Raw genomic sequence first — 1,153,433 nt, 5'->3', positions numbered from 1 at the left:
TAAGCGCTTACTATGTGCAAAGCACTGTTCTAAGTGCTGGGTGATTCCTTGCAATAGGAGAAGCATGGTCACTGCCCTTGAGGAAGTTCTGCTTTATGTCAGATTCTTTTCATGAATTACAATCAGTAAAATCATAATGTGACCTAGACATCCAAGTTCAGAGCTCCGTTCTAAATGCTTGGGAGAGTATAATACTAGACAGTAGGATGATAAGAAGATGCCATCCCTGCCCACAAGGAGTTTACAGAGTAGAGGGGAGGCTGACATTAAAACAATTACAGATGGAGATGAGGAGCTGTGGGACAAGTGCTTTAAGGGGTAAAGACCCAAGTTCATAGGCGATGCAGAGGGAGGGCAAATATGGCAAAGTGGGGCTTAGGGAAGACTTGTGTGCAGAGAATGTAACTGTTTATGTTGCATCATACTCTCCCAAGCACTTAGTACAGTGTTCTGCACACAATAAGCGCTCAATACATACAAATGAATTAATGAACCTCTTATAGGAGATATGATTTTAGTTAATAATAATACTGCAATCATTATTAAGCTCTTACAATGTGCCAGGCACTATACTAAGAGCTGAGGTGGGTAGAAGCAAATCGGGTTGGAAAGAGTAGGACTTTGAAGGTTGGGAGAGTGGTGGTCTGTTGTATTCATTCATTCAATTGTATTTATTGAGCTCTTACTGTGTGCAAAGCACTGTACTAGAGACTTGGGCACATACAATATAAAAAGAAACAGACACATTCTCTGAGGGTGGTAATTTCAGGTCAGAGGGCAGACATGGGCAAAGGGTTGGTCCATGCAGACCAGCTTCTCTAGTGGGGAAGGGGAAGAGAGAGAGCAAAGGGATCAGCAGGTAAAAGTAAAGCTGGATTGGAGGGTTTTGGTTGCGGGGGGGGGTGCTGGGGGAGAGGGAGGCATAGTATTGTCCTCTCCAAAAAAAATAAAATAGTATTTGAACACCAGATGCATGCAGAGCACAATATAATAGACAGACACAGTAGCTACTCTCAAGGAGCTTTCAGTAGAGTGGAAATGGCCCTAGATCTCAGCAAGTCTACTCAGGTCTGGCAAGAAACTTCCCCTTGGGGCAGATTCAAAACCTGAGTCTTTTAGCTACAAGACTTGCACTTTCCAAGAGGCAAATGAACATTTATGACATTTACCCCCCAGGGAAAGCATATCATTTTATTGCTCTTAAAACAGTTTTCCACTACTGTGATTAATGCTCCCCAATGGATGCATACTGCCTCATTACCGACTTTGACCCCTTCCTCACATTCCTTCTCTCCTTCTCCATGCCCACTCTGATCCTTGGAGACTTCAATATCCACATGGATATCCCTAACGACTCCTCTGCCGCCCGCCTTCTATCTCTCCTTGACGCTGCCAACCTCTTCCTCCACCCCACCTCACCCACTCACCAACTTGGTCATACCCTCGACCTCATCATCTCCTACCGCTGCACTGTGTCCACCCTCACCAACTCTGTGATCCCTCTCTCTGATCATAATCTTCTCACCTGCCTCCTCACTCACACTCCTTTCCCCTGTAAATCCGTATTACTCCCTCACAGAGATCTCCGCTCTCTGGACCCCACCCATCTTTCGGAACGCCTCACACCCCACCTCGCCACCCTCTCCTCTCTACCCAGTCTTGATGATCAGATTACTGCTCTCAACTCTACCCTTTCTACTCAGCTAGACTCGCTCGCTCCCCTTTCCCTTCGCCGCTCTCGCACCACTAACCCACAGCCCTGGATCACTGCCACTGTCCGCCTCCTTCGCTCTTATGCTCGAGCTGCCGAACGCTGCTGGCGAAAGTCTAAACACCATGCCAACCTCGTTCACTTCAAGTTTATCCTTTCCTGCCTTAACTCAGCCCTCTCTTCTGCCAGACAAAACTATTTCTCCTCCCTTATTGACACCCATGCCCATCACCCCCGCCAGCTCTTCCGTACATTCAACTCCCTTCTCAGGCCCCCGGTTCCTCCCCCTCCTCCTTCCCTCACCCCCAACGATCTGGCCTCCTACTTCATTAACAAAATTAAATCCATCAGGTCCGACCTCCCCAAAGTCTCTTCCCCCCTTTCTCCAACCCCCCGGCTCTCAACATTCTCTGCTACTCTCCCATCCTTCCCAGTGGTATCCTCAGAGGAACTCTCCTCCCTCCTCTCAAGTGCTACTCCGGCCACCTGTGCTTCTGACCCCATTCCCTCTCATCTTATGAAATCTCTCGCTCCATCCCTTCTCCCCTCCTTAACTTCCATCTTCAACCGCTCACTCTCCACTGGTTCCTTCCCCTCTGCCTTCAAACATGCCCATGTCTCTCCCATCCTAAAAAAACCCTCTCTTGACCCCACCTCACCTTCTAGTTATCGTCCCATATCCCTCCTACCATTCCTTTCCAAACTCCTTGAACGAGTTGTCTACACGCGCTGCCTAGAATTCCTCAACAACAACTCTCTCCTCGACCCCCTCCAGTCTGGCTTCCGTCCCCTTCATTCCACGGAAACTGCGCTCTCAAAGGTCACCAATGACCTCCTGCTTGCCAAATCCAACGGCTCATACTCTGTCCTAATCCTCCTCGACCTCTCAGCTGCCTTTGACACTGTGGACCACCCCCTTCTCCTCAACACGTTATCTGACCTTGGCTTCACAGACTCCGTCCTCTCCTGGTTCTCCTCTTATCTCTCCGGTCGTTCTTTCTCAGTCTCTTTTGCAGGCTCCTCCTCCCCCTCCCATCCTCTTACTGTGGGAGTTCCCCAAGGTTCAGTGCTTGGTCCCCTTCTGTTCTCAATCTACACTCACTCCCTTGGTGACCTCATTCGCTCCCACGGCTTCAACTATCACCTCTACGCTGATGACACCCAGATCTACATCTCTGCCCCTGCTCTCTCCCCCTCCCTCCAGGCTCGCATCTCCTCCTGCCTTCAGGACATCTCCATCTGGATGTCCGCCCGCCACCTAAAGCTCAACATGTCGAAGACTGAGCTCCTTGTCTTCCCTCCCAAACCTTGTCCTCTCCCTGACTTTCCCATCTCTGTTGACGGCACTACCATCCTTCCCGTCTCACAAGCCCGCAACCTTGGTGTCATCCTCGACTCCGCTCTCTCATTCACCCCTCACATCCAAGCCGTCACCAAAACCTGCCGGTCTCAGCTCCGCAACATTGCCAAGATCCGCCCTTTCCTCTCCATCCAAACCGCTACCCTGCTAATTCAAGCTCTCATCCTATCCCGTCTGGACTACTGCACTAGCCTTCTCTCTGATCTCCCATCCTCGTGTCTCTCTCCACTTCAATCCATACTTCATGCTGCTGCCCGGATTATCTTTGTCCAGAAACGCTCTGGACATATCACTCCCCTCCTCAAAAACCTCCAATGGCTACCAATCAATCTGCACATCAGGCAGAAACTCCTCACCCTGGGCTTCAAGGCTCTCCATCACCTCGCCCCCTCCTACCTCACCTCCCTTCTCTCCTTCTACTGCCCAGCCCGCACCCTCCGCTCCTCCACCACTAATCTCCTCACTGTACCTCGCTCTCGCCTGTCCCGCCATCGACCCCCGGCCCACGTCATCCCCCGGGCCTGGAATGCCCTCCCTCTGCCCATCCGCCAAGCTAGCTCTCTTCCTTCCTTCAAGGCCCTGCTGAGAGCTCACCTCCTCCAGGAGGCCTTCCCAGACTGAGCCCCTTCTTTCCTCTCCCCCTCGTCCCCCTCTCCATCCCCCCGCCTTACCGCCTTCCCCTCCCCACAGCACCTGTATATATGTATATATGGTTGTACATATTTATTACTCTGTTTATTTATTTATTTATTTATTTTACTTGTACATTTCTATCCTACTTATTTTATTTTGTTGGTATGTTTGGTTCTGTTCTCTGTCTCCCCCTTTTAGACTGTGAGCCCACTATCGGGTAGGGACTGTCTCTATGTGATGCCAATTTGTACTTCCCAAGCGCTTAGTACAGTGCTCTGCACATAGTAAGCGCTCAATAAATACGATTGATTGATTGATTGATTGATTACCAACTGCTTAGCCCCCACAGAACTGTTCAATAGAATAGCTACAGAAGCCTTTTCACTTTCTATTTAGGAGAAGACAACTTGGAAGCATAAGCTCTATATTTTCTCCTGAACACTCAAGAAGTGTCTACTGCCATTTAATTATGGAAACAGCTCAGAAATTTGAAGAAATCCTCAAATAGCAAGTGACTTTGAAATATCTACAAAAGGCTTAGAAAGAGAATCATGCATTGAAAAAAGCACCATTTTAAGAAATGCATACTCAGCTTGGTTTATAAAATGAATCTATATTAACTAATAGAAAGATACCGCAGAATTCATTCATCCATTCAATCATATTTATTGAGCGCTTACTGTGTGCAGAGCACTGTACTAAGTGCTTATGTTTATTTAGAACTGCATTTTCAGAAAGCAGAACATATTGTGAAGACAATGTATTGAGTATCTATTCTGCAGAATAGTATACTAGTTGCTGAGGAGAGTATAATGGAACAAGCAGATATGGCCTCTGTCCTCAGGGAGTTTGCAGTCTAGTAGGGGGAAACAGAAAGTATATATGAGGTAGTAGAATATAAAAGATAGGAGTACATAAGTGGATATTGTGAGGATTTTGGTGTTTAGGTGAACCAAAAGTATTTACCTGAGAGTAGGTGGGATATAGAAATGGATAAATTAGAAATTAAGAAGGGAAAGCTTCATGAGATATAATTTCCTTTCCTGGTCTATCAGAAAGGAAAGCAATGTGGCCTAATGGAAAAAGCACAGGCCTGGAAGTCAGAGGACCCAAATTCTAATCCCAACTCTGCCACTTACCTATGTGACCTTGGGGAAGTCACTTGACTTCTCTGTGCCTCAGTTGTCTCATCTGTAAAATGGGGATTAGACTGTGAGCTCCATATACGACAGGGATTGTGTCCAACTTGATTAGCCTATATCTACCACAGTGCTGAGTACAGTGCCTGCACATTCTAAGTGCTTAATACCATTTAAAAATTAAAGAGAAGAGGAGGGAATTCCAAGAATTTGGGAAGATGTAAGTAAGAAGTTAACAGAGATGAGAACAAGGCACAGAGAGTAGGTTAATTTGAGAGGAGCGAATTAGTAGGAGGGAGATATTTGTCTCAATAATAATAATAATAATAATAATGATATTTGTTAAGAACTTACTATGTGCCAGAAACTGTACTAAGCATTGGGGCAGATACAAGCAAAGCAGGTTGGACACATTCTCTGTCCCACGAGAGGCTCACAGTCTCAATCCCTATTTTCCAGATGAGGGAACTGAGGCACAGAGAAGTAATGTGACTTGCCCAAGGTCACACAACAGGCAAGTGGCAAGCTGGGATTTTAGTCAATAATAGGACGTTTCTACTTGTTGCATAAGGGAGTGGGCAGATTTGCTCAAAGTGATGTTTTAGATAATTGAAGTGGGCAACTGGAGGAGGGGTATGAGCAAGTCAGTTTACAAGGATTGGCCAGAGAGGTGAGAGATAAAAGAGGAGAACCAGGGGAGAATGGTGACAGAAAATGCAATAAGAAACATATTTGCTATTGCAGGCAATCTCTCATAGGGAGTCCATGAAACGTGGTTCAAATGAGTTTCCCGAGATACTTTTAAGGGACGCAATTTTTTAATGGTATTTATTAAGTGCTTACTACGTGCCAGGCTCTGGGGAAGGTACAAGAAAATCAGGTAGGAAACAATCTGTGTCCCACATGGAGTTTACAAATGAGGTAACTGGAGTCCAGAGAGGTTAAGTGACTTGCCCAAATTCACAATTGGAAATACTGTTACTTGTCAATTGAGAAACAATATTAATGTGTTAAGTGTTTACTATGTGCCTTGTGCTATGCTAAATACTGGAGTAGGTACAGGAAAATGGGAAAAGATTATCTAAAAGGAAAAAGGTGACAATTATGAGATAGAACAGAGAATTTGGTATGCATTGAAGTGTTATTAAGACCATTCAATCCCGCCAATATACCCTCTATCACCAAATACTGTAGTTAGGTAGAGTTCAGATTTCCAGAGTTCATCTACCTCTGTAGATACCCATCTGCCAGGAGAGGATGACCAAACACGCTCCAAAAACAGATATTCAAAATAAAGAATTAGTTGAAGGAAAAATGGGGCCTGAAGACAGGTATAGACTGGAAGCTCCTTCTGGGCAGGGAATGTCTATTGTAGTTTGCCAAGTGCTTTGTATAGTGCTCTGTACACAGAAGGCACTCAATAAATGATTGTAGTGATAAAGTTCTCAGGAGAAGAAAATTACCCACAGATTCCCTCCTAGAACCATCATAGAGTGCAACACTAGTTAGGAGACAGTGTAACTTCCCACTTTAAGTAACATGAGTTAGGTAAAGCCAATTTAGGCAGGCCATCTATAATAATAATAATGATGGCATTTGTTAGGGGCTTACTATGTGCAAAGCACTGTTCTAAGCACTGGGGGCATACAAGGTGATCAGATTGTCCCATGTGGGGCTCACAATCTTGATCCCTATTTTACAGATGAGGTAACAGGCACAGAGAAGTTAAGTGACTTGCCCAAAGTCACATAGCCGATAAGTGGCAGAGCTGGGATTAGAACCTATGACCTCTGACTCCCAAACCCGTGCTCTTTCCACTGAGCCACGCTGATATCAAGGTTATACTAGACAGTCCTGCTATCAGCTGCTCTGCTCCCTGTCTCGTACCAAACACCTGATGCCTGGAGGTCTTATATCTTTGTTTAAAACACTCAGCCTTCCTTCTTAGATACTGGCACCAGGTTCCAATGCTCAGAAGGAGCAGTGGTCATCGCACAGACCTGGGAAGAAAGCATTATGGGGGGTTTGTGACCACAAAAGCCAAGCCATTGCCTTGGATGAAGTCATACATTTCTGCAAAATAAGGCATAAGACATAATCTTACTGCATGGCATAGGTTACACATTACACATTGATATGAATGTTATACTTCTGTGCTACCGGGAACTATCCTAGAAAATTTAAGTCATCCACATTTTTAGATACCCCACCTCAAACACACACACCAAACTGGAACTAATTAGAAATGTTTCGTTGAGATAAATGGACTGAATGGCATTAAAGAGGAGTCTCCTTAATCTGAGTTTGAGAAGATAATTTATTATGCATACTGCACAGGGAAGTTCAGGAACAGTACATCTATTTTCTGATAACCCTTGACTGGATCCTTACACTAATACTCTGCCACAAACTAGAATAATTGAGGCATCATGAACTTAGATGAATAAGTACTCAAGGGAAGTCAAGGGAGTCTTGACCTGATTTCCCTGGTTACCAGTCAGAGAAGTATGTAAATTTATTTTCACTTCAGAGGTCTTAAAGTTACAATTAAGAGAGAATGAGCCGTACTCCACCAAATACACATGCTATAAGTTTGCCCAGAAAGAATTAAGAACCCCTCTCCCCTCCACCTCACAATCCTCTTCTCTAACCAAGGATATCCTTACTCCTCAGTGCACTAGAGAATGTAGGATATTTGCCAATGAATAGAAGAGGTTTAACCCAATTTGCAGTACTTCAGCAAAAGAAAAGCCAGTGGTCTTCCCTTTTTTGTGGCGTTTTCCATTAAAATATGTCTAACTATAGAATATTAATCTGATCACATGTTTGGCTGGTCTGGAGAGTTGGCCCTTTCACTAGGTAGCTCAGTTCAGCTGCCAGCTTTACCATATGGCAAGGAACTCTAGGTAAGTGGGGATGGGGAGATACCTAGAAGGAAGAGAGACACTTGAAATAAAGGTGTACAGAACAGTCAACTAGAAAAGATTCTTCAGTTCCTTGGGAGCAGGAGTTACCCAGTAATGGTTTTTAGCCCAGAGACTGTGTTGGGAGCCACTAAGCTGTGGGAGAGGGAACAGAAAAGAGAAATAAAGGATAATGGGAAACATCAGAGTACTGGGATATTGAGAATGAGACCAAATGTGGGGCAATAATTAATGCAGTCTAAGGCATTGCAAACTGTACACATATGTAGTATCTTGCAGGTTGAGAATTCAAACCCCCTAATAAACACAATCTGCTAAAACAAGAGATCAGGCTGTTCAGCTTTACTTTGTATGTGAAAAATACAGTAGACACTATTGCTATTTCTACCACCTTGCAAAATTTCATCAGCATCTGAGCCACAGCACTGACCCTCTAGGCACAGTTCTACTACACTTTGAATGGAAACATTACTATTGTTGAAGAGCGGTAGTTGTGCCTCATAAGCCAAGAGGCTAGACCATGAAATCCATTCAAAACACACTTACCTTTACTCAAACACAAGAGCCAGCTGTCCTTTAAGAGAGGAACACTGAGGTGCTTCCTAGCCATGATTCAAGCAGCTTCTTCTTTTCTGGGATCCCCTAAAGGCCATTTAATCAATAACAAATTTCCTTCTGAGTCTTCCTCCCTCAGGCAAGATCCAAAACCACAGACCACCCTTGAGTTTCTCCTTAGGCACCAGGTTCAGAGTTCTAGGACTTCCATTCTCTACTATAACAGGAACTAACAGTGAGTGCTTCCCAGAACAGGTTCTTTGCTTCTCTTCATCACCTCCACAAACCAGCTGGTGCCCATTGTCATTATTCTTTCAAATGAGGCACAGCTTGTCAACTAGGGCTATCTCCTTAAAGGGGCAGGGGCCTTCATTTTGCCCAAAGAGATAAATAACCACCTTTCAATTAATTTTGGTAGTACAGGGTAAAAGTAGGAAGGGGAGAATATGGAAAAGTCTGCCCAGGCCCCATCTAGATGGCAAAGGGAGGTGACACCCAGATCTATCTGTCTGGGTATGAGAAGGAGGTAGCTTTGTGTCAGTGGTGCCTAAAGAGGCCCAGTGTAGTAGATTATGATCACCACATTGTGGCATTAGGATGTTTGGTGTCAGGGGAGAAGATGAGTGCCTAAAAACTTGCCAAAGACAAGTCTACAAAGTGACTAATCCACTCAGTTGAGAGAAAATGTCTTCCTTGTATAATAATTGTGGTATTTGTTAAGTGCTTACTCTGTGCCAAGAACTGTAATAAGCACTAGGGTGGGTACAAACAAATCAGTTTGGACACAGTCCTTGTCTCACGTGGGGCTCATAGTCTCAATTCCCATTTTACAGATGAGGTAATGGAGGCACAGAGAAATGAAGTAATAATAACAATGGTATTTGTTAAGCACTTACTATGTACCAAGCACTGTTCAAAGCACTGAGGTAGATACAAGGTAATCAGATTGTCCCAGGTGTGGCTCACAGTCTTAATCCCCATTTTACAGATGAGGTAACTGAGGCACAGAGAAGTTAAGTGACTTGCCCAAAGTCACAGAGCTGACAAGCAGTGGAGCCAGGATTAGAACCCACAACCGCTGACTCCCAAGCCTGTGCTGTTTCCACTGAGCCATGCTGCTTCTCCACAAGCGACTTGCCCAAGGTCATACAACAAGCAAGTGGCAGAGCTGGGATTAGAACCCATGACATTCTGACTCCCAGCCCCGTGCTCTATTCACTACACCATGTTGCTTCCCTGGGGGCAGACACACCGTAATCAGATCTCACATGGGGCTCACAGTCTAAATAGGAGGAAGAACAGGTATTGAATTCCCCATTTTGCAGATGAAGAAACTGAGGCAAAGAGAAGTTAAATGATTTGCCGAAGGTCACACAGTAAATAGTGGTGGAGCTGGAAATAGAACCCAGGTCCTCTGACTCCCAGTCTCATCCCCTTGTAGTGTGCCATGGATATAATGGGAAGTATATTGCTTTTTGACTTCCAGAGGTGTTTTTTAATTGATATTGGAAAGAATGGTGTAAATTCCAAGAATAATGAAAATTAAGAGCCATATTGTATATTATTTTTGTGGCAATTGCATTAAATTATCATGTACCAGTTTAAGATCAGAAATGACCAATGCTTAAATGATCAGATTATTATAATTTCTCAGTAGTTTCTCTTGCAGTTTGAAATAGTGATCACATGACATTTTCACAGACTATAGTAACTGGAACCATGGAAATGTGTTCTATAGGCTGAACTACATATAGTCAAGGAGGTCTTAACAATCATCAGCTGGCATTAAATGCCATCATTCTCTGTAGTAGCCGATATGGCACAGTATTCAATTCAGGTTTTTTGTTAGTCTTTTTTAGAGCAGAAAGAGAGGAGAAATACCTTATCTAATTGGAATGACAAGGGAATTTAGGGAAGCAGGATATAAAATTACATGTTCATCTTACTTTCTGGTTGAGAACAACTGTGTCAAATATACTACAAAGGCCTAGCCCCCATGTGAGAGCTCTGGTTAGAAGAAACAATAAAGTCATTGCTATTTCTTACTTTTTCTTGCTATACTGGGAATAGTATAATAAAATTAATTGGTAGATAAATTTCCTGCCCACCAAGAGATTACAGTCTAGAAGGAGAAAAATTGTTCACTTTCTGTGACTTTATATTGGATAATTTCATTGCAAACCACCATAGTTCTCTCCTAACCAAAAATAGAGGTAGCCTCTTTTTTTCCAAGATAAGTTTCTTGGTCTCTGGTATAGTCAGTGGAAGAATGGCTAACTTGATAAATCTTATCTTTCTAAAACTACTAGGATTTAATAGGCAGGGACTTTTCTTGTAGGTTACCTGTTTCATGCAGTCTATATTACTTTTTTTGGTGTATTATACCTTCACTCTAGGCTTGGGCAGTCCCTAAGGTACACTTCCACTCCCCAGTTTTGAAGTTGAAGCCCCCTTCACTTGAAGCCCCCCATCATTCCCCTTCCACCCAACCAAGAACGGGATCTTCTTTCACTTTCCCCATTCAAATGATAATGATAATAATCATAACAACACTGATGGTGTGAATTAAGCACAAACTAAGTGTCAAGTTCTGGGGTAGATGCAAGATATTCAGGCCATATACAGTCCCTGTACTTCATGGATCTCAGTCTCAGATGAGGAAATTAAAGCACAGTGAAGTTGTCAATCAATCAATCAATCAATCAATGGTATTTATAGTGCAATAACTATGTGCAGAGTACTGTACTAGGCATTTGGGAGAGTACAGTACAACAGAATTAGCTGATTTCCTCCCGGCCCCTAACAGGTTTACAGTCTAGAGGTGGAGACAGACATTAATATGAATAAATAATAACAATGACAGCAACAACAATAATAATAATGACAATAATATCTCCCAACTGACCTCTTCCACACATCCTGCTTCTGGCCTGGAACGCCCTCCCTTTTCATATCTGACAGACAATTACACTCTCCACCTTCAAAGCCTTTTGAAGGCATATCTCTTCTAAGAGGTCTTCCCTGATTAAGCCCTCATTTTGTCTTTTCCCGCTCCCTCTTTGTCACTCAGCCCCTCAGCACTTATGTACATACCATAATTAATTTATTTATATCAATATCTGTCTCTCCCTCTAGACTGTAAATTCATTGTGGTCTGGGAATGTGTTTTTTATATTCTTGTGTTGAACTCTCTCAAGGATGTAGTACAGTGCCCTGCACGCAGTAAGCACCCAATAAATATGATTGATTCATTAATTGAAATGATTGATGATAAATATTTTGAAGATATGCACATAAGTGCTGTGTGATTAGGGGTGGGGTGAATATCAAATGTCCAAAGTCACAGATCTAAATGCATAGATGACACGGAAGGCAGGTAGAATGAGCCAGTGAAATGAGTACTTAATCAAGGAAGGCCTCTTGGAAGAGATGTGACCTTAATAAGGTTTTGAAGGTGGGAAAGTGGTGGTCTGTAGTATTTGGAGTGGGAAGGAGTTTCAGCCTAGGGAGAGGAGGTAGAAAAGGACTTAGAGAAACAGCATGGGCTAGTAGATAGAGCACAGGCCTGGGAGACAGAAAGACCTGGGTTTTAATCCTATCTCCACCACTTGTCTTCTGTGTGACCTTGGGCAAGTCATTTCACTTCTCTGTGCCTCAGTTACATCTACACTGTGAGCTCACTGTTGGGTAGGGACCGGCTCTAGATGTTGCCAACTTGGATTTCCCAATCAATCAATCAATCAATCAATCGTATTTATTAGAGAAGCTGCGTGGCTCAGTGGAAAGAGCCCGGGCTTTGGAGCCAGAGGTCATGGGTTCAAATCCCGGCTCTGCCAACTGTCAGCTGTGTGACTTTGGGCAAGTCACTTAACTTCTCTGTGCCTCAGTTCCCTCATCTGGAAAATGGGGATGAAAACTGTGAGCCCCCCGTGGGACAACCTGATCACCTTTTAACCTCCCCAGTGCTTAGAACAGTGCTTTGCACACAGTAAGCGCTTAACAAATACCATCATTATTATTATTATTATTATCATCTGTACAATGGGGATTAAGACGGTGAGTCCCAGGTGGAACAGGGACTTTGTCCAACCCGACTTGCTTGTGTTCACCCCAGGGCTTAGGACAGTGCCTGGCACATAGTAAGCACGTAACAAATATCATAATCTCTATTATTATTATTATTATCATTATTATTATCATTATTATTATTATTATTATTATTATTATTATGGTGTTGGGGTGAGATTGATGAGATTGAGGCACAGTGAGTGTATGGGATGGGCTGAAGAAGGAAATCAGAGAGGTAAGATAGGAGGGAACAAGCAGGGCGTGTGTTTTAAAGCTGATGGTAAGGAGTTTCTGTCTGATGCAGAGGCAGATGGGCAACAGTGGAGGTTCTTGAGGAGTGGGGAAACATAAACATAGTGTTTTTGTTGAAAAATGATCCGGGCCACAGAGTGGAGTATGGATTGGAGTGGGGAGACACAAGGCCAGGACAGTGAGGAGGCTGATGCAGTAGTCAAGATCAGATAGCTTAAGTGCTTGGATCAACATGGCAGGAGTTTGGATGGAGAGAAAAGGGTGGATTTTTAATGCTGTTGTAAAGGTAGAACCAACAAGATTTGGTGAGAGATTGAATATGTGGGTAGAATGAGAGAAATGAGTCAAGGACAACGCCAAGGTTACTGGCTTGTGAGATAGTGACTTGCCCATGGGCACACAGCCTGCAAATAGCAGAGCTGGGATTAGAACTTGGGTCTCCTGACCTTCATTGGTCCCCTATGTAATGTTTAAATATTCCTTGGCAAAATAATTTTTTGGTTCCTGGAAGTGATAATAACTGCTGGTAGAGAACTCCAAAGATGTGCACCTCCATTACTTTGGAGCCTTTTGGTTTCCACCTCATGGCTCCAGGAGGAGAGGGTAGAAACTCCATATTATAAATAATTTCTTTATATCGATATATGTTATATTATACAAGATATAATATATATTATATATAATGTGTCGATAACAGCACTATCAATAATAATAATAGTAATAATAATAATAATTGTGACATTTGTTAAGAGCTTACTATATGCCAGGCACTGTACTAAGCACTGGGGTGGATACAAGCAAATCTAGTTGGATACAGTCCCTGTCCCACATGGGACTCACAGTGTCAATCCCCATTTTATAGATGAGGTAACTGAGGTAAGTGAAATGGCTTGCTCAAGGTCACACAGCAGGCAAGTGGCAGAGCTGGGGTTAGAACCCTTGCCATTCCGGCTTCCAGGGCTGTGCTCTGTCCACTAGACGACACTGCTTAATGTCAGCCTCTCGCTCTAGACTGTACACTCACTGTGGGCAGAAAAAAGGACTACCAACTCCATTGTACTCCTACAAGTGCTTAACGCAGTGCTCTGCACACTGTAAGTGCTCGATAAATACCACTGATAATGATGATCCCCACTGAGGCTCCCTCTCCCATGGTGGTTAGTGGAAACAGCACGGAAAGAGTTCCTAGTGGATAAAACACAGGTCTGGGACTCAGAGGACCTGGGTTCCTTCATTCATTCAATCGTATTTATTGAGTGCTTACTGTGTGCAGAGCACTGTACTAATCAATCAATCAATCGTATTTATTGAGTGCTTACTGTGTGCAGAGCACTGTACTAAGTGCTTGGGAAGTACAAGTTGGCAACCTATAGAGATGGTCCCTACCCAACAGTGGGCTCACAGTCACAGTCCATTTGCCAGCTGTGTGACCTTAATCAATCCATTTAACTTCTCTGTGCCTCAGCTTCCCCAAGTGTAAAATGGGGATTAAATTTTCCCTTCTACTTCAACTGTAAACCCTGGGTGAGATAAGGATTATATCCAACCTAATCTGCCTCAGATTTTATCTATCCCAGCACTTAGAACAGTGTTTGACACATAGTAAGCACTTAACAAAAGACATAATTATCATTTTTATATTGGAACAGACTTCCTGACTTCCCTGCATCATTCAGTTCCCCCAAAGAAGTGGCTCGTTCTCTTGTTTAGAGAATAATAATGGTAATAATGGTATTTGTTAAAGGCTTATTATGTGCCAAACCCTCTAGTAGGCCCTGGGGTGGATACTAGGAAATCAAGTTGGACATGTGAGGTTCACAGTCTCAATCCTCAGGTGAGATAAGTGAGGCAACAGAAGTGAAGTGACTTGCCCAAGGTCACAGAGTAGACAAGTGCTTAGTACAGTGCTTTGCATGCAGTAAGCACTCAATGAATATGATTAAATGAATGAAAGTGGGGGAGCAGGGATTAGAACGCATGACCTTGTGACTCCCAGGATGGTGATCTATCCACTACACCACGTGCTTAAAATAACCTTCACAACTCTCAGCCCTCAAAGACTCTCCCTATAATTTGTCCACTCTGTTTACGTTAGGTGTGGAGTTCAGTTCACGAAGAAGAAATCCCAAGACAATAGTCGATTTCCAGGGTGAAAGGCTGTTCGTGTACTGGGGATTTGCACAGCTGGCTCTGCATAGCTAAGAAAAGTCTCTATCTGCCCGGCTTCATCCAGCCTCAAATGATGCGTTTGTTTCTAACAAGGCACCTGGCAAGCTAAAGGAGATGTAGACTTGACAAGGAGGGTGGGACAGAAAAAATATTTGAGTTTGGGCTTCAACTCTGAATAAAAGAGAAACCCTCTGTGCCTTGGAGAAGCTGTCCTGTGGCCATGCCTGTAATTGAACATGTTTACAGTTCAACATTCGAGTGTTCCAAAAATACCACAACGGGGTGGCCCAGCCTCATGACCTGATGTGCTGCAAACCAAAAAGCTTAATTTGGCTAAGAGCTGTAGATCAAAGAAAATTTCTTTCTCTGGAATGGGAAGTAGTCATTCCGGGAGTGGTAGGGGTTGGTGGGAGGATAGGGGTTGATAGCAGAGAGCATATTTCGCATGGGCAGTGGAGGGGAAGCAGTGAGAAAGAGACAGTCTGGGGAGAAGTCAAAGGGGAAATTAAGGACAACATTCCCACCCCGGTCCAGGCCCAAAGGGATCCCATCAGCATTGAAGCACACTGCAACCCACCTCCAGCATGGGGAAATCATAAATAATCAATCAATAAATCAATCAATCACTTGTATTAATTGAGCACTTACTGTGTGCAGAGCACTAAGCACTTGGGAGAGTACAACACAACGATATAACAGACGCATTCTCTGCCCACGGTGAGCTTACAGTCTTGAGGGAAGAGTTTAAATAATCAAGTATATGTCTGCAAGCCATACAGCAGGGAAACAGAGGCATGTGTAATACTGATAGTAATTTCATACTTGTTAAGTGCATACTACATGCCAAGCGCTGTTCTAAGCTCTGGGGTAGATACAAGTTAATCGGGTTGGGCACAGTCCCCGTTCCACATGGGGTTCCCAGTTTTAAGTAGGAGGGAGTAGGATCAATCCCCATTTTACAGATGAGGCACAGAGAAGTGAAGTGATTGTCCAAGGTCACACAGCAGACCCGTGGCAGAGTTGGGATTAGAACCTAAATCCTTTGTCTCCCAGGCCTGTGCTCTTACCACGAGGCCATGCTGCTTTTCTTGGCTCACCAGCTGTAGTTTGGCCACCCCTGTTCTAGAGGTTGGACTTAAATTCTAAAGCACTATAAATACGATTGAATATATATATATTCACACACAAATACACAATGCATAAAAACAGAAATGTTTATTGACTGAGTGCAAAATTCATAAAACAGTGTACACAGCAGCGGAATGATTAAAAGAAAGTCAATTTATGCACAGTCTATGGCACTGTATGCTTAGAATAATAATGATGACATTTGTTAAACACTTACTATGTGCCAAGCACAACACTAAGCACTGTCGTAAACACAAGAAAATCAGATTGGATGCCATCCCTATCCCACACGGGTCTCACAGTCTAAGAGGGAGAGAGAATAGATAATGATTTCTTGTTTTACAGATGAGGAAACTGACACACCGGTAAGTTAAGTGTCTTGAGCAAAGTCACACAGCAGGCAAGTTGTGGAGTGAGGATTTGAACACAGTTCCTCTGACTCCCAAGCCTGAATTCTTTCTGCCAGGCCATGCGGCCTCTTGGGTGCAGAGCACTGTACAAAGCCCCAGGAAGAGGACAGTACAATAGAGTTGGTAGACATGAACCCTGTTTTCAAAGAGCTTACCCTGGATGTGATGGTGAAACAGACAATAGGGGATGGCTTCAGTCTTCACACCTTCTCCCAATGTCTCCAGAGTTCAACAGTAGGAAAATACTAAGGCCACATGCCTTCTGGCTTTTACCAGCTCTTCATTTCTGCCGGGGGGGATGGGGGGGACTATTTTTTTTTCTTTAATGGTACTGGTTAATTGTTTATTAAATGACAAACACTGTTCTAAGCACTGGGAAGATACAAGATAATCAGGTTAGAGGCTGTCCCAGTTCCACTTCTCTTCCAAGGAAGGACATCTCTTCGAAAAGGTTGGGAAAGAGGATGGGGGAGAAAAGATTTACACTGATCAGAAGACTGTTCTATTCATTTGGTTTTGATTCCTAGTTTTCTTCTTTTCATTGTTTTGTTTGATGGACTTAATGTAGATTCTTTGGTAACAGGCAACTGCTACTCAGAGACTGGGGGAGGAAAGAGAAAAAATGTGATGAGAAATTCTCTGGTCAGTGGGAGATCCTTTAAAGCAAACAAGAAAAGCAAAATTTGTACAATAGATCTTTCTGCAGGGTGAGGTGCTTCAGATTTCTACAGAAGAACGCAAAGAAGCAGTTTCATTTCTGAATTTTGCTTTCGTACTTAAATTTGTCTTATCATGTTCAATTACAGCAACAAACACACACTTTGATGTTCATTGTAATAAAATCAACATATTCTATTTTTTATGGTTCTTCCTGAGCTTTTTCTATGTGCCAGGCACTGAACTAAGCCCTGGGAGAGAGACAAGATAATCAATATGGAAACAGTCCCTGTCCCATCTGAGACTCACAGTCTAAGTTCTACAAAGTACAAAGGGTGGTAATGGAGAAATAAATGCAGTTGGTGAAAAGTTAAGATTGATTTAGAACTTTCTATTGTCGTCAAATAAGTCTACTGAAAAGAGCATGGATCTGGAAACCAGGAGATTTAGACTCTCTTCCTAGCATTGTCATTGGCCTTTTGTGTGACCTTGGGCAGGTCACATAATGTCTCTAGCCTCAGTTTCCTCATTTGTACAACTGGGGTACTATAACTGCTCTTCCTGCCTCTTAGATTGTGAGCCCCGTGTGGGACAGGGACTGTGGTATTATCTGATAATCACCTATCTAAATGTGCTTGGCATACAGCGGAATGTTTATTAAATACCCCGATTATTATTATGTGGTTGAGACTATTTTCAATATGGTCAGTGAGTTTTATTTACTGTTTATAATATTTTATAATTAATCAGTTGCCACATACTGTACTTTTAAGCCGTCATTGCAGGAAGAGAAGTTTTTATTGTGACAGGGGAGATAAATGCCAAAGGAACTTAGTAGGCCATTTGAACAGTCTTGATAGATGACCAAGGCAGAATACCTATTTGTCAAGAGGGAATAAAATGGAATAATAAAAAGTCACTGTCTAAGGCTTGCGTTATCTCAAAGATTGATTTCTAAAACACAATAGTTTGTGGTTGTAATTCTGCATATTAATGATTCCATATGCTTCTATTTATGGTTTGGCTAAGACAACAGAGCATCCTTATTAAGTCTGTGGTTGCTACCCATTTCAGTGGTTTAGCAAACACTCTGGAGAATAGGATTAGAAATCCAAGTGACTATGATCAAATTGTTGGAAGGTCGGAAATAAGCAGAATGTAGGAGCATTAGGAAGCACCTCTGTGGAGTTAAAAAAAGAAGAACTAAATACCCAAATGCAAGATAACGAATAACCCATGGCTATTAGTGAAAGCCGTCAAAGGGTCAAAGAGAGAAAAAGCTGGACTATGATGATGATGAAATTTGTTAAGCACTTACTATGTGCCAAGCACTCTTCTAAGCACTGGGGTAGATACAAGGTTTGTACATAGTAAGTGCTTAACAAATTTCATCATCATCATAGTTTGTCCCATATGGGGCTCACAGTCTTAATCCCCATTTTACAGATGAGGAAACTGAGACACAGAGAAATTAAGCAACTTGCCCAAAGCACACACCTTCCAAGTGATGGAGCAGAATTAGAACCCACTACCTCTGACTCCCAAGCCCATGATCTTTCCATTAAGCAACACTGCTTCTTGTTTAAAACTAAAGCTTAATACAGAAATAAATGAACAAGAACATAGCATGCAAAATTATCTTCCTCTTCTCAATCCTGGCCGAACTTGAACCAGAAGTACTTGGAGTATTTGACTTCAGAGGAAAGTACGGAATTTGGACTCATTCCAAAGAAACCCACTGAAGTGCTAGAAAATGAGAAAGATTTTGTTATTGGTTCATGATTAGCTCTTCTCTGACGAAGGGGTGTCCATTGCAGCAGGAGAGATGTAGTTAGAATCAATCAATCGTTAGTACTTATTGAGCATTTATTGTGTGCAGAACACTGAACTAAGCCTGGGGATGGTATAATAAAGTAAATTTGTAGACAAATTTCTTGCCCACCAAGAGAATACAGTTTAGAAGGTACAGTCTAGAAGGAGAAAGACTGTTCACCTTCTGTGACTTTCATATTGGATAATTTCATTGCCAACTACTGTATTTCTCTCCTAACCAAAAGTAGAGATAGCCTCTAAGGCTAGAATTCATTGCAGGACTGTGGAAGTTGAATGCTCCCCTTTTAAGATCTTCTAAATGCTTGAGATCTGTATTTGCAGAAAATGCTGTATGAAAATTTGGTGTGTGTGTTTGAGGGTTGATTTTTAGTTACTGTACTATTTCTTGTGGCGACAGCTAATTAAGATGTCAGATGAACATGGGAGTAATTATATTCTATTTACAATTTGTGTTCACCACATTATTGTTTTTTCATGAAATTGTTATGTGGATTACTGAAGGTAAATTTATACATGTATATGCATATACAAGTATATACATAATATATATATGAATATGCATAAGTATAAACATAATATATATATATGATTTATGTGGTAATATTCCTTATTAACCAGTGTCAAGATAGACCCAGTCTGAATTTCACACATTACCTGAGTATTTGTGTATTACCAGAAAAAGTGCTAGATTTTATCTAAATATTTAGAATAGAATCATCTCTTTAATCTCAACTCCACCACTTACCTGCTGTGTGACCCTGGACAAATCATTTAACTTCTCTGTACCTCAGTTCTCTCATCTGCAAATGGGAATTTAATACCTGTTCGCCCTCCTATTTGGACTGTGAGCCCCGTGTGGGATCTGATTACTTTGTATCGATCTCAGCACTTGGTGCAATGCTGGGCATACAGTAAGCACTTAACAAATATCATTATTAATATTATTACTTTATTCATCTCTAGTCTCTTCAAGCTGAATCTCCTGAGACATGCAATTCCATGGGTCATTTAATAAATGCCGAATACTTTGCAGCTTCAATCAATCAATCAATCGTATTTATTGAGCACCTAGTATGTTCAGACCACTGTATTAAGAACTTGCAAAGCAGTGTGGCCCTCTGGAAAGAGTGCGGGCTTGGGAGTCAGAGGTGATGGGTTCTAATCCCAGATCTGCCACTTATCAGCTGTGTGACCTTGGGCAAGTCACTTAACTTCTTTGTGCCTCAGTTACCTCATCTGTAAAATGGGGATTAAGACTGTGAGCCCCACGTGGGACAACCTGATCCCCTTGTATCCTCCCCAGTGCTTAGAACAGTGCTTTGCACATAGTAAATGCTTAACAAATGCCATTATTATTATTATTATTTTCTGTGCCTCAGTTACCTCATCTGGAAAATAGGGATTAAAGACTGTGAGCCCCATGTGGGACAACCTGATTACCTTGTATCTCCCTCAGTGCTTAGAACAGTGCTTGGCACATAGTAAGCACTTAACTCATACCAAAATTATCATTATTAGTGGGAGAGTACAATATAACAGAGTTGATAGACAAGTTCCCTACCTACAAGGAGATTACAGAGAGAGGAACTTTGGTGGGGAATCCCAGTTCACAGAGGCTGCAGATTATGGCTATTGCATGTTAATGCTCCAGTCCTGTTCAAGAAGAAAGATTGCAATCTGGAATGTTTCCATGGGCGTTGAAATGGAAGGAGGGAATGAGTGATTCGACTGCCCTGGATATTGGTCTATGAAGAAGAAATGTCAATGTGAGCTCCTGGAGTAGGTGCTTGGGGTATCACAAAGCTGTCATCAAAATTCATTCCTTCTGCAGTCAGCTCTTGGATCTCCACATGGCCCAGATGCCATGTGTTTAGCAATTTCTATCACCTGAACGGAAAGATTGTTATTCTTCCATGAACCATCTTCAAGTTGTCTACAGCCTCTAACTTGTGGATTCCAGAAGATCTCATGATGGACGGTTTATCTCTGAAAAATGTTCTTTACATTCCAATGATACTCAACCAGTAACAGGACTTCCAGGTGGCAAGGAAAGGAAAGGGTAATGGGATCAGTGCTGGAATCTAGGGGCAAAATGGTCTACTTCACAATTTAAATAATAATGATGGCATTTATTAAGCACTTACTATGTGCAAAGCACTGTTCTAAGTGCTGGGGATGTTACAACCTGATCACAGGTTGTCCCACAGGGGGTTCACAGTCTTCATCTCCATTTTACAGATGAGGTAACTGAGGCACAGAGAAGTTAAGTGACTTGCCCAAAGTCACACAGCTGACAATTGGTGGATCTGGAATTTGAACCCATGACCTCTGACTCCAAAGCCCGCGCTCTTTCCACTGAGCCACGCTGCTTATTAATAATAATAATGGCATTTATTAAATACTTACTATGTGTCAAGCTTTGTTATAAGCACTGAGATAGATACAAGTTAATCAGATTTGACACAGTCCATGTCCCACATGGGGTGCAAAGTCTAAGAAGGAGAGAGAACAGACATTTAATGCCCATTTTACATTTAAGGAAGCTGAGGCATAGAAAACTTAAATGACTTGTCCAAAGTCACACAGCAAGCAATTGGCAGAGCCAGGATTAGAACACAAGCCATCTGACTTCAAGGCTGCTACTCTTTCCACTAATAATACTAATACTAATACCAATACTAATACTAATACTAATACTAATAATAATTATGGTAGTTGTTAAGAGCATACTATGTGTCAAGCACTGTTCTAAGCTCTTGGGTAGATACAAGATAATCAGGTTGGACACAGCACCTGTCCCACATGGGGCTCACACTCTTAATCTCCATTTTACAGATGAGGTAACCGAGACACAGAAAAGTTATGAGATTTGCCCAAGGTCACACAGCAGAGAAGTGCTGGAAGTGGAATTAGAACCCAGGTCCTTGCAACTCCCAGGCCCAGGCTCTATCCACTGAGTGATTCATTCATTCATTCAATCATATTTATTGAGCAGTTACTGTGTGCCAAGCACTGTACTAAGCACTTGGGAAGTACAAATCGGCAACATATAGAGATGGTCCCTACCCAACAATGGGCTCCCAGTATAGAAAGGGGAGACACACGACAAAACAAAACAAAACATGTAGACAGGTGTCAAAACTGTTAAAATAAATAAAATTATAGCTATATGCACATCATTAATAAAATGAATACAGTAGTAAATATGTACAAGTAAAATAAATAGAGTAATAAATATGTGCAAATATATACTAGTGCTGTGGGGAGGGGAAGGAGGTAGGGTGGGAGGATGGGGAGGAGGAGAGGAAAAAGGGGACTCAGTGTGGGAAGGCCTCCTGGAAAAGGTGAGCTCTCAGTAGGGCTTTGAAGGGAGGAAAAGAGCTAGTTTGGTGATGCAACTTCCCACTAGACCACTCTGCACTTTTGCATATAACAGTAGTAAAATGGTATTTAATCGACCCTTACTCTATGCTAACTGCTAGGATAAATACAGGATGAGGCAGAGAGGATTGGGAAGCAGCATTGCCTAGTGGATAGAGCACGGGCCTGGGAGTGAGAAGGATCTGGGCTCCAATCCTGGCTTCATCACTCATCCGCTGTATGACCTTGATCAAGTCACCTCACTTCTCTGGGCCTCAGTTATCTCATCTGTAAAATGGGGGTTAAGACTATGAGTCCTATGGGACAGGTACTGAGTCCAACCTGATTAACTTGTATCTATCCAAGTGCTCAGTACTTTGCCTCATATGTAGTAAGCTCTTAACAAATACCAGAAAAAACAAACGAACCAAAATAATAAAGGTATTTGTTAAGTACTTACTATGTGCCAAGCATTATACTAAGCATCAGATTCTCGTCATATGCTGTCAGGTTGTCTCCAACCCATAGCGACATCATGGGCACTTCTCTCCCAGAACATCCCACTTTCATTTGCAATCACTCTGGTAGTGTATCCCTAAAGTCTTGTTGGTCAAAATACAGAAGTAGTTTATCATTGCCTCCTTCTGCACAGTAAACTTGAGTCTCCAACCTCGACTCTCTCCCATGCCACTGCTTCCCAGGATGGGTGAGTTTTGACTTGCAGCAGATTACCTTCCACTCGCTAGCCACTGCCCAAGCCAGGAATAGAATGGATAGGCCTCTGCTTGACTCTCCCTCTCATTGCCGAGACCGGTAGAGGACTGGAAACTCTCCAGGTGCGACCCTGATAGTGGAGCAGCAGGATAGATGAAAGGTAATTGGGTTGGACACAGTCCCTGTACCACAAGGCTCACAGTCTTAATACCTATTCTTTACAAACAAGGTAACAGAGACACAGATAAAGTCACACAGCAGACACATGGCAGAGCTGGGATTAGACTCGCTGGCCTATGCTGTATCCACTAAGCCACACAACCAAACAAAGCTATTGGAGGTTGATGACTGGCAAAATAAGTAAAAAATGATTTAGAAAAATGATCCAGGCAGCAGAGTGAAGAATCCACAGTTCACAATTCCATTCCTGCTCAATCTGCCTCCCAGCTTCACCAAAAATTCCATTCTGAATGCAATCCACTAAATTACAGCCCCGCTTTTAGTGGAAAAGACCTACAATTCAGGAGGTTGACTGGATTTCAAAATTCACATTTTATTGTTCTTGCAGTGAGCTGTCTCCCTTCTAATCATTACAGGAACTTTGTTTTTACATTTTCTTGGCAAATACTAAGTCAAAGGTAATTACAAAGCCAGTCAGTGAACATGAATAGAGTATGTTAAAGATGAAAGATATATAAAGATAAGAAAAATGAATGTTTAATGGTTAAGTTTTATGAAATGTTTAACATCATATTTTATTCAGCATTATTGGTTAAATTATTTAAAATGATGTAAAAGATGTTGGTTGGCTAAGATTAGCAATTCAGTGCCAGAGTGAGTTTCTTTCACAAGCCAACATTTCTCTCTTAAATCCTCAGCATGGGAATTACGTGAATAATAATAATGAAAGATATAACCCCATGTATGGGGCCCTATACTACTGTTGCTACAAGCTGACAAGGTGGGAAGTCAGTAATTTTCTAAGTGAGCTCTCAGTGGAGTAAAAGGTTAAACTTATGGACCTAGGAAGGGTGGTTCTCTTGTCTTGTCTAATGCCATCGAGTCATCTCCATCCCATAGCGATGCCATGGACACATGTCTCCCAGAATGCCCCGCCTCCAGCTGCAATCATTCTGGTACCATATCCATAGAGTTTTCTTGGTAAAAATACAGAAGAGGTTTACCATTGTATCCTTCTGGGTAGTAAACTTGAGTGTCCACCCTTGACTCTCTCCCATGCTGCGGCTGCCCAGCATGGGTGATTTTTGACTTGTAGCAGATTGCCTTTCACTTGCTAGCCACTGCCCAAGATAGCAATGGAATGGATAGGCCTCTGCTTGACTCTTCCTCCTATAGTCGAGACTGGTATTGTTATTGTTATATTGTGCTCTCCCAAGCACTTATTACAGTGCTTTGAACTGAGCAAACAATCAAGATACAATTGAATGAATTACTTAACAAATACCATAATTATTACTGTTACTACCAAGTGGAGTCACTAGTAAGGGTTGAGGATTAAAAATGACTACTCTTTCTTGCAAATATTCCCTACTCAGTATAAATTCATTGTGACCATCAGGTTGTACCAAACCTCTTAGGAGTGGGACCTGGATTTTGACTAGGCCATGGTCTAAAAATTGTATCTCCTACAACAGCTTAATCTCTCATTTCCCCTATTCACCTTCCTTCTACATCACCTGGGAACTTGCCCTTAAACACTCCTCACTCTCGGCTTCAAGGCTGTCCATCACCTCACCACCCTTCTTCCTCACCTCCCTTCTCTCCTTCTACACCCCAGCCCACACCCTCCTCTCTTCTGCCACTAACCTCCTCACTGGGCCTCATTCTCACCTGTCCTGCTGTCGACCCCCAGCCCACATCCCTCCCCTGGCCTGGAATGCCCTCCGTCCACACATCCGCCAAGCTAGCTCTCTTCCTCCCTTCAAAGCCCTACTGAGAGCTCACCTCCTCCAAGAGTCCTTCCCAGACTGAGCCCCTTTTTTGTCTCCTCCTCCCCATCCACCCCGCCCTACCTTCTTCCCCTCCCCACAGCACTTGTATATATTTGTACAGATTTATTACTCTAACTTGTACATATTTACTATTCTATTTATTATGTTAATGATATGCATATGACTATAATTCTATTTGTTCTGATGATTTTGACACCTGTCTACATGTTTTGTTTTGTTGTCTGTCTCCCCCTTCTAGACTGTGAGCCCGTTGTTGGGTAGGGACTGTCTCTATATGTTGTCGACTTGTTCTTCCCAAGCACTTAGTACAGTGCTCTGCACACAGTAAGCTCTCAGTAAATGCGACTGATTGAATGAATGAATGAACATTAAAGTGACTATGTTCAACCTGCTATGCTGTATCCACCCCAGCTCTTAGTACAGTGCCTGGCACATAGTAAGTGCTTAATGAATACCATTTATTATTATTATTGTTAGAACTTCTTCAGTTTATTCAACTTATTCTCCTTCTACTGCCCAGCCCGCACCCTTCGCTCCTCTGCCGCTAATCTCCTCACTGTACCTCGTTCTCACCTGCCCCGCCGTCGACCCCCGGCCCACGTCATCCCCCGGGCCTGGAATGGCCTCCCTCTGCCCCTCCGCCAAGCTAGCTCTCTTCCTCCCTTCAAGACCCTGCTGAGAGCTCACCTCCTCCAGGAGGCCTTCCCAGACTGACCCCCTTCCTTCCTCTCCCCCTCGCCCCCCTCTCCATCCCCCCATCTTACCTCCTTCCCTTCCCCACAGCACCTGTATATATGTATATATGGTTGTACATATTTATTACTCTATTTATTTATTTATTTATTTATTTATTTATTTTACTTGTACATTTCTATCCTATTTATTTTATTTTGTTGGTATGTTTGGTTCTGTTCTCTGTCTCCCCCTTTTAGACTGTGAGCCCACTGTTGGGTAGGGACTGTCTCTATGTGTTGCCAATTTGTACTTCCCAAGCGCTTAGTACAGTGCTCTGCACATAGTAAGCGCTCAATAAATACGATTGATTGATTGATTGATTGATTGGTAGAATACTGGAAACTCTCCAGGTGTGAGCTCTCCACCACCTCACCCCCTCCTACCTCTCCTCCCTTCTCTTCTTCTACAGCCCAGCCTGCACACTCTGCTCCTTTGCCGCTAACCTCCTCACTGTGCCTTGTTCTCGCCTGTCCCGCCATCGACCCCTGGCCCACTTTCTATCTCTGGCCTGGAATTCCCTCCCTCCACACATCCACCAAACTAGCTATCTCTCTCCCTTCAAAGCCCTACGGAGAGCTCACCTCCTCCGGGAGGCCTTCCCAGACCGAGCCCCCACTTTTCCTCTGCTCCTCCCTCCCATCACCTCCACTCCTTCTCTCTGCCCTACTCCCTTCCCTTCCCCGCAGCACTTGTGTATATTTGTACATATTTATTACTCTATTTTCTTAACAATATGTATATATCTATAATTCTTTTTGTTTATTTTGATGGTATTGATACTTCTCTACTTGCTTTGTTTTGTTGTTTGTCTCTCCCTTCTAGACTGTGAGCCCGTTGTTGGGTAGGGACTGTCTCTTTATGTGTTGCCGAATTGTACTTTCCAAGTGCTTAATACAGTGCTCTGCACACAGTAAGTGCTCAATAAATATGATTGAATGAATTAATTAATGAATGACCCTAAGAGCAGATGGTTCTCTAGCATTTGACTCATTTAGAAAAAGCTTTTAAAAACTTCATTTCACTATTGTAGGTGAAATGAAATGGGAAAATGACTCAGAAAGTCCTTTTTTCTACCCTATCCTAAAGGCCTGCTTATTCTTCTACAGTCTTGAAACCTTCAAGTAAAATTAGAGAAGGAAAATCTTGATAGATCTAAGTTCAGGAGCCACAACATTAAATGTTTTGACTGCTCACATTTGAAAGTGGTGAGAATTGGTTTCTAAATGTTTCTTCAGCTCTCCCCACCCCTGTTCAGTATCTTAATGTCATTTTATCTCTTTGGCGGTTATATTATGTTAGAGTCCTAGGAGATGTAAAAGGAGTCTGGGAATGCTATCCAAAGGAAATTGACAGCCACACATGTACCAGCAACCCTAATAAGCGGGAATTTGGAAGGAGGAGTGTCAGCAGAAATGTTGAGCTTCTGTGAAAAATTATCTGGTCTATTATTGTATTACTGTAATTGGACCCCGAAGGTGACAGATGCAGGAAAGTGACTCTGGTAAGCTGTAGCCCAGTACTTTGTGACTCTGGTACTAAAGAATGCTAGGCACTTTTTTGAAAAAAAAAGAAAAATGAAATATGAGATAGCTGGCACAGGGAACATTGTGAATTATTTATACAGAATGCTTGTTTCAGGGCATATCTCAATACAAGCAAACATTTTTGGTTGCTAATATCTTTACCTATGCCATTTGGAAGAAAGCACAATTCTCTTTAAGTTTTTCAGAATGGATGCAAGTGAGCCCATCATTCATTCATTCATTCATTCATTCATTCAATCGTATTTATTGAGTGCTTACTGTGTGCACAGCACTGAATTAAGTGCTTGGGAAGTACAAATCGGCAATATATAGAGACGGTCCCTACCCAACAACGGGCTCACAGTCTATAAGGGCGAGACAGACAACAAAACAAAACAAGTAGACAGGTATCAATACCATCAGAAAAAAAATAGGATTATAGCTATATACCCATCATTAATAAAATAAATAGAATAATATATATGTACAAATATACATAAGTGCTGAGGGGTCACTGGGATAAAATTCAAGACAGTAAGCTTGTTGTGGGCAGGGAATGTGTCCATTATATTGTTATATTGTACTCTCCCAAGCACTTAGTATGATGCTTTGCACACAGTAAATGCTCAATAAATATGACTGAACAAATGAATGATCGACTGCCTGACTTGCTAACCAAATTTGCTAAATGAAGTAAGACAGTCTTGAACACGAGAACAGTGCTTCCTGGTGGGAAGGGAAGAAACAAGGTGGGGACCACGTTCCTGGCTCTCTACCACTATATCCACTCCAGAAAAAAAACAGGTTACCTCCCTGCTCTGCCTCATGCCCCTGATATTGATGGAGGTGGAAGGAAAGGTGAAAGTTCTGGGGAGTGTCTGAAACTTCACTGCAGAACTCTAGAGCTTTTAAGGTGCAATTTAGGGTGTGACAGTGCTACATGGAGAATTAAGGCCTATGCTCAACAAAAATGATTAATTGATTGATTAGTGATTCCAGGGAGCTGAGTCGATATGTCCAAAGCAGAACTCTTTATCTTCCCACACAAATCCTGTCTGCTCCCAGATTTTCTCATCACTGTAGGCAGCACCATCATCCTTCCTGTCTCACAAGCCCGTAATCTTGGTGATATCATTGACTCCATTATCATTATCTTGGTGTTGTCATTGGGAAGCAGCATGGCTTAGTGGGAAGAGCACAGGCTTGGGAGTCAGAGGTCATGGGTTCTAATGCTGACTCTGCCACTTGTCTGTTATGCAACCTTGGGCAAGTCACTTAACTTCTCTGTGCCTCAGTTCCCTCATCTATAAAATGGAGACTGAGACTGTGAGCCCCACAGGGGACAATCTGATTACCTTATATTCATTCATTCATTCATTCAATCATATTTATTGAGTGCTTACTGTGTGCAGAGTACTGTACTAAGAGCTTGGGAAGTACAAGTAGGCAATTTATAGAGATGGTCTCTACCCAACAACGGGCTCACAGTCTAGAAGGGGGAGACAGACTACAAAACAAAACATGTAGTCGGGTGTCAAAATCATCAGAACAAATAGAACTAAAGCTAAATGCACATCATTAACAAAATAAATAGAATAGTAAGTATGTACAAGTAAAATAAATAGAGTAATAAATCTGTATCTACCCCAGTACTTAGAACAGTGCTTGTCACATAAAGCATGCTTAACACCATAATTATTATTATTATCATTATTATTACTCCACTCTCTGATTCAATCCACATATTTAATCCATCACCAAATCATGTCGGTCTCACCTTCACAACATCGCTAAAATCGGCCCTTTCCTCTCCATCCAAACTGCTACCACGTTAATACAATCACTCATCCTATATCCCACCTAGATTACTACATCAGCCTTCTTCTTGACTTCCCAACCTCCTGCCTCTCCCCACTCCATACATACTTCACTCTGCAGCCCAGATCATCTTTCTACAGAAATGTCACCCCCACTCCTCAAAAATTTCCAGTGGTTGCCTATCCACCTCCACATCAAACAAAAACACTTCAACATTGGTTTTAAAGCACTCCATCCCCTTGCCCTCTTCTACCCCATCTCACTTCTCTCTTCTACAACCCATCCTGCACACTTCACTCCTCTGGTGCTATCCTTCTTACTTTGCCTCAATCTCACCTGTCTAGATGCCGACAACAGGCCCACGTCCTACCTCTGGCGTGGAACTCCCTCCCTTCTCAAATCTTCCAGGCAATTACTCTCCCCCACTTCAAAGCCTTACTGAAGGCACATCTCCTCCAAGGGGCTTTCCCAGATTAAGCCCCATGTTTCCACATCTCTCACTCCCTTCTGTGTCACCCTAACTTGCGCCCTTTACTCTTCTGCCCTCTCCCCGCCTCACAGCACTTATGTATATATCTGTAATTTTATTTATTTATATTGATGCCCGTTCATTTTTATCTGTCTCCCCACCTCTAGACTGTGAGATCGTTGTGAGTAGGGTTTTCACTCTTTACTGTGGTATTGTACTTTCCCAAGCATTTAGCACAGTGTTCTGCACACAGTAAAATCTTCATAAATATGGCTGATTGACTGAATTAAGGAATACAGACCTAAGCCCTTTTCCAGAAGCTTCTCCTTCTACCACCATCATTCTAGCTGATGGTGTGGTCAAGGAAGAGTCCAGGGGTAATGGTGTAACTCTCCAAAGTCCTTTTTTTAATGGCATTTATTAAGCACTTACTATGTGCAAAACACTGTTCTAAGCACCGGGAAGGCTATAGAGTGATCAGGCTGTCCTACGGAGGGCTCACAGTCAATCCCCATGTTACGGATGAGGTAACAGAGGCCCAGAGAAGTTAAGTGATTTGCCCAAAAGTCACACAGCTGACAATTGGTGGAGCTGGGATTTGAACCCTTGAGCACTGACACCAAAGCCAGTGCTCTTTCCACTGAGCCACGCCGCTTTGCACTTAGTACAGTGCTCTGCACACAGTAAGAATTCAATAAATATGATTGAATGAATGAATGAACTGTGGTAATTACGGAGTCTTTCTTGGAGAAAAATGAATGAGCTCAGTCCTGATATTTTAGGGTTAAGAATGTTCACAAAAGGATTCATGATAGTGATAGTAGTTTGCCCAGGTTCACACACAGTCTCTTGCCCCTGACAGTCACTTATGGGCAGGGAATGTGTCTGCTAATTCTGTTGTATTGTACTCTCAAGTGCTTAGTACAGTGCTCTACACATATAAATGCTCAATAAATATTATTGATCGGTTGATTGATGAAGTTTGCAATGCTCTACATTCCTGCCCATTGACTTGTTGCATTCCAGGCTCAACCAATCAATCTATCAGTGGCATTTATTGAGTGCTTACTATAATAAGAAATATGGTATTTGTTAAGCACTTACTATGTGCCAAGGACCATTCTAAATGCTGGGAGGAGATACAAGTTTATCAGGTTGTCCAACTTGGGGCTCACAGTCTTAATCCCCATTTTACAGATGAGGTAACTGAGGCACAGAGAAGTGAAATGATTTGCCCAAAGTCACACAGCTGACAAGTGGCCGAGGTGGGATTAGAACCCACAATCTCTGATTCCTAAACCCGGGCTCTTGCCACTAAGCCATGCTGCTTCTCTTACTATGTACCGAGCACTGTACTAAAGCAGCGTGGCTCAGTGGAAAGAGCACAGGCTTGGGAGTCAGAGGTCATGGGTTCTAATCCTGGCTCCACCACTTGTCAGCTGTGTGATTTTGGGTGAATCACTTAACTTGTTCTGTGCCTCAGTTACTGCCTCTATAAAATGGGGATTAAGACTATGAGCCCCATATCAGACAACCTGATTACCTTGTATCCCCCCAGCACTTAGAACAGTGCTTGGCACATAGTAAGTGCTTAACAAATGCCATCACATTATGAGAAGCAGCATGGCTTAGTGGAAAGAGCCCGGGTTTGGGAGTCAGAGGTTGTGGGTTCTAAAGCCGGCTCCGCCACTTATCAGTTGTGTGTCTTTAGGCAAGTCACTTAACTTCTCTGTGCCTCAGTTACTTCATCTGTAAAATGGAGATTAAGACTGTGAGCCCCACATGGGACAACCTGATGACCTTCTGTCTACCCCAGCACTTAGAACAGTGCTTTGCACATAGTAAGTGCTTAACAATTACCATCATTATCATTATAATTATTGGGAATGTACAATACAACAGAATTAGTGGACATATTCCCTGTCCATAATGAGTTTACTGTCTAGAGGGGGAGACAAAGTTAATATAAATAAATCAAATGTGCTGTGGAGTTGCGGGTAGGGAAATTATTAATTGTCCAAAGATCACAGATCCAAGTGTATAGAAAAGAGAGCTTTTTTGCTGAAGTCGTCTTGGAGATGTGACCTTAATAATGCTGTGAAGATGGAAAGAGGGGTGGTCTGGCTTATATGGAGGGGGAGACAGTTCCAGGCTCATGGGAAGTTGTGGGAAAGGGATTGGTGGAAAAGAGTGCTTAATTGGGGAAAACCTCTTGGAGGTGATGTGACCTTAATAATGCTTTGAAGGCAGAGAGAAAGTGGTGGGCTGGTGTATATGGAGCTGGAGGGAGTTCCAGACTAGGGGGAGGTTGTAGGAAAGGGGTCGTTGGAGAGCTAGATGAAATCGGGTTACAGTTAGTAAGCTGGTGTCAGAGGAGGGGAGTGTGAGGGCTGGGCTGTAGTAGGATAACAGTGATGTGAGGTAGGGATGTGTAAGCTGATTGAGTGCTTTAAAGCATACACAGGCAGAGATTTTTGTTAAATTCAAGAACTGTTTGTGGCTGATGTCATGGCAGAGGAGTGTTAATGTTGCATTTATTTATACTAATGTCTGTCTCCCCCTCTGTTTATTGTTATATTGTATTCTCCCAAGTGCTTAGTACAGCACTCTGCACACAGTAAGCACTCAAAAAACACGAATGAACAAATGAATCAATACTAGAGCACCATAACCCAGTAAGCAGTTGCTTTGGTAACCACTGTGGTCTTATCTGCTATATTTCAGAATTCCCACTGGTTATTCTTTACCTCATGGAATATCCTAGGTTGTTTTCCATTCAGAAACCCTCCAAAGACAGCATCGTTCCAGGAAACACTTCCCTACTTGCAGAGCTTGAACTAGAACTCAGGTCTCCTGATGGCTAGAGTTATGCTGTTTTCTCTGAACCAATGACAGGTTTCTTGCAAAATGGGGAATACCTCCATTTATAACCAAAGTTAACTGTATTTTGTTAGAACAAAGGAAAACTGGCCAATCCAGCTCTTCTTGAATCCACTGCTAGCAACAGGATGGAACAGATCAGTAATAGCATACTGCACATTCCCAGCTTCTTCTCTGATTTATGGGAGGTGGGTGGAGTGAGTGAAAATCCAGTGCCAGTGATACTGTTCAGAGTTGAGTTCTTGGGAGAAAATCATTCACAGTACAGTGGTGGGAAAAAGCACTGGAAGCCTTAATTATCAGATAAGTTAATAAGCATAGTTAAAGTCTTTAAATATATGTTCAGAATTGTAAAGGCTTCAGTGTTAGTGAATCAGTCTTGTACATTAGACACACATTCTTGCAAGGCTTATTTTCCCAGTTTAATTGTGATTTTATTATGAAGTCAAAATGCTGTGAAAGATTACATTATCTAGACCTAATGGAACCTTTCTGTTGCTAATTAACCTTCTGTGTTTGAGCTAATTTTTTTTTATTCGGTATTGAAGAGGGCAAGACTGTTGTGTTGATCTAATAAAACGAAAGGGTTCGACATGGACAGAGATGATGAATAGATATTTTCCAGTGTGGTGGCATGCAGGTCAGAAGTGCAGTTTGTGTTTTGTAATGAAGCTTCAGAGGTAAAATCACATGAGGGAACTCCAAGGAGAATGTGTTAGAAGGCAAGATTCAGTGAAGCCTTCTTTAGATGACGAGTGCTCAAAGAGTAAGCTCATTATAGGCAGGGAATGTTTCTGCTAATTCTGTTGCATTGTACTCTCCCAAGCACTTAGTACAGTGCTCTGCACATAGTAAGCTTTCAATAAATAATAACAATAATAATAATGGCATTTGCCAAGCACTGTTCAAGAGCTGGTGTAGCTACAAAGTAGTCAAGTTGTCCCATGTGGGGCTCCCAGTCTTAATCCCCATTTTACAGATGAGTTAACTGAGCCCCAGAGAAGTTAAGTGACTTGCTCAAAGTCACACAGCTGATAAGTGGCGGGGCCAGAATAAGAACTCATAACCTCTGCCTCCCAAGCCCATGCTCTTTCCACTAAGCCACGCTGTTTCTTAAATGCCATTAATACCATGAATACCAATCAATCAATCAATCAATCGTATTTATTGGGTGCTTACTGTGTGCAGAGCACTGTACTAGGCGCTTGGGAAGTACAAGTTGGCAACATATGGAGACAGTCCCTACCCAACAGTGGGTTCACAGTCTAAAAGAAATAAATACTATTGATTGATTAATTTATTGATAGTGCCATAAGGTAGTCCTAATTTATTTTAATATGACTTTATTATCTTGGTCTAGAATCATCAATGATGTTGGGTTTGGGGGACCTTGCAGATTTAATAAGTATGGCAATTTGTTAAGCATTCCCATTTTGCGGACGAGGAAAACGAGGATTGTAGAGGTTAAGAGGTTTTCCTGAGGACACCCAATGGGCCAGTGGCAGAGTTGAGGATGTTTTTTGTTTTATTTTTATGGTATTTAATAAGTGCTCACTATGTGCCTAATACTGTTCTGACAACTGGGGTGGGTGCAAGTTAATTAGTTCGGACACAGTCACTGTCCCTCAGTGGGCTCAGAGTCTAAGTAGGAGGGAGAACAGGTATTTAATCCCTATTATGCAGTTGAGTGAAGTGAGGAACAGAAAAGTTTTTGGGTTCTTGCCCAAGGTCAACCCCCAAGGAATTGGCAGAGCAGAGATTAGAATCCAAGTCCTCTGACTCCCAGGCGTGTGCTCTTTCTACTAGGCCAACCCAAGTCTCCTGCCACCCGTGGCCTGCTCCTTCCACTGAGCAACCCTAACAGAAGCAGTGCCATTCAGCCTGAATATAAATTCAAGAACCTGTCTTTCAAGCGACTTCATGAGCTACACACCTGATACATCCCTGTAAATAGCTCTGAAGTCAACCTGGAAGGTTTTAGGAGCAGAACAAGATGAGAAATAAGCTTCAGTTTTTCTTAGACTAAGATTTTGTTTACTCAGGCCTAATCAGAGACCTTGGCTATTTATTTATTTACTTAGTTATTTTGGGCAGGCTATGACATTCTGAGAAGAGACTCTGTCATGTAGAGAATAACTGAGTAGAAAATAAACAGTTTACAAATCACAGAGTTGGATGTTCACCTAATGTGTTGTCCTAATTTCACACAGAATGACAGAACCCAGAATTTTCGGAAAGTCTTCCTTCCATATATTAACAACACCTAGGCCTTGAGAAGCTGCATGGCCTAGTGGATACAGCATGGGCCTGGACCTCGGAAGGACTTGAGCTCCAAACCCAGCTCCACCACTTGCCTGTTATGTGATCCGGGGCAAGCCACTTCACTTCTCTATACCTCAGTTATCTCATCTGTAAAATGGGGATTAAGACTGTGAACCCTACATCCTACCACTGGCCTGGAATGCCCTCCCTTTTCACATCCACCAAACTAGCTCTCTTCCCCCCCTTCAAAGCCCTAGTGAGAGCTCACCTCCTCCAGGAGGCCTCCCCAGACTGAGCCCCCCTTTTCCTCTGCCCCTCCTCCTCCTCTCCCTATTGCCCCTCCTCCCTCCCACTGCTCTACCCCTTCACTGCCCCACAACACTTGTGTATATTTGTACGTATTTATTACTCTATTTTATTAATGATGTGTATATATCTATAACTCTATTTATCTATTTTGATGGTATTGATGCCTGTCTACTTGTTTTGTTTTGTTGTCTGTCTCCCCCTTCTAGAACGTGAACCCTCTGTTGGGCAGGGATTGTCTGTATCTGTTGCCAAATTGTACTTTCCAAATGCTTAGTGCAGTGCTCTGCACACAGTAAGCACTCAATAAATATGATTGAATAAATGAGTGAATGAATGAATGAATGACAGGGACTATGTCCAACTTAATTACCTTGTATCTTCCCCAGCAGTTAGCACAGTGCCTGGCACATAGTAAGCACTTTAAAAATACCGTGATTATGATGATGATGCACTTAAATACAACTGATTGATTCATCCAACTCAAAGACACTGAATTTAGGAATCTGGAGGGAAGATACTATGAAATACTTGTTAAGTTTTCACATTTGTAACATGGAACACCTTTTCCACAACACACCAGCAGAAACACAACTGTTGGGGAAGGAAGAGTGTGTGTACACTGTGCAACACCGTTAAACCTGTAATCCATCCTCTATCAGGATTAAGAGGTGCAGTGGCACTGTTTTCTATTTGGTATTTTCAATTCTATACTATGTTATATGGTACTTTCCCAAGTGCTTAGTGCATTCCCTACCCAAGGTGAGCACTCAATAAATTGTATTGATTGAATGACTGATTGATTGAAGAAGCCTAATGTGAAGGGTCGGGGAATCAAGGGGAATTAAAATAAATTTGTTTTTGCTAGTCCACAAGAAGGAAGACCTTCAAGGCAGTGAAAGGGGAAAACATGGAAATAATTAGGAGGTTGAAGCCTTTTAACAAGCGTGAATAAACTTTAGGTCTGTTTGGGGCATAGCAGGCTTGAGCAAGATCTTCAGTTTTAATGACACTAAGTGACAAGAGATCCAGAGCCTGCACTACCAGCTCTGAAGAGAATTTGAGAAATGCTAAGTTAACTGAAATAAATTTTGGCCATCAATAAGCCACTCTAAATACATTCTCATTAAGCCCTTCATTACACGGCTGCACTTTCAGATCAGGTATACTAAATATTGTTGCTGTGGGTTTCTGGCATACCACAAGTCACACAGCTGTCATTGCGCTCTATCATTTTGCTGAAGACCAGTTCAAGATAACATGATTAAATATGACATGAAGCAATGTTGTGTAACTCTAGGTGTCAGAAATGCATAAAGATGGGTTTAAACGGTGACATGATGGATTCAAAGCACACAGTGACTCAAAAGGGTTTGCAGTCATCCCTTACTTTGAGATATGAGGTGAAGAACTCTTCCTGATTCCACTATCTTGTCACTCCATTTGCAATGCATTTCATCACTTGCCAGTCTCTTAAGCTTTTCTTCTCAAAAATCAGTGGGGTCTGGAGAGGGGCAAGCGAGGGTATCCTGGGACTTTTATACGGTAAGCTCATTGTGGACTGGGAACAGGTCTACAGACTCTGATGCATTAGATCTCCCAAGTACTCAATAAATACCACTGATGATGATGATGATGAGTGATTATGATGATGATGATTTTTCACTTGGAGTATATGCGTCCATTTTTATCCCTCAAATTTGCAAGAAGCAAGTTTAACACTTGGTGATAATAATGATAATTTTGGATCTTGTTAAGTGCTTACTATGTGCCAAGCCCTGTTCTAAAGGCTGGGATAGATACAATTTAATCGGGTTGGACAAAGTCCCCATCTAAAATGGGGCGCATACTCTTAATCCCCATTTTATGGATGAGGTAACTGAAGCCCAGAGAAGTTAAGTGACTTAACCATGGTGACAGAAGACATGTGGCAGGGTCAGGATTAGAACCCAGGTCCTTCTGACTTCAAAGCCCACACTCCATCCACTAAGCCACCAAACTAGCATTTGTGGGGATATTTGGGAGTCAAGATAACATTTGCCAAGCTGAAAACAGTCCTGTATCACACAGAATTTTCTTCCCAGAGCTCTGCTGTCAGCAGGCCCAGCCCATCAATGATAGACTGGGGGCTCTTCTAGCCTGACCTCCAAACCTGTCACCCAAGATAACTTACGGCAGGCTCGAGTCCATGCAAGGTGGTAGCAGAGGGAGGGAGACAGGGCTAATAATTATAACTGTGGTATTTGTTAAGCACTTGCTATGTGTCAAGTAGTGTGCAAGTGCTAAACTGATCAATCACATCAGATACATTCAGTCATTCAATCGTATTTATTCATTCAATCGTATTTATTGAGCACTTACTATGTGCAGAGCACTGTACTAAGCACTTGGGAAGTTCAAGTTGGCAACATATGGAGACAGTCCCTACCCAACAGCGGGCTCACAGTCTAGAAGGGGGAGACAGACAACAAGACAGAACAAATTAACAAAATAAAATAAATAGAATAAATATGTACAAGTAAAATAAATACATAAATAGAGTAATAAATGAATACAGGTGCTGTGGGGAGGGGAAGGAGGTAAGGCGGGGGGATGGGGAGTGGGAGGAGCAGGAGAGGAAGGAGAGGGCTCAGTCTGGGAAGGCCTCCTGGAGGAGGTGAGCTCTCAGTAGGGCTTTGAAGGGAGGAAGAGAGCTAGCTAGGCGGATGTGAGGAGGGAAGGCATTCCAGGCCAGGGTGATGACGTAGGCTGGGGGTCGATGGTGGGACAGGCGAGAATGAGGCACAATGAGGAGATTAGCAGCAGAGGAGCGGAGGGTGCGGGATGGGCTGTAGAAGGAGAGAAGGGAGGTGAGGTAGGAGGGGGCGAGGTGATGGACAGCCTTGAAGCCCAGGGTGAGGAGTTTCTGCCTGATGCATAGGTTGATTGGTAGTCACTGGAGATTTTTGAGGAGGGGAGTAACACGCCCGAAGCGTTTCTGCACAAAGACAATCTGGGCAGCGGTGTGAAGTAAGGATTGAAGTGGGGAGAGACTGGAGGATGGGAGATCAGAGAGGAGGCTGATGCAGTAATCCAGTCAGGATAGGATGAGAGATTGAACGAGCAGGGTAGCGGTTTGAATGGAAAGGAAAGGGCGGATCTTGGCAATGTTGCGGAGGTGAGACCGGCAGGTTTTGGTGATGGATTGGATGTGAGGGGTGAATGAGAGAGCGGAGTCGAGGATGACACCAAGGTTGCAGTCTTGTGAGACAGGAAGGATGGTAGTGCCATCAACAGTGATGGGAAAGTCAGGGAGAGGGCAGGGTTTGGGAGGGAAGACAAGGAGTTCAGTCTTGGACATGTTGTTTTAGGTGGCGGGCAGACATCCAGATGGAGATGTCCTGAAGGCAGGAGGAGATGTGAGCCTGGAGGGAGGGGGAGAGAGCAGGGACAGATATGTAGATTTGGGTGTCATCAGCGTATAGATGATAGTTGAAGCTGTGGGAGCGAATGAGGTCACCAAGGGAGTGAGTGTAGATCAAAAACAGAAGAGGACCAAGAACTGACCCTTGAGGAACCCCTACAGTAAGGGGATGGAAGGCAGAGGAGGAGCCCGCAAAAGAGACTGAGAATGAACAGTCGGAGAGATAAAAGGAGAACCAGGAGAGGACGGAGTCTGTGAAGCCAAGGTTGGATAGCGTGTTGAGGAGAGGGGGTGGTCCACAGTGTCGAAGGCAGCTGAGAGGTTGAGTTGGATTAGGGTAGAGTATGAGCCTTGTCCCCCCCAGGCCTCACATCTGAGAGCTGAATAGGAGTTATCAAATACCTACATGTCCAGGCAGAAAGTAGCAACTGGGGATGGACTCCAGTGCAATCTAGGCCAATGGCAAAAATCTGTATCTGCAGAGGCTGAAACCACCCAGAGGAAATATTAATAATTGTTGCATTTGTTAAGCACTTATTATGTGCCTGGCACTGTATTAAGCACAGGTGAAGAAGCATGATGTAGTGGATAGAGCATGGGACTGGGAGTCAGACGGTAATGGGTTCTAATCCCGGCTCCACCACATGTCCGCTGTGTGACCTTGGGCAAGTCACTTCACTTCTCTGGGCCTCAGTTACCTCATCTGTAAAATGGGGATTGAGGCTGTGAGCCCTATGTGGGACAGGGACTGTGTCCAACTTGATTTGCTCCATTTGTACTTCCCAAGTGCTTAGAACAGTGCTCTGCATATAGTAAGCACTCAATAAACATGATTTACTGATATGATATAATTGATACGATTTGCTTATAACCACCCCAGCGCTTAGTACAGTGCCTGACACATAGTAAGCACTTAACAAATATCATAATTATTATTATTATTAAGCGTTGGGATAGACACAAGGTAATTGGGTTGGACACGGTCCCTGTCCCACACAGGGTTCACAATTTTAATCCCCATTTTACAGATGAGGGAACTGAGGCACAGAGAGGTTGCCTAGCAGGCAAATGGAGGACTCAGGATTAGAAATCTAGGTTCTTCTGACTCCCAGGCCCATGCTCTATAATAATAATAATAATAATAATAATAATAATAATAATAATAATAATAATAATAATATTGGTATTTGTTAAGCACTTACTATGTGCCAAGCACTGTTCTAAGCGCTTAGGGGGATACAAGGTAATCAGGTTGTCCCACGTGGGGCTCACAGTCTTAATCCCCATTTTACAGATGAGGGAACTGAGGCACGGAGAAGTTAAGTGACTTGCCCAAAGTCACATGGCTGACAAGTGGTGGAGCGGGGATTAGAACCCATGACCTCTGACTCCCAAGCTCGTTCTCTTTCCACTGAGCCACGCTGCTATCTATTAGGCCATGATGCTTCCCCCAAGGTCACACAGCAGTCAAGTGGCAGAGCTGGGAGTAGAACCCAGATCCTTCTGACCCCCAAGTCCATGCTCTAGCCACTAGGCCATACAGCTTTACAGTCAGTTCTGGATAACTTTTGGGGTCAAGCACAGGCTTTTCCTCTGGAAGACTTGAGCAGTGCCCATCCTTCCTTCACTGTACGTGGAGAGCTGGTTTTCTAACTCAGTGTGGTGAAGGATAGGTGAAGCTCAGATTCCGTCCTTAGGAAATCAGGCATTATCAGAAAACATAACACGTATTCTATTTTAAATTGATGCATTGACTCTTTATTAAAATAAAATTGTAAGCTCCTCCACTAGTCCGTAAACAACTTCAGATCAGCCCACTGTTGGGTAGGGACTGTCTCTATATGTTGCCAATTTGTACTTCCCAAGCGCTTAGTACAGTGCTCTGCACATAGTAAGCGCTCAATAAATGCGATTGATGATGATGATGATCAAGGATCATGTCTGTTGCTTCTACTGCTTCGCACTCTCACAAGCACTTTGTACAGTGCTGTGCATACAACAGTGCAAGCACTCAATAAGTACCGTTCAGTAATTTATAAGATACATGTCTTTTTAGGGAAATGTCTTCCAAATTTTACTATGACATGATACTCTCTGACTGAATTTTTTCCTCATTCTGAGCCTGTTTAGGTCAAGTTGCAGAATAAATAGTTGCAGATTCATTTACTAAAAATTCATTTTTTTAGTAAACAAAAAAGGTTGGTGAATTTGTGAATTGTGTGTTTGAGCTTTCTCCCAGGATCATCTCCCTCTTTCTTCATTGCTCTTCTTCTTCCTTTTCTCTCTATTCCAATTTCAGTCCTAATTTCCATTCCTCACTCTCTTCTCTTATCCTTCCCTGCATTATCCACAGTCCCACTTATCCCTGAAAATCAGAAAATCCTTGAGTAAAGTCAAGGCTTGGACCAGCAGTGCCCATTATTTCTCACTCTCCTTTCCCCTTCCTCTACCCTCCTGCTCTCTTCCTCCATCTCCTTTAGCCTAATGATAGGAAGCCAGGCAAAGATTCAATGATTTCTGATGAAATTTGGGAGCAAATGAGCAATGGTTTGACAATGAGCTAAGAAAAGCCAAAGGAAGGGCATTAAAAGAAAATATTTTCTGAGGACAAGACATCCTGGTTTCAGATAACTATTGAGCTTCTTGGCAAATTCTGGGTGATTCAGTCTTACCAAATGATCACTTCTCTAGCAATGTAAACTGTAATTGTATTTTACAGTATTTTGTATCTTGTACAAAAGTCCTCCAGGAGGTCTTCCCAGACTGAGCCCCTTCCTTCCTCTCCCCCTCGTCCCCCTCTCCATCCCCCCCATCTTACCTCCTTCCCTTCCCCACAGCACCTGTATATATGTATATATGTTTGTACATATTTATTACTCTATTTATTTATTTATTTTACTTGTACATATCTATCCTATTTATTTTATTTTGTTGGTATGTTTGGTTTTGTTCTCTGTCTCCCCCTTTTTAGACTGTGAGCCCACTGTTGGGTAAGGACTGTATATGTTGCCACCTTGTACTTCCCAAGCGCTTAGTACAGTGCTCTGCACACAGTAAGCACTCAATAAATACGATTGATTGATTGATTGTACATATTTACTATTCTATTTATTTTATTTTATTTTATTTTGTTATGTTTTGTTTTGTTGTTTTTCTCCCCCTTCTAGACTGTGAGCTCGCTGTTGGGTAGGGACCATCTCTATATGCTGCCAACTTATACTTCCCAAGCGCCTAGTACAGTGATCTGCACACAGTAAGCGCTCAATAAATACTATTGAATGAATGAATGAATGAATTTTACAGTAAAAAGGAGTTTGCTCGCTCCTGCTGCAATATCTAGCTCCAGTAAGTTTTCACACGCTTTGTATATGTTATGGACCCGGGAGTAAAAAGTCCTGGGTTCTAATTTTGGCTCTGCCACATGCCTGCAGTGTGACCTTGGCAGGTCATTTAACTTTTCAGGACCTCAGTTACCTCATCTGTAAAATGGGGATTAGGATGGTGAGCCCCCTGGGCGACAGGGATTCTGTCCAACCCAATTACCTTACATCTACCCCAGTGTTTCAAACAGTGCTTGGCACAGAGTAAGCACTTTACAAGTACCATAATCATTATTAAATGCTGCCCCCCGACAATTATGAAATTCTGTTGTTCCGTGAAAGTAAGATAAAAGAAAAGTATTTTGAATCTAAGGTGAACATTTTGGATGTATCCATCAATTAGGGCCAAGAGCAAATTCCTTGTTTACACCTTTATGTATTCCTCAACCATAATGCCAAAGTCCTCATTTTGAATTTCCTTGTCCCTGTGGATTCTTCAGGTCTCCTGAAACAAATAAATTTGAGGACCAGTAACTATTATGCTTGGTATTGTCTTGATTTTTACAGGATTTTCACCAGCTGAAGTCAAGTTCTCATTTATTCCAAACAAGGGTGGCTTCTTTTCTATGGCACTTGGGCTCAGACCACACAAAAGCAATTATCTGTTTAGGGGCTCCAGCATGAACTTTGACATTAAAGCCAATACTAAATTCCTTATCGTACTAGTTAACGTCTGCAGTTCTGCGAAAGATTTGAATCATTTTTGAGCTATGCCCTGTGTACCGAGCAAATTCCTTCAAGATGACCCGATAAGTGGCCACCTTATCTTGGCACCACATCAACGGATTAAGTGGTTGAAACTATGTAGTCACCGGCCTAGCAACAAAGAGGCTGGAGCTGGGAAAGAGGGAGGGTGGGACATTCTGCTATTCCTGTTTCTGCCACTCCTGCTGCAGCTCAGTGGCATTCCCTCCACCACCTCCTCTCTCTCCTCCATAGGGATGGGGAAGTAATAACATTAATAATATGTATAGAATTTGTTATGTTCTTACCCTGTGCCAGGCACTGTACTAAGCCCTAGAGTGTATACAAATCTCTGTCCCGCATGGGGTTCACAATTTCGACCCCGCTTTTAAAAGGAGCTAACTGCGGTACAGAGAAGTTAAGTGACTTGACCAAGGTCACACAGCAGACACGTGGAGGATCCTGGATTAGGACCCATGACCTTCTCACTCCCAGGCTGTGCTCTATCCACTATGCCTTGCTGCTTCCCCAGGTGGGGCCTAGGGGTTATGGAAACAGACAGGATCACCCCTGAGGGGTCTGGATGCAGCATCGTGATCCTCATGAGGACAACCAGCTCCCAACCCCTATCCCATAAAACCTGGACGTAGCTTTGTAGGGCTCTTGGGGAGAACTCCCCCTGCCCCTACTCAGTAGTCAGGATGCACTTTTGTCACACTGACTGGTTATAGCATCGTAAAGCTCATAGAAAGAATTACCTTTAGGAGTAGGGATGCATCTTTGTGAGGTTTGCAGGGAAATTACCCATATCACCCACTCCCTATCTGCGTCAGACTACATTAGATGGTTGGAAGCTTTTCCAAATTAATTAGATCCCTTCTGCAGGAAGCAGTCAGGGGACACAGCTTATTAATGGGTCATAAATCAACCCCTTCAACTGTGGAGGATAATTAGATAGGACCGCCCAGATTCAAATTTATTATCAATATATTATTTAATATAATCAAATTTACCTTAGGCAAGTCACACCCCTGTCCTGCACCCTCTCAAGAAGTGTCAAATGTTGCTTGGTGGGGAGCAAAGGGAAGGACTAAAAAAGGGATGCAGAAGATGTTAGTTATGCTTTAACTCTATCAGAAGAGTATCACTGCCTTCAAGGCCAAAAGGCTAAAGCAGAGAATTCTGGCTGCAGTTGCTAGCTTGAAGTCCCAAAGTGAAAATAGAGTTAGCATCACTTGTGAAGCAAGGACCTGTTGGGCAGATAGGACAACTGGTTTCTCATCTTAGTTTTTCCTCTCTGCACCTCAGTTTCCCCACATGAACAATAAAGATCATGCAGGAACAGCCAGAGTGTAGTGGGAATTATGAATCATATCTGAAAAACAATCCAGCACCTCATAGGGAAGGTATTCAAAAGTTCAACATCCTAAGCAGTGTGGATCAGTGCTAAGAGCACAGTCTTGGGAGTCAGAGGATGTGGGGTCTAATCCCGGCTCTGTCACTTGTCTGCTGTGTGACCTTGGGCAAGTCAGTTAACCTCTCTGTGCCTCAGTTACCTATAATTTTGTTAATGATGTGCATATAGCCTTAATTCTATTTGTTCTGATGATTTTGACACCTGTCTACATGTTTTGTTTTGTTGTCTGTCTCCCCCTTCTAGACTGTGAGGCTGTTTTTGGGTAGGGACCATCTCTATATGTTGCCGACATGTACTTCCCAAGCGCTTAGTACAGTGCTCCGTACACAGTAAGTGCTCAATAAATACAATTGAATGAATGGATGAATGGAACCTGCAGGAAGTTTCAGCTCCATTAATTAAAAATGAAGTTCAAGCAAATTATCTTATTTTGCAGTAGGAGTTGCATGAAGATTGCATGTCATCAAAATCAGACTTGAAAGTGTGCTGCATTAAACTGGAAAGCTGAGATATGGGAGTGGGTGGGCTCTTTCACTTTCCTATGAATCGACACTTCATTGTGGCAGGAGAATTTGCATACACTGATGAAGCTTAGAGCTAAGCCATTTAGGGTTACCCAAAATGGAAAGGTCTAAGCTGAAGTGTCAGACAAAGTCAATTCTACCTGCGCTGGGTGGCAGCTGCCTGGGAGAGAATCAAATGTGGATGGTCAAGTGATCAAAATGTTGATCAAAGACAACGGCAGAGACTCAGGTTTTTACTGAATGAAAGAAGGTAATGGTTAACCACTCCTGTATCTTAACTAAGAAAACTTAATGGTTGTTTACACCAGAAAAACATTATGACAGAAGATAGGACGTTCTGAAGAGGATGTGTCCATAGAGTCACTATGGTTTGGAAATACTTGGTGGCATTTGAAGAAGGTCTCTTTGAAATAAAAGATGTATGCATTTGAAGTATTTGAAAATGTGATCTATTTCATTTGGCAATGGTAAAACAATGAGCAAATCCTTATAAACTGACTAGAGTCTAGATTTGAGTCCAGTAACTTTCCAGTGTATAACAAGATAGCAACATCAGATTCCTCATCTATTAACTGGGGAAATTGAATGGGTGATGGGTGGGAAAAGCCTAGCAGCATCACCTGCATCCCATCACCAATACCAACTCATTTTCTTTTTATTTTTCTGGGCCTCAATCTTCTCTTCTGTAAAATGGGATAAAAATACTGGTCCTCCCCCAACATGACAGAGCTTTAGTTGGCATTGATGAGATAATGTGTGGGAATGGAAATTGAGCTCCTCCTAAAACTACAATTATCCAGGAAGCTACATAGTCTTTTGGTAGCTTCTGTGGGCAATAAAAGTCATCGGAAAGATAAGGATCATTGTGGCATTTGTTAAGCACTTGTTATGCAACAAGCACTGTGGGGAGCAGGACTCAATTCCATGAAGGAATCGAGAAAAAGATTGGAAACTGAGTGGAGGAAGAAATCACTGCCTAGGGGTTCAAAAGTGAGCACAGAAGGTGATATGAGTGGAAGTGTTTTTGTTTTGTTGTCCGTCTCCCCATTCTAGACTGTGAGACAGTTATTGGGTAGGGACCGTCTCTATATGTTGCCAACTTGTACTTCCCAAGTGCTTAGTTCAGTGCTCTGCGCACAGTAAGTGCCCAATAAATATGATCAAATGAATGAATGAATGAAAATTGCTCCCTCTGCTTCAAATCTGACTCATTCCACCTCCTGGGGCTTTCCTGAAGGCATTCTGTATCTCATCCAGCCAGGCACTGTTTAGGGTTTAGGTTTTTTTAATGGTATTTGTTAAGCTCTTGCTATGTAATAATTAATAGTAATTTTGGTATTTGTTAAGAGCTTACTATGTGCCGGGCATTTTTCTAAGTGCTGGGGTGGATACAAGCACAGTCCCTGGCCCAAATGCAGCTCACAGTCTTAATCCCAATTTTACAGATGAGGTAACTGAGGTACATAGAAGTAAAGTGACTTTCCCAAGGACACATAACAGATATGTGGCGGATGCAGAATTAGAACCTAGGTCCTTCTGACACCCAAGCCCAGGCTTAATCCACTGTCATGCTGCTTCTCCAGACACTGTACTAACTGCAGGGGTAGATAGAATTTAAGACACAATCCCTGTGCCAAATGGGGCTTAAAGTCTTAATCCCAATTTTGCAGGTGAAGTAGTTGAGGCACAGAGAAGTGAAGTGACTTGCCCAAAGTCACACAACAGAGAAGCAGCATGGCTCAGTGGAAAAAGCATAGGCTGTGAATCAGAGGTCATGGATTCTAATCCCTGCTCCACCATTTGTCAGCTGTGTGACTTTGGGCAAGTCACTTAACTTTTCTGTGCCTCAGTTCCCTCATCTGTAAAATGGGAATTAAGACTGTGAGCCCCACATGGGACAACTGATCACCTTGTATTCCCCACCAATGTCTAGAACAGTGCTTGGCACATAGAAAGGGCTTATCAAATAACAGCATTATTACCAGTGGTGGAGCCAGGATTAGAACTCAGGTCCCTGGACTCCGCAGCTACTAGGCCACGGTGTTTCCCCTTCAGGCTGTGCCCATTGTCACTTCCCCATAAAACACACACACACACACACACACACACACACACACACACGCACGCACACACACACACACACCCTGAAAATTCCAGAGCAAAACAGTAAGCAAGATGCAGACTGCAAAGATGAGCAGAGATGGGAGAAGGATAACTTTCAGGAAGGGATGGAGCAGAAGCAGGAGAGAGACTAATGGCATTTGGCTGATTTACTGCTTGCTGGTAGGGGGATGAGTGGGTTAGTGTTACTTAATTTGGCCATGTTCAGATCATTTCATGACCAGCATATCTGGCCAAACCCCACAGCTCAGCAGGCAAAGAAACCTTTCACAAACCCTTAGCTTTTTTTCTTTAACTGGTTGAATACTGGAAAATTACTGCACAGGGAAAATATGGGCCCTATTATATGAGAATGGAAAAGTTTTATTCAGATCCAGTCCCAAATAGATAGTGCCACCGCCCTATCCATCCAACTCCAGCTTCTCAGGACTATGCCCTATTCCATTCCAGAATATTTGCCAGGGGCTGGCACTCTGAATGACAGCACACTGTGATGTGAGAAAGTGGAAAGCAGAATCCCATCCAAGCTTGGCACCACTCTGACTACTGCACTGCGGCTGGGGCCAAGTCTGGGCTGAGTACAGGGTGAAACAGAGCCAGGCCCTGGTTTTCAGGTAGGGACATGGACCTTTGGAAAGGGAGCTAAAAGATAAAAAATAAAACTGGCACTGTGAATATAACAGGATCGATCAATCAATCATATTTATTGAGTGCTTATTCATTCAATCATATTTATTGAGTACTTACTGTGTGCACAGCATAATACTAAACACTTGGGAAGTACAAGTTGGCAACATATAGAGATGGTCCCTACCCAACAACGAGCTCACAGTCTAGAAGGGGGAGACAGACAACAAAACAAAACATGTAGACAGGTGTCAAAATCGTCAGAATAAATAAAATTATAGTGCAGAACACAGTACTAAGTGCTTGAGACAGTGTTAAACCTTATCTTAAGGAATGAAGAACAGAAGAACTTTCCTGGTTGGTCAGGAAGAATGTGTCCACGGAGAACAAATGTCCTGAGGTAACAGAAATCCCTTAATTTAAATGGAGTTTTGCAATATATAGAGTACAGAATTGAGTCCCAGGGGTTGACTTTGATCAGGAAGCTAGTCAGTGAACACTAGTCAATGATGAAGATAGAGACTTATTATTCACATGTCCCTTGTTCGAATATCTTCCTGCATACAGGGATGATTCAAAGCAAGGGAAATCTTTCTACCCTTTGGGAGCTAAAATTGAGCAACGTTGACATAAACATTTAAAATAAAAAGATGTTAAGGCCATCTTGTAATCTTCTGTGCCAAGTAGGGGACAGAGATAGTAAGGATAATTAAAATTCACAACTCTTATTTTAGTTGAATTTTAACCTTCTCTTTTTTAATCTCTCCAATGTATTTTTTAAGTTAAAAAAAATGATTTGAATGATTCCCTCTCTCCCTATCTTTGTTTACTTTCTGTTCCTAGATTTTAAGGCATTGCCAGTGATGGTGAAGTTATATCAGAGAGTGTTGTTGATAAGGCCAGGGAGTGACTAGCATTCCCTTCCTTTTTGTGGGCATGTAAAGCTTGCCTTTTGCTTCACTACTGTTGTTTTTCTTTTCCCCTTCATGCCTGATACTGTTTTTATTTCTCTTTCTTAGTCCTATCAATCAATCAATCAATCAATAACTGGTATTTATTGAGCACTTACTGTGTTCAGAGCAATGTACTAGACACTTGAGAGAAAACAATATAACAGAGTGGGTAGTCCCATTCCCTGCACACAAGGAACTTACAGTCTAGAGGGGGAGATAGACATTGAAATAAACAAATAAAAAAAAATGAAAATATGATTATGTACATAAGTACTGTGGGGCATAGGGTGAGGTGAATATCAAGTTCTTAAAGGGTACAACATAGGTGACAGAAAAAAGATGGAATAGGGGAAAAGAGGGCTTAATTGGGAAAGCCCTCATGGAGATTTGATTTTCATTAAGCTTTAATGGTGGGGAGAGTGGTGATCTGGCATACATGAAGGGGGAGGGAGATCTAGGCCATAGGGAGAATGGGGCAAGCTATCAATGGTGAGATAGAAGAGACTGAGGTAAAGTGAGTAAGTTGGCATTAGAGAAATGAAGTATGCAGACTGGGTTATTGTAGGAAATCAGCAAAGTAATGTAGGAGGGGTTGAGGTGATTGAATGTTTTAAAGTAAATGGTAAGGAGTTCCTGCTTGACGTGGAGATAGGTGGCAGCCACTGGAAGTTCTTAAGACATAGAGAGATGAGTACTGAATGTTTTTTTTTTTTTTTTTTGAAAAATGACCTGGGTAGCAGAATGAAGTAAGGACTGGAGGGGGAGAGACAAGAAGCAGATAGATCAGCAAGGAGGCTGATGCATAACTCAGACATGAAATTACAAGTGCTTGGAACAGTGTAATAGTACTTCGGATGGAGAAGAAATGGTGGATTCTAGACATGCTGAGAAGGTAAAATCAGCGGGATTTAGTTAAAGACTGAACATACAAGTTGAATGAAAGAGATGAGAAAGGGGTACTGCCAAGATTGCAGTCTTGTGAAATGGGGAGAATGGTGGTGTTGTCCATAGTGTTGGGGAAAACATGGGGAGGACAGGATTTAAGTGGAAAGATGAGGAGCTCTGCTTTGGACACATTAAATTTGATGTGTTGGGGGGACACTCAACCTGAAGGCAGGAGGAAATGCAAGACTGCAGAGAAGCAGACAGGTCAGGGCTGGGGATGTAGAATCCCAAAAGAATCATCCATGTAGAGTTGGTGGTTGAAGCAATGAGAGTGAATAAGTTCATCAGAGAGTGGGTGTTTTTGGAGAAAAGAAGCAGACCCAAAACTGAGCATTGAAGACTCTCAGAGTTAAAGTATGAGAGGACGGGAAGGGTTGGGGAAGGCAGGGGGTGGGGCAATTACTGAGTTCTGCCTGTTGTGGTGAGTACAGCTCGAGGGGAAGGGCCTCTCTTCCCCAGATGAGACTTGTTCCAAACTGGGGCGGACCACCCTCTTTGTGTCTTGACAACATCATACCGTGGAGTTTTGCTTGGGGGCTTCAGATGCAATGCCCCACTCCCAGATATCTGACAGAAGAATAGTCCCTCCAACTTCAAAGTCTTATTGAAAACACATCTCCTCCAAGAGGCCTTCCCCTGACAAGGCCCTCATTTCCTCTTCTCCCACTCCTTTCTGCATCTTCCGTGGACATGGATTTGCAGTCTTTTATTCACCCTGCCCTCAGTCCCACAGCACTTATGTACATATCTGTTATTTATTTATGTATATCAAAGCCTGTCTCCTTCTCTGGGCTGTAACCTCTTTGTGGGCAGGGAACTTGCCTACCAACTCATGTCATATTGTACTTTCCCAAGTGCTTAGTAGAGGGCTCTGCACATAGTAGGCACTCAATAAATATTATTTATTAATCGACTGATACAGTATGTTCAGACAATTAACTCAAGGAGTTTGAAGAGGAATGATAGGAGGGAGATGAAGTGAAAAATGAAGAGAATCATGGGATCATTAGAGGGGTTTTTTTGGTACGCTTGAAAAAGCCTCTAGAAGTAAACAGTTTAACAGGTCAGGGAGAGAAGAATGAAGGGGCAAGTTCCTTGATAAGGTGAAATGGGATGGGGTCAGAGAAACAGGTGGAGGGGGTAGATCTTGAGAGGAGGTGTGAGATCTCCTCTTGAAACACTTCTGGGGAAAATGGGAGAGTAAAAGAAGGGGCAGGGCAAGGGAGGGACTAGGGTGCAGCAGAGTAAATTTTTAGGGAGCTCAAACTTGATGGTTTCAGTTTTATCAACAAAGTAGATGGCCAAGTCGTTAGGGGCAAGAAATGTAAGAGGGTTGGGGGTTGTGCAGACAGGGAGTTTAAGGAGGGAATTAAACACCTGGAACAACTGGCATAGGTAATGATTAGGAATGTCTCTAAGGCTAGAGAAGTATTGTTGCCAGGTGGAAGAGAGGGCAGAATTTAGTCAGTTAAGAAGGAAACTGTATGGATGAGAGCATGACTTTTTCACTGGGATAACTCAGTAATCTGCCTTCTGTTGCTGTTTCCCAAGTCTTCACTACTCTGCCATATCATTTGAGAATTTTGTTAATGGTGCATTAGTGATATTTCTTACTATGTGCCTAGAACCATTTAAGAGCTGAAGTAGATAAAGTATATGCAGATAAGACATAATTTCTACCCCACAGTCTGAGAGAAGGAGAATATATACTTAATTCTTTTTCTTCTTATTGTTATTATTATTGTCTTTTTAGGGAATTTGTGGACTGCTATTCTAAGATCTGTGGTAGACACAAATGACCAGTTTACTTGTTTTAATAATAATAATAATGATGGCATTTATTAAGCACTTTCTATTTGCAAAACACTGTTCTAAGTGCTGGGTAGGATACAAGGTGATCAGGTCATCCCACAGGGGGCTCACAGTCTTAATCCCCATTTTACAGATGAGGGAGCTGAGGCACAGAGAAGTTAAGTGACTTTCCCAGAGTCACACAGCTGACAAGTGGCGGAGCTGGGATTTGAACCCATGACCTCTGACTCCAAAGCCTGGGCTTTTTCCACTGAGACACACTGCTTCTCTATAATAATAATAAGGGCATTTGTTAAGCTCTTACTATGTTTTGATGTCTATCTCCCCAACTCTAGACTGTAAACCCGTGGTGGGCAGGGATTATCTCTTTTTATTGCTGTATTATACTTTCCAAGCCCTTAGTACAGTGCTCTGCCCACAGTAACTGCTCAATAAATACGATTGAATGAATGAATGAAACTAATCAGTTTGAATTCAGTCCCTGTCCCACATGTGGATCACAGTCTAAGTAGGAGGGAGAATAGGCACTGAATCCCCATTTTGCAGATGAGGGAATTGAAGCACAGAGAATTGAGTTGTATAAAATCACACATAATGCAAATAGTGTATCCAGCATTAGAACCTAGGTCTCCTCCTGACTTCCAGAACTGTGCTCTTTCCACTAGGCCACATCATTTCACTGTGTTCAGTTAATTTACGTTTGTCCATCTTTTCTAAGATTAGTCCATTTCAGCTCACCATAGAGTAGTTGTTTGGTCTTCCTACTGCTGTGTAATCTTTACATAAGTTCTGCTCAGTGAAGGCATCAAGGAATAGTGAAACAAATAAAATCCTGCTGGAGGAACGAGAAAAACATGTAACCAATTAAGGATAATGACAAAATTGAGTTGTCTCTACAGATATATACATTGTACATAGTCCAGAGTGTGTGATTGGGCCTTATACTTGTTCCTCTCTGGATATCTTCTATGTGATGAATGTGAAGTCTGTCTTGAAAAGGAGACATGCAGAGCATTAGCCAGGTTACAGATCCCAATTCTCCACAGAGTGGTATCTGGTTTATGGCTTGTGGGATGAAGTTCACATTGAAAATGCCGGCTAAATCAGCTCACATAAACACACTTGCCAATCTCAGATAAAGGGTAAAGTTTGAGTAGCTAAGGAGACTTGCCTCCTTTCCACAGTGCTAATTTGTTCAAGATTAGAATTCTGTCCTTCAAAGAGATGGACGCCTGCAGAGTGGTTGTTGAAATTTTCAGGGCAGTCATTCATGCTTGCACATATAATGGTGTTTTTTTTCTGCAGAAGACGTTTGGTTCACAAAGCTGTCAATGTGACACAGCCTCAATAGTAGAAAATGTAAAGAGAAAAAGAATCTCACTACAGATGCTCTCAACTCCACCCTCTCTAATCAACTCAACTCACTCACTCTCCTATCCCTTTGTCACTCTTGCACCACTAACCCACAGCCCTGGATCACCTACGTTATCGCCTCCTTCACTCTTATAATAATAATAATAATGATGATGATGGCATTTATTAAGTGCTTACTATGTGCAAAGCACTGTTCTAAGCGCTGGGGAGGTTACAAGGTGATCAGGTTGTCCCATGGGGGGCTCACAGTCTTCATCTCCATTTTACAGATGAGGGAACTGAGGCCTAGGGAAGTTAAGTGACTTGCCCAAAGTCACACAGCTGACAACTGGTGGAGCCAGGATTTGAACCCCTGACCTCTGACTCTAAAGCCTGGGCTCTTTCCACTGAACCACACTGCTTCTCTTATGCTTGAGCAGCTGAATGCCTCTGGCAGAAATCTAAACATCAGGTCTACCCTGTCCATTTCAAGTTTGCCCTTTCTTGCCTGAACTCTGCCCTGTCCTCTGCCCAGCCAAACTATTTCTCTTCCCTTATTGACACCCATCCCCATCACCCTTGTCAGTTGTTCCAGACATTAAACTCCCTCCTCAGGTCCCTTGTCCCTCCCCATCCCCCATCCTTCACCCCCAACGATCTGGCCGCCTACTTCAATAGGAAAATTAACACCATCAGGAAAATAACACCATTTTAGGACTGAGCTCCCCAAAATCACCCCTCCTCTCAGCCCCCTTTTCAACTTTCCTATCCTTCTCAGAAGTATCTTCAGAGGCAATCTCCTGCCTCCTTTCAAGTGCCACCTCCTCCACATGCGCATAGGGCCCCATTCCCTCGTACCTTACAAAAATTCTCACCCCTTCCCTCCTCCCCTGCTTAACTTCCATCTTCAACACCTCACTCTCCAATGGCTTCTTCCCCTCTGCTTTCAAACATGCCCACGTCTCCCCTATCCTAAAAAAACCCTCCCTTTACCTCAATGCCCCCTCCAGTTACTATCCCATCTCACTCCTACCCTTCCTTTCCAAACTCCTGGAGTGAGTCATCTACACTCGCTACCTCAAATTCCTCTTCTCCAACTCTCTCCTGGTCCCTCTCCAATCTGACTTCCTCCCCTTCCATTCCACTGAAACACCCCTCTCAAAGATCATGAATGACATCTTTCTCGCCTAACCCGATGACTCCTACTCCATCCTTATCCTCCTCGACCTCTCAGATGCCTCTGACACTGTGGACCAGCCTCTTCAACACATTATCCAACCTTGTCTTCACTGAATCCACCCTCTCCTGGTTCTCCTCATTTCTCTGGCCATTCATTCTCAGTCTCCTTTGTATGCTCCTCTTCCCCCTCCCAATGCCTAACTACAGGGGTTCATCAGGGGTGTCAGTTCTAGGTCCCCTTCTGTTCTCCATCTATACTCACTCCCTTGGTGAACTCATTTGCTCCCACAGCTTCAACTATCATATTTACATGGATGATACCCAAATCTACATCTCCTCCCCTGTTCTCTCTCCCTTCCTCCAGGCTTGCATCTCCTCCTGCCTTCAGGACATCTCTACTTGGATATCCTTCTGCCACCTAAAACTCAACATATCCAAGACTGAGCTCCTTACCTTCCCTCCCAAACCCTGTCCTCTCCCTGACTTTTCTATCACTGTGGATGACACAACCTTCCTTCCCATCTCACAAGCTTGCAACCTTGATGTCATCCCTGACTCCACTCTCAATCACCCCACATAGCCTGTTACCAAAGCCTGCTGGTCTCACCTTCACAACATCGCCAAGATCCGCCATTTCCTCTTCATCCAAACCGCTACCAGGTTAGGACAATAGGATTCATCCTATCCCAACTGTATTATTGCATTAGCCTCCATTCTGACCTCCCAACCTCCTGTCTCTCCCACCTGCAGTCCATACTTCAGCGTGGCTCAGTGGAAAGAGCCCACTCTTGGGAGCCAGGGGTCATGGGTTCTAATCCCGGCTCCGCCACTTATCAACTGTGTGACTTTGGGCAAGTCACTTAACTTCTCTGTGCCTCAGTTACCTCATCTGTAAAATGGGAATTTAGACTGTGAGCCCCCCGTGGGACAACCTGATCACCTTGTATCTCCCCAGTGCTTAGAACAGTGCTTTGCACATAGTAAGCAATTAACAAATGCCATTATTATTATTATTATTATTATTATTACTTCACTCTGCTCCCTGGATTATATTTCAACAGAAATGTTTTGGGTATGTCATTCCCTTCCTCAAAAATCTGCAGTGATTGCCTATCAATCTCCATATCAAGCAAAAACTCCTCACTCTTGACTTCAAAGCTCTCCATCATCTTGCCCCCTCTTACCATCATCATCAATCGTATTTATTGAGCGATTACTATGTGCAGAGCACTGTACTAAGCGCTTGGGAAGTATAAATTGGCAACATATAGAGACAGTCCCTACCCAACAGTGGGCTCACAGTCTAAGAGACTGTTACCTCTTACCTCACCTCCCTTCTCTCCTTCTACAGGCCACCCCACACACTCTGCTCCTCTTGTGCTAACCTTCTCACTGGGCCTCAATCTCACTTGTCCCACCGTCGACTCCTGCCCACATCCTAACTCATGCCTGGAACACCCTCCCTCCTCAAATCAGCCAAACAATCACCTTTCCCCCTTTCAAAGCCCTACTGAAGGCTCACCTCCTCCAAGAGGCCTTCCCAGACTAAGCCCCCCATTTCCTCAACTCCCCATCCCCTCCACATCACTCCAACTCTCTCACCTTGCTCTACCACCCCCTCCCCACCCCACAGCACTTGTGTATATATGTACATATCTATAATTAGATTTATTTATACTGCTGCCTGTTTACTCGTTTTGATGTCTGTCTCCCCCATTTTAGACTGTAAGCCCGGTGTAGGCAGGGATTGTCTCTCTTTGTTACTGAATTGTACTTTCCAAGCCCTTAGTACAGTGGTCTGTACAGAGTAAGGTTCAATAAATGCGATTGAATTAATGTATGAATCCTCCACTCTTCATGTGTGCACACACAATACCCAAAAGTGAGACTTTTTGAAAAAAAATATTAAGTACTGCTGAGACTGAAGATTAGCTTGGGTGTATATAGTTGATTTGAGCATCCCCCTACAGTGGAGTAGCAATTGTGTACTGAGGCTTCTTGAAAACCTTTCTGGTATTTCCTTTCCCAGTCATTCTTCTTGTTCTGGGTTAAGGAGAGAGAGGGAGAAGTATTGTAGAAATCAATCGATCCACCAATCATATATTTGGAGTGTTTACTATCTGTAGAGAACAGTACTAAGTGCTCGGGAGAGTACAATCCAACAGAATGAGCAGACACGGTCCCTGCCCATAATGTGTTTACAGCCTAGAGGGGGAGACAGACATTAAAATGAATAAATAAGTAATTTATCATATATAATTTAAAGATATGTACATAAGTGCTGTTGGGTGAGGATGGGACAAATATCAAATGTCCAAAGGTCACGGATCGACGACGCAGAAGGGAGAGTGAGCCGGGGAGCAGACGGCTTAAAACTGGGGAATGTTTCTTGGAGGAGATGTGACCTTAATAATGCCTTGAGTTGAAAAGTGGTTGTCTGGCTTACTAACTTGTATCTACCCCAGTGTTTAGAATAGTGCTTGGCACATAGTAAGAGCTTAACAAGTACCATAACTTGAGAAGCAGTACGACATAGTGGATAAAGCATGGGCCTGGAATTCAGAAGATCTTGGGTTCTAATCCCAGTTCTGCCACTTGCCTGCTGTGTGACCTTGGGCAAGTCACTTCATTTCTCTGGGCTTCAGTTACCTTGTTTGGAAAATGGGGACTGAGACTGTGAGCCCAACATGGGGCATGGACGGTGTGCAACCTGATTTGCTATGTATTCACCCCAGCGCTTAGTACAGTGCCTGACACATAGTAAATGCTTAACAAATACTATTATTATTATTATTATTATTATTATTATTATTACAGAGAGGGAGGGAGTTCCAGGCTAGGGGTAGGAGGTGGCAAAGGGGTCAGCAGTGTGAACGACAGAATAGATAATAATAATAATAATAATAATGGCATTTGCTAAGCACTTACTATGTGCAGAGCACTGTTCTAAGCGCTGGGGGCATTACAAGGTGATCAAGTTGTCCCACGTGGGGCTCACAGTCTTAATCCCCATTTTACAGATGAGGTAACTGAGGCTCAGAGAAGTTAAGCGACTTGCCCAAGGTCACACAGCTGACATGTGGTGGAGTCGGGATTCAAACCCATGACCTCTGACTCCAAAGCCCATGCTCTTTCCACTGAGCCACGCTGCTCCTCTTTAGGGGCTGACCTAGTAGGCTAAAATTGTTCAAAATGCCTCCCAATTCATTCTGATTTGGATTCAATCCCAAACTTTCCCTGACCTCCCACACATCAACAGGAAATGAGACAGTGCACAGGATTGAAATGTGGCCAAGGTTTTTATGAAGATACAATGATTGGCCTGTTACTCCAACCACTCAGTACAGTGAGCACTCAACAAGTAGCATTGTTTGATTTATTGATTGATATCCCTGCCTGTCTCATGAAAGAGACAGAGTGCTAGTGGAGAAGGAGTGATGGAGTGTTGATTCAAAAAGTGACTTCAAGAGAAATGGAAAAAGCAAAGTTTATTCAGACCAAAAAAAAAAAAAAAAACTTTAGAAAGAGCAGGCTCCCAATTTAGGTTAAAGTGGAGTTAGTTCTCCCTTAGGTTAGTGGCTCCAGTAGAAAATCAGGAAGAAAAATCAATCAGTAGATAAATCAATGGTATTTATTAAGCACTTATTGCACTAGGTGGTTGGGAGATTACAAGGAGGTTTTTTTGTTTTGTGTATGTCTTTAAAATAGGGATACACGTGCATGTTTCAAAGCAGCAAGGAGTCACTGGAGAGTGAGCGGTTGATGATGGCAGTCAGGAAGGGAAGAAGAGAGGGGGCAAATATTCCAAGGTGAGAAAAGATGAGGTCAGAGGTACAGATGGGGGGGCAGATTTTGAAAAGAAGCAGAAGGTCTTCTCATGAGAAGCTGTGGAAATGAATGGGACAGGAGGAAAATGAAAAAGGAAAAGTCTTAAATGGTTTGGGTGGATGGTTAGGACAAAACATTGCCTGTATTCATTCAGTAGTATTTATTGAGCACTTTCTATGTGCAGATCACTGTATTAAATGCTTGGGAGAGTACACCTTAACAATGAACAGACACATGCCCTACCCACAGTGAGCTTACAGTCTAGAGACTGCATGTAATTTTAATGAAGAGATTGTCAGATATGTCTTGCTTGTTGCTTTTTTTAAAAAAGACAAGACTATGTATCCAAGGTTAGCAAGTTTGGCTGTTCTGAGATTGAAGTCTCTGACTTTGAGATACTTTTCAGCTCATTTTTTATATAGTTCCATGGTGCTTTCAGTGGGCAGGTTATTTAAAGTCAGTGCCAATTATGACAGCTTACCCGAAAGAAATACTTAACCTATTAGAATACTGCAGGCATCAATATTTTCAGGATGAAAATTCTGTATGTAACAGCTGGTGTATTTATGACTTATGGTGCTTTGCAGCATATATCATATTTGCCTTTTTACACTTTGACTTTCTCAGAAGAGCCATGAAAGGCAATTACTGAATTAAGGCTACATTAGTTACTGTTTTTTCAGCTCCATTAATAAAGGATGGAGATGGATTTGAAATGAATGCATTTCGATGTCTTTTGTTTTCCAAGAGCACATGTATTTTCCTGGTAGTGTATTGGAGAGAGAACTTTATTCGTTCAAATGATTTCCTCATTAGCTTTGATTTGATTTGAAGACAGGAGAAAAGCTAAAATACATGGATTTTGAAAAAGGTGAACTCGAGGCACAGGTCAAACCCACGTGGAGCAAAGCAAATGCCTGTAGAAAAACAAATGGCAGAAACTAAATGATTCGTTCAAATGGTGCAAACTTTAGAAGCCTTATTTCCAACAAAATGAGAAGGAGATTTGCTATTTGTGTTCTCACTGCGTGTCGTCTTGTCTTATGCGGTAGAGTCGTCTTCTACCCATAGTCACTCCATGGACACATCTCTTCCAGAATGCCCCACCTCTATCTGCAATCATTCTGGTAGTGTATCCATAGAATTTTCTTGGTAAAAATGCAGAATTGGTTTACCATTGCTTCCTTCCACTCAGTAAACTTGAGTAACCACCCTCAACTCTCTCCCATGCTGCTGCTGCCCATCACAGGTGAGTTTTGACTTGTAGCAGATTGCTTTCCACTCACTAGCCACTGCCCAAGCTAGGAATGGAATCGGTAGGCCTTTGCTTGGTTCTCTCTCCCATAGCCAAGACTGGTAGAGTACTGGAAACTCTCCAGGTGCCATCCTGAGAAGGGTCTCATTGAATACAGGACCTAAAAGAATAAAAGCATTATATCTTGAAGTTGTATGGGATTTTTTTTCCTGTGAGACTGTGGCCTTGGGAATTGCTCCCAATTGGTCCAAGATAATAATAATAATGATGATGATGATGGTATTAAAGTCTTACTATGTGTCAAGCACTGTTCTAAACCCTGTGGTAAATACAAGATAATTAGGTTGAACACAGATCCTGTCCCACATGGGGCTCACAGACTTCATCTGCATTTTACAGATGAGGTAGCTGAGGCACAGAGAAGTGAAGTAACTTGCCAAAGTTCACACAGCACACATGTGGCGGAGTTGAGATTAGAACCCAGGACCTTCTGATTCCCAGGCCCATGCTCTCTCCAATGATTGATAGCTACTGTCTAGAATGCTTCTTCTTCTTCTTCTTCTTCTTTACTGATCAGGATTTGCAATTTAGATTTGCACAAACAGCAATGGAGTACATAAGTACTTCCCATTGGGTGGTCAAACTCCTAGATGGCAGAAAGCAGGCATTGTCCTGTACTTTTATTTTATTCTCTGAAGTACTTTGGGCTGAATAATGATAATTATTATTATCATTATTAATAATAATCAGGAGAAGCAGCGTGGCTCAGTGGAAAGAACACGGGCTTTGGAGTCAGAGGTCATGGGTTCAAATCCCAGCTCTGCCAACTGTCAGCTGTGTGACTTTGGACAAGTCACTTAACTTCTCTGGGCCTCAGTTCCCTCATCTGTAAAATGGGGATTAAAACTGTGAGCCCCCCGTGTGACAACCTGATCACCTTGTAACCTCCCCAGCACTTAGAACAGTGCTTTGCACATAGTAAGTGCTTAACAAATACCATAATAATAATAATAATAATAATAATAATAATAATAATAATAATAATAACAATGATAATGTTAGTTCTGGTTAAGCACTTACTATGTGCCAAGCACTGTTATAAACACTGGGGCAGATAAAAGTTAATCAGGTTGGACACAGTCCCTCTCCCACGTGGGGCTCAAACTCTTAACCCCATTTTTACAGATACATTAACTGAGACACAGAGAAGTGAAGTGAAGATCATAAAGCAGATATATGGTGGAGACACAATTAGAACTCAGGTCCTTTTGACTCTTTCTACAAAGCCATGTAGCTTCTCAAATAGTGCTTTGTAAAGTGCTCACTATATGCCTAGTGCTGTGGTAAATACAAGATCATCAGGTCCCACATGGAGATCATAGTCTAAGTAAGAGGGAGAAGAGGCATTGAATCCCCATTTTGCAGATGAGGAAGCTGAAGCACAGAGATGTTAAATAACTGTCCTAATGTCACATAATAGGCCAGTGGAAGAGCCCGAATTAGAAACCAAGTTATCTGACTCCAAGGCCTGTGCTCTTTCCACAGACATTCAAAATTTGAGTGAATAAACTGAATGAACAGTAAAGAAAAGGAGTCTTTTCTGCTTAGTGTGGGTAAAGCACTATATTAGGCACTTGGGAGAGTGCAATACAGTTTGTAGACACAACCCCTGCCCACGAGCACTCATTAATGATGGCAACTATTGAGCGCTTACTATGTGCAAGGCACTGTTCTAGGCGCTGGGAAGGTTACAAGGTATTCAGGTTGTCCCATGGGGGGCTCACAGTCTTAATCCCCATTTTACAGATAAGGTAACTGAGGCCCAGAGAAGTTAACTGACTTGCCCAAAGTCACACAGCTGACAATTGGCTGGGCCGGGATTTGAACCCATGACCTCTGACTCCAAAGCCCATGGTCTTTCCATTGAGCCATGCAATGGTTCAGTCTTTAGAGCAATTGAAATCTTTGGATAAGGAAAATTGTTCATGCATGACCGTGTGTCTGTTGTACATCCTGAGAAACATCATGGCCTAGTTGAAAGAGCATGGGCTTGGGTGTCAGAGGACTTGGGTTCTAATTCACCACCACTCGTCTGCTGGGTGACCTTGTACAAGTCACTTAACTTCTCTGTGCCTCAGTGTTTTCATCTGTAAAATGGAGATTAATAATAATAATGATGGTATTTGTTAAGTGCTTACTATATGTCAAACACTATTCTAAGCACTGGATAATAATGATGGCATTTGTTAAGTGCCTACTATGTGCAAAGCACTATTCTAAGTGCTGGGGTAGTGCAAGGTAATAGGGGTGTCCCACAAAGGGCCCACAAACATCATCCCCATTTTACAGATGAGAGAACTGAGGTCCAGAGAAGTTAAGTGACTTGCTCAAAGTCACACAACTGACAAGTGGCAGAAGTGGGATTAGAACCCACAACCTCTGACTCCCAAGCCCGGGCTCTGTCATTCATTTATTAATTCATTCAATTGCATTTATTGAGCGCTTACTGTGTGCACAGCACTGTACTAAGCACTTGGGAAGTACAAGTTGGCAACATATAGAGACAGTCCCTACCCAACAACAGGCTCATAGTCTAGAAGGGGGAGACAGGCAACAAAACAAAACATATTAGCAAAATAAAATAGAGTAGTAAATATGTAGAAGTAAAACAAATAGAGTAATAAATCTGTACAAACATATATACAGGTGCTGTGGAGGGGGGAAGGAGGTAAGGCGGGGGGTATGGGGAGGGGGAGAAGAAGGAGGGGGCTCAGTCTGGGAAGGCCTCCTTTCCACTAAGCTGTGAGTCCCATGTGGGATAGGGACTATGTCAGACCTGATTATCTTGTACTCCAGTACTTTATACAGTGCCTCTCAAATAGTAAGTGCATAACAAATACCATTATTATTATTATTAATAATAATGATAACAATAATAACTATCATTATTATTATTATTATTGTTACCCTGGGCACAACTAAAACAAGAGCAATGGCACAGACAACCCTAGCACCTCCTTCCCAATCTGATCTCCCTCAGTCTGGGCAGCTAGGACCTATAGTCTCCTTTCTGCCATTTGTTCCATCCTCCACAGTCCCATCATCATCATCATCAATCGTATTTATTGAGCGCTTACTATGTGCAGAGCACTGTACTAAGCACTTGGGAAGTACAAGTTGGCAACATATAGAGACAGTCCCTACCCAACAGTGGGCTCACAGTCTAAAAGGGGGGAGACAGAGAACAAAACCAAACATACTAACAAAATAAAATAAATAGAATAGATATGTACAAGTAAAATAAATAAATAAATACACAGGCCTTGATTCTAAGAACTGCTCTAAAGTGCCCCAGGGCAGCAGGAAAGATAGGGTAGAGGGCTGAGGAAGAGAAGAAAAGAAGGTGCTACTACAGGGATTTTGGAATGAGTTTTGAGATGGGACAGAAGAGCTACATCTCCCCAAAACACCAACTTTATCTGAATAATAATAATAATAATAATAATAATAATAATAATAATAATAATAATAGCATTTATTAAGTGCTTACTATGCACAAAGCACTGTTCAAAGCACTGGGGAGATACAAGGTAATCAGGTTGTCCCACGTGGGGCTCACAGTCAATCCCCATTTTACATATAAGAGAACTAAAGCACAGAAAAACTAAGTTGGCCACTATGTGAATAGGCTTTAAGTTCAATAAGTGCTGATTATTGCCTCCCATTCCAATTGACACTTCATTTTGAAAGCTCCAGGAACAGATATTTGATATCCAGTTTGGCACTGTCTTCTTCTTTTTACTTATCTACTTTTGACTGACAATCTATCAAAAATGAGGCTTGACATTTTGAATTGTTGATGAAGTTTCTCTGAAGATATTAGAATCAGGAAATATAAAAGTACTACCTCCTTCTTCTTGTCAAAATTGTCACCCCAAAACGCTTTCCCCTGTCAGAATGTGTAGGTGTGTTGTGTGGGTATGTTGTGTGTAGGGGGATTTGTGCACTCGCAAGACATCTATAAAGGAGGGTAATTTGAGAATCCTGCTGAAATAACAGGGAATAAGGCTTTTTCCCGTGGGGCAAAATGGAGAGTTTAGATAGTAAATTGGATAATTTGGCATCCTCAACCCCTCTGTTGACTGAAAAGTGCAGAGAGGGTTGAGCTGGAATCTTACAGAGTGGCATTCTATGCATGTTTAATTCATTAAATTACTACTCAGTTCTGCCCATTGTTTTGACCATTTGGGTCCAAGCACAAATCAAGTCAGCAAGGAGGGTTGATTTCAGCCATGAGGGTTTTCTCTCCTGTAATTATCTTTCTTATTCTAACTATAGAGCTAACCATTTTTTCATCCTGCTTTCTACTGATGTCTTTCCTTCAAGACAAGCAGAGAAGAAGCATGACCTATTGGAAAGAGCTCAGTCTGGGAGTCAGAGGAACTGTGTTCTAATCCCAGCACTACCAGCTACTGCTATGTGACTTTGAGCTAGTCATTTAATATCTCTGTGCCTCAGTTTCCTCAACTGTAAAATTGGGGATGAAATACCTGTTTATTCCTTTACTTAGAACGTAAGCCTCATGTGGAACAGGGACTGTGTCCAATCTGATTAATTTATGTCTAACCCAGCACTTAGAACCCTACTTGACACAGTAAACACTTAACAAATACCTCTTTTTATGGTATTTGTTAAGCGCTTACTATGTGTCAAACACTGTTCTAAATGATAGGGATAAGTACAGGTTAAGCAGGTCAGATGCAGTCCCTGTCCTACATGGGGCTCACAGTCTAAATAGGAGGGAGAACAGGGATCCTCATTTTAGAGTTGAGGAAACTGAGGCACAGAGACATTAAGTGACTTGCCCAAGGTCACAGAGCAAGCAATTGGCAGAGCTGGATTAGAACTTGGGTACTCCTGACTCCCAGGCCAAGCTACTTCAAAATGGTGATGATAATAATAATAACAACAGCAATGATAATAGTAATAATAACAATAATAATAATAATAATAATGATCAAGGGACCTGAGGACTTACAGACTTGTATAAATATGCACAGGGAGGGGACCTCTCCTCATTCAATAGATGCAGACACAGCTGCTCTGTACCTCTGGCTATCTGAGGGGACAGATCTTGAGGGGAAACCCTGGTTATATATCTGTAAATTTTTATTTTTAATATGAACGTCTCCCCCTCTAAACTTTGAGCTCATCGTGGGCAGGGAATATGTTTGCCATATCGTAAGCCCCCAAGCCCTTTGTATAATGTTCTGCACACAGAAAGCACTCAATAAATAGCATGGAAGGATGAATGGATGAATGGAGCAAAAGCCTCTTTGCTCCTTTGATCCCATATGGAGATTTCAATCAATCAGTCAATCAATATCGTATTTATTGAGCGCTTACTGTGTGCAGAGCACTGTACTAAGCACTTGGGAAGTACAAGTTGGCAACATGTAGAGACAGTCCCTACCCAACAGTGGGCTCACAGTCTAAAAGGGGGAGACAGAGAACAAAACCAAACATACTAACAAAATAAAATAAATAGAATAGATATGTACAAGTAAAATAAATAAATAAATAAATAAATAGAGTAATAAATATGTACAAACATATATACATATATACAGGTGCTGTGGGGAAGGGAAGGAGGTAAGATGAGGGGGATGGAGAGGGGGACAAGGGGGAGAGGAAGGAAGGGGCTCAGTCTGGGAAGGCCTCCTGGAGGAGGTGAGCTATCAGCAGGGCCTTGAAGGGAGGAAGAGAGCTAGCTTGGCGGATGGGCAGAGGGAGGGCATTCCAGGCCCGGGGGATGACGTGGGCTGGGGGTCAATGGCAGGACAGGTGAGAACGAGTCATGGTGAGGAGATTAGCATCAGAGGAGTGGAAGGTGCGGGCTGGGCTGTAGAAGGAGAGAAGGGAGGTGACGTAGGAGGGGGCGAGGTGATGGACAGCCTTGAAGCCCAGGGTGAGGAGTTTCTGCCTGATGTGCAGATTGATTGGTAGCCACTGGAGATTTTTGAGGAGGGGAGTAACATGCCCAGAGCGTTTCTGGACAAAGACAATCCGGGCAGCAGCATGAAGTATGGATTGAAGTGGGGAGAGACACGAGGATGGGAGATCAGAGAGAAGGCTGGTGCAGTAGTCCAGACGGGATAGAATGAGAGCTTGAACAAGCAGGGTAGCGGTTTGGTTGGAGAGGAAAGGGCGGATCTTGGCAATGTTGCGGAGCTGAGACTGGCAGGTTTTGGTGACGGATTGGACGTGAGGGGTGAACGAGAGAGCAGAGTCGAGGATGACACCAAGTTTGCGGGCTTGTGAGACGGGAAGGATGGTAGTGTCGTCAACAGTGATGGGAAAGTCAGGGAGAGGGCAGGGTTTGGGAAGGAAGACAAGGAGTTCAGTCTTGGACATGCTGAGTTTTAGGTGGCGGGCAGACATCCAGATGGAGATGTCCTGAAGGCAGGAGGAGATGTGAGCCTGGAGAGGGGGGAGAGAGCAGGGGCAGAGATGTAGATCTGGGTGTCATCAGTGTAGAGATGATAGTTGAAGCCGTGGGAGCGAATGAGGTCACCAAGGGAGTGCGTGTAGATTGAGAACAGAAGGGGACCAAGCACTGAACGTTGGGGAACCCCCTCAGTAAGGGGATGGGAGGGGGAGGAGGAGCCTGCAAAAGAAACTGAGAATGAGCTACCAGAGAGATGAGGAGAACCAGGAGAGGACGGAGTCTGTGAAGCCCAGGTCAGATAGCGTGTTGAGGAGAAGGGGGTGGTCCACAGTGTCAAAGGCAGCTGAGAGGTCGAGGAGGATTAGCTGTGTGGCAGTTCTTCTCCATTTTTATAGAGGTATTCCTAGAGGAACTGAACTTATATAGTGAGCGAATTTGGATTGATGGATGGTAGCAAAAGGGAATTCAGTTGGAAAAATCAGTCAATCAGTCATATTTATTGAGCACTCTGCATACCATGTGCGGAGTGGGTAGATACCACCCTTTTCTTTAAAATCAGGTCGGGGAGACAGATATTAAAATAACTTGCAGAGACGCAAAATAAAGAATACAGATATGTCCAAATCTGTACATATGTGTATGTACATATCTATATATAAAGATGTGTACAGCCTCTTGACTGTAAGTTTCTTGTGGGCAGGGAGCGCGTCTACCCACTCCGTGTATTGTATTATACTCTCTCAAGTGCTTAGTACAGTGTTCTGCATGGTGTAAGTGCTCAATAAATACCACGGTTAGATTGATTTATTGATGCAAATATGTGTTTTAGTGGCAGTGGCTGGGGTGAGTATTAGTGTGCTTTAAGGGGTAAACACAAGAGTGCATAAGTGACACAGAAGGAAAGGTTAATAAGGAGAGGAATGTGACGTTGTCAGGAAAGACTTCTTGGAGGAGAATATGCTTTTAGTAAGGCTTTGAAGGTGAAAAGAGCACTGGTTTTTTGGATATGAAGGAGAGGGGAGGGGTGCATGGTGGTGGGGGGGTAGTTTCCAGGACACAGGAAGAGCTAGAGGACTAAGGGGTGGACTGTGAGAGGGATAAGATTGAGGCACTGGAAATAGGTTAGTGTTAAAGGAGCAAAGTGTGTGGGCCGAGTTGTTGTGAGAGATTACCAAGATTAAGTAGGAGTGTGAGAGCTAACTCAGTGCCTTAAAGCCAATGATAAGGAGTTTATGTTTGATGTGGGGGTTAATTGGTAACCAATGGAAGTTTTTTGAGGAGTGAGGAGATGTGCACAGAATGATCTTTTAGAAAAATGATCTGCAAAACAGCCTGAAGCATGAATTGGAATGAGCACAGGTGGCAGGGAGGTCTGTGAGGAGATTGATGTAGCAATTAAGACAGTGGATGACAAGTGCTTGGTCCAGCATAGTAGTAGTTTGGATGGAGAGGAAGGGGAGAACACTAGAGCCGACAGACTATGGTGACAGGCTCAATATGTGGGTTGAATGACAGAGTTGAATCAAGGATCATGTCAAGGTTGCAGGCTTGTGAGATGGGGAGGGTGGTGGTGCTGTCTACAGTGATGGGAAAGTCAAGTGGAGAAGACGGTTTGAATGGGAAGATGAGAAGTTCTGCTTTGAGCATGTTAGGTTTGAGAAGTCAGCAGAGCATCCCAGTAGAATACCCGAAGACCGGAAGGAATGAGAGACTGCAAAGGAGAGAAATCAGGATAGGAAAGGTAGATTGGGGAGTTATCTGCCTAGATGTGGTAAGCGAAGTTTGACTAAGAAGAATTAAACAGTGGAATAGGCTCCTGGAGGAAGGGTGGAGAAGTTTACAAGTAGGATTGCTAGTAATCAGCTTGTGGAGGTTTAGGTATAGGTCTCTCTAATAATAATAATAATGATGGCATTTGTTAAGTGCTTACTATGTGAAAAGCACTGTTCTAAGCGCTGGGGAGGATACAAGGTGATCAGGTTGTCCCATGTTGGACTCACAATCTTAATCCCCATTTTCCAGATGAGGTAACTGAGGCCCAGAGAAGTTTAAGTGACTTGCCCAAAGTCACCCAGCTGACAATTGGCAGAGCTGGGATTTGAACCCATGACCTCTGACTGGAGGTTAGATGACCTCTTGAGATCCTCCAGCTCTCTGACTTAAGTGTTCAGTGAACCTTTTCAAAGATCTCATTGGCTGCAACACTAACAATTCTAATTCACTGCTTTTCAATGTGTCTTGAGGGACCAGCTTATTATTTAAAACAATCACTCAAAGCTAATAATGCACTTTGATGGGATTACCAGAGCCTGATCTCCTCAAGTTAGTAATTTCTGGTCTGAGCATGTCAGTGCAGCCAACACATCATAGATTTAACATGTTTGATCCTGTACACGCAACATTGTGTGTCTGTGGGGTTCCTCCGCTTGTTAAAGTCAGACCTATTCATTTAGACTTCTCAGGCAACTTAAGATCCCTCTGAGTCACTTCAGTGTGAAGTTTTGCAGAACTGAAACATGCTAGAAAGAAATGAAGTAGAATTTTATATCCTCAAGTCTCATGTCTTTGGAAAGAGCATCAGGCATATAAATAACATTTATTTTAATCAATCAATCAATCATATTTATTGAGCGCTTACTGTGTGCAGAGCACTGTACAAAGTGCTTGGGAAGTACAAGTTGGCAACATATAGAGACAGTCCCTACCCAACAGTGGGCTCACAGTCTAAAAGATAATAATGATGATGGCATTTACTAAGCGCTTATTATGTGCAAGGCACTGTTCTAAGCACTGGGGGGGATACAATGTGATCAAGTTGTCCCACATGGGGCTCACAGTCTTAATCCCCATTCTTACAGATGAGGTAACTGAGGCTCAAAGAAGTGAAGTGACTTGCCCAAGGTCACACAGCAGACTTGTGGTGGAGCTGGGATTCGAACCTATGGAAAATGTGTTCTGTGACCAAGATAAATGGAATTGGGCCTGCCTCCCTGGGTCATTTATCTTTCTTAAAGGTCTTTAAAGCAGGGGAAACTGTAACAAAAGATGCTGATAGGTAGTACTCAAATAAAACCTTCAACTGTCAATATTTTCCAGGGAAAAAAAGGCAAATGTCACCAATAAATATAGACTTATTTTTTTAATGGTGGCAGAGATAGAGGTAACTGACTGTCTCTAAAAAATAACCCAGGTGGCTCTCCTGGAGACAAAATGCAGATTGGGTATAATGCAGATTGGGTCCAGTGAACTTCCTGGTGCATCAGCAAAGGATACTGCTAGGGGGATAACTTCCTGTCTGTCAGCATTGCTGCAGTAGGGAGTCACCTTATGCTTCTCAGTTGAGGACTGGCAGCAACCCTCACATGACAGAGCTGAGGCAATTGCTCAGAATAAGACACCTTCCACTCAACAGCTCTTGCTGCATTAATCGTACTTCAATCAATTGTATTCATCAAGCACTTACTATGTGTAGAGCACTGTACTAAGAGCTGGGGAGAGTACAACACAGCAATATAACCAACACATTTGCTGCATTTTAGCAACAACGGTAAAGAGTGCAGCTAAGTCTCCTGAGAACCCCAGGCTCTCAGATACAGAACCACTACTAACCTCTTTAGTTGCAGCAGGTCGGTAATGATAGAGTACTCAAAGCCCCCACTCATAATGACCTACAGCCCTGAATTTCAGGGTCCCATCCCATATGAACAATCACCCTGGAGGATGCTTTAAATCCTACTTTTGTCTGGTCTGTAATCTTGGACAAGTCCCTTAATTTCTCTGGCCCTCAGTATTTCCTCCAGGCTGTGGGAGGGAAGAGAAGCAGGATGGTGTAGTGGATAGAGCACGGGCCCAGGAGTCAGAAGGTCATGGGTTCTAATCCCACTGCTCCACTTGTCTGCTGTGTGTCCTTCGGCAAGTCATTTCACTTCTCTGTGCCTCAGTTACCTCATCTGTAAAATGGGGATTGATACTGTGAGTCTCAAGGATTGCATCCAACTAGATTGCTTGTATCAACCCCAGACCTTAGTACAGTGCCTCATACATAGAAAACACTTAACACCATTATCATTATTACTATTATAACTAGAAGAAAGAGATGAAAATTCCTGTCCCCAGAGCCTCTTGGGATACAAGGAGGAAATTGAGCTAAGAATGCTTAGGAACTCTGAAACCAAGTGGCATAGGTCACAATTGTTACAAATGTGATAATATGAATTCACAGTTGGCTAGGAGCTGTTCAAAATGCAACATGGACCGCGTCCCTACTCTTTGAAAAACATAATGTGGTCTTTCTCCCATCCAGGAAAGTAGCCAATACCTTCTCACCAAACCAGAAGTTACTTCATCTGATAGGAGAAAGCATTGTATCTGAAACCATGAGATGGCCAGACTGATTTGATTTCCACAATGAATCAATCCATCAGTGGCATTAATTGAGCACTTACCAAGCACTTGGGAGAGTACAATACAGCAAAGCTGGTAGGCACGATCCCTGGCCACAATGAGTTTACAGTCTAGAGGATAAGATTACAATTTATCAAAAGCTTTTCTGGCATTTTCTGATAACCTTACCATCTATTTCTCCCTGTTTCTGAGTTAGGCCCTTGAAGTAAGGTGAAGAGGATAAAATCAGAACTATCCCCTCTTTCTACCTCTCAGGGTAATATAATCATGGGAAGAAGGTATTCTGAGACCTGTGTTCAGTTGAGGGTCTCTACTTTTAGGTTGGTGCCTGCATGTCTGCTGGAGAAGCAGCGTGGCTCAGTGGAAAGAGCACGGGCTTTGGAGTCAGAGGTCATGGGTTTGAATCCCGACTCTGCCACATGTCTGCTGTGTGACCTTGGGCAAGTCACTTAACTTCTCTGAGCCTCAGTTACTCCATCTGTAAAATGGAGATTAAGACTGTGAGCCCCATGTAGGACAACTTGATCACCTTGTATCCCCCCCCAGCGCTTAGAACAGTGCTTTGCACATAGTAAGCGCTTAACAAATGCCATTATTATTATTATTATTAGGTCAGTGAAACACTGCTGAATGAAAAGTAAGAAGCACAGAGAAGCAGCACGGACTAGCGGAAAGAGCTTGGGCCTGAGAGTCAGAGGACCTGAGTTCTAAGCCTGGCTCTGCCATTTCCCTGCTGTGAGACTTTGGAACAGTCATTTAACATCTTTGTGCCCCAGTTATATCATCTGTAAAATGGGGAGTAAGACTGTGAGCCCCATGTGGGACAGAAATCCTGTCCAACCCGATTATCTTGTATCTGCCCTAATGCTTAGTGTGTGCCTGGTATACAACGAGCACGTAACAAATACCATTATAAAATAAAGTGTATCTGAGCTTCCTCCACCCAATATTTCACATAACCTGTCAATTCACTAAACCAGTACAGGCCCAGAGCATGACAATTTACAATATTCTCAGGCAGGGTAAAGAGAGAGCAGATGGTATAGGCTTATTGTGGATGGTAGAACAAGGTGTCACTTGCTTACTAGTTCAGGGTGAAGGAGCCAGGGAGAGGAATACAATACACACTCATCATTATCCTCCACTGTGATTATTGAGCACCTATTGTTTTCAGAGCATTGTACTAAGTGCTCTCTAACAATTCCTGTCCTTGAGGAGGTTACAAGATCTGATCCCACTTGAATCCCCTTTAATAGACTCTGCTTACCTCAGTCCTGCCTTTTCCTAGGCAGCTACAAGAATAATGGAGTGGGTTTCAGCCAAAGCAGCAACAGCCTCTTTAGTGAAAAATAAGAGAGAGCCACAGCTGGCCACGAACACACACACACACACACACACACACACACACACACACACACACACACAGAGTTTTTACTGTAACTGTCCTTCCTGTTGGGTGACTTTGGGCAAGTCATTTAACTTCTCTGTGCCTCAGTTTCCTCAACTGTAAAATGGGAATTCAATACCTGTTTTCATTCATTCATTCATATTTATTGAGTGCTTACTCTGTGCAAAGCACTGTACTAAGCGCTTGGAAAATAAAATTCAACAACAGATAGAGACAATCCCTACCCAACAACGGGCTCACAGTCTAGAAGAGGGGAGACAGACAACAAAACAAAACAAGTAGACAGGCATCAATTACTCAGTGAGCCCCATATGGGAGATGGACAATATCCATCCTAATTCTCTTATATCTAGCTCAACACTCAGTGTACTGCTCAGCACAGAGTCAGTGCTTAACAAATACTATAATACCAATAAATATTATCAGTTACTATTATTACTAATAATTATTATTATTATTATCATCATTATCATATTACTGCTTTAATTTTGGTCCCTAGTGGAAACTGGTCTCTTGTCTCTGTCTTAATTGCAGCTCTCACCTCAGTCTAGCAATCATAAGCGGCATGTGTTTGGGCTTTCAATTTAGCATGGTGCTAAGTGCTGGGGAGGAAAGGTGGTCATTAATTCATACCTGGTCTCTGGTCAATGGGGAATTCATTCATTCATTCAATCGTATTTATTGAGCGCTTACTGTGTGCAGAACACTGCACTAAGCGCTTGGGAAGTACAAGTAAAATAAATAGAATAAATATGTACAAATAAAATAAATAAATAAATAGAGTAATAAATACAAACACAAACATATAAACATATATACAGGTGCTGTGGGGAGGGGAAGGAGGTAAGGCAGAGGGGAGGGGGAGGGGGAGGAGGGGGAGAGGAAGGAAGGGTCTCAGTCTGGGAAGGCCTCCTGGAGGTGGTGAGCTCTCAGTAGGGCCTTGAAGGGAGGAAGAGAGCTAGCTTGGCGAATGAGCAGAGGGAGGGCATTCCAGGCCTGGGGGAGGACGTGGGCTGGGGGTCGACGGCGGGACAGGCGAGAATGAGGCACGGTGAGGAGGTTAGTGGCAGAGGAATGGAGGGTGTGGGCTGAGATGGAGAAGGAGAGAAGGGAGGTGAGGTAGGAGGGGGCGAGGTGATGGACAGCCTTGAAGCCCAGGGTGAGGAGTTTTTGCCACACTATCTAAATGAGAGAGGATGGATGCACACAAAATTTTAAACATGTACAAGATTAGAGGCAGAGTCTACGAACAAAAAAAACCCAAAATGTTGTTAGTCAATCATATTTATTGAGCGCTTACTATGTGAAGAGCAAAGCGTAGTGGCTTAGTGAATAGAGCATGGGTCTGGGCTTCAAAAGGACTGGGGTTCGAAACCTGGCTCCGCCACATCTCTGCTGTGTAATCTTGGGCAAGTCACTTCACTTCTCTGGGCCTCAGTTACATCATCTGTAAAATGGGGATTAAGAGTGTGACCACGATGTGGCCCAGGGATTCGGTCCAATCTGATTAACTTGTATCTACCCCAGAGCTTAGAACAGTGCTTGGCATATAGTAAGTGCTTAACAAGTACCATGAATTTTATTATTCTTATTACTTGGGAGAATGCAATATAACAATGAACAGACACATTCTCTGCCCACAGCAAGCTTACATTCTAGAGGGGGAGACAGATATTAACATGAATGGATGAATTAATTTCAGATATGTACCTAAGTGGTGTAGGGCACTTAAGTTGCTCTATCTTTGACTCTCCATGTCATTTTTTGATGCAACACAGCTGAAGCGTCTCCTGATCTCTCCAGTCAGGGTCTGTCAGGGTCAAACAACACCCTCCACCCCGTCCCTTTCTGTCATTCTGCCTCTGCCCAATGTCTGCACCTCCTGGGCCCCAGAATCTTGATCCCTATGACATTCAATCATATTTATTGAGCACTTACTTTGTGCAAAGCACTGTACTAAGTGCTTGGGAGAATACAATGCAACAAAAAACAGACACAATCCCAGTCCACATTGAGCTTACAGTCTTGAGGGAGAGAGTCATCAGCCTTCTGCCTACCCGGGGATGGAACTTGATTCTCAAAGTGTCCAGCTAGGGTGGCAGCCTGCCCCAGACCACACTAGCAGGAAGCCAGAGAACAAGCAGATTCTTCTCCAGGGTCCTAGCATCCTTTATGACAGCTGCCACAGTTCCCAATTGTTATGATGATGAGAAGCTTCCTGGTTTAGTGGAAAAACTGTAATACAAATAATAATAACAATGTTGGTATTTGTTAAGTGCTTACTATGTGCCAAGCACTGTTCTAAGCACCGGAGTAGATAAAAGGTGATCAGGTTATCCCACGTGGGGCTCACAGTCTTCATCCCCATTTTACAGATGAAGGAACTGAGGCCCAGAGAAGTGAAGTGACTTGCCCAAAGTCCCCAGCTGACAAGTGGTGGAGCTGGGATTAGAACCCATGACCTCTGGCTCCCCAGCTCATGCTCTTTCCACTGAGCCATGCTTCTTCTCCAAATGCCTTCATCATCGTCATCATTACTTGTTCAGCATTTACCATGTAATAATAACAATAATAATGGTATTTGTTAAGCACTTACTATGTGCAAAGCACTGTTCTAAGCACTGGGGAGGTTACAAGGTGATCAGGTTGTCCCACAGGGGGCTAACAGTTTTAATCCCCATTTTACAGATGAGGTAACTGAGGCAAAGAGGAGTTAAGTGACTTGCCCAAAGTCACACAGCTGACAGTTGGAGGAGCCAGAATTTGAACCCATGACTTCTGACTCCAAAGCCCATGCTCTTTCCACTGAGCCATGCTGCTTCTACTATGTGTCAAACGCTCTACTGAACATTGGAATAGATACAAGATAATCAGGTTGGACACAGTCCCTGTTCCACATGGACTCACAGTTTAAATAGGAGGGAGTAAAATTTAATCCCAATTTGACAGGTGAGAAGACTGAGGCACAGAGAAGTTATGTGACTTGCCCAATGTCACACAGCAGATAAATGACAGAGCCAGGATTAGAAACACAGCCCTCTTACTCCCAAGCTGCTTCTACCTGTCTTCACATGTCTGAGTCTCTCTAAAAAGGCCAAATAGGTCCCTGCTGTGTTGTCAAGTGCAGTTCTGCTACTCCTGTCCCTTCACAAGGATAGTGATAGGAGGGAAATTTAAAGGAACAGCAGTCCTTTCTAGTGAGAGTATCCAGAAAAGTGCCTATCTTAATTCAATTTATTTCCTTATGCACACTTTTAGTGAAATAAACATTTTCAGACTTGTGAAGGATGGATACTAACGCTCCACATAGACAAAAGAGAAAGCTGCTTCACCTTTCTGAATGACAGCTCATCAGCCAGTGCAGAAATCAGTGTTCTCGCAGCATGTATGCCTGACAGCAGGCTGCTTTTGAAAAGACAACTGAGCGACAGAAAGAGCCCCCTGACAAATTCAAAATTTCTTTGTAGGGTTTGCCCTGCAGTTTTGAAGGGATGCCTATAATTTGGAAAGCTATTCATCTATGAGATTCCTTTATCTCCATAATTAATGGTCAACAGTAATGAGGCATCTCGGATATCAAAAAAAAATGCATGGCTTAAGGTCTCATGAAGGACATAATCTTAGTGTAAATGAGGATAAGTTAAATGTTTGCATCAGTGTTAAATGTAGGGGATGTTAAGCCTGTTAGGTTTAGAGTCTGGCTACAATAGCACATTTATTGAGCCTATAATGGGTTTATCATCACATCAATATATGCGGAGGTGGTTTTGCCTACTATAGGAGACTAAGCTTGAATTGCTTTTATGAGCCTCAGCCTACTTGAAAACTGGGGTGGGGAAACAAAGTGTTGGGAAACTTGACGCCTTTGCTTTTCTCCTCCTCAAATACTAGCCCAGCCTGAACCCCTCGATCCAGCCTTGCCTGAGGTTCTGCAATGGATGTCATGGACAAGCTTTTCTACAGAAACATTCAGGACACATTTCCCCACTCAAGAAAGTCCAGTGGTTGCCCATCCACCTCCACATCCAAGAAAAACTGCTCACCATTGGCCCAACACTCAATCACTTTGCCCCCTCCCACTTCACCTCGCTACTCTCCTGCCACAACCCAGCCCTCACACTTCGCTTCTCTAATGCTAACCTCGCTAAAACTCAACCTCATCTACCTCGCCGCTGACCTCTCGCCCATGTCCTGCCTTTTTCACGGAATGCCCTTCCTCTTCATATTCGACAGACAATATCAAAAGCCTGATTGAAGACACATCTCATCTCTTCCAAGAGGCCTCTAAGCCCTCCTTTCCCCCCTCACTCCCTCTGTGTCACCCTCACTTGCTCCCTTTATTTATTCCTCTTCCTAGCCCTAAAGCACTTATGTACATATATGTAACTTACCTATTAAAAGTAACGCCTGTCTCCCCCTTAGACTGTAAGCTCCTTTTGGGAAGGGAATGTGTCCATTTCTTGCTATATTGGACTCTCCCAAGTGCCTAGTACCATTCTCTGCACACAATGAGCTCTCAATAAATAAGATTGAGTGACTGGTGTTGCCAGCTTGGGCTTCCCAAGCGCTTGGTGCAGTGCTCTGCACACGGTGAGCGCTCAATAAATATGATTGAATGAATCCATCAATTCTCAGCTGTGTGACTTTGGGCAAGTCACTTCACATCTCTGTGCCTCAGTTACCTCATCTGGGAAGTGGGGGTGGAGACTGGGAGCCCCACGTGGGACAGGGACCATGCCCAACCCGATCGGCTTGTATCTGCCCTAGCGCTTGGTACAGCACCTGGCACGTAGTTAAGCGCTTGACAAATACCATGATTATTATCATTATATAGGCAAATCACTAATAAAAATAAATGGGAGTTATAATTATGTACATCCACCAATTGTCAGCTGTGTGACTTTGGGCAAGTCACTTCACTTCTCTGTGCCTCAGTTACCTCATCTGAAAAATGACGATGAAGACCGTGAGCCCCCCGTGGGACAACCCGATCACCTTGTAACCTCCCCAGCACTTAGAACAGTGCTTTGCGCATAGTAAGCACTTAATAAATGCCATCATTATTATTATTATTACCACAGACCTCTGTCACAGGTCACAGTCGGATCAACCAACATTAGCAAGGGTTGCTCGCTGCATTCTAGAAGAACTCACCACAGCTTGGGTATGAAACACTGTAGGCCACTTTGTGTTGAAAGACCTCTTTCAGTGAGCCCACACAAGTGCTTTCACACATACACACACAGTGCATAGGAGGTAACAGAATCTTCTTTTCTGAAGAGATCTGGAAAATTTTTCATCTTCCTGTCATCTAGATACACTAGATATACTAGATACACTAGATAAACTTCAAACCTAGTGTTCTAAAATTCTTTAGTTCACACACTAAACTTGATAATCCCTAATGGATACTAAATATGGTATTTTTAAATACTTAATTATTTGCCAATAACTATAAGAAGCACTGGAGTAGGTACAAGATAATCACGTCAGAACCAATCCTTGTCCCTTGGGGTGCTGACAACTTAAATTTAAAGGAGAACAGGTATTGAATTCCCATTTTACAGATGAGGCAGATGAGGAAAAAAGTGAAGTGACTTGCCCAAGATCACACAGCAGGCAAGTGGCAGAGCTGAGATTAGAATCCAGATACCTCTGTCTCCCAGGCCTATGCTCTTCCCACTAGGCAACAAGACGTCTCTGTGTTCTCAGTAGTGTAGAATTAGTGCGGAACAATGGGTTGAGTGGATTTTTAAAATCCATAACTATATTGTGGTTTTAAGTTGCTAGTACAATCAGTTCTCCTAAACAGGGGTTTCATGTGTACCGAGCCCCATTTTAAGGAAAATTAGTAATGTAGTGCCAATCCGTGTCTGAAGCACCTTACATGCACACAGTTGTTTCTCCCAACCTTTATACTCATTTCATAGGATCCAAACACAGGCACAGTGGTGAAAAAATGTTCTCATATCCTGATGTTATGTACTACTGGCAAAACACTTCTCGTATACCAACCTTCTCACTGTATCTTGATCTTGTCCATCTCATTTTGCCCTAATCTTCCTTCTGACCTGGACACCTTCCTCATTCATAGCCCACGGGCCACTATTATTCCCATCTTCAAACCTTTATTGAAATCACAACGCCTCCAAGAAGCTTTCCCTGATTAAACCTTTACTTCCCTGTCTTAGCCTATCCCTCTGTGTTGCCTACATACTGGGGCATGTTCCCCATAAGCACTTCAATATTAACTTTTCCCCAAGCCCCAAAGCACTATGTACATATCTATCTGTAATTTATTTTAATGTCTATCTCTCCATCTAGTCTACAAGCTCCGTGGGCAGAGAGAATGTCTACCTATTCTACTGTATTGTACTTTCCCAAATGCTTAGTACAGTGCTCAGCATAAAGTAAGCACTCAATAAATGTCATAGATCGATTGATTGATTGAAAATGCACAGTGAAAACACACTTGTGGTAATAATAATATTGATGGTATTTGTTAAGCGCTTACTATGTGCCAAGCACTGTTCTAAGAGCTGGGGTAGATACTGGGTTATCAGGTTGTCCCACGTGGGGCTCACAGTCTTAGTCCCCATTTTACAGATGAGGGAACTGAGGAACAGAGAAGTGAAGTGACTGGCCCAAAGTCACCTAGCTGACAAGTGGCGGAGTCAGGATCCTAATCCATGACTGTGTTCCAAAGCCCATGCTCTTTTCACTGAGCTGTAGAGCTGAAGGTGAAATGTAGGATTTGAATGAGTAGGTCTTCCACTTAAAAAGAAATCCAAAATTTACACGTGATCTTCCTCTGAAGGAGAATGTTGTTGGGACTCAATCAATCAATGGTATTTATTGAGTGCTTACTATGTGCAGAGCACTGTACTAAGCACTTGGGAGAGTGCAATACAACAGGATCACCAGACATGTTCCCTGCCCATAACGAGTTTACAGTCTAGAGATGAGCTTACTCAGTGACTGATTATTGCAAACAGTCAATCAATTATATTTATATGGAGCACTTACTATGCACAAATAATAATAATGTTAATAATAGTGTTGATATTTGTTAAGTGCCTACTATATGCCAAGTACTGTTCTAAGCACTGGGGTAAATATAAGGTAATCAGATTATACCATGTGGGGCTCACAGTCTTCATCCCCATTTTACAGATTCATTCATTCATTCAATTGGATTTATTGAGCGCTTACTGTGTGCAGAGCACTGTATTAACTGCTTGGGAAGTACAAGTTGGCAACATATAGAGACGGTCCCTACCCAACAGTGGGCTTACAGTCTAGAAGGGGGAGACAGAGAACAAAACAAAATATATTAACAAAATAAAATAAATAGAATAAATATGTACAAATAAAATAAATAAATAAATAGAGTAATAAAAGCATACAAACATATATACATATATACAGGTGCTGTGGGGAGGGGAAGGAGGTAAGGAGGGGGCGATGGAGAGGGGGAGGAGGGGGAGAGGAAGGAGGGTGCTCAGTCTGGGAAGGCCTCCTGGAGGAGGTGAGCTCTCAGGAGGGCCTTGGAACTGAGGGAACTGAGGTCCAGAGAAGTTAAGTGACTTGCCCAACGCTTCTGCCCGGATCATCTTTGTGCAGAAATGCTCTGGGCATGTTACTCCCCTCCTCAAAAATCTCCAGTGGCTACCAATCAACCTACGCATCAGGCAAAAACTCCTCACTCTCGGCTTCAAGGCTGTCCATCACCTCGCCCCCTCCTACCTCACCACCCTTCTCTCCTTCTCCAGCCCAGCCCGCACCCTCCACTCCTCTGCTGCTAACCTCCTCACTGTGCCTCATTCTCGCCTGTCCTGCCATCGACCCCTGGCCCACGTCCTCCCTCTGGCCTGGAATGCCCTCCCTCTGCACATCAGCCAAGCTAGCTCTCTTCCTCCCTTCAAAGCCCTACTGAGAGCTCATCTCCTCCAGGAGGCCTTCCCAGACTCAGCCCCCTCTTTCCTCTCCCCCTCCCCCCCATCGCCCTGCCTTACCTCCTTCCCCTCCCAACAGCACCTGTATCTATGTATATATGTATATATGCTTGTACATATTTATTACTCTATTTATTTTACTTGTACATATTTATTCCATTTATTTTATTTTGTTAATATGCTTTGTTTTGTTGTCTGTCTCCCCCTTCTAGACTGTGAGCCCACTGCTGGGTAGGGACCATCTCTGTATGTTGCCAACTTGTACTTCCAAAGTGCATAGTACAGTGCTCTGCACACAGTAAGCTCTCAATAAATATGATTGAATGAATGAAAGTGGTGGACTGTGGTTTGAACCCATGACCTCTGACTCCAAAGTCCGTGCTCTTTCCATTGACCCGCACTGCTTCCCACTCCCAAGTGCACTAAGCACTTGAGAGAATTCAGTACAGTAGAGTTGATAGTCATGATCCCTACCCAAAATGAGTTTAGAGTCTTCTGGGGAGAAAGACACTTTTAACTGTTCTACCAAATGAAACTCAAGCAGAATAGCGCTAATAAAAGTATAATTTCAATAACAATGCAAAGGGCATCGATCCGTATGTAACATCTCCAAAATTGATCAAAACAATATGAATATATTACTAAATGGTAATTAAAAATTAAGTGAAATGATCGAATAGCAATGTGAAATTAGGTAGCATAAAGTAATAGAGACTTGGGAGCTATTTAATTGTAGATGCATTCAATAATAAAATATTTTATTTTACATACATAAGTACAGAACCTGATTTTCAAAATGTTATCTTCCACATTCTTATTCAGAAAAAGGCATGTTGGATTTAAAACTAGAAATCATCCACTAAATTATTTTCAGGGCCTCATGCTAAATCGTAACATGCTTAAATCTTTCTATTCAAGAGAATCCAAATACTTCAAAGCGAAGGCGCCGGAAGTGCTCAATCCAAGATGAATTTTGCAGCGTTACCTTGAAGTAAGGATCACATGTGTGTGATAGCAGCATTAAAATGCAATTGTGCTATCATGAAAGGGTGCTAAAGAAGAGAGTTATAACAGCCCTGCCTGCATTTTATCAACTTTTATTCATACCTTATGATCACCTTAAAACCGCTTTTGGATGTTTCATGAACACTAGCAAGGCTTCCTTTTCTGTTGTATATCACAAGTTCATGAAAACAAGGTTCAGTTCTGGGCCCCCTTCTGTTCTCCATCTCCACCTACTCCCTCACCGAATACATTCGTTCCCATAGTTTCAACTACCATTTCTATATGGATGATTCCCAAATCTACTTCTCCCCTTCTCTGCAGTCTCACATTTCTTCCTGCCTTAACAACACCTCTACTTGGATTTTTCGCCGACACCTCAAATTTAACATATCCAAACCTTGTCCTCCCCTTGACTTTCCCATCACTGTGGATAGCACCTCTATCCTCCCTGCCTCACGGGCTCATAAGCTTGGCATCCTCCTCGACTCATCTTGCATTCAAGCCATTGAATCCTGTGGGTTCTACACTCACAAGACTGCTAAATTAATGTTATTTATTGAGCATGATGGTATATGTTAAGTGCTTACTGTGTTTCAGGCACTGTTCTAAGCCTCAGGATAGAAACAATGTAATCAGGTTGGACACATTCCTGTCCCACATGGGGATCACAGTCTTAATCCCTATCTTTCAGATGAAAGAACTAAGGCACAGAGAAGTTAAGTGGCTTGCCCAAGGTCACACAGAAGACAAGTGGAGGAGCCGGGACTAGAGCCCAGGTCCTTCTGAACCCCAGGTCCATGCTCTCTCCACTAGACCATGCTGTTTCTCCATGTGTTTGGGAGAGTTCAGTACAACAGAACTGGTAGATACGGCCCTGCCCACCGTGAGCTTAAGTCTAGATTGGGAGACAGTCTTTAACATAAATACATTATACATATAAAATACATTTATAAATTTTACATAGATTACATTGGTGCTGTGTGGCTGAGGGTGCCCAAAGGGAACTGATCCTAGTGCTAGTATCTGCCCTATCCTCTCCATCCAAACTTCTCCTATGCTGATCCAAGCACTTATCACATCCAACCTTGACTGCTGCATCAGCCACCTCACTGACTTCCACGTCCCTTGTCTCTCTCTACTCCAGCCAGGCCTTAAGTCGCTCTGCTGTCCAATTCATATTTCTAAAAAAAAAATTCAGTTCACGTCTCTCCACTCCTCAAAACCCTCCAGTGGTCACCCATTCACCTCCATATCAAACAGAAATTCCTTGCCATTGGCTTTAAGAGACTCAGTCACCCTGCCTCCTCCTATTTTACTTCATGCATTTCCTACTACAACCCAGCACAGTCACTTTGCTTCTCTAACACCAACGTATTCAACGTACCTCAATCCTGTGTATCTTGCTGCCGAACATTTGCCCTCTTCCCTGGGACAGGACACCCTCCCCCTCCATATCCAACTGACCACCATGCTCCCCATCTTCAAAGAGTTATTAAAATCAAATCTCCTTCAAGAGGCTTCCCCTAAGCCATCATTTCCCTACTCTGTCACCCTTCTGCATTATCATTGCATTTGGATCTGTACAATTTCAGCGTTGAAATTTCTCCCACCCTCAGCCCTTCAGAACACATGTAATAATAATGTTGGTATTTGTTCAGCGCTATGTGCCAAGCACTGTTCTAAGTGCTGGGGGGGGATACAAGGTAATCAAGGTTGTCCCACATGGGGCTCACAGTCTTAATTCCCATTTTACAGATGAGGGAACTGAGGCACAGAGAAGTGAAGCGATTTGCCCAAAGTCACACAGCTGACAAGTGGTGGAGCCGGGATTAGAACCCATGACCTCTGACTCCCAAGCCCGGGCTCTTTCCATTGAGCCACGCTGCTTCTCATGTACATGTACATATCTGCAAGTTACATTAACGTCTGTCTCCCCCTCCAGAGCTGAAAGTTTCTTGTGGATAGGGAACATGTATACCAACTCTGTTGTAGTGTACTCTCCCAAGGCCTTAGTACAATGGTCAGCACACAATAAGTGCTCAATAAATGTCATTCATTGATTGATTGATTGATTGAAAGGATAATTAATGAATGAATATGATGAATAGATCAATAGCATTTATATGGTTTCAGTGGAAAGAGCACAAGCCTGGGAGTCAAAAGACCTGGGTTCTAATCCCAGCTCCACCAATTGCCTGCTGTAATACCTTCAGAAAGGTATTGAACTACTCTGTGCCTCAGTTTCCTCATTTGTAAAATGGGGTTTAGATACCTCACACTTACTCAGAAGTAAGCCAGACCAAGCCCAGACTAAACCCCCCACCTCAGCTCCCTCTCCCCCACCTCACCCCAACTCGCTCCCTTTGCTCTACCTCCCCTTCTCCCCATAGCACTTGTGTATATATGTACATATCTATAATTCTATATATTTATATCACTGTCTGTTTTACTTGTTCTGATGTATGTGTATATATATATATATATATGTATCTAATTCTATTTAGTTTTATTGATGCTATTGATGCCAGTTTAATGGTTTTGATGTCTGTCTCCCCCCTTCTAGACTTTTAGCCCATTGTGAGTAGGAATTGTCCCTCTTTGTTGCTGAATTGTACTTTCCAAGCTCTTAGTACAGTGCTTTGCACACAGTAAGCGCTCAATAAATGATTGAATGACTGACTGACAATGAATGAATGAATGAATGAAGTGTGGTTTCCTCTGAAACCAAAGCGTCTGTGGGTGAATTTGGAGCAACCTCCACAGTAGGGGAAATCTCAGTGCCCTCCCTCCTCAAATCTGCCAAACTATCACTCTTCCCCCCTTCAAAGCCCTACTGAAGGCTCACCTCCTCCAAGAGGCTTTCCCAGACTAAGCCCCCTTTTTCTCAGCTCCCCCTCTTCAACTTGCTCCCTTTGCTCTCCCCCCCACCCCACAGCACTTATGTATATATACATATATCTATAATTATATTTATTTATATTAATCACTGTTTACTTGTTTTAATATCTGTTTCTTCCCACCCACCAAGACTATAAGCCTTGTGTGGGCAGGGATTGCCTCTCTTTATTGCTGAACTGTACTCTCCAAGTGCTTTGTACAGCGCTCTGCACACTGTAAGCATTCCAAAATTTGATTGAATGAATGAATCAATCAATCATATTAAGTTCTCCCTGGGTGCAGAGTATTGCACTAAGCATTTGAAAAAGAAAAAAACAAAAGAGTTAGTAGACATGATCCCTGCTCACAAGAAAGATATACCAGTCACTTTTGAAATGATGATGATGATGATGATGGTAGTATTAGTTATTACTATGTGCCAAGCACTGTTCTAAGCAGTGGGGTAGATACAAGATAATCAAGTTGTCCCACATGGGGCTCATAGTCTTAATCCCCATTTTACAGATGAGGCCACTGAGGAAAAGAGAAGTTAAGTGACTTTCCCAAAGTCACACAGCTGACAAGTGGCGGAGCCGGGATTAGAACCCATGACCTCTGACTCCCAAGCCAGGTCTCTTTCCACTAAGCCACGCAGCTTCTCTTGAAATGCAAAGGGCATGTGGATGACACATGTTTCCAGAGAAAAAGGCAGAAGTAACTAAGCTCCATTCTCCTCTTTTAATAAGTATAGGATTTAGCAAGTGCTTACTATGTGCCAAGTCCTAAGGCAGATATGAGATAATCAGATCAGCACAGTCCCTGTCCCACATTGTGCTCTCCATTTAATACAGTGTAAGAATAACTATTTTCTCCCCATTTCACAGATGAGGAAACAAAAGCATTGAGAAGTTAAATGACTTTCCCAGGGTCACACAGCAAGGAAGTTATGGAGCCATTGCTAGAACCCAGGCCCTCTGACTCTCAGTCCTGGTCTCTGTCCACTTGGCCATGCTGCTTCCCTTCAGGCTCCAGGGGACCCAAGGACAGTCCAAAGAAAGAACTATGGTAAAAGTGTGGTGGCGTCTCCAACTCCAGAGGTCATCTTTTCTTGTTTTCAACTGATTTTCACTGGCATCATTTTGATTCCCATTTTGAGAACATTACCATTAGGTTTAAATTCACTTTGGATGTGTTCACATTCTGCTCAGGCCCTGGGTCTCCAATCCTAAAGATCCCCCTAGGAGGGAAGAGCAAAAAACTGAAGTGAAATAGTCCAAGGTCATCACATCCTTGGAAATTCCTGCCAACCTGCAATTTATCACACTAGCCATTAGACCATACTTTCACAATTCAAGAGCCGAGATATAAAGAGTAGTATCTTGAAGATACTGATGATACAGCAGACAATAAATAAAGAAGATCTGTTCTGGGAGGGTTTCTGAAGAATTCATTTTAATTTCTAAAAAATATTACTAGTTTAACACCAAATATACTTCCAAGAATCCAACTGTAATTAAGTTGCTAATGCGGTTTGAGAGAAGCAGCATGGCTCAGTGGAAAGAGCATGGACTTTGGAGTTAGAGGTCAAGGGTTCAAATCCTCGCTCTACCAACTGTCCGCTGTGTGACTTTGGGCAAGTCACTTAACTTCTCTGGGCCTCAGTTCCCTCATCTGTAAAATAGGGATTAAGACTGTGAGCCCCACGTGGGACAACCTGATCACCTTGTATCCCTCCAGTGCTTAGAACAGTGCTTTGCACATAGTAAGTGCTCAACAAATACCATTATTATTATTAATTATTGATTAGCTATAGCTGCATTCATAAATGATGGCTATCTCAGAAATGTAGGTCCTAAGAAAAGCCCAGCTGCTGAAGATTTTTTTCATTTAGAAAACTGACCTTCTAAGACGAACCACAAAAATTTGAGATATGAAATTTGGCATATAAGTTGGTTTGCTACTGGAATTGATTTAGAAACAGGGAAAGTATTTCACAGTTGAGACAAAGCTGAGTGTGTCAGGAGATTAGCCCAGACTGAGCCCCCTCCTTCCTCTCTCCCTCCTCCCCCTCCCCATACCCCCCGCCCTACCTCCTTCCCCGCCCCACAGCACCTGTATATATGTCTGTACAGATTTATTACTGTATTTATTTTACTTGTACATATTTACTATTCTATTTATTTTATTATGTTAATATGTGTTGTTTTGTTGTCTGTCTCCCCCTTCTAAACTGTGAGCCCGCTATTGGGTAGGGACCATTTCTATATCTATATGTTACCAACTTGTACTTCCCAAGCGCTTAGTACAGTGCTCTGCATACAGAAAGCACTCAATAAAATATGATTGAATGAATGAATGAATTAGAGTGGAGAATTTCTACTAAGTGACGAATCAAAAGGATTTGTTAGTTTAGCTAATTTTTGTCTGTTTCATTTAATTGCACTTCCTCTCGATAAAGCCATATATTTTTTTCAATATGGGCATTTGATATTCAAGCACAACATCATCATGGGCAAATCATTCCACTTCCCTCTGCCCCCAGTTTACCCTATAATGAAGCTCTTATGTTGGAAGAATATTGGCTTTAAGCCCAAAAATCTATCCCAGTGCCATCTCTCTGAGGAAACAGCCTTCCCTTTATCATCTCCTTCCTCCAGATTCTTCAGTTCAGAACTTCTCCCTCCCCCAGAACCCTCACAGATTTTGATCGGTTCCCAGTGTCTCCCCTGAGTCAAAAAATATCTTTCAAAGCTTGACAGCTTGATGGCCCAATTAACACTGTCAGTTGGGAGTGTTCCTGAGGGGAGTCTCCTTTTCCGGATGGCAGTTGGCAAGCTTAAAACACTCACTGTAAAAAGGTGTTTAGAAATCTTTGAGCACTAGTTGTTTCTGAGCCTGGCACAACTGCCGTAGACACAGAGGAGCAAGGCAGAAGAGAATCAGGAGATTTATCTTGAAAACTATGAACAGTAAATGACCCAGTGAGTGTCCCTTTAAAAAAACATCAGAAATTATCCTCCACCACTTCATATCTATGGGATGGGGATGATTTTCCATACTGACCTCTGTTTGGATTCCTTCAATCAATCCTATTTATTGAGCATTTACTATGTGCAGAGCACTGCACTAAGTGCTTGGGGGAGTACAATATAACACAGAGTCGGTATACACATTCCCTTTCCCCATCCCTTTTTTTGTGGTATCTGTTAAGTGATTACTATGTGCCAGACACTGTACTAAGCACAAGGGTAGATAAAAACTAGTCAGGTTAGATAGAGTCCACATTCCATAACGGGTTCACAGTCTTAATCCTCATTTTACAGATGAGGTAACTGAGGCACAGGGAACGTAAATGACTTTCCCAAGATCATACAACAGATATATGCAGAAGAGGAACTAGAACTAAGGTGTCAAATTTCTTTGAAAAATTCTTCAAACTCACTGTCTCTCCGTGGGTATTTCTCTAAAAAAACAGACTAGCCACAATTTGAGATTCTCAGTTTTCAATAATCTTGGATCTGAGTACTGGAATTATATTCTTTATAGCAGCTTCCCTCCTCTGAGACTTCCTTTGCGTAAAAACCTGCCTCTAGGGACACAGTTCGATAGCTTACAGTAGTAGTGGTTATTGATTCATATTAATGTCTGTCCCTTCCTCTAGACTGTAAACTCATTATGGGCAGGAAATGTGTCCACTAATTCTCTTGAATTGTACTCTCCCAAGCATTTAATACTGACCTCTGCACACAGTAAGTGCTCAATAAATACCACTGATTGAATTATTGTAGTAGTGGTGGTAGTAGTAGTAGTAGTATTCATAGAAGTAGTAGTACAAGCAGTAGTAGTGGTAGCAGTAGTACTTCTCTCCTACATCCTGCCTTTGGTTTGGAACACCCTTCCTCTTAACAGTCACTTTCTCCACCTTAAAAGACTTATTGAATGCACATTTCCTCTAAGAGGCCTTCCATGACTAAGCCATCATTTCCTCTTCTCTCACTTCCCCTCTGCATTGTCCTTGCACTTGGATTTGCTCTCTTTATTCTCCCCTCCCTCAACCCCACACCATTTATGAACATATCTGTAACTCATTTATTTATAGCAATGTCTGGGTCCCCCTTTAGACTGTAAGCACCTTATTGACAGGAAGCAATTCTATCAACTTTGTCATATATTACTCTCCCAAATGCTCTGGAAGAGTAAAATATGTATGCTCTGCATATGGTAAGCATTCAATAAACAGAATTGATTGGCTGATAGTAGTATTAGTAGAATTTATTAAGCATCCACTTGGTGCAGTGCACTGTTGTTGGGTAGGGACCGTCTCTATATACTGCTGACTTGTACTTCCCAGATGCTTAGTACAGTGCTCTGCACACAGTAAGTGCTCAATAAATATAAATGAATGAATGAATGAATGTTCCACACATTCGGGAAGTTCAGAATAACAGTCACACTTTGTCCAGAAGGAGTTTATACACTAATGAAGAAATTAGCATAAAACATTTTTACAATAAATAGAGTGTACATACAGAAAGACTGCTAAGTCATGAGAGCCCAGTACTTTAAATCTCTTGGAAACATATATCATTCATTCATTCAATCATATTTATTGAGCTCTTACAGTGCACAAAGCACTTTACTAAGCACTTGGGAAGTGCAAGTTGGCAACATAGAGAGACAGGCCCTACCCAACAGCATGTTCACAGTCTAGAAGGGGAAGACAGACAACAAAACAAAACATGTAGACAGTTGTCAAATTAGTAAGAACAAATAGAATTACAGCTATATGTACATCATTAAAAAAATAAATAGAATAGTAAATACGTACAAGTAAAATAGAGTAATAAATCTGTACAAATATATACAAGTGCTGTGGGGAGGGGAAGGAGGTAGGGTTGGGGGGGATGGGGAGGAGGAGAGGAAAAGGGGGGCTCAGTCTGGGAAGGCCTCCTGGAGGAGGTGAGCTCTCAGTAGGGCTTTGAAGGGAGGAAGAGAGCTAACTTGGCTGATGCATGGAGGGAGGGCATTCCAGGCCAGGGGAAGGACATGGGCCGGGGGTTGACAGTGGGACAGGCGAGAACGGGACACAGTGAGGAAGTTAGCGGCAGAGGAGCGGAGAGTGTGGGCTGGGCTGTAAAAGGAGAGAAGGGAGGTGAAGTAGGAGGGGGCCAGGTGATGAAGAGCCTTAAAGCCGAGACTGAGGAGTTTTTGCTTGATGAGTAGGTTGACAGGCAACCACTGGAGATTTTTGAGGAGAGGAGTGACATGCCCAGAGTGTTTCTGTCCAGAGCTAATCTGGGCAACAGAGTGAAGTACAGACTGAAGTGAGGAGAGACAGGAGGATGGGAGATCAGAGAGGAAGCTGATGCATGTAATCCAGTCGGGGTAGGATGAGAGATTGAACCAGCAAGGTAGCGGTTTGGATGGAGAGGAAAGGGCGGATCTTGGCGATATTGTGGAGGTGAGACTGGGAGGTTTTGGTGAGGGATTGTTTGTGTGGGGTGAATGGAGAGCAGAGTCGAGGATGACACCAAGGTTGTGGGCTTGTGAGATGGGAAGGATGGTAGTGCCGTCTACAGTGACGTGTGATATGGGACCAAAGTTTTTATTCAAGAATTCTGCTTCTTATCCAAAGAATCCACTATGGTGAGGCCACTAACATCCACCTTTTTGAGAATGAAAAATAAGTGGAACCCACAAGGATGTTTTCATGACATTTGAAAAAACCTCCTTCCTGTGGTCCCCAATGGAAAGGATCGGAAGGTTACACACAAGACCTTTATGGCTGTTCAAACTATCAGCAACCCTTAACACATCCATTTTTCTTGTTTTGCGACAACTCCATTCATCTCAGCTGCACGCAGGGACACTCAAATCTCTTCCTCTCACGACAATAATAATATCATTGTGGTTTTTGCGAAGCATTTACTATGTGTTGAGCTCTGTGTTCAGCACTGGAGTAGATACAATAAAATCAGATCAGACACATTATTTTCCCTCACATGAGGCTCAGAATCAAAGGGGGAGGGAGAACAGATATTTAATCCCCATTTTACGTATGAGGAAACTGAGACAGAAATTAGAAGATTTACATGCTTCGCTATATGCAGGAAACAAATTTCCAGCATGCCCCTCATTAGATTTTTAGAGAAGCAGTATTGCCTAGTGGAAAGAGCCCCAGGGCAGAAAATAACAGGACCTGGGTTCTAATCCCAGCTCTGCCACTAAACTGTAGTGTGACCTTTGAGCTAGTCACTTAACTTCTCTGTGGCTCAATTACCTGATGTGCAAATTGGGGATTCAATACCTATTTTCTCTCCTACTTAGACTGTGAGCCCCATGTAGGACCTGATTATCTTGTTTAGTACAGCCCCAGTGTTTTGTACAATGCTTGGTATGTAGGAAACACTTAACAAATAGTACAATTATTATTGTTATTTGGGCATGAGGCTGCTATGAAGCAGCATAATCTGAACCCAAATCCAGTTCTGGATTTACCAAATGAGGTGCTGGCAGGCATTGCCGCAGTCAGTGCTCAAGTGGGATACAAGAATACTCCTCTATTGCTGATCAAAAAAAAAAATCATACTGCCTTCCCTTCTGCCTCTGAGGGCTCCTGCTTCCAGCATGCTCCATGCATGCCCTGGCTGGTGATAAAAGCTGTTCTCTCACGCTCTTGACTCTTCCATCACCACTGAGGCTTTGAGCCTATTTTGGTTTTTTATTGTGTTGTGTTTTAATGTTTTATCACTCCTGATGGGTCTGCCTCCAGTTCCTTGTCCCCATTTAAACTCTTAGACTGTGAGCCCTCTGAGGAACAGGGACTTGGTCTTATTTATAGTCAATTGTATTTATTCAGTGCTTACTGTTTGCAGAACAATGTACTAAATGCTTGGGAAAGTACAACACAAAAATGAATAGTGACATTCCCTGCCCCCAACGAGATCACAGTCTAGAGCTGTGGTGGGGGGAGACAGACATCAATACAAATAAATGAAATTATAGCTATATACACAAGTGTTGTGGGGCTGGGGGAGCGGAAAAGAGCAAATAGAGCAGGTCAGGGTGATGTAGAAGGGAATGGGAGGTGAGAAAAAGTGGGCTTTAGTCTGGGAAGGCCTCTTGGAGGAGATGTGCTTTCAATAAGGCTTTGAAGGTGGGGAGAGTAATTACCATTTGATATGAGGAGGGAGGGCGTTCCAGACAAGAGACAGGATGTGAGCCAGGGGTTGGTGGCGAGACAGACGAGATGGAAGCACCGAGAGAAGGTTAGCACTAGAGGAGCCAAGTTTGTGGGCTGGGTTGTAGAAGGAGAGAAGGGAGGTGAGGTAAGAGGGGTTAAGGTGATGGAGTGCTTTAAAGTCATTGGTAAGGATATCTGTAAAATCTCTCCCAACACTTAGGATAATGCTCTGCACACTGTAGGACCAAATAAATACTACTACTATGACATTTTCTAAGTCTAGGCTTGGTGTAGAGGTAACAATAATAATAAAAAATAATTAAAATAATTGTGATATTTGTTAAGCTCTATGTGCCAGGTACTATACTAAATGATGGGGAAGATTTTAGGTAATTACAATTGTGTTAGTGTATCAGTACTGTGACTTGGGTTTAAACCAGCTAATGGAAGGGTCAGCTGCAGATAGACAGTCTGGATGGGAATAGAGAGAAACTCTTATGCCTTCTAAAGCCAGAATGCGAAGGAGTGAATTGGGATAAACCCTCTGATGATGATGTTAATCAATGCATAAGGAAGACAGAGCTATTCTGAAAATTGTTTGTGATTCCTACTAAGCACATTGCAGACTGATTTAAATTGAAGAAGATAAGTAGAGCAGAAGAAAAAGATGGAATTCTAGTTTGAACCCTTGGGAGAAAACTCCATGTAAAGAAATGAGTTGCCCTGGATTTTCTTTTTAATTGTTTTGTTTCCCCATTAAATATTCATTTGCTATTTACTGTAGAAAACTGCCTATCTTACAGTATGACTCCAAGCAGGCTGTTAGTACACATTACTGTGATACCATGGGAATGCTTTCTGGAGCAGTAATGTTCACCAAGTGAAAAGAGAAACGTTTTTACATTTCAGTGTTTGTAGAAACACTAGTGTTTCAGCTGGTAGCTAGTGGCCCAGCAGATCACATAGAGGTTATTAAAAAAAAAACTATGAACTGGGTTTCTGTGTGAAATTCTTTGGGAAATAATTGGTAAATCTCAACTCTTTAATACAGCCCTCTTATAGGGCCTCTGTTGTCTGTCTTCTTTGTAACACAGATAATCCTCCACATATGCTAGGCTAAACTCTTGGCTTCAAGGTCTTCTGTCATATTGCTCCATCATACTCAGTTCCTCTCTTCTCCTTCAAGTTTTACCTAGAAAAATATTTATTTTCTGATCCTGTTCCTTAGAATAACTTATACTACTGTATCTACCATCATTGTCAATAATGGTATTTATTGAGCCTTTACTCAATCTGAAACAATGTGTGAGCAAAGATCTCTCCTAAACATGCCCACTTACCTGGCTCTATCCTAAGCGAAGATCCATCTCATTCAGGCAAAAAAAATCTTACTTTGATCTCTATTATCTGGATAATATAGCAAGCTTTGATATTAAGCTGTTGGGTAGGGACTGTCTCTGTATGTTGCCAACTTGTACTTCCCAAGCGCTTACTACAGTGCTCTGCACACAGTACGCGCTCAATAAATACGATTGATTGATTGATTGATTAAGCACATGGTATGTGCAAAACACTGGGCTAAATGATGGGTCAGATAAAAGCGTATCATTTTGGGCACAATCGCAATATACAGGATTAGCCTAATTAAAGTGTTAGGCCATTTCATTAACCATGTGTAGCCACGTTGCCTAGTGGATAGACCCCAGCCAGGCCTGGGAGTCAGAAAGACCTGGATTCTAGTCCCAGGTCTGCCACTTGCCTGCTGTGTGAACTTGGGCAAGTCACTTAATTTCTCTGTGCCTCAGTTACCTAATCTGTAAAATGGAGATTAAAGTTGTGAGCCCTATGTGGCACATGAATTGTGTACAGCCTGATTACCTGAGAAGCTGCGTGGCTCAGTGGAAATTGCACGGGCTTGGGAGTCAGAGGTCATGGGTTCTAATCCCGGCTCCACCACTTGTCAGCTCTGTGACTTTGGGCAAGTCACTTCACTTCTGTACCCTGAGTTACCTCATCTGTAAAATAGGGATTAAGACTGTGAGCCCCACGTGAGACAACTTGATTACCTTCTATCCCCTCAAAGTGCTTAGAACAATATTTTGCACATAGTAAGTGCTTAACAAATACCATCATCCTCATTATTATTATTATTACCTCGTATCTACCACAGTGCTTAGAACAGTGTCTGGTGCACAGTAAGTGCTTAACAAATGCCATAAAACCCCCCTGCCTCCACGGTGCTCACAACCTATGAGATAGGGATAGAGGGTATTTAATCCCCACTTTATAGATGAGCAAACTGAGCCCCGGAGAAGTAAAGTGGTTTGCCCAAGGTGAAGGAGCAGGGAAGGGGAGGAGCTGGAGTTATCAATGAATTAATCAATGGCATTACTCTGCAGACCACTGTATTCAATTCTTGAAAAAGTAAAGTACAATAGAATTGGTAAACCTGATCCCTGCCCACAAGGTGGTTACAGTCTAGAGGGGGAGATCAATATTAAAATTAATTACATATAGGGGAATGGCAGAGTACAAGGATTATGTACGTAGGTACGTATGATGGGATGAGGGTGGGGGAAAATATCAAATGCTTAATGGGTACAGATCCAGTTGCACAGGTGATAAAGGGGAGGGTAGATAGGGAAAATGAGGACTTAGAGAAAGCATCTTAGAGAAGAAGGAATTTAAGCAGGCTTTGACGGTGGGGAAGGTGCTATGTCAGATTTGAATAAGGAGGGAGTTCCAGGCCAGACAGAGGATGTGGGCAAGGGGTGGGTGGTCAAACAAATGAGATTGAAGCACATAGAGTAGGTTGGATTAGAAGAGCAAAATGTGTGACTTGGTTTGTAGTAAATCAGTGAGGTAAGTAGGAGCAGGAGGCCAGACTGAGTGCATTAAAGCCGATGGTAAGGAGTTTCTGTTTGTTGAGTTGGAGGATGGGCAACCACTGGAGGTTTTTGAGGACTGGGAAGCTATGGACTGAATTATTTTAAGAAAAATGATCCGGACAGAATAGTAAACTATAGACTAGATAGGGGAGATAAATAAGACAGAGAGGTCAGCGAGGAGGCTGATGCGGTAGACAGAACTAATAATTAAAACCTAGTATCCCTAACTTGCTCTCTTTGCTAGGTCATGATACAAAATATGTGGGTTTATTTCATTTGTATTTCCTTCATAGAGATAATGATGGTTGAAGAAATCGGGTGAGGGTGCTTCTTGAATTGGAGGACAGGAAATTTGGGTGCTATATGTGTCAAGTGCAGTATATTTGGAAGTGTTTTTCATTTTCATTTTACAGGCTCACAGTGCTCAGGTGAAAAACTTGGAATTAATTTATTATGTAGGAACAACATGGAGAATGACTTCAGACTACCTTTGAGGCAGCTATCCCTCTTTTCAACTGATTCACCAGCTTTCCTGTCTCAAAATTCCATAATCTTGGTATTATCTTCTACCCAACTCTCTTATTCAACCCAAATATCCAAAATGTCACCAAATCCCGTTGGTTCTAACATCGTAACATGGCTAAAATCTGCTCTTTCCTCTATAACCAAACACTGACCATGTTGATCCAGACATTTATGCTATCCCACCTTCATTACTGCCTCAGGTAAACCTCTCACCTTCTTGCCCCCATCCCTCCCCACTCCAGCCAATCCTTATTTCACTCTGCTGCTCAGATCATTTTTCTAAAATGCATTCAGTGCATGTTTCTCCAGTACTCAAGAACCTCCAGTAGTTTCCCATCCACATTCACATCCAACAGAAAATTATTTGCCATTGGCTTTTAAAGCACTCAATTAGCTCTCCCCCTCCACTCTTCCTCCCCCTCCCATCCCTTTACTGTGGGGGTTCCTCAAGGTTCGGTTCTTGGTCCCCTTCTGTTCTCAATCTACACTCACTCCCTTGGTGACCTCATTCGCTCCCACAGCTTCAACTATCATCTCTACGCTGATGACACCCAAATCTACATTTCTGCCCCTGCTCTCTCCCCCTCCCTCCAGGCTCGCCTCTCCTCCTGCCTTCAGGACATCTCCATCTGGATGTCTGCCCACCACCTAAAACTCAACATGTCCAAGACTGAACTCCTTGTCTTCCCTCCCAAACCCTGCCCTCTCCCTGACTTTCCCATCACTGTTGAAGGCACTACCATCCTTCCCATCTCACAGGCCCGCAAACTTGGTGTCATCCTCGACTCCGCTCTCTTGTTCACCCCTCACATCCGAGCCATCACCAAAACCTGCCGGTCTCAGCTCCGCAACATTGCCAAGATCCGCCCTTTCCTCTCCATCCAAGCCGCCACCCTGCTCGTTCAAGCTCTCATCCTATCCTGTCTGGACTACTGCATCAGCCTTCTCTCTGATCTCCCATCCTTGTGTCTCTCCCCACTTCAATCCATACTTCATGCTGCTGCCCGGATTGTCTTTGTCCAGAAATGCTCTGGGCATGTTACTCCCCTCCTCAAAAATCTCCAGTGGCTACCAATCAATCTGCACATCAGGCAGAAACTCCTCACCCTGGACTTCAAGGCTGTCCATCACCTCGCCCCCTCCTACCTCACCTCCCTTCTCTCCTTCTACAGCCCACCGTGTTTCCTCCACTCCTCTGCCGCTAATCTCCTCACCGTGCCTCATTCTTACCTGTCCCGCCATCGACCCCCGGCCCACGTCATCCCCCGGGCCTGGAATGCCCTCCCTCTGCCCATCCGCCAAGCTAGCTCTCTTCCTCCCTTCAAGGCCCTACTGAGAGCTCACCTCCTCCAGGAGGCCTTTCCAGACTGAGCCCCTTCCTTCCTCTCCCCCTCGTCCCCCTCTCCATCCCCCCGTCTTACCTCCTTCCCTTCCCCACAGCACCTGTATATATGCATATATGTTTGTACATATTTATTACTCTATTTATTTAATTTACTTGTACATATCTACTCTATTTTATTTTGTTAATATGTTTGGTTTTGTTCTCTGTCTCCCCCTCCTAGACTGTGAGCCCACTGTTGGGTAGGGACTGTCTCTATATGTTGCCAACTTGTACTTCCCAAGTGCTTAGTACAGTGCTCTGCACACAGTAAGTGCTCAATAAATACGATTGATTGATTGATTGATTGATTGATTGATTGATACCTCAACTTGCTGATTTCCCTGCTACAATCAAGCATGCTCACTTGGCTCCTTTAATCCCAACCCACCCTCTGTACCTCGATCTCGCCTATCTTACTACTTACAGTTTACAGTTATCATGCCTCTGGCCTGGAACTCCCACCCCCCTTAATATACAACTGATCATGATTTTCCCCATTTTCAAAGATTTATTAAAATCACATTTCCTTCAAGAGGCCTTCCCCCCAAAAGCCCTCGTACCCACTAATCCCTCTCCCTTCTGCATCACTCCTTGGACTTGGATTTGTTCTCATCATTGTCTTCACCCTCAGACTCAAGTACTTGTGTACCTATTCATAATTTATTTTAATGGCTGTCTCCCCCTCTAATCTACTTGTGGGCAAGGAATATGTTTCCCAAATATGTTATACTGTACTCTCCCAAGTGCGTAATATAGTGCTCTCAATACATTCTTCTTCTTTGAATGTGATCAAATCATTTCCGATCCATAATGACTCAATGGACTCATCCTCTCCAGAACATCCCATCTTCTTCCATAAAGTCATTCTGGTATGTGTATCCATAGAGTTACACAATGACTCAACACAATAAGTGTTCAATAAATAGGATTTATTGATTGATCCACAGAAATAACTTCACAGAGGTCACTATTCTCTAGTCCAGAATGTACTAACTTCTTTTGGATATTATTGTTATTATCAATCAATCAATCAATCATATTTATTGAGCACTTACTGTGTGCAGAGCACTGTACTAAGCGCTTGGAAAGTACAAGTCGGCAACATATAGAGACGGTCCCTACCCAACAGTGGGCTCACGGTCTAGAAGGGGGAGACAGAGAACAAAACAAAACATATTAACAAAATAAAATAAATAGAATAGATATGTACAAGTAAAATAAATGGAGTAATAAATACGTACAAACATATATACATATATACAGGTGCTGTGGGGAAGGGATGGAGGTAAGGCGGGGGGGTGGAGGGGGGAGGAGGGGGAGAGGAAGGAAGGGGCTCAGTCTGGGAAGGCCTCCAGGAGGAGGTGAGCTCTCATTAGGGCCTTATACCCATGGACACTTGATCAGCAATTAGTTTTTTCTTCAAAAATTCATTCTGCAACTATTAACAATGACTTCTGACATTCACTGGGAAATTATTAAGGATGGTTGAGAGAAGGGGAATGTGAGACTGGTTAGAGGAGATGGGTAGGATTCCTCATTAATATTGATTCTGGAACCAAGGCTAGGGGATCAGAGGACAAAGAGCCGTTTGGTGATGGTAGGAATATGAGTCATTAAAATACCCCCTCTCCCTATCTTTCCAAGCTGAGGTATTTGTTCTCCTGCTCTTCTTTTTTGTTATCTACTAAACACTTACTCTTTTTTTTCCCTTGCCCTTATTTTCTTTGAGGAAAATAAAAACAAAAACAAGCTGGATAAGAAGCATTCTCGTAAAACTATCTGCTTCTCAGACATTCAAGACATTCAAGACCTGTTCACTGAGGTCTTCAAATGTGCCTGTATTCTATATTGAAACCACAAGGTTTTGGGGAGATTTTTCCCATGAATGGAGATTGAGACCTATGTTTTCTAGATATGCTGGTAATAGCTACATGGAAGTTGGGGAAGAAGGTTGTGTCTCAGAGACAGTTCAAACTAAATTGCTTGAATTGTCTCTCAGAATTATGAGTTGAAAACACTTGTAAATTTCTTGACTGTACTACAAAATGTAACTGCTTGACGTCAAATCACGCAGAATCATTGTGGAAAATATCAACAAAACTATTTATGATAATGTAGAAAATGATCCTGTATAATTAGCCATATTTTACAAAAGTCTCTTTCTGTTGATTGTTTTATTTTTAATAGCATTTGTTAATAATCATAACAATAATTGTGGTATTTGTTGAGCTCATACAATGTGCCAGGCACTGTACTTGGTGCTGGGGTGGATGCAAGCAAATCATGTTGGACTCAATCCCTGTCATGCATGGGGCTCACAGTCTCAATCCCCATTTTCAGATGAGGGAACTAAGGCACAGAGAAGGGAAGTGACTTGCCTAATGTCACACAGCAGAGTAGTGGCAGAGACAGGATTAGAACCCATAACCTTCTGACTACGAGGCTCGTGCTCTATCCTCTAAATCATGCTGCAAGTGCTTACTGTGTGCCAGGCACTGTACTAAGTGCTGAGGTAGATACAAGGTAATCAGGATGGACAATGCCCATGCCCCAAGTGGAAATCACAGTCTTAATCCCCATTTTACAGATGTGTTAACCAAGGAACAAACAAGTTAATTGACTTGCTCAAGGTCACACAGCAGGCAAGTCGCAGAGGCAGAATTAGAACCCATGTCCTATAACTCTAAGGCTTGTGCTCTTTCCACTAGGTCATCGTGCTTCTTATGGTTAATGAAATGGTTTAAATCTATTATTAGGTTTATATTTTGTATTTTTGGCAGAATAGAATATACACACAATCAGTTGATCAATTAATCATATTAACTGAGCAATTACTGCGTGCAGAGCATACTACTAAGCTCTTGGGAGAGTACAACTCCAAGAGAGTGCTCTTGGAGAAGCAGCGTGGCTCAGTGGAAAGATCATGGGCTTGAGAGTCAGAGGTCATGAGTTCAAATCCCGGCTCCTCCAATTGTCAGCTGTGCGACTTTGGGCAAGTCACTTAACTTCTCTGGGCCTCAGTGCCTCATCTATAAAATGGGGATTAAGACTGTGAGCCCCACGTGGGACAACATGATCACCTTGTATCCTCTCCAGCACTTAGAAAAGTGCTTTGCACATAGTAAGCGCTTAACAAATGCTATCATCACCATTATTATTATTATTACAATTAAGATTGTGAATCCTTTGTGGGACACACGGACTGTGTCCAACATGATTAGCCAGTATCTACCCCAGCACTTAGAAGACTGGTTCACATGTAGTAAGGCCTTAATAAACCCCATCATTATTATTATTATTATGATATAACATAATTGGTAGACACTTTTACTGCCCACAACAACCTCACAGTTTACAGGGGGAGACAGATATTAATATAAATAAATAAATTATAGGTATATCTACAAGTGCTGTGAGGCAGAGGGAAAGATGAATAAAGAATAAAAGGTGGAAATCCATGTGTAAGGGTGAAGTAAGGCTGATGCAAATTAGCCATTCTGCTTCCTGATTTCCAGAATCTCCCTCCAATCCCTTTCTCCCACAAGAAACCCTAAAGCCAAAGCACACAGTCTATCTTGCATGCATGGTCATCACCGGACAGCCCACAGTTATAATTTCCTTGGGTCTCAACTTTATCTTCTGAGGGGCTTGAAGCTTCCATTTGAAAAGCACTAGTCTATCCTATCCTGAAGGTAATTTATTGGAGAGTTGGTCCCTGCAGTCAAGTCCTTTCCTCACATCTAACTGGCTATTCTGGCAGATTTTCCAAAAGAGTTAGGCCCAGTAATGCTAAGTGATAGTGTAAGAAAGTGAACAATGGCTCAATCAAAGGATCAAGGGTAACCTTCAATTGCATTAAAAATCATCCAGTGATATTAGGATCTGGAGGCCTAGTGTTAAAATATCAATTAAGTTTGTTGGAGTCACTTTTATTTTAAAACTATTTCACTGTCTAGCCTTAGGCAAGTATATGACCTCATTAGGTGGTGCCTTGTAATCCTATATTAAGTGGTAAATAGATAAATATCTACTTTATTTTACTGGAATAATCAATGATGGTAAAATAAAGTACTTGGAGCACATTCAGTGTCAATCGTGGGAAACCTGGCTAGTTTCTTTTGAGCAAAAATATTACTTCAAATAGTTCATTGTAGGTTTAAGTCTATAAATGGATTCAAGTCCAAGGAGACTGGAAGTCTGGTCAGTCACAGTGTTTTGGAAACAGGAAAATGGACAACCTGGGCACATTATCAGCTGTTAACAGCCACTTTTGACTGATGATGATGATGATCACATTTGTTAAGTGCTTACTATGTGCCAAGCACTGTTCTAAGCACAGGGGTAGATACAGTGTCCTCAGGTTGTCCCACGTGGGACTCGGTCTTAATCCCCATTTTACAAATGAGGTAACTGAGACACAGAGAAGTTAAGTGACTTGCCCAAAATCACACAGCTGACAAGTGGCAGAGCTGGGATTAGAACCCATGACCTCTGACTCCCAAGCCCGTATTCTTTCCACTAAACCATGCTGGTTGACTTTCAGGCATCCCTTTAGGCCCCTATCTCATCATCCTTCACAGAGTCGAAAGCGTTGATTTATGACCCACTTAGGAATCTTGTCTTCTGGTTGGTTCCTGCAGACAGGATCTGACTGATGGGAAGATTTGCCAGTCTTTTGACACAGTGAAATCAAAATAGGGCACCGAGACTGAGAGACAAGAAGAAAGTTTCTGAAAATCAGCATCTGAATCTTATCCCGTCCCCACTGCCCCGCCACCCCGCCGACCTGACACACTCATCTCCTGGCCCAGTGCTGTGGAGAGTCAGAGAGAAAGCAGACGGGGACTCTGGCAGTGGAGGAGGAGGTCAGTCAATCACATTTATTGAGTGTTTACCATGTGCAGAGCATTGTACTAAGCACTTGTGAGAAGGCTCAATGGAAAGAGCCCGGGCTTTGGAGTCAGAGGTCATGGGTTCAAATCCCGGCTCCGCCACTTGTCAGCTGTGTGACTTTGGGCAAGTCACTTCACTTCTCTGGGCCTCAGTTCCCTCATCTGTAAAATGGGGATTGACTGTGAGCCCCCGGTGGGACAACCTGATCACCTTGTAACCTCCCCAGCACTTAGAACAGTGCTTTGCACATAGTAAGCGCTTAATAAATGCCATTATTATTATTATTATTATTATTACAATATGACAATAACAGACACATTCCCTGCCCAAAATTATCATTCTAGCTAAAAAAACTCTTTCCTCCAGATACTCTATTCTCTATGCTCTCTAGCTGATGCTTTGCATTATGATCTGGGTCATTATTGCCCTCTAATTTAAACACTCTTGTCTCCTTCTGGCATCTTTTCTCTGACCTGGGCACCTGCTCAGATCTTTTCAAATGGTCTCTGCTTCATAACAAACACATCATGCATTTGGCAAACACACTCCCCTCCCTCTGCCCCCTGGGAGCAGGGACAGAGAGGGGCCAGAGAGAATCTCCCAAGGGGCAGGGAGACACCATTATTGCTGTCATCACTCCTCTGGGAGAAATTGGAGTGGGGCAGTCATAGAGGGAGAGGGGGAAATAGTGTTGTCGCTGCCACTTAGAGGATAGAAAGGAGCCAAAGGGGTGTCTAGCAGGGGTGGAATCAGTGGAGCGAGACAGAGAGGCCTCTGTGAGAGGGATAAAAGCCAAGCTTTCTACCACTCTCTTTCCTGGCTCTGCTCACTTGTTGCTAGGCCAGCAACTGACAGAGTTTAAACCACTCAGAAAATGGAGTGGCAGTGTGGTCCTGTGGAAAGCCTTGTGGGCTGTTTACTTGTTTTGATGTCTGTCTCCCCACTTCAAGACTGTTAGCCCATTATGGGCAAAACTTGTCTCTGTTGCTGAATTGTACTTCCCAAGCACTTAGTACAGTGCTCTGAACACAGTAAGTGCTCAATAAATACGACTGATAAAGTGATAAAATCCATCAGGTCCGACCTCCCCAAAGTCTCTTCCCCCCCTTCTCCAACCCCTCGGCTCTCAACACTGTCTGCTACTCTCCCATCCTTCCCACCGGTATCCTCAGAGGAACTCTCCTCCCTCCTCTCAAGTGCTACTCCGGCCACCTGTGCTTCTGACCCCATTCCCTCTCATCTTATGAAATCTCTCGCTCCATCCCTTCTCCCCTCCTTAACTTCCATCTTCAACCGCTCACTCTCCACTGGTTCCTTCCCCTCTGCCTTCAAACATGCCGATGTCTCTCCCATCCTAAAAAAACCCTCTCTTGACCCCACCTCACCTTCTAGTTATCGTCCCATCTCCCTCCTACCATTCCTTTCCAAACTCCTTGAACGAGTTGTCTACACGCGCTGCCTAGAATTCCTCAACACCAACTCTCTCCTTGACCCCCTCCAGTCTGGCTTCCGTCCCCTTCATTCCACGGAAACTGCGCTCTCAAAGGTCACCAATGACCTCCTGCTTGCCAAATCCAACGGCTCATACTCTGTCCTAATCCTCCTCGACCTCTCAGCTGCCTTTGACACTGTGGACCACCCCCTTCTCCTCAACACACTATCTGACCTTGGCTTCACAGACTCCGTCCTCTCCTGGTTCTCCTCTTATCTCTCCGGTCGTTCTTTCTCAGTCTCTTTTGCAGGCTCCTCTTCCCCCTCCCATCCTCTTACTGTGGGGGTTCCCCAAGGTTCAGTGCTTGGTCCCCTTCTGTTCTCAATCTACACTCACTCCCTTGGTGACCTCATTCGCTCCCACGGCTTCAACTATCATCTCTACGCTGATGACACCCAGATCTACATCTCTGCCCCTGCTCTCTCCCCCTCCCTCCAGGCTCGCATCTCCTCCTGCCTTCAGGACATCTCCATCTGGATGTCCGCCCGCCACCTAAAGCTCAGCATGTCGAAGACTGAGCTCCTTGTCTTCCCTCCCATACCTTGTCCTCTCCCTGACTTTCCCATCTCTGTTGACGGCACTACCATCCTTCCCATCTCACAAGCCCGCAACCTTGGTGTCATCCTCGACTCCGCTCTCTCATTCACCCCTCACATCCAAGCCGTCACCAAAACCTGCCGGTCTCAGCTCCGCAACGTTGCCAAGATCCGCCCTTTCCTCTCCATCCATACCGCTACCCTGCTAATTCAAGCTCTCATCCTATCCCGTCTGGACTACTGCACTAGCCTTCTCTCTGATCTCCCATCCTCGTGTCTCTCTCCACTTCAATCCATACTTCATGCTGCTGCCCGGATTATCTTTGTCCAGAAACGCTCTGGACATATTACTCCCCTCCTCAAAAACCTCCAATGGCTACCAATCAATCTGCGCATCAAGCAGAAACTCCTCACCCTGGGCTTCAAGGCTGTCCATCACCTCGCCCCCTCCTACCTCACCTCCCTTCTCTCCTTCAACTGCCCAGCCCGCACCCTCCGCTCCTCCACCACTAATCTCCTCACCATACCTCGCTCTCGCCTGTCCCGCCGTCGACCCCCGGCCCACGTCATCCCCCGGGCCTGGAATGCCCTCCCTCTGCCCATCCGCCAAGCTAGCTCTCTTCCTCCCTTCAAGGCCCTGCTGAGAGCTCACCTCCTCCAGGAGGCCTTCCCAGACTGAGCCCCTTCTTTCCTCTCCCCCTCGTCCCCCTCTCCATCCCCCTGTCTTACCTCCTTCCCTTCCCCACAGCACCTGTATATATGTATATATGGTTGTACATATTTATTACTCTATTTATTTATTTATTCATTTATTTTACTTGTACATTTCTATCCTACTTATTTTATTTTGTTGGTATGTTTGGTTCTGTTCTCTGTCTCCCCCTTTTGGACTGTGAGCCCACTGTTGGGTAGGGACTGTCTCTATGTGATGCCAATTTGTACTTCCCAAGCGCTTAGTACAGTGCTCTGCACATAGTAAGTGCTCAATAAATATGATTGATTGATTGATTGACTGAATGACTGAATGAAAGAGCATGGTCCTGGGGGTCAGAGGACCTGGTTTCTAATCCCAGCTCTGCCACTTATTAGTGGTGTAACCTTGGGCAAATCATTTTACTTCTCTGTGCCTCAGTTTCCTCATCCACAAAATGGGGGCTCAATACCTGTGTTCCCTCTTATTTAGACTGTAAGCCCCATGTAAGACCTGATTATCTTGTATCTACCCTAGAGCTTAGTACTGTGTTTGGTATTTGCACTTAACAAATACCACAGTCCCTAATGGATGAGGCACCAAAATACTGCAGCAGCTTCTCCGCTCCTCTTGGAGGACTTTGCCAAATAATAGTGTCATAGAATATAACAATGACCACTTTTCAGGTAGTGAGGAAAGGATAAGGGGCACAGTCACCTCATAACCTCCCCAGCGCTTAGAACAGTGCTTTGCACATAGTAAGCTCTTAATAAATGCCATCATTATGATTATTATTAGGTGTGTAAATTATCATGGCATTTATTAAGCGGTTACTATGTGTCAAGCTCTGTTCTCATTAATGGTGAGATACAAGATATTCAGATCTGGCAGAGTTTTTGACCCAAATGGGGCTCACAGACTAAATAGGAGGGAAAACAATGTAAATGAAAAGAGAAGACAGTGTGTAGTACAAAGTTCAGCAACACCAGAAACTAGGCAGTTGGTATTCACAGTTCTTTATCTCCAAATAAAGTATTCAAATAACTCAATTCTATCTGCAGTCTCTACCCAGTCCTTTAATTATGAATGCCATCTAATTTTAAGGTGATACAATAAATTATAAATATGCAGACAGGTGTCAGTTACAGGAAGTCTGGATCATTGAGTATTTACTATAATTCTTTTTCCTTAAGAGCTGTATTTTTTCTTAAATTGCCCTTATTATTGTCTGGGAGGGTAGTGGTTAATGTTGAGCTGTCCCTTATGGGGGTAGGTCCCCATTTTCAGAGGAACCAGCTCTCTGAGATAACAACAGGATTGTGAGTAAAATACTAGAGAGACCTCAAAATTATATCGAGACGGTGGTGTCAATTGGAAACTGATGAGGAAATTGACAAGGAAGCAGTAGAGAAGCAGTATTTCCAAGTGGATAGACAACCAACTTGGCAGTAAGAAGAATCTGGGTTCTAATCCTGGTTCTGCCGCTTTTCTGGTGCGTGACCTTGGACAGGTCACTTAAATTCTCTGTGCCTCAAGTATAATAACAATAACAATAATAATAATAATGGCATTTATTAAGCACTTACAATGTGCAAAGCACTATTCTAAGTGCAGGGTAGGTTACAAGGTGATCAGGTTGTCCCACGGGAGGCTCACAGTCTTAATCCCCATTTTACAGATGAGGTAACTGAGGCACAGAGAAGTTAAGTGCCAAAAGACACACAGCTGACAATTGGTGGAGCCTGGATTTGAACCCATAACCTCTGACTCCAAAGCCCGTGCTCTCTCCACTGAGCCACGCTGCTTCTCCTCAGGTATCTCCTCAGGTATCTCAGGTATCTCTGTGCCTCAGGTATCTCAGGTATCAGGTAGAGGAGCAGGATGGCCTAGTGGCAAGAGCATGGGCGTGGGAGTCAGAGGTCATGGGTTCTAATCCCTACTCTGCCACTTTTCTGCTGAGTGACCTTGGGCAAGTCACTTCACTTCTCTGTGCCTCAGTTCCCTCATCTGTAAAATATGGATTGAGACCGTGAGCCCCACGTGAGCCAACCTGATTACCTTGTATCCCCACAGCACTTAGAATAGTGCTTTGCACATATTAAGTACTTAACAAATACCATTATTATTATTATTATTATTATCTCATCTATTTAATGGGAATCAAGACTGTGATCCCCATGTGGACCATGAACTGTGTCCAAACTGATTATCTACCTCAGCACTTAATACAGTGCCTGGCACACGGAAAGTGTTTATCAAATACAATTTAAAAAAAAGTTCTCCCCTGAGATGTAGGTGGAAAAACTCCTGTGCTCTCAACACAGTGACCTGATATACTCAGTGGCAAAGATGAAGAGTTTTAAGTAGCGAAAGACTGATTTGAACGGTCACGCCAAGCCTAGGTAGCATGCATGCTTCTGCTAGGCCTGTGTATTTGACCATAAGGGTGGGGAAGAAAGTAAGCCACATCCCTATACCCTCTGGGTGGTGTTTACATGAATCACGAATAATAAATTCTTATGCCAAGTGAATGACAACAGAACATATAACAGACATGTTCCCTGCCCACAGTGAGCTTACCATCTGCGGGGAGACAGACATTAATGTAAATCAATAAATTACAGATATATACATAAGTGCTGTGGGGCTGAGTGGTGGGGGTGAGGAAAGGAAGCAAATCAGGGTGTCACAGAAGGCGTGGGAAAAGAGGAAAAGTAAAGAAGCAGTGTGGATTAGTAGGAAGGGCATGGGTTTGGGAGTCAAAAGATATGGGTTCTAATCCCAGCTGCATCACTTCTCTGCAGGGTGACCTTGGGCAAGTCACTTAACTTCTCTGTGCCTCAGTTTGCTCACCTTCCAAATGGGGATCCAATACTTGTTCTCCCTCTTAGACTGTGAGCCCCATGTGGGACCTGATTATTTTGTACCTACCTCAGTACTACCATGGCATAGTGGATAGATCACTGTCCTGGGAGTCACAAGGTCATGGGTTCTAATCCCGGCTCTGCTACTTGTCTGCTGTGTGGCCTTGGGCAACTCACTTAACTTCTCTGTGCCTCAGTTACTTCCTCTGTAAAATGGGGTTTAAGACTGTGAGCCCCATGTGGGACAACCCTGATTACCTTGTAACTACCCCAGTGCTTAGAACTATTATTGTTACTATTAATTATTATTATTATTGTTAACTTCCCTGTGCTTCAGTTACCTCATCCATAAAATGGGAGTTAAGGCTGTGAGCCCCATGTGGAACATGAACTATGTCCAACCTGATTTGCTTGTATCCATCCCAGTGCTTAGTAGAGTGCCTGGCACATAGTAAAGCCCCCTCCTTCCTCTCCCCCTCGCCGCCCTCTCCATCCCCCCCGTCTTACCTCCTTCCCTTCCCCACAGCACCTGTATATATGTAGATATGTTTGTACGTATTTATTACTCTATTCGTTTATTTATTTTACTTGTACATATCTATTCTATTTATTTTATTTTGTTAATATGTTTGATTTTATTCTCTGTCTCCCCCTTCTAGACTGTGAGCCCACTGTTGGGTAGGGACCATCTCTTTATGTTGCCAACTTGTACTTCCCAAGCGCTTAGTACAGTGCTCTGCACACAGTAAGTGCTCAATAAATATGATTGATTGATTGATTGATTAACAAATGCCATAATACTCATTATTATTATTACAAATACAATGCTTGCTATACAGTGAGAGATTAACAAGCAACACAAGTATTATTATTATTATGTAGACTCAATCATTCTTAGTGAGAGAAGAGTGTGTTGTAAGAAACAAAGGAAAGAAAACTTGCTGCAAACCCAAATGGAGTCTAGCTCTTTTCATCAGGATTGAAGAGTGAAGTGGGGACAAGTAGAATGTGATAATGGCTAAAACTCAGATTACTCAGATACTGGCAACAACTGTGGGATAACTTCAGAATCATTTTAGGGTTGATCAGTAGTGGTGGCAGCAATCCTAAATTAGGTGTCTTGCCTAGTCTCAGCTGTGACTTATTTCACTTATATCCTACAGTCAGCTGTGTTTTAATGGATCAGCTGTGGTTTCATGGGTCATGTGGCTGCAAAGCACATTTATTCTGAGCGCAAAGCACTTAGTGTGTTTGGTGTCTTTATCCCTATGACCTAGTCAAGGTCTGCCTTTCACAGGTAAGAAAGTTGGTAGGGGTGGGGGGAATTTCTTTAAATCTTCATTTATCTTCCTAGGAAAATAGTCTGGGAGGTCAGCAAGGAGGTTGGTTCAGTAATCCAGGTGGGGTAGGATGTGATTGTATTAACATGGCCGCAGTTTGGATGGAGAGGAAAGAGCGGGTGATAAAGTCATGACAAGGACAGTTTGGATGAAAAGATGAGAAATTATGTTTTGGACTGTGAGGTTTGAGGTGCTGAGGGGAATATGTAAGTAGAGATGTCCTGAAGGCAGGAGGAAATGTGTGACTGCAGAGAAGGAGAAAGATCAGGGTTACAGATATCGATGTGAGAATCATCCACATAGAGATAGTAGTTGAAGCTAACGGAGTGAATAAGTATGGAGAATAGAAGGGGTCCCAGAACTAAACCTAGAAGTCCTACAGTTAGGGGATGGGAGAGAGAGGAGGAGCCTGGAGAGAACCTGAGAATGAGTGACCAGAGATATACTGTCATTATTATCATCATCAGTAGCCTTTATTGAGCACTTCATGTATTAAACACTTGGGAAAGTACAATATAAGAGTTTGCTATATATATATATATATATATATATATATTCCCTGTCCACAATAAGTTTACAGTCTAAATAGAAAGTGAACCAGGAGAAAAGTGTCGGTGAAGCCAAGATCAGAAAATGAATATTCAATATAGCATATTGACTAGACAATAATTACTATTTGAGTATTTACCACACAACTATTCCCCCAACACTTAGGCACCATGTGAGCACTTGCGAACATATCTTCTTCTTCTTGTACTATGCTGTCGAGTTGTGTCCGACCTAAGGTGACGCCATGAATACATCTCTCCCAGAACACCCCACCTCCATCTGCAATTGTTCTGGAAATGGATCCAGAGAGTGTTCTTGGTAAAAATATGAAAGCGCTTTACCATTGCCTCCTTCCGCAAAATAAATGAACATACCTTATATGCCCTATTAAGCACCAACTCCTGTACATATTGTGTTTTTCTTTTACCTATAAATTAGGGTGTTTTCCTCCTCTAGACTGTTGACTGCTTGAGAGTAGGGACCATATCCCTAACACCAGTGGACTTCCCAAGCTTAGTTCAATTTTCTGCACACTTTTTGCTCAAATTAATTCATTCAATCATATTTATTGAGCGCTTACTGTGTGCAGAGCGCTGTACTAAGTGCTTGGGAAGTACAAGCTGGCAACATATGATGGCCCCTACCCAACAACGGGCTCACAGTCTAGAAGGGGGAGACAGCCAGCAAAACAAAACATGTAGACAGGTATCAAAATCATCAGAACAAATAGAATTATAGCTATATGCACATCATTAATAAAATAGAGTAGTAAATGTGTACAAGTAAAATAGTGATAAATCTGTACAAATCTATACAAGTGCTGTGGGGATGGGAAGGAGGTATGGCAGAAACGGGGGGGATGGGGAGGAGGAGAGGAAAAAGGGGGCTCAGTCTGGGAAGGCCTCCTGGAGGAGGTGAGCTCTCAGTAGGGTGAGTTGATACTACTGATCAACTCACTTCCCTATTATCCTTCTTTCCCATCTCTTGTTTACTTATTATTTGGAGATATACATCTGTCCAACTGAAGCTGGTTAGGTTTAATATTTGTTCTGTCTCCATTCTCCATATGGGAGCAATTCAATGTTCTTAATTTACAATTTTTAAATGTTTGGGTTAATGATTTCCTCATTCTGGGCTTTTGTTTTTTAACCAAAGTACAGATTCTGCTGCATTGCAAACAGCTTCTGCAGCCCACTAACATCAAGGCAGCATTGGGATAAGAAGCATGGACTAGGGGAAAGAGCATTCATGGTCCTGGAAATCAGGGGACCTGGGCTTTAATCCCAGCTCTGCCTCTTGTCTATTTTGACATTTTGAGCAATTCACTTCTCTGTGACTCAGTTACCTTGTCTGTAATGATGATGATGATAATAACTGTGGTATTTGGTAAGCACTTACTATGTGCCAGGCACTGTACTAATTGCTGGGGTGGATACAGGCTAACTGGGTTGGACACAGTCCCTGTCCCACATTATAATAATAATAATTATGGTACTTTTTAAGTACTTACTATGTGCCAAGCACTGCTTTGAGCACTGGGGCAGATAGAAGCCAAGCAAGTTGGACACAGTCCCTGTCCCACATGGGGCTCACACTCTTAATCCCCATTTTTTTTACAGATGAGGTAACTGAAGCACAGAGAAGTTAAGTGACCTGCCCAAGGTCACACAGCAAGCAAGTGGTGGAGTTAGGACTAGAGCCCAGGTCTTTCAGCTCCCAGGCCTATGCCATAACCACTAAACCATGCTGTTAAATGGGGATTAAAATTGTGAGCCCCATGTGGAACATGGACTGCGTCCAACCTGATTAACTTGTGTCTACCCCAGAGCTTAGTATAGTGCCTGTCCCATAGTAAGCATTTAACAAACACCAAAGGGGAAAAGCACACTGCTGAAATTGAGCAAATGGTTAGTGTAGACCATTTTGAGCAGACCCAAGAAGGACTAGTGTGATGGGACTGGAATTACTGCACAAGCAAAGAAGCAAACATTTCTGGCAACCTGAGTGTCTCTTTTCAGGAACAGGAAGGGGAAAAAAGAATCTTTAAAGTTCATTTAGAGTTAAGCTTGTAATCCCTGGCAAACTGACCCATTTAAATCAATGTTTTTCATCACTACTTCATATTAATTTCAGGACTTCTAATTGTTCTCACTTTTTCAGAGCTATTCATAATATGAAATGTGGAAAAAAAATCAGAGAAATTCCCTTATTCCCACAAACCCCCAATTAGAGGTTTATGTGAAGACAGTCTTTAAAAGCTAAAAATGAAATATGCTTTTTCTATATGAAATAGAACATGGCTCAGTCAGTATACCATGGCACATGCTTTCATTATGTATTTTGGATATAACATAATGGCAGAATAGGGAGAATTCTTTTATCTACATGCATAAATCTAAATAGAATATGTTGTGATATTTTAAAAAAAAGTCTGTGCATGTGCAGGGCATCCTATATTGAGTGGGTAATTAAATTTGAATTTTCCTAACAGTCTCGACAGTATAGGGCATTTAAATGTGTTAAGCTGAAAATATTTTCCTAGAAAAATATTCTAGGAATTGCTGTGCTTAAAAGGCAAACTATTTAGTGAATATAGTACCTGATAAGAAATTTATACTTAAAATCCACTACTCTAGCCCTTTGGGAAAAAAATGTATACATAGTAAACTTAGAACTGTGTGTGTGTGGTGTGTGTTTAAAGGTATAATAAACTTGAAACAAAATGCTCTTCAAATAGTGAGACATCTACCATTTGTGTTGGAATAAGCCAAGCTAAGAGATGAAAAACTTACTATACCATGAAGATTTTTTTTAAACTATAAACTCTCCAGGATTGAATCTGTAAAACACCTGTCAAACACTACTTTTGGGTTGAAAGGTGAGTAGATTTATTTATACAGCTTTTTAATTCTTCCTTCCAAAAGTCAAGGATAAGAAGACAACATGAAGCAGAAAGTATTTTGTACTCAAGCAGAACATACAAACTAATGTGATTCTGGCTGCAAATGTATCTCATTTTAACTTTTTTCCACTCCTAGGGTTGTTTCAATATTTTAGGATGAGAATTATCAGTGCCTTAAGATTTTAGTGAAGCTTCAAAAGCAGTGAGGAAACTACCTTCATTCTAGTTCATTTCGAGAACAGCATCAGACCACTGTCTAACCAAAGTGTTCTGTAACACATGATTGCTAAAAGGAACTTTTTGTCAGTATTTTTCCTGACCATGAATGCTGTTGAGTTAATGTCCCCTCCACCTTAAATCATTCATTGAAATATTGTAACTGTGTCTGTTCTGAGCAACTGAGCAAGAAGTATTTTTATACCTCCTAAAAAACTTCAAGAAAATTGAGATGCTTTTGATAACTGATCTGTACAACTAGTGTATTCATATACTTCGCATCTGTTAAACGCTGGTAATTTCCTATTCTTTTGGAGATTCTAAAGCAAATGATTATCCACATTTAGAAAAACATATGCTCAAGAGTTGAAGTGGCTTGGTATATGAACAAAGCATCACAACTGAAAATGCTGAATTCAGGTAGAATGAACAGTCAATTCCTGATCTGATTACTATATATCTCTTCTAGTTCATGGATCTTAGTTCCGTGCTTATTAAGTTCTTGATCGCAGAATATATGCTGAATGTTTGAAGGATGGTAACAAACTCTGTCAGCTCATCGGCCATCTCTCAATTGTACTGTCCTTTCCCAAGGTGCTTAATATAGCGCTCTGTACACATTGAGGTTCTCGTCTAGACCATAAGCTCATTAAATTCAGGGAACGTTTCTTCCAATTGTACTGTACTTTCCCAAGTGCTTAGTACAATTCAATGCACATAGTAAGTGCTCAGTAAATACCATTGATTGCACCTCCAAACCCAATTTCTGGATCATCCTCTTAATAGGTTTTTTTCTACATGTTGAAGTGTGCTGTTGGCAGATATCTAGACAGAAGACCAACTTTAACTGTAATTTCACCCTTGCCTGTTACTACTCTGCCCCTCTGTTCAGCAACATACTTCCTTCCCACACCCATTATCTTTCCGGATCTTTAATGCTATTGAAAGCCCCCTCTTGCCTCTGACCTCACCAGTTGAGGAAATGGAAGCCATCAGGTTTTAGCTCCCAAATTCACTCCCACACTCCTCCAACTACCCCTACTCCTACATGTACACTCACCCTTCCCTGCTATCTACCCACAGGGCTCAGCCCTGCTCTCAAAATCTTTACTTTTACCTGTGAAAGTCAGTCAATCAATCATTATTACTGTACTAAGTGCTTGGGAGAGTACAATAGACACATTTTCTACCCACAAGGAGCTTTTTCTCTCACCTAAAATCACTGTTTCCATTCTCCTTCCCTCCATAATTATCATCTTCAACTGCTCACTCTCTCATGGCTCTTTCCCTCTTCTCTCTAGTATGCTCAAGACTCCCTTATATTCAAAATGTCTGCTTGGGATCCCACACACTCTCCATATATTCACTCCATCTCTCTGCTCCACTTTCTATCTAAACACTTAGAATGGGATGCATTATACCCACTTCCTCTCCTTCTACTTCCCTCTTTCTTATGGTATTTGTTAAATGCTAAGTGCTGAGTACGATGCACTCAATTTGGATAGAGTCTTAATCCCCATTTTACAGATGAGGTAACTGAGGCCCAGAGAAATGAAGTGCCTTGCCCAAGGTTACACAGCAGACAAGTTGTGGAGTCGGGATTAGAACGCAGGTCCTTCTGATTCCCAGATCCATGTTCTATCCACTAGGCCATGCTGCTTCCCTCTTGATCCATTGTAATCTAGTTTGCACTCCCTTCATTCACTTCACTAACCTGTACTTTCCGAAGTCACCAGTGGCTTCCTCCATGTCAAACACGTTGAGCTGCACTCTATTCTAATCCTCAATTTCTTTGTCAGTATCCACCATTTTCTTTTTCTAGAAACGCTAACTTCATTTTTACTGACAGTTATCTCCTGGTTTCCTCCTACCTCCTTGGTTATAAAAAGTATTATTAATGCTTTTTAGTGCATATGAATCATACTTGCCTGAATATCTTACAGTGGTCTACAATGTAGAATCTACCCCTTCTTCTCTGTCCAAGCTGCTACTACTTATCCTCTCCCACCTTTCCCACTGCGTCAACCTACTTGTTGACCTTCCTGCCTCTTGTCTCTCCCCATTCCAGTTCATACTTTGCTCGGTTGCCAAGATCAGCTTTCTAAAACCATTCAGCCCATGCCTTCCCACTTCACTCCTTTAACCCCACCCAACTTACTTGCTGTACCTTGATTTCATCTATATCACCACCGACCACTTGCCCTAATCCTCTCTCCGATCTAGAACTCCCTCTCTATTCGAGTCCCACTGACCACTGTTCTTCCCTACCTTCAGAGTCCTACATGAATCACATCTTCTCCAAGAGGCCTTCCCTGATTAGCTCCTGATTTGCCCTATTCTCCATTCCTTATGTTTCACCTATACACTTGGATTTGTACTCTTAGCACTTAATATTCACCCCAGCCCCAAAACACACTATGTACATTTCAACCAATCGATCAATCAGTGGTATTTATTGAGTACTTACTATGTGCAGCTCTCCTCTAAATTGATGCCTTATCACGGCAGGAAAGTTTTCATATGCTAAAGAAGCTTAGAGCTATGCCACATAGGGCTACCCAAAATGGAAAGGTCTAAGCCAAAGTGTCAGACCGTGTTTATTCACCTGTGCTGGACAGCAGTGGTATTGAAAAGAGTCCAAGGCGGATGATCAGGTGATCAAAATGTTCGACAAAGACAACAGCAGAGACTCAAGTTTGCTGTGTGGAAGAAGGCAATAGTAAATCACTTCCACATCTTTACCAAGAAAACTCTATGGATATACATACCAGAAGGACTTTGATAGAAGATGGGAGGTTCTGAAGAGGGTGTGTTCATGGAGTCGCTATGGGTCGGAAACGACTTGACAGCATTTGAAGACTATGTGCAGAGCACTGTTCTAAGCACTTGGGAGAGTACAATATTAGAGAAACAGGCTACGCATCCCCTGCCCAAATCTTTATCCTCTCATTTTCCCCAATTTTTCTCATCCAAATTGATATCTGCCAGCTCTCCACTGGACATTGTTCATATAATCCTATTCATTCATTCATTCAATCTTATTTATTGAGTGCTTACTGTGTGCAGAGCACTGTACTAAGCGCTTGGGAAGTACAAGTCGGCAACATATAGAGACTGTCCCTACCCAACAATGGGCTCACAGTCTAGAAGGGGGAGACAGACAAAATAAAACATGTGGACAGGTATCATATGTGGATATACAGGGACAAAGATTGCTGTTCTTTAAGGTATTTAAGCCCTTACTAATAATCATGGTAATAGGAAGTAGCATTGCCTAGTGTATAGAGCACGGGCCTGCGAGTCAGAAGGATCCTGGGTTATAACCTGGCTCTACCACTAGTCTGTTGTGTGACCTTGGACAAGTTACTTAACTTCTCTGTTCATCAGTTACCTCATCTGTAAAATGGGGATGAAGACTGTGAGCCCCATGTGGAACAGGGACTGTGTCCAACTTGTTGATCTTGTACCTACCCCAGCACTTAGAGCAGTGCTTGAAAGGTAGTAAGTTAACAAATACCATTATTATTATTATTATTATTATCATTATTGAAACTGTGAGATTAAGCAATTACTATGTGCCTGTCACTGTACTTAGCGCTGAGGTAGGTACAAGGTAATTGGGTTGAACAATTATTTTACTTGTACATATCTATTCTATTTATTTTATTTTGTTAGTATGTTTGGTTTTGTTCTCTGTCTCCCCCTTCTAGACTGTGAGCCCACTGTTGGGTAGGGACTGTCTCTATATGTTGCCAACTTGTACTTCCCAAGCTCTTAGTACAGTGCTCTGCACACAGTAAGCGCTCAATAAATATGATTGATTATAGTCTTCATCCCCATTTTACACGAGGTAACTGAGGCACAGAGAAGTTAAGTGACTTGCTGAAGGTCACACAGCAGACAAGTGGCAGAGCGAAGATTAGAACCGAGGACCTTCTGACTCACAGGCCCATGCTCTATCCACTAGGGAACCCTGCTTACTGTGTACTAGATAGTGTACTATGTGCTGGGGTAAATACAGGATAATTGAGTTGGACACAGTCCTTCTCCCACATAAGGTTATTGCATGCAGGGAATGTGACTACCAACTCTATTACAGTGATTCTTCCAAGCCCTTAGAACATGGCTCTGCACACCAAAAGGGCTCAAAAAATATTACCGATAGGGCTCAATGTCTTATTTCCTGTTTCAGAGATGATGTAATTGAGGCCCAGAGAAGTTAAGTGACTTGCCCAAGGTTACAAAGCAGACAAGCGGTGGAATCAGGATTGTAACCCAGGACCTATGACTGCCAGGCTTGTGCTCTTTCCACTAGACCATGTTGCTTCTCCCCTTTTCTCCTTCTCAAAGATGGCAGTGAGCCCTTAGCCATGCATGGAAATGTGGCTGAAAATTCTAATGAAGGACCAGTGCTCCACCAAATTGCTTGTCCTTGAGTACAGACAGATTTATGCTGTGCTATTGGAATTTTCCGCAAGTAGGATTGGTTTCAGTTGTTTTTTTTTTTTCTGGTTCTAGGCAAGTCAATCCTTGCAAACCCTTTACTTGAGATAGACAACCCTTTGCTCTTGACTTTTGCATGCTGGAATGGTCTGTTTGCTTCAGTGATCTCAGTGAAGTTGCATTGCTTGAGATGGTAAGATAGCAACACATTTACAGACAGTGGGATTAGAAATTTGCATTTTTCCATCTTTATCACTGAACCCCATCACTGGCCCCTTGAGTTGCCCTCTCATCTGTCTAGAATTCTCTCCCCCTTCAGATCTGGCAGATGATTGGTCTCCCCATCTTCAAGACTCTGCTGAAATTTCCTCTGGGAATCCTTCCCTGATTAATCACTCATCACCTCCCAAACGAGTTGCCATTTAAACACTCGGGTTTGCACATCCTTGTTTCAGCTATTCATTCATTCAATAGTATTTATTGAACAGTTACAATGTGCAGAGCACTGAACTAAGTGCTTCTGTATTCTTACTTCCTCCAATTTGTAACTTATTTTAGTGGCTGCCTCTCATGGTAGATTGCAAAGTCAATGAGCAGAAATTATGTTTATAAAAGAATAAGAAAGTGATATTTAAATGTTTCCTATATGACAAGCACTGGAGTAGATATAAGTGAATTAAATCATTTATAATCCCTGTCCCACATGAGATTTACATTCAAGTAGGAGGGAGGACAGGTACTGAATCCTCATTTTACAGATGAAGAAACTGAAGCATAGAAAAGTGAAATGACTTGTCCAAGGTCTCATAAGAAGCATTTGGCAGAGCCAGAAATAGAACCCAAGCCCTCTGACACCGAGGCCTGTGCTCTTTACACAACGTCACTCTGCCTCAAATAATTATTATTGTTGTCCTATCAATCAGTCATTTATTAAGTGCTTACTGTGTGCAGAGCCAGTGTGTACTAAGTGTACTAAGCACTAGGGAAACTACACTACAGCAATAAACAGTGACATTTTCTTCCCCTCAGTGAGCTCAATGTCTGGAGGGAGAGGAGATAGAAATCAATGCAAATAAATAAAATTATGGATATATACACAAGTGCTGTGGGCCTGAGGAGGGAGGAAAGAGTAAAGGAAGCAAGTCAGGGAAACACAGGGAGTGGGAGTTGAGGAAAAGTGGGGCGTAGTTTGGGAAGGCCTCAGACAGGAGATGTGCCTTCAGTAAGGCTTTCTGTATGTCTGTGTGGCCAGGGAGCAGAGAGGAAGGGAGAATATCCAAGTTCTTAGGTGAGATGCAAGTGCCCAAGTGGAAAGGTGGGGGAATAGGGTAAAAAGAGGAGAGATTAATTGGGGAATGTCTCATGGAGGAGATTTACAGAAAGCATTTGAAGATGATGACAGCAGTAATCTGACAGACATGAAAGGGATTTTGGAAAGATAAGAGATGGGATAATGTATTTTTTTCTTGGAAAAAGTTTTAAAGTGTAGTTGCATGGAGAATGGGCCAAGTCCCATTATTTGAGATTAAGCGAACCTGAATTTATCGGAAGTAAAAATCACAGCTATACTAGCTACAGCACAGAGCTGCTGCTTTGTGTGTCCATAGAATTCCAGTGACACGTTTTTTCCCCCTATGCTTATCCTTCTTCCCAAAATCACACTCACCACTGACTTCAAAGAACTCCATCACCTTGCTCCCTCCTACCTGACCTCACTTCTTTCCCACTACAATCCAGCCCACACACTTTGATCCTCTAACGCTAACCTTCTCACTGTGCCTTGATCCTGTCTATATCACCGCTGACTTCTCGCCCACATTCTGCCTCTGATCTGGAATGTCTTCTCTTCTCAAATCTGATTCACACTTACTCTCCACCCCCAAGCACAGTTCAAAGCCTTACTGAAGGCTCATCTTCTCCAAGAGACCTTTCCTGACTGAGCCTCCCTTTCCTTTTCTCCCACTCCCTTCTGGGTCACTCTGACTTGCTCACTTTGTTCTTCCTCCCTCCCAGCCCCATGGCACTTATGTACATATCTGTAATTTATTTATGTTAGTGTCTGTCTCCACCCCCTCTAGACTGTAAGCTTGTTGTGGGCAGGGAATGTATCTGTTTATTGTTGAACTGCACTCTCCCAAGTGCTTAGTTCAGTGCTCTGCACACAGTAAGCACTCAATAAATGCAACTGAATGAATGAATATTGACCCACTTTTTCAGTGAGACATCGATGATGGTCCCATTAATACTAATTGTGGTACTAAGCACATAGTAAGTGCTTAAAATGTGCTATGTGCCAAGAACTGTATTAATTACTGGGGAATACACATGATAGTCATGGAAATGAGACCAAAATCCCTATGAAGATTACAGAAGAGGAGGGACAGTAGCAGTAGTGTGTTTTGAGCACCCACTGGAAGACATGCACTGTATTAGGGACTTGGGAAAAGTACAATAGAAGGGAAGGGCATGTTTTCTGTCTTTAATTAAAAGCACTCACCTCGCTGCTCTCCTACTATAAATTCAACTGACACACTTCAGTCCTCCAATACCAACCTACTCATGGTACCTCAATCTTGTTCATCTCACCGCCAACTTCTCACCCACATCCTGCCTCTAGCATGGAATGACCTCCTTTTTCATATCTGTGAGATAATTACTCTCCTGCCTTCAAAGCCTTATTGAAGGCAAATCTCCTCCAAGAGGCCTTCCCTGACTAAACCTTTATATCCTCTTTTCCCACTCCCTTCTCTGTCACTCTGATTTGCTCCTTTGAATAATAATGATGATAATTATGGTACTCGTTAAGTGCTTACTATATGTCAGGCACTGTTCTAAGTGCTGGGAGAGATACAAATTAATCAGATTGGACATAGTCCCTGTCCCACTTGGGGCTCACGCACAGCCCCATTTTGCAGATGCGGTAACTGAGACACAGAGAAGTTAAGTGACTTACCCAAGGTCTCACAGCAGGCAAGTGGCAAAGCCAGGATTAGAACCCAGGTCCTTCTGATGCCCAGGCCCATGCTCTATCCACTAAGCCATGCTGCTTCTCACTTTATTCACTCCTCCCTTAGTCCCACAGTACCTATGCATTTATCCTTGAGGAGCAACGTGGCTTAGTGGAAAGGGCACGGGCTTGGGTGTCAGAGGTCGTGGGTTCTAATACCAGTTCTGCCGCTTATCAGCTGTCTGACTTTGGGCAAGTCACTTCTCTGTGCCTGTTACCTCATCTGTAAAATGGGAATTAAGACTGGGAGCCCCACGTGGGACAACCTGATTACCTTCTACCTACCCGAGTGATTAGAACAGTGCTGGGCACATAGTAAGCGCTTAACAAATACCAACATTATTATTATTAATATTATTACGTGGTTCTGCCTCTAGATTGTGAACTCATCACGGACAGGGAACATGTCTATCAAGACTTTTTGTTCTCTCCCAAGCTCTTAGTATAGTACACTGCACACAGGAAGTGCTCAAATATGACTGATTTGATCGTTACCCAAACACTTGCAACGGTGTTGAAAGGCTCATCTAACAGAACAGATCTTCACAGGGGAAAGGTGACTTCCTTCGATTTTTTTTCCTTTGTTATTTAGCAGACCTTTTCAGAACCTATTTCAAGGAATTCTGACTACTGACACACAACTCCAGGGAGCCGGGCCCTGTCAGTGTAGTGTGTCTTCATTATTTTCATGTGTTTTAGAACAGTAGCAAAAGAGTTTGTAACACTTTATTATATGTTTCCCTGGAAAGATAAAGTCCTCTGTTGGAGATGGATGAAATAACTGAGCTAGAGAAGTAATTGTAAGTGATGGGGTTTTTTTGTTGTTGTTTTCGGGTGTTTGGTTTTGGTTTTTTTTTTTTTTGCATAATGTCATCTCTCTAGCAGATGGAGGAGAAACAATGAGAGGAAGGGAGATTATGGGCCTAAATAAAGGCAATTTCTCTAAGAGCATTGTGGTGTTATTACATTTTTATCTTTGTCAGTCCCAGAGAGGGTTGGGTTGCTTTAAAATAAAATCCAAAATGGAAATTATTTTTCCTGGTAGTAGCACACTTTGCTCCAGTGTTATAGTGGGATCTGTCAGCATTATGAACCCCTATTTTCAAGGGGGTTGTAGCTTAGCCTTAAGTACTTGTTTCAGGCTCCAGAGAGAGCAAAAGTAGGCCATCGAGGAGCAATTTATATTTTTTTTGTTTCACAAATCATAGAAAAATATATTGGCCTGCCTGTTTTTTATTAAATTGCTTTGGATGAAACAGTGCCCATAAAAATCTGCCTCATCCAACTTAATGGTTTATGTTTCTCTCAAATCTCTCTCCTATGGATTTCAAAGCCCTCCCCACTTCAGCGACTCTAGATAGTGCCGTGTTTTGCAGATGAGTTAACAGAAACATAGGCGGCTTTTTGTGGATGCTTTTTTTCTTTTTGAAATTTATAGCAAAATAATTTGGAGGGCCAACTTGGTCATATTGTCTTTTCATTCTGTACTCAAGTACTTACTATGTGCTAAGTAATGTGACTGATTTAGGAAAATTGGACTGTACACAATCCCAGTCTCTCAATCAATCAATCAGTCGTATTTATTGAGCACTTACTGTGTGCAGAGCACTGTACTAAGCGCTTGGGAAGTACAAGTTGGCAACATATAGAGACGGTCCCTACCCAACAGTGGGCTCACAGTCTAGAAGGGGGAGACAGAGAACAAAACCAAGCATATTAACAAAATAAAATAAATAGAATAGATATGTACAAGTAAAATAAATACAGTAATAAATATGTACAAACATATACAGGTGCTGTGGGGAAGGGAAGGAGGTAAGGCGGGGGGATGGAGAGGGGAAGTAGGGGGAGGGGAAGGAGGAGGCTCAGGCTGGGAAGGCCTCCTGGAGGAGGTGAGCTCTCAGTAGGGCCTTGAAGGGAGGAAGAGAGCCAGCCTGGTGGACGTGGGGAGGGAGGGCATTCCAGGCCCGGGGGATGATGTGGGCCGGGGGTCGACGGCGGGACAGGCGAGAACGAGGCACAGTGAGGAGATTAGCGGCAGAGGAGCAGAGGTTGCGGGCTGGGCTGTAGAAGGAGAGAAGGGACGTGAGGTAGGAGGGGGCGAGGTGATGGAGAGCCTTGAAGCCGAGGGTGAGGAGTTTTTGCCTGATGTGTAGGTTGATTGGTAGCCACTGGAGATTTTTGAGGAGGGGAGTACCATGCCCAGAGCGTTTCTGGACAAAGACAATCCGGGCAGCAGCATGAAGTATGGATTGAAGTGGGGAGAGACAAGAGGATGGGAGATCGGAGAGGAGGTTGATACAGTAGTCCAGATGGAATAGGATGAGAGCTTGAACGAGCAGGGTAGCGGTTTGGATGGAGAGGAAAGGGCGGATCTTGGCAATGTTGCGGAGCGGAGACCGGCAGGTTTTGGTGACGGCGTGGATGTGAGTCTCTGTCTTGGGGGAGGGAGAATGGCTATTTAATACCATTTTATAGATGAGGAAACTGAGGCACAGAGAAATTGTCACTTGTCCAAGGTGTCACAGCAGGCAAGTGGCAGAGGTAGGATTAGAACACAGGTCTCCTGATTTCCAGTGATGTGATCTTTCTACTAGGCCACGCTACTTCTCAATCTTATCATGGAATGCCAGTCTCAAATTGGGAGAGCTTGCATTACAAGCTCTAATTCTAAATTTCCACCTTGGAGCATTATATTAGTAAATGGGGACCTGACATTGCACCTTTGCCTTTTCCATACCTGCTCTGTTCCTGTCCCTTACCTTGATGCCTCTTGTTGTCATCCTCTGGAGTTTCTGGATAATTTTTAGAGTCCTGGAGGATGGTCGCAGATTCTAATAATAATAATAATGGCATTAAGCGCTTACTATGTGCAAAGCACTGTTTTAAGCACTGGGGAGGTTACAAGGTGATCAGGTTGTCCCGGGGGGGGCTCACAGTCTTACCCCCATTGTACAGATGAGGAAACTGAGGCACAGAGAAGTTAAGTGACTTACCCGAAGTCACACAGCTGACAAGTGGCGGAGCCAGGATTTGAACCCATGACCTGTGACTCCAAAGCCCGTGCTCTTTCCACTGAGCCTTGCTGCTTCTCTATGAGCACAGGGCTTTCAGCACCTCTTCCTTTCTGCTCCCACCTCCCGCTGCAGTGAACTGGGCAGAGTCTAGATCCAAAAAGTAGTTCACAGAGAGACATGATTTGAACTTCCTCTGTATAAACACAACTGATCATTTGAGAAGCAGCGTGACCTAATGGATAGGGCACAGACCTGGGAGACAGCAGGTCATGGGTTCTAATCCCAGCTCTGCCACTTGTCTGCTGTGTGACCTTGGGCAAACCACTTCACTTCTCTGTGCCTCAGTTTTCTCATCTGTAAAATGGTAGTTAAGACTGTGAGCCCTATGTAAGACAGAGACTGTGTCAAAGCCGATTTTTTTTTATACCTACCCCAGCACTTAGAATAGTGCCTGGCATATAATCACTTGACAAATTCCATTATTATTATTATTATTTATTTGATAAGCAGCATTTTTCATCATTAGCATGGATGTCAGATGGGAAGCTGTGTGGCTTAGTGGAAAGAACATGGGCCTAGGAATCGGAGGCCCAGGCTTCTAATATCTCTACCACTTATCTGCTGTGTGGCCATGGGAAGTCATTTAACTTCTCTGTGCCTCAGTTCCCTCATATGCTAAATGGGGATTCAGTGTCCATTCTTTCACCTACTGAGACTGTGAACCCCATGTGGGACCTGATTATCTTGTAGCTATTCCAGTGCTTAGTACAGTGCTTGCTGCATAGTAAGAGTTTAGCAAATACCTCAATGAATGTAATTATCATCAGATGAGTAGCAGCCTGGGTTATGGGATAGAGAATGGGCCTGCAAGTCAGAGTTCTAATCTAGGCTCTGCCACTTGCCAAATGTGTTAAATTGGGCATGGCACTTAACTTCTCGGTGCCTCATATAAAAAATTGGAATTAGATATCTGTTTTTCCTCTTCCTTAGACTGTGTTTCATATGGGAGAGGAACTTTGCCCAAACTGATTATCCTGTACCTACCCCAGTACTTAGTAGAGTACTTGGCACATAGTTTTTATCAATGCTGTTATTATTATTCATATTCCTAATAGTAATAATATACATCAAGGGACAATCCTTTAAGGGAACCCAGTGGGAAAGAAATGATCAATTGTACAGTGGGTTTTGCCAGCTACTCTTGAACCCAGTGATTTTTTTTTTTGTTTTTAATCTCACTTTTAGTATTGTTATCTTTGAACCTGAAGGACATAATTATAATGATATATATGATACATATATGTGTGTGTACATACACATATATATGAGCAGAGTTAAAAATAGATCAATATTGAGTGCTTACTGTGTTCAGAGCACTGTGTAAGTGTTCAATAAATACAATTGATGGGGAGAATACAATCAAGTTCGTAGGCATGATACCTGCCCTCAAAGACTTTACTATCTAGCGAAGTGGGGTAAACACTAAATTACAGATAGGAGAAAGCAAGACAAAGTCGTATCTAAGAGCTAAGGATTTGGAGCCGGTACACAAGTGAGTAGCCAAGTACTTAAGTGATGTGGAAGTGCTGAATGGCAGTAGTTGAGGAAATAGGGCAGGGAGAGAGTAGTAAGGATGCAAGCTTGTGCAATGGGGTGTTTGATGAAATGTACAAGAATGGGGGGAAATTAGAATAAGTAGACAGTGGTGGGAAGGTGAGAATGTTGCGGCAGGAGAGGTTAATTTTTGGAGCCCTCTTCACAGAGCTATTAGTTGAAACCCAGTATTGTGCTTCCCAAAAGAATGAATGTAGGATACTTAGAATTTCACCTTTTGAGGCAGTTGAGGTCACATCAATTGGAAAATTCTCTTTACTAGAGCAAAGAAGACTGCTCCAATCGGGTGAGTAGATGGATCTTCACCTGGGGATTACTGATGTGTTTTGGGATACCTTAGAGGTTGAAATCTGATCATCCATAAAGAAATCAGACATATTCAACTTTCCTTTTGCCAACTCTATTTTATTATACTCTCCCAAATGCTTACTACAGTACTCTGCACACAGGAAGTAGTCAAATATGATTGATTGACTTAGCTGTAAGTTTAAGGAAACAGTATATTCATTCAATCATTTATTGAGCACCTATGTATACAAAGCACTATATTCAGTGCTTGGGAAAGTACAACACAACAATAAATGGACACATTCTTAGCCCAGAATAAGCTTACAGTCCAGAGGGGGAGACTACCATATTAAATTCACATAACTGCCTCCACATGATTATCCCTTTTCCCCACCTCCAATTTTTGAGGTGGAAAAAACAGGAAAAAAGTATGGTCAGGAAGCCAGGCACTATATTTTATTAGAATCCCACATAGATTTGGAAGAAGAAAAGAGAGTTAAGGTAATTGAAATTAGTACATTGAGCGTTTGTTGTATGCAGCATGGAGGACAGTAATAAAAACTGTGGTATTTAAGTGCTTACTAATGTGCCCAGCACTGTACTAAGTGCTGAGGTAGATAAAAGATCAAGATAAAAGATACAAGATCAGGTCCCACATGGGGCTTGTAGTCTAAGTAGGAGGGAGAATAGGCAAAAACTCCTCACCCTCGGCTTCAAGGTTCTCCATCACCTCGCCTCCTCCTACCTCACCTCCCTTCTCTCCTTCTACAGCCCTGCCTGCACTGTCTGCTCCTCTGCCGCTAATCTCCTCACTGTGCCTTGTTCTCACCTGTCCCACCATCGACCCCCAGCCCACATCATCCCCCTCACCTGGAATGCCCTCCCTCTGCACATCTGCCAAGCTAGCTCTCTTCCTCCTTTCGAAGCCCTACTGAGAGCTCACCTCCTCCAGGAGGCCTTCCCAGACTGAGCCCCATCCTTCCTCTCCCCCTCGTCCCCCTCCCCATTCCCCCGCCTTCCCCTCCCCACAGTACCTGTATATATGTATATATGTTTGTAAATATATATTACTCTTTATTTATTTTACTTGTACATATTTATTCTATTTATTTCATTTGGTTTATATGTTTTGTTTTCTGTCTCCCCCTTCTAGACTGTGAGCCCGCTGTTGGGTAGGGACCGTCTCTATATGTTGCCAACTTGGACTTCCCAAGGGCTTAGTACAGTGCTCTGCACACAGTAAGCACTCAACAAATATGAATGAATGAGAATAGCCATTTTTCAGATGAGGGAACTGAAGCACAGTGAAATGACTTGCCCAAAGTCATACAGCAGGTAAGAGGCAGAGCATTCTTTCCACTAGGGCACACCTCTTCCCTGTGCAATGGATGACAGGCTCCTCTTAGCTTTCTCTTCCCTACTTCTTTCTTCTTAGAGAAGCAGTGTGGCCTACTGGAAAGAGAGTCAGAGGTCATGGGTTCTAATCCCAGCTATGCCACTTGTCAGCTGTGTGACTTTGGGTGAGTCACTTAACTTCTCTGTGCCTCAGTTATCTCATCTGTAAAATGGGGATTAAGACTGTGAGCCCCACGTGGGACAATCTGAATACCTTGTGTCTACCCCAACGCTTAGAACAGTGCTTGGCACATAGTAAGCACTTAATTAATGCCAAAACAAATACCATAATTACTACTTATTATTATTATTCCTGCTTAATTTTTTTTCTCATTTCTCCTGCTCCTCTTATTGCTAGGGTTAATTCCCTGCATAATAGTCTCTCCCATCCTTGGGGTTGCAAAAAAGAGGGGCAATTATTTAGCTAAATACAGTGAGTCAGAGAAGCAAAGGTTGACTTTTATATTTAAAATCCTTGAAATATGACTACCATTGCATAACCTCTGAAGCCTGAAGTCCTATCTGTCCTCTAAGGCTGCTTTGTTTGGAAACTTCACTGATTGGTAGACCCTCTGTCTTCTGATAGGTCTACACTCAAACCTATGGGTGTCAACCTGTACCAGCCTACTATTTTTTATTTTTTTTGACTACTGAGATTATATGTACTTTTTTTTTTCAATTTTAGGAAATGGAATGCATCAAATCACTTTAGATATTTCAATTTATGCAACGGGCTCACAGTCTAGAAGGGGGAGACATCAATGTTTTCAGTTCCCTGCATAAATGAAGGAAAGTCACTTCATCTCAGCTTTTAAAAAACCAAAATGTTGGTCTCGCTGGTAGAATTCAAAGACTGCATTTCATTTACAGAGAGCTTAAAAGTAAACATGTAATAACTAGGATCAAAGATACATATATGAAGTTTTGTAGAATGTATCTACACAGGATCTGGTACAATTATTTCTTCTCTCAAAATACCCATCAACTTCATTTTCTTTTGGGAAAGGGAGAGTATTATTTTGCCTCAGTTATGATAATAGATCCTACATGTATTACACCTTTTTTAAAAAAAATTCTCAGTGGTATTTTCTGACTTTCTCACTGGGTTCTTTATATTTGCCATTTGTGTGCAGGCAGTGCATTAACTACCCAGTTATGAATAAATTCAATTTGGCATCTGATTCTGAAAAATTACACATAGAATACCAATTATGGGGTCTACTTGCCTTCGGATGAGCATAAATATCATCTACTGGTGTTAATGGCTGCATCAAGGGAATGGATTTATTTGATTGATTGGTGTAAATGGTCTGCGGCTAAACAAATTATATTTCCAAATCTCAGAAAAGTGGGTCTGGTGGTCATAAATGACACACTTCAGTTCACAAGGGATTGGTAATAATTGGGATCTGAAATATTTCCCTTCAAGCTCACTAGTTTGAATATGTCCCCTGGATTAGAAATGAGTGTAAGTTCTTCTCATCTGAAGGGGGGCCTTTTGGTGCTTTATTTGAAACATCTTAACAGTCTCAAAACAGTCTCTAGTAAGCAGCTGCCATTCATCTTATTGGTGGTGTCACTATACACTGGTAAGGAAACATCTATTACCCTCAAGAAAAGGTCCCTCAGTAGACAACTGGACTGGAGTTGTAATGTGGAATATGCTGCATTAAATATCAAGTTGTCTTTTCATTCAGAGTCAGCACTGCGGACTGTGAGATCATATCCATGAATGTGTCACACTGTAAATCTCATAACTTCATTTCAACATTAACTCTGAATTCTCACTGCACAATTTTGAGGCACTTAAAGCTCTCTGAGCAATCCAAAGGTTGGTCTGCACTAAATGAATGTTCTTTTTTTTTTTTTTCCCTGAACGCACTATTTGAAAGAATTTGAATATAGGATCTGAGTAATGTATAGATGACAAGTAGAACAAGCTAAATAGGCAATTTATTAAGTGAGCATGGGCCAAATGTAAGTGCTCACTGATGTGTCAGAGCAGAATTTTCATTAAAATGATGAATTGTAACTCAAAAGCATAGCAGCAAAGTCAAAATGTAAATGCATTGAGTTAAGAAATTGAGTATCTTGGTTGACCATATTTTAGGAAAACTAGTTGGAGAGTTTGAAGAAATCTTTGACCATATTCAAATAATGTGTAATTCAAATATTAAATTGACAAATTCCCATCATATGTTTCCTGCTAAGTGAAGTACTCCTCATCTTCTTTTCTTTTTCTTTTTCTTCTTTTTCTTTTCTTCTTTCTTCAGAGAAGCAGCATGGCTCAGTGGAAAAGAGCCTGGGCTTTGGAGTCAGAGGTCATGGGTTCAAATCCTGGCTCCGCCACTTGTCAGTTGTGTGACTTTGGGCAAGTCACTTCACTTCTCTGGGCCTCAGTTACTTCATCTGTAAAATGGTGATTAAGACTGTGAGCCCCCCGTGGGACAAACTGATCACCTTGTAACCCCCCCAGTGCTTAGAACAGTGCTTTGCACATAGTAAGTGCTTAATAAATGCCATTATTATCATTATTTTGTTGCAGTTTCTGGGATGAAATATCATTCATTAAAGTTGAAAGAATTGTAGTAGACCTTTTATTGATGTCATATGTTTTGATTTCTGTATTTGTAGCAACTCCTTAATTTCGAAACTTGAGTTGTTTTCTAGCTTGAAGAGGAAATGTAGACATTCAAAACTAGAGGTGGAACTTAATAATTGTGGTATTTAAGTGGTTACTAAGTAGCAAACACTGTTCTAAGTACTGGGGAAGATACAAGATAATCAGGTCAGACACTGTCTCTTTCCCACACAGGGCTCCCAATCTAAGAAGAAAGCAGAACAGGCATAGAATCCCCATTTTACTGATGAGGTAACTAATTCACAGAGAAGTTAAGTGACCTACTCAGGGTCCCGCAGATGGGTACTTGGCAGAGCCAGGATTAGAATCCAGATTCTCTCACTCGCTGGTCCATGCTCTTTTGACTAGGCCACACTGCTGGTCCAACAAAATGGAAATTCTAAAGTGGAAAACCTTGTTCCTCCAAAACACCTAAAGGATCATTGTTAACTAATAGGCTCCCTAGTCATGTGAACAGCTAACTAACCTAGAATTCTAAGGTGGTGGTTGTTAATAGGGGAAAAAATTTTCCCACATATCATCAAAGGAGTGGGTCTGTGATGTGAGATGTGTTCAGTTTCAGGGAAAGATGTTTACAGGACTATATTTCGGGATTATTTTGCATCTTGTTAGAACTAATACCTGGGTAGCAACAAGACTTCCAAAGAGCCATTGAACACATGATATGGGATTGAAGGGAGAAGGAGTTATGATCTGGGTGGAAGGGTACTTAGAACAGAAATCAATCATATTTAATGAGCATTTACTGTACGCAGATCACTGTCTTAAGTGCTTGGGAGAGTGCAATATAAGAGACATGTTGTTGCCCACATCCAGTTTACAGTCTAGATGAGGGAGAGAGGCATTATTCTAAATAAACAAATTGAGGATATGTACATAGGTGCTGTGGGACTGGGTAGGGGGATAAATAAAAGGAGCAAGTCAGGGCAACACAAAAGGGAGCGGAAGAAGTGATGTAATCATGTCATACGGCATGTGATGTCACCAACCGGTGATGCTCAGAACAGCATCTTATGTTACTGGCCAAGTGGCCTAATGAAAAAAGCACAGGTCTAGGATCCAGAGGACCTGGTTTCTAATCCCAGATCATTCACTTACCTGCTCTGTGGCCTTTGGTAAGTCACTTAACTTCTCTGGGCCTCAATTTCTTTGTCTGTCAAATGGAGATTCAATCCCTGTTTTCCCTCCTACTTAAGTTATGAGTCCCATGTTGGACTTGATTATTTGTATCTACCCTACTGCTTAGTACAGTACAGCTAAAAACCTCTAGCTCACATATTACCTCTGGCCTGGAGCACCCTCTCTCTTCATATCCAACAGATAATCACATTCCCCTACTTTAAAGTCTTATTGAAGGTTCATGTCCAAGTGGCCTACCCTGAATAAACCCTCATTTCCTCTTCTCCCACTTGCCTCTGGGTTACCCTTGCAGTTGGATTGGTACACTTCACCTCTCCCTCAGCTTCATAAAACTTATGTATATCTGTAAGTCATTTATCTTAATGTCTGTCTACCCCTATATGCTTTATGCTTGTTGTTGGCAGGGAGTGTGTCTACCAAGTCTGTTATATTGTACTCTCCCAAGTGTTTATTAGAGTGCTCTTCACACACTAAGTGCTCTATAAATGCGATTGAATGAACAAATGAATCAATTTAGTGATCCGGTGGAAATTTCCCCCTAGGAAGCAGGAAGAAAATGAGGAAGTGACTATAATCGGGAGGGGAGAAATGGTTGGGGAGTGGGGAGGGATTGTAGGAAGTTAACACCTTAACTCTAGTGCTCAGATACTGTTTGTGATTTCTGAGTTCCAACACTAGGTTTTTGATGTCACTTGCAGGAAATGTTAGCAGTGTCTTGAAATCTCATAATTTAAATATGGCAGCCGTAACACTGCTCGATAGCAGAGGACCCGTAATACTGGACCCCTCCTCATCTTGTTCTCTATTTACTTTTTCAAGAAACATTAATGCGTGATGTTGTTTTACCTTGAACACTGACTGAAGGAACTGTTTGCTAGGTCCATCTATAGCTTATTGCATTGCTACTTTACTAGGTGGAGGTGAGTGGGAGAATAATACTCCCCAATCTTCCAGATTGCAGTCAGTTTTTAAAATCCATCATTTGAAAATGACTCAAAGATCTACTCCAGAAACTAAACACATCTCATCCATTATGTGGTTCTTCTCGAAGCTGAGACAATATGCAGAGAACAGAAAACAATGCAGAGAAGTAGCTTGGTGTAGTTACTAGAATATGGGCCTTGGGAGTCGGAAGGTCATGGGTTCTAATCCCAGCTCCGCCACTCGTCTGCTGTGTGACCTTGGTCAAGTTGCTTCACCTTTCTGGACAGAGTTACCTCATCTGTAAAGTGGGGATTGAGATTGTGAGTCACATGTGGGAGGGACTGTGTCCAACCTGATCTGCCTGTATCCACCCCAGTGCTTAGTTCAGTGCCTGGCACATAGTAAGTGCTTAACAAACACTACAGTTATTAAATATGAGGTTAAAGAGATCATACCAGGGAAACCACTGGGATAAAAATAAAAACGCTGGCATTTTAGGACCGGGGTTCTGAGTTACACATATTAAAAAAGAGATAGAATTACTTGGAATCCTAGCTCTAGTACAGTTCTAGCCCAAATAACTTTGTTTTAGAAGCTGCTGAGAGAAGGGGTAGAGCCATAAGTATTCTCTAGTTTGGAAAGGAGGAGGATTTGGAAGGAGCTTCTGAACCATGAAAGCCTTCCAGTAATTATGAAGCAAGTTTTACTATGCTTTGTCTCACCTTTATATTGACAACATGAAGCAATATTCTCCTTTTTTATCTTTCACTCTCCTCCTCCAGGTTCCACAGACTCTGCTTTTAAAACGTGTCTGCTTTGTTCTTTATGTGATATCTTCATCAAATGTAAGCAGTGAGCATATGCTTACAAAATCTGTTGGGCTTGGATGATGCATCTGTCACTAGAACAGAAGCAAATTCTCTGACTTTCAAGGAGAAATTTGCAGTGAGTGAGTTTTCTCAGGTTCATATAAGAATCAAGATGGTGAAGCCCTGAGCTATTGCTTCTCCAAATGAGCAGAGTAGTTTGAAGCTGCACTTCTGAAACAAGAATCTTCACGGGACTACGATTTCTCTTCATGTTATGCGTCTAACTCATTCCCAAAATGGTATTTATCAATCACTTATAGGATCCTGAGCACTATACTAACATCTGGGAAAGAATACATAGGTGAGAATTAGACACAGTCCCTGTTCCTGAAGAGCATCTGACAACCTAAAACTTCTGACTGCTTCTCAGCAATCCTGTGGAACAGGAGCCTGTAAACTCGTTGAAGGAGGGAATGTGTCTACCAGCTCTGTTATATTGTACTCTCCCAAACATTTAGAACAGCACTTTGCCTAAAGTGTTCAACAAATATGATATTCTGGGACAGCGAATTTCATTTTTCTCATAGTATAGGTTCTTTAAATGAGGTCAGAGGGAATCAGTTTGAGCTCACTTCTAAAATAGATTTAGAGCTCCCAAATTAGTTCAAAAGCACCCTGAGAAATACCATAGCACCTTCCCACTCCATCACCTTCTGTTAAAGATACTACAATGTACATAGGCAGGGTGGAAATCTTTTAAAAAAGAAAAAAAGCCGGGTGGCATGGGGGGTGAAAACTTCACATTAATTCTAAAGAGTCTAGTCTTCAGGGAGGAAAGAAGGGGCTCAGTCTCGGAAGGCCTCCTGGAGGAGGTGAGCTCTCAGCAGGGCCTTGAAGGGAGGAAGAGAGCTAGCTTGGCGGAGGGGCAGAGGGAGGGCATTCCAGGCCCGGGGGATGATGTGGGCCGGGGGTCGATGGCGGGACAGGCGAGAACGAGGTACAGTGAGGAGATTAGTGGTGGAGGAGCGGAGGGTGTGGGCTGGGCAGTAGAAGGAGAGAAGGGAGGTGAGGTAGGAGGGGGCGAGGTGATGGAGAGCCTTGAAGCCCAGGGTGAGGAGTTTTTGCCTGATGCGCAGATTGATCGGTAGCCATTGGAGGTTTTTGAGGAGGGGAGTAATATGTCCAGAGCGTTTCTGGACAAAGATAATCCAGGCAGCAGCATGAAGTATGGATTGAAGTGGAGAGAGACACGAGGATGGGAGATCAGAGAGAAGGCTGATGCAGTAGTCCAGACGGGATAGGATGAGAGCTTGAATTAGCAGGGTAGCAGTTTGGATGGAGAGGAAAGGGCGGATCTTGGCAATGTTGCGGAGCTGAGACCGGCAGGTTTTGGTGACGGCTTGGATTAAAAAATACATTCATTATTGTTGTTATTATTACCACCCCCACAATCCCCAAGCAATTTTCCATATCTGACATCCAAGGGGCATTTCATTCAGAGATAGAAACTGGGGTCCCAGCTTCTCATTTTAAATAAGCAGGGTGGTGGTGGGGGACCGAGTGTGAAAGCTTTGAAGGGACAGGAATGGAAGAAGTGGAGGAAAAAAGGGTGGAAGAAGGGAAAGAAGAGTAGGTGGACATGACAGGAAGGAAAAGGTACTAAAGGAGGAGTTTTCCTTTACCACTTCTTGCCTCTGGTCCACAATGGGGATGGACAGTAACTGCTCCACCTTGAAACTCTCCACCTTCTTGCCTCACCCAAACCTAACTGGGTGCCTATGACTGGTAGTAACATGTATCAAGGATCGACCTGGTGCAGTGCTCTGTTCTAGGAGATTGGAAAGTAAAAAATAATTAACTGATCCCTCCGCAAAAGTAGTTTTCAGGCTAACGCGGAAGAAAAACATGAAGATATTTATAAAGTGGACAAATTAGCAGAAATATTGACAGGAACACTATGGAGATTGTAAAGTCCTAAATTCTAGAACTGTTTGAAGGGATGCCATGGCTCAGAGTTGTGGGAAATTGGGCAATTGGAGGAGGTGGGGGTGGGGTGGGGGTTGTTTGCTTTTTATTTTTTAAAGGATGGATTTTTAGTTGATCTGCCTGTAGAGAGGGAGTGAGTTCCAAGCTGGGGGAACAATATTAGTGAGAGTCTAGAGGTGGAAGAGGTGAGAACAAGTTACTGCTAGGAGGTGTCAAGACAGTGGGTTAGGGAATAATGGATGAAGATATCTGATAAGGCCAGATGGTGGAGGGTTGTGAGGAGTTGGTTTGATTTGAGGAGATATAAGGAGCCAGTGAAGGTTTTGAGGAGAGATGGAGGTTAGGTCAGTTCAACAAGAAGTATAGATTGGACAGGAGAGAGACTGGAAGTTGGTTTGAATGAGGCATTGTTTTGAGATGATTAGATCCAGAGTATTTCCCGGTCTGGAGAAAGGTGATAATGGGATGTTGTAAAAGATTGGTGGATGAGAGTAGGGAGAAAAAGTGGACAGCATGAGGGGATGTCAGTGAGATCATCAACATGCTGATTGAAGTCTCCAAGAATTAGAGAATGAAACAGGAAGTGAAAGCCAGCATCAAAATTAGCAAGGGATTCAGAGGTGGGGCCAGGAGGTTGGTAGATAATGGCAAGTAGTAGCCATGGAGGCTGGTAGAGATGGATGATGTGGGATAATAATAATAATTAGGCTATTTAAGTGCTATGTGCCAGACACTGTACTAAATGCTGAGGTAAATAAAATCAAATTGGGTTGGGCACAGTACCTGTGCCACATGGGGCTCAAAGTCTCAGTCCCCATTTTACAGATGAGTTAACTGAGGCACGGAGAAGTAAAGTGACTCGCCCAAGGTCACACAGCAGACACGTGGCAGAGGCAGGATTAGAACCCATGACCTGACTCTTGTCACTTCAGTTTTCTCATAGAGATCTAGGATGACATGGAAGAACATTTTAAACTCCAAAAGAAGGTTCCCCAGGAAATTGAAGGCATTGTTCCGAGAGGAATCACTGATATTTGTAGCATCACAGACTCTGCCACATTGCCCACTGTGTGACATTGGGCAAGTTGCCTAACTTATCTGTGCCTCAGTTTTCTTAATTTTAAAAATGGGGATCAGCGAAGGAGAGTGACAGAGGAGTAAAATAGAAAGAAAGCAGTGTTGAGGTTGAGGAGGAGTTGCATACCACCCCCTTTCCCTGAGAGTCAAGAGAGCCGGAGAAGATGAGAGCACTGGGGGAGATGACATTTATTTTCCATTTTATTCCTCAAAAGATGTTCAAGGAAAAAGGCTGAAACTAATGTATGAGCCCAGAATGGACAGGTAAGCCAGAGAAGCAATGCCAATCCTTATTTAACTATCAAGTACTTAGATCCGTTCACATATTGGAATGGAAAATGTCCATAATGATGCTCACCTGGTTGCCACTCACTGAAATAACTAGGAGGGAAACTGGAAGAGGGCTCTCATAATGATATGAAGTTCCTAATTCGTAAAGCAACTGACCCAGCCTCACAAATAGTTCCCAAAAAAATCTTCTGTCCCAATAGTAACAAGTTCCAAACTTTCCCCATTTATTTTCAATCAGTCAGTGGTGTTTACTGAGGACTTAATGTGGGCAGAGCACTGTATTAAGCACTTGGGAAATACTATACAATAGAGTTGATAGAGGCAATCCCTGACCACGAGAAACTTACAGTCTACAGGGGGAGACAGATACTAAAATAAATTACGGAGAGGGGAAATGTTAAAGTATGAGCATATTCATTCATTCAAGCAATCTTATTTGAGTGCTTTCTGTGTGCAGAGCACTGTACTAAGTGCTTGGAACGTACAATTTCGCAACAGATAGAGGCAATCCCTACCCAACAATGGGCTCACAGTATAGAAGGTGGGGACAGACAACAAAACAAGTAGATAGGCATCAATAGCATCAAAATAGAATTATATATACATATATATATATATATATATATATATATATATATATACACACCACTAATCAAATAGAATAATAAATATGCACAAATATACACAAGTGCTGTGGGGCAGGAAATGGAGTACAGCAGAGGGAGGAAGTAGGGGTGATGGGGGGAGGAGGAGAGGAAAAGGGGGGCTCAGTTTGGAAAGCCCTCCTGAAGGAGGTGAGTTCTCAGTAGGACTTTGAAGTGGGGAAGAGTGATAGTTTGTCAGATGTGAGGAGGAAGGACATTCCAGGCCAGGAGCAGGACATGGGCCAGGCATTGATGGTGAGATAGGTGCAGTGAGGAGGTTAATGGCAGAGGATTGGAGTGTGTGGGTTGGGCTGTAGAAGGAAAGAAGGGAGGTGAGGTAGGAGGGTGCAAGGTGATGCAGAACTTTGAAGCCAATAGTGAGGAGTTTTTGCTTCATTCGAAGGTTGATAGGCAACCACTGGAGATTTTTGAGGAGGGGGGTGACATGTCCAGAGCATTTCTTTAGAAAGATAATCTAGGCAGCAGAGTGTAGTATAGACTGAAGCAGGGAGAGATTGGAGGTTGGGAGATCAGAAAGGATGCTGATGCTGTAATCCAGTTGGGATATGATAAGAGTTTGCACCAACAAGACAGTGGTTTGGATGGAGAAGAAAGGGCAGATCTTGGCGATGTTGTGAAGGTTTTGGTGACAGATTGGATGTGTGGGTTGAATGAGAGAACAGAGTCAAGGATGACACCAAGGTTATGGGCTTGTGAGATGGGAAGGATGGTAGTGCCATCCACAGTGACAGGAAAGTCAAGGAGGGGTCAGGGATATTTACATAAGGGCTGCAGGGCTGGACTGAGTATCAAAATCCTTAAGGTCTACACAGCCAAATTCACTGTTGATGCAGAAGGGAGGAATAATAAGGAAAATAAATTGAAAATCTGACATCAGAGGCTCTTCGTTTCCTGGCCAAGGTATCCACATCTAATGGTCATAGGAATTGTCCTGTTTTCTGTTGGAAAAGTATGTGGCAGCAGAAGCCTGCCTAACTCTAAAGCACTTCTGTCATATATTGAATAAGAAGCACCATGGTATAATGAATAGAGCACAGGCCTGTGAGTCCAAATACCATGGGTTCTAATTTTGGCTCTGGCACATTCTTGCTGTGTGATGATGGGCAAGTCACCTCACTTCTCTGTGCCTCAATTACCTCATCTGTAAAATGGGAATTGAGAAAGTGAATCCCATGTGGGACAAGGACTGTGTCCAACCTGATTTGCTCGTATCCACTCCAGTGCTTAGTATAGTGTTTGACACATAGTAAGCACTTAACAAGTACCATAATCATTATTAAGCACTAAGTGGGTGGTGGAATAACAACTATTATTGTATTTAAGTGTTTCCATGTGTCAAAACTACTAAGGGCTGGGACAGATATAAAATAACCAGGTTGGCACACTTACCATGCCACCTGGGGCTTTCAGTCAGAGGAAGGGGAGGAAATTGAAATGGTAAACTCCTTGTGGATAATGAATGCCAACTAACTCTGTTTGCATTGTACTCTCCCAAGTGCTTAGTACAGTGCTCTGCACACAGTAAGTGCTCAATAAATATGGTTGAAGGCATAATTGTTCCAAAAATTTGCCCCATAGTAATGAATGCAGCAGAAGAATGCAGGTAATAATAATAATAATAATGTTGGTATTAATCACTTACTATGTGCCGAGCACTGCTCTAAGCACTGGGGTAGATACAGGGTAATCAGGTTGTCCCACGTGGTGCTCACAGTCTTAATCCCCATTTTACAGATGAGGTAACTGAGGCACCGAGAAGTTATTTAACTTGCCCAAAGTCACACAGTTGACAGGTAACAGAGCCGGGGTTAGAGCCCATGACCTCTGATTCCCAAGCCAGGCTCTTTCCACTAAGCCACACTGCTTCTGGTAAAGGTAATGGGGTAACTTTACCCCAATAACGGGGTAGGAAATTTAAATTATTTAAATAAAGTGGAAATTTAAATATTTAAACTTCTTAAGGGCAACTGTTGTGCCACATGGTTTAGTGGAAAGAGCACTTGCTTGGGAGTCAGAGAATATGGGTTCTAATCCCGCCTCCACCACTTGTCTGCTGTGTGACTTTGGGCAAGCCGCTTGTCTGTGCCTGTTACCTCTTCTGTAAAATGGGGATTAAGACGTGGACATGGGACAACCTGATTACCTTGCATCTACACCAGCGCTTAGAACAGTGCTTGGGACGTAGTAAGCGCTTAACAAATACCACTATTATTATCATTAATATAATCTGCCCTCAAAGGGTGCTCAGATAATGAGGTTGGGCCCCTTAGTCCTCACTTCAATGGCTTCTCAAGGGCTCTGCTGCCTCTGATAGGCAACCTGTTTTGTTTGAGGGTTTTTTATGGCACTTAAGTGCTTATTGTGGGTCAAACATTGTTCCAATCTGTTCTCCTTTCTGCCAATACCATGAGCCCCATGTGGGACAGGGAATGTGTATGATCCCTTCTAGACTGTTAGCTCATTGTAGGCAGGGAATATCTGTTTCTTGTTATATTGTACTCTCCCAAACGCTTAGTACAGTGTTGTGCACACAGTAAGTGTTAAATGAATGTGATCGAATGAATGAATTTGCTTATCTTGTGTCTACTCCAGGGCTTAGTTCAGTGCTTGACACATAGTAATAGTTAAGCAGCAGGAAGCAACACAGCCTAAAGAGCCTGGGAGTCAGAGGACCTGGGCTTTAATCCCAGTTCAGCAACTTGCCTGCTGTGTGATCTTGGGCAAGATACTTCACTTCTCTGTGCCTCAGTTTCCTCAGCTGTAAAATGAGTATTTAATACCTGATCTCCTGCCTACTTAGTGAGTCCCATGTGGGACGGGGTCTGTGTCTGTCCTGATTAACTTGTATCTACCCCACTGCTTAGAAAAGTTCTTGGCGCATAGTTGAGCTTAACAAATACCATTTAAAAATCAAAAACAATTCCACAGTTAATATTAGAACAGGCCAACCCAAGGGGTCAAGATCTTCCTGTAGGATATCATGACAAATCAAGAATAGGTGCTCAAATAGGGTTTCCTAATACCATACCAGAACCAAAACCCCTCTTCCTACCTATGCAATGACTCAAAGGATGCAATGACCTATCCTGCCAACAGTAAAGTGAGAAGCAGCATGGCTCAGTGGAAAGAGCCCGGGCTTTGGAGTCAGAGGTCATGGGTTCGAATCCCAGCTCCGCCACATGTCTGCTGTGTGACCTTGGGCAAGTCACTTCACTTCTCTGAGCCTCAGTTCCCTCATCTGGAAAATGGGGATTTAGACTGTGAGCCCCATTGTGGGACAACTTGATCACCTTGTGTTCCCCCCCAGCACTTAGAACAGTGCTCTGCACATAGTAAGCGCTTAGCAAATGCCATTATTATTATTATTATTATTGTTAATAAAGTATTTCCATTAAAGATATTTATAGAGTGCTTAACTGTGTGCAGAGTACTGTACTAAGCATTCGGAAACTAACGTACACAGAGTTGGCAGACATATCTCCTGCCCACAGAGCTTACAGTCTAGAGGGAGAGACAGACATCAATATATAATCTATAATCTAAAGATACGTACATAAGTGCAGTGGGGTGAATCCCAATTGCTCAGTGGTCACAGATCCAATCCTTAGATGACACAGGTGGGAAGGGAGCTAGGGAAAAGAAGGTTTAAATTAGGAAAGGCTCCATGGTAGAGAGATGACCTTATTTCTCTTATTTCTGTCTAGATGTTACCTCACTGAAGTCAGTGTTCTCCCATGACCCATTCCTTTGTTTGACAAATTTGGCAGAGAAACATTTGACTGCTTGAATTTGGACAGTTAATTGGGTGCTCCCTTCAAGATGCCATGAAGTTAATCCATTGTATTTATTGAGTGCTTACTGTGTGCAGAGCAATATACTAAGCACTTGGGAGAGTACAATCTAACAATAGAACAGACAACTTCCTACAACAAGTTGGCTGTAAATCAGCATGGCCTTGAGGAAAAATCATAATCCTGGAAATCAGAACATCTGAATGCTAATCTTAGTTATATCACTTGATTGCTGTTTGGCCTTGGCAAGTCACTTTTCTACTCTAAATCCATTTCCTCCTCTTTAAAATGGGATTAAATTCCTGCTCTTCCTCTTTCTAAAACTGCGAGCCCCATGTAGGACAGGAACTGAGTCCAAACTGATTAGGCTGTGTCTAACCCAGTAGTTTTTAGTATTCATTCGGTCATTCATTCAAATTTATTGAGTGCTTATGGTGTGCAGAGAATTGTACTGAGTTCTTGGAAGAGTACAAAATAATAAACAGGCACATTCCCTGGCCCCAATGATCGTAGAGTCTACAGGGGGAGGCAGACATTAATATAAATAAATTACAGATGTGTACATGAGTGCTGCTGGGTTGGGGGATGAATAAAGGGAGCAAGTCACTTTGACACAGAAGGAAGTGGGAGAAGGGGAAAGGAGGCCTTAAAAATCTCCAGTGGTTGCCTGTCAACCTACAAATCAAGCAAAAACTCCTCCCTCTCGGCTTCCAGGCTGTCCATCCCCTCGCCCTCACCTCCTTTCTCTCCTCCAGCCCAGCCCGCACCCTCTGCTCCTCTGCCACTGTTCACCGCCTCATTGGGTCTCGCTCTTGCCTGTCCTGCCATCCACCCCTGGCCCACGTCCTCCCCCAGCCTGGAATGCCCTCCTTCCTCACATCCGCCAAACTAGCTCTCTTCCTCCCTTCAAAGCCCTACTGAGAGCTCACCTCCTCCAGGAGGCCTTCCCACACTGAGCCCCCTTTTTCCTCTCCTCCCCTTCCCATCACCCCCCACCCCACCCTACCCTACCCCCCACAGCACTTGTATGTTCGCACATATTTATTATTCTATTTTACTTGTATATATTTACTGCTGTATTTATTTTATTAATGATTTGTATATAGCTATAATTCTATTTATTCTGTTTTGACACCTGTCTACATGTTTTGTTGTCTGTCTCCCCCTTCTAGACTGTGAGCCCATTGTTGGGTAGGGTCTGACTCTATCTGTTGCTGACTTGTGCTTCCCAAGCACTTAGTACAGTGCTCTGCACACAGTAAGCGCTCAATAAATACAACTGAATGAATGAATGAAAGTCCTCATGCAGGAGTTGCTCCTTCAATAAAGCTTTAATGGGGAGGAGAGTAATTGTCTGATGGATTTGAGGCTGGTAGGCCAGAGGCAGGGCATGAGTGAGGAGTCGGCAGCAAGATAGGTGAGATTGAGGTACCATGAAATGGTTGTCATTTTAGGAGGGTGCACGCTGGATTGTGGTAGGAGAATAGTGAGGTGAGGGAAGAGCAGGCAAGGTGAATGAGTGTTTTGAAGCCAGTTGTGAGGAGGCTTTGTTTGCCGAGGTGGATGGGCAACCACTGGAGTTTCTTGAGGAGTGGGGAAACAGGTCCTGAACACTTTTGTAGGAAAATGATCCTGCAAAAGAGTGAAATATGGACTGGAGTGGGGAGAGACAAGAGGCTGGGAGGTCAACAACGAGGTTAATACAGTAATCAAGGCAGGATTTTTATTAACGTGGTAGCAGTTTGGATGGCGAGGAAAGGGCAGATTTTAGCCATGTGGAACTGACAAGATTCACTACAAAGCATGGCACAGAGTAAATGCTTAACAGATACCATGATTATTCTTATTACATTTGCTTGTACTGGGTGGGTTGAATTGCAAGTGTCTCATTCAAAAGTATTCTTTATCCTGTAATCTTTAAGATTAATTTTCTTTATTAAAGTAAATGTAGTAATCATGAATATGACTGGAAAGCAGAGATCCTGAATGGCCTTAGTATTATCTTTAAAAAAAAAAATATTTCACTGATATCCTCACCCCAAACCTAGTTCCCTTAGATTATTTTTAAATCATCTAAGTAACTCCCTGGAAATAATGTTTTTTTTTATATTTTTGCAGCCAGTTGTCTTCTGGCCAAAGCTCTGTAAGAATCAAGCTTTTCACTGTTGTTTTATAAGACACGCTTATTTTAGCAGCCACTGGCCCAGATTTTTTTTCCTTTAGAAATATCCTTACTTTCACTCTCTTTGCACACACATAAAAAACTGCTTGCCTCTTGATTCTATTTTATCTTGCCTATATATCCTATCTCTTCATGTGATTTATCCCCTAAGTGGGTTGTTGAAATGCCCCTCAGCAGGTAAAGAACTTCATAGATTCTTAGATCTAAAATTGAATTCGGGAGAAGACTTGGTTTAAATTTAAAGGCAGGTAATTTTTCCTTTTGACAGCTCCCCACCCTGCCTCCAAAGTGACTTTTAGGCTGAGTCTAGTCAGAAAAAGTGGTGATGAGAAGGTAGCTCTCTGCATTATATGAACAAAAATTTTTGCTCTTGAGGGTATAAGATACTTTGGCGGGGGGACTTTATTGAATCATCAGGGACACCAGATAAACCTTTAACCCTTTTTCAGTCAATGATATTTGAGTGCTTACTCTGTTCAGAACACTGTGCTAAACAGTTGGGAGAGTACAATATAGCAGAGTTGGTAGCTATGATCCCTCCCTAAAAGGAATGACTTGTGGAGACCCTAACTGAAAAACTTAATGGAGACTCAAGAGAATATGAACATTTCATATAGCTATCCTTTAGAGAAGCAAATAAAATTGATTTGGTTTCACTTTACCATTGAATCCTCAAGCATTACTCATTTAAGGCAAACTCACTGAGTGGTTTGGGGGAAGTGGGGTTGGGTGGGAGGACTTTGATTTTCTTAAATTTGCAAAAATCAAAGAGATTTTCTAACCTTCTTAGGGAGTGACTTCCCCTGGGTTCTCAGTAAAAGGCAAATCCCAAGGTATCTAGCTTTTATCTTGAGAAGCTTCTGAAAAAATTTAAAATTTGGAAACCTAAGTGGAGACAAGATGTTAATACTGACTCTAATACCATTTAAAATATAGCCTTTTATAGTGGGCTTTATAGTGCTTGGGAAATTACTGCCATTAAACATGTTTGTCTTTGCTTTTAAAGAAAGCTGTGAAGATTTTAGTTGGGGTTGCACTTAGGAAGATGATTGCTGGAATTTTCTGATTATTCATGCATTTTTTTCAATATGTTTCATGGAGTATTAGCTTGTGCAGGGGTGGGGGGGATATTTGAAAGCTCAGACTTCAGGAATGTTTTTTATCAGTAAGGTTACTTAGATGCGTAGTACAATATGTTTCTGGAGAGTGCCCTTCCTTATTTCTTCTCTGTAGAGGGCTTCAATTCTGACTCACAACACAAAACATATTATGGCTTAAAAACAAGTTGCTCTTCAACTTTATCCAAATCTTAAGAGCCTGAATTTTCTGCTTTAACAAGCAAAAGAGGAATCCATACTCAAAATTGAAGGACATTAACCTGTGGAGGAGCCAAACCAGGAGATATGCTACAATATAACTCTCTTGTATTGTTCTCTCCCAAGGGCCTAGTACAGTGCTTTGCCCACAGTAAGTGCTCAATAAATTTCACTGATGATGACAATAATATTTTTTTTTTGTCCACAGTTTCCCAACAGCATAAGCAAGGGGGAGGATAGGAGTGCTGTTGGATATTTTTTCTCTGAAGGAAGATGCTATTTTCTACTCTTGAGTAATGAAAAGAAAAATATCCATAATATAGGTACACACAAATATACATTTCAGGGGCTTTTTTAAAGTCAAAATATATTCTATCTTTGAGGGGAAAACACATCAACTGAAGTATCAGTTGACTCCAACTGACAGAGAATTGCTGAAAATAGAAATCTACGGAACTCTATTAACTTTTTCCTTTTTTAATAGAAAAATGTACCTAAAGCATATAGGGCCAAATAAATAAGGACAACAAATATATTGTGACAAATTGTAAAAAGAACATTGAAAATCTTTCCTACTCTTAACACCCCTGAAAGAAAATCAATTTATTATTTTAAAGTTGGAAGAATGCATTATGTTTTATTCTATGTTAAAATGTCTGTGTTGGTGTTTTTTCAAAGCATCTATAGGTTTTCCATTTGCTGCTGGTGGCAGCCATTCAGCCCATTAACAAATGGTTAAACTATCACTTTTCCCTTGGCACTCTATTAGTTGGTATTTTGGTTTTGGTCATTTTTTTTGGTTCCATCCTAATGACAGCCAGCTGTGCTCTCTTGGGTCATTTGCAAGTTGTCCGTGAATGCCAAATTAGATTAACTTTTTTTTTTTTTGCTTTTTCAAATAGTTCTCCTTGTGTGCTGTTCTGCAATTTATTGGGCATTCTCTAATTGGTTGAAAACCATCATAAGAGCTTTGGTCAGTACTTCAGATTCATTTTAGAAGTTAGAGATTTAATATCTGAAATGGAAATCATATTGATCTCTCAGTGATGAATTACTAATAAAAATATTAGAGCACATTATATACTAAGGGCTATCCAAGTGGCTTAGAGGAATTATTCATGCTTGACTTGTTTATTGAATTAGTAGAGTATTGCTTACTTGTAAAATAAAGCAACTTTGTATTCTTGCATCATATAAATGAACATAGTTGTGATGGACTCCCACCCTTTCCCTGCTGTTTCCTCCACACTGTAAGCTCATTATGGGCAGGGAATGTTCCTGCTAATTCTGTTGTATTGTACTCTCCCAAGTGCTTAGTATAGTCCTCTGCACATAATAAGCACTCAATAAATACCACTAACTGATTAACATAGAAGAATCACAAAACTGGGATGTATATTTCAGGAGATGCCTCCAACTTCTGGAATAATTTTGTTAGGGGCATCTACAAACCAGATTCAACATTCATTCAATCACATTTATTGAGCACGTAGTGTGCAAAACACTGTATTAAGTGGTTGGGAGAGCACAATATAAAAACAAGCAGACACATTCCCTGCCCACAATGAGCTCATGGTCTGGAGAGTCAATTTCAGATGGCAGGTCAAAGCACCAATAACATGCAACAAGGTCAGTTCAATCAACCTAAAGTATTTGAGCACCTGGTCTGTGATAAATGCTATACTAGGCATGTGGGAGAGTACAATAGTGAGTAGACCTGATCACTTCCCTCAAGAAGGTAAAGATTTACCAGTCATGTGAGGAGAATGAATGACAGTGGGATGTAAGCTTGTGGGCATAGAACACATCTACCAACTCTGTTATGTTGTACTCTCCCAAGTGCTTAGTACAGTGCTCTGCCCCCAGTGCTCATATGTAATTGATTGATACCTAGGCATCTTGGAAACTGAGAGATGCCTATGCAAGCCTGGAAGGAAGAAAACGACTTGCACACAGAGAAGCACAATTTTCAGCAATGAGCTATAGCAGTGTACTGTTGGCAGACCACTAAGTCAAACAGACCAGTCTGGAAGCAGAAGTTGGAAAGGGATTGTTCTCGAGAGCAATGATTTCGTGAAGATCAAGATGTCAGAAGGCAGAACCACAAACAGAAACCAGCCCGATTATGGGTCAAGCTCATTAGCGCAAGAGTTTATCCTTGTGTGTATCCAGCACATGAGAGAATGTCAGTCTCACATGGGCATTTTCAGCCCCACTCACACACACAGATGGAACAATAGCGTCATCTACAAAAATGAGAGAGTAATCAGTGGTATTTAGTGCATACTATATGTAGAGCACTGCACTAAGCACTTGGGAATATAAAATATAACAGAGTTAACAGCCACATTTCCTGCCCATAATTACTCTGCAGTCTAGAGAGGGAGAAAATGACACTAGGCGCTCGGTAAAATTACTAATTGATTACTGATGCAGTTCTATACAGATGTAGGACACCATACACGCATACATATATCCCTTAGTCACAAACCTCCCAATCCATTTCCTGTCTTCCAGACAAGTCTGTCTCTAAAAATCATCCCCAGCATCATTATTCTTGTGAGACAAGCCATCCACATTCCTGGTCGAATCAGTTAACCCAGGCACTTCATTGCCAACTTTCTGGGATGGTTTTGCAGACCACATTGCTTGGCCATCAAGAAACTTACACCACATTAATTATTTCCTGGCCCAAAATGTAAGAGCAAAAATGAGTCTTTGAAAATTTTTTGTCTTTCAGAAACACAGAAAAATTGGCTCCACCTAATCAGAGCCATGAACCCTGCAGGGGCTCAATAAATCTTTTTTTGATGGTAATTCATAGATGTTTGTCAAAACCTCTACAGAAAGACAGTTTGTGAAATGTTCTACCCGGTGTCGGTATGCCTGGATTTTGCTTACAGAGATCCTGAGTCAGCTCTGCTAAGGTAGCTAATTAGAAGTTAAATCAGTTACCTTTCAACAAAGTATATTCTGCTGTCCTGAAAACCTTAAAATTGATCCAGATGACCTCTTCTCTGTTGAAATACATAAAATTATTCCCACCCTGGTTATGTAAACCTAGGTCACTTATTCTATTTCTATTTTAATCCATTCATTTGTTTTTTTAAAATTTTGTTTTAAACAGCTCCAAAGCTACTGAGTTCCATTTGGGACTTTTGCTGCTCCCGTCAGAGGAATTTCCACCATCTGGGGCTGCTGTGCCATAAGTCCAGTGTTTGGGGAGAGATCAGATGGTGGTAGAAGAAAAACCACCTCTCCCCAAGATGGCAGGGACTGCCAGTGGCACGGATAGGGGCAATGCCAGCAGGAGTAGAGGGGTCCAAAATGGAACCCAAGATAAGTCGATGGAATTAGCCAAAGTGGAAATACAAGTGTTAATCACCACAATTGATTCCACATTTTTACTTCGATCCAGTGAGGGCGGAAATAAACAGGAGGAGAAGCAGCATGGCCTAGTGGAAAGAACATGGGCCTAGAAGTTAGAGGACTAGAGTTCTAATCCCAAGTCCACCACTTGTCTGCTTTGTGACCTTAAGCAAGTCACTTAACTTCTCTGTCCCTTAGTTACCTCATCTGTAAAATGAGGCTTTGAGCCATTCTACTTCCCTCTTATACTGTGAACCCTGGGTGGGAAAGGACTGTGGACAACCTCCTAATGCAGTGCTTAGCAAATTGCATTATTATTTTGTCTAAAAATTATATTTATAAATTTACTTCAATCAATTTCTAGTCCTCAATCTTCCTTTCTACCATCTGCATTCATTATAGAATGCCATGGAAGAAAATTACAGAATGGCTACAGAGGTGATTTCATAATGGCATTTATTAAGCACTTACTATGTGCAAAGCACTGTTCTAAGTGCTGGGAAGGTTACAAGGTGATCAGGTTGTCCCACCGGGGGCTCACAGTCTTCATCCCCATTTCCCAGATGAGGGAACTGAGGCACAGAGAAGTGAAGTGATTTGCCCAAAGTCACACAACTCACAAGTGGCAGAGTCAGGATTTGAACCCATGACCTCTGACTCCGAAGCCCAGGCTCCTTCCATTGAGCCACGCTGCTTCTCTGATTTGGTTGATTTGGTGAGGTGATTTGGTTCTACACCATAGTTAACATTGTCCGGTATGATGTTCCAAATATAACCACCTCATTTTAGGCTATTCAGGTCCATTTCAATCCAATGAAGTAGTAGTAGTATTTAAGTGCTTACTGTATGCAGAGTACTGGACTAAGTGCAGGGAAAGAATCCATAGATGGGAATCAACACAGTTTCTGTCCCATGTGGAGTTTGCGATCTAAAGTTTTGTAGACTCAGGAAATACCTTAAGAAACCTCTTGTTGATGAAATATAAGTTAAGAGGAAGGGGCTGACGAAATTATGCTACAGATACTCATGTGTGCACCAGGAGATGAAGAACAGATTATAGTATTATTTAATAAATGAGAAGCAGCATGACCTGGTGGACAGAGCCTGGGCCTAGGGGTCAGAAAGATCTGGGTTATAATCCCAGCTGCATCACTTCTCTGCTGTTTAACCTTGGGCAAATCCTTTGATTTATCTGTGCCTCAGTTATCTCATCAGCAAAATGGGGACTAAGACTAAGACCCATGAGGACCTGGACTGTAAACTAGTTATGGGCAGGGAACATGTCTGCTAATTCTGTTGTGTTGTACTCTCCCAAGAGCTTACTACAGTACTCTGCACAGCTTAAGCACTCAATAAATATGACTGGACTCTGTCCAATCTCAGTAGCTTGTATCTACCCCAGTGCTTAGTACAGTGCTTAACAATGTCATTAAAAAAAAACAAACCTGTGCTACCTGAGGTCAGAAAGTCAGAACTGCAAAGAGTCAACCCTGAAAATTGGCCACAAGCTACTATTGAAAGGAAAGACAAACTATATGGGATTGCACATGTAGTTGGAGTACTATTTAGAAAAAAAGAATTTCTCTCAGAACACTTACATAGCTACAAGATTGAAGCTGTCTTAGGTGACACATCGATTAGTCTCAAAAGTTAAATAGTTCTTGAATGTTCTTTATCTGAATGAGTGCCTGGACATTCGAAAATATACGTACTGCCAGAAATTGATATTCAAACTAATAGCACCAGTCCTTTCAAATAATAAGGACATGCAGAGAGCTGTGCTCACTGCCACTCCATAAGGGAAACCACCCCTGTAAGTGATTGTGTTCTGTTTGAAGTATTTGGAATTTCCTAATTTTTGCTTCATAAAACATGTTCACTTTACACTCTATTATATAAACAATTTATAAATATGAACGATATGGGCAGTGGAAGCTTTTTTTTTTTCCTCTTCTGCTGGCTGGAATTAACATTTATCTTATGCAATAAATAAAAGCTTTGCAGCCCTCAACATGGTTGATTAACTACAATTCAAGTTTACCAGAAGTCTAACAAAGGGAAACAGTTTTAGGGTATATCACTTGTGGTGATTTTGTTTTACACAAGTGTTTTAGTGCATACATTTTGAGGTCTCAGATATTCTATTTTGTGACCACAGACTGCACCCATTTCCCCCCTACCAGTGATTTCACAATTTTGGGCTCTGAGCACAGGCTAACTGGGTAAGGGAGTGTAAATGGCTATGTACAAACCATCATCACTATTGCAAAAACAACTCAAGTTCATGTCCTGCTGCTGGTGGGGCATACCTTTCTCTGCTTAAGAATTGGGGTGTGAGCAATGCCCCCTGCAAAAACAAAAAACGCCAACAAAAAGATGCAATTTTCATACTTATGTGCACAGTCTGAGTTAATAGTGTCATCTTTAAACTGAAGTTCAGCTCTTCTATTTTGGTAAGCAGACAGAAGTCGGTGGACTTGAGAGAACAAACAGCACTTATCCACACCTGGGCCAAGACAACTGGTAGTATTGTTAACATGACAAATGACGATCAGAAAACAGAAGTAATTACGTATGTCTATTTAGTCATTTCTTCTTCTAGAAAATTGGTTAGTCAGGACCAGGACAGGCAGGAATGAAAGACTGTCTATCAAGGGAAATGAGCTCTTTGGAAGAGTGCTCATACATAGCACACCAGCAAGTAATGTTGTAGAACCTTGCAGAATGAAAAGATGTTGAGAGTGTTTGAATTACGTACACACACGGTGTGTATTCAAAATCAGTTGGCATCATCTTTGGACCTGGGTTCAAAAATGATGAGCTTGACCTAGAGATGTTGTAGGTGGATGAGGAGGTTGATAGGAATAATAATAATAATGTTGGTATTAAGCGCTTACTATGTGCCAAGCACCATTCTAACCGCTGGAGTAGATACAAGGTAATCAAGTCGCCCCACGTGGGGCTCAGTCTTCATCCCCATTTTACAGATGAGGGAACTGAGGCCCAGAGAGGTTAAGTGACTTGACCAAGGTCACACAGCTGACAAGTGGCAGAGCCAGGCTTAGAACCCACAGCCTCCAGCTCCCCAGCCCAGGCTCTTTCTACTGAGCCATACTGCTTCTCATAATGATGGTATTTTTTAAGCGCTTACTATGTGCCAAGCACTGTTCTAAGTGCTGGGGTAGATACAGGGTAATCAGGTTGTCCCATGTGGGGCTCACCCTCTTAATCCCAATTTTACAGATGGGGTAACTGACACAGAGAAGTTGATGATTTTTCTAAAACAAAAAAAAAGTATTTTCCTCATCTATGTAATGATCGTCCTTTGCTTCATTATTGTATTTGCCCTCTATGATGTTTGGTACATCTTTCATTCTCTCCCTCTTTGTTCCTGGGAACAGAGATCATGAGAGTCACCCACTTCTAATTGCCATACACCAGTCTAGTCTGCATTTTACTATCCCCTCTCAACTGTCGACAACTCTGCCATGTTGTTTGAGGTATTACCCCATTGTGTCTCTTTAAAAATGTTTCTTCATCCTTCCCAGTCTATAATTTCATCATTTCAGCACATAAATAGGGCAGCTGTCTGAGTATCCTGCTATTGCTAGTCTTCTCACGTGTTCTACCTAGTGAAGATGATGCAATCAGTCTTATTTTGCCGCTAGTTAGACTGGCTGCATTTCAGCCTCTCAGGGTTTGTGATGCTGCCTTGCAATTTGATATTGAGTTCATTTAGTTGATGGTGATTGAATTGCTCTAGAAACATCATGTGACATTTGTGGTGGGACCAGATCTTAATCATGAGGGTTGGATGCTGCAATTGCTCTATAAACAGTTTATCAATCAGTCGTATTTATTGAGTGCTTACTTTGTGCAGAGCACTGCACTAAGCGCTTGGGAAGTACAAGTTGGCAACATATAGAGACAGTCCCTACCCAACAGTGGGCTCACAGTTTAAAAGGGGGAGAGTCCTTAATTAGTGTGTTTTATCTGCCTTGAACAATGTGAGGTGTAATTTTTGTGTGTGATATTTGCTAAGTACTTAGTACTATTTGCCAGGCACTGTTTGAAGCTCTGGGATAGATACAGGATATTCAGGTTGGGCACAGTCCCTGTCCCACATGGAGCTCACAGTCTTAATCCCCATTTTACAGATGAGGTAACTGAGGCACAGAGAAGTCAAGTGACTTGATCAAGGTCACACAGCAGACAAGTGGCAGAGATTGGGATTAGAATCCTGGTTCTCTGATTTCCAGGCTCATGCATTTTTCACTAGGCCATGCTGCTTTGGTGTTCAAAATTCAGTTACCACTTTTAACCTAGTTACTGATGGAGATTCTTGACTGGGAGAAAGGATTGGCAGGCGTGAGCCACAAAATTGACTTTTTTTCAGGCTACTTTAGTCCATATCACTTAAATGGTTTAGAAAAGCATTTTTTTCCATGCCTTCTTAGGTATATGCTTCTGAAACAGCTCTTCTTTAAGAAGAATTGCTACAGGTGTTTCAAGGACTAGGACTGCTGCCTAGAGGATAGAGCACAGGTCTGGGAGTTGGAAGGAACTTGGTTCGAATCCCAGCCCCGTTACTTGTCTACTGTGTGATCTTGGGCAAATCACTTCACTTCTGTGTGCCTCAACAGCCTCATCTGTAAAATGGAGATTAAGACTGTGAGGCCCACATGGAATGTGGACAGGGTCCAACCTGATTAGTTTGTATCTACCCTAGTGCTTAGTACAGTGCCTGGAACATAGCGTTTATCAAATACCATTAGGACAAAAAAATAGAGCATGTACCTTATCTGCTTAGCTTCTCTTTTAGATGTCGGCATGTTGGTACATATAAGACTATATGTGTAACCAGGATAGAAATTTAACTATATAAGACTACATAGACAGAATCTACTTTCAGTGTACATTAAGACTACAAGGGCTATACATATGCTCATTCATTCATTCAATCATATTGAGCGCTTACTGTGTGCAGAGCACTGCACTAAGCGCTTGGGAAGTACAAGTCGGAAGCACATGGAGATGGTCCCTACCCAACAACAGGCTCAAAGAAGCATGTGGATGAACTTATGGTATTTAAATGCTTACTATGTTTCAGAGTAAACAATATTTCAAAGAAAATAGAGAAGCAGTGTGGTTCAGTGGAAAGAGCCCAGGCTTGGGAGTCAGAGGTCAGGGGTTCTAATCCCGGCTCAGCTGCTTCTCAGATGTGTGACTTTGGGCAAGTCACTTAACTTCTTTGTGCCTCAGTTACCTCATATGTAAAATGGGGATTAAAACTGTGAGCCCCACGTGGGACAACCTGATCACCTTGTATCCTCCCCAGCGCTTAGAACAGGGCTTTGCACATAGTAAGCACCTAACAAATGCCATTATCATCATTATTGTTGTTATTATTAGTATATGCTATTCTAAGTGCTGGAATAGGTAGAAGTTAATTAGTTCGCACACAGTCCTTGTCCTCTGTGGAGCTCACAGTCTAAGTAGGAGGGAGACAAGTATTTAATCCCCATTTTACCCTTGAGGAAATTGAGGCACAGAGAAGTTAGGTGACTTTCCCAAGGTTACAGAGCAAGCAATTGGCAGAGGTGGTATTAGAACCCAGATCCTCTGACTCTCATGTCTGTTCTCTTTCCACTAGCCCATGACTTCTCAGAGAGAGAGTCTGTCTGTGGCTGACGAAGTGTGAAATAGAACCTCTGGATGGGACTTTGGCCGTAAAGGCAGCCTATTCTCCAGTGTATACATATAAAAATACTACTACTACTTTTTTGCCCTTACCCAATATAGGTAGGCAGTACATTCCTGAATAGAGCAGTTTAGATTACAAACGTGCTGCACAAATTTGTTGGCTTCAGAGCAAGACAATCAAGAAACCAATATGAGTCTGCCTACTGCCTCTGTTTCCTCTTACCCTATTGGTCCCATCCTTAGATCACTGGAAACTTCACCCATTTGTGTACTTGTGCAGCTGATCCTCCAGGGGATAAATCCATTCATTCATTCATTCAATTGTATTTATTGAGCACTCACTGTGTGCAGAGCACTGTGCTAAGTGCTTGGAAAGTACAATACAGCAATAGAGATAATCCTTGCATGCACTCCCTTGGTGACCTCATTCGCTCCCACGGCTTCAACTATCATCTCTATGCTGATGACACCCAGATCTACACCTCTGCCCCTGCTCTCTACCTCTCTCTCCAGGCTCGCATCTCCTCCTGCCTTCAGGACATCTGCATCTGGATGTCTGCCCGCCACCTAAAACTCAACATATCCAAGACTGAACTCCTTGTCTTCCCTCCCAAACCCTGCCCTCTTCCTGACTTTCCCATCTCTGTTGATGGCACTACCATCCTTCCCATCTCACAAGCCCGCAACCTTGGTGTCATCCTCGACTCCGCTCTCTCATTCACCCCTCACATCCAAGCCGTCACCAAAACCTGCCAGTCTCAGCTCCGCAATATTGCCAAGATCCGCCCTTTCCTCTCTATTCATACCGCTACTCTGCTCATTCAAGCTCTCATCCTATCCCAACTGGACTACTGCATCAGCCTTCTCTCTGATCTCCCATCCTCGTGTCTCTCCCCACTTCAATCCATACTTCAAGCGGCTGCCCGGATTGTCTTTGTCCAGAAATGCTCTGGGCATGTTACTCCCCTCCTCAAAAATCTCCAGTGGCTACCAATCAATCTGCGCATCAGGCAGAAACTCCTCACCCTGGGCTTCAAGGCTGTCCATCACCTCGCCCCCTCCTACCTCACCTCCCTTCTCTCCTTCTCCAGCCCAGCCCGCACCCTCCGCTCCTCTGCCGCTAATCTCCTCACCGTACCTCGTTCTCGCCTGTCCCACCATCGACCCCCAGCCCACGTCATCCCTCTGGCCTGGAATGCCCTCCCTCTGTCCATCCGCCAAGCTAGCTCTCTTCCTCCCTTCAAGGCCCTACTGAGAGCTCACCTCCTCCAGGAGGCCTTCCCAGACTGAGCCCCTTCCTTCCTCTCCCCCTCGTCCCCCATCCATCTCCCCCATCTTACCTCCTTTCCTTCCCCACAGCACCTGTATATTTGTATATATGTTTGTACATATTTATTACTCTATTTTACTTGTACATATCTATTCTATTTATTTTATTTTGTTAGTATGTTTGGTTTTGTTCTCTGTCTCCCCTTTTTAGACTGTGAGCCCACTGTTGGGTAGGGACTGTCTCTGTATGTTGCCAACTTGTACTTCCCAAGTGCTTAGTACAGTGCTCTGCACACAGTAAGCGCTCAATAAATATGATTGATTGATTGATATGGTATGGGGGCAGCTGGTGGGGAGACCGACATCAAAACTAGTAAACAGGCATCAATATAAATGAGTAGAATCATAATTTGCTGTGGAGCCTGGGGGGGAGAGCAAAGGGAGTGAGTTGAGGTGTCACGGAAGGGAGGGGAAGCTGAGGAAAAGGGGGCCTAGTCTGGGAAGGCCTCTTGGAGGAGGTGTGCCTTCAGCAGGGCTTTGAAGGAAGGAAGAGTGATTGGTGGATTTGAGTTGGGAGGGCATTCCAGACCAGAGGTAGGACAGGGTCAGTGGCGAGACAGGCATGATCGATGGACAGTGAGAAGGTTGGCACCAGAGGTGCGGAGTGTGCAGGCTGGGATTTAGGAGGAAAGAAGAAACCAAGCTACCATCTGTCACTTCAAATAAGTTCTCTTGCAACAACTCTGTCCTCTCATCTACTCATCAGCTTTTATATTTCCCCGGTTGACTACCTCCTCCACTACCACTAATCCCAGACCTCCATCCAGAATTCCCCAATGCCTCTAACTCCTCTCTTTCCAATGCCTGAATATATCATATATTTCTACCCCTCCCACACTTCTTCCTGAATTAGATTGTCAGGTTCTTGATGGCAGGTGCACACCTTCAAAATTTATTTTACAATCCAAAGGAACTACTGAAATGCACTACAGACAAGGAGGCTACGTATGAGGTTATTGGAGACCTGAAAAATAGTTGATTTTCTTTTTCAGAAAAGATTGCAAAGCCAATCACTCAGTACAGTATTTAGTAACTGTGTCAGAGGATTGTACTAAATTCTGGGTGAGTAAAGTAAATAGACATGATCACTGCCTTCAGGAATCTTACAATATAGTGGGGTAGGCTGGCACTCAAGTATATTAAAGGTAGAAAGAAATGGTGAAATGTTTACTGTTAGGTCTTTGAGGGAAGGAATCCTTTCTACCATCTCTTATATTGCAAGCAATTTTGTCTGCCTTCTCTTGTATTGTACTCTCCCAACCACTTAGTCCAGTGCACTGCACATGGAACGTGCTCAAATTGAAAAGCAACATGGCGTAGTGGAAAGAGCACAGTCCTGAGAGTCACAGGACCTGGGTTCTAATCCTAGCTCCTTCGTTTACCTGCTGTGACCTTGGGCAAGTCACCTAAATTCCCTGTGCCTCAGTCCCCTCATCTGTAAAATGGAGATTTAATGCCTGTGTTCCCTCTTAGAATTTGAACCCCATGAGGGACCCAATTATCTTGTAGTTACCCCAGTGTTTAGTACAGGCCTTTGATGATGGTACTTGTTAACACTTACAATGTGCCAAACACTGTTCTAAGCACTGGGGTACTTGCAACTTAATCAGGTTTGACAAAGTCCCTGTCCCACATGGGGCTTAGACTTAATCCCCATTTTACGAATGAGGGAACTGAGGCCCAGAGAAGTTAAGTGACTTACCCAAGGTCACACAGGAGGTCAGTGGTGGAAACATAATTCGAACCCAGGTCCTTGTCCTCCTGACTCCCAACACTGTGCTCTATCAGCTAAGCCACACTGCTTCCCTAATCTATATGGCTACAACATGATGCGATGTTAGAATCAATCCTATTTACTGAGTGCTTACAGTGTGCATAGCACAGCACTAACTGCTTAGGAAAGTACAGTCCTACAGAGTTGGTAGACATGTCCCCTGCCCAAAAGGAGCTTACAGTCTAGAGTAGAAGCTTAAAGGGCAAGAACTCTGTAATCATCAATGGTATTTACTGAGTGCCTACTGTGTGCAGAGCACTGTACCAATCCCTTGAGAAAGTGCAATACTACATAGTTGGGAGACAAGTTCCGTACCAACAAGGAGTTTACAATCTAGAAGAAACTGTTATGTCCATGCACACAGCGTGGTGCCTGCACTATAATGTGACTTTTCCTTAACATGGATTTATTACAGAAGTCCTGCATTCTCAGAGCACTGAATGTACTTTATTTGTTTTTTGCAGTCTGTCCATTGTGTTTGCATGTATTTTTCTCCAAGGGTGTATTATGAATTCCTTTTTGACGGGCATTTCAAGTCAGCCACACCTCAGATACCAGTTAGATCAATGCTGACATCAGTAGCCAATCTTAAGGAGACATTTACATTTAAGAATTGTGGCAGTTGTTAAGCACTATGTGCCAAGCACTGTACTAAGTGTTGGGGTAGATACAAATAAATCAGGTCCCACAGAGGGCTCATAGTCTAAGTATTCTACATAATATCTCTGTTTTCCTTCTGTCTTTTCTTGAAGGATGCCTAGATGCATACCTTCCTTCAGGAAGTAACCTGAAGCATTGGGGGAAAATCATTAAAGCAATATCACTTACATCTACTCTATCCTGCATTCCAAAAAGAACTCTTGGAGGACAGAAGAATGTACTTCTGGGTGTGTCTTCAAAGGCAAGGCTAAAGAAAAATCAAACCTTAAAAGTGAGAGAAGTAGACTTGATAGTTTTTCATACTACTTACATGACACCTTGAAGAACGTTCTGAGGATCAGGGTCAAATAACCTGTCAACATAGTGGCGAATACTCCCTGTGACTTCTGAGAGGATGCTCATGCAGTTAGTAAGTGCTTAACAAATGCCACAATTGTTACTGCTGTTATTATTTTTATTGTATTGAATTTGGATTTAATGAATGCATACTGTGTGCAGAGCACTGTACTAGGTGTTTGGAAGAGTACAGTGTGACAGTTGGTAGACCAACTTCCTGACACCAAGAACTTACATTCTAGAGGGTGAGAGAGATGTTAAATTATAAAAAAGTACAGTACATAATTGTTATGTGACAGGATGGAATGACTATCAAGTGCTTCAATGGTAAAGATCCAAGTGTGTAGGAGAGGCAGAAGGAAGAGAGAGTAGAGGAAAAGAGGACTTAATTGGGGAAGGCCTCTTGAAGTATGTGTGGTTTTAATAAGACTTAGAATTTGGGATGAGTAGTAGTTTGTGGTATACTTGGGGGGAGGGAATTCCAGGCCAGTGGTCGCTCCCACGACTTCAACTATCATGTCTACGCTGATGACACCCAAAACTACATCTCTGCCCCTGCTCTCTCTCCCTCCCTCCAGGCTCGCATCTCCTCCTGCCTTCAGGACATCTCCAACTGGATGTCTGCCCGCCACCTAAAACTCAACCTGTCCAAGACTGAACTCCTTGTCTTCCCTCCCAAACCCTGCCCTCTCCCTGACTTTTCCATCACTGTTGACGGCACTACCATCCTTCCCGTCTCACAAGCCCGCAACCTTGGTGTCATCCTCGACTCCGCTCTCTCATTCACCCCTCACATCCAAGCCGTCACCAAAACCTGCTGGTCTCACCTCCGCAACATTGCCAAGATCCGCCCTTTCCTCTCCACCCAAACCGCTTCCCTGCTCATTCAAGCTCTCATCCTATCCCATCTGGATTACTGTATCTGCCTCCTCTCCGATCTCCTATCCTCCTGTCTCTCCCCTCTTCAATCCATACTTCACGCTACTGCCCGGATTGTCTTTGTTCAGAAACACTCTGGGCATGTTACTCCCCTCCTCAAAACTCTCCAGTGGCTACCAATCAACCTACGCATCAGGCAGAAACTCCTCACCCTGGGCTTCAAGGCTGTCCATCACCTTGCCCCCTCCTACCTCACCTCCTTTCTCTCCTTCTACAGCCCAGCCCGCACCCTCCACTCCTCTGCTGCTAATCTCCTCACCGTTAGGCCTCGTTCTCGCCTGTCCCACCATCAACCCCCAGCCCACGTCATCCCCCTGGCCTGGAACGCCCTCCCTCCGCACATCCGCCAAGCTAGCTCTCTTCCTCCCTTCAAGGCTCTACTGAGAGCTCACCTCCACCAGGAGGCCTTCCCGGACTGAGCCCCTCCTTCCTCTCCCCCTCCTCCCCCTCGCCTTACCTCCTTCCCCTCCCCATAGCACCTGTATATGTGTTTGTACATATTTATTACTCTATTTATTCATTTTATTTGTACATATTCTATTTATTTTATTTTGTTAATATATTTTTTGTTTTGTTCTCTGTCTCCCCCTTCTAGACTGTGACCCCACTGTTGGGTAGGGACTGTCTCTATATGTTGCCAACTAGTACTTCCCAAGCACTTAGTACAGTGCTCTGCACACAGTAAGCACTCAATAAATACGATTGAATGAATGAATGAACTTGGGAAAGAGGTTGGCGGTTAGATAGATGAGATTGGGAAACAGTGGTCAAACTGGTGCTAGAGGAAGGACTTGCATGGGCTGGGCTTTAGGAAGAGATCCGTGAGGTAACGTGGGGGTGGGGGACAACCTGATTGAATGCTTTAAAGCCAATAGTAAGGAGGTTTTGTTTGCAGAAGTGGATGGACAACGACTGGACATTCTTGAGGAGTGAGGAGACATGGACTGAACTTTAGGAAAATGATCAGGGCAGCAGAGTGAAATAATAATAATGATTACGATATTTGTTAATCACTTACTATGTGCCAAGCACTGTTCTAAGCTCTGGGGTGGATACAAGCTATTCAGGTTGGACACATTCCCTGTCCCTGATGGGCTCACAGTCACAATTCCCATTTTACAGATGAGGTAACTGAGGCACAGAAAAGTGAAGGGTCACAGAGCAAGACATGTGGCAGAGCTGAGATCAGAACCTGTGACTTTTTGATGCCCAGGCCTGGGCTCTATCCACTATGTCACGCTGCTTCTGGACTGCAGCTTGGAGACAGAAAACAGGGAGGTCAGCTAGGAGGTAGATGCTGTCATCAAGATGAGATAGGAGAAATGCTTGGATCAGTGTAGAAGCAGTGTGGATAGAGAGAGGAAAGGCCAGATTTTAGCAATGTGTGAAGGTAGAACAGACAAGATTTAGTGACATTGAATATGTAGGTTGTATGAGAGATGAGTTGTGGGCAATGCCAAGGTAAAAGGCTTGTGAGCTAGGGAGCACAGTGGTTTTCTCTCCACTGATGGGAAAGGTAGATTGAGGACAGGGTGTTGTGGGAAGATGAGTTTAGTTTTGCACATATTCAATTTGAGAGGTTGGCAGTACATCCAGGTAGCGATGTCCTGAAGGCAGGATAAATGCGTGGTTGCAGAGTGGGAGACAGGTAGCTGTGGGAATCATTCACCTAGAGAAGGTTGTTGAAGCCATGAGTGCCTTAAGGGACTCTTGCTGTTAGAGGGTGGGAGGAAGAGCCTGAGTAAGAGACTGCAAAAGAGCAGGTGCAAAGATAGGAGGAGAGCCAGTAGAGGACAGTGTCATAGAAGCCAAGGTTGACTAATGTTTCAAGGAGAAAAGGATGGTCCACAGTGAGTGTTAAAGGCAGCTGAGAGGTAGTGGAAGACTGGGATGGAATAGTGGCCATAGGTACTGGCAAGAGGAGGATCATTGGTGACCTTAGGGAAGGCAGTGTCCGTGAAATGAAAGGGACGAAAACCATATTGGAATGGATCAAGGAGTGAATTGGAGAAGAGGAAGTGGAGGCAGTAGGTGTAGAAAGTTTTCTGGAGGAATTTGGAGAGAAATGGAAGTGGGGGAGATAGGGCAATAACTGGAGGGTGTTTTAGGGTCAAGGGAGGGTTTTCTTTTAGGCCAAGGTATGCATGCTAATATTTGAAAGCACTATTGAAGATGGCAGTCATAGAAGGAAGAAAGGAGGGGGCTAGTGTTTTCATGAGATGTAAAGGGATGTGATCAGAGGCCCAGGTGAAGGGCTTAGATTTTTGAGAGGGGGTAGGAGATTCATTAGTTCATTCATTCAATCATATTTACTGAGCACTTACTGTGTGCAGAGCACTGTACTAAGCACTTGGTAAGTACAAGTCGGCAACATATACAGACGGTCCCTACCCAGTAACAGGCTCACAGTCAAGAAGGTGGAGACAGACAACAAAACAAAACATGTAGAAAGGTGTTGAAATTGTCAGAACAAATAGAATTAAAGCTATATGCACATCATTAACAAAATAAATAGAATAGTAAGTATGTACAAGTAAAATGCAGTAATAAATCTGTACAAATATATACAAGTGCTGTGGGGAGGGTAAGGAGGTAGGGCGGGGGGTGGGGAGGAGGAGAGGAAAAAGGGTGCTCAGTCTGAGAAGACCTCCTGGAGGAGGTAAGCTCTCAGTAGGACTTTGAAGGGAGGAAGAGAGCTAGCTTGGCAGATGCGTGGAGGGAGGGCATTCCAGGCCGGGGGAAGGACATGGGCCGGGGGATGACGGCGGGACAGGCGAGAACGAGGTACAATGAGGAGGTTAGCAGCAGAGGAGCGGAGGGTGCAGGCTGGGCTGTAGAAGGAGAGAAGGGAGGTGAGGTAGGAGGGGGTAAGGTGATGGAGAGCCTTGAAGCTGAGAGTGAGGAGTTTTTGCTTGATTCGTAGGTTGCCAGGCAGCCACTGGAGATTTTTGAGGAGAGGAGTAACATGCCCAAAGCGTTTTGGCACAAAGATGATCCGGGCTGCAGAGTGAAGTATAGACTGAAGTGGGGAGAGACAGGAGGATGGGAGATCAGAGAGGAGGCTGATGCAGTAATCCAGTCGAGATAGGATGAGAGATTGAACCAGCAAGGTAGCAGTTTGGAGAGGAAAGGGCAGATTTTGGCGATGTTGTGGAGGTGAGACGGGCAGGTTTTGGTGATGGATTGGATGTGTGGGGTGAATGAGGGAGCAGAGTCGAGGATGACACCAAGGTTGTGGGCTTGTGAGATGGGAAGGATGGTAGTGCTGTCTACAGTGACGGGAAAATCAGGGAGAGATCTCCTTTTGAGATTCTGCTGGGAAAGATGGAAGAGCTTAAGAGGAGGGAGGGAGTGGAGAGGCACAGGTGTGCTATTAGGGGGATCACACCTGATGGCGTCAATGAAGTATGTGGCTAGATCACTAGGGGAAAGGGGTGGGGAGATGAGGATTGAGGAGGGAGTTAAATGTCTGGAATGTCAAATGACTGTAGGGCGAGCAATAGGTATGGGAGTCAATAAGGGTGAAAAAGTATTGTTGCTGGGCGGGGAGGGCAGAATTTTTTAAAAAACGTAAGGATGAATTTCAGATTGGATGAGGACAGCCAGGTGTCTGGATTTCTGCCAGAAAAGCACTACTGCTCAAGCATAGGAATGGAGAAAGCTTACTGTGGAGTTGATCCAGAGTTTTAGGTTAATAGTACAAAATTGGCAGAGCACTACTGAAGCAAGGGAGTGAATTCAGTGGAGGAGGCAGTGTCAAAGGAGTCAATTTGTGCATTGAGGGACTGTAGTTTGAGTTCGGCGAACAAATGTGTAATGATGACTTTAGAAAATTAGTGGGGGTGAAAAGATCAGAGGTCTCCGGGGAGGGAGGGAACAGAAGAGATTTGCAGGGGAGTGTATTTGTTGGGAGAGGGCAGTTGTGTTTGGATAGAGAAATTTCAGAGTTGATGAGGGTAGAGATTGAAAAATAGCCTTTTTTTGACACTGCAGTTTAGAAGTTGGTCACTCTAAGTGCTTCATTCCGATTTAACTGAGGAAAAAATATACTACAAATTCTTATTCTCTCTAGTTTGGAGAATATCTATATTCTGAAACATCCACAAAGCATTGAGCAGAATAATTCTCAAAGTATCATTTGCTTAAGACTAAAGACCCTGCATAGCTAAATTGATGAAGCATTTGCAAATTTCAGTTTAGTTTTTAAAGCAAAGTGCATATAAAAGAAATGACAGGAGTGTAAGTATTTTTTTTCTCAAAAGCAAATGGACAAGTCAGCACTTATGGTTTTAAATTGTTGCTCTGTGGGAAATAATTGCACTTTACATGATGGAATGCTGTGTTTAGAAATTCAGTATCTCATTCAATCCATATTATAGTTCTGTCTTACCAACAATGTGGGGGACAGATCTGCCAGGGTTCTCATTCAAAAAAACAACCTCTCTCCCAGAGTATTTAGGAACTCTGACAGGATGCAAATAGGTATGCAAGAAAGCTTAATCCTTGAAAAATTTCCTGTAAAGAAATGCGGCATTCAGGAAAGTGTTTGCTCTGAGAATCATAGTCATTTTAAAAATGAGGCTGTTCAAAGAATTCAAATCTATTTCTTTCACCTGTAGGAATCAAATGTGAAGATGACATGCCTCACGGATTCATTCCTAGAAGCTTAATTAACACCATTGCTTGGGTCTGAGAAGCAGCATGGCCCGGGAATCAGAAGTAGTTAGTCTAATCTAATTTTAATCCTGGCTCTGCCACTTTTCTGCTATGTGACTTTGGGCAACTCCCTTCAATTCTCTGTGCCTCAGGTATCTCATCTGTAAAATGGGGATCAAGTCTTTGAGCCCATGTTGGGCATAGATGTGTCCAACACTAACTACACCAGTGCTTAGTACAGTGCCTGGAACATAGTGTTTAACAAATACCATAAAAAAACTGTTTTTTTTTTATAATGATATTTAAGTGCTCACTACATGCCAGGCTGTGCACTAAGCAATGGGGTAGATGCAAACTAATCAGTTGGATACAGTTCATAACCTACAAGGGCTCACGGTGTTAATCCCCATTTTACAGATGACAGAACTGAGACACAGAGAAGTTAAGGGACTTGCCTGAGGTCACACAGCAGAGAAGTGGAGGAACTGGGATTAGAACCCAGGTCCTTCTGTCTCCCAGGCCAATGTTCTATCCACTGGACCAAGCTGCTTCTCAGGGTTTTCATCTGAGACACCTCATTTCATTTCCTTACTGTGTTCTTTGGCACGTTCTTTGCGAAAAAGTGTTAAAAGGTTTTTGACCAAGATGCCTTTCTCACTTCATTTCGATCATCTTTTCAGCAAAGCGTGAAATGGACTGTAGGCGCAAGTGCTGAGAGGTATGAGCGTAGATGTTTGACTGCCTCTGGGGATTCACAGGAACACACTGAATCCCCACCAACCAATTCTGCCTTTGATTGACAGCACCTGCTGTATTCTTCCTGAATAATAATAATAATTGTGGTATTTAAGTGCTTCCTATGTGATACAAACACTGTACTAAGCTCTGAGTGGTAATACAAGCAAATCAGGTTGAACACAGTCCCTGTCCTACAACGGGCTCACAGTCTGAATCCTCATTTTACAGATGAGGTAACTGAGGCACAGAAAAATGAGGTGACTTGCCCGAGGTCACTAAGCAGACAATGTTGACAACTTGTACTTCCCAAGCGCTTAGTACAGTGCTCTGCACACAGTAAGCACTCAATAAGTACGATTGAATGAATGAATGAAAGAGACAAAGCTGGGATTAGAACCCATGACCTTCTGATTCCCATGCCTGAGCTCTATCCACTAGACTTGGGGGATATATCGGCCTTAATTCTGAGCCCCAAAAGGGACCCTATTCCATTAGCTATGATTTCAAGAAGATCCACAGTGGTTCCTGCTGGGAATTTCTTGGCTCAAAAACTTGTCATTATGCTGCAAGCTGCCTGGAAAACCTCCCCTCCCCAAAGTTTTGTTTGGCTCTGGGAATTTTTTTTTTCCAGTTCATACTATCTTTTGTTGGTTGGCAGTTGTGTTCTCAAGCTTCACATATGGCCAATGAGAAGACATACATGATGTCTAACCTCACCAATTCCAAAATTTTAATTGAGAAGCATTAAGAGAAGAGAAGCAGCATGGTTTAGTGGCAAAAGCACGGGCTGGAGAGTCATGGGTTCTAATCCCAGCTCGTCAATTGTCAGCTGTGTGACCTTGGGCAAGTCACTTCACTTCTCTGTGCCTCAGTTACCTCATCTGTAAAATGGGGCTCAAGACTGTGAGCCCCACGTGGGACAACCTGATTAAATTGTATCTACCCCAGGGTTTAAAACAGTGCTTGGTACACAGTAAGCACTTAACAAACACCATAATTATTATTATTATTATTACTCAACCATGACCTCCTCACCTGCCTTTTTTCCTCCATACACCCTCCCCTCAAAAGTCTTGTTTCCCCACAGTGACCTCTGATTTCTTGATTTTCCCCCTCAAAATTTCCAAAGCCATTATTCTCCATTTGTTCTCCATACTCAACCTACCTTCTCTTGATGAACACCATAAACCCAACTCTCTCCAAAGAACTCAATTCACTCACTCCCTTGTACCTCCATCAACCTCATACCACTAACCTGCAGCCCTGGATCACTTCTACAGTACATTTCCCCTGCTGTTATGCTCAAGCCATATTGTGCTTCTGGTGGAAATCCAGGCACAAGGCCAATCTTGTCCATCGTCTCCAGCTTTCATTCTGCCCTCTCTTCTGCCTAGCAACTGCACATCTCCGTATTTCACACCCATACCCGTGACAGCTGTTTTCAGCTTTTTAACTCACTCCTCTAACACTCTGCCTCCTCTATCTTTTGCCCTAGTGACTTCATCACCTATTGAAAAAATTGAAACCATCAGGCACGATCTCCCTAAAATCTTCCGTTTCTTGCCAGTCCCACTCTCCTCCTACCCGCTCTTTGACACACCTTTCCCAGCATTATTACAAGAGATATCCCACTTCCTCTTAAAATCTACCCTCTCCACTTATGGCTCTGACCCCATCCCTTCCATCTTATTAAAACACTTGCCTCCTCCCTTCTTCCCTCCATGACCAACATCAACTGCCAGTTTCCAATAACTCCTCCCCATTGCTTTCAAATATGCCTAAGACTTGAACCAGGATGTCATGCTGCAGGGGGCCAGACTCCTTGAAATTCCTCTGACGTGAGACTATCTTCAGAAAACCTAGGGAAGACAGTCAGATTGATGAGGAAACTGAAGCACAGAGAAATGAAGTAACTTGCCCAAGGTCACAGAGCAGACAAGTGGTGGAGTTGGGATTAAAACCCACAACATTCTGATGCCCAGGCTCTTTCCACTAAGCCATGCTACTTCAGCTCAACCTGTTCTGCTCTTTAAACTCACCTCCAATTTCCAGGAGGACATGGACACCCGCAAGGTCAATATGGGGGTGGGAGCCCAGCCTGCACACTCCAGTCCTCTGCTGCTCACCTCCTCACTGGGCCTTGTTCTCACCTGTCCCGCAATTGATCCTGACTCATGTCCTTCCCCTGCCCTGGAATGCCTTCCCTCCTCACATCTGCCGAACTAGCTTTCTTCCCCCCTTCAAAGCTCTACTGAGAGCTCACCTCCTCCAGGAGGCCTTCCCAGACTGAGCCTCCTTCTTCCTCTCCCCCTCCCCATCCCCCCTGCCTTACCTCCTTCCCTTCCCCACAGCACCTGTATATATGTATATATGTTTGTACATATTTATTACTCTATTTTATTTGTACATATTTATTCTATTTCTTTTATTTTGTTAATATGTTTTGTTTTGTTCCCTGTCTCCCCCTTCTAGACTGTGAGCCCACTGTTGGGTAGGGACCGTCTCTATACATTGCCAACTTGTACTTCCCAAGTGCTTAGTACAGTGCTCTGCACACAGTTAGCACTCAATAAATATGATTGAATGAATGAGTTGGCAATGAGGAATTCGAGGAAGCACGTGTAGATGACTCATTCAAGGAGTTTGGAAAAGAATGGTAGGAGGGAGATAGGGTGATAACTAGAAGGTGAGGTGGGGTCAAGAGAGGATTTTTTTAGGATGGGCGAGACATGGGCATGTTTGAAGGCAGAGGGGAAGGAACCAGTGGAGAGTGAGCAGTTGAAGATGGAAGTTAAGGAGGGGAGAAGGGACGGAGCAAGAGATTTCATGAGATGAGAGGGAATGGGGTCAGAAGCACAGGTAGCCAGACTAGCACTAGAGAGAAGGGAGGAGAGCTCCTCTGAGGATACTGCTGGGAAGGATTGGAGAGTAGCAGAGAGCTTTGAGAGCGGGGGGCGTTGGAGAAGGGTGGGGCGTGACTTTGGGGAGGTCAGACCTGATGGATTTAATTTTATTAATGAAGTAGGAGGCCAGATCGTTGGGGGTGAGGGAATCAATCAATCAATCGTATTTATTGAGCGCTTACTGTGTGCAGAGCACTGTATTAAGCACTTGGGAAGTACAAGTCGGCAACACATGGAGACGGTCCCTACCCAACAGCGGGCTCACAGTCTAGAAGGGGGAGACAGAGAACAAAACCAAACATACTAACAAAATAAAATAAATAGAATAGATATGTACAAGATAAATAAATAAATAAATAGAGTAATAAATATGTACAAACATATATACATATATTCAGGTGCTGTGGGGAAGGGAAGGAGGTAAGATGGGGGATGGAGAGGGGGATGAGGGGGAGAGGAAGGAAGGGGCTCAGTCTGGGAAGGCCTCCTGGAGGAGGTGAGCTCTCAGTAGGGCCTTGAAGGGAGGAAGAGAGCTAGCTTGGCGGATGGGCAGAGGGAAGGCATTCCAGGCCCGGGGGATGATGTGGGCCGGGGGTCGATGGCGGGACAGGCAAGAACGAGGCATGGAGAGGAGATTAGCGGCAGAGGAGCGGAGGGTGCGGGCTGGGCTGGCAACAAATAGAAACAATTCCTCCCCAACAATGGGCTCACAGTCTAGCTGCCAACCCCTTGTCCACATCTTCCTTCTGGACTGGAACTCCCTCCTCATTCACATCAGATATATAACCACTATCATCAGCACCCTACTAAAACTTCATCTTCCCCAGGAGGACGTCCATAAGCCCTCACTTTCCCTATTTGTCCTCCTTTTTGTATTGCCTCTATGCTTGGGTCTTTAGCACTTGGATTTTTCACCCCACCCCTAAAGCATAAGCTGTGACTTATTTTAATGCCCATTTCCCCTTTGGTCTCTAAGTTCCCCGTGGGCAGGGATCATGTCTACCTACTTACTGTATTATACCCTCTCCCAAGTACTTAGTACATTGCTCTGCTCACAGTAAGTGCTCAATAAATGCCACTGATTGAATGCAGGGCAAGGATGAAAGGCTCCAAGAGCTTATTTCAACTATTATATAAATTTGCACTGTTATATATCAGTTTACACAGTTAATCAATGGAACGGGGAAGCAGCGTGACCTAGTGGAAAATAATAAAAATTGTGGCATTTAAGAACTTACTATATGTCAGGCACAGTACTAAGCGCTATGGTGGATAAAGCCAATCAGGTTGGACTCAGTCCCTGTCCGATGTGGGGCTCACAGTCTCAACCCCCATATTACAGATGAGGTAACTGAGGCCCAGAGAAATGAGGTGACTCACCCAGCATCACACAGCAGACAAGTGGCGAAGATGGGATTAGAACCCATGACCTTCTGAATCCCAGGCCCATGGGAGTCAGAGTTTGGGTAGGGGACTCAGGGGGTTCTAATCCTGACTCACCCACTTGTCTGCTCTGTGACCTTGGATAAGTAACTTCACTTCTCTGGGCCTCAGTTACCTTAACTGTAAAAATGGGGATTAAGACTCTGAGCCCGGTGTGGTATACGGACTGTCAAACCCAGTTTGCTTGTATCCACCCTAGTGCTTAGTACAGTCCCTGGCTCACAGTAAGAATTTAACAGATACAACTATTCTTATTCTTATTATTATTATTAATGGAATTATGGAGCTGGACAGAAAGGGGGAGGTAAACTTTAGATTCCAAGGCAGCATCATGTCAGTGGGCACAGGATCCTCCAGCTCTTGGGAACTATAAAGAGGGTTTATTCATTCAATCGTAATTATTGAGTGCCTACTGTGTTCAGAGCACTGTTCTAAGTGCTTGGGAAGTACAAATCGACAACATATAGAGATGGTCCCTACCCAACAATGGACTCACAGTCCAGAAGAGAGGGTTGAGCTGATGAAAGCTAGCCCGAGGAAAGGAAATGTACATGCTTGCCCATTTACTACAAGGTTAAACATAATAATTATTATGGTGATATTTAAGTGCTTTCTATATGCCAAGCACTGCATTAATGCTGGGGCAGATACATGATAATCAAGGCCTATATAGGACTCACAGTCTAAGAATACCAGTATTGAATCCTGATTTTGTGGGCGAGGAAACAGGCCCAGAGAAGTTAACTGACTTTCCCTGGGTCACACAGCAAGTAAGTGGTGGAGCCAGGAATAGAATACAGGTCCTCTGACTCCTAGACTCATACTCTTTTAACTAGGTCATCCATCTCCTTCTCCCTTATTTATAAACACACATAAAAATGGTCTGGGATTCTTATCATGTACTCCACCCACAGGAACAGGTGCTGTAAGCATTGATGGTTAACTGGATACATTCTAAGATCAAGTTGCTTCTCACCTTCTACAACCAAGCCTGCACACTTCACTCCTCTGGTGTCAACCTTCTCACTGTGCCTCGATCTTGCCTGTCTCACCGCCGACCCCTGGCCCACATCCTATCTCTGTCCTGAAATGCCCTCCCTCCTCAAATCTGCTAGTCAGTTGCCCACCCCTCAGCCCCACAGCACTTATGTATTTACCTGTAATTTTATTTATTCATATTAATGTCTGTTTACATTTTTGTATGTCTACCCCCAACCCTAGACTGTGAGCTCATCGTGGACAAGGATTTTCCACTCTTTATTATTGCACTATACTTTCTCAAGTGCTTAGTACTGTGCTCTGCACACAGTGTTTAATAAATATGATGGAATGAATTGAATAAGTGAGTGAATCTTGTCCTGCTGACTGATTTTGAATGGCTCATATCAAATGCTGGCGAAACTGCTCAAGAAGCTTGATGTCATTTATTAGTATTTATTATTATTGTTGTATTAAGCACTTACTGTGGGTCAGGCACTGTTCTAAATGCTGTGGTAGATATAAATTAATCTGGCTGGGCCCAAGTTTAGCAGTTACTGGTTTTAGAGTTTAGGTAGAAAGTGTATTTTCTTCTACTTAAGGAAGAAAGATGTTTTCCTATGGACAGAAAGCAAAACTTAATCTGATAAGTGTCTAAAAAGCTTTTGACTTTCTGAACCTTCATCAACTTCTGCCATGGCCATATGTTCTGAAGTCAGCAATTCAGCATGATTTATTTATGCCTTTTGAAGTCATGTATTTCCCTCATAAGAATTACCGTCAAACCTTTCTAGACACAGGGACTGGGACCCTTGCAAGCTACTGATAAAACAACTGGGTCCAGGAAAATACCTGCTAACTTGTCCTACTTAATCCAGTGACAAATTATAGTTATTTGGATGGTTCTCTTCTTATTGCTGAGTTATTTGTTAATACATCCGGTCAGGAGCTTTTATTTCTTCAAGTATATCTGTTTAATTCATCATTGCAAAGTCTACAAGACCTATATGAGGTTGCTTAAGAAAAGTAGAATTGTGAATAGGATCATCCATAGTGAAAGAACAGCAGCAATACAAAACCTGTATTATCATCAGTAATAAGTCTCTACATCATGTTAAACTCTGGGGAAAAAAAACTAGAAATAAGATATTGATTTTTTTTTCAAGGTCCACTTAAAGTCTACAGCTGAGTCATAGCAGCGCATCAGTTCTATACTACATTTTTAGTGACTTAGTACGGTCTCTTCATTTTTCACTGTACATTGTTTTGGCATTACAAATAGAACTGAAAATATCTTTCACCTTCATTATTGTAAACCAGGCATGGAGGTGAATTCATTACTTTACAATGATGGTGTTTAAAGGAAAAGCATATGAAGGATTTCTGCTATTTTTCTTAGCGTTTCTTAATATGTTGCGCAAGAGGTGGATCTGGTACCTCATATGAAAAACATTCTGAATATATCCTACACTATCAATCAATCATATTGAGAGCTTACTGTGTGCAGAGCACTGTATTAAGCGCTTGGGAAGTACAAGTTGGCAACATATAGAGACAGTCCCTAACCAACAGTAGGCTCACAGTCTAGAAGGGGGAGACAGAGAACAAAACAAAACATATTAACAAAATAAAATAAATAGAATAGATATGTACAAGTAAAATAAATAGAGGAATCAATATGTACAAACATATATACATATATACAGGTGCTGTAGGGAAGGGAAGGAGGTAAGACGGGGGGATGGAGAGGGAGAGTAGGGGGAGAGGAAGGAGGCGGCTCAGTCTGGGAAGACCTCCTGGAGGAGGTGAGTTCTCAATAGGGCCTTGAAAGGAGGAAGAGAGCTAGCTTGGTGGATGGGCAGAGGGAGGGCATTCCAGGCCAGGGGGATGACGTGGGCCGGGGGTCAATGGCAGGACAGGCGAGAACGAAGGACAATGAGGAGATTAGCAGCAGAGAAGCGGAGGGTGTGGGCTGGGCTATAGAAGGAGAGAAGGGAGGTGAGGTAGGAGGGGCGAGGTGATGGAGAGCCTTGAAGCCGAGGGTGAGGAGTTTCTGCCTGATGTGCAGATTGATTGGTAGCCACTGGAGATTTTTGAGGAGGGGAGTAACATGCCCAGACCGTTTCTGGACAAAGACAATCCGGGCAGCAGCATGAAGTATGGATTGAAGTGGGGAGAGACACTAGTTTGCTAATGACTTGGAATTTATTGTGTCCACAGTCCAAGTTCAAAGACTAATGAAAATATCGTTTCCAGTAAATTTTTCTACTCAAATGCAGTAATAAGCCAGAAGGTACTAAAGAAATGGTGAGTCCCCAATGGAAAATGGGAACAAAATGGAAATGGAGCATTGCCCAGGAACCTGGAATTACTAAGGAGTAGCCACTGAAATGACCTTGGGGAGTCTCTGCCAAGAAGCACGGAAGCAGCATTGATTAGTGGATAGAGCACAGGCCTGGGAGTCAGAAGGATCTGGGTTCTAATTCCAGCTCTGCCACTTGTCTGCTGTGTGACCTTGGACAAGTTACTCCACTTCTCTGTACCTCAGTTCCCTCATCTGTAAAATGTGGACTAAGATACGAGTCCCATGAGGGACATAGACTGTCCAAACTGATTGAGAAGCAGCATGTCTCAGTGGAAAACAGCACGGGCTTTGGAGTCAGAGGTCATGGGTTCAAATCCCACCTCCACCAATTGTCAGCTGTGTGACTTTGGGCAAGTCACTTAACTTCTCTGTGCCTCAGTTCCCTCATCTGTAAAATGGGGATTAAGACTGTGAGCCCCGCATGGGACAACCTGATCACCTTGTAACCTCCCCAGGGCTTAGAACAGTGCTTTGCACACAGTAAGTGCTTAACAAATGCCATCATTATTATTATCATTATTATTAGCTCGTAACTATCGCAGTGCTTAGAACAGAACCTGCCAGAGAGTAAGCATTTAACAAATGCCATAAAAAAAGTGTAAAATATGGTGCTTGCAGGTTAATGAAGAAGACAGGCAGACAGAAATTGAGAATATCCAGTAACAAAAAGAGAGGTAGGCTAACCCTGTCACCCTAACGCCCAAACCCTGTCCTCTCCCTGACTTTGCCATCACTGTGGATGGCATAACCATCTTTCCCATCTCACAAGTCCGCAACCTTGGTGTCATCTTTGACTCTGCTCGCTTGTTCACCCCACATATCTAGTCCATCACGAAAGCCTGTCAGTCTCACCTTCACAACATCGCCAAGATCTGCCCTTTCCTCTCCATTCATTCATTCATTCAATCACATTTATTGAGCGCTTACTCTGTGCAGAGCACTGTACTAAGTGCTTGGGAAGTACAAGTTGGCAACATATCGAGATGGTCCTTACCCAACAGCGGACTCACAGTCTAGAAGGGGGAGACAGACAACAAAATAAAACATATTAATAATAACACAGGTGGGAAGGGGGCACAGGGGTGTGGAGGTCAGTGATCCTTCCCCTTTGTCTGTGAGTCTGGAGGGGTTGACCCACTTCAGACCTCTGGTGCCTCGCTGCTGCTGCCTCTCACAGTCCTGATGCCATCAACACCATCTTGAATCGACTGAATAGATTGTGATTCAGCTTGGACTAGTGGATAGAGGATGGCCCTGGAAGTCAGAAGGACCTGGGTTCTAATTCCGGATTCATTCATTCATTCGATTGTATTTATTGAGCGCTTACTGTGTGCAGAGCACTGTACAAAGTGCTTGGTAAGTACAATTTGGCAACATATAGAGACGGTCCCTACCCAACAGTGGGCTCACAGTCTAGAAGGGGGAGACAGAGAATAAAACAAAACATATTAACAGAACAAAATAGATAGAATAAATATGTACAAGTAAAAGAAATAGAGTAATAAATACATGCAAACATACCTACATCCAGGTGCTGAGGGGAAGGGAAGGATGTAAGGCGGGGGCGATGGAGAGGGGGAGGAGAGGGCTCAGTCTGGGAAGGCCCAACCATTATCACATTAGTACAATCACTCATCCTATCCTGACTGGATTGCTTCATCGACCTCCTTTCTGACCTCCCAACCTTCTGTCTCTACCTGCTCCAGTCCATACTTCACTCTGCTGCCCAGATTATCTTTCTACAGAAACGTTCTGGACATGTCATCCCACCTCCTCAAAAATCTCCGGTGGTTGCATATCAACCTCTGTATCAAACAAAAACTCCTCACTATTGGCTTCAATGTTCTCCATTACCTTGACTTTCTTACCTCAACTCCCTTCTCTCCTTCTACATCCCAGCCTCCACACTCTGCTCCTCTGGTACTAACCTTCTCACTGTGCCTCGTTCTCGCCCATCCCACCATCGACCTCTGGCCCATATCCTACCTCTGTCCTGGAATGCCCTCCCTCTCAAATCCACCAATCACACTTTTCCCCCCTTCAAAACTCAACTGAATACTCACCTCCTCCAAGAGGCCTTCCCAGACTAAGCTTCTCTTTTCCTCAGCTCTCCGTCCCCTCCACGTGGTCCCAACTTGCTCCCTTTGCTCTACCCCCTCTCCCTGCCTCACAGCACTTGTGTACATATATATATTTTATATATATATATATATATAATTCTATTTATAATGATACCTGTTTACTCGTTCTGATGTACATGTACCTATATTCTATTTATATTGATGTGTGTTTACTTGTTCTGATGTACATGTACCTATATTCTATTTATATTGATGCGTGTTTACTTGTTTTGATGTCTCTCTCCCCAGTTCTAGACTGTAAGCCCGATGTGGGGAGGGATTATCTTTATTGCTGAATTGTACTTTCCAGGTGCTTAGTACAGTGCTTTGCACACACTAAGGGTTCAAATACGATTGAATGAATGAATGAATAACACAAGTAGGTAAACAGATTAGAGTGCCTTAGAGCCCTGAAGGGAATAAAGGGAATAAAATGACTGTGAAAGTATTAATTTAGGAGAGTACCTCCACTCTAAATACTGATCATCATCATCTAGCTCCCCCTAGGCTCTACCTCCAACTTTCTGAATCGTTTTCAAGCTTCTCATCTTCCTGCTCTTCTATGTCAGCCATGTTCTGATCTTCAGGGGCTTCTGTATTCATTCAATTGTATTTATTGAGCACTTACTGTGTGCAGAGCACTGTACTAGAACTTGGAAAGTACAATTCAGCAACAGAGACTATCTAGTTGGACATCCTGGTGACCCCCACCTCTCTGCTCCAGCTGCTTGCTTTCTTTTTCCGCACCTCCACTAACCTCCTGTTCTACCCCACCTCACACATTTACCAACCAGGATACAATTTTGATCTCATTATCTCTAGTCCTTGTAGAATCACCAACTCTCTGAACGCAACCTCCTTCCCTGCCTTCTCTCCCACACAGCACCTCTGCAAAACTTTCCTGTCCTCTATGCAGAGATCTCTGATCTTTTGATGGCCACCATCTATCCTAAGTCATCATGCTCCACTTTGCCCTCACTTCTCAGCCTATCCTCTCAACACACAAATCCACTCCCTCCCTTGTCCCTCATTCAAGGGAAGCAGTGGATAAGAAGCAGCGTGGCTCAGTGGAAAGAGCACGGGCTTTGGAGTCAGAGGTCATGGGTTCAAATCCCGGCTCTGCCACTTGTCAGCTGTGTGACTTTGGGCAAGTCACTTCACTTCTCTGTGCCTGTTACCTCATCTGTAAAATGGGGATTAAGACTGTAAGCCCCCCGTGGGACAACCTGATCACCTTGTAACCTCCCCAGCACTTAGAACAGTGCTTTGCACATAGTAAGCGCTTAATAAATGCCATCATTATTATTATTATTATTCAATCTTGTACTACCAACCCTCATCCCTGGATCACCTCCACAGTAAGCTTCCTTCACTCTTGTGCTCGAGCTATGTAGTGCTGCTGGTGAGAATCAAGACATCAATCTGACCTCAACCATCTCAAACTCATCTTCTCCTGCTATAACTCTCCCCAGCAACAATGTTTGTCCACTCTCATTGATTCACATGCCCATTGCCTACTCTAGCTAGTTCATTCTTTTAACTTCCTCCTTAAACCACCTAACTCACTATCTACCTCTTCTCTTGCCCTGATGACCTTGTTAATGATGATCTATTTCATTGACAAAATTGAAACTGATATGAACTCTCTAAAACCTCCCTGCATCTTTCCAGGACCACCCAACCCCTGCCCCCTCATCAATATTTTCTCATCCCTACCAGCAAAACTTTAAGGAGAAATCTCCCACCTCTTTTCAAAATCTACTCCCTCCACTTGCTCTTCTAACCCCATCACTTCTCTCCTTAAGTAGCATTGCCGCCTCCTCCTCCCTTCTGTGTTCCCTGACCACCATCTTCAACTACTCACACTCCAGTGACTCCACTTCTGCTTCCAAACATGCACTCAGATTCCCTAGCCTGAAAAAACTCTACATTTTCTGCACTGCATGCAATCAATCAATGGTATTTATTGAGATTTTACTGTGTGCAGAGCTGGCACTAAGTGGCTAGGCGAGTTTAATACAATAAATAGAGTTGGATATGAGCCCAGCTTGCTTTCCATAATCCTCAAATGGGATGCTTACTCCTGCTGCCTCTACTTCCTCTCTTCCATTCTCTCCTTGACCTCCTGAAGTCTAGTTTGTGCTCCCTCCAAGGTCACCAATGACCTCCTTCTTACTAAATCAAATGTACTGTACTCCATCTTAATCATTCTAGACCTCCCAGCTTCCTTCAACACTGTGGATTTCTGCTTCTCCTGGAAATCTTGGATTCAATGACATTGTTTTCTGATTCCCATTTTTTTTCTGTTTTCTGAACCCTATTTGGGACAGGTACTGTGTCCACCCCAGTTATCTTATATCTACCCCAGCACTTAGAACAGTGTCTGGCACATAGTAAGCACTTAATAAATACCATTATTATTATTATTATGATTCTCCTTGTCTTTGGCTGCTCCCTTCCTCTCTTCTGCCTCCCTTTGGGGGTACTTCAAGGCATAGTTCAAAATCTTTCTATTCTCCAATTACACACCCACTTCTTTGGCTAACAAATTGACTCCCACAACTTCTACCATGCAGACGACTCCCAAATCTATCTTGCATTACCTCCTGCCTTCAGATAGCTTGCAAAGACTGTAAACATAACATGTCCAAAATTCATTCAACTGTATTTCCAGTAGTCCAGATTGTAGTCCAAAATGGAACTCTCTGTCTCCCTATCCTACACCAGTCCTTCCCAAGAATTTCACATCACTGTTGATAACACCACCGTCCCTTTCACAATCCCACCACCTTGGTATTATCTTTGACTCATCTCTTTCATTCAGCTCCCATATCCAGCACTTAGAACAGTGCTTTGCACATAGTAAGCACTTAATAAATGCCATTATTATTATTATATTATGTAAGTTCTGCCTTCACAACATCTCTAGAATCTGCCACTTCCTTTCTAACCAGACTGCTATCGTGCTGGTACAAGAACTTGTCTTAATTTTTTGTTTGTTTTTTGGTATTTAGAATGTTAAAGTACTTACTATGTGCCAGGCACTATATTAAGCACCGAGGTAGATACAAGATAATCAAGTTGGACTTAGTCCACTTCATTTATTCATTCAATCAATCATATTTACTGAGTGCTTACTGTGTGCAGAGCACTGTACTAAGCGCTTGGGAGAGTACAATACAGGAATAAACAGATACATTGCCTTAGATACAACAGATACAGAGTTTATAGTCTGGATGGTGTGGGGGGAGGGAAGTCATTAATATAAATAAATTAATTACAGATTTGTGCAAAAGTGATGTGGGACTGGGAGAAGAGAAGAACAAAGAGAGAGAGGGTGACAGAAGGGAGTGGGAGAAGAGTAAAGGCGGGGTTAGTCAGGGAAGGCTTCTTGGAGCAGATAGATGTGCCCTCAGTAAAGCGTTGAAGAGGGGGAGAGTAATTGTCTGTCAGATTTGAGGAGGGAGGGTATTCCAGGCCAGAGGCAGGACATGGGTGAGTGATCGGGAACAAGATAGATAGGATTGAGGTAATATGAGAAGGTTAGCATTAAAGGAATGAAGTGTGCAGGCTGGGTTGTAATAGGAGAGTATTGAGGTTAGGTAGGAGGGAGCAGAGTAATCCAGTAGTTTGACGGCAATGGTGAAAAGTTTTTGTCCGAAGAGGTGGATTGGCAACCACTGGAGTTTATTGAGGAGTGGGGAAACATGTCCTGAATGTTTTTGTAGAGAAATGATCCAGCTAGCAGAGTGAAGTGTGGACTGAAGTGGGGAGAGACAGGAGGCTGGGAGGTCAGCAAGGAGGATGATGCAGTAATTCAGGTGGGATAGGATGAGTGATTGTATGAACATGGTAGTAGTTTGGATGGAGAGGAAAGGGCAAATTTTACTGATGTCATGTAGGTGGGACCAACAGGATTTAGTGATGGATTGAATATGTGAGTTGAATGACTGAGAGGAGTCAAGGATAATGCCAAAGTTATGGGCTTGTGAGGCATCTCATATGGGGCTCACAGTATCAATCCCCATTTTACAGATGAGGTAACTGAGGTTCAGTGGAGTTAAGTGACTTGGTTGAGGTTACAGCAAACAAGTGCTAGAGCCAGGATTAGAACCCAGGTCTTTTTGACTCCCAGAGCCATGCTCTATCTACTAGTCCACACTGCTTCCCACTTAAATTATTGTTTTAGCCTCTTAAGTGACCGCCCTGCCTTCAGCCTCTTCTCTGTCCAGTCCATATTTCACTCTACTTCCTGTATCACAGTTTTTCTAAAATATTGCTCTGCACACTTCTCCCTTCTCTTTAATTGGTGTTCATGCATCTCCACATCAAACACCATCAACTTTAAAGCACTCAATCAGCTGTTACCCTCCTTCCCTAAATTCAGTCCTCTCCCACTACAGTCCAGCCCACAAACATCACTCCTCTAATCGTAACCTACTTATGGTGCCTTTCTCTCTCCTCTTACTGTGGATCCCTTGCTCATGTTCTCACTCCTTGAACTCTCCTCTCTTACCCTTAATATTCTGCACACCATCTCACTTAACCTCTGTTTGAGGCCCTATTAAAATCATAAATCCTCCAAGAAGCCTTCCCTGGCCTACCTCTTATTTCCCTATCCTATTCTGCACCTCCTATGAACTTGAGTGTGTATCTCCTAAGTACTTTGGTATTCATCCTATCCCTACAGAATTTCTATGCATATTTTATTACCCTGCTGCTTCCTTTATCTGGAAATTATTTTAGTGTCTGGCTCTTCAGTAGGCTGTAATCTCCTTGAGGGCAGAGACTGTATCTACCAATATTATTGTACTCTCCCAGGTGCTTAGTTCAGTGCTCTGCCACAGTAAACACTCAGATACCAGTGATTAAATTGATTAAGTAGAAACAAGCTTTGCTCTCAAGGAATTTATAATGTACTGGAGGTAGGAAGATTAATAATCCTTAGCTAAGAGAAGAGATTGCTCTAGATCTGCTACTTGCATATTTAGTGATGTTAAAACACACATGAAAGGGAAAATGGACCTTGTTACAGGGAGGCTTAAAGCCCATGTCACAGAAGTAACCAGCAAAATACTCTCTGAAAGAAAAGATTTCTTGTAGACCATTCTACAACAACCTGGCACTTTTATTTTCTGATGATGAGCTACACTTTCATTCCATTCCTATTTCATGAGCTCATAATTTATTTGACTACAAGCAGAGGTGAATGTTAAAAAAAAAAAATTGGGGGCCTTTCCAGGAAGTAAGACTTTCATATCCATCCTACCAGTGATAGGGTATACATGTGAAAAATCCAGCAATTAGCCAGCCTCTTCAGTGTTATCTTTTCTTATGCCGTCGAGTCGTCTCCGACCCATAGTGATGCCACTGACACATCTCTCCCAGAATGCGCAGCCTCCATCAGCAATCACTCTGATAGTGTATCCATAAAGTTTTCTTGGTAAAAATACGCAAGTAGTTTACCATTGCCTCCTTCGGGGCAGTAAACTTGAGTCTCTGCCCTTGACCCTCTTCCATGCTGCTGCTGCCCAGCACAGGTGAGTTTACTCCACCACTAAATTGCCCTTCTTCCTTCCACCTACCCAAAAAAAGCTGAACCAAGAGTTGAAACAATCACTCATAAAATGCACACATTTACCTGAATTTCATTTTCAGCATAATCACCTTTTTTTCTTCTTTTTGGCCCAGAACATCTGATCCTCTGGGAGTTCTCTTTCAGATATGAGCATGAAGAAAATATGAAATATTACCTGCAAAACTTGAACCTTTAAGTCAAAGTTTTTGTTATTTTTGGAAAAGTAAGCAAATATGGACTTTTGAGTTTCCAATTCCAATTTCACATATACTTTAAGCCATTTCCTTCATTTGAAACTTTTGCAACATTTCATTTATTAAATTTAAAGTAAACTATAATTTAACCTTAATCTCAGTATTCAAAGGGTGTGAATGCATTCCTATCAATCAGAATTTAAAACATGTATAGGCTTTCTTAGGAAGTCCTGATTTATGGTATTTGTGATACCACTTACTAGGTGTCAAACACTGTTTTAAGGGTGGAGTAAATAGGAGTTCATTAGATCAGACACAGTCCCTCTCCCACATGGGGCTCATAGTGTGAGTAGGAGGGAAAACAGGTATTTAATCCCCATTGTATAGTTGAGGAAAGTGTGGCACAGAGAATATGTTATTTATGTGTGTGGTATTAAAGTCCTTACTATGTGCCAGGCACTGTACTAGGTGCCAGGATGGTTACAAGCAAATTGGGCTGGACACAGTGGCTGTCCCAGGTGGGGCTCAGTCTCAATCCTCATTTTACAGATGAGGTAACTGAGGCCCAGAAAAGTGAAATGACTTGCCCAGGTCACACAGCAGACAAGTGGTGGAGCCAGGATTAGAATCCAGGTCCTTTGATTCCCAGGCTCTTTCCATTAGCCCATGCTGCTAGCTTTTAGAATTTTCAAATTAGTCAATTTGTCAGGTTTTAAAAAGAAAAGCGTTTCAGTGTTCTCAGAAAAATAAGAGCATTTGATTCCTCACCAAATATGTCAATTTTCTTAAGGCTTTATAACTTTGAAATGGCCACTTTTATTATTTGTTACACATTAGCTTCTTTATGCCGTATACTTTGCAAGGGCTTTTATATTCATTTTCGTTCCTCATTGCTTTTTTTTAATTCATTCTGGCTCCTTTCCTTCCAATTAAAATATAATTTCCATTTTATATCATTTAATGGGTGAATAGTTTGAGAGATTAGTTAATCTAAAATGGATATTAATTAATGCAGTTGATATTTTCCGAAGCATCAGAAAGTTTACCCTTGTGAATACTGTTTTAAAGTGAACTTTGCTAACAACACCTCTCTTCCTAAATGCAGAAGTGGAAAGATACTGCTTGGCCTTTCTCTTTTCCACAAACAATATGCAATTTAATATTCTATGCTTTTAAAGCCTTTGGGGTATTATGGATTTGGTCATCCTAATCACTACATACTGCCTATGAATTCTAATCCTTATCTAAATTGTTCTGTTATGCTAGTGAGGGAGAAGGGAAGTGCTCAGTGAATGTTCAGTAAATGTCCATAGTTGACAGCCAGAGAACAACATATAGGCAAAGATGTGATCAATAATGGGAGAAGAGTCTCTAAAGAACTGACCATTTCTTCCATGGAACCACTAAAAACTTATTCCAAGTTGCCCAGATCCTGTTTTTAGGACCACATGATTGAGGAATCTATGTAATCTACATCCTAATCCATCTCACCCATCCCACTGCTTTCCTCCATGTTTCCATGATCATACTAGACCCATAAATTGAGAGCTCTCTGACCTTACTAGTAATTGCATTTATCGAGCTCTTATGCCATACTAAGTTCTAAGAGAGGATCCAGAACAAATACTAATCTTAGGCGAGTGGATGAATACAAAAGTGATTTGATAGCAGAATTCAGAATGTAGGTAAAATATGTTCAGCTCAGAGCTTAATATAAATGTAACATGAAATAATGATCATAGTCTTGCTTTTCTTAGCCTTTTCTGTCTCTCTAAAATGATATATTACTGTTTAAAATGATGTTAAAAAAACTTTTATAGGGCAAGATTATCATTGGAAAGTTACTTCAAAGTGAACCTAACGTCATTAACTTCTCTTTTAATCAGATGCTTATTTGATTGTTTGAGCCCCAAACCTACCTCCATTATTGTTTCACTGAGAGGCTTTGAGATGTGGTTTAACCTCTCTGGACTTCCTTTGCTTATATCTGTGAATTAATTATGGCACTTGCAATTTTATCCATTTTCCAAGGAATCTGAGCAATGTCTAGTACAACCTGAGAAAGGTTTTGCAGGATTAGTGTAGTAAACTTGTTTCTGATTTTCTTCGAGAAGTCTTGTTCCAATCCTGGCTCTGCCACTTACCTGTTATGAGATGTTGGGGAAGTCACTTCACTTCTCTGTGCCTCAGTTTCTTCAGTTAGAAAATAGAGATGAAACACCTATTCTCTCTCCTCCTTACTGTGAGCCCCTATTGGAAGGGATATGCCTAACTATCTAGTATCTGCCTCAACACTTACTACAGTGCTTGGCATATAATCACTTGACATATCATTATTCAATTCCACTTATTATTATTTTTGCTTTATTATTCATTCATTCAATTACATTAATTGAGCGCTTACTGTTTGCAGAGCACCATAGTAAGTGCTCGGAAAGTACAATTCATCAACAGATAGAGACAATTCCTACCCAACAAAGGGCTCACATTAATAATAACGGTATTTGTTAAACATTTACTATGTGCCAAGCACTGTTCTAAGCACTGGAGTAAATACAAGGTAGTCAACTTGTACACAGTCCTTGTCCCACATGGGGCTCATAGTCTTAAGCCCCATTTTACAGATGAGGGAACTGAGGCACAGTGAAGTGACAAGTGACAGCGTATTGTCAAAGATATCCAAGTTAGTGTGGATGTGTGGGAGTATAAACGAATTAGCCTATTTTGTAGACAAAATGGAAGACAAATCAATTTTATAAATTTATTTTATCTTTATTGTATTTAAGTGCTTACTATGTGGCAAACACTGTTCTAAGTTCTGGGTCAGTTCCAGGTTAATCAGGCCAGATACACTGCCTGTCCCACACGGGGCTTGCAGTCTTAATAGGATGGAGAATATTGAATCCCCATTTTACAGATGAGGGAACTGAGTCAAGTTAAATGACTTGCCCAAGGTCACATAGGAGGCAAGTGTCAGAGAAGGATTAGAACTAGGTTCTCTGGTTCCCTGGCCCATGATTTATCCATTAGGCCATTCTGCTTCCCACATTGCTTGCTGAGAGCTCATTTGGTCCACTTTCTTGCTTCTGGGCTAGTCATGAGGGTTTTGGTTTTTTTTTAATGATTTCAAATCCCGGCTCTGCCACTTGTCAGCTGTGTGACTCTGGGCAAGTCACTTAACTTCTCTGTGCCTCAGTTACCTCATCTGTAAAATGGGGATTAAATCTGTGAGCCCCACGTGGGACAACTTGATTACTTTGTATCTACCCCAGCACTTAGAACAGTGCTTTGCACATAGTAAGTGCTTAATAAATGCCATCATTATTATTATTATTATTATTATCCATTTCTAAGGGTGTTTGGGTTGATAGCTGGCAATGTTTGGCAGGAAGACTGTGGGGGAAGGAACTACAATAACCAAGGAACAATGAGGCCATTTTTTCCTACACTTCCCGGAACCTACTAAGATACACTGGGAAGAGACTGCTTGCTCCATTACCAGTAGAAAAGAAAACCCTGTGCCTCCAGAGTGTGGGGCCAAGTTCTCCTGTTATAGAAACTAGGATATTTCAGTTGGGTGGGGGGATTGAGCTTCCTGTGGTATGCTGTGCCTTCCAGTTCCCCTTAGGTGTTCCCAGAAGAGATTTTCACATGGTAAAGTATGTCTCTTGGTTTAGTCTATACCTTGGGCAAATGGGAAGCTAGGCTTAGTTAATTAGGGGTTACTTTAGGCTAAACCCTGTTACCATCCATTCCCGTATCAAACTCTCAAGCAGCCACATGGTGTCTGATTTCTGTTAATTAGATCATCAGCTTGTCTCTAGCAGTTTACTGAAGCCAAGTGGCTTTAAATATTACCTCATAAACCTCAACTTTATTAATTTCTGATCCTACCCTGTCAAATTTGTGGTACTAATTACATTTCAACACTGATCATTACCTTGTTTTGTAATCTGGATCAGCTGTGGTTACTAGAGCCTTCACAGAACTGTCAACTGGGTCCTGATTGCCCTTCTTTAAAATCCCATATTTTCCTTGGATAGTTTCCTTGGGTCTCCTTAAATATTGGAAGCCTGATTTTTGTTGGATAGCCAAACCGCAGCAATTTCAATTTTCGGAGACAAAATCCTTGGGGTCTAACATTAGTTGACACACACATAAATTCCTTTAAGGCAGAGATTGTCTTCAACCTTTATATAGTTGGTATAATCCTATACCTTCAAGTGCAGTGCACAGATTAAGCACACAACAAAGATGAAGTCTTCTCTTAGTGCTTAACCCCAGCACTTTTTCTAGTCTTTGAGAATCAGCATGGTTTAGTGGAAAGAGCACAGGGTTGGGAGCTCTAATTTAGAGCTGTGCTGTGTGGTCTTGGGCAAGACACTTAACTTCACTTAACTTCTCTGTGCCTCAGTTGCTTCATCTGTAAAATAGGGATTAAGACTATGAGCTCAGAAAGGACAACCTGATTACCTTGTATCTACCCAGAGTTTGGAACAGTGCTTGGCACAGAGTAAGCATTTAACAAATACCATAATTATTATTATGAATTACTTTTTTATATCTTGCATCCTACCTTTATGGAAAACTGGCTTTATATGGTATTTAAGTACTTACTATGAGCAAGCACTGTACTATGTACTAGGGTAAATACAATACAATTGGATCAGATCCAGTCCCAGTCCCACATGGGGATCCCAATGTAAGGAGGAGTGACAAGAGGAATTGAATCACCATTTTACAGATGAGGAAACTGAGGCACAAGGAAATGAAATGACTAGCCCAAAGTCACCCAGCAAGGAAGGGGTAAAGCCAGGATTAGAACCCAGGTGTTCTTATTCCCAGTTCTGTACTCTTTCTCTTAGTTTACACTGGCCCTAATATAGTATAATGTAAAATACAGACATAAGACTTTCTTGAATGTATTTCTGCCAATCCCAAATGGCAAAAACTAGGAAATATAAAGCCACAACTCAAGAGTTTGGATTTCCAAAACTATTTCATTGCACCAAACCATTCTGTTGAATTGTCTTCAGAGTTTGAACATTCATTTATTTAGTTAGTTTGGGCCGTTAAAAAATGAGTCTTAATAGCACATCCAATAGGCTCGTGTAGCGTAGTTTAGTCTGTGACACAAATTTATGCTTCTAGGTAAAAACAGTAGTAGTCATTCCTAGTAAACACATAATTCAATTAATAACTAATTATATCATGACTGCTAACTGACCCATAATAGATTAATCTCAAAGTATGCTTGTTGAGATGCAGCTTCCTAGAAAATTCCCTGGCCCATTTTTCTATCAATGCATTCCTTGTCACACCCACTGGTCCTTCAATACAGAATTTACCTATTTCCCAATACAACTGGTCATCAGAGAACTTCAGACAGTGTACCCTTTTTCTAATTATGGTCTAGACTATCAACTCAGACACACATCAAACTTTATCTTTCAAACTCTATCAGCTGATCATTAAAATCTATCAAGAAGGATAAAATTCAAGCTGCCAGAAGATAAGTTGATCTGATTGATAGTAATAATATTTACTCGATATCCTCAGCATTTGAGAAGAATAAAATGAGGTGACATGTTCCTTGTCCACAAGGAGTTTAAATCCCAACAAGGAAGGTAGATATTAAGTGTATTTATACATAGTACTAAAAATAGACAATTCATTCATTCATTCAATTCAATTGTATTTATTGAGTGCTTACTCATCAATCATATTTATTGAGTGCTTACTGTGTGCAGAGCACTGTACTAAGCGCTTGGGAAGTACAAGTTGGCAACATATAGAGACGGTCCCTACCCAACAACAGGCTCACAGTCTAGAAGGGGGAGACAGACAACGAAACAAAACATATGAACTAAATAAAATAAATGGAATAAATATGTACAAGTAAAATAGAGTAATAAATATGTACAAGCACATATACGTATATACAGGTGATGTGGGGAGGGGAAGGAGGTAAGGCGGGGGGGGGAGGAGGAGGAAGGGAGGAGGGAGAGTACAGTGCCTGCCACCTAGTAGGTGCCTAAGGAAGACCATAAAATAAAATAAAATAAAATAAAATAAAATAAAAACCAAAGCAGCATGGTAGCAGGGGTGCGGGGAGGGAGGGATTTTGGGGTCACTGAATAAATTTATACACAAGTGCTAAATATGGGCATAAATAAATATTTTATTCATTCATTCAATAGTATTTATTGAGCGCTTACTGTGTGCAGAGCACTGTACTAAGCACTTGAAAAGTACAATTTGGCAACAGATAGAGACAATCCCTACCCATCAATAGGCTCATAGTCTAGAAGGGGGAGACAGACAACAAAACAAAATAAGTAGACAGGCATCAATATCATCAAAATAGATAAATAGAATTATAGATATATATGTATCATTAATGAAATAAATAGAATAATAAATATACACAACTGTTGTGGGGAAAGGGGTAGAGAGGAGGGAGTAGGGGCAATGGGGAGGGGAGGAGGAGCAGAGGAAAAGGAGGGCTCAGTCTGGGAAGGCCCCCTGGAGGAGGTGAGTCCTCAGTAGGGCTCTAAAGTGGGGAAGAGAGCTAGTTTGGCAGATTTGAGGAGGGAGGGCATTCCAGGCCAGAGGTAGGATGTGGGCCAGGGATCGATGGCCGAACAGGCGATAACGAGGACCAATGAGGAGGTGAGTGGCAGATGAGTCGCTTGTGCAGGCTGGACTGTAGGAGAGAAGGGGCGAGGTGAGGTAGAAGGTGGCAAGGTGATGGAGAGCTCTGTAGCCAATTGTGAGGAGTTTTTGCTTCATGCAAAGGTTGATAGGCAACCACTGGAGATTTTTTAGGAGGGCTGTGACATGCCTCAAAAATCTCCAGTGCCTACCAATCAACCTATGCATCAGGCAGAAACTCCTCACCCTAGGCTTCAAGGCTGTCCATCACCTCGCCCCCTCCTACCTCACCTCCCTTCTCTCCTTCTACAGCCCAGCCCTCACCCTCTGCTCCTCTGTCACTAATCTCCTCACTGTGCCTTGTTCTCGACTGTCCCACGGTCGACCCCCAGCCCACATCATCCTCCTGGCCTGGAATGCCCTCCCTCGCCACATCCGCCAAGCTAGCTCTCTTCCTCCCTCAAGGCCCTACTGAGAGCTCACCTCCTCCAGGAGGCCTTCCCAGACTGAGCCCCCTCCTTCCTCTCCCCCTCATCCCCCTCCCCATCCCCCCACCTTACCTCCTTTCCCTCCCCACAGCACCTGCATTTATGTATATATGTTTGTACGTATTTATTATTTTTTTTATTTATTTTATTTGTACATATTCATTCTAATTATTTAATTTTGTTAATACATTTTGTTTTGTTCTCTGTCTCCCCCTTCTAGACCGTGAGCCCACTGCTGGGTAGGGACCATCTCTGTATGTTGCCAACTTGTACTTCCCAAGCGCTTAGTACAGTGCTCTGCACACAGTAAGTGCTCAATAAATATGATTGAATGAATGAATGAATGAATGCCCTGAGCATTTGTGTAGAAAGATAATCCGGGCAGCACAGTGAAGTTTAGATTGAAGCTGGGAGAGACAGGAGGATGGGAGATCAGAAAGAATGCTGAAGCAGTAATCCAGTCAGGATATGATGAGAGATTGTACCAAGATAGCGGTTTGGATGGAGAGGAAAAGATACCAAGGTGGAGCAGGGACTATATCTGACCTGATTATGTTGTATCCATCTCAGTGTTTAGCACATTATAAGCTTTTAACGAATGTCATTATTATCATATCAGAACTGGTACTGAATGACATTACAGAAGATCTATTGGAACAAGGAAACCCTGCTGCAGAAAAACTTGAAATTTCTAAAGTTTAATTTCTTAAAAAAAATTGGGGGTTTGGCAAAATCCCCATTATGTTTTGCTAAGTCTTCCTCCTTACAGTTGTAAAAACAACACAAATTTCCATTAAAATGCCATATATTTGTGATTCCATGATACCTTTTAAAATCTTTAATTAAACTGCTCTTGGATATCCAAAATGCTTCTTGAAATCTTCAGATTTTTCTTGGCTTTTTAAAAATTTACAGTCAATTGTGGGTTACCTGAGAGAAGATTAACATATATATTTAGTGTTATCTTTTTTTTTTCTAAAGTTAACATTACTGATGAAAGAGAATTGCCTCTGGGTATATCCTGGTGTGACAAATGGTCTGTTGGCAGTTGGCCACATAAGGTCACCTGCAGGCCTGTCATTATTCTCCAAAATGAAAACTGTGCTCAAATGAAACCAGTCTCTTGGGATTACTTCCCACTAGCTCATTTTAGCTACCGTGGACAATTCCCTGAGCAGTCACTCTATGGTGTTTTGAACACGGCACCTTTTCACAAAGCTTATCTTACCCACTCTTCAGCTCACCATTTCACACCTGTTTCATTATCCTTATGTCACTTCTTTATCATCCAAGTGGGCTCTAATTCAGAACTGAAACAAATGCCTTGCCCTGTGAAGATCATTATCAATGTTCCAAACATAGACATGACACTCTCTTAGAAATGATGACCAAAATGACATCTGGAAGCTGTCATTCATTCAATCGTATTTATCGAGTGCTTACTCTGTGCAGAGCACTGTACTAAGCACTTCATCTGATGGGAGCTGCCTGCTGAGAGTTTCATTTATCATATTTTGTGATTTAGCCAAAAGTTTTGAGGAGAGGCTTACAAAAGCATCTTCCAATCTCTTCAAAGTACATTGCACTGGTTGACTGAAAATTGAATTTGTGTAAGTTCCTTGTGGGCAGAGAATGTGTCTACCAATTATGTTAAATTGTACACTCCCAAGGGCTTCCTACAGTACTCTGCACAGAATAAGCACTCAAATACAAGTGATTAATTGTTAATAGTCTTTTGGTGGTGATTAAGATGGCAGTTAGAGAAAGGCACCTTCTTCATAGGGCAACTGGTCGGTCAGTCATGACACCCTAGGCAAATACCTAATTCCTGAAGAGAGAAAAGGCTTCAAAAATATGAACATACCACTCATTTACATCACAGGTTTAATTCACTGTGATACCTCTAATTAATATACTCCTAATTTCTGTGTATTCAGGTTATCAATGCATATTCCTAAACATTATTGCTGTGTTTTTTTTTCCTGGCACTGTAAAAGTTCAATCTCCAGAATGGCAAGTCTGAAAATATATTGCAGACAAAGAAATACGCTGGTCGAAACCACCTCCGTAATGAATAAAGAGGGACAGGAAATGTACTAGCATAACTCTAAAACAGATAAATGATTGAACTCATTGAAAAATTTGCACTTAAGAAAGATGGAGGAAATTTTGGGCTTTTAGGAAGAAATCAACAGTTTGAATAAATCACTTGAACATTTGCAAATGGAAAACTAGATGGATTTCCTTTGAGGCGCTAAAGGATTTCATATCCTGCCTGAACCATTTCCCATCCATTTTAGAAACACCATCGAGAACTTCCCGAAGGCAAGAAGAATGATCCTCAAAATTATATTCAGGAAGTTCAACATCAATCAGCAATGGATTTTCGAGATGGGAAAGTATAAATGTCTACAAGATAACTAACAGAAGAACAGAACGGTAAGAATATTATGACAGCCCCAATTTGGATTCTGTCTATGGACTCCCTTTTTATGAGTCAACTAAAGCCCTGTACTACGAGCTTGGAAAGGTATAACGTTGACAAAACACATGATCAGTTGCCTCTAGGAGATTACAATTAAATGGGGTGGCCGGCCTTTTTTTTTTTAAAGAGAAGAAACAGGAGGAAGAACAAGGGTATAACTAGTAGTACAACTACATTAGGAGGTACATCCTAAAGCAGTTCATATACAAATTAAAAAATGTATAGATACATAAATTAGAGATGGAATTGGGTAGAAGTGAATCTGGGGTGCTATTAGAAAAGGGTTGCTTGAGGAGGTGAGATTTTGTACTAAGCACTTGAGAGAGTACAATATGAGACATTCCCTTCACATAACAATTTTACAATCTTGAGGTGGAGACAGATATTAATATAAATAAATAAAATTACAGATATGTACAAAAGTGTTTGGGGGCAGGGAGGGGAAATGAATAAAGGGAGCAAGTAAGGGTGACACAGAAGGAAGTCGAAGAAAAGAAAAAGAGGGCTTAGTGAGGGAAGGCCCATTGGAGGAGATGAATCTTCAATAAGGCTTTGAAGAAGGGGAGAGTAATTGTGTCTCTGATAGGAAGAAGGAGGGTTTTCTAGGCCAGAGGCAGGATGTGGGTGAGAGGTTGGTGGCGTGACAAATGAGATGGAGGTACAATGAGAAAGTTAGCATTAGAGGAGTGAAGTGTGGGGGCTGGGTTGTAGTAGGAGAGTAGCAAGGAGAGGTAGGAGAGGGAAAGGTGATGGTGAGGAGTTTCTATTGATACAGAGGTGTGTGGCCAACCACTGTAGCTTCTTGAAGTTTCTAGGCCTTCCCAGACTGAGCCCCCTCCTTCCTCTCCCCCTCCTCCCCCTCCCCATCCCCCCACCTTACCTCCTTCCCCTCCCCACAGCACCTGTTTATATGTATATATGTTTATACATATTTATTACTCTACTTGTACATATTTATTCTATTTATTTTATTTTGTTAATATGTTTTTTTTTGTTGTTGTCTGTCTCCCCCTTCTAGACTGTGAGCCCGCTGTTGAGTAGGGACCGTCTCTATATATTGCCAACTTGTACTTCCCAAGAGCTTAGTATAGTGCTCTGCACACAGTAAGCCCTCAATAAATACGATTGAATGAATGAATGAAGAGTAGATAAAAGTGGCCTGAATGGTTATAATAGAAAAATGATCTGGGCAGCAGAGTGAACTAGACTGGAGTTGGAAGAGACAGGAGGCAGGGGGGTCTTCAAGGAGGCTGATACAGTAATCCAGGTGGGAAAGGTTAAGTTCATTCATTCAATCGTATTTATTGAGCACTTATTGTGTGCAGAGCACTGTACTAAGCACTTGGGAAGTATAAATCGGCAACATATAGAGATGATCCCTACCCAAAAACGGGCTCACAGTCTAAGTATTTGGATTAATGTGGTAGCAGTTTGGGTGAGCCCCCTTCTAGACTATGAGCCTGTTGTTGGGTAGGGATCGTCTTGATCTGTTGCTGAACTGTACTTTCCAAGCACTTAGTACAGTTCTCTGCACACAGTAAATGCTCAATAAATGTGATCGAATGAATGAATGATGGAAAGGAAATTGTGGTTTTTAGAAATGTTGTGGAGGTCGAACCAACAGGATTTAGTGACAGATTGAATATGTGGGTTGCATGAGAGAGAGTGAATGAAACCAGGAGGATAGTGGTGTTGTCAACAATAATGGGAAAGTTAGAGGGAGGAGAGAGATTGGGAGGGAAGATGTTATTTTGAACATATTAAATTTGGCTGACGTTCCGCCATTACTTCAAATACATCCTGAAGGCAGGATGAAATGTGAGATTGCAGAGAAGCTGGAGTTGGTTAAAGAGATGATGTGATCCATGGTGTTAGGAGATTAATTAGAAACAGCATGTTAGAATAGGTGGAATTGGAGGAGGGACTAAAAGAGAAAGATCAGGTCTGGTGATGGAGATTTGTGAATCATCAGCATAGAGATGGTTGTTGAAGCCATGGGAGCAAATGAATTTTCCAAGAGAATGAGTGTGGATGGAAAATAGAAAGGGATACAGAACTGAGCCTTGAGGGACTCGCACAGTTAGGGGACAGGAGTCAGAGGAGGAGCCTGCAAAAGAGACTGAGATGGAGTGGCCAGAGAGACAGGAGAACCAGGAGAGAACAGTTGCAGTGAAGTCAAGTTGGATAATGTTTCCAGCAGAAGGGGGTGGTCAACAGTGTTGAAGGCAGCTGAGAGGTCAAAGAGGATTAGAATGGAGCTGAGGCCATTGTGAAATGGCAAAGGGGATGTCATTGGTGACTTCTGAGATGTACATATCCATAGAGCGTAGGTTGCAGAAACCAGATTGGTTTGGAAGTCAAGGAGAGCATTGGAAGAGAGGAATCTGAGATGTGTGGAGACAACTCAAGGATTTTGGAGAAGGATGGTAGAATGGAGATGGGGTGGTAACTGCAGTGTGCCATGAAGTAAAGGGATTTTTTTTTAGCATAAAGGAGACAAGGGCATGTTTGAAAGAGTGGGGAAGAAGCCATTGGAGAGTGAACAGTTGAAGATGGTGGTCAGGGAGCAAAGAAGGAAGGGGCAAGGGTTTTGATAAGGTACGAAGTGATGGGGTCTGAGGCGAGGTGGAAGGGGTGGATTTTGAGAGAATAATAATAATGATGGTATTTATTAAGCACTTACTATGTGCAAAACACTGTTCTAAGCGCTGGGGAGGTTACAACGTGATCAGGTTGTCCCATGGGGGGCTCACAGTCTTAATCCCCATTTTACAGATGAAGTAACTGAGGCACAGAGAAGTTAAGTGACTTGCCCAAAGTCACACAGCTGACAATTGGCAGAGCTGGGATTTGAACCCATGACCTCTGACTCCAAAGCCCATGTTCTTTCCACTGAGCCACTGTGCTTGGAGATCTTTATTCAGATAGCCTGTAGTTAGGCTACCTGACTTGCATCGAAAAATTAAATTTTATTTTTTAGGGTATTTGTGAAACCCTTACTCTGTGTCAAGCATTGTTCTAAGTGCTGGGGTAGGTAAAGGTTACTCAGGTTGGACACAGTCCTTATCCCAGCTGGGACTCAGGGTCCAGTGGGGAGAACAGGTATTGAATCCTCATTTTGCTGTTGAGAAAATTGAGGCACAGAGAAGTGTGTTCAGCTCTTAAAATTAAGATGCTGCCTGAGTGGCTCTAGCAATACTAATGAGCAAATAATAATTGAATCCACTTATCAGTGAGAATATTTATGATGTCTCTTTCTCATCCCTGGTTTAAGCTCTATTTTATAGTCAAATGTCTTTTCCATCTCAGATCCTTAATGTAATTATTCTAGAGCCCACTGTTGGGTAGGGACTGTCTCTATATGTTGCCAATTTGTACTTCCCAAGTGCTTAGTACAGTGCTCTGCACATAGTAAGTGCTCAATAAATACGATTGATGATGATGATGATGATGATATCAAAACTTACCTTTACTTTCATGTTTTGCCACCTGGATTCCCAATTAGAGAATTTTAGGCTGTTTAGGTTCCCACTGTTATGGGTGTGATACTTCCCAAATGATCATCTTCCGTACATTCAACTCCCTTCTCAGGCCCCCGGTTCCTCCCCCTCCTCCTTCCCTCACCCCCAACGATCTGGCCTCCTACTTCATTAACAAAATTAAATCCATCAGGTCCGACCTCCCCAAAGTCTCTTCCCCCCCTTCTCCAACCCCCCGGCTCTCAACACTTTCTGCTGCTCTCCCATCCTTCCCAGCGGTATCCTCAGAGGAGCTCTCCCCCCTCCTCTCAAGTGCTACTCTGGCCACCTGTGCTTCTGACCCCATTCCCTCTCATCTCATGAAATCTCTCGCTCCATCCCTTCTCCCCTCCTTAACTTCCATCTTCAACCGCTCACTCTCCACTGCTTCCTTCCCCTCTGCCTTCAAACATGCCCATGTCTCTCCCATCCTAAAAAAACCCTCTTTTGACCCCACCTCACCTTCTAGTTATTGCCCCATATCCCTCTTACCATTCCTTTCCAAACTCCTTGAACGAGTTGTCTACACGCGCTGCCTAGAATTCCTCAACAACAACTCTCTCCTCGACCCCCTCCAGTCTGGCTTCCATCCCCTACATTCCACGAAAGCTGCCCTCTCAAAGGTCACCAGTGACCTCCTGCTTGCCAAATCCAACAGCTCCTACTCTATCCTAATCCTCCTCGACCTCTCAGCTGCCTTCGACACTGTGGACCACCCCCTTCTCCTCAACACCCTATCTGACCTTGGCTTCACAGACTCCGTCCTCTCCTGGTTCTCCTCCTATCTCTCCAGTCGTTCTTTCTCAGTCTCTTTTGCAGGCTCCTCCTCCCCCTCCCATCCTCTTACTGTGGGGGTTCCCCAAGGGTCAGTGCTTGGTCCCCTTCTGTTCTCCATCTACACGCACTCCCTTGGTGACCTCATTCGCTCCCATGGCTTCAACTATCATCTCTACGCTGATGACATCCAGATCTACATCTCTGCCCCTGCTCTCTCCCCCTCTCTCCAGGCTTGCATCTCTTCCTGCCTTCAGGACATCTCCATCTGGATGTCTGCCCGCCACCTAAAGCTCAACATGTCGAAGACTGAACTCCTTGTCTTCCCTCCCAAACCTTGTCCTCTCCCTGACTTTCCCATCTCTGTTGACGGCACTACCATCCTTCCCGTCTCACAAGCCCGCAACCTTGGTGTCATCCTCGACTCCGCTCTCTCATTCACCCCTCACATCCAAGCCGTCACCAAAACCTGCCGGTCTCAGCTCCGCAACATTGCCAAGATCCTCCCTTTCCTCTCCATCCATACTGCTACCCTGGTCATTCAAGCTCTCATCCTATCCTGTCTGGACTACTGCATCAGCCTTCTCTCTGATCTCCCATCCTCGTGTCTCTCTCCACTTCAATCCATACTTCACGCTGCTGCCCGGATCATCTTTGTCCAGAAACGCTCTGGGCATATTACTCCCCTCCTCAAAAATCTCCAGTGGCTACCAATCAATCTGCGCATCAGGCAGAAACTCCTCACCCTGGGCTTCAAGGCTGTCCATCACCTCGCCCCTTCCTACCTCACCTCCCTTCTCTCCTTCTCCAGCCCAGCCCGCACCCTCTGCTCCTCTGCCGCTAATCTCCTCACCGTACCTCGTTCTCGCCTGTCCCGCCATCTACCCCCGGCCCACGTCACCCCCCGGGCCTGGAATGCCCTCCCTCTGCCCATCCGCCAAGCTAGCTCTCTTCATCCCTTCAAGGCCCTACTGAGAGCTCACCTCCTCCAGGAGGCCTTCCCAGACTGAGCCCCTTCCTTCCTCTCCCCCTCGTCTCCCTCTCCATCCCCCCATCTTACCTCCTTCCCTTCCCCACAGCACCTGTATATATGTATATATGTTTGTACATATTTATTACTCTATTTATTTTACCTGTACATATCTATTCTATTTATTTTATTTTGTTAGTATCTTTGGTTTTGTTCTCTGTCTCCCCCTTTAAGACTGTGAGCCCACTGTTGGGTAGGGACTGTCTCTATATGTTGCCAATTTGTACTTCCCAAGCGCTTAGTACAGTGCTCTGCACATAGTAAGTGCTCAATAAATACGATTGATGATGATGATCATGATGATCATTTGTCAACATTGTCTTCTGAAGAGCTGCATAGATCCAAACTTTTGTTTCTGGCTTATATTCTTCAAAACCATAGATAGCCTCTTAAGACTGTCACAATGCCAGATCTGGAAAGGTCTCTGAAATACTGCAATCCTTTCCTTCCTAGTACTTCTCTTCCTACCAGGCAGCAGTGTAAACAACTCAGCTGAGTATCTATCCTGTTGAAGGGCTTCTGACAAAGATGCCAAATACCTTATTAAATTGCTTCACAAATTCTTCTTTATATCTAACTTAAATCCCTCAAGATCCATTTAAAATTATTTTTTATCATTCTCTCAAAGAAGATTGAGACTACCTGATCTCCCCTTTCTAAACTAAAGAAACTTCCATTTCTTGAACTAAATAATACCGATCCCTTTGACCTTTCTTCACAGATTCCACTTTCTGTTCAGCCATCAGTCATATTTATTTAGAGAAGCATATTTAGAGAAGCAGCGTGGCTCAGTGGAAAGAGCACGGGCTTTGGAGTCAGAGGTCATGAGTTAGAATCCCGGCTCTGCCACATGCCTGCTGTGTAACCTTGGGCAAGTCACTTAACTTCTCTGAGCCTCAATTACGTCATCTGCAAAATGGGGATTAAGACTGTGAGCCCCACGTGGGACAACCTGATCACTTTGTATCCCCCAAGCGCTTAGAACAGTGCTTTGCACATAGTAAGCGCTTAACAAATGGCAACATTATTATTATTATTATTATTTATTGAGCAATTATTATATGCAGGGCACTGTACTAAGCACTTGGGAGAGTAAAAACATAGCAGACACATTTCCTGGCCACAGCAAACCTACAGCCTACTGGTGGGGGAACAAATACTAATATGAATAAATAAATTACAACTATGTACATAGGTGTTGGGGGGGTGGGCGGGGTGAATGAAGGGAGCAAGTCAGGGTGACACAGAAGAGAGTGGGAGAAGAGGAAACGAGGGCTTAGCGGAGCCCTCTTGGAGGAGTTGTACCTTCAATAGGCTTTGAAGATGGGGAGCGCGATTGTCAGATATGAAGAGGGAGAGCATTCCAGGCCAGAGACAGGATGTGGGGGAGAGGTTGGTAGTGAGATTGATGACACTAGGTACAGTGAGCAGGTTAGTATTAGAGGAGCGAAGGGTGCAGGCTGGGTTGTAGTAGGAGAGTATTGAGGTGACATAAGAGGGGACAAGGTGAATGAGTGCTTTAAAGCTTATGGTAAAGAGGTTCTGTTTGCAGGTGTGGATGGACAATTACTGGAGGTTCTCGAGGAGAGGGGAAACATGGCGTGAATGTTTTTATAGAAAAATGATCCAGGCAGCAGAGTAAAATATGGACTATAAAGGGGAAAAATAGGATGCTGGGAGGTCAGCAAGGAAGTTAATAAAGTAATCAAAGTGGGCTGGGATAAATGATTGGATTAATGCGGTAGCAGTTTGGATAGAAAGGAAAGGTTAGATTTTAGTGATATTGTGAAGGTTGAACTGACAGTATTTAGTGATAGATTGAATATGTGGGTTGAATGAAAGAGAGGAGTCAAGTATAATACCAAGGTTACAGGCTTATGTTACGGGAAGGATGGTGGTGCTTTCTACAGTAATGGGAAAGTCGGGGGAGGACAGGGTTTGGGTGGGAAGATAAGGTGTTCTCTTTTGGACAATTTAAGCCTGAGATGATGGGAGGAGTGCTTAGAACAGTACTCTATACACAGTAAGCACTCAATAAATGCGACTGAGTTAATGATTGAATGAATGAGGACATCCAGGTAGAGATGTCTTGAAGGCGAGAGAAAATATGAGACTGCAGAGAAGGAGAGAGATCAGGGCTGGAGATGTAGATTTGAGGATCATCTGCATAGAGGTGGTAGTTGAAGCCATGGGAGCGAATGAGGTAATAATATTATTATGGTACCTGTTAAGTGCTTACTATGTGCCAAGACTGTTCTAAGCACTGGGGTAGATACAAGTTCATCAGGTTGGACACAGTCCCTGCCCCACATGGGGCTCACTCTCTTATCCCTATTTTTACAGATGAGGTAACTGAGCCACAGATAATCAATCAATCAATCAATCATATTTATTGAGCGCTTACTGTGTGCAGAGCACTGTACTAAGCACTTGGAAAGTAAAAGTTGGCAACATATAGAGACAGTCCCTACCCAACAGCAGGCTCACAGTCTAGAAGGGGGAGACAGAGAACAAAACCAAATGTACTAACAAAATAAAATAAATAGAATAGATATGTACAAGTAAAATAAATTAAAAAATAGAGTAATAAATATGTACAAACATGTATACATATATACAGGTGCTGTGAGGAAGGGAAGGAGGTAAGATGGGGGGATGGAGGGGGGATGAAGGGGAGAGAGAGGAGATAAGTTAAGTGACTTGCTCAAGGTCACACAGCAGACATGTGGCAGAGCTGGGATTAAATCCCAAATTCTTCTGACTCCCAGGCCAGTGCTCTAACCACTAATCCAGGCTGCTTCTCAAGGGGGTATGTAGATGGAGATTTCAAGTGGACCCAGAGCTGAACCTTGAGGGACACCCACAGTTATGGGGTGGAAGGCAGAGGAGAAGTCTATGAAAGAAACTGAATATGAGCAGCCAGAGAGATAGGAGGAGAACCAGGAGTGGACAGTGTTGATGAACCCGAAGTTGAATAATATTTCCAGGAGTGGGGATTATCAATCAATCAATCAATCAATCAATCGTATTTATTGAGCACTTACTGTGTGCAGAGCACTGTATGAAGCACTTGGGAAGTACAAGTCGGCAACACATAGAGACAGTCCCTACCCAACAGCGGGCTCACAATCAATCAATCAATCAATCGTATTTATTGAGCGCTTACTATATGCAGAGCACTGTACTAAGCGCTTGGGAAGTACAAATTGGCATCACATAGAGACAGTCCCTACCCAACAGTGGGCTCACAGTCTAAAAGGGGGAGACAGAGAACAGAACCAAACATACCAACAAAATAAAATAAGTAGGATAGAAATGTACAAGTAAAATAAATAAATAAATAAATAGAGTAATAAATATGTACAACCATATATACATATATACAGGTGCTGTGGGGAAGGGAAGGAGGTAAGACGGGGGGATGGAGAGGGGGACGAGGGGGAGAGGAAAGAAGGGGCTCAGTCTGGGAAGGCCTCCTGGAGGAGGTGAGCTCTCAGCAGGGCCTTGAAGGGAGGAAGAGAGCTAGCTTGGCGGATGGGCAGAGGGAGGGCATTCCAGGCCCGGGGGATGACGTGGGCCGGGAGTCGATGGCGGGACAGGTGAGAGCAAGGTACGGTGAGGAGATTAGCAGCGGAGGAGCGGAGGGTGCGGGCTGGGCTGTAGAAGGAGAGAAGGGAGGTGAGGTAGGAGGGGGGCGAGGTGATGGACAGCCTTGAAGCCCAGGGTGAGGAGTTTCTGCTTGATGCGCAGATTGATCGGTAGCCATTGGAGGTTTTTGAGGAGGGGAGTAATATGTCCAGAGCGTTTCTGGACAAAGATAATCCGGGCAGCAGCATGAAGTATGGATTGAAGTGGAGAGAGACACGAGGATGGGAGATCAGAGAGAAGGCTGGTGCAGTAGTCCAGACGGGATAGGATGAGAGCTTGAATTAGCAGGGTAGCGGTTTGGATGGAGAGGAAAGGGCGGATCTTGGCAATGTTGCGGAGCTGAGACCGGCAGGTTTTGGTGATGGCTTGGTTGTGAGGGGTGAATGAGAGAGCGGAGTCGAGGATGACACCAAGGTTGCGGGCTTGTGAGACAGGAAGGATGGTAGTGCCGTCAACAGAGATGGGAAAGTCAGGGAGAGGACAAGGTTTGGGAGGGAAGACAAGGAGCTCAGTCTTCGACATGTTGAGCTTTAGGTGGCGGGCGGACATCCAGATGGAGATGTCCTGAAGACAGGAGGAGATGCGAGCCTGGAGGGAGGGGGAGAGAGCAGGGGCAGAGATGTAGATCTGGGTGTCATCAGCGTAGAGATGATAGTTGAAGCCGTGGGAGCGAATGAAGTCACCAAGGGAGTGAGTGTAGATTGAGAACAGAAGGGGACCAAGCACTGAACCTTGGGGAACCCCCACAGTAAGAGGATGGGAGGGGGAGGAGCCCAACAGTGGGCTCACAGTCTAGAAGGGGGAGACAGAGAACAAAACCAAACATACTAACAAAATAAAATAAATAGAATAGATATGTACAAGTAAGATAAATAAATAAATAGAGTAATAAATATGTACAAACATATATACATATATACAGGTGCTGTGGGGAAGGGAAGGAGGAAAGATGGGGGAGATGGAAAGGGGGACAAGGGGGGAGAGGAAGGAAGGGGCTCAGTCTGGAAAGGCCTCCTAGAGGAGGTGAGCTCTCAGTAGGGCCTTGAAGGGAGGAAGAGAGCTAGCTTGGCAGATGGGCAGAGGGAGGGCATTCCAGGCCCAGGGGATGACGTGGTCAGGGGTCGATGGCAGGACAGGCAAGAACAAGGCACAGTGAGGAGATTAGCAGTGGAGGAGCGGAGGGTGAGGGGTGGGCTGTAGAAGGAGAGATGGGAGGTGAGGTAGGAAGGGGCAAGGTGATGGAGAGCCTTGAAGCCGAGAGTGAGGAGTTTCTGCCTGATGTGTAGGTTGAATGGTAGCCACTGGAGATTTTTGAGGAGGGGAGTAACATGCCCAGAGCGTTTCTGGACAAAGACAATCCAGGCAGCACATGAAGTATGGATTGAAGTGGGGAGAGACACGAGGATGGGAGAACAGAGAGAAGGCTGATGCAGTAGTCCAGACGGGATAGGATGAGAGCTTGAACGAGCAGGGTAGTGGTTTGGATGGAGAGGAAAGGGCGGATCTTGGCAATGTTATGGAGCTGAGACCGGCAGGTTTTGGTGACGGCTTGGATGTGAGGGGTGAATGAGAGAGCGGAGTCGAGGATGACACCAAGTTTACAGGCTTGTGAGACGGGAGGGAGAGGGCAGGGTTTGGGTGGGAAGACAAGGAGTTCAGTCTTGGACATGTTGAGTTTTAGGTGGCAGGCAGACATCCAGATGGAGATGTCCTGAAGGCAGGAGGAGATGTGAGCCTGGAGAGAGAGGGAAAGAGCAGGCGTGGGGATGTAGATCTGGGTGTCATCAGCATAGAGATGATAGTTGAAGCCGTGGGAGCGAATGAGGTCACCAAGGGAGTGAGTGTAGATCGAGAACAAACGGGGACCAAGAACTGAACCTTGGGGAACCCCCACAGTAAGGGGATGGGAGGGGGAGGAGGAGCCTGCAAAAGAGACTGAGAATGAACGACCAGATAGATAAGAGGAGAACCAGGAGAGGACGGAGTCTGTGAAGCCAAGGTCGGATAGCGTGTTGAGGAGAAGGGGGTGGTCCACAGTGTCGAAGGCAGCTGAGAGGTCGAGGAGGATTAGGACAGAGTAGGAGCCGTTGGATTTGACAAGCAGGAGGTCATTGGTGACCTTTGAGAGGGCAGTTTCCGTGGAATGTAGGGGATGGAAGCCAGACTGGAGGGGCTCGAGGAGAGAGTTGGTGTTGAGGAATTCGAGGTAGCGTGTGTAGACAATTCGTTCAAGGAGTTTGGAAAGGAATGGTAGGAGGGATATGGGGCGATAACTAGAAGGTGAGGTGAGGTCAAGAGAGGGTTTTTTTAGGATGGGAGAGACATGGGCATGTTTGAAGGCAGAGGGGAAGGAACCAGTGGAGAGTGAGAGGTTGAAGATGGAAGTTAAGGAGGGGAGAAGGGATGGAGCGAGAGATTTCATGAGATGAGAGGGAATGGGGTCAGAAGCACAGGTGGCTGGAGTAGCACTTGAGAGGAGGGATGAGAGCTCCTCTGAGGATACTGCTGGGAAGGATGGGAGAGTAGCAGAGAGTGTTGAGAGCTGAGGGGTTGGAGAAGGCGGGGGGAGTGACTTTGGGGAGGTTGGACCTGATGGATTTAATTTTGTTAATGAAGTAGGAGGCCAGATTGTTGGGGGTGAGGGAAGGAGGAAGGGGAGGAACAGGGGGCCTGAGAAGGGAGTTGAATGTACGGAAGAGCTGGCAGGGATGATGGGCATGGGTGTCAATAAGGGAGGAGAAATAGTTTTGTATGGCAGAGGAGAGGGCTGAGTTAAGGCAGGAAAGGATAAACTTGAAGTGAACGAGGTTGGCATGGTGTTTAGACTTTCGCCAGCAGCGTTCGGCAGCTCGAGCATAAGAGCGAAGGAGGTGGACAGTGGCAGTGATCCAGGGCTGTGGGTTAGTGGTTCGAGAGCGGTGAAGGGAAAGGGGAGCGAGTGAGTCTAGCTGAGTAGAAAGGGTAGAGTTGAGAGCAGTAATCTGATCATCAAGACTGGGCAGAGAGGAGAGGGAGGCGAGGTGGGGTGTGAGGCGCTCAGAAAGATGGATGGGGTCAAGAGAGTGGAGATCTCTGTGAGGGAGTAATACGGATTTACAGGGGAAAGGAGTGTGAGTGAGGAGGCAGGTGAGAAGATTATTATCAGAGAGAGGGATTTCAGAGTTGGTGAGGGTGGACACAGTGCAGCGATAGGAGATGATGAGGTCGAGGGTATGACCAAGTTGGTGAGTGGGTGAGGTGGGGTGGAGCAAGAGATTGGCAGTGTCGAGGAGAGATAGAAGGCAGGCAGCAGAGGAGTCATCAGGGATATCCATGTGGATGTTGAAGTCTCCGAGGATCAGAGTGGGCATGGAGAAGGAGAGAAGGAAGGTGAGGAAGGGGTCAAAATCGTTAAAGAAGTTGGAGGTGGTGCTGGGGGGGCGGTAGATGACAGCTACAAGAATCTGGAGGGGGTGGTAGAGGCGAATAATGTGGGCTTCAAAGGAAGGGAAGGAAAGGGAAGGGGGAGGAGGGATAGTGTGAAAGCGACATTGGGGGGCGAGAAGGAAACCGACACCTCCTCCTTTTCCGATGAGTCTGGGGGAGTGGGAGAAGAAGAGGCCTCCACTGGAGAGAGCAGCAGAAGAGATCGTGTCGTCCGGAGACAACCATGTTTCAGTTAGGGCGAGGAGGAGTAGAGAGCTGGAAAGGAATAGGTCCAGGATGAAAGGGATCCTTTCATCCTATCAGCAGTGTTGGAGGCAGCTGAGAGTTCCAGGAGCATTAGGATGAAATATCAGTCATTGGATTTGGCAAGAAGGTCATCTGTGACCATTTAGGATGGTTTCTGTGGAGCAAAGGGGTTGGAAACCAGATTGGAGTTGTTCGAGGAGAGGAATTTGAGACAACATGTGCAGACAACTCTCTCAAGGAGTTTTGGGAGGAATGGTAGGAGGGAGGTGGGGCCACAAATGGAGATCCCGGTGGGGTCAAGGGATGGTGTTTTTGGTTTTTGGTGTTTTTTTAAGTATAGGAGAGACATGAGTATATTTGAAAGCAATGGAGGAGAAGCCGTTGGAGAGCAAACATCTCAAGGTGGCAGTCATGGAGGGAAGAAGGGAAGGTGTAAATGTTTTGAAGAGTGCAAAGGGATGGGTCCCGATACACAGGTGGAGAGTGTGGATTTTGAGAGAAAGCAGTAGATCTCCTCTTGAGATACTGCTGTGAAGGATGGAAAAGTTGAAAATGAGGCAGGAGGAGCTAGGGACTGGAGAAAGAAGCAGGGGAGCTTTTAGGAAAATCATACCTGATAGTTTCAGTTTTCTCAATAAAATAGGTAGCTAGGTCATAAGGGGCAAGGAATGGGGAAGGTGGGGGGATGGGGTTTTGAGGAGGGAGTTAAATGTCTGGAACAACTGGTGAGGGCAAAGGGCATAGGTGTCAATGAGGTTAGAGAAATACTTTTGCTGGGAAGAGGACAGAGCAGTTAAAGCATGGAAAGATGAACTTGAGGTGGACAAGTTTGGCCTGATATCTAGATGTCTCCCAGCAGTGCTCTGTGACTTGTGCACAGAAGCGAATGAAGCAGACTGTGCAGATGATCCAGGGCTGTGATTTAGTGGTAAGAGAACCACACAGTGGGGGGACTGAGTGTATTGAGTTCGGTAGAGAAGCTGGTATTGAGGGTGTCAATCTGGTCATCAAGGGAAGTGGTTTGGGTATGGAAGTTAAATAGGGCATGATGACTTGAGAAAATTGCATAGGGTCAAAAGATTGGACGTCTCTTGTGGGAGAAGCAGTGTGGCTTAGTGGAGAGAGCACAGGCTTGGGTGTCAGAGTATGTGAGTTCTAATCCTGTCTCTGCCACATGTCTGCTGTGTGACCTTGGGCAAGACACTTAACTTCTCTGTGCCTCAGTTACCTCATCTGTAAAATGGGGATTAAAAGTGTGAGCCCCACGTGGGACAACCTGATTACCCTGTGTCTACCCCAGTGCTTAGAACAGTGCTTTGTACATAGTAAGCACTTAACAAATGCCATAATTATTATTATTATTATTATTATTATTAGAACAGGACAGATATGTGGGGAGGAGGTGTATGGAAGAGAAGGGCAAGTAAGGGAGTTGTGATCAGAGGGATTTCCGAGTTGGTGAGGGTAGAGATTCTACAGTGACTAGAAATGTTAAGATCAAGTTTGGTGAGTGGAAAAGTTGGGGTGGAGCAAGAGGTGGTTGGAGTTAGAGATAAAAAGCAGGGAGTGGAAGAGTTGTCAAGAACATCAGTGTGGACATTGAAATCTCCAAGGATCAGTGTAGGAATGGAGAAAGAGGGAAGTAATGTGAGAAAGGGATAAAAATGGTTAAAAAAAGCTGGAGGTGGGGCGTGGAGTTGTGGGGTGGTAGATTAATGTGACTAGTATATGGAGCGGGTGGTAGAAGTGAATGACATGGGCTTCAAAGGAAGGGAAAGAGACAGATGGGGTAGCTGGAATCTAGCAGCTTCTTTCTGACCCTTTGTTCTCCAGTTCTAGCACTTTGTTTAAAAGCTTCTCTTGTGCTGGCATTGTCTAGCTGGTACATCTAGTTCTCTGCCCATCAAATATCTATCTCTTTGTACAATTGGTGGATTGGGCAACATACCACTGTTCTAGCATCCTTTGAGGGGGGCCCAGGAAACAGGCTCTGAGTGCATGCGTTTGTGGAAGTGAAAAGTCATTCCCAACTACCAGGCTCTGCCCTCCATTCTGGACCTGGATTCAGAACAGAAGCTTTCCTTCCCTCCACTGCTATCCTTTGTGTCCTCTTTCTCCCTCTGTCCATTCCCTCAGCCTGACCCTAGACAAGCATCCATCATTTCCCTGGAAAGCTAGCCATTTGTGTCTTTGTTTTTATTTTTAAATGGTATTTGATAAGCACTTATTATGTGCTGCATTAAAAACTGAGGTGCAAACAAGCTAATCAAGTTGGATATAGTCCATATCCCATACGGAACTCAGTCTTAATCCCCTTTTTACATATGAGGTAACTGATGCTCAGAGAAGTTAAGGGAATTGCCAAAAGTAACACAGTAGACAATCAGTTGATCATATTTAAGTATTTACTGTATGTAGGGAACTGTACTAAGCGCTGGAAGCACTGGAGAGATACAGGATAATCAGTTGGATACAGTTGCTGTCCAAAATAGGGCTCAAAGTCTTAATCCCCATTTTACTGATGAGGGAACTGAGGACAGAAGTTAAGTGACTTGCCCGAGGTCACACAGCAAACAAGTGGTGGAGTCGTGATTAGAATCCAGGTCCCTCTGACTCCCAGGCACACGCTCTATCTACTAGGCCACACTGCTTCTCTTCTCAGGTCCTTCTCTTCTTGGAATCCACAGATTATCAAAACACATAATTAACTCCCTATTTTCTGTTTCCCTCCACTACATCTGGTTTCCTTCGGCCAGCTGAGCCCTGGCCCTCTGACCCTGTGCCATTTCTGCTAATTATTATTATAATGGTATTTGTTAAGCACCTCCTTCCTCTCCCCCTCGTCCCCCTTTCCAACCCCACCGTCTTACCTCCTTCTCTTCCCCACAGCATCTGTATATATGTATATATGTTTGTACATATTTATTACTCTATTTTACTTGTACATATCTATTCTATTTATTTTATTTTGTTAATATGTTTTGTTTTGTTCTCTGTCTCCCCCTTCTAGACTGTGAGCCCACTGTTGGGTAGGGACCGTCTCTATATGTTGCCAACTTGTACTTTCCAAGCGCTTAGTACAGTGCTCTGCACATAGTAAGCGCTCAATAAATATGATTGATTGATTGATTGGAAGAGTACAGACAAGTGGTGGAACTGAAATTACAACTCAGGTCCTCTTGATTCCCAGATCAGTGCTCTTTCCACTAAGACACATGGCTTGTCTAGTAGGTGTGGGGGAAGGCTGGCATAAGTGAGCATCAGAGCTGCATATGTAGTCCACATTCCCCTATCACTTCATCTTATAACCTCCTCCATTGCTCCTAAAATTAAACCTACCGCACAGAATATTCTAACGTAAAATGTTCTGCAGGCAGCTATTTTACATTTGGTACCTGTAGGTAAATAGGATGTGTAAATTTATTTAGCATACATAGGACCTGGGTTCTAATCCATCACTAAATCCTGTTAGTTCTCCATTCACAACATCGCCAAAATCCATCCCTTCCTCTCCATCCAGTTACCACATTAATGCAAGCACTTATCTTAGCCCACCTTGATTATTGTATCTGTCTCCTTAATGACCTCCCTGCCTCCTGTCTCTTTCCACTCCATACTCCATTCTGCTGTCTGAATCATTTTCCTTCAAAAATGTTCAGACTGTTTCCTCACTCCTTAAGAAACTCCAGTGTCTGCCCATCCTCCTCCACATCAAACGAAAACTCCTCACTATTGGCTTTAAAGCACTTAACCACCTTTCCCCCTCCTACCTCACTGCTCTCCTACTGCAACCCAGCCCACACACTTCAATCCTCTGGTGCTAGCCTTCTCACTGAACCTCGATCTCCTCTATCTCACCGCCCAAACTGTACTGGACTGCATTAATGCACAGAATAATCAATATTGCCCCTATCCTTAAGAAATAAAAGGACAGCTCTTTCTCCAGCACCTATCTCTGCCAGTTGTCCTTCCTCAGGCAGTCTAGTCTTCTTTTGTGCTGTGATAATGATTCCCTATCTTGCTAGTTCATGCACTCTTAAAATTGGTCTTATGCACCCAAAGTTATCTTCATCTTCATGTAGCTCTCTGATGTTCTACAACACAAAGATTATTTTCTTAGTATGTCTTTTTTTGGTTTGTTTTGAGCACCACAGATATATAGCTCAACAGTCTGTCACTAAATCCAATCTGCTTATCTTTTGCAACATTTATAGGTCCCTCCCTTTCCTCTCCAATGACACAGCTTCTCTCATCCAGGAACTCAGCGTTAGCCTCCTCACTGGTCTCCCTGCCTCCAGCCTTTCCCATTTGCAGCCCATTCTTCTCTCTGCTGTCTGGATCATTTTTTCTATAACATTCTGCCAAATTGTTCCACTCCTCAGAAAGATTTAATGGTAATTTATTTCTCTCAGCTTCAATCATTCAGTTGTATTTACTGTGTGCTTTCTGTGTGTACCTCCCAGTTTACAATCTAGAGAGAAATTCCATTTGCTTTAGGCATTCTTTCAACTCTCTTCTCCCACTACAGCCCAGCTCAATATTTTGATTCCTCTCAAACTCACCTACTCACTGTGCCTCATACTCATCTGTCACCTCCGATCCCTTGATCTCCCCTTAACTCCATTCTCTCTGCTTCAAATCCACCAAACCACAGATCTCCCACACTTTAAATCTCATCTTCAAACCCACCTCCTCCTGGAGGCTTTTTCCACACTACATTTTCTTCTCCTCAGGGCTATATTCTCCCAATTTATACTTCAGAACATCTTTGTCAATTCCACCCTTATGCACTCATTATCGTTTATTGCAGTTCTGAACATTTCACCTCTACTATTGAAGTACCTATTCATCCTTATTTCCACCACTAGTCTCTTCTTTCTACTTTCTGTAATTTTATTTTATCCTCCCACACCAGATTTTAAGCTTCTTGAAGGAAGGAATCTTCTAACTCTATTGTAACTCTCCCATACGCTTAGTTCAGTGCTCTGAACAAAACAGGTGCTCAATAATTGCTCTTAATAGTTTGAGAGGATGAACAGAGGGAATCCAGAACACTCACCTTTCTTCTACACTCACCTTTCCTCTATACTAAAACCTGCTAGCTTGAAAGTCCAGTACAAACATGAACTATCACATAGAAAAATAGGTGTGGGAGGGAGAGCAATATGAATTTGTACTCCAAATAATATGATTGAAATATGAAATAGAGTCTTTCAATAAAATTTTGGTCTTTGCAGCTTCTGCAGCTGCCTGATCATTTCATATCACTCATCAGTGGCCTCTGGGCTTTTCCTGGTCAATTGCACACTGTATCTCATCAACTTCACACCAAGGAGATGTGGGAAATCAGCATCCTACAGCCTGAAACGAATAAGTGGTAAAAGTGTATGAAATAGCTGACAGAACCTGGAGAATGAGGGCTACAAGCCACTCTTGAGAGAGCTAGAGATATTGAAGGTTAGTGGTGAAAATGCTGAGAAATCAGGACTCATGCTGAACCATTCGATAGGTATATGAGTCACTTTCCAATGGTTTCTTCCCCAATGCTCATCTCTCCCCTATCCTAAAAAACCCTCCCTTTACCCCATGGCTCCCTCCAGTTATTTCTCTATCTCCTGCCTACCATTCCTCTCCAAACTCCTTGAGTGAGTTTTCACTTCCTCTCATCCAGTTCTCTCCTTGATCCCGTTCAATCTGGATTCCACCTCCTTCACTACATGGAACTAACTTGGACACACACTTGATCTCATCTCTAATCACTGTACAGTCTCCCTCAACAACTCTGAAATCCTTTTATTCAACCACAGTCTCCTCACCCGCCTTCTCTTCCACTCCCCACAGCACCGTTAGCATAAGATACCAAGGATGGGGTGGAGGTGGGAAGTGTTGACCACACAAGGAGTGAGGAGGGGTTCAATGGAGGAGGATGAGGGAGGATGTTGGGAAGTGAGGACAAGATGGGCTGATTGGAGGGAGGGGATTGAGGGGATGTGGTGGGGTCAGAGAAGTATAAGAGTTATAGGTGAGGTTGTCAATAGCAATACCTGCTTAGTCTGGTGGCTCCTAGTTAAATTGCTGAACTGAATGCAGGTCCTTGACAGTGAAGAGGCAAATGTTTGAGTAAACAGACAGCTGGGTTGATGTGAAGAGAGGCAGCTGTTGATATGTAAAAATCTGGGTCCTTGTCACCAGGTGTCAGTCATTCATACTTTTTCTGTGTTCACCATGAATTGAGGATGGGCTGCAAGGAGTGGGAAGTTAAAGGAAAGGTCACTTCTCAGCTGCAGCAGTCCAGGAGCAAAATCTATGTGTACTGGTGAGGGGATAGAAGGCAGTGGTTCCATTGTTCAGTGGCCTGGGCCGGCTGAGGCAGCTCAGCAGAGAGAGATATCAGTGTCCGTGGGCAGCTCTAAGTCTCAGGTGATGTTCGATGGTCTGGGCAGGCTGAGGCAGCTTGGCAGGGAGAGCTCTCAGGATCAATGGGCAATTTATCCTGGGAGCTGTTCGGTGGTGCTACTACCAATAATAAGCACTTATGTTCCAAGCACTATACTAAATGCATAGATAAGAGATAACTTAATTGAAAACAGTCCCTGTGCCACATGGGGTTCTCAGTCTAAGGGGAAAGGAGAAGAGAAATATAACCCCCATTTTACTGATGAGGAAACTGCAGCACAGAGTAGTCAAGAGACTTGCCTAACGTCACACAGTCAAGTGACTCCCTGCAAATCCATCCTGTCTTCCTTCCTTCCTCCTTCCCTCCTCACGATAACATTTCAAACTTCAAAGCAGTTCCGAGTCCCCTTCTATTCTCCATCTACACCCACTCCCTTGGAGAACTCATTCGCTCCCATGGCTTCATCTACCACCTCTGTGTGGCTGATACCCAAAGCCCTCATTTCCTCTTTTCTCAATCCCTTCTCTATTGGTTTGCACTTGGATTTCCACCTTTTATTCACTCCTCCCTCAACCACACAGCATATATATGCATACATATATATCCTAAAGTATTTATATTAATGTCTGTCTCCCCCACTAGACCGTAAGATCATTGTGGGCAGGGAACATATCTGCCAACTTGGTCACATTATAGTCTCTCACACACTTAGTACATACATTCATTCAATTGTATTTATTGAGTGCTTACTGTGTGCAGAGCACTGTACTAAAAGCTTGTACAATACAAAAACAAAGATACATTCCCTGCCCACAGTGAGTTTACTGTTTAGCTGGGGGATACAGACATCAGTACAAATAAATTCATTCATTCATCCAATCATATTTATTGAGCACTTACTGTGTGCAGAGCACTGTACTAAGCACTTGGGAAGTACAAGTTGGCAACATATAGAAACAGTCCCTACCCTACTACAGGCTCACAGTCTATAAGTGGGAAACAGACAACAAAATAAAACATGTAGACAGGTGTCAAAACCATCAGAATAAATAGAATTACAGCTATATGCACATCATTAACAAAGTAAATAGAATAGTAAATATGTACAAGTAAAATAAATAGAGTAATAAATCTGTACAAATATATACAAGTGCTGTGGGGAGGGGAAGTGATAGGTCAGGGGAGGCGGATGGTGAGGAAAAGGGGTCTCAGTCTGGGAAGGCCTCCTGAAGGTGGTGAGCTCTCAGTAGGTCTTTGAAGGAGGAAAAGAGCTAGCTTGGTGGATATGTAGAGGGAGGGCATTCCAGGCCAGGGGAAGGAAGTGGGCCGGAGGTCGATGGTGGGACAGGCGAGAACGAGGTACAGTGAGGAGGTTATCAGCAGAGGAGCAGAGTGTGTGGGCTGGGCTGTAGAAGGAGAGAAGGGAAGTGAGGTAGGACGGGGCAAGGTGATGGAGAGCCTTGAATCTGAGAGTGAGGAGTTTTTGCTTGATTCGTAGGTTGAAAGGCAGTCACTGGAGATTTTTGAGGAGAGGGGTAACATGCCCCCTCCTCAAATAAATAAATTACATATATGTGCATAAGTGCTGTGCAGCGGGTATGGGGGCAGGGGAGAACAAAAGGAGTAAGTCAGGGTGATGCAGAAGGGAATGGAAGAAAAAATATGTTTGATACTGTACCAATCAGGTTAGATGTAATCTATGTCCCATATGGAATTCACAGTCTTAATCCCCATTTTACAGATGAGGTAACTGAGGTACAGAGAAGTTCAGTGACTTGCCCAAGGTTACAAAGCAGACAAATGGTTGAGCTGGGATTAGGACTCAGGTCCTGAGATTCCCAGGCCCAGCCTCTTTCAACTAGGTCCCACTGCTTCTCATTTACTTACCCCCTTACATTTTTCCCTGCTTCTTGTCCCTTCCTTCTCATCTCTCCCATCTCCAATCCATACTGTGCTCTGCTCACCAGAATATTTTTTTCAAAACATCATTTTGCACATGTTTCAACACTCCTCAAACCTTCCAGTAGTTTCCTATTCAAGTAGAAACTCCAACCATGGGCTTTAAGGCACTCAATCATCTCTCTCCCTGCACCTATCCTTGCTCCTCTGCCACCACACCCCAGCTGTTTCACTTTGTTCCTCTCATGCCAATCTAATCAGTGTGTCTTGTTCTCATCTCTCACCAATAAGCTCTTGCTCACATCATCCCTTCTGCACATCTGCACAACAGCTGTTCCACACAACCTTGGCATTATCCTCAACTTATCTCCCTCATTCAACTCACACAATCAATCTGTCACCAAATCCTGTTGGTTCAGCCTTCCCAAGATTACCAAAATCTGCCCTTTCCATTCCATCCAAACTGCTACCACACTGATCCAAGTACTTATCTTATCCTGCCTTGACTACTGCAATAGCTTTCTTGCTGATCTCCCTGCCTCTTGTCTCTCTGCACTTCATTCCATACTCCATTCTGCTGTTTGGATCATTTTTCTTGGAAAACATTGAGGCCATGTTTCCCCACTCCTTAAGAACCTCCAGTGGTTGCCTATGCACCTCCACATCAAGAAGAAACTCTTTACCATTGGCTTAAAAACATTCAATCACCTTGCCTTCTCCTACCTTACCTCACTGAATTCCTACTACAACCCAGCCCTCACACTTTGCTGTTCTGTCAACCTACTCATTACCTTGATCTCGCCTATCTCTCCAGTGATTTCTCACCCACATCCTGCCTCTGGTCTGGAATGCCTTCTCTCTTCATAACCCACAGATTTGGTCACCCTCCCAGCCTTCAAAATTTTGTTAAAAGCACATCTCCTCCAAGGGGCCTTCCCAGATGAAGTGCTTATTTCCTTTTCTCCCCCCATCCTTCTGTGTCAACCTTGCAACTTGCATTTTTTCACCCCATCTTCAGCCTCATAGCACTTATGTGCCTATCCATAATTCACTTATATTAATGTCCCCTTCTAGATTGTAGGTTTCTTGTAGGCAGGGAACCCATCTACAGACTCTATTGTAGTGTACTCTCCCAAGCACTTGGTGCAGTGCTCTGCACGTAATTATTGCTCAATAAATACAATTGATTGATCTGTAATTCCACTTTACATCTGGCTGGGCACTGTTCTCTCCATTTTCTGAAGTCATCTCCAGAAAAGTTTCCTGGATTAAAAACTCATCTCCCCAACCTATATACACCTTCCAGCTTCCAATTCAACATTTCCACGTTACCCAATTATTTTGGTATTTCTATCTCCCTCCCACCCCAAAAGCACTGCATTCGTATGTTTATTCTCCTTTACTTTTTCCTATCTGTATTTTATTGTCCATCTCCTACACTAGACAGTAAGTTCCTTGACAGTAGCGATCATGCTTACTAATCCATTTTATGCTCCCAACTGTTTAGGACAATGATCAGCAGACAGTTAACAGCTCCGTAAATAATACCGATTGACTCTATCTGGTATTTCCAAGAAACAGTGAAGAAACGTTTTTTGAATGGCATTTGGGAACCATTCTTATTTTCCTCAGAATCCAGACGTTCAAGCTCTCAGTTCATTTCTACCATTATGCCACTTGATTAACAAATGTTGATGGCTCTCTGAACACCTCAAAACTTAATAATGATAGTAATCATTGTGGTATTTAAACACTTACTATGTGCTAGGTACTCTACTAAGCACTGGAGTAGATACAAGCAAATTGGGATGGACACAGTCCCTGTCCCACAAGGGGCTCAGTCTTAGTCTCATTCATTCATTCATTTATTCAATTTTATTTATTGAGCACTTACTGTGTTCAGAGCACTGTACTAAGTGCTTGGGAAGTACAAGTCGCCAACATATAGAAATGGTCCCTACCCAACAACAGGCTCACAATCTAGAAGGGGGAGACAGACAACAAAACAGCATGTAGACAGGTGATAAAATCATCAGAACAAATAGAATTATAGCTATATGCACATCATTAACAAAATAAATAGACTAGTAAATATGTACAAGTAAAATAGAGTAATAAAGCTGTACAAATATATACAAGTGCTGTGGGGAGGGGAAGGGGAGGAGGAGAGGAAAAAGGGGGCTCAGCCTGGGAGGGCCTCCTGGAGGAGGTGAGCCTCAGTTGGGCTTTGAAGGGAAGAAGAGAGCTAGCTTGGCAGATGTGTGGAGGGAAGGCATTCCATTCCAGGGGAAGGACGTGGACTGGGGGTCAATGGTGGGACAGGCGAGAATGAGGCACAGTGAGGAGGTTAGCAGCAGAGGAGCGGAGGGTGCGGGCTGGGCTGTAGAAGGAGAGAAGGGAGGTGAAGTAGGAGGGGGCTCCATTTTCACAGATGAGGTAATTAAGGCACAGAGAAGTTAAACGACTTGCCCAAAGTCACATGACAGACATGGGGAAAAGTCAGGTTGTGGTGAGGAGACCCAGTTCTTTGTTTTCTGTTAGAATCTCCAAAAAATAATTAATGCATCTACTTGTCACATAAATGTTTAGAATAAGATAATTTGCAGGGAAATTATATTTTACTGTAATAAGCTTTTAAAATACTGTTTTTCATAAATGTAAAGACAAGTTATTTTTTTCTGTGGAGCTGAAGGCAGAGTCAGGCTGGAAGAAAAAACTAGTCTAGAACATATCAATTCTAATGATACTTTAGTGAAAATATTCCACAGAACCCTCTGTGAATTCATGCTGCATATGAGAAGTTAAAAGACTTTGTTGAATTGTAGTCAGAGGATCTAAAAGATAAAACTCCTAATGCAGTGCAATTTTATTTTTTAATTTTGACTTTCAAATTTACTGACCTGGAGCTCCACTGTTCACAGATCTCCTTTCATTACCAGAATTTCCCACTACCTTTTTAGTCCACATAATCTGAGATCAAAGTTTACAAAAGGATTCATAGTGTCAGCTGTTGTCATTTTAGTCTCATCAAAAGTTTAATAAATATTTAATGAGTTCAATCAAAGGAAAGCCATAGCTTCTTGATAAACCAGTGTAAACTCCTTGAGGGCAGGGATTATGTCTATTTACTCTATTGTGCTCTCCCAAATGCTGAATACAGTGTTCTGCACATAAAGTGCTTGGCAGATACCATTGATCTTTCTGGTGTGCACCTGAAACCTGGCTGATTTAAATTTATGAGGAATCAGAGGTGGATGAAGGGTGTTACTAGCCATGGACTGGGTGCTAAAATGGTTTTCTGAGCCAGAACTCAAAAAAACACTGTAATGGTCTGCTTTCATGATGTTAATTACACATAACAAAGGGATGAGTCCAACTTTCAGATCAGCACTGCTTTCGTCTTTGGAGGTAGCTTCAGTTTGTGCTGGAATCTACTCAGAAGGGAACCTCAGTGCTTGGACTCTAGGCACCGCAAGAGTTTGAGGGGGTTGAACCCAAAGTGGGCATGACTTTAAATGGATAGAAAAAGAGAGGGGAGCATACAAACAAGAGATAAATGGGGAGGAAAATGGTGGGAGAAAGGGAGGCCAGGGAAGAGAGGGTAATGATCCTATGTTTCCTTGGGAGCAAGTGATGGCCCCCTGGACCAAGATGAATTACTGTCCTTCTGCCTCTGCCACCTGAGTGAAAACAGAAAAAGTACCTATTCTGTATCTCCCCCCAACCCCAGGGCTAGCCCCTGGTAGAAATGCCGAACTCTGGATGGGCTAGTTTCCAAACATCATGGTGACAACGCTGAGTTGGTGGAAGAACTTGTCTGGAGTTGGAAAGCAGCATGGTCTAGTGGAAATAGCACTGGTCTGGGATTCAAAGGTCCTGAGTTCATTCATTCATTCCTTCAGTCAAATTTATTGAGCATTTACTTGTTTAGAGTACTACACTACTACTACTAATAATAATAATAATGATGGCATTTATTAAGCACTTACTAAGTGCAAAGCACTGTTCTAAGCTCTGGGGAGGTTACAAGGTGATCAGGTTGTCCCACGGGGTCTCACAGTCTTAATCCCCATTTTACAGATGAGGTAACTGAGGCACAGAGAAGTTAAGTGACTTGCCCAAAGTCACACAGCTGACAACTGGTGGAGCCAGGATTTGAACCCCTGACCTCTGACTCCAAAGCCCATGCTCTTTCCACTGAGCCATGCTGCTTCTCAGTGAGAGTGCAGTGCCACAGTAAACAGACACATTCCCTACCCACAATGAGCTAACAGTCTAGGGGGTTGGGGGAGACATAAATCAGTACAAATAAATTACAGTGATGTACATAAGTACTGTGGGGCTGGGAGAGAGGAAGAAAAAAGAGAGCAAGTCAGGGTGACCAAAGCAGGGTGGGGAAGGGAGAGGGGGCTTAGTCTGGGAAGGCCCCTTGGAGGAGATGTGTCTTCTATAAGGGCTTTGAAGGTATGGAGAGTCATTGTCTGCCTGATTGGAGGAGGAAGGGCATTCCAGTCCAGAGGCAGGATGTGGACTAGGGGTGGGCGGGGAGATCGAGTCACAATGACAAGGTTAGCATTAGAGAAGTGAAGAGTGCGGGCTGGGTTGTAGTAGAAGAGTAGCAAGGTGAGGTAGGAGGGGACAAAGTGGTGGAGTGCTTTAAAGTCAAGGAGGGGTTTTTTGATGTGGAGGTGAATGGGCAAACACTGGGTTTGTTTCAGGAGTGGATAACATGTCCTGAATGTTTTTGTAGAAAAATGACCTGGACAACAGAGTGAACTATGGACTGGAGTAGGGCAAGACAGTAGGCTGGGAGGTCAACAAGCAGGCTGATGCACTCTCTCCCCTATTTCTTCATCAATCTTGTACTGCTAACCCACAACCCTGTATCACCTGCACAGTCCACCTCCCTCGTTCTTGGGCTTGAGCTGCAGAGCAGTGCTGGAGGAAATCTGAGTATCAGGCCAACTTGGTCCACTTCATGTTTGTCCTTGCATGCTTTAACCTCTGCCCAGCAAAACTATTTCTCCACCCTTATTGACACCTAGAGAAGCAGCATGGCTCAGTGGAAGGAGCATGGGCTTTGGAGTCAGAGGTCAGGGGTTCAAATTCCGGCTCTGCCAATTGTCAGCTGTGTGACTTTGGGCAAGTCACTTAACTTCTCCGTGCCTCGGTTCCCTCATCTGTAAAATGGGGATTAAGACTGTGAGCCCCACGTGGGACAACCTGATCACATTGTATCCCCCCAGCGCTTAGAAAAGTGCTTTGCACATAGTAAGCACTTAACAAATACCATTATCATTATTATAATTATTACCTATGCCCATAGCCCTTGCCAGCTGATCTAGACATTTAACTCCTTCCTTAGACCCCCTGTCCCCCTGCTTCCCCATCCCTTGACCCCAGTGGCCTGGCCACCTCCTTTATTAAGAAAATTGACACTATCAGTCATCAGATCCCCAAAACCTCCCTACCAGTCACCAGTCCCTCCCACTTCTGGCCCCCCTTCAACTCTGCCATCCTTCCCAGCAGTATCTCTAGAGGAGATCTCCTGCCTCATCTTGAAAGCCACCCCCTCCACCTGCGCAGCCGACCCCATTCCTTCACACTTTATCAAAACTCTCACCCCCTCCCTTCTTCCCTCCCTTATAGCTATCTTCAACTGTTCTCTCTCCAAGGGCTTCTTCTCCACTGCTTTCAAGCATACTCATGTCTCCCCTATTCTTAAAAAAAACACTCCCTTGGTCCTACAGCTCCCTTCAGTTATCGACCCACTTCCCTCCTACCATTTCTCTCCAAACTCCTTGAGCGAGTTGTCTACACCCGGTTCTCAAATTTCTCTCCTTTAGTTCTTTCCTTGACCCGCTTCAATCTGGCTTCCGTCCCCTTCACTTCACCGAAACCACCCTCTCAAAGTTTACCAATGATCTGTTTCTTGCCAAATCCAATGGCCTCTACTCCATCCTAATCCTCCTTGATCTCTCAGCTGCCTTTGACACTGTGGACCACCCCCTTCTCCTGGAAACATTTTCCAACCTTAGCTTTACTGACTCTGTCTTCTCCTTGTTCTCCTCATCTCTCTGGCCATTCTTTCTTGGTCTCCTTTATAGGCCCCTCCGATGCCTCCCACCCCCTAACTGTGGGGGTCCATCAAGGTTCAGTTCTGGGTCCCCTTCTATTCTCCCTCTACAACCTCTCCCTTGAAGAAATCATATGTTTCCATGGCTCAAACTACCACCTCTATGCAGATGATACACAAATCTACATCTCCATCCTTGACCTTTCTCCCTCTTTGCAGTCTCACATTTCTTATTCTGACTCCTCCACTAGCCTGCTGATGACCTTGGGCAAATACTTTAACTTCTCGGTACCTGTTTCCTCATCTGTAAAATGAGAATTCAATACTTGTTCTCTATCCTATTTAAGGCTGTGGGGCCCATGTTAGGACAGGGACTGCACCTGACCTAGTTAACTTTCATCTACCTCAGTGCTTAGTCCAGTGCTTGGCACATAGTACACACTTAACAAATGCCATAGTCTACACAACCTCCACTTAGTATGTGGTCCAGCAGGTAGTGATTCATTTGTCTTTCATTCATTCATTCTATCATATGTATTGAGTGCTTACTGTGTGCAGAGCACTGTACTAAGCACTTGGGAAGTACAAGTTGGCAACATATAGAGACAGTCCCTACCCAAAAGCAGGCTCACAGTCTAGAAGGGGAAGACAGACAACAAAACAAAACATATTAACAAAATAAAATAAATAGAACAGTAAATATGTACAAGTAAAATAGAGTAATAAATATGTACAAACATATATACAGGTGCTGTGGGGAGGGGAAGGAGGTAAGGCGGTGGAGATGGGGAGGGGGCGTAGGGGGAGAGGAAGGAGGGGGTTCAGTCTGGGAAGGCCTCCTGGAGGAGGTGAGCTGTCAGTAGGGCCTTGAAGGGAGGAAGAGAGCTAGTTTGGCGAATGTATGGAGGGAGGGCATTCCAGGCCAGGGGGATGACGTGGGCTGGGGGTCGATGGCGGGGCAGGTGAGAACGAGGCACAGTGAGGAGGTTAGCAGCGGAGGAGCAGAGGGTGCGGGCTGGGCTGTAGAAGAAGAGAAGGGAGGTGAGGTAGGAGGGGGCGAGGTGATGGACAGCCTTGAAACGAGAGTGAGGAGTTTTTGCCTGATGCGTAGGTTGATTGGTAGCCACTGGAGATTTTTGAGGAGGGGAGTAACAGGCCCAAAGCACTTCTGCACAGAGATGATCCGGGCAGCAGCGTGAAGTATAGATTGAAGTGGGGAGAGACAGGAGGATGGGAGATCAGAGAGGAGGCTGAGTCTTCCTACTCCCCTCCTATCTATGCAGCCTTACAAATATATAAATAGACATTTTGGAAGTTAAATTAAATTTCCAGCCTTCCTGCCTTGGAACTGGATTATCATAGTAGTTTACAGGAATATATTCAGACCTGTATATATGTTTGTACATATTTATTACTCTATTCATTTTACTTGTACATATTCATTCCATTTATTTTATTTTGTTAATATGTTTTGTTTTGTTGTCTGTCTCTGCCTTCTAGACTGTGAGCCCGCTGTTGGGTAGGGACCATCTCTATATGTTGCCATCTTGTATTTCCCAAGCTCTTAGTACAGTGCTCTGCACATAGTAAGTGCTCAATAAATATGATTGGATGAATGAATTCAATAATAACAATAACAATAATGGTATTTGTTAAGTGTTTACTATGTGCCAGGCACTGTACTAGGTACTGGGGAGACACAAACAAATCAGGTTGGACACAGCCCTGTCCCATGTGCGGCTCCCAGCCTCAATACCCAATTTTACAGATGAGGTAACTGAGATACAGAGAAATGAATTCACTTGCCCAGGGTCACCCAGCAGACAGGTGGCTGAGCTGGGATTAGAACCTGTGATCTTCTGACTCCCAAGACCATGCTCAATTCACTACACAATCCTACTTCTTGCCATCTTTGAACTTAACTCTGGTGGAATTCTAAACCAGGGAAGCTCAAAGGAACCATTTGGCCACAGCTGTCATCATGATCCTAAGGTTTTCTTTTTTTAGAAGACCGTGTAAGGTAATAAGATCACATCACAAAATATAAACGGAATGAACTGCAAAGAACACCTATCCATTGCTATGGGTAGTTGGGCCTCCTATTTTCCTCTTCAAAAATATTCAGAGGATATGAATCACGTAGTATCTATTAAAAACACAGAAACATGATACATCTTATGGAAAAAAGGCCCTTCCCTCATCCCTGTCCCTGATGGGAAGGCAAGGGCTCTCCTAAGAAAACAGAAAAGAATCTAATGGTGATGTGGAAAGTCAGAATCCTGTGGAGGATATTGTCTGTGTATCATATTCAATCAATTGATGGTACCTAGTGCATGGAAGTGTTTAATAGTCAATTGTGTTTGAGTGCTTACTGTGTGCAGAGCACTGTACTGAACACTTGGGAAAGTATAATACAATAACAGACACATTCCCTGCCCACAGCGAGTTTATAGTCTAGTGAGGGAGAGCATTAATAGATATGACCCCTATCCTCAAGGAGCATATGATCTAGCAGGAAAGACAGACATTAGAATGATGACAGGAAGGGGGAAGCAATAAACTTTAAAAATATCTACATAGTCATATAGCGAGTCTACAAGACTTCATTTCATTGCCATAACCCTACTTGCTGACTCCGAGGTCAACATGCTTTCTAATAGCGGCAAACAATGAAAATTGCATATGTTTTGGACAAAAGCACTTTTTAGTTTAATGCTTGCTAATTTTGCAACTTCTTCAGGGTAGTACCGTAAGAAGATTTGGTGAAACTTTGTGGGGTTCTTTATTACTTCCATAGCCTCTGGGCCCCTGGATATGGGAGAAGAACAGTTTCTTAAACATTCCAATATCAAAGCACAAGTAAATTGTTACGACCCAACTTTTCCCATTCTAGGATTTGAAGTTCAGTTTCAGCATTGTTTGGAGATTTAGATCTAATATCACACAAATTTTAGGCATTTGAAAGTCCTATGCCCCTTCCTGTTGTCCTCTGCCTCTTTCCTTCCTTGTTCAAAAGCGACAATTAAAAGGATTAAAGGCAAATGTCTGCAGAGAAGGGCCTTTGTGAGTGGAATGAATAATGACACTTCAGCAAGACGTTTGAATTAAGAAAAAGAGAGCAACTACCCATCCGGGTTTTGCTACCCATCCCAGAGGGACCCACTCCTGGAGAATGAGAATTTTCACATCATTTTTAAATGGATGACTTTAAACACCGCATTTAACAAAATATTAGTAGGAGGATGATTCCATTTCTCTGTTGAAAAGAGTAAAACAAAATAAAAAAAGCCAAGTGAGGGGAAGTTGGGGGAGGGGACAAAAACAAAGACCAGTGCATTACTGGTTCACTAGTTCAGCAGCTCATTTGTCTTCTCTGGAGGGAGCAGACCTATGCTGGTGAGATAGAGAACTTAGAAGGAATAGCCTTAAGCATGCATATTTTATAACTGGAGATAGCAAAGAGCTTGGCATTATATGCTAGAGATACTTAGCATTGCTATGACTCATAATTATGAAGACTAATTCTCCTAGTAACTATGATTATTCCCTGTTAGTGTGAAGGCAACTTGACCTAATGGAAAAAGCATAGTAGGGAGTTGGGTGACCAGAGTTTGAGTCCTGATATGCCACTCACCTGCTGTGTGTCTTTAAATAAATCACTTAACCTACCTGAGCCTCAGTTTTCAAATCTCTACATTTTCCAATCTCTATATTTTAGTAGATAAGATAGATTGTGAGGCTGATGGGGAAAAAGGACTCTGTCTGATCTCATCAGCATGTATTTATCCCAGTGTCATAATATTTTTTATGATTGTTAGTAGTAGGATTAAATGTCTTTTGAGGAGGAACCTCTTTGAGGCCACTATGGAAACATTGTATTTGGCAGTTCACTTAATAGTCCCACTTTGAAAAATGTAAATGTTCTCCCAGAGGGCCTGGTATTAAAGTAACTTTAGCCACTGGGAAAATCAGGCTCTCTTATTCAGGATCAATCTGTAATTTTTATTGAGTGTTTATGGTGTGCAGACCTCCTATCATGGGCAGAACATTGAACTGCACTCTTTAGAGTGTACAATAGTTAGAAACAATCCCTGCCCTCAAAGACCTTCTATTATAGCAAGGGAGACAGGCAATGCAAAAAAGAGAAGTGGGTATGTATACAATTTAGTGCTTTCATGGAAGAAACATGCATAAATCTATCTTATGGCTGGTTGTGAATGCTCGAGTACCTATGTGGTACTGAAGTGGTAGTTAAGGGATTACTTAAGAGAGGAGATAAATTGATTGGGGAAGGTAGTGTCCTGGAGGAGATGTGATTTTGAAGGGCTTTGAAGAATGGGAGTACTGTAATCTCATGGATTTGAAGAGGTAGGGAGTTCTAAGTGACATAAGGGTAAGTTTGGGGCCAGAGGTGGGAGAGACAAGAACTAGGCACATGGCAGAAGTTGGGTCAAGATAAAAGAAAGGAATGAGTTGGGGTGTAATGGGAGAAGAGTTTATAAGTGGGAGGGAGTAGAAAGCACTAGAGCAAATGGTCACGAGTTTCTACTAGATGTCAAGAAGAATTTAAACTTTTTGATGTTACATAATCTGAACAATGTAGTATAAAAATGATCAGGGCAACAGAATGAAGCAGTCCCAAGAGGGGAGAGACTGAAGGCAGGGTTACCAGCAAGGAAACTGATGTAGTAGTTAACTTGAATCTGACAAATTCCTGGACCAGTGTGGTGGCCATAGGATGACAGAAAAGGAGCTGACTTTTTTTAAATGGAATTGGTTAAGCATTTACTGTGTGTCAAGCACTGTTCTAAATACTAGGGCAGATGCAGCATAGTGTAGTGGATCATGGAGCACCATGGTGTAGAGGACCATGAAACCATGAGTCAGAAAGGTCATGGGTTCTAATCCCAGCTCTGCCACTTGTTTTCTGTGTGACCTTGGGCAAGTCATTTCACTTTTCTGGGCTTCAGTTACCTCATCTCTAAAATGGGGATTGAAACTGTGAGCCCCCACATGGGACAGGGACTGTGTCCTACTCAATTTGCTTGTATCCATCGCAGCACTTAGTACAGTGCCTGGCACATAGTGAGTGCTTAACAAATACCATCATAATTATTATTATGCAAGTCAATCCGGTGGAATAGAGTCCCTGTCCCTGTGCTCACAGTCCAAGAAAGAAGGAGAACAGGAATTCAATCTCCATTTTACAGGGAAAGCAACTAAGGTGCTGAGAAGTTAACTGAAATGCTCAAGGTTGCACAGCAGACAAGTGGGAGAGCCAGGTTAAGAACTCAGGTCCTCTGACTCCAGGCCCGTGCTCTTTCCCCTAGGCCACACTACTGGTTTCCTGATAATACCAGTGGGATCTGTGCAAAAGTAGGGTCTTCATTTTGAAAACTTAGTGGTAATCATCTAATCAACTTTGAAAAGGCATGCAACTTTGTAGCATTTTTACTCCTGCAAATTATTCATCAATTAATGGTATTTATTGAGTGCAGGGCACTGTACTAAAAGCTTGGGACTGTACAACAGACTTGTTGGTAAATACATTATCTTCCCACAAGGGCCTTACAGTCTAAAGGGGGTGATAGATGTGAAAATAAATTATGGCTATGTTCACAAATACTAAGGGGCTGGGAGTGAGTATCATGTGCTTAAGGAGTAAAAATCCAAGTGTATAAATGATGTAGATAAGAGACCAAGTAAGGGAAAAGTGGGCTTTATTGGGGAAGGTCTCCTGGAGGAGATGTGATTTTAGTAAGACTTTGAAGGTGGGGAGAGTGGTGTCTTAACATATATGGAAAAAGGAGGACCATTAGTGACTTTAGACAGGACAGTTTCCATTGAGTGAGAGGTAGCCAGGTTGGAGAGAAATGAGGGGACAATTGAAGGAGAAGTGGAGACAGTGGACATAGACAACTTGTTCAAGGAGTTTGAAGAAAAATGGTAAAGGGGAGCTGGAGCTATAATTTTATATAGCCATGGGGACAAGGGAGGTTTTTTTTTTTCAGGATAGGGGATACGAGATCACCTTTAAAAGCAGTGAGGAATAAGCCATTGAAATGTGAATGGTTTAAGATGGTGGTCATGGAGGGAAAAAGGGAGGGGGTGGCCATAGTCTTTTTATTTAGACTTTAAGCCTCCTGTAGGACAATGACCATGTATGATCTCATTAATGTGTATCTACCCCAACACTTGATACACTACTTAACATATACCGCAATTATTACTATTCCTTGAGTGTTTAATGTGTGCAGATCACTGTACTAAACACTTGAGACAGTACAGAAAAGTAAGTAGTCCTCATTTTTGCCAAGAGTGTACTACTTAGCCGAATTAAAACAATTTGTACCAGTTCTAATTCATCTGTGCAAGGGATAGAAGAGACAATATTATTTCCGTTTTACAGATGAAGGAAAAGGTGCACAAAAATTGCTCTCCTGGCTCGCAGTGAAAATACGTGGAATGGAACACAATCCACTGTCCTTCTCAGTAGACCATATGGTTCAACCAAATCATTCAACACGTGAAATCTCCCACACATCCACGGCTGGGTTCCCTCATAATTTTATTTTACCAAAACTGCTCAAGCCCGGCTTTTTTGGGGTGTCTGTATATTATTCCCATTCATCTTCAGAATGTCTGCGTATACTCCAGAAAGACTGAAATGAACTGGAAAAGAAATGGCAGAAACACTTGAGAATAAACAGTCAGATATTTGGCTGGAATTAATTAATTTAAGTAATTGCATTCTAAGTAATTGTCAAAATTCCAAAGGACAAGTGTGTCAGCATGTTTTAGATTTTAATTTTTTATTCCAGGAGACTGACAGCCAGAAAATAAATTTTTCCCCTATCAGTTTTGTCTGTTTTCTATTTGGCAAACATTCATTTTTTTCCCCCTGATTCAAATGGAATTAAAATGTACAAAGCTCTGTTTGTTTAATAGCAATGCCATCCATCTTGCATAGAACTTTTGTAAGCGAGAAGCATCTTTCTTTGTTTCATTTGCAGTAGGATTAACATCAGCCTAGGTTTGGAAATTTGTTTTTTGTTCATTTCTATACTGTTTTACCAGCTTTACAAAACAGTGGCTATTGATTTTAAGAGTTGCCCATAACCACTTGATGAACCTTTCAGATTATATATATATATAATATATGAAAAACATATGTGAGTGTTCCCATATAATGTCTTTTTAATGAGACACTATGCAGTTTCAGGTGAAAGGAATAGCTGGCTCCCATTTTGCCTCCGTGACCTTGAGGGGAAAGAATCATTTGCTGCCTTTGTGTCTGTCATTTTAAGAGAAAACAGTCTATTGCTATAAATCATCTCTATGTCCACTGAACATTCCTGAGTAAATAAATTACCCCAAAGTGTCACAACTATCTGAGAAATAGCAACAAGAAAGCTGAATGTGAGTTTGATGAATAGGAAAGAAAAGAGTTGCCAAAAAAATCCCAACATCTCTGGGCAGTATATATGGTTATTGATGAAGCCTTCTAATCAAAAAGAGAAATATTAAGAACCTTAAAGCAGACCTAAACTTACTGGAATTCAAAAAAAATGGTGCTTCTTTATGTGCAGTGGAGGCATCATGGGTTCTAATCACGGCTCTGTCACTTGTGCTGTATAACCTTGGGCAAGCCACTTAACTTCTCCAGGCCTCAGTTACCTCATCTGTAAAATGGGGATTAAGACTGTGAGCCCCACGTGGGACAACCTGACTACTTTGTATCTGCCCCAGTGCTTAGAACAGTGCCTGGCACATAGTAAGCGCTTAACAAATACCATAATAATAATAATAATGTCATTTGTTTGACCACCATCTTCAATTAACTGATCATTCACATTTATCGAGTTCTTACTGTACTTGCACATTGTACTAAGCACATGGAAGAGTATAATATAATAGGTCTGGTAGCCATGTTCCCTGCCCACAGTGACCATCTTCAACTGGTCTCCCTCTTTTAACTTCTTCCCCACTGCTTCCAAATACACCCACATGTTCCAATCTTAAAACACCCTAACTGTACCCTCCAGCTGTCACCCTACTTCCCTCCCACCATTCCTGTCCAAAACCCTTGAATGGGTTGTATACACCTCTGCCTCCATATCTTCTCTCCAGCTCCCTCCTTGACCCTCTACAATCCATCTTCTGCCTCCTCCACTGTACTGAAACTGCTCTCTCCAAGGCAACCAATGACCATCACCTCACCAATCTAACTTATTCTCTATCACTCTAATCCTCTTTGATTGCTTTCCTGCCTTTCACAGCATGGACCACCCTTCTCTAACCCTGATTTCATTGATACTGTCCTCTCCTGGTTCTCCTCCTACCTCTCTGGCCTCTCCTTGATCTTTCACCAGTGCTTCCTCTGCCTCCAACTCCTCCTCTGTGGATATACATAAGCCTCAGTTCTTGATCCCCTTCTATTATTTACACTTACTCCCTTGGGAACCTCATAATAATAATGACAATAATAATAATAATAATGGTATTAAAGTGCTTACTGTCAAGCACTGTTCTAAGCACTGGGGTAGATACAAGGGAATCAGGTTGTCCCACGTGGGGCACACAATTTTAGTCCCCATTTTACAGACAAGGTAACTGAGGCATAGAGAAGTTAAGGGACTTGCCCAAAGTCACACAGCTGCCAAGTGGCAGAGCTGAGATTCTAACCCATAATCTCTGAATCCCAAGCCCGGGCTCTTTCCACTAAGCCATAAATCACCATCTCTACAAATCTACCTTACAATCCCTTACCACTCTGCTCTGTAATCTTGTACAATAATAATAACAATTCTGGTATTTATTTATGTGCCGGGCACAGTACTAAGCGCTGGGGCAGATACAAGCAAATTAGGTTGGACAAAGTCCCTGTCCCATGTGGATCTCACAGTCTCAGCCCCCATTTTCAGATGAGGTAACTGAAGCACAGAGAAGTGAAGTGACTTGCTCAAGGTCACACAGTAGACAAGTGGCAGAGTCTGGATTAGAACCCATGACCTGACTCTCAGGCCTGTGCTCTGTCCACTATACCTTGCCTCAGGAAATGTCTCCATGGATGTTCCACCAGCACCTCAAGATCAACATGTCCACAGTGGAATTTCTCATCTTCCCTCCCAAGTCCTTCCCTACAGCTAATATGCCCATCAATGTTGCTAGTGCCCCATCTCCTCTTGTCTTGAGCCGGCAACTCCGGTATTATCATTGACCCCTGAAACTCCGCCATTATCACTGACCCTTTCAACTTTGGTATTATCATTGTCCCCTCTCTCTTTCAACCCTCATATCCAGCAGTCAACCAAAACCTGTTGATGCTTCCATCAAAGCATCCGTAGAATCCTCCCTTTCTTCAAAAAAACTGCCCCAGGCCAGGCACTTGTATCGCAACTCGATTACTGCATCAACCTCTTAACTTTCCTCCTTGCCACCACCTCTCCCTGTCCAGTCCACACTTCACTCAGCTGCTTTGATATTTTTCTACATTATCGTTTTTGCCCATCTCTCCCCAATCCTTAAAAACCTCCCTCTGTCATCGAGCAGAAACTGGCTATGGGCTTTAAGGCACTCAATTGCTTCTCTCCCCACTCCCATCCATGCCCACCTTCAATGTTCACTCCTTCCCACATGTTCCAACTTGCATACTTCGTTTCTGTCAAACTAACCTACTTACTCTGCCTCATTCACTGACCTCCTACTATAATCCACTCCACACACTCTTCTATAATGCCTACCTACTCTCTGTACCTCATTCTCATCTATCTCAATGTCACCTCCTTGCCCAGATTCTCCCTCAAGCCTGGAACTCCCTCTCCATTCATAGAGAAGCAGCGTGGCTCGGTGGAAAGAGCCTGGGCTTGGGAGTCAGAGGTCATTGGTTCAAATCCCGGTTCTGCCACTTGTCAGCTGTGTGACCTTAGGCAAGCCACTTAACTTCTCTGTGCCTCAGTTACCTCATCTGTCAAATGGGGATTAAGAATGTGAGCCCCACGTGGAAAAACCTGATCACCTTGTATCCCCCCAGCACTTAGAACACTGCTTTGCACATAGCGCTTAACAAGTGCCATCATTATTATATCTGACAGACCACCACTGTCACCACCTAAAGAACCCTCCTAAAATTGCATCATTTCTGAAAGCTCTTTACTAAGCTCTCATTTTCCCTTCCCGTGCACCTCTCTGCATCTTACTCTGCCCTTGGCTGCATTCCCTATTACACTTTGGTCCTAACCCAAAGCCATACAGCATGTATGCAAATATCCTTATTTTCTACTATTTCCCCAACCTGTAATTTATTTTAATGTTTGTCTTCCCAGTAGACCATAAGCTCCTTTTGGGCAGGGATCACATCTACCAATTCTAGTACATTGTATTGTTCCAAGTATCTAACAGAGTGCTTTGCAAAAGGCACATGTTTAATAAATAACACTGACTGATGGACTCTCTCCCCACCCTCTTGCTAACAACCACACTTCTGAATGAAATTCCCTCTCCCTTCACATTCAGCAAACCACTTCTCTCCCCATCTTCAAAGCCCCTTTAAATTCACATCTCTGCCATGAGGCCTTTCCTAATTAATCCTTCATCTCCCCACCGTATTCCACTCCTATTGCCACTTCAGCTCATCCATGCTATGCAGTAAAACAGGTGTGCATAGACACACACACACACACACACACACACACACACACGAGTTTTGCTCATTATGAGCAGGAAACGGGTCTGCTAATTTTGTTGTACTCTACCAAGTGCTTAGTACAGTGCTCTGCACATAGTAAGTGCTCAATAAATATGATTAATTTTTTATGCTGTACTGATTGCCTCTACTTGTAGTATATACCTCCCTCACTAGATTGCAAATTCCTTGAGGTCAAAGATTATGTCTAATAAATCTATTATACTCTCCCAAGAGTGTAATACAGCACTCAGTAAATACTACTGATTGATAGCCTAGAAGCAGGGTGGCCCGGTTCAGTCAGTAACTGGCTGCATGACCTTAAACTTGTCTCTAAACATCTTTGAGCATTACTTCTGGAAAAATGGGGATAACGGAATAACAATACTAAAACAATGGTTTGTTTTAAGTATTTACTATGTGCCTAGCACTTTACAAAGAGTTGGGGTAGATACAAGATAATCAGGTCAGACACAGTCTCTGTCCCAAATGGGCCCCATCATCTTAAGTAGGAATGAGGATGGTTACAGAATCCCCATTGTATGAATGAGGAAATTGAGGCACCGAGAAGTTAAGTAACTTTTCCAGGGTCACCCAGGAGGCAAAGTGGTGGAACTGGAATTAGTACCCGGGTCCTCTAATTTCCAGGTCTTTGGTCTTTCCACTATGTCACAGAGCTTCCCAGAACTGCTCTGCCCAACCTCAGTGTGTATAACATAAATTGTGTGGACAAAAAAAAATCACACAAGTACTGTGCCTTGAGATCTTCAGAGAGCAGAGTATTAAAACAGCTGTTCCAATCAGAATACTGGAAGCAAACTGCACTTACACAGTTAATGTTCAACCAATGAAAAAGGCGATATTCCTGCTTTGTTTCCTTTCATTGACATATATAATAATAATAATGATGATATTTGTTAAGCGCTTACTATGTGCTGTGCTGTTCTAAGTACTGGGGGGATACAAGGTAATCAGGTTGTCCCACATGGGGCTCACAGTCTTAATCCCTATTTTCCAGATGAGAGAACTGAGGCCCAGAGAAGTTAAGTGACTTGCCCAAAATCACACAGTTGTCAAGTGGCGGAGCCAGAATTAGAACCCGTGACCTCTGACTCCCAAGCCCTTGCTCTTTCCTCTGAGCCATGCTGCCATGTATCAAAATGTGTGACAAGTCCTGAAAACATTTTAGATGCCACTGAACATGCTGTGCTCATATTTGCTTAAATCCTTTTTATGGGCAGAGACAGTCACACCAGTATGCTAAACAATTCAGAAAAACAAGAAAATAGAGAATTATCTAGGGCTGTAGTTCTTGGCATTTCCTGCCAAAAGTCAATTGGACTGCTGATGAAGAAGCTGAAGTTAGGAGTGAACGAGGGGGTGGTGAGGCTAATTGAATGCATGTTTTGGACTTGAGTGGTTGAAATTTGGTCTAGCTGACAAGTTGTGTGGTTTAGTGGAAAGAGCATCACCCAGTAGTATGTGAGTGGTTACTCCTTGCAGAGCACTGTACTAAAGTGTTTGGAGGTAGATACTAAAGTGTTAAGTTGGTAGATACAGTCCCTGCCCACAAGGAGCTTAGAGCATCGGCCTGGAAGCCCGAGGACGTGGGTTATAATCCTGGCTCTGATACTTTTTTATGGTATTCATTAAGTGCTTACTATGTGTCAGGCACTGTACGAACCACTGGGAGAAATATAAGATGATCAGGTTGGCCAAAATACATGTCGCATATGAGGCTCACAGACTTAATCCCCATTTTGCAGAAGAGGTAACTGACGCACAGAGAAGGCAAGTGGGTTGCCCAAAGTCACACAGCAGAGAAGTGGCACAGTCAGGATTAGAACCCAGGAGCTTCTGACTCTCAAGCTCGTGTTGTATCCACTAGGCCTTGCTACTTGCCTGCTATGTGACCTTGGGCAAATCAATTAGCTTCCATGCGACTCAGTTTTCTTCTCGTAAAATGGGAATTTAACAGCATTCTCTCAATTATTTAGACTGTGAGCACCATGTTGGATGGGGATTGGGTCCAACCTGACTGTCTCGTGTCTAGCCCAGCACAAAGTACAGTGCTTTGCATATAGTAGGCATTTAACAAGTTCCACAGTTATTATTAATATTTTGTCCAAGCCGGTGAAAGGGAGTAGGGACAGTTCTTGCACACATTTTGGAAAGCCTTACATTTACCATAAACTGATTTCCACTGTGCATAAAAAGTAGAATGTATTTAAAAAACTCTAAACATGAAATAGGCCACATTTGCCTTAACATAATTACAAATCCTAATTGTGGTATTTATTAAACACTTATTAGGGATTATGTTGAGTCAGATTAATCTGATCTGACACAGTTCCTCTCCCATGGGGGCCTCACATTTTTAAGGGATAAACAGGGCAGGTATCTAATCCAAAATGCCTCATTCATCCCTACATTTGGAGGCAGTGAATTGATGTTAGTTTATATAGGTATTCAACATGTCTTTCCAGCTCAGAAGGAAAGAATACCATTGACATTTACCATTACCTTTATCCTATGTTGTGTCTGGTTGTTTTTAAAATTTTTCACTGTTCTCTTGTGTCTGTCACCGTTACGTTACTGGGGTGATGGCGAGTCTCAGCCCTAAATTCCAGCTGAAAGAGTCCCAGAGTCACTTTAGGAGTACCAACACCTGGGTCTACCTCCTCTGGGTCCTAAACCTGGGTCCCATGGCTCAGTGGAAAGAGCCTGGGCTTTGGAGTCAGAGGTCATGAGTTCAAATCCCGATTCCCCACTTGTCAGCTGTGTGACTTTGGGTAAGTCACTTCTCTGGGCCTCGGTTACCTCATCTGCAAAATGGGGATGAAGACTGTGAGCCCCCCGTGGGACAACCTGATCGCTTTGTAACCTCCCCAGCGCTTAAAACAGTGCTTCACATATAGTAAGTGCTCAATAAATTCCATTATTATACCCCTTGTAGACTGTGAGCCCACTGTTGGCTAGGGACTGTCTCTATATGTTGCCAATATGTACTTCCCAAGCGCTTAGTACAGTGCTCTGCATAGTAAGCGCTCAATAAATACGACTGATGATGATGATGATGATTTTGCCAATGCAGGTTTAGGCCAGTCAGTTGATCGTATTTATTGAGCGCTTACTGCGTGCAGAGCACTATACTAAGCACTTGGGAGAGTACAATATAACAATAAGCAAACACATTCCCTGCACACAACAAGCTTACAATCTGAGATTCGGGGCATCCTACTTGCTGTTCCCTAAGCCCCTGCAGCCCTATCATTGCCACAACTCTATGCCTGAAGCCTGGCATCTCCATGAAGGCATAAGGTCACTGAGGATTGGCCAAGCAACCTCTTCCCAGAGCTGACTGCAAGACATTTGTGGACAAAGTGGTCCTTCTTTTGCCCATGGCTCCCAAGGTCCCATGTTTCCAGCTCTACTACAGGAAGACACTAAGATTCCGAGATGCCAATAACATTTAATATGCTCTTAACAAGGTAATGGTCAAAGTGATTCTGGTTCAAATAGCCTTTCTCTGGATCTAATACTGCCCACCTTCCCACCCCAGTACCCTCTGTTCTTCCTTGTAGTCATCCTGGAGCTCATATTCCTCTGGTCTTTCCCCCATCTCCTCACAGGATAACCCAGGTTCTAGTCTCACCCTGTCTGAGTCAGTTGGTCACAAACTGTCCCTTCTCCTCTGCAGGGGCTGGGGCTTCATTCCCCTGGCGTCCCAACTCTCGACCCTTAATATTCAAGCTGTCCTAACCCTAATCTGGGATCTCCCCGATCCTTCCCTGGGCTACTCTGTGTCTGTTCAGGGCCTACAGAATGTGTTTTTCCCTTCTCCTGCTCTCCCAGATACACAGCTTGCTAGCCCTTGCTTTCTAGGTGGCTGAGTATCTCCCTTTCCCACTCCCTGATCCCCCACCCACTTCCTCCTCATTCCTTTTCCCTGATTAGCTCACTTATATTTCCCTCAGGGAGGGGCATTATGGATTGACTCTCCTGATTTCCTCCTCCATCTCTTAAGTGTAGGAGTCCCACGGAACTGGTTGTCACATTCACCTATCTCTCCCACCCCACTTATTCTTATATTGTTCTCTCCTTACAGACCTGAGAGATCACTAAATCTTCCTTTTATTAAATATTTCTTAAGCAATTACTATGTCCCAGGTACGGTTCTAAGTGCGGGGTAGATACAAGACCATCAGGATAAGCACAGTCCATGTCTCACATGGAGTTCACAGTTGTAATCCTCATTTTACAGATGAGGTAATTGAGGCACAGATGAATTGTGACTTGCCCAAGGTCACACAATAGGCAAGCGGTGAAGCTGGGACTAGAACCAAGGTTCTCCTGACTCTCAGGTCTATGTTCCATCCACTAGGCCACACTGCTCTTGCATCTCATCTATATCATCTTTTTCTCAAATTTTAGAATAGTGCTTTGAACTCAGTAGGTGCTCAATAAATAATACTGACTGAAGAATCTACCCGGAGTACCGGGGAGTACATTTTCAGAGAATTCCTCCACTTCCACTGGTACAAACCCCCAGTACTGGGTCCATGGTAGGGCAAGAGAATAATAATTATTATTATGGTATTTGTTAAGTACTTACTATGTGCCAAGCACTGTTCTAATCCCTAGGATAGATACAAGGTAATCAGGTTGTCCCATGTGGGGTTCACAGTCTTAATCTTCATTTTACAAATGAGGTAAATGAGGCACAGAGAAGTTAAGTGTCTTGCCCAAGGTCACACAGCAGACATGTGGCAGAGGCAGGACTGGAACCCATATCTTCTGATTCCCAAGCCCGTGCTCTCTCCACTGAGCCACACTGCTTCTCCTGAGAAGAAATGACACGGCCCTTCAGAGATACTCTGGGGGCAAACTTTTCCCCTGTACCTCTGAGTACAAACCTGCTGTGCATTTTCACAAACATGTGCCTCTGCTGACTTTGCCGGTTGCTGCTATTCAGTGGGAGTATAGTATCAACTGAGAATCAGGTAGTTCACCAACACAGCTAAGCATATAAGGCCCATCTCACCAAAATATTGAGCAGAAAAAACGATAGTCTAGCAACACAACTTTGTAATGAAGGGATTTATTTGGGAAATGGGAGGTTTGGCGAGTCAGGACTGTGATGGGAAGGAGGGAGAGAGCATGAGGTAGAAGGAAAACTGACAGAGAGTACAGTTCAGATGTCAAATAGCCACAGCCTCCTCAGTGTTCCACCCTTCTAAAGTTAGTCAAAGCATATTTTTACCTCTACTGGTGATTTAAATGTTTGGGGAAGCACACATGTGGCGGCTGTTGAGGAGGGATTTGTTTGCCCAAGTTTGTTAATATCGGTTGGGAGAAAGAAGATTATATTTCAAATTCACATTAGAAGGATAAGACTATTGAGAGTGTTTACTTTGCAGCTACTGCATCTCTAAATCAAGTCCCAATGTCACTCTTGAATCAGAAATTATTACCACAGGTAAACCTGGTTTTATTGTCATTGAGTCATGACTAACATCATCTGACCAGAGGAACTCCAGCCAATATACTGCTTTCCTTTAGATGTCTGGCACGAAATCCTAGACTGCCTTCCCAGCCATTCCACCTCTGCATTAACACAAACTTCAAGCCAGGGGTCATGTCATTCTCGATCTCGGTGATCATTGTCTCCTCATCCCCTTGAGAGCATTAGAATCCTCATTATAGAGCCGGGGTAGTGGAGGGCTCAAGAGGATAAGTGCTCCAAGTCACATAGTGGGGGAATGACTGATCTGGAACTAGATTATCGATTAACAAACTCCCAAGTCAGTGCTTCTTTCCCAGTAAGGAGGCCAAGCTGTAATGTTAATGGGCTTGTGTGAAGTATGTGGGGCTTTCTTTAAGACTGGTGATGAACTCTTACTCAGTTTAAGCCCCTCCTCTTTTTTCTGACAGTATCCCAACTGTATTGGGAAGATGACTGGGAGAGAAAATTAAGGGGTTAGAGGCAGACTTTTGCAGTCACCTCCAATAATGAAATACTTAATAATTTCATTTCACACTAAGCTGTAAAGTTATTTTCAGTTGGGAAGAGAAAAATAAACTAAGAAGGGGATTTATTAGAGAGAGACAGCTCTAAAGGCCCTGGAAAACAGGCATTTTTAAAAAATGAATTTGATCATTTTTTTTCTGTACTTTCCTGTTCAAAGCATAGAGAAGGAAATTATTACAGAAAACTTAAGATACCGCTAATGTAGTATATATTTGTACAATATGATATGCTAGGGAAATGTCCTTCCCTTTCATAAATATTTTTCTCTTCTTTTCTCCTAAGAACAGTGTGTGCTTAGAGATAGGGGGAAGTGAACTGTAATTTGTAAACAGTTTTGGTTTCTCATGACACTTTATGCTCATGAGTTCTCTGCTTCACCTATCACCTCTCAACCCCGTCCTGTCCTAATTCTTTCCAAGTAATAGTAGTAGTATTTATTAAGAATCTACTTGGTGCAGTGCACTGTACTAGACATTGGAGAACTACAGAACAGACACCCCACACACAACTCAGAGTTTACACTCTAACAGGAGGTCAAAAATAAATTATGCAGACATAAGTGGTAATAATAGTAAAGGGACTTTTTAAGCACTTATGTGCCAAGCACTGTTTTAAGTTCTGGGGTAGATACAAGATAATCAGGTTGAACATAGTATCTGTCCCATATGGGACTCATACTCTTAATCCCCATTTTACAGATGAAGTAATTGAGGCACAGAGAAGTGAAGTGACTTGCCCAAGATCACACAGCAGACATGTGGTGAAGTCAGGATTAGAACTCAGGTCCTTTTGACGCCCCGGGCCCGTGCTCTATCTACTAAGCCCCACTGCTTCTCATGAATAAGTCCGTGAGGAAAACAGATCAATGAGGAAATATCAACATCATTAGTAAGAGGCAACATTCCCTTCTTTCTAAAAGCTCAGGCCAGGTGCATCAGTACACCCGGTTGATTGCCTTTACTAACAAAGAATCTGAAACTAAAGATTTAGTTTTCCTGCTAAACATTAACGAATGAATGTATAAATAAATGCCATTTTATAGTATCGGTATGAGCAGGCTTGGTGTAGATAAACTCTGTTTAGCTTTGAGAGAAAAAACCTGGTCTTAGGCAAACACAGCAAATTCAAAATCAATAATATGCTTTGAAGATCTTAAACTTGAAATGATTTAAATAGGGAATGGCAAATTGGGAGGTCCATTCTTCCGCTTGTAGCATGTTTGTTTTCATCCTTATCTTTACTAATTTTGTTTACCTTTCTTTTCATGTTTGTTGCCTACTCCCTCCCATCTTGTTCATTAATTATAAACCCCATGTGGGAAAAGGAATGTGTCTGACCTGATTATCTTGCACCCACTACTGTCCTTAGTACAGGGCATGGAACAAAGTAAGAGCTTAACCAAAACCCCAGTTAGAATTGTTATTATTTTGAGCCCTTTTAGGTCCAGAGACTCTGTCTTTATGTCACACAAATATTTTCTAGAGCTTTTTCATGTTCGGGGAAGCAGCAGAGCCTAGTGGAAAGAACACGTGCCTGAGAGTCAGAGGGCCCAAGTTCTAATCCTGATCCTTCACTTTGTTTTAATGGTTCTGATTAAGAGTTTACTATGTGCCAAATACTGTACTGAGCTCTGGGATAGATATAAGATAATTTTGTTGGACATGGTCCCTGTCCCACATGGAAGTAGTAAAATTTAATTCCCATTTTACAGATGAGATAGCTGAGGTATAGAGAAGTTAAGTAATTTGCTCAAGGTCACACAGCAGATGAGGGGCAGAGCCCGAATTAGAACCCAGGTCCTCTGATTCTCGGACCTGTGCCCTTCCCACTAGGCTACAGTACTCTCCATATTGCTTCATGTGCCTGCTGTGTGACCTTGGGCAAGTCACGTAATTTCTCTAAGCCTCAGTTTAGATTGAATGGGGATTGAATACCTGTTCTCCCTCCTACTTAGGCTGTGAGCCTCATATGGGACAGGGACTATGTCCAACTTGATTAACTTATACCTGTCCTTTGGCCTAGAACAGTGCTAGGCACATAGTAAGCACTTAACTGATACTACAATTATTATTAATGTAATTACTACCACATACTATATATCGGACATGGGGGTTTTCATCTGGTCAACTCTCTGTCTCAGTACTAATACTGCTCTGGAAGCTTTTAAATAATGAGTTTCTCTCTGTACTGCCTCCTGACAGCAGATCCTGCAGCTTGGAGGTGGCACCTAAGTCTACAGGGACCTGGTAAAGGAACACAGAGACTTTGTCTGTAAAGCAGCATGGCTGAGTGGGTAGAGCACATGTCTGGAAGATAGAAGATCATGGGTTCTAATCCAGGCTCTTCCACTTGCTGCTGTGTGACCTTGGTCAGCCACTTCACTTCTCTGTGCTTCAGTTTCCTCATCTTTAAATGAGGCTTGAGACTGTAAGCCCCAAGTGGAACTGTGTCCAACCTGATTTGCTTGTATCCATCCCAGTGATTAATACAGTGCCTGACACCTAGTAAGCACTTAACCAATACAACAATTATTATTATTATTATTATTATTATTATTATTATTATTATTAGTGGGGAGGGTTCAAGAGACCCTTGGAAAAAATTACTTAATTTCCACAGAACCTTTCATGAGATGTAACTATGCTCTGTCATGTAACCAGCATAGTACAAATAATGTGCCTCTTTAACTTCTGAGTCGACCACAGGAATCCAGTGTCTATGCATGCCATGAGTGGCTATCATATGGAAATTTTAATCTGTTCTCATAGTGGATTTTTTGCTTTTTTCTCTCCTGTTCAGCATCTCTCTCTCCTGAGAAAAAGCATGGCCTAGTGTAAAGAGAATGGGCCTGGGGGTCAGAGGCCTCTGCCACTGCTTGCTGCGTGACACTGGGCAAGTCACTTAACTTTTCTCTGCCTCAGTTTCCTCATCTTTAAAGAATGGGGATTGAATATCTGTTTTCCCTTCCCCTCAGACTGTGAGCACCACTGGGCACAGGGAATGTCTCCAAATTACTTATCTTGTATCTTCCACAGCTATTTGTACAGTTCTTGATGTTTAGTAAGCACTTAACCAATACCACAATTATTATTATTATTCATTCAATCATATCTATTGAATGCTTACTGTGTGCAGAGCACTTTACTAAGTGCTTGGGAAGTACAAGTCAGCAGCATATAGGGACAGTCCCTACCCAACAATGGGCTCACAGTCTAGAAGGGAAAATGTCATTTGTTAAGCGCTTAATAATGAAAACATTTATTAAGTACTTACTATGTGCAAAGCACTGTTATAAGCACTGGGGAGGTTACAGGGTAATCAGGTTGTCCCACATGGGGCTCACAGTCAATCCCCATTTTACAGATGAGGTAACCGAGGCACAGAGAAGTTAAGTGACTTGCCCAAAGTCACACAGCTGACAATTGGCGGAGCTGGGATTTGAACCCATGACTTCTGATTCCAAAACCTGTGCTCTTTCCACTGAGCCACACTGCTTACTATGTGCCAAGCACTGTTTTAAGCACTGGAGTGGATACAAGGTTATCAGGTTGTTCCACATGAGGCTCACAGTCTTAATCCCCATTTTACAGATGAGATAACTGAGGCACAGATAAGTTAAATGACTTGCCTAAAGTCACACAGCTGACAAGTGGCAGAGCCAGGATTTGAACCCATGACCTCTGACTCCCTAGCCCGGGGCTCTTTCCACTAAGCCATGCTGCAAATCTACAGGTTTGAGGGGGGTTTGTTTTGAATCTCAGGGATACACGTTAAATTCCACCCTGAATTTCAAATGTCAGTGCTGGGAATGTGTTATCAGTTTACCACTTTCCCCAACTCAATTGTCCACCACAGATGAGGAGCCTGACTCTACCCATCCCACCCTCATGGCTGCTGTCTCTTCTTGTTCCTAGGTAGAACTCCTCTGGATGCTCAGCACAAGTCCATTAGAGGCTCAGATGCAGGGTAACAAATCAGTCAGTCAGTCAATTGTATTTATTGAGTGCTTACTGTGAGCAGAGTATAATGACATTTATTAAGCACTTACTATGTGCAAAGCACTGTTCTAAGCGCTGGGGAGGTTACAAGGTGATCAGGTTGTCCCACGGGGGGCTCACAGTCTTAATCCCCATTTTACAGATAAGGTAACTGAGGCACAGAGAAGTTAAGTGACTTGCCCAAAGTCACACAGCTGACAATTGGCAGAGCCGGCATTTGAACCCATGACCTCTGACTCCAAAGCCTGTGCTCTTTCCACTGAGCCATGCTGCTTCTCTAAGCAGCATAAGTACTGTACTATGCACTTGGGATAGTGCAATACAACAATATAACAGACACGTTCCCTGCCCACAATGAGCAGTCTAGTGGGAGAGACAGAAATTTATGTGAATAAATAAATTACAGATATCTACATAAGTGCTGTGGGGCTGGGCCAGGGGTGAATAAAGGGGGAAAGTCAGGGTGACACAGAAGAGGATGGAAGAAAAGGAAAATAGGGCTTAGTAAAGGAAGGCTTCTTAGAGGAGATGTGCCTTCAATTAGGCTTTGAAGGGCCTGGAGAGTAATTGCCTGTCAGATGTGGAGATGGATGAAATTCCAGGTCAGAAGTGGGGCATGGGTGAGAGGTCAGCAGTGAGATACTGGAGCAGTAAGAAGGTTAGTATTAGAGGAACAAAGTGTGTGGGCTTGGTTGTAGTAGGAGAGTAGCGAGGTGAGGTAGGAGGAGTCAACGTGATTGAATGCTTTATAGCCAATGGTAAGGAGTATCTGATATGGAAGTGGATGGGCAACCATTGAAGGTTCTTGAGGGGTGGGGGACCATGGCCTGAACTTTCACTCTGGGCAGCAGAGTGAAGTATGTACTAGAATGGGGAGAGACAGGAGGCAGGGAGGTCAGCAAGGAGGCTGATACAGTAATCAGGGATAGGAGGGATAGGGTAAATGCTTGGATTAACATGGTAGCAGTTTGGATGGTTAGGAAAGGTGGATTTTAGCAATGTTTCGAAGGTCGAACTGACAAGATTTAGTGATGGACTGAATGTTTGGGTTGAATGAGAGAGAGGAGTCAAGGATAACTCCAAGATTACGGGCTTGTGAGACAGGAAGGATGGTGGTGCCATCTACAGTGATGGGAAAGTCAGGGGGAGGACAGGGCTTGGGTGGGACGAGGAGGAGTTCTGTTTAAGATGCAGATGGTTTCAATGGTCTCCACCAGCTTCCCCGCTTCGGATATACACCACTTCATTCATTCCTTCTCCCCACACCCTCTTCACTTCTCCCAAGCTCATGTGCTAACTGTACCCTGCTCTCAAGTTTCCAGGCCTTGACCCCTCGCACACTGATTCCCTTGCCTGGAATTCTCCCTCCTTCAAAATCGACTGCACTACAACTTTTCATTTGCTAAAATTCCATCTCCTTCAGGAAAACTTCTCCAGATTTATTCCCAAAAATTCAAGTCACATCAACCCAGCAGCCACCTTTACCACTTATATATTTTTACCCAGCCTCAGGACATAATAAAGTATATTCAGTTATCTCATCCTGCCATTCCTCTTACTACCTATTTATATCATTGCTCTTCCTCCTGATCCAATTATTTGTAAATAATTTACATCTGCCTGTCTCCCTCTTAATTGCAGGTCTTCTGAGGGCATGGAACATGTGTTTTGCTTCTGGTTGACCTCTCCAAAGCACTTAGAATGGTGGATGGTACTATAAATACAAAGTTGTTCTTCATACTTGAAGTGACATCACTGATCTACTCCAGTACTTAGTACGGTATAAAGCACTTATTAGGTGCTTAACAAATATTATAATAAAACTGATTAGAAAATTCCCCTATGGGTGTATGTGGAAAGCACCCAATGCAGATTGTGTGTCTGTGTGTGATGTTTGTCGCACCAGACACTGCTTTTCCTGTCACCTCCTGGCCTCTCCATTTTTGTCTCCTGTTTATTCATTCAATCATATTTATTGAGTACTTACTGTGTGCAGAGTATTGTACTAAGTACTTGGGACAGTACAATATAACAATGAACAGACATGTTTCCTGCCTACAATGAGCTTCCAAAACCATTTCCCTTTAGCACCCCTGGTCAATCCCCCTCCTGGACCCAGCAGGATCAGGCAGTCCCCAGAGGGGTTAAGAACTGTTATTTCCCCAAGCCTCTTTTCACCCAATGTTTTCCCTCATGCTCCTCCTGTCAGGTGCACTCTGGAAGTGGGTTTCCTCACCTCTGATATCACTTTGGGCATTCCTGAGATTTTGGGTGTTTTCTTGTTGTGAGTCTGTTCAGTCCTTGCAAGAGGTCGTTATGGCCAGTACAGCAGAGAAACAGCATCGTCTAGTGGATAGAGCACAAGCTTGAGAGTCAGAAGAACATGGGTGTTCTAATTCCAACTCCGCTGCTTGTCTGCTGAGTGACCTTAGGCAAGTCATCTCACTTCTTTGTGCCTCAGTTCCCTCATCTGTAAAATGGGGATTGAGACTGTGAGCCCCTTGTGGGACAGGCACTGTGTCCAACCTGATTTGCTTTCATCCACCCCAGTGTTTAGTAGATGCTGTCACCTAGTAAGTGCTTAACAAGTACCATAATAATAATAATCTGATGTGATCACGGTACCTGGAAAATATCCTATCCGATCATCCAAAGAGGTGGAGGAGTCTTATCACTCCTTGATTACTCACCAATCAGTCCCCTTGCTCTCTTAGTTCCTCTTTGTCTAAAATGATGGCTGCAAGCTTGTTGTGGACAGGGGATGTGTCTGTTTATTTTTGTAGTGTACCCTTCCAAGTGTTTAGTACAGTGCTCTGCACAGAGTAAGCTTTCAATAAGTATGATTGAATGCTGAGTTCCTGTTGTTCTTGTTGCAGTCTGATTTTCTTTCTCTGCCTTTGCCAGGAATGGCTGTGATCTCATCATCTAGCCTTGGGTGCTCGATTCATTGTCCAGCCATTGCCTGTAAGTGCCCCACTCCATCCTTCTTTTCCTTTTGGTATTTCCCCTCACACATAAGGAGGCAGGATAGTCTAGTGGAAAGATCATGGGCCTGGGGGTTAGAGGACCTGGGTTCTTATCCTGGCTCTGCTACTTGCCTGTTGTATGACTTTGGGCAAGTCACTGTGCCTCAGTTTCCTCATCTGTAAAACAGGGATTAAATCCTATTCCCTCCTACTTAGACTGTGAACCTCAGGTGGACAGCAATCATGTCTAACCTGATTATCCTGTATCTACTCCAACACTTAGGACAATGCTTGGCACACAGTAAGCACTTAAAAAATACTATTATTATTATTTTTACATATAGACTACTCCAAATTTCAGATACATGTTGGCAGCATTTCTCCATGACCTTCAAAGTCAGCCATCCTACCACCGGAGAAGATGGGGGAATGCATGTGGATGGTGGAGAAGCCGCGTGGCTCAGTGGAAAGAGCCTGGGCTTTGGATTCAGAGGTCATGGGTTCAAATCCAGGCTCTGCCAATTGTCAGCTGTGTGATTTTGGGCAAGTCACTTAACTTCTCTGGGCCTCAGTTACCTCATCTGTAAATTGGGGATTAAGACTGTGAGCCCCCCGTGGGACATCCTGATCGCCTTGTAACTTTCCCAGTGCTTAGAACAGTGCTTTGCACATAGTAAGCACTTAATAAATTCCATTATTATTATTATTATTATTATTATTATGGAGGGGGCAGAAAGGTCCTGCTGTAAAGACCAAACTCAAGAACCCAACAAGGTGCAGTCGTCCTTCATCTGATCCTCCAAGCCCCATACATTTGAGAACCATAGCCTGCTTCGCTGGAAGCTCAGCAAGAGTCAGAGTGGATTTCATCTAGCCTTAGCAGGGTAACTAGTTTTCAGATAAGTGAAAGTCTACAAAAAAAATTATAATAACAGCACTTACTATTTGTCAAGCACTGTTCTAAGCACTGGGGTAGATACAAGCTAAGGTTGGTCACAGTCCCTGTCCCACATGGGGCTCGCAGTGTAAGTAGGATTTAATCTCCATTTTATCGATGAGGAAACTGAGGCACAGAAAAGTCATGGGACTTGCCCAAGGTCACACAGCAAGCAAGTGTGGAGCCAGGATTAAAACCCAGGTCCTTTAACTCCCAGGCCCATGCTCTTTCCACTAGGCCACATTGATTCCCCAGAGATTTGAAAACTGAACTGCAGAGTTTGGATTTCAAGGACAGTAGGATTCCTCTTCCAAATGTTCCCTGAGATGAATATATGAATGTCTTTATGCATCTTTAAGATTATAGTTGGGATAGTTACAATTTTATTACCTCTGAATTTTATTTTCTTACCACTGAGTAATCTTATTCTACCCCAATTTGTTCAGAGTGACAGTGATAAGCACAATGGTTAGTTTTTGGTTTCTGGATCACTTAACAAAAGATCTTATTGACACAAACAGACAGTTTACAGAGACTATGGTACAATCTTCTGCCTAGTAATAAAAAAATAAAATAAAACAAAATACTTTAAGGTCATTAGCTGAAAATTATAAACTTCCAGTTTCAAAGAATTGGTACATATCTTCTAGGCTAAACTTAAAAAAAAAACAAAACTGGCTGTGTACCCTTAAGCTCTGATATTCGCCCCAGCCCCACTGCACTTATGTACATATCCTTATACTCTACCATTTCACCTATCTGTAACATTTTCATTTCTGTCTTTCCATATTTACTGTTAGCTCTTTGTGGGTAGGGATCACATCTACCAACTCTATGCATAATATTTCCTTAAGCACTTTGAACAGTGCTCTGCACACAGTAAGCACTCATTGAATACCACTGATTGAATGATTGAATCCCTATCTTCTGATGAGGTACTTGAGGCACAGAGAAGTAAGTGACTTGCCTCAGGTCACACTGCAGGTAAGCAGCAGAGCTGGATTAAGAACCTTGGTTCTCTGACTCCCACAGAATTCTGTGCTCTTTTCCCTAGACTATTCCTTATCTGCCTTCAGTACAAGGGTGGCTTTTATGTCTGGATAGTGTATTCACCTCAACTAGAGCTCTGTTCTGACCCTCTCCCCAGTCTTCAGATGGGAATAGAAAATTATCATTCAGGATGTTCTCAATAGGAAAGTTAGAGTGTAGTCAATAGAAACCCTTCATCCCCCTAGTTGTAATCACTCAATGGTATTTACTGAGTTCTTACTGCGAGCACAGCCCTCTACTAAGCACTTGGGAGAGTACAATGTAACAGAGTTGGTAGACATGTTCTCTCTGCCCAGAAGGAGCTTACAGTCTGAAGGGGGAGACAGACATTAAAATAAAGTATGAATACGTATGTAAGTGCTGAATAAAGGGTACAAATCCAACTGCAAGGGTGATGCAGAAAGGTGAGGGAGTAGAGGAAATGAGGGTTTAGCCAGGGAAGGCTTCTTGGAGGAGATGTGCCTTTAAAAGGGCTTTGAAGGTGGAGAGAGTGATTATCTTTCACATATGAATGAGGAGGGAGTTCCAGAGCAGAGACAGGATGGGTAAGGGGTTAACAGTGAGACAGATGAGTTTGAGGTACAGTGAGTTTCTTGGCATTTAGAGGAGTGAAGTGAGCATGCCGGGTTATAGGAGGAAATCAGAGAGGTAAGGTATCAGGGTGCAAGCTGATTGAATGCTTTAAAGCCAAAGGTCAGGCATTTCTGTTTGATGCAGGGGTGGATGGCCAACCACTGGAGGTTCTTAAGAAATCTGAGACTCCATACAATGACTCTTATTTGTCTGGAAATATTTAGCTTCTAAATTCGAGTCTATTCTTCAGGAAATCAGTTGCTGAAGAAATTTCTATCTCCTCACAGAGACTATACTCCCCTTGATGTCTTCATCCTACATTAGCTTTTTAACTCCTTAGTAGTCACTCAAACCACAGGAATTATCTGGCAAATGACAGGAAATGCTTTACATTGAAAATCTTAATTACCAAAGATCCTATTCCCGGGGCCACAACAATTCAGACTTTCTGGCAAATCTCCACTTGTTCCCCAGAAGACAGAACTTTAATATAAGTTCATCAAGTAACAAATGCTTTGCATTTCCGAAGGAAAAATACTGCAGAGAAAATTGACTTCATTGTCCAATGATCCTCTTCATCAGGATGAATTCAATAACCATTCACAAACATCATCAACCAAAAACCTTGAGCAATGTAATTTGTGTCTCCTCCACAGAAAATGTTTAGCTTCCCAATCAACTTATATCCCAGAGGAAATTATTGGCTTTCTAATGAAAATTATTTCTCACAGGACACTTGCAACTTTCCCTCTTGTTAATTCACTGCCCTATTTTAGCCAGTAAACAGATCCTCACAAATAATGAAATGTTGATCAATTTTAGAGGAAACAGGAATGTTTCAAAATGCAATTTTCCAACTCTATTCCACAGGATATCAGCTTCTTAAAATATAAGCATATATCAATGAAATTATTCTCATCTTAGTAATAGCTTGCATCAGTGAACTATTTTTCCTTTCTAACAAGTCTATTCCAGATCATCCACATTACAATGCATCCCTGCTTTTCAGAAACAACAAATCAGACACTTTCCTCCTACCTAATAAACATCCAATCTACTGAAATGGCTTCACCTTCCTAACCTTCTACAAACTATCCTAATGTTCTCATTCATTACCTATGTTAGTACCAAAATTTGCTTTCCAAAATGAAAGTTTTTTGGATATGTGATTCTTGCTTCTTTTATTTCAAAGAGTGTCTTCAGCTATGAAACCAGAATATCTATCACAGGAATTCTTCGGTTCATCAGTAGAACCCTAATCATTAGATAATCTTCAATACAATAATGCATCCTATTGCACTGAAAATATTCAATTCCCTATCAAGTCTTTTCTAAAAGAAGCTTCCATGAATTGATCACCAAAACTCAGGGTAAAGGAATGTACCCTCTTTGTATTTTGAACATCATTATTATGCTCATAGGAGAATAGACTCATTAACTAGTAAACTTAGTAAACCTATTGAAATGAAGTTCTTAATATCTGTAGTCTTATTTATTTAATATTTTCAGTGTTTTCTCTGGCAAGACGAGAAGAGACGGAGAACTCTTCTAGACCTATAGCTGCTTCTCAGTGTATATATTCATTTCCATGGCTCTGCAAAGGAAACTGCCATTAATGTTAATTCTTGCCCAGGGCTGTCTGAGCTCATAAGGCCTCCTTTCCAAGATGTGTTCATTGTAAATGTCAGTGTGTCCTGAGACAAAGACATGTTCAAAGGTTTTCAGCAGCCAAGATGATGTTGTTCTTCAAACAGTCTTTATTCTACAAACAAATCACTAGTTTAAAATGTGAATTTCAAGAGAACTAGAGAAGTAGCATTGTCTAATGGATAGAGCCTGGGAGTCACAGGACTTGAGTTCTAAACCAGCTCTGCCACTTCTCTGATGTGTGATCAGACAAGTAAGTGAAGCAGCGTGGCTCAGTAGAAAGAGCCTGGGCTTGGGAATCAAGGGTCATGGGTTCTAATCCCACATCCACCACTTATCAGCTGTGTGACTTTGGGCAAGTCACTTAACTTCCCCGTGCCTCAGTTACCTCATCTGTAAAATGGAGATTAAGACTGTGAGTCCCACTGGGGACATGGACTATGTCCAACCTGATTGGCTTGTATCTACCACACTGCTTAGTACAGTGTCTGGCACACAGTAAACATTTAACAAATACCATAAAAAGGAAGAAGCTCGGAGGAAACTAAGGATTCCTGCAGAATTTGTTAACCAAGCAGGGATAATTTCCTGAGAAGAATAGGGATTATAGTGAAGAAAGTTTTCATGTTCCACTTAAGATTCTTCTGGCATTCCCCCACCCCAGAATTGACTGCCAATTTTTTCTTAATTGTCTATTTCTGCTAATGCTAGGCACAACCCATATAACAGGTGTGCTGATTACATACTGATGATTGTCTGCTAAGTCTGCCGTAACAGAGGACTGAGCATTTATCTGGTTGATTGGTCTAGAAAGGCTAAGGTGACCAGATTTTTGCAATCCCGAAGTAGGCCAGAGGGTAGTGTTACCAGAAAGCCAAGAGAGACAAAATCCGTACAAAGTCAGAAACTCAGAGGTTAGGGGGAAAGAAAATTGCAGAGATATAAGGGAAGAAACATAATGTGGGATGGGACACAAGGAAGGGTATGAGGAGATAGGAGGAGGAATGGAAAAAAAGAAGGAAAAGATGGAATAAATAGACATGCATAATATACACACACTCAGACATGCAAGCTTGACAAACCCCTCCTTTCCCACAATGTACCTAATAATAATAATAACAATAATAATAATAATAATAATAATGGTATTTATTAAGTGCTTACTATGTGCAAAGCACTGTTCTAAGCACTGGGGAGGATACAAGGTGATCAGGTTGTCCCACGTGGGGCTCACAGTCTTAATCCCCATTTTACAGATGAGGGAACTGAGAACTGAGAGCCCAGAGAAGTTAAGTGACTTGCCCAAAGTCACACAGCTGACAATTAGCGGAGCCGGGATTTGAACCCATGACCTCTGACTCCAAAGCCCGGGCTCTTTTCCATTCATTCATTCATTCATTCAATTGTATTTATTGAGCACTTACTGTGTGCAGAACACTGTACTAAGCGCTGGGAAGTACAAGTCGGCAACATATAGAGACAGTCCCTACCCAACAGCGGGCTCACAGTCTAGAAGGGGGAGACAGACAACAAAACATGTAGACAGGTGTCAAAATCATCAGAACAAATAGAATTAAAGCTAATTATTTCCACTGAGCCATGCTGCTTCTCTAATTTAACTCAATTATTCAATTATTCTAAATTAATTCAATTATATTTATTAGCACTTACTGTGTGCAAAGCACTGTTCTTGAGCTCTTGGGAGAGTAAAATATGACAATAATAATACTGATGGTATTTGTTAAATGCATACCAAGTGCCAAGCTCAGGGAAGACAGAAATCAATTATTTAAAAATTATTGGAGGAGGGGAAAGAAATAATGCTACAGCTGCTGATAAAGGTATGGAAAGATAAATTAATAAGTGTAATAATAATAATAATTATTATTATTATTATAGTATTTGTTAAGTGCTTACTATGTGCCAAGCACTGTTCTAAACACTGGGGTAGAAATAAGGTAATCAATCAATCAATCAATCGTATTTATTGAGCGCTTACTATGTGCAGAGCACTGTACTAAGCGCTTGGGAAGTACAAATTGGCATCACATAGAGACAGTCCCTACCCGATAGTGGGCTCACAGTCTAAAAGGTAATCAGGTTGTCCTACATGTGGCTCACAGTCTTCACCCCCATTATACAGATGAGTGAATTGAGGCATAGAGAAGTGAAGTGACTTGCCCAAGGTCACACAGCAGACTAGTGACAGAGCTGGGATTAAAACCCACATCCTCTGACTTTCAAGCCTGTGCTCTTGCCACCAAGCTATGCTGCTTTTCTTAAGTGTAAGTTAATGTATGTTGATTAAATATGTAATTTGCTACATGTACATGAATAAAGAGATGTAAATGAACAGTGGAGTTGAAAATAGTGATAAAGTGGTAAAATAAGCTCATTGCGGGCCGGAAACCTGTCTACCAACTCTGTTATATTGCACTCTGCACTCTCCCTGGTGCTTAGTATAGTGCTCTGCACACAGTAAGCACTCAATAAATTTCATTGTTTGATTGATCTGGGTTAGTGTAACTATCTGATAATGTCTCTAGCTGGTGTGGAAGACCTTTGTGAAATGCCCACTGTTAGGAGGTAGGAGGCAGACGAGCCAGAAAAAGAATTTGAGAAAGTGAGGTCAGAGAGGTAGGGTAGGGAACATGAGAAAACTGTCAGTTAGACCAAATTTGGGTAGAAATTTCTGGAAAGGGTAGTAGTCATCATCATCATCATCAATCGTATTTATTGAGCGCTTACTATGTGCAGAGCACTGTACTAAGCGCTTATCTGTGACTTATCTGTGTCATCAATGACACAGATAGCCGAGAGGTCAGGGAGTATTAGGATACAGTAGTACCCATTATATTTATCAAGGAGGATACTTTTGAGGATCTTAGAAATTGTGCTCTCAGTGGAGTGAAGGTGGTGGAAACTAGACTGCTGCCCAGTAGTTAACCAGTGAAGTTGGAAGAGAGGAAAGTGTGTACAGGTATGCATATGAACACAGCCATCCACTTTTCATTTCATTCATTCGTTCGATCATATTAAGTGCTTACTGTGTGCATAGCACTGCAGTAAGGGCTTGGGAAAGTACATCACAACAATAGACAGTGACATTCCCTGCCCACAACAAGCTCACATTCTAGAGGCAGGGAAACAGACATCAATACTAACAAATAAAATTACAGATATATACATAAGTACTGTGGGGTTGGGAAGTGAGAAGAGCAAAGAGAGCAAGTCAAGGTGATGCAGAAGGGAATGGGAGATGAGGAAAAGTGGGGCTTAGTCTGGGACGGCCTCTTGGAGGAGATGTACCTTCAATTAGGCCTTGAAGAGGGGGAGAGTAATTGTCTGTCCCCTCTTCAAGGGGGAGAGAATTGTCTGTCAGATGTGAGGAGGAAGGTCACATAGATATGCATTCTCAGAGCATATACAAACACAACCAGAAACACAAATGGGTATACTTGACCTAAAAGATGCTTTGACAGACACTACTGATAGTGAGATTTCACTGGTCAGGGCCAAGTCAATTAATGGTATTTACTGAACATTTACTGAGTGCAGAGCACTGTACTGAGCACTTGGGTAAGAACAATACAGTTGGAAAACACCATCCATGTCCTCAAGGAGCTTATAGTTGCAACTGACCATTCATCCTGTGTTGTGAACAAGTAGAGCACTTGCAACCATGTGACATTTGCTATTCGGTAAGCCTAGTTCCATTTTGTTCCTCTCTTTGAGCTGAGTGATCATCATGAAACCTCTGCTTGCAAAAATCCCATTTTTTTTATTGCTGCATGCCAGACTGGTCTGTGTACTACTATTGATCCCCCAACTGTCCACAGCTATGTCATGGTTTGAGGTTTTCTGCTGCCCTATTTACTTTTAGTCCATTTCAGCTCTATAGTGCAGCTGTTTGGGTACCCAGCTGTGAAATTAGTTTATGACTTCTTCATAAATAGACTTTCCATCTTTGTATTTGTAAAATGGCCAATGCATTTTAAGCACAATATTAGTTAGTGTTGATAATAAAAATCAGTTGATAGGGGAGGAGAGGGAAGGAAGCTAGTAATGGAGTGGAAAGTGAGGACCACACACCAGCTTTAAAAAAGTTTTATGTACTCACATACTTCCTAATAGTCTTGCTCCCCCTTCTAGCATTAGGCAGATCCAAATGGTAAAGAAAATAAAGGATGAGAGTCGTGCAGAATAAAGAGATTTCAAGGGACAGAATTGTCTTTTTCCCATAGGAGCCAAAGATCTCTGTATCACTGTTGTGAGGTCAGAGCTGTTCTGCAACAAGAGAAATTTAAATACACTATTTTCTCCTGTTGCAGTGATGAGGATATTTTAACCCATGTTCGGGATACTTGCATAAACAGGCTTGCATAAATTGTCAAAAGCTTTGTTTTTGTTTTCCCAGAAGTATCTGGGATTCTGTCTTACTCCCCCTTCTAGTATTAGGCAGATCCAAATGGTAAAGAAAACGAAGGATGAGCACCGTGGAGAATGAGGAGACCTCAACGGACAGAATTGCCTCAATCTTGACCCCAACCCTAGAAACTTTATATCTAAATTACGCTAAGGTGAAACCATATTTTCTTACTAGATATATGTCAGTGTGTCCCTTCCAAATGACATCATTGTTTCCATTGTAACTCAAGATTCCTAAAGGAGAACTTGACATAGGATGTGAATAGTCTGCTGTAATCCATGACAACATTTAACATACCTGCTGCCAATTATATGGAGAAACTTATTTTGAAATTTCTGCCACTTTCTAGCCAACAGTAGTAATTGTATTAAGAATATATTGTGTGCAGAGCATGGTACTAAGCACTGGAAAAGAGGACAGGTGGGAATTAGACACAGATCCTGTTCCTCGAAGGGCTCACAGCAGCCAAGTGATTTCTCTTCAGTGTCTTGCTTTTTTGATATTTTGATTATAATAATTTCATGAATTATTATAATATTTTAGCATCCTTATATCATCACTTTACATTTTCAAAGCACTTTCTCCCATATAAGCCAACAATCACTGTGAGGTATCATTACTGTAAATTCAGAGCTGTTTTGTAACAGGAGAAATTTAAATACTGTAATTCATTTTGTCGCTGTGGTTGAGGATATTTTAGCCAGTGTTTAGTACACTTGCATAAACAGGCTTGCATAAACTGTCAAAATCTTTGTTTTTGTTTTCCTTGAAGCATTTTTTATCTGGGAAAAATACAGAGTTTAAAAAATTGTGCGTGTGTGTGTGTGTGTGTGTGTGTGTGTGTGTGTCTCAGGTCTTCCCATCTAGCTGAGGCATGCGTAAGCGCTTAATGACACCATTCTCTTAACTATGATAGCTTTTGAGAAAAGGAAAAATTATACAAGAAGGTGGACAGAGTATTCACAGAACTATCAATATCATTGTTATTTATATTATTGTATTAGTTAAGCACTTATTATGTGTCAATAAGTTTTCTATGCTCTTGGGTAGATATAAAGTATTCAAGTTGGACACAATTCCTGTCCTACATGGGGTTCACAGTCTACATCAAATTGATACATTGAATCCCTATTTTCCAGATGAGGAAACTGAGGCATGGAGAAGCTAAGTCACTTGTTCAAGGTCACGCAGCTGGCAACTGGTGGAGCTGTAATTAGAACTCACATCCTCCAACTCCCAGGCCCATGCTTTTTCCACTCATGCTTCCCTTCAGTATCTGATAAACCAACTTTTCATGGTGAATTTCAACACCCCTGAAGGCATTCTTACTGAAACATTAAGAAAAACCATTGCACCAGGCAGTATCGGTATAGCTAGGGTTCTATATTAGGTATAAAAGGGATTGTGTCTATTAAATCTGTTGTATTGTACTCTCCCAAGTGCTTAGTACCATGCTCTGCAGTAAATATCACTGATTGATCATTTGTTCAGATATCAATTCTAAGCAGAAATAACTTTTTTTCAGAGTAGACCCAGATTTGTATCATCAGGAATATGAATGAAGTTTCACCACAAATTTTATCCAAAAAAAATCATTTATTTAGAATGCTAAATATGGTAATGTGAAACATTTTATTTTCAGATTCATATTTCATGGATCCCATGAGCCTAGCTCTTTGGTCTTTCAGCAGTATCCCTAAATCTGTTCCTCAAGTCATGAGAATGCAGTTCCCCTCAAAATTGCTGGTGCCTTTAATGTCTGGAGTTCTCTTCATAGATGGATAGTCTTAAAGGGTTTCAAATTCTGATGCTCAGTAAGCGAAGAAACAACCAGTCTAGAAAGATTGTACGTTGTTCAGTTCACCAAGATCTACAAGCATGGAGGCCCTATAATGCTAAAATGCTTATAACTTCAATGTTTGACATCTAAAATGTTGAGTAAATATCTTAAGACATAAAGCATCATCCTTAGCACCATCTCTAACACAAAGGAATCCTGATGAGGAAAAATCTGTGATTTCTCACTGTTCTCCACTACAGGCTCAAAAGTAGTTTCCATGTGGTGTGCAGAAAGGAGACAAGGGCAAAACAGATTATTTTAAAGATATCAAGAGGTCTTTAATTATAAAGATGATATAAGTAGAATAGCTTAGTGGAAAGAGCACATGGCTGGGAGCACATTTTCAAGACCTGCAATTGATTAGTGAGAAGCAGTGTGGCTCAGTGGAAAGAGCACGGGCTTGGGAGTCAGAGGTCATGGGTTCTAATCCCGGCTCCACCACTTGTCTGTTGTGTGATTTCGGGCAAGTCACTTAACTTCTCTGAGCCTCAGCTACCTCATATGTAAAATGGGGATTAAGACTGTGAGCCCCACGTGGGATAACCTGATCACCTTGTATCCCCGCAGCATTTAGAACAGTGCTTGGCACATAGTAAGCACTTAACAAATGCCATTATTATTATTATTATTATTATTATTATTATTATTATAAACTAAATGCAGAGTGAAGAGGTCTGAAATTATGTTTAAGCCTGTAACCTCATATAGCAGACATGGAAGATATGAAATATCTTACCTTTATAATTGTCCACAGAGGGCTAAACGAAAGCATATGTGAGCACAATGTATATATGTTTCTTCTGTCCTCCCATCACTGAAATGTAAATTGTATTGTTCTTTAGGATGGTAAAACACAGAGTCACTTCACCATATGACGTTCATATATCCTCAACACAATATAGGGCCTTGACTAGGTTTCTTTTTTGAAAAATTCCAATTAAGCTATAACTTAAAAAACTAAATAAACTGAAACCCCACAATTCTCACCATTATTGAGCTGAAATAGGACTTAAAACTTTATAATCACTGTTTTCTTGTTGCTATATGAAAAATCTGGGAAATTCCTCTCAGCTAGAATGGTGGGAAATAGAATCCTTAACTATGTTTCCCTACACTAAAGCATGGCTTGTGTATTAATTTTACTTTATGGCCCTTTCCACTTGGTCCTCATGGGCATTTCATTCCTTCACTTTAAAAACCTTTGCTGACAACCCCAAAGATTTGGTCATAGCCACGACTGTTCTCACCCTGATATTGCATGATGTATCTATCATTTCATATTTTTCCAGTTATCAAAAATTATTTAAGTAGTTCAGGAAATACATTAGCCTATTCCGAGAATACTATTGTAAGACAAATGTCATCTGAAACTGCTTGCATATATATATATACACAGCACTGAATTCCATTATCAGCTTTTTACCCATAACTATTTTTCATGAGCTCTTCATTACTCCCTCATTAACCAAAATTCTTCCTTTTCCTTCATAAAGAAGGGTGAAGAGAGTGAAGACACTAACCAAAGCTATAAGTGAAGTGTGTGTCTACATTATCTAAATAAACCATTTCATATGTGAATATAGCTATAATAGACTGTTGTTTTCTTTATCATCTGACATTTTTCATAGCAGTTCTTCTTGGTCAAACAAAATCAATGTGTAGAGAACAGTGAAAAGTTGTAGATTAGAAACTGGTTGCGAGGGAAGGGTAGACATAGCCTTGTCTTGTCTTATGCTGTTGAGTTATTTCCAACTCATAGCGACTCCATGGATGCATCTCTCCTGGAACGCGCCACCTTCATCTGCAATCGTGCTGGTAGTGTATCCATAGAGTTTTCTTGGTAAAAATATGGAATTGGTTTACCATTACCTCCTTCCATGCAGAAAACTTGAGTCTCTGCCCTTGACTCTCTCCCATGTCACTGCTGCCCAGCATAGGTGAGTTTTGACTTAGAATAGCATTATACTTTAATCTGTGGAATTAATTAAGCAGTTACTATGTTCAGGGCACTGAGGTGCACAATACAGGTGCAAATTGCCTAAAGTTTATTTGATTGGATTAAAGGCGTCCCTGGAATCCTCTTTCTTATTGTCCTCCAACAGGTTGAAGCTCCCTCCTCCATGAGCCTCCTCCTCCAGCTGGTTCCCAAAGGCAGAATCTGATTGATCAGAAATATCTGCCAATCTTGTAATGCAGCAAAATCATAGTAGGAAACAAAGACAGAGAAATGTTTCTGAAAAACAAAATCAGTATCTTTCCCTACAACCTCTATCACCCCTCTGAGGGATAGAGAGGTGCTGAAGGACGGGGATTATTATATTATGTAGGACGGCTGCCACCACCACTATCCCTCCTCCAGAGAGCTGAGTGAGGATAAAAGGGAGCTTCAGTGGTGTCAGACTGCCACCACAGTTTCCATTCCAGAGCGGGGCAGAGAGGAGGCAGAGGGGGAGATAGACACTGAAAAAAATTGTAGATAGGAGGAGCAACAGAGAATAAGTACATATATTTAAGTGGGGTTGAACATCAAAGTGGGCAGGGGATACGAGCACAACTGCATAAGCAACACAGGAGGTAGGGAGAATAAGGTGGGGTAATGATGATAGGTTAGGGATAGTTTCTTGGAGGAGATATTTCTAGACTGTGAGCCCACTGTTGGGTAGAGACTGTCTCTATATGTTGCCATCTTGTATTTCCCAAGCGCTTAGTACAGTGCTCTGCACACAGTAAGCGCTCAATAAATACGATTGAATGAATATTAATTCAAACATATTTATTGAGCACTTACTGTGTGCAGAGATATCATTTTAGTATGGTTTTGAAGATGGTTAGAGTGGTAGTCTCTTGGTTTTGAAGCAGGAGGGAGTTCCAAGAAGAGAGAAAGTGTGAGCAAGGGGTCAGTGGCAAGAATGGTGAGAGAGAGAGAGATTGAGGAACAGTAAGTAGGTTGGTGTTAGTGGAGCGATGTGCATGGGTACATCAGAAGCAGCGTGGCTCAGTGGAAAGAGAATGGGCTTTGGAGTCAGAGGTCATGGGTTTAAATCCCACTCCGCCAATTGTCAGCTGTGTGACTTTGGGCAAGTCACTTAACTTCTCTGTGCCTCAGTTACCTCATCTGTAAAATGGGGATTAAGACTGTGAGCCCCCCATGGGACAATCTGATCACTTTGTAATTTCCCCAGCACTTAGAACAGTGCTTTGCACATAGTAAGTGCTTAATGAATGCCATTATTATTATTATTATTATTATGGGCTGAGGGAGATGTGTGTGGGTGTAGGTGGTAGGGAAAGAGCTGATTAAGTGTCTTAAAGCCATTGGTGAGGGGTTTCTTCCTGATATCTGGATGGATGGGAAGCTATTGGAGGTTTTTAAAGAGTAGGGAGATGTGTGCAGAATGATTTTTTAGAAAAATGATCGGGACAACAGAGTCAAATCTGCAGTGGGAAGAGACTGGAGGTAGGAAGGTCTATGAGGAGGCTGATGCAGTAGTTGAGATGGGCTACAGCAATTGCTCAGTCCAACACGTTGACAATTTGGATGGAGAAGAAGGGGCAGACTACAGAGATGTTGTGAAGGAAGAACAATATTTGGTGACAAAAATAATCTGTGAGGTGAATGAGAGAGATGCAATAAGGATAACACTAAGACTGTGGACTTGCGAGCCAGGGATAGTGGTGGTGCTATCTACAGTGATGGGAAGGTCTGAAATAAGAGATGATTTGAGTGGGAAGACAATGAGTTCTGATTTGGATATGTTAAGTTTATGCTATGCTACTGATGCCTGTCTGTTTTGTTTTGTTATCTGTCTCCCCCTTCTAGACTGTGAACCCATTGTTGGGTAGGGATTGTCCTTATCTGTTCCTGAATTGTACTTTCAAAGTTCTTAGTACAGTACTCTGCACACACTAAGCACTCAATAATTATTATTGAATTGAATGAATGAATGAATCAATGAATCAATCAATCAATCAATTGTATTTGTTGAGCACTTACTATGTGCAGAGCACTGTACTAAGCGCTTGGGAAGTACAAATTGGCAACATATAGAGACAGTCCCTACCCAACAGTGGGCTCACAGTCTAAAAGGGGGAGACAGAGAACAAAACCAAACATACTAACAAAATAAAATAAATAGAATAGATATGTACAAATAAAATAAATAAATAAATAGAGTAATAAATATGTACAACCATATATACATATATACAGGTGCTGTGGGGAAGGGAAGGAGGTAAGATGGGGGGGATGGAGAGGGGGACGAGGGGGAGAGGAATGAATGAATGAATGAATGAATGAATGAATGAATGAAGTTTGAGGCTTCCAGGTAGAGACGTCCTGAACATAGGAGGAAATGCGAGACTACAGAAAAGGAGAGAGGTCGGGACAAGAGAAGTAGATCAGTAGTATAAGTATTTCGATGATTCAACCATCATTAATGATTTCAAGTGTCTCCTCTTTTATCAGTGGAGGAACTTTTCCTCCAGTAGTTTCTGTACATACTTTCATTTTCCAGATAATTACTCCTTTTTACATGCAACCTTTAGCTGCTGCAGGATATTTCACCTTAATTCCTCTACTATCTCCAACGGTGTGCAATTCAGAGTGATATGAATTGTACATTTTTGCTTTTAAGCAGTTGCCTTCGTCAGAGAGCTTTGTGTGATTTAAAATGTGTCCTTCATGACTATGCAGTCTTTTCTTCTACACTCATAGATTTGTAGCCTTCATTCTCAAGCACTATATAAACACAATATTTTCCTTCTCCTTCAAACACCAAAATAAAAAATAAAATCATTTGATGTTACTGCAAAATCTACTGGCAGCTACAAAGTGATTACTAATGTGATACAACATATAAAGCACCCACTCTAGTAACACAGATAGAACCCACAGTCTCCAGTTGACACAAATTCCCCAATAGCAATCCCTTCATCACCAGCATTCTGTAAGAGTGGAAAGGGGCTAATTGCACTGCTGCTCAGCACTCCACAATCTGCCTCTTCCCATTCCAGCTGCAACATGTTTGAACATAAACATCTCATTACTCTGTCAGGCCAATGATCCATTAAGACCAGAATTCTTTCACCAATCATGCCAAAAGAACACTTAGAGGAACTGTGGAATGGTTGCCCACCTTAACCTGTATCTTAATGTTTGCTGTCAACATATTCTGAAACCTAGGGTGGCCCCTATCCAATAGTACACAGGTAAATGACAGAAGAAAAAACTAATGAAAAAAAGAGTAGCATGGCTTTTGAGAGACTAATGAACAGATTTTGGTCACAGTGGTATCAAACTTCAATCCAGCATGAAGGTCTATGATGCTCTATTGGCATCCAATCTTATAGTTTCGTATGAAATGTGGACCTGCAACAGAAGAGATGTTTACCTCTTTATCCTTTTGCTGACTCCTCTTTCACCATTCCTACCCTAATTGCGGGTGTACCACAAAATTCTTGGAGGAATTATCCACTCACATGGTTTCAGTGACCACTGCTCAGTGGATGACTCCGAGATTTACCCCACCAGCTCTTCACTACCCTACCTCATATCTTCTCTTGCTTCCATGGCATCTCCACTTAGATGGTCTTATGGTCCCTCAACCTCACTATGTCCAAAATGGAACTTCTCATTTTTGCTCCTAAACCTTCCCACCTCTCAACTTTCAAGCACTCATTATATCACCCTGGTCCTCATATTAATTTTGTCAGCTTTCTCTCTGGCCCCCCTGCCTCTAGTCTTTCTCCCATTCAGTTCACATTCATACTACTTGTCCAGGGCAACTTCCTGACACATTGCTCAATGAAGGTCTTCCCTTACCTCATATCTTCCTAATAGTTGCTTATCTCCATCCATAATGAATCAACTCCTTACCATTTATTTTAAGACTCATCAACAGCCCTCTAATAGTAAGGCCGGGGGAGGTGGGTCAGATGGGAGGCAGAAAAGTATGGCTGATTTTTGTTTTGTGGGGAGAAGGAGTATGGCATAGTAGATAGAGCACGGGCCTGGAAGTGAGAAGGTCATGGGTTCTAATCCCGGCTCTGCCACTTGTCTACTGTGTGACCTTGTGCAAGTCACTTCACTTCTCTGGGCCTCAGTTACCTCACCTGGAAAATGGGGATTAAGACTGTGAGCCCGTTGTTGGGTATGGACTGTCTCGATATGTTGCCAACTTGTACTTCCCAAGCGCTTAGTACAGTGCTCTGCACACAGTAAGCTCTCAATAAATACAATTTAATGAATGAATGTGAGTCCCACGTGGGACAATCTGACTACCTTGTATCTACACCAGTGCTTAGACCAGTGCTTGGTACAAGGTAAGTGCTCAACAAATACCATAATCATTATTATTATTATTATTATTGATGATAATGATAATAATAGTGATTGTAGTATTTCTTAATCATTTACCACACATCAAGCACTCTACTAAATGCTGGGGTAGAAACAAGATAATTGGGTCCCACATGGGTGTCACAAATCTAAATAGCAGGGTGAAGAGGTAGAGAAGCAGCGGGGCTCAGTGGAAAGAGCCCGGGCTCGGGAGTAAGAGGTCATGGGTTCTAATCCTGGCTCTGCCACATGTCTGCCACATGACCTTGGGCAAGTCACTTAACTTCTCTAAGCCTCAGCTCCCTCATCTGTAAAATGGGGATTAAGACTGTGAGCCCCACGTGGGACAACCTGATCACCTAGTACCCCCCTCCCCCAGAGCTTAGAATAGTGCTTGGCACATAGTAAGCACTTAACAAATGCCATCATTGTTATGGTTATTGAATCCCCATTTTATAGAAGAGAGAACTGAGACTTACCCAAGGTCACCCGGCAGACAAGTGTCCATACTGGGATTCAAAGCCAGGTCATCTGACTTCTAGGCCATAGCTGTTTTCACTGTGCTACACTGCATCACATGGTAGTTCTCCTCCTCCACTGCTCCCCAGTTCACCATCTTTGCTTAACCTGAGTCCACTTTCTGTCTCCCATTCTTGTTTCACTCCCCTCCAAATCCTTTCCCATACTGTTCCCCCAGCCTGGAATTCCCTTCACCTCCAAATTAACCAGTCAATCTATCTGTGGTGTCTATTGAGTACTTACTGTGTGCAGAGGAGGGTGCACTACAGTATACTTGGTAGACATGATCTCTGCTTCCAAGGAGCTCATTTACAGTTTCCTCATCACCAGGACATTTAGAGGAGAATACAGACATCGCTATAAAACCCTAATAGCTGCGTGCAGCAGGGCACTTTCCACCTACAACCTGGGACTGTAGATACCATCTCACTACCCTCTCAGAGCTCTCCTAATGGACAGCAACAAAACCTTTGTATCTTCAAGTGGGTCCCAAGGATGCCTTAGCTCCCCTTCTCTTTTTTCCCCAACACTTCTCCCATCCTTCTTGGGAAACCTACGGATACTACTACTACTACTACAACTACAACAACTACTACTGCTACTACTACTTACTACTACTACTACTACTACTACTACTACTACTATCAATAGTAGTATTTAAGCACTTACTAGGTGCCAGGCACTTTACTAAGTGCTGGGTGGATGCAAGCAAATCAGGTTGGACCATCTCTGTCCCACTTGGGGCTCACATTTTCAATCTCCAATTTACAGATGAGGTAACTGAGGCCCAGAAAAGTGAAGTGACTTGTCCAAGCTCACAGAGCAGACAAGTGGTGGATCCAGGATTAGAACCCATGACCTTCTGACTCCCAGTTCCATGCTCTATCCATTATGCCTACTGTAGCTGCTTCACCACAGAGATACCTAGGTCTCATTTTTGAGCCTGGCTCAAGGCAGGCAGCCATAACTGTGATCCTCCCTGCTCCTATGGCAGGGAGAGGGTATGCACAAGGCAGCATAATTCTCATACGTAGACTGAAGGGAAAAGAAACAGGGAATGCACCTGTCAACTCTGTTGCATTGTACTCTCCCACGTGCTTGGTACAGTGCTCTGTACGTAATACGTGCTCAAAAAATAGAAGCAGCAAAACTTAGTGGATAGAGCAGGGGTCTGTGAGTCAGAAGGACCTGGGTTCTAATCCTGGCTCTGCCATGTGTCTGCTGTGAGACCTTGGGCCAGTCACTTTACTTGTCTGTGCCTCAGTTACCTCATCTGTAAAATGGGGACTTAGACTGTGAGCCCCATGTGGGACAGGGACTCTGTCCAACCCAATTGGCTTGTATCCACCCCGACAGTTAATACAGTGCCTGGTACAGAGTAAGTGCTTAACAAATACTACAATTATTAATGTTACCTACACACAAACTCGATAGCAAATAATAATTGTGGTATTTATTAAGAAGTTACAATGTGCCAAACACTGTTCTAGCACTGGGGTAGATACCAAATAATTACTTTGGACACAACCCCTGGCCCATCTGGGACTCACAGTTGAAGAAGGCAAGAGGGGGCTAAACCGGCAAATGAATTTCCATCCTTGGTGTCTGGATCGCAGTTCTTCCTCTGCCTTGCTAGCTGATTTTGGACAGATCAGTTAACCTCCCTGTGACTTAAAAATAGAAATACTGCCCTGTCATAGGAGGCTGTAGTAAAAAATAATATATTAGTGATTGACAAGCCATTTGCACATCATCTCAAGGGTGAGCTTGTTGTGGGCAGGGAATGTGTCTATTTATTATTGTACTGTACTCTCCCAAGCGCTTAGTATGGTGTTCTGCATAGAGTAAGCACTTGATAAATACGATTGAGAATATCATACTGTTTCTCAGATTTTGGATTTGTATAAAACTGGGTTTATTTCCCAAGACAACTGCTGGGCTGTCTGGGATTTTTTATTTTATTTTAAATAGAAACTTTTCCTGGCCTTTGGGAAGCATGGAGATGGGGGAAGTGGAATAATACCATTTCACTGAACTTATTCAACTTTCTGTATAATGTGAATCCATGATATTCATCTTTGAAAGACGGCACGTTTGCCAAAAGGCATAGCAAATCCTTATTTCTTGTTTTTTACTCTCCCAAGAAACCTAAAGCTATCATTTAGTCTTAATAGACTGAGGAGATGCTCTTGCTCTATAACTTTGTCAGTTCAGTGCTGCATTGTGCTTTGTTGGTAAACTAACAGAACTCGGAAAAAGACTTGTACCTTGAAATGGAGCAAGTAAAGAAATCATTTATTTTCAGACACAATTCACTTGGGGAACTCTAAAGAGAATCTCACTGACATATTCTGTCACCTTGGAAAGGTACCCGGAATAGAAGCAGAAAATATGTGCATCTTGGTTCCTTGAGTCTTTTAAGGATTTTTTTTTTCATTGTGGGAAAGGAAAGAAAATTATTGGAAAAACAGTTTAAGAAATCTTCAGACTTCCTTGAATTAATAAAAGCAGACTTCTGTTTGCACATCTATGAGAGTAGAAAAGGACAAGGGAGCTTAGTGGGAGGATTTCTCTCTCAGGCTCAAAACAATAGACTCCTCTGAATGATTAAGTAGTAATAAATGATATGTTTATTTGAAAGAGTGGCTCTCCTATTCCATTTCCTACTGCAATGGATTATTTTAGCTAACATTCTCTATATCTTTCCAGAATGTGTTTTCTTACAGGAAAATTATCCTAATGTCTTCTTAATAACTGATGCATTTAAGATCCATAAGCTCCTCCAAAATAGTTTTTCAGGGTGTCTGCTGATTGAAGTAAGTTTGTCCTCTAATCTGTAAACCTGTTGCTGTCAGGGAGTGTATCTATGAAATCTGGTGTATTGTACTCTCCCAAGAACTTAGTACAGTGCTTTAAAAATAATGTTATTTGTTAATCACTTACTATGTGCCGAAACACTGAACCAAGCTCTGGGGTAGATACAAGCTAATCAGGTTGGACACAGTCCATGTCCCACTTGGGGCTCCCTGCCTCAATCCCCATTTTACAGATCAGATAACTGAGGCACAGAGAAATTAAGGGACTTTTGCAAGGTCACCCACCAGACAAGTAGCAGAGCTGGTATTAGAACCCAAGTCTTCCTGAATCCCAGACCTTACACTGCTCTGAATTAAGTGCTCAATAAATACCATTTGATTGCTTGACTGAAGTAAACATCAAATCGTCTTGAATTTTTCTGCTTTCATAATGCTTGATATTCTCATTTCCCAACATTGTATGAGATTTATTTGTTCTTGCTTGGAACGAGTTCCTCCTTATCCACGACTCCTGTGCTAGCCTTTCCTTTCCAGTTTACCCACCCTGCCTTCTCTCCACAACCTGCTTCCCTGGAAAGTCATTCTTTCCTCCCACAGAGTCCTCCAGTCTCTTGATCCCCTTCACTTAACCCAGGTCATCATGTCCCATTTGGATTCCCTTCCAAACCTCCCTTGTCTAGAGACTCAAAACCACACCCTCAGAATCTCCCTCTCCCCTGAATTCAGTCCCTTCGTCCTGCTGTCATTGTCAGGCAGGTCTTTGGCCACTCAGTCTGTTTCACAGGCTCCTTCTCTGCCTCCCACCCTTGAAACTGTGAGGGTCCCTCAAGGCTCAGTTGTGGGTTCTCTTCCATTCTCCATCTACACCCAATTCCCTGGAGAACTCATTCATTCATTCATTCAATCGTATTTATTGAGCGCTTACTGTGTGCAGAGCACTGTACTAAGCGCTTGGGAAGTACAAGTCGGCAACATATAGAGGCGGTCCCTACCCAACACAGTCTAGACGGGGGAGATGGCCAACAAAACAAGACAAATTAACAAAATAAAATAAATAGAATAAATATGTACAAACAAAATTAGTGAATAAATAGAGTAACAAATACGTACCAACAGAAATACATAGATACAGGTTGTGGGGCCGCCTTGGGCCTCCCGAGGGCTTAGCCCAGTGCCCTGCACACGGTGGGCGCTCAGTACATGAGAAGCAGCATGGCTTAGTGGAAAGAGCAGGGGCTTTGGAGTCGGGTCGTTTTGCTCCCATGGCTTCAACTACCATCTCTACATGGAAGATTCCTGAATCTACATCTCCAACCCTGACCCCACTCCTTCTTTGCTGTTTCGCATTTCCTCCTGCTTTTGAGACATCTTTACTGGAATGGTCCACTGACATGACAAACTTAACATGAACAAAAAGAAGAATTCCTCATCTTTCCACCCAAACCCTGTCATCGCCATGACTTTCCCATCATTGTAGACAGCACCAACATCCTCCCCTTATCACAAGCTTTTAACCTTGGCATTATCCTTGACTCATCTCTCTCATTCAACCCATATATTGAATCCATAGCCAAATCCTATCAGTTCTACCTTGACATCTGCCCTTTCCTCTCTATCCAGAGCACGGGCTTTGGAGTCAGAGGTCATGGGTTCAAATCCCAGATCCACCAACTGTCAGCTGTGTGACTTTGGGCAAGTCACTTAACTTCTCTGTGCCTCAGTGACCTCATCTGTAAAAGGGGGATTAAAACTGTGAGCCCCCCGTGGGACAACCTGATCACCTTGTAACTTCCCCAGCACTTAGAACAGTGCTTTGCACATAGTAAGCACTTAACAAGTATCATCATTATTATTATTATACAAACTGTTACCACTTATCCTATCCTGTCTTGATTACTGCATCAGCCACCTTGCTGACCTGACCTCCTATCTCTCCCATCTCAAGTCCTTACTTCACTCTGCTGCCTGGACCATTTTTCTAAAAAAAGTTCAGTCCATATTTCCTCACTCCTCAAGAACCTCCTGTGGTTGTCCATCCACCTCTGCATCCTACAGAAATACCTTGCCATGGGCACTGCATCACCTTGCCCCCTCCTATTTTACCTCCCTGATTTCCTACTACAACCCAGCCTGCTCACTTCACTCCTCTAATTGCCAACATACTCACTGCACCTCAGTGCCATCTGTTTCACCCTGACCTCTCAGCCATGGCCTCCCTCTGCTCAGTCAGTCAGTCAATCGTATTTATTGAGCATTTACTGTGTGCACAGCACTGTGCTGAGCACTTGGAGAGTACAATATAATAATAAGCAGACACATTGGAAAAGCAGCATGTCTCAGTGGAAAGAGCCCAGGCTTTGGAGTCAGAGGTCACTGGTTCAAATCCCAGCTCCACCAATTGTCACCTGTTTGACCTTGGGCAAGTCAGTTCACTTCTCCAGGCCTCAATTCCCTAATCTGGAAAATGGGGATGAAGCCTGTGAGCCCCCCATGGGACAACCTGTTACCTTGTATGCCCCCAGCACTTAGAACAGTGCTTTGCACATAGTAAGTGCTTAATAAATGCTATTATTATTATTATTATTACATTCCCTCCCCACAATGAGCTCTTGAACTTCCTCTTGATCTATTAGAGGCCATCACTCTCCATAATTTCAAAGGTGTATTAAAATCACATCTTCTAGACTTTAAGCCCCTTGTGGGAAGGGATTCATTAATTCAATCATACTTATTGAGTGCTTACTGTGTGCAGAGCACGTACTAAGAACTTAGGAAGTACAAGCTGGTAACATATAGAGATTCCCTCTCTCTCTCTCTCTCTCTCTCTCTCTCTCTATTCATATAGATATAGATAGGTAGATAGATATAGGGATTGCCTTGCCTCCATTGCTGAATTGTACTTTCCAAGGGCTTAGTGTAGTGTTCTGCACACAGTAAGTGCTCAGTAAGTAAATAATAAATAAATAAATAAATAAACTAAGCCCTCATTTCCCCTATTCCCTCACCCTTCTGCATCACCCTTGTCCTTAGATTTGTACCCTTTAATAATTTGATAATCACCCCATCCTCAGCCCTAAATGACCTGTGTGCATATCTGTAATTTGTTTTAATGTCTGTCTCCCCATCTGAACTGTAAGGTCCTTGTGGACAGGGAATGTGCCTACCAGCTGTGTTATATGATACTCTCCCAAGTGCTTAGTACAGTGCTCTGCATACAGTAAGTGCTCAACAAAAACAGCATGGTCTAGTGGAAAAAGTATGGGCCTGAGAGTCAGAGGACCTGGGTTCTAATGCCAGCACTTTCACATACCTGCTATGTGAACTTGGACAAGTCACTTCACTTCTCTATGCCTCAGTTCCTTCATCTTCATGGTGGGGATTCGATGAACTGTTCTCCTAGCCTGGAGAAGCAGCAAGTCCCAGTGGACAGAGTTCTGGCCTGGGGATCAGAAGGACCTGGGTTCTAATTGCAGCTCCACCACTTGTCTGCTGTGTGACTTTGGGCAACTCACTTCACTTCTCTGTGCCTAAGTTACTGCAATTGTAAAATGGGAATTAAGACTGTGAGTGCCATGTGGGATAGGGACTATGTCCAACCTGATTTGCTTGTATCCACTCCAATGCTTACTTCAGTGCCTGGCACATAGTAAGCATTTAACAAATATTGCAATTATTATTTTTATTATTATAATAATTACTTGAACTCTGAGCCCATGTGGGATCTGATTATCTTATAACTACCCCAGTACTTAGCATAGTGCTTGACACATAGTAACTGCTTAACAAATACCATTTATCATTTTGCATTATTATTATTAATGATAATAATAAATGCAATCGATTGATTGCACAGCCAAGTTTATTGTCAATGCAGAGGAGAGGGTGGATAGGGGAAGTAAAGTGCTTAGTCTGGGAAGACCTCTTGGAGGAGATGTGATTTTAGTAAGCTCATTATGGGCAGAGAATGTGTCTGACTGTTTTATTGTACCCTCCCAAGTGCTTAGTACAGTGCTCTAAACACAGTAAGTGCTCAATTATTATGATTGATTGATTGATTGATTTAGGAGTGTTTTGGAAGTGGGAAGAGTGGTGTTCTTCTGGATATGAAGATGGAGGGGGAGTTCCAGCCCCAAGGGACAGGGGTTAATGGTAGGATGGAAGAGTTTGAGTTACAGAGAGTAGGTTGGTGTTACAGGGGCAGTGTTTATGGGTTGGGTTGTAGTAAGAAATCAGGAAGGTTAAGTGGGAGGTGCTCTTTATTGACTGATTGCTTAAAGCTGTTACAGAGACCCCATTTGATATGGAGGTAGATGGGCAGCTGGTTTTGGAGATTTGTGAGGTGTGGTGAGATGTGGACTGAAGGTTTCTTCAGAAAAATGATCCAGGCATCAGGGTGAAGTAAAGATTGGAGTCAGAAAAGACAGGTGACAGGTACATCAGTGAAGAGACTGATGCAGCAGTCAAGGTGGGAAATGGAGAGTGCTCCACAGTTCACTATCTGTGCTTCTGTTCTTGTTCTTTGAAGCACTGTGGGAGAAATTCCACTATCAAGGTAAGTCTGTCCACCTAAAATTCATCTTCACCTGCTATAACTCTGTGCTCTGCTCCACTCAGCACCCATCTGCGCCCTTGTCTCCTTTAGTCTTGAGAAAAAAAGTCATTTTCTGGGCCCCTCTGAACCAACCAGCTTATTACTCCCTTTCCCTCCTCTCATTCCTATCCAAACTCCTCTAACTTCTCTAACAGTTTGTATTCACTTTATACCACCCATTCCTCTCTTCCAAGTTAGTCTTTGATTCTCTAAAATGTGTTAGCCCCCTTCGTTTCAATGAGAACATGCTCTCCAAATTCATCAATAAACTCCTTCTTGCAAAATCTAATAAACTCTGTGCCATTCTAATCAATCTCTTGCTGCCTATGACACTGAAATACTTCTGGAAATAATATCTAGCCTTGATTTTTCTCACCCAGTTCTCTCTTGGTTTTCCTCTCACCTCTCTGATCAATCCTTCTCCATATTTTTCATTGGCTCTTCCCTCTACTTCCCACTCCATATCCGGGGTGGTCCCTCAAGTTTCATTTCTGAGTTTCCTTCTCTTTTTAATTTATACACACTCCTTGGGGAGCTATTCACTCCCATACCTTTAACAATCACCTCTACCTCACTATTCCCAACCTCTCTCCTTCACTGCAGTCTTGCATCTCACTCTGCCTCCAAGGAACCACAAACTTAACACATCCAATACTGAAGTCCTCATCTTCCCTCCCAAACCCTACCCTCCTCCTCACTTTTGGGTCACTGTTCATTCATTCATTCATTCATTCAATCATATTTATTGAGCGCTTACTGTACTGAGTGCTTGGGAAGTACAAGTTGGCAACATATAGAGATGGTCCCTACCCTACAATGGGCTCACAGTCTATAATGAGGAAACAGACAACAAAACAAAACATGTAGACAGGTATAAAAACCGTCACAATAAATAGAATTACAGCTATATGCACATCATTAACAAAATAAATAGAGTAGTAAATATGTACAAGTAAAATAGAGTAATCAATCTGTACAAATATATACAAGTGCTGTGGGGAAGGGAAGATCGTAGGGCGGGGGGGATGGGGAGGAGAAGAGGAAAAAGGGGGCTCAGTCTGGGAAGGCCTCCTGGAGGAGGTGAGCTCTCAGAAGGCCTTTGAACGGAGAAAGAGAGCTAGTTTAGCAGATGTGTGGAGGGAGGGCATTCCAGGCCAGAGGTAGGACGTGGGCCGGGGGCCGATGGTGGGACAGGCGAGAACGAGGCACAGTGAGGAGGTTAGTGGCAGAGGAGCAGAGGGTGTGGGCTGGGCTGTAGAAGGAGAGAATGGAGGTGAGATAGGAGGGGGCAAGGTGATGGAGAGCTTTGAAGACAATAGTGAGGAGTTTTTGCTTCATATAAAGGTTGATAGGCAACCACTGGAGATTTTTGAGGAAGGGAGTGACATGGCCAGAGAGCTTCTGAAGAAAGATAATCCGGGCAGCAGAGTGAAGTATAGACTGAAGCGGGGAGAGACACGAGGATGAGAGATCAAAAAGGAGTACAGTAATCCAGTCAGGATAGGATGAGAAATTGCACCCACAAGGTAGAGGTTACGATGGAGAGGAAAGGGCAGATCTTGGTGATGTTGTGATCTTGGCAATATTGTGGACTAATAGAGACACTCCCTACCTAGCAACGGGCTCACAGTCTAGAAGGGGGGAGACAGACAACAAAACAAAGCAAGTAAACAGGCATGAATAGCATCAACATACATAAACAGAATTATAGATATACACGCATCATTAATAAAATAAATAGAATAATAAATATGTACATATATACGTAAGTGCTGTGGGGCAGGGAGGAGGATAGAGCAGGGAGAGGAAGTCGGGGCAATGGGGAGGGGAGGAGGAGCAAAGGAAAAGGGGGGCTCAGTCTGGGAAGGCCTCCTAGAGGAGGTGAGCTTTCAGTAGGCCTTTGAAGGGGGGGAAGTGTGCCAGTTTGGAGATGTGAGGAGGGAGGGCATTCCAGGCCAGGAGTGTGCAGAACAGTGTGCTAAGTGCTTGGGAGAGTACAATACAACAATAAACAGACACATTCCCTGCCCACAATGAGTTTACAGTCTGGGGGCATGGAGGGAAGTGGGAATAAATACAATGGACTGACTGACTAACTCTTCTGGTACTGTGCCCTGAGGCAATAGCTTAGTTCATTTACCATGTGAAGCCAGCCCGGGTTCCTGGACAAGTGTTGGACTCTCAAATCAACCTTCGCTTTTCAGTCAGACTGGCTGATTTAAGAGGCAGATTTTATGGGTGGGGCAAGTCCTTTTTAACTTGTCCCTTTGCCCCTTCTATCCCTCAACAGGGTGCCAGATGCTGGTTTGTTGGAGAGAGGAGCCAGGGGAGAAAAAGAGAGGAAGTGGTAAGCTATTTGTGGGCAGGGAATGTGTCTGTTATATTGTATTCTACCAAGCAAAGTGTTCTGCACTCAGTAAGCATTCACAAAATACAATTGATCGCCTGAATGACTGGTTTGTGCTTCTCGTGCACTTGATGTTGGTTGCTCTGCTTATTTAGAATGAGGTGGCAGAGTATATTGTAGTGATTGTACTTCCTAAGCACTTAGTACAGTGCTGTGCACACAGTAAGTGCTCAATAAATACGATTGAATGAATGATAGCACTTGATTGGGCATTAGGAGTTCTGGTTCTCACTTTGGGAGACATTGCCAGGAGCACAGGAATACCTCACCTGAGCCTACATCCCATCTTCCCTGGCCTTGATCACACCACCTCCTGCTTCCCCACATTGTCAGGACCAGAATGCCAGAGCTGCCTCAGGAGTGGAGGAAGGAGATGACAGCCTCTGTAGTTTTAACAGAAAGAAACTGTTCTTTCTGTTAACTTGGATGAAGAAATTGACCAGGAGGAAGGGAAAGAGGAAATAAGAAACTAAATGCACTTTAGGAAGTAGCATGACCTAGTGGAAGGAATACTGGCTTGGCAGGCAGAGGACCTGGATTCTAATTCCAACCCCGCCACCTACCTGCTATGTAACCTAGGGAAACTCATGTAACTTTACTGAGCCTCAGTATCCTCAACTGTAAAATGGGGGTTCAATACCTGTTCCCCCTTCCTACTTAGACTGTGAGCCCCATGTGGGATAGGGACTGTGTCTGACCTGTTTATCTTGTATTTACCCCAGTGCTTACAAGGATTCTTGACACATAGTAAGTGCTTAACACTCCATTCCTTCACAACTTCGCTCTCTATTGGCTTCTTCTCCACTGCTTTCAAAAAACATATCCACATCTCCCCTATCCTAAAAAAAAAAGCCTCCCTTGACCCTATGGCTCCCTCCAGTTATCGTCCCGTCTCCCTCCTATGATTCTTCTCCAGACTCCTTGATAGAGTTGTCTACATCTCCTTGCTCAAATTCAAAGGCCACAAACGATCTCCTACTTGCCAAATCCATCCTAATCCACCTCTACTTCTCAGCTGTCTTCAACACTGTTGAATATCCCCTTCTCTTGGAAATATTATCCAACCTTGGCTTCACTGACGCCATCCTCTCCTGATTCTCCTCTTATATCTCTGGCTGCTCATTCCCAGTCTCTTTCACAGGCTTCTCCTCTGCCACCCACCCACTGTGGGTGTCCCTTGAGGTTCAGTTCTGGGTCCACTTCGATTCTCTATCTTCACCCACTCTCTTGGAGCTGTCATTAGCTCACACGGCTTCAACTACCCCCTCTATGCAGATGAAGCAGCAAGGCATAGTGAATATAGCCCGGACCTGGGCATTAGAAGGTCATGATGATGATGATGATGATGGTGGTGTTTGTTAAGTACTTACTATGTGCAAAGTTTACTATGTGATCAGGTTGTCCCACGTGGGGCTAACAGTCTTAATCCCCATTTTACGTGGGTTCTAATCCTGGCTCTGCCACTTGTCTGCTGTGTGACCCTGGGCAAGTTACTTCACTTCTCTGGACCTCAGTTCCCTCATCTGTAAAATGGGGATTGAAACTCTGAGTCCCATGTAGGACAGGGTCTGTGACCAACCCAATTTGCTTGTGTCCAACTTGATTACCTTGTATCTACCCCAGCTTTTAGAACAGTGCTTGGCACCTAGTAAGTTTTTAACAAATACCATAATTATTACTATATTATTATTATGGTCATCAGCCCTGATCTCTCTCCCTCTCTGCAGTCTTGCATTTCCTCTTGCCTTCAAGACATCTCTACTTGGATGTTCTCCCGTCACCTCAACCTTAACATGTCTAAAACAGAACTCCTTATCTTCCCACCCAAACCCTGTCCTCCCCTTCACTTTCTCATCATTGTAAAGGACACCACCATCCTTCCAGCCTCAAGCCCTTAACCTTGATGTTATCCTTGAATCTTCTCTCATTCAATCCACATATTCAATCCATCACTAAATCCTGTCTGTTCCACCTTCACAACATCACTAAAATCTGCTCTTTCCTCTCCATCCAAACTGCTACCATGTTAATGCAATCACTTATCCTATCCTGCTTGGATTACTGTATCAGCCTCCCTGCTGACTTCCCAGCCTCCTGCCTCTTCCCTCTCCAGTCCATACTTCACTTTGCTGCTCGAATCATTTTTCTTCAAAACACATTTAACATGTTTCCTCAGTACTCAAGAAACTCCAGTGGTTGCCCCATCCACCTCTGAATCCAACAAAAACTCATCTTCATGAGTTTTAAAGCACTCAATCACCTTGCCCCTTCCTACCTTACCTCACTGCTTTCCTACTACAACCCAGCCTGCATACTTCGTTCCTCTAATGCTAACCTTCTCACTGTACCTCGATCATCTTGTCTATCGAGCCACCGATCCCTTGCCCTGGTCCAGAGTCTGGCCTGGAATACTCTCCCTCCTCAAATCTGACAGTTTCTCTCTCTCCTCCACAGCCTTGTTGAAGGCACATCTCCTCCAAAAGGCCATTCCTAAGTTCCCCTTTCCTACCTGTTCTCCCACTCCCTTCTGTGTCACCCTGACTAGCTCCCTTTAATCATCCCCACTCTTAGCCCCACAACACATGCATATATCTGTAATTTCTTTATATATATTAATATCTGTCCCCCATCCAGACTGTGAGCTTGGCAGGGAATGTGCCTGTTTATTGTTGTATCACACTCTCCCAGGCAATTAGTACAGCATTCTACCCACATTGAGTACTCAATAGATATGATTGAATAAATGAATAATTTATTAATAATGACAATAAAAATTATTATTCGTTATTAATGGGTGAAATGTCTCTCTTGTAACCTTGGCCCGGAGTACACAATGGTCTTGCTCAAGGATGAGTCTCGGGGGGTGCTGTGGCACGCTGACTCTGAATGCAGCTGTGTTTTCTGCAATTTCGAGAAGGGACAAGAAGTTGGATTGATGCTGAACTATTTAGCCAATCAGCAGCTGCTCCGAGGTCTGCTGATAAGAGCGTTTCAGACTAAGCAACTCAAAATTTGCCCAGAAAGGCTGCATTTCCCATCTACCGTGGCTGGGGCCACTCATTATTTGTTCGCATCCTGCAGGGTGGTTTGGGGGCACAAGGAAGGGCAAAACCGAACCCTTGAAAGGAGGATATTTCTCTCCTTTTGCAGAAGTTGGAATTCAGGGCTGCTGGCCTTAGCAGCTGGCAATTCCGAGCTGGCACCTTCCCAGCGGATGCGTGGGATAAACCCACAACCAACCCCGCACGGGAATCTTCCCATTTCATCCCAGCGGCCCAGTCGCGATGATGATGTTGATGATTAAGAGGCGTCCTTTCCCGGAGCGGATTGAATAGAGTGGGAATTGGGAAATGAACCCTGACATAAGGAAAAGCTCCTCTCCCCGAGGGCTTTATGGATTAAATGCGCTCTTCTGTTTGAGGCCTCCGTTGCCAGCGACCCTTGGGGTGTGGGGGGGGATGGGGGTGTTGAGAACTTTTAGGCCAAGGACTCTGAAAGGAGGGTCACGGGGTGTGCAGCCACCCTGGACGGGGCAATTTATCGCCCACGGGCAAACTGCAGCCCCTCTATTCATTCAATCGTATTTATTGATCGCTTACTGTGTGCAGAGCACTGTACTAAGCGCTTGAGAAAGTACAATGCAGCAATAAAGAGGAACAATCCCTGCCCACGAAGAGCTCACAGATAAGAGGGTGGGGGAGCCAGACATCAAGACAAATAAACAGACAGCTACATAAATACATAAAAACGGTTGTTAGGGAAACCCTAAAAGCCTTCGATGACCAAAGGCCCCGCCTCGTCTCGGGGGAGAACGGCGTCCCTTTGAAAAGAGCTCGGCTCCAACAAGGCATCTTCCCCCGCGAAAGCCGCGCTGCTGAACCAGAGGCTGAAAGGAGCCAGAGGCTAAAACGAGATAGGGGCGGGCAGGGGGAACGGGAAGGGGGAGGAATAGGGGGAGGAGGAGGAAGAGGAGGAGGAGGGAGAAGGAGAAGAAGAGGAGGAGAAGAGGGGGAAAAAGAGGTGGAGGGAGGAGGCGGAGGAGGAAGGGGAGAAGGAGAAGAAGAGGAGAAGGGGAAAAAGGAGGAGGGAGGAGGAGTAGGAGGAAGGGGAGAAGGAGAAGAAAAGGAGAAGAGGAGGGAAAAGAGGAGGAGGAGGCGGAAGGGGAGAAGGGGAGGAGAGGAAGAGGAGGAGAAGGGGATGAAAAGGAGAGAGGAGGAGGGAGGGGAGGAGAGGAAGAGGAGGAGAAGGGGAAGAACAAGAGGGAAGAGGAGGAAGAAGAAGAGAAGGAGGGAGGAGGAGGAAGGGGAGAAGGAGAGGAAGAGGAGGAGACGGGGAAGAAGAGGAGGGAGGAGGAGGAAGGGGAGAAGGAAGGGAAGAGGAGGAGATGGGGGAAAAGAGGAGGCGGGAGGAGGAGGAGGAAGGGGAGAGGAAGAGGAGGAGAAGGGGGAAGAAGAACAGAAGAAGGAAGGAGGAGGAAGGGGAGAAGGAGAGGAAGAGGAGGAGACGGGGAAGAAGAGGAGGAGGGAGAAGGAGGACGAAGAGAAGGAGAGGAAGAGGAGAAGGGGAATAGGGGAGGGGGAGGAAGAGAAGGAGGATGGAGGAGGAGGAGGAAGGGAAGAAGGGGAGAAGGAGAGGACGAGGAGGGGGTGGTAGTAGTGGTTGGGGTCTTAGTGGAGGGGCTGAGCCCCTGCAGTGATTGGTAGGGCGGGAGGGCTGACGCCACGTCCGGCGGGGTTGGGGGGGGGGAAGAGGGGGAAGCCCTGCCTTGGTCCCGAAGCGCCTCCGGCCCCTTCCTCCTGCCTGTCCTCCGGCCTTCCCTAGCCGGCCTCTGTCCATCCCCCGCCCGGTCCCTGCAGGTGGCGGGGCCGCCCCTCCCCGGGGGAGAAGCCCCGGCCCCGAAGCCCCCGCCCCCCCCCCCAGCCTCCCCCCCAGCCTCCGCAGCCTCCCTCGCAGCCTCCCTCCCGAGCCCACTTGTGCTCGTCCCGATCCCTCGCCCCTGTCGCCCCCTCCCTCCGCCTCATCCTGCCCTCCTCGACCACCTCCCGACCCCAGCAACGGCATCAACTTCTCCCGCCGGACGCCTCATCCTTGCAGTTGTCACAAACAATAAAGATGCACCAGATGCAGGCAGTCACCATCCTAACAATAAAGTTGGACTCCCCCCAGCCCCCATCTCTCTCTTTCTACCTCTCCCTTAGTACAGTACCTGGCGCAAAGCAAACGAACTCTCAACAAACATCAGAATTATTATTCTCTCTCCTCTCTCTCTTTCTCATTCTCTCCTCTCTCCTTTTCTCTCTCTCATCTCTCCATCTCTCTATCCTTTCCTCCTCTCCTCTTTTTGCTCTCATCCTTTTCTTCTGTTTTTCCATCTCTTTCTCCTATCTTTCCCTCCTCTTTCTCTCGCCTATCTTTCTCTCCTCTCCTTTTCTCCCTCTTTCTCTCTTGCCATTCTCTCCAGCTCTTTCTCCTTTCTCCCTCTCTTTTATCTCTCTCTATCCTTTCCTTCTCTCCCATCTTTTTCTCTTCTCCATTTTTCTTTCTCCTATCTTTCTCTCCTCTTTCTCTCTAGCTCCTTCTCTCGCCTATCTTTCTCTCCTCTCTTTTTCTCTCTCGCTCTTTCTCCTCTCTGTCTCTGTCTGTCCCTCTCCCCCCACTTTGGGGGGGGGGGGGGTCCTCTGCCGGTGCCGTTGCTGCGGCCCTTCCCTGCCTCTCTCCGCCTTCTGGACTCAGTGCCCGGACCCTCCCGCTGAAGGTCCGGCACCGTGCGGGAAAGGGAGCAGAGAAGGGAGTCAAAGCCTCGAGAGGAGGCGGACCCCCTCCGTCCGTCCCTCCGGGGGGGCTTTCGGGGCCGGACCTGTCCAGAAATAGCTCCCTCCGCCCCGAGCCGGGGGGGAGGCGGCGGGGAGGGAGATCCAGACCCCGAGGGATGGGCTCCCGAGTCACCGGATCGCGGTGAAATTGTCCGGATCCCCCCCCCCCCCGGTGGTGGTGGTCGCCGGGCTCGCCGGATCGCCCCTCTCGGAGGGGGCAGGGCTGGCAGGGGCGAGGGGGGCGGGCCGGGGGTGGGCTGGGTGGTGCCAACGAAGGTGGACTTGAAGCTCCCCCAGCCTCGGACTCCGTGCCCGCCTGAATTTGCGCCAAGCCCGCTCCTGCCTTTTGTTGGCCTCCTCCTCCCTTCCTCCCCTCTTCCCTCCGGGCCGGAGCCCCGGGACCTTGGGCTCGTCCTCTGCGGTGGCCTCTTCGGATTGTCGGGGGATTGATCCAGGGGTGGGGACAGGGGGGTGGGGGGAGGAGGAGGAGGAGGAGGAGGAAGAGGAGGAGGGAGCCGAGGGATTGAAGAGAAGGAGGTGGAGGTGCTTGCTGGTCCGGGAAGTCGGGGAGAGCAGCAAGAGATGGATTTCTTGCGGGGATTTTGGCTCCTCTGTGTCGCCGCCTCCTGCGCCCGGGGAGACAGCAAAACCAGGAGCTGCACCGAAGTCCGGCAGGTTTACGGGGCCAAGGGCTTCAGCCTGAGCGGAGTGCCCCAGGCAGAGATCTCCGGTGAGTCTCTCCTCCCTCCCTCCTAGCCTAGCCCCCCCACCCCCCCAGAGCCGACCCCTTGTCAAAGCCCCATTTCCCTCGCCGGCCGCGAGCCGGCTTTTTTTCCTCCAGCCTTTCTCCCTTTTCCCCGAGCGCTTCCCTCCCTGGAAAGAATACACATCTGCTCAGCTCCCTGGCTGGGAGTCTGAGGTCCGGGGAGCTTCGTTCGTTCACGCGTTCAGTCGCATTTACTGGGCAGAGCATTCGGACTAAGCGCTTGGAAAGTGCAATACAGTGCTAAGCGCTTAGTACAGTGCTCTGCACATAATAAGCGCTCAATAAATACGATTGATTGATTGATTGCAATTCGAGATGGAGATGGAGGGGACGGGGGGAGCGGGGAGGAGGATTCAATCGTATTTATTGGACGCTTACTGTGTGCAGAGCACTGGACTGAGCGCTTGGGAAGTACAAACAGGATCAAAGGTGAGAAGGCCTGCAGGAAGGGTGCGGGGTGGGGGTCTTCTCCTGGGGAGACAGAACCCACCCGAATCCCAGCTGGATCCCATAGGGTCCATCTGGAGGGGACCGATCGCTCCCAGTGCACATGCGAGACCTGAGTCCTATAGGTGACGGACAAAGTTTCTGAACGTGGGTCGACCTGGCGTGGAGTTGGCCTGGAACTGGGCTTCACCGGACTTCAAAAAGTGTTCTTGTCTCTCTCGAATAGTTGTTGGCAAATCCTGCCCCCCCCACCCCATTTCTCCAAAACACCTAGTCGGTGAAAACGTGTCCCACGGAGGGGATCTGCTTCACGGTCAATCAATCAATCAGTCGTATTTATTGAGCGCTTACTTTGTGCAGAGCACTGGACTAAGCGCTTGGGAAGTACAAGTTGGCAACATGTAGAGGTAGTCCCTACCCAACAGTGGGCTCACAGTCCTGGCCGATGAAAAGATTGTTACAGAATTGCGAGGCAGAGGGAAATTCTACGAGCAAACCTTTAGTAGCCTTGTCCAAAGGTAGCAGCATTGACCTGGAGAAATGAAAGGGAGATTTTGTGTGTGTGTGTGTGTGTGTGTGTGTGTGTGTGTGTGCGTGTGTTAGATGGGGGAGGGAAGACGGTGAGGGGGTGGAGGAGGGTTATCAACAATCACGAGAGTCAATATGCAAAAAGGACGGTCTGGACGAATGCCCCAAGGTCACAGCAGTGAAGAGATCCTTTCATTAATTTGGCCCTTGGGTGGAAAGCAACTTGAACGGCAGAGGTGAGCTGTTAAAAATCAGGCCCACAGAAAGTGACCGTCTGGCATGATTTAGTCACTTGAGACATTGCCTCGGAAAAGTCAGTCCGATTTCCTTCTTTGTGAAAACTAATTACTTTTTTGAAACTTTTAAAGGGGGTATATTTTTCTTGACACAAAACCAGTCATTCAAAACAGCAAAATGCCGTGCGTCCACATATAAACATGCTGATGGCTTTTACTCTGGAGAGAAAAAAAAATACTTCTGAATCCTTCCCAGACTTCTCACTGAGTGTATTTCTGTTCACAGCGAGTAATTATTCATAAACTTGTGACCCACATCTGAGCGCTGGCTTGTTCATTTAGGAACTTTCCCTCTTCAGACACAGCCTAAGACATGAAGTGTTTGTGCCTGAGTCCCTCTGTGGGGACATCCCAACTGAACTGTGGTTTATAGTGTACCTTTGAGCCACCTGATTTCTTATAATGCTGCTGGCATTGCTTTATAAGGAGTTCCTTGGAAAAGACCGAGCCCTCATCCTCGCCTGATCCCCACTCCCTAGGACATTGCTGAAATGACTAAATAACTGTTGCCAAATGTAAGTGGGTGGTAGAGAGTAACCTTAGGAAGGCTTTTTTTTTAACAAGGCTGCGAAGTTGTATTTCAACTGTCATTGTTAAAAGCAGTTAGGAAGGAGAGGAACTGCTCTTGTGAGAGTTGGTTCTCAAGTGTAAACCTGGAGAACTGAAGTATTGATGAAACACTGAAACCTCAGTATAAATGATATTCAGTATTAGGATAGGTACACCCCAGCGTGTTTGGATCTTCTTATCAGATGAGCACACCTGCTTATTTGGCCTCAAGCAGCCAAATGAGCTAAACTGTTAATGTCTCCAAAATGTGAGACTAGAAAAGACCAGAGGAAAAGTGAAATGTTGCCCTGGACAGTTCTCCTTAAGCCCCAGGAGCAGATGACATGCACGCTCCCTGCGGTTAAAACGACCAAAGCAGCTGAAATTGAAATGTATAAAATGAACATCTTTTAAATCACATTTTTGCTGAGCACTGGGTTGCAGAAAGGACACATCTAGGCTGCGTAGAGGAAGAGAAAAACCACTTTATGCATGGTTGGGTAAACACCTCTTAAAGAATTGCTGACTGGCTACTCAAGTTGTCTGCATAAGGGTTCTGCACATTCATGTTGGAGGTTGCCATTTGTTGGTTAATTTGATGAGAATTTGGAAAAGTCTAGTGAAGACTATATTTTACTTCCTGCAGTTTGTCCCCAGCTCTTGATGGCAACTTCCATTCTAAGGGAGTAACTGTAGGTGCTTACGTTGCCCTTTTCTTCACCTGGGAAAGAAGTCTTGTTAGAGTTTAGGCAGGATGTGTATACAAACCCTGCTTATTGCCTGGATGCGTATTAGAAGCCCCGCTAGCCCATAATTTATATAATAGAATTCTGGCCACGTCAAAATTCCAACTTTGCATTCCAGTTGAGCTCTAGCTAATTTGTCCATAATGTAAATGTCTACTAATCAAAAGATACCACAAACATTTTATTTAATAAAGAAAGCCCATTTGAATTCTTCAGAGATGAGTTGTCCAGTTCTGTTTGGCTCAGTTTTTGTTTAAAAGAAAATGTAGTTTGCTTGGGACTCCTAAGGCAAGTCTACATTTTAACAAAAGAAAAGTGAGAGAAATATATATTTTTTTAAGGTGGTAGTTTTGCCATGACTAAACATTGAAGGCAGAACCATACGTGAGGTGTTTCTAGAGTAGATATCAGTGATATTGGGGTCTCAAATGATTTACGTAGATCAGAATTTTCCAACTTTTTTGTCAACCGACCCACTTCATTTAAAGCAACTTGCTGGTAAGCTTATTTAGACACTTCTCTGAAGGGCTATTGGTTGAAATTCAAAATAGTAACAACAACAACAACAAAATTAACCTCATATTAACCTGATGATTATTCTTGGTATATCTACAAAACTTATTTTTTTTTTTATTTGGAGGAACTATACTCTAGCAATTACTACTGTGCTCTGCACACCGTAAACCCCTCAGTAAACACTATTGATTGGTGATTGAAGGGGGTTATTAAGAATTTTATATTCTATTTATTTCCCTTTCTCTTCATTCCTTATACTTGCTTTACTTCTTATTTTGATCTTTTCTCTCATCTGTTTTTGTTGTTGTTTTTTGTTTGTTTCCATGTTCTTTGTTACCTCCTCATGGGAACCGATGCCTTTCTTTTTAGAGTGCTTTTTTTTTCCTTTTCCCTTCCACTCACTTGCTCACCTGTGGTTTCTCTCCTCTTTTCCCTCCATTTCTTATTAGGCTTCTTTCTTGCTTTTAGCATTCACATTATAGTTCCTATCTGTATCCTTTGGCTATTCCTAGTCTCCCTGAACTTTCTCTTCAACACTTGTGTGTTTGTCTTTCTGCCCCTCAGCCTCCTATGCCTCCTGAAGAGCAGGTGGGAGGGGGTTAAATGTAACGCTAGACTTTTGGCAGTTATTACTTGCCCCCTCTCTGCCTGCACTTCTTCTCTGGTCGCTTCTCACCCGAGGTTCAGGTGTGATTTCTATGAAAAGAGGATTTGTCCTAATTTTGGTCACTCCTTATCTTTCTGTCTTGCTTATCATAGTTCCCTTTTTTTTCAATTTTGGCTGCTCTGTCTTCGTCATAAATGTTTCCCTTAGCACTTTTTTCTGTTTTGTCTAATCTTTATTTTTTTTGTTGGTTCTAGTTACCCTACCCACTTTCTGATCGATTTATCGATTTTTTCTTTTGTTCCTCCTCTGTCCTGAGAGTTTTCTGCTTGCTCGAGTTTCTTCACTAGTGGTTCTTTTTTCCCCCCATGCTTTTCCTTTATTTCTTGGTAGACCTCCGCCCCCCCGAGCTGGTGGGAAAAGTACTCTGGCGTGGAGAGAAGGGGCTGAGGTAGGGTGGCAGTCTGCCCTCCCCAAACCCCTATTCCCCTCTCAAAACTGCTTTTTGCTTTGAAAAGGGTGAAGGGCTGGTGACAGCAGAGGCCGCTAGAAGGGAAGAAAGGGAGCTGAGCGATCGCTTTCTCTATAGTTTGGAAGCTGGTAGTCACCGGCGGGCCGCTGCCACAACGTTTAGCCAATGTTCTGTGCTTGTTTCCTCATCTGTGAAGTGGAGATTCAATAACCGGTCTCCCTCCGATTTAGCCATGCGGGACAGGGACTTTGTCCAGCCTGACTATCTTGTATGTACCACCCACTTAGTAAAGTGGGTGGCACATAGCATGTAAATATCCTTTAAACTGTAAACTCATAATGGGCAGAGAACAAGTCTGCTAATTCTGTTGTATTCCCAAGTGCTGGGAGCTGAACCTATGTCTGCTGGCTCGGGGGCTTGGGTACACGTCCCTGATTGCACAGGCCCTTTTACTCAGCATCCCTTCCTCTCCCCAACCCCCCCCCCCACCCCACCCCATTGCACTTCGTTATATATGTACATATCTGTAATTGAATTTATTTATATTAATGCCTTTTACTTGTTCTGATGTATATATATATATATATATATATATATATATATACACAGTGCCAGCGCTTAGAACAGTGCTCTGCACATAGTAAGTGCTTAATAAATGCCATTATTATTATTATTATTAAGCACTTACTATGTGCAAAACACTGTTCTAAGCACTGCGGGGTAATCAGGTTGTCAGGTTGTCCCACGTGGCACTCACAATCTTAATCCCCAATTTACAGATGATGTAACTGAGGCCCAGTGAGGTTAAGTGATTTGCCCAAAGTCACACACCTGACAAGTGGCAGGGCTGGGATTAGAATCCATGACCTCAGACTCCCAAGCCTGTGCTCTTTCCACTGAGCCACAGGATATGTAATGATGGCATTTATTAAGCACTTACTATGTGCAAAGCACTGTCCTAAGCGCTGGGGAGGTTACAAGGTGATCAGGTTGTCCCATGGGGGGGGTTCACGGTCTTAATCCCCATTTTACAGATGTGGTAACTGAGGCCCAGAGAAGTGACATGACTTGCCCGAAGTCACACAGCTGACAATTGGTTGAGCCAGAATTTGAACCCATGACCTCTGACTCCAAAGCCTGAGCTCTTTCCACTGTGCCATGCTGCTTCTTTTACATATCTGTAATTCTATTTATTTATATTAATGCCTGTTTACTTGTTCTGATGTATATATACCCCTGTTTACTTGTTCTGATGTATATGTATATACATTTCTATTTCTATTGATCCTATAATAATAATAATGCTGGTATTTGTTCAGCACTTACTATGTGCCAGGCACTGTTCTAAACGCTGGGGTAGATACAAGGTAATCAGGCTGTACCACGTGGGGCTCACAGTACCATTTTACAGATGAGGTCACTGAGGCACAGAGAAGTTAAGTGACTTACCCAGGGTCCACAGCTGGCAAGTGGCAGAGCGGGGATTCGAACCCATGACCTCTGACTCCCAAGCCCGGGCTCTCCTATTGATGCCTCTCTACTTGATTTGATGTCCGTCTCCCCCCTTCTAGACTGTGAGCGCGTTGTGGGCAGCGATTGTCTCTCTTTGTTGCCGAATTGTACCTTCCAATCAATCAATCGTAGTTATTGAGCGCTTACTGTGTGCAGAGCACTGTACTAAGCGCTTGGGAAGTACAAGTTGGCAACATATAGAGATGGTCCCTACCCAACAGTGGGCTCACAGTCTAGAAGGGGGAGACAGAGAACAAAACCAAACATACTAACAAAATAAAATAAATACAATAGATATGTACAAGTCAAATAAATAAGTAACTAGAGTAATAAATATGTACAAACATATATACACATAAACAGGTGCTGTGGGGAAGGGAAGGAAGTAAGATGGGGGGATGGAGATGGGGACGAGGGGGAGAGGAAGGAAGGGGCTCAGTCTGGGAAGGCCTCGTGGAGGAGGCCTTCCAAGTGCACAGCACAGTGCTCTGCACACAATAAGTGCTCAATAAAGACGATCGAGGGAATGAAAGAATGAATCTGAGCGGGAGGCATGGACAGGGAGGCGACAGCAGCGCCGCTGATTGGCTCCTGGAGGGCGGGAAGGTCCGGGGGAACCAATCAGCGGCGGCGCCCGCTGTTACAGTCCAGCCAGCTGCAAAGGCCATGTGGCCCATGTGGGGGAGGGAGAGGTGTCAGCCCCGACCGGTTTCAGGAAGCCAGAAGTCGGTATTGTCCCCATTGTCCCCAATTCCCCAGGTTTGGGCACCCCGAAAACGGGTGGGGTGAGCCCCAGAACCCTGCCAATTACCCCTGAAAACCCGATCGCTTCCCGCTCTACCTTAGAATGCGTGGGACCAATTGCAAAAAAGGGGCGAGGGAGAATTATTCTCACGCCTCTAGAAATAACTCGTGAGGGGGAAAAAAGAAAGCCCAAGAGTTTGGTTCAGGGCTTCACCTTCACTGTTTAATTTAAACGAATAAATAAATAATATGTAAATAAAAATCCAAAAATAGATTGTTGGAGATCACAAGGAAAGAAATGGGGTGGGGAGGTTTAGAAAAGCAAAACATGGACTTGGGGTGAATTCGGACCCAGCTATTCCGACGGATCATGGGAAATCTGTTCAACTTACCGTTTTAGGTTATATTTAGAATATTCACTACAGCATTTCCCTTTTGGTTATGGGTTTGATTTTTTTGTTCTGGTAGTATAAGGCGTTTCTATCCTTGGTATAAAGCAGTCACTAACTGTGAATGTTTGTCATTAGTGCAGCAAAGCATGGCGCTCGGGGAGGATAAGCACCAGATTTTACTCATTTTTAGCTTGTCATCCCAATGACCACATGAAGAAAAATCTCCCTTCTGGATGGAAAAAAAACCCCAAAACCTTGTATCCCATCTTTAAGAGAAACGTTAATTTTCAGTTACTCGACTAGGTCTATTTTCAACCATTCCAAGCTTTGCTGATCCTGATTTCAAGCAGTTGACTTGTCAGCTCTATTCCTTTTAATAAGATGAAATTCACATTTTTATAGCTTTGCAATGCCAAAGGAAAGTTTTCCCAAATCAGGGTGACATACTAAAAGCAGAACCCCTGGTTTCTTAAATGGACTGTAATGCCTAATATAGACTTGCAGGGAGTTTGTGATATTGTTGTCATTGGCATCACCATCACATAGTGATGAAATTGAACACCTGTGGAGCTCAGTTGACAGGAGGCAAATGGCCAGGTGATCACTCATGACCATGACCATAAATCTGATTTTGAAGTCCTGAGACTTCATAGCAAATTTCTTCTTTTTCTGAAAAGGCATATGTTGTGCCTCAGAGTAGTTGTAGAACTATTGCTGACCCAACTGCTCAGTACAGTCCTCTGCACACAGTAAGCACTCAGGGAAGCATTATGGCCTAGTGGCAAGAGCACGGGCTTGGGAGTCATGGGGCGTGGGTTCTAATCCTAGCTCTGCCACTTATCTGCTGTGCGACCTTGGGCAAATCACTTAACTTCTCTGTGCCTCAGTGACCTCTTCTGTAAAATGGGGATTAAGACTGTCAGCCCCACATGGGACAACCTGATTACCTTGTATCTACCCCAGTGCTTAGAACAGTGCTTAGCACATAGGAAGCACTTAACAAATACCATAATTATTATTATTATTAATAAATACAATTGAATGAATGATTAAATGAATGCTGGAGCAGCTGCATTAGGTGCCCAGGGGCCCAAGCTACTTAGGGGCCCCGTACAGCTGAACCTGCTTCAAGAGTAGCCACTCTAGAAGCCTGTCTTCTGGGTTTAGCTGGTTTAATAATAATGATCCATAAATGGTATTTACTGAGTGCTTATTATGCACAGAGCACTGTCCTAAGCACTTGGGAGAGTACAATACAACAGAATAAGCAGACTTGTTTCCTGCCCATTATGAGTTTACAGTTTAGAGGATATTTAAATGCTATGTGCCACCCACTGTACTAAGTAGATGGTATATACAAGATAATCAGGCTGGATACAGTCCCTGTCCCGCATGGCTAAATCGGAGGGAGAACGGTTATTGAATCTCCCCTTCATAGATGAGGAAACAGGCACAGAACAGTAACGTAACTTGTCCAAGTTCGCACAGCAGGCAAGTGGTGAAGCAGAGGTTAAAATCCAGATCCTCTGACTCTGAGGCCTGTCTGCCTTCCTCAAGGCCACACTGCTTCCCGTAGTACACCAACAAATTCTGCAAACATCCTTCTGAAATTTAGTATTGTTTTCAATGTATTGCTGTCCACTCAGGCTGCTTTAAGCATGAAAAGCATGAAAAGAAGCAGTGTGGCTCAGAGAAGCAATGTGGCTCAGTGGAAAGAGCCCGGGCTTTGGAGTCAGAGGTTATGGGTTCAAATTCTGGCTCTGCCCATTGTCAGCTGTGTGACTTTGGGCAAGTCACTTAACTTCCCTGTGCCTCAGTTACCTCATCTATAAAATGGGGATTAAGACTGTGAGCCCCCCGTGGGACAACCTGATCACCTTGTAAACTCCCCAGCACTTAGAACAGTGCTTTGCACATAGTAAGTGCTTAATAAATGCCATTATTATTATTATTATTAAAAGTTCTGGAGACTTTAGTTGCAGAGTAAGGAAACATATAATGGAAAAGGGATGTTTGCATCAGCAACCATCCATTTCCCCTTTTCCCTGCCTTCTCTCCCCTCTTTGAACATGGGACCCCATCCAGTTCTTAGAGCCCCAGCTGGAAAAATCTGGTCCTGCATCAGATCCGATAACAGGTTGTTCCTCCATTGTCTCAAGTCTTCAGCTATACTGTGTGTTGATTGAGCATTTTTTTTAAAGGTAGTTTGAGATCATGAGATGAATGCATCTCTGTGTTAAGTGAATTGGGGAATTTAATCACTGGACACAGCCAATTGGATAACTCAGGCCAAAAAGAAATCACTCACTAGTGTCTACGAGTCCTAAATTACCTAGGTAATAGCTTCAATTCTCCACTTTTAAATTGCAAAGTTGGGATTATTAACCATTTGATTTCTTTAGCAGGGGAGAATTAGTTTTAAAGACAGAATACTGTTTATTCATTCATTCAGTCAGTTGTATTTATTGAGTGCTTACCGTGTGCTAAGTGCTTAGGAGAGTATGATATAACAATGAACAGACACATTCCCTGCCCACAGTGTTGTTCATAATAATAATGATGGTATTTGTTAAGCACTTACTATGTGCAAAGCACTGTTCTAAGCACTGGGGGGGATTCAAGGTGATCAGGTTGTCCCACGTGGGGCTTACAGTCTAAATCCCCATTTTACAGATGAGGTAACTTTGGCACAGAAAAGTTAAGTGGCTTGCCCAAGGTCACACAGCTGATGTGGCAGAGTCAGGATTCGAACCCATGACCTCTGATTCCCAAGCCCGGGCTCTTTCCACTGAGCCACGCTGTTTATGCACTTGAAAAATTTAATGTTTCATTTTAAGCAGCATTATTTTTCAAATGTTGTTACACGTAGATGAGACACATATTTGTTTTCTTTTATGGGCCCTTTGGCCTCTCCCAAAGTTCTTATGAAATAGAAAAAAACACCCTAAGGTTCATGAATTAATACTTGTGTCAAGGAATGAGGGTTTTTTTTTGCCAGCTTGAAATATAATTATAATTAGCTTATTGCCAGCACAGGACTGTACTTGCTGAAGATTCTGGGGTATTACTGAAATAAAGCCAAGTCTTATTGAACTTTTATTCTTTTGTGCTGGCTTGTATGGACATATACCAGTGCTCAAAGAGGAGTGGGTTAAGGTGGATGGCATCTCTCCATTTCAGAAAGGCCTGAAACCATCCAAATTTGGTATTCAAGGTAATTTGTTAAGCACTTGCTATGTGCCAGGCACCATACTAAGCATTGAGGTAGACAGAAGCTAATCAGGTTGGACACAGTCCCTTTCCCACATGGGAGAAGCTTAGTGTGAAGAGCATGGGCCCGTGAGTCAGAGAGTGAGAAGCAGCATGGCTCAGTGAAAATAACACGGGCTTTGGAGTCAGAGGTCATGGGTTCAAATCGTGGTTCCGCCACTTGTCAGCTGTGTGACTTTGGGCAAGTCACTTCACTTCTCTGGGCCTCAGTTCCCTCATCTGTAAAAAGGGGATTAAGACTGTGAGCCCCACGTGGGACAATCTGATCACCCTGTAACCTCCCCAGCACTTAGAACAGTGCTTTGCACATAGTAAGTTCTTAATAAATGCCATTCTTATTGTTATTATCCCCAGCTCTGCCACATGTCTGTTGTGTGGCCTTCTTTTCTCTGTGCCTCATCTATAAAATGGGCATTAAGACTGTGGGCCCCATGTGGGACAGGGACTGCGTCCAACCTGATTACCTTGTACTTACCCCAACAGCACTTGGCACCTAGTAAGTGATTAAATACCACACATTATTATTATTATTATTAGGCTCACAATCCCAATTTTAATTGAAGCACAGAGAAGTTAAAGTAGTTGTTTAACTACAAGTTGTTGCCAACTTGTACTTTCCAAGCGCTTAGTACAGCGCTCTGCACACCATCAATAAATACGATTGATGATGATGATGAAGTTAAGTGACTTGTCCAAAGTCACACAGCAGACAAGTGATGAAGCAGGATTCGAACCAGGACCAGGCTCCCAGGCCTATTTTGTAGCCACTACACCACACTCCCTCTGTCTTATCACTTACCTGACTTGAAACCATCCTGGGACTTTGACTTTGACTTTGAGTTGCTTAGGTCATCCTGTTTTCATTTGTGTTTCACACGAGCATTGGCATTGCTCAGGAACTGTCTCATTCAGGCTGTGGGTACTCTGGTAGGACAGGGAAGAAAAAGGAGAGAAGGGAGAGTTATTTTTGCCTGTGGATAAATTATCTCTCTTTTTCTCGTGCTGAAATGATTCACATTCCACTGCCATTTCCTCCTCACTATAAATGCTGACATATTTGGTTTCTTTATCAAAATGAATCTCGTGTAGTGTTTTGTGTGAGGAGAGTTACAAAGGCTCAAATCAAGAAAAAATAGTGTGTTGCCTGGATTTTACCTTTTCTAATGATTGGCAAAAAAAAACCCAAACCCAACCCAGAAACGGTGAACAGTGAATTTAAGTCTGGCTTCTTGAAGATCTATGATAATTTATAAAAGTCTGCATTTTTATGTATTTGGGAATGAAGTTTCAAGTAAAATTTTGTCTCTTTTCTGTAATTATCGAGTGTCTGTTGTATTCCCGAATAATAGATGCTCCCTCTAGTGGCAAATATGGTTCCTGAAAATTCCCAGGAAAATATGGCTTTGTGGGTACTAATACTAAATCAAATTGACTCTTCTTTCTTTTTTAATCGTTATCAAGCATTCCCTCTCTGATAATAATAATTGTGGTACTTGTTAAGTGTTTACTATGTGCCAGGCACTATGGTGGATACAAGCAAATCGGGTTGGACACAATTCCTGACCCGCGTGAGGTCTCAGTCTTAATGCCCATTTTACAAATGAGGGAACTGAAGCCCAGAGAAGAAGTGACTCGCCCAAAGTCACACAGCAGGCAAGCGGTGGAGCCGGGTTTATAACCCATGACCTTCTGACTCTGAGGCCCACACTTTATCCATTATGCCACGATGTGAATTAATTAATCCTCATCTCAGAACTTTCCTCATCACATACACTTGAAGGAAATATTTCAGAGAAGCAGTGCAGCCTAGCAGGAAGAGCACCAGGCCAGGAAACCAAAAGACCTAGGTTCTAAGTCTGTCTACCACATTCATTCAACTGTATTTATTGAGTGCTTATTGTGTGCAGAGCACTGTACTGAGCACTTGGAAAATTACAGTACAGCAATAAAGAGAGACAATCCCTACCTACAACAAGCTCTTTGTGACTTTGGGAAAGTCACAACTTCTGTATGCCTCAGTTTCTTTATCTTCAAAAATGGGGGTAAAACCCCTATTCTTCCTTCCATTTAGATTGTTAACTCTGAGGTGGAGAGGGGCAGTGTCTGATCTGCTTATATTGCATCTATCCCAGTGCAGTGTTTAGCATCTAGTAAGCACTTAACAAACACAGCATTATGATCATCTTAATCATTATCATTACTATTGTTATGAAGCCACTCTTTGGCCTGAAAAAGTAAACTGGAATCAATTTGGCATGCTTTATTTTATTTTCACCAATGTTTTGCATTGGTACGTTGTGGTTCTTCAATCCTTTCTCAGTTGGTCCTCCACACTATTTATGTAGCATCTTCCCTCTATCTTGACTCTGCTGGTGATCTCCACTGCAAGTCTATTGGAATTCACAAACCATCCAGCTAGCCATAAGGATGAAGCTATGGGGTATCTTTTCTTGTCTCTCTTGCTGCAAGAAGGTGATTAATTTCCTAGTTTTCCAAATACATATGAATCATTTACAACCTTCTCTCTCCATCAAGGGGCTGATTTACAAGAGTAGTTGTTTGAATTGTTTTCAACAAAAACAACAACAAAATCCAGCTGTTCTTTTAGTAAATAGAAGTCTGGCATCTGGAGCCTGTCATTTCTCTTTAATAAAAACACAACTATCACGCAAATGTTTTTTCCATCTCCTCCCTTAGGTCTCCAGACCACTATCTTCAATTCAGGGGTCGGTGATTCTTGCCTCTCCATTCATTTTAGTAATTTTGCTGGTTCTTAGTAGCACCACTGGTGAGGACAGGGCCTAGGAGAGGAGTGAAACCTAAATTAGTTGGGCTGCTACTTATTAGCAGCTTGAGGAAAAAGGTTTTTTTTTTTTGGAAATTGAGTCTGGAACTATTAGCCTATTAACTGAAATAAGGGTTTGGACTCTCAGTGGATTTCAGTTTCCCATTTGAGTCTGTACCATGGAGGTATTCACCTAACACATTTTTATACTTAAATGCTCCCCCAATCTGTAATGTAGTGCCTGTCTCCCCTGCTAGATTTTAAGCTCCTTGAGGTCAGGGATAATAATAATAATGATAATAATAATAATAATGGCATTTATTAAGCACCTACTATGTGCCAAGCACTGTTCTAAGCACTGGGGGGGATACAAGGTGATCAGGTTGTCCCACGGGGAGCTCACTGTCTTCAGCCCCATTTTACAGATGAGGGAACTGAGGCACAGAAAAGTTAAATGACTTGACCAAAGTCACACAACTGATAAGTGGCAGAGCTGGGATCTAAACCCTTGATCTCTGACTTCCAAGCCCGGGCTCTTTCCACTGAGCCACACTACTTCTCAAACATTACTGCATATTATAGTATACTCTCTCAAGCACTCAGTAATAATGATAATGATGGCATTTATTAAGCACTTCCTACGTGCAAAGCACTGTTCTAAGCGCTGGGGAGGTTACAAGATGATCAGGTTGTCCCATGGGGGGGCTCACAGTCTTAATCCCCATTTTACAGGTGGGGTAACTGAGGCACAGAAAAGTTAAGTGACTTGCCCAAAGTCACACAACTGACAATTAGCAGAGCTGAGATTTGAACCCATGACCCCTGACTCCAAAGCCCGTGCTCTTTCCATTGAGCCACGCTGCTTCTCTAATAATGATGGCATTTGTTAAGTGCTTACTATGTGCAAAACACTGTCCTAAGCGCTGGGGTGGATACAAGGTGATCAGGTTGTCCCAAGTGGGGCTCACAGCCTTTATCCCCATTTTACAGGTGAGGGAGCTGAGGCCCAGATAAGTTAAGTGACTTGCCCAGGGTCAGTACAGTACACTGCATAGAGTAGGTGCCTAGTAAATGCCACTGAGTGATGCCTCTCCTGAAATTTCGAAACTGACTAAGGCTTTCAAATGACTGGCTTTCAGGATGTCTACTTTATAGATTGTAAATCCCCCGAGTAGGGAAATGACTAATTCAGTATGCTGTACTCTGCCGAGGACAGTTTTTGATGCTCAACAGATGATAAAGAACATTAACCACCAACCGGGAGTGATTGGCCCTGTGGGAATTCAAGTTACTTCCTGTCTCTGGCAGGTGGTGGAAACTGGTGGGCTGAGGGACCCTTATGAAATCAAGGACTTCTTTGTGTGATGAACATTCTCATTCCCATCACTTACTGTGCTGAATGGAACAAACGTTTTTGATTAGACATCATTCCTTCTCCTTTTCTACATTCTAAACCGGCCTTCTTGGAAAAAGAAGAGAGCTTGTTCCCATCAGGCTGCGATGGAGCCGTCTCTTTTGCCAAGTTTACACAAGCTGCAATTAGAATGATCTTGCGCCACTTTTACGTGTAGGTTTATGAACCCTGAGGGTGGGGGAAAGGCATCTAATTAGGCCATTTAATTTAGTGCACGCAAGCAACTACTCTTTAGCTGAGTTGGCGCTTGTCTTGGCTATCGTGTCCGACTGCAAAGGCTGGGTTCTCTATTTGGAGAGTAGGAGGGAGAATGTTCTCCAGTTCCAAAACAACCTCCTAGCCAAAATGCATAATGAAAGCGTATGTTTTTACAGAACTGAATGTTGTATAAAGCGTGACATATATCATTCCTTCGCCAAAAGCAAAGTCTATAGAGGAACCAATTTAGAGCCCTAGTCACACCAGTATTAATAATGAAAGAGCTTATAATCTAATGGGGAAGACAAACACCAAAATATTTACCACTGGAATGGTCAAAATGACTCAGTTGAGCAGGCAATTATAAATGAATGCTAAGGAGGGTATAAATAAGCTGATAAGTGGTACCCCTTCCCCCACAACAAACCTCCCATCACCCTGGAGACACTGGATCCTAACGCGTACCTTCCTCTCAATTCCACCACACTCCTGATTACCTGTCCCTATCTCTCTACCCTCCCTAACCCTCACCCCGACTCTAGACTGTAAGCCCAATGTGAACATGGAAGTGTCTACCAATTCTGTTATATCTAACTCTCCCAAGTGCTTAGTACAGTTCCCTGCACACAGTTAAGTGCTCAATAAATTCCACTGAGTGAGTGATTGAGTGAAATGCCTGAAGGGATGCTGTGGCTCAGGTTGCTGGGAAATTAGGTAAAGTTTGCTGAAAAGGGGGGTCCCAGGGGGGATTGAATGTGGGGAGAGTCTTAGTCGGATATGGGGAGGGAAGGAGTTTTAAGCCTAGGAAATAGTATGAGTGAGGGAATGGACGCAGGAGAGTCAAGAGAGATATACAGCTGAGGATTGAAGACAGCAGGTTGGGGAATAATGTGAAGAGAACAGATAATGTGGAGAAGGAGCATGGCCTAGTGGAATGAGCAAGGCCCTGGGAATCAGAAGGACTTGGGTTCTAATCCCAGCTGCACCACTTCTCTGCCTTCTGACCTTGGATAAGTCATTTAACTTCTCTGTACCTTAATTCCCTCACCTGTAAAATGGGGAATAAGACCGTGAGCCCCGTGTGGAACAGGGACTGTGTCCAATCTGAAATGCTTTTATCCACCTCAACACTTGGTTCAATTCCTGGCATATAGTGAGTGTTTAACAAATAGCACCGTTATTATTATTATATTAAAGGCAGAGCAAGATGGTGGAGAACTCTGAAGCCAATTGTGAGTTTTTGTTTTCTGTGAAGAGACATATGGTGGCAAGGAAAGGTTTTGAGGAGATATACATGGCAAGCGATGCTTCAGGAAGATGATCCATGCAAAAGCATGTACAGTAGATTGGTGGAAGAGAGGCCAGAGGCTGAGAAACCAGTCAGGAGACCAGTGGAATGAATGGTCTAATTGTGTCAAGAACAGAGCTTGTACCAGGGTAGTAGCGCTTAGGGTGGAATATAAGGGGAGGATCTGGGAAATGTTATACAGGAAGAGCTGGTGGGATTTGGAAGTAGACTGAGAGTAAGAATTCAATGATAGCAAAGAGTTCTAGGTGACCCTAAGGTTGTGGGATTCTGGGACAGGGAGGATGGTGGTGGTGTTGACTTGAGATGTGGAAGTTAAAGGTCAAAAATATCTTAGGAAAGTCATATTTTGGGACCATAGAAATCCATTTGTAATAGCAATTGAAAGTTATGTTGAAATAAAAAAAAAACCCACAGCAGGTTTCATGTTTTAAGTGTGCACCAATTTTCCTTGGGGAGAATCCAGTGCTCCTTAGGTCATATTTTCCCTTGCTTCTAAGGGCACCTTTAGAACTATTGAAACACTATACTTTGGATGTGTCTGGCATCATATTGAAATCTATTAATCAGTGGTATTTATTGAGCAGTTACTATGTGCAGAGCACTCTTAAGCACTTGGAAGGGTACAGTACAAGAGAAATAGCAGATATGTTCCCTGCCCTTTATGAGCATTCAGGCTTTTTACCAGGAAATACTGTGCTGACTGACAATGCTTTTAAGTCAGGAAGGATCCCCTTAGAAAATAATAATAATAATAATTATAGTATTTGTTAAGCACATAATATGTGCCAAGTACTGTTTTAAGCACTGGGGTAGTTACAAGGTAATCAGGTTGTTCCATGTGGGGCTCACAGTCTTCATCCCCATTTTACAGATGAGATAACTGAAGCACAGAGAAGTTAAGTGGCTTGCCCAAGGTCACACAGCAGGCAAATGGCAGAGCCAGGATTAGAACCCATGTACTCTGACTCCCAAGCCTGGAAAATGTTCAGAGTGGACCCCTGCATATACAATGGGCTGCATTTTGTAAGCATTTAATAAATGCCTGGCAACTAACTTACTGAAATGCCTTTTGGTCTTATGGACCAATTCAACCTTGCTGCATTTCCCCTTTTGCTTGCGGGGAAGTTTTGCACTGCTTACCTTTCCTTCCTTCTTGATTGCTTATCTGATTATCATCTAAGAGAAGGAATTATGAGACCTCACTGGGCAATGCTGTGTACTTTCGCTTTGTGCTGTATAGAATGTTTGAAATACTGACAGGTAAACCTGGTCTTCAAATGATATTTTGATTCCTGGTGTCAAGTTGAGGGTGTTAAAAAAATACTGCAATTTAGCACTGAGACTCCTAATGCTCTTGTATATACAATTGAGCTGTAAATTGCTTCAATACCTTTTTAAATCTAGGTTTTCCATAGGAGAGCTATGTTTTCAAGCAATATGTCTATCCCTTCTGATATTCACTGTAAGACCATTTATAACTTTATGCGCTGGAATCAACACCCTAAACCACTATCCAAAGTCAGTGGCAGTGATTGCTCGTTGAGTTTTTCTTTTTAGTTTTTCTTTTTCATTGTATAGCTCTAGACTGCAAGCTTCTTGTGGGCAGGGAACATCTCTACCAAATATCTTATATTGTACTCTCCCAAGCATTTTAGTGCAGGGTTCTGCACATAGTAAGCACTCAATAAATATGATTGATTGAGTGATCATTTCTTTTAAGAGGGATGCAATAGTTTGGATCCAGGATATTTTATAATTTTTTGCAAGTGTCCTCATTTGCAGTCCATGGTTGAGACTAAGAGAAATCCAAGCCATATTTAGAGAGTCTTCCCATTCAGATTGTTTAAATGATCTTCAAGTTTTTTTCTCCTGCTACCCTAATGAAAAGATGAACCGTACAAGAAGAAATTCCATCTTGCACTTAACTGGTTATATAATGAAGGAATATAAACTTCATCATTTGCCCATTGAAATCATTTCTCTAGTGATTGTCTAGAGAAATAGGATTTACCTTAGCATCATCCTTTTGATGACTAATTTGTAGGTTCGTCAGGTACTTTTAAATATATGGAAGTGCTCTCAAATATTGATGTTCAACTGTGTTACAGTTTCCAGGAAATGTGTTTTTCTCAGCAGAGGAGGGTGAGGTAAGAACAGTTTCTGAATCCTGTAATAGTATAAAAACAAAGGTTATTATATTTTCCTTTCTGGCAGCTGTTATTGGAGTAGTAACACATTTTTTAAAACCCAGACCAAAGGGTAGAGGGACTGATCTGCACAGGTTAAAACATAATTCATGAATTTACTCATTATTTTATGGCAGTAACAATATATGGCTCTAAAAGCAGCTAGCAGAAGGCATTTGGTAAAAGTAATTTTTGTCACAGTTCAGCATAGCAGGGATTGGATGTGCAGGGGATTCTCCCCATGTGATTGTGTCCTTGTGTCAGATTGGATCATGAGTCGGTTTAATTGACAACTGCTGCCCTAGAATTCTGATGCCTTGTGCCTTAGAAGCAGCATGGCTCAGTGAGAAGAGCACGGGCTTTGGAGTCAGAGGTCATGGGTTCGAATCCCGGCTCTGCCATCTGTCTGCTGTGTGACCTTGGGCAAGTCACTTAACTTCTCTGAGCCTCAGTTACTTCATCTGAAAAATGGGGATTATGACTGTGAGCCCCACGTGGGACAACCTGATCACCTTCTATCCCCCAGCGCTTAGAACAGTGCTTTGCACATAGTAAGCGCTTAACAAGTGCCATTATTATTATTGTGCTGCCCCTTTTCATTCCACAACCTGCCTTTTCTAGGCCCTGAAACCTCCTTTGGTGACAGCAGGACAGCTAGACTGCTAGAGGCTCAAATCTAACCCTAAAATTGGTAGACATTCTGGCATCAAATTTCTCTGGGATTGACCTGGAGGTGGGCTAATCACACTTGTCTCCAAAACTCTGTAGTTTTACCACCACTACTGTGTGTTTTGCACACAGAAAGGTCTCAGTAAATACAACTGAATGAAGTCCACTAAAGAAGCAGCATCACGTAGCAGCTAGAGCACAGGCCTGGGAATCAGAAGGTCATGGGCTCTAATCCCAGCTCTGTCACTTGTCTTCTGTGTGACCTTGGGTATGTCATTTCACTTTTCTATGCCTCTGTTACCTTATCTGTAAAATGGAGATTGACACTGTGAGCCTCATGTGGGACACGGACTGTGTCTAACCCGATTTGCTTATATCCACCCCAGTGCTTGGTACGGTGGCTGGAACATAGTAAGCACTTAACAAACAAATATCAAAAATAGTATACCACTAGATTGGCAGTTCATGAGATGGTCTCATGCAGATTTGGGTTTCAAATAGGATTTCAGTGGAAAAAGTATCTTCAAAAACTGCACTTGAGTGCAGACAGGTTTATTTCACATGCTTTTATAACACTCATTTTACCTTAGGAATTGAAGAACTCAATTCAGAGTTGTATTCCAGTAAAAGTACTCAATGGCTTCTCTCCAGACTCTTTTCTGGGTAAGAGTTCGGTTGCTGCATAGCTTCCCAAATTGGAGAAATGATACAGTAATTTGTTTCAGAGCTATGTTTTCTAGTGCCTTCTATAACAGCATTTATTCCTGGATCGGTATGCCTCGCTTGGATGGCAATAATCCAGTTAATCTCATCAGCTAATAAACCATTAAAAAATCTTCAGCTGTTGTCTATGACAAAATGATTGAGTAAAGGTAGATTGATTTGTTGGTAAATCTTTTCCTACATGCTAGTAGCAATTAAGAACAGAAATGGTTCTGTGTTAGCTGTTAGCTCAATTAATTAGTTTAGTAGTAGAGTATACAATGATGTATAGGTATGGAGGACAAAATAGATGAAATCAAGAGGAGGGATCTAAGGTCTAGTGAATAGAGCACAGCCTTGGGAATCAGAAGGACCTGAATTCTAATCCTGACTCTACCGCTTGTCTGCTGTGTGACCTTGGATAAGTCACTTCTCTGTGCCTCAGTTACCTCGTCTATAATATGGGGATTAAGTCTGTGATCACCAAGTGGGACATGTACTGCGTCCAACCTGATTAACTTGTATCTACCCCAGCAGTTAGTACAGTGCCTGGCACATAGTAAGCACTTAACAAATACCATAAAAAGGTCTACCTTTGTTAGAGGGGAGGAGTTTATTAATTCAGGTACAGTTCGATTCACGGTCATTCAAAAAGATGTCCAGAGAAATCAATCAGTGGTATTTCTTGAGTGCTTACTGTGTGCAGGGCACTGTACTAAATGCTTGGAAAAGTACAGTATAAAGTATAATACAACAAAGTTGATAGATGTGATCCTAGCCCACAAGGAGCTTACAATCTATAGGGGGAGGCAGACGTTAAAGTAGATTATGGGTAGGGGAAATTGACAGGTATCACCTGAAGACTAACAGGGAACAACCCTAAGAAGCACCTCCTAGAAATGCAGAGCCAATTTCTATTACCAGTCATAAAAATATATAAACTATCAGTATGAAAGTGTGTGAATAAAAACCCAACATGCTTCACATGTTTGTATTTGGTTTTATATCTACATGTGGGGTATGTGTGTGAAAATGTATATAAGCAGGTTGATAAGCACTCATCACTGTTGTTCAGTCTCATCTATTTCACCTCTATTTCATCTATTCCTGCTTCTGGATTAGAACTGTCACCCTCTTCATATCCACCAGATCATTACTCTCCCTACCTTTAAAGCCATGTTAAAATCACAACTCCTCTAACTAAATTCTTATTTCCTCTGCTCCCTCTCCCTTCTGTGTTGCCCTTGCACTTGGATTTGTACCCTTTATTCACTTCACCCTCAGCCTCACGGCACTTTTTTACAGTATTTAAATGCTTATCATATTCCAGACACATTGCTAAGTTGTGGGGTAGATATAAATTAGTCAAGTTGGGCACAGTCTATGTCCCACATGGGGCTCACAGCCTTATTCCCCATTTTATAGATGCCCGAAGCCCAGAGAAGTTAAGTGATTTGCCCAAGGTCACACAGCAGACTAGTGATGGAGCCGGAACTAAAACCCAGGTCCTCTGACTCCCAGGACCATTCTCATTCCATTAGACCCTGCTGTGTCTCATATCCATAATTTATTTACGTTAAGGCCTGTCTACCCTTCTAGATTGTAAGCTCTTTAAGGGCAGGGAATGCATTCATTCATTCATTCATTCAATTGTATTTAATAAGTGCTTTCTGTGTGCAGAGCACTGTACTAAGCACTTGGGAAAGTACAATACAACAGTAAAGAGTGACAATCCCTGCCCACAATGAGCTCACAGTCTAGTGGGGGGAGGACAGACAGTAATACAAATAAACAGACATCAATATAAATAAATAAAATTACAAATATATACATGAGTGCTGTGGGGCAGGGAGAGGGAGGAAGAGCAAATGGAGCAAGTCAGGGTGATGCAGAAGGGAGTGGGAGATGATGAAAAGTGGGGCTTATTGTGGGAAGGCCTCTTGGAGGAGATATAATAATTATGGTATTTGCTAAGCGCTTACTATGTGCTAAACACTGTTCTAAGTGCTGAGGGGATACAAGGAAATCAGGTTGTCCCACATGGGGCTCACAGTCTTAATCCCCATTTTATGGTTGAGGAAACTGAGGCACAGAGAAGGTAAGTGACTTGCCCAAAGTCACACAGCCGACAAGTGGTGGAGCAGGATTAGAACCCATGACCTCTGACTCCCAAGCCTGTGCTCTTTCCACTGAGCCACCCTGCTCCTCTATGCCTTCATTAAGACTTTAATGTGGGGAGAGAGTAATTGTTTGGTGGATTTGAGGAGGGAGGACGTTCCAGGGTAAAGGTAGGATGTGGGCCAGTGGTCGGTGGTGTGACAGGTGAGATCGAGGCACAGTGAGAAGGTTAGCACCAGAAGAGCAAAGTGTGAGGGCTGGGCTGTAGAAGGAGAGAAGTGAGGAGAGGTGGGAAGGGGCAAGGTGATGGAGAGCTTTAAAGCCAATGGTGAGGAGTTTTTGTTTGCTATGGAGGTGGATAGGCAACCACTGGAGATTTTCGAGGAGTGGGGTGACATGTGACATGAATGTTTCTGTAGAAAGATGATCCAGGCAGCAGAATGAACTATGGACTTTAGTGGGGAGAGGCAAGAGGTTAGGAGGTCAGCAAGGAAGCTGATGCAGTAATCTAGGCAGGATAGGAGAAATGACTGCATTAACATGGTACCAGTTTGGATGGAGAGGAAAGGGTGGATTTTAACAATGTCATGAAGGTGGGACTGACAGGATCTGGTGATAGATTGAATATGTGGGTTGAATGAGAGAGAGGAGTCAGGGTAATGACAAGATTACAGACTCGTGAGTCGGGAAGCATGGTGGTGCCATCTTCAGTGATGGGAAAGTCCAGGAGAGGACAGGGTTTGGGTGGGAAGATAAGGAGTTCTGTTTTGGACATGTTAAGTTTGAGTTGACAGGTGACATCCAAACAGAGATGTCTTGAAGGCAGGAGGAGATGCGAGCCTGGAGAGAGGGAGAGAAGTCAGGGGAGGAGATTTAGATTTGGATAATATCTGCATAGAGATGGTAGTTGAAGCCATGGGAGCAAATGAGTTCTCCAAGGGAATGAGTGGAGATGGAGAATAAAAGAAGACCCAGAACTGAACACTGAGGGACTCCGTCAGTACGGGAGTGGAAGACAGAGGAGGAGCCTGTGAAGGAAATTGAACCTACCAACTTTGTTATATTGTACTTTCCCAAGAGTTGAGTGCAGTGCTCTGCACATAGTATGCACACAGTGAATATGATTGATTAATAGGCAGAATGTATATATGCACTGATTAATTCAATAGTATCAATTCTTTCAAAAATGTATTTTGCTCTTGCCTCCTGAACTTGCCAGAAGTTGAAGTTCATACTCTGCACACAGTAAGTGCTCAATAAATATGATTGAATGAATGAATGAATGAATGAATGAATGAATGAGATGGGGCATGCAGCAGAGAGCAAGATGAGAAACAGCATGGTTCGGTGGAAGGAGCCTGGGCTTGGGAGTCAGAGGTCATGGGTTGTAATCCTGGCTCTGCCACATGTCTGCTGTGTGACCTTGGGCAAGTCGCTTAACTTCTCTGAGCCTCAGTTACCTCATCTGTAAAGTGGGGATTGAGACTGTGAGCCCCATGTGGGGCAATCTGATTACCTTGTATCCCCCCAGCGCTTAGAACAGTGCTTTGCACATAGTAAGCACTTAACAAATGCCATCATTACTATTATGAGAAATTGAGGAGGCACAAAATAGCAGAAGTCCTATATAGGGGAAGGCAGGGTAGGGAAGTGTTGTGACTGGGATTGATTTATCATTATTATTATTAATTATAACGTTAGCTGTGCTATTTGTAAATCACTTACTATGTGCCAAGCTAAGTACAGGGGTAGATAGAAGGTAATCAGGTTGGACATAGTCCCTGTCCCAAATGGGGTTCATAGTATAAGAGGGAGAACAGGGTAGTCAATCCCCATTTTACAGATAAGGAAACTGAGACACAGAGAAATTAAGTACCCTGTGGGTCACATAGCCATTCAATGTCAGAGCTGGATTAGGACCCAAGGACTCTAACTCTCAGGCCAGTGCTTCCCCCTCTGGATGACATGACTCCACTTACCAAAGTAGCGGGGTACCTCCTATCCAGTAGTATTGCTGACAAATGAACATCTGTCTTTCTAACTACATTAGTGTATGAAAGGAATATGTTTGGGGGAGTAGACTGTGGAAGGATGAAAGATCTCCAGAATATAGTAGAATAGGAGATAGAGTGTATTAAGACAACAACTTCATCCTTTGATAGACAGCCAGGCATAGTCTGTCAATAAAACAGTATTAGCCTCTCCAATGGAATTCAAGTCTCTGAAGCTATAACAAGGTTCTACTTTGTTTTGTAATGAGAGTCCTGAGCCTGCTGAGAGCTCACCTCCTCCAGGAGGCCTTCCCAGACTGAGCCCCTTCCTTCCTCTCCCCCTCGTCCCCCTCTCCATCCCCCCCCATCTTACCTCCTTCCCTTCCCCACAGCACCGGTATATATGTATATATGTTTGTACATATTTATTACTCTATTTATTTATTTATTCATTTTACTTGTACATATCTATTCTATTTATTTTATTTTGTTAGTATGTTTGGTTTTGTTCTCTGTCTCCCCCTTTTAGACTGTGAGCCCACTGTTGGGTAGGGACTGTCTCTATATGTTGCCAACTTGTACTTCCCAAGCGCTTAGTACAGTGCTCTGCACACAGTAAGCGCTCAATAAATACGATTGATGATGATGATGCTATGCTGTAGAGTGACTGGAAAAATTCCATTAGTGACAACTTCTGGCCCTGTTTTAACATCAGGTTGCGGACTTAACTTCTCTGTGCCTCAGTTTCTTCAACTGTAAAACGGGGATTAAGACTTTGAGCCCTGTGTGGGACAGGGACTTTGTCCAACCTGATTAACCTGTACCTACCCCAGCACTTAGAACAGTGCTTGACATGTAATAAGCGCTTAACAAATGCTATTAAAATTTAAAAAAAAACAAACAAGATTAGCATCTGCGAGATCTTTAGATTCCAACCCTTCTCAGGAGTTGAAACTTTCGAATTGGAAGTCAGGTCCCATAACAGATCCTGGTGGCAGAATATCAGTCAGTCAATCAGTGATATTTTTTGAGCACTTAACTACGTGCAGAGCACTGTTCCTGAGGGCTTGGGAGAGTACAATATCACAAAACTGGTAGATACATTCTCAGATCAAATCAACATCTTTTAAGTGATCTGAAGGAAGACTGTTGTGCCTAAACTGGGCACGTGGAGAGCTTCAGGATCCCTCCAAATCCCACCCTGGTGCTCTCCATCATGACTGAGAATGGCTGAGACCCCACTCAATGGCAGCCTGTCCTCGGAGAGGGGATCGTTCAGTTTCAGCTATTTAGAAACCAAGAGCAGTGACATCACATCATCCCATTAAGCAAGTGGCAACAGGGTAGTCCTTTAGGATGGATTCTTCAATTGCCCTCCTTCAGAATGACCATTTCTGCTCTAACTGTAGCTCAAACTGTGGGTAGGGAACGTGCTGGTTTATTGCTGTGTTGTACTCTTCCCAAAGTACAATAAGTGCTCAATAAATATGATTGACCGATTGATGGACTAATTCATTTTTTTAACTTATGAAAATGATTCAGATCTTTTGCTGCAAATAGTCTCTCAAATGCTAAAGAAAGTAAAAGTGTGAGGTCTTGCTAGGTTTAAAGAGATGAACAGTAAGATTTAAAAAAGTGATTATCACAATATCAATCAATCAATCTATCGTATTTATTGAGCGCTTACTATGTGCAGAGCACTGTACTAAGCACTTGGGAAGTACAAATTGGCAACACATAGAGACAGTCCCTACCCAACAGTGGGCTCACAGTCTAAAAGGGGGAGACAGAGAACAGAATCAAACATACCAACAAAATAAAATAAATAGGATAGAAATGTACAAGTAAAATAAATAAATAAATAAATAAATAAATAGAGCAATAAATATGTACAACCATATATACATATATACAGGTGCTGTGGGGAAGGGAAGGAGGTAAGATGGGGGGATGGAGAGGGGGACGAGGGGGAGAGGAAGGAAGGGGATATTTAAATAAATAAATATTATTTAAAGAATATTTAAAAAGTTGTTGTTCTCTTATGGTCATATTATCTACTCTGTCTGCCATTCAGATCTCAGCCCGTTCAAAATTTCAGCCAGAATAATGGCAGGAGGAAATTACTCAAGGAAGTCATGTCAATATGATTTTTTTCTTTCTGTGATTACATTTTCGAAGATGAAAACCAAAAAAAAATAGCTTCTATTCTGTGGACCAATTAAAATGTACTATATGCCCTCACAATGCAAGCCCAAGATCAGCTGATCAATAGTTCTTATTTAGGATGGGTAGAGTGATGTATCTGAAAAAAAAATTACATTTATCACTGTTCAGAATTAGAGGAAAACAAGGAGACAGGGACCTCTAGCCTTAAACAAATTTCACTTTTAATCCAGAAAGGAAAGTGGTATTTAATGTGAAATATTATTTGCCACATAATTCTGGGTCAGCTTCAGAGGGATTAGAATTTCATCGTAAGTAGCACAGCTCTTTGAACTACAGCAAGACAATCTCATGTATCGACCATGAATGAAATATTTTCCTCAGTTCCAGTTAAAAATTTTATTTTAGGTCAAGTATCTCTGAAAACTGTATCTGAAGTTGAATCAGTGAAGAAGAAACAAATTTTCTCATAGGAACAATTTTAAAAATAGAGAATATATTCCTGGATCAAGGTTGGCTACCCGATTTTCATCAAAATTACCTAGAATTATGTACTCCATTTATAAGGGTGGATAATATACTTGTATCAATAAATCAAGTGATAGTATTACTGAGAGCCTATTGTGTGTACAGTGCCATACTAAGTGCTTGGGAGAGTAATAATAATAATTGAGGTATTTAAGTGCTTACTATGTTGCAAGCACTAATTAGTACATATAATTCCTGCTGATAAAGATGGAACAGTCTAATGAGGGAGACAGACATTAAAATAAGTTAGAGATAGGAGGAAGAGGACCAGGGTTCTAATCCTGGATCTGCCTCTTGCCTGCTGTGTGACCTTAGGGAAGTTACTTAACTTCTCTGTGCCTCAGCTGCCTGTTTCCTGAGTCAATATCAGCTTTTCTTAGTATGCCACGAAAAATCTTCTAATCCATTCATAAGAACTCACAGACATTGAATGGTCTTTCATCTGAGGGGCTACTAGACCATGCCTGATATTGAAGCAACGTATTTAATGACTTCCAATACGTTGGCAAAGTCCTGAAGTTTTCACGCATAGATTTTGCTTTCAGTAGAAAATTTTGTTCTGCAACCACTGATACTTTAAGAAAAAATGTTGTAACTGCTGATATAATAATAATAATAATAATAATAATAATAATAATAATAACATTTATTAAGCACTTACTATGTGCAAAGCACTGTTCTAAGCGCTGGAGAGGTTACAAGGTGATCAGGTTGTCCCCTGGGGGGCTCACAGTCTTAATCCCCATTTTCCAGATGAGGTAACTGAGGCCCAGAGAAGTTAAGTGACTTGCCCAAAGTCACACAGCTGAAAAGTGGTGGAGCCGGGATTTGAACCCATGACCTTCGACTCCGAAGCCCGGGCTCTTTCCACTGAGCCACGCCGCTTCTCAATATATATTTTTGATATATATACGGTCTCTTAAAAATTGCATGTGTTAATCATAATGGGACTGAAATAAATCCTCTGCTCGAATAAGGGTGCTTTTGAATATGTTTTATAAGTATGTGGTTGTGCTAGATTGTAAGCTCCTTGAGGGCAGGGAGCACTTAGCTCTAAGTACAGTGCTCTGCATAAAGTAAGTGCTCAATAAATATCACTGATTGCATTTATCCTCAAGGTCTGAACTGAGGTATTTGACATATTCATGGAGGTGGTCAAAAGGAAAAGCTATATAAAAGCAATCTTTCAGTAGTTACCATTTTCCCCTTTTCACATTGTAAGCTCTTTGTGGACAGGAAGCAAGTCTATCAACTGTGATGTATTGTACTCTCTCAAGTACTTAGTCCAGTGCTGTGAACACAGTAAGCACTCAATAAATTGAGAATTTATTACTTATATAATTACTTCTAAAGACTGAGAGACTGCATGGCCAGGTGGAAAGAGCCTGGTCCTGGGAGTAAGAGGACCTGGTTTCAAATCACATGGCTCCACCACTTGTCTGCTGTGTTACCTGGGTCAAGTCACTTCATTTCTCCGTGCTTCAGTTTCCTCATCTATAAAATGGGCTTTTAGTACCTGTTCTCCCTCCTATTTAGATTGTGAGCCCCAGGTGGGACAGGGACTATGTGTAACCTAATGACTGTGTAGCTACCCCATTGTATCGTACAGTGCCTGGAACACTAGAGAAGCAGCGTGGCTCAGTGGAAAGAGCCCGGGCTTTGGAGTCGGAGGTCATGGGTTCAAATTCCAACTCCGCCAGTGTCAGCTGTGTGACTTTGGGCAAGTCACTTAACTTCTCTGTGCCTCAGTTCACTCATCTGTAAAATGGGGATTAAGACTGTGAGCCCCCCGCGGCAAAGCCTGATCACCTTGTAACCTCCCCAGAGCTTAGAACAGTGCTTTGCACATAGTAAGTGCTTAATAAATGCCATTATTATTGTTATTACTATTATTGACATAAATTGGGAAGCAGCATGGTATAGTGGATAGAACACAGGCCTGGGAGTCAGAAGGTCATGAGTTTTAATCCTGGCTTCTCCACTTTTCTGCTGTGTGACCTTAGGCAAGTCACTTCACTTCTCTGTGCCTCAGTTACCTAATCTGTAAAATGGGGAATAAGATTGTGAGCCCTATGAGGGACAGGGACTGTATCCAACCCAATTTACTTATATTTACCCCAGCACTTAGTACAGAGGCTGGCACATAGTAAGCACTTAACAAATAGCATGATAATAATAATTAATGAATACTATTATTATCATTATTTTTATTGGAAGAGCAACATGAGTAAGTGCCAAGTGATGGGAGCAAAGATCTCTCCAGAGTGGAAGGGACACTCTGGAAGGGGGAAAAAGTGAAAGCAAATTTAATGTTCCTCCCGAAAATCAGGAAACAGAGCAAAATCCCCAAATGGACTGCTAAAATATTTAGCTATCAATGAGATATGGAGAACGATACTGATTCTCCTGTAGGTGGGAGATCATCTTGCTGGCATGAATTTAGATGATCAATTGTATTAGATGGGTCTTTGAGTTGCAGTTCATTCATCCCCTCATTCTGAGCTGGTGGAAATTCTACAGCTACTTACTTTATCTGGATACAAAAGTGTTCAATAGTGTTGCAAATAATTGAGACTAAATTTCCAGAGAGAGATTTTTAGTAAGTGATGTGGTAAGATAAACTTTCCATGAGGATGTCTTAATCTTTTCCAATTTATCTGAAATCATAGAAAAAAATTATTTGGTGGTAGAATGTTAATAACCCTCATTTTAATTTTGGCAACCTGTTTCAACTATATAGTGCTTTGCACAAGTAAGAACTTAATAAATGCTAATACCACTCCTAAAAAGTGTACATTTTTAGTGGGCCAACAATATGACTTTTACTTCTGTTTGTGCTTTTCTGGGAGTGTGGATTAGTGTGTCACATGAAATAGATTCCATTTCTATTATTGCTCAAGGTGCCTGTCTTTGAGCCTTTTTTGTGATTTCATTTCTTCAATGATTATTCATGACTGTACATCCTAAAAGTGCAACAACTTTCTCTGCACTATTCACTCATTTCAGTGATTGGTTTCCCTGGCTCCACAATATGAGACTATTCCCATATGCAAGTGATTGTCTTATAAAGACCAATCACTGATTGGGCATTTGACTTTATGAAGCAAATCTCCTTCAAAATACATTTTGTATCTGTGGAATAAGGCAATGCTGGTGTATCCATCAGTGGAAATTTGGAAGCAGCATTCAGCGTGGAAATACTCAATTTTCTTTTCTGAATCCTTTTTAATGTTCAAAAGCAGCAGGTAGGGCTAGTTCTTGATGGTCGAAGCATGCTGTCAATCAATCAATTGTATTTATTGAGCACTTACCATGTTCAGAGCACTGTAGTAAGTGCTTGGGGGAGTACAATAAAACAGAGTTGGTAAACACATTCCTTACCCACAATGAGACATTGATATACATAAATAAATTATATAAATACATTATAAACAAATACATCTCAAGCTAATTAGCACAATCCAAATGATCTCTTAGGGCATTTAGGTAACAATATTTATTCAGTAGAGATTTTGTTACCTTGGAAATATCTGAATTAGAAACTTGTCCTGTTCTGGGTCTGAATAATGATGACTTGGACATAGTCTCTCAATTTAGCGTCATGCATATGGATCTTAATAGCAATATTCCATCACAAATATATATATGGAATGGAAGCAATTCACAGTCAAATCCCTCCCCCTCACTTGTGTCCCCCCAAAAGGATCTAAAAGCTTATGGAAGGGTTTACAAAAATCTTTGCTGCTGGCACAAATATAATTTTTCCAGCAATTCCCTGGCCAAATTTCTGAGTTGCTCTATTTATTTATCCCCCGTCCAGCCCATACCTCTTATGTTCAAATCTGTAATTCATTTATTTATATTAATGTCTGCCTCACCCTCCAGACTGTAAGCTCACTGTGGACAGGGAATATATCTGTTATTAATATTGTACTCTCTTAGTACAGTGCTCTGCATACAGTAAGTGCTCAATAAATACAGTTGACTGAATGACTGACCTGAGCTAAAGTAACAGAAATGGGACAGGACAATGGAAACATGCAGGGCTACTTTAAAGTTGTTGGTGGCATTTTTGATGGAGAGTGAGCTGCATGTGTTCTTTTGTGTCTGTGTTTGTGTATGGGCAATCACTTTTGCAAGAATGTGGATTGAAGTCTTGAAGGAAAATAATAGTGGTATTTCAGTCCTTATTTTGTGCCAAGCACTGTACTAAGTGCTGGGATAGAGACAAGATAATCCAGCTAAATAAAAAGACCGCTATTGATCTACTGAAGAGAATACCAACAACAAAAGAGTGCCAATAAAACCATTCTTCTGCCATAAATGTACATCTATGTATCTCATCACCGCAAGGTTATCTAAAGAAACATCGTCATAACTTCTTTATTCTCTGGCATTTACTTTGTTCATGTTTCTTTCATTAGCCTTAACAGGAGCTCCTGAACTGGCACAAAAACATACACATCACCTCTCCCCAGCTGAAATTTACGTTCCAGTTACACTCTTGGAGTTTTATCTGGGAAGAGTGTTTCTGGTCACTAATAGAAACAATATGACTATAATTGAAATCTTCCCTATTGCAAGAGAAAACTTGCTGTCCAGAAATGTAATAGGATATCATTTTTAAAAAGATCCCATGCTTAGCCTTTTCCAAATCTATGTTTTTTATTATTTTTCTAGTGTACTCCATTGAAAAGACATTACCAACATTTCTTGATATTCCACTATTTTGGGAGGGGATATATGGTAAGTGGACAGTGTAGAGGTCTTAAAATGATCTGGGCGTATTTCACTACCGCCCCTCCCTCTCCCACCATCAAGGATTTGAAAATGCTGATCAAATCCCCTCAGATGCCCTACACTACACAACTATCCTTTTCACAAGCCAAGTGCATTCTTTTTATCCAGAATGTTTCTGCATCTGGAAATATTTTCGAATCAGAACTGCAATCGTGGCTGCCACAACAGACATTTCATCTCAAACTGACAGCCGAATGTTTTCCAAAGGTTTTCCCAAATCTTTCACCCATAATAGACAAGGGGAAGCCCTCCCACCCAACAAAGAAAAATTTCCCTATATTGATCTGTTTTTTGACTCTCTTTGGGTCATCACTTTAAAACCTGGGTGACTGCTAAAGGACTGGGTTGCTTGCAGCAAGGACTGGAGGGAAGATACATTGTTAACTTCATGAAATTCCTAACAGTAGTTTAGGAAACTCTGTGGGACTAGCTGATGTAGTGAGCCCACAACAACTAATCATGACTGTTTGTGATCCCGCGAACAACAAGGGAGAGTCTCGTGAAGACACTGAGACAGGTGATTGCGGGCCTGTCGTGGCAGAGCGCGGAGGGAAGTGTCGCCTTCTCTCCTTGCTCTAATGGGCCTGGACTCATCAATGACTGCCGCATAGAACCACAGCTGCGACACCTAAAACAGATAAAAGGCGGTCGTTTTGAATCTCAAGGAGGCACGCAAGAGGAGACATGTTGAAGCAAGCAGATGGCAAAAGCCAGTATTAAGGCACACAGGAGGCACATGCAGAGGGAAGCACCTGGAGCAGAAGTGTGCAGAGAGAAGCAAGCAATGAGGCAGGAGCAGCCTGAAGCAGAAAAGCAGCACTTGAAAGCAGAAAGAAGAAGCATTTGACAGAATGGACTCCTTTGACCAGCAGACTGGTATTGGGTCCATGGTGGAGTGAGTGAGTGTGTGTATGTGTCACTCCCTTGCAAGTTGGTAAAACGAAGTAAAAAACTTTCCACAGTAACCTTGGTGGTCGGTGGTGTGGTTTGACATGTCACCGAGACTCCCCCGATCCAGGAAGGTCCTGATTGGCATGAGCCAGGGGCTCGCGACAGTTAACTCCAACCTCACTCATTCAGGGGAGACAAATGTTGATAGATACTTGTCACATGTTGCATTGATATTAATGGTATATCACTAACACTGTTCAGTTGGACACAATCTGACAGACTGCACTTAAATTTCAAGTAGGCAGATACAGTTCTGGAAAATGTTTATTATGGTTGGGATTTAAGTATCTCATTCTTATAAAGACCACAGGCCTGAGAGTCAGAAAGACCTGGGTTATGATCCTTCCACTGCCATTTGTTTGCTGTGTGACCTTGGGCAAGTCACTTCACTTCTATGTGCCCCTGTTACATCATCTATAAAATTTGGATTGACTGTGAGCCCCATGTGGGACAGGGACTGTGTCCAACCCAATTATCTTGTATTTACCCTTGCTCTTAGTACAGTGCTTGGCACATAGAAAGCGCTAAACAAATACCACAATTATTATTATTATTATCATGAAGAATGTTAAATAATCTCTCTTCCTAAATAATGATTGATCTAAAGTAAATTTTCATATCCTAAAATATTGAAAGGCAGTGCAAGTTGATCTTAGGCTATGATGTTGACTAGCATTTTTCATACCTTTTTGGGTTTCCACCTTCCCTCTCCAGCTGGCCCAGTGGGTATTGAGGGACTCTTCAGTGGATCATTTCAAGTCCACAATTAGCTTGGGTGAAGTGATACTCTGTTTTGTCTTTCCTGCTGGACACCAGTGGATAGGGTGGCCCTCAAGAACCCTCCCAAATACTGGACAAGGAGAGGTCCTCATTGTCATCAGTGGCATTTATTGAGCACCTACTTTGTACAGAGTACTGCACTAAGTGCTTGGGAGAGTAAAAAAAAATAGAGTTCCCTGCTCATTGTGGAATGACTTTACAATCTAGAGACACATATTAATATAAATAAATAATTTCTAATATATACTTTATATATATGGACATGAGTGCTTGTAGGGTTGAGGGTGGAGTGAATATCAAATGTCCAGAGGTCACAGATCCAAGTGCAAAGATGACATTGAAGAGAGAGGGAGATGAGAAAAATAACGGTATTGCTCAATATCAACTGAGTGATATTGCTTCCTTCTTGCACCCCAATGCTGCTTTCTCATCATCTCTCCTCCCCCTTCCCTTTCCTTCCCCTCCATTGAAGACCATATTATCCGCCTCTATCACCCCCTCCAGATTCTTGTAGTCATCATCTACAGCACCCCTGGTCCCACCTCCAACTTCTTTAACCATTTTGACCCCTGTCTTACCTTCCTTCTCTCTTTTTCCATGCCCACTCTGATCCCCGGAGACTTCCACATCCACATAGATGTACCCGGTGACTCCTCTGCCGCCTGCCTTCTATCACTCATTGACTCCACCAACCTTCTGCTCCACCCCTCTTCGCCCACTCACCAACTTGGTCACACCTTAGATCTCATCGTCTCTTACCGCTGCACTATCTCCACCCTCACCAATTCTGAAATTGCTCTCTCTGACCATAACCTTCTCACCTGCCTCGTCTCTCACACTCCTTCCCCTTGTAAATGTGTATTACTCCCCCACAGAGACCTCCGCTCTCTCTACCCCATCCATCTCTCTCAGCATATCACACCCACTTGCCTCCCTATCCACTCTACCCACTGTTGAGGACCAGACTGATGCTCTCAACTCCACACTCTCTACTCAACTCAACTCACTCACTCCCCTTTTCCTTTGCCGCTCTTGCGCCACTAACCCACAGCCTTGGATCACTGCCACTGTCCACCTCCTTCGCTCTTATGCTTGAGCTGCTTAATGCTCCTGATGAAAGACATCAGGCCAACCTTGTTCACTTTAAATTTATTTTTTCCTGCCTTAACTCAACCCTCTCCTCTGCCAGGCAAAACTATTTTTCTTCCCTTAGTGACACCCATTCCTATCACCCGTATCAGATGTTCCAGACATTTACCTCCCTTCTCAGGCCCTTGTTCCTCCCCCTCCTCCATACCTCACCCCAAACGATCTGGCCACCAACTTCAATAGGAAAGGTAACATCATCAGGTCTGAGCTCCCCAAAGTCACTCCTCCCCCTTCTCCATCCCCCAGCTCTCAACCCCCTCCTCTACTTTTTCATCCTTCCCAGCAGTATCTTCCGAGGAGATCTCCTCCCTCCTCTCACGTGCCAACCTCTCCACCTGTGCTTTGGACCCCATTCCCTCTCATCTTATAAAAACTCTCACCCCTTCCCTCCTCCCCTTCTTAACTTCCATCTTCAACTGCTCACTCTCCAATGGCTTCTTCCCCTCAGCCTTCAAGCATGCTCATGTCTCCCCCATCCTAAAAAAACCCTCTCTTGACTCCACCTCCCCTTCTAGTTATCACCCTATCTCCCTCCTACCCTTCCTTTCCAAAATCCTAGAATGAAGCATCTACACTCGCTGCCTTGAATTCCTCAATCCAACTCTCTCCTAGACCCCCTCCAATCTGGCTTCCATCCCCTGCACTCTACCAAAACATCCCTCTCAAAGGTCACCAATGACCTCCTTGTTGCCAAATCCAACGGCTCCTACTCTATCCTAATCCTCCTCGACCTTTCAGCTGCCTTTGACACTGTCGACCATCTTATCTCCTCAACTTGTTATCTAACCTTGGCTTCATGGACTCCATCCTCTCCTTGTTTTCGTCTTACCTCTCTGGCTGTTCATTTTCAGTCTCCTTCATGGGCTCCTCCTCCCCATCTCATCCCCTAACTGTAAGGGTTCCTCAAGGGTCAGTTCTTGGTCCCCTTCTGTTCTCCATCTATGCTCACTCCTCTGTTGAACTCATTCACTCCCATGGCTTCAACTATCATCTCTATGCAGATGACACACAAATCTACATCTCCTCCCCTGTTCTCTCTCCCTCCCTCCAGGCTTGTATCTCCTCCTGTCTTCAGGACATCTCCATCTGGATGTCCACCCTCCAAATAAAACTCAACATGTCCAAGACTGAGCTCTTTATCTTCCCTCCCAAACCCTGTCTTCTCCCTGAATTTCCTGTCACTGTGCACAGCACTACCATCCTTTCCGTCATACAAGCCCGCAACCTTGGTGTCATCCTTGACTCCGCTCTCTCATTCACCCCACACATCTAATCAGCCACCAAAACCTGCTGGTCTCACCTTCACAACATCGCCAAGATTTGCCCTTTCCTCTCCATCCAAACCGCTACCTTGTTGGTACAATCTCTCATCATATCCCAACTGGATTACTGCATCTGCCTCCTTTCTTGTCTCCCATCCTCCAGTCTCTCCCCACTTCAGTCTATACTTCACTCTGCCACCTGGATTATCTTTGCAGAGAAATGCTCTGGGCATGTCACTCCCCTCCTCAAAAATCTCCAGTGGTTGCCTGTCAACCTTTGCATGATGCAAAAACTCCGCACTATCAGTTTCAAAGCTCTCCATCACCTTGCCCTCTCCTACCTCATCTCCCTTCTCTCCTTCTTCAGCCCAGCCCATACCCTCTACTCCTCTGCCACTAACCTCCTCACTGGGCCTCGTTCTCACCTTTCCCACCATTGACTCCTTACCCACGTTCTACCTCTGGCCTGTAATGCCCTCCCTCCTCACATTTGCCAAAGTAGCTCCCTTCCCCCCTTCAAAGCCCTACGGAGAGCTCACCTCCTCCAGGAGGCCTTCCCAGACTGAGCCCCCTTTCCCTCTACTCCTTCTTCCCTCCCCATCACCCTTACTCCCTCCCTCTGCTCTATCCCATTCCCCACCCCACAGCACTTGTGTATATTTATACATATTTGTTATTCTATTTATTTTATTAATGATGTGTATATATAATTCTATTTATCTATTTTGATGCTTTTGCCTGTCTACTTGTTTTGATTTGTTGTCTGTCTCCCCCTTCTAGAGTGTGAGCCCATTGTTGAGTGGGGATTGTCTCTATCTGTGACCAATTTGTACTTTCCAAGCATTTGGTATAGTGCTGTGCACACAGTAAGCTCTCAATAAATACTACTGAATGAATGAATGAATGAATTAGACCTGCCATTTTGTGGAACTTAGCTGATTTCTCTTGATCCCAGAGTGTTTATCTGGAAGCGTGCCTGAATACCCTACTTGTTTCAGTCCCTTTTTAGGCCTATCCTGACACAGAGTGAAATCTGGTGTAACATCTGAGCATCTTTCTACACTGTGAGCCCGTTGTTGGGTAGGGACCGTCTCTATATGTTGTCAACTTGTACTTCCCAAGCACTTAGTACAGTGCTCTGCACACAGTAAGTGCTCAATAAATATGATTGAATGAATGAATCTGAGCTGTGGAACTCAGTGTCAGAAGCTGTGGCTGAGGGAGGCTCAGCAGTTAAAATTAAGAAATAGAAACAAGTGTCTGGTACAGGATCAGAACCAAAGATGGGATATGCAGGCTGAAAACTGGACTGTCTTGTATCAAACCAGATGCCTGGCCTCCTAACCTTTGAAAAGGTGTAGGACACTGTGTAGGAATTTCCTGAGAGGTAATAATAATAATTAAGTGTTTTTTTAAAATGGTATGTGTTTATCACTTACTATGTGCCAGGCATTGTACTAAGTACAAGCTAATCAGTTTGGACACAGTCCAAATGAGCCTACATGAGACTCACAGTCTTAATCCCCACTTTACCAATGAGGTAACTGAGGCACAGTGGCAAGCACTGTCCCAAGCAACGGGGTGTCTACAAGATTACTCGAGGACATGTTGCCTGTCTTGGATGAGGCTCACAGTCTAAGTAGCAGAGAGGTTAAGAATAGAACTAGACATAGACCAGATTAGACATACTTCTGTGCATTTTTCCTGTTATTCTCTCAGGAATCTTATAAATTATTCATTTATATTAATGTCTGTCTCCCCCTGTAAACTGTAAACTAGCAGCAGGGAATGTATCTGCTAATTTCGTTCTATTGTACTCTCCCAAGCACTTAGTACAGAGCTCTACACATAGTAAAGGCCCAATAAATACCATTGATTGATTTATCTCACTGAAAAAAGAATTAGGTCCAATACTTTGTGATTATAATTAGCACTTGCCCATTACTTACAGTAACCCTCCACCGCCTTCTCATGAGACAGTTCCCTCAAGCAGTACTTTCTTGGTTTCTGGACAACCTGCTCCTACCACTCATTGTCTTGATTCTCTTTCCATCTCTCCCCTGTGATCCAAGCAATAAATCCTCCCTTTTGCTAGATTCCTGGGCCAGCAGGGCCTTGATAACAACAGCCCTGTAATTGTGAACTAAATGCATTTGTGGGTAAGTTATGTGTTTTTCTACTAAACTAAACTTTCAGCTTAAACCTTCCAATCTATAGCTAACTGATTTAATGATGGAGTATGAAGCTATTCTTTTCATTGCATTAGGTGTTTTCTGGTCAAATCTCCCATTCCTCTTAGCCCATAAATTTGAATGTTCAACAAATTCAGGATTTCCTCCTTTCTCTACTCTCTCTTTAATGGTTGTTTCCAGAAATCCCCAGTCCACTTGCTTCTCTCACTGTATTGATTCTTATTCCCCAAAGAAATATCTCTGTTTTCACTTAGTCTTCTGTAAGAATTGATCTATGGAGTCTGAAATATTTGGCTATTTGCCTTTCTTTAAATTGTCCCTGACAATCATGATGATTCCCTGCAATCATGATCCACCAATGTTCCCAACACCTTGGTTTGTGCTACGTGCCCTATGATGATATTACTTATCCAGCTAGCCTTATGAGGATAAATCCATTGAATCCATTGAACTTTTGGGGCTGATTCAAGATGTGGGACTAACCCACATGAGTCTACACCCTCATCTTGGGGAGGGTAATTCAGAATTGTGTTTAAGCAAAGTTGTCAAATTAAATGCTTCTAAAGTGAAACCTAGACTCCATAATAATAGTGATTATGGCATTTAAGTGCTTACTATGAGTCAAGAACTGTGTTAGCACTGGACTACATAAAATAAAAGCCTATTGGACATAGTCCCTGTCCCCCATGGTGTTCACAGTCTAAAGGAGAAGGAGGGCAGACATGTTGAGAGATTACAAACTGTACTCCACCTCTTTGACGAAAGTGGAAATAAAATTGTAAAGCAGGAGGGATTTCAGTGAGATGTGTGCAAGAGCTAATTGATTTTAAGGACTACTGGACATTTTCAAAGGTTACCTAACATAGTAGCAAACTCTCCATTCCTGAAATTTTCAAGCTACTGCTGATTTAGAGTACTTAAAGGGAGTCTGATCTTGAGCTTGGATTCACTTGATGACCTCTGAGATCTCTTCAGGCTCTGTGAGTCTGTGGTTATCTGTGCTTTGAGGTTCTGTGGTCCCCAGTGTTGCCGCTAGAATTATAAAACCAGTAACAAATTAGTGATGAATTATTTAAACATGGTATTTTTCTTTTCTTTTGAATTATTCCAGTTAGTCAGTCAATCATATTTATTGAGTGATTACTGTGTGCAGAGCACTGTACCATGCTTTTGGAAGAGTACAATAAAACAGACATATTCCCTGCCCACAATGAGCTTACAGTCCAGAGGGGGGAAAAGACCATAAAATAAACAAATTAGAGACATGTACATATGTGCTGTGGGAATGGGAAGGGAAATGAATAAAGGGAGCAAGTCAAGGTAATGCAGAAGGGAGTGGAAGAAGAGGAAAAGATGACTTAGGTTAGACCTTTTGGAGGAGATGTGCCTTCAATAAGGCTTTGAAGCGGGGAGAGTAATCATCTGTCGGATATGAGGAGGGAGGGCATTCTAGGTCAGAGGCAGGATGTGGGCAAGAGTTAGACGGTTGAGATAGGTGAGATCAAGGTACAGTGAGAAGGTTAACATTCAAAGAGCAAAGTGTAAGGGCTGGGTTGTAGTAGGAGAATAGCAAGCTGATGTAGGAGGGGGTAACATGATTGAGTGCATTAAAGTCAATGGTGAGGAATTTTCATTTGATGTAGAGGTGAATTGGCAAATACTGAAAGTTCCTGAGGAGTAGGAAAACATGGCCTGAATGTTTCTGTAGAAAAATTATCCAGGTATTAGAGTGAAGTATGGACTGAAGTGGGAAGAGAAAAGAGGCAAGAGAGGTCAGCGAGGAGGCTGATACAGTAATCAATGCCAGAAAGGATTGAATTAATTTGGTAGCAGTTTGGATGGAGAGAAAAGGGCAGATTTTAGTGATGTTGTTAAGGTCGAACCGACAGGAATTAATGATGGAGCTTGTGTAGGTTAATAACGGAAGGAGCTTTTGTGGCGTAATGAAGGCAGATACAAAGAGAGAGTATCTGTGTGGGTTTTTCCAGTGATTCTTTACTGGTGTGTTTCACCCTTGCAGTTTGAGCATTACCTTTCCCAGGGTAGAAGAAGGTAATTGTGTCTCATGGCTGGTCTGTCCTGTGCATCTGTTAAACCAGAAACTATAGTAATGTTAGTTTGTCAATTTACTGACTTATACCACTGTATTGGGAGTGATCTTGAGATGATTAATCCGTTCTGAAATGGTGAATATTTTCTGTGTTGAAGCTTCATTTCTGTGTGAGAAATTAAATATTAAGAGCTTCATCAAATAGGATTTATTAAGGACCCACTAGTAATTGGATCCAGACTACATGTTGAAAATGCATATAAAAACAATACAGCCCCGATCTCTTACTCTAGGACATTCTGTTCGACTATCTCCTTTCTCTTTTGAATTTTATTAAAAAAAAAAAACTACCTCCATGAGTCTGTCCCAGATTAACCTCACAGGCCATTAGTCACCCTAATCATGGTGTATACATCTCTTAAGCACTTATACTCTACAGGGATCAGTAATTGTTTCTGTCATTTTAATTACATAAACACTTTTTAATACATCTGCCAGTCAATCGTATTTACTGAGTGCTCACTGTGTGCAGAGTACTGTACTAAGAATTTGGGAGATTACAATATAACAGAGTTGGTAGACCTGTTCCCTGCCCACAAGGAGCTTACAATCTAGAGGGGGAAACAGACATTAAGCTAAATTATGGATAGGTACAGAAGTGCTGTGGAGTTTAGAGTGAAATGAATAAAGAGTACAAATCCAAGTTCAAGAGTAATGTAGATGGGAGAGGGAGTAGAGGGAATGAGGGCTTAGTTGGGGAAGGGCTTTTGGAGGAGATGAGAATTGTCGCCTCTTGGATATGAAGGGGGACGGAGTACCAGTAAGACTTGGGTGAAAGGTTGATGGCGAGATTGATGAAACTGAGATACAGTGAGTAGGTTGGCATTGTTGTTGTTGTCTTATGTTGTCCAGCCATGTCTGACCCATAGTGACGCCATGAACACATTCCCCCCAGAACACCCCACCTCCATCTGCAATCATTCTGGTAGTGTATCCATCGAGCTCTCTTGGCAAAAATATGAAAATGGTTTACCATTGCCTCCTTCCGTGCAGTAAACCTGAGTCTCCACCCTTGACTCTCTCCCATGCTGCTGCTGCCCAGCACATGTTGGCATTAGAGGAGTGAAATGGCACATGGGGCTTTTAGTAGGAAGTCAGTAAAGTACTATTGGAGTGGGCAAAGTGATGGGAGTACTTTAAAGCCAGTGGTAAGGAGTTTCTGTTTGATGCAGGGGAGAATGGACAACATTTGTGAATTGGTGGTGATATTGCTTTCCCCATTATATTACTCATTTCTTAAACAAAGTATCCATGAAATAGTCTTCCATAGTAACAGATCATACATGGGCAAATAGTTGTTTCTTCCGATTCCATGTTGATGATGGCAGATCTAGAAGCTAATCTCCAACAACATGAACGATGTTGTGCTCTTTCCAGAATGGTTCATGTTGTTGGAGATTAGCTTCTAGTCCTGCCATCAGTTTCTAGACAAAACAATAGTGAAAACCTGTTATGGAAGAACTGATCTCACAAACCTTTCAATGGAAAACAATTGTATCAATAACTCAATGATATTTATTGAGAGCTTGCTGTGTGTGGAGCATTGTATTACGTATTTGGGAGAGTACAATAAGCTCATTTTGGGCACGAAGCGTGTCTACCAACTCACCCCACAATTTCCAGTCTGTCACCAAAACCTGCCGTTCTCACTGTCATAACATCGCCAAGAGCCACCCTATCCTCTCCATCCAAACTACTACCTTGTTGGTACAATCTCTCATGATATCCCGACTGGATTACTGCATCAGCCTCCTTTCTGATCTCCCATCCTGCTGTCTCTTCCTGCTTCAGTCTATACTTCTCTCTGCTGTAGGGATTATCTTTCTACAGAAACGTTCTGGGCATGTCACTCCCCTCAAAAAGTCTCCAGTAGTTGCCTATCAACCTTCACATGAAGCAAAAACTCCTCACTATAGGCTTCAAAGCGGTCCATCACCTTGCCCCCTTCTACCTCCTCTCCCTTCTCTCCTTCTACAGCCCAGTCGACACACTCTGCTCCTCTGCTGCTAACTTCCACACTGGGCCACATTCTCACCTGTCCCACTATCAACCCCTGGCCCACGGCCTACCTCTGTCCTGTAATGCCCTCCCTCCTCACAGTTGCCAAAGTAGCTCTCTTCCCCCCTTCAAAGCCCTACTGGGAGCTCACCTCCTCCAGGAGGCCCTCCCAGACTGAGTCCCCTTTTCCTCTGCTCCTCCCCCCCTTCCCCATTGCCCCCACTCTCTCCCTATGCCCTACCTCCTTCCCCTCCCCACAGCACTTGTGTATATTTGTACATATTTTTTGCTCTATTTATTTTATTAATGATGTGTATATATCCATAATTCTATTTATTTATTTTGATGGTATTGACACATGTCTATTTGATTTGGTCTGTCTCCCCCTTCTAGACTGTGAGCCCATTTTTGGGTAGGGACTGTCTCTGTTGCCGAATTTTACTTTCCAACCTCTTAGTACAGTTCTCTGTACACAGTAAGCTCTCAGTAAATATGATTGAATGAATGAATTAATGTTATATTGTACTCTCCCAAGTGCTTCATACAGTGCTCCGCACATAGTAAGTGCTCATTAAACACCATTGATTGATCAGTTACAATAAAGTAGACAGAGTACCTAAAGTCAGTACCTGCCCCCAAGAAGTTTACAGTATTGTAGGGAAGGTAAAGTTTCCGATCTGAACCAAACACAAGTGAGAGTCCAGTATAATTCCAGAAGTTGAGCCACTGGAAAAAGACATAAAACAATGGGGCTTGGGGAAGGTCTCTGCTGTTTGTTCCTTCTCAGAATTGCATTTCTTTCTGGTTAGGCTGCAGTTACAAAAATACACCATTCAGACAGTCTACATAACATTCTTTCTTCCATGGAGGATCTTTGTTCTTCCAGGAACTAAAAAAAAATGAAGTAATTCTGAGGCTAAATGACAGAAAGATGGAAAGTATATAATTGGAGATGAAGGGAGTGTAATTTTGTGGATATTGATGAGTAATGTAACTAGATAGGAAATGACCAGGGGCGATTTCTGGCATTTTTGGCTTTGTTTTAGTGTTTTGAAATAACAGTGTTTCTCATGGGATCTAGTCCCAGCTCACCACTTGTCTGTTGCGTGACCTGGGGAAAGTCACTTCACTTCTCTGGGCCTCAGTTCCCTGATCTGTAAAATGGGGACTAAGACTGTGAGCCCCACATGAGACAGGGATTGTGTTGAACCCAATTTGCTTGTATGCACCTGAGTGCTCAGTGCAGTGCCTGGCACATAATAAGCACTTAACAAATACCATGATTATTATTATTAATATTAGTCTCTGGTTCCAGTATGCTAACAGACCACCAGGAGGCTGTTGATGGAACAAGCCCTTTATGACTGAGAAAGCAGGGCAGACTGTAAGGGGAAATTAAAAATACCTCCCAAACCTTTATAGTTTGTTTAATAAAAGTAAGTTTAAGAATGTTTCTATTTGTTGTTTGAAGCAATTTTTGAAAATATCAGAATGTTCTAATTATGGTATTTAGGTGCTTACTTTGGGTGAAACACTGTTCTAAAACTAGGGAAGTCACAAGTTAAGGGTAGATACAAATCAATCAGATTGGATACAGACTTTGTCTCACAGGGGGCTCACAGGCTAACATTATTGTACATTTAATCTACTACTCCAGTGTATTATTTCCCTTATCTATTATTCTACTATTTCCCCTTTCTGTAATTTATTTTAATGTCTGTCTTCCCCTTCCTTCTGGGAAGGGATCACATCTACCAATTCTTTAAACAACATAAAATTGTTTACTACTAAATATAATGGACAAAGGTACATACAGTGGTAGGTAATTCAGATGAGGAGGTTGTTTCTGGGAGTGAAGGGAGATGATATTTATTTTAATTTTCATTCATGGAGTTTTTGTCCCTAAAACTTGGGTCCATTAGCAGTAATTTTCAGCTTCAAGGAAAATTCTGGTTCCATGATTCCATAGCCAAGTTTTACTTCAGTGAAAGTAAAATAATTGTATCATCCGCACCCTGAAGACAGGCTTGGCAATTAGATAGCTCCACCTCTTTTCCCTCCCTCTATACCCTAAGCTTGTTGTGGGCAGGGAATGTATCTGCCAACTCTGTTACATGGTACTCTACCAAATGCTTAATTCAGTGCTCTGCATACAATAAGTGCTCCAAGAATATGATTGACTGATTAATTAATTGCTCTTTCCCCTTTCCTGTCTTTTCCTACTCAGTCTCCACCTCCATTCAGCTTTTTTAACCCTTCTCTCCATTTCCCCATGATTTCCATGCAACTCCCACCCATCACCATGTGCTCAATCTGCCTGTCCCCATCCACGTAGTTTCTTCTATAATTCCTTCACTTCTCTTCTGCCTGGAATACTTTTTTTTCCAATATCTTTTACAAATGCAACTGGCCCTTCCCTGGCTACAGCCTCCAACATGGGTTTGGGGAGCTAACTGGGAAAAGGTTGAGAAGAAAATCTGAGAAGGGTCATCTTCCTCCCCCGCCACTGCCCCTTCATTCCCCATCTCACCTTGGCTGGTTCCTACATTTAAGCTCCTTGACAAAAGCATCATGTCTACTGGTTGGTTTTTTACTCTCCTAAGTACTGAGTACAGTGGTTTACACACAGTAAATCGTCAATAAATATCATTTCTAGGTTGATTATGCATGTCCTTGGGTCTCTAAGCAGGGAATGGGCCAATCACAGCCATGGAGATGAAATCAGTTTTTAAAAGGGGAATATGGAGAAGAAATCACGAGCAAGGGGGAGGGAAGGGTCAGGTTCCGGAATGTGGGAGTGGGATTGCATGGGGCCTCAGAGAAACGTGAAATGAAATGTGAGACTGCAGAAAGGGTGAGACTTTAGAGGAGCAGAGTGTGAGGGGCCAGGAATAGAGATTCCCAGCTGGGAAAGCCAAAGTGGGGATTGACACTTCAGCAGAAGTAACTCAGTTGAATTGGTTTTCTTTGCCCCATTACCTTTCCCAACTCTTTTCCCTAGAAAACAGAAGAATGTTGATCCACAATTAAAGCACCAGTTTCTTCTACCTAGACTGGAACTAGCAATCTAGATCTTTTTTCTTGTTTTGTTTAACGATGTTGGTATTCGTTAAGTGCTTACTATGTGCCAAGCACTGTTCTAAGCAATGGGGTAGATACAGGGTAATCCGGTTGTCCCACGTGGGGCTCCCAGTCTTAATCCCCCTTTGCAGATCAAGTAACTGAGGTACAGAGAAGTTAAGTGACTTGCCCAAAGTCACACAGCTGACAAGTGGCAGAGCCAGGATTAAAACCCACAACCTCTGACTTTCAAGCTCTTGCTCTTTTCACTAAGCCATTCTGCTTCTTGTTTAAGGATATCTTGGTGGTAAAGCTAATTGCCTTTGTGGGTCCAGAACCTGTGAAGTTAAGCTTCAGTCACGTTCTTCGACACAGGGACCAATCCACCTGAATGGGTTTTAGAATTCCGGGGTCATGTGTCTGAACGATATTAAAGCGGAAACCTAGAAGACATCCACAAACCATTGGGGAATGGCAGCAGACTTTTCAGAGAAACTCTGAGGTGCCTATTTCCTCTCATTTCCTTCATTTGGCAAGTGCTCTAGCTGATGCTATTGTTTTGCCCTGCCCTTGCTGAGATTATGATTTCTGCCTTCATTTTCTTTCGATTTAGACTCCAACTTCTTGGAATTATTACCCTTCTAATGACTTTCATTGCTAATTTATTTTTAAACACTCCCTGGACAATTACAGCTACCAGTGCTTGTAGGTGGCTTGGCAGCTTGTCAGAGTCGTCTCTATAGGAGGTGTTTAGTTAAATGGGTCTGTTTTCATTACTCTTTAAAGCTGCTGTGGGTTTTGTGCCTGCATTATGAATGAACCTTTGTACAGTCAATGTTTTTTAACTTTTAAAATGTTAATTTCTTGTAGTATTTCCTGGACCGTACTCATTAGTAGCAACAGTATTTTGCATAACGCTTTGTTTTCAGATAGTTTTAAAGATTTTAGAAGTAATTTTCCAAAAATTCTCACTATTGTCCCAGAAGGAAGAGTTAGGATACTGAATATTTCATGGCCAGGCCCCATGTGTTAGTATAGGAAAGTTGGGAGCCCTGCTTGAGATTTTTGAATCCCAAATACTGGGATGGCTTTATTGGAGAAGCAGCATGGCTTATAGAGCACTGGACTGGGAGTCAGAAGGACCTGGGTTCTAATCCCAGCTCTGCTACATGTCTGCTGTGTGACCTTGGGCAAGTCACTTCATTTTTCTTCTCTTCAGTTACCTCATCTCAAAAATGGGGATCAAGAATGTGAGCACCGTGTGGGATAGGGACTGTTTCCAGCCTGATTAACCTGTATCTACTTCAATGATTAGAACACTTCTTGGCACATAGTAAGTGCTTAACAAGTACCATTATTATTATTATTATTAGACTGAACTGATCTACTTCAGAATAGAAAATGAAATTGCATTTCATTCTCCTGTATGTGCTAGGCAAGTTGGTTAGGTTACGTGGGGAATAATAAATCCCATTAAGGAAAGCCCTTTTTGCTAGAGTCAGGCCCATTCTTCCCATTACTCAGACTTCCTCCCAATGTGGGAGATCAATCAATCAATCAATCAATCAATCATATTTATAAAGCTCTTACTGTTTGCAGAGCACTGTACTAAGCACTTGGAAAGTACAAGTTGGCAACATATAGAGACAGTCCCTACCCAACAGTGGGCTCACAGTCTAGAAGGGGGAGACAGAGAACAAAACCAAACATATTGACAAAATAAAATAGAATAGATATGTACAAGTAAAATACATAAATAAATAAATAGAGTAAAAAATATGTACAAACATATACACAGGTGCTGTGGGGAAGGGAAGGAGATAAGATGGCGGGGGTGGAGAGGGGGACAAGGGGGAGATGAAGGAGGGGGCTCAGTCTGGGAAGGAATGTATTCACCAACCTTATAGCTCTGTTCTGGCTTGCAGGGTGTCAGCTTACTGCAGGACTCTCTCTGAACAGCCCTTAAGGTGAAGCCACATGGAGAATGTGGCTTTCTCCCATCTCCACCCTGGCCAATGACCCAGCTAGGTCCCTCTCTGCAGGTCCAGATTGAAGTTTAGGTTGGCCCGGGTCTGTGGAAACCCAGGAGATTCCAAGCCTCTGTTTATCCCCTTGCATCTTCCCTGGAATGATTGATGATGGTCCTCCTACCTTACTGCTTGCACCCCTCCAGATGCCCAGTGCATCTGGTTAGTGAGGGAAGAGTGGGAAAGGATGTTTTAACAGGTTGGCTCTGTAAGGCCCACCTGTTGGCCAGAATGCACCTCCTGCAATACTCAAGGAGGTAGTCTGGACATCAACCACTTTTACCCCATGGTTAGAGAATGTGTGTAGGATGCTTCACTGCCTAACATCTCCCTCCCTCCTCTCTGGCCTAGTGCAAGCTTCTCTGACTGCTCACTGTGCCTGACTAGATTTGGAGAACCGAGGTTCTTCCTACAAGGAGGGTGGTGCATTAAATTTACTATTTATAAAACTTTTGGTGAAGGTTACATACAAGGCATATAATAATAATAATAATGATGGCATTTATTAAGCGTTTACTATGTGCAAAGAACTGTTCTAAGCGCTGGGGAGGTTACAAGGTGATCAGGTTGACCCACGGGGGCTCACAGTTTTAATCCCCATTTTACAGATGAGGTAACTGAGGCCTGAGGCGCAGAGAAGTTAAGTGACTTGCCCAAAGTCACACAGCTGACAATTGGCAGAGCCAGGATTTGAACCCATGACCTCTGACTCCAAAGCCCGGGCTCGTTCCACTGAGCCACGCTGCTTCTCTAGCATCACTGTACTACACTATTATGTCAGGTATACACAAGGCAAGTGTCTACAAGAAAATCGTGTCATTTGGTCTGGAGTCTTTTTTTAGTATTCACTCCTTCTTGCTCATTTATAAGGATTTTGCGGAGATATACTCTCTTGGTCTCCAGCATCAATCCATTGGTCTTAATTCTGGCTTCAGTTGAAACCCCACTTTCATATTAAGGTAATAAAATAATTGAGGATGTTATTTTCATTGCTTCAGTCATATAAGAAGCTACAATACCCTACATAGGTGGGAATTCAATCCCTTAGGTCGGTGGGCATGTCGTGTGCCCGTTTATCCAGAGTTGGACATCTTGCAAAGAGGCTCTGTAGTTCTTGCATCTTAGATCACACCTAAAGAATGGGGCCAAAGCCTCAACTTCACAGGAAACTTGAGCTGCTCCTTTCTATGAATCATTAACACATCCATTAATGCTTGTTGAGGAGACAGGAGCAGACAGATCAGATCCTGGTTTGTCATATAAACATTGCAGTAAACCTAGTAGAATGAATATGATAAAGTCTTAATTGGAAGGAAAAGGATGATTATAGAATATTTGGTACCCAAGCTATTAGTGTTTCGCTTCTTTAGTGTCTGGAACCAAAAACACAGATTTTATATTGATCTCAGCCTGTGGAGTCAGAGCATATCTGCTTTCTTGTCTATTAGCCTCCCCAGATTGGATGGCTATTTGCACTGCTGCAGTGGTGGACAGGCTAAGTAAATTTGGGAGATGAACAATCCATCCATAAAGGGTATTTTTGAGCACTTACTGTGTGCAGAGCACTGTACTAAGCACTTGGGAGAGTACATTACAACAGAGTCAGAAGACATGTTCCCTGCTCACAGGGAACTTGCAGTGTACAAGGGGAGACAAACAATAAATAGATAACAGTTAAGTACACTGTGGTGAGGGTAATAATAGGAGGAATTAATAGGGAGAGTCAGAAACAGCTTCCCCCTTTCCAACCTCCTGTTCCACGGCAAAAAATTTGGGGTTACATTTTGTTGAATTCAATCGTTAATGACTTTAAACGTATGGTAGAGATTAGAAGTATTTTGGAAACATGGAAAAAAGGTGGAAGCAGAAGAAAATAAAATATTAAAGCATAATCTTCATTTCAGTAGTTGTGAAATCATAAAGCAAAGATGGTAACTATATCTATGCATATCTGAGCATGTGAGAAAGGCAGCTGAACCCTGTACTCAGATGTGTAATTCAATATGTTAGATGCTATTCTGGATTGACATAATGATAATAATGATGGTATTTGCTAAGCACTTTCTATGTATTAAGCACTGTTTTAAGCTCTGGGACAGACACGAGCTAACCGGGTTGGACACAGTCCCCCATGGGGCTCATAATCTTAATCCCCATTTTACAGAAGAGGTAACTGAGGCCCAGAGAATTTAAGTGACTTTCCCAAGGTCACACAGCAGACAAGTGGTGGAGCCGGGATTAGAATCCAGCTCCTTCTGACACGATCTCTCAGTTCTTGTGCCCATCCACTGGTATCTCACTGGGTGGAATTGGAAGCCGTATCCATTTAATTCAAATTGGATCCTAAAATGGTGATGAAAATTTGGATTAAATCTCTTCCCATCTCTGTGGAACAGTGTCAAATCTAAAATGTATGTATCAACATGAAAACATGTCACCTTGCAAAAAGTATTTCTTGCAGATATCTCTCCCAGAACCTGTACCCCACAGAAAGTCTAATGGCACATAGCAAAGGAAGGAACTCATTTACAGAGGTGCCTCAGAAAGTTAGTAAAATTTGCACAGTCACTATCATGGGTAGGGAATGTGTCTGCTAATTCTGTTGTAATGTATGCTCCCAAGCACTTCGCACAGTGTTCTACACATAGTAAATGCTCAATAAATATGATTGATTGATTGATAAAATGATCACTCAAGCCACTATCTAATGGACCTGCTCCAGGTATTGGGATGTAAAGAACTGGTACAAGGAAAAATCTGGTCTATACAAACTCTAAAAGGCCAACTGTGGTTCCAACCCCACTTTCCAGCTTCTGCCTTCTATGGGATGGTTAGCCCAAATACAAATGGGATTTAATCATTTAAATGAAAACAGATTATTTTTAAAGGTGCAGACTAGTTTTTATTATGCACATAAATACCCTAGTAGATTTCCATGTCTATTAGAAAAAAATCTAATTAAAAAGGACATTTACTTGGCATGCTTCTAGTGAAAGGGGTCCTCGTATAAGTTTATGGATTCATATGCCTTCCCATCTGTCAAACTGTCCTGGTGATTTGGCGATCACTGACTGCCATGATTGGCTAAGGCAGGACAGCCACAAAATCTCATTTAAACGAGACTGAGCCACGTTATACTGAGAGGAGTCAGTCAATTTATTAAAATAATGAAGTTTAGTCAGTCTTCAATATTGCTCTATATTGTAAACTTTCATAAAAGATTTAAACCATATATTTCAAGCATTTTTTCTACTGGAATGCTTAATTAACATTTAAAATTCAGGCACCCGCCTTTGTGTATAACCTGTTATAAATAATTTCCTATCCAGCATCTTGTGTTATAATTTATAATCTGGTGGATTAGAGGTTATTTCTGACATTCCACCAGACTGTCAGTAGACTGCATTACTTGGAGAACTCCATTAACTCTTTCAGGCAGGGTTCAATTGACTATTTATTGCTAAGTGGTCCTTAATGCATGAAAGGGTTGTTTAGTGCACTGTCCCACAAAATAGCTTACATTCTAACTAACCATTGAAAGGTGGTTTAATGGCAATAACACCCAAGCCTGGATAACATCTGAGAGCAGTGCGTTTCAGGTTTAACAGTTGATGCCTAGTTTCTCTATAAACTGTTTAAATCAAACAACTTTGCACTGCTAGGCAAAGATTTGTGTTTGATTTCAGTGGTAGAATGAAGTTTAATGGCTGTATAACTGATGACTGAAAACTTAACAATGACAGCTTCAAATGAGTAAGTAGGAAGGGACTCTCATAAATACTATTATTTGGTGAGAAGCTAAACTGCCGAACGCTTGAGCTTTAACTTAATGGCAAAATTCTTCAAAAATGTTTGGCTTTATGTATTGAATGTATTTGTCTTATGCTTTAAACAGCTTTTCTTTACTTCCAGCCTTAAAATGAGTTTAAACAGATGTAACATCTCTTTAGTTAATCATTCTTACTATTAACCATTACTTTCCTCTATGTTAGTTCTTAAGACAAATAATTTGTTGTACAGTATTTACCATATTCAGCCAAATAGGAAGAATAGTAAGAACATGAAGGGCAATTCCAAACATACTTTGTTGCTGGATTTTAATGAAATTGTATGAGTCAGGGTTTTAGGATGCAGTTGTGTTCCTCTTTTGTTTTTCTTGGGCAGTTTTCCTTGTGTAAGACTGAAACAGCCGCTTTGGATAATCTTCTTTTTGGATCCCCCTGAAAGTTTTCTTTATTCTTCATTAATTTACCATTGAGGGTCTGCATTGCAATACGGGAGAGGAAAAAGCATCAGAGGTTTTCTTGCCTAGTGTTTAATGGCTTTGTTGATTCCAGTTGAAGTGGGATTGGTAAATAGTTTTATTGCAATTTAATCTGGTTTGATTTATGACCACTAGTTAGGGCTCCAGGAGATAAGGCAGAGGGGCGAAAGTCTTCCAACCTGAGGGTCCCAGGACAATGATCTCTTGATAACTGGGACATGGAAATTATGGCAACTGGGGCAACGTGGAGATATCAGGATTTGTGTGGAGGCCTGGAGGGTGGCATTCTCTGTGTGCCCCTGAACAATCTGTGGCACAAATGGCAACATCTGTACTACCCACCACTGTTAGTCTCTATAGGCAGTGAGCATCAAATTTGACTCATGTGGCTGCTGGCTGAAACAAAGCTTTCAACCCCAAAATTCTGTCAGCAAAACACACTTGCCTAGAGTGGAACCAATATTGCATTCTATGTAATAATGCTCCCCAAATATTGAGTTTAATTCTATGGGCATTCCACTTATATAGAAATTGATAATTGATAACTTCCCCTCTAGATTGTAAACTCACTGTAGTTAGAGAATGTCTGCTTTATTGTTGTGTTGTACTCTTCAAGCCCTCAATCTCCCAAGCTCTGCACAAAGTGCTCAATAAATGATAGATTGATTTATTGATAATATAGTTTAATGCAAAAAACTTTGAAGAGGTTATATAAGAAATCAGAAAAAAAGAATAAACAAGACTTTGCAGACATTTGGGTAAAGCCCTCTTTTCACTGTCATATCCACCCCAAAATATAGAGGAAAAATCAAGTCTCATAGGTCTTAAATCTATTTCCTTCTGCAGTTCATTCTATGTTGTTCAGTTTCTAATCTGACTCTTCAGTGCTTCTCAGTACCAATTGAATGAAAGTTATTTAAGGAAGACTTTTCCTTAAAAACTTATTTTCAATATCAGGGTGAGGGTTTTCCTTTCTCAAGGGAAAATCAAGATAGAAGACATCATTCTCAATAGTTATTTTCCCACCATGAGCTTCAAGGATAGCGACACGCTTGATATGCAGACAGTTGGCACTATTCAACCCATTCACAAATAATAACATCCTGTGAAAACAGATTTTTCCTTGTATATTTCTTACAGAACTGTGGCTGTACATAACTCCAATCAGACCTTTTTGCTTAGAGCAATGACTAGCTATGCTTTCTCTTCCTGTTGCTCCAGAAAGATGAATGCTGAATTGTTAAGTGTGACAAAGGATGCTTGCTTTTAAGATTTTTGAATCATGATAAGCATAAAAAAGGGCAAAGAATAAATGTGAGTCTCTGACAGATATTGCTCGAGGCTTCAATTTCATTCATAGGTGTGAGTTGCACTTGGTGATGATGAGGAAATGGATTTAACCCTTTGCATGAGGAACTTGGATTAAATGCAAGGCTTAAGAATTTGCCTGCCCCCATAGATCTATTATCTGGTCTTTTTGCTTGAAGGTGACACTAGTGATGATGAACCCTATCCATGCATTTGGTGAGGTGGAAGAAGGTATGTCCAAGGACAATTTGTTTCACACTGTGTAAATGTGCAGATTGTATTTGCCTCCCTATTGTGCTTATCGATCATTATCTTCTGAATCTGCCCTGTGGTCCCCCATATTCCAAAAGTCTTTGCTCAGTGAGACCAACCTCTCTCTTGATTGTCACACACCAGACCAATTTACCTGTTGCTATTGTCTCCCTATAGTCTCCCATCCTTTATAAAATTTTGAACAGTGCATTGTTTTAATAGTTTAGAAAATTTATCTCTAAGGATTGGCTTGGCCTGGGAGTCAGAAGAACCTGGGTTCTAATCCCAGCTCATTCCCTTATCTGCTGTGCGACCTTGGGCAAGTCACTTAACTTCTCTTTGCCTCAGTCACTTCATCTGTAAACTGGGGATTAAGGCTTTGAACCTCATGTGGGACATGAACTGTGTAAGACCTGATTGGCTTGTATCTCCCCCAGCAATTAGTACTGTACCTGCCATAGAGTAAGCAAACAAATAACCATTGATTTTAAAAATATCTCTGAAGAACACAAGATCAGTCCATAGTAACATAGTTATCAAGCATTTAATACAGTGCTCTGTATACAGTAAGTGCTCAATAAATATCATTGATTGGTTGATATTATGCAAAGGGGTTCATAATTATCTACAGGTCTCTGTTTGTGTATACCTCAAGTAATCAGCACCAAGTGGCTCTTGCATGGATAGGTGTCCCAAAGACATTCAATGAGTTCCTGGACTATTGAGTTTGAGGATCATCCAAGATGAGAACAATAATAATAACAAATAATAATTATGGTATTTGTTAAGTGCTACTGTGTGCCAGGCACTTTACTAACACTGGAATGGATACGAGTAAATTGGGTTGGACACAGTCCCTGTAATAATAATAATAATGACATTTATTAAGCACTTACTATGTGCAAAGCACTGTTCTAAGCACTGGGGAGATAAAAGGTGATCAGGTTGTCCCACGGGGGGCTCACAGTCAATCCTTATTTTACAGATGAGGTAACTGAGGGACAGAAAAGTTAAGTGACTTGCCCAAAGTCACACAGCTGACAATTGGTGGAGACAGGATGTGAACCTATGACCACTGACTCCAAAGCCCATGCTCTTTCCACTGAGCTATGCTGTACGGTTTTAATCCCCACTTTACAGATGAGGTAATTGAAGCACAGATGTAATCAATTGACCACAGCAGACAAGTGGTGGAGGCTTGATTAAAACCCAGATCCTTCTGACTCCCAAGCCTGTGCTCTTTCCACTAGATCGTCCTGCTTCCCACAAGCTTGCAGTACCATCATCGCATCCTCAAACACAGTAATGTATATTGGGTTGACCATAACTAGGTCGATAACTTCTCCCTATTGCTTCCCCCACACACTTGGGTCTGTATGTTTTCAGAATTTGATAGTCACCATACCCTCAGCCCCACAACACTTACATACATATCCATAATTTATTTTATTGTCTGTCTCCCCATCTAGTTTGTAAACTCCCTGTGAGCGGGCAGCCTGTTTAACCAACTCTGTTGTTTTGTATGCTCTCAAACACTTAGTAGAGTGATCTGTACACTATGAGCACTCAGTAAATACCATTGATTGATTGATTAACCCAGAACTGATTTACTACAGCGATGATGGGGGAAGGAATCATAAGGAGAGCTTTCTACACCCATGTGTTGCTTGTCTCAGGCTAGCCAGATTTGCTTAGCACTTGTTAAAGATCATATCTACTGATGGTGTCAAATGCTTTTGTAAGATCAAAAAAAAACATAAATTGGCAGTCCAGGTATTGCTACCGGTGCTTTTCCTGTAGCTGTTTTGGAAAGGTTGTATCTCCTCTGCTGTATTCTGGTTTGAAGTCTCTTCAATTGAGGGAGTACCTGTGTAATTCTGTTCTTTGGTAGACTCCTCCGGGAGTCAATCTAAAATCTTGCCAGGAATGGAGAGCAGAGATAGGTCCCAGGAGTTTCCTCATTTGAGTTGCTCCTTCCCATTGTCCCCAGAGATGATGTTTGCAGAGGTATCACTGAAGTCCTGCGATATTTCCTTAGTGTGACACACAGGGAGGGAAGTAAGTTGAGGAATTTCTTTACCTGCAGCTATTAAAAATAGGGTCAATTCAACTATCTTGAACAAGCAAGATATGAATAAATGACCATTGAGAAGAATCTATTCAAAGTTACGCTTTGGCTGCTATTATTCTAGCTCAGAGCCTAGGAAGAGGCAGGACTTGAGGGAAGTAGCATGTCTATTTCCCATACTGTTCAGCTTCTAGAGTCATAATGTAGACTGATAATCTAGAGAAGCAGTGTGGCTCAGTGGCAAGAGCCCAGGCTTGGGAGTCAGAGGTCATGGGTTCTAATCCCGACTCCACCACTTGTCAGCTGTGTGACTTTCGGCAAGTCACTTCACTTCTCTGTGCCTCAGTTCCCTCATCTGTAAAGTGGGGATGAAGACTGTGAGCCCCACATGGGACAGCATTTTACCTTGTATCCTCCCCCCAGCACTTAGAACAGTTCTTGACACATAGTAAGCGCTTAACAAATACCAACATTATTATTATAATTCAGTAGTGCCCTTGGGAACTTAATTCTCTTTAAAAAGTGAATTGTTTCACACTCCTGGGCCTCCAGATGCGGCTGCATCTCCATCACTAAACATGAGTCTTGGTGGCTGTGTCGAAGAGTATCACAGGGAAGTATCCATTTGCAGGTCACAACTGAATTTTGATGTAATTTTCTTGTTCTATTATGGTTGTTGTAACATTAATGCAGAGTTCCTGATACCAGGATGTTAGTACTCCAAATACATCCTCATGTGGTCTTTTTCTCAAGATTATCTCCATACTATTTCCCTAGCAGTACAAGGCAAGGATGAACACGAAAACCTACCACACCAGCCCTGACCTATCACTTGGTTTATGATCTTGCATTTTTCTAGCCTCCAGGATATGCAACATGGATGTCCTTCCAGGACCTTCAACTCAAAATCTGAGCCCCTAATCTTACATCTGAAGTCCACTTCTCCTCCTGACTTTTCCATCATGGTCAACAATGCCACCATCCTTCCATCCTGTCTCAGAAGCTTGCACTCTTGGTGCCATATTGGACTCCTCTCTGCCTTTTACCTCCAACACTCAATCTCTAATTTTAAATGATAATAATAGTAATAATATCTGCGGCGCTTGTTAAGCACTTACTACATGCCAGACATTGTAGTAAGTGCTAGGATGGATGCAAGCAAATTGAGTTGGACACAGTCCCTGTCCCACATGAGGTTCACAGTCTTAATCCCCATTTTACAGATGAGATAACTGAAGCCCAGGGAAGCTAAGTGACTTGTCCAAGATCACATAACAGGCAGTGGTGGAGCCAGGTTTAGAACTCACTCCAGTGGTTAGTACAGTGCCTGACACATGGTTAAGTGCTTAACAAATACCATAATCATTATTTAGATTCCCAGACCAGTGATCTATCCACTATGCCATGCTGCTTAGATAAATGACATTTTACTTAGTCATTTTTAGTCATTTCTTTCTTCATTTCTTTTAGTGCTTTAGCTTTTACCAATTATATTTTAAGATCCTTGAGGGAAGGAACTGTGTCTCTTTCATAATACTCACTCAGTCACCTACTGTGGTGCTTGATCCATGGTGAGCAACTTGATGAATACTAATGAATCGATGAATTTAGTCCTACCTTCCTTCTTAACCATTAGGGACTAAACACCATATGCATTGTCTGTGGCATATCACATTTAAAAGCTGTCTTGTTTAGCCTCCTAATTGGGCAGGAGCCAATTCTGTGATGGGTGTCCATAGTTTTTGCTACCCACATTTTAACGGGGATATGCTGGGGATATGGGAGAAAGCCAGAAGCAGCCAGCAAGTGAACAAGGCTGTTCAAAACACTGGAGTGGATACAGGTAAATTAGGTTGGACACAGTCCCTGTCCCAAATGGGGCTCACAGTCTTAATCCCCATTTTACAGATGAGGTAACTGAGGCACAGAGGAAGTCATCTGGAAAGTTACCTGGAACAAACCCTCTTGCCCCATTCTACACATCATAGGCTATACATGGCAAAGTGGATAGACCACAGGCCTGGGAGTTAGAAGGTCATGGGTCCTAATCCTGTCTCTGCCACTTGTATGTTGTGTGACTTTGGGAAAGTCACTTTACTTCTCTGGGCCTCAGTTACCTCATCATGAGAAGAAGTGTAGCTCAGTGAAAAGAGCCCGGGCTTGGGAGTCAGAGGTCATGGGTTCTAATCCCATCTCCACCAATTGTCAGCTGGGTGACTTTGGTCAAATCACTTAACTTCTCTGTGCCTCAGTTACCTCATCTGTAAAATGGGGATGAAGACTGTGAGCATTACCTGGGAAAATCTGATCACCTTGTAGCCTCACAGTGTTTAGAACAGTGCTTTGCACATAGTAAGTGCTCAACAAATGCCATCATTATTATTATCTGTAAAATGTGGATTGAAACTGCGAGTCCCAAGTGGGACAGGGACTGTGTTCAACCTGATTAGTGTGTATCTACCCTTGTGCTAAGAACAGTGCTTGGCACATAGTAAGTGCTTTAACAAGTACCCCTGGACTGGAATGCCCTCCCTCTGCACATCCGCCAAGCTAGCTCTCTTCCTCCCTTCAAAATCCTACTGAGAGCTCACCTCCTCCAGGAGGCCTTCCCAGACTGAGCCCCCTCCTTCCTCCCCCCTTCCTCCCCCTCCCTATCCCCCCACCTTACCTTTTTCCCCTCCCCACAGCACCTGTATATATGTACATATGTTTGTATGTATTTATTACTCAATTTGTGCATATTTATTCTATTTATTTTATTTTGTTAATATGTTTTGTTTTGTTGTTTGTCTCCCCCTTCTAGACTGTGAGCCCGTGGTTGGGTAGGGACCATCTCTATATGTTGCCAAGTTGTACTTCCCAAATGCTTAGTACAGTGCTCTGCACACAGTAAGTGCTCACTAAATACGATTGAACGAATGAAAGTACCATAATAATAATAATTGTTATTATTATTCCGTTCTTCTGTACAGCCCCGTCCCCTCTGACAATGCAAATTTCACAAATGGTCTCCGGGACTGGGTGAGAGTGTGTGGTGGCCTCTGAACAAACCATTACCATTCACTGAAAAGCAGCTCAACTGCTTGTCCTGCTGACAGGTTGCCCTCTCCCTTATTTCTAAACAAAAAGTCCACCCAAGTTGGTGGCATAGGATATTGGGTGATTCACTAAAAAATCACTATAAGATCATTGTGGGCAGGGAATGTGTCTGTTTTGTTGTTATACTTAATTGTCTCAACTACTTACTGCAGTGCTGTGCACACAGTAAGTATTCAATAAACATGACTGACTGACTGATTGGACTAGGGGAAAGAGCATAGGCCTGGGAGCTCCCAGAAGTGGCTTCTAATACTGGCTCTGCTACTTGTTTTCTTTGTGACCTTAGATGAATCACTTAATTTCTCTGGGCTTCGGTTTTCTAATCTGCAAAATGGAGATTCAATACTTGCTTTCTCTTCTACTTAGCTCTAAGTGCATATAAGGATAGGAGCTGTGTCTGACCTAATTGTCATGTATCTATCCCAGTGCTTGACAGTCAGTCAGTTGAACTTATTGAGTGCTTACTGTTTGCAGAGCAGTGTACTAAGCACTTGGGAGAGTACAGCACAACAATAAGCAGGCACATTCCCTGCCCACAACGAGCTTACAGTGTAGAGGGTGAGTACACAGTAAGATTTTAACAAATATCACAATTAGTAAAGCTTGGCAACAACTGTGAGTCTGGGCTGCCTTATTTATAGCTATGCTCCTCATCTAAAATAGGAAAGGAGCTAGAAAAAGTTCCCTGTATGTCAACTGCCTCTCCAAACTCAACACTGGCCTGGGCTGACAGAACTTAGTTTACAGTGCAACGACAAAGAGAAAATTGATGTAGAACATACAATGTCATAATGTATGTTGGCTCCCAAACTGTGATTTCAGATATTTGTAACCAAGGATGGGAGCTTACCATCAATAGCATCATCTTTGAAAATGAAGGACAGTTGCGGCAACAGCAAGAAACACTAAAAATGGAAATCCCAGCTGCTGCTGTCGCTGCTGCCACTGGCAGTGCTAGCTTTACTCAGTTCTCAGCTCTCCCAGGAGCCCAGCCAGAAGCAGCTAGCAGTAGCATGAAAAGGATAAGACCATCAACACTGAATGTGCCATTATAGCCAAAACCAGCACAGCCACCCCAGGAAAAAGTAGAGATGGGCTAATTTTCAGTAGTTTCCAGAGTCCTAACTCTGTTAGTGGCAGTGATGGAGTGGCACACTCTGGGCATGTTACTCCCCTCCTCAAAAATCTCCAATGGTTTCCTATCAGCCTTTGAATCAAACAAAAACTCCTCACTCTTGGCATCAAGGCTGTCCATCACCTTGCCCCCTCCTACCTCACTTCCCTTCTCTCCTTCTACAGCCCAGCCCACACCCTCCGCTCCTCTGTTGCTAAACTCCTCACTGTGCCTCATTCTCACCTGTCCCACCATCAACCTCCGGCCCACGTCCTTCCCCTGGCCGGGAATGCCCTCCCTTCACACATCTGCCAAACTAGCTCTCTTCCTCCCTTCAAAGCCCTACTGAGAGCTCTCCTCCTCCAGGAGGCCTTCCTAGACTGAGCCCACTTTTTCCTCTCCTCCTCCTCCTCCCCACCCCACTGGCCCCCTCCCTCCCTCTGCCCTATCCCCTTCCCCTTCCCACAGCACTTGTATATATTTTACATATTTATTACTCTTTTATTAATGATGTGTACATAGCTATAATTCCATTTATTCTGATGGTATTGACACCTATCTACTTGTTTTGTTAATAATAATAATGATGGCATTTGTAAGCACTTACTATGTGCAAAGCACTGTTCTAAGCACTGGGAAGGTTACAAGGTGATCAGGTTGTCCCACAGGGGGCTCACAGTCTTAATCCCCATTTTATAGATGAGGTAACTGAGGCACAGAGAAGTAAAGTGACTTGCCCAAAGTCACAGAGCTGACAATTGGTGGAGCCGCAATTTGAACCCATGACCTCTGACTCCAAAGCCCGTGGTCTTTCCACTGAGCCACACTGTCTGTCTCCTCCTTCTAGACTGTAAGCCCGTTGTTCGGTAGGGACCATCTCTATATGTTGCCGATTTGCATTTCCCAAGTGCATAGTACAGTGCTCTGTACACAGTAAGTGCTCAATAAATATGATTGAATGAATGAATACACATTTTCAAAGGACATCAACATTCATTAGTAAATGGTCCATTATCAGTTTCCTTATTTGTGCCTAAGCCCAAGGAAGCATGGACAAATTTCCGATATTAACTATTATTTCCACAATTTTTGGACCATACTTTAATTTCTAGGATGCTCTTTGGGAGAAAAAGAAAGTTTGGAACAATGGAATTTGAAAGCTGTCTTGTTTAGCCTCCTTATTGGATCAGAACCATTTCTTTTTATGGTATTTGCTATGCATTCTTTCTATCTTATTTATTGAGTGCTCACTGTGGGCAAAGCACTGTACTAAGACCTTAGTATATGCCAGACATAGTTCTAAGTGCTGGACTAGATGCAAAATAATCAGGTTGGACGCATATTGTACTTTCCCAAAAGCTTAATACAGTGTTCTGCACACAGCAAGTGCTCAATAAATATGATTGATTGATTGATTGACACTAAGGGTATTTGGCATCTTGGGCAAAGAAATCTGGGACCAAGAAGAATAAAGGAAGAGGTTACCCTTCAGGAAGGTGTGCACTTGAGTTGGTTTTCTAGTAATAATAATAGTAATAACAATGGTATTTATAAAGTGCTTACTATGTACAAAGCACTGTTCTAAGTGCAGGGGAGGTTACAAGGTGATCAGGTTGTCCCACTGGGGGCTCACGGTTTTAATCTCCATTTTACAGATGAGGTAACTGAGGCACAGAGAAGTTAAGTGACTTGCCCAAAGTCACACAGCTGACAGTTGACAGAGCGGGGATTTGAACCCATGACTGGTGATGGTTTGTTCAGAGTCATCAACACACTCTCACTGAGACCCCCGAGCCTAGTGGCATGTGTTAGTGGAAAGAGCACAGGCCTGGTTATCAAAGGTTCTGGGTTCTAATCCCTACTGCCACTTACCCGCTATGTGAATTTAGGAAAATTTCCTCATCTGTAAATTGGGGATTAAATACCTGTTCTCTTCCTACTTAGTTATGATCTCCTTGTTGGGTAAGGACAGTGTTCAGTCTGATTAGCTTGTATCGATCCAGCAATTAGTACTGTACTCGGCACTTAGTAAATGCTTATCAAATAGCACAATTTTTGTGATTATTATGAGTTGGGGTACTGGAGACCTCCCCAGGATTTAGGCAAGGATTCTTCTGCAAAACAAGCCTTATATATGTGGCTTCCTTATGCAAAAAAAAGCTTGCAAGCAAACTTACACCTTGAAGAATGATTTGCTAAGTTTAGAGATCTAGTTTTTCTGAGGGTAAAAATGGAGGTGGATTCTATACCATTAAAGTCATTTTTTAAAGTTCTTTAAGGTGGACATTCTTTTGAAAGGGAATAGCTACAGTTTACTATCTTTGTCAGTTAAAAATTTTGGGAATGACAGCAAAAATTTTCCTTCACAGCATTAGGAAATTTTACCGTATTTTTAAAACATTTTCTGCTCTACATGGAAGGCAGAAATAAAAATAATGTTAAAAGTTAAAGTAAAAATAAAAAAAAAACTATTCAGACAATTGGGGGAAGGTTTATGTAGTTTACCTTGTTCATTTACAATTGATTTAGTTTCTTACTGATCCACCAAGCTGAAGCTTAAAAATAGAATTATGTTAATAGATTTTACCATTTTTTGTGTCCCCAAATATTTCAAAACCACATTAGTTGTAATATGAAATTCACCCCACAAGATCTGTTGATTATTTAAAGCTGTTATTCAAAATCACCGAATCCCTTTCAAGGATTTATTTCCTTTAAATTTCTTGTTTCCGTGGACTTTATAGTGAAAGTTGAAATTGCACTGGACATTAAACTGATCTTAGAACAGTGCTTGGCACATAGTAAGAGCTTAACAAATCCCATTATTATCCCTCTTCTAAACTGTGAGCCCGTTGTTGGGTAGGGACCGTCTCTGCTGCCGATTTGTACTTCCCAAGCACTTAGTACAGTGCTCTGCACACAATAAGCGCTCAATAAATATGATTGAATGAATGAATGAGTGATCTATGACAATCTTCTGAATCTGGTCAAATTTCACAGGTTACAGTAAATTTAAAGCCAAGACAGACTGCAGTACCATGGTGCTATGCATGGTTAATTAGCTCTGTCTTTCAAATGCCATTAACTTCAGATTGGTTAATCTGTATTCCTCTATGTTTAACATGGTCATGGGTTCTAATCCCAGCTCTGCCACTTGTCAGTTGTGTGACTTTGGGCAAGTCACTTAACTTCTCTGGGCCTGTTACCTCATCTGTAAAATGGGGATGAAGACTGTGAGCCCCACATGGGACAACCTGATGACCTTCTATTCACCTCCCCAGCTCTTAGAACAGTGCTTTGCACATAGTAAGCACTTAACAAATGCCATTATTATTATTATTATTATTATTATAAAGCAATGCTAGCTAAAGGATTAGGAGAGAAATGAGCAATTGTGTCCTAATCCTAAATGTTTATAAATCAGTATCAATTACTGTAGAGGGAAGCAGGCACTTTTGGGTCACTTAAAAGAGTGTGTATCCATTTCATTAATTTGGCAATCCAGATGTCCAGTAAATGTAGCTCAGTGTACAAACCAAAGTCCTGGGGCTAGGCACGGTGTATGTGCCAATTTTTCTATTCACTGGAACTAATTAGAGTCATTATTGCTTAGTACAATGCTCTGCAACACACATTCAATAAATATGATTGAATGAATTATGAATATGGTAACTTAAAGCAAGAAGGAGCAAACTAGCTTCTCCAATGGGCTGTAGTGGTGAATCTCCTGCCATGCTACAGACTGAGTGGAGTTGGAGGAAAGAAAGGGTGGTTGTCTGTCACTCAGTCAGTCAGTTGTATTTATTGAGTGCTTACTGTGTGCAAAGCACTGTACTAAGCACTTCGCAGAGCACAATATAGCAATATAACAGACACATTTCCTACCCACATCGAGCTTACAGTCTGGTGGGGGGACAGACATTTATATAAAGAAATAAATTATAGCTATGTACATAAGTGCTGTGGGGCTGGGAGGGGGGATGAATGTAGAGAGTAAGTCAGAGTGACACAGAAGAGAGTCGAAAACAGGAAAAGAGGGGGCTTAGTGAGGGAAGGTCTCTTGGAGGAGATGTGCCTTCAGTAAGGTTTGAAGGTGTGGGGAATAAATGGCTGTTGGGTATGAAGAGGGAAGATATTCCAGGCCAGAGGCAGGACATGGGCTAGAAATAGGTGGCAAGATAGATGATTAAGATTCAGTGAGAAGGTTAGCATTAGAGGAGCAAAATGTGCAGGCTGGGTTGTAGTAGGAGAGTAGTGAGGTGAGGTAGGAGGAGGCAAGGTGATTGAGTGTCTTAAAGTCAATGGTGAGGAGTTTCCATTTGATTTGAAGGTTGATGGGCAACCACTGTAGGTTCTTGAGAAGTGGGGAAACATGACCTGAATGTTTTTATAAAGAACTCATATATCACTGAGTTTGCCACATGTCTCCCATCCCTTATACAAGAAATGAGAAGTAAGAAGAGGTAAATTGAATGCAGGGAATGTGTGTATGTGTATATGCATGTGTGTGTATGTGTGTAAATACTGTGTATGATAAAATTTTTAATGATATTTGTTAAGCGATTACTGTGTGCTGGGCTCTGGGATGGATGTGGGATGGTAAGGTTGGATGCTGACCCTGTCCCTCATGGAGCTAACAGTCTTAATCCCAATTTTGCAGATAAGGAAAATGAGGCACAGGGAAGTTAAGTGACTTGCCCAGGGTCATATGGTGGACAGGTGGTGGAGCTGGGATTGGAGCCCAGATCCTTTGTCTCCCAGGTTTGTGCGCTTTCCACTAGGCCAAGCTATCAAATGTCTAGCTAGTGTGAGTTCCTGGAGGGCAGGACTGTTCTGGGTATACAGTGACCACTACGGGCATGCAGATATGAAATCATAATAGTAATAGGATACATACTTCTCGCAACAAAATCCATCATGGAATTTGGTGTTGGGAAAAGGGTACAAGAGTTAGTACCCTTAGTTTGTTGCTGTGGAAAATAACATTATTATTATTATTATTACTAAGTGCCATCGAGTCATTTCCTGTTCATAGTGACTCCATGGATATTCTTTCTCCAGAACATCCTGTCCTCTGCCATAATCCACGATCTTTCTAACGGTTCTTCTATTATCATTGTTTATGGTTTATGGTTTCTTTTAGACTGTGAGCCCACTGTTGGGTAGGGACTGTCTCTATGTGATGCCAATTTGTACTTCCCAAGCGCTTAGTACAGTGCTCTGCACATAGTAAGCGCTCAATAAATACGATTGATTGATTGATTGATTATGGTCTCCATTCATTCATTCATATTTATTGAGCACTAACAGTGCGCAGAGCACTGTACTAAGCACTTAGGAAGTACAAATTGGCAACGTATAGAGACGGTCCCTACCTAACAACTGGCTCACAGTCTAGAAGGGGGAGACAGACAACAAAACAAAACATGTAGACAGGTGTTAAAGCCATCAGAATGAATAGAATTATAGCTATATGCACATCATTAACAAAATAAATAAAATAGTAAATATGTACAAGGAAAATAAATAGAGTAACAAGTCTGTACAAATATATATACAAGTACTGAGGGGAGGGGAAGGAGGTAGGGTGGGGGGGGATGGGGAGGAGGAGAGGGAAAAGGGGGCTCAGTCTGGGAAGGCCTCTTGGAGGAGGTGAGCTCTCAGTAGGGCTTTGAAGGGAGGAAGAGAGCTAGCTTGGAAAATGTGTGGAGGGAGGGTATTCCAGGCCAGGGGAAGGACGTGGGCCGGGGGTCGACGGCAGGAAAGGCGAGAATGAGGTACATTGAAGAGATTAAAGGCAGAGGAGTCTCCGGAGGGTGCAGGCTAGGCTGTAGAAGGAGAGAAGGGAGGTGAGGTAGGATAGGGCGAGGTGATGGACAGCCTTGAAGCTGAGAATGAGGAGTTTTTGCTTGATGCGTAGGTTGACAGACAGCCACTGGAGATTTTTGAGGAGGGGAGTAACATGCTCAGAGCGTTTCTGCACAAAGATGATCCCGCAGCAGCGTGAAGTATAGATTGACGTGGGGAGAGACAGGAGGATGGGAGATCAGCCCACCTAGCTGCTAGTCTGCCTCTTCCACATTTTCTCTGGACAAATTCTAGCATTAGTGTCTTCTCCAGAGAATCAGTCCTACTGATTATGTGTCCAAAATATGCTAGTCTAAGTCGAGTCATTTGGCCTTCCAAAGACCACTCTGGTTTAATTTGCTCTAAAATCCATTTGTTTATCTTTTGGGCAGACCATGGTATTCGCAAAAGACTTCTCCAACACCACATTTCAAAAAAAATGATGTTCTTTCTATCATGTTTTCTCACTGTCCAGCTTTTGGATCCATACATTGTCACTGGAATTACCATAGAGTTGATGATTTGTATTTTTGTGGTAATTGTTACATCAGCACATGTCATGACTTTTTCCAGGCTCTTCATAGCTAGTCTTCGTAACATTAATCTTTGGCAAATTTCTTGGCTACTTTTTCCTTTATTATTGATTATTGATCCCAGGAGAGAAAAATTGTCCAGTATTTCAATATTCTCTGCATCCACTGTAAATGTGTCAAAACGTTCAGTTGACATGATTTTTGTTTTCTTGATATTCAAATATAGGCCCATCTTTTCCATAATGGAAAGGCCTTAGTGGAAACATCAGACAAAATTGATTCACCTGTGCTGGGGAGCAGAGGCATGGGAAGGAGTCAAAGGGGGTTTATCAAAAGATCAAAATGTTGATCAAAGACAATGCCAGAGACTCAAGTTTCACTGCACAGAAGGAGGCAATGTTAAATCGCTTCTGTATTTTTACCAAGAAAACTCTATGGATACACAAACCAGAATGACTACAGATGTAGTTCCCTCAGGTCAGAAGGCACTCAATGAGCTATTGGGGAAGAGCTCAGAATATCTCAGAGAACCGACGGTGTTTATGACGGGCTGGAATAAAGCCTTCGAAACCTCTAGTCGCTGAGGCTGCCGCACGAGAAACATGTATCTGATGCTGTAAAGAAAATAACATAGGTATCAAATTTACATCTTTTGCCATTCATGGTTAAACTATCAGAAATATACACATGGAAGACAAGTCCTGGGATTGATATTTAGAATGGTGTAGCGAATCACACCCAGTCCTGAGAGTCAGAAGGTCATAGGTTCTAATTCCGGCTCTGGTACTTGTCAGCCATATGACCCTGGGCAAATCACTTTACTTCTCTGTGCCTCAGTTACCTCATCTGTAAAATGGGGATTAAGATTGTGAGCCCCACATAGGACAGGGACCTCAATTTGCTTGTATCCACTCCAGCGCTTATTACAGTGCCTGGTACATAGTAAGCGCTTAACGAATACCATCATCATTATCATTATCATATTTATGTTTTTGGATCAAGTCCCTTTGACTAGATCTGCACTGTGACAATTTCCTGAGTGAATCAGAGCCCCCCAAAATACCCTCCTCATCTTATTAACAGGTGTGTAGGCCAAGTCTTTGGGTAAGGGCTCTTAAAATACTTCAATTTTGAACAGTAAATTTGTTCCATAACATATGGTTAACATCTTGTATGCTGTGATTGTATATACTTTAAGTATGGATGAATGAACAAATGTGAAATATTTCATAGAGTGGCTCTAGAGTGGCTCTATTACTCATGTGGATTAATGTCATAGATGAAGTTTGAAGTCTTCAGCACTACTAATGTGATGCCTCACACTAAAAAAACCCATTGATATTATGTAAAAGCTAATAATGTATCGCTTTGTGATGACTACTATTTCAGGAACAGTTCAAACACCACTGAAATACAAGCTCTTCTGGAGAAGGATGTTTTAATTAGTGATTATGAGAGACAAAGACTGCAACATCAGAGAAGATTTAGGTTAGAGGGAATTAACTAGATAGTATTTTCAAAACTTCAACGACAAAATAATGAGTAGGTGTTCAGTTTGTATAGTTCCTTAGCTGACAGATGCAGTCCTTGTACCTAGTTTTTTGCTCATCTTATTTCAGTGTTTCCTTTTTCTTGATAATTCGGTGTATTTCCAATAGTAGTTTTTATCATTTAGTCATCATGAAGTTGATGATGTGTAATATTCAGCATTACAATTTATCCAAACCAATTTACCCAGAGGGAAAATGTTGACAATTCTTTGAAATCAGCAATGCAAATGAGGAATCAATTATCAAAATGATTCATTGAGTACTTTGTGCAGAGTGTTCTATTAAACACTTGCGGAAATACAATTGAATTGATAGATATGATCCCTGCCTTCAAAGAGAGTACAATCAATCTTTTGGGGGAAACCCGACACAAAATAAATTACTATCAGGGGAAGAAATAGCTTAGGAAGAAGCAGGGGTATGAGAGTGCTTACATGATAGAATTGCAAATCTGGAAGTAGGAGCTTAGAGTGAAGCAGGGTGGGGAGATGAGAGATTAATTAAGGAAGGCCTTCTGGAGGAGACGTTGTTTCAGAATGATCTAGAATTGGAGTGAGGATAAATAGGAAGAGAACTTTTTGAGTGTCTTAAAGCCAGTGGTCAGGAGTTTTTATTTGATGCAGAGAGGAATGGGCAACCATTAGAGGTGCTTGAAGCAAGGGGAGACGTGCAGAATGATGTTTTAGCAAAATGATCTGGGCTGCAGAGTGATATATGGACTGGAGAAGGACGAGGCTGAAGGTAGGGAGGTCTGTGAGGAGGCCGATGCAGTATTTGAGTTAGGTTATGATGAGAACTTGGAGCAGCTTGTTGGCAGTTTGGATGGAGAGGAAGGGGCAGATTCCAAGGAGGTTGTGGAAGAAGAACCAAACAGGATTTAGTGACAGACTGAATATCAGGGTCAAAAGAAAGACAGAAGTTAAGGTTAATGCCATGGTTAGGGGCTTGAGAGATGGGTAAGGTGGTGGTGGTTGTCAGTCATCAATTGTCTCAAAATTCTGCCACTGAAAAATTCTATCATTTCACCAAAAGCATATTAAGGAAAGATAGATTGTGGCTTTACCTAATGTTGTCTAAAGATAGTGGATTGGTGAAAGGTCAGATTTCCAACCAGTACATTATTTTTCTGGTGTACAATTAAATATTACATACAGAGTTCTAAAGTATGATGGTGACTATATTGAGCATCTGACCTCTTGGCATACATTAACAAATCAGAAAGTTAAGGACCTCAAATCCTGTTAGACAGTAATAAGATTTGCACATTACTCTTTGTGCCTTGTAACAGAAAATGTATGTGAAATGATTTTAAAAGTGAAAAAGACACTCTAAAGTTAAAAATCATAAAGGTAAAGGTCTTTATCTTTCATTATTAAAACTGATATGCGATTTTTCTGAGGAACTTAGCCTTTTTTGTTCACTTTTTGTAGTTCAAGCTGTGTCTGGCATATCTTAAATTTGTATCCTCTTGGTTTTCCCTGTTGCTATAGAGGAACATTTATAGCAAAACAAAATTCTACAATTAGCAAAAAATATCTCACCTCCCTGGCAGGGTATTTGAGTTAAATTTTAGAATGTAATGCTTTATATATACCCACCTCTACCTTCAAATTTTGATTCCCCATGCCAGAAAGTGGTGTCCAATTTTTTTTTAATTACTTTGGCATACATTGAAATAACATTAATTCTGATGAACTGAGGTGGAATTAATGCAGTTGTCTAAATCACTTCAGTAGGCATTCAACTGTAATTTAGCATCAATTAAGTAGACAATTATTTTAAAGTAGGGTCTTTAATTTCAATACTTGAAAATTTTTAGTGCCTCTTAGGTAGTGAAGGAAATAACCATCACTGTCTTGCTCATTACTATTCCTCATGTCCATTTTTCCTCCCCCTGCTATAGTCTACATAAAAATGGTGGCTCTTACCATTGTATAAAATGGGGCCTGCAAAATTCTTCAGTCGAGAGTAATGTCACGAACAAACTCCCACAGTTGAATAATAATAATAATAATAATGATACCAATAATAATAATTGTGGTATTTGTTAAGTGCTACTATATGTCAGGCACTCTGCTAAGTGCTAAGGTAGATCCAAGATAATAGGGTTGGATGCAGTCCCTGTCCCACATAGGGTTCCCAGTCTCAATCTCCATTTTACAGATGAGGTGACTGAGGCACAGAGAAGTTAAAAGACTTGCTCATGGTCACACAGCAGACAAGGAGCAGGTTTAGAACCCAGGTCCTTCTGACTCACAAGCAGTACTCTATCCACAAGACAACAGAGGCACCATTATGTGAATAATATTGTCTACATTATCGTTTTCAGTTTAATCTCTATGACAGCAAGACATTTGACTTTCTCCCAAACTATTAAATTAAAAACTGTTATGGCTCTCCTCTAAAAATGGAGGCACATAATTCAATTCATTCATTCATTCAATTCATTCAATCATATTTATTGAGCACTTACTGTGTGCAGAGCACTGTACTAACCACATGGGAAGTACAAGTCAGCAACATATAGAGACAGTCCTTAACCAATAACGGGCTCACAGTCTAGAAGGGGGAGACAGACAACAAAACAAAACATGTAGACAGGTGTCAAAATCGTAAGAACAAATAGAATTAAAGCTATATGCACATCATTAACAAAATAAATAGAATAGGAAATATGTAGAAGTAAAAGGAATAGAGTAATAAATCTGTACAAATTTTAGACTGTGAGCCCACTGTTGGGTAGGGACTGTCTCTATGTGTTGCCAATTTGTACTTCCCAAGCGCTTAGTACAGTGCTCTGCACATAGTAAGTGCTCAATAAATACGATTGATGATGATGATATACAAGGGCTGTGAGGAGGGGGAAGAGGTAGGGCAGGGGGGGATGGGGAGGAGAAGAGGAAGAAGGGGGCTCAGTCTGGGGAGGCCTCCTGGAGGAGGTGAGCTCTCAGTAGGGCTTTGAAGGGAGGAAGAGAGCTAGCTTGGCGGATGTGCGGAGGGAGGGCATTCCAGGCCAGGGGGAGGACGTGGGCCGGGGGTCGATGGTGGGACAGGCAAGAACGAGGCACAATGAGGAGGTTAGCAGCAGAGGAGCGGAGGGTGCACACTGGGCTGTAGAAGAAGAGAAGGGAGGTGAGGTAGGAGGGGGTGAGGTGATGGACAGCCTTGAAGCCGAGAGTGAGGAGTTTTTGTTTGATTCGTATGTCGACAGGCAGCCACTGGAGATCTTTGAGGAGGGGAGTAACATGCTCAGAGTGTTTCTGAATAAAGATAGTCCGGGCAGCAGAGTGAAATATATACTGAAGTGGGGAGAGACAGGAGGATGAGAGATCAGAGAGGAGGCTGATTCAGTAATCCAGTCGGGATAGGATGAGAGATTGAACCAGCAAGGTAGCAGTTTGGATGGAGAGGAAAGGGCAGATCTTGGTGATGTGGAGGTAAGACCGGCGGGTTTGGGTGATGGATTGGATGTGTGGGGTGAATGAGAGAGTGGAATCGAGGATGACACCAAGGTTGCGTGCTTGTGAGATGGGAAGGATTGTAGTGCCATCTGTAGTGATGGGAAAGTCATGGAGAGGGCAGGGTTTGGGAGGGAAGATAAGTAGTTCAGTCTTGGACATATTGAGTTTTAGATGGCAGGCAGACATCCAGATGGAGATGTCCTGAAGGCAGGAGGAGATAGGAGCTTGGGGGAAGGGAGAGAAAGCAGGGGCAGAGATGTAGATTTGGGTGTCATCAGCATAGAGATGATAGTTGAAGCTGTGGGAGTGAATGAGTTTACCAAGGGAGTGTAGATAGAGAATAGAAGGTGACCTAGAACTGACCCTCGAAGAACCCCTACAGTTAAGGGGATGGGAGTGGGAGGAGGAGCCCACAAAGGAAACTGAGAATGAATGGCTGGAGAGATGAGGAGAACCAGGAGAGGAATCAGATGAAGCATTGAATCTTCTTCATCTGATTTAATTCTGTGCCTCCATTTTTAGAGTATAGCCATACTGAGCCACAGCCTCCCATTAAGGGCAGTCTGAGAACTCTAGAATAGAAAGCAAACACCCTCTTTTGCTCCTCTGATTCTCTCCTTCCCCCCTCCTTGTCTATGATGTCACTGAGATTAGGGAGCATGGTTACTGGTTCTGTTGTACTCTCACAATTTTGTAGTCCAGTGCTCTGCACACAGGCTGTACATCTGGTTGCAGTGAAGAATAGATGTACAGTGCAGAATTCCAGACCAGAGATATTTCACTGGACAACGAGAAAGAGGAGCAGAATGTATTACTTGCAACATGCCTGGAATAGTGAAACATTAGTAGAAAAAGACCAAAAGAGGTATGGTGGAAATGAGAAAGGATCAAGGGAGAATAGGCGTGCCCCAAATAAAGCATTCTGGATTGGTTACATTAAAAAACAAAAAGTTGAAAACCATATTTGACACTGTCTAGATAGAAATGTTTCCTGATTTTTTCCACCTGATTCTGAAGGCAAAGGTTGATTTCTTGTGCCATGGCAACAGGAAATCAATACTCTATCTAGCCCAGTATTGTCTGCAACAGCAATAATAAGATGTTTGGAAGTACTGTGTGATGTTGCCTTCCTTGACATCCATCCTAATTTTTCAGGATGCACAATCTAAAATCCTTAACATTTCCTCCACATCCATAACATTCCTTTTAGTATCTTATCATGGACTCATTATCCAAAAATTGATTGAACCCACTTGGAAAGTACAGATATTTTCTTCCTGCCCAATTTGCTGTAGTACTCTCCTCACTCTCTTCCTCTCCTTTGCAATCTTTCACAAGCTCCTTTTCTGCCTTCCATCTCCTAACTTTGGGAGTCTCAATGCTCATTGCTATATCCCCTTTTATTCTCCACTTACTCACTGACTTGGAGAACTCATTCTTTCCCACAGTTTTAACAACCACCTCTACATGGATGATTCCCAAATCTCCCTCTCCAGAACTGACCCCTCTTTTTCTCTGCAATCTCACATTTGCTCCTGTCTTCAAGGCATATTTAGGAGGAAGTCCCACTGACACCTCAAACTAAGCATGTCCAAATTAAAACTTATCTTTCCAGCTAAACCCTTTCCTTTGCAGTTTCCCATCATGCTAGACAACAGCACTATTCTTCCTGTCTCAAAAGCCCATAACCTTAGCAATACCTTTACCTCATCTCTCTCATTCAACCTGGGGGTTCAGTCTCTTACCAAATACTATTGTTTCTACCATCACAGCACTCTAGAATTTGCCCCTTCCTCTACATCCAAACTGATACTACACTGATCCAAGCCCTTATCAGTCATTATTCAGGGGAATGGGAGAGTACATAAAGCAGAGTAAATAGGCACAAGCCCTGCCCACAACTAACATGTATATTACAGGGGGAGACAGGCATCAAAATAAATTACAGATTAAATACATAAATGTTGTAAGAGGGGAGTGAAAATCAAAGTATCTAAGCAGAACAGACCCAAGTGCAGAAGCAACACAGAAGAGAGGGCAAATAGAGGGAAGTGAGAACTCAGTCAGGGAAGGCCCTTTGGAGGAGATATGATTTTAGTAGGTCTTTGAAGATGGGGAGAGTGGCGATCTTTCAGATACAAATGGGGAGGGAGTTCAAGATCATAAGGAGCATATGGACAAGGGGTCGGTGAAGGGAAAGACAAGATCCTGCTGTGATCATTCATTCATTCATTCAATTGTGTTTATTGAGCACTTACTGTGTGCAAAGCACTGTACTAAGCGCTTGGAAAATTCACTTCGGCAACACATAGAGACAATCCCTATCCAACAACCAGCTCACAGTCTAGAAGGGGGAGACAGACAACAAAACAAGTAGACAGGCATCAATACTGTCAAAATAGATAAATAGAATTATAGATATATGCACATCATTGATTACTACAATAGCCTCTTCACTGACCTTTCTGCCTCTGGCCTCTCGTCTTTCCAGTTCATACTTCACTTTTTGGCCAAGATTATTTTTCTGAAAAAGCATTGATGACACCCCCTTCTCCTCAGAAACTTACAACCATTCCCCGTCCCTCTATGCATCAAACAAAAATCCCTGCCATCAACTTTAAGGCACTCATCAACTCTCTTTCTCCTACCTTACTTCACTGATCTCTTACTACAGCCCAGCCTTGTCCATCTTACCGCCAATCCCTTTCCACATTTTCCCTCTTTCCTGGAATTCCCTTGCTTCTCAGATGTGACAGATCACCATTGTTTCCATCTTCAAAATTTTTATTATTATCAAGTGATTTCAAGTTGTTTCTGATTCATAGCAACTCTATGGATACTCTATGGAACGTTCTCCAGAACGCTCTGTCTTTGGCCATGATCTCTAATCTTTCTAATGGTTCTTCCTTTATCATTATTATGGCTCCAGCCATCCAGCTGCTGGTCTGCCTCTTCTACGTTTTTCCTGGACTTTTCCTAGCATTAGTATCTTTTCCAGAGAATTATTCCTCCTGATTATGTGTCCAGAATATGCTAATCTAAGTCGGGTCGTTCGGCCTTCCAAAGACCACTTTGGCTTAATTTGCTCCAATATCCATTTGTTTCCTTTTCAGGAGGTACATGGTATTCTCAAAAGCCTTCTCCAACATCACATTTCAAAGGAATCTATCCTCTTTCCATCCCATTTTTACACTGTCCACTTTTGGATTCATACATTGTCACTGGAAACACCATAGACTTAACAATTTGTATTTTTGTGGCATTTGTTACAGCAGCACATTGCATGACTTTTTCCAAGCTTTTCATAGCAAGTCTTCCTAATATTAACCTTGGCATATTTCTTGACTACTAGTTTCCTTTATTACTGATTATCGATCCCAGAAGAGAAAAATTGTCAACTATTTTAATCGTCTTTCCATCCACTACATTTGTGTTAAAACTTCCAGTTGTTGTGATCTTTGTTTTCTTGACATTCAAATGTAGGCCCATATTTTTGCTCTGTTCCTTAATGTTTAACTATAAGCCCTTCAAATCTTCACTTTCTGCTAGTAAGGTAAGGTGCACCTCCTCCAAGAGGCCTTCCCAGACTAAACTCCCTTTTCCTCAGCTCCCCCTCCCTATCACGTCACCTCGACTCACTCCTTTTGATCTCCCCCCCCACCCCACAGCACTTATGTATATATTTAATAAATATATATTATATATAGATATATGAATCTATTAATTTATATTGATGCCTGGTTACTTGTTTTGATGTCTGTCTCTCCCACCTCTAGGCTGTAAGCCCACTGTGGTCAGGGATTGTCTCTCTTTATTGCTGTACGTTCCAAGCCCTTAGTCCATTGTTCTGCACACAGTAATGAATCAGCATAAAAAACGTTGTTTATACAGATCACCTCCAAGAGGCCTTCCTTTGCAAAGTTCCCATTTCCCCTCTTCTCCCAATCTTCCACATCTCCTATGCATTTGTATCTGCACCCCTTTTAAGCCCATGATATTCACCTCACCCCCATATTTATGTACATATCTTTATACTCTCTCATTTCCCCTGTGTTTAATTTATTTCATTGTCTGTCTTCCCCTCTAGACTGTAAGTTCCTTCTGAACAGGGATCGGGTCTACCAACTCGATTGTACTCCACTCTCCCCAGTGCTCACACAATGCTTAGCACGCAGTAAACGATCAGTAAATCCCGTTGCTTGATTGTCCATTAGTTGAAGGCATCTTTCCTTTTAGGGGTTTGGAACCCACAAGCCTGACCAGACAATAAATTGGCTTTGGGGCCAACGTGGAGAAACTTACTTATTTGTTAAAAGGACCTAGTTTTCTGGTGTTTCCCCTAAAGGCAAAAACTTTTAACCAAAATCATGCCTCAGATTTTAGGAGATCCAAATGTGTAGTCTTTCACTATTTCATATGTACTATATGATATTTCAAGATGAACTAGGCTAGGACAAATACAGTCTCTTGGTCAAAGTATTCTGCAACTAGAAACAAGATCCTCATGTTTTTGAGCAGTGTGGCTCAGTGGAAAGAACACAGGCTTGAGAACCAGAGGTCATGGATTCTAATCCCAGCTCCACCACATGTCTGCTGTGTGACCTTGGGCAAGTCACTTAACTTCTCTGAGCCTGTTACCTTATCTGTAAAATGGGGATTAAGACTGTGAGCCCCACGTGGGACAACCTGATCACCTTGTATCCCCCCCAGCACTTAGAGCAGTGCTTTGCACATAGTAAGCGCTTAACAAATGCCATTACTATTATTATTATTATTATTATTATTATTATTATCCTTATTATTATGTCTTTTATGATGCAAAACCCTAGACCGTAAGCTCCTTGTGGGAAGGGAGCATTTTTACCAACTCTGTTATATTGCACTCTCCCAAGAGCTTAGTACGGTGCTCTGCACACAGTAACCATTAAATAAATATGAGTGATTGAAAACATGATAGTAAAGTGATATTTGTAACTCTTATAAGTCTTATTTAGTTTATCTTGGCCTAGGTGAATTTATTTAAAAATGCATTTAAGCCTTTTAAGCTCTTCAGTTATTTTAAAAGTCTGCTTATGCCCCTGTAGTAGAACATAACATTTGCAATTTTCCCTTCTCCATTTACGTGCTATGGAAATATATCTCAATTAGATTCTTTCCTTGCTTTAAAAAATGTTCCTTTTCAAAAAAAAATCTGATTTTCATGCAAGATAGAATTCCAATCAGGCTTCTTTGGGCCAGGTCGAGTCATCTTAAAACAAAATTTCTAAAGCTTCCAACTTTTGTGTTGCTTCTTTTATAATTTGCCTTCATGAATATTTCAAATCTAATTGAAATTGTAAACCCACTCAAATCCAAAGACTCTTTCACTTCAACCTTACTCAACATTATTTGGCTTGTATCCTAGACGTAAGTCCAAAACACTTTCTAACAGTGAAGGCTGTCTAATAAAGAGCTAGGGAAAGAAATTTCTCTCAACAGTGGTCCAATCTACCTCCCATTATTCATTTTTACCTAGTTTTTGTCCCCATAAAGAGCTAATTTATTCAACTCCCAATTTCAGAACCCTAACCTTTTGCCCAGATCCTCCTTATTTGTGAAACATAACATGTTGTGTTTTCCCTAAAAGTACCTTTTGCCCAGATCCTCCTTATTTGTAAAACATAACATGTTGTGTTTTCCCTAAAAGTGCTAGAGGTTTATATCTACAATCCTAGAATCATATGACTGCCTTTATTTAATTTAACTCTCCCTATCCCCTGTTATTCTGCCTCTATTATGTTACCCAAAATTATTATTTACCTCTGGTGATTATGATGGTATTTGTTAAACACTTACTATGTGTCAAGCACTGTAATAAACTCCAAGGTAGATACAAGTTCATTAGGTTGGACACCTTCCCTGTCCCCCATTAAACTCAGTCTTAATCCCTATTTTACAGATGAGGTAACCGAGGCACAGAGAAAGTAAGTGACCTACTCTGGGTCACAAAGTAGAGAAGTGGCAGAGCCAGGATTAGAACCAGATCCTTCTGACTCCCACACTCTTGCTCTATCCACTCTGCCATTCTGCTTCCTTGGAAATCAAATGCAATCTGGAAACTTCCCTCTAGCCTGGGGCTCCCTCCCACTTCATATATGACAGACCAGCCTTCTCCCCACCTTCAAAGCCCCATTAAAATTACATCTCTTCCAGGAAGTCTTCCCCAACTAAGCCCTCATTTTCCCTACTCCCTCTTCCTTCCAGGTCACCTATGCACTTGGATCTTTTCCCTTAAATCAATCAATCAATCAATCGTATTTATTGAGCACTTACTGTGTGCAGAGCACTGTACTAAGCACTTGGGAAGTACAAGTTGGCAACATATAGAGACAGTCCCTACCCAACAGTGGGCTCACAGTCTAAAAGGGGGAGACAGAGAACAAAACCAAACATACTAACAAAATAAAATAAATAGAATAGATATGTACAAGTAAAATAAATAAATAAATAGAGTAATAAATATGTACAAACATATACACATATATACAGGTGCTGAGGGGAAGGGAAGGAGGTAAGATGAGGGGGATGGAGAGGGGTACGAGGGGGAGAGGAAGCACTTAAAGCACTTCATATTTCCACCCCCAACCCCACATCACTTATGTACATATCTGTAATTTATTTTAATATCTGCCTTCCCCTCTAGACTGACTGTGAGCTTCTGGTGAGCAAGAAACACTTTTACCAACTCTGTTGTATTGTACTCTTCCAAGAGATTTGTTCGATGCTTTACACACAGTAAGTGCTCAGTAAAGAACACTGATTAATTGATTGATTTGTCTCCCCCTGTGGTATCCATGATGTCTGAAATTTTCAGGCCAGCTCTACTGGTGTGTCAACTGTTGGTCATGTCATGGAACACTCAACAAGCTTTAAGATCTACTGCATAATTGTGTGAAGGTGACATGTTTGCAAGGGGAATGCTGAAGAGTAGCCATTCATTTGCTGATAAGGTCGTGTTTTGAGGATGGTCCAAACTGCTTCATAATTCTTCTCTTATTCTTTTAAGCCAAACATTTATTTTGGTTTGCTTCTGACCTTTAATTTATTGTGAGAAACCTACTAATCTAGTAGTTAGAGCAATTAACTAAAAATCTTGAAGTTCTAATTTCTAATTCTAGATCTGCTGGCTGACCTTGAGCAGGAAATCGTCATTCTGCCTCAATTTTCCCACCAATAAAGCAGGAAAAACCTCCATCTCCTATGTCTCCTGTAATAATAATAATAATAATAATAATGGTATTTGTTAAGTGCTTCCTATGTGCAAAGCACTGTTCTAAGCACTGGGGGGGGGGGGGGTTACAAGGTGATCAGGTTGTCCCATGTGGGGCTCACAGTCTTAACCTCCATTTTACAGATGAGGTAACTGAGGCACAGAGAAGTTAAGTGACTTGCCCAAAGGCACACAGCTGACAACTGGCGGAGTCAGGATTTGAACCCATGACCTCTGACTCCAAAGTCCGGGCTCTTTCCACTGAGCCATGCTGCTTCTCATATCAAATATTACTAAAGGAAAGTATTTTTTCAGTTGATTGTGGAAAAAACAGATGAGATGATTGGGTTCCTCATGAACAATTTCTGGTAACAGTATGAAAGTCTCTCCTCTTTCTCCCTCTCATCACCTGTAAACTGGGAACAGCAATTTCAAATTTTCTTGGTGATAGTGGCAAATACACTTTGAACAAAGTACAGCAGTAAGAACTAGGAGTACATACAAAATGTATTATTCATATGGTCTCAGATTGATAGGAGATTCACAACTGAAAAGAGAGAGGAAAGGGAGCTAGTAATACTCAATTTTTTATGACATTTGTAAAGCGCTTACTATGTGTTAGACACTGTACTAAGCGCTGGTGTAATACAAGCTAATCAGATCGGGCACAGTAAATATGTACAAGTAAAATAAATAGAGTAATAAATCTGTACAAATATATATACAAGGGCTGTGGGGAGGGGAAGAAGGTAGGACGGGGGGATGGGGAGGAGGAGAGGAAAAAGGTTTTTTTTTTATAAAGTATAAATGTTACTGGGGGCGTTCTGGAGATAGGCATAGATAAGAATCTCTATCTTAATTTTATAATATCAGACCCAGGAGATGATATCAAGAATGGTCCTTTTTTGTTTGTTTATTTTTTGTCATATTTGTTAAGTGCTTACTATGTGTCAGGCACTGTTCTAAGTGCTAAGATAGATACAAGCCAATCAGGGTGGATGCAGTTCCTGTCCCACATAGGGCTCCCAGTCTCAATTCCTATTTTACAGATGAGATAACAGGCACAGAGAAGTGAAGTGACTTGCCCAAGGTCACACAGTAGACAGGTGGCAGAGCCAGGATTAGAATCCAGGTCCTTCTGACCCCAAAGCCCATGCTCTATCCACTAGGCCATGCTGTTTCCCTACATATTTATTTTCCATAGTTCAAATTAAGGATTGTACACTTGCCAGGGAAAGGGCCTAGTTAGCTTTTGAAGAAACTATTTGAAGTCCATTGTAAAATCAATACAGTAAGTACTGTAAAAGTATTCCATATTTTGGTTACAACTTTATCTGTATAAGAGTACATTTGGAAAGGAATCTGTACTTTTAGGAAGCTGCATTAACTCTTCCAGATCTCTAGATGAACAATCCCTAGACTGGAAGAACAAATACCTATGAGAAATATAGTAGGGCACAGCAACTCAGCCAAAACTGCCTGAGGTTACATCTCAGGGGGAGTGAAAGCTATCTGTGGAGTCAGTGGGTAGAAATTGGCTACTGTGCTCAACAAAGAATTAAACACACTGAGCTGTTTGCTAGGGTTGTTGGATTGAGGAAGTGGGACGTGATATAAAATTGCAATCCTAAAAAGCAAGATAGCCTGTACAAAGTCTACAGAATGGAAGAGGACTCAGAAACTTCTTAGGGGGACTATCCCCAAAATAAATGAAACCATTGGTACACAGATAGTATTGCAGTGCAGTAGCAGAATATTATTGCTTGGTAGATGTCATGAAAAATAGGTAGTGTCCATCCGCTTTACCCGCTCTTCTTTCTCTCTATTCACTCCAGCGCCATGTATCATAATAGCTCCAATGTGTTTGTGCTCTCAGTTGGTTTTAAATTCCCTCCAGTCTTACTTATATTGCAGGAAATGAGTTGGAAAGAGTCAATTCATCACCTCTTTCAATATCAGCCCAAGTTAAAATGATTTTTTTCTCCATCTGCCAGTTTTCTAGTACTTTTATCCAAAGCAAGCAACTTATTTTACTTTACTTCACTCCAGTTCCTTATTTTGTCTCAAGCTGGGAACATAATTGCATTTTATACTAAAACGTAGTAGAGGGCTTAATATAGAAATGATCACGTTATTATTTTAAATACACTGACTTGGACAATTTAGATTTGTAAGCATTAATTCTGTTATTGGTCAGATACGTTTTTAGTTGTCCACCTTAATTTAATCATTTCTTTTTGGCATGGCTATCTCAATCAATATTATTTTCAGTCAGTACTATTTATGGAGAACTTGCTGTGCGCTGAGTACTTCACTAAGCACTTGAGGGAATACAAAGGAGCTAGAAGATAAAATCCCTGCCAACAAGTTATTTATAATGTATACTGGAGTAGAAAGAACCTAAGACAATCTGAAACTATGAGGTTAACATTTAACCCAAATAGAGCTCTGGGATACTTGTGATTACAGAAATGCATTTGTAATTCAGTATTGAATAAAAGTGGGTATTTGCCTTGTCAGGTTACTTATATCAAGTGGTCTTGGAAAATCTGAGGGTTGTTGAGAGCTAGAATGAATTGTCCAAGGGTTGTGGCGTATGGAATAATTTTCCCTTGGGATCTTTAAGACTAGATAGAGTCTCATTCATCTGGGTTGGTTAGGGTTTTATCATTCCTGCAGGCAGAGTGTAGACTAACAGGTCTTCCACTGTCCATTTGCAACATTATGATTTAATGATATTGCTGTGGCATGGTCATAACACAATTCAATATTTCAATAGCTATCTCAAACCCAAACTGAAAAAAAATAATAGGTCACCAGCAGGTTGAATGAAGAAACTCAGTTTTCTATCTTTAATAAGCATATCTGTCGTGAAAAAGTTATTGTATAAATCCACCATATGGTGATATTTTACTCTTTCTTACATGCTGGCATTTTAGATACCACTGAATATGTGCATGTTTGTGGTCCCTTGGAGATCTATTCTTTCTGCAAAGCCCCTATCTTTCGTTCTTTGTCACACTGATTTCTGTTCAGAGAAATCTGTTTACTAGGAATATGAAAATTGTTTTGGATTGAGTCTATTTTTCCTGTAAGGATTGTTTCCTCAGAAATCACTTTCAAAGTAGAAACTGCAACTCCACTGTTATCCCTGTCATCATCAATGTTTTGAAGGCATCAATTTCCAAAGGATTTTTTCGTAGTTTGTTAGGAAGACCTGCAGAGATAAGATTCTGTAATTCAGATTCCTTTTCCCTGCCTGAATGTGTCTTCAGTTTCTGGTTGGGCATTTAATATAAATATGTGGTTTGAGATATAAGAGGATGCTTTTTGCCCAGACGGAATTAATGGGCTACATACTTGTGTTGTACATTAAGGGGGAGAATCGGGACTCACCGTGCCATTTTCCACACTTGTAATTTTCACTGATTTTAGTACCACATCGCCACATGCAGAGATGATGGGCTATATCCAACCTGATTTACTCGTATCTATACCAGCATTTAGATCATTACTTGGCACACAGTAAGTGCTTAACAAGTACCATAATAATAATAGTAATTATTATTATTATGGTACTTGTTAAGCACTTACTATAATCATTATATCATTAGTATAATCATTATAATTATTACTTGGGAGAATATGCCTTACCCAGATCATGTACATTGATAATAATAATAATAATGGTATTTGTTAAGTACTTACTACATGACAAGCACTGTTTTAAACGGTGGGGTAGATACAAGCTAATCAAGCTGTCCCAGATGGGGCTCACAGTCTTAATCTGAGATAACTGAGGCACAGAGAAGTGAAGTGACTGGCCCAAAGTCACACAGCAGACAAGTGGAGGAGCTGGGATTAGGACCCATGTCCTCTGACTCCCAAGCCCGCGCTGTTGCCACTAGACCGACCAATCAATCAATCAATCAATAGTATTTATTGAGCACTTACTGTGTGCAGAGCACTGTATTAAGCACTTGGGAAGTACAAGTTGGCAACATATAGAGACGGTCCCTACCCAACAGTGGGTTCACAGTCTAGAAGACTGTGCTGTGCTGCTGCTCCACCCTGGTCCAATGTTTGCCTCTCAGACATATCAGTAGTTTATTATCAACTCACTAAAGGAAAAATGTTTTGGGACTGAATTTCTCAGCTGTGTGTTACCTAACCAAAACTGACCAGCCTCAAGAACGTGCAGTGTGTGTCTAGCTGTCCTTTGCTTTCCAATATGGCACTATCAATAGTGAAACCTTATTTGTATGTGCAAGTGTGTCTGAAAAGACTGCTATGTGAATGGAACTCTGTTCCACATTAGATATATGTAAAGATAGCTTCTGTCTCTGTGGGTTTGCTTGCCTTACGCAGCCTGTGTCTTGGCACACTGCCTCTTGGCATGCCGATCTTTGTAAAGCCTCCACTCAAGGAGAGCAACCCCTCCGTTGATAACTGCCCTTATAAAGACTCTCTCTGCTACAGTGGTCTCCCAACAGCCCACTCCTATATCATATTGAATTAAAGACACATCATGCCGTAGTGGAAAGAGCACCGGCTTGAGAGTCAGAGGACATGAACTCTAATCCCAGCCCCGCCACTTGTCTGCTGTGTGACCTTGGGCAAGCCACTTAACTTTTCTGTGCCTCAGTTACCTCATTTGTAAAATGGGGATGAAGACTGTGAGCCCCATCTGGGATAACCTGATGACCTTGAATCTACCCCGGTGCTTAGAGCAGTGCTTGGCACATAGTAAGTGCTTAACAATTGTCATTATTATTATTATAATAATTATTGTTATTATATTCCTTGAGACATTGCTCTGTTATGTCTTTAGAGTATTTGTTCTGTTCTCTTTGCTTTTGAGTGTCGGCTCTCCATTCTCTTTCAGAGGCTGCTTGGTTATGTTATTATTATTCATTCTCATCACGTGCCCCCCTAGGGATGTTTGAACCTTGTCTTGATGTTGAGGGCCTAACTGCTTTCCAGGGTCTCATTTATAATGATAATAATATCAGTAATGGTATTAAGCATTTACTATGTGATAAGCACTAGGGTAGATACAAGATAGGTTGGATGCAGTCCCTGTCCCACATGTGGCTCACAGTTTAAATAGGATTAAACTGTTGTATTGTTATATTGTGCTACCCCAAGCACTTAGTACAGTGCTCTGCACACAGTAAGTACTCAATAAACATGATTGATCAATGGATTTTTAATCTCCATTTTACATATGAGGAAACTGAGACACAGAGAAGTTAAGTGACTTGCTTATGGTCACACAGCAGAAAGAGCGCCAGAACTGGAATTAGAGCCCAGATCCTCTGACTTTTAATGTCTGTATTCTGGACTGTAAGCTCCTTATGGGCAGGGATGATGTCCACTAACTCTGTTATATTGTACTCTACCAGTTCTTTGTACAGTGCTCAGCAGACAGTATGTGCTCAATATGTACCATTGGATGATTGATTTACAATCAGGCCTGTGCTATTTCCACTAGGCCTAGCTGCTCCATTAATAGTAATCTTGTTCTTCAATTGAGTGTTGTTTGTGGTGTATAGGCTATGCTTCTGAAACTGCTCAAGAAGCTGAATATAAATGTAAATAGGGCTAAGTGTCACAGCATAGGGTAGGACTGTATACTGCTCAAGCTTCAACTCAATATGGAACTTGTAGCCCTGTTGTGGCCAAACACACTCAATCTTCAAAGGCCTCGCTGAACATTTTAATTGTGCATTTTGTTTCTTTGTCCCTTAAAGTCATTGCCAATGGGTTGTGACTAGGGTGGGGGTGAGACATCTCATTCATTCATTCATTCATTCATTCATTCATTCAATCGTATTTATTGAGCACTTACTATGTGCAGAGCACTGTACTAAGCGCTTGGGAAGTACAAGTTGGCAACATATAGAGACGGTCCCTACCCAACAGCGGGCTCACAGTCTAGAAGGGTGAGACAGACAACAAACAAAACATATTAACAAAATAAAATAAGTTGAATAAATATGTACAAGTAAAATAAATAAATAAATAGAGTAATAAATACGTACAAACATATATACATATATACAGGTGCTGTGGGGATGGGAAGGAGGTAAGGCGGGGGGATGGGGAAGGGGAGGAGGGGGAGAGTAGACTGCTTCTAGATTGTGAGCCCATTGTGGGCAGGGATTGTCTCTATTTGTTGCTGACTTGTACTTCCCAAGCGCTTAGTGCAGTGCTCTGCACACAGTAGGTGCTCAATAAATATGATTGAATGAATGAATGAATGAATGAATTGTACTTTCCAAGTGCTAAGTACAGTGCTCTGCACACAGTAAACACTCAATAAATACAATTGAATGAATGAATAAATGACTCTCCCCAACTGGATCATTGGCTCCATCCTGACCTTAAGGCTTTGAGTGTCTACAGTAGCACTGGTCATGAATGGAGCCAAATGGTAGGGATGTCCATGGTGGACATAGGTTGAAAAAAGTCACAAGGGGTGAGTCCAGTGACCCCATTACAAGCACAGATCTGGCCCACTGGGGGATGGGTGGAGCTGTCCAAGTTAATTTACTTTGCAAATCATAACAATGATGATGGTATTTGTTAAAGCACTTACTATGTGACTAGCACTGTTTTAAGTGTTGTGGTAGATTACAAAATAATCATATTGGACACAGTCCCTGTACCTCATGGCACTGACAGTCTTCATCCCCATTTTACAGATGAGGTAAATGAGGCACAGAGAAGTAAAGTGATTGGCTCAAGGTCACACAGCAGACAATTAGAGGAGCCGGAATTAGAACCCAGGTCCTTCTAACCCCCAGGACCATGCTCTATGAGTAGACAAATTTATTTCCTACAGGAAATGGGACTTTTTCAGAACAGAATAGTTAATAAATCAGATATTAAGTAAAATATAATAATTGTATTTGTTAAGCATTTACTATGTGCCAAACTCTGTTCTAAGCACTGAGGTAGATGCAAGGTTATCAGATTGTCCCACGTGGGGCTCACAGTCTTAATCCCCATTTTACAAATGAGGTAACTGAAGCACAGAGAAGTTGTCACTTGCCCAAAGTCACACAGCTGATAAGTGGCAGAGCCAGGATTAGAACCTACAACCTCTGACTCCCAAACCCATGCTCTTTCCACTAAGCCATGCTGCTTTGTAGTAGTCATCCTTAACGACGTCACATACTGGTACATATTATCACAGCCATAAGATGCCCAGGAATGGGTTCAATTTAAGGAGTTTACAAAATGCTTTTCTTCCACCATTTCTCTCCTTTTAACAGAAAAGTGCTTACAGTCAAAGAGGAAAGTTGAGGTAATTTTTTGAAAAATTCAGCAAAAATCCAGTCACATTGAGTAAAACACGGAGGATTATTGGGTGATGTGACCTTAATTAGTCAAATGGGTTGCCTACATTGATTAAATTCATTGGATAATTAATCAACTCCACTTTAAAGCTATGCCTATATGTGCAAAATAATTATGTAACTTGTTAATCTGAAAGTGTAATGACATCAAGCAAATGAAAATGATTCATAAATGATTGTAGGTAAAATGTGCAGATTATTTTGGTATGAAGATTGAAGTACTACTTATTTTGCTTAATAATTTATATTTTATTTTCATAATTATTCATAAAATGAATATTTTAAATGTCCTTATTAGACTATTCTATGTCTTTAATTCATTGCATAAGGGCTTTCAAAAATGCAGTAGAAGAGAGTTAAATCTGGATCCCACATCTCTTTTACAAATATTTTCTCTTAGGTTTTGAGTATTTAGGATTATACACTAGTCTGTATTTAGCTCCATATTTTCCAAAGATGGACGTTGACTTGGTCAAGAAAAATATGAGTTTATAATTATTTCATTTACATTTGCAAACTCTAATGAATGTATACACCCATATAGATACATGAAAGCATGGCTCCCTGAAAAAAAAGTGTGTAAATTGCTTTCAGTGTGATCATTTAAAGTTTGAGCTCTCAAAAGGTGTCTGTTGCTTTGAAAGTACATTTTAAGAAGTTCATTAATTTAAAACACATTCCGTACATAAAAACAGACATTGAAAAAGTGACCTTGGGTTCAGTCCTTTTTTTTAAGAAACTAGATGACTGGGAAATAACTTATTTAGAGTAACCTATTAATTCAAACAAATCAATAATGGATTGTGTGAACCATTTGGTTTATTTCACATTTTCTAGATATATTATTTTTTCCATAGCGTTAGAATCACGCCATTATGCAGATTATTGCTTTGTTTGTTGTTATTTCCATATTGATCTCATAGAATCGCAGAAAGTAGAGACTGGAAAAAAACCATTGATCAGCTTTTCAGATATTTTTGCCAGTTGAGTGGCAATTCGTCAATAATGCCTAAGTGGCTTAAGGCTTTCAGAAATGCAGTAAATATCAATACTTGTGTTGGGGAGCTTTTAAGCATTTACTGTTTTAGAGACTCGTGGATGCTGACTGGTTATCAGCAGTTTCTGGCCATTCGCCATTCAGCAAATGGAGGGTTAGTGAGAGAAGTGGCTAAGGAAAGTTTGTGAGAAGATGAACAAGATCACGTAAGAAGGGTATCATGTCATCTGAGTGTAAGAAATGTAGGCTCTCTCTGGATCACTGTTCTGCCATGGCTACTGACACAGCATCTTTGAAGTTTGTTTCTCTCCCTTTATTCCCTCCAACCCTCATGCCGATGCCTCCATCATGACTAGAATCTTTGTCTAATTTGCCTGCATATGGTTGAAAAGGAAATGTAATGATAATTTCAGTAAAAGTACACCTTCCTGTATATATTTAGAGCAGGCACTTATATGTCAGTAGTGTTCTCCAAAGAGCTAAACATGCTTCACAGATGTCTAATCTTTATGGTGTCACTTGGAGGAAGGCTCAGATGGTAATTACCCCCATTTTCAGGTGGCATAAATAAAGGTCCAAAGTACTTGTCCAAGGTCACGGAGCAGTTTTTGTCAGAGGTGGGATTCAAGTATCTGTTTGTCAGCCCAATCCAAACTACTACTAGTAGAGGACTGTTATAGATGTTCCACATACTGACCTCTAATCTGACAAACTCTAGATAGTAAATGGTCTCAGATCATTAGAATTCTGTTCCTCATTATTTAAACTATTTGTGCTTTCATAAAACGTATTCACCTCGTGCAAAAACTCCACCTGAAATACTAAATGACATCTACCTTTTTAGGAGAATTCATGAGTTACTTAAATTATCAGAATCAGGCATTTATCTCAGGTAACCATTTCATCAAGGAGGTAATATATAAGGATCTATGGTAAGTGAATGGTAAAGAGAACTACATATCTACAAAGTGAGCCAATGAGTTCATGTATTTTCTACATTGGCTTTATGCTATATAACATAATTCAAATTTGTTATGTGCATGTCTCCCCACTCCTCAAAAGCCTCCAATGATTTGTCATTCCTCCCAGCATCAAGCAAAACTCCCTGTCCATTGACTTTAAGCCACATAATCTGCCATCTCACCACAAGTTAACCATTTTCTTCTCCAGTACAGCCCAGGTTGTGTGCTTTGCTCACCGACACTGTCTTCTCCTGGTTCTCCTATCTCTTAGACCACTCATTCTTAGTCTCTTTCACAGGGTCCTTCTTTGCCTTCTGGTCTCTAACTGGGGGTGGTCCCTAAGGGTTCAGTTCTGGGTCCTCTTCTATTCTCCATCTATACCCACTCCCTTGGGGAACTCATTTGCTCCCAGAATCTCAACCTTCTCAACATCGATAATTCCCAAATCTACCTCTCCAGTCTTGATCTTTCTCCTGCCTTCAGGACATCTCTACCTGGATGTACTGCCGACACTTCAAACCAAACATGTTCACAACAGAATTCCTCATCTTCCTGTCCAAACCCTGAACTTGCCCTGACTTTCCCATCGCTGTAGGCAGCACCATCATCCTTTCATTCATTCAATCATACTTATTGAACACTTTCTTTGTGCAGAGCACTGTACTCAGTGCATGGGGAGTACAAGTTGGCAACATATAGAGATGGTCCCTACCCAACAAAGGGCTCACAGTCTAACGGGGGAGAGACAGACAACGAAACAAAACATGTGAACAGGTGTCAAGTCCTTCTAGTCTCACGGTCCTTAATTTTAGTATTATCCTTGACTCATCTCTCTCATTCAACCCACATATTCAGTCACCAAATCGTGTTCATTCTACTTCACAACACTGCTAAAATCCACCCTTTCCTCTCCATCCAAAGTGCTACTATGCTGATGCAAGCAGTTATCATATCTCTCCGTCACTACTGCATTGGCCTCTGCTGATCTTCTTACCTCCCGTCTCTCCTTACTGCAGTTCATACTTGACTCTGCTGCTTGGATTGTTACTGTTCTAATTACTTTTATCATTTTTCTAAAAAAAAATTCTGCACACTTCTCCCCATTCCTTGGAAACTTTCATTGACTTCCCATTTGTTTCTGAATCAAACAGAAAGTCCTTCCCGTTGACTTTAAGGCACTCAATTGCCTGTCCCAATCTTACCTAACTTGGCTAATCTCCTATTACAACCCAGCAATCACACTTTATTCCTCTAACACCAACCTACTCACTGTAACTTGATCAGTCAATCAAAGGTATTCAGTAAGTGCTTACTACGTATAGAGCACTGTATTAAGTGCTTGGGAAAGTACAGTATCACAGAGTTGTGTCATCTGTGCACTTGGATCTACAAAGTTTGGGCATTTGATATTCACCCCACGGCCAACCCCACAGCACATATGTACTACATATCTTTAAATTATATACTTTTAATTATTTATTTATATTAACATCTGTCTTCCCCTCTAGGTTCTTCCCATTTGCAAAGCCTTTCTGAAATCTTACAAAGAAGCAGTATAACTTTGTGGATGTCTGAGAGTCATAGGACCTGGGTTCTAATCCTAACTCCACAATTTATCTGCTTTGAGACCTTGTGCAAGTCACTTAACTATGCTGTGCCTCAGTTTCCTCCACTGTATAATGGGGATTCAATACATATTTTCTCACTTACACTGTGAGTCCCATGTGGGACAGAGACTGTATCCAATTTAATTAACTTGTATCTACCCCAGTGCTTCGAACACTTCGACACATAGTAAGTGCTTAATAAGTACCTTAAAAAAACTCCTTTAGGAATGCTTCCCCATATGATTTATAATCTTCCTACATTATATTCCTCCAATTGCCATCTCAGCCCTTCTGCTCCACCTGAGTACTTCAGTAGTGTCTTCACAATCCCCCGTAGTATTTACATACATATCTTTATTACTTCTGCCTATCTGTAACTTTAGTGTCCCTGTCCCTGTTAAACTAAGGGCAGGGATAATGTTTAGCAATTCTTTTGTACCCTCCACAACATTTAGAACAGTGCTCTGCCCATATTAAGCCACTTACTACTGACTGATATATGATGACAAAGGGAAGGGGGAAATCTAAAAAAAATAGGAAGAGTGAATCAAGGATCAGGTGAGTAGATCAATGGGTAGGCAGATTCACTTCATTGTGAAGGTCCCAAATACAGTTTTTCCTTGATTCTTGGTTTGGGTAATTTTTGTGTTGCATAAGCGGACACAGAATAAATGCTACTGCTGGGTTTATTTATTGATTGGCTGACATTTCAAAGTACACCTAATATAGGCTAAGCTTGTGAACCTTGGATTACATTCTATACATGGATCTCTCTCCTCCCTCCTACCCACCCTCTTTTTTTCTCTTCATTCAAGTAAATATGTACACACACCACTTAAAATATGGGATTTGGATAACTTGGATTTGGAGTTAAGGACAACTCATGTTTGTAGTATTCAGGGTGCATGATATAATGCACATGTGCTTTTGAGCAAGCCATTTCTTTTAGTGCTGTGCCATCAGGTATCCAAAAAGGCTGACATTATTGGATAAACATTCCCTAAATCCCTAACCAAAACAAATAATGAAAACTTGTATTCTAGCAGAAGTGCGTGTGTGTTTGTATGTGTATGGAAAAGAGAGAGAGAGAGAGAGAGGGAGAGAGTATGAGTGAGAGAGGGAGAATGTCTCCCTCCAAGGAATCTTTTGTAAATAATAATAATAATGGTGGCATTTATTAAGCACTTACTATGTGCAAAGCACTGTTCTAAGTGCTGGGGCGGTGACAAGGTGATCAGGTTGTCCCACAGGGACTCACAGTCTTAATCCCCATTTTACAGATGAGGAAACTGAGGCCCAGAGAAGTTAAGTGACTTGCCCTAAGTTGCACAGCTGACAATTGGCAGAGCCAGGATTTGAACCCATGACCTCTGACTCCAACGCCCGAGTTCTTTCCACTGAGCCATGCTGCTTCTCAGTTACCTTACCTCAGTTACCTCAGTTACATTACCACTAAATACTGGTAATACTAATGGGTAATAAGTTGCCTGAGAAATTACATATTAAAACTTATCCTAGAGAGGACGAATACAGAACGTTGTCTGCCCCCTTTCTTTTGAATATGCCATTATATTACATTGTGTTATATGGAGCATGGAGAACAATGTAATGAAGCCATACTGTTTACATTTGGCCAGTGTGAAGTCTTTTCAGTAGTCAACGTGAACCCCTAAACCTAGAGTGTTTCTCTGTGGGAATCCCTTACTTTCCCTCCTATTATCATCATCATCAATCGTATTTATTGAGTGCTTACTATGTGCAGAGCACTGTACTAAGCGCTTGGGAAGTACAAATTGGCAACATGTAGAGACAGTCCCTACCCAACAGTGGGCTCACAGTCTAAAAGGGGGAGACAGAGAACAAAACCCAACATACTAACAAAATAAAATAAATAGAATAGATATGTACAAGTAAAATAAATAAATAAATAAATAGAGTAATAAATATGTACAAACATATATACAGGTGCTGTGGGGAAGGGAAGGAGGTAAGATGGTGGGAATGGAGAGGGGGACGAGGGGGAGAGGAAGGAAGGGGCTCAGTCTGGGAAGGCCTCCTGGAGGAGGTGAGCTCTCAGTAGGGCCTTGAAGGGAGGAAGAGAGCTAGCTTGGCGGATGGGCAGAGGGAGGGCATTCCAGGCCCGGGGGATGACGTGGGCCGGGGGTCGATGGTGGGATAGGCGAGAGCGAGGTACGGTGAGGAGATTAGCGGCGGAGGAGCGGAGGGTGCGGGCTGGGCTGTAGAAGGAGAGAAGGGAGGTGAGGTAAGAGGGGGTGAGGTGATGGACAGCCTTGAAGCCCAGGGTGAGGAGTTTCTGCCTGATGCGCAGATTAATTGGTAGCCACTGGAGATTTTTGAGGAGGGGAGTAATATGCCCAGAGCGTTTCTGGACAAAGATAATCCGGGCAAATTACCCTTTACGTACCCCTTATTATTGGCTTTAAGGTACTCAGCTTTTCCCCTCCTACCTGACCTAGCTAACAACAACAATCCAGCCTACACAGTGCACTCCCCTAAAATCACTTTACTCATTGGGCCTCCATTTCATTTGTCTCACTGCCGACCCATTGCCCATATCTTCCCTTTGGACTGGAACTCCCTTCTCCTTCATGTCCAGCAGAACTCCACTCTTCCTGTCTTCAAAATCTTACCCAAATCATATCTCCTAAAACCAACCTTCCCCACCTGCATCTACCAACTCTGTTATATTACACTTTCCCAAGTGTTTAGTACAGTGCTCTGCATGCATGCAGTGAATACTCAATAAATGCCATTGATTAACTGATTAATTTCCTCACCCTATTTGCCCTATTTTCTCCATCACCTATGCATGTTATTACTCACCCCTTCCACAGCCCCACAACACTTATGTAAATAACAGCATAGCTCAGTTGGAAGAGCACGGGCTTTGGAGTCAGCGGTCACGGGTTCAAATCCTGACTCTGCCGCTTGTCAGCTGTGTGACTTTGGGCAAGTCACTTAACTTCTCTGGGCCTCAGTTCCCTCATCTGTAAAATGGGGATTAAGACCGTGAGCCCCCCATGGAACAACCTGATCACCTTGTAACCTCCCCAGCTCTTAGAACAGTGCTTTGCACATAGTAAGCGCTTAATACATGCCATTATTATTATTATTACATTCTGCCATTTCCCTTATTTGTAAACTATTTTACTTTCTGTACCCCCCTCTAGAATGTAAGTCCTTTGTGGGCAGGGATAATTTCTACCAATTTTATTGTACTGTACTCTCCCATAGACTTGGGTTCTAATTCCAGCCCTGCCAAATGTCTGCTGTGTGACTTTGGACAAGTCATTTAACTTCTCTGGGTCTCAGTTCCCTCATCTGTAAAATGGGGATTAAGAGTATGAGCCTCATGTGGGAAAGGGATTGTATCCAACCTGATTAACGTATATCTACCCCAGTGCTAAATGCAGTGCTTGACACATAGTAAGCGCTTAACAAGTACCATAATTATTGTTATTATTATGTGTTTTGTACAGTGCTCTACACTCAGTAAAAACTTAATTAATGCCATTGGTTTATGGATTGATTATTCCATAACCATTGTATTCCTTCCTAGGACCCTATTCTTTCAGCCATTTGCAATTCAGGCAGAGGGAGGCTGGACACCTTCCAATTCTTAGTTGTCAGCCCACCCTGTAGCCAACTCCCTGGAAAAGTCACCCTATGGGAGCTGATTCACTCGCTTACAATTTAAAGTCACACTTATCCAACAGTCATTTTAAGAGCTTTACTAACAGATTTTGTCATTCATTTATTCATTCCATTATATTTACTGAGCACTTACTGTGTGCAGGGCACTGTATTAAGCACTTGGGAAAGTACAATGCAACAATAAACACACACATTCCCTGCCCACAACGAGCTTAGCCTTGGCATTATCCTTGACTTCTCTCTCTCTCATTCATTCCACATATTCATTCATTCAGTCGTATTTATTGAGCACTTATTATGTGCAGAGCACTTCCTAAGTGCTTGGGAAGTACAAGTCGGCAACATATAGAGACGGTCCCTATCCAACAATGGGCTCACAGTCTAGAAGGGGGAGACAGACAACAAAACAAAACATGTAGACAGGTGTCAAAATCGTCGGAACAAATAGAATTAAAGCTATATTCATATTCAATCCATCACCAAATTTTGTTGGTCCCATCTTCACAACATTGCTAAAATCTGCCCTTTCCTCTCCATCCAACTACCACATTAATACCCTTCCCCATAATTCCCTTCCCCACAGCACCTGTATGTATGTATATATGTTTGTACATATTTATTATTCTATTTATTTATTTATTTTACTTGTACATATCTATTCTATTTTATTTTGTTAGTATGTTTGGTTTTGTTCTCTGTCTCCCCCTTTTAGACTGTGAGCCCACTGTTGGGTAGGGACTGTCTCTATATGTTGCCAATTTGTACTTCCCAAGCGCTTAGTACAGTGCTCTGCACATAGTAAGCGCTCAATAAATACGATTGATGATGATGATGATGATTAATACAATCCTAACCCACCTAGACTGCTGCATCAAATCTCCTTAATGACCTCCCAACCTCCTGCCTCCCCCCACTCCAGTCCATACTTCAGTCTTCGCTTCACTCATCCCTGCTCTGCCGCTTGTCTGCTGTGTAACCTTGGGCAAGTCACTTCACTTCTTTGCTCTTCAGTTGCCTCATCTGTAAAATGAGGATTGAGACTATGAGCCCAGTGTGGGACAGGAACTGTGTCCAACCAGATTTTCTTGAATCTACCCCTACACTTAGTACAGTTCCTGACACACAATAAGCACTTAACAAATACCACAATTACTATTCACTCTGCTGGGTATTATTCAGTCTGGATCATCTTTCTACAGAAACATTCAGGACATGTCACCCCCCTCCTCTAAAATCTCCAGTGCTTGCCTATCCACTCCATAACAAACAAAAATTCCTCACCTCTGGCTTTAAAGCACTCCATCACCTTGCCTCATCCTACCTCATCTCATTTCTCTCTTTCTATAACTTAGCCCACACATTTTGCTCCTCTGGTGCTCACCTTCTCACCATGCCTCGATCTTGCCTGTCTCACCGCTGACCATGGGCCCACATCCTACCTCTGGCCTGGAGTGCCCTCCCTCCTCAAATCTGGCAGACAATCACTCTCCCCCTCTAGACTGTGAGCCTATTGTGGGCAGGGATTGTCTCTCTTTATTGCTGTATTGTACTTTCCAAGCACTTAGTATAGTGCTCTGCACACAACAAGCACTCAATAAATACGATTGAATGAATGAATGAATGAATGGATTAAAAAACCAACAAATAAAAAAGCCCTTTACAGACCTCACACTATAGATTTCCCTGGCTTGGAGAGGAAGTTCTACCCAAATGAAAGGAACTTATTCTCTAAAGTATCCTATGCTGCAGACTGGCCTATTGATTGGAGTTTGCTAATAACACCCCCTGACTTTTAATCCCAGATGAGGTGCTGCTTTAGGGTGTGACCTAAAGCCTTTCTGAATATCAAATTTCTCAGGAGAATTCTGAGATGCTCCTTTCCAGGAAAGAACTGTGATGCAATCATAGATTTAGTGGGTGGGCATGTATTTTGGTCCAGTCTACTTGATGGACTCTTACTGTATCCAAAGTTCTGTTCATCCACAAAAACAGCATTGCTGAAACCTACTCGGATTAATATCATTAGCACTCTTCAGTGGGACATGTTGGTGTGTTCTCTATTTAAAAAGCCTTTGGTCCCGAATCACTGACCCAAAAAATGTTCCACAGAATTTCGAGGCTGACAGAAAGCTGTGTATATGAATAGAAATGAGAAGGCTCAAATCCCTTTTTAAAAATCATTTCTTTTTCTTTTGCATAGAGAAACCACCCTTCTCACCATTTTAGAGACATTTAGTTGAGTGAAACTCTGTTTGTGGCATCATTCTGTGCTTTTCCTCCCCCTTGTCCTCCAATGTTTGTCTTGTCTTGTCTTATGCCATTGAGTCATTTCATTGCCCAAGCTAGGAATGGAATGGATAGGCCTCTGCTTGACTATCCCTCCAGTAGCCAAGAGTGATAGAGTACTGGAAACTCCCCAGATGCGACCCTGAGAGGGGCCTCTACTACTAACATTCCTTTAATCAAGGTCACTTTTTTCTTTCTGACGCTGTCAGGGTAGTAAGTGATATAACAGTTATGGAAAAGGTGGGAGGAAAGAAGATACTGGCCATAATAGCAACTTGTACTCCCTTGCTACTGCCCAACTCTCAGGTGCTGGCCCTGTTCTCTTGAAGGCCACTGCCAAACCTGGTAAATTAGTGATAGCTCTCAGGGTAAGGGCATTGACACTAGGGTGGAGGTATCAATGTGCAGAGCATGGTTCTAAGTGCTTGGCATACTTCTAAGTTATGTCTCCCATAATTGCGCACGCACACACACACACACACACACACACACACACACACACACGTCCTGTTCCCCTCTCCCCCCTCCCCCCGTCCCATTTATTTTGCATTTGGGGACATATTGAGTGCCTTGAAAGTGTGATAAAATGGTCATGATCAGTCTTGCCATGCCCTAGCAGTATTATTTCATCTTTTTCTCTTGAAGAGATGGTATTCCCTCTAGTTCTCCTTGTTGCTTAATATGTCCACTGGGCACTTCTTTACTTTGGCTTAACCGAGCGGATAATTCAACGTCTTAGCTGATCCCCTTTTTTGCAGCATGAAGGTCATTAAACCAAAATCTATAATTCTTGTTTTCAAAACGAAAAATGTTTCCCCTTAATGCATTGGTTTCATTTTTCCTTATATTACAATCATTCCCAAGGGGCCTCTTTATCTGAGCTACTTAGGTCTTTTATAGGGAAATTAATGGTATCTTTTGGTTTGACCTGATACTTCTCACTGGGTCATGTAGGAATCCTGCCAAAAGCTTTGTTGGTACTTCATGCTGCTTGTCAATTTGCTCTGCAGATTTAGTAAAAATAAGAAATCTGGAAACTAAACCTAAACTTGGACCCATTTCTGGTTTATTCATTATGTGCCTGACTTGATCTATACTCCTAGTGATTTCCTCTAATGTGCCTGTTTGTAACGTGGCTCAGTTGAAGGAAAAAGATCTAAGGAACACAAAAAGGGTGAGATAGCTCCTTATCTTAATAGGCTCATGCAAACCAAAGCAATCATTGCTCTATCATGGCTTGCTGCAGAAGTAAATAAAATCAGAAACCACTGAGACCTTTTTTTGCTTTTGCTTCTTTCAATATGACCCCTCAGTATGCACAGATTGTTGTAATGAAAGAGTTGATCTACCTGACCTGAGTTCTAATTCTAGATCTGCCACTTGGCTGATTTGTGACCTTGGGCAAGTCACTTAACTTCTCTGTGCCTCAGTTTCCTCATCTGTAAAATGGTATACAGACTGGGAGCCCCTCATGGGACATGGACTGTGTCCAACCTGATTAGCTTGTATCAACCCCAGCACTTAGTACAATGCCTGACACATAGTAATCACTTTACACATGCCATAAGAAGATTATTGTGGGGGCTACTGGAAAATTACAGATATCTTTCTAAGAAGCAAGAAGAGGAAATACTGTTAGCACAGACAGTTTGAAGAGGTAAAGGTAGAACAGGGTGGTCCCAATTTATCAGAAAACATGACATCTTTGAGGACATTATTTTGCTACTTGAAATTTAGTTTTAAAGTAGAGATACTGTTCTTCATGGAGGTGCTCTGAGAATTCAGATATGGCACTGGGATCAGAATCTTAGAGCGAGAGCAAAATAACGTAAGTATCACACCCAGTAAGGTGGTGAATGTGGATGCCTCAAATAAGGAGAAAATCAAAAGAGGAAGAAAAGGGATTGTGTTGTACTTAGAAAAGAAAAGTGACTTTTCCCCAATTTGGTTATTTTGAGAATCGAAATCACAAGGTTAGTTCAGTGGTTTGTCATCGAAACTGTTCTTTGTGGCATTTTTCCTAGTCACTATCATTTAGAGAAATTAAAATGTCTTCCAACTCAGTCCTAAAGCAAGTGAATTTCCAGTTAGCTTTCCAACTGGAGAAGTTGTCTACAGATCCTTTGCTTCCTTCTCACAAAGTAAGCCCCTCAGTCTGATGCTGAAGCATAACTGATGAGTGGCATTTTTCCTCTTAGGTGGGTTTTCTTGGCCCAGCCTTTGAAAGTCTTTGATTCCGTGACTTCAGACTGTAATTAGATTGACTGGAAAGCTGAATTATCTTCAGAGCCACACAGATCATGCAAAAGGTGACTTAACTGTTTTTAATCATCTCAGGCAAATCACCTTCAACAAGCAGAGGGAAACAGTTTCATCAGTTAATAAAATAAAACAGGAGGAGTTGTCTGGCAATTGTGGTGCAAATTTCTGCTTTGTGTGAGCCCCAGTAGATGGAAGACCATGGTTCCTTTGGCCTGAGAAATTTTCTTAAGCACATGTCAAGATGCCACTGAACGACAAGAAGTTGTTAAGTTCCAAGAGCCTAGGATTGAATTACTCAGGCAGGAACCAAATTGCTGTACTCAGAGATATATATTTCTTGCATTGAAGTCAACTGGACAGTATCAAAACCTGGAGGCTTGAAATTGCCTTTTGCAGTGAACAGCTGAGAACACCTGAGCACAGATTCTTTGTGGTCTTCTTTCAGAAAATAGTAAATGAAGAAGTTTAAGCGAAGGTAAATTATGTAGTTTTTTCATAAGCAGAGTTTTAACATTAAGTAAGCACTACAGAACCTCTTTGTCTGACAGTCGCCAAGATGGGAAAGAAAGAGGGAGGGAGGAGAGAGAGGTGATAAAGCACTTTTGTATTTGGAAACATTCTGTTTCACTGAGTTTCCCAGAGTCCTTCTTTTCATTTCTCTGCAAAAATGGAAGGTAGAGTCCATAGCCCTTCCCCAGAGCTCCCTATAAACCTGGTTCAGAAAGATAAAGCCAAACAAATCTGCCTGTAGCTGTCCTATGAGGGCTCTCATTTGTCCCACTTTTATGGAGGCAACCAATCTCCTGCCAGTTGGATCAACCCAAAGCTTTCACCAGAGCCACCGGGAACCTCAAAGCCTCAGAAAATGATGCATTGCAGCCAGAAACCTCCCAGTCAATTTATCCCGAGGATAAACAGGCCCGGCTTACTGCTATAGCTAGCGGCTCTTTTTGAGCAAACACATTATAAAGAATGAGAGACAAGGAGGCAGTAGAAAAAACAATGCCAGTTGCTTTAAACATGGCAACATAATAACTGACATCCTTTTTCTTTGCACACTATGGCCAGGAATGTGGGGCCCTTGGACTTTTCAGTGAAACTTGCACTCACAGGAGGTTTTCATAGTGTCTTTTTCAAAAACAAAGAATCTACTGGACTTTTTTTCTTCTTCTTGCTCAGAGATCTTGGGCCTGATCTTCTATTCCATGTCATTATTGGAGTGAAGAGTACCATTTATTTGCAGCTGGATCTCAGTACTGTTTTAGAGTTTGTTGTTTCTGCAGTTTTGGGTATGGGGGTCTAGCCACTGTCCTGGCATTACTCTCCATTACCTCTTGAGCGGAGTTTCCCTTCCTGGCCATTCAATGTGCCACCTTAATATTACAGGGCTGTTCAGCACAGTTTAATTCCTCACCAGGGCTTTGGCAAATAAAGAAGGTTGTTTTACAACTGAATAAAATATGAAGTCTATAAATTTTACAGGATTTGATTTTTGCATGATAATAGAAAATGCTTGTCTTTTAGAAGCAGGAATTTTCTTGCCGTTGATTTGGTCTCTCGTGTTTTACAGGCTGCTAAAAATAGCTGTAAGCATGTTTCAAAACGTTTTATATTCAGAGTCTTGATCCTGAAGAGCAAGAATTTCTTCTCTGGAGGTAATGCGACCCCAGGGCAGATCTCTCTGAGCATATCCATAGAGTTTAAGGTTTTTGAAGGCCATGAAAAGTGTCCCAGAACCTAGGTGGTGATATTTGAATACCTAAAAACATCCAGAGCTGACATGCTAGCTGGCAGACCTTCAGACAAACAGGAAACTGAACTTTGCAGAGTGTTTCTCCTGAGACTGGCATAGGATTTGTTAGCCTGAGAGATTTAACCCTTTATTTTGCTTTAGCCTGGGCACCTTATTCCAGAGTGGACTCTTCAATATGAAGATAATTGGAAACATAGGCTAAATATTCAAGAATAATATAACTTTTTGCGCCTCAGTTTCCTCATTTGTAAAATGGAGATTAAATTCCTGTTAGGCCTCCTGTTTTGCCTGTGAGCCCCACATAGTACCATTCAATCATGTTTATTGAGTGCTTACTGTATGCAGAGCACTGTACTAAGCGCTTGACAGGATTGTGTGTTATCTTCCCCAATACTTAATATGAAGCTTGGCAAGTAGTAAGTTCTTAACAAACACCATAGTCAATCAGTGGTATTTATTGAGTGCTGACTATGTGTAGAGCACTGCTCAAAGTGCTTGGGAGAGTACAATACAACAGAATTAGCAGACTTGTTAATTACAGTCTAGAGGGGGAGATAGTTGATAATATGAATTAAAATAGCAATAATAGAATAATTACATTTTAATTATAATAACAATAATAATTTGTGTGCTGCACTCAATTTTCTGCTTTGCTCTGGAGTGCTCATCTCTTCTTCTTCTCACTAGGGATTAACTGGAAAGAGTGTAAATAACCTTGTGGCTATGCACCAGGTGTAGCTTGCAGAGGGCAGCTATCTTGCAGGCTATCTTACAGACTCTTAAGGGTCTGAAACTCAATTTACCTACAAGGACCAGTCTTTTGGAGTGATGGGCTGGATAAAACCTGGAACAAAATGGGATCTTTTGCAGCCTCTCAGAATCCAATATGCTAGAAAAAGCAGTTGACTTCTCAAAGCTGCATTCTGTTCAGGTCTTCAAGGCAGGAAATGGCAAGATATGAATGAAATGGTTCAGTGCAACATTATGGGGTATTGTATCCATATAGAATGCATACTTTCTAATTACAACTTGGAATTGGCCTATTCAGTTCTATAATTGTGGATACTGAGAAAGAATAGGAAACACTGGCATTTGGGGTTCAAATAGCAAAGGTCGATGAGAGTTTAAGTTAGCATTTTACCAAGAAGAGTTACACGGTTATTGGAAAATAATAAGAAATAGTAGAAATAAAAAGTCGTGATGACATTGATATCTGGTTGTTTCAATACTTAGTTTTCCTCAAGGAGACATCAGTTGTTCTCTGGAATTATTCCAGTGGGGTTACTTCAATAACTTTCCCTGGTACATCATTAAATACATTCATTAATATTTCAGGTGCAAGTTTTCTGGCTTTTCCTGGTATTTCTCTATGTTATTGTTTTATTGGTCCTGCTCTGTTAAAAAGAGAAGGGAAATAAATACTTGGTGGTATTTGCCTTGGATTGAAGATGAGTTGAACATATCAAAAACAAACAAAGTGAACCATAACTGCTTTATGAGAGGAGGATTATCTTACTTTCCAAGTCCCACCACTTCAATCTTGTATTCCTTTTCCTCCCCCACTATCAGCTCCGTTTATTAATTGTGGTATTTGTTAAGCGATTACTATATGCAAGGCACTGTACTAAGTTCTGGGGTAGATCCAAGCAAATCGGGTTGGACACAGTCCCTTTCCCTACATGGGATTCATAGTCTTAATCCCCATTTTGAAGATGAGGTACCTGAGGCACAGGGAAGTTAAATGACTTGCCAGAGTCACATAGCAGACAACAGGCAGATATGGGATTAGAAATGCCATTAAAAAAAAAACAAAACTCAGGTCCTTCTGGCTTCCAGGCTCATAGCCTATCCACTAGGCCACTCTGCTTCTCAGTGAACTGGGAGAACTGTAGTTGGCACTTGGTAACATAAAATAGAAGTAAACTAATAGCTTGCGATATGGACCTTTGGAGCTGTTAAAGAAATGCAGAGGTATGATACATCCATCAGTAGTGTTTATTGAGCTCCTACTCTGTGGGGAGCATTTAACAGGAGCTTAGAAGAGTACAGTAGAATTAGTAGGTATGATTTCTGCTCTCAGGAACCTTACAATATATAAATTGCCAAAGATACAATGAGAGTAAGATCATGAGGCAAATGATAAAACTAAAATAATCAATTAAATAAATGAATGTTAAGGTGATTGATGGATGGAGTAACCAAGAGTGTATGTACGTGAGTATGAGAGTTTCTTTTTGTGAATGATGATGATGGAGTGTCCCATCAGGAAAGACAGATGAGCCTTTCTGAAGTTCTTCATTACCAAGAGCCTGCATCGCAGAAATGGTTGTAGACGTTATTTTCTCAGTGCCCCTTCAACTTTCTCTTCCCAGTCATTCATGTCCCTTCTGGAGTACAGAGTGCACAGATTGAGTAGGAAGTGCATGCAAAACTGTTTTTGTTTATTGTTTTAAATGCAGAGCTCATTTACAGCCAAAATTACTGGAGCATGATATTGATGCTGTGCCTTTGGGCCTTGACCCGGAAGATCGTTGCTTTTATAACCTCTGTGGTTTCCGCTACCCATTTAAGCCAGCTAATTTTTATGATTCCTTCTGCCCCTTTCCACCTCATGGAATGTCCCAGGTTTTTCTTTGGTCAGGGGCCTTCATCACTGATGGAATAGCCCCAACTGGCAGAAAGGAATGGAAATTGTCTCATGATTCCCTGAGCAGTGCTCTTTCCGGTGGGCCAACAATAGGTTGGTGAATTTTTGCAATTGCTGATTCTGCATGGAGTGCTACTACTTTAGTTGTTGTGATCCAAATCTACAAGAAATAAATCTAACAATGAAATGCTTGTGGTCCTACCCCAGAACTTGACATTCCACCACCTTACAGGTCCTAGGTTTTTCCAGCCCAGCCTCTGATTTGTGGGAAATAATAATTATGATACTTGTTAGGTGTATACTATATGTCAAGCACTGTCCTAACCACTGGGAAACATTTCACTCCTGTAGGTTAATAACATAACTACTGGGAAAATCCATTCTGATCAGTGCCTGTTTTATCAGAATTGGGCCAGGGACATTCTCCACTAACAAGAACCTGTTGGAAGAGAAGTGAGAGTGGCAGAGGGAAGCTGCCAGTACCTCTGGGCAATAGCTGACAATTAGGGAGTTTAGGACCAATCAGAAAGAAAGAAAATGCAGTTCCATACACACGTTCACACACACATAGTCTGAACTGACTGAAACAAACGACTATCAGCTTATCCTCTCCAAATGTGTGGCAAAATGCTTTAACTGAAATTCTTCCTCCTGTTTGCTTGGAAAAAATCCCCACAAATTTCATTTATGACATTTAAGAATATGAGTGTTTTCTTTTTATTTTTTTTCAAAGTTAACAGTCTTTTTTTTTCCAGGAAGACTCTGCCATGTTAAGGGCAGGAATTCTAGTCATATTCAGATCAATAAAAATACATGGTGACTTCACAACTAGCCATACAACCTCATAAATGAGTACACATATTAATGTTTTTTGAATACTGACCACCCTAAAATGATTTTCATAGATCTGAGGCTCCATACAATAAAAACTAAAGCGAACATTGGCAGTCACTTTTTATGTCAATTTATAATAATGATATTAATAGCATTTACTAAGTGCTTACTATGTGCAAAGCACTGGTCTAAGCCCTGGGAATGTTAAAAGGTGATCAGTTTGTCCCACATGGGGCTCACAGTCTTAATCCCCATTTTACAGATGAGGTAACTAAGGCACAGAGAAGTTAAGTGACTTTCCCAAAGTCACACAGCTGACAATTGGCAGAGCTGGGATTTGAACCCATGACCTCTGACTCCAAAGCCCGTGCTCTTTCCACTGAGCCACTTTATAGTCAAGGGAACTGCTAATCCTATGTGTCTGATTCTTTCCCCCTCAACTCATTTTATTTGTTAAGAGTTATTTGAAGTCCTAAGGCCTTATGCAAGGTTGATTTTTGCTTGGAAAGAGTAAGTTCCATTTTGCCAAGTGTAAACCAATTTGAACTCCAGAAGGTTCAAGTTGGATTGAAATTCATAATCCAGATGGTTCAGGCAGGTTCTTAACTTGGCAAAACACATTTACCCATCTGGAGCAAAATGTGGTGACTGTTGAACAATTTTCTTGATGGTTGCTGTTTTTCTCTCCCAACCCAGCTTCCCACACAGGTCTGACTTCCTTTTGGAGGCGAGATGGAATCTGTTAGCTGTGCTTAGTACAACTACTTCTTGAATTTGATTCAGATCCAACCAACTTGGTTGCTCTTGGTACAAGAACAGACATACCAGCTGGCAGGCGTTCACATGATCAAACAGGAAACTGAACTTTTCTGACTGTTATCTTGAGTAAGCCTATGCCTACTATCTGTTCAGGTTAGGAGAAGGCCCTTGGAATGACGTTCCCCACGCACTTCAGAGCTCCTTTTGATTGATGGATTGGGATGTCTTCAGGAGAACAAATTAGCATGGTGACAAAGGAAACTGAGGATACATTTTGGCAGTCTTACTCATTGTTAGTGGAAAAAGCACAGGCCTTGTAGTCAGAGGACCTGGATTCTAATTTCAGCTCCTCTGCTTGCCTGCTCTGTGACCTTAAGCTACAGTCTTTACTTCTCTGTGCCTCAGTTCAGTCATTTAGAAGATGGCGATTCAATACCTGCTCTCCCTTATACTTAGAGCCCTGTGTGGGACCTTGTAATGACCCCAGGGCGGGCATTTACCAAATACCACAGTTATTATTATCATTACAGCATCGCACCTGCAAAATTACCTCTGTATTTATACATGATGGCTATTCTGATGGCTAGTCAAGTAAAGGCCTGGAAAATGCACCAAGATATACTAAGATATCTGAAGGCTAGCATTTAAAGAGACAGATCACAGGTACCAAATAACAACTGGCCTATGAAGAAAAAGTGATCAAACATAGAAAAGAAGGATACAAAAAGGAAATATAAGCATTTAAGGACCACTAAGGACTTAAGATCCAGGAACAAGTATTTAGGGGCAAGAATTGAAGCCTACCAAACCAAGCGTAGGTTAGAAGAAGAGTTCTGAGTCAGTAGATTCCCAGATAGAATAAAAATAAATGTGTAGAAGAAATTTTGGATTTTAGGGAAGAAGTTCCAGAGGGGATAATGTCTGGCTAATCAATATTTAAAGAAAATCAATTTAATGTTTCTGCACATTCATAGTCAACAGGGAGATTGAGGCATGTTAAAAAAGTGTCATGGAAGACAGCTGGTACTTAGGCTGATAACTTCTCCCAAAGGATGTTTTCATTACTTCTTTGATTTCTAAAACAAATCTTAAAAAAAAAAAGGTTGGTGAAAGGATATGTCTCAGATGAACAAGGAGGAATGGAAATCTGTAGTTTTGGAGGGCACTTTCTATATAACTGTAAGCAGTAGAACAGACATCAAGAAGAGCAACTATCATTCGATTCCTTCCAGCTTCCCTTTACTATGATCAAACACAGAATATTAAAGTGGATGGAGAACTGGCCCAGTAATAGTGTTCCTTGTGTTCTAATCTTATATGGGATTAGAAGTAAACCAGTAAGGCTATTAAAATGATCAAATGAGAAGATCATAAAATGCTCATAAAGTGAATCGTCTACCTAGAAGTCATCATCATTCACTAAAGACTTCTTTAGGAAAATGGCATTTATTTAATAAATAATAGCTATATCTAACTTTACTTTCAAATTCATACAACCTCTTTCGGGTTTAGGTAATTCAGATTGTAGACTGAAATTGCAATTCTCTTTGAAATTTTGGAACTGAAATTTATAATTCATTTATTCATTGTCATATTTATTGAACTCTTACCATGTGCAGAGCATTATACTAAGCATTTGGAAGAGTACAATACAACCATAAACAGACACATTCTCTGCCCACAATTATCTTACAGTCTGGGAGTTGCTGGGGGGAGAGACATATATCAATACAAATAAATAAATTACAGATTGGTGCATAAGTGCTGTGGGGCTGGGAAGGGGGAAGAACAAAGGGAGGAAGTCAGAGTGATGCAGAAGGGAGTGGGAGAAGAGGAAAGGGGGCTTTAGTCTGGGAGGGCCTCTTGGAGGAGATGTACCGTCAATAAAACTTTGAAGAAGGGGGAGAGTAATTGCCCATTGGATTCGAGGAGGGAGGTCTTTCCAAGCCAGAGGCAGGATGTGGGCTAGGGCTTGGTGACGAGATAGGTGAGATTGAGGCACAGTGAGAAGGTTAGCATTAGAGGAGCCAAGTGTGTGGGTTGGCTTGTAGAAGGAGAGTTATGAGGCGAGTTAGGAGGGAGCAAGGTGGTGGAGTGCTTTAAAGCCAGTCGTGAGGAGTTTACATTTGATGCAACCAAGGTTTGATCTCTTTTGTATAGCATTCACTGAGGCCAAGTCAATTTGAAGTAAAAACTCTTCTATACTATGAACACTATCCTGCCAAAACTCACATGATATTTTTTCACTTATGTGACTTGATAGTTTCCAGTTTTTAATTTCATAGTAAATGTTGGAAGACAAACCCTAGTAATAAGTGTCATGTTCTACATAATCAATCAGCAGCATTTATTGAGCCCTTACTTTGTGCTTGGGAGAGTACAGTACAAAAGTCTAGAGGAGGAGACAGACAATAATATAAATAATTTATAGATATGTACTTAAGGGTGTAGTTTGCCTGATGCTTGTCAGATGGTGTCAACTTGCCTTTATTTGCTAGGCAGGGCCTCACTTCTAATGGTCATCTATTAATGTTCAAGCTCAAGAAGCCACGTGGTGAAGGAGTATATATTTTTTCATAATGAGTAATTCATTCTAAATAATAAGACAAGAAAGAAGGGTGGTATTTGTTAAGTGCTTACTATATGCCAAGCCCTATACTAAGTGCTGGCGTAGAAACAAGATAATCAGATTCCACAAGAGGCTCACAATCTTAGTACAAGTGATTTGCTATATGTGATTCTCAGGGAGAAAACAGACTGAGGAGGAAATACATTTCTCAAACAGACATTCTAACTTTCTGTTGATTGGCCATTGATGTGACCATCCTCCAGTTCTCCAGACTCATGGACAATGACAGATTGAGCCCTCTTCCCCCATCTTAATGACTGAGGCTTAGGTCAATCAGCATCTTTGAGAACATGCCTAGATGGGTTACGTGAGCCTCCATACCCGCCCTCCTGATCCTCCCTTTTCTTGTAGGTTGACCTGCTTATTTATCAGAAAGTATTTTCCTCAGTTCCAAGATGGATTCTGTGAATCTGTGTGAGCAGTTTCCATGTCCTCTTCATGGAAAAGCTAATGGGCTTTTAGAGTGAGAGCTCTAAAAGTCAATCAAGAGGGCTGTGAGCTCCTTTGCCCCTGATGGTTAGGACACTGGAAAATGGGGTTTTTCTCTGCATATGCACAGAGGGCTGGGTCTCATGTGCCCCTCTGAACTTGAATTGAATAAAGTCTAGTGGCTGCTTTAAAATGCTGCATTTAGAGACATGGTGCATTTGGTAAATATTTATATATTTCTTTTAATAGATTAATCAGTGATATTTATTTAGGGCTTACTTTCTGTGGAGTGCAATAGAATTAGTAGAGGTGATCTTGACCCTCAAGGAGCGTATTGTCTATTTGGAGAGCAGACAATCTTTTGTCTCTCATTCTAGACTGTAAGCTCATGTGTGCAGGGAACATTTCTACCAACTCAGTTGTATTGTACTCCCCCAAGAGCTTAGTATAGTGCTCTGCACAAGGTAACCACTCAATAAATACCACAGATGATTAAGATAATTAAGCCCCCAGATGGCCACTGTGCCCCTGCTCTTTTAAAATGTCATTCATTCAATCGTTATGTTCATTCAATTGCATTTATTGAGCACATACTGTGGGCACAACACTGTACTAAGCACTTGGGAAAGTACAATACAATAATAAACAGTGACATTCCCTGCCCTGAATGAGCTTACAGTCTAGAGGGTGGAAAATTTGCAGACTGAGCTTCCCGAACTCCTTGCGGTTACAAGTTGGCCATTCAAGGCATGCTAAGGCTTATTACAGATGGGCAGTCTGCAAACAATACCCCAAGAAGCAGTGCAATAAGTGTGGAGAAATAGTTTTGCAGGACAGAGGAGAGGGTGGAGTTAAAGCATGCAAGGATAAACTTGAAGTGAACAATGTCAGTCTGATATCTAGATTTCTGCCAGCAACACTATTGCACACAAGCGAGGTGGACTGTAGAGATGATCCGGGGCTGTGGGTTGGCAGTAAAAGACTGACGAAGGGTTAAGGAGCGAGAGTTGAGTTCAGTGAGAGGGTGGTGTTGAAAGTGTCGATTTGGTTATTAAGAGAAGGGAGTTTGGGTATGGAGGTTAACTGGGGCATGATAACGAGAAAATTGGATGGGGTCGAAAGTTCAGAGGTCTCACTGGGGGAACAGTACAGATTTATGGGGAGGAGGTGCGTGGGAGAGAAGACAGTACATACAGTACCCTGCACCTAATGTTCAATAAATACCATTGACTGATTGGTTTTCAATGAGATATGCTCAACCTCTCTCCCAGTACCCCTGTGCATAGTGTCGTGTGTTGCAAAATGCCAGATAGGAAGAATCAGTGCAGTGTGTGGATCCAGAACGGGATATCTCTGAGCCAAGCAATACCCACCTGACATAAAGCAAGTTAAAAAAAAAATTAAGTCTGAGGAGAGGTTTTATAAATGAAACTGCAAATTGAGTCGAGTAACTAGTAGTGGTTTCATGTAAAATGCAACACCTTCCCTATTAAGTTTCCCTTAAACTTTGCATCTTTGTTTTATAGCTGAAGGAGCTGCAGAATATGAGGTGAGAAGGTAGGTTTATAGTATTTTGTGATCCTGACATCGGTCTCTTATTTCATATGGCATCTTGGATTTTCCCAAGATGTTGGTAGGAGAGCTACAATAAAAATTCCCTTGAAATTTTCCTGCTGCCAGAAAAGCAGGACACTACAGTATTCACATTCTTATGAAGCAGATGGGAAGAGCAGGGCATCTATTAATAGGTATTCCTCTCTGAATGTTATCCATTGTTTGTTTTAACTAGACTCTTCTTTATCATTAAAACCACTCCTAAACCTCTGCTCCTGCTATTATAGCATTTCCACTTTGAAACATGATGACTGTTGGGAGAGAATTATTTCCACATATATTTTCTGAAAAGCCGGACCCATTCTAGTGATTGACAGTATGACATTTTATCAACGGTGGCATTTTTGACTGTGAAAATCTAAGATTCACCATAGTCAGATTCTTGCTTTTATCACCTACTATCATTTAGGAGATGTTGATGGTTTAAAAAAAATTAAAATGCTGATGGTAGAATTCCAAAGGCGTTCATTTAATGTAAATAAAGTATGCTTTAGTATCTACCTAAGTGGAGAAGAAAATGTGAAATAGGAGATCAGAGGCCTTTGAGGGATTTGCCTTTGAAGGTTAATGCTCTAAGTCAAGTAGGTAGGCAGTGTGGCATAGGTCATTAAGCACAAGCCTGGAAGAAAGATGTTTCTTTCCGTGTTTCCATGGAACAAGTGAAATTGAGAGTTTAAGGTGGATAATTCAAGGGGAAGAAAAACTTCTGTGGAGGAAATCATGTATTTTTTAGCCTGAATGATCAAATTTGTTGCCTACATATAGTCACATTATTCTGCCTTTGTAGACCCAACTCAGATCCCTGCTTCTTCTCTGAAATTAGGGAATTTGAACAAGTTACTTAATTTTTACCTGTGTCCACTTTTCAATTTACCAAGTCAACCAATCCATCCATCCATCAATCAGTCGTATTTATTGAACACTTACTGTGTGCTAAGCACATGGGCGAGTCTTATATTCCCTGCTCACAAGGAGCGTATCATCTAGAGAAAGAGCTTTCAGTCTAGAGGATAGTAAAGGTTTTATTTACGTAGGTTTTGTGAAAATTAAAATTGAATTTAAGTGTATAGCAAAATCCCATCCTAAGAAATAGAGTTTGAAGACTTTCAGGAGTAATATTTCTCTCTGCAGAAAAGGAAATCTCAAAGTCCTTGGTTGCCTAGAGCCTCCCTCCCTTTCCATCCATCGTTGTCCTAGGGCTTTTGCAAGTGTGAAATTAGCATAAGTATTGGTAGCAGCAATAGCCCTTTGAGCCAGGTGGATGGGGCATGGTGTCCTCTAAAAATAGAAGATTTCCATTTTTGAAAATCAGTATTCTAGAGGAATAACACTTTACAGTTATGCATGTTTATATGTATTTGCATCCATGTATGTCTGCTGCTAAAGAGCAGGAATTGTGTGTGAGCTCTCTCCTCAGCATCAGTACATGCTGGACAAAAAATCAATATTAAGCATTGGTGTCACAGATTCAATTTAAAGTGGTACTCTGGTTTACTGTAGCCCAATGCTATGCAGATTGTTGTTACTACATTAACAAGATGCTAGCACAGGTAAGGATTTTGACAATTGATTTGTTTGTGATGTTGCTCATATTTGGATAACTTCTAACCATAAACTGGGAATATTACACCAAGTTAGAAAATGACAAATGTGTATAATACTCAAGTCATTATCCCAGCCCATACCTTTCTACAATAGGTCAAGTTGTCCTTCCTTAGTGATTTATCCTTGACTAATCCCTTCCCACTTGGGAAAATAATTATAGCCTGCGATTAGTCTGTGGTGTAGATTGGTTGAATCTTCCTAAACGTAAATACAACTTAAAATTTGGGGAAGGATTTGAATAATTATAATAACAATAATAATAATAATGATAGCATTTATTAAGTGCTTACTATGCGCAAAGCACTGTTCTAAGTGCTGGGGAGGTTACAAGGTGATCAGGTTGTCCCACGGGGGGCTCACAGTCTTCATCCCCATTTTACAGATGAGGTAACTGAGGCACAGAAAAGTTAAGCGACTTGCCCAAAGTCACACAGCTGGCAATTGGCAGAGCAGGATTTGAACCCATGACCTCTGACTCCAAAGCCAGGGCTCTTTCCATTGAGTCACACTGCTTCTCTCATAATTTATCTTTCTTAGTGTCAATTATTTAAGAGGTTAAAATTAACTCTCTCAATGAATTGAGATTATGCACTTGAGAAACATTTGTTCAGAGACGGCAAAGATAGTTTGTACTAGTAAAAGAGGATTGTGTAACATTAATACTACCAAAAGAAGGAGTTGTGAAGACTTCAAATTTCTAGGCCTGAAGGTATTTTAAAACCAAAGTATTTGAAGAACCACAGTGAAAGATGAGGGTTTTACAGGAAAAAATGGTTGCAGGTGTTTTCAATGGGGAGACAGTCATGCCGACTTTATCGTTACTATTTTGTTGAGTATGTACATAGGTACTCTGATGGCTTGGGGGCTCTCGTACATACAAAGATGAGGAGTTGTTAGGATGTGGTGTTCTAGATCTGAATTAGAATTAAAAAAAAAAATTCTTCCAGAAAGGAGAATTCCATTTATTGGAAAATTTAAATGCTCTCTGATATATTTCCATGAAGATTGATAGTCAGATCACAGAAAAATATCTCTTTTCCTTTTCATGTAACTGAATAAATTCCTTTTAAACTCTACTATTTAGCAGTTGTGTCCAGCTTGCTTATCGTTTCTGCTTAAGTAGCTCTGAAATTATCTAGGATGGTAGACCTGCAGCAAACTCAGGCAGTATTTGTTTTCTTTAGGAAAAGAGTTGTCAAAAAAACTCACCTTGGTGGCCCTTCATTTTGATTTCACAACCAATATCCAGTCCTAATTCATAACAATTTTCAGTGATTTATTTAGTTGTAGGATTTCAACTACTTGGTATAAAGTTTAAAAAACTCCCTCAGGAGTGCCAAAGCTAGAATCCTAGACCCATGACCTCTCAAAATAATACATTCTAGAAAAGACAGAATAGATGTAGACATGGATTTAGAAGAGGGCTTCAAAAATCTAATTGCAAGGCCAAAAGAAAGGAATACTTGTGTAGCAAACCAAATTCTGTCATGACTTGCATCCCTAACTACTTTGCTGGCTCATGGTACCAGGGCCAAAAGGAGCGGAAAAAAGGCAAAGGGGAATCACGATTTGGGAATAGGCAGTTACAACATTTAAGGGAAAATTTTTCCTGTACACCTTATCTTTTGAGGGCCATTTCAAGTACTTACATATATTTTCATATCTGTCTTAAGAGTACAAGCACCTTGTGGACAATGAATGTGTCACTAGTTTATTTTGTAATTCCCAAATATTTAGTACAATTTATTTTACCTGGTGGGGACTCAGTAAATACTATCCCTCCTTCTTTTCCTCCTTTTCCTCCTCTTCATCCTCCTTGTCCTCCTCCTCTTTATAATAACAATAATAATAATAATAATGATGGCATTTATTAAGCACTTACTATGTGCAAAACACTGTTCTAAGCGCTGGGGAGGTTACAAGGTGATCAGGTTGTCCCACAGGGGGGCTCACAGTCATAATCCTCATTTTACAGATGAGGTAACTGAGGCATAGAGAAGTTAAGTGACTTGCTCAAAGTCACACAGCTGACAATTGGCGGAGCTGGGATTTGAACGCATGACCTCTGACTCCAAATCCTGTGCCCTCGACTGAGCCACGCTGCTTCTCACTGCTGCTGCTTCTTTATCCTCCTCTTCCTCCTTCTTCTCCTCTTTACCTCCTCTTCCTTTTCTTCTTCTTCCTTCTCATTCCCCTATTCCTCCTCCTTCTCTTCCTCTTCCTCTCTTTAGAACTCTAGTGCACGTCTCCCCACTCCTCAGAAATCTCCAGTGGTTTCCCACCACCTTTTGAATCAAACAGAAACTCCTTACCATCAGCTTTGAAGCACTTGATCACTTTGCCCCTTCCTACCTCACCTTACTACTCTCCTACTACAACCCAGTTCACACACTTCCTCCTCTAATGTCAGTCTTCTCACTGTACCTCAATCTTGTCTATCTCACTGCTGACCTCTTGCCCAAGTCCTGCTTCTGGCTTGGAACACCCTCCCTCTTCTATCCTACAGACAATTTACAATTTAATCTCCTTTCATTCAAAGCCTTCTTGAAAGCACATCTCCTCCAAGAGGCCTTCCCCGACTTAACCCTCCTTTCTTCTTCTCCCTCTCTCATCTTTGTCACCTTGACTTGCTCCCTTTAACCATCCCCCCTCCCAGCCCCATAGCACTTATGTACATATCTGTAATTTTATTTCTATTAATGTCTGTTTCTGCCTCTAGAATGTAATCTTGTTTTGGGCAGGGAATGTGTTTGTTGTACTGTCCCAAGTGCTTAGTACAGTAAGTGCTCAATAAATATGATTGACTGATTGACTGACTCTACAGATGAAGTAAAGGAGTAAGTCAAGGCAGTTGCTCTTTGCTCAAACTATATTGGCTAACAGCCTTAATATTTTATTCCCCCTTGCCATGGAAACAACAGTTGTGGTAACTGTCAGATGAAGAAAGTTATTGAAATCATGAGAAGCAGCATGGCCTATTGGAAAAAGCATGGCCTGGAAGTTAGGGGACCTAGATTCTAATTCTGGCTCTGCCATTTGCCTGCTGGGTGACCTTGGGCAAGTCACATAACTTTTCTGTGTTTCAGTTTCTTCATCTGTAAATTGGGAATTCAATACTTATTAACTCCACTACATAGACTGTGAGTACCTTGTGGATAAAGGGAATTTATCCAACTTGATTAACTTGTATTTATCTACCCCAGTCCTTAGAATAGTGCTTGACACATAGTAAGCACTTTATAAATATAATTTTTTTAAAAATCCTTCTCCTGCAAGTGCCACCAACCTTAAGCTAGATAAATTCAGATAAAAAAGGAGTAACCAGTAGATTAATAATACCTTTGAATGCCTTTCTTAGAATTTCTCCAAAGTGAAAACTACCTAGAAAAGGCCCTTTTGTATAGCACTGGTGTATTGACTGTGGGGAATTCCTTTGATTTATTGAGTGCTGTGACCAGTTTGTTCTAGACTATTGGGGGCGTGCAATAAAAGTGAAAGATATGGTCCTCATTCTGAAAAATATATAAATATATATGACTAGATTTAGAAGTCTCTCTTACCAGTTTAGCAACAAAGTAGAAATGTAGTCTGTTTTGGATATTTTTCATGAAACTTGAATTTTTCTAAGGATGACTGAGCCACTAAAACAGCAGCTGCTGGCAAGAGCAGAATGTTTAAATTTTTGTCAAAAATTAATTATTGAAATGACCCTTGCAATCACCAGTGTAAGCAAAACATGCTCTCAGGACATTTTACAGCAATGAACTTTGCAGACGTGAATGACAAAGGAAGTGATGTGGAGAATTGAGCTGATTCTCTAGGTAACTAGGATAAAGTAAATTGCTTTTACCTGAAATATCCAGACAATTATTAGTCTTTTAAAAAAAAATCTGTGGTTTTGAATTTTCTAGAACTTACCTCAATTTTCTACTTCACATGTACCATTAGAGTGAGTGTGAAGTTTTAGCAAGGTACATTCTGCTTCCACACTTTAGTAGAATACAAGGGATATTTGGAATTTTCAAATATGTCTTCTCTTTTTATGAATAAGCTCTTTTCTGTCAAGGGAATATGTTATTTATCTTGCTTCACCATAAGATTGGATTTATTATTCTTTTTCATTATTAACATTTTTAATTATCATATGCCAACCTAAAGCCTGTTGAAATTGCATTGGAATAAATCACCTCAAACGACTCTTTCTGCCCAAACTCCAGTGTATATTAGCTCTACCATCAGGAAAGATCTTCAGGAATTAAAATGTTGCTTGAGAGGTCTCACATTCTGTAAACTGTAATATGTAACTGTTCTGTAATATCATCAATCGTATTTACTGAGCGCTTATTGTGTGCAGAGAACTGTACTAAGCACTTGGGAAGTACAAGTTGGCAACACATGTGCTCAATCATTAATATAAATAAATATATTTATAGTTATATATATTTTATAAATACATATTATATTATTATATAAATATAAATATTAATATAAATATAATATAAAAGAAGGGGATGACCATTTTCTCAGATCAGTGTCTAATTAGTGTGTTTTAAGGATAATCTAGTTTGTTTAAATTAGTTATCTTTTTGTAAGTTGGCTTGTTTGGACCTGCCAATCATCTTTTTCACCATTTTGGCACCATTATCCATTTGTGCATTGAATTCCCTCAGTTAATCTATCAGTGGTACTTATTGGTTGCTTCCTGTGTTCTGAGAACTGTCCTAAATGTCTGGGGGAACACAATAATAATAAGAAGAATAATGATGGTATTTGTTAAATGCTTACTATGTGCCAAGCACTGTTCTAAGCACTCGGGTAGATATAAGGTGATCAGGTTGTCCCATGTGGGGTTTACAGTCTTAATCCCCATTTTACAGATGAGGTAACTGAGGCACAGAGAAGTTAAGTGGCTTACCCAAGGTCACAGAGCAGACAAGTGACAGAGCTGGGATTAGATTTCTGACTTCCAAGCCCATGCTCTTTCCACTAAACCATGCTGCTGCTCGGTACTAATTGGTAGTCACAATTCCTTCCCATAAGGAGATAGCAGTCTAGGGGAAGAGACCAACAGTAAAATAAATTATATGTAGGGGGAAATGGAAGAGCTTAAGGATATGAATATAAATTCTGTGGGACTGGGGGTGGAATGAATATCAAGAGCTAAAGGGGTAGAGTTCCAAGTGACTTAGAGGGGAGAGGGAGAAGGAGAAATGAGAGCTTAGTCAGGGAGGGCTTCTTGGAGGAAATGTGATTTTAGAATGGCACTGAAGGTAGAGAGAGTGGCAGTCTGCTGGTTATGAAGGGGGAGGGAGTTTCAGGTCAGAAAGAAGAGATGGGGAAGGAGTCATCAGTGAAATAGATGAAATTGAATTTCAGTTGAATAGGTTCATTCATTCGTTCATTCAATTGTGTTTATTGAGCGCTTACTGTGTGCAGAGCACTGTACTAAGTGCTTGGGAAGTACAAGTTGGCAACATATAGAGACGGTCCCTACCCAACAGTGGGCTCACAGTCTAGAAGGGGGAGACAGAGAACAAAACAAAACATATTAACCAAATAAAATAAATGAATAAATATGTACAAATAAAATAAATAAATAAATAGAGCAATAAATACGTACAAACATATATACATATATACAGGTGCTGTGGGGAGGGGAAGGAGGTAAGGCGGAGGGGATGGGGAGGGGGAGGAGGGGGAGAGGAAGGAGGGGGCTCAGGAAGGGGGAGGAGGGGGAGAGGTTGGCATTAGGTTTCAGTTTCACATTTCCTCCTGCTCTCAAGGCATCTCTACTTGGATGTCCTGCCATCATCTCAAACTTAACATATCAAAAACAGAACTTCTTATCATCCCACCCAAAACCTTATCCTTCCCCTCACTTTCCCATCATTGTAGACAGCACCACCATCCTTCTTGTTTCACAAATCTTTAAACTTGGCATTATCCTTGACTACTCTCTCTCACTTAACCTCTGTCATCAGTCTATCCCTAAATCCTGTCAGTTCAACCTTCACAACATCGCTAAAATCTGCCCTTTCCTCTCCATGTGACCTGATACCAGATTAATACAAGTACATATTAAATACGATTGAATGAATGCATGAATATCCTATCCCACCTTGATTACTGTATCAGCCTCCTTGTTGACGTCCCTGCCTCCTGTCTCTCCTCACTCCAACCATACTTAAATCTGTGTTTCCCCACTTGTCTAGCAACTCCATTGGTTGCTCATCCACCTCCACAAAGTACAGGAACTCCTTTCCATCGGCACTCAATATCCTTGCCCCCTCCTACCTCACCTCACTGCTCACCCAGCCTGCAGACTTTGTTCCTCTAATGCCAAACAACTCACTGTACTTCCATCACATCTATATTGTCACCAACTCTCTCCCACTCTTGTCTCTAGCCTAGAATGCCCACCCTCTTCATATCTATTTACTTTGCCCCCTTCAAAGCCTTATTCATTCATTCAGTCAGTCATTTTTATTGAACGCTTACAGGGTGCAGAGCATTATACTAAGCACTTGGGAAGTACAAGTCAGCAACATATAGAGACGGTCCCTACCCAACAGCAGGCTCACAGTCTGGAAGGGGAGACAGACAACAAAGCAAAACATGTAGACAGGTGTCAAAATTGTCAGAACAAATAGAATTAAAGCTATATGCACATCATTAACAAAATAAATAGACTAGCAAATATGTACAAGTAAAATAAATAGAGTAATAAATCTGTACAAATATATACAAGTGCTGTGGGGAAGGGAAGAAGGTAGGGCGGGGAGATGGGGAGAAGGAGAAGAAAAAGTTAGCTCAGTCTGGGGAGGCCTCCTGGAGGAGGTGAACTCTCAGTAGGGCTTTGAAGGGAGGAAGAGAGCTAGCTTGGTGGATGTGTGGAGGGAGGGCATTCCAGGCCAGGGGAAGGACCTGGGCTGGGGGTTGACGGCGGGACAGGGGAGAACGAGGTACAGTGAGGAGGTTAGTTGTGGAAGGTGCGGGCTGGGCTGTAGAAGGAGAGAAGGGAGGTGAGGTAGGAGGGGGCAAGGTGATGGACAGCCTTGAAGCTGAGAGTGAGTAGGTTTTGCTTGATTCGTAGGTTGACAGGCAGCCACTGGAGATTTTTGAGGAGAGGAGTAACATGCCCAGAGTGTTTCTGTACAGAGATAATCCGTGCAGCAGGCACATCACCTTCAGGAGGCCTTCCCTGACTATGACCTCTTTTCCTTATCTTCTACTCCCTTCTGCATCACCATGACTTGCTCCCTTTTATTCATACCCCCTCCCTGCCCCACAATACTTACGTACATATCTGTAATTTATTTATTTATATTAATGTCTGTCTCCCCCTCTAGTCTGTACGCTCACTGTGGGCAGGAAATATATCTGGTATAGTGATATATTGTACTCTCCCAAATACTTTGTACAATGCTCTGCACACACTAAGTGCTCAAGAAATATGATTGATTAATTGATTGAATGATAGAGGAGTGAAGTGTGCAGGTTGGGTGGCAGTATCAAGGTAAGCTAGTAGGGAGAGAGCTGACTTAGTGCCTTGAAGCTGAGGTTATGACATTTCTGTTTGATTCAGAAATGATGGATGCCATTGGAGATTTTTGAGGAAAGGGGAGATGTGGATTGCGTGTTCTTTTAGAAGAATAATCTGGGCGGCAAAGTGAGGTATGGACTGGAGTTGGGAGAGACAGCAGGTGGGGAAATCAGTGAGGAGGCTGATGCAGTAGTCAAGACAGAATATAAGTATATGAGAAGCAACATGGCTCTGTGGAAAGAACCCAGGCTTGGAAGTCAGAGGCCATGGGTTCAAATCCCAGCTCAGCCGCTTGTCAGCTGTGTGACTTTGGGCAAGTCACTTAACTTCTTTGGGCCTCAGTTACCTCATCTATAAAGTGGGGGTGAAGACTGTAAGCCCCATGTGGGACAACCTGATCACTTTGTATCCTCCCCAGCGCTTAGAACAGTGCTTTGCACATAGTAAGCGCTTAACAAATGCCATCATCATCATCAGTGCTTGAATCATCTTAGAGATCACCCTGTTTAAGATTGCTTGGGAAAGCAGGTTATAATCACACACACAAATCATCATTATATCTTTACTATCATTCATTCATTCAACCGCATTTAGTGAGTGCCTACTATGTGCAGAACACTCTGATAAGTGCTTGAGAGAGTACAACACAACAATAAACAGAGACATTCCCTTCCCCTTTGCCCTCATAACCCAAACTTGCATGTCTTTGCAATATGGGATATAAACAAATGTGTAAACATATGAATATGCATCCTAAACTGGACTAAATGCTGTTACACAGCAGCTTCACCCATTCCTCTATAAAATGATAATCCCATGTACCACAATAATTTGGTTTGCTTCTACTGGACCCAAATCTAGAACTAGAAGCCAAGTTTGTGCTCCTTCCCTTGGGCCATCCTGCTTTTGAAAAAATTCTACAAAAAATAATTTTCCAGATGCCCTTACTATTCACATTGTTCAGATGAAATGCAAAGCTAATGTGCTGGTCTAGACAAGAAGTAAAAATGCCCATGAATTCATCTACAGGGGAACACCTACCCTGTTTCATGTGGTTCTTTAAAATGACCCAGAGCTCCAGAGTTCTCCATGTTATCAACTCTGACATGGCATCAAAGGTTTCTAGAAATAATCTGACCATTTTATTTTTGTTGAAAATTGGGACAGCATCTAAATCTGATTATTTAGTAAAGCTAAAAATAATTATAATAATATTAATATGTATGCTAATAATACTAACAGTAGCATAAACCTAGAGGCAAGCATTTTGCTAAGGACAGAAGTTTCAAGATACTCAGCTGAGCTTAATATCTCCGCCCCATTTAGGCTTCAAACTTTGAAGGCCAGTCAGGGAAAGGGTGGCTATTGTTCCTCAGAATTCAGGGATGTCACTGGTACAAATCCCATAATGTCATGGGCCTAAATTGAACAGGTACCCATCGTGCTCCAGCTGAGACATGGAAGCCAAATGGTTTAACGTTTGCTGGAGCATCTTGGGGTTCATGCCTACTTTCACTTGAAGGTGACTGAAGGGGAAGTCAGTGGTGTTGGACTACATATGGAGTGAGAGAGAGCTGGATGTATATTCATAGATACACATCAACTTTTCTAGAAGGAGCCATTGTGGCCTGAGAAATTCATAGATTCAAAACCCCTATGTAGTGGTACAATGCAAGGCAGCAATATCCATACTGATGACCAGTGGAGTGGAAACCTTACAAATTTTTATTTTGTCCCCTAATTAGGGAGAAACATTACAGAATAATAATAATAATATTTGTTATGTGCTTACTATGTGCCAAGCTTTCTATTAAGTGCTGGGTTAGATTCAAGATAATCAGGTCCCATAAGGGGCTCACAGTCCTAAGTAGGAGGGTAAACAGTTACTGAATCCCTATTTTACAGTGGAGGGAGCTGAGGCACAGAGAAGTTAAGCAACCTACTCAAGGTCACACTGCAAACAACATGACAGAGCCAGGATTAAAATCCAGATCCTCTGAGACCAGGTCTGTGGTCTTTCCACTAGGGCATCCTGCATCCCATTATCATATAAGACAAGATGTCCATTGTCTCTGATGAGATAAAATTTTGTTTTATTCTCCATCCATACCTACTCCCTTGGAGAACTATTAGCTCCCATGACTTCAACTACCATCACTACATAGCTAATTCCCAAATCTACCTCTCCAGCCCTGACCTCTCTCTTACTTTACAGCCTCTCACTTCCTTCCTCCCTCAGGACATCTGGATGTCTCCCCTGGTTTTCCCAAGCCTGTAGATAACACCACTATCCTCCCTAACTCACAAGCCTGTAACCATGGCATTGTCCTCAACCCATCCATCTTATTCAACATATATATTCAATTTGCCCCCAAACCCTGTTGGTACTACCTTCACAACATGGCTAAAATCCACCCTTTCCTCTCCATTCAAATGGCTACTCTGCTGATGAAAGCACTCCAACCTTGATTACTGCATCAGCCTTTTCACTGACTTCCCTGCCTCCTTTTTCTCTCCCCTCTAGTCTGTAGTTCACTCTGCTGCCTGGATCATTTTTCTAAAAAAAATTAAATCCACATCTCTCCACTCCTCTAGAACCTCTTGTGGTTGCCCATCCACCTCCTCACCAAACATAAACTACTATGAAAGCACTAAATCATCTAGCTCTCTCCTATCTTACCTCTCTGCTTTACTGCTACAACCCAGTCTACACACTTTGCTCCTCTAATATCAATTTACTCACTTCACATTTGCAGTTGTCCTCAACAAGGCTTCCCTCTTTATCTTTATCATTCTGTGGCTATGTCAACAGTAATGCATCTGCCTGAGTACCTATTAAAGCGTATTCTACTCTTTAAGAAAACAGAAAAGAATAGTAAGATTCAGGTCATTTAATACATGCACTTAAGGCAGAATAGAATGCCATGAGGATTGAGCAGGGAAAACAGTCCTACCTTTTAAAATATTTAAAAGAAACTCATTTAGTAAGTCTTTGGAGAGAAAAGAAAGGGATGTTCCCTTCTTGCTCTTTTTTTCCACTTGAACCCCTGCATTTAATTGACTTCATGAATGTTAATGTATCACGTGTGTATTGTCAGGAGACAAAAAAGTATGTGCAGGCCTGGGTGTGGTGCTCTGTTGTCTAATTGATGATTCCCTCAGTACAGGAAAAGTGGGCTTGCTAATCTTTTCTCAACCGTATTATAATGCGAGTTCTGTTTTTCTGGTTAATCTTAAAATGCCTTCAAACTATCACATACAAAGAATTATGCAGAGCCCCTTTCTCCAAAATGTATCCCGTGGCCACTTATTTAGTAGTTTGGAACCTCCTAAATGGTTATGATTCTGTTGTTCTCAGTTTTCTGAAAAAGTGAATTACAAAATTCAGTCAACGACACATAAATCTTTCAACACAAGGTATTTAGTCTACTCTTTTCAACAAAGATTAAATGATTGCATAAACAGATGTGATTTAATTTAATTTAGGAGGATTTGGTGTTGGGGAGATACACGTAAGTCATTTTCCTTGAGGAGTCTGGGCAGTGAATGTGTCTGTTTATTGTTTTATTGTACTCTCCCAAGAGCTTATTATGGAGCTTTGCACACAGTAAAATGCTCAATACATACAATTCAATGAATGAATGAATCCTCTGAAATCTACCAATCCCTAATAGAAGGGGTTGATTTATGACCCAAGATGGTGCCCACCCCCTATGATTGACATCTTCCAGTCAGCAGCATGACTTAATCCCGGCTCCAATATTTCTCTCTTATATGACCTTGGGCAAGTCACTTATCTTCTCTGTGCCTCAGTTTCCTAATCTTGTAAAATGGGGATTAAGACTGTGAGCCCCAGGAGAGACAGGGATTGTGTCCAATCTGATTAACTTGTATCTACCCTAGAGCTTAGAATAGTGCTTGGCAAATAATAAGTGCTTAACAAGTACCACAATTATTATTAGTATTATTATCATATGACATAATCTGACACCAGCCTGCTGCCCTCCCCCACAGTGCCGCCTCCCCCCAAAGCTGCCCTCAGCCCTCTCACCTCTGCCTCATATTTGGGCTGCAACCCTGGAGGCTGGGAGATAAGAAGGGGAATGCTCCAGCTGAGTGTGACCCTCCCAAGGAGCAGGGATAGAGTCACTTTGGTCTTTCCTCTACTGCCTCTCTGTTCAGGGCAGCTGCAGTGGCCCGGGCCAGGGATAGTGATGCAGTGTAAACGTATTTTACGCAGAGAATGTATCTGTCTGTTATATAGTACTCTCCCAAACACTTAGAGCAATGCTCTGCCCACAGGAAGCCCTCAATAAATACAATCTCTTTCTTCATCTCCCTGATTTGCTCTCTTAAATCATCCCCCCATTCATTCATTCATTCCGTTAATTGTATTTATTGAGTGCCTACCATGTGCAGAGCACTGTACTAAGCACTTGGGAAGTACAAGTCGGCAACATATAGAGATGGTCCCTACCCAACAACGGGCTCACGGTCTAGAAGGGGGAGACAGACAACAAAATAAAACATGTAGACAGGTGTCGAAACCATCAGAATAAATAGAATTATGGCTAAATGCAAATCATTAAAAAAATAAATAGAACAGTAAATATGTACAAGTAAAATAAAAAGAGTAATAAATCTGTACAAATATACACAAGTTCTGTCGGGAGGGGAAGGTGGTAGGGCAGGGAGGCAATGGGGAGGAGGAGAGGAGAAAGGGGGCTCAGTCTGGGAAGGCCTCCTGGAGGAGGTGAGCTCTCAGTAGGGCTTTGGAGAGAGGAAGAGAGCTAGTTTGGCAGATGTGTGGAGGGAGGGCATTCCAGGCCAGGGAAAGGATGTGGGTCGGGGGTCAACAGCAGGACGGGTGAGAATGAGGTACAGTGAGGAGGTTAGTGGCAGAGGAGTGGAAGGTGCAGACTGGGCTGTAGAAGGAGAGAAGGGAGGTGAGGTAGGAGGGGGCGAGGTGATGGACAGCCTTGAAGCCGAGAGTGAGGAGTTTTTGCTTGATTTGTAGGTTGACAGGCAGCCATGGAGATTTTTGAGGAGGGGAGTAACATGCCCAGAACGTTTCCGCACAAAGATGATCTGGGCAGCAGCGTGAAGTATTGACTGAAGTGGGGAGAGACAGGAGGATGGGAGATCAGAGAGGAGGCTGATGCAGTAATCCAGTTGGGATCAGATGAGAGATTGAACCAGCAAGTTAGCGGTTTGGAAGGAGAGGAAAGAGAGGATCTTGGCCATGTTGTGGAGGTGAGACTGGCAGGTTTTGGTGATGGATTGGAAGTGTGGGGTGAACGAGAAAGCGGAGTTGAGGGTGACACCAAGGTTGCAGACTTGTGAGATGAGAAGGATGGTATTAAATGAGTATTGGTAAAATGGTATTAGTAAGATAGTATTAAATGAGGTAATTAATTAAAGGTGATCACATTGCCAAAATGAGGATTTATAACAGAATTATCCATTTTTCCTTGGGTTCTAATTGCTCCAGGATATGCTGCCAAATAGAAAAATGAAAAAATACTACTAGATCACTATATCCTTATTAATTGTCACCTTCTAATTAATAAAATTTGAAATAATCTAAAGACGGAAAAAAGGGGCATAACCTGGGCTAGTATTTTATTTCCTCCACCAAGTCCTGGACTATCCACTCATCTACAAGCAGGGACCCTGAAATAACATTTATTTGGGAATTAACATGTCCTAATGGAAAGAGTTCAGGCCTGGAACCAGAGGATCTGAGTTCTAGCCCTGCCTCTGCCACTTCATTCATTCATTCATTCAATCGTATTTATTGAGCGCTTACTGTGTGCAGAGCACTCTACTAAGCACTTGGGAAGTACAAGTTGGCAACATATAGAGACAGTCCCTACCCAACAACAGGCTTACAGTCTAGAAGGTATTTATGTACTATATGACATTGGACAAGTCACTTACTTCCCTATGCCTCGTTATCATCTGTAAAATAGGGATTAAATACCTGTTCTGCCCCTTACTTACACTCTGAGCCTCACGAGTTACAGGGACTGTGTCCTACCTGGGTATCCTGTGTCTTCCTAATGCTTAGCACATAGTAAGCACATAACAGATAACACAATTAATAGTAGTAATAATAACAAAATAGAGGATTCTGTGGCCAGCTAGTAAACTATAGTTGAATTCTGGAACTGGCCCTTTGTCTTAAACCTAAACAGAGAGCATCTTGGACTGTGGCTGTTAGACAGGAAGAGGAAGTCAATCAGTGGCAGAATGGGAATGGTTTAAAAGGAGAATTAGAAGGTGTATGTTTTCCTTGCATCCTTCTGTAGTGGTACATAAACATTGGTCTCTTTTATAAAGCACTGCCTTGGGACTGCTAATGCTCAGAGCCAACAAAATGGATTTGCAATGCTCCTTCATGCAGTTAGTGAAAATTGTTTAATTCAGCTCGTAAGAATTAAATTTTGGTGCAGCACTCAGCTCAACGGAGCAGTATAGTTTGTCTCCAGTAATCGATCAGAAGAGTACTTAAGCAATTGATCACAAATTTTCTTAAAGTTGTACCCTTTTGATACTAAATTTTGCTTTCATTCCTAATTCCCTCACAACTTATTTACCGAGGTTTTCATTTTCTTGATCTAGTGCAAAAGTAAAGCTCATTTCCGGTGGGTTTTGGCAAAGATTCTTGGCAGGCATCGTGAATAGACCTTTGAGGCCACCTAATTTTGCTTTGAGTCTTTTATTGATTCATCCAAAAGACCAGGTAGAATGGTAGGAAACGGGAACTGACCAGTTAGTTTCTTTGTATGGTTAATCCATTCTAAAACCATAAGGCTGACCGTAGAGATTTTATAAAGTCCTTGAAGTTGACATTGCTCTCCAACCCTTCCTGTTATTCTGAAGGAGAAGCAGCTTGACTTACTTTCGAGATCCCAGGCTTGGGAGTCAGAGGTCATGGGTTCTAATAAGAGTTCGTCCACTTGTCAGCTGCGTGACTTTGGGGAAGTCCCTTCACTTCTCTGTGCCTCAGTTACCTCATCTGTCAAATGGGGATGAAGACTATGAGCTCCATGTGGGACAACCTGGTCACCTTGTATCTACCCCTGTGCTTAGAACAGTGCTCGGCACATAGTAAGCACTTAACAAATGCCAACATCATCATCATTAAGGAAATAAGGCTTTGTGAGCTTCCTTGCTGAATGCTGTGCAGCTCTTGGGAAACTTGCCAATTAGTTATCAATTGAAGAGAACTGGCATTTTGCTTTTCTTGGCTTCTTCCTGGATAGTCAGATCTAGGGTCTTTACCTATTCTAAAATTATAAAGGGTTTGGGCAGGGCAAAAATATAATTGCTAGTCACCCCATCCACCAAGAGGGCCAAGAGGCACCCATAGAAGCTGGAAGATGATAAATTCAAAACTTGTACTTAAATGGTGATTAAACACATACATTTAGCACTTACAGTGGTCCAAAGTATCAGTAGATGGTGGATTAATTCTGGGACCAATGCTCTCTGATGAATAATTAGAGGGAATGTTAGGGATGTAGACAGGCAATAATGATGTTTGTTGATGTGTCTATAACTGTTTAAGGATAAGGGTCAAAGAGGGCAACCTTAATACGGTTCTTTCAGTCTGCCATTGGCCACTGTCAGAGATTGGTCTGGAAGGCCCATTGGTCTGACTGGATAAAGATATTTCTTCTGTTCTCAACCAAGACTTTTCTCCAGTGTGACCTTAGCTTCATCTTAATCGTTAGGCAACAGTAGAACATTTAGCCTATTTATTCATCATATTTATTGAGCACTTACTGTGAGCAAAGCACTATACTAAATTCTTAACACTGTACTAAACCCTTTGCCTATTAGTCACACTAACTGACAGGCTTGGTAACACTTTATTCTCTTGAAGAATGAGTGACCCAGACCAGTGTTCAGGCATTTTAACATAAGGCAGAGTTGATTTGGAATTTTACATTGAATCTCTTTCGTCAGTGACCGAGCAGGTTTTTCTTTTTTTATTGGGTTGGTTCACAGCGTACATTTAACATGTCAGAGCATAGTGATGCTGGGAGGGATCTTGAGAAATCATCAGGTGGAAGCATGTCAGGGCCTAAACTGCAGTGGGGTAGAGGAGTAGGGGGAACAACAATCTCATAAACATGGATGGTCTTGTAGTGCTTCTCACTATAATAATTGGACTGTACTCTTATTGCTGTTTGATTAAAAACTAATTTTTATAGCTGAGGTATGTCTAAGGTATATTTTACCCATCTACACCCACTCCCTTGGAGAACTTGTTTGCTCCCACAGCTTCAACTACCATCTCTACATGGATGATTCCCAACTACAATTTTCCAGCTCTGATTTCTCTCCTTTGCAGTCTTGTATTTTCTCCTGTCTTCTTGATATCTCAACTTGAATGACCCACCGACATCTCAAGCTCAACATGTCCAAAACAGAATTCCTTGTCTTCCCACCCAAACTCTGTCCTCCCCCATCATTCCCCACACTGTAGACAATACCACCATCCTCCCTATCTCACAAGCCCCAAACCTTGGCATTATCTTCTACTCATCTCTCTCATTCAACCCACAAATTTCATCTGTCACCAATAATCTCTATTCTACCTTGACACCATTGCTAAAATATGCCCTTTTCTCTCTATCCAAACTGGTACCATGCTGATCCAACAACTTGTCCTATCTTGCCATGACTATTTCATCCTTGCTGACCTCTCTGACTCCTGTCTCTCCTCACTCCAATCCATTCTTCCCTCTGCTGCCTAAATTATTTTTCTAAAAATGTTATAATCACATTTCCTCTGCTCCTCCAGAGCCTCCAGTAGTTGCCTACCCAACTCTGCATCAATCAGAAACTCATTACCGCCAGCTTCGAAGCACTCAATCAGCCTGCCCCCTCCTACCTTCCTGCCTGATTTCCTGCTACAACCCAGTCCCGCACCTAGTTTCTCTGAGGCCAGATTTCTCGATCTCAATCTCATCTACCTTGCTGTCGACACTTTGCCCACGTATTCCCTCTGTCCCGGAACTCCCTTCCCTTTAATATTTGATAGTCAATCTCTCCTCTTCTTCAAAGCCATATTAAAAATTGTATTTCTTCCAGAGAGCCTTCCCTGATTAAACTCTTTTTCCCTCCTTCTCTCTCCCCCTTCTGCATGACATAGGCACTTGAATCTATTTTGTTCCTTTTAAGCGCTTAATATTCACTTCACCCTCAGCTCTCAAGCATTTATGTGCATATCTGTAATTATTTTTTATAACATCTATCTTCCCTTCTAGACTGTAAGCGCCAAATGGGCAGGGAGCACGACTTCTAACTCTGTTATATTATATTCTCCCAAGTGCTCAGAGCACTGTTGTGCGCACAGCAAAAACCCAATAAATGCCATTGGTTGATTGATTGCTCTATCCAAAAAATGGCAAGAGATATAAAGTTTAGGACTATACTTTGGATTTAGCTTTCCTCACTACTTAGCCTTGACAAATTCCCTGAAGCACACAGTGTATTTTTTCCTTGACTTATCATCTTTTAAGATGGCATCCTTGACTATTGTCTGGTAATTCTTCAGAAATGTGCTGTGTGTGAGTTATAGCCAGGAAAGTGAGACTAGAAGATGACTCTTCAGATGATTATCTGAAACTCCTGCATTAACCAATGGTTTATTGAGCACTTTCCTGCAAAATACTGTACTGTTTGAGAGAGTACAGTAGTGCTAGTAGTCCTGCCCACTTGGACCTTACACATCTAGTGGTTCCAGTTTACTGCTGTGATTGTGAAACTAGTTCTCTTTTCTACTGCTGAGACAAAGGGATGTAGGGGTTTTGTGTGGGGTGAGTGGGAACAGTAGCCCAGGGCAACCATGTCTAAAGACTCACATGTACAGGGGAGTGTAGCCAGACCTCAGAAACCTCTGACTTTGTGCTGGGTTCAGGGGTAGCTCACCTTTGGAATGGAATAACTGCACTTTGAAGTAGCTTCCCTCCTTCAAAAAACTCTCCACTTCATGGTATAAATTCATCAAAGGACCACGGAGCTGGAATTGTTTTCCAGCCCCATACTACCAAACTGAAAAATATGTGTGTGTATGTGTGTGTGTGTGTGTGTGTGTAAGTGTAAAGAGATAGAAGATGAAATAATAACAATAATAATGATAATTGTGGCATGTCATAAACACTTTTTATATGCCAAGCAATATAGATACACCACAATCAAATAAGACACAGCCCCTGTCCCATCTGGGACTTACAGTCTAAGTAGAATGGAGAACAGGTATTAAATCCCCATTTTACAGAGGAGGAAACAGACATAGAGGATTTAAGTGACTTGCCCATTGTGACCCAGAAGACAGGAAGCGGAGACCCTCCCACTCCCAGGCCCTTGGTCTTTTCCACTAGGCCACATGCTTCCCAAAAAGAAAAGAGAATGAATGGATGCTGTACTGGGAGGAGAATTTGCAAATTAGGAAAGATACCTTACTCCCCACCCCTGCGTGGTTCTGGAATTTCCACTTGTATATCCCAATGTGCCCATGTCCATGTGTATATCCCCAGGAAAATAAGATTAGATTATAGTGGTACGAAGGCTTCATTCTCATCACTGTAGAAAGCAACATCTAGGTCAAAATATGAAAATGTTTTTAGAAATGTTTTAGTTTCTGACAGCAATATGTATTTCCCTCCTTCTTAGACTGTGAACTTCATGTGGAACAGAGACTATATCCAATCTGCTTATTTTGTATTCACTCCAGCAAAACAGTACTAGGTACATTAGTAAGCACTTAAAATAGTGCTATTATTATATTTTTTAATTGTGTAATAATAATAATGCTTGACTTTTACACATTGTTCCCCAACGTAGCCAACTCATTCAATACCCTATTTAGTAATTGTTCTTGATTTTTTCAAAATAGAGAAACTGAGTCCAAGATTAGTTAAGATTGTCTTGTGCTAAATTGTCTGAGAGAGAGAGAATTGCATACCTTAAAGGTAACCAGGAGTAGGGAAATATGCTTTAAGGAAAGAATGTTTGGCATGCATTATCTTTGGAAAGATGTCATGTTCTTAATTTATGCTATTGACTACATATCCCCCAAATGCTTGGAGTGGGTGGCAGGTTTCCGCAGTGACATATGGCACTCTTTTTACCCGCAGCTGTCAGGCAGGGTCATGTTAATTCCCTCCTTGGGCCGGGGGCTTATATACTTTGTGGGGCCCCCACAAGATACATGATATCATTAATATGATGAAATTTGTACCATTACCCAGCTTCACTGATTAGTAGACTCCTCCCACCACTCTTCCGGCTCTTTCTGACACTCTCCCATCCCAGCAAGGATCGATCACTCTGAGTATCACTTGCCTACTCCAGGGTTAGCTCCAATTAACAGTCATCGGCCACCATCAAATAACACTTGTTAATTGAGAGAGCCGTTAGTTACTGCTGAAGAGGAAATTAGCATCATTGACCACTGGGACTGAGGCTTTCTTTGGGACCACAACTGGTGTGATTTCACCTGGGTTGGTACCCTCTCAGCCCAAGATTTTGGGGGCAGGGTAGAGGGAGGAGAGGAGAGGTGAAGGGGGAATTCTCTACCCCCATTTCTCTCTCTGGAGGCCTGGGGATTCTCTCCCCTTTGAGTCTTACCAAATTTGATCTGGTAAGAGCTCCCACATGTCAGCAGATGCTGGAGGCATTGGCTCCTGCATGGAAGGAAGCTTCCGCTTTGGGAACCTTCTAAACAGTTTCCACTGTCAACATGCCAGAGCAGCAGGGGAGGAAATGGTGTTCTGCCAGGGGTAGGAATTGGTTGGGTAGGTGGTGGGAGGGGAGGACAGAAGGTGTCAGGGAGGGCAGAAGGTGTGAGGGAGTGAGAGCACGCCTCCTAAACTCCTGCATTAATTTGGTTCTGCTACCATGTAACAAATTAGAAATGTGGGCTGTTTTGACACCACTGACGAGAGTTTCCCAGTCAGAGCCAATCAATCAATCAGTGGTATCTATGAGCACTTACTGTGTGCAGTGCACTGTATTCATTCAATCATACTTACTGAGTGCTTACTGTGTGCAGAGCTCTCTACTAAGTGCTTGGGAAGTACAATTCGGCAATAGAGACAATCCCTACCCAACAGGCTCACACTATAGGCTTAATCCATATTTTACGGATGAAGTAAATGAGGCTTGGAGAAGTTAAATGACTTGCCCAAGGTGATACAGCAGACACGTGACAGAGCTAGGATTAGAACATAGATGTTCTGACTCCTAGATTTATGCCCTTTCCACTAGTCATGCAGCTCATCACTGTCTTTGACACAGAGCCCCACTTCATGTGAGCTTCATACTATCCCCTCCACTCACCCCTCCCTGCCTTCCCCTCCTCTGGACCTGGATGACAGAAAGTTTGCAAAATGATTACATTACAGGGATGATGATGGATGATGGCTAACTAATCCAACCCCTTTTATGAAATGATCTGATCATCAACTTTGGCAGGTGCTAGTGTACCTGGAAAATAGATCACCTGAGCACATGTAGGCAAGTTTAAATGTTTTAAGCCTTCATGCCCCACTCCCTCCCACTACCTTTTGGCCATGATTTTATTGTACATCCCCCAATTGTGCTTTATTTCCATGGGCTCATGAAAAACTAAGTTGGTAATATTGTGTTCCTGCCTTTACTGTCTACCATGAATTATAGGGGAGGGAGTTGGGGTTGAACTGCCGTTGACTTTCAGTGGCCAGGAGCCTTTCAGTGTCATTCTTCGCTCTTCACCAAGCCAAGCATCGGGTTTTCAACCCCAGGAATGATTCCTTAATGACCTGTCTGCATCAGCAATTCAGCAGCAGACTACCCCACACCTCCCCCCCTCCCTACTCTTGATTGATGCGGCCTGACCAGTAGTGCCTGAGCATTGAACTTTTCGTCCTTGCTGTGGAGGTCATTGATTTTCAGTCTCTCACTTTCACTTGCCAGCTTGCCTGTGACTCTGGAGAACAAGCACATGTTGATGTGGCCTCCTGCAGCTGGCGGATAAGTGAACTGTGGGAATACTGGATTAGATCCTCCTATTAACTTTGTCGCCATTGGCATCATCATCCCCATTACTGCGGTCATGATCCCCATCATTATAATCTTGACCATATCCAGTGTCAGCTGAGGGCCTTTCAATGCTTGTGCCAGGTTTCTCTGCAGTAAGCGAGGCTAATTTGTTTTGCACTTCAGAGTGTTTCTCGAGTGTGTGGTGGTAAATGTGAAGGTTAAATTGCATTACAAAGGATTGATTTTTCATATGCCCACCTGAAAGGCATACTAATCAGGCTCCCATGTTCTCTTATTCCCGCATCCCTCTCCAAACGAACATACCTTAATTAAGTACTCACTTGAATATAAGAACTGCCTTTGTAGAGATGGCTGGCCCCTCAATGATGCTCTCTGTTTAATTTCAGTTGTTGGCTTAATTGGACATTTGAGAATCCTCTTAATTGATTGATGAACAATTAAAACAGCTTCAGCATCTCACCCTTTTTGAGACACATTCAGTGGCTCAACCCTACCGCCTTAGGGAATTTGCTTTGCTAGGAGCCCGTTTTTGTTGTTCCCTAGAAACATATAACAAAACATTAAGACAAGTCTCCGAGTCAACTTCAGTTGAAATATTCCATCACTGATGCTATACAAGATGTGGGGTTGAGTTCAGGGGTGAAGGGGAGGAAGAGACTGCTGAAAGAATCTTCAAGAATAACATAATGGAGCTTTTTCTCATTTCCTCACCCTTTAAAACAATGCAACTTAGTCTGGGTGTGAACCAATAATTCTGCTTACCTCTCTTGGAATTTGTTGATATTTTGCCAGTGGTTCCAGTTCTATGCAGTTGCAATTCATAGCATAATTAGTCCAAAGTACTGAAAGGTAAAATACAAAATGTCTATTATTCGGGTAAACAGAAACAATTTTTAGCAATTGGAGGAAATGATGCCCAGAGATAGGTGCAGCCTGGAATAGACTGTAAGCTCCTCTTCTATACCATCAGCTCACTGTGGGCAGGGAATGTTTCTGTTTACTGTTATAATGCATTCTCCCAAGCACTTAGTACAGTGCTCTGCACTTGGTAAGTGCTCAATAAATATGACTGAATGAATGGAGTAGGTGAGACTAAGGCAGGAAGAATCCGGGGTGGGGAGGGTTTTTTTTTTGTGGATACAATCAGGCTGCGCTACATCACCATAGTTTTATCATCTCCCAATTAAGAAGCTAAAGGTGTATTGATAAGTGGTTAAAATGATTTCTCTGTCCTTCTGTTCCCGGGTGGGCAGGAAGTGAATAGTGGAAGAGGAAAATGCAGGACCCAAACTAATTAATTTCTACTATTAATATTTTGGTTTACAAATCACTTTGCACCCTTAAGGACAAGTTTACTGGCCTCAATATTTCTGGCAGAATAGAATGGGCTAACCCTCTCTTTAGAGATTTTCCCAGTTCCATTTCTTGATTCTCGGGTGGTCATTAGTGGGAAGTATGATACTCTCGAGGCCCGAGAACAATTCATTTTCTGTCTCTTACTGGCTCAAAGACAAACTGGAAGAGGGAGTCCAGTTCTCATTCTCTAGAAAAATCATCTCTCTTATGTAGATTGAATTTCAAGACCACTGATTTTTTTTTGGTTTAGAAGATATAAAATGAACAAAATGCTATTACACTGTCAAAAAATTTAGTTAACCATTACTAGTCACTGTCTTGCAATGACTGCTCTCATCCTCTTGACAACACTTCCATTTTTCCCTCAACAAATTCCATGTCCAATCAATCAATCAATCAATCGTATTGAGCGCTTACTATGTGCAGAGCACTGTACTAAGCGCTTGGGAAGTACAAATTGGCAACACATAGAGACAGACCCTACCCAACAGTGGGCATGTCCACCACCTGAATTAAAATAATAATGAGGATGATAATAATTGTAATATTTGTTAAGCTCTTTCAGACATGTACTGTACTAAGTGTTTGGGTAGATACATGGTATTCACCACTTTAGTTGGGGGATGAATAGATATTGAGATATTGAATCTCCTTCTTCCCAGTTGAGGAAACTGAGGCAAGGGAAAATCAAGTGACTTGCACAAGATCACACAGCTGACAAGTAACAGAATCAGGATTAGAACCAAAGTATTCAGCGTGGCTCAATGGAAAGAGCACGGGCTTGGGAGTCTGAGGTCATGGGTTCAAATTCCGGCTCCACCACTTGTCAGCTGTGTGACTTTGGGCAACTCACTTTGCTTCTCTGTGCCTCAGGTACCTCATCTGTAAAATGGGGATTAAGACTGTGAACCCCACGTGGGACAACCTGATCACCTTGTATCTTTCCCAGTGCTTAGAACAGTACTTTGCACATAGTAAGCGCTTAATAAATACCAACATTATTATTCTGGTCCTCTGATAAACTTTTATATACTTTTAACTCTCCTGAAATATCCAGTGTCCTACCTCCTCCCTCCTTAACCCTTGCCAACCACATTTTTAGTAAAACTGAAACTATCAGTTGAAAATTCCCAAAGTTTCTCCATCATCTCCTCTCTACTCTGCTACCCCATTCTCATATTTCTCCAGCTTCCCTGCTGTTTCCCAGGAGGAAGTCTCTCACCTACTTTCTGAAACCCCCCACCTCTACCTGGATCAATAACCCTATCTCCTTTCAACTCTTAAATGTACCTGCCCCCACTCTCCTCTCCTCCATCAGTGTTCTCTTCAACCTTTCACTCTCTTGGCTTCCTCACTTCTGCCTTCAAACATACCCTCAACAATTGTTTCATACATTTAATCTCCTCCTCAAACCCCTGTCCTCCTGCCTCCTGACCACCAATCTCTTACCCAGTGACCTGAACACATACTTAATTGAGAAAATTGAAGCCATCAGATACGATCTACCTAAAATCTCCCCTCCTCCTCACCAATCCCTCCCTCCCTCTTCCTACAGTTTTCTTTGACTCTCCCATCTTTCTTTTCCAGGAGTATTTTGAGATTTCCCCCCTCCTCCCCAAATCCATTTCCTCCCCCTGAACTTCTGACCCCATACCTTCTCATTTTAATGAAGCACTTGCTCCCATATTTCTTCTTTCCTTGACCACTATCTTTGACTGTTCACTCTCCAGTGGCTTTTTACCCACTGTTTTCAAACATGTTCATGTATCTCCTATGCTAAAAAACACCCTCCCTTGACCCCAAACTCCCTCCAGTTATTGCCCCATCTCCATCCTACCATGTCTCTCCAAACTCCTTGATCAAGTTGTCTACACCCATGGCCTCCACTTTCTATCCTCCAATTCTCTCCTCGCCCCCTCCAAACTGACTTCCTTCCCTTTATCCCACCATAAATGCCCTATCAAAAGTCATCGATGATCTCCTTCTTGCCAAACCCAATGACCTCTACTCCATCCTAATCTTGCTCAAACTCTCAGGTGCCTTCAACACTGTGGATCACCCTCTTCTCCTGGAAACATTATCTAACCTTGGCCTCACTGACACTATCCTCTCCCGGTTCTTTTCCTATCTCTCTGTCCACTCATTCTTGGCCTCTTTCACAGGCTCCTTCTTTGCCTCTCTCTCCCTCACTGTCTCTCAGAGCTCAATTCTGGGTCCCTTTCTACTCTCCATCTACGCCCACTCCCTTGGAGATCTCATTTACTCCTATGGCTTCCACTACCATTTCTTTGCAAATGATTCGAAAAACCTGCATCTCTAGCCCTCTTTTTTTTTCTTTTTCCTTCTCTGCAGTCTCATATTTCCTCCTGCCTTCAAGACATCTCTCTACTTGAATGTCTAACACTTCAAAATTAACATGTCCAACACAGAACTCCTCATCTTCCCACTGAAACCCTGTCCTCCCCTGACTTTCCCTTTACTGTAGCTTTCTCTACATCACCGTCCTCTCTGTCTCACAAGTCCATAAATTTAACATTATCCCAAACATTTAGTACAGTACTCTGCATATAGTAAGCACTAAATAAATACCACTGATTGATTATCCTTGACTCATCTCTCATTCAGCCCCATATCCAATCTGTCCCTAAATCCCATCACTCCAAGCTTTACAACTTCACTAAAACTCTCCCTTTCCTTTCCATCCAAACTGCAACCATGTTAATCAAAACATTTATCCTATCCTGCCTTGATTGTTGTATAAGCCAGTTTGCAGACCTCCATGTCTCTTGTCTCTCCCCACTCCAGTTCACACTTCACTCGGCTGCCTGGATCATTCTTCTACAGAATCATTCGGTCCCTGTTTTCCCACTCCTCAACAACCTCCAGGGGTTGCCCATCCACTTCCACTTCAAACTGAAACTCCTTATCATCAACTTTAAAGCACTCAACCACCTTACGAATTCCTATCTTACCTCTCTGATTTCCTACTATTATAGTAATAATGTTGACATTTATTAAGTGCTTACTCTGTGCAAAGCACTGTTCTAAGCACTTGCGAGGTTACCGGGTCATCAGGTTGTCCCACGGGGGGCTCACAGTCTTAATCCCAATTTTACAGATGAGGTAACTGAGGCATAGAGAAGTTAAGTGACTTGCCCAAAGTCACACAGCTGACAATTGGCAGAGCCAGAATTTGAACCCATGATCTCTGGCTCCAAAGCCCATGCTCTTTCCACTGAGCCATGCTGCTTCTCTGCACAAGGCCCAGATCTCACACTTAACTCCTCTAATGTCAACCTCTTCACATGTCCCTCAATCCTTTCTATTTTGCTGCTGACCCCTCTCTCACATTCATCCTCTGGCCTAGAATTCCCTTCCCCTTCATAACCAACAGACGATCACTCTCCCCACCTTCAAAGCCTTAGTAAAATCACTGCTCCTCCAAGAGGCCTCCCCCAACTAAGCCTCATTTCCCTAAATGAGAAACAGTGTGGCTCAGTGGAAAGAGCACGGGCTTTGGAGTCAGAGGTCATGGGTTCAACTCCTGACCGCCAATTGTCAGCTGTGTGACTTTGGGCAAATCACTTAGCTTCTCTGTGCCCCAGTTACCTCATCTGCAAAATAGGGATGAAGACTGTGAGCCCCCCTTGGGACAACCTGATCACCTTCTAACCTCCCCTGTGCTTAGAACAATGCTTTGCACATAGTAAGCACTTAATAAATGCCATGATTATTATTATTATTATTACTATTTCCTCTTGTCCTGGGACAACCTGATCACCTTGTAACCTCCCCTGTGCTTAGAACAGTGCTTTGCACATAGCACTTAAATGCCATGATTATTATTATTATTATTATTATATTTCCTCTTGTCCCGCTCCCTTCTGTATCACTCTTGCAGTTGGATTTGCACCCTTTTTCACCCCACCCTCAGCCCCACAACACTTCTGAACATATCCATGATTTAGTTATTTATAATAATGTCTGTCTCCCAGCTGTAAGCTCTCTGTGGGCAGGGAATGTATCTGCCAACTCTGTTATAGCAAACTCTCCCAAGTACAGTGCATTGCACATATTAAGTACTCAGTAAATATGATTGATTGTTTGATGGAAACCTACCCAAGTCTCCCCTGTATTTACAGTGCCCTTTCATGATGCCACAGCCCCTTCCAACTACCGGCCCATCTCCCTGCTCCCATTCCTATACCAACTTCAGGAACAGTCATTTACATCCCTGTCTGCCTTCTTTTAGTCTCTCTCCACCAATTCTATGACACTCTACAATCAGGTTTCTATTCCATCACTCCACTCTCAGGCAAATCTTTACATTGGTCTTTATGCTGTCCTTATCCTCCTTGACCTCTCAGCCACCTTTGACACTATGGATCATGCCCTGCTCCTTGAAGCACTTTCAAGCCTCAGATTTGTTGACAGAGAATTAACCAGGTTCTCCTTCTGCCTCTCTTAAAGCTCCTTCTCAGTTCTGTTTACTTGTTTCTTTTCCACCGCTCACCCTTAAGCTAGATCCTAGGTCCCCTAATCTTCTTGCTTTACATCTACTCTCTCAGTAGATGTAAAGCAGGGAACTCTCTCACCAGGCCTCAGCTACCACAGGTAACTCCCAAATCAATCTCTGTAGCCCTGACACCCCATTTAATTTACATTTCTACATCAGAGCCCAGTACTAAGTGTTTGGGAGAGTACAGTATAGTAGAATTAGCATATATGTTCCCTGTCCATGGCACGTTTACAGCCTAGTGCTGAATATATATGATTTATCAATTAATTGATTCAGTCTTTCACCTCTGAATTCTAAACAACACACCGCTGCATGGAATATCTTCCTGAAGTGTTGCTCAGCACACATTTCTCAGCTACTCAAATACCTCTACTGGGAACCATATCCCTACACATTAAACTTTTCAGAATTGGCTTCAAGAATTTTCAACAACTCACTCCATCTTATGTATCTGCTCTATCACTCACTTTTAAAATGGTATTTGGGAAGTACTTTCCATGGGTAAAGCACTGTTCTAAGTGCTGGGGTAGATATAAGGTAGTCAGGTGGGATACAGTCCCTGTCTGACATGGGGCTCTAAGTTTTAAGCAATGAATCCTCATTTTGCGGTTGAGGAAACTAAGGCACAGAGAAGTTATGTGACTTGCCCTAGGTTACAGTGCAGGAAAGTGGGAGAATCAGGATTAGAACCTAGGTCCTCTGACTCCTACCCATGCTCTTTCAACTAGACCATGTTGCTTTTTTTCATCCATTTCATTTCAACCCACTGCCCTGATTCCTCCCTAGTTAACTGCACCTGACTCTTAAGTCTCTTACTTACACCCTATTCTTCTAGCATGGAACTCCATCCCTTCCCAAATAAAAAAAAAACAAAGTCCATCTGAAAGCCCACCTCCTCCAACAAGCCTTCCCTGATTAAGTTCCAGTATTCAAGTCATATGCACCCATTAGGCATCACTAGCACTTATGTATCTGCATACTCTTCTTCAGAATTTATGTATATGTGTTTTTCAATTTTACATTCAATCATTCATTCAGATTACTTTGTTGGTATACACTCTCAACTCAGTCTTCCCCATTAGAGTCTAAGCTCCTTGTGGGCAGGAAATCTCTCATTTGCTATTTTCTTCTGCTTTCCAGGCAATTAGTTCAGTTCATTGCATCCCTTGAGGGCTCAGTCAGTAATACTACTTTCATTACTACCATGACATTGTAGTGTTGGATGTGTTTATAGTTGCTGCTCTGTAATTTCCCAAGCACTTAGTACAGTGGTTTGCACACAGTAAGTGCTCAATAAATACGATTGAATGAATGAATGTGTGCCATTTCATTAATGTTTCGTTCAAGTTATGTGAAGGCCCTCTGCTCTTATATATCCAAACACAATGTGGATGGTGGTAGTTCTTCTTTTACAAGGAAAGTCAATCATCCGGTAAAGATCAGAAAGCTGAGAGAAATGCCACATTTGTTCATGGGGCCATGTTCACTCTGATAAATTTACTTAACAGATTATGGAAGGAATTACCAAAAAAGTTAGCAAGAGCTAACAGTGTTTGTTTTCTTTTTTTGGTGTGTGTAAATGTATGCATAAACAACAAATCTTTTTCCTTAACTGAGAGCATTTGCTGAAGCTTCTAAGAAGGCTAGTTTAGCTAAACCAAGAAGGCTGGCTGTGAGCCAGCCTTGTTGACTGGCTCACTTTGTTTTCTCACATCTCCTTCTAACATTCTCTGTCAGACCCATATTCAAAGCCAGTCAGTCCCTTCCTCATTTTGCCATTATGATAAGTGAACTTCCTGGACCTTCCCCCTGGCAGAGGAGAGAAGTCGAGGGTTACATCTTTTCCATCTGACACCCAGAGCTTTAAGAGGATTGGACAGAATCATGGACGTGCAAGAAAAGGTTGCAGATATTGTTTGAACGTGCGCGGTTCTGTTGCCAGATTTGGTATGGGTGCTTAGTGGGTGCAGGCAGCCACTGGCTGTGTCCAGGAACCAAACCGAACAAGGAGATAGACTCCGCTCAGCTCTGCACTAAATCTGTACCAAATCTGCCCCAATCCAGTCCCCACTGTTTTCAAATCTACCTATCACTGTGATGAGCAACAGCAGTATATAAGCTTGCTGCATCGGACACTCGGGGCCTTTTCCCTTAAGGAAATGAGCCCGCTGGATGTGTTACCCCCTATTCGGTCTCCGGCCTTACCAATAAAACTTCATTAAAACTTTTGGCAGTCACATGCTGACTAATTCTTTAGTCGCCTGGCGACCTTGGTGGCCATCCGGAACAACTGCCGCCATCAAGTGGGCCTAACAGGGGACTAAGTAAGTGCATGGGCTGAGGGGAATGAGGAGAGGAAAGCCTGGGTGTTTGGCCCTAGAGCTCTTCTTCTGCAGATGAGGAAACTGAGGGATGGTGGGAGACTCTCTCCCCCTCCTCCCCATCCCCCTGCCTTACCTCCTTCCCCTCCCCACAGCACCTGTATATATGTATATATGTTTGTACATATTTATTACTCTATTTATTTATTTATTTTACCTGTACATATCTATTCTATTTATTTTATTTTGTTAGTATGTGTGGTTTTGTTCTCTGTCTCCCCCTTTTAGACTGTGAGCCCACTGTTGGGTAGGGACTGTCTCTATATGTTGCCAGCTTGTACTTCCCAAGCGCTTAGTACAGTGCTCTGCACACAGTAAGCGCTCAATAAATACGATTGATTGATTGATTGATTATTTTACTTGTACATGTTTATTCTATTTATTTTATTTTGTTAATATGTTTTGTTTTGTTGTCTGTCTCCCCCTTCTAGACTGTGAGCCTGCTGTTGGGTAGGGACTGTCTCTATATGTTGCCAACTTGTATTTCCCAAGCACATAGTACAGTGCTGTGCACACAGTAAGCACTCAATATATACGATTGAATGAATGAATAAATAAAGGCAGTTGCTGTCAGCAGGGCAGTGAGGTCTGGGTGGGAGATGGGGACCTGGGGTATGACAGGGGTCTGTCTGAAAAATGTGAAAAAAGTGGGCGCACAGTACAAATGGGCAGTTTTACAACTAGTTTAAACACCAATTCAGATACAAAACTCGAATAAGAAGCAGGAATATTGGTCTCCTATAGACAATAACGGTGCAGCAGTGAAATTTAGTTTTAGCACAAGAAAGGTCTAACTTTTTAAAAAAAATTACTGTTACCTAAAAATGGCGACTTGTAAAGAGGAGAATTAGAGGCAAGATTTAAGTAAAAATGTGACAGATGTTTAAAGTAATTATGGGAAAAGAAACTGGAAAAACAGTTTGTTTTTATTGATCTCAATAAGGGGGCTAAGCACTCTAATCCATTTAATACACTTAGTGTCAGGTTTCCCTTATTTACCCAACTTGCATAGGTAAATTACCACTCTGTTTCCTAATATTACAAATCTCCACTGAGGTATGAAGGAAAAGGAGAGAATGGAATCCAATTTCACAAAATCCCTAAGATCAACTTCCATGTACCTAGAAAGTATTGTGAGGACCAGCTTCAATTAGTAACCTTATAACTGAGAAGGTGACAGAGCTGAAAACATTTAACAGATTTCATCCTCTAAGATACCTACCTAGGAAAGAAAAAGCAAGATACCTGATGCGAGAAAGGAATGTAAGCATCCTTGCAGAAGATGCCAGAAATAGGGCCTAAGAATTCTGAGTTAATAGAAAAAAGGCAAGTAAGGACATTCCTAGATTATTCCTTTCCATAGTCATCACTTGTCTCTCAAGAAGGAGAATATTTTGGGGATCCAAAGTTTCCTGTACCACTTTTGTGCTTTTTTTCCCCAAAGCTGTTCTGCATCATTAATGAAATCGAGAGGGAATCTAGTTGATGACTCGTGTATGTAAAGTTAATTAGTTGAAGTCCATTTAAGTGTGCTCCTGATGTGACCCAGTAATGTCTTTTGTTGTTATTTTTTAATTATTCAGGTTTGCCCTCCAAATAGTTTCCTGGCTGATTTTGCTAGTTATGTGCTGACTCCTGGGATTGGAGTTCACAATTTTAAAATAACAAATCTCAAGATTACCTCTGATCACTCATTATGAGTGAATCAGCATTTTATACTAAAATGAAACCATTAGGTATGTGACAGACCTTCAGGGTGTTCCAGAGAAGCCCAGGGGAGAACAGTGACACAAGGTACCCTAAAACTATTACGTCTAATTCTACCTGGGTCTAAAGAAGGTCACATCTCCTCCAAGAGATGTAACCCATCTTACCCATCCCCCCCATCTTACCTCCTTCCCTTCCCCACAGCACCTGTATATATGTATATATGTTTGTACATATTTATTACTCTATTTATTTATTTATTTATTTTATTTGTACATATGTATTCTATTTATTTTATTTTGTTAGTATGTTTGGTTTTGTACTCTGTCTCCCCCTTTTAGACTGTGAGCCCACTGTTGGGTAGGGACTGTCTCTATATGTTGCCAATTTGTACTTCCCAAGCGCTTAGTACAATGCTCTGCGCATAGTAAGCGCTCAATAAATACGATTGATGATGATGATGATGAAGAGAACTGCCCTGATTAAGCCCTTTTTCCCACAGCTCCCTCTCCTGTGGTCTATACACTTCTAACAGTGACTTTACCTCCTTCCCTTCCCCACAGCACCTGTATATATGTATATATGTTTGTACATATTTATTACTCTATTTATTTATTTATTTTACTTGTACATATCTATTCTATTTATTTTATTTTGTTAATATGTTTGGTTTTGTTCTCTGTCTCCCACTTCTAGACTGTTAGCCCAATGTTGGGTAGGGACTGTCTCTATATGTTGCCAACTTGTACTTCCCAAGTGCTTAGTACAGTGCTCTGCACACAGTAAGCGCTCAATAAATATGATTGATTGATTGATTGATTTGATATTTGTGCTACTTCAACACCATGGCACTTATGAACAAATCTATAAATTATATATTATGATTTTTCATCAATATTAATGTCTCTCTCCCCCTCTCGACTCTGTGTTCATTGTGGGAAGAGAATGTATCTGCTAACTCAGTTGTGTCGTACTCTCCCAAGTGCTTAGTACAGTGCTCTGCATGTAGTAAATGCTCAACAAATATCACTGAGGGTGATACCATCCCTGGCAGACAGCTGGAACTTTGAGGGAATAATTAACACATTCAGATTACTAGGGGGCTATGTAGAAGTTACGTACCACCAAAAATTCAACTTATACTCTGGGTGAAAAGAGCTCATTATTTGCATATAATTAATTTTTTAACCTATCTCGGTGCTTGGATTTCCTCTAAATGAGTGGAGATTTTCAGAGTGTTCTCTCCACCCATAGAGAGTTGAGACTATTTCAATGTAGCTATAAGGTCCTGGAAATACATTTCCTCATTTTTTAAACCTTTGCATGAAAGGGCTAATAATGGCACACTTCTAAATAGAGATAACACTGGACTGTCCAGACACCATAGTTGTAGACAAGCCAGCCTATTTAGAGGTGAAGAAATGGCCTTCCCTCTTGGAGCAGAAGAAACTGGAAAATCAGACGTTCTAGAGGCCATCTCAGAAAATTCATGAAAATAACAGTAATAATAATGGAATTTATTAAGCGTTTACTATGTGCCAAGCACTGTTCTAAGCCCTGGGGGGTAGATACAAGGTAGTCAGCTTGTCCCACGTGGGGCTGATAGTCTTAATCCCCATTTTACAGATGAGGTAACTGATGCCCAGAGAAGTGAAGTGACTTGCCCAAAGTCATACAGCTGACAAGTGGCAGAGCCAGGGTTAGAACCCACAACCTCTGATTCCTAAGCCCAGGATCTTTCCACTAAGCCACGCAGGTCAGGTAGGCTAGTGAATATAGTTTTAGAAAAGGTCAAAAATACTACTTCCCCCAAACCCCCAGACTGTTAGCCCACAGTGGGCAGGGATTGCCTCTCTTTATTCGTGTATTACACTTCCCATGCACTTAGTACAGTGCTCTGCACACAGTTATTGATCAGTAAAAATAATTAAATGAATGAATGAATGCAATTTTGATACTCCTAACAGGACTGTCTAGAACTAGACTAGATTATTCTTTGATAATGTCAGTCAAGTGCTCTTATTTATGATGGTATCACTTTCTGGGTGAATGGGAAATGGGATTTTGAGGATAGTTGTGATTATAAGGAGAAGAAGGTTTTTAAAAAAGGATTATATGGAGTCTGGTTACCCCAGAGGGAAACCCAAATGATAATTTCAACCTGCCCAACTTCCTGAAGTAACAAATTCCATATACATGCTACTTTCTGTCAGACAGATTGCTTTATATATGTTTTAGTATACCATCCTAAAGCTTCTATGATGATCCCTTGTCCTGGTATTTGATTTAGTGAACAACTCTGATCGCTCCTCAGTAGCCTTGTTACTGTGATTTTACCACACCCTTCCTTTTGCTTCCTCTGTGGTATCCTTATGAATTAGTATTTATGTGAATTTATATTACTTCTCTTTCCCTATTATCCTCTTATTGGGGCCAAATTTTGAACTGCTACAACTGGATCTGTTACCTTCTTCCTAATGAAGTAAAATGTAGAAAGGAGCTTTTCCTTTAAAAAACTTTACATATCTAGTACTATAAGCAGCATGAGAAGTAGCGTGGCTTAATGGAAAGAGCACGGGCTCGGGAGTCAGAGGTTGTGGGTTCTAATTCTGACTCTGCACTTGTCAGCTGTGTGACTTTGGGCAAGTCACTTAACTTCTCTGTGCCTCAGTTACCTCATCTGTAAAAAGGGGATTAAAACTGTGAGCCTCATGTGGAACAACCTGATAACCTTTTATCTATCCCAGTGTTTAGAATAGTGCTTGGCACATAGTAAGTATTTAACAAATGCCATCAATATTATAAGATTTTCTTAAATTAATTCTAGACTGTAAGCTCATCTCTTCACTGTAAGCTCATTATGGTCAGGGAATATATCTCCTAATTCTGTTGTATTGTACTCTCCCAAGTGCTTAGTACAGTGCTCTGCATATAGCCCTCAATAAATATGATTGATTAAATTAACTTCTAGTAGATGTAATAATGATACTTATTAGGGGCCCACTGGGCCCAGTGCCTTGTACTAACTACTTGGACAACTACAACCAAAAGTAGTGAACTGTTCCCTGCCCACAAGGTGTTTATGGTCTATTAGGGAAGGCAGACAGAAAAATATTTAAAAATAGTGTAATTAGAATGAATAATTGAATGCACAGGTGAAATAAAAATGTTTATACAAGTACTGAAGATGGGTATAAATAAGTGTCTAAATGCTAGAGCTGGCTCATGGGTTGATATGCCTTGGGATGTTGAGAATTAATCAAGGAAGTCTTGAATGCCAACAGCTGTGATCTGTTGGCATCTGGAGGAAAGTAGCTCCAGGCCAGGAGGAGCAGCCTGAAATAGGGTTAGGAGGTTGTATACTTAAGAGAGAGGTAGAGCTAGAATGTTAGCTTGGGAGTAATAAAGAGAACAAGCTGGAGAATACCAGATGAAAAGGGGCAATAGGGAAAATTGGCAGAATTAGTGAGCATCTTGAAATTGACTTTAGAGACTGCTTACTAGATGTGAAGGGACACTGGAAACCAACAGGCAGTTTTGAAGAATGAAGAGATGTGTGTCAAACGGTGAGTCAGGAGGATGATCTGTATAGCAGCAGGTATTACCAACTACAGGGTGGTAGGGGCTGGAGGTAGAAACCATTTAAGTATTTCTCCCCATTTATTAGACTGATAAATTGTTAGGCTACACAGCTGTGTTTATTTTGCCTTAATAAAAACCCTGAAAATCACCAGGAAAAGACTTGGGAGGAACAGCCCAAAATATATATTGTCAACTTAGTTTGATTTCCCAGGTGGGTTTTTTTTGACTTTCAGAGGTGAAACAAAGTGGCCCCAACTCCCCTGTAAGTGATAAAGAGAATAATCTAGCCATATTTTATTTTATACTCCATAATTACCCGCAGCTTCAGGACTCATAAAGCATAGCTCTGAACAATTGGATTGCCAGCAGTGAGTAGCCTTGGGCAAATGTTTCCAAACCCCCGTATGTAACCTGCTTTTATATTAATAGAAGTCAGCTTCCATAATTAAAAGCTTGAAGCTGGGGGAAAATTCGTACTTGTGGTACGTGTTTTTGTTCCTGGAATTTGACAGGGAGAAATGAAGGGGGAAAAAAAACCCCTCCTCTACCCTAAGCTTAGAACAACACAGTGAAATGTCTCCCGATTTTTTTTAATGTGATTAAGAAACCAACATGTCTGCATTTTCAGTTCTGGTTCAAGTGATGGATATTCTAAAGTGGAGGAGCAAAGGGAAAAGAATGATAAAGGAGGTTGAAAAGCATTGCACTATGCACTTGGTAGAATAGACATGATCCCTGCCCTCAAAATGCTTACAATCTAAGCCTCTTCCTATTAATGAAAGAGCAAAGTGTGTGTGTGCATGTGCGTGTGTGTGAAGCACCACATTATTTTGAACCACTCCAGAGTTGGCTTCTGAGGGTAAGGGAGGTGGAACATCTCTCATTGACTACCACAGCCATCCTGAGGTTAATGGTTTTAAAGCACCCAGTTGGAAGCTGCTTTGTTCACAGTGACCTGGGAGAACACCGTGTCTCTGGAGCAAAGACATCTCCTTGAAGAAAGGATGTAGGTTTGGGACTTCAGTGAGAATACTCATGATGTCATTTCCTTATGTTGCCCAGTCAGACAGTGTCATATGATAACATCTTACAGAATGTTTCATGCACACGCAACACTGTAGATGATGTCGTATTCTTCCCCCACTTCAAAGCCTTATTGAAGGCACATCTCCTCTAAGAGGTCTTCCCTGACTAAGCTCTCCTTTCTGTTTCTCCCACTCCCTGCTGTGTTGCTCTGACTTGCTTCCTTTATTCATCCCCTCTCCCAGCCCCACAGCATTTATGTACCTATCTGTAATTTATTTACATTAATGTTTCCCCTCTAGACAACCGTACGCTCATTGTGGGCAGGAAATGTATTCATTTATTGTTCTATTGTACTCCCAAGTGCTTCGTACAGTGCTCTGCTCAGTAAAGAAGATTGAATTGAATATAGAATGGGAGACGGCAGCAGACTTTTTCCTGACTCGGTTGGCCAAACGTGTAAAGCTCACCCCGAGCATGTCTGATATATATAGTAATAGGCTCTGTCTCCTGAGTTGTGAAGCCAGTTGGCTAACTCTCTCTTCCCCTGCTTTTCCCTTATCATTTCTATTCACTCTTACTGCAAGTGAAGTTAATTGCCTTCCTTTTTCAAAGATTTTTTGTCATAGCTCAAGATGTTTTCTCCCGTTCCTAGTCCAGCTGTAATTAACATTATTCCGTTTCCTAAAGATCAACTTTAACCCAGTTAGGCAAATGTATTTAAGCAGGTCTTTCCCATGGCACTTGCATCTTTTCTGATGAAATGAGGATTGTGAACTGTTCAAGTTTGGCATGAGAAATTCTCCAAGATCTGAAAAAAAAAAAATCTTCACTGTGCTATGGGGTGCCACATGCATGTCCTCGAGGTACAGTTGTGTCTATTTGATGTGTCTTGTTCCTTGACTTTATATGGTGGTGATTTTTCTTTGAAGGAGAGAGGAGAAATACATTTATGAAGGAAAGTTGAGTATATATCTAGTTTGTCAGCCCGTAAAGTAGCTTTATCTTTAGATGCTAAATGGAATCCATCACCATTTGCTGTAACAGGCATAGTTTGTTGAGTTGGAGATATTACTTTCACTTGCCTAAGTCAGTCATCATCAGATTTTGTGATTGCTTCCCCCACTGAGGAGGAGATTTTTTTTTTTTAGCTGGGGTTCACCCTAGATGGGGGAGGACAACATCAGTTTGATGAAAGAAATTCTTCACCATGCTATCAGAAGGTAACAAGCAGTTTAGCATGAACGAAGGCATTGCCACATCAAAGTAATTTTCTTCTCCTCCATCCCTCTTCCTTCTTTCCCAACTCCAAGAGGTGGTAATTGTGATATCTGTTGCAAAGCTATGTACTAAGTTCTGGGGTAGACTTAAGATAATCAGTTTGGACACAGTCCATATCTCAAATGAGGCTCACAGTTTACCGGAGAGGGTGAACAGGTATCAATCCAAATTTCTCTAACCTGGAACTCCCTCCCTGTTTATGTACACCAGACCACCATTCTCCCCACCATCAAAGCATTATTGAGGTCACATCTCTTCAAGAGGCTTTCCCCAACTAAGCCTCTTGAGCTTGGCTCTCTCTCCTTTACATCATCTCTGTACTTGGATCTGTGAACTTTGGGCATTTGACATTCACTCCATCCCCGAAAATACAGCACTTATGTACATACCTTTAATATACATATTGTAAATTAGTTATATTACTTTCTCCCCCTCTATCAATCAATCAATCAATCGTATTTATTGAGTGCTTACTGTGTGCAGAGCACTGTACTAAGCGCTTGGGAAGTACAAGTTGGCAACATATAGAGACAGTTCCTACCCAACAGTGGGCTAACAGTCTAGAAGGGGGAGACAGACAACAAAACAAAACATATTAATAAAATTAATAGAATAGATATGTACAAGTAAAATAAATAAATAAAGTAATAAATATGTACAAACATATATACATATATGCAGGTGCTGTGGGGAAGGGAAGGAGGTAAAACGGGGGATGGAGAGGGTGACGGGGGGATGGAGAGCTCTAAAACTGTAAGCTCATTATGGTCAGGGAATAAGTCTCCTAATTCTGCTGTATTGTACTCTCCCAAGAGCTCAGTACAGTGCTCTGCACATAGTAAGGACTCAATAAATACCACTGATTGATTTCTTAGGAAAGGGAGCTGAGGCACAGAGAGGTTTAGCTACTTAATCAAGATCACACAGCTGGCAAGTGGCAGAGCTGGGATTAGAACCCAGGTCTTCTGACTCCCAGGCCTGTATTCTTTCCTCTACACACGATGTGTAGCAGTAGTAATACCTGTAGTATTTGAGTGCTCACTTGGTGCAGTGCATTGTATTAAGTGCTCAGAAAGCACGAAGCAAAGAAATTGCATGTCCCCTGGTTTCAAGGTGTATACACTCTAAAAGGTGAGATAGGTAAGATAGAAATAAAAGTATTTACTAATAGTTGTGAATTCTCACTCATTGTCCTGAGGAAAAGAACAAAGCAATTTAGGTGACAGGTCTTGATCATTTGAGCCATTGGGTGCTGACGTATTTGGCTTCATTCCTAATTAAACACCCAAAATCTGGCAGTTTCCCAAAATATCACGTGCCTGGCTGGCTCCTAATTAAAGCCTGCAATTAAGATATTCATTAGAATTACATTTCAGGGTTTATTCTCCATGAATGTTTTTGACATTAAATAAATTGAATAGGCGTCATTTTCCTTCATATTCGTGTGTGTGTGTATTTCATATATATCATCTTCCATGTTCATAAACGGTCAAGGTATAATGAGAAGCAGCATGGGCTAGTGGATAGAGCATGTATCTGGGAGTCAGAAGGATGTAGGTTCTATTTCCAGCTCCACCACTCGTCTGCTGTGTGTCTTTGGGCAAGTAATTTAACTTCTCTGAGGCTTGGTCACCTCATCTGTAAAATGGGGATTATGACTGTGAGCCCTATGTGGGACATGGACTGTGTACAACCTGATTATAATGCACCTATCTCAATGCTTAGTAAAATGCCTGGCACATAGCATTTAACAAATACCATAAAAAGGAATCATTAGTAGACCCAGAACTTCAGTACTGGGTGATGTGCTTTAATGATGATATAGGGGCAGATTCTGGAGAGAAGCAGCATGGCTTGGTGGCAAGAGAATGGGCTTGGGAGTCAGAGGTCATGGGTTCTAATATCTGCTCCACCACTTAGTTGTGTGACTTGGAGAAAGTCAGTTAATAATAATAATGATGGTATTTTCTAAGCTCTTACTATGTGCCAAACATCTCTGTGCCTCAGTTACTTCATCTGTAAAATGAGGATTAAAGACTGAGAGCCTCACGTGGGACAACCTGATAACCTTATATCTACCCCAGCTCTTAGAACAGTGCTTGGCACATAGCAAGTGCTAAAAAAATACGATTATTATTATTATTATTATTATTATTATTTCTGAACCTACTCTAGTGAATTTTCACAACCACCTCATGTGTGAGCCCACTGTTGGGTAGGGACCGTCTCTATATGTTGCCAACTTGTACTTCCCAAGTGCTTAGTATAGTGCTCTGCACACAGTAAACACTCAATAAATATGATTGATTGCTATTGCTTGGCACAAAGTAAGTGCTTAACAAATACCACAATTGTTACCAATTTATAGGTCCAAGTCTGAGGCTCCCTGACTATCTTCCAGACTGTGAGCCCATTGTTGGGTAGGGACCGTCTCTATATGTTGCCAACTTGTACTTCCCAAGACCTTAGTACAGTGCTCTGCACACAGTAAACACTCAATAAATACGACTGAATGAATGAAAGAGGGTGCTCAGTGAGTGAAGGGTAGTAGCAGGATTGGAAATCTCAGCTCTAGCTTTCTATGCCACTGATGAGCCCAATGACCTTTCTGTTTCAGAGATCATGCAATCTTTCATCTGGTTGCTAGTCCCCCCAGGGTGGAATGGGACAGCTATATCATTGAGTGTGAATACAAGCCTCAGAGTTTGTGTGGGAGGTGGTAATGAATGAATTTTTTTATAGTATTAGTTAAGCACTTATTATGGGTCAAACAATGTTCTAAGCACTGATGTAATTAGATTGGACAATGTTCCTGTTTTGCTTGGGGCTCACCGTCTAAGTAGGAAGGAGACCAGGAGGATTGAGGTATAGAAAAGTTAAGTGACTTGCCCAGGGTCACACAGCAAGCAACTGGCAGAGCTGGGATTAGAACCCAAGTTGATGTTCTTTCCACTGAGCCATGCTGCTTCTCCATTCCAAGAGAAGAACTGAGAGAGAATGTAAATAAGCAGATAAATCATTTACACTTATTCCTAGTTAAACTAAAGACAGCCATTAGCCAATTTTCATTATACAAAATGTTTAGGTTCTTACCTCAGCGTTTTCCTCAATCAATTTGCAACCACAGTGCATTTGTCTTCTGTCATGGAGTGTCCTAAGATGCAGGGTGACCAATCAAGATGCTAAGTGTAACATAAAATTCTCTTGGAAATGTCAGTTGGGTACAAGCAGGGAAAAGTATGGTTACTGGTTTAACTTGGGAGAAGTTAGCATCTATATCCTCTGCTAGATTGTAAGCTTTTTGAGAAGGGCAGGGATCACATCTGTTAACTTTATTGTACACTCACAAAAGTGTAATTCAGTGCTAGGCACAGAGTAAGGACTCAATGAATGCTGTTTATTGGTGGTTAATTGCAGAAATATTAACCCCATCACTGCATTGGCAGAATGCCCAGCTATTTAGAAGGATGATTTGCCCTCTAAATGACCAATTCCAGTGCTGGATTTTTGCTATTGCTTCTCAGAATGTGGGCTCTACCAGTGTTTGTTGTAGTATTCAATGGTATTGTTGTTGGATATGTATAGTACGCTATAAAATGAATTAGATACTTGAGAGAAGTGTCCCATTAAATAGTTCTGCCTTCCATGTGTTTACACTCTGCTGATGGTATCTCACTGAGGAACCAAAAAAGAAATGAAGATAGTTCCTGAGATATTTATCTCCCTTGATTTCAGTGAAAGTTCATAGTTTTAAATTATTTTACCCCTCTTCTCCTTGTTGCTAAAGAGCTGGAGAAAAATATTATAATTCAACCCTAGAAACAATTTAAAACATGAAGACATAAGATTATTTGAGGGAGGGTGTAAACATATATGTCTATATTAGATATACTGATTAAATAATTCATTAGATATTCTACTATATGATTATAATCGTCAATGAATTAAATATAAACAACTGTCTAGTGAAAATATTGACAATTTGTTATAATTCAAGGAGGCTTAGATATGGTTTGATATCAGTATTGGCCCTTTGATTTGCCTCACTATGTAAAAGCTAAAGTAGCATTATGCATCAAAATTGGAGTTTTTGATATTAACAGGTTTTTTCTAAGCACCAATGTCACTGTCCAGTTTTGCAAGCCTGCTAAAGAAAGTGGAAACCTTTTTTTTTGTTTGTTTTTTAGTCAGTAAATTAGCTGGTTTTTGGAACATATGCTAATTCCACATTTCCCCTCCCACTCTTTTTTATAGACCTTTCCTTTTGAGTTTTAGATCTCTTTCTACTACCCTGTAACACAGGCCCCTTGACATATAAACTAGGATTTATAATCTAACACCTCTTTTGCAGTGATGGTAGGGGCAAGACTGAGTTTTATAGGAGGGATTTGGGGCAAAGTATCACGTTATTTCTGGTGTCACTTGAATGTTTCTTATTAAGCATTTTTCCCAGTGACGTTATTTTAGGAAGAAAATTTTTCTACTGAGGGAGGTGGGATTTTTCCAGGAAAGCATTTGATCTTGTGAAATTCAGACATAACTGGGTTTGCTTTGTGAAGAACTACCAAAGCTATTCTTACAGTATTTATGTCTGTCTCTCCCTCTACACTGTAGGCTTATTGTAGTCAGGGAACATCGATTAATCAATCAATCATACTTATTGAGTGCTTACTCTTTGCAGAGCACTGTACTAAATGTTTTGGAGAGCACAGTAGAACATCAGACACATTCCCTGCCCACAACGAGCTTACAGTCTAGAGGAGGAAACAGACACTAACATAAATCAATGAATTATGGATATGTTTATAAGTGCTGTGGGGCTGAGGGTTGGGTGGGGTAAGTAAAGGGAGCAAATAAGGGTGGTGAAGAAGGGAGTGGGAGAAAATGAAATAAGGGCTTAGGGGAGGCCTTTTGGAGGAGACTTGGAAGGGGAGGGGAGAGTAATTCCCTTCTGTAAAATATGAAATGGGCCGGCATTCCAGGCCAGAGGTAGGATGTGCAGAGAGGTTGGCAGTGAGATAGATGAGATCGAGGTAAAGTCAGTAGGTTGTCCTTAGAGGAGCCAAGTGGGCATGCTGGGTTGTAGTAGGAGAACAGTGAGGTGAAAATAACAGGGAATCTTACCCAGGATGTCTACTAACTCTGTTGTATTATAATCTTCCAAGCTCTCAGTAATGATGATAATAATAATAATAATAATAATAATAATAGCATTTGTTAAGTGCTTACTATGTGCCAAGCACTGCTATAGGCACTGGGGTAGATATAAGCTTAACAGGTTGTCCCACGTGGGGCTCACAGTCTTAATCCCCATTTTACAGATGAGGGAACTGAGGCCCAGAGAAGTGAAGTGACCTTCCCAAAGTCACACAGCCGACAAGTGGTGGAGCTGGGATTCAAACCATGACCTCTGACACCCAAGCCCTTCCTCTTTCCATTAAGCCACGCTGCTTCTCAATACAGTGCTCTGCAAACAGTAAGCACACAGTAAATACCATTGGTTGATTACAGTACCACCTGGAATCCATCAAAAACATTGTGGCTCTTCCCAGTATAGATAGGAAAACCTGCCACCTTCGTGATGATTTTCTGGCAGTAATGGTTAAATGGAGATTGAAAGATAGTGATTATGAAGCAGTGACCTTGCCTGAGCCTTTCAGGACACCATAGAGTGAGGACTATGGTATATTGATGCCAATTATTTGCTAGAACTTACATCCATTTAAGGACACATTTCAGGACAAGGGAGAGAAAATCAACTTTTTATTTGCCAGGCTACTAAGACTATTTTAACTGAAGAATAGTCAATTATCTAACTGGTTTCTAATCGAGACGTAGGGCCATAGAATGAATTGGGCAGAGAAGAAATGCCAATTGCTAAAATTTGTTTGAGACGATATTTCTGAGGCAATACACCAATCACTGGGACTGTGGCCTCCATGAGAGGATAAGACTAGAAATGGGAAATATATAGAAACCACCAGAATAAATAAAGGAATGGAAGACACTTTATTGATTTATTTTATAAACTTGTAAAAATAATTTGTTCACCTGTTGAAAGGTTTCTCTTGTCTGTTGCTTTATTTTAAATACTCTCCATGTTAAACAATCCCTTAAACCTGAGAAATACATGAAGCCAATCTCTTTTGGGTTTTGATATGTATTAAATTCACTTTATTTTTAATCCAAAGCTGTGACAACAATTAGTGCCAGATGGCCTGTGAGTTGCAGAAAGCCATCATTCTGCTTTGACTCCAGAATGCATTTTGAATCTATTTTACGCACCAGCATAGTTTGAGACTCTTCACCCTTCTGACTCAGAAGTGGTAAAAAGCAAACCAAAAACTCCAATCTTTGATACAGGTTGTAAGGAATCTGGACCACTTGATCCAAAGTTCAGGTCATCTGTCTAGATGCCAGACTAAGAGAATGAGCTTTTAAAGGTTTTTGACATCAGAATTTGCATTTGCAGTTAAGCATATCCACATTTGATCCCATTTGAAAGAAAGGGAATCATTATCAGAGCCCAAACTGAATTTATGAGATCAGCTTATACAGCTCAAAGGGTTAGCCATTCTATTTACCATTTTTTCATTGACTTCTCTTAGTAATGGTCCTCTTGGATATAGTTCCCCTGGAGTGATCAGCTGAGGGAAAAGGATAATTGTGCCATGTTCAATGTCAAAAGCAGGTAATCGTACTCTCCCAAGCACTTAGTGAAGTCCTCTGCACAGAGTAAGTGCTCAATAAATAACATTCATTGATTGATTCTATAATGCTGATTAACCCCCTAAATACCTAATCTATACATGCTTAGGTAAATAGATGCTTTTTCAGTTTTCTTTGGTTTGGGGAATAAACCCAGGATTTTGTCCAGTTCCTAGTGCATGGATGTACAAATCACAAAGGGTAGTGCAATTATTAGTCTTTGTAAACCACAGCTAGTTCAAATGGGAAAAATAGCCAGCCATTCTTTCATCCCAAACATAGTTCTCTCCAACATAGAATGACGGTACTTGGTAAAACAGACAAGAGCATTTTAACTCTGAGCTTCCTGTTCACTTGGCTTGCCAGCCAAGATTTCTGATACCAGTTGTTTTGGCAGGATCATACGGAGATGACCTAGAGGCAAGAGGAAATGCAAGATTTCAGAAAAGGAGAGAGGTCAGAGCTAACAAGGTAGATTTGGGAATCACCTTCATAGAAGTGGTAGGTGAAGGTTTAGGAAAAGCTAACGAGAAGGCAATAACTCTGCTCAAGAAGGCACTTTCTGTGTTTCCACTTTAACTCCTAAATTTTAGGTCTTCAGTGTTTCTGTTTCACCTTTAAATGAAGATTTTTAAAGAAAAAACCCCACAAAAATAGTGTAGAAATTCAGAGCTAATGTGGTCATTTTCATAGGTGGTCAGAGGCATCAAATATCTCCTGAGAAAATGGCATGTGGCTATGTGTGATTGGTATGACAGTGTAGCTAGACAAATCCTGATTTTTTGAAATAGTACTAGTTAAGTGCTTACTACGTGTGCCAGGCACTGTACTAAACACCAGACTAGATTGTGAGATAATTAAGTTTGGACACAGTGGCGTATGACCCACAAGGGGTTCACAGCCTAAGGACAAAGTGAAACAGGTATTCAGTCACCATTTTACAAATGAGGTACCTGAGGCACAGAGAAGTTAAATGAAGTGACAAAGCCGGAATTAGAGCACAGGTCTCCTGACTCCCAAGCCCATGACCTTTCCACTAGGTCAGCTTGCTGATTACTATAAGGCAAACACATCTCCATAAGAAGGGCTAATCAGAGGTATTGTCTTGTGCCTATGAACGGAGACATTACTGCCCCACACGGCACAAACTAATTTCCCTGCTTTTGACACTTTCTTATGGATAAATTTCAGTCAAGTTCTTGGGCTGTATTTATCAATCAGTCAATCATTTGTATTTATTAAGCATTTACTGTGTGCAGAGCAATGTACTAAGCACTTGGGAGAGTACAGTATAATAATATAATGGTCACATTCCCTGTATTTGAGTGCTAACCATGTACAAAGCACTGTACTAAGCGCTTGAAAAAGTACAGTATAACAGAGTTGGTCGACATCTCTATATGTGGCCAACTTGTACTTCCCAAGCGCTTAGTACAGTGCTCTGCACACAGTAAGTGCTCAATAAATACGATTGAATGAATGAACGTTCCCTGCCTACATGGAGTTTACATTCTAGAAATGAATTTTTCTCTTCCCCTTACATAATCTTTCCACACATAATCTCCAGTTTGAATTGAATAGGTTCAGGGCACATAAATTTTTGGGCACAGTTCAGCTGAGAGAGGAGCACGTATCTGAAACCTTCACCTGAAACCTTCATCTTGAGTGGAGGAGGAGTCTGTAGGCAGCATGAAACTGCTTGAAGGGGGCACACGTACACATTAGATGTGGTTCAAGACAGATGAGAATAAGTGTTCATGGAGTTTTCCTTGAGAAGATTTGAGTGTGAATTTGAAGACATGTTGTAGTTGTGTGTATCGGCATTGTTGCTGTTGTTACTGCTGATGGCATTTATTAAGCGCTTATTATGTGCAAAGCACTGTTCTAAGCCCTGGGGCGGTGACAAGGTGATCAGGTTGTCCCACGGGGGGCTCACAGTCTTAATCCCCATTTTTACAGATGAGAGAACTGAGGCACAGAGAAGTCAAGTGACTTGCCCAAAGTCACACAGCTGACAATTGGTGGTGCTGGGATTTGAACCTGTGACCTCTGACTCCAAAGCCCGTGCTCTCTTTCCACTGAGCCAGGCTGCTTCTCAGAATTAGAATTTAGGTCCTTCTGACTCTCAGGCCAGTGCTGTATTGTTCTATTGTCCTCTCTCAGGCACTTACTAGAGGGCTCTGCTCAGAGTAAGTGCTCAATAATTACCATCGATTAATGATGGCGATTAATCACAAGTAATTGAAGCAGAGAGAAATGAAGTGACTTGTGGCTTAGTGGAAAGAGACATGTTGTAGCTGTGTATATTGGGATTGTTGCTGTTGTTATAACAGGTTTCTAGTGACATATATAGACATTGTAGAGTGGTTCATTCGGTTACTGTGAAAATTGTCGTTTCTTGCTTACCTTTCTGCTCAAACAGGCCCAGAAAAGTGAGAGCTGTGTAACTTACAATTTGAAACGTATTGCATATGGTAGAGTTAGGTTTTTTTGTTTGTTTGAAGGATATGTGAAGGTTTCATTTGAAATGTCAGCCTTCACTTTTAGCCTGCTGCTGGGTTCCAAGGAGTGTGCATGGATTTTTCAGACAACTTTTTAAATGGGGGAGAAAAAATGAGCTTTAGTTATTTGACATATAATTAGGTTAAATGGAAAAGGAACACCCACCATCCCATACACCTCTATTAATTATTTTGTGCTTAACTGAAAAAGAAACCTGTTTCTTTTTGTCATAGTAAAAGACCTAAATGCAGCAGCTTACAATCCACCAGAATACAATAATGATTAGTAGTGGAATGACAAAGAAAATTGCCATAAATTGACCAGGATGTAACAGCAGAAAAGAAAGGCTCATTTAAGGTTTTGGTATTAGGGCATAGTGTCTTCACATAATAGACAGGTAATATTTTATTAGATGATAACTTTTAGAAACAGATTACCTGGATGGAAATTATACTGGAAATCTAAGGGCATTGTGCCCTAAATCCAATCTGCAGGGTCAGTCAGTACTTGGGGTAATTTGTTTTTGTGATGGAAAAGATGATCCAAATGGCTTCAGTGTGAGACTCTGGCTGTGGTTGCTTATTTTCTAATGTAATTATATTTTGGCTCCACAATATTCATCTAGATTAGAGTAAGCCAAGTTTCCAGCTTGTACTGTGATGCAATTAAAAAGTTTCAAAGAAGACCTTTGTTTCAGAAAGCTCTATTTCTAGTGATGCTTTAGATTTTGTGTTTTCAAATGCTGGAAGTCAATGTTTTCCTTGGACGGTAAACAGTGTCAGGCACTGCCTTTTCATTTTCAATCTTATCACAGTGTCATACAAGATATTTTTCTGAGATATGGTTCTAAAGCAAGGGAGTGGTATAGTCATCTGTTTATTCTAACTTTTGGTTCTTTATCTTATTAAATTAGACTGTTCCAGTCATTTGTTTCAATCGCTATTATTTACTGAGTATCAGTTTTGCCCAGAGCATTGTACTCAGTACTCAGGACTGTATAACAGAAGGAAAAGACACACATTCTCTGCCTGTATACAGTCTGGTAGGGAAGAACAACGGGCATAAATTATCTATAAATTGTGAGAGCAGGAGATTAAGAACAAGGATTTCATGTCTATATTGTACTCTCCCAAGCACTTAGTCCCACACTCAGCACACACTAAGTGCACAATAAATACAACTGGTTGATTGATTGGTAGGGGTACATAGAGAAGCAGCATGGCCTAGTGGATAGAGCACGGGCTCGGGAATCAGGAAACCTGGGTTCTAATCCCGGCTCCACCACTTGCCTGCTGTGAGACCTTGGATTAGTCACTTTATTTCGAGAAGCAGAGAAGTTCACAGAGAAACAGTATGGCTCAGAGAAGCAGCATGCCTCAGTGGAAAGAGCACGGGCTTTGGAGTCAGAGGTCATGGGTTCAAATTCCGGCTATGCCAATTGCCAGCTGTGTGACTTTGGGCAAGTCACTTAACTTCTCTGGACCTCAGTTTCCTCATCTGTAAAATTGGGGATTAAGCCTGTGAGTCCCCAGTGGGGTAACCTGATCACCTTGTTACCTCCCCAGCACTTAGAACAGTGCTGTGCACATAGTAAGTGTTTAATAAATGCCATTATTATTATTTACTTCTCCGTGCCTCAGTTACCTCATCTGTAATATGGGTGTTAAGACTGTGAGTGTCATGTAGGAAACAGGGACTGTATCCAACTTGATTAGCTTGTATCTACCCCAGCGCTTAGAAGAGTGCTTGTTTCATAGTCAATGCCTAACAAAATTATTATTATTATTATTATTACTACTACTATTATTATTATTATTATTATTATTATTACATGTCTAAGGTGTGTTGGATTGGATTATGGCATCCTTGGGCACCTCTAACTATTCCTCTTCCACCCAGGTGAAGAGGTTCATTCATTCACTCATTCATTCAATCGTGTTTCTTGAGAGCTTACTGTGTGCAGAGCACTGTACTAAGCGCTTGGGAAGTACAAGTTTGCAACATATACAGACGGTCCCTACCCAACAGCAGGCTCACAGTCTAGAAGGGGGAGGCAGACAACAAAACATATAAACCAAATAAAATAAATAACATAAATATGTACAAGTAAAATAAATGGAGTAATAAATATGTACAAACATATATACAGGTACTGTAGGGAGGGGATGGAGGTAAGGCGGGGGGGTTGGGGAGGGGGAATGGGGGAGGGGAAGGAGGGGGCTCAGTCTGGGAAGGCCTCAGTCTAGGAAGGCAGGCCTCAAGTTGATTTACAACCATTAATAAGCCATTAATAAACCATATCCTCTGATTGGTTCCTACAGACAGGATCTGTTTCATTTAAAACATCTGCCAATCATATGAAGCAATCTGACAAGGGTGCAATAGCCATGGTTAACAAAACAGCATGGCTCAGTGGAAAGAGCACGGGCTTTGGAGTCAGTGGTCATGGGTTCAAATCCCAACTCTGCCACTTGTCAGCTGTGTGACTTTGGGCAAGTCACTTAACTTCTCTGTGCCTTAGTTACCTCATCTGCAAAATGGGGATTAAGACTGTGAACCCCCCGTGGGACAACCTGATCACCTTGTAACTTCCCCAGCGCTTAGAACAGTGCTTTGCACATGGTAAGTGCTTAATAAATGTTTTATTATTATTATTATTATTATTATTATTTGCATGCCTGCTCCACTTTCTCAGCTTGGATGGGGAGGAGGGCGCTTCTTGGTCCTGGTCTGGTGGCTAGAAAGAGGAAAAAGCCTAAGGAAGTTGTTAACCCATTTTCTCTGAAAACACCTCCTCCCATTTCTACGGGGCTTCCAGCTGTGTTACGCGTTTCATGACTAGAGGATACAATTTCATTCACTGAAAGTGATGCTGTATTGTATTGCTGGAATTTTCTTAAAATGTTTTAATGTTCAGACACAACAAGGGAGTAACATAGACACTGGTAGAATCAAACTCTAAGCAAGGTTTAAAAATTGTTGACTATGAGAGCCTTTAGGAGTGCTTATTAAGGCAGAAAAAAATTCCCCTGCAGTGGGGGGCTTTGAAACATACTTCCCTTTTTTTTAAGGGTATCTGTTAAGCACTTACTGTATGTCAAGCACTTTTCTAAGTTCTGGGGTAGGTAGAAGTTAATAAGGCCAAATCAATTCCCTTTGCTATATGGGCCTCAGAGTCTAAATAGAAGGGAGAACAGATATTGAATCCCCATTTTGCACTTAGGGAAACTGAGGCACAGAAAGGTGAAGTGACTTGCCCAAAGTCACACAGAAGTCAAAAGGTGGAGGTGGAATTAGAACCCAGGTCTTCTGGCTACATGGCCTGTGCTTTATCCATTAGGCCACCCTACTTCTGCTTCACCTGGAAAGAATTGAAGGTAAGATAGGTGGAGGAAGGGCAGTGGAAGTTTTTAAGAATACTGAAATTATGCTCTTCATTTTTCAAAAATGGCCACAGAAGATTCTGCCTCGGCTGGTAAATTAATTCGCTCCCTAACAGATGGAAAGAAATTGAAGGACTGTGGAGAGAGAGAAACATTTTAACCCAGCAGAGTCCTTTGTGCCTCTTTCCTCCCACAACTTCACACTCCCTGCATAAAGTGAAATTTCTGAATTCCAATCACTCATCTGTGATTGTTTAGAAAATATTGCATTCCTACTTCCTCTGATATGTGTAATTTCCTTCCTGTTTAATTCTAATGGACTTATATTTGTAGTCTGCCTTCATTTTATAGGAAGCCACTCTCCTTTCAGTTGGCTTTCATGTTTCTCTTAAGCAAGGGTCAGTTAATCATCAATCAGTCAATGGTATTTATTGAGCACTGACTGTGTACAGAGCACCAATGGGAAGAGTAAAATAAAGTAGTGTTGGTAGACAAGATACCCCCCGGCTCAGTGTCTCACCTGGAGTGTTTCCAGTACTTTACCAGCCTTGACTTCTCACAGTCTTCTATCAATCAATCAATCAATCAGTCGTATTTATTGAGTGCTTACTGTGTACAGAGCACTGTACTAAGCACTTGGGAAGTACAAGCTGGCAGCATATAGAGACAGTCCCTACCCAACAGTGGGCTCACCGTCTAGAAAGGGGAGACAGAGAACAAAACCAAACATATTAACAAAATAAATAGAATGGATTTGTACAAGTAAAATAAATAAATAAATAGAGTAATAAATATGTACAAACATATATACAGGTGCTGTGGGGAAGGAAAGGAGGTAAGATGGGATGGAGAGGGGGATGAGGGGGAGAGGAAGGAGGGGGCTCAGTCTGGGAAGGCATCCTGGAGGAGGTGAGCTCTCAGTAGGGCCTTGAAGGGAGGAAGAGAGCTACCTTGGCGGATGGGCAGAGGGAGGGCATTCCAGACCCGGGGGATGACGTGGGCCGGGGGTCGATGGCGGGACAGGCGAGAGCGAGGTACAGTGAGGAGATTAGTGGCGGAGGAGCGGAGGGTGCGGGCTGGGCAGTAGAAGGAGAGAAGGGAGGTGAGGTAGGAGGGGGCGAGGTGATGGGGAGCCTTGAAGCCGAGGGTGAGGAGTTTCTGCCTGATGCGCAGATTGATTGGTAGCCACTGGAGATTTTTGAGGAGGGGAGTAACATGCCCAGAGCGTTTCTGGACAAAGACAATCCAGGCAGCCGCTTGAAGTATGGATTGAAGTGGGGAGAGACACGAGGATGGGAGATCAGAGAGGAGGCTGATGCAGTAGTCCAGACAGGATAGGATGAGAGATTGAACGAGCAGGGTAGCGGTTTGGATGGAGAGAAAAGGGCAGATCTTGGTAATGTTGCGGAGCTGAGACCGGCAGGTTTTGGTGATGGCTTGGATGTGAGGGGTGAATGAGACAGCGGAGTCGAGGATGACACCAAGGTTGTGGGCTTGTGAGACGGGAAGGATGGTAGTGCCATCAGCAGAGATGGGAAAGTCATGGAGAGGGCAGGGTTTGGGAGGGAAGACAAGGAGTTCTGTCTTGGCCATGTTGAGTTTTAGGTGGCGGGCAGACATCCAGATGGAGATGTCCTGAAGGCAGGAGGAGATGCGAGCCTGGAGGGAGGGGGAGAGAGCAGGGGCAGAGATGTAGATTTGGGTGTCATCAGTGTAGAGATGATAGTTGAAGCTGTGGGAGCGAATCAGGTCACCCAGGGAGTGAGTGTAGATCAAGAACAGAAGGGGACCAAGCACTGAACCTTGGGGAACCCCCACAGTAAGGGGATGGGAGGGGGAGGATAAGCTGGCAAAAGAGACTGAGAATGAAAGACTGGAGAGATAAGAGGAGAACAAGGAGAGGACGGAGTCTGTGAAGCCAAGGTTGGATAGCGTGTTGAGGAGACGGGGGTGGTCCCCAGTGTTGAAGGCAGCTGAGAGGTCGAGGAAGATTAGGATAGAGTATGATCCATTGGATTTGGCAAGCAGGAGGTCATTGGTGACCTTTGAGGGGGCAGTTTCCGTGGAATTTAGGGGATGGAAGCCAGACTGGAGGGGGTCGAGGAGAGAGTTGGTGTTGAGGAATTCGAGGCAGTATGTGTAGACAACTCGTTCAAGGAGTTTGGAAAGGAATGGTAGGAGGGATATGGGGTGATAACTAGAAGGTGAGGTGGGGTCAAGAGAGGGTTTTTTTAGGATGGGAGAGACATGGGCATGTTTGAAGGCAGAGGGGAAGGAACCAGTGGAGAGTGAGCGGTTGAAGATGGAAGTTAAGGAGGGGAGAAGGGACAGAGCGAGAGATTTCATGAAATGAGAGGGAATGGGGTCTTCTAGACTGTGAGCTGTTGGGTAGGGACCGTCTCTATATGTTGCCAACTTGTACTTCCCAAGCACTTAGTACAGTGCTCTGCACACAGTAAGCACTCAATAAATATGATTGATTGATTGACTATGGGAGGGAGAGTCAAGCAGGGGCATACCCATTCCATTCCGAGCTTTGGCAGTGGCTAGTGAATGGAAGGCAATCTGCTACAAGTCAAAACTCACCTGTGCTGGTCAGCAGCTGTATGGGAGAGAGTTAAGGGCATAGACTCAAGTTGATGGTGCACAAGGAAGTAATGGTTAACCACTTCTGCATTTTTACCAAGAAAACTCTATGGATCCAATACTAGAACAAATGCAGATGGAGGTGGGGTGAGAGATATGTGGGAGAGATTCATTCATTCAGTCGTATTTTTGAGCACTTACTGTGTGGAGAGCACTGTACTAAGCACTTGGAAAGTACAAGTTGGCAACATATAGAGACAGTCCCTACCCAACAGCGGGCTCACAGTCTAGAAGGGGGAGACAGACAACAAAACACAACATGTAGACAGGTGTCAAAATTGTCAGAACAAATAGAACTACAGCCATATACACATAATCAACAAAATAAATAAAATAGTAAATATGTACAAGTAAAATAAATAAAGTAATAAATCTGTACAAATATATACAAATGCTGCGGGGAGGGAAAGGAGGTAGGGCGGGGGGTTGGGGAGGAGGAGAGGAAAAAGGGGGCTCAGTCTGGGAGGCCTCCTGGAGGAGGTGAGCTCTCAGTGGGGAGGAAGAGAGCTAGCTTGGTGGATGTGTGGAGGGAGGGCATTCCAGGCCAAGGAAAGGATGTGGGCCGGGGGTCAATGGCAGGACAGGCAAGAACGAGGCACAGTTAGGAGGTGAGTGGAGGGTACGGGCTGGGCTGTAGAAGGAGAGAAGGGAGGTGAGGTAGGAGGGGGCGAGGTGATGGAGAGCCTTGAAGCCGAGAGTGAGGAGTTTTTGCTTGATTCATAGGTTGACAGGCAGCCACTGAAGACTTTTGAGGAGGGGAGTAATATGCCCAGAGCGTTTCTGTATAGAGATAATCTGGGCAGCAGAGTGAAGTATAGACTGAAGCAGGGAGAGACAGAAGGATGGGAGATCAGAGAGGAGGCTGATGCAGTAATCCAGTCGGGATCGGACGAGAGATTGAACCAGCAAGGTACCAGTTTGGATGAAGAGGAAAGGGTGGACCTTGACGATGTTGTGGTGGTGAGACCGGCAGGTTTTGGTGACGGATTGGATGTTTGGGGTGAATGAGAAAGCAGAGTCGAGGATTCATTCATTCACTCAATCATATTTATTGAGCGCTTACTGAGTGCAGAGCACTGTACTAAGCACTTGGGAAGTACAAGTTGGCAACATATAGAAACGGTCCCTACCCAACAGTGGGCTCACAGTCTAGAAAAACTGGGCTCACACTCTAGAGGATGACTCCAAGGTTGTGTGCTTGGGAGACAGGAAGGATGGTATTGCCTAGTACAGTGACGGGAAAGTCAGGGAGAGGACAGGGTTTGGGAGGGAAGATAAGGAGTTCAGTCTTGGACATACTGAGTTTTAGATGGCGGGCAGACATCCAGATAGAGATATCCTGGAGGGAGGGAGAGAGAGCAGCGGCAGAGATGTGGATTTGGGTGTCATCAGCGTAGAGATGATAGTTGAAGCCATGGGAGCGAATGAGTTCACCAAGAGAGTGAGTGTAGATAGAGAACAGAAGGGAACCAATGTTTCCATGGCATCACAATGGGTCGGCGGCAATTCGACGGTGTAAGACAAGACAAAGGCAAGACCCCCACCCACAAAGTCTCAAAATCTAAAATGTAGGGAAAGTAGCTATCCTATCCATATTTTACACATGAGGAAACTGAAGCACAGAGAATGGAAGTGACTTGTTCGAAGGTCAGAAAGCAGGCCTGTTCCACTATTCTATTATTGCTTCCACTATCCTATTATTGTAATTCCCAACCAGCACATTCTTTGAATATGTACTGAATCTAAAGTCTTGAAAATAGTATAGCATGTGGTAATTTCCCTGAAACAAACATTGGCTCTTAGAGAATTTTCCACTGATACATTATTCCTCTTTCTCCAAGGCTGTAGTCTACATCTCTTCCTAGTGAAACCAACTCATAAACCTTTCAAAAAGAATGGTAATAACCATACTGGCAGGAGAAACCTGATCCTGTCTCTCAAGGTGTGAATGCAACAAGACTGTAGTGATGGAAAGAGTTGGACAAACTTCTTAGTAAACCCTGAAAGAAATATGCCTTTATTGAGCACTTAGTACAGGGCTCTATGCATTACAGTTAGTGCTCAGAAATTACCACTGAGATTGAAGTATGCCCATATATTTGGAAGCGTGTGAACAGCTTCCATGGAGTGAAAGTTGCCACCTGAGGATCTGAGATGGCTGCTTGAAGGAAGTTCTTTGATTTTCTATTGTGAAATGAAAGAACAATTTAATTAAAGGGTATATAAGCCCCCTGAGAGATGGGGAATAATAATAATGATAATAATAATAATGATGGTATTTTTAAGCACTTACTGCGTGCCAAGCACTGTTCTAAGTGCTGAGATAGATACAATGTAATCAGGTTGTCCCAAGTGGGGCTCACAGTCTTAATCTCCATTATACAGATGAGGTAAATGAGGCACAGAAAAGTTAAGTGACTTGCCCAAAGTCACACAGCTGACAAGTGGCAGAGCCAGCATTAGAATCCATGACCTCTGACTCCTAAGCCCGTGATGTTTCCACTAAGCCACACTGCTTCTCAAGTATATTTAAGTATATTCAACTTGTGCAGTTTTCCTTTCAGATATTAGAAACTGAGTAAATGAAGGTGCATAGTGTGTATATACTGTGCACGTGAAGGATGTCTCCAATGCAAAAGAAAATGATAGAATGATGTTTACGCACTCAAAATGTGAAAAGAATTGTCAGCCATTGATCAATCTTGGGCCCACTGCATATAAAAGGGTATGATTTTAGAGGTGAGGCCTATCTTCACTATTGCCACATCAGTTCTACGTTTTCAAAATTCTGAATTAAAATGTTTTAAATGGCATCAGCTTTTAAACCCTAAGTAACAGGAAGCTGGAATATTGTAAACTTGTAGATGGGACATAAAAAAAAATCTCTATATGGCTCAGTTTCTTTCTGTGGTTCCTCCTCTGTCTCCCATCCTCTTATAGTGGGCATCCTTCAGGGCTCAGTTCAAGGTCCTCTACTATTCTTGCTTCATACCTGCTCTCTCGGGGAGCTGATCCATTCCTATGGCTTAGCTTGTCACCTCTATCTGGATGATCCCCAAATCTGTTTTTCCATCCCTGATGTCTCATCGGCAATCCCGCATCTCCTTTTGCCTCCAGGACATCCTGCTGATTCCTTCAACTCAACATGTCTTTAACAGAATTTAATCAATCATATTTACCGAGCCCTCATTTTGTGCAGAGGACTGTATTAAGCACTTGATAGAGTACAGTAGAACAGAGTTGGTAGGCACGTTCCCAGCCCACAACGAATTTATAATCTAGATGGGGAGACAGACACTAATATATATGAATGAACTATGGAAAAAATATAAACTCCTTATCTTTCCCCATAAACACACTCCCTCAGGACAGTCCTAGTTCAGGCAATAATACCACCATTCTCCCTGTCCCAGAAATTCATAACAACAATGCCATTATTGCCTCTTTGCTATTGTTTAACTCCTACATCCATTGCACTGCCAAATCCCAACATTTTTTCCTGCACAGCATTTCCCAGGCCTGCCCCTTCCTCATCACCTTCCCCCTTGTAGACTGTGAGCCTGTTGTTGGGTAAGGACGGTCTCTGTTGCCGATTTGTACTTCCCAAGCACTTAATACAGTTCTCTGCACACAGTAAGCGCTCAGTAAATACGATTGAATGAATGAATGACCTAACACCTCCCACCTTATTACAATCACTGGTCTTGCTGCAACTGGACTATATTGTATTAGCCTCCTTGCTGCTCTCCCCACCCCCAGCCTCTCCCTCCTCCACATGTTGCTGCATGGTTCATCTACTTGAAGTGTTTCCCAGCTCACGTTCCTCTTCTCAAACCCCACATGGGAACAGTGAGTAGTGATTTTTCAAGTTACAATATCCCAGGATTACATGTTCCATAAAATGGCATATTCAGGGCTGGCAAGATGAGAATAGCTAGGAAAAGAATTTACTTTTTGTGAATCAAATAGTGTCCTATATATTTGTGTCTCAAAATAAGCTTCCTGGGGGCAGGGATGGTATCTAGCAACTTTATTGTATTGTACTCTTGTAGTCTCACATTTCCTCCTGCCTTCAAGACATCTCTACTCAGGTGTCCTCCTGGCACCTCAAACTTAACATGTCCAGAACAGAACTCCAAATCTTTCCACCCAAACCCTTTCCCTATGATTTCCCATCACGGTAGATATCATCATTATCCTTCCAGTTTCACAAGCCTGTATTCTTGGAGTTATTCTTGACTACTCTCTCTCATTTAACCCACGTATTCAATCTATTACTAAATTCTATTGGTCCAACCTTCACAACATTACTAGAATCCTCTCTTTGCCCTCCAGCCAAACTGCTACCACATTAATCCAAGCAGTTATCCTATTGGTAGAAGCAGCATGGCATAGTGGAAAGAGCATGGGCCTGGGAGACAGAAGGTCATGGGTTCTAATCCTCACAATGCCTCTTGTCTGCTGTGTGACCTTGGGCAAATCACTTCACTTCTCTGTGCCTCACTTCATTTGTAAGATGGGGTTTGAGACTGTGAGCCCCATGTGAGGAAGGGACTGTGTCCAACTGGATTTGCTTTTACTTACCCCAATTGTAACAAATACAATTATTATTATTATTATTTTATTATTATTATTATTATCTATCTCACCACCAACCTCTCGCCCAAGTCCTGCCTCTGATCTGGAACACTCTCCCTTTTCATATCTGACAAACTCTCCCTCCCTTCAAAGCCTCATTGAAGGCACATCTCCTTCAAGAAGCCTTTATTTACTAAACCCTCTTTTCCCACTCGCTTCTGTGTTGCCCCAACTTGCTCCCTTTATTCTCCCTTTATTCACCACCCTTCATCCCAGCCCCATATCCCTTATGTACATATCTGTAATTTATTTTTCATAACATCTGTCTCCCTTTCTAGACTGTGAGTTCACTGTGGGCAGGGAATATCTGTTATATTGTTGTGTTGTACTCTCCCAAGTGCTTAGTACAGTGCCCTACCCACAGTAAGCATTCAATAAATATGATTAATGGATTGACAGAAATCTTAGTTCAGAGATAAGGACTTTGCTCTATTCCTTCTTGAGTACAAAATGGGAATTAATAAGGGTCATAGGTATCAGTACCATTATTGAAAGCCAGTATAATTTAAATGGTCAAACCTTCTATTGTCTGGTCTTAGATTCTTCAGTTTTAGAACTAATTGTGCTGAAATATGAGTTAACATTTTCTAGAGTTCATTTGAAAATCTCTTAATATTAAAGTTAAGTCTTCAGACTCTTCAAATAATGCATCTGTCAGTGTATTTTAATTCTGTGCATGTTCTCCAAACTTTCAGAAAATTTTACTACATCAGTAACCTTAGAGAACATCCTCTATTTTGAGGGGAAAAACTGGTCTATCTGAAGAATTATGTGGTCAGATTCTGCACATTTAAGTTTTAATTTTTCAATTAGTCCATCTTATTGATGGTAATAATTTGATTGTATACCCTAAGAATGTAGTCTTTACTACTAGATTAACAAGTTTCCTGCATTTAAAAATGTCACATTGAGTCTTAAAATACCTTGTTCACCTTATATATCCAGTTGTCTTTCCTGGAATTCAGGAGCGAAGTGGTATAACCCATAAATTCTAGGTGATGGGCTAATAGTAAATTAAGGACATCTAGCTGTTGAGCCGGTCCCCTTTTCCCCATTTCTTCTTTCTTCTAAAACTGATATGTATGAGCACTTTCACAGTTCCTGTAGACATAGCTTTTCTTATTGCAGACCATGTTCAATGCGGTCACAAGCAAAGTTTCCCAGGTTTCCTTTTGCCTCCCATTTCAGTGATTTTTTCCAAACCTGTAACCTGCATTTCATTTGAACAATCTGAGGGAAATGTGGCTTCAGGATTTGCACTAGGCCTAGAGTCTTTTGAAAACCAATCCTGTAAAACCTTTCACTAACCAACACTACCTGCAATAATTTATTGCTGCATAAAAAAACTCTGTAAAAAGAATTATCTATCAAAATCCCTAATATATACCCTTTTTATTTCATTGTAAAGTGGCTTTATTATGCAGCTGGTTCTGCAATAATGTAAGAATTGCATTCTTGAAGTGCTCGGTGTTAAAGAAATTTTATATTTGAGAACCAACCGAGTCTTCACCTTCATACATGAGCACATATGTATAAACCATTTCTTCCAACTCAGCAGTATGCTGCATCCAAATAGCCTTTCACTGTTGGGCAAATGGTTCCTAATTGCCTAATATCATTCTAGCCAAAATGTTTGGTGAAATCACAGGACATGGGATGAATAGAATATACAAGGTATTTCCCTGTAGATTGGAAGATCCTTGTGGGAAAAATTGCATCTACCCACTGTAGTAAAGTTCAATGTAATAATAATTGATGGATCCAACCCTGTGTACTACAGTGCCTTGCACTCAGAAAATGCTAAAGAAATCCCACTGATAGATTGATTCTGGGCCCCTTGGTCTCCTAGGAGGAAAACAGATGCTTGAGACAAGGTATATACGTCTTGATGTGCTTGATAATCCAAACATCAGTCAATGGTTAGATTCTCCTGTATCAAGAGGTATCAATCATAGTTGCATAGGGTGAAGAGTTTTTCATATTACTTCTGAAAATTGGACTTTGTCTTTACAGGCATTCAGATCACCACATGCAAATCAAATTAGCAAAATTTATGTTTATTTTTTAATTAGGGGTAAAATGATTTCTTTGGGATTCTAGATGTTCATTTTGCTGTATACCTAATTATTTTAACTAGAAAAAGAACAGTTATGGTGGCATTTTGGAAAAAAGGATGAAAAATGACAATATTCACAAAATAATAATAATGTCTGTTTTTGGTGAAGGAAATCTCAAAGATTTGCATTATATATTTTAGAAATAACATTTGAAAAATAGTCAATGTCTGTTTTCCACAGAATATTGGAGGTTTTTTCCACCTTGGAATTATTAAATGTGTTGAAAGAGTGGTTCAGTTAGTTGATGAAATGTCCTTTCAAAAATAACATATGAGACAGCATTTAATTTGAACAAATTGAAAAGGAAAGATAAAATTAAAAAATGAAACAGTACAATAGCAAGTCATCACAACCTTATGTTGGAGGAGACCATGTTCAGCCTTCATTTGAGTGTAATTACTGTTTACTCAATTTTGGCATTCTTGAATGCTGTGCTTGAGTATGATTTGCAACATTTACTACTTTGAGGATTTCACATTCCTGTTTATACCATTGGTAGTATTCTCCTTAACCTTGACTGAACAAAAAGTAACATGCCCAAGGGAAGATTAGCTGTGCCATGCCAATTCATCCAGACATAAATTTTTGGCTTGGCAAAAGTAGGGCAGAGAACTTTTGGGAAACCAAGAGATCCCTGGAACAAAGCATTGGATAACATCTTAAATGCAGCATTTTCATAGGTATATGTAATATTTCTTTTATAATAATAATAATAATATTTGTTAAGCACTTACTATGTGCAAAGCACTGTTCTAAGCACTGGGGAGGATACAAGGTGATCTGGTTGTTCCACCTGGGGCTCACAGTCTTAATCTCCATTTTACAGATGAGGTAACTGAGGCACAGAGAAGTTAAATGACTTGCCCAAAGTCACACAGCCGATAAGTGGCGGAGCCAGGATTAGAACCCATGACCTCCGACTCCCAAGCACGTGCTCTTTCCACTGAGCCATGCTTGTCAAAAATATACAATATCCATCTTCTGTGCCACAAAGTAAACTTCAGTTCTATTCAGGAGTAGAGAACGTTTTCTGAAATTGATTTGGAAATGTTCAGGGCGGAGATTTCAAAGATTTCAGTACGTTCACTTTACTACTGGGAACTTACCCTTAATCAAATATTGTGGTGAGCTGCTCGGGATAATGATAATAATAATAATAATAATTTTGGTACCTGTTAAGCACTTACTTTGCACCAAGCACTGTGCTAAGCGCCGGGGAAGGGACAAGTTAAGGGAAAAGTTAGCAGGTTCTATCCCCCCTGGGACTCACCATCTGGGAGGAAGTAGGATTTAATATCCATTTTACAGGTGAGGTAACTAAGGTATGGAGAAGTTAAGAGACTTGTCCAAGGTCACACAGCAGGTTCGTGGCAAAGCCAGGATTAGAACCCAGGTCCTCTGACTCCTAGGTCCAAGCTCTTTCCACTAGGCCATGCTGTTTCCACTCTCTAGAAACATGAAATGGTGGTCCAGGGCCAGTGAGATCACGTACATGCTACACTAGATCATTGTTAGCTTTGCTTAGGGAAAGGAAGACTTGCTTAGGGAAAGCAATGGATTCAGGGAAGGGCATTCTTTAAAACCAGGAAACCTAGGGTACAGAGGGCTGCACAAGGATGCTGACGATGCCTGTTGGCCTTGGAACAAGTGAATTATATCACGGTGCTGTGTTTCTTGAAGCGGCCCTGTGGTGGGCGGGGGGTTGGGGTCAGAGGGGAATGTGAGAAGATGGAACTGGCCCAAAGAAACTCACTCAGGAAGTTTGTCTTTTTTTCCCTCATTGCAGATCAAATAGTTTCTCTAAGGTCCCTGCTGTCAGCATTGCTTTTCTTAACCACAGATGCCACTCAGGGTCAAAAGGAAATATGGAGGACTTACTAGGTGGGCTGTTTTCATCAGGTTTTAGTGTTGAACACTGAAGGAGCTGTGGGAAATGTAGGGGACGGAAAAGGATTTAGAAAAAAAAAGAATAATCGAAGGTGAAATTCTACCACTAGACTGTAAGCCTCCTATTTGCAGGAATTGTATCTCCCAAATCTGTTGTAATGTACACTCCCAAGAACTACTACAGTGCTCTGCAGACAGTAAGTGCTCAATAAATGTCATTGATCAGTTAGGATAAGATTGAATCAATGTCTTGGCACTAAAGCAATCTAATTTTAACAATTTATTCCTTGAGTGATCAAGTGTTGTATTTAGATAAGACTGCCATGTGCACATATAGTAGCCCTTTTATTTCCTAACCAACTAGACTGTGAGCCCGTTGTTGGGTAGGGACAGTCTCTATATGTTGCCGACTTGTACTTACCAAGCACTTAGTACAGTGCTCTGCATACAGTAAGCACTCAATAAGTACGATTGATTGAATGAATGAATCAGATTGTTTTATGGATAGAATCTCAGTCAACTCCAACAACACTCCTTTTGGGTAGGTATGTGACTCATACGATAATCCACATTTCACAGATAGAAACCTGGGCTAAATTCAACCCCAAGATTGCACAAGAGTTTTCCAAAACTGGAATAGATCCAGGTTGCAAGATACCTTATTTGATTCTCTCTGCACAGGATCAAACTGCTTTCCTCCTCATGGCATTGTGGGTGATAAAGATTAGTGAATCAATCAATCAATCAGTTGTATCTATTGAGCACTTACTGTGTGTAGAGCACTGTACTAAGCGCTTGGGAAGTACAAGTTGGCAACATATAGAGACAGTCCCTACCCAACAGTGGGCTCACAGTCTAGAAACACACAGTGAATCAGTGTGGCATAGTGACAAAAACATGGTCTTGGGCGTCAGAGGCTGTGGGTTTTAATCCCAACTCTGCCACTTGTCTGCTTTGTGACCTTGGGCAAATCATTTAACTTCTCTGTGTCTCATTTACCTCATCTGTAAAATGGGGATTAAGACTATGAGCCCCATGTGGGACAACCTGAGGTGCAGCATGGTGTAATGGATAGAGCACAGTCTTGGGAGTCAGAAGGTCATGGGTTCTAATTCCGGATCCACCGCTTGTCTGCTGTGTGACCTTGGGCAAGTCACTTCACTTCTCTGTGTCTCAGTGACCGCATCTATAAAATAGGGATTTAGACTGTGAGCCCCACATGGGGCAGGGACTGTATCCAACTCAATTTGCTTGTATCTAGCCCAGGACTTTGTACAGTGCCTGGCACATTCATTCATTCATTCAATCGTATTTATTGAGCATTTACTGTGTGCGGAGTACTGTACTAAGTGCTTGGAAAGTACAATTTGGCAACCAATAGAGAGAATCCCTACCCAACAGGCTCATGTTCTAGAACGGGGGGAGACAGACAATAAAACAAAACAAAGCAAGTGGACAGGCATAATAGCATCAATGTAAATAAATGGAATTATAGATATATACACATCCTTAACAAAATAAATAGAATAATAAATATGTACATATATTCACAAGTGTTGTGGAGGGGAGGGGATAGAGCAGAGGGAGGGGGGTATAGAGCAGCTAACAAATAGCATATAGAAAGCACTTAACAAATACCAATATTATGAAAGCGTGGCCTGGTGGATAGAGCACAGGCCTGGGAATCAGAAGGTCATGGGTTCTAATCCCAGTTCCACCACTTGCCTACTGTGTGATCTTGGGCAGGTCATTTCACTTCTCTGGGCCTCAGTTTCCTCATCTTTAAAATGGGGATTAAGACTGTGAGCCCTATATAGGACAGGGACTGTGTTCAACCCGAATATCTTGGATCTACCCCAGCGCTTAGAACAGTGCTTGGCACATAATGAACACTCAACAAATACCATCATTATTATCAGGGAATACGGGTTTGATGGGGTGAAGTGGGGCTTCATAAGAAGAGACTGGGAACCAATTCTGTAAAGACTGATATTACTAAACAGGATTGTTTGCAATTCACATTTTGACATGCAACCAAGGTATGGTTCATCCTTCTGGCTCTAATAGCAATTTTAGGAAACATGAGCTTGATTGGAGCCCTTGCACTCTCCTGATTGCATTACCAATCATCGATGGTCTTAGTTGCAAGACCAGGGGCAGGATAAGGGAGCAGGATCTGTTGTGACTGCAGAGAAGCCCCCAATTTTCCTGTCAGATTACAAGGGAACAAAGGGGAGGGTTCCATGAGAAATACCCAACCCAGGGTCAGCGTCAATCATTTGGCCACTGTGAGGCAAGGAAAGTGTGGCTGCCCCCTCCTATTCTGTATGGCATCCTTTTTTTATGACATTTGTTAAACACTATGTATCAAAAACTGTTGGACACAGTCCATTCTTATGTTTAGTTTCTTGCCTAGTGGAAAGATCATAGGCCTGGGAATCAGAGGACTGGGGTTCTAATCCTGGCTCTTGCACTTGTCTGCTGTGTGATCTTGGACAAGTCACTTAACGTCCCTGTATCTCGGTATCTTCATAGGTAAAATTTATTTATTTATTTATTTTACTTGTACATATCTATTCTATTAATTTTATTTTGTTAGTATGTTTGGTTTTGTTCTCTGTCTCCCTCTTTTAGACTGTGAGCCCATTGTTGGGTAGGGACTGTATATGTTGCCAACTTGTACTTCCCAAGTGCTTAGTACAGTGCTCTGCACACAGTAAGCACTCAATAAATATGATTGATTGATTCATTAAAATGGGGTTATAATACCCATTATCCCTCCTACTCAGACTATGAGCCCCACATGGGACAGGGACTGTGTCCAAATTGATGAGCTTGTTATTTACCCCAGTGCTTAGTACAGTGCTTGACATAGAGTAAGCACTTAACAAGTATAACAATTTTTTATCATCATCATTATCAATAATAATAATAATAATAATAATAAGCACAGGTTGTATTTTGTTTAACATTATGTTATTTTATTTGGGCACACACCATCCCTTCTATGCCTTGTGGAAGCCCATTTGAAGCCCCAAACCTAATGCATTTCCCTGACATCTCCCCTGATCCCTCTCTTGTCCCAAACCCTTTATGTTCCCCTCCCATATCTTTGGTTCACAGATGTTTCTTCCTTATATGCAGATACTTTCAAACTTTTTCCACACTACTGACTGTGTCCCTCACGACCCATCTCCCCTTTCTCCATTTCTCCCCAGTCCAACCCTGAGTCTGGAAAACAAACCAACAAAGAAATCCTTGCTATTCTCAACCAATCTTCAACCCAGAAATCTATTGCTCATATAAAACCTAAAATTTCAACTGAATATTTAAACCTGTGTCTTTTCATAGCTGTGAATGAAGGTTTACTTCATTCTGTGAGGTCATAGTGGGGATTCACTAAACGCCTGTCTGTGTTTTTAAAGATGTCTGTCTACTGATACTGCGGGATGTTTGATCACTGAAATAAACTAGGATTAAAAATAGGCTACATGCTTCTATGGGCTTTTTCATCAGGCCAATTCAAAGATTTTGTTCCACCTAAGGGGCAGCATCCTTATGTCAAAGACAAGGGTGATGGGGCAAGACAGACCAAGGTTTTTTTTTTTTTCTTTCCCAGGACACATAACAAGTTGTTGAACTGAAGTTTTTTGCAAAGTGCTCTCTGAGCTATTTCATTCTCTTTCTTCTAAAGCCAGATATTTCCATGGAAAAGTAAGCCATCTCCATCTAACGCCATTTTATGCAATTCTAAGAGGATTCAGCACTTGCCTTTGATATATTCTTGGGTTCTGCATGATTTCTTGTTCGACGAATGCTTTAATGATGGCTTTAACTGGATCAGGGCAACCTTCTCTTGCTCTTCTCCACCCCAAGCTTCTATTCTTCCCTCTGCCTCCCTCCCTCTCGCAGTCACACATCACTGACAGTAAGGGAGACAAAGGCAGAACTGTCAGGGACGAGTTGTCAAGAGGAGATCAAATGCAGTATCGTTATCGAAACCTGGCAAGGGGTGACTCAAACAGCGCCGGTTATTCACTCATCTCCCATATCCTGTCAGCTACAGAGCAGATAACAGAGCAACAGGGTGCTTTGACGGAGACCTGGCAGTGGTCCTGGAAAGATGAAAACATTGTTCGAATGGTGCAGAGCTGCTCCCATAGATTATAGCAAGTGCTGTGTTAACATACCTAGGGATTGGAGGGGAAAACAACTTGTCAGACTTGCGAATCTTTGATTTAGGGTGGTGTTCACTTGGATCTGTACCCTTTGGGCACTTGATATTCAACTCTCTCCCTCAACACTGCATCGCTTATGTGCATATGGGAAGCAGCATGGTCTAGTGGATAGAGCACGGGCTTGGGAGCCAAAGGATTTGGGTTCTAGCCCCAGCTTCACCACTTGCTGGCTGTGTGACCTTGGGCAAGTCAGGCAACTTCTCTGTGCCTCAGTTTCCTCAAATACAAAATGGGGATTCAATACCTGATCTTCCTTCTACTCAGACTATGAGCTCCATGTAGAATAGAGACCATATCTGGTCTAATGAACTTGAATCTACCTCAACACTTAGAACAGTACTCAACAAATAGCAAAAAATTGTGTAATTTATATTAATGTCTTCCTACCCCTCTAGACTGTAAGCTCACTATGGGTAGGGAATGCATCTACCAACTCTAATGTATTGTACTCTTCCAAGAACTTAGTACAGAGCTCTACACATGGTGAACTCTCAGTAAATACCGTTGATTGATTGATTGTTTGAAGGTTGTTTTTCCCTGTTCTCATAGTTGGGTAATGGTTTATATTCCTAAACCAGGATCAAACTAGATTGGACAATTTGGTATAGATGACGTTAACTCCCACCCCACTGTACAGATTTTTAAAATTTAGCTACTTGGTAGTTGTCAGAGGCAACATGAGGTGATTTATCTACTAATTTGGAGCCATATTTGTTGGATCTAGATTTATAATTGGTTACTTGGATATATCAAGGAGTTATTTTGTCTGCTGGACTGGGGCCAGGAATTCTGAATGGACCTAGCTGATAAGTGGAGTTTACCTCTCTTCCCTCCACTACACCTTCACTCAATCTCTGGGTCTTGAATGGGAACCTAGAATTAGTCACTGAGAATCATTCATTCATTCACTCAATTGTGTTTATTGAGCACTTACTGTGTGCAGAGCACTGTACTAAGGGAAAGTACAATTTGGCAAAAAATAGAGACAATCCCTACCCAACAATGGGATCACAGTCTAGAAGGGGGGAGACAGGCAACAAAACAAAATAAGGAAATAGGCATCAATAACATCAATATAAATGAATAGAATTATAGATCAATCAATCAATCATATTTATTGAGCGCTTACTATGTGCAGAGCACTGTACTAAGCGCTTGGGAAGTACAAATTGGCAACATATAGGGACAGTCCCTACCCAACATTGGGCTCACAGTCTAAAAGATATATACACATCATTAATACGATGAATAGAATAATAAATATGTACATATATACACAAGTTCTGTAGGGCAGGGAGGTGATAGATCAGAGGGAGGGAGTCGGGGCAATGGGGAGGTGAGGAGAAGCAGAGGAAAAGGGGGGCTTAGTCTGGGAAGGCCTCCTAGAGGAGGTGAGTTTTCAGTAGGGAATCAGTCACTTCATTGCTGACATTTTTGAGTATACACTGTGCAGTACCGTGCTCTGCACACAGTAAGCACTCAGTAAATACAACTGAATGAATGAATGCAGAGTTTGGGAGAGAACAGTAGAGATTATAGACGTGATCCTTGTCCTCAAGGAGTTTACAGTCCAGTGGAGGAGCAAGGAGAGCCTACTGTAGGGGGATCTTTCCAACTCTGCCAGTTGTTTTTTTGTTGCAGATTCAGTGAATATTTAAGAATTGTGGTTTCAAAGTAGGGCGGTTGGGACATACCGGCCCAGCTCAAGCAGGGATTTGTACAGTTGCCAGTGAAACTATTTTTGCCTTATCCTTTAGATTGACTGTGTAGGCTGACTCTGTACACAGAAAAAGATACACAGTTGGATTTTAAGATTCACTGGAAATGGGAGAAGGTCTAGGGAAACCCAGAAAACAGCAAACACAAATGTTTTCATTAGGCTTTATTATATCTAATTGGTTTCAGTTGGGATTCTGATTCTCCTATTTTTGCTACAGCCCTCTGCATAGTTCTTTAATTTCTGTTCCAGCCCTCCTCTCTCAAGCACTTGGTACAGAAATATGCACCCAGTAGGTGTTCCAAAAATTGCTACTGATGATTTTGACTAGTGCCATTATTTTACTTATCTCCAAGTTATAGGTTAATATTCCCTTGATTAACTGTCTTGGACTGGAACGTGTTCTAATATAAATTACCCTTTGAATTTGAAGATAAGTTTGTTAATCATGTCATTTTTCCATTCCAAATGTGCCCATTGGCTTCCTAAGCTTGTGTTATGTGTAGTGCTGTTAGATTGTTTTCAGGATTGAACTGTCAGCTCTCAGGATGTGGATTAAATGTCTGTGGTGGGATTTTTAGGAGTAGGGGCATATTAGGACTGGTGACATATTGAGGAATCTTACTAGAAGCAATCAATTGATAGTGGTATTTATTGAGTGCCTTTTGTGTGCAGAGCACTGTACTATGTGCTTGAGAGAGAAAGCAGTCTGACCTAGTGTAAAGAGCACAGACTTGGGTGTCAGAGGACGTGTGTTCTAAGCCTGGCTTTGCCACTTGGCTGCTGTGTGACCTCGGGCAAGTATTTTAACTTCTCTGTATCTCTTCCCTCTATTGTAAAATAGGATTTCATAATTGAGCTCCTTTCTACCTAGATAATGAGACCCATGTACGACAGGGACTTTGTCCTAAGTATATAAATAATACTGTTTTTACCTGCCCAATCAAGGGCTTTCATTGCAGATTTATTGAGTATCTAGCAATTGGGAGAATATAATAAGCAAGTCACCTATCTGTTCTTCATAATTCATTCATTCCTTGTCTTCCCTCCCAAACCCTGCCCTCTCCCTGACTTTCCCATCTCTGTTGATGGCACTACCATCCTTCCCATCTCACAAGCCCGCAAACTTGGTGTCGTCCTCGACTCTGCTCTCTCATTCACCCCTCACATCCAAGCCGTCACCAAAACCTGCCAGTCTCAGCTCTGCAACATTGCCAAGATCTGCCCTTTCCTCTCCATCCAAACCGCTACCCTGCTCGTTCAAGCTCTCATCCTATCCCATCTGGACAACTGCATCAACCTTCTCTCTGATCTCCCATCCTCGTGTCTCTCTCCACTTCAATCCATACTTCATGCTGCTGCCCGGATTGTCTTTGTCCAAAAACGCTCTGGGCATGTTACTCCCCTCCTCAAAAATCTCCAGTGGCTACCAATCAATCTGTGCATCAGGCAGAAACTCCTCACCCTTGGCTTCAAGGCTGTCCATCACCTCGCCCCCTCCTACCTCACCTCCCTTCTCTCCTTCTCCAGCCCTGCCCACACCCTCTGCTCCTCTGCTGCTAATCTCCTCACCGGGCCTCGTTCTCGCCTGTCCCGCCATCGACCCCCGGCCCACGTCCTCCCCCGGGCCTGGAATGCGCTCCCTCTGCCCATCCGCCAAGCTAGCTCTCTTCCTCCCTTCAAGGCCCTACTGAGAGCTCACCTCCTCCAGGAGGCCTTCCCAGACTGAGCCCCTTCCTTCCTCTCCCCCTCGCCCCCCTCTCCATCCCCCCATCTTACCTCCTTCCCTTCCCCACAGCACCTGTATATATGTATATATGTTTGTACATATTTCTTACTCTATCTTACTTGTACATACCTATTCTATTTATTTTATTTTGTTAGTATGTTTGGTTTTGTTCTCTGTCTCCCCCTTCTAGACTGTGAGCCCACTGTTGGGTAGGGACTGTCTCTATATGTTGCCAACTTGTACTTCCCAAGCGCTTAGAACAGTGCTCTGCACACAGTAAGCACTCAATAAATACGATTGATTGATTGATTCATTCATTCATTCAGTCGTATTTATTGAGCAATTACTTTGTGCAGAGCACTGTACTAAGCGCTTGGGAAGTACAAGTTGGCAAAATATAAAGATGGTCCCTACCCAACAGTGGGCTCGCAGTCTAGAAGGAGGAGACAGACAACAAAACAAAACATGTAGACAGTAGTCAAAATCATCAGAACAAATAGAATTAACGATATATACACATCATTAACAAAATAAATAGAATAGTAAATATGTACAAGTAAAATAAATGAGTAATAAATCTGTACAAATAGATATACAAGTTCTGTAGGGAGGGGAAGGAGGTAGGGCAGGGCGGATGGAGAGGAGGAGAGGGAATAGGGGGCTCAGTCTGGGAAGGCCTCTTGGAGGAGGTGAGCTTTCAGTAGGGCTTTGAAGGGGGGAAGAGAGCTAGCTTGGATGTGTAGACGGAGGGCCTTCCAAGCCAGGCTAAGGATGTGAGCCAGGGATCAACGGCGGGACAGGTAAGTACGAGGTACAGTGAAGAGGTTAGTGGCAGAGGAGCAGAGGGTGCAGACTGGGCTGTAGAAGGAGAGAAGGGAGGTGAGGTAGGAGGCGGTGAGGTGATAGACAGCCTTGAAGCTGAGGGTGAGGAGTTTTTGCTTGATTCTTAGGTTGACAGGCAACCACTGAAGATTTTTGAGGAGGGGAGTAGTACGCCCAGAGTGTTTCTGTATAGAGATAATCCAGGCAGCAGAGTGATGTATAGACTGAAGTTGGAAGAGACAGGAGGATGGGAGATCAGAGAGAAGGCTGATGCAGTAATCCAATCGGGATAGAATTGAGAGATTGAACCAGCAAGGTAGCGGTTTGGATGGAGAGGAAAGGGCAGATCTTGGCGATGTTGTGGAGGTGAGACCAGCAGGTTTTCGTGACGGATTGGATGTTTGGGGTGAATGAGAGAGCGTAGTCGAGGATGACTCCAAGATTGCGGGCTTGTGAGACAGGAAGGATGGTAGTGCTGACTACAGTGACAGGAAAGTCAAGGAGAGGACAGGGTTTGGGAGGGAAGGTAAGGAGTTCAGTCTTGGACACACTGATTTTAGATGGCGGGCATACATCCAGATGGAGATGTCCTGAAGGCAGGAGGAGATACGAGCCTGGAGGGAGGGAGACAGAACAGGGGCGGAGATGTAGATTTGGGTGTCATCAGCGTAGAGATGATAGTTGAAGCTGAGGGAGCGAATGAGTTCACCAAGGGAGTGAGAACATAATGGAACTTCTAATGCTAATGGAGGAGACAGACAAAAGACATGTATTAATACTAGGGTTGCGGGGGAGGTTGTAACAGGAACCAGTACAAATGTCAAAGTACGAAATAGGTAGGTAAATAATTGGATCTACACAAAGATAATGACATTCATATGTACTTAAATGCTGAAAATGGAAATAAAAATCAGTGCTAAAGATAGTCATTAAGTTGGTACCCCTAGGTTGTTTTGAATTAGTTAGGGAAGGCTTCCTGGACGTGTTGAATTTTAGGAGGAATTTGAAAAAGGGGAGAGGTGTAGTGTTGCAGATTTGGGGGAGATGTTCTAGGCTGAGAGGGCTGAGAGCAAAATGCATTTAGAGGGGAAGTTGGGGAGAGCTAAAAGTGTGAATTGAGGATTAGTAGGAGAAGTGAGGAACAGAATAGCCTAGTGGCAAGAGCATGGGCTTCGGAGTCATAGGTCATGAGTTCTAATCCTTGCTCCGCCACTTGTCTGCTGTGTGACCTTGGGCCAGTCACTTACCATCTCTGGGCCTCAGTTACCTCATCTGTAAAATGGGTATTGAGACTGTGAGCCCCACATGGAACAACCTGATTACCTTGTATCTACCCCAGCACTTAGTGGGGTATTCTCAAATTCTCAAATACCCAATGGAACTGGCACTAATTATGTCACTGTTTACACATCTAGTGGCAGAATACAGTGGGGAAAAAAAAGCATAGAGATATCCCAACATTTTCAAATTTCAGATTAGGCCATGGATATTTGTTTTCTGTTGGCCCCTTATAAAATCCCATGAAGTAGCTCATCTTGTCCATTGCCTTTATTTCTTCATTTCTTCAAGACAACTTTTTTTAAAGACAAACAACCAGCAAGAAGAATGTAAATTGGAGGCAAGAGTGATAGACAATTTAGATTTGTGTTCTTTGAATACACTTAAGTTTCTTCTGACTTGTGTGTTTGAGGTTGATTGAAAAAAGATGCTATCTTCAAAAATCAGTAAGCAGTGAAATATTTGTTTTCTATTAGCAAATCCCCAAACGAAGTCTCAGAGTGGGTGGTTCTATTTCTTATCTTTTGAATAGTAAAGTGGCAAGAACCTCAGAAAACAGGATGTCTAATGGGTAATACCTTTAGGAAAAAAGCAACAAAAATAAAACCCTTAGTCCTTGTGTGATTCACAGTTAAGACTAAAATAAGCATAGCAGGTGTTGCTAAAAATGCTTAGGTTTATAATTAATACAATAATTCTTTGGGGAAATTGTATTTTCATTCCGATTGCCAAAAGATTCCCTGCTTTCCCTGGGCTGTTATGTACACCAGATGCATTATTATTTCATTTTGCTTGATCTTTATTTTTTTTGCTACACATACTTTATTAAAGAGGGGGATTCTGGCCTGAATCAGAGAAATGATTAAGTTCTTTTTTGCTTGATAGTCCTTTAAATTTAACCAGTAAGGTTCCACTCCAAGCATGAAAGCACTCATGCTCCAGTTGGCAATTTCCCTTGAAATACTCTCTTGTCTATATGTGTTCCACCTCATCTGTACAATGGGGATTAGGACTTTGAGCCCCACATGGGACAACTGATCACTTTGTATCCTCTCCAGCACTTAGAACAGTGCTTTCCACATTGTAAGTGCTTAACAAATGCCATTATTATTATTTGAGAACAAGAATACCACTCTTTTGCAGAAATAGATAATTTTAAAGAAAAAGAGAACTTTTGAAATGTTTCTGTCAATTTCGGAGCAGGAAGTCAGTAAGATGGGAGGAACTGCTGCTATTCTATCTAGTCCGCATTTCAGTATATTGTCTGAGTACAGCAGGCATGCTGATATATAAAGTTATATAACTATATATAAAGTTATATAACTGTATATAAAGTTATATAACTATATATAAAGTTTTATATATATAAAGTTTTATATATATAAGAGAGAGAGAGAGACACTGGGAGCCTTCTTACACAACACAGGGAAACAAAATGAGTACAAGGCTCTGTTCAGAGTAAACAAATATTTCACAGAAGTAGAGTGGTCAAGTGGAAAGAGCACCCTAATTGTATGAAATAGGGTCTTGGGGGTTAGGATGCCTGGATTCTAATCCTGACCCTGCCACCTGCCTGCTGTGTGACCTTGACAAGTCACTTACCTTCTCTGTGTCCCAGTTCCTCATCTCTAAGATGAGGATTAAATACTTTTTCTCCCTCCTAATTAAACTATGTACCCCAAGAGGGACTGGAACTGTGACTGATCTGATTATCTCGAATTTACCCCAGCACATACCAAGGTGTTGGGCACATAGTAAGCACAACAAATACCATAATTATAAGACTTTATTATTAATAATAGTTATCTTTAATAATAAAATTAATTTTTTCCACAAAAGGGACAAATCACTTTAATGTTTAGGGGTTAGAAAGTTGCCAGAACTTTCTGTCAAATGACAGCTACTGATTTTTCAGGAAAACAGCCGGTTAGGCTGATATATTAAAGGTGGCAGGTGACTTTGAACACAAGGATTGCTTGCAAAAGAAGATGAGGAAAGGAGAATCTGTGCTGAGATGGGGAAAATGAATGCTTCTAGAGGACTATATGTTATTGAAAAGGGATTTGACTAGTGGGAATTGGATTTATTTTGCATTAGCCTTTCAGTCACAATTAACTATATTTTCTATGTCCACTGTTTCTTCTATTCTTGTACCATTGTGTATCTCAAGCATTCAAGCATGGAATAGCTCAGTCACTCTATAAACTCATGAACCCCTAAAATCGGTATATGGGTCTATTGTTCTGATTAGATTAAGATATTTACAAACCTATTTGCGTAAAATGTGATATCTTCATTTCTTTTACCAGCAATGTTATCCTCAGTGGTTATTCTTTCTAATCATCCCATGATCACCAAAAAGATCAGCGAAGAATATAGTGGTAAACTAGCCATGTAAATTAGCACAAACCTAAAGATTTTTGGCTTAAAAGAAACTAGGATGCAGCTGAGAAAGAAATGAAAATGAATGACAAAAAAATGAATATAGGTCTGATAGTATATTGTTCTCTCTCTGTCATCGGGTGCATAGTTGAAGTGACACTCAAATTCTGGTGGAAGACTTAAGGGAACATGCTTTTGATCTTAGCCGAAATGTAGAACAGATTTTATTGAGCTGAACAGTTAAATATTGACCAAGACAAAATCAGTCAATATTTTTCTCTTATAGGATGAGACTTCTTGATTTTTAGAGAGAGGAGAAGTCTAGATGGGGATTTTCACGTGCCTTGTAGCTATGATCATAGGAAATATCTGGAAACCTCACACCTCTTTAGTTTTTCCCGTATGGTCATATTTTTAGACCCCAATCCAATGGGGAGAAACGGAGACCAAAAAATTTTCCTTGTTGAAAAAATATAACTATTAGGCCTTTCAAAATAATGTGAAGATTTCACTATAAAATATTTTACTGTGTAAATTATCATTTTGATGGGGTCATCAGTTTAGAAGGTCAGGAAAAATTACTACTGAAGATACGCTCATTACTATGAGATTGTTTGGAATAGCATGTATAAATGTTAGACTGTTGACTCATCACTTATTTTCACCCCTTTGTGAGTCAAATGTTTTCTTCCAAATGGAGCTGGAAGGTTATTCTTTCTCATTTAGAAGTTTTATCGTCTGGTGTATAGAATCAGGTAATGTGCTCCCTCAGACAGTGACATTGTTCAAAACACATGGATCATTTCATTTTTGTTTTAGTTACTTATTATTCAGTCATATTTATTGAGTGCTTGCTATGTGCAGAGTACTGTACTAAGTGCTTGATTCTGGAATTTAGAAGAAATAATTAGGTTAGAATAAACAGTAAAAGTCCTAAATATGGTTCAGTATCATCAGTCTTCTTTGATAGCACCATATATGTGCAACCCTGACCATTGAATCACCTCGCTTCAGCCCTGTTTTTAGATTGTGAAGACTTCTTTTTTCTCCTTCTCTCTGTTCAACCTTTATTTGTAGGCTAGCCAGAGCATCAATTTTGGTATGAAGTAATCTCAGCTTGCTTAAAAACACAATTTATGATAGCTAGATTTTCAGAGTGGTTGAACCTCTTTCCTCTCCATCCAAACTGTTACCATGCTGATCCAATCTCTTATGCTAGCCCACCTTGAATATTGCATCTGCCTCCTCAATGACCTCCCAGACTCCTATCTCTCCCCACTCCAAACCATACTTCACTCTGCTGCACAAATCATTTATCAACAAAAATATTCAGTTCATGTCTCACCACTCCTCAGAAACCTCCAATGGCTGCCCATCCACCTCTGCATCAAACAGAAACCCCTTCCATTCATTCATTCATTCAACCGTATTTATTGAGTGCTTACTGTACTGTAAAGTACTGTACGAAGCACTTGGGAAGTACAAGTTGGCAACATATAGAGACAGTCCCTACCCAACAATGGGCTCACAGTCTACAATGGGGAGACAGACAACAAAACAAAACATGTGGACAGGTGTCAAGTCATCAAAGTAAATAGAAAGAAAGCTAGATGCACATCATTAACAAAATAAATTGAATAGCAAATATGTACAAGTAAAATAGAGTAATGAATCTGTGCAAACATATTCATTCATTCAATCGTATTTATTGAGCCCTTATTGTGTGCAGAGCACTGTACTAAGCGCTTGGGAAGTACAACTTGGCAACATATAGAGACGGTCCCTACCCAACAGTGGGCTCACAGTCTAGAAGGGGGAGACAGAGAACAAAACAAAATATATTAACAAAATAAAATAAATAGAATAAATTATGTACAAACAAAATAAATAAATAAATAGAGTAATAAATACGTACAAACATACATATATACAGGTGCTGTGGGGAGGGGAAGGAGGTAGGGTGGGGGCGATGGGGAGGAGCAGAGGAAAAAGGGGGCTCAGTCTGAGAAGGCCTCCTGGAGGAGGTGAGCTCTCAGTAGGGCTTTGAAGGGAGGAAGAGAGCTAGCTTGGCAGATGTGCAGAGGGAGGGCATTCCAGGCCAGGGGGAGGACGTGGGCCGGGGGTCGACGGCGGGACTGGCGAGAACGAGGCACGGTGAGGAGATTAGCAGCAGAGGAGCGGAGGGTGTGGGCTGGGCTGTAGAAGGAGAGAAGAGAGGTGAGGTAGGAGGGGGTGAGGTGATGGACAGCCTTGAAGCTGAGAGTGAGGAGTTTTTGCTTCCATTGGCTTTACAGCAGTCTATCAGCTTGCCCCATCCTACCTCCTGTCATTACCTCAAAAATCTCCAGTGGCTACCAATCAATCTGCGCATCAGGCAGAAACTCCTCACCCTGGGCTTCAAGGCTGTCCATCACCTCACCCCCTCCTACCTCACCTCCCTTCTCTCCTTCTACAGCCCAGCCCGCACCCTCCGCTCCTCCGCCACTAACCTCCTCACCGTACCTCGTTCTCGCCTGTCCCGCCATCGACCCCCGGCCCACGTCATCCCCCGGGCCTGGAATGCCCTCCCTCTGCACATCCGCCAAGCTAGCTCTCTTCCTCCCTTCAAGGCCCTGCTGAGAGCTCACCTCCTCCAGGAGGCCTTCCCAGACTGAGCCCCTTCCTTCCTCTCCCCCTCGTCCCCCTCTCCATCCCCCCCTTCTTACCTCCTTCCCTTCCCCACAGCACCTGTATATATGTATATATGTTTGTACATATTTGTTACTCTCTTTATTTTACTTGTACATATCTATTCTATTTATTTTATTTTGTTAGTATGTTTGGTTTTGTTCTCTGTCTCCCCCTTTTAGACTGTGAGCCCACTGTTGGGTAGGGACTGTCTCTATATGTTGCCAATTTGTACTTCCCAAGCGCTTAGTACAGTGCTCTGCACATAGTAAGCGCTCAATAAATACGATTGATGATGATGATGATGATTAGTTTTCTACTACAGCCCAGCCCGCACACTCCACTTCTCTAGTATCCATTTACTTCCTGTGCACTATTCCTCTATATCTATCTCACCACTGAATCCTTTTTCACATCCGTTCCCTAACCTGGAGATCCCTCCCCCTCCATATATGCCAGACCACCACTCTCTCCACCTTCAAAGCATTACTAAGGTCGCGTCTCCACCGAAAGGCCTTCCCCAATGAATTTATTCAGGGGTATTTATTGAGTGCTTCTTTTGTGCAGAGCACTGTGCTAAGTGATTGGGAGAGTACAATAAAATAGAGTTGGTAGATAGGTTCCCTCTCTATGAGATTACTGTCTAAAAGGAGAGACAGATGTGAATATAAATAAAAGTAAAATATATGGATATGTATATAAGTGCTGTAGGGCTGAGGATGGGATGATTACCAAATGTCCAAACACAGATCCAAGTGCATAGATGACACACAAAGGAGAAGGAGCTGGGGAAAAGAGGGTGTAATCAGGCAAGTCCTCCTTTTTTTGTATGGTATTTGTTAAGCGCTCACTATGTGTCAAACGTTGTTCTAAGCCCTGGATTAAATACAAGTTAATTAGGTTGGACACCATCCTTGCCCTTCATTTGGCTCTCTAAGTGGAGGACATGTGACCTAAATAAGGCTTTGGAGATGAGGAGAGTGGTGGTCTGGTGTATATGGGATGGGAAGGAGTTCCAGACCAGAAGGAGGATGCAGGAAAGGGTGAGCAGTGAGATAGATGAGATCAGGGCACAATGAGCAAGCTGGAGCTAAAGTAGCGAAGTGTATGGCCTACAATGTAGTAGATGGCTTCAACTACCACCTGTTTGCGGATGATTCCCCAGTCTACCTCTCCAGCCCTGATTTCTCTCCCTCTCTGCAGTCTCACATTTCCTCCTGTCTTCAGAACATATCTACTTGGATCTCCTCCCATCATCTCAAAATTAACATGTCCAAAACAGAACTCCTTATCTTCCAACCCAAACCCTGTCCTCACCCTGATTTTCCATCGCTCCAGATGGCACCACCATCTTCTTGTTTCACAAACCCATAACCTTGATGTTATCCTTGACTCCTCTCTCTCTCATTCAACCCATATATTCAATCCATCACTAAATCCTGTCAGTTCCACTTTCACAACCTTGCTAAAATCCACCCTCTCCTCTCCGTCCAAACTGCTACAATTTTAATCCAATCATTTATCCTATCCTGCCTTGATTACCATATGAGTCTCTATGCTGACCTCTCAGCCTCCTATCTCTTCCTACTCCAGTCCATCCTTCACTCTGCTGCCCAGATCATTATCCTACAAAAGTGCTCAGGGCATGTCACCCTGCTCTTCAAAAAACTCCAGTGGTTGTCCATACACCTCCGTATCAGACAAAAACTCCTCACCGTTGGCTTTAAAGCACTCCACCACCTTGCCCCCTCCTACTTTGCTACTCTCCTACTACAACCCAGTTTGGATGGAAAGGAAAGGGTGAATTTTAACAATGTTGTGAAGGTTGGACCAATAGGATTTGATGACAGATTGAATATATGGGTTGGATAAGAGAGATGATTTGAGGACAATGCCAAGGTTATAAGCTTGTGTGATAGAAATGATAGTGGTATTGGCTATAGTGATGGGAAAAAAATGGGGAGGACAAGGTTTGGTGGGGAAGAAAAGGAGTTCCATTTTGGACATGTTTAGTTTGAGGTGTAGATGAGATAGTTTGGATAAAGTTACAAGGAGAAGGAGGTGGTACACAGTATTTAAGGCTTCTAAGAGGTCTAAGAGGATAGGATGGAGTAGAGGCCGATATATTTAGTGAGAAATGCATTGGTTACTTTAAAGAGGGCTGTTTCTGTGAAGGGGACGGAAACCAGATGGGAGCGAATCAAGGAGAGAATTGGTGGAGAAGAAGTGGAGACAGCAGGTGTAAGCAACTCTCTGAAGGGTTTGCAGAAGTATGGTTGGAAGGAAATGGGGCAATGAGGGAGCCTTGGCTATCGACCTGGTTGTCCCACTGACACCTCAAACTAAACATCTGAGTTGGAGTCCAACAAAAATCAGCAGAAGTTGATACCAAACAAATGGAGAAGCAACAACATTACACTGTGAATCAGATTTTAATTCTAAAGACAGGCTATTAAGGCCTTTCTTCTGATAAATCTCTCAAGCATATAGCCAGATTGAAAAATATACAAGGTGAGAAACTCCCTGAAGCCAAAACAAGCATTGCAGAACAGAGACTCTTTAAAGATGGCTTTATTATGATCAGTTCTGAAGGTTCCGATTTCCTTTTCTCATCAGTTGCGGCCTCAGAAGACATTTGGTCGGTTGCAGCATCTGCTTAAGGCAACTGTTGATCAAAGCAGATTTTTTTTTTGTTCCTTGCACGCCCTCATAAATATCTTATCAAAACAGATGTAGAACCTCCCATGAGGGAACTGGATTGTCAAGTGTTAACCTACATGGAAGATGAAAACAGCGTATTTTCTTTGCATCAGTGATGGTTAAAATGGTTTTCAAATAACAGTACAGGCCATCTTTTACTGGGAAATTATAAATTCCTGGTCGTTTAGTAAAAAAGGACAAATCCTTTATTAGATGAGTTCTATTGTCCCTTGTGTCCAGCAGTGGGAAATTGGCAATTTTAAAATTTCTACCATTTTTTGCAACAATTAACTGAACTATGCAGTGAAAGATGGACTTAAATGGCAGAATAGAATGAATGAAAAGATGATGATTCAGGTTGAGGAGCAAGAGATGGGAATTCAGGCATTTCATTTCATTCAGTCCAATATGATTTTTGTGTCTTAATGATTTATCCCTGTACATTTCTGTGCTGTGGTGAATTTCCTGGCATTTTGTTTCCAAAAGTAGCTGACAATCAAGTGACATTTTTCAGGCCCATTTTTCCTCATCATTCATCCACAAAGGACCAAAGCAGATGAGTGATACCTTGGCATTCCATCCAACTTAATCCTTATAAATACTGTGAGCTAGAGAGGGTAACATTTGTAGGTGAAGTAGTCTGAGGAATTATGGAATCGAACCAGAATTGGGGTCGGGAGGATGGATTTACTTAGGGATAATAATAATAATAGCAATAATGGTATCTGTTAAGCACTTACTATGTGCTAAACACTGTCCAAAGTCCTGGGGTAGATATAAGGTAATCAGTTTGGACACAGGTTCTGTCTCTCATGGAGCTCATAGTCTTAATCCCCATTTTTCAATTAAGGTAACGAAAGCACAGAGAAATTAACTGACTTGCCCAAGGCCACATAGCAGACAAGAGGCAGAGCTGGGCATAGAACCTCAGTCCTCTGACTCACAAGCCCGTGCTCTTGTCATTAGGCCATGCTGCTTGAATGGATTATCCTGTATTAATTGTATATTAAAATAATGCAAGTAATGAAATTCCAAGATTCTGTCCCATAAAGGTGAATTAAAACCTATTTTCCTTTGGTATTTTACCTCAGCCTTGGGGAGAATTTTGCACTTCCAAAGTAGAAGCTGCAGAGACATTGTTGAAACTGTTACAGCAGTAATGCCAATATTGTGCCACAGTCTTTTGCCAAAACATTTACATGCATTAAAAGCATGAAATTAGTATCAGTGTTCAGAGATAACATTTTTGTGGTGGGGAGATGAATCAGACCATAATTGCATTTTGCATCCCCACTCCTCCCCTGTACTCCCAGTTACTAATCAATACCCGGGACAAATTTTGTGAGGGAAATTTATGCTTATAGTTGTGCCCATTTTGTAGCTCTAGACTTTAAACTCCTCTAGACTGTAAGAGCACCCTCTAGACTTTAAGCTCAGTGTGGGCAGGAAATGTGTCTTTTATACTTTTATAGCGTACTCTCTCAAATGCTTAGTACAGTGATCTGCACACAGTAAGTGCTCAATAAATATGATTGATTATAGAAAGAGAGGAGAAAAGACAATATCCTCATTATTCAAGAAAACACTCAGTGTCAACCTTAGGCTGCCTTCTTATATCAATCAATCAATCAATCGTATTTATTGAGTGCTTACTGTGTGCAAAGCACTGTACTAAGTGCTTGGGAAGCACAAGTCGGCAACACTTCTTCTTATATCTGAGATGCCGGGATGGGGAACATTATAGATCAGTTTAACTCTCATTAAAAGTGAAATGGGAGGTAGTCAGGTCTACTGGAAAGAGACTTCCGAGGCAGGAGTCCTAAATTTAAGTACCAGCTCCACTGCTGAACTTCTGTGTTTCCTTGGGCTTTTGGTTGTCACTTAACCTCTGTGGCCTCAGGTCTCTCATGTGTAAAAATGAGGATAAAATAGATTGGGCACCCTGTGTAGTCCAGGGACTCTGTCTGATCCCACAACCTTGGTATCTACCCCAGTGCTTTGCACTTAGAAATTCAATAAAAACCACCTAAAGAGAAGCAAATATCATTCTTTCTTTAAAAAAAAATATACTTGTTAAGTGCTTATTATGTGCCAGGCATCATATTAAGTGCTGGGGTAGATACACTCCTAATCCTCTTTGACCTCGCAGCTGCCTTTGCAACTGTCGACCACACACGTCTCCTTGAAACATTAACCTCCACTTCACCGACACAGTCCATTCCTGGTTCTCCTTCTATCTCTCTGGCTGCTCATTCTCAGTCTTTTTCATGGACTCCTCCTCTGCCTCCCATCCCTTACCTGTCGCTGTCTCTCAAGGTCCAGTACTGGGTCCCTTTCTTTTCTCCATCTAAACTTACTCCCTTGGAAAAATCATTCACTCACACAGCTTCAACTATCACCTCTATGCTGATGACACCCACATTTACGTCTCCAGCCCTGATCTCTCTCCCTTTCTACAGACTCGCATGTCCTCCTGCCTTCAAGACATCTCCAATCAATCAATCAATCAATCGTATTTATTGAGCGCTTACTATGTGCAGAGCACTGTACTAAGCGCTTGGGAAGTACAAATTGGCAACACATAGAGACAGTCCCTACCCAACAGTGGGCTCACAGTCTAAAAGGGGGAGACAGAGAACAGAACCAAACATACCAACAAAATAAAATAAATAGGATAGAAATGTACAAGTAAAATAAATAAATAAATAAATAGAGTAATAAATATGTACAACCATATATACATATATACAGGTGCTGTGGGGAAGGGAAGGAGGTAAGATGGGGGGATAGAGAGGGGGACGAGGGGGAGAGGAAGGAAGGGGCTCAGTCTGGGAAAGCCTCCTGGAGGAGGTGGGCTCTCAGCAGGGCCTTGAAGGGAGGAAGAGAGCTAGCTTGGCGGAGGGGCAGAGGGAGGGCATTCCAGGCCCGGGGGATGACGTGGACCGTGGGTCGACGGCGGGACAGGCGAGAACGAGGTACAGTGAGGAGATTAGCGGTGGAGGAGCGGAGGTTGCGGGCTGGGCAGTAGAAGGAGAGAAGGGAGGTGAGGTAGGAGGGGGCGAGGTGATGGAGAGCCTTGAAGCCCAGGGTGAGGAGTTTCTGCCTGATGCGCAGATTGATTGGTAGCCACTGGAGATTTTTGAGGAGGGGAGTAATATGCCCAGAGCGTTTCTGGGCAAAGATAATCCGAGCAGCAGCATGAAGTATGGATTGAAGTGGAGAGAGACACGAGGATGGGAGATCAGAGAGAAGGCTGGTGCAGTAGTCCAGACGGGATAGGATGAGAGTTTGAATGAGCAGGGTAGCAGTTTGGATGGAGAGGAAAGGGCAGATCTTGGCAATGTTGCGGAGCTGAGACTGGCAGGTTTTGGTGACGGCTTGGATGTGAGGGGTGAATGAGAGAGCGGAGTCGAGGATGACACCAGGGTTGCGGGCTTGTGAGACGGGAAGGATGGTAGTGCCGTCAACAGAGATGGGAAAGTCAGGGAGAGGACAAGGTTTGGGAGGGAAGACAAGGAGCTCAGTCTTCGACATGTTGAGCTCCACTTGGATGTCCTCCCATCACCTCACACTTAATATGGCTAAAAGTGAACTTTTTTTCCAACCCAAACCCTGTCCTCCCACTCACTTTTCCATCACTGTTGATGGCATTATCCTTGACTCTTCTCTTTCATTCCACCCACATATTCAAGCCCTCACTAAATCCTGTCAGTTCTATCTTCACAACATTGCCAAAATCTGCCCCTTCCTTTCTGTCCAAAATGCTACCAAATTAATGCAAACATTTACCCTATCCCACCTTGATTATTGTATCAGCCTCCTTGCTGACCTCCCTGCCTTCTGTCTCTCCCTACTCCAGCCCATACTCCATTCTGCTGCCTGAATCATTTTCCTTCAAAAATGTTCAGACCAGGATTCCCCACCCCTTAAGAAACTCCAGTGGTTGCCCATCCACCTCCGCATCAAACAAAATCTCCGCACCACTAACAGTCAATCACCTTGCCCCCTCCTACCTCACCTCACTACTCTCCTACTACTACCCAGCCCACACATTTAATTCCTCTAACGTTAACCTTCTCACTGTGTATCTTGATCTCATCTATCTCAGCCCCAACTGTTTGCCCAAATCCTACCTCTAGCCTGGAACACCCTCTCTCCTCATATCAGACAAATAATTGCTCACCCCCACTTCAAAATCTTATTGAAGGCACATCTCCTCCAAGAAGCTTTCCCTGACTAAGCCCTCGTCTCTTATTCTCCCACTCCCTTCTGTGCCACTCTTACTTGCTCCTTCATTCATCCTCCCTCCCAACCCCAAAGCACATATGCATATATCTGTAATTTATTTATCTATTTATTTATTTATATTAATGTCTGTCTCCCCCTCTAGACTGTGAGCTTGTTGTGGGCAGGAATGTGTTTTTATTGTTATACTCTCCCAAGTGCTGAGTACAGTGCTTTTCACATAGTAAGGCTCAATAAATACAACTGAATGAGTGAATATAAGCTAATCAGGGTGGACACAGTCCATGTCCCATGTGGGACTCACAGTCTTAATCCAGCGCTTAGAACAGTACTTGGTGCATAATAAGTGCTTAACAAATACCATTATTATTATTAATCCCCATTTCACAGATGAGGTAACTGAGGCTCAGAGAAGTGAACTGACTTGCCCAAGGTCACACAGCAGACTAGTAACAGCTGGGATTCGGTCTAAGCCGAACATTCTGTTTCAAACAATGTTTCCAAAGGATGTTTGGAGGAAGCTTAAACAATAATTGCAGGTTGATCCATTTATAATACTTTTCATATACATGAAGTTAGTTGAGAGACTTTGGAGTTAAGTGCTCTGCAAATAGGAGACACTGAATAAATGCTGATATTGGGTGTCGTGTTTCCCCCATTGGGTTTCTCCTGCATCTGCAAACACAGAGCAATCCACTGGCTGTCGGTAGATAGGCCGCTTGTGGAAATATCCGTCAGAACTGAGCTAGGATCAAAGATTCTAAGCTTCAGTAGATTCCAAACCCAATGTACAGAAGAATTTTCCAAGGAGCATTACTGGGAGAGAACTCCTGAATCTTTCAAATTTTTCATTTGGTGTGTATCTGCAGGAATACCTCAACAGATTCCATCCACCAGGAGAATACAGAAAAAAGAAAGTGATCACAAATGGGACTTTTTCCTGTATTAGATGAGTTCTCCATTTCAGTGAAAGGGAGACGGGAGAAAAAAAAGCTTAATCATGTTAGTTTCAAATGCGGTATTTAGACACAGCAGCAAAATGAGGTTTGGGCAATAGAAAGTCCATAATTTCATTGAGCCATTCAATGTGAAATGGCAGGTCCAATCCATAATGCTAAGTGAAATTGGTTTTCTCAGGTTCCTCTGCTTTGCAGAAGAGTAGCTTCATCACTTCTTCCTAGTATGAAATGGCCAGATTGCATTAGTGTTTACTTAGCCCAAATTCAAGAGGACAGTTTATTGATGTTTCAGCCCGAAGAACCCTTCTAAAGATCAATGACATTGCAGAGGGCTGTTTTAAAGACCACTAAGGTCATGAAACTATGAAAAGGACTTTGCATCCCCTATACTTTTCATCACAGGAGGTCAGGTCGCATGACCCTTCCAAAACAGTCTTACTGAAAAACCACCATAGTTCTTGGACATCTTGTGGCAAATTGGGGTTGGTTTTGATTTTTAAAAATTGCAAATTCCTAAGAGAAAGACAGCTGTTTCAGGAAGCCTATAATAGGAACAATCATGGCATTTGCTAGACACTATATGCCAAATGCCAGGGTACAATACAATCAGAACAGACACAGACACTATCCTAAACTGAGTTTACAGTCTATGGGAAAGGAAGAATAGCCATTTTGTCCTCATTTAATAGATGAGGAAACTGAGGCACAGAGAAATAACAGTGACTTGCTCAAGGTCACACAGCTGGCAAGTGGTGGAGCTGTGATCCGAATCCAGGTATCCTGATTTCTAAACTTGGGCTTTCTCAGATAGACCACCCTCCTTGCGGCTTAGTGGCAAGAGCACGGGCTTGGGAGTCAAAGGCCGTGAGTTGTAATCCCGACTCCGCCACATGTTTGCTGTGTGACACTGGGAAAGTCACTTAACTTCTCTAGGCCTCAGTTACCTCACCTGTAAAATGGGGATTAAGACTGTGAGCCCCACGTGGGACAACCTGATAACCTTGTATCTACCCCAGTGCTTAGAGCAGGGTTTGGCACATAGTAAGCATTTAACAAATACCATCATTATTATTATTATCCAGCATTTATCATGGTGCTTTGCACATATTCAATCATATTGAGTGCTTACTGTGTGCAGAGCACTGTACTAAGCGCTTAAGTTGGCAACATAGTAAGCGTTTAACAAATGTCATCATTATTATTATTATTATTCTTAAGCATGGACAGGCTACGACCATCTAAACAGCTTTATTTCCTCAAGGTTCATTTGCACCAGTGGCCCCCTGTAGCATTCGAGATAACATGCTACTGTGATATGAGAGTAGGTTTTGATGTGTGACCAGTGCTAATCTTAGGGTCCTTTTCATTTTACTATAGCTGGTGTGATGATTTGTTAGCGCTGGTCTCGTGGTCAGGCTTCCACCAAGATCATTTTGCAACTCTGGATCTTTTAAAAATAGTACGTTTCCTGTACCCCATGCCCTCACCTGATAGATTAAAGTAGCTCTTGCATAAATCATTAATGCCCCCAGGTCACAAACACTGCACGATTCATATTAAAATGGACTATTGCAGATTTGATTTTAACTAGTGTGTGTATATTGGACTGTTTTCAAAACACATCTAGGTTATTTATTCTTGAGAATATCTGAATTCATTTGCAACGCAGGTGCTGTATATATTTTATCAATATTTTAATGGGAACTTCTGTGTGGTTGATTCCACTGAAATTTGCTGATATCTAACTGTCATTATTAGAACGTATTATGCTTTTAGCAAGCTCACAGTTAGCGTGAACAGCATTTCAAATTGAATATGCAGAAAGCTATGAATTAGTTGGCTATAATTGCAGTAATTTGAAATTTCATTACTGAGTTCTCCCTTCAAATTTCATCCATAATTTTTCATTAAGAATATAACTATTTGTGTTTCTGAATGTCTGTACACATTGATGAAGCAGTGCTGAGTTATTATAAGCACCTAAAGCATCCTAACTGATAATTTACTTGGTGGGTTTTGTTTTTTTCATTTTCATTATATGAAAAAAGAAAACCATTTTTTAGTATTAAAAAGCATCACTCCTCCATTGAAACTTTTCATTGCCAAATTGCAGCCTGGAATAATTATTTACAGCTGAACTCTAAAGCTCTTTCCATTCCTCCCCTCGTTCCTGAAAATAGGAATTTATAATGAAAACCCTAACTCCATAACTATAGTATCACAAATCGTGATGCTGTAATTACCTTCTATGTGGTTTACCAAGATGTGATTTCCATGTAGTTTGTAAAATTGAGTTTTTTGACGATTTGGGAAGCCATTTATGTATGTGGCTTTCTCCCTTTTGTTCAGATGGTGTTGGCGCACATTTTTGGTTGGACAGTTCTCTGAAGGGTGCTGAACAGACAGCTATGATTAACTTTCAAAACGACTAGGTGAACCTTCATCCAAGTTATAAATAGAGCGCCGCACAAACCCAGCACTAATCTTAGTCAAGGCAGGCTCTGGCACTGTTGCTTGATCATATGTTGGTGACGTGTAGTAAAGGACAGAGACTATTCTTGTTTTGGAATCCCACACATTTTCAAAAAATACAATTGAACGATTGACTCACAGGGTCATCTTAAATGCAGCCACTGGTTCTTAAAGGTAATCTAGTGCCTGGAGTGCTCTGCCTAGTGGATATGCTACTCACAGTAAGCGTCCAATAAATACCATTGATGGATTAACCACCCGTCCTTGAGAACTTCACACCTGAGCATTCCACGGCAGCACAGGAGTTGTCCTCTCCAGACAATGTTGGGACCTTCCACTTATCAAAGCCTTCCTCCATGGCATATTGTTGTCTTATTAGTTGTGGCCTCCCTATGAGGGAAACAGGATGGCAAACTCTTTCTAAAGACCCATAAGGGAAGGTGATTTAAAGTGTAGGGGAAGAAGAGGGGGAAGGGTTGATTGCATTTTTAGCGAATAAAGCCCAAAAGGAACATTGTACAGTTTGCTCCGGGGATGGGGGGGGGGGATATAATTAACTGGAGCTCAAGCAGACTTCTAAATAGAGCTTTAGCATCTGCAGATGTTGTGATAAATATCGTAATGGGGGAAATGTATGACCAGATATTGATCCAACTATGATCATTTATTTATGAGAGAAGGCAAAAGTCTCTCAGAGAAGAAAGCATACAGATTTTATTTTTAGTTTAACATACAGACCAGAATTAGGAAGTGGAGATTAATGCAGAGAGGCAATCATATTGATTCGGTGCCCACTGAATGTAAAAACTGTTATCAACCCTACACGAATTTCTCCTTAAAAAACAAAAAAACCTCACAGTCAACTTCAAAGCCCTTTCCAGTGCCTGACCCTACCTTACCTATCTGCTTTCTTCATCCACTGTTCCCCAAGTTGCTGCCTTTGTTCCTTCCAAGCTAACCTTTGAACTGTACCTTAATCTCATCTCTCTTTTCTCTGTCCTCACTCAATTTATCAGTCATATTTATTGAGCACTTACTGTGTGCAGAGCACTGTACTAAGCACTTGGGAAAGCACTGGATTGTAATTCCCTCCCTCTCCAAATTGAACAGACTAGAGCTCTCCCCATATTCCTAAAGCCCAACCCACTCCAACAAGCCTTCCCCGATTAATTTCCCAGCATCCTAAATCGTATAATAATAATAATGATGGCATTTGTTAAGCGCTTATTATGTGCAAAGCACTGTTCTAAGCCCTGGGGGAGATACGAGGTGATCAGGTTGTCCTATGTGGGGCTTACTGTCTTAACCCCCATTTTACAGATGAGGTAACTGAGGCTCAGAGAAGTTATGTGACTTGCCCAAGGTCACACAGCAGAAATGTGGCAGAGCTGGGATTAGAACCCATGACCTATGGCTCCCCAGCCCGTGCTCTTTCCACTGAGCCACGCTGCTTCTCTGATGAAATCATCAGCCAACTTTAGCACCTAAAATCTTACAAACACCCAAACAGGCCACCCATACATTTAGTTTATTCAGTTATTCAGTTATTTATTTGGGCCTCTCCAGTTGTAAATATTTTTTATGTTTGTCTCCCACATTAGAATATAAGACCCTTGTGGGCTAGGAAAAGAGTACTTCATTATTTTGTATTTCCCAAGTGCTTACATTGCCCTGCACCAAGTGGGCACTCAAGAAATCTACTACTACAATAAATATTACAACTACTACAACTACTAGAGATATAAGAGATAAAATCCCTAACCTTGAAGAAGATTATATAATCTAATGTGACAGACAAAAAATGATTAACAGATAGGAGGAAAAAGGGAATGAAAAGGAATTAGTGAATAAATAGCTGCTTAGGCTAGTGTGTGTGTGTATATATATATATGTTTATATTATATATATATACATATATATATAAAATACATTATATATATAATAAAATATAATATAATTATAATTATATTATATTATAATTATATAATTATAATATATAGTATAGGGGCTCCCAGACTGAGCCCCTTCCTTCCTCTCCCCCTCGTCCCCCTCTCCATCCCCCCCATCTTACCTCCTTCCCTTCCCCACTGCACCTGTATATATGTATATATGTTTGTACATATTTGTTACTCTATTTATTTATTCATTTATTTTACTTGTACATATCTATTCTATTTATTTTATTTTGTTAGTATGTTTGGTTTTGTTCTCTGTCTCCCCCTTTTAGGCTGTGAGCCCACTGTTGGGTAAGGACTGTCTCTGTATGTTGCCAACTTGTACTTCCCAAGCGCTTAGTACAGTGCTCTGCACACAGTAAGCACTCAATAAATACGATTGATGATGATGATTATTATATACATATATATTACATATATAATACAGCCCACTGTTGGGTAGGGACTGTCTCTATATGTTGCCAATTTGTACTTCCCAAGCGCTTAGTACAGTGCTCTGCACATAGTAAGCACTCAATAAATACGATTGATGATGATGATGATGATATATATTGCATATATATGTATATATAAAGAGAGGTGGTGGGGAGGGAGGGAGGCAGCATGGCCTAGTCAGTCAATCAGTCATTTTTACTGAGTACTTACTGTGTGCAGAGCACTGAACTAAGTTCTTGTGAAAGTACAGTATAACAAACACATTCCCTGCCCACAGTAAGTTTACAGGCTAAAGTCTACAGTCTAGACAAACACAGGTTTTTTCATATCTTTGATTTTATTTATCCATTTGAGAGACCTTTTAATGTTTTCCTATCTTTCCCTTAGCAAACCTTACGGTGGAGATATTCCTTTCTCATGTCTTAAATAGGTTTTTCCTGCTGTGACTTAAACTAGTCTATTTCCTTTTGTTCTTTATGGGTTGGAAACCTTAAAGGACCAAGTGACAGTGACCTACATTTTAACTTACACTTCTTTGGCCTTCTTTTCTTCAGACTAACAACTGCCAAATCCTTTAACTTTCCTAATGGGTCCTAGTTTTCGACACTTTTTATACTGTTTTTTGTTGCTGTTTTCTTCCAATTCTCTCAAATTTACCATTTGGAAACTAGAAGGAAGCTCACATTATGAAAAAGAGAGCACATGAATGGCCAAGAATAACAGTAATGCTGGCATTTGTTAAGCCTCAAACACTGAGATTGATATAAAATAATCAGATTGTATACGGCTCTTGTCCCAAACACAGCTTGCAATCTTATAGGAAAGGCACCCAGGTATTTTACTCCCAATTTTACAGATGAGCAAACTGAAACTTAGTAAGGTTGTGTGACATTGCTCAAGGACACTGCAGATATGTGGCACATGTGTGAATAGAACCCCCATTTCTATGAATTCCAGGCCTTTGATTTGCTTACTTGCCTACTTTGTGGACATCATGTTGAGTTCCTGAGCCTTTCATTCCCCAACTGAATTGCTTACAATTCCATTTATTGTGATAAAAAGTATATTATAAAGAAAATCTTTCTAACCATCTAGAGAAATTCTGGCCTTTTATAAGTAGCTATCTTGGACAATCATTTAACATTGATATAACATTTACTACATGACAAGCTCTGTACTCAGCTCTGGGATAGAATAAGGACAATCAAGTTGGACATAGTCCCTGTTCCCACATGGGGCTCACAGTCAAAGTAGGAGAGAGAACAGGTATTGAAATGACTGTAAGCTTGTTATGGGCAAGTAATATGTCTGTTTATTATTACACTGTAATATCCCAAATGCTTAGTACAGTGTTTCACACACAGTAAGCGCTCAATAAATGCAATTGAATTTTACAGGCGGGGAATCTAAGAGACAGGGAAGTTAAGTGATCTTTCTAAGGTTACGCAGCAGTTAGGCTGTGAGCCCACTGTTGGGTAGGGACTGTCTCTATATGTTGCCAACTTGTACTTCCCAAGTGCTTAGTATAGTGCTCTGCACACAGTAAGTGCTCAATAAATACGATTGATTGATTGACTGGTTACAGAGCATTAGAATCCAGGTTCCCTTCTACCAGGCCCATGCTCTTTCTACTTGGTCATACTGCTTCTCCTGAATTTAGTGTATATATATATATATATATATATATATATATATATATATATACATATATATATATATATATGTGTGTGTGTGTGTGTATATATAGTGTATATATATACACTACATATAGATGTATATATATATGTATATATATATATATATATATATATATATATATATATATATATACATTCAATAATTTCTTCGTCCTTTCTAGAAGCGTTTCATTTTGTGGAAGGTACTGTCATACTGCAAGTTTTTGAGGCCAAGGACAGTCACGTATGAAAGACCTTTTGTTTTAAAACTGAAAACCAAAACAGCCAGTTAAAGACAGCTATGCTCAGGATAGCTTTTCAAAAGGTCAGTCATGATGGATTGAGAGACAAACTTTGGTATTTCCTCACACGTTATGCAAAAAGACAAGAAAATCCTTCCCTGTAGTAAACAATTTCTTAGATGCCTGTTCCACATGAGGCAACAAAAAGCAAATAAGTTGGAAAACCGTCTTTCTTTTTCATTTCTTTTTTCAGAGGAGAAATTTGAGAAGGCTCAATTTAAAGTCTAGAAATAACAGTTCATTTATTCTTAGGGTGCTAAATAGCTACTTCATCGCCATCTCAGGTCCTGGCCAGAGATATCGACTACTGTACATGGCAGAGAGCCACATTTAAGGGATCCACAAAGAAAGTCTAAAAATAACTGCTGAGCTCCAAGTAGAGAAGTTGATACGGGGGCGAGGTTTGTGGTATCATCATCTCATACTCCATACTGCTTTTAACCATCTTGGGGGTGGTGGGAGGTTTGTGAGAGGTTTGTTGTGCTAGCACCACTTCCTTCATTATAGTCGGTATTTTCCAAGAGTTTGGGTGGTACCTTTGTTCCCTTGTTTATTCATGAGTGTCTATTTGGGTGAGTGGATTTATATTAAGCCACCTTTCAGATGTATTAATCTCTAAGGATAAAGGCTGGTCACTCTCCAGGAACTAACACAGGAGGATACACATTTGGATTTATTTCAGAACTGCTGCTTATCAGTGAAATTATAGGCTAGATTAATGTTACAGTAGACGTTTCCAGTGTTTTCCTTCTTCAGATTCCTTCTCAAAAGGTCACCTCGCCCAAAATCCATTCCCTGATGTATGTCCCCTCTCTCCTAGTCACGCCTTCCGAACAGCTTTCTTGGCACATATATTTGTTCGCTTTAGATTGATTTATTCACTTTTATCACTTGAATCACTACTTTCTCATCATCATCATCAATCGTATTTATTGAGCGCTTACTATGTGCAGAGCACTGTATATTTAATACTGTAACATTTATCAATTTAGGGGTGCCCCATCCTTGAGATTATAAAGTCTTTCAGGGCTTTTTATGACTTCTATGTTCATTAGATGCCCAGAACAGTACCCTGTACACAGAATGTACTCAGTAAATTCTTTGGATAATGATAAACTAGTAATCTCGAAAACAAACTTTGTTGACTTCCTTTTTTCACCACTCCCTGAGCTGAAAGTTTCCTACTGAGCAACTTTTCTTTCTGACCCATGATCTGAAATGGACCACGATCACAAGAAAATGTGCTTGTCTCCGTGTAGTTTTCCAGATGCTGGTAAACCAATATTAAAGGTTGTACAGTCCCCGGCCTAGAGAATTCTTCTTGGTGGGTGCCAGCATGGATTTTTCCTGGCCAGATGCCAAGACGTGGGACTTCCAGCTATTCTGCTCTACACCCCTGGGGCTGTTTCAGCAAGACAGCCACTCTTGTGAGGATCCAGGGGCCTGAGGGTCAGAAGACCTGGGTTCAAATCCCATCTACGCCAACTTGTCTGCTGTGTGACCTTGGTCAATACACTTCACTTCCCTGGGCCTTAGTTACCTCATCTGTAAAATGGGACTAGGAGTGTGGGACTAAGAGTGTGGAAGCAGTGTGGCTCAGGGGAAACAGCCCGGGCTTTGGAGTCAGAGGTCAGGGGTTCAAATCTCGGCTCCGCCAGTTGTCAGCTGTGTGACTTTGGACAAGTCACTTCACTTCTCTGTGCCTCAGTTACCACATCTGTAAAATGGGGATTAAGACTGTGAGCCCCCCATGGGACAACCTGATCACCTTGTAACCTCCCCAGTGCTTAGAACAGTGCTTTGTACATAGTAAGCACCTAATAAATGCCATCATAAAAAAAAAAAAACATGTATGTTGTTGGGTAGGGACTGTCTCAATATGTTGCTGATTTGTACTTTCCAAGTGGTTAGTACAGTGCTCTGCACGCAGTAAAAGCTCAATAAGTACGATTGAATGCATGAATGACATGGCCTGTGTCCAACCTGATGATCATGTATCTATCCCAATCAATCAATCGTATTTATTGAGCGCTTACTGTGTGCAGAGCACTGTACTAACCACTTGGAAAGGACAAGTTGTCAACATATTCGTAAGCTTAGTAAGTGTGTAACCAATACCACTTTTTTATAAAAACAAAAGTCTCGGGCCCCATTGTGATGACGATTATGGTACTTATTAAGCATTTACTATGTGCTAGGCAATATATTAAGCACTGGGGTAGATAGAAGGTAATCAGGTTGGTCACAGTCCCTGTCCTGCATGGGGTTCACACTCTTAATCCCCATTTAACAAGTAAGGTAACTGAGGCTCAGAGAAGTAAGTGACTTGCCCAAGGTCACACAGCTAACATGTCACAGTTCAATGCATTTCAGTCTCAAGGTGTTGCTTATGCACCTCCAGGCCAGCACTGCCTTCCCAGAATGAACTCATGCTCTTGGGTGTGCAGGATGGAGCAACAGAACAACCACCAGGCCCCTGACACTGCCATCTTAGAATGGAGATATTTTCCAGAGTGCCAGCCATCGCTCTATTCAACATCAGTATTCATTTTTTCTTCCTGTGCACTTTGGTGAGGGGATAATAGTTGCCTGGTGAATGTAGAGCACTTGGTCCTATTTGTTGGCTCTTTTATACTTCCCTCAAGTGTAGAAAAGTATGCAGGATGTCATCTGTCTCTGTACCCGAGGGGGCTTTATAAATAGAGTGCTTGGCAATGGCAGGTAAATAATTTAATACCCATCACTTCTAGCAACACAAGAGCCTTACTAGCAGTTGACATTTGTTACAGCCCTTCATACTAACCCTGGAAGACAAGAGTGACCTTAAGGTTGGCAGGTGTGTCATCATTTTGTAGCCACCACCCCACCCAATCCTCTGCAGTAGCATTTTTTCTGGGTATGATAATCACCTCTAGCCTTGGCTGTTTTCATAAATTTCTTCAAAGCTTTGCTGAGGTTCCAAGGAATTCTTTTCTTCTGGGAATTTGGATTAAGTATGTGTTTTGGTGTACTCTTGTAAAACCCTATGAAAACAAACAGAATATAGAGGATGCAATCTGATCATCCTTTCTCAGCTCTTATAAGGTGACAGCAGTAGTCTCTATTTTTAGAAATGACATCGGTTTGATGTGATTGACATGTGAAATTTGCCCTTTCCTCCCAGCCCCAGTGGATTTCATTTGATATTGTTTGTAAGGAACACGATCCTAAACCTTTTTTAGATCAATGGAGACTTACTACACTAATCCCACTCCTTTGAAGAATGTTGGGAAAAGAATTTATCTTTTATTGTTCTCTAGCAGGTCACCTGCTCTGAGGTTAGGGAAAGTCACAGGTGCTAACTCTGATATTGCCAATCCTGGGGTCTTTCCACCACGTGCTGTGAATGTCTGATATTTGCTGACCTTAATCAGTTCTGCATGCAGAAAGAAAATACATACTTAAGTGTCCCAGCTGGGAGCAGGTTGGCTGACATGGGAATTTCCTGATGGACCAGATCATTCGCCAGCTAATTCTGTTGATGAGATTAAAATTTTAATATAAAGAGCATTAAAGAGGGAACTGTGACTCAAGTAGATGCCGCAAGAGTTGTTATGTCTGAAGAAGGGAGTGCTTAGAAAACAAACTAAACAAAATGGTTTTTTCTCTCCCACTGTATTGTAATTTCCTTGAGGGCAGGAAATGTTTGTCTTGCTGCTGTGGTACTGCTGCGTGCTTAATATAGGGCCTAGAACTCAATATTAGTTATTCAGTAATTACCACTGATTAATTGATGTTGCCTAGTGGATAGAGCACAGACCTGAGAGCCAGAAGGACCTGGGGTCTAATCCCAGCTTCAACATTGGTCCCCGTGTGACCTTGGGCAAATCACTTCACTTCTCTGTGCCTCAGTTACCTTATCTGTAAAAGTGTAGTTAAGATCATGAGCCCTATGTGGGACCTAGTCTGTGTCCAACCTGATTACTTTGTTATCTATCCTAGTGTTTACAACAGTGCCTGGCACATAGTAAGTGCTTAACAAATGCCATAAAAAATTGATGGTAACAGGACTGGAGAACCTGTGAAAAGTATATTTAATATGAAAGTTATATGAGCAGTTTGGTTTTATTCCTTTTACAAGACATAGCAGAGTCATAGGAACTTCAGGGAATGTGAATTCGTGAAAAGGCAAGATAAAGACACTTGTGCTAGGATAAGAAGGCAGCTTTTCATTTTATCCCATTACAGTTGGAGCCCTGATATTCAGGCTATTAGTTATTTCCAGCACTCTCTCTTTTCTGACTCTCTCCACCTCTTCCAGATTTTATTGTATCAATAGGAAGGTAATTATACATACAGTGACTTGACTCCACATATTTCCATGACTTCACTTAGCTGAAATACCTGTAATTATTCAGTTAATTCAGTCATGGTGAAGTGGTCTTATTTGCAAAAGCACTAGAGAATACTGTTTGTTTTTCATCAATTAGCATTTTTTGAAAGCTTATCTGTATACTAGTACTGTTACAGATCCTCTAGACTGTAAGCTCATTGTAGACAGGGAATGTCACTGTTTATTGACACTCTTTATTGGGAAGCAGCATGGCCTAGTGGCAAGAGCATGGGCTTTGGAGTCAGAGGTTGTGGGTTATCTGCTGTGTGACCTTGGCAAGTCACTTAACTTCTCTGTGCCTCATCTGTAAAATGGGGATTAAGAGTGGGAGCCTCATGTGGGACAGGGACTGTTTCCAACCTGATTACCATGTATCTATCCCAGCACTTAGAACAGAGCTTGGCACATAGTAAGCACTTATTACAGTGCTCTGCAAACAGTAAGCACTCAATAAATACAATTGAATGAACAGTAAATGCTTAACAAATACCATTATTATTATTATTATTATTATTATATTGTACTTTCTCAAGCACTTGGTACAGTGCTCTGCACACAGTAAGAGCTCAATAAATGTAATTGAATGAATGCATCACTATGAGGTGAGAAGCATGCAGTAAGACACATTCCCTCCCATACAAGTTTGACAATCTATTGATACTGCAACTTTTTTTCCCAAATCACTTCACTTATCTTCTCCCAATGATCAAGCAACAGAACTCTCTCCTAATGGAGGACTGTATGGACAGCATTTTCAGGGCTTAACTCTATCCTGGACCCTCATTCATTCATTCAGTCATTCATTCAATCATACTTATTGAGCGCTTACTGTGTTCAGAGCACTGTACTAAGCACTTGGGAAGTACAAGTTGGTAACATATAGAGATGGTCCCTACCCAACAGCGGGCTCACAGGCTATAAGGGGGAGACAGACAACAACACAAAACATATTAACAAAACAAAATAAATAGAATAGTAAATATGTACAAATAAAATAGAGTAATAAATCTGTACAAATATGTAAAGGTGCTGGGGGGAAGGGAAGGAGGAGGGGGAGAGGAAGGAGGGGGCTCAGTCCAGGAAGGCCTCCTGGAGGAGGTGAGCTCTCAGTAGGGCTTTGAAGGGAGGAAGAGAGCTAGCTTGGCGGATGGGCAGAGGGAGGGCATTCCAGGCCAGGGGGAGGACATGGGCAGGGGGTCAATGGTGGGACAGGTGAGAACGAGGCACAGTGAGGCGGTTAGCAGCAGAGGTGCGGAGGGTGCGGGCTGGGCTGTAGAAGGAGAGAAGGGAGGTGAGGTAGGAGGGGGCGGGGTGATGGACAGCCTTGATGGAGAGCCCTCACATTGTCAGTACGTCAGTCAATTGTATTTATTGAACGTTTACTGTGTGCAGAACACTGTACTAAGCTCTTGGGAAAGTACAATATAATAATATAAAAGACACATTCTCTGCCCACAAGGAGCATAAAATCTCAAGGAGGAGACAGACATTAATATGTACGAAAGTGCTGTTGTGATAGGAGGGGGGATGAATGAAAGGAGGTGGTCAGGGTGATTCAGAAGGGAGTGGGAGAAGAGGAAAAGACTGCTTAGTCAGGGAAGACCTCTTGGAGGAGATGTGCCTTCAGTATGGCTTTGATGTGGGGGGAGAGTAATTGTATGTTGGACCTGAGTAGGGAGGGCATTCCAGGCCAGAGGCAGGATGTGGGCAGGAGGTCGTTGGCGAGATAGACAAGATCTATGATAGTGAGAAGGTTAGCATAAGAGGAGCGAAGTGTGAGGGCTGGGTTGTAGTAGGAGAGTAGTGAGGTGTGGTAAGAGGGGGCAAGGTGACTGAGTGCTTTAAAGCCATTGGTGAGAACTTTCCATTCTTCTCAGAGCTGGATGGGCAACCACTGGAGGTTTTTAAGGTGTGGGGAAGCATAGCCTTCTCACACTCAAAGGTGTGAGAAAAATGTTTTTACATAGCCTATAAAAACATAGCCTGAATTTTTTTACAACAAAAGCCTGGAGTAGGGGGAGACAGGAGTGGAAGATCAGCAAGGATGCAAATGCAGTAATCAAGACAGGATAGCGTAAATGATTGGATTAGCTTGCAGTTGGCTATTTGATAAAAGCACCATGGCTACTTCAGATGCTCCAGAGCACTGGCCTCTTAGGTTAGGGCCCCTGGACTCCAACAGCTGTAGATCTCTGCTCCCAACAGGAGCCGAGGGGAAAGAAGTCATTTGAATTTCATTATTCAGGCTTCTTCTCCTACTGAATGGCCAACAGGGAATAAACCCCAAACTAAAAAGAAAGTAAACTGGTACTCCACCTATTAATCAATCAATCATATTTACTGAGTGCTTACTGTGTGCAGAATACTGTACTAAGCACTTGGGAGATTACAATATAGCAATACAGCAGAAACATTCCCTGACCACAGTGAGTTTGCAATCTAGAGGGGGAGACAGAGTTTAATAGAAATAACAAAATTACGGATATGTAAATCTCCCATGCCACTAAACATCTGAGTCTGAGAAGAAGGGAAAAGGAGAAGGGAAAGAGGGACATGGCCAAAACCCATCCCAAACCCACTTCATGCCATTTGGCCCCGACTTCACAGAAATGGAGGCCCTAGGCTGCATGGATAAGCCAACCAGCAACGTGAAGTCACCTTGCTACCCAACCTGTACTTCCCAAGCGCTTAGTACAGTGCTCTGCACACAGTAAGCACTCAATAAATACGATTGATTGATTGATTGCTACCCAGTATGGCATAGTGGATAGAGCACAAGCCTGGGAGTCAGAGGATCATAGGTTCTAATTCTGGCTCTGCCCCTTGTCTGCTTTACTTGGGCAAGTCACTTTACTTCTCTGTGCCTCAGTGACCTCATCTGTAAAATGGGGATTGAGACTGTGAGCACAACGTGGGATGGGGACTGTGTCGAACCCGATTTGCTTGTATCCACCCCAGGACTTAGTACAGTGCCTGGCACTTAGTAAGCCCTTAACAAATACCATAATCATTATTATTACTATTATTACCCTGGAATTTACTGGCAGAAGAAAATTCCTGGTATGCTGTGGATCAGCACTGACTATTAAAATCCCAAGGCATGTGGATTTGCCATCATGTAATAAGTCTGTTATTGTTAGAAGGAGGCTCTAATGTGTGTCTAGAAAATGCAGTCATCATTTATCAGCGGTATTTATTGAGCACTTACCACATGCAAAACACTGTACTAAGCGCTTGGGAGAGTACAACACAACTGAGTTGGCAGGCACATTCCCTGCCCACAACACAATCCACCAGCAATGGCAGTCTGCGCTTTCAGCACCATATGAAACAAACTGCCAGCCACAGACACATTATTTTTTCTACTATGTAACTGTTAATTTAAGTTAAAGAATTGTTTTGCATTTGTGACTGAATGTCCAGCATGCATTTTGATCTGTTTCAGTGTGAGCAATTGTTCCTGTCAATAAACTTCTGGACAGAAGTCCATTAGTTTAAAATAAATTCATAGCAGAAGAGTTACTGACAAGAAGATTGACTTCCAAGATTTATCCTAGCCTTCTCTTATATAAGCAATTTGATTTATTCCAATCAGCTCTTTTCCCCTTAGACTAAAACGGAATAAAATGTAATCAAAACAATTTGGAGTATTGACTAGTGATGCTAAATGTACTGTAAGCACACTTCAAGGTGTGGCTGAGATAATGCAGAATGAGAAGAAATAGCTCCATCCTCAGAGCCCACAATCTAAGAATTTGCCTCTTAGAAAATTGCAATAGTATAAAGAAACTTGGGGTGCAATTGAACTAACAGAAAAGTGAACTCCCCACTTTTCCTCTGCTCCTCCTCCCCTCCCCATTGCCCCAACTCGCTCCCTCTGCTCTACCAGCCTCCCCGCTCCACAGCATCTGTGTATATATGCACATATTTCTTATTCTATTTATTTTATTAATGATGTGTATATATCTATAATTCTATTTATTTACATTAATGGTATTTATATTGATGCTATTGATGCCTGCTTTTCTTGTTTTGATATCTGTGTCCCCGATTCTAACTTGTGAGCCAGTTGTTGGGTAGGGATTGTCTCTATTTGTTGCTGAATTGTACTTTCCAAGCACTTAGTACAGTGCTCTGCACACAGTAAGTGCACAATAAAAACGATTGAATGAATGAATGACTATTGGAATAAGCAATTCTCCAGAGAATGTCTTGCCACAAGTCAAGGGAAAAATATTCAAAGCCCTTCTGAAATCATGTCTTCAGGAGGCCTCCTCTGTTTAATCTTTCATCTTGGCATCTTTTCTCTCTTTTCCCCACCATTGCTACTTCAACCTTTCCAAGTCCTCTAAAGTCCATGGGAAGTCATTCCCCTTTGCACTTATATTCTATACCTTCATATTCTACTGTTTCCTACTACTTGTAATATACTTTAATTTCTATTACTCCCCCTCTCAATTGTAAGCTCCTTAATAATAATAATGATGATGGCATTTATTAAGCGCTTACTATGTGCAAAGCACTGTTTTAAGCACTCGGAAGGTTACAAGGTGATTGGGTTATCCCATGGAGGGCTCACAGTTTAATCCTCATTTGACAGATGAGGTAACTGAGGCTCAGAGAAGTTAAGCAACTTGCCCAAAGTCACACAGCTAACAATTGGCAGAACCAGGATTAGAACCCATGACCTCTGACTCCAAAAACGCTGCTGTAAAGATCATGTCTACTGCATCTACTCTATTGTTCCAAGTGCTCTGCACCTTTAAACTAGCCAATATATCCGATTGTAAGGTGGATGGATAAGCTCCTTGTGAGTAGGAAACATGTCTGGTTCTTCCGTTCCTTTTTCCTAATCACTGAGAGGTTTTCAATAAATACTAATGACTTAAAGAAAAACCCTCCAGTTTTGGTAAGGCTCACATTGAAGCTTCTTGTCATTCTATGGATTGCATTCTATAGGAATGGCCACAGGCCTGGAAATCAAATGACCTGGGTCCTATCTCAGCTCTGCCACTTACCCATTATGCAATTTTGGGCCAGTCTTTTATATTCTCTATGCCTGAGTTTCCTAATTTGTTAAATGAGGAGTCAATATTCCTACTTCAACTGTGAGACCTCAGGTAGGAGAGGGAATGCATCTGACCTGATTATCTTGTATCTAAGTGCTTAGCACAGAGCGTGGCTTATAATAAGCTCTTAGCAAATGACACAATTATTATGGGTATGACTTTGATCTCTGGACCATCTCTTGTTGTCTATTGCTTGTCTATTTGGGCAGGTTTTAATTTGTAAGCCACTGGTTATGTTGAGTTCAGATATGGCTGGTTCCATACTTACTGCAGGTTTGTAGTTGCCTGTGTGAAAACAGGTTTGCTCTTTAGAAGCCAGGTTGATAACTGACGGCCTTTATAGCAAAGGAAGGACATGCTTGTCATGGTTGCCATGTAAAATCTTTGGTTCATGTTAGAAGTATCACGGCCTAGTGGCAAGAGCATAGGCTTAGAAATCAGATGACCTGTGTTCGAAGGCAGGCTGTGCCATTTGTTTTCTGTGTGATCTTGGGCTTGACTTCTCTATGCCTCAGTTATCTAATCTGTTAAATGGGATTAAAACTGTGAGCTCCACATGGGACATGGTCTGTGTCTAACCTGATTAACCCCTATCTCCTCCAGTGCTTCCTACTGACCCTGGACCATAGTAATCATTTAAAACTGCCATTATAAAAAGGTGGGGTGGGGGGGGATAATCACTAGATGTGTAATAAAATTAAATTTTGTCAACTAAGTTTAGTGACAACCCAGAAAAAGGGAAGCAGTGGAGCCTAGTGGATAGAACACAGGCCTGGGTGTCAGAAGGACCTGGGTTCTAATCCTGACCTCCATTTGTCTGCTATGTGACCTTGGGCAAGTCACTTAACTTCTATGTGCCTCAATTAACTCATCTGTAAAATCATGATTAATACGGTCAGCCCCATGAAGTATATGTACTGTTTACAATGTGACTAGCTAGTATCTAATTATCTAACTCACTCATAAGTACAGGGTCTTAGAGGTAGTAAGCACTTAACAAATACCATTTTTTTAAAAAAAGCAGTTTGATTTTTTAATGGATAAAGCAAATAAATGGGTTCTGATTATATAGATTTAGTTTACCTCAGTAAACTATGGAAAATGTCTTAATGCAGGTATTGACAAAAGCAGAAAGTGGACCTGAGTATAAAAATATGTGGTTCCACTTACCTGACATTATTAAAATAAAATATAGCCAATTTGCTTATCTACATGGTGTACTCCAAGGCTTTCAAACAGCTCATTCATCTTCGAAGAAAAGAAGACTGAAAAATTGCTTACCAAGGTAATAATAATAATAATAATAATGGTATTTGTTAAATACTTACTGTGTGCCAAGCACTGTTCTAAGTGCTAGGGGAGATACAAGGTAATCAGGTTGTCCCACATGGGGCTTACAGTCTTAATCCCCATTTTACAGACGAGGTAACTGAGGCACAGAGAAGTTAAGTGATTTGCCCAAAGTCACACAGCTGACAAGTGGCAGGGCCGGGATGACTCCCAAGCCCATGCTCTTTCTGCTGGGATATCTCTGGTGAAACCTGGGACTTGCTAGTTATAACTCAGAATTCAGTTCTAAAACAGTTTGGAATTTGAAAAGCAATGCAGAGTAGGGGAGGACTTGGAATTTCAGTTGGGTAATGCCTTTTGAAACTAGAATTTGTTGTTTTAAAGAACATTTCCATCATATCTGACCTCACATTCCCTATCACTGCCCAAAATGATTCCATCCACAATAGCAGTGTCTGTCCATCAAGGGATGCTAACACAGCAAGGTTTACTTCAGGTATTATTGAACAGCTAGTAATAGACTAGTACATGTGTCTACCTTATTTCCAGAGTTTAACCTGGCTTGAAACTCTTCCTGAATAAAGTTACACTCCCTGCTTGTTTTTTTTTTTTCCTTTTTAATTGCTCCCGATTAATCTTCTTGCTCATTTTGACAGGAATGAGACTGAAGAGCTCCAGTAGTCAGTTCTTTTTCTAAAGCTACGCATTTTCAGTATGCTTAATCTTTCTACTGTGTAAAGGATGTGGTCATTAGCTTGGCAATAATTGAAATATCACAGGTCACTACTGGGGAAACAGTACCCAAATGAGAGGCATTGAAGGGCACATTCCTCCCCTGGAAAAGCTGTGAATACAAGCACAGTGGCAGGTGTGGAGTTCCCATTGTGGGGAAGAACCGGGCCATCAGACAGTGTTTTCCTTGGTTGGAAATAATCAGCATGACTTTTACCTGTGCAAAGGGATGCTAGGAGTGTAAGGAATATAATAATGATGGCATTTGTTAAGCACTTACTATGTGCAAAGCACTGTTCTAAGTGCTGGGGAGGATTCAAGCTGATCAGGTTGCCCCACGTGGGGCTCACAGTCTTAATCCCCATTTTACAGATGAGGTCACTGAGGCACAGAGAAGTTGTGACTTGCCCAAGGTCACCCAGCTGATGGCGAAGCTGAGAATATGAATGCTATGTGTTCGCTTGAGGGAGGAAAAGGATTGGGGAAGGCTTGGGGGCAGTAGATTTTGAACAACCCAAATTCATATTGTCAGAAAGTAGAGCAGGGGGAAGTCATTTTATGCCCAACTGACTTTATATTCTACCTCGCTAAGGATCAAATTATTTAGAAATCGCATTTTTGGAACAAGGAAGATCATTTTAAGACAGAGGTTCACCTCCAGGTTCCAAACTAATAATTTGTGTACCATTTTTGAAGATAATAATAATAACAATAATAATAATAATAATACTCATGGTATTTTTTAAGTGCTTAGTATGTTCTGAGCACTGTATTAAGTGCTGGGGTAGATACACACAAATTAGTTTGGACACAGTCCCTGTCCCACGTGGGGCACAGTCTCAATTCCCATTTTAGTGATGAGGGAACTGAGGCCCAGAGAAGTGAAGTGACTTGCCCAAGGTAACACATCAGACAAGTGGCAGAGCCAGGATGAGAATCCATGACCTTCTGGTCCAGGCCCATGCTCTATGTAAAATCCAAACCATGTGTGTGACTGTAGCTGAAAAGTTGTGACCATTGTGACCAATGCAATAAACCCCTTTGTGTGACTGTAGAGTCAGTTCCTTGTGTTTGCCCTATACCAAGCTGGTTCCTATTTTCAGGACTCCCTCTTGGAAACTATTTTTCTTCCCTTACTGACACCCATGCCCATCACCCCCGTCAGCTGTTCTCGACATTTAACTTCCTGCTCAGGCCCCCTGTTCCTCCTCCCCCTCCATCCCTCACCCCCAATGATCTGGCCTCCTACTTCATTAGTAAAATTAACACCATCAGGTCTGAGCTCCCCCAAGTCACCCTTCTCCATCCCCCCAACAATCAACCCTCTCCTCTACTTTCTCATCCTTCTCAGCAGTATCTTCAGAGAAGATCTCCTCCCTCCTCTCAAGTGCCACCCCATCCACCTGTGTTTCAGACCCCATTCCCTCTCATATTATAAAAACTCCACCCCTTCCTTCCTCCCCTCCTTAACATCCATCTTCAACTGCTCACTCTCCAATGGTTTCTTCCCTTCTGCCTTCAAACATGCCCATGGCTCTCGCATCCTAAAAAAACCTTTTCCTGACCCCACTGCCCCTTCCAGGTATCGCCCTATCTCCCTCCTACCCTACCTTTCCAAACTCCTAGAATGAGGTATCTACACTCACTGCCTCGAATTCCGCAACTCCAATTCTCTCCTAGACCCCCTCCAATCTGACATCCGTCCCCTACGATCCACTGAAACTACCCTCTCAAAAGTCACCAATGACCTCCTTCTTGCCAAATCCAATGGCTCCTACTCTATCCTAATCCTCCTCGACCTCTCAGCTGCCTTTGACACTGTGGACCATCCCCTTCTCCTTAACACATTATCCAATCATGGTTTCACTGACTCCATTGTCTCCTGGTTCTCCTATTATCTCTCGGGCCATACATTCTCAGTCTCCTTCATGGGCTTCTTCTCCCCCTCCCATCCCCTAAGTGTAGGGTTTCCTCAAGGGTCAGTTCTTGGTCCCCTTCTGTTCTCCATCTATACTTACGACCTTGGTGAACTCATTCGTTCCTGCAGTTTCACCTATCATCTCTGTGAGGATGACACCCAAATCTACAACTTCTCCCCTGTTCTCTCTCCCTCCCTCCAGGCTCATATCTCCTTCTGCCTTCAGGACATCTCCACCTGGATGTCCACCTGCCACCTAAAGCTCAACATGTCTAAGACTGACCTCCTTATCTTCCCTCCCAAACCGTGTCCTCTCCCTGAGTTTCCCTTCACTGTGGACTGCACTACCAACCTTCTCGTCTCACAAGCCTGCAACCTTGGTGTCATCCTCGACTCCACTCTCTCATTCACCCCACACATCCAATCTGTCACCAAAATCTTCTGCTCTCACCGTCACAACATCGCCAAGAGCTGCCCTATCCTCTCCATCCAAACCGCTACCTTGTTGGTTCAATCTCTCATCCTATCCCAACAGGATTACTGCATCAGCCTCCTCCCTGATCTCCCATCCTCCTGTCTCTCCCCGCTTCAGTCTGTACTTCACTCTGCTGCCCGGGTCATTTTTCTACAGAAACACTCTGGGCATGTCACTCCCCTCCTCAGAAATCTCCAGTGGTTGCTTGTCAACCTTCTCATGAAGCAAAACTCCTCACTATTGGCTTCAAAGCTCTCCATCACCTTGCCCCCTCCTACCTCACCTCCCTTCTCTTCTTCAACAGCCCAGCCCACACACTCTGTTCCTCTGCTGCTAACCTCCTCACTGTGTCTCATTCTCACCTGTCCCACCATTGAACCCTGGCCCATGTACTACCCCTGGCCTGGAATGCCCTTCCTCCACACATCCCCCAAACTAGTTCTCTTCCTCCCTTCAGAGGCCTTCCCATACTGAGCCCTCCCCTTTTCCTCTGCTCCTCCTCCCCTTCCCATCACCCCCACTCCCTCCCTCTGCCCTACCCCCTTCCCCTCCCCACAGCTCTTGTGTATATTTGTACATATTTATTACTCTATTTATTTTATTAATTATGTGTATATATCTATAATTCTATTCATCTCTTCTGATGGTATTGACATCTGTCTACTTGTTTTTTGTTGTCTGTCTCCCCCTTCTAGATTGTGAGCCAGTTGTTGGGTAGGGACTGTATCTGTTGCCGAATTGTATTTTCCAAGCACTTAGTATAGTGCTCTGCACACGGTAAGCACTCAATAAATACAATTGAAAGAATGAGTCAATATTTGGATCTTCAACAAGCCTCTGTTCAAGGAGAGGAGCGCCTCTCCATTTTCTTCCCCACACTGCTAGATGTATCCCAGAAATCCTCTGCTATTTCACATTATCTGAGAATCTTCTCACTGTATAATTATGGTATTTACTAAGCACTTATTCTCTGCCATGTACCGTACTAACCATTGAGATAGATACAAGATCAGGTTGGACACAGTTCCTGACCCACATGGGGCTCACAGTCTAGGTAGGAGGGAAGAAGCGTGGCCTCAAGGATATTTGAGCCCACTGTTGGGTAGGGACTGTCTCCATATGTTGCCAACTTGTACTTCCCAAGCACTTAGTACAGTGCTCTGCACACAGTAAGTGCTCAATAAATACAATTGATTGATTGATTGATAGAGCCTGGGCCTGGGAGTGAAAAGAACCTGGGTTCCAATCCCATCTCTGCTACGTGACCTCTCTGTGACCTTGAACAAATCACTTAAATTCTCTGAGCCTCAGTTACCTCATCTGTAAAATGGGGATTAAGCCTGTAAGCACCATGTGGGACAGGGACTGTGTCCAGCCTGCCTAGCTTCTATCCACCCCAGCACTTAATACAGTGTCCGGCACAAAGTAAATTTTTAATGAATACCAATAAAAAAAATCCACATCAATCAATCAATCGTATTTATTGAGCACTTACTGTGTGCACAGCACTGTACTAAGCGCTTGGAAAGTACAATTTGGCCACAGATAGAGACAATCCCTACCCAACAACGGGCTCACAGTCTAGAAGGGGGAGACAGACAACAACAGATAAGGAAACAGAAACAGAAAAGCAGCACGGCCTAGTGGATGGAACACGGGCTTGGGAGATGAAAGGTCCTGGGTACTAATCCCAGCTCAGCCACTTGTCTGCTGTGTGTTCTTGGTCAAGTAACTTAACTTCTCTGAGCTTCAGTGGTCTCATCTGTAAATGAGGACTAAGAGTGTAAGCCCCATGTGGAACATGTACTGTGTACAAACTGATTAGCTTCTATGTGCCCCAGCCTGGCACATAGTAAGTATTTGACAAATACCATAATATAGGGACTTGTTCAAGGTTAGATTAAAACCCTGGTCCTCTGACTCCCAAGCCTGTGCTTTTTCTATTAATCCACTCTGGTTCACATGCTGATGTCTATATCTCTACTCTATTTATTTATTTATTTTACTTGTGCATATCTATTCTATTTATTTTATTTTGTTAGTATGTTTGGCTTAGTTCTCTGTCTCCCCCTTTTAGACTGTGAGCCTACTGTTGGGTAGGACCTGTCTTTATATGTTGCCAACTTGTACTTCCCAAGCACTTAGTACAGTGCTGTGCACACAGTAAGTGCTCAACAAATACAATTGATTGATTGATTGACTCTGCTGTGTTTCCTGCTTGTAGGAGCCTCCTTTCTGTTCACCACAGAGCATCTTTTTAGCAATCGAGCCGTGATCTGTTCTCAAGTCCCGCCAAGGGAAATGTGTTTCTGGGAGCATTGCTTTAGTACTGGGGAATTGACTGAGTCTGAACCTCATTGTGACTAATGTTGCCACCCCTATAATGTTGAGGCTGGCTCAGAGATGATGCTGGTGAAAGAGAAGCATCTTTAGGGTGCCATTTGGTTGTGGGCAAGTCACTTAACTTCTCGGGGCCTCAGCTGCCTCGTCTGTAAAATTCATTCAAACGTATTTATTGAGTGCTTACTGTGTGCAGAGCACTGTTCTAAGCGCTTGGAAAGTACAAGTTGGCAACATATAGAGATGGTCCCTACTCAACAGCGGGCTCACAGTTAGAAGGGGGAGACAGACAACAAAACAAAACATATTAACAAAATAAATAGAATAGTAAATATATACAAGTAAAGTAAATAGAGTAATAAATATGTACAAACATATATACAGGTGCCTTGGGGAGGGGAAGGAGGTAAGGTGGGGGGATGGGGGGGAGGAGGGGGAGAGAAAGGAAGGGGCTCAATCTGGGAAGGCTTCTTGGAGGAGGTGAGCTCTCAGTAGGGCTTTGAAGGGAGGAAAATGAGTATCAAGAGTGTGAGCCCTATGTGGGACAGGGACTGTGTCCAATCTAACTTGAATCTACCCCTGCACTTAGAACAGTGCTTGACACATAGTAAGGGCTTAACAAGTACCATCATTATTATTATGGTTCACGTGAGCATTCTGGGAGGTCATTTACAGTGCTAAATGCTTAGTGCAGTGTGTGGCACCCAGTAAGTGCTCAATAGATACCATCAATTGACTGATTATTTCATTTACTTTCCCTGACTGTCAACAGAGCTTTGCGGTTATTCCGAATCACCTCAGCCTGCATGCCCTGTCCCATTGAGGGAGTTTATGGAAACTAAGTTGGGATCAAAGTGAAACCATGAGAATTCATTCCTTCAGTCTTACTTACTGAGCGCTTACTGTGTGCACAGCACTGTACTAAACATTTAATGATGACATTTGTTAAGCGCTTACAGTATGCGAAGCACTGCTCTAAGTGCTGGGGGGGGATACAATGTGATAAGGATGTCCCATGTGGGACTCACAATCCCCATCCCCATTTGCAGTTCCCATTAAGGGAACTGAGGCTCAGAGAAGTGAAGTGACTTGCCCAAAGTCACACAGCAGACATGTGGCAGAGCAGGGAATTAGAACCCATGACCTCTGACTCCCAAGCCCATGATCTTTCCACTGAGCCATACTGCTTCATTCATTTATACAAACCTATTTATTGAGCCTTTACTGTGAGCAGAGCACTGTACTAAGAGCTTAGGAGAATATAACAATGAACAGACACATTCTCTGCCCACAACAAGCTTACCGTCTAGAGGGGGAGACAGACATGAACAAAAAATATATAAATAAATAAATTGCAGTTATGCACATAAGAAACACAAGAACTCCAGCTTACAACTATGGAGCTGTAAGTGTGTTTCAGTTCGACTTTGCCAATGAAGGACGTGGTTTGTAAAAATACTAGCACAGATCATTGGCAGTCATAGTGCAATTACTTTGAACACATTGTCTCTGATGTGATTGGATTATCCCTGTATATGGTTGAAACAAGTAAAAAGGTAACTGATTTCATGCTAGTGCATTCTTCTTGCCAAAAACATTAAAAGTTTATGTGCAAGTGTATGCATCTTTTGGTCTGTGCAGAATAAGAGCTAAGCAGTTACCAAAATACACTGAAATTATTTTTGATGGCTATGGAATTGTATTTTCCCCATAGAAAGATCAAAGGTAAACATGAGGAACTGTATTATTGTAGAATTTTTCAATTTTTCATACTTAACATTTACCTTTGGCATTTCATTTTTAATTTCCCTTGTCACGGTGGCCAGTTAACAGTAATTTTGTTTCTTCAAAGCTTCATTTCTAAAGCTTTCCAGTCTTGTCATTTTTAATAGTATTTTTTAAACACTTACCATGTGCCAGGCACTGGACTAAGTAATGGGGTAGATATATATGTAAATTGAATAATGCATCTTCCCTCCTAAGTCTACTCTTCTTGTGAACTTTCCTATCTTTATTTGTGTATTTATATTCGTGTCTGCCTTCCCCTTTAGACTGTAACCTCATTAAGGGCAGGGGCCTGAGAGTCAGAAGGACCTGCTAATCCTGGCTCCACCACTTGTCTGCTGTGTGACCTTGGGCAAGTCACTTAACTTCTCTGTGCCTGAGTTACCTCATCTGTAAAATGGGGATTAAGACTGTGAGCCCTATATGGGACAGGGACTGTGTCCAACCTGATTATTCTGAATCTACTCCAGCACTTAGTACAGTGCCTGGCACATAGTAAGCACTTAACAGATGTTATTGGAAAAAAAAAAAACTAAAAGCGAAAGAGTTGGTGAATACTACTAATAATAATGATGATATTTGTTAAGAGCATACTATGTGCGAAGCACTGTTCTAAGCACTGAGGTAGATACAAAGCAATCATGTTGTCCCACTTGGGGCCCACAGTCTTAATCCCCATTTTACAGATGAGGTAACCCAGGCACAAAGAAGTTAAGTGACTTGCACAAGGTCACACAGCAGACAAGTGGTGGAGCTGAGATTAGAACCCACGACCTCTGACTCACAAGCCCGTGTTCTTTCCACTGAGCCACACTGAATGCAATCCTTGCCTACAAGAAGCTCACAATCTAGCCTTAGCACATCTGAAGCACAGGTGTTTTAGTCTAAAATTCTGAGCTTGGTTGTACCATGCTTTCTTTCCAAAGTTATAATGTAAAGACGCAAGGCTACTAGGAAACCAGATTCCAGCCGACTCCCCATCTTCATGAAGAACTCTCAGGTGAGCGGGTCCTTTTCAAAACTGAATCACAAAACCTCTGTTTTACTTAATCCTTTTAGGGGAACACCTGAGAATCTGTCCACAAGGCTACACCTGCTGCACTAGCGAGATGGAGGAGAACTTTGCAAACAAAAGCAAAAGTGAATTTGAAGGCATGCTGAAAGACAACAGCCGTTCCATACAAGTAATCCTCACGATACAGTTCAAAAACTTTGATGGTAAGTCCTATTACCCATATTAGCATTTCCTTTCTCTGATTAAAACTGAACCGTGTTCACTCTGAAGATCAGGAAAGAACAATACTTTCATTGGCCCAGGGTACATTAGCTGAGATCTAAATGCAATTTCTGACATTGTCCAGTAGACTGATATTGTTGAATTATTGAATAAAATGTCTTGTTCGGGGAACTCCTACAAAGGAAATGTAAATGCAATCTCCAGAGAAGTTTTTATTGGCACAAAAGGGGATACTATTCGCATTTGAGAAGCATTATGACCTAGGTGAAAGGAAATGGGCCTGAGAGACCGAGATCTTGGGTTCTAATTCCAATTTTGCCATTTGTCTGTTGAGGTGACCTTGGGTAAGTCACGTAATGTCTCTCTACCTCGGTTACTTTATCTGTAAACTGGAGATTATGCGTGTGAGCTTCATGAGGGACATGAACTGTATACAACCTGGTTAGTTTATATCTTCTCCAACACGGTTATCACAGCGCACCATCAGCTATCATGGTCAGAACTTCAGCAAAAGTGCTTTTGGTTTCAATGAAAGCTTGTGGAAGTCATTTGTTTCAAAAAAGAAACATCAGTAAAGAGTCACTAATTTCTTATGAAAAGGTTAATCCACTCATTTTCTGAATGGTGTGAGAAAACGCTATTCAACCAAGGTGTTAATAATGTTGGTTTTTTGTTACGCTGTAAGCAATCAAGGTGACAAGAGCATCACTTTTAGCAGAGAAAGAAATAGTGTGCATTGTTGCGTATGAAATATGTCTTGCAGGGCAGGCAACAAACTGCAAAATGTAAAGATCAATATGAATGAGTAGTAATTAAGTTGACCTACTGATCTAGCATCATATTTGTTATTAAGCAGTATCTTCTTAAGGGAAAAAACAACAACTGTCATTTCACAATTTTATTCATAGTGATTGAAGCCATTGCTTAAATAAAAGGTAATAGGGAAGAACTAGAATAGGCTGAAGGGTAAAATTGAAGGAGAAGGGAATTCACAATAGCTCTAAGGCAGCAAGCTTGACCTTCTGAATCAAAAAGGCAGTGAAAACAAGGCGGTGTATCTCCCTACCATATGTTACATTTGAATGGCTGAAGCTGACCGCAGCAGTTCTATTAAAAGCTTGGGAAAGAATGTTTGCTACTTTATCCAGTTAAAAGGTGACAAGTTGAGTATTTAACTGGCAAGGAAATAAAGATCCCTATTATCTGGTACAAATATAAATCAAGCAGTTTAATGCTGTAATACTGTTCAAGAAAAAAATAGATCTTTAAATAAATGAGGTTCTATTCAAATTGCTGATTGGACTAATGTAGATTTCCTTAGACTCATTTTCCAGTGTTTTAGGGTGCTTTTTTAATTGCTCCAAGACTTACATTCAACATTTTTTTTCAGCCTAAAGCAATATTTATGTTCAATACAACAAAAACTATTACTTTATCAAACCATAATGTGCAAAGTATTGCTCTTTTGTGGCAGAGGCTCGATTGAGCCCTGGGGCTCCTGAAGATGTTTCCTGCCCCAATTACATCGTTTTCAGTTTTCTTAACTACTACTACAATCAATATTGGTCTTATGATTTATGCAGGATGTATAATGTGAAACAGTATTTGTAATTCAGGGTTTGAATTTAAGCATTAATTTGCCAATGGATAGATAGAACTTAAGCCTTTCAACTCCTATGGAAACTTTAGATTGAAGGAAGAAAAAGGTGAGGATTTAAGGTGAACAGCATAATAATGAACTGGAAAATGGAGACAAATGTAGCTTTTGACTCATGTGGATGCCAATTAGTTGTTAAGAATTAACTAACTGTACATAATGGTGCCTGGAACCCCCAAGGGTCCTGAATGAAATGTGTTGTCGTGGGGGATATGCTAATTGATGAACAGATTCTTAACTCTTGAGTTCAGGGACACTTCTGGGAAAAGAAGGTACCAGTTCTCTTTCAAAACATGAATCACAGCTCCTGGACCCTATCAAACCAAGAAAAGAGAGGAGATGGCATTTACTGATTTGTATAGTCAGGATAAATCAAAATTGGAAGAAGGTGGGCTATGTTAACTGAACACTTGTCCCTATTATTGAACATTCACTATTATTGAACATTCAGGCAGGTTGGTGCCTTAATTAAAGAATAATAATAATAATAATAATAATGATTTTGGTATTTAAGTGTTTAGTATTTAAGTGCTTAGTAAGCACTGGGGTAGATGCAAGAAAATCAGGTTGAATGCAGTCCTTTTCTTACATGCAACTCACATCCTTAGTAGGAGGGAGAACTGGCATTGAATCCCTATTTTACAGATGAGGATACTGAAGCACAGATTCATTAAATGGCTTGCCACGGTCACACTGTAGGCAAATGGCAGAGCAGGGATTAGAACCCAAGTCCTATGACTCCAAATCATGCTTTTTCTCTGTGAAGTCTTAATCAGTCAATAAGTGGTATTTATTGAGTAGTTCCTTTGTGCAGAGCATTGTACTAAGTGCTTGGGTGAGCACAATACAACACAGTTTGTAAACATATTCCCTGTCCACAGGGAATTTACAATCTAGATGGGGAGACAGACATTTAAGTAAATTGTGGATTTATGCATATCCTGTAAGTGTCATGGGGCTGACAGCATAAAGACTACAGACCCAAGTGCAATGGCGATGCAGAAGAAAGAGAGAGGAGGGGATATGAGGGCTTAGTCTGGAAAGGCCTCTTGGAGGAGATGGGATTTTAATAGGGCTTTGAAGGGGGGGAGAGTGGTAGTCCTTTGTATGTGGAGGTGGGGGAAATTCTAGAGGGAGGAGGATGTCAGAAGTGAGATAGATGAGATAGAGATATAATGAGTGAGTTGATGTTAAAGGAGCAAAGCATGCAGGCTGGGTTGTAGTAGCACAGAACTGAGCTGAGATAAGAGGGAGCAAGGTATTTGAGTGCTTTGAAGCAGATGATAAGGAGTTTCTGTTTGATGCAAAAGTGGATAGGCAATACTTGAGGTTCTTGTGGAGTGGGGCGATGTAGTCTAAATGGGTTTTTAGAAAAATGATCCAGGCAGCAATGAAGTACGGACTGGAGTGAGGAGAGACAGGAGGCAGGGAGGTCAGCGAGGAGGCAGATGCAGTAGTCAAGAAGGGATTGGATAAGTGCTTGGATTGGCATAGTAGCAGTTTGAATGGAGAGGAATAAGTGGATTTTAGCCATGTTGTCAAGGAAGAACCTACAGGTTTTAGTGATAGAATGAATATCTGGGTGGAATGAAAAAGATGAGTAGAGGATACTGCCAAGGTTTTGGGCTTGTATATGGTGCTGGGAAAGACATGGGGAGAGCGGGGTTTGTGTGGGAAAATGAGAAGTTCTGTTTTGGACATGTTAAGTTTGAGATGTCAGCAGAACACCCAAGAAGTGGTATCTCGAAGGCAGGAGGAGATGAGAGATTGCAGAAAGGGAGAGGGATCAGGGATGGAGATGGTGATTTGGAGGCATAGAGGTGGTAGTTGAAGCCATGGGAGTGTTAGAGTTCTCCAAGGCAGTGGGTGTAGGTGGAGAATAGAATGTGACCCAGAACTGAACCTTCAGAGACACCCACAGTTAGGGGAGGCAGAGAAGGAGCCTGCAAAAGAGACTGATAATGAGCGACCAGATAGGAAGAGGAAATGTGAGATTGCAGAGAAAAGAGGGAGATAGGAGCTGGAGAGGTAGATTTGGGAATGATCTGTAAAATGGAGATTCATTCTTATAATGGAAATTAAATACTGCTCCCTCCTACTTAGACTGTGAGCTTCAAGTGGGGCAGGGACTGTGTCCGACCAGTTTATCTTGCATTATAGTAATGTCTATCTCCCGCTCTAGACCGTGAGCTTTGTGGGCAGGGAATGTGTCTGCTTACTCTATTTTATTGTACTCTTTCTAACACTTAATGCAGTGCTGTGTACCTAGTAAGCACTCAATAAATACCATCAATTGACTCATCTACCCCAGCGCTTGGTACAGTGTTTGGAACATAGTAAGCACTTAAGTACCATAATTATCATTAACTATAATTATTATCTTCTATGAGGGGATGGTAGTTGATACCATGGGTGCAATTGAATCCTCCAAGGGAGTGGGTGTAGATAGAAAAAAGAAGAGGACACAGAACTGAGTCTTGAGGGACTCCCACAGTTAGAAGGGAAGCAGAGAAAGAGCTCAGGAAAGAGCCCAGGAAAGTAGTCAGAGAGGAGGGGAACTATGAGAGGACCATATCACTGAAGCCAAGGTTTGATAATGTCTGAAAGTTATTCTCTCTTCTGAAATCTTCTCATATCTTACCAGAGTTTAAATGGTAGGGAAACAACCACCTAACCAGGCACACACTTTAAATACACTTACTAAGGAAGTAGTGGGACTAGAGACAAAAAAACAACAACTTACAGGTTGTAGAAGTGTTGAAGTTTCTCAAGGCTGTTTTCATTTTAAAGGGATCCTTTAACCCTATCACCTCCTCAGCCTCAACCACAAATGGATAGTTTCCCATCACAAAGGATGAATGAGTCTCAATCCAGTCATGATGGCTTTGGGGTGGAGTAACTCACACCAAGTAAATTGACTGCAGTGCTGGATGTTTACGTGGTGTCACTCATCCTCTCATGACCCTGCCAGCCTTTCATTCAATCGTATTTATTAAGTACTTACAGTGTGCAGAGCACTGTACAGTCTTGTCTCCGTTTGGGCACTGAGTGCAGCCAACAGGTGTGGATGAGAAGTACATTGCAAAATATTCATAATAATTTTATGTAAAAACCCTTTTTTGTTCAAAGCGACTGCATCTTAATGTCACTATTTGCCACAGTGCCATAGATTAGCAGGTGGTTGTCAGTGTACCCACCTCAGAAGTGGCCAGAATCTTCTCTACTCATGTTAGCCACCTATATTGTGGATCCCTGCTGAACCTCTCCATCATGCAAGTGCTCTAAGTATCTCTTTAGTCGGACTCTAAAAAACAACTGAATCACATAATGTCTTCCAAGGAATTTGTTTAATATGTAAGGATGGCCAATAGCCTTGTGGTCCTCCTTTAAGTTCAATCAGACACAATTTCTGTTGTGTGAATGTCAGCAGATTCACCCTGTGAAATATCTGTTATCTGATTAAGGTCAATGTTCATGAATTTTGGGAAGTATGTCTGGATAGGGTAAGTACCAGCAACACATTCTTTTTCTAGTTATGTTAATTCACTCAAACTGCAAATCTGCCTCATAATTGTGAGTCATTCGGCCTCCAAGGAAGCTTTCCCAAGATAAGAATCTAGTTCCATAGACAGTAAATACAGTGTTGATGTTTTGTTTTACATTTGGCCCAAAGAAAGAGAACTAATACTTAAAACGAGAATGAAAAGAATGAGTAGAAAGCTGTCACCAGCCTCATCTCTCTTGCGCACTTGCTTCTGTCACCAGATGAAAACCTGGGAAACAGCAGCTAATATGACTCATTTTGTTAGCCCTGAATTAAACTCAAAAATGGATTTTGAAGAGGTGCTTTAATTAGACATTCATTTAAAGATATTTGGGTTTCAGACACAACCGCACTTCTAACACTCCCATGGTTTTATAGACTTCTTCCAGAGAATGCAAAATATAACTGCTCATTTAGAGGAAATATTAGCTCAACGGACCTTTCAGGTCTGAAATGATATATCACATTGCTTTGGGTTGAGGTTAAGAAGAACCCTGAATATATTAAATGTTTAAATTGTTCACATTTGTTAATTAGATGATAATAATAATAATGGTATTTGTTAAGCACTTACTATATGCAAAGCACTGTTCCAAGCACTGGATAAGTATGGCTTGGAACCTGATGGTAGAAAATGTCTTAAACTGAACCAAAGAATAAACCTTGGCTACTGGAAAGCAGCGGGCCTTGTGGTAAGAACACGGGCCTGGGAATCAAAGGACCTGTGTTCTAATTCTGTCTCTGCCACACACCTGTTGTGTGATCTTTGGCAAGTCACTTAACTTCTCTGTTCCTTGTTTCCCTTTTCTGTTAAATGGAGATTTAATATCTTTGCTCTCTCCTACTTAGAATGTGAGTCCCATGTGGGATCTGATTATCTTGTATCTATCCCAGTGCTTAGTACAGTCCCTAGCACATAGTAAGCACCTCACAAACACCACAATTATTGTCACCACTGTGGAGATTAGATCACTTGACATTTCCACTATGGAAATTCTGATTTGTTATTCTAAGCAACCACCTGGTCCATGCTTCCCATTCAGTTCATCAGTGGTATTTATACAGAGCACTGCACTAAGCCCTTGGGAGAATACAATACAGCAGAATTGGTAGCTATGTTCTCTGCCCTCAAGGCTCTTACAGTCCAGAGGACAAGTATATACCTTGGGATGGGGCCGGGGGTGGGGTGGGGGGGGTGGCGGTGGTGGTGTCTCTAGGCCAGTAATTAAATTCCAAACACTGCTGATATAGAAGTGCAAGAAAAATAACTAAAAAAGGGTATCGATGAGGAGAGAGAGAGAGACAGAGAGAGAGACAGAGAGAGAGACTGAGACTGCAAGGAGAGGAATATCTAAAACTTTTTATGGTATCATAGTGTAATTGTTACATCCCTAACGGTGTTTTTTAACCTTCCTAAAGAAAGAAAAAAATATCCTGACAATATCTCTCCCAGCCACCTGGTCTGAAGTTAGCTAGTGACTGCGACCTTTTAAGCCACAAGCTTCTCAGAATGATTTAAACTTTTTAAAGAATGCCCAACACGGGAAGCTGTCAAGTTTAACTTTCCTAGAACCAGAATATGCATATGAATTATTGAGATTGGGATCTACGCAGATTTTCAGCCTCTGCTTTGACCCACTGAAGCTGTGATATATTTTGATTAAAATGATGCGTTTTTAATCTGTGGGTTACTAAAATGTTTATTATCTTCAGTGCTGCATGGTTTCCTGAACTACCCACTGGAAGCAAATTTGCTATTAAAAAAGGAAACACAGGTAATTATGATGGTAGTTTTAAAGTTCTATTTTTAAAATTGTGAATTTTGTGATATACATCAAATGGATATGGGAAGCAGTAAAACCTGAAGACCAGGGTCTGAAAGGGAGAGAGGAATATAAGTTATTTTCATTATAATCCTCTTCTGCATCCAACTCACAGTGCTTTCTTCAAACTCTGTGGTTTTCTGTTGCTTGATACTTTTAGTAGTTCCAGTACTGAGATTAGTTTCAGAGCATGGCAAATGGGGTAAACATTTGCAAAGAGACGGGTTCCTTGGCCAATTTATTTCTACTATGACACATTACTTTTTTATTTACCTTTGGAAGTTAAATTATCAGTTTAGGTCGGATCATTTCATTTCTGCAGGATATTTGTTAATGCAGTTTCTACATATTAGGAAAGATTCTGTTAATTCTGGAGGTCTATTCATCTTGTAACTAAAAGTAGAAGGAACTGTGATTTTGAAGCTGCATACATTAGAGGGTATTGCTAGCTATTACAAAACTGGGGTAAGCAGGCCCTTAAAGTTGAAAAAGCTGTTGAATTAAAAATTTTTAGAAACCTCTGGAAGGGATCATGCAGATCATTTAGTCTGTAAACATCTCCAGACTGTAAGCTCGTGGTGGGCAGGGAATGTATCTGTTTATTGTTATACTGTGCTCTCCCAAGCACTTAATACAGTACTCTCTGCACAATATGATTAGCTGACTGACTATTCCAGCCTCCTGCTTCCTGGGTTGCATTTGAACCAGGGTACATCTGGCTTATTTTGAAGATTCTTCAGGAAAAAAGATTCTACTCCTTCCTATGATGAATGATTCTTATAGAATCTCCTTCACTACTCTTCTAAATCTCTCCTACTTTAGGTGTGTGTGTGTTTATGATATTTGATAAATTCATTCCATTCATTCATTCAGTTGTATTTATTGAGTGCTTACTGTGTGCAGAGCACTGTACTAAGCGCTTGGAAAGTACAATTCGGCCACAGAGAAGGACAATCCCTACTCAACAACAGGCTCACAGTCTTGAAGGGGGAGACAGACAAAACAACACAAGTAGACAGGCATCAAATAGATAAATAGAATATAGATATATACACAATATATGTATATTAAGTGTTTACTATGTGCCGGACACCGTACCGAGCTGGGGTAGATACAAAATAATCTGGTTGGACACATTCTCTGTCCCACACAGGGATCACAGTCTTAATTCCCGTTAAGATTGAGGTGAGTGTGGCACAGAATGGGAAGGGAACATGTCTAACAACTCTTGCAGTCTCCCAAGTGCTTGGTACAGGACACATAGTAAGTGCTCAAATGGTTTTGATTACCCAAAGTCACAAAGCAGACAAGTGGCAGAGCCGCGATTAAAACCCAGGTCCTCCAACTCCCACACCCATTCTCTTTCCATTAGGCCATTCTGCTTCTCAACATTAGGTTAATGCTATCTTGTCTCCTTAAGGGAGCCAGAGATTCCCCATTTCCCAGGTAATTAACGCCATAGTTTTCAGGAACTTATCAGTGCTCTCCTCAACCTTCTCTTCTCCACATGGAATAATCCCACTTCCTCAAACTGACCATTACTTTTCTACTTTTTGTCCTTTTTGAGTGGATTTGGGACCTAAAGTGCAGCTGAGATTTGGGTTCATAAATACAAATTTCCAGACTCTGTCCAGCAGTCCTACCTTCCTTCCTAACTTTTAAAAATGAATGGGAAACCAGGTAATCAGATGCCTCCACTTTAATGTTGTCCAGTCTCCAGTTTCCTGTCCCTTACTGCTTCTTCACAGCTGAGACGTGCTTGACCAACTTGTACTTCCCAAGCGCTTAGTACAGTGCTCTGCACACAGTAAGCACTCAAATACCATTCATTGATTGATTGATTGCCCCATCCTCAATTCCCATTTTGATGAGTAGCCAATCTAGAAGAAGAATGGAGGGAGGAAAAATGAGTTCAGAATAAGATTAGTTTAAAGCTTCTTCAACTCTCCCACTATCTTCCCACTTTGCTGCACCCCACTCAGCTCTTTCTTACTTCTCCTTTCAGGAGTTTTCCTATTCATTCCCACTTTCTGTCTCCCAAATGAGAATATGTTGTTGGAAATAACTAAATCCAGCAATACTAACTTAAAAGGTAGCAGAATTGTTTTATGAAGAATTAATGCATTAGACCTACTTAGATATAACCTGTGCCAGTTACTTAAATGAATGAACAATCAGGATTCAGTATAAATACACGCCCACTCTGTACACCTGAATGCCCACAATACATAAAATCAGGAGCTACATCTTGCACTAATTACTAACCTAGCCCAGGATTGCAATCTCCTCCCAAGACATTTTTTTAGACCGGTCACTGCCAGAAATAATTCCCTCCCCATTCCTCTTCCCCTTATATCATTCTTTTTCTCTTCTGCCCAGTCATGAGAAGTTTTCCTTCGACTCCTAGCTCAGATCCCCCCTCACTGGCTCACTCAAGTCCTCCTAGAACAAAACAGGTTACGTTGTCAGTGCCGTACTCAAGCTGTGTTGATTATATCTACCCTTCCAGATGTTCTTAGTGTTTAGCAATTGCCAGCATGGTTACTGTGTCCAGAGGGGGCAGGGAGGTGCAGCTAATCCCCACAGCCTCAGGAGGAAAGGCAAACAAGGGAGGGACATGAGGATGTGGACTAAAGGACTGCGGTTCCCAAGGGATGTGGGAGCCAAGCAGGGGGCTGTCAGGGACCCAGGAAGACATTATGGACCGATATAGAGCCCAGGGGCTGGCTGCAGAGTTGGGGAGCCTGGGTGTTGGGACTTAGTCTTTCAGTTAATTGTATTTTTTTAGCGCTTACTGTGTGCACAGCACTATACTATATACTATATATATATATATATATATATATATAGTATACTTCTTACTTCACCATGCTGGGGCTGCTTCTGTATTGTATTTGTATTTTTTTAGCACTTAATTGTGTGCATAGCATTATACTATATAGTATAGTATATACTATATAGTACTATATATATAGTATAGTATACATATACTATATACTATATATATGCACGTATATGTATAAGTATACTATATATAGTACTATATAGTATATACTATACTATATAGTACTATATACTATATATATACACATATATGTATAAGTATACTATATATAGTACTATATAGTATATACTATACTATATAGTATAGTGCTATGCACACAGTAAGTGCTAAAAATACAAATACAGTACAATATATTGTATTGTACAATAAAAAACAAATACAATATATATTGTATGTTATATAATTCTATATATTGTATATTATATATCTTTACTATATAGAGACGCAGCATGGCTCAGTGGAAAGAGCACGGGCTTTGGAGTCAGAGGTCATGGGTTCAAATCCCAGCTCTGCCAATTGTCAGCTGTGTGACTTTGGGCAAGTCACTTAACTAGTCTGGGCCTCAGTTCCCTCATCTGTAAATTGGGGATGAAGACTGTGAGCCCCCCGTGGGACAACCTGATCACCTTGTAACCTCCCCAGCGCTTAGAACAGTGCTTTGCACATAGTAAGTGCTTAATAAATGCTATTATTATTATATTATTATTACTAAGTGCTTGCCAGGGAACAATATAATGATAAACAGACATATTCCCTGCCCATAACGAGCTTTCAGTCTAGAAGAGACTGGACTGGAGATGGAGATGAGAACCAGACAAAGCAGAGAGAGCTACCTGCCTGTTCCTGAAGGCAAAAAGGCAGGGCCTAGGCTCCATCATCCAACCTCCAGGAAGGGAGACCCGGTAACATTTTCTTTCCCTTTTCTCATGCTGGCAATGTCCTTCAGCTCTGGGGGAAGTGTCATGCACCTCACTGATTTACAAAAAAAAAAAAATCCCTGGGAGAGTATCCAGGGAGACTTGTGTGGGTGGAGATAAGATTGGGAAGCATAGATAAGATTGGGATTCATAGATAAGATTGGGATGCATTGGGTGACGGAAGTCCCTAGGAAAAATGGAGGGATCTACAGTGGAGGTTTAAGTTCTCTGTGTGGCCCAGTCACCATGCCGTTGCTGGTTCTGGAACACCAATCTGACAAATTTTATTTTGTTCCATGGGTAAAAAAAATAATAATGGTACTTGTTAGGCACTTACTGTGTGCTACGCACTGTTTTAAGCACTGGGATAGATTCAAGTTAATCAGGTTGGACACGTCCCTGTGGTGTGGTGGTCTAGCGTATATGGAGGGGGAGGGAGGTCCAGGACAGGGGGAGGACATGGGAAAGGGATGATTTAAACAAGACTTGGGCACAGTGAGTAAGATGGCACTAGAGAAGTGGAGTGTGATGCCTGGACTGTATTAGGAGTTTAGTGAGATGAATTAAGATGGGGCAGAAGTAGGGGAAATGTTCTCTTGGAGTTCAGAAATGTCAGACTGATCAGCGTTTTTGAGGAGGTCCATCTTTGTGCCTAGAAGTTAACCAATCAGTGACATTTATTAATGCCAGTTAACCAATCAATAACATTTATATACCTTATTGCGTCTATGCACTGAGCTGAGATCTTGGGAGAAATCACAAAAGCAAGACCCATGTTCTCTGCCTTCAAGGAGTTTACCAGATAATAGAGCCAATGCTGTCAATAAGCAGATGGAAACCAATGGAGCAACAAAGATGAGTACCCTTTATAGTACCATCAACAATCATATTTATTTAGCACTTACTCTATGCAGAGCATTGTACCAAGCGCTTGGGAGTGTAGACTACAACAAAATTGGTAGACATGTTCCCTGCCCAAAGTAACTGAGAAAGGGATCAAGGCAGAGACATAAAAGAGGAAGGGTCAAGCATGAGAGTAATGATGAAACAAAGGGAGAAAACATTGACAAGATAAAAATTGAATCTGCACAGGGCCAGGTCTTTTTTTTGTTGTTGTTGTTGTTTTTAATCTTTTTCCCTGTCTCCCCCTTTGTCTCTTAACTGCAAGTTGGAAAACTATGGTTAGACGGTAAGGAAACCTGTGGGAATTGTTTCATAATAATAATGATGTTTTTTGTTAAGCATTTACTATGAGCCAGACACTTTACTAAGCACTGGGGTGGATACAAGCAAATCAAGTTGGACACAGTCCCTGTCCCATGTAGGGATCACAGTCTCAATCTGCATTTTTAAGATGAGGGAACTGAGGCCCTAAGAAGTGAAGTGACTTGCCCATGTTCACACAGCAGACAAGTGGTGGAGCCAGGATTAGAACCTATGATATGTAGACAAAGGGAGTGTGTTGGGGAAACACACACACACACACACACACACACACACATGCATGCACACAAATTCTCCCTTGCCCCCTCCACCCTCCTCCCCACACCACTGTTCACTCCAACAGCCAGCTCCAGGCACCTTACTCTTAGAACATGAACCTGATTGACCTGCAGTATTTTGAAAATTTCTCTGCCCAGCACTGTCCCTTCACCACACTGCAACACCAGGGCCCAGGGCCTAAGCAGGCTCTAAGGAATATATGAAGAACCCCAAGAGAGAATGGGTGTTCATACTATGGCCTCTGTGAATCTTCTCTCGTAGTTTATTGACTCTTGAAATGAAATACAGGAGTACTCGTTAGTCATTTCTCAGGCCCCTTTTTGTCAAACACAGCTCCCAGAATCCAGAAATAGCCTTTTCTACTAATACTTAAATTACTCAGATGCCACTGAATCAGGAAATATTTCATTTTGATAAAATCATTTTTAAAAAATATTGAATGTTCATGTAATTTCACTGAATGTAATATCATATGAAAAAAGGTGTTCAAATTCACAAAATAATCAATCCGTGGTATTTACTGAGAACTTTTTGCGCAGAACACTTATTGATCTTGCTTATGTTGTTCTCTCCTCAGTATCCAGACCCCTTTTGAGATATTTACATAACCAACATCCCTCTATCACTCTATTACTTGCCTTTTAACTGAATCTTGCTAGCATCTATTTAAGGCTATATTTGGAAGGGAACCATGTGGTCCCTTTAAAAAGGGACTAAGTATCTCCCAATTTTTTAAAGGCATTTATTAAGCCCTGACTATGTGTTAAGCAGTGGGGTAGATACCAGCTTATCAGGTTGGACTCAGTCCCTGTCCCACATGGGGCTCAATCAAACTTGGAGGGAGGAGGATTTTAATCTTCATTTTACCGACAAGATAACTGAGGCACAAAGGAGTTAAGTGATTCACCCATGGTCACACAGCAAACATTGGTCAGGACTAGAACCCAGGTCATCTGATTTTCAGGTCCATGTTATTTCTATTAGAGCATATTGTTTCTCCAACTGGGGGTTAATTTAAATGTGGAGGAAACCATTCCTTCAACAGCTAAGAACTATGCAGCCCACACCCACTAGAGAAGCAGTGTGGCTTAGTGGATAGAGCACAGATCTGGGAGTAAATAGGACCTGGGTTCTAACTCCAACTCTGCCATTTGTAGGCTGTGTGACAAGGGACAAGTCACTTAACCTCTCTGTGCTTTATGTGTATGGGGATTAAGACTGTGAGCCAAATGTGGTGCAGGGACTGTGCCCAACCTTTTTGGATTGTATCTACCCTAGTGCTTAGTTCAGGTCTGGTAAATAGTAAGTGCTTATCAAATACCATTAAAAAAAAGGAACCCAGAACCACATCTGCCCCCAGTGGAACTCAGGGCTATTCAATTTTATAAAACCAGCTTCCCATTCCAACATTGTGGGTAATGTCATTATACCATGAGTCTTCTGATGGCATTTTGCAGTGAGATGGGAGAGAGAAAAAAGATAAAAACTTCCCAGAAATTCCAGATCTTATTATATCCTATTCCTCCCCACCCCAACATGTTATTGTGGCCCTGGTGCAGGGAATTAAACCTGAACTCTGAAGACTTACATCCAGGAGCTTTTAGCAGCACACTCAGTCCTTTGGCATGATCTCCATCTCCCTGGGCTGAACAGCAGGGGCATATTCTGGACTAGTTCACTGGCTAGTGGCCCTAAGTACCTGCTTCCCAGGGACCTCTGAATAGGACTGGGAACGTGTCTCTTTGTGTTATATTGTACTCTCTCAAATGCTTAGTACTGTGCTCTGCACCCAATAAGTACTCAATAAATGCAATTGAATGAATAACCAAGGAGTTGAAGGGTAAGGCAGCTCCACTTACTAGCCCTGCAGGTGGTGGTGGAGAACCAATAAGCCAGCCCTTTGCCCCTTTTAAAATTTGAAACCAGGATGGGGCTTTTCCAGTTGGGCAGCTGTTGCTCCCCAGGGAGTGCCTCCAAATTTCCGACTTGGGGAAAAAAGCAAAGTCATTATCCCAGTTTGGTCTTGTTCACTTTTCCCCCAAGAGTCAGGAATTTGGAGATGTCTTCTGGGAGACAGACAGCTTCTGAGAAAGAGGGCTGTGGGAAAGGACACCCTGACTGGGCACAGCCTCAGTATCTATTCCTGAGTATCCCAATCCCTCAGGAAGCAGCCAAACGACGGGCTCCATTATCTCCTTCCTGCCTCACCATCCCTTCCCAGTGTCCTGGCCCTCCTGCCCACGATGGACCACTCCATCTGCCAGTCTTCATGTCAGGATTAACACCAACAACAGGCTAAAGTTTGCAGGCAGCAGAGAGAGTGCCATCACAGAGATGGGGTTGGGGAGGACTATACTGTGAGCCCACTGTTGGGTAGGGACTGTCTCTATATTTTGCCAACTTGTACTTCCCAAGTGCTTAGTATAGTGCTCTGCACACAGTAAGCGCTCAATAAATACAATTGAATGAATGAATGAATGAGGAAGAAGAGGGAGGCACGATCATCTTGACTTCACCTGAGAGTTACAGCTCAGGTCTTGTTGTGGGGAGTTTGATAGGGGACCTTACTGAGCCAAGCCCCCCCCTTAGTTTTGGCTCCCTGCTGTAATCTGACTTTGCACTAGAGACTATGGGATCAATGCTTCCCAGGCTGTTTTGAAACACCTGGATCTTCTTGACACCTGTGAGCTCTACCTACTTACATCCATCATGACAGGAACTTTCTTGCAACTCCTACTCAGACAAGGTTATTTTTGAAAAGACCCATTCCTTTGGATTTCCCAGGTGTGCCCCGTTTGGAGTCAGAAGGATAGCCTATTGGGTTCTTTATAGAAAGCTATCTGGCTCACAAAAAGTTCTACTGCCTCTTTCCTCGAGGAAAAGAAGCATAAGTGAATCCCTTCCAGAAATGAAGCAGGTGATCATCTTCATGACCTTGATTTCTGTCTCTCATGGAAGATTTACCTCACTAGGAAACATGAAAGTCAGAAATGAATGACAAAGGAAGTCCCACAATCCCACTTTCATCAATAATTGAGATTAGCAGAAAGATTATGCTTTTGTGCTCAGCATGCAACATCTCCCTTGATATTTATGGTTTGGAAGGAATGGGTTGTAATGTTCAACTGAAGCAAACCTCAAGACAAAGAAGATTCCTTTTGATGGACGGCACTCCTGGCAATGTGAATATTTACTATTCATCTGTACTAGTTCTCCCATGTGAAGCTTTCTCTCACTTGGCTTCTCTCCCTGCTAATCCTACAAATCTCCACTGCATGTTTCACAGAATGGTTTGAAATATTGCATTTTACCTGTGCCTTTAATAAACTTTCAAGTAAGGCTTGGAAGAGGAAATATCCCTGCACTTAGAAGCAGCATGGCTTAGTGGATAGAGAACAGGCCTGGGAGCCTGAAGGTCATAGGTTCTAATCCCAGCTCCTCCAGTTAATAATTAATACTGATAATTAGGGTATTTGTTAAGCACTTACTATGTGCCAGGCACTGCACTAAGTGCTGGGGTAGATGCAGTCAGATCGGGTTGAACATAGTCCCTATCCCACATAGGGTTCACAGTCTCAATCCCCATTTTCCAGATGAGGTAACTGAGGAATGGGGAAGTAAAGTGACTTACCCAAGGTCGCACAGCAGACAAGTGGTAGAGCCAGAATTAGAAACCACTTGTCTGCTGTGTGACTTTGGGCAAGCCGCTTCCCTTCTCTGTGCCTCAGTTCCATCATCTGGAAATTGGGGATTGAAACTGTGAGCCCCATGTGGGACAGGGGCTGTGTCCAACCTAATTAGCTTGCATCTACTCCAGTGCTTCGAACAGCGCTTGGCACATAGCATTTAACTAGTACCATTATTATTTAGGCCAGGCCTGCAATGACAAAACAGAGTTAAGACTTGAGTTTAATTATCTATATGAGTCATGAGAAAAGGCTTGTTTCACTTAGACATCCAGATAATTAAGGTGACCTGGTTTTAGTCCTGAATATTCTATTTGATTTCCTTCATGCTGTATCTTACTTTACCAGCAGAGAACTGGCTAGATTGTGTGAGCACAGTCCCCCTCCCACCCCACACACACATCTTGTAAGTCAAATGCATCTCTGCATTTATTTATAAACCTGAATGAGAGGGTACATTCTGTACATCCAGCAACTAGATCTTAGAGGTGTTTTCCAGAGGATAGTCAGGAAATTTATCAAAGGTCTGAGATGGTAGCATCGACACTACCTGAATTATTCAACAGTTCTAGTGGTTCCTTAACAAGTCATCTTCACAGCTTCTCTGTGGGAGGTCTGCAGAAAGGCTCCCTGACATGGCAGAAGTTATAATGGAAATCTGAGATTCCCCAGGAAGAGACTTAGACAAGTGCAAGAGATAGTGTGTGGTGTTGCAAGGTGGTGGGGTATGTTAGATGAAAGTTGTCAAGTTGGTAATGCCTCCCTGAATCCTCTGGAAACTGAGATCCTTTGCCAGCCACCCTACTTTTCCCTGGCCAAGGATCCCATTCTGTGTCTCACATTTGTTTGGATGAGAGGGCTTCGATTCAGAGCCAGACCTTAGAGGTCAGTCCATTTATTTTGGGGGTTTAGAGCTGTATCTTTAGAGAACAGCAATGACAAAATATGCCATTTTTAAAAATAAAAATGTCTGGCTAGATGAGAGCTATTATATGCCCATTGGGAGGGGAAAAAATGAGCTCAAGTTAGAGATTAAAATCTGCCTGAAAAACATGTTTGCCTACACAATAACAAAAAAGAAAGAGCACCTGTCTTCATCATGCTCCAGCACAAGTTACTATATTTTCCATCCAGTGGTACTGTGTTTTCTTTAAAGCACTCAGTGATCTGTGAAGTGTGGATCTGTTTGGCACCGGAATGAAACCACCAGCCTGGGCAAGTTTGTTTCAGACAAAGATGATGTTGAGATTCCAATATAGGTACTTAAGAGGATGGAGTTGGGGAATTTAAATGAAATGAAGACTAATAGGGGGAAAATCTCTTTGAATTCCCCAGCTCACTCAGAAAGGACTCAATTATCAGAACTTCTCTTATAAATTGTACCTGTCATTAATGGTGACTCAAGTACCATTATGCTAACTAAGTGTGATTGTATTTGGGTGGGCAATACTGGGGCTAGGATATTGAAATGAGATATGAACACATGAAATTGCCTTGCATGTTTCTCAATCACATTAGCCAAACCAATTTGTGTCATAGGATTTTAATTAAAGTCAGATTTCAAAGGTAAATCCAGTAAATGCACTTCACATACTTCATGGAAATGTTCCTTAGTTTGAAAAGCCAATTAGCATAAAATTTTTCTGTTACCCAAATCTTTGCCCAGACAAAGTCCACTGAATTTTCACACTAAGTAGGGAGGAGGTGTTTCTCTTCATTGGATATTTTTATTCATGCTTCCTTCCAGTTTAAAGTGAATCCAAGGCAGTTAATGGATTCAAGTCCAAACGGAATTGAACCATAAAAAAATTCTACTAGCTAAACTCAAGGTTTGGATGTCACTCTTCTTCTGGAAACATGATCTAATCTTGGTTTCATTAACTTTGTCCTCCCCTTGTTTTGTCTTTGCACTCCTCAGTCTCTTTCATGAGCTCCTTCTTTCTACCTCCCACTTTCTAACTATGGGGATCCCTGAAGGCAAAGTTCTGGGTCTCCATCTATTCCCTATCTACACTCAGTCCCTTGGAGAACTCATTTGCTCTTCCGGCTTCAACTACTATCTCTTTGCAGATGATTCCCAAATCTACCTCTCCAGTCTGTACCCCTTTTCTTCTCCACAGTCTCATGTTTCCACCTGTATTCAGGACATCTCTACTTGGATGTCCCAGTGACACCTCAAACATAAACTAAAACTCCTCAACTTCCACCCAAACCCTTTTCTCCCCCTTCTTTCCTATCCCTGTAGACAACAACACTCAACCCCTCTGTCTCACAATCCCATAAGATTGGCATTATCCTTGACTCATCTCTCTCATTCATTGCACAAATTCAATCTGTCACAAAATCCTTTTGGTTCTTCCTTCATGACAGCTCTAGTATTCACCCTTTTCATACAAATCACAACCACAGTGATCCAGACACTTAACATATCCCACCTTGACTACTGCACCAGATTCCTCACTGACCACCCTACCTCTTGTCTCTCCCTGTTCCAGTCCATACTTCACTCTGCTGCTCAGATTATATTTCTGAAAAACAGTTCAGTTATCATCTCCCATCTCTTCAAAAATATCTAATGGTTGCCCATCCACCTCCACATCAAACAGAAACTCTTTACCATCAGCCAAAACTCAGTCACTCAATCTGCTCTCTCCATCCTACAAAAACCCTCACCCTCCACTCTTCTAATGCAAACCTACCCTCTATACCTTGATCACAACTATCCTGCCACTGATCCCTTGCTCACATCCTCCTTTGCACCTGAAACTGCCTCTCCCTTCATAGCCAACAGTCCACCACTCCCTGCTTCTGCAAAATTATCCTAAGATTTCATCTTCTCCTAGAGGCCTTCTCTAAACTTAGCCCTTATTTTCTGAAAATGTCCTCCCTACTCTGTCAACTGTTCACTTGGCTGTTTACCCTTTAAACACTTTGACACTCACCCCAAAGTCACAGCACTTATGTACATATTCTTATTCTCCACCATTTTTTCCTGTCTGTAATCTATTATAATGTCTTTCTCCCCTTTAGACTGTAAGATCCTTGTTGACTGGAATTATGTCTACCAGCTCTTACTGTATTGCAATGCCCATAACGTTTAGTTCAGTGCTCTACAGAGTAAGAACTCAGTAATTACGATTGATTGATTGCATATTTTGAGTTTCAGGAGGCTTCCCCCCACCCATGCCAGGACACAAGAATTATATGCCATCCTGTAACTTCGAAATCCTTTGCCTTTGCCACCTGTGTGAACACAGGTACTGAGAGATTTCCTTAGTCCCAAATTTTAGGAACTCCTTTACTACCTATCATGCTTGTCTGGCATAGAGAGGGGAGCTGTCTGCCTGCAGGCAATGTAGGCCACACAAACCTAATCACTTTAGATCATTACAGTGCTCTGAAACAAGAACCCTCAGTGGTCCATCATTAATTAGCTAATCCATTCACCAGCCCTGTGATGTAGTCAATATTAGTAACCTAGTTAACTGATGGTGATCCTCAGGCACAGAGAGCATGAATCTCCTGTCAGTAGTTAAATAGAGAAAGGGGAAGTCAAGCTCCTACTGGTTAAGTAAATGACCACATCAGAGACAGACATTAGAAATGAGAGATTTTACCCTGAACTCTGGCAGTGCTCAGTCTCCTGAGAGCCCTCCCTCTTGCATTGACTTTGGGATTTTTAAACTGGGAACTGAATCCCAAGACCCAAGAGAATTACTGAGAAATGGCATCAAGAATTGTTTCAAACACATCCACGAAGGAAGATATTTAGAATAGTGAGGTTTTTGTGCAACAGCGCTGTATAACTTGTGCTTGGCTAGGAAATATTTACATGCTCATATCATCAGAGAATTGAACAAGTGTATTTATGATTGTCTTGTCTCCTCGATTCTTTCCTCGTGCAAGCAGTAGAGCTGCTCTTTTGGGAACACTCGGCCAGCATGCCCTGTAAAAAAAAAAAAAAAGATTCATGCACTTACTTGGCTAGATGAATGAGGAGAGGTGTTTAAGGAATGGAACTACTGCTGTAGCAAGTAGAACTACTCCTAAATTGCATCCCAGTGCTCCTTCCCCCAGACCACAAACCAAGCTTGAAACCATTCCAATCTAGTGGTTTGCCTTGACTCATTAAATCCCTGGAATCAGCATGATAACGTGTTCTTCAAGGGAAGGTATCATGCTTTATCCTTCCTTTTTATTGTAGCCTACTCACCTTCCTCATCTCCTCATTTTCCTCTCTCTCTTCTCACTCAACTGCCCTACAGAGCACCTAGACTAGAACATGGTGCATTTTAGACCTGATGAAGCTTTTGTAAAAACAAAGATATGGAATTAGGAATTCATCAAAGTTTGCATGGTACAAACCATGCAGGTTAAAGACTGTGAGGGCCAAACAGATGATCCAATGATCAGAGGCCAGACTTGAAGCAATTTGGCAATGCTACCACCTGAGAACTTGCTCAGGAAAATGGCTGAATACAGGATTTAGTCCAAGATGACATTCAAATTAATACTTACCAGCTTCATTGTTACCTCAGGAGTAGCTTAGGCCAAGAGACATACTTTGCCACATAAAGGTATCTTCTTGGTGGATGTTAGGGGAGAGGATAACCAATCGATGGCATTTATTGAACGCTTACTATGTGCAGAGCACTGTATGAAATGCTTGGGAGAATACATTAGATTTGGTATACACATTCTCTGCCCACAAGGAGCTTACTACCTAGTCTGGTAGACAAGCCTTTAAATAAATTACAGTTGGGAAAACAGCAGAGTATATGTACATAAATTCTGTGGGAATGCGGTAGAGTATTGATTTATCAAAATATTTATCAAATATTTATCAAAATATTTATCAAAATATCTCACAAGTCCGTGAGAAGGCTGATGCAGTAATCAAGGCAGGATTATGTAAATGCTAGGACCAGCATGGTAGGACTTTGGATGGAGAATAAGGGGAAGATTCTAGAGATATTATGAAGGAATAACTGGCAGGATTTTGTGACACTGAATATGTGCATTGAAAAAGTGAGATAATTTGAGGAGGATCAGAACGTTACAAGCTTGTGAACAGGGAGGAGGATGGTATTGTCTACAATGAAGGGGAAGCCAATGAGAGGACAAGGTGTGTTTGGGAAGATGAGGAGTTCTGTTTTTGTGTCAGGCAACGACAGTACACTGCAACAGTGAGAATTGTGAGCCCACTGTTGGGTAGGGACCGTCTCTCTATGTTGCCAACTTGTACTTCCCAAGCGCTTTGTACAGTGCTCTGCACACAGTAAGCGCTCAGTAAATACCATTGAATGAATGAAGGAATGAGAAGCAGTGTGGCTCAGTGGAAAGAATGTGGGCTTTGGAGTCAGAGGTCATGGGTTCAAATTCCGCTCTGTCAATTGTCAGCTGTGTGACTTTGGGCAAGTCACTTAACTTCTCTGGGCCTCAGTTACCTCATCTGTAAACTGGGGATTAAGACTGTGAGCAGCCCGTGGGAAAACCGGATCACCGTGTAACCTCCCCAGTGCTTAGAACAGTGCTTTGCACACAGTAAGCACTTAATAAATGCCATTAAAAAAAAAAAAACAAGGAGAAAACTGATTCCCTTTTCCAGCCTCATCTCCCAGGATGATCTGACCTCACCCCTAAAAGAGACAGGGGAGAGGGGTGGGGGCAGATGATTTCCCGTGGTTCCACTACTTGCCTGCTGGGTGACCTCTGTGCCGCAGTTAACCTCTGGGCTTCAATTATCTCATCCGTGAAAAAAGGGATAAAATACCCGATTTCCCTCCCACTTGAAGTGTCAGTCTCATGTGGGGCAGAGACTTTATCTGATCTGCTGACGTTGTACCATCCACAATGCTTAGTTCAGTGTTTGGCACATAGTAAACACTTAGCAGATACTGTAGTTATTATTGACAGAGGAGTCAGTTCACCCCTCAAATATTCCTGTGGACTTGGAGAGATGGGCTGAGCTAAACCCTTTGCATTTGGGGGTTGAACGATAATGCTCCCTTCTCTACAAACCTCCTGCCAGCCATTTTAAAGCAATTTACTCTGGCTTTAGGCTTCCCCTCCAACAGTTCACATGGGTTGCTTCACACAGTTGATGACATAGATGATGTATCATAGAATCAGGATTCAACTGTCCTGTATTTGAAGGAGACAACAAGGGGTTTTCTCCATCTTAAGTATTCACAACGTATTAGGTTGTATGCTGTCTACTTTCCTACTCCCTCACAGTCAATTGCATTCTTCTTAATCATTCTGTTTTAATTCCCTAGAAAAGCCCACTCTAGGGTGTTTCTTTGACATAGACTCTCCCACTAATCTACATGAAGGAATAGTTTTTATTCTAATGTCTTCTACTTGGTGAAAGCAACTGATGATTATAAAATCAGATTCTAGTTTGCTTGACAGTTCTTGTCTATTTTGTAAGGAGATTATTGTCAAGTGTATGCCTGCTAAAATTTTTGAATTAGCCAAGACCACCCTAGTTTATTTTTAGTGTACAAGTAATGGACTAAACAGGATTATCTGAGAAAAACCTGAGGGTAGAATGAAAAAAGATGCTAAGCGTGTATAAGATAGAGTATGTTTTATAGACTAAAGCATACAGGGTTTGTACAGTAAGTACGCAGAATGAATAATAATAATTGTGAATAGTACAATTAAACATACAGAATGAATAATAATTGTATGTTATACAATTAAATATATACAATGAACAATAATAATAATTAGATTATTTGTTTAGCACATGGGTTCTAATTACAGCTCTGCCACTTACTGGCTGTGTGATTTTGGGCAAGTCACTTAAGTTCTCTGTGCCTCAGTTACCTCATCTGTCAAATGGGGATTAAGATTGTGAGCCCCACATGGGACAACCTGATCACCTTGTATCCCCCAGTGCTTAGAACAGTGCTGTGCACATAGTAAATGCTTAACAAATACAATCACTATTATATGCAAAAGACTATACTAAATATGGGGTTACACACAAGATAATTAAGTTGGACATACTGTTCTCCCACATGGGGCTTAGTTTAAGTAGGAGAAAAAAGGGTATTTAATCCCCAATTTACAGATGAGGAAACTGAGGCACAGAGAAGTTAAGAAATTTTCCCAAGGTCACAAACCCTAGACCCTGAACAGCCCAGTGCTCTGTACACTTAACATGCAAAATGGATTGTCCGGCACCTTGTCTACTTAGGATATATGTGTGCCTGAGATTAAAAAAAAAATGGAAGGGAATAAACTAGGGTGTACATTTTAGGTGCTTGTGTGCTTACTTTTGTTTCAGCTTTTAGAATTATAGCTATTGATAGACCAATAGTGAGTTGGAAAAGAACTATTTGGCACCGAACATTACCAAACACACCCCTCTGGGACATTTGGCTTTTATGGTGCTAAAATTACAATCAAAAGAACGGTGCTTCTTGATAGGATGCTTATTCAATTAGGTTAGCCTTTAGTGCATGACTAATAATATATAGATTTCTACCACAGCCCTAATGGTAGCCTTGGGTAGAGTTGACCTTTAATACAGCAAAGATTATTTTAGTTAGACTAGTAATTCTGGGAACTACGAGCAACTTGTGTCCCCAAGAGATGAGACAGTGGTTTGCCCAGCTCAAATTTGACCCATCTGCCTAATTAAGGACAAGCATTAATGAGGTCCATTGGATTTCTTGGACTGAAGTCTTTTGTTGGGGAAAAACAATGCATAGGGAAAATCCTGGACTCTATAGGATGGTACTAGTGAACTTGAAGTGTCATAATCCTCTTCCTCCTCCTCCTGTTTTTTTATGGTATTTGTTAAGTGCTTACTATGTGCAAAGCACTGTTCTAAGCAGTGGGGAGGCTACAGGGTGATCAGGTTGTCCCGGGGGGGCTTACAGTTATAATCCCCATTTTACAAATGAGGTAACTGAGGCACAGAGAAGTTAAGTGACTTGCCCAAAGTCACACAGCTGACAGTTGGCAGAACAGGAATTTGAACCCATAACCTCTGACTCCAAAGCCCGTGCTCTTTCCACTTCACACGCCTCCTTCAACCTTTTGTTTGAGAAGCAGTAACTGATGATGAGATTTGTAATTTCCCCTTAACAATTGTTTTTGTTCATTCAACTGAGGGGAAAAAAGGCAAGGAAGAATATAGATCCCTTAGTTTTTATTAATCTCTTGCCAACATTGAATGTATGTAATTCCTCCTTAGGCACTTTACCTAGAGTTAAAAAGAGTATGCTAGGTAAAAAACAATCTCTTGGGAAGGGGAGTTCCTGTATACCACTCAAACAAATTTGCTCGCATTTTGAGATGTCCCTTTCAACAGCAGGGTTACAGTCCTGAGCTAGAAAATGCTTTGTCCCTGTTTTTATGGAAGTCTGTGTCAGAGGCTGGGTCTCTTTTACATTTTCATTAATGTCTTGTATGTTACATTACAGTGTTCTACAGCAGATGCCCTCATTTGGTCTTTAAAAAACCCAGCAGCTTAGATTCCAGTGATGGATTTAATTAGGTACTCCAGCCCTTTTCATAAAGTAGCCTGAATGGAATTATGTTTGAAAAAAAATCTGAAATGTTTGGGAAAAGGTGATTTTATTCTGACTATGGAATATCCACCTTTTCTACACTTTACTCCGTGATAACTAATAATTTTGTAAATGTGTCAAGAGGGCCTCTCACCGGCACCTGTGTACTTAAATTGTCTGTGGGTGCTCCAAAGCAAAACACCTGCAGACTAGAGGTCAGATGACCCATTAATCAAAGCTTTGAGAAATAGAGTGTTTCAGAATGGTGGCGCTTATGACAGTGTTGAAGTAAACTTGAAAAATGGTGGAGATAATTGAACTGTTTTTGAGCATCCCAGTGGTGTATTATTTCCCTTGTCAAATGTGAAACTTAAAAAACCCTTGCATAAGTAATAATAAATTGGTCCTTCTGGAATAGTAAATGCTCATAAAGGCAGTGTGTTCCTCTCTATAGAGAACCTGCCATGAGAGAGACATGGCTCATGCTGAGTTTTAAGGAAAATAAAACCCAGCTTTATTGCTATTTATTTCTCTTTATTTACCCAAGCCCAGTAGATTTTTTAAATCATTCAATCTACCTAGGAAATGAGTATTTTAGAATTATATTTTGAACTGAATTTTCATGGTCTCTAGACGTTGTAGATGGCAACTATGCCAGATTTGTTTTGGCAATCATATGTGTTTATTTTACAAGTGTAAGAAAAGTCTATATTCCGAATAAACGAATAATTACCTAGTGCTATCTCTGCAGGGCATTACACTAAGTCCTGAGGAGAGTTCATAAAGTTGGCTTGATCCTTACCCTCAAGGAGTTGCAATCTAATTGGGTTTACAAACACTAGAGTAAATTGTCTATAGGGGGAAAAACCGGTGTATAAATATATACTATATATATATATATATATATATATATATATATATATATATATGTATGTGTTAATCCTGTCGGGGGGGAAGTGGGAGCACCAAGTCAATTGGTCATGTCTACTGAGTGCTTTCTGTCTACTGAGCATTGGAGAGTACAGTAGTGCAATAGAGAAGATAGACATGATCCCTGCCCTCAAGGAACTTAAAATCTAGTGGACCTTTGAAAAGTGGTTAGGAGCTGAGAACTCAAGTGCATAGGTAGTCACTTGAGTACCTATGTAGGGAAAGAAGTAAAGTTTTGATAGTCTGCACTAACAATTTTAAGCCACTCATGTGTTAGTGATTTTTTTTTAATCAAGAGATGGAATGAATGCACATAATCAGAGTAGAATAACCTGTTCTAATAGCAGTGCATGCAGTGGATGAAAAATGCACTGTAAACTTATAAAGTAAACTTTCATTTCTTTTTTCTTTTATTTCTTTTCCCAAGTTCTAAGTTCCACTCCCTGCCAGGTGAACAAAGAAAGTCCTTTTTTTTGTTTTTGTTTTATGGACCTTCCCTACCCCATACCCAACGAAAAGATTCAGAATCAAAGTGGAGGATCAGATTCCAGATTTTGATTTGACCAAAATTCTAATGGGCAACTTCTTCATAATTGCTTCACCATCCAGTCCCTCTAGGGTTGATGAAATTATTTTTAAGTGGAATGAATAAACAATTCTTTTTTTAAATCTACATCTATTTAAAAGGCCAAATATATGAGAAATATTTCATAGATCATCAGAAGGGTCATATAGATTTGCCATTTGATTACTGAGTGTTCATATATGCAGGAAATACATTTTACAGCCCAGCACCAGTTTGGTATACCATGAAATATAATTAAATGTTCCTGTGCAATGCAGCCCTGGGAACAACACAGGAAATAGATGTTTGACCTTCCCTAACTTTGGTCACTAGTGCTTGCTTTATAGGTTTCTTGCCTGCATTACTTATTGTTTTGGCTGTTATACAAGAAGAGAACATTGGCTTGAGCATTCAGCCTTTAAAATACCACAGCTCTTTCATCTTGAATTATTTAAGTAGTTTTCCTTAGAAGTTGAGAAGCTGCAGTAGTAATTATGAAGGTATTAAGAACCTGGCAATTATCTTTAATTATGTGAGGCAGTTCTGGTTATGAACAAGGGGGCTAGGTCTGTACATTTCCTGTTTTTTTAAATGTAGAAGGAGAGAAATGGAATCCGGAAATGCTGACTGAAATTTATTTAGTTGGAAACAGTGGCATTTTTATTTCATTTTCACAGAAAAAATTGTCCGGCAAAATCTAAAGTTAGCTATAATGGAATTAAGCCAACATTTTTTAATATTGTTCCTTTTAACTATTTTTCAACTTTCAGTACATCAAAAACTGCTTCAACATCCCTTTTCATTTTAAAAGCTTGTTCGATTTTATAATGCTGTAGCTTTTTCACAATGTGTTTTTCAAGTTGAACTAAATACCCCTCATTTGACAAGATTTCCTACTGGACAAAACAAAATGGGTTACATTGCATCACATGATCAGTGGGAGAGCAGTGTGGCCTAGTGGATTGAGAATGAGTCTGGAATTCAGAAGGACCTGGGTTCTAATACTGGCTGCACCACTTGTCTGCTGTGTGATCTTGGGGAATTCACGTGACTTCTATGTGCCTCAATTATCTCATCTGTAAAATGGAGATTGACTGTGAGCCCCATGTGGGACATGGACTAGGTCCAACCTGATTAGCTTGCATCTACTCCTGTGGTTAGTACAATGACTCGCACGTACGCAGCACTTAATAAATTCTATTGGATTAAAAAAACATACGAGGTATACTTACATGCAGAATAATGCAATTCATGTGGAGGGATAACTGGGTCTTTAAAGGAATTTTCTCTAAATGTAGTTGGTATCTGGCCCATACTTGGCCTGTCCTTCCTCTGGACCAAAGTTTCAAACTGTCCTCCATCCAGCCTCCACCTATATGGGGCTGAAGCCTAGAATCAGGCTAAGAACAAATAGTTTGCATTCCTTTTTTACTCCCTGGCCTTTCATGTAGGACCAGACTTCCTGTGGAGTCTGCCCTGAGACTCCTAAGTTCAAATAGGACTTCCTGTGAAACTTTCCATGTAAAGAAGTTTGTGTTATTTTTTTTAATGGCTTGTATCTACTGCAGCACTTAATACAATGCCTGACACATAGTAAGTGCTTAACAAATACAAGCTAGTCAGGTTGGACACAGTCCATGTTCCACATGAGGCTCTCAGTCTAAATCATTTCACAGATGAGGTAACTGAGGCCTAGAGAAGTTAAGTGACTTGCCAAAGGTCACACAGCAGACAAGCAGCAGATCTGGGATTAGAAGCCAGGTTCTTCTGGAATCCAGGCCCATGTTCTATTGACTAGACCACACTGTTATCTTCTCAAGGTCTCCAAGAGAGGAGTTGCCATAAATTTTCTTGTATGTGGTAGTTGCTAACCCTGTGACCCCTTGGGAAAGTTCAGATGAAGGCCAAAACCTTCCTCCCTGTATCCAATGTTGAGTAATGATTCATTTGACACCAAAAGTCCAAGCCAGTGGTTTCTGGGGCATCAACAGAATCTCTAACCTTGGAGTTTTCACAGCTTTCAAAACCTTGAGTCTCTTCCTGGCAACTCACTAGTTGACAGTGAGATCTGGCTTCCTGGACCCAAGACAGCCTAGGAGAACAGTTCTAGACTGGCCCCCTACACCCAGAAATGTGGAAGAAAGGGTATCGGAGCCTACCGTGGGGTGTGGGGTAGGGGGGATCTTGATCGGCTTATTCTGATCTCCCCAAACTGTTATCTACCTTTCACTGGCCTAAGGATGGGGATGGAAAGTCCAAAGCGTAACACAGTGATATCTTCTATTAGCCTTTATGAGTAAAGGAAGGATGGAGGGCCCTGGAAGGCAAAACTGAAAATCATGAAATGGGATGAAAAGCAGCCAACTGATAATCAAGGCTGCACAGCTATAAGTGAAGGCAAGGTGACTGTTAAACAAATGCTACTGATAATAATTGCAACACTGTAAGCAAGGCTAAGAATGTAACTATTTATACTATATTTTGGTACATGTATATAGTTGCCAACTATGATACCAGTAATTTTAGTACTGCTATTTTTAAATGAAAATGTATGTAAATAAATGTGTACACATTTATGTACACAGATATTTTAGTATATCCGTTTATATATATTTGAAGACCCCATTCATGGTAAAAATTTACCTGTGAGTGTGTGTGTTGTGATCAGTCAATCAATCATATTTATTGAGCCTTTACTGTGTGCAGAGCACTTTACTACACACTTGGGAGAGTACAATATAACAATAAACAGGCACATTCCTTGCCCACAACAAGTTTACTGCCTAGAAGAATGGGAGAACTGGTGGAGACCGACAGGTATCACAGGCACTACAACGGCAACTTGGGCATCTCTTTTGCTCAGAATTTAAGGCTGAGAACTCCCTGTACCATCGCAGTAAGAGTTTAATGAATATGGCAGTCGTCATCATTAGTATTAGAGTTCTGAAGTTAAAAGATGAAGGATCCTTTCATTTCCTAATAACTAGTGTCCAGAAGCAGTTTTTCCAGCCTGCCAAGCATGGAGTGGATTGCTGAGAAAACCCTCTCTGTTTTGGTAAGCTGCAGGATGAGGCTTTTTAAGTCTGCAAAGGAAAAAGCCAATCACCCAAGAACTGTCCTCTGATGGAGATGCCAGCTGCTAAATTAGAAACATCTCTGGCCACAGTGGAACCTATGCTTATCGCACAGAATAGACACAGAATTATACTACTGGGGTGCTGCCTATGACCACGACAGAACTTATGCTTCTCCGGTAGCTTATCACACAGAGTAGACACAGAATGATGCTACTGGGGTACTGCCTGCTGGGGGAGAGTAAGAAGGATGTAGGTATTAATTTGGGTTGTTGGTTTCCCTAGAAATAGAGGATTCCTGTCATTGGATAAAAAATTATGCTACAGAGGTCACTTCAAGTCAGTGGTACAGGTAATAGAGCCACTAGATTGTAAACTCCTTGACGGCAGGGACGAGGTCTACCGACTCTGTTGTATTGCACTCTACCAAATGCTTAGCACAGTGTTCTGGACACAGTAATCCTCATAAATACCACCAAGTAATGGGGATTGTATTCCTTTTCCAAGCAGTGATTCTAAGTAGGGCCAGCTTACTAGGCTTTGTTTTCCCAACTGTGAAATGGAAGTGTTATTCGTAAATATTCTCTATATGAATGGATGCTCTGTCTGTAATATTCTGAAGTTTTTGGATGAAATAAGTACAAAATAGTATTAATGATGCTTATTTGTAATACAAGCAGGGCTATGGACAGCCCTCACTTGTCATTTGCTACCAAAGGTTTTTAGTTGATTTTGTTTTCCTTTCAAAGTCTCTCAGTTCTTCCTAATTGTAGTTAACTGTGCTGTACAAAATAATAATAATAATAATAATAATAATAATAATAATAATGGTATTTATTAAGTGCTTAGTATGTGCCAAGCACTGTTCTAAGCTCTGGGATAGATACAAAGTTACCAGGGTGTCCCACATGGGGCTCACAATCTTAATCCCCATTTTACAGATGAGGTTAACTGAGGCACAGAGAAGTTAAGTGACTTGCCCGAAGTCACACAGCAGGCAAGTGGCAGAGCCAGAATTCAAACCCACGACCTCTGACTCCCAAGCCTGGGCTCTTTCCACTAAGCCACGCAAGATGTATAAGTGTTTTATGGATTGATGAACAAATAAATGAGTGGGGAGGAATCAATCTACCTTTCTAGACCTGATCTTTCTCTCTCTTTTTCTCTCTCTAATGCACCAGACCACCAGTCTTTCCACATTCAAAGCCTTCAAAGCCTAAGTCACTTCTCTTCCAAGAGGCCTTCTCATATTAAGCCCACTTTTCCCCAACTCCCTCTCCCTTATGCATTGTCTATGTACTTGGATCCCTTTGGACATTTGATATTCATCCCAGTGTCAGTCCCACAACATTATGTACCTATATGTAAGTACTTTTTTATGTTAATGTCTGCCTCCCCCTCTAAACTTGAAGGTCAAATGTTGGCAGGGAATATTTCTGCCAACTCTGTTTTGTTGTACTTTCCCGAGCATTTTGTAAAGTGCTTTGTTCACAGTAAGCACTCAATAAATACCACTGATTGACTAGTCTTTAATGAGCTTTGTCTGTGTACAGAGCATTGTACTAAGTGTGCAATAGAGAAGGTAGACTAGATTTCTTCCCTCAAGGAGTTTACTATCTAGCCGGGGAGACAGACATTAAATTGCAGGTAGAGGATCATTTGAGTGTAAGGATATGTACATAAATGCTATGGGGTGTGGGGAGGTTGTAAAGCAGTGTGGCCTAATGGAAAGAGAAGAGGCCTGGGAATCAGAAGGACCTGGGTTCTAGTCCTGGTTCTGCCACTTGCCTGCTGTGTGACCTTGGGCAAGTCTTTTCACTTCTCTCTGCCTCTGTAATTTATCTGTAAAATAGGGATTAAGACTGGGAGCCCTGTGTGGGTTAGGGACTGTCCTAACCGAGTTATCTTGCATCTACCTCAGGGCTTAGTTCAGTGTCTGGCACGTAGTCTTTGCTTAACAAAAAGAATGGAAAGAATCAAAGTACCTGGGGGTTATGGACTTAAGTGCATGGGTGACATAGTAAGAAAGGAAAATAGGGACAATAAGAGTTTAATCAAAGAAAGCTACCAGGAGGAGGAGAAGATATGATTTTAGTTGGGCATTGAAGATGGGGAGAGTGTTGGTCTGTCAGATATGAAGGGAGAGAGAGGTCCAAGAAGAGAAGGAGTGAACAAGGGGTCGACAATGACAGAGACAAGACTGAGGCACAGTGAGTGTTAGAGGAGCAGAGTGTGCGGGCTGGGTTGTAGTGGGATGGGAGCAAGGGTAGTTAGGTGGGAGAGTGCTGATTGATGGCCTTAAAGCCAAAAGAAGAGAAGGCAATCACCACTTCCCAACAGTCAGCAACTTGAAAAAAGATTTTTGATTTTATTCCTCCTGATTTCTGAAGCATGGGATTGGATTCCTCTTTCTTTCCCCATCATTGCTACACACACCTGGTTTTCCAGGCTAAAAAGAGCTAAATGAAAGGGAATCCTTTATGTTCAGAGGGCAGCTCTGAACCAGGCAAAGAAAGGAAGAAAAAAAAAGACACCTAAATTCAGGCTTTTCAGGAATGTGCCCTGCATCGTTCTAAGAACTACTACACCGCAAATGTGAAGGAACAGAGTTCTCTGTGGAGGCAGAGTGAGGACATCTTGGATCCGGTAGTGGTTTATAACCAACGCCCCTCCCCACCAAAAATAGGAAAATAGCATCTGAAAGAAATTTGAGTTATAGCTAGCTGTCAGCAGGCAGCCCCCCACCCCACCAACCCACCCACATTCCCTTTAAGAGAGCAGGATGATTAATTTTTTTTTAAGGGATATAAAGATTAGAATCTTTGCTGCCATAAAAATTGCCTTCCCCTGTTGTATTATATATTTTAAAAGCAAACTTATTTGAGATCACCACTGATACCTGCAAGCAGGAAGCTGCAAACTAGAATATTTTGCTACCAGACCAAAGTGATGAGCCTGAGTGGAGAACCTACTGACCAAGCCGTATCATTATTATAACCAGAAGGGTGATATTTCCTTCACCCTCCCCAAAACACATGGCCCAGGAATTCACTAGTAGACTTAAAGTTCTCTACGCACAGAATGCAACATTCCCTCTAGACTGTAAACTCATGTGGGCGGGGACTGTCTACCAACTTTGTTTTTTGTAATAATAATAATGGCATTTATTAAGCACTTACTATGTGCAAAGCACTGTTCTAAGCACTGGGGAGGTTACAAGGTGATCAGTTGTCCCACAGGGGGCCCACAGTCTTAATCCCCATTTTACAGTCCAGGTGCTTAGTACAATGCTCTGTGTAGAGTAAGCACTCAAAAATAATAATTATGGTACTTGTTAAGCTCTTACTATGTGCCAGGCACTGTACTAAGCACTGGGGTGGATACAAGCAAATCGTGTTGGAGACAGTCCTTGTTCCACATGGGGCTCAAAGTCTCAATTCCCATTTTACAGATGAGGTAACTGAGGCCCAGAGAAGTGAAATGAATTGCCGAAGGTCATACAGTGGCCAAACACAAGTGGTGGAGCCATAATTAGAATCCATGACCTTCTGACTCCCACACCTGTTCTCTATTCACTACGTCATGTTGTTTCTCTCTCAAGCACTTAGAACAGTGCTCTGCCCACAGTAAGCACTCAATAAATATGATTGATTGATTTCTGAAAACTATGACAACAAATTTTAATTCCTTGTACTGCAAGCAAGATGTCAATCCTGGAAGCATGAAATGAGGTGGGGGATGAGCTCTTTTCAATTTCTGGCCCGATGGAGAAGCTCTGCTCCCCTCTCCCCATGCCCACCCTCCCCTCCTTCTATCAATTAACCCAAGGGGACATGGCAGAAGGAAGCTGACCTTTCAAATGCTCAGTGGTTTGGGATTGTCAGGTTTTAAGCCACTCCTTTTGCCATAATGTAATGCAGCTATTCTTATTTTTATTATTAAGTATGTCAGTGTCTGTCATCAAAGCCCCCCATCCACCTCTCCCCACCCCTACCCTCTTCAAATCATGAGCCCCAGAGATCATTTTAATTAAGATCCTTGCCCCCCTCCTCAGTGGTTAGTACAGTGCTCTGCACACATTAGGCATGCAAACAATACGACTGGATGAAGGAATGAATGAAAGCTAAACTACCACAAAGCTACTGATGTGGGGAGTCATAAAAGCTTTTATTGTTACCAGGTTAGTTTTGTTTTCTTTTTGCTATTAAGAAAAACCCTTGCCAACTCCCTTCAGCGTGAATGGAAGTGTGCCTTGCTGAATATTGGAGTGTTCTGAAGCATTCTGGAGAGAGACCGAGTGGTAATTCAATTGGCTTGGTTAGCAACAAGTCAATCAAAATCATTTTTCAGAGCACTAAACTGATGTGAGTTATTGCTAGCCAGCACTGCCATGTAAAACGTTGCATGGCGTCCAGTCAGCTGACATCATCAGACAGTGGGTCAGTTTGGGCCCGGCCTATGGTGAACCTGAAGACTATGAACTCACTGGGGGCAGGGAATGTGTCTGTTATATTGTTATATTGTACTTTCCCAAGAGTTTAGTACAGTGCTCTGCACACAGTAAGAACTCAATAAATATGATTGACTAATTGACTTCTTCTGACCAAACTGTTTCTGGTGATTCTGGTGCTCCTTTATAGGCCCCTCTGTTTAGATCTGAGGCCCAAAGCCTGGGTGCTGCTGAACAAACCCATCGGTTTGTGCATGCCAAATTGTCTCTATGGGCTCCTGGGATGCTGAACGCAGTAATGGCACCCTCCACCCTGGCCCCAGAACTCCTTTTAGATCAGAACTAGGATCAGGTCTAAAATACAGTTCTGACCCAAAGCAGGTCTAGGACCAAGGGGGCTCTGTCCAGGTGGGTCCACGCCCCACTTCCAGCTGGGAATCCAGCCCCCAGTTGATTTGCTAAAATCTCCTCCTGCCTCTCCCTCCCCCCTCTGTGCCCCCACCCCCAACACATACACAATTTCCAACAGCTCTGGGAGCCCCAGAGTAGAGGGTAGGTCTCTCCATCTATTGTTGCAAGGGAACCAACTTGCTAGAAGGTTCAGAGCCAGCTGCTGTAAAAGGTGAAAGTTTGGTCATTTCCATCCCTTAAACACCCTCCCCCACCGTTCTGCTCTGGAGTCTGGCAGCTGGAGTTGCTTGACAGGCAGAAGGAAAGGGATTGGTTTTCAGCTCCCTGCCATCTCTCCCGTTATAAATTAAGCGCAGATATTTTCAGTGTGTGACCTTCAACAGGTCGCTTAAGTCCAGTAAGTGGCTCTCCAACCCAAATAATTGCCTCTCCCACACACTTGTCTATAGCCACCCCATGAAGAATACTAACCACAAGATCACTAAACTGTTCAGAATTCTTCAACTGATTTGCACTAGTTTAAATTCATGGTCATAGCTTCCATGGGTTTTATGATTAACAGCACTATAAGGAACAAACCCACAAGTAAAAAACCTCTTAATTTTTGCTCATCCCTTATAATTTGCATCAGCTGCCTAATGTGCAGGATTCTCTGCTTTCCCAAATGAAGAAATTGTGTTATTTTAAGAATTGGCATTTCTGTATTATTTTTTCTAATTCGTACCTGGTTTGAGTATTCCTACAAACAGCCTCTCTCTTTTTCCCCAAGAATTCAAATTTACTCATTTATTCATTCATTCAATCGTATTTATTGAGCACTTACTGTGTGCAGAGCACTGTACTAAGCACTTGGGAAGTACAAATTGGCAACATATAGAGATGGTCCCTACCCAACAACGGGCTCACAGTCTAGATTTATCCCATCCCGAGCATCCAAACCTACCATTTATTTATTTCCTTTGCAATCAGGCTTTGAGTATATTAGCCTCTGCTCCCCAAATCCTAGAGATCAGCAAATGCAGGGATGAGTATATGAATTTGCAACTTGTTCCCTTGGGATTGGTGATTCTGGTTGCCGAATCTGGGATCTTCTCCCTGCCTGTTAGTAAGCAGAGCTGCTGGGATGACAGCAGGACTTTGCAGGCAATGTCATCTTGCAGAATTAGCGTAGTGGGAGCTGTATTGCCTAGCCTGGATTTAACGAAAGCCAAGAAAATCCCTTAGCCTGTGGCCCTCTATGATATAAAACCTAAAAGAAACTCGCTAAAATGCCCAAACCCCAAAGATCTCTTAAGCATTTCAAAAGTCAGCCATCTGTGTGTCCATGTCTGTACTCTCTGTTTTCTCTAGATTGTTAAGTCTTACCAAGATGATCAGGGGATCGGAGAAGCATCCTTTTGTGAACTGACAGATTTAGGACTCCTGAGTCTGGAAAAGAAGAGTACTATAATGAATATATGTGCAGACCACCGTACAAAGTGCTGGGAAAAAATGTACAGGAGAAAATTGGACATGGTCCCTGTCCCGCAGAGGAAGAGGCTGAGCCCACAAGTGAAATCTAGTTTGTACCAGTACTAGAGTTTATGCTTCTTGTGGGCAGGGATCATTTGTACCAACTGTATTGCATTGAACTTTCCCAAATTATCTGCACATAGTGAGTGCTCAATACATACCATTATTGGATTAATTGATTGATTGAAATCCACAAAGTCACTCAGGACATGTACAGGGCTATCTGGTCTCCAGATTTCACAGTATCAAGATGAGGGGACATTTACTGAAGCTTGAATATGGTAGTTTCAAAGGAAACAAAAGGAAACACTTTGTTTCCACCCAGTGGGTGGAAAGCATATGGAATTCATTAGAACAAGTCATTATGAACCTACAGGAAGGAGCTTGGATCAATTCATGGATGAGTGATCCAAAATGGTTTACTAGAGGAAAAGTTAAGAAATGCAGAGAGGAATAGTTTGGGCTACGCTATAGGTGATACTACTTATAAATATTTGGACAGATGCCAAAGGGTTCTTCTCCTCCAAATATCCTCCCCCTGTTGATGGAGACAAAGTACTTGGATAAATGGGTCATCAATTGAGAAGCAGCGTGGCTCAGTGGAAAGAGCCCGGGCTTTGGAGTCAGAGGTCATGGGTTCATATCCCAGCTCCGCCAATTGTCAGCTGTGTGACTTCGGGCAAGTCACTTAACTTCTCTGGCCTCAGTTACCTCAACTGTAAAATGGGAATTAATAATGTGAGCCCCCTGTGGGACAACCTGATCAACTTGTAACCTCCCCAGCGCTTAGAACAGTGCTTTGCACATAGTAAGCGCTTAACAAATGCCATCATTATTATTATTATTATTATCAATCTGACTCAAGAACAGCATTTGTGTTTTTAATTAAGGAAGAACTTTGTGGGTTTCTCATTTGTAGGAACCAAATAAATGTAGTAGTAACAATAGTATTTATTGAGCACCTACTAGCTACATTGAACTATAATAATGATAATAATAATGACATTTGTTAAGCACTTACTATGTGCAGAGCACTGTTCTACACTATACTAAACTATAATAAATACTTGGGAAATTACACAGAATAATCAATCAATCAATCGTATTTATTGAGCGCTTACTGTGTGCAGAGCACTGTACTAAGCACTTGGGATGTACAAGCTGGCAACATATAGAGACAGTCCCTCATCAGTCGTATTTATTGAGCGCTTACTGTGTGCAGAGCACTGTCCGGGAGTCCCTACCCAACAGTGGGCTCACAGTCTAGAAGGGGGAGACAGAGAACAAAACCAAACATACTAACAAAATAAAATAAATAGAATAGATAGGGACAAGTAAAATAAATAAATAGAGTAATAAATGTGTACAAACATATATACAGGTGCTGTGGGTAAGGGAAGGAAGTAAGATGTGGGAGATAGAGAGGGGGTCGAGGGGGAGAGGAAGGAAGGGGCTCAGTCTGAGAAGGCCTCCTGGAGGAGATGAGCTCTCAGTAGGGCTTTGAAGGGAGGAAGAGAGCTAGCTTGGCGGATGGGCAGAGGGAGGACATTCCAGGCCCGGGGGAGGACGTGGGCCGGGGGTCGAAGGTGGGACAGGAGGCCTGAGTAGGTGCGAATGAGGTTGTCCTTAATGTAACTTGGTGATAACAAGGGCCTTTTTCCCCACTGTGGGGGGCAGGGAGGAGGAGAGTCAGTCAGGACCAGACCCGGAAGGGAGGTTGGGGGGCACTATAAGGAAGGTCGCTTAGGTGGGGGTGGGGTGGAAGCAGGGGAAGTCTATGGCGGCGCTCTGAGGAGAGGATCCTTCCGGGAGCAGCGAGGGCCACGCGGTGTGATGGCGGGCGGGCCTCTCGGACATACATTGTGCTATCTATTCAATTCAATTAGACTTTTAACTAAACTTTTTGACTAGTTGTGGAACACTTTGTCCCTCTGTAATCCTGCCAACATGGGAAATACTTGACTATGGATTATTGTAGAGTAGTGGATACATTTTTGAAAAATATATGGGTTTTTTCTGGGTTTTTCTTCTGTGCCCTTTCCCTCCTGCCATCTTCCTGAATCCCTCCTTTTTTTGACTCCCTCACTCCTGCCGCCTTAACTTTGCCTTGCCTGGTCTATCCCTGACTCACTCCCTGCTGCTCCAGCATTCCCCTATATCAGCCTCTTTGCTGGTCTCCCAGATTCTAGTCTCTCCCCATCCAGTTTGTCCTTCATTGTTTTATCGGAATCATTTTCTCTAAAAAAATGTTGTGCAAACATCTCCCCACTCCTCCTAAGCCTCTAATGGTTGTCCATCCATCTCCATCTGCAACAAGTACAAACTCCTCTCCACCTATTGTAAGGCATTCAATCAGCTCTGTTCCTCCTATCTATTCTTACTCCTCTGTCACTACAATCCAGTCTGAATTCTCAGTCTCTCTCTATTGACTCCTTACTCATGTCCTCCCTCTAGCCTGGAGCTCCCTCTTCCATCATATTTGACAGAGTCCCCTTCCACCCACCATCTACAAACCCCTACTGAAGTCATATCTCCTTCAGGAAGTCTTTCCTCACTAAGCTCTCATTGTACCCCTCTATTTGCTTCTCTCTACTGCAACACCTATGTGTTTTAGTCTATATCCCCTAAGCACTTTGGTATTCACCCTGCTGTCATCCCGCCCCAGCACTTATGTACATATCCTTATGGCCTTTTGACTCCGCCACTTATCAATCAATCAATCAATCAATCGTATTTATTGAATGCTTACTATGTGCAGAGCACTGTACTAAGCGCTTGGGAAGTACAAATTGGCAACACATAGAGGCAGTCCCTACCCAACAGTGGGCTCACAGTCTAAAAGGGGGAGACAGAGAACAGAACCAAACATACCAACAAAATAAAATAAATAGGATAGAAATGTACAAATAAAATAAATAAATAAATAAATAAATAAATAGAGTAATAAATATGTACAACCATATATACATATATACAGGTGCTGTGGGGAAGGGAAGGAGGTAAGATGGGGGGATGGGGAGGGGGACGAGGGGGAGAGGAAAGAAGGGGCTCAGTCTGGGAAGGCCTCCTGGAGGAGGTGAGCTCTCAGTAGGGCCTTGAAGGGAGGAAGAGAGCTAGCTTGGCGGAGGGGCAGAGGGAGGGCATTCCAGGCCCGGGGGATGACGTGGGCCGGGGGTCGATGGCGGGACAGGCGAGAACGAGGTACAGTGAGGAGATTAGTGGTGGAGGAGCGGAGGGTGCGGGCTGGGCAGTAGAAGGAGAGAAGGAAGGTGAGGTAGGAGGGGGCGAGGTGATGGACAGCCTTGAAGCCCAGGGTGAGGAGTTTCTGCCTGATGCGCAGATTGATTGGTAGCCACTGGAGATTTTTGAGGAGGGGAGTAATATGCCCAGAGCGTTTCTGGACAAAGATAATCCGGGCAGCAGCATGAAGTATGGATTGAAGTGGAGAGAGACACGAGGATGGGAGATCAGAGAGAAGGCTGGTGCAGTAGTCCAGACGGGATAGGATGAGAGCTTGAATGAGCAGGGTAGCAGTTTGGATGGAGAGGAAAGGGCGGATCTTGGCAATGTTGCGGAGCTGAGACCGGCAGGTTTTGGTGACGGCTTGGATGTGAGGGGGTGAATGAGAGAGCGGAGTCGAGGATGACACCAAGGTTGCGGGCTTGTGAGACGGGAAGGATGGTAGTGCCGTCAACAGAGATGGGAAAGTCAGGGAGAGGACAAGGTTTGGGAGGGAAGACAAGGAGCTCAGTCTTCGACATGTTGAGCTTTAGGTGGCGGGCGGACATCCAGATGGAGATGTCCTGAAGGCAGGAGGAGATGTGAGCCTGGAGGGAGGGGGAGAGAGCAGGGGCAGAGATGTAGATCTGGGTGTCATCAGCTGTGTGACTTTGGCGAAGTCACTTAACTTCTCTGGGCCTCAGTTGTCTCTTCTGTAAATGGAGATTATGCCTGTGAGCCCTACGTGGGACAACCTGATTACCTTGTATCTACCCCAGTGCTTAGAACAGTGCTTGGCACATAGTAAGTGCTTAACAAATGTTATCATCATCATCATCATCATTTATTTTAGTTTGTTTCCTCCCACAAGATTGCAAACTCCTTGAGGGCATGGATCTTGTTCCCCTACTCTATTATACTCTTCCAAGTTCTCTGCACACAGTTAGTGAACAATAAACATTAATTGATTGTCCCCTGAAATCAAGCAGAAGGCCTAAAAGAAAGACAATAGTCTTTGTGTCATCCTCCTAGTTCCTGTCAGTTGGGTTGATGTGGGGGTCCACCGTTCTGAGTGATTGCTGCATGCTTCCAGCTGTAGGCCTTTAGGGCATGGATTTATGCCTACCTTCTCTATTGTACTTTCCCAAGCAGCATGTAGTACGGTGCTATGCACAGGGTAAGCACTCAATATGTATGACTGATCACTTGATTGAGTAGCAATGATTTAGGGAAGCAGTGGGGAAGTGAAAAATGGGGGCTGACATGTCTAGGAAGGACTGGGTGAATTTAGTTGGGGCCCATTCGAACTAGTGAGCTGGTGAAAATGCATGCCTCCTTGAAGATTTTCCGAACTGATTTGCCATGCTGTTAACTTGTAAAATGTGAAAATGTCAAGCTAAGCACAGAAAACAAGTGGACTGACTATAAGCCACAAAAATGCATTAAACATGTACTCTCTGCTCCATACGTAAGGACTCGGCTGTACAAATGCTCATCTTGTCTTAAAGCCCCATGAGGAAAACAGACTTTAAGGGATCAGGCACAATTCAAACTAAAACCACATGCCTGGTAAGAGAAATGCTTTCATCTGGGTAAAGGACATTTTGTGCTTGGAATGAACATATCAATGACTTGAAATGCAACCCTAGACTTGTTTCCTCTAGGTCAGTATATACTGAGATGCCTTTACCTTTCAACTTTCCCTTTATAAGAACCTGTTGCTTTGTCTTACATCCAGTAATGATTTTCCAGGGTACTTGCATTTAGCACCAAAGCATAAGTCTGTTTTGGGCACGGTTATGGGAAACAAATGACTTATAAAAGCTGCAGAGAGTCCTGAGGCGAAACATTAGTTTCTCCAAGACCTCAGGCCCATGAGCTACACGCTACTCTTTTACACTCATCTCAAATTTTGTAGCTTTCCATGCCCAACGGTGACTGATAAAAAAACATTTTCTCCGTGAGCTTTTAGGATAACGTCTCATTCCACTGGACACTGATTTAGTAACAAGAGTAATCGTAGCTAAAAATTCACTTTCTGAAATCCAAACAGGATCATGGAGACATAGTAAACTAATTCTCTCTCAGGAGCTTTGCAGCAGTTTTGACAGATTTCAGAGGTTCTGGATGGAGTATCTCGCTCTGGTTAAAGGGCTAGGAAAGAAATTGGGGCTAAGAAACGTTCATAATAACCGAGGAGGAGGATTTTGGCAGAGTTTCTATCTAAACATGAGCATGGGCAAGATGACTCTTTGGTCCCCTCCCATCCCAATCATCCCATTCTCTGAAAGTGAATACAGATCCTATTCACACTCCTTGGGCTCCAGGAAACAGAGAAGCCTGATATAAATGGCCAGCTTGTGAATTAGTTTGTATCTAGTTACTATCTCATTTTAGGGGGTAATTCAGAAGACGTAAATGAGAATTAATGTTTTGGTCATCCCCCTTTACAGTGCAAAGTTTAGTGACCGAATGGAAAAGGATAAGGACAGAGGGAAATTAAGTATACCATTGTCACCCTCTGAGGTAAGACTTCTACTGTACTGCTCTAATTTCAGGTAGGTGTGAGGAAGAATGAGCCTCACTTGGAAGGAACAGAGAAGGAGCTCTGACCAATATGATTCCCTGCCCCCATCTCCTCAGCTACTCCTCTCGCTCTTCACTCTTTTTTAATGGTATTTGTCAAACACTTATTATGTGCCAGGTACTATACTAGGGTCCCACAACATTATTATCCACTAGATCATGCTGTTTCTCTGGTCATTCACTACTGGCCCTGCTGGCCAAAACCTAGTATCCACGCTTGGGCCTGGCTGTGGGGACCTGGCTGTGGTCCCCATCCTGGAAGGTGTCAATCTAAGGTGAACTCTGTGCTTACCCGATGACCATGACTTCCCTCTGACTTGGAACTTCTTCCTCTTCACATATGAGAATCCACCACTCTCCCTACCTTCAAAGCCTTGTTAAAACCACATCTTCTCTAATAGGCCTTCCCCACCACAGCTCTCATTTTCCCTATTCCCTCTCCTTTCTGCATCACCCAAGCACTTGGATCTATATGAGAAGCAGCATGGTATAGTGGATAGAGCCCAGGGCTGGGAATCAGAAGTTCATGGGGTCCAATCCCAGATCGGCCACTTGTATGCTGTGTGACCTTGGACAAGTCACTTCTCTGTGCCTCAGTTAACTCATCTATAAAATGGGGATTGAGAATGTGAGCCCCATGTGGGGCAGGGACTGTGTCCAACCCAATTTGCTTTATCCACCCCAGCACTTAGTACAGTGCCTGGCACATAGTAAGTGCTTAACAAATGCAAGTTATTATTATTATTATTATCATTATCCTTTAAGCGCTTAAAATTCACCCCAGTCATCCCCACAGAACCTATGTACATATCTGTAACATTTTAATGGCTGCCTTCTCTTCTAGACTGTAAGCTACTTGTGGTCAAAGAAAGTGTCTATAAACTCTGTTGTATTGTACTCGCCCAAGCATTTCATACAGGCTCTGCACACAGTAAGCATTCAGTTCCATTGATTGTTGCCAACTCTGTTTATCTTCTTTTCCCAAGCGCTCAGTACAGTCCTCTGCACACTGTAAGCACTCAATGAATTAGAACCTGTGACCTTCAGACTCCCAGGCATGTGCTCTATCCACTAGGCCGTGCTGCTTTTCTACATGCATAGATAATGTCAAGCTGATGCAATGAATTAGGCCAGGTAAGTGGCCGTGGTCCTTTCCTGTCTGATGGAACTAGCAAATGATTCTTGTTCCTGCTCTCAGTCCATCTCTCTCTGTCTTCTACATTGCTCACTCCTTCAGTGGAGTTCACATCTTTACTGGGTTTTGTTGGCAAAACCTCTAGGTATCACCCAAGTGCTTGGAGAAAGTGTCGGGAAGAAAGAAATGGGAGCCCACTGACACACTGGTGATGTCTCATTATCTAGGCAGGTGTTGTCACCCCTTTCAGAATTTGTCAGTCATGTTCCCCTGTAGCTGAGGACTTTTGCTCAATGTGTCCAGCATGTCTGATGAACGGACTAGGCAATTAAGTGACAATCATTCCCTCCCATCTCCAATTTGGAGGTGTAGAAGGGTTCTAATTATGGCCCAATCATGCCATGAAACCGTATACACAACAACCATTCAAGTCAAAGGTAGTTTGAGATGTGGTGAGTAGGCGAGGGCTTACATCTGACAAACAGGCTGCACTTGTAGCAAATAAGTGTTATTAAGCCATGAAGTGTGGGTAATGTTTTGAAATGCATTTCTAAATGGAAGAGGCTAAAAGCACGTAATTATCATTCTCTGGCCAACAAATGATTACACATCATTCAGATTGTTACGCTGGTTAGAAATTTCCTGATCAAAGACTATCAAAAATATATAACTGCATAATTCAAAAGGATTCCTAGGAACTTTTTTTTACTGAAAGCAAAACCAAGAAGTGCCTATATTTTTTTGTAGATTATTTTTATGATACACCAGCTGTCCTCTAGAAAGATAAATGTATAGCATCTAGTTGACTATTTGAAGAGATAGGAAAAAAGTCCAAATTTAAAGTTTGTTACCTTTGCCAATGAATGCTAGTTGCTAAATAAACAGGATGCTTGAAATATTTCATTGTTCAGTTCTAAAGTAATGATATTTCTACAAATGCTGAGCCCAGAACCGTTGGCATCATTTTTCATTTTCCACTGTTTCTTTCTTTTCAAGTCTCTGGTTCTCAGCTTCCCGTTTGTTTTACCATTGACACGGACACTAAAAATGGAAGAAAGCTAGCATATTTGAAGAATAACAAGGTTCTGCCTAGTACTAGATTATATGGGGGAGAAAATACATAATAATGATAATCACAACAATAATAATGGTGGTATTTTTAAATGCTTACTACGTGCCAAGTACTCTGCTAAGCACTACTGTAAGGTCATTATGGGCAGGAAACATTCCTGCTAATTCTGCTGCATTGTACTCTCCCAGTCATTTAGTATAATGCTCTCCACAAAGTAAGTGCTTAATAAATGCCATTGATTTATTGCTTGATTGAGTGGGGTAGATAAAATGGCATCAGATCAGGCAAAATTTCTGTCCCATACGGTTTCATAACATTAATAGTAATTATTAAGCACGTACTGTGAGCAGAACACTGAAGTGCTGGGAAAGAGTGCACAGATGAGAATTAGACATGGACTCTCTCTCTCTCTCTCTTCATAATCTCATAAACTAAGAACAGGTGGTTTAATCCTCTTTTTACATTTGAGGAACCTGAAGCTCGGAGAAGTTGAGTTGCATGCCCAAGATCACACAGGAGGCAAGTGGCAGAGCCGGGGTTAGAACCCTGTCCCATAATCTTTTCACTAGACCATGCTGTTTCTCATGCATGTTACAATGACGCTTCTCAGTTCTTTAAGTGGATTTTGGGCAAATGATACGGCTATGCAAATTAGCCTGAATAATTTTGGCTGGGCTTAAAAGGTACCAGATTCTGGCAAGAGAAACATGTAGACATTGAGACAGGGTCTATTCTAAGCATTAATCCAGAAAATTTACATATAAATTAGTAAAAATTTGATTGGTAGGGAAATATAATGATAACACCTAGGAACCGAGGTTAGCAAAGAAGGGAAGGTTCTTTTCTATGCCTAGAGCTAGCAGGTTTCCAGAAAACAAAAGGAGAACAAAGCTGAATAATTGTTGGGCTAAGTAAAATTTGGACAAAATATGTGACTAAATCTGAATAAGTGTCATCATCAGGTTTTAAATTTTCTTGTGACAGTAATATCATTGTATCTATGTTTTCTGTGTGTAAATAGCTTGAATACTGTTGGGCCTTTTCCCTCCATGTTTAGTGCAAGTACATGACCCTATCAGATGGCATCATTGCTTGAAATTGGTTATTGGTTATTGGAAATTGGTTAGCTGCTTAACCTTCGTTTTAGACTGAGAAGCAGTGTGGTGTGGTGGAAAGAGCAGGGGCTTGAGTGTCAGACAGTAGGGGTTCTAATGCTGGCTCTGTTGCATGTCTCCTGAGTGACCTTGGGGAAGTCACTAACTTCCCTGTTCCTCAGTTATCTCATCTGTAAAATGAGGGTAAAGACTGTGAGCCCAAGAAGGACAGGGACTGTGTCCAATCTGATCACCTTTATCTACCCCACTGTTTAAAACAGGGCATAGCACATAGTAAGCACTTAGCAAATACAATAATTACTGTTATTATTATTTAGTACAGAACTGTTTCTGACCTGATTATTGTTATAGCTACCCTAGAGTTTAGGACAGTGCTTGGCACATAGTAAATGCTTTAAAAAATTGTAATGTTGTTGTCATTATTGTGGAAATACCAAGTAAAATGGGACAGTGAGGTCGTTAATATCTTACTATGTGCTTTACTGTATCAATCAATCAATCAATCAATCATATTTATTGAACACTTACTGTGTGCAGAGCACTGTACTAAGCGCTTGGGAAGTACAAGTTGGCAACATATAGAGACAGTCCCTACCCAACAGTGGGCTCGCAGTCTAAAAGGTGCCCATCAAGACCTAAGGGCTATTTTGAGATAGTAGTTCATTCTAATAACTACAAGGTTCTTATCAATTAATCAGTGAAGGAAAGAAACCAGGTATTCCAGTGCTGGGACATTTCTAGACTGAGATCTCTGTACCTGATCCAACAAAAACAAGCCCTTTATAACACTGAGGAAAGATTAGTCCTTTGGGCTAGAATGGTCCGTTTCTCATCTCCAGAAATGTCAGTGACAGCTGTCCTTCTTCTTGAATTCTCAAGTGACATTGTGGCACAGCTGGCATAGTTCAGATTTTTAGGAGGATGTACAACTTTTCATTACAGCCTGTGCTAAATGCTCTTGGCCTGGAATACATGACCAGATGGTATTCGAGCATTTTTCCCCCCTAAGATTACAAAGTGCCACTGTTCACCATTGCAGCAGCTGAGAGATTATAAATTAATAGTGCAACAGGACAGTGGTAACTCCAGCTAATTTTTTTTATAGAATAGATGATCCTAAGGCTCATTGTGAAGATGACTTCAGCTTAAACATGTGTTGGGAATTTAATCTGAATCAGTTGTTTTTTTTCATCCATTTTAGGCTTGATACTGAAAATTAATCAATTGCTAGTACCTTGGTTCTGACTTTCCCAAGGACTTTTACTTTCTTTCTCTTAAAAGTATTTGTTAAAGGCTTACTATGTACCAGGCAATGTACTAAGCTGGAGTAGACAAAAGCTAATCAGGTTGGTGACAGTCCATGTCCCACATAGGGAATCACAGTATTTATCTCCATTTTACAGATGAAAGAACTGAGGCACAGAGAAGTTAAGTGATTTTTCCAAGGTCACTCAGCAGACAAGGGTCAGAGGTGGGATTAGAACCCGGCCTCTTATCCACTAGGAAATGCTGTTTCCCATGAGCAATTTCCCAATGCTTTCTCCTAGTTATTAAGGATAGGAAAACCAATATTTAAAGATTGGAATTTTCAACTGATTGGAAATTTGGGTCATGTGATTTAAGTTCTTCCATTGCTAAATAAAGCTTCCTATTTTCAAAGGAGAGAATTTTCAAAGACTTGTGGGAGGCATTAGGGACATCAAATAGCTCTTTAAATATTTTTAGATTAGAAGATAAATGCCTCTGGAGCAAACGAATTCAATTTCCCCTAAATTGGCCATGCTTGTAAAATTAAGGGGAAATTACTTCAAGACTGTAGAAGAGCACATTTTCCTTCTCAGTTTTTCATCCTTCCTTTCTTTCCACGTCATTACACCTGCTGCCCTTAGTATGGCTTTTTGAGCTCACTCAATATTTGCTCACTAAATATTTAGGCAATTTTTATATATTTGCAGTTTTACATAGGTATCTGAACATTTTTTTCTGGACCAAAAGATGTTTTCAGGATTGGATTGCTCTGTGATCCAAAGTGCTGTTATTTAAATATCTGACTGCAGGAAAATTCCTTCAGATATATTATAACAAAGGAGTGTTTCTTTGGAATAGGATAACTCCCTTGACCATGCCTCCTGCTCTTAAATGACATTTTCCTGTCCCCTAATCTTACTTTCCAACTCTGCCATGTTTCTGAGTTCTGTGCCTTACCTCTCCTATTTAAAAAAGTAAGTGCATGGGAATTTTGTCTGGCTATAAATTGTCAGGGCTGATTATGAAAATAGATACCCATTTTTACTTTTTTTAGAAAAGGAAGTAAAAGGAAAGGATTGAAGGGTAGTAGGGAAATAAAAAGGAAAAACTCTCCTAGGAAACTATGTGTCTTCTACATCCAAGAAGGCAAAGTGCCTGCTGTTCCATTTTTATTTGAAGTCAGGCAAGGCACTGGCAATCGAATGGTAATTTGTCTGGCATGAGAAAAATACCTGACACCTTTGTGTCCACGCTTTTTATTTTCTGCTCAGAGTTTTCCTCTTCCTCTGACAAAGGAAAGTTTTGTCCTTTCCAGAAACGGCTTTAATTTATTATAAAAACTTGCAGGGTTTGATGCAAATTGGCCCTGAGTTTATTAATAATAATAATAATAATAATAATAATAATACTGATAATGATGGTATTTGTCAAGCACTTACTATGTGCCAAGCACTGTTCTAAGCACTGGGGTAGATACAAGGTAATCGAGTTGGCCCACGTGTGGCTCACAGCCTTAATCCCCATTTTACAGATGAGGTAACTGAGGCACAGAGATGTTAAGTGAATTGCTCAAAGTCACACAGCTGACACATAGTGGAGTCGGGATTAGAACTCACAACCTCTGATTTCCAAGCCCATCATCATCATCAATCATATTTATTGAGCGCTTACTATGTGCAGAGCACTGTACTAAGCGCTTGGGAAGTACAAATTGGCAACATATAGAGACAGTCCCTACCCAACAGTGGGCTCACAGTCTAGAAGGGGGAGACAGAGAACAAAACCAAACATACTAACAAAATAAAATAGAATAGATATGTACAAGTAAAATAAATAAATAAATAAATAGAGTAATAAATATGTACAAACATATATACATATATGCAGGTGCTGTGGGGAAGGGAAGGAGGTAAGATGGGGGGGATGGAGAGGGGGACGAGGGGGAGAGGAAGGAAGGGGCTCAGTCTGGGAAGGCCTCCTGGAGCAGGTGAGCTCTCAGCAGGGCCTTGAAGGGAGGAAGAGAGCTAGCTTGGTGGATGGGCAGAGGGAGGGCATTCCAGGCCTGGGGGATGACGTGGGCCGGGGGTCGATGGCAGGACGGGCGAGAACGAGGTACGGTGAGGAGATGAGCGGCGGAGGAGCGGAGGGTGCGGGCTGGGCTGTAGAAGGAGAGAAGGGAGGTGAGGTAGGAGGGGGCAAGGTGATGGAGAACCTTGAAGCCCAGGGTGAGGAGTTTCTGCCTGATGCGCAGATTGACTGGTAGCCACTGGAGATTTTTGAGGAGGGGAGTAATATGCCCAGAGCGTTTCTGGACAAAGATAATCCGGGCAGCAGCATGAAGTGTGGATTGAAGTGGAGAGAGACAGGAGGATGGGAGATCAGAGAGAAGGCTGGTGCAGTAGTCCAGACGGGATAGGATGAGAGCTTGAATGATCAGGATAGCAGTATGGATGGAGAGGAAAGGGCGGATCTTGGCAATGTTGCGGAGCTGAGACTGGTAGGTTTTGGAGACAGCTTGGATGTGAGGGGTGAATGAGAGAGCGGAGTCGAGGATGACACCAAGGTTGCGGGCTTGTGAGACGGGAAGGATGGTAGTGCCGTCAACAGAGATGGGAAAGTCAGGGAGAGGGCAAGGTTTGGGAAGGAAGACAAGGAGTTCAGTCTTCGACATGTTGAGCTCAAGCCCATGCTCTTGCCACAAAGCCACCCTTCTTCTCTTTCTCTTTTTATCTTTGAAAAGTAAACTCCTTTACAGACATCAGTATATGGATTCCACACATAAAGGCCTTCTGCATGGGCTATATATGCCCTCCTTCCTACTCTGTGTTCCATTGGGAACATGACTGGCAGGAACAAGATAGTGTTAGTGGCATTGCACAAACAGAAATGAATCAATCAATCAATGGTATTTATTGAGTGCTGACTGTGTGCAGAGCACTGTACTTAGCACTTGGGAGAGTACAAAATAACAGAGTTGGTAGACATGTTGCCTGTCCACAAACTTCTCTCACTGAAATCAATTCCTTGACACCAAAGTCTCATCAGAGCCAAGGCTTACCAGCTTTCCTTAGTAATGATGGTATTTGTTAAGCACTTACTATGTGCCAAGCACTGTTCTAATAATGATCTATCCAAATAACCATACTTTGCAAGAACTGAGTGTGCCTGAACCTATGTCTCTTTCTTCCTTTGCCTGGTCATTTAGATTTAAATTAACACCTATACTCATTTTTCCAAGGGACGTTTGAGAACAGGAGGATTTTTGGTTTTTTGTTTTGTTTTGTTTTTTAAATACTACTTGTTATTTGCCTATTAAGTGTCCAGACCTACAGTAAGTACTGGGGTAGATACAAGGTTGTTGGGACACAGTCCCTGTCCCACATGGGGCTCAGGGTCTAAGTGATTGTAGTATGTAACTTGGTTGCCTAAACCCTCAAATGTAAGCAACTTGCACATTAACTATTGTTCCAATTTACAATTTTTCTAGCATTTCACAGACTTTTTCAATAATTGGAGATTAGGTCTGTTGATGACTCCTGTCCTCACAACTTGAGAATCTTGAGTTAAGGCATAACTAGCAAGCAGTCGATTCATGGTGCAATGGAGTCAGAAGATCACGCGTTCTATTCCTGACTCCACCACTTGCCTGCTGTGTGGCCTTGGGCAAGTCACTTCACTTCTCTATGCCTCAGTTACCTCATCTGTAAAATGGGGATTGAGACTGTGAGCCCCATGTGGGGCAGGGGGCAGGGTCTGTAGCCAACCCAATTGGATTGAATTCACCCCACCACCTAACACAGTGCCTGGCATATAGTAAGTGCTTAGAAATACCACTATTATCATTATTATCATCATTATTATTAACCTGATAATGCAAAACCAACCTGTGTAATTACTGACAGCAACTTATTTGCTTTTATACCCTCCCTGCAAAAATTTTCTGATACAAATTAGACAAAATGAAATTAACATCAGTGATTAGAAAGTCTGTCACAGTCTCTAAGGAAAGGTTCAAGTCGTATATACTATTTTTTTAATCAATTTTCCAGGTTTTCTCATAGTCTATTTGGAAATATCAGGTTTTGTTAATGGAATGATGAGCATTTCCTGTTGCACTCATTTGCTTAGCAATCTAGTTAAGAATTTATTACCTTTCCATTTTATCTATCTTTTTGGCAATGAAGAAAAGAGTAATTGTCACATTAAGTGATATATGCACATCCTAAGGAGTTTCAATAGTTAAAAATGTTGAAGTTCCTTACAGTATTTTCAGAGCTTGTGCTGTTTTAGCCCACATAGCTTTATTCTTTTTCTTGGCACATAAAATGAATATACTATGTCATTAAAAATAAACTGTTTCTTTATTATGGGAGAGGGGAGAGTCTGAACTGTAGTTAATATACAGCTGTTAAACCAAAAGCCAGAGTAATTCTGAAATCAGAGCTGCAGCATTTCAGGAGCATTTTAAAGAATCCCTTGAAAATATCTCATATAATGGGACTTGTCAAGTATCCAAGTTCAGACAGTTCAATTAAGTGATGCACTGGACATTTCATTCTTCTACTTCTGGAAAAATGTCCTTGCTTAAGTGAATGCAAGCACAATGTTCTGGAGTCACTTGGACGGGGTGGGGGAGGAAATATTTTAACAGAGTAAATGTGTGAAAACCAGTCTATGGAACTTTAGACTTAAAAACATGCATTGCTTACTATTAGAGATTCATTTAGCTTTTACTGTATTTTAAAGTTTGCTTATATATCTATATGTGTTGAGAGAAGAAATAAACAAGAGAAAATTCAAACAAGCAAGAGAATGTGAGCAATTAATGGTATTTATTGAGTACTGTGTGCAAATCACTGTAATAGGTGCTTGGAAGAGTACAGTAGAATAAATACACATGAGCCCTGCCTTTAAGGGGTTTACAGTCTATTATGGGTGTCAGACACTGAAATACAAGTAGGGGGAAGACACCAAGTTTAAAATATGTATAAGGTTGAAGTAGGGGCTAGGGATGAGTACTTAAGTGCTTAGGGACTCAATTATATAGAAAACACAGTATCAATCAATCCTATTTATTGAGCATTTACTGTGTTCACAGCACTGAACTAAGTGCATGGGAGAGTACAATGAAACAGATGTTGGTAGACCTTTACCATGCCCCATAATGAGCTTCTTAGAGAAGGAAAATAGTATGGGGAGATGAGCAGTTATTCAGCTATGGCTTTCTAGAATGGATATGACTTTAATAGGACTTTAAAGATGGGGAGAGTGCTGGTCTTCTGGAAAGAGGGAGTTCCAGAAAAATAGGGTTCCATGAGGTTGAATGAACAGAGAGAGCACATGAGTTTGAACAAGAGTGTGAATAATTGAGAGAGCTTCTGAAGAAGTGAGAGAGTGCAAATGAGTCCTGTCCTCATTTTGCCAATTAAATTATCAAGGTGACTTCTCTTCCAAAAGCCCTTCTCCAAGTAAGGCCAAGTCTTTTCCCTGACTCCCTCTCCCTTCTGTGTCACCAATGCACCTGGATCTGTACCCTTTGAACATTTGATATTCAGCCCATACTCAGTTCCACAACATTTATGTCTACACCTGCAATTTATTTAATTTATACTAATGTGTCTTCCCATCTAGACCTTGAACTTGTCTGTTCAACTTGTCTGTTATATTGTACTCTTCCAAGTGCTCAGTACAGGGCTATGGGACTCGCTCCCTTTGCTCTTCCCCCCATCCCTGCTCCACAGCGCAGAGAAGCAGCATGGTTTAGTGGAAAGAGCATGGGTTTGGAAGTCAGAGGATGTGGGTTCTACTCCCCGCTCTACCACTTGTCTGCTGTGACCTTGGGCAAGCCATTCAACTTCTCTGTGCCTAAGTTACCTTATCTATAAAATGGGGATTAAGACTGTGAGCCCCATGTGGGACAACCTGATCACCTTGTATCTACCCCAAGCACTTAGAACAGTGCTTGGCACACAGTAAGCACTGAAATTCCATAATTATCATTATGTATATATTGATAATTATATTTATTTACATTGATGCCTGTTTTCATGTATTGATGTCTGTCTCCCCCCCCCCCCCCCCCCCCACCGTGAGCATGTTGTGGGCAGGGATTGTCTCTCATTATTGCTGTATTGTACTTTCCAAGTGCTTAATACAGTGCTCTGCACACCATAAGTGCTCAAGAAATGCAATTGAATGAATGAAAGTAAGAGCTCAGTAAATATCGTTGACTGAGATTAACTGGAATTACAATCTTCTCAAAGCCTTCTCTCAAGGACAGCACTTTCTCTCTAGATTGTAGCATCCGGTACTGGTTTGTATGCAGTGGATCCCTCTCATTCCATTACTATTTGACATTATTTGAGGTTGTGGTTCACTATGCTTTCATATTATTTGTTCTGCCTTCATAGCCTGCAAGTATGGCAGCCACCCCAACTAATCTTTCACATGCAATAGTAGATGAAAAAACCTATGGGCATGGAAAATTTGTAATTCTGGGGAATAGGAAATCAGTCACTAATGAGAAGTGATTGTACAGACAGGTTCCCATAGCCAGAAAAATGTACAATTCAGGATAAGTTAGCTACTATTCAAGAAACCATAACTAGTCAGTCAGTCGTATTTATTGAGTGCTTAATATATGCAGATCACTGTACTAAGAGCTTGGGAGAGTATATTATAACGATAAACATACACATTCCCTGCCCGCAGCGAGCTTACAGGCTAAAGGGGGAGACAGTACATAGTGCTGGGGGCTGGGAGTGGGGATTAATAAAGGGAACTAGTCAGGGCAACCATAGAAGAGAGTGGGAGAACGTGGGAGAACCAATAACCTGGGAAAACTTCCTAAAAGATTCATTAACATGGAGAAAAACAATGGCTAGATGAATCAACCAGCAGGATTTGTCAATCTTTTACCTGCTGGCCAACACCACTGATAATCAGAAAGAAACAATTGGAGAAGCTCTTGGGGGAAAAGGGGGAGTATGACAGCCAGCATTCATTCATTCATTCATTCATTCATTCAATCAGTTATTGAGCACTTACTGTGTGGAGAGCACTGTACTAAGCACTTGGAAAGTACAATTCAGCAACAGATAGAGACAATCCCTACCCAACAATGGGCTCACAGTCTAGAAAAAAGAGGGAAACATTGTTCAAAAATAGAGGAGGCAAAATAGGATTTGGGGGGCTTCAGTAAATGAATGTGAACCTACCTCCATGAGGGCAGAAGCTGATGAAGGAAGTTGTAAAGCTGATGAAGGAAGTTGTAAAAGGAAGGTGTGTTGACCACTTAACCTCAAACCACCCAACGCAGGAAGCCTAGCAGAGGGTGAGGAGGGGTTGCTGAAGGCCCTACAGAGAACTAAAGGCCTATGACTAGACAGTGTGTAATAAATATCTTTTCATGTTGTTACATTGGTAGCAAATGCTATATGCTTTTTTCACATCGTATACTGAAAAAGAGTTATGAAAGCTCACCTGGGTATCTGGGTGCTTTAGTGAGGCAAAAAGGGACCCAAAGCTTGCTGAAGAGTAAGCACTACTTGAATAAAGAAAGGGTAGAAACATGAAAAATCCTCTCTAAGTTGTCAGCAACCAGGCTTCTGGAAGCAGGGGATGATTCTTTGTAGCCATGGTTAACGATGTTGGTGAGCTGATGGATTTCAAAACCTCACTGTTGATAATCTTGTCCTGTCATTCGGTGGTTCGTAGATGTCTCTGGTGAAACTGCAGTTTAAGTTGGATCTTTCTTCTTCAGTAAGTCCAGATCTCACAGCCTCATGTAAGGTTGAACACCACAATGGTCTTATTTTTTTTTCTTATGGTATTTCATTAATTCATTCACTGGCATTTATTATTTGCTGTGTGCAAAGCACTGTAGTAATAATAATAATAATAATGATGGTATTTATTAAGTGCTTACTATGTGCAAAGCACTGTTCTAAGCGCTGGGAGGGGGATACAAGGTGATCAAGTTGTCCCATGTGGGGCTCACAGTCTTAATCCCCATTATACAGATGAGGTAACTGAGACCCAGAGAGGTTAAGCCCAAAGTCACACAGCTGACAAGTGGCGGAGCTGGGATTTGAACCCCTGACCTCTGACTCCAAAGCCCAGGCTCTTTCCACTGAGCCATGCTGCTTCTCTAAGCATTTGGGAGAGTGAAATATAACAGCAAACACACCCATTCCTGCCCACAACTAGCTCAGAGTCTAGAGAGGGAGACAGACATTAATATAAATGCATGGATAAATAAAAAGCATTATCCACTGCTGTAACAAACTTCACAATGCTAAGAATAATACTCATATGCGATGCATGCCCTTACTATCTAAATCCCTAGCTCCATAAATCTACACAGAACAAAGGAAACATTTTAAAATTTCAATTTGCATGGAAATGGCTGAAAAGCATATATATATACATATATATATATATATTATATGTATATAATATGTATATATGCTGTGTGGATGGGAGGGATTTGTTAAGCGCTTATTCCCACCACATTTCAATATTTAAATTATCTCCCTCTTTGGACAGTAAGCTCATTGTAGTCAGGAGACTGTCCGCTAACTCTGTTGTTCTCTCCCTAGAGCTTTTTATATTGGTCCACACATAGCAAGCACACAATCAATACTGATTGATTGTACACCATATGTGCAACATAGTAACACTAAAAATGTCTCTACCAAGTCAGATGGTCCATTCCATCTGCAGCAGTGGCACAGAAGGTTGGAAGAATCATGCAGTGGTTTACTTACTAGACATAGATTTTTAAGTCTAGTGACACAACATTAAAAAATAATACAATTGTGATCATTGTTAAGTTTTAATTTTGCGCTGAGAACTCTATTGAACACTGGGATAGATATAAAATTATCAAGTCAGTCACAGTGGATCCCACATGAGGCTCAATAGTCCAGGTTGGAGGGAAAACAGATATTGAATTTCCATGTTACAGGTGAAGAAACTGAAGCATAATGAAGTGACTTGATAAAGGTCACACAGCAGGCAATGGCAGAGCTAGCATTAGAACCCAGGTCTTCTGATTCCCAGGCCCATGCTCTTTCTAGTAGGTCATATTGCTTCCCTATCTCTTCCCCACGACAGCCCTAATTTTCCCAGTAATAATCCCACTAATAATCCATCACAGACATTCTATTCATGAATATATTCAACCCCCGCCCCTACCTACTGATATTTCTGCCTGCACATTATCTTTATGGTAATAAATTCCAGATGCTTACGACCTGTTGGGACAAGAATTGCTTCCTTTTGTTTGTTTAGAGTAAGTTCACACACCAGTGGGATTGCTTTAGTTGATCCTACTGACTTTTTATGCTTATTGTTCAGCCACTGCCATGAAAATGGAAATTTAAAAATGTTTCCTTTGTTCTGTATGGATTCTTGGAGCTAGGGATTTAGATAATGTGGGCATGCATTGCTTATGAGTGTATCATTCTTAGCATTGTGAAGTTTGTCACAGCAGTGGCTAAAATACACTATGTAGGCTTATTTGTGTTATTAGGTAACTGTATGCTAGTCGTGAACTGAAAAAGTAAATGGAAAAAATCATTTTTTAGATATTTAATAAATTCTCCAAATGACAGAGATATTTATACTCTTACTTCTTTATAAAGAAAAAAAATGCTATGCAATTGCTCAGTCATTTGCAGAGCACTGTATTAAATGTATTAGAGAATATAGTGGAGGTAAAAGACATGATAACTTGACTCAAGATTACTTTTAGGGGTGTAAACAGACAGTTTAGACAAAGGAAAAATGGATATATAAGTGAATAAATCCCTAAGTAAGAGGGTATGCAATTTGATAAGTCCAGAAATGCTACAGATGGTGGTAGCAGTAGCTGTCTCAGAAGTTCCAGGGTGGTAACTGGAAAGCTATATCTTGGGGAAAGGATGAAGAATTAAGCAGGAAGACCTCTTGGAGGAGATGTGATTTCGAAGACTTTGAAGATGGGTAGTGTTATGATCTGGCAGATTTGAAGGGGAAAGCAGTTCCAGGAAGGAAGGAAGGGTGTGAGCAATAAGAACAAAGTTCTATTTGATGCTAGCAGTTTCTTGGCTTGAGATCCACTAGACTAGAACTCCAGGATTATAAAATAATAATAATTTTGAGTATTCAGTAAATTTGGACAGTCCCTATTGAGTACTTGGTACCTAGGCTCTCTGTAATTTTTTGGGGAAAGAGATTTTGCAAAAGTGGGTTTATCACCTAATTATCTAATTATATAGATCTAAATTTATGGTTTAGGTGATTGTAGCAAAAGTGCTTTGTCCAGCAGTCAGTTATGTAAAGACCTTCTGCCATGCTGAGCTGGCCTCTGCATTTCAAAACACTACTCAAACAGGATCAAGAATTTTAAACCAAACTTTGTCATAAGCTTTGTACTACTGCATCCCATATCCTCTTCTGTCTGTTTTCCAAACAGAATTTGATAATCTCTTGCAGCTCCTGAAGGTTACTTAGCTGTTATGGTTTGGCTACTTCAGTCTGAAAATGGATTGAAATGAATCCAATTCATTTTGCATTAAGGACATAAGGGACTGAAGCTATAGAAACTTTGTAACTCACTTGGGAAATGAACCCACAGACAATCACATTGCTCAATACTACAGAAGCTAAGGGTTTTTTTATATTTTGTGAAGATAACTGTTTCACTATTTTGGATAATAGTTTTATCTTTATCTTTTTCTTGGAGTGCACCTAGATATATTAAAAAAATTCTGCATAGCTTGCAAGATCCTTGAGGTCAAGGATCTTGTCTATTAACTCTTTTGCACTCTGCCAAATGCTTAAACCCTGCTCTTCACAGAATAAGAGCTCATTAAATATTATTGATTGTTGTCATAATATCCCTTTTTAGGTCTATAGCATAAATGGGAAAATACATAATTCTAGCTACAGTTTCAAAAATATTTCTGAGCCAATATTTTTTCAGTAAGAAAGAAAGCTTGCACACAATGCATGCACCCACCCAAAAGGTGCTTTATTTCCAAGTAGCATGCAGTTTTGTAAAAAAATCTTGGTAGACATCTCCTTGGAAAGCACCCTCCTTCGAGCAGAAGATGTGATCCAAGGAGGCGGTCCTAGGGATCCTTCAAAGCATTACTGAAGGCTCCGGCCACTGTTGAGTAGTCGGGGCCAGAGGGTGGGAGCTCCCCCATTACCCAGTAGTATCAACATGGCATAGTGGATAGAGCACAGACCTGGGAATCAGAAGGTCATGGGTTCTAATCCCAGCTCTGCCACTTGTCTGCTGTGCAACCTTGGGCAAGTCACTTTACTTCACTGTGAGCGGCCGGGCCGGGCCCTGACTGGGCTGGTGTGGGCCTCCTCCGTCTTCCTCCTCCTCAGGAAGTCGGGGTAGTTGTCCTCCATGTCCTGCCGGGTCCCCGTCTTGCCCAGTGGGGCCTCCAGGAAGGAAATCTGAGGAAAACTAGCAGATTAGAAGTGAAGCTTTGACTCACCCCTAGGGTCAGGTCCTTGCAGGTATGCCTCTGCCCAGGCACACTCCTCCTGAAAAACCATAAGTAATCTGTTCAGCAGACTTCAATTAGACATAGTTATCCAAATTGCTTTCTTAAGAGGGTCTTGTCACCCTGGCTGGCTGGCTTATCCTTCATCATAGTGGATTAGTTGATCACATTCTTGGACTACAGGTGGAGGTATCAATTCTACCCTTCACTTACATTTTTATCCCTTCTTCAGGAACATGAATTCCCTGACTGCATGCCTTCACCTGTTAACTCTTGCAGGCAGCAGAGAACAGCCAGGCAAAAGTGGATCGTGGTGTCCTTCGGTGATGGTCCCAGACCCTAGTAATGGGGTATGGTGAGGGAAGATCAGACCCGTTCATGGGCAGCAGGGCCTCTCCTCTCCCAGAGGCATTTAAATCTGTCTAGTGAACTTCCAATGACTTCACCATTTGAATCTTAAAAGTGGGATTTTTGTACATAAGCTTCATTTGCACATGCAGTAAGCGTAAAGTTATTGATGTTTCTGAACAATGTTAAATTTGCCATCTTCTGTTTCCACTTGGCTGAAATCTCCTTGAAGGCAAGGGATCATGCCTACCAACCCTATTCTATTGTTCCAAGTGCTTAGGACAGTTCTGTGTACACAGTAACTGCCCCCAAATGTCACGGATTGATTCTTAGATGATAAGTAGATTTTCCCATTAGGTGTTTGTTGTTATAGGGCCTTGCCTTCATTGTGGGTATGTAGTGCTGGGGTTTTGGTGCTATTTGGATTTTACAAGGTTTCTTTTTTAATTATTTAGTGTCACATGAAGGAACTCAGCTGGGGAAATGAATTTAAAACTGCTCTTTAGTGTCAAGAAACCAAGCTGTTTCAGGGGAAAGTTGATTTTAAGTATAAATGATATGAAGCTCTGCACACAGTAAGTGCTCAATAAATATGATTGAATGAATGAATGAAGCAGAACAAATGTTGGCGTCAAAAGGATAATGGAAGATATCCTTTTCTTTTCCACTGAATTTTTATAAAGTGGGTCTACTGATAATCTAGGCCCATATGCACAAGGAGATTAATTTTCTCCCAAGGCTAAAATGTTGAACAGTTGAGTTCATACGTAAATCAAACAGAGGTCTGATTATGAAAATCAACTGAGGACCTTGTAATGCATTAGAAGAGAATATGTCCATCTCTTACTTGTTTAACTTTGGAACATAAAATTAACAATATATTCTTTATGGGTTAAGAGCCATATTCCCGGCAAGTCAATGCAGTGAACTATCCTACCTATCCTCTTGTCCTCTCACCTCTGTCTCTCTTCAGTGTTTAATAATTTTGGTATTTGTTAAGCGCTTTACTATGTTACAAACATTGTACTAAAACCTGGGGTAGATACAAGATAATTAGGTTCCACATGGGGCTCACTGTCTAAGGAAGAAGAATAGGTATCGAATTCCCATTTTACAGATGAGGGAACTGAGGCTTAAAGAAGTGAAGTGACTTGGCCAAGATTACAAGGTAGACAGGTAGAGGAACCAGCAATAGAAAGCCAGTCCTCTGGTTCCCAAGCCTGTGCTCATTCCACTAGGCCCCATTACTATTTTTAAGGACAGATTCTCTGAAGATGATTTGTTACAAGGTCCTTGAAACCAGTCAGCAGCCTGAAAGTCCACCCATTGAAAGCAAATTATCCTAAATGCAAGAGCCATAATCTTAAACCAAAGTTGAATGTTCCCTAAACCTGGGCTACTGCCTAAATCTACTGAGAATAATATGTAGTGAATAAAATTACAGTTCATCCAGTTAGTCAAATGGTCAGAAAAATTCGCCCCATTAGGAAAGACCTAGCTCTTGAAATTATCTATCTAGTTATCTAGTTAATCTAGTTACCAACTGGTTGACTGGGCAGTTAGTTCAGAAGTTGTGATTTTGTGTTGTGAGTTTTTCCTTTGTGTGGCTGAAGGAGGAGCCTAAAGAGCAGTCACCAATTGTCAATTATTCCACAGGTGCTGAATAAAGATGGTGCTGAGAGTCACTGCAGTCTAGCTTCCAGGTCCACACCCACAAGGCATAAGTGAATGGTGCTCTCTGCCTGTGCTCCGGGTCTTCTGAAGCACATAACTTATGGAAAACAAAACTCCTCATCTTTCCACCCAAACTTTGTCCTCCCCCTGACTGTAGACAGCACCACCATCCTCCCTGTCTCATTAGCCCATAACCTTGGTTTTATTCTCAACTCTTGTCTCACATTGAATCCACAAATTCAGTCTGTCGCCAAATTCTGTCAGTTCAACCTTCACAGCATTACAAAAATCCTCCCTTTCAGTCATTCATTGATTCAATCGTATTTATGGAGTGCTTACTCTGTGCAGAGCACTGTATTAAGTGCTTGAAAAGTACAAGTCAGCAACATATAGAGATGGTCCCTACCCAACAACGGGCTCACAGTCTAGAAGGGGGAGACAGACAACAAAACAAAACAAGTAGACAGGTGTCAATACAATCAGAATAAATAGAATTATAGCTATACAGACATCATTAATAAAATGAATATAGTATTTACAAATAAAGTAAATACAATAATAAATATGTAGAAATATGTACAAGTGCTGTGGGGAGAGGAAGGGGGTAGGGGGCTCGTGAGGGGGTAGGGAAGGAGGAGGTAAGGAAACAATGATGCAAACATTTATCCTATTTTGTGCATCACTCCTCTGTCCAGGTAATTTTTCTAAAAAAAAATTCAGTCCTTGTTTCTCAACCTACTCAATGTACCTCGATCTCATCTTGCTCACTGCCGACCCCTTGACAATGACCTGCCTCTGGCCTGGAACTTTCTCCCCCATCATGTACACCGGACCACCATTCTCCCCACCTTCAAAGCCTTATTAAAATCACATCTCCATGAGGCCTTTCCCAACTAAATCCTCATTTCCCCTACTCCTTCTCCCTTCTGGGCCACCAATGAACTTGGATTCCTACCTTTTATTCACCCATCCTCAGCCTCATAACATACACTACATATCTGCAATTTATTTTAAGGTCTATCTCCCTGTCTGGATTGTAAGACCCTTGTGGGCAGGAAACATGTCTACCAACTCTTTCAGATTGCACTCTCCCAAGCATTTAGTAGAGCATCCTGCACAAAATAAGTGATCAAAAAATATGGTTGATTGTCCTTTGTTTAGACTTTAAAGTGTAGTTTGAATTTTAAATCCTTAAGTGTCATTCTGAACATTTATAATTACTCCTCTAAGTGCAGCCAATGGAGTAACTGAGCCTTTAGGTTGCTGTGTAATCCTGAGGAGTTGCTACTGCAGAGAACAAATGACGTCAAAGTGTAAAGCAGCAGACCTGAGTTGATTTCAGAGGAGGGTAAACTGTGGGGTGAGGTTCAAGGGGTTTCCAGTCATCATCCATAGCATCTATTGAGTACCCTCTGGGCACTCCAAGTACTCATAATGTGTCAAGCATAGTACTGAGTGCTGGAGTAGGTATAAATTAATCAATTTGGACACAGGCCCTGTCCCATGCAAGCTTTACAGTTGAAAGAGGAAGACCAAGCAATGAATCCCCATTTTACAGAAGAGAAAACTGAGGCACAGAGAGATTGTGACAAGTAAGCAGAGGTGAGGTCATTAGGAGTATTTACTTATGTAATGGCATTTGTTGAGTGCTTACTATGTTCCAGGCATTGTACCAAATTCTGGGATAATCAGGTTAGAAACAGTCCATGTTCCACGAGGGGAATCAAAGTCTTAATCCCCATTTTCCACTAGGCCACACTGCTTTCCATTTATTAAGCACTTGCTGTACACAGAGCACTATAGTGGGTGATGCAGCAAAGCAGCGTGGCTCAGTGGAAAGAGCACGGGCTTTGGAATCAGAGGTCATGGGTTCAAATCCCGGCTCCGCCAATTGTCAGCTGTGTGACTTTGGGCAAGTCACTTCACTTCTCTGTGCCTCAGTTCCTCATCTGGAAAATGGGGATTAAGACTGGGAGTCCCCCATGGGACAACCTGATCACCTTGTAACTTCCCCAGCACTTAGAACAAGTGCTTTGCACATAGTAAGTGCTTAATAAATGCCATCACTATAATTATTATTATTATTATTGTTATGGGAAAAAATAGACAGGTGGGAAACAGACCCAATCCCTATCCCTCGCAGGGCTCACAGCATAAAAATGATGAGAATCTGGGTCCACAGACTTCCGGGCCCATGATCCTTCATTTAGGCCACAAAGTAAGGGCTTAGTTTGGGGACAGTACAGGAGTCAACTCAGTACCATCAAGTCCTGTGTTAGTCAATTTGAAAGGACACACTCTGGCTTTAAGGAGCCTTGGTCTCAAGCCCTGGTCCTCCCTTTTGGGGCTGTGCCTTAAGTAATGACGGTCTCCAGCTGCAGAATTAATTATGGTACTTGTTAAGCACTTACTAGGTGTCAAGTACTGTTCTAAGTGCTGGGGTAGGTACCGGTTAATCCAGTTAGACATAGTCTCTGTCCCACATGGGGCTCACACTCTTAATCCCCATTTGTGAGGGAACTGAGGTCCAGAGAAGTTAAGTGACTTGCCCAAGGTCACACAACAGACATGTGACGGAGCCAGAATTAGAACCCATGACCTTCTGACTTTCAGGCCTGTGCTCTATCCACTAAGCCATGCTCCCGAGAAGCACCTTGGGAGTACCACCTAGGGAAGTGAATGGGCTTATGAATAATTCATTCATTCAATCGTATTTATTGAGCGCTTACTGTGTGCAGTGCACTTGGGAAGTACAAGTTGGCAACATATAGAGATGGTCCCTACCCAACAGTGGGCTCACAGTCTAGAAGGGGGAGACAGACAGCAAAGCAGAACATATTAACAAAATTAAATAAATAGAATGGTAAATATGTACAAGTAAAATAAATAGAGTAATAAATCTGTACAAACATATCTACAGGTGCTGTGGGGAGGGGAAGGAGGTAAGGCGGGGGGGATGGGGAGGGGGAATAATGAATAATGAAAATGACTCACAAAGACCAGGACTGTGCTGACTATCAAAGCAGTGGCCTGCCAGGTTGTGATGTTACAGCACGGCATAAGCACTATGCTGTGGTTTCTTCAGCCTTAAATCTGTCCTCCTCTTTAAAAGCTGTAGCACGCACTTCACAAGCTGGCCTACTTGCATGTTGAACTCCTTGCCCAAAGAGGAATATGACTGACAAGTGAAAGAGTATGAGTGATGCTACACAAACCACTATTATGCTAATGAAGTCTTCTACACTGGTTCTCAATTCTAGAGTACTGAATTTTCACACTTGAATCTCTCGTTCTAGTCTGTGAGTGCCTTGTGGGCAGGCAAAGTGTCTACCAACTCTGTTGTGTTGTGCTCTCCCAAGCGTTTAGTACAGTGCTTTGCACACAGTAAGTGCTCCATAAATATGATTCATGGATTGATTGATTGAGCGCTCCCATCATCGCGATAGCAACAAATAGTTCTGCTCCTTTTCTTTCCAGTTCCCGCCCTGCCTCTTTTGAAAGAGGTCCCCTTAGGTGTGACCCTGGCCTCTTCTCAGTGATTTTGGAATCTGGATTTAGACCTGCAGAAACTAAATTCAGGCTGAGGTTTGTGAATGCAATGAGGGAGTTGGAGAGCAGCGTTGCATAATGGATAGAGTCTGAGCCCTGAAATCAGAGGAACCTGGGTTGTAATCCCGGCTCCACCATATGTCTGCTGTGTGACTTCGGGCAAATCACTACACTTCTCTGTTTCTCGGCGACCTCATCTGTAAAATGGGGATAAGAGTGTGAGCCCCATGTGGGACAGGGATTCTGTCCAATCTGACTAATCTGATTCAATCTGATTGAAGCAGCATGGCTCAGTGGAAAGTGCCCAGGCTTGGGAGTTGGAGGTCATGGGTTCGAATCATGGCTCTGCCACTTGTCAGCTGTGTGACTTTGGGCAAGTCACTTAACTTCTCTGTGCCTCAGTTACCTCATCTGTAAAATGGGGATTAAGACTGTGAGTCCCATGTGGGACAACCTGATAACTTTGTAACCTCCCCAAAACAGTGCTTTGCACATAGTAAGTGCTTAATAAATGCCATGATTATTATTATTATTATTATTATTAACTTGTATCTACCTCAGCTCTTAGAACAGTGCTTGGCACATAATAAGCACTTAACAGGTACCATCTTTGTTATTAATTATTAATAGCAGAGATAATAATAATAATAATAGCATTTATTAAGCAATTACTATGTGCAAAGCACTGTTCTAAGCGCTGGAATAAATATCCAGTCTCACTGGTTGTCTCCCCTACCTGATTCTTGTCCATGGTATCTCTCATCTCAGCTTTTCTACGTCTCTCCTGCTCAGCCCCTCCACACTCGTCTTCCATGTTTCTGCTTGTGGACATGTGATCTGTGGATGAGTTTTGATCGTCGCTCTAGAAGGGTCTTCCTCTTGCCCGCCCTTCCATACTAGCCCTATGGCATCTGTTTGATGATCCTGGACGTTTTTCAAACCTACAGATAGGCAGCCTGGTTGATCCCACAACATCCTGGGATTCCATCACATAGCAGAAGCATGTGCCAGAAGAAACTGTTGGCAGTATCAACCTCTCTTTAGGCAGTTCAGTGGGCACTGTGTCCACGTTGCTCTTTCAGTTGGAAATGTGTAATTTTCTTGTGATCGAGTGTTTATTGTAGCTGCCCGGTTTTCTGGACATTTTAGAATGACCAACATCCATTCCGAAACAGCTCTCAATTGCTTTCTATGACCAGAAAGAAGCCATCTCCACTACCGAGAGACTAGGGGCTCACTGGAGATTCTTGAGAGATTCTTGAGAGAGAGGAAGAGAACAAGGGAGGGAGGAATGCTCAGAAAGGAATCCGTTTACAAAAGACCAGAACGATGGCCCTGAAATGAGGGTGGGGTGATTTTGATTTCATTTTCATTAAGGCTCCAGGTTTCTGAAAGCTACAGCAGGGGCTGTGTCTGACTTGTGGGTCTGAGTTGGAGTGGCAAGAAGGGATTCAGGGAACCGATACAGCAAGGGCGAAGCTGCATGGCCTTTGGAAGTGTCCTCTATTCCGGTTCAGCCTCAAAGGATTTTGTGATAAAGAGACAAATATACTTTTGGGGTACAGTAGGGTCATTGGAGGGCTTAGCTTGGTCCCAGAAATCCAGGCTTGGTCCAGAATGAGAGGAGCAACCTAGCCTCAAATTTGTCTGGTCTTTGAAAACTTGGAATTAAGTTGCTAAGAGTTTATAATTGGCTGTCTGGAACAATTTTAAGTTTTCAGCCGCCAGCTTATGCTTTCTGGCTGATGTTGTTATTTAAGATGGACTTATATCAGGTGAAAGGAATTCTAGGGGAAGGAAAAAAAAACAACCCTTGCTTTTTACTGTAACTGAATGAGTTCTCAGATGCTGACATTTAAAATAACAGTAGCACTAAGTACTGTCCTGGCAGCAGGAAAAGATGATTTGCTGTTCTGTAGAGCTGTTTCTGATCAATCAGAAATGATAAAAGATGTTGACTTGAGATAAGGAACATATTTGGTCTCTGTGCAAAGAGGTTTGTCTCTGAAGAGGTCTTCTCTCTGATCACGGTAAGTAGCTAAACCATTTTGTCTACATGGGCTGGGTTTAACCACAGGAATTTAGAGGCTGTCTCGCTTTTAAACCCTGGCCAGAAAAAAAATTGTCTGCTTGCATCAGGAATAAGGGAGAAGCTGAAAACACTTTGATAGAAAGCTTAGCTGGTGGATGAGGCCACACCTTATCCTTAGTTAAAGAAAGGCATCAAATTGTCTTATATCTCCCCTCGCTGCACATTCCAAACATCTACCCAATTAATTGCACACCTCTTATATATGTGGCCTTTTCCCTCTTGAATTGTATACCCCGGAGGGAGAAGAAAACTGAATGTGATATCAGACAGGAAAGATACTGGTTCTCCCAGTCATCTTTCATGCAATTCCATTTAGGAGGGTAAGATGCAAGGAAAGGAGCACTTAAATAACCCCACTGCTTCACTAGATATTGATATTTATGTCATTTTTAGATTTTCATTTTTTTTAGTAGGTTGGGACATTCTTTCACAGTCATGACTTTTAGCATGCATCTGCCCACAACCTTTGCTGATTGCCTTCTGCAATAATTTTTAATGGGGTAGCATAAATTTGTCTTAATGTGATGGGAGGCTAATTAGAAACAAATAGGGCAGTCACACTGGACTGTTTCTTTATCACCAATTTCTCTCTCTATATATATATATCCTTCATTAGGAACATATTTGTGAATCTGCTCTATAATTAAATGTCTCCAGTGTTTATCCTGGCTGTGTTCTGGTAAATGAAAGAAGAGACTGTGTTTCATTTTTCTAGGATGCATCCTTTGGGCCCTTTGGACAGCCTGCTTGTAACATGGGACTTTGGTTTGTGCCGAATGCCTGTGTGTACTAGTGTACCAGGAAAGGATACAATTGTTTGATATTGAGGAAGCATTTAATCTGAAAATGCATTCCAGAATGTCCCTCTGTGACAAAGAAATATCGTGTTGTCTCTTTGAACAAAGCCCGATTAGCAGGACTAGCAGCTGAAGTCAGAGCTGGATTACAAAATGGATTCTTGAGACTTTCCTACCTCAGCTGTATTGACAAGAAATCAATTCTGGGTTTGAACAACACTTTTGTTTTTTCTGGGATGATTTATAGCTACCAGGGTAATAACAGTGTGATATCATATTGTCCAGCAAAATCCCCTAGCAACTGATTCAATATTTACCAGAAAAGAGTCCAGACGATGAAAGCCAAATATGCTGACTGCGGCAGCCTCGGTTCCAATTTCCTTGGGTTTTACCACATGCTATAACTGTGGAATTAGTGTATGTGGTATAGGTGGCTTTTAGGGTTCTTCACAAGTGATGATTTGTTTCAGTCTACCAATGACAAACTCATTTTCTCCCTTTCTTCTTGCCAAAATTTTTTTCTGTATTTTTTTGAGGTTGTGTGGCACCTGAGGAATATTTTGAGCATCTGAAACTATCTACAGGTCTTGCATGACTGATCCAAATAACAGTGTGGCTCAGAGGAGGTGCCAACTGGATTTTTATTCTGGTCCTACTTAAAGAAGAATATATCCAGAAGCAGCGTGGCTTAGTGGAAAGAGCCCAGGCTTAGTAGTCAGAGGCCGTGGGTTCTAATCCCAGCTCCGCCACTTATCAGCTGTGTGACTTTGGACAAGTCACTTAACTTCTCTAGGCCTCAGTTACCTCATCTGTAAAATTGGGATTAAGACTGTGAGCCCCATGTCGGACAGCTTGATTACCTAAGTGCTTGGCACACAGTAAATGTTTAACAAATACTGCTATCATTATTAATATTATTATTATTATATCCACTCTAGCCAGAAAATAGAAAGGCTTCTACCTAATCCTAGTGGATTTATGACCTAATCATTGCTCGGATAGGAACCAATACAGAGGTTTTGTGGGGTCTGTATGACCTTCATTTATTCTTTCAATGGTCTGGTAAACATGTTTTACATGGTAAACATGTAAACAAGCATTTGATTGTTGTTTCAAGCCTATCTACAGCTCTAAGGACTGTCTGATCTTCACTGAATTGAGTTCAACCCTTTCCTAGTTTCATTTTCTTTCCACATGGGCTACAATGGGACTTTCTATTTCAAAGCAAATTTCCTTTTGGGAGTTTTTTAGATATCCATCCACATTTCTAGAATCCATTTTTTCATCTTCCTCCAAATAACCAGGACATTGGTTCTGGCACTTTTCACATCCTGGCTTAACTACTGCAACAGCATCCTTAACCCTAATCTCCTTACCTTCATCTCTCCCTTCTTCGGCCATACTTTTCTGTACAGATCATCTAAAATATTATTCTACACGTCTCCCTCCCCTGCCCCCAACCAAAAAGTAATCAAATTGTTACCATTCCTCTCCACCTATTAAAGAGGAATTCCTGACCACTGGCTGTAAGGTACTCTATCAGCTTTCTCCTTCCTACGGATCTACTCTCTACTCTGACTACACCCCAGTTCACACATTTCATTCATTTCCAACCAAGCTACTCACTGTGCCCCACTTTCATCTCTCCCAAAGCCAACCTCTTTTTCTTACCTTCCTGACTGCCTGGAACTCACTTAACCACATCCAACATGATACTGTGCTCATCTCTTCAAAGCCTTTCTGAAATCACGTGTCTTCCAAGAGACCTTCCCCGATTAATATCAAATCTCCCCACTTTAAATGGCCTCCCAGCAGCCACTTCAACACTTCCAAGACATCCAAATACCTAGTTACACACTTCCCTCTGTACCCAGTTCTTGCATACTTCACTTTTTGCTCTGTTTCTTTCTCCTGTTTGTAACTAATGTCTGTTTTATTGTTATATTGTTCTCTCTCAAGTGCTTAGTATAGTGCACTGCACACAGTAAGTGCTCAGTAAATATGATTTATTTATTGATTGATAGATCTGTCTCCACTGTTAGACTGTAACTTTCTTGAGGCCAGAGAGTATGTCTACTAATCCTGTTGTACTCTTCTAAGGTATTTAGTACAGTCTCTGCACACTGGGGAAACTCAGTAGATACTTTCAATTCATTGTCGTATTTATTGAGTGCTTACTGTGCGCAGAGCACTGTACTAAGCGCTTGGGAAGTACAAGTTGGCAACATATAGAGACGGTCCCTACCCAACAGTGGGCTCACAGTCTAGAAGGCGGGCTCACAGTATAGAAGATTGATTGACATCAGCACGTTCTTAATGAATTTCATTTGGAAGAATGAAACTGGAATGAAATTGAACCATGTGGCTCAAATTGCCTTTGGTACACACCTGGGCATGAAAATGAAGAGGGAAATTGCTGGGAAAGGCACAATTTCATGTTTTGCCAGAGTGAAAGTCATTGGAAAGCAGAGGGAAGGCTTTGTGGAACAGTAACTGTACCAGTATAGCCCTTTGCTCTTGCAGAAAAATATTTGTGCACAGCTGGCATGGTCAGGTCCAGATTAGCCTTCAAGGCAGGCAGTGTGAGCTCTGTTGATAAAATCATCACTTTAAGATTTGGAAGGAATGGGAAAAGGGGATTTGTGATCATTTTGTGGGCTTTCTAGTCAATGATTTCACTTTACCTGTGGTTTAGCTCTGGATCGTCTTAAACATTTTTAGCAATTACTTTGGGTACCGTTGTAACTGGTGGTGTTGATAAAGTTAAAGGAAAAAAAAAGACACCAACCCAGCTACCTAGGATCTCACAATATAAGGAAAGTTAGACAGAAAGCCAACATACTGGCACAAAAACACTATAAGCTCATTGTTGGCAGGGATCATGCCTACCAACTCTGTTGTATTGTGCTGTACCCTCCCAGGTGCTTAGTGCAGTGCTCTGCACACAATAAGAGCTAAATAAATACCATTGATTTATTTATAAAACACAAAATAATTGCCCCCATATGCCACATTTCCCAAATACCTCAGGTAAAAGTAAAATGAAAATTCAGCGTAGGGGGAAATAAATTAAGAAAAATAGCATGAAGTGGCACAGTTAGAGGTCAGGAAAGTTTGAAGGAACGATTGGGACTTGAGTTTGGATCTAAAAACTAAAAGGGAACAGTCATCTTCCAAAATTAAGAATGCAAAGGTGATATGTTACTTCAGTAGACTCCACAAATAAATCGTTTTCATTCAAAAATCTAGTTTTTCATCAAACCTCTTTTTGTAAGGCAGAGTTCAGAGTGGAGCAGACCTAGAGAGAGTTCAGGATCTGATTCCTTCTCCAACTGAGTGCTTTCAATAGTCTTAGAGCATAAGAAGCTGTAGGTATAGACCATGAGATCCTGGTGGGCAGGGATATCTACCACCTCTGTTGTGTTGTGCTTTCCCAAACAGTTAGCATAGTGCTATGCACGTGGTAAGTGCTCAATAAATACATTGATTGACTGATTGATCAGCTGCAACATTTTTTTCTTAATGGTAATGGTTAAGCGCTTACGCCAAGCACAGCTCTAAGAACTCGGATAGAGTCAAGCTAATCAGATTGGACACAGTCCCTGTCTCACGTAGGGATGACAGTCTTACTCCCCACTTTACACATGAGATAACTGCTGCAAAAACAAGTGAGGCTACATGCCCACAGTCACACAGCAGACAAATGGCTGAGTCAGAATTAGAACCCAGATCCTTCTGACTCTCAGGACTGTTCTCTCTCCACTCAGAAACACTGCTTCCTTCCATCTTTTGCCTCCTCCCTAAATGTTATACAGTTATGCCAGGACAAAATCCTGAGAAGATTCTGGACAGATCTTGTTCGATAATTTATTTGTGAATATCGTTTTTTAAAAACTGAGATAGCGAACCAACAGGAATGTCTAACTAGGCTTTTTACACTTCTCTGATAAGTGAAATGCGAGAGTTGATTTTTAAAGGACTCTGTGCAAGCCTTTTTTCTTTCCTTTTGTATCGGCAATTACAGAATTCCATGAGGTGGTGGGCACAAATTTGCATGTGTATCCCAATAGTGTTGCACAGTGGATAGAGCAACGGCCTGGAAGTCAGAAGACCCTGGGTTCTAATCCCGGCTCTGACACTTGTCTGCTGTGTGACCCTGGGAAAGTCACTTAACTTCTCTGTGCCTCATTTCCTGTAACAGGCAATGGAGATTTAGATTTGCTCACAGATGGAATGAAATTTGGTTCTAGGAAAGCCCTGGAGCAGTCTAGATCTTGAATATAGCATTAAATTCATTCAATCACATTTATTGAGCGCTTACTGTGTGCAGAGCACTGTACTTAGTGCTTAACTGAGCTTTACAAATGTGGACAGGACTATTGGAATTTGACAAAAGGAATTCAAAGGCAGGAACTGGGACATAGAATCATAAGAACAGTAGATCCTTCAAAATCTGGTCTTCTACTTAGACAGTGAGCCCCATGTGGGACAGGGATGTGTCCAACTTAATTAACTTGTATCTATCCCAGCTCTTAGAACAGTGTTTGACACAAAGTAAGTTCTTAACGAATACCACTAAAAAAAATTCAGCAACTTGTGGTTAGGTTCTACAGATCAAGACAGCTTCAAGGAAACCAAGGTGGAAGAAGTGGGGATAAGAGGGAGGGTGAGAAGAGGCAAATAATTTTTCCAGTAAACTTGACTGCATGTATGTTTTTTATTTATAATTGTATTATTTAAGTGCCTTTGGGTACCAAGCATTGTGCTAAATTCTGAGGTAGATACAACAGAAGCTGGTTGGACACAATTTCTTTCCTACATGAGGGCCTCAGTATAAGTAGGAAAGAGAACAGGTATTGAGTCTCCATTTTAAAGCTGAAGAAACTGAGGCACAGAAAAGTTATGTAGCATGGATAAAGTCGCAAGGACCACAAGTTCAGAGTCAGGATTAAAATCCAGATCCTCTGACTCTCAGGCCTGGGCCATTTCTACTGGACCACACTGCCAACCTAGCACCTGATTGTTCAAGAAACTACCTGTAACTGAGCTTTGTAGCCTGGGCATGGCACCACACCAGGGATTTTAGCATGAAGGAATTGGTTTAGTTGAGGATTTTACAAATAGACTCCTTGAAAATGGCTTCTGTTCTCTACATTTTCTGTTATGCTTCCAAAAGCAACTGGGCTAGATCTCCACAAGGGTAATAACTTATTTCTGGGTCCCTGAGGTTATTAGTTGGATCCTGTGGTTTGTACAGCCCCAGTGAGCTTTTTTGTTTTGCTTTGTTTTGCAAATGAAAACGACACTGGAGTTCTGCTAAATGAATTTTGGTTGGGAGTCCAAGTGGTATAAAGTTAAATTTCAAGTGACTGAACTAATACTGAAATGATTCATGTGAATATAGGCTGAACTCTCATGCCCTGCGCTTTGTTTGCTCATTGGACTGTTTTCTTTTGTCTTTGAAAATTTTCCTTTGAGCAGTAGAATTACACTTAGAGCATGGAGGAGTGGGGGGTATTGGAGAAAGCACCATGAGAATATGAACATCTCAGAAAAGTTACCACTACATGTTGGTTTAAGACTTTTATGGACCATACCTAGGTTTTCATGGTTTTCACTTCCTAAAGAAGCTGAAGAAATGGAGTTGCCAACTTGTACTTCCCAAGCGCTTAGTACAGTGCTCTGCACAGAGTAAGCGCTCAATAAATACAAATGAGTGAATGAGTGAGTGAGTGAGTTAACAAGTGGTTCCATTCCACTCCCCTTCCATCACTGTCCCTTTTGGGTCATGTGTGTCTGAGCTAAAATCACCTCTTTTCATTAACTCATCCCAGAGTCATGGAATGATGGATAGAGTTACCAGGGAAAATGAGAGTTTGGGGAATGGGGTTTGTAAAAGATGAAACAAGCAGTAGCAAGAGAATTATTGAGGGGTATCAAATCCAAAGTGGGCTTATTTAGATAAGCTTCTGAGTAATGCCCTCCTCCCCATATCAGTCACTTTTATGGAGGGGGTCTTGCTGATGCAAAGTATCGATCCACTGTAGAGAGTTGGAAATATATTTTGATAGAATCCTACCCTTACTATGTTCCAACTTGCAGTCAGAGTAGCTAGATTTACTTAGTTTAGCTTCATTCGTTTTTTAATAAGTGGTTTATGAGATGATAGAATGTTGCATTGTGTACTACCAGACTATTTGTTGTCTAAGAAAGAAAGCAGTAGGAAGATTTTATGTTGTTTTTAAACTATCTTTAATTTGCAGTGTTTCTAGACATTAGAGAGGACTATCAAATGGGTCTTGTCTGTTTAGATGAAGCCTGACAGTTTTTGTGATATGCAAGAAATATCAGAGTTTGGAACTTGGGCTGCTTTTATGTAAGTGAATACTTGATGGTATGAATGAATGTAACTGTTTTGCTTAATAAGTCCAAGAAGATTCTTTTGATGTTGTCATCCCCTTTGCTGATTTTCCACAATCAGGAGGTTTGAGTTATTTACTGTGATGATGCCTTAGTTTAAAACATCCATTTCATGTTAAATCTTCTCAACCATGAAGAACACACTTCTCAAACATGTTAATCCAGGTTTAGGGCACATGAGGGGTATGACTCTTCTCTATAGTCATACTTTATTAGTCACATAAAAATTCATTTGGAACATTGTTGTTCAGTCCGTCAATAATGATATTCCATATTTTGCAAACTGTAGATTTTCATACTGTTAGTCATTGGAAGGCAGATGTCATCAGTGATATAGATTGTTTCACAACTATTAAGAAAGCCCATCTGAAACACAGAAACACAGCATGGCCTAGTGGATAGAGCACAGACCTGAGAGTCGGAGGGATCTGGGTTCTAATCCTCACTCTGCCACTTTACTGTGTGACTTTGGGCAAATCATTTCACTTCTCTGTGCCTCAGTTACCTCATCTGTAAAATAGGATTAATATTATAAGCCCCATGTGGGACGTGGACTGTGTCAAACCTGATTACCTTGCATCTACCCCAGCACTTAATACAGTGCCTGGCCCATAATAAGCATTCAACAAATACTTTCAAGACAAATCTGAAAGAGTGGAAAGGGATTGATGGGAAAGGTGAAGAGTGGTGGATGGCCTAGAGGAAAGAGTACGGGTCCAGGAGACAGGAGTCCATGGTTCTAGTCCTAGCTCTACCACTGCCCTGCTGGGGGATCTTGGGCAAGTCACTTAACCTCTCTGTGCCTCCTCATCTACAGAATGGGGATAAAATGCCTCCTCTCCCTGTCTCTTAGATTGTTAACATGTGATACTGAGACTGTTTCTGATCTGGCAATTTTTGCCCACCCCACTACTTAGCTCTTAGTAAGGTTTTAGTAAATACAATAATAATAATAATAATAATAATAATAATAATAATAATAATAATAATGATAGTAGCATTTGTTAAGTGTTTACTATGTGAGATGCACTGTACTAAGCACTGGGGAAGAAAAAAGGAAATAATAATAATAATAATGATGGCATTTGTTAAGCGCTTACTATGTACCAAGCACTGTTTTAAGCTCTGGGGGGGATACAAGGTAACCAGGTTGTCCCACACACATGGGGCTCACAGTCTTAGTCCCCATTTTACAGATGAGGTAACTGAGGCCCAGAGAAGTTAAGTGACTTGCCCAAAGTCACACAGCTGACAAGTCATGGAGCCGGAATTAGAACCCATGACCCCTGACTCCCAAGCCCGGGCTCTTTCCACTGAGCCACGCTGCTTCTCTATCGGGTTGGACACAGACCCTGCCCCACGTGGGGCTCCTAGACTCAATCCTCATTTTACAACTCAGGTAATTGAGGCACAGAGAAGTAAAATGACTTGCCTAAGGTCACACAGCAGATAAGTGTGAGAGCCGGGATTAGAACCCATGACCTTCTGACTCCGAGGCCCATGGTCTATCTACTATGCCATGCTACTTTTCCATTATTATTCCTCCTCTGGATTGTAAGGTCATGGTGGGTAGGGCATGAGCCCACTATATCTATTCTATTGTACTTTCCCAAGTGCTTAGTACAGTGCTCTGCACACAGTAAGTGCTCTTCATTAAATATTGATGATGGTGATGATGATAAAGTGCACATCTGAGGATTTACTCATGGTTATAGCTGTTTGACTGAAGAAAGTTATAGCTCTACATTAAATCAAATCTGATAAACAGTGAAATCATTGCAATTTGCCCTTCAGTTAAAAGATATTCTTCATTATAAATCTCATTTTATGAAGCATTGTGTGATTGAAAAATAATGAACAGAATGTGAATTGCATGATGAATAAACCCATGCCCTTAATATTTTTCCTTATTCCACTAAATAGACCAAGTGTCCTAACTGTGAGGGAAGTGAAATCTCAGACACAAGAAGACTGTTTCTGTCGGATTTTTTTTTTCAAGGGAAGTTGATTAAAAGATATAAATCCAACCACTCCACCCCTTGCTACTGCTTTATTCATTGAAAGGAAACCCTAAAAAAGAAACTGAAATTAAAAGTGCGAATATGTTTCTTTTCAACTTTGTGGTTAAAAAATAGTACTTTTGGTAGCTGACTGCTCATTTTCAGTCTAGAGTTTATTTTTTTTTCTTATTACATGGAAAGTTGTTACGGTGAATCACTGTGGGTGGCAGAGTGAACCGTGGTAGAGCTGTTCGTGCAAAATCTCTGGAAAACTAAGTTCAGAACAAGATTATGAGCCAGCAGAGTTGAGGGTAAATCTTGTTGGCAAGTCTTTGAAACTGTGCTGGTGGTTTGGGAAAAGAACTGTGCACCTCAAGCCACAGAAAGCCTTGAGGAGAGCCCTGAAGGAACGCCAATACCTCAGAGGATTCCTTTGGTCCTGGCCAGTCCAACCTACATCAGTGAACCCATTAATTGCATTTACTGAGGCGCTTACTCTATGCAGAGCTTTGTACTAAGCATTTGGGGGAGTACATCGTACCAGAGTTGGTAGACAAGTTCCCTGGCCACTGCAAATTTAATCTATGTAGCACAGATAGGTCTGAGTGGCTGGAAGTTCTCCAGAATCCTTGCCCACCCTGCTGACCCAGTGAGCATTTTAACTACGAGACGACTTGCAGGGAGACACGGTTAACAAATTCATGTATACGCACAAACAGAAGGATGTGTATTTTTCCATCAAAATCACCTTCTTAGAAGAAGAAACTCATCTTTTTCAACTCTCCCTTGGGTGATAGATGGTGGGAAGTAAAATTCAGATCCCATCTTGCCTATTAGGAAAGAATTTTGAGGGGGGAGGGGAAAGATGGAGAGTAAAGAAATTAGAAATGAGGTGGAAATATTAAATGAAGATCTTTATCTGGTTCAAACTTGCTAGAAAATAACCTTTTGTTGGCAAACTTGAATTAAAACTCCTCATCAGTTCTTCTGTGAGGTTTTCCGTGTCCTGTGTTGATATAAAACTGATCCAGCAACTTTTCAGGATGATTTGGGGGTAAGTGTAATACTAATGAAGAATGAAATAAATGACAGTCCTGGACAACTTTCCAAATCATTTCTGACACATAAGATCTGGGCATTTTGAAATAATACCAATGAAATCCATTAAGATATCAGCGGGACAAGGAAAGACTCCAAGACCTCAAATGTAGATGTCTTTAAAGCAAGGAAATGTAAATCTGCAGATATTGCTGACATAAATGGTTTGGTTCAGAGGGAATAGAACATCTGCAAATTTAGACAGTGTTCTCCAATTCCAGCCCACATCTTCCTGTGTTACATTTTTTGTTGGGCTAAATTTGTTCAGCCAAGTGTTATAATTTAGCTGGAGAACTCTGATCCTTCATGATGGCTAGTGTGGATCACTCAAACCAGGTAAATTCAGGAGTTTCAGCTTGACTGGAACTAGGCTTGGGACTGTTCCAAATTCACTGGATAACTGATAACCTGCAGCTCTGCTGAGGTTGGGAAGACCTTGATATAGACAGCAGTTTTCTTTTTCTTATTTTTTTTCTTTTATTCTTTATTTTTATTCTTTTCCTGGCAACACTTAGGAAAACTCTAACGTCAAAGACATAGGCAGATAGATTGGCCCCCTGAGAGGAGACAAAGTTAGGACATTCAGTTTCATTACCTTCCTCCTCAGAGAACTTGTGTTTGTTACTTGTTTAATAATTTCTTAATTTCCAGCTTCTAGGTGTCTTGGGTGGGAAGGTTAAAATCAGAAAATCTCCACAACACCACTAAAATCTACCCTTTCCTCTCCATCCAAATGTTTACCACTTTAATCCAAGTATTTATTTTATCCCACCTTGATTCCTGCATCAGCCTCCTTGCTACCTCCCTGCCTCCTGTTTCTCCTCTCCTCAGTCCATACTACACACTGCTGCCGGGATCATTTTTCTTAAAAAAAAAAGTTCAGTCCATATTTCTCCACTCCTCAAGGACCTCTAGTGGTTGCCAATCCACCCCCAAATCAGACAGAAACTCCTTACCATAATTTTAAAGCACTCAATCACTTTGCCCTCTCCTACTTTACCTTACTGATTTTCTACTACAACCCAGCCCACTCACTTTGCTCCTCTAATGCCAGCCTATTCACTGTATGTTGATCTCATCTATCTCACCACTGATCTCTCACCCACGTCCTGCCTCTGGTCTGGAATGCCGTCCCTCTTCATGTTCGACAGACGATCACCTTCAAAGCCTAATTAAAAGCACATCTCCTCCAAGAGCCCTTCATTGACTGAGCCCTCATTTCCTCTTCTCCCACTCCTTTCTGTGTTGCCTTTGAACTTGGATATGCACCATTTATTCACCCCCTCCTCAGCCCAGTAGTACTAAGGAACATATTCATAATTTGTTTGTAGTAATGTCTGTATCCCCTTCTAGACTGTAAGCTTAATGTGGACAGGGAATGTGTTTACCAACTCTATTACATTGTACTCTACCAAGCACCTAGTATAGTGATCTGCACACAGTAAGTGCTCAAAAAATATGATTAATTGATAGCTGTCTTCTGGAAAAAAAAGCCAGTCATATTTCTATTATCCCCATCTCAAATTTGGGGAAAAATCATACCATTATAATATTTGATTTAAGAATCCTGAGGGATTTTTTTTCCATTCCCCAGTATTTAGAGTGCTAAAAATTCTTCATTCCTCCTGAGTTCCTGATCTAACTGAGCATCACTTCAACTCTCTCACCTCTCTCATGCTGTTTCCCCAACCTGGGAACTAACACCCTTCCTAGCCCTCCCTATTTTAGTCCTCCTAAAATCTTCAGGAAAACTTTTCCAATTCATTTATCTCGTCATACGTATTTGTTTCATCCTCAGACGTAATGTGTACATATATATTCATCTCCTTCATCCTGACATATTTGTATCTTCGCCTGCTATTCAGTTGTTCTTCTTTCTGTAAGTCTTCCCCATTAAACTTCATGCTCCTTGAGGCAAGGGAACATGTCTTTTCTTCTGTTGTACTCTTGCAAGTGCTTAATGCAGTGCTACTTCCATTTCAACCTCCATTCAGCACCCTAGCAGGAAAGAGAAAAGCAGCCGCAGCCTAGCGTCACTTCCTAAAAACCTGGGAAGACTGTAGTGGCTGCCACTCTAACAGTCACTGTGGCTGTAACTGTGGACTCTGAATTGTGAGGAGCCTGAAATTGTTTCTCAAACCACAGTACCCTACTGATCTTTGTTTTTGTTTTTATGTTGTATTAGTGTTTTCTTTTATCTCTGTGTATTTGTCACCAGTCTCCTCATCCTGTTTTTATTTTTAGATAATGACTTCCCCGGGGACCACTTTTGTTTCCCATCTGTGTATTCTTTTCCAGGGCTTAGACCAATTCTCTTCACACTGTAAGTGCTTAATGATTTCTACTCCCCCTTCTCAGTAGGGGTTCAAGGGATAGGATTGATTGAGTTAGTTTTCAAACCTTGCTTTGCCATGATATAGATAGAGCAGGTTGGCTGGGTTGAGATTCAAGGAATTTTGAAGACCCTCTAAGGGGGTGAACGCAGATAGTGGTTGGGGGTGAATTCTGGGAATCGAGAATCCTTTTCTCCAGTACTTGGGCTCAGCTCTAGTCTTTCAAGGGCTCCCCAGTGCTTCTGGAAACTTCTTATTTATGTAAATTGCTTGGGGTATTCCAAAGCAGATGCTATCCAGCTGTACTTTTTCTGACTCAAAGGGGACAAGGCAGGGCCTGAGAAATAATATTACTGAAATCTGACCCTTCATGCCAAGAAATCGGGTGATATTGAATTCCGGCAGGAGTGAAATTATGTTGAGAGATCTAAGCAGGTGGTACAAAAAAGAACATTTCCTTCAGCCTCCTGACTTTTAGTGGAGAGTGGGTTGATGGGAAATTTCTGTCCTTTGTCTTTGGGTGTCACTCCGTGAGGGCTTTGACTGAACAGGAAAAAGCAATGGTACTGAGTAGTTGCTGTCTTAAAAATGCAGTGGCCAAGTCCTGTTTCTGCTTTTATACTGTCCTTCAACAACCAAAATGATTAGACAAGTCATACTTTATGCTGAAAGGCAACAGTGTGATTATACATCTCTAAAATGTTAAGGACAACTAAATTAGCATTGGTCCCAGTCAAAGCTATCACTTTAATAATACTAATAATGATGGCATTTGTTAAGCACTTACTATGTGTGATGCACTGTTCTAGGCACTGAAAAAAAAAGATTGTCCCGCATGGAGCTCAAGGTCTTCATCCCCATTGTACAGATACAATGTACAGATGTACTTTGAGCTAGATGGATACTAACAGCCCTTCCATATTCCAGACAAGGAGAAGAACATGATTTCACATGGGTTATGGCAGCCATGCTGGGTAGAGAAGCAGCGTGGCTCAGTGGAAAGAGCTCAGGCTTGGGAGTCAGAGGTCATGGGTTCAAATCCCGGCTCTGCCAATTGTCAGCTGTGTGACTTTGGGCAAGTCACTTCACTTCTCTAGGCCTCAGTTACCTCATCTGTAAAATGGGGATGAAGACTGTGAGCCCCCGTGGGACAACCTCATCACCTTGTAACCTCCCCAGTGCTTAGAACAGTGCTCTGCACATAGTAAGTGCTTAATAAATGCCATCATTATTATTATTAATTGGATGCTATTGTCTTGCCTTCTGTGGTCGAGTCATCTCCAACCCATAGTGACTCCATGGATACATCTCTCCCAGAATGTCCCACCTCCATCTGCAATCATTCTGGTAGTGAATCCTTAGAGTTTTCTTAGTAAAAATACAGAAGTGGTTTACCATTGCCTTCCTCCATGCAGTAAACCTCAGTCTCCACCCTTGACTTTATCCCATGTCGCTGCTGCCCAGCATAGGTGACTTTTGACTGGTAGCAGAATGCCTTCCACTCACTAGCCACTGCCCAAGCTAGGAATGGAATGGGCATGCCTCTGCTTGACTCTCCCTCCCATACCCAAGACTGGTAGAGTACTGGAAACCCTCCAGTTATGATCCAGAGAGGGGAGTTGGATGATATTAGGGGTGTAATTTTTGGAAAGTATGTTGAATTTCATACAAACTTCTGGGTGTGCTGCACTTTCTTCTAGAACCTCGTTCCTGATTAGTTTATCTCCTCACTCTGTTTCCCTGTCTATTACTGTTTCTGCAATTCCTAGCCACATTTCATTCATTTCAGTTGTATTTATTCCATGCTTACTGTGTGCAGAGCACTGTACTAAGCCCTTGAGAGAGTACAATATAACAATAAATGAACATATTCCCTGCCCACAATGAGCTTACACTCTAGAGGACGAGCTTACATCCCCTCCTCAACACTTCAGGAGCATTTATGCACATATCATTATACACTATTGCTTCCTTCCATCTGTAATTTATTTCAATATCTAAATGCTTCTCCCCTCTCAGGGTCACACTTGGAGAGTTTCCAGTACTCTACCAGTCACAACTACGGGAGGGAGAGTCAAGCAGAGGCATACCCATTCCATTCCTAGCTTGGACAGTGGCTTGTGAGTGGAAGGCAATCTGCTACAAGTCAAAACTCACCTGTGCTGGGCAGCAGCAGCATGGAAGAGGGTCCTGGGTGGAGAATTACATTTACTATGTGGAAGAAGGCAATGGTAAACCACTTCCATATTTTCACCAAGAAAACTGTGTAGATACACTACCAGAACGATTGCAGATGGAAGTGGGGTGTTCTGCGAGAGATGTATCTACGGTGTTGCTGTGGGTCAGATATGACTCGACAGCATAAGACAACAAGTGCCTCTAGATTGTAAGTTCCTTGTGGTCAGGGAACATGTCCACCAGGTTTGTTACTTTGTTTTCTCCCAATGCTTAGTATAGTGCTATGTACATAGTAAGAACTCAATAAATACCATTAAATTGTGGGTTCCTAGAGTACAAGGATCATATCTACTGATTTTGTTGAACTCTCCCAAGCACTTAGTACCCAGTTGATTGATAAATGCTGTTGACTCATAGACTTCTCTCCCATGTCAGTGTCAAGTCTGGTACGGAAGAGGACAGGCTAGCTAAAAAACGGATTACTGAACACTGAATTTCAGCTCTCACCTCTCCTTAGCCATTTGCACCTTCCAGTTATCTATATATTGTGGAATTAGGAGAACACAAATATCTTTCTATAGCAGATAGACTTCAGCTAGAACTAAAAATGCAAGGGCATATGTAAATCAAACTATCTATATATATTTTTACACACACATATATATATATACTATTAATAATAATTGTGGTATTTGCTAAGCACTTACTATGTGTCAGGCACTGTACTAAGCGCTGGGGTGGACACAAGTAAATCAGGTTGGACACAGTCCCTGTCCCACATGGGGCTCACAGTCTCAATCCCCATTTTGCTGATGAGGTATCTGAGGCCCAGAGAAGTGAAGGGAGTTGCCCAAGGTTCACATAGCAGACAAGTGGCAGAACCGGGATTCTTTGACCTTCTGACTCCCAGGCCCAAGTTCTATCCACTAGGCCTTGCTGCTCCTCATATATATATTTTTTTCTAGGCCCTGAACATCTGCAATGTTGCTTATCTTTAGAACTAATTTCTCTCAGTGGCTCCAGTTGTTCCTCATTGATCCCCCTGATTCAAGCAGATCTATCTTGTGGCCAAACCCTATTAACTGCCTTCTGATTACTCTCAGGAATCTTCTTCAGCAACCAAAACCTTCTCACTGATCCTAATTCAGAGCACTTCACCCATACCTCCTAGCTCCTGAACAGATAATACCATGGGCCCAGAACGGCCTTTGTCTTCCCTTATGCCAAACCTCTTTTTCCCTCATTCTTTAAAGTACAACTCAAGGCTCTTCCTCCTCCAGGAAACCCTCCCTGAAATACATTGATCTCAGTGCACTGGACAAGCCTCACCGATGCTCATTATCATTAACATTTATTATCTTCAAAATTGCCCTGAGCATATTTCCCCATTCTTCAAAACCTCCAATGGTTACTCATCCATTTCCAAATGAAAAAACTCCTCACCATCAAATTTAAGGCACTCAATCAGTTCTCCCCTTTCTAACTATCCTCACTCTTCTCCCACTAAAACCCAGCCCACCCACCCAGCCACTCTTCTAATTCAAATTTATTTACTGTACCTCAGTTTGGGACCTCTCACATCTCCATCTCATCTCTCAAAGATCTCTTTCCCCTTGCTCTTGGCCTCTCTCCTGCCTGAAGCTCCACCTCCCTTCTTATCTCACTCACCATCACTTCTCCATCTTCAAGCATTTCCTGACTAATCTCCCATCTCCCCACCTTATTCTCCCCTCTTCATCGCCTAAGCACTGAAGTCCATGTCATATAAGTATTTTGACATTCACTCCACTCCCCTCTTCTCCTATATACATAGGCTGATAATTTGTAGCTTACTCTACCTGTAAATTATTTAACCACCAGTCTCCCCTACTAGATTATAAATTCCTCAAGGGCAGGGGTTGTCTCTACCAATTTTATTGTATTCTCTCAAGTGGTTAATATCGTGCTCTGCAAATAGTAAGTGCTTAATAAATAACATTGAAATAAGTGTGTGTGTGTGCACGCGCATGAAATAGCAGTACAGTATTTCTGATAAACAACTTCACCTGTCATTCACCTTCATTTTGTCTTCTCAGTTGTACACTCATTAAGGCTAGAAACAGATAATACCTAGTATAGAGCCATGGTATTCACTGAATGCTTAGAAAGTATGTGATGCATGAGGAGGCTGGATGACAACAGCTGCTACGTGGGGAAAAGAAAGGGAACACATTCTATCCCAGAAGAAAAAAAAATATTTAAAGCCTGGTGAAGCCAAGTTTCAAACAATGGGGCACAGCAGTGTCTTGTTAGGAGACCACTGAGGCAGACTGACAATCTGGAGGTCAGAAATTGAGAGTAGAATTGATGTCCTTCAGCAAAAGCTGCATAAAGACACATCAGGGTGTCAGGAGGCAAGTTTGTAAAGAGACGAATCCACTCGTCTAATGGGTAAGACCTGGCTGATGGTAGTGTCATCTTCAAAACGTAAGGATCATTATATATACCAATATATACCAATCAATGGTATTTATTGAGTGGTTACTATGTGCAGAACATGTACTAAGCTCTTGGGAGAGTACAACAGAATTAGCAGACATGTTCCCTTCCCATAATAAGCTTACAGTCTAGAGAGAAACCGACATTAATATGAATAAATATATAGTTGTAAAAAACTCCCAAATCTGGCATTGCTGATACGCCATTTCTCCATGTGTAAAATGGGTGTGCTAATAATGTTTTTATCACCTGACCATTTCCAAAATGAAGGAACAAGCTTCTTTCTTTGAAACAATAGTGTTTTTGTTTGTTTTTATGGTATTTGCTAAGTACTTCCTATGTGTCAAGTGCTGCTCTAAGCCCTGGGCTAGGTACAAGTAATTCAGGTCAGACACAGTCCCTGTCCCACATGGAGCTCACAGCCTAAGTAGGTAGGAGAACACATATTGAATCTCCATTTTGCTGAAGCACAGAGAAGTGAAGTGACTTGCCCAAGGTTACAGAGCAGGCAAGTGACAGAGCTGGGATTAGAATTCAGGTTCTTTAGCTCCCAGACCCATGTTTTATCCACTAGGCTGCTCCTTCCATCCAGTTCTCCTATATCAAGGGTCCCGTTCTAGTTAAACCTCATGTTAAAAGAAGGACTCACCCTGTAGTGACTGTCCTGATATAATAATAACAATAATGTTGGTATTTGTTAAGCGCTTACTATGTGCCAAGCACTGTTCTAAGCGCTGGGGTAGATACAAGGTAATCAGGTTGTCCCACGTGGGGCTCACAGTCTTAATCCCCAATGATATGATGCCTCATAGTCTCACACAGGCATAGAAGCTGTTTCTTTGGCAGTGTGGCATGCTGATCCCAAACAAACTCACATTGCCTGAAGAACAGTCCGTAGTTTAGTGGATAGAGCACAGGCCTGGGAGTCCGAAGGACCTGGGTTCTAATCCTGCTCCGCCACTTGCCTGCTGTGTGACTTTGGGCAACTAGCCCACTGTTGGGTAGGGACTGTCTCTATATGTTGCCAATTTGTACTTCCCAAGCGCTTAGTACAGTGCTCTGCACATAGTAAGCGCTCAATAAATACGATTGATGATGATGATGATGATGACTTCACATCTCTGGGGCTCAGTTAACTCATCTGTAAAATGGGGATTAAGAGCGTGAGCCGCATTTAGGACAGGGACTGTGCCAACCTGATTAGTTTATATCTACCCCGGTCTTAGAGCAGTGCTAGGCATGTAGTAAGCGGTTAACAAGGACCACAATTATCCTCTAGATTGTAAGCTCATGTGTGCAGGAAATGTGTCTGTTTCTTGTTATATTGTACTCTCCCAAGCACTTAGTACAGTGCTCTTCACACAGCAAGTGCTCAATGAATACAATTGAATAAATGAATAATTTTATTCTAGCCAAAGCGCCTACTGAGAGCATGCGTTATAGCCCAACTGTTTTTTCTGTTTGCTAAATACCTAGTATAATTATTATACTATTATTATCGTCATTATTATATTATTATTATATGTTTTTATTATTATGAAGCAGTGTAACTTAAGTGGATACAGCATGGGCCTGGGTGTAAGAAGGGCCTGGGTTCTAATACTGGCTCTGCCACATTCATTCATTCATTCAATCGTATTTATTGAGTGCCTACTGTGTGCAGAGCACTGTACTAAGCGCTTCAGAAGTACAAGTCGGCAACATATGGAGATGGTCCCTACCCAACAACGGGCTCACAGTCTAGAAACGGGCTCATAGTCTACTGTGTAACTTTGGGCAAGTCACTTAACTTCTCTGAGCCTCAGTTACCTTATCTGTGAAATAGGGATAAAAGGTTGACCCCCATGAGAGATAGGGACTGTATCCAACCTGCTTAACTTTTATCTACCCCAGTGCTTAGAACAGTGCTTGGCACATAGTAAGTGCTTACAAGTACTATAACATAGCATACATACTAAAACAAGAACCATGTTCAACTCTTTTTAGTCAACATATCCATTTTAACTCTATTTTATTAAATGTCACTATCAACCTGTGCTGTTCATGGAGGGCTTATGAAAACAAATCTGTTTTCCCTGGGTCACTGTTAAATTTATCTCTCGCATTTAGAAGAGAGGTTGTTGTTTCTTCTTTTGTGCATTGTGAATTATCTGAACAAACAAATAGATCTTTGCTTTCAAAATGATGAAAATAATCATCCTTCCAGCTCATTTGCACTCTGTTTCAATCATCTGATAAAAAGCAATCTTCCTGGACAACAAAACAATAGTGTAACATCACCAAGCTCTTGCCATGTAGTGGTTAGACAGGTAGTAGAAAGGTTGATTTTCTTTAGCAAAAGACAGTATTCTCCATTTCTTATTATTTTGGTTAAAAATCTTCTACGTGAAGATGCTTCAAGTTTTACCTGAAGAATAGATTGAACTGGTTAGCAAAGGAAAGTAAATCTCTGGAGACAGGAATTATGTGAACAGTATAAATTGCTACAACAATCTCTTCATTAGACAACCTCAGCACTTATCTTTTGCTTTATAAGATATCATAAATACAAGACAAGTGCTTTGGGGATACATCCTTCATAAAGGTTTATGTGTTTTAAATGAAATATTATGGGCAGAATTTCTTTTTTCTTTGTATAAATCTGGTTTCCTTTTTTTTCCCAAGGTAAGCTTAACAAACAGTGGCTCCTGAATTACCTTTAAACAGTTGATCTATGCTTTCCAAAATAAAACAGCTGAAGAACAATCTGTCACTAACTTTCTGCTTATACTCTGTCTTCATTATTCATAGTATACATAGGGAAGGTGAGCTCTCAAAGTGGTATAACCCAGAAGGCAGAAAATAGTCTTTTATTTTCCTTGCAGCTCTAAGCAGTAGCTGTTGGAAGGGCAGAGAAAGTGAAGTAATTACAGTTCCAAAACTGAGAATGATGATTAGATGTTAGATATCGATTTTACAAAAAGCGGCTGTGATGTACTAATCCTCTTCCTCAGCATAGGGTAGGATGTGCTTTTTTTCCGGTGCCATTATTTTACGCTGAAGTAGCTTTTGGTGATCATGGATGCGGCTGAAATTATAAAACGTCAGTTGCATGTAGACTTGGCTTTTCCTCTATTCCACTCGTTCTTACTCGACAGAAAGGGAGAGGCCTTGGAAGCGGGTGGGGAAGATAATGTGCTCTGGTTCAAAATTTTCCCTGCTGTAGGCACTCTTAGAAAAATATTCCCAGGTCCTAATCCTGCTTTGTTTTTCTTTCTCACATCATGTTTTCTCATGATTCAGCTTCCTTTACGAGTGTGGAGCTAATGACATAACTTACTGCAGAGCCATGTCCAACAGCAAGAGTTCACTTTGCTATTTCCAGTAGAGCCGACGATCCTGTGTGGGCAAAGTAAAATAAAGATTTAACTGAGAGATGTCTCAAGTGGAGCTTGAAATCTCCTTGTGGGCAGAGAATGCATCTACCATTTCTGTTATATTATATTTTCCTACATGACTAGTACAGTGCTCTGCACACAGTGGTCAATAATAATATTTATATCATTATTAATTAGTAATAATTATATAACATTTAATTCTATAATAATTGTTATTTATTATTATTATTGTATTTGTTAAGTGCTTACTATGTTCCAGGCACTGTACTAAGCTCTGGAGTGGGTCCAAGCAAATTGGACTAGACACAGTTTCTGTCCCACGTGGGGCTCACAGTCTCAATCCCCATTTTACAGATGAAGGAACTGAGGCAGAGAGAAGTGAAGTGACTTGTCTAAGGCCACATAGCAGGCAACTGGAGGAGTCAGAATTAGAACCCATGACCTTCTAACTCCTAGACCTATGCTCTATCCAGTAGGCCATGATGCTTCTCTAAATACCAGTCCGGTGCTCAATAAATTCATTCATTCATTCAATCATATTTATTGAGCGCTTAATGTGTGCAGAGTACTGTACTAAGTGCTTGGGAAGTACAAGCTGGCAACATATAGAGATGGTCCCTACCCAACAACGGGCTCACAGTCTAGAAGTCTGGCAGGGGGAGAATGAGCCATTGATTGATTAATTGATTGAAATAAAGCTCTCTTTGGGCACATAGCAATGCATCATTTTGGGAGGGTCAATGATATTCTGTTGTTCTTGCTATTTCACCCTAGTCACAGAGGCTTAACCCCTGGCATTTCATCAGTGAGGCCTGCCTTTCAAACTGGGCTCTAGTCAGCACTATTGAAAATGGAAAGCACTCTCAGAAGCTGGATCTCTCCTACTTGCTGGAACTTTCCACTTTCTTTTCCCATGCTTTCAGCAGAATCTCGAGCCTTTCAAACCATGGAAATTGATCCTGGGTCAGGAATACAGTGATTTTTATCCCCCAGTCCTCCTAGTCTAGGTTAGACATACCTAAACTGACCTCCAGACTGTCCCTGAAATTCAAAGGAAAATCCTTAAGTCCTTATCCTTTTGGAATATTTACTATACTAATAATAATGGCATTTATTAAGTGCTTACTATGTGCAAAGCACTGTTCTAAGCACTGGGGAGGTTACAAGGTGATCAGGTTGTCCCACGGGGGGCTCACAGTTTTAATCCCTACTTTACAGATGAGGTAACTGCGGCACAGAGAAGTTAAGTGACTTGCCCAAAGTCACACAGCTGACAAGTGGCGGAGCTGGGATTTGAACCTCTGACCTCTGACTCCAAAGCCCGGGCTCCTTCCACTGAGCCACGCTGCTTCTCTGCTGCTATGTTTCAGACCCTCCTTCGTCATGGTTCATCTCCCAAATTTGGAATTATTGATATTGGTAATTTGTTTAATCCATCAGTCAGTCACATTTGTTGAGCAGTTGCAGTGTGCAGAGCACTGTACTAGGCACTTGGGAGAGTAATAACAACAGTAATGATGATGATGGTATTTATTAAGTGCTTACTATGTGTCAAGCACTGTTCTAAGTGCTGGGGGAAGTACAAGATAATCGGGTTGAACACAGTCCCTGTCCCACACGGGGCTCACAGTCTTAATCCCCATTTTGCAGATGAGGTGACTGAGACACAGAGAAGTTAAGTGACTTGCCCAAGGTCACACAGCAGACAAGTGGAGGAGCCGGAATTAGAACCCAGGTCCTTCTGACTTCCATGCCCACGCTCTATCCATTAGGCCATGCTGCTTACAACAGAATTGGTAGACACATTCCCTGGTCAAAGGAGTTAAATGTCATTAATGCTATAGTTCATAAATACACATATAAATATATGTGTGTATATCTATAGGCAGAAAAGTGCAGATGTATGCATTTTGTGCATATATTCATGTGTGTGCATGTTTATATGTGTATACATGATTGTATGTGAGAATGTATGTGTTCATATTTACCTATGTATATATGTATATGTAGTTCTTCATATTCAAAGTAGACGCAACTGATGATGCATTTACCTATTAGTCCCCCATGTGCTTAGTACAGTGCTCTGCAAACCGTAAATGCTCAATAAATATCATTCATTGGTAAAATACCATTCATTTATTGTCCGTGGTGATAAACATGTTCAATGAGATTCCCATATTCATGTGGGATAAAAAGACTGTCCATTATGTTGTTATGTTTAATGTTGGCAATGCATGATGCTCTTTTCTTTTTCACCTCTGTGTATTCTGTTCTCTCTCAAGCTTTTCCTCCTTTCTTGGTAGCAGTGAACTATAACAATAGTCATATGAAAGCAGCACTTCACTGTTGTGTGTAAAAGTGTGAATTATTTTCAGTGGGACTGTAGATGGGGAATGTGTTGATTGCTATATTGTACTCTCCCAAGTGCTTAGTACAGTGCTCTGCACACAGTAAGCACTCAATAAATATAATTGACTGACTGACTATCATGGCTTATAAATAAAACCACCTAAAAGTACTAAAGTCCTATAACCATTAATAAGAAGAGTTGATTTTTTATCATGAGCTGAGTGAAGCATAAGGACAAACATGGCCCATCTTCAGTCTGGGTAGCAGATGTGTCTTACAAGGCATTTAATCTAACCAGAATTTGTCTACTTCCTGAGCTAAAAAGTTTGTTTCACTCAATCAATGGTATTTACTGAGGATTTCCTGTGTGCAGAGCTCTCAATTTATCTCTCAATAAGAGTTAGTAGATAAGCTCCTTTCCCACAAGAAGCCTACAGTTTAGAGGGGGAGCCATACATTCAAATAAATTATGGCACAGATCCAAGTGCATAGCCGATGCAGAAGGTAGTAAGGGAAGTGGTAACTTAGTTGGAGAAGGCCTCTTGGAGGAGATGTGATTTTAACAAGGCTTTGAACGTGGAGAGAGTAGAGGTCTGTCATATATGAATGGGGAGGGAGCTCTAGACCAGATAGACAAGAGTGAGTTATGGTGAGTGAGTTGGCATTAGAAGAACAAATGCTGTTGGCTGAGCTGTAGTATGGAAATCAGGTGAGGTAAGGTGGGAGAGGAGAAGCTATCTGCTTTAAAGCCGATAATGGTAAGGACTTTCTGTTTCATGTGGAGGTAGATGGGTAACCACTGGAAGTTCCTGAGGGGTGGGGAGATGTAAACTGAATATTTTTTTTAGAAAAATGACCCGACTGACAGAGCGAAGTAAGGACTAGAGCAGGGAGAGACAGGAGACAGGGAGGTCAGCCAGGAGGCTGGTGAAATAGTCATGGTTGGATAGGACAGTTCTCTGATCAACATAGTAGCAGTTTGGAGAGTGAGGAATTTTAGGGATGTTGTAGAGTTAGAACGAAAAAGATTCTTTGACCAAGTTAATGTGTGTGTCGAATGAGAAACATGATTAATGCCAAGGTCACGGGCTTGTGTGATGAGGAACATAGTGGTATTGTCTACAGTGATGGGAAAGACAGGGAAGAAAAGGTATTGGGTGGGAAGATGAGAAATTCAATTTAGTTTAAATCTTATGTCATTATGAACCTAAAGTGGCAGGGTGGATTCCATCACCGATAATAATTATCTCCCTGAGAAGCCTGCAGATACTTGCATTTGAACTTACATTCTTGTAGTTCCCAATTATGTCCAACCCTTTCCATTCTCCTCCTGTCCTTTGCCTTCTCTTTTGATTGCTTTCCTCCTAGCCTAAATAATCTACCAGTTCTTTCTCATTCTTAGTCTGTATATTATTCTGACCCTTCATTTTCTTTTTCTGTTTCAATTCTGCCCTCGATTAACTATCTTTCTATCTCGTTCTTTCCCCTGTATGTCTGTTGCTGGACCTTGTTAACAGTTGAAATGTTTCTGGAAATTAGGTGACACACTGGGTTTTTTGCTTTTTTTATAGGCTCACATTTAGGAACCTGTCATAAATTCTGGAATTTAAAGTTAATCAGCAGTTCGCTGAATCCAGCTGAATTTTCATCCTTCCCATTTGACAGTGCTTCTTCCCTCTGGACTTCCATTTGAAATACACAAAAGGGGCATCCCATAGTATTTAAGAAGCAGTGTGGCTTGATGGAACAAGGATCAATCAATCAATCAATCGTATTTATTGAGCACTATGGGCTTGAGAGTCAGAGGACCTGGTTTCTAATCCCAGCTCTGCCTCTTTCCTGTTGGGTGACCTTGAGCAAGTCACTTCAGCTTTTCTTTGTCTCAGTTCCTCATCTGTAAAATGGGAATTAAGTCCTATTCCCTTTTGTTCAGACTGTGAGCCCCATGTGGGACTTGATTACCTGGAGAAGCAGCGTGGCTCATTGGAAAGAGCCCGGGCTTGGGAGTCAGAGGTCATGGGTTCTAATCCCAGCTCCGCCACTTGTCAGCTGTGTGACTTTGGGCAAGTCACTTAACATCTCTTTGCCTCAGTTCCCATCTGTAAAATGGGGATTAAGACTGTGAGCCCCACATGGAACAACCTGATCACCTTGTATCCCCCCAGCGCTTAAAACAGTGCTTTGCATATAGTAAGCACTTAACAAATACCATCATTATTATTGTATACACCACAGTGCTTGGTACAGGGCTTGAAACATAGTAAGTGCTTTTCAAATTATTATTCGATTATGATTTACTGAGTGAGTTCTCTGGTAACAGGGTCTGAAATGGGCCCTTTCATATTGGTTACCAGGTCTTTGACTGGGGCTAACTACAGCATGGAAGCTGTTTGATTGCTGTATGTGCATTAATGATTGCGATATTCCCTTTCCACTCTGTCTCCCTCTCTGTACATCCCTTAGCCATGTTTAATCCAGTTAAACATAATGCTCAGTTAACAGCTCTCCTGTTCATTGCTTTGCAACTTTGATTATGTATTCTTTCAAGTTGTGACAAGGATGAAAGCGTTCTGATATGAAACCGATTCTCACCCCGGGGTCCATCTTCCAACTAAAAATGCCTATGAACAGGGCTTTTATTTCTTTAAGAAGGTGAAACCACAGCCTCTCTATACTTCAATGAAAGAGGGAGGTAAGACCTTGGCAAATGCTCAATAAATGTCAACAGTCTCAGTGGGAGGCCAAGCACCTCTTCTTTTAATGAATCATCCTGCTCTCCTTTCCCTCCCCCTTTTCATTCATTCATTCATTCATTCATTCAATCTTAGCTCCTTCCCTTCCCCACAACACCTGTATATATGTATATATGTTTGTACATATTTATTACTCTATTTATTTATTTATTTATTTATTTTACTTGTACATATTTGTTCTATTTATTTTATTTTGTTAATATGTTTGGTTTTGTTCTCTGTCTCCCCCTTCTAGACTGTGAGCCCACTGTTGGGTAGGGACTGTCTCTATATGTTGGCAACTTGTACTTCCCAAGTGCTTAGTACAGTGCTCTGCACACAGTAAGCGCTCAATAAATACGATTGATTGATTGATTGATTGATTGACTACTGTGTGCAGAGCACTATACTAAGTGCTTGGGAAGTACAAGTTGGGAACATATTGAGATGGTCCCTACCCAACAACAGGCTCACAGTCTAGAAGGGGGAGACAGACAACAAAGCAATATATGTAGACAGGTGTCAAAACTGTCAGAATAAATAGAATTATAGCTATATGCACATCATTAACAAAATAAATAGAGTAGTAAATATGTACAAGTAAAATAGAGTAATAAATATGTACAAATATATACAAGTGCTGTGGGGAGGGGAAGGAGTTAGGGCGGGGGGATGGGGAGGAGGAAAGGAAAAAGGGGGCTCAGTCTGGGAAGGCCTCTTGGAGGAGGTGAGCTCTCAGTAGGGCTTTGAAGGGAGGAAGAGAGCTAGCTTGGTGGATGTGTGGAGGGAGGGCATTCCAGGCCAGGGGAAGGATGTGGGCCAGGGGTCGACGGTGGGACAGGTGAGAACAAGGCACAGTGAGGTTTACTAATAGCTATTCAGAACTTTCCAACTGGGGCCTCTAATGATAGTAATAATATTGGAGGTATTTGTTAAGCGCTTAGTATATGCCACACACTGTACTAAGTGTTGAGATAGATACAGATAATCAAGTCCCACATCAGACTCACAGTCTAAGTGGGTGGGAAAACAAGTATTGAATCCCCATTTAGCTGAAGAGGTAACTGAGGCATGGAGAAGTTAAGTGACTTGCCCCAGGTCACACAGCAGACGAATAGTGGAGCCGGGATTAGAACCCAGGACCTTTGACTCCCAGGCGCATGTTCTTTTCACTAGATAATGCTGCCTCAAGGACTATGTAATTGAATAATCCTGCCCTCTCCCCACGGCATGGCTCAGTGGAAAGAGCCTGGGCTTGGGAGTCTCATTTTATTTATTTATTTATTTATTTATTTGTTTATTTATTTATTTATTTATTTATTTATTTATTTTATTTATTTATTTTATTTGTACATATCTATTCTATTTATTTTATTTTGTTAGTATGTTTGGTTTTGTTCTCTGTCTCCCCCTTTTAGACTGTGAGCCCACTGTTGGGTAGGCACTGTCTCTATATGTTGATAATTTGTGCTTCCCAAGCGCTTAGTACAGTGCTCTGTGCATAGTAAGCGCTCAATAAATATGATCGATTGATTGATTGATTGGGAGTCACAGGTCATGCGTTCTAATCTCCACCACTTGTCAGCTGTGTGACTTTGGGCAAGTAACTTCTCTGGGCCTCAGTTACCCATCTGTAAAATGAGGATTAAGACTGTGAGCCCCACGTGAGACAACCTGATCACCTTTTACCTACCCCAGCGCTAAGAACAGTGCTTTGCACATAGCAAGCGCTTAACAAATGCCAGCATTATTATTATTATTATTATATCCATGCCTCTAGACTGTAAGGTCATTACAGGTAGGGAATATGTCTGCTAATTCTGAAGTATTGTACTCTCCCAAGCATTGAGTACAGTGTTCTGAACCTACTAAGCACTCAGTAAATACGATTGATTTATTGATGTATTCTGCCTGTGGTTTTGCCTCCTACACAACACATGAATAGGCATATGTTGTTATTCTAGTCTTGTTTGGGGTATATTTAAATAGTCTGTTGCTTATTGAAATTGAGTTCCTGAGGAACCCTTGGAAAGAAATAAAACAACTTTTTTTCTCCCATGGAGAAATGCTCAGATGATACAGAGTCACCAAGGGTTTAGTGATTATCTTTGTCCAGAAACGCTCTGGGCATGTTACTCCCCTCCTCAAAAATCTCCAGTGGCTACCAATCAATCTGCGCATCAGGCAGAAACTCCTCACCCTGGGCTTCAAGGCTGTCCATCACCTCGCCCCTTCCTACCTCACCTCCCTTCTCTCCTTCTCCAGCCCAGCCCGCACCCTCCGCTCCTCTGCCGCTAATCTCCTCACCGTACCTCGCTCTCGCCTGTCCCGCCATCTACCCCCGGCCCACGTCATCCCCCGGGCCTGGAATGCCCTCCCTCTGCCCATCCGCCAAGCTAGCTCTCTTCCTCCCTTCAAGGTCCTACTGAGAGCTCACCTCCTCCAGGAGGCCTTCCCAGACTGAGCCCCTTCCTTCCTGTCCCCCTCGTCCCCCTCTCCATCCCCCCCATCTTACCTCCTTCCCTTCCCCACAGCACCTGTATATATGTATATATGTTTGTACATATTTATTACTCTATTTATTTCACTTGTACATGTCTATTCTATTTATTTTATTTTGTTAGTATGTTTGGTTTTGTTCTCTGTCTCCCCCTTTTAGACTGTGAGCCCACTGTTGGGTAGGGGCTGTCTCCATATGTTGCCAATTTGTACTTCCCAAGCGCTTAGTACAGTGCTCTGCACATAGTAAGCGCTCAATAAATACGATTGATGATGATGATGATTACAACAGCGACAATGGCCGATAGACTCTCAGGACTTGTATATTTCTCTGAAAAGTGTGAATTTCCCACCTATTGTAACATACACAACTACCACACATAACCCTACTCCCTACTACCCATCCCCTTTCTCACTGCCCCCACTCAGCCTCCTCCCCCATTTTGCTAAGTCTGGGGAAACAGAGACTGTATCCAAACTCTGTACTGCTACTTCAGGATGATGCTCCAGCTGGTGCCCATCCTGAGATGATAATTTGTCATGGAACCTTCTAGTCATTTCTCAGCAGCAAGCACGGTTTGCTTTAGAGCTGGGAGGAACTCCCCCGCAGCCAAAGCCAGGTGTTCTTAACCCAGATGTGTATGTGTATAAACACATGGGGCGCTTGGAAAAGGGGCATCCCTAATCCAATATTTATTTAGCCGCTTTTGGTCTTCGGTAGTGGAGTCCTTTTTTTTAAGTTGATCCCCAGTTAAATGGATTCCCGGCACAGGTTGCCTGCCTCAGGAAATCATCATTCGAGGGGTTTCTGAGTTTCAAGTTGAGCCCTGAAAATTGGGTTTGAAAATTCCAAAATGGAATTTAAATCCCAAAGCATTAAAAAAACAAAAAACAAAACAAAACAAAAAGTCCCAAACAGACTTGAGGACAGTGTGTATTAACAGAGGCATTTTTAAGGTTGCATAACCTTTCTGTTCATCCCTTAGGTCTCCCAGATGTCCTGTTAGCTTGCAACATAGTCATTTTCTCATCTAGGTAAAAGGGCAACTGGTGCTTAAGGTCTTTTAAATAATTGTTGAAATAATAGAAAAATTAAGTGGTTTAATGAGAACAATGTAAAGGAATGTAATTCTTCCCTGCTGAGTTGGATGTCTCGGTCACGGAACATGGAGAGTGTTTATCTGTCTAAAGAATGCATCCCAGATCTCATGCTGACTGAAGAAGAAATAATAAATATTGCTCCGGGCATCATGCCATTAACACATTACTTCTTATGAAACATGTTTTTGTAGTTGGGCTTCTGAGTCACACATTTTAGGATCTCAGGAACGGGATTGGAGGAGGCCCTTAGCTTTGGGTTATAGAAATATCTTGGGGCTTTGGTAAATATGGGATTGGTGTATTCAACCTTAATGGAACCTTCTCCCTTGCTCTGTCTGGGAGAGGATGATACAGCCCTTCATGAAAGTTGGTTGGACTCTCATGAGAAGCAGTGTGGCTCAGTGGAAAGAGCACAGGCTTTGGAGTCAGAGGTCATGGGTTCAAATCCTGCTCCGCCAATTGTCAGCTGTGTGACTTTGGGCAAGTCACTTAACTTCCTTGTGCCTCAGTTACCTCATCTGTAAAATGGGGATTAAGACTGTGAGCCCCCCATGGGACAACCTGATAATAATAATAATAATAATAATAATAATAATAATAATGGCATTTATGAAGCACTTACTATGTGCAAAGCACTGTGCAGGTTACAAGGTGATCAGGTTGCCCCATGGGGGGCTCACAGTTAATCCCCATTTTACAGATGAGGTAACTGAAGCACAGAGAAGTAAAGTGACTTGCCCAAAGTCACAAAGCTGACAGTTGGCAGAGCCAGGATTTGAACCCATGGCCTCTGACTCCAAAGCCCATGCTCTTTCCACTGTGTCACGTTGCTTCTCATTACCTTGTAACATCCCCAGCACTTAGAACAGTGCATTGCACATAGTAAGCGCTTAATAAATGCCATTATTATTATTATTATTATTATTTTAAACTACAGTTAAGAGTTTGAGTCAGCATTTGGGTGTTGTCCCAAATTTCAATTGAGGTATGAAACCTTGTTGCATACCATAAAGGGTCAGTGTCAATTTGGTGACACATATGAGTTGCATGTAATATGTGAAGCAACCTGCCAAATCTTCCCATCCATCTATCCAATCAATCAGTCAATCAGTCATATTTATTGAACACTTACTTTGTGCAGAGCACTCTTTTAAGCCTTTGGGAGAGTACAAACAGCAATATCATAGACATATTCCCTGACCACCGCGAGCTTACAGTCTAAAGGGGGAGACAGACATTAATATAAATGAATAAATTACAGATATGTATAGAAGTGCTATGGGGCTGGAGGCAGCGGTGGTAAAAAAAAAAAAAAAGAGAGCAAGTCAGGGTGATGTAGAAAGGAGTGGGAGAAAGGAAATGAGGGCCAAATCAAGGAAGGCCTGTTGGAGGAGAAATGCCTTCAATAAAGCTTTGAAAGTGGGGAGCGTAATTGTCAGATATGAAGAAGGAGAGCCTTCCAAGCCAGAGGCAGGATGGCGGAAAGAGGTTGGTGGCAAGGTAGGTGATATCAAGTAAGTGGGCATTGGAGAAGTGAAGTGTATAGTTTGGGTTGAAGTAGGAGAGTAGGAGGGGGAACAGTGCTTTGCACATAGTAAGCGCTTAATAAATGTCATTATTATTATTATTATTATTATTATCTTAAGGAGTTTCCGTTTGATATGGAGGTGGAAGAACAATCACTGGAGGTGTTTGAGGAGCGGGGAAACATGGACTGAACGTTTTTGTAGAAAAATGATCTGGACAACAGAGTGAAGTATGGACTGAAGAGGGGAGAGGCAGGAGGCAGAGAGGTCAGCAAGGAGGCTGGTGCAGTAATTGAGGAGGGATAGGATAAGTGTTATCCACTCTTAGGGCCCAAGTGGTTTAACCCCATGGTCGGTACCCTGCAAAGGGATTAGGAGGAAGGAGGGGCTGGATGGATGATAAGGGAAAAGAAGGAAAGGAAAAAAGTGTTCTTGTTCCTTTTGCATTCCTGGCATCCAGTGAAAGAAATTAGCCAGGCTTTTTTGTTGTTGGGTTTTTGTGTATGTGTGGGTGTGGTGTTGTTTTCTGCCACTGACCAGTTTGATGCTTTGTGGGATACTGTGGATCATTCCAATTCCAAAATTCCAGTGTCAGGAAACGGCGGCTAGGTTCGCAGAGTCCCTCAAACCCTTGTAACTGCCCCGATGCATATCTGTATATTATCTTAGCATTCACATCTGACTCCTGTGAACTAAAATTCCCTGAAGGACAGTCATACCAAAGGGTTTTAGCAGTTATAGAACAGTTGAATATGCTCATTCGCCCACGTTCTGCCTCTGGCCTGAAACACCCTCTCTTTGCTTATCCAACAGACAGTTACTCTCCCCCCTACCTTCAAAGCCTTATTGAAGGCACATCTCTTCCAAGAGACTTTCCCTGTCTAATCCCTCAATTCTGCTTTTCCCACTCCCTTTTGTGTTGCCCTGACTTGCTTCCTTTATTCACCACCCACCTCCCCCAGCCCCACAACACTTCTAGAGAAGCAGCGTGGCTCAGTAAAAAGAGCCTAGGCTTTGGAGTCAGAGGTCATGGGTTCTAATACCGCCTCCGCCAACTGTCAGCTATGTGACTTTGAGCAAGTCACTTCACTTCTCTGGGCCTCAGTTCCCTCATCTGTCAAATGGGGATGAAGACTGTGAGCCCCCCCATGGGACAACCTGATCATCTTGTAACCTCCCCAGCACTTAGAACAGTGCTTTGCATATAGTAAGTGCTTAATAAATGCCATCATTAGTATTATAATTACTATTCTGTACATTTCCATAATTCATATGTATCAATGTCTGTCTCCCCTGTCTATACTGTAACCTCAAGGTAGGCAGGGATTGTGTCAGCTATATTGTTGGAATGTAGGGAGCTTAATACAGTGCTCTGCACACTGTAAGTGCTCAATAAACACGACTGATTGATTGATTGAAAGATCACATCATATGTAGACACCTATACTGGCTAGTGCAATTCCACATATGCAAGAGCCATTCGATACATTTTAATTGGTGGTGATGTTGAATTGAAAAGCTGGCCAGGATATTCATTCATTCATTCATTGTCGTATTTATTGAGTGCTTACTGTGTGCAGAGCACTGTCAGGATATCAGGATATCAATAATCAGGATGTCAGGGTATCAGGAATCAGGGTATCTGATATCCCCTTCCTTCCTCTTCCCCTCGTCCCCCTCGCCATCCCCCCCATCTTACCTCCTTCCTTTCCCCACAGCACCTGTATATATGTATATATGTTTGTACATATTTATTACTCTATTTATTTATTTACTTTACTTGTACATATCTATTCTATTTATTTTATTTTGTTAATATGTTTGGTTTTGTTCTCTGTCTCCCCCTTTTAGACTGTGAGCCCTCTGTTGGGTAGGGACTGTCTCTATATGTTGCCAACTTGTACTTCCCAAGCGCTTAGTACAGTGCTCTGCACACAGTAAGCGCTCAATAAACACGATTGATGATGATGATGATGATGATACCTGATTCAGTACTCTTGACTTCAAGCATGACTCCATCTGTGATATTCGAATCTGTTTGGGAGCCTATCCTTGTCTTAAAGCCCTCCCAGAAAAGAGATTCTCCAGCCTCCCATGGAAAGAAGCCTGTTCCAAATTTGAAAAATCCCATCTTTCAGGAATGACAAATCAGAAGGCACAGAAACAGATTAGGAGGAGAAATTGATAAGGAAGATTTTAGCTCGTTATAAGGCTGGGAACTTGTCTGCTAATTCTGTTGTATTGTACTCTCCCAAGTGCTTAGTTCAGTGCTCTGCACATAGCAAGCTTTCAATAAATACCATTTATTGATCGATTGATTAGCTTGACTGAAAAGAAGGGAGCTGAGGGAATTGAATTGGTGTTCCTGGTTCAAATAATATGTAAATAGGAAGTCGTCATCATCGTGAACAGCAGTGGTATATTGAGTGCTTACTGTGTGCTGGGCACTGTACTATGGGCTTGGGAGAGACATATTCCCTGCACACAAGTAACTAAGAGTCTAGAGGGACGAGCTTATAACATGATCAGATTGGACCCAATCCTTCCAATGTTATGTGTGAGAGAGACAGACAGCTAATAGGAACATACCTTCTACACAATTTGCAAGACTTTATTCATCCCGTGGTGATAGAAACATTGGTATGGGCAGAGTAGGAAAAACAGCATGGCCCAGTGGATAGAGCATGGCCACAGAGTAAAAAGTATCTGGATTCTAATTCATCCATTCATTCATTCAATCGTATTTATTGAGTGCTTATTGTGTGCAGTGTGGCTCAATGGAAAGAGCCCGGGCTTGGGAGTCAAAAGTCATGGGTTCAAATCCCGACTCTGTCAATTGTCAGCTGTGTGACTTTGGGCAAGTCATTTAACTTCTCTGGTGCCTCAGTTACCTCATCTGTAAAATGGGGATGAAGACTGTGAGCCCCACGAGGGACAATCTGATCACCTTGTATCCTCCCCAGCACTTAGAACAGGGCTTTGCACATAGCAAGCACTTAACAAATGCCATTATAATTATTATTATTATTACTAAGTGCTTGGGAAATACAAATCAGCAAAATATAGAGATGGTCCCTACCCAACAATGGGCTCAGAGTCTAGAAGAGGGAGACAGACAACAAAGTAACTTGTGCATTCCAAGCGCTTAGTACAGAGCTCCGCACACAGTAAGTGCTCAATAAATATGATTGAATGAATGAATGAAAGTAGACAGGTGTCAGTACCATCAGAATAAATAGAATTATGGCTATATACACATCATTAATAAGATAGAGTCATAACTGTACAAATATACACAAGTGCTGTGGGGAGGGGAAGGGGATAGGGCAGAGGGAGGGGGGCGATGGGGAGGAGAGGAAAAGGGGGGGGGGGGGGCTCAGTCTGGAGGCCTCCTGGAGGAGGTGAGCTCTCAGAAGGGCTTTGAAGGGAGGAAGAGAGCTAGTTTGGCGGATGTGTGGAGGGAGGGCATTCCAGGCCAGAGGTAGGACATGGGCCAGGGGTCGAAAGTGGGACAGGTGAGAACGAGGTACAGTGAGGAGGTTAGCGGCAGAGGAGCAGAGTGAGCGGGCTGGGCTGTAGAAGGAGAGAAAGGAGGTGAGGTGGGAGGGGGCAATTTGTTGGAGAGCTCTGCCTCCTTTCTTCTGTGTGACCTCGGGTAAATCACTTAACTTTGCTTTGCCTCAGTTACCTCATCTGTAAAATGGGGATTAAGACTGTGAGCCCCATATGGGACATAGACTGTGTCCATCCTGATTAGCTTGTATCTAGCCCAGTGCTTAGTACAGTGCCTGGCACATAAGTGGTTGGGAGGCTATAACAGTAGTAGAATGGATCCCTTGTCCTGTGTCAAGGGAGAGAGACACTAAAATAAACTACAGCTAGGAGAAAAAAACTTTATACAGAAGAGCTAGTAGGGAGCAGTGCTTAACAAATACCAATAAAAAAAAGCCAGTGGTCAATCTGAAGACCAGAACCCAGGCATCCGAGTTCCAGGTCCTCAGGGCTTCCTACCCTGGTTTGCCCCATGAATGTCCCTGGTCCCGCTATGCCCCATGAGAATAGTGAGGGAGCTCCTTCTCACACCACCACAGCTTTGCCCTTGATGTAGCTGGTGTCCAGGGACCACAGGAGGGATTCAAAGGCTGAACAGTCTTGCGGCTCACCAAGACGGTGGATCTTCATGGGTTCCAGTGTGCTAGATTCTGCAGCTTGTCTTTGGACCTTGTCAGAGGATTGGGCCCAGGAAAGGAAATGAATGATTCAGAAGGTCCTTATATTGACAAGATTTTTTCAATTGTTTTTTTGGTTACAACTCAACACATCTATGGCCTAGGTGTGCACCCGATTTAACAGTTTAGAAAGGAGGTTAAGCGATTTTTCTCAGGATCAAATATCAATTCACTGTCTGAACCAGTGTTAGAACCCAGAAACCACTGAATCTAGCCCTGGAAGCCTACCCTGCTGAGCCCATAATCTGCCGTGTGATGATTTTTCCTTTGATAGTCTTGAAAGCCTGGTGAGAGAGAGCGATGACTTTCAGGAGGGTTTCTGTTGTTCCTCCCATACTCTGATTACCTCATACAGCTTTACGCATGTGAGTTACAAAACAAAAATTACTTGGACCTGCCTGTTAAAACTTAGTAAGTTCAAGTTAACAGAAAAACCCAAATTTAGGCTCTCTGGCATTTTTCTACAACTTGAAATCAACAGAAGTTGAATTATATATAGGGGTCGTTCATATTGCCCTAGGACCACCTTTGTTATCAAAAAGGCCAGTGTGAGGCCTTAGAAGCTAGGTTGTGTACACAAAAAGGTTGCCTCAGTCTTACTGAGTGACAAATTTATATTTCCGCAGGCATAATGCAGAAATGTATAATCAGATCAGAAATGACTATTCCATCTGGTAGAGATTATAGAGGGAAGGGGAAAGGGGGCTTCTGTTATTTTGCAGTATCGTTGGCTCCATGAGTTCTCCTCTTACCTTCTCCAGATTGTATTTCACCATTGCCAGCTGCCTTGTGCCACAAGGCAGGAAGGTATGGAAGCAAGTACAGTGAGAAACATTTCTCAAATAAACTCTGCAGACTGGGACAACTTTGGTCCAAATGGTAGTACAAGCCATAATATTGTGGTCTTATAGATCAATCAGTCAATCATAGAGACACTGTACTGTTTCTCTAAGGCCAGTTTTCACAACTGGTGGTGAATAGCAATAGTATCCTGACATGAAAGAAATGACTCAGAAAGTGGAGTTAGCATTATTCCAAAGGGCACAGTTTCAATCAATGGTATTTACTAAGCACTTACTGTTTGAAGACCACTGTATTAAGTACTTAGGAGAGTATGATACTATAGAGTTGGTAACACAGTCCCCGTGCACAAGGATCTTTACCTAGCAGAAAGAACACAGGGCTGGGAATCAAGCAATCTGGGCTCTAATCTTGACTCTAATCAGCTCTTCTGTACATTCAACTCCCTTCTCAGGCCCCCGGTTCCTCCTCCTCCTCCTTCCCTTACCCCCAATGATCTGGCCTCCTACTTCATTAATAAAATTAAATCCATCAGGTCTGAGCTCCCCAAAGTCACTCCCCCCACTTCTCCAACCCCCCAGCTCTCAATGCTCTCCGCTACTCTCCCATCCTTCCCAGCGGTATCCTCAGAGGAGATCTCCTCCCTCCTCTCAAGTGCTACTCCGGCCACCTGTGCTTCTGACCCTATTCCCTCTCATCTTATGAAATCTCTCACTCCGTCCCTTCTCCCCTCCTTAACTTCAATCTTCAACTGCTCCCTCTCCACTGGTTCCTTCCCCTCTGCCTTCAAACATGCCGACGTCTCTCCCATCCTAAAAAAACCCTCTCTTGACCCCACCTCACATTCTAGTTATTGTCCTATCTTCCTCCTACCATTCCTTTCCAAAATCCTTGAACGAGTCATCTACACATGCGGCCTCGAATTCCTCAATGCCAACTCTCTCCTTGATCCCCCCAGTCTGTTTCCATCCCGTACATTCCACAGAAACTGCCCTCTCGAAGATCACCAATGACCTGCTGCTTGCCAATTCCAATGGCTCCTACTCTATCCTAATCCTCCTTGACCTCTCAGCTGCCTTTGACACTGTGGACCACCCCCTTCTCCTCAACATGCTATCCAACCTTGGCTTCACAGACTCCGTCCTCTCTGTCCTCTTATCTCTCTGGCCATTCATTTTCAGTCTCTTTTACAGGCTCCTCCTCTCCCTCCCATCCCCTTACTGTAGGGGTTCCTCAAGGTTCAGTTCTTGGTCCCCTTCTGTTCTCGATCTACACTCACTCCCTTAGTGACCTCATTTGCTCCCATGGCTTCAACTATCATCTCTATGCTGATGACACCCAAATCTACATCTCTGCCCCTGCTCTTTCTTCCTCCCTCCAGGCTTGCATCTCCTCCTGTCTTCAGGACACCTCCATCTGGATGTCTGCCCGCCACCTAAAACTCAACATGTCCAAGACTGAACTCCTTGTCTTCCCTCCCAAACACTGCCCTTTCCCTGACTTTCCCATTACTGTTGACAGCACTACCATCCTTCCCATCTCATAAGCCCGCAACCTTGGTGTCATCCTTGACTCCACTCTCTCGTTCACCCCTCACATCCAAGCCGTCACCAAAACCTGCTGGTCTCACCTCCGCAACATTGCCAAGATCTGCCGTTTCCTCTCCATCCAAATTGCTACCCTGCTCGTTCAAGCTCTCATCCTATCCCATCTGGATTACTGTATCAGCCTCCTCTCCGATCTCCCATCCTTCTGTCTCTCCCCACTTCAGTCCATACTGCATGCCGCTGCCCGGATTGTCTTTGTCCAGAAACACTCTGGGCATGTTACTCCCCTCCTCAAAAATCTCCAGTGGCTACCAATCAACCTACGCATCAGGCAAAAACTCCTCACCCTCGGCTCCAAGGCTCTCCATCACCTCGCCCCCTCCTACCTCACCTCCCTTCTCTCCTTCTACAGTCCAGCCCGCACCCTCCACTCCTCTGCCGCTAATCTCCTCACTGTGCCTCGTTCTCACCTGTCCCACCATCGACCCCCGGCCCACGTCATCCCCCTGGCCTGGAATGCCCTCCCTCCGCACATCCGCCAAGCTAGCTCTCTTCCTCCCTTCAAGGCCCTACTGAGAGTTCACCTCCTCCAGGAGGCCTTCCCAGACTGAGCCCCTTTCTTCCTCTCCCCCTCCTCCCCCTCCACATCACCCCCACCTTACCGCCTTCCCCTCCCCACAGCACCTGTATATATGTATATATGTTTGTACATATTTATTACTCTATTTTATTTGTACATATTTATTCTATTTATTTTATTTTGTTAATATGTTTTGTTTTGTTCTCTGTCTCCTCCTTCTAGACTGTGAACCCACTGTTGGGTAGGGACTGTCTCTATATGTTGCCAACTTGTACTTCCCAAGTGCTTAGTACAGTACTCTGCACACATAAATAAATATGATTGAATGAATGAAATGACTCTATTAAGTGCCTGCTGTGTGAATTTGGGCAAGTCACTTAACATCTCTGTGTCTGTTTCACCTGCAAAATGGAGATTAATATCTGTCCTCCTGCTAAGATTGTGAGACCGAGACTGTGTCTGACCTGATTATCTCACATCTACCTCAGCGCTGAGTAGAGCATTTAGCACATAGCAGGCACTTAACAAATGTGATTATTACTATTATTATCATCTTTATTATTAGCAGTTTCTGTAGATAGATCATTTCTCCCAACCCAGATATGCTGCATCCCATATCATTTTTCTAAAAATGTTGTCCATATTTCATCTCTCTACCCTTACCAACAGCTTTGTCACCCTCTCCCTCCTACCTTACCTCACTGATTTACTACAACCCAAACCATACACTCTGCTCTTTTAACACCAGCCTACTTTCTGTAATCTTGATCTCATCCATCCCACCACCGACCCCTCATCCGCATCCTCCCTCAGGCCTGCAATTCCCTTCCCACTTTCAAAATGCTCCTAAAATTATATCTTCTCCAAGAGTCCTTTCCTGACTGAGCCCTCATTTTCCCTATCTGCCCTTCCCTCTGTGTCAACTATGCACCTTGGCTGTGTAGCTCTTAAGCACTTTGATGCTCAACCCAGCCCCACAGCACTTATGCAAATATGAAAATACTCTTATACTCTACCTCCCCTCTCCATAATTTACATTAATGTCTGTCTCTTTCTGTAGTGAACTCCTTGTAGGCAGAGAAGCATCATGGCCTTGAGGAAAGAGCGTTTTCTTGGTAAAGATACGGAAGTTGTTTATCATTGCCTTCTGCACCGTAAAAAACTTGAGTCTCTGTCATTATCTTTGATCAATGTTTTGATCACTTGATCATCTGCCTTTGACTCTTTTCCTATGTGGCTACTGTTCAGCACAGGTGAATTGACTTTGATGCTTCAGTGTAGATCTTTCCATTATTGGTAGCCCTATATGGCATAGCACTAAGCTTCATCAGCATACACGAATTCTCCTGTCATGATAAGGCATCGATTCATAGGAGATTCACACAGTAAGTGCTTAATAAATACAAGTGAATGAATGAATAGTAGAGGTGGGGTTTTTTTCTGCAACTTAAACTCAGTCAGTCTTGTAGAGTTGAACCCAAATGTCTGTCATGTTTCTGTCAAAACATGAAATAATTTGAGTGCATTGTGTACCAAACTTGGAGGCTTTTGCGATGAGGAATGTAAGATTAGATTGGCAAGGGAGAGACCTGGCACCGTCAGTCCACTCAGACATGAAAAGCATTATTGAGCAGGTGGGGATAATGAGGCTTTGAATTAAGGAAGGAATGAAGCTCTTTGGCTACTCAGAGGAAGAAGGAAAGGATCCACCTGCCATAAGGAGTGGATGGAGCAGGAATAGGGGGAAAGAAAAAGGAGAGCAGCGAGCCACAAGAAGTCTGAGAGTGTGCTACCTGGCTTGATTTGGTGGCTGACAGCTGAAACAGGATTTGTTTGTTAACAAAGTCTAGCTTGCGAAAGAGGAGTTGAAATAGAGGAACGCCATCCTTTCTTGACACTGTGAAAGAGAGGGAATGTTTTGGCTGGTTGGATTGCACCTGAATGCAATTGAGTTCCACCTTTGCCCAACTGGACAATTTATGAAAGAACAAGCAAATGAGAGTGTCCTGATTTCCTAGAATAGAACTAAAGTCGACCACATGAGTATTCATTCCCACTTGGCTTGTTTTTCTTTAGCTTATCATAGGACAGATGCTGCTTATTGGCCGGGATTCCAACAACTCAGTCCACTTATTTTTCTTTCTAAACATAGTGTAACTGACTATAAATATTGATGATGGAAACTCTGCTCTAGGACTCAGCATATTTGCTTGTAGTTGCCCTGGAACCTGTTGACTGGGAGATGGAACGAAAGCCTGGAGAGCAGCTGAAATAAATGACACCAGATGATGTATTTTTTTCATTTTTATTTTCTTTGTATGAAATGTGAAGCATCCAGTCTGTCCTCTCCCAACCAACATTTTTCCAGGAGGCAAAGGAGATCATTTAGATAAGGTGGGTGATGGTATGTCAGTCGTGCATTTTTTAACAAGTCCTCACCACTCATACTCCAAGCCTCTGACTTGTCTTGTCAGGGTAAAAGACTTAGAAAAATTCTCATCTTCTCCCCGGAGATCCCCCGAGGGTAAGTGGTATTTTACAGAATTGGAGAATAACTGTGTGATGTCTTCATATGGTCTGCTGTTAGTCCTTTTGTTTGTACACAGTGGATTGTTTTGGAAAACATCACAATCTCATTAAAATGCAGTTTTAACATCCAGAGCTCATTCAGAATATTAGCCGCACATTTGTCCATCGCTCCAAGGGGAACAATGCTGAGCTCCCTATCTGGGGGACCACGAGTCAGGACCATGTAACCATCTTGTGAAGATAAACATGGCTTCCTACATCTGAGGATGGGCTTGGCAGATTTCTTGGGATTGGGAGAATGAGGGCTGGGAGGGGTTTGCTGTGCTGAGCAGCTGTGGTTGGAAGGTGATCCCTGGCAGCCGAGGTACAGATTCGGCCTCCTGTCTTTCCTAACTCCCAACTCATTTTTTCCAAAAAAAATCCAGTCCACATCTCCCCACTCCTCAAGAACCTCTAATGGTCACCTATCTACATCCATATCAAACAGAAACTCCTTTCCATAGGCCCTAAAGCACTCAATCAGCTTTTTCCCCTCCTACTTTACCTCGCTGATCATCTACTATAGCCCAGCCCACTCACTTCACTGCTCTAATATCTTCCTACTAAGTGTACCTCGATCTCGTCTATCTCACCACCAACCCCTTGCCCATGTCCTGCCTCTGGGCAGGAATTCCCTCCCCCTCCATTTACCACAGACCACCACTCTCCCCACCTTCAAAGCCTTATTAAAATCACATCTCCTACAGGCCTTCCCCAATTAAACCCTCCTTCACTATTATTAATTGTTATAATTATTATCATCATCGTTATGATTTTCATTATTGTGATTATTAAGTGCTTACTTACTATGTGCCAAGCACTGTAATAAGCTCTGGTGTAGACACAAGATAATCAGATTGGACACAGTCCCTGTCCCACTAAGTAGGAGGGAGTAAGATTTATTTCCCATTTTACAGATGAGCAAACTGAGGCACAGAGAAGTTAAGTGACTTGCCCAAGCTCACACTGCAGAAAAGTGGCAGAGCTGGGATTAGAACCCAGGTCCTTTGACTCCCATGCCCATACATTTTCACCTAGGCTATTCTGCTTCTCTTTTCTCCTATTTGCTCTCCCTTTTGTGTCACCCATGCACCTGGACCTGTATACCCTTTAAGCACTCGATATTCACCCCATCCTCACCCTCATAGCATTTATGTACAAATACATAATTCATATATTTATATTAACGACTGCATCCCCCCTAGATTATAAGGTTCTTGTAGGTACCAGAGCTTAGAACAGTGCTTGGCACATAGGAAGCACTTAACAAACACCATGGTTATTATTTTTATTTATTAGGAAGGGCATTTGTCTACCAATTCTATTGTATTATGCTCTCTCATGGTATGACAGCATGACCTACTATAAAGACCGTGGGCCTGAGAGTCGGATAACCTGGGGTCTAATCCGGCCTCTGCCACTTACCTGCTATGTGATCTTAGGCAAATTTCTTAACTCTTTTGTTTCTCAGTTCTCTCACCTGCAAAATGGGGATTCCACACCTGTTCTTCCTCCTTTTTAGACTGTGAGCACAAATTTGGGATCTGATTATCTACTTTCTATCCCAGTGCTAAGTACAGCCCGTGGCACATAGTAAGCACTTAACAAATACCACAACTAGTAATCATTATTACTATCATTTTTATTATCATTATTGGGGTGCTGTGGAAACAGTAAACACTCAATTAAATCCCACTGATTGGTTGATTCTTCCCAGGGAAGATACAGTTGCTCATGGAAGAACAGAGGAGTAAAGAGATGAATTCCAGCAGCCACAGTCCAGGGGATAGTGGTCACTCTTAGGCTCTGAAAATAGCAATTACATTTCTTCACCTGATTAAGATTTGATACAAACTATTTACCTTGTCCTTCCATATTATGGGAGGTATAGCTACCTTATTCTCCCACTCAGGCAATGTTTCCTGAGTGGCACGGGATATCATACCTCTAAACAGCACATGGTAGTTCCCTGTCTATATCAGTGAGGATTCCCTCTAACACATCTGTTCTACCCAAGGCTACTTCTCTATGCCTGCATTTTCATGCTTGGGAAAAATAGCTCCTGAGTCTAAATCAAACATAGACACTTTGAAATGAATTTTCTTTTCCCAATGGTCACCTGCCAAGTTATAGAAAGTACTCTCTCTCTCTCTCTCTCTCTCTCTCTCTCTCTCTCTCTCTCTCTCTCTCTCTCTATATATATATATATATATATATATTTGAATTTCATCATTGCATCACTGTAAACATCTGTTACCTCTTTGCATCTCATTTCTGTCTTGGGGTCAACCAAATAATAATAATAATGGCATTTATTAAGCACTTACTATGTGCAAAGCACTGTTCTAAGCACTGGGGAGGTTACAAGATGATCAGGTTGTCCCACGTGGAGTTCACAGTCTTAATCCCCATTTTACAGATGAGGGAACTGAGACACAGAGAAGTTAAGTGACTTGCAGAGCCGGGATTTGAACCCATGACCTCTGACTCCAAAGCCCATGCTCTTTCCGCTGAGTCACGCTGCTTCTGATGATGCTATTTGTTAAGCGCTTACTATGTGCCAAGCACTGTTCTATATAAGCAGTAAATGTTAGGCTGTTCACAGGAGTGATTTAAGGCCTTCTGTGTATGGAGCATTGTAGAAGACAATGAGGAGAGTGACATTTGACCTTTGCGATGTTGCTCTACCTGGTCTACTTCTTTGTCCAGATCCCATTACATGCCTAGAACATGGGAGAATAAATATTCACTTGCAAGCCACAGGAGGAAGTGATTGGAACCAAAGAGTAAAAGCATAATGTAATAAAAAGAACTTGGAGAGGTGGGTCCGGATCTTAAATGGTAGAGTGATCTGAAACCAGAGAGGATAATCATAGTGACAAAAGCTCTTCAGGGAATTCTCTGAATAATCCCTTGATGGTATTCACTGAGCACTTACTTTACACAGAGCACTGTACTAAGAGTTTGGCAGATTACAATTGAGTTGGTCGACATGATCCCTGCCCTGATGAATCTCACAGTGTAGCCGGGAAGTCAGACTTTAAAGTGAATTACAGGTAAAGAAAGCAAGGAAGTATTAGGATATTTACATAAGTGCTTTAGTGGTGAGGGTGGGGTGAGTACCTAACCCCTAAAGTGGTTGGGACTAAGAGCATGGATGATGGAGTAAGGAGAGAAAATAGGATGAGAGCTTAGTCAGGGAAGGCTTCCAGGAGAAAGTATGATTTCAAGAGGGTTTAAAAGATACAGAGTGCCAGTCTGTTAATAGGTAAGCTCCCCTTCTAGAATGTAAGCTCGCTGTGTGCAAGGGAATATTTCTACCAACTCTGTTATTTTGTGCTCTCCCAAGCACTTAGTAGATTGCTCTGCACATAGTAAGTGCTCAATAAATACCACTGATGGATTGCTGGAGGGGGAAGAAATTCCAGTGGGAAAGAGGATGTGAGCGAAGGGGTCAACAGCAAGCAAAGTGAGAGGGAGTGACATGAATAGGTTGGTATTACTGGTACTTGTCAAGTGCTTGCTATGTGAAGAGGTTCTCTGATGCTGACACACTCTGACCAGTTATTGTACTCTTCCAAGCACTTAGTACAGTGTTCGGCACACTGGAAGTGCTCAATAAATACGATTGATTGATCAAGAGAAGCTGGAGAGAAGCTGGAGCTGCAAATGCCATTTTTCTCAGTTGGAAAATCAGGATGGTGGCCAAAGAATTCCAAGTCTCTCAAAGTGGGGAGGGAGAGTCTGAGGCTGGGGAAGCACCTACTAGCCTCCTCAAAGAGCAGGAATTTGGCATTAAATTCGAGGATTATACTGCCTGGTATTGGTTCTACAGTTTTAATCTTAACCTTAAAGCCCAGGGAGGAATGCTGTTTTCTTTTCATTTCAGTGAAATAGTATCAAATATGGTCCGGCGTATTTTGAAGTCTTTTAAGTTTATTGTCTATTTGTTCAGTCAAAATTAATTCAACATGTTCCCGAGCCAAAGCAGACAATGGCCCTTGAACAGAAATCAACATGAATTTTTGTAGCGGATACATTTTTTTTTCTCTTTGCAATAATGAAAGCATCCTAGAGACCCGGGAAGGACTGTACTCAGAGAATTTAATCATTTTCCTCTGGGAAGGGGAGCTTGGAAAAATTTCAAATCTCTGGACTGGGAGTCTTAAAGAGAGAATGAGATTACAAGTCCCCTGTGACTGGTGAACACTTTTCCCTTTGTGCTGAAAGCTGCCGTTGAAATACAGGTTCTTCTGCTGGTGAAGATTCTTTACACTTTCGGAGATAACAGTGGGAGGGGAAGACCCTATTTGAAAAGTCATTACTGCCAGCATCTGGTTCCCATTATGAATTCAGTCCCTTTTTAAATGTAAGAAACAGAGTGAATGCCCAAATCAGGATACTTAGTTTAATCAGTTCACAGTTATGTGAATTGTCATCACTTGAGGTCACTTGCTGCAGATTAGAATGCTTCATTCATATGGCATCGCCTTGCCCAAGCCACCTGGGAGAGTACAATATAGCAGAGCTGGTAGACACATTCCCTGCCCACAACAAGCTTACAGTCTAGAGGGGGAGGCAGGCATGACTATAAATAATTTATGGTGCGTAAGTGAGGGCTCTGGGATGGCAGAAGGGATGAATAAAGGGAGTAAATCCAAGTGCAAGGGAGACACAGAAGATGAAGGAGGGATGAATAAAGGGAGCAAATCCAAGTACAAGGGAGACACAGAAGGGAGCGGGGAAGAGGAAATGAGGGCTTAGGGAAGGCCCCTTTCATTCATTCATTCATTCATTCATGCAATCGCATTTATTGAGTGTTTACTGTGTGCAGAGCACTATTAAGTGCTTGGGAAGTACAAGTTGGCAACATATAGAGACAGTCCCTACCCAACAGCGGGCTCACAGTCTAGAAGGGGGAGACAGACAACAAAACAAAACATACTAACAAAATAAAATAAATAGAATAAATATGTACAAGTAAAATAAATAAATAAATAAATAGAGTGATAAATATGTACAAACATATATGCAGGTGCTGTGGGGAGGGGAAGGAGGTAAGGTGGGGGATAGGGAGGGGGAGGAGGGGGAGAGGGAGGAGAGGGAGGAGATGTGCCTCCAATAAGGCTTTGAAAATGGGGAGAGTGATCTTGTGTCCGATATGTAGAGGGAGGGCGTTCCAAACCAGAGGCGGGATATGGGTGAGAGGTCGGAGGTGAGATAGACAAGATGGAGTTACAGTGACTAGGTTGCCATTAGAGGAGTGAAGTTCATGTGCTAGGTTGTAGTCGGAGAGCAGGAAGGTAAGGTAGGAGAGGGCAAGGTGATTGACTGCTTTAAAGCCAATGATAAGGGGTTTCTGTTTGAAGTCACGGTGGATGGGCAACCACGGGGGGTTCTTGAGGAGTGAGGAAACATGTTCTGAACATTTCTGAAAATGATCTGGACAGCAGAGTGAAGTATGGGGGAGACACAGGAGGAAGAGAGGTCAGTGCTGAGGCTGACGCAGGAGTCAAAGTGGGAAGCAGCGTGGCTCAGTGGAAAGAGCGTGGGCTTTGGAGTCAGAGGTCATGGGTTCAAACCCTGGCTCCGCCAATTGTCAGCTGTGTGACTTTGGGCAAGTCACTTAACTTCTCTGTGCCTGTTACCTCATCTGTAAAATGAGGATTAAGACTGTGAGCCCCCCGTGGGACATCCTGCTCATCTTGTAACCTCCCCAGCATTTAGAACAGTGCTTTGCACATAGTAAGTGCTTAATAAATGCCATCATTATTATTATTATTATTATAGGATAAGAGCTTGGCTTGTGATTCATTCATTCATTCATTCAATCATTTATTGAGCGCTTGCTGTGTGCAGAGCACTGTACTAAGCGCTTGGGAAGTACAAGTTGGCAACATATGGAGATGGTCCCTACCCAACAGCGGGCTCACAGTCTAGAAGGGGGAGACAGAGAACAAAACAAAACATATTAACAAAATAAAATAAATAGAATAGTAAATAGTAAATATGTACAAGTTCCTCCTGCTTCTCAAGAATTCCTAATATCAGCCTGTGTATTTCACGATAGGATGCCCCACTGTTCCTGAGAGCTGCTGAGCAGTAACTGGGGGAGGCTATTATGGGAGAAGAAACCAGGTTTCATCCTTCAGCATGCCACAACTCCCACACAGTAGTGGCTTTGGGTGGGAAATGACTCAACGGCATTTGAAGAGGGAGGCAGAAAAAAACCTTTCAGAAGGTCAAGTTCATCTCCCCATTCGGGCCCTTAATCTACACTTACAACACCTTATAACAGTCTCTGATGCCATAAATAGACCACCGTAAGCTTACGGAAGGGAGTGCTCTATCTGGAGGCCAGGAACATGAAGAGCTAGGAACTTGAGGCAGTTTAATCAGGTTGATCCATGTGTCACCATGATGGGAGGTTGAAATAGCCAGTAGAGGAACGTCTGCTGGGACGATGTCCTCTGGAGTAAAGGTTCCTGGCCAAATAGATGTCCGGAGCAACTCACCTGATGAATGGCCTCAGTGGAAATCTTGAAAAATCCAGGCAACACAATCCCCAACCCTGGGAATAGCCTACAGGACTGCTAGGATGGCGCTCAGCTTCGGCACCAGGCTGCAGTCACTGGCCTCCAGTCATGGAAGCAGTGAGGCTTAGTGGATAGAGCATGTTCCTCGGAGTCAGAAGGACATGGATCCTAATTCTGACTCCACTGCCTGTCTGCTGTGTGACCTTGGGCAAGTCACTTAACATCTCTGTGCCTGTTACCTCATCTGGAAAATGAGGATACAAGTGTGAGCCACTATGTTGCCGCCGACCCCTGGCCCACATTCTACCTCTGGTCTCGAATGCCCTCCCTCCTCAAATCCATCAAACAATCACTCTTCCCCCCTACAAAGCTCTACTGAAGGCTCGCTTCCTCCAAGAGGCCTTCCTAGACTAAGCCACCTCTTCCTCAGCTCCTCTCCCTTCTGCGTCACCTCAACTCGCTCCCTTTGCTCTTCTCCTTTTCACTTTCACTTTCAATCGTATTTATTGAGCGCTTACTGTGTGCAGAGCTCTGTATTAAGCACTTGGGAAGTACAAGTTGGCAACATATAGAGACGGTCCCTACCCACCAGCAGGCTCACAGTCTAGAAGGGGGAGATGGACAACAAAACAAAACATATTAACAAAATAAAATAAATAGAATAAATATGTACAAATAAAATAAATAGAGTAATAAATATGTACAAACATATATACATATATACAGGTGCTGTGGGGAGGGGAAGGAGGTAAGGCGGGGGGGATGGGGAGGGGGAGGAGGGGCACCATACCACACACACCACACCACAGAGCCTATGTATATATGTATGTATCTATAATTCTATTTATTTAAATTGATGCCTGTTTTTGATGTCTGTCTCCCCAGCTGTAGTCTGTAAGCCCATTTTGGGCAGGGATTGTCTCTCTCTATTGCTGAATTATACTTTCCAAGTGCTTAGTACAGTACTCTGCACACAGTAAGCGCTCGATAAATATGATTGAATGAATGAATGAATGTGGGACAGGGACTGTGTCCCACCTGATTAACTTGTATCTACCCTAGCACTTAGAACAGTGCTTGGCACATAGTAAGTGCTTAACAAGTACCATAATTATTATTATGAGCCAGAACTGGATTTCATGTATCAAATTCTTGGATGCACTTTGCTGCCTGTCTACTCACTTGGTGATTCCATTCACTCATTCATTCAATTAATAATAATGATGGCATTTGTTAAGTGCTTACTATGTGGAAAGCACTGTTCTAAGCACTAGGGGGGATACAAGGTGATTAAGTTGTCCCATGTGGGGCTCACAGTCTTGATCCCCATTTTACAGATGAGGTAACTGAGGCTCAGAGAAGTTAAGTGACTTGCTCAAGGTCACGCAACAGACATGTGGTGGAGCTGTGATTCGAACCCATGACCTCTGACTCCAAAACCCATGCTGTTTCCACTGAGCCACGCTGCTGCTTGTATTTATTGAGCACTTACTGTGTGCACATCACTGTACTAAGCACTTGGGAAGTACAAGTTGGCAACATATAGAGATGGTCACTACCTAACAATGGGCTCACAGTCTAGAAGGGGGAAACAGACAACAAAACAAAACATGTAGACAGGTGTCAAAATCTTCAGAACAAATAGAATTAAAGCTAGATGCACATCATTAATAAAATAGAATAGTAAATATGTACAAGTAAAATAGAGTAATAAATCTGTACAAACATATACGCACGTGCTGTGGGGAGGGGAAGGAGGTGGGGGGGGCGATGGGGAGGAGGAGAGGAAAAAGGGGGGTCAGTTTGGGAAGGCCTCCTGGAGGAGGTGAGCTCTCAGTAGGGCTTTGAAGGGAGAAAGAGAGCTAGCTTGGAGGATGGGCAGAGGGAGGGCATTCCAGGCCAGGGGGAGGACGTGGGCCGGGGGTTGATGGCGGGACAGGCGAGAACGAGGTACAGTGAGGACGTTAGCAGCAGAGGAGCTGAGGGTGTGGGCTGGGCTATGGAAGAAGAGCAGGGAGGTGAAGTAGGAGGGGGCGAGGTGATGGACAGCCTTGAAGCCAAGAGTGAGGAGTTTTTGCCTGATGCATAGGTTGACTGGTAGCCACTGGAGATTTTTGAGGAGGGTAATAACATGCCCAGAGCGTTCCTGCACAAAGATGATCCCGGCAGCAGCTTGAAGTATATACTGAAGTGGGGAGAGACAAGAGGATGGGAGATCAAGGAGGAGGCTGATGCAGCAATCCAGTCGGGATAGGATGAGAGACTGAACCAGCAAGGTAGCAGTTTGGATGGAGAGGAAAGAGCAGATCTTGGTGATGTTGCGGAGGTGAGACTGGCAGGTTTTGGTGACGGATTGGATGTGAGGGGTGAATGAGAGAGCGGAGTCAAGGATGACACCAAGTTTACGGGCTTGTGAGACGGGAAGGATGGTAGTGCCATCTACAGTGACGGGAAAGTCAGGGAGAGGGCAGGGTTTGGGCGGGAAGATAAGGAGTTCAGTCTTGGACATATTGAGTTTTAGATGGCAGGCAGACATCCAGATGGAGATGTCCTGAAGGCAGGAGGAGACCCGAGCCTGAAGGGAGGGAGAGAGAGTAGGGGCAGAGATGTAGATTTGGGTGTCATCAGCCTAGAGATGATAGTTGAAGCCGTGGGAGCGAATGAGTTCACCAAGGGAGTTAGTGTAGATAGAGAACAGAAGGGGACCAAGAACTGACCCCTGAGGAACCCCTACAGTAAGGGGATGGGAGGGGGAGGAGGAGCTGGCAAAGGAGACTGAGAATGAACAGCCGGAGAGATGAGGAGAACCAGGAGAGGACGGAGTCTGTGAAGCCAAGGTTGGATAGTGTGTTGAGGAGAAGGGGGTGGTCCACGTGTTGAAGGCAGCTGAGAGGTTGAGGAGGATGAGGATAGAGTATGTGCCGTTAGACTTGGCAAGAAGGAGGTCATTGGTGACCTTTCAGAGGGCAGTTTTGGTGGAGTGTAGGGGACAGAAGCCAGATTAGAGGGGGTCAAGGAGAGAGTTGGAATTGAGGAATTCGAGGCAGCGGCTGTAGACGACTCGTTCAAGGAGTTTGGAAAGAAATGGTAGGAAGGAGATAGGGTGATAACTAGAAGGGGAGGTGGGTTCAAGAGAGGGTTTTTTTTAGGATGGGGGAGACATGGGCACGTTTGAAGGCAAAGGGGAAGGAACCAGTGGAGAGTGAGCCTGGCAACAACAAGAGAGCAAACCACTATCAGTCAATTAATCAACAGGATTTATTGAGGTCTTATTCATTCAATCATATTTACTGAGTGCTTACTTTGTGCAAAGCACTGTACTAAGTGGTTAGGACAGTACACTATAACAACAGACACATTCCTGCCCACAATGAGATCACAGTCTAGAGGGGGAGACAGGTGTAAATGCAAATAAAGAAAGAAATTACAGATACATATGTATATATATATATATATATATATATATACAGAGAAGCAGCGTGGCTCAGTGGAAAGAGCCTGGGCTTTGGAGTCAGAGGTCATGGGTTCAAATCCCGGCTCCACCACTTAGCTGTGTGACTTTGGGCAAGTCATTTCACTTCTCTGGCCCTCAATTCCCTCATCTGTAAAATGGGGATTAAGACTGTGAGCCCCCCGTGGGACAACCTAATCACCTTGTAACCTCCCCAGTGCTTAGAACAGTGCTTTGCACATAGTAAGCACTTAATAAATGCTATTATTATTATTATATATGTGTGTGTGTAGGAATATACATTATATACAAATTTATACATACTGTGTTGCACAGCACAGCACTAAGTGCTTGGGAGAGTACAGTAAACTGGAGATGGTAGACATGTACCATCTCCTCCAGAAAGCCTTCCCTGACTGAGCTTCCTCTCTTCTTCTCCCACTCCCTTCTGTGCAGCTCATACTTGCTCCTTCATTCATCCTCCCTCCCTTCCCCACAGGACATATGTACATATTTGTAATTTATTTATTCATCTATTTATTTATTTATATTAATGTCTGTCTCCCCCTCTAGACTGTTAGCTCGTTGCGGACAAGGAATGTGTACAATGTTATATTGTACTCTCCCAAGTGCTTAGTATAGTGCTTTGCACACAGTAAGCGCTCAATAACATTCTAGCAGAAGATACAGATATAAAATAAATTACAGATGGTGAATGCAGCTGAGTTTAAGGATGTCTATGTAAGTGGTATGGGTGTGGCTTAGTGGCAAGAGCACAGGTTTAGGAGTCAGAGGTCATGGGTTCTAATTCTGGCTTCACCAGTTATATGCTGTGTAACTTTGGGCACGTCCCTTAACTTCTGTCCCTCAGTTACCTCATCCGTAAAATGGGGATTAAGACTGTGAGCCCCATGTGGGACAACCTGATTACCTTATATCTACCCCAGCATTTAGAACATGCTTGGCACATAGTAAGCACTGAACAAATACCATCATCATCATGATCAAAATATCAAAGTACTTAAGGGTGGTGGGCTAAGATGGGGTGAAAATCAAAGTGTTTTAGGAGTACAGATCCAAGTGCATAGGTGATACAGAAGAGAGAATAAATAGAAGGGGAAATGAAGGGGTTAGTCAGGGAAGGCCTTTTGAAGGAGATGTGGTTTAAGTAGGACTTGAAGGTGAGGAGAGTCATAGTCAATCAGTTAATCATATTTATTGAGCACTTACTGTGTGCCAAGCACAATACTAAGAGCTTGGGAGAGTACAATATAACAATATAAGAGACACATTCCCTGCTCACAGCAAGCTTACAGTCTAGAGAAGGAGCGTACAGTCTGTCAGATATAAATGGGGAGGGAGTCCAAGCTAGAGGGAGGACATGAGAAAGGCGTCAGTGGCAAGACAGATGAGACAGAGGTATAGTGAGTAGTTGGCATCAGAGGAGCAAAGTGTGTGAGCTGGGTTGTTACATGAATTGAGTGAAGTGAAATAGGAGGGAGTGAGCTGATTGAGTGCTTTGAAGCTGATGGTAATAATAATAATAATAATGGCATTTGTTAAGCGCTTACTATATGCAAAGCACTGTTCTAAGCGCTGGGGAGGATACAAGGTGATCAGATTGTCCCACGTGGGGCTCACATCCCCATTTTACAGATAAGGTAACTGAGGCACAGAGAAGCTAAGTGACTTGCCCAAAGTCACACAGCAGATAATTGGTGGAGCCAGGATTTGAACCCATGACCTCTGACTTCCAAGTCCGTGCTCTTTCCATTGAACCACGCTGCTTCTCTAAGGAGTTTCTGTTTGATGTGGAATTGGGCAGTCACTAGAGATGGTTAGTTTTTTGTGAAGGCTCTCTGTCTTGAAGTCTTTATGACTTTATGGTAAGGAGTTTCTGTTTGATGTGGAATTGGGCAATCACTAGAGATGGTTAGTTTTTTGTGAAGGCTCTCTGTCTTGAAGTCTTTATGACTGGACCAAGACTCATCCATCATTTATGATGAGAGTCTCCCTTGTCATCACCATGAGGTGGGACATTTAAATACCAGAAGTGGAATAATCTGAAGAAGTTGGATCACCAGAAATTTGGGAAGTCTGAAGATGCTCCAGAGGATCCCCGACCGAACTGTACCACCAGTGACCCGCATACCTGGAGAGGGCCTCTAAACCCCTATATTCTTGGTTAGATTTGCACCCAGAGTCAATGCTGACAAACAGATTTTGTGAAGCAGTCCCTGTCCCAAACCTAATTGTTTTACTTACCCCAGCACATAGAACAGTGCTTGACACATAGTAAGCTCCTAACAAATGCCATAAAACAGAAACAAAATAATGGTGTTTATTGAATGCTTACTGTGTGCAAAGCACAGTACTAAGTATGTGGGAGAGTACAATACATCAAAGTGGGTAGACTCAATCCTGCTCTCAAGGAGTTTACAATCTTCTTGGACAGTAAGATATTGGAGTGGGAAGGAAATTTCCATAGAGGATTTGGTGCAGGAGTGTGGCAAAGGGGAAAAAATTGTCCAAAGGTCATGTTTTAAGAGGTGTTGCCATCAGAAGTTAGGAGAAGGAATAGGAGGGTAAAGATGGGGGGAAAGAAATGGAGAAGAAATTCATTCATTCAATCATATTTATTGAGTGCTATTTGTGTGCAGAGCACTGTACCAAGCGCTTGGAAAGTACAAATAGCATATAGAAGCGGTCCCTAACCAACAATGGGCTCACAGTCTAGAAGAAATCCTTCAAAATACATGAAAAAGGTTTTCACCCTACTCCACTCACACTCCCCATTTCCTTTTAGCTTCAAATTACTGAACACAGTAGGTGTATGGCACTCCTGTGGGGATTTGGGCAAGTAATGTAAGCAAGGAACAACAGGGAAAAGCTTTAAGGTACAGCAGAATCGCTTAATCAGTACCTTGACAAAATGCACTCCTTGCCAGATTGGGAAGACTGCCAGGGGATATATTCGATGCAGGGTATTTCATTAACTCTAAACAATGGGTAAATCGCTCACCTAATTGTAAATTGTCTGTTTAAATGGCACCTCTGGTGTTATCTTTAGCTTCTTCACAGTAGCTAACATGGGAAAATTGGTGTTGGCCAACATAAATTCCCTACTTAAAGAGAAGCAGCGTGGATCAGTGGCAAGAGCCTGGGCTTTGGAGTCAGAGGTCACAGGTTCTAATCCCAACTCCACCACTTGTCAGCTATGTGACTTTGGGCAAGTCACTTCACTTCTCTGGGCCTCAGTTACCTCAACTGTAAAATGGGGATGAAGACTGTGAGTCCCGCGTGGCACAACCCGATTACCTTGTATCCCCTCCAGCGCTTAGAACAGTGTTTGGCAGATAGTAAGCATTTAACAAATACCATCACTATTATTATTAATGTTATTATTACTCCTTTAGTTTGATGACACGGCCTTGTGAATTATTTCATGCTTTATTACAGTTTTCCCAGTATTTTGGTTGTTAGAAAATCGCAACTGAAACCACTCAGGAAAGAATTTAGGACCTTGTTTGGTGTCTTGGATTGGGCAAATACTGTGGAATCAGTAGACTTAGATCTTAGACTTCTTTCTAGCACTCACCCTCTGAACATCCACACTGTTTATTGAGCACCTCTTTTGTACTATATTAAGTGTTTGGAGAACTTACCAAAGAAGTAAAAGAGGTGGTCCTTGCCCTTGAGGAGTTTTCAGTCGATTGTGGGCAGGGAATGTGTCTACCAACTCAGTTGTATTGTACTCTCCCAAGAGCTTAATACAATGTTGTGCTCACAGAAAGTGCTCAGTAAATAGGATTGAATGACTGATGTGCTTTTGGGGCCTCGTTTTCTTCTAACTGTGATTGTGATGATACCATCTAGGTCAGAGTTAGTATTCCCAGGTATGTAGGTCTAACTTCCCACCAAGGCCATGTTTGTCCAGAAACCAGGAAGGGCTAGTCCTTGGTGCTCTAGGGGATATTGGACTGCTTCTGGATAGTGGTAAGGACCCCACTCTTCCACCAGGCTGCAGTCATCCTGTGCTCTCCCTGGGAAAAAATGGGGAAAGAAAAAAATTGGGGAGGTTTCCCTGATTTCTGAGGAACACTGGTGCAAGGTGATCCTTGGCAACTTAACATGTTTCATGAGTCACTGTCCTTCCAAGGGAGGGATTATCAGGCAGATGATAGTAAAATGAGCAGCATTCTGCCCTCTTCTAGGCTATGAGCTCATTGTGGGAAGGGATTGTCCCTATTGCTGCATTGTTCTTTCCCAAACCATTGGTAGAGTGCTCTGCACACAGTAAGCACTCAATAAACACAATATGATGGATGAATGAATGAATGGAAAGCAAAGCTGCAAACATTAGACAGGAAAATCCTCCCTCCTCTCCTGCTACTCCCCAGCTTGTACAGCTAGCTCCTCTCAAGACAAATTTACACACTGTACCTTGTTCTCATCTCGCAATCAACCTCTTGATCATACCCTCCCTCCTGCCTTCCCTCCACTGCTCTCCCCATCTTCAAAGCCCTTCTGAAATCCCATCTTCTTCAGGCCTTTCCTGATTAATCTCTTATTTCCCCTCCCTCCCTCAGCAATCAGCATTCACCTAACCTTCCTTCCTCTCCCCCTCGACCCCCTCTCCATCCCCCACATCTTACCTCCTTCCCTTACCCACAGCACCTGTATACCTGTATACATGTATATATGTTTGTACATATTTATTACTCTATTTATTTATTTTACCTGTACCTATCTATTCTATTCATTTTATTTTGTTAGTATGTTTGGTTTTGTTCTCTGTCTCCCTCTTCTAGACTGTGAGCCCACTGTTGGGTAGGGACTGTCTCTATATGTTGCCAGCTTGTACATCCCAAGCGCTTAGTACAGTGCTCTGCACACAGTAAGCGCTCAATAAATACGATTGATTGATTGATTGATTGACCTAAGCACTTTGGCACTCACCTTTTCCCCCCTCCCCCTTTATCCCCTCCACACACATCCACCATAACATTTACATTCATATCTTTATACTCTACTGTTTTTCCATACTTAGAATTCGTTTCAGTGTCTATCTGCCCTGCTAGAGTGTATACTTCTGAATGGCAGGGATCATGTCTCTTAACCCACTGGACTCTCCCAAGGACTGAGTATATTACTCTTCACAGTTTCAGGGCTCAATAAATAATACTATAGAGCAACTGTGGGGGATTATCTAAACCTTGCAGTGGAGAGTTGATTTTTCTCTATGTGCCTCAGAGGTTCAGTTGGTAATAGGAATTGATGCATGGAAAAGATCCGTGAGGCTTTGTCTCTCTCCAAGGTGAAGAGACCGCAGAGAAGCTATCTCATTTCTGGGGGGTATTTTCATCCCTCCAAAGCACATTGCTAAATAAATGTGGAGTATATTTTTTTTTGGCAGTAGTCAGATTTTCTTCTGGATTGAATTTGAGACTGAAAAGAACATGTAAACACAAAAAAATTAAAGTCTTTACAAACACACATAAACTCATAGTGTTTGGCTTCTGATGAGGGTTAGTTTAATTCATATTTTATCTCAACCAACCTCCATCCACACTTGTTGATGACTTCAAGGCATCAGTCATTCATTCATTCATTCAATTGTATTTATTGAGCGCTTACTGTGTGCAGAGCACTGTACTAAGCGCTTGGGAAGTACAAGTTGGCAACATAGAGAGACGGTCCCTACCCAACAGCGGGCTCACAGTTTAGAATCAGTCATATTTCTTGGATTGGTTGTCGGACTACTGTTTCTGCTTCTTAGGAACTGTTAGTATCAACAAAAAGTCATAAAAAGGCATAACCATGATTTATCAAAAGATGTAATGAAACTTTTCTTTAAAAAAAAAATCAATGGTTTTCCAGCTATAAAAGTACGATGAAGCTGAGAATTCAGTTTGCTGAAGCATGAGCAAATGGATTAATGGTCTTTATGTATTAGTAGAGAATATAAATCTAAAAGTAATAAAGGTTGATTATCTGACAGGGAAGCACTGTGGTGGAGAGCTATCATTTTTATTCACCTTTCCATCCACACATGCAATCAGGATTTCCAATTATTCATGTCGTTTCCAGTTTGTGATTTGGATTCATTCACCATCAGTTCCACCCCCCAGGCCTTGGATAGCAAAACACCATATGCTTCTCTCTCTCCAAGCTTGAGCTTAAGGCTGTGTCTTCTCTCATTGCCCTCATCAGCAGCACTGCACCCCAGGGATTTAATAATAATAATAATGGCATTTATTAAGCACTTACTATGTGCAAAGCACTGTTCTAAGTGCTGGGGAGGTTACATGGTGATCAGGTTGTCCCGTGGGAGGCTCACAGTCTTAATCCCCATTTTACAGATGAGGTAACTGAGGCACAGAGAAGTTCAGCGACTTGCCCAAAGTCGCACAGCTGACAATTGGCAGATCTGGGATTTGAACCCATGACCTCTGACACCAAAGCCTGGAATCTTTCCACTGAGCCACGATGCTTCTCTGTTAAGCATCTTCTTTGGGCAGAGCATTGGTCCAGGCAATAGCAGTAATAGCTTTTATTGAGTACCCACTGGCTGCAATATACTGCAGTAAGTGTTTAGGATGTATTAAAGTGCAACATATGGTCCCTGGCCCTCAATATATAGTTTCTGGGGGTACAACCTAGAATAACAATAATAATAATAATAATGACAATAATGGTGGTATTTTTAAGCGCTTACCACTAAGCACTGGAGTCAATACAAAGAAATCAGGTTGATCACAGTCCCTGTCCCATGGCTCAGTGGAAAGAGCACGGGCTTTGGAGTCAGAGGTCATGGGTCCAAATTCTGGCTCCGCCAACTCTCAGCTGTGTTAATTTAGGCAAGTCACTTAACTTCTCTGTGACTCAGTTACCTCATCTGTAAAATGCGGATAAAAACTGTGAGCCCTCCGTGGGACAACCTGATCACCTTGTAACCTCCGTAGCGCTTAGAACAGTGCTTTGCACATAGTAAGTGCTTAACAAATACCATTATTATACTTATTGTTATATAGGGGTCACACTCTTAATCTGTATTTGACAGATGAGGTAACTGATACACAGAGAAGTGAAGTGACTTACCCAAGGTCACACAGCAGACAAGTTGCTGAGCCGGGATTAGAACCTAGGTCCTTCTGACTTCCAGGCCTGTCTTCTATCCACTAGGCCATAAATGAGACTATGCAAATTCAGAAAGTCAAATGTTTTCAGCCGTAGTGACCTAACTCTAAGGTGAGGGATTTAGAAGAAAAAGAAGATCAAAACAGGGAAATGAACTTTAGGGCTTAGTACAGTGCTCTGGTGACACAAACCTGCAATAATACCATTCATTGATTAAAGAAGCCCAAACCTCTGCTTTATTTGCCACAGTGCCCTACTTCTCTTTGGTTTCTATATAGTCTACTTGTCCTTGCCTCTTGTCTTGCTTTAGTTTTCTACTGTTCTATTTTTGTCTTATGTACAGGTCACAGGTTCCCCTCTTTATCAATCAATCAATCAATCAATCAATCGTATTTATTGAGTGCTTACTGTGTGCAGAGCACTGTACTTAAGCGCTTGGGAAGTACAAGTTGGCAACATATAGAGACAGTCTCTACCCAACATTGGGCTCACAGTCTAAAAGGGGGAGACAGAGAACAAAACCAAAAATACTAACAAAATAATATAAATAGAATAGATATGTACTAGTAAAATAAATAAATAGAGTAATAAATATGCACAAACATATATACATATATACATATGTATATATTCCCTCCCTTATTCTGAGGGCCAGGGATCATGTCTGAATCTCACCTGGTATTATTTCCAGGCCCTTAGTACAGTACTTTGCACATAGTAAGCACGTAATAAATACCATCACAACCAGGGCCTGGTGTGGGAAGTATTTGCTTCGCTGAGAGGGCCAGTGTAGCGGATGATGATGATTTGTGACCTATACTCCTTCTCTCACAGCTGTGCCTCAGAGGTGTCCCTGTTTCAAAACCTCACATTTTTGATCGGCAATAGCCACTCAATTGTGCATCAGAGGAAAGAAGAACCTGAGAAAGGCTATAGTGGTTTGTTGTATTCATAGAAGTGAATCCTGTCAGGGATTTTGCTTTGCTCTTAAACTAACCTGAAGATTGATTCAGGGCTTTGGAAGTCAGTTGGCGGAATGAAAAACACTAACATTTGGCCCAGGAGGGAAACACATAAACACGGCTCTAGCGAGCCTCCTTCTTGCCAAGATTTTCCTACAGTGTGCACACTGGTGGAGGCTATGCAGATGTTTTCCTAGCCCCAGGCTTTTTTTGAAGGGAGGGAGAGAAGAGTAGTGGGAATCCTCCATTCCAGAAGAGGCTTTTTTTAGAAGCAGAGTTTGGAATTGAGCTTAGTGGAAAGAAAGCAAGTGTGAGAGACAGGGGACTTGGTTTCTAATCTCTGCTCTGCCACTTGCCTGCTGTGGGACCTTGAAAAAAGTCACTTAACTCACTATGCCTCATGTTCCTCATCTATATAAGGCAGGGTTGGTAGGGGAGACTCAATACCTGTTCTCCCTTCCCTTAGACTGTGAGCCTCTTGTTGGACATCGATTGGGTCTAATCTGATAAATTTATATCTGCCACAGCACTTAGTACATAATAAACACTTGGAAAGCTGTGTGGCCTAAGGGACAAAGCACAGGCCTAGAAGACAGAGGGCCCCTCTTGGAGTCACACCTGGGGAGTTTCCAGTAGCCTACCAGTCTCGATTGTAGGAGGGAGAGTCAAGCAGAGGCATACCCATTCCATTCCTAGCTTGGCCAGTGGCTAGTGAGTGGAAGGCCATCTGCTACAAGTCAAAACTCAGCTGTGCTGGGCAACAGTGGCATGGGAGAGAGTCGAGTGCAGAGACTTGAGTTTACTGCACAGAAGGAGGCACTGGTAAACCACTTCTGTATTGTTACCATGAAAACTATCGATACACTACCAGAACGATTGCAGATGTAGGTGGGGAATTCTGGGAGAGATGTGTCCACGGAGCAGCTATGGTCGGGGACAACTCGAAGGCATAAGACAGGACAGGACCCAGAGGATCTGGGTTTTAATATCAGCCCACTACTTTCCTGCGGTGTGAGCTTGAGCAAGACACTTAACTTCTCTGGGCCTCAAGTTTCCTCAACTATAAAGCGAGAATTCAATACCTCCTACTTGACTGTGGGCCCCATGTAGGACAGGGACTGTGTCCCACGTGATTAACTCACCTCCCTTCTCTCCTTTTACATCCCAGCCTGCACACTCTGCTCCTCTGGTGCTAACCTTCTCACTGTGCCTCGTTGTCACCTGTCCCACCATAGATCCCTGGCCCTCTAGCCTGGAATGCCTTCCCTCCCTCCTCAGATCCACAAAACAATCACACTTCCCCACTTCAAAGCCCTACTGGAGGCTCACTTCCTCCAAGAGGCTTTCCCAGACTAGGCTCCCCTTTTCTTCAGCTCTCCCTCATTCTGTATCCCTCCACACATCTGCCAAGCTAGCTCTCTCCCCCCCTTCAAGGCCCTACTGAGAGCTCACCTCCTCCAGGAGGCCTTCCCAGACTGAGCCCCCTCCTTCCTCTCCCCCTCCTCCTCCTCCGCCTTACCTCCTTCCCTTCCCCACAGCACCTGTATATATGTATATATGTTTGTTTGTATTTATTACTCTATTTATTCTACTTGTACATATCTATTCTATTTATTTTATTTTGTTAATATGTTTTGTTTTGTTCCCTGTCTCCCCCTTCTAGACTGCGAGCCCACTGTTGGGTAGGGACTGTCTCTATATGTTGCCAACTTGTACTTCCCAAGCGCTTAGTACAGTGCTCTGCACACAGTAAGCGCTCAATAAATATGATTGATTGATTGATCGCTCCAACTCACTCCCTTTGCTCTGTTCCCCTCTCCCAGCCCCACAGCACTTCTGTATATATGTACATATCTATAATTCTATTTATTTATATTAATACCTGTTTACTTGTTTTGATATGTATATATCTATAAATATATTTATTTATATTGATATTGATTGGAGTCAGAGTTCATGGGTTCATATCCCTGCTCCGCCAATTGTCAGCTGTGTGACTTTGGGCAAGTCACTTAACTCTGGGCCTCAGTTCCCTCTTTTGTAAAATGGGGATTAAGACTGTGAGCCCCCCGTGGGACAACCTGATCACCTTGTAACCTCCCCAGTGCTTAGAACAGTGCTTTGCACATAGGAAGCACTTAATAAATGCCATTATTATTATTATTATTATTATTATTGATGCCTGTTTACTCGTTTTGATGTCTATCTCCCCGCTTCTAGACTGTAAGCCTGATGTGGGCAGAGCTTGTCTCTTTTTATTGCTGAATTGTACTGTCCAAGCCTTAGTACAGTGCTCTGCACACAATAAGTGCTTAATAAATTCGAATGAATGAATGAATGAACTTGTCCCTACCCTAGCACCATCATTCATTCATTCATTCATTCATTCATTCAATCGTATTTATTGAGCACTTACTGTGTGCAGAGCACTGTACTAAGCTCTTGGGAAGTACAAGTTGGCAACATATAGAGACGGTCCCTACCCAACAACGGGCTCACAGTCTAGAATGGGGAGACAGACAACAATACAAAACATATTAACAAAATAAAATAAATAGAATAGTAAATATGTACAAGTAAAATAAATAGAGTAATAAATATGTACAAACTATCCAGCCTGGAAGTTATCTCACTCCTGCTGCAGGTGAATTTGATCTGTGTCTTCCTCTCTGTCTTTTCCTCTACAGTCTCTTCTGGAGTACCAACCAATCAATCAATCAGTGGCATTTATTGAGCACTTAATGTGTGCACAGCACTGTACTGAGTGCTTGGAAGAGTGCCCCAGTGCTTAACAAATAGTAAGCACTTTGCAAATGCCATATTAAAAATACAATACTAATAATGATAATAATGAAAAGGGCCCGGGAGAATAGTTTGGGATTGCACTCCAGCATCAGCTTTAAATTTTCTAAAACTGTTAACAGAAAATATAATCAATTGGATTCATTCATTCAAGCGTATTTATTGAATTCTTACTGTGTGCAGAGCACTGTACTAAGCGCTTGGGAAGTACAAGTCGGCAACGTATAGAGACGGTCCCTACCCAACAACGGACTCACAGTCTAGAAGGGGGAGACAGACAAAAAAACAAGACATGTAGACATTAGATCCCATTTGGTGGTCTAGAAAGAGATTTGGTGAATAACTACATTTAAGAAACTCTGTCCCATGCTTGTGCTCAGTTTCCTTGGAGCTGGGGTCCCTTAGTTCCTGTATCATCTCCACGTCCTTCATCCCCTTCACACACTTTACCTGCAGGCTCTGTTTCTATTTCCTTTTCTCCTTCACCTCTTGTTTTCTGGTGACATTTTCTCCCCCATCCCCACCCACCTCCACCACAGGCAAGAAGCAGTCATTGCCCCTGCAAACCGGGACAGGAATCAGATCCCTGAGAAGCAGTGTGGCTTAGTGGATAGAGCACGGGCTTGGGAGTCAGAAGGACCTGGGTTCTAATACCAGTTCTGCCACATGTCTGCTGTGTGACTTTGGGCTAGTCACTTAATCTCTCTGGGCCTCAGTTACCTCATCTGTAAAATGGAACTAAGAGTGTGAGCCCCATGTAGGACAGGGACTGTGTCCAATTTGATCAACTTTCATCTACCCCTGCACTTGGAACAGTGCTCGGCAAATAGTAAGTGCTTAACAAGTATTATCATTATTATTATTATTATTATTATTATTATCATTATCATTATTATTATTATCATCCCTGTCCTGGGGACTGGCAGACCTGACCTGCCTTTGAGACCAGAGAGTGGCATAAAGCAGATTAACTTTTATCCTGATCCTGTGAATCTTGAATAATAAGAATCTTACTGCCTCTTCTTAGAGATCAGAATTTCATTTAGAGGAGATATTCAGTTTATTTTCTTCACAAAAGTAAGAAATGAATAGTGAAGACTTGAGGGAGTTTTATTTTTCATTTCTACCTTTTATGGGGCCCTTCTTTGCACTGCAGTTTCATGTTGAGAGGAGTCGTCTTTGGCTGCCTTAGTGCCATGGCCTCATAAATCCCTTATTAATAACACTAATAATAACAATGGTGTTTGTTAAGTACTTACTATGTGCCAGGCACTGTACTAAACACTGGGGTGGATACAAACAAATAAATCAGACTGGATACAGTTCCTGTCCCACGTTGAGCTCACAGTCTCAATCCCCATTTTTCAGATCAGGTAACCAAGGCAAAGAGAAGTGAAGTGACTTGCCCAAAGTCACACAGCAGACAATTGGTAGAGACAGCATTAGAACCCAGGACCTACTAACACCCAGGCCCATGCTCGATCCACTATGCCATGGAAATCCAAATTTTGATTCCATGACTTTGGGGATCATTCCTTGTAAAATCTCCTCTTGCCCCCAGCAGGTCCTTGTGGCTTTACCTATGGAGTGTCATAAGGATAGTGTTGATTCATTCAATCGTATTTCTTGAGCCCTTACTGTGTGCAGAGCACTGTACTAAGCATGTGATGGAGTTGCATAAAATAGAAATAGAATTCAGAAATCCCTAGCCCAGAAGCATGGTCCAAAAGCTCTGCATCCATTTATTTCTTCCAGGTGACTTTTAATTGACTCATAAATATGAATCTAAATTCAATTTTTGAAGATAATAAGCTCCCCCCCATTATTGTCCAGAAGCAGTACTTTGTAGAAACAGTATTTCCTGGAGGATTTAGAAAATCCTGTGTGAGAGCCTCACTTTTATACCTTGTTCCCCTAGCCATGGGGGCCACTAATAGGCTGCTGGGCTCCCCACACCAGATCTGTGTGAAGGGGAAGATGTTTCTGGCACCTGATCATCCAGAAGCAGTGGTGAGGAGATTGATTGTTTTTTTTGGCCTCTGTAGGTTGGCTTTCAAGACAGTTCAGTCCTGATGAAGATAATGACTTCCACTGTTGAGCTCAAACAAAGCTTTGGCTTATGCATTTATGACCTTGGTCATTTCCAGTAAGCCCTGGAAGTCGTGTCAGTCCAGCTTCAGGTGAATTTGGTTTGTGACTCCCTCACCATCTGTTCCTCCACTTTCTCTGTAGGACCAATCAATCAGTGGTATTTATTGAGCACTTATGGTCTGCAGAGCACTGTACTGTTTGGAAGAGTAGCATCCAACAGAATTGGTAGACATGATTCCTGTCTAAGGTAAGGGCTTCCATGGCACCGTGAAAAGGGGTAGCAGATCCAAAATCCCTGAGTGCACCAGGATCTCCCACACCACAACTGTGGCTCCTCAATCACTCCTTTTTCATTCATTCATTCAATTCAATCTTATTTATTGAGCACTTACTGTGTGCAGAGCACTGTACTAAGTGCTTGGGAAGTACAAGTCGGCAACATATAGAAACGGTCCCTACCCAACAATGGGCTCACAGTCTAGAAGGGGGAGACAGACAACAAAACAAAACATGTAGACAGGTGTCAAAACCGTCAGAATAAATAGAATTATAGCTATGTGCACATCGTTAACAAAATAAATAGAATAGTAAATATGTACTATGTGTAAATATGCACACAGTAAGCGCTTAACAAATACCATCATTATTATTATTATTACAAGTAAAATAAATAGAGTAATAAGTCTGTACAAATATATACAAGTGCTGTGGGCAGGGGAAGGAGGTAGGGCAGAGGGGGGGATGGGGAGGAGGAGAGGAAAAGGGGGGCTCAGCCTGGGAAGGCCTCTTGGAGGAGGTGAGCTCTCAGTAGGGCTTTGAAGGGAGGAAAAGAGCTAGTTTGGCAGATGTGTGGAGGGAGGGCGTTCCAGGCCAGGGGAAGGAAGTGGGCTGGGGGTCGACAGAGGGACAGGCGAGAACAAGGCACAGTGAGGAGATTAGCGGCAGAGGAGCGGAGGGTGCGGGCTGGGCTAGAGAAGGAGAAAAGGGAGGTGAGGTAGGAGGGGACGAGGTGATGGACAGCCTTGAAGTCAAGAGTGAGGAGTTTTTGCTTGATTTGTAGTTTTCCTGTTTTCTTCCTTATAATCACCAATCATTTTTTCTCCTTTCCCTCTCCCTTCCTTCTGACCTCTTTTGGTTTTTCCTTTCCCCTCATTCTTTATTGTCTTGCCTCTGTCTCACTGTCCACTTTTGGCCTCACCTTGGTCCCTCTGGACAACCACCCTCTTTTCTAGCGAAGCAGTGTGACTCAGTGGAAAGAGCCTGGGCTTGGGAGTCAGAGATCATGGATTCGAATCCCGACTCCACCACTTGTCAACTGTGTGACTTTAGGAAAGTCATTTACCTTCTCTGTGCCTCAGTTACTTCATCTATCAAATGAGGATTAAGACTGTCAGCCCGACATGGGACAACCTGATTATGTTGTATCTACCCCAGTGCTTGGCACATAGTAAGAGCTTAACAAATACCATCATTATTACTATTATAAGTATTCTAGGTGGGCCATTACTTTATATATTTGCTGTATGCAAACTTTCAGGAGTCACCATTCATTCATTCAGCCGCATTTACTAAGCACTTACTTCGTGCAGAGCACTGTACTAAGAACTTGGGAAGCACTATTCAGCAACAAATAAAAACAATCTTTGCCCAATAATGGGCTCACAGTCTAGAAAGGGGGAGACAGACATCAAAACAAGTAAATAGGAATCAATAGGATCAATGTAAATAGCCCAAAATCACACCCAGCTGAAAACAGTGGAGAAGGCCAGTGTTGTGAAAATCTTTTTGGTAAACATTTTGGTATGAGCACAGGTTTTCTCAGGTGCCTTTCAGGAAGAAACTAAAGTGATTTCAACACATTTAGTAGGAGGTGATCTTTAGTAGTGGCAAACTTTAGGAGAGATTTGCCAGTGGCCATGAGCAGGGAAGGATCAACATTGCAGTAGCAGCAGGAATTTATGTGGTGTTTGCTGGAGCAAAGCAGGGGAGTTCACCCATCCTTAGGCTGTGGTCCCTGAGTGTCAGCCCCATGAACACCTAACAATAATAATAATTGTGGTATTCGTTAAGCACTTACTATGTGCCAAGCACTCTAGTAAGTGCCGGGGTGGATACAAGCAGATTGGGTTGGATGGAGTCCCTGTCCCAAATGGGGCTCACAGTCTTAATTCCCATTTTGCAGATGAAATAACTGAGGCACAGAGAAGTTAAGCAACTTGCCCAGGGTTAAATAACAGACAGATGGCAGAGCCGGGATTAGAACCCAGGTCCTTCGGATGCCGAGGCCCATGCTTGATCCACTAGGCCACGCTACTTCTCAACTCCTTCATTAATGCAGCCCTGGTCATGAGCTTCTCTACCTGTTTTGGTCCCAGTTTAGTTTCAGTTGACCCGGCAAATAATCATCCCTGATGTTTAGTAATTATTGTCTGCAGAGAAAACAAGATTCAGGATATGGATAGTAAGTGCTTAGTCCAGTGTTCTGCACACAGTAAGTGCTCAATAAATATGACTGAATGAATGATTGAATGCAAGGAGAGTTGGTTCATCCCCTCTTACCTTGCCGGGAGAAATTAAGGAGATTAAATCTTGAAGGCAGCCTTTTGTCTCCCCAAGAAATCAGTAGACATGCACTTATTTAGGGGAAATAAAATACTGAGTTCAAGTTTATTTCTGCCTCACTGTGCACAACCAAAACAGGGGCCATTAAAGAGAAAGCAGATAATTTCTCAATGGTGAAATGGGCATTTCTGCACATGGTTAGCTACTTCACTCACCTCATTCCCCTGATAAAGGTTACTTGGTAAAAGTTAGCCACAGGCAGCTGTAACCAAGCAGGGAATATCTAATGGATCTCTAGCAGAGAAGCACTCCCCTCCAACACCTCCTCCCATCCAAATCAAAATTATTAATTCTACAAGAGCTTTGAAGTAAACAGGCAAGATGGATCGCACTTTCATGTAACATTGTAAACATGAAATCTTTTTCCCTGCAATAAAATCTAAAGCCCCTTCTACCTATAAAGACACTTCATGAATGGAGGTGAAATATGAAGCCCTGTAATCAAACTTAAGTAGACACTTGGGAGGAGGATTTAGTTCATTCGACCGAAGGGAAACAGTGGTGTCACAGTGGATCACACACTCCTGAGGGTTTTCTCCTTTATGTTCATTGGTTTTTTTTCTTTATTTCTGGATAGCTTACAAGATCCTACATTGCCTAAAAACGACTATAATTCCTAGCAAAAAACGAAGCCGGGCAGAGATAGCCCAAGTGCAATGAGTCTGTAATATTCCCCACAAGAAGGCAAAATTGCCCCTGGAGTCTGCTCAGAAAGTTCAAATATAAACATGCAACTGTCTTTTCTTGGGAAGGGAAGAATGAGGAGTACAGTAGTTGGATTATGTTAGAGAAGACAGCTGGTGGAAAACCCAGAGCGGTGGTATTGTCTCATAAAGTCCATTGACACACAGGCCCTAAGGGGACACCACTCACGGCCTCTAAGGAGTAGGCAGAGAAATAAAGCTTCTAGTGATAACCAGTTTGAAATAGCTCTGAGTAAAACTGAAAGTTTAAGCTGCCATGGTATTCTAGTGCCCTGTCGTGCGTGTATGTGTGTTTTGTTTTAAAAGAAATGCTTCATTTCACCTACACCTGCCCTCAATTCTGACAGAGCTCTTGATTAACATTCCATAATTAATTTGTCACCTTTAAAGATTTTCCCCTCAGGAACACATATCCTCGTAGAAAATCCTGATATCATCCAATTCCCAGAAGGCCTACAACCCCCAAATCAATCAATCACTGAGTAAAGAGCACTGTTGTGAGCACTTGGAAGAATATAGCAAAACACGTGTTTTATAGTTTCGCTTCCATTTATTCTTAGAGGAAGCAAGACATACTGGTTTAAACCATGTAGAATTAAAATAATACTAATACAGAATTTTTTCATGAAGCTTTCAGAACCTTAAGGGATATTAGTAGTAGTGTTCATTAAACAATCTGTGTAGAGCATCATACTAAGAGCTGGAAAAAAATACACAGATAGGAGGGATTAAATGCGAACCCTGTCCCTCAAGAGGGCCTCACATTATTTCAGAGAAAAGCAAGAGAGACAGGGAGATGCAAAGGGAGAAGAACCAACGAGGACACACATGCGCTGTCTCTCTCTTTTTCTGACCCATGTTCTGGGTGATGTCCACAAGAAGCTACAGATGGAGGCAAGAAACATTTATTCTTCCTCTTCCCAAGGTAATCAGGTTGTGCCACATGGGGTTCTGTCTTAATCCCCATTTTTAAATGGCCCCTTTTTTAGTTGTACACGAGTCAGGAGTAAACTTTTGAATTTCCCATAAATAAATGCATGTCTATTGATGACTTTGTGAGCCCCATGTGGGGCAAGACTGTGTCCAACATGATTACCTTGTATCTACCCTAGCACTTAGAACAGTATTTGACACATAGTAACTGTGTAACAAATACCAAAACTATTATTATTATTGCTACTAACAAAAATAATAATGGTGGTAGTAATAATAATAGGATTTAGTAAGTGTTTTCCACCGGGCCAAGCAATTGTTTCAAATTCAGGGGTAAACATGAGATAATTAGATTGGATATAGTCCCACATAGGGTTCACAGTCTAAGAGGATAGGAGACCTGGTGTCTTAACCCCATTTTCCAGATGAGAAAATTGAGAACCATACATTCAATCATATCTATTGAGTACTTACTATGTGCAAAGCACTGTACTAAGCACTTGGAAAGAACAATACAACAATAGAGACAATCCCTGCCCACACTGGGCTTACCAGAGAGGTTAAATGTCTTGCCCAAGGTGACTCATACTGCAAGCCAGTGGCAGAGCTTGGACTAGAAGCTGAGTTTCTCTTCCTCTAGGGAAGACAAATGGTCATTTTAGGACAGCTGGCCCTAGTCTTCAAGATGAGGCACCTTTGTGCAGCACCTAATAATCAGACTGTCAAGTTGACACTTCACTCTTTGCTTCTGTTTTATACTTAATTGTCTTTTGCTATCCAAGTGGTCTTTGAAGAGTGCAAATTATGAATAAAATGGTCTATTGCTCCATTCTGTGATTAAAATGGTGGAGTTCCAGAATTGTGAATCCAGTTTGAGTGTTCCTTTCTACTCAGAAGAGTGGCTCCAGGCAGGAATGGGTGCCTGCCAAAGGTTCCACGCAATTCCCTTTTCTAGATCCGTGGAACACCTGCTAGCTGATACCTCAACTAGGAGCCACCCTCCATCCCGGGGAAATCACATTTTGCTACAGTGCTTTCTTCTCCCTTGTAATAGCTTCCAAATTAGCAGTGTCAAGGCTTGCCTAGAAGGACTTCAGTCAGATTTAGAGAAAGGGAGGATGAACAGCGCCCTTGCTTCAAAGCCAAAGCGGAAACCAGGAAGGACCATCACCCCAGCCCTCTAAACTGCAGTTTTCCAAAGGATGTCAGGGCAGCGAACCCAGAGCCTACCAACGTGAACAGTGTTGGCCCCCCGTACTGTTGCCCTTCCCCCACTGGTCTGCTTGCCACCTGCCTTCCCCAGCCCCACTCCTTCCCAACTTGATCTGCTGCCAGACTAGAAGAAGGGAAAAAGAGAGGGGAGTCTGACATCCCCCAACCCCTCCCCAACACACACGCTCACACCTGTTCAGACATTCAAGGGGAGAGGCAAGTTCCCTGCCCGGAGTGTCCTGGAGGGAAAAACACAAAAGCTTGGGGGATCAGATGAAAAGTCTGCAAGAATTTTGGAGTAGGAATGGGGGCCAGGAAGGAGGGGCTGAGGTTGTCAGGATTTATTCTGCTGGGGAACAACAAGGAGGAGGAGGCAACAAGAGGAAGGGAGAGTGTCTGTGTGCTGGTTGGCCTTCAGCCCTATAGCCACCAACCAGGCCTAGGAGCCAGCTGGCAGATGTCTTGGAGGCAGAGGAGTGAGTCACAGGTGCTTCTTCTCCCCTTCAGACCTGCCGAGCCTGCAGCTGTAGATAACAGCTTCTGCCCAGCTTCTTCCTCCCTATAGCTTAAGTTGCCCCCTGTTGACTTTTGTCTCCCTTCCCAAATTGCTGAAACTGAAGAAAGAAGGATCTGGTAGACGAGGTTTGCCTTGGAAAAGGCAGGGAGCAAGTCTGGACTGGAAAGTATCTGAGGTGGGGTTAATGTTTTTCTTAATGACCAGGATTAGTGTTGAACTCAGCCTGTTTCTTTTGAAGGGAGAAAGTAAGCGGAGTCACATGTTATATTCCAAAAGTCTGTCCTGTCCAGGGTGTATGGAAAACCTGCACTTGTTATTCCATTTTCTTCTCTTTGCTTTTGTAGTGTCTACTCTGTATTTTGGGGAGTTTAGGGAAAGAGGGTGGGGGGGAGAAGAGAGAGGAAGAAAGAGAGAAAGAGTGTGCGTGTGTGTTTTATTGCCCTTGCTTCTCCCAAAGGCCCATTTCAGAGTTTTGACATGCTCTGCGAGCTTAAATTTGGACTGAACAAGACGGCAGGTGGGCAGATGAGTGGTTCAAGATGTTACCCGTTTGGGCGTCTTAAATTCCTTGGTGCTGAAGTCTGCAAAAAAAATAAATAGATAAAAGCATTATCCCATTTTTGTTTTCTCCAATTTATAAAACAACAAAGGGAAGTTTTAGACATCCCTTCTAGTCAACCAATGATATTTATTTTACACTTAATTCTATGCAGTACACTGTACTAAGTGCTTGGGAGAGTACAATACAGTAGAGTTGGTAGAATTGATCCCTGCCCTCAAGGAACTTACTCTAATAGGGGAAGCTTACAATCTAATGGGGAACTTAATCTAATTAGTAAATAAATATATCAGTGGTGTTTATTAGCACTTACTGTGTGTGTAAACTTTTGAAGCCTAATTTGAGCCCCTTTGAATTTGATGAAACTGAGAGGCTTTGTGTTTGTTTTTTGTTTTTTTTATCCCCACCCAGTCACTGTGCTGTGCTTTTGCAAGTGAGAAAACCTTCAATATCAGGGAGGAGTCCCCACAGGCTCTGGGCTAGGATTCTGGCTGGCGTGGTGACACTGAAATCCATCCGTTCGGATCTCTCTGCCCATGTTCTGCGGGTTTGGGAGTCAGAAGTCATGGGTTCTAATTCTACCTCTGCCACTTAGCTGTGTGACTTTGGGCAAGTCACTTAACTTCTCTGTGCCTCAGTTGCCTCGACTTTAAAATGGGGATTAAGATTGTGAGCACCTTGTGGGACAACCTGATTACTTTTTATCTACCCCAGAGCTTAAACAGTGCTTGGCACATAGTAAGTGCTTAACAAATACCATCATTATTATTATTTAAACAAGGCACTCCACACCTGTCACTGTTGGGGCCTTGGGAAATGTGTGTTTCTATATCTACTCACTCTCTCCTCCCCACAGGAAAAAAAAAATGACCAGGAGGGAAAATGCTGAAGTGATTTCCAATCTGACTTCCAACACGCTTCAACTATAATTCTATTTATTCTGATGGTTCTGACTCCTGTCTAAATGTTTTGTGTTATCTGTGTCCCCCTTCTAGACTGTGAGCCTGTTGTTGGGTAGGGACCATCTCTATATGTTGCCAACTTGTACTTCCCAAATGCATAGTACAGTGCTCTGCACACAGTAAGCACTCAATAAATATGATTGAATGAATGAATAAATACGATTGAATGAATGAATATTCAGTGCAGTAGGTCCACAGAGTTGAATCCCAGTCTTTTCCTCTAATGCTTGTTAAGCTGGACTGTCCCTTCACTCGCAAAGCCAAAGGAGCTAGAAAAAAAGCAGAGCCAGGGAAAAAGAAGGGAAGTGGGGAAGAGGCTGTGGCTTTTATCGGTTACAGCTGCAGCCGCAGTAGTAGTGAGGCCTTCCAGACTAGATAATATAATTCTAAATGTAGGTGTGACTTGTCATCCTCTGCGTATCCCATTCCAGGAAGGCCATAGGTTGATCACGCTTCTCAAAGGAATCCTCTCTGTGGGCAGAAAGATTGCGATTCTCTCTGTGTCGAGCCACAGGGATGGTTTTCTCAAGGGGCTGACGGCCAGGTTCCCTCTGTGGAGTGAGGGCTCTAATTTCAGGAAGTGCTTCAGAAAGGCCTCGCTTGTCTCAACACTGGGAATCTCCCCCCATCAAGATGGCTCGTGGAACCTGCGTGGCTTCATGTAGTTCTGCTCTCCTGGCCTCTCAGGTTCTCTTAAACCATCTGTCATCATTAGGATTCATCTGAAAAGAACAAAATGAAAGAAGACAGGCTTGCCTCTGGAATCATAGTAGTGGGGATGAGAAGAGTATTGTTTATCTCCTAGCTAGCCCTGCTCCTTTTCCTCCACTCCCTACTTACCCGCTACCCCCTAGCATCTCCTGTATGAGAAGTGACTGCATTTCACTGCAGGCAATTCATTCATTCATTCAATCTTATTTATTGAGTGCTTACTGTGTGCAGAGCACTGTACTAAGTGCTTGGGAAGTTCAGGCAATGAGATGCATCTTCATGACAAACAACGTTCTGTACTTTTCCCAAATATATCCTTGGGATAATAATAATAATAATGTTGGTATTTGGTAAGCACTTACTATGTGCCAAGCACTATTCTAAACGCTAGGGTAGATACAAGGTAATCAGGTTATCCCACATGGGCTCACAGTATTCATCCCCATTTTACAGACGAGGGAACTGAGGCCCAGAGAGGTTAAGTGACTTGCCCAAGGTCACATAGCTGATAGGTGGCAGAGCCGAGATTAGAACCCACGACCTCTGGCTCCCCAGCCCGGGCTCTTTCCACTGAGCCATGCTGCTCTACTATTCCCTGCAGCCCAACTCTCTGTGCTGGAGGAAGGGTTTTTTTTTTATCCCTCTCCCTCTAGGAGATCTGGAGCAAAAGGGGAACCAGGGGACACCCGGGTTCCATTTCTGATCCAGGCAGTAATCTGAGGGACCTCCCTCAAGCTAGCTCAGGAATTAAAGTTGGATCCAGGAACCTCCTGCTTCTTCTCCCCTTCTGTCTTTGTCCTCTTCCAGCCAAACTAAAATGGCAGTAGCAACTAGTTTGCCTCAGTCCCAGAGTCTGGGATCCCAAAGGAGTGAAATGATGCCTGAAACTGGTTTCTGTCCCTGGCTGGGGCACCTGGTTCTTCATGGCCCTTGTGGCATTTCCCCTTTTCCTATTCCCTCCTGCATCATCCAGACTTGCTCCCTTTATTCACCCCCGATTCCAGCCGCAAAGCACTCATGTACATATCTGTAATTTTATTTATTCATAATAATGTCTGTCTCCCCCTCTAGACTTCAAGCTCACTGTGGGAAGGGAATGTGTCTGTTATTTTGTTATATTGTACTCTCCCAAGTACTTAGTACAGTGCTGTGCACACAGTAAGCACTCAGTAAATTTGATTGACTGACTCAGGTTTGTGGCCTCCATGGCAATGGTTCCTATCAAGACCTCATTTTGCTCTCCCTCTTGTCCACATATGGGCTGGGAATGCCTAGGTAAGACAATGGTAAATATGTTGTATGTAAATGCCATGTGGACTGTGTCTGCTAATTCTGTTACATTCTACTCTCCCAAGTAGTACAGAGCTTTGCACATAGTAAGCACTCAGTAAATATGACTGATTGTAAGTTCCTTGTGGGTAGGGATCACATCTAACAACCTAATTGTATTGTACTTTCCCAAGTGATAATAATGGTATTTGTTAAGTTCTTACTATGTGCCAAGCATTGAACTAGGTGCTGGTGTAGCTAAAAGAGGTTGGACACAATCCTTGTCCCTCATAGGACTCACAGTCTAAGTGGGAGGGAAAATGGGTATTGTTTAGTACAGTTCTCTTCTTATAGTAAGGGCTCAATAAATACCACTATTATTATTATTATTATTATGTTCAGTAGACTGCTCATATGTTTGTTGTGGTTTCCACTGCTCCCCCATTGCTGTCTTACCTTGTATCACTGTTTCGTTTCCCCAGTGCTGTGGCCTGTTGTCCTCCCTACCTCTGACACCCACTTTGAAGTCTGCGTCTAATAGGTCTAAAAACCAAGAATCCCAATCCCAACTGGGTGGTACAAAACATCTCTTCAAAAGACACTGATATGTGAGTGTGTGTGCATGAACACACACACACACACACACACACACACACACACTTTCAAAAAGTTCTCTTTCCCTCAGTGCTCTCTTTCCAAAGAGTAATCTTAGACCCCAGCCAAAGGCAAAAGGCAGTTGAACGCTGTCACTTAAAGGACTGAAGCAATTTTTGCTAGTTCATTACAGTGTTTAGGCAGGATAAAATAATTACCAAGAAAGCAAATAACATGAAAGCCCAATATGTGGAAAATCCTCTGTTGAAATACTGTAGTTTGCTCATCCAATTTGCCAGAGGAAAATGGAATGGGTTTGTACATCATAAGCAACTGAGCATGGTGTAAACAGCCATAAAAGAGCAGTGCGAAGGAGGGCATTGCTCATGTTTAACAGATGAGGAAAGAGCCGGCCTGGAAACCTCCTTCCTTCATTTTTTGACTTTTCTACAGTCATGATGAAGGTGAACTTGTAAAATTTGTATTCCCCCTTTTCCTAAATATAGTTATCCTGTGGCTCAGCCCATCTCCCCTATGTCTCCTTTTATAACTCTTTTCTGTCTTGCACGAGCAGGAGAAGATGGCAGTGAAACCCACTCAGTTGTTTAACAGGCAGCTGGGAGAAGAAAATACAACATGTAAAGTAACGATCGGACTGTCAAGAGGGATCACTGGTTTTCTTTCACATGCAGTGGTATTATCAAGTGTAGTGTCAGTCAGTGTTAAAGGTTTCTACCTTCCATCACGTGGCTCAGTTGCCTAGGGAAATGGAGTTAGGACCATGGGTGGACAGAGTAGGTGGTGGCCCACAATATTGAAGGGAACAGGGCAGCAAAGTCACCTCCCCCCATCCCTCCACTTCCTCTCCACCTCTTAAGTAACATCCCTGGATTCCACGGGCTATCTGAGGACCTTTCTGCCAGAGTAAGGAGAGATGGCAGGGAAAGTGCTCTGTTCTGAAAGAGATCGGGTGACATGAGAACGAGTGACATGAGAAAGAGAACAGGTCACCTGTATATATGTATATATGTTTGTACATATTTATTACTCTATTTTACTTGTACATATCTATTCTATTTATTTTATTTTGTTAGTATGTTTGGTTTTGTTCTCTGTCTCCCCCTTTTAGACTGTGAGCCCACTGTTGGGTAGGGACTGTCTCTATATGTTGCCAACTTGTACTTTCCAAGCGCTTAGTACAGTGCTCTGCACACAGTAAGCACTCAATAAATATGATTGATGATAATGATGATGAAGAAAAGTGGGATTGAACCCTCAATTCCCTAATCAAGGTGAGACGTAGCAAGGAGCTGTGTATCAGCACACATGAAAGAGGCAACATCTTAATGGGAGACCGAGTTCCTTCGCCCCAGGTGCTGTTTTGTGCCTCTGTCAATCCTCCCTGGTGGCATTCCAGCCAATAGCTCCCCTCAAAGTAACTATCTAATGAGGTCAGAGGGAATGCTCTTTATTTCAGCCACCCTGAGGAAAGGTCAGACAAACCACACCACCCTATTTCTCTGCCCTACTGTTTGTTATTAACGGTGATTTGGGTAGAGGGGTGCCTCTTTCCCAGTTCCTCCCTCTGTAGAGCGTGTGCTCTCTCTCTCTCTCTCTCTCTTTCTCTCTCTCTCTCTCTCTCTCTCTCTCTCTCTCTCTCTCTTTCTCTCTCTCTCTCTCTCTCTCTCTCTCTTCTTATCCCAGTAATCCATAAACTCATGACCCAACCTGAGTTAAATTCAATTCCAAAGTGACCTAAAACTGACTGGGGTATTCATGACCAAGAGACCCTTGCAGGAGTAAAGAGAGTTAGTAAATTTGGATGAAAGAGACAGGGAAAATAATTTCTGCCTCAAGGACCCATTATGAAAGCTTGACAAAATGAAACCACCAGCAGAGAGTGCATAAATGGAAATGGAACACACCTTCCACTATAGTGGCCCTGCCAGGTTTCAAAGGCAAGAGGCAGGAATCAAATGCCAGAACATGTACACCATTTATACAAGCCAGAGGAGTGTCCCTTTTGTTAACATATCCTAACCCCTTACATGCCCCCACCCCACTTTAAAGACTCCTGACATTTATTAGATCTTATCTTGTTCCCTGCCACTTTATGGCAGACCCTGGGATCAGGAGTGTTGGTGGAGTGCTAGCCCTTCCTTGTAGTGGTTTAAATTTAAAATTTGAGTATCCTGGATGTACTGTTGCTGTTTCCAAGTGGCAAAAAGGATCTTCACAATTGTTGTATACTGATTTTCAATTTAAAGTCTGTTTAGACAATTTAGCCCTATTAATATATCAATCAATCATATTTATTGAGTGCTTACATTTTGCAGAGCACTGTACTAAATGCTCGGGAGAGTACAATATAACTATATACTAGCATTAGTAGACACAATCCATGGCCATAAAGAGCTGCTATATGTCCTCTGAGAGGCCTTCCTTGACTAACCTCTCATTTCCTCACCCTGTTCACACTACTATACACTTGGGTCTGAACCTCTTAGCACTTGATAATAATAATAATAATTATTGATGGCATTTGTTAAGCACTTACTATGTACCAAGCACTGTTCTAAGCACGGGGTGGGGGGGTACAAGGTAATCAGGTTGTCCCACATGAGGCTAACAGTCTAAATCTCCATTTTACAGATGAGGTAAGTTAGGCACAGAGAAGTTAAGTGACTTGCCCAAAGGCACACAACTGACAAGTGGCAGAGTGGAGTGACAAGTGGCGGTTGATATGCAACCCACCACCAGCCCTATAGCACTTATGCATCTATCCCTATATCCCTAATAATCTCCCATTTCCTGTATCTGTAATTCATTTTAATGTCAGTCTTCCCCTCTAGACTCGAAGGTCCCTGTGGGCCACGATCATGCCTACCAACTTTGTAGTATTGTAATAATAATGATGGTATTTGTTAAGCATTTACTATGTGCAAAGCACTACTCTCCCGTCCCCTTAGTACAGTGCTCTGCACACAGTAAATGCTCATAAATACTATTGATTAATCGACTGAAATGACAAGAATGAAATTAGTGGTGGTCCAGCTGCATGTGGACTCTTGTACTAGTTTGGGGTAATTACAAAAGAAAAACAATGCACATGAGCAACTTACCTTGCAATGGGAGAGACACAGCCATTTTAATCAGTACACGAACAGAAAGAATACACTTTTCTAAAAAAAATAAACACCCAAATGACGGAAACATACACTCATAAATGGCAGAAAGAATAAAAACAATAACAATACGTAAATAGTTTGGAGGTATACAACTGCTGAGGAACACAAGGGTGACTAATGGGGTTAGAGAGCTGTAGCCTGTTTATAGGAAAATTAGGATGAAAAGCGGTTTCCCAATGTGCAGATGTACCCAGCTGTGGTCACTACCCTACACAGTTCTTCTCAGAGCTGGGACTATGCATTGCAACCAGAGACATTCAGGGAACAATGCAATACAGAAAAAGAATCATGTTAATTTCAAGCTCTGTTAGAAATCAAGAGAAATAAATCAGTGATTACTAACCAAAGGGCAAAGACAAGGCACAAGAGTTAAATTATTTTCAAACTACTGAGAACGTTGTAAAATTTAGTAGAAAATAGTCTCTAAGCATGAGCGTCTGGCTATATCTACTGTTTGCGATGCAAAGCACGGAAAAGTACTTGAATGTTCCTTTAAATCACAGAACAGTTTCAGAGCTTACACAGACAGAAAGGATTTGTATAATTTACATAATTTTGCCACAGACCCTTTCCGTTCATGAACACACCAACCAATTCAATCATTCTCAAATCCTCCAAATTAAAAGCTTGCTTTAGTTCCAAACAAGAGTCAAATGGATTATTAATTCAGAACTCAGTACTTGTGTCCCAAGGGCATTCCAAAACAACCATTCCACCCTGTGAATCTAGTTTTTCAGTTCTATTCTCGGGCTTTGGTCCCTTTGACGTCAGTGGACCTTCTGGCTGAAGGAGGACCGCACCCTTATTTCCTAGCAGAGTAAATCCTGAGGATCAAAGAGATCCTCCCGTCCACCACCCTAGACTGCAATCCCAGCTGGGAAGAACAAGGCTGGCATTTGAAGCCGGGTGGCTAATGCCTACAATGGTACATTCACACATTCTAATCATCACGACTGCACCAAAGCTGAATAATGAGGACATTGACTTGTGCGGGTCTAGGAGGAAATCCATTCCTTTCATGATGATTAAAACCCTCAAAGAATCCCCTGCTCGCTCTGCTCTACTCCCTGAAACAAAAGGTGCATTTCCCTGACCTCTCCATGGGCCTACCAAAAAGTGAACGAAAAGATCTCAGAGAACCTGTGCAGTCTCTTATGTAAGTGTATTTGCCTCTTTTCCTTGGGTTATATCTTCTCTGCTTAGAATGAGGTCACCTGTGTTTTCCTGAGGGATGCAACCAAATGTTTAAAGTAGTTGGGTGAGAGGATCTACTTTGTGTAGCATTTGCATAGATCGATTTGCAGGTTCAAATTTCATTGCTTTTTATTTGCTTTCCAATATGATGTCATATCACTGACAACAAGAGTAGCACATCTTGCTTTGGGTCTTCTCTGTTTCTTCCTCAACTATTCTTGACCCAGTTCTCCCCAAATAAAAATGTACATAAGAGGAACGAAAAACCACGAATGAGGAGAAGGATGAGAGTGAATGGCATTATTTGAATCCCTCAAAGGCTGCACTTCTTAGAATATGAGTTTGAACTAGGAAGACAGCATAGCCTAGTGGAACGAACACGGGACTGGAAGTTGAGAGATCAGGTTATAGCCATAATTGTGAGCCCTAGTTTCTCCACTGGCAAAATGGGGGTAAGATATCCACTTGCCCTCCCTCTTAGACTGAATATGTATACACTGCTGTCCTTAGTGTTTGAAGACAGCACTGATAGTGACATTCACACAGCGTGGCTCAGTGGAAAGAGCCCGGGCTTTGGAGTCAGAGGTCATGGGTTCAAATCCCAGCTCTGCCAATTGTCAGCTGTGTGACTTTGGGCAAGTCACTTAATTTCTCTGGGCCTCACTTACCTCATCTGTAAAATGGGGATTAAGACTGTGAGCCCCCCGTGGGACAACCTGATCACTTTGTAACCTCCCCAGCGCTTAGAACAATGCTTTGCACATAGTAAGCGCTTAATAAATGCCATTATTATTATTATTATTATTATTATTATTAATCCTTGTGTGGCTGAGAAGGCCAAAGCACGATCCACAATCCCGTCTACACTGGCCACACAAACAGGGTGCCCCTTGTGTTGTCATATTTAATGTTTGCAGTGCCTGGTCCCGTTTTCTCAATTGCTTCTCCATCTTTCCATGTCCATTCTTTCCTCTTCTCCCACTTGCTTCTGCATCGCCTTGACTTCATCCATCCTCCTGGCCCCACAGCACTTTATTGATATTAGTGTCTGTCTCCCCTATTGGACTGTAAACTCATTGTGGGCAGGGAATGGGTCTGTTTATTATTATATTGTACTCTCCCCAGTGCTTACTACAGTGCTCAGGACACAGTAAGCACTCAATCAATACAACTGACAGATCGACTGAAGCTTTTGCTCAGAGAGAGCCACTCTTTTCTTGATGGCAATGTGCCTCGCAGCCCTGTCTGACTGTGAGCTCCTGTTGTGGGCATGGAATGGGTCTGTTTATTGTTATATTGAACTCTCCCAAGTGCTTAGTGTAGTGCATTGCACACAGTAAGCACTTGATAAATACAATTGAGTTAATGAATCCATTTTCAGCTGTGATACAGCAGTGTCTGCGGCTTTGTGTTTTTGTATCCTTAAAGCATCATCAGAGACCGTCTGATCTGATTCTCTTTTATCTGTCCCAGCACTTAGCACAATGTTTGGTACATAGGTAGCACTTTATGAATACTATCATTAAACTGAATACAGGTCCAGGAGGGTTACAATTCAAATCCCTATTCTTTTCTAGTGGGTAACTTTAAAAAAAAGCCTAATAATCCTAAATTAGAATTGAGGTAGGAGGCAGTGAACTGAGATGGAAGGCTAACTTTTTCTGGTTTGTAAAACACTAGACTGATCTGCCAGGAGAAGGAATGGGCTCTCTTTACCTGGAATCATTGGTAAGGGCAAAGACCATGTTTCTGGTACGACTTTGGTTTCCCCAGCGCTTAGTACAGTGCTCTGCACAAAGTAAGCGCTCAATAAATACGATTGATTGATTGACTTTGGCATGACCCTGCCAAGAGGCAGAGGCCTGGACAAGATGACCTCTGTGAGAAGCAGTGTGGTCTAGTGGATGGAGCATGGACCTGGGAATCAGAAGGATGGGGGGACTAACCCTGGCACTTGTCGGCTGTGTGACCTTCAGCAAGTCCCTTCACTTCTCTGTGCCTCAGTTACCTTATTTGTAAAATGGGGATTGATGCCGTGAGCCCCATGTGAAACATGGACTGTGTCCAACCTAATTAGCTTGTTTCTACCCCAGCGCTTAGAACAGTTCCTGGCTCATAGTAAGCACATGACAAATGCCATCATCATCAGATCACCACCAGGCCAAAATGTCTCAAGGAAAACTGAGGTTCCAGAGTGACAAGTTTAATATCCTTGAAGGGGCTCCATCTCCGAACATGGAGTATCAAAAATTGCCATTTAAGTGGAAGTGTAGTTTAAAGTAGTAGTGGTTGTAAGAGGTGAGGGGACCATTAGGATTTCTTGAGCATCCACTTGGTGCAGTGCACTGTACTAAACACTTTGAGAAGTACCAAATTAAGAAGCGATATGGTCCCTACCACAAGAAGCTTACACTGTAATAGAGGAAGATGGGAGTAAAAATATTTTCCTGAGTACTCAAAAGTAAATCATTGAATGGACAACTGAAAATCAATCAATCATATTTATTGAGTGCTTACTGTTTTCAGAGCAATGTACTAAGCACTAGGAGAGTACAATAGGAAAGGGTTGCTAGACAAACTCCATGCCCACAGCCATCTGAGAAGGGTGCTGAGACTCAGTTTACATATGTTCATATGTGTTGAAGTGTTTGTTTTTTTTTTATGGTATAGGAAATGTGTCTGTTATGGTATTATATTGTACTCTCCCAAGTTAAAGTGCTTAGTACAGTACAGTAGACACTCAAAAAATATGATTGACTGATTGACTGTGTGCCAGGCACTGTATTAAGTGCTGGGGTGGACACAAGCTAATCAGGCTGGATACAGTCCATGTCTCACATGGGGCTTACAGTCTTACACCCCATTTTACAGATGAGGTAACTGAGGCACAGAGAAGTTAAGTGACCTTCCCAAGGTCACACAGCAGATTAGTGGCAGAGCCAGTATTAGAACCTGGGTCCTTTTGACTCCAGGTCCATGCTCTATCCACTAGGCCATACTTCTTCTTCAGTGGGCAGATGGGTTCATACTGCTTGGGGTGCCAGGAAATTAACTGGGGGAGGCTTATAGGAAAGGATGGTATTTGAGGAGGGCTTTGATTGTGCAGGGAGAGCAGCTATCTGTTGGATTTGAGGAGGGAAGGAATTCCTAGGAGGAGAACAGTGTAAGCAATGGGACAGAAGCAGGAAAGTCAAGAGCAAGAAACAGTCTAGGAAGGAGGTCTAGCAAGTATTTTGCCCCTTATTTTACAAATGGGGAAACTAGGGAACAGATAAATGAAATGACTTGCCCTAGGTCACACAACAGGGCAGTGACAGAGATGGTACTAGAATTCCAGTCTCTTGAATGCCAGTTCCACACTCTTTCCACCAGGCCATGATGCTTGTTAAGTCCTTCCAGGCTTAATTATAGTGAAAATGTATTAACACTCCCTGGTAATAGGAGAAAAATTGGGTCAGTTGTTTGCTTTGTTTCTTAAGTCCATTGTTGAATTTGCCTCAAGGGGAAGATTGCCTGTGGAGCTTCCAGTTAGGCCATAGCTTTAGATGAAAGTAGAATAGAAATTTAACCACTGGTTGCCAGCGTGGAGAAGTGTGGCCTAGTGGAAAGAGTGCAGACCTGGAACTCAAAGGATCTGGATTCTAGTCCTGGCTCCATCACTTGCCTGCTTTGTGACTTTGGACAAGTCACTTCACTTCTTTATTCCTTAAACTATTTCATCTGTAAAATGGGGATTAAGACTGTGAGCCCCACATGGGACATGGATCTTGTCCAACCTCATTATCTTTATCTACCTCAGCACTTTGTAAAATGCAGGCACATCATAAGTGCTTAACAGATACCATTATCAATCAATCAATAGTATTTACTGAGCGCTTACGATATGCAGAGCAATCAATCAATCAATCGTATTTATTGAGCGCTTACTGTGTGCAGAGCACTGTACTAAGCACTTGGGAAGTACAAGTTGGCAACATATAGAGACAGTCCCTACCCAACAGTGGGCTCACAGTCTAAAAGGGGGAGACAGAGAACAAAACCAAACATGCTAACAAAATCAATCAATCAATCAATCAATCGTATTTATTGAGCGCTTATTATGTGCAGAGCACTGTACTAAGCGCTTGGGAAGTACAAATTGGCAACACATAGAGACAGTCCCTACCCAACAGTGGGCTCACAGTCTAAAAGGGGGAGACAGAGAACAGAACCAAACATACCAACAAAATAAAATAAATAGGATAGAAATGTACAAGTAAAATAAATAAATAAATAAATAAATAAATAAATAGAGTAATAAATATATACAACCATATATACATATATACAGGTGCTGTGGGGAAGGGAAGGAGGTAAGATGGGGGGATGGAGAGGGGGACGAGGGGGAGAGGAAAGAAGGGGCTCAGTCTGGGAAGGCCTCCTGGAGGAGGTGAGCTCTCAGCAGGGCCTTGAAGGGAGGAAGAGAGCTAGCTTGGCGGATGGGCAGAGGGAGGGCATTCCAGGCCCGGGGGTCGACGGCGGGACAGGCGAGAACGAGGTACGGTGAGGAGATTAGCGGTGGAGGAGCGGAGGGTGCGGGCTGGGCTGTAGAAGGAGAGAAGGGAGGTGAGGTAGGAGGGGGCGAGGTGATGGACAGCCTTGAAGCCCAGGGTGAGGAGTTTCTGCCTGATGCGCAGATTGATCGGTAGCCATTGGAGGTTTTTGAGGAGGGGAGTAATATGCCCAGAGCATTTCTGGACAAAGATAATCCAGGCAGCAGCATGAAGTATGGATTGAAGTGGAGAGAGACACGAGGATGGGAGATCAGAGAGAAGGCTGGTGCAGTAGTCCAGACGGGATAGGATGAGAGCTTGAATGAGCAGGGTAGCGGTTTGGATGGAGAGGAAAGGGCGGATCTTGGCAATGTTGTGGAGCTGAGACCGGCAGGTTTTGGTGACGGCTTGGATGTGAGGGGTGAATGAGAGAGCGGAGTCGAGGATGACACCAAGGTTGCGGGCTTGTGAGACGGGAAGGATGGTAGTGCCGTCAACAGAGACGGGAAAGTCAGGGAGAGGACAAGGTTTGGGAGGGAAGACAAGGAGCTCAGTCTTAATAAATAAATAAGTAAATAAATAGAGTAATAATAAATAATAATAATAAATAATTAAATAAATAATAATAATAAATAATGATAATAATAAATAATTAAATAATAAATAAATAGAATAGATATGTACAAGTAAAATAAATAAATAAATAAATAGAGTAATAAATATGTACAAACATATATACATATATACAGGTGTATACAGTACAGCACTGTACTAAGTTCTTGGGAGAGTAGAATATAACAGAGATGATAGTCCTGTCCCCAAAGAGATTACAGTTTAGTGGGGCAGACAGACATTAATATAAATAAGTTATGGATATATCCATAAGCTGTGGGGCTTAGCAAGAGATGAATAAAGGGTGAAAACATGAGTGTAAGGGCAGTGCAGAAGAGAGTGGGAAAAGAGGAAATGAGGACTTAGGGAAGGGCTCTTGGAGATGTACTTTTAATAGGTTTTGAAGGTGGGGATAGTTATCGTCTGTCAGATATTCATTCATTCAATCGTATTTATTGAGCACTTACTGTGTGCAGAGCACTGTACTAAGTGCTTGGAAAGTACAAGTCAGCAACATATACAGACGGTCCCTACCCAACAATAGGCTCACAGTCTAGAAGGGGGAGACAGACAGGCCTGAGGCAGGATGTGGTTGAGAGGTTGGCAGTGAGATAGCCGCGATCAGGGTAAAGAAAGTAGGTTGGCATTACAGGAGCAAAGGGTTTGGGCTTGCTTGTACTAGAAAAGCTGCAGGTAAAGTAGGAGGAAGCAAGGTGATTAAGGGTTTTAAAGCCAATTAAAAGGAGTTTCTTTTTGATGTAGAGGTGGATGAGCCACTACTGGAGGTTCTTGAGACATGGGGGAACATGGATTGAATGGTTTTGTAGAACAATGATCTTGGCAGCAGAGTGAACTATAGACTGAAGGGAGAGATAGGAGCCAGGGACATCAGTAAGGAGGCTGATGCAGTAATCAAGGCAGGATCAGATAGGTACTTGGGTTAATGCAGTAGCAGTTTGGATGGAGGCGAAAGGATGGATTTTGGTGTCGTTGTGAAAGTTGAACCCACACGATTTGGTGGCAGATTGAATATGTGGGTTGAATGAGTCAGATGAGTCAAGAATCATGCCAAGATTATGGGTTTGTGAGACAGGAAGTATGGTGGTGCTTTCTACAGTGATGGTAAAGTCAGAGAGAGGGCTGGGTTTGGGTGGGAAGACCAGAAGTTCTGATTTGGACATGCTAATATTGAGGTGTCAGTGGGACATCCAAGTAGAGATGTCCTGAAGGTGAGAGAAAATGTGAGACTACAGAGAAGAAGGAGATCAGAACCAGAAATGTAGATTTGGGAATCATCCACATAGAGGTGGTAGTTGAAGCCATGGGAGCAAATGAATTCTCCAAAGGAGTGACTGTAGATGGAGAATAGAAGTAGATCCAGAACTGAGCTTGTGGTACTCCCATAGTGGTGGGGATTGGGGGGGTGAGACAGAAGAGAATCCAACGAAAGAAACTAGGGAGCAGCCAGAGAGATAGGAGAACCCCAGAAGAGGGCAGTGTCAGAAAACCAAGGTCCGATAATGTTTCCAGTAGAAGGGGGTGGTTGACAGTGTCAAAGGCAGCTGAGAGGTTGAGGAGGATTAGGATGGATTAAAGGCCTTTGGATTTGGCGAGAAGGAGGTCATTGGTGACCTTTGAGAGAGCATTTTCTGTGTAGTGAAGGAGGAGGAAGCCAGATTGGAGGGAGTAAAGAAGAAAACTGGAGAAGTGGAAGTGGAGATAGTGGTTTAGACAACTCACTTATGGATTGTGGAGAGGTTTGGTATGAGGGAGATTGGGTGATAACTGAAGGGGGCTGTAGGGTCATGGGAGGGTTATTTTTAGAATAGGGGAGACATGACCATGTTTGAAAGCAATGGGAAAAAAGCCATTGGAGAGTGAACAGCTGACGATGGTGGTCAGGGAGGAAAGAAGGGATGGGGCATGAGTTTAAATAAATTGTGATGGGATGGGGTCACAAGCACAGATGGAAGGGATGGATTTTAAAAGAAGGTGGAAGACCTCATCTGGAGATACTGCTGGGAAAGATGGGAGAGTTAAAGAAGGGACAAGAGGAGGGAGGGACTGGAGAGGAACAGGGGATACTTAGGGAGATCACACCCGATGGTTTCAATTTTCTCAATTAAGTATGTGGCCAGGTTACTGGGGGCAAGAGGTAGGGGAGGCGGGGGAACAAGGGTTTGAGGAGGACGCTAAATGTCCTTCCATCCTATCACAATTTCCTCACCTGCCTTCTCTTCTACACTTCCCCTCACTGCAAATCTCTCCTGTAGACCTCTGGTCATTTGACCCTCACCCAATTTTCTAAAGTTATTGTGCCCAATTTAGTCTTTATACCCAAACCGCCTTCCTTTAACAACCAAATTGATGCCCACAACACTACCCTCTCTAGTGACCTCAACCCACTGGTTCCCCTATCCCTTTGCAAGTCTCATACAGCCCTGGATTACTGCCATAGTCCACTTCCTTCACTTCTGTGCAAGAGCCTCAGAGGGCTGCTGGTGGAAATCCAGATAACAGGCCGACCTCGTCCACTTCAAGTTCATACTTCACTGCATTAGCTCTGCCCTCTCCTCTATCTGGCAACATTATTTCTCCATCCTTATTGATTCCCACGTCCATTGCCCAACCAAAAAAATGAGTACCCTGGAAAGTTTATTCACCTACTCAACAGGGTAACATTGCTTATGCCTGTGAGATTTTCAAAAAGATTTTGAGCCAGTTCTCATGTCCTTTCAATGGGACTTATGTACCTCATCAATGGTGAGGGAAAAGCTTGTGCTTAGTTTTTATTTCTCAGCTTTGCAATAAATAGAAATGAAAGACCCCACTTCAGTCTACATAAGCATATAGAAGAGCCAATTTAGAAGAACTTGAACAACTTTACAGTTGGCATTTTTGCAGACCTTTGCCAAGTGGCTGATGCCTGGTCATTAATCCATGCCGTCTACCTCATTAACAACAGCAGCAGCATTTTTTAATATACCCCCGTGGGGAGGCCCTGCCCCATGCACTGGGATCTACGAATCAAATCAATGGTATTTATTGAGCGCTTCCTATGTGCAGAGCACTTTACCAAGTGCATGGGAAGAGTACAGTATGACAGAATTAGAAGACACGGTCCCTGCCTCATTCTGGCCTATAGCTCAAAGCGAGTTTGAATCTCTGTCCTGAGCTGGCTTTGGCACTGCAAAGTTTTCCCTCTCATCTGCTGGTTCCATAGAATACACCCAGGCTTCTTGGAAAACACTTTTCTGTCCTGCACCTTGAAGGTTTTTGCTGCCTCCTGGGTGAATAGTGGGAAATAATTGAAGCTTTCAAGCCATCACTCCCTCCACAGTTCAGGAAAGCTGTCTCAGCCTAATTGTTCCTTGTCATTGAGCCTCTGAGGTGACCTGCTGCTGCAGTGTGAGTGGGAAATGGCTGTCCCCATTGAGTGAAATGGGATTTTTCAATTACGGGCCAGGTAAGAGTGGGCCATAATAGTGATTGTAATAGTATTTGTTAAGTGCTTTCGCATGCAGAGCACTATAATAAGCCCTGGGAAAGAGTACACAAGTTGGAATTAAACATGGGGCCTGCCCCTCGGGAGGCTCACAGTCTTTGTGAGAGCAGGGTTTTGTTACCAGGCACTCGATGTCCTGTGATACCGAGACATGCCACATGAGTATTTAAACACATCCAGCTGAATTCCTGGCTATCACATCTGTATTCCTATGTCTTAAAAGTCTGGTTGCCAAGATTCTATCGTGACACTGACTGTTGGATAAACAGTCCTTAGGGAAGGAGGCTGAGTAAGTATAAGGATAGCATGCCTTCATTACAATGACTTCCTGTTGATGGAAGGAGCCTGCAGATGCTGAGAGCAGCCACACAATTAACAATCTTTTAAAAGTCTTCAGGTCAGCTGCATCCTCCTCTCTGTGACCCTTGGGGAAGCTAGCATGCTCTGTCTGGGCCTTGCTCAGTGAGTCTGGCTTTCTGAGACCTCCAGTAACACACTATTGTTTCCTTTAACTGGAAACTTTGTGGACTCCTGCCTCTCTTAGGGCCATGGGAGCTTGGCATGCCCCCTCCCTCCCTGTCACACTCTCTGTGCCACCTCCTTGGGGTGCTGAGATCATGAGACCCCTGCTTAAGTAAGCTTTGCGGATTCTCCCAGGCCCATGATTTCCATGGAGGTGACCATGTTAATGCAGTCACTCATCTCATCCTGCCTGGATTACCGCATCAGCCTCCTTGCTGACCTCCCAACCTTCTGTCTCTCCCCACTCCAATCCATACTTCACTCTGCTGCCCAGATCATTTTTCTACAAAACCATTCAGGACATGTTTCCCCAGTCCTCAAAAAACTCCAGTTTCCCATCCATCTCCACATCAAACAAAAACTTCTCACCATTGACTTCAAAACACTCAATTACCTTGCCCCCTCCTGCCTCACCTTACCACTCTCCTACTATAACCCAGGCTTCACACTTCGGTCCCCTAATGCTAACCTTCTCACTGTACCTCCATCTTGTATATCTCACCAGCAACCCCTTACCAACCTCCTACCGCTGGCCTGAACTGCCCTCCCTCCTCAACTCCAGCTGACAATCACTCTCCCCCTGACTAAGCCTCCCTTTCCTCTTCTCAGATTCCCTTCCGCATCTTCCTGGCTTCCTTTCTCCTTTCTCCCTCAGCCCTACAGCACTTATGGAAATATCTGCAATTCATTTATTTTGTATTATATTTTATTTTTCTAAATATTAGTACAGTGCTCTGCACATAGTAAGCACTCAATAAATACCATTGATTGATATTTATATTAATGTCTGTCTCTCCCTCCTGAATGTAAATTTGTTATGGGCAGGGAACGTGCCTATCAACTCTTTTGTATTGTACTCTCCCAAACACTTGATACAATGTTCTGTACACAGTAAGAGCTCAATATATATGATTTTATTGATTGGTTTATGAGTAGGGAATATTAAAAGATTGCTTGATCTTCAGCAGCCCCAGGACTGAAATGTGCATTGGGCCCTAAAGGAGGGGCATTCTGGCCAGAATCGTGAATGGAAAGTTAGCAGAAATTCCTTGATGTTCTCCCAGAAAGAGAGTACATATTTAAGGTCATCTAGAAAGGTAGATAGTTTAAAAGGTAGACCCTAGGCTGTTTCCAGTACACAGTGTACAACTTTAACTGACATATGTGGGGAAGAGGGAATGAGGGGAACAGTGGGCTGAGGCCAAGAGGGAGAAAGGAGCAGGAAGAAACAAGCTGATTCCACTTCATCCCTTCCTTTTAGCAGGGGTTTTCTCCTCATCACTCCCCTACAGAGAGAGCAGTTCTGGGGCCCTCTTCTGCTCAATCACATACTAGAGCAGTGGACCACAAGACTCCCTGACTGTCTCCAAAAAAGGCAGAGGAATTAATTAGGAGGCAGAAGAATTAATTAGGAGGAAGAGTCACAAAGATGGACAGGCAATTAAAGTAGCTGATAAGATGAAGTGGAAGAGGCAGAGGAATACTGCAATAACTGTGTGTTCCTCCTCCAACTTAGAATGTAAGCCTCATATGGGACAGGGACTGTGTCCAACCTGACTATCTAGTATATTACCCTATGGCTTAGTACAGTGCTCAGCCCTCTAGTAAACACTTATCACATACCTTTATTAATATTATTAGGAATCTGTATTAGTTCAGCTCATAGAACAGCTGCAAGGGAAGAAACAAGGAAAAATGGAGCCCTTTGGTGTTCCCTAAAATATTGTTATAACAGTGGTTATACCCTGTTATAACATGTTATATAACATGCCCACAGTGTTCTTTCAGGAGGAATTTGAACTTTCCTCGGGTGTTCTTCATCCAGTTAAAAGTTGTTGTCTTTAAGGGCCACTCCTTCAAAATCAAGACCAGTTGGGAATAGCAGTATCAGCAAAGAACAAGTCTAAAGTACATTACACTTGGAATGAATTCATTCATTCAATCGTATTTATTGAGCGCTTACTGTGTGCAGAGCACTGTACTAAGCACTTGGGATCCAAACTGCTACCTGCTCATTCACACTCTCATCCTATCCCGTCTGGATTACTGCATCAGCCTCCTCTCCGATGTCCCATCCTCCTGTCTCTCCCCACTTCAATCCATACTTCATGCTGCTGCCCGGATCATCTTTGTGCAGAAATGCTCTGCGCATGTTACTCCCCTCCTCAAAAATCTCCAGTAGCTACCAATCAACCTATGCATCAGGCAAAAACTCCTCACCCTCGGCTTCAAGGCTGTCCATCACCTCGCCCTCTCCTACCTCACCTCCTTTCTCTCCTTCAACAGCCCAGCCCGCACCCTCCACTCCTCTGCTGCTAATCTCCTCACCGTGCCTCGTTCTCACCTGTCCCGCCATCGACCCCCGGCCTACACCCTCCCCTTGGCCTGCAATGCCCTCCCTCCGCACATCCGCCAAGCTGTCTCTCTTCCTCCCTTCAAAGCCCTACTGAGAGCTCACCTCCTCCAGGAGGCCTTCCCAGACTGAGCCTCCTCCTTCCTCTCCCCTTAATCCCTCTCCCCATCCCCCCCGCCTTACCTCCTTCCCCTCCTCACAGCACCTCTATATATGTATAAATCTTTGTACATATTTATTACTCTATTAATTTATTTTACTTGTATATATTTATTCTATTTATTTTATTTGGTTTATATGATTTGTTTTGTTGTCTGACTCCCCCTTCTAGACTGTGAGCCCGCTGTTGGGTAGGGACCGTCTCTATATGTTGCCAACTTGTACTTCCCAAGCGCTTAGTACAGTTCTCTGCAGACAGTAAGCACTCAATAAATACAACTGAATGAATGAATGAATGAAACCAGCCCTAAAGCCCATCTCCATTTAGAATACACATCCCACCCCTTGTGTCAAAATGATACGAAAGGAGATTAGAATGCCCAAGTTTTCACTGCTGTTATTTCTGTACTTTCACAGCTACTCTGAGTTCACATGTCCCTCTCTCTAAAACTCTTTAAATCTGATGGCAGTGGAGAATTAGGTAAAGAATTTCAGCTTCTCTCAACTGCACAAGAGTAAAGACTGCTATTTAAAAGCACTGGAAAAATAAATCCCTCTCCCATTTTTGATGATGGTTAATTACTCTGTTTGGCTCACAGCACGGTGCCAGCCCTGATGATGAGAAAATGCACCACATTCATAGATTGCACTCATGTGGTAGATAGCAAATACAGAGAAAGTTTGCCTTTAAGGGATTGCTATAGAAAAATAGTAAAAGACAGCTAAATGGTCAAATGGAGGAAAATATCCAAGGATCCAAATTCCAGGCCACTAGTCACTCCAAAATGTTATGTGACTGGCTGGTTCCATTTATCTTCCCAGATTCACTAGTAGATATATCTTTTTTTTTTTAGTAATTCCAGTTTGTCTACGGATGAAGCAGAAAAGAGAGTGAAGGGCTTCTCAATCAATCATTGGTATTTATTGAGTGCTTACTGTGTGCAGAGCACTGTACTAAGTTCTTGGGATAGTATACTACTACAGTTTTGGTTGACATGTTGCATTCCCCCTAACGAGGTGAATTCACCTCCAGAAAGCCTTCCCTGATTGAACTCTCATGACCCACCCTATTCTCTCTCTCCCTTCTACATCACCTATACACTTAGCCCTACCTCCTAAGCACTTATTTACTCACCCACTTATGTACAGATTCTTATGTCTGGTTTCTTCCCCGGCCAGTAATTAATTTTAATGCTTGTCTCTTCCTCTTGACTGTAAGACCCTTGGGGTCAGGGATCATATTTATTTACACACTGGTGCTCTCCCAAGCGCTTAGCACAGGGCTCTGCAAACAGTAAGTGGTCAGTAAATACCACTGATTGATTGACTGAGGGGCTTCCAAAGAAGCAAGAAGCCACTAATAATAATAATGATGGTATTTGTTCAGCACTTACTACGTGCAGAGCACTGTTCTAAGCGCTGGGGGAATACAAACAAGGTCATCAGGTTGTCCCACGTGGGGCTCACAATCTTAATCCCCATTTTACAGATGAGGTAACTGAGGTCCAGAGAAGTGAAGTGACTTGCCCAGAGTCACAAAGCTGACAAGTGGCGGAGCTGGAATTAGAACACATGACCTCCGACTCCCAAGCCCGGCATCTTTCCACTGAGCCATGCTGCTTCTCACTAATACTCACATTTGCTACTCTCCGTGGTCAAATACTGTGCGGATCTACAAGTTGCTGTTTCCTCAATCCACTGGGTGGGAGGATGGAAAAGAACAAAATGGGAGGCCAATCGACCTTAGAGGTTCTGTGATCTCTAGCTTCCCTGGGACGCAACAAGCTTGAAAATAAGTAGTAACGCTTACCAGACTCCACCAAGACTCAGAGTTCTGATATCATGGCTGTAGAAACCACTGACAGCTACAATCAGAATTGGGGATGCATTTCATGTATGTCCCACCCAAGGCCTGGTACACAGTGAGTGACAAGGAACCCACTAGGCTCCATTGTTCCACTAACTGTTCAGGCCTCAAAACTGAGCTCAAAAACATTTTTGACAATTCCCACCTGAACTAGGAGATAGGAATAAATGAAATTATCCTTCATTAGTTCTTATCTGGCCTGAATTATTACTCAACCCAAACAGATGGTCCAACTAATTGTTTAGCTGAGTAGGTACAGGTATTACAGAGCTCTGGTATAGATATCAGGAGTTCTTGACAGGGCTTATTCAATTAGGTGGCCTCTTACTACAACAGCTTCAGCTCTTATCAGCCCCTCATTGCCCTGTCCTTTTCTCAAAGATAACAGGATTCAGGAGCTGAGTAAGATTACCATCTTCCCAAAACACTTCTCAGATACAAGCACGTAACTATTCTTTCACAGTAGGCTCAAAGCGGGAAAGTAGTGACCTCTTGCAAAGTTCTGCAGTCCAGAACCAAGATTATCAGCACTTGGAGAGACCTGAACAGTTAGTGGAACATTGGAGCCCAGTGGGTTCCTTGTCACTCACTGTGTACCAAGCCTTGAGTGGGACATACACGAAATACATCCCTAGTACTGATTGTAGCTGTCAGTGGTTTCTGCTGCCATGACATCAGAACCCTGAGTCTTGGTGGAGGTTTACCAAGTTTTCCCAACATGTGACCTGGTAATCTTGGTCCAGAAAGTGGTATTGGATTGTGCTTTTGAAGCCCTTTCTCTCAAAGCATGACTTGGAGCTAAATGAATCTAGGTGCAACGCGTTTTGTCCCCTGGCCCCATCATCAGCAGTCAGTCCAACTGCAGTCAAGGCAAGGAGAAACAAAGTGAATCAAGGGGTCCTGATTTCTCACCTTCACAACATCACCAAGATCCACCCTTTCCTCTCCATCCAAACCGCTACCTTGTTGGTACAATCTCTCATCCTATCCCAACTGGATTCCTGCATCAGCCTGCTTTCTGGTCTCCCATCCTCCTGTCTCTCCCCCTTCAGTCTATACTTTACTCTGCTGCCCAGATCATCTTTCTACAGAAACGCTCTGGGCATGTCACTCCCCTCCTCAAAAATCTCCAGTGGTTGCCTATCAACCTTTGCATGAAGCAAAAACTCATCATTCTCAGCTTCAAAGCTCTCCATCACCTTGCCCACTTCTACCTCACCTCCCTTCTCTCCTTCTACAGCCCAGCCCACACACTCTGCTCCTCTGCCACTAAGCTCCTCAATGTGCTTCATTCTCGCTTGTTCCGCCGTTTACCCCTAACCCACGTCCTACCTCTGGCCTGGAATGCCCTCCCTCCACACATCTACTGAACTAGCTCTCTTCCTCCCTTCAAAGCCCTACTGAGAGCTCACCTCTTCCAGGAAACCTTCCCAGACTGAGCCCCCCTTTTTCCTCTGCTCCTCCTCCCCTCCCCATCACCCCCACTCCCTCCCTCTGCCCTACCCCCTTTTCCTCCCCACAGCACTTGTGTATATTTGTACATATTTATTATTCTATTTTATTGATGATGTGTATATATCTATACACATTAGTTGAAACAGTTGAAACAGGTTACAAGTTGAAACAGGTTACAAGTAAAGCAAAGATGAAAAATGAAGAGCAGATGACCATAACTGGGAGTCAGGAAGTCTCACGTCCTCCCCCTGGCCTGGAATGCCCTGCCTCCACACATTTTATTTTGTTAACATGTTTTGTTTTGTTGTCTGTCTCCCCCTTCCAAACTGTGAGCCCGCTGTTGGGTAGGGACCATCTATATGTTGCCAACTTGGACTTCCCAAGTGCTTAGTACGGTGCTCTGCACACAGTAAGTGCTCAAGAAATGCGATTGAATGAATGAATGAATCTATAATTCTATTTATCTATTTTGATGGCATTGACACCTATCCACTTGTTTTGTTTGGTTGTCTGTCTCCCCCCTCTAGACTGGGAGCCTGTTGTTGGGTAGGGATTGTCTCTATCTGTTGTCTCTATATGTTGCCGATTTGTACTTCCCAAGTGCTTAGTACAGTGCTCTGCACACAGTAAGTGCTCAATAAATATGATTGAATGAATGAATGAATCTGTTGTCAAATTGTACTTTCCAAGTGCTTAGTACAGTGCTCTGCACACAGTAAGTGCTCAATAAATATGATTGAATGAATGAATGAATCTGTTGTCAAATTGTACTTTTCAAGTGCTTAGTACAGTGCTCTGCATGCAGTAAGTGCTCAATAAATATGATTGATTGAATGAATGAATGAATGAATGGTTTTGAAACATTCCTAGCTCATTGGATACCAAACAAGTCAAACAGTGCCAAGGATCACCCAAGATTTAAAGTCTCCTCCAGGGTAGTTCTACAAGCCCTAATCTAAGCCCTACCTCTTGTCTCCCCTAAAAATGATCTGAATTCCCTAGTTGGCCTCAGAATTTTGGGGGACCCCTGGAACTGGGGCTGATCTAGAATGATTGCGGGCCAATGGATCAGTGGGGACTCTCACCCCTAAAATAAGGCAGGCCCAAGAGGGGCAAACAGTGGTCCTCCCAGTTGCCCCTTCACACGAAGCCCCACTCTGAGCTTCTCCCCTCCACCTAACCTACAGTCCAATTTTCCTCCATTTTCTCTTCTCCTTCATTAAGAACAACATTTCCATTCCTTTAACACCTTTAATTCTCTGTTGCAATAAGGATATGCCTCAAAGGAGGTGTTGCTGCATAAATCTTTAGAGGTAGCAGATGCTTCGGGTTCATTTCTGTTGACTGCATAGTTCTTTTGATTTTTCCAGCACTCTCTGTACCATTAAAGAGGCTCCTGAGACATCTCCAAGCCGTATAAGTGGGTCTGTCTCCCTGCCATGTGGCAGGAGATGGCACATATAATCCTGGGGTGGGCCCCTTATACCTTAAATTTCTTACAGAGAAGCAGAAAACCTGGAACTATTACCATGTAAAAAGTGAAAAGAGAAAGGGAAATAGCAAGAATGTAAAAACAAAATGAAAAAAGGGAAGAGAAGAATAGAAAATGTGAAGGGGAGAGTGGAAAAACCCAAGTAGGTCTCTCCCCTTTCCTGTCATATATAATAGTGCAGGAGTAGTGACATCACTCAGAAACAATAATTTTTAAGATTCCAATATCTCCTAAGGGATACTAGGGAAGCAGCATGCCCTAATGGAAAGAGCATGGCCTTGGGGGTCAGAAGACCTGTGTTCTTATCCCAACTCCATCACTTACCTGTTGTGTGAACCTAGGCATGTTACTTAACTTATCTGGGTCCCTCTGTGTATCTGAAAAATGTGGATTCAATACCTGTTCTCCCTCCTACTTACTCTGTGAGCCCCTTGTGGAATCTTTCCCAGCACTTAGTACAGTACTTAACATATAGTAAGTGCTTAACAAATACCACAATTATTAAGGGAAGGACCCAATATTAGATTGATGGTTTTCTCATATTTGTAGTAGAAATAACGCTTACTGACAACTGCTTGTTGCATTGCACTGTACTAGGCATTTGAGAAGGACAGACTAAAGAATGGCATGGCTCCTGTCCTCAAGGAGCTTACAATCCAATGGGAGAAACAAGCATAACAATATTTACAACTAGGGTGATCAAAATGAATAACTGAGTTCACATATGTACATGACTGCTATAGGAGTACGGTGTAAGTATGTTCGAGACTGCTAGAGTTAGCCAAAATCAGTCAATCAAATTTACTCAGTACAGTGCTCTGCACACAGTAAGCGCTCAATAAATATGATTGATTGAATGAATGAATATTTACTGAGCACTTGGGAAAGTACAATATAATAATAAACAGACACATTCACTGCCCACAACAAGCTTACAGTCTAGAGGGATGAAGGGATTATGATTTGGCACAGAATGCTGGGAAAGCTTTTTTGGAGCAGATAGGATTTAAGGAGGATTTTTGAATGCGGGAAGAACTGAGATCTGATAAGAGGAGGGAAGAGGTTCCCAGTTGTAATGAACAGCTTAAACGAGGGGACAGAGGTGGGAAAGTTGACAGTGAGGTACAGGTAGAAGGGTGAGTGGGGAGGGATGAAAACCGCAAGTTGGAAAGTATCAGGTGAAGAGAACAGATGAGTGAGATTGCCGTGAAGCCATCTCTGAGGAGTTTTTGTTTGAACTGGAGAAACACAGGAAGCCAGTGGAGGATTTTGAGGCAAGGGGAGATATGGGCTGAGACAAGCCTCAGGAAGAAGATCCGTGCAGCAGTATGCAGGACAGAGAGGAAGGGGAAGAGGCTGGAGACTGAGAGACCACCAAGAAGGTGAATGCAGTAAATCTAGCTGAGCTAAAACAAGAGCTTGTTCCAGGATGGTAGCAAGAATGGGCAAACTTGGGAGATACGGTGCAGCAGAAGTCAAAAACCATCATTAAAACTCTTGGAAACATAATAAATCCTTTTGTGGTGATAATAATAATGATGGTATTTGTTAAGTGCTTACTATGTGCAAAACACTGTTCTAAGCGCTGGGGGAGGGGTACAAGATGACCAGGTATTCCCACGTGGGGCTCACGGTCTTAATCCCCGTTTTACAGATGAGGGAACTGAGGCACAGAGAAGTTAAGTGACTTGCCCAAAGTCACACAGCTGACAAGTGGTGGATGACAAAAATAAAACTGTGACAGGCATGAAAAAGCAGTTGTTTTTCTCCAGTGCTCTTGGCAATTTCTTATAAGAAATATCAGTCAATCAATCAGTTGTATTTATTGAGGGCTTGCTGTGTGCAGAGCTCTGTACTAAGTACCGGAGAGAGTAGAATACAACAGAGGTCATTCATTCAATCGTAATTTATTGAGTGCTTACCGTGTGCAGAGCGCTGTACTAAGTGCTTGCCCTGTTGATAGTTATGTTCCGTGCCCACAGTGAGTTTAAGTCTAGAGGGAATAATAATCGTGGTATTTGTTAATTGCTTACTATGTGTCAAGCAATGTGCTAAACCCTGGGGTAAATACCGGATTGGACATAGTCCCTGTCCCACATAGGATGCACATTCTAAGGTGAGTATTTAATCCCCATGGTATGGATGAGGAAATTAAGGCCAGAGATGTTGAGACTTGCCCAAGACCACACAGGAGGCAAAAGGCAGAACTGGGAATTGAACTCTGGTCTTCTGATTCCCAGGCCTGTGAGATGTTCATAAGGCCAATGCTACTTTCTGCAGCATTTTTCTGATTCCCATATGGGTCAAGCTTTCTGGGAATAACCTCCTCTCAGCTGGAGTCAGTGATAATACTCAGAGGATTGTGAGCACTGTGGGGGAAGAAGAGGGAGCAGAGTTTTTTGAGAGGGACAAGAGGGCTGGGGCTTAGGAGAATCAGTCAGGCTTTGGAGATCTAAAGGGTCAGAGAGACCCAACTTGGGGGTTTTCCAGCCCTGTTCAAACTCTTAACTCCTTTCATCCCTGCTCAAAAGTTGGGAGTTCTTTACAGAAACCTGATATGACTGAGTCCTTTTTTGGGAACCAAGCCCCCAAAACAGTGATGGTGAAAACGTCTTGGCTCCCACTGTGGGAAATCCTTGGGCAGTGGGCCTCCTTGCCCCCATAGAGTTGTTCCCATGTCCACAGCTCCCAACCTAATGTCCATGCTGGCTCTTCTCATTCCATGCTCAGCAAAATTGGTTGTGCTCTTGTCACCCCGAGTCACTTGTCTGGCATCATCATTCCTCAGTTAAGAAGCAGCATGGCTTAGAGTCCTGGGAGTCATAAGGAACTGGGTTCAAATCCCAGCTCTGCTATACATCTGCTGTGTGGCCTTGGGCAAGGCACTTCACTTCTCTGAGCCTCAGTTACCTCATCTGTAAAACAGGGGTTAAGACTGTGAGCCCCATGTGGGACAGGGACTGTGTCCAACCTGATTCGCGTTCATCCATTCATGCGTGTCACTAATTATTTAGTATTATTTAATTATTTAATTATTTAATTATTTAGGTATTTGGCTACCTTAATAGAGTCAAAATTACTCCCGCTGTTCACCCACGCTTCATTGAATTTCTTCACTTAGCATAGCCTTGTGGCAAGAGCACGGGCTTGGGAGTCAGAGGTCATGGGTTCTAATCCCAGCTCCACCACTTGTCTGCTGTGTGACCTTGGGCAAACTCCTTAACTTCTCTGTGCCTCAGTTCCCTCATCTTTAAAATGGAGATTAAGACTGTGAGCCCCACATGGAGCAATCTGATTACCTGGTATCTACCCCAGTGCTTAGTACAGTGTTTGGCACCTAGTAAGTGTTTAACAAATACCATCATTATTATTATTAACTCATATCTCCCCCAGGCTTAGAACATACTTGGCACATAGTAAGTGCTTAACAAGTACCATTATTATTATTAGTGTTGCTTCCCTTGAAACCTCCTGGAGCACAGAATGCTGCTTTCCACCTCAGCCAGTTCACCCTGTTGGGCACCAGATTCATGGTTCCAATCAATCAATCAATCATTTGTATTTATCAAAAGCTCACTGTGTGCAAAGCACAGCATTAAGCGCTTTGGGGAGCACAACACAGAAATTAATGGACACGTCCCCTTCCCGCAATGAGTTTACAGTCTAGAGAGAGTTTACAGTCTAGGGGAAGCACTGATTCAATCTCCTGGAATTCAGACTGTAATGCCCCTGAACTTTGCCCTAAAAACACCGTTTCATGGATCTAGACTGGAATCAGTAAAGTTCCATGGGAAAACTGAAGCAGTCTGGTCAGTCCTCAAGGTCCAGCCCAGCAAAATGTCCAGAAGGCTGGGTCTGAGATTGACAATCTGATGATTGGCTCCAGTCCTACTGGGACCTAGGCTGGGCCTTGTCCACTCAGTGCCATGCACCATTCTTTCCCTCTAGACTGTAAGCTCACTGAGAGCAGGGAGAATGTCTATCAACCTTATTGTATTGTAGCAGCATGGCCTAGTTGAAGGAGCACAGGCCTGGGAAGTCAGAGGATCTGATAATGATAATAATTATTATTATTACTGTGATATTTGTTAAGCATTTACTATGTGCCAGGCACTGTTCTAAGTGCTGGGGTAGATACGAGATAATTGGATTGGCCACAGTCCCTGTCCCACATAGGGCTCACAGTTTTAATCTCCATTTCAAAGATGAGGTAACTGAGGCCCAGATAAGTTAGGTGACTTGCCCAAGGTCACAAAATGAACAGGTAGCAGAGACAAGATTAGAAACCAGGTCCTTCTGGCTCCCAGGCCTGTGCTCTTTCCACTAGACAATGCTACTTAGGACCTGGATTCTAATCTCAGCCCTCCCACTGACGTGCTATGTGACCTTGACCAAGTCACTGCACTTCTCTGTGCCTCAGTTTCCTCATCAGCAAAATGAGGAAGCAATCCTACTTAGACTGTGGGCCCCAGGTGGGACAGGGACTGTATCCGACCTGATTTACTTGGAACTACCCCAGACCTTAGGCAGTGCGTGACAAGTAGTAAGCACTTAACAAATACTATTATTATTATAATTAGCATTACCCTTCCAGGTCCTAAGTATAGGCCTCTGCACTCAGTAAGCACTCAACAAATACCATAGATCAGTGGATTGATTGGCACTGAAGGTATGGAGGAAAAAGATGATGAAGGCAATTGAGGAGAGCAGTGTGCTGATGGAAAAGTAAAGACTGTATGCATGAAGTCCTGGTATTGAACGTTCCCCTTCTTCGCTCTTGGATGGGGTTCTGAGAAAAGCAGGTTAAAATAAAGTAAGGCTTAAAAAGACAAAGGAGGGAGAGTTCCACAGGCCTAAAGATCATGAAAACAATCTATGGAAATTTCTCTGGGCTGGTCACAAGACAGCACATGCTCCTGGCTGAGGCATAGCAGGGAGAAACTTCTCAGAGAATCATGGAAAGGAAAAACCCTTGCCTAACAGCAAATGCTGACAAGAAGGTGGCATTAGGGGATTAGTGGTACTACTGTGTGTGTGTGTGTGTGTGTGTGTGTGTGTGTGTGTTGTTTGGATGTGAGTCTCCCTGCAGATGTATCTTTGTGTGTTGTGGGTTTATAGGACTGTCTGTGATTATGTGGGAAGCCACATGGCCTAGTAGAAAGAGCACTGTACTAGGAGTCAGAAGACCCAGGTTTTAATCCTGACTCCTCCACTTATCTGCTGTGTGACCTTGGGCCTTAACCTCTCTGGGCCTTAGTTTCCTCATCTGAAGTTCTATGGGAAAACTGAAGCACTCTGGTGCATCCTCAAGGTCTGGTCCAGCAAAATGCCCAGGAGGTTGTGTCTGGGTCTGAAAAATGGGGTTTCAGTAGCTGTTCTCTCTCCCTTACACAGTGAACTCCATGTGGGACAGGCACCTTACCCAACCTGCTTATCTTGTATCTGTCCCAGAGTTTAGTATAGTGCTAGGCATGTAGTAAGTGCTTAGCAAGTACTGTTGTTATTATTATTGCTATTATTGTTAATTTCACTATCATTATGTAGGGATCCATCTGTGTGTTTCTTTGGTTCAGCTAAGCTTCCATCCCGGATATCTCTAGTATTTTGTCTCTCTCTGAATATTTCTTTAAATCTGTTGGACTTTCCAAACACAGGAAGAGCCTGGGCTCTTACCTTACTCTGCCGGATTATTATCATTATTATTACCTACTTGCAGGATTATTCAAGGTTTTGTTAATCAATCAATCAATCAATCAATCGTATTTATTGAGCGCTTACTATGTGCAGAGCACTGTACTAAGCGCTTGGGAAGTACAAATTGGCATCACATAGAGACAGTCCCTACCCAACAGTGGGCTCACAGTCTAAAAGGGGGAGACAGAGAACAGAACCAAACATACCAACAAAATAAAATAAGTAGGATAGAAATGTACAAGTAAAATAAATAAATAAATAAATAAATAGAGTAATAAATATGTACAACCATATATACATATATACAGGTGCTGTGGGGAAGGGAAGGAGGTAAGACGGGGGGATGGAGAGGGGGACGAGGGGGAGAGGAAGGAAGGGGCTCAGTCTGGGAAGGCCTCCTGGAGGAGGTGAGCTCTCAGCAGGGCCTTGAAGGGAGGAAGAGAGCTAGCTTGGCGGATGGGCAGAGGGAGGGCATTCCAGGCCCGGGGGATGACGTGGGCCGGGGGTCGATGGCGGGACAGGCGAGAGCGAGGTACAGTGAGTTAACAGAAAGAGCAAAGGTTTTCCACCATGATATGAAATCTGCAGTCCTTTAACAGAAAAGAGAAAGGGAGGCAGCCACATTATGTAGAGAAGCAGGAAGCATCTTGGCCTTGTGGAAAGAGCACTGGCCTAGGGGGCAGAGAACCCGGGTTCTAATCCCAGCTCCGCCATAGGTCTGTTGTGTGACGTTGGTAGTGGTATTTGTGGTATTTATTTAACACATATTATGTACCAGGCACTGTTCTCAGCCCTGGGTAGATACAAGGTAATCGAATTGGACACAGTCCCTGACCCACATGGGGCTCACAGTCGTAAACTCCATTTTACAGATGAGGTAACTGAGGTGCAGAAAAGTGAAGTGATTTGCCCAAGGTTAACCAGCAGATAAATTGAGGAACTGGGATTAGAACCCAGGTCCTCCTGACTCCCAAGCCTGGGCTAGATCTACTAGGCCATACTTCCCTGATCTTGGGCAAGTCATTTAACTTCTCTGTGCCTCAAGTACCTCACCCATAAAAGGAGATTAAATCTGTGAGCCCCATGTGGGGGACAGACTGTGTTCAACCTGATTAGCTTGTATCTACCAGAATGCTTAACACAGTGCCTGACACACAGTAAGTGCTTAACAAGTACTACTAAAAAAAAAAGACAAGGTGTCCATCTTAGTGTCTGTCTCCCCCACTACATTGAGGGCAGTGTCTACTAACTCCTTTATACTTTCCCAAACATGCAATACAGTGCTCTGCACAAAGTAGGAGTTCATTAACTATTATCAGTTGATGAAGGACTAAGAAACTCCTAAGCAAGAGAGGTGCTTGATGTTGAAGGAGAGGGTGGGTGTCAAGCAGGTTGTTTCAAAATCATGCTCTAGAAAACTTAAACAAGGCTCTTTTGTAAGTACTTGCTGGGGGTAGAGGGGAGGAGGTCAGAGGGAAGGGTAGTAATTTAGGACAGATAAAGTTTAAGACTCTGACTCTCCAAAAACTATCCTTCTCTGAAATTTTGGCTCAAAATAAAAACCTGTGACTGCTTTAATCTGGGCAGAAGGCAAGGAAGAATTGTGTGTCATTCCCAGAAGGGATAGTGGTGGTTAGTGGATTTGATATCTCTCTGGGGCTCAACGGGTCTTAGTTCTGATTTCGGTTCCTCTGTTAGCATGACCTTTGGCAAGCCACATCCTCTTTACTTGCCTCTATCTCTTCTCTCTATTTCAGACAGAATACTGCCTTTCTAATCACATCAATATTTGAACTACAGCCTTGTCAAGCACATAGTGAAAAGAATGTTGAAAAATCATGCTAGGAATTATTTTACCTTAGAATCCTTGATAACCACCTTACCCATCACAATCATTCCAGAGTTGTGTTCACATTAATATGTGACTCAGCTCTCTACATGTCTTCTTGAAATATATGATTAAGAATGTATTTAATCTTTAGAGCAAATGTTTCTTAGGCTGCACTCATTTTCAATCATTTTATTGTCACAGTAGAGGCATAGCTTTGTGGCTGAAATTAATACTTCATTTAGAAAGCAGCTGTAAAAGCAATGATGAGGCAAATGAGATTTACCCACAGTGCAGATTTTCCACGAGTCTACATTCAAGTTGGTGGCAGATATTCATTTAAAAATATTGAGCCACAGAGTCCAGAAAATTCAGGAGAAGGAAGCATCCCCTGTTGCTCAACTCCCTGAAAGAGACAGTTTTACTCTTAGTGTCCATGCTGAATCCCATGCTAAGCAGAGTAGCCTAATGGAAAGTGCACAGGCCTGGGAGACAGAGGACCTGGGTTCTAGTCTTGGCTCTGCCACTTGTCTGCTGTGTGACCCTGGGCAAGTCATTTAACATCCCTGTGCCTCAGAGAAGAAAATGGGGATTAAATGACAGTGGAACTTTTTATTTTTTAAGCCTTTAATTTGGAACCTCCTTGGTCCCTTCACTCTCAGAATGGTATTTTTGTTGCTGTGATATGTTTCTGATGCATCAGATGAGATCCCTGAAGGTCAGTTGATGTACATGCAGTGTCCCATGAGGATAGGGTTGTGTTGGGCAAGCAAACATGATATATTTCTGGTCTGTAAACTCCCCCAGGAGGGGTGTCCACGATGGACATTCAGTTTTGCTAAAGGAGAAGAGGTGTAAAGTGCAGTCAATTTACCAGGTGAAGGCCAACAAGGCCAGTTAGAGAGGAAAGAAGAGTGATGCAGAACTAAACATTTCTGAAAAAAATACCACATATCGTTTTTGAATGTAAAATGGCCTGATCTTAGTTAAGAGCAGATGGTAGTCATTTTTCTTCTATACAAGTTTATCGCATCTCGGTGAGTTTGTTTTTCAAAGCAGAGTGCAAATTGATGCTGCTGCCCTAGCTGTTCATTTCAATTCAGTGTTAGATCTGCCGTACCGTCATCTTCCAATTTGGACCAAATTACTCCAGCCAGGAAACGAGATTTAGCTTACTTTTTCCCCTACCTAGCACTTTTCAAAAAAAAGTTTGCAAGATCTAGGAGAATTTAAATCTTGGAAAAAGAGCTCTCACTTATGTGGAAGGTTACTCAACTCTTAAATTAGCTGGGCCTTTTCGAGCCTAATTTCCCATTTTTTTGGACAGAGACATAGCTCTTGGTACCCCTTGCAGAGATCCTTAAAAAGTGGGATTGCCTAAAACATCCTAAAGCTGGGAAGTTCTGGGTTTTAGCCTTCTTCACTAGCCCTTCCCACTCCAGGATGCCAGAGTAGAAAGTGATCATTTGTTGATTAAGTGCTTAGTATAGTGTTCTGCACACAGTAAGCATTCAATAAATACCACTGATCATGGTTGGCCCCTTTTTGCACCTTGTCCAACATGTATGAGAAGCAGCGTGGTGCCATGGCTAGAGCACAGGCCTGGGAGTCAGAAGGTCTTGGGTTCTAATCCTGGCTCCAGCACTTGTCTGCTGTGTGACGTTGGGCAAGTCACTTCACTTCTCTGTGCCTCAGTTACCTCATCTGTAAAATGAGTATTGACACTGTGAGCCCCATGTGGGACAGGGACTGTGTCCAACCCGATTTGCTTATATTCATTCAATAGTATTTATTGAGTGCTTACTGTGTGCAGAGCACTGTACTAAGCAATTGGAAAGAAAAATTTGGCAACAGATAGAGACAATCCCAACAATGGGCTCACAGTCTAGAAGGGGGAGGCAGACAACAAAACACGTAGACAGGCATCAATAGCATCAAACTAGATAAATAGAATTATAGATATATACACATCATTAATAAAATAAATAGAATAATAAATATGTATAAAAATAGACAAGTGCTATGGAGCAGGGAGGGGGATAAACTAGAGGGAGGGAGTAAGGGTGATGGGGAGGGGTGGAGCAGTGGAAAAGGGGGACTCAGTCTGGGAAGGTCTCCTGAAGGAGGTAAACTTTCCTCCTTTATATCCACCCCAGCCATTAATAAAGTGTGTGGCACACAGTAAGCACTTATCAAATACTATTATTATTATTATTGTTATTTATTATTATTATTGTCAGGTGTTCGGGCAGGCAAGAGAAAAGTACCAAGAGAATGACTCAGGTTTTGGGGTCCTGGAGGCAACTGCATAAACTGAGATGGAAGTGAGACTTCAATCTTTCCTTTCCCCTTTTTGGGTTATGACATTCTTCAAATGCACATGTTGAAAACTGATACTGGAGCTTTGGCTGCAGGAAGTTGGGTCTCTGTAAAAATCAGGACAAGCAAGTCTGCAGCAGTTGAGCTGTAGCGGAGGACCCGACAAGGAGAGGGAAAAGTAGTAAATAAATAAAATGAGCAGGGGCACCAAGGCCCAAGACAAAAGTCAAAACGACTCACGGGCTGCCTCGGGAATGCCAGTTTCTCTTGTTCAGCCCTTTTGATGTATCTCAGATTCAGCGTGACAGAAGGAGAAACAAAAGTATGAATCACAATTCCCCCAGATAAGGAATTCAAAGTGAATGCATTTGATAAATCATGTGTTATGACAAGTCCTGCTGGAGGCATTTTTGCTGCTTATTAAAATTAAGATACTTAGCTAATCACTTGCGAATGGAATCAGCAACAGATTTCTTTTCATGGCTGCAAGGCTCTCTTCCCAAGTGGCTTCCTAGCAGAGGACTACACACACCGGTGTGACTTTGCTCAATATAAAACAGACTTTATATAGAAGTCTGTTTTAGATATTAATATGAATAAATAAATTATGGGTATGTACATAAATGCTGTGAGGCTAAGGGTGGGGTGAATAAAGAGTGAAAATTCAAATACAAGGGTGACATTCCTCTCCCTGCTTTCATCCCTTAACTCTGGGAAACTCTGAGATTTGTCCACTACTTTTCTCATTCTTCATTCCTAAAGAAGCAGAGTGGGCTAGTGGAATGAGAACAGGCCTAGGATTCAGAAGACCTGTGTTCTAATCCTAGGTCCACCACTTATCTGCTGTGTGAACTTGGGCAAGTCACTTCACTTCTCTGTGCCACAGTTCCCTCATCTGCAAAATGTGGATCTGATACCTGTTCTCCCTCCTACTTAGACTGTGAGCCCCGTCTCAGATCTGATCATCTTCTATCTACCCCAGCTCTTAGCACAGGGCATGGCACATATTAAGCACTTAACAAATACCATTATTATCAGTATTATTACTATTAGACATTGGTTCTCACCACAGCTTTGCCACTTTCTTGCTGCATGACCTTGGAAAAGTCATTTAACTTCTCTGTGCCTCAGTTTTAATCATCTGTAGAAATAGGGATAAAATACCTGTTCTCCCTTCCCCTTAATAATAATGATAATGATATTTAAGTGCTTACTATATGCCAAGCACTGTTCTAAGAACTGGGGGAGATACAAGGTTATCACGTTGTCCCACATGGGGCTCACAGTCTTTATCCCCATTTTACAGATGAGGTAACTGAGGCCCAGAGAAGTGAAGTGACTTGTCCAAAGTCACACAGTCGACCAGTGAAGGAGTCAGGATTAGAACCCATGACCTCTGACTCCCAACCCCATGCTCTTTCCACTGAGTACGCTGCTTCTTCCTGCTGAGCCTCAGGTTGGGAGGGGGGATTCTGATCTGATTATATTACAGTTACCCCTGCATTTAGTGGAGTGCTTGGCACAGAGTAAGCAGTTAACAAATTATTCTCCATTTTTCTCTCAGGGCACTCATTTCATTCATTCATTAATTCAGTCATATTTATTGAGCGCTTCCTGTGTGCAGAGCACTGTACTAACCACTTGGGAAGTACAAGCGAGCAACATTTAGAGATGGTCCTTGCCCAACAACGGGCTCACAGTCTAGAAGGGAGAGACAGACAACAAAACAAAACATGTAGACAGGTGTCAAAACTGTCAGAATGGAGTCAACTACCACCTTTGTGCATTACTCCCAGATCCACCACTCTGGCCCTGACTTCTCCCTTTATCTACAGTCCTACGTTGTTCTTCCGACTTGCCGACTTGTACTTCCCAAGCGCTTAGTACAGTGCTCTGCACACAGTAAACGCTCAATAAATATGATTGAATGAATAAATTTCCTCCTCCCTAAAATGACTGCGCCTCAAACTCAGTATGTCTTTTGTCATCCATGCACTTAGATCTGATTCCTTTAGACACTTGGTAGTCATGCCCCCACCCCAGCCTCATAGCTTTTACGTATATAACCAGAATTTTTTTAATGTACATTAATGTCTCTCTCCCCTTCAAGACTGTTAGCTTTTTGTAGGCAGGAAACATGTCTGCTGACTCTCTTGTACTGTACTATCCCAAGCTCTTAGTACAGTGCTCTACATGCAGTAAGCACCCAGTAAATCCCATTGATTGATTAATTGATGTCCAAAATGGAATTTCTCATCTTCCCTTTTAAACTTTCTCCTTCTCCCAAATTACCATCTTTGTCCTTAACTACACCATCCTCCTATCCCTGAAACCTGCAGCTTTAGCAGTTGCATGAATGGGAGGTCTTAAAGTTAGTGAGGAGTTGATGAACTCCTCACTGTGCATGAGCATTCACATTGTCAACTGCTTAATCTGGCCCATTTTTCCTTCAAAACATTTGAAAGCCCTACCCCCAGCTTCCAATCTGTCAGACTGCTGCCTTCCCCTTCTTCAAAGTCTTTCTGAAACCTCACCTCCTCCAAAAAGCTTTTCTGATTAACACACCAGGTTGCATCAGTGCAGCATCGTCCTCTAACACACCCCTCAGCCCTTGTGTATTTGTGTGTAGTCAATTGGGTAGTCGATAATGTTTTCTGATTTATTCTATGTGTCATCCTGGCACTATAGCTCCACTCCTTGTCTGCTCTATGTTCTTTCTCTGGCTCCCAATATTTGCAAATATTTTTCTTACAAATGTATTTTTTCAGTACTTGGTGCAGAGTATTATATTAAGTGCTTGGGAGAGTACAAGAGAGTTGGTAGACCATGATTCCTGTGCTGGAGAATTTACATTGTAGTGGGAGAGACAGATACTAAAATAAATTACAGGTAAGAGGAGGTAACATAATTTAAATATTAGTATGCAAATGATGTCAGTGGAAGGGTGTGAGCACTATGGTGATGTACAAGAGCTGAAGTGGCAGTAAGGCAGGGAGAGCAGATGGGAAAATGACAGATTAATCACAGAACATCTCCTGTAGGAGTTGAGCCTTTAGTTTTGCCTTTAGAAATGTAGCGTGGCTTAGCGATAAGAGCACGGGCTTGGGAGTCAGAGGACATGGGTTCTAATTCCGGCTCTGCTGCTTGTCTGCTGTGTGACCTTGGACAAGCCAATTCACTTCTCTGTACCTCAGTTACCTCATCTGGAAAATGGGGACTAAGACTGTGAGCCCCACATGGGTCAACCTGATCACCTTGTATCTACCCCAGTGCTTCAACAATGCTTGGCACATAGTAAGTGCTTAACGAATACCATCATTATTATTATTCATTCATTTATTCAATCATATTTATTGAGCACTTACTGTGCACCGAGTACTGTACTAAGTGCTTGGAAAGTACAATTCATCAATAGAGACACTCCCTGACCACAATAGGCTTACAGTCTAGAAGGGGGGAGACAGACATCAAAACAAGTAAATAGGCATCAATAGTATCAATATATATAAATAGAATTATAGATGTATGTACATCAAAACAAGTGAACTGGCATTAATATAAATAAATAGAATTATATTTGTGTACGTATATATAACAAATGCTGTGGAGTGGGTAGGTAGGGTAGAACAAAGGGAACGAGTTGGGGCGATGGGAAGGAGGGACAGCTGAGGAAAAGGGGGGCGTATTATCAGTAGTAGTAGGGCACTGAAGACGTGGAGAGCAATGGTCTGCTGTATGTGAAGCGGAAGGGAATTTCAAGCAGGAGGGAGATCATAAGCTTAAGATCATAACAGAGAGAAAGACAAGAAAGGGGCACAGTGAACAAGTTGGTTTGAGAGGAGTGAAGCATTGAGCTGGTATGTAGTGAGAGAAGAGTGAGGATAAGTAGGAGGGAGGGGCATGGTTGAGTCCTTGTAGACAGGAAGCTCATTATGGTCAAGTAACATGTGTGCTGATTCTGTTTTACTCTCCCAAGCAATTATTATAGTGCTCTGCACACAGTAAGTGCTCAGTAAATATCATTGACTGATTGAGTAACTAAAGCCATTTGTCTGGAGTTTCTGTTTGATGTGAAGAGGAGCAGCATGGCTCAGTGGAAAGAGCCCAGACTTGAGAGTCAGAGGTCGTGGGTTCTAATCCTGGCTCCGACACTTGTCTGCTGTGTGACTTCGGGGCAAGTCACTTTACTTCTCCGGGCTTCAGTTCCCTCATCTGTAAAATGGGGATTAAGACTGTGAGCCCCCAGTGGGACAACCTGATCACCTTGTATCCCCCCCAGTGCTTAGAATAGTGCTTTGCACATAGTAAATGCTTAACAAATACCATTATCATTATTATTATTATTAAGAGCAATGGGCAAATAGTTTATGAGCAGGGAGGTGTATGCACAATAATATTTTAGAAAGATGATTTGGGTAGCAGAGTGAAGTATGCATTAGAGAGGGGAGAGGCTTAAGGCAAGGAGATTTGTGAGGAGACTGATGCAGAAATTGAGATGGAATATGAAAAAAGTTCTTAGATCAGTGATGTGGCAGTTTGAATGGAGAGGAAGGGATGAATTCTGAAGTAGTGAAAAAAGAGCAGACAGGATTTGGCGACTGACTGAATAAGGGGTTTGAAAGAGAGGAGTCAAAAATAATGGCCAGTTTTCAGGCTTGAGAAAAGCATTATCATTGGCCATGTTCTGTGTCCACTTGCCCCTTCTTCTCTCTGGCCATTACCCCCTACCCTCCACCCCACAGATGGCAGGCTTGTGAATTAGTTTCAAAGATGTGTCTGGGGAGCAAAAGGAGGGAAGGGCGGGAACTTTTGTTCAGCCAGAGAGTAAAGTAAAACCTGTGCTGAAAATCCAATATTTTCAGGAGCCCTCAAACTTACCGTTGACACCTCTTTCAACAAAATTCTCTCTTTGAGGCTAAATATACTTGATGTTTCATCTTCTCACTTATTATCTCTGCACCGAGCTCTGCCCTGCATTTCTCACTTATATAGTTATTCCCATCCTGTGCTTGTCTGGCCATTAGTCATCTGTGCTTTTGAGCCTAATTATTACAGCTGGTGAATTCTATGCTGGCTTTCTCTGGCCTGAGCAATATTTCTTCCTGTCAGAGTGTCTGCCTGCAGAGTTGTGAGGAATCCAAGATGGCCAGTGCTTCATGTGTGTTCACACAGGGGTGCAGCCTGCTTCATTTCAACACCTCTGAAGGTTCTGCAACACTCAGAATTTGGTTTCTGTTTACACTGAGGAAGGCTTGTGTTTGTCACCTTCAGGTCAGAGTAGCTACCCCTCCCCTTCACCTCCCATTCCCCTCCCCAAACATCTATGTAGAATTGACAGAAAATCCACGTCCATTAAAATAGAAGCACAACTGAGATGCGTGTTCATTACCAAAAGGAGAGGTAGAATAATATGTCTTTGATATTCCTTTGATTCTCTTTAAGCAAGTAGGTAAAATGCCTCCCTACAGTGTTTAGTGACTTTCAGAGAGCGATTTTAAAATGTCATTTTTTTTACCTGAGGGCTTATTACAGAACTTAATAGGGTCAGTGAACTCTAAAGTCATCTCAGACCCAATCCCACAAGTGGCTAACAGTTTAATTAATCAATCCATCAATCAAATACCATCAATATTATTGAGCACTTACTGTGTGCTGAGCACTGTGTTAAGCCCTTGGGAGAGAATAGTACAATAAAGTCGGTAGACATGTTCTCTTAATCCCCATTTTACTGATGAGGATACTGAGATACAGAGAAGTTAATGGCTTGCCCCCCTCAGTATAGGACCATTTATGCTAATTCTGTTGACTTGTACTCTCCCAAGTACTTAGTACAGTGCTCTACAAATAGTAAGCACTCCATAAATGCCATTGATTAACTGAGTGATTGATTGCCCTAGGGCACAAAGCAGGCAATGGCCAGAGTGGGATTAAAACCTAAATTCCCTGTGTTCTTTCTACTTTCTTTCTACTTGATGGTGCTGCACTATTTTCATAATAGGACTTGTGGTCAGACAGCATGTTGACCAATTCTACTATATTGTACTTTCACAAGTGCTCAGTATAGTGCTGTGCATACAGTAAACACTCGATAAATACAATTGAATGAATGAATAAATTTCCTCAGGGGGTGCTCAGTTAGGTCCTGAAGGAAGAGGACCAACCATACTTTTAGGCCAAATCTGTATCTCCCTCCACTGAATTCATCCCCAGTCTATGTAAATGAGGCAAAAGGCAGAGCAACATTTAGCAGGGTGGAGTTTAGCTCTCACATCCACTCCGCAGAAACACAGAAGAGCTCACATAGATGAGAGGAAAGATGCTGTTGTTATTCTGTATTGTACATAGGGCTATTATTCTTTGACTTATCAAGCATGCCCGGGGTCCTGCGGTCACTTCTGACTTCTCATTCACCTCAGTTAATGTTTAGTGACACGGGTTAGCTATTTTACTGGCTTCTTTCCTTTCAGAAGCATTCAATCTGAAAAGAAAAGGTAAATGCAGGAACACGTAATGGAAGATATTTGTAAACACTTCCAAAGAAAACTAAAGTATTTTGCTCTTTGTGCTAATTACTGTTCTATCTCCTACGTAGACTGTGAGGCCCGTATGGGACAGGGACTATGTCCAACCTGATGATCTTGTATGTACCCCAGCTCTTAGAACAGTGTTTCTCACATAGTAAGCACTTTACCTTAATTGTTATTACTCTGCCACTGATGAATGGGAGGGGTTTGCTCATGGCAGGAATACTTAACTTCTCTGTGCCTCAGTTACCTCATCTGTAAAATGGAGATTAAGATGGTGAGCCCCTCATGGGACAACCTGATCACCTTGCATCCTCCCCAGCACTTAGAACAGTGCTTTGCACACAGTAAGCGCTCAATAAATGCCATCATTATTATTATTATTCCACCTGATTGGGGCAATCCCTTCTGGAAGTGGGATTCAAGTACTTTCAAAGAAGTGGCAGGGACTAGTGGAAAGAGCATGGGGCTGGGAGTCAGAGGACTTGGATTCTAATCCTGATTCTGCCATTTGTCTGCTGCGTGACTTTGGGCAACTCACTTAACTTCTCTGTGCCTCAGTTCCCTCATCTGCAGAATGGGGATTTTCTCTTCTCCCTCCTACTTAGACTGTAAGCCCCATGTGGAACTTGATTAACTATCATAGTAAGCGCTTAACAAAAACTATAATTATTATTATCACTAATATTATAGAAGGTATGGAGGATATTTTGTAGAGAGTAGGGTTATTCCAGATCTAGGCACCAAATGTCATAATGGCCTAATAGAAAGATCATGGGGCTGAGAGCAAGGACACCTGGTTCCAGTCCCAGGAGTGTCCCTGGTATGCTTTCTGGCCTTTGGCAAATCAGTTGACCTCTCTAGGCCTTAAGTTTCCTCACCCACAAAGTGACAATATGAATACCTGGCTGCCTTTAGTATTGGGTTGATGGAAAATCAAAATAGTTACACTCAGTTGTTTATTTTCTCTAATTATGAAAACTAAATTTTCCCTCAAGAGGATAAGGTTACTGTGACTGACGTGAAATTTCAGAAAAACTACAACAATATGGCTTCTTTAGTGGCAGTCAGTGCTGTTTGCAGCAAAAATGTAAAACCTATCCTCTTTTTTAAATTAATGAGGATGACTAAAATATGATAGTTTAAATTCTGCTCAGGAGCTATTATTAAATGTAAATGTGTACAACTTTGACCAGTCTGAATCATCTCTGGATTATAAGGAAGATTTCAAGTTTCAATTTTAGTAGAATTCCTTAAGCACATAAGTGTGGGTGTGTATGTGTGTGAATGTACATTGATTTTGCCACATCTGCTTACGGCAAGTTGATAACTCATAAATTTGTGTTCTTGTCGTGAAGTAACAGAACTGCAAAGAAGCTTTTTGCATCCTTAATTTAGTCAACACAGTGTTTAATTAATTATCCACAGGGATTATAAGGAGGTAAAGACATGGCAGGGAATTTATTTAGGCCTTGCTTCTTGCCTTTTACAGAGCTGCGTGGTTTCTGCATATTGGGTGGTCTATCCATTTACTTTAATGGCTACACTTATTGTTTGACCATCTTTCTTCTCTGCCCACTCACTCAAGAGAGTAGCAGTCCTGAGAGATGAATCAACATCTTCTAGGAAAATTACCTACTTAATGGGTGCTTTTGTGGGCAGCTACTCAGAAATACTTAGTCCTTAGATGGGGAAAAGAGGTTATGGGCGCAAGATGGCTCTCACTATTGTTTTTCCAGAAGTTAAAATAACAGCTAGAGTTCTAGCAAAAATCAGAAGCAGGTCTCCTGTAGATAGTTCAATCCAATCTTTCGGGAACAAAACCATGATCCAGGTTTGCATCTTATAGCGTCTTTAGGTCCCCACCTTACTCAGTTTCAACTTCTGTCTCCTTGAAGGTTACTTTCAGGATTTGTTGAACAAGTCGGAGAAGTCTCTCCATGAAACGTTTCCTACCATGTACGGGGATCTGTACAGCCAGAATGTCAAGCTCTTCAGGGACTTGTACACCGAGCTGCGACGTTACTACCGGGGTTCCAACATCAACCTGGAAGAAGCCCTGACTGAGTTCTGGACCCGGTTGCTCGAGCGACTCTTTAAGCTGCTGAACCCCCAATACCTCATCACCGATGATTACCTGGACTGCATGGGGAAGCACTCAGAGCAGCACAAGCCTTTCGGGGAAGTCCCGCGGGAACTGAAGCTGAAAGCCACCAGAGCCTTCATTGCGGTGCGTTCCTTCGTTCAGGGCCTCAGCGTCGGCGGCGATGTGGTCAAAAAGGTGTCTCAGGTATGTAGGCCAAAAACCCTGCTTCCACCCCTGCAAGTTCGCTGTGGGCAGGAAACGCTTCTCCCAACTCAGTTATATTGTACTCTCCCAAGTGCTTAGTACAATGCTGTGCACGCAGTATGCACTCAACCAGCAAGTCCTTTGAACTCCCTCTAAAAAGTAAGTCTAGTGAAATCCTCTAGATTGTAAGCTCGGTGAGGGAAGAGAACATGTCTACCAACTCTGTTGTGTTGTAATCTCCCAAGTGCATAGTGCGTTGCTCTGCACACGGTAAGCAAGTAAGCACACACAGTAGATATCATTGATTGATTGAAAGCTGTGGGGAGCTTCTTCAGGAAAGGAACACCTCATTTTGCTTTGTTGTTTCACAGCATTATGGCCCCAGGGATATTTGAAACAGAAGCGAGTGTTACTGTAAATATGGAATTGCTAGGGATTTTCAAATGGAAATCAGTGCAGAAGTGGATTAGCCTTTTGGGATGGTCAAATAAAACCCCTAAAAACATAATTATCTCACTGAGGCAGAGTGTCTAGTCACCAAGCAGACATTTAAGATCTGGTCCCCTAAAAGTGACCATCCCCAGTTAGCAGTATTTTCTGAGTGCCCACTATGGGTTTACCACCCCATTAGGTGTTGTGGGGAGGAACTCTGCCATTAAAGGGCCTACAATCTAATGGGAGAGGCAGGCTGACCTGTGGGACTCCAAACACTCTCAGATATCTCAGGGCGTAGTCCCTTACCACAGGCCCATAAGGAGGCCGAGTCATTGCAGTCCAGGAAGCAAAGGGCGCAAATCCAAATGCAAGGGTGGCGCAGGAGGGAATGGGAGAAGATGTGAGGGCTTTGTCAGGAAAGGGCTCTTGGAGGAGATCATCATCATCATCATCAATCGTATTTATTGAGCGCTTACTGTGTGCAGAACACTGTACCAAGCGCTTGGGAAGTACAATTTGGCAACATATGGAGACAGTCCCTACCCAATAGTGGGCTCACAGTCTAAAAGGGGGAGACGATGTGCTTTCAGAACATTTTTGAAGGTGGGGAGAGTATACTAGAGCCTGCAATGGTAGCTGATCTCTTGGATTGGGGGCAGGCAACTGCACAAAATACAGGGTCCACTTTGCATTACCAAATGTTCAGCACTGAAGCAAAGTTCAGAAAGCCGAGAAAAGCAAAACCCAAATCCTAACTAAAATCAGTCAGTCGATGGTCTTTCTTGAGTCCTTATGGCTGGGCCTGGCAGTCAGAAGGACCTGGGTTCTAATCCTTACTCCACCACTTGTCCGCTATGTGACCTTGGGTAAGTCACTTCACTTCTCTGGACCTCAGTTACCTCATCTGTAAAATGAAGATTAAGACTATGATTCCCATGTTGGACATGGACTGTGTCCCAACTGATTTACTTGTATATACCCCAGCACTTAGTACAGTGCCTTTCACAAAGTCAGTGTTGCATAAGTGCCATTTAAAAACAAAATAAAACAAACAATGGTCTTTCTTGAGTGATTACTGGGTGCAGGGCATTGTAGGGACTGTTTGGGCCCGTGCAATAGAGTCAGTAAAACACAATCCCTACCTTTTAGGAGATTTCTTATGAAGACCTGTATGTTTGGATCCCTCTGAAAAGACACACTAAGTCTTTTTAGTTACCAAGATGATCCCCAAAGCAATAGTCCTCTGGAGGGAGCCAACTCAGAATACACAAGTAGAAATAAATTAGAAGACTACTATACTTTCCCCACCTTCAAAAATATTTTGAAAGCACATCTCCTCCAAGAGCCCTTCCCTGACAAAGCCCTCACATATTCTCCCATTCCCTCCTGCGCCATCCTTGCATTTGGATTTGTGCCCTTTGCTTCGATGACTGCAAGGACCCAGCCTCATTCCTCTTGGTCATAGAAACATCATTGCCTAGTGGATTGAGCCTGGGCCTGGGGGTCAAAAGGACATGGGTTCTAATCCCAGCTCTGCCACTTGTCTGCTGTGTGACCTTGGGCAAGTCACTTAACTTCTCTGGGCCTCAGTTCCATCATCTGTAAAATGGAGTTTAAGACTCTGAGCCCTATGTGGGACAGGGACTGTGTCCAACCTGACCATCTTGTATTTTCCCCAGCTCTTAGAACAGTGCCTGGCCCATAGTAAGTGCTTAACAAATACCATAATAATTTATTTGCACCCATCTATTTGCATCTGTCTCCAGTCTTACAGAACTTGTAAGTATTCATAATCTATTTATTTATGTTAATATCTGTCTCTCCTCTAGACTGTAAGCTCAAGTCTACCAACTCTGTTATATTGTACTCTCCCAAGCACTTAGTCAGTGCTCTGCACAAAGTAAGTGCTTCATAAATACGATTGATTGATTAACTGCAGATCCTAATTTTTTAGAAGGACTCTACCCTTAAACTTCTGGGGAAGGTAGACCTTTTGAGTTCTGGTGAATTCAGTTCCCTGAATGAAGTTTTCCTAATTCCCCTCAGTCCCTTAACTCTGTTTCCAGCAAAGTCTCATTGGTAATGATGCCCTGTAACTACAAACACCCAAATATTCTAGTGGATATAAATTCCAAGTGTCAAAGGCATATTAGGTTAAGCAAACACTAGAATACAAAAAAATAAGATGGCATGCATCTCATTTACAGACATCAATATAAGCATTCAGTAATAACTAGATGGAGTATTGCTAATTCAAGCACCTATTCTATCCCACCATGACTTCTGCATCTGCTTCCCTGCCTCCTGTCTCTCCCCACCCCATTCCTTACTTAATAATAATAATTGTGGTATTTGTTAAGTGCTTATTGTGTGCCAGGCATTGTACTAAGCGCTGGGATGAATACAAGCAAATCAGGTTGGACACAGCCCCGTCCCACATGGGGCTCACAGTTTCATTCCCCATTTTCCAGATGAGGGAATTGAGAAATGAAATGACTATGGGCAACACACGGCAGACAAATGGCGGAGTGGGATTAGAACCCACAACCTTCTGATTCCCAGGCCCAAGATCTATCCACTACACCATACTCCACTTTTCTGCCCATATCATTTTTCTAAACAAACAGCGCAGTCCATATCTCTCTACTGCTTAAGAACCTCTAGCTGCCCATCCACCTCCACATCAAACACAGACTCCTTCTCATGGGCTTTAGAGCACTCAGCTTGCCCTTCCTACTTTACCTCACTTGATCTTCTGCTACAACCTAGCCCACACACTTCAATTCTCTAGCACCAGCTTGCTCACTGTGCCCTGATCTTGTCTCATTGTCGACCCCTTTCCCATATCTTCCCTCCATCCAGGAACTCCCTCCCCCTCCATATACACCAGATATACACCAGACCACCATTCTCCTCACCTTCAAAGCTTTATTAATGTCACATCTCCTTGAGGGCTTCCCCAATTAAGCCCTCTTTCCTCAACTCCCTCTCCATTCTGCATCACCTGTGCCCTTAGATGTGTATTCTCTGAGCACTTGGCATTCCCCCCACCCTCAGCTCCACATCACTTTTGTACATATCCATAATTAATGTATTTATATTAATACCTGAATTAATTAATTAATTAATAATTCATTCAAATGAACTTCAATATCCACATGGATATCCCTAACGACTCCTCTGCCGCCCGCCTTCTATCTCTCCTTGACGCTGCCAACCTCTTCCTCCACCCCACCTCACCCACTCACCAACTTGGTCATACCCTCGACCTCATCATCTCCTACCGCTGCACTGTGTCCACCCTCACCAACTCTGTGATCCCTCTCTCTGATCATAATCTTCTCACCTGCCTCCTCACTCACACACCTTTCCCCCGTAAATCCGTATTACTCCCTCACAGAGATCTCCGCTCTCTGGACCCCACCCATCTTTCGGAGCGCCTCACACCCCACCTCGCCGCCCTCTCCTCTCTACCCAGTCTTGATGATCAGATTACTGCTCTCAACTCTACCCTTTCTACTCAGCTAGACTCGCTCGCTCCCCTTTCCCTTCGCCGCTCTCGCACCACTAACCCACAGCCCTGGATCACTGCCACTGTCCGCCTCCTTCGCTCTTATGCTCGAGCTGCCGAACGCTGCTGGCGAAAGTCTAAACACCATGCCAACCTCGTTCACTTCAAGTTTATCCTTTCCTGCCTTAACTCAGCCCTCTCTTCTGCCAGACAAAACTATTTCTCCTCCCTTATTGACACCCATGCCCATCACCCCCGCCAGCTCTTCCGTACATTCAACTCCCTTCTCAGGCCCCCGGTTCCTCCCCCTCCTCCTTCCCTCACCCCCAACGATCTGGCCTCCTACTTCATTAACAAAATTAAATCCATCAGGTCCGACCTCCCCAAAGTCTCTTCCCCCCTTTCTCCAACCCCCCGGCTCTCAACACTCTCTGCTACTCTCCCATCCTTCCCAGCGGTATCCTCAGAGGAACTCTCCTCCCTCCTCTCAAGTGCTACTCCGGCCACCTGTGCTTCTGACCCCATTCCCTCTCATCTTATGAAATCTCTCGCTCCATCCCTTCTCCCCTCCTTAACTTCCATCTTCAACCGCTCACTCTCCACTGGTTCCTTCCCCTCTGCCTTCAAACATGCCCATGTCTCTCCCATCCTAAAAAAACCCTCTCTTGACCCCACCTCACCTTCTAGTTATCGTCCCATATCCCTCCTACCATTCCTTTCCAAACTCCTTGAACGAGTTGTCTACACGCGCTGCCTAGAATTCCTCAACAACAACTCTCTCCTCGACCCCCTCCAGTCTGGCTTCCGTCCCCTTCATTCCACGGAAACTGCGCTCTCAAAGATCACCAATGACCTCCTGCTTGCCAAATCCAACGGCTCATACTCTGTCCTAATCCTCCTCGACCTCTCAGCTGCCTTTGACACTGTGGACCACCCCCTTCTCCTCCACACGTTATCTGACCTTGGCTTCACAGACTCCGTCCTCTCCTGGTTCTCCTCTTATCTCTCCGGTCGTTCTTTCTCAGTCTCTTTTGCAGGCTCCTCCTCCCCCTCCCATCCTCTTACTGTGGGGGTTCCCCAAGGTTCAGTGCTTGGTCCCCTTCTGTTCTCAATATACACTCACTCCCTTGGTGACCTCATTCGCTCCCACGGCTTCAACTATCATCTCTACGCTGATGACACCCAGATCTACATCTCTGCCCCTGCTCTCTCCCCCTCCCTCCAGGCTCGCATCTCCTCCTGCCTTCAGGACATCTCCATCTGGATGTCCGCCCGCCACCTAAAGCTCAACATGTCGAAGACTGAGCTCCTTGTCTTCCCTCCCAAACCTTGTCCTCTCCCTGACTTTCCCATCTCTGTTGACGGCACTACCATCCTTCCCGTCTCACAAGCCCGCAACCTTGGTGTCATCCTCGACTCCGCTCTCTCATTCACCCCTCACATCCAAGCCGTCACCAAAACCTGCCGGTCTCAGCTCCGCAACATTGCCAAGATCCGCCCTTTCCTCTCCATCCAAACCGCTACCCTGCTAATTCAAGCTCTCATCCTATCCCGTCTGGACTACTGCACTAGCCTTCTCTCTGATCTCCCATCCTCGTGTCTCTCTCCACTTCAATCCATACTTCATGCTGCTGCCCGGATTATCTTTGTCCAGAAACGCTCTGGACATATTACTCCCCTCCTCAAAAACCTCCAATGGCTACCGATCAATCTGCGCATCAGGCAGAAACTCCTCACCCTGGGCTTCAAGGCTGTCCATCACCTCGCCCCCTCCTACCTCACCTCCCTTCTCTCCTTCTACTGCCCAGCCCGCACCCTCCGCTCCTCCACCACTAATCTCCTCACTGTACCTCGCTCTCGCCTGTCCCGCCATCGACCCCCGGCCCACGTCATCCTCCGGGCCTGGAATGCCCTCCCTCTGCCCATCCGCCAAGCTAGCTCTCTTCCTCCCTTCAAGGCCCTGCTGAGAGCTCACCTCCTCCAGGAGGCCTTCCCAGACTGAGCCCCTTCTTTCCTCTCCCCCTCGTCCCCCTCTCCATCCCCCCGTCTTACCTCCTTCCCTTCCCCACAGCACCTGTATATATGTATATATGGTTGTACATATTTATTACTCTATTTATTTATTTATTTATTTATTTTACTTGTACATTTCTATCCTACTTATTTTATTTTGTTGGTATGTTTGGTTCTGTTCTCTGTCTCCCCCTTTTAGACTGTGAGCCCACTGTTGGGTAGGGACTGTCTCTATGTGATGCCAATTTGTACTTCCCAAGCGCTTAGTACAGTGCTCTGCACATAGTAAGCGCTCAATAAATACGATTGATTGATTGATTGATTGATTGATTGATTCAAATGCAATTGAATGAGTGAATGAATAATACCTGCCTCCCCCCTGCAGTTCTGTTGTAATCTACACTCTGAATACTCTCTGAGTAGCTCTGCACTCAGTGAGTGCTCAAAAATTACCAGTTGATTGATTAAGGGAAAAGCATGGAGGAGAAAAGAATAGGCAGGGAAGAAGTCCAGGAATGGCAACTTTAAAGGCAGCAAAACTGAAATCAATTTTAAGTATGTGAAGAAAAGTATAAGGACACTCACAAAAGCCATAGATCCATGCAGATGATTATGAAGCTAAAATGTAAAGGGACTAGGAAGTGTTTGCAAATAAGCATGCCATTTTTATGTAGTGTTTTTTCTCCAAGCGCTTTTACATTACTTATCTCAGTTTGTCCTCACATCCTCCCTATGAGGTAGGGCAGGAACTATTATCCTCATTTCTTACATAAGGAAACTGAAGCAAGTCACTCTGCCTCAAAATTACCCTTGCTGTGAGGCAAGAGAAACTGATAGACAAATGGCAGGATGGGGACTTACTCCCAAATCTCCTTACTCTCAAACCCACATCCATTGTTTTGTTGTCTGTCTCCCCCTTCTAGACTGTGAGCCCACTGTTGGGTAGGGACTGTCTCTATATGTTGCCTACTTGTACTTCCCAAGCACTTAGTACAGTGCTCTGCACATAGTAAGCGCTCAATAAATACGCTTGATTGATTGATTGATTCCAAGAAATCTTGCTGCCAAAATGTCACATCCTTAGTCCTTTAAATGGCTAGAAACCCCAGACTGCTCTGAGGTAGGGTAAGTGAAGTGCAGGCCTTACAAATCAGACTTTCATTCCCACTGAAAAAGGGGGATAGTAGAAGGAATAGAACATCCAAACCTAGCTATTTCTTCAGTTGTTCGTGCTGATTCCCACCCATCTCTTAGCTGTGGTTTGCCAATCCTCCAAATCACATCATGGTGATTTCCTTTTTGAAGTTAATGTGATTAAGAAATGGATCTGGGCTTGTCAAAAGAAATATTGGGAAAATATGTAGTGAGGGCAGGAGCACTGAGGAAAACACGTTTCTGTGGTGGTTGAAACAACTCCTGAAGGCAAAATACAAATGGAATGCATTTTATGACTTAATGGGAAGGGGAAACAAAACCATGTTAAGCACAAGGAAGGGTGTTTTGGGGAAAGCAGCATGCATAGTGGATAGAGCAAGGGGCTGGAAGTCAGGAGGTCATGGGTTCTAATCCTAGCTTGGCAGCTTGTCTGTTGTATGACCTTGGTTAAGTCACCTCACTTCTCTGGGCCTCAATTACCTCATCTGTAAAACGGGAATTGAGACTGTGAGCTTCACGTGGGACAGGGGCTAAGTCCAACCCAATTTACTTGTAACTACCCAAGTGCTTAATACAGTTCCTGGCACACAGTAAGCATTCAACAAATAACACAGTTATTATTAATTATTGTTTTATAAGTGGGTGCTTATTTTTTTAATGAAATACATTTTTCTAGCATTTGAACTTTCTAGAAGTGAGGGGAAAGGACAGGCCTATACTGGTGTGGAATTCAGGGATATTAGAGCAGGAAACAGCCAGCATCTGCCCCTTGGTTTGCAACTGAATGCATAAGATAGTAGAAGAAAATTAACTCAACAATATGGCTGGTACGTTTCGTGCAAAGATGGAAATCAATAGAAATAAGAATCTGGGTGAAACTGAACTGTGAATGTGAAATTGTAACACTAATTAATTTCCTTTAGAAGAAAATGCTTCATAGAAGACGACATTATTTGAGGCAGAAAATTCCAGACTTAGATCTTAAACAGAAACATTAATGCATTAACAGTGATAAATGCCTCCATTTATCAGTGCAGGCCTATAAAACTGTTCAGCTACACAAAAGCCTTCATACATCTCATTAGTGTCACACTCTGATGACACTTGTGACAGACAAAAGAAGAAAATTACATAATTTAGAAGAGACTGAAGTCAAATGTTTTTCATAAGTCCTTGGAACTTTTCAACTTTTTGCATACCACTATAGTTTTTGCCCAAGTTGTATGACTTCTCAGAGAGTTGTAACAAAGAAAACTGGTGCTTCTTTTCCCTTTGCCTAGCTTGTCATTGTCATTTCACCTTGTTTCAGTCAGTTTTTGTTTTCCACCTTAGAAAGAGAGGTATACTGTCTCAAATGTGTGGGGGGGTTTGCAGTAGCCTTTTATGACAAAAAGGCCAGTGGAGTTGTAGATAGGTCCAAGAATTCAGCCTTAATCCCATCAATTCTGCAAGTCTCTAAGCTTCTAAAGGAGACTTGAGTCATAATACAGTAGGCCCAATATTCCTATTGAAGAATTTACCTTGGGCTAAACCCACTGCCTAGATAAACAGAGATTTTCCCAGTAAATGTATTTTACCATCAGTGATTTCCTATTATAATTATATTGGTTCACCCTGAGTTAATAGTGTCTTTTCCATTAGAGGGAATACTTTCCCCTAATACAATAACAAATACAAGCCTTGAATAGGCCAATTCACACACCTTCCATTCCCTAGAATATTATTAATAATAATAATAATAATGGCATTTACTAAGTGCCTACTATGTGCAAAGCACTGTTCTAAGCGCTGGGGAGGTTACAAGGTGATCAGGTTGTCCCACAGGGGGCTCACAATCTTAATCCCCATTTTACAGATGAGGGAACTGAGGCACAGAGAAGTGAAGTGACTTGCCCAAAGTCACACAGCTGACAGTTGGAGGAGGCGGGATTTGAACCCATGACCTCTGACTCCAAAGCCCGTGCTCTTTCCACTGAGCCACACTGCTTCTCTAATATTAGCGTGCCTAGTTATTTAATTATCTCTTCTGAAATGTTTACCCAGTGAAGCAGAATACCTTCGTGGCGAAAGCAATGGGCACAAATCAAAATTGGTTGTGACCTCCCTGCTGGCATGGGGAGGGAGGTAGCATGATCAAACAAGTCATTCATTCATTAATGCCCCTTGAAGATGTTTGTTAGACTCTGCTGTCCATAGAGCTGAAGGAATATTCCATTAGTAACTGGGGAAAACACTGCTGTAACCCCAACAAAAAGTGTTAAGCTAACCTAATTGTCAGACTATCACAGCCAATTTTTCTTGGTTTACCAACAGCCATTAGAAGCAGTGTGGCCTAATGGATAGAACACAGGCCTGGGCATCAGAAGGACCTGAGTTCTAATTCTGGCTCCACCACTCATCTGCTGTGTGACCTTGGGCAAGTCACACTTCACTTCTTTGTGCCTTAGTTACCTCATCTGTAAAGTGGGGATTAAGACCGTGAGCCCCATGTGGGACAGGGACTGTGCCCAACCCAATTAGCTTGTATCAACCCCAGTGCTTAGTACAATCAATTAATCAATAGTATTTATTGAGCACTTACTGTGTGCAGAGCACTGTACTAAGCACTTGGAAAGTACAAGTTGGCAACATGTAATGCCTGGCACATAGTAAGCACTTAACAAATACCACAGTTATTGTTATTATTATTAGCAGTAGTAGTAGTATTACCTATATTAAACTGCTCCACACTCTAGTTTCAGAGTTTCTAAACTGGAAACTATTAATCCCTCCTTCCTCACTCCTTCAGAAAGATGCTCTGAGAATAAAATAAATAATAATAATAAATAAATAATAAAATAAAATAATAACAGAGAAGCAGCGTAGCCTAGTGGACGGAGCACAGACCTGTGAGTCAAAAGGACATGCATTCTAATCCTAGCTCTGCCACCTGTCTCCTATGTGACCTTGGCCAAGTCACTCAACTTCTTTGTGCCTCAGTTACCTCATCTGTAAAATGGGGATTAATGCTGTCAGCCTTATGTGGGAATAAATACCACTGATTATTTGATTATTTGACATGAACTTAGCTTATATCTACCCCAGCTTTTAGTACCTGGCACATAGGAAGTGTTTAACAAACACCATATAAAATAAATGAATAAAAGAATGAGGTTTAATGAGGATGGTGTTTAGTGCTCCCTGGGACAAGGGTGTCATACAGAAGCAGGGTGATGTGAGCAGTCTAGCTAGCCTCCTTCCTGGTAGTCTTGTCTAAAACCATTCACCCATTTTTGAACAGACTCATACTGTTCCCAGCAGGATTTCCAGTGATGACATCCCTTGAGACATCTTCCAAATTCACTTTTGGCCCCTTCAAGCTCCTTCAGTTTTTCTCATACAGTCAAAACCCTTAGCCCAGTTCTATTCCCTTAGACACAGTGTGATAATGGTCCATCTACGCCCTGAAGCAAAAGAATTCCAATTTGTTTCACTCTCAGAGGAAATTTTAAGAACCCAGCAAAGCAAACAGTTGCAGGGACAGCCTATATCATCATTTAAGCACATCACAGTTACTTACCACAGAGGCTTTTTATGGTTGGGCAGTTATGCTGCCAGGGAATTTGTTCCTGATCCCTAATTTTACCCCTCCTACAGCCTTCCTTATTTCCCAGGATCCTCTAATATGTATAGCAAATGCACCACATTTTTTAAAAAAATCTCTGATTGGGTGAAACATTCTGAAGCCTTTTCCAAGGACTATAACTGAATGGTCCCAAATTTGTCATCTAGTCAACAAAACATAACTTAACAAAAGATACCCAGCTCCTTTCTTTTAGAACGTGGTTGCTCTGTGATGTGATATGCTAAGTAATTTGTTATAGAGAATGAACAAAGCAAATAGAAGGAACAGGTGTCAGTGCGATTATCATCAGATGGCTATGCATTCTCGTATTGCCAAATCTTTCTAAGCGCCTTGGCAACTGCCTCTGTCCTTCTCGAATGGAGAATGTTAGGAGGCTTTCAGATCTGTAACCAAAAAAAATGCATTGCAGAACTGATAGGTGAATGAAGGCCAAGAACATAAATTAAGACCTTGGAAAAAAGGGATCATAAGGCTCAGAGCGCCTATCCCCCTGTCTCCAGGTACCTTGGATACCAACCCCAACAGAGGAAAATATATGTTTATTTTAAACAATACCAGGAAAAAAGATTCCATATACTAAATTGGTAACATAATCAAATGTCTTATCTCCATCTCATCTCAGGAAATTCTCCCTAGCATCTAACTTAAATCATGCCTACTGAAGTGTAAGCCTGTCTTCTCCTGTTCTGAATGGAAGCTAAGAATAGCTCCTTATTACCATCTGTCAAACATCCTTCCGTATACTTGAAAAATTTTTCCTAGGTCTCCTTCTCTTTCTACAACTCTCTGTTGTCTGGGCTCAATAACTCCAATTCCTTAGTTATCTCGTGGTTATTTCTCACAAAATCTCTGCCTCCTTCTTTCTCCCTTTCTCCTCAATAGATCAATCAATCAATCATTCAATCAATGGTATTTATGGAGAGCTTACCATGTGCAAACCACTGTACTAAGTGCTTGGGAGAGTACAATACAAGATCAGTATTAAAACAAGAGTATAAGGCAGGGGCCCTTTCTGAAAAAACAAAACAAAAAACTAAAACAAAACAAAAAACCTGCCGCAGTCCCAAAGGCTTCTGTGGGTGCTTAGGGAAGCAGGCCATGACCAAAGAGGGCCACCACCTTCTTCTTAATCCAGATGGATTCTGAATGAGATTGATTCACAGGACACGCTTTGAAGGGTATTGATACAAAACATTTCTGAAGCCTGAGGTATACAGAGGGCCAGGTCCACAAACCGCCTAGAAAAACTACCTCAATTTCAGGAGAAGAGCTGGTTATAGAGTCCCGCAAGATGGCCTAGTGGATAGAACACATGCCTGGGAGTCAGAAGGACCTGGGTCCCAATCATGGCTCTGCCACTTGTCTGCTGTGCAACCTTGGGCAAGTCACTTCACCTCTCTGTGCCTTAGTTATCTCATCTGTAAAGTAAGGATTAAGACTGTGAGCCCTATGTGGGACAGGGACTGTGTCCAGCCCAATTATCTCGTACCTACCTCAACACTTAGAACAGTGTCTGGCACAAAGTAAATGCTTAAAAATACCATTATTATTATTATTAGTATCATTATTATTACTGGTACTCTGGATGTAACAGCCCCAGACCATAACAACTCATGGTCCAGGTAAATTTCCCTTTACAGGATAGCAGACTCTGATCCCTAGAGCTGCCCATCTAGCCTACCTAGATAGCAGACACATAAGACTTTAAACTTTTAAAAGTCTCTCTAAAACAAAGCTGCCAATTTTTGAAACCATGAAGGCTCTAAGTGAGGAAGAGTATTTAACATTCACATAGAGAACAATAAGGGCACTCAGCACTTTCCGAGTTAACACAGAACATATTGTCTCAGCTTTCAAACCACTTAAAAGCTAATGGGGAAGACTAATGAACTCTCACATTTGCAAGAAAGGCATTCAACAAGGGAGTTGAACTACAAATGGATGCGCCTTTGGCCATCACATCAGTTGCTATTTTGACTTTCAGTGGTAGCCTTTCACTGTGGTCCAAAGAAGAAAAACGAGAAACCCATTTCCAGGGATAACTCTCACTGTTTCCCCTCCACCTCCCTTCACTGTCTCTCACCGTATCCAATATCGTCTGGGGTTAGCTCTAGGAAAGTCTATTGCCTCCACCGAACGTACTGACGACCCTCCTACCTTCTCAAAGGAGACGGTATGAATGAAAAACTTTCCCAGTGTCACCTGACAGTGTTGCGAATAGCTCAGAGTAGGTGGCCCCCCAATTTGAGAATTTTAATAACTAAGGTCCATTAGTGTCCATAACTCTGATCCTCACCACTGCAAAATCTACTCCTGTGTCCCTTCCTCTCCCGGATATGAACTCTTATAAATCTACTGACTCCAAGTACCTCATCTGTGATTGATGTTGCTCAAGGTATTTGGAAACTCCTTTTCTATAAAATGGGGTTTAAATATATGCTCTCCCTCAGAGAAGCAGCATGGCATAGTAGAGAAGTAGCATGGCGAAGTGGATAGAACACAGGCTTGGGAGTCAGAAGGTCATGGGTTTTAATCCCAGCTCTGCCACTTGTCTGCTGTGTGACCTTGGGAAAGTCACTTAACTTCTCTGTGCCTCAGTAACCTCATCTATAAGAGACTGTAAGCCCAACTTGGGACAGGGACTGGGTCCAACCCAATTTGCTTGTATTTGCCTGTCACACAGTAAGCGTTTAACAAATATCACAATTATTATTACTATTGTTTTTCCTACTTTGTGTGTGAGCCCCATATAGAATTGCATCCAATCTTAATATGTTCTATTTACCCCACTGCTAAACAACCCAAACTTAAAGATCTTTCTCTTTTAACAAGTCACTGAGTTTTCTTGCATCATTGCTCCACATTTTGTATAATTTTTGCAGCCCCAGAATATGTAGGGGCTTTTTCAAGGGTGATAAAAAAGACAGGTTTAACGGCAAGGGGAGCAACAGGAGAAATAAAAAAAGAGAGTGAGAAGGAAGAGGAAGGTAAGAGGATTCCTGAACCTGCATCTCTCATTTCTATTGTACTCTCTCAAGTGCTGCATCCAGTAGGCCATCAAGTTAATTAGCTTCCCCTTCCCATCTGCTCTGGATTGAGGGGAAAGGAATGAGGTAGAAAAAAGTATAGAAAATATTTTAGAAAGTGTGTAGTTAATGGTACACAAACATTGTTCCCATATACAAGCCATTGCAGAACAGTAGAAGTAATCTACTTTCATCTGAGTTTCTATTCTTTCATTCTATCATTATGAGCCTGGAAACTGGCCAAAAATAACATTGAGTGTGGCTCAGAAAGCCTCATTTGAACAGGTAAAGGTCGTATTTTGTAGAGTCAGCTGCTATTACCTGCTGAAAGGTTCTTTCTTGGTCCTAGTACCTGCCATTTTAAATAAAGGAATAGTGTTTCTGTTCATTATGAGAGAAAAGGGTATTGAATTGAAAGTCAAGTGAGCAGAAATGATGATACATTAAAAGGTGAAGGAAGATCATAGTAGAAGATATGAAAAAATAAGGGAAAAAACTAGAAGAAAAGTGGGGAGTGAGAGGGAATAAGCCCTTTTAGGAAGGGCTATGTGAATTTTTGTTGAATTTTGTATTTACCACAGCTCTGAATGTATCTACAAAGGTAGGATAGGTAGTGATGAGCATCTCGTCTATATGGACCATCCACAACCTCTTTTTTGTGGCATTTGTTAAGTGTTTACTTGGTGCCAGACAATGTACTAAGCACTGGGATAAACGCAAGCTAATCAGGCTGGGCACAATCCCTGTCTCATATGGTGCTCACAGTCTTCTTCTCCATTTTCCAGAGGAGGTAACTGAGGCAAAGAGAAGTTAAGTGATACGCCCAAGATCTTACTGCAGACAAGTAACAGAACTGGGATTAGAACCCAGGTGCTCTCTACTCCCAGGTCTGTGCTATTTCCTCTAGGCCATGCTGCTTCTCAGTAAAACCTCTTGGACAAGGTCTTAGATTGGATTTTAGCTGAAGAGAAATTGGGTTTAAACATTAGGAAGGAATTTCTATCTTTAGTCATTAGAGATGGGAGCACATTACCTAAGAAGGCTGTGAAGAATAAAACTTTATTTCAAGGAACTTTTAATGCATCAACTCCTCCTTCACATTGCCTGTAGAGCCCTGAATCTTGAGCAGGGAGCTGCCAGTGGGTGTCCTTGGGAAGCGTTCCAGGATCTTCATTGACAACCTCATAAGTGGCCTTACCTACCTGTAGTTCAACTCCCCAAATGGACCTCATTCTTTCTCCCAGAAAGCGTCTGTACTGTGCTTTTGAAATCTGTAGTTGAAAACCACAGGATATATACATGAAATGATTCAGGCATGAATTGCTTATAACAGAGCATTTCTGTACTGAGGAGAACTATCCTAGATCTTATTTCTCGCAAAACTTTGATCCAACTTTGTGTGGGAAGCACCCTCATGCTGTCTTGAAATGAAACTTTGAAACATCAGACTTCGATGTTTCCTTTTCCTCGTCCTTGTTGGCATTCACTTCAGAGTGCCAAGCTTCCAAATAGAGATACTTATAACAAATAATCTGTCTTGGCTGCAGTAATGCGGCAGTTGTCTCTAAACATTCAAGTGGCTGCATATGGTTTCCTCACTGACTGCCACATTGAGGTGGGGCTCTGGTGTTCAATTTCTGGTTTAGAGCCTCTTGGATTTCCTGACATCTTCACTCTGGGGAAGGAATGTGAAACTAGGAAACCACAGGTATATTTTCACAGCCCCCAGCTCCCTGAAGTTACTACACAATCTTATTTGATATTTTTTATGGTATTTGTTAAGCACTTTATTATGTGCCTGGCACTGTACTAAGCACTGGGGTAGATACAAGCTAATTAGATTGGACACAGTTCATGTCCCATAGTGGGCTCTCAGCATAAATATAAGGGAGAACAGGTAAGCAGTGGGGCTTAGTGGAAACACAGGCTTGGGAGTCAGAGGGAGTAACTTCTGATCCCAGCACCACCACTTATCTGCTGTGTGACCTTGGGCAAGCCATTTCCAACTCTGTGCCTCAGTTACCTCATCTGTAAAATGGGATTAATACTGCGAGCCCCACGTGGGACAACCTGATTACCTTGTATCTACCCCAGGGCTTAGAACAGTGCTTGTCACATAGTAAGCACTTAACAAATACCATTATCATTATCATTATTATTATTATTATTATTGGGTTACTTCAACTTGAATTTCTTCCAGACGGGGTTTCCCCAGGAAGAATTTGATCCAATAGATGAATTTGTATTAGTCTGACCCAATAGTGTAATTTGGAAATTCTTTGGAGAAAGGCAGGTTTATGCCGGTTTTAAAGCTGTGAACCAAGCACCAGGGGTTTAGGGCAAGCTACTGATCTATATTTATGTGTATATGTATGTAACGAGAGAGAGAGAGAGAGAGCATTATATATCTATATCTATGGCTTTGAATGCTCTCCATGTGCCTAGGTACAGTTTTAGGCATGTATTTATACACTTAGGTAAAAGTGTATAGATAAACAGAGCTGCTAGCTGACCTTATTATTTCAGCTGATGCAATTCACAGTGAGATGCTATTCATGTGTGTGGATCTGGGTAAATATGGATGAGGAAATTCTGCAGTCAAGAAAAGCAATATGATATTTTCCTGGCTTTCTGTACCTCACGGATTACGCTGGATTCCATGACAGTGTCATTTATAATTAAGATCACAAATTAGACCCTACTTTCAAAATAGAATTGAGTGAAAACAGTATTTTAGACTCTTAATAGCTCTTCAGTTTTTTTGTTTTTATTTATTTGTTTTTGAAGTACTTTACCCTGTTGGCTGAGGGACAGTTATTCCGTGCGCACAAAGGAGTTGAAGTAGGACCACGAAGAAAAACAATAATCAGGGGCAACGGTGAATTTCACCTCTCTTCAATCCTTCTACTTCCCCAGTGCAATGCTATAGAAGCCAGTGGAGGTTGCTTTGGAACGCCTTATGACTTTAAATAACTTGGTTTTACCAGCTCCTCACACAATAAGCACACTACGAGAGTAAAATGTGAAAACAGAACGAGCCGCTGCTCTATCCCAAGGCTGCCCATTATACAAAGCTACTCGTCATATTAGAGCCCATTTATAATGTATCTTATCAAACTTGGTTATTTTTTTAAGCAGAAGATTTGTTTTTCAAGAACAACCAAGGTTAAAGTCTCACACCGAAACAGCTAGGCAGGCGGGTGGGTGGCGTAGAGGAGAGCGATGTTTCATTTTAATGGGACTGCTGTAGCAGAGCCTAGCAGGTAAATCCCAATTTGTTTCATGCTTCTCTGTGAAGGTTGGAGCTTCTTCATATACATGTAAATTGTGACTTTTTCAAGATTTAACTGGAAAACATTTTCTATTACCTGGGGTGAAAAGAAAAATGGGGAAAAGGCTAATTTTTCTTTCCCCATTTTTCAGTGAATAAGTTTGGTTTTTGTTTTTCATTTCACATTCATAATGGCAGTGACTAATGATTTCACTCATGAGAGAATCTAAACTCAGCACGGCTTTAGGAAGATTCTTTCTTTTCAGGCTGCAAGGTTTAGAGCACTTACATATCCCCTGTGGGCCTCCACTTCCACATCTGCAGTATGGTTATAATAGCACAGAGGTGTTTGGGACATGTTTGTCCCAGATGTTGGTGACCTACAAGGATGTTACTGAATCTCCCCTTCTTGTGTTTTAGTAGGGTAAGTCTTACTGCCCAGGATTCTCGAATTCCAGCTCTTCTCTCCTTATAGCATGACCTTCAACTCTTGTCAGCAAAATGGATGTTTCCAAGAAACAACAGTTGGTGGGAGCAAAACAGAGAAATATTACATTTTTGGTTCTCATAGGCCTTGTACTTGTACAGTGCTTGGCACATAATAAGCGCTTAACAAATACCATCATTATTATTGTACTGTAGTGATGGTAAATTCTACCTGGTTCTGCCCAGTGCAACCTAAAGGAAAGAGCACAGAGCTGGAAACCCGGATACTGGGGTTCTAGTCCTGGCTCAGCCACTTGCTTGCTATGTAACTTTGGACTTAATTGTCTCAGTTTCCTCATTTTTTTTTATTTGGGGAACATATTAAAGCACCTCCATCAATCAGTGATATTTATTCAATGCTTACTGTATGCAGAGCACTTTAATAATAATGATGAAGACTGTGAGCCCATTGTTGGGTAGGGGCCGTCTCTATATGTTGCCAACTTGTACTTCCCAAGCGCTTAGTACGGTGTTCTACACACAGTAAGCACTCAATAAGTACAATTGAATGAATGAATTTGGTAAGTGCTTACTATGTGCCAAGCACTGTTCTAAGTGCTAGGGGGGATACAAGGTGATCAGGTTGTCCCACATGGGACTCACAGTCTTAATCCCCATTTTACAGATGAGGTAACTGAGGCCCAGAGAAGTTAAGTGACTTGCCCAAAGTCACACAGCTGACAATTGGCGGAGCTGGGATTTGAACCCATGAACTCTGACTCCAAAGCCCGTGCTCTTTCCACTGATCCACGCTGCTTCTCTGTACTAAGTGCTTGGGAGAGTACAGCACAATAGAGTTGGTAGACATGTTCCCTACCCACAAGGTACTTAAAATCTAGAGGGGGAGACAAACATTAAAATAAATAATGGATATGTACATAAGTGCTGTGGGGCTGAAGGTGAGGTTAATATCAGGTGCTTAAACAGTACAGATACAAATGCATAGGAGGCACAGAAGGGAGAGGGAATAGGGGAAAGCAGGACTTAGTTGGGAAAGGCTTTCTGGAGGAGATGTGATTTTAATACGGCTTTGAAGGTGGGGAAAGTAATGGTCTGGCATATATGGAGGGGGAGAGATTTCCAGGCCAGTGGGAGGACATGGGCAAGGATTTAGAGATGAGATAGATGAGCTTGGGGTACAGTGAGTAGAGCTGATTGCTTTAAAGCCAAATATAGAGAGTTTCTGTTTAAATGTGGTGGTGTATGGGCAGCCACTGCATATTCTTAAGGAGTAAGAAAATCTGAACTGAACTTTTCTTTTTTTTTAGAAAAATGATCCAGGCAGTGGAGGGAAGTGTGTCCTGGGGGAAGGGAGCTCAGTAAGGAGGCTGTTGCAGAAGTAAAGAGGGCACAGGTAGCAGTTTGGGTGGAGAGGAAAGGGCAGATTTTAGCAATGTTCTGAAGGTAGAACTGAAAGGTTTTGGTGACAGATTGAAGATGTGGATTAAATGTGAGAGATGAGTTGAGCATAATGCCAAACTTCTTGTTTTTCATGTTGGAAGCTGTATTTTATTTACTCTCTCATTTGCTTTACACTGTTTTTTCATGGAATGAATTAAGAGCATGAACCAGAATTTTTCAGTACCAGCAGAATCCCCAAATGCTTATTATCTCCCTAGGCTAAAATTAGCATTGGGTTTCTGTTCAAATATCCAGGTTTACAGCATCAGAGCCAAGATCATTGTAGTTTCCCTTGCTGCTACTAATCAATGAAAGGGACTCTTTGGCGAGTGATTCTAGGAAAAGGGATCAGAGAGAGGAGGGGGTCACACTGAGAGTCTACCATTTGACTTCTTTAGTTGAAGGACCAAGTGGCTATTAGAAATTGCCTATCCATTAGTTATGATGTCATTGCCTAAACTGAAATATTCAGGCTGCTTCAAAATTATAGCTCTGTTTCTTGTATTTTGCTGCACAAACTGCCCTCACTAGCCAAATATCTCTCTAGTGACAACAGAACTGAATAGAGAATTATGACACAATGTAAATTAACACAGATATGAAAGTTTCCCTAAAGCCTACATCCTTAAGTTTTGTTTCCTGAATTTCAAATCCATTCACACTTCTCTCTGGTTGGACACATGTCATTGGATCCTGCTTCTAAGGTGGACTTTGTAAGGAAAGTTTTACTGAAAATGAGCAGGGGGAAAAAAAAGGAAGGAAGGAAAAGGTGGCAAGAAAGAGGAAAAATAAGTACTCTCCTCAAGGGTATTTTTTAATTTATAGTTTCTGTTTATTCAGTGTTTTGATTTCATGCAGTCCACTTGGGGACATTGTTAATTGGGATAATTCTTATTCACTGTTATGTATGTATCTGCACTTGCATCTGTGCACCTCTCAGGGGAATAAAATTAGCCAAATAACTTGGGAAGATACTTGCAGTGAGATTGGGAACAATTCCCACTGTAGGAATGTGATAGTGCTGTAAGAAGGTTAGAAACTGCAATTCAGTGAGTCTGTCTTCCATCTCCTCCTGTTCCATTCCTTCTTCCCTCCCCAACTCTTTTGTTTTGCGCTTCCTTCTCTTTTGCATTTACAATCAGCAGTAGCCTCCATTTAATGGTTTAAATCAGAATCACACTGCTATTCTGTGTCTCATTTATATCCTGAAGGCAGCATGCATTGTGCTCTGCTGTTCTTTCTCCTTTTTTCCAGTGGGGGCCTCTTTAAGATTCAGGGGAGGAACACATTTGTTGAGGGTTGTCTGTCTCAGTATGTGAATTTAGCTAAATGGGGGACAAGATGAAAAGGAGAGTGGGAAGAAAGAGAGATGATTGAGAGGAAGGAGAGGAAGGAGAAAGGTGAAGAGAGAGTAAGGGCAAAAGGAGAAAGAGTGTGAGAAAGGACAAGAGTGAGGAAAGAGAGAGGATGTGAGGGAAGATGGAAGAGAGAGGATTAGAGGGAAGAGGGCAGAGAGGTTGATAATATTCACTCATTCATTCATTCAATTGTATTTAAGCACTTACTGTGTGCAGAGCCCTGTGCTAAGTGCTTGGGAAAATACAAGACAACAGTAGTGACAATCCCTGCCCACAGTGAGCTCACAGTCTAGAGGAGGGGAGACAAACATCAATACAAATAAACAGACATCAATGTAAATAAATGAAATTACGGATATATACATAATTGCTACGGGACTGGGATGGGGGGAAGAGCAAAGAGAGCAATTCAGGGTGGCACAGAATGGAGTGGGAGATGAGAAAAAGTGGGGCTTAGTCTGGGAAGGCCTCTTGGAGGAGATGTGCCTTCAGTAAGGTGCGTCACAGTAAGCACTCAATAAATATGATTGAATGAATGAAGAGAGGGAGAGTAATTGTCTGGCAGATTTGAGGAGGGAGGGCATTCCAGGCCAGAGGTAGGACCTGGGCCAGGGGTCAGGGGCGAGACTAGCGGGATGGAGGCACAGTGAGAAGGTAAGCACCAGAAGTGTAAAGTAGGCAGGCTGGGTTGTAGGTGGAGAGAAGCGAGTTGAGGTAGGAGGGGGCAAGTGCTTTAAAGTCAATGGTGAGGAGTTTTTGTTTGATACGGAGGTGGATAGGCAAGCACTGGAGATTTTTGAGGAGGGGGGTGACATGTCCTGAACGTTTCTGTAGAAAGATGATCCAGGCAGCGGAGTGAAGTATAGACTGAAGAGGGGAGAAGCAGGCGGTTGGGAGGTCAGCAAGGAGGCTGATGCAGCAATCAAGGTGAGATAGGATGAGTGATTGAATTAATGTGGTAGCAATTTGGATGGAGAGGGAAGGGCAGATTTTAGCGATGTTGTGAAGGTGAGACTGACAAAATTTGGTCTCTACATGCGCTACTCTTTCTCCAGACTGTAATGTATTTTATTGTCTGCCTCCCCCTGTAATAGTCATAATAATAATAATGGCATTTATTAAGCGCTTACTATGTGCAAAGCACTGTTCAAAGTGCTGGGGAGGTCACAAGGTGATCAGGTTGTCCCACAGGGGGCTCACAGTCTTAATCCCCATTTTACAGATGAGGTAACTGAGGCACAGAGAAGTTAAGTGACTTGCCCAAAGTCACGCAGCTGACAATTGGTGGAGTCGGTATTTGAACCCATGACATCTGACTCCAAAGCCCGGGCTCTTTCCACTGAGCCAGGCTGCTTCTGTAAGGTCTTTCTGGGCAGGAATCCCATTTACCATCTCTATCATATTGTACTTTCCTAAACACTTAGTACAGTGCTCTGCATACAATAAGCATTCAGTAAGTACCATTGATTGATTTGGCAGGGAGAGAGAAAAGATGTGGTAGGGACAGGAGGGAAGTGCAGAGGAAAGTAAAATAATTGTGCTATTTGTTAAGCACTTACTGAGTGCCAGGCACTTTACTAAGCACTGGAGTGGTTACAAGCAAATCGGGGTGGACATAGTCCCTGTCCTGCAAGGGACTCGCAGTCTTAATCCCCATTTTAAGTGCTTAGTAATAATAATAATAATGTTGATATTTGTTAAGCACTTACTATGTACCAAACACTGTTCTAACTGCAGGGATAGATACAAGGTAATCATGTTGTTCCACGTGGGTCTCACAGTGTTAATCCCCATTTTCCAGATGAGGCACAGATGAGGCACAGAGAAGTGAAGTGACTTTCCCAAAGTCACACAGCTGACAAGTGGCAGAGCTGGGTTTAGAACCCACGATCTCTGACTCCCAAGCCCGTGCTCTTTCCACTAAGCCACGCTGTGCTCTGCACACAGTAAGCGCTCAATAAATACGATTGAATGAAATACAGTTGAATGAATTTTAAAGATAACTGAGACAATGAGAAGTGAAGTGACTTGCCCAAGGCCACACAGCAGACAAGTGGCGGAGCCGGGATTCCTTCAGTCTATCCACTAGACCGCACTGCTTCATCTCTGACATAGGTCACTCTCCCTACCTTATTACAAGCATGCCTCCTCCAAGAGGCCTTCCCTCACTCAATCCTCTTTTCCTCTTCTTCCTCTCCGTCCTGTGTCACTCTTGCACTTGGATTTGCATCCTTTATTCCCCTCACCCTCAGCCCCTCCGTACTTATGTGCATATCAGTAATATATTTATATTCATATCTGTCTCCCCCTCTATACTGTAAGCTTGTTGTGGGCAGGGAATGTGCCTACCAATTCTGTTATACTCTCCCAAGTGGTTAGTACAGTGCTCTGCACACGGTAAGTACTTAATAAATATGATTGATTGATTGATCAGAACAAACACAGCCCCTGTGCCTCATAAGAAATTTACCGATTAATAAATGGTTACGACTGGTTGCTTATTGTGGACAGAGTCCTGTACCAAGGGCTTGGGAAGAAGGCAGAGAGTGGGAGCTAGTGCTTGTATAAGCATGAGGTTAGATCTTTAAGAGAATAATCTACTATATTAATGAAGGTTGAGAGTCAGTTATGACAATTTCTGGCCAATCAGCATTCAGAGCCAGGGACACCTGGCCAGGAGAAGCTTGTGGGAGAGAAGACAGGGAGAAGATGTAGCCCTCTTGAATTTTCTCCCCTGAAATCCTCAGCCACCATCATTCACACCAAGGTTCGTGCCAGAGCCCCAACTAAAGGTTTTGCTTAGTGGAAAGAGCACAGGCTTGGGATTCAGAGATCGTGGATTCTAAACCCAGCTCTGCCGCTTGTCAGCTGTGTGACTTTGGGAAAGTCCCTTAACGTTTCTGTGTTTACCTTATCTGTAAAATGGGGATTAAGACTGGGAGCCCCACGTGGGACTACTTGATTACCTTATATCTACCTCAGCGCTTAGAACAGTGCTTGGCACATAATAAGTGCTTAACAAATACCATCATTATTGATGGTAATAATCCCTGTTGCAGTTCCCCATGTTGCTGTGCCCCTACTTCCTTGCCCCTACTGCCCTGTTCCCCTACTGCCCTGTTATTTCATTTCATGCCACATCTCCAGGCAGTGGAGTCATGGTGGAAAATTCACTGGGCTGGGAGTCAGTAGACCTGGGTTCTAGTCCCGTCCTTGCACAAACCTACTGAATGACTCTGGGCAAGTCACTCGATCTCTTTGGTTCCTCTTCTGAAAATGGGCAGAAGAATAGCTCTCCTGACATCATGGGGATGTCAAGAAGATGATAGGAGATAACTGATGTGAGAAGACTTTGGAAAAATAAAAGTGCTACACAAGTGCATCTCTAGAGTGTAAGGTTCTTGTCGACAGAGAACATGTTCACCAACTACGTTGCATTGTACACTCCTAAGCCTTAATACATTGCTGTGCACAGAATAAGTGCTCAATAAATAACATTGACTCATTGAAATGTAAGGTAATAATGTGAATCCTCAAGCAGCATGGCATAGTGGATAGAGCACAGGTCTGGGAGTAAGAAGGTCATGGGCTCTAATCGCAGCTCTGCTACATGTCTGCTGTATGACCTTAGGCAAGTCACTTCACTTCTCTGTGCCTCAGTTACTAAATCTGTAAAATGGGTATTGAGACTGTGGGCCCAATGTGGGACAGGGACTGTGTCCAACCTGATTTTCTTCTATCCACCCCAGCGCTTAGGACAGTGTTTGGAATGTGGTAAGCACTTAACAAATACTGCAATTATCGTTATTATTATTATTCATTGCTCCAAATGTGTATCTCACACCCCTATTTCATATCACTGTGTATTGATGTGGAAAGTATTAGACTTCAGTGAAGTATTTTCATCAGAAGATTGAAATCAGGGCAACATTACTGCATAAACCCAAAGCAGAACCCCCTGACTCAAACCATGGGATCATGCAGTGGAGGCTCCAGGCACCATGGTTGAACCAGACTCCCAAGAAGATAATGATCAAAATGGAGATTTAATTAATAACACAAATGGGAAAAGATCACAACTGAAAATACTAAAGTTAAAATTTGCAAGATAATATTTAAAGCCACTGAGGTTTAAGACAGTTAGAAAACCAAGCTGAGGATTCAATTAACCAGGCAGCACCATGTGCTAAACCTGAGAGCTTTGCTTGGGGAAAAGCTGATAGATGAAGTTTAATGTAAAATAATTCCAAAATTAAAGTAATGACTAAATTAACACACTCTAGCTACCTCTTCTCCCTCCCTACCACCCTGCTGTATATAATTGGATTAGAGGAAAATAAATTTATTTCATGCAAATTTTGTTTGCCTGAGTCCTAGGACTATAACTAGGAAAAGACCTCACATTCAGTTGGAATAACTACTGAGAAACAGTGTGGTATAATGGATAGAGCATGGGCCCAGGAGTCAGAAGGTCTTGGGTTCTAATCTCAGATCCCCCACTTGTCCTCTCTGTGACCTTGGGCAAGTCACTTCACTTCTCTGTGCCTCAATTATCTCACCTGTAAAATGGGGATTAAGACTGTGAGCCCCAAATGGGATTACTCTATTTATTTATTTATTACTCTATTTATTTATTTTACTTGTACATATCTATTCTATTTTATTTTGTTAGTATGTTTGGTTTTGTTCTCTGTCTCCCCCTTTTAGACTGTAAGCCCACTGTTGGGTAGGGACTGTCTCTATATGTTGCCAACTTGTACTTCCCAAGCGCTTAGTACAGTGCTCTGCACACAGTAAGCGCTCAATAAATGCGATTGATTGATTGATTGACAGGGACTGTGTCCAACCTGATTACCTTGTACCTACCCCAGTACTTAGAATGGTGCTTGGCACATGGTAAGCGCTTAACAATACCATCATTCTTCTTCTTCTTATTATTAATATTATTAACTTTCCTTTGCTCTGTCCTCAGGGGAGCCCAGCTCCACCCCTAAAGAGAGTGGAGCTTTCTCACTGTTGGCCGGGAGACCATTTCCTCCCAGAATGTTCTAAATAATTACAAGGGATTAGGGCTTAGAACAGTGCTCAGCACTTAGAACAGTGCTCTGCACATAGTAAGCGCTTAACAAGCACTTACTTGAGAAGCAGCGTGGTTCAGCGGAAAGAGTGCGGGCTTGGGAGTCAGAGGTCGTGGGTTCTAATCCCAGCTCTGCCCCTTATCAGCTGTGTGACTTTGGGCAAGTCACTTAACTTCTCTGGGCCTCAGTTCCCTCATCTGTAAAATGGGGATGAAGACTGTGAGCCCCACGTGGGACAACCTGATCACCTTGTATCCTCCTCAGTGCTTAGAACAGTGCTTTGCACATAGTAAGAGCTTAATAAATGCCATTATTACTATCATTATAACAAATACCATCATTATTATTATTATTAAGGGAGCCCAGAACATTCCAAACGATGCTCCTAGGGGAGTTAGTTGCCCTTATGCCAGGCTTGTGACTTTGCTGTCTAACAGAAGGAGCCTCTTTCACATATCTTGGATTCTTCTCTTGTTACTCCATCTTCATATGATGGGTTATGAAGCAAAGCCCGAGGATTGCTGTCTTCAAACCTCAGAAATATATGGGGAACATACCTCCATATCAGCTTTCTGAAGTGGATCCTGGTGCGGCCAATAGTCACACCGTGAAGCCCAAATTGGCAGCAGCCTGTCCTGACTGAGGTATCCTTAGTCCTGAGTTCAAGTCCATTCAGGATGCCTTACCAATGGTCCTATTCTGGAGCTGAACTGATATTTCAGGGCGGGACTGGAGGAGGATACCCAGGAACAAGCAATGTGGCCTAGTGGAGAAAGCACAGGCCTAGAAGTCAGAAGGACCTGAATTTTAATCCTGACTCGACCACTCCATCTGCTGTGTGACCTTGGGCAAGTCACCTAACTTCTCTGGGCCTCAGTTACCTCATCTGTAAAATGGGGATTAAGACTGTGAGCCCCATGTGGGACAACCTGATCACCTTGTATCCCCCCAGCACTTAGAACAGTACGTTGCACATAGTAAGTGCTTAACAAATGCCATAATTATTGTTATTATTATTATGTGGGACATGGACAGTGTCCAACCTGATTAGCTTGTTTCTACTCCAGTGCTTAGGTCAGTGCCTGGCACATAGTAAGTGTGTAATACATACCATAAAATAGGGAAGGATTTAGTGCAGTGTCCAAAGCTCCCATTCATTCATTCAATCGTATTAATTGAGCGCTTACTGTGTGCAGAGAACTGTACTAAGCGTTTGGGAAGTACAAGTAGGCAACATATAGAGACGGTCCCTACCCAACAACGGGCTCACAGTCTAGAAGGGGGAGACAGACAACAAAATAAAACATGTAGACAGCCAAGAGACCTCCTTCCCTTCCCCACAGCACCCGTATATATGTATATATGTTTGTACATATTTATAACTCTATTTATTTATTTATTTGTTTTACTTGTACATATATGTTGCCAATTTGTACTTCCCAAGCGCTTAGTACAGTGCTCTGCACATAGTAAGCGCTCAATAAATACGACTGATGATGATGATGATATCTATTTATTTTATTTTGTTAGTAAGTTTGGTTTTGTTCTCTGTCTCCCCCTTTTAGACTGTGAGCCCACTGTTGGGTAGGGACTGTCTCTATATGTTGCCAATTTGTACTTCCCAAGCGCTTAGTACAGTGCTCTGCACATAGTAAGCGCTCAATAAATACAATTGATGATGATGATTCTTCTAGGTAGTTCACTCCCGGGAGCTATGACTCCTAGACTCCACTCAGCTCAGGGATTTGGGTTATGCTGACTCCTACCCTTGCTTCTAGCCTGTTGTTGGGTAGAGATTGTCTCTATTTGTTGCCAAATTGTACTTTCCAAGCACTTAGTACAGTGTTCGGCACACAGTAAGTGCTCAATAAATACAATTGTTTGAATGAATGGCATCATCTATGAGTACTGGGACAAGATCATGGCTTCCAGGAAATGAGTGCATGTGGGAGATGGGAAGGTTCGGAGAAGCAGTGTGACCTAGGGGATAGAGCAAGGGCCTGGAAGAAAGACCTGGGTTCTAATACCCACTCTGCCACTTGTCTGCTGTATGACCTTGGGCAAGTCACTTCTCTTCTCTGGGACTCATTTACCTCATCTGCAAACACGGGGATTAAGACTGTGTCCAACCTGATTATCTTATGTCTACTCCAGTGCTTAGCACTGGTATATAGTGGGCACTTAACAAGTACCATTAACAAACAACAAGGTGCTACACAGCAGTGGCTATCAGTGAATATTTCTGGAATCCTAAGTGAGGCTGAAGCGTATTACTCAATTTGTGGCTTCATTCATCACTGGGGATTTTCTGAAGCATTCAAACAATAAACAGAAACATCTACTTTCTGCTGTCACTTCCACTCTGAGGTTCAGTTGTTTTCTCCCAGAACAGCAGGAAAATTGGCTCAATTTTTAGTCTTACTGGTATGAGGAGTTTTTGCACCAGAAAGGGACTAGAAAAACAATCTCTCACTGCTTACTAGATGTAGGTGGAAGTCTGTGCTGACAAATCAGTGGTAAATGGAATGTGTAGCACACCTAGCATCATTGTTACTTTATATGGGACAACAATAGGCCAGAGGCCTCAGAAATCCCACTTCTTCAACCTCATAGGTGGTTCTGTAGAGATTAATTCAAGTTATTAATTCAGCTCTCTCCCACACTGAGCTCTAGATTAGGTTCATTGAAAGTTTTATCTGCATATAGAGTGTACCATTTTTGTTCAAGTGAACTGAACAAACAATAATAGGAAACTCCGATATTGAAGATTCAGAGTCACTTCAGCTTTAATAATTTCCTTTCCTATTTTTAAAACTGCATTATGGTATTCAACTTACTAAAAGCATCTGAAAAGCTTAAAATTCAGCATTTTTCCATCTCAATTTGATCTCTTTCATTTGCTAATATTAAATTCTCTTCTCCACCGTCCCTGGTCTTCAACTACAACAGAAATTTAATCCATAGTTTCAGCTGAATAATGGCTTTCAATTTTACACAAGCCTATTCACATAGACATTTGCTTGCTCTTGCACCAATGTCATTGATAATGCTCTGAACAAGATTTCTGCCAGGAAAGAATTGCAGAGAATTTGGTTCTCGGAGCCATGGGCTCGACTCCCAGTTTTCATAATAATAATAATAATTGTGGTATTTGTGAAGTGCTTACCATGTGCCAGGCACTGTACTAAGCAATGGGGTAGATATAAGCAAAGTGGGTTCGATACAGTCTCTGCCCCATGTGGGGCTCACAGTCTCACTCCCCATTTTACAGATGAGGTGACTGAGGCCCAGAGAAGTGAAGTGACTTGCCCAAGGTCACACAGCAGACAAGTGGTGGAGCTGGGATTTGAACCCATGACTTTCTGACTCCCAGGACCGAGCTGTATCCACCATGCTGGTTTTCTAAGCACCTGTAGTAGCCACGTCTTTGATCCAATGGCCATGTCTTTGTGGCCTTGACCATGTAAGAGAGCTCCTGCTATGGAGGAGGGTTGAGGCTGTCACTACAGCCATGTGGGGGTATTCTGCAGACTAATTGGTGGGCTCATCTGTATCTCTAGAGAGTCATTAGATTGTAAGTCCCTTGTGGGTGGGATTGTGTCTACTAACTCTATTGTAACGTCCTCTCTCGAGCACATAGTACAGTGTGCTACACACAGTAAACACTCAATAAACACCAAAGATCGATCATTTATTCAGGGGGCTTTGTTGAGGTAAGCTCACTATGGGCAGGGGTTGTATCTGTTAAATTGTTCCCTTGTACACTCCCAAGAACTTAGTACAGTGCTCTATGCACGGTGAGTGCTCAATAAATACAATTGGTTGACTGATGACAGTTCCTAGCCTGTCCAGGGATTGAGTCTGCAGCAGTGCACAATTCCTCAGGACACTTTGCAGGTCTTTCCCAGTGCCAAGGAGCTACCTTTTCTCCTTGAAGTGTAGATTGTAAGAATAAAGAATTCTAATGCTTGGACCCAAATCACTTCTGAATAATCTGATAAACTGACAAAGGCCTATAGTACAGATGCTAGTCCTGCAGTAGAAGCTGTCATTAAATGGACTTCATGGGAACTGGACAAGGCCCAGCCCTGCTGAGATGCTCCAAGATACTCGGCCAGTTGTCCAAGTTGGGCTGGGGGCTCAGGGATTGAAGTTGAAAGAAGCATGAGCTGTAGCATCCCTTTAAGAGGAAGACCCTAATTAAGAAGCCACAGTAAATGTACATACTCTCATTCACCCCTCACATCCAAGCCGTCACCAAAACCTGCCGGTCTCAGCTCCACAACATTGCCAAGATCCGCCCTTTCCTCTCCATCCATACCGCTACCCTGCTCATTCAAGCTCTCATCCTATCTCGTCTGGACTACTGCATCAGCCTTCTCTCTGATCTCCCATCCTCGTGTCTCTCTTCACTTCAATCCATACTTCATGCTGCTGCCCGGATTATCTTTGTCCAGAAATGCTCTGGGCATATTACTCCCCTCCTCAAAAATCTCCAGTGGCTACCAATTAATCTGCGCATCAGGCAGAAACTCCTCACCCTGGGCTTCAAGGCTCTCCGTCACCTCGCTCCCTCCTACCTCACCTCCCTTCTCTCCTTCTACAGCCCAGCCCGCACCCTCCGCTCCTCCGCCGCTAATCTCCTCACCGTACCTCATTCTCGCCTGTCCCGCCATCGACCCCCGGCCCACGTCCTCCCACGGGCCTGGAATGCCCTCCCTCTGCCCATCCGCCAAGCTAGCTCTCTTCCTCCCTTCAAGGCCCTACTGAGAGCTCACCTCCTCCAGGAGGCCTTCCCAGACTGAGCCCCTTCCTTCCTCTCCCCCTCGTCCCCCTCTCCATCCCCCCATCTTACCTCCTTCCCTTCCCCACAGCACCTGTATATATGTATATATGTTTGTACATATTTATTACTCTATTTATTTTACTTGTACATATCTATTCTATTTATTTTATTTTGTTAGTATTTTTGTTTTGTTCTCTGTCTCTCCCTTTTAGACTGTGAGCCCACTGTTGGGTAGGGACTGTCTCTATATGTTGCCAATTTGTACTTCCCAAGCGCTTAGTACAGTGCTCTGCACATAGTAAGCGCTCAATAAATACGATTGATGATGATGATGATGTACGTATGCAATTTATTCATATTAATCTCTGTCTCCCCCCTAGACTGTAAGTTTTCTGTGGTCAGGAAATGAGTGCATTTATTCTTATATTGTACTTTCCCAAGCACTTAGTACAGTGCTCTGTACGCAGTAAGCACTCAATGACTGACTGGTTGACACAAGATAGAAGATTCCTTTTCTCCTGAGGTGTTTTTTTTAAAAAAAAAATGGTATTTGTTAAGCACTTACTCTGTTCCAAGTACTGTACTGAGCACTGGGATAGATACAAGCTAATCGGGTTGAACACAATCCATGTCCCAGATGGGGACTCACAGTTTTAATCCCCATTTTACACATGAGGGAACTGAGGAACAGAGGAAGTGAAGTGACTATCCAAGGTCACCCAGCAGAAAAGTGGAGTAGCTGGATTTAGAACCCAAGTCCTCTGATTCCCAGGCCCATTCTCTTTAACTAGACTACACTGCTTTTTTCCTGCAAAGTCAGGTAGGATTTCCTCATATTCTTTCCCCATATTCCTACCCTTGTTTCCCTTAGCAATTCTGGCACAGGACAGGAGTTCCCCTGAAAGTAAAGAGCTTTTCATGGATGTGGAGAAAAGCCTCTACTGGGGAGGGTTTCTTTGGACTCAGTCGCTTCTTTCTCTTCCACTTCTCAGTGTGGAGGCAACTTCCTGGTTAGATTTTAAGCACTTTGAGGCCTGGGATCATGGGTACTTACTCTATAATACTCTTCCAAGTGGCTAATGCAATGCTCTGCAAAGTTAGCACTTGATAAATTCCACTGATCAAGGTGGATCACAGACTATTTTTTTTTTGGTAATTATTAAACACTTACTATGAGCCAGGCACTGTTATAAGCGCTGAGGTAGGTACAAATTAACTAGGTTGGACACAGTCCATGTCCCTCATGGGGCTCACAGTCTTCATCCCCATTTCACAGAAGAGGTAACTGAGACAGAGAAGTGAATAGACTTGGCCAAGGTCACATAGCAGACAAGTGGTGAAGCTGTGATTAGAACCCAGGTCCTTCTCTCTCCTGGTCAGGGACCATGTGCATAAGATTCCCTGTAAGAATTGCTGGGGCTCTATCCCATGGACATAATAATAATAATTGTGGTATTTGTTAAGTGCTTACCAAACACTGTACTAACTAAGCACAGGTTGGACACGGACCAAAGGGGAAGGAAATCAGTGTATTTTATCCCCATTTCTACAGATGGAAAGCTGAGATGCAAAGAAGTTAAATGACTTGTCCAAGGTCACCCAGCAAGAAAGTGGCAGAATAATCCTCTGATTCCCAGTTCCTTGGATTTTCCACAAGGTCACACTGCTTCATGAGAATGGAACTAATTTTGCCTTGTCAAGTCATAACAAAAGTGATTCATTAAATGGATCTTAGTGTTCTGGAAAAATGATAGCACCTTGAAAATATGAGACATTCACTTTTTCTCTTTCTAAAATTAATGTTTCATTTCTTCTAAACCCTAAAGAAATATAATGTTTTGTCACTGTAGCATTAGGTTGGTAAATACATGTGTGTGTATTTGTCAGTATTCTGCAAGAAATAAAATTACCTTTGAATCCACAGCCAGATCTCGTTGGCTAGGTTGACTGAGGTGAATTAATAGATCATGGCAGTGCCTCTATTTTAGGGAGCAGGTATTAAATATAACATGTCATTCCATATGCTTTGGCATCTCTCCAAGAAGCTTTAAATGGCTTCTGAATGGTATTACCCAAAGCACACAAACAAACTCAGTAGCCCTCTTTGTCAGTTTTCCCCCAAACGATTCTTATGAACCGAGAGGAACTTAAAAAAAAAAAAGAGAGATCTTTTTTCCCCTCACTGAAAAATGTTTGTTCTAAGGATTCGTTTGCCAGTAATCAATTCAGCTGCTCCCTGGGGGAGGGGTGGGAACCTCAGGAGAAACAAATGCCATTTAGAACGCCAAGCCTTGTGATGCATTTTGGGTTTGCTGTTACATTTTCTGCACATGTACATCCCCTCCATGGAGGAAAAAGAGCCAGCAGGATGCTCCGAAAGGACTGCTGAGATGATCCATCAGCTGTTGAGAACTGACAGATCGGTTGCTATGCCTGAATTTATTATGAACACTGTAAAACTTCAAAATCCTATTCCTATATTAAAGCACAGGTCTGGGAGTCTGAAGGGTCTGGGTGCTTAATTCCATCTCCACCACTTGTCTGTTGTGTGATTTAGGGCACGTCATTTCACTTCTCTGGGCCTCAGTTACCTCAGCTGTAAAATGGGGATTAAGACTGAGCGCCATGTGGGATAGGGACTCTGTCCGACTCAATTTGTTTGTATCCACCCCAGCACTTAATACGGTGTCTGGTACTTAGCAAGCACTTAAAAATGCAATAATCATTATTATTATTATATAAGAGGTGGCAGAGAGTCTATTAAAACCGGGTGGTTTCAATTGCTTTTTAAAACTGCTTCCCAGGCTGTTGTTTCCTTGAGGACACCCTGGTTATGTGCCTGTCCTTAATTTAAGTTAATGTCTGTCTCCCCTTCTTGACCATAAGCTCACTGTGGGCAGGGAACGTTTGTACCAACTCTGTTGTACTGTAGTCTCCCAGGTGCTTCGTTAAGGACTCTGTACACAGTAAGCTCTCAATAAATACCATTGATGGAGTGAAACATGCTAGAGTTCTACCAGAGAAGAGGATCAGTGGTAAGGAAAATGGAATAGCAACCCAGAGGAGATGCTTCATCTATTTCAGTCCCAAATGCAAGATGAGCAGTGCTTTGCACATAGTATGCACTCAATAAATACCACTGATTGATGAGAACAGTGTTGTGTAGAATCAATCAGCTATATGCACTGAGTATTTACTGTGTTCAGGAGCTTAATCTTGATGGACTAGATGAACAGAAGCATGGAGTCCCAGAACTTCTGACCTGTTGCATTTCTTCACAGTTGTTCAAATGGGGAAGCAGCATGGCTTAGTGAAAAGAGGTTCAACCTGAGAGTCAGAGGACCTGGGCTTTAATTCTAGCTCCACCATGTCCCTACTGTGTAACCGTGGGCAAGTCACTTACCTTTTCTGTGACTCAGTTCCCTTATCTGTAAAAATAGGGATTTAATACTTGTTCTCCCTCATACATAGACTCCGAGCCCCATGTAGGACTTGAATATCCTGTATCTACCCAAGCACTTAGTACAGTTTTTGGGAAATAGTAACTGCTTAATATCACAATTATCATTCCCCTCCTTAACTCATGTCTTTTATTAATAAGACTCTCATTGCTGTGGATATCGGCACTGTGTTTATTTCTGCCTATGATTAAGGCTAAATGGAGTATATATCTTTGGAATATGTTAAAGCAGACGTTATATTAATCGGTATGCTCTATTTAGCAGACCAGTTGGAGAGTCTCTGTAAAGAGTGGGCCAAATCCTGCCATTGAGAAATGGCTTGTAGGATGGGAAGCAGTGTGGCTTAGCAGCAAGAGCCCAGGCTTGGGAGTCAGAGAACATGGGTTCTAATCGCGGCTTCGCCACTCGTTGGCTGTGTGACCTTGGGCAAGTCACTTAACTTTTCAGTGCCTCAGTTCCCTCATCTGTAAAAGGGGGATTAAGACTGTGAGCCCCACGTCGGACAAACTGATTACCTCGTATCTACCCCAGAACAGTGCTTGACACATAGTAAGCACTTAGCAAATACCATCATTATTATTATTATTATTATTATTATTATTATTATTATTATTATTATTATTATTATTATTATTATGTCTGTTCCAGGGCAATTGATATGTCTCTTCTTCCATTGGTCCTGTGGATTTATCAGTACTAAGATCTAGCCGAAGAGATGATAGTGCCTTATGACCCTAAGTAAATATTAAACACAGATCAGTCTCTGATTACTTGATTGATGCTTTCATAGTTATTGTGGCTGTTTACTGAGCACCTGCAGCATGTACAGAGCACTTGGACAAATGCAACGGTAGCAAGACACGTGGTTTCCGGCATCAGGTGCTTACAAATCATGGTTGATGTGGCTTGGATGGTTGGGAATTAATTGGGGAAGGCTTGCTGGAGGAGGTGGGTTTTTAGGAGGATTCTGAAAATGAGGATAGCAGCTGTCTTTTAGATTTGTGAGCCCGTTGTGGGCAGGGATTGTCTCTCTTTATTGCTCTGTTGTACTTTCCAAGCGCTTAGTACAGTGCTCTTCACACAGTAAGTGCTCAATAAATATAATTGAATGAATGAATGAATTTGTTGGGAGGGAGTGTCAGCCTGGGGAAACAATGGGAGTGAGGGGACAGAGGTGGGAGACTTGAGAGTGTGATTAAAGGTAGATGATTAGTTTAGGAGAAATAAAGTGAGCTGGGATGTGTGGGGTGAAAAGAACATAAAATCCAGATGGGGAGAGTTGATGGGGAGCCTTGAAGCTGATTGTGAAGACACTTTACTTGAATAAGTTCCAAAATGTGTCTATATTGAACTCTTCCTAGCACTTAGTTCATTGTTCTGCACACATTAAGTGCTCAATAAATGCAATTGATCAACAGTTCTGTTATCCATTACATATATTTAGAATGTAAGCTCATTATGGGCAGGGAACTTGTCTACCAACTCTGTTGTACTCTCCCAAGCATTTAGAACAGTGCTCTGCACACAGTAAGTTCTCAATCAATACCACTCATTGATTATATCCAGTCATTATGAAATTTATTTTTCTTATTCAGAAGCGAGGCGTTTTTGTTTTATTTTACTTCCACCAGTACAACTTCCAACAGTCCAACACTCTCCACCTGCCAAGAGTAACCTCAGTAATGTACTGTTTTGATTTATCTTAAAACCCAAGGTACATATCAAATATCTGAGCCAGCTTCTCCACACCTGCTTAGAGAGAACATGTGCGAACAGATTTTAATGAGAAATGCCACTGTACAAATCTCATCCCAGCAGCAGCTCCTGTGTCAAGAGGGGCAGGGAGGGGAAAGGGAGAGGCAGGAGTAAGATCAACATAAAATGTTAGCGATCTTTCCATAAAAGCTTTGTCATTATAGTTTTCTGGCTGGACTGTCGACTGACATTAGAAAGGATTTCAAAATCTGTGACTTGTTCGCTCAAGGAGCTGTTTGAATTCATTTCTCAGCCTAATAAAAATAGCATTGTGAGAACACAGAATCTCTATATTTCAGAGTCCTATTTAGGGCAAAGGGAAGGTTTGGGTAGTTTGATGGCATTCAGAGAGAGATCTCATGCTGTGCCAGATTATTTAAAGATGAACAAATGATGTTAACTTTTCCTTCATCTTCACAATGCCTTGTCTCTGGGCCCCAGTGATGAAAAGAATTGATTATGATTATTGATCAGTTGATTACTACAAAACAGAGTTGAAGTATGGCATTTTTCATCTGATTTTCATCAGCATCTCCACCCAGGTGTTCAGAAGAGTTAAGCAGCAATTTTTGATGACTTCTGATGTTCTTTTAAGAAAGGGGGAATTCGTCTAATCTGGGGTTTTTTGCTTCAACTGTAAAGAGGAAAAAACAATTTTCTCCTAGAAGAGACACTTCTGCAAACCTTTAAAGGAAATGACGATGGTCAAAAGTGGATACTTAGGAAACAATTTTGTCCTTAAATATTTTTTTTACAAAGACATTTATAGGTGACAGCTGCATTCTAGATAAATTATTCTCGATAAATACTCAGAGATTTTTGCTTAACTATTTTCCTCCTATGCTAGTGGTCCTTATGTAACAGAGGCAATCACCTTTCCTCAGGGGCATCAGTAGTATAGACATTACATCCCTCCTGTTTCTTTCTTCACTCCCTTCCAATGTTAGATAAATTTTGTAGGAAGATTAGCAGTTTCTGGGCCGTCTTGCTCACAGAATGACTTGAATGCCTCTGTTGCTTTCTTCAGTAAGGAAAAAACAGTTTGTCCCAGAGCTTTCTGTCTTTCAGGGAGTGGGGGAAGGTTCTCTTCAAGCTCCAGAATGCTTTCTTGCCCCTTCAGTGGCCATAACTCCAGCCTCCTTCTTGTTTCAACCCACCAGGGGTCTAGCTGTGCATCCTGTGAGGCCCCAGAAATGGTGATCCTCTAATGCAGGAGGACCTCCATGAAAGCTCTGAATGGGTATACAAAGAAAAACTTCCCTTTAACTACAGGCTTGTCTAATGGATAACATTAATGTTTGGATTCCATGGCACCTGGTTCCTGTAAGCACTGCCTATCTGGACCCTGCTGCTTCCTCTAAATGTAATTTATTTTTAATATCTGTCTACCACACTAGATTATAAACTCTTTGAGGTCAGGCATCCTGTTTACCAAATGTGCTGTACTCTCCAATGAGCTTAGTATAGTGCTCTGCATAGAGTAAGCACTCAGTAAGTACCTTTACTATATATGTGTGTATATATGTATATATGTAGTATTTGTTAAGCTTTTACTATGTTCCTGGCACAGTTCTAAGTACTGGGGTAGATGCAAGGTAATCAGGATGGACACAGTCCCTGCCCCACATGGGGCTCACATTCTTAATCCCCATATTACAGAGGAGATAACTGAATCACAGAGAAGGAAAGTGACTTGCTCAATGTCACACAGCAGATGTGTGGTGGAATCAGGATTAGAATCCAGGTCCTTTTGATTCCCAGGCCCCTGCTTTATCCTGCTAGACAAAGCTGCTTCAGTTACTTGATTGATTAATTCTAGGCCACTCAGTATGCCGTAGGGAAACATGGATTTCAGTCAACTTTCCATCTCAGGTCAGTCCTGAAAGAACTCTTTGCTTTTTTGCTTCCCTTTTCTGAGTAATCAATTAAACAACCCATAGTATTTATTGAGCACCTACTGTGTGTAGAGCACTATACTAAATATTTGGGAGAATACAACAGAATTGTGGGAGATGGTCCCTACTCTCAAGAACTTTGTAATCTGTCAGAGGAAACAGGCATTAAAATAAATGTTTGGGCTTCCCTTGTCTTTAATCATTCCTAACAAACTAGGGTGTTTTAAAACCTTCCTCCTCATAAACACAGACAGAAATTCTTGGAAACGGCCTATGATCTGGTCTGTCTTTCTTGGGGGGGATGTTTTCTCACCCATCTATTGAATCGAAGCATCAGTCTGCCAAACTTCCCTGTCTCCATTCTATCACAGAACTTGGTATGGGGCCAACCTGATCCTAACATTCATCATCATCATCATTGTCATCATCAGTGGTATTTACTGAGTGTTTTCAGTGTGCACAGCACTGTAGTAAGCACTTGGGAGAGTACTATGCAACAGAGTTGGTAGACCCATTCCCTGCCCACAGTGAACTTTAATATGTGATTAGATTTATAAATAGAGGGTCCATCTCTATTAACCTTTCCTAGGTTTTCAAATGGCAGTCATCTTTCTCGGTGGAAAAGTCATCTTGTTTGAAAAAGCAGAATTGATCACTTTGGTATCTGGGCTCATCATTTGTTGCTAGGGCATAGAGAATGTACACTTTAGATTCCTAAGGTAATCAGCTAAGCTTTCAAATTTAAGATAAATGTGAATTATAACATAATACTTGTCTTGCACTGCAGTGGATTTTTGACTGTGGAGTTGGGTTCTGTTCCCCTTGCCTTGCTTTAACATGAAGCTAATCAGTGATATCACTTTTAGTAGCCCATTCCCATAGAGGCCGGATTGGCAGGTCTGCCCTTCTTTGATTCCTTCACCAATAAATGGGGCAAAAAGTCCCCAGATTTATTGTGTTTGACCAATTCCATACACCTCGGTAGAGTAAACATAATTACCTAATAGTTCATTTGCAAACCTAGACAAGTAACAGGCTTTACATAGTTCTTGGTGGTTCTGTGTCTACTGCTGTGAAAGGCCACAGGTCTTTAATTTTTACTGTATGCTCTCTGCTCTCTAGAGGAATTGAGTTTGTTTTAATTTCAGTTGAGGATTTCTCATGCAGAGTTCGTGCTGGGAATGCTATAGTATCTAATCTGTGAGGAATCAGTAACAGAGGGTTAGCTATTGTTTCCTCACCCTCCCAAATCAGACCTCTCAAATGGATTCTAATGCAGTAGAAATTAGGAACCATAGGACAACTCAAATGTAGAATTGAAATTTTACTCTCTTCTAAAAAAAAAAAAAGGAATGAAATTTTCTGTTGCAAGAGATACCTCAACAGCAGAGTTTTATAAATGCAGCTACCAGGGGATTTCTTTGTGGTTTCAAAAAGGAAGTAGTAAAGATTAAGAGGTCCAGACAGCCACCGTGAGACACTGACATAGGAAGGGAGATGGATCTACTACAGAATTATCTTTGAGAACCACTGTTTCTGCTATGCTATGCTCCGTGTAACCACCATGTTTCTGGGGTGAGGCCTGTAGACCTGTATGAAAAAAAAAAATCTGTGAGGTGAGGAGGGGAAGAAGAAGGAGAGGTGAAAGATGAACCAGTTTTTTATGAAGCAGAGATCATCTGAAAAGATCTGAGCAGATGCCCAGGTCAGAGAAAAGACACCAGAAGGAGACAGAATATTTTAATTAGAGGACAATTACAGCTCAGAACATAATAGAGTATAAGGGTTCTGGAGGAAAGAGTCCTTTTAGCTAAAATGATAAACTGGCACAGAAAGAGCCTCTTTCTGTGACATACAAGGCATGTTTGCTCAGTTGCCCAGTCATTAGGTGTGTGTATATATGTTGTACCTCTGTGTCTGTGTGAGTGTGTGAGCTTGTCTGTAGATTGTAAGCTCAGCTGTAGACTGTGAGCTTGCTGTGGGCAGAGAATGCCTCTGTTTGTTATATCGTACTCTTCCAAGTGCTTAGTACAGTGCTTTGCATGCAGTAAGTGCTCAATAAATACGATTGGATAAATGAATGTGTGGTGTGTTTTCACCTACAGAATTTCAGCCTGAACCATTAAGCAGCGAAGGTTTAACAAACGACTCTAACTTAGAGTTACCTCCCTGCTGTCCTGTACCTCATTATTATTTACGATCACTACCAACTGCCACTGTTGGATAAAAAAAAGAGACTTTGCCTGCTGGCGTTCAAAGCAAAGGGAGTTCTGTTAGACGTTCCTGCCCAGGGTGTGACCCCCATGCCAGAACTGCCCTGGATTCTCAGGACAGCCCATGTGTTCCAGACAATAAGAAAAAGTGGGTTGGTTTCCAGTCTTAATTGGCTCAGTGCTGTTTGTCTGGCATCTTTTCCATTCTTTTCTCCCCGCTCACCCGAGTGGCTCTCCATCATTAACTTGGTAGCTTCTCAATCCACTCTTGTCCTGAGGCCCTCTCCCCGCCGTGATTCTGAGGCACCGTGTGGGGCCTTGGGAAGTCAAAAGCTGTTTCAGGATCTATGGTGTAGTCCAAGGCCAGAAAGACAGATGGGCTAGCTGGATGCACTGAGTTGGCAGTAAGCAGTAAAGAGGAAGTGGCAGAAGAAAAAAAAAAGGAAGAGACAGAGTGTCCTTTGGGGAAGAAATCACTGTGGGAACTGATTCACAGAGGAGATTGGAAAGTGAAGATGAGTAGTAAATTGACAAATGGCAGGCTTTCCTCCTAGCAACAAACCCCCAACTCCTCGATCTGTGGCTGTGAAAGTTGTCAACTTTTTCTTTTTTAATGGTATTTGTTAAACACTTACTAAGTACTAAGGACTGGGGTAGATGCTTGATAGGTGGGACACTGTCCGTGTCCACATCGGGCTCACAGCATTAATCCCCATTTTACAATGATGTAACTAAGGCACAGAGAAGTTAAGTGATTTGTCCAACGTCATACAGAAGACAAGTGCAAAGGCAGGATTAGAACCCTGATCTTCTCTCAGGCCCGTGCTTTTTCCTCTAGGCCAAGCTACTTTACCTGTATTTGCTATCACATGCTCTCCATTCACCCCCACCCCCACCCCCCAGTCATCCTGCCCTTGATCCCTTGCAAACACACCAAGATGACAGGCCCTTTTCAATTTTGGTGGAGATGAAGACTGTGTCAGTGAAATTCCAACTGGGGGACACCTCTGCCTAAAACTCACCCTACTGTCAATCTTTTCTTTTTCTTTCCCTCCATACCTCCATGCTCAGAGAAGGATGCTAGCTGTCTGGGGACAGTCCTGCCAAGCTGACTCTGACTGAGTCCATGGGGAAGGTATTTTCACTCACCAAGAGCCAGAATCCTGTTGGACTCAAGCCTTGATACCAGTTGATCTGAAGCCTGTGTAGGCATGTCAGTGAGGGAAAGCCACCCTTTTGCAACTCTGTGGGGTCTTTTTGAATAAAAAATGCTTTGATAGGAAAGCTGGTAAAGATTTAGTAGGAGGCCTATTATCTGTGCTAGTTAGGAATGGAGCTTTATTCAGAGAATCAAATATTTAGATAGCCAATTTTGACCTTGTTGTCTCAGCTGAGACTGGCAGTGTCCGGTTTGGGTTATTTATCCAAACTAATTTTGGGGATATGTAAACTAGTTCCACTTTGGATAATGGATCAACAAGGGTAACATTCAGATAATTGCTTTCCTTTCCAGACCGTATGCTCCCAGTGGGCAGGAAACGTATTTACTCAGGGTTGTGCTGGACTTTCCCAAGAGCTTAGGAAAGTGTTCTGCACACAGTGAGCACTCAGTAAATTCCATTGATTGATTGATCAATCAATCAATCAATCAATTGTATTTATTGACCACTTACTGTGTGCAGAGCACTGTACTAAGCACTTGGAAAGTACAAGTTGATTGCACACAGTAAACATTCAGCAAATACCATTGATTGATTGATCCATGGCACACAATAAGTGCTCAACAAATACCACTGATTAATTAATTGCGCAGCAACAAAGACGTTATCAAGTATGTGGGTGGTGGCGAGAGTGACTTTCTTTTTTGTACCCTTGCAAGTTGTATTTTTATTCTTTGTTTTCACAACCGACCATCGCTATTTGAAAAAGCAGTAAAGGAGAAATTGCAGCAACTCCTAGACCACATTGCCCACGTTTTAAGATGCTGTGTCTACCGCTGGCATGTGTATTTATAGCGTGCCTTTAAACTCCATGTGCTCTTAACATTTTTCCCCTCGTTTAACATTCCGTAAGGTTTATGTAAACCCAGGGATTTAAAGCGGTCTAACGTTTTAAATAGTGTTTTCTTTGCTCCTTGTTGTTTTTATAATTTGCTCAGGAAGAGTTTCTCGCGTTTGTTTTCCCGTCGTGGGCCTGTGGTGTCTAAGCGCCTTCTGCTGGTAGACGTGGGGCAACCTAGCCAGCTTTAACGTCGGATGGGCGCACACACTAAACTCCAATTCCGTGGCATCCTTCAGGGGTGAATGTTGGAGTCTCAATTTCTGGTTGGGGCCCTGTTTGCGCGAGTTTCCCCTGATGGGTTAAAACGGCATTAAAAGATGAGAGAGGACAAGTCAGTCTTTTAGAAGACGGGGGCTATTTTCAATCTTCTGAGCCACGTAGCCAAAATTGGCCTTGTTGGAGTTCAGTGAGGTGATCACAATCCTCCTTGTGGGCAAGTGCCAGGATTCACCTCGGACCACACACATATAGCCAGTTAAAGGCCAAAGTGGCCAACAACTGGAAGCTTTGAGACTGTTGAGACTGTATAAGTATTGACCATTCTAGACTGTGAGCTGTTGGGTAGGGACCGTCTCTATATGTTGCAAACTTGTACTTCCCAAGCACCTTAGTACAGTGCTCTGCACCCAGTAAGCACTCAATAAATACGACTGAATGAATTAACAATAATAATAATAGTGGCATTTATTAAGTGCTTACTATGTGCAAAGCACTGTTCTAAGCATTGGAGAGGTTATGAGGTGATCAGGTTGTCCCATGGTGGGCTCACAGTCTTAATCCCCATTTTACAGATGAGGGAACTGAGGCCCAGAGAAGTTAAGTGACTTGCCCAAAGTCACAACAGCTGACAATTGGCAGAGCAGGGATTTGAACCCATGACCTCTGACTCCAAAGCCCATGCACTGAGCCACGCTGCTTCTCATTGACTTTAGAGTACTCCATCAGCTCTCTCTCTCCCTGCACTGCTTATCCTTGCTGTTCTCACGCTACATTCAAGTTCGCCAGCTGTTTTTCTCAGCGTGGTGACTGGGCCTTGATCTTCTTTCTCTCACTACCAATTTATTGATTATGCCCTCACTTCTGCCTCTTCACATCTGACAGACTACTGCCCTCCCCATGGTACTGTACTCCCCCAAGTGCTTAGTACAGTGCTCTGCAGACAGTAAGTGCTCAAACAATAGTAGTAGAAGTCATAGGATTTACTAAGGGCTTACTATGGGCAGAACACTGTACTAAATGCTGGGAAAGAATGTACGTGAGTGAATTAGACACAATTCCAGCCCCTCGGGGGGCTCACAGAGTTAAGAGTGAAGACCAAAGCCCTTCCTAAATAGGGATGGTATTTCCACTCACAGTCCTAATCCCCGTTTACAGATGAGGTAACTGAGGCACAGAGAAGTGACTTGCCCAAGGCCATAAAGCAAACCTCCTCACTGTGCCTCATTCTCACCTAGTCCTGCCATCGACCCCCGGCCCACATCCTCCCCCTGGCCTGGAATGCCCTCCCTCTGCACAATCACCAAGCTAGCTCCATTCCTCCCTTCAAAGCCCTACTGAGAGCTCACCTCCTCCAGGAGGTCTTCCCAGACTGAGCCCCCTTTTTCCTCTCGCCCTCCCCATCCCCCCCGCCCGACTTCCTTCCCCTCCCCACAGCACCTGTATATATGTTTGTACAGATTTTTTACTCTATTTATTCTACTTGTACATATTTACTATACTATTTGTTTTGTCAGTGATGTGCATCTAGCTTTACTTCTATTTATTCTGATGACTTGACACCTGACCACATGTTTTGTTTTGTTGTCTGTCTCCCCCTTCTAGACTGTGAGCCCATTGTTGGGTAGGGACCGTCTCTATATGCTGCCAACTTATACTTCCCAAGTGCTTAGTACAGTGCTCTGCACACGGTAAGCACTCAATAAATACGATTGAATACAGCAGACAAGTGGCAAAGTCAGGATTAGAACCCATGGCTTTCAGATTCCCAGGCCTGTGCTCTATTCACTACACCATGCTGCTTCCCCCACACTTTGCTGCTCTCTAAGCTCTCACAAAGGCACCGTAGAAACATGGGGGAGGATTTTTATGCTAACTTAAAGATGAGCAAAGAGCAAAATGAGGGAAAGAAAGCTAACTCTCTTTTTATTGATTGCCCATGTTATTGATTTTACTGACAGAACTTTGTTAAGGAACCATCAGTAGAGAATAGAAGCAATATCTGCAATGAGAAGTTACACTGAGCAGTGTGTTACTGTTTTCCCTCAGCATTTCAGGCAGACCAACTTCTCAAGTTGCTTTCTCTCTGGCATTACCCCATGCAGTGTTCCTGGGAAAATTCTGTGTCCTCCAGTGGGCACAGGTTAATTTATGGAACCTCTGTCCCCAGAAGCAGCCTAGGACTAGCTTCCATCATGATGAGTTCAAATGCTTGGAGAAAATAGACATAAACCAAGATTGTTCTTCCGCATGGTCTATTGGACTCCAAGCAAATCACTGAGCCTGTTTAGATAAGATGGATAAAGCCAATGCAATTTGACACCTAGAGATGAGGTCACATTTGTAGTACACTTTTGTCTCCCATCAAGAAAGCTGTGTAAGTACCAAATGTGAGAAGAAAACTTTGCTTTCAAAGTCAATCAATCAAACATATTTAATGAGCACTTGCCTTATACACAGCAATGTACTAAGCACTTAGGAGAGTGCAAATTCCAGAGTTGGTAGACATGATCCCTGCCCACAGTGAGCTGTAGTCTAAAGGCCCCAAAATGGCATTTTTCCCTTTCATTGTAAGTATTGTAGGAGAAGAGCCATAATAATAATAATAATAATTGTTAAGCGTTTACTATGTTTTAAGCACCCTATTTAGGTAAATGTGGAAGCAGCATGGCTCAGTGGAAAGAGCCTGGGCTTTGGAGTCAGAGGTCATGGGTTCAAATACTGCCTCCACCACTTGTCAGCTGTGTGACTTTGGGCAAGTCACTTCACTTATCTGTGCCTCAGTGACCTCATGTGTAAAATGGGGATGAAGACTGTAAGCCCCCCGTGGGACAACCTGTTCACCTTGTGACCTCCTCAGCACTTAGAACAGTGCTTTGAACGTAGTAAGTGCTTTATAAATGCCATTAATATTATTATTAGTTGCAAGACAATTAGGTCCTGCAAGGGGCTCACAGTATAGGTAGGTGGGAGAATAGGTATTGAATCCCCATTTAGCAGATGAGGGTACTGAGGCACAGGGAAGTGAAGTTACTTGCCTAAGGTCACACAGCGGGTATAGGGTGAAATCAGGATTAGAACCCAGGTCCTCTGGCTCCGAGGCCCATGCTCTTTCTAGTAAGCCATGCTGCCACTCTATTCCACAGTGAGGCAAGAACTCTAGTTGGGACTGACCATGTTCTCCTGGCACTGATGTGGCATCTGTTGCTTCCCTAGGTCTCCTTCGGCCAAGAGTGCACCCGGGCCATCATGAAGCTGGTGTATTGCTCTCACTGCCTGGGCATGCCAAGCATTCTGCCGTGCAACAACTACTGCCACAACGTCATGAAGGGCTGCCTGGCAAACCAGGCTGATTTGGACACCGAGTGGAGGAACCTCATTGGTAAGGCCCAAGAAAGGGGGCATCAAACCATTAGATGTGCTGCAACTGGTCACCTCATGGCCAGGGAGCAAGAGACAGGAGATCTGTCAGTCAGTCAGCTATATTTATTGAGCACTTGCTGTAGGCAGAGCACTGTGTTAATCTCTTAGGAGAGTACAATATAACAATATAGCAGAAACATTCCCTGCCTATAATGAGCTTACAATCTAGAGGGGGAGACAGACATTCATATAAATAAATAAAATTACAGATATGTACTTAAGTGCTGTGGGGATGAATAAAGGGAACAAGTTAAGCAGAAGAGTACGGGAGAAGAGGAAAGACAGGCTTAGTCAAGGAAGGCCTCTTGGAGGAGATATGCCTTCAATAAGGCTTTGAAGGTGGGGAGAGTAATTGTTGGATATGAAGAGGGAGGACATTCCATGTCACAGGCAGGATGTGAGATCGAGGTAGAGTGAGAAGGTTAGCGTTAGAGGAGCGAGGCATGGAGGCTGGGTTGGAAGGGGCAGTGGGGTTGAGTGCTGTAAAACTGTTGGTAAGGAGTTTCTGTTTGATGCAAAGGTGGATGGGCAACCACTGGAGGTTCTTGAGGACTGGGGAAACATGGATTGAACAATTTTTTTAGAAAAATGATCTGGGCAGCAGAGTGAGGTATGGACTGTAGTGGGAAGGTCAGCAAGGAGTCTGATAGAGTAATCATGGCAGGAGCCCACTGTTGGGTAGGGACCATCTCTGTATGTTGCCAACTTGTACTTTCCAAGCGCTTAGTACAGTGCTCTGTACACAGTAAGCGCTCAATAAATACGATTGATTGATTGATTAAAAGGATAAGTGCTTTGCTTGGATTAACACAGTAGCAGTTTAGACGAAGAGGAAAGGGCAGATTTTAGCCATGTTGTGAAGGTCGAACTGAGATCTGTGGTTAATGCCAAAGCCATCATTGTGCCTCACCATTTCCCCAAGCCCTATGGGTGCTCCTCAGCTAAGTTCATTCAGTGCCAAGACTAGAGGTCATAATAATAATGATAATAATAATTGTGGTATTTGTTAAGCACCAGATATGTGCCAGATACTCTACTAAGCACTTGGGTGGATATAAGAAAATTGGGTTGAACACAGTCCCTATTCCACATGGGGCTCACAGTCTTAATTCCCAGTTTACAGATGAGCAAACTGAGACATGGAGAAGTGAAGTGACTAGCCCAAGGTCACACAGCAGACAAGTGGTAGAGCAGGAATTAGAACTCGGGTCCTTCTGACTCCCAGGGTTCTAATCCTGGTCATCAGAGAAAGCAGTGAGTCAGGGAAGGAGAAATTTCCAAGTTCCTCGGTGGGAAGTGCATTCCAGGATGAGGACGTGAATCAAAGCATTTACAAATGCCTCAGAGGAGCAGTCATATGCCATCTTACATTATTCTTTCTCTATAATGTTCTCCTGGTATTTATTGAGCACTTACTATGTGCAGAGCACAGTATTAAGAACTGGAAGGTACCTCAAGTGCTCCCTAGTGGTCTGTTCCTCCAGGTGGCCATCTATTGGAAAAGAAATTCACCCAGAGCAGGAGAAAAAGCACCATTGTCCTGTGGATTGGGGCAGTAGAAGTGTCGTGGCTGGGCAGAAGGACTAGTGAATCTAAATGATGGGTACTATAGTTGGAGGGAGGACAGTGAAGCTTCTAGAATCTTTCACATTCAACTAGTTGATGGTGAGGGATAGTACACATTCATGAAATTTAAGAGAAAAGGGCAACGCAAAGACAATCCACCAACAACGTACAGGCCTTGGGATCCCCTGGAAATTTCCAGCTCGTGAAGTTCCCAAACCCCTTCTCTTCTTTCCTCTCCAAAGAGACTGAAAAGCAGGAAAAGTATCTATTTTCACACTGTGGCAAACAAGGATCTCAGAGCTCAAGTCTAAGAAGCCACTGTGTACTACTAACATCTGGCTACTTCCCGGAGACACCGAATTGGGTTTCCAGGTGAGGTTGTTTGAAGTGTACATGTGCAAATATCCTTAAGCCCTTTTGGGCAGCACTTAATACAGTGCTCTGCACACAGTAAGTGCTAAATAAATACAACTGAATGAATGAATGATCTGGCATTCTTCCAGGCAGGAGCCTGAAAGAGGGTGACTTGGGAATCTGGACCACTTGCCTCAGTCTGAAGCTACCTTAGGAAACCCCACTTCAGGTACACACGCCCAGGTGCCAGTCTGTTTCTCTGCAGGGATCGGGCAGTGCTCCAAAGAGCTCAGTTCTGACTAGGCCTCTCAGCAACTACAGCCAGTGGCACAGATCAGAGAGTCCAAAAAACTCTGGAACTACCACAGGGGCTACAAAGGTTGCCCTCAGCTAGAGAGTGTCAGGGGAAGCATTGACAGTCTAATGGATGGCACATGGACCTGAGAGCCAGAAAGACCTGGATTTTAGTCCCAGCGTTGCCACTTGTCTGCTGTGAGGCCTTGGACAAGTCACTTCACTTCTCTGTTCCTCAGTTACCTCATCTGTCAAATGGGGAATAAGACTGTAAGCCCCATGTGGGACAGGGACTGTGTTCAACCTGATTACCTTATATTTACCCCAGCATTTAAAGCAGTGCCTGGCACATAGTAAGTGCTTACCAAATTCCATAAAAAGGTGGGGAGAGTTTGCCACGGCCACCAGTGAGTGGTATTTACTGAATAATAATAATAATAATGATGATGGCATTTATTAAGCGCTTACTATGTGCAAAGCACTGTTCTAAGCGCTGGGGAGTTTACAAGGTGATCAGGTTGTCCCGCGTGGGGCTCACAGTCTTAATCCCCATTTTACAGATGAGGGAACTGAGGCCCAGAGAAGCTAAGTGACTTGCCAAAGTCACACAGCTGACAAGTGGTGGAGCCGGGATTTGAACCGATGACCTCTGACTCCAAAGCCCGGGCTCTTTCCACTGAGCCACGTGAATGTCGGCTGGGTGCAGAGCACTGTACTTAGCACTTGGCAGAGTATAATAGAATAAGTTAGATATGATCTCTGCTTTCAGATACTAAAAGAAATTGCAGATGGAAAGAAGTAATAATAATAATAATGTTGGTATTTGTTAAGTGCTTACTATGTGCCAAGCACTGTTCTAAGCTCTGGGGCAGATACAAGGTAATCAGGTTGTCCCAGATAGGGCTCACAGTCTCCATCCCCATTTTACTGATGAAGTAACTGAGGCAGAGAGAAGTTAAGTGACTTACCCAAGGTCACACAGCTGACAAGCAGCCGAGCCATGATTAGAACACATTACCTCTGACTCCCAAGCCCCTGCTCTTTCCATTAAGCCACGCTACTTGGTAGACACCTGCTTTTTGCCAAGATGTTCCAGCCATTCTGTCTAGGATCCAGAAAATTCTAGAAACCTCTCCTATGTAGCTTAGAATGAATCCCAAATGGGTCAGCAAATTTATACCTCTAGAAAGCTGAGTTTTCTCCTGTGACGAATTAAGCAATGAACTCACCAGGTCATAGGAACCTGGCTTGCAACTTCAGTCCCATTGAAGTTCACTTCGCAATCTGTCTGGGGTCTAAAACCATCTCAGGGTGGCTAGTTTGTCCATTAGCAGGTGAGCTCACTGGGGAATGTGTCTGTTCTATTGTTATACTCAGCTTTCCCAAGCACTTAGACAGTGCTCTGCACTCGGTAAGCACTCAATAAATACAATTGATTGATTGACTGAACATCTCACTCCATTCTAGATGGAATCCTTTCTAAGCCCCCAAAAGTCCAAGGAAAGGAACTGTTTATATTTATGTGCCCTTTGAGGAATTCAGATGGTGAGCCAAACGTCCCTCACAGTAAACCTTTTCAACCTAGACTTTAGGGTGGCCACAAAATAGAAGGTGTTTGTCAAATAGCAAACCAACACTCTTCTGCTCCTTTTAGAAGGAAGAAACCCTGCAGTCAAGGAACCCAGTGTCCAGCAATAGGATACAAGCCAGACTTTTCATTCCCAGTGCTTGTTTGATGTTCTGGGAGGGTCTGCTTCTCTCGGCTCTTAGAGTCCCGGGAATGAGGGCCATTCACCCTACAATATTGTTTATTTACCGTGTGAATTGGTGACATGGGATGACTGAGCCACACAGTGCCAAAGCAGTCTTGTTGAACTGCCTGGCAGTTTCTGGCCATTTAAGTCCCTCATGTCCTCCCCTAAGCTGCTGGCCACCTAATTTGATAGACACGCGCTTGGGTGTATTAGCGTCTCCGTCTATTTTAAAAGCAGCTGTCCCACATCAATAAGTGCTGTATCCATTTTCAGCCCTTGATTGCTCTTTATCTACCCACATATAGTCAAGACCTGGAGACAGTTCAACTGGGTTCACCTCTGAGCTGGCTTTTTACATCAGCTGGTAGCTAACTTCCTTTTCCTATTGTTGTTGCACCAGAAAAGCTGTCTGCTTTGAAGCAGGAGGGAGCTGGTGTTAGCTTTTAAGACGTTTCTTTTGTCGAGCTCACTGAGGAACAAGCGCGACAGAGCCTGAGATCAAGGCTATTTTCAGTTAAGACTCATTGAAGTTTTGCTTTTTCCCCAAGCAATATGACAGGAGCCTGGCGTGGTTGAGAAGCAGCATGGCTTAATGCATAGAGCACGGGCCTGGGAATCAGAAGGAACTCCTGGCTCTTCCACAAGTCTGCTGTGTGACCTTGGGCAAGTCATTTAACTTCTCTGGGCCTCAGTTACCACGTCTGTAAAATGGGGATAAAGAGTGTGAGCCCCATGTGAGACAGGGACTGTGTCCAACCTGATTAACCTGTATTTATCCCAACACTTAGAACAGTGCTTGGCATATAGTAAGTGCTTAACAAGTACCATAATAATGATAATAATAGTAAACAGGACCATGCAGTGGGATAATTCATAGCACAATTTTGAAAGTGAGGTCCTAGGAAAAGTAACAGGACTCTTTCTCACATACAACACCATGAGACTTTAGATGTCTTCCACAAATCAGCTTCTCAGAGATAAAGAGAGTCTCTCCTGTATGTTCAGTCCAGTTTCCGGGCTATTGGAGCGCTCACTGATTAATTAAGTAAGTGCCTCGGCAAATCCTATGGTGATTTCACTAGGTGGTGAAATGTGCTTTCCCATTGACCTTGCACAAAACAATAAAAGTAATGATGATGACGGTATTTGTTAGTCACTTACTAAGTGCCAGGCAGTGCTCTAAGCACTGGGATAGATACAAAATAATCAAGTTGGACACAGTCCCTATCCCACATGGGGCTCACAGTCTCACCTAGCATTGTTCTATTGTCAGTGACTATGTTATGGTCCATAATGTCTTAGGTTTCAAGAGGGACTTGAGAGTTTCTGCAGTCAACATGTTGGGTGGTCGTAAGGCCTGGAGTTCCAGAAAGTAGTAGAGGATCCCAAATGGAAGTGGTCTGACTTGGCTGAATAATCTCTTTAGTGAAAGAGATCCCCAGAATACTGCAGTTTGGACTGTTGACCTGAAAGTTACTGCAGACTGCATTTTAGAAGTAATGTTTGATGGTAAAATGAGTTGGGAAAATATGCATATTCCTTCTTTAAAGGTCAAGATGTCTGAGTGACACTAACTGGGCTAAAGGAATATTGTCAGTGTCCTTTAGAAATGCCGTCTAGATGATAAGAGAAAGAGTGTGGCCTAGTGGCGAGAGCATGGGCCTGGGAACCAAAGGTCTAATCCGAGTTCCACCACTTGTCTACATTGTGACCCTGGGCAAGTCACTTCAGCGCTTAGAACAGTGCTTGGCACATAGTAAGCGCTTAACAAATACCATAATTATTATTATTACTTTGCTTCTTCGTACCTCAGTTATCTGTAAAATGGGGATTAATCAATCCATCAATTGTATTTATTGAGCACTTACTATGTGCAGAGCACTGTATTTGGGAGAGTACAATACAACAGAATTAGCAGACATGTTCCCTCCCCTTAACGAGCTTTACAATCTAGAGACTGTGAGCCCCATGTGAGTCATGGATTGTGTCCAACATAAATATCTTGTCTACCCCAGTGCTTAATACAGTATGTGGCACACAGTAAGTGCTTAAAAATACCATTTAAAAAAATCTTGAGGTCAGAAATCAAGTGTACAGTTCTCCCCACTGTAAGAGCTCAAACAGATAGAAATAACAAGCAGTTGTTATTTTGGTATTGCATCATGTTGATTGAGAGCCAGTTGAGTGCTAGCTCTTTGAGCTCATTGTGGGAAGGGATTGTCACTCTTTCTTGTTGTACTGTATTTGCCCAAGCAGCTGGTACAGTGCTCTGCACTCAGTAAGTGCTTAATAAATATGATTGAATTTGAAAAAGATGGATAGGCCCTCCAGACTAACTCACTGTGGGCAGGGAATGTGTCTACCACTGATTTCGTACAGTGGTCTGCATACAGTAAGCACTCAATAAATACCATTGATTGATAGAGCAGCTAAGACAAACAGGACTAGGATACACCTCCATGCCATCACCAGCCATTTGTGGGTCGCCAGTGGAGTATTTGGTACAACTCCTCAGTAAGGGGATTTAGAGGTGGGATTTTTAAGGAGAAAAGCGATATCTAAGTGGAGTGATTTGGAAGAAAAGAACAAGAGAGATCAAGAATATGCACAACAAAGTGATAAGAAAGGGGTTGAATCCCCTAGAAAAGTCCTCTATTCAGTACCAATCAAGGATAAGTCAATTAAGTAGTACTAATTGAGCATTTACCCTGGGCTTATTATACTGAGCATTTGAGAGCATAAAATATAGTAAATAAACATGATCCCTGTCCTCAAGGAGCTTACAATCTAGTGGAAGAGACAGATATTAAAATGAATTTCAAGTAAGAGAGCAACCAAATATAAGGTACATATCTTAAGTGCTTTGGGATGACAGGTGGGATGTAAACCTGAGTGTTTAGGAAAAAGCTTATCTTACCAAATGCTTTTTTTATGCTGGCCAGGTGATAGGGTTACAATAGTGAAGTGGTATACATTTTTAGCTTGGGCTTTCAGCCATTGCGGAAGTTCTACCTGACTAATGACCACCTGACCAAAGGACAGAGCTATATAAAGTGGCAGCAAAGCCCTCACACGGGCGAAAACTGGGGCCTAGTTCTGCCTGTTACAGGAAGTAATGGAGTCTGTCAGGGAGGGTTCACCTACTCCTGGATATTTAACCTCCACAAGCAGGCCCTGGAACAGGATCTGCAGACAGATGACTTGACTACACAGCTGAGTCAGACTCTGGGAGGCCACCCAGAACAAGAAGCAAATGTAATTTTTTTAAACGGTATTTGTTATGTGTTTACTTTCATTCATTCAATCATATTTATTGAGCACTTACTGTGTTCAGAGCACTGTACTAAGTGCTTGGGAAGTACAAGTCGGCGACATATAGAGACTGTCCCTACCAAACAATGGGCTCACAGTGTAGAAGGAGGAGACAGACAACAAAACAAAACAAGAAGTCAGGTGTCAATACTATAAGAATAAATAGAATTATAGCTATATATACATCATTAATAAAATAGAGTAGTAAATATGTACAAATAAAATAGAGTAATAAATATGTACAAATATATGCAAGTGCTGTGGGGAGGGGAAGGGGGTAGGGTAGAGGGAGGGAGGGGGGTGACGGGGAGGGGAGGAGGAGGAGAGGAAAAAAAGGAGGGCTCAGTCTGGGAAGGCCTCCTGGAGGAGGTGAGCTCTCAGTAGGGCTTTGAAGGGAGGAAGAGAGCTAGTTTGGCAGATATGTGGAGGGAGGGCATTTCAGGCTAGAGGAAGGCTGTGGGCTGGGGGTCGATGACTGGACAGGCGAGAACGAGGCACAGTGAGGAGGTTAGTGGCAGAGGAGTGAAGGGTGAGGTCTGGGCTGGAGAAGGAGAGAACGGAGGTGAGGTAGGAGAGGGCGAGGTGATGGAGAGCCTTGAAGCCGAGAGTGAGGAGTTTTTGCTTGATTTGTAGGTTGATAGGCAACCATTGGAGATTTTTGAGGAGGGGAGTGGCATGCCCAGAGCGTTTTTGTACAAAGATAATCTGGGCAGCAGATTGAAGTATAGACTGAAGCGGGGAGGGACAGGAGGATGGGAGATCAGAAAGAAGGCTGATGTAGTATTGCAGTCGGGATAGGATGAGAGATTGAACCAGCAAGGTAGCGGTTTGGTTGGAGAGGAAAGGGCAGATCTTGGTGATGTTGTGGAGGTGAGACCGGCAGGTTTTGGTGACGGATTGGAAGGCAGGAGGAGATACGAGCCTGGAGGGAGGGAGAGAGAACAGGGGTGGAGATGCAGATTTGGGTGTCATCAGCATAGGGATGATAGTTGAAGCCATGGGAGCAAATGAGTTCACCAAGGGATTGAGTATAGATAGAGAACAGAAGGGTACCAAGAACTGACCCTTGAGGAACCCCTACAATAAGGTGATGGGAGGGCAAGGAGGAGCCTGTGAAGGGGATTGGCCAGGCACTGTGTGGCAGGCGCTGTACTAAGCACTGGGGTAAATACAAGATAATCAGGTCAGACACAGTTCCTGTCCCATATGGGGCTCACAGTATAAGTAGGAGGGAAAATGAGTCCTGAATTCCATTTTTGCAGATGAGGAAATTCATTCATTCATTCCATTCAATCATATTTATTGAGCTCTTATTGTGCTGTACTAAGCACTTGGGAAGTACGAATCGGCAACATATAGAGACAGTCCCTACTCAATAATGGGCTCACAGTCTGGAAGAGGGAAACAGGTAAGGTAAGAGACCTGTCCAAGATCTACAGCAAACTGCAAATGATCTACTGCAAATGAGATCCCTCTCATTGGATCGTGCACTCTAAGGGAACATATCAGTGTTGCTCATCTCCTTTCACCCTGGGAAGGCCAAGGCCCTGGAGATTGAACAACCACAGGTTAGTGATATGTCTGGGAGTTAAATAAGTCTCCAATCCCCTAAAATTCAACTTTATGCCTTTTTTCTTAGATCCATTTCCTTGCCATGATAGGAAAAGGTCGTATTAGAAAATTTGCACTCAGTCTGTACCCACAGGCCCAAGCATGTGGAAAACCGTGGAAGGCCAACAGCACAGAATTTTATTTTATTTTTGCCCATCCTCTTTGGTTTTGAAGTGTGAGGGAAAGCTGTCTAAAAAGAAGTAAACCCTTAGGAGATGGTAAATGTGTATCATAAAATGATTACTTGGCTTTAAAAGAGCAATTCTGAGTCTTCTAACCTGTATATATTTATATTTATCAAAACTCTTTAATGTGAAGAAACTTGAGAAGAAACTATCCTGTAATACTGGTTGTGGGGATAGCATCCTGAGGGATCTGGTATCTTTTAGAATTTACTAATTAGCAAACAGAAAGCAGAGCATGCTTATATGGCCTTTTCCATTGTTTATGATTCTGTTAAAAATACTTTCTCCCTCTATTTTACTATCCTGTCCCTTTTGCTCTTTCATTGCAAAATATGGAATTTTGCTTGCAATCTGAGCTTTCTTTCCATTTAAAGCATTTCACTTTGAAAGAGATCTAAATTGTCTATTACTCTATTCTGAGCAATTTTTATTATTGATTGTTGATGAATTGGGGTCTTGCTGTTTGCAAAGAGAAGCAGCATGGCCTAGTGGAAAGAGTGCAGGCTTGGGAGTCATTCATTCATTCATTCATTCATTCAATCATATTTATTGAGTGCTTACTGTGTGCAGAGCGCTGTCCTAAGCGCTTGGGAAGTACAAGTCGGCAACATATAGAGACGGTCCCCATCCAACAACAGGCTCACAGTCTAGAAAGGGGAGACAGACAACAAAACAAACCATGTGGACAGGTGTCAAGTCATCAGAACAAATAGAATTAAAGGTAAATGTACATCACTAACAAAATAAATAGAATAGTAGACATGTAGAAGTCAGAGAACCTGGGTGCTAATCCTGGCTCTGCCAAAGAGCCCGGGCTTTGGAGTCAGAGGTCATGGGTTCAAATGCTGGCTCCATCAGTTGTCAGCTGTGTGATTTTGGGCAAGTCACTTCACTTCTCTGGGCCTCAGTTATCTCATCTGTAAAATGGGGATTAAGACTGTGAGCCCCCCGTGGGACAACCTAATCACCTTGTAACCTCCCCAAGCACTTAGAACAGTGCTTTGCACATAGTAAGCGCTTAATAAATGCCATCATTATTATTATTATTATTATTTGCCTGCTGTGTGATTCCCTGTGCCTCAGTTACCTCATCAGTAAAATGGGGATTAAGACTGTGAACACTATGAGGGACAAGGCCTGTGTCCAACCTGATTGTTTGTATCTATCTCAGCACTTCGTATAGTTCCTTGGCTCCTAGTAAGCGCTTTACAAATACCATTAAAAAATGCTAGAAGTAGTTTTCTTTATGTTACACCAGTTGAGTACTGGGAGATCATCATTTCATTCTTAAGTTTTTCTAGAGCCGTCCCTTTACTTTTGGATTTTTTTTGGTGTAATGGAGTAGGGACTATTTTGAGTTGCCCTTGTCAGCGATTTCTTCACCAATCTCATCTCGGATTTGGTATTTGATCCTTAGAGCTTCCTGACTGTTTTGGATCCAGTTAAATCTGATCTGTACCAGGAAATGCCAAAAGGGAGAATGTGATTTCCTCTCTGACTAACTTGCCCAAAGAAGTGCTTCCAATCTGAGCCCCGAGGTTTGACCATCCTTAGTGGAACTTCCAGGAGCAAATGATGAACTAGAGGCTTGAAAGCATTAAAGAAGGATTTCAGCTACCAGCCTTGGATTCTAACCAGTAGGGTCACATTTCCTTCTCTGAAGAATTTTGGCAGCATAGTGCTGCTCAGCCTCAGCAAAAAATAGCAGCTGAGGTTTAGTTAAGTGCCATTGCACTTAAGCAAGTATTCCCTCACCCTTTAATTCTAAAATGGGCCCTCCTTTCAAAAGTGGGCAGCACCATCTTTCACTGCTTTCAGAAGTTCTCACAGGCCAAGGCCATTTTCTGGTTTTTCATTGTGGTGAGAATGGGGTTGAAATATTTAGGTCACTTTCACTCCACTGGGCTAATGCAGTGAGTGTCAAGTTCCATGCTTTTAGGAGTTGAAGACTAAATCTCTCCAACTGTACTAGCCAAAAGGTCCTTACTGTTTTACTGTGAGGACAAACACAAGTGTTATTACTATAAAAACTTATGCTAGAGCTCAGAGGTCAACCATGAAATCTTGAAGGAAGGCCTCTGAAAAATAAAAACTGCAAAAGTGCAATGTCTTTGAGGCAAGCAGCTTCTTTCTTCCCGTCATGAAGTTAAGACATCCTCTCGGGAGTCACTTAAATATTTTATAAGGGACCTAAGCAAAGTACCAGAGTGAGTCTAGTTCCTAAACCCAGGAAGGAAAAAGGAGGTTATACTTCCATCCCATTCTGTGCCTTTCCTTGTGCATGTGATGTGCAGCCTGGGAAGTTCCAAGTGTTTGGAAAATCACTGGTGCATAATCCACACTAGATCCCAGACAGGCAAGCCTGGATCCAATAGGCCTTCCCTGACTAAGCTCTCCTTTCCTTTTCTCCCTTTCCCTTCTCATTCAACCTGATCTCCTCCCTTCATTAATCCCCTGATCCCAGCCACACAGCATTTATGAACATACCTGTGATTTATTTATTCATATTAATGTCTGTCTTCCCCTCTAGGCTGTAAGCTCATTGTGGACAGGGAATGTGTCTATTGTATTGTACTCTCCCAAGCTCTTACTACAGTGCTCTGCACCCATTAAGTGCTCAATAAATATGATTGAATGAAAAGAAGAATAGATGAATGAATGAATGGATCTGAAAGCCAAAGACCTGGATTGTAGTTTGATCTGGGGGTCTTTGGAGAAGTGGTGTGGGTTTCCAGACTGTGAGCCTGTTATTGGGTAATGTTGCCGATTTTTACTTCCCAAGCACTTAGTATAATGCTCTGCACACAGTAAATGCTCAATAAATACGATTGAATGAATGAATGAATGTTTTGGCCTTAGTCTCCCCATCCATAATAAGAATAATTAATACAATGAAAACCTAAAATAAAGGATAATCAATTGATCAATGATATTTATTGAGTGTTTACTGTATGCAGAGCACAGTACTAAGCACTTAGGGAAGTACAATACAACAGAATTGATAGACATATTCACTGCCCACAGTGAGCTTACAATCTAGATGCCTGTAAGCGGAGTTTGTGTTCCTCTTCATTCGTTCATTCATTCAATCATATTTATTGAGCGCTTACTGTGTGCAAATCACTGTATTAAGTGCTTGGAAGAGTACAGTATAACAACAGATGCATTCTCTGCCCATACTAAGCTCAGTCTTGTACCACTGATTTTCTTGAAAGAACTAAGCAAAATGGCACATGCATAGTTTCCTGGTTGAAAAGAACAGGGTTGGGGAAAAGTCATAATTTCAAGCCCCTAGGCACAAGAATGGGTATCCTCACAGAATCCCAGTGTCTTGGGCTTTATGTACACACACACAACTATTTGTACCCCCACCTGGTTTCAATACCCAATGTCTTCCTTCATTCAGACTTGTCGCTGGAAGAATTAGAAAGACGCTCACCAGCTTTGATCTCAATGTTCATTTCTTCTCTACAGTTTCTGTAGTTTCTGGTTGGCTGACTCTTTCCATCTCATGAGCTGTTTGTCTAAGTGGATTGTGAAGAGTAGGAAGTTGATAATCTAGTTAGCTAAACTGTCATTCATAATTAAAGCAGTGAGGCCTAGTGGAAAGAGCACAGCCCTGGAAGTCAAAGGACCTGGATTCTAATTCTGGCTCTGCCAATTTCCTGCTTAGACCTTGACTTGGACCTTGGCTTTCTCTGTGCCTCAGTTTCCTCTACTGTAAAATGGGGATTCAATATGTTCCTTCCCTCCTACTTAGACTTTAAACCCCATATGGGTCAGGGACTGTGTCCAACATGACTAACATATCTATTTCAGTGCTTAGAGCAGTGCTTGACACATAGACTTGTGAGCCTGTTGTTGAGTAGGGAACGTCTCTATATGTTGCCGACTTGTACTTCCCAAGCACTTAATACAGTGTTCTGCATACAGTAAGCGCTCAATAAATACAATTGAATGAATGAATAACTTAACAAATGTAAGTATTACTATTATTATTGTTGGTTTTCCATTTTTACTGGAACAGCCAATCAAGAGGGAGAGCCATATATAAGTCTGAGCGTAGGTTTACCGTCATTTTATCCTCATTTTTGTCCTAGAGTTTTCCTGGGTTTCTGATTCTGCCTGTGGGCTTTAAAATCAATCATAGTGTTGGTTACTTTGTTCCGAGATTAGAATCATTATAAACCACAGGACCTTTCCTGGACACACTCACTTTCACTCTCAGGGCCATGTAGGAATGACTTAGCCGTCTCAGTGCTCAATTCAAAGTGGGCCAGTTTCTCTGTCCTCTGCATCTGAATGGGGGAGAATACAGTTAATTAAGGTCTTTCCCTGTTTCTAGAGGGACCAAAAAATGTAACTCCAGCAGGCATATGGCAACACGCACGAGCATAATCCATATTTATGAGGCACCTAGTTTCTAAAGCTGCCTCAGAAGTGTGATTCTAGACAAGATAGGTCCAGAGTTCATTCATTCATTCAATCATATTTATTGAGCGCTCACTCTGTGCAGAGCACTGTACTGACTGCTAGTCATATTTTGCAATGGTTTAAACATTCAAAATTAACCTAAGCTGGCCTTGGTCATCTCAAGGCAGCTGGAGAGACCAAAAAGAAATTTGATATTTCTTATTATTGTATTCTCCCAGCGCTTAGTACAGTTCTCTGCACACAGTAAGCTGTTGATTGTAAATACCATTGATTGATTGGTCTTATATGTGCTCCTTATATTACCAAGTTCTTGGATAACTGCCTATAACTCTCTACGCCTTCTCTTCCAACAAACCACAGCTCCTCCCAAAGCCCTTCTGAAATGCCATCTCCTACAGGAGACCTTCCATGGTTTATTTCTAATCGCTCCAGTTTATTTCCCCCCTACTGTCACTGAAGTACTTCTGCATCCCCTAAGCTTTTAAGTACTTGCAATCCCCTCTAGCATTTATGTACATGATCTTATGTACCCTTTTAATTAAGCCCTGTCTCATATACAAATACCTTTTCCTTCTTCCTCCTATGGATAATTTAGTATCTTCCTTCCTCACTAGATGGTAAACTTCTTGAGGCCTGGATCATGTCTACTAATTCTATTGTGTTCTCCCAAGAGCTTAGTATAGTGCTGTGCTTGCAGTAGACACAAAATTATAGTAGCTTTGGAATGGCAAAGTGTACATAATAATGATGGTATTTGTTAAGCGCTTACTATGTGCCAAGCACTGGAGGAGATACAAGGTAAACAGGTTGTCCCATATGGGGCTCACAGTCTTAATCCCCATTTTACAGTTGAGGTAACTGAGGCACAGAGAAGTTAAGTGACTTGCCCAAAGTCACACAGCTGATAAGTGGTGGAGCTGGGATTAGAACCCACAACCCGCAACCTCTGACTCCCAAGCCCTACTCTTTCCACTAAGCCATGCTGCTTCTTAGGATTATGTATTCTCTTAAGTCATAAAAGTAGTAGTAGTAGTAGTAGTGGTAGTGGTAGTGGTAGTAGTAGTAGTAGTAGTAGTAGTAGTAGTAATAGTAGTAGTCTTCTCCTGGATATATTTAATAATTGTAGCCCACTCAACTAAATGGATTCTTCTCCTGGAAACAAGGTATACTGCCTTATTGTCCCCAGGCATGATCGTTTGATACAGACTGGGTTGTCCAGAAAGGAAGAGAATCCCATGTGGCCCCAGTGTTCATTAAGAACATGAGAAACAGTATTATTCCTGAGTGAGAACAATCAATGGCCCATCCACCAAACAGTGATAACGGCTGGCCTAATGGATAGAGCACAGGCCTGGGACTCGGAAAGTCTTGGGTTCTAATCCCGGCTCTGCCTTGTCTGACTTGTCTGCTGTGTGACCTTGGGCAAGTCACTTAACGTCTCTGTGACTCAGTTCCCTCATCTGTAAAATGGGGATTAAAATTGTGAGCCCTATGTGGGACAGGGATTATGTCCAACCCAATTGTCTTGTATCTACCCAAGCGTTTAGAACAGTGCCTGGCACAGGGTAAGCGCTTAACAAATACTATTATTATTATTATTATTATTATTATTATATTATTATTATTATTATTATAGGGCCCTTCAAGGCCCTACTGAGAGCTCACCTCCTTCAGGAGGCCTTCCCAGACTGAGCCCCTTCCTTCCTCTCCTCCTCGTCCCCCTCTCCATCCCCCCATCTTACCTCCTTCCCTTCCCCACAGCACCTGTATATATGTATATATGTTTGTACATATTTATTACTCTATTTACTTATTTTACTTGTACATATCTATTCTATTTATTTTATTTTGTTAGTATGTTTGGCTTTGTTCTCTGTCTCCCCCTTTTAGACTATGAGCACACTGTTGGGTAGGGACTGTCTCTATATGTTGCCAGGTTGTACTTCCCAAGCGCTTAGTACAGTGCTCTGCATACAGTAAGTGCTCAATAAATACAATTGATTGATTGATTGATTATTATTGCTACAGGAACAGTGTAATGACTGCCTTCTTCATGGCCATGTTTTCACCAACTAACATCCTAAACTTTGCCCCTAGTAACCCTTTATTGGCTGCTGATCCACAAATCTATCCAAAGTCTTCAAGAGTTTAGGCCCTTGAGCTTCTCGGGGTAGTAAATGCCACATTTTACCACCCTCTGTACAGAAGAGCGCTCAGGGTATCAATCTCACACACTTCTTGTGCTGTATCATTCACACCTCTGAAGTTTCCTTCAGAGAGTAATTTTTCAGGATGCTGGATTGTTAGCAAGCTGTAACTCCAAAACTAAGTCTGATATCGTTATTGTGGTTACAGCTTTTATTGCTGGAGCTGAGGAAAATAATCCTGGAAGGAGCCAGTTAAGGCCTTTAGATCATGTTCCAAACTTGCATTCTAAGATTGATTTTGTTCATCATCATCATCATCAATCGTAATTATTGAGTGCTTACTATGTGCAGAGCACTGTACTAAGCGCTTGGGAAGTACAAACTGGCAACATATAGAGACAGTCCCTACCCAACAGTGGGCTCACAGTCTAAAAGGGGGAGACAGAGAACAAAACCAAACATACTAACAAAATAAAATAGATAGAATAGATATGTACAAGTAAAATAAATAAATAAATAAATAGAGTAATAAATACGTACAAACATATATACATATATACAGGTGCTGTGGGGAAGGGAAGGAGGTAAGATGGTGGGGGGTGGAGGGGGGATGAGGGGGAGAGGAAGGAAGAGGCTCAGTCTGGGAAGGCCTCCTGGAGGAGGTGAGCTCTCAGTAGGGCCTTGAAGGGAGGAAGAGAGATAGCTTGGCGGATGGGCAGAGGGAGGGCATTCCAGGCCCGGGAGATGACGTGGGCCGGGGGTCGATGGCGGGACAGGCGAGAACGAGGTACGGTGAGGTGAGGTGTTCAGCATGGTCAGTGTCTCTCTCAACAACTATAATTTTGGAAATTTATTAGGATGGAGTGGTTTTGTGTTTAAAAGCCTGGTTCCTGCTCCTGGCATAAATTATTCCCTGGGCCAGATGTTGGTGGTGCATGGAGGAGCTGCATTAACTCTCCTAGGACCAATCACAAGGCCTGGCACAGTGTCCTCGTTCAGTGCCCGTCTCTGGCAGCCCTGAATCCTATTCCTCGAAATGGCAAGACTGTTTTTCTCTACCCTTGGTGGTATTGTGAGAAGCAGCGTGGCTCAGTGTAAAGAGCATGGGCTTTGGAGTCAGAGGTCATGGGTTCAAATTCCGGCTCTGCCAATTGTCAGCTGTGTGAATTTGGTCAAGTCACTTAACTTCTCTGGGCCTCAGTGACCTCATCTGTAAAATGGGGATTAAGACTGTGAGCCCCCCGTGGGACAACCTGATCAGCGCTTAGAACAGTGCTTTGCATATAGTAAGCACTTAACAAATGCCATTATTATTATTATTATTATCACCTTGTAACCACCCCAGCGCTTAGAACAGTGTTTTGCACATAGTAAGTGCTTAATAAATGCCATCATCATCATTGTTATTATTCTGGTGTCCTTTATCTGACAGTTTTGTTGCACTGCCCTTTGTCAGATGAAGATAATAATAACAATAACATTCATTCAGTCAGTCATATTTATTGAGCGTTTACTGTGCCCAGAGTACTGTACTAAGCGCTTGGAAGGTACAATTCAGCAATAAAGAGAGACAATCCCTGCCCATATTGCGCTTACAGTCTAGAGAGGAGGAGACAGACATCAAAACAAGTAAACATTTGTGATATGTCCCAGGCACTATGTGGCAGGCACTGTACTATGCTCTGGGATGGATACAAGCAAATCGGGCTGGACACAGTCGCTGTCCCACATAGGGCTAACAGTTTCAATTCTTATTTTACAGATGAGGTAACTGAGGCCCAGAGAAGTGAATTGATTTGCCCATGGTCACAGAGTAGATAAGTGGCGAAGCCGGGATTATAGCCCAAGACCTTCTGAGTCCCAGGCCCATGCTCTATCTATTAGGCCAGGCTGCTTCTCTTGGGCAGAAACAAGGAGAGAAAATTATTTTCTTACTTCACACAGTACTCCATCAAAGAAAAATTTAAACTTTGGCTTCCAAGGACGAGGCTGCCCAGAAGCTCCTTTCAAAACCTGGATCTCAGGATTTCAATTTCTGTAAGAAGTTGAAGCTTGCTTCTGCCCATTGCAGTAAAAGCCCCATTCACTTTGCTCCTCAGAATCAGGATGTCTTTCCTTAGGAAGATGCTTTGTAGTCAATGAGTAACTTGAATTTATGGTAAGGATGTTAGAAATTGAGACTGAGACCACAGAATCAAATTAGCCCATTTCTCACCAGAGCACGAATGAACAAACTGCAGGCCGTCTAATGGGTCTCAGTAGTTCACGGAAGGATCTTGCACTTTCCCACTTTGCAAAAGCAAAGTGATTGCATTTTAAATGTCTCAGCATCATATTCTTGATTTTGAAAGCCTGCCTGTGGTGTCATAAGGACTTGGGTATGGAGGTACCTGCAGATCACTAAGGCAGCAGACCGGATAAGAAATTTATAACTAGTGATTTCTTCACTGAATGCAAGAACACATCCCATGAAATCTGCAGGAACTTTTTATTTCCAACACTGTTTCCCTTACCAATCCTAATTCTTAAAGTGGATGGAATAACAACTTGAGAAAACTAGTAGTAATATGAGTTCTTTCTTCAGCAGATTGTCTGTGTCTCTCTCAAACACAAACACCCACTACTTAGGTGTGTCCGTAGCTTTAAAGTAACTTCAAACACTTGAGAAGAGATCTTCATACCAGTTTTCTGGAATATTAGGCTGAGGGTCATTTATCTTGCTTTGCAGGCATAAGTAATTCACTTCTCAGATTTACTTTCTTCTGTGATCAGGGTATTCCTGCTGAAATTGAACCAAATCTGGTATGACTCAGAAGCATCCTGCGGCTGAAAATTTTCTCATTCTTTGCCAACTTCAAGGACACCTTCATCTGGGATGTTCAGCGTTTTCTCATACACTAGACTGTAAACTCCTAGAGGACAGGCATTGTGTCAACAACTCTACTAAATTCTCCCTTCCCTTCCCCACAGCACCTGTATATATGTATATATGTTTGTACATATTTATTACTCTATTTATTCATTTATTTATTTTACTTGTACATATCTAGTCTATTTTATTTTGTTAGTATGTTTGGTTTTGTTCTCTGTCTCCCCCTTTTAGACTGTGAGCCCACTGTTGGGTAGGGACTATCTCTATATGTTGCCAACTTGTACTTCCCAAGTGCTTAGTACAGTGCTCTGCACACAGTAAGCGCTCAATAAATACGATTGATTGATTGATTGATTGATTCTCCGAAGTACTTAGTGCAGTGCTCCTTGTGGGCAAGGAACACGTCTACCAAATGTGTTGTGCTCTACTCTCTCAAGCCCTTAATAGAGTGTTGTGCACACAGTGAGCACTCAATAAATACAATTGATTGATTAATCTATTGCTACACACACACAGTAAGTGCCAAAAACATACCAGTGAATGATTAATTGATACATTGTCTTTGGTTATGTGTGTTCTAGATTCAATGCTGCTTGTGGCGGACAAGATTGATATACCATCCAATGTGGAGACTGTCATTGGTAACATTCACACGAAAATCTCAGAAGCCATTTCTACCATGCAAGAAAACAAAGATGCGATAACCACCAAGGTAAGCAGCCCATGCCCATTACAGATAGTAAGTGAATTATGCTCCACACAATTTGCAGGTTTTGCTCTCAGCAAATGTCATTCATCTGACCAGAGGTTCGGTGTGAAGAAAAATAGACATCATGTGAAGCCATCAAAACTATGAATTTCAGCAGGACATTCACCTAAAAGGTTCACCCTGGTATTAGTTTGACTAATGATTGCCTTTCTTATTATTCTTGCCTTCTCCTCTGCTCTCCCCCACATTTCCTTAGTCCTGCAAGGGGTTTATGTGATGCAGTTGTAGTAATGTGGGAAAGTGTAGTGACATAGTTGGGTCTGTGTAGCACTTAGGTTATCGATAGGATAAAGTAGTTACAGAGGGAAATTGTGACTTCACCATCGTTGTCAAAAAATTTCACTGCCAACTACAACAATAATTATAGTAATAATAATAATAATAGTATTTTTTAACTACTTAGTATTTGCCATACACTGTTCTAAGCCTGGGGCTAATACAAGATAATCAGGTCACAGATGGCCCCTGTCCCACATGTAGCTTTACACTCTAAATAGGAAATTGTTACCAACCTGATTGTCTGGCATCTGCCTCTGCACTTAGTACACTGCTCGGTACATTGTAAGTGCTTAACAAAGACCATAATTATTATTATTAAGGAGAAGGATAACAGGTAGTGAGTCTTCATTTTCCAGATGAGGAAACTGAGGCACAGAGATGCTGATTGCCCAGGCAGACAAGTAGCAGAGCCAAGAGTAGAACCCAGGTCTTCTGACTCCAATTCCCGTGCTCTTTCCACTAGGTCACATTGCTTATAGCGGATTGCAGAAGGCTGAACCAGACATGCAGGAATATGCTAAATAATTTAAATAAAAAACAATCCATCCTTTGGTCTCTGGCCACAATCCATTGAGGAAGACAAATGCAGAAACAACTTACAGAAAATGATCAAACATGCCGTCTTCTGCACTTGTGTTGTACTGCAAGATTGCTGAGAGAGACACGTGAAGCTCCCATCCTTCCCTAATACCCAGGTCTCGAAACAGGATCCCAAACACACTAAATTGTATGTGTTCCTTCACTGCCTTCCACTGGGCGCCCTGACTTCAGGGGCACCCAGACTTCATTCCTCCTCCATCTATCAATCAATCAATCGCATTATTGAGTGTGTACTTTGTGCTAAGCACTTAGGAGAGTACAATATTGTTGTGCACTTCAAATTCTTCCCTAGAGTCACCCACCAAGACTTCAGTTTGGGCTTCAGGCTTCATTTGTCTTCCACCCATGAATCAATCAGTCGTATTTATTGAGTACTGACTGCGTGCAGAGCACTGTACTAAGTGCTTGGAAGGGTGTAATATTGTTATGCACTGCAGACACTACCCTAATGTCCCCCACTATGACTTCAATTTGGAGTTCTACAAACAACTTGCCGGGGGAGAAGCTACTATGTCCACTCCTAACCTTCAAAGCCCTCCAAAAAGCCCCCTCCTCCAAGAAGCATTTTCCAACTAATCCTTCTGTACGTATCAGCCTCCTTAAGCATTCATGTGTATGTCCATTTATATATTCCATTATTCATCTGGGGACCTGTTTTTTCTTTTATAACTTGTAACTCTACTTTCACTCGTCTCGTATGTTTACGGTTTGCATTTGCTCAACTGTAAGCTTGTTATAGTATACTCTCCCAAGAGTTTAGTACAGTGCTCTGTGCATAGTAAGCACTCAATAAATACTATTGATTGATTGAGCTCTTCCTTCTGATTTTGGGCTTCTCCAGGAGAAGGGACTGTGTGCACATACTAGGCACTTGGGAATAGAATAGTACAGGATAATGAAGTGACACATTTCCTGCCCACAAAAAGCCTACACTCTCATGGAGGAGACAAACATAAACTACTAAGATTAGTCAGATAAAATAATTGAATGTATACTGGAATAGACATCTACCAAAGTGTGCTGAGGCTGGGTATAAATAAGTCTTTGAGTGCTAGAATTGGCATTCAGTAAATACTTCTGATTCTTTTGATGGTGCTAATGCCACCCCAGGCCAAAATCGAAGTTCCAAGCCTTGCTGTGTAAATAAACAGGTGAAAATTCCTCCCATGCTGAGGAAAAGTGTGTAAATAAGGAGTCTGTAGTGTTTCAGACTGCATGGAGCCCAACAGCAGGCTCAGTAAATCATTCAAACTAAAATAAAACTTGTCCCCACGAGCCCATCTTGGAGAGGAAGTTCACTCTCTCCCCTCCTCTGCCCCCCACCCCACTACATTACTTTTGTTTTGATAAAACCCTCTTGCCTGGATATTGATCTCTTTCCCCTTTCCCAGACCCTGCCCGAGGACAACTCCTGACTGTTGAATCATAGTTTTCAGATTATTTAGGCTGGTACTGTGGCCTGCAAATTGCTATTTGCCTCCCCGCGGGACTGCATTGATTCCCCTGTTGTTGTACATGACGCGGTCAGCTCGGAGTGAGCGGTCCCTGCTGCCGCTGCCCTGAAACCTCACAGAGAGCCTGGACCACCTCCCTTCATTGCAGGGTTTTAGTGCTTAAAAGCCCAGGTGCAAAACTGTTTGGAATTCAGGCAGACTGAGGCTTGTAAAATTCCTAGAATGCTGTAGTGGATTCAGGCTAGAAAACAGGTAACCTGGTACCCAAAACTTTTGACTTTTTGTTCTTACCCTTGTCACAAAGCTTCCCGGGCACTGGGTGACCGGAACACTTCCTCTCACTAGCCCCCTTCCCTCCTCTGACAGATACCCGCCTCCTCTAGAGAAGCAGCATGGAGTAGTAGATAGAGCATAGGCCCGGGAGTCAGAAGATCATGGGTTCTAATCCCAGCTTTAGAATTTGTCTGCTGTGTGACCTTGGGCAAGTCACTTCACTTCTCTGTGACTCAGTTGCCTCATCTGTAAAATGGGGATTGCGACTGTAAGCCCATAGTTGGACTGTGTCCAATGCAATTTGCTTGTATCCACCCCAGCGCTTAGTACAGTGCCTGTAACATAGTGTTTTAAAAATACCATTATAATAATAATAATAGCAATTATTATTATTATTATTATTAGAGAATGTCTCCCAGGGATGCCCTGAAGAGAATTCATCAATGATTGTAAAGTGCCTATTATGAATTAATACAAGTCTGGGCAAGAAAAAGAGAAAAGAAAGCCATTTGCCATGATTTAGAAGCTAGCCATAAGCACTCTGCTCAATTTTCCCAAGTTTGCTCACCATTCACATACATACTTTGTTTCTGAAAAACATCCAGAATGTATTTCCTACCCCTTCCACATACTTGCCTTGTCATAAAGGGTATTTTTGTTTCCTGTTACTAGCACTGTCAATCAACAAATCAATCAGTTGTAATTACTGAGCATTTTCCGTGGGCAGAGCACTGTACAAAGCTCTTGGGAGAATACAACAGAATTAGGAGGCACATTCCCTACCCATAATTAGGACACATTCTAGATGGAACCTTTCCATGATTAGCATCAGGTGGGAGAGAGACTGCACCTGACATGATTACCTTGATATATGCTAGTGCTTAACCCAGGGCTTGGCACATAGTAGCACTTAACAAATACCGCAATAATCATTGTGATCACTATTACTGCAGTTTTGGAGTGCATTTGCATAGTGACGAGCCATCTGTTGCTATTTAAATTAAAGGTAGTATATAGTAACAGCTAACTATGTACTGAGCATCGTATTGGGCTCTGGGTAGACACAACAAAAGCAGATCAGGCACAGTTCCTATCCAGTTAGGGCTCACAGTGTAAGGGGAAGAAGAACAGGTACTTAATCCCCATTTTACAGAAGAGGAAATCAAGGCACAGAGAATTAAGCAAGTTGCCAGCGGGCAAGTGGAGGAACCAGTATTGGAACCCAGGTCTCCTGACTCCCAGGCCAAAGCTCTTTCCTCTAGGCCCTGCTGTTTAGGGTGCCCAGGAGCAGGACACTTGTCAGACTAAATCTATTTGCAATGATCCTCTCCATTTTCCAGATCAGCAATTGTATCTTCTGAAATATTTCTTCCTTTTACTACAATGAAAGGCAACGGAAAAGCTCTGAATTTGGTTGCATGAGGCAAACCTACCCCTTTACCCCTCGTGTACCTCCCCCAACTCAGGGAATAAAGATATCTGTAATAACCTTGATCAGAAGGCAAGGACCCTGGACTATCTGACTCACTGCGATGTGGAGTGCATAAATGAAGAAAAAGAGTTTGGTGCTCTTTGGAGAACAGCACTTAGTAGAGATGAGATATTGGTACTTTTGTACCCATTAGCTGAAGGCTCTGAAGAAGGAACTGCATCTTTCCAACTCTACAGTGTAGTAGCCAGCTGCAGACTCCGTGAACAACAGACCAATTGGTATCCCTGGACTTATCGGCCGCTCCCAACCACTGTAACTAACTGATCGTGATGGAAAACAGCCTCTGGAGCTGGCTGGCAAATTGATCAGTCGATGATAGTAGACTGGCCGAAAGATGGAAAGAAAAACACATCAGTGGAGCTCAAAATGCAATAACTAATATAGCATAGAAATAGAGTCATCAATTACAAGCAAGAGAATGGAAGCGCAAAAGGGGGGAATAGATCTATAAAACTCCATGAGGTATTTTTCATTATCCTCGTATGTTTTTATGCCCCTGAAAGAATTGTTTGGTAATAACCAAAGTAATAGAGCTATAAATGGTAACAGAGCAATGAAACTAAATGAGTTCTCTTCCTATAAAATAAAATTTAAAATATGTACAATTATGAAAGGTTCTGCCTGGGAAGAATTAGGTACTTGAATTGTTTCATCTGCAAAGGACTGCTGTCACATTAACAACGTCCAGCTCTCCACTGGTTTAAGAGGACTTTCAGACCTTAGCCTTAGTTATAATTTTTTATGCCTTGTGCTTTCAAGGATGATGGTGACATGAATTGTCCTTGATGTCCAATTGAATTTGGGGTGTTAAGCTGAGAAGGTTCCCACCAAAGCATTCCAGTTCTTCTCCCCAAATACCCAGGCATTTCCTCCTCCCCCCCAAGAACCTACATAGGCCATATGGGCAGAATCTCTTTTCTGATGCTTTGAAAAGCTGAGTTTGACATCACCAAGACAAAGTGGCCTCCAGCTAACCTACCAACGGACGACGAGTCACTTATGCATCCTCCAGAAAAAGCAGGTGTTCCTTTGTGACTTAGTGAGTTCCAACGTTTAAATGGGCTTATGATAATGATCATTAATTAATAATAATTGTGGTATTTGTTATGCACTTACTATGTGTCAAGCACTCTTCTAAGTGCTGAGGCAGATAGAAGATAATCCACATAGGGCTCACAGTCTAAGTAAGAGGGAAAACAAGTGTTGAATTCCCATTTTACAGATAAAGAAACTGAGGCACGGAGAAGTTAAGTGACTTACCCAAGGTCCCACAGCAGGCAAGTGGTGGACTGGCGATTAGAGCCCCATTTTTTCTCTCCTCCTCCCCATCCCCCCAGCCCTACCTCCTTCCCTTTCCCACAGCACCTGTACATATGTTTGTACAGATTTAGTGCTCTATTTATTTTACTTGTACATATTTACTGTTCTATTTATTTTGTTAATGATGTGCATCTAGCTTTATTTCTATTTATTCTGATGACTTGACACCTGTCCACATGTTTTGTTTGGTTTTCTGTCTTCCCCTTCTAGACTGTGAGCCCGTTGTTAGGTAGGGACCGTCTCTACATGTTGCCAACTTGTACTTCCCAAGCACTTAGTACAGTGCTCTGCACACAGTAAGTGCTCAATAAATACGATTGAATGAATTAGAACCCAAGTCCTCTGACTCTTTCCACTATTCTACTATCAGACTAATGGTAGGGTTTGTTGGAGGGTGTGAAATCTGCTGCTACTGAAGGGATTCTAACCATCCCAGAGGTGGAGTCAGTATTTCAGCAGAGGGGATGCACCATTCTATTAGCAACTGTCATCCTGGGAGCAGAAGAACTTGCTCATCATCAGCTGTCCACCTGGAAGCAGGAAAACTTGCTTCTGGTCCACGTGGCTGTGTGAGATGAGAATGGTCAACCTCAGTTCAAGCCGGAGTTTTCTCTCTTCCAGTCACTGGCAAAATGGATTTTAGAATCATTTTGGGGAAAAAAAATAGAAACAAAAATTGCCTTCCAAACCAGACGTCTAATTCCTGGGGCTTGTTACAATATCTTGTTTTGTCTAGTGGGAAGATTTGTTTTGATCCAGCACTGTAATCATGGGGCCAAAAGCACTAATCAAAGTTAGTTAAGCCCATAGAAGGAATTTGGAACAAACATCTCACAAAGAAAGGAAGCTTTAGAAAAGATCTTCAGCTGTGATTAACAGATATTGTACTACTGTCCGTGGCACTGAAAACCTAATTTAAGATTAGCTATGTTTCAGCAGAGAGAAATATATTTAACAGTTTGAAAAGATAAGAAAGAAAGTCTTTGTTCTTAGAGGTAGTAGATATTGGGCTCCCAGTTTTTTGTGTTTTTACAGATCCCTATGGTATAGCACATTAATAAATACACTGAGTTCTGCCATAATGCATGGTTTTACTATACATTTTGGCCAGAACACGGTATGGGAATTAGGGTAGATTAGTCTAAAAATGCAGTCTTTTTTATAGGTGGGGTGGAAGAAACAGCTTGTGTGCATGCACCATTACCAATCCTGGGCATTTAATAACTATTATTTTGTAGTGAATTTCTTTATCCACTACATACTCAAATTGACCTTTGTCACCTTGACTTATGGTAAATTTACAGTTTTCTTAAAGCAAGAAATGGGAAGAGTTGAGTTGGAGAATTGATTCAAATACTTGTTTATGGTATTTGTTGAGTGCTTGCTATGTGTCAAGCATTGTTCTAAGTGCTGGGGTGGATACAAGTTAATCAGGTCAGACACAGTCCTGTCCCACATGGGGCTCACAGTCTAAATAAGAGGGAGAACAGATATTACAACCCCATTTTACAGTTGAGGAAACTGAGGCCCAGAGATGCTGAAAGACTTGCCTAAAGTCACCCAGCAGGCAAGTGGCCAAGCCAGGAGTTAGAACCCAGATCCTTTGACTCCCAGGCTTGTTATATGTCCACTAGGATGCATTACTTCTCTACTTTGATTTTAGGATGCCACATGTGCCTTAGTCACATCATGACAAAAAGGATGTAGATGAAATAATAATAATAATGATGATGGTATTTGTTTAGTGTTTACTATGTAAGTTAAGGCAGGAGGAATAAGTGAAAAAATTAAAAGTATGAGACATTGGGTTCTGGGAAGAGACAGACATCAGAATGATTTTTAAATGTTTTTCGAGTTAGTAAAAACCTGAATGTTGGCAGGAGAGACAGACATTTGGGGAAATGAGAAAAGGGAGAGGAAGCAGGAAATCAAACAAGCCATCAAATCAGTTGTATTTATTGGGTGCTTACTGTGTGCAGACCACTGCACTAAGCACTTGGGAGAGTACAATGTGACAATATAACAAACATTCCCTGCCCACAACTACCTGTAAGGGGAGACAGACATTAATATAAATAAATTACAGACATGGTCATAAGTGCTGTGGGGCTGGGAGAGGGGACGAATAAAGGGAGCAAGTCAGGGTGACGCAGAAAGAAAGGAAAAGAGGGCTTAGTCAGGGAAGGCCTCTTGGAGGAGATGATGATGGCATTTATTAAGCACCTACTAAGCACTGGAGGTTTTTAGAGGATTGGTAAATTTTGTGCAGTCCTATTTTTGAGGCAAATAATCTGGGCAACACAATGAAGTGTAGACATCAGACAGGTAGGTAGATCAGCAGAGGTTGATCCAGTAGTCAAGCCACAGTCTGGCCAGCCTGGCCGTTATTTGGATGGAATGGAAGTGTTGAAACAGCATGGCCTACTAGATAGACCATGGGCCTGAGAGTCTAAAGGATCTGGGTTCTAATCCTAGCTCTATGACATTGGCATGTCTGCTGTGTGACCTTGGGTGAGTCACTGTTCTAAGCATTGGATGTGCCTTCAATAAGGCTTAGAAGAGGGGGAGAGTAACTGTCTTTCGATATGAAGAGGGAGAACATTTCAGGCAAGCAGCAGGATATGGGCGAGAGTTCTGCAGTACGATAGATGAGATCGAGGTTCATTGAGTAGGTTGGCATTAGAGGAGCAAAGTGTGTGGGCTTGTTGTAGTAGAAGAGAAGTGAGGTGAGGTCGGAGGGGGCAAGGTGAGTGAGTGCTAAGCAGATGGCACTATTTAAGTTCCTGTGTATGTTGTTATGTTTCTCTCCAGGTTTTTCAAGGGTGTGGAAATCCTAAAGTCAATTCAAAGGGGTCAAGCGGAGAGGAAAAGAAACGGAGAGGCAAATCAGTGACAGAAGAAAAGTCTTCGGGAGTTGGTCTAGAGAAACTAGTAAGTCCACCTGTGTGACATCGGAGCTTGCCCACATAGCTTTCCTTTTCAAAGCACAAGAAATTGCCTCCTTTGGTGGGCTTCTTGTATTGGCCAAAGCCATCACTACCACCCCCATTTCCTCTCAGGGGCAGCCCCTAAGCCTCGATAGGTCAGGTGGGAAATGCAGCCTCAGCAGTGCAACTCTGGTCCTGGGAAGGGGTGATGGGGTGGGGGTCCTGCTTGCCACCTCTCCCACTTAGCACATGGAGTCAGCTGAGTGCTTCTTTTTGCTTCTAGAGCCCATATACTAACCCACCCCATGGCAGATTTTAGCTGCACCGCTGTGAGCCCAGCTAAATAATGTTTAGCTGGGGATGCAGGGGATAAGAAACGCATTGGCCAAGCAACCCAGCACCTGCCATTTCAGAGTTTCCAAATCAAGCAAGCATTTTCCTGGGTCCTGATTCTCCTGCTATTGTCCAGATTTCAGATGCCAAAGGAAAGCTGAAAGACATTAAAGACTTCTGGGTTGTTCTTCCAAGTCTACTCTGCAGTGAAAAGGTAGCAGTAGGATCCGTCAACAATGACAAGTGCTGGAACGGAATGACCAGGGGGCGGTAAGAGACTCATTTGAAAAGTGCACAAACACACACACACACACACACACACACACACACACACACACACACACACACACACACAGAGAGAGAGAGAGAGAGAGAGAGAGAGAGAGAGAGAGGGAGAGAGAGAGAGATCACATCTCAAGGCACCATTACCTGCACTGGAAAGTTTTGCAAAGCCGCATCTAGAACTTAAGGAGCAGGGTTATTTTCATGAATATGTGAATTATTATGCCCTCTGTTGCTAAGGAGGGATAAGAGCAAAGAAGAACAGATGTCATGGGGAGTTTCTGCTGCCTGGACCTTTGCTTCCCAGACCTTTTAAAGTCACTCAAGCAGCAGGTTTGTGCCACCAGGGACACAATATCTGTTGAAATAAGGGCAGAAAATATGCCTTTAATCTGTACCTCTTCTCTTTACTTTTCTTTTTGCCCTTTGCTGCTGCTTCATATTCCCCCACAGATTTTAATTTCCCACTGCTTCAGCCTCCTCCCCAGCCTCCTCTTCTCCTTCATGCTTTCCTCAACATTCTTTCCATGGATTCCTGAGGTCAACTGGTTTGAGCAGCAAAAAGCCCAAGGGCTCAGGCCTGTAATACCTCAGAGTTTAGCTTGTGGACCCCTTCCAGGATCAATAATAATAATAATAATAATAATAGCAGTATTTGTTAAGTGCTTATTATGTACCAGACACTGTACTAAGTGCTGGGTTGGATTCAGGCAAATCAGGTTGGACACAGTCTCTGACCCACATGGGACTCACACTCTTAATCCCCATTTTACAAATGAGGTAACTGAGGCACAGAGAAGTTAAGTGACTCACCCAAGGTCACACAGCAGACATGCCAATGTCATAGAGCTAGGATTAGAACCCAGATCCTTTAGACTCCCAGGCCCATGGTCTATCTAGTAGGCCATGCTGTTTCAACACTTCCATTCCATCCAAATAACGGCCAGGCTGGCCAGACTGTGGCTTGACTACTGGATCAACCTCTGCTGATCTACCTACCTGTCTGATGTCTACACTTCATTGTGTTGCCCAGATTATTTGCCTCAAAAATAGGACTGCACACAATTTACCACTCCTCCAAAACCTCCAATAATTTCCTGTTCTCCACATCAAGCAGAAACTGCTGAACATTGACTTAAAGGCACTCAATAAGCTCTCTCCCTCTTATTTTTCTACTCTCTTCTCCCATTTTATTCCTATGACACTTTCTTCATTTCAAGATGTCTTACTCCCTGTGCCTTGTTCTGGACTCTCCCCCCACTGGCCTATTATTAACATCCTCAACCCTTCCTGGAAATCCTTCCAACCTCATATCTGGCAAAGCACAGCTCTTCTCATCTTCAAAGTTCTAAAATCATCCAGGAGGCTTTGGAAAATGGTTTGAAAACAAGTGAAAGATGCCAGAATTTTGTATAGCAAAATCCTGTGCTTATTTCTCATCACTCCAAGGTGTATCTGAACTATATTATGCCTCAAAGCCTTGGCAAAGTAAGTTTTCTTCCCTTCTTTTCCATCAACACTCAGGGTGTATTTTGCCACACAGTTGATCTGGAGCTTCTGTAAGTTCCCATTGCTATTTCAACTGTTGGGGGAGATGCTCTGATTATCAATTCCATCTGCCCAGAGTGGACAGTTGTCCTTCCTTATCCCATGAGGTGGCCTGGATTTGCAGAATGGGAATGGACAGGATGTTCACTACCAAAGACTTCCCAAGCTTATCAGAGTAATACTGTATAAAACCAGAGCCATCAGTATAGAAACATCCTGACAGACATGGAACAGTGAGGTCTAAAGGACCCCGTGTTCAGCTTCAGGAGATTCCAATTGATATTTACGCATCTGGCCACCTTTCACTAAAGTGAATTGCATCTGTATGTCATTTAAACTGTAGGCTTTAGTTCTACTTACAAATTTTTTTGGGGGGTTTCCCTAGTACAGGTATTCCTACCCCTTTAATTAGCGAGAATTGAAATCTGAGGCGTGATTTCTACATCCTTGAGGATAAAGATTTTGATAAAAGCCATGAAACATCATTGGGAAAACCTTGCAAGCAGAAACAGTGCTGCTACTCTCTGAGGATCCATATTTTTTGAAGCCTCGCTGGGGTTCTCAACACACAACTATTCTCTGTTGTCTGTTGTTCTACTCAACACAATGTTGGTTACAGGTGGGCAACAATACAATAATATTGAGGAGACCATCCCTTGGAGAGATACAGATAATGTGAGGCTCTTTTACTAAGACACATCTTAAAACCCAAATAGACCTCCATATGCTGTGAACAGGCTAGACGTCAGTTAGACTCAGGGAAATAAACTAGCATAACTTCTGGAGCTAAGTCTCTTCTAGCCTTAGGATTTTGTGTCCGTTCTTTGCAGATATTTGCCAGAGGTGATGGGTGATGGTCTGGCCAATCAGATTAACAATCCTGAGGTAGAGGTTGACATCACTAAACCAGATATGACTATTCGACAACAGATCATGCAGCTAAAGATCATGACCAACCGACTGCGCAATGCCTACAATGGGAACGATGTGGATTTTCAGGACACAAGTGAGTAAATTAAAAATTGGGGGAGTGAAACGGAGTTTTAGAAGCAAGGGTACGGGCATGCATACACAAACACACACACATAACCCCCCCACACACACACGCCTCCTTTCCTCTTACCCTCAAGGGATAGGTGGATTGAATTTTGCTGTTAATCACAGATTCCCAACACAGGATAAAAATTTCAATATATTCCTTGCCAATGTTGGGACAGGATAGAATGTAATTAAACTTCGTAAATCCTCGTATCCAAAAGCCCTTGGATTGATATTGAATCAGAGTGGTATTTTCTGTCATGAGTCACTGAGGGAACCAGTAGCTTCTGAGAAATTTTTGAACAAGATACTTTCCCATGGGGGAGACTGGATAGGGACCAGAGCAGAAATATAACGGACACATTCCCTGCTCATAACGAGATTATTCGAGAGGGGGAGACAGATATTAATATAAATACATAAAATTACAGATATGTACATAAGTGCTGCAGGGCTGGGAGGAGGGATGAATAAAGGGAGCAAATTAGGGCAACACAGAAAGGAGTGGGAGAAGAGGAAAGGAGGGCTTAATCAGGGAAGTTCTCTAGGAGGAGATGTACCCTCAATAAGGCTTTGAAACTGGGGAGAGTAATTGTCTGTCAGAAATGAAGAAGGAGAGCATTCTAGGCCTGAGGCAGGATGTGGGCAAGAGGTCAACCGCGAGATAGATGAGATCGAGGTGATGATGATGATGATGGTATTTGTTAAGCGCTTACTATGTGCCAAGGACGTTCTAAGCTCTGAGCACTGTTCTAAGCACTGAGGTACAGTGAGATGGTTAGCATTAGAGGAGTGAAATGTGCGGGCTGTGTTGTACTAGGAGAGTAGTGAGGTGAAGTAGGAGAGGGCAAGGTGATTGAGTGCTTTAAAGCCGATGGTAAAGGGTTTTGCTAGAAAACTCCTGAATGGTGTACCCTTTCCTAGGGCTGTTTGTATTTTTATTCCACTGCAATTGGAAAGAGAAGGATAAAAAGTATCGAGGACCTTGATATTAGTTCAGTAGTGTGATAATGAAATGATATGCTGGGATGGAGTAAAGAAGATATAGTAGAAGCTGCCCTGCAGACAAATGTGCTGGACATGAGTGATGTCCTTTTCTGGTATAAAAAAAGCAATTTGTTAGTAAAGTCAGGCAGTGGATCTATATATCAGCTGCAGAAGTTTGGTTTAATAGCAATACTGTCTAGGCATTTTGTCAGCTTCTCATCTTGCTCAGTCTGTCACAGAGCTGACTGGGAAGTGAAGCTACTTCTTTCATTGGAGGGAGCCCTGTGCTCAGCTCTCTGATCTGATGAACTCACAGTATAGTGCCAGTTAAGAGCCCAGTCAACAGTCAGGGAGATTAAAATGCATCCCCAGAACTGCCTATCTGTGACAAAAGAACTTTACTCCTGGGGCCAATAACCTCAAACACCTTCTTGAATGTATTTTGCGTTAAGCCTAAACAACTGTATTGATGGAATACAGGGAGAGAGTGAATTTGCCTCATACTAAAAGTGACATGTTACCCTTACAGTTTCGATGAAATTTAGAAGATATCTTAAGGTTATTTAGATGGCTTAGAGGAGGCTGTGGAGAGGACACCCCCCGCCACCAAGTAGAAAAAAAGAATAAAACCACCTCAAAATATTGCCGCAACCTGGCTCAAAGTGAGAATTATCCTCATGGTGCATCTTACTTTTTACTCTGTTTCATTTGATTGGAGGATAAGGAAACCTGTTTAATATAGACAGGAGCTATTTTGAACAATATTCAGAGGAAGATCTGTAGGAATACTGTGTCTGTTTCCAGAGCCCGTGATGTTCTTTGAAGCCTCAAAATAGCAGTAATCACATGGCTCACTAGAAAAAACCTGCCTGTTTAATGTGCTTTGATTCTTGAATATGGATAGTCTTCTGTTTCTGTGAATCAATTATGGAACCTCAGCTGGACATTTTACAACAGGGAAAACAGAGGTCAACTTATATGAACTTCATGTTGGAAAAGGTAGCATCAGTCACAGATCTTGATACAGAAAACCCTGGAGTTGGTGCCAGTCCCACCACTTATCTGGGTAGCCTTTGGCAAGCTGTGGCCCTGCTGCAACGCTTTTTTTAAAAAAATGGTACTTGTTAAACACTTACTATTTGCCAGACATTTTTCTAAGCATTGGGGTAGATATAAGCTAATTAGGTTGGACACAGTCCATGTCCTTCATGGGGCTCACAGTCTTAATCCCCATTTTACAGCTGAGATAATTGAGGCCCGGAGAAGTTAAATGACTTGCCCAAGGTCACATAGTAGACATGGAGGAGCAGGAATTAGAACCCAGGACCCTCTGACTTCCAGGCCCTTGATATTTCCACTAGGCACTGATGATTCTATTGAAAATTATATCCCAAACCAGCCCTGTGTAAGCCACTGTAAAGAAATGAATTAAACCAAGCAGGGGATGGGTGACTGTAGGCAATGGCTCATCATGCCAAAGCTGGATGACTCATGAAAGGAAAGATGGCATGACACAGAGAGTTGCAATTGTTGCTAACTCTTCTACCTTCAGAAGTCCTGTGATGTTTCAGGCAGAACTTCTCCAAACACCTAAGGAGAGAGCCGAAGGAAGGTTAAAATATAGGTGATGGAAGAATGACCTAGACAGAAGCAGCAGCATAGCCTAGTGGAAAGAGCCTGGTCCTGGGAGTCAGAGGACCTGGGTTCTAATCCCGGCTCCTCCACTTGTCTGCTGTTGTGACCCTGGTCAAGTCACTTGAATTTTCTGTGCCTCACTTACCCCATCTGTAAAGTAGGGATTAAGACAGTGAGCCCCATATGGGACGTGGACTGTGTTGTACCTGATTGTCTTGTATTCATTCATTCATTCAATTATATTTATTGAGCACTTACTGTGTGCAGAGCACTGTACTAAGTGCTTGGAAAGTACCATTCAGCAACAAATAGAGATAATAATGATAGCATTTGTTAAGTGCTTACTATGTGCCAAGCACTCTTCTAAGTGCTGGAATAATTATGGTATGTGTTAAGTGCTTACTATGTGCTGAGCATTGTTCTGAGCGCTGGGGTAGATACAAGGTAATCACAGTGTCCCCCGGGGGGGCTCACAATTTTAATCCCCATTTTACAGATGAGGGACCTGAAGCACAGGAAGTCAAGGGACTTGCCCAAAGTCCCACAGCTGACAAGTGGTGGAGGCAGGATTAGAACCCACGTCCTCTAACTCCCAAGCCTGGGCTCTTTCCACTGAGCCATGCTAGAGATAATTCCTATCCAACAACGGGCTCACAGTCTAGAAGTGGGGAGACAGATGACAAAACAAAGCAAAACAAGTAGACAGGCATCAATATAAATAGATAGAATTATAGATGTATACACAACGTTAATAAAATAAATAGAATAATAAATATGCACATATCTACACAAGAGCTGTGGGACGGGGAAGGGGGTAGAGCAGAGGGAGGGAGTCGAGGCGATGGGGAGGGGAGGAGGAGCAAAGGAAAAGGGTGGCTTAGTCTGGGAAGGCCTCCTGGGGGAGGTAAGTTTTCAGTAGTTGCATCTTCCCCAATGCTTATTACAGTGGCTAGCACTTAGTAAGCACTTAAGAAATGTCATTAAAAAAAATTGGTGATGAAGGGAGACTGAAAGCAGATAGGTCAAGTCACATAGCTTCTCTGTCTCCCCCTTTTAGACTGTGAGCCCACTGTTGAGTAGGGACTGTCTCTATATGTTGCCAACTTGTACTTCCCAAGCACTTAGTACAGTGCTCTGCACACAGTAAGCGCTCAGTAAGTACGATTGATGATGATGATAACTTCCATTGCGTTCTGTGCAGGTGATGACATCAGCGGTTCTGGCAGTGGGGAAGGCTGCCTCGATGAAATGTGTGTCAGAAAAGTCAACAGGAGCCCCAGTACCAGGCAGCCAGAAACGCACGCAATTCCCAACCAGTCAGACCGGAAAACGAACGGAGCCAGCAGCCACTTCCTGCCTTCTTCCTTTGTCCTCTTCCTTTCGTTGACCGTTGTTGCAACACGATACTTGTGGCGGTAACTTCTTCCCACAGCCATGAGAGAGGGACTATGGCTGAGGGCTTAACTTTGCCAAAAAGGAAAATGGACACTATTTAATTCATCTTGGCAAAATGAGAAAATGTGGGTGGGGAGGGGGAGGGGGAGAAGGTCTTTGATTGTTTGTGATATACGGCAGTGCTAGAGCTGGTCTGTTTTTTTTTTTTTCTTCTTGGTCTTTTTTGAATGCTCGGCCCGTCTTTCCATACCTCATTTTTTAAATTTCATTCTTTTGACACAATGAGGCTTCCTGGGGGCTTTAGCAAGGCCTGTGTAGATTGGGGTAATGGGAAGGAAAATTCTCTTCAGAAGGACACCATTTCAGTGACTGCAATGGAATATGCAAATGTCCGATGTTGCTATAAGATCTCATATGGTAATGCTATTTAACACATTAACGTGGAATGCACTAAAGAGGTATAGAGTAATAAAAGTTGTAATTTACGGCTGATGGCATTAGCACTTAGAGGTGCTGTGTTTAGAGGCGAGGGGGCTTAATAGTTTTCCACTCTACTTCTGAACAGGAGCACAGATGATCCTTTGTTCATTCTTTCAAGCAGAAATTCCAACAAATGCCTTTGGCTAGCATAAAACCAATTCTCAAGGTCATTCAGTATCCTAGAGGCTGGTATATGGAAACACAAATATACTACTCTTCAAATTCTGAGAAAACAAACTCCTCTCTGTAGTCAGATTTAAATTAGGAGTGCTTCAGAAGCAATTGACTTTACTTCTACCTTAAAGAGACTGGGAGTGCGAGTTTGATTTTTTTGCATGGTATATCTTGAAAATCACTTAAGATCTTCATGATGGTTGGTCTACATTATTAGTGCAATTCCGTAGTAGTCAACAATAAGATCAGATATGCATGAACTGTCCTTCAACAGAATTTTTGCTAGAAACAAGTCAGAAATCCTTGTTTTTAATAACATTGATGACAACCTTTTGCCAATATGTGTAAGGTCAAAGGGATAACTCTTCTTTGAAGTCTTGCGAATTAATCTATGTGTTCTCTAGTGAAGTTCTGTAGTAACTGGATTGAAAGGTGAGACAGCTATACTTTTTAAACTGTAATTTGTTAATCAGAAAGAGTGCAATTTTGCTGCACCACCTGGTTTTCAGGGAATGCCTGCTGTGTAATCCAGTTCCACAGCTGGGCTCACAAGGCCACAAATCTGTCTCAGTGACTTGCCTCTGGTCCCACAGAGAGGCAAAGCACCCGGTTGCACCAAGAAAGTAACCAGGACCTTGTTGGGCTTGCTAGACTTTCATTAGGTTAAATTGTGTTCTCCCAAGCGCTTAGTACAGTAAGGGCTCAATAAATACGATTGACTGATAGATTCTATTCTCATGGATATACATCTCCTCTTGCTAGACTTTCATTAGGTTAAACTGTGCTCTCCCAAGCACTTAGTACAGTAAGGGCTCAATAAGTACGATTCTATTCTGACGGATATACATCTCCTCCCATGGTCTTTCTTTTTTGGGGGGAGCCATGAATTCTGAATCGCCATCGCATGTTACTTGAGTGTCAGGAGTGGATTCAGCTATCAAGATTGCATTTTTTAAATATATACATATATATATATATAAAATAAAGAGATATATATCTGTGGAGATGTCTGCATTTATGGAGGTTTGTACTTAAGTCTGATTGAACCCCATATTGCTCAACAGGTGATGTTTCTCAAACATCTTCTACCAAGTATTACTGCCAATCCTAGTTTACATTCAACTCATAAAGTCACAATAGACTTTTATTATGGCATTCAGAAATCCTAAGTTGGGACTCTGCTCTGATTAACTTTGTCTAATATTGGGAGGATATTCTTTGAGGGAGGGGAACCACATATTTTGTTTAAGAGCTTTTGTAGGCTCTGGATGAACTTTCAAATAGATATGGTCTGTGGCTTTTGTTCCGAAAAGTGTTTTGAAAATCATTTCCATTTCAGCTTGAGATAAAGAATTCAGTTTACTCAGGAATGGTTTATTGAATGTGCATTGTGGGGTCAGGAAGTAAAATCAAAATGGTATTTCCTGGAAATTTTAACTCACCTATTTTCAGGCAAGAGAATTAAAAGAAGCAGCTGAAACTGGTGAGAGAAACGAAAGGCACATCATGCTAACATTCCGCCTGACTTTGTCATTGCCCTTATGGATGTAAGCTCCCTTCCTACCTCCATGTAGTGAAATCGGGCCCTAATTATTATTTTTGACTGCTGATGTGGCAGTTAATTTTGCCATTCCTGCCATCATCCTAAGCAAGTGAACAGATATTTTCAGCCACTGTCCAATGTCTTCTCATTCTGTTCAAAACAGCAATGGCTTTTGCCCATTTGGGCATCATTCTGAACCAGAGAGTATGGTATTTTATTTTAACTTAAAACATCACCTGAAAGAGAGCGAATGTAGTGAGGGGATTAATCTCATCACGATATTTCATTAGTTGTCCCAGGCTGGAAATTACAGGGGGGGCACGGATATTGCTACAAACTTGGTTTTGGCCTACTGTATGGTTTTCATTCAAGCTGTAAATTTAAATAAGCTTCAGCTCAATGAATGAGCAATGAGGGCCCACTCTTTGCCTACCTTGTACATAGCTAATCAAGTTCCCCTAAGACTTCCCTGCTCATTTTAAATAACTCAACAAGCTAGAATCGAAAAGAAAATGAAATATATTGTGCATTGAGCAAGGAGATGTGTCTCCCCCTTGTGAGAAAATACATTTCAAAAACTAAATTGGATTGCCCCATTCAGTGTTCTTTCAGTCTAGAAAGAAGTTTCAAGTTCTTCAAGTTCTTTCAAGTTTCAGCTCAATGACTGAGCAATGAGGGCCCACTCTTTGCCTACCTTGTACATAGCTAATCAAATTCTCCTAAGACATCCCTGCCCATTCTAAATAACTCAACAAGCTAGAATCGAAAGGAAAATGAAATATATTTTGCATTGAGCAAGGAGATGTGTCTCCCCCTTGTGAGAAAATACATTTCGAAAACTAAATCGGATTGCCCTATTCAGTGGTCTTTCAGTGTAATCAGCTGATGCTATGAAAGGTGGACAATTGTTTTAGGTCACAGATGAGAAACTTATGAAGTCCATTTATCATTTCCTTTTCTGAGTAATGAAAACCAAAGTCTTTGCTGTCATCCTGCTTGAATATTGTGAAATGACATGGTCCATGTATCTTTGGCAGTCTTGGGACAGATGTAGCTCATTCTCAATGGGAGAGTAACACAAACCCATTTGCGATGGGTTCATTGAAGAACAGCCTCAGTGAGATTTAGTCTCCCATCTTCAGCTGGTCTCATAAATTCAGGTGACTTAGAACTGTTCAGAGCAGGTGTCAAAATAAACCCCTGTGCTGGGCTATGCATGGATGCCACTCCTTGGCCCCATTCCATCCCACAAACCAAATTTACACATCCCCCTTGCCCTCCAGCTATAATAATAATGATAATGACATTTATTAAGCACTTACTATGTGCAAAGCACTGTTCTAAGCACTGGGGAAGTTACAAGGTGATCAGGTCCCACAGAGGGCTCACAGTTTTAATCCCCATTTTTACAGATGAAGTAACTGAGGCACAGAGAAGTTAAGTGACTTGCCCAAAGTCACACAGCTGACAATGGGCAGAGCCGGGATATGAGTCAGGTAGATTCTGCCCTATGTATTCATCCTGATGGAAGAGTTTAGTGTTTCTTTGATAAGCAACAACAACAATTTCCCTTAGGAGCGCTGGTGAATTTCATAATAACATGCTAAATAAATTCCCTTGCCCTATATTGGAGAATCAGAGGTTGGGAATAATGGATTTCGTCTTTAAGCCTGCTCTTTGTGCCATAATTTCTATGTTTCAGTGGAGGATGGGTCAGGTTCATTAAAGGCTTTGAGAGCACACTTATTTAATATTTACAAATGACAACAAAACTTTTGTTTTCTGATGGGCTTATTAAGGGAGAAGGAAAATTTAAAAATATACTTTTGCTTTTAAAAATGCATTTCTCTCTGCAAGATTAAGATTTATTTCAATTATTGGCATAGTTGACCAATTATATTTTTCTTTCTGTTACCAAGGTACTTGTAACTATCTTGCACTGTTTATCTGAAGTTGAAATATGTTCTTTGAATCCTTGTATAAATAAAAGGCTGGAGACGTACATCTAATGTGTGCCTCTTGTACCAGGCTTTATTCCTAATCTCATTACATGCCACATATTGTTTATACATTCATTCAATCACAAGTGTCTATATAGACTCAAAGACTCAGGACCACAGTGAACTTGAAATTCACACCCTCTTCCTGCCGTGCTCATATCAATTATTGTGGTATTTGTTAAGGGCTTATTGTGTTCCAAGCACTGTGCAGAGTGCTGGAGAAGATAAAATGTAATCAGATCAGACACAGTTCCTGCCTAAAATGGGGCTTATCAACCAATCAGTCATATTTATTGAGCTCTTTCTGTATGCAGAGCACTGTACTAAGCACTTGGGAGAGTACGATATAACAGAGGTGATAGAAACGTTACCTGCTTACAAAGAGCTTAGAGTCTTACAGTGTGGGGAACAAAGTTTTAAAAAATAATAAATAAAACCCTGTGATTTCTGAGGAAATTCACAAATAAACCCAAACATTTCCAAGAGGCGAAACCTTGGCAGTTCTACGACAAGGAGAGTCACTGCAGTGCCCCTTTAAGCATTCCCGGGTACCAGAGCTCTCTTCAGGGGATTGCAGCTTAACTAACCTATTGCAACTTGCTTGCAGCAGGCTGACTCAATTGTAAATGTTAGTAAAATATCTATCTCTAGTGTAAGTCCTAATGTCTAAGGGAAGACAAGGGAAAGAGGAAGAAACAGAAACCATGAGCTAGAATTTTTTTTGAAGCTTCTTGGGGGCAGGGAAGATTTTTTTTTGCAATTGTGGAAGTCTCTCAAGTGCTTAAATATAGTGCTCTGCACGGAGTTGGGGCAGGATAAATAATGGCAAGATTCACTTACTTGTAAGGAGTTTACCTAAGTTTACCTAAGTTTACTAAGACGTGCAGACTTGCAAGGGTACACATTCAAAGAAAATCCATGTTTGAAATTTATGTAGGAGACGTTCAAGCTGAGCAACTCTTTTTATAGTGCCACTTACATATGCAGATTGTGAATTTGATGCTTGAAAGTGACATTCTTTTTACAAATGGGAAGTTTTTAAAAATCCTCAAGTAGTTCTAATTCCAGTGTGGGAAATGATTGCTTAGTTTCCAAACTTGCTTGATTCTCTGTGCCCTGACCACTTATCCTTATCTTGGGTATAGGGTAGTGACACATTTGTGGTGGCCGTGAAGATGTCTAATTCTCAGTAAATGGTTTATTACCTTTTTTGATGCTGAAGGTCAGTTGTAAACCAACTTCTGATGCCATGTCCTGAGGTACCTTTAAGTCCAGGATGGATTTTCAAGCATTTCCAGACCTATTCAGGTAGACTCAACAACATAATGCTGGAATTGATACAATTTGTTCTGATTAATGCATCTAATATGAACACTTGTATTACTTACAAGATCTAACTGGAAAGAATGATGTACAAATTACCTCTAGGTAACCCCAAATGAACATTTTGAAATCTTTAAGTTCATAAATCACCATGCCTGGAAATCATATAATTCAATATTTTCAAAAAATCAAGCATATAATTATATATTTCATTCATTCATTCAATCATATTTATTGAGCACTTACTGTGTGCAGAGCACTGTACTAAGCGCTTGGAAAGTACAAACCGGCAACATATAGAGACGGTCCCTACCCACCAACGGGCTCATGTATGTGTATAATGTATACTTATATAATGTATCTACACACATGTATAATATATGTAGAAAATATGTCTGTACTGCATATATTTATATATATATATGGACATATGTGTAGTTGTCATTTTTGGAAAATGTTTGAACATTGAAAACATGCATGTAGACTGAAATGCTTCAGTGAACGAAAGAAAGGCACAATTTGAATGGTAAAAGGGTTTCCTTTTTTTAAGACCAAACCACCAGCTCACATGAAAATTAAAGTGGGATCATGCACTGATTCCCCCTTTTGGGAAAAATAAAATGAGTGAAAGAGTTGAATTTAAAAGGGATTAAACCACCCAGTTGAGACAATTATATAACTTTAGGAAAGCAGCAGCCAACACCAAGAATGTGAGGGAAAACTAGAGACAAAATGACACTCGTTTCTGGTCTTCCACAATATTTGCTTCAAATAGCAAACCGGATGTGAATCAACGATGACACACCGTATCTGCACTGTACAGGGCCTGAACTGCAGGTGTTTTCTCAAGCATTTACACAGTTGTTGCCAGAGAGATGGTTTACTCTATTCCATTAACATCTGTCCTCCATGCCACAATGGGCTCTAACATGGGTGGGATGTCCCCAAGACTTCTTACAGATGAAATTTGGGGATTACCTGTGCATGTCAATCAATCAGCGGTATTAATTGCTTACTGCATGCAAAGGACTGTACTAAGCACTTGGGAGACTACACTCTAACAGAACTGGTAAACATATTTCCTGCTCATTCAGAGCTTGCAAGCTAGAGAGGAAGACAGACATCAAATTATGAATATCTATACAAGTGCTATGGCGCTGAAGTTGGTAGACACACTCCCTGCCTGCAATAAGCTTACAGCAGCTTAGCGATACAGCATACTGGATGATGCCTGGACCTGTGAGACTCATCTATATACATATATGATTGAATAAATGTATGATTCATTTTATGACACCAACTTAATTAAAGAATCACCCAAGAGATCGGGAAAACTTGGCTCAGGGAGGCTAAGCCCAAAGTGCCATTACTCTAATGCTGCAGAGTGTTATGTACAGGGTCCTGGTGGGCAGCAGTGGACAATGAATTTGGGTTCTTTCCAATCGGACACACTACTGACCAGCAAAGAAACAATCTGAACCAAACTAGCTATTTAATAATGATCATCGTAATGGAATTTGTTAAGTACATACTATATAACAAACACCATACTAAGCACTGGGGTATATACAAGATAAATCAGGTCAGACACAATCCCTGTCCCCTATGGGCTCCTAGAGGAAATAGGATTTAATATCCATTTCACAGATAATAATAATAATAATAATAATAATGGCATTTATTAAGTGCTTATTATGTGCAGAGCACTGTTCTAAGCGCTTGGAAGGTACAATCCATCAACAGATACAGTCCCTACACAACAACGGGCTCACAGTCTAGAAGGGGAGTCACAGTCTAGAATAATAATAATGATGGTATTTGTTAAGCACTTACTATGTGCCAAGCACAGTTCCAAGAGCTGGGGTAGATACAAGGTAATCAGGTTGTTCCGCGGACATAATCCCCATTTTACAGATGAGGTTACTGAGGCACAGAGCTCACAGTCATAATCCCCATATTACAGATGAGGTCACTGAGGCACAGAAAAGTTAAGTGACTTGCCCAAGATCACTCAGCCGACAAGCGGCGGAGCCAGGATTAGAACCCACGACCTCTGACTCCCAAGCCCATGCTCTTTCCACATTATTTTCGGATTATGAGCTGGTTACAAGGTGATCAGGTTGTCCCACAGGGAGCTCACAGCCTTAATCCCCATTCTGCAGATGAGGAAACTTAAGCACAAATGAGTTAAGTGACTTCCCAAGGTCACACTGAAGATAAGTGGCAGAGTCAGAATTAAAACCCAGGTCCCATTTCCATGCTCTTTCCACTAGGCCATTCTGCTTCCCAGTGAATGAACAATTTTACGCAGTCAACTGGTGCGTGACTCTCATCAGCAAAAATATCAACCCAGCAAAACTAGTTTGTTCGTGCTCTTCCTACACTTAATATGGTTCCACATCAGTTAGGCATAAATCACTCTGAAAAGTAAAAGAAATGTGATGTCCACTTTAGCGAATTTGCAAAAGTAGCTCTGGCTCCATCTTCCTGGTTCAGCCCTCCAGGATCCCGCAGCTCATGCCAGTGGAGGGGTGAGGGGGACGAGAGGAGATGTCTTTCAGGAAAAGGGGCTCCCCCCTTGTGGAGTAGAGTGATGCGGAGGGAAAAGGCAGGGGAAGGATGAGTGGGAGGAGGATGACGAGAAGGAAGAAGAGGAGGAAGGGGAGGCAGGGAAGGGCTGAGGATGGCAGTGGAGGAGGTACGGGTTCCTCTCTAGCATTCCACTCCCATCAGCATCTGCTCTTTAGCTGAGCAGCAGTTGGTGGGAAGGGGGAAATCTCCCCTGTTCATCAGTAATGGCAGTGAAAAGCAGAAGGAGCGGCCTGCAGAGAATGGAGGGGCATCCCAAGTTGTGTAGTGCACAGGTACAGTGGAGCAGGGCTAGATTTCTCTAGCCTAACCAGAAAGGGGGTCAAATACCTAATTCTGGAAGCTACTAAAGAGGTAAAAGTTGATTCTCTGATTGTTCAGAAACCCCCCCTTGATTGGACAGTCAGGATAACAACAGAGTCCCAGCAGTAACGCATTTTGATCACTCAGTGTGCAAGTTGTATTCAGAAAATGTGGATCAGTTGAAACTGTAATTGTCACCAAAGAGCATTGAGCTAGATGAACCTTTGGCTGCAACTCCCAATTTGAGGGCAGATCCCCCGCCATCTTTTTTGACAGCTTCTTTGTCCTTTGGGATGCTGCTTTCACTCCTTAGTGTGACTCTTCTATAGTTGCGATGGTCTGTAGGAGGAAATACAAAATTTATGAGTTGCTCCTAATGGGTAGTATTTGGGCTGTGAAGAAATGTATGTAGAATGAAACAGAATATCTCTGGTCAAATTGCTCTTCATCCATCCTGTGGTTTCAGATTGGAAGTGGGGGTGGATCACTAGATTGCAAGCTCACTGTGGGTAGGGGACGTGTTTACCAACTCTGTTATATTGTACTGTCCCCAGCCCTTAGTACAGTGTTCTGCACACAGTAAGCGCTCAATAAATACCATGGATTGAATGATTGGTTGATGAATAAAGTTTGCAGAAGTTTCAACAAAAAAGAGAAAACAAGGCACGATGCCACGCAACCAGAAGCCTGGCATGAAATACGATTGAATGAATCCTGAGCTACTTGTACAGCTCTGAGTACCTGAAAAGAAAAGCTTTTCACACACTTCTCTTGACCACATGTCCAGGTTGGCTCCAGATGAGAGCAGGGTAAGGGGATGTGGCCAGACTATGGACCTGATGCCTGCACCTCCTCACCTCCCTTCTCTCCTTCTCCAGCCCAGCCCGCACCCTCCGCTCCTCCGCTGCTAATCTCCTCACCGTACCTCGTTCTCGCCTGTCCCGCCATCGACCCCCGGCCCACGTCATCCCCCTGGCCTGGAATGCCCTCCCTCTGCCCATCCGCCAAGCTAGCTCTCTTCCTCCCTTCAAGGCCCTGCTGAGAGCTCACCTCCTCCAGGAGGCCTTCCCAGACTGAGCCCCTTCCTTCCTCTCCCCCTCGTCCACCTCTCCATCCCCCCCATCTTACGTCCTTCCCTTCCCCCCAGCACTTGTATATATGTATATGTTTGTACATATTTATTACTCTATTTATTTATTTATTTATTTATTTTACTTGTACATATCTATCCTATTTATTTTATTTTGTTAGTATGTTTGGTTTTGTTCTCTGTCTCCCCCTTTTAGACTGTGAGTCCACTGTTGGGTAGGGACTGTCTCTCTATGTTACCAATTTGTACTTCCCAAGCGCTTAGGACAGTGCTCTGCACATAGTAAGCGCTCAATAAATACGATTGATGATGATGATGATGCAGTGGCCGCAGTCTCCACTGTATCACCTTTCTCTAGCTACTAGCTTCTCCTAGCTATCACTTCCTAGACTTCTCTTGCTGATTTCAATGCCTTCCTCACCTTCCTGCTCTCCCTCCCTTCTCCCACTCTAGTCGCCGGGGATTCCAACCTCCAAATTGGTGATGCCACTGACCCTCCATCTGTCCACTTCTCCTCTGCTGACCCCTTACTACAACCCACCTCAGTTGGTCAAAACAGCATGGCTTAATGGATAGAGCACAGTTCTGGGAATCAGAAGGTCTTGGGTTCTAATCCCAGCCCCGCCACTTGTCTGCTTTGTGACCTTGGGCAAGTCACTTCACTTCTCTGGGCCTCAGTGACCTCATCTGTAAAATGGGGATCGAGACCATGAGCCCCACATGGGACAGGGACTGTGTCCAACATGATTTGCCTTGTATCTACCGTGGTGCTTAGTACAGTGCCTGGCACATAGTAAGTGCTTAACAAATACCATTTAGTTTATTATAGTATGGACCTACACATGATTTTTTCATCTCTAATGGCTCATCTAGAGATAACCTCTCCCAACTGACTCACCATTTTCTGTTCACAACCATTAAAACTATTTTATCTCACCCCCTGCCCCTCTAATTCATTCTTACGACTTATTGCAATCTCCATATTCTAGATCCACTCTGCTTAATCTGGGGCATCTCACCTGGACTGTGACAGGCTCAGTAGAAAGAGCACGGGCTTTGGAGTCAGGGGCTATGGGTTCGAATCCCGGCTCTGCCAATTGTCAGCTGTGTGACTTTGGGCAAATCACTTAACTTCTCTGTGCCTCAGTTCCCTCACCTGTAAAATGGGGATTAAGACTGTGAACCCCCTGTGGGACAACCTGATCTCCTTGTAACCTCCCCAGCGCTTAGAACAGTGCTTTGCACATAGTAAGCGCTTGATAAATGCCATTATTATTATTATTACTTATTGCAGGCACATTTTCTCTGAGAGGCCTTTCCTGACTGCTCTGCACACAGTAAGAACTCTGTAAATAAAATTGACTGGACTCCCTCCCATCCCTAGGTGGAGAATTTTATGCCCTCAGCTCCACCCTCTCCACTAACCACAATTCCCTTGACCCACACCCTTCGTCACTCTCACACTTCCAACCTACAGCCCTGGATCATTTTCACAAACCACTTCCTCCATTCCTTCACTCAGCAGTTGATGAAATGAAGTCTTCATGCTGACTGCTCTTTCAACAAATTCACCATTTCATACTTTTAACTCATTTTTAAAGGGCATTTGTTAAGTGTTTACAATGTGTCAAGCAATATTCTAAGCACTAGGGTAGATTCAAATTCATTAGGTTGGAAACAGCCCCTGTCCTACATGGGGCTCACACTCAGTTCTGTCTTCTGCTCAACATTTCTATTTTTCTTGTATCTTACACTCGTGATAATAACAATAATAGTGATAGCATTTGTTGAGCACTTACTATGTGCAAGGTACTGTTCTAAGCATTGGGGGGATACAAGGTGATCAGGTTGTCCCACGTGGGGCTCACAGTCTTAATTCCCATTTTAAACATGAGGTAACTGAGGCTCAGAGAAGTTAAGTGACTTGCCGAAGCTCACACAGCAGACATGTGGCAGGGTTGGGATTTGAACCCATGACCTCTGACTCCAAAGCTTGTGCTCTTTCCAGTGCCCACAACGCCCACTAGCTCTTCCAAGCCTTCAACAACCTCTTGACCACAGACCACAGTTCTTCCCACTTTCAAAGCCCTCCTAAAATAATCCCACCTCCAACAAACTTTTCTACTTCTTAGCACTCATGCATCTCTTTCAAGTATAGATATATTATTGAGCATATTGACATTATCGTGCACTTAATGTGCCCAGATCACTATACTAAGCTCTTGGGAGGGTATAATAAAACAGAATTGGTAGACATGTTCCCTGCCCACAACTAGTCTAGAGGGGTAGACAGGCATTAATATAAATAAATAAATTACAGATATGTACATAAGTGTTATGGGACTGAGATTGGGCAAATGAAGGATTTAGAGAATGTGTTTGCTAATTCTATTACATTGTATTCTCCCAACCACTTGGTACAGTGTTCTGCACATAGTAAGGGCTCAATAAATACCATTGATTGATTGATGCAAATCCAAGTGAGGGGGGATACAGAAAGGAGTGGGAGAAGAGGAAATGAGGGTTTTGTCAGGAAAAGCCTCTTGGAGGAAATGTGCCTTTGATAAGGCTTTGAAGGTGGGGAGAGTGATCATCTGTCTGGATGTGAAGGAGGAGGGCATTCCAGGTCAGATGCAGGGAGTGGGTGAGAGGGTTGGCATTAGAGGAGCAAAGTGAGTAGGATGGGTTGTAACAGGAGAGTAGCAAAGTGGGTTAGGAGGAGGCAAGTGACTGAGTTTTTAATCCGATGATAAGGAGTTCCTGTTTGATGTCTAAGTGAATGGACAACCACTGGAAGTTCTTGAGGACTGGGAAACATGGTTTGAATGCTTTTGTTGAAAAATGATCCAAGCAGCAAGGTGAAGTATGGACTGGACTGCGGGGAGTAAGGAGGCAGGGAGGTCAGCAAGTCTGTAATCACAGCAAGATAGGATCAGTGTTTACATTAACGTGGTAGCAGTTTGGATGGAGAGGAAAGGGTGGAGTTTAGCAATGTTGTGAAGGTTGAACTGAGAGTACTTGGGGACAAACTGAATATGTGGATTGAATGAGAGAGGTGAGTTGAGGATAACACCGGGATTACAGACTTGGGAGACAGGGAGTATGGTGGTGGTGTTTTCAGTGACAGCACTACAACAATTACTACTATCACTACCATGCCTAGGGGAAAGAGCCTGGGAGTCTGAAGGACCTGGATTCTAATCTCAGCTCCACCACTTGTCTGCTGTATGACCTTGGGCAAATCACTTCACTTCTCCGTGCCACAGTTACCACATCTGTAAAATGGGGATTAACACTGTGAGCCCCATGTGGGACAGGGACTGTGTCCAACCTGATGTGTTTGTAACTACTCCAGTACTAAGTACAGTGTCTGACACATAGCACTTAACAAATATACCAATTATTGTTATTATTACTAATATTCTGACAGACAATTACTCTCTCTCCCTTCAAAGCCTTATTGAAGGCACATTTCCTCCAAAAGGCCTTCCCTGACTAAGCCCTCTTTTCCTTTTCTCCCTCTCCCTAATGCGTAGCCCTGACTTGCTCCTTACATTCATTCCCCCTCCCAGCTCCACAGCACTATGTACATATCTGTAATTTATTTGTTTATATTAATGTCTGTCTTCCCCTCTAGACTCATTGTGGGCAGGGAATGCATCTGTTTATTGTCAAGAACTTAGTACAGTGTTCTGCAAACTGTAAGTGCTCAATAAATATGATTGAAGGAATCAATCAATATTACATAAGCTCAAAGACAGAGCAGCTATTAACAGTGCTTTGGTCACAAGCCAGTTGCTGCTTTCCAGTCTGTGCTGAGCTCCCAGTATCATGTGCTTCATGAAGCATTTCCAATGTGAATTTCCCTGCCTTCAAGCCACTGGATTTCAATCAAATATCGGTATTTATTGAAAACTTATTTTGTGCAGAGCACTGTACTAAGCACTTAGGAGAGTGCAATGATGATGGCATTTGTTAAGCGCTTACTATGTGCAAAGCACTGTTCTAAGCCCTGAAGAGGATACAAGGTGATCAGGTTGTCCCACGTGGGGCTCACGCTCTTAAACCCCATTTTACAGATGAGGTCACTGAGGCACAGAGAAGTTAAGTGACTTGCCCAAAGTCACACAGCTGACAATTGGCAGAACTGGGATTTGAACCCATGACCTCTGCCTCCCAAGTCCGTGCTCTTTCCACTGAGCCAGGCTGCTTCTGGTAGACACAATCCCTGCCCTCAAGGAGCTCACTGTCTAGAGGGGGAGACAGACATTAAAATAAATTACAGATTGGGGAAATGGCAAAATATAAGGATATGGACATAAGTGCTGTTGGGCTAGAGGTGAGGTGAGTATCAAAGTGCTTAAAGGGTAGAGATCCAAGTGCAGAGGTGAAACAAAAGTGAAGGTAAGTATTTGGGGAAATGAGGGCTTGGTTGGGGAAGGCCTCTTGAAGGAGATGCGATTTTAATAAGCCTTCAAATTTTGGAGAGTGGCAGTATGTTGGCTATGAAGCGAAGGGAGCTCCAGGCCATTGAGGGGACATGGATAGGGGTTTGGCAATGAGGCAAGGGGATACATCCTAAGAACAACAATAATAATAATCCACTGAGGGGACATATGTGAGGTTTGGCAATGAGGCAAGGGGATACATCCTAAGAACAACAATAATAATAATGATATCTGTTAAGCATTGTACTAAGTCCTGGGGTAGATACAGTATAATCAGTTCCCACATGGGGCTCACAGTTTGAGTACAAGGGAGAACAGGTATTAAATCCCATTTTTCAGATAAAAGATATACCTTTAGGATTCAACTGCTCAGATCTGAGGTTCCCAATTTGGTCACTGATACCAATCACAGTGACTCATTAAAAGAGCTTTTGGAAGTGGGCTGTGCATTATCCCTTCCCTGCCATGCCTGAAACAAGGAGCCTTTTCCAGAGCTGGAAAAGGAAAGCTGGAAAACGAAAGCCAGAGCTGAAAGCTTTAATTCCAGCAAGCAAAATGCACCCAGAGCCCCACTGGCTGACAGCAGACCAGAACATGTTTTTGAGCTCAACACTCTCTTTCCCTTCAGTTATCCTGCTAAGGTTCAACCCCTGAATGAGATTAAAGAATATGTACCTGAGAGATGGTTGCAAAATGTGATTAAGTCATGTCTAGGCTGTCACAGAACCACTCAAGTATTAACAAAGTTGACATGATAGCAAAGCAAAGTTCAAACTCATACATAAAGAAATGAAAGAGGTCTAGAATGAAGTGGCACAGGATGACAAACGTCCACAAAAAAAAAAAAATCCCACATTTAAATCAGTAGCATCATTCCTTTGGACACCTTCACCAGTGGGTTGGAGTTCAATAGAACAACCATTTCCCACTGCCTCCAAGCAACCTGTTGTTACTGCTCAAGAAAGAATACTAGACAGGGTGGACCTCTGATCCTTCATTCATTCAAACGTATTTATTGAACACTTACTGTGTTAAAAGTACTGTACTAAGTTCTAGGAAGAGTATAAAAAAATACATTCCCTGCTCACAATGAATTTACAGTCTAGAGGCAGATATTAATCTGATCCTCAGTTGTCAATTCCATCGAGCCAAGTATCCTCTCAGCCATCAGACCCAGATTCCCAGCTGTGCTCATCCCACAACTCTGACAATCATGATAACAACTATAATAATCAATAATAATAATAATGGCATTTGTTAAGTGCTTACTATGTGCCAAGCACTGTTCTAAGCGCTGGTGGGGATACAAGGTAATCAGGTTATCCCACATGGGGCTCACAGTCTTCATCCCCATTTTACAGATGAGGTAACTGAGGCATAGAGAAGTGAAGTGACTTGCCCAAAGTCACACAGTTGTCAAGTGGCAGAGCCGGAATTAGAACCCACAACCTCTGACTCCCGAGCCTGGGCTCTTTCCCCTAAGCAAGAGGTGGAGCTGAAATCAGAACCTAGGTCCTTTGACTCGTAGGCTCGTGCTATTTCCACTAGGCCCTGCTGCTTTGCAATGAAGCAAAACATCAATTTGCCACAGAAGTGGAGAGTTAGGTACACAGTCACAAGTCTAAGTCGGCCTGGCCAATAGCAATTACAGATGGGGCAAGTACCTTAGTGCAGAAGTTTGGGGAATTTGTTAATATCAAGAAGGAGAAATAAAACAGCACCAGATGCTGTAACGAACAGGATAGTGAAACCAAAGGCAATAAGCACATTATACAGAAAGGGTTACAAGTTACTCATTGTGTGTGTGTGTGTTTGTGTGTGTGTGTGTGTGTGTGTGTGTGTGTGTGTGTGTGTGTGTGTGTGTGTTTGCAGGGCAGGGGGAGAGGGAAATATTGAAAATGGTATGCCCACTGCGGGCAGGAATAGGTTGGTACAGGAGGAAGAAAATCTGTTCTTGAGCCAAGATGCCACCATCACTGCAGCCAGCCCTGTTGGGTACAAATCTGCTGTTCTTTCATTTATGCATTCAATCGTATTTACTGAGTGCTTACTGTGTGCAGAGCACTGTACTAAGCGCTTGGTAAGTACAAGTTGGCAACATATAGAGACGGTCCCTACCCAACAGCGGGCTCACAGCCTAGAACCCGTTGTCTAGTTCTGACAACCTCACCCACATGTCAGCAATTCTTTCTGGTGGATGGAAGCCAGATTGGAGGGGGTCAAGGAGAGAGTTGGCGACCCCTGGCCCATATCTTCCCCTTGGCCTGGAATGCCCTCCCTCAGAACATTCGCCAAGCTAGCTCTCTTCCTCCCTTCGAAGCCCTACTGAGAGCTCACCTCCTCCAGGAGGCCTTCCCAGACTGAGCCCCCTTTTTCCTCTCCTCCTCTGCACTACCTCCTTCCCTTCCCCACAGCACCTGTATATATGTTTGTACAGATTTATTACTCTATTTATTTTACTTGTACGTATTTACTATTCTATTTATTTTGTTAATGATGTGCATCTAGCTTTATTTCTATTTAGTCTAATGACTAGACACCTGTCCACATGTTTTGTCTTGTTGTCTGTCTCCAATTGCTAGACTGTGAGCCTGCTGTTGGGTAGGGACCATCTCTATATGTTCCCAACTTCTACTTCTGAAGCACTTAGTACAGTGCTCTGCACACAGTAAGTGTTCAATAAGTATGACTGAATGAATGAATGAATGAAAATGGGCATAGGACTCGGTACCCAACTCTCTTGTGTCCGAGTCTTCTTCGCCATTCAACCTTAAGTTCCTTCTGTGAGCTCCCCAAGCCTATAGGGGCTGGGACATTTCAAGAACTGGACAAGTGGCTGCTCTGCCCTGCCGTGATGAAATCCTAAATTTGGCTTTCTAACTATAGGAAGAATTAGGAAGAGGTCTAAAATGTGTACTTTGGTGAACTGGAATCCACATTTGAAATAGTAAAAGCAGGCACATTCCTCAGTTATACACAAAATTAGGGCAAGACAGAAAAGAATCATGCAGTCGTCTTAGCGAAAAATCAAGTAGCAGTACTTCTTCTGTTCTAATAATAAAAATGATAATTATGGCATTTGTTAAGCGCTTATTATGTGCCAAGCACTGTTCTAAGCACTGGGGGAGGTACAAGGTAATTGGGTTGTACCACGTGGGGCTAACAGTCTTAATCCCCATTTTACAGATGAGGTAACTGAGGCACAGAGAAGTGAAATGACTTGCCCAAAATCACACAGCTGACAAATGGTGGAGCTGAGATTAAAACCCATGACCTCTGACTCCCAAGCCCAGGCTCTTTCCACTGAGTCTAGATGTATGGAGTACATCAATCAGTCAACCAAAGGAATTTATATTTGCTCTATTCAGACCCATCTATTAATTGTATTTATTGAGTGTCACATGAACAGTGTGGCTCAGAGGAAAGAACCCGGGCTTGGGAGTCAGAGGTCATCCATGAGTTCTAATCCCAGCTCCGCCACTTGTCCGCTGTGTGACTTTGGGCAAGTCACTTAACTTCTCTGTGCCTCAGTTCCCTCATCTGCAAAATGGGGATTAAGACTGTGACTCTCGTGTGGGCCAACCTGATTACCTTGTATCTCCCCAGCACTTAGAACAGTGCTTGGCACATAGTAAGTGCTTAACAAATGCCATCATTATTATTTACTAAGAGCGCTTAGGACAGTGTTCTGCACAGAGTAAGCACTCAATAAATACGATTGAATGAATGCTTGAAAGAGTACAGTACAACAGAGCAGGTAAACACATTCCCTGCCCACAAGAAGCTTATAGAGCTAGAGGGGGAATTACTTGCTTTTGCAGCTCTGAGACAAGGGCATTAGTAGAATCATCATCATCAATCGTATTTATTGAGCGCTTACTGTGTGCAGAGCACTGTATTAAGCGCTTGGGAAGTACAAATTGGCAACATATAGAGACAGTCCCTACCCAACAGTGGGCTCACAGTCTAAAAGGGGGAGACAAAACCAAACATACTAACAAAATAAAATAAATAGAATAGATATGTACAAGTAAAATAAATAGAGTAATAAATATGTACAAACATATATACATATATACAGGTGCTGTGGGGAAGGGAAGGAGGTAAGATGGAATGAGATAGAGAGGGGTGTAGTGGGGAAATGCTGACTGACCAGAAGAATGCAGCCAATAGAAAGCATCTGGTCCTCTTGAGAAATTGCCAATAAGGAGCTTTCCGAGTCATTCATAACTACAGATGTCACTGGCCTGGTCCAGATGAACCAGAATCATCAACAAGTTGGAGTGGACCCTCTTGGACCACCACAGACTCAATCTGGATCCCAATCCATGGGCTTGAACTAGGACCGGACAGATGTCAGCTTTGGAATTAGTCAAGCATTCTAAATCCCCGTGTCTCCTCCAGGAAGTGGAGACAAGAGCGATTGAACAGTGCTTTTCCCAGACAGTGATAGAGAGAATGTTCGCAAAGTTTATCATTTTTGAGAATGTACTTGAAGGGCAAGGCCAATACAAGACAAAGTGATATTTCAAACACAGCAGTCAAAACTTCAGAAATATTAGGAAAAAAAAGAGCTAGGAAACAAGTTAACAGCATAAAGCAATTCATTCTCTAAATTCCCAAATCTCTTAATCAACCAATTTACTTCAGATGAAAAAGTTGGTTCTCCAGTTGTGACGACTGAATCCAGCCTGGATTTTGTGGCTGCCTTTTTTCTAATCTTTTAACCTGTCTTCTCTCTTCTATAATACAGGTTGTTTTCAAGAAAATAGCTGGAGCCAGTCCCAAAAACTTAGCTGTACCTCAGACCTATCAGAAAAATGTTCTCTTCATACTCCTTTGAACACCCTGAACCATAATTTTTCCACACATTGCATCCCTTTGTGACAGCCATTGATTTACAGTAGAGCAAACTAAAGAAAAATATTTCCACTAGCTCCTCTTTGGAATGCATCTTATCAAATAGGAAATTTTCTTATGGGGCCCTGATTGAATCTCTTATCTTGAAGTCCATCTTCCCTCCCAAATGCCATTCCAGGCTGACTACACTCTGGGTTTCCTCAGAATCTGAAAATGGGCTAGTTTCAGTTCTCCTTCATCTTTGTTATAAACAGATATGTGCTATCAGCCCCCAGTTCTACCAGATATGTTTTGAGCCACGGTGTCTCAGTTTCTTTTTACTTGCTGGCCCTTCAGATTGTGAAAAGTGGGAGAAATTTCTAAGTTTTACAGATTGAATGGTGATATTTCTAACATTTGCATTGATGGAAGAGACCTAGGTTTACTGTCTGGCTGCAAATCAATCAATCAATCAATCAATCGTATTTATTGAGTGCTTACTATGTGCAGAGCACTGTACTAAGCGCTTGGGAAGTACAAATTGGCATCACATAGAGACAGTCCCTACCCAACAGTGGGCTCACAGTCTAAAAGAGTGGGCTCACAGTCTAAAAGTCATTTACATGCAAATGACATGTAAAGGCCTGTTTCTGTCCCTTTCAAATGCATGAAGCAAAAGTCTACCTCAGACCTCTGTGAGTGTTTAGGGTTTTGGCACAATTTCTGAGCTGGGTCCCTCAGGCATATATTTACTTCCTCTTCCTGCTTGGAGACCAGACTCCCATTATGGGAATAATTATGAGTGAGTACACATGATGAGAGGCCAGTTTCTCATCCTTACAATCTAGGGGGAATGGACAGGATATTGCACATGATAAAAATCTGGCTCGCAGTCCTCACTGCTCTCCCTCAAATTCTTCTCAAGGTAAATCTCTGAGAGTTATAGGGTGTGAATTCAGCCCCAAATGAGTTCTGGGGTGGATAGGAAGTTATTAACATATTCCTGATGTTTGGCCAGATGGGATAAGAAACATCAGGCATATGTTTATCCAACTTGGATTACCCACCTCGTTTGGGCCAAATTCCCATTCTAGACCACGCAGAGCTTCTTGCAAGGCAATTCTGGCTCACTGTTGAGATTGTTCTGTTTCCTTTATTACTCACAAACATTTCAGAAGCCCTAGAGTTCTCCTCTTCCATTCTTTTTTTTTAGTTCGTTGTAAGACCAGCATTTGCTCATCAGGAAGGCTTTCAATACCAATTTTATACACATAATTCATCAACTTATTTATATTTATTAAGCATCCACAAGAGGGCTATTGAACATTGTATTGTTTTTGACATGAGACACCATAAAAATGCAAGGTTTCATTTATATTTAGATATCAGATAGACCATTACTCTCAGAAATGATTCCAAGGTAATGGCTTCAAGTCATTTCATTTTAGAAAAATAACGGCAATATATGAATATATAGCTATTAGCATCTATAGTTACAACTTACAAAATATGAGCCTGAAAACAAGCAACAAGGGGGTGATAGAGGGAAAGTGAGAGAAGTGCACAACAGAAAAGGACAAATTGAAAACTCTGTAAGATTTGAAGAATGAAACTTTCCAAATGGAGTCACCGTTCCTTTTGGAGTTCTGTCCTTCTTCTTTTGTATCATTAACAGAAGATGGATGTCCAAGTTAAAAAGATACAGATAGTGACATTTAAGAGGAAATAAATCAAGCAACATTACACAGAAAAGTAACTCAGATCACAGGTTTTAATGTCTGAAAAAGGCTGAAAGGGGACATTTAATTTTATGCAATCATGAAGTTTGTAGCAGGATGAGAACAAAATTGTTGTTCACCAAGCCTCTCAATCAATCGATCAATCAATCAATCATATTTATTGAGCGCTTACTGTGTGCAGAGCACTGTACTAAGCGCTTGGGAAGTACAAGTTGGAGAGAAGGGGGGTGGCAGGGGAAGGCACACACCTTTAAAGCTTGATGTGACAGATCCAAAAGAAATAAAAGTCCACACCTTTTTACACTGTGGGAGGGTGGAATTTGCTACCAAAGGAAGATGAACAGGTTCAAGAAAGGATTTCATACATTCATGGAGGAGAGGTCCATGAAGAAAGAAGCAGCGTGGCTCAGTGGAAAGAGCCCGGGCTTTGGAGTCAGAGGTCATGGATTTGAATCCCGACTCTGCCACATGTCTGCTGTGTGACCTTGGGCAAGTCACTTCACTTCTCTGAGCCTCAGTGACCTCATCTGTAAAATGGGGATGAAGACTGTGAGCCCCATGTGGGACAACTTGAGCACCCTCAGCACTTAGAATAGTGCTCTGCACATAGTAAGCACTTAATAAATGCCATCATCATTATTATTATTATTAGTATTAAAGAAAGTAGGGATGTAGAGGGGAATGCTATATATGTCCCATGGCAAATCTATGATCTGGATAGAAGGGGAGGACAACCACCAGACTGTTCCTCTGACATGGTTAGAAACAGCAAACTGAGTCGGGTAGGCCACTGGTCTGAGTTCCAGTATTTCTTAAGTTATTTTACATTTGGGAATACATCATTGAAATCACTATAGCATCAAACATCTTCATTTTTCCCAGCAATCTTTCAAAAAACAAACAAATGTTTTGGTGTCTGCACACTAGCCCCTATCATTACAAAAATAAAGTATCTCTTTTCTTATTTTGATATGCATAATGCAGAATTTTCACATATGCAGAAAATGTGTACATGTAAGTATAGTTATCCCAAGGTTATGTATGAGGCTGCACTTGGCAAACACTACATACAGCCCAAAATGAGCTGAACGTTGTTACTGAATTTTCTGTTATCTAAGCAGCTCTGTGTTCAATCATCCCAAGCTAAAGAAGTAGAAAATCAAATCATGGTAGCCACTGCATTCTTTGGGAAACTGAGAATGTAATGCCAACATAAACACGAACATGCAGAGCAGACTGAAGGTCCAGAGAACAACTGAAGTACCCAACCCTCTAAAAGAGTGTTAAACCTGGCCCTACCCTCTGACTTCTGGAGCAATTACTTCAACATCAACAGTGAGTTATACTTCACACAAATAGCAACACAAGATTACAAACAAGATCCAAGAACCTATTCAGACCAGCAACCATGAAGCATTACTCATCACATCAGCCAATCATCAATAGCACCTACTGAGGTCTTACAATATGCAGAACATTGTCTCAGTTCCCTCATGTGTAAAATGGGGATTAAGACCGTGAACCCCATGTGGGACAGGGACTGTGTCCAATCTAATTAGCTTGTATTTATTCCAGTGCCTAGTACAGTGCCTGGCACATGGAAAGCACTTAATAATAATAATAATAATGATGGTATTTGTTAAGTGCTTACTATGTGCGAAGCACTACCATTATTACAATAATGATAATAATAATATTTGTTAAACACTTACTATGTGCCGGCTGGGGTAAATGCAAGGTAATCAAGTTGTCCCACGTGTGGCTTACAGTTTTAATCTCCATTTTACAGATGAGGGAACTGAGGCACAGAGAAGTTAAGCAGCTTGCCCAAGGTCACACAGCAGAAAAGTGGTGGGGCTGGGATTGGAACCCATGTCCTCTGACTCCCAAGCCCGTGTTTTTTCCATTAAGCCACGCTGATTCCTAACTTCAAGAAGCTATCTAGCAGGGGAGGCAAGCACTAAAATAAATTATAGGCAGAAGGAAGCAATAGAGTACAAATCCATAAAAATAGGTGTGATGGTGTGGGGTGATGTGGGGGAAGCCAGGTGCTTAGGGGAAACTGAAGTGGTGAATGGCAGTAGGGGGGAACTAGGGTTTGGAGTTGAGGGAAGGTCTCCAGGAGGCACGAAGTAATTGATCAATAAATACCATTGATTGATTAATTGGAGGAGATGTGATTACCGAAGAGGAAAAAGTAGTGGAAATTAGGCATGAGTTCTCAGTTTTGCTTCACATTTGCCTGCGGTGTTACCTGGGGAAGTCACTTAACTTTTCTATGCCTCAGTTTCCTCAGTGGCCTGCTGAATGGTCTACTGATGAGGAAAAGAGTTCCAGACAAGATGTGAGGGTGTGACAAATAGATCAGCAGAAAGAGAAACCAGGATGAGGCAAAGTGAGTAGCCTGGTATTAGCGGAACAAAACGTGCAAGTTGGAATGAAAGGATGAGAAGGGGTGAGAAGACTGAAGCCAATGGTCTGGAGTTCTTGCTCAAGACAGAGAGGGATAGGGGAACACTGGAGGTGTTTGAGCAATGGGGAGACAGGTGCAGCCTTATGTTTTAAGAAAATGATACAGGCAGCAGAGTGAAGTATAGACTGAAAGGGGACAGACAGGAGGTAGGGAGGTATAAGAGGAATCTGTCACTGTAATTGAAACAGGAGGTAACAAGTTCCTGCACCAGCTTGATGGCAGTTTGTATGGAGAAAAAGGGAGAGATTCTAGAGATGTGGAGGAAATGCCAACATGACTTGGTGTAGAATGAATATGTGGGTTGAAAGGTAGAGGATCAAGTATACCTTTTAACACACCGAGTGATGGGAAGGATGGTGAGGTTTTCGGTAATACACCTTTCAACCCACTGAGAGATGGGAAGCATGGTGATGTTTTCTGTAAGTGTGATGCAGGCAGGGACTTTGCCCATTATATTGTTACATTGTATTCAGCGTGGCTCAGTGGAAAGAGCACAAACACAAGAGCACAAGCTTTGGCATCAGAGGTCATGGGTTCAAATCCCGGCTCCACCAGTTGTCAGCTGTGTGACTTTGGGCAAGTCACTTAACTTCTCTGTGCCTCAGTTACCTCATCTGTAAATGGGGATTAGGATTGTGAGTCCCCCATGGGACCACCTGATCACCTTGTAACCTCCCCAGTGCTTAGAACAGTGCTTTGCACATAGTAACCACTGAATAAATGCCATTATTATTATTATTCTCCCAACTGCTTAGTATAGTGCTCTGCACACAATAAGAGTTCAGTAAATATGTTTGATTGATGTTTTTAACAGTGATAGGTATGTTAAGAGGAAGAGAAGATATTGGAAGGTAGATGAAGAGTTCATTTTTGGACATATTAAGCTTGAGGTAAGCCATCCATGTAAAGATGTCCTGGAGGCCAGAGGACATGTGAGATAGTAGAGAAAGATAGTGGTTGGAGCTAGTGAGGTGGAAATAAACAAACTCTCCAAGTGAGTGAGTGAAGATTGAGAAGTGATGGGAACCCAGAAATGGACTGCAAGAGACACCCACAGTTCGGGATGGGAAGGCAGAGAGACAAAGGAATAACTAGAGAATTAGAAGGATTGGCTAGAAAGGTAGGAGCAGTGGGGCTCAGTGAAAAGAACACGGACTTGGAAGTCAGAGGTCATGGGTTCTAATCCTGCTCCGCCAATTGTCAGCTGTGTGACTTTGGGCAAATCACTTAACTTCTCTGTGCCTCAGTTACTTCATTTGTAAATGGGGATTAAGACTGTGAGCCCCACGTGGGACTATCCGATTACCCTGTATCCCCATCCCCCCAGCGTTTAGACCAGTGTTTGGCATACAGTGAGCACTTAACAAACATTATTATTATTATTGTTATTGGGAAAGCCGGCAGAGGATGGTGTCCGAAAATCAAGATAAGATAGGGTTTCCAGGAGGAAGGAGTGGACCACAGTGAAAAAAGACAGTCTAGAGGTAGAGGAAGAAAATGATGAATTAGACTACATTACATTTGGCAAGAAGGAGGTCACTCTTAGGGGCACTATGAAGTATGATTTAGGATGAATGGTGCAATAGCTTGTGAACCAAAAGGGACAGGAAGGAGGGTCAATCAATCAATCAGTGGTGCTTATTAAATGTTTACTACGTGCAGAGGACTTTTTTAAGTGCTTAGGAGATTATTCATTCATTGATTCAATCGTATTTATTGAGCACTTACTGTGTGCAGAGTACTGTAGTAAGCGCTTGGGCAGTACAAGTTGGCAACATATAGAGACGGTTCCTACCCAACAGTGGGCTCACGGTCTAGAAGGGGGAGTCAGACAACAAAACAAAATATATTAACAAAATAAAATAAATAGAACAGTAAATATGTACAAGTAAAATAGAGTAATAAATCTGTACAAACATATATACAGGTGCTGTGGGGAGGGGAAGGAGGTAGGGCAGGGGGGGTGGGGAGGGGGAGAGGAAGGAGGGGGCTCAGTCTGGGAAGGCCTCCTGGAGGAGGTGAGCTCTCAGTAGGGCTTTGAAGGGAGGAAGAGAGCTAGCTTGGCAGATATGCGGAGGGAGGGCATTCCAGGCCAGGGGGAGGATGTGGGCCGGGGGTCAACAGTGGAACAGGTGAAAACGAGGCACAGTGAGGAGGTTAGCAGCAGAGGAGTGGAGGGTGTGGGCTGGGCTGTAGAAGGAAAGAAGGGAGGTGAGGTAGGAGGGGGCGAGGTGATGGACAGCCTTGAAGCCGAGAGTGAGGAGTTTTTGCCTGTTGTGTAGGTTGACTGTTAGCCACTGGAGATTTTTGAGGAGGGGAGTAACATGCCCAGAGCATTTCTGCACAAAGATGATCCAGGCAGCAGCGTGAAGTATAGATTGAAGTGGGGAGAGACAGGAGGATGGGAGATCAGAGAGGCAGCTGATGCAGTAATCCAGTCAGGATAGGATGAGAGATTGAGCCAGCAGGGTAGCGGTTTGGATGGAGAGTACAACTCAATAGAGTTGGTAGACCTTTTTTATGGAGAAGCAATGTGGCTCAGTGGAAATCAATCAATCAATCGTATTTATTGAGCACTTACTTTGTGCAGAGTACTGTACTAAGCACTTGGGAAGTACAAGTTGGCAACATATAGAGACAGTTCCTTTATGTGGAAAGAGCACGGGCTTTGGAGTCAGAGGTCAGGGTTTCAAATTCCTGCTCCACCAGTTGTCAGCTCTGTGACTTTGGGCAAGTCACTTAACTTCTCTGTGCTTCAGTTACCTCATCTGTAAAATGGGGATTAAGACTGTGAGCCCCCTGTGGGACAAACGTATCACCTTGTAATCTCCCCAGCGCTTAGAACAGTGCTTTGCACATAGTAAGCACTTAATAAATGTCATTATTATTATTATTATTATTATTATTATTATTATGGCATTTATTAAGCACTTACTATGTGCAAAGCACTGTTCTAAGCACTGGGGAGGTTACAAGGTGATCAGGTTGTCCCACAGGGAGCTCACAGTCTTAATCCCCATTACAGATGAGGTAACTGAGGCATAGAGAAGTTAAGTGTCTTGCCCAAAGTCAAACAGCTGACAATTGGCGGAGCCGGGATTTGAACCTATGACCTCTGACTCCAAAGCCCATGCTCTTTCCACTGAGACATGCTGCTTCTCATTGTGTTCCCTACCCACAATGAGCAGAGTCTAGAGAGGGAGGCAAACATTAATGTAAATAAATAATTTTAATAATAAAGATTAATTTTATTATAAGGAATAACAAGAAAGAAGTAATGGCTCACAGCAGATAGTTGTCTTCAGTCACCAGAAAGTCAACAATTACAAAAAATAACTGGATTGTAGAGGGTCAAGGAGTGAGTTGGAAAAGAGGAAGTGGAAGCAGAAGGTGAAAGTAACATGTTTGAGGACTCTGGATAAGAATGATAGACAAGATATAGGACAATTAGCTGGATGGTGCTATGTTTAAAGAGAAGGCTTTTTTGGTAGAGGAGAGAAGTGGGCATGATTGAAACCAGAGGAGTTGGAGCTATCAGAGAGTGAGCTTTTGAAGATGATATTCTGGGAGGAAAGAAGAAGGGGCACAGGTGATTTTATAAGGTGTGAGAAGATGAGGTCAGAGGCGCAGATGGAGGGGGCAGATGTCGAAAGCAAGTGGGAAATCTCTTGAGAGATGGTTGGGAAGAAAGAGAATGTGGTTAGGGTCATAGAGGGAGCTGGGGTGGTGAGAGGGAATTTTGGGGTTGTTCACACCTGATTTCATCTTTGCTGGGCCAGACATGGGAGAATGGATAACAGCAGACTTCCCTAACAGCTGTTCTATGATAAACTGAAATGGGGAAAACAGACACATGGTGGGGAAAAAAAAGCATTTTAAAGACTCAGTAAAGCAAAATCTCAAATAGCCATGGCAGTTGGGGATAGTGGTAGCACATAGCATAGCAATTAGAAATGGGATGGTTCTTTAAACAGAGGCTTTCAGAATTTTATTCCACCAAGAATGAAGCAAAACAGCACAAAATCCAACAGTGAAGCAGGACATGATTTCCCTGCCAATGATGTGAAAGGGCCTGTCAATCACACATCTGCCAAGCACACGCACGCACGAACACACACACACACACACACACACACACACAAATATATCACCATTGGCAATGTCATCTTTGGACCTGAAGAATAGTTCTTACTCTTTAAAGATATGCACATAATACAGACACACTCATGAACTATACATGGCTATATAAATACATTATATATTTACACACATCTTGATCATGTGAAAGAGTCTTCAAGAGTTAGAAATTGTGTGGCCCTGGTGTTCATAATTTTCTCTTTAGTTCTCAAGAAACAACCTGCTGGACTGGGAATTTCATTTAGAGGCCGGAAGTGTAGAATAGGTTGGTCAGGGTCATACAACACCTGTTCTGTTGCGGCTTCATTATACTGTCACTACACTACAGCTCTGAGGCTTTGCGCAGCAAGAATGGATTTTCAGGTGGGATCTCTGCCAGGTAATCTGTGAAACTGCTTCTTGGGGACTCTCTGGCTCCTTTGTGAATAGACAAAAAGCAGCTTCTCTCTAATTGCCTCAACAGTTGGTTCTTGAAAAATCATTTCATTCAAAGGATTTTCCCAAGGCTTTGGTAATCAGATGTGAGACCTTCTCAGCCTTGAAATATGAATGTAAATATCATCCGTGCTGGAATTTTGAATAGATATTCACGTCCAGTAGCTATTGGCTTATCTTTGCGATATGAATAGATGCTCTCCAATCTCTTTTCTAGAAGACAAGCTGCTCTGTTGTCAAACCACCATAGTAATTGGCCCTAATTTGAGCCTTCTTTAGCCAGTTTCCCCAGAGAGCTCGAATTGAACAAGCACAGAAGAAAAGTGACCTCACAATTTTGGAAAGGATATTTCTTCCAGCTCTTGTTTGCAATGGACTGGAGATGTACTGTGCCTAAATACTAGTCCTTTTGGACTCAAAGAGGCCCTCTTTGGGAATCTATTTTCTTATTTTGAAAATGAGCTTAATAGGGACATTCATAAGATTGCTGTGAGGATAAACTAACACTAACACAACTCTACAAGCTTCTCCAGTTTTCATTCCTAGATAGCATTCAAGGAGTACAGTCTTCAGTCATTAACTTAATTCCCATGTTTAGGTCTGCAGTTCCTGTGAGGAACAGCCACTTTGATTATTTCAATATCAAATCAAGTCAATTTCAGCCCATCCTCTTCAAATCAGATTTCATGGCCTTTAGTGTACTCTGGTATCACTTTTGCATATCCTGCCTACATATCATCCTGGGGTGTCTGAGCCTTGGGGGACTAGTTTTTCCCCGTAGCAGAGGTTTGGGAAAATCCCACTCATCACATCCATTACTTAAGATGCCACTAAGGAACAGAAGGGAAACATCAGTTAAGATGGTCAAGGGAATTGGGCAGGGAATGTGTCTGTTATATTGTAGTCTCCCAGGCTTCTAGTGCAGTGCTCTGCACATAATAAGCACTCAAAAAATACAATCGACTAACTGCCCATTTTCCCCAGGGTACTCATGAGACTCAGGGACTATGGCCACGTAGTAGGTGGGCCTAACACCAGCTCAATCAATCAATCAATCAAGCAATGGTATTTATTGAGCACATAATGTGTGCAGAGCACCATATTAAGTGCTCAGGAAAGTACAGTACAATAACGTTGGTAGACATGATCCCTGCCCAGAAGGAGCTGACAGTTCACAGGTGTAGAAGGATATTCAAATGCAGTTTGTATTTTGAATTGTACTTCCCAAGCACTTAGCACAGTGCTCTGCACACAGTAAGCACTCAATAAATGTGACTGACTGAATGACTGAATGACTAGGGGAAGTTGTAGAGTATAAGGTTAAGTGCAAAAAGTGCTATGAGGTGAGTATCGAAGTGCTTCAGGGGTAAACAGCCAAGTTCATAGGTGATATAGAGGGGAGGTCAGGTAGGGGGAATGAGGACTTAATCAGGGAAGGCCTCTTGGAGGAGATAGGATTTTAGTAGAGTTTGGAAGATGAGGAGAGTAGTGGTCTGTTGGATGTAAAGGGAGAGGGAGTTCCAGGATAGAATGAGGACGAGGACAAGGGATCCGTGGTGTGAAAGATGAGAGTAGGTTGGGGTTACAGCAGTGTAGTATGCAGATTGAATAGTAGGAGGAGATTTGCGAGGTTAAGATGGGAACAGGAGAACTCACTGAATGCCTGAAAGCTGATGGTATAAAAGTTCTGCCTAATGGAGAGGTGGACGGACAACCACGGGCGGTTCTTAAGGAGTGGGGAGACATGGATTGAATGGTTTTTCAGAAAAGTGATCTGGGCAGCAGAGTGAAGAATGGACTGGATTGGGAAGACCAGGAGGAAAGGAGGTTCATGAGAGGCTGATGCAGTAGTCATAGTGGGATATGAAATGTGGTTAGTCATGGTAGCACTTTGGATGAAGAAGAAAGGACAGATTCCAGAGATGTTGTGAAAGTATAATTGACGGGATTAAATGTTAGATTGAATATGTGGGTTGAATGAGAGAGATGAGTTGAGAATAATATCAAGGATATGGCTTGTGAGGCAGGTAGGCTACAGTATTGTCTCACTCCTCCTCTTCCTCCCATCCTCTTATTTTGGTAGTCCCTCAAGTCTCAGTTCTGAGTTCCCTTCTATTCTCCTTCTACACCCACTCCCTTGGAGAACTCATTCGATCTCATAGCTCCATCTCATCTCTATGTCGTGATTCCCAAGTCTACCTTTCCAGTCCTTAACACTCTAATTTGTGTTTCCTCCTGCTCTCAGGACATTTGTACTTGGATATCCCACCAACACCTCAAACGTAACATATCCAAAACAGAAGTTCTCTCCTTTCCACCCAGACTCCATCTGCCCCTTGACTTTCCCATTAATGTAGACACTACCACCATCTTTCCAGCGTCACAAGCCCAGACTCTTGGCATTATTCTCGATTGATCTTTCATTCAACCAGTATATTCAGTCAGTCGGTGGTATTTATTGAACACTCATTATGTGCATGGCACAAAAATATTCAGTCTGGCACCAAATCCTACTGGTTCTACCTTCAACTTCTCTAGAATCTGTCCCTTCCTCCCTATCCAAACTGCTACCACACTGGTCCAGACACTTAACTTACCTCCCCACCTTGACTACTGCATTAGCCCCCTTGCTGATTTTTCTGCCTCCAGTCTCTCCCAACTGCAGTCCATACTTCAGTCCCCTGCTTGGATCATTTTTCTTAAAAAAAAAAAGTGCTGCATACTTTTTTTTAATGGTATTTATTAAGCACCATTCCTCAAAAACCTCCAAAGGTTGCCCATCCATCTTCTGGATCAAACAGAAACACCTTACCATTGACTGTAAGGCACTCACTCATCTCTACCCCTCTTTATCAAACTTTGCTAATTTCCTATTACAACCCAGCCCACACACTTTACTCCTTAATGCCAAACTACTCACTGTACCTCAATCTTTCTCTCTACACATTCAAATTCCAGGTCCTCTAACAGGCTTTTGGAATCAACCTGAGCCATATGATCCCTTCAGCTAACTCTCGCACTTATGACCTAATTTACACCCTCCTTTAGCACTCATTCTAGTTGCAGATATTTTTAAGTTTGTCCGTCCTATTAAAGTGCAACATCTTCTTGGGCAAGGAATGTGTCATTTTGTTGTTATGTACTTCCCTGTAGCATCCAGTAGAGTGAACCACATCCAGTGGGCACTCAGTAGTTGCTTAAAAAAATGAAGCATTATGAAAATATATTTAATAAAAAATGTTTTGGCCATTCTGCAAGTAGTAATAATAATGGTACTTGTTAAGCACTTACTATATGCCAAGTACTGTTCTAAGCCCTGGAGTAGTTGCAAGTTAATCAGGTTGGACACAGTTCCTGTCCTACATGGGGCTCACATTCTTATCCCCATTTTACAGATGAGGTAACAGACACAGAGAAGTGAAGTGACTTTCCCAAGAACACACAGCAGACATAGGGCAGAGCCAGGATTTGAACCTACGTCCTCTTACTCCCAGGTTCATTCTCTTTCCACTATGCCATGCTGCTTCGCATTTCTCTGGCTCCAACTAATTTGGAAAGAAATAGTTCAGAAACCGACATTTACAAATTGTGGAGGCAATGTAATACTCCAAATAGGATTTTTCCATTAAATATCAACCTTTATGATAAATTGAATCAGGAACAGTTTATCAGTATATTTTAAACCAATGTTTCTTTCTCAGTGAGGCTTCACTCGGAAGGCAATGGCCAGTTGAAATTACTTAGAAGCTATGAAGATGCAATTGTATTAACCACAGCTGGTAGGAAAGGCTAGAGGGAACAACTCCTTAGGAAAACCATTAAAAGTTAATTTTCCTTTTTCTTGTTTATGTTGTTTTTGGGCACTTTTCCAGGAAAGAACATCCACAGCCTGCATCATTCATGCTGAATTTAAACAATTTCATGGATGTTCTTGAAATATATTTCATGCATATGCAGAATATCCTTTCTTTTTTCTTTGCCATTATTAGAGATTGTTTATATATCAATCTATTTTTATGTGCTGTGTCCCTCTTTTTACACCACTATAGTGGCTTAAAAGGAGAACTGGGCCACCGGTATTAGTCAAAGAATCTTATTGAATGTTTACTGTGTGCAGAACACTGTACTAATCACTTGGGAGAGTCTAATACAGTTAGGAGACATGATCCTCGCTCAAAAGGAACTTGCAATCTAGTGAGGGAGACCAACAATAAAATAAGTTACATAAAGGGGAAGCAATAAAATGTGAGTGCATGCACTGAAGTGCTCTGGAGGGAAGGAGGTGAGTATCAAAGTGCCTAGGGGCATGCGTTTTGGAAGAATTAAGTGTTCCCCTAGACCACAATCTTATTAGGGCATAGACAACAGAGGTTGTCTAAGCCCTACTAGAGAAGACGTACGGCCTAGTGGATAGATCAAGGGCTTGGGATTCAGAATGGCCTGGGCTCTAATTCCAACTCTACCATTTGTCTGCTGTGTGACCTTGGGCAAGTCACTTAACTTCTCTGTGCCTCAGTTATCTCAATTATAAAATGGGGATTAAGATTGTGAACCCCATGTGGGGACAGGGATTGTGTCCATCCCGATTAGCTTGTATCCAACCCAGCACTTAGTACAGTGCCTGGCACATAGTGAGCACTTAACAAATGCCACACCCGTCACCATTATTGTTATTACTATTATTACTAAGTGCAGATACCAACAATATGGATCATCTAAACCTTATCTTATCTAAATCTTACGAAGTTCAGTTTACCAAGAAGGTCACAACAAGTTTCATAGAAATTTCTGTCCTAGAAAACTGTAGAAATGTCTAAACTTTTATGTTTGTGAGATCTGGCTCGACTCCAAAAAGCACATCTGGTTTCTGAAGCCAAGCCAAATGACAGGACAGGATCACTAATACATAGGTGCTGAAATGAGGTAATCTCTACAATTGAAGGAATGCTCATCACACACAAACTACACTGGGAAAGATACCTGAAGAAAATATGATACAATATAAGAAACAACATGACTGGATCAGAGTGCATAGTGCCCCCATTTTAGTATTCTGTCTTCGTCAGCATTCCTGGAATGTTGGAAATCGATGGTATTTATTGAGGGCTTACTGCGTGCCAAGCACTCTACTGGGCACAGCTTGGCCTAATAATAATAATAATGATGATGGCATTTATTAAGTGCTTACTATGTGCAAAGCATTGTTCTAAGTGCCGGGGAGGTTACAAGGTGATCAGGTTGTCCCACGGGGGGCTCACAGCCTTAATCCCCATTTTACAGATGAGGTAACTGAGGCCCAGAGAAGTTAAATGACTTGCCCAAAGTCACACAGTTGACAATTGGCAGAGCTGGAGTTTGAATCCATGACCTCTGGCTCCAAAGCCCATGCTCTTTCCACTGAGCCACGCTAATGGAAAGGGCACAACCCTGGGAGTCAAAAGGACTTGGGTTCTAATCCCAGCTCCGCCAACTGCTTGCTGTGTGACTTTGGGCAAGTGACTTAACTTCTCTGTGCCTCAGTTTCCTCAACTGTAAAATGGTGATTCAATGCCTGTTCTTCCTCCTACTTAGACTGTGAGCCTCAAGTTGGACAGTGATTGTGTCCAACTTGATTAACTTGTACCTACTCCAGGGATTAGAACAGTGCTTGCCACAAAGTAAGTGCTTAACAAATACAATAATAATAATAATAATAGCAACAACAACAACAATACAGTCTAGAGAGGAAAACAGGTATTAAAATAAATTACTGTTGGGGGAATGGGAGAGTATAGGCATATGCTCATAAGTGTTGTGTGGGACTGCGGTGGAGGGAATATCAAGTTCTTAAGGTATGCAGATCCAAGTGCATGAGCAACTAAAAGGGAGGGTAAATGGGAGAAATCAGAGCCTAGTTAGGGAAGGCTTTTTGGAGGAAGTGGGATTTTAAAACCCATGCATTTGTACCCTTATTTGACACCCAGCCTAATGTTTAGTCATCTACCATCTAACATCTCTAACTTCCCTTCTAGTAACCCACTATGATCCTCTCATCCAAGTCCATCTTAAACACACTGATATTTTGGTCCTGCCCAACGTTCTTCTCAAAAGATTATACTTTCTTATCACCTGGGGTGTGAAGAAATGTGTCCATGTGTTTAATAATGATAATTAAGACATTTGTTTAGCACTTACTATGTGCCAGGCACTCTACTAAGCTCTGGGGTGGATACAAGCAAGTCGAGTTGGACTCAGTTCCTGTCCCATGTGGGACTCACAGTCTTAATCCCCATTTTACAGATGAGGTAACTGAGGCCCAGAGAAGTGACTTGCTCAAGGTCACACAGCAGACTAGCAGTGGAGGCAGGATTAGAACTCCTGACCTTCTGACTCCCAGGTCTGTGTTCTATCCACTTTAGAACACAACACCCTCGAACTTCCATGGATGTCTCCTCATCCTGGTGTTGGGGGATTCGGTGAAATAGAATTCAATTTCTGCCCTGGATAGTCCCTTCATGATTTGGCATACTTCAATAAATCAATGTCAATGGTATGTTTTGAGTGTTTGATATGTGCAAAGCACTGTATTAAGCATTTGGGAGCATACAATATGACAGAACTACCGGACATGTTCACTGCCCATAACGAGCTCACTGTCTAATGGATGTCTCAATCATGCCCCCTTTAAGGGAATAAAATCCTAATCTTTTCATCTTCTCCATCCACTCTGATCATCTGGGTTGCCTTTCTCATATACTTTTTCAGATCTATTATCAATCAATTAACCATGCCTTTCTTAAAATATGATGTGCAGAACTACCCACAGTACTCCAGGTACCCCTCTAGACTATAAGATCATTGTGGGCAGGGAATGTGTCTTGTTTATTGTTATATTGTACTCTCCAAAGCACCCCTCTAGACTATAAGATCATTGTGGGCAGGGAATGTGTCTTGTTTATTGTTATATTGTACTCTCCAAAGCACTTAGTACAGTATTCTGCACACAGGGCTCAATAAATGATTGAATGAATGAATGAATGAGTGAACGTTCAAGTGAAATACGGTTTTATATGGTACTAAAACTATACAATTTTTTTTTTGTTTCTTGACGATGCACTGTACTTAAATGGCCTTTTGGGCAGTTCCCACACATTGAACTGGTGATTTTAAGGGGCAACCATGACCCCAAGATTTCTTTCCAACATTATTCCCACTTAATGTGGGATGAACTAATTAAGGAACCAGTTGCAGTTACTCCTTTTCCTCCTCCACAATTCCCACCACTCCTGTTTAAAAAAGGATTCCAAATCAACTTACCTCCAACACACTCTTGCTTGTGAAACTCATTCCAAAGTTTTGTTTTACAGTTCTTGCTGCAGGTAAAAACTTGATAGCACCTTAGGCAAGGTGAAAGCCTGACGCCTATGGAGCGGCCACACTGGTAGCAACATTTAAAGAAGGGTATTCTACAGAGAGAAACAGATAATTGCATGAAGGAGTGCCAATGATCCAACGCTTAGTACAGTGCCTGACACATAGTAAACACTTAGCAAATACCATCATCATCATTATTATTATTAGACTTGAATTCCAAATAAACTTGCTTTTTTATTTCTTGTCTTCAATTTCCTTTTCACCAAATCACTCGACAATAATACAGCAAGACCCAAAACTCTAAAAACATTTGCTCCCGTAAAAATGATGACTTTTGGACCTATCACAACCACCTACCCCTTGGTCTCAATTTTACCTTGTGTTCGTAACTGGAATCACTCTATTGGACTGTATCTCAGTAGCACTGCTGGTCTGCCTTAGAGAGAACTGAGTAAGAATATGGGGCCCGGAGATGTTTCAATGGTGTAGGTTATCTGGGCTAATTTTGCCAAGTTCTGGATTTGAAACTTGATATTTGGAGAAATGGCTAAAGTCTGAATGAGTGAAAAAGAAAAGTAGCCTGGAACACCCTCTCACCTCAAATCTGCCAAAAAATTCACACTTCTCCCCTTCAAAGCCCCAATGAATCCTCACCTCTTCCAAGAGGCCTTCCTAGACTAAGGCCGCCTTTCCTCAGCTCTCCCTCCCCTCTGCGTCTCCTAGACTTGCTCCCTATGCTCTACTGCCCTCTCCCTGCCCCAAAGCACTTGTGTATATAATAATGATGGCATCTGTTAAGTGTTATGTGCCAAACATTGTTCTAAACCCTGGGAGGGAATACAGGATTATCAGATTGTCCAACATGGACCTCACAGTCTTAAGTCCGCATTTTACAGATGAGGTAACTGAGGCCCAGAGAAGTAAAGTGACTTGCCCAAAGTCACTCACCTGACAAGTGGCAGAGTGGGGGTTAGAACCCATAACCCCTGACTCCCAAGCCCGGGCTCTTTCTACTGAGCCACGCTGCTTCTCTGTACATATATGAACATATATATATATATATATATATATGTACATATCTATAATTCTATTTATTTATATTGATGTTTGTTTACTTGTTTTGATGTCTGTCTTCCCTGTTCCAGACGGTAAACCCAGTGTGGGCACAGATTGTCTCTATTACTGAATTGTACTTTCCAAGTGCTTAGTACAGTGCTCTGCACTGAGTAATCGCTTAATAAATACGATTGAATGACTGAATTCTGCTGACTGGATCATTTATCTAAAAAACTCTTCAGTCCATGTTTCCCCACTCCTCAAGAACCTCCAGTGGTCACCTACCCACCTCAGCATCAAACAAACTCCTTACCATCAGTTTTAAACCACTCAATAACCTCTTCCCCACCCCACCCCCATTTTTTTATGGTATTTGTTAAGTGTTCACTATGTGTCAAACACTGTTCTAACCACTGAGGTAGATGCAAGGTAATCGGGTTGGGCACAGTCCCTGTCTCACATAGGGCTCACAGTCTTCATCCCCATTTTACAGATGAGGGAACTGAAGCACAGAGAAGTGAAATGACTTGCCCGAGGTCACACAGCAGACAAGTGGCAATGCCAGGACTAGAACCTTCTGACTTCCAGGCTCATCCTTTATCTAGTAGGCCAAGCCCATTGTGGGCAGGGATTGTCGCTATTTGTTGCTGAATTACACTTCCCAAGAGCTTAGTACAGTGCTCTGCACACAGTAAGTGCTCAATAAATACGATTGAATGAATGAATAAGCATGCTTCTCATGCTGCTCCTAACTGATTTCCTACAACAACCCAATCTGCAAACTTCGCTTCTCTAATACCAACCTACTCATTGTACCTAGATCTCATCTATCTCACCATCAATCTCTTGCCCTCATCTTCCCTCTGGCCCGGAACTTCCTTCTCCTTCATATGACAGACCACTACTTTAGCCATCAAAACCCTCCTAAAATCACATCTCCTCCAAGAGGCCTTCCCTGGCTAAGCCTTCATTTCCGCTATCTACCCTCCCCTCTACATCATCATAATAATCTCCATCCGCCCCTTCTTACCTCCTTCCCTTCCCCACAGCACCTGTATATATGTATATGTGTTTGTACATATTTATTACTCTATTTATTTATTTTACTTGTACATATCTATTCTATTAATTTTCTTTTGTTAGCATGTTTGGTTTTGTTCTCTGTCTTCCCCTTTTAGACTGTGAGCCCACCGTTGGGTAGGGACTGTCTCTATACGTTGCCAATTTGTACTTCCCAAGTGCTTAGTACAGTGCTCTGCACATAGTAAGCGCTCAATAAATACGATTGATGATGATGATGATGATGATTATGGTATTGTTAAGTGCTTACTATATGCCAGCCACTGTACTAAGGGCTGAATCATCTATTCACTTGACTGTGAAACCCTGAAGCATTCTGATCTCACCCCAGTCCTACAGTACTTATGTACTTATCCTTATTCTCTACTATTTCCTCTATCCGTAATCTATTTTAATGTCTGTCTCCCCCTGTAGACTGTAAGCTCCTTGTGGACAGGAATCACCTCTACCAACTCTATTCTACTGTGCTTTCCCAAGCACTTAATGCAATAATCTGCACACAGTAATTGCTTGATAAATAACATGATTGAGATATGAATGCTGAGAGTTCTGGACTAAAAGAAGTCAAATTTAAATAATGGCCAAATACCAATATATTCAGTCAACCAAGATTGCCAGCGAGAGTCCAAGAATCAATCAATCCAGAAATGAGATGGGACCCAAGCCAGAGAAGGTAATAGCCTGAAGCGCTTCCGTCACCTCTAACAGAGCCAGTGGGAAACAGATGAGGGCCCGTCCTTTACCTGCACATCTCCTGTGGCACTTCAACCTGATGCAGGTCTATCACCCCCTTGCAGGGAATTTGTCTAATCAACAAATCAATCAATGGTACTTGCTGAGCACTTACATGTGTAAAGCACTGTACTAAGTGCTTGGGAGAGAACAATACAATAGAGTTGGCAGACGTGATCCCTGCCCTCAAGGATCACAGTGTTGAAGGGGAAATAGACACTGAAATAAGTTAGAGATAGGAGAAATCAAGAGTATAAGGATATTTGTGGCTGGGATGACTATCAAAGTGCTTATGTGGTAGAGACCCAAGTGCATAGGCAATGCAGAAGAGAGAATGAATAAAGGAAGTGAAGACTTAGCCTATGTTTGAACTTCAAGTTTTTTTCTGTTCCATTTAGCTTTACACCATAGGAACAATATTTGAAAAATCTATAAATGGGTAAAATCTAAATCATTTGTTTGGTTTTGAAGAGGCTGCGTGGGTATCTTTGATAAAAAAATAATTTCTAAATGGAAAGTCCTTATGGATTTTAGACACAGCTAAAGGAAGGAAAGTACACACTGCAGCATGAAGGGAAATGATATATATTCCGGGAATTTACTGAGGTAAAATATCCATTAAGTCAACTACATGAACACTTTAGGGAGAAAGGGGGCATTTTCTTGACCAAGGACAATAGAAGAACAAAAAAGCAAGCAATAGCAAAATTAAAAGTTATAAAAAAACCAAACTGGTGCATTATCCATGTTTAGAACAAGGATTAAAAGTAAATGCTTCTTTCAGGAATACTGTAACCCCTGGGCAGAAAGGACAGACGCCTTGGGCTCAACTCCCCACTTTCCTTCCCCCAACTTCGAATTTGCTATTCTTACAAATGTCCAAAGTTCCACCTCCAATGGGGCTCCAGGCAAGCAAAAAATAAGATGGGAAATGCAGGCCAGCAGCTGCACTCTGGGGAGGGCAATTTTGGTGCATCTCTCTTCTGCTAGAATGTAAACTCCTCAAGGGGAGAGATCATGTCTACTAATTCTACTATCTTGTCCCCAAGTGATCAGTAAAGTGTCCTGTACACACTCAATAAATACTACTGAGAGATTGATTTAACTCTGGTCTAACCGAGCCCTAGTGATTTCCAGTGCACTGGGCCCATCAGGGAGTTGGACCAGATTTCATATGGAAAAAAAAACCTGAAAGGAAGCAGCATGGCGTAGTGGAAAGAATATGGTCCTGGGAGTCTGAGGACCTGAGTTCTAATCTCAGCTCTGCTGCTTCTCTGCTGTGTGATCTCAGGCAAGTCATTTAACTTCTCTGTGCCTCAGTTCCCTCATCTGCAAAATGGGGATTCAATATCTGTTCTTCCTCCTACTCGGATTGTGAGCCCCATGTGGAAAAGGGACTATGTCCAATCTGATTATCTTTTATCTACCCCAGAGCTTAGTGAAGTATTTGGCACCTTGGAAGCCCTTAAGCATTATTATTATTATTGTCAATAATAATAATAATAACAATCTGGCCTCCTATTTCATTAGTAAAATTAACTCCATCAGGTCTGAGCTCCCCAGACCTGTTCCCCAGCTCCTCCTCCTTCTCCATTCCCCTGCTCTCAGCCCTCTCTGCTACTCTCCCATCCTTCCCAGCAGTATCTTCAGATGTGATCACCTCCCTCCTCTCAAGTGCTACTCCATCCACCTGTGCTTCAGACCCCATTCCCTCTCATCTTATGAAATCTCTCGCCCCTTCCCTCCTGCCCTCCTTAACTTCCATCTTCAACCGCTCACTCTCCACTGGTTCCTCCCCCTTTGCCTTCAAACATGCCCACGTCTCCCCCATCCTAAAGAAACCCTCTCTTGACCCCACCTCCCCTTCTAGTTATCGCCCTATTTCCCTCCTACCTGTCCTTTCCAAACTTCTAAAATGAGTCATCTACACCCACTGCCTCGAATTCCTCAATGCCAACTCTCTCTTTGACCCCCTCCAATCTGGCTTCCGTCCCCTATGCTCCACCAAAACTGCCCTCTCAAAGGTCACCAATGACCTCCTTCTTGCCAAATACAATGGCTCCTACTCTATCCTAATCGTCCTCGAACTCTCAGCTGCCTTTGACACTGTGGACACTCTCTCCTCGACCCCCTCCAGTCTGGCTTCCGTCCCCTTCATTCCACGGAAACTGCCCTCTCAAAGGTCACCAATGACCTCCTGCTTGCCAAATCCAACGGCTCATACTCTGTCCTAATCCTCCTCGACCTCTCAGCTGCCTTTGACACTGTGGACCACCCCCTTCTCCTCAACATGCTATCTGACCTTGGCTTCACAGACTCCGTCCTCTCCTGGTTCTCCTCTTATCTCTCCTGTCGTTCTTTCTCAGCCTCTTTTGCAGGCTCCTCCTCCCCGTCCCATCCTCTTACTGTGGGGGTTCCCCAAGGTTCAGTGCTTGGTCCCCTTCTGTTCTCGATCTACACGCACTCCCTTGGTGACCTCATTCGCTCCCACAGCTTCAACTATCATCTCTACGCTGATGACACCCAGATCTACATCTCTGCCCCTGCTCTCTCCCCCTCTCTCCAGGCTCGCATCGCCTCCTGCCTTCAGGACATCTCCATTTGGATGTCTGCCCGCCACCTAAAGCTCAACATGTCGAAGACTGAGCTCCTTGTCTTCCCTCCCAAACCTTGCCCTCTCCCTGACTTTCCCATCTCTGTTGACGGCACTACCATCCTTCCCGTCTCACAAGCCCGCAACCTTGGTGTCATCCTCGACTCCGCTCTCTCATTCACCCCTCACATCCAAGCCGTGACCAAAACCTGCCGGTCTCAGCTCCACAACATTGCCAAGATCCGCCCTTTCCTCTCCATCCCAACCGCTACCCTGCTCATTCAAGCTCTCATCCTATCCCGTCTGGACTACTGCATCAGCCTTCTCTCTGATCTCCCATCCTCGTGTCTCTCTCCACTTCAATCCATACTCCAGATTATTTTTGTCTAGAAACGCTCTGGGCATATCACTCCCCTCCTCAAAAATCTCCAGTGGCTACCAATCAATCTGCACATCAGGCAGAAACTCCTCACCCTCGGCTTCAAGGCTGTCCATCACCTCGCCCCCTCCTACCTCACCTCCCTTCTCTCCTTCTACAGCCCAGCCCGCACCCTCCGCCGCTAATCTCCTCACCGTACCTCGCTCTCGCCTGTCCCGCCATCGACCCCCGGCCCACGTCATCCCCCGGGCCTGGAATGCCCTCCCTCTGCCCATCCGCCAAGTTAGCTCTCTTCCTCCCTTCAAGGCCCTACTGAGAGCTCACCTCCTCCAGGAGGCCTTCCCAGACTGAGCCCCTTCCTTCCTCTCCCCCTCGTCCCCCTCTCCATCCCCTCCATTTTACCTCCTTCCCTTCCCCACAGCACCTGTATATATGTATATATGTTTGTACATATTTATTACTCTATTCATTTATTTATTTTATTTGTACATATCTATTTTATTTATTTTATTTTGTTAGTATGTTTGGTTTTGTTCTCTGTCTCCCCCTTTTAGACTATGAGCCCACTGTTGGGTAGGGACTGTCTCTATGTGTTGCCAATTTGTACTTCCCAAGCGCTTAGTACAGTGCTCTGCACATAGTAAGTGCTCAATAAATACGATTGATGATGATGATGATGGATCACCCCCTTCTTCTCATCACGCTATCCAACGTTGGCTTCACAGACTCCATCCTCTCCTGGTTCTCCTTTTATCTCTCTGGCCATTCATTCTCAATCTCCTTTGTGGGCTCCTCCTCCCCCTCCCATCTCCTTACTGTAGGGGTTCCTCAAGGGTCAGTTCTTAGTCCCCTTCTGTTCTCTATCTACACTCACTCCCTTGGTGAACTCATTTGCTCCCACAGCTTCAACTGTCATCTCTACGCTGATGACACCCAAATCTACATCTCTGCCTCTGCTCTCTCTCCCTCCCTCCCGGCTCGCATCTCCTCTTGCCTTCAGGACATCTCCATCTGGATGTCTGCCCGCCATCTACAACTCAATATGTCCAAGGCTGAACTCCTTATCTTCCCTTCCAAACCCTGCCCTCTCCCTGACTTTCCCATCACTGTAGATGGCACTACCATCCTTCCCATTGCACCAGCCTGCAACCTTGGTGTCATCCTGGACTCAGCTCTCTCGTTCACCCCACACATCCAATCTATCACCAAAACCTGTGGGTCTCACCTCCGCAACATTGCCAAGATCCACCCTTTCCTCTCCATCCAAACAGCTACCCTGCTGGTTCAATCTCTCATCCTATCCTGCTGGATTACTGCATCAGCCTCCTCTCTGATCTCCCATCCTTCTGTCTCTCCCCACTTCAGTCTATACTTCACTCTGCTGCCCAGATTATCTTTGTGCAGAAATGCTCTGGGCATGTTACTCCCCTCCTCAAAAATCTCCAGTGGCTGCCTGTCAACCTACAAATCAAGCAAAAACTACTCACTCTTGGCTTCAAGGCTGTCCATCACCTCGCCCCCTCCTACCTCACCTCCCTTCTCTCCTTCTACAGCCCAGCCCGCACCCTCCAGTCCTCTACTTCTAAGCTCCTCACTGCACCTCGTTCTCACCTGTCCCACTGCCGACCCCCAGCCCACGTCCTTTCCCTGGCCAGGAATACCCTCCCTCCACACATCCGCCAAGCTAGCTCTCTTCCTCTCTTCAAAGCCCTACTTAGAGCTCACCTCCTCCAAGAGGCCTTCCCAGACTAAGCCCCCTTTTTCCTCTCCTCCTCCCCATCCCCCCTGCACTACCTCCTTCCCCTCCCCACAGCACTTGTACATATTTGTACAGATTTATTACTGTATTTATTTTACTTGTACATATTTACTACTCTATTTATTTTATTAATGATGTGCATATAGCTTTAATTCTATTTGTTCTGACGATTTTGACACCTTTCTACATGTTTTGTTTTGTTGTCTGTCTCCCCCTTCTAGACTGTGAGCCCATTGTTGGGTAGGGACCGTCTCTATCTGTTGCTGACTTGTACTTCCCAAGCACTTAGTACAGTGTTCTGCAAACAGTAAGTGCTCAATAAATATGATTGAATGAATGAATAAAAAGATGAGGACTCTATTTTAGAAATTACTCCAAACACCACGTGGGACCTCCAGCACCATGCTAACTTGTGGGAGAGACTCAGAGTTGTTCACCAAATCCCACAAAATGAAAACTTGAATATTTTAGTTTAAAGTCAAAGGAAACAGTTCTTCACACTAGAGACTGATGATGTGGAAGGTTAAAGATGCTGAGGGGAAGTTTAGGGATGTTAGATGGAAAGCCCGTAATTATGAGGAGAGATCCTAATTGTTCCTCCAAGCAACTTGTTGGCACTGTTGGAAACAGAATTCTAGGTGGTTTGATTCTTGATCTGACCTAACATGATTATTCTAAGTTAGGTTCTTGTCTTGTCTTATGCCGTCAAGTCATTTCCGACACATAGTGACACCACGGACACATCTCTCCCAGAACACCCCACTCTCCATCTGCAATCGTTCTGGTAGGGGATCCATAGAGGTTTCTTGGTAAAAATATGAAAGTGGTTTACCACTGCCATTTTGCACTTGGTAAACTTGAATCTCTGCCCTCAACTCTCTCCCATGCCCCTGCTGCCCAGCATGGTTGAGTTTTGACTTGTAGCAGATTGCCTTCCACTCACTAGCCACTGCCCAAGCTAGGAATGGAATGGATATGCCTCTGCTTGACTCTCTTTCCTGTAGCCGAGGCTGGTAGGGTACTGGAAATTCTCCAGGTGCGACCCTGAGAGGTGAAATTTAGATTAAGGGAGTAATAATAATTGTGGCATTTGTTAAGTGCTTACTATGTGTCAAGCACTGCACTGTGTGCTGGAGTAGATACAAGATAGCCAGGTCCCACAAGGAAATCACATTCTAAGTAGGAGGGAGCACAGATATTGTATCCCCATTTTGCAAATGAGGGAACTGAGGCTTGCCCAAGGCCACACAGCAGACAGGTGGCAGAGCTGGGATTAGAACCCAGACCGTATGACCCCCAGGCCCGTGCCCTTTCCACTAGGCCTGCTGCTTTCCTAGGGTAGAAGACGAAATAAAGCAGCTGATAAATCAATCAATGGTATTTTTTGAGTGCTTCCTCTGTGCAGATCATTGTACAAGGTGCATGGAAATGTACATGTTGACAGACATGATCCCTGCCCACAAGGCACAGGCCTAGGAACCAAAGAAACTGGGTTCTAATTCTGGCTCTGCCACTTTTCTGCTGTGTGACCTTCTCTGTGCCTCAATTTCCTCAACCGCCAAATTGAGATTCAATACTATTCTCCCTCCTATTTATCCAACTTGATTATCTGGCATTCATTCATTCATTCAATTGTGTTTACTGAGCACTTACTGTGTGCAGAGCACTGTACTAAGCGTTTGGGAAGTACAAACTGGCAACATATAGACGGTCCCGACCCAACAACGGGCTCACAGTCTAGAAAGGGGAGACAGACAACAAGACAAGTAGACAGGTGTCAATACTATCAGAATAAATAGAATTATAGCTATAAACACATCATTAATAAAATACATATAGTAAATATGTACAAATAAAATAGAGTAATAAATATGTAGAAATATATACAAGTGCTGTGGGGAGGGGAAGGGCTAGGGTAGAAGGGGGGGTGATGGGGAGGGGAGAAGGAGGTGGGGGAAGAAAGGGAGGGCTCAGTCTGGTATCTACTCTAGCACTTAGACCAGTGCTGGGCATCTAGTAAATGCTTAACAAATACTGTAAAAAAAGAGAGCTTACAGTCCATATAGGAGGAGCTTATTGAGAGACTCTTGAACAGTACACACATTGTAATTAGACCTAAACCAAGTTTTCACTCAAATAAAAAATAGCCCTTGTTCCCACAATGGCAAACAAGTGCACCTTTTCTGGTCCTCTTCCTCCAGTCATCTAAAAATGATACAGTGAGTTCAGTAATGCTGAAATCCCAATCATATCTCATTCAGCAACCAATTAAGCAGGGGGCCTTGTCTGACAGGCTTGACAACAGTGTGTGACGTCAGATTAGTCCTGATCTGACAAAAATATCTTTCTACTTCCGGGGACCCCACCGGGCTCAAGCCACAACTTTTAAAAGTCTGATGGACTGCTTCATTTTATCTGCAAAATAAAGTCGAGCTCTCAGATAGATGGATAAGTAGAAACCTGCTCAGTTTTTCTCACACCTAACAGCCTGTCAAGTGACTTCAATCCTGCTGTTTATATCCTGGTGTCAACACAGATATAGAAGAACTATAGAAAGGAATAAAAACAAATAACCCCAAACAGAATGAAATATGGGAAATCAATTGATACCCTGTCAGCCAGGAAAGCAAGCAAGAGATTTTTACTAGCCTGACTGTTCTGGCATAGGAATAAAGAATGACTCTTGTGGCTTGAAGTAGCAATTATAGCAACGGTACTATCACCACTGCAGACATGGTTAATAGAATAAAAATTATGCAGAGGTAAATTTGTACTGCTTACTTTTAGCAACCTCCCCTATATCCCCCCAACCCCCACGGCCAAAAAACCCCACTAATATTGTGAATTAGTCCCGGAAGTAAAAAACTATGGAATTCACTGTCTGTGAATTTCTGTGGTGACCATTAACATGCATGAAAATTGAACTCTTTGGCTCCAGGATTCCTGGGAAAAGGGAAAAGGAGGTAAAGATAACCTTTTAAGGTCCTTGGGTTCTTCTAAGCCCTTACCTGAGCAGTAGGAGACCTGGAAATAAATAGATTTCAAATGTACAAGGCCAGAAGATACATCAATTCAGTGAAATCATAGTCTCTACCTCAGTTGATAATGTCATCAGCACTCAAGAAGCATTTAATTGTCAATATTCATTATGTAACGTGTGCTGTTGATGATGACCCAGTATGCCTTATCCAATGAACTGTTGAATTGGGTGGCAATTTCAAGCAATGGTGTGTGCCCTAGTGCAATTTATTGTTATGAACAAATCAATGAATTAGGGTTGTCCAGCCAGTTATTGAAAATAGAATCGGGAGCCAAAGTTGATATTGAAATGCAGAAGCCAGTCAGTCAGTCAGTCAGTTAATTATATTTATTCAGTGCTTATTATGTGCAGAGCACTGTACTAAGTGCTTCAGAGAGTATGATATAACAAGACACATCCCCTGGCCACAGTGAGCTTATAATCTATAGGGGGAGACAGACATTAATATAAATAAATAAATTACAGGTATGTACATAAGTGCTGTGGGGCTGGAAGGAGGATCCCTAGTGGTTCATCTCTGAGAATCAGTGTGGCTTAGTGGAAAGAACATGGGCCTGGGAGTCAGAGGACCTGGGTTCTCAAGGACTGAACTCCTTGTCTTCCCCCCAAACTCTGCCCTCTCCCTGACTTTCCCATCTCTGTTGATGGCACTACCATCCTTCCCGTCTCACAAGCCCGCAACCTTGGTGTCATCCTCGACTCCGCTCTCTCATTCACCCCTCACATCCAAACTGTCACCAGAACCTGCCGGTCTCAGCTCCGCAACATTGCCAAGCTCCGCCCTTTCCTCTCCATCCCAACTGCTACCCTGCTCGTTCAAGCTCTCATCCTATCCTGTCTGGACTACTGCATCAGCCTTCTCTCTGATCTCCCATCCTCGTGTCTCTCCCCACTTCAACCCATACTTCACGCTGCTGCCCGGATTGTCTTTGTCCAGAAACGCTCTAGGCGTATTACTCCCCTCCTCAAAAATCTCCAGTGGCTACCAATCAATCTGCGCATCAGGCAGAAACTCCTCACCCTGGGCTTCAAGGCTCTCCATCACCTCGCCCCCTCCTACCTCACCTCCCTTCTCTCCTTCTCCAGCCCAGCCCACACCCTCCGCTCCTCCGCCGCTAATCTCCTCACTGTACCTCGTTCTCGCCTGTCCCGCCATCGACCCCCAGCCCACGTCATCCCCCGGGCCTGGAATGCCCTCCCTCTGCCCATCCGCCAAGCTAGCTCTCTTCCTCCTTTCGGGGCCCTACTGAGAGCTCACCTCCTCCAGGAGGCCTTCCCAGACTGAGCCCCTTCCTTCCTCTCCCCCTCGTCCCCCTCTCCATCCCCCCCATCTTACCTCCTTCCCTTCCCCCCAGCACCTGTATATACGTATATACGTTTGCACATATTTATTACTCTATTTATTTATTTATTTACTTTACTTGTACATATCTATTCTATTTATTTTATTTTGTTAGTATGTTTGGTTTTGTTCTCTGTCTCCCCCTTTTAGACTGTGAGCCCACTGTTGGGTAGGGACTGTCTCTATATGTTGCCAACTTGTACTTCCCAAGCGCTTAGTACAGTGCTCTGCACACAGTAAGCACTCAATAAATATGATTGATTGACTGATCGATCCCAGCTCCACACTTGTCTGCTGTGTGACCTTGGGCAAGTCGCCTAACATCTCTGTGTCTCAGTTCCCTCATCTGCAAAATGAGAATTCAATAACTGTTCTCCCTCCTACTTAGTGAGCCCCATGTGGGACCTGATTATCTTATATCTGCCCCTTATATCTGCCCACTATTTAATACAGAGCTTAGCATATTATAAGCTCTAATAAAATACTACAATTACTACTACTATTATTATTATTTCCCAGTCATTCATTAGTATTTTGCAAGTGCCTACTGTGTACAAAGCACTGTACTCCATGCTGGGAAAAGTAGCCTGCACGTCCCGGTATTTAGGCAATAGTGATCTCCAGATGAGCTGCAATTTTCTACCGTACTTTTCTAAACTTTAAATGAATTCTTGTCGATTTCCCCTGGGAAGGACTGTCCTGTAAGGAAAATCCCTCAGAAGAAGCAGTGTGGATTAATGGAAAGAGCACGGGCTTGGGAATCAGAGGTCATGGGTTCTAATACTGGCTCTGCCACTTAGCTGTGTGACTTTAGGCAAGTTGCTTAACTTCTCTGTGCCTCAGTTACCTTACCTGTAAAATGGGGGTTAAGACTTTGAGCCCCACATGGGACAAACTGTTTATCTTGTAACTACCCCAGCGTTTAGAACAGTGCTTGGCACATAGTAAGCACTTAAATATCATCATTATTATTATTATTATTAAGTTGAGTCAGTCAGTCAATCGACAATATTTATTAAGCACCTACTATGTGTAGAACATGGGAATGAGTTCCTGTGAAAGTCTAAATAGAGGTAAAAGACACAATCCCTGCCCTCAGGTATCTTACCATCTAACTAGGGATACAGCTAGAGAATCCATTACTAATAGGAGGGAAAAGGGAATGGAAAAATAGGTGAATAAATAAACACTTAAATAGTATGGTTTTCAAGCCAATATGCACAATGAGTACATAAGTACTGGGATGATAGTAGGAGAGTGTGACCTGAAGAGAAGAAAATTAATTGGAAAATGTCTTCTGAAGGAGGTGTGATTTCTGAAAGTCTGGGAAGATGGAGAAAGCTGTAGTTGGGCAGATTTGACTGGGCAGGTACTTCTGGTAACAGAAAACAGTGTGAACAAGAGGTTAGTGGGGAGAGAGTTGAGAATGCAGTGTGTTATAAAGGTTAGCTTGGGAAGAATGAGTGGCATAAATTGGGAAACAGTGGGAGAAGAGAGTTGATATGTAGGAAGGGGAGAGTTGATATGTAGGAAGGGGAGAGCTGATGGAGTGCCCTGCCATTGATCAAGACTTTCTGGTTGATGCATAAGGGAAAGAATTAACTATAACTCTTCAAGGTATTTGAGGAATGGAAGGACTTGTGCAGAGCAGCATTTTATCAAAATAACCCAAGGTAGCAGAGTGACAAGTCATGAAAACATCAGGCTTCTCTCCCTGAATCCATTGCCATTCAGGGACCAATAAGTATAGTCCATTCACTTCCCAGGCAATATTATTTGTCCCTCAGAGATAGGGAGGTCAGTTGTATTGTTAACAGCGATGAGAACACTGGAGGAGAGGATTTGGAAGGGAAGATGAGGACTTCAGGTTTGAGAATAAAGAATATTGACCTCAAGGTGCTGGCGGGACAGCATGAGGAGATGCAAGACTGCAGAGGAGGTAAAAGGTCAGGACTGGCATGCTAGTAGAAGTAGTATTAGTAGCAGCAGCAGCATTTATTGTTCTCCCCTTTGGTGTGCTGCACTATACTCGTGCTTGGGAAGTACAGAACAAAGAAATGATAAGTTCCCTTCCATATAGAGCTTACATGCTAATGGGGGAGACAGACATTAAAATGTTTACAGTTCAAGTGGGCAAAATAAATGAGTACATAAATATGGACAAATATAGAGCGAGATTGAATGATTCACACACACACACACACACACACACACACACACACAGGAATGCTAAGGAAGGTGTAAATAAGTCATTTGTCATAGAGTTGGCTGAAGGGATGATATGGCTCAGGGTGCCAGGAAATTAATTGGAGAAAGCTTGTTGGAAGAAGTGGGATTTTAGAAGGGATGTGAATTTGGGTAGTGCTTTGTTCTGCCTGATTTGGGAAGGAAGTTTGAAGTCAGGGAAATAGCATGATAAGCAGTGTGGGCTACTGGGTAGAACACGAGCCTGGGAATCAGAAGGACCTAGGCTAAAATCCCAGCAGCCATGTGACCTTAGGAATAATAATAATAGTAATAATGGCATTTATTAAGTGCTTACTATGTGTAATGCACTGTTCTAAGCGCTGGGGAGGTTACAAGGTGATCAGGTTGTCTCACGGGGGGCTCACAGTCTTAATCCCCATTTTACAGATGAAGTAACTAAGGCATAGAGAAGTAAAGAGACTTGCCCAGAATCACACAGCTGACAATTGGTGGAGCCGGGATTTGAACCCATGACCTCTGACTCCAAAGCCGGTGCTCTTTCCAGTGAACCACGCTGCTTCTAACTTCTCTCTGCCTCTGTGACCTCATCTGTAAAATGGGGATTAATATTGTGTGCTCCATGTGGGACATGGACTGTGCCTAACCTGATTAACTTGTATCTAACCCAGCGCTTGGTTTGGTGCTTGGCACATAGTAGGTGTTTAACAAACACCATGTAAAAAAACTGAGCAAAGGGATGGGGTTGGGAGGTTGGAATTGAGAGTCACAGCAGAGAGGTGGTAACTGAGACCATATGAGCTGATGAGCTCCCGAAGATTATGAGTATAAAGTAAGAAGAGAACAAGCATAGCCCGGTGTCAAAAGCCTGGGAGTCATAGGACCTAGGTTCTAATCCCAGGCCTGCCACTTGTCTGCTATTTGACCTTGGGCACTTAACTTGTCACTTAACTCCTCTATGCCTCAGTTACCTCATCTGTAAAATGGGGACTAAAGACTGTGAGCTCTATGTGTGACAAGGACTGTGTCCAACCTGATTAGCTTGAATCTCCCCCAGCGCTTAGTACAGTGCCTGGCACACACTGAGCATTTAACAAATACTGTAAAAAAAAGGGTAGGCTAGCAGGAGCAGAGCCTAGAAGGAAATGAAGAGCTGAACATGGCAGAGGAACCAGCGAAAAAAACTGAAAAGCGGTCAGAGAGGTAAGAGAACTAGATTAGAATTATGTATTAGACAGCATTTCCAGCAGAAAGGAGTAGCCCACAATTTCAAAAGCAGGCCCAGAGGTCAAGGAGGATTAGGACAGAGTAGAGTCCCTTCTGTTTGTCATTAATGACTTTGGAGACTGCCCTCTCAGTGAAGAGGGACAAAATTATATTTCAATGGATGGAGAGGGAGTTGGATAAGAGGAAGGAAAGGCATCAGGAGAAGCAGCATGGCTCAGTGGAAAGAGCCTGGGCTTTGGAGTCAGAGGTCATGGGTTCAAATCCTGGCTATGCTAATTGTCAGCTATGTGACTTTGGGCAAGTCACTTAACTTCTCTGTGCCTCAGTTACCTCATCTGTAAAATGGGGATTAAGACTGTGAGCCCCCCATGGGACAACCTGATCACCTTGTAACCTCCCCAACGCTTAGAACAGTGCTTTGCACATAGTAAGGGCTTAATAAATGTCATTATTATTATTATTATTATTATTATTATATAACCCACTTGAGGAGTTTGGACAGGAATGGAGAAGAGAGGGGGCAATAGCTGGAGTGGGTAGTGTGCTCAAGGGAAAGCGTTTTTAAAAGGGGAGATTTGAGCACGTTTGAAGGCAGAGGGTAAAATTAATATTTCACTAAACTAAATTACTATAGCAGAAAACTTCATTAATTCAAATATTAAGAAAAGGCCAATTTTAAGGGAACTGATTCAGATTATTCAAAAATAAAACAAAAACAGCCGGTGCATATGGCTGGGGGAATAGCAGATGCTTCAAACTGTGTTCTACTTTGAATAAACCCATTTTGGTTTAATGAGGTTTCATTGTAGTTGGAAAGTGTTTTAGATTGCTTTTATTTGTTATTCTCAACAGCAATCCTGTAGGTCATCTTGACCCTCTGCCCCCATCTTAAAAATAAGAAACAAAATAACATTTAGAAGTAGCAGCATGGCTCAGTGGAAAGAGCCCGGGCTTTGGAGGCAGAGGTCATGGGTTCAAATCCCGGCTCTGCCACTTGTCAGCTGTGTGACTTAGGCAAGTCACTTAACTTCTCTGTGCCTCAGTTACCTCATCTGTAAAATGCGGATAAAGACTGTGAGCCCCCCGTGGGACAACCTGATCACCTTGTAACCTCCTCAGTGCTTAGAACAGTGCTTTGAACATAGTAAGTGCTTAATAAATGCCATCATCATCATTATTATTATTATTTAGGTTAAGCTCTAAGACCCTCTGTTGAGGGTGCAACAATGAATATGGATAATAATAATTACTATTGTGTTATTTAAGTACTCACTATATGCCAAGTACTGTACTAAGTGCAGGGGGAGAGTCAAGATAATCAGGTCAGACATTGCCCCTGTCCCAGCGTGGCTTAATAGAAAAAGCAGGGGCCTGGGAATCAGAGGACCTGGGTTCTAATATTGGCTCTACCACTTGCCTGCTGTGAGATCTTGGACAAGTCACTTAACTCTTCCCTGTTTCAGTTTCTTCAACTGTAAAATGGGAATTCAATACCAGTTCTTCCTCCTACTTAGATTGTGAGCCTCATATGGGCGAGGGACTGTCTGACCTGATGAACTTGAATCCACCCCAGTGCTTAGAACTGCGCTTGACACCTAGGAAGCACTTAACAAATACCATATTCTTTTTTAATTTGGAGTTCACAGTCTAAGTAGGTGGGCCAAAGGTATTAAATCCCCATATTACAGATGAGGAAACTGTAACACAAAGAAGTTAAGTGACTTGCCTAAGATCACACAGCATTCTAATGGCAGATTTGGGATTGGAACCCAGATCCTCCCAGCCCTCTGCTCTTTCTACTAGGCCTCTGTGCTTAACTATACCAGTCAAGACACACCTTCCAACCCACTGGGAAATTATTCCAATTCAACGGGCTTTGAGCATTATTGAAAGTCAAATACAAATCAATGGGTTCTTTCGTACATTTAACAGAGTGCAATGAAAGGGTAAGGAGCTTGAACTAATTTGTGTTCATATACCAGCCCCCACCCAGGAAACCCAACACAAAACCAAAGATATGAATCAGTTACACAGAACTTAATGCTGTCACCAAAATCTATTACCTAGGTACTGCACTATTCATAGAACAATGGATACACAGAGAAATAGAAAATTGAAACCAAAAAGGCACCATGGTATTTGGGAGCTTAGCAGAGATTGGTGACAAGGCATCATTTTTCATACCCAACCTCTCTGACCACCGTCATCAATAGTTCACTCTACAGTGGCTTCTTCCCTGCTGCTTTCAAACAAGCTCATGTCTCCCCTATCCTAAAAAACCCTCCCTTGACCCCACAACACCTTCCAGTTATCACCCCACCTCCTTTCAACAATTCCTCTCCAAACTCCTTGAATGAGTTGTCTGCACCAGCTGACTCCACTTCCTCTCCTCCAATTCTCTCCTTGACCCTCTCCAATCTGGCTTCCACCCACTTCATTCCATAGAAAATGTCCTCCTCCTTGCCAAATCCAACAGCCTCTACTCCATCTAATCCTCCGCGACCTCTCAGTTGCCTTTGACCCTGTGGACCATGCTTTTCTCCTGGAAGCATTATCTAACCTTGGCTTCGCTGACCACTAAGTCCTCTCCTGGTTCTCCTCCTATCTCCCTGCCGGCACCTTCCCAGGCTCTTTTACAGGCTCCTCTTCTGCTTCCCACACCCTGTGGGAGTCCCTTAGTGATCAGTTTTAGGTCCCCTTCTAATCTGCATGTACACCCACTCCCTTGGAGAACTCATTCAATAAATCAGTAAATCAAAGGTACTTATTCAGAACCTACTATGTGAAGACCCCTCCACTAAGAGCACAGGCTTGGGAGTCAGAGATCATGGGTTCTAATCCCACCTCCCCGACTTGTCTGCTGTGTGACTTTGGGCAAGTCACTCAACTTCTCTGTGCCTCAGTTACCTCATCTGTAAAATGGGGATTAAGACTGTGAGCCCCATGTGGGACAACCTGATTACCTTGTATCTACCCCAGCACTTAGAACAGTGTTTGGCACATAGTAAGTGCTTAACAAATACCAGTATTATTATTACTGCATTGCCCTCCTGCCTTTCCCCACTCCAGACCACACTTCACTCTGCTGCCCAAATTATTTTTCTACAAAATAATTCGGTCCATGTTCCTCCATTCCTCAAGAAGCACCAGTGGCTGACAATCCACCTCTGCAAACAGAAACTCCTTACCATAATTTTGAAAGCACTCAGTCACTTTGCCCCCTCCCACCTTACCTCTCTGATGTCCTAATACAATCTAGCTCCACCTACTTTCCTCCTCACACTTCTTACTGCTGACTTCTCACCCAGGTTCTCCTTCTGGCCTGGAGCCCCCTCCCCTTCCATACGCTACAGACCACCACTCTCCCCACCTTTAAAGCCTTTCTAAAATCACACCTTCTGCAAGAGGCCTTCCCCAACTAAGACTTCATTTCCCCTACTCCCTCTCCCTTTGGCGTTGGCCTTGCACTTAGATCTGTACCCTTTATTTACCCCAACCTCGGCCCTACAGGACTTAACTACTTATCTGTAACTTATGTTAATGTCTGCCTCCTCCTCTCGATTGTATGCTCCTGGTGGGCAGGGAACATGTTTACCAACTACATTATATTGTACTCTCCAAGTACTTAGTAATAATAATAATGATGATGGTATTTGTTAAGCGCTAACTCTATGCCAAGCACTGTTCTAAGTGCTGGAGGAGATACAAGGTAATTAGGTTGTCCCACATGGGGCTCACAGTCTTCATCCCCATTTTCCAGATGAGGTAACTGAGGCACAGAGAAGTTAAATGACTTGCCCAAAGTCACACAGCCAACAAGTTACGGAGCTGGGATTAGAACCCATGACCTCTGACCCCCAAGCCCGTCGACATGCTGCTTCTCTACAGTGCCCTAAACACAATAAGCACTTCGTAAGTATGAATTGATAGATGGATTATCCAGCAAAAGTTGCTGTTGAGTATACAAATCCCATGTGGTCCAATGATTTTCTTGCAGTAGGAGAGTCACTCTAGTAGAGAGTGAACTCTATCATTTATTTCAACCATTTTAATCAATTTATCAAATATTGTCACTCCAGCAATGAGTTTGACTAAATCTTAGTAGAAAAGAATATTTACTGCAATTCATCATTGAGAGAACATACGCACAACTAATGGCGGAAAAGAATCTCTATTTCAGGGGCTAATGTAGCATCATTACACTGACACTCATTTCTCTGAGCATCATCAATCGTATTTATTGAGCGCTTACTGTGGGCAGAGCACTGTACTAAGCGCTTGGGAAGTACAAATTGGCAACATATAGAGACAGTCCCAACTTGGAAGCCACATTTTAGTCAATCAGTGGTATTACTTGCATGCCTACTTTGTGTAGAACAATCAATCAATCATATTTATTGAGGGATTACCGTGTACATAGCACTATACTAAGCACTTGGGAGAGTACAACATCACAGCATAGCAGAGTTGGTAGACATAGTCCCTTCCCACAATGATCTTACAGTCTTAGAGGGGCTTACAGTCTACAGCACTAAACTAAGCACTTGGAAGAGTAAGAGAGAATTAGTAGATGCCATCCCAGCCCTCAAGGAGTTTACAGTTTAGTGGAGGAGACCGACATTTAAATGAATAATGGATAATGAAAGCAATTGAGTATAAATTTATTTGCATAGTGCTATGAGGGTGGAGAGGGCTGTGGAACTCAGGGGTGATTGTATGATTGCCTATCTTAACCCTGATAGTCACCTTTCTGTAGAGGGCAACTTTCTTCAAAAGAAGGATTAACCAGCACCCTCCTTTGGAAGCTATCCTTTGTCCTGGAGTCCCGCTAAGTTCTCAACACCCAACCTGTGTCTGACCTGATGAATTTGAATTCACCCCAGCGCTTAGAACAGTGCTTGACACATAGTAAGCACTTAATGCCATAGTTTTTATATTCCAATAACTGTTTTCACCATCACATAACTTCCTCATATTCCACAAATTGATGTTTTTCATTGGTGAATACGTATAATGCATATACAGTGCTTTACAATAAGTGGATTTTATGATTGAACATCTAAAATAAGCCTAGAGCATTGACTATTAACATTCTTTCCCATTACTGAAATGCAAATTGGATGTCAGAGAGTAATGCAGTGCGGCTCAGTGGAAAGAGCACGGGCTTGGAATCAGAGGTCATGGGTTCAAATCCCAGCTCTGCCGCTTGTCAGCTGTGTGACTCTGGGCAAGTCACTTCACTTCTCTGTGCCTCAATTCCCTCATCTGTAAAATGGGGATGAAGACTCTGAGACCCACGTGTGACAATCTGATCACCCTGTATCCTCCCCAGTGTTTAGAACAGTGCTTTGCACATAGTAAGCACTTAACAAATGCCATTATTATTATTATTATATTATTAAGTATTATTTCCAACTGTGAAGGCCTCTCTCAGAGATGGGAGGGTTAATATAGTCTTCCGTTCTCCATTTCAGCAATCCTAACTAGGTATATCAAAAATCAGTTTTGGATACAACAGGATTATCCTCACTTTTTTGACAGCGGCAGCTTTGATTATGATAGCTTGCCCGACACTGAATCACAAACCATATTAGTGTCTCACATGAATGTCTTCAATATTGGCTTCATTAATATAGTCAATACTGTCAGCGCCAGGCATGTTAATACAGCTAGGCGAGATCCACAAAAGCCTCTCAGGTACAAACATGAAATATACCACCCAATGAAAATTTAACCTAAGGGACTGACAGTATCTTGAAAACTTAATAGGGAATAAATAGGAAAGCTGAGTGGAAAAAATAATAACTAAGGCTTATATTTCTCTCCTATCTACAGCTAAAAAGAGGCTTAAAGGCTCAAGATGTGCACCTGGTTTTTGCATAGTTCACTTCAAATCAAAATCCTCAAAGTCCTTTCATCAGTAATTGCTTTGGGATTTCAACAGTTGGTGATTCGTCTCCCGGAAACCATGAGGAACGTGAATTCCCATAATGTTAGAAAAGACATGAAAGTCTTTCTCTCATGGAACACCTCTGAAAATGACATTTAACTCAATCAATCATAGTTACTGAGTGCCTACCACGTGCAGAGCACTGTACTAAGTGCTAGGAAGAGTACAATATAACAGTTGGAAGACATGTTTCCTACCCATAGTGAGCTTACTTTCTAGGGGAGGAGACGGACATTAAAAATAATATGGAACTGGAGAGGAAACTACTATCACCAGAAACATTTTTATTAGGGAAAAATTTCTGAGCACACAATTACCTTTTAGTTATTCACTCTGGGCATTTACAACAATAAAAACGTTAATGTTGACAGCATATCACTAAGTTAGAAGGGCAAAGCTTTCTGCAAATGCTGCAACCCCTTACTTAGTTGGAGGGCAGGACAGTCCCTGCCTCTAGACTGTAAACTCATCAAGGGTAGAGACTGCATCTGTTATACTGTACTCTCCCAAGCCCTTCGTACAATGCTCTGAACACAATAAGTACTCAATAAATAGAATTGATTCATTGATAGGAATCAAAGACAAGCTACAGAAGGAAAACATGAAAATGGAGAGGACAGTGCAGTGGACTGATGCCATAGTTTCCAGTAGGGATTGAGTCCAGGACAGAATCTACTGCCCTCAGTGTCTTTTAAGAACTATTTTTCCTAGTTCAAATGGTAACTGTTCACAAAAAATGGAGTTCTGGGATGCAGTGAATCTCTTACCATCAAAGCTATCCTTGCCTCACCACAGCTACACTCAAGTGGGGCACATTAGGAGAATGAACTAAAGCGAGATATCCAAGCAAGTGTTGAACAGTGAGCTGAAACTGCAAAAGGGAAACTAAAAAGAGGACATGAATGTTTCCTGCACACAGTAAGGCAAAGACTCAGCAGTGCCATATTCCAGCTAAAAACAAGGAGTCAGTTGTTGAGGATAGGCCAGAATGGTGTACTGTTGTCGAGAAAGGAGTGGCTCTTTTTAACAAAAAACTTCTCTAGGAACTCGAGACAAGGAGGGATAAATGAAAAGAACACCAGGCACTGCAAATATCGAAGATAACACAAGGAACAGACTTTTGTGTGCCCATTAAAGCCAGGACTGTGGGACCAGCAATGGCCTTTACAGTCACATATGCCATCATAGTTGAATTTCACCATCAGAGATGTCTTCTTTGGATATAAAGAACAACTATACAGACTTTTCCTAAGAAAATCTTAAACATTCAGCCCCCCATAGTCCCGAATTTGTGATCATTTGACCACCTTCTTCCCTCTTTGCTCTTTCTACTGATGCCAAGGGAAGAGAAGCTGTGATCTAGAGAAGAAAGTGTTTGATCTACACTGTGGTTAACAAATCCTTTGTTAAGTTGCAAGCAATAGGAAGTGTGCTGAAGCAGCAGGGTTGGAACAGCAGGGGAGAAATAGTTTCTGAATCTCCAGTTGTCCCAAGCAGATTATCACAGGTCCAGAGATAGTAGCAAAGCAATAGACAGGAATAAATTTATAATTTATGTAATACACAAACACCTGGACAGAAACCTTCAGTCTCACATCAAAACAGCTACACTTTTTAAAACTACTGTGATTATTCAGGCTTTTGTATTCCATTAATTCACAATAGAAGCCCTCTCCATTGGTCCAAATTATTGAGATTTAATGAATCTGATAAAAGCCAAACACAAACAGAATAAACTACAATGGGCAAACCTTTAAGGGTTTAATGCCATTAACATTTGGCCATGCACTTTCTCATTATTTTCTTGCCTCAATCATTTGCCACCTTCTTTTTATTCAATAGGGGGAGAGAGAGAGAGAGAGAGAGAGAGAGAGAGAGAGAGAGAGAGAGAGAGAGAGAGAGAGTGTGTGTGTTTCTGTGTGTGTGTGTGTGTGTTTTCCATCTTTACAGGGCCAAGTCAAGGGCCAATCTATGTCCTGTTAGTGCTTGGTACATTAGGTGTGCTCAATTAATTTTTTTAAATCAATTTTCTTCCTAAAGATGATTCATGTGCTGTAGCAAAGCTTCTTATGACAATGTGATAAAAAAAGGATATTATAGAGTAAAAAAATAATTTAGTTTAATTTAGTTAGGCTTAGTCTTCTGCCCCAGCATATGTGCCAAACCCCACTTTGATTAAACCTACTTATCTTTGTTTTAAGTCCTTTTTTAATTAAGGCCCATGTCCTAACACATTTCACTCTGTCACCATTTATTCTTCTGAGCTAATCGTAGAAGAGCTTTTTTTAATTATGAGTATTTGTTACAAAACTAGAACTATGTTGACTATATATCTGAAATAAAAATGTCAAATAATTATCAATACACTTTAATTAAAAGAAATCAGAAGAATAAAATGTCAGTCAAACAGTAGTTGGAATTATGGAGGTTTTATAGAATAACTGGAAATGAAAAATGTGTTGTCATGGAGCTACAGAAAGGGCCTTTAATAATTAACCAGCATGAATACTTGCTTTAAGTGTTTCACTGAGACCTTGAAACAATTTATTTGGTTTTCCATAGCTCATTTGCACACATGCTAGTAAAGCACTCCATATAAAATACATCATTATTTGCCTATCCTTGCCAGACAGGGACAAACAGGTGTTCCTCCATGCCCAGATTGGGCTGGCTTGGAGACACACGAATCTCGAAGGACAGATGTACAGATGTGCTATTTATTTCCAGTTAAATGTTCCTCCAGTGACATGCGCAGATCTGAAAGACAATCTGATAGGCAAGCAGAACCAATGGAGAACAGTTCCCTAGAGGGAAGAATAATTAAATATTCCTGTATACAAATGTCATTAAAGTTAGAAATAGTAAAATAGCAGGGCCCCTAGGTTTTTGAGGGTTACTCATTCAAAGGCAGGATCAAGAGATTAGAGATCTGGTAAATGAAGCTTATATTTTAGTCAGAACTGGTAAAATTAAAAATGTGACTCATGCAGTTATGATACAGATGTACAAAGAGACACATTCAGATTGCACATATTGTCACACACACACACACAAATTACTTTAGACTGTGAACTCCTTGGGGAAATAATTACATCTTTTTTTGTGATATGCTTCCCAAGAGACTAGTACATACACAATTCTCTGCACCCACAAGCTGCAAAATGGTACTGATACAAACAGATACACACATACACACACAATCAATCAAAGGTATTTGTTGAGCATTTATTGTGTGCAGAATACTGTACTCACTGCTTGGGTGAGTACAATATAACAGAATTGACAGACCCATTCTCTGTCCACAACAAGCTTACAGCCTAGTGAGAGAGACATTAATATAAATAAATTATGGATGTGCCCTTAAGTGTTGTGGGGCTGAGGGTGGAATGAATATTAAATGCTTAAAGTACACAGGTGATGAAGAAGGGAGAGGGAATTAAGACAAAGAAGGTTTAATTGGGGGAGGCATCTTGGAAGAGATATAATTTTAATAAGACTTAGAAGATGGGAAGAGTGGATGGTCTGTCATATATGAAGGAGAAGGGAGTTCCAGGTCAGAGGGTGGACATGGTAAAGGGGTTTGTGGTGAAATAGATGAGCTAGTACAGTGAACAGTTTTACATTAGGGGGGTGAAGTGTGTGGTTTGAGTTGTAGTAGGATAACAGTGAGGTGAAATAGGAGAGGGTAAGTTGTTTGGGTGCCAATTGTAAGGAGTTTCTGTTCAATGCAGAGGTGGATGAGTAACCACTGTAGGTTGATGAGGAGTGGAGAGACAAGGATTGAATAAAAAAAAAATGGTCTGAGCAGCAGAGTGAAGTAAGGTCTGAAGTGGGGAGAGACAGGAGGCAGAGAGGCCAGCAAGGGGATTGATGCAGTATTCAAGGTGGGATATGATAAGTGTTTGGATCAACATAGTAGCAGTATGGATGAAGGGGTAAGGGCAGATTTTAGTGACACTATGAAGGTTAAACTGATAGGATTTAGTAATAGAATGAATACATTTCTGTAGAATGAGGGTGATGAGTGGAGGATAATATCAAGGCTATAGGTTTGTGAGAAAGGCAGGATAGTGGTATTGTCAGTTAGTCAATTATATTTATTGAGCACTTACTGGGTGCAGAGTAACTTACCATGCACTTGGGAGAGTACACTGTAACAATAAGCAGACACATTCCCGGCTCACAATGAGCTTACAATCTTGAGGGGAAGACAGACATTTACATGAATAAGTAAAATTTCAGATATATACAAGTGTTGTGGAGCTGGGAGAGGAGAATAAGGGGCAAGTCAGGGTGATGTAGAAGGGAGTGGAAGAAAAGGAAAGGAGGGCTTAGTCAGGGAAGGCCTCTTGGAGGAGATGTGTCTTCAATGAGACTTTGAAGAGGAAGAAGAGTAATTGTTTGTCAGGTGTGAAAAGGGAAAGCACTCCAGGACAGAGGCAGGATATGGGCAAGAGGTCGGTGGTGAGATAGATGAGATAAAGATTCAGTGAGTAGGTTAGCATTAAAGGAGCAAAGTGTGTGGGTTGGTTATAGTAGGAGAGTAGCAAGATGAGATAAGAAGTGAGGAGTGGGGAAAGATGGCCTGAACATCTTTGTAGAAAAGTGATCCAGGCAATGGAATGAAGTATGGCCTAGAGTGCGAACAGACAGGAGGCAGGGGGGCCAACAAGGAGGCTGATACAATAATCAAGATGGAATAAAATAAGTGCTTCAATTAATGTAGTAGCAGTTGTCTACAGTTGTCTACGGTGATGAGAAAAACAGGGGGAAGATAAGGTGTGGATGAAAAGATGAGTTCCATTTCAGGCATGTTTATTTTGAGGAGTTGGTAGAGATATTCTGAAGGCAGAAGGATAAATAAGAAGCCAAAGGAGGAGAGAGAACAAGTTGGAAAACTAGATTTAGGAATTATCTGCAAAGAGATGGTAGTTGAAGCCATGGGAGTGAATGAGTTTTCAAAGGGAGTGGCTGTAGATGGAAAATAGAAGAGAACCCAGGCCGAGGCTTGGGAGACTCCCAAAGCTACATGATAGGAGGCAGAGGAGGAGCCCAGAAAAGATGCTGAGGAGTAGCCAGAGAGATAGGAGGAGACCCAGGAGAAGATGGTGTCAGTGAAGCCAAGTTTAGATAATGTTTTCAGGAAACATTGTCAAAACCAGCTGAGAGGTCGAGGAAAATTAGGATGGAGTACAAGCCATTGGATTTGGCAAGGAGATTAATGGTGATCTTTGAGAGGGCAGTTTCAGTGGAGTGAAGGGGGTGGAAGCCAGACTGGAGGAAGACAAGGAGAGAATGGGAGAAGGGTAAGTAGAGGCAGTGGGTGTAGACAACTTGCTCAAAGAGTTTGCAGAAGACTGGTTGTGGGGAGGTGGAGAGATAATTGGAGGGAGCCATTGGGTCAAGGGAGGGTTTTTTTTAGCATAGAGGATAAATGAGCATATTTGAAAGTACTGGGGAAAAACTGCTGGAAAGTGAGCAGTTGAAGATGGTGGTCAGGGACAGAAGGGCACATGTTTTGATGTAAAGGGATGGAGTCAGAGGTGCAGGTATAGATTTTGACAAGAAGTTGGAGATCTCTTGAGATACTGCTGGGAAAGATGGGCAAGTTGAAGAAGGAGCAGGAGGAGGGAGGAACTGAAGAGCATCAGGGGAGATTTTAGAGAGATATGCCTGATGATTTCAATTTTATCAATGAAGTAGGTGGCCAGGTCTTTAGGGACAAGAAATGGTGGGGTGGGAGGACAGGGGGTTTGAGGAGGGAATTACAATTGGATCTGTAAAATTTTGGTACTAGATATTCACCCCATCCTCCCCCAAAAGAACTTTACAGGCCCATAATTAATTTGTTTATATTAACGGCTGTCTCCCCTTCTAGACTCTAAGCTTGTTGTTGGCAGGGAATGTTTCTACCAACCCTGTTGCATTATACTCTCCCATGTGCTATGTACAGTACTCTGTACACAGTAAACACTCAGTAAATACCACTGATTGATGGATTAAATGTCTGAAACAGCTGGTGCGGGCAGTTGGCATGGGAGCTAATAAGAATGGAGAGATAATGTTGCTGGGCAAAGGAGAAGGCAGAGTTAAAGCAGGAGAGGATGTATAAAATGGATTAGGTTAGCCTGGTGTCTAGATTACCATCAGCGGCATTCCACAGCTCATGCACAGAAGGAAGAATACTGTGGAGGGGATCCAAGTCTGCTGGTTAGTAGTACGAGATTGGTGGAGGGACAGGGAAGTGGAGCAAAAGAATTGAGTTCGGTGGAGAGAATGGTGTCAGGGAATGTCAGGGGAGAAGTTGGAAGGAAACACATGAAGGGAAGAAATAGGGAAATAAAGGAAGAAGGTATGGGGAAAAGGAGGTAGAGGCACGATGGGAATTATGGAAGGTTGGAGATGGAAAACACCAGTTTCATTTTCACTTTTTTTTCATCTGAAAAATGGGGGTTAAATACATGTTCACCCACTCCTTTAAACTGTATGCCCCTGTCTGGTTTGATGGTAACATATCAACCACAGTGCTTAGCACTGTGCTTGGAACATAGTAAGCATTTAACAAATACCAAGAAGCAGGAAGGTGTAGTGGATACCTGGGAGTCAGAGGGTCATGGGTTCTAATCCTGTCTCCACCACTTATCTGCTGTGTGACCTTAGGCGAGTCACTTAACTTCTCTGTGCCTCAATTACCTCATTTGTAAAATGGGGATTGAAACTGTGAGCCCCACATGGAAGAGGGACTGTGTCCAATATGATTTGCTTGTCCCTAACCCTGTGCTTAGTCCAGTGCCTGGCACATTGTAAGTGCATATCAAATACCACAATTATTATCATTATGTTATTACTGATAATAGAAAATACTACAATTAGTATTTTATTCCATATCTCAGAAGCCAGATATCTTTGTGTCATCCCGTACTACTCATTATCTTTCAGGTCCCAAATTCAAACCACTGCTGAGTCTTGCCAGTTCTCTCCTCACAGCATTTCCCAGACTTGCCCCTTCCTATCCACAATGGCCACCAGCCTGGTCCAAGTTCTCTTGGCTAGACTACGTTATCAGTTGCTTCACTGGTTTCTCTGCCTTCATTCTCTCTCATTCATTCATTCATTCAGTTGTATTTATTGAGTGCTTATTGTGTGCAGAGTACTGGACCAAGCACTTGGAAAGTACAATTTCCAGCTTCTTGAAGCACGGACTGGCTCTCCATATTTCTCAAAGCCTACTGGCTTCCCATTTCCCACTTCAAAGCAAAAACTCCTCACACTCACCTTCATGGCTCTCCACCAACTCTCCCCATCTACCATGTTGGCTCTCTTCTCACACTATTTCCCAGCTCACTTGCTCTTTTCCTCCCAAATGAACCTAGCTACACCACACTTTCAAATATGTCACCTCTGAGCCCTCTCTCAAATCAGGAATTCCCTTTCCACTTTTGAATCTCTCACTTCTGAGCCCCCTCTCCTGCTCCTGTACCAATCTGGAATTCACTTTCTGCTTTCAAATCTGTTACCTTTGAGCCCTCTCTCCTGCTCACATCCCAATCTGGAATTCCCTGTCCCCGCCCCTCCAATCCAATAAACCATAGTGCTCCTCATGCTCAGAGCCTTTCTGAAAATTTCACCACGAGAATTCCTAGCACTCCAAACCATAGCAACCTGACACCTCTGATACTGACATTTGTAAGTATCAACCGATTACAACCCGATTACTCACATATGTAAAATACATATGCATTTTCCCTACCTAAGCACTCACACCTCTATGTGCTTTCAATGGTACACTCATTTATTCAGATCATTCTACTCGGGAACATATTTTTACAGTACTTTAAGCACCAACCACTTACATACCCACCACTGGACTAAGTGGAGTAGATAGAAGATAATCAGATTTGACACAATCTCTGTCCCACGTGGGGCTTACAGTCTAACTAATAATAATAATAATAATAATGGTATTTGTTAAGCACTTACTATGTGTCAAGTACTGTTCTAAGCACTGGGGCAGATACAAGATTATCCGGTTGTCCCATGTGGAGCTCACAGTCTTAATCCACATTTTACAGATGAGGTAACTGAGGCACAGAGAAGTTAAGTGACTTGCCCATGTTAACACAGCAGACAAGTGATGGAATTGGGATTAGAACCCATTTCCTCTAATAATAATAATGATAATAATAATGATGATATTTGTTAGGCACTTACTATGTGCTAGGCACTGAACTAAGCATTGGGGTGGTCCCTGTCCTACATGGGGCTCCCAGTCTCAATACCTATTTTACTTATGAGTTAACCAAGGCCCAAAGAAGTGAAGTGACATGCCCAAGGTCATACAGCAGACAAGCAGCAGAGCCAGGGTTAGAACCCATGACCTTCTGACTCCCAAGTCTGTTTTCTATGACTACATCCTGCTTCCTCTTTGATTCTCAGGCCTGTGCTCTTTCCGCTAGGCTTCCCTGATTCTCTTTTAGCATCTATCTCTCACGTTACAAAGTGTGGACAAGGAAAGTGAAGCTTGATTCTTTGTACTTGATTCTTTGGGGAAGGAGCGTGGCTCAGTAGAAAGAGCACGGGCTTTGGAGTCAGAGGTCAGGGGTTCAAATCCCGGCTCTGCCATTTGTCAGCTGTGTGACTTTGGGCAAGTCACTTCACTTCTATGGGCCTCAGTTCCCTCATCTGTAAAGTGGGGATGAAGACTGTGAGCCCCTCATGGGACAATCTGATCACCTTGTAACCCCCCCGCCAGTGCTTAGAACAGTGCTTTGCACATAGTAAGTGCTTAATAAATGCCATCATTATTATTATTATTATTGTTACTTTACCAAGCATTTTGTACAGGACATTGCACCCAGTGGGTGCTCAATAAGTAGTACTACTAAGCTCACTGTGGGTGGGGAGTGTGTTTATTGTTGTATTTTACTCTCCCAAGCATTGAGAAGCAGCGTGGCTCAGTGGAAAGAGTATGGACTTTGGAGTCAGAGGTCATGGGTTCAAATCCTGGCTCTGCCAATTGTCAGCTGTGTGACTTTGGGCAAGTCACTTAACTTCTCTGTGCCTCAGTTCCCTCATCTGTAAAATGGGGATTAAGACTGTGAGCCCCACGTGGGACAACCTGATCACCTTGTAACCTTCCCAGCACTTAGAACAGTGCTTTGCCCATAGTAAGCACTTAATAAATGCCATTAAAATAAATGCCATACTTCATGCAGCTGCCCATACTTCATGCTGCTGCCCATACTTCATGCTGCTGCCCGGATTCTCTTTGTCCAGAAACGCTCTGGGCAAGTTACTCCCCTCCTCAAAAATCTCCAGTGGCTACCAATCAATCTGCGCATCAGGCAGAAACTCCTCACCCTGGGCTTCAAGGCTGTCCATCACCTCACCCCCTCCTACCTCTCCTCCCTTCTCTCCTTCTCCAGCCCAGCCCGCACCCTCCGCTCCTCTGCCGCTAATCTCCTCCCCGTGCCTCGTTCTCGCCTGTCCTGCCATCGACCCCCGGCCCACGTCCTCCCCCTGGCCTGGAATGCCCTCCCTCCCCACATCCACCAAGCTAGCTCTCTTCCTCCCTTCAAGGCCCTACTGAGAGCTCACCTCCTCCAGGAGGCCTTCCCAGACTGAGCCCCTTCCTTCCTCTCCCCCTCTTCCCCCTCTCCATCCCCCCGCCTTACCTCCTTCCCTTCCCCAAAGCACCTGCATATATGTATATATGTTTGTACATATTTATTACTCTATTTATTTATTTTACTTGTACATATCTATTCTATTTATTTTATTTTGTTAGTATGTTTGGTTTCGTTTTCTGTCTCCCCCTTTTAGACTGTGAGCCCACTGTTGGGTAGGGACTGTCTCTATATGTTGCCAACTGTACTTCCCAAGTGCTTAGTACAGTGCTCTGCACACAGTAAATGCTCAATAAATATGATTGATGATGATGATGATATTATTATTATTATTATTATTATTATTTAGTTCAGTTCTCTGCACACAGTAAGTGCTCAATAAATACAATTGATTGACTACCATTACTACCACCATCATGATTACAACTATGATGAGGGAGGACAGAGAGAAGAAGATGAGGCACAGAGAAGAATGAGAGGGAAAGGCACAAAGACAAGAAGGAAGCTGGAGGTTCATCTCTCCTGTACCACCCTGCTCTGAGCCACTTCCAGTCTTTCAAAAAAGCCCCCATAATGGAAAGTGAGAAGCTGAGATGCAACGTGGCCTAGTGGATAAAGCACAGGACTGGGAGTCAAGCAGGGTTCCAGTCCTGGCTCTGCCACCTGTCTGCTGTGTGATCCTGGGCAAGTCACTTTACTTCTCTGGGCCTCCATTACTTTACCTGTAAAATGGGGATTAAGACCGTGAGCCCCATGTGGGACAGGGACTGTACACAACCCGATTATCTTGTATCCATCCCGGTGCTTATAACAGTGCCTGGGACATAGTAAGTGCTTACTAAATGCCACAATTATTATTGTTGTAGTTATTATAATTAATAAAGTGGACCTTGCTAGATTTGGCCACCCGTTTTAGCCACCATTTGAAGCTGCAAGAGCCAGGGCTGAGAGAGGCAAAAGGAAGCTATTTTGATGAACAGGGGCACAACACTTGAGTCCTCCCCATTTCTTGCTCAATCACCTCGGGGGAGCCATCTGCAAGTCCATCCAAGCCCTAGCAGGTGGTGACACAGATGGCGACCCTTCTTCCTAGCTCGATGAATAGACAGATCGTTCCTAAGCTAGACAATTATCTCCTCCCCCTTAAGGGAAACCTGGCTTGGGAACAACAACTCTAAATTGCATACACCTAACCTAGGAATACATCACTTGGACAGCCAATCTGGATAATTCAGGCCTTTGTATGTGGGAAAGGGTTGATGTTTTTTGTTTGTTTTTCACACTGAAAGGGTTCATTGTTCTGGATTTCCCAGTTAATGGCATCAACTCTCTTTTGCTCTTCCTGGCTAGTCACAGCTTGTGAGAATGTGTTATGATGACATGTCTTTGTTTTCAGTTTTATATCAAAACAACTTTCCCCAAGTATGTAATTGCTAATGTCTTCAGAAAAAATTTCAATGTTGCAGTAACATCCCAAATGGCAAAGGCTCCACAGAACTATCTACGATAATGAGGATTTAGGAGGGAATATAGTCATTTCTGTCACAACACAACATTTTACAGCATGGCTTGGATAGAACAAGATGGAAGCCTAGGGAAAACCAGTGCTATATATCAGACAGACACTTGTATTTATTGATCGTTGTGTGTAGAGTACTGTAATAAGCTCTTGGGAGAGTACAATACAGCAATATAGAAGACACATTCCCTGCCCACAACAAGCTCACAGTCTAGAGGGCTATATAGCTATTACTACACTGATTCAAACACTTACCCCTCCTTGATTACTGCATCAGTCTCCTTGTTGACCTCCCTGCCTTCTGTGTCTCCCCATACCATTCCACATTTCACTCTGCTGACCAGATCATTTTTTCACAGGACCATTTCCCCACTCCTCAAGAACTTCCAGCGTTGGCCTATCCACTTCTGCATCATCTGGAAACTCCATAACATTGGCTTTAAAGCACTCAATCACTTTTCTCCCTCCTATCTTTCCTAGCTGATTTCTTGCTACAACCCGGCCCAGTCACTTTGTTCCTCTGACACCAACCTGCTCAGTGCAACTCATCTACCTCACCTCTGATCCCTTGCCCACATCTTCCTTCTGACCTGGAACTCCCTTCCCCATCATAATAACGATCACAATAATGATGGAATTTTTGAATGCTTACTATGAGTCAAGTACTGTTCTAAACACTGAGGTGGACAGAAGCTAATCAGGTTAGACAAAATCCCTGTCCCACTTAGGGCTCATAGTCCTCATCCCATTTTACAGTTGAGGTTATTGAGGCACAGAGAAGTTAAGTGACTTGCCTGAGATCACACAGCATGCAAGTGGTGGAGTCAGGATTAGACCCCACATCTTTCTGGCCCATGTTCTACCCACTAGACCTTGCTGCTGTGTGACAGACCACCCCTCTCTCCACCTTCAAAGCCTTAGCCTGTTGTGCAGGGAATGTGTTTACCAACTCTGTTATAGTGTATTCTCGCAAGCACTTAATACAGTGCTCTGCATGCAGCAAGCACTCAATAAATGATTGACTAAACTCTCTTTTCTCCTACTCCCTTCTGTGTCACCCTTGCACTTGGATTTGCACCCTTTATTCACTCCTCCCGCAGCCTCACAAGCACTTATGTACATATCCATAATTTATTTTAATGCATGGCTCCCTCCTACACTGTAAGCTCCGCCTGGACTGGGAACAATGTCTACCAATTGTTGTAATTGTACTGTCTGAAGTCCTTAGTAATAGCAATAATAATAATAATAATGACATTTGTTAAGTGCTTACTATGTGTAGAACACTGTTCTCAGCACTGGGGGGATACAAAGTGATCAGGTTGTCCCACGTGGGGCTCACAGTCTTAATCCCCATTTTACAGATGAGGTAACTGAGGCACAGAGAAGTTAAGTTTCTTGCCCAAAGTCACACAGCTAACAGTTGGTGGATCTGGGATTTGAACCCATGACCTCTGACTCCCAAGCCCGGGCTCTTTTCACTGAGCCATCCTGCTTCTCATGCTCTGCGAACAGTAAGCACTCAATAAATAACACTGACTGATATGGTCTGTTTTAAACAGATCAAAGGAAAAATCAATCAATTGTATTTATTGAGCGCTTACTGTGTACAGAGCACTGTACTAAGCGCTTGGGAAGTACAAGTTGGCAACATATAGAGACAGTCCCTACCCACCAGTGGGCTCACAGTCTAAAAGGGTGTGACAGAGAACAAAACCAAACATACTAACAAAATAAAATAAATAGAATAGATATGTACAAGTAAAATAAATAAATAAATAGAGTAATAAATATGTACAAACATATATACATATATACAGGTGCTGTGGGGAAGGGAAGGAAGTAAGATGGGGGGATGGAGAGGGGGACGAGGGGGAGAGGAAGGAAGGGGCTTAGTCTGGGAAGGCCTCCTGGAGGAGGTGAGCTCTCAGTAGGGCCTTGAAGGGAGGAAGAGAGCTAGCTTGGCAGATGGGCAGAGGGAGGGCATTCCAGGCCCGGGGGATGACGTGGGCCGGGAGTCTTTGGCGGGACAGGCGAGAGCGAGGTACGGTGAGGAGATCAGCGGTGGAGGAGCGGAGGGTGCGGACTGGGCTGTAGAAGGAGAGAAGGGAGGTGAGGTAGGAGGGAGCGAGGTGATGGACAGCCTTGAAGCCCAGGGTGAGGAGTTTCTGCCTGATGCGCAGATTGATTGGTAGCCACTGGAGATTTTTGAGAAGGGGAGTAACATGCCCAGAGTGTTTCTGGACAAAGATAATCTGGGCAGCAGCACGAAGTATGGATTGAAGTGGGGAGAGACACGAGGATGGGAGATCAGAGAGAAGGCTGATGCAGTAGTCCAGACGGGATAGGATGAGAGCTTGAAAGAGCAGGGTAGCGGTATGGATGGAGAGGAAAGGGCGGATCTTGGCAATGTGGAGAGGAAAGGATCTATGTTGGCAACACCTATCTGCTTGTTAGCATTACACAGGGAGCCTGATTGCAATATTTGGCACTGTTTACTGGAAAGAGAACTTTGATATGTTGCAAATTGCTTCCCAAAGCCAAGTTAATGACTCAAAGAGATGTGTCAGAGAAGTCAGAGAAAGTGTCAAGACAATGTAGGCTGCTTGAAACAAGCTTTTTTGTTTACCACCTCTTTCTTAAATATCACCCAGTGTGGTAAAGGCCCTGTTTATTTCAATGGTTTGAGATCTTCAACTTAACTCCTCATTTCTGGTCATTGAAACAATGAATGACACTTGAAGATGTACAGGATTCAACTACAGAGTTATATTCAGTTTCCTCTGAATACAGAGGAAAAGCTGCAACTGATCACATCTCTTAATTATTGTTAGTAATCCCAATCTATAAAAGGTATATATGTCAGAGTAATGGATTGTAACTTTAAGAGCTGAGGTAGACACAAGTTAACCAGGTTGGGCACAGTCCCTGTCACACATGGGACTCACAGTCTTAATCCCCATTTTACAGATGAGGTAACTGAAGCACAGAGAAGGAAGTGACTTGTCCAAGATCACGCATCAGACAAGTGGCAAATGCAGGATTAGAACCCAGGTTTCTCTATCTCCCAGGCCCATGCTCTATCCACTAAGCTCCATTGCTACTATTGATAGGGACTCAAAACCAACCAGGATTGATATTGATTTACAGAAGCAGAAATCTAGAAATTGGCTTATCACTGACATGACCCATCATTATCACTAGTACTTATTAAGTGTTTACAGTACATGCAACACTATATTAGACACCTGGGAACAAATACTAATAATAATGAGGGCATTTGTTAAGCGCTTACTATGTGCAAAGCACTGTTCTAAGCTTTGGGAAGGATACAAGGTGATCAGGTTGTCCCACGTGGGGTTCACAGTCTTAATCCCCATTTTATAGATGAGGTAATTTAGGCACAGAGAAGTTAAGTGACTTGCCCAAAGTCACACAGATGACAAGTGGTGGAGGTGGGATTTGAACCCCTGACCTCTGACTCCCAAGTCAGTGCTCTTTCCACTGAGCCATGCTACTTCTCGTGAAAGTAGAAACAAAGGAGTAGAAGAGGTAGATCTGGGAAATGCTGTGGAGGAAAAAAAATGGCAAAATTTAGAGACACAAAGACCATGGAAGGGTGAAAGACAGTGAGGAATCATAGACAAGGCGGGTGGATATCTTGTTGCCATAAAGGGAAAATTAGTAAAGGAGTTCAATTTTTGCTCAGTTGAGGTCAGGGTGCTCATGGATCATCCACGTGGAGATAGCCTACTGGAGGAGGAGGAAGGCCAGGGGAAGGAGAAGAGGAGAAAACGTGAGCTGGCATCAGGATAAAATGTGCAGAGGTCCATAGATTGATTTCAGGTGGTACCTGAAGCCATGTGAGCGACTGAGTTTTCCCTAAAAGAATGAGCATGCAGAGGACTCTTGTGAAACCCCAACAGTTAAATGGTGAGGAGTGGAAGAGGGACAAGCAAATGAAATAAAGGAAGACTCAGAGTGGCAGGTTGCGAACCAAATCTACACTGTACTGGTGAAACCAGAGCTAGATAGAGTTTCTAGAAGGGAGTGTCAACAGTGAAAAAGGAAGTATTAGGGCAAAAAAAAGTCCATGGAACTTAGCTAAGGAGAGATTCATTCATTCATTCATTCAATCGTATTTATTGAGTGCTTACTGTGGGCAGAGCAACTTACTAAATGCTTGGGAGAGCACAAATAAACAGATAGTTTCCCTGCAATCTAGATGTGGGGTACATAGTCATTAATATAAATAACACTGAATACAGCCTCAATAGAGTGAATAGGGTGAAAATCAAAATGCAGAGGGTTGAGAAGAAAATCAACAGAAAGAAAAGAAGTAGGTGGATACATTGCTCTTTGGGAATGGAAGGGAGGAAATGGGGTGATAGCTGGAAGGTGCGAAAGAGTCAAGAGAAAGCTTTTATAGGACAAGAAGATGAGCAAATTTGAAATGATGTCACTTAGTTTCTCTGCGCCTCAGTTTCCTCATCTGGAAAACAGGGATTTATAGCCCATGCTTAGAACAGTGCTTGGCACATAGTAAGTGCTTAACAAATACCATCATTATTTTAGCAATTCTCCCTCCTACTTAGTATGTGAGCTTCATGTGGGACAGGGACTGCGTCCAACCTGGTCAATCAATCAATGGTATTTATATTTATGAAGCACTGATTGTGTGCAGAGCACTGTACTAAGTGTTTGCAAGAGGAGAAGCACCATGGCTTAGTGGAAAGAGCACTGGCTTGGGAGTCAGAGGTCATGGGTTCTAATCCCACCTCTGCCACTTCAGCTGTGTGACTTTGGGCAAGTCATTTAACTTCTCGGTGCCTCAGTTACCTCAACTGTAAAATGGTAATTAAGACTGTGAGCCCTGCGTGGGACAACCTGATTACCTTGTATCTACCCCAGTGCTCAGAACAGTGCTTAGTACAGTGCTCTGCACACAGTAAGCACTCAAAAAATATGATTGAATGAATGAATGTTTGGAACATAGTAAGCACTTAACAAATACCATCATTATTACTACTACGATAAAACAGAATCAGCAGGCAGGTTCCCTGTCTATAATGGATCTTGTCTCTATTCCAGCACTTAGTAGTGTTTGTCATATATTAAGTGCTTAAGAAACACCTCATTATCATTACTATTATTATTATTATTATTATTATTATTGAAGGCAGAAGGGAAAGAGACAGAGTGGAGTGAGAGGTTGAATCAGAGTTGAGACTGATCCAGAACCATCCAGAATGCCTCACCGGTATAATGCTAAGTGCCAGTTTGGCAACTGTGGTGTGAAAAGCAGACACATTTTCTTTTCTTTCCCTTCAGACTAGAATGTACCAGGCAGCCAGCCGGCCACTAGATGCACTGCCAGCTTCCAAGCAAGCCTGACATGGCTCTGGACTGGGGAGGGGTGGGATGAGGGGGAAGGTGCAAGGTCTACTTTGGTGTGGGGATGTGAGGGGCAGGGGATAGGAGGGGGAACTCCCCCAGCCTGTGCTCCTGCTGCTCTGGCTCTTTGGGCCAGGAGGACACAGCCCCGGGCCCAGCTGAGGGATCTGTGGGGCTCCTTCCATTTTCTGGTGCTGCAGATGAGCTGTAATAGCCCTCACCTTGCCCATCCATGCCACATTAAGTTGCCAGACTGAGTTTCCACATGGCCACTTTCCACCTGAGGTCTGTTTGCCACGAAATGGTGTAAAAGCCTCCCCTACTAAAGTTCCTTGTGGACAGGGAAACTGTCACGTCTTTAATTCTGAATTTCCAAACACTTAGTAGAATGTACTGCACCCAATGGGTGCTCATTAAGTATCACTACTACTCTGTCACACCCTCTCCTGCCCTGGCCCGACCCCCACTCATCACACTGCAGTTGTAATTGCCTCACCCCTCCTGCCCCAAAATGCCCATTAGCCACTCGTTGCTTTTAAATAACTGTGATATTTGTTAAGTACTTACTATGTGCCAGCACTGTACTAAGCACTGGGATGGACACAAGCAAATCGGGCTGGACACAGTCCCTATTCCACGTTGGGCTCACAGTCTCAATCCCCATTTTACAGATGAGGTAAATGAGGCACAGAGAAGTGAAGTGACTTGCCCAAAGTCACACAGCAGACAAGTGCTGGAGCCGGGATTAGAAGGATTAGAACCCATGACTAAACCATGCTGCTTCCTAAATGCTTCCCAACCTCGAGTGCATGATGGCAGTTTTCCACGTGGTGATTTTAAATGCCTCACCTCTCCCCTCCCCTCCCCTGTACACAATGCTCACTAGTCACAGGGTGGTTTTTAATGCCCACTCCATGCACTGTCTACTCGCTGCTGCTGCTAGTCTGAGAGGCCTCCCCACACCTCACGCACACAGTACTGGCTTGCTGCCACTGATGCTGGCTTTAAAAGCCTGTCCTGCATGGAATATAGCAGTAAAGCGGGAGAGGGGGGCAAGACAAAGAGTTCATCAGAAGTGAGAAGAGATGGGATCCATGGTGCAGGTATAGGGATTAAAACTCACAGACAGGAGACCTCTTGGGATACAAGCTGGGAAGGAGAAGAATGTGAATGTGGAAGCAAGAAGGGCACTGAAGAGGCCAGGGAGGTCTTTGGGGAAATAGGGGTCTATTGGCACTCTGCTAACAACAGGGCAGGTGGTGAGGAGGTCATCGGGATGTTGAGAAAGTTGAGAGAATAGTCACAGTAGGAAATGTGGGCTCGAGAGTCAATGAGAGGGGTGAGGCAGTGTCTCTGAGCAGATTAGAGGGCAGACTGTAACCAAATAGATTTAAAATACATCAATAAAGACTTGGGTGGGGAAAGTTGGGCAGACTTCAGCAAGACCGATTTAAAATGCATCAATAAAGACTTAAATTGGAACGGTAGGGTTATTTCCCTGAAGTAGGTGTTTCTCAGTTCAACATCATCTTACCTTTCTACTTTCCCTTGGGGCGATTTTCCAGTAGCAACAATTCTCCTCTTCTTTTGATTACTCATGGTTTCCACTACACAATAAAAGGACAGGAATTAGCACTCAGAGATAGAGGTGCCAGCAAAAAAAGAGGGCCACGATACAAGGTAGGCCTCTCTTCAAACATCTCTTATAATAAGCTATGAACTTTTCCAGCAAGGCCTTCACAAGTGACTCACTGTACTGCAGGACAGAATCAATCAATAAGTTGTATCTGTTGAGCGCTTACTGTGGGCAGAGGACTGTACTAAGTGCTTGGGAGAGTAATACAACAAACACATTTCCGGCCCTCAGTGAGCTTAAAGACTAAGGGAATAATGCTTGCCTCCCAAAGACCCCAACCTTGTCTGCTACATGGTCTCTCTATCTCACGTGCTTGTGCTCTATTCCCCAGTAGGATTGTTTTATCTTATAGTACTTGTTAAGTGTTGTTAAGACACTGTACTAAGCGCTGGAGTAGATACAAGATAATCAGGTAGGACACAGTCCCTGTCACACATTGGACTCACAGTCTAAGTCCTTCTCCTGGAGAGCCTGCCGATCAGAGAGAAGAGATAAAACATCAGACACAGGTCACAGAGGTACCATTTAACTCTTCCCTCACAGGCTGGTGGCACAGTGATTTGATCAACTTTGACCGAGAAGTGGAGAAAGAAATTGCCCTTCGTTGAGGCCGGAGAAATGGTTTCCCATTACAATGAATCCCTTCTAGGGCAAGGAGAGGGGAATCGTACATGTTACAAACCTTAAGATTATTATGACGACTCCTAAGGTTAATATGGCTAGATTTCTTTAGTTTCCCAATCCACCTCCAGCTCTTTACTACTTCAGTCCACAATCCAGTACTTTAACAGCACTAGCTCTAATCAAGTGAAGTGTTACATCAGAGTCACCACTTAGTGAAAATCTTGGCAGCCAGGAATGTCTGGCTGGAAGTCTGGTCTGGGGATCTGGAGATTTTGCAGGTCTGCAGATTTTTCTAGGCTTTCCACAAGGAGGATATAACCCAAATTAGCATGCCACGGAGTATGTTGTTGATTTGACCTACATACAACTGGCAAAATGTAAATACAATGTCTTCAAATCTGAGTGAAAGCAACAATATTTAGGAGAGCCATCAAAGAGGGGAAGGAGATTTATTTCTTCACTTGAGATTAATTTAGTAAGATTGCATCTACCAACTCTGTTATATTGTACTTTCCCAGGTGCTTAGTTCAGTACTCTGAACCTTGTAAACACTCAATAAATACCACTGATTGGTTGGTCACCCCATCACTTAGGGAATCAAGAGAGGCTGTGGGGGTTAAATTCAAAGAGACCGAAGACAGTGGCCTGCTTCAAGTCTATTTGGTGAATCCCAAGGTAGATCGATAGGAAGAGAGATACACCACCAATTTTTAACTCATTTAATAGTATTTGTTGAGCACTTACTTTGAGCAGAGCACCCTACTAAGTGCTTGGGAGAGTACAATACAACAATGGAGGAACACATTCCCTGCTCACAAAGAGCTTGCAGTCTAGAGAAGGGGAGACAGACATCAATACAAATACATTACAGTTTATGTACATAATTGCTGTGGGCTGGGAGTGGGGAAGAACCACGAGACCAAGCCACAGTGACTCAGAAGAGAGTGGGAGAAGAGGAAAGGGGGGGCTTAGTCTGGGAAGGCCTCTTGGAGGAGATGTGCCTTATAAGGCTTTGAAGAGGGGGCGAGTAATTCCGTGCCACCCCTGTATTTTGCTTATGATAATTGACTTTGTGCCTGGCCCCAGCATCTCCTGCATGTCCAGAGAGCAGGTCTTTCTCCTTTTTGCATCATCCTACGAGAGCATCCAGTACGTGACCCACACTATTAATGACTTTTGCATCCCCAAAATGCGACTCACGTCTCACCACCGTGGCAGTGTGGAATAGCCAGAGTTAGGGAATTGCAACTGGGTGAGAAGGCTTCTGATCATAGGATTGCTTGGAGTGCCTCTCATGGTGGACAGTCCTCTAGACTGTAAGCTCGCTGTGGGCAGGGGATGAGTCTGCTATGTTGTTATATGGTACTCTCCCAAGTGCTTGGTAAAGTGCTCTGCTCACAGGAAGCGCTCAATAAATACGATTGAATGACTGACTGACTGACTGGGTGGACTCTCCAGGAATCCTGAAAAGAGTTAGTTGATGTGGAGGGCAATGACCACAACAGCTGCGTGAGGTGACTCCCTAGGTAACTGCCATGTCACATAGTGGATAGAGCATGGGCCTGTGAATCAGAACGCAATGATCTCTAATACTGGCTCTGCCACTTGAGTGCTGTGTGACCTTGGGCAAGTCACTTCACTTCCCTGGGTCTCAGTGACCTCATCTGTAAAATGGGGATTGAAACTGTGAGCCTCATTTGGAACAGGGACTGTGTCCAACCTTATTTGCTTGTATCCACCCCATCGCTTAATACAGTGCCTCACACACAGTAAGCACATAACAAATACCATATTTATTATTAAATACAGGACTGGCACTATGCTAATGGCCACTTGGGACATTTTTCCAAGTAAGGTTATTACATGCCCTGTGCGACATGCTGCGTACTTGGAAGAGGGAGAGTCAGTGGTCCTGAAGAAGCCACTAGCCCTTTAGCCAATTCCTTGGTATAGGTTTTTAATCCCAAAGTCTTCATGACTGGACTGAAGCTCATCCTCCATTTATGACGAGAGGCTACAATATCATTAATAACCATGTAGAAAAGCAATTATGCTCCAGGCCACTTTGTTCCACACATCCATCGTATCTCTCCCCTCTAATGGAATAGATTGCAAATGAATATCTCTAAAGAGTGCCATTCAGCCTAGAATCAATGGTATTTATTATTAATAATAATAACAATAATAATAATTGTGATATTTGTTAAGCGCTTACTATGTGCCAAGCAATTTATTGAGCTCTTACTGTGTGCAGAGCTTTGTACTAAGCACTTGGGAGAGTACAATGCAACAGAGTTCATTCATTCAATCATATTTACTGAGCACTTACTGTGTGCAGAACATTGTACTAAGCGTTTGGGAAGTACAAGTTGGCGACATATAGAGACAGTCACTACTCAACAACAGGCTCACGGTCTATAAGGGGGAGACAGACAACAAAACAAAACATGTGGACAAGTGTCAAGTTGGTACAGAGTTGGTAGACATGTTACCTCCCCACAAAGAGTTTACGGTCTAGAGGGGGAAGAGAATTAAGAATCAATCAATCGTATTTATTGAGTGCTTACTCTGTGCAGAGCACTGTACTAAGCGCTTGGGAAGTACAAGTTGGCAACATATAGAGACAGTCCCTACCCAACAGTGGGCTCACAGTCTAGAAATAGAATAATTGACATGAAATAAGAATGGGAGAGAACTGATATATCAAAAAGAAAAGGGTGCCCCATCACGATATCCTGAGAGAACACTGTTGTTGGGGAACAAAATGAAAGAATCCCAGTTCTATTTGTTCTTTCCTCTTCAGGAAAAGAGTCTTCCCAGTTTGATTTTCTTAATACGTTTTTAATTTGTCTCAGAATTCACTTCACAATCAATCCTTGAAAAAGAATGTTCTCTCTTTTCCCCTTTTAAGGATAGGTAAAAAGACCTGATCAATCACCACAGAGAGAGAGAGAGAGAGAGAGAGAGAGAGAGAGAGAGAGAGAGAGAGAGAGAGATGAAAGCAAACAAGAGAATAAGAGAATGGATAGAAATAGGAAAAGTCAGAAATTCAGGAACTAGCAGCCAGTGATGAGGGATATTTGTGACTTAAAAAGATGTGGTTGGATTACATCCCATCCTGGCCACACATAAAAAACAAGTGATTGTCCACAGGACAAATAATATTGACACATATGACCAGATAACCCAAAAGGGAATAACTTTCCCATTCCTAGTATTAAATGTGCTTTTTTGTTAGAACAGAACTTGTTTGGGTGTTTGGCCTTTGGTGTCTTCTTTACAATACAATTCTAGTTCTTGCACTCTATTTTTCTTCTTTCAATGATTTTGGCTTCCAAGGTACAACATCTGTTTCGTTTGGAATGGGTATTTTTCACCTGGGAGTCAATTTCTGTTTAACAAACAGAAAGCTGAATGCTGGAATTTATTATGCTATGAAAATGTCATCTGCTTGTTAAATATTAATTGTAATGCTTTACGTAGATTTTAATGTCATTCCACTAGCCTCCTTGTGGAGAATGCTGCTATTCACAAATGATATCCAACTTCTAAATGGTAAGAATGGGCATAAGCACCAGACACATTTATCTTAACTGTCTCTGTGGCATTTGGCTAAAATATTCCTGTTCATTGGGAAGCAGTATGGCCTAGTGGAAAGAGCATATGCCTGGGAGTCGGAGGACCTGGACTCTAATCCCAGCTCCGTCATTTGCTTGCTGTGTAACCCTGGGCAAGTAACTTAGCTTCTCTTTGCCTCAGTTTCCTCATTTGTAAAATGGAGGGTCAATGCCTGTTCTCCTTCCTACTTAGACTTTGAGCCCCATATGAGACAGGGATTGCGTCCAACCTGACTAATTTGTAATTACTCCAGCACTTAGAACAGTGTTTGACACATAGTAAGTGCTTATCAAATTAATAATAATAACAACATTAATGATAATAAGACTTCGCTCCAAGATTTATCAGGGGTGGGCTCTATATTATAGCTCTAGTGGAATGTAACTCTAAGGAAGCAACTCATCTTAGAATTAGAAGTTGATAATTCCTTAATTTACTAGTTCTCACATAGAATTGAGCCATCCTGAAACGGAGTCCCAGAAGTTGAATTATGCCCTTCCAAGGAGCTGTGATGCACAGAGGTGTCTAGCTACTGTCTTTTAGGAGCTTACAACTGATGGTGTCTCTCAAAATACTTTTAAAATCCATAAACAAATTCAGGAAGCTCTGCCTTCCCTTATGGCTAAAGTTGGAATCTATGATTGGAGATCTGTTTGAGAACTATCACAGTTGAAAGAGTCAAGTATTGAGTCTTGAAATAATTGTTCAAGTTACATTGAAAACTCCTAGGAAAAGCATATAAGTGAGGAAATTAGATCTACAAAATTTTCTTACTGTGAGAACAGATTAGGGATTCTGACAATCTAGCAAATGAAAAACTGAGAAAAAAAGAGCAAGCATCTTTACAGATGGTGGCTAGGAAAGGGAGGTAAGGATGTCTAAGCTCATTGTGGGCAGGGAACGTGTCTGATTACTATTATATTGTACTCTCCCCAGCGCTTAGTACAGTGATCTATAAATCCGATTCAATGAATGATGTCTTCTAGACTGTGAGCCCTTTGTTGGGTAGGGATTGTCTCTGTTGCAAAATTGTACTTTCCAAGTGCTTAGTACAGTGCTCTGCACACAGTAAGTGCTCAATAAATACAACTGAATGAATGAATGAATGAAGAGTTTGTAGTAATTACACAGTCACCAGAATTTTAAAAAGCTTCCAACGATCTTTAAGCCTTTTCAATCAAAAATCTCTACCACACTTTCTAGATGTGGAAGCACAGCCTGGTTATCACTTGTAATCTAACATGCCAGAAGAGGGGGAAAAGTGGAACTCAAAATTCCTGCACTCTCACCATAAACCCATCTAAATCTATTCACACCTCTTTTTACTGTTTGGAATTAAAAGCAAGTTACTGAAGTATCCCATAAAATACCACATATTAGTGACCATGTGTGCAAGCTGAATTGAGATTCTCTCCCTCTGAAGGCAAAGACTCTTCACATATAATTCTTCATGGATCAATCTATCAACTAATTAACTTACTTTTTTTGGACTTTTGTAACAAGTTCTGATCCCACTTTTTCTCCTTTAAGATGACAGCTCTGGGGATACAGGCGCCTATGTACTCTAATAACTTCCGGCGAGCCACAAATGTCTCCCGCTCCACTACCGACAAGGAGTGATAAGGGGTGTGTGCAATCCTTTTATCCTGCAGCACATAAACATGATAATATAATCACACATCTGACATTTAAAAAAAAAAAGGAAAAGGAAGATTGTCCACTTTTGAGAACATCTATACTCCCTAGACCTAGCATGAGTTACACTATTCTGCTACCATGGAAATCAGATAGGTCATGCACAAGAAGTAGATGAGTATATGGTTGAATCGGCTGTGGCGACCATGCATGCATCATATCTGCATTAAATCCTCTAGACTGTAAGCTCATTGTGGGTAAGGGGCATATCTACCAAATCTGTTATACTGTCCTTTCATAAGCACTTAGTACAGTGCTCTGCCTGCAGTAAGATTCCCCTTCAATCTGGTTTCCATCCGCTTAAATCCACCGAAACCACGGTCTAAAAGGTCACCAATGATCTCCTTCTTGCCAAATCCAATGGCTTCTACTCCATCCTAATCCTCCTCGATTTCTCAGTTGCCTCTGACACTGTCAACCACCCTCTTCTCTTGGAAACATTAACCTACCTTGACTTCACTGACACTGTCCTCTCCTGGTTCTCCTCCTATCTCTCTGACTGCTCATTCTCAGTCTTTTTCATGGGCCCCTCCTCTTCCTCCCATCCCCTAACTGTGGGTGTCCCTCTGGGTTCAGTTCTGAGTCTTCATCTACACCCACTCCCTTGGAGAACTCATTTGCTAACACACTTCAACTACCATCTCGATGCTGATGACACCCAATGTACATCTCCAGCCCTAGTTTCTTTTCCACTCCACAGTCTCTCATTTCTTCGTAGCTTCAAGCCATCTCTGCACGAATGTCCTCCCATCACGTCAAACTTAATATGGTTAAAACTACACTTCTTATCTTCTCACCCAAACCCCATCCTCCTACTTACTTTATCATCACTGTAGATGGCATGGCCTCACCATCCTTCCTGTCTTACAAGCCCATAACCTTGACTCCTCTCTCATTCAACCCACATATTCAAGCCATCACTAAATCCTGTCAGTTCTACCTTCACAACATCGCCCAAATCCACCCCTTCTTCTCCATCCAAACTGCTACCACACTAATGCAAGGACTTAACCCTATCCTACCTTGATTACTGTATCTGCCTTCTTGCTGACCTCCCTGCCTTCTGTCTCTCCCCACTCCAGTCCATACTCTACCCTGCTGCCTGGATCATTTCCTTCTAAAAATGTTCATACCGTGTTTCCCCACTCCTCAAGAAACTTAGGTGCTTGCCCACCCACCTCTGCATCAAACAAAAACTCCTCACTATTGGCTTTAAAGCACTCAATCACCTTGCCCCCTCCTACCTCACCTTGCTACTCTCCTACTACAACCCAGCCTGCACTCTTCACTCCTCTAATGTTAACCTTCTCACTGTACCTCCATATCACCTATCTCACCACCGACCTGTCACCCACCTCCTACCTCTGGCCTGGAATGCCCTTCCTCCTCACATCAGAGAGATAACTGCTCTCCCCCACTTCAAATCCTTATTGAAGCCACATCTCCTCTAACAGGCCTTCACGGCCTAAGCCCTCCTCCCCTCTTCTCCCACTCCCTTCTGCATTGCCCTGACTCCCTCCCATCCCACAGCATATATGTATATATCTGTAATATATTTATTTATTTATGTAGATTAATGTCTGTCTCCCCTCTCAGGGTTGCACCTGGAGAGTTTGCAGTCCTCTACCACTCTAGTCTGTGGGGAAGAGAGTCAAGCAGAGGCATACCCATTCCAGTCCGAGCTTGGGCAGTGGCTAGCAAGTGGAAGGCAATCTGCTGCAAGTCAAAACTCCCCTTTGCTGGGCAGCAGTGGCATGGGAGAGAGTCGAGGGTGAAAAATCAAGCTTACTGCATGGAAGGAGGCAATGGTGAACCATTTCCGTATTTTTACCTAGAAAACTCTATGGATACACTACCAGAATGATTGCATTTGGAAGTGGGGCATTCTCGGTGAGATGTGTCCATGGCATCACTATGGGTCAGGGATGACTCGACAGCATAAGACAAGAAAATGTCTGTCTCCCCCTCTAGACTGTGAGCTCATTGTGAGCAGGGATTGTGTCTGTTGTTGCACCGTACTCTCCCACGTGCTTAGTACAGTGTTTTGCACACAGTAAGCACTCAATAAGTACGATTGAATGAATGAATGAAGCACTCAATAAATGCCATTAATTGATTGATTGATTGATATCTGCTCTTGTTACTGGGTGGAGGACGAGAGGGTTAAAATGGTGGGTACAGACCAGAGTGGTGGAACACAACCCAGAAATTGACAGGGCAAATCCCGGACATGCCTGGGTCTGTATCCAAGCGCTTAGTACAGTACTCTGCACACAGTAAGCACTCAATAAATATGATTTAATGAATGAATGGATGTGGTGGACCAGTGAGCCAGGCTGCAGGACCACTCTCTGCTTTGTATATTGGACATTCCTGACCACAAGAAAATCAGGCAGAGAAGAGAAAGAGTACATATTATGGTATTTGACTAGGTTCCTGAGAAGTGACATACCACTTTTAGAACACAAATGAGAAAATGAAGGCCAATAAATTTTAAATTCATTAAGATTGTACTCTCCCAAGGGCTAAGTACAGTGCTCTGCACACAGTAAACACTCAATAAATATCATTGACTGAGTGACAGAGGGGCCTGTTCCATCATGACATCTCTTTTCCTGAACATTAAGCTTCCTGGAGAGATACCTGAAAGAATCTGTAGTATGCATAGTCAACTGCAGTTCCCACTGCTGTTTTCTTTCCTTCGCCAAATGTAATTGGATTCAGGATATCAGCACCAAAGTGAATTAGTTTGTCGATCTGGAAAGAAATGTATCTTTATGAAATAAGGTAGCATTTACCTTGAAATTACCACGGCACTATACTAAGAACTTAATAAATAGCATTGCTACTAATTAAAAACCATTATCCCTTCAGGTTATTAAAGAAAAGATATTAAACTTTATTATGCTGTCAGGTCATATTAGAAATTATATGAGGCATAAGAACATATTTGGAATTTACCTCTCCAAAAGGTAAATAAAACTGTAATAAATGAAATAAATGTAATATATGAATTGAACCCAGACTTTGCAATCCTGTTAGCCAAAATGTGAAACTTCATGTGAAGCAGCATAATAGGCCCGGGAGTCAGACGAAGATGTCACCCCCCTCTTCAAAACCTCCAGTGGCTACCCATTCACCTCCATAGCAAACAAAAACTCCTCATTATTGGCTTTAAAGCACTCTATCTCCTTGCCCCTCCTACCTCACTTCACTTCTCTCCTCCTACAACCCAGCCTGCACACTTCGCTCCTCTCAGTGCTAGCCTTCTCACTGCACCCTCAATCTCTCCTGTCTCCCCACCAACCTCCAGCCCACATTCTGCCTCTGTCCTAGAACGCCCTCCCTCCTCAAATCCAACAATTACTCTCCTCCACTTCAAAGCCTTATTGAAGGCACACCTCCTCCAAGAGGCCTTCCCAGACTAGGCCCACCCTTTAACTTTACTTGACTTGACTTTGAGCACCCCATCAGCTTATTCTTTCCTACTCTCCACTCTCTTCTCTCACTACTCCCCAGCTCACACACTTTGTTCCCCTCAAACTAACCTATTAAGTGTGTCTTGTTAAGCACTTACTATGTGGCAAGTGCTATTCTAAGTGTTGGGGTACCTATAAGTTAATCAGGCCAGATAACAGCCCCTGTTCCACTTGGGGGCCGTAGGTAAATAGGAGAGAGAACAAGTATTGAACCCCTATTTTCTAGTTGAGGTAACTAAAGCACAGAGAAGTTAAATGACTTGCTCAAGGTTGTACAGCAGGTAAGTGACAGAGCTGGTATTAGAACCCAGGTCCTCTGATTCCCAGGTGTGTTTTATCCTCTGGACATGCTGCTTCACTTGTTGATGCAATCCTCAGCCCCCCAACTTGGGATTCCTTCTCTCTTCATGGTCACTGTATCCTCAAAACCCTTCTGAAATCATATCTCCTCCAAGATGCCTTCCCCAAAGAGTGTTTAACCCCCACCCAACACCCCACTGCCATCTTTTAGACTGTGAGCCCACTGTTGGGTAGGGACTGTCTCTATATCTTGCCAACTTGTACTTCCCAAGCGCTTAGTACAGTGCTCTGCACACAGTAAGCACTCAATAAATACGATTGATGATAATGATGATGATCTCAGCATTTCCACCTTACCTAAGCAGTAAAGTATACACAACCTCCCACAGTATTCTTGGATAGCCTATAATTTAAACACTAACTCAGGGACATATCCCCATTTATATACATATCTTTAATGTATAGATTATAAATTATTCATTTATATCAATGTCTGTCTCCCCCTCCAGTGTGTGATCTAGTGTGATCTAGGCGGGGAACATGTCCACCAACTCTGTATTGTACTCTTCCAAGTGCTTAGTACAGTGCTTTGCACATAGTAAGTGCTCAATAAATACCACTGAAGATGATGGTTTCCTTCTTCCCATTATTAATGTCTGTCTCCCTGATGAGACTGGAAGTTTCTTGAGCTTGTAATTACCCTACTTAAAATTTTATTTCATCTTTTACATTATACAAAAGAATGACTTCTGACGACTCAAGTAAAATTATGATTTAAAGAATAATTTAAAGTCAATGAAAGCTAAGCAATGGTTAAGGCCCATTTTTCAGCTACAAACAACTTTAAGGAAAGACAAAGGAATAGAAATAGAAAAATGGGATATAAGAGAATATTCATCAAATATTTGAAAAAGTCACCTAACGTGGCTTGGGTCCACAATTTTAAGTGACAAAACTGAGAAAGTGAAACTAGGCAGTTACTTTTATTCTGTTTAGAGTTCAAGTGTAATGAACAGAAATAAAACCAACCATCATTTGTTGATGCTCAAAAAGGGTTAGTCAGTCAACAGCGGCAGAATTGAGCATGAAGTCACCTATTTGTGAATGAAAATTTGAAATTCTGGAGTCTGAGAGAGAAAGAGGTGAGCCTTTTGACTGACATAACAATTCATTCATTCATTCAATTGTATTTATTGAGCGCTTATGGCGTGCAGAGAAGTGTACTAAGTGCTTGGAAAATACAATTCAGCAATAGAGAGAGACAATCCCTGCCTACAAAGGGCATTCTTGGGAGGGAAAGTCTTAATATGATTTTTTAAATGTATGGTGTTAGGGATTCCTCTGTTTCCTATTTCTTAAAGGGAGCATAAAAATAAAAAGGAAAGATAAATTAACATCTCCCCATAACTTTATCACAGAAGCATATGAAGCTAATACAGACCACAACATCTCAGAACTCAGAATGGCTAAAAATGAAGAATCGCTATAATGACCATAAGAAATATCAACATCCCCCAAATGAATTTCTAGGCCATAAATCAAACCCAGAAGCCAAAACCATGTAAACAGCTTACCAAAGCAAATTTCCCAGCTAGAGAACGCTTCTTCTCATATGTTATAGTAGAAACTGCACAGAGAGCACTTCCTACACCTTTTGTTAAAGAGAGATTTGGATCTGCGCCATTTAGTAACAGTTCTGTTACAGCCTACAAACATCAGAGATAGCCGGAGGTGACAATTAGACAACTATCTAAAGATTAGATGAATGTAACAACCTAGATAAAAGTAACAATCGAAACTGTCACTGTAGTTGAATCCAGTCAGAACATTTAAAACAATTTAAATACATTTTTCAAGTATAATATCTGAACTTTCTGTTAATATTTTTCATCATTCTTCAGTAAAACATAGCAATGTACCTGTTCAATCAATTGTATTTTGATTTTTCCAAAGTATTTTGGAAAGGGAAGCAGCGTGGCTCAGTGGAAAGAGCACGGACTTGGAAGTCAGAGGCCATGGGTTCTAATCCCGACTCTACCACTTATCTGCTGTGTGACTTTGGGTGAGTCACTTAACTTCTCTGGGCCTCAGTTACCTCATCTGCAAAATGGGGATTAAGACTGTGAACCCCATGTGGGACAACCTCATTACCTTATATCCCCCCAGCACTAAAAACAGTGCATTGCACATAGTAAGCGCTTAACAAATGTCATTATTATTATTATTATTATTATTATTATTGGGACTTATTCATTATGCTTCAGTGCTAACACAGAGCAAACCACTATTACTCAAATGCATATTTTTCCCTCCAATGTAGTTCTCAGTTCTGTGTTCATTTTCCCCCAGCAGTGGTAGTGGTAGTCGCAGTAATATCTATTCAGTGCTTACTGTGGGCAGGGCACAGTACTAAGGGCTGGGAAAGAGGTCCCAGGTAATAATAATAATTGTGGTATTTGTTAAGCACTCACTATTTGCCAGGAACTGTACTAAGCACTGGGGTGGATACACACAAATTGGTGTGGACACAGTCCCTGTCCCAGGTGGGGCTCACAGTCATCAATCCCCATTTTACAGATGAGGGAACTAAGGCACAGAAAAGTGAAGTGACTTACCCAAGGTCACACAGCAGACAAGTGGCAGAGCCAGGATTAGAACCCATGACCTTTTGACTCCCAGGACCATGCTCTATCCATTATGCCACACTGCTTCTCAGGTGAGAATTAGAGTTGCTCCACAGCCCTCCAGGGGCTTCACCCTCACCAACTCATTGACCAAATTTTCAACACATCCTTACTCTGTAAAAAGGATGCCTACATCAATTTTCCTCAGAATGATATAGACTATTTTTCCCTCCAATACACAGCTAAATATTTTATTTCTTCCCTAAATCTAATCCAATTTTAAGTTATCTTTGTCTCCCTTTGACTCTTCTTGGTTTTTTTCTTTCCCGTTGCCTTTTTTTTTCCATTTTTCTTCTTTGGGATTCTACTTTTCCTCAAAATTCCATTTCCACCCTTTTAAAAAAAATTTCTTGGTCTCTCAACATCCTCACTACTATCCCCAAATTATTACTGCTGTTCTCTCCTATCTTGGCACCTACATGTCTCCTATTTCTCACCTCTATTGCACTTGCCTACCGTCCTCTGGCTAGTAGCTACGTGGAAACAATGAAAGGAACTAAGGAGAAAAACTTTCACATAATGTAAATACTGGTTTAATTGTCCTTAGGTTTGAAGATCAAACTGCTGATGGTGAGATTGAATTCATGAGCATGAGGGTCTTTTAGAGAGAATCTAATCACTTGCACACTAAGTCCAGTAAAATACAACAGTGCACCATTTCTGATTCCTTGTTCTTTGGGTAAGCACTGCTTTCACACCACTGATTTAAAGGGGAAAGGTAAGTGCAACCACCAACAGACTGTAAGGTCTTTGTGGGCAGGGACCATGTCTACCAACTCTGTTGTATTGTTCTCTACTCGGATGCCCTGCTGTTTCCTCAAACTTAACATGTCCAAAACAGAACTCCTTATCTTCCCACCCAAACCCTGCCCTCCTCTTGACTTTTCCATCACTGTAACACAGCACCACCATTCTTCCTGTCCAACAATTCCATAACATTGGTGTTATCCTGGACTCTTCTCTCTCATTCAGCCCACATTTCAATCTATCATTAAATCCTGTTGGTTCAGTCTTCACAACATCATTAAAATCCACCCTTTCCTCTCCATCCAAACTGCTATCATGCTAATCCAAGCACTTATCCTTATATTGTACCCTTCTGGGTGCTTAGTATAGTGCTCTACACACAGTAAGTGCTCAATAAATGCCATTGATTGATTGACGAAAAAGGTTAAAAACCCTCACACTGCACTACACCATTCAGGACCCGGGAAATCAGCCCTCTTTTCTGGGTCAGTACACTGAAAGGACACAGGAAGAAAAATTATTTATCCTGTTTATTATCTTCCTACCCTCTCAGGGTCACACCTGGAGAGTTTCCAGTACTCTACCAGTCTCAGCTACGGGAGGAAGAGTCAAGCAGAGGCCTACCCAATCCATTCCTAGCTTGGGCAGTGGCTAGCGAGTGGAAGGCCATCTGCTACAAGTCAAAACTCACCCACGCTGGGAAGCAGCACCATGGGAGAGAGTCGAGGGTGTAGAATCCAGTTTACTGTGCAGAAGGAGGCAGTGGTAAACCACTTCCCTACTTTTACCAAGAAAACTCTTTGGATGCACTACCAGAACAATTGCAGATGGAGAGCGGGGCGTTCTGGGAGAGATGTGTCCGTGATGTCACTATGGGTTGGAGACGACTCGAAGGCATAAGACAACAACTACCTTCTTGCTACCTGAATCTAGTTTGTTCGTTTCACCTCCAATGTATAAAATACTGACAATTAAAAGGGTTGAACCTTTTCAGGCAGGGGTCATTTCTGTCAACTATTGCATTGTTCTCTCCCAAGCTCCTAGTCCAGTGGTAGGCACCCAGCTCTCAATAAATACCACTGATTCATCTCTTATGAAACTTGCCATTCTGACCCTTAACCATGTCTCCCCAGTCACCTCTTATAATTTAGCTTTCTTTCTATTTGTAATGTCACCTGACATTATAAAAATGTCCAGTTTTAAAATTAATTTTTGGCTTGTCCTTTTTCTCTTGTTACCACAAGGCATAAAATATACTCTGAAAAGAACAGAAAAGTAAAATGGGGCAGATGGATTTTGTATAGTGGCAATTGCCATCTTTACCCTAAAAGTATTACAACAACAGAGCGGACGTAAATTCCACCTTGTCACTGAAGCAATGTGTGCCCTTAGAACATCCCCAATCCATTTTTTATCCCAACACCCCTGAATATGGAGCACGAATGAATACTGCATGAATTTGCAATCAATTCTTGCAATGATTCAATTTTGAGGGGCACCACTATTACAGTCCTAGAGCACAGGACAGTTGAGAAGGATAATGGGCAAGTAGGTTTACTGAAAAGTTTTCCATTTCTCCATTCTATTAGATCTTTCCATGTCCAAGGCCACTCAAAGGGCCATGAAAACCTGAACAACAAAAACTGCTTAAAATTGTTATTCTGGGAAAAATTCAAGTCACGTGGCAGAAATTTGACTAAAAAAAAATGAGTAACCTGAAAGTTATTAGACATTAATATATATGCCTTCTCAGAACACAGAAAAACACACCAAAGTGTCAACACAGATCCAGTTCAAGAGAATGTAAGGCTTAGGTTTTAATGACAGTCCTTAAAATGGGGGTTAACAGAGCTGGGTGGGACCAGCATCTGACAAACAGCTGCTCACCTCCAGCACAATACCATTGTTCAACCCATGCCTTCCTGGGACTACAGAGTGAGCCACAACTAGAGCAAAGTCCTAAGGCTGATTTTTTTTTTCAGTGCTATGGTTTTCCACTGACATAAAACAAACTAAAATTAAGCCCAGAGTGGGAACAAATAACAGCTTCATTCTTTTTATGAATACCCAAGACATAATCCATACTTAAAATGTCAAGGAGGTAAATTAAAAGATTTAAAAAATGTAATTAGAAAATGCTCACCAAATCATTTCCACTGGCAATTGACAGGGAAAGTGGAGAATGACCACTCCATAATGAATTAGGATTAGCTTTATGAGCTAAAAGGAGGCGGATAACATCCCTTGCATACTGCAAGAGAGAGAAACATGCAATTAGACAACAGCAAAAATCCCACCATCTAAAAGAAAAGTAATTAAACTGAATCAAGATATAAGATAATAAGATATGTCATATTGGTGTAGCCCTGAATTCTGACAGAGGTAACAAATGAGATCAGAGGATTGTAAAATAAAAATTTAAAAATGAATTGTGGTATGCATTAAGTTTGCACCTCTAATGCTAATCTTTGCACTGTACCTCGATCTTGCCTATCTCACCAATGACCCCTCACCCACATCCTGCCTCTGGCCTTGAATGCCCCCCATCTCAAATCTGGCAATTACTTTCCCTTTCTTCAAAGTGTTATTGAAGACACATGTTCTCCAAGAGACTTTCTCTGACTAAGCCCCCGTTTCCTCTTCTCCCACTCCCTTCTGCATCACCCTGACTTGCTCCATTTGTTCTTCCCCTCTCCCAACCCTGCAGCACATAGGAAAATATCTGTTAGTTATTTATTTAGAATCATGTCTATCTCCCCCACTCTAGACTGTAAGGCCACTGTGGGCAGGGAATGTGTCTTTATTGTTGTATAGTACTCTCCCAAGCACTTAGTATAGTGCTCTGCACACAGTGAGCACCCAATAGATACAATTGAATGAATACCACATGGGGCTCACAGTCTAAGTAGGAAGAAGAATAGGTAATAAATCTCCATTAATCCCCACTTTGCAGATGAGGGACTTGAGGCATAGAAAAAGTGAAGTGACTTGCCCAATGTCACAAAGCATACAAGTGACAGAACCTGCCTTCTTGTGCTCTTTCCACTGGACAACACCGTTTCCCTGCTACATTGTAGAACCCGTTGTTGGGTAGGGATTGTCTCTGTTGCCAAGTTGTACTTTACAAGTGCTTAGTACAGTGCTCTGCACACAGAAAGTGCTCAATAATCTCTTCCTCCCTTCAAAGCCCTATAGAGAGTTCACCTCCTCCAAGAGGCCTTCCCAGACCAAGCCCCCTTTTTCCTCTCCTCCTCCCCATCTCCCCCATCCTACCTCCTTCCCCTCCCCACAGCACCTGTATATATGTTTGTACAGATTTATTACTCTATTCATTTTACTTGTACATATTTACTATTCCATTTATTTTGTTAATGATGTGCATCTAGCTTTAATTCTATTTGTTCTGACGACTTGGCACCTGTCCACATTTTTTTTGTCTGTCTCCCCTTCTAGACTGTGAGCCCGTTATTGGGTAGGGACCATCTCTATATGTTGCCAACTTGTACTTCCCAAGCGCTTAGTACAGTGCTCTGCACACAGTAAGCACTCAATAAATACGATTGAATGAACGAATGAACGATTACCCTTCCTGACACCTTTCCTAGTGATTATGGAATTCCTAACAACAACAAAAAACAGGAATTTATTTAAATTCTTCTGGATTTTTCTGACCCATTATAATTTTCTTGAACCTGTTGATATTTTCCACTGACAATAACTTTCTGAGGTAATGAATGTCATGTGGTTACAATTAATGAAGACAAAATGCACTTCTTCATCCTTATTTTAGCTCAGATTAATTGAAATATCATAATCAAATGATATCAATAATAATAAATACTATCAAAATATCAATTAATTAAAATTATCATATAAATTGTTGGAAATTAGTACTTATCGAGATCCTTTCAACTGTGATGACAAAACACTTTTCTACTATTCATCCTTACATCTTCTCTGGGAGGAAGAGGCCACAACTAGAAACACAAACAATGACAAACTATCTCTTTTTTTTAATAGTACTGGCCTCTCCCTGACTTTTCCACCACTGTAGATGGCACTACCATCCTTCCCTTCTCACATGCCCGCAACCTTGGTGTCATCCTCGACTCTGCTCTCTCGTTCACCCCTCACATCCAATCTGTCACCAAAACCTGCCAGTCTCACCTCCGCAACATCGCCAAGATCCGCCCTTTCCTCTCCATCCAAACTGATACCTTGCTGGTTCAATCTCTCATCCTATCCCGACTGGATTACAGCATCAGCCTCCTCTCTGATCTCCCATCCTCCTGTCTCTCCCCACTTCAGTCTATACTTCACGCTGCTGCCCGGATCATCTTTGTGCAGAAATGCCCTGGGCATGTTACTCCCCTCCTCAAAAATCTCCAGTGGCTACCAATCAACCTACGCATCAGGCAAAACCCCCTCACTCTCGGCTTCAAGGCTGTCCATCACCTCGCCCCCTCCTACCTCACCTCCCTTCTGTCCTTCTCCAACCCAGCCCGCACCCTCCATTCCTCTGTCGCTAATCTCCTCACCGTGCCTCGTTCTCGCCTGTCCCACCATCGACCCCCAGCCCACGTCCTCCCCCTGGCCTGGAATGCCCTCCCTCCCCACATCCACCAAGCTAGCTCTCTTCCTCCCTTCAAAGCCCTACTGAGAGCTCACCTCCTCCAGGAGGCCTTCCCAGACTGAACCCCCTCCTTCCTCTCCCCCTCCCCCCTCCACCCTACCTCCCCACAGCAACTGTACATATGTTTGTACAGATTTATTACTCTATTCATTTTACTTGTACATATTTACTATTCATTTAATTTTGTTAATGATGTGCATCTAGCTTTACTTCTATTTATTCTGATGACTTGACACCTGTTCACATGTCTTGTTTTGTTGTCTGTCTCCCTCTTCTAGACTGTGAGCCCGCTGTTTGGTAGGGACCGTCTCTATATGTTGCCAACTCGTACTTCCCAAATGCTTAGTAGAGTGCTCTGCACACAGTAAGTGCTCAATAAATACGATTGAATGAATGAATGAAACACTGTCTTAAGCACTTGGATAGACTCAGGTTGGACACAGCCCCACTCCCAACTGAGGTTCACTCAAAATAGGTAGACAAACAGGAGAACCGAAGCATAGAGAAGTGAAGTGACTTCCCCAAGGTCACACAGCAAGCAACTCTGGTAAAGCATTCAAGCCTGTAATTGTTTCTAAATAGCTGAGTTCAAGATGTTCAAAATAATAAAAAATGGTGGGTATTAAAAGGAAAGGCAAGTTAAATCTCTTTTAAAAAACAACAATGAATCATGCAAAATATCACCAGGGAGAGGCTTCATTATGAAAGTTTCAGAAAGATTAAACCATCAGTACCACTAAGCATAGCTGAAAGGAAGATTTATACTTGTTAACTGAGAAAATAGGAGTGGTGGGGGAGGTAGGTGAGGGAAAAGAATACGAGAGACTAAATTTAAAAAAGCACAACAGTATATTGACAAGAGATAGTTTAGGTGCTATCTTAGTATGACTGTGATCTTCCTTGTTGACCACCCTGCTTCCTGTCTCTCCCCACCTCAGGCCATACTCATTCTGCTGCCTGGATCATTTTTCTACAAAACCGTTCAAACCATGTTTCCCCACTCCTCAAGAACATCCAGTGGTTGCCCATCAACCTCTGCATCAAACAGAAATTCCTTACCACCTGTTTTAAAGCACTCAATCACCACACCTAACCCTTACTTCTCTGACTTCTTATGGCAACCCAGCCCACACACTTCCCTCCTCTAATGCCAACCTACTCATTGTACCTCAGTCTCATCTATCTCGCCACTGACCTCTCACCCACATCTTGCCCCTGGCCTGGAAGTCCCTCCCTCTTCACATCTGATGAAAGATCACTACCCCCACCTTCAAAGCCTTGTTGAAAGCACATCACATTCAAGAGACCTTCCCCAACTAAGCCCTCATTTCCTCTTCTCCCACTCCCTCCTTTGCCCTTGGATTTGGGCCCTTTAGAACCTCACAGCACTTAGGTACATATCCATACTGTATTTACTGATATTCATGTCTGCCTCCCTCTCTAAACAGTAAGCTCCTTGGGGGAAGGGAACATGTCAACAACTCTGTTATGCTGTAATAATAATAATAATGTTGGTATTTGTTAAGCACTTACTATGTGCCAAGCACTGTTCTAAGCTCTGGGGCAGATGCAAGGTAATCAGGTTGTCCCACATGGGGTTCACAGTCTTCATCCCCATTTTACAGATGAGGGAACTGAAGCCCAGAGAAGTGAAGTGACTTGTCCAAGGTCATACATCTAACAAGTTGGGAAGCTGGGATTAGGACCCATGACCTCTGGCTCCCCAGCCCATGCTCTTTCCACTGAGCCACGCTGCTTCTCTAGATATAATGGCATTTGTTAAGTGCTTACTATGTGCCATGCACTGTTCTAAGCAGTGGGGGGGGGGGGGATACAAGGTAATCAGATTGTCCCACATGGGGCTCACAGTCTTAATCTCCATTTTACAGATGAGGGAACTGAGGCACAGAGAAGTTAAGTGACTTACACAAAGCCACACAGCTGACAAGTGGCAGAGCCGGGATTAAAACCCATGACCTCTGATTCCCAAGCCCGTGCTCTTTCCACTGAGCCACACTGCTGTACTCTTCTAAACACCTAGTACAGCACTCTGCACACAGTGAGCACTCAAATACTATTGATATGACTCTATGAATGGGTAAAAGTTTCTTCAAATTACTGCACCAACAAAGGAAGATTAGCTCTGGGTGAATTTGTTTCTCCATCTGATCCATTCCCAACTTTTCCAAAACTTCTCCCTCCCTATCTTCCTTCCTCTCTTCCTGTTCTTTCTGGCATAATAGATCTTTCTCTGAAGTGTGGGAGACAGACATTTAAATGAATCACAGGTTGGGGGAAGATATGTGCAGAAGTGCTATAGGGAGTAGGAGAAGGAGGAGGTGAGTAGAAAGTGCCTAGATAACAAGGAATTAGAATGGGGGAAAAGAAAGGAATCTGGAGGAAATGGAGTTTCAGAAGGAAGCTTGGGAGAGCAGTGGTCTGCTCATTGGAAAGTGAGAGAATGTTTGGGGCAGAAAAATAGGACATGATCAAGACTAGGCAGTGAGAGAGGCAAATATATGGCAAAGGGAGTAGGTTGGTTTGAGAGGAGCCAAGTATGTGAGCTAGGGTGTAGTAGGAGAGGACTGAGGGTAGGTAAGAACCAGAAGGAATAAGCAAGCATAGGAGGTTTTTGAGGAGTGGGAAGATCTGCACAGAACAATGTTTTTAAAAAACGATCCAATGAGTTGAATGATTTATGGACTGGAGAGGGGAGAGGCTGGAGGCAGAGAGGTTAGCAAGGAGGTTGATGCAGTTGTCAAGATGGGCTATAATTGGTGATTGGAACAATAGAGTGACAATTGGATGGAGATGAAGGGGAAGATTTTGATGATGTTGTGAAAAATAAATAGGATTTGGTTACTGAATATGGGGGTTGAAAGGGAGAATAGAGTCAAGAATAAAGACAAGTTTGCAGGCTTGAGAGACAGGATGATGTTGTTATTCTCAACAGTCATGGGAAAGTTAAGAAGTGAAAACAACTTCTGGTGGGAAGATGAGGAATTCAGCCCAGTGCCTGGTACTCAGGAGGAGCTAATTAAATGTCACTGTGTAACTGAAGTCACCTCAGCAGTCTAAAGCAGTTTGATGGGAAAGAAGGGGCAGATTTTAGCAATATTGTGAAGGTTCAACTGACAGGAGTTAGTGATAGATTGAATGAGTGGGTTGAATGAGAGGGATGAATCAAGGATAATGCCAAGTTTATGAGTTTCTGAGCCAGGAAAGATGGTAGTGCTGTCTACAGCCTTGGGAAATCAAGGGGAGGACAGAGTTTGGGTGGGAAGATAAGGAGTTCTGTTTTGGACATGTTATGTTTGAGATGACAGTAGGACATCCAAGTAGAGGTGCCTTGAAGGCAGAATGAAATGTGAGACTGCAGAGAAGGAAAGAGATCAGGGCCAGGAGTGTAGATTTGGGTACCATCTGCATAGGGGTGGTAGTTCAAGCCATAGGGAATGGGAGGCAGAGGAGGAGCCCTTGAAGGGAGATTGAGAATGAATGGTTAGAAATATTAGAGAACCAGGAGTGGATAAAGTCAGTGAAGCTGAGGTTGGATAATGTTTCCAGGAGAAGAGGATGGTTAAGAGTTCCAAAGGCCGCTGAGGGGTCAAGAAGGATTAGGATGGAGTAGAGGCCATTGGATTTGGCAAGAAGGAGATCATTGGTGACCTTTGAGAGGGCGGTTTCTGTGGAGTAAAGGGTATGGAAGCCAGATTACAGGGAGTCAAGGAGAGAAGTGGAAGAGAGGAACCTGAAACAGCGAGTGTAAGCAACTCACTAGAGGAGTTGAGAAAGGCAAAAGTGAAATCAGTACCAGAGACTGGAAAAAACAAATGCCAGCACAATTAGAGGTGCTTTTGTATGTAATAATAATAATAATGCTAGTGATGGTATTTGTTAAGCACTTACTATGTGCCAAGCACTGTTCTAAGCACTGAGGTAGACACAAGGTAATCAGGTTGTCCCATGTGGGGTTCATAGTCTTAATCCCCATTTTACAGATGAGGTAACTGAGGCACAGAGAAGTTAAGTGACTTGCCCAAAGTCACACAGCTGACAAGCAGCAGAGTCACGATTAGAACCCTCAACCTCTGACGCCCAAGCCTATGCTCTTGCCAGTAAGCCACGCTGCTTCTCACACAGTCAATACTGTGGGCCCTGTATTAACCTTTCCAAACACGTGTGCACCCAGAGCTGAATATCACCATCAGTAGTATCTTCTTTGAGCACAATAGACAGCCATGTATATTAATTCCTTAAATATTGAGAGGTGAAGCATTCTACAGAAATACTAACTCCTGGAAATTCAATAGATCTAAAAGAAAATAAAAATGAGATGGAAACAATTCCTGGAAACAAAGACTCAATTACTAATTCTTAATTATGTATGATCTTGTGAGTGGAAGGAGAGGTAAAGTTAGGTTATTGACTTTTTTATAATCTCTTTATTAAATTTGCATGCAAAAGCATCAATAAAAATAAATACCAGGTTAGAATTGTACCTCAGAAAACCATGAAACTCATAAAAGGAAATATTTCACTGAGAGCAACACATTCTCAACTGCCCCACAGGCTAAAATGTATTAAAAGGTACACTATTAGAAGCAATTAAAGAAAAGGTAATCAACTGTTTGGATTCTTTAAGCTACTAAAGCAAAACCCAAGGACCAAAAGTCTCAGAATACAGATGTGTGTATGAGAACATTCAATAAAGTACAGTGTTTATGTACATGAACAGGTATGGAAGCATTCACAGCAATATAGCTTTTCTGAGAGGAACCTGTAGGGAAAACTGATGATAGCAGATTATACTAGCAGCTATTGTGAAAGGGGGGAGATGCAAGCAAGTTGAGAAGCAGCATGGCTTAGTTGAAACACCTAGCGCCTGGGAGTCAGAGGACCTGGGTTCTAATTTTGCTTCCACCCATGGACTGGTGTGTGACCATGAGCAAGTCACCTAACTTCTCTTGCCTCAGTTATCTCATCTGTAAAATGGGGATTAAATCCTACTTAGACCATGAGCCCCACATGAGACAGGGACTGTGTCCTACCTGGTTATTATATCTCTGCCAGTGCTATGTAAGAGCCTAATCAACAAAATGGTATTTACTGAGCCCTTACTGTGAGCAGAGCACTGTACTAAGGGCTTGGAAGACTACAACAGAGTTGTTGGATGTGTTCCCTGTCTACGACGAGCTTACAGTCTAGAGAGGGAGAAGGGCATTAATATAAACAAATAATTTACAGATATGTTAACAATTACCATAAAAAGATTTAATCATTTAAAGGCATGGTGAAGCACAGTCTCCAATAATGGAGAAGCAGTGTGGTCTAGTGGATAGAGCTCGAATCTGAGTTCTAATCCCAGTTCTGCCACTAGTCCACTGTGTAACCCTGGGCAAGTCACTTAACTTCCCTGGGCCTCAGTTCCCTCATCTTAAAAATGGAGAGAAGACTGTGAGCCCCATGTGAGACATAGACTGTATCCAACCTCATTAACTTGTATCTACTTGAGCGCCCAGTACAGTGCCTAGCACATAGTAACAGAGACCATAAAAAATGTGAAGCAGCAGTGTGTATAGCAGATACACCACCCTGAAGAGTAGCATTTGACCAAGGGGGTGCTTTTGTTAAGAAAAGATTTCATGAAGGTCGAATACCAGAAGTTAGGCAATCAAACAGACACAAAGGATCTATCTTCACATGCATTTAAGCACTTAGTAATAATAATAATAATAATAATAATAATAATAGCATTTATTAAGCACTTACTATGTGCAAAGCACTGTTCTAAGTGCTTGGGAGGTTACAAGATGATCAGGTTGCCCCACAGGGGGCTTACAGTCTTAATCCCCATTTTACAGATGAGGTAACTGAGGCACAGAGAAGTTAAGTGACTTTCCCAAAGTCACAAAGCTGACAATTGGCAGAGCTGGGATTTGAACCCATGACTTCTGACTCCAAAGCCCAAGCTCTTTCCACCGAACCACGCTGCTTCTCTCACTTAGTACAGTGCTCTGCACACAGTAAGCACTCAATAAATACAACTGAATGATGAATTTAACGTAGAAGGGAGTATCAGTTGCAGCTGCCTTCTGCCCAGCCACACATTCTCACATATTAGCAGTGGTATTTATTGAGCACAATGTGCTGTACTAACTGCTTCAGAAAATACACCAGACACACAAGACATACTGACTATCCATAAGGAGCTAACTAAAATGCACATTCTCATTCATTCTTTCAATCGTATTTATTGAGCACTTACTGTGTGCAGAGCACTGGACTAGGCACTTGGGAAGTACAAGTTGGCAACATATAGAGACAGTCCCTACCCAACAATGGGCTCACAGTCTAGAGGGGGAGACAGACAACAAAACAACACATGTAGATAGGTGTCAAAATCATCAGAACAAATAGAATTACTATATGTACATCATTAACAAAATAAATAGAATAGTAAATATGTACAAGTAAAATAAATAGAGTAATAAATCTGTATGAATATATACAAGTGCTGTGGGGAGGGGAAGGAGGTAGGGCAGAGGTGGGGAAGGGGAGGAGGAGAGCAGCCATTTAGTTGCCTCCATTTAACTGAGCACCTACAAGGTCCTTTCTAGACTGTGAGCCCACTGTTGGGTAGGGACCGTCTCTACGTGTTGCCAACTTGTACTTCCCAAGCGCTTAGTACAGTGCTCTGCACACAGTAAGCGCTCAATAAATACGATTGATTGATTGATTGAGAGAGCCCAATAACAATGAAAAGGACACCAGTCCTGCCCTCAAGGAACTTACAATGTAATGAAAGATAAAAGCAGGCCCAACTTTTATCTATATTCAGAAGAAAAACAGATGCAAAAAAGATAGGAATAAAGGAATATATTTTATTCATTCATTAAATCATATTAATTGAGCGCTTACTGTGTGCAGTGCACTGTACTAAGCGCTCAGAAAGTACAATTCAGCAACAAAGAGAGACAACCGCTGCCCACAATGGGCTCATAGTCTAGAAGGGGGGAGACAGGCATCAAAACAAGTAAACAGGCATCAATAGCATCAACATAAATAAATAGAATTAGAGAGATACATATACATATCAGAACAAGTAAAGCAGGCATTAATATAAATAGAATTATAGATATGTACATATGTACACAAGTGCTGTGGGGCAGGGAGTTGGGGTAGAGCAAAGGGAGCCAGTCCGGGTGAGGTTGTGGAGAAGGGGGAGATGAGGAAAAAGGGGGCTTAGTCTGAGAAGGCCTCCTGGAGGAGGTGAGCCTTCAGTAGGGCTTTGAAGAGGGGGAGTGTGATTGTTTGGTGGATTTGAGGAGGGAGGGCATTCCAGGCCAGAGGTAGGAGGTGGGCCAGGGGTTGACAGCAGGACAGGTGAGATCAAAGCACATTGAGAAGGTTAGCACTAGAGGAGCGGAGTGTGCAGGCTGGGATGTAGAAAGAGAGAAGGGAGGTGTGGTAGGAGGGGGCAAGGTGATGGAAAGCTCTGAAGCCAATAGTGAGGAGTTTTTGTTTGATACGGAGCTGACTAAATAAATGAAATAAACATATACATAACTGCCATGGCTAGCTGTTGAAGTGACATGATATGAGGAAGTGGTAGTTGGGAAAAGGCTTTTTCAGGAGGACACTGAAATTAGGGGAGGACATGATCCAGAAGATTTGTTGGTTGGCAAAATTCCTGGCAGAAGAAAGGGCATGACCAACTGGTCAGAGAAAGGAGAGTATAGAGAGTGAGTTACAGTAAGATTAGCTTGAAAAAGTTGCTTAACATCTCTGTACCTCAATTTCCTCATCTGTAAAATGGGGATTCAGTACCGGTTCTCTCTCCGTTCCTAGACTGTAAGCTTCATGTGAACTGGAGACTGTATACCACCTAATGATCTTTTTCTACCCCAGCACTTAATACAATGCTTGGCAGATGGTAAGTGCTTCGCTTCTCTATGTCTCATTTACCTCACCTGTAAAGTGAGGATTAAGACTGTGAGCCCATGTGGGACACAGCTCGTTTAGCTGATTAGCTTGAATCTACTCCAGTACTTAATAGAGTGCATAGTAAGCACTTAAATACCATTTAAAAAGTGTGTGGCAAATGTCACTATTATTATTAATAAATAATTTGAGTTGACTGTGGCAAGAGAAGAGAGCAGATATGCAAGAGGAAGAGAGCTGTTGGTGGAAAGTGTTGAAGCCAATAATCTGGAATTTCTATTTGATGTAGAGTGGAATAGGCATCCAGTAGAGGCTTTAGAGCAGTGGGCCTTATGGAACAACAGTTTAGGAAAATGATTTGGGAAACACAATGTTAGATTGCAGCAAGAAACTGGAGGCAAGGAGACCAGTAAATCAACCCCTGGCCCATGTCCTACCTCTGGCCTGGAATGCTCTCCCTCCTCAAATCCGCCAAACAATCACACTTCCCTGCTTTGAAGCCCCACTGAAGTCTCACCTCCTCTGGGAGGCCTTCCCAGACTAAGCCCCCCCGTTCCTCATTCATTCAATCGTATTTATTGAGCGCTTACTGTGTGCAGAGCACTGTACTAAGCGCTTGGGAAGTACAAGTTGGCAACATATAGAGACAGTCCCTACCCAACAGTGGGCTCACAGTCTAGAAGGGGGAGACAGACAACAAAACAGAACATATTAACAAGATAAAATAACTAGAATAAATATGTACAAATAAAATAGAGTAATAAATACGTACAAATATATATACATATATACAGGTGCTGTGGGGAGGGGAAGGAGGTAGGGCAGGGGGGATGGGGAGAGGGAGGAGGGGGCTCAATCTGGGAAGGCCTTCTGGAGGATGTGAGCTCTCAGAATATGTTCATCAGATAGCATTAATCAGAGACATTAGAAAATAACTCCTTGATAAAATTCTAAAATTAACTAAACACAGAGAGGGTGGAATAGAAGGAAGTGATTTTGTGACATATGTGGTTGGGAAGCGGTGGTGTACATTCTCAGTGATGCAGAAACAAATTCTCAGTGATGCAGAAACCGGGCTATGAGTTCCAGGCTGGGGGGAGAAAAGCCCCCCTCACCCCTGGCCTCGCCCCAACTCGCTTCCTTTGCTCTAACCCTGCTCCCCACCCCACAGCACTTGTGTATATATGCACGTATCTATAATTCTATTTATTTTTATTAATGCTTGTTTTACTTGTTCTGATGTTTATATATCTCTATTTATTTATACTGATGCTATTGATGCCTGTTTACTTGTTTTGATGTCTGTCTACCCCCTTCTAAACTGTGAGCCCGTTGTGGGCAGGATTAGTCTCTGTTGCTGAACTGTACTTTCCAAGCACTTAGTACAGTGGCGTGGCTCAGTGGAAAGAGCACGGGCTTGGGAGTCAGAGGTTACAGGTTCAAATCCCGGCTCCGCCGCATGTCAGCTGTGTGACTTTGGGCAAGTCACTTAACTTCTCTGTGCCTCAGTTACCTCATCTGTAAAATCGGAATTAAGATCGTGAGCCCCATATGGGACAACCTGATTACCTTGTATCCTCCCCAGAGCTTAGAACAGTGCTTTGCACATAGTAAGCACTTAACAAATACCAAAATTATTATTATTATTACAGTGCTCTGCACATAGTAAGTGCTCAATAAATGCGATTGAATGAATAAGGAGGCTGATGCTGTAGTTTGGCAGGGAAATATGAGTGGAGGCCAAAGCACAGAGAAGAAAGGGCAAATGTGGGAACTATTGATGAATTAGAACATTCAGAATAGACTGAATGTGGGAGATGAGACAGAGGAGTCCAAGATAATGCCAGGTTAGCAGCTTCTAGGATAGTCACCCAGCTCTGCCAACTGTCAGCTGGGTGACTTTGGGCAAGTCACTTAATTTCTCTGTGCCTCAGTTACCACATCTGTAAAATGGGGATTAAAATTGTGAGCCCCCCGTAGGACAACCTGATCACCTTGTAACCTCCCCAGTGCTTAGAACAGTGCTTTGTACATAGTAAGCGCTTAACAAATGCCAACATTATTATTATTATTATTAGAGAGGATAGTGGTGATTTGATAAGCAGTGTTGTAGAGGACTGACCCAGGAGTTAGAATATCATGGGTTCTGATCCCAGCTCTGCCACTTATCTGCTGTGTGACCTTGGGCAAGTCATTTCACTTGTCTGGGCCTTAGTTTCCTCATCTGTAGAATGGGGATTGAGACTATGAGCCCCACGTGGGACAGGGACTGTGTCCAGCCCAATTTGCTTGTATCCATCCCAGCACTTAGTAAAGTGCCTGACACATAGTAAACACTTAACAAATACTACTATTATTATTATCATTATTATTATTATTATTATTATTATTAAAAGACCTCAGGTCTGGGAGTCAGAAGACCTGGGTTGTAAGCCTGGCTCTGTCTTCTGCCTGCTGTGTGACCTTGGTCAAGTCACTTCACTTCTCTGTGCTTCAGTTTCCTCATCTGCAAAATGAAGATTCACTAGTTCTCCCTCTAAGACTGTAAGCCATAATAATAATAATAATAATGGCATTTGTTAAGCACTTACTATGTGCAAAGCACTGTTCTAAGCACTGGGGAGTTTACAAGGTGATCAGGTTGTCCCACGGGGGGCTCACAGTCTTAATCCCCATTTTACAGATAGGGAACTGAGTCCCAGAGAAGTGAAGTGACCTGCCCAAAGTCACACAGCTGACAAGTGGCAGAGCCGGGATTTGAACCCATAACCTCTGACTCCAAAGCCCGGGCTCTTTCCACTGAGCTACGCTGCTTCCCCGTATGTAAGACAGGGACTATATAGGACTAGGGGTATGTCCCACATACCATATGTGGGACAGGGACTATATCTGATCTGAATGCTTGGTATCTAGCCACATACATATTACAGTGCTTGATTCACAGTAAGCACATAATAATAATAATTGTAATAATAATAATAACAATTGTGTTATTTGTTCAGTTCTTACTGTGTCAGGCCCCGTACTAAGCACTGGGGGTGGATACAAGCAAATTGGGTTGGACACAGTCCCTGTCCCACATGGGGCTCACAGTCTGAATCCCTGTTTTACAGATGAGGCACAGAGAAGTGAAGTGCTTAGTACAGTGCTGTGTACACAGTAAGTGCTCAATGATGAATTGAATGAATGAATGAAGGTGTCTTGCCCAAACACGCACAGCAGACAGGTGGCAGAGTTAGGATTAGAACTCATGACCTGACTCCAAAGTCCATGAGTTATCCACTACGCCATGCTGCTTTTCTAATAATTATGGTACTTGTTAAGTGCTTACTTCCTGCCAAGGACTGTTTTTGGGTAGATACAAGTTGATTAGGTTGGACACAGTCCCTGTCCCAAATGGGCTCACACTTTTAATACCCATTTGACAGAGGAGGTAACTGAGGCCCAGAAAAGTGAAGTGACTTGCTCAAGGTCACATAGGACGTTTGGGGGAGCTGGTATTAGAACTCAGGTTCTTCTGAGTCCCAGACACATGGTCTAATCACTAAGCCATGCTGCTTCCCCAGGAATAATGATGGTATTTGTTGAGCACTTACTACATGTCAAGCACTGTTCTAAGGGCTGGGATAGATACCAGCTAATAAGGTTGGACACAGTCCCTGTCCCACATGAGAGCTCACAGTCTTAATCTCCACTTTCAGTTGAGGTAACTGAAGTACAAAGAAGTGAAGTGATTTGCCCAAGGTCACACAGGCAACAAGTGGCAGAGCTGGGATTAGAACCCAGGTCTTTCTGACGCCCAGGCCCGTGCTCTACCCATTAGGCCCTGCTGCTTCACCTAACAAATTCCTCAATAATAATAAGTATTGTCATCACTAGTATTGTTATTACCTTGCAAGTTAGAAAATTCAAATATTTCTTAGAAAAAGTAAAGTTGGATTCTTTGGGTGGAATTGTCTTACCTTTAAGAAAGCTTTAAGAAAAAAAGTAGGCAGTCAAGAGGCTAGGAAAGCAATGTACAAAATCATCTTTCAATGTCCATTTTTAGCCTGATTATATATATCTGGTCAATTTTTGAATTCTCCCAGACCACTAGGCTTCGATTTACTGCCACCAAAATGATCTGGCCACGAACTTTATTGATAAAATTGAAATCATCAGGCATGTTCTCCCTAAAACCTCCTCTCCTACACCTCTCCACTCCCTCCCTCCTCCTGCCCCTTCCTCAATTCCTGCATGTTTGCCAGTAGTATATCAAGAGATCTCCTGCCTCCCCTCAAAATCTACCCCTTCCACTTGCACCTCTGACCTCATCCCTTAATACAATCATTTTAATACAATCATTCATTACTAGATTACTTCATCAGCCTCCTTGCTGACATCCCAACCTCCTGTCTCTCCCCACTTCATTCCGTACTTCATGCCTCTGCCTGGATCATCTTTCTACAAAAACATTCAAGACACATCACCCCCCTCCTCAAAAATCTCCAGTATTGGTTGCCTATCCACCTCCGTGTCAAACAAAAACTCACCGTTAGCTTTAAAACACTCCATCACCTTGTCCCCTCCTACCTCACCTTGCTTCTCTCCTTCTACAACCCAGCCCACATACTTCGCCCCTCTAGTGCTAACCTTCTGCTTACTTCATTATGCCTCAATCTTGCCTGTCTTGCCGCCGATCCCTCACCCACATCCTGCCTGTGGCCTGGGATGTCCTCCCTCCTCGAATCCAACAGACAATTACTCTCCCCCATTTCAATGCCTTATTGAAGGCATATCTCCTCTAAGAGGCCTTCCCAGAATAAGCCCCATTTTTTCCTGATCTCCCATGCCCTTCTGTGTCACCCTGACTTGCCCCCTGTGCCCTTCCCCCCTCTTCCATCTCCACAGCACTTATGTATATATCTGTAATTTTATTTATTTGTATTGATGTCTGTCTCCCCTCTCTAGACTGAGAGCTCATCTGGGGCATGGAATGTCATTGTTTATTGTTGTATTGTATTGTCCCAAGAGTTTAGAACAGTTCTTCATTCATTCATTCAAGCATATTTATTGAGAGCTTACTGTGTGCAGAGCACTGTACTAAGCGCTTGGAGAGTACAATTCGTACTGCACACAGGAAGAGCTTAATAAATACAATTGAGTTTGAATCCCTTCATGTGACATCAAAACACTTACTTCCTCCCTTCTTCCCTCCTTGACCACCATCTTCAACTATTCAACTCTCCAATGGTTTCTTACCCACTTCTTTCCAAGATGCTCATGTCTCCCCTATCCTAAAAAACTCTCCCTTGGCCTCATGGCTTCCTTCAGCTATTGCCTCATCTCCCTCCTACCATTCCCCTTCAAACTCTTTGAGAGAGTTGTCTACACCAGATGCTTGTACTCCCTCTCCTGCAATTCTCTCCTTAACCCTCCAATTTTGTTTCAACACCCTTCTTTCCACAGAAACTATCATGTCACCAGTGATCTCCATTCTAGGCCTCTACTCCATCCTAATTCTCCTTGACCTTTCAGCTGCCTTAGACACTGTAGACCACTATCCTCTTCTGGAAACATAATATAAACTGGCTTTTGCACTGTTTTTGGCCCAAATTTCCCCATCCCCACCATTTTTGACCCCCTTATTTCATCACGGCATAAAAAAGAACAGTCCTGTTTTTCTGAAAAATTAACTTTTACAGAAGATGCCAACCTTTCATGAAAACAGAACATCCTCTCGCGAGTTGCAGCGGAAAGTTCATTTCATCCAAAATCATATATTTAAGCGCATAGCTATGAAGTTTTGCTCTTACCTTGTAGTTATCTTCTCTCTCACAGGCAACATGTAAAGGAGTCCTCCCTCCTTCTTCTGGGATAATATCAGACTTTGTGTAATACCCACTGGGTGGACCTAGTTCATTATTCAGTTTCATGCTTGAAGGAAAAAGCTCAAACTATTGGAAAAATGGAAAAACTAATTCAATGCACTTCCATGGTTATATTCAGATTTCATTCATTCATTCAATTGTATTTATTGAGTGCTTACTGTGCACAAAGCCCTGCATTAAGCGCTTGGGAGAGTACAATATAAGAAGCAGACACATTCCTGCCTACAACGAGCTCACATTCTAAAGGGGGAGACAGATATAAATAAATAGATTGAATAAATAAATAAATTACGGATATGTACATATGTACCATGGGGATGAAAGGGAGGATGAATGAAGGGGCAACTGAGAGGTGCAGAAGGAAGTGGGAGAAGAGGAGAAGAGGGAAGGCTTCTGGGAGGAGATGTGCCTTCAATAAGGTTTTGAAGGGGGGGAGAGCAATTATCTGTCCCTTTCTCTATCACTCTCAAGCTTTATCTCTTTCTCTCCCCCCTTCTCTCTCTCTCTCTGACACACACAAACACACACACACATACACAAATCTTCATCAGATTTTCCTTCATGCCTATTTAGCTTGGTGTTAGACTATGTGGTAACGTGATCAACTATAATCACAAACACCACGCAATCATATATCTTTATAAATCTCAAATCTTGTTTTCTACATCTAATCCAAAAGCTGTCAGCCATGGTATTCCTTGTATAGACCTTTCAAATGGCCTTTCTACCTTTATAGCTTCAGAATAATTTATTGTGGAAATCCCAGGCTGAGCTGGGGCAATATTCAATACTGCCACATCTTTTCCCAGTGGGGATTGGACATATTATTACTAACAATAATGACTATTATTATTATAATGATATGAGAGAGGGGGGTGAAGTCCCTGATCCATTATGGTTTTATGTAAATAGGTAAAGGAAATGAGCCAATTATCCAAGTAATTTAGACCAAAACTTTGTTAATGAGTTAAAAAGGAGATTGAGGAGGGCCAACCTCAAATATCTGGCTGCCTGAGGACCTAGCCTTTGCTTTGCTCTTCCCAAGTGCTTAGAACAGTGCATTGTATCCAATGGGCACTCAAACAATAAAATAACTACTTCTACTATTACTACTAAGGTTAAAAAATATCTGAATTTCCACATACACTCAAATGTAATTTTTAATAGTAATAATTATGGTACTTGTTAAGCACTTATATGTGCCAAGCACTATTCCAAGCACTGGGGTAGATACAAGCTAATCAGGTTGGACACAGTTTCTCTCCCTCATGGGACTCACACTCTTAATTCCCATTTTACAGATGAGGTAATTGAGGCCCAGAGAAGTTAAGTGACTTGCCCAAGGTCACCCTGCAGAGATGTGGGGGAGCCGGAATTAGAATCCAGGTCCTTCTGACTCTTAGGCTGTGCTCTATCCACTAAGCCACACTGCTTTTGTAAGTACTAAAGGACTAAACTGGTTTACATTCCAAAACTGTCCAGTATGTTCTTCAGTGGTACTTACTACTTGCAAGAAATGTTTCAACTTTTAAAATTTCAACTGCTTTTGAGACTGAGCATGTAAAAATATCCCAAGGTGCTTTTAAAGATGAAATGCTAAGTCAATCCAAAAAATAATAATAATCTTAGGATAAAACTAAGTCTGGAGAATGTCACCCTGCAGGATATTTCCCCACTCTCTCCATCAGGCACATAATGAATACCAAGACTTTCTAGATCAGAATAGTTGGGTTTCTTATCCTGTACCCTTTCTTTAAGTGAGAAGCTGTTTTAGGGGTGTGTCCAGAGAAAAAGTGGACTAACGACTCCTCCCCTAGCACGAATCATTCCCTTTTTAATTCATTCAATCCCACTGATAACAGAGTTTTAAAGGGAATCTATAGACCACATTGACCTTCTCAGTATTGCAGCTGGAGAATTTCCAGTACTCTATCAGTCTCGGCTATGGGAGGGAGAGTCAAGCAGAGGCCTACCCATTCCATTCCTAGCTTGGTTAGTAGCTAGCAAATGGAAGGCAATCTGCTGCAAGTCAAAACTTCCCTGTGCTGGGCAGCAGCGACTTGGGAGAGAGTCGAGGGAAGAGACTCAAGTTTACTGCACAGAAGTAGGCAATGGTAAACCACTTCCATATTTTTGCCAAGAAAACTCTATGGATACACTACCAGAATGATTGCAGATGGAGGCGGGGCGTTCTGGGAGAGATGTGTCCATGGTATCGCTATGGGTCAGAAACGACTCAACAGCATAAGACAAGACATAGACAACATTAACCTTATCGACCTTCCTGTCCAACTCGCTTCCACTGTTTAGCCTTACCATGAAGCCAGTAGCGGGCCAAGAGTTAGGCTTTGATCGTCAACATAAAGCATAGTGTGAAAACTGTATTAGAATAAAAATCTTAAGGCTTGCATTGGAAACCAAAACTACTAAGAATTAAAGATTTGAAAATGAGTACTTGGATGGTAAGAATAAAATTACACTCAATAAATCCTCAGAAGTAGCATGGACTAATGGAAAGCATGGACATGGGCGTCAGAGGACCTGGGCTCTAATCCCGGCTCCGCCACTTGTCTGCTTTGTGATGTTGGGCAAGTCACTTCACTTCTCTGTGTCTCAGTTACATCATCTGTAAAATGGGGATTGAGACTGTGAGCCCCATGAGAGACACAGACTGTGACCAATCTGATTAGCTGGTACCTACTTCAGTGCCTAGTACAGTGCCTGGCATGTAGGAAGCACTTAACAAATACCATAAAAAAAGAACTCTAGTTATAGCTCATTATAAATAGTTTATGTAAGTCTTTGTTCAGTGAAATAGAGTAGGGAATTTATTCCTGGGGCAATCTGGAAAACAGGACTATGCATCTGCTAAACCCTCCTGAAATCACAACTTCTCCAAGAGGCCTTCTCTGGCTAAGCCTTCATTTACCCTCTCCACCCCCACTCTGTGTTACCTATACACTCGAATCTGTCCCCCTTAATTATTGATAGTCACCCAACCCTCATCCCCACAGCACTTTTGTTTGTATCAATCAATCAATCATCTTCTCCTCCAATTCTCTCCTTGACCCCTTCCAATCTGGCTTTCATCCCCTTCACACCACAGAAACCACCTTCTCACAGGTCACCAGTGATCTTCTTGCTAAATCCAATGGCCTCTACTCCATCCTAATCGTCCTCGACCACTCAGCTGTCTTTGACACTGTTGACCACTCCCTTCTCCCTGAAACCTCAGCTTCATTGACACTGTCCTCTCCTAGTTCTCCTTTTATCTCTCTAGCCATTCATTCTCAGCCTCCTTCATGGGTTCCTCCTCTGCCTCCTCCCCCCTAACTGTGGGGGGCTCCCTCAAGGTTCAGTTCTAGGTCCCCTTCTGTGTCTGCTGAGTGACCTTGGGCAAGTCACTTAACTTTTCTGTGCCTCAGTTACCTCATCTGTAAAATGGCGACTGAGACTGTGAGCTCCATGTGGGTCAGGGATTTGTCCAATCTGATTATGTTGTATCTACCCCAGGGCTTAGAACATTCATTCATTCAATTGTATTTATTGACCACTGTGTGCTGTGCACACAGTACTAAGTGCTTGGGAAGTACAAGCTGGAAACATAAAGAGATGGTCCCTACCCAACAACCGTCTCACAGTCTAGAAGGGGGAGACAGACAACAAAACAAAACATGTGGACAGGTGTCAAGTCACCAGAATAAATAAAAATAAAGCTAGATGCACATTATTAACACAATAAATACAATAGTAAATACGTACAAGTAAAATAAATAAAGTAATAAATCTGTACAAACATATATACAGGTGCTGTGGGGAGGGGAAGGAGGTAGGGCGGGGGGGTGGGGAGGAGGAGAGGAAAAATGGGGCTCAGTCTGGGAAGGCCTCCTGGAGGAGGTGAGCTCTCAGTAGGGCTTTGAAGGGAGGAAGACAGCTAGCTTGGCAGATGCGTGGAGGAAGGGCATTCCAGGCCAGGGGGAGGACCTGGGCCAGGGGTCGATGGCGGGACAGGTGAGAACGAGGTACAGTGAGGAGGTTAGCGGCAGAGGAGCGGAGGGTGTGGGCTAGGCTGTAGAAGGAGAGAAGGGAGGTGAGGTGGGAGGGGACGAGGTGATGGAGAGCTTTGAAGCTGAGAGTAAGGAGTTTTTGCTTGATTTGAAGGTTGATAGGCAACCACTGGAGATTTTTGAGGAGGGTAGTGACATGTCCAGGGTGTTTCTGTATAAAGATAATCCAGTCAGCAGAGTGAAGTATAGACTGAAGCGGGGAGAGACAGGAGGATGTACATATGTACATATCTGGATGTACATATCTGTAATTTATTTATTTATATTCATGCCTGCCTCCCCTCCTCTAGACTGTAAGCTCGTTATGAGCAGGAGATGTGTCTGTTTATTGTTGCATTCATTCATTCATTCAATTGTATTTATTGAGCGCTTACTGTGTGCAGAGCATTGTACTAAGCGCTTGGGAAGTAGTAGCATTGTACTCTCCCAAGAGCATAGTACAATGGTCTGCACATGGTAAGCACTTAATAAATATGATTGAATAAATGAATGAATGGATGAATGAATGAATGAATATGGAGCTCAGTCAAAACAGGAAGAACATGGATCAAATCCCCATTTTGACAGATGAGGAAACTGAGGCACAGAGTAGTTAAGGGACTTCACCAAGATCATACAGCAGGCAAATGTCTGAGCCGAGATTAGAACTCAGTTTCTTTGACTCCTAGACTAGTGCTTTTTAGAGAAGCCATGTGGACTGATAAAGAATGGGTTCAGGCGTCAGGATCTGGGTTCTATTCCCTTCTCTGTCACTTATCTGCTGTGCAATCATGGGTAAGTCATTTCACTTCTCTCTGCCTCAGTTACTTTATCTGTAAAATGGGGATTAAGACTGAGAGCCCTACCAGGGATAGGGTTAAGGTTGTGTCCAACCTGATTATCTTATATCAACCCCAGCACTTAGAACAGTGACTGACACATAGTAAGCCCTTAACAAATATTGCAATTATTATTATTTCTCTTAGGCCACATTGCTTCTAGATTATGTTATATATAACTATTAATTATTCTGGGCATATAGACAACTGGGCAGTATAAAGTCAGCTTTATATGACTTTATACCAACTCAACCTCAATAATTCTGAAGTCTAGAAAGCTATGAAGAATGTGGGCAGGATGAATGTAGAATCACTGCAAATTAAATTCATTCATTCATTCATTCATTCAATCGTATTTATTGAGCACTTACTGTGCGCAGAGCACAGTACTAAGCGCTTGGGAAGTACAAGTTGGCAACATATCCAATTCACTATGATAAATCAATCAATGGTATTTATTGAGCACTTATATGCAGAACACTGTACTAAGCACTTGGGAAAGTAGAATAAAAGAGAGGTGGTAAACATGGTCCCTGCCCACAATCCGCTTATAGTCTAGAGGTTTCCCAGAAGGGGACCCTACTGAAGAGAGTAGATTTAATATCAAAGAAAAGAAACACATTTTTTTCACCCAACAGGTGGAATTAGTTGCCACAGGATGTTAAAAAGCCTGAAAGTATGAATAGATTCAAAGAAGGCTTGGATAAATTTATCAACTAAAAATCGTAAATTGGCTCTTAGGAATGTTAGAAGTTGGAAAAAGTTCGAACAAATATATGGACAATAGTTGCATAATGGATTAATACAGGAAACCATGAGGATGAGAAGATTACCAAAGAATGCAGACAAAACACTGTTCCCCAAGTATCACGAACAGAGTACTGGGATGGAATGAGCCTGGACCTGACCTATTATGGGTTGTCTTATACTCTCAACTTTCTGTAATTTTTTCAGCTAATACAATTATCAACTATATCGAATTAAATTAGAGTAGACCAATTTTAATTGAACATATCTGATGCACTGCACACTTCCTTCTTCATTAAGTTTCAGGTTAAACATACCACGTCGGGTCCATATATCTCATCTGCGTCCTCTGCTCTGGTATCAGGATCAGTAATTGCATGAAGTAATAGTTCTGTTATTTTGACTCCCTCCTCTCCTGGAAGGGCTACGGCAATATGAAGAGGAGTTAGTCCTTTCATCTAAAAAAAAAAATCATTTTAAAATAATTAATAATAAACCCATGATCGGTTTTCCCACAACAGAGGAAGGGGGTGTTGGGGTGCATTTCATCCTTTAGGAAAACAATGTCATTCCCAACTTGGCAGGCCTACTACACATACAACATTTAAAGTTAATGTACTGTAGATTCTAGTGACATAAATCTTAATGCAGATAATGACCAGTCATAGCATCCTCAATGATATATTCTTCATACCCTTTCATACACAAAGGTCACATTTCCCAGTACAAGATTGCTGAACTGCTGAAACAAGTGATATCTTATGTCTGTAAGATGGACAATCATCGTGAGACAACACAATTGAAACCATCTTTCTTTACTGACGGCAAGAATATTAATGCTCTTCACAAATCAGCTTACAGTACTACTGATCCACTGTAGAACTGTGCCTAGCAATGTGTTATTGGTTCATTTTAATACCGGGGAAAACACTTTTGTTTGCCTTAACTTCCAGAGACTTCCTAGGGGCCAAAGCCTGGAATTTCTCACCTAAACACACGAGTGTCCTTCAGGTAGTGCCAAGTCATTTTATGATTTTCCTTCCATCCATTGGGAATCATCAAAAAAAAAAAACCTCCATAAAACTTTCAAGTCCCCATGTTCATAGATGGTTGTACCTCTAGGCCCTCTTTGAATGGAATGGGAGAGGGAATTTATGGGGTAAAGCAAAAACAGCAAAAGGAATGCTTTGTACTTAATCTTAAGGCGACATTTTATTAGTTTCCCATTGTTCATTCATTCTTTCATTTATTCATTCATCGTATTTATTGAGTGCTTACTGTGTGCAAACCACTGTACAAGCACTTGGGAGAGTACAATATAACAATAAGCAGACACATTCCCTGCCCACAACAAGCTTACGATCTAGAGGGGGAGACTGACATTAATATAAATAAATAAATGGTGAATCATTATTGAAGACCTGCTGTCTTGGAAAGAAAGAGATAAAGTTATGTGAGTCAAATTCTAAATTCAGAAGGTCAGTTACAGTTTTTAGAGTACAAATGAGTCATTTACAGGTAAATTCATAAAAATAGTTTGAAAAACAATTGGGTCTTTTATACTCAAACCAAGACAGATTGTTTATCTAAATAGACAGATGAAACCTTTCCACGAGATTTTTCTTTAAATGGCTTTTTTGCACAAGGCCCTCCGTGACCATAGAAATATTGAACTGTTTACATTAATATTAATATTACATCATGAATATCTCCTGATTATTATACTGCTGTTGTTTATAACTACACCAAATGACAGGATTACCTTCGATGGGAATTTTATGTCAGTCCTTGCACCATACTTTAGAAGGAGTTTAACTGCTTCTACATCTGCAGCTTTAATTGCAAGGAAGAGAGCCTGCATGGGAACGTGGCACAAATTGGGATCTGCACCTCGCCGCAGGAGCAAGTTGATGGTTGTCCATCTGTTTCTGTGTCTGCAAATGATACAACATATCTGTCTGTCAGTAGCAATTGGTAACTTTCAAGGGGCCAAGCTTGAGAAATTGATGGCCCAATAAGGATCACAAAATCGCAAAATTGATATTAGCATCTCCAAATTAGCATCTGGGGACCTGCATTCCCTTGTTATTTTAGTATTAGGTCTTGTTTTCTACAAATTTCCTGGGCATATTTGTGGCTACTGCAGAGGCTTTGTATACCTGTCTGATTAATTCATGTCATTTAGGTCATAAAGCTGCCCTCGAGCCCACTCTTCCTCACTTTGGTACTATACCTCACTCCTGGCCCAAGACACTGTTCTTATTCATGAAAGAATAGGACTTCTATGTACCTTTGAACTTCTCAATTAGCCTTTATCATTGTAACCTACTCTTTTGGAGGAGACTGCACCTAACCTCATCCTCTAGACTGTGAACTCGTTGTGGGGAGGGAATGTGTCCACCAACTCTGCTGTACTCTACTCTCCCAAGTGCTTTGTACAGTGCTCTGCACACAGTAAACATTCAATGAATACAATTGATTGAGTAAAAATGAGCACAAAAGTAGAGGAGTATTGGGGGAATTATCAGCCTGATTCGACCCAGGATAGACTCATTGAGACATTTTTGACTTGGATTATCTGGCTTGGCTTTCTCCATGGCCTTTTCTCTTTGGGTTTCCTAGAATCAGGAAGGCCAGTGTGGTTTACGGGAAAAATGTGGATCTGTGGGGCAGGAGGCCTTTTCAAATTTCAACTGTGCCATTGTTATGCTGTGTGACCTAAAGCAGGCCTCTTTATCTACCTTTTGCTTATTTATCAAGTACAGATAATAACTAATACAGTACCTTTCCCAAAGATACTTTAAAAGGTAAGATGAACTGGCCAATGTGAAAGTGCTCTGGGAAACTTTCAAAGTGTTAAAACAAATTCAAGGTGGTTTAATTCCATTTTAACCCAATTATTTATAAGATAAATGGGCCAGGATCCAAAATTGGCATCAGGAAAGCCAGAAACATTTCTTGCAGTTTATATTAACTACATCCACTCCACAATTTTAATAAATTGGGAAAATTAAGGTAAATCTGTTCTACCTGAAGAATTTCATAATGAGTGGCTCTTCTTAATAGGACAAACATTTATAACTGGAAAAAACTGTCCTGCAATGATTTATGTGCCTCTTAAAGCATCTAGCATTCCCCAAAACTTTACTCACTTGTAGAACTGGCTTATGACATATAAAAATAGCTTATGTCCAGGGTGCTTTGTAAACCAAACTTTGGCCAGATAATTAAACTAGCCTCTAATGCTAAAAATGGAAAACAAAAGGGGCAAATTTACAAGCAAAACAGGGGAGGAAAATTTACATGGGGACTTATACTTTCCCAAGCACTTAGTACAGTGCTCTGCACACAGTAAGCACTTAATAAATATAATTGAATGAATGAATGAACTAATGAATGACTTAAGAATACCAATGAGAGGAGCAGAAGAAAAAAAAGAGGGACAAGGAGGAGAAAAAGTGGAAGGGAAAGATAAGCTGGTACTCGAGACTGCTTCCCTTACTTCTGTTGCACTCTACCAAGTGTTGAGCACAGTAAGCACTTCATCATCATCAATCGTATTTATTGAGCGCTTACTGTGTGCAGAGCACTGTACTAAGCGCTTAAATGCTGGTAATTGGCTTCTGCTCTTCCACCCCTGGATCAGAAGAAACACCCCATCGCCCACCACAGTTCTCTCTGGATTTTTTGCATTCTGACCCTTCTTCTCTGCTTTCTTCCTCATGAATGCACATTCTTCAGAGAAGTTGCTTAGCTTAATGGAAAAGGCACAGGCCTTGGAGTCCGATGGGTTGGGTTCTAATCCTGATTCTGCCAATTACTTACTGTGTGACCTTGAGCAAGTCACTTAACTTTTCTGTGCCTCAGTTCCCCGTTCTCCCTCCTACTCAGACTGTGAGCCCCAAATGGGACAGGGACTGTGTTCAACCTAATTAACTTGTACCTACCCCAGTGCTTAGAACAGTGTTTGACACATAGTAAGCGCTTAAATACCTTTAAAAAATGAAAAAAAAAAAGAAATTTTCCCATGGAATGAGCCTATATCCACAGCTTTAGCTCATTCAGACAATTCTCCTCTTCTTCACCCAGCTTATGCTCACAGTTAAAAGAAGAAACTCTCTCCCTGCCACAAGACTGAATTTTCTGCTTTAGCTCATTCTGACTTCTCCTGCTGCCCTGGGCCACCCCACCATCACCGCTTACAAAAATAATCTTTTATTTCCTCCTCAAAAATCATGGTAACGCATGGAGGGAAATTATGCAATGGAGGCAATTGATGTGAGTAAATACCTTATCAACGTATGAGGCAAGAAATTCAGGAGAGCTTGTCAACTCAAATTTAATGATAAAAAGTTAAGCAAAGGAATTTATTCCAATAAAATTCAGTATTCACTGTCACAGTATATATCTATGATTGGGTAAATCTGGGAAGAATTTGAAGGAACTATCAGTCCACTTGATTGTTTTCTGTTCATGTAAATTTATAAAGAGATGCCATCTTCAATTATTTAATTACTTTTAATTTAATGTTTCGTGCTTTTATTAAATACTTATCAAGTGCATTGTCAGTCACTCTTCAAAGTGCATTCGTTCATGTAATATCCTTGATCAATCAATATAAAGGTATTTATTGAGCACTTATTATGTATAAAGCACTGTACTAGGCACTTGGGAGACAACACTATAACAGAATAAACATACCTGTTTCCTGACCATAACACGCTTACAGTCTAGAGGGGGAGATAGATATTAATATAAATGATTTATCATATATGATTTAATGATAAGTCCATAGATTTATAGAGAAGCACTGTGGCTCAGTGGAAAGAGCAGGGACTTTGGAGTCAAAGGTCATGGGTTCAAATCCCGGCTCCACCACTTGTCAGCTGTGTGACTTTGGGCAAGTCACTTAACTTCTCTGGGCCTCAGTTACCTCATCTGTAAAATGGGGATGAAGACTGTGAGCCCCACGTGGGACAACCTGATTACCTTGTATCTCCCCCCCCCAGCACTTAGAACAGTGCTTTGCACATAGTAAGTGCTTAATAAATGCCATCATCATTATTATTATTATTTAATACCACACAGATCAAGGGTAAGGATTATATCTAGTCTCTACCATATGATTCCAAGCATATAGCACCATGCGCTCTACATGATGATTTACAGAAATTGGGTAATTTTAACTGGAACTCAGTGGAAATACTTTCACAGGGCACTTGGAGGTACATCTGAAAGAGGCCTCACTTAATAGCTGGTCATGCACACAGTAAGCACTCAATAAATATGACTGATTGACTAACTGGACTTCTTTAAAATGGGCTGATCTGCTACAGGAGCTCTTATAAGGAGTCCACTTCATTTAATCCTATTTTTTGAGCACTTACTATGTGCAGAGCACTGTTCTACATGCTTGGGAAACTACGATACAACAATAAACAGACACAGTCCCTTCCCACAACAAGCTTACATTTTACACGTGATCACCTGTAATAACCGAATCATTTGCTAAGCAATTATTATTTGTCGAGCACTGTAAGAAGTGCTGGGTAGCTGTAAGATAAGCAGGTAAGACACGGTCCCTGTCCTGCATGGGGCTCACAGTCGAAGTGGAAAGGAGATCAGGCATTTTATCCCCATGTTTACAAATGAATCCACTAACCAGGAAGAACTATATAATAACAATAACATTAATAATAACGTTGGCATTTGTTAAGAGCTTACTCTGTTTCAAGCACTGTTCTAAGTGTTGGAGTGGATTCAAGTTAATCAGGTTGGACACAGTCTCAGTTCCATATGGGGATCAGAGTCTTAATCCCCATTTTACAGATGAGGTAACTAAGGCACGGAGAAATTAAGTGACTTGCCCAAGGTCACACCCAAGTGCTTAGTACAGTGCTCTGCACACAGTAAGCGCTCAATAAATACCACTGAATGAATGAATGAATGAATGAATGAACTAGTGGCAGAGTCGGGATTAGAACCCAGATCCTTCTAACTCCCAGGTCTGTACTTAATCCACTAGGCCATCAAACCCACTACCTTAAATAATATAGGACTCCCAACATACATTCATCTACAACTTGGATTTTTCTCATGGAAACGTTTCAACTTATTAAACCAAAAGACCACAGCATGGGCTTCCTCTCCTCTCCTTAATCAACTAAATCCCAGTCTGTTTGAGAATAAAGTCTGCAGAGGGCAGATTGGGTGCAAGAATTGAGAACTGGCTTCCTTTCCCCAAAACATGGCCTGGGAAAACAAAGCCAGAGCAAAGTAACAAGGTCAGGACTTCAGAATTGCTAGGGAATTGGCTGTGAGGGGGAGTTCTTCCCCCCTTCACTTGTGGATAGAGCACACCTGGAAGGGAGAAGGACCTGGGTTCAAATCCCACACCTGCCACTTGTCTGCTGCGTGACTATGGGCAATTCACTTAACTTCTCTGTGCCTCAGTTACCTCATCTGTAAAATGGGAATTACAAATGTGAGTCCCACTTGTGTCAAGGACTTTGTCCAACCTGACTGGCTTATATCAACCCCAGTGCTGAGTACAGTACTGGACACATCCTAAGTGCTTAACAAATACCATAAAAAGGGGATCACTCTCGGTATAACAGAGATCCACAAATAGGATGGACCAAACTTAAGCAGAAACCACCAACTCTCTGATCATCTCTCTCTCCTGTGCCACCCATCATTCTTCACTCATTTCCTTACCCATCTTCCCTTCCTAGCCCTCTGCTAGCAAGAATGAGCTCTCCATGACAAGGGTAAAAAGCTCTGTTCATGGTGTGTGTTTCCTACATTTTTATTTCTTGCTGTATAGATAGGCCTGTCTATACCTTGTAGACTCTAACCTCCTTAGGACAGAGACTGTATCCACCAACTCTATTGTATTGTCCTCTTAGTACAGTGATTCGCACAAGGTAAGTACTTAATAAATGCCATTGATGACTGTTTCAGGAAATATAATTATAAAGAATCACACCATTCTTAATTTTTCTTAGAAAAATTACAAACCTGTTTATAAGGGTTTGAGATACTCAAGCGAAGATGATTAGCTAAAAGCATTCTTTCCCATTTCCAGAATTCATATGTTAGAGCAGCAATCATGGCAAAAAAAAAAATCTAATTCCACAAAGCCTTTGATTTGAAACTCTCTTTGAATCAGCGTGACTCAGTGGAAAGAGCCCGGGCTTTGGAATCAGAGGTCATGGGTTCAAATCCTGGCTCCACCAATTGCCAGCTGTGTGACTTTGGGCAAGTCACTTCACTTCTCTGTGCCTCAGTTCCCTCATCTGTAAAATGGGGATTAAAACTGTGAGCCCCCTGTGGGACAACCTGATCACCTTGTAACCTCCCTAGTGTTTAGAACAGTGCTTTGCACATAGTAAGCACTTAACAAATGCCATCATTATTATTATTATCATTAATAGCATCAGGATGAGCAAAAGTCCCATCAAATTACTCCCATGATGAGGAAAGTTCACTAAATGCTTGTCAGGGAACTAATTATTATGATACGCAAAATAAAGAAACTGATCCACTAACTCTTCTATTCTTCCAATATAAGGGATAAGGCTTTAATAGCTACATAAGAAGGAGGGGTTATTAAATTACCCTTTCCCACATGAGTGTCTAGTCTATCTAGTTCCTTCTCCCTCGATCCACCTTTAAAAGACCAGAATCTTAGAATCATGTTAAAGTCTCTAATCCCAGCTCCACCACAAGTCTGCTGTGTGACCTTGGGCAAATCACTTAATTTCTGTGGGCCTCAGTTACCTCATCTGCTATATGGGGATTAAGAGTGTCAGCCCCCTGTGGATCAGGGACAGTGTCCAACCTGCTTAACTTGTATCTACCCTAGTGTTTAGAACAGTGCTTGGCATAATAGTTAGCACTTAAGAACTACCACAGTTATTATTAGAGAAGCAGCATGGCTCAGTGGAAAGAGCACGGACTTTGGAGTCAGAGGCCATGATTTCAAATCCCATTCTGCCACGTCTGCTATGTGACCTTGGGCAAGTCACTTAACTTCTCTGAACCTCAGTTACCTCATCTGTAAAATGGGGATTAAGACTGTGAGCCCCACGTGGGACAACTTGATCAACTTGTATCCCCCCAGCGCTTAGAACAGTGCTCTGCACATAGTAAGCGCTTAACAGATGCCATCATTATTATTATTAGTAGTAGTAGTAGGTTTCTGTCAACATCGGAAAACATGCAAAATCACTGAAATTCATGTAGAGAAATACATTAAATCTGAATTTGATCCAGCATTTTTCAACCCATCCTCTATTTATTGCCACAGTACAATTCCCTGGAAAGCAGTCTACTTTCTGAAACCAGCTTTAGCAGATAGGACACAGCCCTCCCCACCTTCATAGTGCTTTGGAAATCCCACCTCCTCCAGAAACCTTCCCTGATAAATTCCCCACACCCTAGTCATGTCATCCCAATAGCTATCCTTAACACTTTCATATTTAACCCAGCCTCTGCATTTATTTTTATATTAAATTATTCATTCAGCTGTTTCTCACCCTGGCATTTTTGCTCTTCTTCCAGCTATTCCCCTTGATCTTCCTCCTACTCCCACTATTGGTAAATATTTTTTGTCTGTCTCCCCAGTCAGACTTTTCATTCTTTGGGGGCAGGGATGTGATCCGTGCTTTGGTTGAACTTTCCCAAGAACTCAATACCATCATTTGCTCTCAAAGGGTGCTTAATAAACTCAATAAACATTGATTAATTGACTTACTCTATGATGGCAATTGCCATGTTTCTCATTGTGCCTTCACTCATGGGGATTTTACCATCAAAATCCGCTTTCAATGAACTGAAGATATGGGCACTCTTCTCCAAATTTTTTTGAGAAACAGATGGAGAAAAGTTGCAAATACATTGGTTTGATTCAAAAATCGTTTCGGTGCTATACAGAGTACACCTCTCAAACACGTCATCATCCAGTTTCCTTTCAAAGTTGAACTTCAATTCTTTGTCAGATGCCAATTCTGTCAGTGTGGACTGGCTCCGCAGGACTGTGATCTCAAGGTCTTTAGGGTTAGAATCATCTGGGAAGGTAGCTTGAGAAAAGGATAAATTTAAACGATGACTGGAATCCGACAAATTCTTTTTTTCTTCCTGTTCAATTTGGGATAACGCCTTTGACAATGAAATTGTAGAAATACGTGTTCTAGAAGTAGGTAATTCAGAGTCACTTTGATCCTCTACCTAAACAAAGAAGAAAATAGAAGTGTTCAAGTGTTTCAGCTCCCTTTAGTGAAGAATGAGTTCCCAAGGATTTAATACTCTTTACAGTAGGTTTTCAATAACACATTCATTCCCCTAAGCTAAGTAAAACATTTTCAAATTCAGAATCATCAATCAATCACATTTACTGAGCATCTACTGGGGGCAGAGTACTGCACTAAGCGCTCCAGAGAGTACAGTAAAACAGAGCTGACAGACACATTCCCCGTCCAATCATAAAGGGCTGAGGCTTAAATAATAATAATAATAATAATGGCATTTGTTAAGCACTTACTATGTGCAAAGCACTGTTCTAAGCGCTGGGGGGGCTACAAGGTGATCACGTTGTCCCACGTGGGGCTCACAGTCTTAATGCTCATTTTACAGATGAGGTAACTGAGGCTCAGAGAAGTTAAGTGACTTGCCCAAGATCACACAGCAGACATGTGGCAGAGTGGGATTCGAACCCATGACCTCTGACTCCAAAGCCCGGGCTCTTTCCATTGAGCCACGCTGCTTCTTCTCTTAAAGAAGTCATTCAGAAGGAGAATAGTGTTTTGCACATAGTAAGCGCTTAATAAATGCCATTATTATTATTATCATCATTAATAATAATTATTATTAATAATAATAATAATAATAATAAACTATTCCAGGCAAGTGAGATTCTGTCCAGCTTGGAATACTTCCCAAGAAGAAGATTACATAACATGAACCACTGAGCAATTCAAGTGTTTAATAACCCACCCTGCTGTGAAATTCTTCAGAGTACACTTGATTGGTTATATGACATTTCAAACTTATTTCTTATTGTTCAGTACAGTACAACAAAATTTTACTTTTGGACATTTGGAAGTGGTATGACGTGTCTCTAGAAATTTCTTCCATATTTGGAATGTTTTAGTTTCAATAGTTAAACAGTACTCCACAGAAACTGATGAAAGTTCACAATGTAAGCTCCTCAAGGACATGGAATGTGTGTCTTCCACTTTTATCGGATGCTCCCAAGCACCTACTATAGCACTGTCTATGGTTAGGCACTCAGTAAGCCCCAAATCTAAGAAAAAACAAAGAGAGGATTCCTCTACTAGGGATTGCTTAGACCTAACTTGGGGCCCTGAACCTAAGGATCCAAATAAATGTTTACTCATATATTTTCATGCCACAAAGTGCTGCAATAAGACATACTGAAAAACACACATAAAAAGAAGCTAGCACTATCTCTCTCCCTTTCTCCTTTTTTCAATTAATTAATTAATTAATCAGTCAATCATATTTATTGAGCACTTACTGCATGCAGAGCAAGGTACTCGAGGTACTTGGGAGAGTATAATACAACAGTTTTCCCTACCCATAATGAGTTCATGGTCTAGAGGGAGAGACAGACATTAATAAAAATAAATAAATTGCAGGTATTCATTTATTCATTCATTCAATTGTATTTACTGAGTGCTTACTATGTGTAGAGCATGTATATAAGTGCTGTGGGGCTGATGTAGGGGTGAGTAAAGGGAGCAAATCAGGGTGATGCAGAGGGAGTAAGAAAGAGGAAATGAGGGTTTAGTCAGGGAAGGCCTCTGGAGATGTGCCTTCAGTGAGGCTTTAAAGGTGGGGAGAGTAATTGTCTATTGCATATGTTATTCATTCATTCATTCAATTGTATTTATTGAGTGCTTACTGTGTGCAAAGCACTGTACTAAGCGCTTGGAAAGTACAGTTATTAATAATAATAATACTTGTTAAGCACTTACTATGTGCCAAGCACTGTTCTAAGCTCTGGGGCAGATAGAAGTTAAATCAGTTTGGACACAGTCCTTGGCCCACAGGGACTCACACTCTTAAATCCCCATTTTTTACAGATGAGGTAACTGAGGCACAGAAAAGTGAAATGACTTGCCCAAGGTCATACAGCAGACACATGGTGGAGCCAGAATTAGAACTGGGGTCCACTAAGCCATGCTGTGTCTCGAGTTATGGAACACTTACTGTGTGTACTAAGCACTTGGGAGATAATACATAACAGAGTTGATAGACACATTCTCAGCCCACAGTGGGCTTACTCTCCTTCCCTCCTCAGCTCCAGCTTGTGAAATTTGTAAAGTTCATCAGAGACAGAGAAAAGACCACTGCAGAGTATGCTCTAGACCGTAAACTCATTGTGGGTAGGGAACATGTTTGCCAACTCTGTCACAGTGTACTCTCCCAAGTGCTTAGTATGGGGCTCTGGCCACAATAAGTATTCAATAAATACAGTTGATAGATTACTCTCCAGAATAGTGAGATAAAATTCTTGGGGAATCACAACAGGGCAGAGATCCATTGGCAATACGGATCAGCTAACTGGATAAATGCATCAGTGGTGACAGTAGCAATAATTCATTCATTTATTCAATTGTATTTACTGAGCACTTACTTTGTGCAGAGCACTGTACTAAGCGCTTGGGAAGTACAAATCGGCAACATATAGAGTCCCTACCCAACAACGGGCTCACAGTCTAGAAGGGGGAGACAGACAACAAAACAAAACAAGTAGACAGGTGTCAATACCATCAGAATAAATAGATTTATAGCTATATACACATCATTAATAATATAGAGTAATAAATATGTACAAATGTACACAAGTGCTATGGGGAGGGGGGGAGGGAAGAGGGAGGGATGGGGACTATGGGGAGGGGAGGAGGAGAGGAAAAAGGGGGCTCAGTCTGGGAAGTCATCCTGGAGGAAGTGAGCTCTCAATAGGGCTTTGAAGGGAGGAAGAGAGCTAGTTTGGCAGATGAGTGGAGGGAGGGCATTCCAGGCCAGGGGAAGGACTTGGGCCAGGGGTCGAGGCAAGAACGACGCCCAGTGAGGAGGTTAGTGGCAGAGGAGCAGAGGGTGTGGGCTGGGCTGTAGAAGGAGGGGAGGAAGGTGAGGTTGGAGGGGGCAAGGTGTTGGAGAGCGTTGAAGCCGAGAGTGAGGAGTTTTTGCTTCATACGAAGGTTGGTAGGCTACCACTGTAGATTTTTGAGGAGGAGACTGACATGCCCAGAGCATTTCTGTACAGAGATAATCCAGGCAGCAGAGAGAAGTATTGACTGAAGCGGGGAGAGACAGGAGGATGGGAGATCAGAAAGGAGGCTGATGCAGTAATCCAGTCGGCATAGGAAGGGAGATTGAACCAGCAAGGTAGCTGTTTGTATGGAAAGGAAAGGGAGGATCTTGGTGATGTTGTGGAGGTGAGACTGGCAGGTTTTGGTGAAGGATTGGATGTGTGGGGTAAAAGAGAGAGTGGAGTCAAGGATGACACCAAGGTTGTGGGCTTGTGAGACAGGGAGGATGGTAGTGCTGTCTGCAGTGACGGGAAAGTCAGGGAGAGGACAGGGTTTGGGAGGGAAGATACGGAGCTCACTCTTGAACATGTTGAGTTTTAGATGGCGGGCAGACATCCAGACGGAGATGTCCTGAAGGCAGGAGGAGATACAAGCCTGGAGGGAGCGAGAGAGAACGGGGTGGAGATGTAGATTTGGGTGGCAATAGCAAAGAGATGATAGTTGAAGCCTTGGGAGCAAATGAGTTCACCATGGGAGTGAGTGTAGATAGGGAATAGAAGGGGACCAAGAACTGACCCTTGAGGAACCCCCTACAGGAAGGGGAGGAGGAGCCCGCGAAGGAGACTGAGAATGAACGGCCAGGGAGATGAGGAGATTCAGGAGACTATGGAGTCTGTGAAGCCAAGGTTGGATAGTGTGTTGAGGAGAAGGGGATGGTCCATGGTGTTGAAGGCAGCTGAGAGGTCGAGGAGGATTAGGATAGAGTAGGAGCCATTGAATTTGGCAAGAAGGAGGTCATTGGTGACCTTTGAGTGGGCAGTTTTGGTACAGTGTAGGGGACAGAAGCCAGATTGGAGGGGGTCAAGGAGAGAGTTGGAGTTGAGGAATTTGAGGCAGTGAGTGTAGATGACTCGTTCTAGGAGTTTGGAAAGGAAGGGTAGGAGGGAGATAGGGCAATAACTAGAAGGGGCAGTGGGGTCAAGAGAGGGGTTTTTTAGGATGGGGGAGATGTGGGCATGTTTGAAGGCAGAGGGGAAGGAACTAGTGGAGAGTGAGTGGTTGAAGACGTAAGTTAGGGAGGGGAGGAAGGAATGGATGAGAATTTTCATAAGATGAGAGGGAATGGAGTCCGAAGCACAGGTGGATGGGGTAGCACTTGAAAGGAGGTATGAGATCTCATCTGAAAATACTGCTAGAAAGGATGGGAAAGTAGAGGAGAGGGTATTTGTTAAGCACTTATTATGTGGCAAGCACTGTTATAAGCGCTGGGGTAGATAAAAGCTAATCAGGTTGGAAACAGTCCCTGTCCCACAAGGGGCTTACAGTCTTATTCTCCATTTTACAAATGAGGTAACTGAGGCACAGAGAAGTGAAGTGAGTTATCCAAGACAGGTAGCAGAGCCGAATTAGAACCCAGGTCTTTCTAACTCTTAGGCCCATGCTCTGTCCACCAGGCCTTGCTACTCACAAAATTTGGCAGGACTTCAATGAAAAGGTTTTCTGATTATAAAAACCCTCTAAACCTTAAATTCTGTCTAATTTTAGGGTAACTAATCTTTACAACAGGGAGATTTTCTAAAACTGAGAAAATTGCTGGGGGTTTAGAAAGGGAGGTGGATGTCCAAAACATTGAACAAGTGTTTGGTAAGGATGGATGTATCATCAGAGCTCTTTAGCTAAAACCTTTGAAAGAAGAGTCACAGATCTCATTTTTCCCTAACCACCACATTACTTTTAAAAAGAGCCTCCGTTTTAATCACCACAACTTCCACTATCTTCTTTTTGCACAAGTCTTTTTATTCCTGGAAATGATCAAGGAAAGCTAAGGTCTTTGTGGTCAGGGAACATGTCTATCAACTCTGTTATATTGTTATATATACTCTGTTATAGGAAAGCAGTGTGACCTAGGGGATAGAGCATAGGCTTGGGAGTCAGAAGAACCTGGGTCCTAATCCTAGCTATGTCACTTGTCTGTTGTATGACCTTGGTTAAGTCACTTCACTTCTCTGTGCCTTAATTACCTCATCTGTAATTAAGCTCCATGTGTAACAGGGACTGTGTCCAACACAATTACCCTGTATCTATCCCAGAGCTTAGTACAGTGTCTGGCACAGAGTAAGCACTTAAACATCACAATTATTTTTATTATTATTACTGTACCCTCCCAAATTCTTAGTAGAGTGTTCCGCAGAGAGAAAGCGGTTAGTAAATACCACTGATTGATTGAAAGCTGGGATAACTATTCCCACTTCATCAAGTTTCTTTCATACTTTCATATTTAGATGTGTCCATAGTCAGGGGATTGTAAGACTGAGGAGCAACATGGTGTAGTGGATAGAGCATGGTGTAGTGGAAGTCACGGTTCTAATCCAAGCTCCTCCACTTGTCTGCTGTGTGACCGTGGGTAAGTCACCTCACTTCTCTGGGCCTCAGTTACCTCATTTGTAAAATGAGGATTGAGACTGTGAGCCCTACATGGGACAGGAACTGTGTCCAACCCGATTTGCTTGTCCAACCCCAGCGCTTAGTACAGTGCCTGGTACACAGTAAGTGATTATTAAGACTCTTCGGAGATGAAAAACCACTATAGTAATATCACCCACAGGACAGTGCTGTTTTTAAATACAACAGATTTGATATTACCACATCATAGTGCCTGAATACTATAGTTGCACTACTCATTTAGAAGTCAAATTCAAATATATGAAATAGGCCAAATATCCATTGGTATGTGGGAGTTATGGCCCTAAGAATGATCAAATTAAATTTGTAGAGAGAAAGAAGTTTAAAAAGGGAACACATTCCTCTGGTTATTCACAAATAATTGGTTAAAAGTGAGACTGTGACTAAAGTCTATGAGACAATCATTGCTGACTTGAGAGTTATAGGTTAATAGTGGACTCACCTGGTATTCAGTGAAGTTCCTCTCAGCAATATTGGGTTTAAATGACTTGACAGGAAAATGAATAATAAAGCACATACATAGAACCGATAGCCCTTCATCAGTGCATTTATTCACATCAGCTCCATTATCAAGAAGAAGATTGATGATGTCATTATGACAATTTACCTGTAAAGGGAGGAAAAAGAAGATCACATTAGTTCCTTCCAACAAAAAAAGGTTTCATTTTCCATGCGAAGCAACATGGACATGAAATGATTGGTGATCCATTTGATGGTCTTTCCTGGGTCTGAAGTTAGGAAACTAAGCAGAGTGAAAGCCAGGATCTTGGGCATCAAACCCCTCCTTCCAGGGGGCCAGACCCCAAAAACAATGGAGAAACGCCAAGCTGAGGAGAGGGAGTGGATAAGCCATGTAGGTATAATAATTAATAATAATAACAATAATAATAACAATAATGGCATTTGTTAAGTACTTACTATCATCATCATCATCAATCGTATTTATTGAGCGCTTACTATGTGCAGAGCACTGTACTAAGCGCTTGGGAAGTACAAATTGGCAACATATAGAGACAGTCCCTACCCAACAGTGGGCTCACAGTCTAAAAGGGGGAGACAGAGAACAAACCCAAACAAACTATGTGCAAAGCACTGTTCTAAGCACTGGGGAGGATACAAGGTGATCAGGTTGTCCCACCTGGGGCTTACAGTCTTAATCCCCATTTTACAGATGAGATAACTAAGGTACAGAGAAGTGAAGTGACTTGCCCAAAGTCACACAGCTGACAATCGGTGGAGCCAGGATTGGAACCCATGAACCCTGACTCTCAAGCCCGTGCTCTTTCCACTGAGCCATGCTGCTTCTCAGGAAGTCAGTACACTACTTGTTGGGACTTGGGTTCTGTGGCCACTGTGCCTGTAGTAATAGGTGGGAAGAATGTCCCATGGGAAGCCTGACTGGGAAGCAGGAACTCATGCCGGTCCAGGCCACCCTGTCGCTCAGCCCCGTCGCCACCCTTACTGGAAGATTTCAATCCTCTGTCCCTTCCCCTGGGCTCTAATTCAATTTAACAGAAGTTCTTCGATCGAGGACCTATCCGGATTAATCGATAATCACATTTATTGAGTGCTTACTGTGTGCAGAGCACTATACCAAACACTTGGGAGAGCGCACTATAACAATAAAACAGACACACTGCCTACGCACAATGAGCTTACAGTCTAGAGTCTAGGATTTCCACATTTCTACCTCCAGAACAGCCATGACCATCTCAGAACCAACATGAGCTCTCGAGGTGTGGGGACTGCACTAAACCTGCAGCTGCCTGGTCAGTTGGCTTTTTGTAAGCACTTAAATATTATCAGCATTCATTCATTCATTCATTCAATCGTATTTATTGAGCACTGTGTGCAGCGCACTGTACTAAGTGCTTGGGAAGTACAAGTTGGCAACATACGGAGACGGTCCCTACCCAACAACGGGCTCACAGTCTAGAAGGGGGAGACAGACAACAAAACAAAGCATGTGGACAAAGAGAATTAAAGCTAAATGTAAATCATTAACAAAATAAATAGAATAGTAAATATGTACAAGTAAAATAATAGAGTAATAAATCTGTACAAACATATATACAGGTGCTGTGGGGAGGGGAAGGAGGTAGGGCTGGGGGTTGGGGAGGAGAGGAAAAAGGGGGCTTAGTCTGGGAAGGCCTCTTGGAGGAGGTGGGTTCTCAGTAGGGCTTTACAGCATCATCAGCATCATCATCACTGTCATCATTTCGAACAAGTTGTTTTTAAGGGTCCAGTTAAGAGCTCTAAAAATGTCACTGATGCCTCACACTCCCAAATCCCTCCCTCCCTTTGGATTCACTTTTTCTGGTTATTCTGTATCATCAGCACCCCTGTGTTGCATCAGGGTTTGGGCAGCGGTTCTGTCCCTGATAATAGAATAATTAAGGTATTTGTTAGGCACTTACTATGTGCCAGGCACTGTTCTAAGCACTGGGGTGGATACAAGATAATGGTGTTGGACTCAGTCCCTGTCCCACATAGGGCTCACAGTCTTAATCCACATTTTACGGATGAGGGAACTGCGGCACAGAGAAGCTAAGTGACTTGCCCAAGGTCACACAGCAGACAAGTGGCAGAGCTGGGGTTAGAACCCATGACCTGCTGACTCCCATGCCAGTGCTCTGGCCACTAAGCCACGCTGCTTCTCTCGATGAACGTGTCTGAAAAGTGGAGGATGGCAGAGCACCGGTGGAGGCAAGGGAATACCCAGCCTGCATTAATGTGGCAGCTCCCAAAACAATCACCTTCCGGGTCATGTCACAGCATCATCTTTATATCGTGTTGTGGCCATAAATTGACCCCAACCAGGCGCTGTGCACTGTGCTACCCGCCTACTTCTCTACTTAACAAATACCATCTTTATAATAATGATAATAATGATTGCATTTGTTAAGCGGTTACTATGTGCAAAGCACTGTTCTAAGCGCTGGGGGGGGGGGGGATACAAGGTGATCAGGTTGTCCCAAGGGGGCTCACAGCCTTTATCCCCATTTTACAGATGAGGTTCAGAGAAGTAAAGTGACTTGCCCAAGGTCACAACTGACATGTGCAGAGTGGCTCAGTGGAAAGTGCACGGGCTTTGGAGTCAGAGGTCATGGGTTCAAATCCCGGCTCTGCCAACTGTCAGCTGTGTGACTTTGGGCAAGTCACTTCACTTCTCTGTGCCTCAGTTACCTCATCTGTAAAATGGGGATTAAGACTGTGAGCCCCCCGTGGGACAACCTGATCACCTTGCATCCTCCCCAGTGCTTAGAACAGTGCTTTGCACATAGTAAGCACTTAATAAATGCCATCATTATTATTATTATGTGAGGGAGCTGGGATTGGGTAGGGACCATCTCTGTATGTTGCCAACTTGTACTTCCCAAGTGCTTACTACAGTGCTCTGCACACAGTAAGTGCTCAATAAATACGATTGGTTGATTGATTAGAACTCATGACCTCTGACTCCCAAGCCTGTGCTCTTTCCACTGAGCCACACTGCTTCTCTGATTTATTATTTATTTATAAGTATGTATTTATTTATTATTATATTATATATTACATGTATTTATAATTATATAATTTATTTATTATTATTACTTGCTCACTGCACTCTGTGCCTAGGTCCCAGTGAGAAGATGACTTGCAGGGAAGAGATAGTGCAAGTGGTACTGCACTATTCTTTACCTCAACAAATCACTGCCTTCACTTACGTTTTCTGTCATCATCAGAAACGACTGCTTTTGGTCTACCACAGAACTTAGTTATCTGCTTATGAAACACAAATAAAACCCATTACGGTGCAAGTTTCAAGCAAAAACTCCTTACCACTGAATTCAAGACACTCAATCAGCTCTTTCTCCCTTATTTATCCTCACTTCTCTCCCACAACAAATACCATAACAAATTGTGCTTAACAAATATCATTAAAAAAAATACTGGGCCACACACTTTGGTCCTTTTTTTATTATGGCATTTGTTAAGTGCTTACTATACTAAGCACTAGGATAGATATGAGCTAATCAGGTTGGACGTAGTCCCTGTCTCACATGAGGTTCACAGTCTTAATCCCCATTCTACAGATGAGATAACTGAGGCACAAGATGTGAAGTGACTTGCCCAAGGTCACATGACAGAGAAGTGGTGGGGCCAGGATTAGAACGCGGGACCTTCTGACGCCCACACCCATGCTCTTCCTACTAGGCATGTTGCCTCTCCTCTATCAATCAATGGTATTTATTAAGTACTTACCATGTGCAACACACTGTACTAATTGCCTAGGAAAATACAATAGAGTTGGTACACACAATCCCTGCTCACAAAGAGTTTAAAGTCTAAAGTAGGAGGAGTCGGGGTAGAAACAACATTAAAACAAATTACAGATGGTGAATAAAATAATAATAATAATGATATCATTATCATTATCATTATTATGGTATTTGTTAAGCGCTTACTATGTGCCAAGCACTATTCTAAGCACTGAAGGAATAAAAGCAATAAAACAATAAGAATAAAAGGATAAGAGTAAAAGAGCTCAGGAAATACCAATGAATGGTGCAAGGGTCTTTTCCCACTATAACATACTAGGCACTTATGTGAAAGATTATACATATAACATCAATCACATTTATCAAGCACTTACTGTGTGCAGAGCACTGTATATATATATATATATATATATATATATATGTCTCATCTATACTGCAAGGCCTCTGTGTGCAGGGACCATGTCTACCAACTCTGTAAGCTCGTTGTGGGCAGGGAACATTTCAGTTTATTTTTATATTTTATTCTCCCAAGCTCAATAAATATGATTGAATGAATGAAGTTATATATAGATATGGCCTCATGTTTATAGATAGATAGATGATAGATATAGATAGATAGATAGATAGATAGATAGATAGATAGATGATAGATAGATTACATATAGAAAAGAGTCCAACAGACATCAACAGAGACTATAAGCGTTGCTTAGTGGAAAGAGCTTAGACTTGGGAGTCAGAGGATGTGGGTACTAATCCCGACTCCACCACTTGTCTGCTGTATGACCTTGGGCAAGTCACTTCACATCTCTAGCCTCAGTTTCCTCATCTGGAAGATGGGGATGAAGACTGTGAGCCCCACGAGGGACAAACTGATTTCCTTGTATCTACCCCAGTGCTTAGAACAGTGCTTAGCACATAGTAAGCGCTTAACAAATACCATAATTATTTTATGTATCTATGTACATATTTATTTTTCTATTTATTTTATTAATGATGTGTAAATAACTGTAATTCTATTTGTTTAAATTGATGGTGTTGATGCCTGCCTACTTGTTTTGTTTTGTTTTGTTGTCTGTCTCCCCCCTTATAGACTGTGAGCCTATTGTTAGGTAGCGATTGTCTCTATTTGTTGCCAAATTGTATTTTCCAAGTGATTAGTACAGTGCTCTTCATACAGTAAGTGCTCAATAAATATGATTGAATGAATGAATGAATGAATATAAGCAGGTTGGCAATTTTTGGTATTGGTTTATTACAAAAACATCTGAGCATGCATGCATATCCGTGAACTCAGAGTTTTCCCATAGGCAAATTCATTCTATTTCTGTGAGGTAGATAAGGCAAGGAATTTTCCCCATCTTTAAATGGAAAAAAACTGACAGCTAGAGAGAACAAATAACTGGCACATGGTCACAAAATAAGTACTGCAGCTAATTCATTTTCAACAGTGCCTAGCTCACAATCTGCAAGTGGCTACAGCTTGATGAGGACATAGCTTGATACATATCAGGCTGTCAGAATACAGCAGGAACCATAACAATGAGCTGAATTGTAACGATGCATGATATTAAGTATAATTTTTTCATTTAAGTACTAAAATACACAGTCTAGAAACGACAACTGGGAACAGATGGCTCTCTCTAAGAAATCCTAGTTAAGAAATACAGTCAATCTGTATCCCCTTTCTCCTATTCCTTCATTTATCTCCAAGTCTAGAGTGGCCCAGTGGGATAACAGGAAAAGTCCATTGTGTCACTACCATGTTGACGACATCAGCCACAACCAGTTCTGGGAGACAACTTGCTTGTTTAAGGAAAGAGAACAAGCCAGAAGACACTTAGAGAGGAGCAGTGGCAACAGAAGCAGAAGTGGCCTCGTGGCACAGTCCTGGGAGTCAGAGGAGTCAGAGGACCTGGATTCTAATACTTCCTCTGCCCCCTACCTGTTGTGTGACCTTGGGAAAGTCACTTACCTCCTCTAAACTTCAGTTCCCTCATCTTTAACAAAGGGATTCAATACTTTGGCCTCCCTCCTACTTACAATGTGGTCTTGTCTTGTCTCACGCTGTCGAGTCGTCTCCGACCCATAGCGATACCATGGACACATCTCTCCCAGAACGCCCCGCCTCCTTCTGCAATCATTCTGGTAGGGAATCCATAGAGTTTTCTTGGTAAAAATATGGAAGTGGTTTACCACTGCCTCCTTCTGCACAGTAGAGTCTCCGCCCTTGACTCTCTCCCATGCCGCTGCTGCCCTGCACAGGTGAGTTCTGACTTGGTGCAGATTGCCTGCCACTCTCTAGCCACTGCCCAAACTGGGAATAGCTAGGCCTCTGCTTGACTCTCCCACCCATAGTCAAGACTGGGTAGAGTACTGGAAACTCTCCAAGTGCAACCCTGAGAGGGTACAGTGTGGTACCTGATGATTTTGTATCTATCCCAGTTCTTAGTACAATGCTTGGCACACAGTTAAGACTTAACAAATAGCTGAGTTATTATTATTATTATCATTATTGTTTATTATTACTATTTTCAGACACCTTGGAGTTACCTCTCTTCACCCACTCTCCCTCACACCCCAATCTATTCCCCTCAACTTCATAGTCAATCAGCGGTCGGCAATGAGTACTTCCTGTGTTCACTGTACTAAGTGCTTGGGAAATTACAACAGAGGTAGTTGACGCATGCAACCCCTACCCTAAAAAAGTTTACACTCAAGTCGGGGCAGACAGACGTTAAAATAAATTACAGATAGGGGAAGCTCCTCTGGCACTAACCTACCCATGCCTCAATCTTGCCTGTCTCACCACCAACCCCGACCCACATCCTATCTCTGGCCTGGAATGCCCTCCCTCCCCAAATCTGCCAGACAATTACTCTCCTCTGCTTCAAAGCCTTACTGATGGCACATCTCCTCTAAGAGGCTTTCCCCAATCAATCAGTCGTATTTATTGAGCGCTTACTGTGTGCAGAGCACTGTACTAAGCGCTTGGGAAGTACAAGTTGGCAACATATAGAGACAGTCCCTACCCAACAGTGGGCTCACAGTCTAGAAGGGGGAGACAGAGAACAAAACCAAACATACTAACAAAATAAAATAAATAGAATAGATAGGTAAATAGAGTAATAAATATATACAAACATATATACATATATACAGGTGCTGTGGGGAAGGGAAGGAGGTAAGGCAGGGAGGATGAGAAGGGGGAGGAGGGGGAGAGGAAGGAGGGAGCTCAGTCTGGGAAGGCCTCCTGGAGGAGGTGAGCTCTCAGTAGGGCCTTGAAGGGGGGAAGAGAGCTAGCTTGGCGGATGTGCGGAGGGAGGGCATTCCAGGCCAGGGGGATGATGTGGGCCGGGGGTCGACGGTGGGAAAGGCGAGAACGAGGCACGGTGAGGAGATTAGCAGCAGAGGAGTGGAGGGTGCGGGCTGGGCTGTAGAAGGAGAGAAGGGAGGTGAGGTAGGAGGGGGCGAGGTGATGGACAGCCTTGAAGCCCAGGGTGAGGAGTTTCTGCCTGATGGATAGGTTGATTGGTAGCCACTGGAGATTTTTGAGGAGGAGAGTAACATGCCCAGAGCGTTTCTGGACAAAGACAATCCAGGCAGCAGCGTGGAATATGGATTGAAGCGGGGAGAGACAAAAGGATGGGAGATCAGAGAGGAGGCTGATACAGTAGTCCAGACAGGATAGTATGAGAGCTCGAACGGGCAGGGTAGTGGTTTGGATGAAGAGGAAAGGGCGGATCTTGGCGATGTTGCGGAGCTGAGACCGGCAGGTTTTGGTGACAGCTTGGATGTGACTAAGACTTAGTCCCTAGACTAAGTTCCACTTTTCCTCACCTCTCATTCCCTTCTGCATCATTCTGACTTGCTCCCTTTGCTCTTTCCCCCTCTCCATACCCCATGGCACTTCTGTATATATCCATAATTTTATTTATTTATATTGATGTCTGTTTACTTATATTGATGTCAATCTCCCCACCTGTAGACTGTGAGCTCCTTGTGGGTAGGGGTTGTCTCTATAGGGGCTGCATTGTACTTTCCCAAGCACTTAGTACAGTGCTTTATACACAATAAGTGCTCAATAAAAATGATCGAATGAATGAATATAAGGATATATACAGAAGTGCTGTGGGGATGGTGGTAGGGAGAGTATCAAAGTGCTTTAGGGATACAGACAAGCACATACGTGATGTAGAAGAGAGGAAGAATCAATCAATCATAATCAATCATATTTATTGAATTTTTACTGTGTGCATAGCACTCTACCAAGCATTTGGGATAGGATGATAGGGAAGCAGCAAAGGTCCAATGGAAACAGCACAGGCCTGGGTGTCTGAAAATTTGAGTTCTAATCCCAGGTCTGCCACTTGCCTGCTCTGTGACTTTGGTCAAATCACGTAACTTCTCTGTGCCTCAAATCCCTCATCTGCAAAATGGGATTCAATTCCTGTTCTCCCTCCTCCTTAAACTTTGAGCACCATGAGGGACCTGATTATCTTGTATCTATCCCAATGCTTAGGACACAACCTGACACATAGTAAGCCCTTAACAAACACCACAAGTGTCAGTACAATATAACAGAATTGGTAGACACGTTCCCTGGCTACAAGGAGTTTACAGCCTAGAGGGGGAGATAGACATTAATATAAACAAATAAATTACAGATGTGTACCTAAGTGCTGTGGGGCTGAGGACGGGGTGAATATCAAGTTCTTAAAGGGTACAAATCCAAGTGTAAGGGTGACACAGAAGGAAGAGGGAGTAGGGGAAATAAGGACTTAGGGAAGGCCTCTTGGAGGAGATGTGATTTTACTAAGTCTTTGAAGATGGGAAGAGTGGTGGTCTGTTGGACATGAAGGGGATGGAGCTCCCTGCCAAAGGCAGGAGGTGAGAGGGAGATTGGTGATGAATTAGAGAAGAATTAGGTACAATATGTAGGTTGGCATTAAAGGAAAGGAGTGAACATGCTGGATTATAGTAGGTAATCAGTGAGGTAAGATAGGCAGGGGTCAGTTGCTTGAGTGTTTTAAGCCAGGGTAAAGAGCTTCTGTTTAATGCAGAGATGGATGGACAATCAATGGAGGTTCTTGAGGTGTGGGAAAACATTGACTGAACTTTTTTTAGAAAAAAAGAGTGAAGTAGAGATTAGAGGGAGAGAGACAAGAGGCAGAGAGATCAGCAAAGAGGCTGATCCGGTGGTCAAGACAGGACAAAATAAGTGCTTGGATCATCATAGTAGCATTCTGGAAGGAGAGGAAAGCGTGGATTTTAATGGTGTTGTGAGGTAGAACCGACAGTATTTGGTGACACTTTGGATATATGGGTTGAATGAGAGAGAAGAGTCAACGATAATGCCAAGGTTACGGATGTTATCCTCCAGAAGGGGGTAAGGAGATGAGAGATGCGTCAGGGAAGATATTCAGGAGGAGATATGATTTCAACAGTTTAGAGGATGGAGACAATAGTGGTCTGTGGGACATGAACGGGGAAGGATTCCAGACAGGAAGGAGGGTGTCAACAAGGGTTCAATGGCAAAAGAAATGAGAACAAAGGCACAGTAAGTAGGTAAGGAAGTAGATAAGTAGTCCTCTCCCATTCCCCCTATCTGAAATTTCCTTCGATGTCTGTCTCCCCACCTTTGTGGGCTGAGAACATGTCTACCAACTCGACTGTAGTGTATTCTCCAAAATATTTAGTACAGTGCCCAGTGCACATTAAGCACTCAGTAAATATCATTGATTGAGAAGAGAGGGTTTAGGAGAGAAGCCGAGGAGTCCTATTTTAGACATGTTAAGTAATAGTGGCATCCATTAAGCACTTAAGTTTCTGTGCATGTGTGTGTGTGTGTGTGTGTGTGTGTGTGTGTGTGTTTCCTGTCTGAAAGAAGGAATGCTGAGTAGATACGTTGAATGCAGAATTTTCTGATTTTTTCAGGGTGTTTTCTGTCTAGACAATCCAATTATGTTTGTGGCCCACCTGGGAAAATGTACCTTCAGTTGTAGATAGAAGAGCAGCTAGTTGAAGGAATGAGAAGTCCATTGTTGGATAGGGACCATCTCTATAAGTTGTCGATTTGTACTTCCCAAGTGCTTAGTACAGTGCTCTGTACACAGTAAGCACTCAATATATACAATTGAATGAATGAATGAATGCTAAGCACTGTACTAAGCCCTGGGGTTGACAGAAAGCAAACCAGGTTGGACACAATCTCCATCCCACATGGGGCTCACAGTCTAAATCCCCATTTGACAGATGAGGTAACTGAGGCACAGAGAAGTGAAACAGCTTGCCTAAGGTCACACAGCAGAGAAGTGGAAGAAACAGGATTAGAACCCAGGTCTTTCTGATTTCCAGATCCTGGCTCTATCCCCGAGGCCATCTGAACATTGGTAAGACTAGACTGTGACTGTGAGCCCGTTTCTAGACTGTGAGCCCGTTGTTGGGTAGGGACCGTCTCTATATGTACTTCCCAAGCACTTAGTACAGTGCTCTGCACACAGTGAGCGCTCAATAAATACGACTGAACGAATGAATGAAAGAACACTGGAATCTGATCAGTTCTGTCTCTCTCTTACCCTTAGCATTTTCACTGACTTCAAAATTGGGACCTCTGAGGGGCAAACGTAGGTAGAATAGAGTCTGGTTCATCTGTATGAGAAAATGATGAATGGGAGGTGGTGACTGGCCCATTAATTATATTAGGCTTTGTGCATTGCATTGTGTCTCCTACATATCAGATCAAACATTCGCAAAAAAAAAAGTAAGAAATAGAAAATGAAAGAAGTGAGGAATCTCTGGAGAGTAAAGGATACCTTAGAAAATAATTTCTCTCAGAAAAGCATTTTCTCTCCAAGTGGGTAATTTTTATATTGTTAAGTGCAGAGACAGAAGAGCCTTTATAATTCAGTTTCACTCTTCTCGTGACAAGAACCACAGCCTGAAACGGTTTAATTCAGGAATGCAGTTACCATGTCGTGTACAGATATAAAAATGCCAAGATTTTCTTTAAAATTTAAGTTGGAGAGGGGATTTTATTCACGTACCTTTGTTTCAGAGCACTTTTGGAAAGTGCAAATATGAGGACAGTATTCTCCTCAGTACTGATACTGAAGAAACAAAAGGGTCAAAGGTTTAAATTGGGAGTTTTTCAAAAAGGACAATCAATTTCAATTCACTTGATGACAAAAAGCTTGAAAAATGTCAGCAGGCCTTTCACCTAATTGTTGTACATTTTTCCTTTGGTTTCAGTATGACAGTGATGGATACATTTTGCTGGATCAGACTTCCGTTATTCAGGAAGATGACTTCCCTCTAAAGAAAGAAAGTGGACATATAACATTTCCGGCCTTTAAAGGTTGCTTATCAATATTTTTGCAAAGCAGAAGGGGAATCAGTTTTATCCCTTACTAGCATATAGATGGAGCAATCAGAATACAAAATGGCACCCAATCTACAGCCTTTGGTCCCAGTCAACATTTACTCTTCATAGACTGAAAGGATCATGCGGACATATCCGCTCAATGAAGAATCAGCATGGCCTAGTGGGAGCCAGAGGAGTTGGGTTCTAATCCCAGCTTCAACACTTGGCTGCTGTGTGACCTTGGGAAAGTCACTTAGCTTCTCTGTGCCTCAGTTTCCTCATTTGCAGAATGGGGATTCAATACATGTTCTCCCTCCGATGTAGACTGTGATCCCTAAGTAGGATAGGGATTGAATCTGCCCTGATTGATTTGTATCTACCCTAGTGTTTAGAACAGTGCCACATAGTAGGTGTGTAACAAATACTCTTAAAAAAAAAAAAGAAGTAGCCAGATTCAGTGTTGCTCTTACAGAAGCAGCTGCCAGCGCGGTATATCCGATTTTGTCTGCCACATCAGCATGCACAAGATTGTCCCTCAGGATCTCGTAAACTTGCTCGAAGTCTCCTTCTGCAGCCTTGTCAATCATCAGCTCAGACGTTAGTTCTTTAGGACCCTGAGGTCCAAAATCAGTACGATTTCCACTTAGGATAGAATTAACATTAAAACTGGTATGGTCTTGCTTGCGTCTGATTAAAAAATAAAAAAGTCTTCCATTAATGAAATGATTTCAATGACCAGAGGTTTCATATGAAAAGCTATGCTAAAATATAGCACCACAAGTAAGCAGACCACAAAAGTAGCCTCCAGTTGGGTTAGCAAACACTAGTAAAAGTCTATAAACACTCCATGCCTCCCACTGGTTTAGGATATTCCTGCTGTCAGGGAACGTTCAACCAACTCAGCTTCACCATACCATATCATCCCACCCTAAATCCTGCATAATTTCCCAACCATCCTAATTCATTCATTGTCATATTTATTGAGCACTTACTATGTGCAGAGCACTGTACTAAGCACTTGGAAAGTACAATTTGGCAACAGAGACAGTCCCTACCCAACAACAGTCTCACAGACAATAAAACAAAACAATTAGACAGGTGTCAATACCATCAAAATAGATAAATAGAATTATAGATAAATACACTTCATTAATAGAGTAATAAATACGTACAAATATACACAAGTGCTGTGGGGAAGGGAAGGGGGCAGGGCAGAGGGAGGGAGTGGGGGCAATGGGGAGGGGAGGTGGAGCAGAAGATAAGGGGGGGCCTCAGTCTGGGAAGGCCTCCTGGAGGAGGTGAGCGCTCAGTAGGGCTTTGAAGGGAGGAAGAGAGCTAGTTTGGCGGATGTGTGGAGGGAGGGCATTCCAGGCCAGAGGTAGGTCGTGGGCCGGGGTTGACGGTGGGACAGGTGAGAACAAGGCCCGGTGAGGAGGGTAGCGGCAGAGGATTGGAGTGTGCAGGCTGGGCTGTAGAAGGTGAGAATGGAGGTGAGGTAGGAGGGGGTGAAGTGATGGAGAGCTTTGAACCCAATAGTGAGGAGTTTTTGCTTTATGCGAAGGTTGATAGGCAACCACTGGAGACTTTTGAGGAGGGGATTGATATGCCCAGAGCATTTCTGTACAAAGATAATCCAGGCAGCAGAGTGAAGTATAGACTGAAGCGGAAGAGACAGGAGGATGCCAACTCATGAACGAGCTCAGCATTCATCCACTTTAGCTCATTAATTTTACTTGCACCCTTCTACTAGAACATGAGACAATCTAGGCTTCCTGTTTCTTCAATAAGATTTTAGGTTATTTGAGGGTAGGGTCCACATGGATTATGTTGTAGATTCTCCAAGTGCATAGTATAGTGCTCTGCACTTGGCTAAGTGCTCAATAAATGCAATTAATACTGATATTCCAGAGGGATTCTTATTCTGCATAATGAAAAACAGGTTCAAAACATCCAAATAATGCTGGACATTTTGGAGAGCAGAGAGTCACTCTTTTATGGTATGTTGAGTGCTTACTATGTATCAGGCAATGTACTAAGCACCGGGATAGATACAAGACAATCGTGTTGAACACAGTCCCTGTTCCACATAGGGCTCACATTGTCAATCCCCATTTTACAGATGAGGTAATTGAGGCACTGGGGAGTTAAGTGACTTGTCCGAGATCACAAAGACACATGGTGGAACTAGGATTAGAACCCAGGACCGGGCTCCTTCCACTAGGTGACACTGCTCCTCTGAGTATGAAAGTCTTATTTCTGAACACTGCTTTTCTGCCTCTCCTGTTCCATTTGCCTCCTTGCGGGGCTCTTTTTAGTGGTGCCGCTTACCAGAATCTGGAGCCAAACAGCAGTTTTATCCGAACTCAGGTCCTTTCCACTAAGCATTTCAAGAGACAAGCAGAATCACTGCAGTCACACATGTTCTGTCTCCTGGTTTTTGTAATAATAATAATAATAATAGCATTTATTAAGCACTTACTACGTGCAAAGCACTGTTCTAAGCGCTGGGGAGGTTACAAGGTGATGAGGTTGTCCCACTGGGGGCTCACAGTCTTCACCCCCATTTTACAGATGATGGAACTGAGGCCCAGAGAAGTTAAGTGACTTGCCCAAAGTCACACAGCTGACAAGTGGCAGAGCCGGGATTCGAACCTATGACCTCTGACTCCAAAGCCCGTGCTCCTTCCACTGAGCCACTCTGCTTCTCTATGTAGTCTCTATGTAGTCTCCCCTTTCCAGCCTTCACTTCTGATCAGGAAATCAAGGGGGGAAACTCTAGGGTGGTGGGTGGAAAATGCTTTTAGCATATTTTTTTAATAATCCAAAGGAGAAATGGGTATTTTGTGCAGCATGAAAAAATAAGATTAAAAAGGTAGGCAATGCATATTAAAAAGATTTGTTACAACCAAAGTTGCACTGGCATTGGGCATGTTACTTCTCTTCTCAAAAATCTCCAGTGGCTGCCTGTCAACCTATGAATCAAGCAAAAACTCCTCACTCTCGGCTTCAAGTCTCTCCATCACCTCACCCCTCCTACCTCACCTCCCTTCTCTCCTTCTACAGCCCACCCCGCACCCTCTGCTCCTCTGCCACTAACCTCCTCACTGTACCTCATTCTGACCTGTTCCACCGTCGACCCCCGGCCCACGTCCTCCCCCTGGCCTGGAATGCCCTCCCTCCGCACATCCGCCAAGCTCGCTCTCTTCCTCCCTTCAAAGCCCTACTGAGAGCTCACCTCCTCCAGGAGGCCTTCCCAAACTGAGCCCCTTTCTTCCTCTCCTCCTCCCCATCCCGCCTGCCCTACCTCCTTCCCCTCCTCACAGCATTTGTATATATATTTGTACAGATTTATTACACTATTTTACTTGTACATATTTACTATTCTACTTATTTTGTTAATGATGTGCATATAGCTTAAATTCTATTTGTTCTGATGATTTTGACACCTGTCTACATGTTTTGTTTTGTTGCCTGTCTCCCCCTTCTAGACTGTGAGCCCGTTGTTGGGTAGGGACCATCTCTATATGTTGCTGACTTGTACTTCCCAAGCGCTTAGTACACTGCTCTCCACACAGCAAGCGCTCAATAAATAAGATTAAATGAATGAATGAATTGGTCATTGGACAAAGTAGCATGGTGTAGTGGAATAAATCACGGGCCTGGGAGTCAGAAGGTTATGGGTTCTAATCCTGGCTCTGCCACTTGTCTCCTGTGTGACCTTGGGCAAGTCACTTCACTTCTCTGTGACTCAGTTGCCTCGTCCTGTAAAATGGGGATCGAGAGTGTGAGTCTCATGTGAGAAAGGGACTGTGTCCAACCCAATTTGCTGGAATCCACCCCAGAGCTTAGTACAGTGCCTGACACATAGAAAGCACTTCATTCATTCATTCATTCATTCAATCGTATTTATTGAGTGCTTACTGTGTGCAGAGCACTGTACTAAGCGCTTGGGAAGTACAAGTTGGCAACATATAGAGATGGTCCCTACCCAACAGTGGGCTAAGCGTGGCTCAGTGGAAAGAGCGTGGGCTTTGGAATAAGAGGTCATGGGTTCAAATCCCAACCCCGCCAATTGTCAGTAGTGTGACTTTGGGCAAGTCACTAAACTTCTCTATACCTCAGTTACATCATCTGTAAAATGGGGATTGACTGTGAGCCCCCGTGGGACAACCTGATCACCTTGTAACCTCCCCAACGCTTAGAACAGTGCTTTGAACATAGTAAGCGCTTAATAACTGTCATCATTATTAAATACTATTATTATTATTATTTGCAAATGGAATTTTGAAACCCCCAGTTACAGGAACTGATTGCACAGGGAAGGAAACCTAGCTTCTAAAACTATGGCTGGAAGCAGTGTGGCTTAGTGGATAGACCAGGGGCCTCGGAGTCAGAAGGCCCTATATTCTAATTCCATCTCTGCCACTTGTCTGCTGTGTGACCTGCTCTGTGCCTCAGTTACCTCATCTGTAAAATGGGGATTAAGACTGTAAACCCTATGCAAGACAGGGACTGTGTCCAACCTGATTTACTGGTATCTACCCCACAATTTAATATAGTGCCTGGAACATAGTAAGCGCTTAACAAATACCATTAAAAAAACAAAACTGAGCAGGCAACAGAAGCATTGTGAACTAATGGAAAAAACAAAGGCCTGGGAGTAAGGAGACTCAATCAGTCAATAACCAATCAATCCACAAATTGCATTTATTGTGTGCAGAACATTAAACTAAGGGCCTGGGAGAGTACAATATAACAGAGTTGGTAGACACATTGCCCATGATGAGCTTACAGTCTACACTGAGAGACAGATATTAATATAAATAAATAGCAAATAGGTATATAAGGCCTGTGGGACTGAGGGTAGGGTGAATAGAGGGAGTAAGTCAGGGCAACACAGAAGGGTGAGGAAGATAAGGAAATGAGGGCATAATTAGGGAAGGCCTCTAGGATGAGATGTAAGCTCATTGTGGGTCCAGAATGTGTCTGTTTATTGTTGTATTGTACTCTCCCAAGTGCTTAGTACAGTGCTCTGCATACAGTAAGCACTCAGTAAATACAATTAAATATGTCCTCAATAAGGCTTTGAAGGTGGAGAGAATGATCATATGCCATTTATGAAGAGGGAGGGCACTCCAGGCCAGAGACGGGATGTATGTGAGAGGCCAGTGGTGAGATAGATGAGATTGAGATACAGTGAGTAGGTTGCCATTAGAGGGGCATAGTGTGTGGACTGCGTTGTATCAGGGAAGTAAGTTAGGAAGGGCAAGGTGATTGATTGCTTTAAAGTTGATTGTAAGGAGTTTCTGTTTGATGTAGAGGTGGATGGGCAACCACTGAAAATTCTTGATGACTGGGGAAACATTAATTGAAAGTTTCTGTAAAAAATGACCCAAGCAGCAGAGTGAAATACAGATTAAGGAGGCAGGGAGGTCAGCTAGAAGGCTGATGCATTAGTCAAAGCAGGATAGGACAAATGCTTGGATTAAGGTGGTAGCGGTCTGGGTGGAGTGGAAAGGGCAGATTTTGATGATGTGGTGAAGGTTGAACAGACAGGATTTTCTGATAGATGGAATATGTGGGTCAAAAGAGAGATTACTCGAGGATAATGCCAAGGTTATGGGTTTATGAGAGCTGGTGGTGCTGTCTAAAGTTATGGGAAAGTCATGGGGAGCTAAGGGTTTGGGTGGAAAGATAAGGAATTATGTTTTGGACTTTTGAGTTGTTAGGACATCCAAATAGAGATGTTCTGAAGGCAAGAGGAAATGTGAGATTTCAGAGAAGGCAGGAGAGATCAGGGCTGGATATATAGACTTGGGAATCATCCAAATATAGATAACCCCTCGCCCATGTCCTGTCCCTGGCCTGGGGTGCCCTCCCTCTTAATATCTGACAATTATTCTCCTCTCCTTCAAAGCCTTATTAAAGGCATGACTCCTCCAAGAGGCTTTCCCTGACTCAGCCATCATTTTCTCTTCTCCCATACACTTCTGCATCACCCTTGCACATGGATTTGCCCCCTTTATTCACCCCTCCCTCAGCTCCATAGCACTTATGTATAAATCCATATTTAATTTATTTACATTAATGTCTCTCTCCTCCTCTAGAATGTAAGTTCGTTGTGGCCAGGGAAGATGTCTACCAACTCTGTTATGCTGTAATAATAATAATAGTGATAATTGTGGTATTTAAGTGCTTACTATGTGCCAAGCACTGTACTAAGCACTGGGTGGATACAGGAAAATTGAGTTGAACATAGTCCCTGTCCCAAATGGGGCTCACAGTCTCAATCCCCATTATACAGATGAAGGAACTGTGGTCCTGAGAAGTGAAGTGACTTGCCTGAGGTCATACAGCAGACATATGGCGGAGCTGGGATTAGAACCCGTGGCTTTCTGACTCCCAGGACTAGGCTTTAACTTCTATTCCATGCACTCTCCCAAGCACTTAGTACAGTGTTCTGCACACTGTAAATGCTCAATAAATAAGATAGATTGATTGAGATGCTAGTTGAAGCCTTGGGAGTGAATGAAGCGCTCAATAAATATGATTGAATGAATGAATGAATGAATTCTCCAAGGAAGTGGGTGTAGATGGAAAATAGGAGATCCAAAACTGACCAGAGTGACGACACCCACAGTTAGGGGATGGGAGGCAGAGGAGGAGCCCGAGTTCTATCCTGACCACTTACCACTGTGAGACGTTGGGCAAGTCAATTAATGCCTCAATTTTTCTCATGTGTAAAACAAAGACCTGTTCTCCCTCTTCCCTTAGAATGCAAGACTGTATTCCATCTGTTTATGTTGTACTAATCTAGAATTTAGTACAGTGCTTGGCACATAGTAAACATTTAACAAATACCACAAAAAATATAACCACAATGGCTACTGCGTGGCTCCGTGGAAAGAGCACGGGCTTTGGAGTCAGAGGTCGTGGGTTCAAATCCCAGCTCCGCCACTTGTCAGCTGTGTGACTTTGGGCAAGTCACTTAACTTCTCTGTGCCTCAGTTACCTCATCTGTAAAATGGGGATTAAGACAGTGAGCCCCCCCGTGGGACAACCTGATCACCTTGTAATCTCCCCAAGGCTTAGAACAGTGCTTTGCACATAGTAAGCACTTAATAAATGCTATCATTATTATTACTATTATTATTGTTATTACTATTATTATTATTATTATTATCATTAATATGGGGACACCAGACCTCTCTCGGGCACTTGTTGCCCAATAGTCCCAGCCCAGATAGCCAAAAAGTTCTTCCTTAGTTCACCCGAAATTCATCCTGCTCTGGTTCTAGTCCATCAGTGGTTACCTGAATTTGTAAATGTGTTTCTGCATTTTAACCATTAAGGGAGTCCCGTTAATAAGACGTGCCTCTTCTTCCTCCTCATAGGTGTCATTTTCATTCACAAAAAACTGGGAATCCAAATCCTTGCGGAAAGAATAAGTCATGGGAAGATTGTCGTTGTCAGTTGAATAGAAGCTAATTTCCTTAGGGAAGGTGAAATTGTCATCCAAAAGAAGCTGTTTATAATTGTACCAAAAAGGGTCCTTCTCTTCATTCAGCTCCCACATTCTAAATTCCTTTTCAGAAAGGGTGACTTTGATGGAATCATCTTCAAGAAAGTCAGTGTATTCGGGATAATCCAAAATAGAAAAGTGGTCAGGTATTTCAGTACATAATTTAATTAGGTGATTTCCTAACCACAAGCCGACGTCTTCACGGTCATCAGGATAGGTCTCAACTCCTGGTCCAAAACGTTCATCAGCCATATAGAGACCCTTTAAAATAGGAAAGTGATTACTGGAATCAGAAGTAAAAACATCATATCAGAGAAGTCAAGCTGATTGCGTAAGCCTGATTCATTTTTAAAATGTTAAAAGCACAACTAAATGAAAATGACCTCAGTGTGACCACCAGTAATGACCAATTACTAAAAGGCAAATGGCTACCCTCCACAACTTTGTTCACTGCATCTCATTATAGCAAATATTGTTAGTACTATAATTTAAGCCACTAGTTCAATCAATAGCCTCACAGGTGAGATGGGGGAGGGAGGTCCAGGCAGAAGGAAGGGTTTTGGCCAGAGGTCAGCATCAAGAGGCAAGCATCAAGAGGCAAGAATATGGTATAGTGAGAAGGCTGACATAAAAAGAGCTTACTGTGGAGTTCAATGGGAGAGGAGAGAGGATATGTAGGGAGGGGCAGAGTTGAATGAGTGCCTGAAAGCCAATGGTCAGATGTCTCTGCTTGATGTGGAACAGGATGGACAACTCCTGGAGATTTCTGACACACACAAATGAGGCAAAGTGAGCTGGGCAGCAGAGAAGATGGGGGCAGAGTTGGGGCCAGGAGGTCTGCAAGCAATAGTCGAGCCAGGATATGAAAAATGCTTGCCCCCACATGGTGCAGTTTAGGTGGACGGGAAGCAGCAAATTCTGGAAATGTTGTGAAGAACTGATTAAGTGATAGACTGAAAGGGGATACTGTTTTAGATTTCAAAGGGAACACTCTCAAAGAGCAGTTTTCTCTTTTACTTGGAAATTGTATATGATGCTTTTAAATGTTTCAAAATAGTATTGAAAAGCTGGAGAGTCACCAGGTCTCTTGTTAACCCATTCCAGTGTCTTGAAGTGCCAGCTTAATGAGGTATTTGCTTGCATGAATGTACTCTGACTATGGCAAAACTTGGCAAAGAAAATACAAGATTTGTTAATCTGCTTTCATTTACAAATCATTTGACTGGGGAAATAAAGTATGCCACACTCTGTTTAAAGTTCTGATTAAGCCCTTCTGATACAAAAAAATTAAAAACCTCATTTTTTTTAGAAGTCAACAAATCAGGATATGTTCCTACCATAGCCAACCCTCATCTCCCCTCTCCCCATGCTCACCGAAAAAAAATAATAATAACTAAACAAAAAACAATTCTCTGTTGAAAACATTTCAGGTTCTAGTAGAGGTTTCTGACAAAGTTTCAAAATCTTTGAAAAGAACGCTCCTTCTAACTTGAATAAAAGTACTCGGGGAACTTTTCTGTCCTATGGAAGATGCTATCACACCCCTGATACATGGTATTGTGTGTCTCTTGAAGCTATATCCATTCGATATGTGCCATGTTTCAAACAATGGGGTCCCAGATATGACTGAGAAGACACAGTCACTAAATCAGGCATAATAATAATAATAATTATAGCTTTTGTTAAGAATTTACTATGTGTCGAGCACTGTTCTAAGCTCTGGGGTAGATACAAGTCAATCAGGTTGGACGCAGTCCCTGTGTCACATGGGGCTCACACTCTTAATCCCCATTTTATGGATGAGGAAACTGAGGTCCAGAGAAGTTAAATGATTTGCCCAAGATCACACAGCAGACATAAAGTGGAACTAGGGTTAGAACCCAGGTCCTTCTGATTCCCAGGCCTGTGCTCTATCCACTATGCCACACTGCTTATTCGTTTAACATTAATATGTAAATGAGGCTAAGACTTTGCACTGCAGATTAACGGCTTTCCAGCTTCTCCACTCGTAATGAAATTCTCTTGTAGCCACTTCATTAGGCAAACCTTTAATAGTTAAATCCCATGGGCCTGAGAGTAATGGCATCCTGCCTGTCTCATAGAACGAGTGGATTGCCCGCTGTTGGGTAGGGACCGTCTCTATATGTTGCCAATTTATACTTCCCAAGCACTTAGTACAGTGCTCTGCACACAGTAAGCACTCAATAAATACGATTGAATGAATGAATTGCATGGACTGGTACAGCATTCTTTATCAAAAGATCTCTAACTACTTAGCAATAATGTACTAATCCAAACAACCCTGAAGAATAGAATAATCTGCTAATATTCCATTTTATTTTACAAATATAGAAATTGAGTTACGAAGAGATTAAGTGAGTTCTCTTAAGTTTTAAGAGTAAACTGTGAGAAGTGGGATTTGATTCAAGCCTCCTGAATTTTGTTCAAAGCTTTGTCAATTCCCCAAAAATGTTTAGGTTTACCAAACTTGCATTGGCCCTCCACTCCGGAAGCTCCAGTGATTGCCAATCCACCTCCACATCAAACAAAAACTCAACATTGACTTTAAAGCAGTCAATCACCTTGCCCCTTCCTACCTCACCTCACTAGTCCCTACTACAACCCAGATGACACATTTTGCTCCTCTCACCCTAACCTTCTCACTGTGCCTTCATCTCATCCATTTTGCCACCAACCCCTCACCCACATCCTTCCTCTGGCCTGGAGCACCCTCCCTCCTCAAATCCAACAGACAATTACTCTCATCTGCTTCAGAGCCTTGCCAAAGGCGCATCTCTTCCAAGAGGCCTTCCTTGATAAAGCCCTCCTTTCTTCTTCTCTTCCCACTCCATTCTGCATCATTCTGACTTCTTCCCTTCATTCATTCCCCCTCCCAGCTCCAAAGCACTTATGTAAACAACAGTAATTTATTTATTTGCACTGATGTCTGTTTCTTCCCCTCTAGACTGTAAGCTCATTGTGGGCAGGGAATGTATCTGTTGTTGTGTTGTACTTTAGCAAGTGCTTAGTACAGTACTCTGCACATAGTAAGTACTCAATAAATATGAGTGGTTAAGCACTTACTATATACCAAGCATTGGGGCAGATACAAGTTAACCAGATCAGACAAAGTCCCTGTCCCATATAGGTGCTCACAGTCTAAGTAGGAGGGAGAACATGTTTCGAATCCACATTTTGCAATTGAGGAAACCTAGGCACAGAGAAGTTAAGTGACTTGCCCAAGGTGATACAGCAAGCAAGTGGTGGACCTGGAATTAGAACCCAGGTCCTCATTTTTTCCACTAGACCACACTGCTTTTCTAAGGACGGGACTGAAGGCAGTGTGGTTCTCCATCTATGGTGGAGAAAGCAAACATATCCCAGAACGCTTCACGACTTTTAGGAAATCTAGGCAAACCAGGCTCTTTTTAACTCCTGAGGCTCATAGCTATATCCTTTCCTTTCCCACAATTCCCACACCAACTTTCAACCACACTTGATTGGAGCACATCACTTACATCGCTACCTAGCTGTCCGACATATCCCTTTCCAAAACAAAAGCTTTAGAGTAAAAGAGTCCTTGCTCTTGGAACTAGCCTTACCACATGGTAAAGAACCTCTTTATCTTCTGGTCAACCCTTGAGGATAAAATTAATCAAGCAATAAGAGGTTGGCCTTTTGCCTTTCTGGTTCATTGCTGAGTTTGTTTCTCTTGCCCCACAAATTTAAGTCCTCAACCTCACCCTTTCTACTCAACTCCCTTATCCCCTCCATCGATCTATTACTTGCTCCACAAATATGATGTATTGATTGATTACCACCAACCTGCAAAACTGGATCACCTCCATAGTACACTTCATCCACCCTTGTGCTCCTGCTGAAGAGCACTGCAGAGGAAATCTAGATACCAGGCCAATCTCAAATTCAACCTCATCTTCCCTTCCTGACCTCCATCTGCCGGGTTCATTTTTCTAAAAAAGTTCAGTCAATGCCTCTCCACTCCTTAAGAACCTCCAGAGATTGCCCATCTACCTCCATATCAAACAGATATTTCTTTTCAGTTTCAGAACACATAAACAATCCTCTCCCACCTACCTTACCTCACTGGTTTTCTAATGCAACTCACCCCACATATTTCGCTCCTTTAACACCAACCTATTTACTGTACCTCAAGTTCATCTCTCTCACTGCTGATCCCTTGGCCACATTCTCCCTCTGGCCTGGAACTCCATCCCCCTTCATAGACAGACCACCACTCTTCCCACCTTCAAAGCCCTACTAGATCACATCTGCTCCAAGAGGCTTTCCCCCACTAAGTCCTCATTTCCCTTATGCCCTCTTCCTTCTGCATCTTGGTTCTTTAAATTCTGGATATTCACCCCACCTTCAATGCCACAGCACTTATGTACATAACCATAATTCATTTTAATGTATGCAACCATAATTTATGTTAGTGTGTTTTCCCCTCTAGGCTGTAAGCTCCTTGTGAGCAGGGAACATTTTTACCATTCATTCATTCATTCTTTCATTCATTCATTCGTTCTTTCATTCATTCATTCAATCGTATTTATTGAGCGCTTACTGTGTGCAGAGCACTGTACTAAGCGCTTGGGAAGTACAAGTTGGCAACATATAGAGACAGTCCCTACCCAACAATGGGCTCACAGTCTAGAAGGGGGGAGACAGACAACAAAACAAAACATATTAACAAAATAAAATAAATAGAATAGTAAATATGTACAAGTAAAATAAATAGAGTAATAAATCTGTACAAACATATATACAGGTGCTGTGGGGAGGGGAAGGAGGTAGGGTGGGGGAATGGGGAATAGCAGAGGAAAAGGGGGGTCAGTCTGGGAAGGCCTCCTGGAGGAGGTGAGCTCTCAGTAGGGCTTTGAAGGGAGGAAGAGAACTAGCTTGGCAGATGTGCGGAGGGAGGGCATTCCAGGCCAGGTGGAGGACGTGGGCCGGGGGTCGACGGCGGGACAGGCGAGAAGGAGGCACAGTGAGGAGGTTGGCAGCAGAGGAGCAGAGGGTGCAGGCTGGGAAATCCCAGCAGTTATAAGTTATAAGTTAAAGTTCTCCCCCTTTTAGACTGTGAGCCCACTGTTGGGTAGGGACTGTCTCTATATGTTGCCAATTTGTACTTCCCAAGCGCTTAGTACAGTGCTCTGCACATAGTAAGCGCTCAATAAATACGATTGATGATGATGATGATGATGATGATGATGGGCTGTAGCAGGAAAGAAGGGAGGTGAGGTAGGAAGGGGCAAGGTGATGGACAGCCTTGAAGCTGAGAGTGAGGAGTTTTTGCCTGATGCGTAGTTTGACTGGCAGCCACTGGAGATTTTTGAGGAGGGAAGTAACATGCCCAGAGCAATTTTGCACAGAGATGATCCGGGCAGCAGTGTGAAGTATAGACTGAAGTGGGGAGAGACAGGAGGATGGGAGATCAGAGAGGAGGCTGATGCAGTAATCCAGCCGGGATATAATAATAATAATTATGGTATTTGTTAAGCTCTTACTGCGTGCCAAGCACTTTTCTAAGCACTGGGGTAAATACAAGGAAATCAAGTTGTTGCATGAGGATCTCACAGTCTTAATTCCCATTTTGCAGTTGAGGTGACTGAGGCACAGAGAAGTTAAGCATCTAGCTCAAAGCCACAAAGCAGATAAGTGGCGGAGCCAGGATTAGAGGATTAGAATTAGAGGAGCCATGTCCTCTGGCTCCTAAGCCTGTGCTCTTTCCACTAAGCCACGTTGATTCTATTGTCTCCCAAGTGTTTATTTCAGTGCTCTTCACACCATAAGGACTCAATAAAAACCCACTCTTTGATCTTCAGCCGCTCACTCTCCAATGGCTTATTCCCCAATGCTTTTCAATATGCCCACGTATCCCTTATCCTAATAAAACCCTCCCTTCACCCCACAGCACACTCCAGTTATCACCCCATCTACCTCCTACCATTCCTTTCCAGACTACCTGACAGAGTTGCTGACACCTGCTGTCATCACTTCCTTTCCTTCAACTCTCTCCTTGATCCCCCTGCAATCTGGCTCCCTGGTGATCATAGCGAGAGCAGTTGCCAGTGATCTCCTTCTCACCAAATATAATGGCTTCTACTCAATCCTAAACCCCCTCAACCTTTCAGCTGCCTTCAATACTGTCAACCACCCCTTTCTCCTGGAAACACTATCTAACATTGGCTTCACTGACAGTGTCCTCTCCTGTTTCTCCTCCTATCTTTCTGTCACTCCTCTGTTTCCTACCCCCTAACTGTGGGAGTCCCTCGAGACTGTTATGGGTCCCCCATCTACTTTCCAATTACACCCACTCCTTTGAAGAACCCATTCGCTCCCACAGCTTCAACTATCATTTGTACATGAATGATTCCCAAATATACCTCTCCAGTCCTGACTCCTCTCCCTCTCTATGCTCTTGTATTTCCTCCTGCCTTCAGTGCATCTCCACTTCAATGGCCCAACACCTCAAACTTAACAGGTCCAAAACAGAACTACTCATTTTCCCAGCCAACCCCTTCCTCCCTCGACTTTCTGATCACTGCAGATCTCTTTGGACCATCATCCTCCCTGACTCAGAAGTCTGTAACCTTGGCATCATCCTCAATTTATCTCTCTCATTCAACACAGACATTCAATTTATCATGAAATCAGTCTACCATCACATTTCTAGACTACCCCCTTCTTCACCATCTAAACTGTTACCATGCTGGTCCAAACACTTAGTGTACCTTGCCTTGACTACTGCATCAGCCTCCTTGCTGAACTCCCTGCCTCCAGTATCTCCCCACTTTAGTCAGGGGACTAACGGACACTTTCATTCTACTGACAGAATTATTTTTCTGAAAAATGGCCCAGTCCCCAATATCCCCACTACTCAAAAATTTCCACTGAATGCCCATCCATTTATGTATGAAACAAAAACTCCTTACAATTGGCATTCTACCAGCTCCCTCCTCCTACCTAACCTCACTATTCTACTGTCCGACAATGGGCCCACAGTCTAGAAGCACATATATGTGTGTGTATATGTATATACATGTTCATTCATTAATTGATTCAATCATACTTATTGAGTGCTTACTGTGTGCAGAGCACTGTACTGAGTGCTTGGGAAGTACAAGTTGGCAACATATAGAGATGGTCCCTACCCAACAACGAGCTCACAGTCTAGAAGTGGGAGACAGACAACAAAACAAAACATGTAGACAGCTGTCAAATAGAATTAAAGCTATATGCACATCATTAACAAAATAAATAGAATAGTAAATATGTACAAGTAAAATAAATAGAGTAATAAATCTGTGCAAACATATATACAGGTGCAGTGGGGAGGGGAAGGAGGTAGTGCAGAGGCGATGGGGAGGAGGAAAGGAAATGGGGGCTCAGTCTGGGAAGGCCTCCTGGAGGAGGAGAACTCTCAGTAGGGCTTTGAAGGGAGGAAGAGAGCTAGCTTGGCGGATGTGGAGAGGGAGGGCATTCCAGGCCAGGGGAAGGATGTGGGCCGGGGGTCGATGGTGGGACAGGCAAGAACGAGGTACAGTGAGGAGGTTAGTGGCAAAGGAGCAGAGGGTGCGGGCTGGGCTGGAGAAGGAGAGAAGGGAGGTGAGGTAGGAGGGGGCGAGGTGATGGACAGCCTTGAAGCCGAGAGTGAGGAGTTTTTGCTTGATGAGTAGGTTGACTGGTAGCCACTGGAGATTTTTGAGGAGGGGAGTAACATGCCCAGAGCATTTCTGAACAAAGATGATCCAGGCAGCAGCGTGAAGTATAGACTGAAGTGGGGAGAGACAGGAGGATGTATTCATCCAGTCGTATTTATTGAGTACTTACTGTGTGCAGAGCACTGTACTAAGCGCTTGGGAAGTACAAGTTGGCAACATATAGAGACAGTCCCTACCCAACAGTGGGCTTACAGTCTAGAAGGGGGAGACAGAGAACAAAACAAAACATACTAACAAAATAAAATAAATAGAATAAATACGTACAAATAAAATAGAGTAATAAATACGTACAAACATATATACAGGTGCTGTGGGGAGGGGAAGGAGGTAAGGCAGGGGGATGGGGAGGGGGAGGAGGGGGAGAGTGGAGAGGGGGATCAGTCTGGGAAGGCCTCCTGGAGGAGGTGAGCTCTCAGTAGGGCCTTGAAGGGAGGAAGAGAGCTAGCTTGGTGGATGTGCGGAGGGAGGGCATTCCAGGCCAGGGGGATGACGTGGGCCGGGGGTCGACGGTGGGACAGGCGAGAACAAGGCACGGTGAGGAGATTAGCGGCAGAGGAGCGGAGGGTGCAGGCTGGGCTGTAGAAGGAGAGAAGGGAGGTGAGGTAGGAGGGGGCGAGGTGATGGACAGCCTTGAAGCCCAGGGTGAGGAGTTTCTGCCTGATGATGCATAGGTTGATTGGTAGCCACCGGAGATTTTTGAGGAGGGGAGTAACATGCCCAGAGCATGTTCTGAACAAAGACAATCTGGGCAGCAGCTTGAAGTATGGATTGAAGTGGGGAGAGACAAGAGGATGGGAGATTGGAGAGGAGGCTGATACAGTAGTCCAGACGGGATAGGATGAGAGCTTGAACAAGCAGGGTAGCAGTTTGGATGGAGAGGAAAGGGCGGATTTTGGCAATGTTGCGGAGGTGAGACCGGCAGGTTTTGGTGACGGCTTGGATGTGAGGGGTGAATGAGAGAGCAGAGTCGAGGATGACACCAAGGTTGCGGGCTTGTGAGACGGGAAGGATGGTAGTGCCGTCAACAGTGATGGGAAAGTCAGGGAGAGGGCAGGGTTTGGGAGGGAAGACAAGGAGTTCAGTCTTGGACATGTTGAGTTTTAGGTGGCGGGCAGACATCCAGATGGAGATGTCCTGAAGGCAGGAGGAGATGCGAGCCTCGAGGGAGGGGGAGAGAGCAGGGGCAGAGATGTAGATTTGGGTGTCATCAGTGTAGAGATGATAGTTGAAGCCGTGGGAGTGAATGAGGTCACCAAGGGAGTGAGTGTAGATCGGGAACAGAAGGGGACCCAGAACTGAACCTTGAGGAACCCCTACAGTAAGGGGATTTCTATTCTGAATACATACTAATGTATATACTAATACTCTCCTAGTATTTTGTCATGTTTCCTACCTGTAATTGATTTTAATATCAGTCACTCCCACATTATAAACTCCTGAAGGCAGGGATTGTTTCTACCAACTCTATTGGATTGTACCCTCCCAAGCATTTAGTAGAGTGCTCTGCACACAGTAAATGCTCAATAAACACTACTGATCAACGATGTTCCTCATTTTGCTTATTTCAGTACGAAAGTTACAGTCTCAGAAACCTGAACCTAAGACTACTTTAACCCGTGGACATTATCTCTCTATAATTTCCATAAGCTGTCTTCTCTGAGAAGCAGTGAAATCTAAAGTGACCTTAAAATTGCTCAATGTAGATCCTATATTCTTTACAAATTAAACTCCTTCATTAAAAACAAAAACAAAAAACCCCTCTGACATTCAAGAAAACGACTCTATGTGAATTTATTCGTAGAAGTCCTAAAATTGCTGTAAACATTATCTGGGACAACTATTATAAAACCTTAAATATTCAGAAAATAGGCTCATTTTCTTCAGGATGCCCAGTGGTAAGTACAATCATTATTTTTATGTCCATAACAAGATATTCAATTAGTGATTTTTGTCCTTAAAAATACTTTTTATGGGAAAACAGAATTAGAAAAAGAAACCACTGCCCACGCTGAGCTTGCTATATATTCACTCCATGAATAGAAAAGCTGAATAAAACTAAAAATCAGTCGTATTTAAATTACATTCCCTGCAAAGAGGGTATGGGTAAAGGTAATGTAATTTCTGAAGGGATGGTCGGCCAAATGTAAACACTTTAAAAATACTTAGGTACTTATCTTGAGGTAGTCAAAAACTTAATAAGGGACCAAATGCTTTGTCTCATTTTGATTTGAAAAACATTCCACTAATATGTGTTAATGCTACTTACCTTAAATATTTTATTGGTAAAATTCATGGTGCCGTACCCTTCTATATGGCTAAGATAAAATGTACCAGTAAAACTGGAGCCATTGGGCCATGAGTAAGTCCCAAAACCATGGCGATGATCCTTATAAAACTCCCCTTCATATGTCTAGAAGGAAGAGAAAACCATTAATGATACACAGTACAGAGGAAATTTTTCTCCATACTTCCTCAATACAAACTGGAAGTATTTTCTCCAAATCATGAGTTGGAGTCTTCCCAGACTATCACAACATGGCATTCCTAAATGAAATGTAAGATTGTGATTTAAATTTTTTAATGGCATTTGTTAAGCACTTACTATGTGCCAGGCACTGTACTAAGCACTAGGTGTAGCTACCCTAATGCTTAGTTTGTTGCCTGGAACATAGTAAGCACTTAACAAATACCATGATTATTATTACAAGCTAATCAGTTTGGTTACAGTTCCTGTCTCACAAGGGGATCAAAGTCTTAACCCCCATTTTTTACAGATGAGGAACTGAGGTACAGAGAAGTGAAGTGACTTACCCAAGGTCACACACAGCACTCCCAAGCCCATGCTCTATCCACTAGGCCACGCTGCTTCTCTAAAATTAAAATTATCAGAAAAATCGCTCTTCTCATGTCCTAGAGTCCAAAGTTGAAATCTAAATGCTGGACTAGTTCTGAAACTGAGTAAACTTCCACAGATTTAGTAGGGATACCAGTGTTTCAAGCCAGACAAGGTGAATAACATAATGACATCCTACGGAACATTTTCAAGCCCACCCAAACCAGAATGCTTTTTCTGAGTGTGTGTTTTGAGGGATGGGGTGCATGGGGAGAACGGCACACTTCATCCCTCCTCCAACTTGCTCCAGAGCCTTTGCCATTTCCTCCCAGGTTCCTGTTAAGGTACCACTTCCAAGTCATGGAACTCAGCAACAGGAGCTGAACTAGAGGGAGGTTAGGAATTTAGAAATACCAGATGTGAAATTTGTCTGATGCCATATTCATACGAGGCAGGGGATAGACCAGATGGAAACCAAATGGCCATGCTGCATATAATTCCAAGGGGTCACAGAGATACAATGATCCTCTGGCAATCAACTGGGCACTGACATTTTTGGTAAGGGTAAAGGTTTGAGCGTACTGTTCTTTCTCTGCTCAAAATGAAGTTGGCACCCTTGGAATGCAAGACAATTCACTGGAGAAATATGTGTCCAAAACAAATATGTATTATCTTAATGAAAAAAAATAATTTATACAGTTCAAAAGCTTTGCATTAACAAAAAGATTTGAAACACAAACTTTTTTCCAAAATAAGGAAGATGCTTTAACCACTCAACTGTACTTTCTAGCTATGATTCAGGGAAAATTAAAGGTGCTAAATTAGCAACCACAAGGCTCAGCTAGTGTTCCCCAGATGAACTGGGAATGTACTGAAGATAACTACAGGTGAATAACAAAATCGAATACAAAGTGTGCTCCAAGAACTCAGGAGTAGCTGTACATTTCATGAAAGCCTTAACTTAATGATGCATGCTATATTTTACTTCAAACGTTTTTGTTGAAGGCAGAACTTTTAAGAGATGAATGCCAATAAATTATGAAATATAATGACTCATCTATCTCATTTTTATAGCAGATACTTGGTTAATCTTTAATCAGTATGATAAAAGTGGCAGATATTCAGAACACTAAAACAAGTTGGGTGCATTTGGAATGAGTTCCACCACAGATTTTAATGTTAATCTGTAGCAACATAAATTTTTGAGGAGCATGGGCTCAGTGGTTTGCTGAGTTCTAAGCAAAATGCCACCCAAACCTTGAAATCTCTGACAAGTTTTATAACTGAAGCCTCCCAAGTCATTTTGGATAACCGATATCCCTGAGTTTATGACCTGTACCTCTCTCCCATCGGTCCCTCCCTCAAATACTTCCCTGGCTTGGAATTCCCTCCCTCTCCAAATCCATTCAAGGCCTTCCTAGAATCTCACCTCTTCTAGTAAGCCTTCTGTCCTTAGGTTTCCAGAACACTAATCAATCAATGACATTAACTGAACACTTACTGTGTGCAGCAAAGCACCGTACCAGGTTCTTGGGAGAGTACAATATAACAGAGGTGGTAGAGGCCTTCCTGTCTCACAGTGACCTTACAGGCCAGAGACCCCTTGGCATATAAAATCCATCAGCCTATTCTGGCATGTATGAACTTCTCAATATGCATATTTATCTGTTTAGTCAATTATTTATTTTGACCATCATCATCATCATCATCATCAATCGCATTTATTGAGTGCTTACTATGCGCAGAGCACTGTACTAAGCGCTTGGGAAGTACAAATTGGCAACATATAGAGACAGTCCCTACCCAACAGTGGGCTCACAGTCTAAAAGGGGGAGACAGAGAACAAAACCAAACATACTAACAAAATAAAATAAATAGGCTAGATATGTACAAGTAAAATAAATAAATAAATAAATAGAGTAATAAATATGTACAAACATATATACATATATACAGGTGCTGTGGGGAAGGGAAGGAGGTAAGATGGGGGGATGGAGAGGGGGATGAGGGGGAGAGGAAGGAAGGGGCTCAGTCTGGGAAGGCCTCCTGGAGGAGGTGAGCTCTCAGCAGGGCCTTGAAGGGAGGAAGAGAGCTAGCTTGGCGGATGGGCAGAGGGAGGGCATTCCAGGCCCGGGGGATGACGTGGGCCGGGGGTCGCTGGTGGGACAGGCGAGAACAAGGTACGGTGAGGAGATTAGCGGCGGAGGAGCGGAGGGTGCGGGCTGGGCTGTAGAAGGAGAGAAGGGAGGTAAGGTAGGAGGGGGTGAGGTGATGGACAGCCTTGAAGCCCAGGGTGAGGAGTTTCTGCCTCATTGTAAATATTTTTAGGAATATTTCCTCTGTTACAGTGTAAGGTCTCTGTGGGTAGGAAACATGTCATGATTTATTTTGTAAAGATGATGGTAATGATAGTATTTAGTAAGGGCTTTCTATACGCCAAGAGCTGGGGTAAATACAAAATAATCAGATTGAATGTAGTCCCTGTCACTCACATTATAAAGAGTACGGATGAGCAGCTATTGTATCCCCATTTTGCAGATGAGGAAACAGGCACAGAGAAGTTAAGTAACTTGCCCAATGACACACAGTAGGCAAAAGGCAGAGCTAGGATATGAAGCTAAGTCTTCTGGAACCCAGTACAATGTTCTTACTCCTTGGCCAGGCTCCTAAGAATCTAATAATCGTACTTGTTAAGTGCTTACTAGGTGCCAAGCACTCTACTAAGCACTGAGGGAGATACAAAATAATCAGGTCCCATATAGGGCTCACAGTATAAGCAGGAGGGAGAATCCCCATTGTTGCAGATGAAGAAACTGAGGTTCAGAGAAGTTAAAAGACTTGCCCAAGGTCACACAGCAGAGTGGGATTAGAACCCAAGTCCTCTGACTCCCAAGCTTATGTTCTTTCCACCAGACCCTGTAGACCATAAGCTTGTTATGGGCAGGAAACATATCTGTTAATTCTATTGTACTGTACTCTCCCAAATGTTTAGTACAGTGTTCTGTACATAGTAAGCACTCAATAAATACCACTGACTAGGTGATTGATTGATTGATTAGGCCATGCTGCTTCTCTACAATGCACAGCACAAGCTGTGCATTCATTAAATATTACTCTACTAGGCAGCTGATCCTGCAGTGAAGGAATAGCTCTTAACCTCTCAGGAGTGGGATAATTGATTTTAATACCCTTGCAACTCTTCCTCATAACCCACCTGGGAAAATAATATTCTAATCCAAACAGTTGTGTTCTTGTTTTTATACTCACTTCATGATTTTGGAGCTTATATGAAGTTAAAATAACCTTTCTATGATTTCCAGAGTTTCCTTTATTGAACCTTGTGCATAATGCTTACCCCTGCCACAAGAATCCTACCAGCGTTATCTCCTCTCCAATTTTGATTTACAGAAATATTCATTCATTCAATCACATTTATGGAGAGCTTACTGTGTGGAAAGCACTATACTAAGCACTTGGGAGAGTACACTATAACAGCAGACAGACACATTCCCTGCCCACAAAGAACTCACAGTCTAGAGCCTAAATAAACATATAAATTACAGATATAATAATGGTATTTATTAAGTGCTTACTATGCCAGGCACCATATACATATGTACTGTAGGGATGGAAGGGAGGATGAATGAAGGGAGCAAGTCGGGGTGATACAGAAGAGAGTGGGAGAAGAGGAGAGGAGGGCTTAGTTGGGCAAGGCTTCTTGGAGGAGATGTCCTTTCAATATCTGTTTGCTATGAAGATGAGGGTGTTCCAGGCCAGAGGCAGGAGGTGAAAGGAAGGTCAGCAGAAAGATAGATGAGCTCGAGGTACAGTGAGAAGGTTAGCATTAGAGGAACGAAGTGTGGGGGTTGGATAGTGTGTAGGAGAGTAACGAGGTGAGGTAGGAGGGGGCAAGGTGATAGAGTGCTTTAAAGCCAATGGTGAGGAGTGTTTTGTTTGATGCGGAGGTGGCTGGGTAACAATTGGAGTTTCTTGAGGAATGGGGAAACATGATCTGAACACTTTTGAAGGAAAATGATCCAGGCAGCAGAATGGAGTGTGGACTGGAATGGGGAGAGTCAGGAAGCAGGGAGGTCAGCAAGGAAGCTGATACAATATTCAAGGCGGGATAGGGTAAGTGCTTGCATTAATGTGATAGCAGTTTGGATGGAGAGGAAGGGGTGGATTTTGGCGATGTTGTGAAGGTAGAACAGACAGGATTGAATGATGGCTTGAATATATGGATTGAACGAGAGAGAGGAGTCAAGGATAATATCAACATTATGAGCTTGTGAGACAGGAAGGATGGTGATGCCATAAACAGTGATGGGAAAGTGAGCAGGAGGACAGGGTTTGGGTGGGAAGATAAGAAGTTCTATTTTAGCCATATAAGTTTGAGGTGATGGGAGGACATCCAGGTAGAGATGTCCTGAAGGCAGGAGGAAATGTGAGACTGCAGAGAGGGAGAGACATCAGGGCTGGAAATGCAAATTTGGGGGTCATCAGCACAGAGGTGGTATTTGAAGTCTTGTGAGCAAATGAGTTTTCCATGTGAGTGGGTGTAGATGGAGAAAAGAAGGGGACCCATAATTGAACCTTGAGGGACATCCACAGTTAGGGGATGGGGGCAGAGGAGGAATCTGAGAAGGAGACTGAGAATGAGCAGCCAGAGAGATAAGAGTAAAACCAGGAGAGAACAGTGTCGGTGAAGCTGAGGTTGGATAAAGTTTCCAGGAGAAGGGAGTGTTCGACAGTGCCAAAGGCAGCTGAGAGGATGAGGAGGATTAGGAAGGAGTAGAGGCCATTGAATTTGGCAAGAAGGAGATCACTGGTGACTTTCGAGAGGCTGGGTTCTGAGGAGTTAAGGGGACAGAAGCCAAATTGGAGGGGATCAAGAAGAGAATTGGAGGAGAGGAACTTGAGGCAGTGGGTGTAGACAGCTTGTTCAAGGATTTGGGAGAGGAATGGTAGGAGGGAGATGGAGCCATCACTGGAGGGAGCCATGGGGTCAAGAAAGGCTGTTTTTTTTAGGATGGGGAGACATGAACATGTTTTAAAGCAGTGGGGAAGAAGCCATTGAAGAGTGAACAGTTGAAGACGGCTGTTAGGGAGGGAAGAAGGGAGGAGGCTAGTGTTTTGATGAGATGCAAAGGAATGGGATCAGATGTACAGGTGAAGGGGGTGAATTATTTTGATTTTTTCTTCCCACAAATACATTCTATTACTCCCTTAGTAGCTGGGCTAAACATCAATCCATGGTCATTTTTGAGCACTTACTGTGTGCACATCCCCATACTAAATGCTTGGGAGAGTTCAATAGAGTTGGTAGACATGATCCCTGCTCTCAAGGGGTTTACATTCTCGTGAGGAAGAGATTCATTAAAATAAATTACATATAGTAAAAGCAACAGAGTTACAAAGGTATGAACATAAGTGCTTTGGGGGTGGGGTGAATATCAAGATGCTAGGAAGTATGAATACAAATTCATAAATTTGTGGTGGGGTAATGAGAGATTACTCAGGAAAGAGTTCTTAGAGGAGATAAAATTTCATCATGGCTTCAGAGATGGGTAGAGTGACCATCTTTTGGATGTGAAAAGTAGATAGGAAGGAGGGCAGATGTGAGCAAGTGGTCAGTGGCAAGAGAGACGAGACCGAGGCAGTGAAAAGATGTTGGATTTAGAGGAACGAAGTGAACTGTATGCACTGGAGTGGGAAGCAGGGTGGATCCGTGGGAGAGAGAGCTGACTGAATGCCTTAAAGGTGATGGTGAGGAGTTTCTGTTTGATTGCAGGAGGGATGGGCCACCACTGGCTGTTTCTGAGGTGTGGACAGATGTATGCAGAACAAGTTTCCTTTTTTAGTTGGTTTTATTTTTTTTGGAAAAAGGACCTGGCTGTGAGAGTAAAGGATGGATTAGGGATGGGGAAGGCTAGAGCAAGGGAGGTTAGTGAGGAGCCTGATGCAGTAATCAGATGGATATGTGTACCAAAGCATTTAGAAGGTACAGACCCAAATTCTGGCAATGCGGGAGGGAGAATGAGAGAGAACCCATTAGCTCTCATGGCTTCAACTAAGAAGAAGCAGTGTGGTTCAGTGGAAAGAGCACAGGCTTTGGAGTCAGAGATCACGAGTTCGAATCCCGGCTCCACCACATGTCTGCTGTGTGACCTTGGGCAAGTCACTTAACTTCTCTGAGCCTCAGTTACCTCATCTGTAAAATAGGGATTAAGACTGTGAGCCCCACGTGGGGCAAACTGATCACCTTGTATCCACCCCCCCAGCGCTTAGAACAGTGCTTTGCACATACTAAGCGCTTAACAAATGTCACCACTATTATTATTATTATTATTACCACCTTTATGCAGATGATTCCCAAAATCACATCTCCAGCCCTGATCTTTCTCCTCCTCTGCAGTCTTGCATCTCCGCCTGCCTTCAGAACACTTCTACTTGGATGTCCCACTGACACCTCAAGCTAAAACACATCTTTCCATCCAAACCCAGTCCTCCCCGCCTTTTCCATAACTTCAGACAACACCATTGTCCTCCATAGTTCATAAACCTGTAACCTTGGCATTATCTTTGACTCATCCTTTTCATTGAAACCACATATTCAGTCTGTCACCAAATCCTGTCAGTTCAACCTTCACAACATCCCTAAAATCCATTCTTTGCTCTCCATCCAATCTACTATCATTTGATCCAAGGAATTATCATACTCTGCCTTGACTGCTGCTTCAGCCTCCTTGCTGACCTCCTTGCCTCCTGGTCTCTCCCCTCTCCAGTCCATACTTCACTCTGTTGCCGAGATCATTTTTCTAAAAAAACATTCAGTCCATGCCCACTCCTCAAGAACCTCCAGTGGTCACCCATCGACTTCCCATCGAACAAAAACTCCTTACCATCCTCTCTGAAGCACTCAATCAGCTTAAACTTCCTACCTTACCCCACTGATATCTTACTGCAGCCCAGTCCACTCGTTTGCCTCTCTACCACCTGCTAGCTCTCTGCGCTTCAATCTCATCTATTTCACTACCAACTCCTTTCCCACATCCTCCTTATGGCCTGAGAAAATCTCTCCCCCCTCCATATATGCCAGACCTTTACTCTCCCCACCTTAAAAGCCTTATTAAGGTCACATCTCCTCCAAGATGCCTTCCCTGATTAAGCCCTCTTTTCCCAACTCCCTCTCACCTTCAGCATTATCTATGCACCTGAATTTGTTGTACCCTTTGAACACTTATGTACACAGTCATAATCTATTTATATATATTAATGTCTGATTAATATAGATTGTAAGATCTTTGTAAGCAGGGAACATGTCTACCAACTCTTGTAATGTACTCTTGTAAGAGTTTAATACAGTGCTCTGTACATAGTAAATGCCTGATAAATATCATTGACTGACCTTGGGCAAGTCACTTAACTTCTTTAGGACTCAATTACCTCATCTGTAAAATAGGGATTAAGAGTGTGACCCTCATGTGGGACAGGGATTGTGTCCAAACTGATTAACTTGTATCTAGCCCAGTGCTTAGAGCAGTGCTTGGCACAGAGTATGTGCTTAACAAGTCACTGTTGATTGTTGTATTGTACTTTCCCAAGTGTTTAGGACAGTTCTCTGCACACAGTAAGCCCATAATAAATACAAATGAATAAATGAATGAACTAATATAATTATTATTATTATTATTAGTGTTTTATTCCAGAATAGCTCCACAGCTAAGCCAAAGAATGTTATTAATTCAGGTGACCAGAAGAGGTGCATGACAAATTGATAAATTCCCCATTGTACTCTGCAAATATATCACATCTCTACTCAATCAAATAACCAAGACTCTGGCCTCCAGCACTTCCCCCTGTCCAATTGACAGAAAGATGAAATATTGGCAATTCACTATCGGGTACAAACTTCCTCTTCCACTACTCCCCACCTGAAATTTTCGGTTGAAGCCTAGGAAGTGGGAAGGTATCTGTTCTGAGATGACCATGATTGACCTACAATCTTGCTATCCAAGAGGTCGTTGTGTTCATTTTAGTAGCATAACTGATTTCCGAAATGCACACTGCAAATGTTCGCAAAGTCACCATCCTTCTCAATGACCCATTGGTGGATGCTGGTGATTACGGGGCACAATTCAGATAGGCCATGGTTCTGTTGGGAGATCATCCAGTCCTACTGTGGGACTGGGCAAGAAGAATTACTCTATCCTCAGTTTCCATATCTGAAAAAGGCAGCAGTTCAGAGGATATGCTTTCAGCTTCTTCAGAATAAATTGTGATTGTAGTTTTCTGAGGCAGCATCTTTTGAAAGGTTATTCAGGCGTAAAAATGCTTACAAAAAGTATAAGAATGGTGGGAGAAGCAGCATGGCCCAGTGGAAAGAGCCTGAGCCTCAGAGTCAGAGGGTGTGGGTGATAATCCTGGCTCTGCCACCTGTCTGTTGTGTGACCTTGGGCAAATCACTTAACTTGTCTGTGCCTCCATTACCTCATCTGTAAAATGGGGATCAAGACTGTGAGGCCCATGTGGGACAAGGGACTGTTCCAAACTGATTACCTTGTATCTATCCTAGCTCTGAGAACAGTGTTTGGCCCATAGTAGGATCTTTAAAAATATCACAATTATTATTGTTATGATTATTATTATTACTCTGGAGGAGTTGTATAAAGTTCATTCAATGACTTGGGCAGCCAAACTCCATGATCAACTGGGATTTTAAATTTCAGGGACTGCATAAAAAAAATCATGGGACAATTGTTTAAATAAATGTCTTAGTTTGACCTCTAGCCCATCTTACCTCCTTCCCTTCCCCACAGCACCTGTATATATGTATATATGTTTGTACATATTTATTACTCTATTTATTTATTTATTTATTTATTTATTTTGCTTGTACATATCTATTCTATTTATTTTATTTTGTTAATGTTTGGTTTTGTTCTCTGTCTCCCTGTTCTAGACTGTGAGCCCACTGTTGGGTAGGGACTGTCTCTATATGTTGCCAACTTGTACTTCCCAAGCACTTAGTACAGTGCTCTGCACACAGTTAGTGCTCAATAAATACGATTGATTGATTGAGCCTTTTGTGGGTAGGGATTGTCTCTCTTATTGCTGTATTGTACTTTCCCAAGCACTTAGTACAGTGCTCTGCACAAAGCGAGCACTCTACAAATATGATTGAATGATCTGAATCGAAATACCTGACCCATTCCTGATTTCTGTAGAAACTTATGTTTCAAACATTTTACACTGCTTCTTTTTTAGTATTTCCATTGTGAATAAATATTTGTTCCTAATTCTTGTCTACAATTTAGAAGTATTTACTTAGCTTTCCCTTTTACATTTATGTCTTGCAGAAGAGGAAAATTAGCTTGTTTATTGAATTAGATGTCCTACTCATTTGGAAGTCACGACACTGCCATTACGGGAATTTAGCAGTATTATTTTCAAACCAAAAAATTTCCCGTCGCAAGAAATTATTAATAGCTATCCTGAAAGTGCAGACTGCAGAGTTCAAAGCATTTTCCCAAGATGACACCAAAAGTTAGATGCATTAAAAAAAGCTTGTTCAACCCATATTTAATTTACCTTGTTGTTTGGCTTTCTCAATAAAATGCAGAGCTGAAAAGAATCACCTTATAACTCGTCTAAATTCTTGTAGAAATAAGGTACCTATCAAAATGATTTTTGAATGTGATACGGCAGCGATTAGGTCTCTATAGAAACAAGAGAGGCTGGATTTCTAGGCTTAGTATGATAGAGCAATATTCCTTCATGTTGGATCTAAGTACAGCTACATCAATATTCTTCTACAGACTCTCAGATCTTTGGTTAATTTTATCTTCAGGGAATTTAATGCTAAAGGAACACTATAAATGCAGTTCCAAAAGTTCCCAACTCTTCAGGCTCTCATTTAAACTAGCATAATTCCTCAACCAGGCATCTTGAATAGACCCACGGGTCCAGTTTGGGTTCACAAACCTGATACATGCACATCTGAAAATCTTTAAGTAGCCAACAAAAAAAAAAGTTAGGGATAGAATTAATCTGCGCCTGGGTCAATTCTGGTCCTAAGCAATGGATTCATTCATTCATTCAATCGTATTTATTGAGCGCTTACTGTGTGCAGAGCACTGTACTAAGCGCTTGGGAAGTACAAGTTGGCAACATATAGAGATGGCCCCTACCCAACAACGGGTTCACAGTCTAGAAGGGGGAGACAGACAACAAAACAAAACATATGGACAGGTGTCAAGTCATCAGAATAAATAGAAGTAAAGCTAGATAATTAATGTTGATCATTTAAATGTTAAAAATGTCAATAATTTTAGAATGGACTAAAACTAAATCAATTAAAAATGGCATTTGTTAAGCACTCACTGTGCTGCAGGCAATGTTCTAAGCACTGGGGTAATCAGGTTGGACACAGTCCCTGTCCCTGTGGATAAACCTCTTCACATAATAGAGGAAAAATGTTTCCCTCTCAACTGTAAACTTGTCTCTCTAGACTGTAAGCTCATTGCAGGCAGGAAACGTGTCTGTTTATTGTTATATTGTACACTCCCAAGCACTTCATACAGCATTCTGCAAACAGTGAGCATTCAATAAACATGATTGAATGAATGAATGAAAGCGGCATTTCCAACAGAAGAGGGAACAGAAGTGTCTGTTTCCCTGGAGGTCAATTCATTCATTCAATTGTATTTATTGAGTGCTCACTGTGTGCAGAGCACTGTACTAATCACTTGGGAAAGTACAATACAGCAATAAAGAAAATCCCTGCCCACAATGAGCTCACAATCTAGAAGGGGAGAGACATCAATACAAGTAAACAGACGTCACTTAAATAAATAAAATTACTGATATATACATAAATACTGTGGGGTGGAAAGAGGGGGCAAGAGCAAAGGAAGCAAGTCAGGGTGATGAAGAAGGGAGTGGGAGATGAGGAAAAGTGGGGCTTAGTCTGGGAAGGCCACTTGGAGATGTGCTTTCAGTAAGGCAATACAAAGGTATTTATTAAATGTCTGAAAAGCCTCTGGATATGCACATACCCATAATTTATTTAAATGACTGACTCCCTGTAGAATGTAAGCTCTTTGTGGGCAGGGTGTATGTCTACCAAACTCTGTTGTCCTATACATACCCAGGTGCTTAGTACAGAGCTCTGCACACAATAAACAAAATCGATTGATGGTTCGATTGATTGAGCCTCGGTTCAGTCACTGAAGACTTGTGATCCTAGAATCTGTGCCAAGGAATTGATTCTAGTGCTGGTTATTTGTGCAGTCAGCCCCACTTGCAGCCACTCAACCCTGCCAGGGATGTTCCCCGTGGGAGATGGGGTGCGATGAGTAAGTAGGAGCGCAGCATGTTGCAAAAGGTACCCAAGAATTTTATGGACAAAACCCGTTTTCAGCCACCATGACCAATGCAAAGTGATAATAATCATCATAATAATAAAAATGTCATTTATTAAGCTCTTACTATGTGCCAAGCACTGTTCTAAGTGCTGGGGAGGTTACAAAGTGATCAGGTTGTCCCACGGGGGGCTCACAGTCTTAATCCCCATTTTATAGATGGAGTAACTGAGGCACAGAGAAGTGAAGTGACTTGCCCAAAGTCACACGGCTGACAATTGGCAAAGCCAGAATTTGAACCCATGACCTCTGACTCCTAAGCCTAGGCTCTTTCCACTGAGCCACGCAGCTTCTCTAATAATGATAATAATATTAGTATTTGTTAAGCACTTACTATGCGGCAGACACTGTACTAAGCGCTGGGGTGGAGACAAGGGTTGGACACAGTCTGTGTCCCATGTGGGGCTCACAGTCTCAATCCCCATTATACAGATGAGATAAACGAGGCACAGAGAAGTTAAGTGACTTGCCCAAGGTCACACAGCAGACAAGTGGTGGAGTCGGGATTAGAACCCATGACTTTCTGACCCCCGGGCCCGTGCTCAATCCACCAAGCCATGCTGCAAAGCACAGTACTAAGCTTTTGGAAGTGTTCACTAGAAGCCAAACACATAGCCCTGTCAAGACCTTTCCCTCAGGGAAAGTGTCTGTCATATTGTTATACTGTACTCTCCCCAGCTCTTAGTACAGTGCTCTACACACAGTAAGTGCTCAATAATATGACTGAATGGCTGACAATGAGATCTCTTTTTAATGGCATTTGTTTAGTGCTTACTATGAGCCAGGCACTCTAATAAGCGCTGGGATAGATACAAGTTTGGAGACAGTCCCTGTCCCACATGGGGCTCACACTCTTAATCCCAAATTTAAAGATGAAGTAACTGGGGCCCAGAGAAGTTAGGTGTCTTGCCCAGGGTCACACAGCAGACAAGTGGCAGACCCAGGATCAGAACTCAGGTTCTCTGTCTCCCAGGCCCGGGCCACCAGGCTGTGCTGAGAGATTTAACAGAGTCCGTTCCACTACACCTTGCTGCCATTTTCTAAAAGTTGATTTTAACTAGGCTGAGCAGATGGTTCTAAGCAAGCAACCAATTAACATTACTGCAAAAACCATTAAAATACAAGTTCTCCTGAAAATGAGGGATCTTCTACCCCATCCTAAAGAAACAACTCAGAGTGGTAGTTTGATTTTGAGTCAGCAGAGAGTTCAGAAATATCTAGAATTGTTTGAGTGACCCTCTTTGAGAATATTCACCCTAATACGGGGAAGGGATTCATTCATTCATTCAATCGTATTTATTGTGTGCAGAGCACTATACTAAGCGTTTGGGAAGTACAAGTTGGCAACATATAGAGATGGTGTCTACACAACAGTGGGCTCACAGTCTAGAAGGGGGAGACAGAGAACAAAATAAAACATATTAACAAAATAAAATTAATAGAACAAATATGTACAAATAAAATAAATGAATAAACAGAGTAATAAATACATACAAACATATCTACATATATACAGGTGCTGTGGGGAGGGGAAGGAGGTAAGGTGGGGGGGGATGGAGAGGGGGAAGAGGGGGAGAGGAAGGAGGGGGCTCAGTCTGGGAAGGCCTCCTGGAGGAGGTGAGCGCTCAGTAGGGCCTTGAAGGGAGGAAGAGAGCTAGCTTGGTGGATGTGCGGAGGGAGGGCATTTCAGGCCAGGGGGATGACATGGGCCGGGGGTCGGTGGCGGGACAGGCAAGAACGAGGCACGGTGAGGAGATTAGCGGCAGAGGAGCGGAGGGTGCGGGCTGAGCTGTAGAAGGAGAGAAGGGAGGTGAGGTAGGAGGGGGCGAGGTGATGGACAGCCTTGAAGCCCAGGGTGAGGAGTTTCTGCCTGATGCGCAGATTGATTGGTAGCCACTGGAGATTTTTGTGGAGGAGAGTAACATGTCCAGAGGTGTTTCTGGACAAAGACAATCTGGGCAGTGGCGTGAAGTATGGATTGAAGAGGGGAGAGACAGGAGGATGGGAGATCGGAGAGGAGGCTGATGCAGTAGTCCAGACGGGATAGGATGAGAGCTTGAACGAGCAGGGTAGCAGTTTGGATGGAGAGGAAAGGGCGGATTTTGACGATGTTGCGGAGGTAAGACTGGCAAGTTTTGGTGACAGCTTGGATGTGAGGGGTGAATGAGAGAGCGGAGTCAAGGATGACACCAAGGTTGCGGGCTTGATAAGACAGGAAGGATGGTAGTGCCATCAACAGTGATGGGAAAGTCAGGGAGAGGGCAGGGTCTGGGAGGGAAGACAAGGAGTTCAGTCTTGGACATGTGGGATGAAACAAAATGCCCTAAAACTGTCAGCCTTCGTCTCTTAAAACAGGCTCAGATGACTGTATCCAGTGGGCTCTACTTTAGCAATGCTCTAAGTTCAAAAATACACAAAAAATAACCACTGCATCCTGGAACACAAGGGCTCTTTATGACGATAGTCTATCATCCAGAAAGGAAGACACTTGTAACTGAATTGGCCTGATGCAAAGTCGAAATAATGGCTCTGAGGGAGGCAGAGCTATTGGACAAGAGACAGTTCAGAGATACATGCAGGATACACTTCATTTAAAGACGGGTCCTCATTTCAGTTATTTGATTCTCAACTATTAAATCCTTAATCTCAGGGATTCCAACTCTCTTCAGGTTTATAGGTTTACAATTTTCTCATCTGTAAAATGTGGATTCAATGTCTGTTCTCCTTCCCATTTAGACTGTGGGCCCCATGTGGGATCTGATGATTTTGTATATACTAAAGTGCTTGGCAAAAAGAAAGTGCTGAACAAAACCATCATTAGTAGTAGTAGTAGTAGTAGTAGTAGTAGTAGTTGTAGTAGTAGTATTTAGTGACTTTGAAAGAAGAAGATGGGTGCTCGCTGTTGCTGGCTACACCAACTGTCTCAAATATCTCTCCTCCAATTCTCTCCTTGACTCTCGCCAATCTGGCTTCCATCCCCTTCACGGAAACCACACTGTCAAAGGTCACCAATGATCTCCTTCTTGACAAATCCAATGGCCTTTACTCCATCCTAATATTCCTTGACCTCTCAGCTGCCTTTGACACTTTGGACCACCCCATTCTCCCAGAAAAGTTATCCAACCTTGGCTTCATTGACTCTGTCCTCTCCTGGTTCTCCTCTTATCTCTCTGGCCATTCAGTCTCCTTTGTGGACTCCTCCTTTACCTTCCACCTCCTAACTGTGAGGGGGTCCCTCAAGGTTGAGTTCCGGGTCCCCTTCAATTCTTCATCTACACCCACTCCCTTGGAGAATGCATTCGCTCCCAAGGCTTCAACTACCACCTCTATGCAGATGATTCCCAAATCTACATCTCCAGCCCTGATCTCTCTCCCTCTCTCCAGTCTTGCATTGCCTCCTGCCTTCAAGACATCTCTACTTGGATGTCCTCCTGTCACCTCAAACAATGTCCAAAACACAGCCCCTTATCTTCCCACTGAAACTCTGTCCTCCACCTGACTTTCCCATCACTGTAGACTGCACCACCATCCTTCATATCTTGTAAGGCGATAACCTTGGCATTATTCAACCCATATATTTAATCCATCACTAAATCCTGTGAGTCCCACCTTCACACCATCGCTAAAATCTGCCCTTTCCTCTCCATCCGAACTGCTATCATGTTAATACAATCACTCATCCTGTCCCACCTGGATTACTGCATCAGAACTCCTTGCTGGCCTCCCAGCCTCCTGTCTCTCCCTATTCCAGTCCATACTCCATTCTGCTGCATAGATCATTTTTCTACAAAAACATTCAGGACATGTCACCCCACTCCTCAAAAAACTCCAGTGGTTGTCCATCCACCTCCATATCAAATAAAAACTCCTCATCGTTGGCTTTAAAGCACTCCACCACCTTGCCCTCTCCTACCTCACCTCACTTCTCTCCTTCTACAACCGAGCCCACGCATTTCACTCCTCTACTGCTAACCTTCTCACTGTGCCTCAATCTCACCTAACTCACCGCTGACTCCTAGCCCACATCCTTCCTCTGGCCTGAAATACCTTCCCTCCTCAAATCCTACAGATAATTATTCTCCCCTCCTTCAAAGCCCTATTGATGGCACATCTCCTTCAAGAGGCCTTCCCAGACTAAGCCCCACTTTTCCTCATCTCCCACTCCCTTCTGCATCGCCCTGGCTTGCTCCCTTTGCTCTTCCCCCTCCCAGTCCTTCAGCACTTATTTACAGTTCTGTCATTTTAATTATTTTTACTGATGTCTGTCTCCCCGCTTCTAGACTGTGAGCTAGCTGTGGGCAGGGAATGTGACTATTTATTGTTGTATTGTACTCAGTGCTTAGTACAGTGCCCTGCACACAGTAAGTGCTTCAGTGCTTAGAACAGTGCTTTTCACATAGTAAGCACTTAATAGATGCCATTAAAAAATAAATAAATAAATAAATACAACTGATTGAAGGAAGGAATGAGTGAATGACTGTGGGGTGTAAGGACCCAGAGAGGAGCAGAGTAGACAGGGCAGACCCAACAAGAGCCATGACCTATGTGGGCAGGACCAGCTTGACTTCTGGGATAATAATTATAATACTCATCATGGTATTTGTTAGGCGCTTACTATGTGCCAAGCACTGTTCTAAGCACCGAGGAGATACAAGGTAATCCTGTTATCCCATGTGGGGCTCACAGTCTTAATCCCCATTTTACAGATGAGGTAATTGAGATACAGACAAGTTAAGTGGCTTGCCCAAGGTCACACAGCAGACAAGTGGAAGATCCGGGATTAGAACCCACGTCCTGACTCCCAAGCCCATGCTCTTTCCCCTATGCCATGCTGCTTCTCCAGAGCCACGCTGAATCAGCGGAAGGCCTCCTTGATACCGGGAGCAGTATCCCACCCCCCGTCCGATATCCTGGGGGTGCAGCCCCCCACCCTCTCTAGGAGCACACTATTATCAGGCTGCTGAAAAGGCTGCAGCAGTGTGGAGATCAGGGCTGTGGTCTGCAGTGGTGAACAGACTTCAGGGCTCTCTTCCCCACTTACTATCCAACCACCAATTTATGCACTTAAGTTTTGATTGTTTAATTTATCAAATGGCCCCAGTGCCTGTAATCTGGACCTGTGTGTGTGTGAATATATGTCTGCACACCCCTACCTCGATTTTAGCCCCTTGAGGGGCAAGGTCCAAGTCTGAACTGAGGAATGTATTTAGCCTAGACTGTGAGCCCACTGTTGGGTAGGGACTGTCTCTATATGTTGCCAACTTGTACTTCCCAAGCGCTTAGTACAGTGCTCTGCACACAGTAAGCGCTCAATAAATACGATTGATTGATTTCACATGGTAAGTGTTCCATCAACACTATAATGTGGAAAGCTAGGCTTACGACACCGCCTACCTCGGCTTTCCCCAAGACACTTAATAATAACAATAATAACAATGGCATTTATTAAGCACTTACTATGTGCAAAGCACTGTTCTAAGCACTGGGAAGGTTACAAGGTGATCAGATTGTCCCACGGGGGGTTCACAGTCTTAATCACCATTTTACAGATGAGGGAACTGAGGCACAGAGAAGTTAAGTGACTTGCCCAAACTCACACAGCTGACAATTGGCAGAGCTGGGATTTGAACCCATGACCTCTGACTCCAAAGCCCAGGCTCTTTCTACTGAGCCATGCTGCTTCCAGCAACAACTTCCCAACAACTTAACCAAAACAAAATAGTGAAAGCCGATTAAAGTTGAGTGGCACTTTAAGAAAAGCTAAGGTTATTTACAGCTATTGATATTTCCAAATATGACCAATATCAATTAATATAGCTATCATCAAAACTGATTTTAATTACAAACTGTTCATGATCCATTGGAAAAACTTCTGCTCGTGGTGCAAAATGAATGCTAAAATTGATTCCCACCCTATAGATCTTGATAAGCCCTTCCCTCTAGAAAGAATTCCTCTCTAGCACATGCTCAGCATTCTACATGAAATCGCAGTAAAGCAGCTATCTATAACTGGTCGAAAGCACATGACCCATTCAATAAAACTTTAGACAGCTTCTGACATAGATTAAAGTAGTATGATGCACACAGTAGTTTATTTCCTGTTGGTTGGTAGCTACAAATCATGTCTCGGAACTGAATGAATTAATGATTATTTGAAGTTAATCAAAGTGAACCCTGGGGAGGAAAGGCACTATATAAATCTAATAAATAAAATAAACCATTTCAACTGATTTACCTCACCATTGGCCCATGAAAATTTTCCAAATCCATCTTTCATATTAAGCCCAAATTCTCCTGTATAAACAGAACCATCTTGCCATTCTTGTACTCCCTTTGTCCGTTGGATATAATCCTTCCGCTGATCCTCTGGTTGGCCCACTGATTTCATCTTATCAGCTACTGATTCAGAAAGGGTCCTGAAAAGACAGTTGGGAAGGGACATAATTGTCAGACTTGAGACTCCAGCCAATCAAGGCTTGACAGGGATTTTTGTTTTGTTTTGTTTTGTTTTTGTTTCTTCAAAAAAAGGCCTTTTTGCATTAGCTGAGAATACATCACCACTTCTGGCCACTAGAAAATGCATCCGTTACTTTTTGTTTTTTGTTTTGGTATTTTTTTTAAGTTCCAAATCTAAGTTCTTGCCTAATTTGAGCTCTGTTTGAAATTAATGCCTTCTAGGTTTCCGGGTTTCAAGCAGAAAAAAAAAAAATAAAAGATTCTACACAGATCACCTCTTCCAACATAGACTACAAATGTTGGGCAAAGTAACCAAGTTTGTGGATTCAACTAATATTTAACAAACACTGTGCATCGTGGATGATAAAACAATTTACCTTCTGGAGTGTCTAATTCCTACAAGGGAAATAATATGAAATACACTTTTTTCAGGACAAACTAAACTAACCCCCACAAAACTAATAGTACAGCTAATCAATCAATACATGGCATTAACGGAACATGTACTGTGGGCAGAGCACTGTACTAAGCGCTTGGGAGAGTACAATACAATCTCATCCTCTAGACTATAAGTTAGCTGTGGGCTAACTTATACTGTGTGCAGAGCACTGTACTAAGCTCTTGGAAGAGTACAGTGTTCTATACATAGTAAGTGCTCAGTAAATACCACTGACTGACAGACAAATAATGAATTTATACAACACCTTTCCAAGTCATCTGAATAACCCTCTGTATCCATAGCAGGGCTGAGACTATTAGCCTTTGGGATTTCTTCTATACTCTTGCATTTTCCATCATCTTCAGGACTTTTCATCGAGTCTTCAGGAACAACTTCCATGTCTCTTTTTGGAACTGCCTAAAAACACAATCAGAAACCCATAAAGAAGCAGCATGGCTCAGTGGAAAGTGCACGGGCTTTGGAGTCAGAGGTCATGGGTTCAAATCCCGGCTCTGCCACTTGTCAACTGTGGGACTTTGGACAAGTCACTTGACTCCTCTGTGCCTCAGTTACCTCATCTGTAAATGAGCCCCCCATGGGACAACCTGATCCCCTTGTAAACTCCCCATCGCTTAGAACAGTGCTTTGCACATAGTAAGCACTTAATAAATGTCATTAGTACTACTGTTATTATAAAGGGGTCTAACACTTAAAAAAAATTTCTTGGATTCAGACAGAGAAAAAAAACAGGGTCAGTTTCCCCATTAAAAATGGAAAGCACATAGCTTATAAAACCAGCTACCCTAAAAAAGTCATAATTTGAAATGTGCCCTCTGAGTCCAGTGAGGCCTCCGAGGGTGAGCTGCACCTTGAGCCTGTCATTATAAGGAGGGGCAGCAAGATGGGTGGTGGGTCTGGCCTGCATGTGCCCCTGCTTCCCAAGCGCTTAGTACAGTGCTCTGCACACAGTAAGCGTTCAATGAATACGATTGAATGAATAGGTTGAGAAGCAGCGAGGCCTAGTGCAAGTTCAAGTGCCTGGGAGTCGGGAGGACCTAAATTCTAATCCCGACTTCACCACCTGTCTGCTGTGTGGCCTTGAGCAAGTCGCTTCATCATCATCATCATCAATCGTATTTATTGAGCGCTTACTATGTGCAGAGCACTGTACTAAGCGCTTGGGAAGTACAAATTGGCAACATACAGAGACAGTCCCTACCCAACAGTCGGCTCACAGTCTAAAAGGGGGAGACAGAGAACAAAACCAAACATACTAACAAAATAAAATAAATAGAATAGATATGTACAAATAAAATAGATAAATAAATGAATAGAGTAATTTAGAGAAGCAGCGTGGCTTAGTGGAAAGAGCATGGGCTTGGGAGTCAGAGGTCGTGGGTTCTTATCCTGGCTCCGCCACTTGTCAACTGTGTGACTCTGGGCAAGTCACTTCACTTCTCTGTGCCTCAGTTACCTCATCTGTAAAATGGGGATTAAGACTATGAGCCCCACGTGGGACACCCTGATTACCTTGTATCTACCCCCGCGCTTAGAACAGTCGTTGGCACATAGTAAGCGCTTAATACCAATATTATTATTATTCTCTGTGCCTCAGTTATCTGTCAAATAGGGGTTAAGACTATGAGCCCCATAAGAGTGATGGGGGAATGTCCAACCAGATTAACTTGTTTCTACCCAAGCACTTAGTACAGTACCTGGCCCGTAGTAAATGCTTAACAAATACCTCATCTGTAAAATGGGGGTTAAGACTGTGAGCCCCATGTGGAACAACCTGGTTACCTTGTATCTACTCTGGCGCTTAGAACAGTGCTTGACACATAGTAAGTGCTTAACAAAGACCATCATCATCAACATCATCATTTAAAGCAGCGTGGCTCAGTGGAAAGATACCGGGCTTGGGAGTCAGAGGTCATAGGTTCTAATCCTGACTCTGCCACATGTTTGCTGTGTGACCTTGGGCAAGACACTTAACTTCCCCGATCCTCAGTTACCTTTTCTGTAAAATGGAGACTAAGAGTGTGAGCCCCACGTAGGACAACCTGATCACCTTGTATCCCCCCCACACCGTGCTTAGAACAGTGCTTTGCACATACTAAGTGCTTAACAAATACCAACATTATTATTAACAAATACCTCATCTGTAAAATGGGGATGAAGACTGTGAGCCCCATGTGGGACAACCTGACTCTCTTGCATCTACCCCAGCGCTTAGAACAGTGCTTGGCACATAGTAAGACCTTAACAAAGACCATCATCATCAGCATCATCATTTTTTTTAAAAAAAAGAAAGGTGAGTCTTCTCAATGCATGGCAGTGGTTTCTTGCTCAGGATTTCGGCTCCATGCTGAAACCCAGTGCAAAGAAACCAGCCTCGGGTCTGCCCAGCTCGACAAGCCTTCTTGCGGAGATGACTTTATAATAATAATAATAATTAATAATAAATAATAATTAATAATAATAATAATAATAATTTGGGTATTTGTTAAGTGCTTGCTATGTGCAAAGCACTGTTCTAAGAGCTGGGGAGGATACAAGGTGATCAGGTTGTCCCACGTGGGGCTCACAGTCTTAATCCCCATTTTCCAGATGAGGTAACTGAGGCTCAGAGAATAATAATAATAATGGCATTTGTTAAGCGCTTATTATGTGCAGAGCACTGTTCTAAGCGCTGGGGGGGGTGATACAATCAATCAATCAATCGTATTTATTGAGCGCTTACTGTGTGCAGAGCACTGTACTAAGCGCTTGGGAAGTACAAGTTGGCAACATATAGAGACAGTCCCTACCCGACAGTGGGCTCACACCTTGAATACAAGGCGTTCAAGTTGTCCCACGTGGGGCTCACAGTCTTAATCCCCATTTTACAGATGAGGTAACTGAGGCTCAGAGAAGTTAAGTGACTTGCCCAAGGTCACACAGCAGACCTGTGGCGGAGTGGGGATTAGAACCCATGACCTCTGACTCCCAAGCCCTTGCTCTTTCCCCCGAGCCACGCCGCTTCTCTAAAATCTTCTTTATCAAATCCCGGCGTCCTCCCCATCCTCCCCGCTGACCACCCGGCGCTTAGCACAGTGCCCGGCTCGTAGTAAGCGCTTACCACGGTGTTTGTCTCCGAGGGCAGAGCCCGGGGCAGGGCGGTACCACCGCACGGACCCCCGGGATGGGGGGAGCGAGGGACCCGGGGGACCGGGCCAGCCCAACCCCGCTAAGACACGAGAGCGTTGGCGAAGACGCGGGAGGCCGCTGGGCGTCTCGCAAGTACAGGGACCGAGGGGAAAGTGATAGATGGCCGAGGGGTGGGGGACAAAGGAGTTTAATTCTGCTCAACCTTCCCTGGCTCCCCTCCTCCCTTTGGGCATCCGGAATGGACTGAGCCGAAGCGTCTCCGTTTCCATGGAGACGGTCCGGCTTGTGATGCGGCTCCAGGGACGGCTCCTCCTTCATTCATTCATTCATTCATTCATTCATTTATTCATTCTACATTCAATCTTCATTCATTCATTCATTCATTCATTCATTCATTCATTCTTCATTCATTCTTCATTCATTCATTCTTCATTCAATCTTCATTTATTCATTCTACATTCAATCTTCATTCATTCATTCTTCATTCAATCTTCATTCATTCATTCATTCATTCATTCATTCATTCTTCATTCATTCTTCATTCATTCATTCTTCATTCAATCTTCATTTATTCATTCTACATTCAATCTTCATTCATTCATTCTTCATTCATTCTTCATTCATTCTTCATTCATTCTTCATTCATTCATTCATTCATTCATTCTTTCTTTCTTCGTTCATTCATTCTTCATTTTTCATTCATTCTTCATTCATTCCTTCATTCTTCATTCTTCATTCATTCATTCTTCATTCATTCATTCATTCTTCATTCATTCTTCATTAATTATTTGCTCTTCGTTCATTCATTCATTCATTCATTCTTCATTCATTCTTCATTCATTCTTCATTCATTCATTCTTCATTCATTCATTCTTCATTCATTCATTCTTTCTTCGTTCATTCATTCTTCATTTTTCATTCATTCTTCATTCATTCCTTCATTCTTCATTCATTCATTCTTCATTCATTCATTCATTCTTCATTCATTCTTCATTAATTATTTGCTCTTCGTTCATTCATTCATTCATTCATTCTTCATTCATTCATTCTTCATTAATTCTTTGTTCTTCATTCATTCATTCTTCATTCATTCATTCATTCTTCATTCATTCTTCATTACTTCTTTGCTCTTCATTCATTCATTCATTCTTCATTAATTCTTTGTTCTTCATTCATTCATTCATTCATTCTTCATTCATTCATTCTTCATTTATTCATTCATTCATTCTTCATTAATTCTTTGTTCTTCATTCATTCATTCTTCATTCATTCATTCATTCTTCATTAATTCTTTGTTCTTCATTCATTCATTCATTCTTCATTCATTCATTCTTCATTCTTCATTCATTCTTCATTCATTCATTCATTCACTCAATCGTATTTATTGAGTGCTTACCGTGTGCAGAGCACTGGACTAAGCGCTTGGGAAGTACAAGTTGGCAACATCTAGAGACGGTCCCTACCCAACAGCGGGCTCACAGTCTAGAAGGGGGAGACAGACAACAAAACAAAGCATAACATAGAGAAGCAGCGTGGCTCAGTGGAAAGAGCACGGGCTTTGGAGTCCGAGGTCATGGGTTCATTCATTCATTCATTCAATCGTATTTATTGAGTGCCTACTGTGTGCAGAGCACTGTACTAAGCGCTTGGGAAGTACAAGTTGGCAACATACAGAGACGGTCTCTACCCAACAGCGGGCTCAGTGTTCAAATCCCAGCTCTGCCAATTGCCAGCTGTGGGACTTTGGGTAAGTCACTTCACTTCTCTGGGCCTCAGTTCCCTCATCTGTAAAATGGGGATGAAGACAGTGAGCCTCCCCAGCGCTTAAAATAGTGCTTTGCACACAGTAAGCACTTAATAAATGCTATCATTATTATTGTTATTATGTAGACAGGAGTCAAAATCGTCATTCATTCAATTCAGTGGAGGGTAATAATAGTGATAATGATGGCATTTATTCAGCACTACTATGTGCAAAATACTGTTCTAAGCACTGGGGAGGTCACAAGGTGATCAGATTGTCCCACGGGGGGCTCAAAGCCTTAATCCCCATTTTACAGATGAGGGAACTGAGGCCCAGAGAAGTTAAGTGACTTGCCCAAAGTCACACAGCTGATTGGCGGAGCTGGGATTTGAACCCATGACCTCTGACTCCAAAGCCCGGGCTCTTTTCCACTGAGCCACGAAACTCCCCTGTAAAAATGGAGAAGGAGGAAAGGGAAGTCAGCCTGGAACTGCACACAGTAAGCATTCAATAAATTCATTCATTCAATAGTATTTATTGAGCGCTTCCTGTGTGCGGAGCACTGGACTAAGCATTTGGGAAGTACAAATCGGCAACAGGTAGAGACGGTCCCTACCCAACAATGGGCTCACAGTCTAGGAGGGGGAGGCAGACAACAAAACAAAACAAGTAGACAAGTGTTAAAACCCCATCAGAATAAATAGAATTAATAAAATAAATAGTGTAGTAAATATGTACAAGTAAAATAGAGTAATAAATATGTGCAAATATATACAAGTGTGCTTACTATGTGCAGAGTGCTGTATTAAGTGCTTGGGAAAGTACAATAGAACAATAAGCAGACACCTTCCCTGCCCACAACAAGCTGACAGTCTAGAGAAGCAGCGTAGCCTATTGTCAAGACCCCTGGCTTTGAGAGTCAGAGGACATGGGTTCTAATCCCGCCTCCACCACTTGTCTCCTGTGTGACCTTGGGCAAGTCACCTCACTTCTCTGGGCCTCAGTTACCTTATCTGCAACATGGGAATTAAGACCGTGAACCCCAAGTGCGACAGGGAGTGCCACCTGATTAGCTTGTAGCTACCCCAGTACTTAGAACAGTGCATTGACACATACTAAGCGCTTAACAAACACCATTATTAATTAATTAATGGGGGGGAGACAGACATCAATATAAATAAATCACAGATTTGTACAACAGACATCAATATAAATAAATTACAGATTTGCACGTAAGTGCTGTGGGGCTGGGAAGGGAGAGGAGCAAAGGGAGCAAGTCAGGGTGACTTAGATGGGAGTGGGAGATGAGGAATAGTGGGCTTAATCATGGAAGACCTCTTGGAGGAGATGTGCCTTCAATAATAAAAATAATAATTCGGGTAATTTTTAAGCGCTTACTGTGTGCCAGGCATTATACTAAGCTCTGGGGTGAATACAAGCAAATTGGGTTGGATGCAGTCCCAGTCCCACATGGGGCTCAAAGTCAATCCCCATTTTACAGATAAAGGGACTGAGGCACAGAGAAGTGAAATGACTTGCCCAAGGTCACACAGCATAGAAGTGGTGGAGCAGGGATTAGAACTCATGACCTTCTGACTCCCAGGGTGCTGTGCTGCTCTGAGGGAGGGGAGAGTAATTTTCTGTTGGATTTGAAGTGGGAGGGCATTCCAGGCCAGAGCAGGATGGGGGCTAGGGGTTGGTGGCGAGATAGGCAAGAGTCCATATCCTCCTCCACCAGGAGGATGTGGAATAAGGAGTTGTGTTGTTTCCTGTGATTGGCATATGTACTATCCACATATGTAATGCGTGAATCAATCAATCAATCAATCAATCGTATTTATTGAGTGCTTACTGTGTGCAGAGCGCTTGGGAAGTACAAGTTGGCAACATATAGAGGCAGTCCCTACCCAACAGTGGGCTCACAGTCTAGAAGGGGGAAACAGAACAAAACCAAACATATTAACAAAATAAAATAAATAGAATAGATATGTACAAGTAAAATAAATAAATAAATAGAGTAATAAATATGTACAAACATATATACATATATACAGGTGCTGTGGGGAAGGGAAGGAGGTAAGATGGGGGGGATGGAGAGGAGGAGGAGGGGGAGAGGAAGGAGGGGGCTCAGTCTGGGAAGGCCTCCTGGAGGAGGTGAGCTCTCAGTAGGGCCTTGAAGGGAGGAAGAGAGCTAGCTTGGCGGATGGGCCATTCCAGGCCAGGGAGATGATGTGGGCCGGGGGTCGACGGCAGGACAGGCGAGAACAAGGGACGGTGAGGAGATTAGCAGCAGAGGAGCGGAGGGTCCGGGCTGGGCTGTAGAAGGAGAGAAGGGAGGTGAGGTAGGAGGGGGTGAAGTGATGGACAGCCTTGAAGCTGAGGGTGAGGAGTTTCTGCCTGATGCACAGATTGATTGATTGATTGATTGATTGATTGATTGATTTTACTTGTACATTTCTATCCTATTTATTTTATTTTGTTGGTATGTTTGGTTCTGTTCTCTGTCTCCCCCTTTTAGACTGTGAGCCCACTGTTGGGTAGGGACTGTCTCTATGTGTTGCCAATTTGTACTTCCCAAGCGCTTAGTACAGTGCTCTGCACATAGTAAGCGCTCAATAAATACGATTGATTGATTGATTGATTGATTGATTGATTGATTGGTAACCACTGGAGATTTTTGAGGAGGAGAGCAACATGCCCAGAGCATTTCTGGACAAAGACAATCCGGGCAGCAGCATGAAGTATGGATTGAAGTGGGGAGAGACACGAGGATGGGAGATCAGAGAGAAGGCTGATGCAGTAGTCCAGATGGGATAGGATGAGAGCTTGAACGAGCAGGGAAGCGGTTTGGATGGAGAGGAAAGGGCGGATCTTGGCATTGTTGCGGAGCTGAGACCGGCAGGTTTTGGTGACGGCTTGAATATGAGGGGTGAATGAGAGAGCGGAGTCGAGGATGACACCAAGGTTGTGGGCTTGAACAAACGAAGGTCTAGGCTCTATTTGATATGAAATGCTAGAATATGTACAAATGTGTGGGAAGAGAAGCAGTGTGGCTCAGTGGAAAGAGCACAGGCTTTGGAGTCAGTGGTCATGGGTTCAAATCCCAGCTCTGCCAGTTGTCAGCTGTGTGACTTTGAGCAAGTCACTTAACTTCTCTGTGCCTCAGTTACCTCATCTGCAAAATAGGGATTGACTGTGAGCCCCCCGTGGGACAACCTGATCAACTTGTAGCCTCCCCAGTGCTTAGAACAGTATTTGTTAAGGTATTTGTTAAGCACATATTAAGTGCTTAATAAATGCCATCATTATTATTAAGAGTAATTTTATAACTCTAAACTGAAAGCTCATCTTTAGACTGTAAGATCGTTGTGAGCAGGGAATATGTCTACCAACTCTGTTATGTTGTGCTCTCCCAAGCACTTAGTACAGTGCTCTCCACAGAGTAAGTGCTCATTAAATGCCACTTATTGATTGATATAACCGGACCTCATTTCCGTGTAGTTAAGATTATTCTCCCTTGTATGGTATATCAGTATAAATCATCATTATCCAGTCCTTGAGCTATATGGAAAAGTAGCTTATACCCTAAGGAGAAGATAATCAATGGTATTTATCTAGAACTTGCTCTGCAGAGCACTGTACTAAACACTTGGAAGAGTATAATGCAATAGAGTTGGTATACATCTATAAATTAAAGAATGTACAATAATTGAAGAACATGAATGTAATAGAGACAATAAGCATAAGCAAAGTATAGATCAATAATTGATAAACCGAGAAGATCATACGAGTGGTGAGGTGGTTAATAATAATAATTGTGGTATTTGTTAAGCATTTACTACGTGTGAGACCCTGTACTAAGTTGGTCTAGCACATAAATACAACATAATCAAATGTCACACAGAGCTCTTACCGCATGGAACTCACAGATTAAGTAGGAGGGAGAACAGGTAATGAATCCTATATTACAGGTAGGAAACTGAGGCACTGGGATGTCGAGTGACTAAACCAAGGTCACACCTCAGGCATGTGGCAGAAGCGGATTTAGAACCAAGGTCTTCTGGCTCCCAGGCCTGTTCATTTTCCACTAGGCTGTGCTACTCTGATGGTATATTATGGGAATAACATGGGGATTAATCAGAAAATGTCCCATGAAGTTAAGAGTGATGAAAGATTTGCAGTTTGGACCCATGCCACTGGATATAAATAATAATAATGGCATTTGTTAAGCTCTTACTATGTGCAAAGCACTCTTCTAAGCACTGGGGGGAGGGATACAAGGTGATCAGGTTGTCCCACTTGGGGCTCACAGTCTTTAATCCCCATTTTATAGATGAGGTAACTGAGGCTCAGAGAAGTTAAGTGACTTACCCAAGGTCACAAAGCAGACGTGGTGGAGCCGGGATTCGGGAGCCGGGAACCAGGATACAAACCCAGGACCTCTGACTCCCAAGCCTGTGCTCTTTCCACTGAGCCATGATGACATGAGATCAGATGGAAGAAATCCCTACAATATCCTATCTCTCCAGACTCAAACTAAGGCATTACCAGTACAAAACCAGATTGGGTGACATACCTTGAACTAAAGGTCTTGGAAGCCGAGATTGATTAGACCAAAATTTGGGTTGCCCAGATGTTTCAAGCCCATAAAGCAACATTTGTTAAAGGAATAACCTATAAATGATCTGAGAAGTTGCTTTAGGCCAAGACAGGTTGGGGTTAGATTGTCACAAAAGTCCACATTAAGAATGTAGGTGTTGCAGTGATACTACAAATAGAAGTGGCTACAATAGAAGGGATAATGAGAAATTTGCACATTCAGCAGTAGCTAGTCCTTACAGCTAGCTTGCCTTGCTTTCTGTTGGATCACAAAGGCCAATTGTACATCTTTATAAACATGTTGAGCACTTTAAACGCATCAAGCAGGGTCAAGTAGAGTCATTTTTCAAATATAGCATGACTTACAGTGATAGGTGCCATACCCAGATAATTCCATAATTTTTCAAACCTTTAAATAAAAACATAGAGCAAAGCACAGTTTCCTGCAACGAAGATAAATGCTGAGGTGGATATTAGCTCTACCTAATTAAGTGATAAGCATTGCTCAGGTGTGAATTATGGTGTAATAATTGCACCATGATTGTTGTTTGTCAAGAAGCACAAGCCAAATTCTATTCAATATACCAAGTGTGAATTATTATACTATAATTCCTGCCCTGGAGTGTCTTCATTGTGATTATAAATTGGTTTTACATGGATAAAACCGTAATAGGAATAATGCATGACTGATGGTTTTAATATAAACAAATTCATTTTGCATCACATTATGCCAAAGACCAGGTCCCAACACACAGCTTCAGTAATCTTGTTCCTCAGGTTTCCAGAGGTTTTTTAAAAATGCTTGCCAGGGTGTTAATTGTCTGTCAAGCCCTGTGTCTCTTCTGTTATGTTTTCCTGCTGTGTGGGGGCTCCTGGAAATTGGAAAGAGGAATGAGGGGAAGACACATGGGCCATCTAAATTTGTGGCTAATTCAGTTGAACAATGATACTAGTAACAGTGATAATAATAATAATAATGGCATTTATTAAGTGCTTACTATATGGAAAGCGCTGTTCTAAGCACTGGGGAGGTTACAAGGTGATCAGGTTGTCCCATGTGGGGCTCACAGTCTTAATCCCCATTTTACAGATGAGGTAACTGAGGCACAGAGAAGTTAAGTGACTTCCCCAAAGTCACACAGCTGACAAGCAGTGGAGCCAGGATTTGAACCCATGACCTTTGACTCCAAAACCCGTGCTCTTTCCACTGAACCAGTGATGGGATAGTAGTTATGGTAGAAGTAGTTGTAAAGTAGTAATAATATTAATGGTATTTATGAGCACCCACTAGATACAATGCACTGTACTAAGCACTTGGAAGAAGTACAACTCTAACTAAAAACGTTTCTCTGCCCACAAGGAGCTACATTTGAATGGGCTCGAAATGATAATAATAATGAGAGTAATAATAATGATAACTACAACCACAGTAATATTTGTTAAGTGCTTACTATGTGCCAAACACTGTACTAAGCAGGATAATAAGGTCCCACCTGGGGCTTACAGTCTAAGTAGGATGGAAAATAGGTATTGAATCCCCATTTTGCAGACAAGGGAACTGAGGCACAGAGAAGTGAAGTGGCTTGTCCAAGGTCACACAGCAGGTAAGTGATGAAGCTGGAATTAGAACCCAGTTCATCTGATTTCCAGGCCCATGTTCTTTCCACTAGGCCATGTTGCTATATATACAAACAGAATAATTAAATAACTATTTGGATATACCAATTGAACATATACATAAGAGAATTAATCACTCATATTCCCACCTTATTTCCCCTCACTATTGCATCATGTATGCATTTGAGTCTGTACTTGCTAAGAACTTAAATATTCACCAAATCCCCACTGTTACAGCACTTAAGCACATGTCCTATCTATTCTGCTGCTTCCCCAACCTGCAATTTATTGTACTGTCTGTCTCCTCAACTACCCCAGAAGGCAGGGTTTGTGTCTACTTATTCTATTTTATTCTCCCAAGTGCTTAGTACCATGCTTTACACACAGTAAGAAATATGATTGATTGATTGATTGAGACTATAAGTAAGTGCATAGGTGCTAAAAATTACTGTTTGATATAGTTTGAGGTGTTGGAAAATAATGAGTGAACGCTTATTGGTGCAGAAAGGATTTTAGGAAGACTTTGAACTTGGAAAAAGTAGCTGTCTTTGAGAACTGGAAAGTAAGGAAGCTCCAGACTGGGGTAAACAGCAAAAGGAACAGAGATTTAAGCACTTATTATTAATAAGACTGAACTCCTTATCTTCCCTCCCAAACCCTGCCCTCTCCCTGACTTTCCCATCACTGTTGACAGCACTATCATCCTTCCCGTCTCATAAGCCTGCAACTTTGGTGTCATCCTCGACTCCGCTCTCTCGTTCACCCCTCACATCCAATCCATCACCAAATTGTGCCGGTCTCACCTCTGCAACATCGCCAAGATCCGCCCTTTCCTCTCCATCCAAACTGCTACCCTACTCGTTCAATCTCTCATCCTATCCCGACTGGATCACTACATCAGCCTCCTCTCCAATCTCCCATCCTCCTGTCTCTCTCCACTTCAATCCATACTTCACGCTGCTGCCTGGATCGTCTTTGTGCAGAAACGCTCTGAGCATGTTACTCCCCTCCTCAAAAATCTCCAGTGGTTACCAGTCAACGTATGCATCAGGCAAAAACTCCTCACCCTCGGCTTCAAGGCTGTCCATCCCCTCGCCCCCTCCTACCTCACGTCCCTTCTCTCCTTCTCCAGCCCAGCCCGCACCCTCCACTCCTCTGCCGCTAATCTCCTCACTGTGCCTCGTTCTCGATTGTCCCACCATCGTCCCCCGGCCCACGTCCTCCCCCTGGCCTGGAATGCCCTCTTTCCGCACATCCGCCAAGCTAGCTCTCTTCCTCCCTTCAAAGCCCTACTGAGAGCTCACCTCCTCCAAGAGGCCTTCCCAGACTGAGCCCCCTCCTTCCTCTCCCCCTACTCCCCCTCCCCATCCCCCTCACCTTCCCCTCCCCACAGTACCTGTATATATGTATGTATGTTTGTAAATATTTATTACTCTATTTTACTTGTACATATTTATTCTATTTATTTTAGTTGGTTTATATGTTTTGTTTTGTTGTCTGTCTCCCCCTTCTAGACTGTGAGCCCGCTGTTGGGTAGGGACCATCTCTATATGTTGCCAACTTGTACTTCCCAAGCACTTAGTATATTGCTCTGCACACAGTAAGCGCTCAATAAATATGATTGAATGAATGAATGAATGAATCGAGTCGTTTCTGATTCATAGAGACTCCATGGATATACTTTTTCCAGAATGTCCTGTCCTCTACCAGAATCTGCAGCCTTTCTAATGGTTCTTCCTGTATCGTTGTTATGGTCTCTATCCATCTAATTGCTGGTCTGCCTCTTCCATGTTTTCCCTGGACTTTTCCTAACATTAGTGTCTTCTCCAGAGAATTAGTCCTCCTGATTATGTGCCCAAAATATGCAAATCTATGTCGAGTCATTTGGCTTTCCAAAGACCACTTTGGTTTAATTTGCTCTAAAATCCATTTGTTTGTCTTTCGGGCAGTCCATGATACTTGCAAAAGCCTTCTCCAACACTACATTCAAAAGAATCGATGTTCTTTCTATCCTGTTTTCTCACTGCCCAACTTTCTGACCATGTGCCAAAGCACAATAGTAAGTCTTGGAATAGATACAAGATAATCAGTTTGGATATAGTCCCTGTCTCTCACAGGACTCACAATCTAAGAGGTAGGGAGGAAAAAATGAATCCCTTTGGCAACAGTTTGACACCAGTTTTTGTTGCAAGATATCTGTTTCCTTGTTTTGTTGTCTGTCTTCCCACTCTAGACTGTAAGCCCGTTGTAGGCAGGGATTGTCTCTCTTCATTGCTGTACTGTGCTTTCCAAGCACTTAGTATGGTGCTCTGAACACTATAAGTGCTCAATAAGTATGATTGAATGAATTAATCTGTAAGCACTGCATGGCTTTTTGTTGGCCTGAGTGTACAGTCCTTGGAAAGCAGGGACCAAAAGCACTCAACAGACATTACTTAACTAGCTTAGACCCATGGAACTTTCCTGGGAATTTCTTGTTTTCTCAAGTACTATTTAGTGATGAAAATTTCTTGAGTTGGTGGGCTCAGCCCAACTCCTCCAATATTCTGGGTGAGCTACATGGAATCCACCATTCTATCTATCAGCATTTATAGTAAGATGGACTGAGAGAGTGTTTTGCTACTGTGGTTAAAAGTGATGCTCTCCCGAATCCTGGTCAGGAATGATATATAGAACCAAAATGTCTGCCTTCCTGCTTTCAACTATGCATTGGGAGGGTTAAAGAGCAGGACAGCTAAATAAAAGAGAAGCAACATGACTCAGTGGAAAGGGCATGGGTTTAGGAGTCAGAGGTCATGGGTTCTAATTCTGACTCTGCCATTTGTCAGCTGTGTGACTTTGGGCAAGTCACTTAACTTCTCTGTGCCTCAGTTACTTCATCTGGAAAATGGGGACTAAGACTGTGAGCCCCATGTGGGACAACCTGATTACCTTGTATCCCCCCAGCACTTAGAACAGTGCTCGGCACATACTGTGTGTTAAACAAATGTCATCATCATCGTCATTATTATTATTATTATTATTATTATTATTAATATCTTAGCTTACATCTCTGGAGCCTATTTGTTGATGTCAGAATCTGTATGCTGATTTTAACTGCTAGAAAGATGATAATATCAGTTCAGGAAATACCATTTTCTAGTAGAAATTTTTAAAATTATTCTCACTCTACACACACAAACACACACACACACACACAGACAGAGAAAAAGGAAGCCAGAGTTTTCTTCTAAGTCAAAGATTATGCCATTGACATTGATCTCGTCATTCATATCACAATTATGCCATTCATGACTATAAGGCATTATTACTATTGTTAGTATTTATTATGTATGTTAAGCACTTACTATGTGTCAAGCACTGTTCTAAGCACTGCGGTACATTCAAGTTAGTCAGGTTGGACACAGTCCCTGTCCCCCATGAGGCTTGCAGTCTAAGTAGGAGGTGGAACAACCATTTAATCTCCATTCTGCAGTTGAAACTGAGGCACAGAGAAATTAAGTGACTTGCCCAAGGTCACAGAGCAAAGCGGTTGGTAGAGCCAGGATTAGAACCGAAGTCCCTAGACTCCTAGGCCTGTGCTGTTTCATGATGCTTCTTAACTTGTTTGCCTTATGTCACGGAGAGCTAAGCCTCATGAACCAAAGAGCCTCAGAGCCACAATAATAATAATAATAATAATGGCATTTGTTAAGCGCTTACTATGTGCAAAGCACTGTTCTAAGCCCTGGGGGGGATACAAGGTGATCAGGTTGTCCCACGTGGGGCTCACAGTCATAATCCCCATTTTACAGATGAGGTAACTGAGGCTCAGAGAAGTGAAGTGACTTGACCAAGGTCACACAACAGACATGTGGCTGAGCCGGGATTCGAACCCCTGACCTCTGACTCCAAAGCCCGGGCTCTTTCCACAAGAGGAAGCAGTGTGGCCTGTTGGACAGAACACAGGCCTAGGAGTCAGAGGACCTGGATTCTAATCCCAGCTCCACCACTTGTCTGCTGTATAAGGCCTGAGGTAACTCACTTTTAATTTCTCTGCACCCCAGTTTCCTCATTGGTAAAATGGGGGGTACAAGACCCGTTTTCCCACCTACTTAGACTATGAGCTCCACAAGGGACAGGGACTGTGTCTGATCTGATTATCTTGTATCTACCTTGGGGCTTAGTACAGTGATTGGCACATAGTAAGTACTTAATAGTAGTACTTACTAGTACTATTACTAGTGATAGTAATACAGAGAAGCAGCGTGGCTCAGTGGAGAAGAGCACGGGCTTTGGAGCCAGAGGTCATGGGTTCAAACCCCGGCTCTGCCAATTGTCAGCTGTGTGACTTTGGGCAAGTCACTTAACTTCTCTGGGCCTCAGTTGCCTCATCTGTAAAATGGGGATTGAGACTGTGAGCCCCACGTGGGACAACCTGATCACCTTGTAACCTCCCCAGCGCTTAGAACAGTGCTTTGCACATAGTAAGCGCTTAATAAATGCCATCATTATTATTAATAAATATCACAAATTATTATTGTTGTTATTATTATCATCATTATTAATAATAAAACATAATATAGCTGAGAAGCACAATAAATGGAGGAGCAAGCAAGCACTTGTGGCCGGAGGGAAGGTGTGATGAGAAATGACAGAGAGTTGGCATCCTCTGATATAGGGTTAGGGAGGGCCATGAGGGAGGGACAATGGGGCAGGGGCTGAGGGAGGGGGTGGGTACTACACTCCTCCCAAACCCCAGCCCACAGAAGCAGGGGCCCAGTCACCACCACCACTACAGTCAGACCTTGCCACCGTCTTGGCAAAATGGGACTGGGAGTCAGAAGGTCATGAGTTCCAATCCCGGCTCCACCACTTGTCAGCTGTGTGACCTTGGGCAAGTCACTTCACTCCTCTGGGCCTCGGTTACCTCATCTATAAAATGGGGATTTAGACTGTGAGCCCCACTGGGAAAGGGACTGGGCCCAATCCCATCTGCTTGTATCCATCCCAGTGCTTAGTACAGAGCCTCTCACACAATAAGTGCTTAACAAATAGCACTTAACAAGAAGCAGCTTGGCTCAGTGGAAAGAGCCCAGGTTTTGGAGTCAGAGGTCATGGGTTCAAATCCCGGATCCACCAATTGTCAGCTGTGTGACTTTGGGCAAGTCACTTCACTTCTCTGTGTCTCAGTTACCTCATCTGTAAAATGGGGATTAAGATTGTGAGACCCCATGGGACAACCTGATCACCTTGTAACCTCCCCAGTGCTTAGAAAAGTGCTTTGCACATAGTAAGCACTTAATAAATGTCATTATTATTATTATTATTATTATTATTAAATACCACAATAATTATTATTATTATTATTATCAAGAATAAAGCATAGGTGTGCAAGGCACACAGGAAGGGAAGCAGAGACATATGCACTTCGAGGACTACAGTTTGGGCACTTCAGCCTTAGGTCAAAATAATTTTGATACTAAGTGCCAGCATTGTTCTGGGGTAATAATAATAATAATAATTATTATTATTAATGGTAATAACAATAATGGTACTCATTAAAGGCTTACAACATACCAGGCACTGTACTAAAAGCTGGAGTGGACACAAGCAAATTGGGTTGGACACAGTCCCTTTCCCACATGGAGCTCACAGCCTCAATCCCTTTTTTATACATGAGATAACTGAGGCACAGAGAATTGAAGTGACTTGACTAAGGTCACCCAGCAGACAAGTTGCAGAACTGGGTTTCCGTACAAGATATTCGGAAAGAGACACAGTTCTATTCCACATGGAGGTCACAGCGTAGGGGAGAGGGAAGACAGGTATTGAAGGAGGCAGATCCAGTGGCTTTTTCACCCACAGCCCCATACATCACTTTCCAGTTATTCCATTCTTTGTCTCTTTCTCTCACTCCCCCGGGAAGGCCCATCCTGCCTTTTTCTTCCTCAATAAGAGGAAAAAATGTATTTCTGGGGTGATTAGAATAAGGGATTGTGGGGATGGGAACAGACTCTAGCAATTTTGAGCCCTTCTGCCTCCGGCCAAGTGCCCCAAAATCAGATTCAAATGGTACTCACCGAGCACTTACTGTATGGAGAGCAATCAACCATTCAATCCTCTGCTCCTCCTCCACTCCCCATCGCCCCGACTCCCTCCCTCTTCTCTACCCCCCTCCCCACCCCACAGCACTTGTGTATATATATTTATCATTCTATTCATTTTATTAATAATGTATATATGTCTCTATATAATTCTATTTATTTATATTGATGCTATTAATGCTTGTGTACTTGTTTTGATGTGCATCTCCCCCTTCTAGACTGTGAGCCCGTTGTTGGGTAGGGATTGTCTGTATTTGTTGCTGCATTGTACTTTCCACGAGCTTAGTATAGTTCTCTGCACGCATTAAGTGCTCAATAAATGAATGAATCTATTGAGCATGTAATGCTTGCAGAGCATTGTACTAAGTGTTTGGGAAAGTACAATACAATAGAGCTGGTAGACATGTCCCTTGAACTCAAGAAGAGAAGCAGTGTTGTCTAGTGGCTAGAGCATGGTCCCGGGAGTCAGATGGACCTGTGTTCGAGTCCCGGCTCCACTACTGGGACCTGGGACAAGTCACACAACTTCTCTGTGCTGCAGATACCTCATCTGTAAAATGAAGGTTAAGACTGTGAGCCCTCTGTGGAACAGGGATGGTGTCTGGCCCAGTTATCTCACATCTAGCCCAGTGCTTAGTATAGTGTCTGGCACATGCTTAACAACTGTTATTATTATTATTATTATCATCATCATCATTATTATTATTATTAATGATAAGAGGGATCTTATACTCTAGTGGAAAAAGAAGTAAGGGAGGTAGAAAAAAACTAAGGAAGTGTATTCTGCTATGTACCAACTCTGTTATATTGTACTCTTCCACGTACATAGTAATAATAATAATAATAATAATGTTGGTATTTGTTAACAGTGTAAAGCACTGTTCTAAGCGCTGGGGTAGATACAAGGTAATCAGGTTGTCCCATGAGGGGCTCACAGTCTTCATCCCCATTTTACAGATGAGGGAACTGAGGCCCAGAGAAGTGAAGTGACTTGCCCAAAGTCACCCAGCTGACAAGTGGCGGAGCCGGGATTTGAACCCACGGCCTCTGACTCCAAAGCCCGGGCTCTTCCCACTGAGCCACGCTACACAGTAAGTGCTCAATAAATATAATTGGTTGATGGATTATTATTATTATTATGGTATTTGTTAAGCACTTACTATGTGCCAAGCACTGTCCTAAGCTCTGGGGTAGATAGAAGGTAATTGAGCTGGACACAGTCCCTGTCCCACTGTCTTAATCCCCATTTTACAGATGAGGTAACTGAGGCCCAGAGAAGTGAAACAACTTGCCCAAGGTCACAAAGCAGACATGTGGCAGAGCCAGGACAAGAATCTATGAGCTTCTGATTCCCAGGCCCATGCTCGATCCACTAAGACACGCTGCTTCTCCAAGTCACGCTTAAGTGTAAGCTCACTGTGTGGGTAGGGAACATGTCTACAAAATCTGTTGTATTGTATTCTCCCAAGTGTTTAGTACAGTGCTCTGCACACAGTGAGAGCTAAATAAATACCATTGATGTATGAGAGGGTCCAGTTGAATATATGGGTAGATAGGTGTAGAAGATAGGAGCCACTGTAGGTTCCTGTCTGCCCTCGAAAAACCCCAAACCTCATCATCTGTTCCAAGAGAATGGATGGACAGGAGACATTTTACAGTCCCAGCTTTAATTCTGTTTTAAACAAAACTTTGTTTTCAGGTTTTCCCATGGGGGGCTTACAGTCTTAATTCCCATTTTACAGATGAGGGAACTGAGGCACAGAGAAGTAAAGTGACTTACCCAAAGTCACACAGCTGACAGTTGGTGGAGTCGGAATTTGAACCCATGACCTCTGACTTCCAAGCCCTTGCTCTTTCCAAGGAGCCATGCTGCTTCTCTAATGTTGATTCCTCTTGAGAAATCAGAGAGAACTATAAGGCAACATCTTGGAATGTGTGGGGCCAAAATGATCATTCATATCACTTGTTCAAATACACTTTTAGACTTTTTTAGACTGTGAGCCCACTGTTGGGTAGGGACTGTCTCTATATGTTGCCAAATTGTACTTCCCAAGCGCTTAGTACAGTGCTCTGCACACAGTAAGCGCTCAATAAATACGATTGATGATGATGATACACTCAACTGTTAGGTCTGCATGGGACAGGATGAAAATCACCCCCTTCTCCTAAAACTAGAATCAGAAAAAAATAAAATAGAAATTTTTACTTATCCCAAAAATAACATCTAGCTTGTCTCCTAACTAATGATAGGCATTGTTAATGATAATAATAATAACATTCATTCATTCACTCATTCAATGGTAACAACAACAACAACAATAATAATAATAGTGGTGTTTGTTAAGCAATCACTATATGCCAAGCACTGTTTATGCAGTGGGCTGGATACAAGGCAATCAGGTTGGACACAGTCTCTGTCCCACATAAAGTTCACAGTCTAGGCAGGAGGAATTATAATTTTAATCCCCATGTTACAGATGAGGAAACTGAGGCACAAAAAAGTACTTCAATATGATTTGTCAAAATTCAGCACCAAAGGATTGAAATTATATAGACTAGGATTTGTTGTATTTTTTTTAATAAAATTTCTTCCAGGGGGAAATGCCCTGACTGGTCCAGAAGTTTGCGTGAATGAAAGCTCCTTCTTGCACAGCTGGTTAGGTTTCAATTCTCTTAACTCCAGTGGCATAAAGCAGGGTTGTATAGTGAGGCCCAATCCTATTCAACTTCAACCGAGAAGCAGCATGACGGAGTGGAGAGAGCACAGGCCTGAGAGTCAGAAGGTCATGTGTTCTAATTCTGAATCTGCTACTTGTCTGCTGTATCACCTTGGGCAAGTCACGTCACTTCTTTGGGCCTCAGTTAGCCTCATCTGGAAAATGGGGATTGATTGGGTTGATCACAGTCCCGATTTGCTTATATCCACCCCAGCACTTAGTACAGTGCTTGGCACATAGTAAGCACTTAACAAATGCCATAATTATTATTATTTTATTATTCTATACAGCCGCGCTGGAAGACGCAACTACAGAATTGCATGCAGGTGTTAGAATATGCTTCCATTCTCTGGGAAACCCTTTTAACTTTGTTAAAGGGAGCATGGCCTAGTACTTGTCCTCAAACTTTACTGCTTCCCTGTACCTATAATTTATTTTACTGTCTATCTTCAGAGCTAGATTGTAAACTCCTTAAGGGCAGGGACCCTGTCTACTAACTCTATTGTACTCTCCCAAGAGTTCAGTACAGTGTTCGACTTTCTGAGGGCACTCAATCAATCAATCAATGGTATTTATTGAGTGCTTACTATTTGCAGACTACTGTACTAAATGCTTGGGAAAGTACAAATAATAATAATAATAATAATAATAATAATGGCATTTATTAAGAGCTTGCTATGTGCAAAGCACTGTTCTAAGCGCTGGGGAGGTTACAAGGTGATCAGGTTGTCCCACGGGGGGCTCACGGTCTTACTCCCCATTTTACAGATGAGGTAACTGTGGCACAGAGAAGTTAAGTGACTTGCCCAAAGTCACACAGCTGACAGTTGGCAGAGCCGGGATTTGAACCAATGACCTCTGACTCCAAAGCCCGTGCTCCTTCCACTGAGCCACGCTGAACCACAGAATTAGAAGAATAATTGAATACTTGAAACAGTAATTGAAAATCAACTCAGTGACTTAAACCACCAGGCTGGAACTCCCTAAAGTCTCCCCCAGATCTCTCCAGTCCCACCTCCCTCCCACACCACCCCTATCAACTCTCTCCTCCTTCCAAGTTGCTTCTCAAGAGGAGATCTCTGGCCTCCTTTCAAAATCTACCCCTTCCACCTGTCCTTCTCGATGGATACCTTCACACCTTATTAGATCATTTGCCCCCTCCTTTCTTCCTTCCTGACTCTAACTTCCTTCCTAAATGACATCTTCATCACTCTGCTGGCTCCTTTCCCTCTGCTTTCAGACTTGACTGAGTATCCCCTGTCCTAAAAATATCCCCCCTCAACCCTTAGGCCATTTGCCCCCTCCTTCCTTCCTCGACTGTCATCCCGCCTCTTCCACTTGTCTGCTGTGTGGCCTTGGGCAAGTCACTTCATTTCTCTGTGCCTCAGTTACCTCACCCACAAAATGGGGATTAATACTAAAAGACCCATGTGAGAATGGGACTGTGTCCAACTCAAATTGCTTGTATCCACCCCAGTGCTTAGCACAGTGCCCGACACATAATAAGCACTTAACAAATACCGCAATTATCATCTTCAACCACTCACAATCCACTGGCTCCTTTCCCTCTGCTTTTAGAGTTGACTGTGTATCCCCTGTCCTACAGACATCCCCCTTCAACTCTTAACTCCACTGCACCTTTTAGTTTTTTCACCATTTCCCTCCTACCATCCCATTCCAAGCTTCACAAACATCACTTCACAATCATCACCTCCGCCAAGCTAGCTCTCTTCCTCCCTTCAAGGCCCTGCTGAGAGCTCACCTCCTCCAGGAGGCCTTCCCAAACTGAGCCCCTTCCCTCCTCTCCCCCTCGTCCCCCTCTCCATCCCCCCATCTTACCTCCTTCCCTTCCCCACAGCACCTGTATATATGTATATATGGTTGTACATATTTATTACTCTACTTATTCATTTATTTATTTTACTTATACACTTCTATCCAATTTATTTTATTTTGTTGGTATGTTTGGTTCTGTTCTCTGTCTCCCCCTTTTAGACTGTGAGCCCACTGTTGGGTAGGGACTGTCTCTATGTGTTGCCAATTTGTACTTCCCAAGCACTTAGTACAGTGCTCTGCACATAGTAAGCGCTCAATAAATACGATTGATTGATTGATTGATCACTGCCACCACTTCTCAAGGAATATTTTGCTGTGGCCATTTTCATAACAACCTTGTAACTATATCTTAAAACTGGTTTATTATTAAAAAAATTGTTTAAGCCAAGAGCTTCTACAGAAATAAGAATTTAATAACTATATAAGCAAAGCTGATTTCAACAGGAATATTCATTTTGACAGTTTTTGAAATATTTTATTGGTGTCTACACCCAAATTACCAGTCGCCTGCATTAAGAAGAGAAGTAGTTCTGCCTAGTAGATAGAAAACAGGTCTGGGAATCAGAAGGACTTGGATTCTAGTCAGCTGTATGACCTCGGGTAAGCCACTTAATTTCTCTGTGCCTCAGTTACCTCATCTGTAAAATGGGGATTAAGACTGTGAGCCCCATGTGGGACATGTATAGTATGCAATCTGATTATCTTGTACCTACCCCAGCACTTAGTACATTGCCTGGCACATAGTAAGTGCTTAACAAATACCATTAAAAAAAAACATGATTATATTCAGTTCCATTTCATTCCATTTGGAATATGCACCATATATCACTCCTCACCTTAGTACCTACGGGCATTATATATGTTATATCAAAAGATTGGTTATATACCTGGAAAAAATGAAAAGGACAAATAGGGGCTAAAAGCCAGTAACTACCAGGACCTCAAGAGAAACTGAAATGGGTTCATTTATATGGTAGAACAAGATAGCCAACAGTGAAGTCCTGCTCACGATTATTGAAGCAATTCTCATTTTAGCAGTTTCTTTGTGTGGTCTGTATGCAAAGCTTGGAAAATGGCAAAATTCCCAAACTATTTCTGAAGTATAACCTGAAAGGAAGTATACCCTGTAGATGCATGACAAATCTGAGTCACCAGCTGTGATATAGCAGGGGACTCTGCCGCTAACCTCCTCCCTGTGCCTCATTCTCGCCTGTCCCGTCGTCGACCCCCGGCCCACGTCCTACCCCTGGCCTGGAATGCCCTCCCTCCACACATCTGCCAAACTAGCACACTTCCCCCCTTCAAAGCCCTATTGAGAGCTCACCTCCTCCAGGAGACCTTCCCGGACTGAGCCCCCTTTTCCTCTGCTCTTCCTCCCCTCCCCATTGCCCTGATTCCTCCCTCTGCTCTACCTCTTTCCCCACCCCACAGCATTTGTGTATATTTGTACATATTTACTATTCTATTTATTTTATTAATGATGTGTATATATCTATAATTGTATTTATCTATTTTGATACTATTGATGCCTGTCTACTTGTTTTGTTTTGTTGTCTGTCTCCCCCTTCTAGACTGTGGGCCCGTTGTTGGGACGGGATTGTCTCTATCTGTTGCTGAATTGTACTTTCCAAGTGCTTAGTATAGTGCTCTGCGCACAGTAAGCGCTCAATAAATATGAATGAATGAATGAATGAATGAATGTTGAGCAGCTACTGCAGCAGATAAACCAGCCTGGCGATCAGTAATCAGAAAAGGGTTGTTCTCCTTGGTCAGAGGCTTCAGAAAGATCAGAATACCCAGGGACAGTCTCAAAACCAGGAACAGGCCCTGCAAGCAGCAAATGCACTGGCACCACAAGGAATGATTATAAATGCAAACAATGTGGAAAGGACTGTCAGTTGGTCATTTCTCTTTTCAGCCACACCCTTGCAAGCAAAAAGGATCTCACTGTCAGGAGCATCATCTGTGAAAACAAAGAACATCATCTACATGGAGAAGCAGGGGCTGGGGAGGAAAGGAGGGTGTCACGTCATCTCTAAATAATGACTCCATTCTAGTTTTGAATTCACCAGTACAATCATTTCTCAAATGGTGGTTCAACTGCTGACCATGAACTGACAAAACCAGCCAAATATTGATTTGATTTCTTCAGGCATCACTCTGGAGGGAGTAGAAACATTTTCCTTCGGATCTCTATTTAATATGTCATTCCCTCCAAACTGTAAGCTCCTTCACGGTGGGGATCAGGTCTACCAACTTTTTGTGTTGTATTCTCTGAGCACTTAGTACAATGCTCCACACCTAGTAAGAACTCAATAAATATGATTGAATGATTGCAAAATGACATTCTTGTCAGAAGTTGGGCTCGTCAAAGCTGCTGACCTAAGACAAGGAAAATGTTATTGGATTGATGAGTTATTCCGAATGACATGTAGAAGGAAAAGTTTGGATTTCATTATCTGAAATTGACCTAAATAAGATGGCATCCTGAGGCTCCATCATGAGAAGCATTTGGCAGGTGAAACTAAATGTTAATTTTGCGAAACAATGCTTTTAGGGGGAGATTTGCTCTGGTATAAGTACATGTTAAACTAAGAACTCCTAAATCATAGTTCCACACCACCTACTGTGGCAAAATCAAGAGATCTTCTTCCAAAATGTAAAAAAGGAAAGGAATAATAATCATTAACCTCTCAGTTTCTACCAAGTCTTTGACAAAAAATTTTACTATAGGCTTAAACTGTGAGTCCCATGTGGGACAGGGACTGTGTCCAATCTTATTAACCTTCATCTATTCCTATGCTTAGTTCAATGCTCTACTCACAGTAAGCACTTAAATATCCTTCCTGCCTTACAAGCCCTTCACCTTGGTGTCTTCTTTGACTCCTCTCTCTCATTCAACCAACATACTCAATCAGTCACAAATCTTGTCAGTTCAACTTGCTAAAATCCTCCCTTCCATCTCCATCCAAAATGCTACCACTCTACTCCAAGCATTTATCTTATCCCGCCTTGATGATTGCTTCAGCCTCCTTGCTGACCTCTCTTGCCTCCTGTCTCTTCCCTCTGCAGTCCCTATTTCACTCTACTGCCCAGATCATGTTTCTACAAAAATGTTCAGTCCATATTTCCACACTCCTCAGTCAATCAATCAATCAATCATATTTATTGAGTACTTACTGTGTGAAGAGACTGTACTAAGCACTTGGGAGATTAGAATAATAATAATAGTAATTATAATGGCATTTATTAAGCGCTTACTATGTGCAAAGCACTGTTCTAAGCAATGGGGAGGTTACAAAGTGACCAGGTTGTCCCACGGGGGCTCACAGTCTTAATCCCCATTTTACAGATGAGGTAACTGAGGCTCAGAGAAGTTAAGTGACTTGCCCAAAGTCACACAGCTGACAACTGGCAGAGCTGGGATTTGAACCCATGACCTCTGACTCCATAACCCGTGCTCTTTCCACTGAGCCATGCTGCTTCTTAATAATAATAATAGTTTTGGTATTTGTTAAGTGCTTATATATTGGTATTGCATATATTATACAATATATTGTATTGTATTGTATTATTGTGTATATATATATTATTATATATATTACATATTAGTATTTGATAAGTGAATATAACAGAGTTGGTAGACATGTTTCCTGCCCACAATGAGCTTACAGTCTGGAGGACTGCAAGAACCTTTAATGTAAGAACTATATTGTAATATATAGTGTACACATGCAATATATAATATGTGTATAATGTAAGACTGTGAGAACCTCTAGCCCCTAACTCAAGATCCTCCAACGTTTACCCACCCACTGCTGCATCAAACAGAAATGCCCTACCATCTGATTTAAAACACTCAATCACCTTGCCCCCTCCTATCTTACCTCCCTGATTTCTTACTACAACCCAGCCCACATACTTGGCTCCTCAATGTCAACCTACTCACTGTACCTCAATCTCAGCTATCTCCCTGCTGATCCCTCACCCACATCCTGCCTCTGGCCTGGAACACCCTCCTTTTATATTCAACAGATGATAACTCTCCCTACCTTCAGAGTCTAATATTTTACGATATTTGTTAAGCGCTAACTATGTGTCAACCAGTCTTCTAAGCACTGGGGTAGATACAAGTGAATTAGGTTGGATACAGTCCCTGTCCCACATGGGGCTCACAGTCTAAGTAGGAGGGAGAACAGGGGAACTGAGGCGTGGAGAGAAGGGAAATGACTTGGCCAGGGTCACACAGCAAGCATTTGGCAGAACCGGGATTAAAACCCAGGTCCTCTGATTCCCAGGCCTGGGCTCTTTCCACTAAGTCATGCTGCTTTATGAAGGCACGTCTCTTCCAAGAGGCCTTCCCATTTCCTCTTCTCCCACTCTCTTATGTGTCACCCTTGTAATTGAATTTGTACCCTTTATCCACCCCTCTCTCAGCTTATATATAATTTATTATTATTTATTTACGTATTTGTCATTGTATTATTTATTTATATTAATGTCTGTCTCCCCCTCTAGACTTGGTGTGGGCAGGGAATGTGCCTACCAACTCTGTTATACCGTACTCTCCCAAGCGCTTAGTAAAGTGCTCTGCATACAGTAAGTGCTCAATAAATACAATTGATTTAGGGACTTTACCTTTCCTCTGGCTAATGACCCATTCATCTCAATTCTCCCCTCATGTACTGGAAATATGATTTGTCAATTTTTAGAGGGAAGAGGCTTCCAGCCAATCCATTTCCTGATCCATTTGATTATTCCAGAAAGAAAATTAATGACTACAAAGGAGTACTTGCCATAGTTTGTGCAAGGACAAATCTGCGGGCATGCTCAGTGCTGGCAGCTAGCTGTAGATGGGAAGATGAGGGACAGGAAGAAGAGACGGAAAAAAAGAAAAGCTAGAGTCAAAGAAAGGCAAAAAGAAGCCCAGGGAACTCAATCATAACTAGCATGAGTCAGTACCTTCGTTTTGTAGAATGCTCCCATTTTTCCAAAGAGCTTTCACACCAATTGTCTCATTTTATCCTCAAAACATCACTGCAAGGTAGAGGTGTTATTATCCCCATTTTACAGATGATGAAATTGCAGCCCAGAGTTAATGACATACCCAAGGTGACACAGGAGTCCCATGGTCTTGCCACTACCACTACACTGTCTTCTAGCAAACTCTGTGTTGAACCAGATAGTAGAAGCAGTAGTGATAGTATTTATTAAGTGATTACTACATCATCATCATCATCAATCATATTTATTGAGCGCTTACTATGTGCAGAGCACTGTACTAAGCGCTTGGGAAGTACAAATTGGCAACATATAGAGACAGTCCCTACCCAACAGTGGGCTCACAGTCTAAAAGACAGTGGGCTCACAGTCTAAAAGACTACATGCAGTGGAAAGCACTGTACCAAGCTCTAGGAACAAAATACGTGGATGAAGTTCAGACACAGTCCCTGACCTCCAAAGGCTTCACAATGTAAGAATGAGGAGGGAAAACAGGGGGCATTGCCTATAGACATGTATGGAAAGAGTGAACAAAACTAAAAATGTCCAGGATGACGACAAACATGAAAGGAGCAGCTGGAGATCGGGTTCCTCACAGCTCAGACACCAACAGTCGCAGAAGCCCCAGCTGTGGTTGTGGCAGTGACCTCCTCAAGATTCTAAAATAATAATGATGGCATTTATTAGGCGCTTACTATGTGCAAAGCACTGTTCTAAGCGCTGGGGAGGCTACAAGGTGATCAGGTTGTCCCACGGGGGGCTTACCGTCTTAATCCCCATTTTCCGGATGAGGTATCTGAGGCACAGAGAAGCGAAGTGACTTGCCCAAAGGCACACAGCTGGCAAATGGCGGAGCTGAGATTTGAATTCATGACCTCTAACTTCAAAGCTCATGCTCTTTTCGTTGAGCTACGCTGTTCAGAAGGCCTCTTGCTGCCTCTGGCCAAATCGCTCCCCAGGACGGGACAGGGGTTGTTGGGACCTCTGGGGTCGTGAGGGCCTGTGTGGCTGGATCACAGAGGTGGGAATTAAGGGAGAGGTGAGCAGCTCACACGCTGCTGTTTGATTCTCCACATCTTCCCCATTCTCTTTATTCCTTCTTGCTTTGATTTCAGAGCTACTGGTGACACAGTACAGGTGACACCCACTGAGGTATTTCTAATAAAAAGCCTACTACCCAGGCCCGCCCATGCCAAACATGCTTTCGCTCTAGGCAATGAACAGAAGCTGATCAAAATGGAAGGAGAAAAGGGTATTCAGGATGAACCTGTCTTGTTTAGACCCTGTCTCTTTTCTTTTGCAAAGATGATAAAACTAACCCAGCACAAAAGGTGGAAAAACACAAAGGAAAAATATCTCTTTGAAATATAACTGGATTCAAGCAGCTATCGCAAAATGTGAATTCCTCTGAAAAACTGGCAAGGGCTTTCACTTATGACAGGCAATATGTAATGCCACATTCATCAGAATGAGTCTGGAAAACGTCCCAGGTTACCACAGAGGAAAAGACTGAAGGTGAAAGAACCTATAAAGAATTTTGCTTGCTTTCAGGTGTGACTATGAGTAGAAAATCAACTAATTCATGATTTTCATTGAGTTCTTACTGTTTGCAAAGCACCAGGCTAAGTGCTTGGGAGAGTATGATATGATAGAGTCGGTAGACATGATCCCTGCACTCAAGAAGCTTACAATCTAGTTGGGGAGACAGATGGTAAATAAATTACAGATAGGGTGTGGGACGAGAGGTTAGTCAGGGAAGACTTCTTAGAGAAAATATGAAGATTTTGAAGACCGGGAGAATGACAATCTGTCAGTTATGAAGGGGGAGGAAGTTTCAAAAGGGAAAGAGGATGGGAGTTAGTGGTTGATGGTGAAGATGAGATTAAGGAACAATATTTATGTTGTTGTTAAAGGAGTGAAATGTGTGAGCTAGGTGGGAGAGAGGTCCGGCACATGGTGGGAGCTAATTGAGTGCCTACAAGTTGATGCAAAGGAGTTTCTGTCTGATGGGCTTTAATGAGGAGTGGAGTGATGAGCACAGAACAATTTCTTAGAAAAGTGATCCAAGCAGTATAGTGAATTATGGACTGGAGTGGAGTGAGACAAGAAGCAGGGAGGTCAGTGAGGAGGCTGATGCAGTAGTCAAGGCCGGTTAGGATAAGTGTTTGGACTATCATTCATTCATTCATTCATTCAATCATATTTATTGAGCACTTACTGTGTGCAGAGCACTGCATTAAGTGCTTGGGAAGTACAAGTTGGCAACATATAGAGACGGTCCCTACCCAACAGTGGGCTCACAGTCTAGAAGGGGGAGACAGAGAACAAAACAAAATATATTAACAAAATAAAATAAGTAGAATAAATATGTACAAGTAAAATGAATAAATAAATAGGGTAATAAATACGTACAAACATATATACATATATTCAGGTGCTGTGGGGAAGGGAAGGAGGTAAGGCGGGGGGATGGAGAGGGGGACGAGGGGAAGAGGAAGGAGGGGGCTCAGTCTGGGAAGGCCTCCTATCATGGTATCCATTTGGATGGAGAGGGAAGGGTAGATCTTAGCGATGTTCTGAAGGTTGAACTGACAGAATTTGATGACATTGTGTGGGTTGAGTGAGAGAGCTGAGTCAAAGAAAATGCCAAGGTTATAGCTTGTGAAACAGGGAGGGTGGTGGCATTGTCTACAGTGATGAGAACATCGTGGGGTGGGGGTGGGAAGATGAGGAGTTCTGTTTTCTGGCTCAGCAGTGCTCTGCTCTTATTCTCCCTTGTCAATGCCTTCTCCTCTTGTGTAGGTGCAGTAACTGAGGATATCAGGTCAAAGCCCAAATCAGGGGCCTTGCATTTATTGTAAATTCACATATCTTGATTAATGCTATAAATCTACACTCATAATCTTTAAACTGTGACAGCCTTTCGTCTACCACATGGATGAATAGCAATTATTAGTCCCCGCAGATGACGCTTTTTAGAGCTGGGCATCGGAACCTGACTTTTTCAGGAAAGTGATTGGACTGCCACCTGATGGAAATGCTGTAACTGGCTGGATTGGCGAAATCAAGCAGGCTTGTGGCAGGCAATCACTGTGTTTCCTTAGGCATCAATTTCAAAAGTTGATTTAATAATTGTGGTATTTGTTTAGTGCTTACTATGTGCCAGGCACTGTACTAAGCACTGTGGTAGATGCAAGCAAATCAGGTTGGACACAGTCCCTGTCCCTGTCCCACTGCCTTAATCCCCATTTTACAGATGAGGTAACTGGGGCACAGAGAAGTGAAGTGACTTGCGCAAATCCACACAGCAAGGTAGGAAAGCCAGGATTAGAACCCATGACTTTCCGACTTCCACACCTGTGCTCTACCCAGTCCTTCCACTTGTACAGTACTGCATTGTGCTGAGCAGGTTACCTTAGTGATGTTAAGCATTTAATCTAACCAGCAATAATCTGCCGATCCCACAGAGTTCCTAGCGGAGTAAGGTCCAGAATAAGTTTTTTACAGGATAGTTTCCAAGGAGTTTGCCAAAATTCATCCTTCTTCCTTCCCTTCCCTAAGTATGTGCAGTCCTGCCTCTGGGCTCAGGCTCTGTTCTCTGATGCTCCCAAGGCTGATCTGACATGGGGAGAGGCAAGAAGCAATGAGAGTCAGAAGAACCTAAATTCTAATCCCTGCCCCACCACTTGTCTGCTGTGTGTGACTTTGGACATGTCACCTCACCTCTCTGTGCCTCAGCTTCCTCAACTGTAAAATAATAATAATAATTACAGTGCTTGTTAAGTGCTTGCACTGTACTAAATGCTGGGCTGGATAGAAGTAAAATGGGGGTTAAAAACCTGTTCTCCCAATACTTAGACTGTGAGCCAAGTGCGGACAAGGACTATGTCTGATCTGATTAACCTATCCCAGCACTTACAACACTCATTCATTCATTCAATCGTATTTATTGAGTGCTTACTGTGTGTAGAGCACTGTACTAAGCACTTAGGAGAGTACACCACAACAACAGTGTTTGATACATAGTAAATACATAATACTATTTAAAAAAAAAGAAAGGGGGAGAAGGGAGAGGGGCAGGGAGGAAGAGAGATATGCTTTCTGAGGAAATGACCCAACTTCTGGCGTGCGAGGGTATGAGGGTACTATTGGCTATGATGAGCTCCCCCCACCTTCTACTCGGAAATGAAAGTACCCTGGAGCTCTACAGTTCATTACTTCCCTGCTACCTCAGTCACTTCCTCTTGCTCCTTGAGAACGGTGTCCCTAGAGACTCCAAGTGGCTTGGGAAAGCTTATATTTGGGGAAAGCTCTTAATCAAGTACCACCCAGGGAAGTTCTGATGAAAATAGAGGCGGCTGAGACCTGAGAGGCACATATTAGAGTTAAAATGCTTCAAGCAGCTGAAAACTAGACAATTCACAACTCACCCAACCATTCTTGCATTATAAAGCCTAATTTTCTCTGTGGAATAATAATAATAATAATGACGGTATTTCTTAAGCACGTACTATGTGCAAAGCACTGTTCTAAGTAGTGGGGCGGTTACAAGGTGATCAAGTTGTCCCATGGTGGGCTCACAGTCTTAATCCCTGTTTTACAGATGAGGTAACTGGGGCACAGAGAAGTTAAGTGACTTGCCCAAAGTCACACAGCTGACAATTGGTGGAGCTGGGATTTGAACCCATGACCTCTGACTCCAAAGCCCGTGCTCTTTCTACTGAGCCACGCTGCTTCTCCTGGTGGAAGCACCAGCCACGTACAACTTCCTTTGCTTCTGTTAAATCCCCCAAATCAGAGGATCCCAGAGGATTTAGGGAGACATGCAGTTTAATGGGAAATAATGCCAAGACACCCACAGAGGGGAATTGCTCAATGCATGACTGAAATACATTTACCCCAGTCTGGGGCAGATAAGAAAACATCATGCCTTTTTCGAAGGAATGTTTAAGAGGAATTCAGGAAAGAAGTGTGGCCTAATGGTTAGAGCATGACCTGGGGGTCAGAAGGATCCAGGTTCTAATCCTGGCTCCACCATTTGTCTGCTGGGTGACCTTGGGCAAGCTCCTTAACTTTTCCATGCCTCAGTTACCTCATATGTAAAATGGGGATTAAAACTGCGAGCTCCAGGTGGGACAAGGATTGTGACCAACCTGATTATCTTGTATCTACCCCAGCGCTTAGTACAGAGCCTGGCACATAGTATGTGCTTAACAAGTACCGTAATTTTTTTTTCAAAAAAGGAATGACCTGAAATTGGAATTTGGCCAGGATCCCAGGTCAAAAGCGAAATGGAAGCATATTTGGATGTTGCCCCTAATGCCTTTCTGAACTTTTTGGTTTGATAGTGAGGTCCTTAAAATATTTTTTAATCTATCCTTAAAATCTTTGGGAAATTCCACCAGGCAGTATGGCCTAATGGAAAGGACACAGGATAGAGAGCCAAGAAACCTGGTTTCTCATCCCAGCTCTGCCACTTACTTAATGGGTTAGTCATTTGACTTCTCTGAGCCCAGTTCCTCATCTGTAAAATGGGTTTAAAATACTTGTTCTTCCAACTTCTTAGCCTTTGAGCCCTATAAGGGACCAGTATTGTGTCAGATCAAATTATCTTCAATCTAGCACAGTGTTTGGCACGTAGTAAGTGCTTAATAAATTTTGTTACAATTATTCTTGGAACTATTGTACAAAATAGATTACATCCTTGTCCCGTGCAATTTAGTTAAGTGCTTAGTACAGTGCTCAATAAGCACTCGATAAATACCATTGATTGATTCAGTCTTCTAGGGTTTAAACATTTTCTCATTTTATTTCCTTAATTTGTCAAACTATTTTATTTTCTACAGTGCTATTTATTAAGATTTTTCTTAGTTTCTTTTTTCTTTTGCAAACTCCATGCACTGAATGAAAGGTTGTAGAGTGAATCTTCTTTCTAATTTGAACAAGATTCCAAACTCCATTTTTTCAATTAAAATAATTGATATACAAATAGCCAGAAGCCACTGCCAGTGGCCACCCCTATACAAGCATCTCTGTCTCCACTTCCTTTGCAATAAATTAGCTGAACAAGCAAGAGGCAGGAGGCAGAGAAGGAACTAATTCTTGTTTTGATTGATGAGGACTCCACTGTGCGTGGAAGTGTTCTGCTGAGTCGCCAATCTACGATTACCCTTTCCCCCGCCCCACCGACACCACGTTTCTAAATGCCTACCTTGGCCAGTTACGAATTTCCTCCAGCTCAAAACAGGTACTCAGCCACAATAAGACAGAGGACAAGGATCAAGCTGCATGCATTAAATTTTCATCTAACATATTCTGACAATCCATCAGTCAGTGGTATTTATTGAGCACTTACTGTGTACAGAGCACTGTACTATGGACTTGGGAGAGTACACTAAAACAGAGGTCATAGACATGTTCCCTGCCCAAAGAGAGGGAAGCAGTGTGGCCTAGTGGATGGAGCACAGGCCTGGGAATAATAATAATAATAATAATAATAATAATAATAATAATATTTGTTAAGTGCTTACTATGTGTGAAACATTGTTCTAAGCACTGGGGGGGATACAAGGTGATCAGGTTGTCCCACATGGGGCTCACAGTCTTAATCCCCATTTTACAGATGAGGAAACTGAGGCCTAGAGAAGTTAAGTGACTTGCCCAAAGTCACACAGCTGACAAGTGGTGAAACTGGGATTCGAACCCGTGACCTCCAAATCCCAAGCCCAGGCTCTTTCCACTGATCCACGCCTGGGTTCTAACCCCAGCTCCTCCCCTTGTCTGCTGTGTTGGGCAAGTCATTTCACTTCTGTGGGCCTTAGTTACCTCATCTGTAAAATGGGGAATAAGACCAGGAGACCCAAGCATTTAGTACAGTGCTCGGCCCACAGTAAACACTCTATTTATTGATTGATTGAACGTCTGACTCTACTAAATGTTTTGGAGAGTACAGTAGAGTTGGTATATACAGTCCCTGCTCTCAATACACTTAGAATCTAGCATGGGACTCTGAGCCAAGAAGGCATAGAATTAGCCTAGTGAGTCAAGAGTTACTATTAGGATTCAAACCTGAAATGCAAGAAGAGTATGAGAAGCAGAGTGCATATGAGACAGTACAGACACTACTCCGTACAAACACAACTCAATCTTTGGCCATGCTTACTGAAATGGCAAAGGATCAGGAAAGGTGTATTGCGTTCAGTGGAAAAAGTGTGCAAGTGTGAACCACTCTGAGCCACACTGGGTTGCATCTGACTTCAGGTGACTCCTTACTTCCTTGGACCTGAGAGCAATGAAGGAATCACTCAGAACTTGTTAATAGGTAGAAGTCAGAAGCAGAGGGAATCTGGGCCTTAAACCCTAATGCCACCACCACCATTCAGTTCTTCAGCTTTCTCTCTCTCCCTTGCTCTAACTTGTCCACTCTCTTCTTCCACTGCACCACAGCTCACAAGCTTCGTTTGGCTCCAGTTTACCTATTCACTGTGTCGTATTCTCTTTCCAGCTGTCTTCAGTTTCTTGCTCATGCCATTCCACCTGTCTGGAACTCCATTTTTTTTTAAATTGGTATTTGTTAAGTGTTTACTATATGTCAGGCACTGTACTATGCCCTGGGATAGATACAGTCTAATTAGGTTGGACAGAGAGTCCATATCCTACATGGGGCTCACAGTCTTAATCCTTAATCCCCATTTTACAGATGAGGTAACAGAGCCACAGAAAAGTGAAGTGATTTGCCCAAGGCTACACAGCAGGTAAGTGATGGAGAGGAATTAGAGCTCAGGTCTCCTGACTCCCAAGCCCATGCTGTTTTCACTAGGCCATGCTGCTTCTCAGTTTCTCTCTGAGATTTCCCAGAAATTATTTTGAATCCAACCTGACCCTGGCAGACACAAAGATTTGAATGGCAGCAAAGCCACCTTTGCCAGACTGAATTCTCAAAACTGTAATCTGGCAACTGGAGATAGCTAATCAGAGAAGGATAATAAGCAGCAGTTCTGATCATTTATGTGTATTGCTTCCCTGCCACAGTGATTTCGGTCTTTAAGCAGTGTCTGAGGACTGATGTTACATAATGTGGGCTAAAATGACTTTAGAGCACTGTTTTAGGTGAGAAAGCATTTTCTTAAAGATTGAAATATAGACTGTTGCACTAAGGATTGCTTTCAATATACCACTGAGCCTCATCAAATCGGAAATCTTTTCATCGCAGTGTCACCTACCCATGTTGATTTGCAAGGAATGCTTTGTCAATGCCACCTAGATATTGTACCCTGAGATGGCCGTGGGTTGGTCATCCCTAGGGACAAGTGAGGGCAATTACTTTTTTTAAGGGTATTTGTTAAGCACTTACAATGTATCAAGCGCTGCTCCAAGGACTGGGGTAAATACAAGTTAATCAGGCCAAATATAGTCCTTTTCTCACGTGGGGCTCACAGTTTAAGTAGGAGGGAGAACTGGTATTGAATCCCCTTTTTTGCAGTTGAGGAAGCTGAGGCACAGAGATGTTAAGAGACTTGCCCAAGATCCCACAGCAGACAAGTGGTGGAGCCGGAATTAGAACCCAGGTCCTCTAACTCCCAGGTCTGGGCTCTATCCACTAGGCCATGTTGCTTCTCCAGGTCCCCCCTTCTAAGGGACCCATGTCTCCTGACACAGCGTGGGGTGGAGGGAGAGAAGTTGCCCCAATAGGTCTCCCCCTTACAACGCCACAAGACAAGCAAGAGGAAATGATCAGAGATTCTCCAGATAAGGGGATGTCCCTTCAGTTGTTGGTTCTGCACTTGTCTGGGATCTTGGGATGGAGGCGGTGGGATGGGAAGCTGGCTCTGTTCTTCCCCTTTTAGACTGTGAGCCCACTGTTGGGTAGGGACTGTCTCTATATGTTGCCAACTTGTACTTCCCAAGCGTTTAATACAGTGCTCTGCACACAGTAAGTACTCAATAAATATGATTGATTGATTGATTAATTGATTGATTGATTGATTCCCAGCCCCTCCTGGAGGGATTCTACATATTCTCATTCCTTCCAGAGAGCTGCTGCTCTCTACGGCTGCCACTGTTGCATGAGGTGGAAGGAGTGGGAGAATGCAAGCGCCTGCTGGAACCTGAAGCCTGGTGATGCCAGAAGTGTTCCAAGAAAGGTATGGCACCAGCAACAGCAGCGGACATTGCCGCACAATGCGGATGGGAAAGGAGGAAGACTGTCTGCCCTGTAAACTCCTCCACAACATCATTCCTACCACGGGGACCCCACACTGAGTTTTCCAGAACCCTGCAGCCAGCTCAGCACAACCCTCAGGTTGACCTAGTGGAAAGATCACTGGTTTGGGGGTCAGAGGAGCTGGATTCTAGTCACAGTTTCGTCACTTGCCACTTGAGTTGTTATTGTCTTATGCTGTCGGGTCGTATCTGACACACAGTGACACCATGGACGCATGTCTCCCAGAATGCCCCATCTCCATCTGCAATCGTTCTGGTAATGTATCCATAGAGTTTTACTAGTAAAAGTACAGAAGCAGTTTACCATTGCCTCCTTCCGCTCAGTTAACCTGAGTCTCTGCCTTCAACTCTCTCCCATGCCACTGCTGCCCGACACAGGTAAGATTTGCCATGTATCGCCCCTCATTTAATTTCTCTGTGCCTTAATTTCCTCACCTGTAAAATAAGGATTCAATAGCTCTTCTCCCTCCTACTTAGACTGGTAGCCCTTTGTGACCAGGGACTGTGCTTGACCTGATTAGTTTGTGTCTACCTCAGTGCTTAGAACATTCTTGACATATAGTCAGCACGTAGTATAGTGCCTGACACAGTGAGAACTTAACAGATACTATTTTAAAAAATCATTTCACAAATATCATAATTATTGTTATTTTGCAGTTACAAGTGTGAGCTCAAATCGTTCAATTTATTATTATTATTATTATTTCTAATAATAATAACAATAATGGTCTTTGTTCAATGCTTCTTATATGCCAAGCACTGGGATAGATACAAGATAATAAGATTGGACATAGTCCTTGTCTTTAGTGGAGTTCACAGCCTAAAGAGAAGGCTGAACCTCATCTGATCCCCATTTCACAGCTGACAAATCTGAGACTCAGAGAAGTTAAGTGACCTGCCCAAGGCAGAACAAGGATTAGAACCCAAGTCTCTTAAATTCAATCCTGTGCCCTTTCCACCAGGCCACACTGCTTCTCTTAATTTAATCAATCTATTTTGGACCATACCAGTAAAATCCATCAGGAGCTACCTATGCTAGCTCAGAAATCTGAGGCGGTGGGTGGGTACTTAGCAGAAAGTAGGATTTTTAAAGGGCCACGTTTGTCTATTTGTAAGAGAAAGTGATGCCTGACAGGTGCAGTAAGAGGAGCAGAGGATGCCCAGGCCTACTGGTCCACTTGGACCCGCCAATAATAATAATTATGATGGTATGTGTTAAGCACTTACTATGTGCAAAGCACTGTTCTAAGCACTGGGGTAGGTACAAGGCAATCAGGTTGTCCCACGTGGTGCTCACAGTCTTAATTCCCATTTTACAGGTGAGGTAACTGAGGCACAGAAGAGTTAATTGACTTGCCCAAAGTTCACACAGCTGACAAGTGGTGGAGTTGGAATTCGAACTCATGACCTCTGACTCCAAAGTCCATGCTCTTTCTACTAAGCCATGAATGCAAGAGAGGAAGGGAGAAATGCTAAAGCAGGGTAAAAGGAGTCAGGTTCCTGAGCAAGGAATGTCAGAAAAGGAGTGATAGATGGCAGAATTCATTAATTAGAAGCATATACCAGACTATAATGAAACCAAGATATTTTGTTAATAAATGGTGGTTTGATACCAATTGTCCCTTAAATTAGATTTAATTTTCAAAGACATTTAGTAGTACTACTAGGAGAATATTTCAAATCAAAAGGCACAAGTGAAAGTGTTCCCCAAAGGCTATTAAGTTTTCTTCAGCAGCTCCTACCCATCTCTCCTTTCGATTGACCTCTTGGTATTTTTGTTGTTGTTGTTGTTTTTAAAATTTTATGACTGTGGCCTTTTTCTCCTTTTCTTTTAGCCCTTCTGGCAGCAACTTCAAATCTCTCTCTTCCCTTATCCTTCCAGCTCTCTTATCTCCTCCCTTCTGTTCCTTCTCGTCTCACTCTCTTCCTTTCAAATGACAGTAATAAAATAAAAGTCATTAAAAATAAATTTACCAGCATGCTTAGTGTTCCTGAATGTGTTATTTTACTAAAGCTTTGCTCAAAGTTAGGACAAAGTTACCAGGAAACAGAGATGGAAGTTTGCACAGAAAATGTTATAATTTATTTTTCTGACCACAGGAATGAATTAATTGGATTACTTTCTAAGGAAGTAATCTTTATGAACTCTTGACTATTTTTAATCCCAGTTATTAAGATGGAAAATCCATGTATCATAATATAAGTTAGTAGAGCTAAATGAAAAACAAGGTTACCACTCACTCCCACGGGGCATCTGCTGACATCAAAAAGCCTGAGAGTACAACCTGAGGAGTGTAAGACTGGATACAGGTCCCTGAGAAGAGTTTTTAGACAGCACTTTCCCCTCAGGTTGCAGTATTATTCACCTTCATAGACACAGGTATCAGAGAGATAATAATAATAATAATAATGGCATTTATTAAGCGCTTACTATGTGCTGAGCACTGTTCTAAGCACTGGGGGGGATACAAGGTGATCAAGTTGTCCCACATGGGGCTCACATTGTTCATCCCCAGTTTACAGATGAGGTTACTGAGGCTCAGAGAAGTGAAGTGACTTGCCCAAGGTCACACAGCAGACATGTGGCAGAGTTGGGATTCGAACCCATGACCTCTGACTCCAAAGCCCGGGCTCTTTCCACTGAGCCATGCTGCTTCTCTAGATGCCTCTAAAGGATTGGTCAAAATGGACAGCTTTTTCCTTTCTGTTTGAACACCATTGGAACAAAAAAAAAATTCTTGTCCTTACAGATTACTCTCTGATCTTGGGACTGTCTACTTTGTTGTCCCTAAAATCCCAAAATAATATTTCTCTCCAACATCTAGATTCCTCTGGAGAAACAAAAATCAGAGAGAGGGGGGTGTGTGTGTGCGTGTGTGTGTGTGTGTGTGTGTGTGTGTGTGTGTGTGTGTGTGTGTGTGTGTGTGTGTGTGTGTGTAGTAGGAAGGGGGTGGCAGATTTCCAGAAGATTTCATAAAACCCATTCAATTTTCCCACAGGAACAGGTATTTTTCAGACTTTTTGGCTGCAGCAAAAATTCAACTTAGCACTCAGTGTGCACCAGACCCCAAACTCATTGTTTGCTTCTAGACTGTGAGCCCGTTGTTGGGTAGGGACTGTCTCTCTATGTTGCCGACTTGTACTCCCCAAGTGCTTAGTACAGTGCTTTGCACACAGTAAGCGCTCAATAAATACGATTGAATGAATGAATGTACGAATCTGCTCTGGGCAACTGCAGCAGAACTATGCTCAGATTACCCTTCACCAGAACCACAGGGAGAAAGCATCCACTGAGGGTGTCTACATGTCCGTTTGTGGGGAGAAGGATGTTCTCACAGGATCTTCAGAAGAACCACATCCAGATAAACACTAAACAGGAGCACTAGAAGAAGGAGATGAGTTCTTAAGTAACAAGGACTTTACAAAGATGCAGCTCAAGGTTGCTAGTATTTGAATGCATGTAGTTCCTGAGGAGCTACAATCTGGCGAGGGAGAAATGAGTTAGGGAGGGCCTCCTGGAGGAAACGTGATTTCAGAAGGTCTTGGAAGCTTAGTACTCGGTGGGTACTCAATAAATGCCAATTATTAATTGATTGATTGATTGATCTAGAGAGCAGCATTGCATAGTGGATAGAGCGCAGGCCTGGGAATCAGAAGTTCATGGGTTCTAAATCCAGCTCTGCCACTTGTCTATGGTGCGGCTTTGGGCAAGCCACTTCACTTCTCTGGGCCTCAGTCACTTCATCTGTAAAATTCATTCAATCATATTTATTGAGCGCTTACTGTGTGCAGAGCACTGTACTAAGTGCTTGGATACTACAATTCAGCAATGAGGATGGAGACTGTGAGCCCTTTGCAGGACGATGACTGTGTCCAACCTGATTTGCTTGTATCCACCCCAGCACTTGGTACAGTGCCTGGCATATAATAAGTGCCTAACAAATGCCATAATTATTATCATTATTGTTAGGGAAAATAGCCCTTTCTGGGCCATGAAGACTGGGAAGAGATGAGACACAGCACGAGGTTAAGACCTTAAAATGGGACCATACTCATCCTCTAGTCTGAAAGCACTTTGTGGGGAGGGATCATTTTGACCAACTCTATTGTATTTTACTCTCCCAAGTGCTTAGTACACTGCTCTACATGCAGTAAGCACTCACTGAATACGATTGATTGATTGATTGATTCCATACATATAAGGAGAGGTGAAGTATGATTACCCCTTCTTGCAACTCTCCTTAAATTGGCTTTATATTCATCTCCCCCTACAGAATAATCGAAGCAACTTTTCCTCATGTTGATAGTCCTTCAAAGCTGTCCATCACCTCGCCCCCTCCTACCTCACCTCCTTCTCTCATTCTGCAGCCCAGCCCGCACCCTCCACTCCTCTGCTGCTAATCTCCTCACCATGCCTCATTCTCGCCTGTCCCGCCATCGACCCCCAGCCCACGTCCTGCCCCTGGCCTGGAATGCCCTCCCTCCGCCCATCCGCCAAGCTAGCTCTCTTCCTCCCTTCAAAGCCCTACTGAAAACTCACCTCCTCCAGGAGGCCTTCCCAGACTGAGCTCCCTCCTTCCTCTCCAACTCCTCCCCGTCCCCATCCCCCCCACCTTACCTCCTTCCCCTCCCCACAGCACCTATATATATGTATATATGTTTGTACGTATTTATTACTCTATTTATTTTATTTGTACATATGTATTCTATTTATTTTATTTTGCTAATATGTTTTGTTTTGTTGTCTGTCTCCCTCTTCTAGACTGTGAGCCCACTGTTGGGTAGGGACCGTCTCTATATGTTGCCAATTTGTACTTCCCAAGCGCTTAGTACAGTGCTCTGCACACAGTAAGCACTCAATAAATATGATTGAATGAATGAATGAATGAATGAATGCAGAAACCTGGGAGTTGCCTCTTGGCAGTTCTTGCACTGATTCTTTTACAAATCCAAGTTCCCCCTAAACCTTAGTCCTTCCAGCTCCCAAATTCTCCTTCATAAGGGTTGGTTACTCTTCTGTCATCCTGATGGTGCTGAGGTTTCTAATTTCTTTTGCGTTCTGTATCTCACCAGCTTTCCCTGCCAACTTTGGATGATATGGCCAAGGACTGCTGTGAACAGATCTTCGGTGCATATGCGGAATTTTCCAAAGCAGTCCCAAGGGCATCCCGAGCCTGAAGGTCCCCTTAATTGGCTCCATTTCAGTCCTTTCGATTTTGGCCTTCATAGGAAAAGCAGAGTCCTTACAAGCTTTTTCAATTATGAGGCAGAAATGAAAATATAAATGGAGATGTCTTTCAGCTTGCTGTAGCCAGCAGGGCCCGCAGAAGGAGCCTGGTACTGGAAATCAGGAGACCCAGCGGGTGATTCTAGCTTTGCCACTTGCCTGTTCTGTGTCCTTAGACAAATCTGTTAGCTTCTCTGTGCCTCAGTTTCCTCATCTGTAAAATGGGTATTAATAATAATAATAATGATGGTATTTTTTAAACACTTGCTCTGTGCCAAGCACTGAACTACGAGCTGGAGCACTGGACTAAGTGCCACATTAAATACCATTTATCCTTCTTCCTTAGACTGTGAGCTTCATGCAGGATAAGAACTATGTTTAATCTGGTTATTCATTCATTCATTCAATCGTACTTATTGAGCGCTTATTGTGTGCAGAGCACTGTACTAAGCACTTGGGAAGTACAAGTTGGCAACATATAGAGGCAGTCCCTACCCAACAACGGGCTCACAGTCTAGAAAGGGGCGACAGACAACAAAACAAAACTTGTGGACAGGTGTCAAGTTGTCAGAACAAATAGAATTAAAGCTAAATGCACATCATTAACAAAATAAATAGAATAGTAAATATGTACAAGTAAAATAAATAGAGTAATAAATCTGTACAAACATATATGCAGGTTCTGTGGGGAGGAGAAGGAGGTAGGGCAGGGGGATGGGGAGGAGGAGAGGAAAAATAGGGCTCAGTCTGGGAAGGCCTCTTGGAAGAGGTGAGCTCTCAGTAGGGGTTATCTTGTATCTATCCCAGCACTTAGCACTCTTTCCTCTTCAAGTCTCCAGAAATCTCATTGATCATTCTGAGAAGAAAGCAAGAGAGTCTGACACTCTCCAAAGTAATTTCAAGGCTTTGGTTAAATGGCTTCCCATTGGCTTCATCTTCTAGACCATAAGCTCCTCTTGGGAAGGGAACATGTCTACCAATTCTGTTGTATTGTATTCTCCAGGACAGTACAGGGCAGTAAGCATTCATAAATACCACTGATTGATTGTTTGATGTGGCAATGTTGGAACTGGACTTAGGTTAGAGGGAGAAAAGGACTATGGGAACATTTGGGGAGGGGTCACCTTATTCGCAAAGGGAAAGGAGAAAGTCAGTCAGTTATTCAGTCAGTTGCATTTACTGAGTGTTTACTGTGGGCAGAGCACTAAACTAAACTTGGGAGAATACAGTACAACAATATAACGGACATGTTCCCTGTCCACAATGAGCTAACAGAATCTAGAGGGGGAGACAGATATTAATATTAATAAATAAATTACAGATATGTATATTAGCACTGTGGGGCTGGGAGGGGGGTGACTAAAGGGAGCAAGTCAGGGTGACACAGAGGAAATGGGAGAGAGAAAGGAGGGTTTAGTCAGAGAATCCCTCTCGGAGGAGACGTGCCCTCAGTAAGCCTTTGAAGAATGAGAATGAAGAACACGGTATGCATCCAATAAATACTATTGATTGATTGAAGAGAGCGATCTAGGGAGTAGTGGGTGAGGAGAACAGTTGTGTGAGGAGGGGCAAGTGGATGGAGAAACTGGAAACTAGTTGTGAGGATTGTTTGCTTGAAAGGAAACATTATGCAAGGGGAAGACTTTGAGGGGTGAAGACACGTGCACTGAGTGACACTTCAAGAAGTGATCTGGGTAGATGCATGAAGTGTAGCTTGAACTGGGGAGAGGCTGGAGGCAGGAAGACCAAGCAAGGAGGCTGATCCAATAGCCTAGCCACAATATGAGTAGACTATTGTACTGGGGGCCAAGGAGAAGAAGTTCTTGGATGCCACATAGATAGGACTTGGCTACTTGGCTGTAGATTGAATATGACTCAGGAGTCAAGGATAATAATAACATTAATAATGATGGTATTTGTGAAGTGCTTACTATGTGCCAAGCACGTTCTAAGCCCTGGGGTAGATTCAATGTAATCAGATTGTCCCACGTGGGGCTCACAGTCTTCATCCCCATTTTACAGATGAGGTAACTGAAGCAGAGAGAAGTTAAGTGACTTGCCCAAAGTCACCCAGCTGATAAGTGGAGGAGCTGGGATTAGAACCCATGACCTCTGACTCCCAAGCCCGTGCTCTTTCCACTGAGCCACGCTGCAAGGCTCTGAACTCCTGGGACAGGGAGGTTAGTGGCACTATCGACTGAAAGTCAGGAAGAGGGACAATGAGTAGTTCTGTTTTGGATCTATTGAGCTTGAGGTGCTGGCAGGACATTTATGGGGAGATGCCCCAGGAACTAGAGGAGGGTGGGACCATAGATTAGATGAGAGGACAACGATGGAAGGGCAGATTGTACATCATTTGCATAGAGGTGTTAGCAGAAACAGTGTGAATGGATAAGGTTTTTAGACTGTGAGCCCACTGTTGGGTAGGGACTGTCTCTATATGTTGCCAACTTGTACTTCCCAAGCGCTTAGTACAGTGCTCTGCACACAGTAAGCACTCAATAAATACGATTGATTGATTGATTGATTGATAAGGTTCCCTGGAAAGTGAGTGTAGAACAATAAGGGTAGGATATCAGAAGTAAGCCTTGGGGAACTCCATAGAAAGGGGATGAAAGTGTAGGAAGAGTCAGAGAGATAGACTTAGTACAGTGCTCAGCACACAGTAAGCACTCAATAAATGATTGACTGATCGATAATAGTAATAATAATGATGGCATTTGTTAAGCACTTACTATGTGCAAAGCACTGTTCTAAGCACTGGGGAGGATACAGGTTGCCCACGTGGGGCTCACAGTCTTAATCCCCATTTTACAGATGAGGAAACTGAGTTACAGAGAAGTTAAGTGACTTGCTCGAAGTCACACAGCTGACAAGTGGCGGAGCTGGGATTAGAACCCATGACCTCTGACTCCCAAGCCCGTGCTCTTTCCACTGAGCCACGCTCCTTCTCTATTGATTGATTGATTGATTGATTGTCTGAGAAGAGGCATTTAGAGAAGTGGGGAAAAAACTCTTTAGTACTATGTCAACGAAACAGGTTTGATGTTTCTTCAAGGAAGAGAGAATGGCCCACAGTGTCAAAGGCTAACATGTCTACCAATTACAGTTTTCTGCACACTACAAGTGCTCAGTAATTACCATGGACTGATTGGCTGAAAGGCAACTGAGAGGTTGGTGAGGCTCAGGACAGTATAGTCCTTTGGATTTCTGCAAGTGTACATAAGCGTGACCATTCAATTTCATTTAATCAATTAGTCAATGGTATTTACTAAGTGCTTACTGTGTGCAGAATACTGCACTAAGTGCATGGAAAAGTACAATATAACAGAATCGGTAAACACGTTCCCTGACTACAAGGAGCTTACAGCCTGGTGGGGGAGACAGACATTAATATAAATTAAGAAATTATAGATATTTCTTGGTCCCCTTCTATTCTTGGAAAACACATTTGCTCCCACATCTTCAACTACCATCTCTATGCGGATAATTCCCAAATCTATATCTTCTCCCCTGATCTCTGTGTCTCAGTTCCCCCATCTGTAAAATGGGGATTAAGACTGTGAGCCCTGCATGGGACAACCTGATTACCCTGTATCTACCCCAGTGCTTAGAACAGTGCTTGGCACATAGTAAGCGCTTGACAAATACCATCGTTATTATAATTATTATTATTACTGTGCACTCAGTAAGCGCTCAATAAATACCACTGATTGATTACATTCCTGGAGGATTGGGATTGTGTCTTCTTACTGTCTCTTACTCTCCTAAGTGCTTAGTTTAGTGCTCTTCTAGCCTGTAAACTCTCTGTGAGCAGGGATCATGCTTACCAACTCTATTGGACCCTCCCAAGGGCTTAGTAAAATGCTCTGCACACAATAAGCCCTCAGTAAATACCACTGCTTGGTTACCAAGTGCTTAGTACAGTGTTTTACAACCTGTAAATGCTCAATAAAAACCACTGATTCAAGTGCTGTGCATTCAGCAGAACAATAAATCATCTGTTCAATACCTGTTCTTCCTCCTTAGACTGTGAGCCCCATGGGGGACAGGGATTGTGTGGATTACTGCATCAGCCTCCTCTCCGATCTCCCATTCTCCTGTCTCTCCCCACTTCAATCCATACTTCATGCTGCTGCCTGGATTGTCTTTGTCCAGAAACGCTCTGGGCATGTTACTCCCCTCCTCAAAAATCTCCAGTGGCTACCAATCAATCTGCCCATCAGGCAGAAACTCCTCACCCTCGACTTCAAAGCTGTCCATCACCTCGCCCCCTCCTACCTCACCTCCCTTCTCTCCTTCTCCAGCCCAGCCCGCACCCTCCGCTTCTCTGCTGCTAATCTCCACACCGTCCCTCGTTCTCGCCTGTCCCGCTGTTGACCCCCGGCCCACATCATCCCCCGGGCCTGGAATGCCCTCCCTCCACACATCTGCAAGCCAGCTCTCTACCTCCCTTCAAAACCCTACTGAGAGCTCACCTCCTCCAGGAGGCCTTCCCAGACTGAACCCCCTCCTTCCTCTCCTCCTCCTCCCCCTCCCAACCCCCCCGCCTTACCTCCTTCCTCTCCCCACAGCACTTGTATATATGTATATATGTTTGTACATATTTATTACTCTATTTTATTTGTACATATTTATTCTATTTATTTTATTTTGTTAATATGTTTTGTTTTGTTCTCTTCTCCCTCATCTAGACTGTGAGCCCACTGTTGGGTAGGGACTGTTTCTATATGTTGTCAGCTTGTACTTCCCAAGCCCTTAGTACAGTGCTCTGCACACAGTAAGTGCTCAATAAATACGATTGAATGAATGAATTTCTCTCCTTCTCTCCAGGCTCACATCTCCTCCTGCCTTCAAGACATCTCTATATGGATGTCCTCCTGTCACTTCAAACTAACGTGTCCAAAACAGAACTCCATATCTTCCCTCCCAAATCCTATCTTCTCCCAGACTTTCCTGTCACTGTAGATGGCACCACCATCCTTCCCATCTCATAGGCCCATAACCTTGGCATTATCCTTGACTCTGCTCTCTAACTCAACCCACATATTCAATCCATCACCAAATCCTGTTGGTCTCACCTTCCCAACATTGCTAAAATCTGCCCTTTCCTCTCCATCCAAACTGCTATCACGTTAATACAATCACTCATCCTATCCCACCTAGATTTCTGCATCAGGCTCCTTGCTGACTCCCCAACTTACTGCCTCTCCCCACTCCAGTCCATACTTCTCTCCACTGCCCAGATTATCTTTCTACAGAAACGTTCAGGGCATGTCACCACCCCCCAGTAAAAATCTCCAGTGGTGGCCTATCAACCTCTGTATCAAACAAAAACTCTTCAGCATTATCTTCAAAGTGCTCTATCACCTTGCCCACTCCTACCTCTCTTCATTTCTTTCCTTCTATTCCCCAAAAGGTTCATTCCTCTGGTCTAACTTTCTCACTGTACCTCTATCTCACCTGTCTCGCTGCCGACCCCTGGCCCACGTCCTATCCCTGGCTTGGAACACCCTCCCTCCTCAAATCTACCAGACAATTACTATCCCCTCCTTCAAAGCTTTACTGAAGGCACATCTTCTCCAAATGGCCTTCCCATATTAAGCCCCACTTTTCCTCATCTCCCATTCCTTTGTGCTTCTCCTTGATTTGCTCCCTTTGCTCTTCCCCCGTCTGCCCCATAGCACTTATGTATGTAGCTGTAATTTTCTTTATTTATGTTGTTATCTGTTTACTCTTATTGATATCTGTCTCCCCACCTCTAGACTGTGTACATGTTGTGGGCAGGGATTGTCCCCTTTTTTTTGCTATATTGTACTTTCCCAAGTACTTAGTACAGTGCTCTGCACACAGTAAGGGCTCAATAAATGCAATTGAATGAATGAATGAATACTGTGGAGCTGAGGGTGGAGTGAATATCAAGTGCTTAAATTCATTCATTCACTCAGTTATATTTATTGAGCTCTTACTGTGTGCAGAGCAAATGAAACGATTCCAAGTGTTAGGCAACAAAGAAGTGAGAGAGAGAGAGAGAGATAGAGAGAGAGAGAGAGAGAGAGAATAAGGGAAATGTGATTTAATCAGGGAAGTGTTCTGGAAGGGCATGTGATATTAGTAAGGTTTTGAAGATGAGGAGAGTGGCAGTCTGTTGCAAATGAAAGGGAGGGGAGTTCCAGGCCAGAGGCAGGATACGGGCAAGGGTTTGGCATCGAGAGAGATGAAACTGAGGTACAGTGAATGGAGGAACAAAGTGTGCAGGCTGGGTTATAGTAAGAAATCAGCGAGGTAAGATTGGAGGGGGCAGGCTGACAACACTCATATACATACCCGCAATTCATTTATTTACATTAATATTTGTCTCCCCTTTTAAACGGTGAGCTTGTGGTGGAAAGGGAACATGTCTACCAACTCTGTACAGTGCTCTGCACACAGTAAGTGATCAATAAATAGGATTGATTGATTGACCTAGTCAGGGAGGCCAGTGAGAAAGCTGATGCAGTAGTCACGAGATAGGATAAATTGCTCAGATTATCAAAGTAGTAGTTCAGGTGAAGAGGAAAGGGCAGATTTTAGCAATATTGTGAAGGTAGACCAACTGGGACAACCTGATCATGTTGTTACCTCCCCAGCACTTAGAACAGTGCTTTGCACATAGTAAGCACTTAATAAATGCTATTATTATTATTAGAACCGACAGGGTTAGGAAACAGGTTGAATATGTGGGTTGAAGGATAGAGATGATTTAAGGATAATACCAAGGTTATGAGCTTTTGAGACAGGGAGGTTAGTGGTGTTGTCTACAGTGATAGGAAAAATAGTGGAAGGACTGGTTTTGATTGGAAAAATGAGGAGTTCTGTTTCAGACACGTTAAATTTGAAGTAGTCTGATTCAGTCTAAGTCTTCTTTCACTGCTTGCAAACATTTCTGTGACTGCCTTCCCTAATAATTAATAGTAACAATAATAATAATAATAATGGCATTTATTAAGTGCTTACTATATGCAAAACACTGTTCTAAGCACTGGGGAGGTTACGAGGTGATCGGGTTGTCTCACGGGAAGCTCACAGTCTTCATCCCCATTTTACAGATGAGGGAACTGAGGCCCAGAGAAGTGAAGTGACTTGCCCAAAGTCACACAGCTGACAATTGCCAGAGCCAGGATTTGAACCTATGACCCCTGACTCCAAAGCCCATGCTCTTGCCACCGAGCCACGCTGCTTCTCTTACTAACTACTAATTACTACAATTAGTAATAATTGTAGCATTTAAGTGCTTACTATGTGCCAAGCATTGTACCATATCCTGGGGTAGAGAACAAGCATTGAATCCCCAATAGCAGATGAGGAACCTAAGCCACAGAAAAGTTGTTTCTTACCCAAGGTCACACAGCAGACAAGTGGCAAAGTCAGGATTAGAACTCAGGTCCTCTGACTCCCAGGACCATGAACTTTCCACTAGGCCACTGCTTCCCTGTTATATTGTAAATGACTGAGGTCAGGGAACAAGTGTTGGGCCTTTGCTTTAGCTCCCAAACATCTAGGATGGTGTACTGCAATAAAGCACTCAGTTAAGTGGTCGAAAGACGACAGTATTACTACTGATACTTCTCTATTACTGGGGAAACAGCCAAAGTTCCCAATTAGTCACATCTTTTCCTTCCTTGAAGCGCGATAAGCCTAAATCTCCTCAGACTAGGTCCCAGAGGGAACACCCCTCACTGCACAGCCTCATCATCATCATCATCATCATCATCATCATCATCAATGGTCTTGTTTGAGGGCTTCCTGTGCGCAGAGCTAAGTGCTTGGGAGAGTACAACAGTGGGCAGACATGTTCTCTGCCCACCACAAGCTTACAGTGTAGAGTCTTATGGTGGAAGAAAAAAAAATGTGACAGAGTTAAAAAATAATGTCAGGAACACAGGATCTCATACAAAATGGATTCTCCCTATTTCAGTTACCACGATTCACTTTATTTGCCTCTGAAAGGGAACCCCGTCATCTTTATTTTGCAGCTTTTTTTATTGTGTGAGTTCAAGTGACTAGGTTCTTGCTGTTTTTTTCAATTTAACATTTTCTTTGTGTTGCGCTTTTAGATTGCTACAGCCTCTGGGATGTCTTGATTAATGCACAGATAAATCAAACTGCTTCTGAGGCTCTCCTCATGGAGAATAACCATAAAATAAGAACTTTCATCCTACAGTATGATGCTCTTTGCTCTAATTAGCTGATCATTGGAACTGTTCACTTTGTTACACTGTCTCATTAGGTGAACTACCACTACAAATTACGGTTTGGATAGCTCATCATTATTACAACAAAAACCCTGGGACACAGATAAATCACTCAGAAAATTTGCAGGGGGAGATATTCGTTTCTTAATTTCAATAGCACAATAGTTGTAGGACAGAATTGAATTGAATAGGGAAAGCCTGATTTCTCAAAAGCTTTGCCCAAAGTAGGACGAGACTTTTTAAAATATTTTCTTGAAAATAATATAGAGAACAATACTGACAGTATCTTTGTACTCAGGAAAACACAAGTTAGAAAACAGCTATTTATGTGACCAAAGTAGAATGGCTACAAAGAGGAGAAACCAAGACTGAAAATTAGCACGAGAGAGGAAAACTATAATAATAACAGTGATATTTGTTTGTTTGCCCCTTACCCATCTAGTGGAAGCCTAAAGGAGGAACAGAGACCAACTGATTTGAAATTTAAAATCTTAATAGGCTAAACGGAAAAAAATATCTCCCGTAAGATTTGACATAGAGCCATGGCTTACTTGAAGAATAGCCATTTCTGGACTTTGGTTTTTATTCTGTCTACAGTGCATCTATCTACTACTAACAATAATAGTTTTCTTTAAAATGTAGACAGTGACTACTTTTTTATGGTACTTTTTACGATATTTATTAAGTGCTATGTACTATGTACCAGGCCCTGTACTGAGTGCAGGGGTACATAAAATATAATCAGGTTGTCCCAGGTGAGCCTCACAGTCTAGACTTGTCTTTCTAAATTTTGTATAGCACTTTCATTTTATTTAATGTAAGGAGATACAATTTTGGGGGTGCTGAAAAAATTTTAGGAGTAGCAAAATATGTAAATTTTGGGATATTGATAATATCAATTATGTGTTCATTCATATTTTAAAATGTTTACTTTTGGGAACATGTACTTCTATTTTTAATGTTCATCATCATCATCATCATCATCAATCGTATTTATTGAGCACTTACTATGTGCAGAGCACTGTACTAAGCGCTTGGGAAGTACAAATTGGCAACATATAGAGACAGTCCCTACCCAACAGTGGGCTCACAGTCTAAAAGGGGGAGACAGAGAACAAAACCAAACATACTAACAAAATAAAATAAATAGAATAGATATGTACAAATAAAATAAATAAATAAATAAATAGAGTAATAAATATGTACAAACATATATACATATATACAGGTGCTGTGGGGAAGGGAAGGAGGTAAGATGTGGGGGATGGAGAGGGGGACGAGGGGGAGAGGAAGGTAGGGGCTCAGTCTGGGAAGGCCTCCTGGAGGAGGTGAGCTCTCAGTAGGGCCTTGAAGGGAGGAAGAGAGCTAGCTTGGCGGATGGGTGGAGGGAGGGCATTCCAGGCCCTGGGGATGACATGGGCCGGGGGTAGATGGCGGGACAGGCGAGAGCGAGGTACGGTGAGGAGATCAGCGGTGGAGGAGCGGAGGGTGCGGGCTGGGCTGTAGAAGGAGAGAAGGGAGGTGAGGTAGGAGGGGGCAAGGTGATGGACAGCCTTGAAGCCCAGGGTGAGGAGTTTCTTCCTGATGCGCAGATTGATTGGTAGCCACTGGAGATTTTTGAGGAGGGGAGTGATATGCCCAGAGCGTTTCTGGACAAAGATAATCCGGGCAGCAGCATGAAGTATGGATTGAAGAGGAGAGAGACACAAGGATGGGAGATCAGAGAGAAGGCTGATGCAGTAGTCCAGACGGGATACGATGAGAGCTTGAATGAGCAGGGTAGCGGTTGGGATGGAGAGGAAGGGGCGGATCTTGGCAATGTTGTGGAGCTGAGACCGGCAGGTTTTGGTCACGGCTTGGATGTGAGGGGTGAATGAGAGAGCGGAGTCAAGGATGACACCAAGGTTGCGGGCTTGTGAGACGGGAAGGATGGTAGTGCCGTCAGCAGAGATGGGAAAGTCAGGGAGAGGGCAAGGTTTGGGAGGGAAGACAAGGAGTTCAGTCTTCGACATGTTGAGCTTTAGGTGGTGGGCAGACATCCAGATGGAGATGTCCTGAAGGCAGGAGGAGATGCGAGCCTGGAGAGAGGGGGAGAGAGCAGGGGCAGAGATGTAGATCTGGGTGTCATCAGTGTAGAGATGATAGTTGCAGCCGTGGGAGCGAATGAGTTCACCAAGGGAGTGCGTGTAGATCGAGAACAGAAGGGGACCAAGCACTGAACCTTGGGGAACCCCCACAGTAAGAGGATGGGAGGGGGAGGAGGAGCCTGCAAAAGAGACCGAGAAAGAACGACCAGAGAGGTAAGAGGAGAACCAGGAGAGGACGGAGTCTGTGAAGCCAAGGTCAGATAGCGTGTTGAGGAGAAGGGGGTGGTCCACAGTGTCAAAGGCAGCTGAGAGGTCGAGGAGGATTAGGACAGAATATGAGCCGTTGGATTTGGCAAGCAGGAGGTCATATTCACTTACTAACCTCAAAAATGCAGAAAAAATAATATTAACATCAAATGCAAATGATGAAAAAAATGGAAGATATATTAAGTCAAAATAGTGGAAGTCATACAACTATACGGCTAGTCCAAAATACCTCCCTCGAACACTCTTTAAGTCATGGAAACCACATGCAAATGACTAGAAATCTATTTTTTCTTGATGTGCTTGCAAGAATTCAATACATTATCACCACAGGAAATTTAACAAGCTCTAAAAGTGAAGATGCGAATTGTGTAAAAATGTAAATTTGGTGAACACAAACATAAGCTTTCACTGTAGAAGTTTGAATAGGTCCTATGGATCCCAGTCTTCTGCCTTCATCCCATCTCTGCCCTCTACCTCAGTCTTCAACTAGACTTTGCCATTTCTCTGGACCTGTTTTCAATCCTACCCTTTATTTTACACCCACTGCAGGGCATATTTCTGGCTAGGACTTTGCCTGTGATTCCAGTTTCACTTACACTCTTCACCCAGTGTGGTCTAATGGATAAAGCATGGCTCTGGGAGCCAGAGGATTTGTGACCTTGGGTATGTCACTTAATTCCTCTGGGCCTGTTGCCTCATCTGTAAAATGGGGATTCGCTACCAGTTCTCACTCCTACTTAGCCCCATGTGTGAAAGGGATTGTGTCCAACTGATTATCCTGTATCTAACTATGCTTGATATGTTGTTAGCACTTAACAAAAACCGTAATTAATAATATCTTTAACAATAATAATAATAATCTCAACTACCCAAACAGCTACCTCTGAGGCTTTGAACATGATAAAGGATGGAAAGGACAGTGGACTGAAAGATTACCAAGAGTTTATGAGAGTGACAGGACAATCATCTCCATTGCTTTTGTCCCTCAGCTCAGGTCTACTATTCTTTCAGTGCCACCCTCTCCACCCTCAACCCCACCAGTCTGCCATTTTCAAAGGGCCCCTAATTCCCACCCTAGAAAGCTTACTTGGGTCCACTCTGGCCATCATGCATACCTCTGTTCTGGACCTTCTTTCTAGAAGAAAGCAGCTCAGATCTAGCATGCATTCATTCGTTCATTCAGTCATTCATTCATGCATGCTTGCAGGCATGCACTCATAGTATTTGGTGCTATTATTATTGTTATCAATAATAATAAGGTCATGTAATACTGGCCACACTGGCCAGTCAAGTCCCGGGGCCACGACTAATGGAGCACCCATGCTCCATGACAGTACTGATGCTCTCTCTCCATCTTAACTGATTAGCACTGGAAGAGGAGCCCTTTCCCTCCCCTCACTGGCTTCCGGCTCCACTGTCCCAGCCCTGGAGGGACTGGTCACTGTCATCATCATCATCATCATCATCAATCGTATTTATTGAGCGCTTACTATGTGCAGAGCACTGTACTAAGCGCTTGGGAAGTACAAACTGGCAACATATAGAGACAGTCCCTACCCAACAGTGGGCTCACAGTCTAAAAGGGGGAGACAGAGAACAAAACCAAACATACTAACAAAATAAAATAAATAGAATAGATATGTACAAGTAAAATAAATAAATAAATAGAGTAATAAATATGTACAAACATATATACATATATACAGGTGCTGTGGGGAAGGGAAGGAGGTAAAATGGCGGGATGGAGAGGGGGACAAGGGGGAGAGGAAGGAAGGGGCTGTCTGGGAAGGCCTCCTGGAGGAGGTGAGCTCTCAGCAGGGCCTTGAAGGGAGGAAGAGAGCTAGCTTGGCGGATGGGCAGAGGGAGGGCATTCCAGGCCCGGGGGATGACGTGGGCCGGGGGTCGATGGCGGGACAGGCGAGAACGAGGTACGGTGAGGAGATTAGCGGCGGAGGAGCGGAGGGTGCGGGCTGGGCTGGAGAAGGAGAGAAGGGAGGTGAGGTAGGAGGGGGCGAGGTGATGGACAGCCTTGAAGCCCAGAGTGAGGAGTTTCTGCCTGATGCGCAGATTGATTGGTAGCCACTGGAGATAAAACCAGCGTGACTCAGTAGAAAGAGCCAGGGCTTTGGAGTCAGAAGTCAGGGGTTCAAATCCCAGCTCCACCAACTGTCAGTTGTGTGACTGTGGGCAAGTCACTTCACTACTCTGTGCCTCAGTGACCTCATCTGCAAAATGGGGATTAAGATTGTGAGCCCCCCGTGGGACAAACTGATCACCTTGTAACCTCCCCAGCTCTTAGAACAGTGCTTTGCACATAGTAAGTGCTTAATAAATGCCATCATCATCATCATTATTAATTAATTAATTAATATGTGGCTTAGGTCTTCCTTCCATTAACAATCACCAATCCCACCAGCAATTAACACTGGCTATTGATGGGGTCCTAAGATAGTGCTAATGAATATTACCAGCCTATTCTGCCTCCCTGGGCTTAGGAGCTAGTGCTTTCTCCCCACCTTGCCTCCCTCTCACATGTGCTGCAGGTCCACCTAAGTAATAATGGTAATATAATAATGGCAATAATTGTGAGATTTGTTACAAGCTTACTATGTGTCAAGAACTGAACTAAATGCTGGATTAGATATAAGATAGCCAGATAATAATAATAATAATAATAATGGCATTTATTAAGCACTTACTATGTGCAAAGCACTGTTCTAAGCGCTGGAGAGGTTACAAGGTGATCAGGTCTAAGCGCTGGAGAGGTTACAAGGTGATCAGGTTGTCCCACAGGGGGCTCACAGTCATTATCCCCATTCTACAGATGAGGTAACTGAGGCACAGAGAAGTGAAGTGACTTGCCCAAAGTCACATAGATGACAAGTGGCAGAGCCGGGATTTGAACCCGTGACCGCTGACTCCAAAGCCTGTGCTCTTTCCACTGAGCCACACTGCTTCTCTGATCCAGATCCAATGGAGTCCCTGTCCCACAATCTAAGTAGGAGAGGAAACAGGCATTGAATCCTCATTTTACAGAGGAAGAAACTGAAGCACAGAGAAGTTGTGACTTGCCCAAGGTCATACGGCAGGCAAGTAGAGGAGCTGAGATTAGAACCCAGGTCCTCTAGCTCCCAGGGCTTTGTTCATTCTACTTTGGCTATGCCTCTATGCCAAGCGCACTTCCTCACAGGTGAGAATTTCTGAGCAGGGGAAGGGGAGGATAGGACAGATGTGGTATGATCCTCCACCCTTGCTTTTCTCCTTACATGTCTGGGAGCTTTCTCCTCCTCTAGACTGTAAACTCCTTGTGGGCAGGGAGCATATTTATCTGTTATATTGTACTCTCCTAAGCACTTAGTATACTGCTCTGTACACAGTAAGCACTTAAAAGAGAAGCAGCATGGCTCAGTGGAAAGAGCACGGGCTTTGGAGTCAGAGGTCATGGGTTCAAATACCGGCTCCACCACTTGTCACCTGTGTGACTTTGGGCAAGTCACTTCACTTCTCTATGCCTCAGTTACCTCATCTGTAAAATGGGGATTAAGACTGTGAGCCCCCAATGGGACAACCTGATCACCTTGTAACCTCCCCAATACTTAGAACAGCGCTTTGAACATAGTAAGTGTTTAATAAATGCCATCATTATTATTATTATTATTAATATTATAATAATTATTATATGATTATAATATATTATAATATATTATATAATATTATACAATATTATATTAATATAGTATGTTAGCGCATAATATATTAATTATATTAATTATATTATATATTATATTATATTATATTATATATATTAATTATATAATTATAATTAATTATATTGATATGTAATGTATTGTATGATATATAATATATATAGTAATAACAATAATAATAATAATAAATGTGATTGACTGATTGACTCCCAGTTTACCAAATCTAAACCAATATCTTCTGAGTCACATTGGTCTGAGCTGGGCCTCCTGTTCATCTCCCTCTGTGGCTCCAGTGTGGTTGTGGACTGTGACTCCTGCATGGCTCCATTGTGGCTGGGGACTGCAGGTCCCACACAGCTTCAGACGGCCTCCCACTAGCTGGGGTTGGAGGCTAGTGTGTGGCCCTAGTGAGTCTGGGAGCTGCAGGTCCCACAGGGTTGGGGGCTGTGAAATTCCCATAGGCTTCCTGCACTTCGAACCCTGCAGCAGGCCAGAACAAGAGTTCCCCTGTGGGAGGGGGAGTAACTGGGCAGACCACACGGTCCATCCAGCCATGTTTGGGGGTGACTTTCAGTGGGTGGCTACGAGGACTGCAGTGATTCAAGGAGAGTTCCCTGGGGGACCCCTCTTATCCCTGAGCCCTTAGACTTCAGTCCCGGGAGCCCCACCCTCAGGTTAGTGTTGCACGTCCGCATCAGTTTTTGGACCTTTTCTTCGGTAAGTAAATAGCCTGCGACAGGTTTGCCCTGAGTTGGTCCCACAAGGCTAACTTTGCATGGGTTCCCCACTGCTAAGTCCGCCCCAGACCATCTGCAACATTCTGCTTTTTCCCTCACACACACATCTCTCCAGGGGGCTAGGTTGGGCTTCACTCCTGGCAGCATTCTGCTTTCTCCCACATACACACCTGCCCAAATCATCATCATCATCATCAATCATATTTATTGAGCACTTACTGTGTACAGAGCACTGTACTAAGCGCATGGTAAGTACAAGTTGGCAACACATACAGTCCCTACCTAATAGTGGGCTCACAGTCTAAAAGGGGGAGACAGAGAACAAAACCAAACATACTAACAAAATAAAATAAATAGAATAGATATGTACATATAAAATAAATAAATAAATAAATAGAGTAATAAATATGTACAAACATATATACATATATACAGGTGCTGTGGGGAAGGGAAGGAGGTAAGATGGGGGGATGGAGAGGGGGACAAGGGGGAGAGGCAGGAAGGGGCTCAGTTTGGGAAGGCCTCCTGGAGGAGGTGAGCTCTCAGTAGGGCTTTGAAGAGAGGAAGAGAGCTAGCTTGGCGGATGGGCAGAGGGAGGGCATTCCAGGCCCAGGGGATGACGTGGGCCGGGGGTCGATGACGGGACAGGCGAGAATGAGGTACGGTGAGGAGATTAGCAGCAGAGGAGCGGAGGGTGCGGGATGGACTGCAGAAGGAGAGAAGGGAGGTGAGGTAGGAGGGGGCGAGGTGATGGACAGCCTTGAAGCCCAGGGTTAGGAGTTTCTGCCTGATGCGCAGATTGATTAGTAGCCACTGGAGATTTTTGTGGAGGGCAGTAACATGCCCAGAGTGTTTCTGGACAAAGACAATCTGGGCAGCAGCATGAAGTATGGATTGAAGTGGGGAGAGACACGAGGATGGGAGATTAGAGAGAAGAATGATGCCCCAAATGGGGCTAGGCCGCGCTTCACTCCATGCAACGTTCCCTGCTGCTGCTGCTGCCGCTGCCGCTGCTGTTGCTGATTACCATCTCTAGACTGTAAGCTCATTGTGGGCAGGGAATGTGCCTTGTGTTGTTATCTCATACTCTTCCAAGCACTTATTACAGTGCCCTCGGTACAGCACTCGGTATATACGATGGACTAACTGACTGACTGGTAGGGAGCTAGGACCCAAAGGGAGCCTCTGAACTGGAAACATTTGGAATAAATATAGCTTGGCACAGATGGCCGAGGAGCAGGAGGATAGAAAAGAGGCAGAGAAATCCTGCTGGAAGCGGCACCCGGCACTTTTCATTAGCTCCAGTTGAAGCACCGCTTGATGTATTACCACAGCCTTTAATGCCTCCTTTGGAGAGCAGGGCTCTGAAAGACCCGCCAGGCCTCTCCCAAAAGACCACCCCACAGGCCCCCGCTTGGCTCAGCTCCCACAGCCGATGACGCCCGAGCTCTGTCAGGTGACGGACTCCCTTCTCCTCAGCGGCTCCCGGGCGGCCTGCAGCGCGGCCCTCCTCACCCGGGCCGGGGTCACGTTCTGCGTAAACGTGTCCAGGCAGCAGCCATGCCCCAACCTGCCAGGAGTCAGGACCCTCAGGGTCCCCGTCTTCGACGACCCCTCAGAGAACCTGTACGAGCACTTGGAGCCGTGCGCGGACGCCATCGAGGCCGCCGTGAGGGACGGGGGCAGGTGCCTTGTTTACTGTAAGAACGGTCGCAGCCGCTCGGCGACCATCTGCACCGCCTACTTGATGAGGCACCGAAGGATGACCCTGAAGGAGGCGTTCCAGGTATCGCTGTGTGTAGCCTAGTAGATAGAGCCCGGGCCTGAGAGTCAGAAGGACCTGGGTTCTCATCCCACCTCTGACACTCACTCGTCTGCTGTATGACTTTGGGCGAGTCATTTTGCTTCTCTGTGCCTCAGCTTCCTCAGCTGTAAAATGGGAATTGAGTTGGCGAGCCCCATGTGGGACAGGGACTGTGTCCAACCTGATTAGCTTCTATCTACCCCAGCGCCTAGAACAGTGCCTGCACATAATAAGCGCTTAACAAAAGCCAGGATTATTAGTATTTTCGGACCATTTTACCCCAGTCGTGTGGGATCTTGTCTGTGATGGAGAGACTGGGCCTGATGAGCCGAGAGTCTCAGGGATCTGCAGGCAGCTGAATTACAAGGGCAAATCGCCTGTTTTATAGTGCTCATCTCAGAGGACCTCTAAGTGCTCTGCAGATCTGGGGTCATTAACCCTCATTATGTCTCTGGGAAAAGGAGGTCTGGGATGTTATTAGCATCATTTGGCCCTGAGAGAAACTGCAGTCAGGAGAAGTGTAAGGCATGCAGTGACTCAGCAGTACAGCTGGGCATCAATGCCATCTCCAACAACAACAATAATAATAATAATAATAATAATAATAATAATAATAATACAGAAGGCATTTATTAAGCATTTACTATGTGTCAAGCACTGTTCTAAGTGCTCGGGTAGATACAAGTGAATCCAGTTGGACACAGTCCCTGTCCCACTTTGGGCTCACAGTCTTAATCCCCGTTTTACAGATGAGGTAACTGAGGCACAGAGAAATGAAGTGACTTGCCAAGGTCACACAGCAGATGTGATGGAGGTAGGATTAGAACCCAGGTCCTTATGATTCCCAGACCCATGCTCTATCCACTAGGCCATGCTGCTTCCCATTTCTCCATTCACTGGTCAATCCTCCAGACTCTGCCATTTCCTCAGCGGCATCATGGATTTTTCTTCTTTTTAATGGTCTTTCTTAAGTGCTTACTATGGGTCAAGCATTGTCCTAAGTGCTGGAGTAGATAGAGGTTGGACACAGTTCCTGTTGTACATGGGGCTCACAGTCTATGTTGGAAGGAGGAGGATTTAATTCCCATTTTACAGATGAGAGAACTGAGACACAGAGAGAAGTTAAGTGATTTGCCCAAGGTCACACAGCAAGCAATTGGCAGAGCCAGGATTAGAACCGAGGTCCTCTGACTCCCAAGCCTGGGCTTTGTCCACTAGACCATGCCTAGTAAAGAAATATAATCACTTTCTGATTATTAAGGGGCTTTTAATGGGCTGCTGCCAGAAAAATGCTTTGTCCCCTTACCTGCATCCACCCATTCTTTTACTTTGAGTTCATCCTGTCTATATTACTGTCACTCTCTCTTCTTTGGAGGCAAATAGCCTCAAGGAAAAGGCTGAGACACCTGAGACCTCACTTCAACTTTTGCTAGAATTCTGCCCAAGTCCACTCCCTATGGCGAAGAAGCATGGCTTAGTAGAAAGAGTACGGGCTTGGGAGTCAGAGGTCGTGCGTTCCAGTCTGCCACTTCTCAGCTGTGTGACTTTGGGCAAATCACTTAACTTCTCTGTGCCTCAGTTACCTCATCTGAAAAATGGGGATTAAGACTGTGAGCCCCACTTGGGACAAACTGATTACCTTGTATCTATCTCAGGAAAAGCCTGAGGCAGCAGTTCAGTATGTAGCATCCCTTTGCACACAGAGTGTTTATTTCTATTATTGCCTCTCTCCTTCTCTAAACTGTAAGCTCATTATGGGCAGGGAACATATCTACCGATTCTGTTATACCATTATATTGCACTCTCCCAAGCACATAGGACAGTGCTCTGCACACAGTAAGTGCTCAATAAATATGATCGATTGATTGATTGATTGACTTGTCTTTACAGAGAAGCAGTCCATCAGATCAAAAAGTGATTATATTTCTTCTCCAGGCATGACCCAGTGGAAAGAGCATGAGCCTGGGAGTTGAGGACCTGGGTTCTAATCGTGGCTCCACCAATTGCTTGCTGTGTGATTTTGGGCAGATCACTTAACTTCTCTCCGTGTCTCATTTCCCTCACCTGTAAAATTGGAATGAAATCCTCCTCCTTCCAACTTAGACTGTGAGCCCCATATAGGACAAGGACTGTGTCCAACCTAATAAATCTGTATCTACCCCAGCGCTTCATACACATGCATGGCACAAAGAAAGCATTGATCAAATGCCATTAAATAAAATATATAATTTTATTTTTAGTTTTGGGACCTCACTTGCTTGGAGGTTTGAGCAACAAGATTGTGATGATGTTGATGATGGAGTCATGCTTAGAAAGGGATGGAGGGGCCTCGGTCCTGAAATTTCAAGACTGAGAACTTGTGAAGGAATTGATTTAAGCGATAGAGGTTGGTGAAGCTCAACTCACATTCTCTTGTCCCTGCCAGTTGTGTTTCAGCCGGAGCAGGGGTCAGCATATTGAAAAGTCCATCCAGAGGGTTTTTTATATGCTGGATCAACTCAAGGCTGATGTAACCGCAGCTCAGTGCCAATTCTGGGCTGTCGCGATGTAACCCAGCAGGCAATTGTCCTTGGTAGCTGCTGCAGTCTTTTCCACCCATATTAGCCAGCATGAGAAGCAATAATAATGTTGATTATGGCATTTATTAAGTACTTACTATGTGCAAAGCACTGTTCTAAGTGCTGGGGAGGTTACAAGGTGATCAGGTTGTCCCAAGGGGGGCTCACAGTCTTAATCACCATTTTTTACAGATGAGGTAACTGGGGCGCAGAGAAGTTGTGACATGCCCAAAGTCACACAGCTGACAATTGGCGGAGCTGGGATTAGTACCAGTAGCAGGGCATAATGGATAGACCACGGTCCTGGCAGTCAGAAGGCCATGGATTCTAATTCCAGCTCTGCCACCTGTCTGATCTGTGACCTTGGGCAAGTCACTTCATTTCTCGGGGCCTCAGTTACCTCAGCTGTAAAATGGGGATTGAGACTGTGAGCCCCAGGTGGGACAGGGACTGTGTCCAACCTGATTTGCTTGTTTCCACCCCAGCACTGAGTAAAGTGTCTGGCACATAGCAAGGTCTTAACAAATGCCACAGTCATCATCATCATCAGGCTCTGAACCAGACTGGAAATGAGTCCAAACAAAAGCAGGAAAGGATCCAGGCACTCTTTTAAGAGCATGACCTCATGTGCACAATTTCCCCTAGGGCTGTAGGGACATGTAGTCCCAGGAGCCTGGAAACAGCAGTGCCCCTCTGGAACTACTACTCCAATTAGTAGCATGAATTGCAGCATCGTTGCTGAAACAAAGAGGGTGAAGTGGAGGAGCTTTTGGAAGCCAGGGACTGTCTGAGTTCATCCAAACCTATCCAGGTTGTGGTTACTGCTGGCCTAACTCTGCTCCATAACAATAATAATGATGTCATATGTTAAGCACTTACTATGTGCCATGCACTGTTCTAAGTGCTAGGGTAGATATAAGGTAATCAGGTTATCCCACATGGGGCTCACAGTCTTCATCCCCATTTTACAGATGAGGTAACTGAGGCACAGAGAAGTTAAGTGACCTGCCCAGAGTCACACAGCTGAGAAGTGGTGGACCAGGATTAGAACCCATGACCTCTAAACCATGCTGCTTCTCCATAGGGAGTGGACCTGGGCAGAATTCTAGCAAAAGTTAAAGTGACGTCTGAGACAGGCTATTCATTCATTCATTCAATCGTATTTACTTAGTGCTTACTGTGTGCAGAGCACTGTACTAAGTGCCTGGGAAGTCCCTTTGTGTCAGATCATTTATGTCCTTAGAAGGTTAAAGACCCCAAATGAACTGGTGCAGCTAAAGCCCAAGTCAATTTACCTCGCTCAGTGTGCCTATCGTTGCAGGTTGTGGATGATGGTCTTTCAGTTGTGGTGCCAACTGACCTAGAATCAACACTGCAGAATCCCCCACAGGGGCTGGAATTTCTCAAGTGGGTTGCTACCTGGGGTAGTATTAACAGGAAAGCTCCTCCCTGCCCTTCGGCATTCTCTAGAGATAGAGTACCCTCCTCTTCCCCCTTTCCCAACAAGCAAATGTGCTAATTTTAGCCCAACTACTCATCAGATACAAAGGCTGCAGGAAGCTGTAGGTTAATTTTGGGAACAGATCCGGCCCCACCCCCAACTCCTGGGAAAACAACCTGTTTGTTTGTCATATAAGGAGGTTGCTGACAGAATGTTCCAGCAGGTGGGACAGCGAGAACTAAGGAAAGATTTGTTTTCGAGCTGCTCTGCTTTGGAAGTTGACTATTCCGTAGGTACCAAATATGTGCCGAACACTCTACTCTAAGGACTATGGAGAGTGCAGTAGAATTAGTAACCATATTTCCTGTCCTAGAGAAGCTAGCAGTCTTAATTCCTGCTCTAGAGGAGCTAGCAGTCCTAGTCAGGGAGAGCAACACTAAAATAAGTTACAGGTAGAAGGGAATATTAATAACAGTAGTAGTAAAGGTATTTATTAAGGGCTTATTTTGTGTAGAGCACTGTACTAAGCAACGGGAAAGAACATGTCTTGTCTTATGCTGTCGAGTTGTCTCCGACCCATAGCGACGCCATAGACACATCTCTCTCAGAATGCCCCACCTTCATCTGCAATTGTTCTGGTAGTGCATCCATAGAGTTTTCTAGGTAAAAATACAGAAGTGGTTTACCGTTGCCTCCTTCCACACAGTAAACTTGAGTCTCTGCAGTCGACCCTCTCCCATGCCACTGCTGCCCAGCACGGGTGAGTTGTGACTTGTAGCAGATTGCCTTCCACTTGCTAGCCACGCCCAAGCTAGGAATGTATTGGTTATGCCTCTGCTTGACTCTCCCACCCATAGATGAGACTGGTAGAGTACTGGAAACTCTCCAGGTGGGATTCTGAGCAGGTGGGGGGGAAGAATATGCAGGTGGGAAATTAGACATGGTTGCTGTCCTTTGGGGAGCTCACAATCTTAAGAGTTTAACGGGGGAGAGGGCTTTGGAGACAGACACATCAGGAATGACGAAATCTTTAAAAATAACATAAACAAATACACAAAATAGGCTCAAAATCTTGGTGGGGATGGAGGAGTCCAAGAACACATGGGAGCAGCTTATACCCCAGCCCATAGTACAAGGAGAATGCAGAGAGCCATTAAGGCATTTGATAAGTGTGCCAGACACAGTACTAAGTACTGGGGAAGATACAAGATATCCATGTTGGACACAGTCCCTGTCCCACATGGGGCTCACGCTCTAAGTATGTAAGAGTGCCTTATGGTGGTTTTGAGTACTTGGGTATTTTGGTGGCATGAAATCAATCTATCAATCATTCTTAATGAGGTCTTACTATGTGCAGAACACTGCACTAAGTGCTTGAGAGAATACAATAGAATAGAGTTGGTAGACATGCTCCCTCCCCATAAGCATTTTATAGTCTAGAGGGAAGCGTTGAAGTGGCACCTGGGAAGATTAGGGAAAAATAATCAGGAAAAGCTTCCTGAAGGAGATGTGACTTCAGATGAACTTTAAAGTTGGGGACAGCTGTTGTCTTGTTGGTTGTGAAGAGGGAGGGCTTCTGGGCAGGATGCAGGGTGTGAGCATCATTAATGGGAATGAGGAGAACGAGGCACTGTCTGAAGATAATCAGGGTCCCTCAGGGGTCTCCCAATCTAAGCAAGTGCGGGGGAGAGAATGGGTATCAAATCCCTGTTTTACAGGTGAGGAAACCAAGGCTCAGAGAAGTTAAATGACTTGCTCAGGGTCTTGCAGCAGGTCAGTCCAATCACTTATCCTATCCTATCTTGATTACTATATAATAATAATGGCATTTGTTAAGTTCTTACTAAGTGCAAAGCACTGTTCTAAGCACTGGGGGGATACAAAGTGATCAGGTTGTCCCACGTGGGGCTCACAGTCTCCATCCCCATTTTACAGATGAGGTAACTGAGGCTCAGAGAAGTTAAGTGACGTGCCCAAGGTCACACAGCAGACATATGGCAAAGCCAGGATTACAACCCATGACCTCTGACTCCCAAGCCCGTGCTCTTTCCACATATCAGACTCCTTGCTTGCCTCCCTGCCTTCTTGTCTCTCCCGACTCCAGTCCATCCTTCACTCTGCTGCCTAGATCATTTTCCTATAAAAACATTCAGGCCAAGTTTCCCCACTCCTCAAAAACCTCCAGTGTTTACCCAGGCTCTCCGTGAGCAGGGAATGTGTCTGTTCATTGTTGTGTCATACTCTCCCAAGCACTCAGTACATTCAATTTTATTTACTGAGCACTTAACGTGTGCAAAACACTGTACTAAGCACTTAATAAGTGTTCTGCATACAGTAAGCACTCAATAAATGTTTGAATTAATGAATCCACCTCCAAATCAGCGTTTTAAAGCACTCAATCACCTCTTACCTCACTTCACTACTCTATTACATCCCAAACTGCAAACTTTGCTCCTCTAATGTTAACCTTCTCTCTGTACCTTGATCTCAACTATCTCACCTCTGACCTTTAGCCCACGTCCAGTTTCTGGCCTCCCTCCTCATATCTGAGAGACAATTACTCTCCCCCACTTCAAAGATTTATTAAAAGGCACATCTCCTCCAAGAGGCCTTCTCTAAGCCCTCCTTTCCTCTTCTCCCACTCCCCTCTACATCATACTAACTTGCTCCTTTCATTCATCCCCCCTCCCAGTCCCACAGCACTTCAGTTGTGTCTACCAACTTTATTATGTAGTACTCTCCCAGGGGCTTAGTACAGTGCTCTGCATGCAGTAAATGCTCAATGAATACTATTAATTGATTTATTGATTGATTGACTATGGAGAAGTGAGAAGCAGCTTGGCATAGTGGATAGACCATGGGCCTGAGAGTCAGAAGGTCATGGGTTTTAACTCCTACTCTGCAAACTTGTCTGCTGTGTGACCTGAGCAAGTCACTTAACTTCTCCATGCCTTAGTTACCTTATCTGTAAAATGGGGATTAAGACTGTGAGTCCCATGTGGGGCACAGATTGTGTCCAAACTGAGTAACTTGAATCCACTCCAAGAAACAAAAAATAGGAAAAAAAATAGCAAAGAGAAAAGGGATAATAGCAAGAAAAGAGTCAGAGAAGAGAATTTGTTAAGCACTTAACAAATACTATAATTATTATCATTATTATTATTATTATTACATGGCCTCATTCTGTCACAGATGGGCTGGCTTAGACATCAGAAAATGTTTAAATAATGTTTAGAGCCTTGTCTGAAGAAGTTATCATTTCAGGTTTATCATTTTCAGTGTCATCACAGTCCATTTAATGACTATTCTACAGGAGCACAGTGGCCCATGACAAGACGAGGTCGAATGGTGAATGTACCACCCTGATTACAACTGTGTGACTCTCAGGCAGAGCTAGTTGACACGGGGTAAATTCCTATAATCCTGCTAGTGTTGAAGAGATAATCTCCAATAACTTCACCAAAAAAAATCTGCATACACATACACACACACACACATACACAAATCTCAACTTCTTCACAAAGACTGCAATATCCTTGTGATCAGGGAATATATCCACCAACTCTGTAAGTACCCTAAGTGCTTAGTACAGTGTTCTGCACACAATAAAAGTTCAATAAATACCACTGATTGATTGAAAGTCTTCACCAATATCGCAAAAATATGCGTGGAATCAGTCCCAATCTCACTTTGAGCAATGCACATTCTCCTACAAAGTATTTATATTTCTGAACAAAAGTGGTGAATTAATTGTTTTGGTTATGTGACTGACTCTAATGCAACCCCACAGTTCCTATATTAGTATTATTTGTATTCATTGAGCACTGCTTGGTGCAATGTCCTGTACCCAGCTGTCAGAAGTACAAAACAAAGAAGTGACACTTCACTGCCCACAATGAGCTTACACTCTGATGGATGAGTCAGACATAAAGGTATTTACAAATTAGGCAAAATAAATAATTGCATATATAACTAAATAAACATACATAAAAGTGCTGAGGATGGGTGTGAATAAATTCATAGGTGCTAGAGGTGGCTAATGGGTTTATATGGCTTAGGGTCCAGAGAATTAATTAGGAAAACTTGGAGGAAGACAGATTTTAGGAGGACTTTGAATATGGGGAGAGCTGTGGTATGTCAGATTGGGGGATGAAGGGAATTCTGAGCTGGAAGAACAGTGTGAGTGAGGGAATTGAGGCGTGTGAGTCAAGACCAAAGTGCAGTTAGCAGGTTCCTGGAACTATGCCATGTATTTTATGGTGCCCCGATATACAGTGTAATAATGATATGTTTGAGAAGCAGTGTGGCTTAGTGGCCAGAACACGGGCTTGGGAGTCAAGAGGGTGTGGGTTCTAATCCCAACTCCACCACTTGTCTGCTGTGTGACTTTGGGCAAACCACTCAACTTCTCTATGCTTCAGTTATCTCATCTGTAAAATGGGGATAAAGACTGTGAGCCCCACGTGGGACAACCCTATTACCTTGTATCTACCCCAGAGCTTAGAACAGTGCTTGGCACATAGTAAGCACTTAACAAATATCATTATTATTATTATTATTATAGTCATCCTTTGCATTAATAGACACCACTGATGGTGAAATGCACTCAGGTGTGTGTGTGAGAGATGGAAAAGGCTTATAATAATAATAATGATGATGGTATTTGTTATGTGCTTACTATGTGCCAGCACTGTTCTAAGCACTGGGGTAGATATAAGGTAATCAGGTTGTCCCACGTGGGGCTCACAGTCTTATTCCCCACTTTACAGATGAGGTAACTAAGGAACAGAGAAGTTAAGTAACTTGCCCAAGGTTGAACAGCTGACAAGTGGCTGAGCAGGGATTAAAACTCATGATCTCTGACTCCCAAGCCTGTTCTCTTTCCACTAAGCCACGCTGCCTCTGTGGAACCCACAGTCATGACCACATTGTGTGCACAAAAAAAGATGTACCAATGTTATTATGGTTGATGTTTGCAGTTCCTGGCACTGTTTTCTCTCTAGTCTCCTTCCCTGTCATTCTTTACAAAGGCTTTGTGCTTCTTGATGGCTGTGCTGGTCTCTCCTTGACAATTGGCTCCCAGTTTTCAGCTGGGATGTAGCATTCTCTTCACCATTTCCTTAAACGGTGTCTGTCCCCTGTCCCCTGTTCCTCTGTCCCCCTTGCATTCAGATTCTTAATTTCAATTCTCCACACAACAATTGTTTGGGTATCCTACTGTTGTTCATTCTTCTCACTTGTACCATTCAGCACTGCTGTGATGTGGTGAGCATAGCTTCAGCGCTAGTAGATAGTTCCAGAATTTCAAAGTAAGCACTTAAAGTCCACAATTAATTTTGATGATAATAATGTTAGTAAAATACAGTCATTCCCTCAGCCACCCTGAATTATTATTATAGCAAGACACTGTTACCTTTATATTCAAAGTCAATCAATTAATAGTATTTGAGTGCTTACTCTTGACAGAGAATTCTACTAAGTGCTACAATAAAGTTAGTAAACATGCTCATTGCCCTCAAGCATCTTATGGTCTGCTGGGGTAGACAGATATTAAAACAAAATTTCATCTAGGGAAAGCAACCGAGGGTAAATGCATGCAAATAAGTGCTGTGGGGATGGAGTGAGTATCAAAATGCTTACAGGGTATAGACTCACATGCATAGGTGAAATGTAGAGAGGGAGCTAATAATGATAATTATGGTATTTGCTAAGCACTTACTATGTGCCAGGCACTGTACTGAGCACTGGGTGGATACAAGCAAATCAGGTTGGACACAATCACTGCCCCATGTGGGGCTAACAGTCTCAATTCCCATTTTGCAGATGTGGTAACTGAAGCCCAGAGAGGTGAAGTGACTTGTCCAAGGTCACACAACAGACAAGTGGCAGAGCCGGGATTAGAACTCACCTCCTCTGACTCCCAAGCCCTTGCTCTATCCACTATGCCATGCTGTTTCTCAGATAGGGAAAGGAGATGAGAGGTCAGTCAGAGGAGGCTTCCTGGAGGACATTTACCACATCAAAATGTCATTTTGTGTTTGCCTATTTATCCCAAGCAGTTTTTCTCTTGTTTTCTAGACTGTGAAGAATGCCAGACCAGTAGCTGAGCCCAATCCAGGATTTTGGTCTCAGCTTCAGAGATACGAAGAAGCTTTACAGACAAAGTCCCATCCAGAACAATCTTCCAGAAAGGCATTTCTTCCAGATAGACATCATTCTGAATGAAGAACAATCTCCTTTGAAATTCTGCTAAGATCGCAATTACCAGTCTCCATTTTACAGGCTAGCAATACTGTAAAACCCACTGCAATGAGAAGCAAAGGTCTTAGTGTTTTTAAGCCTTAAAAAATCCATTTCAGGAATGCAATCAGACAAGACCATCAGCAGATGATAATTTGGGTATATTGGAGATACCTTTATATTAATGAGATCAAAACTATAAAAAAAAAAGCCCCCAAATGAATAACCATCTAGGGTAATTATTTATACTCCTTCTCTGGTTCACACATGATAAGTCAAGATCTTTTTTTATTTTTTCCAATTTTAACCCCTCTGTCCTGCTAAGGAAGGCCTAATGTAGCCCTTCTTTTCCTAAGGAGGGACTCTAAAAGTAGGGTCAATCTTGTTTCTTGTACCTGTACCTGCTGTCTGGTATTGCCATTCAACCCCTAAGGAATATTTAGGAAAGTATTGGGTGATTTCTAACCTTTCCCTCTAATCCAACTCGGCAAGGCAATTGATCTCACATTTTAAAGACCTGTACAACCGATGACCTCAGTATTTCTGTCAAATTGTCCCTGGATTAAGATTAGATCAGTAATACTGGAGTTCAGTTTGCCTTTACACTCAGTTCTCCTGCAGTACAGGAGTTGCCCTCTTAATGAATGTCACATTACAGAAAAACTTGCATTTTATTTTGGGCACTTTAACCAAGACAAAGAGAGAGAGAGAGAGAGAGAGAGAGAGAGAGAGAGAGAGAGAGAGAGAGAGAGAGAGAGAGAGAGAGAGAGAGAGAGAGAGAGTGTTTGTGTGTGTTTGTGTGTGTGTGTTCTTGATAGTTTCTTTTACCACTACATTGTGTTCTACCCAGATCAAACAATTAATGGCATTTATTAATCACTTACTATGTGCAGAGCACTGTACTAAGTGTTCAAGAGAATGCAAGATGAGTGAATAGGCAAGATTCTTGCCCTCAGGGGGCTTACTTTTGAAAGGATTTTCCGTAATTCCCCTACATCGTTCAATACAGAACACAAAATGAAAACAAAACTCAAGGAAGAATTGAATGTGTTTGGTATTCCAAAACATGTACAAAACATGTTTAAGAGTTTCTCAGCAGAACCAAGCTGTATTGGAAGTTTGTTTTAAATTACAGAAAAGAGGATTAAATTGCTCTATTTGTCTTTATTATTTGATTTAGTAAAATTCCACTGCGCCCCTATTTTCCTTAGATGTATGGAATTATCTAATGGGGAACAATCTGTTCCTACAGCAGTTTTCTTCTGATCCTCTCTGAATCACCTGATGCTGCTTTGCCTTTCTGGATACCTACCACCACCACTGACCACTAAGGGAAGAAGGGGTATCTCAGAATGCAGGAGGAACCATCCAGCCCTTGACATGAATTTGCCCAGCTCTCCGAGCTCCTACGCTACACAGCTCACTGTGTTAAAGTCATTGGAGAGTGTGATCGAACCAGTAGACAAGAGACCAAATCTAATTTTTAAAAAGAACAACGTTGAAAATAATAATAATAATAATAATTGTGGTATTTGTTAAGCACTTACTGTGTGCTAGGCACTCTACTAAGACCTGGGTTGAATACCAGCAAATCAGGGTGGATAGGGTCCCTGTCCCATGTGGGGCTCACAGTCTCAATCCCCATTTTACAGATGAGGGAACTGAGGCCCAGAGAAGCGAAGTGACTCTCCCAGGACACTAATGAAAGTAATAACTATGGCATTCATTAAGGAATAACCAAACCCACTTCTAGTGGTACCTCATTCCGAAATCTCCACCTCTATCTCCTTGTTCCACCAGCCTGGAACTCTTTCCTCCATCATAATGTGACAGACAATTGAGAGAACTCTCCCCACTATCAAAGCCCTCTAAAAATACCTACCTCCTCTAACAAGACTTCCCCCAGGAACCTCCAAGACCCAAGGCACAGGAACCCATCATCCTCCTCTATTATTATTATCAAGTGCCATCGAGTCATTTCCAATTCACAGCGACTCTATGGATATATTTTCTCCAGAACATCCTGTCTTCTGTCATAACAGCCACCCTTGGACACATATTTTTATCCGCATTTGTCTCCCCCATTACAGTGGAAATTCCTTGTGGACAGGTAATGCGTCTCTTGCATCTTTGGTACTTCCCCAAGCACTGAGGACAGTGCGGTGCTCAATAAATCCTTTTATCATGCTACAACTGCTGCTGCTGTCCTCCTGCCCAACCTCCTGTCCCTCCCCAATTCAGTCCGTACTTCATTATGCTACCTGGATTATCTTCTACAGAAACGCTCTGGGCATGTCACACACACACACCCCCACTCCTCAAAAATCTCCAGTGGTTGCCTATCAACCTTCGTATCAAGCAAAACCTCCTCACTATTGGCTTCAAAGCTCTCCATCACCTTGCCCCCTCCTACCTCACATCTTTTCGCCTTCCACAGCCCAGCCCACACACTCCGCTCCTCTGATGCTAACCTTCTCACTGTGCCTTGTTCTCACCTGTCCCCCATCAACCCCTGGCCCACATCCTATTTCTGGACTGGAATGCCTTCCCTCCTCAAATCTGCCAAACTAGCACACTTCTCCCATTCAAAGCCCTACTAAAACCTCACCTTCTCCAGGAGGCCTTCCCAGGCTAAGCCCTCCTTTTTCTCTGTTCCCCCTCGCCTCCCCATCACCCCCACTCCCTCCCTATTGCCCCCACTCCCTCCCTCTGCTCTACCCCACTCCCTTCCCCACAGCACTTTTGTGTGTGTATGTACATATTTATAATTCTATTTATTTCATTAATGATGTGTATATATCTATAATTCTATTTATTTATATTAATGCTTTTGATGCCTGTTTACTTGTTTTGATGTCTGCTTCTGCCCTTCTAGACTGTGAGCCTGTTGTGGGCAGGGATTGTCTCCATTTGTTGCTGAATTGTACTTTCCAAGCGCTTAGTATAGTGCTCTGTACACAGTAAGCGCTCAATAAATAAGGTTGAATGAATGAATGCTGTGGCTGCTTAGTATGTGGTAAGCACTGGAATAAATACAAGGTCCTCAGATTGGACATTATCCCTGTCCCAAATGGGACTCACAGTCTATTTCATCCCCATTTTAGAGATGAGGAAACTGAGGCCCAGCAAGGTTAGGTGACTTGCCCAAGGTCACACCGCAGGACAGGGGCAGAGCTGAGACTAGAACCCTAGTCTCTTGACTTTAGGCACATGCTCTTTCCATTAGACAGTATGGGGGGGCTCTCAGTATGAGGACGAGGCTACAAACCCAGGCAGGAGATGAGAAATACTGTGGAGAGGAGAACATAGATTTCGGAGTGAGGTACCTCTAGAAGTTGGTTCGGTTACTGCTTAATGAATGCCATAAATATTACTTTCATTAGTGGCCTGGGCAAATCACTTCACTTCTTTGGGTCTCATTTCCCTGATCTGTAAAATGGGGATTGACACTGTGAGCCCCACATGGGACAGGGACTGTTTGATAAGTTACCTGGGCTGCACCTCCAAATGACACACTTGAGAAATAAGCCACTAACATGCTTCCAACAAATCACTCTACCTCCTGATGTCTCCCTGATGGGCGGAATGATTAGCCCTCTTGGTTCTTCATGCTCGTAAATGATTTTGTGATACTTTCCTAAAAAATTGTTGTTGTTTTTTTAACTGCAATGTGTTGCCACTGTCTGTGACTCCTAAAAGGCAAGAAAAACATACTGAATTCTTTGGAATTGTTGTTGAAACTATGCTTTTAATAGCTGTTTGTGACATTTTTAAAAGGCAGAAGAGGAATAGCAAAATTGGGTAAGCAGGGCCTTTGTACCAGATCTTTCTAGGGGACAAGAGAAATAATGGGATATGCAAAATCTGGCAGCACTTCAAAATACTAATACAGTCCCAAACAACATTTTGGCAGAGGTTAATTTGAGAGCAAAATGCTGATGACTGAGTATTTTTGCCACATAATCAGTGAAGAATAAAACCATTTGGAACATTGCAGCTTAATCACACTAATTGCCACTTCTCCTGAGAAGAATATGGAATATATGGTTGCTTCTTTATTTAGTAAAAAGGTTGTTCCGAGAGACCGATTTGGAGAGATTTGAAAATTTTTGCTGACCTGTCCATTCCCTTTATTCCACCTCCTGTTTTCACTTTTTTCATTTAACGGCTGAACTTCCTTCACTGCCAAACCCTGAACAGAAAGTCTTAAATAGTTAAAATCCAATCAATCAGTAAAATTATAAATTGTTAATGGGATGAGCCACAGTACCTGTCATTTGTTTTCTCTAAGCCAATGAGATAGGGGTTATCAAAGTTGGCTATCTGAGCAACTGTCACTCTACTTACTCAGCTTACAGCATATCTTTAAATTTCCACTGCTTTCTCAATCTATTCACGTATTAATTTGATGGGCAACAATGAATGTAGCTTAGTGTAATCAGAAAATGCCTTCTTTTCATTATTGCCCAAATAGCCTCAATAGGCAACATATCATTAAATTTTCATCCTATCCAACTTTGTGGGAACTTTTCCCATATCACTAAATATCCCACTTATCCACTTCTTGATTTCACCAGGAACCTTCCCTTAATGCTCTCCATTGTTCTCCTTTCCACGTATACTGGTTGAACTGGAATTTGCCTTAACATATGAAATCTTATATGCGTGTGTGCGTAAATGACTTTCTTCTTCCAGAAACTAGCATTTCGATATTTAAACCTTTCCCATGGCAGGGATTTGATTTTTTATGTCTTAGCAAAATACTAGAATAAAAAGTTATAAAAAGGATGTTTTGTTTCTTTTGAAAAAATATTAATAACATTACAACCAACTTATTACAAAGAGAACTCTGCCCTTAGACGTAGACTTTGGAAGGAAGAGATTCTGGGTTTTTGTAAATGCGTCCTGTTGTTGGAGCGGCTGAATAGTCGTATCTGCGGTTACTGTAAAAAAGAAAGCGAACAATTAATAAAACAAATATTGTTGTGCAATACTCTTGGTGGTTGCCAACATACTAACTGGCTGAGAAATGTGCATGTGTCTTCATCTCAAAAGCTCATCAGAGTAAATGTCTATGTTTAGTTCATTATGGGCAAGGAGCAAGTCTACCAACTCTGTTCTTCTCTCCCAAGTGCTCTGCACTCAGTTAATGCTCAGAAAATGACATTGATCAATTGACTGATTGATTTAACAAATGTGAAAGAAATCAACAGGAAAAAATAATAATTTTATGGCGCAGTTTGGCACAGAGAATCAGCGGCTTAGTGGGTAGAGCACAAGCCTAGGAGTCTCAAGGACCTGGGTTCTAATCCAAGCTCTGCCACTTGTCTGCTGTGTGACCTTGGGCAAGTCACTTAACTTCTCTGGCCCTCATCTGTAAAATGGGGATTAAGACTGTGAGCCCTAGGTGGGACAGGGACTGTGTCCAATCTGATTAATGTATATCTACTCCAGTGATTAGAACAGTGTTTGGCACATAGTAAGCGCTTAATAAACTAGTACCATAATTATTATTATTATTTAACATTCATTATCATCTCTGTTTTATTGAATTCCAATCTCTGTTTGACTTGCACCCTGGATGGTTTCTCATCGAGTTGCATTGCCAACTTTTTCCCACCAATTTAAGCACCTGAATGGATTATTTGGTCACGTGCTCACTAAGTGAGGAGGTTTGGAATATTAGTTGATGGCCAAAATATCATGTTGGGGCCGAAAGTAGTAGAGTTGAACTTTACTATGCAGAAAATTCAAAATTCAAACATAAATGATGAGACGGTGACAATATCAGTACAAAATAAAATTCTAAGTGGACAGAAAACACACTGATATGGGGGAAAAGAATAGTGATAAATTACCACTTTTCTGAATGGAGAAATCCAAACACCACTGAACAAAGTATTGAGTGCCCAGTAAAACTTCCAATTCACAGGAAACACTATCTACCCTACAATGTGGTGAATGTCATGCAGCTATACATAAACACATGTATAGATGGCCCAAGGATCTCATAAGTCTAAATGGGTAGAAAAGTGGCAAATGAATCCATCAACAGTGTTTATTGAGCACTTAATCTGTGCAGAACACTGTACTAATCACTATACTAAATTATCTGCAACGTATTTATTTATTCATTTATCATATTAATGTCTGTCTCTCCCTGTAGACTGTAAGCTCACTGGGGGCAGGAAATGTGTCTATTGTAGTATACTCTCCTAAGCCCTTAATACAGTGCTTTGCACACAGCAAGCTCTCAATAAATGCCACTGAATGAATAACTGAAGAGAGCTTTAGTGTGAATCTCTTCCGAGTAATTCAATTAGGGAGATTTAATCCAAAAAACTACAACAGAATGGACTCTGAGCTGTCATTCACAAGTCAGGAAAGAGAACTTGAAGCCAATGCTGTCTTCTCTTCCAAATCATTCCAGAAGAGGGATGCATTCAAGGTTCAAGCCTTCCCTGCACTTTGTCTGCAAGGTGGAACTGGGCAAAAGCCAACTGATAATAATAACTCTATAACACTGGAGAGCGCAGGTAGCATCTCTGGGTGTGTGTCACTTCCAGAGACCTATGTTTGTTTTGCTATATACTCTAATTGTGCTTGGACTATATGGGGCAATGTGCAAGTGAAGTTGAACTTAGTTTTGAGATCACTGCCATCTTGAAGGCTGACATTCAGATTATAGCTAGCCCTTATTTGAGCCAGTGGAAGTCATTTTCTTATCAGGAGACGCCTTTGAAAGACAAATGAATATTCAAGGAGAGATGAGATTTTGATTCTGGTAGGTAAGTTTTGTTTTTTTCTTACCTTCCTGAGAAGAAGGAATTTTTCCAACCCTGTGAAACTGGCCAAGACTGTGAGGAAACTACTCTCGCTGTATTAAAATGACCTAGGAGAGCTTTAAGTCCACCTTGCAAATAAGATCAAAAATATTTACTCAACAGGCAATTCTCCTAGGCTAAACAGATTCTCAATCAACTCTCTCTGCCATAACTTGTTGTGGGCAAGGAATGTTTATTCATTCAATAGTATTTATTGAGCGCTTACTGTGCGCAAAGAATGTGTCTGCTAACTCTACTGTACTGTACTCTCAAGTGCTTTAATACAGTGCTCTGCACATAGCACTCAAAAAATACCACTGATGATGATAACTAGCCTCACTCCTCTCTCACTACAACCCACTCAGCATGTTCTGCTCCTATAACACCAACCAATTCACTGTGAGTCACTCATTCATTCAATCATATCTATTGAGCGCTTACTGTGTTCAGAGCACTGTACTAAGCACTTGGGAAGTACAAATCGGCAACATATAGAGACGGTCCCTAACCAACAACGGGCTCACAGTCTGGAAGGGAGAGACACACAACAAAACAAAACAAGTAGACGGGTGTCAATACCATCAGTATAAATATAATTGCAGCTATATACACATCATAAATAAAATAGAGTAATAAATATGTACAAATACAATAGAATAATAAATATGTACAAATGCATACCAATGCTGTGGGGAGGGGAAGAGGGGAGGGCATAGGGAGGAAGGGAGGGTGATGGGAAGGAAGGAGGAGGAGGAGGAGAGGAAAAATGGGGGCTCAGTCAGGGAAGGCCTCCTGGAGGAGGTGAGCTCTCAGTAGGGCTTTGAAGGGAGGAAGAGAGCTAACTTGGTGGATGTGTGGAGGGAGGGCATTCCAGGCCAGAGGAAGGACATGGGCCAGGGGTCGACGGTGGGGTAGGAGAGAACTGGGCCCAAATAAGAAGGTTAGTGGAAGAGGAGCAGAGTGTGAGGGCTGGGCTGTAGAAGGAGAGAAGGGAGGTGAGGTGGGGCGGCGGGGGCAAGATGATGAAGAGCCTTGAAGCCGAGTGAGGAGTTTTTGCTTGATTCTAAGGTTGACAGGCAACCACTGGAGACTTTTGAGGAGGGGAGTGACATGCCCAGAGCGTTTCTGTACAGAGATAATCCGGGCAGCAGAGGGAAGTATAGACTGAAGTGGGGAGAGACAGGAGGATGGGAGATCAGAGCAGAGGCTGATGCAGTAATCCAGTCGGGATAGGATTAGAGATTGAACCAGCAAGGTAGCCATTTGGATGGAGAGGAAAGGGCGGATCTTGGTGATGCTGCGGAGGTGAGACCGGCAGGTTTTGGTGACAGACTGGATGTTGGGGGTGAATGAGAGAGCAGAGTCAAGGATGACACCAAGATTGCAGGCTTGTGCAACAGGAAGGATGGCAGTGCCATCCACAGTGACGGGAAAGTCACAGAGAGGACAGGGTTTGGGAGCCGACTTATACTTCCCAAGCGCTTAGTACAGTGCTCTGCACACAGTAAGCACTCAATAAATGAGATTGAATGAATGAATGAATGAATGAAAGTCTTTATGACTCTCAAGCCTGTGCTCTACCTACTAGGCCATGCTACCTCTCCAGATATTTGCAGCACCTAGAGCTGGGGGGTTTTTTTGCCTTCTTGCCTCTAATTCCTTATGAAGATTTTCTCAAAAACAGCTGCTCATTTCTTGGAAGGAATGTACCGTGCTGGGCTATAATTTGCAATTGAAACCAAGTTCGCAGCTGAGAGGTAGCATTATCTGAGTTTTGTTTTATCTGTCTTTAAGCATTTCCACTGACATCCTTGCTATCGGTTTCCCAGTTGCAAGACTCCATATAGCAGTTCTGCTGTAATTCAGTCTCCTCACTTGTCCCACTCAGCATAGCTGTGTTGATGTAAGTGTAGCTTCAATAATATTCCTCATATCAATTGAAGGAAAGACCTCAATAAATATTTTAGTCTCTGATCGACTGTTCATTTTTCATTAAGTTCATCATGCAGTGTCCCTGATTTCATTCTTGACTTTCTGCTTTTGGATCTATTTAAAACAGACTCCATTATTTGGGGTCCCTTGAATGAGCCTTACACTACTCTTTTTTGGCCAATATAATTTCAATTTTGTACCTGATCTTCTATTCTCTATGGTTTTTCCCATTTTCCTAACTCCATTGAGTTTTCCCTTTTTTAAAGAAAAATGTTTTCCTCTAATAACCACTTTTACTGCCAGTTAGCCTTGCAGCATTTTGGAGTGATTGAATGAGTTTTTGCAGGGAAAGGGAAGATTTTATTGTATTCTTTATTAATTCTGAGGCACACATTTTATATGTACTATTTTCTTTTATGTGAGTCCAGGGAAAATGGACTGTCATTCAAAATTATCCTGCAATGTGCTAGTATTCAATGAAATACAGCTAGAAAGTAAAAAACATAAAAAGTATTATGTTTGATTCCTAAAATACTTTGCATTTGAATAGGCCCACACATATAATCTTGATGGATGAAATGAATTTTACAAAAGGATATTACTTTTTATTATACCTAATGGTTTCGCTTAAAAATGAGCAAGACACAAATTCAGATTTACCTGTATGAGACTTGTTTATTCTGCTTGCATGAACAAGTCAAAAAGGCTCCTCCTAGGATAGCGAGGAGACATCCAAACCAGCCTATGTACAAAGCACTTCCTAGTTCATATCTGGAATGAAGAACAGCATCTCATTATTTCAAGAAGCAATGCTGGAAAAATGAAACGTACCCCCCAGCATCTGTGACTCTTAACTATGTGACTCTGACCTTCTCTCGTAAGCCATTTATTGCATTTGAATATTTTAGGAAGTCTGGATTCATGCCCAAACCCCAAACACTGTGTAACTTTCTACCTCCTGCTGCCTCTTGTCTCTCTTGGAGACTGTTAGGTTTTAAACCTTGAAAAGTTCTGAAGAGCAGGGGCGCATATTTTGAAGTGGTTCCAGGACTGAAAACAATTTTAAAATGATCTAAGTTCATTTGTTTCCCTAATGGTTCATTCTCTCAGCACAGAAATGTCCTGGCACCAACTCCCTCGCAGCTGGATTACTGCAGTCGAGAAGCAGTATGGCATAGTGGAGAGGACCCAAGGCTGGGAGTCAGAAGGTCACAGGTTGTAATCCTGACTCTGCCACTTGTCTTCTGTGTGACCTTGGACAAGTCACTTTTTCTCTGTGCCTCGGTTACCTCATCTGTAAAATGGGGATTAAGAGCCCCATGTGGGACAGGAGCTGTGTCCAACCTGATTACCTTGTATCTACCCCAGTGCTGCTTGGCAATCAATCAATCAATCAATCGTATTTATTGAGCGCTTACTGTGTGCAGAGCACTGTACTAAGTGCTTGGGAAGTACAAGTTGGCAACATATAGAGACAGTCCCTACCCAACAGTGGGCTCACAGTCTAAAAGGGGGTGACAGAGAACAAAACCAAACATACTAACAAAATAAAATAAATAGAATAGATATGTACAAGTAAAATAAATAAATAAATAAATAAATAAATAGAGTAATAAATATGTACAAACATATATACATATATACAGGTGGCACATAGTAAGCACTTAACAAATGCCATTATTATTATTATTATTGTTATTATTATTATTATTATTATTATCTGTAAAATGGGGATCGAGCCCGTGAGCCCCACATGGGACAGGACAACGTCCAACCCGATTTGCTCATTCTTAACAAATACCATTATTATTATCCTTATTATTATTATTTCAGCTGAACTTCCTACCCTGCCTGTATGAGCTCCCCCTCCTTGTCTTTTCTAACACTTAACTTTAGTCTAAATATGTCCCTTTCCTTCTCTGGCCTAAGATCCTGCTATACCACTTCTGGATTCTCCCCTTCATTCAAGTAAACCTGCTTACCATTCTGTTCCCCTCACTCCTTGTCTCTGTGCTATTTCCCCAGCTATTTCCCTTGGCCTGAAATATCTTCCTCCCTCATTCCTCCTGTCCACCAAATCATCTTGAGAACTCTATTAAATACTTCACTCTTCCATGAGGTCTTGTGAGAGTCAACCCCACTGTTCAGACATATCAACCATCCAAGTGTTTTTAGTATTATTATTATTAATAATAATAATAGTATTTTAAGTACTTACTATGTGCCAGACACTGTGCTAAGCGCTAGGGTAGATACAAGCAAATCAGGATGGACACAGACCCTTTCTCACATGGGGCTCACAGTCTTAATCCCCATTTTACAGATGAGGGAACTGAAGCACAGAGAAGTGAAGGGCCTTGTCCAAAGTCACAGAGCAGACATGTGGTGGATCCAGGATTAGAACTCAGGTCCTTCTGACTCCCAAGCCCATACTCTATCTACTAGGCCACGCTGCTCATACATATCTCTGTTCTACTGATGTTTATTAATTTCTGTCACATGTGCTCTGTGCTCTGTTTCTTTTTATGTTTATGGATTTGACTGATTAGATTTATGCTTAATCCATTGAGGGTAGTACTCACATCTTATTCTTGCTTTATAATTCACCAGAGTTCTAGTACAGTATTCTTCACAAAATGGATGGTCAAGAAATGTAAATTTGCCTGACTGATGGGCTCAAAAATCCCCCTCTCAGATGGATCCCATCTCCCACAATAGTCTCCTTTCAAATTCTTCTATTACCTGAGGATAACTGCTATTTTAAAATCCATCTTGACACATGCCCTGTGTCAGACCTTGGAAAATCCAGTGAAAAAATTACAAACATTAAACTATATGTCCTTTTTGGAGAACATACTGTTCAATGAATATGCCGAAGGGTAGCTTATTTGTCAAAGAGAAGCCTTATTAAAATCACATCTCCTCCTGGAGGCCTTCCCCAACTAAGCCCTCATTTCCTCTACTCCCTCTCCCTTCTGCATTACCAATGAAGTTAGCTCTGTATCTTTTAAACATCTGATGTTCACCCCACCCTCAGCCCCCAACATTTATGTGTATATCTGTACCTTACTTTTTTGTCTGTCTCCCCTTCTAGACTGTAAGCGCCTTATGGACAGTGGATGTATTTATCAACTCTGTTGCATTGCACTCTCCCAAGTACTTAGTGCTGTGCTCTGCACATAGTAAGTGCTCAATAAATAGCACTGATTGATAGATTAACTGATATTGAGTTTCCCCTATGGAAATAATTTTCTGGTTCTGGTTCCAGAAATATTAGTGATGACTTTAGGGAAAGGAGGGCTAACTGTCAAAAGCAAGTAACCTGAGACTGGTGCAGTTTTTTTCTGTCCCTTCTGAATTGAGTTATAGTCATACTCTGTGTGCCCTGGGGCAGGGCACCCTCACAGATTCTTTCCCCTGAATGGATCCACAGAAAAGTATATAAGGAGGGTGGGAGTCCCCATGTGGAGAAAAGATCCAACCATTTCAACTGTGACCTTAGCTTAACTTCTCTGTGCCTCATTTATCTCAAAAATGGGAATTAAGACTGTGAGCCCCATGTGGGACAGGGACTGTGTCCAATCTGATTAGATTTTACCTTCCCCAGTGCTTAAAACAGTGTCTGTCACAGAATAAGAGCTTAACAAACACCATTAAAAAAAAATTGTTCTGACCAGTTCGGCTAATTAAGCACCAAGGTTGTTCCTTCCTCTATGATTGAGCTGCCTGTTGGTACTATAAGTTCAGAAAAATGGGAATTGAAACTATGAACCCCACATGAGTCAAGGACTGTGTCAAACCTGATTTGCTTGTATCCACTCCAGCGCTTAGTCCAGTACCTAGCACATAGTAACTTCTTAACAAATACCACAATTATTATTATTATTATTATCATCATCATCATCATCATCATCATCATCGTCATCATAAGCTTTCTCTACCTCCTTGGAAGGGAAGTAGCCCCATCACTATCTGAGACCCTGTCATAACTCCCTCACTAAGCCTTTGGGCCAAGACACCGTCTTTTCCATCTGACAAGCCAGTGTTAAAATTGAGCTTATCCAGGGGGCAAAACTAAATACAATAATAGTTTCTCTCCCACAAAACATGACCCTGAATATTTCAGAAAGGAGAGCTACATTAAATCAAAATAACTGACTCCATCTGGGAGCAAAAGAACAGTCATTTTAGAGGAACACACTATCATTAAGATTAACAAAGCGGGATAGTCTAAAAGGCATACCTCCTAAATAAGTTTTTAGAATTGTATCACAGATTCTTTGGCTCAGCATTTAGAAGCAGTTAAGCTTTATGTTTAACTGCAGAGATGAAACATTGATTAAAAGGACCAGTGAGGATCCTCTGTATTAAGAAAGCAGGAAAACAGTATTGCCATGGTAGATGATGGATTGTGTTCATTGTTTTCAATCCTGAGGATAGGATGGACAATGGAAACTGCATCTGATGTTGCAGTTACTAGCCAAGTCTTTGTCCTCAAGTCTGGGATTAATGTGGAGATTAGAAAGGATATGCTTTAGAAAAGCAAGGCATTTTGGAATGAGAATGGCAACATGCTGCTTAATCAGTGGTATTTATTGAATGCTTACTGTGTGCAGAGCACTGTACTAAGGTCTTGGGAGAGTACAATGCCGAACAGAAATAAGTGCTGTCGCAGTTGCTACCAGCAGGAGAAGGACCATTTTAAAGCTGAAAAAACTGTAAAAACACTGATGGATAATTTTACCAAAAGTATTTATTTCAGTTAATAATAATTCCAACAACTATATGCCAAACATGGTATTGAAGCGCTGGGGTAGATGCAATTATAATCAGATCATACACTGTCTCTGTCCCACATGGAACTCACAGTCTTCACTAGGCCCTCATTTCTCCTCTTTTCCCTCCCTTCTACATTATTTCTGCACTACGGTCTGAACACCTTAACACCTTAAAGCATTTTGATATTCACTCCCCCCACACAGCACTGATGTCCATATCCTTATACTCCCCCATTTCCCTTATCAGTAATTGATTTTTATATCTGTCTTCCCTTCTAAACAGCGAGCTCCCTATGAGCCGGGAATGTGTCTGCTAACACTACAGTATCGTGCTATTTCAAACACCTTGTACAGTGCTTGGGACAGAATGAGCACTCAATAAACATTATTGATTGATTGATTGAATCCAAACTGAATCAGAACCTGAAACAGTGCCTTAGTCAGATGAGAGCTAAGTGATGCATAGCTACTGAAGGCATCTTTGAGCTGATTCTGGGACAGGCAGATGCCCCTCAACCAGAGCCAGTCAGTAAAAATAATAATAATAATAGTAATAATAATGGTATTTGTTAAGTGCTTACTATGTGCCAAGCACTGTTCTAAGCACTGGGGTAGATATAAGGTAAGCAGGTTGTCCCACATGGGGCTCACAGTCTTAATCCCTATCTTACAGATGAAGTAACTTGAGGCCCAGAGAAGTTAAGTGGCTTGCCCAAAGTCACATAGCATACAAGTTGGTAGACACATTCTACCCACAGTGAGTAAGGCATCCCCTTCCTTCACTTGCTCTGGGAACTGCCAAGCTGAAGCTAACTTGACCAAACTTCTATTCAGGGGAATAAAAGAAAATTCAGGGCAGCTACTTACTTGGTTCCACCATACAGCGGGTCAAAAAACTGAGCAGTGATCCTGGAGGCGTACCAAGACAGGGTCACCAGAGCCAAAACCCCTGCAAGAACACAAACCAATGGATAAACATTGCAGCTAGACTTTCTGTGGGATGAGAATCTGCCTGAGGATTGAAAACTGAGGAAGAAAGGATGGATCAGGGCAGCACAATCACTTATTCATCCAGTTGTATTTATTGAGAACTTACCTCATGCAGAGCACTGTACAAAGTACTTGGGAGAATACAATACAATCAACAGACACATTCCTGCCCACAACGAACTTGCAGCCTTAGGGGGAGACGGGCATTAATATAAATAAATTACAGCTATGTCATAAGTGCCGTGGGGCTGGGACGGGGTATGAACAGAAGGAGCAAGTCAGGCCAATGCAGAAGGGAGTGGGAGAAGAGGAAAGGGTGGCTTAGTCAGGGAGCCCGTCATCTAGAAACAAAGACCATTACTCAAAGATGCATCAGTTTAAGATATCTCACAATTTAATTGTTGGTGATTCAAAATGGTAACAATTCAAACAATAATAATTAATAATAATAATTATCATAGTATTCGTTAAGTGCTTCCTATGTGCCAAGGACTATATTAAACACTAGGGTAAATACAAAATAACCCAGTCCCACATGGTCCTCACAGCCTAAGTAGAATGAATTCCCATTTACAGATGAGGGAACTGAGGCCCAGGGAAGTGACGTGTCCAAAACAGAGCTCCTTAACTTCCCACCGAAACCCTGTCCTCTCCCAGACTTTCCCATCACTGTGGATGGCACCACCATCCTTCCCGTCTTACAAGCCCATAACCTTGGCATTATCCTTGACTCTGCTCTCTCATTCAACCCACATATTGAATCTGTCCCCAAATCCTGTCAGTCCCACCTTCACAACATTGCTAAAATCCACCCTTTCCTCTCCATCCAAACTGCTACCAGGTTAACGCAAACACTTATCCTATCCCACCTGGATTACAGCATCAGCCTCCTTGCTGACCTCCCAACCTCCTGCCTCTCCCCACTCCAGTCTATACTTCACTTCGCTGCCCAAATTATCTTTTTACAGAAACGTTTAGGGTATGTCACCTTGCCTCCTCAAATATCTCCAGTGGTTGCCTATCCACCTCCATATCAAACAAAAACTCCTCACCATTGGTTTTAAAGGTCTCCATCACCTTGCCCCCTCCTACTATGACCAAGTCTGCACACTTCGATCATCTAGAGCTACCCTTCTCACTGTGCCTCGATCTTGCCTGTCTCACCGCCAACCCCTGACCCTCATCCTAACTCTGCCCTGGAACGCCCTCCCTCCTCAAATCTGCCAGAAAACTACTCTCCCTGACTTCAAAGACTTACTGAAGGCACATCTCCAAGAGGCCTTCCCAGGCTAAGCCCCACTTTTCCTCAACTCCCTCTCCCTTCTGCATAGCCCAGATTTGCTCCCTATGCTCTTCCCCCATCCATGCCCCACAGCACTCATGTGTGTATCCGTAATTTTATTTATTTATATTGATGTCTGTTTATTTCTATTGATGTCTGTCTCCCCCACTCTAGACTGTGAGCTCATAGTGGGCAGGGATTGTCACTCTTTATTGCTGCACTGTACTTTCCCAAGGGCTTAGTACAGTGCTCTGCACATAGTAAGCACTTAATAAATATGATTGAATGAATGAATAAAGGAATGAATAAGGTCACCCAGCAGACAAGTGGTGGAGCTCGGATTAGAACTTAGGTCTTTCGGACTTCCAGGCCTGTGTTCCATCCCGTAGGCCCCACCGCTTCTCAAAATTCCAAATTCAACATCTCAAAAATTCCCATTTTGGAAATGAAATTTTTATGTAGAAGTTATTTTCAACCCATCAGCTTCTCCATATCAACCACATAATAGACCTATGGTTTCTTACCAGCTAAAATAAAAAGTGATCCTCCAGTCACTGCAATCTTTCCTTTGGTTTTCTCATCAGTGGAGCCCACGTTAGTGCACTGCAAACCAAACATGGACAACAAGGTGGCCAGAAACCCCAAAACAAGGGATATGATCATCAGAGCCCGACAGGCTTGTATGTAACCTGCAACAAAAAAAAGAAAAGAGGCCTCAAAACCCATTTTTTATGGACAGGAACCATAGTGTTCTACTCTATTTCACAAGGACATTTTCTTCAGCATAGCACAGATTGTTTCTAAGAGGTATAGGAAGATTTTATTAGCATCTGGAAGAATATTCTAATTTAAATTCAGACACAGAGGACGTTTTAACCACCCCTCCATACAACCCTCTGGGGGGCTGCAACCTATACTGTTTGCTCCCTCACCCCACATGTATGCCTGCACAGCCCAGTTTCTCCTAATTACTACTAGGAATTAAATCCCTAATTAAGAGTAAGTAAAAGAGGGATATTATCCCAGCTCCCACCTGAAGCCACTCAGTCAAATCAAATAGAAGCAGAGTGGCTCAGTGGAAAGAACCCGGGCTTTGGAGGCAGAGGTCAGGGGTTCAAATCCCAGCTCCGCCAACTGTCAGCTGTGTGACTTTGGGCAAGTCAACTTCTCTGTGCCTCAGTGCCCTCATCTGTAAAATGGGGATGAAGACTGTGAGCCCCATGTGGGACAACCTGATCACCTTGCAACCTCCCCAGTGCTTAGAACAGTGCTTTGCACATAGTAAGTGCTTAATAAATGCCATTATTATTATTATTATTATAAATAATGTAGAATCAACTAAAGAAGCAGTGCAGCCTACTGGATAGAGCACAAGCGGGTAAGTCAGAAGGACTAGGGTTCTATTTATTCATTCAGCCACATTTATTGAGCACTGACTGTGTGCAGAACACTGTACTAAGAGCTTGGGAGAGTACACTACAATAATAAACAGACACATTCACATTCCCTGCCCACCACAACCTTACAGTCTAGAAGGGGGGAGGCAGATATTAATATAAATAAATAAATTACAGATGTGTACATAAGTACTGTGGGACTGGGCCGGAGAGGTGAACAACTGGAGGAAGTCAGATTGACATAGAAGGGAGTGGGAGAAGAGGAAAGGGGGGGGATTAGTCAGGGAAGGCCTCTTGGAGGAGGTGATGTAGTGGATAGAGAAAGAGCCTGGGGTTCCCGGATCTGCCACTTGCCTGCTGAATTTGGGCAAGTCACTTCACCTTTCTATGCCTCAGTTCCCTCATCTGTAAAATGGGAATTAGTACTGTGAGCCCCATGTGGGACATGGACTGGGTCAAACCTGATTAGCTTGTATCTACCCCAGCGCTTAGAACAGTGCCTGGCCACTGTTTATGATTAGTAAATATCATAAAAAAAGCAGAACCTTAATGATGGGATAGCTGCAACCAATCATAAACTGCAGTCAGATCATCTGCTATGGAGGTGAGTTAGTTTTCCACCTCCTAACATGGCAGAGAGCCTTTTTTAATTGTATTTGTTAAGTGTTATGTATCAAACACTATACTAAGCACTGGGGTAGATAGAAGTTAATTACGCTGTACATGCATGGGGCTCGCAGCCTAAGTAGGAGAGAGAATAGGAGAAGTTAGGCACAATCAATCAATCAATCAATCGTATTTATTGAGTGCCTACTGTGTGCAGAGCACTGTACTAAGCGCTTGGGAAGTACAAGTTGGCAACATATAGAGACAGTCCCTACCCAACAGTGGCCTTACAATCTAGAAGGGGGAGACAGAGAACAAAACCAAACATACTAACAAAATAAAATAAATAGAATAGATATGTACAAGTAAAATAAATAAATAGAAGAATAAATATGTACAAACATATATACATATATATAGGTATATACATATATACAGGCACAGAGAAGTTGTCACTTGCCTGAGTTCACCCAGCAAGCAATTGACAAATTAGGATTAGATTAGATTAGATTAAATTAGATTAGATTGGCGATTAGAACTCAGGTACTCCTGATGCCCAGGCCCATGCTCTTTCCACTGGCCATGCTGCTTTTCTAGGTTTTCCTAGTGCCTTCCCAGTGGTGAAAACCCCTATCCAAAGCACACTTTGGATATAGAGAAGCAGCGTGGCTCAGTGGAAGGAGCATGGGCTTTGGACTCAGAGGTCATGGGTTCAAATCCCAGCTCCTCCAATTGTCAGCTGTGTGACTTTAGGCAAGTCACTTAGCTTCTCTGTGCCTCAGTTACCTCATCTGAAAAATGGGGATTAAAACTCTGAGTCCCCATGGAACAACCTGATCACCTTGTAACCTCCCCAGTGCTTAGAACAGTGCTGTGCACATAGTAAGCGCTTAATAAATGCCATCATTATTATTATTGTTATTATATAATTCTACACACTCAGCCTTGGTAGGGTGTGGGAGGTATCCAGAAGTACAGGCACCATCACAGCTCGTTCATATATGGAGTAATGGAGACAAGGTGAGGAAAAATGGCATGCCCAGACTCACCCAGCTAGTCAGAGTCCTGCCAATTAGACCTTTCCATCCCAAATACCAGTCGCATGCTCTATCCACTCTAGCACACTGACTCAGAGCTCCCCAGATTGATCAGCAATTTTGAGGAAAGAACTTCTTGTCCGGGACTTCAATATTTTGAAAATCAAAGGAAAGTCAGTGGGTGGTAAAAGAAGCTGTATGTAACCATAAATAGAGCTGAAATAAGGTTTTGCTAGAAACCAGAAGCAAAATTCCCTGTTGGATGCTGATTGTTGGAGTTCTAGTCCATTCTATTTGTCTTAAATGACTCTCGGTGAGGCACACAGCAGATTACTTCCAGGAATATATTCTGAAAGATGGCCTATGCCTTTTTTTAAAAAAGGACTAAAGGAGAATGTATGAAAATAGCTAAGCAATGTGGCCTCGTTTAAAATCTCTCCCTAGAAGAGCTGTTCTGCTGGAGCTGATCACTCTTTATGGCAGCCAGCACAGTTATAGTGTTTGGTACCCTACCTTCACCTCCTCCCTTTCCTCACCCCAGTTACACGGACAGTCCCATCAGACCAGGCTCTGGAGGAAGTACTCTAAATGAGAAAGATAGAGCCCCCTCGCTTCAAGAGTTTAAAACCTAGGGGGGAGCTAGGACAATTATAAATACCCAAACAGAATTAAACACGAAACAAGAATGTCAGAATTATGAAGTTCCTAATCTTTTTAACTCAGAAACATAGCATATATACATACGTTGCAGAGCTATGGCTAGTGACAAATGGCCAGTGTAGTAATTGTTGTGATCTGGGCTAAAAGGGGGTAACCTAGGAAAACTTTAGGGAGAAGATAAGAATAGTATTTGTTAAGCACTTACTATGTGCCAGGCACTGTACTAAGCACTGGGGTAGATGCCGGATATTTGGGTTGTCCCAAATAGGGTCCAAAGTCTCAATTCCCATTTTACAGATGAGGCAACTGAGGCCCGGAGAAGTGAAGTGACTCACCCAAGGTCACACAACAGACAAGTGGCGCATGTGGGATTAGAACCCAGGGCCTTCTGACTCCCAGGTCTGTATTCTATACACTAGACTATGCTGCTTTGTTGGTTTTTTTTTAAGATTAGACCTAATTGGGGAGGGTCATATTTTCAATTGCGGTACCCCCTGAAAATTGTATTATCTTATTTAATGGGCAAAGGTTCAGCAGATCAGTCTATCAGTGATATTTATCGAGCACTTTGTGTGCAAACATTGTACTAGGAGCTTGGGAGAGTACAGTAAAACACAGCTGGTAAACACGTTCCCTGCCCACAATGAGCTTACAGTCTAGAAGGATCAATATTAGGGATATATGTTTAAATAAGAGCTTCATTACTGGGACAAGGTAATAATAACATTAATAATGATGGCTAAGCACTTACTATGTGCCAAGCTCTGTTCTAAGTGCTGGGGTAGATACAAGGTAATCAGGTTGTCCCACATGGAGCTCACAGTCTTAATCCCTGTTTTACAGATGAGGGAACTGAGGCACAGAGAAGTTAAGTGACTTGCCCAAAGTTACACAGCTGACAAGTGGAGGAAGTGGGATTAGAACCCACGACTGCTGACTCCCAAGCCTGTGTGCTTTCCACTAAGCCCCGCTGCTGCTGTAGATGAGAAGAAACTAGCTTGTTCATGTCATTAGAGAGTCACATCGGAGCCAGCATACCAATAACCACTTAGATAGATATCCTTCGTACTGGAAGATGATAAGAATACCATCTTCCTCTACACTGTAACCTCCTTGTGGGCAGGGATCATGTCTACCAACTCTGTACACTGTACTTTCCAAAATGCTTTATGCAGTGCTCTGCATACTCAATAAAATACAATTGATTGATTGACCGATTGGTGGTGGAGGCCTACTTACATCCAGCGCTTAGAACAGTGCTTCGCACATAGTAAGCGCTTAACAAATGCCAACATTATTATTATTATTATATGTAAATGTGGTGCAAAGATCAATGTGAGATCAATACAACCTCCCACATTGCTCACAAATAAGGGTAATAATAATTATGGTATTTGTTGAACGCTTACTATGTGCCGAGCAGATCGTTAGGGAGTTAGTGGGTTTGCGTCTGCTTTCAGATCTTCATTTTATCCCTGTTTTCATGAAGTCTTTGCTCTAGGACAAATGTTCTGCCCATTTCCCCCCACTAGAATTGTTTGCTGTTGTAATCTCCCAACAGTCCTCTCCTCTCTAAAAACGGTTTGAGGTTATGCCTCACTGTATTTTCAAAACCTATATCTTTTCCTCTCCTGGGTTGTGTATGTTCCCTTCCTGTTCCCTCTCTAATAGCTATTGGGTATCCTGCTGTCATCCATTCTTCTTGCATATCCCACCCAGCAGTACTGCATTGTCATGAGATTGCTTTGCTGCTAGTAAGCTGACTGCATTTTAGGAAATAATTAGTAATAATTAATAATAATTAAACATTTAGTACAGTGCTCTGCACACAGTAAGTGCTCAATAAATATGATTGAATAAATACTAATAAATAATATTAATAATAGTAATCATCATCATCAATAATCAATCGTATTTATTGAGTGCTTACTATGTGCAGAGCACTGTACTAAGCGCTTGGGAAGTACAAATTGGCAACACATAGAGACAGTCCCTACCCAACAGTGGGCTCACAGTCTAAAAGGGGGAGACAGAGAACAAAACCAAACATACCAACAAAATAAAATAAATAGGATAGATATGTACAAGTAAAATAAATAAATAAATAGAGTAATAAATATGTACAACCACATATACAATGATATATATATAATATATATATATTATATATATACAATAATAATCAATAATAATAAGTAGTAAGCTTATTCTGCCATTCTGCCAAACTTGCACACTTCCCCCCTTCAAAGCCCTACTGAAAACTCACCTCCTCCAGGAGGCCTTCCCGGACTAAGCCCCCCTTTTTTCTCTGCTCCTCCTCCCCTCCCCATTGCCCTGACTCCCTTCACCCCTCCCCGCCTCCTCGCCCCACAGCACGTATATGTATGTGCATATTTATTATTCTATTTTATTAATGATGTGTATGTATCTATTTCTATTGATGCTATTGTTGCCTGTTTACTTGTTTGATGTCTGTCTCCCCCCTTCTAGACAGTGAACCCCTGTTTGGGTAGGGATTGTCTCTGTTTCTGAATTGTACTTTCATAGTGCTTAGTACAGATCTCTGTACACAATAAGTGCTCAATAAATACGATTGACTGAATGAATAAATGTCCTCTAGAGCAGTCCTGGGTTTCACAGTCACATAGTGGGTTTGACACCATAAGTCTTATCGACTTGTAGACCTTTTACTTAGTATGGTATTTGATGTCCCTTTTTTTATGGTATTTGTAAAGTGCTCACCGTGTACCCGACACTGCACTAAGCACCTGGGTAGATGTAGGCTAGTCATGTTGGACACAGTCCATGTTCCACACTGGGCTCACAATGTTAGTCCCCATTTTATAGATGAGAAAACTGAGGCCCAGAGGAGGTAAGTGACTTGCCCAAGGCAATACAGCAGACACGTGGCAGAGGCAGGATTAGAATACATATCCTCATACTCCCAGGCCCAGGCTCCACATTACTTCCAGTTGTGGCTACACTGTATTGCAGGATTAAAGATGATGCTGGCCTTTGGGATCTGTTCTCTATCTCTGTAGACTCTAAGTTCCTTGTGGGGAGGAATTGAATCTGCCAATTCTATCTATTGAGAGCTCACTGTGTAAAGAGCACTGTACTAAGTGCTTGGGAGAGTACAACAGAATTGGTAGACAGGTTTCCTGCCCAGATTGATCGTACAGTCTAGAAGGGGAGACAGCTATTAATATAAATAAATAAATTACGGATATGTACATAAGTGCTGTGGGGCTGAGGGAGGGGTGAATAAAGGGAGCAAATCCAAGTGCAAGGACTGTGCAGAGGGGAGTGGGAGAAGAGCGTGGCTCAGTGGAAAGAACACAGGCTTTGGAGTCAAAGTCATGGGTTCAAATCCCGGCTCCGCCAATTGTCAGCTGTGCGACTTTGGACAAGTCATTTAACTTCTCTGTGCCTCAGTTCCCTCATCTGTAAATTGGGGATTAAGACTATGAGCCCCACGTGGGACAACCTGATCACCTTGTATCCCCCCCAGCGCTTAGAACAGTGTTTTGCACATAGTAAGCGCTTAACAAACACGATCAAAAAAAAAGAGGGAATGAAGGATTAGTCATTCTAACTTGGAAATAGGATCAGGTCAGACAGAGGTTTCAGGATCCCTAACTGAAGCAACTATTCCGTCATGGAGTATCCTAAGAATCTGGGTGAATTACATGAAGATCAGAGTGGGCCTGTTTTCAAATTTATTCAAAGAGGTGATGTAGCTAGCAGAATTCCAGCAATACCCAAGGGAGCATGCTATAACACTACCCAGTTTCATTTGTCGTAGTGGACAAAGCACAGGCCTGAAAGTCAGAAGATCATGGATTCTAATCACAGCTCCTCCACTTGTCTGCTGTGTGACCTTGGGCAACTCACTTCACTTCTCTGGGCCTCAGTTAACACATCTGTAAAATGGGGATTGAGACTGTGAGCCCCATATGGGAGAGGGACTTCGTCCAACCCGATTTGCTTGTATAATAATAACAGTATTTGTTAAGTGCTTATTATGTGCAAAGTATTGTTCTAAGCACTAGGTCCACCCCAGCACTCAGTACAGTGTCTAGCATATAACAAGCACTACTAATACTAAATAAATAAATACTAAATACTATTATTATTATTTTTTGTTATTATTTGTCATAATGAGTTCATTCAGGGCAAGGATTGTATCCCATTATTACAGTTGAAAACAAAGGCTCATACTTTTTACAGTCCAACATTGAGAAATATCTAGGGTTCACCTGAACCCACAAAGTTGTTGTATCATTACAAACAGCCTACATCTAATTAAGGTCATTCAAACTTAAAACTAATACTATTTTAGATCTATATTTTTTCAAATTGTCAGGAATTTTTGCTGCTCCAAATTCCTTTAGATTGGTAGTAAAAGTTAGGTTATAGCCTGTGATCAAGGCTAGTCACGGAGGTATAGGAGAGTGTGGATCAGTGGAAAAAGCACGGGCTTGGAGTCAGAGGTCATGGGTTCTAATTCCGGCTCCACCACTTGTCTGCGGTGTGACCTTGGGGAAGCCACTTAACTTCTCTGGGCCTCAGTTACCTCATCTGAAAAATGGGGATGAAGATTGTAAGCCCCATGTGGGACAACCTGATTACCGTGTATCTACCCCAGCAGTTAGGATGGTGCTTAGCACATAGTAAGCGCTTAACAAATACCATAATAATAATAATAAAAGCTATGGGTTCAGTGAGAACAGTATTGCAAATATCTGTTTTATGATACGTGTGTGAGTTGATAATATGCATATATGTGTACACATATATGTGTACGCACATATGTGTACTCAATCAATGGTGTTCACTGAGCACTTACTGTGTGCAGAGCATAGTTCTAAGCACTTGGGAGAGAACAATATAACAGATTTGGTAGGCTCGTTCCCTGCCCATGACGAGCTTACTGTCTAGAGGAAATATATTTCCTACTACAACCCCAACCGCACAATTCACTCGTCTAATAATAATAATAATAATAATAATAATAATAATAACAACAATGGCATCTATTAAGTGCTTACTATGTGCAAAGCACTGTTCTAACAGCTGGGGAGGTTCCAAGGTGATCAGGTTGTCCCACGGGGGGCTCACAGTCTTTATCCCCATTTTATAGATGAGGGAACTGAGGCACAGAGAATTTAAGTGACTTGCCCAAAGTCACACAGCTAATTGGCAGAGCTGGGGTTTGAACCTATGACCTCAGACTCCAAAACCCATGCTCTTTTCCACTGAGCCACACTGCTTCTAATGCTAATCTTCTCAACGTACCTTTCTCTCATCTATCTCACTGCTTACCCCTGGCCCACATCCCTCCTCCGGCCTGAATCGTCCTCTCTCTTTATAATAATAATAATAAATAATGATGGTGTTTATTAAGCACTTACTATGTGCAAGGCACTGTTCTAAGCACTGGGGAGGTTACAAGGTGATCAGGTTGTCCCACAGGGGGCTCACAGTCTTAATCCTCATTTTTCAGATGAGGTAACTGAGGCACAGAGAAGTTAAGTGACTTGGCTAAAGTCACACAGCTGAGAAGTGGCAGAGCTGGGATTTGAACCCATGACCTCTGACTCCAAAGCCCATGCTCTTTCCACTGAGCCGCACTGCTTCTCATGTTTGACAGATGATCTTTATGTTTGACAAATGATCACTCTCCCCTCCCTCAAAGCTTTATTAAAAACATATCTCCATCAAGAGGACTTCCCTGACTAAGCCCTCATTTCCTCTTCTCCCACTCCAGTCCATGTCACCCTTGCACTTGGATTTGCACCCTTTATTCACCCTTCCCTCAGCCCCACAGAACTTATGTACATATTCATAATATATTTATTTATATTAATGTCTCTTCCCCGCTCTAGACTGCTAGCTCTTTGTAGGCCCTTAGTGCAGTGTTCTGCCCACAGTAAGCGCTCAGTAAATACAACTGATTGATTTATTGATGTCTCAAGACATGCCAGCTGTAAAGAAACCACCAATTTCCAGTCAAGACATTTCTGCACCAATTGAGAAGCAGGGTGAACTAGTGGAAATTGCACTGGAATGGGAGTCAGGAGACCTGGGTTCTAATCCTGGCTCAGCCATTTGTCTTCTAGACTGTGAGCACACTGTTGGGTAGGGACCATCTCTATATGTTGACAACTTGTACTTCCCAAGCGCTTAGTACAGTGCTCTGCACACAGTAAGCGCTCAATAAATACGATTGAATGAATGAATGCTGGGTGACCTTGTTCGAATCACTTTCCTTCTTTGCACATCAGTTGCCTCATCTGTTAATGGGGATTGACTACCTCCTTTCTCTCCCCCTTAGACTGTGAGCCCCCTTTGAGTCAGTGACTGATTTAATTGGCAAAGTACTTAGCCTTTAGTAAGCCCTTAACAAAAACTATTATCGCTATTATTATTACTATCATTATTATTATCATTAGCCTTGGCTTTAGCCCAGTCTGAGCAGAGTTTACAGGAGTGGGTCTAGAAGAATGTTCTCTCCTCTGGAAGAACAAAAGTCTCCTAGAATATTTTCACCTAGTTGCTTACTCAAATCGTAACCACACTCAAACTTGCTTTGCTGTAAAAATTAGGCTGGCTCAGATTAGGGCACTCGCTTATTTTAAAATCTCCATCTACTGTCCTTCAAATTCAATTTACTGTCTCCTATAATGTATTCATCCCAGGATGTACTCATATAGTTGCGCTGTCAAAAAAAGATGTTAAGTAAGCAGTTCTTACCCTCGTTACAAGAGCCAGACTCTTAAAATTTGCTGAAAAATCAATAGATTTGGAAGATTGTCTGGTTAAAACCAGACCCCTCACCTCTCACTCAGCCTGACTGTTAAAATCTCTGAGGTTGCTCATGGTAAGGGATTTGAGAGGCCTTCTCAGACCCTGAATTGATCGACTTCACTTGCATGCAGATTGACATGCTTGAAATGAGGGAAGAGTTCAGCATTCTCATATTTCTCCCTGGTATTTCACCTGTCATTTGTACTTGCCTGAGGATTAACCACACTTTGAATTCCAACTTTTCCACAAACTACAGTATGGCAGAGGAAAAAAAATATTTCCACTATATATATATACATAACCACCATCTGAAACTATTCCTTTTCATAGTTAATAATGATAATAATGATAGCATTTATTAAGCACTTACTATGTGCAAAGTACTGTTCTAAGTGCTGGGGAGGTTACAAGGTGATCAGGATGTCCCACCGGGGGCTCACAGTCTTAATCCCCATTTTACAGATGAGGTAACTGAGGCACAGAGAAGTTAAGTGACTTGCCCAAAGTCACACAGCTGACAATTGGCGTAGCCGGGGTTTGAACCCATGACCTCTGACTCCAAAGCCCACTCTCTTTCCACTGAGCCACGCTGCAGTTCTGGGATTCCAAGTGCCTATTTGCTTTCCTCTGCTTCAAGCTGTTCCAAACAATTCTCTTTGGAATGAACCTAATTTAAGAAATCTCAGTTCATTTTGTGTGTGGGTGTGAGAGAGAACAAAAATTAAAAAGGCTTTGGGGATTAAAGAAAGGTAGTTTATTTTGCTTTATGAATCAATTTTTCAGTGTTGGATGACCCTTTTCTTGTCGTTGGGTTTTTTTTTTTTTAATTTTAGATTCACATCTCCCCCAAAGCCTTCCTTGAACCAACAGGGGATTTGGGGGAAGATGCGAATGGGCCCAATACTGCAGAATTCTGCTCCCCCTAAGAGCTTACCTTTCTTTCATCTGAATGTACTATCCACCTTTTACCTGTGTTTACATCCAGGTAATGCTTGAGTAGATCTGCATACCAAATCCTTCAGCAACGTTTTCTATCACTTCTAAAATCCAAGGGGTTGAGTTGATTGGATGAGGTGGTTTATATTGACTACAGTATAGTGCCAATTATGATGGAAAGGTTGAACTCACTGTGGGTAGAGAACCCCTCTACCAGCTCTGTTAAGTGTACTCTTCCAAGTGCTAAGTGCAGTGTTCTGCACACAGTAAGTGCTCAACCAGCAGGATTGATTGATATGTAAAACAGTGGGTCCTGACTGTTATTCAAAGAAGAGTATGACTGAGGTTACTTAGTAGGTGCAAGATAGGGTTTTGGTTAACGTTTGCTACGTTATAAACTCCTTGAGGCTGGGATCTAAAATTGAACTCAATTGCACTCTCCCCAAAGTCGAGCACAGTACTCTGCATATGGCAGAACTTCACTAAACACTATAGGAAAGTTAGGGATGGAGAGAGAAAGTTAAGAATGTAATATGGTGCATCCCTCATAATTGGAATGGCTGCCAAGAAGAGCAACCATCACACAGTATGAACTATTTTGGTCTCTCCCAGTTATAGCATTTCTTATGTTAGAGTGAAGTGGCGATTTGGCAATAATTTGATCAATGTAGACTGTGAAACTTGATAATTGAAACCAAAAAAAAAGCTACTTTCTTCTGCCATCTATAGTCAACATTGCTAGAGAAGGTTATGTATCAGATGATTTCCAGAAAGCACCATATGGATTTAGAACAAGGAGAAATAAACAATGCATGCTGACAATTTGTACTTCCCAAGTGCTTAGTACAGTGCTCTGCACATAGTAAGCGCTCAGTAAATACGATTGATGATGATGATGACAATGCTCAGGACAAAATATTTAAAGTGATCTCCTTTCATAAGGCAGGACAGAGGAGAGGAGTCACTGTGGCCCATTCCACAGCTCCAGAGAATGGTTTATCAAAATAGCTTTTCAGATTGGCCCATCCAGAGTGACAAGATGTCTTGGCTAAGTTTTCCTTCATTTGATTGAATAATTTTCATTTATATAACTTCCAGACACTTTGTTACAAACGATAATGACAAATTAGTGGTGGTTTTACTTTACCATTTTTAAAATATGCCAATGTGTTTGAATCACTATGTGCATTTATGCAATTTACATCTTATATCAAAATCTTAAGTGAAAGTCAGTCAGAAGTGGAAGTCATTGCCTTTTTCAATATGTGTTTATTCAATTGTTCATTCAATTCTTATGCTGATTACCCTACTTATAAATATTTGCATGCCTATCTCCCCTGTCTTCCAAAGTGCTTAATACAGTGCATTACTCCCAGTGGACATTGAATAAATACCATTGCTTCTACTACCTCACCTCTCAGCATTGCATCTGGAGAGTTTCCAGTACTCTACCAGTCTGAGCTACGGGAGGGAGAGTCAAGCAGAGGCCTACCCAGTCCATTCTTAGCTTGGCCAGTGGCTAGTGAGTGGAAGGCAATTTGCTACACGTCAAAACTCACCCATGCTGGGCAGCAGCCACATGGGAGAGAGCTGAGGGCAGAGACTCGAGTTTACTGCGGGGAAGGTGGCAATGGTAAACTTTCATCTTCAACTGCTCACTCTCCACTGGTTACTTCACTCTGCCTTAAAACATGTCCATGTCTCCCCATACTAAAAAATCCTTCTCTTGACCCCACTGCCCCTTCTATTTATCATCCCATCTTCCTTCTATCCTTCCTTTCCAAAATCCCAGAACGAGTCATCTACACTCGTTGGCTAGAATTCCTCAACTCCAACTCTCTCCTAGACTCCCTCCAATCACTACCATCCTTCCCGTCTCACTAGCCCACAAACTTGGTGTCATCCTTGACTCTGCTTTCTCATTCACCCCACACATCCAATCCATCATCAAAACCTGCTGGTCTCACCTCCACAATATTGCCAAGATCCACCCTTTCCTCTCCATCCAAACCACTACCTTGCTGGTTCAATCTCTCATACTATCCCGACTGGATTACTGCATCAGCCTCCTTTCTGATTTCATTGATTCATTCATTCAATCGTATTTATTGAGTGCTTATTGGTTACAAAGCACTGTACTGTTTGGGAAGTACAAGTTGGCAACATATAGAGATGGTCCCTACCCAATAATGGGCTCACAGTCTAGAAGGGGGAGACAGAACAAAACGTGTAGACAGGTCCACCTGTCTCTCCCCACTTCAGTCTATACTTCACTCTGCTGCCTGGATTATCTTTCTACAGAAATGCTCTGGGCGTGTCACTCCCCTCCTCAAAATTCTCCAGGGGTTGCCTATCAACCTTCGCATGAAACAAAAACTCCTCACTATTGGCTTCAAAGCTTTCCATCCCCTCGCCTCCTCCTACCTCACCTCCCTTCTCTCCTTCTACAGCTCAGCCCACACACTGTGCTCCTCTGCCACTAACCTCCTCACTGTACCTTGTTCTCACCTGTCCCACCGTCAACCCCTGGCCCATGTCCTACCTCTGTCCTGGAATGCCCTCCCTCCATATATTCACCAACCTAGCTCTCTTCCTCCCTTCAAAGCCCTCCCGAGAGCTCACCTCCTTCCCAGACTAAGCCACCCCCTTATCCTCTCCTCCTCCTCCCCTCCCCATTGTCCCTTTGCCCTACCCTTTTTCCCTCCCCACAGCACTTGTGTATATTTGTACGTATTTATTACTCTATTTTATTAATTATGTGTATATAGCTATAATTCTACTTATTTTGATAGTATTGACACCTGTGTACTTGTTCTGTTTTGCTGTCTGTCTCCCCCTTCTAGACTGTGAACCTATTGTTGGGTAGGGACAGTCTCTATATGTTGCCAAATTGTGCTTTTCAAGTGCTTAGTACAGTGCTCTGCACGCAGTAAGTGCTCAATAAATACGATTGAATGAATGAATGAATGAATGAATAAACCACTTTTGTATTTTTACCTAGAAAACTCTATGGATACACCACCAGAACAATTGCAGATGGAGAGCGGGGTGTTCTGGGAGAGAAGTGTCCATGGTGTCGCTATGGATCAGAAATGAGTAGATGACACAAGACAAGACTACTACCTAGCAAAGCCGAACTTACTTCAGCCACTTTCCTGATGCATCAAGAACACAGGTAAAGCAAAAGCAAGTGTCTACTTTAGACTAAAATAATGCAGTTGGAGTGTACGTTAGAATATTTTGAGTCACGGCATCTGGGTGGGGGAGGGAAATATACAACGTATTCCTTATCGCTCGGCTCTGTCAAATTTACAATCTTATTCCCCTGAGAGCTGAGGGCACTAGCTGATTCATCTGATAGTTTATCCTGTCTGATTTATAGGATGATAATGTTGACGGTAACATCAAAAACTTCTTATCTTCCTGATCTCCAACTAGGGAGTTTTATTGGACAATAATTTGAAATGGCCCTTTTGGTCTAGATTCTTTACCCTATGATTTTCTTCTTCTACCTTCGTGACTGAAGTTAGTAATGGCTAGGTGGAAGCATTTTTTTTTCTTCCCCTTACACCATATACCAAGGGTTTAGGCAGGTCTGATGTTTGTATTTATCTATTTTGCTGTTGTCATTGTTAACGAAGGTCTAACTCTGCCACGACATAAGGACACCAGGATCAGAGTTTCCACAACTTCAGAGTCAGAACCCAGCCCCGGCAAAACAATAATAATAATAACGGTATTTGTTAAGCTTTTACTATATGCCAGGTACTGTTCTAAACGCTGAAGCAGACACATGATAATTGGGTTAGACACAGTCCCTGTCCTACAAGGAACTCACAATCTTAATCCCCATTTTACAGATGAGGGAACTGAGGCACGGAGAAGTGAAGTGACTTGCCCAAGATCACACAGCAAAGTGGCGGAGCCAGAATTAGAACCAATATAATAATAATAACAATAATAATAATGGCATTTATTAAGCGCTTACTATGTGCAAAGCACTGTTCTAAGCGCTGCAATAACCAATAATTCTAACCAATGACCTTCTTACTCCTAGGCCTGTGCTCTATCCACTACAGCATGCTACTTCTCTGGTGCCAGAATAACTACTGGGGTGCAGATTATTAGGAAGCTTCTAGTCTATCCCTGCTGCCATTCCTGGTATCGAGTTCTGCAGCTGTCCCAGACTTCACCCCAAAGTCCTGGAGCCTCTGAGGACAGAACTTGCCAACACCCAAGTACTTTTCTCCGGGGCTCAGCTGGGGGTGGAGGGGGCCCTTACTCTCCCCCCTTCAAAGCCTGGTTAAGGGCACATCTCCTCCGGGAGGCCTTCCCAGACTAATCCCCCCTTTCCTCTTCTCCCACTCCTTTCTGCATCACCCTGACTTGCTCCCTCTGGTCTTACCCCCTCCCAACCCTACAGCACTTACATACAAAGCTGTAAAGTTTGTATTTGTATTGATGTCTGTCTCCGCAGCTCTAGACTGTAAGCTCATTGTGGGCAGGGAATGTGTCTGTTTATTGTTGTATCGTACACAAAGGTATAACTGCCATAACAGACAAGCGGTGTGGCTCAGTGGAAAGAGCACAGGCTTCGGAGTCAGAGGTCATGGGTTCAAATCCCAGCTACGCCAACTGTCCGTTGTGTGACTTTGAGCAAGTCACTTCACTTCTCTGGGCCTCATTTACCTCATCTGTAAAATGGGGATGAAAACTGTGAGCCCTGCGTGGGACAACCTGATCACCTTGTAACCTCCCTAGAGCTTAGAACAGTGATTTGCACTAGTAAGCGCTTAACAAATACCATCATTATTGTTATTATAAGGACACAAGGATCAGAGTTTCCACAACCTCAAATTCAGAACCTGGCCCTGGCAAAATAGTAATAATAATGATAATAATAATGGTATTTGTTAAGTGCTAAGTGCAGTGGTCTGCTCACAGTAAGCGCTTAATAAATATGGTTGACTGAATTGAATGAATGAATGATCATCATCATCATCATCAATCGTATTTATTGAGCGCTTACTGTGTGCAGAGCACTGTACTAAGCGCTTGGGAAATACAAGTTGGCAACATACAGAGACAGTCCCTACCCAACAGTGGGGTCACAGTCTAAAAGGGGGAGACAGAGAACAAAACCAAACATACTAACAAAATAAAATAAATAGAATAGATACATACAAGTAAAATAAATAAATAAATAATCAATCAATCAATCAATCAATCGTATTTATTGAGCGCTTACTATGTGCAGAGCACTGTACTAAGCGCTTGGGAAGTACAAATTGGCAACACATAGAGACAGTCCCTACCCAACAGTGGGCTCACAGTCTAAAAGGGGGAGACAGAGAACAGAATCAAACATACCAACAAAATAAAATAAATAGGATAGAAATGTACAAGTAAAATAAATAAATAAATAAATAAATAGAGTAATAAATATGTACAACCATATATACATATATACAGGTGCTGTGGGGAAGGGAAGAAGGTAAGATGGGGGGATGGAGAGGGGGACGAGGGGGAGAGGAAGGAAGGGGCTCAGTCTGGGAAGGCCTCCTGGAGGAGGTGAGCTTTCAGCAGGGCCTTGAAGGGAGGAAGAGAGCACCAGCAGCTCATCTCCTTCTTCAGCCTGCCCGGACTGGCATCACGGCAGAGTGGAGAGAGAACAGGCCTGGGAGTCAGAAGGTCATGGGTTTTAATCCCAGCTCTGCTACTTGTCTGCTGTGTGCCCTTGGGTGAGTCACTTTGCTTCTCTGTGTCTCAGTTACCTCATCTGTAAAATGGAGATTGATACTGTGGGCCCTATTTGGGACAGGGACTGTGTGAGAAGCAGCATGGCTCAGTGGACAGAGCCCGGGCTTTGGAGTCAGGGGTCATGGGTTCGAATCCCGGCTCCGCCACTTGTCAGCTGTGTGACTTTGGGCAAGTCACTTAACTTCTCTGTGCCTCAATTCCCTCATCTGGAAAATGGGGATTAAGACTGTGAGCCCCCTGTGGGACAACCTGATCACCTTGTCACCACCCCAGAGCTTAGAACAGTGCTTTGCACATAGTAAGCGCTTAATAAATGCCATCATTATTATTATTATTTGCTTGTATCCACCCCAGCACTTAGTATAGTGTCTGGCACATATTAAGCACTTAACCAATACCATAATTATCATTATCATTATTATTATTATCGGGAGAGATGTGAGGGGCCTGGGAGGTTGCTCCGATGGTGAGGCTGTCCACCCGAGGTATGTGGGAGCGGGAGTGTGGGCAGGTGAGACCGTATGGGCACCGGGGATATAATGCAGCTTGTGGTGTGCAGGGTGACTTTTTTTATGGTATTTGTTAAACACTTACTCTGTGCTGGACACTGCTCTAAATGCTGGGGTAGATACAAGCTAATCAGGTTGGACACAGTCTCTGTCCCTCATGGGGCTCAGAGTCTTAATCCCCATTTTACAGATGAGGTAACTGAGGCCCAGAGAAGAGAAATGACTTGTCCAGGGTCACACATCAGACAAGAGGCGGAGAGAGATTAGAACCCAGGTCCTTCGACTTCCAGGCCCGTGCTGTATCCATTAGACCACACTGCTTCTCATGACTGCACTGTGCCCACTGAATGGTTGACACTGGCCTGCAGCCCTCCCAGTCCCTCTTCCTGGGTGCTGGTGGCAGCAACTGCAGGTCTGCCACTGCCACGTCCCCGCCACCACCTCTCCAGGCCTGTCTCATCTGTCAATAATAATAATAATAATAATAATGGCATTTGTTAAGCGCTTACTATGTGCAAAGCACTGTTCTAAGCGCTGGGGAGGATACAAGGTGATGAGGTTGTCCCACTTGGGGCTCACAGTCTTCATCCCCATTTTAAAGATGAGAGAACTGAGGCCCAGAGAAGGGAAGTGACTTGCCCCAAGTCACCCAGCTGACAAGTGGCGGAGCCGGGATTTGAACCCATGACCTCGGACTCCAAAGCCCGGGCTCTTTCCACTGAGCCACGCTGCTTCTCCTTAATCAGTCAATCAGTCAGTCATATTTACTAAACACCGACTGCATGCAGAGCACTGTTGAAGCGCTTGGGAATGTACAGATGGTAACAATAATAATAATAATGATGGCATTTACTAAGCACTCACTATGTGCAAAACACTGATCTAAGCCCTGGGGAGGTTACAAGGAGCGCAGGTTGTCCCACAGGGGGCTCACAGTCTTAATCCCCATTTTACAGATGAGGGAACCGAGGCACAGAGAAGTTAAGTGTCTTGCCCAAGGTAACACAGCTGACAGTTGGCAGAACTGGGATTCGAGCCCATGACCCCTGACTCCAAAGTCTGTGCTCTTTCCACTGAGCCATGCTGCTTCTCTCATGATTTCTTCCTTTGAGGGGTTTGCAGTCTAATGGGAGAAACAGACACCAGGGGAGAATGAAGAAAGGGGGGCTATGTAGGTGAATTACTGCTGAAGTAAAGGGTGAGTAAGATTTGCACAGTACTGTTGCAGGGGTTTGAGAATGACCAAGTCCTACTGTAAGAAAGCATGGCCTAGTGGATAGAGCATGGGCCTGGGAATCAGAAGGAACTGATTATAACCTGAATCCACCACCTGTCTGCTGCATGACCTTGGGCAAGTCACTTCACTTCTCTGTGCCTCAGTCACCTCATCTGTAAAATGGGGATTAAGACTGTGAGCACCAAGTGGTACAGGGACTGTGTCCAACCTGAGTAGCTTGTATCTACCCCAGAACTTAGTACAGTGCCAGCAACTTAGTAAGCGCTTAACAAATAGCATTAAAAAAATCCACACACTCCATTCCTCTATTGCCAACCTACTCTCTGTACTTCGATTTCTTCTATCCCACACCTGACCCTTGCCCACATCCTTCTTTGGGCCTGGAACTCTCTCCCACTCCATTATCATCATCATCATCATTATCAGTGGAAATTATTGAGCATTTACTAAGTACAGAGCACTGTATTTCATATTCAACAGGCCACCACTCTCCCCACCTTCAAAACCCTCCTAAAATCACATCTCCTCCAAGAGGACTTCCCCAACAAAATCCTCATTTCCTCTACCTGCCTTCCCTCCATTGTCAATTATGCACTTGGCTGTGAATCCCTTAAGCACTTTCATATTCACCCCAGCCCCACAACACTTATGTAAATATCCTTATGCTATTTCCTCTATCCTAAATTAATTTTAATGTATGTCTACATCTTCAGAGTGTGAACTCCTGTGGGCAGAGATTGTGTCTACCAACTCTATTGTATTGTACTTTCCCAAGCAATTAATATCGTACTCTGCACACATAAGTGCTGAATAAATACCATTAATTGATCGATTGATTCTTAGAAGATATTCAGGTGGCAATTAAGGGGATACATTTTGAGGAGATTAGAAGTCAGTGGAGGACCTGTCCCTGCTCTCTCTCCCTCCCTCCAGGCTCACATTTCTTCCTGCCTTCAGGACATCTCCATCTGGATGTCTGCCCGCCACCTAAAACACAACATGTCCAAGACTGAACTCCTTGTCTTCCCTCCCAAACCCTGCCCTCTCCCTGACTTTCCCATCACTGTTGACGGCACTACCATCCTTCCCGACTCACAAGCCCGCAACCTTGGTGTCATCCTCGACTCCGCTCTCTCGTTCACCCCTCACATCCAAGCCGTCACCAAAACCTGCCGGTCTCACTTCTGCAACATTGCCAAGATCCACCCTTTCCTCTCCATCCAAACCACTACCCTGCTTGTTCAAGCTCTCATTCTATCCCATCTGGATTACTGTATCAGCCTCCTCTCCGATTTCTCTTCCTCTTGTCTCTCCCCACTTCAATCCATACTTCATGCCGCTGCCCGTATTGTCTTTGTCCAGAAATGCTCTGGGCATGTTACCCCCCTCCTCAAAAATCTCCAGTGGCTACCAATCAACCTACGCATCAGGCAGAAACTCCTCACCCTTGGCTTCAAGGCTGTCCATCACCTCGCCCCCTCCTACCTCACCTCCCTTCTCTCCTTCTACAACCCAGCCCGCACCCTCTGCTCCTCTGCTGCTAACCTCCTCACCGTGCCTCGTTCTTGCCTGTCCCACCATTGACCCCCGGCCCACGTCCTCCCCCTGGCCTGGAATGCCCTCCCTCCCCACATCCACCAAGCTAGCTCTCTTCCTCCCTTCAAGGCCCTACTGAGAGCTCACCTCCTCCAGGAGGCCTTCCCAGACTGAGCCCCCTCCTTCCTCTCCTCCTCCTCCCCTTCTCCATCCCCCTGCCTTACCTCCTTCCCTTCCCCACAGCACCTGTATATATGTATATATGTTTGTTTGCATTTATTGCTCTATTTATTTATTCTACTTGCACATATCTATTCTATTTATTTTATTTTGTTAACATGTTTTGTTTTGTTCTCTGTCTCCCCCTTCTAGACTGTGAGCCCACTGTTGGGTAGGGACCGTCTCTATATGTTGCCAACTTGTACTTCCCAAGAGCTTAGTACAGTGCTCTGCACACAGTAAGTGCTCAATAAATACGATTGATTGATTGATTGATTGGAGGTCTTTGTCAGGGAAGGCCTCCTGGAGAAGATGTGCCATATGTTTTAGAGGAGCAAAGTAAATAAGCTGGGCTGTAGTAGATCAGTGAGGTGAGGTAGAGGGGGAGAGCTGATTGAGTGCTTTAGAGCCAAAGGTGAAGAGTTTCTGTCTGATAAAGAGTTGGATGGGCAACCACTGGAAGTTTCTGAGGAGTGGGGAGACATGGATTGAACTTTTCTGAGAAAAATGATCCGGGCAGTAGAGTGAAGCGAGGACTAGACATTGGAGAGACAAGACACAGAGTGGTCAGCCAGGAGGCTGATGGAGAAGTCATGGATAGATACGAAAAGTACTTCATTCAGGATAACAGGCAGAAGAGGAAAGAAGTCAGAGGTCATGGGTTCAAATCCCAGCTCTGCCAATTGTAAGCCATGTGACTTTGGGCAAGTCACTTAACTTCTCTGTGCCTCAGTTACCTCATCTGGAAAATTGGGATTAAGACTGTGAGCCCTCCCCTGTGGGAACAACTTGATCACCTTGCAACCCCTCCAGTGCTTAGAACAGTGATTTGCACATAACAAGAACTTAATAAATGCCATTATTATTATTATTAAGATAGAACTGACAGGATTTGGTTACAGATTGAATATGCAGTTTGAATGAGAGAAATGAGTCATGGATAATGCCTTGGACTTGTAAGACATTGAGGATGACAGGGTTTGGGTGGCAGATTGGATGGAGAGGAAAGGGCAGATTCTGGAGATGTTGTGGAGGAAGAAATGACAGGATTTGGTGAAGACTGAGTATGGAGATTCAAAGAGAGGAGTCAAAGATACTGCCAGACATATAGGCCTGAAAAATGGAGAAGGTGGTGATGTTGTCAATAGTGATAATAAGGTCAGGTGGAGGAATCAGTTTGGGAGGGTAGAGTTTGGTTTGGGACCTGTTGAGCTTGAGGTGTGGGTGGAGCATTTCTGGAGGCAGAAAGAGATGTGACAGTCAAAGGAGGAAAAAGGTTGGGGCAGGTTTGGGAGTCATTCATTCATTCAATTGTATTTATTGAGCCCTTACTGTGTGCAGAGCACTGTACTAAGCACTCGGAAAGTACGATACAACAATAGAGACAATCCCTGCCCACAGTGAGCTCACAGTCTAAAGACGAGCTCACAGTCTTGGGAGTCGTTCTCTTAGAGGTGGTACTAGAAATCTTGAGAGCCATCACACTCCCTGAGGAGGAAATAAGTGCAGATTGAGAAATAGAAGGGGATCCAGAACTGAACTTTGCTGATAAAAGTGATCTGTGGCAATACATGTAAATAAAAAATATTATTATGTAGTTGGTCAATTAATTCCATGCTTTCTTGCATTATATGGGCAACATCTGCACCAAATACCATCAAGGATGGCTAAAATAAATGTACCATATTGTTTACTATGGAGTCACACAAGAAACCTTTCCCTAGGTCCTGTTAAAGCTAGTGGGGGTACTATCTGACATGGTACACTTGGACACAAGAGACTACGTCCCTGGAAAAGTAAGTGACCAGTTGTAGTAAGGTACTCTCTATTTCTGACTCTCCATCAGCTATCAAATTTTTAAAGCATATCACATTTATCTTCTAGAGCTGAGCATGAGTAATTGGGACCCAAAATTCCTTATAGAGAGCCCTTCACTGGCCTGCAATGTACGGACTTCTCAGTAACTGTGGAGTACTTGCGGAATGTGAACTTGTCTTAATGAGCTCTTTGAGGAGTTTTCCTAGATCAGTTTTGCCACTATTATTAGACTCTTTGTCCCTCCCCTGAGAGTTAATCTACGAGATCCAAATGGTCAGTTGTTCCTTAACATTTGGACTTCCCCTGGTATCTTTTGTTCCAAAATGATAAACTGGTCTAGCAGAGGAATCCTTGTTGCAGAGGGAGAAGACAGCATTAGCTAATCAGGTCATTGTTTCTAATTTTAATACTATAAATAGCACAATAGTACAGTGAGAAAGATGGAGGGCTCTAATTCCACAGGTGCTGGTCCTTGCTGTCCCACAAGTCACTGAGTGATTATGGCCAATAATGATAATAATGATGGTATTTGTTAAGCGTTTACTATATGTCAAGCACTTTTCTAAACGCTGGGACAGATACAACGTAATCAGGTTGTCCCACGTGGGGCTCACAGTCTTAATCCCCATTTTACAGATGAGGTAACTGAGGCACAGAGAAGTGAAGTGACTTGCACAAAGTCACACAGCTGACAAGTGGCAGAGCCTGGATTTGAACCCTCGACCTCTGACTCCCAAGCCCATGCTTTTTCCACTAAGCCATGCTGCTAATCCACTTAGCCTGTATTTGTCCCTGTATATTCATCTAAAAATGCAGATATTGGCAGATATTCCTGCCTTTCTGTACCTCACAGGAAACATGTGAGCTGAAAAGAGGATATTAATGTGAAAAAAACTGGAAAAAAAATGAAGGTATTTAGACTAGTGATTAAAAACTGAAGTACCAAAAAGAGTAATAATCACAACTCTAGAATTTTGTGTCCTCTTTCATCTTTGAACTCTGTTTTAATATTTTCTCTTCATCTCTGCTTCCAGGCTGAAATGTTAACCTTTTCTGGCAGTACAGGATGGTATTATTTAGTGCTTACTATGTGCCAAACACATTGCTATGTGCTGGGGGAGATGCAAGCTAATCAAATCAGTCCCACACAGGGCTCATAGTCTAAGAGGAAAGGAAAAACAGGTTGTTTATACCCGTTTTACAGATGAGGAAACTGAAATATCTAGAGGCAAAATAAGATGGGTTCATAAATTTTAATTAAATTATGAGAACAAGAACCAAACTCTCTAATTTCATATTCATCCGACTCTAAAATCAACCCCTCCTCCCACTTTGATATCACTAATAATAATAATAATAATAATAATGGCATTTATTAAGCGCTTACTATGTGCAAAGCACTGTTCTAAGCACTGGGGAGGTTACAAGGAGATCAGGTTGTCCTATGGGGGGGCTTACAGTCTTAATCTCCATTTTACAGATGAGGGAACTGAGGCACAGAGAAGTGAAGTAACTTGCCCAAAGTCACACAGCTGACATTTGGCAGAGCTGGGATTTGAACCCATGACCCCTGACTCCAAAGCCCATGCTCTTTCCACTGAGTAACACTGCTTCTGTGCTAAACAAGTGCTAAACACTCTCCCAAGCCTGAAGTAGCTAAAGCTTAAGCGCTTAGTACAGTGCTCTGCACACAGTAAGCGCTCAATAAATACGATTGAATGAATGAATGAATGAATGAATAAAGGCTTTAAGCCTCCCATCTTCAGCAATTGCTTCCATGCATTGTCCATACTAAAGTGGGCAGCAAATTGCAGTCACTGAAAGAAACATAAAATTAATGGAAAAGCATTCAAAACCAGGTGATGTATTATATTATAAATTACAGTATTGATTTTGTCATTCATTTTAATATTTAATTCAATAAAAGCCTCTGTTCTTGCATGTTTTTCCAACCCTATCATGGTGTTGTATTTTTTGATTATTACAGACCTCTTGGAGGAGGTGAGCTCTCAGTAGGGCTTTGAATCTGCTCTTCCTTCACTCATTTGAAGAATTTAATTTACAATGAGATTATAAAGCATATTTCTTGATTGGTTACTCCTGACCTTTCTTGATTATAATAATAATAATAATAATAATGGTGTCAGCGCTTACTGCATGCACTGTACTAAGCTCTGGTGTGGATACAAGCAAATTGTGTTGTAAACAGGCCCTGTCCCACGTGGGGTTCTCAATCCCCACTGTACAGATGAGGTAACTGAGACACAGAGAAGTAAAGTGACTTGTCCAATCTTTTAAATGTCATAAGATCCAAGTGGGTGAGTAGCCAGAGAGCCAGTCTTCGGCCTGGATTTCTGACCTGCAGCTTCTGACTTCCAGGCACATCCTCTATCCATTCTAACCACTATTATTAACTAAGAAGAAAACTGAATAATAATTATAATCATTATCATTATGGAACTTGTTAAGTGCTTACTATGTGCCAGGCACTGTTCTAAGTGCTGGGGTAGATACAACCAAATCAAGTTGGACACAGTCCCTGTCCTACATGCAGCATGGCGTAGTGGCTAGAACACAGACCCTGGAGTCAGAAGGTCAGGGTTCTAATCCAGGCTCCATCACTTGTCTGCTGTGTGACCTTGGGCAAATCACTTAACTTCTCTGTGCCTGTTACCTTGTCTGCAAAATGAGGATTGAGACTGTGAGCCCTACTTGGGACAGAGACTGTGTCCAACCTGATTTGCTTATATCTCCCCAGGACTAAATACAATGACTGACACATAGTAAGCATTTAACAAATACCATTGTTATTATTATTATTATTATTGTTACTCCCCATTTTACAGATGAGGTAACTGAGTCACAGAGAATTGTAGTGACTTTCCCAAGGTCACACAGGAGACATATGGTGGAACCAGGATGAGAACCCAGGTCCTCTGACTCCCGGGCCCACGTTCTTTGCACTACGCCATAGTGGTGCTCTAGTCAAGAAGGCCAAACCATCCCTTGGGTGGCTGTCATATAGAGGCCACTGGCAGGAATTATCAGGCTTCAGACCAACTAAATCTCTACAGATCTGTAGTGTTGTCGGCTACCAATCAACCTACGCATCAGGCAAAAACTCCTCACTCTCGGCTTCAAGGCTGTCCATCACCTCGACCCCTCCCACCTCACCTCCCTTCTCTCCTTCTACTGCCCATCCCGCACCCTCCACTCCTCTGCCGCTAACCTCCTCACTGTGCCTCGTTCTCGCCTGTCCCGCCGTCGATCCCCAGCCCACGTCCTTCCCCTGGCCTGGAATGCCCTCCCTCCACACATCCTCCAAGGCAGCTCTCTTCCTCCCTTCAAAGCCCTACTGAGAGCTCACCTCCTCCAGGAGGCCTTCCCACACTGAGCCCCTTCCTTCCTCTCCCCCTCCTCCCCCTCTCCATCCCCTCCGCCTTGCCTCCTTCCCCTCCCCACAGCACCTGCATATATATGTGTATATGTCTGTACATATTTATTACTCTATTTATTTTACTTGTACATTTTTATTCTATTTATTTTATTTTGTTAATATGTTTTGTTTTGTTGTCTTTCTCCCCCCTTCTAGACTGTGAGCCCGCTGTTGGGTAGGGACCGTCTCTGTATGTTGCCAACTTGTACTTCCCAAGCACTTAGTACAGTGCTCTGCACACAGTAAGTGCTCAATAAATACGATTGAATGAATGAAATACCATTGAATGAATGAATGAATGAATATTGTACTCCCCCAAGCATTTACTACAGTGCTCTGCAAAGAGTAAGCACTCAATAAATACGATTCACTGACTGAGAAAGCACAGTGAATGTGACCTCCTTCCTGTTAATGGGAGCTAATCCAGCCTTTCCCCCTCCATGATCCTTCTCCTCCTAAGTCCAAACCCCTCCACAGTTCCCTGCACAAAGTCTTCCTGCCCTCACTCGCCACATGTCAATCTCTCCTCCCCCATCCTCTTTGCTCCCCCCTCGCACCCCAGTTTAAGGCATAGGAACAGGGAAAGCAGCTTGGTCCAGTGGAAAGAGGACAGGCCTGGGAGTCCAAGGACCTGGGTTCTAATCTTGGCTTTGCCACTTCCCTGCTTGGGCAAGTCTAAGCAAGGCTAAGTGCTTGGAAAGTACAATTCAGTTACAAATAGAGAAAATCCCTGCCCACAACGGGCTCACAGTCTAGAAGGGGGTCCACAGGCATCAAAACAAATAAACAGGCATCAAACAACAAGACAGGACATTGAAGTGCAGAAATATAGTCAATTTTCTAGCACTGAAGCCACGATCATCTGAACACACCTATATTGGGTGGAACTGGGGACATGATTGGAGAATCAACAAGACACCCTAACAACTGCTCTGTGGAGAGCCAAAATTTGGGAAACCAAAATCAAGGAGGACAAAGGAAACATTTTAAGGAAGGTCTAACAAAGCCCCAGACAATCCTACATCCAAAAGCTGTTTGTCCAAACACAGAAGATAGACCATCACTGCATGCTGTAATCAAATAAGGAGAGATTCTTTCGTTGCCAAAGCTTCACAAGGAATGATAGACAAGGAGTCAAAACAGAATAAAGTGCAAGGATTAAACTATAACACATCAGCTTTTTTCTATGCCTTTTTAGCCACATGCAGTCAGAGGTGAATTTCAATATGAAGGACAACTATGAATATAGATAAAGGTAGACTAACATTTGTGCACATAAATCAAGTCTTTGAGAAGAGAAAGTATGATGTTTCGGACTTTGAAGGTAGAAGATCTGGATGGAGTTTCTGTGTCTTAAGCTCTTTAAGATCTCAAATTCACATTGAAGAAATTAAGCCTCCTCCTGGGACCTTTGCTTTTATTATTACTATTATTATATTCATATTTATTAAGCATTTTCAAGATGTCAAGCATTGTTTTAGGTGCAGGAGTATATACAAGTTAATCAGTTCTGACAGATTCTCCTTCTCTGCAGTCTCACATTTCCTTCTGCTTTCAAGACATCTATACTTGGATGTCCTCCCATAACCTCAAGCTTAACGTGTCCAATACAGAACTCCTGATCTTCTCTCCCAAATCCCAAATCCTGTCCTCCCCCTGACTTTTCAATCACTGTAGATGGCACCACCATCCTTCCTGTCTCCCAAGCCCATAACCTTGGCATTATCCTTGATTCCTCTCTCTCATGCCATCCACGTATTCTATCCATCATTAAATCATGTCAAGTACACATTCACAACATCGCTAAAGTCCACCCTTTCCTCTCCATCTAAAGTGCTACCTAGTTAATACAATCACTTATTCTATCCGACCTTGATTACTGTATCGGCCTCCTTGCTGAACACCCAACTTTCTGTCTCTCCCAACTTCAGTCACCATCATCATCATCAATCGTATTTATTGAGCGCTTACTGTGTGCAGAGCACTGTACTAAGCGCTTGGGAAGTACAAGTTGGCAACATATAGAGACAGTCCCTACCCAACAGTGGGCTCACAGTCTAAAAGTATGCAGTCCATACTTCACTCTGCTGCCTGGATCATTTTTCTACAAAAACGTTCAGGACATGTCACCCCAGTCCTCAAAAAACCCCAGTGGTTGCCCATCCACCTCCACAACCAACAAAAACTCCTCACCATTGGCATTAAAGTATTCAATCATCAATCGTATTTATTGAGTGCTTACTATGTGCAGAGCACTGTACTAAGCGCTTGGGAAGTACAAATTGGCAACATATAGAGACAGTCCCTACCCAATCACCTTGCCCCTCTCCTACCTCACCTTGCTACTCTCCTACTACAACCCATCCCACACACTTTACTCCTCTAGTGCTAACCTTTTCACTGTGCCTTGATCTCATCTATCTTAACACCAATCCCTCACTCACGTTCTGCCTCTGGCCTGGAGTGCCCTCCTTCCTCAAAGTGGACAGACAATTACTCTTCTCCACTTCAAATCCTTACTGAAAGCACATCTTCTCCAAGAGACCTTCCCTGACTAAGCCCTCTTTTCCTATTCTCCCACTCCCTTCTGCATCGCCCTGGCTTGCTCCCTTTATTCACCCACTCTCCCAGCCCCACGGCACTTACGTACATATCTGTAATGTATTTATTTATATTAATGTCTGTCTCCACCTCTGGACTGTAAACTCACTGTGGACAGTGAATGTGTCTCTTTATGATGTACTCTTCTAAGCTCTTAGTGCAGTGCTCTGCATATGCAGTAAGTGCTCAATAATTATGATTGAATGAATGAATGAATGACTCCCTGAGGGAGTCACTTAGTGGGGCTCACTAAGTAGGAAGAACAAGTATTGAATTCCTTTTTACAGGTGAGGTACAGATAAGTTAAGTTACTTACCTAAGTGGCAAGCAACAGAGCCAGATTAGAACCTAGGTCCTCTGACTCCCAGCCCCATGCTCTTTCTACTAGGCCATGTTGGTTTTCATTCATTCATTCATTCATTCATTCAGTGATGAATGAATGCTTTTCCACGGGATGATTTGGAATTTTCAATAGGGTCCCTGCTTAACCAAACAAGCCTGAAATTTGATTTTGTTACACTTCCCTAAAAGGTTTCTGTGAGGTTTTCTAGCATCTCCTTGGAATCTTTCTGAACCATTATATTACAAGCTTTCAGAACAACTCAGTAGCAGAATCCATGTTTTCTTTTCAGACAGTCCGTCATCACAAAACATGGGTTTCATCACATATTTTGGATAAAACACCATTGATACTTGAACCCCTTCCTGTTTTGTTTCCCCTATGTAAATATCTTTTGTGTGTCTTGTTTCTGCTGTACTGTCCCAAGTCATTAACAAAGTGCTTTGCCATCAGTAGATAATCCGTCAATCAATCAATCATATTTATTGAGCGATTACTATTTACAGAGCACTGTACTAAGTTCTTAAGTGAGTACAATACAACAGAACTAGCAGACACGTTACCTGCTCTTAATGAGCTTACAGTCTAGAGGGGCAGATGGACATTAATGTGAATAAATAATATAAACAAGTCATTTATACTATATAATTTAAAGATATGTACATAAATATTAGTGATTGAGGGAATCGGGGAACATACTTTTGACAAACGCTTAGTCCACTGTTCTGCACACAGTAAGCACTCAATAAATTGCATTGATGATGACAAACACATCTGTCTGGGTAGAGTGCAATGGGATGTTGCACTTCCTTCTAGACTGTGACCTTCTAGACTGTGAGCCCGTTGTTGGGTAGGGGCCATCTCTATATGTTACCAACTTGTACTTCCCAAGCGCTTAGTACAGTGCTCTGCACACAGTAAGTGCTCAATAAATACGGTTGAAGGAATGAATGAATGAATGTTGGAAGGAACCACTGGGTGTGTATGTGAAGCTTTGGGCAAGGCATAAATACCATAGTATTATCTCTTCTCAATGTAAGGTTCTTCAAGAGCACAACTCCAACTATAAGATGGCTGAATGTATTTAGGTGTTCATGTGGGTAGGATAGGGATTTTTTTTCCTTCAGGGAAATATTAGTGCCTCCCAAGGGTGGCTCTCTCCCTCTCTGTGTCTTTCTGTTGTCTGCAGTTCTTTTATTCTCGGTCTTCTTTGCTCAATCTCTCTCAAACACTCCTCCTCAAGTCACCATATCAACCGCACGCAAGGAAAACGTCCACGGTCAAGCAGGTCTGTATTCCCAGCTTGGGTACAGTACTTTTTTTTGCCCACAATTTATTCTAGATCTAATCAGCATGTCTGAGTCTTCTGCTCAAATTACGGTTGTCACTTTCTCCAGCCTCCAGAACTTCCTTAATTGTAGTGGCATCTTTTTGAGAGCTATTTCTCAGCTGATCCTCAGAGACTGACTCTCAAAGACATTCCCTGGTGGCTAAAGAGACTGTTGGGGGGGGGGGGGTCTCTGAATGACCCCACCTCAGAAATCCTTCTATTGGCTCTTTGAAAGGTTAAATCTGGCCTGGGCCCCAAGTTAATGGCATGAAAACCTTCCTAATATTCCAAGAAGACATTTTATTTAGTGCAAGGTGCCAAAGAGGTGTGAGAAGAGTAGAGCAGGAATACAGGTAGCAAAGGAAATTAATGACAGGATAATCTCACTGGTTCCAACTGAAAGAATGTGAGGGCAGGGATTGTTTCTACCAGCTGCGTTGTAACTCTCCTTGTAACCTCCCCAGAGCTTAGAACAGTGCTTTGCACATAGTAAGCGCTTAATAAATGCCATTATTATTATTATTATTATTGTCCTCTCCCAAGCACTTAGTACAGGGCTCTACACATAATAACTGCTCAATAAATGCTATGATTGATTGATAGAGGCTAGAGAATAAAGGAATTCAAAGGTAAATTGGTTTTACTACATGTCAAACACTGTTTTAATAATAATAATGATGGTATTTGTTAAGTGCTTACTATGTGCCAAATACTGTTCTAAGTGCTGGGGTAGATACAAGGTAATCAGGGTGTCCCACGTGGGGCTCACAGTCTTAATCCCCATTTGACAGATGAGTGAACTGAGGCACAGAGAAGTAAAGTGACTTGCCCAAAGTCACCCAGCTGATAAGTGACAGAGCCAGGATTAGAACCCACAACCTCTGACTCCCAAGTCTGTGCTCTTTCCAGTAAGCCATGCTGCTTCTCAAGCACTGAGATAAGTGCAAGTTAATTTATGTCTGACACAATCCCTGTCCCACATAATGCTCACAGTCTTAGTAAGAGGGAGAACAGGTATTTAATCTCCATTGTACAGTTGAAGAAACTGAGGCACAGAGAAGTTAAGAGGGCAGGGATTAGAACCCAGGTCCTCTGACTCTCAGCCCCATGCTTTTCCCACTCGGCCATGTTGCTTCTAATCCAGGCTTAACTCTCCAATTCAATTAGAAAATGAGAGCTAATTTTTTTCAAAAGAATGAAAATACCTAAAGGCAACATTATGTTCTAGTAATGTTATTATTACAATGTAATAGAATCCAGACTACAGAATCCAGAATCCAGACTGTGCCTTTTTCTGCCCTAAAGTTATGGTAAAAGAAGTTCCCACTTCTGTTTGTTTTATCTATTTCATTGTCTCAATAATAATGATGACATTTATTAAGTGCTTACTATGTGCAAAGCACTGTTCTAAGAGCTGAGCACTGATCTTTGCTAAACCCCATGGCAGGAGACTTAAAAAAGTTGTTATTGACCTAATGACTTCCCAGTGAAGTTCCTGTGGGGTTTAAACAATTAGAAAAGTAAAACTATCAAGGAATTCATGAAGAATTGCTCCTTGCAACCTCTTTTCCCCCACAGAGAAACAACATTTCATCTGATTTTGACACTTAGCTCTCTCATTCAAGAAGAACATCAAATATTTTCAGTGTCAAGGAAAACTAGAATGTGAGCCCATTGTTGGGTAGGGACCGTCTCTATATGTTGCCGATTTGTACTTCCCAAGTGCTTAATACAGTGCTCTGCACACAGTAAGCATTTTTTTATTAAGCACTTACTATATGCCAAGCACTGTTCAAGCACTGGGAGGGTTACAAGGTGATCAGGTTGTCCCACAGGGGGCTGACAGTCTTAATCCCCATTTTACAGATGAGGTAGCTGAGGCACAGAGAAGTTAAGTGACTTGCCCAAAGTCACACAGCTTGCAATTGGCAGAGCAGGGATTTGAACCCATGACCTCTGACTCCAAAGCCCGGGCTCTTTTCCACTGAGCCACGTAAGCGCTCAATAAATATGATTGAATGAATGAATGAATTAAAAAACAAAACAAAACAAACAAATCCTATGTCTTACTAAGAATCACTTATTTTGCTGGCTTAGCAAATGGGAGATATGATGTTAGTCTCCTCTTCAAACTTTTTCAGGAAAGCTATGTGGACCCGTGGAAAAAGCACAGGCCTGGACCTGAGTTCTAATCCTAGCTTCACCAATTGCCAGCTGTAGGACCTTGAACAAGTCACCTAACTGCTCTGAGCCTCAATTTCCTCATCTGTGAAGTGGGGATTCAAGACCTGTTCTCCCTCCTACTTAGACTGTGAGCACCATATGGAAAAAGGACTGTGTCTGACTTGATTAACTTGAATCTATCCCAGAGTTTAGAACAGTGTTTGACACATATTAATTGCTCAACAAATAGAATTAAGGAATACAAAAACTCAAAATTAAATCTCAATTCATACTTTTAAAAAATGAAAACAAGACGATCAATAGCTGAAACCTACAAAATGCTTTGTATGGCACAATTTAATTCCAAACCTAAGCAAAAGTGAGGTTTTTGCTCAAATTGACTCCAAAATTCAGGAGTTTTTCATACTTGAAACTGTCAAATCCAGAGAATTGTGACAAACATCCCTAAAACCTCTTCAAACCTGTCTCAAAATCTGTAATAAACATGCATGCACTCCATGTGGAAGCATTTGAACGATGTGGTTTTTGTGATTTTTCATTCATTCATTCATTCAATCATATTTATTGAGTGCTTGGGAGGGTAGGGTACAACAATGAACAGACACATTCCCTGCCCTGCCACTTAAGAGCTTACAGTCTAGAAGGGGAGAGACAGATATTTGAACAATGTGGTTTCTGTGCTTATTCGTCTAGCAGTTTCATCTTCACAGCATTTTATTGAGACTTTTAGAATTTAAAAAATTATGATTTCTCAATTAGTATTTATTTGTTTATTCAGATGGAAGATTTACATAGTCTTTCCTCTGTTCCAGAAACATTCTAATGAGAAAACCATGGGAATAGCCGCAGTAGGCAGTAGATCAAGGAGGAGTATAAACTGAAAAGGGTAGAACCGGTTGGAGCAACAAGGAAGTCAAATCACAGGTAAAACCAACCTGGGCCCTACATAAGGCAGATATTTTAATATAGAGTCTCTCAGGCACTGTCTGCCCAATGAAGCAAATATGCTTTAGATCTCCCCCAAATTCCCTTCATAAGGGAGGCAAAGGGAAACTGTTCTGGTCCTCTGCACTTGTGGCCATTCCTGGGGCTCAGTAACTGACTTGCCTGAGAAATCCTGGCCAAACCATGGGACTCATAGATAAAAATCTGTGATGTTCAGTCATTTATTTATACTACTAACGAAACTGTAGCGAAACTGCTGCCAGGAGTGCCTGTATGAGGAACAGAGGGAACGAGACAAAGGGGTGGAGCCTTCACTGGGCTGGAAATCAGAGGGGCCCGCCGTGCACCATTTCCTCTCTGTGCCCTGCATGGTACCTGCTGTTGGCCTTGAAATAGAGTCCGGGAAGCCGAAGAGAAGTACTTCTTCGGGCTCACCTGATCTGGCTCTGAGATCTCGATCTCAATGCACATGTTAGATTTTGTGGACCCGTGCGGCGTTCGATAAAGCTGGGGAAGCTCAGGAAAGAGTGGGAAAGAGACATGTGGGAGAGGAGATGTTATGCAGAGGAATTCTGGTTTCGGGAGTTCAGTTTGGTTTCTATCTCATAGTGAGGTAACCCATCCCTTAGAAATACCGCTTTCCCCTCACCGCCCTCATCTCCCCCATTCCTAGGACTGCCAGAGAAATTGGACAGAGGGAGGATGCACCCAGCTCCCAGAAAGCAATGGGCACAGTAGTAGCTAGGATAGATTCTTCCCAAAATTAACTGAAACGTCGAAGGACCATAAGCAAGAGAGTTTACCAAGGCAGACACAGGTGAACATTGGAAGACTCTTCTCTGGGTGACTATTCTACTTCTCATCTAATAGTTTGTGCTTTCAGATGCTTAAACCACTTAGGAAAGATGGGTATTTTAATTTTCATTCATTCATTCAATCCTATTTATTGAGCATTTCAGAGGATAGGTTACAACAACGAACAGGCACATTCCCTGCCGCTTAAGAGCTTGCAGTCTAGAAGGGGAGAGACAGATATTATTATTAAAAAAATTACAGATATGTACTTAAGTGCCGAGGGGCTGGTAGGGAGGAAGAACAGAGGGAGCAAGTGAGGGCAATGTAGAAAGGAGTGGGAGAAGAGGAAAGCGGGCTTGGGGAGAAGGTTTAGTCAGGAAAGACCTCCCGGAGGAGATGTGCCTTCAATAAGACTTTGAAGGGAGGAAAGTAATTGTCTGTAATTTGAGAAGCAGTGTAACCTGGTTGATAGAACACAGGCCTGAGAGTCAGAAGGACATGGGTTCTAATCCCAGCTCCACCACTTGTCTGTTGTGTGACTTTGGGAAAGTCACTTACCTTCTCTATGCCTCAGTTACCTCATCGGTAAAATGGGGAATCAGATTGTGAGCCCAATATGGGATAGGGACTGTGTCCAACCTGATTAGCTTGTAACTAGCCCAGGGCTTAGGTCAGTGACTGGCACATAGTAAATGCTTAATAAACACAAATAAAAAAATTGAAAGGTTTCATCTTGCCAAGTCCTCTAATGCATTTATTTCTGCTAATAACAGTACAGTATATCATGTCCTGTTTACAAAAAATCTAAAGGGAAAGTTCTGAATTGCTAGTGAGTTTTTATCTTCATCTAATCAGATTTTCAGAAAAACTAATTAAAATCATCCACAAATAGCTCTTAAGGACATTTGAATGCAGACTTTCATCCAATTCTTCCAAGATTTTTCTTTTTTAATCTTCCATTCTGTAAATGTAATGATATCTAAGGAACACTTTCCCACTCTCTTCTTGCCTTCTCTCTTGTTTGAATTTCTCATCTGATGAAGTCTCCCACGCCTTTGAAAATCCAAGCCTGGGGAGCCATTTTCTTTTTAATAGACTAAAGAAAAGGGGTAGCCTGTAGCTTTCTGCATAGATGGCTAAATGAGCCAGTGATTTATTAAGTAATCTATTAAGAGAGTCCTCCTTTAGAAACTACTGTATTTTGTTAGTCAAAAGTTGTAACTCCGAACGAGGAAAAGACTCACCCAAATTAAACACAGAGCCCAGAGCTAACCAACAATTTAGAAAGTTATGTAATGCCTAGATTAAACTACTGCTTTATTCATAGGAGATTCATTTACAATTTATACCAGGAGTTTGCTCTCTGACATCCTAAATATTTCTGACCATTTGCTTGGATATAATTATGCCCCATCTAGCCTTTCAGCTGAACCATTTTGCTGAAGACTAATTGTACCACTTGGCATTTGAGCCATTGAACATTAATAAGAGAACCAGTTATATATTGATGCTGTATGCATTATTCTCTCTACTACACTCCTGTACTTATAGGAGGGAGTTATCTTTCTTAAAGGAACTTTGAAAGTCCTGTCAATCCCAATTACCTGAGCTTCTTAGAACTGAAACACTAAAGCAGGAGTTCTGAAGCTTTGAAATGATTTGAGCAGAAACCAGAGTCACAAAGAGAGGTTGAATGGAACTGTGTTTGCTAGTGACAAAGTCTAAAAACAGCAATTAAGGTCTGGACTTGCTTCAGTTCCTCCTGGTAGATAGAGATTTAATTGGATTGGCACTGGACTAATTGGACTGTATTTTATTCTCTCCTCCTACATGGATTCACTGGATACTGAAACAGAACAACCCTCTTGGTGTCTTAGTTTCCCCTGTTTATGAAAGATTGTAAAATATTCCCCCATTTATAAATATAATAATAATTATGGGTTTTGTTAAGCCCTTACTAAATGTTTTTTTTTAAAACACTGAACTAAGCATTGGGGTAGATACAAGATAATCGTATAGGACACAGTCCCTGTCCCACATGGGTCTCACAGTTTAAATAGGAAGGAAGACGGGTATCTCATCTGCATTTTACAAATGAGGAAACTGAGGCACAGAGAAGTTAGGTGACTTGTCCAAGGTCACAGAGCAAGCAAGTGGCAGAGTTGGGATTAGAACCTAGTTCCTACAACTCCCAGGGGAATGCTCTTTCCATTAGACCATCCTGCTTCCTATATATATTTACAATGGCTTAGAACAGTGCTCTGCACATAGTAAGTGCTTAAATGCCATCATCATTATTATTATTAAAATAGGAAAATTATGAAAAGTATGAAAATAGCAACACAATCACAAAAGGAAATGATGAGTTGTGAACTGTGGTGTGAGCACAGCAACTGGGACACCATCTTCCTAAGTTTAAAGTGCATCTATATTTTTAAATATGTTTTAAACTTCTCCTTGGAGATTACCCGTGAAAAGCAATAGTTGTATAGAAAAAATCCCAAGAAAAAAATATAAATTAGAGAGAAAAAAGTTAGAAATCTGTGGTTCCCTTTCCTCTAACCCATTAATTTCCTTGGGCTTATCACAACTCAAGATGCCGGAATGCCTCTGATACTTCTTGGGGGGGAGCAGGGAAGGGAGAGAAAGGAATTTGTCATGGTTCCATAATCACTGAGTGACCATTTGTCACAACTCCAAGAACCAGGAAAACTGGGAAAATATAACTATCTTGTTGAATAACAAAATAATTCATTCATAGATCAATTGTCAGTGAGTCTTTTTTTCTGGCCAGATCAAAGAAGTTAATATTTTCTGAGCCGAAGAAAAAGTCATTCATTTGCCAAGAGAGTTATCATGTAGCTCGCTGCTATTACACTCCATATAAGAATGAGTTGTTCATCAAAACCCCGTTAAGTTTGAAAAGGAGTCAATGTTCTACAAAATGAGATTAACCCCCACCAGTAACAGAGAGCACTCCATGTTGATTTGTATATATTCATTTATGCAATTTTTTAAATGGAACCCATGGAGATAGAATATTTGGATTCCAGTTAAAAATAATTGACTAGAATATAATAATAATAATAATAATGGCATTTATTAAGCACTTACTATGTACAAAGCACGGTTCTAAGCACTAGGGAGTTTACAAGGTGATCAGGTTGTCCAACGTGGGGCTCACAGTCTTAATCCCCATTTTACAGATGAGGTAAATGAGGCACAGAGAAGTTAAGTGACTTGTCCAAAGTCACACAGCTGACAAGTGCTCTGCACATGGTAAGTGCTCAATAAATACAATTGAATGAATGAATGAATGAAGTGGTGGAGCCGGGATTTAAACCGATGACCTCTGACTCCAAAGCCTGTGCTCTTTCCACTGAGCCATGCTGTTAGAACCAGGTGAATCAATAAAATCAAACCAGAAATGCAAAACCTCAAATTTTCCAAAGTTTTGCCAAAAGCCTTGCCAAAGTAGAGAATTTCTATGTTACCTGGGTGGATAAAAATATTGCGGAGGAATTTTCATGGCCATTAAGCAATGAAAAATCCAGATGGATTTCATTAGTAACTGGGTGGTATAATTGCTCCTCTCTCTTAGAAAGGTTTACTTTCTAGAGTCTAGGAACCCTGTTGTTAGTGGACAGCAATAATTTTGAAGTATCCCAGAAACAAATCTCCCAATGCAAGCAAATTTTTTTTTTTACACCAATGGGAAATGTCCTTCAGAACCAATTCAGCCACTGCCAACAGACAGAGGTGTTCCACGGATCACAGGGACAGACACAACTCCTTTGTCTACTGAATTTAAAAAAAAATAGCTTACAAAGAGGCATCACTTCCATTGCAAAAGATGGTAAAAAGGACAAAATTAGGAGAGTGTACTCAATGGATCACAGGGGACGCTGCTGATAACAGAACTCTGGGTTACAGAAAATAGAGCAAAAGTAGAGATTAAGCTTGCTCTTATTCATTCTTCTCCCTCAGATCCCCGCCAGTTAGACTACACCACCAAGTGAACATTGAAGAGAGACTGATAAGAGACTTACCAGGAAGGGCTAGCATGGAGTCAAATTTTTTGCAGTTGGAGATACCTATGCTGTCTTCTGCACAGCTTTTCCACAAGTTCTCATACAAGGTGGAGGTGGTGATCACACTGCCGTGGAGGGTGGAAACTTTCCAGTAACCATTGGGCAAAGTGGACCCCAGGACTAGCCATCCTCCCAAGCTCAGCAGAAAACCCGTAATTTCCAACACGGCGGACATGTTTTTAAATAGCACCTTACGAGAGGTGGGAAGAGGACCGCCTTCCAAAAGGGTTTTTAGAGCTAGTCTTCCTTTTTCCCCACTAGAAGAGCTCTTGCTGTTTCATCTATGGTTTCATTCCAGAGTGAAGCTACCTTTGCTCTTTGTTTTGCCCACGGAGTGATAAGATTGTGTCTATCTACCATGTGTGACAGTAATAATTGGGTGCAGTTTATGGTAAAGATATATAGTGCACCGGATTGTTGTGAGAACAAGTTTCCTTTTTTCTGTCAGGGGGCAGTTGGGGGGAGGGTATCCTTCCAATTGAAAATAAACAAAGAAAACCCAGCCCCCAGAGCTGTCTGATGTTATAATCACAAGAATTCAGGCTACTTCACACTTTAACCTTCTGGCACCTAAAACGTTCTTGTGTTTGTCACAAGGTTATAACCGTGACAGCCCAACCATGATTTTCACTGCATAGCTGATTGAAAGTCACTTTATCACAATGACAGTTGTACTCCTAGGTGAAATCTCTCCGATTCTGAATCCTGATCAGAGCGAATTTGATGACCTAGAAAGGAAAGTTACAACAAGCAAAGCAGTCAGATTGGAGTTCTGCTTCCCCCTGCCAAAGGAAAACAACTCTTCTTTAACTGACTTTGAGACAACAAGCCAAGAAAGAAACACTCAAAAGTTGTATGTTTTAAACTAAAGTAACTGTATTGACAGACTGAGGCTGCCATATCTAACTGGATTTCAGGACAGACAGCCAATTTCATTAATCTTTTACTGACGATTGATTTCTAGTTAAGGTAGATTCCTGTGGAAACATGCCCCTCTTCCCCGGGAAAACAAAAGCTTCATATCCAGGCAGTGAGTTTCACTTAATGAATCACAGGATATGTATTTGTAGTAGATAGATGTATTATCCCCCCAGGAAAGATTAACAAACTAAAGAATGTGAAAACAAATATCAAACATCAGAAGCAATGAAAACAGAATATAATTCATAATGCATGCCAATTTGAATTGATCTGATTATTGCTAATCAGATAACCATCATAATTCGGTCCCATTATCACTATGGTATCCATTTTGTGAAGCAAAATCAGAATCATGGGGAAGTGCCTATAGATCTGCTTACCTATTACATCAGCAAGTAGAAGAGAAATCTGGATTTTTGTCTTGAGTACCTTGGTTTTCTTACAACCAGCTTCCAAATTCAAACTTCAGACGGGCTGTTTTCTAGGTAAGGACTTAATCTCTAGAAATAACTGTTCTGTCTAACGAGTTCCCTTTTTATCAGCCTTTTCGCCATAATGTAAGACTGTCTTGACAAAGGCTTCAGCTCTTTGTCCAGATGGGTTCTCCTCAGGAGTTTATTGTGCTTATGTGTGCTTATGCCCTCCCCAGAACAATATTAGAACAGTACATGAAGTTCAGAGGCAATGGACTGCATAGTTCTTCAAGAGATCCGCAGAAAATGCCTGTGAGGGTCAGAAGGAGATATCTTCTTATTTTTAATCTTCCAAATTGCTCAACAGCTACCAATGAAAAAATCCTTTTGAAGTCCCCAGTCCCCTGCCCCTATCCATGAGGTTATGTCCAGATAAAATCTATGGAAGCAAAGGCATAGGCAGGCAGAATCACTGTCAACGAATGTATATTTACACAGAAGAAAGCACAACCCAGTCCAGATCAGAAGGTCAGTTTTATTACAGTATTGTGACCCAAAAGGGCTGGAAAGCAATGCTGAGATATAGACATGTATCTGACATATAGACAGATATAGATAGATAGATAGATAGATACATACATACATACAGTACAAGCAGTAAACACACACACACACGCATATAAAATACATAGTACGGGCTTTGCAAATACTGATAATAATAATTATAATAATAAGTGTGGTATTTGTGAAGGGCTTACCATGTGCCAAGCACTGTCCTACGCGTTGGAGTAGGTAAAAATAATAATAATAATAATGGTATTTGTTAAGCACTTACTATGTGTGAAGCACTGTTCTAAGCGCCAGGGGGGATAAAAGGTGATCAGGTTGTCCCACGTGGGGCTCACAGTCTTAATCCCCATTTTACAGATGAGGTAACTGAGGCACAGAGAAGTTAAGTGGCTTGCCCAAGGTCACACAGCTGACAAGTGGCTGAGCCAGGTTTCGAACACATGACCTCTGACTCCCAAGCCCGAGCTCTTTCCACTGAGCCACGCTGCTTCCCCAACATAAACAAGATAACCCCCCAAGATAAACAGGTCCCACAGTCTAAGTAGGAGGAGGGATGGGTATTGAATTCCCCACAGTCTAAGTAGAAGGAGGAATGGGTATGGAATTCCCCTTTTGCAGATGAGGGAACTGAGGCACTGATGAGTGAAGTGACTTGCCCAAGGTCACCAAACCAACAAGTGGCTGAGATTAGAACTCAGGTCCCCAGAATCACAGGCCCATGCTCTTTCCAGCAGGCCATACTGCTCTCGGCGCTTAGTTCAGTGCCTGGCATGGAGTAATGGCTTCACAAATACCAGCTGTTTCCCCATCTCTGTCTCCTCTACTGGCTGCCTCCCTGTCTCTTCCGCCCCATCTCTTCTACCCCTCAAGAACTATCCAGTTCAAGTTTTTCATTAAATTTAAGCATTAATCCTAAATTACCTTTTTCATTTGCCATTTGAAGATTTTGAATGTTCATTTTCTCCTTATCATTAATATATTGTTCTTTCAACCTGACAATCACCAGGCATTATTAAAGGGTACATCTTTGCCCCATGGTAAATTAAAAAATCACAAGTGTTCCTTGAGGGAGAAGAAGTGCACTTTTCTACACTTTGATCCAGTCCAGCCCATAAATCCAGGCCTGGATGCATCCGGGTCTTTGTCCTAGTTTACACGGCCTTTGTAGTTTGAAATTTGTTTTTATGGTATTTGTTAAGAACTGACTATGTGCTAGGAACTGTACTAATGGCTGGAGTAGATAAAAACTAATTAGGTTGGACATAGTTTAAGCCCCACATGGGGCTCACAGTCTTAATCTGCATTTTACGGATGGGGAACCTGAGGCCCAGAGAAGTGAAATGACTTGTCCAAGGTCACACAGCAGACAAGTTGTGGAGCCAGAATTAGACCTCAGCTCCTCTGCCTCCCACGCCTGTGCTCTATCCACTAGATGACACTGCTTATCACTATACTCAGAATAGTTAGGGTGAATGTAAAAGGGGTAATAATAATTATAATCGTGGTATTTATTAAGTGATTACTATGTGCCAGGCACTGTACTAAGCACTGGAGTGGCTATATGCAAATTGGGTTGGACACAGTCCCTGTTCTGGCTCATAGTCTCAATCCCATTTTACAGGTGAGGCTGAAGCAAAGAGAAGTGAAGTGACTTGCCCAAGGTCACACAGCAGTCAAGTGAAGGAACAGGGTTTAGAACCCATGACCTCTGACTCCAAGATAATAGTAAAAATAATTATGGCATTTTGTTAAGCATTTACTATGTGCCAAGCATTGTTCTAAGCACTGGGAGAGATACAAGGTAATCAGGTTGTCCCACATGGGGCTCACAGTCTTAATTCTCATTTCAAAGATGAGGTAACTGAAACACAGAAAAGTTAAGTGGCTTGCCCAAAGTCACACAGTAGACCAGTGGTGGAGCTGGGACTAGAAATCACATCTTCTGACTCCTAAACCTGTGCTCTTTCCACTAAGCCACGCTGCTTCTAGCCCATCCATCCACCTCCTGAAGTCTCCCATACCCAGATAATCTCAATTGTTTTGAGATTATTAAGGTCACGTTTGGGAGATCTTGTTGTAAGGGGATCAAAGAATCAAGGAATGTACTTAATGATCTTTTCAGAAATAATGAGCTCCTGTTTCCACAAACAGGAAAGCATGAAATAAGGTGACAGAAAGAGACACAAAGAGATGGAGAGAGACCTAGAATGAGAAAGACAAGCAGAAACAGAGACACTCCCAGAAAGACTAAACTGGAGAAAGGGAGGTTATATTGAAAGATAAAAATTTCTCTCTATAGCATCTAGAAAGCCATCATAGAATTTAGACTTTGCTTACTTACCCTGTTGGGGTTATGTTTATAATAATAATAATAATGGTATTTATTAAGCACTGACCATATGCCAAGCACTGTTCTAAGCACTGGGGTAGATACAAGGTAATCAGATTGTCCCACATGGGTTTCACAGTCTTAATCCCCATTTTACAGATGGGGTAACTGAGGCACAGAGAAGTTAAGTGACTTGCCCAAAGTCACACAGCTGAGAAGTGGCAGAACCAGGATTAGAACCCACAACCTCTGACTCCCAAACCCGTGCTCTTGCCACTAAGCCACGCTGATCAGGGTAGTGAATTAAAGTGACCACTCTATTTCCTACTGGAATCACAGTGGGTTCACAACATGAAGAGTGCTCAGGAGACTGAGAGACAAAACCCTTATTAACCGAATTGTAGAAATGTAATAGTAATAGAATTATTACTCAGAGTAGCACTTTGGGGAATGATGATGTGAATGATGATAATAATAATAATAATTGCCATATTTGTTAAGCATTTACTATGTGCCAGGAACTGTTCTAAGCTCTGGGGTAGATACAAGATAATAGGGTTGGACACAGTCCCTGGCTCACATGGGGCTCACAGTCTTAACCCCCATTTTACAGATGAGGGATGTGAGGCACAGAAAAGTTAAGTGATTTGCCCACGGTCACACAACAGACAAATGGCCGAACCGGAATTAGAACCCACATCCTTCTGTCTCCCAGATCCGTGCTCTTTCCACTAGGCCATGCTGCTTCAGTTTGTCCTTTCCTCTCTCCTCTGGTGACACCTCACCAATCAATCAATCAATCAATCGTATTTATTGAGCGCTTACTGTGTGCAGACCACTGTACTAAGTGCTTGGGAAGTACAAGATGGCAACATATAGAGACAGTCCCTACCCAACAGTGGGCTCACAGTCTAAAAGGGGGAGACAGAGAACAAAACCAAACATACTAACAAAATAAAATAAATAGAATAGATATGTACAAGTAAAATAAATAAATAAAGAAATAGAGTAATAAATATGTACAGGCATATATACATATATACAGGAGCTGTGGGGAAGGGAAGGAGGTACAGAGGGCATCTTCTTCCCTGAAATGGGGTCTTCAAGGTACATTCACAAGCAAAATACCTTGAATCCCTTTAAAAACAAAGAATTAGGGAAAAAGTCAAGTAGAAGATGGGAGACATGAGAGAGTAGTGAGTGTTTGAAGGGTCTAGTAAAGAGAGGAAAGAGATTGAAAATACCATGTCCTTGTAACAATGCTTTTTTACCTTCATTTAAGACTACTGGCCATTTAATTGTAAAACATAAACATTTCACAATGTTGTGACATTTTGATTAAACTAAAATGACAAAATGGATTATGATTATGATCAAGCACTTCTTGCATTCTTTATCTTATTTAGTAAGTGCTTCCCAGTTGTATTAGATTATCTTGGAATAGCACAGAAAGAGCACTGTTGTCATTTTCTTTTATGAAGTGTAGCATTATACAAATTACTGAAACCAAACAGAAGCCAAAAATAAAATCTTTAGACCACTGGGAAAATTTCCTTGAATAGATGCAATTGTAATATGTTACGAGTGGCTGTCTGAGTTTTGGATAAATGCCATGCAAGCCCTAAATCCACGGTTTAATATTATGTTTAGGGTGTATTTTAAATACATACATTGTCCAAATAATCTGTCCGATTCTCCATTTCGCTTGTGGAAAGAGCCTGCCTGTGAAGAGCCAGCCTTAAACGATTAGGATTTTCTAGCAGCAAAAAGGGGCCTTATACCAAATTTACAATCACTACACACTAAAAGCCTCCAGGAACATTGCCAGAATGAAGAACAAATCTATAAATATATCATAGAGTAAATGGGCTGGAAGGGACCTCAGGAAGACCTTTATAGCATCTTTGAGATTTTGTCGGGAAGACTTCCCCCTGCAGTCATTTGTCTGTTTTGTACCTTTCTCCGCCCTCTCTGAGATGGCTGAGAATTTAGGTAACTGTTTGTTTCTACCCTAGAAGTTTATTTATCTTCCTCATCAGGTTCTCAAACTGGTGACACCTTCCAGCTACAGGACAAAGATATTTCGGTCACCTCTCCCTCCTATTCACATCACTTATACCTGCCAAACAGAAACTTACCTCTCTCACAGGTTTTTTGCATTGACCCATAACCCTGTTGACCCTCATCCTATCTGTATTTAACCAACTGCCCAGGAACTTCAGAGTTAAATGCAGTAGCCTGAGAGATATTCTTAATTCCCCCCTTTACCCTACAACTCCCTCCAGTGATCTCTCCATCCCCCTCCTACCATTCCTCTCCAAACTCCTTGAGCAAGTTGTCTACACCTGCTATCTCCAGTTCCTCTCCTCTAATTCTCTCCATGACCCCTCCAATCTAGCTTCTTTCCCCTTCACCCCACAGAAACCACCCCCTCAAAGGTCACAGATGATCTTCATCTTGCCAAATCCAACGCTCTCTACTCCATCCTAATCCTCAACTTCTCAGCTGCCTGCAGCACTGTCATCCACCCCCTTCTCCTGGAAATATTATCCAACGTCCATGTCCTCTCCTGGTTCTCCTCCTATCTCTCTGGCCACTCATTCTCAGTCTCTTTTGTGGGCTCCTCCTCTGCCTCCCATGTCCTAACTGTGGGGCTCCCTCAAGGTTCAGTTCTGGGTCCCCTTCTATTCTCCATCTACATCCACTCCCTTGGAGAACTGTTTCACTCACATGACTTCAACTACCATATCTATGCAGATGATTTCCAAATCTACATCTTCAGCCCTGATTTCTCTCCCCCTTTGCACTCTCGCATTTCCTCCTGCCTTCAAGACTTGGATGTCCTCCTGTCACCTCAAGCTTAACATGTCCAAAACAGAACCCCTTACCTTCCCACCCAAACCCTGTCCTCCCCCTGACTTTCTCATCACTGTAGGTGGCACCACCATCCTTCCTGTCTCACAAACCCATAACTTTGGCATTATCCTTGACTCCTCTCTCTCATTCGACCCACATATTCAATCCATCTCTGAATCCTGTCAGTTCCACCTTCACAACATTGCTAAAGCTGCCCTTTCCTCTCCATCCAAACTGCTACCACGTTAGTGCAATCACTCATCCAAACCTGCCTGGATTACTGCATCAGCCTCCTTGTTGACCTCCCAGTCTTCCGCCCCCCCCCCCCCTCCAGTAATTCATTCATTCATTCAATCATATTTACTGAGCACTTACTGTGTGCAGAGCACTGTACTAAGCCATACTTCACTCTGCTACCCTGATCATTTTTCTACAAAAATGCTCAGGACACATTTCCCCTCTCTTCAAGAACTTTCAGTGGTTGCCCATACACCTCCTCATCAAACAGAAACCCCTCACCATTGGCTTTAAAGCACTCAATGACCTTGCCCCTTTCTACCTCACCTCACTACTCTCCTACTAATAATGATAGCATTTATTAAGCGCTTACTATGTGCAAAGCACTGTTCTAAGCGCTGGGGAGGTTACAAGGTGATCAGGTTGTCCCACGGGGGGCTCACAGTCTTAATCCCCATTTTACAGATGAGGTAACTGAGGCACAGAGAAGTTAAGTGACTTGCCCAAAGTCACACAGCTGACTAGTGGCGGAGCCGGGATTTGAACCCGTGACCTCTGACTCCAAAACCCGGGCTCTTTCCACTGAGCCATGCAACACTTTGCTCCTCTAATGCCAAGTTATTCATTGTACCTCAATCTTATCTATCTCACCAATAACCCCTGGCCCACCTCCTGCCTCTGGCCTGGAACACCCTCCGTTTTTATATCTGGCAGACAGTTACTCTCCCCCACATTTAAAGCCTTACTGAAGGCCCATCTCCTCCAAGAGGCCTTCCCTAAGTCCTCATTTCCTCTTCTCCCACTCCCTTCTATGTCTCCAAGCCCCATAGAACGTATATATCCATTGTTTATTAATATTGATATCTGTCTCCTCCTCTAGGCTGTAAGCTCGTTTTGGGCAGGAATTGTGTCTGTTATATTGTTGTGTTGTACTATCCCAAGTGCTTAATACAGGGCCCGGCACACTGTAAGCACTCAATAAATACTATTGATTGATTGATTGATTAATTGAAGAGCTCCCAATAAAATTAGGAGGGAGTACAGGTATTGAATCCCCATTTTACAGATAAAGAAACAGTGGCACACAGAGAAATTAATTGACTTGCCCAAAGTCACACACTACAGGCAAGAGACAGAGCCGGGATTTGAACCCAGGTTCTTTGACTCCCAGCTGTATGCTCATTCCACTAGGTCAGATTGCTCTCTTTCATGTTGGGACGAAGTTGCTGGACAATGTATTAAGTGCCTCTACTGAGCTCCTTTGGGAAGCTAAAAAGGAGTCTGTCTCCTCCAAATTCTTGTGTTGAGCCACTCTTGTCATTAATCCCTCAAAACCTTGGAGGGACCCTTATCAGATGAGAGGTGAGGGGTTGGGGGGGGTGCCTGGAGGGGTTGTCCTTCAGTGGAAAGGTCACTGTGACCCCAGAAGCTGGGGAAATCAAGCCCTGCTGCTTACTGCAAACCATGAGGTTTTTAAGAGCTCCTACTATTTGTTATCTAAAGAGGCCTTGCTCCTTGCATTCAACATTGCTGAGCACTGAAGGGAACTAACTCCTCTCCTCCACCAACATGTTTGGAAAAGTAGTCAAAAACCAGTAAAATTAAGCTTATTAAGTGCAAGTTTCATTCATTCATTCATTCATTCATATTTATTGAGCACTTACTGTATGCACAGCACCAGACTCAGTGCTTGGAAAGTACAATTCGGCAACAGATAGAGACAATCCCTACCCAACATCGGGCTCACAGTCTAGAAGGGGGGAGAAAAACCACAAGACAAAACAAGTAGACAGGCATCAATAAAATCAAAATAAATAAATAGAATTATAGATATATACACATCATTAACAAAATAAATAGAATAATAAATCCGTACACATATACACAAGTGCTGTGGGGCGGGGAGGGGGGTAGAGCGGCGGGGGCAATGGGGAGGGGAGGAGGAACAGAGGAAAAGGGGGGCTCAATCTGGGAAGGCCTCAGGACACTTCTGGGGGAAAATATAACTCCATTCTACTCCTTGCTATTCATAGCTACAGAATGGCAAGGATAGGCTTGGTGTGAGCATACTGGATAAAGATCTAGAAGTTACAGAGAATTTCAACCTGAACAATAGCCAGCCCAATCCTCAGAGGTCTAAAAAGCATTATTTTAGGTAGTAGCCTTGAAGACCAGAAACTAAGGTCTTAAAGAAAAGGCTAAAGGAAAAGAGACTGTGGTATTAATCAGTAGATGAGATTGTGCAGAATACTGTACTAAACGCTTGGGAGAGTACAGTGCAACAGAGGCTGTAGACACATTCCCTCCCCACAAGTAGCTTACAGTCTGGAGGGGGAAAAAGACATCAATAAAAATAAGTCAATTACCAATGTATGCATAAGGGCTGTGGAGCTGAGTGTGTTGTGAATATCTAGTGCTAAAAGAGTACACATCCAAAAGTTTTTATTCAAAGACGAGACTGAGGAGGTGACTTCTATATTCAAGAACAAGAAATGTTATTTTCTCATGAAGAGAAAAGGAAATGAATTTAAACTTGGGTGAAGGATTTAAGTTAGCAATTTAAAGGGACTTTTCTCACTAAAAGGAAGGAGCTATGCTGGGGAACAGAATTCTAAGGAGGTATTGTCTAGTTTCTCTCTGAATCTGTCTCACTGTCTGTCTCTGTTTCTCGTTGACTCTCTGTTCCAGTCTTGCTGTCACTCTCTTTCTCTTCCTCTCTATGTCTGTGTCTCTCCATCTATCTCTTTTATTCCATCTCCTTTTCCTGCCCTTTTTCTCCCCCTCATTCTCTGATCACTTGCCCTGCACCATTGAAGTCCCGTCTTTGGAAGTCCCACCCCCGACTCACTTTGGACTCCCAAAACGTGTCTATTTTATCATTTCCCAAATGTCATTTTCTGGTAGAGAAATCATTTCACATTATTAAAATGGAAATATCCAAGAAACATAAACCGCATTTTTATACATTCTGAATTAACCTGGACATATGATGAATGTTCAGCAAAGAAACCAGTCAAGCACGTGAGCCTGGGGATTAGATCTTTAAGCGTGAATGAGATATTAAAGTTGCTTTGAGTAGCAAGGACCCCATGGGAAGTGATGAATGCCAGAGTGTTGTGGAATCCTGGAGCGACTTGCATCCTGCTAGTCCCACTTCAAACCCCACTCTCTTACCTCTTCTCCTTTAACAACAAAGAAAATAGCATTTCCAGGGCTTTATCTTTAGATAATCCTACCTGATATGAGTGGATGGACTGTTTCTGACCTCTATCAACCTCATCTCACTACTAGCAATCTGTGCCTGAGGGCCATTCCTTCCTGGCTACCGTTGTCCAAATTTCACTCCTCTTCCTCCCTGGCATTTCTGTCCCACTTCCCGAGCTCCCTTAAAGTTAATGCATTCTAGGAAGGGTTCAGGAAGGCTGGGGTTCCTGAGGTCACTTGTACTCTGTTAGCTCACCTGAATACAGTTGTCATATTTTTTAATAATATTCGTTAAGCACTTCCTAAGTGCTGGGTTAGATACAAGCTAGTCAGGTTGGACACAGTCTCTGTCCCTTCTGGGGGCTCACAGTCTTAATCCCCATTTTACAGATGAGGGAACCGAGGCATGGAGGAGTTAAGTGACTTGCCCAGGGTCACACAGAAGACAAGTGGTGGAGCTGGTACTAGAACCCAGGTCCTTCTGATTCCCAGGCCCGTGCTCTATCCACTAGACCATGCTGCTTCTTAATTTGGTTTCTTTCCCAAGGCAGTATCTTGCTTAAATGTCCTGTGGCTGTAGACTCTGGTATTTTAGAAGGCTGGGAAAGTTGGCTAGTTTTTGCTAGATTGGACTGAATTATTTAGGGACAGGATTACATTGGAAGGTAATTCAAATGATAATTCTTTGGGGCTCTCAATGCGGCTCTGTCATCATCTCACCATTAGCAAGAAAGAAAAATGACAACATTGGTTCACTGAGCCAAAATCCCTTTGGGGCCCAGGCTGGTGTGGTTTATCTTGAGCCTGCTGTTAAAGTGTGCTAACGAAAACTTCTCCACCAGGAAACTTCCAGAGTCCAGGCTACAATCTCTCATTGCAGACACAGTTATTAGAGAAGCTAATCTTTTACACAACTCAAAAAGAGTAATTCATTGTCTTCCTTCCCTAACTTCACCTCCTAATTTCCTCATTACTGCCTCCAGGTCCCATGCCCTCAAATTCATAGTCTAGAATATTTCATCCTGAAATATTCATTCTACTCCTTAACCTGGTCCTTGTATTTCCTACAGCCTAATCAACCGGTCAATCAATCAATCATATTTACTGAGTGGTTGCACTCAGTGTACTAAGCACTTGGGAGAGTGCAACACAACAATATAACTGACACTTCCTGCCTTACTGTTTGTAAATATTATGCATGATTGCAACCCTCCCCCTGCATTAAACTATAGGTTCCTCATGAGCGGGATATGTGACATTTACCTTTTTTTATGGTATTTGTTAGGCGCTTCTAAGTGCCAGGCATTGGACTAAGCGTTGGGGTAGATATAAGTTTATCTGATTGGGCACGGTCTCTGGTAGGTCTCACAGTCTTAATCCCCATTTAACAGATGAGGTAACTGAGCCACAGGGAAGGTAAGTGACTTGCTCAAGGTCACACAGCAGACAAGTGGTGGAGCTGGGGTCCTCTGACTCTCAAGCCCGTGTTCTTTCCACTAGGCCACAATCAGTGTGGTGTGTTGCACTCAATAAGATACTCAGTAAACATCATCACTACTACTCCTATTTTCCAGATTTAGAAATCCTATATTACAGAATCATAGGATAGTAAGAAACCTCAGGATATCGTCTAACCTTGGGACCAGGAACCTGAAGACTTTGGTCCAAATCCAGTCTTGTTAACATTCATTCATTCAATCATGTTTATCGAGCGCTTACTGTGTGCAGAGCACTGTACTAAGCACTTGGAAAGTACAATTCGGCAACAGATGGAGACATTCCCTACCCAACAATGGGCTCACAGTCAAAAATGGAGAGAACATTCCCATTGACCATCTTAGCACCTTTGGAACTTATCTGTTAACATATTTGGTTTTTGTTGGTATTATTCACTGGTGTTTATTATTTATAATTACCACATGATCTATTAACTGCTTTGTCTGCTTACCTTTCCCCATTGGATTACAAACTCCGCAGAGGCAGGAACTCCCAGATCAAAGGAGCTAAAGCAGAGAGCAGCTAATCACGATTGTCCACCATCACTCTTCGAGTACTTGAACGCTATTATCAAGTGTCCCTGTTATTTATTTTCCAAGCCCCTAGCACAGAGCTGTTATCACAGGGGATGCTCAGAGAATGCTGTTGAAGACAATGACTTCATTCATTCATTCACTCATTAAATCACATTTATTGAGCACTTTATGTGTGCAAAGCACTGTACTAAACGCTTGGAAAAGTACAATATACCAATAAACAGAGCCATTCCCTTCCCACAACAAGCTTACAGTCTAGAGGGAGAATAATGACTCCATACACAGAAATGATGGCTGCACACACACACACACACACACACACACACACACACACACATATGCATATATGTGTGTCTTGTCTTATGCTGTCGAGTCGTCTCCGACCCATGGTGACGCCATGGACACATCTCTCCGAGAATGCCCCACTTCCATCTGCAATCATTCTGGTAGTGTATCCAGAGAGTTTTCTTGGCAAAAACATGAAAGTGGTTTACCATTGCCTCCTTCCACACAGTAAACTTGAGTCTCTGCCCTTGACTCTCCCATGCCACTGCTGTCCAGCACAGGTGAGTTTTGACTTGTAGCAGATCACCTTCCACTCGCTAGCCACTGCCCAAGCTAGGAATGAAATGGATAGGCCTCTGCTTGACTCTCTCATAGTCGAAACTGGTAAAGTACTGGAAACTCTCCAGGTGCAACCCTGAGAGGGGTGCATATGTGTGTATTTATGTACATACGTATGAACGTCATTGTTTTTCATATTTGAAGCATTTAATACAGTGCTCTGAACACTGTAAGTGCTCAGTAAATACCATTGACTGAAGTTCATCTGTGAGTCCATAAGTGTGGCTGAGAAGGTCATTGCAGGGTTCACAGCCCAGGCCATATTGAACCCACAAAAGGGTTGACCACTACTGTGTTGTTCTGTTTAATGTTTGTGATGCCTAGTTCTCTTTTGCCTCCGTGTCTCCATCTCCATTCATAGCTTTTGCTCAAATTGAGCTTCCCCCTTCTTGATATCAGTGTGTGCTTCTTGAAGTAGCGTGGCTTTGTGGAAAGAGCTTGGGCTTGGGAGTCAGAGGCATGCGTTCTAATCCCAGCTCGGCCACTTGTCTGCTGTGTGACCTTGGGCTAGCCACTTCACTTCTCTGGGCCTCAGTTCCTTTATCTGTAAAATGGGGATGAAGACTGTGAGCCCCAGGTGGGACAACCTGCTTACCTTGTATCTACCCCAGTTCTTAGAACAGTGCTTGGCATATATTAACAAATAACATTATTATTATTATTATTATTATTATTACCATATCATATTAGTGCAACGGGCAGGTCTGTCCTCAGCAATTCGCTCTCAGGTCTCAGCTGGGATGCAGCATGATTTGAGGTTTGTTTCACTGTGCCCTTAAACTGCTTTGAGGTTCCTTAAAATGTAGAGAACCCCAATTTCAGTCCAAACTCTTGCTTAGTCTCTGGACCATGTTTTCAGGGCTCCCAGAGCAAAGGAGCTGAAGCAGAGAGCAGCTAATCACTATGGTCCACCATCACCATCTTACTTCCTTCCCTTCCCCACAGCACCTGTATATATGTATATATGTTTTATACATATTTATTACTCTATTTATTTATTTGTTTTACTTGTACATAGCTATTCTATTTATTTTATTTTGTTAGTATGTTTGGTTTTGTTCTCTATCTCCCCTTTTTAGACTGTGAGCCCACTGCTGTGTAGGGACTGTCTCTATTTGTTGCCAACTTGTACTTCCCAAGCGCTTAGTACAGTGCTCTGCACACAGTAAGTGCTCAATAAATACGTTTGATGATGATAATGATGGTGAGTACTTGAACACTATTATCAAATGTCCCTGGCAGCTTTCCTTCTCTAGGCAGATCCTAAATGTTCAATAACCTTCTGCATCAATTCTGTATCGGATACCAGTGTCACAACAGGAAAAACCCCAGCACTTTAGAGCGATATAAGAGTATAGTGTAATTAGGAAGGATACTCATGCCCCAGTCTGTGCAGGGAGACCCAAGCATAGCTGTACGGGGGAACGATGGGAAGGACATAGGATGGTCTGCAAGACTGGCCATCACTGGTCTCCGTAGGAAGGGGGAAGGAAGCAGCACATTTTTATGAGCTGTGCTGGTTTCATGCACAACAGTAATCATAATTATGGTACTTGTTAAGTGCTTACCATGTGCCAAACACTGTTCTAAATGCTGGGGTAGATACAAGTTAACCAGGTTGGACACAGTCCCTGTCTCACATGAGGCTCACCCTCTTACTCCCTATTTTACAGATGAGGGAACTGAGGCCTGGAGAAGTGAAATGATTTACCCGAGGTCACGCAGCAGAAGTGTGGTGGACTGGGATTAGAATCCAGGTTTTTTGGACTCCAGGCCAGGTCTCTAGTCACTAGGCAACGCTGCTTAGAGGGAGGTGTGCTTTGGGCACATTATTGCCTTAGGAGTATCTTCCCAATCTAGTCTGGCATTTCCCCACAGTCCAGACCTTTGTGTTTGTCCTTGTTCTATCAGATAAGGTCCGCATTCCTAGAGTTGGGCCGTTCTGCACCTGGTGCAGGGAGATGCGGTTCTTCTTTATCAAGGGCCTTCCTCCTCCCAGGAATAGGAATCAAGGGGCCCGCAGTTCTCGGGTTGGCACCGGGAAATCTGTGGAGTGTCTGTTCAGGCCTCATGCGCTAGAATGGTTAAGTGCCACTAAGACCCCTCCTAGTTATTCTTCTGCGGTATCCCCTTGATGCCTTCTCTCACAGGGTCTCTTCTCCACATCACTTTGCACAAGTCAGAGGAACTGGGTTCTAATCCTAGCTCTGTCACTGGTCTGCTGTGTCATTCTGGGCAAGTCACTTCACTTTTCTGTGTCTTGCTTTCCTTATCTGTATGTCAAGGAGTCAACTAAATGATCAATTAAACAATGGTATTTATTAAATGCTCACTGTGTGCAGAAGTAAGCGCTTGTGTGGGTGCTAAGTGCTTGTGAGTGTATACTATAACTGAGTTGGCAGACAGGTTCCCTGCCCTAGCACACAGCCTAGATCAGGAGACAGACATTAAAATTAATTATGGATATGTACATAAGAGTGGTGGGACTGAGGCTGGGGTGAATATCAAGTGCTTAAAGGGAACAGATCAAAATATAGGGGTGATGCAGGAGGGAGAGGGAGAAAAGGAAAAGGGGACTTAGTTGGGGAAGGCCTCCTAGAAGGAGATGTGATTGTAATACGGCTTTGAAGGTGGGGAGAGAGCAGTCTGTAAGACAGGAAGGGATAAAGAGCTCCAGGCCAGAGGGAAGGTGTGGGCAAGGTGTCAATAGCAAGATCAGTCAACAATCAAACAATGGTATTTATTCAGGGCCCATAATGTGTAGTACACTGTACTAAGTACTTGCTTGTGGGGCTGGGGGTAGGGCGAATATCAAGTGTCCCTGAAGGTCAAGGATCCATATGCATAGAGGGGAGAGCGAGCCAGAGAAAAGGGGGGCTTTTGGGGAAGACTTGATCTTAACAATGCTTTGAAAATGGAGAGAGAGAGAGTGATGGTCTGGCGAACATGGATGGGGAGGGAGTATCAGGCTAAGGGAGGAAGTGGGAAAGGGTTCAGTGGTGAGATAGACGAAATCACAATGAGTAGCTGGAGCTAGAGTGGAATGTATAAGAAGGGCTGTAGTAGGAGATTAGTGAAGTGGGGTGAAGATGATGGAGTGCTTTAAAGCCAATGGTAAGGAGTTTCTGTTTGATGCAGAGGTGGATGGGCAACCACTAGAGCTTCCTGAGGAGTGGGAAAACGTGTCCTGAACGTTTTGGTTGACAAATGAACGATGCATCAGAGTGAAATATGGACAGGAGTGGAGAGAGAAGGGAGGCCAGAAGGTCAGTGAGGAGACAGATAGATTGAGTTATACTGAGTAAGTTGGCATTAGAGGAGTGGTCTGTGTGTGCTGAGCTGTAGTAGGAAATCAAAGAGGTAAGGATTAAATACCTGTTCTCTTTCCCACTTGAGATGTAAGCCCCACATGGGATAGGGACTGAGTCCAACCTGATTATCTCATTCATTCATTGATTCATTCATTCATTCAATCATATTTATTGAGCGCTTACTGTGTGCAGAGCACTGTACTAAGTGCTTGGGTAGTACAAGTTGGCAACATATAGAGACGGTCCCTACCCAACAACGGGCTCACAGTCTAGAAGGGAGCTAATCTATCTAGAAGTATCTCATATATACTTTACTATTTGGCATAGAGTAAAAATTTAACAAATACCACAATCATTATTTTTCTGTTAATTTCTAGATCCTGTTGAAATTATCTGTGCTTTAAAATAATGTACCTAGTCATCACATTGCAAGTGGCAGAAACTTTGTATTGAAATGCCACAATAATCTCAAGTCCATTGGGCCTGGGAAGGGCCCTTCAGTGCTTAATTAATTGAAAGATATTAGGAAGCTAAGTGAACATTGAGTTTCCCTATGTCTGCAATGTAAGGGCAGAATCGACCTCTAGACTGTAAGCTCCCCTGTCAGTGAGTCAATCATATTTATTGAGCACTTACTGTGTGCAGAGCACTGTACTAAGCACTTGGGAGAGTACAACATAACAATAAACAGACACATTCTCTGCCTATAATAAATACCATAACTATTATTATTACAAACTTAAAGTCTAGTGCGGAGACAGACATTCATATAAATAAAAAATTAAGTACCCTCTAGACTGTAAGCTTGCTGTGGGCAGGGAATGTGTCTGTTATATTGTGTTGTACTCTCCCAAGTGCTTAGTACAGTGTTCTGCACACAGTAAGTGCTCAATAAATATGATTGAATGATTGATTGACCTGGATCCTACTGAAATACATGTGCATTGCCGGATGCTGAAGATATTGTTCTATAATCAAAAGTATTGAAGGCTAGTATAGGATCACCAAACAAACACTGGGGAAGAGCTGAAAGCCTAAGTTTATTGGCATCTGGTATGAGTGGCTCAAGTCTGAAGAGTTTGTGTCCATAAATGACTTCAGTCATTCAATCAATCCATCAGTGGTATTTAGTGAGTACTTACTGTTCGCAGAGCACTGTTTTAAGCTCTGTATTAAGATCTGTCAAAAATATTGACAGATCTGATCCCTGCCTACAAGGAGCTCACAGTTAACAGGAGGAGACAGATTAGGGATAGAGTGAGAGAGTTCAAGTATTCACCTAACAAGTAGGGCTCGAATTAGTTAACAAAGTGCTTAAGGGATACATAGCCAAATTCATAGTCGAGGAAGAGGGGTAGGCAGATAGGGGTAATTAAGGGCTTAGTCTGAAAGGCATCTCAGAGGAGATGTGATTTTCAGAGGGTTTTGAAGGTGGGGAGTGTGGTGGACCGTCAGATATGAAGGGTGGGGGAGTTCCAAGCCAAAGGGAGTACATGGCCAAGAGGTCAGTTGTTGCATAGACTAGTCGAATGTACAGTGAGTAGGTTGGTGTTGGAGAAGAGGAGTGTGAAGATGAGGTTATAGGAGAGATAGGTGAGGTGGGGGAGAAGGACAAGAGTCCGGTGAGTGCTTTAAAGCCGAGGTGGATGAGCCACCATTGGAGGTTTTTGAAGAGATATGGACCGAATGTTTTTTCAGTAAAATGATTCAGACAGTAGAGTGAAAAATGGAATGGAGAGGAGAGAAAGAAGAGGCAGGGAGGTGAGCAAGAAGAAGGAAGCAGTAGTCAAGGCAGGGAAATGATGAGTGACTGGATCAGAGTGGCAGCAGTTTGGAGGGAGAGAAAAGGGCAGATTCTAGGGATGTTGTGAAGAACTGTGTAGCACTGGCAGATTTCATCACAGATGGTTATGGGACTTTGAGACAGGGAGGATGGTGGAGCCATAGCTAAGCAATCTGACACGTAGTGTTGAGAAGCAAAATCAGTAAAGGTCGGGAAATCAATCAAATGATAGTTATTATTGATTTCTCACTAGGTGCAGGGTACTATACTAAGTTATTGGGAGAGTACGATACAAAAGAATTAGCAGACATATTCCTTGTCCATAACAACCTTACAGTCTAGAGGACGAGTTTACAGTCTGGAGGAAATGGCCCACTGGGCCTGACTGCAGACGTGCAGCCACCGCAGAAGTCCTTGCAGTCAGCGTTTAGTACAGTGCAGCGCTTAGTACAGTGCCTGGCACAAAGTAAGCACTTAACAAATACCATCATTACTATTACTATTATTATTGTTATTATTATTAGAAGCCCATAGGCACCTCACCCTGTACCTTAGGCATTTTTCCCGACTCTCAGCTCCTTGTAGGCAGGAAATATGTCTACGAACTCTGTATACAGTATACATATTATACTGTATTCTCCCAAGGGCTTAGTACAGTACTCCGCACACACTAAGCACTTCATAAACATGAATGATTGATTCAGTTTTGACTGACGAACAGATTCCATTTCACCAGATCTGGAGAAGCAGCGTGGCTTAGTGGCAAGAGCTCAGGCTTGGAAGTCAGAAGTCGTGGGTTCTAATCCCGACTCCACTACTTGTCAGCTGTGTGACTTTGGGCAAGCCCCTTCACTTCTCTGGGCCTCAGTTACCTTGTCTGTAAAATGGGAATTAAGACTGTGAGCCCCACTTGGGACAATCTGATAACCTTGTATCTAACCCAGCTCTTGGAACAGTGCATAGTAAGAGCTTAACAAATACCATCATTATTACTATATTACTCTAATCTAGGCCAGTGATTGGTTGATTTATTGACTGTTTGATGACTATAATATCAACTGTCTCCTGGCTGGGCCATGTGCTACGAAGGGATACCATACTTTCGGGAGATGAATTCTCAGTCACAAGGGGTACATTAATAATAATAATAATAATAATAATAATAATAATATTTGTTAAGCACTTACGATGTGCAAAGCACTGTTCTAAGCGCTGGGGGATACAAGATGATGAGATTGTCCCATGTGGGGCTCACAGTTTTAATCCCCATTTTACAGATGAGGTAACTGAGGCATAGAGAAGTTAAGTGGCTTCCCCAAGGTCACACAGCTGACAAGTGGCAGAGCCGGGATTTGAACCCATGACCTCTGACTCCCAAGCCCAGGCTCTTGCCACTGAGCCATGCTGCTTCTCTACTGGGAAGTGCCTCTTGTAGATTGTGAAGTCAGGTGTGAGTCCATTGTTGGGTAGGGATTGTCTCTATCTGTTGCCAAATTGTACTTTTCAAGAGCTCAGTGCAGTGCTGTGCCCACAGTAAGCGCTCGATAAATACGATTAAATGAATGAATGAGTGACAAAGTTAAAGGAGCACCCAAGTCAGGAAGCGCGGAGCAGGGCAACTGTAAATCTCCAGAAGCCTCCTTATCAGTTGGACCGGAGGAAAGATGCATAAAAATAGGGATTACTTACTGCTCTCCCGTTGTCTGGATCCAGTAGGTACACTGTAGTTGAGTGAGACTTTCACTTCCCGAAGCTCAAGGGGTTTGGTAATAGAGGGTCTGGTTGTAGATGGTGAAAAAATAGGAAGAGTCACAGCTGAATGTACGGTGTGTGGACTTCAGACTCGTCTCCATGTTATTCAGGAGGTCTGAGGCAGGAAAACCAAGGCTAGATGGAGAGAGGGAGCTAAACCTTATTTGCTGTCTTTCTGCTGCCTAACCCTGGATCTGGGTTCAAAGAGAGCTTCGGTTGCCTTCTACAGACAAACCCATCCCTCATCCCTGTCATTCCTCTCCCTTGACAAACCCCAGGTGAACAACATCACACCTCGTTCAGTGAAAAGAAGCATGGCCTAATGGAAAGAGCATGGGTGTGGGAGTTGGGGGACCTGGGTTCTAATCCTCCCTCTGCCACTTGCCTTCTGTGTGACCTTAGGCAAATCACGTAACTTCTCTGAGCCTCATTCTTTGTACCCATAAAATAGGATTGAATACCTATTTTCCCTCCTGGGACAGGGAGTGGGTCTGACCTGATACTTTTGTAGCTAATACAAGGCTTGGCCCAGAGTAAAGGCTTAACAAATACCACAGTTATTACTATTAGTAGTAGTAGTAGTAGTAGTAGTAGTAGTAGTGTCATTCAGGAGGAGAGCGAAGGGAGGGAGCAGCTGAATGCCAAGTTCTACTGCTATCTAATACCGTAATTTTACCCAAGGCCCTGGTAACATCATCACACTGGCTATCCCTAGAATAAGAATAATAATAATAATTGTGACATTTGTTAAGTGCTTATACTATGTGCTAAGCTCTGTTCTTAGTGATGGGGTAGATATAATGTAACCTGGTTGGACCCAATCCCTGTGCCACAAGGGGCTCACAGTCCTATCACCCCCATTTTACAGATGAGGTAACTGAGGCAAAGAGAAGTGAAGTGACTTTTCCAAGATCACACAGCAGACATGCGGCAGAGCTGGGATTAGAACCCACATCCTCTGACTCCCGGGCCTGTGCTCTTTCCACTAGGCCACGCTGCTTCTCAGGCCCTCCCTCAGAAATCCCGTGCCCAGAAATTTGGCTCCCCAGTAGAATGGAATGGGTCACTGAACAGCTCTAGCCCAACCCAACAGAAACTGGAAGTCCCTGAGTCATCAGCAAAGCACACAGTATTTATTAAGTCTTTGTTCGATTTCTGTAGTTCCAACTGCTATTCAAGCAACTTGACAATCACGAACATTTCACAGGTCTGACGTGCTTAAAAAACAAAACTACATAATAGGGAACTCAGGAACAACCACAAGGGGGAAGCCAGGAGGAAGAAGGAAAATAAAAAGAGTAAGAGGAGCAGGGGAGGAAACAATGGAAATGAAGAAAGTTATTAAAGGCAGGCACAACACATAGCATTTTCTAAGTTCCTATGCTGCCTCCTTCTGGTTATGCGTCTCTGGTTTTCTTGATATTTAAGGGGGAAAAAAAGTCTAGCAGACTGTTTTAAATGTCTTATCTCCAACTTCCATTCCTACTTTCTGGGTAACCGGTAACCTGCTTAGCTTTCTAGTCCATTCTTTTTTCCTCTCTCTCCCCTCTCCTCCTATCACTGAGCAACCAAGCCTCCAAATGATAGCAGAAATTGTAATCAATAACAGCTAAGTTCTTTGATGGCTCCCTTAACAGAAAGTCACAGTTAAGTTGTTCTAAGAGACTAATATAGGCAATGCAAAGTTATCTGCAGATAGCAGAGGAAACTGCCTTACATTTAGATTCTAAAAGCCATGAAATGAGATTGGGGGCTCCCATCGGCAGCCCGTATATATTTGCTTGATCAGTTTTGTCTGCAGATATACACACAGGATATTAAATCCTTCATTTGTCGTGCTCTCCAAAGATGATTTTTATGGGTTTTGGGCTCTTTCTGCCTTTTTCCTGCTTGTTCTTGATAGAGGACCTTCTTTTCATTTATTCATTCATTCATTCAATCATATTTATTGAGCGCTTACTGTGTGCAGAGCACTGTACTAACCACTTGGGAAGTACAAATCGTCAACATATAGAGACGGTCCCTACCCAACAATGGGCTCACAGTCTAGAAGGGGGAGAAAGACAACAAAACAAAACAGGTAGACAGGCATCAATACCACTGAATAAATAGAATTATAGCTATATACACATCATTAATAGAGTAATAAATATGTACAAATATGCACAAGTACTGTGGGGAGGGGAAGGGGGTAGGGTGGAGGGAGTAGGGGTGATGGGGAGGGGGGGAGGAGCAGAGGAAAAAGGGGGGCTCGGCCTGGGAAGGCCTCCCAGAGGAGGTGAGCTCTCAGTAGGGCTTTGAAGGGAGGAACAGAGCTAGTTTGGCAGGTGTATGGACGGATGGCATTCCAGGCCAGAGGTAGGATGTGGATCAGGGGTTGGCGGCTGGCTCTTAGATCTGTCCCTTAAGGAGAAAGCTGTCTTCATGACTTCCTAGATGGCATCCTTGATTTTACCACCCTAGAAACGGAGAGACATGGTGTGTACACTAATCCACAGCCCTTGCGTGCTAAATACATGGATGCATGCTGGCTTGGGAGCCTATTTTCTCACTTCTTAATAATAGGAAGTTATTGCCACTTGTAAATAGTCCTTGTATCTTTTTATTATTAAATATTTAAATAACCTACTTTGTAGTTTCTATCACACTTACTGATTTGGATTATCACTCAGGGTGAGTGGTATACGAGGGAAGTGCTCTGCCCTAGGGATGCCAGATTAACAGAATTTCATTCATTCATTCATTCATTCATTCATTCAATCGTATTTATTGAGCGTGCACTGTGTGCAGAGCATTGTACTAAGCGCTTGGGAAGTACAAGTCAGCAACATATAGAGACGGTCCCTACCCAACAATGGGCTCACAGTCTAGAAGGGGAAGACAGACAATAAAACAAAACATGTAGACAGGTGTCAAAATCGTCAGAACAAATAGAATTAAAGTTATATGCACATCATGAACAAAATAAATAGAATAGTAAATATGTACAAGTAAAATAGAGAAATAAATCTGTACAAATATATATACAAGTGCTGTGGTGAAGAGAAGGAGGTAGGGCAGGGGTGGGGAGGAGGAGAGGGAAAAGAGGGCTCAGTCTGGCAAAGCCTCTTGGAGGAGGTGAGCTCTCAGTAGGGCTTTGAAAGGAGGAAGAGAGCTCACTTGGCAGATGTGTGGAGGGAGGGCATTCCAGGCCAGGGGAAGGACGTGGGCCAGGGGTCGACAGTGGGACAGGCGAGAATGAGGTACAGTGAGGAGGTTAGCAGCAGAGGAGCGGAGGGTGCAGACTGGGCTGTAGAAGGAGAGAAGGCAGGTGAGGTAGGAGGGGGCAAGGTGATGGAGAGCCTTGAAGCCAAGAGTGAGGACTTTTTGCTTGATGCGTAGGTTGACAGGCAGCCACTGGAGGTTTTTGAGGAGGGGAGTAACATGCCCAGAGTGTTTCTGCAGAGAATGATCGCTCTAAGTAGGGAAAGATATGAAATCAGATGGAAAAAGAAATGGATGATCCCCAGAAGCTTAAACTGCAGAGGTTTTTTCTCCTTTGGCTGAAGTTTTTTCTCCTTCCTGAATCCAGGAAAAGAATTGATCTACCATCAGCAGTCAGGATTTTGGACATATACAGAAGTGAATGAAGCACAAGCCTGGAAGTCAGAAGACCTGGGTCCTAATCCAGCTCTGCTACTTGCTTCCTGTGTGGCAAGTCACTTAACTTCTCTGTGCCTCAGTTTCCTCAACTGTGAAATGGGGATTCAATACCTGCTCTCCTTTCTACTTAGATTGTGAGCCCCATGTGGGACAGCTTAACTTGCATCTACCCCAGCGCTTAGATTAGTGCTTACTGTATAGTAAGAGTTTAACACATACCATAAAAAAAATCTAGAGATGGGTGATATGTGAGCCCATTTTAGACTGTGAGCCCACTGTTGGGTAGGGACTGTCTCTATGTGTTGCCAATTTGTACTTCCCAAAGCGCTTAGTACAGTGCTCTGCACATAGTAAGCGCTCAATAAATACGATTGATTGATTGATTGATTGATATTTTTTTATGGAAATGATGTGCAAATTTGTGAAGTCTCTTCTGACTGAATTCTCATTCCCCCACTTCAGTCCCCGCCCCACTGCCTCTTCCATGCATTTAGTCCCACCCCTTCAAACACTTAGAGACTCACCCCTTCTCCACACCCCCCAGCTCCCTCAAAAAATGGCTTCCAAGAGCCCTCCAGGCTGGGCCGCAGAGTGGAGGTTTCACCTCTGTTTGGAGCTATGATGGGAAAGTTTCAAAGTCCTTCAGAATCCGTTTACAAGCAGAGGAGGGCCCACCTCCCTTGCCAGTTGGTTTCTAGCAGGAGCCAAGCCGGGTGGGGGGCGGGGGCTGTCAGAAATAACCCCTTGCCTTTCCTGGTGCCTTGGGCCAGGAGCAAACAAAGAGCTGCCTTAACTTGGGCTAACTTTGCATCCGACCCACTGAAGGGCAAATGGGGCTGCACCATTGATGCTGGGCATGATGGGGTGCGGGGCTTAGGCTGCAAATGGGGGCACTGTGGGACCCCCAAATGGGGTTTGCCAGTGGTCACTCCAAGAACCCCATCTCTGGAAGAAGTCTGGGGCTCCTGGGCGCAGCCCTCAGAGTTGTTTTCCGGCCCTGGAGCCGGAACAGCCTGATTGCTGTTCTGATTACCTGAGCAGCAGGTGTGACACTTGGTAGCCCCGAGCTGCTTATCAAACACGAACTTCCCACGGCCTCCAGAAAAGGACAGAAACCTGGCCCAAGCACTTGGCATGGTGCTTTGCACACAGTAAGCGCTCAATTTGATTGATTGCTTCACAATGAGATGCAGCATGCCTAGTCACTAGAGTATGGTCCTGGGAGTCAAAAAGACTTGAGTTCTAATCCCTGCTCCACCACTTGTCTGATGTGTGACTCTAGGAAAGTTAACTTCTCTGTTCCTCAGTTATGTCATCTTTAAAATGAGGATTAAGGCCGTGAGCCCCACATGGGACATGGACTGTGTCCAACCTGATTAGTTTGTATCTACTGTATCTATATGTTGCCAACTTGTACTTCCCAAGCGCTTAGTACAGTGCTCTACACACAGTAAGCGCTCAATAAATACAATTGATGATGATGATGATGATCCCAGCACTTAGTAAAATGCCTGGCACATAGTAAGTGCTTAACTAATACCATTAAAAAAACCACACTGCACTCATATTCAAATCTTTACATTCAGTTGCTTCCCTTACCTGAAATGTATTTCAATGTCTGTCTCCTCCACTAGACTTTAAGCTCCTTGAGGGAGGGATCAAAATGTAGTATATTCATTCATTCATTCATTTAATCATATTTATTGAGTGCTTACTGTGTGCAGAGCACTGTACTAAGCGCTTGGAAAGTACAAGTTGGCAACATAAAAAGACGGTCCCTACCCAACAACAGGCTCACAGTCTATGAGATATGAGATAGCTGAGGCCCCTAGATGTTTATTGATTTGCAAAGTAAGCACTCAATAAATACCACTGATTGGTTACAGTTAAAAGCAATGCTGACTTTTGAGTGACCACATATATTCGCCACATCGGCAAATCTTGTCGATGTGACAGAAGTGTCTAATGTTCTACACGAATAGCTGGAGTTTAGATTAGGACATATAATTCTGAGTTAAGGCAACCACAAATAGCGCATAATGTATGAAAATCCAGCCTGTAAAATCAGTCTGATGGTCAAGAATGCCTTTAGTTACTGTTTCTGTCTCATCCCATCTGTTTCAGAAGTGCAGAGGTTTTATTTGGGCCCAGGACATTTCAAAAACACTAACAATTAACCTCCTGCTGTCTGCAACAGCTTGTGGGCCCAGCCATTCAGACAAGTTACATACAGTAAATGTCTTATCAAATTAATGTTTGTAATCCTTTACTGAGGAAAAACTTTCCAGGAGAAATTAACCTTTCCCTGAGAATGCTCTTTTTGCAGAATTCTAGGCAGGAGGTCCACAAAGCAGGGTGAGGACAAGGAACTGAGGAACTGAGAGCAAATGTGGCAATTAATGGAATCTCTATTATTCGGGGTAGTCCCGGGTTCAATTTTCTATTGTAACTTGGAAATCCCAGTCTCAAATACATTCTCACTGACAGTTGTCTTCTCCATAAAGCCCTTAAAGACCATCTCTGTTTTAATAGCAATGAGCTAAAGAATCGGTGATTTCCCAAAACGTACATATAAGAACTGGGAAAATTACGAAAGAGAAGCTACCAAGAATTTTAGGGTTATCGAGTCCATTCAATCCTCTCAGGATACATTTCACTCTGTACTTTGGCTTCAGTGCAGTGGCAGATAGAGGAAATATATTACTGACAATGTGTGTCTGTCTGAATCAGTGTGACATTAATCAATCAATCAGTAGTATTTACTGAGCACTTAACTGTGAACAGAGCACTGTACTAACCTCTTGGGAGAGTAGTGTGAAATGGAATTGGGAGCCATTATCCCTGACCTCAAGGAACTTTACAATGTAGTGACAGGATGATGCAAACAACTGTTGCGTCCGAGCTTAGCATCAGACATCGACTGAGTACTACAGTGCAACTTTCTTTAATGCAACATAGTGAGAGAATGCAAACTCGGCATGTTAGGAGAATTGGGTGAGAATTGACTGAATACATTAGGACTCCAGTCAGTAAAGATGAAGGCTAACTAGGGTCATGAGTGAAATCTATAAAGCCAATAGAGGTGAAGACAGGGTGGACTTGGAATTATACACCAAAACCCACAAGACAGTGACACGGAGGCACCCTTTGAAGCTTAGAGATGGTAGGTTTGCCAGAGCGAATGGCAGTTTGTTACCAAAGAAAGTTGTGAAGATCGAAAATATCAGAAAATTATTGAGATGGATTTGAATCAATTTATGGGTGGGAGATTCATAATGGGCTATTGGAGAGAAAAGTGAGGGTATTAAAACATGGCTTAGAGGAAAGAGCACAGGCCTAGGAGTCAGAGGGTCTGGGTTCTAATCACGGTTCAGCCATTTGCTTGCTATGTGACTTCAGGAAAGTCATTTAACTTCTCAGTACCTCTGTTTCATTATATATAAAATGGGGATTCAATGCCTGTTCTCCCTCCTCCATGAGCCCCGTTTAGGACCGGCACTGCATCTGACCTGATTAATTTGAAGCTACCCCTACACTTAGCACAGGGCTTGGCACATATTAAGTGCTTACCAAATAGCAGCAGTTATTATCACTATTTTTAGTAGAATAATAAAAAATGATGTATACCATAATGGAGTTTTCTGTCAAGAAAAAGGGATTATCTTTAGTCCTGAGAGCTGTGGACCAGGGCCCTGCACAGAACAGATTGCCGTGTCGGTGGTTTGCACAAAGCTATTCACGTCCTCTCACAGTCTTCATCCGGAGGGCTTTGGTCTGAGGGAAGGTAGGGAAGGGGTAGCAGGAGAAAGGAGGACCTCAGCGTTTCCAGACCCATCTCTCCTCCCACATCTTCTCCACGCTTCACCCTGAGGCCTGCTCATCTGAAAACAAAGGTGGTTCATTCATACATTCATTCAATCACATTTATTGAGCACTTACTGTGTGCTGAGCACTGTTCTAAGCACCTGGGAAAGTACAAATCAACAATAAATAGTGACAGTTCCTGCTCACAATGTGCTCACAGTCTAGAGATAATGATGGGACTTGTTAAGCACTTACTATGTGCCAGGCACTGTGCTAAGCGCTAAGCGCTGGGGTGCATACAAGCAAATCGGGTTGAGCACAGTCCCTATCCTATGTGGGGGCTCACAGTCTCAATCCCCATTCTACAGATGAGGTAACTGAGGCCCAGAGAAGTGAAGTGACTTTCCCAAGGTCACACAGCAGACAAGTGGCGGAGCCAGGGTTAGAGCCCATGAACTTCTGGCTCCCAGGCCTGGGCTCTATCCATTAAGCCATAGACATGCCAGAAGTAAAAGATGCAACATTCCCCCATCAAGGGAATTACAGTCTACTAGAGATAAAAATTGTTGCCAATGCCAGAGTAAAGAATTGAGAGAATCACTGTAGATGGCACCCCCATCCTTCCTGGAACTAACACAAGTCCTTTTAGACTGTGATCCCACTGTTGGGTAGGGACTATCTCTATATGTTGCCAATTTGTACTTCCCAAGCGCTTAGTACAGTGCTCTGCACACATTAAGCACTCAATAAATACGATTGATGATGATGAAGTCCATAACCTCAGCATTATCCTTGACTCCCCTTTCTCATTCAACCCAATTATTTGATCCATCACTTAATCCCGTTGGTCCCGCCTTCGCAACATTGCTAAAATCCACCTTTTCCTCTCCATCCAAATTGCTACCACATTAATACAATCACTCATCCAATCCCGCCTGGATTACTGCATCAGCCTCCTTGCTGACCTCCCAACCTCCTGCCTCTCCCCACTCCGGTCCATATTTCACTCTGGTGTGTGCATCATTTTTTCGACAAAAATGTTCAGGACATGTCATCCCCCTCCTCAAAAAACTCAAGGGGTTGTCCATCCACCTCCGCGTCAAACAAAAACTCCTCACCATTGGCTTTAAAGCACTCCTTCACATGGCCCCCTCCCACCTCACCTCACTACACTCCTATAAAAATTGGCCCGCACACTTCACTCTTCTAATGCTAACCTTCTCACTGTGCCTCGATCTTGCCTATCTTGCTACTGACCCCTCACCCACATCCTGCTTCTGTTCTGGAATGCCCTCCCTCCTCCAGTCCAACAGACAATTACTCTTCCCCTGCTTCAAAGCCTTATTGAAGGTTAAAGAGCCTTCCCTGATTAAATCCCCTCTTTCCTCTTCTCCCACTCCCATCTACGTAGCGCTGACTTGCTCCCTTTGTTCTCCCCTCCTCCCAGACCCACAGCACGCATCATATATGTAATTTATTTATTTATATTAATGTCTGTTTCCCCCGCACTAGAGTGTAAGCTCATTGTGGGCAGGGAATGTGTCTGTTTATTCTTGTATTGTACTCTCCCAATAACTTAGTATAGTGCACACAGTAAGCACTCAATAAATATGATTGAATGAATGAATGAAGAGTATTTGTGATTGAAATTGATAAATATATACATAACTAATAAGCTTCTGGTGGGCAGGGAATACGTCTACCAACTCTGTTGTATTTTACTCTCCCACGGGCCTAGACAGTGCTCTGCACTGAAGTGCTCCATAAATACCATTGATGATGAAATACATAAGTGAAGAATGCTGAAATGGCTGACGGGATGGCATGACTAACAGGGTGGGTGGGTTGGTGGGAAGCAGCGTGGTCTAGTGGAAAGAGCATGGGCCTGGGACTCAAAGGACCAGAGTTCTAATCCTGGCTCTTCCACTTGTTTGCTGTGTGACCTAGGGCAAGTCACTTAACTTCTCTGTGCCTCAGTTTCCTCAACTGCAAAATGGGGATTCAATCTTACTCCCTCCTTCTTAAACTCAGAGCCCATGTGGGTCAAAGACTGTGTCCAATCTGATAAACTTGAATCTACCCCAGGGCTTAGGACAGTGCATGCCATATGGTAAGTATTTAACAAATACAAAAACTCCTCACTCTCAGCTTCAAGGCTGTCCATCACCTCACCGCCTCCTCCCTCACCTCCCTTCTCTCCTTCTCCAGCCCAGCCCGCACCCTCCGCTCCTCTGCCGCTAACCTCCTCACTGCACCTGGCTCTCTCCTGTCCTGCTGTCGACCCCTGGACCACGTCCTCCCCCTGTCCTGGAATGCCCTCCTTCCACAAATCTGCCAAGCTAGCTCTCTTCCTCCCTTCAAAGCCCTACTGAGAGCTCACTTCTTCCAAGAGGCCTTCCCAGACTAAATCCCCTTTTTCCTCTCCTCCTCCCCATCCCCCCCACTCTACCTCCTTCCCCACCCCACAGCACTTGTATATATTTGTACAGATTTATTACTCTATTTATTTTACTTGTACATACTTACTATTCTATTTATTTTGTTAATGATGTGCATATAGTTTTAATTCTATTTGTTCTGACTTTGTCACCTGTCTACATGTTTTGTTTTGTCGTCTGTCTCCCCCTTCTAGACTGTGAGCCTGTTGTTGGGTAGGAACTGTCTTTATATGTTGCCAACTTGTACTTCCCAAGCACTTAGTACAGTGCCGGGCACACAGTAAGCGCTCAATAAATACGATTGAATGAATGAATGAATGAATGAATACCATAAAAAAAGACATGCTGAAGGAGGGGACCTTTTAGGAGGCTTTGAAAGAGGAGGAAACAGGGGCAGGTTTGGATTTAGAGAAGCAGCATGGCTCAGTGAAAAGAGCATGGGCTTTGGAATCAGAGGTCATGGGTTCAAATCCCAGCTTTGCCAATTGTCAGCTGTGTGACTTTGGGCAAGTCACTTAACTTCTCTGGGCCTCAGTTACCTCATCTGTAAAATGGGGATTAAAACTGTGAGCCCCCCGTGGGACAACCTGATCACCTTGTAACCTCCCCAGTGCTTAGAACTGTGCTTTGCACATAGTAAGCACTTAATAAATGCCATTATTATTATTATTATTATTATTATCATGATTACCACCACACAGAGATGAGACAAAGTCTTAGGCTGTCACCCTCTGCCCCCTCAGGCACATTTCCAGGGACAGGGGTTCTGGGAGTCAATGGCAGTAATGACATCGCTAAGGGAGGCTTATTCATTCATTCAATTGTATTTATTGAGTGCTTACTGTGTGCAGAGCACCATACTAAGCACTTAGGAAGTACAGGGTCCGAAACAATGCTGCTCCTGGGAAAAATGCCGGTCATGGGACAGGTGTCAAAATGCCTTCAGAGGTCATTTCACCTCTAAGGTCTTTTCAATCAAATTCCAATTGCCCCCTTGGAAGGGTAATTGCTACAGTAGTCCAAGGACTTTCATTCATTCATTCATTCAATTGTATTTATTGAGCACTTACTGTGTGCAGAGCACTGTACTAAGCACTTGTGAAGTACAAGTTGGCAACATGTAGAGATGGTCCCTACCCAACAACGGGCTCACTGTCTAGAAGGGGGAGACAGACAACAAAACAAAACATGTGGACAGGTGTCGTCAGAACAAATAGAATTAAAGCTAAATGCACAACAATAACAAAATAAATAGAATAGTAAATATGTACATGTAAAGTAAATAGAGTGATAAATCTGTACAAACATATATGCAGGTGCTGTGGGGAGGGGAAGGAGGTAGGGTGGGGGAATGGGGAGGAGGAGAAGAAAAAGGGGGCTCAGTCTGGGAAGGCCTCCTGGAGGAGGTGAGCTCTCAGTAGGGCTTTGAAGGGAGGAAGAGAGCTAGCTCGGTGGATGTGCGGAGGGAGGGCATTCCAGGCCAGGGGAGGACGTGGGCCGGGGGTGGACGGTGGGACAGGTGAGAACCAGGTACAGTGAGGAGGTTAGCGGCAGAGGAGCGGAGGGTGCGGGCTGGGCTGGAAAAGGACAGAAGGGAGGTGAGGTAGGAGGGGGCGAAGGATGGAGAGACTTGAAGGCAAGAATTAGGATTTTTTGCTTGATGTGTAGGACTTCTAGTGAGCTGTCCATATAAAGTGTTCAGTAAATGCTATTGATTGATGGAACAGTGCTGGTATTCATTCATTCATTCAATCATATTTATTAAGCGCTTACTGTGTGCAGAGCACTGTACTTGGGAAGTACAAGTTGGCAACATATAGAGATGGTCCCTACCCAATACTGGGCTCACAGTCTAGAAGGGGGAGATGGACAACAAAACAAAACATGTGGACAGGTGTCAAGTCATTAGAATAAATAGAAGTAAAGCTAGATGCACATCATTAACAAAATTAATAGAATAGTAAATATGTACTAGTAAAGTAAATAGAGTAAAAAATCTGTACAAACATATATACAGGTGCTGTGGGGAGGGGAAGGAGGTAGGGCGCATTAGGAATAACAGCACCAAAACTTACCGACAAAAATGCTTCTACTTTCCAGAACTAGAAAAAGTACTAAGACAGATCAAATGTCCCGGCACGGGATGGGATGGGAGAGGGGATAGGAAAACGAGAAGAAGTGTGACCTAGTGAAAAGAACACGGGCTTAGGAGTCAGAGGACTCTGCCACCTATCTGCTGCATGACCTTGGACGAGTCACTTAATTTCTCTATGTCTCAGTTTCCTCATCTTTAAAATGGGAATTCAATACCTGTCCTCCCTCCTATTTAGACTGTGAGAGCCCTGGGTGGGGCGGGGACTGTGTCTGACCTGATTATCTTGTATCTACCCCAGTGCTTAATACCATGCTTGGCACATAGTGACTTCATAACAAATCTCATCATTATTATTATTGTGAGGGAAATGAGGGGAGAGAGAGAGTGAACTCACGGGTGGCCTATTAACTGATCTTGAATTCAGAAAATGAGCCTTATTGCCAGTCACCTTGGGAAAATTATTTTTTTCTTTCAATTGAATAGTTGTTGTTTTGTTTTTCAAGTTGAAAGTGGTGACTTTTTAACTCCCCTTTCCTCTTTTCTATTCACCTTAGAGGGACATTGTGAGAATCGAAAACATTGAAATCCTGGCAAGTAGTGATTACCATGTGTGAATGTTTCTCAAACTGTGGTCCTTTAAGAAGTATAAATAATCCTTTCTCAGGCACAAAAATATCCTAATTGTGTCTTTCACCTCTCTTGGGTTGTGGTCTCTTAACCCCTCTGATTCTGTTTCTCTTTCTGTCTTACTCTTTCCTTCTCCCTCATTCATTCATTCATTCATTAGATCATATTTATTGAGCACTTACTGTGTGCAGAGCACTGTACTAAGCGCTTGGAAAGTACAATTCAGCATCAAATAGACAATCCAACAACAAATTGGGTAGACAATCCCTACCCAACAACGGATTCCTTCTCTGTCCTTCTCCTTCCTGCCCTTTTCTTCCCTCCCCCTTAGTCACTCAGCCTACCAGCCAACCCCCGAGAAACCTGTCCCTGTTTTGGGATGGGGGTGGGCATGTCATGGTTTGGAGCATTATGAGCATTTAATAATAATAATAATTGTGTTATTTATTGATAATAATTATTATTATCATTATTATGGTATTCATTAAGTGCTCAGTATGTTTCAGGCACTGTACTAAGCGCTGGGGTGGATACAGGCAAATCATGTTGGACACAGTCCCTGTCCCACATGGCACTCACAGTCTCAATCCCCATTTTACAGATGACATAACTGAGGCACAGAGAAGTAAAGTGACTTGCCTAAGGTCACACAGCAGACAAGTGGCAGAGCTAGAAATAGAACCCAGGTCCTTCTGACTCCCAGACTATCTATCTATTAGGCCTTGCTGCTTCTCTATTAACAGCCATTCCAGACTAGGAAAGAGACAGAAGTTTGACCTGGGTCAAATCTGTTTGATATTTGAGTGGATTCCAGCTCTGGTTTTCCTCTTTCTTCATCTGCTTCTTTGAGTGGGAAATGAAAAACTGTTCTGTAAATGCATGAGGTACGGGAGAAAAATTAACATCACCAAGGCAAACTAACAGACCATTGCTCTTTCCTGTTCTAAAAAGGGTTAAGGCTGTTTGGGACCTATATTTGTGAATAGTTCAGCATGAAATATGCTTTCACACAGTGATTCAATGCAGAGAGATCGTGTCGGAAGAATAGCAGGATTTGGTGCTAATTTCACTCTTGGAGCATTTCAAATAGGGTTAGCTAACCCAAAATGGAACTGAAGTAATGTGTAAATATCCCACCAAAGTTTCATCTTGAAAATATTTAAATGACAAAACTTCCTGCTGTGGAGCTGATCTTTGTTGCTTCCCTGCCCAGTTTCTGTGCTTTAACAAGTGAATACCTACTGAGAAAGGCCAGATTCGATGTAGACGAATGAGGAGTAAAGATTGGAGGAAGAATATAAACAACCTTCGTTATGCTGAGGATATGACCCTGCTCGCAGAAAGTGAAGAAGATTTGAAGGGCTTATTACTAAAAATTAAGGAAGGGAGCAAAAAGATGGGCCTACATTTGAATGTCAAATGTACTGTGAGCCCCTTCTAGACTGTGAGCCCACTGTTGGGTAGGGACCGTCTCTATATGTTGCCAACTTGTACTTCCCAAATGCTTAGTACAGTGCTCTGCACACAGTAAGCACTCAATAAATACGATTGATTGATTGATTGATTGATAAGAAAACAAAGATGATAACTGGAAGTTTTAACACATTTGTAGTAGATGGAGAGAAGATTGAAATAGTTGACATTTTCTCTCTCCTAGGATCAATAATCAATAATAAAGGAACTAATAGTCCAGAAATATGCCGAAGATTAATGTTTGGAAGACTTGCTATGAATAGCCTGGAAAAAACAATGAAATATGCTGATGTAACAGTTACCACAAAAATGTAAATTGTCAATTCTATGGTGTTCCCAGTGACAATGTATGAATCCAAAAACTGGAAAGTGAAAAAACAGGATAGAAAGAACATTGATTCTTTTGAAATGTGGTTTTGGAAATACCATGGACTGCCCGAAAAACAAACAGATGGATTTTAGAGCAAATTAAGCCAAAGTAGTCTTTGGAAGGCCAAATAACTCGATTTAGATTAGCATATTTTAGACACACAGTCAGGAGGACTACTTCTCTGGAGAAGACACTATTGCTATGAAAATTCCAGGGAAAACAAGGAAGAGGCAGACCAGCAGCTAGGTGGAATGAGACCATAACAACGAAAACAGAACCATTAGAAAGATTGTGGATTATGGCAGAGGGCAGGATGTTCTGGAGAAAGTATATCCATGGAGTCTCTATGAATCGGAAACAACTCGATGACAATTAATAATAAAAATAAAACTATTTCCTGCATTAAAGAATGTCTAAGAAACACTAGCCCATGCCTTGCTATGAGCTCTGTCTTCAGATGGGTGTCGGTGGCTGCCAGGCCAGGCCACTATTTGTGATCATCAGCCTCACAACGAGCACAGATTGTTTTGTCCAACTTCCCATCTGCAAGCTAGGAAGGATATCTCACCTCCTGCTGATGCTCCAGTTAGACTAAGTGGCTCTAAATTGTATTTATTTGTACCGATGTCTACCTCCCTTCCTCCCCAGTCTGTAAACTTGTTGTGGGCAGGGAATGCCACTGTTTATTCTTGTACTGTACTTTTCCAAGCGCTTAGTACAGTGCTCTGCACACAATAAGAGCTCAATAAATATGATTAAAGGATAAATGAATGAATGAATGAATGAATAGTAGTACATTGTTCTTCATACAGTAATCCCCAGTAAATACCACTGATTGATTGATCGATTGAAGTTTATTGAAGCCCCCACTGAACAACAATCAACCTAAATGACATCAATATCAATGTCTGCACCATCCATTTCTGCATTAAGGTTCAACAACTTCTTCTGTTATCCTATCGGGAAGGTCTTCTACACTCTGAAAATCTGACACAAATTGTGAACCGACATTTGTGCAAGACTTGTGAGCAGGGAACCTGTCCGTCTATTGTAGTATTTTACTTTTCCAAGCACTTTGTACAGTGCTCTGCACACAGTACATGCTCAATAAATGCAATTGAATGAATTGAATGAATGAATGACTGTAAGCTCCTTGTGGGCAGAGATATTTCTATTAATGTCCATCTTCCCCTCTAGACTATAAGCTTGTTGTGAGCGGGGACCGTGTCTACCTGAGTGTAGATAGGGATCAGAAGGGGACCAAGAACTGAGCCTTGAGGAACCCCTACAGCAAAGGGATGGGAGGGGGAGGAGGAGCCCACAAAGGAGACTGAGAATGAATGGCTGGAGAGATGAGGAGAACCAACAACAACCCTCTCCTCGACCCCCTCCATTCTGGCTTCCGTCCCCTATGCTTCACCAAAACTGCCCTCTCAAAGGTCACCAATGACCTCCTTCTTGCCAAATACAATGGCTCCTACTCTATCCTAATCGTCCTCGACCTCTCAGCTGCCTTCAACACTGTGGACCACCCACTTCTCCTCAACATGCTATCCAACCTTGGCTTCACAGACTCTGTCCTCTCCTGGTTCTCGTCTTATCTCTCTGGCCTTTCATTCTCAGTCTTCTTTGCAGGCTCCTCCTCCCCCTCCCATCTCCTTACTGTAGGGGTTCCTCAAGGGTCAGTTCTCGGTCCCTTCTGTTCTCTATCTACATTCACTCCCTTGGTGAACTCATTCGCTCCCACGGCTTCACCTATTATCTCTACGCTGATGACACCCAAATCTACATCTCTGCCCCTGCTCTCTCTCCCTCCCTTCAGGTTCGGGTCTCCTCCTGCCTTCAGGACATCTCCATCTGGATGTCTGCCCGCCATCTAAAACTCAATTTGCCCAAGACTGAACTCCTTATCTTCCCTCCCAAACCCTGCCCTCTCCTTGACTTTCCCATCACTGTAGACGGCACTACCATCCTTCCCGTCTCACAAGCCGGCAACCTTGGTGTCATCCTCAACTCCGCTCTCTCATTCACCCCTCACATCCAATCTGTCACCAAAACCTGTGGGTCTCACCTCCGCAACATCGCCAAAATCTGCCCTTTCCTCTCCATCCAAACCGCTACCTTGCTGGTTCAATCTCTCATCCTATCCCAACTGGATTACTGCGTCAGCCTCCTCTCTGATCTCCCATCCTCCTATCTCTCCCCACTTCAGTCTATACTTCACGCTGTTGACCGGTTCATCTTTGTGCAGAAACGCTCTGGGCATGTTACTCCCCTCCTCAAAAATCTCCAGTGGCTACCAGTCAACCTACGCATCAAGCAAAAACTCCTCACTCTCGGCTTCAAGGCTGTCCATCACCTCGCCCCCTCCTACCTCACCTCCCTTCTGTCCTTCTCCAGCCCAGCCCGCACCCTCCGCTCCTCTGCCGCTAATCTCCTCACTGTGCCTCGTTCTCCCCTGTCCTGCCGTCGACCCCCGGCCCACGTCATCCCCCGGGCCTGGAATGCCCTCCCTCTGCCCATCCGCCAAGGTAGCTCTCTTCCTCCCTTCAAGGCCCTACTGCGAGCTCACCTCCTCCAGGAGGCCTTCCCCGACTGAGCCCCCTTTTTCCTCTTCCCCTCCCCCCCGCCCCACCTCCTTCCCCTCCCTGTATATATGTTTGTACAATTTTTTTACTCTATTTATTCTACTTGTACATATTTACTATTCTATTTATTTTCTCAATGACGTGCATCTTTTGTTAATATCTGTCTCCCCCCTTCTAGACTGTGAGCCCGCTGTTGGGTAGGGACCATCTCTATATGTTGCCAACTTGCACTTCCCAAGCGCTTAATAAAGTGCTCTGCACACAGTAAGCGCTTAATACGAATGAATGCATCTAGCTTTACTCCTATCTATTCTGATGACTTGACACCTGACCACATGTTTTGTTTTGTTGTCTGCCTTCCCCTTCTATCAATCAATCAATCAATCGTATTTATTGAGCGCTTACTATGTGCAGAGCACTGTACTAAGTGCTTGGGAAGTACAAATTGGCATCACATAGAGACAGTCCCTACCCAACAGTGGGCTCACAGTCTAAAAGGGGGAGACAGAGAACAGAACCAAACATACCAACAAAATAAAATAAGTAGGATAGAAATGTACAAGTAAAATAAATAAATGAATAAATAAATAGAGTAATAAATATGTACAACCATATATACATATATACAGGTGCTGTGGGGAAGGGAAGGAGGTAAGACGGGGGGATGGAGAGGGGGACGAGGGGGAGAGGAAAGAAGGGGCTCAGTCTGGGAAGGCCTCCTGGAGGAGGTGAGCTCTCAGTAGGGCCTTGAAGGGAGGAAGAGAGCTAGCTTGGCGGATGGGCAGAGGGAGGGCATTCCAGGCCCGGGGGATGACGTGGGCCGGGGGTCGATGGCGGGACAGGCGAGAGCGAGGTACAGTGAGGAGATTAGTGGTGGAGGAGCGGAGGGTGCGGGCTGGGCAGTAGAAGGAGAGAAGGGAGGTGAGGTAGGAGGGGGCGAGGTGATGGACAGCCTTGAAGCCCAGGGTGAGGAGTTTCTGCCTGATGCGCAGATTGATCGGTAGCCATTGGAGGTTTTTGAGGAGGGGAGTAATATGTCCAGAGCATTTCTGGACAAAGATAATCCAGGCAGCAGCATGAAGTATGGATTGAAGTGGAGAGAGACACGAGGATGGGAGATCAGAGAGAAGGCTAGTGCAGTAGTCCAGACAGGATAGGATGAGAGCTTGAATTAGCAGGGTAGCGGTTTGGATGGAGAGGAAAGGGCGGATCTTGGCAATGTCTAGACTGTGAGCCCGTTGTTGGGTAGGGACCATCTCTATATGTTGCCAACCTGTACTTCCCAAGCACTTAGTACAGTGTTCTGCACACAGTAAGTGCTCAATAAATACGATTGAATGAATGAATGAACCAGGAGAGGAGGGAGTCTGTGAAGCCAAGGATGGATTGCGTGTTGAGGACAAGGGGGTGATCCACAGTGTTGATGGCACCTGAGAGGTCGAGGAGGATTAGGATAGAGTAGGAGCCGTTGCACACAGTAAGCACTCAATAAATACGACTGATTGATTGATTGATTGATTTGGCAAAAAGGAGGTCATTGGTGACCATTGAGAGGGCAGTTTCGGTAGAGTGTAGGGGACGGAAGCCAGATTGGAGGGAGTCAAAGAGAGCATTGGCGTTGAGGAATTCAAGACAGTGAGTGTAGACAACTTGTTCTAGGAATTTGGAAAGGAAGGGTAAGAGGGAGATAGGACGATAACTAGAAGGGGAGGCGGGGTCAACGGAGGGGTTTTTTAGGATAGGGGAGACATGGGCATGTTTGAAGGCAGAGGGGAAGGAACCAGTGGAGAGTGAGTGGTTGAAGATGGAAGTTAAGGAGGGGAGGAGGAAAGGGGTGAGAGTTTTCATAAGATGAGAGGGAATGGAGCACAGGTGGATGGGCATGTCACTCCCCTCCTCAAAAATCTCCATTGGTTGCCTGTCAACCTACGAATCAAGCAAAAACTCTGCACTCTCAGCTTCAAGGCTGTCCATCCCCTCGCCCCCTCCTACCTCACCTCCCTTCTCTCCTTCTACAGCCCAGCCCACACCCTCCACTCCTCTGCCGCTAACCTCCTCACCGTGGCTCGTTCTCCCCTGTCCCGCCGTCGACTCCCGGCCCACGTCATCCCCCGGGCCTGGAATGCCCTCCCTCCACACATCCACCAAGCTAGCTCTCTTCCTCCCTTCAAAGCCCTACTGAGAGCTCACCTCCTCCAGGAGGCCTTCCCAGACTGAGCCCCCTTTTTCCTCTCCTCCTCCCCATCACCCCTCTGCCCTACCTCCTTCCCCTCCCCACAGCACTTGTGTAGATTTGTACAGATTTGTTATTCTATTTATTCTACTTGTACATATTTACTATTCTATTTATTTTGTTAATGATGTGCTTATAGCTTCTAGACTGTGAGCCCGTTGTTGAGTAGGTACCATCTCTATATGTTACTGACTTGTACTTCCCAAGCGCTTAGTACAGTGCTCTGCACACAGTAAGCCCTCAATAAATACAACTGAATGAATGAATATAGCTATAATTCTATTTGTTCTGACGATTTTGACACCTGTTTACATGTTTTGTTTTGTTGTCTCTCTCCCCCTTCTAGACTGTGAGCCCATTGTTGGGTAGGGACTGTCACCATATGTTGCCAACTTGTACTTCCCAAACACTTAGCACAGTGCTCTGCACACAGTAAGCCCTCAATAAATACAACTGAATGAATGAATATAGCTATAATTCTATTTGTTCTGGCAATTTTGACACCTGTTTACATGTTTTGTTTTGTTGTCTCTCTCCCCCTTCTAGACTGTGAGCCCATTGTTGGGTAGGGACTGTCACCATATGTTGCCAACTTGTACTTGCCAAGCGCTTAGTACAGTGCTCTGCACACAGTAAGCACTCAATAAATACGACTAAATGAATGAATGAATGAACTCCATTGTAGTGTACTCTCCCAAGTGCTTAATACAGTGCTCTACACACAGTAAGAGTTCAGGCGATACCAGTCATTGATTGATTCATTATTAATGAATATGAATTATGAGAAACAGTGTGACCTAGTAGAAAGGGCCCGAACTTGGGACTCAGAGGACATGGGTTCTAATCCCACCTCTGTCACTTATCTGCTGTGTGACCTCAGGCAAATCACTTCATTTCTCTGGGCCTCAGTTACCTCATCTGTAAAATGGGGATTAAGACTGTGAGCCCCATGTGGGACAACCTGATTACCTTGTAGCTACCCCAGTGCTTGGCACATAGTAAGTGCTTAACAAATACCATAATAATTATTATTATTAATAGCTTAATCTCAGCACACATGGAAAGAGATTGATTTACCGGAAACACAATACCATCAGGGTGGGTGGGATGACCTATGTGAGGGATTAGGACTTGGATAACACAACTTGAATCACAAGATGGTTGTATCCTAGAGTGAAACCTGGATAGCTGAAAATACTCAGCTCGAGACAAGCCATAGTGTCATGGGTTACTTTCAACAGCAGGCTAGTTGCCTAGATGCAAAGCATTTTGAATAATAATAATAATAATAATAATGCTATTTGTTAAGCACTTACTATGTGTCAAGCACTGGTAAGTGTTCAGGAGAGTACCGTGCAACAGTAGTCACATTCCCTGCCTACAGTGAGCTTACAGTCTAGAAGGGAAGGCAGATGTTAATATAAAGTTACAGCTACGTACCTAAGTGTTGTGGGGCCGGGAGGGGTGGAGAAGAACAAAGGGAGCAAGTCAAGGTGATTCAGAAGGGAGTGGGGAGATGAGGGCAGGTGGCAGAGTTGGGATTAGAATCAATTAATCAATGGTATGTACTGAGCACTTACTATGTCCCGGCACCACCAATTATCAGCTGTGTGACTTTGGGCAAGTCACTTAACTTCTCTGCACCTCAGTTACCTCATCTGTAAAATGGGGATGTAGACTGTGAGCCCCCCATGGGACAACCTGATCATCTTGTAACCTCCCCAGCGCTTAGAACAGTGCTTTACACATAGTAAGTGCTTAATAAATGCTATTATTATTATTATTATTATTATTATGTGAAGAGAGCTGTACTAAATGCTTGGGAGAGGACCATGCGACAGAATTAGCAGACACGTTCCCTGCCCGTAACAAGCTGACAGTTTTCAATCCAGGGCCTCTGACTCTCAGGACTATGCTCTTTCCACTAGGACACTCTGCTTGCTCCGTCTACTACTTTCCACGGAAATTTCCAGGAAACATCCAAACAGGGTGCTTTAGAACGGTCAACATGAGAGGGAATTGAGATTGGTAGGACAGAGGAGTTTAACACAGCACTAAGACTTCTGCTGGTGAGCGTGTACTCGTGGCCTGAGGTTTGACTTGAATGGGAGTTGGGTGAATAAAACTTATTACAACCCTTTGAAAAACTGAAGAATAAAGCAGCATGACTAATACAGTTTTAATTGTAATATCTCAATGTGCCTGGGCATAAAAATTAGATGCTAAATGGATCTCGTCTTTTAAAGTGTGATTTTACCTCCTCGTCTGAAGGCAGTGAGCAGACAATTTGGCATTCTTATGACTTCTAGGGACCTGCTACTTTTCCTATTCAGTGAATAGCCGCAAGAAAAGAGAGTGGGCTGCCTCTCATTCATTCATTTTTCATTCAATCCTATTTATTGAGCACTTACCGTGTGCAAAGCACTACACTAAACGCTCTAATAACCTGTAGACGGCTCCTTCACCCCTCCCGGTCACGAATCCCCAGTGATACCCACTGTTGGGTAGGGACTGTCTCTATACGTTGCCAACTTGTACTTCCGAAGCGCTTAGTACAGTGCTCTGCACACAGTAAGCGCTCAATAAATATGATTGATGATGATGGCTCCATGACCATTCCGACTTCAGCCTGAACCCCAGGGCTCAGACAGTTAATTGATTAATTGTGGAATTTGTTAAACACTTACTAGGTGCCAAACACTGCGTTAAGCAGCATGGTCTAATGAATAGAGCACAGCCCTGGGAGACAGAAGGACCTGTGTTCTAATCCCGACTCTGCTACTTGTCTGTTGGGTAACCTTGGGCAAGTCACTAAGCTAACATAACATAGTAACATAACTAACATAGTAACATAACTAACATAGTAAGCGCTTAATAAACATCATTATTAATTATTATTATTACTAAGGTTCTCTGTACCTCAGTTACCTCATATGTAAAATGGGGATTAAGGACTGTGAGCACCATGAGGGACCGTGACTGTGTCCAACCCGATTTGCTTGTATCTACCCCAGCACTTAGTACAGTGCCTGGAGCATAGTAAGCACTTAATCAAAACTCTAATTATTATTGTTGTTGTTATAATAATAATGATGGTATTTGTTAAGTGCTTACTATGTGCCAAGCACTGTTCTAAACGCTGGGGGGGGGATACAAAGTAATCAAGGTTGTCCCACGGGGGGCTCACAAACTTAATCCCCATTTTACAGATGAGGGAACTGAGGCACAGAGAAGTTAAGTGACTTATCCAAAGTCACACAGCTGATAAGTGGCAGAGTCAGGATTAGAATCCATGACCTCTGACTCCCAAGCCTGTGCTCTTTCCACTGAGTCATGCTGCTTCTCTCTTACTATTATTAATAATAATTATAATATAATAATAATAACAATAAGCACTAGGGTAGATACAATGAAATTAGACTGGACACAATCTCGGCTATACGGGGCTCACCATCTAAGTAAGAGTGAAAATAGGTATTTCATCCTTACTTTACAGATTAATCAATCATACTTTTTGAGTGCTTACCGCGTGTAGAGCACTGTACTAAGTGCTTAGGAGTCGGTAGACATGTCTCCTACCCACAGTGAGCTTACAGTCTAGATGGGGAGACAGAATTAGAGCACAGGCTTGGGAGTCTGAAGGGCCTGAGTTCTAATCTCTGCCCCTTGCTTGTTTGCTGTGAAATCTTGGGCAAGCCACGTAACTTCTCGGTGCCTCAGTTCCCTCATCTGTAAAATGGGGATTAAGACTGAGAACCCCATGTGGGACAGGCACTGGGTCCGACCTGATTAGCTTGTATCTACCCCAGCGCTTAGAACAGTGCTTGACACATAGCGTTTAACAAATATCATCGGGATTACAGTAATATAAATATATATATATAAATTACAGAGATGTACATGAGTGCTGTGGGGATAAGAGTGCAAATCCAAGTGCAAGGGCAATGCAGAAGGGAGTGGAAGAAAAGGAAATGAGGATTTAATAGGAAAAGGCCTCTTAAAGATGTGCTTTTAGTATAATAATTACCAAGAAGCAGAGTGGCTCCACGGAAAGAGCACGATTTTTCTGTACCTCAGTTACCTCATCTGCAAAATGGGGTCCCCCGTGGGGCAACCTGATCACCTTGTAACCTACCCAGCGCTTAGAACAGTGCTTTGCACATAGTAAGCGCTTAATAATGTCATCATGATTATTTTACTAAGGCTTTGAAGAAGTGAGGTAAGGTAGGAAGGGGCAAGGTGACTGAGTGCTTTGAAGCCGATAGCAAGGAGTTTCTCTCTGATGCAGAGGCAGATGGGAGGCAGCATGGTGTAGTGGATAGTAAGCGCTTAATAAATGCCATCATCATCACCATAAAACACTGGCCTGGGTGTCAGAAGGTCATGGGTTCTAATTCCAGCTCCACCACTTGCCTGCTGTGTGGCCTTGGGTAAGTCACTTCACTTTTCTGTGTCTCAGTTACCTCATATGTAAAGTGTGGATTAAGACTGTGAGCCCCATGTGGGATTGCTTCCAACCCAATTTGCTTGTATCCACTCCAGCGCTTAGTACAGTGCCTGGCACATAGTAAATGCTTAATAATAATAAATAATAATAATAAATAATAATAATAATAATGGCATTTATTAAGCGCTTACTATGTGCAAAGCACTGTTCTAAGCGCTGGGGAGGTTTCAAGGTGATCAGGTTGTCCCGGGGGGGCTCACAGTCTTAATCCCCATTTTACAGATGAGGGAACTGAGGCCCAGAGAAGTTAAGTAACTTGCCCAAAGTCACACAGCTGACAATGGGCAGAGCCGGGATTTGAACTCATGACCTCTGACTCCAAAGCCCATGCTCTTTTCCACTGAGCCTCGTTGCTTCTCAAATACCACGAACGTTTATTACCAATAATTAATTAATTACTTATAATTAACAATTGGTGCCCCTACCAATAATAATAATGGTAAGCGCTTACTACGTGCCAAGCACTGTACTAAGTGCTGGGGTGGATACAAGCAAATCGGGTTGGACACAGTCTCTAATCTCACAATCTCAACCCCCATTTTATGGATGAGGTAACTGAGGCCCAGAGACGTGAAGTGACTTGCCCAAGATCACACAGCAGAAAAGTGATGAAGCTGGAATTAGAACCCATGACCTCTTGACCCCCCCATCCGTGCCCTATCCGAGGGGGGCGCCCCCTAGTGGGCTCCCTGAGCTTGCTGCGGCTGCTCACAGCACCAGCCTTATTATTTCCTTCATTTATTCAATCGTATTTATTGAGCGCTTACTGTGTGCAGAGCACTGTACTAAGCGCTTGGGAAGTACAAGTTGGCAACATACTATTTATTTATTGATGGCATTTATTAAGCGCTTACTATGTGAAAAGCACTGTTCTAAGCTCTGGAGAGGTTACAAGGTGATCAGGTTGTCCCACAGGGGGCTCACAGTCTTAATCCCCATTTTACAGACGAGGTAACTGAGGCCCAGAGAAGTTAAGTGACACAGCTGACAAGAGGCGGAGCCGGAATTTGAACCCATGACCTCTGACTCCAAAGCCCGTGCTCTTTCCACTGAGCCACACTGCTTCTACCTTCCTGTTTGCTGAGGGTCAGTGCCCTTAGGTAATAATAATAATAACAAAAATAATAATAATAATAATGGCATTTGTTAAGCGCTTACTATGTGGGAAGCACTGTTCTAAGTGCTGAGCACTGTTCTTAGATCTGCTGAGACTGCTGCCAGAGGCAAACTCCCCCCAGGCTGTACTAAGCACTTGGGAGAGTACATTATAACATTCATTCATTCATTCAATCGTATTTATTGAGCGCTTACTGTGTGCAGAGCGCTATACTAAGCTCTTGGGAAGTACAAGTCAGCAACATATAGAGACGGTCCCTACCCAACAACGGGCTCACAGTCCAGAAGGGGGAGAAGACAACAAAACAAAACATGTAGACAGGTGTCAAAATCGTCAGAGCAAATAGAATTAAAGCTAAACGCACATCATTAAAAAATAAATAGAACAGTAAATATGTACAAGTAAAATAAATAGAGTAATAAATCTGTACATACATATATGCAGGTGTTGTGGGGAGCTAGGGCGGGGGGGATGGGGAGGAGGAGAGGAAAAAGGGGGCTCAGTCTGGGAAGGCCTCTTGGAGGAGGTGAGCTCTCAGTAGGGCTTTGAAGGGAGGAAGAGAGCTAACTTGGCGGATGTGTGGAGGGAGGGCATTCCAGGCCAAGGGAAGGACGTGAGCCGGGGGTCGACAGCGGGACAGGTGAGAATGAGGCACAGTGAGGATGTTAGCGGCAAGGGAGCAGAGGGTGCGGGCTGGGCTGGAGAAGGAGAGGAGGGAGGTGAGGTAGGAGGGGGCGAGGGGATGGACAGCCTTGAAGCCGAGAGTGAGGAGTTTTTGCTTGATTCATAGGTTGACAGGTAGCCACTGGAGATTTTTGAGCAACAGTTGGAAGACACATTCCCTGCCTTTCCCACCTCCTTGCTTGTTGTCCCTACAGTCTCATCAGGGGCATTTCCAATAGTCAATTAATCAATCAGTGGTATTTATTGAGCACTTAATATGTGCTGGGATTGCACTAAATGTTTGGAGGGTACTTTATAACAGAGTTGGTAGACACGTTCCCCGCCCATTGTGAGTTCACCACAGTCTAGAGCGGGAGACAGACATTAATATAAATGAATAAGTAATAATGGTGAGGAGTGCAAGTGGCCATGGACAAATCACCAGCACTCGGATCATTTCCTTAGTGCAGGTTCTCCGGTCCAAAATCAAGCACCTAGTACAGTGCTTTGCACACAGTTAGCGCTCAATAAATATGATGGAATGAATGAATGAAATCTTGAATCACAGGATTGATGGATGGATTGATTGACGGAATAAGTACAGAGGTCAATGGGAGATGAACGAAAGGAACTGCATCCGGTTTGATTCTCTCCTATCGACCTCTGTACTTTTATTCAGTCAATCAATCCTGTCAATCAGTCAATTAATCCTGTGAGACTTGGTCCATTCAAGAAGATTTCATTCATTCAATCATATTTATTGAGTCCTTACTGTGTGCAGAGCACTGTACTTGGCAGTTGAGAGATGACAATACAACAATAAGCAGACACATTCCCTGCCCACAAGAAGCTGACAGTCTAGAGGCAGGGGAGACACAAATCAATACCAATAAATAAATTACAGCTATGTACATAAGTGCTGTGGGGCTGAGAGGGGGAAAGAACGGAGGACAGTTCCCGTCCCACATGGAGCTCACAGTCTAAGAGGGAGGGAGGACAGGTATTCAAACCCCATTTCATAATGAGACACAGAAAAGTTGAGGGATTTGCCCAAAGATGCACAGCCAGGAAATAATAATAATAATGGTATTTGTTAAGCACTGGGGTAAATACAAGGTTATCAGGTTGTCCCATGTGGGGCTCACAGTTTTAATCCCCATTTTACAAATGAGGTAACTGAGGGCACAGAGAAGTAAAGTGACTTGCCCAAAGTCACACAGCTGACCAGTGGCAGAGCCGGGATTAGAACCCATGAACTCTGACTCCCAAACCCAGGCTCTTTCTGCTAAACCATGACGCTTCTCCATGGGGGAGCAGGACTAGAACCTGGGTTTCTAATTCCTCTTCCAAGTTCTTTCCATTTGGCCAGTGGAAGTACAATGACCTCAAGTCTGTCAGGCACAATTCCCGATGTCATCCTTTTTTTAAAAAAGATTGCGCCATTTGTTAAGTGCTTACTACACGCTAGGCACCATACTAAGAGCTGGGGTGGATACAAAGTTGGAAACAGTCCATGTCCCACATGGGGCTCACAGTCTTATTCCCCATTTTACAGATGGGAGATCTGAGACCCAGGGAAGTGAAGTGACTCACCCAAGGTCACATAGCAGATAAGTGGCGGAGATGGAAATAAAACCTTCGACCTCCCAGGCCTGGGCTCTATCTACTAGGCTAAATTGCTTCAAATTAACTTCCTGACAGGTATAATTAACCAAGTAAGCATCAGGAGCTGTGGCAAAATCCCTCCGAATGCTACAAAATTCTGTTCCCCAACTTTGGACATGTTGAGATTGCCGAGAGATGAACGGGAATAATTAGGATTAAGACATTAAAATACTTTGATTTCGCCACAGGGTGGCTCCATCTCTTGATTTATTTTTTTTCTTTCTCCGCTTTTGGGACAGAGCATGCCCCAGAGGATTTTTGCTATTTTGGGATTACACTGACTCCTAATCTCCCAGGATGTGTAGAGACATTAAAAAAAAAAATTCCATTACTAAAAAGAATGAATTTACATTTCCTGGAGGTTTTTTTTTTTATTACAACCATAAATTCTTTTGTTACCCCTCTCCAGTAAGGAAGAACAGGTGATTGATGAGGACAGGGTATGACCTAATTTAAGATCCAATCTTCTCTGAGGTTGTTATCTGCTCATAAAAATACCAAAAAAGGTAAACTTCTTTATGAATATTCTTTTCCATTCAATTAACTTTGTATTTATTACCATTTACTGATTTAGTGCTGAGCAAATACTCTGGCATAGCAGGATATTTAGAGCCCAAGTTGTTACTACATTTGAACTAAATAAGCATAATAGTCTTTTTTTTTTACATATTCAGGTCTATAAGGAGATTTGGAATGATTTAAGACAATTCAGACTAATCCTGTTTAATTTCCCAGCCCAACGACAGAAGGTCTTGTCTTGGTTTACGCTGAGTTAGTGATGAGCTAATACTCTGGCATAGCAGGATATTTAGAGCCCAAGTTGTTACTACATGTGAACTAAATAAGCATAATAGTATTTTCTTTTTACATATTCAGGTCTATAAGGAGATTTGGAATGATTTAAGACAATTCAGACTAATCATGTTTAATTTCCCAGCCCAACGACAGAAGGTCTTGTCTTGGTTTACGCTGAGTCAGTGCTGAGCAAATACTCTGGCATAGCAGGATATTTAAAGCCCAAGTTACTACATTTAAACTAAATAAGCATAATAGTATTTTTTTACACATTCAGGTCTCTAAGGAGATTTGGAATGATTTAAGACAATTCAGACTAATCCTGTTTAATTTCCCAGCCCAATGACAGAAGGTCTTGTCTTGGTTTACGCTGAGTTAGTGCTGAGCAAATACTCTGGCATAGCAGGATATTTAGAGCCCAAGTTGTTACTACATGTGAACTAAATAAGCATAATAGTCTTTTTTTTACATATTCAGGTCTATAAGGAGATTTGGAATGATTTAAGACAATTCAGACTAATCCTGTTTAATTTCCCAGCCCAACGACAGAAGGTCTTGTCTTGGTTTATGTTGTCGTCCCCGACCCATAGCGACTCCATGGATACATCTCTCCCAGAACACCCTACCTCCATCTGCAATCGTTCTGACAGTATATCCTAGAGTTTTCTTGGTAAAAATCTGGAAGTGGTTTACCATTGCAATAAACTTGAATCTCCACCCTTGATTCTCTCCCAGGCCGCTACTGCCCAGTGCAGGAGAGTTATGACTTGTAGCAGATTGTCTTCTACTTGCTAGCCACTGCCCTGGCTAGGAATGGAAGGGGTAGGCCTCTGCTTGACTCTCCCTCCTGTTGTTGAGACTGGTACAGTACTCTCCAGGTGTTACCCTGAGAGGGGAAACAACAGAGGTACAAATTAGATATTTTGGGCCGACCACTGGAGGACAGCAAAATAGACAGAAGAAAAGGAATGTCATTTTGGAGTGTCCCATTTTGCTACCTGGTCATATTAGCCATGTGGGACTTCCTCCACTTACATTTCCAGAAGTGATGTACAGCAGAACGTTGCAAAATGTATATCCTGTTTCAGCTTTATAACACCTGGGATCGGATTTTACCACACTGGCCCCCTTTATGACACTAGTTGCGTTTGCCACCTACAGTACAATCCTTTACCAGAGAAAAGGTAGGCCTGTTGATCCTCCCCGGTCATTTCACTCGCTCTTCCCCATCCCCTCCTAGCTACCCAGCTTTCTCTGCTTCACCTCCCTCTTTCCCCACCTTTAAACATTTCCTGCGGTTAATTCCTTTCATTTATTTATTCATTCAATTATTCATTATTTATTTAATTAATTCGTTCAATTTATTCATTATTCATTTAGACTGTGAGCCCACTGTTGGGTAGGGACTGTCTCTATCTGTTGCCAACTTGTACTTCCCAAGTGCTTAGTACAGTGCTCTGCACACAGTAAGTGCTCAATAAATACGATTGATGATGATGATGATGATTCAATCATATTTATTGAGCGCTTACTGTGTGCAGAGCACTGTACGAAGCGCTTGGGAAGTACAATTCGGCAACATATAGAGACGGTCCCTACCCAACGACGGGCTCACAGTCTCACCATCACCCCCTGGGCCGGGCTGGGCCTGGTAGGATGAGAGAGAGGACTGGCATAGTACCTTCCCAGGCCTTCTGCCTGCCCCATCCAGCCTGGCACTGTCCCCAGGGGTGGGGGGCTTCCATTGGGGAAGGAGCTGGGTGGTCATGAAGAAAGTTAAAAAAAATGAGTAAAAAACTGTAAAAAACAAGTAACAGTCCTCTAGACTGTGAGCTGATTGTGGGCAGGAAATGCATCTACCACCTCTGTTGGACTCTCCCAAGTGCTTAGTATAGTGTCCTGCACACAGTAGGTGCTTGATAAATACCATGGATTGATTGATTGAAAAACATTTCTTAAGTGGCATCAGGTGGTGATGATGATGATGGGGATGATGATATTTGTTAAGCGCTTACTATGTGTTTAGACTGTGAGCCCACTGTTGGGTAGGGACTGTCTCTATATGTTGCCAATTTGTACTTCCCAAGCACTTAGTACAGTGCTCTGCACATAGTAAGCGCTCAATAAATACAATTGATGATGATGTGTCAAGCACTGTTCTGAGCACTGGGGTAGATACAAGCTAATCAGGCTGGACACAGTTCCTGTCCGACATGGGGCTCATGGTCTTAATCTCCATTTTGCAGATGAGGTGATTGAGTCACAGAGAAGTGAAGTGACTTGCCCTAGGTCACACAGCAGACAAGTGGCAGAGTCAGAATTAGAACCCAGGTCCTTCTGACTCTTAAGCCCATGCTCTATGCACTAGGCCACACTGGAAGAGAGTAGGGCTGTGGTGGCAACCCAGGGATAGGGAGTCGGATTTGGGGATTTGTGTTGTACTTTCCCAAGCGCTTGGTACAGTGCTCTGCACACAGTAAGCACTTAATAAATATGATTGAATGCATGAATGAATCCACAGGGTGTGGGTTTGGGGGGGAGGGACTACGAATGTCCTGCCTTCAGGACTTCTCCATCTGGATGTCCGCCCGCCACCTAAAGCTCAACATGTCGAAGACTGAGCTCCTTGTCTTCCCTCCCAAACCTTGTCCTCTCCCTGACTTTCCCATCTCTGTTGACGGCACTACCATCCTTCCCGTCTCACAAGCCCGCAACCTTGGTGTCATCCTGGACTCCGCTCTCTCATTCACCCCTCACATCCAAGCCGTCACCAAAACCTGCCGGTCTCAGCTCCGCAACATTGCCAAGATCTGCCCTTTCCTCTCCATCCACACTGCTACCCTGCTCATTCAAGCTCTCATCCTATCCCGTCTGGACTACTGCACCAGCCTTCTCTCTGATCTCCCATCCTCGTGTCTCTCTCCACTTCAATCCATACTTCATGCTGCTGCCCGGATTATCTTTGTCCAGAAACGCTCTGGGCATATTACTCCCCTCCTCAAAAATCTCCAGTGGCTACCAATCAATCTGCGCATCAGGCAGAAACTCCTCACTCTGGGCTTCAAGGCTGTCCATCCCCTCGCCCCCTCCTACCTCACCTCCCTTCTCTCCTTCTACTGCCCAGCCCGCACCCTCCGCTCCTCCGCCGCTAATCTCCTCACCGTACTTCGTTCTCGCCTGTCCCGCCGTCAACCCCCGGCCCACGTCATCCCCCGGGCCTGGAATGCCCTCCCTCTGCCCCTCCGCCAAGCTAGCTCTCTTCCTCCCTTCAAGGCCCTGCTGAGAGCTCACCTCCTCCAGGAGGCCTTCCCAGACTGAGCCCCTTCCCTCCTCTCCCCCTCGTCCCCCTCTCCATCCCCCCATCTTACCTCCTTCCCTTCCCCACAGCACCTGTATATATGTATATATGGTTGTACATATTTATTACTCTATTTATTTATTTATTTATTTATTTATTTTACTTGTACATTTCTATCCTATTTATTTTATTTTGTTGGTATGTTTGGTTCTGTTCTCTGTCTCCCCCTTTTAGACTGTGAGCCCACTGTTGGGTAGGGACTGCCTCTATGTGTTGCCAATTTGTACTTCCCAAGCGCTTAGTACAGTGCTCTGCACATAGTAAGCGCTCAATAAATACGATTGATTGATTGATTGATTGATTGAATTGCCCACCCACACCAGTTATTCATTCATTCATTCAATCATAATTATTGAGTGCTTACTGTGTGCAAAGCACTGTACTAAGCATTCATTCATTCATTAAATCGTATTTATTGAGCTCTTACTGTGTGCAGAGCACTGTACTAAGCGCTTGGGAAGTACAAGTTGGCAACGTATAGAGACGGTCCCTACCCAACAGCGGGCTCACAGTCTAGAAGGGGGAGACGGACAACAAAACAAAACATATTAACAAAATAAAATAAATAGAATAGTAAATATGTACAAGTAAAATAAATAGAGTAATAAATCTGTACAAATATATACACAGGTGCTGTGGGGAGGGGAAGGAGGTAAGGCGGCGGGGATGGGGAGGGGGAGGAGGGGGGGAGGAAGGAGGGGGCTCAATCTGGGAAGGCCTGGGAAGCACTGGGAAGTACAGGTCGGCAACATATAGAGATGGTCCCTACCCAACAACAGGCTCATAGTCTAGAAGGGGGAGACAGGCAACAAAACAAAACATGTAGACAGGTGTGAAAATCATCAAAACAAATAGAATTAAAGCTATATGCACATCATTAACAAAATAAATAGTAAATATGTACAAGTAAAATAAATAGAGTAATAAATCTGTACAAATATATACACAGGTGCTGTGGGGAGGGGAAGGAGGTAGGTTGGGAGGGATGGGGAGGAGGAGAGAAAAAAGGGGGCTCAGTCTGGGAAGGCCTTCTGGAGGAGGTGAGCTCTTACGCCTTTACCCACCTAGAAGATATAGACAAACAGTAGTAATGACCAAATATTACACAGGTAATTACACGGGTTACAAACTGTAACAGAGAAGCAGCGTGGCTCAGTGGAAAGAGCAAGGGCTTTGGAGTCAGAGGTCATGGGTTCAAATCCTGGCTCCACCAATTTTCAGCTGTGTGACTTTGGGCAAGTCACTTCACTTCTCTGGGCGCCAGTTACCTCATTTGGAAAATGGGGATTAAGACCGTAAGCCCCACAAGGGACAACCTGATCACCTTGTAACCTCCCCAGCGCTTAGAACAGTGCTTTGCACATCGTAAGTGCTTAATAAATGCCATCATTATTATTATTATTATTAGTGGATAGAACATGGGCTTGGGAGTTAGAAGGACGTGGGTTCTAATTCTGATTCCGCCACTTGTCTGCTGTGTGATCTTGGGCAAGTCGCTTCACTTCTCTGGCCCTCAGTTATCTCATCTGCAAACTGGAGATTAAAATTGCAAGTCCATGTGAGACATTCATTCATTCATTCAATTGTATTTATTGAGCGCTTACTGTGTGCCAAGCACTGTATTAAGCCCCTGGGAGAGTACAAATGACAACAGACACATTCCCTGCGCACAACAAGCTCACAGTCTAGGCTGTGACTCCAACCTAATTAACTTGTATCTACCTCAGCACTTAGTATAGTACCTGGCACATAGTAAGCACTTAACAAATAACATTAAAAAGAAACATAATGACATCATAGAAAACTTGGAATGGAAATCCACAGATGCTAGTGTGTAGGTGAGTGTAGGTGTAGGTAGGTAGGTGGTATATGTTGCCAACTTGTACTTCCCAAGCGCTTAGTACAGTGCTCTGCACACAGTAAGCGCTCAATAAATACGATTGATGATGATGAGTGGGGGAACTCGACCCCCTAAAGCCTTTGCTCCGTTGTCATCCTGTTCCCCTCCCAGACCCCTGTTAAAATGGGTGCTACTTCGCAATCATGACATTCAGCGACTGAGGCCAAGGCTGAGGGAGGTGAGACCTTAAAAAAAAATGAATCAGACATAGAGGCATCTGATAGACAACAGGAGTGGACAGAGGATAGACCAGCTGAAAATTGGACTGACTGGTATAAAACATGGTGATGGCCACTCTAGGCACAACTGTGGGTGAACCGCAAAACATTTTTTTTTAATTGCAGTGGGAAGGAGTAGTTGCCTCCTCTGCCTCCCAAACACTTAACCGTGGGAGTCCATCAAGGCTCAGTTCTGAGGTCCCCACCTATTCTCTAAATACACCCACTTCATTGGAGAACTCATTTGCTTTAACTACCATCTCTACCTGGATGATTCCCAAATTTACCTCTCCAGGCTTGACCTCTCTCTTCTCTGCAGTCTCATATTTCCTCCTGCCTTCAAGACATCTCTCCCCAGATGTCCCACCAGCACCTCTGACGTAAAATGTCCAAAACAGAACTCTGCATCTTTCCACCCAAAACCTGTACTCCCCATCTTTCCCATCACTGTAGACAACAAACCAAGCTCCCTGTTTCACAAGTCTGTAACCTTGGTGTTATCCTTAACTCATGCCTCTCATTTAACCCACATATTCAATCTGTTACCAAATCTTCTCACTTTTACCTTCACATCAGTAAAATTTGCCCTTTCCTCTCCATCCAAACTGCTACCACGTTGATCAAAGCACTTATCCTGTCCTGCCATGACTATTACATCAACCTCCTTCTAGACTGTGAGCCCGTTGTAGACAGGGATTGTCTCTATTAGCTGCTCAACTGTAGTTCCCAAGCACTTAGTACAGTACTGGCCCACAGAAAGTGCTCAATAAATATGACTGAATGAACCTCCTTGTTGATCTCCCCACCTCCTGTCTCTTCCCACTCCGGTCCATAGTTAATTCTGCTGCCCAGATTATTTGTCTAAGAAAAGTTCAGTCCTTGTTTCCCCACCCCTCAAGAACCTCCAGTAGTTGCCCATCCACCTTCACATCAAACAGAAACTCTTTACAGCACTCAGGCAGTTCACCCCCTCCTTTCTTAACTTGCTGTTCTACTACAACCCAGTCCACACAAGTCGCTCCTATAACACCAATTTGCTCACTGTACCTCAATCTCCCCCTCTCAGGGTTACACCTGGAAAATTCCCCGTATTCTACCAGTCTCCACTACAGGAGGGAGAGTAAGGAAGAGGCCTTTTACCAAGAAAACTCTCTGGATATTCATTCATTCAATCATATTTATTGAGTGCTTACTATGTGCAGAGCACTGTATTAAGCATTTGGGAAATACAAGTCGGCAACATATAGAGACAGTCCCTACCCAACAACGGGTTCACAGTCTAGAAGGGGGAGACAGACAATAAAACTAAACAGTAGATGGGTGACAAAATCGCCAGAACAAATAGAATTATAGCTATATGCACATCGTTAACAAAATAAATAGAATAGTAAATATGTACAAGCAAAATAAATCTGTACAAATATATACAAGTGCTGTGGGAGGGGAAGGAGGTAGGGCCGGGGGGCGATGGGGAGGGGAGGAGGAGAGGAAAAAGGGGGCTCAGTCTGGGGAGGCCTCCTGGAGGAGGTGAGCTCTCAGTAGGGCTTTGAAGGGAGGAAGGAAACTAGCTTGGTGGATGGGCAGAGGGAGGGCATTCCAAGCCAGGGGAAGGACGTGGGCCAGGGGTCGACGGCGGGACAGGTGAGAACGAGGCATAGTGGGGAGGTTAGTGGCAGAGGAGGCAAGGGTGTGGGCTGGGCTGTAGAAGGAGAGAAGGGAGGTGAGGGAGGAGGGGCGAGGTGATGGACAGCCTTGAAGCCGAGAGTGAGGAGTTTTTGCTTGATTCATAGGTTGAAAGCCAACCACTGGAGATTTTTGAGGAGGAGAGTGACATTCCCAGAGCATTTCTGTATAAAGATAATTCAGGCAGCAGAGTGAAGTATAGACTGAAGTGGGGAGAGACAGGAGGATGGAAGCTCAGAGAGGAGGCTGATGCAGTAATCCAGTCCGGATAGGATGAGAGATTGAACCAGCAAGGTAGCGGTTTATGGAGAGGAAAGGGCAGATCTTGGCGATGTTGCGGAGGTGAGACCGGCAGGTTTTGGTGACGGATTGGATGTGTGGGGTGAACAAGAGAGCGGAGACGAGGATGACACCAAGGTTGTGGGCTTGTGACACGTGAAGGATGGTAGTGCCGTTTACAGTGATGGAAAAATCAGGGAGAGGACAGGGTTTGGGAGGGAAGATAAGGAGTTCAGTCTTGGACATATTGAGTTGTAGATGGCGGGCAGACATCCAGATGGAGATGTCCTGAAGGTAGGATGAGATACGAGCCTGGAGAGAGGGAGAGAGAGCAGGGGCAGAGATGTAGATTTGGATGTCATCAGCGTAGAGATTATAGTTGAAGCCATGGGAGCAAATGAGTTCACCAAGGGAGTGAGTGTAGACAGAGAACAGAAGGGGACCAAGAACTGACCCTTGAGGAACCCCTACAGTAAGGGATGGGAGGGGGAGGAGGAGCCTGCAAAGGAGACTGAGAATGGACGGCCGGAGAGATAAGAGGAGAACCAGGAGAGGACGGAGTCTGTGAAGCCAAGGTTGGATAGCGTGTTGAGGAGAAGGGGGTGATCCACAGTGTTGAAGGCAGCTGAGAGGTCGAGGAGGATTAGGAAAGAGTAGGAGCCGTTGGATTCGGCAAGAAGGACATCATTGGTGACCTTTGAGAGGGTCACACTGAGAGGGATACACTACCAGAACTATTGCAGATGGAGGTGGGGTGTTCTGGGAGAGATGTGTCCATGGAGTCGCTATGGGTCGAAGACCACTCGATGGCATAAGACAAGTCCTCAATCTCATCTATCTTGCTGCTGACCCCTTGTCCAAGTCCTCCCTCCGACCTGGAACTCCCTTCCCATCCATACCTGGCAGACCACCCCTCTCCCCACTTTCAAAGCCTTACTAAAATCACATCCCCCTTCCCCAGTTAAGCCCTATTTTCCCCTACTCCTTCTCCCTACTACATTGCATTGCCTATGCACTTGAATCTATACCTTTTAAGCAGTGCTGCCTAGTGAAGAGAGCACAGGCCTGGGAAGGACCTGGGTTCGTCCATTCATTCATTCAATTGTATTTATTCATTCATTCATTCATTCAGCCGTATTTATTGAATGCTTACTGTGTGCAGAACACTGTACTAAGTGCTTGGGAAGTACAGGTCGGCAACATACAGAGACGGTCCCTACCCAACAACGGGCTCACAGTCTAGAAGGGGGAGACAGATAACAAAACAAAACATATAGACAGGTGTCAAAGTCGTCAGAACAAACAGAATTAAAACTATATGCATATCATTAACAAAACAAATAGAATAGTAATATGTACAAGGAAAATAAATAGAGTAAAAAATCTGTACAAATATATATACAAGAGCTGTGGGGAGGGGAAGGAGTTAGGGCGGGGGAGCTGGGGAGGAGGAGAGGAGAAAAAGGGCTCAGTCTGGGAAGGCCTCCTGGAGGAGGTGAGCTCTCAGTAGGGCTTTGAAGGGAGGAAGAGAGCTAGCTTGGCAGATGTGCGAAGGGAGGGCATTCCAAGCCAGGGGGAGGACGTGGGCCGGGGGTCAACGGCGGGACAGCCGAGAATGAGGCCCAGTGAGGAGGTTAGCAGCAGAGGAGCGGAGGGTGCGGGCTGGGCTGGAGAAGGAGAGAAGGGAGGTGAGGTAGGAGGGGGCGAGGTGTTGGAGAGCCTTGAAGCCGAAAGTGAGGAGTTTTTGCTTAATTCATAGGTTGACAGGCAGCCACTGGAGATTTTTGAGGAGGGGAGTAACATGCCCAGAGCGTTTAGTAAATAATATTTATTTATTGAGTGATTATTGCATGCAGAGCACAGTACTGTGCACATGGGAAGTACAAATCAGCAACATATAGAGACGGTCCCTACCCAACAAGAGGCTTACAGCCTAGAAGTCTTAACAAATACACCGTCTTGGGTTCCAATTCCACTCTACCACTTGTCTGCTGTGTGACCTTGGGTAAGTCACTCAACTTCTCGGGGACTCAGGCACCTTACCTGTAAAATGGGGATGAAGACTGTGAGCCCCATGTGGGACATGGACAGTGTCCAACCTGATTAACTTGTATCTACCCCAGTGCTTAGAGTAGTGCCTGGCACATCGTAAGGGCTTTAAAAATACAGAAAAAAATGCACTTGATATTCACCGCCCCCCTCAGCTCCACAGCATTTATGTACATATCCATAATTTATTTATTGATATTAGTGTCTGTCTCCCCTTTAATAATTATAATGATGGTGTTTGTAAAGCGCTTTCTATGTGCCAAGCACTGTTCTAAATGCTAGGGTAAATACAAGGTAATCAGATTGTCCCACGTGGGGTTCACAGTCTCAATCCCCATTTTACAGATGAGGGAACTGAGGCCCAGAGAAGTGAAGTGACTTGCCCAAGGTCATCATCAATCATCATCAATCGCATTTATTGAGCGCTTACTATGTGCAGAGCACTGTACTAAGCGCTTGGGAAGTACAAATTGGCAACATATAGAGACAGTCCCTACCCAACAGTGGGCTCACAGTCTAAAAGGTCGCACAGCAGACAAGTGGCGGAGACGGGATTAGAACCCATGACCTCTGACTTGCCACTAAGCCGTACTTTCAGATCATAAGCTCTTTGTGGGTAGGGAATGTGTCTACCAACTCTGTTGTAGTGTTCTCTCCACAGTTTAGTACAGTGCCCTGCACATAGTAAGTGCCCAATAAATACCACTGATTGAGTATGGGGAAGAAAGACTGAAATACCACACTTGACTCTCTACTCAGGCTCCCAGCTCTGGCCTTGCCTCCAGGGGACATCTGTGGTGCCCAGCCCAGGCCGGACCCCTGCAGCTCAACCTGATAGAGAAGGGAAGCATCCTCGTGGCTACAGCACGGGCCTACTCTATTTATGAATCTGACTCTATTTATTGAGCGCCACCATAAGCGCTTGGGGGAACGCTTAGGAGGCCTTCCCAGACTGAGCCCCCTCCTCCCCCTCCCCATCCCCCCCGCCTTACCTCCTTCTCCTCCCCACAGCACCTGTATATATGTTTGGAAGTATTTATTACTCCATTTATTTTATTTGTATGTATTTATTCTATTTATTTTATTTGGTTAATATCAATCAATCAATCAATCGTATTTATTGAGCGCTTACTATGTGCAGAGCACTGTACTAAGCGCTTGGGAAGTACAAATTGGCATCACATAGAGACAGTCCCTACCCGATAGTGGGCTCACCGTCTAAAAGGGGGAGACAGAGAACAGAACCAAACATACCAACAAAATAAAATAAGTAGGATAGAAATGTACAAGTAAAATAAATAAATAAATAAATAAACAGAGTAATAAATATGTACAACCATATATACATATATACAGGTGCTGTGGGGAGGGGAAGGCGGTAAGGCGGGGGGATGGAGAGGGGGACGAGGGGGAGAGGAAAGAAGGGGCTCAGTCTGGGAAGGCCTCCTGGAGGAGGTGAGCTCTCAGCAGGGCCTTGAAGGAAGGAAGAGAGCTAGCTTGGCGGATGGGCAGAGGGAGGGCATTCCAGGCCCGGGGGATGACGTGGGCCGGGGGTCGATGGCGGGACAGGCGAGAGCGAGGTACAGTGAGGAGATTAGTGGTGGAGGAGCGGAGGGTGCGGGCTGGGCAGTAGAAGGAGAGAAGGGAGGTGAGGTAGGAGGGGGCGAGGTGATGGACAGCCTTGAAGCCCAGGGTGAGGAGTTTCTGCCTGATGCGCAGATTGATTGGTAGCCATTGGAGGTTTTTGAGGAGGGGAGTGATATGTCCAGAGCGTTTCTGGACAAAGATAATCCGGGCAGCAGCATGAAGTATGGATTGAAGTGGAGAGAGACACGAGGATGGGAGATCAGAGAGAAGGCTAGTGCAGTAGTCCAGACGGGATAGGATGAGAGCTTGAATTAGCAGGGTAGCGGTTTGGATGGAGAGGAAAGGGTTTTGTTTTGTTGTCTGTCTCCCCCTTCTAGCCTGTGAGCCCGCTGTTCGATAGGGACCGTCTCTATATGTTGCCAACTTGCACTTCCCAAGCGCTTAGTACAGTGCTCTGCACACAGTAAGCGCTCAATAAATACGATCGAATGACTCCGAATCTATTGAGCGCCACCGTAAGCGCCTGGGAGAGGAGCGCTTGGGGGAGCGCTTAGGAGGCCTTTCCAGACTGAGCCCCCTCCTCCCCATCCCCCCCTGCCTTACCTCCTTCCCCTCCCCACAGCACCTGTATATATGTATATATGTTTGTACGTATTTATTACTCTATTTATTTCCTTTATGCATATTTATTCTATTTATTTTATTTGGTTAATATGTTTTGTTTTGTTCTCTGTCTCCCTGTTCTAGACTGTAAGCCCACTGTTGGGTAGGGACCGTCTCTGTATGTTGCCAACATGTACTTCCCAAGTGCTTAGTACAGTGCTCTGCACACAGTAAGCACTCAATACGAATGAATGAATGAATGAATGAATGAAGTCTGAAGGATCTGGGTTCTAATCAGAGAAGCAGTGTGGCTCAGTGGAAAAAGCCCGGGCTTGGGAGTCAGAGGTCATGGGTTCAAATCCCAGCTCCGCCACTTGTCAGCTGTGTGACTTTGGGCAAGTAAATTCACTTCTCTGTGCCTCAGTTTCCTCCTCTGTCAAATGGGGATGAAGGGACAAACTGATGACCTTGCATCTACTCCAGTGCTTAGACAGTGCTTGGCTCATAGCAAGTGCTTAACAAATGCTATTATTGTTATTATTATTATTATTATTTCTGCTCCACCACGTGTCTTCTGGGTGACCTTTGGCAAGTCACTTCACTTCTCTGTGCCTCGCCTCACCTGAAAAACGGGGATTGAGACTGTGATCCTCATGTGGGACAGAGACTGTGTCCAGCCCGATTCACTTGTATTCACCCCAACACTTGGGACAGTGCTTGGAACATAGTAAGCACTTAACAAATACCACGGTTATTATTATATTATATTATAATTATAATATGATTTATAATATATTAATATAATTATTATATTATTATAAGAGAATTACCGTGGCTCAATGTAAAGAGCCCGGGCTTGGGAGTCAGAGGTCGTGGGTTCAAATCCCGGCTCCGCCACTTGTCAGCCGTGTGACTTTGGGCAAGTCACTTCACTTCTCTGCACCTCAGTTCCCTCCTCTGTCAAATGGGGATGAAGATTGTGAGGCCCCCCGTGGGACAACCTGATCACCATGTATCCTCCCCAGCGCTTAGAACAGTGTTTTGCACATAGTAAGCGCTTAATAAATGCCATCATTATTATTATTGTATCCTCCCCTAGCGCTTAGAACGGTGCTTTGCACATAGTGAGCGCTTAACAAAGGCTATCATTATGATTATTATTGTTGTTGTTATTATTAGAGTGGCCATGCATCTGTTTCTCAAGTGACTCACCCACTGTCCAGTAGTTTTATCGTGGCTCAGTGGAAAGAGCACACGCTTTGGAGTCAGAGATCATGGGTTCAAATCCCGGCTCCACCAACTGCCAGCTGTGTGACTTTGGGCAAGTCACTTAACTTCTCTGTGCCTCAGTTACCTCATCTGTAAAATGGGGATTAAAACTGTGAGCCCCCCGTGGGACAACCTGATCACCTTGTAACCTCTCCCAGCGCTTAGAACAGGGCTTTGCAAATAGTAAGCACTTAAAGAGCACGGGCTTTGGAGTCAGAGGTCATGGGTTCAAATCCCAGCTCCGCCAAATGTCAGCTGTGTGATTTTGAGCAAGTCACTTTATTCATTCATTCATTTGATCCTATTGATTCAGTGCTTACTGTGTGCAGAGCACTGTACTAAGCGCTTGGGAAGTACAAGTTGGCATCATATAGAGACGGTCCCTACCAACAGTGGGCTCACAGTCTAGAAGGGGGAGACAAAGAACAAAACAAAACATATTAACAAAATAAAATAAATAGAATATGTACAAGTAAAATAGAGTAATAAATATGTACAAACACATATATATATATATATATATATATATATATGTATATATATATACAGGTGCTGTGGGGAAGGGAAGGAGGAAAGGCGGGGGGGATGGAGAGGGGGAGGAGGAGGAGAGGAAGGAGGGGGCTCAGTCTGGGAAGGCCCCAGTGGAAAGAGCATGGGCTTTGGAGTCAGGGGTCATGGGTTCAAATTCCGGCTCCGCCAACTGTCAGCTGTGTGACTTTGAGCGAGTCACTTCACTTCTCTGTGCCTCAGTTCCGTCATCTGTAAAATGGGGATGAAGACTGTGAGCCCCGCGTGGGACAACTTGATCACCTTGTATCCTCCCCAGCGCTTAGAACAGTGCTTTGCACATCGTAAGTGTTTAATAAATGCCATCGCTATTATTATTGCATCCTCCCCTAGCGCTTAGAACAGTGCTTTGCACATAGTGAGCGCTTAACAAAGGCTATCATCATGATTACTATTGTTGTTGTTATTATTAGAGTGGCCATGCATCTGTTTCTAGCTAGCTCTCTTCCTCCCTTCAAGGCCCTGCTGAGAGCTCACCTCCTCCAGGAGGCCTTCCCAGACTAAGCCCCTTCCTTCCTCTCCCCCTCGTCCCCCTCTCCATCCCCCCCATCTTACCTCCTTCCCTTCCCCACAGCACCTGTATATATGTATATATGTTTGTACATATTTTTTACTCTATTTATTTATTTATTTATTTTATTTGTACATGTCTATACTATTTATTTTATTTTGTTAGTATGTTTGGTTTTGTTCTCTGTCTCTCCCTTTTAGACTGTGAGCCCACTGTTGGGTAGGGACTGTCTCTATGTGTTGCCAATTTGTACTTCCCAAGCGCTTAGTACAGTGCTCTGCACATAGTAAGCGCTCAACAAATACGATTGATGATGATGATGATGTTTCTCAAGTGATTCCCCCACTGTCCAGTAGTTTTCTTTTCATCCTCCTAGACTGTGAGCCCGCTGTTGGGTAGGGACCGTCTCTAGATGTTGCCAACTTGGGAAGTCCCAAGCGCTTAGTACAGTGCTCTTGCACACTGTAAGCTCTCAATAAATACGATTGAATGAATGGATCCTGAGCCTCCCTCCACTGCGGCTCCTCCCTCCTTCGGTATCCATGACAACGGCCCCCGCCCTGCCGGAGGGCGGCTTTGAGCAGGCGGCTAGTCCCGCCGGAGGCCGCCAGGGGGCGCCACGAGACCCTCCCCTCCTCATTCATTCATTCATTCAATCGTATTTATTGAGCGCTTACTGTGTGCAGAGCACTGGACTAAGCGCTTGGGAAGTACAAGTTGGCAACACATGGAGACGGTCCCTACCCAACAGTCCCCTCCTCTCCCGCGTGCCGCAGTTAATTATTATTATTATTATTATAGTTATTATATTTATATAAAAATAAATAGTTTTCTTTTCATCCTTCTAGACTGTGAGCCCACTGTTGGGTAGGGACCGTCTCTATATGTTGCCAACTTGTACTTCCCAAGCGCTTTACAATCTCATAGCCCACAGTTTAAAAAAAAAAAAACACTTCAGCTGTTGGGAATGAACAGTTGACTTTATACTTTATTTATTTTTTTACTCTATTTATTTATTTATTTATTTTATTTGTACATATCTATTCTATTTATTTTATTTTGTTAGTATGTTTGGTCTCTGTCTCCCCCTTTTAGACTGTGAGCCCACTGTTGGGTAGGGACTGTCTCTATATGTTGCCAATTTGTACTTCCCAAGCGCTTAGTACAGTGCTCTGCACATAGTAAGCGCTCAATAAATACGATTGATGATGATGATGATGATTTACCTTTGTGTTAAATACATCATAACCGTACAAAGAAAAGGCTATGTTAAATTTGCTTGCCTCAAATAAGATTAACTTATAAGGATAATAGAATCTGTCATCCCCTAGATTTCAATTAATTTGATTATTTTTTTAACATGCTTTGTTGACCGCTCACTCCACAGAGCAGTTATACAGTGTTTACGATATTTAGACTGTGAGCCCACTGTTGGGTAGGGACTGTCTCTATACGTTGCCAACTTGTACTTCCCAAGCGCTTAGTACAGTGCTCTGCGCACAGTAAGCGCTCAATAAATACGATTGATTGATTCACTGATTCTAGACTGTGAGCCCGCTGTTGGGTAGGTACCGTCTCTATGTGTTGCCAACTTGTACTTCCCAAGTGCTTAGTACAGTGCTCTGCGCACAGTAAGCGCTCAATAAATACGATCGAATGAATGAATGAATCAGGTTGCCCCCGGCGTACCGTAGTTAATAATAATAATGGTATTTGTTAAGCGCTTACTATGTGCAAAACATTGTTCTAAGCGCTGGGGAATACAAGGTGATCAGGTTGTCCCCCGGCGTGCCGTACTTAATAATAATAATAATGGCATTTGCTAAGCGCTTACTATGTGCAAAGCACTGTTCTAAGCGCTGGAGGGATACAAGGTGATCAGGTTGTCCCCCGGCGTGCCATAGATAATAATAATAATAATAATAGCATTTGTTAAGCGCTTACTATGTGCAAAACACTGTTCTAAGCGCTGGGGGATAAAAGGTGATCAGGTTGTCCCCCGGCGTGCCGTAGTTAATAATAATAATGGCATTTGTTAAGCGCTATGTGCAAAGCACTAATAATAATAATAATAATAATGGCATTTGTTAAGCGCTTACTATGTGCAAAGCATTGTTTTAAGCGCTGGGGGGGCTACGAGGTGATCAGGTTGTCCACCTGCGTGCCGTAGTTAATAATAATAATAATAACAATGGCATTTGTTAAGCGCTTACTACGTGCAAAACACCGTTCTAAGCGCTGGGGGGGGGTACAAGGTAATAATAATAATAATAATGATGGCATTTATTAAGCACTTACTATGTGCAAAGCACTGTTCTAAGTGCTGGGGAGGTAACAAGGTGATCAGGTTGTCCCATGGGGGGCTCACAGTCTCAATCCCCATTTTACAGACGAGGTAACTGAGGCACAGGGAAGTGAAGTGACTTGCCCAAAGTCACACAGCTGACAACTGGCAGAGCTGGGATTTGAACCCATGACCTCTGACTCCAAAGCCCAGGTGATCAGGTTATCCCGCGTGGGGCTCACAGTCATCATCCCCATTTTCCAGATGAGGTCACTGGGGCTCCGAGAAGTGAATGGACTCGCCCAAGGCCCCGCAGCAGGCAGGTGGAGGAGTCGGGATTGGAACCCAGGCCCTGGGCCTCCGAAGCCCGGGATCCGGGCAGCGGGCCGCGCCGCTTCCGGGGTTGCGGGTGCGGTTTGGGGGCCGTGCCCCGGAAGCCATGGCTCGGGACGCCCGGGCCCGAGGAGGGGCGGAGGAGGGGCCGCGGAGGAGGGGAGGCCGGGAAGATGGCGCGGAGCGGGGCCGGGGCCTGGGCCTGGGCCTGCCGAGTCCCGCTGCGGGGCCGCGGACGGGAGGTCGGAGCCGCACGCCTCCTGCTCGGACCCAGGTAGTGGCCCCAACACGACCCACCCCACTCCGACACAACTGCACGCCCCGGGGGCTGCCTCGGGACCCAGCCCTGCCTCGGGACCCAGGCCTGGCGTGGCCGTCCCGGGGGTCTGTCTCTGCCCCGAGGCCTGTCTCCGACCCGGGGGTCTGTCTCTATCCCGGGGGTCTGTCTCTGCCCCGAGGCCTGCCCGCCCTGAGGTCCACCTGTCCTGAAACCTGGGCCTGTCCCGGGGTCTGTCTCTGTCCCGGGGGTCTGTCTCTGCCCCGAGGCCTGTCTCTGCCCCGAGGTCTGTCTCTGTCCCGGGGTCTGTCTCTGTCCCGGGGGTCTGTCTCTGTCCCGGGGGTCTGTCTCTGCCCCGAGGCCTGTCCGCCCTGAGGTCCACCTGTCCTGAAACCTGGGCCTGTCCCGGGGGTCTGTCTCTCTCCCGAGGTCTGTCTCCGCCCCGAGGCCTGTCTCTGTCCCGGGGGTCTGTCTCTGTCCCGGGGGTCTGTCTTTGTCCCGAGACCTGTCTCTGTCCCGAGGTCTGTCTCTATCCCAGGGGTCTGTCTCTGTCCCGGGGTCTGTCTCTGCCCCGAGGCCTGCCCGCCCTGAGGTCCACCTGTCCTGAAACCTGGGCCTGTCCCGGGGGTCTGTCTCAGCCCCGAGGCCTGTCTCTGTCCCGAGGCCTGTCTCTGTCCCGGTGGTCTGTCTCTGTCCCGGGGGTCTGTCTCTGTCCCGGGGTCTTTCTCTGGCCCGAGGCCTGTCTCTGGCCCGGGGTCTGTCTCTGGCCCGGGGTCTGTCGTCTCTGTCCCGGGGTCTGTCTCTGTCCCAAGGCCTGTGTCTGTCCCGAGGATCTGTCTCTGTCCCGAGGCCTGTCTCCGTCCCGGGGAATCTGTCCCTGTCCCGGGGTCTGTCTGTCCCGAGGCCTGTGTCTGTCCCGGGGGGTCTGTCTCCGTCCCGAGGCTTGTGTCCGCCTCGGGGGGTCTGTCTCCGTCCCGGGGGTCCGTCTCCGCCCCGGGACCTGTCTCTGTCCCGGGGGTCTGTCCCTGTCCCAGGGGTCTGTCTCCGTCCCGGGGTCTGTGTCTGTCCCGAGGCCTGTGTCTGTCCGGGGGGGGTCTGTCTCTGCCCCGAGGCCTGCCCGCCCTGAGGTCCACCTGTCCTGAAACCTGGGCCTGTCCCGGGGGTCTGTCTCTGTTCCGGGGGTCTGGCTCTCTCCCGAGGTCTGTCTCTGCCCCGAGGCCTGTCTCTGTCCCGGGGGTCTGTCTCTGTCCCGGGGGTCTGTCTCTGTCCCGAGGCCTGTCTCTGTCCCGAGGCCTGTCTCTGTCCCGAGGTCTGTCTCTATCCCGGGGGTCTGTCTCTGTCCCGAGGTCTGTCTCTGTCCCGGGGGTCTGTCTCTGCCCCGAGGCCTGCCCGCCCTGAGGTCCACCTGTCCTGAAACCTGGGCCTGTCCCGGGGGTCTGTCTCTGTCCCGGGGGTCTGTCTCTGCCCCGAGGCCTGTCTCTGCCCCGAGGTCTGTCTCTGTCCCGGGGTCTGTCTCTGTCCTGGGGGTCTGTCTCTGCCCCGAGGCTTGCCCGCCCTGAGGTCCACCTGTCCTGAAACCTGGGCCTGTCCCGGGGGTCTGTCTCTGTCCTGGGGGTCTGTCTCTGCCCCGAGGCCTGTCTCTGCCCCGAGGTCTTCCCTGTCCCGGAGTCTGTCTCTGTCCTGGGGGTCTGTCTCTGCCCCGAGGCCTGTCCCTGTCCCGGAGTCTGTCTCTGTCCTGGGGGTCTGTCTCTGCCCCGAGGCCTGCCCGCCCTGAGGTCCACCTGTCCTGAAACCTGGGCCTGTCCCGGGGGTCTGTCTCTGTTCCGGGGGTCTGTCTCTGCCCCGGGGTCTGTCTCTGCCCCGGGGTCTGTCTCTGCCCCGAGGCCTGTCCGTGCCCCGGGGTCTGTCACTGCCCCGGGGTCTGTCACTGCCCCGGGGTCTGTCTCTGCCCCGGGGTCTGTCTCTGCCCCGAGGCCTGTCTCTGCCCCGGGGCCTGTCTCTGCCCCGGGGTCTGTCTCTGCCCCGAGGCCTGCCTGCCCTGAGACCTGTGTCTGCCCCGGGGTCCGTCTCTGTCCCGAGGCCTGTGTCCGTCCCGAGGCCTGTGTCCATCCCGGGACCTGTGTCCGTCCCGGGGGTCTGTCTCTGTCCCGAGGCCCGTATCTGTCCTGAGACCTGCCCGCCCTGAGGCCCATCTGTCCTGAAACCTGTGTCCGTCCCGGGGCCTGTCTCTGCCCAGGGGCCTGTGTCCGTCCCGAGGCCTGTGCCCGTCCCGGGGGTCTCTCTCTGTCCCGGGGGTCTGCCCCTGTCCCGAGGCCCGTGTCTGTCCTGAGACCTGCCCTCCCTGAGGCCCACCTGTCCTGAAACCTGTGGCTGTCCCGGGGCCTGTCTCCGTCCCGGGATCTGTCTCTGTCCCGAGGCCTGCCCACCCTGAGGCCCACCTGTCCTGAGACCTATGTTTGTCCTGAGGCCTGTGTCTGTCCTGGGATCTGTCTCTGTCCCGGAGTCTATGTGTGTCCAGAGGTCTGCCTAACCTGAGGCCTGTCTCTGTCCTGAGACCTATCTCCATCATTAGGTCTCGTTCTTGCTTGTCCTGTCGTTGACCTCTGGCCCACATAATAATAGTGTTGGTATTTGTTAAGAGTTTACTATGTGCCAAACACCGTTCTAAGCGCTGACACTGTTCTAAGTGCCGAAGAAACAGGATGTCAGGAGTGGCATCCACATCCTACCCACGTCCTACTTCTGGCCTGGAACACCCTCTCTCCACACGTCCGCCAAGCTAGCTCTCTTCCTCCCTTCAAAGCCCTTCTGAAAGCTCACCTCCTCCAGGAGGCCTTCCCAGACTGAGCCCCCCCTTTTCCTCTCCTCCCCATCGCCCCCTCCCTCTGCCCTACCCCCTTCCCCTCCCCACAACACTTGTGTATATTACTCTGTTTTATTAATGATGTGTATATATCTATAATTCTATTTATTTTGGTGGTATTGACACCAGTCTACTTGTTTTGTTTTGCCGTCTCTATCTGTTGCCAAATTGTACTTTCCAAGCGCTTAGTGCAGTATTCTGCACACAGTAAGTGCTCAATAAATCCGATTGAATGAATGAAAGGTCTTTCTCTGTCCTGGGGCCTGTTTGTCCTGGGGCCCACCCACCCTGAGGCCTGCATCGTTCAAGGGAAGCGGCTGTTGGTTTCCATGGGCTCCTGGCGGGCAGTGGGCAACCCCAGCCCGGCGGGACAAACAGCACGCCCCCAACCCACTTCCGCCTCTCAACAGTAATGATAATCATCATAATTCTGCTGTGTGCTAAGCGCTTACCGCGTGCCAGGCACTCTATTAAGCGCTGGGGCGGGTAAAAGCAAATCGGGTTGGACACAGTCCCCGTCCCACGTGGGGCTCACAGAGTCCATCCCCATTTTGCAGATGAGAGGACTGAGGCACAGAGAGGTGAAGGGACTTTCCCAAGGTTCCACAGCAGACAAGTGGCAGATCTGGGATTAGAACCCATGACCTTCCGACTCCTAGGCCACTACACCAGGCTGCTTCTTCTAATTGTAATAATTGCAGTATTTAAGAGCTTATTGTGTGACGAGCACTATTCTAAGCGCTGGGGTAGATATAAGGCACTCAGGTTGGACACAGCCCCTGTCTCACGTGGGGCTCCCAGTCTCAATCCCCATTTTACAGATGAGGTAACTGAGGCACGGAGAAGTCAAATGATTTGCCCAAGGTCACACAGCAGACAAGTGGCAGAGCTGGCATTACCACCCACAACCTTGACTCCCAAGCCCACGCTCTTGCCACTAGGCCTTGCTGAATCATTCTGGTATTAGGCACTTACTATGTGCCAGGCACTGTGCTAAGCGCTGGGGTGGGTACAAGATAATCAGGTTGGGCACAGTCCCTGCCCTGCATAGGGCTCAGAGCCTTAACCCCCACTTTACAGATGAGGTAACTAAGGCACAGAGAAGTGAAGTGAGTTGCCCAAGGCTACACAGCAGACACGTGGCAGAGCTGAGATTAGAATCTGACTCCCAGGCTGTATTCACGACACCACGCTGCTTCCCAATATATATGTCCGGATTGTAATATGTGTTAAGCGCATGGTGATAATAGTTCAGCAATCAACCAATCGTATTTATTGAGCGCTTACTGTGTGCAGAGCACTGTACTAAGCACTTGGGCAGTACAAGTTGGCAACATATAGAGACGGTCCCTATCCAACAGTTCATTCAATTCAGTCAATCATATTCATTTATTCATTCAATCATATTTATTGAGTGCTTACTGTGTGCAGAGTACTGTACTAAGCACTTGGGCAGTACAAGTTGGCAACATATAGAGACGGTCCCTACCCAACAGTGGGCTCACAGTCTAGAAGGGGGAGACAGAGAACAAAACAAAACATGTTAACAAAATAAAATAAATAGAATAAATATGTACAAATGAAATAGAGTAATAAATACGTACAAACATATGTACATATATACAGGTGCTGTGGGGAGGGGAAGGAGAGGAAGAGGGGGAGGGGGTAATAGTTGTGGTATTTTGATGCCATAACCTGATTATGTGCAAGGCACTGTACTAAGCGCTGGGGTGGATACAAGCAAATCAGGTTGGATACAGGCCCTGCCCTTCATGGGATTCACAGCCATTCATTCAGTCGTATTTATTGAGCGCTTACTGTGTGCAGAACACTGTACTGTCTTCATCCCCATTTTACAGATGAGGTGACTGAAGCACAGAGAAGTGAAGTGACTTGTCCAAGGTCACCCAGCAGACAAGTGGTGGAGGTAGGATTGGAACCCAGGTCCTTCTTCCTCCCAGGCCCATGCTCTATCCACCAGGCTGTGCTGCTACTCATGTGGTACTTCTGCTTACTGTGTTCAGGCACTGTACTAAGCTCTGGGGTGGGGTCAAAGTAATGAGATCAGGCCCTGTCCCTTGTCCCACATGGGGCACTCAGTCTAAATGGGGAAGGAGCAGAGAGAAGCTGCGTGGCCTACAGGATAGAGCCAGGGCCCAGGCGTCAGAGGACCTGGATTCTAATCCTGGCTCTGCCACTTGTCTGCTGTGTGACCCTGGGCAAGTCACTTCTCTATGTCTCAGTTACCTCATCTGGAAAATGGCGATCATCATCATAGAGAAGCAGCGTGGCTCAGTGGAAAAGAGCCCAGGCTTTGGAGTCAGAGGTCATGGGTTCGAATCCTGGCTCCACCACATGTCTGCTGTGTGACCTTAGGCAAGTCACTTCTCTGAGCCTCAGTTACCTCATCTGGAAAATGAGGATTAAGACTGTGAGCCCCACGTGGGACGACTTAATCACCTTGTATCCCCCCAGCGCTTAGAACAGTGCTCTGCACATAGTAAGCGCTTAACAAATGCCATTATTATTATTATTTTTATTATCATCATCATCATCATCAATCGTATTTATTGAGCGCTTACTGTGTGCAGAGCACTGTACTAAGCGCTTGGGAAGTGCAAGTTGGCAACATATAGAGACGGTCCCTACCCAACAGTGGGCTCACAGTCTAAAAGGGGGAGACAGAGAACAAAACCAAACATGCCAACAAAATAAAATAAATAGAATAGATATGTACAAGTAAAATAAATAGAGTAATAAATATGTAATAAATATGTACACATGGGACCAGAGCTGTGCCCAACCTGATTTGTTTGTATCTACCCCAGCTCTTACTACAGTGCTTGGCACTATTATTATTATTATTATTATTAGAGTTCAGCTGGCGCTAAATTTCTTCTGTTCCTTGTGGGTGGGGCTAGGGGATAGAGCTAAGGGAGACAAGTGCTGTTTGACCAAGTTTGAAGGCCAGGGAAAGGAGTGAGATGGTGTTTTGTACATGCGTACTCTACGGTGCTTTTGTTACTGCTCTTTATGGCATCTGGATAAAAGGAGAACAACAATAGGAAGCCGAGGTGTCAGCATGTTGACTGACTTTGCCAGGATTCTGTTCTGCAGTTTACAGGAGCACCCCCAACCAACCCCATCCGGTGTACTCAAACCCTTGCCTAGACCTTGTTTTAAGCATAAAGCTTCACCTATGACAAGTCAAATAGTAATAATAATAATGGTATTTGTTAAGCGCTTACTGTGTGCAAAGCACTGTTCTAAGCACTGGGGAGGTTACAGAGTGATCAGGTTGTCCCATGGGGGGCTCACAGTTTTAATCCCCATTTTACAGGTGAGGTAACTGAGACACAGAGAAGTTAAGTGACTTGCCCAAAGACACACAGCTGACAGTTGGCAGAACCGGGGTTTGAACCCATGACCTCTGACTCCAAAGCCCGTGCTCTTTCCACTGAGCCATGCTGCTTCTCCAGTATACTGTGACAAAGTCCACAAGATTTAAATGGTAGAGTATATCCATTTAAGTTAGGAGTGTATGCTATTTATTGGTGGGCAGGAAACGTGTATACCGACTCTGTTATAGTCTCCCAAGTTCTTAGTACAGTGCTCTGCACACTGTCCTGTGAGGAGAGCACTGTACTAAGATCTTGTGAAGGTACAATAGAAAACGTGTATACCGACTCTGTTGTAGTCTCCCAAGTTCTTAGTACAGTGCTCTGCACACTCTACTGTGAAGAGAGCACCATACTAAGATCTTGTGAAGGTACAGTAGAATCACTAGACATGATCCCCACCCTGACTTAGTTTTTGAAAGTGTCATTCTTGGCTTTTGATATGTTTTCCATTTTAACAACAAAGTGATTTTTACTAAAATCATTGTGTCAGTTTCATTTTCCTCCCCAGAAACCAAGTCTTGGTCAGGTACATTTGTGAGTAAGATTATAAAGTTTTTCTTTTTATTCTGTCACTGGGAGGTTCTCTTTCACCCTGTAGGCGTATCTAGATGCATTCTCAGCTGGTGAGGAATTTTAGGATGCCGTTCCTTGAGAACAGGAGCTATATTCATGTTCATACATGCAGCGAGTGCTTAATATATGGTAATATGATAAGGAGTCTCCCATTTTACATGAGATATGGCTTAGTCCAGCCAGGAAGACTTTAGCACTGAAAAGCTGATTATAGTCCGCAGGGTTCATGCAGGGGCATTGGCATCTCTGGTTCCTGCTAGTTGTATCCCCCCGGAGCACAGAGGAGGAGGTGGGCAGGGCAGCAGCCCTTGGTGAAGCACATACAAGATTTTACATGTGAAAGCCCATTTATTGCCAAATTACTCCCCCCTCAGTCTTGTGTTGACTTTGGGCCTTGGTGTGGTAGACCAGCAGGCGGTCGCCCCGGTGACTGCCTCGGTAGGCTCTGCGGTCCTCGTTCGTCATGTTTGGCATCTTTTCGGGATTCCTGTTAAGCCCGTCTACTCTGTCACATGCCTGGATGGTTTGGTTCTTCGGTCGGAAACCTTGGTTACGGGTTTCCAAGGTAGCCCCCAGCTTCTGGCTGCTTCAACCCTAACACCCCACTGGGGCCAGGGTCCACCCGACACGGGTGGTGGGGAAGTAGTAAAGCATTATGTGGATCAGTTGGAGCTTTCTGTTACTGAAAACAAATCAATAAAGCCTTTATGTTTGACCCCCTACCTGTGCATTCCACTTAGCAGTGTCCGATTCCAGGCAGTTGAGATGAAAAATCTGTTAAGGTACACCAGAGCTAAAATTAAAAATCCTGAATTCCACTGGCGCCCCCACCCTTAGTTATAATAATAATAAAAATAATAATAATAATGGTATTTGTTAAATGCGTACTATGTGCCTGGTAATTGGGATTGACACAGTCTGTGTCCCACATAAGGCTCACAGTCATTCCTTCATTCATTCAGTGGTATTTATTGAGCGTGAATTGTATGCAGAGCACTGTACTGAGCTCTTGGGAGAGTACAATAAAGAGAAATAGGTCCAGCCAGACTGAAAGTAGCAGTAGTGGTATTTTTTGAACGTCTCCTTCAGGTGGTGCCCTGTACTAGTTGCTTGGGAAGTGCAGAATCACCAACTGTCACGTCACCTGCTCACAAGTGATGTTGATTCTATCAACATCGCCAAGATCCGCCCTTTCCTTTCCATCCAAACCACTACCTTGTTGGTACAGTCACTCAAGCTATCCCGACTAGATTACTGCATAAGCCTCCTTTCTGATCTCCCATCCTCCTGTCTCTCCCCGCTTCAGTCTATTCTTCACTCTGCTGCCCGGATTATCTTTCTACAGAAACACTCTGGGCATATCACTCCCCTCCTCAAAAATCTCCAATGGTTGCCCATCAACCTCCGTATCAAGCAAAAAGTCCTCACTATTGGCTTCAAAGCTCTCCATCCATCACCTCTCCCCCTCCTACCTCACCTCCCTTCTCTCCTTCTCCAGCCCAGCCCGCACACTCCGCTCCTCTGCCGATAACCTCCTCACTGGGCCTCATTCTCGCCTGTCCCACAGTCGACCCCCGGCCAATGTCATTTCATTCATTCATTCAATCGTATTTATTGAGCGCTTACTGTGTGCAGAGACTGTACTAAGCCCTTGGGAAGTACAAATTTGCAACATATAAAGACGGTCCCTACCAAACAATGGGCTCACAGTCTAGAAGGGAGAGACAGATGACAAAACAAAACAAGTAGACAGGTGTCAGTTCCATCAGAATAAATATAATTACAGCTAAATAATAATAATGGCATTTATTAAGCTTTTACTATGTGCAAAGCACTGTTCTAAGTGCTGGGGAGGTTACAGGGTGATCAGGTTGTCCCATGGGGGGTTTACAGTCTTAATCTCCGTTTTACAGATGGGGTGACTGAGGCACAGAGAAGTGAAGTGACTTGCCCAAAGTCACACAGCTGACAGTTGGCGGAGCTGGAATTTGAACCCATGACCTCTGACTCCAAAGCCCGTGCTCTTTCCACTGAGCCACACTGCTTCTCTACACATCATTAATAAAATAGAGTAATAAATATGTACAAATATACACAACTGCTGTGGGGAGGGGAGGGGTAGGGCAGAGGGAGTGGGGGCGATGGGGAGGAGGAGAGGAAAAGGGGGGCTCAGTCTGGGAAGGCCTCCCGGAGGAGGTGAGCTCTCAGGGCTTTGAAGGGAGGAAGAGAGCTAGCTTGGGCAGATGTGTGGAAGGAAAGCATTCCAGACCAGAGGTGGGAAGTGAGCCAGGGGTCAACGGTGGGAGAGATGAGAACGAGGCACAGTGAGGAGGTTAGAGGCATAGTAGCGGATGGTGCGGGCTGGGCTGTAGAAGGAGAGAAGGGAGGTGAGGTAGGAGGGGGCGAGGTGATGGACAGCCTTGAAGCCGAGAATGAGGAGTCTTTGCTTGATTCGTAGGTTGATAGGCAGCCACTGGAGATTTTTGAGGAGGGGAATGACATGCCCAGAGCGTTTCTGTACAAAGATGATCTGGGCAGCAGAGTGAAGTATAGACTGGAGCGGGGAGAGACAGGAGGATGGGAGATCAGAAAGGAGGCTTATGCAGTAATCCGGTCAGGATAGGATGAGAGATTGAACCAACAAGGTAGCAGTTTGGATGGAGAGGAAAGGGCGGATCTTGGTGATGTTATGGAGGTGAATCCGGCAGGTTTTGGTGACGGATTGGATGTGAGGGGTGAATGAGAGAGCGGAGGATGACAGGGATGACACCAAGGTTGTGGGCTTGTGAGACGGGAAGGATGGTAATGCTGTCAACAGTGACAGGAAAGTCAGGGAGAGGACAGGGTTTGGGAGGGAAGATAAGGAGCTCAATCTTGGACATGTTGAGTTGTAGATGGCGGGCAGACATCCAGATGGAGATATCCTGAAGGCAGGAGGAGATATGAGCCTGGAGGGAGGGAGAGGGAAGAGAGGTGGAGATGTAGATTTGGGTGTCATCAGCGTAGAGATGATAGTTGAAGCCGTGGAAGCCGTCCTACCTCTGGCCTGCAACACCCTCCCTCCTCACATCTGCCAAACTAGCTCTCTTCCCCACTTCAAAGCCCTACTGAAAGCTCACCTCCTCCAGGAGGCCTTCCCAGACTGAGCCCCCTTTTCCTCTGCTCCTCCTCCTCTTCCCATTGCCCCTACTCCTTCCCTCTGCTCTACCCCCGCCCCACAGCACTTGTGTATATTTGTACTCGTTTACTATTCTATTTATTTTATTAATGATGTGTACATATCTGTAATTCTATTTATCTATTTTGGTTTATTCATTCATTCAGTTGTATTTATTGTGCACTTACTGTGTGCAGAGCACTGTACTAAGCGCTTGGAAAGTACAATTTGGCAGCAGATATAGTCCCTACCCAGTGAAGGGCTCACAGTCTAGAAGGGAGAGACAGAGAACAAAACAAGTAGATGGGTGTCAGTATCAACAAAGTAGATAAATAGAATTATAGATATATACACAATAATAAAATAAATAGAGTAGTAAATATGTACAAATATACAGAAGTGCTGTGGGGAGGGGATGGGGGGGCAGAGGGAGGGAGTAGGGGCGATGAGGAGGGGAGGATGAGCAGAGGAGAAAGGGGGGGGGCCCCATCTGGGAAGGCCTCCTGGAGGAGGTGAGTTCTGAGTAGGGCTTTGAAGGGAGGAAGAGAGCTAGTTTGATGCTATTGATGCCTGTCTACTTGTTTTGTTTTGTTGTCTGTCTTCCCTCCTTCTGGACTGTGAGCCTGTTGTTGGGTAGGGATTGTCTATCTGTTCCTGAATTGTACTTTCCAAGCACTTAGTCCAGTGCTCCGCATACAGTAAGCACTCAGTATATACGATTGAATGAATGAATACACGTAGAAGAGATACCATTGTGGCCAGGGAACGTCTGCCAACTGTGTTGTACTCTCCCAGGCACTTAATGCAGTGCTCTACGTATTGTAAGAGCTCAATAAGTGCTATTGATTGGTAAGTGGGATGTGGAAGAGGGTGTTGGAGGTGGCCAACCAGTCCGTTTGCAGTGAGCAAATAGGTCAGGCATGCAAATGTTAAAGGGTCAGAGATCAAAATCACTAATATTGCATTGTAAAAGCTTTCAAAACTTTTCCAAGATTGATTCGTGCTCTTTGAGGTAAGCTAGTTATCCAGTGTGAAGGTGAGGACATGAAAACAGGATCTCAAGTCAAACCGAATTGGTAGATAATTCAGGTACAAAGCAATGTGATCCTGTCTCCAGAGGTCTGGGGCAACCTTGGAAATCCTAGGGCCCTGGTTGGGGCTGTCACCCCTTTTGGGGTCTTCCTTCCACCTCTTCCTACCCCCCAACCTCCTGCCTGGTCCCCTATTGGCTTATCCCTTGGGAGTGCCAGTGATCTAGGCTTGATTCAACCCAATTGCCATTTCCACTCTAGGCTTTGGGGACTCCAGCTTCTGGAGACTAGCAGAATGGGTCATCTGTGAGGCCCAGGAGTGCCAACCCAAACATGGTAGATCATCTCCTGGAAAAGAAATAGGAGAAAGTGAAAAAACCTGGCCGGGGAAAGGAAACTTTTGCTTGAGCCTGGTTGGGGTGGGGTTGACCCTCTGGCTTGACAAAAGATTGTCAGTGCTCCTCCAAGAAGCCTTCCCTGACTAAACCCTCCTCTCCTCTTCTCCCACTCCCATCTGCACAGCACATATGTATATATCTGTAATTTATTCATTTATCTATTTATTTATATTAATATCTGTCTCCCCCTCTAGTCTGTGAACTCATTGTGGACAGGAATGTGTCTGTTGTTATATTGTACTCTCCCAAGCGCTTAGTACAGGTGCTTTGCACACAGTAAATGCTCAATAAATACAATTGAATGAACATATATATGTGTATTTCTAAAACAGCTCCTTTCCAAACAGACTTTTGTAGTAAAATGGGCTGTAATGAAACTTCAGGATTGCGTAGAAGTATGGATATGCTAACCCATTATTTTTCTTTTTAGGATTAACCTCTTCCTTCAACAAAGAAGTGGATTTCGGAAGGCACCCAAAAAGATTGAACCCCGAAGACCAGACAGCGGAACAGGCAGTGAAGCCTATAGAAGAAGTGCTTTGACGCCACCAGTAGAAGAAACAGTCCTGTACACTTCTCCATGTTCATTAAGGACACTTGTGAAGCCATTTATTTTTACTGTTGGGGTAAGGTCCCATACTCCTCTGAGTATGAAGCCAATTTTCAAGCCCTTGTTTTTTGTTTGTGTTGTGTTTTTGTTTTTGTGAGGCTAAATGGAGGAAGATTAAAGAGATGAGGTGTAGAAACTAGGGAATGTAACTGGGATCTAAAGGCTAGGTAGCATGTAAAGGAAGTATGAGATATATACTATCCTATATATATCTGTATCTATGTATAGATATATATAGGATAGTATGTATAGTATATAGCTCCACCTATAAAAGTATCGCGAGTCCATCGTTTAAGGTGGTTCAAATGGAATTCCTCTTGAATTAGTATAAATGGATGTAGAGATCCTCTTTCTGCATATTACTTGAACGGTGAGAAAGAACACTATTTTGAATTCCACTTGGAAATAGAATGTGACCATTTTTAAAGAAAATGTTGTTTCATGTAAGTGATGGTCTACCTAGGCCACAAGAGTGGCTGAAGGGATAAAACAGCTCAAGAAATTGCTGTCTCTGTGAATTGAGGAGATGGATTTAAGCACTCCATCCCGGAGCAGTCCTGGAGCGGTTGGCTTACCTGATGACACCCGCCTGAGTTCAGCCAGTTCCAGGGGACAACTGGGGTCCCCAGAAGGGGAAGGGTCAGAAGAAAGGTTAGAGAAGGAAACTGACAGGAGAGCAGCTTTCTTCCCCACAGCTGGTGCCTCAGCTGGCCAGGTCAGCTTCAAGAGAAGCTCTCTCGGGAGACTGACCACCAGGAGAAAAAAGATAATGAATGTTGCTAGTTTGGGGTAACCAGCAGTTAATCCAGGATTTTGAATTAAAGTTATCGTTACTACTGGTTTACTCTTTGCTAAGGGAAACTTAAGTTTCTGACTTTGATATTTCTCTATGTATGCTCAGTTCTCCCATGACCCATATCTGTACCTCACCTCTGGGATAGAATTCAGTTAGGGAATTAGGTCAACGTTCTCTGTCAACACACGTGTATAGAATATGATGCCATGTTGGAAAATAACTGTCACGTGCAGGCATGTGGAATCGGTTGAGTCCTGTGTCCTAGAATTTCAGTTTCCATAGTGTGTGGCTGTTAGAAGTATCTAGTAAATAACCGTGTGCTTCATTCTGTGGATAGAGGGATGTCCATGAAGTCTCTTGTGATGCCTCGTGAACTATTTCTCCCAGGCGGTCACGCTATCGCTTTGGCAATTTCAGACAATCAATGGTACTTATTGAGTGCTTACTGAGTGTAGAGCGCTGTACTAAGCGCTTGGAAGAGTGCATCACAACGGTATAACACACATTCCGTGGCCACAACGAATTTGCAGTCTAGAGGGAATTGGAATTGGCTTTCTTCCCATACCGACTGCTAGCCCCTCTGAGTGCTGGCCCCAGCCGCCACAGCCCCCTGAAAACTACTTGTGATTCTCGGGGAGGGGGGGTCTGAATCTACCAAGACCTGGTGTGGTGCCCGCAAATGATCAGGCCGCTCTTGGGATGCACAACTTAGAGCTGATCCTTGTCGGGATAGCACAGGTGAAGTAGTCTGAGATCCACCTGTCTGAGCCGGGTCTCCCCTGGGAGAAATGGCACTGCAGAAGTGGTAGCTGGCACGGGATGGGCACCGACATCTGGCAGGTCTTAGGTTGAACCGCTCTTGCTGTGCCTCATAGATGCCAGTGGCACACTGCAGGAGCCCGTCTGCCACGAACCGCTTATTGTGCCACTCGTAAAATCCCTTCCTGATACACCCCAAGGGTACAGCTGGAGCAACAAGTATCCTCCGAAGGTGGTGGGAGGGAGTATAAGTCCCCACACGTTTCAATTCCGGTTTTAACTTTCTACCTTTGGAAACAGGCGAAGATCTGCTTTTCTTTTTCATTTTGTATTCTGTTTGCCGTTACACAGTTTACGGGCTGTGCGTTTGGATCGGCTGCTATTTGGCAATATGAGTCACTCAAATTGAGGGTCCAGAGCTATTTTGATGGCGTACGAGCAGACTGGCTGGAAAGCATTAGGCCTCAAAAGGAAGGGGACTTCAGGAAGCAGGTAAAGTCATAACCACTGTTACTTCTCTCAGTTGGTTAGAAAATTTGTGATCGCTGTAAATGGATTGAATGTATAACAGGTTTTTCCTGACAGAGGTCAGTTAGACACTAAAATGTAATAAAAAAGCAACTTTTTCAAAGCCAAGTAAAAGGTGGGAAACCTATTGAATGGGTTCATGCATTATTGCTCTTCAAACAGTGCATATCATTTAGCTTCTGGAAATCATTCCAAGGAGGAATCAATATTCTTTGTGAATGGGGCTAGTTACATCAATGGAGCCTCCCGCTTGGGTCAACAATAATAATAATAATAATAATAATAATAATAATAATAATAATAATAATAATAATGGGATTTGTTAAGCGCTTACAATATGCCAACTACCATACTAAGCCTTGGGGTAAATACAAGTAGATTGGGTTGGACGCAGCCCCTGTCCCACAAGGGGCTCACAGTCTTGATCCCCATTTTATAGATGAGGTAACTGAGGCACAGAGAAGTGAAGTGACAAGGTCACCCGGCAGACATGTGAAGGAGCCGGGAGTAGAACCCATGACCTTCTGACTCCCGGGCCCATGCTCTATCAATCAATCAAGCAAGCAATCAATCGTATTTATTGAGCACTTACTGTGTGCAGAGCACTGTACTAAGCGTTTGGGAAGTACAAGTTGGCAGCATATAGAGACGGTCCCTACCCAACAGCGGGCTCACAGTCTAGATTCTTCAAACCAAGTGCCTTTCATGAGCAGATCACTACAGCACGTGAGTCTAAAAATAACCCAGTTGGTTGTTTCAGTCAAACCAGCAGTGAGAATAATTGTTACTATTATCATGACTTTTGTTGAGCACTTGCTATATGTAGAGCACAGTGCTAAGTGCTGGGGTAGATACAAGATAATCAGATCGGGCACAGTCCCTGTTTCACAGTGGGTTCACCATCTAGCTAGGGAGTAGGATTTAATGCCCATTTTACAGATGAGGAAACCGAGGCACAGCCAAAGGTCAAACAGTCAAAAAGTGGCAGAGCCGGATTTAGAACCCAGATCCTCTTACTTGTAGGCCCATGCTCTTGCTGCTAGGGAATGCTATGAGGATGGAGCCAGTGGTGCAGAGCCCCCAGCCTTTCCCACTTGGACAGCGAGGTCCCCTCCCTCCTTCTGAATTCTGTGGCAGCCTTTCTGTTGCCCTGATCCGCCTCTCTTGACAGATCTCCTCATCACTACGAACAGGGCAGTGGCCCCCGCCAGCTTCCCTAGCTATTATGGACATTACCATATGTTTGTTTTACATATTTCATGCCTTATATTGGATTGACTCCCCTCACAGTGTAAGTTTCTGTAGACAGGGCCCTTATATTTTTATTAGAATTCCCCCTAGCCCTTATTATTCTTATCAAGTGCCATCGATCCATTTCCGATTCATCGCCCTTAGTACTATAAATACTAGAACGACTTAACGTGCTAGTTAAGGAGAGTGGTTCTCTGTTCCTCATCTTCTTTCCCCTGCTCATTTCTTAGCTCTCTTGTTTATATGATTATTCAGTTGTACAGTCAAGTATGTAGTTTTATTACTTTATTTGTAAAGGCTTTTATTCCATCTTCCATGTTAGAGCTCACCTTTTAGGAGTAGAGGTGGGAAGTTGGGGGGATCACTGTACTTCCCACCCCATAGAACAGTGCCTTGCTCCCAGTGGACACTCGGTAAATACGATTTACTACTAGTGATGGTGGTACCTATTAGTCACTGTGCACTAAGCAGTAGGACAAACATAAGATATTCAGCTAACACATTTGCTATCCCATGTGGGGGAATCTCTGCAACTAGGGAGAAAAGAGGAGAGGGACTATTTGTTCTCCGAGGGGGCTATCTCGGGATCACCTGCCTTCCTTGCAGGGAGTCTCTCAGGAGAGGGCAACACTCAGCCTCTTTCTCTTCCTATAGGCCTGAAATATTATGTTTGAGCTAGCTCCTGGTTGCAGCCATTACGTTACTGATTCTGCAGTTTAGTATTTTACCAAGGTTGAATTTAAGAACAACGGTAATCAACTATTTTGCCCATCAAACTTTTTTTAATGCGATTTTTTTAAGCACTTACTATGGGTCAGGCACTGTAAGCGCTGGGGTAAATACAAGCTAATCAGGTTTGACACCATCCACGTTCCACATCAGACTCACAGTTTTTTAGTCCCCATTTTACAGATGAAGTAACTGAGGCACAGAGAAGCTAAGCAACTTGTCTAAGGTCAAACAGCAGACTAGTGGCAGAGACAAGATTAGAACTGAGGTCATTCTGACACCTCGGCCTGTGTTCTATCCACTAGCCCACGCTGCTTCTCAAGCTAAACTATGAGGTAGTGTTACTGGGGTTTAGTAAAACATGTCTGGGCTTTTACCAAGGAACGGTGGTATGATTAAAAATTAATTTACTAGTGAATTACAATGCGCTTCCTTTGTCTAGCAGGTACCTTTAAGGAGGTAACACCATTTTTTTATAAATAGTGCTATGGTTGGTATTTTAGCACTTTGCATTCTTACAAAGTTTGCTGTTCTGTAGACCGTCAAACGGTTCAAGGTGATTAGAAGATTCTGCACTTTTTAGGAGCGATCTGCCTTGCTTCTGCCCCTTTTTTCTCCCTTCAGTAGATACATACAAAGTGTACCTTATTTTCAGAACAGTACTGTGCCACTGAGAAGAGAAAGTGTCAAATCTGAATATATCCCACCTGGACAAGCTGGCTAAAGAGTAGTGCTGCCTAGCATCAAAGAATATTTCAAGCAGCTTTGTCAAGATGAGTGTTTTCTGCGGTATCATTTTCCGTAGGAATTGTTGTAGGTTCCTAGCTTGCTAAAGGCATCCGGGGATATACCATGCGGGTCCCATGTTGTGAAGGATATCATGTGAAAGGAAGATTTGCAAGATCACAGGAACCATGATTATGAAATATAGTAGAAATGAATTTTTCATCATATGGAGTAGTAGAAAAAGAATAGTTCATAAAGTGGAAAGCATTATTAATCTGGTGCTGTTTGTATGTTCAAATTGTGTGTTGAACTGTGTCCAACCCAATTATTCTGTGTCTACCTCAGCACTTAGTACAGTGCCAGGCGCATATAAAGTGCTTAACAAATACTATTAAAAAATATATATATTTTTTGCTCATACCGATTCACTGTTTTTGGATTCTTCTGTTTCATCAATGTTTAATATGTCAGAGGGGGTAACATGCAGTTTTTATTTAATTTTAGATTAACCACTGGTGGAATAACCTAAGTGATGGCCAGCGGACTGTGACAGGTTTGTGTTAGCTTACAAGTATTAGACATTCAAGGAAGCAAAATGAGAAAAACAGGTACAGTATGTCACAGAAGATGGCTTTTGTCCCATGCTTGCTAGCGGTAACTAGGCAAGATCCAACAAATCTGGGCACCTTCTAGTTTATTTGGAAGAAGGGAGCAGGTATAGTAATCGTTTCGGCCTTTGTCTGGGAGTCAGGAATTCTATGTCTAGGCTTTGCAACTGTGCCGTTCGCTGTGCCTCAGTTTCTCAATGTTCCTTGAGGAATATGGAGATCGCGAACAAAACAACTTTAGATATATACTTTATATTCAGGTGTGCTACTTAAACCATTTTAGTAGTTTAGCTGTGTCTACTTTTTGGATGTTAATATTTTTACAGAAGTCAATCTCAATCTAATTTTCCACAAAATCATGAGGTTTAATATAATAATACTAATATACAAAGGATCTTAGAGGGGTCTGCAAAAGCAAGGTCAAAGCTAAAGTCGTTTTTGTGTCACTTTGATTTTGTCCTGGGGCTGTATACAGTTTTGGAGAGGTTGTAGGGTCTCAGAAATCAAAAAGTAATGTCTTAAATTTCATTAAAGATGTACAACTTAGGGGGAAGAAATTATTATCCTTTCTCAGATTTCCACTCTTGATTTTCAACACTCTCCTGAATTGAGGCTGGAGCTCATTAGCTTTAATAACAGCACAAATTCTGGAATTGGAACATCTATATTACTGAGTATAGGTGTAGCTATCCAAAAATCCCCTCAGTGACTCGTGAACTCTGGAGCTCTCTATTGTTGTTTTCGCCCCCACGTTCTCATATGGCTGAGTCTGTGGTATTCTTCATTTTTTTTTTTTTTTTTTAAAAGAAAATTCCAATATTTATTTTTTGAAAAAAAAAACAAACATCCAGCAAAACAAAAGGTTGAACAGCTGAAGCTCTTCAGAATTGATTGTTTCCTCTGAAGGTCTCCTAGTTTCAATCTTAAAGTGAAACACTCTGGAATGTCAAGTTCCAAATCTGTATGCCTATAGTTAATGACATTATCTCGGAAAAGGAATATAATACTCTGTAATGCTTTAGACCTTTGCTAGGGAGACAGGAGTTCCCTGAAACCATCCATAGTACTATTTTGGCCTATGTATCTTCTACATAATTCTAATAAGAAGGGGCTTCTTTTTATAGTTAGGGCTTTGGGCCCTATAGGTTTTGCATTCTGGGATCTACTCTTTCTCCCATCATCTTTCTACTTTCAAGAAGTTGTGAATTTAGAAACAGCCCAGTAAGTGAATCCCATCCATTGATGACGAAAAGGTTCATCGTTTACCCCTAGAGTAGTGTATTGGAGACAGGCTGGTGTAGGGAAGGAGCATGGCTTTGGAAGTCAGAGGGACTTGATTATAATCCCAGCTTTGCCACTCTACTGCTTTGGGACCATGAGTAAATCATTAAATTGTTCTTTGCCTCAGTTTCCTTGCCTGTAAAATTGGGATAATAAAAATCTTGTCTCACAGGATGTGAGGAGAGTGAGATAAGCACCGTGGCAATGAGTGCTATGTAAAATCAAGGCATTATCATTGTTAATAATAATGAATATGTTCATTTTTGTACATCCTTATTTATCGAGGTTATTCACAATTGTGGTAGTCTTGGAAATCTTCAAAGCATTGCTTGGGTCACACTTCTGGGTAACATAGGTAGATGGTGGATCTGGTTTTGTAGTTCAGAGTGTCGTCTTAAAACGGAGAGGTTTAACTCCGTTGCCTTCACATGGAAAAATGAGTTTCATTTGTTTTTCCAATTGCCCACCAACCGTTTGTAAAACTTAGGTTATCCACAAAATAATATATTGAATGCTAGGTTTTGGAATTCCTGACTCCTAATCCTTTGCTCAGATTATCAGACCCCACTGCTTTTGTGGAAAAATCTGTGTCTAACTCACAGAAATGTAAAGTAGCTAACCAAATCAGTGACTTAGATTCCCAAATTCTGTAGAGTGGAGTTTAGTGACTGTACTGCGTTTCACAAGTGTAGTCTGGTATCGTAGGTAGTAGATGCTTGCTTTCAGAAATTCCGTAAAGTTGAGTCTTATTAGTTGGTTCTGTTGACTTTCCCAGGATACTACGCCCACATCATAGGGAAGCTTTATTGCTCATATTTGGTATTGGGAGTTCCTCTAACTGTAAGCTCGTTATGAGCTGGAAACATGTCTGCTAACTGTGTTGTATTGTACTCTCCCAAGTGCTTAGTACAGTGTTCGCACATAGAAGCGCTCAATAAATATCATTGATTGATTGATTTCTTTCCCAGAAGACTGCAAGATTTTTGTTAAGAATTGGCCAGTTTCCAGCCTCCAATGGTTCTTTGGCAGATTAGCAGATATTTAAGAGTATCTTCTTTGCTGCCCGAGTCTTAGTTTTGCTTTTTAGTGACTCAGAACCTTACAACTGAGTTTTATTCTTCTTGGGATTTTTTTGCGAGTTATCTCTTTGTGCACGCTCATTTTGGGGAATGGTGCAACCCCATATTCTTCATACACACTTGAAAAAAGTGGTTGTGCTGTATTTTTAGTGTAAATAAACTACTCTCATTTTGTAAATGACGATAGTAGTGTCTGACAGTGGACATCTGCCAATCCCATTAATTTTGGGGACAGCCAGAATTACTTACCAGTAACGTATGTTCTGTACTGAAAGAATGGGCAACGGATTCACCCTGGTCCATTCACCCTTTTCAGATTTGGAGAGGTTTTTTTTAAAGTGCATGAATTCTCTTTTGGGTCAGTCATATTTTCCCTTTCCTCTTGTGTTTTGAAAGGAACTGCCAGGCCTCAAGGAAAGCATTGACCACACCTACCAGAGAAGTTCTAAAGCTCATGCTGTGTGGAACCATTGGTTCTTAAAGTTGTAGCCCTCCCACCTAGACTGTGGAGGCCTAGCACCCTGATAGGTTAAAAGATCTCCCACTAATACACCATGGGAAAGCAAACATTACAAGTAAGTAATTTTGTTTTACCGTGAAGGTAGGAGAGGTTGGCCAGGTTGACGCCTCCAAATGTAAAATTTTTTCTGAACCCTGGTAGGCTTTTCACACTACACTAGAATCCTACAGCGATAGTTGGCTAATGGTCTCGGTGATTCAACCAGGGAGTGCACAGCCTTTTTTCCAATACCCTGCTGAGACATTTTGTTTTTAACAGCGATCTTTCCGCCTCCTCTTAATCACCTTGTATTAGATCGGCCAGTAAAGACGGAATCAAGAATGTGAATTTTGTAGCTATCACACCCACTCCGCCTGTTAAAGTACATTTCTAAAAAAAATGACTAACCCTGAAATCAAAGCTAACACATAAAGGTTGTCTTCGAAACAACTCTCTTTTCTCTATTTGAAACTAAAAGAATGCTGTCAGGAGCTTAATAGCATGCTTTATAGTGCCTTTTCTTTCAAAATGCTTCACGAAAAGCGAATTTGTCTCTCTTTCCCTCCTCCTGAGATGAGGAGGTTGGTAGCGTATCACTGACAGAAAATAATGTGCCCAGTTCTCCCATTTTGCAGTTACTCTCTCAAGAGTAAGTTGGGTGTTGTGGGAGAAACCAGCTTTTTTCACGCTGAAGCAGAGTATATGCATAATGTAAGGAGCAGGGTATTGAACAGTCTTCTAGAGGGCTGAAAAAGTTAGAGCTTCTCCAAAGAGATAACTTCAGCTACTGGATTACAGTGGGAAGCACAAGATATCTGAGGTTCACAAATGATGTGTGTAGAACCTGCAAGCCCGTCTGTTTCTCGTGATAGTGGTGCCGTGGTTGGCAAGCAAGAGCTTGTGGTGATGGGGACACCTTGGGCAACAAACAAGAGTATGGTGATCTGAAGGAGAAGCATCATGGCCTACTATGTAGAGCACAGGCCTGTGAGTCAGAGGACCTGGGTCCTAATCCTGGCTCCACCACTTGTCTGCTGCATGACCACGGGCAAGTCACTTGGCTTCTCTGTGCCTCAGTGACCCTATCTGTAAAATGGAGATTCATTCGTTCAGTTGTATTGATTGAACACTTCATCATCATCATCATCATCAATCGTATTTATTGAGCGCTTACTGTGTGCAGAGCACTGTACTAAGCGCTTGGGAAGTACAAGTTGGCAACATATAGAGACAGTCCCTACCCAACAGTGGGCTCACAGTCTAAAAGGGGGAGACAGAGAACAAAACCAAACATACTAACAAAATAAAATAAATAGAATAGATATGTACAAGTAAAATAAATAAATAAATAGAGTAACAAATATGTACAAACATATATACGTATATACAGGTGCAGTGGGGAAGGGAAGGAGGTAAGATGGGGGGGATGGAGAGGGGGACGAGGGTGAGAGGAAGGAAGGGGGTCAGTCTGGGAAGGCCTCCTGGAGGAGGTGAGCTCTCAGTAGGGCCTTGAAGGGAGGAAGAGAGCTAGCTTGGCGGATGGGCAGAGGGAGGGCATTCCAGGCACACTTGCTGTGTGCCAAGCACTGTTAAGGCCGTGAACCCCATGTGGCACATGGACTCTGTCCAACCTGATTAGCTTGTATCTTCCTCAGCGCATAGTTCAGTGCCTGGCAAGTAGTAAGCGCTTAACAAATACTATTTAAAATTTTTTTAAAAGTGGCCAGTGGTCAGTTGATGCCTGGTTGTGGAGACCATGGTTACTCCAAATGGTAACCCATGGGATCCAGCATGGCCTACAGAATATTTCACATTAGAAGCAGCGGGGCTCAGTGGGAAGAGCACGGGTTTGGGAGTCAGAGGATGTGCGTTCTAATCCCGGCTCTGTCACTTGTCTGCGATGTAACCTCGGGCAAGTCACTTAACCTCTCTGTGCCTCAGTTACCTATTATTTTGTTAATGATGTGCATATAGCTTTAATTCTATTTGTTCTGATGATTTTGACACCTGTCTACGTGTTTTGTTTTGTTGTCTGCCTCCCCCTTCTAGACTGTGAGCCTGTTGTTGGGTAGGGACCGTCTTTATATGTTGCTGACTTGTACTTCCCAAATGCTTAATACAGTGCTCTGCACACAGTAAGCGCTCAGTAAATACAAATGAATGAATGAATGAATCTGTAAAATGGGGATTAAGACTGTGAGCCCCACTTGGGACAACCCAATCACCTTTTACTTACCCAAGTGCTTAGAACAGTGCTTGGCACATAATAAGCACTTAAGAAATGCCATCATTAGTATTATTATTAATAATAATGACATGGGTATTTAAAAACATATCTGGGAATAGAAATCTGCATTTCACATTAAAATCTGGCACCTTGATTTGGTCCTTGTTTTATTACTCCAAAATTATCAATACAATATTAAAAAAAGGAATGGATATTCCAATCACTGTATGGTTTGACCAGCATGAATACCATATGTAAGTATTAAGGTTTGGTTACAGTTCTTAATACGTGGAATAAATACCATTTCCTTAACCTAGAAAAAAGAGCTGTAGCCACATACTCATTTTCGAATGAAGCGAGAGCATAGAAATTGTTTGCAAATGATTCGTACAGGCATTTCTTGACTTCCCCACTCATTGCTTTTAAAAAGGTGGGCCATCCAAACTGTACTAATGATTTTCCAAGTATTTTCACTAGACAGGCAGAGCAGTATTAAGAGAGTTCTTGGCTAGTAAGATGGTTCAGGGGGTAGGCAGGCGAAGGAAGGCCTTGGGAAACATTTGCAGAAATATCCTAACCTTGGGAAAGAAAATACTGGTTTTGCCACAGTAGTGCATAATGCTCCTTTTGGGGAAATATTTGCTTGTATTTCACATTTTTTTAATAGAAGGCAGTGGCTGACCATTAAAGGTTAAAATCCTATTTTGTTTGCAGAAACATAACCGCCTGTGCAGACACACTGATTAAGCAGGGTATAGACAAAGCTTCTGAATTGGCCCAGATGAGTTGACTCTTTCATGTGTGATTCCTCTTTTTTTCACGGCAGCCATAAATGGGGCTGATATATGGCGATCCAGTGCCAGTAAATGTCACTTAGGGAGTACATTGCTGACCTGTCTGAGACATGAACTCTTCTAGGACCCCATTTAGCAAATTCCCTTACCTACTTCACCAAATTACTCCTTAGTGTCCTGGGAGAATTCAGCCCCTTACATGGGTTCGTTCTGCTTACTCACCTGTACTCAATCAATGGTATTTATTGAACACTAACTATGTGCAGAGCACTGTACAGTGCACTTTGAATAATACAGTAGAACAGTGTTGTTGACACATTTCCTACCCGCAAGGAGTCGTTGGAGCGTCAAGAGCAGTGTATTAATGGAGCAGAAACACTAGAGAGGAAGATTGCAATAAGGATCCTGGACCATATTGAACTCTGCTTGCCTTACGTTTTCACTGCCCTAAATTCTAGTTTTTGTTTTGTTTCCTTAGGTATTATAGCTGCAAATGTCTTTGTATTCTGCTTGTGGAGAGTACCATCCTTACAGAGGCCAATGATCAAATATTTCACATCCAATCCAGCTTCCAGTAAGTCTAGATTGTATTGGTAACCTGATTCTTGAGTAGAGACATAATTAAAAAATAATGGATGCTTTGTTAACAATTTTTAGATAAATGCATGAAATCTGATAGTTGCCTAAATTGATTAGGAATTTACTCTTTTAGGAAAACCTTGCTTGAAATATTATTGCTTTTTGCTGCTGGGTGAAATATTAATGCTTCCGACAATGTTGTAAGTTATATGAAGTGTGGAGTGATCTCCCGTGCCATTGCTCCAGTTTTGGAATCGGAAAAGATTTCATTCATTTAGTCATATTTACTGAGTGCTTACTGTGTGAAGAGTACTGTACTAAGCGCTTGGAAAGTACAATTCAGTAACAATTAGAGACAATCCCTACCCAACAACGGACTCAACGGTCTAGAAGAATCTGTTGGAAGTGAAGACACGATCTACAGATTACTTTGGGGAGAAGGAAATTGTTGTTTGCCCATGCAGACAAGGGGAAATTAGCAGAACTATCAAAAAGAATTCCACTTATCAATATGTAGATGTTACTTCACTGTTCTAAAGAGATTTTAGTCATGTTGTCCTGCCTGAAGGCTTAGAGCTGAATAACTTTTTCACCTTCTAACAGTCAGGAACACTGACTCCCAAGCATTGTAAGGAAGCAATCTAGACTAATCCAACACTGCTTAATCTGTATGGCAGTTGATCCAAATATGTTCAGGAGTGTAAAAAATTGACACCCCTTTAGGTCTGCCTGTATCTGCATGCATAAGGCGGGTCAGATTCTTAGAACTAAGGATTTTGGAGACTTTAGAACTCTAGTATAAAACAGGTCAAGGAGTGGCTAACGGGAAGAAAACACAGACTGGTTCATTAAAATGTTTAACGAGGCTGCATTTTTTATTACTGGATTTTGACTAATGAAGAGAGAAGAAAACTACTCTGAAATAGATTCTTCTCCTCATAGGAGTCTAATAATTTCCATAACTTTGTTTTCTTTTTGTCCTAGAAACCCTTTGTTCTCCTATGTTGCTGTCGACATTCAGTCATTTCTCATTGTTTCACATGGCAGCAAACATGTATGTTTTGTGGAGCTTTTCCTCCAGCATAGTGAATATTTTGGGACGGGAGCAGTTCATGGCAGTTTACCTGTCTGCAGGTAATAAGCTTGAGTCATTGGAATTTGTTTAAGGATGGGCCCGATAGGTTCACGAGATGGAAATGGGGTAATGAATATTGGGATGCGATGCCGAACTTCTGCTTGGTCAGTCTCTTGCTAATTTCCTCCATGTTAATGCAGATTGACTGTTTTAGATTTTGTGATGTTTAGTGTGAACTGGAATTAAGATCGGGGTGTGTCATCATTATAGGTTGATTATATTTGATTCTTTTATTAAATGCATGGTGGTGGTCCTGTGGCAGAGTAGGGAAGAAGCTCAGACTCAAGCATCAAACTGAAACATGACAAATCCAGTCAAGTGACGTGAAGCAGCATAGCCTAATGGATAGGACACGAGCCTGGAAGTCAGAAGGACCTGGGTTCTAATCGCAGCTCCGCCAAATGTCTGCTTTGTGACCTTGGGCAAGTCACTTCACTTCTCTCTGCCTCAGTTACATCATCCCCAAACTGGGGATTAAGAGTGTGAGCCCCATATGAGACAGGGACTGTGTCCAACCTGATTAATTTGTATCTACCCCAGCACTTAGAACAGTGCTTGGCACAAAGGAAGCGCTCAACAAGTACCATTATTATGATGATTATTACGTTATGAATGTGGAGCCTTGCGCAGCATAAAACTGAGGACAAATAATTGCCAACAAGCCCACCACTCTATACCTAGAATGGAAGGTGGAACTTTATAGTTTGGCAGTGATCAAGTTAACACAATAGTACTGTCCACTCAGGGTAACATTTTGGGAAGTCAATCTGATTTTGAACCTTATTTTCTCATTGTGATTTTCATCTTTCCTGCTTTCAGGCGTTATTTCCACTTTTGTCAGTTATGTCAGCAAAGTGGTCACAGGAAGATTTGGACCATCTCTGGGAGCGGTAATTATTTCTTTTCTTGTTTGGATTTTAAAATGGAAAACCGAAGCTGACTGAAATTTTCAGAGGCCTCCATTGCCGTTTGTTTCCTTCTGCCACCTCGGTAGTTTCGTACACTGTACTGGGCTGATGTGGCCAGCAGAGCCAAGATGGCACAGAGCAAGCGTGATCTTGGGTAGTCTTTCCCATAATCTCACCCCTTCCATCCAGGATCCCGATCTGGCATTGGTAAACTGCCAGCAAATCCAATGACGTTAACTTCTATTTCCACATAAAAAAAGTTTTGTTCTGATTGTGCTTAGTAAAAAAAAAAAAAAAAAAGAAGTAAAATTGCATACCAGGAAAGTGTAGAATGCAATTTTCGTAACTATTTCAGTGCATGTGCAACTTGCCATTTAATACCTGTATACCTTAGACTCCTCTGTAGACTCTAAGTTCCTTGAAGGCAGGGATCATATCTACCAACCCTTTTGTACTTTTCCAAGCGCCTCGCACCTTCGCATCAAACAAAAACTCCTCTCCATTGGCTTTAAAGCACTTAATCACCTCGCCCCCTCATACTTCACCTCGCTACTCTCCTACTACAACCCAGCCCACACACTTCGTTCCTCTAATGCTAAACTTCTCACAACCTCAGTCTCGTCTGTCTCACCATCAGCCTCTCGCCCAAATCCTACCTGTGGCCTGGAACGCCCTCCCTCCTCATAGCAGACAGATAATTGCTCTCTTCAACATCAAAGTCTTATTGAAGTCACACCTCCTCCAAGCAGCCTCCCCTGACTAAGCCTTCCTCTCCTGCCACTCTCTGATGCATTGCCCTGACTTTCTCCCTTCATTCATCCTCTCTCCCATCCCCACAGCACATATATATAAATCTGTAATTTATTTATTTGTGTATGTATATTGATGTTTTTCTCCCTCTCTAGACTGTGAGCTTGTTGTGGGCAGGGAATGTGCCTGTTATATTGTACTCCCCCCAAGTGCTTAGTACAGTCCTTGCCCAAAGTAAGCACTCAATAAGTAAAATTGAATGACTGAATAGCATAATGCTGTCTGCACACAGTAAGTTCTCAGTAAATACCATTGATTAATTCTAACCTGAATATCTCAAACTCTAACAGATTTGCTGTTGCTTTGTGACCTGAGTGCATTTGATATTTGTCCCACCCTCAGCCTCACAGCACTTATGCAAATGTCTATAAATTATATAATATACGTTACATTGTCCGTCTCCCCCTCTAGATGTAAGCTTGTTCTGGGCGGGGAACATGTCTATCCTGACTCTGTTTTGTATTGTACTCTCCCAAGTGCTTAGTACAGTGCTTTGCACACCGCAAGCACTCAATAAATACTAGGTAGAGATGTTCTGAAGGCAGGAGGATGGGCATGCGAGACTGCAGAGAAGGAGAGAGGTCAGGGCAGAAGAGGCAGATTTGTGAATCATCACCCCATGGGGGTGAGTGAGTTCTTTGAGGTGTAGATGGAGAATAGAAGTGCATCCAGGACTGAGTGAAAGAGACTGTGAAGGAGCAGTCAGTGTGACAGGAGGAGAACCAGGAGCAGTCACCTTGCCCCCTCCTATCTCACCTCGCTACTCTCCTATTACAACCCAGCTCACACACTTCGCTCCTCTAATGCCACCCTTCTCAGGGTACCGTGATCTCGTCTATCTCACTCCTGACATCTTGCCCACATCCTGCCTCTCCCCTGGAATGCCTCCCTTCTTCATATCCAACAGACAGTCACTCTCCCCACCTTCAGAGCCTTATTGAAAGCACATTTCTAAGAGGCTTTCTCCAACTAGGCCCTCATTTCCTCCTCTCCCACTCCCTCCTGCATCGCCTTGACTGGCAGACTTACTCCCTTTATTCATCCCAGCCCCATAGCACTTATGTACATATCTGTAATTTTATTTATTTATATTAATGTCTGCCTCCCCTCTAGACTAAACTCTTGTGGACAGGGAATGTGTCTGTTATATTGTTAGAGTGTACTCTCCCAAGTGCTTGGTACAGTGCTGTGCACAAAGGAAGCACTCAATGCACACGATTGACTGGCTGACAGGACGGTTTCAGTGAAGCCAAGTTTGGATAATGTTTCACGGAGAAGGGGATGGTCCACAGTGTTAAAAGGCAGCTGAGAGGTCAAGGAAGTCTGGGGTGGAGTAGGAACCATAGGATCTGACAAGAAGGTCTGTGGTGACCTTAGAGGGGGCAGTTTCTGTTGTGTGAAGGGAGCGGAACCCAGGTTGGAAGCGTTCCAGGAGAGAAATGGAAGGCTTTAGGAGCAACAAAGCCTTTGTTCTGTAATTTATTATGAGTTGTGGGTTCTAAGGTTTGTTTCTGCCTTTATTTGATCAGAACTTAATTCCCATTGATAATTACAGAATGAATGCCACTATGAATTTCTATCCATCAAATAATTGTGGTTGTCTTTTTTTCTCTGGACAATTTCACTGTTGAGACCATGAAAATTATTGCATGGATTTTCAGTGCTTAACAACTTTTTATTAATTGGTGTCACTAATCATAAAATATTGCAGGTGATTGACTTCATCAGGTATAGAAACTGAATAAATTTTGTAGATACCTTTGCAAATATAATAGGAAGTGAACTCTTTTTGATATTTTTCGTCCTATCTTGCACCAGCATATATTTTTTGCAGGAACACTCTGGGCCTTTTCGAAGACAGGCTGAATAAATGTTTGTGTTATTAAATAGTTCCGTCTGTTCATATAAGGAGGCAGAATTCATGCCATGTTATGTATTCTACTTTACAGTCAGGAGCTATCATGACTGTCCTTGCAGCTGTGTGCACAAAGGTACCTGAAAGCAAGTTGGCCATCATTATTCTTCCAATGTTCACGTTTACCGCAGGAAGCGTAAGTACCTTTGTATAACTGTCACACCTGCAACAGTTTTGCTCTGCTTGTCCTCCCCATTACAGTGTTCACTCCTTAAGGGCAGGACTCACTCTTTGCTGCTTCTATTGTATTCTCCTAGTGCTTACATGCAGTAGCTGCTCAATAAATACTGTTGATGCTGAATCTAATAATATAACAGGGTTAGTGAAGAGCTGCTCCCTTTTGCTTTCCCAACTCCCAATGCACCAAGTTCTTACCTGCATGACACCTTTATTGGGGTGTCATTTGGATTTATTTGGAAAGGTCAAAATCTGTGCCTTTTTTCTTTTTATTAACTCAGTCAATCATATTTATTCATTGATTCATTCATTCAGTTGTATTTATTGAGAGCTTACTGTATGCAGAGCACTGTACTAAGTGCTTGGGAAGTACAAGTTGGCAACATATAGAGACGGTCCCGACCCAACAAAGGGCTCACAGTCTAGAAGGGGGAGACAGACAACAAAACAAAACATGTAGACAGTTGTCAAAATCGTTCAGTTATTTTGTGTTTACCATGTTCCTTGCTTTTTGTTAACCACTGGGGTAATCAGATTGGATACTGTCCTTACCCAACTTGGAACTCATAGTCTAAGGGAGGGGCAGGAATTTTACCCTCGTTTTGCAGATGAGGAAAGGAAACAGGCACAGAGAAGTTGAGTGACTTAATATCCTCTGGACTATAAGATCGTTTTGGGCGGGGAATGTATCGCTCAACTCTGTTATGTCGAACTCTCCCGAGCACTTAGTCGGGTGCTCTGCACACAGTAAGCGCTCAGTAAATAAAACAACAAAACAGAACATGTGGACAGGTGTCAAGTCATCAGAATAAATAGAAGTAAAGCTAGATGCACATCATTAACAAAATAAATAGAACAGTAAATGTGTATTGAGCACTTACTTTGGGTAAAGCACTGTACTGAGTGCATGGGAGAGTACATTCCTTGTCCACAATGAGTTTATGGTCTAGAGGGAATTCAGAACTTTTGTCTAAACATTTCTTGATTCTCCAAAGGATATGTCTTGGTTTATTTCTAAACCATGTGGTCTCACACATGTGGCTCAGTGGAAAGAGTCCGGGCTTGGGAGTCAGAGGTCGCAGGTTCTAATCCCGGCTCTGCCACTTGTCAGCTGTGTGACCTTGGGCAAGTCACTTCACTTCTCTGTGCCTCAGTGACCTCTTCCGTAAAATGGGAGTTAAGACTGTGAGCCCCATGGGGGACAACCTGATTACCTTGTATCTACCCCAGTGCTTAGAACAGTGCTTGGCACATAGTAAGCGCTTAAATGCCATCATTATTATTACTAGTAGTAATGGCCTTTGTGGAGCACCTACTGAATCAATCAGTGGTTATTTATTAAATGCTTACTGATTGTATTACGTGCTTGGGAAGTACAACAAGTACAGTCAATCAATGGTTGTTAAGTGTTTACTGTGAGCCCACTTTTGGGTAGGGACCGTCTCTATATGTTGCCAACTTATACTTCCCAAGCACTTAGTACAGTGCTCTGCACACAGTAAGCGCTCAATAAATACGATTGAATGAACGCAGAGCACTGTACTAAGTTCTTGATCGAGTACAGCATGGCATAGTGGATAGAGCACAGGCTTGGGAGTCAGGAGTTTGGGGTTCTAATCCCAGCTCCACCATGTGTCTGCTATGTGACCTTGGGTAAGTCACTTCACTTCTCTGGGCCTCAGTTACCTTATCAGTAAAATGGGGATTTAGAGTGTGAGCCCTATGTGGGAGAGGGGCTTTGTCCAACCTGACTAATTTACATCTACTCTAGCACTTAAAACAGTGCTTGGCACATAGTAAGCGCTTAACAAGTACCCTGATTATTATTAACAGAGTTGCTTAATCACATTTCCTACCCACAAGGAGGCCCTTTCCCTGCCTTCAAGGAGTTTATACTCTAATGAAGACCTTTCCATCTGAGTGTACACATGCCCACTGAGCACAGATGTTGCTTTGAAAAAACTATGTGGGCACTTTTTTTTTTTTGTACTTTTTCAAAATGTTTTCAAAACAAAAATCCTCTTTTAAAAAGAATAGCGGGGTGGGATTGAATCAACAGGAAAGTTCAGTAAGGTAATCTGTGGATGAAGGGTTGAGAATTTCCTTTTATATTGCAGTAACTGGATAGTGGTTTTTTCCTCTGTATCCAACTAGTGTTTGCATCCGTGTCTCCCTGTTATAAGATTGTATGTGCCCGTGTTCTTGGTCTTTTTGTGTTTCTGACCAGCTTGTGGTTGTATACATCGGTGTTATTTTTTGAACACATGGATTGTGTCGTACCACATCTTGGACAGTAGCCAGAACATCCAATATCCATATAAAGACTTAGTAGATATTTTTGATGAAGATAATATCATTGTTGGATTATCTTCTCCAGTTGAGCAGCTTCCAACTTTTGTTTCTAAGAAGATTTAAAAAGAGCTAAGAATGCATTTAATTTAATTCTGCCCTTTCAAAAAGAAAAATAATGGAGTGATTTGTGCTCACAGCTGTTACTCTTTATTCTGTTCATCAAGCCCAGCTCGTGCAAAGCACGGGAAGTCGTCTGTGGTTGCCCGGTGACTCAGTCTTAGAGGGCGCCGACGACAAACTCATTGGAAATAATAGCGGATGAACATAGGAAAATCCAGTGAACCATAGCAACAAAAAGGCAGCACGTTGCTGCCGGATGGAAGAGTTTTCAGTTTTTTCACTGCTCCCAGCAGGCCTGTTCCTAGTCCAGTAGACGCACCCCTGCCCACATTCTAAATGCTTGAAAAGAGGCTTTCGACTACCCACGCTTAGGTGGGAATGGTGAGGGTGGGCAGTCCAAGGCACCTGAGGTTTATGTTGAAGTACTTCGAGTTGGAAAGCAGGAGGCTTAACCTGGAACATGGCACTTTAGGGTTTTTTTTTCCCTTAAAATTAAAACAAAAAAGCAACACATACAAAACCTCTTATGATGACTTTTTTTTCCGAGAGATTAAGTTTTAAATCTAAATACCTCCGGAACTACAAGTATGTAGAACCGTAGGCCAGGAATGAACCCCAGGCAGGTCCGTGTGGGATCGGGGCTGAGGAGAAAAAGGGTGGGCAGACACAGATCAGAGGTCCTGCTCTTCTCAGCCCTGCCTCAGAATGACCTCGGGAGGAAAATCATTAACCTTCATTTCTCCTTAGCTGGTAGGAAGGCTTTTCTCTGGCCTAGTCTCACACAGCCGGGCTTGAACCAACGTCTGCGTTAACAACAGACACAAAGACGACAGTTTGAATGGGTTGCGGCCGGGCTCACCTGCTCCCTCTCACCCCCTGTTTAGGGTTATGAGGGCTGGGGATGGGGTGGCACAGTGCTGTGGCAGTGCCCGAGGAGGCGTTTCACCTGTCTGTGGCTGAACCATTGCCTCTGTCTGTGTCCTCCCCCTGCCTCTTTTACCCATGCAGAGTGGACTTTGCAGGGCTTGGCGATAGACCTGGGTGAAGTGTACTTCTGACAGGATATCTATCACTGAATGGTATTTATTCAGTGCTTACTGTGTACAGAGCACTGTAATAATAATAGTAATAATGTTGGTATTTGTTAAGCGCTTACTATGTGCCAAGCACTGTTCTAAGCACTGGGGGGATAGAAGGTAATCAGGTTGTCCCATGGAGGGCTCACAGTCTTCATCCCCATTTTACAGATGAGGTAACTGAGGCCCAGAGAAGTGAAGTGACTTGCCCAAGGTCACACAACTGACAAGTGGCGGAGCTGGAATTAGAACCCACGACCTCTGGCTCTCCAGCCTGTGCTCTTTCCACTGAGCCACGCTGCTCTTGGGCGAGTACAATATTACAGACACATAATGTAGATGCATTCCTTGCCCAGGATGAGCTTACAGTCTAGAGGATGAGCTTACAGTGTAGGTTGTGTTTTAGCCCGGATGAGTCATCCCTGTTCTGAGACTTTCTTTTCATCTGTTTTAAGTTTTGCACTGTTACAGCGTGGCTCAGTGGAAAGAGCCCAGGCTTGGAAGTCAGAAGTCATGGGTTCTAATCCCACTTGTCAGCACATAGTAAGCACTTACAAATACCAACATTATTATTATAATTATTTATTCTGGGTTCTGTTGTGAGTATAGAAAGGTCATTTGAATTGCTGCCTCTAAAATGAAGGGGTTCTTACCGGCAAAAATCCCACTTTTGTTCTGTTTCATTTTAGGCGTTGAAAGCCATTATTGCAATGGATACTGCTGGGATGATCCTGGGATGGAAGTTTTTTGATCACGCAGCACATCTTGGGGGAGCGCTCTTTGGGATGTAAGTAGTACGGTATTAAAAAGGAAACTAACGTAAACCCCCCTTCCTCTTCCAGAGTCTTCCAGACCAGTCTGACTCACATAATCAGAGTACCCCCCCCACCCCGCACTTCTGAGGTGGTCCCAGTCTGCCAACTAGCATCCCGACTTCCTTAGTCCACTCTAACTTCTGAGCGAGGTGTTCTCATCAGCCTTCCTATTCCCATTTAAGAGATGAGGTAACCGAGGCCCAGAGAAGCGAGGTGATTTGCCCAAGGTCACACAGCAGATATGTGGCGGAGCAGGGATTCATTAGAACCCAGGTCCTTCTGGCTCCCAGGCCTGGGCTCTATCCATTAAGCAATTCTGCTTCTACAGCACGGAGAATGCCGGAGAATACAGCAAGAGGGAATGTCTAACTTCTTCCTGTCGTCCAGCCCATGTCCCGGAAGGGACCGCCAAACCCAACAAGGTCCGAGTCTGCCGTGACTGCCGGCAAGAGGGAGGAGCCTGACAGCCAGGGAGGGCGGGATAACGGTGACACATGGGCCTCTCTTTTGGTCACCACTAGCAAAAAGGCAGGTGGTTTCCGCGAGTCTGCCGTAGAGCAGAATGGTATGGTGTCCAACCAGTTACAACTGCTGTTGGGTGTCCAATATTAGTAGTGGTACTAAAACTAGTGGGAAGCGGTGTGGCCGAGTGGAAAGAGCAAGGGCTTGGGAGGCAGAGGAACTCAGTCCTAATCCCAGACTGAGCCCCCTCTTTCCTCTCCCCCTCCCCATCCCCCCGTCCTACCTCCTTCCCCTCCCCACAGCACCCGTAGATATGTTTGTACAGATTTATTACTCTATTTATTTTACTTGTACAGATTGACTATTCTATTTATTTTGTTAATGATGTGCATCTAGCTTTACTCTGATCATCATCATCATCAATCGTATGTATTGAGCGCTTACTATGTGCAGAGCACTGTACTAAGCGCTTGGGAAGTACAAATTGGCAACATATAGAGACAGTCCCTACCCAACAGTGGGCTCACAGTCTAAAAGGGGGGAGACAGAGACCAAACATACTAACAAAATAAAATAAATAGAATAGATATGTACAAATAAATTAAATAGAGTAAAAAAATATGTACAAACATATATACATATATACAGGTGCTGTGGGGAAGGGAGGGAGGTAAGATGGGGGGATGGAGAGGGGGACGAGGGGGAGAGGAAGGAAGGGGATGACTCGATGACTCGACTCGACACCTGTCCACATGTTCTGTTTTGTTGTCTGTCTCCCCCTTCTAGCCTGTGAGCCCGTTGTTGGGTAGGGACCGTCTCTATATTTTGCCAACTTGTACTTCCCAAGCGCTTAGTACAGTGCTGTGCACACAGTAAGCACTCAGTAAATACGGTTGAATGAATGAATGAATAATCCCAGCTCTGCCCCTTGTCTACTGTGTGACCTTGGGTAAGCGACTTCACTTCTCTGGCTCTCAGATCCCTCATCTCCTCTTTAGACCAGAGCCCCCCGTGGGACCTGTTTAGTTTGTATCTACCCCAGCACTTAGTACAGTGCCTGGCACATAATGAGCGCTTAACAAATACCACAATTATCATTGTAATGCTAATTAATAATAATAATGTAACCTACGGGGTACAGTGCATTGTACTCAGAGCTTGGGAAATGTGGCTCAGTGGAAAGAGCCCGGGCTTGGGAGTCACAGGTCATGGGTTCAAATCCCCACTCTGCCGCTTGTCAGTTGTGTGACGTAGGGCAGGTCACTTAACTTCTCTGTGCCTCAGTTATCTCATCTGTAAAATGGGGATTAAAATTGTGAGCCCCACATGGGACAACCTGTTCATCTTGTATCCTCCCAAGCGCTTAGAACAGTGCTTTGCACATAGCACTTAACAAATACCAAAATTATTATTATTATTAATGGAAAGATCATGGACCCTGGGAGTCAGAAGACGTGATTCTAATCCCCGCTCCTCCATTTTCTTGCTGTATGACCTCAGTTCTCAGTGTCTCAGTTTCCTTATCTTTTAAATGGGGGTTAAATACCTGTTTTCCCTACCCTTTAGACGGTGAGCCACAGTGGGAACAGGGACTGTGTTTGACCTGATCATCTTGTATCCGTCCCACTGCTTTTTACATGCTTGGCACATACTTAATGCTTAAATGGTACAGTTATTATTATTTTGAGGAGCTTACACTGTAGCAGGGGAGACACATGAAAATTCTTAGAGTAAACAAAATAAATAATTGAATGTATAATCTATTAAGCATAAATATAAATACTTTCTCACGATTTTGGTATATAAGTGCTAGGGCTACGCTAATCATCCAAACAACAAAGGATGTTTTGATGGAAGTAGTGTCTATCTTTCTTGACATTTATCTTAAAAATAACACATTTACCTCCAGACATTCCTATAGTTACCCACTGTCCAGGAATCTACTCATATCTAGACTGTGAGCCCATTGCTGGGTAGGGACTGTCGCTATATGTTGCCAAATTGTTCTTTCCAAGCGCTTAGTACATTGCTCAGCACACAGTAAGTGCTCAATAAATACGATTGAATGAATGAATGTCTTTCTGTAATTGAATTTCATTCATTCAGTCGTATTTATTGAGTGCTTACTGTGTGCAGAGCACTGTACTAAGCGCTTGGGAAGTACAGGTCGGCAACATATAGAGACGGTCCCTACCCAGCAACAGGCTCACAGTCTAGAAGGGGAAGATTTTAAACACTTATTTTGTCCTAGGCACTGTTCTAAGCACTGGGGTAGATGCGAGGTAATCAGGTTGGACATAGTCCATGTCCCACAGAGAATTCACAGTTTTAGTCCCCAGAGAAGCAGCGTGGGCATTGGAGTCAGAAGGCCATGGGTTCTAATCCCAGCTCCACCACTTGTCTGCTGGGTGACCCTAAGCAAGTCACTTTACTTCTCCATGCCTCAGTTACCTCATCTGTAAAATGGGGATTGAGACAAGGTGCCCCACCTAAGACAGGGACTGTGTCTAACCCGATTTGATTGTATCTACCCCAGCACTTAGTACTGTGCCTGGCACATAGTAAGCACTTAACAAGTACCAGTATTGTTATTATTAATGGGGTAAGTGAGGCACAGAGGAGTTATTTATGTGATTTGCCCAAGGTCACAGAACAAGTAAGTGGTGGAGCTGGGATTAGAACCCAGGTTCTTCTGACTCTCGGGCCCATGGTCTAATCACTAGGCCACACTGCTTCTCTTCTTGAATGTTCTAACATCCACGACCCCTCCCACTCCCAACACACACAACTTTTCTCTGTAATAACTCATTGCAAACCTCTCATCCCTAAATCTATTTAAATCCTTCTTATTACATTGGGGATCATGTTTCAGGGCTCTCTTCTTTTAGGCTCTGGAGAATGTGAGTGTTAGGCCTCAAAAGTCTAATAGAGAAGAAACTTGGCCCACTGGTGGATAGAGTAGATAGTGACTTGGGCAAGTCACTTCACTTCTCTGCCTCAGTTCCCTCATCTATAAATGGAGGTTGAGATCGAGAGCCCCATATGGGAGAAGGGACTGTATCCAGTATAATTAGCTTGTATCTACCCTAGCACTTGGTACAGATCATGGCACATAGTAAGCACTTAACAAATACCATAAAAAAAAATAAGAAGTTGAACTCTGGTTCATGTAGCTACTGGAGATTTATTTTAACCCATCTTCTTTTGCTTTTAGTTTGCCTGGACTTTACAAATTGGGCACATTCTTGGCATCTGTAACTTGCGGGCAAGGATTGTGTCTGCTATATTGTTATATTGTACTCTGCCAATCATTTAGTACAGTGCTCTGCACAGTAAGTGCTCGGGAAATCCTTTGATAAGATTCCAGAGTTCTCCCGAGAGGATAGTCAGTAACTGGATTTCTAGTGGTGTCAGTTTAGCAACATGGCCTAAATTCTGACTGCGGTAGAGCCTGAGGTTCGGCTCAGAGTTCCTCCGTACATGGAGTAGTACAGATTCTTTGGCTTTTTTAAACTCAGTAGATTTTTTTAACCGTAGGCTGGGCTCACACTTCTAATGGGAAGCATTCTTTTGAAGTGCTGGGCCCAAAATGTCTTCACATGACTCAGAATGCCTGGAATTATCAATCCAGGGTGTTACTTGCAGGAATAGTGTAAACTCACTTTTAGGCTCTTGATGCTTCCCAAGACCTATTAAGTTTAGTCTTCTTTGTGACTCACTGGGAAAAATTCAAGGATGTCTCTTTATTGAACAGAGGAGGTGAAATGTCCTAGAGAGGAACAGTTCTGCTCTTGCAAGATGTTGGATTAAATAAACCTAAGTGCCTACCAGCCTTTATACTTTCAGTGATAATTCTCAAGCCGTATACTTTCCCTTATGGGCTGTAAAATAAAAATAAACTTTAACACGAGTGGATGAGAAATGGCAGTGATTTGAACACACAGGAGGAACTTGCACTCAAAACTTGAAAAAGAGCTCTGCAGAAACATGGAGGCTTCTAAAAAAAATTTGCCGTTTTCCATAACTTTGCATCACCCCCTCCTTATAGCCGAAGTCATAATTCCAGTATTTCTTAAGCACTTACTAGATTCCACACAAGATAGATATAATATCATTAGATTGGACACCATACCTGTTCCCCGTGGGACTCACAATCTAAAAGGAGATATCATTTTCATTTTACAGATGAAGAAAGGGAGGCCCAAAGAGGTTAAGTAAATTTCCCCCAGGCACCCAGCTGGCTAGTGGCAGGGCTGGATCTACAGCTCCTGATGCTCAGTCTCCTGATGCTCAGTCCTGTGCTCTTTTCTGTTAGGTCAGTTTATACCTGAAATAATCAGACAAAATGCATTTTGTCAAAAAATCCAGAAGATGTACAGGTGTCTTTTTCAACTTGTACAATTAAAGTCATCCCCATTTACTAACCATCTCAGTGATATTCAGCGACGGGTAACTTCCAATTACATTGCTCCCACTTCATTGACTACATTTCATACTCTGTCTCCCCCTTTTAGACTGTGAGCCCACTGTTGGGTAGGGACTGTCTCTATATGTTGCCAACTTGTACTTCCCAAGTGCTTAGTACAGTGCTCTGCACACAGTAAGCGCTCAATAAATACGATTGATTGATTTCATAGATCTCATTACATAGGAGTGGAAATGCTATTTGAATTGGTGACATCATTGAAGTTAGTCAATAAGCTAAAATTTATCCCAGGCATATTCCTACTCACCTTGATGAGAAGCCCACTTTGTCATGGAAGTATGTATTTTTTTTAATGGCATTTGTTAAGTGCTTACTATGTGTGAAGCACTGTTCTAAGTACTGGGGGGGGGGGGGAATACAAGGTGATCAGGTTGTCCCACGTGGGGCTCACAGTCTCAATCCCCATTTTACAGATGAGGTAACTGAGGCTCAGAGAAGTTAAGTGACATGCCCAAAGTCACACAGCTGACAAGTGGCAGAGCCGGGATTAGAACCCATGACCTCTGGCTCCCAAGCCCGTGCTCTTTCCACTGAGCCATGCGTTCTGCTGATCTCTTTCTATTTGTACTTAATTTTTACTAGAGAAACAGCAGGGCGTAGTGGATCGAGCACAGGCCTAGGAAGTTAGAAGGTCATGAGCTCTAATCCCGTCTCCACCACTTGTCTGCTGTGTGACCTTGGGCAGGTCACCTCACTTCTCTGTGCCTCAGTTACCTCATCTGTAAAATGGGGATTGAGACTGTGAGCCCCATGTGGGACAGGGGACTGTGTCCAACCTGATTAGCTTATACCCACCCCAGTGCTTAGCACAGTGCCTTACACATAGTAAACGCTTAACAAGTACCATTATTAGAGAAGCAGCGTGGCACAGTGGAAAGAGCACGGGCTTGGGAGTCAGGGGTCATGGGTTCTAATCCCGGCTCCACCACTTGTCAGCTGTGTGACTTTGGGCAAGTCATTTAACGTCTCTGGGCCTCAGTTACCTCATCTGTAAAAGGGGGATTTAGACTGTGAGCCCCATGTGGGACAACCTGATTACCTTAATAATAATTACAATGATGGTATTTGTTAAGCGCTTACTATGTGCAAAGCACTGTTGTAAGCGCTGGGGAGGTACAAGGTGACCAGGTTGTCCCACAGGGGGCTCACAGTTTTAATCCCCATTTTACAGATGAGGAAACTGAGGCACAGAGAAGTTAAGTGACTTGCCCAAGGTCACACAGCTGACCCAGCACTTAGAACAGTGCTTGGCACGTAGTAAGCACTGAACAAATGCCGTCATTGTTATTGCTATTACATTTTCTTATGCGCATCATCTATTAAACAGCTGACTTTTATTTCTGCAATGCTTATCTTCTGGATTGAAATGATCATTATGCAATTATTGAACTGAAATTAGTCCGTGCCATTTAAAACCTGCAGATTATTATACCCCACTAATAAAACATTAAGCCTGTTTGGAAAAAAAAAAAAAAGGATTGGATTGGTGAAAGGGTTATAAGGGATGGACTTAAATATCTCAATAATACTGAAGCGTGTCTGATGATAGTTCATTGCTTTTAGGTGCATTAAGCGTGTTAGCCCTTGGTTTTTTAAATCAGCTATGTGCTCTGTGTGTATGAGGATTACAGAATCTGAGTTTTGTAGATATGTTTCCATAGAGAACCATTGATCAAATATCTGGTTTTTAATACTGCAGATGTGACTAGCAATAACCACATATATTGTATTCTAAATGTCTTGATGCTTCAGCTAGAAAGTAAAATGAATTTCCAGCTAGGAAGGAGGAAAGCAAATGAGCCCTTTTTTTGTTGTTGTTTTTTAATCCAGAGTTCATTCCCAAAGTATCTTTTATTTCCTTGATATTGGTTGTGCCACATCGTTCACTGACATTTGGCCCTTGGTTTTTCCAGATGGTATGTTACCTTTGGCCATGAGCTCATCTGGAAGAAGAGGGAACCGCTAGTGAAACTCTGGCATGAAATGAGGACTAACAGCCCCAAAAAAGGAGGTGGATCCAAGTGATTTTGATATTAGAAGATATTTGCACATCATTGGAACAGGGCGGGAAAGACATGTAATTAAATGGTTCTAGAGTAATTTCATCTCTTCTATTGCCCAACAGCTATGCTAGGATCTGTAGTTTCTGGGTTTGTAAACTGTATTTTCAAACTATGTTTTCAGTGAAAAGCAAATTATGGAAACCAATAAATGTTGACCTCTTTAGTTTTTAAACTGAAGAAGTGCATCCCATTTGTACGAGTACAGTGAAAGTGCTGATTTCAGTGATTACTCTGGTCCAGTTCAGATTCGGCTGCGTCATGAACCATTTGGCATCAGCAGGCAAGAGAATCATTATTGTTGCCCACAAAAGATCTATTTAGTGGTCTGATAAGCTCAAATTGTTTAGCTCTTCATCTTCTCATCCCTCTTGGATGTTTTTTTCATTTTTTGAAAGTGTTAAAAGAAACTTCTGGCTTCTTTGCCTTCCTGGCTGGGGCTGACCTGGCTTTGACTTGATTTTTCTTCTTTAAACCGTCGGTAAACTGGGGTCTCCTCTTTTACGGCACCAGCCTTAAAGGAAGACTGAACTGATTTTTACAAGAAAAGAGATGAAACGGAGCCATTTCTTTACAGCATGTATGTACAGGAGAAGGTATGATTTAAAATTAGAATTGATGGCTCAACACTAAGGGAAGGAGGGAGGCAGCATGGATAAATTCAAACTTGGAAAATCTTCAGTGAGAATACGGTAATAGTAATAATAATGCTAGTAATAATAAGTTAAGCGCTTACTATGTGCAAAGCACTGTTCTAAGCGCTGGGGAGGATACAAGGTGATCAGGTTGTCCCATGTGGGGCTCACAGTAGGCAAATGTCCGTGTATTTCAATTGAACCCTAGAATGTTTCAGAAAGATCGGTATTGATGGTAATGTCACTGGCCCTGGTGGATTCTGTTCTTTCCTTTTACAATTGATTTCTTTTTTTTCATAAGTTAAAAAGGGCAGCACAATAATGCAAGCATATACAATGTTCTTGAAAATGTTTTTCGGAAACACTCTTGGAAAGAATCCTTTTTAAACAGGAAGAGAGAGAGGCTAGGAAAAGTTGAGTCCTTAACTGGGTAATGGTACAAAGAGACCCATGGAAGGCTGTGGCAGAGCTGATGTCAAACTACTCCTCAAGCAACTTAGGCCTGCAGGCTAGGCTTATCTGGTCAAAACCATGTAATGTCCGTTCAGATAGATTACTCCTGGTGTGGGAGAAGTTTGCAGCAAAGGATAGAATCCTTGAGTTCTGGAACTACTGCTGGGACTGCTTCTACGGCTTTAAGCAAGTCTGTCATTTTCTTTGGGCTTCATTTTCCCAAGGGGTGTGTGTGCGTATATACACATACTGATTTCATAAAATGCTTTGAGCTCCTCTTTGAAAAAGTCTAAACTGATATAGGGCACAGCTGCCCAGCTCCTTTATTGTGAAGCTACGTTCATTTAAGTACTACGTTCAATTAAGTTCATTTATGTTCATTCCTGTTTAGACTGTGAGCCCACTGTTGGGTAGGGACTGTCTCTATATGTTGCCAACTTGTACTTCCCAAGTGCTTAGTACAGTGCTCTGCACACAGTAAGCAATAAATACGATTTATGATGATTTAAGACAACATGCTAGTGGACCAGACCCTCCTCTGAGCGGGCTTCACTGAAGTATCTTGCATCTGTGGCTGCCCTTAGTACAACCCTTGGCACCTAGTAAGCACTTGGCTGATACCAATCAATCAGATGTATTTATTGAGTGCTTATTTTGTGCAAAGCACTGTACTAAGTGCTCGGGAGATTACTATTTAAAAGAGTTGGTAAGACACTTTCCCTACCCACAATGAGCTTATAGTCTATAGGGGTAGTCAAACATTAATATAAATTCATTCGATCGTATTTATTGAGCACTTACGGTGTGCAGAGCACTGTACTAAGGACTTGGGAAGTACAAGTCGGCAACATATCGAGACGGTCCCTACCCAGCAACGGGCTCACAGTCTAGAAGGGGGAGACAGACGACAAAACAAAACATGTAGACAGGTGTCAAAATCGTCAGAACAAATAGAATTATAGCTATAAATAAATGAATGATGGTTATGTACATAAATGCCATGGGGCTGAGAGAGAGATGAATAAAGGGCGCAAATTCAAGTGCAAGGGTGACCAGGAAGGGAGTGGAAGAAGAGGAAATGTGGGTCTAGTCGGGGAAGACCTCTTGGAGGAGGGAGATGTACCTTCCTTCAATAAGGCTTTGAAGGTGGGGAGAGTGATGGTCATCAGATATGAAGTGGGAGGGCCTTCTGGGCCAGAGGTCACACATGGGCGAGTGGTTGGTGGCATAATAAATGAGCTGGAGGTACAGTGAGTAGGTTGGCATTAGAGGAGTGAGGTGTGTGGACTGGGTTGTAATAGGGTATTCAAAACAACATAATCAATGATTTTTAGTAGAAAGAAAGCAACAATAAATGAATGAAGAATTGATGAAGACCTTCAGATTTTGGTATTTAGTGAGCATGCTGAGAATAGAACAGCTGTGACAGTTAATGTACCTCTGTGCCCAAGCCACCCTATTGTGTAATTTTTGTTTGATGGCTCCAACATATCACCTTAAAACCTGGGGAACTGAGGGGAGCTACCTTCAATTTCTGAAAAAGCAAACTTCTTTTTAGATTGGAAGCAGGAAGTCTCCCTTCTTCAAAAGTTGAAATAAGCAGTGTGGCTAAGTGGATAGAGCACGGACCTGGGTTCTAATCCTGGCTCTGCCACTAGGGCCAGTCACTTAACTTCTCTATGCCTCAGTTATTTCATCTGTAAAATGGGAATTAAGACTGTGAGTCCCAGGTGGGTCAGGGACAGTGTCAACCCGATTTGCATTTTTCCACCCCAGCATTTAGTACAGTGTCCTGGCAGTATTAAATGCTTAACAAATACCATAACTTCAGAGCTGGAATTATGATTATAATTTAATTTCTTGCCTAATGAAGGAAACCATGCAGAACTGATGTCATTTTTTCACGCACATGAATTGAGTGGATTCAGTTGGCATCCTGACACCCTTAAGAACTACACCTCCCCATTTTCTGAAGAAAGATTTCTGTTCAAAACCAGTCGTGTAGGGGAATTGATGGCAATACGAAATTTTTGAACAAAAGTGGTCTGAAATCTCAAATGCCGAACAATTATCCTTAGGTAAGAAAGTATATCTCGTCGTGTTTGGTGCCGCTCATCTGTGGCTCAGACTCTTCTCAAATTAATGGCAATTCAGTCCCGGCCAGGGAAGGTTTAAGCTTGAGGGCCCCTCAGGCCCGACACCTCGCCCGGGTCACTGTATCATCGATTGATCGCCTGCCAGTTCCATTTACCAGTTTGTGTTTCCACTGTGATAGTAATTGAGGTATTTGTTAAGCAGTTACTATATGCCAAACACTAAGCTCTGGGGACAATACAGTGCAATCACAGCTTAAAAAGGGAGAGAGAGAAGCTATATAATCCCCAATTTATAGATGAGGAAAGTGAGGCACAGAGAAGTCATGTGATTTGCTGAGGTAACACAGCAGGCAAGTGGTGGGCTGGGATTAGAACTGCTAGTTTTCTGGCTTGCAGCCCTGTGCAATTTCCACTAAGTCCTGCTGCTGCTTAAGGAGAGGGAGAGGGAGACCCTGTGCATTAGCAGTAATGATGGCATGGTTAGTAGAATGATCACAGCTTGGGAGAAAGTCCAATTGTCTCCTTAAAATGAAGCCATAGGCTAAATGGGCAGTGTAACCAGAAGAGTTAATGATACACCATCGAAGGAACTTGTAAAATTTGAGGCCCAGAGAGAAGTTTCATATACGTATATGTATATACCAGCACTAGAAAATAGCGTTTGCTCTGTTGGTATGTACTCAAACCTTATTCCTACCATGAAATGTTGATCTCAGAAGGGACTGCAGAAACTAAGTTTGTTTTGCATACTGATATATAACTTTGTGACTGTCAATTCATCTCTAAAACCAGCATTTACTCATGATGTTATATACTTAGGTGCATTCGCACACAACAAAACTTTTTTCTACAGAAAAACGAAAGCATACAATTAATAAAAGTTTAAGCTTGGAGTACTAAATTCCTGTCCATTCTTATCAGCGACAGTTGTAATCTGTGGTCTGATAATATAATCTGCACATCTGAGCCAAATTCAAATACCCTAAATTATCAGTTTGAAAGTATTCCCTACCAACTTAGAGGTTTGCCAAAATGCATGATAATTATTGTAAATACAATGAGACTAAGCATTTCTAATTCTGCACACTGTTACAAATCTGACCCGTCACTGTTAATGAAACCTTGGTCTTTATTGACATACATTGAAGAATAAAACATGTGTTTTCTAAATTAAAGATTTTCTTGCCCCCCTACCAGTTTGGAGTATATCGTTAAGCACTGGAAGAGTAGGACACCGCCATTTTGAGCATGGGAGTGAATAATAATAATAATAATGATGGCACTTGTTACGGGCTTACTATGTGCAAAGCACTGTTCTAAGCGCTGGGGGGATATAAATTGATTAAGTTGTCCCACGTGGCGCTCACAGTCTTAATCCCCATTTTCCAGATGAGGTGACTGAGGCATGGAGAAGTTGTGACTTGCCCAAAGCCACACAGCCAATAAGTAGCAGAGCCAGGATTAGAACCCACGACCTCTGACTCCCAAGCCTGTGCTCTTTCCGCTGAGCCACGCTACTTCTCAAGATGAGAAGGGTGAACCCTCGGAGCAGAGCTTTGATGGGGATGGGCTTTGAGAGGATGTAAGGGGAGTGGAGGATAAGAGGAGAGAAATTACGGTGGAAACAGGAAGGGGAAAGGAGAGGAAGAGAAGAGAAAGGGAAAGGTACTCTGCTGGGCTTTTCCTCCCTGCTCTACTCCTCTTCCTCCCTCCTCCTTCTCCTTCCTGCATTTGGGGTCCTGGGCAGGGTCAAGTACAAGTGACTCTATTCAGTGTAGTTCAGAAGGCTCTGGGGTTGAGCTGAGAAAGGGGTCGACCAGCAAGGCCAGCTGAAAGGCAGCATGGTTCCTCTAGGCCTCTCTGCCCCCACCCCCCGAATTCCTACAGGGAAGGGCCATCCCCCGCATCCCATCCCCATCCTTGTTTCCATGTGGGCAGTGCGCGGATTCAGCCCCAGTGAGGACCTGAAAAAACAGCAGTGGCGTCTGCTTCCTTCGGCTGGTGAGAGATGAAGTAATAATAATAATATGGAAGAACATGGCCATTTTGACAGTCAATCAATCAATGATACTGTTGAGCACTTCCTTTTCATTCATTCAATCGTATTCATTGAGCGTTTACTGTGTGCAGAGCACTGTACTAAGCGCTTGGGGAAGTACAATACAATAATATACAGTTGTTATCCCTGCCCACAATAAGCTAACAGTCTAGAGGGAGGGGAGACAGACATCAATACAAATAAATACAGTTACAGATATGTACGTAAGTGCTGTGGGGCTGGGAGGGAGGAAAAGTGAAGGGAGCTAATCAGGGTGATGCAGAACAGAGTGTGTTCAAAGCACTTGGGAGACTACAGAAACAATTCCTGTCCACAAAGACCTTGTAGACTAGAGACGCAGCATGGTTTAATAGAAAAGAGCGCAGGATTGGGAGTCGGAGGTTGTGGGTTCTAATCCCAGCTCCACCACTTGTCACCTGTGTGACTTTGGGCAAGTCACTTAGTTTCTCTGAGCCTCAGTTCCCTCATCTGTAAAATGGGGATGAAGACTGTGAGCCCCATGTGGGACAACCTGATAACCTTGTATCTACCCCAGCGCTTAGAACAGTGCTTGGCGCATAGTAAGCGCTTAACAAATGCCGTCATTATTACTAGAGGGGGAAGTAGACAAGATAAATGACAGAGGAAAAAGTAGAGTTTAACAAATACCAT

General features: G+C 42.8%; 5 protein-coding genes and 9 non-coding genes across 15 annotated transcripts; 8 read left to right on the top strand and 6 right to left on the bottom strand.

Annotated features, from left to right (window-relative positions):
• Positions 1-58,364: 58,364 nt before the first annotated feature.
• Positions 58,365-58,502, bottom strand: LOC119935104. Its single transcript, XR_005453079.1, has one exon. It is a non-coding gene; the product is annotated as a small nucleolar RNA SNORA7 (small nucleolar RNA).
• A 210,875-nt stretch (positions 58,503-269,377) lies between these two features.
• Positions 269,378-749,837, top strand: GPC1 (glypican 1). Its single transcript, XM_038769070.1, has 9 exons — positions 269,378-269,600; positions 487,222-487,380; positions 665,210-665,601; positions 710,564-710,729; positions 729,881-730,011; positions 738,298-738,417; positions 738,883-739,016; positions 741,407-741,582; positions 745,438-749,837. Exons 1-9 carry the CDS (start codon positions 269,453-269,455, stop codon positions 745,653-745,655), a joined length of 1,644 nt encoding a protein of 547 aa, XP_038624998.1. The 5' UTR covers positions 269,378-269,452; the 3' UTR covers positions 745,656-749,837.
• On the bottom strand, positions 566,517-566,654 carry LOC119936269. Its single transcript, XR_005453690.1, has one exon. It is a non-coding gene; the product is annotated as a small nucleolar RNA SNORA7 (small nucleolar RNA).
• LOC119937794 lies at positions 567,047-567,184 on the top strand. Its single transcript, XR_005454215.1, has one exon. It is a non-coding gene; the product is annotated as a small nucleolar RNA SNORA7 (small nucleolar RNA).
• LOC119934222 lies at positions 611,692-611,829 on the top strand. Its single transcript, XR_005452884.1, has one exon. It is a non-coding gene; the product is annotated as a small nucleolar RNA SNORA7 (small nucleolar RNA).
• A 4,352-nt stretch (positions 749,838-754,189) lies between the features above and the next one.
• Positions 754,190-920,514, bottom strand: ANKMY1 (ankyrin repeat and MYND domain containing 1). The gene is made up of 15 exons (XM_038747277.1): positions 920,368-920,514; positions 919,443-919,623; positions 891,001-891,470; positions 884,158-884,374; positions 872,508-872,672; positions 866,080-866,552; positions 859,084-859,255; positions 857,639-857,779; positions 851,615-851,755; positions 835,386-835,493; positions 828,676-828,789; positions 825,818-825,983; positions 819,994-820,066; positions 780,501-780,649; positions 754,190-754,382 (listed from the first exon to the last, which is right to left on the bottom strand). The coding sequence occupies exons 1-15, from the start codon at positions 920,499-920,501 to the stop codon at positions 754,219-754,221; spliced, it is 2,868 nt and encodes a 955-aa protein (XP_038603205.1). The 5' UTR covers positions 920,502-920,514; the 3' UTR covers positions 754,190-754,218.
• LOC119937925 lies at positions 789,073-789,210 on the bottom strand. Its single transcript, XR_005454290.1, has one exon. It is a non-coding gene; the product is annotated as a small nucleolar RNA SNORA7 (small nucleolar RNA).
• Positions 833,786-833,923, top strand: LOC119937826. Its single transcript, XR_005454224.1, has one exon. It is a non-coding gene; the product is annotated as a small nucleolar RNA SNORA7 (small nucleolar RNA).
• LOC119938141 lies at positions 853,582-853,719 on the top strand. Its single transcript, XR_005454354.1, has one exon. It is a non-coding gene; the product is annotated as a small nucleolar RNA SNORA7 (small nucleolar RNA).
• Positions 920,515-977,727: 57,213 nt separating the features above from the next.
• DUSP28 (dual specificity phosphatase 28) lies at positions 977,728-989,074 on the top strand. Its single transcript, XM_038749143.1, has 2 exons — positions 977,728-978,116; positions 988,212-989,074. Exons 1-2 carry the CDS (start codon positions 977,766-977,768, stop codon positions 988,356-988,358), a joined length of 498 nt encoding a protein of 165 aa, XP_038605071.1. The 5' UTR covers positions 977,728-977,765; the 3' UTR covers positions 988,359-989,074.
• Positions 989,075-992,101: 3,027 nt separating this feature from the next.
• Positions 992,102-1,043,900, bottom strand: LOC119932425 (claudin-15-like). Its single transcript, XM_038751597.1, has 6 exons — positions 1,043,728-1,043,900; positions 1,042,385-1,043,154; positions 1,004,704-1,004,868; positions 1,002,775-1,002,856; positions 997,790-997,900; positions 992,102-993,316 (listed from the first exon to the last, which is right to left on the bottom strand). The coding sequence occupies exons 2-6, from the start codon at positions 1,042,599-1,042,601 to the stop codon at positions 993,229-993,231; spliced, it is 663 nt and encodes a 220-aa protein (XP_038607525.1). The 5' UTR covers positions 1,042,602-1,043,154; positions 1,043,728-1,043,900; the 3' UTR covers positions 992,102-993,228.
• LOC119937863 lies at positions 1,017,037-1,017,174 on the top strand. The gene has a single exon (XR_005454243.1). It is a non-coding gene; the product is annotated as a small nucleolar RNA SNORA7 (small nucleolar RNA).
• Positions 1,043,901-1,055,565: 11,665 nt separating the features above from the next.
• LOC119935310 lies at positions 1,055,566-1,055,699 on the bottom strand. Its single transcript, XR_005453200.1, has one exon. It is a non-coding gene; the product is annotated as a small nucleolar RNA SNORA7 (small nucleolar RNA).
• Positions 1,055,700-1,107,276: 51,577 nt separating this feature from the next.
• PARL (presenilin associated rhomboid like) lies at positions 1,107,277-1,147,714 on the top strand. Of its 2 annotated transcripts, none has more exons than XM_038755837.1 (10): positions 1,107,277-1,107,391; positions 1,119,248-1,119,443; positions 1,121,334-1,121,474; positions 1,124,721-1,124,769; positions 1,131,183-1,131,278; positions 1,132,268-1,132,417; positions 1,133,238-1,133,308; positions 1,136,086-1,136,187; positions 1,140,406-1,140,503; positions 1,147,393-1,147,714. In XM_038755837.1, the coding sequence occupies exons 1-10, from the start codon at positions 1,107,291-1,107,293 to the stop codon at positions 1,147,502-1,147,504; spliced, it is 1,116 nt and encodes a 371-aa protein (XP_038611765.1). In that variant the 5' UTR covers positions 1,107,277-1,107,290; the 3' UTR covers positions 1,147,505-1,147,714. The 2 variants fall into 2 exon arrangements, with proteins under 2 accessions (XP_038611765.1, XP_038611848.1); XM_038755920.1 differs by lacking the exon at positions 1,107,277-1,107,391 and adding an exon at positions 1,113,697-1,113,768.
• Positions 1,147,715-1,153,433: the final 5,719 nt, after the last annotated feature.

This window comes from Tachyglossus aculeatus, chromosome 1 (assembly GCF_015852505.1).
Source record: "Tachyglossus aculeatus isolate mTacAcu1 chromosome 1, mTacAcu1.pri, whole genome shotgun sequence".
Lineage (NCBI taxonomy): Eukaryota > Metazoa > Chordata > Mammalia > Monotremata > Tachyglossidae > Tachyglossus > Tachyglossus aculeatus.
This window is presented reverse-complemented; position numbering and strand designations above follow the sequence as displayed.

Bases quoted from the DNA above. Each gene is read 5' to 3' on its own strand.
- DUSP28 (XM_038749143.1), top strand. From the start codon at position 977,766: ATGACGCCCGAGCTCTGTCAGGTGACGGACTCCCTTCTCCTCAGCGGC. The intron at 978,117-988,211 runs GTATCGCTGTGT...CTTGTTTTCTAG, and splicing joins CCCTGAAGGAGGCGTTCCAG to ACTGTGAAGAATGCCAGACC.
- ANKMY1 (XM_038747277.1), bottom strand. From the start codon at position 920,501: ATGGAAGTTGTTCCTGAAGACTCGATGAAAAGTCCTGAAGATGATGGA. The intron at 859,256-866,079 runs GTAAGTCAATTA...TATCATTTGCAG, and splicing joins ATGGCAATTGCCATCATAGA to ACACAGAAACAGATGGACAA. The intron at 780,650-819,993 runs GTAAGATGATGT...TTCTCTCTGTAG, and splicing joins CCCCAAGGGAAAGTAGAAAG to AATACCCTTCTTTAAATGTT.
- LOC119932425 (XM_038751597.1), bottom strand. From the start codon at position 1,042,601: ATGTCCGCCGTGTTGGAAATTACGGGTTTTCTGCTGAGCTTGGGAGGA. The intron at 1,004,869-1,042,384 runs GTAAGTCTCTTA...TTTTTGTTGCAG, and splicing joins CTCCATGCTAGCCCTTCCTG to GTTACATACAAGCCTGTCGG. The intron at 1,002,857-1,004,703 runs GTAAGAAACCAT...GTGTTCTTGCAG, and splicing joins ATCACTTTTTATTTTAGCTG to GGGTTTTGGCTCTGGTGACC.
- GPC1 (XM_038769070.1), top strand. From the start codon at position 269,453: ATGGATTTCTTGCGGGGATTTTGGCTCCTCTGTGTCGCCGCCTCCTGC. The intron at 487,381-665,209 runs GTAAGTCCTATT...GTCTCCTTGAAG, and splicing joins ACAGTTCAAAAACTTTGATG to GTTACTTTCAGGATTTGTTG. The intron at 730,012-738,297 runs GTAAGCAGCCCA...GTTTCTCTCCAG, and splicing joins AAGATGCGATAACCACCAAG to GTTTTTCAAGGGTGTGGAAA.
- PARL (XM_038755837.1), top strand. From the start codon at position 1,107,291: ATGGCGCGGAGCGGGGCCGGGGCCTGGGCCTGGGCCTGCCGAGTCCCG. The intron at 1,107,392-1,119,247 runs GTAGTGGCCCCA...TTTTCTTTTTAG, and splicing joins CGCCTCCTGCTCGGACCCAG to GATTAACCTCTTCCTTCAAC. The intron at 1,119,444-1,121,333 runs GTAAGGTCCCAT...GCCGTTACACAG, and splicing joins CATTTATTTTTACTGTTGGG to TTTACGGGCTGTGCGTTTGG.